Source organism: Zootermopsis nevadensis, unplaced genomic scaffold, assembly GCF_977971745.1.
Source record: "Zootermopsis nevadensis isolate Lab colony 2312 unplaced genomic scaffold, Znev_1.0 Znev_ptg000018l, whole genome shotgun sequence".
NCBI classification, from domain to species: domain Eukaryota; kingdom Metazoa; phylum Arthropoda; class Insecta; order Blattodea; family Termopsidae; genus Zootermopsis; species Zootermopsis nevadensis.
In genome coordinates, this window is record NW_028259150.1 from 3,255,383 (window position 1) to 4,297,811 (window position 1,042,429).

At 38.6% G+C, this 1,042,429-nt stretch overlaps 3 protein-coding genes, 6 long non-coding RNA genes and 2 other non-coding genes across 32 annotated transcripts; 3 read left to right on the forward strand and 8 right to left on the reverse strand.

Annotated features, from left to right (window-relative positions):
• Window positions 1-63,811: 63,811 nt before the first annotated feature.
• On the reverse strand, window positions 63,812-261,280 carry LOC110839945 (uncharacterized). 5 transcript variants are annotated; one of them, XM_087351132.1, is made up of 5 exons: window positions 261,097-261,280; window positions 114,047-114,268; window positions 89,945-90,025; window positions 72,705-72,835; window positions 63,812-64,948 (listed from the first exon to the last, which is right to left on the reverse strand). In XM_087351132.1, the coding sequence occupies exons 2-5, from the start codon at window positions 114,255-114,257 to the stop codon at window positions 64,712-64,714; spliced, it is 660 nt and encodes a 219-aa protein (XP_087207258.1). In that variant the 5' UTR covers window positions 114,258-114,268; window positions 261,097-261,280; the 3' UTR covers window positions 63,812-64,711. The 5 variants fall into 5 exon arrangements, with proteins under 5 accessions (XP_087207258.1, XP_087207255.1, XP_087207259.1 ...); XM_087351129.1 differs by having other exon boundaries at window positions 89,945-90,028; XM_087351133.1 differs by having other exon boundaries at window positions 72,697-72,835; window positions 89,945-90,028.
• Window positions 121,628-545,889, forward strand: LOC110826498 (uncharacterized). 8 transcript variants are annotated; one of them, XR_015535742.1, is made up of 6 exons: window positions 121,628-122,458; window positions 252,988-253,046; window positions 301,292-301,462; window positions 358,966-359,017; window positions 436,581-436,679; window positions 448,439-449,547. It is a non-coding gene; the product is annotated as an uncharacterized LOC110826498 (long non-coding RNA). The 8 variants fall into 8 exon arrangements; XR_015535741.1 differs by lacking the exons at window positions 121,628-122,458; window positions 252,988-253,046; window positions 448,439-449,547 and adding exons at window positions 296,470-296,860; window positions 482,867-483,124; XR_015535743.1 differs by lacking the exons at window positions 121,628-122,458; window positions 252,988-253,046 and adding an exon at window positions 297,321-297,575.
• Window positions 146,359-147,868, reverse strand: LOC147873414 (uncharacterized). The gene is made up of 2 exons (XR_015535738.1): window positions 146,618-147,868; window positions 146,359-146,459 (listed from the first exon to the last, which is right to left on the reverse strand). It is a non-coding gene; the product is annotated as an uncharacterized LOC147873414 (long non-coding RNA).
• LOC110826499 (uncharacterized) lies at window positions 399,411-454,843 on the reverse strand. The gene is made up of 3 exons (XR_002542074.2): window positions 454,606-454,843; window positions 439,269-439,511; window positions 399,411-400,314 (listed from the first exon to the last, which is right to left on the reverse strand). It is a non-coding gene; the product is annotated as an uncharacterized LOC110826499 (long non-coding RNA).
• On the reverse strand, window positions 545,796-545,887 carry TRNAH-GUG (transfer RNA histidin (anticodon GUG)). Its single transcript is given in 2 exon segments — window positions 545,796-545,831; window positions 545,851-545,887. It is a non-coding gene; the product is annotated as a tRNA-His (tRNA).
• A 939-nt stretch (window positions 545,890-546,828) lies between the features above and the next one.
• On the reverse strand, window positions 546,829-546,920 carry TRNAY-GUA (transfer RNA tyrosine (anticodon GUA)). Its single transcript is given in 2 exon segments — window positions 546,829-546,864; window positions 546,884-546,920. It is a non-coding gene; the product is annotated as a tRNA-Tyr (tRNA).
• A 1,439-nt stretch (window positions 546,921-548,359) lies between these two features.
• Window positions 548,360-696,106, forward strand: LOC110826493 (uncharacterized). Of its 6 annotated transcripts, none has more exons than XM_087351139.1 (4): window positions 548,360-548,930; window positions 578,783-578,854; window positions 684,045-684,135; window positions 695,639-696,106. In XM_087351139.1, the coding sequence occupies exons 1-3, from the start codon at window positions 548,881-548,883 to the stop codon at window positions 684,112-684,114; spliced, it is 192 nt and encodes a 63-aa protein (XP_087207265.1). In that variant the 5' UTR covers window positions 548,360-548,880; the 3' UTR covers window positions 684,115-684,135; window positions 695,639-696,106. The 6 variants fall into 6 exon arrangements, 4 of the variants coding, with proteins under 4 accessions (XP_087207265.1, XP_021912892.1, XP_087207267.1 ...); XM_022057200.2 differs by having other exon boundaries at window positions 548,360-548,925; XR_015535746.1 differs by lacking the exons at window positions 684,045-684,135; window positions 695,639-696,106 and adding an exon at window positions 671,736-671,817.
• LOC110826494 (uncharacterized) lies at window positions 667,910-674,015 on the reverse strand. The gene is made up of 3 exons (XR_002542070.2): window positions 673,885-674,015; window positions 668,955-669,085; window positions 667,910-668,392 (listed from the first exon to the last, which is right to left on the reverse strand). It is a non-coding gene; the product is annotated as an uncharacterized LOC110826494 (long non-coding RNA).
• Window positions 696,107-717,014: 20,908 nt separating the features above from the next.
• LOC110826492 (castor zinc finger transcription factor) lies at window positions 717,015-987,058 on the forward strand. 6 transcript variants are annotated; one of them, XM_022057194.2, is made up of 27 exons: window positions 717,015-717,841; window positions 762,132-762,243; window positions 783,968-784,059; window positions 850,798-851,030; window positions 858,351-859,586; window positions 902,533-902,885; window positions 916,342-916,492; window positions 957,360-957,519; window positions 957,735-957,933; window positions 959,263-959,479; window positions 960,782-961,110; window positions 961,632-961,851; window positions 962,725-963,010; window positions 963,492-963,654; window positions 965,089-965,277; window positions 965,801-965,815; window positions 966,798-967,001; window positions 968,097-968,344; window positions 970,025-970,245; window positions 970,819-970,959; window positions 972,272-972,526; window positions 973,625-973,836; window positions 976,601-976,736; window positions 977,123-977,386; window positions 979,151-979,451; window positions 981,089-981,312; window positions 981,969-987,058. In XM_022057194.2, exons 4-27 carry the CDS (start codon window positions 850,868-850,870, stop codon window positions 982,238-982,240), a joined length of 6,159 nt encoding a protein of 2,052 aa, XP_021912886.1. In that variant the 5' UTR covers window positions 717,015-717,841; window positions 762,132-762,243; window positions 783,968-784,059; window positions 850,798-850,867; the 3' UTR covers window positions 982,241-987,058. The 6 variants fall into 6 exon arrangements, with proteins under 6 accessions (XP_021912886.1, XP_021912889.1, XP_087207263.1 ...); XM_022057197.2 differs by having other exon boundaries at window positions 970,822-970,959; XM_087351137.1 differs by lacking the exon at window positions 965,801-965,815.
• Window positions 854,191-854,487, reverse strand: LOC110826496 (uncharacterized). The gene is made up of 2 exons (XR_002542072.2): window positions 854,402-854,487; window positions 854,191-854,310 (listed from the first exon to the last, which is right to left on the reverse strand). It is a non-coding gene; the product is annotated as an uncharacterized LOC110826496 (long non-coding RNA).
• On the reverse strand, window positions 913,428-927,672 carry LOC110826495 (uncharacterized). The gene is made up of 3 exons (XR_002542071.2): window positions 927,500-927,672; window positions 913,933-914,000; window positions 913,428-913,849 (listed from the first exon to the last, which is right to left on the reverse strand). It is a non-coding gene; the product is annotated as an uncharacterized LOC110826495 (long non-coding RNA).
• Window positions 987,059-1,042,429: the final 55,371 nt, after the last annotated feature.

The following is a 1,042,429-nucleotide window of genomic DNA, read 5'->3' on the forward strand; positions in this document are numbered from 1 at the left end:
AATGCAAACTTTTGCATATGCGACTTTGATCTTATGCGATTTCATTCCTGGTGCTTTAAAACCTTCAAAGGACTAATTTAATCTCTGCGGAGGTACCGGGGTTATTTTTACTACTGCGCAGTTCATTCAATTACAAGGTCGAGTAGATGAAATGAGTAAAACTGCTGTCATTTTCTCAGTAAAATTCGCAGTATTAGCTATGACTGAAGAATGCGCAGTTTATTATTATTATAAGTGTGGGGAACAGAGTATCATTGTTCGTTTCAGTTGATTTATGCTTTTATTTGGAACAATTTGACTGGCCTAGAAGCACTACTAGTAGGTCTAACCTGTTTCCTTGCGTGCAACAGGTTCCGTAGCAGCGTGTCAGTCAGCAGACCAACGAACATCGCTTGATTCATTGGAAAGTTGAGGGGGGAGGGTAGTATAGACAGTTGTTAAGTAGTGCTCAAGATGCGTGCATTTCGCAAGGGGCAAACCATTGTTCAGAGTGTCTTTTAATGGTAAATATTTATGTAACGTTTCGATATTGTCTTAAATAACACAATGGTTCGGTGTGATATTAATGAAGTGTTTGATTACAGCGACTTTCATACGAATAAGAGTTACGTGTTCACATCGAAAGTTATATATACATGTTCAGTATAATTTGCTGCAGCGTTGTAGTCAACTGTGATTTAGTGACTTATGCCAGACGTTGTGGCTAGCTAACTTTGGAGTTATACTGCAGACAGCGATGTTACTTAAACGTCGGTAAGTACAGCACATGAACGACAATAGAATTATGAAATGGAGCAGTTTGGATCCATTCTGAGACTGCTGCGCGATACTCCAGATTTCGAGAGGTATGCTCACATCTCAAAGACACGGTTTATACAAAAATTGAAAATTCGGAGAGTTCTGATTTAGAAACGTGGAAAATAATTTTTAATGTTTTCGCATTGTGGCTCACTGCTTTATCAAAAGCGGCGTGTGTGAGAGAGAGGTTCTCACGTGCGGTATCTACCTGAAGGTCTGTATATTGAGAAGACCTGGGAGTGAAGATGAGCTAACCCAAGGTGGTGGTGTTGTTTCAATGATGACCTTAGCTTATTGGGTCATTCTTGCATTAATGTTGTAACTACGATTGTGGAAGTACAGGGGTGCCCAGGTCTGGTGGGCAAGAGAAAGGTGGCCCTTGGAGCAAAAATTGCTGGCGGCCGGGCCGTAACAAAGTAAGCATCTTGACGAAGGGCTTGGATAACAAACCCCCAGGAGCTAAACAATCTTGTTTTGGAGTAAGCATTGGGGGCAATAACTGAAGGTGTCCTCAGGAGCTGCAGTGCCCGGAAGTGGCCTAGCTTCGTGGGTGGCGAAACCCTCGCGGAAAGTCCCGTTCCTCCCGAGACCTGAACGATGTAACATGAGGTGGTAAGGCAAAGGGATGTCCAACGAGCCGTTGGCAATCCCAGGGAATACTATTGAAATCTCAATGGAAATATGAATAACAGTGATATATAACAATATATCCCCATTTTTGCTCAACATTAACGTCAGTTATGCAGATTGCCTATCTCCTAGGAGAGACGTGACAAACCGAAAGACGTACAGGGCAGGCCAATAAGACGTTTTTCGCTTATGCTAAGGCGTGAAGAACGCCTAAATCGATAACAAAGGGTGAATGTGGCCCCAGGTTGAGAACCCCTGGTGTAATGACGAGTCTGAACAATACATAACTACGTCCTTGGAGCACGGCCCTTCATGAGAAGCTGAGCTAGTTAAGAAATCCTTTGCTTTTTGTCACTAAGATCCATTTTAATGTCATTCCATCTATGCCTAGATCTTCCGAGTGGACTCTTTCCTTAAGGTTGTTCTACCAAATTTTGTACCCATTTCTCATAGACACCGTGCGTGTCACGTGCCCCGCCCATCTGTTACTGTCTACTGTCGAAATTTTGTGAGAACGATGGCGAACTTTCGGCTTCCATAACAGGGAGTTTCCTGGACAGGTAAACTACGTGTATCAAGTACTCAGGGGAAATCCTGTGTCTTGGAGTTAATTAGTGAATTCAAATAAATGTTAAAGAACATCGCGAGGGTGAATTACAGTGAGGCACGTCTGTTGGAAAGCAGACTATTGGTATGAAGGGTTTATTAAATCCCTTGCTCTTCCACCAGGAAAATCAAAGACGTCATGATTTCACCAAAATGTTACAACCCTCTTTCTTGCGATGAAAGCTACTGTTTGGTTTCTACCTTGATTGTTCATCTTCGTCGATGATATTACGTCAGGGAAGCCACAGCTGAGTGGAGCTGTGTCTGGAAGCCAAAGATTTGTCCTCTCGTTACAGGCCTTGCTTTCTAGTCCATTAACATCTTTCGAAGAGGTGAAACGGTGAAGCTCTAGATTTTGAAAAACTTGGAAGTATCCGGTTCTAATCCCGACAATTTTACCGGATTTAACATGTTTTGGCATCTTTTCAGTCTCTCCAGGCGAATTCCGAGAGATTATTTTGCATTGGCCAATAATGACTCCTATGACCATGTTTTCTTTTAAGTCGACGTGATATAATCTCTGCAGTCGAAACAGTATCATTAAATAACAAAATAACCAGAGAGTCCTGTTATATTTTTAACGTAAATACGTCTATAAGGAAGGGTCATTCGGCAAAAAAGTGTAACGAAAAAGGGAAACGAAAAATTGTAACAAGTGTACCTAGGGAACGTCGTGTTTACTCGGCATTATTGTTACCTAGGAAACGTTACATTACATTACATTTCATTACATTACATTAAAATACATTACTTTACATTATATTCATCTACCACAGACCCATCTTAAGCGTAACTAATTCAAGTGAAGCATTCAAGCATTTTTGTTACCTAGGAAACGTCATCTGTTTACTCGGTATTGTTGTTACCTATAAAACATTACATTACATTACATTACCTTACCTTACATTTCATTACATTACATTACTTTACATTACATTACTTTACATTACATTACATTACTTTACATTACATTACTTTACATTACATTCAGCTACCACTGACCCATCTTAAGCGTAACTAATTCAAGTTGATTAAGCAAAGTCTTAATCAAACTTATCTCAATTGTAAAGCATGTATAAAGGAAATATTTAGAATAAAGCCAATACATAAACTTCCTTTCCGTATAGACGTATTTACGTCAAATTCTCCGGAACCATGGTTCCACTGACAAATGTTTTGTAGTTTCTAGATCGAAACAGTCCAAGGAGACATATTGCGGATGGCTGAAGAAAATACGTCTGAGGGAAATATATTTTTAGAATTACACTGTCAGTTTAAAGTTTAACTTTATATTAGTTCGCTTGTAGCACCACAGAATATAGGTAGCTGAATAATCTTGGAAGATATATTTGTATTCAGAACTGCTAAAATAACACTGAAGACCAGTCTTTCTAGTGCTTTCACAGTGTGATAGTAAAAGCGCAGAATGCAATTTTCAGCTACAGTTTCGCAATGCATTTACCCTTCTTTATGCTCTTCGCCCATTTTCTTAGATGCAGTCTGAGGTCATAAACCGGCGACCACGTTCTTGCAACTCTACTGTTTGCGTATTCAGTTTGTGGGTGCTATTGCTTTAAAGCTTTAGGAAGAAGACCCTCTAAGCCGCAGGTCAATATTTAAATTTCGTGTTTATTGCCTATGAAAAATAGATAGCTTAGTAAGAAATTCTTTCTTGCCATCTCAAGGCGAGGTGTGGGTCGTACTCCGAAAGGATAACATCACCGTTATGGAGGCTTTGCTGACACAAGAGGCATTGTTTGAGGGGGGGGGGGGGCTCGAATGAAAAGTGGATGCAAGATGGGGCCTTGTTCTATGGGAAATGTAACAGATGACACTTGTCAAGAATTTTGGCCCATGGAAGATTCAGAAGACTGGTCGTTGCATGAGGTTTTGTTTCTATTATATTTTCATTGAGCACTCTCTCTTTCTATGAATATGGAAGTACTTGATTGGAACCTCATTTGGGCAACAGGAGATCCTGGATTAGTTTCAGGGCAGTCCAAATACAATTTTGATTGACAGAGTTACAGGGGGGTAGCCTGCTTCGGTTTTACCCTACTAAACATTATTTTACCAGTCACCTCATTAATGTATGACTAGAAATGAGTTATGCAATAGGTCCTACCAGCCAGCGCATCATTACAGCATCAGTCCTTCGGGCTAATCTTCTTTTCTTCTTCCGCCATTCTCTCCAGAAGATAGTTCTGCAGACTTATTGGTCTTGGACTTCGTTGTCGATTTTTGCCGCGTGGAGTCCAACTCTGCTATTAGATGACGTCACATATAAGGGAGAACAAAAGAAAATAGATGTTTCGCTGTCGCCGCAATTCGATGAACCCTGGTATCACCGTTCAGCGCTGTTCTCCTGGAAATATCATTGGCCGTTTGTCACACATTTGCTAGGCGCATTGCCAATTACTCTGTTTTACCAGTGAAACGACGACTTTCCCACTGCGTACTGATAAGATTCGAACCACGTGGGCGTAACTAAATCGGTAAATTATAAAATAACTGTATTAGATTTAAGACTAAGTATTGACATTTACACTTTTATTTTGAAAGAATTTATCACCGACAACTTGACAACAATAATCACGATTTTTTCGGAGTAGTTTCAACATATAACCGTGAATGATAAACCACAACTCTAATGTAGTGTTTCCAAGATTAATTACACAAGACAACCCTTTCCGCTCCTCCAAACCAATGGAATCCTTACACGTATTTTTTTGGCGTTGTAAATTCGGAAACAGAACATGTCATTTTCTGTAGTGTATTTATACCTACATAGGCAAATTGGACTAAATTATGAAAATAAGGTTTGATTTGTTATATATTTCTTATAAATGTGTTTCAAGACAAGATTCGAAGTTCAACTTTCGTCCCACGATCACATTCTTTTCCCCTCAGATTCATCTCATTGTTATCCTCGTATATTCTTCTCGTCTTAAAAGCTAGTTCTTTTCAAGAGGTTTCCCAGCTACAATTCTATGATCATTTCTTGTCTTCTTAAATCTAAGTACAAATTCCAGTCTTCTCAGCAACCCTAATTACACGTGTGAACGACCAATAAGGGCATAGATGTAGTGTAACGAGAGGAAGTATTGTTTAATTTTGAGAAATTTAGCTTGAAATATCTCAATTTTATATAGGTTAATTATTTTGAGCACTTATGTCGATCGGTTTGTTAACTACGCCTTATGACGCGTATACGAGCATTAGCCTCCTTTTAATTTAATCTTGAACCTCGGTTGTATTTGTTATTGTTGTTAAACTCATGTTTAAACAGCGATAAATTATTTATTACTTGTATTATGATTTTCTTATTTATATTTTGTATTGCATACTTTTCTTACAAGTTTGTTTGCTGGCATTCGGAACAAATTATGTGTTATTTTTGTGACATTTATTCGTGTCCGTACACCGATACATACACGTCATGTGTGTAAGCAAATAGCCGACTTACACCAATCAGTTACATTGTAGCATCTAAACGGAACGTTACAAGCGCATAGAACTGCTTACTATTTTACACCGAATCGGAGTCGAGCACCCTCGTTTAACAAACGTTGGTTTACGGGGAGGAGACAGGCGTCTGCAAACCGTCGTCTTTGCATGAACTTGCGTCTGCCCCCCCCCCCCCCCCCCCCCACTTGTTTGCTCCCAGCGAGAAGCATTCAGAGAAGCTGGGATTAACTGCTCGCTGTTCCTTGGGTTATGTCTGAGGATCCTTACAAGTGGCTGAGCAGACGAAAAGAAACCGCGTTACTTTACATGCAACGCTTTTCAAGGCTTGTGGTGGGTGATATGTTTTTGTTAGGAAACCAGCGAAAATGCTTATTCCACCCTTGGGCTTTACTTAAAATAAGCTGCGCTGAAATAATGAAATGCCTTATGAATACACATTCCCGGTGACGGTGACCAGAGAAATGTTACTGAAATCTTGTGGACACACGCGCGGTAATATCCGTGTTTCGCCTTGGATTTTATTAAAATAAACTGATATTAAAAATGAACTGTCTTATTTATTACGGGTCTCCTCCACCTTTTACGGGTTAGTCTCTATGGCCTGTTCTTATTCAGAAATTTTGAACCGATTTGACGTCTAGGAGTTCGTGATTGGGTGATCACTTTGATACAAGGCCCTTTCCTGCACAGGACACAACTAACAACATAATGAAGCGGACACACTCCAAGCCTCAAGTGGGATTCGAACCCACAATCCCAGTGTTTGAGCGGTAAAAATACACCACAGACCGCCCATTTACTGTCATTGGTCTTAATGTGTTGAATAAATATTCCTGTTGATTAATTTCCTATTGCTTACCGCCGTGACACCACATAATGCATTAGTTCTTAAATGGCTACTAAACACTGGAACAGCTGTACGTGTAAATGCTTTTGCACCACAGAATCGACTCTGAACGCCTTTCAACCACACTAGAGACGGAGAACACCGGTTGAAAGGATTTTGTATGTGGCATTAACGTCCCCAGTCGAGGCATTGAAAAACGTCGATTGCCATTTTCAGGTAGTTAGAGATGCTAAATACAGTCAAACCTCGGTTCACGAACTTAATTCGTTCCTGTAGGTCGTTCGCAAACCGAAACTATTTTTCCGATAGGAATTAATGTAAAATGGATTAATCCGTTCCTGGACCCCAGATGATCGCTTATTTAAAATTTTACAACAGTACTTTGTGCACAAGTTCTTAACACAAAATTAATGGAAACCATTAAATCTATCACAAAAAAGATAAACGCAACACTAAGCAGATCAAATATAGACGAAAACTTAATTTAGTTTTACCGTTCCTGTATGGAGGAGAGTTGACGGCGTAAGTGGAAGGTAGCGAGGAAGTGAAATGTTATTGTTTGGAAGGGGATCCTTTTTCTTTTTTCTGTCTCTTGGCACCACTCGACTCTGCATGAGACTCACTGGGCCTCTGTCTCACTAAAAAGTTGTCCAGTGTGATTTGTTTTTGTCTACGTTTTAAAATGTTTCTAAAGTGACACATGGCATTATCATTGAAAATGTTTATGCTGCGGCTTGCTACTGCTTTATCGGGGTGATATCGTTCCACGAAACTTTGCACCTCACCCCATTTTGCACAAATTTCACGGATCAAAGAAGTAGCAAGATCAGAGACACGAACACCATTTTCATGTTTGGCTGTGATTTCTTTCTTAACATCTATCATGATCACTTTGCTGCTATCATTGTCTTTCTTTGGCCCCATGCTGGATCATTCTTCTACGAATACTGCGACGTTGATACTCCCAGCTTATCGCTCCACGATGTTGACGGCTTGCGTATTCGTAACTCGAGACACAGTACGTCATCCGAGACGCTTTGTGTTCGGAAAATTTGTTCGTAAACTGAATTGTTCGTGATCCGAGGTTTGACTGTATATAACACAGGCCCTTAAAACACAAAACATTAATTTGTTTTTAATGGTTTCCTTAACGACGTTATGCCATCTGCATACTTCATAGAGCGTTGAAAGAATGGGTTAAATATTAATATTGATGTTCGATTCATGGATTATGTAACTATTCTGTATTGGCTGCATATGACAGCTGGTCATTGCGTGACATGGGGGTTGTTGTGGCAACAAAATTGACATCTCGAATAGAAAAAGCAATACAAACGTGGCCAGAAGCAGCTCTTTTCATTACTGCGAACAGACTCGTCGGAACATGCACTGTACGTCTCACCTACACGTTTTACACTTCTGATTCCTGTGAGCCCAGTCCGTAAGTGGTTATATACTGGACGACTGGGGTTCCATTCCCAAGAAGGGCAGAATTGTTCTCTTCGCCTCTCATCTACCCGACGTCTCATACAACGTTTAATGGATTATTCTTCTCCGGGGGTATTTTATTTATTTAGTGTTCTGTCTGACGACAGGTCCATATGAACAGGATCCTTCCATCCTTTTCTCGGACTGGGACTGTTCATATACGTTCTTGGCAGATGATCCAGAAGTGGTTTGCCATTGCCTTCTTCTGTGTGTGAATGGAATAATTGTTGGGATGCCACGGAGAAATAGGGGAAACCCCCGGAGGAAACCTCCGTGTTGCCTAGACCACGGCCTTGCCCAACACAAGTTATAAATTCGGGCACCGCCGGGAATCGAACCCGAGACCCCAGGATTACAAGGCCAGCGTTCTAACCGCTAGAGGGTAAGGAGACTTAAATTTTTTGTCGAGGTTAACAGTACGCCGAGTTTTACATTTAAGCCCCTAAACCGCGACGTGACGTGATGAAGCTTAAAATTACACATTCTTTAATTTTAGCTGTGGAAATTACGATGAAGTGACTTCGATCTGTCCTTGTTAGTAAGTTCATTAAAGACATTGTATCAGCAGCTAATTTAGTTTGGCGATGATTATGTACGGTAGACAGGAAAGTATTAGTGAGAAAACGATCGTGGCTTATTTTAAAGCCACTTATCTTTACATTTGCAAGGAAGGACTGCAGAAATTCACGATAGACTCAATCAGCATACGCATTGGTTCATCCGGCTGGGAGTTTAGAGACGTTTTAATGTCTAGATGTTGGTGTAACTGATTCTCCAACTGATTAACATTCTGATAACAGTAATGTCAGAACCCAGACGAACTTCGCCAAAACCAAAACTCACTATTGAACACAATCACGAATCTGTTACATCCACTACCAGTTCTCAAAACCTAATTTCTTAAGATCTATCGGAGTATTATTAATATTATTCTCAAATCTTCAGGCTACCCTATGTGACTATTTCACAAGAAATTTCCTTATGACAATGTTGTATACATTCCTTGTCTCTCACGTTTGCTGCATGCTCAGCTCATTGTAGCTTTGTGGATTTCATGCTTTTAGCAATAACAGAAATCTAACGTGGCAGTCGAGTGGTTAGTGCTCCTAATTTACATTCTCGAGGTCCATTCTTCAAATCTCCGCCAGCATACCACCTATCCTGACAGGTCTTTCCTTAGTCTTTTCAGGCAGATGCGTAAATATTACCTTAAATTAGGCCACAACCGCTTTCTTTTACATGCTTTCTAATTTATTATCCATTAATCATCCTATCATTCAATGCTATATACTCTGGACTACTTAGTAACAGCGTCGTTCTTGAGCAAAGCGATCGAAGAACAATAGTGTTCAGGTTACTTTTGTAATGTTCTGTGAATTTAATTATTGGTCGTGTATTTAGTTACGTCTAAATTTTTGCATTTCCATCGACATCTAAACGTCTATGTATTTTTTATTTATACTGCCCAGCATGAATAAGAAGATCAAAATTAGACCTAATAGTGGAAAAATTTGAATATCACAATGGATTGAATTGAACCGCTTTCGAAAAATATTTTTTACACCCCTACACTAGAGTTCAGTGCTTTGTCTATAGCTTGGCAGTGCTATAGTCTGGATCTATTGCTACTAGAAGTTATTGAAGGTTATGAAATAGTCATTTAGCCTGTCCACATTCGGAAAACGTGATTTAAATTAACATATGTAGTAACGTCGTAGCGAGTATGAACTTCAAATTTAAATGAATTTCAGAAACCATTACAATGTGGTGACAGACAGGCAGGTGGACAGATGATTAGATTGGTGACAATGATCATAAATGTTCAGTTATGTGCCTGAAATGTGTATGCGTCTATCTTTATAGTTGATTCTTTTTAAATTCTGTGATAGTGTAGCTTATGTCTCGTGTGTACACAGTATTTTCATTTCACGTTTGTAACATTTCTGAACGTTTGCATTGGCGAAACGTAAAAAAACTTTTTTAAAATTTGAAAGTAAATGACAGATTGATAAAACTGAAACTGGTTAGCGTTAGGGGTTGATAACGCAGAGGTAAAACACAGAGAGGACCAAATGTTTATTTCAAGAGTCTATCAAATCATGACAAACAATGGCTTTTAATCTGTCGTGTGTGAAATGTAAATGCCAATTGTTTTTTTAAACATTCGCCGGTTCCAGCCACTTGCACCATCTTTCCGCCATTTCATAGTCAAGGGTTAAATTTTTATACAGAATATTTTAATTCATTTCTATGTGGAATGGATGGGTGCAGGGTAACAGTGATACAACACTTTTTATGTTTTACGTTCTCAACCACGCAGGTTGGTGTAGCGGTAATAATCTCGTGTCATCAGCTGTCTGGACTGAGGTTTTTCGCGTATTTCTCCCATTTATTCAGTGAATACTGTTTTTTAACTATAGCTGTGTTTGGGAACATCGATACAAAGTTCGGTTTCATCTTTAAGCGAAATCAATGCCGTTATATTAGTCTGCCGTTATATTAGTTTGATGTATAACCTCAATACCAGAGTGTCAACAAATTTCTTTCACTAGTTTCGGAGATGAATCATGCAAACAGGCAGGCAGTCGGCCTTACGCGAACTACCATCCAAGACAGGCTATTTGCATTACAATATGTCACACATCAAAGACATTCAGTAAGGAAGAAGTAAGTTTCAAGTCGATAAATCTCGTTCGTAGCATGGGAAGTGTTAATGATGCTAAATCGTAGAGGGTATTTACCGTTGAACACGATGTAGGGCTTATGATACGTAGGCCTTCTGTGATGTGGATGGAACTGGCAAATACTTCAAGTCCTGAGAACAAGACAGGGCTATATAGACGCGAGACTGGCTTCATTCGCCCTAAACGTCTTTGATATCTAACTTATCACTGCCGGCCATCTATACCAGCTTTTACCACAGCGACTGAGGGAATTCACAGAAACCACAAGTCAGATTAACCTCGACCGAAATTACAACCCGGTTCTTCCCAAATAGAAGTTTTACCGCTTAACCTTTTCTGCGAGGTCTGCATATTTTTGTCTCCGTTGTCTTTCTGTAGTGTTTCTGTTTAATGTAAGCTAATTCAAATAATTTTAATTTTACGGACTCCTCACGAAAAACGTAGCTACTTATTCATTTTGCACTGTCCAACAAGGGCGGGTTTCTGAAGAAGTGGTATCATTTCTACCGCTTGTCGCTGGTCAAAGTTATTAAAGTCTGCGAAAGTTTCGCTGGAACACTGTAGCCTACTCCTGAGGTCGACAACTTGCAGCTCGCGGGCCGCATTTGTTGTCCCTCTCAACCTTTTATGCTGCAAGAATAACTTAACTTTTACAAAATTAACAATGAATTCTATCAAATCTGTTTGAAATCTAACAATCATAGAACAATACAGAAATTACACTTCACAGCTGAAACTTATTTATTTACACAAATGCACACCACATAGAAGAAGAAAAATATAAAAGGAAGCCATGGGTTTTTATTTTAATAAAGTATTATTTTGGACGTTCAAATTTATTTCGGCTACAACTATTGGTTTTAGAAACATTTGATAAAACCTGATTGGAATTCCATGCAGAGAAGAGATCACACAGAAATGAAACTCGACAACTTCCACTGCAGTCATGCAGTACCAAATATTTTACCGGGACGAAATATTCTGACAGACAGGCTTTTAATAATGTTTTAAATTTTGCATTCGTACAAAACGCATAAAACGCAATAAACATCCATGTCCCGACTCAAATGCGACAAATGCTGTTGCATTACAAAAGACTGTTGAGGAGAAAAGTTCTGCCTCTAGCGGGGCAAATTTCGCCCTGAACATATCGATTAATAACTCACCTTCGTTTCCCACACTGCATTAGGCCTACCATAATTCAGATCAGCCCACTGCTTAGATTCGGTTACACGCTTCTTGCGAACCTGACGGTAAATCGATTCCGTTCATCATTTACTTCTCATAAGGAAATGCGTTAAAGGCAATATTCTTGTGGCGCCATGTCAGACTTGTATAGTATTTTCCCCTTCTCCAAAAATGCATTATTCACATATTCTGTCGTAGGTTCAAAGTGGCATATATAATTGACGTTCATATCAATCAATCATTCGAGCACCGTGCCCTCTGGCTTTTGGGTAGATTACCTGATTTGAATTCTGTACGTACAGAATATCTTTCGCAAGACCGTTTGGAGATGTCGCACAATCGGTCAAGCCCTCTTTGAGTTCGTAGTTTTCTTCAGTATCTCAAGCAACACAGTTATGTGAAGCCACTTACAATAACAGATCTAATACTTGTGAACTATACTGTCATTGTCAACCCTGAAGATGGAGGCTGTACGACCTCCGAAACATTTGCATCTGCCTGCAAGTCTGTACGGTGTAAATCCACTTGGAAATGAATTGAGAAGAGATGAAGGAACGGAACAACCAGGCCCCTCTGTGTGCAATGCCAGAGTACTAACCATGTGACATGATGACCAAAGAACGTAACGAAAACACACGAGGAAGAATCATAAAGTCTGTGTCACGCCATCTGCTGTAAAGAGAAAGATAGGGACAGGCCTAACGTATTCTTCCCGTGTACAAGATAAAACAGTGTTGCGATGCATATAGAGTAGGGAGTGTGAACTGAAAGCAGACCTAGGACGGATTATGGAGTAGGTAGTCGTCGACAACACTAGAATAAAAATAGTCTAAACGAAGTGTAGAAAAATCAGTATACATGACTGTAGACCTATTTTTGTTTCCAATGTGCTGTAGTGGTGAAGACCGGAACATTCATGTATCCGTTTTAGCCCGACTAACATTGCTCTGTCCCGATGTATGGCGTAGGAATGAACCACGAAAGTAAGTCAGAAGATTAATTAGCTTTTCTTTACGCTCAGATAATGTAGGCTATATATGTTCATCAGTAACAGAAAATATTTGCCGACTTTCATCGGCTAATTCGCCGTATAAAATATTTTTATGGCTGCGTGCGCGTTAATTTTGGTTCCCTGCAATAACAGACGAATATCAGGTTCGATTATGTGTTAAAAATTGCAAATAACGCTTTTGGATAATATTTGTGTTTTAAATTGGGCTATACCTTTCCGCGTTTCAGACACACAGTCCCCTCTGAACCCACGAACACTCACGTTACGCGACGTTTGGCTAATCGATGTTGTGTATTACCGTACAGTAAAATCTTGCACCTGGCGGCACAAAATTGGCAGCCCTATTAGGTGTGATGTGTGAACACAGCCCGCTAGTCCACTCTTCATCTAAACGTCTGATATCCCAGTCTCCCAGAGGTAAAGTTCTCCATGAAATATGAGGCAATAACGTTATGTAGTCTAGTCACCCTAAGTCCATACAAGTAGGCCTACCTGCAGCTTCTAGTAATAGTGTCCGTTTATTTAGTGATGTATCTGCTATTTATGTAAAATTTCTTACTAAGGGCGGAAACTTTGTGATGTGTTATCGTGTTGATGTAAAAGGAGTGAGAGGGTTTGCCTTCGTTTTCCGCCTGTGTGGTTTAACACTGCAGTGGACATATTTGCTTCTGTGACTCTGTAGAGGGGCGCCTCGAGCTGGCCCGCTGTATTGTATTGAGTAAATAACTGAGCACGCATCTGCTGATGGGCTAGTACACTCATCGATTACTAGAAGCGAAAGCAAGAACGTATTATTTTGATTATCGATCAATGCTTTGATTGTATGCTAGGATGTCAGTGGAAATGGTTAAAGATAAATTGTAGTAAACCGCTTTGCCACGAGTTATGCTAAATTTAACCAGTGAATGACTGCAAGTTGGACAGTTGAGTGGTTCCTAATCCTGCAGTAAAATATGGGAAAATTTGCGAACGTCAAGTTGGCCCTAAGATCCGTCATTTGGGCAAAGGGATGGAACGCGTCGTGGTATTGCTGCTGACGACTTTATCTTCTGATGATAAAAGGGAATTCGAGGAGCTTTTTCTCTACGGCCCCACTGTAGTCCATTGAAACTGAGTAAAATAATTTTGTTTCAGCTGTTTTAAATTATGTTTATCTCTAGTTGTTTGGGTTGAAGTTTCGGCGCAGCTCTGTAGTAAGTGACCTGTTTCGGATGTGACGGCATGGGGACAGGAGTGTTCTCTTCATCACCATTTCCAGAGCCGTTGTGCGGCTCATCTAGCCTTCTGTTCACTTTACTATTGGATAAAGTCGACCACCTCCAGCCAGTGCTAAGGTTAAGAATGTATACAGATTACTTCCATAACAAGCACATAATCGCGTGGTGCTTAGATCGATAGGTGATAACACGTTTTATAATAGAAGAGTGACAATCATCTTTTCATGAAAAATGAGACATAACATATGCACTTTCCACCTTCTCCTTTTAAAGTTTGTTTCCGTGTTTTGTCGTAGCTTAAATCATTGAGACGTGAACATTGGCAATTTTTCCAACTTGTGACACGAGGAGGGCTTTGCGCTCACATTCCACTCTTTTTGGTTAACTGAAAAATAAAATTAATGTGGTAAGTTGATCATTCATGATGGATTTTATGTTGTTATAAGATAGATCCTTATCAGTTTTTAATGGAACAAACCGGTATCGACATTTCTATTAATAAAATTAATAACCGAGGTGTTTTAAGGCAGGCTTTAGAATTAGCCGATTGGCAGTCGATGGCTTTCAATAGAATACTGATGTTCCGTATTCGGGGGAGCCCTACCCCAGTGCTGCTTTTTCTGTCGTGAATCGAGTGTGGATCGCTTTGGATCTGAACCTTGGTCTTTGTAATCAGATACTGGTTTCTTCAGCCAGTGTTAGGGTACGACCACACTTGCTTAATTCAGAAGCAAAATACATGTTCGATAGGAGAAGTAAATTTAATTATGTCTTTCTCATTCAAGAAGAAGCGATGTGGAAATGAAACTTTGTTTGTAGAAGGTTCTCGACGCACTCCGGAACTTGGCAAATTCAATTTCATATAAGACCGAGTATCTTGTTGAAGAAGCCATGGAAGTTAACTTTCCCTGTGGCCTACGTTAACTTTGAGGCCAGTCCGATAGGAAAGATCATCATACAATACCGACTAAAGATGTCGTGTGGGAACTGCGGTAGCCAGGGACGGGCGTGAGGCTAGATCGCGCTTCTGGGGTTTGCGGCTGACGAATTTTACGATATGAAAGTTAAAGTAAGCTTAGGGAGAAGGCTGTGGTATTGTTGGGTCTGTTCGAGAAATATTGATTACATGTAGACCCTACCCAACCGTCCATCCTAACTACCTCCCTCGGCTTTCAAGCCCTATTCCGATTTTGTGGTTGTACCTACATACAAAATAAAGAAAAATAATAATCGGCTAAATACAGATGAGATTATAAAACAGAAATAATGCTTTATTCAGCCGATATTTCAGTTGAGACTAGTACGGCCTGTGGGGAGTCTGGGGCACGTTGCAATAAATTTAAGATTTTATTTATTTCTCAGTAGTAAATAGTGATTATACTAAAATTCGTGATGCATGTTCATCACATATTCTATGTGAACTTATACAGAAAAAAGGAAACACTACATTACAGTGGGATTCAAGTAATAACATTACAAAAACACGATGTAACTGTTGAAAACAGCTCCGATAGAGGGTAATATTGTAATGCTTAGTATGTAACTTCAGGATGAGCATATTTACAGTGATGTGTTGTTGAGTGAAGTATGTAAGACTAAACATGAACATGTGTCTTAAATCTTTTCATAAAAAACGATGTATTTCCTCCGTGTTGTGTTATATTTAGACTTTATAAATAATGTCCTTTTATTGCATAATACAAATAGCGTACCTTGTTTCATCATAGTATTTAAATCATTATTATTATTATTTAGTGTTCTGTCTGACGACAGGTCCATATGAACAGAATCCTTCCATCCTTTTCTCGGACTGGGACCTGTTCATATACGTTCGTGGCAGATGATCCAGAAGTGGTTTGCCATTGCCTTCTTCTGTGTGTGAATGGAGTAATTGTTGGGATGCCACGGAGAAACCGAAACCGGGGAAGCCTCCGGAGGAAACCTCCGTGTTGCCTAGACCACGGCCTTGCCCAACACAAGTTATAAATTCGGGCACCGCCGGGAATCGAACCCGAGACCCCAGGATTACAAGGCCAGCGTTCTAACCGCTAGACCACCGTGGCGGTTATTTAAATCATTACAGAATTTAAATATACACTTTAAAAACAACTTAAAATAACGAAGTGAGCTACGTTATGTTTTGTGCGGGGTCAGTTGTAATGCATGTTGCAACCTACCCCAACGTTACTCTTGTGGACTAACCGATCGCCTTACGCAAATGATAGGTGAGATGTAGGAGAAAAAGCGGGTATTACAACAACAATGAACCCAATTCTTAGTAAGTAAAAACAGTGTTGAGAAGCTATTCAGCGGTGAAAATAATATCTAAAATTTACCAACCGTTCTTTTAACCCGGAAAACTGTCAGAAAGAAAACTGACGCGGCGAAGAAAAAAAGTCTGATCCCCTGATATCGGAAGCGTCGTGACACTTGTATTACTTCTCGCTGCGGCACGCGCTCGTTCAACAATAGAAACAAAAACAAATGACGCCGCTGCAGTTTTCCCCATTGCAAAGTGCCCACCCTTCCCCCACGAACTTAGCTCGCAAGGTTTCTGCGCAGTTTTTCCAATGATTGACTACTGAGTGCGTGAGTGATCCATGTCACTTATTGCTCATATCCATCGCTACCATCGTCTTTCTTGCAGTCTCCGGCTGTGTCTGCATACATGGGCGACGAAACTAGCGTAAAATTTATATTGTTCCTTATTTTTTGCTCCAGTTTATGAGGTGTCATCGAAGTCGGCGAAAGAAAGTGCGGTTTGATGCAACGGCAATGCGGAATGTACCGGTAAGCGATTCAAAATTCGAATATCGACCGAGTTCCTGACTTTTCCTGACTGAAGTGTTTCATAGTTCTGTTCATTGCCTCCAGACTAATATCAGGGCGGCATGTTGTAATAGACCACGACTGTTTCCTTCCAAAACCGCTCTTTCTCGACCCTATTCTACGGTTAATAACCTGTGAAGTTAAACAGCGTTTTCAAATACAGTGAGACTCATTAGATGAATCCAGTAAGCAGGCGAGTGTGATGGGCTGGCATTTACTGCGAAAATGCTTTGGAATGTTAGCCATGGCAATTTCAGCTGGTACATCTGTGTTACTTTTATTCCATTGTCTCTGCCGCGTACTGTTCGTGAAGCAGAACTGAACAAGATGGCTCATACCATTATTAAAGTGGAAGTGCCATCGAAGTTCAGAGCACAACTAAGTTCTTGTGCAGAGAAGTTCTGAGTACAACTAAGTTTTGGTGCAGAGAAGTTCTGAAGAAACATGTGACAAAGAAGTTTGAAGAGTCTGGTGAAGACGAAGCCAGTGATAACAAAATAGCAAAACATTCTGAAATATTCTTATTCGATATCTAAAAGTCATAAAATCCATCCCAGTGTTAACTCCCTTCATAATCAGCAATTCTGCATGTTACCCACACAATGCATTTATGGGTTACGTCTGGTTCTCAGACTAGTCTAAACAGCAATCATTTTCTTGAACACGATTGACGGACTTCTTTGTAATGGAGAAGCTGTGATTTTTCTTTGCTAAAATTTAGATAAGCTTTGGTTTCAAAGGTTTAAAGATATCGCATTTTCCGCAATTAGTCACTCAAATGTTGTCTTCAGCGTTTAATATGGCTTCATTCATCAAACTGTCAGAAGCGTAATCTAGCTTTGCTGAAAGCAAACTCAGTGCCAGAATTTAATGAGCCTACGAATCTAATTTGTAACGTAGTCAGGTAAGCAACGCGCATTCTTGCATTCTACGTGTATGCTGTCATGTCATACTGTCTTTTATTTCTTTCAGCACTTATATTTCCAGTAGGATCTGCCAGGCTTGTACGTGCTTAAAATCGGCAGTTAACCATCTTTCATAAGATGACACTGCTGTTGCTACGCTACAACTTCAGTGTGATTGTAGGCTTTCATTCACCTTTAATGCTCATATATTTGTTTCGCGCATATAATTTAGTCATGAAATACCCTATAGCCATATGTTAGCTAAACCATACAAATGGGAAATTGCCATGAAACAAATGTAAATTAATATTTAGCTACGTTTGCATAAGTACGTTCCAGTCCGCCACCTTTCATTCTCCGCAGTGCCGAGTGCGCAACCAGAATCCTACAACTGCCAATATATCGCAGCGATATCACCCAGCGTTTTACGTTTTTTCTAAGCGGCGTTCCAACGTTTTTGAGCTATTCCTCTTCGGTAATACAATTTTTATTCTATCCACATCCATTCGAGATTCGAATAAATCTGTGTCGTACATGGAAGCCAAAGAGAGAAAAAGAAGGAATAAACGAACGACGAGACCCTCTTTCTATACACACAGTCTTCTGAAAAGAAAAGAAAAGAAAAAGCATCAGTATTGGAGGTGTCGTCGATATTAACTTACCCTGGTGTGGAATGACACGATTGCTTTATTCCGGTAAGAGAAAACGTTTATGTTGCAAGGTAAACGTCCACTGCAGCATGAAACCCGTTATACTCCGGATATGTTAAACTTAGACTTTCGGAGATGATCCCAGTCGAATGTTAAAAACTATCCAACGCTTCGGAAGATGTTGTTGTTACTATTTTCAGGGTGAATATGTATTGATTTCTAGAATGATTTCTGTGAAATGACTGTTTTGTTCAGTCCACGTCACCTCTTCATATGAACTGTACATGTTACATATTTATAGTAATCAGCGAGTCCAGTTTGTTGTACTAATTTAGCAGTCTGTTGAATCCAGGTCTCCCTTACTTGTGATATTTGAACGCAATTAATGTTGAACGATGAGAATTATTGTAAATTCTTATAAACGAAATGAACAAATATGTTAATATTTTATTATACGTCCTTGTTACTCTAAAATCTTCTACCATTTGCGTAGCCAATAATGCACAAACCACTTGTGTTCTATTTAATGGCCGTCTAAGGACCCATTAACACAACCACAGCTCCGTTCTTATCCTGTAATACCCTCGCATCCTTGCACCAAATCCACCCACTTACTCCCACCAATAACAACCCTTTAACACCGGGGTTGTTGCCAGCAACCGCCTGTTTCTCTCATGGGCCTTCTGGTGAAGGGCAGAAAATTTCTTAGACATTCGCAAGTGTAATTCTGGTAGCTGCTGTGCCCCTGGACAACTGACGTCCTCCTTAGCCTATGCTAACCACGGAGCTCATCTTGTGCTCGACCTCAATTCGTTTCTAAGCTGCACAACGGAGAGGATTCGGGAGATAAGTAGTCTTGAAACCTTTAATTGACGTATTTAAAAACTAAATGATTTACAGTAGGAGCATTTTAATTACAAGTACTAATTTCTTGTCGGGTTTTATTCAAATTTGTTAAAGAAACAAATGAGAGATTGGTAATATTACATCATGCGCTCAGAAGCGAAAATGTTAGATGTTCGTTCTGATATTCTCTGTTTCTTTATCGTGTTTCCTTGTGTTTCTTCCAACTGTTGTGGTAGATTATACACTATTTAGAAAGGAATATGTAGTATCTAGTCTAATATCAGTACGCATGTAAAGTCCAAAATCCTTGACATTATCTGTGATGTTTAGAAACAAGTGAAAATGTATTAATTTTGTCTAGTGACAGTGAAGTTATTTATAAGGCCCAGTTTGAGGCAGGAAAATAGGTTATGGAGATGGTTTGCCACATCATTTAACCATTACCCAATACACCCATTACTTGTAAGATTTCAGGTTCGCACGGCGGTGAATGTGAAGATAGCTGTTGTCTGAGTTCAATCTGGTGGAAGCTTTCTGACATCTAAGATATTTCTTGCTACCTCCATCATAAGGGCAATGATGATGGAGACGGCAAGGACCTCTGAAACGTTGGTAAACTTCTACCAGAATACACAGCGCAACAACCCAGAAGACAGAAGTCTTCATACTAAGAATCTCTCTGATGACGGAGGCAGTATGACCTCAGAAACGTTGGTAAACATCAACCAGACTACACAGCGCAACAACCCAGAAGACAGAAATCTTCATACTCATCGCCCTGATGACGGAGGCAGTATGACCTCTGAAACGTTGGTAAACTTCTACCAGATTATACGTCGCAACAACCCAGAAGACAGAATTCTTCATACTCATCGCCCTGATGACGGAGGCAGTATGACCTCTGAAACGTTGGTAAACTTCTACCAGACTATACGTCGCAACAACCCAGAAGACAGAATTCTTCACGTTACTACTCTCTGATGGAAATCGTGTAGGGTACAAGTACGCAACAGTGTACAGATGATTACAGAATGGTTTAGTTGCTGATTTAATTTAGACAATTGGTTGTAAGGAACACGGTGTAGGGAAGGGCGGAGTTTTCACATTTGGATGGACTTCACAGTGAGAACCGCAAATAGCATCGAGAGGAATGATTGGCTCATGATATCATCTTTTCAGTGTTTCCCGTCCGAACGTCTGTCTACCATCCATGTGTCCATCGTCTGTATATGTCTTCTCACCGAAAATAACTTTTGGACAAGTTCTGTCCAATATAACTTTTTTGGTCTCTTAATCTTCCGCAATATTAAATATATTGTTGGTGAAGCTGTACAGACTTGACCAAATACATCTATACATCACATAGTACTGTGCAAATTTATGCTCACAGTATCACCACAAACATGGCGACGTGAATTCCACAGACTGGCCTGGGGCTGGAGTACAGATAAGTTAAACACAGGTTCCATGCGAATGCATGGAACCTGCTTCTGTCTCAATCCTGGAGTTGTGCATATAGCCCGAAGCGTCTGTCGGTCTTGTCTGTGACGCCGTGGCGGTGCACTTACAAGCTTGTCAAATAGCAGCTTCTGATTGATTTCTCTGATATGAGACTCGAGCTTCTGTACAATCCACCTAAAGAATTTCACCGGGAGTTTCAATGTAGTTGTTACAAATCTAGTCTCATATTACGGAGATACCTGGTTTGCATCTGGTCGAGATTTTGCCATCGATACTGAAACCACTGAATACAAGAGGACGAATGTGGTTTATGCACGACGGAGCCCCAGCACACTTCACCCGTCATGTCGGAGATCATCTCAATGAACAGTACCATCAGCGATGGATTGGACGTGGTGACCCAGTAGCATGGCCACTGAGGTCACCGGACCTGAAACCATTGGACTTTTATCTGTGGAGTCTCTTGAAGTCCGTCGTTCATGCAACACCCATAAACAATGAAGACGACCTAAGGGAACGTGTGCAGAAAGCATGCCAGATGATTCGGGGAAACCCTGGTGTGTACGAACGAATTCGGCAGTCTTGTGTACGTCGTGCTCGTGCATGTGTGGAGAATGAAGGAACAACCTTTGAGCATCTGTTATAAAGAAACACCCCTGTCCTTATACTTGGCAATAAAGGCATTAATTTAAACTTATTTTTGGCTGTTATTTTTAAAAATAAGTATTTGCGACCCCATGTTCATAGAAACAATTTTTCTTATTTTTTATCCTGGAACACGCACACAAAGTTTGTAAACATACATTTGACTCACTCTGTATTTACTTATGTGTTTTATATATAAACGCTGATGATCGATAATAAACTGCAGATATTTAAGGCCCTAAATGAGTTGCTACATAGGTTTTAATTTTCTAGGCATTGAAAATTAATTTCGTTCTTATGGTCATACAGATTATGAAATATTTAAACTAGGTGTAGGTCGCTGTAAAATGTTGACGTTTAGGAAACCGTAATATGATCCGTAATTCTTTCCATGCTACTGAAATAGGGAAATAATATTCTTTGTATTCAAACCACTGTACTTCATAGAAACTTACTTACCTCGTGTAAAGGCGGTAAAAGCTGACATGACCTCTGTGCAGTGCGAAAATAAAATGTTTGCAGCTTTACGTCCATTCGCCACACTTTTGAAAACCAAACGCTGAATGATTTGACTTAGCTTTTACGAAAATACAAACAAAGGCCGAAGTTGTCATGACAACTGATAATGTTGGTGTAATGACGCAGTGGAGGTGTGAATTATGGTCTGGTTCAGTCAACAGAAATTCGGCACATTTCTCTGCTTGTTTGTCAACAGACATGCATTTAGAACAAGAATTTGATTCTAAAGCAGAACTCTATTCAATAAAACAGTTAAGTCTGTGTGTGGCTTGTGACCCTCTTGACGGGTTTGACAAATATCAGTCAGTCTGACTGAGGCGAGGTTACGAATGAATTCACATTTGAGACGAGAGCTAGATTTGGCCTGATTTACATTTTGCGTCGATATTAGGACAACGGCAGAGCGGACCAGCGTGCGTTGTGTTTTGACGTACAAAGGCGTCGGAATGAGAGAGAGTTCAGCAGGAACGCCTGGGCTCTGCCGATCCCGAGCTAGAAGGACCTTCCTTCTATATGGAACCTGAAATGTGTCTGTGATGAACCGGTTGTCGCCGCCTTGGAATACCGGCTGATTGAAGCTGTACGAAACTTTTAACAGGTCACCCACACGAGTGTTGAAAGATACGTAAAGCTTCAAAATTTATTTGCACGGGTGGAAAGTTTGTAATAAGTATGCATACTTAATTGCTTTTAAAACCACTTTTTATTCCATTAGAATTTATCTGAAAACTAAAAGGCGTCAACAGAAAAAATAAGTTTATTTTTCATTAGAAAATACTAGATGGGTATATGAATATTAATTGGATAAAAATAAAATGCGATATAATCCATACCTCATTGGCCTCGGTGTTTATTTATCAGTGACACCAATTTTATAGCGAAACATTAGCAGTTGAAATCAAAGTTTTGTGCATTAATTATATATTTATTTTATATTACATTGACTACAAATATTTTGAAGGAGTTACATTTTAAAAAATCGACATACGTTATTATGATCCGTTTCTAAAGTAATCAGAGCTTATATTTGGTCTGCTTGTTTGTTAATTCATAGTTTAATTAACGATGCTTTTTCAGCAGCTCAGACTATATAGGGTGGAATGAGAGGATGATAGTGAATAATGAATTGGAAAGGATGTGGAAGAAAGCGGTCGTGACCTAATTTCAGGTACTATCCCGAAATTTGTCTGGAGGGACTGAGGAAAATAAGAAAATCCCCAGTCAGGACAGCTGGTCTCCGAACAGACATTTAAACCCGCGACCTCCCAGATACGAAGGACGAGTGTTAACCACTCTACCGCAATATTCGGTATATTTGGCCAAGGCAAACAAAAATTAAATTTAATGTAAGTCACGAATTTAATCGAAATGTAATTAGTAATTTCGGAAAAAGACCATCATGCACACTGACGGGCGAATAGAGATTCATTCATTGTTTCCACTTTTTTTAAAGAACACAAAAAAATGACAACTTTGTGCAAAATTTATTTTCTGCTTGCAGGCAGGAGGTTTGCAAACTATTTTAATTCTAATAGAATGTTCAGTTGTTCTGCGTGTTACTGCATCACACGAAATTTACATAAACCGTTCGGTAAGTTTATTCAGTAAAATATTTATAATTCGTGATCTTTAAGGGTTATGAATGCTGAATCGCGTGATTCCATAACCACAGGAATTTAGACACCGGTGAATTGAAAGTGCACACATTAAAACGAAACCACGGTTTTTGCTAGGTATGCATATTTTTATGAATACTTTATCTTTGCTTGTAACGTTTTCCAGAGTTTCCTTCTTTTTTCCTCTTTTCATCTCCTGCAGCCATTTAACGACATTCTTGGAGGAAAAAGATGGAAAACTAAGTGCAATCAAGATAGGATAAAATGGTGGCGCACTCTCGGGGTCACCTGTAAGCTGTACCAAGTGTTAAACTCTGACTGAACTTTGGAGTTCTTAAGTCACGTCCACTTAAGTATCGTGCATCGTACGTAACGCCCTCTTAATACTCTTAACTGTAACGCACATATGTTTCGAAAGCTTTTAAATTATGAGTGGTATATAATTCAGGCTCAGTATATATTTGTTGGATTCGTTTTTTTTATTTTCTAGCACTAAAACGCAGGAAAAATAAATGTGGTGAGAAGAAGAGAAGATGATAAAAACATGGATAAGAATCTGTAGCAATCTTTCTTGCCAATTACTGAAATTCATGGAGCAGAGTCCTTTTTGAGAAATTGACAGTCGCTCAGAATAATAAAGAAATTACCCTCCTTTTATGGAACCCCAAAGTTCATTATCGTGTTCACAACAGCCTACCGCCGGTGTCTGTCCTGATTCAGATGAATCCAGCCCAACGCCATTTTCCTAAGATTCAATTTTACTGAGATATTATCCCCCTATCTACGCCTAGGTCTTCCCAGTAGTCTCTTCCCTTGTGGATTTTAAATTAAAATTTTGTTCGCAATTCTCATCTTCTCCACGCGTGCTACATAATCTCGCCCTTTTCAAGTTCTTTGAATTGATCATCCTAAAAATATTCGGAAAAAGAGCACAAATTGTGGAGCAATTCTCAGTGCATCCTCTGTTTACTTATAATTATAATTACAGATGACAAAAAAATCAGAAAACTGAGAATTGATTCTCAAGTATGTGCAATGTTACGACAGTTATCCTCACCCCATTGTACATGAGAGCTTATCCTAAAATAATTGTTTAATGTTTAAAAAGGCACCCTTCAACAAAATATCAGGCTATACAAAGCGTGTGGTAATTGTCATGTTAATTTTGTTGTTGATAAAGGTAAAGTTGTTCTTGTACCATAGCACCACGTCATTAATTCTGCGTGTATGGGTGTAATATTATTAGAACTACCATTTTTACGCTTCGTAATTCTTACCGTCGCTGTGGAAAGAAACCCTCGTATTAAGGGCTGTTTGGGTAGCTTTGCCTGTTCGAATTTGTTAGTGAAGAGAGAAATCGAAGCGAATCTCAGCTGACCAGACTGCAACGTACGAGTTTACTGACTGAGATATCGCCGTTCATATGATTTATGTTAGGATATTAATATTTAGGGATTCGTGTTTTCCCTCCAGGGTCATCAGTTCATTAAAATCGACCAACAGGCCCGAAAATTAGTCTATATAAGCGAGGCGGTTTCACGAACACAAGTTATAGCACTAACCTCAGTACTTTGTGCGACGGTGTAAATAAAAACAATTTGGTGCCCTATCCGTAGGTGCGTCTTAGTGGTTTTTTGGTGAGTTTCGTCACGGAAAAGGCCTCTAATTTTGATCTATGTTATGTTAAATGAAAATATGCATGACTCTTTTAAAAATCTTGCCTAATAACTTATTATTTATTTCAGTATAGTTAGTAATTTATAAATTAGTTAATGTGTTTCATTGGCTCTATTTTTGTAGCTCGGTTGCCCTTCCTTTTTATATTCGAGGCCCATTTCATTTATTGTGTTCAGTGACTCAATCATACGCGCTAATGGAGGCTTTTGTCTTGGATTTTCTTTTAGATTCGAAAATTGGTGTGATGAGCCATGCTTCTCCTCGTTTATCTAAGCATCAATCTTAACCAGGAAAATTGTAAGGAATCTCATCCTAAAATATGAAAGCATTGCTGTAGAAAATTTTAAAATCTCCGTATGTTTTAATCAGTATCCCATAGTTTGAGATGAAATAAGGTTACAATTTTTCTGTCACAGTCCTACCATTATAACGTTGTATAATGTAAGATTTAAGGTTTACACAGCGGTGAGTATGAAGATTTCTGTCTTCTGGGTTGTTGCAATGAATCGTCCTGATGACGGAGGCAGTATGACCTCTGAAACGTTGGTAAACATCGACCAGACTACACAGCAGAACAACCTAGAAGACAGAAATCTTCAACCTTGTATAACTTTGCAAGAATTGTTTTTATTACACGTTACAAAGGAAGACACATTTAATAAGATTGCCTGTTAATTGGTAAATGCGTCTCCTTCAGAAGCTAGTGGTTCAAGCCGTGGCATAGTTGGCTTAGGCTATTAGTGGTAGTAGAAAGAAAAATACATTAAAACAAGCCATCACAGCTCCGTTTATAAACATTTTTAAGTCCACAGCAGTGAGAAAGATGAATGGACCAAATAGCGTGCGGTTCCATCCTGTCTTTCACATGTCTTCATCAGCGTACACATATTTTCTGAGATCTTACCACATTGTCACTTGTGTAAATACAAATGTGTATCTTCAGATACTGGTACAGAACCTTTAAAAGTAGTCTGGTTGATTATACGGTTTGCTCATTTTGGAACGGTTAATGTGTCTTATTGATTACTCCAGAACTAAAGCCGTGTGCATTGCTGTCACTGATTCAAACATTTTTCATGTCGAGGCTTGTATCCTGTTACATTTTAAGACCGGTAGGTAATGGAATAGCAAGTGTTTCAACACTATTCTTACAGCCGAGGCTTGGGCCTAACTCCCAAGGTTTTGCGTCTGAAGCTCTCGGAGTTTGAACTTCATCTTGGTGTATGTTGGTTGATCTTATATTCGGGACCCAACTGGTCGTTAAATCGTAGGTTATTTGAAGACACTTTATCGGATTTAGAGTTGAGATTGTCCTGAAAAAAACAAGATTACTTATGGTCAGGTGGAAAGGCTTGGGGAGGAATTGCTGTGTTATATTTTAAATTACTGCCCCAAAGTTTACTTTGAGGGACTAATGATAGCCATAAATAAGACTAGAAGATCCGTGTTTTGGCCAAATTCTTTAATTATCTTTCGTTATATAAGACACTTAAACCGCGAAAGTAATATAGCGTAGAGTCGAGGAATTATTGTGAATGACATAGAAAGAAGCAGTTGTGACTTGCTGTTTTTAGTCAGGATAGTCAAACTGTCGGCCGAGAATCAAACCTGTGAACTCCTAAAAATGAAGCAGGTGTGATAACCGTGTAATCGCAATATTCTGCCAAGTCTTGAGACCGATCATCTTACTGCACCTAATTAGCGTCGAGTGTGACATGGATTACTCGGTCGATAAGTCTGCTCAACGGCCCTTCCGCTTAACTGCTGTTCTGTCTCGCGTATTGGCCTATCCTTCATAATCACCATTCCATCACCGCTCTGTATTCATCTATCACCGTCCCATGGGATGTGCGGTGGCCCTGACCAACAGTTGTTCGTAGTCTCGGTCTGAAGCCGTGGCCTTCAGCCGTCACCCGTCACCCGGCACTTCGCTGGTCTGGGAGTAAAGGCAGTTCATGTACTTGTTCTTAGAACTTATGACCCCATGTAGACTCGTTGGTAGATACCATCGTTTCGGGGAAACATACTGTGGCGTCTTAACCCAGGAAAACAACATCGCGAGAACTTTAAATCTCACAAAGTTAGTTCAGTTTTATCGCACAGTGCACTGTGCGATAAAACTCCACTTGCAGGGGAGAGACGATAGGTGTCCGTTGATCAGCATGTTAAATCACCGAAACTACTCGGTAGAGGCTTCTAATGTAGGTATTACTAGTCGAATTTTATTTTGATCTGTGTCGGTCGAACACGATATGCTTACGAGTCATGGATTTTGCCAAAACTGGTGCATCATAATAACACACCGGTACATGGCAATAAACAGGAATGTCGTTACGACCTCCGCTTTTGCACTATCATTCTCGTGTGTGCTTAATACACAAGAAAATGTAATGAAAACAGTTATAGGCCTACTCAGTGTAATACCTATAAATATAAATATTTGCTACAATCGATTTCTCTCTACAGCATATTTCTTGGTTGGCTAGACATGTTTCTCGAAAAGAAAAATCAGGCAAAATTAATTAATATTTGAGGATAGTATTTCAGTAGATTTCAAGAACATGTATTTTAGTAATATGGATTCGATTAACTGGCTAAGAATTAAATACTTTACTTTTTTGACCAATTAGAATTTCGGAACCTTCGCTTTCTGTAACGATTACCCTGTGCTTCCAGGTTGTGTATGTTAAAGATACATTATTTTGAATCTACAGCAAGAAAAATAATTACACAAATGTAAATATATTTTTATGGATTTGGCTTTCACGTATACAATGATGATAATCAACTTTTATTGTTCTCGATATAATATCCACATGCATTCTTGGCTTCATTTGGAGATATTTCAATTATATATTTATTAAGGTTCCAGGCCTTCCGCAAAATGAAACAAGGTAATAAATTAACAAATTATCGTATTCTTGTAGATTTAGAGATAACAAGTAATCTGGTCACTTCTCTTTTGAAACTTACTGTTGTTACAACAAAATATTATTAACTAAATTCAGATATTTTTTTCTAGGGACACTCTTTCATCATACCGTTGTAACATAGAATATATAATGATTGATGATAGAATTTTATTTCTGGAAATACATGACCTTTTATGGTCACCAGTCTCTTTTGTAAGTTTTGGAGAGAAGGAAGGAAAATAAAGAAATAAATGTATGGGGACAACAAAAGGGGAACTTCTTTTCCATTCTTTCGTGTATAAAAAAATAAAAGTATGAGCGAGATCGGAAAACATCCCACGGGAACTTAAAGTTACAAGTAACAACGGCATATGGGCATTTTTCGACTCACTTATTAATAATATTCTGATGATATGTTAACACTGAATTGAATTAAACAGAGGATGCTTATTTAATTGATGTGTTTACGGAGCTGTTTGTAATTTGTGTTAATTACGTGTTATTGTTTGGGTTGGCAAATGTGACATACGGTGAACAATACTGCAAAATAACTGTGGAAAGTCATTTAAAATTTACATAACATTTTTGTAAACCGTGACAGTTTCTTCTAACGTTTATTGACTAAACCACAAACTGGTTACCAGTTTTGGAAAAAACAACCCCAACCAAGTTATGTTCTCTGGTGTTCCCTAGCTATGACTTCATCGCTTCCTGGTTCAACAGACGCACGTTCACGGTCACAACACTTAAAGGATACAACGATGTCACTACGCATCTGTGTAATCTGTGAAATAATAACTAATAGATTTATCGAACATTAACATCTAACATTTCACCCGGAAACGTTGGTTCTGTACAAATAACACTAAAGCACTCAGAATACTGACTAGGAAACCCGTATTATAAAACTAATGAAAGGATAACGAGGTAAGATAACCTAGCATCACTGCCGAGTGCTTAGCATTTGGTATTCGAAACGTCTCGAGTTCAAATCTCTGCTCGGAAATCGGCTGTTATGTGATTTTCTCTATTCTTGAAGGCAAATGCTGGGATAGCACGTTATATTTAGGAGACGACCGCTTCCTTAAGTATTTTTTATTTCGTTATTCGTTAATAATCGCATAATTTCATGAATGATAACTACTCAATTACTATATTCTATAACATGAAAACTATTGTTCGCATTGGTTTTTCAAAGTTAAACTATTAAATTTAAAAAGTACACCAGGTCCATACCTCTTATGTATATCAAATCTAAAAGTTCGTAACGATGGTGAGTCATTGGAATAAAAATTTCCTTGGATATTTTCCATCGTCTAATAAATAATAAGATAGAAAAAGACGTTTCGGAGATGGGGCTCTATCTTCGTCTTCAAGTACCTACTCCGTTGGGCCCAATAGAGCCTCATCTCCGAAACGTCTTTTTATATTTTATTATTTCTTAGACGATGGAAAATATCCAAGGAAATTTTTATTCAAATTCAACTATTAAAGCTCCATCTTACAGTTTGAGGTTCTCGTGTCAGTTTATATTGAAACAAAAGATAAATTGATAGTCTACATATGTTGATTTTATTTTGTGATTCATCTTGCGATGGCATTAATAGCTCAGACTGACTGTATAGCGTCGAATGATAGGATTATGATTGAGCATTGTTTAATACTTAATGTTCATTTATCATATTTTCTACCAGGGACGGGCAGGTAGGATTATACTTTTCGTAAATTATGTTAATAATGGCCAGTTTCAGAAGAGATATCTTGTTGCAGATAAAAACAGAGACAACGGTGGGTGGAGTTGCCGTAAGATTTAGTGGCCTTTAGTGTAAATTAAACGCTTCAATGCCAGATCCTGTGTCTGCTGGATGATAAAATCTGTGCAATAAAACTGTTTCGCTCTGGAATGATGGGTAATATATACGAGTATGCATGTATACATTTACAAACACAGGAAGATAATATACATACATGCATGCGTATTAGTCCACCTAATGGTGTCTAGAAACAAAAAGGTTGTAGTAAAACTTTCTCCTCAGCTGGCAGGCCTGCCTTTATCTGCATGTTATTCTAACAGTGGTAATCCATTACACACACACATACGTATTTAGAACAGACGGATGATAATGACAATTATGATTAAACGAAAAGGAGAACAAACTGATTAAACACATGGAGATGGCTGTCTTCTGGATTGTAGGGTAATGCAGTGTAGTCTGGTAGAAGTTTACCGTCGTTTCTGAGGTCCTCGCTGCCTCCATCATCAGGGCAGTCACCTCCATGAAAATCACAAATCCTACCAATTAAACACATGTTTCTGTTCAGTTGAAATTGTTGCTTTACAAACCATCAAAGACTGAGATACTTGAAAATAATACTGTTACTTATTTTTATAACTGATAAGTACATCTTACCGTGTGCAAGAAACATAAGATAAAGTGGGATTATTTCTCATCAGATTGTCAAGGAAAATGTGTTAACAAGAGCTAATAGCTGATATGTCTGTCACGTGGCTAATGATTATATATCCATTTTGTAGGGGACAGGGTATTCATTTCGGGTGACAAAAGATGCGGGCAATACGCCTTCTTTCCCCAAGGAAATATCTTGTGCGGCTGTCAATTGAAGAGAGGAGGGGGGAGATATCGTTTAAATGGATATTAAAGAACTGAGTTGCCGGTGTGTGAACTCGAATGAATTATTTCAAGATATAGTCCGGCGGCGGGTTTTGGTGTTACCGGAGGTATTTTAAAGATTAGTTCAGCATTTACGTAAATATTTTTATGGAGAAAATCCATAGTGTTAATTTGATTTAAGTGTGGCTGCAAGCAAGAAAGATGCCTCTGCAAGTAGTATTGACTGTCAATAAAATCTTCTCGGGCAATCAGCCGCGTTAACTGGTTACTGTAGTAAACCGACGTTTTGGGAACAAACTCTGTCCCCATCTTCAGGATTCTGATATGACTGGATCTTCGGCGACTTCCGAGGATCCAGTCACATCAGAACCCTGAAGATGGGGACAGAGTTTGTTCCCAAAACGTCGGTTTACTACGGTAACCAGTTAACGCGGCTGATTGCCCGAGAAGATTTTATTGATTGTACTCGCAGCGAAAGTCTGAAATTCTATATAATATTGACTGACAAATAATTCCGAAGATCTGAAATTGTTTGTAATTAACTACACATGGACCCAGATTTATGTTTTAATATTATTGTGTCAGTATATGCAACACTGTATTTCTAAGCACTTTAAAAATATGGGATGAAAAATCAAGGGAACGTGAACATCTGCACTGATATAATGCGACGCGGGTATTCTGCGGCTGGACGAATTTAGCACAACAGGTTAGTTCCCTCGAAGAAAAATGTCGAGATTAGAGAAGTCCTACATGCGTTTTTTGTGAGAGACAAAATAAATTCACACTACGCAGTACAAGAGGGACGATGATGGAAATTCGTTTCGAAATAGCATACACGTGCAAGAAGAAAGAGATTGATTGATCTCGTAAATCTTTAGCCGCGGCTACAACAAGCTTATGTGCCCATTTTTAAAAGGCAGGAATAGGTACATGGTTTATTTCCTATTTATTCTAAACATGACTACATTTGACATCACAGAAAGCCTAATGGACTCGTATTTCCGCCTTCTTCAGGTGACATTGCAGTTCGGTTGTCAGGAATTGAATATACAAGGGCGTATAGGGTCGAGAATTAAATTTATTGTGTCTGGTGAAGGAAGAGTAAGTCATTTTTTGAATTTCATAGTTACATTTCCGATGGCTTAGATATCAGTTTGCAAGGTTAGTGTTTAAATAGTTCCGGGTTTGATCCCACCGCAAGCAACTAATTTATAAAATCAAATATAACAAAGTTGTCCCTGTGCTTAAGTACCACGCCACAAAGACATGTAGGGAACTGGAGGTGCTAAATGGAGGTGACTAGTCAACTTCAAGCTGCGGTCGCTTTAAACTAGGAGAAAGAGCTTTTTTATCCTATGCATAAGATGCTGAGTGAGCTCGAGTGACCGGCTTGACGGATGACAAGGAGAGAAATTCTTTCCCATGTCAAAACAATAAAAATGTCAGTACAATAACAACCAATCACCTGAAGATGGTGGTAAGATTTTCTCTTGAAACATTATGTAGATCCTGTACAAATAGCTGTGGATAGTCTGTAATTCGCCAGTAAACAACGTTAATACGTGTATAAACACAGTGTAATGAATGAACCATTTTCACATAAGTTTCGAAAATCATTTCATATTTTTCAATTCTCTTAAATTTGTGTATTAATTCCACAATAAGTATTTATCAATTCGAAACCCAAAATGTGAACAGGGCCTAACAATTGCTTCGCCGTATGAAGCCGAAGCGTATCTAAATAAATATTTAAGAATTAAGTCCGTACCGAAAATTAAACACCACAGTTCATTATTAAACAGGAAAGATGTTTCACGCTGTTTAAGGAAATAATCGATATTTACAGTGGGAATTACACGAAATCCAAAAATACAAACAATGAAAATCATCGATTGTTGAAGCAGGTGGGAGATATAATTACCAGTGGTCTTCAGAGGTTTAAATCGACGATTCAGGAACACAGTTCCACCACTACTACCCGAGCAACAGTAACTCCTTCAACAGTCAGTGGTGTTAGTACGAGATTCACAATGCAGGAGAAAGTTAATATCGATATTTCGTCATGCTTATGACCAAGTTTCTCATCGGCGCGGAACTTCACTGCTCTTGCCTACACCCCACTGTACGGTTGGAACGAGAGTTCTCAAATTGTATTCTGTGTCATAACTGTAGTTTTAATGGAAAAGATTTTTCAGTATGCGTCATCAGGTTTCGTAAGCCTTAAATTGGAAAAGCTCATGTTAATTAGTGCACCTCTTTATTTTATAAACATAACAGGGTTTTGGTGTCTGTTATTCCGCATGCCTGCCCCTGTATCAACTTCAAAAGAATAGACGGATGTTTATGAATCTTTGAAACTTCTACCAGTAGAGGCAAAACCACTTAAGTACTTTATAATTTCCTACCTTGTACAAACATGATGGGCGAGCTAAGATCTGAGAATGGGGCTACACTAGCGCCAATACATGCAGGGTTTACAATTTTGTATAATTTGTAGTAGCCTTTTTTTTTTAAAAAAAAAGTAGGCCTATGAAACTTTTAAAGAAATGTAGTATGTTATCATGAAGGCTGCAGGATATTTAGTTTGAAGCTGGTGTATCTAAGCGACGCGATGTTACGAGGCCTTGGCACCGTATCTGGTACATTGAACTCATTTTAAATCTGTACAAGTGAAAACCAGGCACAAGAATTGACCACTAGACAGCAGGTTACAATGATAATATTTTGCTTTTATACATTCACGGTCTGCATCAAAGGTAACGGAGAAAAGCGGGCTTTTGAAGTTCTTGCCACACTTTTTTTGGTTAACCTTAATTTAGGATTGAAATTCATGCGATTGAACGAAATATCCTTTATGATGAAGGACCTTGAAACTTCAGAAAACTTATACCAGATTGTACGACGTTACAACACAGAAGACAACTATATTCAAACTCGCTGCCGCGAGAACCTCATTTAATGAAAAACGTTTGCAGAACATCTGATTTATTCCCGATATTAGTATGAATATTTGCATGGGGGATAGAAATTTATTCAGTGTTGCTGTTTGATAACGTTGGTTATAAAGCGAACACATTTTGTGTCGAGGTATCTAAATTGCTGTGGTTTGGAATCTGAACGTGATCTGCTAACACACTATCACTGACTCGTCTTTCTAAATGCTGTCAAGTCGATTTGCTCATGTGTTAGCTGACGACAGTCAACCCAAAATAACTTGAATCGCTGTTGTATGGAAATAGACACGTATCCTGTGAGAGCTGTTCTTCGTATAGGTTTTGTGATTTATAATATAACTTTCTTGCAGTTCTTTGTCCCTTTTCAAAACCGAAACACAACCATCTGTCTAACACTTGGAGACATTCCTGGTGTTATTCATTATTTATGTCTTTTAAGAAATGTTCTCCGATTTAACTATAGATGTTCCTTTTTATCATACCTACTCTTATTATGATGGAGCTTCTTAAGTGAGTATTGTTTAAAGTAGGGTTTACTTTGCTTTGTTTTAGAAATGCACAACTAATTTACATAACTTCATTGTAATTAGTTACATGATTAAACGTCTAACTCAAGGGAGTAATAATTTGTCGTAAATTTAGAGGAATTTATTGTGTGGGAAGGAAAAATGATTTAATGCTTAGTCGTTTGTTTAACTTGGGGTCATTAGCGTTGTCACTAATGACATGATATTTCCTGTTAAAGTTATAGAATTTATTCACAAGAAATAACATTAAAAGTCTCACTTTACCTTCTGAATGCCAGTGATACTGGATTAGCAAGAGGTTACAGATGATTAATGTGGAACAGTAAGTCAGGACTATTGAAATATGGACCATTTTTAGTACGACGTAGTGAGACTCTACTGCCAGTGTTTCTGCAGTCTTATTGCACATAATAAAATGAAAGGGAATTTCTCAAGAGAATACAAAAGTCAGGATGAGTGAAACTTAATATTCATATTATTATGAATACTTTAAGTAAACACAAAAGCGATACAAACTCTCTAAAGGCTTATTATCCTCAAAGAATAAGAATCAACACCTTAAATTTAAGGATATCTTAGTAATATCACTGCTAATGTGATAACATTAATAGTTGTACCTGTAATGTTGGGTCCGTACGATTGGTTAACTTGTATTGATAATGAGTGTATAACTTCAAAAGTCTTAATTTAGTAGGCATTTTCTTCGTAGCATATTCATTGAAATATTCTGAAGTAATGGTTAATTATTTTGATGTTGTTTGAACGACATTCATAAAATAAAAGATTTGTTTTCGCTCGGTCGTCTACTCTCATGTTCTAACTCCAAAGCAGTTGAACAGGTTATGAAGAAATTTGGTACAGTGGCCTACACACCTATTGTCGGGCGATTTAATTATGGTTTATACTGGTTAAATATGGCTTCTACTTTTATATAAAATCAAATAAAACTTAATTATTTTAAGGGCGATTCTTTATAAAATATATATTTAATTAATGTTTAAAATAACAATTATAAACATTCAAATACTTTAACAAAACAAAAGGAAGCATAATAAATTACCTGTGCAGTCTAACCCTTTTACAGCAATGCTCGTCGGTGTTAAACTTCGATAGATTTCAATCAGTAATTTTATGTACAGAGTTTCTTTTATTGCACAAACCATTTAGAAGGTAGTACGTTTGACTACCCAATATTTCCGTCTGAGTAGGAAAATGGATATACATAATAAATGAATATTTAGGTCAACGAGGTAAGCAAAATCGCAATTTCGAATACATGTTTCCACTCATATAGTTTTTAATATCGATAATCAATGAATATTTGCACTTGCATACAATTTATTCTTTTTACGTTTATAGTATTCCAGACAAGTTTTTGTACCTTAAAATATAACTTGAAATTGTTAATTTGTATGAATCTGAACGGATAATTTTATAATATTTAAAATACCGGTCTAATCCTGAATAGTTGTGCTGGAGCTATCGGATTGTCGACTGGCGTAACCTCGTGAGATCTGGAAATTCGGAGAAACGTACTGATTTATTCTTCAGCAAAATATTTCCATTCTGAAATCAGAATGAACATTTTCCTCCTTATATATGCAATTAAATATAGGATTTACAGACCTGTAACAAGCAAACACAACATCGTTTGTACGGATGTTTGAATATGGTAGCCGATTAATATCTATGAGATTTGTTTAGGAGCAGTAAAGCCGTTGAAAGTAACAGGATGCTAAAATCACACAGTGAGGATTTTTATAATGTAATCTACACCAACTGTTGCTGGGGTGATCAACGTAAGGAGGTTAAGGTGGTCGGGGCATGTAGCACACGTAGGGTAGATGATAAACGCATACACAGTTTTACTCAGAAGACCAAAGGAGAAGAGACCAGTTTAGAGACATAATCGCAGATGGGACGATAATATTGAAATTAATATTAAAGACGGTTTGAAGTTGTAGACTGGATTCATTTGGTTCAGAATACATTTCAGTGTTGGCTGTTGTGAAGACAGTAGCGAATTTTGGTTCTTTAAAAGGCAGGGAATTTAATGGTTGTCTCAACGGTTGCTAGCTTCTTAAAAGGATTCTGCTTTGTGGAGTTCGACTGAATTTATCCAAATGGGCGTGGGTACAAGATGTCTTCTTTAGTTTAGGCCCTTTCACTTTTGTTCTCTTGATCCCTACTTTCTGAACTTATTGGCAACCGCAAATCCTTTTATGTCTTTCTTGGTGCACAATCTTCCACAGTTAAAATGATAAGATCGAATATAAAGACTCTGAGCCATTTAGGGAAGTCAATTTATTATCCTCGGTTCCAGTACTTCTCCCAGTTTGTTCTTTTTAACTCAGTTCCTTTCTCTACATTCAGCCCTTTTCTGTGATCTTAACATTTCACAACTGTTCTTTGCATAGCACCTTCACTCCTCTCACAACTGAAAAAAATATTCATACATTTACCTACTTATTTTGTTTCTTTCAGTTGCAAACTTAGCTTCATTTGTAAGATTTGAGGTTTTCACGGCGGTGAATATGAAGATTTCTGTCTTCTGGGTTGTTGCGCTGTGTAGTCTGGTCGATGTTTACCAACGTTTCAGAGGTCATACTGCCTCCTTCATCAGGGCGATTCATCGCCCTAGTCGCCCTGATGACGGAGGCAGTATGACCTCTGAAACGTTGGTAATCATCTACCAGACTACACAGCGCAACAACCCAGAAGACAGAAATCTTCTTAGCTTTATTTATTTGTTTCACATTTCTAAGCCAAGATTTATTTCGTACCGAAGCGACGTTTCAGAGCAACCTAACTATATAACAAGACAAAAGTTAGTTTCCGAAAATTGTAGAGCATTTGTTTTATAAACCTATCTCTAATCTAGAGGAAAATCATAGGGCCGTATGCCAGGGCTATATGGTATTGTTTTAAATCCCGTAATCCTTATCAGCAGCGGATAAATTGAGAAGTGGTCGGTTACGAATTCCTTAGTTTCGATGGGGCGACTGACTGAATAATCCCATAATAGAAATTGCCATTTATTTTGAGAACTGATGTTTATTTTGTGCCGGTGAAGATGTCGATGTTGGTTGGTTTTCTGGATACTAACTCCATATGGCCATGTAGGTAGATACCAACGTTTCGAAGAACTTACTGTCTCCATCTTCAGTGAGCTGAACAGACGTTTGTATCTTCTCACAAGTCCCCAGAGCGCTACTACACAGAAGACCAATACCAGCATCGGCAGACATCCGTTCGTACGTGCCAGTTCTTTCCAAAACGAGCACACGGACGCTGAAAATCGTTATTAATTAAATTCATCTCCAATTCTTAAAATAGCACATGCATTTATCCGTACTGCATTTTTAGACTAATGTATCGCGATTTTAATGCTCTTTATCCAGCGTCATGGTGGATCAGGCTTTGTCTTAACACGTTTGTATAAGCATTCTCACTGCCCATTGACGGCGTGTGCGCAGAGGACACTTCTTTCATGCATCTGTTGCTTTGTTCCTTGAACGCAGACAAGTCCGCACAAATTTACCTCTAGTTTCTGTAGACGTGATTTCTTCCGTGTGGCTATTTTGACGTGTTGAAAGATTGGCTTGCAGTTGTCGGCAAGGCCCGCGAGTTGGTTACTTTGTGTGTCGGATGGATGGAGAGGGACCTGAACAGAACAGTTGTGACTTCGGGCTTCGTTGTTTCTTGCTGCTTGAGTTGAACTCTGCTGTCCATGAGAGTTTGACAGTAGTCACTTGTGTGTGTGTGTGTGTGTGTGTGTGTGTGTGTGTGTGTGTGTGAGTGACGAAGATTTATCTTAAGAAAGAGAAGGGGAGAAAATGGTATGAAAAGGTGGAAGAAAGGAAGGAAGGATGGGTGGAAAAGGTAAACCGATAGAATTCAGTCGATAGGATGAGGAAAGATATAAAAGTTTTATAGAAGATATTGGTAATGTTGAATCGGTGATCTGTACTTTAGAGAGCTGAAAAACAGAATTCTTACACCACATGAGGAAAAGTAATTTTCTTATACAGAAATATGTATATACTCGTACGAATTTTGTTTCTTTTAGATATGAACGAGGTTAGTAGTAGACCTTAGGATGTTATTTAAGGTTATCAAGGCGGTGAAAATTTCGATTATGATAGTACAGGTTATGGTGTCTTATGATCCATAGCGATTAGCAAGTATTTAATTCTCAAGATATAGGTGATGCATTCCTCTGAAACTTCGTTAACAATCTACATCACTACACCACCCAGAAGAACACAATAGACGCTTTAATGCTGTGTCTCAGACGTCAGTAAATATTCTCCTGTTGGTGTCATTTTAGAGGCCGAGAATCATAGTTTCAACTACTGGGAGGCGATATGAAACGTGGCTTTATTCAGTAGTGCTTGTCTTCATATAACTTAATCGTTAATATTCGATAAATGTCGCTGTCGTAGTTATGTAGTTGTAATTATCGGCAGAGATCTACAATTTATCGTGACAGATTGTAGTAGGCCAGTTATACATTCTGGCGTAGCCCACAGTTTGCCTTCCCGTCTTCCTTTAGTATTTTTCGGTTCGTACGTCTTTACCTTTGTGATAGCACATAAGTATGCATTTTCGAAATGTAATATGCATACCACGCTTACAAAACACACACAATGCACATGTCACTCGAATATTGTTTAGACTTTTCTTTGTCAGAACTTCTATAGGCTGCATAATAACTTCAACGAGGAATCAACGGAAGAATTCGTGTTTGTTTCCTTGTTCGAGTCCGTGTAAGTTCTTTGAAACCTGATATAACCTCTTTTATTTTCTTTAGGATTTTCACTATTTGCCGTCGGAATAATTTTGGTGCGGGTGCTTGAGAGGGGGGGGGGGAGCGGGCCCTGAGCAGAGGGTGGGAGACGTGTGCTTTAAATCCCAGTGGAATTCGATATGCCTGATGTTCTGTGGTCTCGGGGTCGTGATGATATTGTAGAGCCGGATCAGATGTAGGAGAAGGGATTCGAAGGGCGTTGCCGTGGAGATAAAGTCCGCCTGCTTCACCAGGCTTAAAAAAGGTCCGAGACCTACCTGAGACGGTATTACTCCATGCTTCAGTTTCATCAGCAGTGTCCGTGTGGGTTAGTTTCTCGTTTGAACAGTTGCGAATGTCTGTTGTCTTTAGCTATGAGAAACTTTAATTAAAGTTTGTTAATTTTGTTTTTCTAAAGCACAAGCTGCTAGGTCCGTATCAGTGAAACAGTTTCCATCTGTTTAAGAGGCGAAGCAAGGAATTATTTCATCGATGTTCAGTTTTTATCCAGGTACAAAAGTTTGTTTTTAAAGTCGAACGGAAAGTTGAGCTCCAATCCCAAAAAGCCCGTAATTAGATAAGATCCTGTACCAATTAAATGCGTTCCATATTACAGAAAGTCTGCTTTACCAATATTTGGTTTAGTATTATGTTCTTGTTTTCACCTTTAACTCAGGTGCTTGTCTTCCAGAATGTTTTTCCACACAGAAACTATTAATAGTTACGCTCTTCGTGGGTTTTTAAACTTATTCTTAAACTTCAACATGTTGTAACCGAAATGAACCTTGGACAATTGCGTTTGTCCTAGTCTGTCTGTATGTGGCACAGATGTTCTCAGCTTGCAACGTTTGAAGTAAATAGCGTTACATAAATAGTGCTAAGTACTTCAAACACAAAGTGTGTGCAGTCCGGTGTAGTAGCTGCTGTTTGGCGTCGGAGGAACATGGGAAATTCTTTTAGGTGTGGGTATAGCTTGCTCGTGTTCCATTGGGAATGGCGTGAGGACGACAACTTGTAAATTGAAGAGGGCGAAAGGAATGCTTTGGTGTTTCCTATATATATGGAGATCGAACGCGAAGTCGCGTAGCACCGCTGAAAATAATATCGTTGGTCTCCAAATAAAACCAATCGAACTTGTCTCATAGCTATTCAAATAAATATCCTTCAGCAGTGTGCATTCCATTTCTTCTTTTACATGGCTTGAAGTTAATGTATTTTGCTTATATAATACAACAGTTGGTACGAGTAAAATACCTTCCGGAATATGTGTGTTTTTATCTCATTTACGTCCCACAATCAAAACTAACAACTAATTTAAGTGACATGCTAATGCAGGGGGTCAGGAAAGGAAAAATGCTATTTTCTGATAAGGTCTAGGTCTGAAGCTAACTAAACAAGGGGGCCACAAGACAGATTTTAGTTCTTCTCACCCTGTTCTACCTGATAACGACAGCAAATACAACTGTCGAAACGTGGTGATTTTGTAATCTAGACGATGTATGAACTCCAATAGAACATTTTTACGCATTATAACCGGGTCATTATCCGAATAGCGTGAATTGCTTGATTGGAGGTCTGTGTCAATTTCCTACCAGTTACGATCATCTAACCATATGTACCCATTGGTATAAATAAAATGCTACGTAAAGTATACGTTTCATTTTGTATTGGAAATATACACATTCTGCGATTACGTGCTGGTGAGTATAGAAGATGGTGCGAAGAAAGTTTCGAGTGGCTGTCAAAATCGCGATAATATGGGAATTCTAATAGTATAAAATCAGAACTGCCCGTGAGAAGTTCACAGTGATCGAGAAGAAAGCGTACTTGATCAGTTTTATTGAACGTATATGTAATTGTTGCGACCAAGCGACACACCGTTTTAAACGTACTTGATCACATATTGGTTGTGTGTGACGGTATCCGTTTTTCATGTGGCTGTCTGAGACGTGTCAGAGTATGAATACTATTGGTCTGTGACAGAAGCACCAGAAAATAGTACATATCCGGTGGCTGAGTTACTCGGATGTCGGAAAGAGTTGGAAAACCATAAAGCGGGCTCCACGGTTACTTTATTTAGGGCCGGGGCACCTCTTTGCTATTTCTATTGCACAGTGATGTCAAACACAGGCCACGTAGCCTAAAGGAAGAAGTTGCGAGCCCCACACTTAAAATACGAGGTATAGAATATGGTCCTTCAAAAAACATAGAGAATTCGGAGAATATACAAAATAGTTTGCTCTGGTATTCTGGTATATAATTTGTTTAATTGTTTCCTTGTGTGTGAATTATCTCTTAATTCATGTTTTAAAAGCTCAACAGCGAAGACGGCTTCATATAGTTATGACCCATGCGTATTTGTTTCAACCGGGAACTGAGTGCCAGGCCGTCCTCACTAAATTGTCCTGGAAAAGACGACTTGTAAGATATATAAACAGGTTGGAGAATAATATTGAAATGTATTCAAAAGAAATGGAGTGTTAAAGTGTGGTATGAACACTGTAATGGACTTTCGGGTTCATTGAAAGGCGGATAATTTCTTGACTAGGAAGCTTAGCGACTGTAAGATTCTCAAGGAGAATTCTTACATGAAACTATTTATGACACAGGTACCACTGTTAATGCCACCACAAAGGGCGCATTTTGGGTTTTCCTTAATTTCGCAAGACGATTGTTTTCTCGGTTGTTGCGCCGTTCCTGCCAGACTAAACTGCACAACAACCCAGAAGACAGCCATCTTCAGACTCACCACCGTGAAACCTCAAATCCCACTTCTTGTTTCTTAATAAAATCTTTTCGGGCGATCAGCCGCGTCAAATAGTAAAAAAACGAAACCAACGTTACTTACCGAAACATCGACAGTATCTCACTCATGAGACAAAGAAGGATCAAGATTCTTTAGTTCTGATAGCATTTTGTATGGCCTGATCATACATTTAAATAAAGGCACAGTTTCCGGGATTAAACTGTGCGTTTTGCTTACGTCTCTAGATTGCGTGTAGATAGAATAGAAATGCGTACACTGGGTAATCCGAAGATTGCGAGCTACGAAATATACTGAGAAATAATGTTTTTAGTATCGACAGTATATGCTTTATCTGCTGCCCCTCCTAGCCCTGTGATTCCCTCACCTTTTACTTCTAATGCATGTCGAACGCACAGACTCGCCCCGATTACTCTACCTAATACGAATGTAGATAACTTATATAACAGAAGAGGGCAAGGACTGAGCCGAGCTTTAGTGCTAAGAATATTCCCTATAGACAAACGTCGGTTATCTGAGACATTCGTGAAATGGTCTTGGTAAATGTATTGGAATCGAAGGATATAAATCACTTTAAACTAACATTTCTTTGCTCGCATGTCCGTCGCTTCCATCCAGTTAGTTCAAAATCATTTGAAGGAGACGAAAGAAGGCTCCCATAGCTTCTGTTATGGAGAAAACCATGTTGATTTCACGTTCCCAAGGAAATAACACAAATCAGGGGTGTTTGAAGACGATGCTGAATATTCGGGCCTAAACGGGACCAGAAACAAAAAAAGGCAGAGAAAACAGCAAAATTAGGAGTTTCGTTTTTGGTTCTGTTCTCCAGATATTATTTCAGTAATAAAATCAAGGATTCAGTGATTAAACGTATTTTACGTATCATGCTTAGATGTTTTCGGTCGTATTAAACACTGGCGTGTTATTCTTATTTTTAATATTTTCCTCCTTTGGTCCGTGATTATCAACAAAGCAACTCTGCTGACGTCACCATCCATGTTATATCCAGAGAAACACGTTTACAGTTGCTGTGTTCTCGAATGAGTACACCTTTCCAATATTGTATTTTTCTCTCTATTTCCAATCTTCCCAATTGGTGTGTACTCTTCGGATTTTCCAACTGTGCATAGTAGGAAGCATGTACTACCTATAAAAATATATTATTTCCCAGAAGCTGTTCTGTGTAGCTCGCTGTCCGAGTTCCTGTGTTGGTAATTGTCCTTAGTGTACGTGTGTATTGCAAGTTTTCCTTATACCCCCAAGCAGATGACGTAAGTGAAGCGCACAGTTTGGTCCCGCGTACAGTAATTTCGTGTACATTCCTCATTAAATTCATGCGTGCTTCATTCCATTGCCTGTATCGTATTCAATGTAATCGGCCTCAAAGTTAACATGACAACAACAAAATATTATGTTACAGAGCGTGTTATCGGAAAATTAATAACAACGATGAAGGTAAACCATGTAGGCGCTCAGAGGGAGAGATAGTATAGCTCCCACTCGTTCTCAACCTCGGCACTAGATGGGAATGATTGGTCAGCATCACGCCCCTGCTGCACTTTACCCCCGGGGAAAGGACCCCTAGGGTGGGCCCCAAAGCAGGTCTGGACGCAGATGCTAGAAGAAAATCCACTGCCCCTGTCGGGGATCGAACCCCTATCGTCTAACTATACTGACAGCTACGCAACTCTTTTTGATGACCATGCAAAATAGCTTATTTTCTGGTGACAGAAATTACTCATGAATCATTGTAACATGACTTCTACCCTGGCCGACAAAAGGAGCCACGAAATGTACTGGCCTAGTAGGCTAGTTCTTACATCACTTTTATTGAGACAGTGACAACAAAGGAAATCATGGAGATTTCAGTAAAATTGTATGCAAACACTCGGTGTTCCGCAGACAGAATGGGTGGCTGAAACATTGTATGTTCTTTGATGTCACTCTGCAGTGTTTGGTTGCAGGGACAGCCTCAGGAATCATTCGAAGTTTCAATGTGAATTGAATTGAAGGTAGAGAGAACATTGTAAATGTGCAGACGCACCTGAGTTTGACGTGTTTGTGTTCATCATACCACGTTTCCTTTCGCGAGAGTTTAGACTCAGAATCACTTTTTCCCAAAACAATATATCAACAAGCCCTTTGGGCGGTAACAAGAAAGTTTTACGTTCGGAAAATTCAACTCTGAATAATTCTATTGAGGATGTTTCACAGGTATTTTTATCCTGTGGTGTACGGACTTTTTACGAGGGAACTGAAACAGTTACTAGTTTTCCATTACATTTTGCTGACCCTTTCTCATCCACGGTTTAAAAATGCTTTTGCGTTTCTCATGTATCTCTGTGTGTGTATCATAACGTAGGTAGCAGCTGTTGAAACATGGGAATTTTCTATTGATTCTTTAAGATCATTTGTATATAGTCAAATTTCTGGCGCAGTTGAAGGTAATGAAGCATAATCAGCCGCAAATTCGCAAAAGTAATTTATCCCAATTATTGCGACAGATGTCCTCAGTAATATCGCACTTCTTTTATCATTTCGTCGTCTGCTTACTTTTTTAAATCAGTTTTCGCATTTTTTTAGTCCGTGAACCGGTAAATACCATTGATTTTTTTTGAGCGCCTTGTCAGTGTTATTTTTGCAGTAAAAATGAAGTACAACTACCTCACTTAAACACTTTTCTACAGCACAAAAATAAGCTATTAATTTATATTAATCCTTTGAACCCTAAAACTACGGTTAGATACAAGTGATTCGGAGGAAAACGATACCTCCATCTTTAGCCCATGATGGAGTTAGTGCGTTCCTCCTATACGTTGCCACCAACCACAGGTTGACACGACTTTACTACCCAGCAGATCGACATCGACTGCCGTGACAACCTCCACCCTAAAATGAATCGTAATCGACTAAAACGTCGTTAAATATAAAACTGTCTTCTCTGAATACAGGGGTATATATTGAGGTCTCTAACCCCAAAATAGGCCGACAGTCTTAATGGATGACAATATTCTCGAAACAGTGATTGATAGTAAACTCAAAATGGCTCTTGTGTACTGAAATTTGAAAACACGTCCCCAAATAAGAAAAAACCGTGCTCAGATTTAGTGCTCTGTCTCACGATTTCACTTTAATGAACATTACCCTCGGTTCAGAGATGAAGGAAGGAAACTCGCTACAAATATAAATTCTAACTAAATAAATTAAATACCATTATACAGAATAAAAGAAATAATATTATAATCGGGTGCAGTCATAGTATCCAGCAGTTTCATGGTTCTTTGTCTTTTGTTTGTCTGTTTGTTGTTGTTTTCCATCTTTGAATTGAATTGAGCCGTGAGGCCTTAATAATAATGTAAACACAAAACTACTGTCTCTTTAGTTACATGTCTTCTAAACTGAAAGCCCAAGGCGCTCCTAGCGCCTGCGACAAAAATTTTGATTGAATGCCAACGTTTCCTTAATGTGAAAAACATCTAAATAAGTCCCTGTCCATGGCTGACTACTTATTCTAGTTGCCAGCTATTTCCATAAACAAAATATTTGCATTACCTGAGTTCAGAAGTGGTTCTGTATGCGTCAGTTTTGATTTGACTTGCAGATACAACGGGAGTGTACAAGTGAACATGCTAGCAAGCGGATGAAGTGTCATGTTGTCTGTTTAGCTCATGTACAACATGTTGACAGACACACCGTACTTATTGTATTGTTCCCACAACACGATGGCTTCAGTCCGTACGCTCAGATCAGACACCTTCATAATCAGCACTCGTTCAGTGCTCTCGTGGGTTTAATTTTGAACAAGGTGCCGTGTTTCCTACAAGATATGGCACCCATAGTCTATAATTACCAGTACGTGATACTGTCGTCGGGGGTGGATGGTTGTAATAACGGCTAAGGGTATTCGGATTGAGGATTTTCGTAATTATTTTATTTTTTTCAGTTTTGTTCCGAAAATGGCATAAACACATGGATAAAAAAGTTTAAGAAGGTCTGGGATTAGACAGAAGTACCAGTTGAACCTGTCATGGTCTGAATGAGTGTCAAAGAAAGAACTTTGTTGGTCCTTGCGGAGGCTAAGCTTATGTGGGATATATAATTTCAGAAGGTTATAATACATCGTTAATTAATGAGTTAATCAATAAATGCGACAATAAACTACTCATATACTATAAGTTCTTAATATTTAGTACGTGGAATGCGTTGCAATCAGGAACAGAGGTTAGATTTTAACTTCCTTAAACAATTAGAGCTTCCTGAAGAAGCCACATATATCTTTGAAAGAGCAGTACAGACTCTAAACGCCCTTGTAAAATGATTTCTAACCAATTCTTCTTTTTCCCTTCTCTATTCTCCTCCCCCTCCCCTAATTATTTTATCTGTAGTTCGTTCTTTTCATTTTCCACGCAGACCTATCATTTTTCACAGTTTTTTTAAAAGAATTATTTCACTTTTTCCGTTTTCTAATTTCTGTGGTAGTCTTTTTCGTGCTATTTCCGTTTCTCTTCACCTCCCATTTCTTCGCAGTTTCCTTTTTCCGCGTTTCCATCAGGACTTGTCCCTTGTCTCCTCTGTGTAGACGAGAAGACTCCCACACCAAATCCGCGGCTGCTCGAACGCACAGCTGCGACAGCTTGTTGTTGGATTCTCAAGGCGGAGGCCCGGGTTCAACCCCACGTTAATCCGTGTGGGATTTACGATGGACAAAGTCTTTCTCCGAGTCCTGCGGTTCTCGGCTGTTATCATCTGGAGGCTGCACAATAGGCCATTAATGCCTGCAGTTTTATAGACATAGTCTCGCCCTTTTGCAACAATTACAATCACTCCTAAGTACAGAACACATAAGTAGTAGCTAGTCGAAACCTCTGAAAAGTTCTGATAATTATTTTAATAGCAGCGGCATTTACCATAAGGAAATACGTTATCCTTTAAACATACGTTTTTCTTAACCCAAGACTCTTAATTGTTATAACATGCTGTGTAATTCTCAATACTAGTATCAAATTGCCATTCAAAAATTACGGAAAAACTTAAAGTAGTTGACACACATAGTCATAGTCCCTCAGTAATATTACGATGACAAACGGTTATAATAACACACACATTTAAGAATATTATTTCATAATGCTCCAAATTCCTTGACGCTAAATTATCCTGAACAAAAACTCGCCGGTTTTTCCGTAGATGATGGCGACAGTGGAGAAACGAACACAGTAGATTCCGGTTAATTGGGCCATCTGTCAATCGTGGCAACCGTTTATTTGTGACAAATCTTGAAGAACAAATCTTTTTAACTCTTTAAGTGGAACTTCGCATAATCGGGGCAGCCGCTTAATTGGACCAACGTGTTCTATTCTCGATGTGTCCCAATTAACCGGAATTCACTATACTTCGTAAATTTGTGTGAATATTAGATTAATGAATTTGTTCTCTACGGAGAGCTGTTCCCGGTTAAAAGGTTCACATTACTCCCGAATGTTATGTAACCCAAAATTCAATACCGGTATAGTAGAATTCAATGGCTAGGCTCAGCCGAGTTTACATTTCACACAGTGGTTTCTTTTCTAAGGTCTCCAAGAACTCATTAATTGGGGGGGGGGGATTTCTAGACTGGCTGAGGATCATGATTTGGTAGCTGTGTTGAGAATGCACGTGTTGTATTTTTTATGATGAAAATCAAAACACAGCCTCTTCACAAATTTTATTTCTTGTTTGTTCTGTTGGTGGTAGTATCGAAACGTCTTTTTCAGAATCAACTTCTGTGTCAACTATTAGGGCAGCTGTCCTCTTATTTAAAACATCTGTAGCTGTTAATTTTAAACATTTTTCGTAGCTGTACTGAATCTTCGGATTTTCGTACCAAAAAAGTTATGTCGTAACTTATTTACGATTCTCATCGACTCCTGTGATGATTTGACATCGAATGAACAGAGAACACTCAAAAATAGGAATAATAAGAGGGAAGTAGAATAAACGGTCGTGGAATTTTACTGGGAGAGGGAGACAATTTACAAAAATCCAATAGCATCTGAAGTGGTAGAATTTGAACCGGGTACCTTCCGAATACAAATCTAGTGTGTCAGTACTTCACCAGCCTATTGGGTGTTCTGAATGTTGTCCGGCCTCCCACTTCAGAATGCAGAGAGCACTTAACACAGTCCGGTACCGCTTATTGCATGCATAGTCGTTGGTTTACTGTCAAATTTACGGGTATCATCAGAGCTAGCTAATGTGGCGTGCGTTGTACGCCTGTGGTAGAAAAAATAAAACAAAGTCGACAGAAATAAATCCACCGTGTTATTGCAAACGTTGGGATTTTATTGTACATATCACTTATGTCTTTGAAAGTGATTTGTAGTACGTTTATCAGGAGCTGTTTTTTATATTAGTTCAGTTATTCGAAATAGTAAGTTTGCCTGCATATTTCCTACCTTGTGTTCATTTGTAGGTATATTTATTTGTTATTGCAGAATTTGAAATTTATGTTAAAGCACACAGACGTAGCCCATAGACACTTCTGTTTACACAGGCGAATAAGGGAAGAGCTATCCGAAGCCAAATGGTTTTTGTCAGTCCCGCAGTTCAAGTATCTGCGGTTTTACATTGTGCCGTATTTCGCTAATTGTCTTACGTATTCTTAATTTTCAATTTGTGTACACAAGAAACAATAGGTGGCTTCCTCACCAAACGATCCACATTTGCTAGGGGCAGTGCTGTGATGACACCCAAAATTAATTTCCCATAAGACATTGATCGTGTCAAACACGGTTTTTTTAAGAACGTAACGCCCGCGGTTGGTGAGGAATTGTTGTATTTTTGTTAGAAAGGAAAATAGTTTGTCAAAGACAAATATCCTTAAATGGAAGCAAACAATATATTTAAAATATGTAATCCCAAATTCATCTGGCCCGAGACAGTGAAAGTTCTTTCAATCAGCAGAATAATCATAGGCCTCGTAATATTTTTTACGAGTAGTAGACCCGTTTCATCGGTGTAAGAATATTCTCAATATTTCAGTCAGAACGGACAAAAAATGGTTTTACATGTTGTATCATAAATAACCAAGTCAAAATTTCAGCAAATTTGAATTGCAACAGTTTTAAGTTACTGATTTTTAAATGATAACCATAGAATTTGTTATAAATTTTCGTAATGAATGATTATGGTTATCAGTTGGCTTTTTAGATTCAGAACTGGTATAAATGTGGTGACAAAGAGACAAATTCCTGTTCTACTAGGGAATCAAACTTCGGTCTTTCAACTCGTAGTTCTTCGTCACTGCACCGACTGACCTATTTAGGGCGTTATGTACTAATAAAAAGCTTGAAAACAAGAAAGGTGGTTCTCTAAATGGAAGCGGAATTAATTTATTAGCTGTATTGAGCGTTGAATGTTATCTGTTGCCTATCAAATGTTCAATCTGTGCGACGTTTCGGTAGTTTCCTATTGTCTGAGTTATATTTAATAAACGCTCCGAGATTTACCATTCTTTAGTGTATCTTATATTTAAAAGAAGGCTTGTCGGTAGTATTCTTCAATAATTAATACAAATTACACGCCATTCGGGAGTTTTCCGTGTTTCTGTACTTAACATACATATTATTTTGGTGTTCGTCCGTAATCTGAAGCATATTTAATATATATTAGAAATTGACACTTGTCCAAGATATAATTTAATATACAATTTGTGATTTGCTAATTTATATACACATTATACACGTGCTAATTGCTTTAGAAGCTGTAAACACAAACTGCTGAATTGACACTACTGCCGATTGAATTCGGACACCATTTGAAATACTGCTGCGACAATATTCCGTTCTTCAAAGTTTCGCAGAGTTGATTGAGTTTACAGCGACCCGTCTCATCACCACAGTAACCACTCGGAGTGAAAGATAAAGCTGTTCAGGTAGTATCTGATACTGGTAGCAGACTTTTTATTTTACCTCCGAGCGTGAGTGAATTGGTTACCGCCTCTGGGGACAAGATGGTGAGCGAGAGAAAGTCTTTCGCTAAAGTTTTCTCTTCATGCCACACAAAAGGAATAAGATCATGTTTCTTTGGTGCCTCAAATTACTATACAGGTAGTAAATTTTGCTTTATAATTTATTAAATCTATCATAACTTAAGTATACTCTAAGACAAGGCGAAATAAAAAGGAATTTTTTATCCGTGTTTTAGAACAACAACATTTATGACTTATGATCACATGGAGGTGTTGCTCTATACATTTTTGACATTGACACAGATGGAGTTAAGTGCTCACCTTTACCTTTCGACCTCCTTAATCCTCATCATGAGGGACATATTATGTAAAGGTGATATAAAGTGATAATAATTTGGCTAGAAGCCCAATTTGTTCTGAAAAGCTAAAAGGAAGAGTCCACCCGGAAAATCTAAGCGTAAATGGGCCTTAACGTGTGGATGAATCTTCGACAAATAGGTCGTGAATATGTGAACTGGTTTCTTGTGGTCAGACGAGGGTAAGGTGCCTTGCTTTTGTAAACAGGGCAATAATCTTTCGGGTTCCGTAAAGCGGGAATACTGTTTTACTGGCTGGGAAATGTAAGAAAGACCTTGAAACGTGTAGTTAATTTCTTATTATTTACATACCAGCAAACAGTTAATCAGCGGATGATTTCAAATAGACTATCATTACGGCTTTGTTATAATTATGGGAGCTTGAAAAACTGAATGTCTATAGACCAGCTGATTTTAGATTGAAGATTTCTGCCTACTGGGTTGTTGCGCTGTGTAGTCTGTTAGATGTTTACTAACGTTTCAGAGGTCATACTGCCTCCATCATCAGGACGATGATTTTAGATTATAAGTTAGGTAATTTTAGCTAATAAGTGAGTTTTTTTTTATTACAAGTATAAATTATATTTTTAACCTGCTGATGGACTAATTCGGTGAGGTAAATGTCAAATGATTACTCGATTAAATGTTAATTTGTTCGAAGTTGTATTGTTATTATATTTGGAACTTGATTAAATGAGATTAGAAACAAATTTAATTATCTTTTATATATTACAAAGCAATACTATTAAAGTTATGAATAATATTGTACAACCAATAGAAAACAACACACTGACGTAGTTTAATTTTTAGTTCCGAGCCCGACCGTTTTTTCACACAGTCTAGCATCATTTTTTTGTACTAATATGGAGAATGACATACGAAACGATAATTTACAGGAGAGGGGTTTTAGAATTGAAACTAATATTGGTCGGACATCAAAATATCGTGATAAGCCTCGAACATGTGTAAACACAGGCCTGTAGAAGACAGTATCAATATTAGCACACAGGTAATAACTATGTTTGTCCTCGACTATAACTATGATGGTTCACTTTGCAGTGCTGTATGAACGATCTTCATCACTTCAGACAAATACATCACTGAAAATATGTGGCTTGCAAAATATAGCGATTAAACCGCCAAATATTTACAGTGAATAAACCATTATACTTCTTAATGCGGCATAGAAATAAAACATCAAATATATTTTGTTATTCCTAAATTAAAACACGAATACAGGGATAAAGATGGAAAATCAGTAGAGCTATATTTTACTCAGCAGACCCAGGTCATAAGTTATTTAAGCTTACTTCTACATGTAAAGTACGTGTTAAATCGAACACTTGTTATTACAGGGATACTATGGTGGGCATTGTTTATTGTATGAGGAAAACGTGATGTACAAGACGTTTCGGAATTTGTAATTACACTGACATTTTTATGAGACTGTAACCTTTCAAATGCTAGGCTAGGACGTTAAACAATAGACTGTCTGGTGCCACTGGAGTTTAGTAATAGTAACACAAATATCTAAATGGATGAAGATAGCTTTTTCTGGGTTTTGCGCCATGTAGTCTGGTAGAAGTTCACAGACGTTTTAGAGGTTACTGTTGGCTCCTTCATCAGGTCGATGAGTAAGTAAATTTCTACAGCCGTCTTCAGACTCACCATCGTGAACACCTTAAATCGTACATAACTAAATGTTTCCACTAATGAAATGAAGTGTAAGAGGAGTGCATTAAAGAAAATTAGAAATAATTTAATTATTATCATTATCATTAGTTTTTGCAATAAAATGTGGTCACAGACGAATGCAAATATAATATTTGGATGTACTTCGCTGAAATACACCCTCCCATTCTTGTACTGTAATAGATTTTTCTTTCTTATTTATTCTGAATTAAGGCAATGGAATTCTAATTTGTCTTGTTCTGAAGTCCATTTGTAGGCAATGTCGCAACGGTGTAATTTCCATACCGGTCTTTTTCTCCTTATTCTGTTCGCAACCTTTCGCTTCTCATCTCCACCCTCTTTCTTCTGTTCTTGTATTTTTCATTTTGTTCCTTGAAATGCATGCTGTGTTTCATGTTTTGTTGCGGAAACAAAGGACTAGAGTAGAATGTTTGCTGGCTAATGAAGGTGGCACGTAGTTGGAAGCGATGAACTTTAATTTCGGCGTAACGCAAGTTCCACTCTCCCGTTAGCTTTATTTCTTGTGTCCTCCCTCAGCTATTAGTTGGATTTCATGCTATTGTTGTTATGAACAAATTATTTCCTTGCAGCAATGATGTTAGTAAACTCTAATGAGACTCAGAGGCGTACATGATGTTCAATTTTGATTATTATGCTATCTAATCTACTTCCTATCTTTAGCTTTATTTTGTGCATTTTGTGAGCCCTTTACCTTCATTTCTTTTGCCCAACTTCGTTTTCCTGCCAATAACCCAAAGGTAATTAGTTTAGGGTGGATATTTTTCGACTGATTATTTTATTACTTATTTAAGGACGCCTTGTCAACTGCACTGATATTTTCACTGTTACTTTACTTTAACGACATTTACTCTGCTACGTATCTTAGACCTAAATAGAGAAGAATGGGTGGAACATTTTGAATGAATTTGTAACGAAGTGGCTGAGTGAAAGTGGTTGTGGCCTATTGTAATGTAGGCAACTGTCTTAGCATTTACCAGAAGGGGTTGGCGAAAATAAATAGGAGATACTGGTCTCCGTGTGAGGAGTTGAACTCGAGACCTTCCGAATACGAGGCAGGAACGTTACAGCTGCAGTATGGCTTTCGGTTGCTTGGCTGCATGATGTGACCGAGGGATAACGTAAAGATCATAAAAACTGGATATGAAAATATACCCAAATAAATGATCTTGACCTGTTTTAAGATAATAGGATTCCATGAAATGGAAATACTGCGGTAGGCAACGAAATGCCAATTAGGACAGTCCGCTTCCCGACAGAACCAACCAGATACGACGCTAACACTACGCAGTGGCGCTTAGGTCTGCGGAGATCGATTTGTTATGATGCGGCAGTTTCGTATAACTCATCAGTACAGGGGGCATATGGAGGATTTTTATTATTTGGTAATTTAAATTTGCAACCACCTGTTCGCAATTCTCATTTACGGTTCTAATATAAAAATTTCTTATGATATGGGATTGAACTCGGAGATGTGAATGCGTTTCACTGTAATGGGATTTGCCCTTTGTTCTGCCATTTAATCACAATAACTCTGTCACATGAACTAATTTTTTTGCTATCATCCTCCCACCTCAGCCAAAATTCTACACCACTTTTCGTCGCTTTGAAACCCCACATTCTCAAAAGTAGAAAGTAGAAACACGAATCTGCAATAGCTAGCCGTTTGTTCCTTTCAAAGCTGTATGCTATTCAGACAATGGCTACCCAGCTGGGCCGATTCTGAAGGATTCTGACGATGGTGTGTTTTATAACATCAGACAATGGACAAGGACCAAAAACCCAACAGTCCAGATTACCCAGCTAGAGGTCGGTTACGAATCAATGTTGGATTCATTACATTCAAAGTTTGGTGAACAAGCGAAACATTATTTATTATTCTAAGTAAAATCTGTGGTTCTCTTCCACTAAACTTTTATACTTGGACGTTAACTTGAAGACGCTGAGCTAGTGTTTGTAAGTTTGAACCTAGTATGTGAACTTCTTGGATATTTCTGTTCACGTTAGGTGTTGTAAATTGAATTTATGTCCTCCAACCGAGAAATTCTAGTGCACGTGAGAATAAAGATTTAGAAGCCTTTTATAGTGGAGGAGACATACCCTCGAATGGAGCTGCAACACAAGTCATTGTTAGTAGCTTACAGCCCCTTTCTTCTTAATTCTTGACCAAAACCTTAACTGATCAACGTTAACCAACAGATACTTGACACAAGTCCTTATGCATACCTTGTAACGTGCCCGTTCAGAAACTGAAAACTACAACAAAATACTAACAAGAGAAGTTGTATTGTAAATGGAATCAATTCGACACTTTTCATGTAGGCTAATGTTGTTATACTACATAAAAGTAAAACAGACGCTTCCTAATTTTGTGCCCACAAATAAAAACAGTTTTAATGGGAAACTACTTTTACCCCGACTATCAGTAATAATAACAACAAAAACAAAACCAATGTTTTTTTCGTTTTGATGGAAGTCCGCTATATGGTGAAAGGTTTTGTTTATAATACTGGTCAATTCAGCTTTAAAATTCACTGATTTCGTCTGACTGAGAGCTTGAACATTGGAATGTCTAATAGTTTGACAAAATTGCATTTAAATGATTAAAAAAAATTATGTTAAGAGGTCTGCTGAGCTACAGAAGAAGCTACTAAATCTTGTTCTGCTATCTTATGAAGAAATTCTAATGCCTCAGGTTGCAGTCAGATACACGACATACTAAGCAGTAAAGAAAAAATATTCTCACTTACTAGCGCCATATGCGTCCTTCGTCCTTCGTCTAATCATACATACAAATTACAAAAAGAATAGCTTCTGTTTAATCTTCTCTAAATCTGTGCATCATCATTCTTTAATCCTTCACATGTCTCTTCAGTTTACTTTATGTACATTATTTAATAAGTCTTCCTTTCTACGCATTTTCCATCTCAGTTAGGACCGGATGGCAGCTTGATTAACTTCTGTCCTCCACCCCCCACCCCCCGCCGTTTCCATTGCTGACAAGAGGAATGGAAATTTAAACCACTTTTGCATTAGCTAATATCTGAGCGGCTCTGGTTTCAGGCAACCCATTGGCCTCATGTGCATTGCGGGTTTGCCTACGTTGCAGTAGAGCGCTTTAGTCAATTAATAATGAAGCCCAGACGTATGCATTGAAAGCGACACGCCATGCTGACTCTGCTGTCCTACAGAGTATCTTGTATCACCACGTTTCCCTCTGGGGTTACATAAACGGCCATGTGTGCAGTTATTTCTGCCATAAGGACAAAGATGTGATTCCTTTTATGTCTGATATGCTGATCTTAGTTTGTTATATAAAACAAGGCAAGTGCAGCAAACGCAAATACGGAACCAAGATGCAAGTAACAAGCAATAAGTGCATTTCGAAGAGTAGTGTCTGTAAACATTGATGTTGCATCACCAGAATACAGAACGCTCATTCTAGAGCCCTTTGTTCTGGTGACTCGTGGTCTTGAGGGTTGTGACGTCGTTTAGTTATGTATGTGGATATCAGCGTTTCGGAGGAACGCATCGCGCCATCCAACCAGGAGGAAAGGTGTAGGCGATATTTTTGTTCCAGAAAACGTTGGTAACCGCCTAAATTACAACACATCGCCATGCCTAGAAGAGACCGTTCTTCTTTCATCCCTGTGAAAACCTCAAACCAAACATGTTAATAAATCGATTAATGAGAGGGAACTAATTAACGACGCATCAGATTCAACAAGTGTACAATGAAGAAGAGTTGTCGGTGACACGTAGACCGATATGCCCTTTATGCAGGGGAACCTCAGGCGCTGAATATTGGCAGTGCGTGGGAACAAATGCATTTCGAAATGAACAGTGAACAAGGGAAAGAGCATGGAATGCAAACTCTTGTAGAGGCCGTATCTTTTCGGCTACTGTCTCTGCGAGTATCTGAAAGCAGGCGTTCATGGGATGCTGCAGTGCAATCTGTGATTGGATCCTCCAGCTGTTGAAGAAATGAAAAAACGTTGTTTCTTAACTGCGAACTACGATGTATTTGAAAGGGATGTGGTATTTGATTTCTTACAATTCGTACATATTTAACCTGCCAATAAATAATGAGGAGTGATTTAAATGCGGGTTCATTTCAAAAGCAGTAATCCTTAAAGGATTAAGAAGGACAACGAAATCATTATGTGAGATTTCAGGTTCGCACGGCGGCAGGTATGAAGATGATTATCTTTTCGGATGTTGCAGAAATTTACCGACGTTTCAGAGGTAACAATCACCTCTGACGATTTACGCGGGATTATTGGTTATTTACGTTACCAGTATATGAAAAGGAGTTACTTAGGGGTAGTTTTGCAGCAGTACCACTGTATGTAAGAAGAGATAAAGTAGGAGGAGGCTGACCTTGAACGACAAAGCATGCTGTGTGTCTGAATGCTGGATAGCTTTGTTTCACTGCAATACACTCACACGATTCTCTTAGGGTTTGTGACTAGTTCATTCATGACACCACACTTTGTTCGACATTTCCCGTTTCTTCTGTGACATTTCTTATCTCCTTACCTCCGATACAAACTCAATCTTTAAAAAGGATTTTACATCATAAAGAAACATGTGGGCTTGAAGCAACACTAGCGTATATGTAAAAAGGTAAATTTATCCCCGCACGAAAGTAAGCATTGCGCCTTGAAGACGTATGGGGGAATCAATTTATAGCTCCACGGATACCCTGTTAACAACAGCACTAGCAGTTGAGTGTTAAACATCACATTCCTGCCGCTATACCCAGTTAATTTGTTAGATGGGGAGCTGTATAGTTCCCGGAGCCCATAAGGAGCTCATACCGAAGTGAAAAATGATGACACATCAAGGAACATTTCGGTTCGTTAATCATTGGCTGAAGTTTTTTTTATATTTACGTTGCTTAAGGCAACATTCATTTATAAAAAGGAGTGTCTTGAACAAAGAGTGTCTGGAATCGAGTAAAAGCTGTTTATCATATGACACTGACAATGTAAATTTAAAGTAAATAAAAAAAATGTTAGAAGGTATACGTAACCAGAAATTTGCATAGTATTAAATGGATTTTCAGAAGCTGTTCTCATGGACACAGACCTAATAATAATGAGTGGAAGTCACTGAATTATCATGTATCTATGTTGTATATATCAAGTATCGAACTAATTACAACTTAAAGGAAATGCATGGCCTAGGAGGAATCACACACAGGCCTTTAAACATATTCCACGCTGATACATTCTTGAATTTCAGTGCGACCAACTCCATCATTACTGTATTCTTCGGAATTCAGTAGTGACAACAGTGTGAGCTTAATTCTCAGTAATCAGATAAAGGAAGCGGGTAGAACACCAGTAAATTGTAGCTGTTTGTGGATTTTGTAGGAAACAATTTATTTGAATACAATGGCAGTTTGTAAGCCCTTATCACATATACAGCATAATAATGGCTTTGTACAGGAGGTTACTATTTTAAATAAAATCATGTACAAATTATATACAATGACATGTGATAAAAATAATAAACAATATTATGCTTAATTGAGTCAGCCTCATAAACTGTCGTATCAGAAGCAAAGTATTAATAATAACAATAATAACAATGATAGTAACTGGAATCTTTACAGTAACTCAATAATTGAAGCTGTTGTTTGTTTCAAATACACATTACCAACAAACACTTCCACAAATTCATATTTTATGTTTACTTTTTACAATAATCTTTGTTTAGATTTGGATTAAATCTCTTATAAGGAGAATGTTTTGTGATCATAACAAGAGATTTTCCATAGATCACTATGTAATGGTCTTCTGTCAGATTATGTGCTTATACTTACATTTAGCTTTAAAATTTACTACAGGATTGTCCAACAATTACAGACACTCAAAGTCAGCTGTATCGCCATAGTCGAACGTTGTCTTTTACGTAGAATCTGTTGAGGTTTCGAGGACTGGTACAGGATTTCGCTATAGACAGTGGCTTTATTATCCTTAGAAACTGAAAACACAGGAAACGTCTCCCACAGAGTCACACTATTTTGAAATTAAGTAAGAAGTAATGTAGTAACGTGTAACAGTAAGAATTCAGATTTTAAGCTTACCTTATTTGAAGCCAACTTGTGTGTTTCAGGTCTGATATATTGCTATTGGAAGGAAACAGGAAAATTGCACAGAAGTTTGGTCAAAGTTCTTTGAGGGAAAGCTTTTGGAAAAAACCCGGAAAATAATGACACAAACGTTAGGAAAAATGTGCGGCGATATAAATCAAATTTAAGTGGCCTAGAATGTTGTACAATGACGCCATTTTATGGCGATCAACTTTTATTATACTCAATAACAGGTGAAAAATTCGCAGTTGAAATGCTGAATAGGGCCAATGTACACCGGCTGGCCAAGACAGGACGTGGTTAGGCAATATGGCGTCAGGAAGATCCAGATAAAGACTTGCTTAATCAAGTCACCAACGCAAATAGTTAGTCGCTAACAGGACGTAGGAGGATGAGGTTGTTATTACAGACGTACTTACGATTCGGGCTGGTTGTTTGAGCAATACAGTAACAGGTGGACGTGCTGGTTTTAGTATGGATGACAAAAGCGTCTCGCAAAATTTGATTGTTCTGCTGAGCTGTGGCCGAAAGAATTTTTAGTTTTAGTGAGTGACGACCGAAACTGCACAAGATTTACTGAAAAAGTGCGAGATCGAATAATGAGAAATACAACGAATACAGAAAAAGAAGACTGTTGCAGCGCGGTTACAAAGAATCATAATTCGTAAAAGCGTAAGTCAGACGGAGTCTGTATTTACTCACTTCCTTCTTAAAGAGCACCAAGGAGTTACTTACGTAATAGTAATACCGCATTATATTTTTTCACAAAAAATAAAAAAAATCACAGATTTATTTTTTCCTTCGAATTCTGTCTGACAGGAGAGGAACAAATGTTGTTAACTAAGGAGTACTATTTTCGAAATAAGGTGACCTGTAATATGTAATTTTTCAGACTTTGGACCTGGTCTAGGTCTATGACTGGCTTATCAAGGGGGCTCAAAGGGATTTTTCGCTCTTTCACCCTTTTACCTCAAGACGGAAGCAGAATCTAGCTTTCGAAACACCGTAGTTTTATAATTTAGCCGACGGACAGTCTAAAAAAAGCGTCATTAAATTTAGCTGTTAATTCTCATAATATCTTACATTTTACAAGTTACGAAACTAATACATTTCGATTTAGAGCAGTGAGTTCTTCCCTTTGGAGCAGGTTTACTGTATATTGCATGACGAAAATTTACATAATATATTAATAAATTTAATAAGAATAAGGCCATCATTACAAAAGAGGAGACTAAGAACATTAACAGCGCTGTTCACGTAGGGATTCGGAGATCAGTTTCCTTTAGGAGGGTTGCTTTTAAGGAAGTTCTTCGGTAATTGTACCTGCGATGTAACTCCCCTGAGGTTGCGACAGGCTCGTTAACCCGTTTTGTTATCTCGAAATAGGTCGTTATTCAGTACTGTCCCTGAACTTTGCTGGACTCAGAGTAAAGAAATTTGGTTCTTAAAACGGAGATTTTGTTGAACTATGCACTATGTCCCGTCTTATGATGTCAGCTACAGAAAATGAGAGAATTAAGGCTTTGGAAGACGAGCACTGAAACGTTTATCATGGAATTTAATTCATGATCTGATTACTGTTTGTAGAGAAAGATACAATTTACAAAAGCAATGCTTTTGAGGAACGTGGGATGTACCATTTCGTGTTGCATTTATCATTTACAATCATTTACAATCGTCTTCCATTCTATTGTATATAATCTGCGAATTTTAAAAAAAACATCGTTTAATAAGCAACGGCACATGACAGAACATTGTAGTAGTTTAGTTACCTAAGGCCGGGCACAAACGGAGCCACTAGTGGCTAAACACGACCACTAGTGGCCGCCACCGGTGACCGCCACTTGTGGCTAAACACGACCACTAGTGGTCGCCACTTTATGCAGACATTTTCCCCAACCGTGCGTCAGTAGCACAATGGACTCCGATATGGAAGCATTGGTCGCAATATTAATAATACGACAACGCTGACGTAAACGACGACAAAGACAGCGCCGTTTTTGGATACATCCAATATTGCGAATTCGCAGCGAATACGACAATTTTGCTACGCTCTTTGAGGAGCTAACGAGGCACGAAGATAATTTTTTTAAGTATTTTCGAATGAGTTTGACAACATTCAAAGAATTATTGTCCTTGTTACAAGATCGTTTAAAACGCCAAGATACCATCATGAGAGAAAGCATACCTCCTGCAGAAAGACTTACAGAACAGCAACTGACCTGACTGCCCTGCCAGCTGTGTTGAGGGTAGTGGGTGGGGAGCTAGGGTTTTTATGGCGGACGCTAGTGGCTACGTTTGCGCGGGATAAACAGTGGTCGGAGGCAGCCACAAGTAGCGGCAACTACCGCCACTCGCTGCGGTAGTGGCCGTGTCACGCTACTTGTGGCTGCCTCCGACCACTGTTTATTCGGCTAGTGGTCGTGTTTAGCCACAAGTGGCGGCCACCGGTGGCGGCCACTAGTGGCTCCGTTTGCGCCCGGCCTTTCTTCCCAAAGTAACACGAAATATCGTGTCTTGTTATCAAATAACTTAATCAGATTCACGTTAAACTCGTTTTCTGCTATGCAGGGTACAGAATGTTCTAACCCCGTGGGTTGGGCAGCCAAAGAAAAATGGTAACGAGTGTGTTCAGCAATTTAATTTTGAGGAATAAGCATGATTCGTGGGGCAAATATTTTAATGACACACGGTGATATGTAAAGTAGAACCCTTCGCCCACCTTTCAAACGCTGACGGTATGTCGCGGCTTTGTAACAGAGGATGTCGTGATGAGAAAGTATTAATAACTCTGTTAAAAGATTTAACTTTACACTGCTTCGTAATGGTTTTCAAAATGCGTGTCTGTAGTCAAAACCTCATTTAGACTAATATAATTGCTTTTGGGCTTTTGTCATTTTATATATAAGGAATAGCAATATTATTTTGAAGCAGAACGTAGAAATTAATTACTTACTACTTTTTTGGTGTCGTAGCATTGATTTGCTTGTGAAGAAATGCGTGGCTTTTCGGAATAAATTATCGTTTCGGTCTTTAGAGTAGACATAGAGGAAAAAGGTAATTTTATCGAAAATTTATGAAGTTGATTTCAAACAACCAGGAAAGAGAAGCCTTAGTTATGAGTAATATCTTCAACATTCATTCCGTTTCCCATCAGTGGTAAAATATGTTGGTATTCTAGGGCCTATAAAGTATTTTATAATTCTAGTTAAATGTCCGGTTCGTAACTAATTTACATGAACTAGCAGCGCTTGAACGTAATTACAAGGGACAGAGCCCCGCGGTCTCGTTAATTTAATTTAGTTTTACTCCAGTCATACACTCGTCAATAACTACGTATGCGTGAAGGATCCAAACGAGGAAAAGGGCACGCTATAGTTGAGCAAAATGCTTCTTTCTGTGCGATTTGCGCATGTCATTGAACAGAGACTTTAAGTAATCCTAGCGTTTCCTTCCTGTTTTTTAAAATATCTGTTGCTCTTGTGATTTAGTTGGACGACCTTTATGAAAGGTCACATCCAGTCACTGCAGAAGATTGTCCACAATAGGTCTCACCTTGTGCATTCAATTCTCTCACAAGAGAAAGGAAATAGAACTGTCTAGTCAGTCCTGCCACGAATATAAATCGCTCTCCCAGCCTCACATTCCCGAAATACAGATCTAACATTCAAAAGACTCCAGTGCGGCCTGCTATTACTGCGTCATAGAGCAGGGCTCTCCAAAGTACGACCCGCGGGCCGGTAGCTAATTGGAAAAAAATCTTAATTGACCAAATTCATTTCTGACCTTTTAATACGAAAAGAGCACATTTATGTCTATTTGTGCTCCTATACTTTAAAGAAGTGTGGATTTGATAGAATGGAATTTGTCGAAAATGTTTCCCACTTGTAAATAAGTTTCGAGACCGCTGTTGAAGAGCATTGCACATCACTGATTCAGTAGCAATTAACCTTTAAACTCAACTGACGTACAGAAAATTATTGATATTTTGTAGCAGTAATGTTGCTCCGTCAAACGGAATAATGCAGGCAGGATTAGGCACGGCCTAGGACGTGCGTGTTTCGAAAGTGGTCTCTGAGGTGGCTGATCTGCTCTTTCGCGAAGTACCTGAAGTAAACATCTTACTTCCACAACTTGTTGCTGAGACATTGTCTCTTATGTATTAATACATACCGAGGCTCCCACAACTGCTGCAGTTCCACTTGCAACTTTTATTTTTAGCACAGTTAAACACATTCATAGCAGTTAGTCGTTCTTTGATTCTACGCTGTATACGACTAGCATCAGCTATTTATATAGAAACACACACTCCGTCATCAACATTGTTAGTAGTGTTGTGGAGTTTACCATGTTGACTTTACAGACCCTTACGAAAAAAGTTGTTTTGAAGGACCACTTCTACATTAGCGAGTAGGGCAATGAACATCTAAACCAACGTAATGTGAAGATTTCTGTCTTCTGGGTTGTTGCGCTGTGTAGTCTGATAGATGTTTACCAACGTTTCAGAGGTCATACTGCCTCCGTCATCAGGGCGATGAAAACGTTGGTTAACATCGACCAGTCTACACAGCGCAACAACCCAGAATACATAAATCTTCATACTCACCGCTGTGAAAACCTCAAATCTTACATAACTTAATGTGGCGCCGTCTCTCCTGAGAAGCTAATACTTGCTTGGCTAGGCAACAATTCGCTCGTATCTCGTGGATCACGAAGGTTTATTACCGTGTTCACAAAAGTCAGCCTCTGGTTATAATTATGAGCCAGATAAATCCAATCAAAACTGTCCTACACAATTCATGTAAGATCCGTTTGGATATTACCCTGTCATTTACATCTAGATCTTCCGAGCGGTCTCCTGCTTTCAGATTTTCGGGTCATATCTCTCTGAGCTTATCGTCTATCCCATGGACTTCACATACTCCAGGACCTCTCATGCTCTTTATTTGATTAGTATGAAACCTCCTCCAGTCAGCTGACACTTTTTCTTCCCTAGATTTAAATTTCTTCAGCATTCCGACACCTGCCAGACTCAGTCTTTAACGCGACGGCCCTCGAAAAATACTCATAACGCAACAGAAGTAGTAAGTCTCGATTACATACATACCGTTTGCCAGTTAGGTAATCTATAAAACTTTATCATCATAAATAATTTTGACTATATGTAAGAGTATACCTTAATCTTCTCTCGCCTTACTTACCGTTTCGAATTAAAATTAATTCTGAGGCAACGAATGTTTTCTGCACGCAGGAGGAGTTGACAACAGAAGTCAGCAAAGAAACAGCCGAAAAATTAGAAGAAGAAAAATCGAGCCACTGAGGAAGAATATGAGAAATCAGCCAGTATTAAACCAAAATTGAAATTAATGCCGCTTCAGGTTTTATATGGCGAAGTGTATTGTGTTGAATAAATTTCAGTACGCTGTTGGAAATGCAAAGAAAATCTCGCAAACGATGGTCGATATTACGACTAGCTTCTGGAATTTCAGTAATTAATTTTCATCACATGGTCACTAATTAATTAGTATATCATAGCAGTGTTAGTGCCACTAATTGTACTCGATTTTAATCACAACTCGTGTTTTTCCTGGCCCAAAGCAGAATATTCCTGTTTCCTAGAAATTCTGAACAAACTATTTCATTCTCTGAAAGTTCCGTTTGTGAATATGCGACACCAAATGACGGGAGAAAATCCTTGATGTGCGGTGAGAAGGGCTTACGTCAGTACAAATTTCGTATGACTTAACTCGTTTTCAAAGAACAAAACATTATAATACTATAGGGAATTATAGACTCGTGTAGTATATATTTCATGCCTTGTATAGTCCAGTTGTACTATCATTTTCATCAACACCTTATTTTGAATTTTAAATAAACAACGTCCGTCTTGACTAACGTCCCTTTTCTAACCTTCTGCTGCTTTCTGGGGTCGAGGCCATTACAACAAGATGATGCTAACCACTTCTCCTTTACACTTTCGAATTCTGTTAAGGAAACAAGCTGTTACTCTAATCAAGTTTCATCACACTAGATTCGTCACAGCAACATATATAATCTTTAACCCACTGCCGTAGGACCTACTGATTGTACATTGAATTGGATACTCAACATTGTATATAAAAAATAAAAATCCATAAATAAGTCAATAAAAATTGCAATAAAACTTCTTAAAGGTACACTATATATGTTTCTTAAAAAGTAAATTATTCTGACTTTCACCCGGCGACCTTCACAGACGTCGAAAATACTGTCTCTCGTGGTCTTCTGCGTTGTGACGCCGTGTGGTCTTGTAGGTTATTACGTACGTTTCGGAGGAACGTATTATCTCCATTTTCAGGCTGAAAGTGTAAGCGACACGTTTATTCGAAATGCCGGTAACCACCTACAAGACCACACGGCGTCACAATCCAGAAGACCACCATCGACATTGTCACCACGGCGAGAATCTCAGCTCTCATGTACATCAAAGCAGCTGCTCTGGAACAGGGAACAGACGACACACGACCATGAAAACGTGTCAGTTGGCTGAGTTTGCACTGATCGACCGGCCGCTAAAGAATGGAATAAAATACGGCATAATGGTAAATGATTTAATTAAATTTCCAGTTTTCCGTTACTAAAATATGACCAGAAAAAAGACAGACAGTTTAATTCCTTCTTTATTTTGCGATGTGAGAGTGTGATGGCGGACGATCGACTGCTGAACGATGTAAAACCGAGCAGGGTTTCTTCTGCAGTTCTAAATACTGTGACTGTACAGGACTGCTTTCGACCTTTTCCTTCTTAACTCTCACTCATTCATCCCATTTATAAATTTCGTTATGTGGTCGCGTGAACAAACACTGATCACTCGAGCTTGTAGTCTTTTCACACAGATAGCAGCAGCAGTAATGATACTTTGAGTGGGGGGGGGGGGGGGTTGTGAAGGCGGGTTATATGCCCACAAGAATCGCAGTCATCATCAAAATGACAATGAGCAAATGAATAGGCGGCTGGGATGAAGATGGCGGAAGTCGGTCACAGCTAGCAGTGTTGGTGCTGTTGCTGCTATTGTGATGCTGTTGCGCCCGACGTCTGGCTTTTGTTCTCGTATCGGTATATACTGCCGTGCTTTGGTTGCTGGGCACAGACATGTTACAGTACATCTCGTCACAACATGACACACAAACCTGAAAACAGACAATGTCGTATTAATTGTCGAGATAACCTACTTCGTCGGTTGTTAATGGTTCCTTAGGTGCAAAACGCAACAACAGGGGTCATTTTTGTACTCAAGTGTTTTAATTTACAGCACTGTAAGAAAAAATAGCTCACGTATCATCAGCAAAGCGAAAGAAAAGTTCTATCATTTGTTTGCTGGAAAATCCAGTTTGACGAATTACTTTCTTTCTTTATTTTTTGTTTCTGCACAAGATTTGAATATAAAAAACATTCAAAATATCATTAGCCTCGTGGTATGCGAGGATTTTAATTTAAATAGCGTACATAACAGCTTTAATAAATTTCATGAGACGATAGCAGATTAGATTATTTTAGCCTGTAAACGAAATAAGAAACAAACAATGTTTTTACAGATTTCTTCCATATTTTACACAGCGCTTAAGATGAAATTGAAATGAAATCGTTATGGAAGTAGAAGTAAGGCCTGTGAAAGAACATGGAAAATTTTTATTGTTTAGGCTAGAACTAGGCCCAATAGGCCGACTAGGAAGAATACTAAAACTAATTCATAAACAATTATTTATTTTAATCCGTCTGATCCGTCTGATATTTTATTATCTTAATTATAAGAAATTTTAAATATTATGATCAGACGGATTAAAATAAATAATTGTTATAATATTCACAATATGACGCAATTACACTACCTAATTCATAAAATTAATAAAATTAAAATTTTTGAATGTGGAAACCATAAAGAACCACCGGTTCTAAAATATACGGGAAATTTTTTGACCAGCTGAATAACTGCTAGATTACATATGAGTGTGTAACGTCCACCGCAAGTTTTCCTTCTAAAATTCTTGAATATAAATATGTGAATAAGTGTGTGCATGTCAATACAGTTATTCGCTTTGAACGGGTGTTAGTAGTGTAAGCTGAGAGATGGCGTTCTTTCTGTCGGAAGTTAAAAGTTTTATGGCAGTTTAAGAATGCCAGAAGTTATATAAACAGATAGGTAAAAAAGGAAAAGTCATTTTATATCATCCAATCAATGTCTGCGTTACTGTAACACAAATAATGTCATGAGTTGCGTACCCAAAAATTGGATAAACTGCATCACAGTTCAGATAACCACCGAAAAAGGCCATTGATTGGTTAGAAATCCTGTTTTGTATTCGAATATCGAATCGATTAGGAGACCAACTGTAGTAACGTAAGAGTTTCATGGTTTTCCTCAGTAACCTACATCCAAACGAATGTTAGAATTAGTAGTAGGCCACGACCGTTACCTTCCACATTCATTAAATTGCATGATTCACAGTACATCTACAGAACGACTCTGTGTGACGTGTGTAGTTGAAAAATGTGTTAAAACCAGCAAACAATCAATTCAGGTATCCCAGACAAAAAAGGAAACATTAATAGTAAGAGATGACGTTTAATGCATGCTGTTGCTAGGCTAGGCAAGGGTCGTCATGAAATACTGGCAGCGTTCACTAGTTTTTTTCACTTATCGGTATTGGATAAAGGTCATTTTGGTGTAGCGAATGAAGTAAATTAATGTATCAACGGTCAAGAGGTGAAGAGGGAAAAATTAGTTTTTCGGTACTTGTATTTGAATCTGTGGGTGACTTCCAGTAATATAAATAAATCAAGCTGATAGATGGTTTTTATCGTGAGACATTTACAGTCGTGAATGAAGATACTGATTATGGTGCGATCTATCTCATTCCCTGGTAGCAGAATTCGAGGCTTTAACACCGCTGATACCAACGCCCTTCTCCGCTGGACACGATCCTGAGCCAATTCCATTCAGCTCCCACATTCAAAACTCAAATTACTGTCATCCTCCCATATCCTCCTCCGTGTTCCAAGCAATCAACTCCGCAGAAATTTCTGGACTTCGATCACAAGCGCTGCTAGCCACAACATGTATTTCGCAGATATTCCTCTGACATTTAGTTTAACGTTGCTTTATACAAAAAATAACATGTCATTAAGGCCAAAATTGTTTAAAATAATCGCCAAAAGGGCAGTTATTTCCAGAAATTTTAACCATTTATTACAAATTTGTCGACGATAATAATAGAATCTCTTGAAATAAGACTCTAAAACAAAAGCACCATAAATATTTTCACCCTGTCCCTTTGTTCATTAAAATACAGATGGGTGTTTCGCCTTCTCCTTTGTCCTGGTGCAAATTATTTGGAGATCTTGTGAATTATTGCAGGGAAACCCAGATCCTTCTAAATTACACAAAGCCATATTATGACTCTGCTACACCAAACTGTGGGCTTTCGTTTGTCACGAAGAAGTCAGATTTCGTTAACGCATAACCAAGCCAGTGTGGAAAGAAGAAATTATCTAAATGTCAGTGTTTGTGTTTATATTTCTTTCCTACGATATTGGCCTCTAAATTACCTGTTATAAACAATATATTCCAAGAGACTGGAATGTTTTTAGGCTTGTTAATTGATGTGGGCTGGAAGGATATGTCATAGGTTTGGTGCTTAGAAGAACCCAGAAGGAACACACAAGATCGAATCGAAACCTGAATTAAAGTTAGTTACAGTCAGGTACAATGGTCTCCCGAGTATTGATTTTACTTTCACATGTATGAAAACTGTAAGGTGCAATGCAAAATATTTCTTATCATTTTTATTAACTCTTTTGTATTATGAGAATATTGTTAAAGACCTACAAGAATACGCCGCGTTACAGAACTGGAGACTGTAGTAATTTTTTTCACCGGCGTGATGAGATCAAAACACAGCTTAACATCTTAAAAAATAAATATATTTTAACACATGCAAAACCACCAGGTTCAGTTTCGTTTGTTTGAATTAAGCAAAATTATCTGTGTTCTAGAAAATATCGGATCGTGTTGTTTGTGTGATATTTGTACGAAGTGCTTAAATGAACGCGTAACTTGAATGTCTGTCCGTTCACGCCCATGTTTTAATCTATAAAAGAGCTTGAAGAATTTTAATAAAATCTATTCTGCAAATGTCTTGTACCCATTTGTTGTCCCCACCCTGCGTGCTACATGCCCCATGCATCTTATAATTCTCGATTGAATCACCTTAACAATACTTGACAAAGCGTACAATTTATGACGCTTTTAACTGTCTACATCATTCTCTTTCTTAGATCCATGCACTCCCGTAAGCACTAGGTCATATAAACAAAATATATTTGGAAATCCCATAGTCTCTTTGGTAGACGAAGAGGATTGGCGCTAATATACTTTGCTTCTGACTTTTGGATTAAACATCCCTTAAAATAGCGACTACAAATCTACCGTGAAATTGAGTTACTGGCTAAACTTCCCTGTATCACGCAGTTTAAACACAGTGTTGTAAAACTGATTTTGATGCGATATGGCGAATGGGGTTTCTACTTCTGCAACCGGCGGGTCTCTGCTTCGCGCACCCAGAACGTCATTAATTCTGTCGACACTCGGTATACACTTAAGTAGGAAGGAGCACATATAATTTTAACTGTCTGCCGTTCTGTAGACTACCAATCAGACAGACTGCTCGAAAATTATTTTGCACAGTAGTTCATAACATGTTACAGGTCACTGGAAAGCCAGTTACCCGTCAGCCGGATTAAGTCTTCTGAGAGTCTTGACCTATTCGTGGCTTAGGGTACATATTTTATGTTTCCAGCAAACTTCTCTTACCCCAGCTAATGCCTAAGATAAGTAACGATGGTACTACACATTCAGCCAGGTTACGGTACAATCATACAGATTCCCATACACCAGTGGTCCATGTTCTTATTTGACCAAGAGAAGGCGTATGAATTGAAGTAAATTTGGAAAGAAAATGTGAACTGACTTTTAAATTTAAAGAATAAGCTATCACACGGATGACAGTTTGACAGCTAAACATTCTAGAACACATTTTGTATACGTGCCTGGATGTACGAGGCGCGTCCCAAAAGTAAGTTTCCCACTCGTCCCACAGCTAGCAAACCTTATATTGAGCGAAGCGACTGTGCGTACGTGATAGAGCAATGACGTAGCATGGCGCATGCACTAACGGTACTTCCCGCGTTCTCACAGTAGCATCGTTGCAGCTGTTGAAGATAGAGGTTCTTATTCCAGCTCCCGCCGACTGTGAAGTGCGGTCAGTGATAAAGTTTTTGAATGCACAGAGCATAGCGCCGATCGAAATTCATCGTCAGCTGTGCCGGGTCTATGGGCCTAACGTCATGAGCAAGCAGATGGTGCGTCGCTGGTGCAGACAATTTTCAGCAGGTCGACAAAGTGTGCATGATGAGAAGCGCAGTGGGAGGCCATCCATCATTACAGACGACCTTGTGGAGCTTGTGCGGGAACGCATTATGGATAATCGTCGCTTCACAATTACGGAACTCAGCAGTCATTTCCCGCAGATTTCCCGCTCCTTGTTGCACAAAATTGTCACGGAGCACCTGTTGTTCAAGAAATTGTGCGCCAGGTGGGTGCCGAAGCAACTGACACCAGAACACAAAACAAAGCGCATGGAGTCAGCATTGACATTTCTGCAGCGGTACCATGATGGCGGCGACGAGTTTCTGGACCGGATCATCACAGGTGATGAAACGTGGATTGCACACATTACCCCAAAAACCAAACAGCAGTCAATGCATTGGCGTCACAGTGGATCTCCCTGTAAGACGAAATTCAAGCAGACGTTGTCGGTGCGGAAAGTGATGTGCACGGTGTTCTGGGACAGACGGGGCGTTCTCCACGTCGACTTCCTGACCAGAGGTGAGACGGTGAATGCTGAGCGTTACTGCGAAACACTGCAGAAATTGCGACGGGCCATTCAGAACAAGCGGCGCGGGATGCTTAGTGCCGGTATTGTCTTACTGCACGATAACGCTAGGCCGCACACGGCTCGACGGACAGCAAGTCTCCTGCAGGAGTTCAGCTGGGAGGTGTTTAATCATCCACCCTACAGCCCGGACCTCGCTCCCAGTGATTTCCATCTTTTCCTACACCTCAAGAAATTCCTGTCCGGTCAGCGTCAGCGTTTTGAGAATGACAGAGAGGCGGAGATGGTTGTCACACAGTGGTTCCAATCCCAGGCGGCAGACTTCTACGACACAGGTATTCAAAAGTTGGTCCCACGGTATGACAAATGTCTCAATTCCGGTGGCGAATATGTTGAAAAATAGCTGGACACTTGCTGTATCTGTTGCAATAAATATTTTCATGAAATTGTGTTTTGTTTCTGTAAACGACCCCAGGGAAACTTACTTTAAGGACGAGCCTCGTATATACGTAAGGTTGTGTGTGTATATATATATATAGATATATATATATAATATATACACACACATCCATACATATAACATTTAACCGATGAACAAATTTATATTGTATTTACATAGTTTTGTCTAATTTTCTGGTTGTTTTGATATTACAAATATGAAAGGATGTTACAAATTCGCATGCGTGAGTCTGCATAAAAACTGGAGTCGTGGCGGATGAAATATCTCCTTTTATTATACACCGCTGTACAACAAACACATTGTTAAGCCTTAACTTTGCACTAGCAAAATGAAACGTCATGTTTCAATACACTCAAAGCAAGGTTCTCTGTTCGTTCTAAACTTTTCGCTTCTTGTCGTTCTAAAAGTTTCGCCTGTTTATTATTCTGGATGATGTACAGATTAAGAATAATCAGGGATATAATTTAAATACGAACTGAAAAAGCCGTTGAAACAACAACAAATAACTTTCGTCAGGTTTAGCAAAGTTTGGTTGTAAGCATTCGAGAAATGAAATAGTGTAGATTTTGAAGTGTTGAAATAAAATAAACTTCTGTACCTGAATTTTAATAAAAGTTCTTATCCCGCAGGCTCCTGAAGACTTGCTGAGGGCCATACGAAAGCGAACGTCTTCAGTGGTCATACTCAAGGTCTGTATTCTGTATTTACCGTGTAGTTCTTATCCCCTCCAAGTCGACTAAAATGTTCGAGATAACGTCATCATTTTCTACTAGATTTGATTATAGTGGCAGTGCTTGATGAACATTTGTGCGAATAGAAATATTTGCGAATCTAACTCTTGTTTCTTAATTTATTTAATAACACTTCTTCAAGTGTTTTTATATATCGTTGAATGGAAGGTTAATACTGAATGCTGGTTTAAGAAGAGTGTATAATGAAATGTCACAACCTATTTTAGATTTACCTGAATATTTACTCCCCCAAGAAGGGCTGTGGGAAGGCATAGAAAAGGTCAGTTAAGGACCGAGAATGGAGTTCGGCATTTCTCGAATAAGAAATAGGTGTGTTAACTACGTGGCGTTCCTTCTGCGTAATTCAGAAGAAGCTCTGTTAATTTATACTTGGATATCACTTCCTCTCGACATAACATCCTAGTCACACATTTGACCGACTGTCTTATTTATGTTTGTGGATTATTTGACGTGATGTATTACTGACATGTAATTTCTTATTTTACTTACTTATATAAGTAAAACTTTGAAAGAACATAAATTGACGGTGATTAAGAAGTGACAGGAAACAGGCATCTGGAATCGACCAATAAGTGAGTGTACAAAATTACATGATGAAATTAGTTTGTAATTTCTTTTCACATTATGTGTTGTTCTATATTACTAGCAATTTTGAAGCTGAAATACTCTGCGTTAGCTTTATGCACGTTGAAACAAGAACGCATGAAACAGAAATACGTATATACTCCGACAGGAATTCAGATAAACCATCCTAGTTTTCGGACGGACGGACGGACTCTGTGAGTGACTCGAACGTTAACTCCAACATTTTCCACATTCGCCAACATTTTTGATGCTGTTGATTTTCTTTCCTTGTCTTCCCGAAGCCATTAATTACAGTGTGGTAAGTTTCCAAACACCAGTCCATTGCTGTGTGCCTTTGCTGCTGCTACAGCGCGCGATGTCCCTGTATGTGTGAGCGCTCGCTAACAATTCATTTGAGTCTACATCCTGACATAATAACACAAAACGGCACCCTGAAGCCAGGGATGCTCTAATGCAACTTCTGTGTTACTACTTGCTGTTTGTGTATATATATGTCGGTTATATTTGTGGAGGTCAGTGGTTACTTTCTGACTCGTGCTTCTGTGTCTATGACACTTGGCGCACTTGTGCGAAGTTAGAAATTGCTTGTGTCTGGGGGTTTCGGTAGGGAGGGTGGCTACAATTGTTACGAAACTTAGCTGGTGTTTGTGAGGTCAAGGGAACAGAACATAACTTGAGTATCATAAATTAAGCAAATGTGCTGTAAGTTAACAAATGACGAGCTACATTCCCAGGACAGGGGGTAAAGCTGAATTCTCAGTTGAATTCGTAAGTTAGGAATAATAAAGCATTTTTAAACTATCAGAGAGAATAAAAGTCACTTCGTATGACAGAGTCATATTTTATCCTGGGGACAAATTTAAATCTATTTTAGAGTGTTGTTCGAAAAGTTAATTGCTTATTTAGTAGATCAAGAAATTCCTTTTATGTACTGAACACGGAGGTTCATCTCAAAGGCCATTAGTCTCCTAGGCTACCTTAATAATACTACGTAAAAAATTGAAATCAAGTGACTGCAGAATACATATGTAATCTCATATCACATTATCAGAATAGTTGCAGGTGAGCATTTTTGACTCTCAATAATAATATTATTATTTAGAACCGTGACAGCGACAATCTGTTCTATAAATACACGTGTATGCAATATCTGAATAAGTACCAATGTTTCAAGGAAGAAGGTAGCGTACCAACTGACCGTCTGTGTGTCGATGCTGAGGCAACCGACGCGCTGTGGCGAGCATTCGGATCGGTCTGCACACTTCTTGTTCACCACGACGCTCTCCCCCCGGGAGTCCATGATATGCAATGTGTGGCAGAAATCCTCACCTGCAGAAAAAGAAACGCAAGACACATGTAACCTGTGAGAGATGAACCGCAGAAAAGAAGTTAACTGTGCAACGGGACACTTCGTGATTGCATGAATATACACAATGTCCCCGAAAAGGCGAATACACATACGGCGGCCACTTGTCAGTCAGTTGGTAACGGCTGTCAGGTGTGCCACTAAGCCAAGGGTAATCATTTTGAGCACCTATACTACGAGGCTGGTCTACAAAGTAAGTTTCCCTGGGGCCGTTTACAGAAACAAAACACAATTTCATGGAAATATTTATTGCAACAGATACAGCAAGTGTCCAGCTATTTTTCAACATATTCGCCACCGGAATTGAGACATTTGTCATACCGTGGGACCAACTTTTGAATACCTGTGTCGTAGAAGTCTGCCGCCTGGGATTGGAACCACTGTGTGACAACCATCTCCGCCTCTCTGTCATTCTCAAAACGCTGACGCTGACCGGACAGGAATTTCTTGAGGTGTAGGAAAAGATGGAAATCACTGGGAGCGAGGTCCGGGCTGTAGGGTGGATGATTAAACACCTCCCAGTTGAACTCCTGCAGGAGACTTGCTGTCCGTCGAGCCGTGTGCGGCCTAGCGTTATCGTGCAGGAAGACAATACCGGCACTAAGCATCCCGCGCCGCTTGTTCTGAATGGCCCGTCGCAATTTCTGCAGTGTTTCGCAGTAACGCTCAGCATTCACCGTCTCACCTCTGGTCAGGAAGTCGACGTGGAGAACGCCCCGTCTGTCCCAGAACACCGTGCACATCACTTTCCGCGCCGACAACGTCTGCTTGAATTTCGTCTTACAGGGAGATCCACTGTGACGCCAATGCATTGACTGCTGCTTGGTTTCTGGGGTAATGTGTGCAATCCACGTTTCATCACCTGTGATGATCCGGTCCAGAAACTCGTCGCCGCCATCATGGTACCGCTGCAGAAATGTCAATGCTGACTCCATGTGCTTTGTTTTGTGTTCTGGTGTCAGTTGCTTCGGCACCCACCTGGCGCACAATTTCTTGAACAACAGGTGCTCCGTGACAATTTTGTGCAACAAGGAGCGGGAAATCTGCGGGAAATGACTGCTGAGTTCCGTAATTGTGAAGCGACGATTATCCATAATGCGTTCCCGCACAAGCTCCACAAGGTCGTCTGTAATGATGGATGGCCTCCCACTGCGCTTCTCATCATGCACACTTTGTCGACCTGCTGAAAATTGTCTGCACCAGCGACGCACCATCTGCTTGCTCATGACGTTAGGCCCATAGACCCGGCACAGCTGACGATGAATTTCGATCGGCGCTATGCTCTGTGCATTCAAAAACTTTATCACTGACCGCACTTCACAGTCGGCGGGAGCTGGAATAAGAACCTCCATCTTCAACAGCTGCAACGATGCTACTGTGAGAACGCGGGAAGTACCGTTAGTGCATGCGCCATGCTACGTCATTGCTCTATCACGTACGCACAGTCGCTTCGCGCAATATAAGGTTTGCTAGCTGTGGGACGAGTGGGAAACTTACTTTTGGGACGCGCCTCGTACATCAGCTAATTAACTAATTGCCGATTGCATTCTATGTTTGCCTAGAGGTTTAAGAAAAACTACGGTAAGCTTCGGTCAGAATATTCTCAGCCGAGAGTTTAATCCAATACCTCCCCGAATAACACTCGTTTCCGATGAAGGTCTGCACTGAGTTTTACAGACTCAGAAATAAATTCAAGCTACTGAATTTTGTGATCTGTTGGCGGTGCCAGTATTTTAAATATTGTAGAAGGGAATAAGATAATGGGTAACCAAATCAAGTGTACGTTGAAAGTCTAACAAATGTATACAGATTTTCTTCCGTTAATTTGTACTGAAATATTTTTTTAAAAACAAATCATCGGCACAGATGATTACGTAACACCCAATAAAGTCAAAGAAATGTGGAGGTGGCCAGTGCAGTCATTTGACAACGCTTGAGTTTATTATCACGCCTGCAGTACGTATTTCTTATAACGTTTTAAGGCTCGAATGAATAATTTTAATAAATTGCATGGTAAAGTTTGCTCAAGGAGATTCGTCTACAAATAGCACGATTAATTGGATATGTTTGCCTCTCGCACTGAAATGGACCAATATGAAGCGGAAAAAGATAATGATCATAAGAACATGAGAAGCAGCAAAGTATATTTGCCTCGAATGGTATAACAGCTGTAGGGAGTTTCACGAAAGCCAGCCAGTTTAGTGACTCTAAATTCAGCCGTTCACAGTGGATGACCGCCCCATGTAATTTTTTGTTGACTGGGATCACGATTGTGGGTTCTAATTTAGCTCGGAGAATATTAAATATAAACGCAATCTGCTGTTCTCGTTCTAAGTGTCAGATGATTATTACAAAATATCTAAAGGATTTAATATGCTGTAAGAATTAACTTTCCAGAGGGTCTTTATGAAAGCTTTAATGATAAATATAGAAGTTCATAATTAAAGTTGGTATGGACAGACCCATTCAGACTGTTAACGTGACTCCTTGACTTCATAAGAATCGTCGCATCTGAACGATATGTAGCGCTTCTTATACGGCACGAGAAATACATTTTTGAATTGCACAGAAGTTGAAATGAGAACCTCTGGCACAGCAGGAAAAGCAGCTGAGAAACTCCTCCAGTATCATTCATCGATTCTGTTAACCTTCCTGCCAGCTTCGCTGGTCGCAATAAATCTAGGAAGCTTCCGATATTACTGTCCGTGGTGGTAAAGATATTTTAATACATGAACGAGATTTCGTCCTGAATTCAATGTTCTTAAGAAACGACGTACTTTTGTACCCAAGGAAATTTACGACTGTCATGCTATCTCCTTTTAAAGATATCTGGCATAAAAGTAACGTATTCAGAGATTTCATGTTTTCATTGTCACTACATTTTATTAAAGTCTAGATTGTAAGGAAGCTGTTTAAGTCAGATATACAGCATATGCGAACACAGTACAAAGTTGTTGTAACTTACTGCAAGTTTGCAATTATTTGATTAAATATTCCGCTCAATAATTGTTTGGGCGGTCATTTTATAGGTAGGAGGATGGTTTGGGCACAGTCATCACCATCTAGCAGTCGAGGACTTAGGCCTCTTGTAACTCATTTCTGCTTGCGAAAAAGGGATTTCATTAAGTCGACATAAAAAGTAGTTGTTTAAATTCCATTTGAGTGCATTTTAAAAAAATACCAGTAAAGAATTCTGGATGTCTGTGAGAGCAGTAAGGGACCATTTGTGAATGTTGACACCATATAATATTTATATCATTCCTGTGTCATTGCATCAGAAGCTCCGTGAAGCAATTTTGTGCGTGTGTAGTCAGTCGGGCAGCTGACTCGACCGAACAAGGCTCAATGAACCAGAAAGATGTCCACTGGCATAGAGTTCTGACGTTACAGAGCCACAGGCCATGGGGAAAGAATTATAGAGCAAAGATGATCTTATTTACGAACTGAAAGATTACATGCCCTCTCTTTTTTCATTTTTACCGATTGATTGATGTTAAGATTAATTAACTTCTATAATTTAACTGCAGAGTTAAAATCGCGTTGAGATTTGAAGATAGCCATGAATGATGAGATAAGAATTTTTCTGTCATTCGCTTGGTAAGACTGAGGAAAACAAATACGAATCTGTTAGAATAGCTGGCCATAAATTTGAATCCTGTGCAGCCGAAGTGTAAAGCGATACTACTGTGTTAATTAACTTGACATAACAGAATTATTTGGGCGCATATAATATACAAATCATTATGTTATTCTGTTTAATCTTTCGATTTATGTTTCTTGCGATATTAAATTGCAATGCCCAAGACTCGGTATTTTGAAACTTTATTTGTTAGAAAGATACGATAGAAAAACAAGCACACAATTTTCAATTGAATAAAAATTTACTTGGATATTATCCATCGTCTAATAAATATAAAACGTAAAACGACGTTTCGGAGATGGGACTCTATCTCCGTCTTCAGGTTCCTACACAGTTGGGCCCACTAGATAGAGCTAATCCCTAGACGATGGATAATATCCAAGTAAATTTTTATTCAATTGACTCTTCACCATCGTCAAGAAGTTTTAGATTTGATATACACAATTTTCATGTGAACTAATAATTTACTTGTCAAAAACTGTCACTGTTAGCGCGGTTTGTTGACCATAATCCCTGAGGCACTAGTTTTCGTCGATCTGCTATCAAATATCTCATTACTGGGTTTCACTGTGTTGTTATTGAAAAGTAATTCACACTGTGTCATATAGTTGAAGAGTTCCCTCCCTGTAATTGCATCATTAATACGAAGTCCGTTGAACCATTCCGTCGACATCGACGTATTGTACGATGTTCGATGAGGCCAAACCAAATGATAGGCTCATCACATGGAGTGTCGAACTTGAAGCGTAATTAATATACCACATCTCTATAATGTATACAGTTATCGACTTCACATAGTCAATAATTGCCGTGGTAACTACCATATCTGCGCGGACGTTTGGCAACATTGCGCCGTCTGTGAAATGCCGCTGGGTCCCGTTGCGTTTACAGCTGATCTAAGGTATGATTGATTATATTGTCATGCAGGTTTTAGTGGAATTCATCCGGTAGAAATGCTATGGCAACGACCAGTGGGAAATGTCAAATTACACATAAATTTGTTACATCACTTCGAATTTAATATCGTTACTCTGGAAAGTGATCTGTTAAAAACTGATTGTGACAAATTGAATTGCGTTAATAGAGTACTCTGTGTTTTGTAATTAGCTTCATTATTTGTCACATTCAGAAGAGCATAGATCCAGTTTCATGGCCTAGCTGATGTTCAGGAAACCGTACTTCAAAGCCTTCTCTTTCTGTCCTCTCACACGGGACTTTAGTGTGGAAGACCGCACTGGAAACGTACAGAACTGGGGAGCGTTTATTCATGATTGTTAGAGATACACTAGTCAGCCACCGTTCACTCAGATTTATTCAAAGAAATGTGAATTGAAAGACAAGTAAGATTTGAGGTTACCACGTTGGTGAGTCCGAAGCTATCTCTCTTTTGGGTTATAGCGCCGTGTAGTCTGATAAAAGTTTACCAACGTTGCAGAGGCCCTTCCATCACCAGGGCGATCGCTCCAAAAGACAGCCATCTTCGGACTCACCTCCGTTAAAAACAGAAATTCTTCTATAAGACTTCCCATTATGCCAATAACATAACCAGAGATGTGGCGTTAATTTCTTCAGAAATTCTGCTTTCGAGATTATTTAAGACTGCCAGACGTGTCGGAAACATATTTCTTTTCAAGTGGCCCTATAAGAAATAAATTACAGGCCGACAGATCGCGCGAACGAGCTGGCCGATAAATGCCGCCGCAGTGGGAAATTATACGATGTTCAGACACAGTCCTTGAAGAGTTCATCGACTGCCGAACTATAGTTTATGAGACGATGGAGAAAATAAAATGTAAACGTAGCAGTGAACTTTCGGGGCCCATAAAATTAATGAAACACTTGACTGATTGATTTAACAATTATATTTTCAAGGAATATCCTGCGGATTGAATCAATTATTTTTAGTATCACCATGTTGATTGAAGTCTGAATGAAAGTAACGCGTTATAAATTCCGCACAGTATTTTTGTTTAATCTTTAATGTGAAAATTTGAATGAGCCACTGGTAGTTTGATATTTGGGATTAGACTCCAGTCTTCTAAGAATAATGTTTTACTTATATTACAACATGTAAACAAAAGCATATGGCATTACATTCTTTTGTGAAGATTGTCATGAATTATTTGAGACTTAATTATATGATTTGAGGTTTTCACAGCGGTGAGTATGAAGATTTCTGTCTTCTGGGTTGTTGCGCCGTGTAGTCTGGTCGATGTTAACCAACGTTTCGGAGATCATACTGTCACCGTCATCAGGACGATTCTTAGTATGAAGATTTCTGTCTTCTGGGTTGTTGCGCTGTGTAGTCTGGTCGATGTTTACCAACGTTTCAGAGGTCATACTGCCTCCGTCATCAGGACGATCAGCGCAACAACCCAGAAGAGAGAAATCTTTTTAATTATCCGATTATTGTGATGTCACAGTGTCAGTGTTACTGACATTAACGAATAAATTTAGCTGTAGTACAGTAATTCTGAGTTGTTTTCATGTACGAAACATCGTGGTTGTTACGAGGCTACTTTTCGCTGCACAAAACACGTAACACGAGGTGATAACGGAGGATAATACGATTAGTTTTGATGAAGTTTTTGATGAGACTAAAACCGAGGAAAAGTGACAGCAAAGTTAATAATTGTTGATTGATTGGTTTAATTCAACGATTTTATATTTTGCATCAAATTTAATGGGCATGTGACGAAAGACGAGACATGCCTGGTTTATGGACAGGAGTACATTAAGAGGCAATGCAATACAAGTGTGAGATGACAGTTAATAAAATTGTGATGTCCGGCCCCAAGAAATAAAACGTTGCTGTTATATGTGACATTTGAGATCATACGACAGTACAAAGCAGTTATGTTACTCTGCGCATTGTGTGACAGGTATTTCTGAAACACGATATTTTTGGAGTTGACAGTACTAATATCTTCAGACGGTTGGTTGGCATTATACTGATGATTGTTATTTTTATGATATTTTATGGACCTGTAAGTATCGGCGGGCGGGTTATAATCCGGAATTCTTAAAACACCAAATTTTTAGGTTACTGGACTATGGGATACAACTGATAGGTCTCCACTTCTAATAATGGCTGGGTACCGACTGTCTTAGCTGATGCTTAGAGGCCTAGAGGTTATTAGATTCTCTTCGGATTAATGTCGAGTCAATGCCTTAAACATATCACGATCACATTTTTAGAAATCCCTGTTTACTCACCATTCATAATTACCTTCACAGCTTATAAAAGGTAGTATAACTTTTGAAGTTTGAACAGTGTCATTAAATAACCTAAGAACCAATTACGCCGTGTGTTACATAGACAGACAAAACTGTAATTGTGATATGACTTTAAAAAACACGGTTTTCGGTAAGCCAGTCATTTCTTTTCAACCAGACACTCTGCAGTTGATAAGCGTCATAAAATAACATGTGGAAGAAAAAGTTACTTAGACGAATCAGTGGCATCATTTGATTGATATGCACTTGCTGATGGTACACAAGTTTGTGACATCCATACGATATCATATCCTTGTTTTGTATATCCTGAATGAATACTTTGTAAACTGCAGGAAACGTCTTCTACATAGTCCCTAACATAGTTTAAAGCGTGGGCGGGATTCGAAATTACTTTTTGTATCTGTGTGTGTAGTTCTTTGTTTTCTTCATCAGTAAGCTGGCCCTTCATCCAAGTCTAACACAATACAGAAGCTACTGCACCCAAAACATTCAGACTCTGTTATAGAAACTGTAATAAATAGCCGTGAATAGAGCACTAACCAAGCAGCCAAATACTTCATGATACGTGGTCTTCGTTGAAAACTTAATCTTTACTCAGCCAGTCAATAAAATCCCGGCTTTTATTCAGCGCGATGTTTACAAAAGCCGCATTAGACTTTATCCTCACCAGTTGAATCCAGTGCAGAATCTAATACGCTATTTCTCTAACACCCTTTTTAATACAACCGTCCACAGCAAATTCTGTATTTAGTGTTACCAACTGAAATGGCGTATGCACTTAAATCCCCAATTCGTGCTATGCGCCCGGACAGTCTGCTTGATTAATCGCACTAATAATGTTGGATAGAAAGTGAACAATGAAACTTATCATTGCGTATTTTTCTCAATTTCCTCTTACTTCCGATGTTTGACCCAAATTCTTATTTTTGCTGTCCGTGCTTAAACACCTTCAGTCTGTGTTCTTCCCTTATTCTCTTTCATATTACAAAATACGGATGTCAGCAGGCTTTAATGGTAAAATGTATCAGGTACACGCTTTAGCCTACTATGTTCATTTTCACCGCCGTGAGAACATCAAATTTTAAAATAAATAGTTTTTTTGCACATTACTTTGTAATTATTATTTGTTCTGTTTACAATACAAATTTACCGTTTGTGTATAGTATCAGAATTGGAGAGGTATTACAATAATCAGGCATTAAACATACGCAATTAGCTAAGAGTTATACACAAGGGCGTATGAAATAATTAAAATTGCATTCCAAGAATCGGGTATTTTTAACGCAGTTTCGTCTCCACGTTAATAGGAACTCAACAACAGGTTCCTAAACCCTTGCCGGCATAAATTATGGATCGGATAGTCAGCGGCCTCGCAGACCACAGTTTAAACAACGCCGATAAAAGCGGTCTCAGTGGGATTTTACTTCGCTACCCTAGCGATTGACGGTGTGTAGGATGTTAGAGCATGTCAAGAATCGACAGCCATGCCCTGATCAGAATTCTAAAAGCGAAATCGTAATTCAGGAACGAAAATACCTGATGCAACGATCCGTAACGGCCTGGTCTTTACTGAATCTCAATTTGACAGAATACCACACCGTGGTGCCAGCAGCTCTGACCCCTGACGAAAACCTTACCGCCAAACGCTTAAATGCAGCCATTTTCCTCTTCGCTCGCCGTTTCTGCAACGCGGGCCATCGTCGGAATTATCCTCCAAGTACCGAAACTGACACGCGCGAGCTCAGGGACACACGCTTATCCATACGAAAGTGCATTAATTAGTGGATGCTTCTTCATATTGGAAGCCAGGATAGTTAAGTAACTAGATACAACCTGACTGACCCTGTTTCGATTCCTGGCAAGGACCGCAGTTGTCACCACCACGTCCAGACCGCCTGAGTCACACAAAACGGTTTATTGAATGGCTATTAGGCGGTCGCAGCGTTAAGTTAAACACACATATCCAACAACTATCAATGAAGTTTAAGAATTCATCTATCATTTATCTAATAACTCGCTATAACATTTTCTTAATACTGTGCAGTTTCGGCAGAAGGGCGGCCTTTTGTATTTTACCTTCTGTCTTTATATAAGTCGGACGAGAATGTGTATATAGTTGTACCTGGTTACAAACTAGAATTAATTTATACCTGTTCACTTAACCCTTTTAAGTAAACGTATTTTAATTATTACAACCAAGGCCAAATTTAAATTGTACAGTTCTAAAATCGATTAAATTCTGCATTGTACTAGAAACATTGTTACAGGCATTGAACTAATTTCCACACAGAACCACTCCGGAGGCCCGAGGACTCTTTACATAGCCAAAGTTAAATATATTTTGAGTAGACCTATCAGACGTGGAGTGGGTCTGTTATTCGACGGTTCCGGAACACCGGCTTTATTCAATAGGAACCGGAAGTCTTACGTAGCATATTCTACTGATTTCTTGTATTGTCAAAGCAAGTGACCAGTCTTTCTTTCGAGTCGGAATTGTTAATTGACAGCAATATCTGATTCTATAGACAAACAGATTTTTGCATTTCTATGCATCAGTGTTATTAGAACACACTAAAAGTCATAAAGTATGACAGATATGAAATTAACATACAAGTATGCAGAAAATCGATTGTTACTTGCTCCTGAAAATGTTGTCGTATCTTTTGTATCAGATACTGAGATACTCTATAAAGCAGAACGGAGGAGATAAGCTAGCGTTAACACTCGACGTCTGTAACTGGAAGATTCCGGGCTGAACCTCTATCGGTTATCTAAGGATTTCGTGCCTTGACTCATTCTCTCCCGGCAAATGCTAAATAATATCGCGATAAGTCACCGCTGCCTCCTTCCTAGTCCTTGCCTTGAATGCTAAACTCTCTTTAACTAGAATGGGAACTTTTTAGAATACACAAAGGAACAGCATTAAATTTATTTTAATCAGATTATCGCATCTATATATTAAAGTGTCAAGTTGTGTTAATTTATTATACGCCATAACAAACATTTTGATCCGAAATATATTCATAATTCGATTTTGTTCTATTATAAGTTAATTTATATAACAGATAAGTGGTTTATACATAATTTTGTCATTATCTCCAACAAAAGTCCTTATATTCATAAAATTGTTGTCTACATAAGTAGATCTGGTTAACCCAAGGAACTCTTTTTCTGATGGCATTATTGGAAAAATATCATGAGGAATAATATAATACATTACACCTCAAATTTCAGTAATTGAGAAACGAATCCAGAGATAATAGATCTGTGTTCTTACAGCAGTAGCCCTATTTACGCTTGTTCGGTTTCCAGGTTTTTGTACGGGTGTACGCTGTTCCAGATCTTAGAATTTCCTTTGCTTAATTTTCTCCTGGCACATAAGTTACTGAATCATGCCCCTCCCAAAGTCTCGAAGGTCTCACTTTTCTCTGTTGACGAGATTTCTCCTTCCACTTCCTAAACGTATTTAAAAGAAATTAATCAATCGATAATATCAGGCTCATGGCAATGGAAATATTTTCGTAACAGTTTTACCTAGAAATAGTTTGAGAGAAACCAAAGAAAGTTACTGAGTTCGTACGTAATGTTATCAACAAAGTGTTTGAGCCAACATTAAAAAAACATGTACTATCTTCTGAATCGCAAGAGGCAACATCTTTGAAGGTATTGCTGAAATGCATCACTGAGATTTCCATCTGAATACAAAGGACATTTCGCTCGTTGCAAAGAACTACGTATCTCCACCATTAACTGACAATGACGTAACGCTCTTGATGTTTTAGCCACGTTACGCTAGCTTCCCCTTTGCGTTTCCATTCCACAACGGAATAAGTTTAACAACAACCATTTGAGGTCCTCTTTTAATTAACCGAACCCCAGTTGTAAATGGCGTTGCGGGTTAAGCGGTGGGCACTTAAGAGGTCAGAGACGAGCATCGTCACATTGAATGAACCAGATGGTTTGCAAGCTTTACCATTAAACTCAGGCCTAACTTAAACGAGGAGACACGCTGGCTTTGTAATTCCACGTATTCTCTCGGTTTGCACAGTGGATTACTCTTATACATGCGCCTGTAATATGTTGCTGGCCGTATCTCACTTTTATATGTTATGTCGGTGCAATTTAAAATTGCACGCAAGTTATATATGATGAAGCATTAAGTTAAGTTATATGTGGGGGTTAAATGTATGTACATAACAAAATTTCTAGCGTTTTAAAATTGAATATATGATCACTTGAAATTTTAATGTGGTTTCTGCAGTTTCAAAGCTATTGAAAATTGAAGTTATATATATATATATATATATATATATATATATATAAAATAAATGTGCGGTAGAGCAATGGACCTGTCGTAAGACAGAACACTAAATAATAATAATAATAAACTCAGCAGCTATGTTAAATAAATTTGACTATCATTGTTTAATTAATGGCGAAACATCGTATATCAGGCAATTACAATACACTAATTTATTGGACGCCACGGAAAGAAATGTCGTAAACACTTCTTTTCAGTTCAAAAATTGCTGTACTCTGATTCCTGCTCTTTAGTGGGCAAAATTGTGATGAAGAGTACGAGGCAGCCATTCGGACCTTTGTATTTTCTTTCCTCCCTCCTCTTTGCGCTTTCCTTTTTCTCGCTGCTTGAAACGAACAAGTGCCAAGATTCTTGTATAACAAAGTACAGCATCAACTATTTATTCCCGTATGTACCAGATATTATACAGCGCATTGCAATGGTTAAACAGCAGCCTCAAAAATTGTTAAGTAGTTCGGTAAGAATCACACAAATTTTCAGGAGGTCCGAAGTGAAAGTTAGGAAATTACTGTCTTACAGGATCTGATCTCAGTTAATTTATTACAGTCCTCGATGGTGGTCTTGTGGGTTGTGACGCCGTGTGGTCTTGTAGGTGGTTACCAACGTTTCGGAGGATCGTGTCGCTATCTGAATATGGAGGCAATGCATTTCTTCTGAACGTTGCCGATCTAACCTAACCGCTTACAAGACGCAGAACACCATCATCGACATATTTACCGTCGTGAGAACCTCACATCTTTCTTCGGCCTTCTCCATTTGTAATTTCCACAGTTTTTATATTTTCAAAAACTACAGCTGTAGGCCTTATCGCTGCTTTTTTATTGTAACTTTATTTTGTTTAATAATTTTTTGTAGCTATGGTTCCGCGAACCACGTGAATAAAGCTCACGGACCACTGGTAACCTGTGGACCGCCCTTTCGGAGTCTCTGCTGTGACAGATCCAGTATTCAAACAATGACAGAAATGGAGAACGGAGATGTTTATTTAAACGTTTGAAATATTTGATGGATTTTTTTAAATTAAACATTACAAATGTTGCAGAGAGAGACGGTCGCTTGTTGTTCGTAGATCGAAGATACAAAATCAGCTGATAAATGGAGATTGACCATGTCCAGGATCTAAACGTTGAGTCTGGTGTTGATGATAACGGGTTGCGCGAGAGAGGCATTTGTCATTGGGGCTTGTTAAACTTGCTTAGCTTCAGTGCCCTGCATTGGTCCGCCCCCTTTGTCAGTGTGTGGTCAGCCGCCTTGTGCTGCCACATTGTTAGTATTTACTGAATTTATCGTTCCATATAAATGACCCCTCCTGCGTAATTCGTGGTCATTGTGTCCTATTGGCTTGTCGTCGGCAAATATTTATGCATTTAATTAGACTGTGCGTAGAAGGCAGGAAAATGGGTAAAACGTAAAGACATTTTGTCAAAATTATCATGTAGTTTACACTCACGTTGTTTTTCTGCATAATCGTCGTGATTGTCTACGCATTTCTTGAAATAGGACGAAAGATTTCATAATTGAATACCCCTTTCTCAATAGAGCCTCACTTTTAAAGTCCATAATTACTTAGCTGTGTTCACAAAAGCTCGCAATTAAATTATAACTCGAGCCAGTTGAATCCAATCCGCATCGTCACACCCTATTTTTGTAGTATCCTATGTAACACTATTCTCCAATTTACGTAATGATCTCCCAGGTTGTCTCTTCCTTAGTGATTTTCCAACAATAACAGTTTTGAATTTTTGATCTCCAAGTTGAAGGGAATTCTACTGTAAATTGAATAAAACTCGAACAAAGTTTACAGAAGAATGGAAGTGGCGGACAACTTCGAATAAGCTTTCCCATGAGAGTGGTGATATAGAAGCCGGCAGACACTACCTTGCAGTAAGGTGTCCTTTGTTTTGTGATTGTGGGCATAAAAAGCGTTGAAAAATAGAAGTTGTCTTATTACGTGTTCTAACATGAGACCTCTTAGGCAGAGTTCCGTTGCCCTGGGGAGAAATGTGTAGTTCCAAGCGATGACTTCATCCGGCGCATCGGTTCTAGACACAGAGCTTTCTCTCTCGCTCTGAGGACTCTTTTCTTAGAGTGGTGCAAACAAATTGTGTTGGGTGTGGAACCTAAGAGGAGCAATCTAATCTGGTGCTGCATCCTGTTCAGTTGAACACATTTCTGCGCTGTAAGTCATTACTTACTTTTTCTGTCAGTCCTGATGCTTCACATTTGGCGTCTGCTTCTTCTGCTTCGATCATGATGTTTATATCCGCCACTTTTCATCATCATTCAGCGGGAAAGGATCAATCACATCGATCCACAATTCTCGGAGCGTTATCCAGAATTAGCCAAGGGAAGGAAGAGAATTAATAACAACGTGAACATTTGTAACTATCGTTAAAATAACTTATAAACAAGTAGGAACTATATTCATTACCTAATGATGTCATTACTTTTAATTCGAAGAGTTCATAATTCTTCATATACTTATTCTCGTCAGTAATTCGTAAATAATTTAGTAGTTAAATAAACGACCTCTGATACTTCGGTAAATTTTTACCAGACTACACGGTATTACAACCCAGAAGACAGCCATCTTTGTGCCATTTTCCTGCTCGCTTAACATAATGCACTTTCTGGTTGTTTTTAGTTTTCCTGATGGTCAGTCCAGTAAGCTCCAAAAGACTGTATGAAATGTTTTACTGTTATTGTGGTAATACGAGGTGTATATTGCTGAATGCCTAACGTAGGTTTTGTAAAGTTTACACGCTGTGCTTGGAAGTAAAGAAAGTCAAATTGTTTAGAACTTGTAGAACTAAATTCAGAGTATAAATTCCGAAAAGAAGATGGCTTGTTGGTGAGGCTGCAGTATTTCAGGAGCTTCAGACTGCGTGCGAGTGTTGTAAATTGCACACATGCGTTCATATATTCCCATACCTCAACTAGAAGCAAATCTGCCTTCTGAGGTTGACAAAATTAGAAAGATCTGTATCGAAACGTCTCCCTTCCCTAGTCCGGCATCTTAATTGTGACGTATAATGTATTAGGGTGTCCTGTGTCATTCCGCTGTTGGTACAAGGACAGTAAGAGCCTACATTCTTAATGTCGCGCAGGACATTGTTTATACTCACAAAAAAACGCATAGTATTTTCTCTGAGTAATCCCCAAATGCTGCAAAAAAAATTGACATTTGAATTAATTTTTTTTTTAGTTTAGTCTAGCGATAGATGTGATATCACATACAAAGAACGTATCTGGAAAATATGAGGATTTCAGTTTGGAATACACTGCTGTTTATGTACTCTGGATATAGCACCATTTCTTGTGTCCAACATTAGAAACTGGTTTCTGGCTAAAAGGTATCAAAGGCGAAAAAGTTAGGAAACCACTGGTTTATGCAGTGATGAAAAAGTCACTATGTAAAATCACATCCTATTTGGCGAGCTTTACTGTATGACGTGACTTTATAACCTTAAGCACTACCTTCCTTGAACCAATTGTGCCGTGTTATAACAGCAATTAAGTTAGTCTTGAGAAATATTTGTGTGTTCTTACAGTTGCACGAGGAATTTTTAATAATTCTGTATAGTTGTGCCTTTATTTTGAATGCCACATGAAATGAATAACTTATCAGACAAATTATCACTGCTTGTAAACGCTGCTCTATAAATACGACAGCCCATTTGCAATGGCGACGTAACTCAAGAGAATGACAAGTATAAAACCTTTTTAATGTAACATATAGACAGTCTGTGGGCAATTGACGGCTTAGGAAAGTGACTACTGGAGTTAAGTTGCTGGAAGAATGCTTGAATTCTAAACGAAATTATGAAAGAGTTTTCCGTTAATTATTTTGGGCACTGTTTCTCAGAATTTTAATTTAATGTCGCACTAAAATATAGTTTGATGCGCACCAGCTGTGTGTTATAAAGTTGTGTATACAATATATGTTTTCATAAACTGTACTTATTTTATTTTACTTTATATAATATGCTTTTATAATATCCTTAATGTGTATTTAAGTTCGCAGAAAAGTATGAATGGCTAACAGTTTAGGAACGAGAAGTTTATAACAGGGACGATTTAAATGGTTATTCTGAGAAAGCAAGATTCCTAGAAATTTGAACAAAATGTGGAGATTATCGAGGCGGAAAAGAGAACCTGACGACAAAATAACGCGGTAACCCAGCATTATGACGAAACAATGGTAAACAAATTAACACCGCTATTGTCAGACTTTGTGTTACATTATTAAACTTGCAGAAATTAACGTAAATTCAACATGTTACTGCACACCAGTTCCGCAATACTGGTTCAGAGAGACGCGCTCTTTAATCCGTGTAAACAAGAAGTGGTTTCGGAGGTAAAGTGGTTTTTAGATTTAAAATTATTCATTGTCAGGACTTTTCCATCGTCCGTTCTTTAAAACCACGATGATTTGATGTCAATTTTTTTGCGGTTTCAGAATTGGTCGCTAACAGAGCTGTATGAGCGGTCTTATAATTTTTATTTTGTCATTTAAGTATTATAATCTACTGACAGAACCCGTACTTGGGTGGATAAGTTGAAATAATTGCACGATTTATATTATCCAGTGACAGAGACTAGACCTAAGGGACCCAACAGAGTAGGTACCTCTCACCTGAAGACGGAGACAGAACCGGCCTCCGAAATGTCGTGGTGTAAACTACCGTCGTCAAAACCCTTTAGAATGGTTTTTAGATGTTGGTGCTGTAATAGCCATTGAAATGGAGTCGATATTGTGTTATTTTTTGTTTTCAATTGCCTCGTTGTTTTTATGGAATTCGAAGGTATTTATTGTAATTTCATCCTGTGAACGTTTCAGCTTTGTCACAGCAAAACTGAAAAAAACTCTTTTTAAACAACTTATTGGACTTAAATTAAACTTTAAATAATCTACATGAAAGTTCCATGCTTTACTGTACACACATGTTAAATTCTCAGACTAACAGCATTCCATTGAACGTGCAGGATTGGAAAGTTTTTTTTATTTGTGTTAAAATTGAAAAGTGGAGTTGAAATCCACTGCACGGATGCACGTCACATGGGTTACACATATGAGGGGAATCGATTTCCCTTTTTGTAAAAATTAGAATAATATCGAATATTTAAATAATTGTTGTGATGAACGTCATTCTGTATCACGGTGATGTATATATTTACTATTCTGATGGTGATATCAGAGGTTGAAGGAAACAAACAGCTCATTGTTGGTCTGTTCGCTTCTTTGTGCCTTCGGATTAACTATTTCTGTTATATAGCGCCAAGTAAGATACGCCACTAAGATTACGAATTGTAAATTTAGAGGAGTGCCTGAAGAGGATGTCGCGGCCTACTTAAGCTACCATTGCTTGTCAGTAGGTTCACGACGTAATTTATACCATTGGAAAAATTCCAGTTAGCTCTGTACATACAAACACCCCCTAGGAAAATCCTGATATTAACCCTGAGTTTCTTTTAAAACTTATTTAAATAATTATAGTGCTTATTATGACAGTCTTATAAAAATATTATATTTCTGTTGACCAGAGTTGTATTACTGCCGTCGAGGGACGAACATAGGTCTCATTTTTATTTGTAAAACTCGGTTATGGACGCACTGAAGTCACGCGGAAAGAAAGACACAATAACCACGAAAGGAAAAGATTTTGGTATGAAAAATAATATTGGCTTATGGTCGCCTAGGAACCAGACCAGATACGTGGGAAATGTGAAAACTGGGAGGTGATAAAACGTTATAGTACAGAAGACAGGATACACATTTTTTATCACTACTGGAAATATTAACTTATCATCGACTTAACAGCGTGGTTTGCACACCCGCAAAGAGCTACTGGATGTGTTGTGCCGGATACCTACCTTGTGGGCAGGGCCGGTCGATTGCAAATCGATTGCACACCAAATTGTCCGATACGTTCACACACGTGTAGCACGTCACGCCTGCTGTGGACCAATCAGAATACAACACAGTTTAGATTTATTTTATCAACATACGAAATATATTAATAACAATTTATTGTTTATTTTTACTATGTATAGTTTAAACTAGATCAATTTATAACTACTTTTACTTTTAGGACGAACAAAGGGCAACGAATCGTATTTTTAGCCAACTTTATACCCTAATTTCATGTTCTGCCTGTCTTAGAGTTTTCTTTTCAACTGTTTTTCTGTTACTTCTACGCCTTGAATGTTTAAATTTAAACTGGATTAGACGTATTTTTATTCCTGACAATTTTAGACTGTTGCGTCTGATATGACGTGTCTTAACGGAAAAGTATAGTACTTTTAAGAACAGAAAATATCCAAGAAACCCGTCCATTTATCCGACCTCCGTTGACTGTAATTACGAACTTTCCAAGAATGCTATACAAAGGACCTTCTCGGAACATACAATTCTTCAGACTAATCTAATTAACTTCAATTTACACCCAAATCCTAAAACAACGACTAAAATAAAATTTGAACTGTAGTTCACAATTTAAAACCGGTTCATCAGATAAAGGAAACAAGCTAGGAAATTATCATAAAATTGATGAATGAGAAGTTAACAGTACGCTCAGGAATGAAAAAGTTACACGATTTTATGGAACAGACATCTTCATTACCAAATTTACAAGAGTCTGTTGCCAATCGCTATCCTCAGCCAGATGAATCTAGTTCACACTCTCAAAATTGTTCTAAATTCTATGCACAAGATTATGCAATAATTTCTATTCTAGAACTTTAATCCGTGTGATACATTGAATGACCAGTCGCATTACATTTTACCCCTTCAAGAGTAATCTGTTTATGAACCTAGTTTTATATCTGGCCATATTTAGAAAAAAAGACTCTTTTTAAATAAGTACATTTTATATGTTATTTAAATCAATCCCTGTTTCAGAATCATCTTTGAGATGCTGAATTTTAACTCATCAAGAAATCCCCTGCTTTATGAAATCCAAATATTAATACTAAGTTTATAAGCCCCTCAAAACAGATTATTCTTTTCATGGCAATCATTAAAAATGCAAATGGATTATAACTGTCCTAGACGAAGTAGGAAAAGTCTACAGTAAGTTCAGGATTGTCAGTTTCCTAACTGATTCAGGCTATTTTCAAATGCAGGATCAGTACTTATGTTTCAACAAACTTAGTGGATTATATTATAAAATAAGTTGTCGGGTGAGAAAATTTGTACCGCTTCTGGCTGACATCTTGGAGAAACTCGATTAAAGCTTGGAAAGCAAAGGCCTAGTTTACCTTAGTCATTCTTTTCACCATTTAATCCAGTGCCTCCAGGCATCTATGAGACAGAACCGCAGAATGTAACCACAATGTCTTCTTACAGCTTCCTGAATTCGTATTTCTTAATCAGCCTACCATATCACACTCAACGCTTCACAGCCCATGAATTTGATACAGCGACTTAATGACACGGTGGTTGTTACAGAGTTTAATACGTACGATAAAACGAAAAAATACCATTGGCAGAAGCAGTTGTGGTCTATTTCATTTATTACGAAAGAAATTTTCTTCACCAGATGTTATTATTAATAGAATATTACAATTAAATAGGAGGGCATGGGTTGGGCATGTAACAAACATGGGGGTGATATGAAGTGCATACAATATTTTAGTCGGAAAATCTAAAGGGAAGAGACTATTTTGAAGACTATGAGTGGATGAGAGGTTAGTATTTGATCTTAAATGATTTGTAGGTGCATACGGCATGACAATACAGACTAGATTCATCATCTGTCAGGGTACGGTCTAATTGTGGTTTTGTGGAGTTGTGAGTTCAACAAAAGACGAGGAGAGTAACTCATGGACCAGCTGTTTCTCAATATGGACTCTTCTCCGTGAAGTTAACACATCTCTTTCTTTAGTTGTTTCGGTCATGTCCCTGTAAAACAGCGGACCCTTTGTATATCCCTCATATGATACATGAGTAAATATGGAGCGGCGGATTGATACTGACAGCAGAAAACCGGACTTGGAGAAAAATCTGTCCCAGTGCCACTTCGTCCACCACAAATCCCACATGAACTGATCTTGGAGCGAACTCGGAGGCCCGCGGTGACAAACCTGAAACTAAATCTTATAAATTAACGGCCTTAGATATGGTTCGGTCTCGTAAATCTGGCAGGAGTTTATTAGGTTAGCCGTTTCGTAACCTGGTATCTTGCTATTACATAGCTGAGCCAGCCTGCTAGGCGAAGTGTGACAAAAGTAACCGATAACACGTCTTTTAGAAGTCAGTCGAATATTTGGTTCATGTAAAGGGACTTATCGGTAGCAATAAAAGAGTTTAATAATAGTACGAAGAATAGTAGTTTTATGATCATCGCCCTGATGATTAATGCAGCAAGGATCCCCGAAACGTCACTAAACTTCTACCAGACTACACAGCGCAACAACCCAGAAGACAGCAAACTTCATGCTGGTTTTTTATCAAAGACGCGAAGGGAAATAATTTTAAATGTTTACATTATGAGAACATGAAGAGAAACAGATGAAAGGTTACAGGTGGTCTAGAACAAAAGGACGACGCTTGCTTTAGCTTTGGGAAAATTTAGACGGGGATTAAGGGAAGGTGAGAGAACGGAGCGTTAAAATGAAGGAATGGAAACGTTATGTCAGAAATGTTATCTCATCACGTAGAAAGGTTTGACTCTCCTTCATCCGTGTAATTCCTTGTGTATAAGCTTTGGAATTACCAGCTAACATTTGTGCATAAGGGATTATAAAACGACACTTTTTAGGAGTTTCAAAGGGGTGGTTAACCCGTCCATGTTGAAACTCATGTGCCCTAAAGTCATGCATAAACGGAGTGCAAGTTGGAATGAATTTGAAGTGTAGTTCACATAAAAAGCGGTGGTGAAAGGTAGGTCCATTATGCTGAGAGTCTGTTTCTAAAGTGGTAATGCTGTTTATCTAAAGACAAATACCGGGTAAGTTCCAAAATTGAAACAGAATAATCAGTAGCGAAGAAATAAATGACCGGACACATACTAGGTCATTGTTCGAATACTACAGAATTTCCGAAGAAGATGTATATACGTTATATACGGAATATTGACCTTGTTATCTATCTCCGTGTGTTGTGTTTACTGAGGACGTTGACAGTGGTCGTTTTGAACACATTTACTAAGCGCCAATTCTGACGTATGTAATGCTTTAGTTTATTAAAATGTCTTCATTTCATTCACTGAGTGTGTGCCATCTTTTTGGGACAGCCTGTATCTTAGACATATAATATTTCTTTTTCTGTTTGTCCTGTGTTTTCGTTCAGTGGTAGAGGTCCTGCTAGGAAATACCCCCCCCCCCCGCATAGAATCGAAGATCCTGCCCAAATAATTCGTTGTCTCACATTAGTCTAATTCTAAGCTGAAGCAAACCAGAATGCCAAATCCCTTTTAAAGAAATCGATCAGTTGTAATAGAAGTTGGAATGAATGTCAAATAAACGTCAACCGAACTTTGTACATTTTAATTTACTTCCGTTAATAATAGTAACGTTCCGGCCTTGCAAACTTCTGGGATCTGGGCTGCACTAGCCCAACGCTGTTTCACATGGCAACATAACGTAGAAAAATACGCAAAATTCTGAGTTGTTTTCTTTGTGCTAGTATCCTGTGTAAATAACAATATGACGACCGTGTGAAACATACACTTACCTTCCGTTTTGGCGACTTTAAGAAATGAACCATTGGAGCATAAGAATATTTGATGGAGATGAAGTAACACACTACAATTTCTAAACTAAACATTATTTTTATGTTAATTACAAGTATAACGGAGACTCTGCGAAGCGTGTAGAAATTAGACATATGTGATAAATTTAACGTATTAGGAATCTGTAATCATATAGATCATACACAGAAGTAATTAACTAAATTACACACCATTTTTAATTTATGAGGTTTCCGCGGGTTATGAGGCCCGGCAGGAAATAGAGCCCACTGACGATTTTTGTAATTATTTACAGGTTACATTTTACCATGAATGCACCACCTCTCGGCCACCTGAATATTCCAGTTTTGCATGCAGAAGCTGTCTGTTTCATTTTTCGTTTCTCTTCTATAAGAATCTATCAAATGCATGTGCTTTTTATAATTTTTATTTTGTTTTCTGAAAGCCCCGATTACAGTGTAAAATAATACAATTCTTAAGTGATCAAAGAAAGTCGTGAAGGAAACACGCAAAACTGTTATTTAAACTGAGCTGCTGCATTTTGGGTCTTATTAATGCAACTCTAGGTATTAAGGCCCAATTGCGTATCTTTATTTTAGAAATTATAGATCGATAATGTTTAATTCTTTGCTTGTATTTGGGATTACTGCCGAAATAATGACTATGGACGTAAATTATTTATTAAGTCATCTTTTTTCAAAGTATATTTTTTCCGTAGGTTTGTAGCCTGTACTTTTTCTTTAGGTGGCCCTTATTTCCCGTTGGTGTCTTCGACTTTGTTAGCCTCTCCATATAGATTGAATCATTGAAAGGCTTATTGTTAGCTCTGTGATATAAAATAACTCACTGCTAAAGCTTTGCACTGCTGATCACAAGCGGTAGGATTGTTGCCGAGTTTTTGACACAGCGATACGCTTATTGCTTATGTATTTTGTCTCACACGATAAGTTTTGTGAAATGTCTTCAGTTAACAAACCCTTTGTTTTTATGGACACGCGTTCCACAGTTAATAAACCTTTGTTACATATCACAACACAACTTTGTGTTTGTTTATAAACTAAAATAGAACATTTTGGCTTGTGCTACAAGCTTTGCAGTTTCTAAAGGAAATCAATACGAAGACTTTGCGAAAGAAGTTTCACTATTGGGGGAGGGTCCCGAATAAAATTTTGAGAGCAGTTTTTTCGTGAAGTTTCTTACGAACTGAGTCATGCCAGAAAGATGCAGCGAGATATGCTTTTGAACACTCCAGTCTTGAACAAAAAATAATGAATTAGAATATTGTTATGGGAAGACATATAACTAATGTGGTTGCTTACTATAGACATAAAACTTACTCCATATAGCAGATCTCTTATTGAGAAGCTAATAATAGCGTAGCTTGTCAAGAAATCCTACATCTTTTATGAAACCAGAAAGTTCGTTACGGTTCACATTGAAATTCTCCGAAGGTATCAAGTTCGACAGAACCGTAGCTTATGGAATGAATAACAGTTTTAGACGTTAAGACGTGGTGTCTTCAGTACCCAATGGAGGCTGGGTGGCCCCACGACATACAAGAAGTGACAACGAATGGACAATTTATGTCGCTGTCGAAAACCAGACACGGGCTATCCACTAGCATGCATACATCTCTACAAGCTTCGCAAACAAATGCTGTATATTTAGTGCTACTTGCAAAGTTGGTGGTGCAACAAACATGATTGTTCCCATCACATTTGACGGGTAATTTGCTAAATGTGTCTTTAATACTTCGTTCAGCGGTCTCCATTCCCATCTGTGTTCCTGCCTGTTCATAACAACGACGTCTGCGTTCTTTTAATATCTCGCTGTATAATTAATGTTTTCCAAGTAATTTAATTTCGAGTATAGACGATGCAAACTGTCAGTGTCAATGTGGTTTACTTGAGCTGTAATTCCATTCTGACCTCTTATACATTTTCGTTCCATAAAGGAAACGCAAAACGTGAAGTAGATTAAATTTAATAGTAGGTCAAGCTTCTTATACTAAATATCGCTTCACAACTAGCAGTTGACGGGCTGTCCTCATCTCCTGCGAAAGGAATTTTACCAGCGCAATGAAATTACCTCATTAAAACATCGACGGTTTGCAACCGAAAGTACCAGTTCTTACATCTTCAGATAGAACCCTGCAAGGCATCGCACAGGATTGCGTCACAGTGTGGTCTGTAGTGTTCAAGATTCGATTCTAGCGGCAAAACATTCGATTACACTGATTTTTTGTTTTAGAATTTGAGTGCAGTAGTCTACAATTTTTCTGAGTTTGATTCCTGGCATTGCATCAATTAAGCGATTATTACAGCCAGATTTGTTGAGTCGTATTGAATACCACGACGTTAATCCACCACTGTGCGGTCTGTAATTTTCTACACTACTATAAAAAGCAATGTCTGCATCTTGCAGTTCGAATCCCGCCTGCTACGTACAATGAAGCAACCATTAACCCTGGCAGCATGAATCCTGTATCAATCTGTCCTGAAATAAGTGCACCGCGGACCTAAATGTTAGCCAATTTAAACTTCCAAGGAGACATAGGCAACACAATGAGCCCGTACGAGACACTTTCAAATTCCAGACACAGACTGCAATTTATCACCGCTCGCACTTCTTCTTCGCTTGAAACAGTCCATTTAACCTGTTACGCGCTATTTTTCTTCATTCTAGTGTGAGTCTGTGTATATAAATGTATGTGATTGTGTGCCTGTAGTCAGTTTGTGTTTGTTCCGCTTTCCCACTAGCGTAAGACCTAAGCAGTAGCTAAACTTATAAAAAACACAAAAAGCAGAAGGGGAAAGACAGCTCAATAATCACACAAGGGAAAGAAGAAAATTAAGATTTTTGAAACTATGGAATTTAATTCATTCCAGGAAATAGAGAGAAATAAACAACAAAAAGTAGCACAACAGAAAAAGTTGATAGTGGAACCACGGTTCCGGAGAATTTGACGTAAATACGTCTATACGGAAAGGAAGTTTATATATTGGCTTTATTCTAAATATTTCCTTTATACATGCTTTACAATTGAGATAAGTTTGATTACGACATTGCTTATTTAACTTGAATTAGTTACGCTTAAGATGGGTCTGTGGTAGATGAATGTAATGTAAAGTAATGTAATGTAATGAAATGTAAGGTAAGGTAAGGTAATGTAATGTAATGTAATGTAATGTAATGTAATGTTATGTTTTATAGGTAACAACAATACCGAGTAAACAGATGACGTTTCCTAGGTAACAAAAATGCTTGAATGTTTCACTTGAATTAGTTACGCTTAAGATGGGTCTGTGATAGCTGAATGTAATGTAATGTAATGTAATGTAATGTAATGTAATGTAATGTAATGTAATGTAATGTAAGGTAAGGTAAGGTAAAGTAATGTAATGTAATGTAAGGTAAGGTAAGGTAAGGTAAGGTAAAGTAATGTAATGTAATGAAATGTTTTATAGCTAACAACAATGTCGAGTAAACAGATGACGTTTCCTATGTAACAAAATTGCCGAGAAATGTAACGTTTCCTAGGTAACCATTATTGTCGATTTGTTTATAAACAGATGAAGTTTCCTAGGTAACAATAATGCCTAGTAAACAATTGACGTTTCCAAGGTAACATAATGCAGTTACACTTTTTCGTTTCACTTTTTTCCGAATGACACTGACCCTAAAATATAGACGTATTTACGTCAAAAAAGATACCAACTGTAAGTAGGTAAAAATTAACAAAATAGCAGTAAGAAACAGCAGCCTCAAAGAAGCTGCATATCCATTTCAATGATCGGGTCTCGTAAAATGCCCAGTATGCCTTATACTAGGATGTAGGTATTGTAACTTGCTTCTGAGAAGTGGAGTGGATCGATTAATTTTCTTTTACAAAAAGAATACCGGCAAGTCAGACTTGAGCCACATTTTGATCTACCTTGGTCACAGACCGTTGTTTTAAAGACACCCAAGTTTTTTTTTGATAATTACTGACAGTTTCTACACCTTCATAAAATGTGCGCAGATACTGAAATTAAGACTCCAGGCACAATACACACAAATTTTCAGTCTCATTACTAGCAAAAGTTTGACTGAGTGACCAACTGGGGACTGAGTTCCAGATTTGTATTACATTTACTCTGGAGTAAAACGCCGGAGCTTGAAACTAGGCACTTCGTCTGCTTTTGAGGTTAAATGAGTGGAGCTTTAGCTTTTATCGCACCCTGTGGATTATATACGTTGTCATAGTTGAATTCTGTAGCTAATAATTGGGAAATTATTCAGTCACTTCGTGAGCGGACATTTGTTTTTGGTATGAATTCGTATGGAAAATAATTTCGTATGAATGACTTTCATAATGTATCTATATATAACGTTCCACTGAATGGCTATCGACATTTCTTTTACCCAAATATAAGTTCCGATTCAGAACACATTGAGTAACACTTGTTCTTCATGGAAAATCTACTTTGTTCCGGATTTCTTAGAACGTCGGTGATCTGTCCTAGCATACTGAATCCATTTGGGAGGGTGAATGGTAGTGACATTTCAGAGCCCGTGAATCAAGGAAAGGATACTAAAATGGAGTACGAATGTTTTGTAAATGCGTTATTTTTAATTTTGGTGTGGTGTTAATTTGTTTAGGGTATAAATGTACTGTTGCATAGCCGATCGCTGTAGACAGTGAAAAGTTATTTATCTTTGTATTTTGTTAATATTCACGAACAAATAATTTGATTGAAGTAGATCATATTAGAATCTGTATTTTGTGCTCGATGAGGCAACCAGTAGTAGGTATTGCAGTCAGGTTCAACCAAACACTGCACGGATCGTGATGCACGCCTTGTGCTTGTCCATAGTCCAGAGATCGGTTAGTGAAAGGTGACTTGACGACTTATATCCAATTAGTCTATGCGAAATGTCGTGTTTTGTTATGAAGGAGGATTTTTGATTCAACATACACTAGAAATAACGTCAGTTGCCAATTTTTGTTGCTAAAGAACGGTGATGGTGGTAAATCTGCATCGGAGGAAAGTAGTAGTTGTGTCGAAACAGACTGATCGTTGGATATAACGTAGGAGAGAAAACAGACCATACCAGGTCAATAACAGTGTAAACTCTGAGCAATCATATGTCACAGTACATTCAGCAAATTTCTCGTTATTTTTTGTGCTTTCGTGAAGGTCTGTAATTCAATTCCGAGAATCCAATCCAGCTACGTGGACATGTTTCGAAAGGAGGTTTTGTTGGTAGCAGCTACCAAGTTCTCACGCATGGCACTAAACCCATGAATACGAGTATAGTGGACCGTTTCCACTTATGGTTTTTTATCCCTGGGGCGTAATTGTTTTTTTTCAAGATTGAAACCGAAGTATGTATGATGGGCACCAGGTCAGTAATAAACATCCGAATCCGGAGAAGTCATCGAGAGGTTATGCGGAAGGTCTTTAGTGATTTAGAAGTTCTGGAGAACTCCTGCAGACGTGCTGGAGAAGGCTTGGCAAGGTTCTCTGGAAGTAATTAAGTGGTGGTGGGTTTGATCTATGCTGGTCGGTTAGGATGGATTCGTTTGTGATGGATGGGGATAACTTACATTGGATTAGGTCGTGTGGTTTTGGGCTAGGTTGGGTTAGGTTACGTTAGGTTTAGTTAGGCAGGCTTAGGTTAGGTTAGATAAGGATGTGTTGTTTAACGACGGGTTGCGTTGTGTCCTGGACAGTTTCTACCGTGTTCATCGGGTGATCGTGAGGATGTCCTGAGAAGTGCTGGAGAATTCCAGGAAATGTCATGGCTAAATCCCTGATACGTCCTAAAGTGTTGCCAAAGACGTCCTAGAGAGGTTATGCGGAAGTTATTTATTCCTGGAGAAGTACTGGAAAATTCCTGAAGAATTCCAGGAAAGGTCATGGAGAAATTCTGGATAAGACCTGGAGTGTTGCAGGATAGATGCTGGAGAGGTTATGCATAAGGTATTTAGTCATGGAGAGGTGCTGAAGAAGTACTGGAGAAGTCCTGGAGGGTTCTGTGAAAGTCCTAATAAGGTGATGGTTTTCATCCTATGCTTGCCGGGTAGGTTTGATTCGTTTAAGTTGGATTCTGATACGTTACATTGAATTACAATGCGTTGTTTTGGGTTAGGTTAGGATAGGTTTAGTTAGGTTGGGTTAGGTTTTGTTAGGTTAGGTTAGGTTAGGTCTTATAGTTTTTGTTAGGGTGGTTGTATATTAATGATGGGTTTGGTTGTGTCCTGGAGAATTTCTAAGGTGTTCATCGGGTAGTTGTGGGAATGTCCTGGAGAAGTGCTGGAGAAGATCTGGAGAATTACAGGGAAGGTTCTGGAGAAATTCCGAATTCGTCCTACAGTGTTACCAGAGAGGTCCTGGAGAGGTTATGCGGAAGTTATTCAGTCATGGAAAAGTGCAGGAGAAATACTGGATAAGTCCTGGAAAGTTCTGTGAAGGTCCTAATGAGGTGGTGGTTTTGATCCCATGCTTGCTGGTTAGATTTGATTCGTATAAGTTTGTTCGGATACTTTATATTGACTTAGGTTGCTTTCTTTTTTGTTTGGTTAGGTTAGGTTACGTTTAGTTAGATTATGTTGGGTTTTGTTAAGTTTGGTTAGTTTAGGTTAGGTCTTTTAAGTTATGTTAGGGTTATTGTATATTTATGATGGGTTGGGTTGTGTGCTGGAGAATCTCTACCGTGTTCATTGTGTGGTCATGGGGATGTCCTGGATAAGTGGTATAGAGATCCTGGAAAATTCCTATAAAAGTCCTGGAGAAAATTTTAATAATTTCTAGTGCAGTGCCGGAGAATTCCTGGAGAGGTTATGCGGAAATAATGTAGTCAATGAGAAGTGCTGGAGACGTTCTGGAAAGGTTCTATGGAAGTCCTTAAGCGATAGTGTGTTTTATCCTATGCTTGTCGTTTAGGTTGTAATCGTTGATGTTGAATTTGGATACATTACATTGGGTTATATTGCTTTGTTTTGTGATAGGTTGTGTTAGGGTAGGTTAGGTTTAGTTAAGTTAGGCTAGTTTTTTTATTTTGGGCTAGATAAGTTTGTTTTGTTTTACGCTGTGTTGTGTTGTGTCGTGTCCTAGAGAATTTCTAGCGTGTTCATCGGATGGTCGTGAGGCTATCATGGAGATGTGCTGGAGATTTCCTGGAGATAGGAGAAGGGAAGCAACGAACGGGAAGTAGTCATTGGCCACTAGCCAAAAGGAGAGACACCAATTTTCCTGTGTCCTTTATGTAGTCAGCATTCCATGACGCTGGGTTTTGTCACTAGTGAATAGAAATGAGAAACTGCTGAGAGTCGCATTTTTCTCTTTGGCGTGTTAGAGTCATATATATTCCAATCAAAATTGGCTCATTAATTGAGCCACAGAGGCGCTTAGACGTATTCAGGTGTAAGAGGAGTGTGATTATCTGTAGCGTTTGGAAACGTTCTATTCTTTCCAATAAATTCGTCTCACTGTGACATATTACAGTTAGTTACGTTCGTGTAAATCTGTCACGCTACAAAATGTACTTGAATCTGTCCAACGGTCTTAAGTCTATAGTAACACAGTTTCAGTTCCGGGGACTCTCCAGGCACTCATGTTTCCTTCCAGGTCTCAAAAAAAAATCCGAGCGGTCAGTTCTCACAGTTGATGTTTGTGGTTGATAACCCGTTTTGTGTTGTTTCATTCGATTTACCCGTGCTCTCTGACAACTAAATGTAGTGCATTAAAGCGGAGAAGGAATTATTTAATGGCATCTGTGTGACGTCATGAAAAATCCTACATTTAAAATTCTTGACTTTTCATGACCTGGGGTGTAGCGCAGTGTAATTTGGTAGAAGTTCACTGTTGTTTCAGAGGCCCTGGCTGCATGCATCATTAGGACGTTGAGTAAAACGGACCCTATTGATTCTGAATTATAATACATACAGAAAGCAGGTCTGGTGTTTAAGAAAGCGTAGATCTCTTCACAGTTTTGTTGGTCTGAAATTAAACTTCGTAAGAAGTCTGCAGCTGTGGAATAGGTGATGTTTTTGTTCTGTTGATTCGTAGGTTATTTAAATGTGCTGTAACGATGACACAGGTCATTCACAGTCAAATTAAACAAGAGAGTGGCCAATAAATCGTGAAGGATGGGGGAGAATGTGCTGAAGTATTTACAGGTACCATCCTGCGAAGAACTGAGGAAAACTGCGAGAAACATGAATAAGGACGGCAGGATCAAAAGCTGATAGTGGTACAGATCTCCCTTCTTTTCCTTAGCGAGTTAAATTAAATTAAATCCGTGGCGTAACAGCTCCAGAGAGCCAAAGCCGACTAGCTTGACTGCTGGCCTCACGTTCACATGCCTAAGCAGAGGTGAACGATCATCCAACCAGATATAGGGTGACGTATGGTCAGCACGACGAACCCCCAGCCATCGCTAGCTTTCCTGACCGGATTACGCTACTCATTGTAGCTCCCCAATTTCCTCACGATGCTGGGTTGGCATCGGTCCCATACACTGGTCGAAAGCTAATGATAAAATTTTTTCACCCCCGAGACTCGAACCAGCGCGCATTCCGCATCGCCGATCCGAAGCATGATGCCTCAGACCGCGCGACTACGGCGCGGGACCCTTAGCTAGTTATAAATGTAATTTTAAGGGGTATCTTAGTGTTGAAGCGTGACGAGGAACCATATTATTTTAAATGAAATGTTACGAAGTTTTTGAATTTTGATTTGTTTTCTGTGGTGTACACCACCGTAAGCGACTATTCTTCAGCCAACATATAAACAAGCAAAAGGCTGTAGTTTGCAGTTTTATTTATCACGAGTGAGGATGAAGAGACGCTATACTTACGACAGACTTTATCATAACAACCGATCATAGCATGCTTTAATATTATATATTTGCTCTGAATTTTCGGCGACAATTACAGTTTCTGTAGATGGAAAAGAAAGTTACAAAAGAACTCATTGAATGTTACACCGTTTTTATTTTTTGAGATCGTTGAACAGCGCAGCAGCGGTATGATACAAGTATGGTCATTGTCTTTTGAACTTCACATATAGGCTTAAACCTATTTCGGCTTCATTTCCATCTTACTGTAGTTATAAATATAATTTTGAGAGTCTATTATTACTTTTTCTGTTAAGATAATCAGCAGTTCTTTTCTTTATTCGTCTCTCTTTCCATTTACTAAATAATTGTTAGTTCTTGTGTTCTGTAATACACCCACTGACATTCCTTGCAGTGTAACGTCTGCCGCTTGTGTTCTGCCGAAATTAACCAAAGCGTCACTTCCATATAAGATTGCAGAACTGTCATTAATTCACAAAACTTATTGTTCTGTTTATCCAGTAACGTAGTAGACCTATAAGTTAATTTCATTAGAATTCTTGTCCGATTATGTTTAGTTAAGTAGGAATTCATACGTCACACGTGAGGTCCTGACTTAGATTTCTCTACCTCCTCGTTTGTGTCCATTCTATTGGAATCTCTTCCGACTGATGGTTTTATTTCTTTCGAAACCATCATTCTGTAAGACTTAACTTTAATACAGATATGGCGTACAGCTTCCACTTGGAATCGTAAAAGAACTTACTGTTGGACGTCGATGGAAGTGGACCTTGAAGCAACCGAAATCTCCTTTTAGGATTATGTTTGGCTGTGGGGGAAAGAACTGGTTAGATTTCGATGCCCCCTCCGTGCCCCAACACGCTTCAGTTCCTATGCTCCGTACCCCTCTCATACCTTTCTCTTGGTGCGAAGTTTCAGCCTCAAGGTAGTTTGTTACTGGGGTCTTTAGGGGTTACAGGAGGACGAGGGAGGTCTTGCTGTAGGATGGGAAGTGGGTTGGGGGTGTTAAAATATCAGATCACGTAGTATGGATCCCGTGTGGGTTTACAGGTTGGGTTAGAGGTAGAGGGTGGCAGTGGGCAAAGAGAGAGGTGGGGATATTACAGCTACTAGTCTTCCTGAAACGAACGGCAGAGGTTGCTAATATGATTCTCTGTTCTTCTGTCTCTCTTGTTCGAAACCTTTTTTCACAAAGTTTTCTCTGATAGTTTGAAGGATTTGGTTCCAGTGACGTTATCTCACGAGGCGTGGACTAATGCTGGTGAAACCGTAGGCATAAAACAGCGTATTGAAAGGACTCTTTTTTGTCTTTACTCTGGCCAAAAAAAAAAAAAGTTTTTTTTCCATCTTTGTAAAAGATATTCGACGATTACAGATACTGTCCTTTGCTGAGGTCCCGACAACGCAAATATCCAGTTTGGTGTTGTAATAAGAGAACATGTGCAAATATCGTTACAGGATTTCAACATCCATCATGAGAAGTGATATCTTCTTGCCATGCAAAGTTATACTAGATATCCCCCTGTTCTATTTTGTTTCTCCTCGGTATTTCTCGAAACTTGCGGGGTGATGCATTTAAATAGGTCACAACAGCTGGTTTTCAAATCTTTCGAATTCGTATTCCTACGTCATCGGACCCTTCATAAACTCTGCACTTTGAACGATGTCGATATTTATATCATCATCATACTCCGCTTTCCGCCTGATGCTAGTTTTTCTTGCTTTGTGTTTCGATTATACGGGTCCATTGCTTATCTGAAGTGGGTTATAATAATTCCCTCAGTCTGGTTTATCCAAGGTTGTCTCATACTTCCGCAATTCGCCGTCGTTCGGCTGTTCAGTCGTTCTGTTATTCTGGCAGAAATGCGACCTGCCGCTTACAGGCTGGTCGACCTTTACTTGCGGCTAGGAGCACGTTCAGACACTCTCTTGCTTCCATTCGACGTTTGATCAAGTCGATACAGTGATCTCATTTCCCCCTGGTAAACCAGCCGGAACGTGAAACTTAATACTTATCTGAAACTAGTGTCGATTCGGAAAGTAGCATCTTAGCTCCAATTCTAAGCGCGGTGCTTAGACACAAGCAAAGCTGTGCCTTCTGTTAATGAGATTTAAAGTTCCCTCAACGACGAGTAATAAGATGGCTGTTTTCTGGAATGTTCTCTCTGAAACGACAGTCAGTTTGTACCAGTTTGCAGGGCGTAGCATCCCAGAAGACGGCCATATTTGCCTCCTATTAATTACACGAATTTGTCCCTATATGCATACGAGAGAACAAACCATCGAAAGCATTCATATCGATCTTATATTGCTTTCGTTCTCGTTTCCGCAGTTTGAATTATCAGACCGCTTCTCTTCGAGTACGCTCATTTATATCCAGCGCGAGTTTCACCCGAGCATTTTTTTCGCGGAAGCCATGAAGCCGTCTTCCTGACAATCCATTACCCCCTCTGCACCCGAGGCCAGTGTAATGGCTACCCCAGCAGCTCGTAACCCCATTTCGCTGTTATTTCCGCATTGGGCATCATACCATTACTCTCTCACTCACAAACCGACCACTCTCTTCCCTGCCTGATATCTTGGTCGCCCTGACACCATACGGAAAATTAATGTCTGCTGACAGAACCATTGATTAGGCATTCACTCACGTTCCAACCGTTCAGTTGTGACGCTTGGTCGCTGTGAAGAACCTGCCTTCTTGCTTCGTGATGTCTGTGATTTGAATTATGGCTACAAAACTGTTTGTACTGAATGAGATGTTATAAAGTTTCTTAGATTCTTCTGGGATAGTGCTTTTAAATTGCGTTCCTCTACGTCTTTCCGGTAGTACACAATTGTTTTGTAATTTTACACTATGCATATAAACTGTTATCAGTTAGAAAGCGCCATTAAATAAATAAACAACAGTTTTTAGCGTTTCAGACCAAAATAGAATAATAGGCTCTTAGAAAGGGCAATATGACCTATACATGTGTGTGCACACGCACACAATGTATTATCCTTTTTTTTCTCGTACTGGAATCTCGAGTCTTATCGCATGATCAGAAAAGCTGAAAACGTTTCTTGTGTCTCAGGCTTCCTGTATCAAGTTTCTAATTTGTCAGTTTTATCAGGCGCATGTTCTGGTTGTTAGACCAACTTTTTTCCCAACTTCAACGACTTCCACAGCCAGCCACGAGTTCAATGGAGTAAGGAAACAAAAGACACATCTTCTAATTCTTCTCTGTAAGCCAAGGTTTTATTTTCTTTTGGAACTTACGCATAGTTTGATTTTTAAGTCTTAAACACCTTAAAACATTAAAAGTGAATACTCCTCGAAGGATGGAGATTGCCTAGTCTTCAGGTAAAGACTCTTTCTATCCTATAGAGTGAGCTATTCCCGAACAGCTGTTTCTCCGAATTTCCTAAATGGTATCTCCTCCGGTAATTTTTAAACAAAATGCCCAAAGTACGTTATCCATTTTTATTCAACCACTCTAAGAACAGTACTAATGCTACTGTAATTTTATTTGAAAGGATCGAGTAGAGTGATTCTGTAACGCCTTCGTACTCAGTAATAATATGAATTTTAATTAATCTAAGATCCTGCATTAAATAGGAATTCGGTGTACGTCGACTGATCGTGTTTCTGACAGGACACACATTTTATCTGTATTCGTGTCATCTCATATTCCTGTTATTTTAAGTTCCTTTTCAATGCCTGCATATAAAGAATGTCCGAAAACAATGTACACATTATAGTATGGAATATTAAATTCTCTATCCTTCTCCGTGTGTTTTGTTTAAAGAAGACATGTTGTTCATTTTGAAAACCTACACTTGATTTGATAATTCACAAAGTGTCGATGTTGACGTACGTGATGATTTGGTTTGTTAAATGTATTTACTTCATTAATTGAATGTGTATATATATTTTTGGGACATTCTGTACACAAGGACAAAAGATGTACTACTAGCATACTCGGCTCTGGATCGCATTTGCTGTTAGAATATAATATTCAGTAGTGAATACAGTCTTTATTATCCTTGAGAGTTTTCATTTATTGCTGGCAGGAACTTGTTGTTGCAACTTTAATTTAACTCCAAAAAGCAAGATGCATATGGTAGGAATTGTTTCTCTTATATTCCTATTAGATCGTCTTTGAAGATAAAAGTTTTAAATTAAAAATATATCTTAATTAGATGTGTATTGTATGCCGTGCGAGGAATTCATCTGTGATGATCTATTACAGAGAAAACCGAGTTCTGTACTGTGTGGTCTTTATATAAATTAAGGCTATGTTCTTCCGGTACCAATCTAAACACAGTTTGTGCAGCACTCCATATGACACATTTAATCCATTCAGTACTTTCGGAGATGAAACATGCCGACAGAAGCGTTTTCCTCTGTGTCCTTTCATTTCGGGCAAAGAGTACATAATAGGCTATCTACAAACTTTAATTTTCTACGTGAAAACAGGTGTGGCAGTCGACCAGAATGTAAAATTTTAAACAAATCCGGTTTTATAAGGTCTGTTTTGTAGTCAAACTTTATTCATTTATTTGCTGTTGGTATTGCTACAAAAATAACTTTAAGCTGAGTGAAGCTGCCATGTCAGGTAGAAGTAAAGTAAAGTTTGTCCCACTATACGCCATGTAGGCGTTTGGGATGAGTGGAGGTATAGCTCCTCTCTTCCTTGACCTCGGCACTAGATGGGGGTGAGTGGTCAGCATCACGCCCCGGCCGGCTTTACCCCCGGGAAAGGACCCCGGTACCCATTGTAGAGGAGGCTGGGTGGGCCCCAGAGCCGGTCTGGACGCAGAGGCTAGAGGAAAAATCCTCTGCCCCCGTCGGGGATCGAACCCCTGCCATGTCAGGTGTGACTTAATATTCGAATGTAACATTTCAGTATGAAATCTGTTTTGACAAAAGTCAGTGAATTATAATTTTACCAGATAATTCACCGGAAGAAATTAACAAACTAAAGGTTTGATGAAACTACGCTATTTATATACTTTTACACAAGGAATATTCAAAATGTAGCCCGCAGGCCGAAGGCGGTCCACGTACGAATTCAGTTAGTTCCGCGATTTGTTTGTTTATTAATGATAAAAAGGAATTTAATTAATTGTTATTTTCATAGAAAGCATGTATTGCGATCGAAAGTTAATCGACATATTTATGAAAGTGAAGTTTCAGGTCCTAATATATGTGTATACTACTGAACGTATAGCTGGATATTTCGAAAATCGAGCGGGTCCACTGCAGATCAGTTTTAATTCCTTGGAAAAACAATCAGGGTTGACGATATTATGTTTGAATCCGGACTTTCCCAAATATGAAATAGGAGTGGCGGACACAAATTACGATCTTTGAAGCCGCCCCTTTGTTGCCTTTTCTCTACCAAATAAAATCCAGGATTCATTTAACCGTTCATCTTAGAGGCAAAACAGGTGGCACACTAAGGGAACACAAAGATTTTTTTCCGATTTAAATTTTCGCGAGAGAACGGGCATTGACGGAGAGTACAAAGCAAATAGCCCGAGACAGAAACTTGAAACGCTATACTGTAGAAAATTGGCTGATTCATAATTTCGTTTCAAGATCAGCTTTTCAGAAGGAAACTGCATTGAACTTCCTCCTTGAAATAGCTGTAAGAGAAACTCGGATCATGCGGTTAAATAGAAGAGGCGAAATATTCTTTAAGTGTCCCCTATGGTCCATATACATTATTAGAATGAATAATAAATGTAGTTTTCTTTTTACCAGACTCTGCTCTGTAGTATTAAATAAATGGAATTTGTAAGTCAACTTTTAGACTATTCAGTTATCTATTTGAATTAACTTCGCGAACTTTCTGCGTGCACTCAGTCTGTTAACGGTCGACTTTCACCTTTGTAATAGGCATTCCTTAGTGATTTAGAGACGTCCAGGCACGTGTTAATGGTCGCACGTACGAAAATTTTTAGACAGGACACGTTTTACTTTCCTTTATGGCCGTTTCGGACTTTTTCGCATGTTCTTTATTACATCATTTGGTCTGTGTAGTTCAGAGCTGATTTTTCGGCGCGTTCTCCACACAATCAAAGTTTTAAAATATTTGAATTTCTGTGCCCCATTTTCCTCGTTTAATACGCAAGTTTTAGTTCATTTCCTTTCAGCTTAACCGAATAGCCTATAGTGTTCTATAAAATAAATAATGCAGATAACGGTCAGTCATATTCGCTTCAAGGCATTTGCATTATTTAAATGCAAAATATTTAGATTCTTTCTTTTGACTACGCTCTTTTTTATTGTTCTCTCATATGTCACACTCTGAATGTTTTGGTCTCTTTTTTGCCTTTTTCCGCTTAGGTTCTTTATCCAACTGCGCGTAGTAACATAATCCTGCTAGCCTCATAGAACGATGTGCGAAGCCATGTGAATACAGACGACTACACACAGTGGTTTGATCGTCAAATTTCACACTTCACAGAGATCATCTCCACAATATACTAAATAAAAAAGTACCACTATGAGAACAGGAAGTAACAAAATTAAATGTCATCACATATACGAGGTGCGATCGGAAAGTTTCAAGACTGTGTCAATAGAGGGCGAACCGGATGTAGTACGAGCTTCTGCCGCTAGGGGGTGCGGCCTACATTCATAGTGAATCAGTGTGCCAGCCGGCATCATCGAATTAGCATTTGTTTCTTAGTTACGGGCGTTTTGGTAGTGCATTACACCGACCCTCCTGCGATTTCGGAATGGAGGATTTTCATGAACAAATCAAATTTTGCCAAAGACTAGCCAAAACGGCTACGGAAACCTATGAAATGCTAAAGCAAGCATTTGGGGAGTCGCAATGGGTCGTGCACAAACTTTTGTGTGGCATTCACGTTTTAAAAATGGCCGAACCTTTGTCGATGATGACGAGCGTTCTGGACGACCATCTTCGAGCACAACGCCCGAAAATGTTACGAAGATTCGGCAGGCCATTCACGAAGATCGACGTCGTACCATCAACGACTTGTGCGATATTGTTGGGATAGGCTATGGGACCTGTCAGCTGATTCTAAAGAAAGAACTCCACATGCGACGCATCATGACAACGCGCCAGCGCACACCGCCCTCAAAGTTCGGCGGTTTTTGGCCTCAAACACCATGGCCGTCATCCCGCACCCTCCTTATTCGCCGTGTGACTTCTTCCTCTTCCCAAAGATGAAAATTCAGCTAAAGGGAAGGAGATTTGAGACGATAGAAGAGATTCAGGCAGAATCGCAGATGGTGCTTGACAGGCTGACAAAGAAAGATTTCCAGGGATGCTTCCAGGCTTGGCAGCGGCGCTGGGATCGTTGTGTTCACTCCCAGGGGAACTACTTCGAGGGTGATGGATGAATTTAATACCTGAGATAAGTGTACGGTTTTTTTAAAAAAATAATAATTAAAGGCGCAGTCTGGAAAATTTCCGATCGCACCTCGTATACTCTGGTAAATTAGGGATTTAGTCAGACTCATTTCCTGCGAAAGGTCATCATCATTTCTCAGGAGATATTCTGTCTTATTGCAACTTACTGTCATACTTTATAATGAAAGTTGTTTTATAGCATCACCACTTCCGTGTGTTCATGTGTCCATTCTTTGGTCTGCTGAACTATTGAAACTTCTGAAACAAATAGTGGATTTATACAAAATTTAGACGTCGTGTTACTAGAGACAATTTACCTCTGTGTATCTTAATTTGTATTATAACAATAAAACTTCTATTATACTTATATTATTTTCATGTGTAGGCTGATATTTCAGTGATTTTAATTTATTTTTAGGGTCACTTTATTTAAGGTCTTAATGCAACCTTTACGTAAATGTTTTTAGTCCGCTGACATGTATATAAAATTTTAAATATCGCATAGTAGATCTTACCTGAAATTCACATTAATGTTAATTTCTACCTTACATTCGGACCTAAATTCGCTCTGGAGAATATCTCTTTGCACTGAATAAAACATAGTATGTATTCATACAACCTCATGTTACGTCTTGTGCAATATTTAAATGGAACTCCGCGACGCGAAAAAATAACGGTATCACTGTAATCTATGTAAATGGTGACCTAGCCTGTTCTGATCATTTCGCCAGTTTTCGGATGTCCTTTCGATATACACGGCATTAGATATGCCATCATAGCTGGATGCCATGCTGGCATTTCCTTGGGATGATACCCGTTTGTTTACGCCTTCACAATCCTACGGATCGCCTATTAAAATCGCTCCCTCCATGTCTCTCTGCATTCAGCAACTCGGGAACGGCTGAAATTTATAATATTTTGGAATCATATTCTTTTCGCGATTCTGTGATTTCCTTGCACGATGTACGACAAATGGACACCTGACGGTGAAACATCGTCAATCCATCCGTCTGCCTGTGATAACCAAACTGAAATTATATGCAGACCAATATATTTAATCCGACATTACAGTTGCGTGGCACTCAAACCAGACATCTAGCCATCTCTTTGTGCTCATTTGATCTCCCTTTTCATTCGCCTCGACCCATTTCCTGAGACCGGGAAGTCTTAACATCCTGATGGTCCAGTATCCTTGCTATTACCATTTTTTAGAGAGAAGAATCATGTTGTAAGTATGCGTATGTAGCTACAGAGTGACAGGGAAAGGCTTTTTGGTTATACGAGCTCGTGATGAAACGCAAGTACTCGTTTACTGCTTTTTTCTGGTATTTTTTCTCAATTTCTAGTTTTAGTACATGTTATAGGCCTACTTACTAATTCACACTGCATGATTGCATTAGTGTGAATGTCAAGGAGATATATTACTTATTTTTATGACTTAGAATGCTCTCTTTTTATGTTCTGTCCACAGCTTATAACCTTGCGTGATTGTACGTACCCACTTTGGAGGAAGACATTATATTAGAATTCTTTCTCAAAGGGAATTCGTGTGTTGAATGAAAATAGGATATCAGATTATGCAATATCAAAAGGAGAAAACTCACTGGATTGTCATATTGCTACATGCAAACGCACAAAGCTGCTGAAGTGATAGGTAAAGGACATGTAAGAATTCAGTAACACTTCCAACCATGTGATACCAGTAAGGGTGAATTTTCAATGCAGTGTTTATGAATAATGCGCCCTTCTTAACATCATGTGTCCCTAGGCATATAGATAGAGATACAAGTACCCCTGAAAAAATTTGTTTTTCACTGATAGTCTGAATTACGAACTTTATGGCTGTAATGTATGTTTATTAATAAATAGCTAAATAAATTTGTAATTTGCAATACAAAATGCATTTAAACATAAGTACGGTAGAAAGTAATTATTTTACATTACAAAATATTGCAAGCACACACGTGAAAATCCGTGATAATAAGATATACTATAATGTTCGCAAAAAGGTTTTCTGATAATCCCTCACACAGCTTAAATAAAGATTGAGGGCCATGAATGTCAATGGTGTAAAGTCATCAGCAGAGGATTCCTCTGATTCTTGGCCAACAACTGCAAATTAAAACACCTAAAGAGTAATTTATCATTTAACAACGCAATATTCCTTTTCAAGAAATGAACTAATTCTTTGTAATTTGACATGACCTTGTGCCCTCTAAGAAGCGACGCTGTGTGAAGTTACAGTGTTGTATTTTGTTTGAATGACGCATAATTGGGCAACACATTTTTCATTTTCGAAACTAAGCAGATTTAAATAAAATTTGGTCCAGAGGTGATTATATAGAAGTCTGTGGGAAATTTTTAATTTTGTGTAGAGTACGTGTAGTATAACAAACGAAGATTAAATCGGACTTTGTAAATTAACTTAAAAAGGATCACAGCACAAGCATTATTCCACAAAATAAAACATAGATCGAATTTAGGCTCAAAATTTATATTTTAAACATTCTTAGATATGATGGATATGCAGAAATTTGAAGGAAACAATTCATGGTCGATAATATCGAGGGTGTCCCAAAAAGATGTATACAGATTCGAAAATCCATTGTTCTAGCCGTTCGTCATCTGTATGGATATGAGGACATGTGGTATCAACAATACCATCGTGATGTCAGAGCATGTCTTGACAACACTATATCCGAACGATGGAGAGGACGCAGAGGATCTGTTGAGAACCCCCACGATTTCCAAATTTAACCCCGCCTGACGTTTTCTTGTTACGTTACTTGAAGGGCTCGATGTGCAGCACAAAACCAGGAACACGTCAAGAGCTCCAGCAAAAAATTGAATGTTCGTCCGCAACCGTCTCAGCAGCAACTTTGCTTATAGCCGTCAAAAGTGCTACGAAGGCAACGGCGATTATTTTGAACACCTGAACTAGATATGCTAATTCACCAAGTTCCAACTCTGACTTATGTCATGTTCAGAGTATTAAAATGTCTTTATTGTATTCATGGAATTTGTGCATACAACTTTTTTGGACACCCTGCATTAGTTTAGTTACTATATACAATAAAAGATGGGAAGAACATGTAAATAGAAATGCTGAAGAAATTTGGCTGAGAATAATAGTCCTATGTATTTGTTCCTATATTGTCCTTTTCTTCTTTTTGAAAAGAAATATGTAAAGAAGGCTTTCTGCTGGGTTGTTGTACCGTGTAGTGTGGTAGAATTTTAACAACATTTTAGAGGCGATCACCCTGACGATGGGGGCAGCAAGGACTTCTGAAATGTTGGTAAACTTCTACAAAACTGCACGGGACATCAACCCAGAAGACAGCCACCTTCTTACTCACCGCCGTGAAAACCTCAAATGCTGCTAAGAAATGTGTAATGTTCTGCCATTATAGACGTGACCGAGTTTATATTAGTTTTTCACACAACTGTCTAGTCGAAAGTTGCTTAAGAAATTTCATGTTAGTTTGGAACTTGAAGTTTATCAGTACCGTCAGAAATTAGAACCATCTGATTGTCCTGAGGGGCTTTCGACGCAGATAATATTTCCAGCAGCCATTTTGTGTGATTGAGATCCCTGTCGACTAGATCTTCCCTTTTTGTCTCCATAGGCTAATTTCAAGTCTGTAGAGATATCTTCGTCGCGTGTCGCGGCATAGTGTGTCGTGTAACTTACTCATATGCTTTTAGTTCGTGATAAGTTACATGTGTACGTCCTGCATATTCAATGAAATCTTCTCGGGCAATCAGCCCCATCATCAGGGTTCTGATGTCAGAACCCTGATGATGGGGACAGAATTGGTTCCCGAAACTTCGGTTTAGTACGATATCCAGTTGACGCGGCTGATTGCCCGAGAAGATTTTATTGATTGTACTCGCCGCGAAAGTCTCGAATCATATGTCATGCATATTGTCTTCCTGAACGCAGGGATTCTGAGCGCCTGCTATTTTCTTCACTGGTCGTGAAGGTGAGCGTAGCTCAATATCAGGTTTTAACCACAACGCTTTTCGAGAGCAACTTAGCAGCTAGCCGAATGTTTAATGAACGCACTCACTTTCTCTATCGCTTTCTGTTTCCATCGTGTGGTTATCCGTCGTCTGTGGCTGCTTCTGTGGGTGGTTCTGTTGATGTGTTTGGCGATGTTCATGTGTCGTTGAAGACGTCGGTGTAGTAGTGGAGGAAGTTGTTGCTGTGGCCTGCGCCCTCTGCTGGAGCAGTGTGATGACTAGACAACTGAGCAGCCATCCGCACTGGGCACTCAACATGGCACAACAACCTGCAACACACACACTGACTCGTTGACGTCTATCTCACAAAATTGAGTGAGGATTATCCATTTTTTTACCACTCACCCATTTATCCATCCATAAATTAGAACATCCGCCTATCCACCCAACACTTAGCCGCTCGTTCATCCGCCAACTCACCTACTCACCCGTTTATGTCAGTGTTAGATCTCCACCCAGTCGTTTACTTCACCCTCACGTTCGTCTGTTTATACGCGTAGCGAAAATGACCTCCATCCAGTGTCCATTCATTCATCCATTTATCCCTTATTACACGCTCCTACGCATCTATTAATCCACTCACCCGTTCAAACTTTCATGGTGTCCCATGGCGTAAAGTCGATACGTGTGCAGTGGTATTTACGAGAAAAAGCGAACTTCCGAAACCAGTGAATGAGCGTCCGATACTGTGAAACGTTAACGAGGGAAAGGTCATAAGTAGAAAAGACAGGCAACATTCCAACCACCACGAGTGTCCGTAGAATATCTCATCGAACGATCGTGTCATAAATGATATATAGAACAGTCAGACTTCGCGACTGTTATAATATCTCATTCCTTGTATTTCGTCTACCGACTAGGTGATATTTATGAGGGCAGAATAGAAATTACACTCATTGGAGAATCCAAATGAAACGAAGAGATTCATTTTAAAAAACAACAAATTTTCTTTACCTAGTGTTGGATAACTGATGACAAACTTTGCGGATCATTTGTGTTTGAACACCGCTTAACTGCTGAAATATACCGAAACCTCCTTGAAAAACTGCTGAAAGATGTATCACAAGCTGTGTGGTTTCAGTACGACGCTGCTCCAGAAATTTGTCAATACATTTGCGACAGATTTTAAGCCATCGGTTTTAAGGTTAATGGATCGCAAGTCTGTCCGCCGAGGCTGCCATATATGATTCCTTTGGATTATTAATTATTGAGGAATATGAGAAGCCTAGCTAATGAACCGAAATCGCGGAAGTCGGCCGGCATCTGTGATGCCGCAGAGCGCATCAGAAATGACGGTGCATGCTTTGCAGAGCCACCAGCTCTCCTTCAAAGAGAGACAGAACTCGACTGAGAGAAGGCGGTGGCCGCTTTGACCAGTGACTGCAATAAGTTACTGCTTCAGTAAAAGTTACTTTCTCTGTTTATTTTCACCAGCAACTTCAACATCTTATATCCCATTTTTCATGTACCTCATACATGCTACATGCCTACTTTGTTACTACGCACTTTATTTGCACGTAAATTTGTGTGTAATGCTCAAACCTATGCATTTTACTGGCGTTACATACACAATGAATACTTAATGCAAAACTGTAACTCGACTCTAAGGGATTTGAAGAAAGCAGGTCTAGCTTTTTCTGAGATTACTTTGTTTTGCATTAGTTAACATTACACAAAAACTGTTTGTTTTTTCTAAAGATAATAGGTAATATATAATTTACATTTACATGTAAAAGGCATAGATTCTTTCTTATTATGCGTTCCTTTAAGGAAGTGTGTGAAATTAACATATTAGTAACGTTAAATGACAGAGTATTTGAGATAAGACATTACCACTTTGGTTAATTGGCGATAGTGGTAGTGGATACTTTATCCTAAAAAAAGATGGAAGTGACACATTTCTCCAACATTTTATTAATTACCCACAAGTCCACAAGGCATCACGATACATAACATCACACTACACAAAAATATTGATCTACAAACTTGTAAGAAGTTTTCTATTTCGTTGAGTATTTAGACCTAAAGAAATACTTACAAAGAAAATAATTTATTATTCTGTGATGTGCGATATTTGTAGTGAGAATAAATACGCGACAATAGACATGTATCTGCAACAAATCGTTTTGAAGCTAATGATGTGTGGGGATTAGCAAACAACTGAACTGAAAAACATCGTACGCCAATGAAGTACATCTTTTCACTCTTACTAACTGAGTGCGTTGCTTTCGTCCATGTGGAAACTTTGTAAAAATGAACCAGCGTAAATTACCATTATCGTCGGCCGGAACTGCAGGCCTAGAGCGCAGGAGTTTTAGCGGTTTTTCATCGCGATGCCATCCTGTTACGTCTCTCTCTACCACGAGCAGAAAACACTAATTCTTTAATCATTGTCTGAAACAGGACACAAAATTTTGTCTAGAGGTTCTCATGGCGGTGAGTCTGAAGGTGGCTGTCTTGTGGGTCGTAGCGCCGTGTAGTCTGTTACAAATTCACCATTATTTCAGAGGTCCTTTCTGCCTCCGTGATCAGGGCGAATCGCCCTGATGATGGATGCTATCTTAGGTCACAACATATTTAAAAATAAATGGGTAATGATTAAAAGTTGACGGTGAGTGAAGTCGCCATGCAATTGTTTGCAACAGCGCATGTTGTCTCCATACGTTGTTTATATGAGATTAAACTAATTATTCTTCTGAATTTGGTGCATTTCTACAAAGGAGAACTGGAAGAAAGGGGTATTTAGTTTCATGTAAATAAAAAACTGCAGTTCATTTGTATCGATTTATAAATTATACCTGCTTTAATTTCAGTTCCATAGAGAAATAAGGTAGCTATAATATTAGATAATTACTGAAAAAATAGAGAAGAAGCGAGACATTCAAATGTCTGGAAGGGATAAAGTGAACACAAATTTGATGTTGAAGATAAGTGGTAATGAATGTTTAAGTTAGATTCTAGGGTATAAAATACTAAAATTCCTTGATCAGCACAGATTTTTTCCCACCAGGCATAGTTTAGAATGTTCAGCCGTAGTTAAATTCTGAAATCAAGATGTCAGTTGCTGAGCGTAAAATTCCTAATATTGCCTAATCATGTAGTTGTTATAATAACGAAGTTATTGTAATAATTTAATATCTAGTGTCAAGTAATAAATACTCGTGTGTGACAAAAATGAAATAACGAAAACATTAATCCATTTTCATAACGTTGACTTAGTTGTAACAGGTGGCTTAGACGAATAAATTTAATTTGGCGCTGCCTAACCCATGAGACCACATTCATAACAGTTAATTGCTCAGCATTCCGTTAGCTTCCCCACTCTTGAAAGTGCGAAGTTTAATTTTCGTGGAATGACTGAATCCTGCCTCGTACTAAACTGTAAGAATGTCTGTGTTCTTATCCTTACGGCTTGTGCGCATTTAATGCGGTTAAAAGTTGGCGCCGTGACCCTATTCTGTCGTTTCCCTCCATCTTTGTTAAACAGCTTTCTCATATTATGGAACTTATTTAGAACAACTTTCGTTACGGACGTAACTTTCTCTCAGAAAGCGGCCGTAAATTTTGAGGAGGGACACCAACATCTGAAGTGGAGTGAAGTGGTTAACATTTGTGCTTCAGATTCTAGAGTTTCCAAGGTCATATCTCGGCTCGGAGACCGGCTATCCTGACTAAGATTTTTCTTAGTTTTGCCCAATCCCTCCAAGTAAATATAATAATATATTAAATAAGTCACGACCATGTAAGATTTGAGGTTTTCACAGCGGTGAGTATGAAGGTTTCTGTCTTCTGGGTTGTTGCGCTGTGCAGTCTGGTCGATGATAACCAACGTTTCAGAGGTCATACTACCTCCATCATCAGGGCGATGAGTATGAAGAATTCTGTCTTCTGGGTTGTTGCGCTGTGTAGTCTGGTAGATGTTTACCAACGTTTCAGAGGTCATACTGCCTCCGTCATCAGGGCGATGGGTATGAAGATTTCCGTCTTCTGGGTTGTTGCGCTGTGTAGTCTGGTCGATGTTTACCAACGTTTCAGAGGTCATACTGCCTCCGTCATCAGGGCGATGAGTATGAAGATGTCTGTCTTCTGGGTTGTTGCGCTGTGTAGTCTGGTAGATGTTTACCAACGTTTCAGAGGTCATACTGCCTCCGTCATCAGGGCGATGGGTATGAAGATTTCCGTCTTCTGGGTTGTTGCGCCGTGTAGTATGGTAGATGTTTACCAACGTTTCAGAGGTCATACTGCCTCCGTCATCAGGGCGATGAGTATGAAGATGTCTGTCTTCTGGGTTGTTGCGCTGTGTAGTCTGGTAGATGTTTACCAACGTTTCAGAGGTCATACTGCCTCCGTCATCAGGGCGATGGGTATGAAGATTTCCGTCTTCTGGGTTGTTGCGCCGTGTAGTCTGGTCGATGTTTACCAACGTTTCAGAGGTCATACTGCCTCCGTCATCAGGGCGATGAATAACATGGTTAACATCGACCAGACTACACCGCGCAACAACCCAGAAGACAGAAATCTGCAAGTCACGACCACTTTCTTCTGTGACATTTCACTATCATAATTTGCCCTACCATTCGTCGCTATGTGCTCTGAGCTACTGACAGTCACAAATAAATTAATGAATAACATTTGAAAGTATCTGTTAATTATTTACCTAGGAAATTAGATTTATGTGTTAACAGAACAATACGTTTTAACATCCCCAATATCAAAAACCGCCACTGGATACAGTTACGACCCAGTTCCTACTACTTCACATACTTACAATATGTTTATGAATGATCTGTCTTAATATCCGCCTCGCACATTATTCTTGATCTTGAAAGAAAACATTTTAAAAGTTTCCACATCAAAATTCTGTGTTTATTTCTTTCTCATTATGCAAACCCTCTATGACAACGTTAGACGACGCACTTTTTGCTGCGTAATCTCACAAATTTAAAAGTTGTTTGAGCCGTTTTAGGTCTGAACTAAATGAACTGAATCGGGTTTCTCTTCGATGTTCAGGTTGATTTAACTTTTGGGGGTGAACACAAACACGAAGAGGAGTAACGAAGAAAATCTCGTACAATGCAGAAAGTACTTGGTTTAGATATAAAAAAAACATAAAATTAATTTCGGGGTCTGTACTTGAACATGGCGTTAAACCATAATCATCAACAAAGTCATAACTTAACCACATGCAATTAAAATTCTGCAAATTGTTTTCAATTTAAATGTCTGTGAACGTATAAAGTTACTGCATACTAAGGGTCTCTGTGAAGTCTAATAGAAAATATAAACAAATAATTATTCAACACGGTTATAACCAGAAAATCAAATAGGGATATCATTTGGTTTCCATGTTGGTTTTGTTAAAGAATGAAAGTGGTGTGACTCAAATAATACGACATTGATCTGACACCAAGTTTCACGGAAACTCCCTACTTATAACTGATCCGAAGTTGGTTCGGATTACAAAATGATGGCATAGAGACTTGTAAATTCAGGTGACTGTTTAAAAACTCTTTACCCGTCTGTGTAATTTATTTAAGTCTGTACACATTCTGCGTTTTTGGTAAATTATAATTTATAAATTATGAGACACTAAAAAATCCGATCTCTTTCTTCACTGCGTTTCATAATCAATGAAGTAGTCTCCAGCGCAACCTGGTGGTGACGTCAGGCGGGCATCTAATTTCCTTCCTAATTTATTTTCCCTTCCCGTCTGCGTCGTCTTACAACGTAAGACTCCAGTCGCCCTTAAGATTTAATATTTCCTTCATAAAATCCGCCCATTTCACGTTGTAAAAGCAAGGCACGATTATTCTATTCGACTCCATAGCGAAAATTAGTGAATCGTCCCTTTCCCGTTCCCCGCTCTCTCCATGTATGTGTTCAACTTTACAATGAAGATTTATTGTTGCATACATATATATGACACGTTTGGGAGCAATAATGCGATTGTAACGAGTATTAATCGACAATCAATACTTGTTTCCGAGTATTGAGAAAATGGTTCACTTCGCCCTCTGTTCAACATTGTCTTAAAACAGAGCATTCGTATTCTAGATAATTTATTATTCACAGAGAGAGGCTGAACGGTTATGATAATGATCTTAGTTAATTCAGAACTAATTACTAAAAAGAGATAGGTAACGATACGAGAGAGACAAGCAGATTAGAGATAAAAGTAAAGGCTAAGGCGATGAGAATCTACGTAAAAGGAATTGAAAACATGAAGTGGAGAAAGTCGTTTGTGTCAGATGCTGCGACCGGGAATCTGAGTTCTTTAAAGCAGACGGTTCTCGTAATTTTCCTGTCGAAACGATCTAAGCTACATTAGCCATTTGAATATAATCTTGAAAATGCTACACTCCGGCACCAAGACTCACAGCCTCATTAACGTTTTGAGTGATACTTTCACATCATACCTCTAGCTGGCGCTTACTGCTTACTTCATAACATTCGCGCTCAATCCTTGCTTGTAATAAATTACATTCACAATGAGAATATTCACAGGCTGCTTTTTATACTCAGTATTGTTCAGATGATTAAATTAAGAAAAGTCATTTGTCTGAGACACGTGTTTGGAGAAAAGCTTAATGTATGAATCAGTCCTAAAGGTTTTCATCGATGGTGTATTACAATCTCTATTAACGAGCTTCTGAAATCTGGATTCTTGGGTGTTTGGACCTTGTACATAGTTTGATGTTACAAAACACACAACGGTTCGAGGACAGGATCTGTCCTCGACTTCAGGTGCAGTGAATGGGGCATCTACTCTGTGGGGTCCGTTAAAATGGTCACTGGTCCAGTGATAATTAGTCTCGGAACGTTGTTTTTAAAATACCAGACGATGGAAAAAGTCCAAAAACTCAGTATTCCAAATTGCTTAGTGCATTGCCAATAAATTTTTGTCAAGGGAATAAACAGTTGACAGTATTAAAACGCATCTTGTAGGGTATTTTGGTATTGACAAGAAAAGAGTGGCTCAGGTTAGAGCACAGTAGCTTACTCTATTGAACACGGTGACGGAGGTTTACGTTCAGTAAAAGCAGTGACGTTTTTTGAAAATCTATGTTACTGTCAGTTTTTCAGTAAAGACCCCCCCAGCCATGGAATTATATACTTACGTCTTGCATATCTGTAAGATACAAACTACTGTCATATCCATACGTAGGCTAGCTACTAGTAACTGCTCTGCGGTACACGATTATGGCTGCGAAATAAGAAGTACGTGCAAAATTTTGCTTTTAAAAATATTTAGTTCTTCCTTTTGTATCTTTGTACCTTTTATCAGGTGCCTTTTACAAAGTTCATTCGAAGATGTCAGGCAGTTTATTGTTTCTGTCGATCTTGTTTTTGTATTATCAACGTTTGTAATTCTTACTCGCCATTGTCGAAAAGAAGCTACCCACTAAGTCAACATTCCGTTCCTAAATACTACTACGAAGATTACTGAAAGTTTTAGCAGTAAGGATTATCTACACGTCAGTAAAACACTTATGTTTACAAAATATACCTTTTAAAACGCAACCCAACAACACCACTCCGGTACGTGTTGAAACAAAATCAGGTCCACCCCATGTAATAGACTCTCCCAACTTCCCTCGTGTCACTCTAGTCAAGGTCACCCTGGTTGCTAGCCCGATGCTAACGCCAGTTGCGCAAAAGCTGTGCAGGTGTGCGAAGTAAGTGGATTCTCGGGCAGAACGTGTGTTCATTCTGGAACATTACTTGGAATCGAAAACCGATTGCAGATGTTCGTGAATCATTTAACAACGTGTATTTTGCAAAGGAAGAAAGGAGTAAGAGAAATCACCGATTGGTATCAAAATTTCGGAACATGGAAATTGTCTGTGATAACAATTCAATGTTTCCATTCGTTTTGTAGTTCTGTGCTTGAAAGTGTTTGTGTGTGGTAGATAGGCTTGTGTTTTAAATGGAGTGCTCTGTACAAAACGCTTCTACTATGAAATAGGATCCAAAGAACAACCTGTTAATGATGATTAGGAACACAATTGATATTTATTGTGAGAGCAAAACAAAAGTATAAGTAAATACAGTCTGGCGGTGGAATAGTCAGTTAATTTATGTTAAAGCAAGTGACAGACATAGTTATTACTAGATATAGCTGTCTTTTTCGTTGTAGTGTAGTGTATCCTGGTAGAAGTTTAACGTTTCGGAAGTCCTTGCTGCCTCCATCATCAGAGAGATCCCCAAGAGTGTAATTCTTATGTAATTATTATGGTATAGTTTAGCTAGGAGTTTAGTAAATCGGTTCTCTAGATGACGAAAAGAAACCAAAATCTTTGTGAAGAAGTGAATCTGGCAGTTCGGTGTGTAACCAGTCTCTCTACTTCCAACATTTATAATAAACGTGAATCATCAGGCAGTATCACACCAACTTCAATCGCGACGTGAGTTTTTCAAGGTCCATAGCAGAGACAAAGTAAACACGGCATCTGATTAAGGTAAGGAAATTTGTCAATATAGACAAGGAAATTGTTTTATAAAGAGTAAGTTTCGAGACGACGAACAAGCGAGAGTTGTTTACTGCTTTACTGTATTCTTCCCTGTTGATGGTTGGTGGAACAGGAAGAAGAAGAAGATCAAGGATCCAAGTATTTTCCTGGACCATTACATCCCACAGCGCGTCTAAATTTTCCACATCACCTGGGACAGAGTAGTTTCGGAACTGTAGGGCAGTCGAGAGTTCCTGAAGCTCATTTTACCATCAAACACTATCCCATGAGATGCCCCCAGGGCTGTCCAATTTACCGCGCTGTTCAAACTGACGTGTAGTAAGTAAACACAGAAAATAGACTATGCTGTGGGTTCGATAAAAGATGTTTCAAGCAGGATAAATTCTGTCTCGGAAATGCTGTGTTTCTATGGCCTTGGAAAGTAACCATTGTTCTAAGCCCTAGCAGTAAAATTCTCCGTGGTAAATTCTGATTTTACTTCAGTTTTTCTAGCATACAGCATTAAATTCTGTGGAAGTCGGCCCAATTAATTTAAGAAAATCGCTAAAATAGGATGTTTGAACGTTCAAGGAAAAGAGGTCAGATGTAACGAAGCAGAATTTTCATGAATGTTTTGGTTGTCTCTTGCAAGTGATCAGTTCTACACCGTCATCTTTTTTACTGTAATAAGGCAACGTTTTGGCCTTATCTGGTGTTGCAGCAGCTATAAGAACCAGGACTTTGAAACTTATAGAATTGTAATAGGTGTTGTATGAGAGTTCGTCTTTGAAGGATACACTGTAAAGTATTTAACTTCTGGTGCCAGTATTATATTTTTACAGGATAATATATTTTATTACCTTTGTAAATTTGACCTGCAGTAAATGCTTAATATGACGACGCTGACGAAAGGAGTTCGTATTCAGTTTGCGTTTCTACCTTGAACTGAACACAGAGCAGAGAAAATCCTTGTGTCTGTTCAAATGTTTCTTCTCCAAAAACGCTTAATTGATTCTGATTACGTTTTATGTAGGAGATTTACAAAGAAATTGGTTAGTTTCTGTCTAATAATAATGAAATGGTTCCCTATGATCAGATTTATCATTTCAGGTCCACCAAATGACGCAGAGAGATCGTTTCCTAAACGTTGTGTTTTATTGTAGGTAAATCCACGAAGAAAATAAATCCAAAATAAACTTGCAGTAAAATGATGTGTTTTGACAGACACAGCGTATCATAATAATATGTGCTGCTGCTTTTTATTTATTGTAATATGAACACAAACTTCCTTTCTTTATTGCTCCATTACGTAATCAAGTCCGTGGTTTCGACGATGTTTAGTTTTATTTTTTATATCTTTAAGAAACTGCCCTGAAACAACGTATTACATTGACTGATTTCGAAAATGTAGGTGTTTTAAATTTCTTTTATTCTTCAAAGCTGTAACGAAAGGCTTTGTATATAAAATCATCTAAGACATTTTTCTTCATTTACATAACATTAAATGTATCATTCATTTTTATCATTCTACGGATGTTTTCTTCCGTTTTACAATACTAGTTTCCTCCACAGTACGTCTCTGACGTCATTGCTCCATCAACTGTGTTTTGTTTCACTGAGTTTGCGTCCTCCACAAAACGTGTCCAATTTTAATATGCCAGCTCCTGTCGTATGTTCCCTTTACCAGAGTTTTTTTAGAAAATGTGTCTGATTTTATCTAGTAATTCAGTTACTATTTTTTTACGAATTTGCAACTCAAAATACGAACGGTTATCGAGTTTACACGTTTTGATCAGTGATTTTCATGTCGGTTCCTCATCAAGGAATTAATTGTTATTTATCCAGCAGTTTGGGATTCAGCTTACAATGAAGCCATTATTGCATTCCCTTGTAGCTTGCGTCTTCTTATTTGTAGTAATAGAATTTAAAATTACTGGACAGTTTTTATGAAGTTTGGTTGAGTTATGTCATTGGTGACGACGTAGCCTTTGTACATTTTAATTATTTATAAGGAATGATGAGATTAGGTATAAAATTATAACTATAATTTTACGTGTTGTTTTATATGGGAATGAAACTTCATCCTGTTTAAGCTTAGAGGGATGAATTTACAGAAAATGTATCATGTAGGCGTACTTATTGTGATTTTCAAATTAAAGACGATGAGATGGGAGGGGAATGTAGTGCGCATGGCGGTTGTGATAAATGCGCACATAATTTTGCCATGAAAGCCTGAGTGGAAGACACCGCTCTGAATATTTTGGCATAAAAGTGTGGTTGATTATGAAATTGTTTTTGGATAAATAGGTTTAGAGCTAAAAGGTACGTGTTTAACGCAAATATCAATGCAAATTACGTTCCAAGCGGACAATTTTCTGCAAGATATTCTGGTGCCTTGTTTGAGATGAATAACGTAATTAGTGAACAGATTTTTTACAGTGCGTGGTGAGTCACAAACGTAACACAATTTAGCGAGGAACTCGCGTTTAGATACTAACAAAATCGTATGTGTGACGTGACGGAATAATGCAGTTATAGAGCAACCAGACGTGTTTTTATGTCATATTTTGTATATTGTACTCGTATTTAAAGCGATCCGTGACGCATTTTGACAAAAAGACGGGTATTCAGGTTGGATGCTAAGAAAGATTAAGTTCAAAGTAGTGACGTGAATTCTGAAATGAATGTCAACTTCGCTGAAGAGAAAAGACACGAGAAGAGACGTCAACTTTGTAATAAAGTCGTCTTTATCTTTAAATGACGTTCTGAGAAAGACGCTGTTTATTAGGTTACATCCGTCCATAAAACTTACACAAGGAAATAATTCATATTATCTTTAACCAGGGCAACCAAAGCTAACCTAACCTAGGGCAGAATGTTCTTACTGACGCACAACGCAACTACTACATTGCTCTAGACGCCATGTTTGGGTATTTTTTTTAGTTTCAGGAGATAATGTACAAGACCCTTCGAGTTCCTTGTGCAGAAGAATAAACTTTGAACCAATAAGGGTCACAATCATATTAGATAAACATCTTTCAGCGTATATCCGAACAGTAAATTCCATCTAAACCTATTTCATAGGTTCACGACATAATTGACAGAACAGAAAAGTAACTGGACCGCCACGAACATCTCTTTGCAAGTTTAGAAATGACGAAGCTTTTAATAAAGTTTGTAAGTGATCATTCTAAATGTGGAGTGTAGCCAGGAGTGAAGTTTTGTTTAAGAACTGAATATAAATATCGTTTTAAAATGATTATTTCGCAGTCGGGTGACTGAAAACTAATTGAAATGTAAATTGTCTCATCCAGAGAAACTATAGCATCTCGCGGCATTTTTCTTGTGACATATTAATTTAGTTGCCTTAACAGAAATGACAGACAGCGGCAAATTCACAATATGAATATGCACGAAGGAATTATTCGCCATTCGTCTTGAAAACAACTCGATGCCAAATTGTCTTTTACTTCATGTAAGATTTTAGATGATTCTTTTGAAATTGCTGTAGCTACACGTTATTGTTCAACTGTTTTTCTCCGCTGTCGAAGTCTTAGGACTCTTTTGTTTTAGAATTAAATTTTTTTCATGGTTCCCTTCATCAGAGACGACTGTTGTAAATCGTATGCCTTTATGATTCTGAGAGATATTTGTCGTAACGAATAAAGAAAGAGTAAAATAACTTGGTATAAGCCCCTTATTTCGGCAAATTTTCTGCCAGTTCGTCAGCATGATAATATTCCGATTTAATTTTGTTGCTTACATATACGTACTTTTAAAATATGACAGGCTGATAATCATTCAGTTGAAAAATATCGTTAAATAACCCAAACATCAGCGAAAACACAGAAATTCGCCTCGTGGTAGCCCTGCTGTGATAAAGAAAGAAGCCTATCCAAGGCCGACATTTGAACTGTGCCTTCCGGATGTAATTCAGAAGCGTTAAAGTTGTAAAGTTGTACCAACCGCGTTTGTCTTTGAAATTAGTAACGCACGCACACGATAATGAACTGCTTTATCTCCGATGTAGTAATTTGTTATTGCGAAACAGCCACGACTTTTCGGGTTGCCGCCGTAAATACGGTGACGAGTGAGCGCTAACAGCGCTCGATCGATCGCCTGGGCGAAGCTCAGCGCCAAGTCTACATGTGGCCCGATTTGTTCAGAAGCGAACAGCGAACTTTCATCTCAGGATATCATTTTAATACAGTCTAGGCAACACGGAGTTTTCCTCCGGGGGCTTCCCCGGTTTCTCCGTGGCATCCCAACAATTACTCCATTCACACACGGAAGAAGGCAATGGCAAACCACTTCTGGATCATCTGCCAAAAACGTATATGAACAGGTCCCAGTCCGAGAAAAGGATGGAAGGATCCTGTTCATATGGACCTGTCGTCAGACAGAAGACTAAATAGATAAAATAAATAAAATGTTGATTGTGGTATCTGTTTCTTCGCAGAGAAATTTTGTAAGTTGATAGCTGTCTTCCGGGTTGTAGCACCATGTGGTCTGGTAGAAGTTTACCGACGTTTCAGAGGTCCTTGCTGCTTCCATCATCAGGGCAAAGAGTCGCCCTGATGACACGGCGCTGCAACCTAGAAGACAGCCAGCTTCAGACTCACCGCCGTGAAACTCTCAAATCCTTCAATTCCGTACGTTGTTCAATGTCGACGTATTAACTACATATGTTATTCTGCAACAGTTTAGATGAGAGAATGATCATAGATGGATTAGGTTGTTAATACGAGTTTAGAGTACAATAGCAGCATTGGTTCACAGGGAGAATCCTTAGTTTTAACAGACAGTTTTCCATAGGAATTCGAACCGGGAACCTCTAGAATACAAGTTTCACTGCTTGAATAAGTCTGTTCAATTTTTATCCGCCATTCGGTTCGTTCACAGGAAAATATCTTGATTTGTTTGAGATTGTGGAGAAAATGTCTTAAATGAAAAGCCCATGAAATTATTTGAGCCAAATGGGCATGATTTAGACAAGCACTGCAGGATATAGACAAGGAGGTTGCAGAACCTTGACAGGTAAAACCTTTCCGAAAATATCGAAACGAAGTAGTGACAAGTCAGCTATGGAAGGAATTGCATAATAAACAGCAGGGAGCGCATTGGGATTCGATTCTCGGCAGGGGCAGATATTTGTGTCTTCGCCGTCAATTTCCCCCAACCTCGCATCCAAGGAACTGCGTGGGATAAAGCGGCCGGAGAGTGGAGCTGACCACCCGCCTGAAAATAGTGCAGAGATTAAGAGTGCGTGAAGAAATTGATCCGTTCTTTAAGGGACGGCCCTCAATCCTCAAGTTGCGTTTAAAATTATGCAGATTTTATTAAGATTCTGCTGTTATGAAAATTGATAAAAACCTGGAAAGCATATGGTACAGCCTTAATTGAAGGAAATCTGCTGTGTAATGATTTAATAAACGACACAAAAATCCGTCCGTGCAACTGTCATTATTTGGTTTTACCAATTCATTCATTTGTTGAATTGCGTGTTTTGTTCTTTGTGGTCTTGTGCTGAGGTTTTGTTGACTGACGAAACAATATCGGTATTGAAAAAGTTGTCAATCATTTTTTAACAAATGCATTTTGTTTAAGTATTTTAATTTTTAATTAATAGTAATCAGTGGTTAATTAATGTGTAATCAATCTTTACTTTGCAATGTAATTTTTATATTAATATTGTTTCGTCAGTCAACATAAGACCACCTGTAGGTGGTCCATTTCGAACCGAAACATGTAGTGAATTGGTAAAATTAAATACATTTATGTGACGGACTGTTGTCTCATTATATGCTATACTGAAGCAAACTGACGAATGATTCAGCTTTCGTTTAGTGGGTATTATAAAATCTGTATTATGGCGAGTTTGCGTAATTGAATTATTTGCTTAACTACTTTACGTTTATTTCTTCGTGTGGTGAATTTTTGCTTCAATGCGTTTATTTTTGTGCATTTTAAGGCACAGTTTTATTTTTATTTAAATGTTTTTTATATGACCCTTTAAATTTGCACGTTCAGTAGTACCCGTGATATAAAAAGTTCCCTTCGGAACCATAATTTTTACCATTGCCAGTAGAAAGTGTTTTAATGCGTTTGTAATATCAAGCTTTGTTTAACCTAGCATAATGACGACACGTTCATGCGTTACGTTATTTTATTTCAATATATTGTTGATCCCTTAGAAGACTATTCGTGCAACTTTTATTGGTAGCTACAATAAGTGTCCTATAAATTGTTTAGTGTTTACACTTAATGGCCAACATATAGAATTACATGAAGAGCTTGCCTTAGTACGAGCCTTGTTGTCTCGCTGGCATTTTTTCGATTCTGCTGGCGCTAAGCGAAGGCACTTTCATTTTGTTTTATACATGTAGCTTATAAACTTTCTTCATCTACGGCCCTATTCATAGCCTTTCATCCATTTATTACACCCTCTTGAACATGTAAAAGTTTAGTCTGATGCAGCTCTGAAAAAAAAATATCTTTAAAAGAGTTCTTTAGATTAAAACGTTGTCGTCCGAATTTAAAACCCAGAAAAAATCCTGTAAGTCAAGCAAGTTTCATCCTAATTTCTGGTTAAAAATATATGAATGCGAATTAATACACACGTTTAAATATTACGATGACAGTGGTAATCACGGCATGCTAAAAATTCTTCCTTTAACTTTAGTTCATTCCTATGGGACGGAACACGCTGGATTTATTTATCTGTGGCTTTTTTAACGACGCTGTCAGTAGCTCAGGTAATATAGCGTCGAATGTTAGATAATTAATGAATAAGGAATTTAGAAGGGCACGGTAGGAAGCGGCCATTGAATAACTGCAGGTAATGTCCGTAAATTTTCTTGGAGGGACTTAGGAAAACTACGAAAAATCTCGTTCATGGTAGTCGGTGTTTCTCATCTGTCTCGGTGTTAAAGCAAATACAAGTTTCATACTCCGTATAGTCACATAATTTGTGAAGAAATTTATGCATAATATCATTAATGCATATGTAATTAATTTGGTTTTAAAATATTATTTCCGATAGTTCAACAGCTAATTAGTTTATAATTCAACGGATTGTAGTTCAGTAGACTGGAAAATACAAATTTATTTATAAATGCCATTGTTATAGTAACCGTCATTGTCATAAATATAAAGCACATTTATTTTAGAATTTTTGTAATTACTGCTTACAATTTAAAATACTTTACTACCTGAAAGCTCATTTAATTTATCCAACTAATATTTGTAGTTCCAAAATACTCGTGTACCACCAACATTATCAACGTTAAGAATTAGGCCATCAAGCTTATCGGCTTCCAGAGTTCATTATCCCATTATTTTCTCAGTGATTGTAAGAGAATCCCTGCCTAGGTATTTTGGTGTCATACATTTGTTATAGATGGTATTTATATTCATGTAGATCTTCATTTTTTCGTGTTTTCTGCTCTTGTATTTGTAGTTTCTCTTGCAAGTCGGCATCATAAATTTTACGTCCCTTTTCCGTCAAACATGCTGGATTCCTTACACGTTTAAATCACGCCACCTGTATTTTATTTTCATCTTTCTTTTCATTCTAAAGATAATTAATCTTCAGCCGTTTACAATTTGTTATACGTTACGAAAAGTTTTTTCTAAATGTATAAATGGTCACCAGCCTGGTATAAGTTACGCGATAGCTGCCTTTGTGTTTAAAAGGTTAGCAACTAGTAGCGTTTATGAGGCAGTAAATACTATTTAATAACTGACAATTTTGATAATAGCAATAAAAGTGTTAGATGACTCAGTCATATCCCACGACAGTCCTTAATTCATCCTTATGTTTTCTCCTTACTTGGAATAAATCGTGCAGTTGATCAAAAAACGTTATTCTTTCGATGTATACATATTATAAACATAGAAAACACATTGCTAATTATCTTTAGATGCAATCTTTAAGAAATGCCGCAGATCTGTCTATTCTCATTCCCATCATTGCATTGTAATTAGTGAATGTATTGTTCGTTTACAGTTTTACTTGGTATTTATTTGTTTAAATCATTATACACATGATTACACATTTTAGTCTTCCGTGCAGGCTGTTTCCACCCACAAGACTACATGGCATCACAATTCGGAAGACCACAATGTAAACTTTCACCGCCGTGAAAACTTAAAATTTCATTTTATACAATTTCCGAATAAGTTTATAATCCATTACTCAAGTTTTGTCAGTATTAGTTTCCATTACTCTTCAGTGATTCGAAAATACCAATGAACAAACGAGATCTCCTCTTTCCTGCAACTCCTTTCCTTAAGATGAGTTTTTGGTTTATTTAATTTCCAAATCCTTTCCAACTCTCCAAAAGGTGATCAAAGTCTTAACAACTTCGGTATTATATTCAAACAATGGAATTACTTCTTTCCGGAATCGAAGTTTTAACTGAAAAGAGAGAATAGGAAAATGCAGTGCGCCAGGCAACGTAACACGCTTTTCACACCCAGATAACTTCAAACTCACAAAGATCACAGTGATCAAACACGGTCGCTTGAGAGACGCCATCTTTGTACTCACCGTCACGAGAACATCAAATCCTACTTAAATATGACTGTTTACAAGCAATGTATTTGAATTTGTGCTCGCCAATTTGAAGTAGGTCCATGTTTCTCCATTATTGTACAAATAATAGTGCTTTTTTATAATTTAAAAACAGAAATGCGTTCAGTAAATCTCTTACAACGAAGTGTGAAGAGAGGGGCTTGTATTGTCATTAGCCTGCGAGCCCCGTTTGTCCTTCAGTCTTTATGTTTTTTTAGTGTTCTTACTTCCTTGTATTAAAGCAACGTGAGCTGGATGCTACAAGTTCAAAGCAAATGTACACTTCAACAACATTTATTTTCTGGTGGTGTATTCCAATTTCTTTCCTTTCTTCTCTTAGAGTCATTTTTCTTTTCAATCGGTTTCTGCCAACATCCATTCTTCTTTTCTTCATTTTCTACAATTCACCGAAGTAGACGAAGGCAGTCATTCTACCCACGAAATAGCAACAGAGCTTCACGTATCCAGTGTATTGGAAGTTGGCTGTTCCCTTACTGTCTGCCAAGTTTTCCGTCAGCTATTGGAATTCAAGATACAAATGGGAAAGCTGGAGACCATAATGGTTCGCCTCAAGGTCTTAATCATGATCGAAATAAATTAACCCATCTACCTTTCTATATTGTCGGAATATGTCACATCTCCTTCTGATATTAATTGGGTTAGTCAACAGGTCCTCATGAACCGTGTAGAATATTTGGACAGCCATGTCAGATATCTTGCCGGTCTCTTGGCTTAGATTTAAAACCTGGTACCTCTCAAATAAAAAGTAAAATAAGTAACAGTAAAACAGTATGTTTCCTTCCTCAGTGTATGAAGTACCACAATGTTCAACTACTGCTTAAGTAGTTGCTATAAATCCTCTAAAATACGTATATCACAAAGATACATTACTATTTTTCTCCTGTATATACCTACGTGGGGGGATATGTAAATACACACTACAGACAAAGCATTTTAGTTGTCAAAATTATCCGTCCGTAGGTTTAAACTGGGATTAATCATTACAACAAACGTTTTAGAATGATATTTGCGTGTATGATATCTGTGCGCTTACTTCCGGCGATTAAATTTTAATACATTGCGAGTGAAATTCTGTTCCAGAGTAAAATTAAGAACTGATTCATAAAAGCTGTCATAATAAAATAAGTCTGTGAACAACTAAATTATCTGAACTACTACTAAGTTATAATACTTCTTTATAGAATATTTATAAATTTTAAAGAATGGTAACTCGATTGTATAGCCACGGTGGTCTAGGGGTTAGAACGTGGCCTTGTAATCCTGGGGTCTCGTGTTCGATTCCCGGCGGTGCCCGAATTTATAACTTGTGTTGGGCACACCGTGGTCTAGGCAACACGGAGTTTTCCTCCGGGGGCTTCCCCGGTTTCTCCGTGGCATCCCAACAATTACTCCATTCACACACAGAAGAAGGCAATGGCAAACCACTTCTGGATCATCTGCCAAGAACGTATATGAACAGGTCCCAGTCCGAGAAAAGGATGGAAGGATCCTTTTCATATGGACCTGTCGTCAGACAGAACACTAAATAAATAAAATAACTCGATTATAAAAGGGTAACTTCTGATTCGGAATGTCTATACTAAACCCCTTATACTGAACCAAGAACAAAAATATACTTTAATCGTTTGAAAGGTAAAGCCTGTTTGTATAATAGTTAATAGTTAAGCCCGTACCGCAAAGAGAACAGAACGCGTTTCAGTAATAATGATTAACTGATTAATGCTGAAGTAATCCCTGTCCATTATGAGAACCTCTTTGCGTAAAAAGCAGAGCTATTAATTGTTAAAAACAGTTGGTAATACTGAGATTTAAAGGGCTAATTTTCACACGCACTTTCAGGTTTTAGCTTATGGACTCGAAACGAATTTTCGTTCTTTCTAAGTACGCATTATTTTGATAGAATGAGAATTATATAATTTACGATGGATCTTTGTGTGTCTTTTGTGTTCACATCTTATATCCTTATTCTCATTGCATTGTTATTAAATCTGTAACTTAGAACAATTTACAAGCTTCTTAAAGCTTACAGTGTATATAAATCAGGAGAAGTGTGTTTTATTACTCGTAATCATGTTACTGAACAAAATAAGTATACCCCTGAAACAAAGATTAGCGGAAGAATGGTCTTATCACACAAACGGCGTCAGTACGAGAGCACCCACTCTGACAGAGATGTAACACGTCTGACTCCCGTTTGGGAGGTACCGGGATCGATCCCATATCTACCCGGCTGTTCTGGCGTTTTCGATGGGTTTCTTGACTTACGCGGGGAATGCACGAATATTACTTTGCGATAAACCACTTCAATTCGCATTTCTCCTAACACATCATCTAGAACAGTGGTATTCAACCTTTTTTGTTCGCGTACCCCCAGATATAATTTATCTTAAACTTTGTACTCCCAAATTTTCTGGTGTATAATTCAAGTTATACATAGTATATAATCTACACCTAAAATAAATTAAATAAATAACATTACTGATTATTCAGTGTTTATCATAAAATAATGTATATATTTTTTTAAATTTCACGTACCCCCTAAGATGTCTTCGCGTACCCCCGGGGGTACGCGTACCCCAGGTTGAATACCACTGATCTAGAACCATGGAACGCTTTCTACTGTAAACTATTTTATCAGTTGATTCGTCTTCGTCAAATAACTGAATTACAGATCAAGTTGGTCGAAACGCAATGTAACAAATACATGAAATCTGCGGGATACGGTGGTTAAATCCCATCCAAGGCTAATGATTAGGTTTATTAGTCAGACACAGACAAAGCGCCCTCCATTGGCTTTTGTCAGCATATAATTAATATGAAAGACGTTAATAATCAGTGGTCCCGCAGTTCCCAGGCAATCTGTCACTTAATTATTGGCTAATTATTGTTATTGTTGAGGTGGGATGAGACCATTTCTCTGTAATGCAGGGCCTCTACCCCCCCCCCCCCCCACATGATATATGAGTGAATAAGCCTATGGAGCAGGGGTGAAACTGTAATTACAATGGAAAAACAATGGACTCCAGGAAGAATCTGTCTCAGTGCCGCTTCGTCCGTCACAAATCCTACATGGGCTGACTTGGGTGCGAACCCGGGCCTCCACTGTGAAAATTATCACTGGTTTACGTGGCTGGACCAAGCAGAGGGCAACTGAAGAGCAGGGAAACGTGTGCGGTTGAAATTAAAGGCACTAAGTTTGTTGGGGCTTAGGCGCTGCTGGTTGCAAGAAAACAGGCGTTGCATGCTGTTGTCCACAAAGTTCAGATAACAACACACGAGTGTGCAGCGTGCTGGCCTACAGAAGGAAGTTGTTCATTATTTCGTAAGAATTCATCAAGCGTGATGTATGTGTACTCTCATTAAAGTAAGTGCTTCGGTAGGAAGAGGGCGGAGCTTAGCGAAAGACTTGTAATGTTAATGAAAATTTATAATATTTTTGCAAAATAAGTTTGGTAGCGTTTACACCAATTTTTGTTGTCTTTTTAATTTCTGGCGCGTTTGGAACTGGAAGTTTGAAAAATAGGCCATGGCTTTGTGAAGACGGATGATACATTACGCTAGTGGGTGGCTATGATTACAGAACTGATAATGTTAAGCCTTCTTTTGCATTATCGATCCAAATTATCATCATAACTAATTATAGATACTTATCTATTGAATCAGTCAACTTTACTTTGTAGTTCGTATTCATAGTTCACTTTGTTTCTTCTGTGCTAGAACTTTCTTGGTAATGGGTATCACGTGTGGACTACAGCTTCAAACTTTACTTCAGTGACAGCATTTGTGTGAATGTAATAAAAAAAAATCCCTCTCTGTAATTTTCGTACTGTGTGTTTTAATAGTAACTACGTTGAAATGGTAAACAGTTTTTTGTACGTCACAGAACGACCTAAAAATTAAAACTTGCTGAAAACCACAGTTTTACAAGCCTGAAAAATTTCTCACTATCACACACCTACACACACGTACTACGTGAAATAGTTTTGACGTCTCTTTCTGGCACCTGGCACCGTGCAGTCTGGCAGATACTAAGCCCTTATGATGGAGGTAGTAAACTTCTTTGAAGCGTTGGTTTATATCTACTATGCTATACATTGCAACATCGATTCTTGTCGCCGTGAGAACCTCAAACTTTACCAAACTTTCCGGTGTACTGAATTGTTTAACTATGCCTATTTATTTACCATTCTTCGGTCCCGGTTATCGTTAGCTGAGGGCTCGGCCGTCAGCCGAGAAGACGCTGTGGTCGCGGGTTAAAATCCCGCCTTGGAAATGTTTGCTTGTAGACGTGTTTAATTTTGCACAGCTTGTGGTCCTACATTCTGATATCACGAGTCCAATTTTCGAGTATTGGTATGAGCTATACCGAGCTATATGACAGTTACGATCAATATATTACAGGCAGTACAGATTGAAATCAGGTTAAATTTATCAGATACAGCAAAACATTTCATACGGAATTTGTAGCTGCTATGATCTGTCTCCATGCAACATTTCACATGATTACTCCCAGTAGTTAGTAAGTTATTAGCCTACGATAAAAACGAAACTTAAATACCCACAGAGGTCATAACGCTTTATAAAAAGTGCATGTTTTTCGAAGATATAATTTCAATCAAACTTTCAATATCCTATGATGATTGTGGCATCAGAATCCTCCTACGGTAATTGTGGTTTCGGGATTTTATGTAGTAGTGCTGTCAGCGCCCTATGGTAATATTTGCTCCAAGGTCACTACAACTTCAGAAGTCACGACTGGTCCAAGTACGTACGTACATATTAGTAATAGTAGGAAACTGACAAGTGTTGTGATGGTGTGGTTTCCGGTGACATTGATCTTTATACTAATTTTCATAACAATCCGTCAGATTATAAAGTTAGCCGAGGGATAAAACATGTATACGTAATAATATCACAAGACTAGCTTTTTTATGAATAAGAAATTGTATTTGTCTTACAAAGTTTCAGTTATTTGCCTATTCTTGTATTGTATTTAAAAAACTCTTTCTTTGTTATTTCAGTAATTACTGTAATTAAGAACAGATTTGAGTTAGTCGTGGGTTTGCTTAAAGTAAAGAGCTCGCTAATGAGTTTATTTCGCTTTCAGGTACGTTTGGTAATCTTCGAAATGAAAATGTTTCGTCTCTCACCCGAATTGAAGCCTCAAACTTCATCAGGTGTCTGAACAGCACATGGATCAGTGTCATGTAAGTCTGAAGCAGTTCTTTAACCTATTTCAGTTTTGTGGGGAAAACTGAATTCGTTGTATTGAAAGTTATAAATGTATCGCCCAAACTGAAAGCGGTCTATCGAAGCGACTATAGGCCTGTCTCTTCACATACAGTCAATACCTCTCCATAAACATTCGTTCTGCTCAGTGTGCATGCAAATAATACGGACTAAGTACGTTCATTTTGTCGCGAACGTTGTTGTAATTTTGATGTACTTCATAGGTTTGTGGTAAATCAGCGTGTAGGCTTCCTCCACAGGTGACATTAATGGAGCACATTATTGACGATTGTGAATTTGTTGCAAAGGTGATTTTGCCTTTGATTTTGGTAACAACACTTCACATTGCTTTCCCATCTATGGAAGTTAGGGCCTACCATAAATGAACGATGGTACTGGAATGCTACCACCGGAGTGTCGAATCTGTGGAGACGTGATACAGATGAGGAACCTTTATTGTCAAAATAAACCACGAACGTTTGAGAATAATAGCTACGTCTCATGACCACATGATTTTTTTGTAATCAATATTATTTTCGGAATGCATGTTTCTTCACTATTCTAAAGATTACCAGTAATAAATATAAAAGTGACTTCAGCTTTTCGCGTAAAGCTTCTGTCGCCACATAAATCACAGTGAATTTTAAATTTGTTTTAATAATAGTTAACTACATGCAAATTTACATTAAATTTGGAGTAAAAAAATTCTAATTTTTAACAACAGACGTAAAACCCGTATTTAGTGAATATGCTCGAAACTACTGTTTTTTTCATTAAAATGGCGATGTTACGACAGTAATGAATACTACGAGGGTCGCTCATTAAGTAATGCCCCACATTTTTTTCCTCAGAACATATTTATTCAAGATGGCTCAAATTTAGTGACAATATAAATCAATGTTTCCTTTACACATACTATTTTTCCACATAGTCCCCATCAACTTGTACGGTTTTACGCCAGCGTGGAACAAGTGCATGCATGCCTTGCCGGTACCAGCTCTTGTCCTGTGCACGTAGCCATGTCCTCACTGCTTGAATCACGCTCTCGTCATCTTCAAATCTTGTTCCGCGGATAGCATCTTTAAGTGGCCCAAAGAGATGGAAGTCGGAGGGTGCCAGATCTGGACTGTAGGGTGGATGGGGTAGCACCGTCCAACCCAATTTGGTGATTTCTTCCCGGGTTCTCAGACTTGTGTGAGGGCGTGCATTGTCGTGCAGGAGCAAAATTTCTGCTGGATGCTTGTGAGGCCGAACTCGTCGAAAACGCTTCTTGAGGGTTTTCAGGGTCCTGATGTACGCGTCTGAATTGATGGTCGCACCTCTTGGCATCACATCCACAAGAATGACCCCATCACTGTCCCAAAAGACAGTCATCATGACTTTTCCGGCGGAGGGAGTTGTCTTGAATTTCTTCTTTCTCGGTGATTGAGGATGATGCCACTCCATTGACTGCCTTTTTGTCTCTGGCTCAAAGTGGTGCATCCAGGTTTCGTCACCTGTAATGATCCGGGACAGAAAGACCTCTCCCTCAGCATCAAAACGCTCCAACAATTCAGAAGAAATCGTTTTCCTTTGAATCCTGTGGTCTGCTGTGAGACTTCGTGGAACCCATCTTGCGCACACCTTCGAATATGCGAGAGCCTGGATAATTGCAATCACACTTCCATTGCTGACTGAAAGCTGTTGGGCCAATTGTCGAGTTGTGATGCGCCGATCCTCACGAATAATGGCATCCGCGCGGTTCAACATGTCTGGAGTGGTGGCTGTGGCAGGACGCCCAGAGCGCGGCAGATCACGGAGCTCGGTTTCTTCACTTCCTGAAGCTTTAACTCTCTTAGCCCAGCGACCAACGGTGCTCCTATCGACTGCACAGCTTCCATACACAGCACACCAACGTTTATGAATGTTCACCACCGTTTCTTTTTCAGCAACAAGGAATTCAATTACAGCTCGTTGCTTGTAACGAGAGTCGTTCACAGACGCCATTTTAACAGTTCACTACAGCTCCGCTATCGGTTGGAATCATTTGAAACTCCGTACACAAACGCGAGAAACATCAAATATCAAGCATGTAAAAGTACACTTTTCTATCTTCATTATTGGCTGAGAAAAAAAATGTGGGGCATTACTTAATGAGCGACCCTCGTAATTTGTGTGAAAAAGTACTGTTAACACATGGATCGGTTTTGTGCATAGAGAACTCCATTAGATACAATTCTGTTTCGTTTCAAAATTTAGGTAATATTTCCTTCTTTTTCAGAACTTATTACTCGATTTCCAATAGGGACACTGTTTTAAATGGTGGTTAGATCCCCAATCTAAGAAAGCAATACTTTTGCATTTCCATCAATGAAACAAAGCAGAAAAGTCATAATAAAACCATGCCGACAGTATATTGTTTCTTATTATTTACGTGAATCCAGGTACTGCTTTCCACACTGGAAGTGGTACTGCTTGAAAAGTAGGTTTAGTCAGGATATGATGAGGATGTGGTCAGAAACACATAAAATGGTAATATGAAGACCTGGAGGAAGGAGTCTACTTTTAGAATCTAGGCGTAAGTCGCAGGTATTTCTGTAATAATTTCGTTCCTACGCAACGATGTTCGCAAGAAGAATGTTTTGTAATTCTGGGACGTCTATGTGTGTGTACACTTCACGATACGTTGTTCTGTCTGCAGGATTACGTTGCCGAAAACCAGACAAATGTTTATTATCTTGATTCAGTTACGATAACCTGTTGAAAATGACACCAAGCATTAAATTAATTGAAGAATTCTGAATGATAGGTGAAGGAAGATGGCAAACAGACAGACGTCTTTATCTTTACAGACTAGATATTTCTTTATACGAAAAGTTCCTCCCTTGGTTTGGGGTTCTCTTCTCGATACTACAAATTATGACATTAACTAGCTTTGTGAGAAAGCTGTTTGATGTGCCGAGAGATTGACACCCACAACTGACTTTAGGGCAATGCCTCAACTATGTTCATTCATCGTGAAGAGATTAAAATGCCATGACTCTGACGTGTTCTCGTCTGATGTTGAAACAAAGGATAATCAATTATGTATAGCTTCAGTTAACACTGATATGACATAATCAGAACATTCAACATGAAATTCCGCTTTGTAGAATGGAAATCCTCACATGTCCTGTTACGGCCTTTCGCTTTCTCTCTCTCTCCGTGTTCATATGAGTTTCCTGTCTTCAACGTACGCATCAGAACAGACATAGAAGAACGAATGAACGACTATAGAGCCCCCCAACCCCCTTGTAGAAGTGGACGGGGTGAGAGAATAGTATTGTCCTTGACAATAGAGATGCTTCGTACTAAAGTTTGGAGGAAATGGTTAAATTCTATGGTGCTACCAACACCTCAACAGTCGAACGACGCCCTCCGCTTTGAATACATTAGGCCTGTTGTCAGCCTGTGGAAATTAATCCAGAGAAAGGAAATCGGTGGTTTCTACAGAAAGAGGATTTACTATTGTCATTAACTATAAGCAGTGATATAAGGTCAGTACATGTGCTGATTACTGATTTAACAGAGCTTCTTAATCCGAGGGTACAGACGATCGGTGGTGCTGAATGTTTAGAGACTTTAACTAATAGATTGTTTAAGAATTGTAAGTTCGCAACTGTCATTTTAAGTTCCAGTGGCTGGTCATCTAGGGCGAATTGCTTGACATTTTATGTCAATGTAAGTTCATTGTCCACTGCTTTAGTATATGATATATTATTGGTTTGAGTATTAATGAACAGCTGTCATACAGTGCACTTATTTGCTGGATTTTACCGCATCGCGAGAAATACAGAAAAATCTGAAGACATTCGAACAAAGTGAGAGTCTGTTAAACAATATTAGGAATTTACGGCCTTCCAGTATTGAGTAGGGAAGCCAATATGGATGACATTACCAGCTGTTTGTAAGCTCCTTTAATAGAATGAATTTCCATGCACACGCTGCTAAATAATGGGGGCGAAGCGTCATGATATTGACCCTTGTGTGAAAATTAGCCCGTGCTTTGTTGCCATGGCTTGTTACATCACTTTCGTATGTAAGGGGGGCGGATTTTATGAAAAATACCCGTCTCTGCTTAATGACATTAACTTTGAAAGAGTAAATGTTGATGACCCAATTTAATCTTTGGCTACAGTTTTCGGATCAATTACGATGTCATTTATGTGAAGTGAAGCACCAAGGATTTGTAATTTATAATTTATGTCCTCAGTGCCTTGTTACTGTTATCATATTACCAGGTGGTTCATAACTTAGGAGCTGGAATTTTTTTTTAAAATATATTTATGCAATTTGCTACAGAATTAATGTATTAAAGATATATAAATAAAAACTGATTACATTAAAAAGCCGTTCATAGGTAATGTTATGAAGTATTGTTGGGTGCTGTTACTAAAATTCTATATATTCTATAACTCAAAAGAAGACATGGCTTAATAAATTAACGCACATAATATAATGGACACCTTTATTAATAATAACTATGCTCATTAAGCTCGCTACACTTCAGCTAGTATTTTAGAGATGTTGAATTGGTAATGGTGGCACGAGCGGGACTTAAAGCCTATATATCTTACACAGGGGAAAGAAGAAATGTATACACAATTTTAATTATGGAAACTTAAAGGAAGATATCACTTTGGAAAGCTAAGAGGGTGGAGGTTAATATTAAAAAATAATATTGGAGGAAGAACATATGAGAGTGTGGACTAGAGTCAGCCACAGCAGCGACAATGTTCTCATCTCGGAGACCGATATTCGACGCTAGGCCGGAGGTTATGTGGAAGGGCCGTGTTATGTTTCACAAGTGAATAAATAAATAAAAAATAGAAACGCTCAAGCTTCATAGAAGTAGGGCTTTTTTCTATTGGCTGAGTAGTTATGAATATTCCTAGGTTGATCCTTTAGCACAGATTTAGGAATTACAGTTTTATGATGCAGAATAAATCTATATTTACGTATTTACACGAAGTCGGGGAATTTCTATAATCTGTACTCTTCACCAAAATATTAGGACCAGATCAAAGGAGGTTCAATTAGAGATGAATGTAGCACGCGTACTAGAGATGAGAAATGTGGCTAGAAAGCCTGAGGAAAGGAGATCACTTAAAAGACTAAGAATTTAAGAGGATAATAATATTAAATGGAGAAGAATAATACTGCATGGAGGAGGATAATATTAGCTTACTAGAGACCCACATGTCAGGGTCTTGCTAGACATTTAAATTCCATTGAGGTCAGTCGCCGTGGAAGCTGCAAGTCTTTTATTTAAATCTCATTAAATGGAAGGCAATCAGAGTAAAAAAATCTGTAGGCCGAAGGTAAATGTCACGGCTGAGAAGGAACGAACAAGCGGTGTCTTGGAAGGACCAGATTCTAAATTTGGTTAGGGATTTTCGTGACTGTAGTTGGTCCTTCTGTGCGTATTTCCGGATGATATTTTAAAAGCAGTCCAGGTCTTCTCCAGTCCATTAAATCTCACCGTTCACAAAGACAAACGATCTCTGCAGTTGTTACATCGTCGGTAAACTGCCTATAAATAACATTAAATCCACACACATTTTCGATGTATTTATTATACTGCAGTTCCCAGCAGAGATAAAGGCTTCTGCTTCTCACCAATCCCGACTGGCGGCGTTGTAGCCCCACAGACACTTGGCCGATTGGTATCGGCGAATGATGAAGCGTTGAACTACTGATATCCAGGCAAAGAATACGTTTAGCGTTACCTCCACGCCCTCTATATGACGCCATTATATGAATTTAATCTTCTAGCTGATGGGTGCAGTGGGTTCTTTCGTCGGGGTAGAGCTGCCAAGCTGTGAAACTGACAGCTTGCCTTTGTCTGGTGCCGATGGAACGTTTCATCTGCTCTGTCATCTGTTATCATTGTTGTTACCTTTGTTTTAACCATTTAAACATTCTGTAACTGTGAATTTTGCCACAAACGGAAGGAATGGATTTCTCTTGAATCTCAAAATAAATAGCTGTTATTTCCTTACACAGAATTAATTCCATTGTTCTTTGAATTGGACATGTGTTGTTTTTTGAGGTAGGAACTAAAAATGCAGGAATGTAGTGTTTAAATATTAGACTAATTTAGATTAATTTTGTGCTTCAAAGGGCTAATATATTATCCTTTCAGTGACTTTTTGGAGATAGGGTTTCAATGTTTCTTTCGATTCCCGCGCTTAGAGTAGTCTGTGTGGTACAGATGACCTGATATTATTTAATCCAAGCATATTTAACAATTCCTTTTGCACCGGAAGTGTAGTCTGCTAGACAGAAACAGAAAACGCTTGCACTTAAATCCGACACTTTACTACGAAGTTAATTTCCTTCCGCTCATAATTCATGAGCGTTTGGTGTTAGTTTCCTTCCAGACCAGACTTAACCTTTGTGTGACAGAATTCCTTTCCGTTCATCTAGCTGCCTAAAGGTGGTCATGAGTGGAGTGCGCATGTTAGAATATTGAAAGTGTCTGTCGTGGCATGTTTGAAATACTGTCCCTAATTTTTCCTCGACGGACTGAGGAAACCCGCGAGCACAATCATTCCGGCAATCCGGTTGAATTTGAAACCCGGTGCTTTCCGGATACAATTCGATTGCGTTATCTCTGTGTCAACCTGCTCGGTGGTTTCCGCTGGTAGGACTAATGTGAGGAAAATTATGATGGCCGGCAGAAGGACCTGCTGTTTGACGTGGGGTCCGGAAGTCGGTAGGAGCCTGGAATTAAAGACATAAATGGCCATAACCAAGCTAATATTCTGGACAGGGCATAGTGTTCATAATGAATGACAACCTCCATTTATTTACTTGAGAATTTGTGATGTGTTGGAAGTTACTGTAATGTTAGAAACATGGACTCATACGACTTGCGAACTGGTTCATGGCGGTATCTTGTTTCCGTAGCATGCTGTAACTACAATTTGTCGCTGTCAGTGAAGCTAGCTGGCTGTGGGATAGATGGAGTGGTGGCAAAGAGGAGCAACCATTTGTATTTCCCTGTAGAACCGTCAGCTAGGCTTCCGGCTGCTCTAGTCTAGGATAGCGAACTAGGTGTACTCTCGAAGGATAAAAGTTGAACGTCAAATAATTGGAAATGTGTTCTTCATTTAGCTCAACGTCCTTTCTTGCTTCTTGTAAGTTGAACTTAATTATCCGAGAACTTCCCTGTTTCACATCTTCTGACGCCAAATATATATCTTTCTCTTTCCCGAATAATCTCTTAGGAAATTTGTCATTTTAGGCGTTTCGTATATTTTTCTTTTCCTCTTCCATTCTACAACTCTTAATTCGTTTAAATTTTCCTCATAAACAGCCAAGATTCACCTCCTGGATTTTGTTAATCAAATCCGGCATACCATATCTCCTTAAAATGAACGTTAATGCATAGAAGAGGGTAGTCGCTAATTCAAAGGATCCAAGGTTCACAAACGAGCGCGTGTACTACTGTGATCATTGATAACAAAAGTTGCAATATGGAAATGCGTATCATATGGTGTGTTAATTTATTGTGGCAAGAAATTATTAAGTTGAGAATAAAATAAATAAAAGGACAGAAAGGGAAGAAGAAATTAAAATGATATAGTGCTAAGTAAAGAGAGTTATCGCCAGTAATATGAATGATTTGTATTTGAAATGCACCGGGTAATAAATAATATTATGATTTTCCTGAATAAACCCGCCATCTTTAAGGATGGAGACAGCAAGGACCTCTGTAACGTCGGTAAACTTCGCCAGACTACACGATGCTGCAGCCCTGAATACAGAAATCTTTGCACTCGTCGCCGTGAGAACCAAAATCTAAATTTGTATAACCTAAAGGTGTTATTTCCTTGCAATTTTATAAAACTTCATGTGGTTTTCTTGAACAACCACAGGCTCCTTATGAATGCACATGTACAGACTTATATATTTGGTTTTGATAAGGAATGTATATGGGTATAATAATCCAAACATATCAGTCGACTGTGCACTCAATAGTAAATAATCTGTCCGTTTACTATGGAATATCATGAAATCAGGGTTAGGAGGTACCCTTTTTCGGCGGGACGTGACTTATTTCGGTTTTAAGTCAGAAAGCAGAGTATTGAAGGAACATCATGCCAGTAGAAATTGTCCCATTTTTATACTTTAAAAATGTCTATCGTCGTAAGCGCGAACTTTAGAATTGGGACTGATTGTCTCAATACTTGAGATAAACTTCAAGTATTTTGTTGTAATAATAAACTTTATCAAGTAATTTATTTTTTACATCGAAACAATACGGTTTCTACGTGAAACCTACATCGATTGTCTTATTTAATAACGTTAGTTGTCGGATACCTATGAAGAAAGCGTGGAATATATTTTATTTTGTTTTAGTTACAGACATTGCGTTAATGCGAAATTTTGGTGTTGGGGCAAATTTAATTTACTCAGCATCCGTTGTTCTGTTGTAAATTAAGCACAGAAACTGATTTGTAGTTTTTGCTACCTTAGTTTCGTAAATAGAAGTAATTTGAAGAAAGCGGACATCGTAAGTACTCGACAGTTTTATCAAAATTTCTGGTTAAATCACTAGGCCTCTGTTTTATAGTTGAATTGGAATAGAAGAAATGGATTTGGCACCTTTGTGTTCCGAGTTTGGAACTATATAGGCCCGCTTGTGTGGCTGCTCGCCAGGGCGAGAAAGAGGTGTGTGTGGAGAGAGGACTCGGTGTGTATAAAACGGAACTCAAGTCACACACTGTTCCATTACTCGCCTGGTTAAACAAAGTGAACTTATATGTGTGGGCTCGTTTGCACTTTACTCAGCTTCCAATTCCACTTCTTGCTTCCATTTTGTGAACTAATCCACTATATTTTTCCAAGTGCTTTCCATGCATAGATCCCGTTTCATGACGAAGACATACGGAACTCCTCGTTCTCACTACTTTATGTATCGATTTCATGCCACTATCTAAATCCCCATGAACTCCACTGCAACGCACCTTCGGCTCAATTTCTCTATAAATATAAAACATTCAAAATCCATTACATTATCATCTTCTGTCCTGTGTTCCATTCGTCTATTACAATTTTTGTCTCCTATTCGCCTGTGTTTCGTTCATTTTGTATTACACGCCTTGTTGTGTGTTCCATTTTATGGGGACATTATTCTTTATTTTTTAAAAAACGTTTTGTTTGCGATTTCTAAAAAAAATAAGGCTGAAGGTCGTGTTTGCCCACCAACATGTTTCATCCCCCTTATCATTCGAAATAGTTTGATGAAATTCAGTGTACGAAGTCAAAGTTAAAAGTTGAAGAGAACAATTTTCGTATTCTTTCATATTGGTTTATTTAATAAAACGCAAGGATGGCCATACCGAATGAGAATGAGATGGGCGATTCATGTAGTACGTATAAGAGAGGTAAGAAGTGTGTATAGAAAAAAATCACTTGGAGGATCTTAAGTTAAATTGGGTCTCAAGGAAACGGACTAAGATGATTCATCTGACTAACGGTGTATTCTAGTGGCGGACTCTTGAAAAGGCGGTGATGAACTTGCAGGATCCATGAAAGACATGAAAATTCTTGATTACCTGAGTCACCGTCTGCTTCTCAGAATGAAGTCAGGTAGTTATTTGTATATTATACCGTCTACTTTATATAAGAAATACGTTTTCGTTTATATTAATATATGTCAACTAAAGAGCCAGTAATAGGGTGACGTCTATAGAGAATTGCTTCATGAGTCAGTTTCATTGCACTTTCAATTTTTCATTGAATAACGTTTTATACATTTGAACAGAACTCTCAAGTAGTCGTTTAGTGTAATAATTATTTCACTTTACATTTGTTTTTGTAACGTTTGTAATGGAAATTTTGATACTGAGCAGAGATAACGAGCCTTTTGTTATTTCTGCATGCATTAAACCTTGTTATCTCTACAATACTTTTATTTTCCGTCGTTTACACAAGCTTATTGTTAAAATCATATAAAATTTCACATAAAATTGTTACATTTTAAAAATTGACGACATGTTTCGATATACAATCTTATCATCGTCAGGTCTATCAAAATTAAAATTAAAATCTGGTGTATCTGTTGCTCTGCTTATATTGCTTTTGTTTTTACTCGTTTTTATTACATCTCCAGGCTTCTTCGATTTTATTTTTGGAGACGCGCCTGGGTGCCTATATCTGCAAAATCAATTTTAATTTTCATATCGTGATAAGGCTACCGAAATAGGAAATGGAATAATATTACTCTAATTTATAATATTTTAAGGAATTATTCAAATATATCGTATTACAAACAAAATAAATGCAATCACAAAATATAAAGTATTATAACATACCGGGTTGTGTATGAGGTGCGTGTCCGTTGTTATTGAATGGCAGACAGTAACTGAGTTGTGAGTATCGTGTATGGCTATATATATTGGGTGAAAGTTGTTTAGGGGGTTGGGTCAATGGACTGTAGAATGTTAAATATCGGATTGTTCGTGTAAATGTTACTGTCGTTTAATGCAAGGTTTTGTTTATGTGTTCTTTGTATATGATATTTCTCTATGGTGTCTCTATGTCGTTTGTTTTGTATTATTTTTATAATGTCCAATGTATGTTCTATTTTGTTGTATGAATGTCCTGTGTTTAATATATGCTTTGCATATGCTGAATGGTCTTTATTATGTTTTATTGCTGTAATATGTTCTTTATATCTTTGATTAAAGGTGCGTCCAGTTTGGCCTATATAGGTTAACGGGCAATCATTGCATTTTAACCTATATATGCCTGGTTTTTCGTATTGATTTGTTGTATCTATTTGTGGTTTTTGTTTCAAGATGTTTTTTATAGTGTTTTTTGTTCTAAATGCTATTTTTATGTTATTTGTTTTAAATGTTTTTGTTATATATTTGGTTTCTTTTCCTATATATGTGAATGTGGCCCATTTGTTTTGTTTATTTTCGTTTCCGTCTTCATTTATGTTGTTTATATTGTTTATTTTATTTTTGGGTTTTACTTCATGATTATTATATCCGTTTTCTATTAGAATTTGTTTTATTGTGTTACGTTCAATTTGTTTGTTTACTGTGGTTATGGGATATGTATTTTTCCTGTTTATTAAGTAGTTAATAGCCATCTGTTTATGTTCATTCGGATGGCATGAAGAGGCATGTATTATGGTGCTTGTATTTGTGGGCTTTCTGTATATTTTGAATTCGAAGTTATTTTCGTTTCGTATTATAGTTAGATCTAAATAATTTAATTTGTTATTTTGTTCTTTTTCTAAAGTGAATTGTATATTTTGATTTATGTTGTTAAATTCATTTAAAACATTTTTTATGTCTGTATTTTTTCCATCAAAAATCATGAGTATATCGTCAACATATCTACTATAGTATTTAATTTGATATTTATTTAATATATTTACTATGTAATCATGTTCGAGATATTGTAAGAATATTTCAGATAATATGCTCGAGGTGGGAGCTCCCATAGGTAATCCTGTTTCTTGTTTCCAATATTCATTGTTGAATTGGAAATAATTTTGGTTAATAATAATGTTAGTTATATTTGTAATTTCATTTATTAGATCTGTATTTATATTCTGTTTATTTAGAATATCTCTTACAACATCTCGTAGCATGCTTGTTGGAATATTTGTATACATATTATTGATATTGAAACACAAGCATGATGCAATTAAGATATAAGCTTGTTATCTCTGTTCATTCATATGTAATGCTCTGTCTTACTTGTAAGTACAGAAATAAATGTGGCATATTCGTACTGTTAATCAAAAGTAGTTATTTTGCATTACACTTAAAAAGCAGAACACCGAATTCGGACTACTCTATTTTAGGCAGGGGTCTTCGGCCTGTTCAGGAAGAAATGTATCTGAAAAAGGAGGTAATAAGATTTAACAACGGATGTTTAGTGTTTACACAAAAAAGTACATATTTTTTTGGAGGGGGGTATGTAGTCGGGGTGATTTAACGCGTTCGAGGTCAGTTCGAAATAAAAGTCATTGGGGTTTGAGGGGCGTGAAGGTAGAAGATAAACAAGCATTTCCTGTCGATGCTTTAAACATTACCATCCAGCTACACTACGTTATAGTTTTCAGTCTCATCTGTTGTGCCATTAATGCTTTTGGATTACACAATATATGCGTTTTGTTTCTTCTACCCACAAGCTAGTAACGTAATTGAGACGTGCATTTCGGTCCCGGTACTGAATTTTTTATGCGGAACATTTAGCTACCGCTGGCCAGTACTAATTTAAGGCACTGCTCACGCATTCTCTGGTAGTGAAACCCGAAATTTACTTCCCACTGGTCGAGTCCGGGGCCACTTAACACCACCCTTTATCCTCACGTTCTCATCTCCTATAATCCAGCGTAATATTTCCTCATATCTACTTGTCAGACATTCAAATGTTCATATTTCAGGAGGTTTTGCTATCAAAATTCCGTATGCATTCCTTGCCGTCTGGAAAATTTAAATCGGCGTGCTGCTTAGCTCCTTAAAGCCCAGTGGTGAATATATGTCCCACACGCTTCAACAAGCAATAACTCTTAATGTTTTGCATACGGGTTTCTTATGAGTCGCATTGTAAACAGGGACTGGTGATGGCTGGCTTCTGGGTTGTAGCTCTGCAACTCACAAGACAGCCGTCTTCGTATTCACCGCCGTGAAAACCTCGAATCATACTAAACAGAAACTGTTTCCTTAAACTCCATTAACCACTTGATCTTTTTAATCGTTAGGAGGTGTTAAACATTATTCAGACGAGCTTCGGGTAAGAAAGATGAGTCCCACGACCAAATCCATGTCTGTCCGCAAGTGCTTCACATTCGTAGTCCTCCTCCACGTCTGAAGGCAACTGCGAGGCCCTGTAATCCCATTCTTGGTCATTTAAAACTTTTTAGTCGTGTCATTTTGATGTCAGCGAAATTAATAAACGTACTGTCAGCTATTAGGCAAATTGCCTGCGGAAGGGAGTTACAGTTAATTGAATTAAATGTGTACCGATGTGACGTTTGTTACAGGAATTGTGTCGGTATTTTAATTCTATCTGTTGTCACAGTAGACCGCCTTCAGAGGATTCACGGGATACAAGAGTTTAAAGAGACTTTTTTATTGGTATAATAAAACTTTTCGAGTGTGGTTGTATGGATGTAGATTCAATTGCCTGTAAGTCTTTTATCTATCTTTGTGTTGCACTGCTTAATATAGTTTACGCGTCGAAGTCATAATTATGTCACAGCTATGGCTGGTATGAACCATAGAGTATCAGCACAGTGTGTAGGTATATAGATGTATTATCAGTACCTACTGAATTGATATGTATAAATATAAGCACATATATAAAGTTCTGTCAGCTTTACTGCTGGGAAATTTGGTCCATTCTTCCTCCTCAGGTTATTTCACGCATAAATAGTTGAATTATAAATTGTATTATCCAGCCGGGAGATGAGAGTAGGAAGAAGGCCAAAGTAAATGTTTATACTTAACTTCATTTAGGAAATATGTGACCTATAAAGACAGTAAATTACGTTTGAATAATAATTTGTATTTGTAATCTTTTAATGATAAAGTTTAGTAAAACATGAACATGAACATTAATCGCTGTGTCTTTGCCGAAACAAATAATTCAGTCCCCTTACGCTTTACGCAACGCTGTTCCCTTGGGTTAGCTTTTCAATTGGTTGGTTTGGCTTCAAATGGATCATGGGATATCTGGCTCAGATAATGTAGTGAACATATCGGCTCGTATGGTAAGCCAGATAATTCCAGTCCACACCCGTCCAACCTATTTCCCTTTGATCCCTTTTAACAGTCTAATATCCTTCCGTCTAAGCCTAGATCTGCCAAGTTGTTTGTTTCCTTCGGGAGTCGAGGCCAGAGCTTTGCACACTTTCTCATGTCCCCCATAAGCACTACATGTACCGTCCATCTCATAATCTTTAATTTTATCGTCCTAATAATAATCGGTGAAAAATATGGAGTTGTTCATGTCACTGCTGCCCCCCAACGTCGGAGTATACTTTGTTCTCGAACACTGTCAATCAGTACCCTGGGGACGAGGACGAAGATGGTTCTCGAAACGTTGGTTTTTACGCCTTTCAGTCTCCTGACACGGCTGGTAGTCCGAGAAGAATTTATTATACTATCAGTTTGTTCTCTTATTAAAGTTAGACAAACAAAATCACGCATACAATAAAAATGATAAAATGATGGTTTTATGCATTTGGTAGACGTATTTAAAATATGCCAACGTAGTATTTTGCATGTCACGTTGCAGTGATTTATAAAGTCTTTTGATTAAACCACTATGTTTCGCGTGTCGCCATATTTCTACTTCCCATTTTCATAAATAAATTAACGCCATAAAAGTTAGATAATTTTCAAAGATCTGTCTTCATACAAGACCTGAAGTCTCTTCAGTAAACAGCGATAGTGTTATTTCCACCTCATATATTCCCATTTCCGCTGTGCTGGTATCCTGGATGACAGGCTGTTGAAAAGTTGCAGTTTGGACTAACCTCCAGTGACTTACTGTACACGACAAGTTTCAACAAAGCCGGTAAACCAGTTTCGATAATATTTCTATACGCAATAGAATACTGACGGACAGACAGATTTAAGGCTCATTGATTTATTTACGAAGAATGACTACTTTTGTTGTTGCATATTAGTGAAAAGTGAATTACATCAAGAAAATTAGTCATTGAGAAAAGTGCAGAGTGTCTATTGCTGGAAACATACAAATGTCTAAATGAATCAATTGAAGGAAATAGTAGTTTCAGTCAGAACATGTGTTACAGGTGAAGTGTGGAAGGAGACGACATTTATAACAGGAATTTCTCATTTATTTTTTCTAAGATTATTCTTCCGTTTCTTTGATAATGCATGTATTTAGTTTTCGTTTTATTTGTATATAACTAAAGGGGACATTAATTTCGAAGATCTGATGTCTTACAGAAAAATCTATAACGGAACTTATTGGAGAATTTATTTGCATAGCTTAGGGGAACTTAAATTACAGCACCTTAAAAGTACACGGAGAGAAAACTGAACTTGGATAGGCTATATGTGTTTTAAGAGTTATTCTGTATACTTATCTCTTTTCCCATTTAATTAAAATTTATGATAGTTTTCGTAAGAAGTGTGGCACACTTTCTAGTAGGAATTTGGTGCTAGAATTTATATTCCGGCTCTACAATATATCTGTTCATTTCATGGAGGTCTCTATGAGATAAAAGTTGTTTTTCACTGATGTTGGCACATTTTCCAAACGAAAATATAAAAAATGACCATGATAAGACATTTTCGAATTGAAAATCAAAGAAAGGCATTGCAGTACAGAGTGTTTCTGTCGTTAGGCTTCCAAAACTTTGAGCAGTAAAACAATTTACGTACCACAGCGGATCTAATGTAAGCACGTAAGTCAGTCGTTGTGAAAGTGCGTACTTAAACCTAAGGAGCTGAATGCAGTCGTCCCAGCATCTGGTTTCATGATCCAGTGCTTCACCTTCATAATGCATCGTTTTGACTTAATTGAACTTGGAATGGTTTTGATTGTTTATTCATTTCTAATTTCATATTATTTCTTACGGTAAAGCCTGTTACGAAGGTTGGGCTCTAAGTCATACTTCACTATGCAAATTTAATATTTTTAATTCATGAACAGAGTGTCTCTTTAAAAGAATTGCTTCTCGAGAGAATTCTTGACAAACAAATCTGAACGTTTTACCGGCTAATTTCAACTGTCACAACTTTACATTCTGTCGTGATTTCGAGTTAAAATTTACGGACGCAACAGCACTTTCAACCCTTCCATAAACAATGTAGTAAGCAACACGAGGAGGGTTCATGAAGCCTACCGCTTCTTCGATTGTGGTCTTTTCGAATTCTACTTTATTCATCATCATTTCTACTTCAGTAGCGATTGGTATGCGGTATCATGTCACATTCAGATCAAATTATACGATTTTTTCTTCCTTTTTTATTTTGAATATCTTGTATAAACTGGTTACAAAAATCTTCTTACAAATCTTGTGATGAAAGAAAGCTCCTTAACTATTATGCAACATGGACATGAAAGTAGCAGTTGCAACCGAAAGAGACAACAGCAAATTTTCCTTAAGGCCCTCTGAACAAGCTTCTTATACTATCGTCTCCACAGTCGTTAGCCTATTATCAGTGAAACTACACGCACGGAAGAAAGTTGTGCTTTGTATTAAACGCTTGGCTACACAAACTACAGCTTGCAATACCCGACATTCAGTGTCTTCAATACGACTCCTGTTAGTGAGTGCGTTCACTGAAGGCAAGACGAAAAAGAACCGAACTTCTCTGTGCCCGGAACCACAACACCTTCTCTCGCATAGTGAACACTAAATTACAGTAATGCTATTCTGTTGTACAATATTAAACCAGCATTAAGAATAAAAGATGGCTGTCTTTTGACTTGTATTGCCGTGTAGTCTGGCAGGAGTTCACAAACATTTTACAGGTCCTTACTGCCTCCATCGTCATTGCGTTGAGTAAGTCCTGCACTCATCGCCCTGATGAAGGAGGCAGCAGTGACATCTGGAACGTCGGTAAACTTCTACCAGAATACACAGCGCTACAAATCAGAAGAGCGCCATCTTCGCATTTACCGCCGTGAGAACCTAAAATTTTGCTTAACATTAAGAATTTCCCTCAACTTAATGTTAACAATACAGTGTAAACCAGAGGAACGTAATTTATGCGCAGTCAGGAGCAGAAGATGCACTGACATCATTTGACTGAGAAGGGAATGTGACACTGAAGAACTGACTGACGTGAGTTTGTAGAAAGAGGACACACAGGTACGTCACTGACTCTGACAAAGGTTTTGTATTTTGTTTGGATTACCGCTGTTGCAACAGCAAAATGTTCACACATGTAGGCTTATAAATTCAAACGAACCGCTCCGATTAACATGAACATATCGGTATATGTTATATATTTTATTATTAAACATGACGTCATTATCAACAATGTAGGATCAGTTGCTTTTGACATCTGTAAGCACGACCCTAGATGGAGTGACATGAGAATTTTATTGGGTTTCATAATCTATGTATCAATATTGGTATTGATGTATGAGGGGGGGGGAGTGCACCCCTGATCTAGTTAGTGATTTTCAAAGCGCCCTTACCGCACTGCTAGATCTAAAACCGACCCGATTTGAAGCCCTTGTAATATTTATCGGCTCTAGCCATGATCGCTAGTCGATTTCCAGCCAATGTTCGGTTCTGACAGCGTGTGGTACAACGATTTGTTCTCCTGGCCACATTTCCTGCACTTGGCTTTTCCCGAGAGGTCGGTCCGTGATATGAAGGTGCCGCCTCAGTGTACAATGACCAGCTAATAATCCTGTACCAGCATGCATTGTTCCTTACCCAGTTCCATTAGGTCCCTAACAGAAGGTTCTTCAGATGAGGGTCTTTGATTGCCTCAAGCCTGTGCTGCAGTCCAATGTTCGGGGTTTTTTCGTGCTAGTTACGTGCCCCTTTCTCCCTTCGCCTCTCCCCGCTACATCAAATTACCTCCTCAACCAGGGGACTTTTTCGGTGACGGGATGGCATAACGAGACCGCAACTAAGTGTACCTTTTATTTCGCATTTTGGGGCGCTGGAAACATTGAGTAGAAACATTTTCTATGAATGCTTCTTATGTTACATTCACGCATGTACTATAAGAGTGTATATACTGTCAACATACCTAAATTGAAATATTTGAATTAGTATTCTGAGTGAGTCAATACCCCAAGTGGTTTAACAGCCGCTGATTAAGAGTCCAGCTTTCTGTTCCATACAGTAGTGTAAGTACAGGCTTTATTTTGAAAACTTTAAAATATAATGTTTTCTGCACGTTGCTGTCTTCTGGGTTGTTGCGCTGTGTAGTCTGGTAGATGTCCACCAACGTTTCAGAGGTCATGCTGCCTCCGTCATCAGGGCGATGTTTTTTTGTCCATTTCGTACAGCTTTTCCGGTCTGTAGCGGAAGAGTGAAATGCGGAAGACTTAGTATAATCTTATCTTCAGGAATACCGGTGTGTGTATATTAGTAAGAATGCCTTTTGTCACATTTTTGTAATGCAAACTCGCCTATTCTTTTAGCGTCATACCCTGTCTGTCCTTCCATACAAACGGTATCTTTTGTTGAAATGAAAGAGGCCAACGTCGGCCTGTTCTTACGGAAGTGTGCGAATGCACGATTTAGGTCCAAGGTTTGAGGCCATTGTTATTCCAGAACCTGTATGATAATGAGATTCAGATGTTGGAGGTTTAGAAGAATTGTTGTAAGAGATTTTGTTCTTCTGTTTTGTTGAAGGCGTGTAGTTAGCCGACACTCTTAAAGTAAAATAGATCTCAGTCGTTCGATTGCATTTGTGAGCGGCTGACCGCGGTGCTGCAGTATGCATTCCATCATGACATTGATGTCATTTTGAAGCTGGTTCTAGCCATGGAGCCCCTCGCTGATGTTCTCTTGTTCCATCGGCAGAGACATTACGTCCTCATAATCACGCGCCGGAGCTGAGCTTGTGAAGACGGCAAAGGCATTATAGTGGACGAATGTTAACACTTGTATTGCTGTGTTCACACAGGGCGACCCGTACATCTCGATCTGGAGGTTGTGCCTGAAACATCTCGGCTGAGATATTTTAATTTTATACTATTGAAGAAAATTCTTAAATAGTAATTTAAAATAGACCGTAATAGTTTCTTATATGCACTTTCCATTCATAATTATCGATAAGAGTTCTATACACGGCTGATGAAGCGCCATTTAATAACATTAAGACGTAATGTTAAGGACAACTTCCTGATAGCAGGGATTGTTTAAGGAATTTCTTAGAGGTGAACATGGCTGTCTTCTGGATTGCAGCATTGTGTAGTGTGACCGCCATGAGAACCAAAAATCATGCTTCCTAATTTTTATTTGTTGAAGTTGGATAGATGCTTATGAAACGTCACGTCAGGATACGGAAATTTAGATCGGAGAATATTAGCAGGGATATAATAGTACGCACAACAGTATTTATCAGTTTATTGGAGAACGTCATTTCTTAATCGACGTAATTACGCAGGTATTAAGAGTGGATTCAGGTTGTGTTCCTGAATCTACTTGAGGCGAAGGTATGTACTTTATTATGATTGAAATAGGAAATGTGTTTACACAAGCTACGCATGTGAAGAGATAATTCTTTTATCTCTCATTACAGCAAGGCTGGAAGTAAAATTACAGTCTTCTGTGCTGAGTCAATAGTTGTTGATGCGACCTCAGTCTGTGGATTGTGGCTACAGCCTTTAGACAAACGCTGCTTTCGGCATAGAGTGCATTTCCTGAAAATATTCTGCCTCACTTGTGTAATTTATGCAAGGCTAAACTCTCACTGTCTGTTTTAGGTATTTCGTTCACGGTATTTGTAGCTATATGTTACTTCAGATATGTACGTCATCCGCTAACATTTTAAAGGTTGTTGGCACTGATAATGACCTGTTAGGCCGAAACGCATCTGGCTGTTAATTTACATTTTTAGGTTACGTTTTAATAACGACTGATGTGATAATCGCTGTGGACACAATTTAGAGTTGTTGATTGTTGAAGCAGGTGGTCCATATGTTTACCACTTTGCTTCGAAGGAATAATAAACATAAACGTAGTAGTACTGCCTACTATAATCCCTTTATCGAACCAGTCAGCTGGCCAGCCTACGAATCAAAAACGATATGAAGACAGGCGATCTTGAACTAATGGCGCTGTCGCTGGAAGCATTTGCTATTTCTGGTTAAAATAAAGGAAAGTCCGGTCATCATGAGCGAGATTAGGTTCACCGGCATCCTGACTGAGGCACCAATTCCATTTTAATAGCCCAATGGTGGAACACACTTAGCCCAGTTCCGCCACTGTTCGCAGCCACTTAAGCCGTCATGTCGGTATTGTCTGAAAGTGTTAGGGTCAGTGGGCTGTGTCCCATATGGGGGGAGAGAGACTATGTGTGGAAATCCAATAAAAGTCAAGTAGTGACAGGCAACACTCAAACAGTGTCCGTGGGAACAGAACACTGTCACTGAGAACGACAAGGACCATCAAGATTACAGCCATCCAGTCTGTCTCTTCAGACGCGTTACGGCCTTTGTGTGGAAAACAACACATATATTCAGGGCCTCCAGACGTTTTTCAGAACTATGCTTAACCGGAAATTTTCATTTATTTGAACTGTTCTTGTCACAAAAAAATATTATCGTTCTTAACTCACTAATGCACGCACATCTGAAGAAATTCCGAATTTTCTATCTGTCTGCGCGTGTTTATATATAGCAATTAATGTTTTAAAATATCAGATTTCGTTCCCAGTCATTTTGTTTCAACAGGAAATTCTGATGTAGTGCATGCGTAAGTTGAAAACAAAAATGTTCTCACATTTTTTACCCATTTCAAAGGACACGGTACTTCCAAACGACAAGTATTCACCGCACTGTAGAGTTTTAATTTCAGTTTCATCTTCCTGAATTAAATATACTGATAATGATGTTAATAATAATAATAATAACATATAATGCCTTACATGAAATCTATGTAATATTTGTATCATATATTAAAGAACAAAATGTATTTTAGAAATATCTGCTGCACTATCTACCTCAGGAGCCAGGTTTAGCTCAGGTACACAGAAGTAAACAGCCTGTAAAATTGTGAAAAAATTGAATAATAATAATAATAATAATAATGTACTACAAATCTGATACCACGCTTCGATATAGAAGACTACATGTTTACATGTAAGATTTGAGGATCTCAGAGCGGTGAGTTCGAAGATGGCCGTCTTCTGGGTTGTAGCATCGCATAATTCTGGTAGACGTTAATCGACGTTTCAGAGGTCTTTACTGTTCCATTATCAGAGCGGAGGCAGCAAGGGTCTCTGAAAAGTCAGTAAACATCTACCAGACTATCCTGGCGGATGTTTTGCATGGTTTTACGCAGTCCCTCCAGTCAAATGTCGGCACATTACGTTAAATTAGGCCACGCCCGTTTCCTCCCACATCCTTTCTATTTCATTATTCACTATCATCCTCTCATTCGACGCCATATAATCTGAGCTACTGCAAAAGCGTGGTTAAATAAACTACAAATATATACCTTTTGCCCTCAGAGTGTCTTCATGGGGTTCGTACGATTTTCGGAATAAACAGCGAAAATCTCCTTAATCAATTGCCCTTTATAATGGAGAACACCTGTGTTATCCCTGAGGTAAAGACAATTTTCGAATGTTGCTTTGATAACCCAAGCATTCTTGTTGGGTGTATTGCGTACAGTGGCTGAATATACTTCTCTTGAAGTTTTCTCAAAGATGGCGCTCTTCCGGGTTTTTGCGCCGTGTTGTCTGAAACTTCTACCAGACAACATGGCGCAACAATCCAAATCTTCAGACTCACCTCCGTGAAAACCACAAATCTTACGAAGTTTTATTTCATTATTTTATTATCTTATGGTTTTGTTTATTTTGTAAACACAATTTAATTTTATTATTATTTTTAAATATATTTTATTTTTAGGGGGATATTCGGGTGTTTGCTTTTTATGGCTGGCTGTAAAACTCCCGCATCTTGTGTCAGGCTCAAAATTTTCTAGTTCTCCAGATAGTTTATTGCGTGTTCGGTTATTATTGCCACACATGGAAGTTTATTACTTTCTTTATAGAAGATAAGAAATGGAGAGCTACAAGCATTCGAATGGACATCAGTTCACAATTATCTCACTAACTCATCTATAAATAATTGTTGTTTCACGCTGTGGCTGATTGTAACAGTAAATTTCAGAATAATTTTAATAAACACAGCACACAGCAAACATTTTTTGTATTGTGTCAAGCGTAATGTAACTTCATAAACATTTTGACTCTGGTTTTGAAATAATTCTGTCTTTAGTTTATACTGAAACGTTCCACGTTTAATTTTATTTTAAATAAAAGGACAGGTGCTTACAGACTCCATTAGTTACATCTGAATGATTTGGTTTAATTTTATTTCATATGTGTTGCTGAGTTGCTACAATTTCCCCCTAAAAGCGACTACATATCGTAATATTATCGGAATTAATTGGTGGATCATGAATTTATCACAGCAATTGAAATGTGTTTGAATGGAATAAGAAGTTACCTAGATATAGGCCAGTGGTAATAACAGTAATTTGTTTTAGACATTGTGTTTAGAGGAATCGTACTTTATGAAGTAACTGTTAATGTACTCCAGGGTTTTGTTGAAAACAACAGTTTTAATAGAACTGTCACTTTTTTCCGCGATTGGATTTTCTGAAAGTGACTGTTTCTGTTTTTTTCTTTGTATTAAAATTGCATATTGAAGAAAAATTCACAGAGACGCCTTGTGCTTGAACTATAATAAGTATATATTTCAGTATTCTAATGCATTATGGAAGTGTTCCAGAACCTTTAACAGAGATTCCAATATGGCTCCTAATATTTCGCTCCGTACGACGTTCTCGCTGGGATTACGTGTAAATTTATCTCTCAGGAAGCCATTGCATTACTCAATAATGGAAAGATACTGCCGTCATAACAATAAAATCTGACAGCGGATGTACGTATTTCGAAGCGTATATTCGTTACGTTAGCGCAAGAATAAAAATTTACTGTTGCTGTGTCATAAAATCGTGTAAAATAAAGTACACATATTTGAGTGTTTTACGATGCCCACAGAATTTGCGTTTGGTATTTATAGGAAGCAGAAGATGACGACAAGGATAATAACACGTTTAAAGAATACGTTGTTCAGGATTGTTTTGTTTGTTTCTTGTATACATACTGAGATCATGTCTACATGACAATTCTCTCGCCAATATGCGTCATCTCTAAGTCTTTTCAGCAGATTTCGACAGAAATTGATGTTGATGGTCTGAAATAAGAGTTTAAGATAGAGTTCAGTTCGGTTCTTCTCTGTCCGTTATTACTTCGAATTTGAATTAAGCTAAAATATATCTAGAACGTCTCATCGTGAAAATATAGGTACACGCCATTACCATCAAAAATGTTATTTAAGATATATTTTTATCAGTTTGGTATATATTTTAACAGCTGTACTGTTTCTAAGATTTGTTAGCATTAACATTTAAATTAAAGATTAAGAGGACACATTAAGATGATGCTGAGTGTTGTTGCGGTATTAAGTTGTCCAGTCCGTAAAGACAAGAAGACAGACGTAGGTCAAGACCGAGTCACGTAAACCATGAGAAAAATACACATTCGACTTCACTTTTGTTTAGGATAATTTGTGAACTTTAAACGTCTGGATTTGAATGAAACTTGATGGCGACGTAACTTCGGAACAGAACGGTACGGAGCGGTCTGCAGTTTCAGAAGATCCACAATCCCGCCAAATTAAGGGGAAGCAAGTTACGCGCTTTGCAAACTTCAGAGCGGTATGTAGTCTCTTCCAAGAAGCTTCAACACGGCTGAATCTCTTTGGGTTAGCTCATCAGTTCTCAAGCGTAACGACCCAATGCAGTAGTCACAATATGCGGCCGAGATGACTGGCTTCTTAACTGCGGTACTGGTAATTAGCTTTCTAAGAGCCGTGGTCCTCAAACTTCCTAGAGTTTCCCAGTGATTCTGCTATTTTCATTACGACCACCGCGCTAACAGATTAACTGTGAGGCTCAGTGGGTATGGTAGGCCAGTGTCTCTTGGTAAACACTAGTCGGCCGCGGTTTCGCTTCAACGGAGCAAGTTCAAACATGTTCAAACAGAACAGTCTCTTGAAGATGGCTGTCTTCTAGGTTGTTGGGCTGTGTAGTCTGGCAGAAGTTCATTGATGTTTCAGAGGTGCTTGCTGCCTCCATCATCAGTGCGTTCGCCCTGGCGACCTTACATAGTGTATATGTCTATTTAGATTCCGATGTGATGATCTACTGGAACTATGAACAATATATGTTAAATTCTCTACTCAGATAATACATTGTGAATGAGACAATTTCACACATGGCGCAAGTGAGAAACTCTGGGATTACACAGGAAGGAACGAGCCCTCTGAAACGTCGGTAAACGTGGCGCAACAACCCATCAGGCAGCCATCTTAAATACGGAAATACGTTTCATTTAACGTCGTTTTAGTCCGATGTAACGTCTTTTTTCACCAGTACCGCTGATTGATTCCGTACCACCTGAAAATAAAAGTTTGACTACAAATGTAATTTATTTCTGTGTAGTATATGCACCCCTTACAGAAGTATTTCTGAACTTCTGTATTTAAATGGAAGCATAAAATGATCCGTTTAAATCATCTTAATAATGTAGATGTACATATAGCTGCAAAAACAATTGTATTTTTTTAAAAAAGTTTCATCTAAAAAAAGATAATCACACGTAAGGTGAAGTATCTCAGAAATCTTCAAATTTGTTCTTGAAATTGTCTTCAATATATCGCATATTTAAGAAAATACAATGAAAATAATTGATTCTATGCAATGTACGAGGGTCGCTCATTAAGTAATGCCCCACATTTTTTTTCTCAGCCAATAATGAAGATAGAAAAGTGTACTTTTACATGCTTGAGATTTGATGTTTCCCGCGTTCGTGTACGGAGTTTCAAATGATTCCAACCGATAGCGGAGCTGTAGTGAACTGTTAAAATGGCGTCTGTGAACGACTCTCGTTACAAGCAACGAGCTGTAATTGAATTCCTTGTTGCTGAAAAAGAAACGGTGGTGAACATTCATAAACGTTGGTGTGCTGTGTATGGAAGCTGTGCAGTCGATAGGAGCACCGTTGGTCGCTGGGCTAAGACAGTTGAAGCTTCAGGAAGTGAAGAAACCGAGCTCCGTGATCTGCCGCGCTCTGGGCGTCCTGCCACAGCCACCACTCCAGACATGTTGAACCGCGCGGATGCCATTATTCGTGAGGATCGGCGCATCACAACTCGACAATTGGCCCAACAGCTTTCAGTCAGCAATGGAAGTGTGATTGCAATTATCCAGGCTCTCGCATATTCGAAGGTGTGCGCAAGATGGGTTCCACGAAGTCTCACAGCAGACCACAGGATTCAAAGGAAAACGATTTCTTCTGAATTGTTGGAGCGTTTTGATGCTGAGGGAGAGGTCTTTCTGTCCCGGATCATTACAGGTGACGAAACCTGGATACACCACTTTGAGCCAGAGACAAAAAGGCAGTCAATGGAGTGGCATCATCCTCAATCACCGAGAAAGAAGAAATTCAAGACAACTCCCTCCGCCGGAAAAGTCATGATGACTGTCTTTTGGGACAGTGATGGGGTCATTCTTGTGGATGTGATGCCAAGAGGTGCGACCATCAATTCAGACGCGTACATGAGGACCCTGGAAACCCTCAAGAAGCGTTTTCGACGAGTTCGGCCTCACAAGCATCCAGCAGAAATTTTGCTCCTGCACGACAATGCACGCCCTCACACAAGTCTGAGAACCCGGGAAGAAATCACCAAATTGGGTTGGACGGTGCTACCCCATCCACCCTACAGTCCAGATCTGGCACCCTCCGACTTCCATCTCTTTGGGCCACTTAAAGATGCTATCCGCGGAACAAGATTTGAAGATGACGAGAGCGTGATTCAAGCAGTGAGGACATGGCTACGTGCACAGGACAAGAGCTGGTACCGGCAAGGCATGCATGCACTTGTTCCACGCTGGCGTAAAACCGTACAAGTTGATGGGGACTATGTGGAAAAATAGTATGTGTAAAGGAAACATTGATTTATATTGTCACTAAATTTGAGCCATCTTGAATAAATATGTTCTGAGGAAAAAAATGTGGGGCATTACTTAATGAGCGACCCTCGTATATTTCGTATTTGCAGACCGTTATAGATATTTACCTGCAATAATAATAATAAAAACTAGGATACTGAAGTATACGTTACAAAGTTTACGTTTTTAATCTTGAGCCTGGAAAGTTTTCTTTCTGTGATGGACACCTTCTTTGGAGTTAACTAACTGTAGTGTTATTTGCATTTGAATTAGGAACCTGTGAGATACAGAACCCACTTCCTCGCTATCTCGATCCACGTATTATAAAACAACTTGTGTTGGAGACACTCGCCTTTACAGCCCAAGAGAGAACATTTCCTGTTCTGTTCGCTGCCAACAAATATTTGTTAGAAAATTCAAATGAACGCCCACGCAATGTTCGTGAACAAGAAGAACCAAAAGTTAAATTAAACAAGAAGGAAACTGAATTAAATGTGAAGCAACTCAGCCCCGTGAAAGATAAAGTTCAGACGCTCTATAAGTTCTTACTTTCGTAAAACGGCTTTGTTCTGCCTTTGTACTTTCGACTGAGTAATTTCTTTAAAAAATAGTTTCTTTATAACTTTCTATTACATTCAATAAGTTTGTAGTGTAATTTAATAAATTGTTTCGTGCCAAAAGATTTTTTTTATTAAAATATGCGTTACTGAGAGAAATATAGGTAAGCCTACTACTATATAAAATACCACGCTAAAAGTACTTTATATTACTCTTGTTTTTCTTTCTAGGGTTGAATTGCTTGTTCCGTTTCAGACGCCGAACAAGTGACTGTGATAAAACTCTATGTGAATGCGTATTAGAAATGCTCGAAGCTTTTCACAAAGACATTCTCAGGATACGCTATCCTCGCTTGGCATTAGAACCGAGGACTTAGCAAGTAAAAAGTAGGTGTTGTAAATAATACACGGAAGATTTTAATCGGATAATCTCCGTAATGACGATAGCAGTAATAATATTAATATTGACGATTTCTGTCTTCTGGGTTGTTGAGCTATGTTGGTAAACATCTACCATACTCCACAGCGCAACAACCCAGAAGACATAAATCTTCACACTCACCGCTGTGAAAACCTCAAATCATACATAATATTAATATTTTTAAAAATAACAAATTTCAAATCATTACAATGCGATAAATTATTAACGGTATTCAGTTTCGAACCGCACTGCATATTTTTAAAACACTCCAAAAAAGCGCGTTAATATAATAAACGGGAAATAGAGCAGAACTATTATTTTTCGAAGTAAATGAAACCGAAACGTTGGTCCAGAACTTCCCAGGATTTCTGTTACGTGACACGTTTTACCCCTGATTTATAGCGGGCCTACGCCCCATCAGAGTCTAACGACCAGCTTCGAAGAAATCTAACGTATAAATCATCAGTGGAAACTAAGGAAAGAAACAGGAGAAAATAATTTGTTACGTCTGCACAACAAGAAGGATGTTCTATTTTCTTCATGGGAAATTATTTTCTGCAATCATACCAGAAGAATCCTCTTTAAATTTCTCTTAATCTGAACCTTATAATTTGAGACTTAAATTTTCATTTTGAATCATAAATTCCATTTCTAGAAGAAAGCGGGTTATCTTAGCAGTCACTCTTTAGGCGTCTGTTCAGGAGGCATCCTGTAAGAATGTCTGTCGAGTTATTGAACATCCTGACTGGGGTTTTTCTGATTGTACTTTCCAGTTTAATCTTTCAGAATCTAAGACGTGGTACCATATTAAGTATTAATCGGACAAAGCATTGTTAGATAACGAAAGAATCAATAAAATCAATGTTTCAATTTACAGTCTGCATAAAGCTTTAAAGAACAATGAACATGATAGGCTTGCTTGTTTTAAGGAGAGGTATGCTCTATGAATGGAAGACAGTTGAGGAAGGTCAAAGAAACGGTGTATTAAGAACACGCTCTCTTACTTCTGCTTCTGTTTTGAGTTATATGTCAGTTAATTTAAGGGCTTTACGTAATGATCACAATGTAGGCTATCCACGATTTCTGTTCGACATTTCAGAGGAAATGCTGTCGCCATGCTAACTCGCACGTCGATCGTGAGACCAGAAAGTTCGCCGTTGGCTCGGAAACTTCTGGTTCATTAACCATCTTGATGTGCTATCAGACTGTACTTTACTACGATGTATAATTTAACTATTAAAGCCTAGTTCCAACTGTGTGTTACACGATTTTTTAAAATTCAATAAGTGTAATTTTTTTTGTTTGTTTTGTATGATTCTTAGTATAAACAGGTATTATTTCCTTAAAGAGCGTTAGCAAATTGATCTCTGTAGTGGTGAAATGTGGTGTTTGAGTTTTTAAATTGTATTCAGGCGATCGTCAGTTTGAAAAGGTTGATGAATATAATAATTCAGAATACATAAGGCCGAGTAATTATTTAATTAATGGATACTTCAATAGAAATAATAAAATCTGAGCTCGGTTTCCAAAGTGGGAGCGGAGACCTATGAAATACGTTCAGTGATATAACTAATTGTTGCAGGGATATGAAGTAGTAGAGATAGCTCACTGCACAGTCAGTGAGTTCAATATTTGTAGGGGTAATTAGCAGCAACTAGAGCAATCGTATAGGAAGAAATAGTGTTTCTTTGGTAAATGTGCTGTTATCGTCCTCACGGTGTGGTGACACTATGTCTCTGTGGAACTACGACGAGTGACAGTTAAATGCTTCCCACGCAGAAAGTTCCTCAACTAAAATCTACAAATTTTAATGAGATATGTATTGTTTGTTGTGTGCACGTTTCGTGTACAGTTAAAAACGTGTTAAAACGAATACTCAAAAATTGGCCTCCGCTTTATGCACTTCGAATAAATAAAGCATGACACGTCGAACTCTTGCGGGCAGTGCGATTATTCTGTATTAGCTTCCATTTAATCTGGAACAGGACTTTGTGAACTTCGATGAAATGGGATCGAACACACGTGCGATGATATTTTTTCACCATAGCCAATCAGCCATCAATCTGTTCTCTCAATAATGTTTGAAATTACAATATAACAGCAACGTAAAGTAACGTCTAAAATCTCGACTTTTTTATTCGTGAACCATATTGGAAAACGTTCCGGGATCAATTACTTGCATGTCGATATCTTGTTTTCCACTAGTAATAGCAACGATCGATTTAGTGATTAAGTAAATTACAATTAAGGTTTTAAAAACGGTATAGACGGGGACATCCGGAGCTGTAAGAATGGGCCTGGTGCTTAGCTGTCGGGCGTGGCTTGGTGCGTCGTTATTAAAGGTGCGTCCGCACTATTCGTATCCCCGTAAATGTGGACGGTTTCACGATCCCGAGCCCAAACAAAGCGATCAACGCGGGCGAAGGCCTCGTAGGACTCGCTCCAGTGTCGGTAGAGTAGCTGTCTGTACACACGTGGTAACAATCTCTCTCCTTCCACGTAGTACAAAGTAGCTCCGGCGAAGACGTTGTCAGCTTTAACTCCAAAGAAAAACAACTTTGGGAACCAAGAATCGAGAGGCATAAATTCCAAATCGATATCAAAGCAAAACATATAATTAACCACAAGGTTTTCTGTCTTTATTTAACACGCTGATGCACTCTGAAATTCAAATCGAGACTGTGGCCTGTCCCTAGAAACACCTTCCACTGGCTCTTAAGTAAAAAAGTAATTGAGCTCAAATTAATAGGCCGTGAGGGGTTCAAAGACATGTTACAAAACAAACCCTTGAAACGTGCCGTGGGGCTCCCTAGTACCTCTAAACATTAAACTACAGCTCAGAGCAACATAACACAACACAACACAAGAACGAGAGCTAAAATCTGTTCTGCGGGTGAATTTCGAGACCGTGTGTTGGCTTCTGAGCGTGCGTCCTGCACGGAAATGGCTGTCTTCTGGGTCGTAGCGCCGTGTATTATGATAGAAATTTGCCACCGTTTCAGATATCCTTGCTGCACCCATCATCAGGGCGATGATCGCCCTGGTGATAGAACCTTTAATGTATATCCGACAAACTAAATGCAGTTCTGATTGCAACGGAATTAGCAGTAATAATAGTAATAACAATAATTACAGAACAATTTAGTTGACACCCCTGGTAAACACTTCAGGCATGGAACTACTAAAGACGGTCACCACTGTAACAGCAGACGTCTTACGGAGACATTAATTTCGTTAAACCCTTAATGCTGAAACTTATCTAAAATATTTAAATGTTTGCACCGCAAAGAAAATACAAACTGTCTCCATTACAAAGATTAATTGGTTAATTCTTTTTACAGAAATAATTGCTGTTTATTTTGCAAATACCATATGTACTAAATGCAAAGTTGTTGATTGTTAAAGCAGGCGGTACAGTATACATCACCGAGCTTTGAAGGGCTAATTTTAAATGCGGTTTCCAGAAGCTATTATGTAATGAGCATAACGGACAAGGTTTCGATCTGGTTTATGGACAGGTACCCTATAGGTCTTGTAGAAGTACAGTAACATTATGAACAGCAACAAAGTTTTTATGTAATGCATTTAGAAGGAATAAAAGATTAGTTGCCTAACCCACTAGCTACATTGCATTTTGTTATTGGTTTATGACTTTACATTATTTAAATGAAATATAAGCAGCTTAAAATTTGTGGGACTGCAGTTACGTACAGCAGCGATGTGGGTTTTATGCGTTTTGCCTGTAACTCCTACACCGGTAAGTTGCGAGTTTAGGATGAATATTTATCACTTATGATTTTTCAGTTCTGTTTCGTGAAAACATATAGGACCTGCCTCCCGGCACTGCCATCTCTTTTATACATGTCCTGTGCTCTCTTATAATCATACTTTCAGCACGTTGTCATATAAAACTGTGTCGTTTGTTTGAATTCTCTGCAGACAGTCATTGGTTCGTATTGCAGTATAAAAATTATGAGTCGCTTTTTAATGGTCTGTACGCTATGGAAGTTTCACATTAAATAATTGTATCATTCGGGGTCTACAGTAAAAATTGATTCTGGTGCCGTGTTGGTGTAGCAATAAATAAAACTACGCCACTGATGAAGTCTTCATAAAAATGTTTAAAACAATACGTAATTATATATGCATGTAAAAATACCGAAATAAAATGAGGCTGAAAACATATCAATACAAAGTCAAATTTAATTTAATAATAATAATAATAATATATTTGGTTTAGACTATATACAGAGATCTGTGGCCGCCTAACACCAGGTTTTCACGGCCACAGTCCTTACATACGTAGCACTATTTGCACTACTGCTTACTACAACTATTCACTAATGCTACTCTACATGACTATTCCTTAATCCCTAATACTATTTACATAACTCATCCGTATTGTTCTCGTGCCTTCTACCCCAGTGGCAGTTCTAAATTCCTAATTTTGACCTGTCTTTTACATCTTACTTTGTACAGAAATTTCCCTACATCCCTGACCTCCGTGTCATTCGTAGTGCTTAAAATTTTCTTGAAGGCCAACTAATTTATTTTCATCAATAAAATTATTATGACAAATTATAAAGGGCAATAAAATGTTGCCCAAAGTAGAGGGTTCATTGAATAAAAAGTATAATCTCAAAAAAATATTAGTCTTCATTAACACTTCTTCCTTGAATACTAAATACATATATTATTTACACTCTTAGTTTGAAGCAATAAATAAACATACGAGATGAAGGTGTACCGAATTTCAAGTTATAATTCATTAGCTTTGAATTAGCAGGTGGTATTAGTTTTCATACCAGTGAATATAAGATTACCACTATTAAATAACGGCGAATTATTAGGAGACAGAGAACGTAGATTTGTTACAGTAAAGTGACTTTCTTAAGAATCAAATCACTTCGCCCATTGCTATTGCAGCTCACGAGGAGCTCAGAATCTTTGTGCTAAATTCCCACTAAGCCTATGTAAAAGAAGAGATGTAAAATCAGACCGTTTTGAAGTGTCTCATATTTACGGTGAACGCAAGAGTTTCTGACTTGAGTTTAATCCAACTTTTGCCAGTACGAATCTAATCTCGTCCATCTGCAATGTGACTAGGTCTGTCCGCCTACGTGAGACGTAGTGACCTCAGATCACGTAATACTGTTTCATCGTTAACTATTACCCGGTAGGCGATGGAAACCTTCAGAGGCGTGTATTGTATGGCGCGCCTTGGAACGATGATCCAGCAAGAAGGCGAGGGACAATGCAGTGAGATGCGTAAACAGCTTCAACACTTCGTACGCACGCACGTACAGTGGAAGCTGTTATGATTACTAATAACACCTGCATTACTGTTTCATTAATATGTACAATCTGCTTTGCTGTCTTACACCCTCTATATAATAAAAAAAATTAGTGTTAATTTGAAACGTAGGGAACTGTGAATACGGCATTATTGTTCCTTCTAAAAAAAAAACACTGGCCTATGAATTTTCCTACATTTGCTTCGCTCTTATTCATTACGAAACGCGGTGTCTTGAAAGCAGAGCAATTTAAACAAATACATGTGAAATTCGGGAGGATTAGTTTGCCAGTTTTGAAGGTGTCTAAACCTGCAAGTGCTCAAAATGTATGCAAATATTTCTTTTAAATTTAGCCTTCATTATGTTACAGGTGCATTCGAAATTGTTTGATGTTTCGGCGACGAAAACACCTTTTACACGATTTTCATATTAAGAACAGCTAAGACAGCCCAGACGTAAACTGCGACATTTGTTAATCTCGTGAACAGCGCGTTGTATCGTGGAGCCACAAAAACTGACACAATTGTTTCTCGGTTTTAAATTTTTTGTTGTTGTTCTTATTGTTATTTCGTCACACATTAAGGAAAGTGGGCTAACGACATGGATGTTCTTCCGCTCGTTCAAAGAGATCTGTCATGTTACTTTTAGATCTTCAGGGCAAAGAAATTTTAAAACAGGGAAAGAAGTTGTAATTTTGAAGCTGTGAATATACATTCTGATGAGTAATGATGATTCATGGGTCTTGGTAAGAAAATTTGTGACTGTGAACTATTTAGCTGCTATTTACATCAAGAAGTGGATTCTTATTTAACATTAATATCGTTCAGTACCATCGCCTCCTTCATTTTAAAGATTTCACAAGTCCATATTCAGACAAATTGTAGAACTCCTTGGATGGGGACCAGACCATCGAAAGGTCTTTAACATCACACAACGTTAAGAATAGCGGAGAAATATCCATGCCAACAGCGGAATGTGAATCCACGATCCAAGTGTTTCCGTTGCTAAAATTTAGCTCCCCTCTTGCCCTGTGGCCACCGGGACCACGAATTTAGAATAATTTTTATTTAATTATTTATTTTGTTGATAATTTACACGTCTAACAGACCGTGCCTTAATGTAAGAAATGAAAAATATCGGTCGCGATGTCACAACTAGTAGCTATCATACGCAGTTTCAGAAAAATCGGTGTCACAGTTTTGGATCCTAAACAGAACGTTTCTCTTACCGGCGAATTTCCTGAGGAAGAAAACAGGAGAAATAGGCCTGTCTGTAATACGCAGAGGAATAAGCACAGACGGTGCAATAAAGCTACAACATAGATTTGTAGATATGAAGGCTTCAGTTTGTACTCGTGAGATGAATTACTGACATGCGGAGTTGAAGGACGACAAAGTATGAAGTCGGGGTGTCCTCGCAAAGCTTTCTGCTACAATAGAAGTCGATTTCTTTTTGTTCCTGAAATTGCCATCTCTACAATTCTGTATCTCCCATGTCCTTTTCTGTACTACTTCCAGATCATCAACATTTATTTTTCTTCCTTTCCCCTTTTATATTCTTTAACCTTCGTCCTATACTATGTTCTTTTTAACGCCTAAGTTATAAGAGCCATGGTCATTTATTGACCCCTCCCTTATAACTGACATGAAAAAGATCCTGGTTTTTCGTGTAAGTTCTGCTGAAAATTGGTCCAATAGAAAGAAGTACGTAAGACGTAAACGACAGGAAACTGCACATTTCTCAAAGAGCCTAAAATTCTCAGAAAAGAACAAAGAAATCTTATTAATAATAATAATATTGTATGTATGATTTGAGGTTTTTACTGCAGTGGGTATGAAGATTCATCACCCTGATGACAGAAGCAGTATGACCTCTGAAACGTTGGTAAACATCTACCATACTACTTGGCTTAACAACCCAAAATACATAAATCTTCAATAATAATGTACACACGGTTAGATTTGAGATTGCACCTCGGATTTTCATTACACTATATCAACTGATTATGCCACATATTTGTGCATTCGGTACGAATGGTTGAAGTCAAACGTGATTCTTATTAACGTAAGCCCATCTACGAGTACAAAATGTATGTCTAGTATATAGTAATGTTAGATTGCGGAATGTTTACGGATGGTGGATTCAGAAGGGTGTTTAATTAAGTGGTCATTAACTGTTTCAAGTTTCTGTTACAGAATTTGCTTGAAGGGAATAATTCAAACCAAGAATAAACATAGACTGGAAATCTTCCTTCGAACCAATTTTCACACCGGGACGTCCTGATGGCGTAGCAGGAATCAAATTGCGATTTATGGTTTTCGATTTTAGTTTTCAGTTCACTGAATCTGTAACGACACATTTTGAATAGTGTATATTATACAACGTGGAATTATATGTTAAATGACGGCTGTCGTCTGGGTCGTAGCGCTGTGTAGTCTGGTAGAAGTTTACCATCGTTTCAGAGATATCGTGATTTTACGCACGCAACTTACTCATCGCCCTAGTGATGGGGACAGCAAGGACCTCTGAAATTTTGGTAAACTTCTACCAGACTCACTGTCGTGAGAACCTCAAATCCTATTTATATGTATGATGAGTAGGGAGGTATCTGAAAGGGGTCATTCGTGGTTTATAGGTAGATAATCTGCTGGGAAACCGTAGAAGCTGAAATAAGCATAATCGATTCCTACACAAATATAACTCAGACACGTTAACGCTACTTTAATCTGTTCTGTCCATTTTCTTTAGAGAACATTGGCTATGCATCTTGATGACGTCCATGCTTGAAAATCGAAAGTGCTGGTGATTCATGATCTTTTTAGGAATTCGTTTTACAACCTTGGAGACTTTTGAGTGCTTGTTTGAAAAGGGGATGCTTTAATCTCGGTAGAAGAAATTCTCCTCCCAGCCGTTCAACCTTTTTATACCTTAACTAATTAACAAGAAGTTCCAGAGTCTTCCGTAAAAAGTTAAAAGGCATTCAACCGGTCAATAAATTAATTCCTTACTTCTTAGGAACAGAAAGGTTTATCATCGTGTTTAGAATTGCCAGTAATTGGACCATGTTCCCAAAAAGTTAAGACGCCATCTTCATACCAACATCCGTTTTAATAATATTATTATTCCATTTACATCTACGAAATCCACACGACCTCTTCACTTGAGATGTAAATGCATTTGTTCTGTTCTTGTCATATACCCTGGCCGTCTCATTCTAGTGCTCGATGAAAAATGCGAACTTGTGCCTGTATGTTTTTTCTCTCCAGACTTCTAGTTACTTCCGGGTTTTGATCAAACGACGTTTTATATAGGTTTAGATTGAAAATGAGTGAAATAATATTTGTTGCATGTCGCGTGAAACTCAGAGGTTGTGTAATGTGAAAAGAAAAGGATCACTGTAAATTGAGAAATAATTATCCAGGAACTGCATTAAGGTTTGGGCCAGAATTTGCTATCGTGATTTAAAAAAGAACGTTGCCTCTTTGCCCGTCACCATATCCTGTCTCCTGCGTAGGGCCAATTAGATTACCAAAACAGGTCATGGAATGTAAGCACAGCGCAACAATTACTACGCCCATACCCTCTTATTGTCTCTGTATTTCCAGTTCTTGATGCACAATTTCCCGAGGCGTAATGAGAGGCTGTTTGGCCTGTCAAAACATGATCTCTGACCTTTGCGAATGACTTCAGTGACAGCTGTTTCTTCCAGAGATTCTTCACACGTAGTTGGGTGTCTGCCTGCGGATTCCCATACGGCAATTACCACTAGGAATTCTCCAATTCTACCTGCTCATGCCGTCATTATTGTTAAATGTTGACCAAAATTGGAATGTATTGACCGGTTTCAGTGAAATTCACCAGTTGACTGTCAGATGTTAGTATAATTCGTGCAGCGGTTCTCAAGTTCTTACATGCTGACAGCCAGACGGAACTAATGAATGGGTAGACAGACAGACAGAAATGGCGATGCCAGTTAATGAATTCTTGCATTTTATACTTGAGAAATGCGCCAGAAATAAAGAAACTAAGGAGAAAAAGGCAGGAGAGACGGAATGGACGATAAGAAAATGAAAGAAGTAATAAAAGAAAGAAAGGGGAAAATGAAAGTATTTATATTTTATGCGTTGTGTGATAATGTCATTTGAGAGTTCGCTGGTTATTGCTTTGTCTTTTTGATGTGCCACAGTATTGAGAAACAGAATTAGTACCCAATTTTTTGTCATGGTGACCATGAAGAAGGAAGTAGTAGGTTCCCGCGAAACGTTGATATTGCTTTTATTGCATGTAAATGTGTTGCATTGCATTTACAGAACTGGTACAGGAACGCTTACACGGTCCACAAACCAGAAAATCTAGTTGACTTCCCACGCTGTTAGAAGGGTAACCGAACAAATCACGCCAATTTCAAACGAAGTGGTGACGTGATTTTTTTTTTGACGTAAATACGTCTATAAGGAAGGGTCATTCGGCAAAAAAGTATAACGAAAAAGTGTAACAATGGTTACCTAGGGAACGTCGTCTGTTTACTCGGCATTATTGTTACCTAGGAAACGTCATCTGTTTACTTAGCATTGTTGTTACCTAGGAAACGTTACATTACATTTCATTACATTGAAATACATTACTTTACATTACATTCATCTACCACAGACCCATCTTAAGCGTAACTAATTCAAGCATTTTTGTTACATAGGAAACGTCATCTGTTTACTCGGCATTGTTGTTACCTATAAAACATTACATTACCTTACCTTAGCTTACCTTACATTATATTACATTTCGTTACATTTCATTACATTACATTACTTTACATTACATTCAGCTACCATAGACCCATTTTAAGCGTAACTAATTCAAGTTAAGCATTCAAGCATTTTTGTTACCTAGGAAACGTCATCTGTTTACTCGGCATTATTGTTACCTATAAAACATTACCTTACCTTACCTTACATTACATTTCATTTTATTACATTAAAATACATTACTTTACATTACATTCAGCTACCATAGACCCATCTTAAGCGTAACTAATTCAAGTTAAGCATTCAAGCATTTTTGTTACCTAGGAAACGTCATCTGTTTACTCGGCATTATTGTTACCTATAAAACATTACATTACCTTACCTTAGCTTACCTTACATTACATTACATTTCGTTACATTTCATTACATTACATTACTTTACATTACATTCAGCTACCATAGCCCCATCTTAAGCGTAACTAATTCAAGTTAAGCATTCAAGCATTTTAGTTACCTAGGAAACGTCATCTGTTTACTCGGCATTATTGTTACCTATAAAACATTACCTTACCTTACCTTACATTACATTACATTTCATTACATTAAAATACATTACTTTACATTACATTTATCTACCACAGACCCATCTTAAGCGTAACTAATTCAAGTTAAATAAACAATGTCTTAATCAAACTTATCTCAAATGTAAAGCATGTATAAAGGAAATATTTAGAATAAAGCCAATATATAAACTTCCTTTCCGTATAGACGTATTTACGTCAAATTCTCCGGAACCGTGGTTCCACTGACAACTTTTTAGTTGTGATGATAAAACAATGAAATAACAAACAAAATGGTATCAATGTCTTGTTATTTGGTGTACATAACCCTGACGGGAGTGGGAGAAAATAATTATGAGTAGTTGCATTAAACACAATAAATGATAATCCATGTGTAATGTATATGGAATAGAACGGCTGTGACGAGGCTATACAATTGATTGCCATCAACGTGTAGTCGCGTCCTTTGTGACTTGCATTACAATGTATTATGAGTGAAATATGATTTCATGGTTCGGGAGTGATATATCAAGTGAACCGAATTAGTGCAATGAGATTGAAATGCATTATATAATTGTTTAGTTAAACCTATATCGAGCATGCCTTAATGTCTAGACAAACACGTAATTTGTAAGAGTAGTATCTCATTCTTCGATTTCTTTTGACTTGACGCAGAAAAACTCAACGGAATTTCGCAAAGTACTGGATAATAAATACTTATTTTGTGATTGGAAAGAAGTGGGTCAAATTTCAGCAAAGGGGCAAGAGGTCCATACCCATTTTCATGCTACGAGCGAGATACCTCCTTAGGAAAAATCGGTCATTTGTGCTCCGAAAGAATTTTGTGTTTTGTAATGTATATAAAAACAATGTAATTTAAAACAATGAATGACTCTTGTTTAATGCAGAGTGCATGTTGCCGTAGAAACACACAAATCGCTCAATGTATTGATATTGATCTCTTGTGGACTTGTGGGCAGATACTGGTTTCATAGTCAACGTTGAATATGGAGGCAACATGTTTCACCGAAACGTCGGTTTCTACCTACAAGTTCACGTTCACGACAGACTCCGTTGAAGTCATCGTTGATTATTTTATCCTCCTAGAAATATTGTATGAACAGTAGTAGACAAATTATAAATCTCCTCATTACGCAGTCTCTTCCGTTCTCCTGTTATTTAAAGTATTTTAATTCAAAATATTCTCCTCAGTACTATTTATCAGACACCTCATGTCTCAGTTCACAAAGAAGTACACATACAAAACAACAGGTAATATTCAATTTTGTTTACTGCAATCTTTGCACGTTTAGGCACGAGACGACTCTATGAAAGGTTCTGAATTTCAGAATTTAACTTCCCTTTTAATTTCCTCGTGAACGTAATTTTTATTTGGTAAGGTATTTCTAAAATATTTCCCCTTTCTCATATTTCCAAAGGATTTATTTATTCTCTTTACGTCAAGATGTTGTTTTGCATTCTCTTGACGAGATATAATCTTGTACTTTGGATTCACTCTGGTCTCTCTATATTTTTTATCAGCGCCTGTCAGAGTCGGTGTATTCTATTTATAATGGTAATTTGTTTAATAAATAAACACAAGCAGATAATAAGCTTATATATTCAGTTAAATTCCAATTCCTCTTGATATACTTGATGCCCCTAATGGTGTATAATATAACGCAGTATAGAGTTTTTCCTTACAGGGTCTTTAATATAGGTTTTGCTAAACCATGTTCTGATTAGCTTAATTAGTCTCGTCAATGTACGACCTTCAAGGGGAATACTACAGTACAATGCTTCTGCCATGAGCCACAGGCTGTCTTCGTGTGTGTAACGAATGCAGTCTGCAACTAATAGTTTATCTGTTATATTGAAATATACTCTGACGGTCCTCTTTAATGAAATATACGCACAGAATTAACTCTGAGAGATGAATTTTGGAAGCAATTTTTTACGTAGTTGACAAGAGTGATGTTGTCCGATAGTTAACTGTGGTTTTATTGCCTGTTTTCTGGATGCGAGCAATAATGACTCTCTTTAACTATGACAAATCCTCGTTATTCCGAAGAAAATTAATGCGTCTATAAATTTAAAAATGTGATTATCTCCCGTTTGTAAAAATTATATTAGATTTTCATCAGTACGCTGTGATTTGTAAGTCACTTTTTCAATAACAATTTCAACAGCAAAAACAAACAGACAGTGTTCAAGTACTGAAGGCTCAGCTGTATGTATTTAAAGTCTGCCCAACATTATTTATCCCACGAATATTTAATGACATTATTTAGTTCTAGGTTGGTGACACGTATTAAAGTAATTTATAACTGTGGGAGTCCCTGATATTTTTTTCTTTACTTTTTTTAGGCTCCTTAATTTCTCCCTTAAAATGTTGCATTCTCTGTTTCTGATAGTTCTCTTAGTGGTTTCACATCTTAAAATCTTTAAATTTCTCCTTACTATCCTAATTTATCCTTATTTCTGTATTCTAATAATTTTTATCACTTTGTCAACTCATAATCTATTCATTTAACTCTTAATAACGCGTCCTCCAATCGACATGATCATGCACGCTTTCCAAAACTGATTCCCTGTATGATATTTAATAAGTGTACCTGTCGCTTGATTTCGACAACATTTGGCGTCTTGTGCTTAAGTATTTTGTGTATCAAAGTTGTGTTTGCTCGTTTATTTTCCGGAGGTCTTCCCAAAACATTTTCAACCACTAGTCAGCTCCTCTGAAAAATCGCATGTCAATTATTCTTGAGTGCTACGAGTTCGATAATAGACTTGATTAATCTGTGCGTTTTTCCATCAGAAGTTCATTTGCATTCATTATTGTCGCTGTGTGGAAATTACGTAGCCTGCAATTTCCATTTATATTTTTGAAGTGACAGTTTTTACTAAAGTAACCCAATTTCCATGTCTGTTTTAATACACGTACGAACTCTCACAATAACCGGATTAAAACATATTTTTGTAGGATTTGAGGTTCTCATGGTGGCGAGTCCGAAGATGGATGTCTTCTAGGATGTAGCGCCGTGTAGTCTGATCGAATTTTACCAACGTTTCAGTGGTCCTTGCTGCCTCCATCAACAGAGCAATCGCCCTCTGAAAGACTTATGAAACGTTGGTAAATTTCTACCAGACTACACGGCGTTAAACCCAGAAGACAGCCATCTTAAATCTCTTCTGTGTTTTCGTATTTAACTGCCTTAATATATGGATGTGGAACGGTAAGGAATCGCTGGAGTTCACGCTCTGATTCTTCAGAGAAGTTGAAGTCGCAGTCTACGACTAAAATGCTTAGAACTGATTTCCTCTGGATCGCCGGCGTCCTGTGCCTTACTTCTGTTTGTTCTTCCCGATTTTATAAACTTCCGTCATTCCTTAATGTTACAAACATTTCATTTTATATTATTTTGTTTTTTAGTACGAACTGTCTGCTTCTACTTTCGTTTGCAGGAGGGGCTAAGTGTCAATCCATTGTCCTAAACCTGCATGTCTTAGCTGGTTCTTCGATTTCTTTGCGGTCCTTACACAAAGCGCAGAACACGAAAGCATTACGCGGATGTCGTTTCTGCCTGTGTTCTTATGCCATTGTGTCGTTTGCAAATAAATATTGAAATTGGATTTAGATTGCTTATGATATTGTTGGTCTGCGGAAAACAAAATAGAGCGAGTTTTTTTTTGTTAATGTCTATAAAAGGAAAATCGCACTTTACTTAAATGTCAAATGTTTCTTTCTTTCCTCAAAGATGGCTCGTCGACAAAGTGACACAAAATAGAATGTAACAATTCTTCAGTACATTTTTCATAAAACTGTTAATTATAATTAAAAACACAACGTTTCGGAAGCTGGTTCTGCTTCCGTCATCAAGGGAACCATACAGCCTAATCTGTTGGGTCCACTGGAAAGAGCCATATCACGCCACTGGGTCTTAACTGATGGGCTGTATTGTTTCACCTGATGACGGAAGCATGAAGGGCTTCCGAAACGTTGCGTTTTAAAATTGGTAGACATACGTTAATGTCCAGTTTAATGGTATGCTTTCGTCAAAAAGTTCGGACAAATTATTTTACTTCTGTTTGTACTGTGCTATAATGCTGAAACCTGGTTTAGCGTCAACATTGACTTTCCCAAGAGCCGGTAACAAATATTGAGTGGTATCAGGAAATGCTAACAACATCTGAGCTTAGTAGCTCTTGTTTTCATGTTACTCTACAATGAAACAACATGCCACATTGTACAATCGTGCTAGGCGCCATTTTATTGATTTCGTGATACTAATTACACAATAATTACAATACATTTGTGGTCATACACAAATATTTTGGTTTCTGCTTTTCCACTGACTCAAAGCGAATGTAACTAAAGCACGATGACCGAGCAGACTTTCATTTGATGATTTGCAATGGACAGGTGGCTAATGGGTTGTAGAAATGATCCAAGCCCATTTGTTTAACCACATGTACACCTGTAATTTCGTGCAACTAGCAATGTCCTGAAATCAGTGCGGGTCGTTGGCTAATACGCTTTCACGCTTATTTCTGCCAAATGGTAAATAGCTGGTTAACCATACTCATATCAAAATGAGGTAAGGTAAAGGTAAAGGTCATAAGGAAGTCACGAAAAAATCGACCCACCAGTTACCCAGGTATGGGTCTTTGAAATTCTCAAGGTTATAATTTTCACGCTTATTTCTGCCAAACGGTGACTCATGTAAAAATGAGGACACGTATAGGTCAAGGTTGTATGGAAGTAACAAGATCGGCATAATTGTTTGCCTGATACAGGTCTTTAAATTTCTCAAGGTCATTTCTTTGCACGCTTATTTCCCCCAAACCGTAAGCACCCGGTTGACTATACTCATGTTAAAATGAAGTCACGGATTTGTCAAGATCATGTCAAGACCACGACACGATCACACAAACTGTTTCATAATAAGAGGTCTCAAAATTTCAAAGTAATTCGAAGTACTAATTAATCAGTCATATACATAGAGAACTGTATGGATCTGAGTGACATTGCACGCATCATTTAGAGATCATGGATATGTCAAGGTCATGTATAGGTCGCAATGTATACTCAGTGCCTAAATTGTGTTGGGATAGATTACGTTAGGTTAGGTTAGTTTGGTTTCGGTTAGGTTGGGTTAGGTTAGGTTTGGTTAAGATAGGTTAGGTTGAGTTATTTTGGGTTAGGTTAGGATAAGTTGGGTTAGGTTAGGTTTGGTTTGGTTAAGTAGGGTTACGTTACGTTATGATAGGGTGTTTTGGGTTAAGTTAGATTAATTTAGATTAGTTTAATTTAGGTTAGGTCAGATCAGTATGTGTTGGAGTAGGTTCGGTATTTTCGTGTGTAACGTCATGTCAAGTTCACGACAAGATCGGAATAGTTTGCCAGATACGGGTATTTAGAATTCTCAAGGTCAAATCGTTTCAGGCATATTTCAGCCAAACCGTAAATCCCTGGTTGTCCATACTCGTGTCAAAATGAGGTCAGGTAAAAGTAAAGGTCATATAGATGTCACGACAAGGTCGGTCCGCTAGTTTCTCAGATATAGGTTTTTAAGTTTCTCAAGGTCATATCTTATCACTCTTATGTCTGCCAAACCGTAAATACCCGGTTAAATATACTCATATATGAATGAAGCCATGTATAATTCACGGACGTATGGTAATTACAAGATCGGCCGTGAAGTTTGTGATATATAGATCTCTAAAATTCTCAAGGTCATATATTTTCACGCTTATTTACCCAAACCATTAATACTCGATTCACTATACTCATGTTAAAATGAGATCACGGATAGGTTAAGGACATGCCAAGACCACGATAAGATCACACAAACTGTTTGAGAATAAGAGGACTCAAACGTTTTCAAGGTCATTGGTAGTAATTTTTCTCACGAATAAACAGAGATCTGTACGAATCTTAGTGACATTGCAGACAACATTTAGAGGTCATGGATGTGTCAATGTCATGTATAGGTCGCAACATACACATTGAATACATGAATACATTGTGTTGGGTTAGATTATATTAGATTGGGTTAGGTTCGGTTAGGTTAGCTTGGGTCGGGTTGGATTAGGTTAGGTTAAGTTAGGTTAGATTGGGTTGGGTTAGGTTAGGTTAGGTTAGGTTATGTTGGGTTGGTTTGGGTTGGGTAAGGTTAGGTTAGGTTAGGTTAGGTTAAGTAGAGTTATGTTACTTTATATTAGGATCCTTTGGGTTAAGTTTGATTGGTTTAGATTAGTTTAGGTTAGGTCAGATCATATATTTTGTTGCTTACTTCTGCCAAACCTTAAATATTTGTGAGACCAAACTGTAAAAATGAGGTCACAAAAAGTTCAAGTTCATATGGAAGTTAGGAGGATATCGGCCCATTAGTTTGCCAGGTATAGGTCTTTAAAATTCTCAAGGTCTTATCTCTTCACGATTATTTCTGCTAAATCGTATGTTCGTGGTTGACCATACTCGTGCTAAACTTAGGTCACGAAAAGGTCAAGTTCATACGGAAGTGAAGAAAAAATCGACCCATTAGTTTCCCAGATATTGGTCGTTGAAATTCTCAAGGTCGTATATATTTTACGATTATTATTGCCAAACGGTGAATACCTTATTGACCATACTCATGTAAAAATGAGGTCAGGTAAGGAAAAAGGTCATGTGGTAGTCACAACAAGAACGGTCCACTAGTTTCCCAGGTATTGGTCGTTGAAATTCTCAAGGTCATATCTTTTCACGCATATTTCTGCCAAACCGTGAGTGCCTTGTTAACCATATTCGTGTCAAAATGAGGCTATGTATAGGTCAGGGTGATATGAAAGTCACGACAATGACGGCAAAATAGTTTCCCAGATACGGCACTTTAAAATTCTGAAGATCGAATATTATCATGCTTATATCTGTCAAACGGCAAATAGCTGGTTAACCATACTCATGTCAAAATGAGGCCATGTATAGGTCTATTTTATATGGTAGTCGCAACAAGATCGGCCGAGTAGTTTGCGAGATACAGATGTTTAAATCTCTCAAGGTCATATCTGTTCACGCTTATTTCCCCCAAACCGTAAATACCCGGTTCACTATACTCATGTTAAAATGAGATCACGGATGGGTCAAGAATATTGCAAGACCACGATAAGGTCACACTAACTCTTTGAGAATAAGAGGGCTCAATCTTGTTCAAGGTCATTCGTAGTACTTCTTTCTCAGGAATATACATAGAGAACTGGGCGAATCTGAGTGGCATTGCAGAAAACATTTAGAGGTCATGGATGTGTCAAGGTCATGTATAGGTCGCTATATACACTCAGTGAATACATTGTGTTGGATTAGATTACGTTAGGTTGGGTTAGGTTGTGTTGGGTTAGGTTAGGTTAGGTTAAGTTAAGATAGGATAGGTAGGGTTATTTTATTTTATTTTAGGGTACTTTGTATTAAGTTAGATTAGTTTAGATTAGTTTAGTTTATGTCATGTCAGCTCAGTGTGTTGGATTACATTAGGTTATGTGCCAGATAGAGGTCATTATTGTTCTCAAGGTCATATATTTTGACGCCTATTTCTTCCAAACCTTAAATAACTGAGACCAAATTCATGTAAACATGAGGTCATGAAACTTTCAAGTTAATATGGAAGTCAGGAGGATGTCGGCCCATTAGTTTGCCAGGTACAGGTCTTTAATATTCTCAAGGTCATATCTCTTTAAGCTTATTTCTGCTAAACCGTAAATCCGTGGTTGACCATACTGGTGCTAAATTAGGTCATGTAAAGGTCACGTTCATACGGAAGTGAAGACAAATTTGGCCCATTAGTTTCCCAGATATTGGTCTTTGAAATTCTCAAGGTCATATATATTTCACGGTTATATCTGCCAAACGGTGAATACCCGATTGATCATACTCATGTCAAAATGAGGTCAGGTAAAGGAAAAGGCCATATTGTAGTCACAACAAGATCGGCCCACTAGTCTCCCAGAAATTGGACGTTGAAATTCTCCAGGTCATATTTTTTCACACTTATTTCTGCCAAACCGCGAGTGCCCTGTTGACCATGCTCGTGTCAAAATGAGGGTATGTATAGATCAAGGAGATATGAAAGTCACGACAATGGCGGCCAAATAGTTTCCCAGATACGGCACTTTAAATTAGGGTCTTTAAAATTCTCAAGGTAAAATATTATGCTTATATCTGCCAAACGGCAAATAGCTGGTTAACCATACTCATGCCAAAATGAAGACATGTATAGGTCTAGGTCATATGGTAGTCACAACAAGATCGGCCGAGTAGTTTGCGAGATACAGATGTTTAAATTTCTCAAGGTCATATCTTTTCACGCTTACTTACCCCAAACCGTAAATACCCGGTTCAATATACTCACGTTAAAATAAGATCACGGATGGATCAAGGACATGGCAAGACCACGATAAGGTCACAAACTGTTTGAGAATAAGAGGGCTCAATCTTGTTCAAGGTCATTGGTAGTACTTTTTTCTCACAAATATACATAGAGAACTGTACGAATCTGAGTGACATTGCAGAAAACATTTAGAGGTCATGGATGTGTCTACGTCATGTATAGGTCGCTATATACACTCAGTGAATACATTGTGTTGGGTTAGATTACGTTAGGTCGGGTTAGGTTGGATTAGGTTAAGTTAGGTTAGGTTAGGTTCGGTTTAATTAAGAGTAATATAATGATGTTTTATGATGGGTTGTTTGTCCTAGAGAACTTGAATCGTGTTCATCGGGTGGTCATGGGAATGTCCTGGAGAAATGCTGGAGAATTCTAGGAAAATTTCTGGAGAAATCCTGGAAAAGTCCAAGAGTATTGTTGAACAAGTCCTGGAACATAATTCAAATTTTTTTTGTCATGGAATATTGCTGGAGAAATCCTGGAGAATTCCAGGAGAAATCCTGGAGGCGTCGTGGAAGGTTATTTGGATATCCTTAAGCGGTGGTTGGTTTGATGCTATGCGGGTCGGCTATTTTGAATTCATTTAAGTTTGATTGGTGTAAGTTACTTTGGATTGGTTGCGTTTTGTGTTAGGTTGAGTTAGGTTAGGTTATGTTAGGTTAGGTTAGGTTAGATAAGGTTAGGTTAGGTTAGGTTAGGTTCGGTTCGGTTTAGTTAAGGGTAGGTTATATAATGTTGATCTACGATGGGTTGTGTTGTCCTGGAGAACATGAATCGTGTTCATCTAGTGGTCGTGGGAATGTCCTGGAGATATGCTGGAGAGTTCCAGGAAAATTTCTGGTGAAATCCTGGAGAAGTCCTAGAGTAGTGTTGGACGTCCTGGAGACGTAATTCGGAAATTGTTTGTCATGGAGTATTGCTGGAGAAATCCTGGAGAATTCCAGGAGAAATCCTGGAGAAGTCCTCGAACGTTATTCGGATATCGTTAAGCGTTGTTGGTTTTGATGCTATGCGGGTCGGCTATTTTGCATTCATTTAAGTTTTATTGGTATAAGTTTCTTTGGATAGGTTGCGTTTTGTGTTAGGTTGAGTTAGGTTAGGTTAGGTTAGGTTAGGTTATGTTAGGTTAGGTTAGGTTCGGTTTAGTTAAGGGTAGGTTATATAATGTTGTTTTACGATGGGTTGTGTTGTCCTGGAGATCATTAATCGTGTTCATCGGGTGGTCGTGCGAATGTCCTGGAGAAGTGCTGGATAATTCTGGAGAATTCCAGGAAACGTTCTGGAGAAATCCTGGAAAAGTCCTAGAGTAGTGTTGGACAAGTCCTGGAGACGTAATTCGGAAATGTTTTGTCATAGATTATTGCTGGAGAAATCCTGGAGAATTCCAGGAGATATCCTGGAGAAGTCCTAGAAGGTTATTTGAATATCGTTAAGCGGTGTTGGGTTAGGTGCTATGCGGGTCGGCTATTTTTAATTCATTTAAGTTTGATTGGTATAAGTTACATTGGATAAAATGCGTTTTGTGTTAGGTTGGGTTAGGTTAGATTAGGTTGGGTTAGGTTAAGTTAGGTTCGGTTTAGTTAACGGTAAGCAAAGTATAGGTTATATAATGTTTTTTTTACGATGGGTTGTGTTGTCCTGGAGTATATGAATTGTGTTCATCATGTTATCGTGGGAATATCCTGGAGAAGTAAAAGAGAATCCAGGAGAATTCCAGGAAAAGTTGTGGAGAAATCCTGTAAAAGTCCTAGAGTAGTGTTGGAGAAGACCTGGAGACATAATTCGGAATTTTTATGTCATGGAGTGTTGCTGGAGAAATCTTGGAGAATTCCAGGATAAATCCTGGAAGGTTATTTGGATATCCTTAAGCGGTGTTGGATTTGAAGCTATGCGGGTCGGCTGTTTTGAATTCATTTAAGTTTGATTGGTATAAATTACTTTGGATAGGTTGCGTTTTGTGTTAGGTTGAGTTAGGTTAGGTTAGGTTAGGTTCGGTTTAGTTAAGGGTAAGCTAAGGATAGGTTATATAATGTTGTTTTACGATGGGTTGTGTTGTCCTGGGGAATTTGAATCATGATCATCGGGTGGGTGTGGGAATGCCCTGGAGAAGTGCTGGAGAATCCTGGAGAATTCCAGGAACATTTCTGCAGAAATCCTGGAAAAGTCCTAGAGTAGTGTTTTGGAAGTCCTGGAGACGTAATTCGGAAATTTGTTGTCATGGAGTATTGCTGGAGAAATCCTGGGAAATTCCAGGAGAAGTCCTGGAAGGTTATTCGGATATCCTTAAGCGGTGTTGGGTTTGATGCTATGCGGGTAAGCTATTTTGAATTTATTTAAGTTTGATTGGTATAATTTACTTTGGATAGGTTGCGTTTTGTGTTAGGTTGAGTTAGGTTAGGTTAGGTTAGGTTAGGTTAGGTTAGGTTAGGTTGGGTTAGGTTAGGTTCGGGTTAGTTAAGGGTAAGCTAAGTGTAAGTTATATGATGTCGTTTTACGATGGGTTGTGTTGTCCTGGAAAATGTGAATCGTGTTCATCGGGTGGGCGTTGGAATGTCCTGGAGAAGTGCTGGAGAATGCTGGAGAATTCCAGGAAAATGTCTGGAGAAATCCTGGAAAAGTCCTAGAGTAGTGTTGGGGAAGTTCTGGAGACGTAATTCGGAAATTTTTTGTCATGGAGTATTGCTGGAGAAATCCTGGAGGAGTCCTGGAAGGATATTTGGATATCCTTAAGTGGTGGTGGGTTTGATGCTATGCGGGTCGGCTATTTTGAATTCATTTAAGTTTGTTTGGTATAAGTTAATTTGGATAGGTTGCGTTTTGTGTTAGGTTGGCTTAGGTTAGGTTAGGTTAGGTTATGTTAGGTTAAGTTCGGTTTAGTTAAGGGTAGGTTATATATTATTTTACGATGGGTTATGTTGTCCTAGAGAACATGAATTGTGTTTATCGGGTGGTCGTGTGAATTTCCTGGAGAAGTGCTGGAGAATGCTGGAGAATTCCAGGAACATTTCTGGAGAAATCCTGGAAAAGTTTTAGAGTAGTGTTGGAGATGTCCTGGAGACATAATTCGGAAATTTTTTATCATGGTGTATTGCTAGTGAAGTCCTGGAAAATTCCTCGAGAAATCCTGGAGAAGTCCTGGAAGCATATTTGGATATTCTTAAGCGGTGGTGGGTTTGATGCTATGCGGGTCGGATATTTTGAATTTATTTAAGTTTGTTTGGTATAAGTTATTTTGGATGCGTTGCGTTTTGTGTTAGGTTGGTTTAGGTTAGGTTAGGTTAGGTTATGTTAGGTTAGGTTAGGTTCGGTTTAGTTAAGGGTAGGTTATATAATGTTGTTTTACGATGGGTTGTGTTGTCCTAGAGAACATGAATTGTGTTTATCGGGTGGTCGTGGGAATGTCCTGGAGAAGTGATGGAGAATTCCAGGAAACGTTCTGGAGAATTCCTGGAAAAGTCCTAGAGTAGTGTTGGAGAAGTCCTGGAGACGTAATTCGGAAATTTGTGTCATGGAGTATTGCTGGAGAAATCCTGGAGAATTCCAGGAGAAATCCTGGAGAAGTCCTGGAAGGTTATTTGCATATCCTTAAGCGGTCTTGGGTTTGATGCTATGCGGGTCTGCTATTTTGAATTCATTTAAGTTTAGATTAGGTTAGGTTATGTTAGGTTAGGTTCGAATTAGGTAAGGCTAGGTTATATAATGTTGTGTTACGATGGGTTGTGTTTTACTGGAGAATTTGAATGGTGTTCATCGGGTGGTCGTGGGATTGTCCTGGAGAAGTGCTGGAGAATCCTGGAGAAATCCTGGAAAATGTCGGGAGAAATCCTGAAAAAGTCCTAGAGTAGTGTTGGAGAAGTCCTGGAGACGTAATTCTGAATTTTTTGTCATAGAGTATTGCTGGAGAAATCCTGGAGAAGTCCTGGAAAGTTATTTGTAAATCCTTAAGCTGTGGTGAGTTTGTTCCTATGCGGGTCGGCTATTTTGAATTCATTTAAGTTTGATTGGTATAAGTTACTTTGGATAGGTTGCGTTTTGTGTTAGGTTGAGTTAGGTTAGGTTAGGTTAGGTTAGGTTGGGTTAAGTTAGGTTAGGTTAGGTTCGGTTTAATTAAGTAGGGTTATGTTACTTTATGTTAGTGTGGTTTGTGTTAAGTTGGATTAGGTAGATTAGTTTAGTTTAGGTTATGTGAGATCACTGTGTTGAATTAGATTAGGTTATGTGCCAGATAGAGTTCTTTAAAATTCTCAAGGTCATATATTTTGACTCTTTTTTCTGCCAAACTTTAAATTCCTGGTTGACCATACTCATGTCAAAATGAGGTCATGAATATTTCATGTTCATGTGGAAGTCAGGAGGATATCGGACCATTAGTTTGCCAGGTACAGGTTTTTAAATTTCTCAAGTTCATATCTCTTCACGATTATTTCTGCTAAATCGTAAATCCGTGGTTGACCATACTCATACCAGAATGAGGTCACGTAAAGTTCAAGTTCATACGAAAGTGACGACAAAATCGACCTACTATTTTCCCAGATATTGGTCTTTGAAATTCTCAAGGTCATATCTTTTCACACTTACGATTACGCTTATGTTTACACTCCCACACAAATATAGATTCCTCCTCATGTAGCGTCCAGCAGGACCTAAAGTACGTAATCTTCATGCCCACCATCCTGGTTGCAACATTATCACAAGAATGGCCTGAGACTGTTGTTCGATCATATTGCTACACAACATTGTCATTTAATCATATTAGTGCAACATTTACTTTCTTGATGTAAGGTGAAGAACATGTTTAGAATGCCAGTGCACTCCAAAGAGTACACTTTTCCAATTTTGTTATTAGTGGTAGCATTTGTAAGGTTGGTATTGACTATGTGTTTGGGTAGAATTTGTTGCTTAAGTAGACAGGTCTGTAATTTTTTTCTACGTTAAGTCTGTGGAAAATCCTCGGATTTGCCGTGAATTTAATTGCTGACTTATAAGCACCGTTTCGTACAGCATATGTATGTACGAACGGGTCTGTCTTCATGCCGAATTTGGCATTTATCACTCCAACGGTTTATTAATCATTCATTTCGGTCCCATTTATATTACGCTGCGCTGTTGCCACCCCAACAGCACAAATTATTGCGTCTGCTATATTGAATTAGCGATTTGGAAAATTAAAGTCGATTAAAATAGATTAATTGACTTTAAAATTGATAGAGGGTAAATACAGGCTGCATGGTAATCTCATAAGCCTAATAATTTTCTTAAGAAACAAAAGTTTGCTTGAGACGGTGTGGGTAGCTGCTGGTCTGTACACGCTTATTCATTTCAATAAATGGCATGTCCTGTAGCAACCAGCACCAATTTGAAGGTGTCAGTCTTTTTGTAATATTCCGCAGCTAAATTGATGTGTCTTGTTCTGTTCACTACTCTTACTTTCTTTTTATCTCCGAGGGTCTATTAGACACCATACATTCCCTTAGTTCGCTACCCTACATTCAAACATTGATTTCACCAGTTCGTTTTCTCCTACGTCCCGTAATACTCACACAGACTTCCTCTTTATCTGCGTGTCTCTCTGTGTTCGTCCTCTTCTTCGTTTCATTTCTTCTGCAAAAAGTGCCCTCCGAAATTCTACTACATCCTTCGACCGCCAGGAACATCTGAATTCCGTAGTGACAAGGGGCGTGCCGTACCGTGATCTTGTCACCAACCCCGTCCCCCGCGAGCCGCCAAACTCATTAATCTTTAATTAAAGCCGAGGTCAAATAGTTTCCAAACATACCATGTCAACTTGTAATGCATAATGGGAGAAGAGGTCTAGACGAAAGTTTTGTTTGAAGTTAAAGCACGGAGGCAATTCGATTTTCTCTTAGAGTAAGATATTAGGAAATGTTTTGTTTTGTGAGGGATCTGATAGGTTAGGTATGGAATAGTACATTTGCCCGGCAAAAAATTCTAGCGAATTGTGAAGTAATTAAAATTTTTCACTGCCAGAAAATAATAACGTGGAAAGCATAGAACATGTAACCTGAATTCGTTATTACAGAGTGTTTAAACACATGTACAGTTACAAACAGCTGAGATGGAAAGGAAGTTGATACAGCAAATTGTGTTATCATTTTTTTAAAAAAAATTGGCAGCATCGAAATGTTTCCTTAGATATTCATCTATGTAATAAAATATTACGTATCATATTTTGAGAAATAGTTTTGTTTTATCCCCTATATCTATCGAGGCCAATATATTCTACTGTTATCGTTACTCTAATTAATATCAAATTAACACATTCGGTATGGCTCCTATATGCTAGTGGTGAGAAACTCAAACCCTACACATGCAACGTTTGCACGAAATGGAGTCAGACCTGAAAAAATAGACGAAAAAATGTTTTCTGACTCTGTGCACTACGAACAGAATTCAATCCAAAATAAATAAATAAAATATCAAATTTTACTTATTTCTTGAAGATGGACGTGATACGTTCCTCCTAAATATTGGCCAGAACACACGTGACTAGACGCAGTTTTAACTCAGCTGACCATAATCGATATAATGTTTAAACAATTAAAATGTTATAGGTTATTATTGGTAGCAATAAATTGAAAGTAGCTACAGAAAAAGAGTTTATTGAATACAATGAAGAGAAGTTGTTAACAATCTTAAATTCTTCTTATATCGGGTACATACGTGTTACATGAATAATTTATGTTGCGACAAGAAATATTTATCGATATTGAACCCGTAAAGCATCTCGTCACTGTTAAACGTTTCAACCTGGGTAAGCATATCATGTTTTACCGAGTTCTACAAACACTATTTTGAATTAGCCACAGGGAGAAAAGCACCCACTCTCATCGTAATGCGATTGTAAACTACGAAATTCCAGGACAGACTTTTTATGAGGTAAACGTAGGATCCCCGTTGTGTAACACATGTTTTAGAGTAATCACGAAATACGAGAGCAGTATTACAAAAGTTGGCGGTTTAAGGGGCAATCAGTATTTCCATCTCTTTCTGTTTTTGTCGTAATCAGTAGACGGCGTTTCAGTCTGAAAGTCTCGCTGGACCGTTCATTTGCAGGTTTTAATCCCTGGTGAGGAAACTGGATATTGTAAAAGAACACATATTTAGTTCAGTTGCATGGAGGGCAAAGAGTGGGCCCCAAAACAGGATACGAATTGAAAACACGAATAGCAAATCTGATGTGACAACAATTATTATTAATAAATTACAAGTGGAAAAGGCCCGCTGAGATTCAGCAGGGAATGATTTCTTCTGTATCTTCGTCTCTCACTCTTTTTCTTAGGTATTTTTGTGCCTGTCACATGTTTATCCCAGTTTCTACTTTATACCATCCACATTCCTCATTATCTTCAACTCAGAAAAACAACGAAGGATATTATCCATCCTACATATACGCCATGTCATAGTTTTCGTCACTCGTATTAAACGTGGTTCTGAAATCTGCCTAATGGTAGCAGCACTTGTAAACCAGAACGTTCTTCGGAGAGCATTCAGTACTTTGTGAGCACAACTAAGCATATTTCAAAGCTGGAAAAACGTGTTGGAAAAGTCAGGCAATCCATTCCTGACACATGTTCCATTTCTCAAAAAATAAATTACATTGAAATCGGAAAATGAAAAAAGAATTATATCAAGTGCTGCAAATGTCCACCGCGTAGGTCATGCATGCGTTCACTCCTTTCCTCATGTTCGATGCAATTCAGTGAAGAATTTTTGCAGTGAAGTTTGTAATGGACACAGCAGTATTTTGTTTCCGTTCTTCTAATATTTGGAGGCTGTTTTGTACACCCCCAAAGATATGAATTTGGTGGCTACAGATCCAGGGATGGAAGGGGCAGCAGGTTTCGAGAAATAAACCAACCACCAAAGAACACGAGTGCGTTGTTGAATTTTCTGCTAGCGCCCTAGCCCCATCTTGATTAAATTGAATTGGTTTGTTAAACATAATTTTTACATAGTCATGTTCAAGTGCTGATTCTCAGACTTTTAGAAATCGAATTTTAAAAGAATGCGTTTCGCTTCAAACGGTAAAACATGTATACTTCGTAACAGCATCTAGGGTTAAGTATCTTATATATGAACGGCCATATGTAAACAATGTCTTTTGTTTTAAGAGTTGATGCTTTTAACACTGACGGCCGCTTCTTTTTAAGCCAAGCAGCTGGATGTTACTGAGGCCACAAAGTAGTTGAATTCAAGCTGCATGTATTTCAGTGTTGTCTCGCTGTTAGGCGGCAGTAACACTGGAGAGAGAGAGAACAAATTCAGCAAAACCACTACGGTAAGAATTCATGACTATCAAGTTGAGAAGAGGTGAAGGGGAAAGATCTGCTCCAGCCTGTCTTACTCCCATCAACATCACAAGCTGAGCGAGTGATTAATGTGGCTTCGTTCATCTCTTTGATAACATAGGCTGCTTGCACTTCGAGTGGCAAAGAAAACGCTCATCATTAACCTCTCTTGTGCTTTAAAATCTACCCAGCACTGCATTAATTTGTACTGGGTGGACACGAAACTAGGCACGTTCTTAGAGATATCCAATCCCTGCGTTATACGAGGTGCGATCGGAAAGTTTCAAGATTGTGTCAATAGAGGGCGAACCGGATGTAGTACGAGCTTCTGCCGTTGGTGGGTGCGGCCTACATTCATAGTGAATCAGTGGGCCAGCCGGCATCATCGAATTAGCATTTGTTTCTTAGTTACGGGCGTTTTGGTAGTGCATTACACCGACCCTCCTGCGATTTCGGAATGGCGGATTTTCATGAACAAAGAGTGTGCATCAAATTTTGCCAAAGACTCGCCAAAACGGCTATGGAAACCTATGAAATGCTAAAGCAAGCATTTGGGGAGTCCGGAAACGAAGCAGCAATCTTCACAATGGAAGAGCCCATCGTCACCACGACCGAAGAAGGCAAGACAGGTCAAGAGCAATGTGAAGTCAATGCTGATCTGTTTTTTCGACCAGGAGGGGATCGTCCATAGGGAGTTTCTTCCTGCAGGTCAGACGGTCAATGCTGAATTTTACTGTGGGGTCCTGAGGCGGTTGCGTGAAGATGTGAGACGGCAAAGTGGCGCAACCACAACTGGCTGCTGCATCATGACAACGCGCCATCGCACACCGCCCTCAAAGTTCGGCAGTTTTTGGCCTCAAACACCATGGCCGTCATCCCACACCCTCCTTAGTTCCGTGTGACTTCTTCCTCTTCCCAAAGATGAAAATTCAGCTAAAGGGAAGGAGATTTGAGACGATAGAAGAGATTCAGGCAGAATCGCAGATGGTGCTTGATAGGCTGACAAAGAAAGATTTCCAGGGATGCTTCCAGGCTTGGCAGCGGCGCTGGGATCGTTGTGTTCACTCCCAGGGGAACTACTTCGAGGGTGATGGATGAATTTAATACCTGAGATAAGTGTACGGGTTTTTATACGCGCAGTCTTGAAACTTTCCGATCGCACCTCGTATGGGCCAGTCAACGTGATAAAGCAGCTCCTTGTTTTAGACCTTTTTGAATAGGATATGTGCCCTACAAATGTTTACTTATACGGACCTTGCTGTAGGTCTCATTTAAACACATTTTAATAAGCCTAATTTGTTTCGTGGGTATTCCAAACTCTATGAGAATATTGTGCAATACTTCTGCTTTAACTGAATCATACGCTTTATTTGAAGTCTATGAATAGCTGATGTACTGACTCATCGTATTCCTATTTCTTCTCTAGTATCTGACGAATACAAAAAAATGTGATAAATAGTTATCCTATCACGTTGAAACCCGTCTTGATGATCCGCAATAATTTCGTCTAAGTATGGACTTAACCTTGAGAGAAGGATGTTGGTTAAAAGCTGTTCTGCTGCTGTGTAATGGTAGTTATCTAGGAATGTTTTTTTTTTGTTTCGTTTAATACGTAGCAGCATACTAGAGCAATATTATACCGATCCCCTGTAGCCATTTTGAGATTCACACTATCTTGAACGGCTCGAAAGTTTGGATCGCGAATACCAATCCTCTCGGGACGAAAATGTTTGCGTTTATCTTGTTCCGTGCTATTAGCGTCCATGCGATGCTTTTATCTCCCATACGAAGTGTACTATAGCTGCCTGAATAATAATTTAAAGGAAATTTACACATGAAAAGTCAATGTACGAATTGGACTGTGGCGCCAGTAGACGATGAAGAAACTCGCAGTGCGATAAGGCGTTAAAGTTATAGTTTTAAAGATTTAAAGAACAGCAGAATAATACCACACATTCTAATTGTGTTCAGTATAATCGATCTGGTTTATATCTGTTAATTTAATGACAAATAATAACTAAGGCAGTAATAGAGGCAATTATGAAATCGCCGTGTTTATTAAATAAACATCATGCAGTGGACAACATCGTAAGACAACAAAAATGTTGTAATAAATCATATATTATGACACATCTTTGGGTAATTATTCGCGGTATCTGTTATGATTGATACTTTTATTTGGGTTAAATAAGTATGTGGATTATATATCTTCAAATAAGATACACCAAATGTATGAATGCTGAATTGAGACATATACGCGCATCTAACCACACGTGTCGGCTGTAGGAAATGTTTTTGGCTGATTTAACTTTCAGTGAAATGTCTTGTTTTCAGCCATACCTCATGGCTCGAAGTGGCCTATCTCCCCTCTCGACGTTCTTTGGAGTAGCTGGCTTCGAGGCCCTGATGAGACAGCAGGGCAGACAGTTTGTGTGTGTGTGTGTGTGTGTGTGTGTGTGTGTGTGTGTGTGTGTGTGTGTGTGTGTGTGTGTGTGTGTGTGTGTGTGTGTGTGTGTGTGTGTGTGTGTGTGTGTGTGTGTGTGTGTGTGTGTGTGTGTGTGTGTGTGTGTGTGTGTGTGTGTGTGTGTGTGTGTGTGTGTGTGTGTGTGTGTGTGTGTGTGTGTGTGTGTGTGTGTGTGTGTGTGTGTGTGTGTGTGTGTGTGTGTGTGTGTGTGTGTGTGTGTGTGTGTGTGTGTGTGTGTGTGTGTGTGTGTGTGTGTGTGTGTGTGTGTGTGTGTGTGTGTGTGTGTGTGTGTGTGTGTGTGTGTGTGTGTGTGTGTGTGTGTGTGTGTGTGTGTGTGTGTGTGTGTGTGTGTGTGTGTGTGTGTGTGTGTGTGTGTGTGTGTGTGTGTGTGTGTGTGTGTGTGTGTGTGTGTGTGTGTGTGTGTGTGTGTGTGTGTGTGTGTGTGTGTGTGTGTGTGTGTGTGTGTGTGTGTGTGTGTGTGTGTGTGTGTGTGTGTGTGTGTGTGTGTGTGTGTGTGTGTGTGTGTGTGTGTGTGTGTGTGTGTGTGTGTGTGTGTGTGTGTGTGTGTGTGTGTGTGTGTGTGTGTGTGTGTGTGTGTGTGTGTGTGTGTGTGTGTGTGTGTGTGTGTGTGTGTGTGTGTGTGTGTGTGTGTGTGTGTGTGTGTGTGTGTGTGTGTGTGTGTGTGTGTGTGTGTGTGTGTGTGTGTGTGTGTGTGTGTGTGTGTGTGTGTGTGTGTGTGTGTGTGTGTGTGTGTGTGTGTGTGTGTGTGTGTGTGTGTGTGTGTGTGTGTGTGTGGGGGGGGGGGGGGGGCCGTGTGTCCGTCGGGAGTGAACGACTCAAGGAGAAAGGTTGAAGGCAAGTCTGTTTTTGGGGTCTGGTTTGACGTGTCTAGTCATATACCCAACCGGAGACTGAGCCCTGGGAGGCTTGACCGAATTGTGTCTCTTTGTTCTCTTTATTTCAATGTTTATATAATTTTCATTAAATATACTTTTTGGTAAATCGGGGATTCTTTTATTTTGTTTTTTTGGCTTAACCGCTATTCTTATCCTCCGACCATACCACCTCCCGGCTTCTGGGATTGTTTTAATCTTTTCGGCGGCTAGTAGGGAGCAGTTTATGAAAGAAATAATACATTTCTTGTCGACTCGGTGTTATACCACATTATATAAACAAAATAAATGATATAAATAAATATTTGGACTTAACAATCGTAGAGTTTACCAAGATAAAAGCAGGAATATTTTGGAGGAAGAGATGTTTGACATTAGGTAAGAACTGTCTTGTACTTGAAATACCGAGATCGGTTGAGACGGAATTTCCTTGTAATACAAAGTCGGGTAGCGTTCATTCGCCATTTTTAAAGAAACAGTAGTCTACCGCAGCCTATTAAAAACAATGAGAATTGAAAGCCAACTTTCAGGAACATTATAACAAATTTACTTCTTAAAAGTAACACCCGTCGGATATCCATCAAGATTGCTACACTCGATTTATAACATTTTACATTCCATTACTTACAGTAACATAGCCAGTGATATTTGTATCTCGAATATCCCATTTTACGATTTTTCGATATAAGCGGCGAGACGTAGAACACAATCCCCGCGTATAAAGAGTTTCTTGTACTGTGAACATGTATATTTGGTAAAGAAATTATTTTTATGGAAGCAAATTTACAAGGTTCACGAAAGTCAATAATTGGAATCTATTCTGAGCGAGTTCTTACTCTTACGCGCTTTTTCTTCAAGATCAATTTCAATGTTGGTCTTCACGTTTTTCTATTAAGAAACGACTCTGTTATCACGAACCGTGTAATTTATCTGTGTTTGTCGGGTCTTCTTGAAAATTATTGTAGCTGGAAGCTTCAGTTCTCTTCCTGGATTGTCCATTGCGATTTACAGGGATATAATCGTTACAAATTTGCTGAACAGTCAAATGAAATGCAAGCCACATAAACTGTGTAAATATGCAGTAAGAGATCAATATAAAACCTCGTTACTTGCACAAATCACATTTAGGCACTTCAGATATATAGAAACGTGTGTCTTTTCTATTTACCTTTTATGTATACGCACTTGAGAATTATTGGAGGTGGCTTGGAATAACTTCTTCTGTAAAGAGTAAACACGTCGTGAAATATTAATCGAAGTCTAGTTGTTAGAAATTGCATACCACCGTGTTTGTGTTTTATGCCAAGATGTTACGACAGAATTGTGACTGGTTTGGTAGGAGGGCGAGTGGTCTCATGAGGCCGCCGGCCTTAGAGATTTTCGTTCCCCGACAGAATTCAGCATAAGCAACGTAGCATAATACAAGAAGCTTCCTTTGAACAACGAGGAGGAATTTGATACCATGTTACCTCTGATCTCATTTGCTATTAGTAGCAGCAGCCAGTCCGTATGCACACCCTGAAGAGTGAGTGACCTGGCGTCGCTATACACAAAATGTTTCTTAGTAATTACGTTTATGGTACACGACATTAGCGCCTGCTTCATCCTGCGTCTGAAAGGTGGTCTTATCAGCTTCCTACTGCAAAGCTGTCACACGTTGGTTGACAGCGTTATTGTCATAATATTGTCTATAGCCTACATTTTACGAAAAGGTAGTTTTAAGATACCAAAATGGCCGTGTATTTCTGTATTATCAGCTTTGTGTTTACTTTTCATAGTGACGTCCTGTAAACTTGGTGTGAACACCATGGCATTAGACTCCATGACACACATGCTCATTCTGATTCTATAAATGAATCAATATGGCGGCCGTGAGACCATGTGAAGTGTGAATGACACGCTACTACTAGTGCAGGATTATAGGACACTGTCGTTTGTTGCGAAATCAGTTTGAATTTCACGGTATTATTTACATTTACCTTGCTGCCCTGCCCCCATCATCAGGGTAATCGCCTTAGTGACTTAGACAGCAAGTACCTCCGAAACGTCGGTAAAATTCTATAAGACTATTCGGCGCAACATTAAAGGGGACTTTTTTTATACTAGCCGTCGTGAAAACCTGAAATCTCGCACTAATTGGTAGGGCTTTTGAAACTCAGAGTTGTAAAAGTGCACCTGTTGGCTCAGCCATGTCTGTCCGTCTGTAAGCATGTAACTACTCGAGAACCTTTGAAGTTTACACACGAAATTTGATGTTACTACAATGTGTTGATATATTGAAATTTTTGTTGAAATCGGATAACATTGAAGCGACTTGGTGGAGAATACCTTCTGGGGAATTTTGGCATGGGAAATTACCCGGACATTCACAAAGGCCAACGTCAGAAGCCAAGCTTTGACGAACGTGCCAGTTTTGTTAACGCTCTGCGTATAATTACAATGCTCTGTTAACCTCCTTTCTATGGTCTCTCAAGGTATATCCTTACTTGAGATATTCCAATGGAGATTTTGTTTTCATTCCCTATTTCACTATAATAATATGAACAAAACAGTATTGAACTCAGTTACATAAATTTTCACTGTCACCTTTTCTCACGTAGGCCTCTGTTATATTAAGTTTGTAGAGTATTAAATAGTAATATGAATAAGCGACGCCATAGGGAAGGCTTAATAGGGGCTTATCTAAGGCATTACCAAAATTCCAGTGCTGTAAATACAGAGAACAACCCTGTATTCTAAATATTAATCAGTCAACTGTGTGAATAAATCTAGGGCATGTACCAACAAGCTTTCTGCTTTGTTTTCAGCAGTAGATTATTCTATTTGGCCCGAATTTGTGTAGGAATCTACACCTTTACGTATGTTACCTGGACTTCATACAGTATAGTAAAAACATTAGTTCCACGAATTTAATTTCGCCTTTGCTTTATTTATATTCCTCGTGTTAATTTAAAGAACATAACTGTGTTATGTGTGTGCCAGAACTGGTTCTGGTGGCACTGAAGGTCCTGGTCTTATTCTGTTCCCTAACAAATTTTAATTTAATGTAAAGCACTAATGAACTCAATGTTCGAACCTAATTAGTTGTGCTACTCTATAAAGTAGCTTACTTGTATCGATAGTTAATCAAACATTTTAACCAAGAAGTGAGACGGGAAAGATGTACGCTGATGAAGTTAACTTGTTCTCCAAATGTTTTTTTTGCAATGTTTGTATCAACGGGCTTGCGTTACTTTACGAGTATTTAAGACAAAAATTAATTTATGAAAATCTAATACACAGAACCGATATGGCATTATATCAAAATTCAGCTTGAATGGCTTTTAAATTTTAAAGTTCCAAAAATATAAATCACAAATCTCAGGCCGCCGAGTACTCTACTAAGTGCTCTGGTATTTACGAAGTTTATGAAGTTCTTTTAAGAAGTTTGGTGGGAGCTTTAAGTCACAATACTGAAATTTAATTGTGGTCAGAACAATTAAGAACTATCCACGGAATGGTTTAGAGAAGGCGAATGTGACATTACTGGCTTCTCACGACGGAGAACAGTTCTCAATCCCGATGAGTTCATATGGACAAAGTGTCTCTCGATCAAATGTTTTTCTCCGAGTTCTTTGGATTTCCCCTGCTAAAACCATTCCATTGTTGCCTCATAGTTATCTGTCACCGCCCTACGATGTGCGCGATAGCCTTAACCAAGCAGCACGTTAACGTACCCCCCGGTCCTACGTTAAGGGCTTCACCTCTGACCCGGTACTTAGCTCGTCTCAGAGTGAAGACAGTTCCATTTCTTAGATTATTAAATGTGAATCGCGAAATTTATAGCTGACTTTTAAATCATCAACCACTATGTATAATACACGCAGAGTATTACTAACTTACTTTATGGAGCAGAGTCATTTTTGAGAAGCTAATAGTCGCCCATCTAGTCAAGAAATTAACTGCATGTTATGAAACCTGACATTTTTCCTACCGAATATGCAGTAGTCCTTTACTGTTCCTTTCCCTGAGCCAGATAAAATCAGTTCAAACACTTATATTCTGTTTATTTAATGTAAATTTTAATATTATTGTCTAACCTGTATCTAAGTCTCTTAAGTAGTCACTTCTCTTCAGGTTCCCCGACTAAAACGTTGCATGACTTTCTCCTGTAGAAAGTTACTTTTGAAGGGATAATGTATATCAGGCTATTGTTTGCTGCCCCAGCTGAGCTGGATGAACAAAGGTTTTTGTAGCCGCTCTGCTTGCTGCCGTAATGCATTATCTAAGAGGGATTGTGGGACCGTATTCTCTCTTTACTGAGCCTCTACGCCCCCGTTGGCTCACGGCTGTCTGGACAGTTTCAAAGCGATGTTGATCGAAGTAGTGTTTGCCGCAGACTCGAAGGGTGACCGAAAAATACAGGCCTACTGCCTGAGCCTCTAATTTAATCATATCTTTGATTCTTAACGAAGAGAAACCTCTGATCTATTCTATCACGTTCAGCTATTCAGTTGGTAACACTGATAGAAAACTCCATTGGACCTTAAACCTATCATGCGACTGATCCCGAGATTCACAATTATTGAGACACGTGATAATTTATGTTTCTCAGCTTAATTTTTCCGTGGACTATTATCATATTTAGTGTTAAAGGGCATTTCATTGTAAACAAGAAAGAAAGATAAGTGAATATACACGTTTAGATATTTAACGCTTTCACGGCAACAAAGCTTTGGATTGTTATATGGGTTATGACACGACGTAGTCTTACAGGCAATTAGTAACGTTTCAGACGGAAGTGTCTCCATCTTCTTCTGATCTGAAGGTTTAACAAACATCTTCAGGTAGCTCGTTCTTCATATAACAGCATATTCCAAATTTAACTCTGCAAAGGAAGGCTTGTAACTGAAATAAACGTTAGGAACCAAAGTAGCAAGAAATATATTAAATAATAAAACCAGAAATCTGTTAAGTAGAAAACATGCGGAAAACTCGAACTGGAGATTAGTTTCTTGGAAGGAAAATATGGCCGGTGCATATTACTTGAATTGATTGTAACTGATGTGGGATACAAGGTTCTCAAGGCGCTGCAACTTAGAAGACAGCTATCTACAGAAACTCATGTTAGCCGGCAAGAAAAAACCAGTTGCTTTAGGCTGTCGTCTTTAAACACTGTTAAATCTCAGTAGCAACGAATCTATTGTAGATCTACTCGGATGCTAAAGGCTCGAATCCCGAGATTCCGTTACGCCGAATTAGGTTTCTGTAGTGTCTAGAGGGTAATTATGAAGATGGACAGTGTCTTGATATTTCCTTCCTGATGCAAACCTCCACAAAGCCGAATAAAGATTTCAAATAAAGATAAGGCGAACCTCGCGACGATGTACGCAGAACGTTGAACAACTCGACTCCGAGTGTTGTGATCCCAACGGTGTCCCTTATAGTCCCTACGCAGAAGAAAGTGACTCCATGGCAACCTAAGGCAAATCACGTTACGCCGAGGCTTCTGAAGTCTAACGTCTCGACGCCTATCGTCCATACGCTGTCAAAGTATTCAAGCTATAGCGACGAATCACGCGAAACAGAGCCATTCGACGGGAGCGTCGCGTATCAAGTCACAAGTAACTGCAAGCTGAGACAAGGACGGGCATGATGAAGCTGCAAAGCCACGCGGCCCGAGCAAAGCAGAGCGAAGGCAATTCGGTCCGCTTGAAACTCCAGATGAAGCGAATCAGTCGAGCCAAGGACGTCCTCTCGTACGTTGTTGTGAAAGCAGTTTTCATACCGACCTGTGTCAGCAAAAATAAAAGAGAGGGCATTTGCTGTTTTTAGAGCAACGTGTTGTAATTAGTTTTGTTGGCAGGCTGCTTTTTTCGTCTTTCCATTACGTTCAGTCCAAATGGATAAAAAAACTACGTCCGCTTCTTTCTGCTTCAAAAATTACGCACAGTGGTGACCAAACACTTTCCATCGGCACCTTTCTCCGAAACGGCGCGCCGTAGACAAAATGCCAATGAAAAATATTTTCCTCACAGAAAAAGGTGAAAGATGTACTCTTTCCTGTTTCGATCACCAGGCGTTGTATATAGTGCACAGTTATTAGATGTTAAAGAAAGCTGTATATAAAATTATCATTGTTTTGGTGTGTTAATTTTTGTAACTGGATCTGGCTGTAAACGTAATTCGTGATAATGGCGATAACTGAAAACTCATAACCCCAACCTAGCGTGGTGAAGGCAGGAGGTGCTGTCCGCTATAGAAATTAATAGACTCGATGTGAAACACAGAAGCTAGTACACAGTTAGCAATACTGTGGGCTAGAAAACGTCGGTCCCGTCCTAGTGCCTTTCTTCCGAACTTCCAACACACATCAATAACACGCTGATGACGTTTTCAGAAATACGTACCGGTAGTTATGAAGCAAACAGGTAATGCCTGATGTTTTCCCTTTAAGGTAATATTCAATCCGCATGCTCAGAACCTCATGACAAGTTCACCTCAGCACTGTCGCCGTACAAGTTCGCGTCTAAGCTACGCTTTCCTCGCGTCGACCGACAGTGTTTGGATCACAAGGTATACTAGAAATTCTGTAGCCCCTAAGTGCAGAAGCGATAACCTATTGACTGATAATGAATGCAGTTAAATTAATGCGTACTTCGCATGCATTTGGAAGTCTTAGGACAAGACGAAATTGTTCAGTTCTGGAGTGGGACACTGTCCCTTCCGTTAAGCAATGTCTCCTGTTCTCTCTGTACTCAGCAGTGGTTGCCTTCCGCCGTCGTGCCATCCATCACTTACGTTTCATCTTCATTACTCAGCCGTATGGCCGTGACAGTCGACCGTCGTCACATCGCGTCACTTCATGTCGCAACTGCTCGACTTAACACGGTTCATATCAGAAGATTTATTTGAACACTTCCCAGAGAAGGGCAGCGTACAGGCTCGCACGAAACAGAAACTGCTCCCACAACTGGAACACTCATATTTTTACATACGCTCTTTGTGATTTTGCATATGACCCAACTTTAAAGTATTATTTGTTGGAAATCTATTATTTGTTGGAAATCAATAATTTCCTAGCAGTGAAAAATTCGCGACATTTTGTGGAGTCCCGTTCCCACATGCAAAAGACCCCTTCATTGGATCTTAATCCTGAGGTAGGTGAGTCTGGTAAGTCTACAAGCCGACACATCCTATAACTTTAAAATCCATTTTAATATATTTTCCATAACTGCAGGCTTTCCATGAACTCTTGTTCCCTATGATGTGGTCATGTTAGGACCACCCCTTGTCGGTTGACATACTCAGCTACTCTATATAACTGGAGGCTGTCTCCTCCACCCGGAACTTGAGGAGGCGCTATTGTGTGCTGACAAAGAACATTTTTCGTATGGACATCGTTCTCATTCATATTTATGTCTCTTACAGGCAGCGGTAAATGGATATAAATTTATTAAAGTAGAAATGTTCATACTACTTAGATATTTCAGTACTTCATCAAGTTCTACCTTTTTTACGTCTTGCATGCTACGAGCGGCATATATCGCATGTGTATCTTTCGTGAGGGGCATTGTCAGAGGAAAAAACTAAACGAGTTCTTAACATTTTCTGCTAATCAATTTCAGAATCCGTAAAACTGATTCGGTTTTGCTTAAAATCTTATTATTGAAATAAATAACAATGGATGACTAATGATGGATAGACAGCTTGTTTGTGTTTGGTTCGGTCGTCTGTTGAGTAAATTAAAGAAACTTTTTACTTGTTAATTGTGCTATTCGTACTTCAAATTAATTTCGTAACATTTAAAATACCTCTTGCTTTTTCGCTACTCACGCTACGGGTAAGAGAGATATTTCTGATTTTCTAACGTGGCCACTCTGTAAGTATTAACTAAATTATAACAAAATAATTGGTATAAATTTAATATTTTTATCTTCACTACTGCTACTAACAGCCTGAACCGTCTGAAAATTCGTACTTATTTAAATTAATTTCTAAGCTTTGTAGTTCCGTGCTTTGTACGAAAACCCAGTCAATGAAAGTGAATTGCCTCATTCCAAATTGGCATTTCAGTTTAGTGAATACGCATAAAACCATGTACTGTATGAACAATAAGTTAATAATTTCACCAAACATTTTAGAGCTTCTCCGGAATTAAGTATCTCATGCGTGTTGAAAAATAAAATGTGTTCGTTACAGACAAGTACATACAAACTTCGTGTGTAATTCAATTGTCAGATTTAGTTACTTCGAAAATCACGCATTTAATTATTATACCGAATCTACACAATCATCAATCGTACTGAAATAATATCACGTGTTATTTTATAGGCTCCTGACGATATATTCATAGAATAAGTAATTGTGTCCGGAATTTGTTTAACGAAGTAGAACAAAGCGACACGTCCTTTGTCATATCAGTGCTGGGACCCTTTCATTCGATGTAAACATGCATTTGACACGCGTCTCGTTACAAGCAGCTACACTAGGTGGCCGATCTGTAGAGCAGTTTTTGAACGCACGGACGCCGACCTAGTTGAGCCTTTGCTCTACCCGTGTTTGCTGACAGTAGACAAAGTTGTTGACTACAGAGTTTTCTGAGTTCTTTAGGAACCTACTGCCTCCTTCTTTAGGGTCGAAGTGATAGGGCCAGTACTCCAGCCTGTTAATATAAGGATTTGTTAACTACCACGATAGGACCTCCGAAAACATGTAGTATTTCGAATTATTAGTAAGATCCTGTTTCCTGAATACGATGCAATGAACCGCGAACACCTTGAAAATCTCAGCTTTTACTACTCTTCTGGTTCTCAAAAGACGTATGACAACAGCTACTTCATGAAATAACTGATCTTCAGCACATTATCCATGTATGCGGAAGATCCTCTGCTCGATCTGGACTGTTGACAATAATATTAAAAATGAAAAAAATAAATCAGTCAATTAACCTTGAACATGCCATCAGGTCATGACGAGCGTAGAACTAACTACAGAAACAAGTGAAACAGCATCTGTCACAAATATTTAGGGAGCCGTAATTATTATAAGTTATTTATAGGCTTTATGTGCAATGAATATTTTTAAATAGATAGACTATCGGTTCTCCGAATCCCATTACTACTTTACCGTCCGAAAACGAAGAAGCCTGGGGACATCTGCCTTAAGAAGTTACAAAAAGGTCAACTCATATTTCATGTTCGTCTACTTAATCCTTACTTTTATCCCTATCACCACCAACTTCTGCACAATTTAACATGTAATTTATTACACACATACATTTGTAAAGCAATTTAGAACGTATAGTAACGTAGCGTTATTTTAGATTTTTTTTACAAGAGTGAGTTTTATAATTATAGAATGTATACAAAATATGACATTATGTAATTGTGTAATATTTACAAACAGCTGTTAAACGAGACTTTGACTCAAAAAGAAATTAGAAGTTCTCCGAACCATGAATAATGTGCGCCAGGAGCGTACACAGTCTTTCTTCGTGTGTGCAAGAAGTATAAGCAAGTACCATCTTACAATACGATTTGAGGTTTTCACGGCGGTGAGTTTCAAGATGGATGTCTTCTGGGTTGTTCCGCCATGTAGTCTGGTTATAAGTTTACCGACGTTTCAGAGTTCACTCATCGCTCAGATGATGGAGGCAACAAGGACCTCTGAAACGTCGGTAAACTTCTACCAGACTACACGGCGCAACAACCCTGAAGACAGCCATGTTCAGCTTACAACAGATTTTCTTATGTTAAGAAAAGTATAAAACATTTTTGTTATTATTTAGAATTGGGTAATGTCAAAAATCGAGGAAAAGTGTTATAAAAGTTTTACGTGATGAAATCACCAACAGGAATAATAAAAGTAACAACAACAACAAACATTGAATGTATTCTCTAACAAAACAGTCGTACAAGGAACCTCACATGTGTATAAGAAGAAAGTGTTGCAATCAAAAACATGACGCGTAAGTTGTGGGGTTTACCAATGGTTCAAGATGAAAAATTCCGGGGAAAGTCTATATAAAGGGAATAAATAATAATTTTATACCAGTAACAGTAATAAAATTTATTTTTCAGCTGATATGTTTGTATCAAAAACATTATATATCATTATATGATGAAATCAAGCTAACTGCACTTTTTATATTCTTCGACATTTAATTCCTTCGAAATGCGTAAAAATCTCTGAAACACACTCCACGTGCAGAGATTCATGAAGTCTGGTACATTTCATTATTAGGTCCAATTCGCCATTAATGTCATCAATCAATTTTCCCAAAGAATAAACACGTCCATCTTCGGCTGAGTTCCATGTAGCAGGTTTGCATTGTGAACCGCTCCAATAATGATGATCGAACGCCTGCCTGAGCCGCTTCACACGAGAGAATGGAGTTACGTTGCTCCGTTTGACATGGCAATGGATGTCAGTGAATTTGACCGAGTTATCTTCGTTACTTGAATTTATTTGCGAAGATAACTTTATATAATATCCCAAGGCGAACATATCCACATATTTGATCAATTTAAACGCATCACACGTAAAAAAGTTTGATTTCTTAGTGTTCCTTTTAGTTTTAAAATTCAGAGACGTATTGATTTTTTTTTAATTTTATCAACAGCGAGGAAATATATACCACTTTTGCTGTGATAAAGTAAGACTTTTTTGAGGGTGATGTTCGTGTAGTTAAATTATGGAAACAAAAGGAGGACATTAATGAGGAAATTAATGTCCAAACAACCCCCATACAAGCCTGTATTTTTCTTGTTAATACTCCCCACATTTGATCCTTGCGAAGTAATCTTAATTATCTGAACGTCTTCTCCTAGTCATGTTAATTGTGAGTTTTACTTTTCAAGTTGACGTTCAAACATGATAAGCACGTAAAGAGTACATCGCAGTTAATAGAGCTACTACTTCTTGAAATCCATATTAGATAACAATCATCGGGCCTCATAATTTTAAATATTATCATGAAATATGACATACGGTGAATCTAAAGTGCGAAGTCACCAGGAGTATTTTATGCCCAGTTTTCTGGTTCCTTTTAAATTTAGGACTTGCTGTCGTATTGTCTTTCAACATTTTCCAAAATTCTCTTTGGATAACTTCTACATTTAAGTGTTTCCATTTGTTTATATTCTTTCTACATGTCGAGAATGTAGGCTCATATTTCAGTAAGTCTTATAAACACGTCAATAAATGTTCCTGTTCTATAAAAATCAGATAATTTATTGAACATCTGAACGACTGGCAGTTTCCCTAGTAGGATTCTGACACCGAGTAAGTTACAGTACTAAAACTTTCAGCTGGAAGTAACGCGATAGATTAACTTTCTCACTGTAAACACGTCACATACGTAGTAAACTTCCACTGAACACGTATAAGTTTCAGCGTATGAAAGAGAGTTAAATCATTGCTTCTACATGCAAGTTCCCATGTAATGCAATTACTAGCTCTCTTTTATGAATCTGAGATCGCTTTTATTCCATTTCTCTACTTGTGTTATCGCTTTGTTTCTGTCATTACACAGAAACAATCAGTAATTCCTGTTCCATTTCCTCGTTAAGTTACATTTATTGTGTATAATTATTATAAAATATAATAATATAGGTAAACTAAGGCTAGTTTAATTATAAACATGTTTTGTGTACTGTAAGCCTTTAGGATATTTAAAATGACTCAACAGGGACAAGATACCTTAGTTTCAGGTACTGAACGCAATATTACTCAGCCAAAACTCTATATTCAATTTGGGATCGATGAATATTCCTTACCAGAGTCGTACCACTTCTTGTGTTTATACATTTTTACAGCAGAACTGCACACCACATTGAGTTAGTTCATTGTTGAACTGAACTAGATGCCGTCGGGGTCGAGTGATTGACACTCCTGCTTTACATCCGGGATGCAACGTGTTAAGATCTCGACTCAGAGACCAGATATCAGAACTACGGTTTTCGTGACTTTCCACAGTTCTCCATGCAATAAAGCTTTAATGAGGCCACGATATCTTCCTTCCATGTTGAGGGCATTATGCCAGAGGGAACTATCATCATACTTGCGTAATCGAAGATATTTGGTGTTCCAACATAAAACAGTAGGATGTGTGTCATGCCAGAAGGGCGTAATGCTGATTTTGCTCGACACAGAGCTATAGTTAAATTTGGGCATATGAACACTAATAATACACATTTGTCAAACCAAGTAGGCGCAGGAATTTGGTCTTCTGTAAATCAGCTGTCTGACATGATGCCCTCGATCGAACTTTCCAATTTGTTATTCATTAGTTCTGTCGTTCTGCATTACGTTGTCTGAGCTCTTGACAGAGTCATTAAGTTATCCACAAACTAACAAATAAGACCGTTTGACGCACGACCGTGGTTTTATTTGCTATAAAGACGTTTGAGGCGGAAATTTAATCAATACCACTGAATACATTACTCTGAATTATATTTTAAATATATTATAATCTTGTTAAGAGATGGTTATTTTGTTATTGTTTTGCTGTTTGATTTCGTTACAAGTCTGTGAACAAGATAAAATTAAATGTGGAATAAATTACAAAAATTAATGTTGTCGTTGATATTATTATTAAACAAAAATGCTCACCATACCACGTGACTGTTTATTTGAGCGTAAGCATTACAGCGACCCGTGTCACAGTTTTTCAGATCGATTGATAGGTGACAACTTCAAAAATTGTCTTATAATCTTCGTCGATAATACAGAAACACATTTCCAATAAACGGAAGAAACATTTATGAAAATTATGTTAAGCTTTTATACATGGTTAAGTGTAGACTCTTTATCAGCTGTTAAGAAATGTCACATCTTCATAGAGCCGAAATGTTCATAACAGTCTTTTCAAAAGCCCACCATTGAATTCAGTCCTGAGACAGTTCAGTCAAGTTGAGGTCAATTTATGTTCTCCGAGATTAATGTTTAATGTTATCATCCCAACGACACTTAGGTCCAAAATGTTATGCTTGTATTAGATTGTCTAACAAATAATTTGTATGCATCTGCTTTTATTTGAAACTGCGGATCTCATGCTTAGCTTTTCATTTTTATCATATTAAAAAGGTTTTAAAACAAATGTCATATATTCACCCGCTATAGAACTCATTCAGTTACATTAAAACATATTATGAGTTTTGTCTTAGAACATGAGCGTCAGATAATGTGACCAATCAGAATCTTCCTTTCAAAAAGTAAGGTAACTTCAATTATAATTTGCAAAGAATTAAGACAAATGAAGTTTTAAAACATTATTACTAAGATTTATTTTACGTTTTTAACAAAATCAGCAGAAAGAAGATTCTTATTTCTAATTTGAAATGAGGTGACATCTTTCTTACAAAACGAAGATACTTTACTTGCATCCTTTTTGTCAACAAATTAAATCCGTTCAGTCTTGTCCATGATATCTAATTTTATTAGTGATTGTTTGAGTTTATTAAAACAATGAATCTGTTTAATTTTTTTGGGTAAGGTTGGCAATGTAACCTGCACTTGACACGTTGTTTTTTATTTCTAACAAATAATGGTATAAAATCCAGTTATACTGTATAAAATTAGACATTTTTCCTTCCATTCAGCTGTAAGAAAATTAATACATTCGGTTTCATGAAAATAAAAAAATTATTTTGTTTGTAAGTTAGATGCACATTGTTTCCGCTGCTCTCCTGACACTTATGTGGCGTCTCACAACACATAACGCCGCCTAGTGACGAGTCACACTAAGCACAATTCGGCCGATGTTTGTGCCCTGACGATGCCGATTTCTTTTCTTAATCTATATTGCATACAGCTTCATCATATCGTTTTTGTCGGCTACCTTATTCGTTATATTCTATGTCTGTTGGTAAGGCTGTATGGTGCTTAAGCCCTTTTAGATCTGTATGCTTGTGGACTTTCGCAGGATTTCTGTATTGCATGTTGCTACAGAGCTACTAGATGCAGCATCTGGATGGGACTGGTTGTATAATGGATGGTTTTCTTCCTCCTCTCAGGCTTGAACATTATCCTCTTAAGTAACCTGCGTTAAAATTGAGCAAGAAAATATGAAATCACGCAAAGAAGAAGTCTAGAAAACAATGGAAGCTCCGTACAGAAGTCATTAGTATGTCTCTTCACAAAACAACGCAAATTGAATTCAAAGGCGAACGTGAGGGAATTTTCTCTTCTGGACATCTCGTTTCTTGGGTTCGAAGAAAAACCATTGTAAACTGCACTTCCATTCAATTTCAGATGTTAGTTCCATAGCTGTGACTTTGTTATTTGAACTCTCCGATATGGTTTCAGTTCCTTCCAAATTCATGTCTGATTTGTGGTGATCTGGGGTCCATCATTTCAGGATTCACCAAGTACTGTTCACAATTTTTTACCTGTTATCTGTGTACAGAAGACAATCATTATCGAAACGAGAAATATCGAGTATTTTATTATTATTATTTTTGTTGTTATAGAGTACGACTATTCTCTGTGGAGCTGGGCCTCTAAATAACGGGCCCTGTGTCCATCCTCCAGATAAATTAAAAAAGACATGACGAAACCTCGTAATGTAATTAAGGTTTATGAAAACCTGTCAGTAGATTATCAAATAAGAAGGTCATTAAATCCGTTCCCATCTTCACAATTTTTTTCTTTACTATCTGTTTTAATATCATCCTTCACCTGGATCCCCCTAGTTGTTCAACAAGAAAATTGTGTATGCATCTCTTGTTTTTGCCATGCGTGCTACTGAATATCACGATCGAATAGATTTTACACCTAATTCGTATTTTGGAGGACCTAGATTTCAATTTTCGTCCATAGTGGACGGGATGTCAAGGTACAGGTTTTCGTGATTATTCGCACTTTCACCAGTAAATCATCGTGCATTACTTTAAACTAGCCTACGATCGCTTCATTCCACATGCACCCTTATAAATTTCTATGGATTCATAATTTGTGTTTAAATAGCCAACGTAACCGCCAGCAGTTACCAACATTCTAACATTGATTCTGACTCTGCTCCTCATAGCCCGCGGTCTCCACTGCGTTGGCCAACGACCTAACTGTACCACAAACGGATTCCCGATTTTCCCATTCCTCCTTCACTGTGCTTGTTTCGTTCAAATTGTTTTCATGACTATGTAGCTACTTTTCATAATATGTGCGCTTGCTGGTTTAGCTGGCATTTCAGATATTCTGCTCAGCAAACAATGGTAAAGCTAGATGCGATCCCACACTCCTAACTGCCCGCAACAGAGCACATTTTACCTGTGGTATGCGTATACAACGCAACGTGAAATGTAGTTTTTCGTCCGTTATTTGTGCAGTACGTCGAAAATCGATGGATATGTGTATTGAAAACTTTGTCAGTGTTTCTTTGCTTAGCTGTAGGAATATAACACAGTAACTGAGTAACCGACTTAAAATAACTCCATAGAGCAGTGTCCTTAATGAGGAGGAGTCAAGAACTTATTACATTCTATATGATCCCAGTCCCTGCTATCAGTCCCTATCATGAGTCAAATGAATCCAATCCACAAACTCAAGCATGGGGAAGAAATATCCTGTTATTACTAACCTCTGTCCTGAACTAGTTAAATCCGTATCTTTAAACTCCGTTCTCCTAACTCCAGTCTACTTCTTTGTCTTCAGTTCTTTCCTTCTAAATCTTGTCATATCAAAATGTTGCATCGGTAACTTGCTTTCCTCACTTTCTCATCATGTTCCGTCCGTCTCTAGATATTTTTGACGTAAATACATCTATAAGGAAGGGTCATTCGGCAAAAATGTGTTACGAAAAAGTGTTACGAGAAAGTGTTACGAAAAAGGGAAACGAAAAAATGTAACTTCATTGTTATGTTACCTAGGAAACGTAATCTGTTTACTCGGCATTATTGTTACCTAAGAAATGTCATCTATTTACTTAGCATTGTTATTACCTAACATTACATTACATTACCTTACCTTACCTTACCTTACATTACATTACTTTACATTACATTCAGCTACCACAGAGCCATTTTAAGCGTAACTAATTGAAGTTGAATAATCAATGTCTTAATCAAACTTATCTCAATTGTAAAGCATGTATAAAGGAAATATTTAGAATAAAGCCAATATATAAACTTCCTTTCCGTATAGACGTATTTACGTCAAATTCTCTGGAACCGTGGTTCCACTGACAACTTTTTTGTTTGGTCGCAGTAACATCTCCTGGTGTGTAGATGGGACGACATTTCAGTGAGGATATTTGGCTGGAGGCACGGCACGACCGTTCAAATCTGCGCGATCACAACGTCGAAAGCTTTAGTGGCACAGCCGCCAAATAAACGTCTTCGCTGTATTAGAACAAGAGTGAGTTAAATTGTTAACTGAATTGAACTAAGAGAGCGTAAGATCAAATATGACGTGTTTTATTGAACACAGACTAAGGAACTTGGGATTTAAGTTAGGAAGGGGATTTCTTGAACAACTGAACAACTATGAACGTCGGGAAAGGCTTTGTTCCACAGAGGCACTTTGTGTCGTTAGGCGACGAAAATAAGCTACGCATCTTACTGTTATGAACTTTTGTTTCTTTTATTTTTATGCCAAAATATATATATATTAAATGTTTCGTATTGGCGCCTAATCAACTGGCGAAGCTGCCCGCATGAAAAGTAACAGACGACAAAATAATGGATTGATTATAAAAGAGAATTACATTAATTGTAATTTTTTTTTTGTTCTTACGTGTGAATTTCAAGACTGAACAAACTTTGTCGACTTTATTTGCTGCGTACTGAGTGTTATGTTTATTTTCAATATTACATACACACATTTATTATATAATAAAATATGATACTTTCAGTCATCACCATCGTCAGATAAATTAAATACATTGTTACTGTGCTTAAGCAGGATACAGCTCTGCTTCTTAGTATGTGCGTCAGATGGTAGTGAATGGTCTTCTGGTTACAGTGATTTCCCTCCGAAGAAAAGTTTATGAAACGCGTTGGATCAGAAGAGGTTGTGTGGGATCCAGCTCAGGTGTGGACGTGGTGGTAAGAAGAAGATTCCCTGCCCCTTTAAGTACCATAAACATCGGGTACTTTTTTATTCCATATAAAATAGAGGATTTCGTTTCTTAACTTTCTAAATGTATTCTTGGTTCTTGTGTAAACTGTTTTCTTTCGTAGAAGATGTTTTTAATCATAATTTGCTAGAGTTTATCATCACATTTTATTTTTTTAAACTATCGCAGTTCTTATTTTTAACCCCCTTTAAGCCTAGTGGTGACTGTAAGTCCTACCCGTTTCAGCAACCAGTAACTCTGCATTTTGTGTGAAGGGTTTCCTATGATTTTGACAATTATTTCCTTGACCACTATTATCACATTAATATATGTAAAGGTGAAGTATGGCGTTTTCTTTGCAGTACGGACTGCGTTATTAAATCTTACTAAGAACTTTGGCTTTAGCTTTAATTTAGTTGACGTCCTATAACGTTGTTTCTCTCATAATGAATATTTAAATTGCAACATTTTCGCAACTGTGCTTATAAAATTAATTATTGAGTTTTATTAAATATCGCTACACTAGCATGGACCGAACAATGCCTAGCAGAAAACTCTGATCTAGCGTTCCGGTTACATTGTCCAACTCAGTGTGGAAATTAGATTGTTTTATTTAATGGCTATATCCACGTCTGTGACGAGATTTCTTCTCACGGCCATTGTGGTTTCAGACATCAAAGGTAATCTGTGCCGGCTTTGTTAGACTTCTTGTTTGCTCCGCTCCCAGCAACCAGCTGATGACGAACGTTCAGATGGGCTTCGGCCGCCTGGAGCAGTTTGCAGTTTCTGCACAGCCGAGGTATGCCTCGTAATGTAGGCTACATGTTGCACTCCAAGTCTAGTCTCTTGGCATTAAAATTTCAGATATCGCCATTATTACGATATTTCGCGGTGTGTGAAATATTTAGTGTCGTGTCGGGACCAAGCCGCGCATTCCACGTCGATAGTAAGAGGCAAGGTGTTCAGAGCGGGGAGGCAGGTAAGGACGCATATACTGAGTGCTATTTCAGATTCTCGTGGCAGCGAATATGAACACAGCTGTCTTCTGGGTTGTTGCGTCGTGTGTTTTGGTAGAAGTTTAGCGATGTTTCAAAGGTGCTTGTTGCCTCCATCATCAGAGTAATGGCCCCTGATGATGGACATAGCAATCCAGAATATTTCACATTTAGCTTCTTAAAGATTCGTTTTAGTATTATCCTCCCAAATTCTCCTTTTTCTCCCGTTGGTTCTCTTATCTTCAGTTTTTACAGTTAAAAATTGTCAACATTGCTTATACTCATGCGTGCTTAATGCATCTCCCATCTCACCACCATGATTTGATCCCATAATAGAACAATAATATTATTAAAATTAAGTGTGTAAGTTTATTACGTTTTGTTTTACAATAAGGATTAGGCGAAATTCGATTCGTAGAGTATGACACTCGTGTGTCCATATCAGATGCATTCTAAATTTTTCAAGGGTTATTTAGGGCAAATCACGTAGACACATAGACGCATCGACCAAAGGCTTGGTGGTTGGACACATGCAGTTCATTCAGCGAGAACAAATAACGCATAACAATTTCACAGTTCCTTGGAAAGACCAGTTGACTGCGAAATTACTTTGTATAGTATATCGTTTTGAATTTCTGTTTTACCTATGTTTTTATCGTTTGTAAGCCTCGAATATGTAATTTTTTCGGGTTCAGTTCTCACAGTATCAAAGCGAACATATCTAGCATGTAACCATCCGACTGACTGGTAGTGTACAACACCGTATGTATTACAATAGAACTTAGGCATCGTGCATTGCATATGCTAATCTCTGTATTTTGGTAACAGCAGAACTAATGCGACATTTCTGTTTGCGGAAATTTGAAAACCGATAATACCGTCCGATGACCTTCGAATCAATCGTGGATGATGTGTATAGCTTAGAGGAAAGACTGCTGTTCCTTTGGTTCGCTCTTCCATTGAAAACGCCAGTGCTGCTCTCTGTGTCAGCGGTCGTGATGGTTCCCCAGTCCATAAGATCACATCCACACTGACTTAATAGTAGCATTATATACATACGGTTTAATGGAACCAATATTTGCCATGGATTGGAGTGATGTTGAGAGGATGCAAACGGGGTAATTTAACCGGCACTGTGTTTAGTGATCGGAGAAATGAGTGGTAGGCACGTATCGGAAAAGTCCCCCGTCTCACTACTTCACCTGCTATTAATTTTGACCAAGGGCATCGTATTGGGGACGACCATTTCAGAAACAGGGTCTCACTGAAGCCAGGTAATTAAAATTTTATGTAGATCTGTCTGGGACATATTATGAGAAGGAATGGATTACTGAGTGATATCATCGAAGGCCAGGTTGAAGGAAAGCGAGGACTGGGAAGAAGACCGATAAAGCTAACTGACGACCTTAAACAAGGAAAGAAGATGAAGTTTCAGGAATTAAAACGAGAAGCTGAGAATAGGGAAAACTGGCGAACCCTTTTTGGGCAGAACAATGGACCTGTCGTCAGACAGAACACTCAATAATAATAATAGTAGCTCTGTACAAACAAATTATTTCGTGAAGAACTGAATATCTTCGATTAAGAAATATGTATATAAAGCATCGCTTGAAGAATCGGGAGTGATCTGCAACTCTAGTAGTTACCTATTTACATTAATTCAAATCATATGTACAATTATTATAATAAATCTTCTCTATTGTCTAAGTGTTTCTATCGAAAGAACAAAATTGTAGAAGTTAATTCTACTGCCGCCTTCACGTGGACGGGCAAAACCTAGAACCTGCTTGGGCTTCTGGTTAAGTTACTCTCAGTTTTTGTCCTTTCTAAATGTATATTTCCAAGTTGTCAATTAAAAATGTAAAGTATCTTTAAATTATGTTAAATTATATTTTAGCGGAAACAGTTTTCCCACGTCAAAAATGTTCCATCTTTCATCTCAGTCTAGCTGGATGAGTATATCCGTCGGAATTTGATATTTTTATTCTGATTTTTGACGAATTGTAAACACGTAGGTAGATGTTAGCGTTTCGGATAAACACACTGTCTCCATCTTCAGGGCTAAATTGACAACACTTCCCCGAAATTATAGTAAGAATTTAACGATTCTGGTGTAGCAAATAAATAAATCATAATTTTTCTGCTTGCTGCGAGGGTTGCGATTTGTGTAAGACCATTCTGTTAATTTTGTAACGTCTCCGTGACTCGGAACTAGTGTCTTCACGATATATTTGCGTTAATATAATACTTGTACAACTATGAGAAACATTTTATGTTTTGTACGTTTTTATTGTACGTACTGTATACTATTTCGCAGGTTTATAAGTGCGTTTTCTCATGTTGTAATCAAGTAATATTTGTTAGTTTAGAGCGTTTCTATCCAGAGCAGAAGGATGCTGGTTTACTTTTTTCCACCGCTGTCTCGTAAATTTGTGTCCGTTTGCAATAAAAAGACTTCTTCTCAGCCTCGTCGTAAACATCTGTGCAGTTACTAAACTTCACTTTTGGAGGTATATGAAAACTTTTTAAGTTGGAATATAAAATGTTGTAGAATATGCCTACGAATCCTGAGGTTTGGAGAAGTAGATTAAACTTTAATACTTTACACGCATTTTCCCTCCGATAAAGAGGTAATTTGTATTCGGTGAATAGGGTAGCTTTGGTGGTTTATGGAAACCTTACTGGTAGCCCATGCCAATGGTATTGTGTTATCGACTCGGCTAGATGTATTGCAGATGTTTTTTTCCTTCCAACATCAACTCTCACCTTTGGAAAAGTTAAACATCTGTGAATGTGATTGTACTCCATTTCAATGTTTTCACAAAGGCTATATACAGTAAATCAAGAAACTAGTTCTTAGTCGGTTAATGCACAGCATTCATTGAGGTTGCTCTGTGTATTTATACCAATCGCTTGAGAGAAGACTGGCACAAGAGACTTTTAACAGATTGTGCAGGACGGCATAGGAAAGAACTCGAAGGAACACAGCATTCACACCCAATATGCGAAATTTACCGTGGTTCAAAGTTTCCGTTATAGGCTTAGTGTATTTTTAAGCTGTTATTTCCGATTGTATCTTTATTTTTGTTTTTGTATACCGCAGTCATCCTGCTGATAGCTCAGCATATCTGAACAATGTGAAAATGTGTGAATAGTGACGGAGCCTCGCATCTCGCCATGTTTAAACACCGCGCTGTGACCAGTTCAGACCGTTGACTAAATCTGTTGCTCTGGATCTGCTTGATGATTTATGACGACATCATTAAAATTGACTGCCTTCCTGTTTTAAATATCTTGTTTTTTTCGTGAAGTATTTTCCAGTCGGAGAAATTTAATTCTTGTTTGCTCTCTTCTTTCTTTTTCTTTCCTTCCTTTTTTATTTCCAAAATTCTTTCTTTTGTTTTGTTTTTTGTATTCCTATGCCATTTGAAATCGGAATATCTAAAGAAACTTTTCGTATCTCTCACCTGCTTGTTTAAAATTTTACGAAAAGCTTAATCATTATATAAGATAAATTACACGAAGTACAAATTTGATTATTTGGACTGATTATTGTGCAAGTATATGCATCTGCAGTGAACGACATTTTACCTTTAGGCCTATCAGAAGCTGTTTTAAGATGTAACTAACATCAATGAACAACGTTATATTATACAGCGTATATTCAGCTGGATCAAAAACGTAAGGTATTTTTTATGAAGCCCAAAATTCATGTGGGCGATAACGAAATTATACTTAGGGATATTTAACCACACGAAAAATATTACTCCAAATTGAATTTGACCAAAAGTAGCTTAAATGACAGTCACTGATCAAATTCTGTCCCGCACTAACCCCTATTAATCAATGTAGAGAGGATAGTTGAATTGTCCTAGGATTAAATTAAAAATTATTTACTCAAAGGTGTCACACACACACACACAGCTTGCATTCCCCAAACGTCACTTCTCATCTGAAACAATACAGTGCGATTCGATTCTCTTGGCGAACAAAAGCTCTGAGTCCGATTGTCAACTAGCCACAATTTACGTCCGTTCTGTGAAATCTGTTCATAGACTGTGTGATCAGATCATGTTCAGATCTGTCTACATTGATAACGCATTACTGCGCAAAACAGTAAATCACACGTGAGCTAGTCCTTATAATTGTCTCCCTTAAGGGTAGCCTACAAATCGAATATCGGCAAGGAATTATGTAGTATAATTCCTTTTACTTTAAAACATAGAAGTTTGCTTTCAGCTTTTTCCAGAAAAAATTCTTGAAATATTATGAATACGTCTTTCGAAATATTTTTCCATCCCCATTAATTACAACCTTTATCGTCTCGTTTGACACGACAGAACTTCCCTATAGGAAACAACGTCATGAAATAACCCAAGGTTATCAATCATCTGCGGGTCGTGGAGGAATGAACAATGGTCGTGCTGTAAAACGTACTTAGGAGCGCCAAGTATTTCTTTGCCATGCGGCAAGTAGGCTAGTCTTGACCAGAGGAATACAAAGTGTGGTCTACGAACGATCAGTATTTTTGAGCCCGATTTAGGAGATCCGCGGAGCAATTATGATTACAACAATTTATGGAAGCAATAAAATACACAAACAAAAAGCACAGAAGTTTCTAGATACTTGTGAAATAAATTAAGTATAGTACTAATTTATTTATTCTTATAGGCTATTAAGCGTTAAGGCCTGTTGTATAACAGGGAGTTACAATTGTTCAAAAACAGGCAGAAAAATCATTAAGTGTTCCATGAAGAACCTGAGCTTTTTACCAGCTGTCCGGGGTACAAATTTTCGGAACTACTAATATATATACTAGTTGGAGGCAGTAACTCCAAAGTGTGGGGATTTCACTGAGACGTTAGTTCTTCGAGTGGTCAAAATATTTCACACCTCAGTGAAACTTGAAGATTCAATACCGTTTTCACAAAAGACTACCGGTAGATCCTGTCTTGAACGAGTTTAATCCAGTGACTACGCACTGTCGCATCTTGTTTCAGAGTGAGGATCTTAAACGTTATATCCACATTACGTCTACGATTCATAGGTTACTTTGACGTTTTCTAACTGAAGTATTGAATTACGATTTCCCACGACATGCTCCTTGGTCATCGTCGTAGCTGCTTTAAGTAAAAAGTACAAATTTTTATGTAAGATTTGAGGTTATCACAGCGGTGAGTATGAAGATTTCCGTCTTCTGGGTTGTTGCGCTGTGTAGTCTGGTCGACGTTTACAAACGTTTCGGAGATCATACTGCCTCCGTCATCAGGGCGATGAACAAATGTTTGAAGATTTCTGTCTTCTGGGTTGTTGCGCTGTATAGTCTGGTCGATGTTTACAAACGTTTCAGAGGTCATACTGCCTCCGTCATCAGGGCGATGAACAAATGTTTGAAGATTTCTGTCTTCTGGGTTGTTGCGCCGTATAGTCTGGTCGATGTTTACCAACGTTTTAGAGGTCATACTGCCTCCATCATGACAGAAATCTTTACAAATTTTTATGCTTCTCGTTATGTAATTTTCTGCAACCCCGTATTATTCCCGCTATAAGGGCCGTACATTTTTCTCCGCACTTATACCCAGGCGCTCTTAATGCAAAATATTCCCTTAGAACGTGTAACCAAATTACTATTTTTTCTAACATTACTCTTATCTTGAGTGTGGAATTTCATTTACACCCTTTTCATAGTTATGACAAAATCCTAATTATAAAAAAGTTATTACGGAAAGTAGAGCAAAAACTTCACAGAAACTAAGAGCAGTAGCCTTAATGGTGTTCTGCAAGTGCTGCTTTTTAAAAATAGAGTAGCCTCGGTGTATAAAAATTCTGTGTAGCGATATTTTCTGCAAGTTTCACTAATTAAGTCTTCTTCAGGCGAGTCGAGACACATCGCTGTACCTGTTGATTCATAAACTGAGATCACTGTCTCGCATTACGATTCTTAGTGCACGAGAGCGAGAGAGGGAGAGAGAGAGAGAGAGAGAGAGTTTCTGCAGAGGAAGTAATTATGTGATTTAAATATGCTGCAGGAATAAGTGTGACAACGAAGAAACTCCTTATTCAAATCCGTCCAATAATGTCACGTGTCATGATAATGAAATGCGATCCTTGAAATTAATATCTTCTTGTATTTCCTTATCACGTACGGTAAACAAAATTCTAAGTAGAATTTGAGGTTTTTTGTTGGGGGCGAGTCTGAATATGGCTGTCTTCTGGGTTCTATAATCCATAGTATTTGTGTAGACTGACTGTCAACCTAACGTAAACTGTGTTGTTGAAATGCTAGAGTGTAAATAGTTACATATGCTTGGAAGCTGTGTGTGAAATTCTGTTGTTGTTCTTTATTTAATACTCTTAATGAGATTAGAATTCTCGTGAGCAACAAAACTTGAATAAGCGCGGGCACAAGAGAAGGATTTTCATTCTTCTGTCCACTTAATTGAAGTTCTTGCAATCAGCATCAAACATCCGTCTGAAATTGAAGAGGTTCGTTGCTTCCCCATAGTCTCGAATTGTGTAGCAACATAGCGATGCTATTGTTTCTAAAGTGACGAATTTCGTTATCAGTATGCCGCACTGTTATTATTAAGTTTACAGTGACATTTTGTATTCATATTTCTGGGACAGAAAATCTGTATTCTCAGCTATTTATACAGACTTTACTCTTCTCATTACAACGCGACGTATGCTTTGTCATCCCATAATTTTACTGTTCTGTTTGTTGTCACAGTACGAACTTTATATGCACACAGAAAGTATTTTCGGAATATGCATTTAGAAGAAATAATCCGTTATGTAATCAAGTGTATATTTTTCATTCAATAATAATACATCCTATAATTTTAAATATTTCTTTTGACAAGGTCAAGCATTTTGAGCTTAAAAATATCAAATATTTAGTCAGGCAAATGACCTTTATGTGTCCGTGGAATACCATGCATTGTGGAGTTGGTTACCTGGTTCGTTGCTTCATTGATTTGGCCGGTTAGACATTTAATTAGTCACCCAGTTCCAATCGCAGAGCCAATTAGTGACTTGTCGGTTGTTTAATTAACTCTTTATAATGGTATGATAATAATAACCATTTGCTTGTATAAACAACCATAAATTCTAAAAATGCCATAATTGTAAAATAGATAAAATGTCCCAGCAGTAATAAAATAAACATTTTTTTTCATAAGTGTATTATCATGAATTACAAAATCTTCGTTACAAATGAAGCTGCAAAGTTGCAATACATTTGAAAAATTAGAGGTCTGTGTCATGATGAAATTGAGCGATCATTCAAACGAATATAAAAACTTCACTCCAACGTGAATGAGTCGCTCAGAAAGATAAGGCATGTAGGCCTATGAATATGTAAAGTGAAGAATTGTGTCATCAGAAATAAAATGGGAAGGATTGAAAGAGGCGATAGCAGATAAAATGGAAGAGGAAATATATAAAAATGGCATCGTCGTTTTCAAAGAACGGTCTAAGATTAATGGGGGAGAGAACTACAGCGGAATGAAAACTGCGTGAGGAGAAAAAAGCTAGAATTGAAGTGAGTTGTTCAAGAAACTGGAAAAATAGGAAGACGAAACTTGCTTTAAAACATTACGACAAAGAGTACGATAAATGTAAAATTAATAGATGTGGAAAACGGGAACGTGATTAACATAAACTAATATTTCAACCCAGCTTAATAACGCTTATAATGCAAAATCAGTGTTCCTCTTCTTCTGCATTGTAAATTATGCCACTTGGCTACTAAAATTAGCGCTTTTAAAGACCAGTGGCATCAACATGTACCACCTTCTTTAATAGTCAGTAACTCCAAATTTTGTGTTTATGGATTTTCAATATTTCTCAGAATAAGCAACGAGTACTTACTTAAACAGCATTAACCAGTTGATCTTTAGTATTGACTGGATTCTTAAATATCATTTAGACGATTTTCGGCTTCAAAAGTTTAATTTAGGTGCAAGAGGCATCTCTTCAAGTTAGAAAAGGAAGTTTTAATGTGCTTTTTTTTGCTTTTCGTGTATTTCACAATTTGTGGCTGTGTTGGTGTAGCGCAGACCATTACGTGTATAAACTACGTCACGTAATCGTGTAAGCGGCCTCTTCTGCAGCAACTCTTGGCGTTTCATGCTCCGAGGAGAACGGTCCGACACGCGCCCTCCCTTCCAAATAAATCTTCCGCACATTTGGGAATTAAAATAAGGGCTTGGAATGCTGAGAGCTCACACGTAAAGCAATGCGTTAAGTTTACGGTACAGTTCGGAGTGCGTAATGGATTTCATATACGGTGTTAACAAGAGTCGTACAGAGTACCTCTTATGAGACTTCGCGTAACCCCAGGAACTGAAACGTAATCAGCTGCACTTGCCATGTACCCGAGTTGACCCTCCGCGCGTTCTTGCAAGAATAACAGATAATTACTGAACTCTTCAAGAAGCTATCGATAGTAATGAAAGTCAGGATTCGTTATTGTCGTTACAAAAGGCGCCCATGGACTTCGGATGTCTGAAACGCCTTATTCATTTTTGGAAATTTGAAGACCGTCTCCTACATCTACACCCATAGGTTATGTAATGCCATGATGGAAAGGATACCATTTATTATGAAGAAAAAGCATATTGTCATGAATACCGTTATCGTAGCAAATAGGTCATGAAAGGCCCAAAAAACTAAATTATCCATTAACAATCATGTAAAATAATATTTTAAATAATAATAAATCACATCGGGGATGTTATATGTTTTGAATCTATTTAATTTGTTATGAGCGGAAGGGATGAATTATATTCGTGAAATATTATACTTATAGTGAACACTGGGCATCATCACATTGTAGGCCGACGAACTAAAATACTTTGTTATATTTTAAACGAACATTCAGTGTAAACGTGACAGAAACTTCTTAAATATGGATAAATTTTCCCTCGCTGATAAGGAGTTATGGTCCGTATACAGGACTGAAGTTTTCAAAAAAGAGGCAAAGAATCGGAGTTTCAACAAAATGTTTACATGTTTAAATTACAGAATCTGCAGTTGTCTGATTATATGGGAAAATTTCGTGGATGGAAATGGTAATTTGTCGCACAAAGAGTGTTAAAATTAGAATACGCACGAAAATGCTCAGACGTTTTGATTCCACCATTGGAGAGTCTGAAAGATCCATTCACAGCAGATCACACTATACTTATTGGAAATTAAATTGGCTGTCGTGTATTTGGCAGTCATGAAACTCCGCTGAGAAATCAATAACCAAATTAAAATAAAAGTTTTTCTCTTTCCTCTTTTAGCTAATTTCACTTTCATGGAAATTGTGAAGAAGTACGAATAGTCGATTATCGTATTTTCCTCCAGAGTCGTCCCACGTACTTTCGCGAAATTTGACGTCATTCTCCTCCCATGTTATAACCTTCAGTGTTAGAAGGTCGCGATTAACTTGTTAGCATTCTCTCTGTTTTTCGGGATATCCGGTTTTTTTATCTCAGCTTGAGATCTGGATATTGAGATTGGAAATTTACGTGGTTTCTTCTGCTTTTCCACACTAATGTTGGAACAGTGTCTTAAAATAAGACATGACTGCTTGCTTCGACATCCTTCACAATTTACAGTTTTCATAACATTCTACGATATACTATATAATATACGCAGTCAGATGACAGAAGACTCAGCGTGAAATACGGTTTATTCTTCTCCAAATTGCTCAAAAAGTTATACAGTTATACAGGCTTTTATCGAAATCGGTCTTGTAGTTTGGACATTGTCAATGAGACGGCCAAACATTATTATGAGGAGCTTTATGAATATTTTTGACACTTGCATAAAAACAAGGTCTTCTGTTTGGTGGATTGTAGCCTTCTGGCTTGTGACGCCATTTTAAGGGTATAAATTGTACGCTGAAGATGCAGGCGATACTGTCGTTATGATGGTAGTAACCATTTGCAAGACTATATGACGTCACAACAGAGTACCACAATCGACACTTTCACTGCAGCGAGAATTTCTGTATCGACCCTCATTTTTGTTTGCTCCCGAATTGTTCCTACTGGACTATGTGCAGGGTATTTGGCGATAATGAATCAATATTGGATTAGTTATTCATAAAATATGGACGTTCTGTACGTTGCTTATTCATTAAAATAATAATGGCACAAATAAAATATTTATATCAGCACTGCACATGGGAATATTTAACAGAACGCATTATTAGATCCCACATTTTAGGATCAAGGGGTGTGTCTCGGAATGTAACGCGGATTCAGATATATATGAACGGTAAAACAGTGACGTATTTTACCCACATATAGGAGTCCAGACACTTTAAATGGTCCCAAGTTTGAAAAGACGAACGGAACTCGATAGTATGATTCAGTGTGTTCCAGTGAATATCCTCTGTGTTCTGAATGTTTCAAGGAGTAAATAAAAATTCTGTCTGTGTTTATTGTTTCTTATCTCATCGTATTCCCCTTAATTGAACGCCTTAACAGTACTCGGTTGAAGATAAATATGAAATAGTGTCATTATATTAGGTAAACATTTTGCTATCGTTTGAGAATTACAATCTTTAATGGGATGAAGTCATTCTTACACACAACAATCACAATAATTGCAGGTATTCAAAGGTCTATCCAAGCATATAGAGGACAACAGTAATATTGTTTTAGTCTTTAATTGTTGGCTGACGGATTCATAATATATACTTTTCACCAAACATCCGTGCTTACGTAAATTAACTGTATAAATGAATACATATTAAAGGTAAATATTAACCAAGATATTGTGGTCTACAGCTGATGAAGTTCTCATGGAAACATGCTTGAATAAGAATGTTAATTTTTATGTAACAGTAGCTACTCGTTGTTGTGTCCATTGTGTGCGTCTCATTACCTTCACACGTTTCTAGTAAGTTCCGCGATTTTTGAATGTAATGTCTTACATTGAGGGGGGAAAATACATAAATTACGAATATCTGAGAAAAAGAGGTCAGGGATGTCCTATATCCGCATCTAACATGGATGAAGTGGGTAGTTTACGGGAGAGCACGTGTCAGAGAGTTCCATGCTTTATGTAAATCGCTTAATACTCATACAATGGCTTGCACGTGCAGCTGAAATGGAAACAAGATAAAGGAACAAAGCGTCTTGGGAACTCTTCTTAGAAAGCGGCGATATGAACGGCTAAGAAATTGTTGGATAATATTGAAATGCATTTTAATAAGAACTAGCTGACGGAGGTTTTAGTATTAGTGATGTCAAATGTTGGAGCTCTGCAGCCATGTAGTGGAATCAGTAAATTAATTATTTGGTTAGGTTAGTTACGATCTGATAACTGTTCATTTTTAATTACGCAAAGAAGATTGAAGAGTCTTGTTAACCAAGTAAGGGAAAACCACATTTACTGATCCGTTAGTTCCTTTAAATTGGCCTGTGTACAAGTACGCAGGTAAAATTGAAACTTTTCTGATGGCAAAAAACAGACTTCTGTGAATCTAAACTGGCTCGATCAGAGCTGCCTCTTGACGACTCTTGCACTCCAGTTTACAGACTGTGCAGTTGGCATTACTGTCCTCGAGACTTCTTATTTGCTCTCAGTTAATTTCCAATTCAAGTGCTAAACACACAAGTCCACTTTACCTACGTCCTACAACGCAAATTATACCTCAGTAGCCTTCAACTACTATACCTTGCTGCAAAGTTCGTACGGAGTTTATGGTGAATGGAAGTAAAGCTTGCATTAATTCTCATCTCGTGCACCGTGCTAATGTTTCGATCCAACTTTTACTTCGATGTTTACATCTACTGTCGCGTCTGGGTGAATAGATTCTCGATTAAAGTAAAGGGAGGTTAGCATTGTACATATCCGCCAACTTTTTCAGTCCTGTTGAGGTTCTGAATTCTGATACTGCCCGTAATTGTTCTTCAGGTTCACCGCCATCGTTTGCTACTCTTATATTTCGTTGCGCAGTTTTCGCCATTTCAGTTATTGTGGTCCACCACCATAACACTATCGCCAATCCAATTTTAAATAACGAGGCGTATAATGTAGTTATAATTTTTTTCGAATTGTGGGACGTCTGTATATTGAGAGTCCTGTTATCTTACACCTCTTCTGGAAAGGCTCAGAGAAAATGCACGAAAAATCCGTCGGCTGAGATTTGAACCAGATAGTTCTTACAAGCACAGGTATAAATATAACCATTGAGAAAAGCAAAGATATTTAAGGAGAAGATGACGATAATTACTATTTCATTTAATTTCGCAGTTATAATCATCCAAATTACTAACCAGATAAAATGTGATTTTTTTAAGTATCGTGGTATACGTACCAAAAAAATGCTATTTTCTCTCTTTTAGAATTTTAGGAAAATTCATGGTAACTTCCGGGTACATGTGATTTATGAGCGTTTAGCCTGGCACTTATCCAGAACAGCAAAGTGGCTTAAAGTGCTCTTTATGGTTGCGCGTTTGAAGCCGGGATTTGGGTTTCGAATACCACAACAACCGACGCTGTTCTATCAAACATCGACGCAGATCAGTCTAGGCCGAAATGTGTTAAAGTACGTGGGAGTAGGGAGTTAGAGTCTGGAGAAGACGTTCTGTACAATTCGATATTTGACGCACGTGTGACACGTGTGCGAACTCGGATCCTGCATTTTCTGTATGTGCATTATGGCAACACAAAGGATTTGAATTCCTCTGCGAGCTTAATGCCATTATTGTGATTTGATTACGTTACTGTACACTGAAAGCCAAATTCGTAACTTAAAACTCTTCCACACTGCAGCGGAAATTTCAGTGCATTCCACATTCAGTTTTGTTGTATACGCTTTGCCTCGTGTGACCACTGGATATTAACATTTACTGTTGTTTTAAATATCTTTGGGTTGAAAAATATTTAATTCTTATCGTGTCAGTTACACTTATTTGTAAAGGTTCTAAATCAGCACTCCTGCCTGCTTCCTTTAAATCATAATATTTTTGTCAATGCCCATCACAAGTTCGGACTCGGCTATCATTACGCAAAGCTCAACAGAGTGAATTCCAACACCGTGGCCTGAAACGAGCTATGTATATTATCTCATGGTACGGAATCGTTCTATCAAAGCTGACATTTTCCAGACGATCAAGAAATTCCTTGTTTCTAAGGAAACCAAAGATTCAACAATACACCACTTCCTAATCAATGTGAATCCAATTCACCCTTCACTCTATTATTGTTAGATCCGTTTTGATATTACCCTTCCATAGATATCTGGGACTTCCGTGTAGGCCATTTTTAGACTTTACAGCCAAAATTCTGTATGCTTTTCATTCATGTATGGCAAATATCCCATCCGTATTATTCCATGCAACTTATATCAGTTTTACTATAATATATATTATGAAGCTGTCAATGTTTGTCTTCTGCTGTGTGGACTGTAGGTAGATAATAGCGTTTAAAAGTAAGATTTGAGGTTTTTCACAGCGGTGGGTCTGAAGCTTGCTGCCTTCTGGGTCATTCCCACCAAAGTTTCAGAGGTCATACTGCCTCCGTCATCAGGGCGATGAATTCATCGCCCTGATGCATGGCTGGTTATAGCTCTTAACATAAACTTTTATATGCACAAGAATGAATGATTCGCATAAAAATAACGCGTTCGAAGGCCCAGAATAGTATTTTAGGTCTTTAGACACAAGTTGAACTGCATTTTTTATTATATTCACAATTTCTGATCATACCCTAGTTTATTTCGTTTCAGCACCTTAAAACACATACTTTAGTCGATTGTTAATAGTATTGACAGCACTTTACTTAAAAGACTGACTTAATATTTGAAATTCTATCTTTAAAATACAAGCATTAAACTGATTTAGGCTAAATGTTTTAGATCTTAAGTAGGCAAATGTTTTATGTGATATACATGTTTCTTCTCAGGAACCTGTGTCGAGAAAATTGATAATTTTTATGTCTGAAGAAGCCGTAATGGTGGATATTTAGAGTAAGCCTGCATCTTTCCATTCTTTCTAGAACTATCGTTTCCATTTCCTTCGCAGAAATGTATAGTATGTGATGTCATAAAAAGTACAGAAAGGCCGAAATATGCAGCAAACAGAAGACTGCAGACCCGAGAATCACAAGGATAGCCATGGAGTCGCTTCTGAGAATTCTTTACAGCTCACATAACCCCCAGCAAGTCCTACTGGCGAACCTTCTGATACTATGACATGAGATATTGGTTGCCTTGAGCTTTTGTCGTATTGAAACTCCATATGAATTCAGACATAGGGACGTCCAGACACATATGTGAATAGTATTTTATTTTAACAGATGCTTTGTTTGAATACTATTTCGGTAGTCCAGTCGATTTCACAGCAATGATACGAATATGGCACTGCGCTTTCTGGATTATTATCTTTGTAACTGAAACATGCAGAAAGAAAAGTAACTCAGTTAAATATCTATCAAACAGTGATCTAGTATGTGCACTCTATCATATTGTAAATATCTATTCATATGCAAACATATCATTTAGAAATTAATTCATCTGGCTGATTTATCAAAGGTGCAGATTCAGTAGTTTTTGAGCGAGTTTATTCAATATCTTTGATCCCCGAGCCGGTTATAATCGTTCAAATATAGCGCTGTGACTCATCAACTGTCTTGACAAAAACATATATTGATTTGCTATTGAATCTTTTAGCAACGTGTTTTCACTTAGCTTCACGAAGAATCGTAGTTATGGTAGCGAAAAATGTTCTAAGAGTTTGGCTTGCTTCGGAGGAAACAATTTCGATTGGCCTCAAAACATCTTCAATTGTCTGTTGTGTTCAGAGACTGAAATATTAAATGTGTACATTTTACTATGCAGTGTTATAAGTTAATTTTGTTTTCAAATGAATGGACAAATTCTAAAGAAATCTAATTAGTTTTATTAACCAAACCTCTGTTAAGTCAATATTGGTGAGTGCCACGGTTATTGGCCTGCATCGAAATTAATAAAGAGGCTTGTTGTGTTAAAATGATGTTGAATTAAAATAAATAACTTCCATTGTCGTGTCTCAGTTGTATTTTATTACACACTTTTTGTATCTTCAAAAAAATGTTTCCCTCTGCTTGCACAAATGTGCTTACATAACTTTTGTTTAACAATTAGAGAACGCAGGTGTGTTAGGGAGGCCCAATATTTATATGCGCTGTTTGTAACTAAATTAGCGAGCTCTGCGGTGGGAAATGACTCTACTTTTCTTAGTTTTTGAGTATATTTTCAAAACAATTGTATTTGTCTCGAAGTTACGTGGATTCTACAAAAATATAGCCATCACTTTATTGTAGCTTCGCAGACGAAATGTACGCAAGGCCTAGAATAGATTTTCCTTTATATGACGCAGCCAAAAGTTACTTTCAGTGAAAGGAAGTTCTGCGAATATAAAATATAACTAGACTACGTACAAAGGAGAAAGAATCTCACTGCGAAATATACATTTCTGGGAATAACACCCAAATAATTAAATCACTTGCTGAAAATTAATTTATTTTAAATTAATAGGGTACGATTAGGTTATGAAAAAAATTGAGCTGTTTTCGTGGACTTAACCAAATTAGTGTTTGAAAGTGATTTTATAATTTCCTTTGAACATGTAGCGTTCTTGTCTCTTTAAAATTTAAAACTTCGATTTGATATTTACACTTGCTGTCTCGTACACAGCGACCAATATACACTTCTGCTGTCTCATATCGAAATTGATTTTTCAAAACTCGCTTCACTGAATTTACTCTCAGACAGTGAATTTATTTTTCAATCAACTAAGTGTAGATCGGATGATAATGTATTATTTTTATTTATTTGCGGTTTTCTTAAACACGTTGTGAGTAACTCCAGTTGTAATGTTTAGCAGTTTCCCGAAATGGGAACCGCTGTGCCCCAGGGTACCTTGAAGCTTTTGTCGGAGGGTTATTAGCTTATTTATAATATCTACAAATTACTAAGAAAATACCAGATTAAATTACAAATATACAATTAATAGAAAGGTTTTAACAGATAAATTAGGTTCATTAGTAATTATTTTATAAATTGAGATTTCAAGATCTCACGGCAGCGAGAAGAAAAATGGCTGTTTTCTGGTTTATTGCCCCGTATAGCCCGGTAGACTTTTCAGAGGTGCTTTGTGCCTCCATCATCAGGGCTGTGAGGGAGGTAACAAGCACCTCTCAAACGTCGGTAAACGTCTACCAGACAACACGGCGCAGCAACCCGTAAGAAAATCACCTAACTGCCAGGAATTTAAAGGGCGTTTGTCGGTTGAAGAGTGGTAGAGCAGCTCACTGTCGTGTCCTACATCTCCTTGCGAACATTGTCCAACTGACTGAGACCTGATCCACGAGGTCGTTCTGAAACACGAGAGATCCCTCTACTCTAAAACTGTGAAACTTTGTGAGTTATTGCAGTGTTAGAACAAGTCACACTGAAGTCACAGCGCCTATGTCTCTAAAGATTTTGATCCACTTTGATCTCCGTCCAACATTGTTACTGAGTGTAGCCATGCTGGCAATTAAGGGCGTTGTTACACCTGACTTTAGAGGGGGGGGGGGGGTAATTACTCATCCCTTACACAGATCACAGTGCAGTTCTGTGTATTCACTCAGAACTTGAGAACCGCTGGTCCGATACTGACAAAGCTTTCACTGTTGCATAGGGTGTAACCAAAGCGTGTTTTGTGGGACTTCGGTGCATATTTTATTTCATTGTGCTGTAGGAAAATTAAATAACATGATATGCTCCTATCGGACTTCCATTGATTTACTCTAAGTTGTTCTTGAACGCTGTGATTAAGTATGGACATAAAACCAATTAAACAACTCTGCAATGTAGGGTCTTGTGAAGATGGCAGTTATTCAAGTCATTAAAAAATTCTCATTTTTATGTTTCATAGTCATTTCCAATACGGAAGCCATTAAATCCTGTTCTGAGCTACTTCAATCCAGTCAGTGTTCTTCACATTATATTTATGCATGATCCGTCTCAATGCTGTCCTCTCTTTTAACCTAGTTTTTCTTTTGAGATTTTCGTACTAATCGATACTTCAGATTTCTCTCCAAAACTGTGAACTTTATTTTTAGTGACCTTTTATATGTATGATATATATGTTATTTATCTCAACACGTGCTTATTTTGTATGTGCCCATAAGACTTGGTAATCTTCATTGAATAATCTCGTGGTTGTAAGAGTTCATTGCACGAAGCACATAAAAGTTTGGAGTACTGGGGAGATGGTATCTGCCCGCCGGATGATAAATTTTCTGCTACATGATATGAGATGTTTTTCTTTTTAATAAGAACTGCTGAGTTCAACATTCGTTATACCACATCCACATTCGAATTCTTGTTTAGGATAGTAGAGAGAAATTATAAATTCACTGATAACTTCAGAATGATGCACTTTTACTCAGGAACTATAATATTAAATATCAGATCTCGCTCGCCACTGGAACGATTGAGCGCCGTATGCGTCAACCTCTGACCCTCAAAACCTATTTATTTAATATACATCTTAATGTTATCTTGCCATTGCTTTAACGGCCCCGTAGGTGGCTACTTCCAAAATCGTTACTTCATAACATATTCTGCATGCGACTGTTCCATAAAAATTATACATCTAACGCATCTTATATCCTTTAATTTTTAGTCTTAAAAGTACATACAACCAGTTTAGGTCATGATTTTCCTCATTTTGTCTATAGAAATGCTAGGATAATACATAAAATTAGGCCACGGCCGCTTACACGTGTTTTCCAAGATATTATTAATTAATTATCCCGTAATTCGGCTTATTATGCTCTGAAATGGTGAAACCTTCGTTAATGAAACTATGTATTCATAGGCTACAACTTACACATTACATAAAGTCCCGTCAAATTTTTGTTTTGTTTTACTCTTTCTGTATTTATTTTTTCGCGGCGAAACAGAAGCAGCTAGCAATTTGCAGTCTACATCTTTGGACCGCATGCTTACGTTTCATTTGTTCTGGTTTATTATTTCTAAAGCAGCCTTGAGGGAAGTATTTATGTTCTTACACGACTATATTCAGGCACTGAACGTGAGGATTATCATAAGTACAGGAACAAACCAGTTTGAATATTATCCCAGAAGTTCACTGTAAACCCGGAATGGCTAAGGAAAGTAACATGATTGAAATGAGCATAAAATTTTATCAAAATCACTTTGCGTGAGAATCTAGAGTCCCCTGGGCATTAGTCCTCGCGATTACTGCAGTGGAGAGAGGATCAGATGAGACGGAAGTGGAGAGATAGCTCTGTCCACAGTCTAGCGCACTACATGTCCTGCTTTAAAGAAATGGGTAACAGAGGAGAGAAACACTCAGAAGAATATCGCAGCTTGTGTTAAAACTCTGAAAAACTGAGAAATATGTGACAGTGTTTGGAAGAAATGCCGTGCCTTCTCTCAACCGCAGTAAAAAGTGAAGTAACGTACTGAAGATGGCTGTCTTCTGGGTCGTTGCGCCGTGTAGTCTGGTAGAAGTTTACCACCGTTTCGGAAGTCCTTGCTGCCTCCATCCTCAGGGCCTACAGATGTGGGATGTATCTTGGAATAAGTCGCCATGCTTAGGGTAAATGTCAAGACTCTAAAAATAGTTTTAGGTAAGTCTTGACAAACGGGGTTTATTGATTTTTTATGTTATACGAGTGTGATTGTGTACTTTGGGTAAGAACGTGAGGGAAAACCAAAAGGACCTAAACCAGTAACCATAATTCTGTTGTAATCTCTGCTTGCCTTTTATTCTGCTTCCTGTAATGTTTAATGAGCTGTCGGATAAGGGTGGTCCTTCAGTTTGGGTTTGTGGGGGAGGTAAAACCCTCGACGTAAACAAACTGGCATGTTGGGAAACGATATACACGGCTTCGGATTAGGGCGGTTTTTTTGAAACGACCAAAGAATGCATATGCACGTGGACATATGTGAATGATTATAACGTAAGACTCACTTTTATCGAAATAGCGTAGGTTATGGAATGTACGTGTGGGTATAAAATAGTTGTATGGATTATTTGCGAAGAAACGGAAACTTATGTCCAAATAAATTGAAATACATATAAATGAACTGGATATTAAGTTGTAGTAAGTGTTGTTCAAATTTTAGTACTCCATAGTAAAGAGTCTGATTAATATAAATTTATTTTAAATTATTTGTCTACAGTGGAGATATTTCTTTCGAGAGGAAAAATAAGCAGATGCACAGACAGATGGATAGACAGAAACTACAAAGAACGCCTACAAATCATGAAAATAAACTATTGTAGGTGTACAGTGGGGTCAAACCGAGACTCCCCGAATACACAGCGTCAAACAACACTTCGAAACAAAATAAAATGCTACGTATAGAAGAAACGTAGGGTATTAATTGGAAACACGGAATTTTTAATGATTGTAATAAGGAATACATTTTTTAAATTAAATCCGTTGCTACGAAGTTCCATAATCCTTAAGAAATTCTTTGACTAGTGTTACTTTGCGTCGTGATTAATGGGATGTGACGTGCTTCTCAGCAGGTTTTGTTCGTTCGCATGTTGACTACTTGATCCCTGACAAACGAGCACGTTAATTATCAAACGCTCTTGGTCTCAGGCGTCGAGGGGAGCAAGACAGGGACAGTGATTGGATCTGCGGATCCCCGCGAGCTTTGTGACAGCAAAGACGTCCCCAGCTTACTGGCCCACGCAGTCTGTTTTCTCTTGGTGTTGAAAACATTCAAGAGGTTTATTGTCTAGTGCTACAAAAATAAAATGCGTCCGTTGGTTCCATTATCAGGATAATTAGCGACGACGCGTTACTTACAAAGGTTTTCAATATGTTACTAAAACAGAAGACGGATTATTCTTGATTTATTTCACAGTCCTTTCTTAACTGTGCAGATAGTGTATTGCTGATTAATTGTAAGGGATGTAGAAGGAAGCGGTTGTAACTTATTTATTCAACCGATACAATTACGAAAACCACGAAAGATCTGAAACAGGGTAGGCGGTGTTCGGCCAGAATTTTAATAAGAGACGTATGCAGAAGAAAATATTTTTAAAACTAAATAACCATCACGTTCACCAGAAAGGCTAAGTTGGTCATGAGATGAAAATACGGTCATGCACTGATAATTTGGCATCCTCTTAAGGCACTGTATTAGCATTCGACTTATTTTTATGATAGGGCAGACAATATTGATTAAAGTTAACTACGAACACGAGAATTTAGAGCGAACGAACACAATTCCGTAAACAATAGAATTGAATTAGTAGCAGGTATTGCTTGTAATGACCACTATCCTGTACATTTGCATGGATATTTCCGTGTGCGATTGGGCACGTACTGGCAGGTTAACGTATGTGGTTGCTTTTAAAACTGGCATCGTAATTGGCACATGTGGCCTCCGTCCACATATGATATGTATTATTTGACTGTATATACCAGACAAAATACTTTTGTGTGCATAAAAGACTTAGGAAGCACCTTCCTAATAATATTAAAAGGGCTAAGTAACAAGATGAAGGATGGGATAGAATGAACGAAAAATGTACAGACGTCTGAAATTATGGTTCTCTGCAGTGAAATGAAAACAGAGAGGTAAATGGGATTATGAGTATCGTTCTTATTGGATGCTTTTGCGTAAGAGGAAACGAAAGATCAAATTTGATATCCTGTCTGTTTCCAGGAACAGCAAATGTGGTGGAAGAATTTGTAGGAATTAGATGGACGAAGTTCATTCAAAGAACAGAAATGTACTGTTTGAAAGAAAAATAAAACTTTTTCGCTTTCGTCTATCTTCTTCGCCTAAAGTAAAAATTGAATTCCAGAATAAATTTAAAAGGCAAATAATATTTTCTCATCAGACTAGCTTGATTTCAGAGACGTGTATTCTGCCAAACTGTACACGCATACATTGGCTCAGTCACTTAGTTTATAGAACGGTAAGTTAGCAAGAATAATGTACGCGATCAATAAGCAGACTTTAGTTTTTAGGTTCATCACGAGGGGATTGCCATCTTAATACTGCACTCTACAGTTTTATTTGCATACTTTGCTTTTTCGGAATTCCTTTGCCGTGTTGAGTGTAGACTACTTTAGTTAAGGCCAGTGTCGGCTCGCTTATTGACAAATGGGAATCAGTATCGTAGTCTCATGTTACGTGGGTCCAAGTCACCGCAGTGTGATGCGTTCTCAAATTCCCGAAGGAGAACAAGGTCCCCAGATACGGAAGGTATTTACGAATGTATCAATTAAGCAGTCATGAACAGCCGATAAGGAGTGGTCCCCTAGCTTGAGCGTTCGGCTACCATTTCCCCACTGTAAAAGCCAGCATGTTACGAAATATTCAATGGTTTTAGGACTTTGATGGATTCTTTCAGATCAGGATAGGAACCGCTGGTATTCTCTTGTGAGAACGGTAATGGAACTTCGGGTTCCATAGATGGCAGAGAATTTCTTGGCTAGCTGAGCGTGCTGGAGTTATTCAGTCTGTTAGTTAACATAGGTTCTAATTGACCTATTTCCGTGAAACTCTATAAACTACAAGCCATTGGAGAGAAATTCATAGCTTTGTTTTTATGACTCTGTCGTGTACAAGGGATGGTGAACCTTTTTGCTACATTGTACTGATCTGCGTCTATAGTTGCTTAGCCATAGGAAATTCTAGTCGTTTGCTTCGTCAGTACAGCTTATATACACATTTCCCATTATACTACACCAGTATTCAGACTGGGCTGTGATCTTGTGGGATGTTAGCATTTGCACTACTCAGTGTTGGTCAGTCATGACAACTCGTCTTTGTAAAAGAATTCGCAACTTTATTTAGGATAATTATTTAAGAACTTGGAATAGTAAAAACGTAACAGTCCCTTATAACATTTGGAAGATGATAACTGATTAATAAATTTACCTTTGGGTATGGAATTTTTGTTGTGACGCTATAATTAATTCTACAAAATTTTGGATAGAACTTTTGTAGACCTTCATTAGCCTTCTATAATATTTACTTAATTTCGAATTCGGTCTTGTCATTAAATTATATATTTTCTAATCATTCTTATTTCAAAACTAACCTTTATTTTAAAATAAATATTAATTCCGTGTTATAAACTGTAGAAAAACGTTTTAGAAATGTTTAACCTGTAAAGCCTCATACTTAAAAATTTAAAATGAACAAATAGTCACTACGGGACACGCAACTGCCGACATTTTGTCGTTGTTTAACACGCTGCAACACTCGTATGTTTCTGTGTACAATAGATGTGTTGTAATTCACTTCGTGTGGATAACCATTTGCATAAACCTAATGCTACCCGCTTTGTCTCATTCACTCAACACGTGTTTCCGTTTAAACACATCGCAGCAAATAATGGACGCCCTGGCAACCGTCATTATTAACATTCTGCCAGGAAAATGGTGATATATTGTCAGAAGTGGACTACCTAGACTTAGACTTAAACTTCATGTTACGATACTTTGATGTGTCAGTAGGCTAGGTCACTGTTCATCAAATAATATAACAACTGTACGAATTATGAATTTCAAAAGAAGTGATAAGAAGAAAATGCCGGGATCTGTTTTAATATTATCATTCTAGAGTTTGACTATAGATACTGAGGACACCGCGAATACTTCAGTCAGAATAGCTGCTTTCTGGACGGATATTTGAATTTATACCTCTCGAATACGAATCAGAATTACCAAAACCTCGTTTTAATCAAGACAGCTTGTCTTCATATCGAGGTTAGAGGCTAGAACAAAGCAGGTTTCAGTTGTCAAGCTGAAGAGTCAAACTTGAGTGGAACTTCATACAATATGGAATCACTCTTAACGTAATGCAAAACTGACCTTTCTTGCCATACAGTTTATCTTTAAAAACGAGGCTTCGAGTTAGAGCCGCAAAACCCTTACAACTGATGAAGAGGAAATTCGACTTTTAATATTTTGCTTAGTTGAAGTTTAGTTTTTGTTTTATTCGTTATATTCATTAACGAATCACAGAGGTGACCTTCTTCAAGTCGAATGACTGTTTTTCAAGCCCTCTGACCTGTTTCGGTTCAGAATTCTGAAACTGTGAACCAATATACATTTCGTAGGGTGCCTTTGGAAGGAAATGGGCCCTTCGCGGGCCTCCAGTTGCAAAGGAGAAGACACAACACAGATAAACGCTAAGGCATATTCATCCATCCCACGATCAGGATTCCATACAGTATTCTAACGCAAGAAAGTAAGACTTTTCGGAAACTCGTTTCAGTATCTATTGATGGAAACGTATATTCTTCGAAAAGATGAATTTCTATTTTCGGTTTTAAAACAAGGCACAAAACCAGGAAATTATTTTCACATTCTGAAACTTGTGTATGACAGAATGAATAAGCGTATATATAATACAGTATGTCAAATCATGCCATATCATATATTTCTGTTTTATCAGTTATCATTTTTGTGAAAGAAGAAGTGAGCCTCAAAAACGTCGAAGGACTTTTTCTGTATTTATTCGTGATCAGTGCCTACTGATTTGGACAGAGGACTGTGCGAAACGTAGAATTCTGTGCTGTATTTCCCTCATCATTGTCTGCGGATGGAGAGATACATTGATCTTCCATAATTTGTTTCTGGCTCAACTCTCTGGTCTAAAAAGCATCGGATTTTGATTCCGTATCGACGCGGATTACTGCTCAGAGAACTTCAGTATGTATATGACTGTTTGATCTATCACACTATTTACCATCCATTTTAGGATGGACACACCTGGTGTGCCTTATCCTGCCTACATCGGCGTGCTTCAGCCGTTTCCCGTCATGTAGCTCTCGGCTTATTAGCATACGCCATGTTACACCTCCCAGCTGACTCTAAAGTATCTGTTTCATCAAAATGCACTTTAGAGCTCTCGTCTGCCGACCTGTTATTCTCTGTTTTTCTTGCTAGACTTCTTAAGTAAAACTATAACGACCCCAAACTGTAGTAAAGAAACTAATCACTTGTTACGACGACCTGTGTCAAAAAGTTGAGATATAAAAGCAGCTTCTATACGCACAGAAAAGTTGCTCTTGAAATTGTAATGTCCGCGCCTTATTCCGAAGTTTAGAAGAAGAGGCGAACTTCACCAGACGCCAAGACAGCTAGAGGCATTGCAGTAGTTATATTTCCATTCAAACAATTTTTAAACTTTCCAATTTGTTTGTGGGCCCACTATGCGCTTGGTCCTCAGCCCCAGGCCGCGACTTAATCCAGTCTTGGAGTTTCGTAGCTTCGCGAACGGAGAGTACACGAAGGCTCTGAAGTTGAACCCAGGGGCTAGAAGGTCGTGATGGTGGCTAATTTAGAGCATCGAAGATAACATTCGAATAAACGAAAACAGTGTTAAAAGGGACTGAACATCTTTTCCCAGAAAGCCGCTACAGTAATATATTAAGGAAAATGCAACATAGAAACTCGTAATTGTTCTCAGACATACGTTACTTTAATAGAATAATAATATTATAATCTCAGACCTATTTGTAACTAACTCCTTGGAACAGAGATATTCCTGAGAAGTTTATAGTCTCTCAGCTTGTCATTAAATTCGCCGTTGTATCGAATCCAGAGGTTCATTATCATGTTCACAAGATCCTACCACGGGTTCCTATCCGAAGCCACGTAAGTCCAGTCTACGACTTCATGTACTATACATATAAAATCCATTTTATTATTATCCTCCCGTCTACGCCAAGGTTTCTCATGTGGGTTTATTCTCTTCAGTCTCTTCAGTATTCACTTCAAATATCTTTCCCCATGTAATACTATTTATATCTATTTTATAGCCAGTTCGCCTCATTTGATACTATATTACACAATGAAATGCCATTCGGTAGAGACTGTTTCTTACTTTACGGACGGTACTTATACACGGGAAAATTCGCCTTTTATCGCAACTCCTTCTACAAGTTAAAATAGCATCAACAGTTTAGGACTGCACTACTTATATTTATGATTAGATCAGGCTGTATTCTTGTAGCTCATCTTTAACGGGTTTAATGACTTGTGGAACTCTTGTTATGAGCATTGTAAATGAGTTGATGAACATAAACAGATATCTGCAGTTTATAAAACAAGTTTTAGGAAGTACTGTTGTAATTTAATGATGATCAAGCATCAAAACTAGATAATTAATTCGAAGCACATTTGTTATGCCCGCAATAGGTGTATATCTCCACATCGCAGGGAGTTTTAATAAACACCACAAATATTTTAATGCCAAATTTGTATTCTGGTGGAACACACTGGAAGCTCTAAAAATTTCAGACAATAGAGCGCTGTTAACGTCTGATACATGCGAATGTATTTATGAAATCCTTGATAAAGTTCGGTTAAAATGATTTATATCACCACGCCACCTTCAAAACACTAAGCGATTAAAAAATAAATATTGGTTTAACAGTAATTTTGCCCTTTGTTTTGTATTAATCGAAAACGTGTTGTCTTAGTCTGAGATTGAAATAGTAATTAAATTACAAGTGTCTTAAAACAAAGTGCTGTGTAAAGTATTTGAAGAAGTGAGTAATGAAGTAAAGTATGAATTAATATACAATAACCATTACATTTGTTGTTTATACAGTTCACATAGAATCGCCAACTAAGTGAAATGGAGGCTACGTCGAGTTAGAAAGGATGTACGAGAGAACTGAGAAATTCTACAAAATTTGGTCGGTAAAACTATTTGTTTCATAAAACTCAAATTTGCTAAGTTTTCGCGTATGGTTTTGGTACACTTACATTCAAATGAAAGGCTTTGATTCCTTAAGGATTTCTGTGAGCTCAATTCAGGCGAACCTCACCTACTGCGGTATTCAGATGACCTAAATTGATATAGTTGTGCCGGTGAGAAAGTACAATTTTTAACAAGACAATTAGTGCATATAAATCTTACAAGCATTGCTTCTAGGAACGTATTACCATTGCAGTAAGTGCAAGCATGGTTCCTGTTTCATATTTGGAAATATGGACTTAATTAAGGACGAGTTCAATGAACGAAACTTTTTTCTCAGGTTTCCCCTTCTTATATGTTAATTGGCCCTTTACAAGCTTCATGTGGAGAGGAGAAGAATGAATTGGAAATTATGTTGTATGACGCAGTTTTTTTGGTGTCTTTTACTGTTCTGCCTACCCTGGAAGAATTCCGACTTTCGAAACAAGATTCGAACTACGGATGCGATTCTTAGAGTCCCTCATCAGATTGTATAGCAAAGAACTGAACGTATTACATCATCACAAGTTACTCTAATACCAATATATACTATGCGCTACGTTTTTCAATAACAGCGCATCATCTTCAGGTGATTATTGTTAACCTTGTTCAAAGATTGATCTTCTCTCTCGTTGTGCTATTAAGGGTAATCTTATAAATTCACTATAAACTTCTTGTGAACTGTTTACATAATCTCTTATTACTCCCGCCCGTGCCATGAACTGCATAAGTTGAAACTAAGCTAATTAAACCTGGGTTCCATCTGTGTTTGTTTTCGTCGAGATAACTACTAAATAAGAACTTCGCTAATCGTCAGATGGGGATTCACATTCTAATGCATACAAATTCAATAAGTAATATTGTGTTTCATAACACTCAAAATAATACTACAATGATTAATGCTCCATGTATTTTATACCTCTTATTTTTCCAGGAGGTCTGAAATTCTAAACTAGAAGTCGGTAAATTGTAACACATTTCTATATTCGTTCGTACATTCAGTCTAATATTTGACCTGTCTGCAATTCATAAACACCAATTCATATTCTTACATTTGCATAGTGCACAGGTCTGTAATGGTTGTGGTGGCTTAATCCGAGGTTTTGGGGAAAAGCTGATTTATTTATTTTGAAAATTAAATTAAGTGACAGCTCCTTTCGATTTAGATTATCGATATATTTAAAATTTAAAAAAGTGTTATAAACCAACCCATATTAAATCTATATGTTTTCCTGTAAATCACAACATGGATACAATATAGACTCCTAGAAGTTGATTTCTGGTTGTTTTAATCTCGATGCTACACGCAGCTTCTCACCAAGTAAAGTTTAACTAACCAACGAACTTCATTGAGCAGAGTCTTTCTTGATTAGTTTAGAGCAAGCACAGTTAATTAAATTCCCCGACTTTTATGGAATCAGGACGTCCATGAAAGGGTGCAAATGAATTCCAAGTATAACCACAATATTAGACGAATGTTTTTTATTTTCCGGTCTCCTTTTCCTCGAAAAACTAGTTTTCGGTAACCATTGGATAGGAGGTTGGCTGTACCTCTCTGGCCGTCTGGACGTGGTAGTGAAGGAAAATAGGCCTCCTATCGGGAATCGATTCCAGATCGTCAGTTCCGTAGCCAGTCACTTTGTTGACTGAGTTATCCAGGGTATCTCCCGAATACAAACTAGTCAGCTGTGCTAACTCGCCCAGTTCCCTTCAGTAAGATCATCGTAGGACCCTACGGCAGTCCTGGACATGTTGGTGAAAACGAGAATCCATTTTGAGACACGATCACCGAAGTGAATTTGGGTACAAACTACATAATAAATCTACAAATTATTTTAACAAAGTACAGAAACTGTTATTTCATTTTGGCATATTTATTTAATAACATTCTGTTATTAAGCTTGTTAGTTTAAGCATTCTGTTCTAGAGGCACTTAGTTTAAATGAATAAGATTTTTTGTTTTGAGTCGTCATTTTTAAATAAGTCACAATTGATTTGCAGCTATACTCAGGGCATTGGTGAAAGTATTCGAGTGGTTAAACAAAAGAACACCAGCGCTGAGTGTTCCGGTGTTAACTGGGTAGAGGCTATAGAATTCAAAGATGCGATTGAAGATTTTTTTTAGAGATGTAAATATCGGCCAGAGCGGGTGGGTTAAGCCAAGTGGCCTGGAACTGGTTGAAGAGTAAAGGGAACCTCAAAGGGACGCTTCGTAGAGGATCTTAGGCCTATATTGACCTTGAAATGTCTGAACCATGAAGACAAGAATAAAATATGATTTTATGCTACATAAACGTGGAGGTTCATATATTTAATTAAACATGCAACAACGCAGTGTCGGAAATTGTTAACGACCACCACAAGTTCAGTTTCTGCAGGGATCTTGGCATACGAACATGCAGTTGCATGAATTTGAATCACAAGCAGGTGCATAACATCAGGTGGGAACGTACACACACTTCTTGACTGTGACGGTGTTACTGTCCATAATCCACTTTTGTTCGGTCACGACGCAGTTGAAGAACAAAAGTCTGACGAGGGAAAATATTCCGGCGAATGGAGGAAGAGAATCTCCTTTTCCTTGCTGTTTAAACATCAAGGGAAATGAAACAGTTTCAAAATTCGCAGAAGTGACAAAAAGCCTTTCAGAGCGTACTATGGAGAAGAAAATATTTCTTCGAGTGAAATTCAATTTGTTATCAAATGTTTTATATTATAAGATGAATGGACTTTTGTGTTGCATATAAATTAAGCAGATAAAACAGGCTGTTTCGAAATAAATTTATCTATTTATTCTCAATCATTGAAATTAATTAACACCATGGAGACGAGTCCTTTGTCTCACGCTAATAGTCGCATAAGAAATACCCGTTGTTTATGGAACCCAGAGTTTTATTGACGTCTTAATAATAATCCTCATTTGGAAACTATTCTAAGCCACTTGAATCCAGCCCATAATCCTATATTTTATTTTTTAAGATCTACTTTAATATTATCCTCCTATCAACGTTTTATTTACCATGTAAGTGCTATCCTTCACGTTTTTATACTAAAATTTATGTACATCTATTGTACTTCATACAGGCTTATTCTTCTAATCTCCCTTAATTTAGTCATTCTAATAATATTTGGTAAAAAGTACAAATTTCTGAAGCTCCTCATTATGCAATTTTCTCCATTCTTCTTTTGCTGCCGCCCTCTTTGGGTCAAATATCCTCACTCAGCGCCCTGTTATTAGTCAACACAACGACGTCATTTGAACTGCAGCTGTCAGATTATGTCGAATGTTACGCGAACATTATCAAGAATGTTTTGTAAGAAAGAATACGAAAGGAGAAGCCCGCGGTAATTTAAAGTTGGTACCCGGAGATCTGTGGGGAGAGACTGTATAAAGTGACAAACAGTTTCTCTTAGGACAGGCTTAGCCGGTAGACCGATCGATACTCGAACCGCCACACAACCTGAGGGGAAATCTTCCTCCGGATGCAGTGATAAGTTCGCGTGTAATTTTAAGGCCTGATACTTGCTAGTTAATGGCCAATCATGTAATAATGAAATAGAAAGAGACATTTAATGATGGATGTTTGACTTACACTGCAAGAAAACACAAGTTTAAGCACACTTAACACACGGATGTCTTTAAATACAGTATTACTTAAGAAATTCGTATCTTCGGTCGTCAATTGCGAAGCGGTAGTATGATTGATTTACTCCAGACAACTTTCCTTTGGCGTTATCGAATGTATGAAATTAAGAAACGTTATTATTTTACAATATTCATGTATAACACAATGCTTCTTTCCTATATAATTACTTCTATGCCAGATTTATTTAAAACTTTAGGAAGTATCATTCATTTATTAAATGCATACACCCAGTTATCACACCTGGAGTTAGGCTACGTTACGTTTTCATAGACTGTAGGTAGGCAGTTTTGTTTCAACAAAGTGTAAATATAAATTTCACACACAAGTTCACACAAATAATTAAATTTTAATTTATTGTACGCAATTGTTTTAGATATTACAACAACACGTTTCGGTTTTTGTGGCAGTAACTTCACAACTCCGTATATTTCAATCCATCATGGTTTCTAGCTAAAGTACGTTCGTACTAATAGTTAAAGCCCCTGTGCACAGGACATATATCAAATTGACACATGTAACTGGAGATTAGTAACACAAATCCATAAATGTGCTTGTACCGATCATATATTTTATGAACGGTTTAACTGGCTGTCGTTTAACACGCGTTATCTTAAACGCATACGGTCGTGATTTGCTCTACAAGAAAAGAAAATGTTTATGCACACTTTACACACACAGTTGTGGTGAAGGAGAGTGTTACACACGTCATCAATGGTTGTCTATATTCCTTCATTATTTCTAAATTTCATTCATGACAAATATTAATATCTGCAAAATTTGAACTCTTGGAATAAAGGAAACAATGCAGCCGACAGAGGAAAACCTACAAATCGATCAGGTGACTCGAGATGGCGTCGACTATACAACATAACAAAGATGACAGAGAACATGTCACCATATCTTACGAAATTTCGAGTCTAATTACGGTGAAAATCCTAGAGAAACGATTCTCTGAGTCTTGAACATGTAGGAGGGCTGCAGTATCGATAGTCGACCGTGTAGCAGCGCGCCATTGTCTGACCAGAATTAAAAATTGAACAGAGAACACTTCTAGTTGGGGGTGTCTAATGACGTCACTGTAGTTGGATGTATCAAATCATGGTGGGATACAGTCATGATATACAAACATTGCACTTCCAAGTCTATCGTGCAGCATCCCGATATATTATGTTGATTCTTTATTTTTCTTGTAAGTCACTTTTCACACGCACCGTTCACTGTCCATTCACCTGAAGAATGTATTTTGGTCGAGTGTGGCCGTCATCAGACTCAGTTCCCTGCTTTTATGTCATTGCACTGGGGATCGCATTATCTGCTCTTTGTGTCAGAAATGGTGATGTGTTAAACGTTTTATAACAGCGAAAAGTTAAAAGTGTCAAAAATGTTAAATTTTGAAATTTTTTTGCGCAGAGTCCAGAGTCCCGGTCTGATTCATCTCAGTTGTATGTGTTTTAGTGCGTCGTTGCATTTTACAACCAGGCTACAGCTTGTTCCTAACGCTTTGCTGATTTCCTGAGAAAATTCTGTGAATTTAAGTTCTTATTGTTCCCTCACTTTTAACTGTCCATGAATTGTTAGGACTGGTGAAGTAATTTCAGAATTTATGCATAGATTTTGCGCTCTCCAGTCTAGGCTTAGCTCACAATTCTTCTCATTTCTAGGAGAATGACGACACGTGGCTTTTCTTTTGTAGTCTAATTTTCATGTGGTGCTTAATCGGGTTACTATGAACTTCTATACAAAGCACAACTTGTACGAAATGCATATCATTCATTTAATTAGCGCTTTAAAATTATATTGTCGCTCATACAATAAGCTTTTATTTACGGTCTTCCTAACGACGCACTCAACATCTGAAACTACATAGTCGAATGCTAGCTTTATTAGCGACTAATGTCTGTCCGTCCGTATCGATTTTAACAATAACGGTACCGTGTAGTTCACTGTTGGGCAACAGTGGAATAAAAGGGCTTCTGTTTTTGAAATACTGTTATGCAAAACTGGGATCAGTAGTTCGCATTGTTGGAACACATTTTGCCCGAAAAAGTACCTAGGAATATATTATTGCCCTAGACTCAGCACTGACCTCATATCAGAATAGTGCAATAAGCTACGTACTACGGCATAAAGAACACGTTTGGAATTTTAGTGTACTCCAAATATTATATACATTTCCAATCCTGTTTGGCCTGAAGTCAGCGTTCTGACTTACGTTGATACCATAAATAAGTCCATGAAAGGGGTGAGCAGAAACTTTCTGATGAATTGTTACACACAGCGGCGGCCTCTACCGACACAGCCGGGAGTTATTTCTTCGAAGACAAAAGTTAGAGTTAATGAACCATCACATTGAATTCCATGGCTGTACATTTCTACGCTAGCGGCAGAAGGACGACTGCCGAGGAGATCAATCTCAGTGTCGTGGTTTTTTGTAGCACAGAGGACAAGAGGTCAAACATGTCCCTCCCGCGAGTCTCAGCTTGTTAGTGCGTCAGTACTACGTATATGCGTTTCACTCTCCCTAATGGGGGAGGTTTTTCGGAAACTGTGCCTCAGAATACAGTAATTTTTAAATTAATCATGCATTATTGCACTTAAGTATTTCATAGTCGAGTGTTGATAGTTCCTGATTCATCCCTACCCGTTCTTTAGGTTGAGACTTAGTAGTCCCAGACTCAAATCTGTAGTGCCCGAAAATGCCTACGGCTTGTTGAAGCACTTTGCGTTGACAGCATTCCCAATTTTTTTCCAATTCCGTTCTTGTTAACGTGAAGCTGTCTGCTACCCTCCACTCACCGGCGTGTTTTAAGAATGCCTGGAGTTATTTCTCCATACCCCGCAAATATTAATGGCGTTTCGGCTAATTAAGCACGCACACAACTTAATTAACATCTTAAATATCAGCTTTAATGGAGAATAAAAGTGATCCTTGGTCGAGCGTTAGTAACCAGCTTGTTTCACTGTTAATATCAACCCAATTCTTCTTTCGTGAGTCATGAAAATATTTGTGTTTATAGTTGTGAGTCACGGACTCTCGTCGTAAAGAATGTAAATTATAAACATTTTGAAAGAGAGCTGTCAGGGAAACATTCCAGGCACACTGCGGAATTAAAAGTGTTAAATAAAAATAAACTTTAAGAGTTAACGCATTTGAGTTATTCAGTCCCAAAAAGTTATGGTGCGCTACATATGCGGATAGAATGACAAATGTATGCAGAATTTTGATGAAGCGACCTCTTGAAAGATCGTGAAGGACTTGAAAAATTAGCATTAAATTGTATCTTAGTTAAAGTTTATTATAAATGAATCCAGAATGAATATACATGGGACCTTATCTTTGGTTTTAAGTCTTTCATCAAAATGCTATTATTCAACGGTTATACATTCTGGATCGTTTTGTTTCAAAATCAATGAACAGCGATTCTTTAGGGCACGCGATATAGCGGATCTGAGTCCATGATAGCTGCTTACTTGATAAATAAATTCCGTACTTATATGGAATCTGAAGGTTTATTGGCATATTTAAAGAAACTCTGCGCTAGACACTATCTTGAGTTGGTCCGTTCAAATCCACACCCTCGTGTTCTTTCCTTTATAACCCACTGTAAAAAAAAGTAAAGTTTGTCCCGCTATACGCCTTGTAGGTGCTTGGGGTGAGTGGAGGTATAGCTCCTCTCTTCCTTGACCCCGGTACTAGATGGGGGTGAGTGGTCAGCATCACGCCCCGGCCGGCTTTACCCCCGGGAAAGGACCCCGGTACCCATTGTAGAGGAGGCTGGGTGGGCCCCAGAGCCGGTCTGGACGCAGAGGCTACAGGAAAAATCCTCTGTCCCCGTCGGGGATTGAACCCCGGTCGTCCAGCCCGTAGCTAGTCACTATACTGACTGAGCTATCCCGGCTCATATAACCCACTGTAATGTTGCTTATTATATCACGTACCCCCTTAAATGTTTTCCAAATAACATTTTTCTTTAGAGATTTCAAATTATATGTTGCATGCATTTCTCACATCCACGAGTGCTTAGTATCAGTCGATCATATGAATGATGACGCTCGCCATTATTTGTTTTTATCTTCAATAAAATCATTCTTCTCAGCACCTCATTCTGAGATAACATCAGTTTATGTTCTATCTTGGAGAGACCAAGTTGACTAGCATATATAACACCAGATTAAAATGTACCGTAATTTTATAAGCTATTTTAATGTTGAGATACGAGATATAAACTTGAAGGTGACAATAATTTTCTAAATTTAATCTACTTTTAATTGTTCAGTTTATGCATTTACAAAATGAGACTCCGATTCCATAAATGTTTCTTAAGATTGAGGCATAATTTATGTCTCGTCATTTTGATATCTTACTGTCGTTACCAGTTACTTGAAAACTATCTCATTCATAAATGATTTAGTAGCTATCTTGACATGATCTAGGATCTGTCTGCCCTTCAATCTGGTTATAAGATTAAGATTTCTGTCTTCTGGGTTTTTGCGAAGTATAGCCTGGTAGATGGCGATTCATCGCCCTGATGACGGAAGCAGTATGTCCTCTGAAACGTTGGTAAAAATCTACCAGACTACACAGAGCAACAACCCAGAAGACAGAAATCTTCATACTCACCGCTGTGAAAACCTCAAATCATATATGGTTATAAGATGTGAACATTTACGTGCTTCTTACTAGAATACAATTTCAAAACAAAACGTAATATTATCTTTATAAAAAGACTCCCCTCGTCTTGGGGTTTAGCAACATTAGTAACAACGCCTGATGAGTAAAACTTTATATTATGATGGGAATACTATAGTTCAAATCTGCAAGCCCTTATCATACACATAAAGTGTGAAGCTGATCCTTATTATGCAATTCCACAGGTCCCTAAGTGTTGGGAGACGCTTCACTTAAGTACACCCAGTAGAATGCATAAAGGATCTATAAATGGTGTTGCCACAATTGTCGTTAAAGTTATGACTAAAATTAAGTTTTCATGCGTAAAGTGGAGAGCATATATTGTGGGTGATGTTTGTTAATACGTAGCTGGCTCGAAAGTCCCACGGCGGAGCATGTGTTTGTTACAATGGCTTGTCTTAGCTTTACATCGTAACAGCAATGGTGGAGCGTCGTTAAGTAAAAGTTATGAGAATTATGTAGTACCAACCAAACAGGAAGCTACTGTTGTCACCCCTTAAACCGGTCCTCTTATGAGAAGGAAATATGAGTATCTGTCAAATACGTTTTACAGAGGAACATCAGAAATAAAATTTAATTATTAAGACGGCTTAATATTCTATTTTTAAATCGTGATTTTTGTGGCGCGATATGGACCAGAGATGGGCCGTTATAAACGCAGTAATTAAACTTCCGGTTCCATAAACCCGATAAATTTCGTGACTCACCGAGCGCGAATTGTTTTTTTTTAAAGGGACTGCACTCAATCGAGTTAGGTGTATTTATAAAGAATTTTTGATGGAAATGATAAGAAAGAAAAGAATAAAGGAATTGAGTTAAACACTTCTCTTAAATAAAACGTCAGTAAGTCAGATATTAATTGAAATTGTAACGTTAACATAGCACAGAAAACAGAGATAAAACACACAGAAAATAGAAACAGCGTACTAATTCCCATTTTCACTCGCTTTTACAGGTCATGAGGAACGAACGTGAACCTTTAACGATTAAGATTCTGATACCGCAACTGGACACTTACGTAAAATATAAAACTCAAAGAAGTATATGTTAGGAACTTCACGCATAGCTTAAGAATTCTGGACATTGGCCAGGATTTAACCTTTGACCTCTATCAGTGGTCTAAGAATTCCCCAGCTGGACATTCCCCCACATGTAAATTTATCAGATTGGGAATCCCCACCCAACCATTTCCGTGTGTAGAAACACGTATGGTTTTCGTACGTAAAGTAGGAAAATATGTATCACATTCGATAAAATGTAATTAACTTTTCAGCGCATAAAATAAACGGTCAGTGAAGATCGAACCCATTAATGTAGAGCCTATGCAGATTCTTAAATAACAGTTCCAGTACACCTTTCCACTCTTTTGTTTTCTTAAGGGCATGCGTTCTTATTTCAATCGAAAAAGTACGAGTAATTATGCCTTCACCGGCTTCGGTAAAAGTTTCCCCGTCTCTATTCTTCCGAAAGATGTAATTGAAGTGTGCATTAATGGCCTTGTTGTACGTGCTACCTCTACGATTCGCTACAACTACATGTCCCAGCTGCACGAAATGACTCCTGCGTTAATGCGCCATACTCCAAAAGCAAGCTGTTGGCCCTCTAGCACGTTGCTTCAAGGTTCTTTATTGATTTTTAAAATATACCATCGAAGTCCGCAGCGTGCATTTCAGAAACTAAGTTACCAACACTGAAAAGCATCAGAATCGTCACATTATAATATTTTGTTTTATTTAAAAAGTGTATTTTGATTAAAATATAACTTTAGAATTTATATATTATTTTGTATGGGTTTAAAATACTAAAGTAAGACAAGGGGGAAATTTCTGGAAAGAATTCAAAAGTAGAGAAAATACGAAGTAATGAAAAGGAAATCGAATAATAGGGAATCTTTTTATTACTTTTTTATTATTATTTATTTGCCTAATATTGTTATGGTAATTAAATCAGGATGCGATGGACAGGACATGTAGCATTCATATAATATATTAGATATGTATACAATGCTGTTGTCGCAAAGCGTCATGATAGACGAGATAATTTGGGAAATAGGCGTGTAATATTAAAATTTATCTGGCAGAAGAATTGTTTGAAGGCGTGGAATATGTTAAACGCGCTCAAGAGGCGAGGTGTTGTGAACCACGACGGTTAAACGTTCCGAGACGGACTCTGCATCTCGGGGTTAGTTATCCTTACGCGTTTACTGAAAAAAGGTGAATGCTATCAGAAACTTACACCATGGAATGGAGTGTGTTGTATTGTGACACTCATGAGAAGAAGTGTTCTAACTGTTCTTGCTTTTTCTACACTCCAGTTGAAGGCAATAAGTTTCTCCGAAACGTCGGAAGTTCCTTTTAGAATGACACTACTGTACGATGTCAGTTGACTAACCAAATACTCCTTAATGCAGCGAGTTTCTTCAGAATTTCACACGAACTGAATCTAGTCAAGAGATTACTTTTACGGTACAGGAAGGTATTTACAGAACTGTACCATTGGTCCCTACTCTGAGCCAGCTGAATCCATGTTAGACTTCCACGCTGTTAAGTAATAATAACACTTACACTCACTGTGCTTATATCTCAATAACGGTCTTAGACTTTGATGTCATTTTTAACTAAAACTTTTCACCGGCCTTCCAGACGTGCTTGCTGCCTCAATCATCAGGGCGATGATTCGGCGTCATAAAAACCGGAAATCTCACAAAGTAAACCTTAACAGACAGAGTTGTGTAGAATGTTTGAGCAGAATCTTACAAGTTCTTTTGAAGTTTTCTACCAGGTTTTCTGCCTGCGCTGTCTTGCAGCGCGACGGAAGACTGGCGCATGAATGAAACTCGTTACACGGAGTGGTGAAGTTCAGATTGTAAATATTTCCGAGGTTGTAACTGCGAATATAATAAACTTTTTTCGGTGCTGAAACTGCCTGTGTTGATCACACTGTTTGTTGTTCTTTTGTAGAAAACTACAAGCAACAAAAAATATTTTAACAGAGTTTTGTGACGAAGTACTTAAAGGCTGTCGGATAACAGCGGTTACAATCACATAAATACAACTGAAATGTCTGATTATGTTTCGGAAATTCATTGACTCATTTCAAGACTATGAATGATAAATTGTAAGTTACGTTGAAAGGAGGAGTCGTGGCTTTTTAAAGTGTCGCCTTAGTATTTGCGCGGTTCTACTGTTTGAAACATTTAGTCTTGTAAATAATTATGTTCTTGCTTAGTTCCAAATGTCACATGCTTAGCATCAGTGGTTCGACATTTACGATTACCATACCCAAAGTCTGTATGCATATTTGTCGGTCTCGGTGTTGTTACGACGTGAAATTTCAAGGCTCCATTATCGCTAGTTCATAGTTTCCATGTTAGTGTAACAGTGGCAGGAAATACAAGGTTAGGTAAAACGCAGTGTTATAAGCTCCGTGATTATCGCTGTCAAATTATAGTCGCACACACACACACGCGGAGTTAACGGTACCGTAAGTACTGTGAATCTTTCCCTGTTTGTTGACGCTTTGTTAACTCGTAAAAACTCTTCACTATGAAGTGTCTTTTTATTTCATTTCTAGTTTGATACTTAATTAAGTACTCCAGTAGGCACTTCCCCTATAGTTTTATGATTCCGGTGGATTCTTAGGAGGACACCCATGATGTTAATTAAAATAAAATTATCTTGATACCACGAATTACATATATCGTGATTGGATAGTGGAATTAACAGAACTTTTAAGCTTTTATATACGGAAGCGAAACATGGTCAGTGGGAAAGCCAGAAAGAAGGATAGAATCATTTGAAATGTGGTGTTATAGAAGTATGTTGAAAATTAAGTGGACCGATAAAGTACGAAATGAGCTGATATTAGACAGGATAGGCGAAGGAAGAAGTCTATGGAAAAATCTTACGAGAAGAAGAGATAGGATGGTGGGACAAATTCTGAGGCACCCAGGATTAGTTAATTTTGTAATGGAAGGAACAGTTGAAGGGAATAATTGTAGGGGGAGACAAAGATTGGAATATGTGACGCTGATTTTTGAGGATGTGGGCTGCAAAAAGTATGTGGAAATGAAGAGATCGGCGCAAGATAGGCGAAAATGGAGGACCACATCAAACCAGTCGAAAGACTGATGACAAACAAACAAACAAACAACCAGCCATGAGTATCAAACTCAGTTTTCGTGAATCGTAGCCTTTGTTTTTGTAAGCTCCTTTTCGATACAAAAAACCTGGTTTTGACGCCGGTGTTTCATCGTGGTTACTTTCCGAAGTGGAGAAACAGCCCTCACCGGGAAACGTTCTCAGAATATTTTTAGGCGTTTTGATTTTCCTATGTTCCCTTTATGGTCTCGATGAATATGCGTGCCAAGTCTGGTGTAAATCGAATTACGCCATCCTGAGCTATAAGCGAACGTGATTCAAGCATACACACTCATAATTTCAGCTCTCCATATTAAATTACTTAGACGAGCTTTGGCTTCATATGGTTAAATAAATGTTATACCTCTTTGTGTAAATGATGTAAAAAGCAAATAAATATAGAAGAAAGCTGATATTGTCCGGAAGGTTTCGAAGGGAGACGAAAAGACCCACTTGCGAACGAAATGCCTTTGTTTGGTGATTCGGACGTTGCAAGAGACAATACAGAAAATAGAATCTCATTAACATTAAAATAATGACTCGTAAAATGCCTGTTCTCCCTCTGTGTTTTTCTTAATAATGAAATTACGACACGAAAGTTTATGATATCATACTAGTTACCACGGATTTACTATTACGTTTGTTTCTAATTTAAGCGCTTATTTTCAAAATTATGTGCCCATACTTTTGTTAGGCATCTCTTTCTTTTAAAGCGTCGTAATGGCCAGGATCTGTAACACCACTGCAAAGGAATGTTTTACGCTTTGGAAGTTCACAGGCCAGATTTACATTCATATGTTATTTTCCAAATGCACAAAAGCTGTAGCATTACGGAAGATCTCGCGATTTGAATTCCAGCGTTTCCACTATAAATTTCTCTATCGTCCATGCAGCCCCACTGTTCGGGCTACTCAACATGTTCTCCCAACACGAACGCCAAAATCTATACCAGTTTCTGTTTTTATTTCTTCCTAATTACCTACCTTTTGGTTTTGACGCAGTACAAATAGATGCGATGTTCCATATTTTAATAAACCGTACCTATTTTTATTTGCTGTATTAGATCAGGTTATGGATGTGGACGGATGTGACATGATGCTTGTTTTCTATAATTTACCACCGTGGCGTAGCGTGGTAGTAGCTTTACTCATTAAACTGTTGCCTGCCTACAAAACAGAAATTGGTCGCTTTTATCGCATGAAAATTGACATGGACACGTTTTGTTTCATTTTTTCTCCCCCTTGCTTATTCCTTATCCTTCCCTGTCCCTACGCGTACATTTTAATTTTTTTGTCTTCCTTCCTTTTATATCTTTGAAAATTGCAAGAATATTTTATTTAACAGAATGCTGTCACCACGGCCTGACCCATCGCTAGGTTACAGATGGAGGAGAAGGCCTCCAGTTAAGGAGGACAGCTGCGAAGCAGTCGCGGACTGCCGATAAAGGGTGGTCGTCTAGCTTGGGGGTTGGGCGTGGGGCTAAAAACTCCTCACCATAAAAACGTACTTTGTTACGAAATTTTTGGAAGCTCCTCGGACCTGGACATTCTTTGACACGACTTAAGCAATGGATGCCGCTAGCTCAGGAATGAGTCCGGTGGCGGGATTTAGTGAACGCGGTTATGAACCTTCTGGTTCCATTAAGAAAGTGGGCTTTTCTTTGACAAGCCGAGTAACAATCGACTTTTCAAATAATATCCTGCACCATAGAGAGAGAGAGACAGACAGACAGAGAGATAAGGAGAGAAATATATCAAATGTAATTATCAGTTGTGTTCGAAGAAGATGCTATAATGATTATAATATAATTGAAGACTTCATAGGAGGAAACCGAGTTATGTAGTTGTGTATTTCACTGGGGGGATTTGAGAGAAAAATGAAGAAACTCACCAGTTCCCCTGACTAGACTCGAACCAGACGTTTGTCTAATACAAAAGATATTTCAGTTCTCTGTTTCGTTCTTTAGTCATACTTGAGGTTTTAGGGTTCACTGATGGTTGCTCTAGAAAAAAGAGTCTCATAATGTGGTAAGTGTGGGAGACGGAATAAATGTCTAAAATAATTTAAGAACTATGTTAGTTTTTTATTGTAATATTAAGCTGCATATTTCTATTCGATGTTAAAATTTGTATAAGATAATGAGTGCAGTAACAACGTAACCTATTATCTGTAAGTTTGTCCTATTCTTTAATTACAGATTGATCATAGATCCTCAAAAACACTTTGCATCAATTTTATTATAATTAAGTCCATAACAAAGTTTTGATTTATATTTTATAAATAAATTAAGCTAGCATACCAATTTATTATGTTATTTCACCTGTGGGATAATTTAAATTATTTAAGTAGTTTTAAAACGATTTCAAAGAAAATAACTGGATCTCGTGCAGAGAGAGAGAGTTCAAGAAAAGCAAAACTTACATCTAAAACTTGCCGTATCTCTGGAAATGGAAAATGAAATATATGTATAAAGTACATACGGTTCTTTCTTGTTCGTGTGTTATATGTATTGCTGAACGAGCATCGCGAACAAGTGCCAAGTCACGTCCCGCAGCCTCAACACACGCGTACGACGTAAAACACGTATCCAAGGCACAATCGGACATATCTTATACCAACCTCCGGAATACTACTTTGACAGTCACTGCTAAATATGAAAGTTAGGTTAGATAGCGTAGTGACTGGAGATCCTAAAGCCAAAAGCATAGGAATAATAGAAATAACTTTTACTTGTGTTTTGTTACAGCATTTGCTGTCCTACTTTCGAATCTCATAATACCATCACGTCGATATGTTGACGCAGATCGATTTTAATAATTTTGTAATAATATTAAATGGCATGCATAAAATGTTTCAAAAAAAGTCTCTCAGTTTTCAAATATTTTGTTATTACAGATGAAAAACTGCAGATAAATGTTTTTGTTATTCATTTAATTTTGAAGAAATGTTAGAGTAAATTTATTATGAACGTTCTTTGTATTTGGTACTTGTATTAGGTGATTCTTCACATGAGTTGTAATGTTTCTAGTAACTGAAAATTTGTGTCTTTGTTACAGTCGTTGGTAACCGATCCTGTGCGATGAAGTAACAGGATGACGGAGAAAATTTCATGATGGTGAGTTCCATAATTTGTTTACTTGATGTTTTTAGAGTTATCGAATCAGTGAGGATTAAACTGCAAGGCAAGAAGCACGCTTGGTAATGCATATAAGATTATATTTTAAAAGAATAAAAAAGACAACTTGAGGGACAAAACCGCAAATAGGATAATATCAAAATGAAGTTCAGATCTGGAGTCAACTTGCCCAGGAAAGGGTCAATGAAAAATTAATGTAGAAACAGTAACGAACCTTCGTCTTACTTAAAAGTGAAGGAATTTTTGTGATCGGCTAAATTTAAACTTTTGAAGTAAACTGAAGGAACTCGTGGAAAAAAGTGTCAGTAGCTAGGTGACGAGTGAATGGATGGAAATTAAATTTTATGTCTTGAAAATTGTAAAGCTTTTCCGTGCCACCCTTTACAAATCTAGCTTTCAGCATGCATTAAATTAAATGTTTAAGCGTGAAAGTGAATTAAATCCCTGATTGTGATTTGTAAGTGGGGAAATACACAGTTTGGAATCATATGTTCTTTATTGCTGGTAAGATTTAATAGAAAGAGAATCACGCGGGATTACGCACACTTCTTACAAATACTTGGATATTTAACACCATTTTCCCATATTTACTATTGGCTTCCTTCAGCCGTTGTTTTTTTTTAAATAATCCTGCATTCGTAAATACGATTCTCAGAACAAGCACTCACATCGGGCGCTTCAGTCTGCTGTCAGTACACCCCTTGTTTAGCAAGCCAGTGGTACACTGACGATTTTACGCTTATTTATTTGTTGTTCAGATAAAATCAGTGGCCATGTCTGTGCAGGCAATTAAGAAAGCTAAGAATCCAAGAGTAGTCCCCACTTTGGAAAATAAATTTGAAAATAATTGCTGAGCGGTCATTATATGTTCGGAATCTGATCTTCCTGCTACAAAGAAGTCCTCGTTGAAATAAAGAAAGCTATAATCCAGGCAACTCTAATTTCTTTCAAGCAGACGAATGATGCTACTACACTTTAGGTTTCTACATACATGTATGTGTGTAGAAAATATGTATCCATTTAATAACCTGCTCTTAAAGTAGTCTGAATTTGTGTTCTTATTTATATCCCAGAAATAAGTATCGTGCTCAGTTATATAATTTTTCCAGAATGAATTGTAATTTTAACATGGGATTCTCTGTTTTTGTTTGCGCAATTTCCTTATCAGTCGCACTTTTCAGGAATAAAATTGCGATATTATACAAAGCTCATTGCACGTTTTAATTATTTGATAAATAATCGGAATAAATATAATTAACCGATGTTACATGAACTTTTGTATGTGTTACACTGTCTCTCTTGTGATCGTTTCCTCGCGTACTGGTTTTCGGGGTGCATTCTGACTTGTATCAGTAAATAATCTTAAATTTGTTTTGAAGGTAGCCGGTTCTGATGTAAATCACAATTTTTGTTTTGTTCAAAACTTTTAATAATGTTTTACTCAGTCATACAACAAGACTGTTAGGTGGCAAAATATATGATAAAAATTACTTCTGGAATGTAGCACTGTGTAGACCGACAGATGCTGACCGACGTTTCACAGGAACTTCTTGCCTCCATAATGACGAAGACAGTAACCACCTTTCAAATGTCGGTAAATTCTAGATTACGCGGTGTTACATCCCAGAAAACTGCCGTCTTCATAACGGTCACTGTCATACTTTCAAATCTCTCGCAAATGAAATATGCTTAGGTATGTGAATCATATCACAGAGAGGTCAAATTCAAAAGGCTCGCACACTTTTGTTTTAGTTAACTCCATAAAATATTCGTGCAAAAACTGTGAGATAATAATAGTAAAACATTTCATTTAAAACATTTGAAATTGTTATTAAATTAACACGATGGAAGTCCATCTATTTCACACAATCGGAACGTATTGTGGCTATTAATAAAGTCATTTGTTTTAATTTGTTATTAAAATGGCTCTGTGATAAATGAACAGAGTTGTTCCCACATATAGTCGAGGGGACACAACCAGGGAATCTAATAAAGAAAGTGAATGTGGTTTTAAAAATTTCCCGTAAACATAGATCCGGAAACCACATCCATGTCTGAGGCTAGCTCGACCAGGGGGCCCAACTCATACGCTTTATGTCCCGTGCCTCTATTTGCTTAACTGAAGCCGACGCATAATGCAGTTTTTGAAGAGTAGTTTTGTATTTTTACAAATTAGACAAAAGTCAAATTCCAAATAAAGTTTAACGTACTATAATGCACCATCCTCAGAAACATTCAAAATTCGACCCAGTGTACGACTGTGGCTAGTGGTTTCCTATTCTCATCGTAGTGAACATTCCACTCCTTCTGCCCTGGAGTGCAGTCTGTAGCCAACCGCTACACAAAATGAGCTACCCGGGTCTTCGGGAAAAGAACCAAAAGAATAGGATGGGAAGGTAAAGGAGGGAAGGGGGAGGAAGTTGTGGAAAGAGAACGGGAGTGAGAAGCGAAGTGGATTAAAAAGGTAGTAAGAAGTTACTGTTATGTCACCCCCACCCCCAATCCATGTGCCGTTCAGGGAATCCCCGTGTCTCAGACACGACTTTCTCCTGACATCGGTCTGAAAGGGACGTCCGATTAATGGGGCATAGAGGAAAATGATATACGAAATGGGAATTACTTAATTAGATACAATACAAGAAAAATTATGTTGTCACTGTGTATTAGGAATGACAAACAACTATGTCTTATAGCCAAAGTTTACAAGAATCGTATCAAACGTTGTAGGGTTATTTGTTAGCTACTTTCTAACGCAAATTAAATTCAAAATAATACTTTCAGTTTTTTTTATTTATAGTGTTCTGTCTGACGACAGGTCCATATATATTATGAACAGTATCCTTCCATCCTCTTCAGGTTGTCAGGGACCTGCTCATACATATATACGTTCTTGGCAGATGATCAGAAGTGGTTTGCCATTGCCTTCTTCTGTGTGTGTGAGTGGAGTAATTGTTGGGATGCCACGGAGAAACCGGGGAAGCCCCCGGAGGAAAACTCCGTGATGCCTAGACCACGTCCTTGCCCAACACGTTATAAATCTGAGCACCACCGGGAATTGAACCCGGGACCCCCAGGATTACAAGGCTAGTGTTCTGACCGCTAGACAACCGTGGCGGCTAATACTTTCAGTAAGGTTCAAGAAATTCAGCGTTTGTTTTAAAGCCGACAATAGAATGACATTACTGGTTACTATAGAAAGGGACGAATCTAAATTAACTGTCCTGGAGATTCAAAGTACGTACGGTCTCCTGAGGCAGTTAGGATCATTAGGACTACAGCAGCTTCTTTCGGTCTGTTGTGCCTTCAGATTGCTCTCTGTGCTTACAGAATACTACGTTATTTGCCACAGGAACGCATTTTCCTAGTGGAAGTATTGATGATTATTTCAAATTCATCTTATAGAATTGTGATGAAATGATATCGCGATGTATGATTTGAGGTTTTCACAGCGGCGAGTATGAAGATTTCTGTCTTCTGGGTTGTTACACTGTGTAGTCTGATCGATGTTTACCAACGTTTCAGAGGTCATACTGCCTCCGTCATCAGGGCGATTCATTGCCCTGATGACGGATGATATCACGAGTTTACTAAGAGCGTAAATTCATTTTGCAACAACATTTAATGCATTTTGTGTTTGGATTCATTACATCCTACAGCTATTTACAGCAAATTTGGCCGAAAATGTAAATACAACAAATTTAAAAAGCCAATTGTATGAGTTAACTTGTGTGCGTGCGTGCGCGCGCGCTTTTGTGGTTTTAGGATTAGCGTGATAACCGGATTTTTTATTAGTTGAGGAAAATAAAATACGAAATTGGATCTTAGGATTGAATAATTCATGAAGATTGCTTTCTGCTGAATTGTTGCTTCGTAAGGTCTCGTAGAAGTTTATTGGCGTTTTAGAAATGCTTGATGCTCCATCTTCAGATCACGCTGATAATGGAGGGAGGCAGCAACCACCTCAGAAACGTCGATGAACTTCTACCACACTACACGTTCATACTTGCCGACATGATAACCTGAGATCTCACCGAATAATTCATACTTGTGCGTTGTTAGGTGACACGTGTCTCGGGAAGACGAGAATCAGTACGCAAATGTGACAGGAACAGGAGGAAGGAGGTTTGCGTAAGGCCAGATATATCACAATATACATTTTATCCACAAAATTAATTTAATTTAACAATTAGAGACTCCTGAATGAAACTGAAATGCGTGAATATGTGACCGGAGACGAATTCTTCTCATGACGACATAATACTTATAATATTTAAAATAGGCCACGACGACCTACTTTTTACTATTTATAATCAGTTTTGCATTTCATTCGAATTGTATGAACTCTGCAGTTACAACAGTATTGCTAAATAACGAAGAAGTCGATCAGCCGAGGTCTTAACCGAATATGTTAAACGAAGTATTTTTACTGGTTTCCCACTATCAGAAAAGTCTGCAGACTTGAATGGCATTGAAACTTATGAGAAACCTTGAAAGGAAAGGTTGAGAGACACACGACAAAGGGCACGGGCGGATTCTTTTGGGATAGAAAGTTAGAGATTCATTATTAGTCCACGTAGACAGTATGACACAGGACCCCACTTAATAAGATCGTTTTTTATTCTTAAACGCATATGGAAACTCTATTGCTTATAATTTACGATCATTATCTACATAATTCTGATTTCAAAATGTTTTATGTGAGTATAGATCTACTAACATACATGCCTGGGATTAAAACACGAAATTTTAATGCGTTTAATAAAGATGTCCAGGCTCTGTCAGTCTTATAGTTTATAACAATATATATTCCTCAATATCAGGCTTTCGACCTTCGAAATTTTTGTTTTCCCGCTCCGCGTACATGCCCAGCTACAAACAATTTCCTAAGCTCAGTGGCAAAATAGTTGACCTAAGCAGATGGTGAGTCACTCGCTTCGATCCCCTCCTCTTATATGAACTATTAGTAATGTTTATACGAGTCACATTTCGTTACAAAGAGTATAAAGCAGAGTAAAATTTTGTTATTAGAGAAATTCAAACCATTCTTAACTTACGTTTATGTGGGAAAAAGAGTGAAATAATTAAGGCAACTTTCTGAATAGTCATTAATGTGCAATAGGACGACAGGAAGATTTCTTATCATATAATTTATAATTAGAACATGTATTCTCTGATCTAGTACCTTGTATTTTTATCACATTTTTTATTATAATCTAATTGACATACATTTTTAGAACTATTATTACGAAGATATTGATATATTAATAGTAATTTGCTTTATGTAACTAAATAACGTTATTGTTATTAGAACGCATAACAGGTTACAAAAAACGAATCTTTACTTCTTTCACTTACATAATTTCTTCATCTCGGTTCAGTTAATTTATAACGTGTTTCACAAAGCAAAGAATAAACAGCAGCTGATAGTAAATGCGTAGAACAGAAATTGACACGCACTGCAGATAATAAAACTCCAGATGTATAAAATAATGCCTAAAGAATCCGGAAGAGTGTAATAAATAATTACCCATTCGAAACTAAAGATTATCATCAAACGAAATGAGAGCCTTGTTAACCCTTTGAAGCAGAAACTCGTCTAAATATTATTTAATAAATCAGTCCGTACCGCGAAGAAAACACAACACTTCACCATTACAAAAGACAATTGGTTGACGCTGTTTAATGAAATAATCCCTGTTTACACTGAGAACAATCCGAAACCCATACATACAAAACGCAGAGTTATTAACTGTGTGAAGCAGGTGGTACATATAGTTACCACTGGTTTTTAAAGGGTTAAAGCATCCCTTGTTCCTGCTATTTGTATATGCAGCGGAAGTGAGCTTCGTCTAGCTGAAGAGGCTATCTTATAGTGATGGTGCACATTGAATACAGACTGACCTCTGATTTACCTTCGTAGGAATCTACAAAATAACATTGTTATGAATGGATAAGCAACTGATCTCGCTTTTAAAAATGCCAATGAGGAAATAGTGTCGAGATGTCGGCGTCTAAAATAGATTGGTGACAGTTTCAGTCTAATATACCTTCATAGTTACGGCCACATAAGTTTGTCCCACTATACGCCATGTAGGCGTTTGGGGTGAGTGGAGGTATAGCTCCTCTCTTCCTTGACCTCGGCACTAGATGGGGTGAGTGGTCAGCGTCACGCCCCGGCCGGCTTTACCCCCGGGAAAGGACCCCGGTACCCATTGTAGAGGAGGCTGGGTGGGCCCCAGAGCCGGTCTAGACGCAGAGGCTAGAGGAAAAATTCTCTGCCCCCGTCGGGGATCGAACCCCGGTCGTCCAGCCCGTAGCTAGTCACTATACTGACTGAGCTATCCCGGCTCATAGTTACGGCCACATACGCGACTAAAATCTATTATAATATAAGGTCACCAATTTTCTATAATTATAATGTTGACTTGTACGTCTGACAACAAGGTAATTTTTTCCTCAAAACAACACGCCGTAGGATGGATCTAGGTTACGCTGGGTACCAAGCTTCAGGGGGGCTATAAACATGGTACTACTCACTTACTTAAATAATAATAAACTTAACACAGTTGCCGTCATGTATGGAATTACTTATTATTGTTGTGTATTCGTCTTCTGAAATGCACGTCTTTCCAAGTCCTACGACATTTGAGCCTTGCATTTAAAAAATTGTGGTACATCTACTTCTCAAACATAATTTTCAATATTACTTCTTAATACGTATTCGATAATTTAGAATTACGTGTATGTATCCTGAAATGTTTGTTTGTTATAATACCTGACGCTAGTCACGTTTCAACGAATTACGATTAACAGTTGATATAATAAGTTACAGCTTCGCTTTGTTTCAAATTAAATTAATTTAGTATTTCCCCACAGTTGTGTAGTAACTTTTATTTATATTATATGCCAATTAACTGTGTTAGTGATTTATGTAGGTTCTTTTCATGGAATTTTCTTGATCTAAGTCTAGCAGTGGGAATTTGCCAAACAGCCATTATATTTATTGCCGCAATGTAATCAAGTTTCAGTTATCAGCGCTTAATAATAATTGTTGGTTTTTATGATGCGTTGTGTTTCTGGTACCAGATATTGGATGAAAGTCGTAATATTTGTGAAAGTCATTTTAATTACAAATTGGGAAGACAGTAGGTTAAGAAGGAAGTTTCTGTTCTCGTGAAATGGCGACAGTTCGTTGAATTGTCTCGAATATAAAAAGAGGAGAAAGAGAGAATAAGAATAAATTCATTAGGCACTTGATTGGAAGTGGGAAGTGCCAACGAGAGAGAGAGCACGCTAATTTTGTGTGGGTTGCTCTTTCGATACTCTTTACCCAAAGGCATCGTCTTTTTGGGTCTTAATCCCAATGCACAAGGGTGATAAGACACTCACTTCTCTCTTCCTTTCTCACGTACCGCATTTTTCATTCTGCTTTATTAGCTTCCAATTTTAAAAGGACACTCGATTCCAAGTGCACTAGAACTTTACGCCGTTTGTGCTGTCACGAAACAAATAGGGTTTGTTAAGTTTATAATTGCATAATTATTAATTTACTAAACAGAAAGTATTATGAAATTTTACTGAATTTATTTAAAAATATTTTTTTAATAATTGTGTGATACGGTTCACGTTTATTATGCGTCGAGTTTAATAAGCAGGTCCGTTTAATTATTATACATTTAGTTTGGAGATTTTAGGGACAAAGACACACATTCAGACTCAGTAAAAAACGTATTGTGTTAGTATTTATTTATAACCACGTTAATCTAGCTGACAAGTTTTATTTTAAAATTAGATTCTTTACAGCGTTTCGTGCTTTTATTATTTTAGATTTTACAGGGAAAATAGTTCGCAAACTGTAGTGATGAAATAAATGTAGTGGTAATTCTTGCACAGTATCGACACGTATAACAAATGAGATATTTAAATTTCATTGGCACATGTTACTTAAGTATATATTAATTTTAAAAAAGTGGAACAGTTGAGTCAAGATTATAATAATAAATAAATAGTTATATAATCAGTACTTTACCATCTGGTCGTTGCACTAGAGATGAGAAGAATTTTTTAAATTGTCCATATTTTTAAGTCATTTTAAAATACTTTCTTGACGCTTTCCACAGTAATATTGTTTCTGTGACAAAGTTAAACTACACTTCCTCTCGCACGGTGGCACTGTTGTGTCAGTTCTCTGTAGCCTACCATACGACGCGAATGCTGCTTCTCAACTGTCTCATCATGGTCTCGCTGTACCATTCTCTTAATGCTCGAAGCCCGCCCGGGCCAAAACGCGAACGTTTACGATCTCGCACGAAGCCTTCATACGAACACGTTATTATAACAGCTGCAGGATTCTAATCTTTCGAATCCTCGTAAAATCTAAGTAATGTTTTCCAATAACACGTGCATCTGCCACAAATGCCTTTCTTACTCCCCATTTCAAAACAGATTTCAGTATATACGAGTGTGTGTGTGTGTGTGTATGTATATATATATATATATATATATATATATATATATATATATATATAATGTCTTCGTTTATCAACTGTTTGCTTCTCAAGAAAGACTGTGCTCTATGGAGTTAGATGGTTGGACAGTTATTTAAATAGTTACCTAATTAGTTTTCTTTTCTTTTTCATCTATGACTGACATTAATCCAGGACTAAAAACGTAATCTCATGTCCGATGTAAAGGAGAAAACAAAAAGCTTACTTTTTGTACAAGAACGAAATTTTACAAGAAATATATACTTGTTTCACGTTCTTGAAGGCAGCTAGCAAATTTATCTTGCATAACTTCAGATAACCCTTTATATATTTTATTTGCTTAGTCTTCTGAAACTGCCGTCGTACTATAACTAACCAGTCTAATTGTTAGTATGGCAAAAATTATGCTGTGATTCGGTGAAAAAAATCTGGTTCCTTAAACAACAAATATCTCAAAGAAAGTCGTCAAAATAATTTATACAATTATTTACTCCCGTTGGTACTAAATAATTTTGTAAGTATCTAGTTTACATAGATTGCGATACCTAACCGCGTGTTAAATTTAACGCCTTTAATTGCATGAATGCCAAGGACCAGTAACGTACAGAACTAGAAACGCGATATATTTCGGTGGTACAAGAAGTATTTGTATTTTATGGTTTTTAAATGATAGTCCTTGTGAAAATGGAAAAAAGTGTATGTATTTCGTTGCTCAAGTTAGTAAAGTTACTTGCGTTCTGTATGATTTGAGGTTTTCACAGCGGTGAGTATGAAGATTTCTGTCTTCTGGGTTGTTGCACAGTGTAGTCTGGTAGAAGCTCACCAATGTTTCAGAGGTCCTTGCTGCCTCCAACATCAGGCCGATAACTATATGAAGATTTCTGTATTGTGGGTTGTTGCGCTGTGTAGTCTGGTAGATGTCATACTGCCTTCATAATCAGGGCGATTCATCGTCCTGATGATGGAGGCAGTATGACCTCTGAAACGTTGGTAAACATCAACCAGACTACACAGCGCAACAACCCAGAAGACAGAAATCTTCATATTCATCGCCCTGATGACGGAGGCAGTACGACCTCTGAAACGTTGGTAAACATCGACCAGACTACACAGCGCAACAACCCAGAAGACAGAAATCTTCATACTCATCGCCCTGATGACGGAGGCAGTATGACCTCTGAAACGTTGGTAAACATCGACCAGACTACACAGCGCAACAACCCAGAAGACAGAAATCTTCATACTCATCGCCCTGATGACGGAGGCAGTATGACCTCTGAAACGTTGGTAAACATCGACCAGACTACACAGCGCAACAACCCAGAAGACAGAAATCTTCATATTCATCGCCCTGATGACGGAGGCAGTATGACCTCTGAAACGTTGGTAAACATCGACCAGACTACACAGCGCAACAACCCAGAAGACAGAAATCTTCATACTCATCGCCCTGATGACGGAGGCAGTATGACCTCTGAAACGTTGGTAAACATCGACCAGACTACACAGCGCAACAACCCAGAAGACAGAAATCTTCATATTCATCGCCCTGATGACGGAGGCAGTATGACCTCTGAAACGTTGGTAAACATCGACCAGACTACACAGCGCAACAACCCAGAAGACAGAAATCTTCATACTCATCGCCCTGATGACGGAGGCAGTATGACCTCTGAAACGTTGGTAAACATCGACCAGACTACACAGCGCAACAACCCAGAAGACAGAAATCTTCATACTCATCGCCCTGATGACGGAGGCAGTATGACCTCTGAAACGTTGGTAAACATCAACCAGACTACACAGCGCAACAACCTAGAAGACAGAAATCTCCATACTAAGAATCTCTCTGATAACGGAGGCAGTATGACCTCTGAAACGTTGGTAAACATCAACCAGACTACACAGCGCAACAACCCAGAAGACAGAAATCTTCATGCTTGCGTTCTGTCAGGTTGTACGTGTCGTTGACCAACGTCGGTGTGTTTCCTTGAGGTCGCAGGCAGCGTTGCATCATTATTTACGCAGCGCACCAGTCTCGTCTTTCTGTGTCCTGTATTCTTCGTCATAACAGCCTAAATCCAAGTTGAGGCAACTCTGCATGGTTAGCAATATCGTTACTGCCGCCCGCATCGCTTCCTCTCTCAAGTTTCTGATTTCTCGCGAGACTGGGTGGTGGGTTTTATTGATTCCATTAGTGACATCAACTAGGACCGAACCCACGTCGATTCATTACTAGGCTATTTCGGTAACCAGTGTATCGTTGTCTCTATTGCTTTTAAAAATAAAGTGGTATTGACGATTCCGTCTTTTTGGTTACTTCAGGGCTGTTACCTCGAAAATTACTCTACCGTTTCCTCCTTATTTGTTTAATTATTTATATCTTTAGTTTGTATTGTAATGAGGTTTTGGCGAATCTATTGACATTCATTCATTTTTCATGTTAAAACTTCATTCGATACAAATGAATTCTATTTTTCGAGGGTTTATTTGTATGGAATTTTCTGACGTGTTTATTAAAACATTTGTCAAATTTTGTTCGACTTAAACACTGCGGGAAATTTCCATCTCAGCATCTTATATTTTATGACTATCCTAGCCGAATTACTGAACGTCTTCAGTCCACAAGCGTTAGCTAATGAAGGTTTAGTGATTCTTTCAATTCTGTTAGTTCATGTTTTCAAGGATCGAACATTCTTATCGAAAATTTCGATATGTAAATCTTCAGGCCTTCGTCTTTCCTTAGCAAAGACTAAATGCGACGTCAAATTACATAAAGCAATTGAAGCGTATTTTACTAGTCAGTTCTGTTACGCTCTACGGCAACGCCGTGATTCTGCGGCAACTTCTCCGACATATGAGTTAAGCGGGTCGTCGTACTATCTTCAACAGAAAGTAAGCATTTATATGTAATACATACCTATATTTACATATATCAGTGGCTTATTATTAATAAGGAATATAGCATTTGAATCACACCGCCTATATAAAGTATAGCTAATATACGTGCAGAAAAATTTCTTCGAGCTCTTCATATTACAATTGTGTTGCACAAGGGTGATTTTCATAATTCAGAGGCTGTCAGCAATGGGATAATACGAGGTAACACGTCGAATGGAACCCAATATTTTTAGGCCTTGAGAAAATATGTAGTCGATATGATGATGAAAATAGATTTTACAGTTCAACAGAGCTCCAAATACCTTTAACACAATCGGAACGTAAAATAAGGTTATTGTAATATTTATAATTACAGTTAATAATTCAATCCGGTTCTTTATTATTACAATTATTATATCCAACATTGAACTGATTTTAATTTAATTATTATTTTACTTATCAATAATATTTAGCTCATTTACTTATTAATTATTTTGCAATGAATTAATATTGTACATTTATATATTCAGTTCATTGTCTGTTTGCTTTTGTATTGTAATGTTTGTATTGTCGTTAGTGCTTGGCTGTTATTGGCCTTCTTGGCTGTTGTCAAGCACTTTAATAAATGAACTGAATTAAATATATCGCTGTTATGTTATACAATAAAACATTTCTGTTTGTATTTCTCCAGTGTAGCTGTTTGTCGGCTCATTTTAAGCCAGACCACATTCTTAGCCACTGATGTACAAAATAGTGAAATATGTGAAGTAAACGTTTAGTTATTATTATGGGGTTGAAGTCCGTACTTAATGACACAAATTAAAATGTGTTTAAAGTCTTTGTATTAAGATGATTTCTTTGACAGTAAACAAAATCTGTGTTGCTTGAAAGATGGAACAATATAAGTTGGTCATATAGAATTTCAGTGTAATATCCTCTACGTTTATGAGTTCTGAAATTGTAAGGAATCGTCATATTACAAGGCAAGACTAGACGACGCAACAACCCATAAGACAGCCAGACTCACCGCCGTCAAAATCTCAAATCTACACAATTACGATTTGCCCTGCTTGCAGCTGTCGCGTCGTTTGCAACAAAATTACAACTTACGTCATTGGCTGACATTCTCTGCCTCAACAACAGAACCAGATTCATTACGTCTCTCAACTCATTATCTCTGTCTCCCGTGTTAGAATAGCAATTACGAGTACTGAGTTACATTAGGAACATTGAATTAATTGGACGCACTCAGAACGGATGAATCACCTCAAGATACATTAAATTCTAAAACAAAAGAAGCATTTAGAAACACTGAAAATATTGTGATAAGTAAACGAGCCCTTGAAGGTTACAATAATGGTCGATCGTGTTGAATAAATGCTGAGACCAAGCATAATGACTAAATTGTTACGTGTTTTTCCTCGGTACGTACAGGCAAATTTCGGAGTTGTATTCCAAAATGAGGCAAGACCAGTTCCCTCTATAAACCAGTACATTATTCGTAAGGTAACTGCATCTCGTTCAACGCTAGATAATCTCACCAATTATTACGGCGTCATCACACAACCAATTACTGTGACCTCGTCGTGGTGATGGTGGCAGATTAGTCTGTGCCCTGTGTCTCAACGTTAAGAAAATGATTTTTCTGGTACGGCATGAGCGTTAAGGACTAACGGGATAATGCACGTCGTCTCGCGCAGAAAATACTAGTGAATACGCAGCAGCATTTTAATATAGTTTTCGTACATCAACTCCAGGTGGTCGATTTTCTGCAACATCGCCCATACATTTGAAAATCAAGATCTCGATGTCACTGTTTCTACTGTTGATACTTTTATCTGAATTTATATCTCATATATCAAAACTCACTGGAGGCAACATGTTTTTGTGCATTTAATCACTGATCAATTTGTAATATATAAGAGATTATAATTATTCATTCTCTAGAAAAAGACGTTTAGTATTGTCAGAATAACAAAAACTAAGGCTGTCTATGATATGTTGTAAATTAGACTAGTGTGAAATAATTTAAAATTGTCGGAGAAGGTTATTGTATTAATCATGTACAAAAATTAAATGCCCAAATGGAAATCAATAATTTACTAAATTCGTGGACCGCTTGTTACCATACAGTTCATAATCTTGTCTAAGAACACAATATTGACATATGTTATGTCGTTGTCAGCAATATTGGAACCAAGTGTGAAAATTCAGAAACGATTGTGGATTTTGACGTAAAATTCACGAACACACCCTTTCCTCAATGACGTATGGACCCAAGCAAGAATAAAAAAAAAAAAATAGGAACGTTAATTTCTGTGTAGAGGAAAATGGGCGACTTGAGAGAAACAACCATTCCGATGTTCCAGAATCTACTTCGTCTTCCTGCGCTGTTCCTGGAGTCTGTAAGGGAGCGTTCCGTGTCTTTTATATCTTTTGCTTGATCCCGGGCAATGGACTGGAACGATCCGAGTCGCTGATCCTGCAGGCATTGCGTCCTATTGGCCCTTCCTTTCACTAAATGCCGAACATAAAATCCACGTTAAAGAATCTGTGTGTGGATGCCATGCACGCGAACTTCCCTTTATCGAAACAAAACACTTCACGCTTTTCCTTCGGCACGTGTAACTCGGCTGTGTGGCAGCATGGAGACACTTTTGCTCATCATACACGTTGGTGCAATTTTTACAAAGGAAACGCATGAATCATAGGTGATAACTTTAGCTACCTGCATGACTGCCCGGTGTCAACCCAGAATATAAAATTCCAAACAGTAAATATCTTGTAAGATATGAGGTTATGACAGCGGTGAGTATGAAGATTTCTTTCAGCTGCAAAGATATGCAAGAAAAGCAAATTTACATGTAAATTAAATGTCAGTGTTCAGTATTAAGACACATCAGGCATATGCCTTTATTTACGTTTTATTGACGCTACTTTTCATGGATTAACGCAACAGCATTAAGCCCTTAAGCAGTTTGAAAGAAGCGCATTTGTGTCCCATATCACCATACTTTGCACCACTGAATGATGATGGTAAGGAGCTGAGAGAAAAAACAGTGCTAAATTTAATTTACAAATTTAATTAAAGAGGGTCTTAAATTAGTTTAAACCTTTCAAAATAGGAGTGAAATGATGTATTTCAACGAAGCTCACGTATTTTCCTAATGGAATGTTGTCTTTCTTGCATACTTAATTAGCCTTGATGTTAATTTATTGCTGATACAATTCTGTTGTTTCATATATATCATCAGTGTCATAAATCATTTTGTCAATTATTCACAACGTCAGATGTCATTTTAGATAAAAGTCGTACGTCGTAATAACATTTTTATTTCAAGTGCCAGTTTGCATTATGAACCATGATCCATTTTGGTGAATATCGATAGCGTTTGATTTTATCTCTGTATATTTACAGGTTATTTTTTATCGGTTCAAACCAAAATAAATCCGAGCGACGGTGTGTGTGCACTACAAATACGAAGTTTAATCGACATTCGTTTCAGTTTTCGGAGATTATACACACACGGACAAACACTGTGTGTTTGTACCACCTCCTATGTGATATAAAATTCATTCATTCTATGAACTTTGTACGCATTACCGCCTACTATATAACCAACTAGGAAGGAGACATACAAGTATAAAAGTGATGATCCAGATGATTATTATACATCAAAACAGACTAGTAAGGCCTAGACGAAGCAGTAAAAGAGACATGTCATAAAATCTCCAACAGTACAAAAAACCACAAAATTAATCAGTGTGTGTGACTAAATATACAAAGGCAAGTAAATAAAAACACTTTTGGTTATCTCTAATGCGCATAGTCCTTTTTGAGAAACTAATATTCTCCGCTACCCAAGGAATATTCGCGGTTTATAGAAACCCAGAGTTTATGACAGAATTCGAAAGACCCCCCACCACCACCACCACCACCAGTCCCAGTTCTAAGAGAGATGAATTCAATCTACTCTCCCAGTTCTCTCATGATATATTTTAATATTATCTTCCCTTATACGACTACTTTTTGTGTGGTCTCTTGCCCTCAGGTACTCACTACCAAAATTTGTAATGCATTTCTTATCTTCCTCTTGCGCTATATGCTCCACCCTTCTAATTTTTAATTTGATATTTATAATAATATTTGGTGAAGCGTACAAATTATGTGACTCTTCGTTGTATAGTTTTGTCTAGACTCTGTCGCTACGTCCGTCTCCTGTCCAAATATTCTCCTAGCACCCTGTTCTCAAATACCGTCTGCATGTACAGCAAAAGACCGAATTTCACTCTCATACGAAACAATAGCTAAAATTATAATGTGCGTACTTTTATATTAGCGTTTCTAGGTAGCAGACGGCACGACAAAAGATTCTGAACTGCAGTGCAAATGACCATTGATGTAAACAATATGACATGAGTCTTTCCTTATTTGCAGTCAGCTTGTTTTCATTGTTTGTTTGAACAGTGATAATAAGTCTGTGTGCCACTTTATCCATGTGTGGTCCAATTATTGTGGTCAGGGATTGCAAAAATGAGTGACATTTGTGGAAGAAAATTGATTGTTCTTTATAGCGATAGGTGTTTGAGCCACGGGCAGGAAGTTTACGAATGTGAGAAAAGAGCCATATGAGGGCAGACAAGTATTGCTGATGAACATTCTCAACTGCCATCTCCTGTATCGATTACCCGAAGAATCGGCGTAGAGGAGTTTGCATCTGACATGAGCGTCAGTCATTAAAAATGTGATGCAGTAGGTTCGACCAAAACTGACGGAATAAGGAATCTTGGAATTCGTTATATTCAATGTACTGAAAATTGGAACGATTAATTAAAAATAAGATGTTGTTGCTAGTGCATGTTAGTGAAACTGGCACTGACAATCGTACTTTCCTTCCTAAAAGAGTTTAACATTCAACACTTTTCGTAACTTCGGTTTTTGGAAGTGAACCGAGTCGAATGTTGAGAATTATCAAATGTTTCAGTAAATATTTCATTTGCCATCTTTAGGGTTATTGTGTCAGCGTTATTGGAAGTATTATATATGGTAGACTGTGGGTTTCGAGATAGATTTGGATTTTATGGTACCAACGTTTATTAATTAAATTCCAATCACGAAAACACAAGGACAAAAATAAAACACTTTTATACTGTAAAAAATGACTTCTGTTAAATGATTACCGAAAACTATGCGTAATGAATAGTCCTATAGACCGTGGGGATGGTTCTGACCCAAGATTCTACGTGGATTATTTATCCACTGTGCCGTTGGTGAAGGCAGTAGTATTGTATTTCAGTATAACCTATTATCGCTTTCGACTTTCTGCCGGACAGACTGCAGAGTACCAGGAAATGGCACAGAATAACCGGTAATATGGCACAGATTCAAAGTGGATTCGCTCCGACTATAATCCCACAGTTTTATTGCTTCCCTTGTCCTCTTGGTTGTAGCCTACTATAGGAAGACAGCAATCGCATGCACCAAGAAATACTTTTCTTTCAGAAGTAGTGGCCCATCTGTCAATCGTAAAGTGTAAACAGATTTAAAATGACAATGGAAATGAGATTTTGAAGAGGACAACCGCATTCAGTGCGAGGAAATAGTTTCTCACAACCGACATTGAATGAAACGTTAAGTCCGTATAAACTCGTCCTCTCACTTGGTTGGACTGGTCTAGACACAGTGTGGCGAATGTTACTACCGAGACAGCTACAGTCTTCCGAAAGCAAAGTCGATTTAACAGATTTAGAAAAAAAAGTATCGAAAGTATATGAGATTGTTTTGCAGCAGATGGAACTGTTGAAAATGACATATTAATTCATAATTTATGTTCTTGTAATATATGAGGTCTGCTTTAGCAAATTCCCTTGTTTGTTTCTCTCTTGAAACTCTGTCAGACAGAACGCGATGTGTTCTGCAGGCGTAGGACAGCGGGTCGTATGCTGTTTAATAAGGTAGGCTGCTACAGGTTGATCGAAAAGGCATCCAACCCAATTATGGCAATGTTCTATTTGTAAACAAATAAATTACATCAAAATCAGAAAATGATCAGTGTTATATTAAGTGTTAGGAATGTCCACAGCGTTCATTCTTTTCGTCACATTTGATGCAACCTGATGAAGAGTTCTTTCAGTGACCGGCAAGTTTGTTGTCGAGGGAGAATTGTGAAATGCATTCCTATACCCATTCTGGAAAGATAAGTAAGAAAAAGATGTCAGGTAGTGTTTTTCGATGAACACTCATTGCACTTGGGAAAAGTATATCCTTGCATTTGGCCTGTTCGAAGACAATTGACGGACTGGCGAGAGCAAGTTAGAACATGTCGTGCCGTGCATGGGTTTTGTATAGTCCGAGCGATATTGTGTGCTGTTAATCCCATCGAATTGTATTGAGTTCAGAATATCAGTAAATATTATAATATGGGTTGCGTATTTTAAAAAAAATCTGTAGAAAATATAGGCTACATTATAATCCATGTGAGTCTCAGTTAATTAATTTCATTTCATCCATAAACTTTTTCTCATTCATAAAAACGTCTTAAGTAAATTACATATATAATTATTGATTATCAGAACTGTGTTCTTCTTTGTAGCTTTTCTCATCATGATTTCAAATGATTTCTGTCACTCTATCATCATTGGATTACGAAACTAGTAAGTCGAGAATCTGTTCATTGTAGGAGGTTGTTGTTGTGAACGTAACAATAGAAAATTCTAACTCCAAAAAAAGCGAAGAACTTGTTGATTAGTTTAGTTTAGCTTATCAAAGACTTCTCCGTGAAGTTAAAAAAACTTATATAAACCGATTTCATCTTGTTCCTTAGGCAGATATTCTTCAGTTGGTAACAATGTTAGGTTGAAAGCCCGAATTTCAGATTCAGAGCTGTACACAGTACTGAATTACTTGAAAGATTTAAATAATATTTAAATGTTTAGCTCCTATTACCAGTGAAATACATAACATTTCTATTTGCATAATCACTTGGCCAGCTAAACCAGTCTCTAATGAAACGTTCACTTGTCTTCACTTCTTGTAACACTGTCACTTCATATAACTCTGTTGCCTGTAAGTTCGTGTACCTTAACCCGCTTAAATATCGTTTAGATTTTAGATTTCACGTGTCAAGTTGTTAATAGAACACAAAGTATAAGTTACACAGAGTTAATTACGAGAACATTTAGAGCTAACACGACGGCCAAACCACGGATCTACTTCTTGCACTGTGTTGAATGGAGACTGGTCGCGTCGCGCGAAGTTTTGGCTTCGTGTTTTCCTTCCACCAACACAAGTAATTGCTACGGCTGTAGGGCACGTTTAAATTGAATCTGAGATCATGACTATAAATGATGTAGTGGAGTAAAGAAACTGAAACCCCCTCTCTTTTATAATGACGGGAGGAAATCATTTTCCCTGACTGAAATCATATTACGGTGTTCTAATGTTGTGTTCTAGACTCTAGAATCTAGAGTAACACACCAGATGTATTACTGTAGAAAATTAAAGCTACACGGTGACAGAAATAAGATGGAACCCATATACGTGCATAGCAGAAATTCTGTTGTGTTTTCTTTTGTATCAATAAAATTTTAATTTGAAATGGGGTCACACTTTTTTAAAAATCTGGTGTAGTCTGACCTGTTAAAGTTGGCAGGAATGAACGTTGTTTCTGTTGCCAATGTTGTTGTATTGTCAATGTACGAGTGAGCTCTTCGTGTGATTGAGATCACCTACTGACGGTGGCGACCCTTGTAGCAGTAAGTGCAAATGAGGCTATTGAGGAGCTTGTGGTTGTGTCTAGCGGAGGCTACGTTTTACGGGAGTCTCGACTCTGAAGTCAGGTGATCGGTTTTGTGTTGGTGCTTTTCGCAGAAATCAGACTTGAGTCGCCATTTATGTTTCCGAATTTAATTTAGTTCCTAAAGAACATTTTTATGTCGTACTTTAAATGCAACTTGCAAAGACAGTGCTTCAATAAATTATGCTATTGTTGAACATAAAAAGTTTCATTCCCGTTAACCTTGACGGGTAGAGTACAAGGCAAAAAATTGATACAGTAAAAGTTCTAGTATGGAAGTTAGTTACACAAGATAACATATATTGTAAAATGTTACACCGCTGTTCAAAATTCAATTATGTCTGATGACCTTTGTTTAACGAGCAGGTCTGTATATAACATTTTGAATGTAGTAATAACATAGGGCTTCCGAAAGAAAGTAATGCCGCCTTTAGCTATTCCGTTGCTCTGCTGTTGGAACAAAAGTGATCAAAATTACAAAATGTATGTCACAACTTTCGGCTTTTATTCAAAACCTTTAGTACCGTATTCTAATTACATGGTACACGCTTCGTTTGAACGAATGATAATTATTCAGCGGGCCTAAAAATGTCCTGCCTCTATTCAACTTGATGTTTCGTGCCGTGTTCAAAAAATATCCCGCCGTAAACCCTATTTAATGAACCTGTTTGAATAAGTCTAATGTATCTGTACGCAAAGTAGTGACGTCAGAAGTACATGGTAACGAATTTCTCGTCGTATACAGTTTGGTTGTTCTAGGCCAATGAATTTACAAGCCTACAAGTCTTTTATTAGCGTGTATACGACTGTTTTAGCCGATTTAAGGTATTATAAGAATCGTATGAAATACAAGTCTATCAATACTATCTAAATATATCTAACGCTCTAGATGATAGATTAAGCCCGTGTAGTTATTCAGAAGATTATACATGAGTACAGACTAAGGGGCTTAACCTCTCTATTATGTACTCACTTTACCCATGCACTTTGTACGTACAAAGCAGGCTACACACAGCAGTATCGGTGAAATGTGCCACAGGTAACCAGATATTCACCGGCCCCTACAGGCAAATACCGGAATATTACATTCAAATAGGCCACGCTTGTTCCCCCGTTCTACTGAACTTTCATGATAATCCTCTCATTATTCGAGGTTTTGAGAGTCTTTATACGTTTTTACAGCAGAAGCAGAGCCATTAAGTTGGCTGTCTTCTAGTGTAGAGTAGTCTGGTAAAATTTTACGGTCCTGATTATGAAGGCAGCAAGCACCTCTGAAACGTCAATAAACTTCATACTCGCAGCCGTGAGAACCTCAAATCTCACAGAGGCACAAAGTAACCAAAAATCTATATTTGAGAGTACAGTTTTAAAGTGTAGTCTCTTTCTGATGTTTGTGAAAGGGATGTGCAGTTGAAATAGTCATGTAATGTTCGCAGCAGTATAAAGCTAGTCTTGTTTTGATTTCTGATTCAAATGCATAAAGGGGATGTTCCTCGTAGGACCAGTGTAGCTCTCCATTTCCTGTTCCGCTGATTTCTGCTTAAACCCCCCTCCGCACGCACACACACACGAGTTTTATTAGTGTGTGTGTGTGTGATCGAATTGATTCCACTGCTCCAGTTATCTACCTTCTTCTGGAGGACTTGTGCGATAGCATTATCATTAAATTCGTTATATTTATTTTGAATAGCGTGAAATTTAACGACGCTGCATCTGTTTCAGTTATTCTTTAGCGTCGGATGTGCAAAACAGATTATTGTGTGCCACAATAGGTGCATCAAGATTCAGCAGTGATGAGATTCAGTAAATAAACTGAGACACAAGCAGAAACGAAGTAGTTATTTAAGTAGTAATATGGTGCGTAATTAAATAATGTGGGAAAAGTATGGCTGTGTTTTTTAGGTCATCGGATTCAATCACGTAGAAGACCCACAGAAAGTTTTTAAAAAAAGGCCTGGCCGATCATAATCGTAGGCCAGCCAGTAGGTAGTTATTAACAGGTCTAAAAATGTATCTTAAATCTGGTAGTCACTTAAAAAATTCCATCCACTCGTACTTACAAACTTTCAATGTGCTAGATGGGAATGTTTATGAGGAAATGTACTCCTCCACCACCCATGAGTATGCTACACTTAGTTAATATTTTGGTCGTATTTCTTACTCCCTCCAAGAAAATCCCTTTCTTCCACGTCGTTGTCAATTCATCATTTACAAACATCCTTCCATTCAGCGTCTCGAAATTTATGCCATGAAACAGAAACATACACCCCAAACTGTGCTTTATTTTGTTCTGTTAAGCCTCTTTCTCAGAAATAATTGTGAATTCTGATAACTTTTCCTCCGCAAGGAATTCATTACAGGTTATTTGTAGAGTGACAACAGTCATATAATCCAGATGTTGAATAAATGTACCAATGTCCAAACTCTAAGCAGAAAATCGTAGGGAAGTTTATTGATTCATAACTTCCACGTTATTGAATTAGTAGGACTGTAAGGGAAAAGAGCATTGTTTCGTAAGTGGGTGTGTAACTTCGAATCAGAATAACGTGGTTCGTACACTTTTGTTTGAATTTGTCAAAATAATCGCTGTAAAGTCTGTTTCGGGTCGGGTTTGTCGGTTTTTAAAAACTGGATTTAAAAACTGGGTTTTTTGGATAAATTTGTAATATTCGAAAACCTGTTTTTAAAATTTAAAAAACCGGTTTTAGATACTAGAATTAATATGGAAAAATTAGTTAATTAATTAATTAATTAAAAACGTTCATATTTTGACTTGAAATTGCTTCGAGTACTTCATGAGTAAGGCGAATATTTGACATTCAAATCCACAAACGCTTTCTATTTTTAATTTCGTAAAAAAGAGCAGTTTAGAAGAAATTATAGCATAAGTTGCTGCAATGGATGGATTATCCATTAATAGCATTACAACAAGCTCGTTCATACGAGAGTCTTTGCAACAACGGGGATATTCTTTACCAAAAAAACAACTCTCGAGTACTTGATCTCATTCATAAGTTTTATGACGATGCTAAACGTGAAATTATAAATGAATTGGATTGTATTAAGAAGAATGGGAAAAAATTTTCTATAACTTTAGATTAGTGGACTAGCAAAAGAAATCACAAATATTTCAATATCAACGTACACCATTTTGCGGAAGATTTTAATTTGGGCTTAGTTCCAATAGCTAGTTCCTGCGATGCTAAGAAAACATTAGAATTAGTTTCTGAGAGGCTACAAATTTTTAACTTGGATCTAGCAACCGACATAGTTTATAATTCATATTTTGTACGGATTTTAGTTATTTTAGTTTTTATTTGGTTTTGTATAGAGTATATTTTATTTTGTTATATTTTTGTAGTTACATAAATATTAAATAAACTGAAAAAAATTAAAATAAGTATAAATATTTTTTAATGTTTTAACTATATTTTGTTTTGTTTTTTGTAAAATTTCGAAAACCAGTTTTTTGGAAATACTGGAATTCAAAAACCGGTTTTTTAAAAAGTCGGTTTTTGTATAAACCCTAGTTTCGGGGTCGTTACAGGCTTCATAGTGTAAATACTAAACACTTTGCAGATTACTTTGCGAATATGACGATGTACTGGTGGTTTTCATTATCTTCATATATCTAGTACTTTTATTCCACCGACTTATACCAATATTAGCTAGCAATACTGATTTATTAAAGGTTCTTATTAAAGAAAAGCATTTTCAGTTATTTTGAGAGCAGAAATTCTTGTTTCCATTTGTCTGATTGCCGCAGCCGAGTGCTTACTACATTCGTTAACGTGTTTAGCAACACCATATATTTGATAATTTGATATGAGTTGTTAGGACTCAGTGTGTTTTATACTTGAATATTGACTTGTGAGAATAATAAGTATATGAACATATAATTTATCTATCAATTAATGTGGTCGTTTAATTATGATCTAATATACTGTATATTTTTTAAAGGGGTTTATGTGTTTACGGGGATAATTAAATATGTTTGCATGCTATTAAAAAACCCAGTTTGTGTGTGTATATATGTATATATATATATATATATATATATATATATATATATATTTGTGTATCTGTAATTAAAAATTTCTAGGAAGTTGCAATTCTGCGCATCCCTTTTACCAGAACTCACTTGATACAACACGCACATTTGAGGGCAATTAGCACCGTAAATCAAAGTGCACATATTTTGTAATTTTGTGGATTATAATATTGAGATGTTTCAATAAAGGGCAGTTCGGACCAGTTAAATAACATCCCATACATATGCAGATGAAATATACCAATAATTTATTTAATATTGGTGATGCAGTTTTATGATATGGTGTTTATTACGTCAAGGTCCGTGGGGCTGTCGCTGTGGAGTAGTTATTAAGTTCTTTCTGCTTCGTCTTCTAAAGGGATCTGGTTCAAAACGGACTGGCGACCTATTTTGTGTTTTAAATATGTTGTTTTCCTTAATCGTACAGGCAAATACCCCTAAATACATCCGCTACTACTGTTTCAACAGTACTTTAAAATAAGTCTAAGCCTTCCTCCTTTCCATTCAAGGCCATCATCTCATGCATATATCACAAGTTTGACATTTACTACGTTGTGGGTTCAGTCTTAATTACGTCATCTAAATTTGTTAAATAATAACAATACAGAACGTCATTATAATAATAATAACCAATCGTCTGATTAACGCCGTATGTATTAAATATAATTCATATAATTGGCGAAGCCGAACATAATTTTGGATATAATGAATCAAACAGTCGCAGAATCACGTTGTGTACATCATTTTGTCATCTCATTCAACAGAATCTTATTTCGTAGTTGATAAAACGTATTTAAATAACCTACTGAAGAGAAATTGCACACGTCCTCTACATTCAGACGTAGTAAGAGTTTAGGTTGTATCGACGGCGAGTATGAAGATGACTGACTACTGGTTTGCTGCGTCATGAAACCTGTCAGAAATTTACCGACGTCTCAGAAGTGCTGTCTGCCTCAATGCAACAGGCACCTTTGATACACGTTAAACTTTTACCAGAATACACGGTGTACCAATCCAGAAGACAGCCATCTAAAATCTTACACAATTTCGCCAAGTACTGCATATGAACTCAAGCACTTAGGAGTTGTAGTGTGAAATCCTTCACTTTCACCTGTGTTACCCTTGCAGATATCACAACCGGTTTCATTCTTCGGGTGAACATAAATCACAAGTGAGCCCTAGGTTTTGTGTTCATTATCTGTCGCTTTGTCCGTTAAAGCATCTATCGTGCTGTTTCTTCGGTGCAACATCGAACCTGATAGAGCCTGAACACGGGACCTGCTTGCTTACATGTGGAGGAAACAAGAATTAGAAGGAAATCCAGCCGAACAGTATCCGGCTGCTTCGAAATGTTTGTAAATATCCGATTTTATTGTTTGAAAAATCGAGGTCGAGGTCTCAGGTCCGGGTAGAGGTAATAATTTATAACTAGACACGCGGGGCGTTTCAACTAAACCGAAAGAAAAGTTGACTTCCCTTCTTCTGCTCTCAAACCGACCTGGCATTTCTATTCATATAGCAGAATATAATGAAGATTATCAGGGGAAAATATTTTATTCGGAGTCCCCCAGTGATCGTCATCTGTTATAAATAACGTCGCTGTATCGATTACATTTGGAGCGAAAGTATCACTGGAGGGCTATTGCCACTGTTTCATATTCCAGAGGTTTTATTGCGTTTATTTCACATTATTCCAAGAGGAAAATGCTGGATAGTGCGATGAAACATTCTACGATCGATTCCATCTACATTTTTAATTGATAATTGTTAATCATCCTTCCATTATACTCTACATAATCTAATCAGGTGAATAAGCATCGTCCAGTAAAGTATAACAGTCTCCATGAACCGAATTCATATTTGAGAAATAAATAGTCCTGGATAAAACTAACATGGCGCCTATGTGATTTCAAAGGTTGGCGATGACCAAGCGAGATTTATTACAAGACCTTACATGCCTCATTCTAACAGATGTTCAAAAAATATGCAACAATTGTTACGGTTGTGTTCTATTCAGTATAATTAATAAGAATATGATTTCCAGAAATCGGTATTTAATTTTTCATGTAATACCGATATCATTATCGTTCAGAATAAATTTAGAAGGAAAAAATGCTCCACATTTTGTGTATGAAAACGTTTTGTTTGAAAATTATTAACGTCACGACGATAAGAATATTTTTAGTTATGTATAACAAATTCCAGATACTTGGACTTTATAATAATGGAAAAACCGCACAGAATTGTCACTAACTACTGTAATTATTAATTTCAAATAATTTATAATGAACAATTTATGCAGCACTAAGTACTCATGTGATATTAGGTTAATAAATTCTACCTAAAACTTCATTTCAAATCATTAAAAGTATTAAATAATTGTAACATAATTAGTCATAGAGTAGAGTATTTTATTTTGAAATTCCTTGAAGTAAAATATTATGGCAGTTCTGCCATAGACTGGCTATTCATCTATTAATCTAGTTAAATTATCAGTTCCGTACAAGTCAGTTTCGGTCTCAGGATGACCGTTGGAACAAAATCAGTTCTCATTGCTTCAGGCGTTCTGATCAATCCAAAATGTTGGGCAGAACAGCAATTTCATTTCTACAATTTCTGTTATATGCGTGTAATGTTATTCACTTCCATTACAGTCGTGGTGAACAGAGAACTACTTTAAAATAATCTTGATTGATTTCTATCAGTTTGCCCAAACCCAGAACATCACGCGTTTATCAGTTACGGCTGACGTTACTGGCAACTTAACAGTTTCGAAACACCTTCACAAAATAGGACCTCTCCCTCCCTGTGCAAAGCGAATAGTAAGGCGAAACACGTAATATATGAAGACTTGTTTTTCTACTTTTCTGTGAGAATGTCTTAGCCTCCGTTTTGCTTTCCTGCTGTCGTGCTTTTACAACTGTTTTTCAAATTATTCTCCAGCATCTCGTAAAAACTCAACGGTGGATCAGTCCATCGGAAACCTATATAAGAAAACCTCGCATCGAATCGATTTTAGATCAATACGAAACGAGAGGGAAGCATGAGTGTTTCAGTGCCACATTTTACACTGTTTTATTCCATTAAAAGAACAATATAATGTTTTTCGCTGTAACCTGTTCTTTCCTCCGCTCTCGCATCGTAAAGTTTTTCGTTTTCCCTTTTTCTTTTCGGTACTTACTTCACTTTCATTCTTTCGACGTTATTTGTCTTTCTTTCTCTCCTTTTTTCTTCTTCTTCAGTTTCTTCTTGTAGCCAGATCTTCTTCCGGGTTGCGTTTGTTCCTCCTTCTTTTGTTATTGTACACAGAACATGCGCCCTCGATAAGCAGTCTGCCCCGCGAATGTATCTTCTGAACATTTTTTCTAAAAGTCGAAAAGTTTAATAAAGTGTGTAATAGTTAAAGCACGTGTTAATTTCATGACGTATAAGATTTATTCTCTGGTTCTCTGCTGACACGTAATAGGGCTACTTTGTACCGAACGTCGCGGTTGAATTTTGGCATTCCTGTTTTGTGTTCGGGAGGTACCGGATTAGAATCTCACCCGGGACCGAAATTTCGTGGTTTTTATCAGTTCTTCCAGTCATATACGTGGTCAGTGTTATAAAATATGCCATGATAGCTTCCTTACCCTTTTCAATTCTATCATTTGTCGCTGTATGGTGTGAGCTATTTGCAGCGTCGATTAACAAACAACAAACACATACTCTGTAACGAGAGTGTTTGTTGTTTATATTATTCCGCACTTTTGCTTTAATTTAACTTCGTATCTTCCCAGCTATATTTATGTTTCACTCGCTTTCCATTTTAAGAGCCCTTCCAAAACATGAATTCCTTCTTATCTACCATAACATTTTTATTTTTTCAGGCCCTTTATATGGCACCGTATTTCTGTTGCATTCATTTTATTATTTTCGTACTTCTTTCAGCATTTCAGCCTTGCACATTCATGCCACACCCAATATTGAACTTGTCACTCGTAGGCTTTAGTAGTCCCATTCAGTTCACGACGGTTGTGGCACAATTCCGCATACAAAAGCAATGGACTCTGTTCGGCATCGACAACAATACCGCTTCACAGTGTTAAGGAAAGCGAGGTCTAGCCGTCGGTGCCAACAGCACTAGCTTGTGTGTAAGTGACAGATCAAGCAATGCATTCACAGTCTTGCATTAAACTCTTGTCCTGGGCCAACTAAGTGAGCATACTACCTGAAACATTTATGTTCACTACCCACAAGTTGACACTTATTATCCATTTTTCGTCGTCCTGACATTTAACGCCTTCTAGAATTGAAATTAACGACATACATTGTAAAGTTAGCGGAACGTGAATATACAAATGGAATAGTAGCTATTTTGTTTCTGCAAAATTTTGAGTTCTTTGTAATGTATAAATTGAATGCATAATGGGGGAGCTAGCATCCGTCATTATTTTGTATGCATGTTTGAACTCTAAACTGCAGAGTAGTTACTGTCATATGATTTTAATGGCACACACTGCTCTATTACAACAACGAATATGCATGAAGTTCAAATCGATATTTATTAATTTAAAGAAAAAACTGCTTGTCAACTAAAAATATTGGCACAGGTGTATGAAATATTAGGAACACGTAGTCTATGGGAATGTTTAGAGAAATGCAAAGATAAAATTACTGGCTTAGTGTTTAATTCACTTCCGAAAATAGACTTCTATCTATTAAAATATAAACATCAAGGAAAATCAGATATGAATGTGAAAAATCTCATCTTATTTGGAAATAGCGTGTTCTCTGTGTAGTAGATTTTATATTTCTGCTGTTGTAGTATTGAGATTACTTACGTTTCATCTTTTCCAGTCTGTTTTAACAATTACTTTTATTCGTAGCATACATACATACATACATCTTTATTACATTCCATGGATCCATAAGTTAGTCAGATGACAATAGGATGTAGAATAAGTCATAATAATACAATACATGTTATATAAATACAAGTCATATAAATGTCACAAAAATACAAACAAAGGGTTCACATGAAGTAGAGATAAGTTACAAATAAATCCACCCATTATATACAATAGATAAATTACGATTTACTTGTAAACATTAGAAATTCATCGACAGAGTAACCCTATTTGATTTTTTGTTGAGTGTCATTGCATTTTACCATTCTACACTGTTCAGTCGGATTTAACCATCCTGATTTTTGTCTTTAAGATAGTGTATTGGGTGGGAGAACGGTTGTTCATAGGAAGTTAAACAGAGGCTCTCAGATTTTAGTGGTGACAATGGGCCTATTCTATACGACCTGTCACACATATTTCGTCTGCAGAAGCTCTAGTGACAGTCGCCACCATAATTTGTAGGCCTATTCTGATTTAAAGTATTAGTCGTATAAATGGCTGTGCTGTAATGATTCTCTGAAGGGGATGTTCATTAATTCCTTCAGTTTGAAAAATAGGAAGCCAGCAGATGTGCAGAATTTAATTTCGGTGGCTATTTAAAATGTCAAACACTTTGCTTTGTTTGATACAATTAAGAATTATCTCCTTCGTTCACACTAATGTTAGTTCTTTTATTTATAAATCTCGCTGTATTTTTGTTATTTTAAAGATGCAGTTTCTTGTCATCTTAGATGTTTCAGAAAGATAAGCTGATTTGAACAGTTACATTTGTCCAGGATAAATAAAGCAATAGGACTTTATTATTTATCTAAATGTAATAGGAAAATGAGCTCATGAATTGAACTGTATGCACTGAATAAGTATGTCTCGAAGTTCAGCATTCTCATCTGAGACGACGCTTAGCGCCGCGCTGTTCCCCTGTCTCGAAACTTGCTGCAACGCTGCGTCACACCTGCCACATTCGCGCCACCCCAATGAAGTAGGCGAATCCTCTGTGAGACGTAACAACACTTTCTCATGATGGATGCTAGTATAATCGCCTGCCATCCAGATGTCGCAAGTTTCTGTTCTGTATGTAGGCATGTGGCTCTTCCCTTTTCATTAAATAAACATGTTTTCCCTAAAAAGGTACTTAAACTATAAACGAAGTTAGGATTTGAGGTTTTCACAGCGTTTAGTCCGAAGATGGCTGTCTTCTGGGTTGTCCTGCCCTGATGTTTGAAGTAGCAAGGGCCTCTGAAACGTTAGTAAACTTTCACCAGGCTGCACGGCGCTACAACCCAACAACAAAATTCATATTCTGTTTAAAACCATTTTTGAGATTATTTGAATTAATTTCTCCCTTTTGCCACCTATGATTGCCTCTTGAGGTCGAAACGCTTTTGCCACTAATGTCATTTATGGTGTTAACAGTTTGTTTGTTTGCTTTCTTATATTCTAATACACTACAAGGTATGCAAAGTTTTAAAACGTAATGTTGATAAAATTAGAATATGTTTCATTTTGTAGATTCTCCTTTATGGATTATGGCACTGAGTACATTGGGCTGTCCTGCCGACGTTTCGGAGATTCTTACAGTTTCTGAAATTTTATTTGCTAAATAATTTGACGATGCTGTGTCATCTGCATCCGTTATTGTTCCGAATAAGCCATCGTAATTTATTATGAATGATGAGTTGGAAGAAATTCCGAAGAACAATAATTAGGTCTGCACCCTTCAGGATGGACTGAGGAAAATTACAAACAATTCTGACGGCGTTATCCAGTGTCAAGGCAGAGATTCGAACTGGTGTCCTCTTGAACACAAAACAGTATAATTATCTTTACACTGTAAAATTGTGTAATACGTTGGTAGTGTATATCTATCAATGCAATTCAAAGTGAATTGTTGTTTATTTTAAATAATAATGCGTACGTTAAAAAGACTGTAACGGTATGGACACCAACAACTTCGGTCTTCAGAAATGAACTAATTAGGGTAAATAACCCTGTGGTGTTAGAACACATGGAACTAACTAGCAAACTAACCAACTCTGGTAGTAGATCCCAAACTTTCATTGTCGTTAGTTCGGAAATCGGACACGTACTTCCCTGAGATCCATCCCCACAGCCTTCGAAGTGGCCGCTTTCCAAGAGATTCCCCACAGATATTCTGTAATCAGGAGCAGATACCACGAAAGTAACAAATCTAGAAACGGCTGAAACAGCGCATTAAAGCAGACGGTGGGGAAAACGCCGAATGAGCACGTGAGCAGCTCGAACGTGAGATCCAGGAAATGGGAAAACGGTTCAATAAAAGTACAATGTATCACGAATTGCACCCAGCAGGACTGTACAAACAGCGTGAGACGACATCCATAAAGGATGAGGAATTCTTGGAAGACCACGTTAAAGATGGTAGAGTTCGGACTCTCGAACAAACAGGCCAGTGCTCTAGGGAAGAAGAGTATGTTCTGTTATTGTTTATCTTCTCCAACCAAACTACATTTTTGCGCAGTTGTGACTTCTTTCATTATCCCAGCTACACTATACTACCTTCATAAATCTCGACGTTTCTCGTTGTATAATACGTGCGTAAGTGGCACAAGTGTTCTGTGTGATGAATTTTTAACGGAATGATGCATTTGTTATTAAGTAGCGTGAAAAGTGCAAGCAGCAATTCTTGGTTCGTCTGCTTTAGGGGCCTTGCAATGCCGAAAATGAGATCGCAGATATTCACGACGGTGAGCCTGATTTTGAGGTTCTTCTGAGTTTTGAAACGTAGACTCGTATGTACAGGCTAGCGTTTCGGAGAAATATACTGCTTTCATCTTCAGGGCTTCAGCCAAAACCCAGAACAGCATCATCATAATCCGAAATTGTCCTTTGAATAATTTGATAAAATCTTGCGAGAAATCAGGTTTATCACCAATGAACGACTTATGAATACAAGTCATTTTCCTCAGAGGTAACCTGAAAATTTTAACTCATTCTGTACCATACTAACACAGGACGTTACACATATCACCATTGTTAAAAAATACATGTTTGAATTTAGGCCCACAAATGTTTAGAAATTTTAAAACCGCGAAACTGCACTGGATTTGCTGCTCTGAACGGTTGTGATAAGAGAATAAAATTAGAAAATAAATAAAATCAAAGTAGAGAATAAATAAGTGAACAAGGCGGGATAACTGAAAGCGAAAAGGGGAAATAATTAAAACGAGTAAAGAATATGGTGCTAGGAAGTAAGGACTAAACACACAAAACAAGTAACAAAGAAATTGAATATAGTAGGTGACTAAAGAATTCTGTTTATACTCACATACTTTAGGTTCTATTTATTTCACGTCTTATAGCAGGATTAGTCCTCGACTGGTCTCACCAGTTTTCAAGAAAGAAGATTGTCTATAATTTTCTCCTTTACCCTGCATTCTAATCAGGAATTTGATAGCGATTATGGATGGTTCACCTCTTCACTGCCGTGTGTTGCTTAATAGTAAGTTGTACTATGTAGTTTGAACATGTCTTCTGGAATCTTACACCGAGTAGTCTGGTAGATATTGACCGACAAATAATAAAAGCTTCAATCATCGGGGCGATCGATCTCATAGGTTTATATGTTTTAACTAAATTAAACTTTCTCTACTATTACACACTTTCTTATGTTTTAAAAAGCAAAACTTTCATTGTTAAACATGAATTGTCATCACGGGTATCGTTATCAGAGCCATCTTCCGGAATTTGAAACAGAATGGGATGAAATTCTTCGCTTTAATCAGAAAATATTCGACAAAATGCAAAGAAGTGAATGAGAAATATTGGAAATATATTGAGGAGATTAAATTCCTTTCCTTCAACTTAGCAGGCGTCGTGATTCCAAGACTGAATTCACCCACCGAGAATTCTGAAGTAGAGGCAGATTTATTTTAATATCGACGATGCTTTTAGAACTGCAACTCAAAACTTCTGAATTTATAATGAAATTCTTTTCACACGGGAAGAGCGACTATTACGCCTGAGGGTTGCTTTTACTTATTTGGGCTAATGTAAGTGTTTGTATGTGCGATGTTCTCCGTAGTCTGAACAGTGGCCGTCACATATCAGAGGCCCGGCTTCACACTCAGTTCAGTGCGGTGGGATTTGCGGTGGTCAAAGTAGCTCTTGGACGCTGATTTCTCCGATTTCTTCGGTTTTATCCTGCCAATATCTTTTCCCCGCTGATCCACATTCATTCTTGTATCAGCTGGCTAATGGACAATGGACCCGTTAGAAGATTTCTGTCTTCTGGTTTGTTGCGCCGTGTAGTCTGGTAGATTTCCACCAACGTTTCAGAGGTCATACTGCCTCCCTCATCAGGACGATGAATGCTCATCGCCCTGATGACGGAGGCAGCTAATCACATTTTATCCGTATTTATTAATTTATTTGGCTGAGTATAATACACTGTTTTCTTTGGTTAGGCTTCATGTTCGATAGCAATAGGCCTACAACATTGCATTGGTACGGTTTAATATGTACAATGCATTTAGTAGGATGGTTCTCCTTATTTTATTAAGTATTCAATAAGCCATAAATTCTTCCATTTAGTCTACATTTCATATTAAAATCTATATTTTACGTTACACATAGACATGTTTACACTTTGGGGGGGGGGGACTTATAACGTTCCTATAAATCGCAGGTTACATTGGCCCGATACAAACAAATAGTAAATTTATCTTCTAATTTTTTTGTAGATCTTTCGCTAAAAACTGGTCTAGTAATTTTGGAGACATAGTATATCGCTGGGAAGGTACAAAGTACCATTCGTCCCTTTATGCCCTCATTTTATAAATCTCGTACAAAGAAAGCCTGAAACGAATTCTCAGGTCACGTTGGGCTCGGCGCGCATGCCGTAAGCGCCTTTTAATGCTAATCTTCTGTTTAAGGGGATCAGTTTCAGGCGACCTCTCTGGCAGACAGATTTCAACTGAGTATATCCCTTAAGTTAAGAGGAAAGAACAAGAACATTCCATTTTTATGGCCACTTGTTTTGTCTCATTCTTGAAGTTACGTAACTAACCGGAACGCCCTTCAACCTGCAATTCTCCGCCCTGGCTTTTAGGGACAACTTGTGTCTCAAGACCTGATTCTTTAAGAAACGTGACGTTAAGTAGAAGAATGTAACCGTTTCAAATGTTACAGAGAGCTTAATGTAATATCCTTTCTCTTAAATTGTAACGTAAAAAATTGATAAGAACAAGAAACAGAAAACGAACGAAAAACCGAATGAAGCAAAAGTCAAGTGAGAAAGAAACAAAACCCAGTTGTTTACGCCCGGCAAAACGTTTACAGTATTTCTTCTTCAGTGTACGCAAGAACTTGATTAAACTGGCCTAGAAGTGTGTGATTGTGGTGTCTGCCTTCGGGTTCTATTGTCGTTCATTTCTTACTTATTTTAATCCCACTTTAACAGTTACGTTCATTTACAGATTCTAATTCAAGTGTAGCTCTTCGGGGAAAACTGATTTTATACGATGTAGAAAGAAGCGGTTATGTTTCTTTAAAGTTCTGTGACATTTTCCTGAAGGGAACTAATGAAATCAGGAACGCGTAATGGTGGACGTCATTTGGGCGAGAATGTCACCCGAGACCTCACGAATATTAAGCATCCGTGTTAACCAATTAAAAGTCATGTTCTGTCTGTAGTTACAGCTACTAAGATAGGTCCTACTGTAATTAGTTCATAGTTCTTTAGTAAGGTAGATTGCTCTTGAAAGGCAAATGTTTAAATTTTGTACGATACTAAAACGTTACTATTTTGCAAATGCTTGTTGGATTTTAATAATATTTTTATGAAAGGCTGTTATTTGCTATTTTCATTGATAAACTATTTTCTGTAAACTCTTCAATTTATTGATCGATACCTAAGTAAGTGGTTTATAGAATATATCGGACGATAAGCTTAGCACAGCTCTGAAAAACAAGAAGCGAATACCGAATTATTGTTCGAGAATCTTATTAGAAGAGACAACTTGCAGGCGTAGAAGTGAGCAAAGTTATAACGAATTTCGAGGAAGTCGGTTGTGAAGGTATGAATTGCGTTCAACTGGCTCAAGATAGGGCACAATTGCACGAACTTACGATTATGGTGACAGACATTTGGGACAGCGACAGCAGATGAGCTGAATAACTTAACAACTGCTGAAGGAACGTCATAAACAATGAAATTTGTGGTTAGGATGTTTAGTAATGTGAGTTACTTGCTCGGATCAGTAGGAAAATAATATGAGTTGATTTACCTTACAGGTTTGCGTTAAATTCGTCAACGGTCTAATGGCATGAAATAGGGCTTATCGACCCATACACACGGAGCAGATATGTAAATTCATTGCGATCTTGACTTATATTGAAAAGGTCTGCTATTCGAATCTTGGCTGGGTTATCGGTTTTTCTCAGGTTGTTTGTAATTTTTCTCAGTCTCTCAAAAAGAAGTCCACCAAGCGAGTTTGCTCAAGAGTTGATGCTTTTGCATTGCATTAGGGAGAATCTCGGTTTGATTCTAGCCGAAACAGTGGTTCTTCTAACTCAGAATACTCTTTCAGTGTCTCTGTATAGACCGCTTCATCGCGAATCCTTACCCGGACGTGTGGATTCTCTTGAATCATTCCATAATCAATAGTTTCTGCTGTTGATACAGCGTCGTAAAATAACATATACATCAATGCAAATGCAGGGGTATATTGAAATGGGACACGGTCGTAACTTTCTGTGTTATCGCCAACTTTCCATTCATGTCCGTTTTCCATTTATATTCAACGATGTTTGGATGGATAATGTGGTTAAATAACGTAAAAGCGAATCAATCAACAACACTCCTTATGCAAAGACACCTTCTACTTGTGTTAGACGTTCTTAAGCCACTCTTTCGTTGAAACTGCCCCTTTTACTGAAGGAAATGAATCCAAAGTGAGAGCGAAACCAGTCAATACGAAATAGAAATGCGATCTCGGATGTCCTCTACAACTCCTCTCTCTCTCTCTCGAATGAAAGGTACTGGGAGGTATTTTCCGAAAAAGACTGAGCTTTACTGTAGAAGGCGTGTGTTAGGCAGGAGGCCGTCAGCATTGGAATTCTATAAGGAAGACCATTAGGGTCCTCCTGGTGCCCGATGCTCTGAAACCAAGACACGGCAGCAGGGCGAAATGTTTTCACGAAAGGAGCTTTATGTAAATTAGAAACTTTCTTTAAATTACCGGCAGTAGCATCGTTTTCTGACCTTTCTTTGAGCTTCGTACAAGATACACATAATTTCAGTTGTTGTATAGCTTAAAAAAAATCCACTGTTTGCATTAATAGTACAGTGACACTGTGCAAGAAATCGTAAGTGTTGAAATTTACGATTGTTAAATTTCAGTCGGAACATTTAGTTTAAAATAAGAACTCCAGTCGTCAGCTTCGAAATAAAATGTGACATAACGGCGTAATAAGTGAGATGTTTTGCGAAGTGACAGCAGTTGGATCAGAAGTAAAATATAATAATTCTGGAACCTGATGTTTTGCAGTACAGGAAGAACTTCGTAAGTTGTGCTTTCAACCTAATCTTGAGGTAATTACGTCAGCGAGAAAGAGACAAATTGTTGTTGGCCTCTAGTGACATACCAAGTTTGATGGTTAATGCTGTTGCAGGAAAATATTCGCGGTTAATTGTAAGAATTATCCGAAGCCCAGAAATGCGTTTTATGTAGAATTCATGTGTAAATAACTATGGAAGCATTCACGTTTATCCAAGCGAGCTGCTTGATCCGCTCATAATATCTTATTTCGAATTTATCCTCCAAATTTTGATTTGGCGCAGGGCACATATCCCTTCGAAATAATTATTCACATCCAGCTTATGGCTTGAGTTGTGAAGTGCTTCATAACCACCAGTGTTTCCTTCCTCCTCTGTCATGTCGCTCTTCGCCAATCTGAACTTGGTATCGTTGTGGCTGTTACCGTGAACCATGTGGTTTTGAACATTTAATACGGTTTGATCCCCTCGAAAACTGAGTTAATTCTGCAAATATATACAGTGGTCACTTAAGCTATTATCTCCTTCGCTGCTTAAAGTTTGATTGGGTTATCTGTTGAACGAAGGTTTAAATTACTGGGTTACTGGTTATTGGGAACGACCCGTTCTTCAAGTGTCTCAGCACTGCGGGTCCCAACTTTTCGTTGGCTTGATCTATAGACATTCGGTAGGACTCCTTGGACGAGGGATCTGCCCGTCCCAAGGCCTCTACCTGTACACAGGACAGCACAACACAGAGAAACGCGGACAAACATCCATGGCTTGAGTGGGATTCGAACCCACGGTCCAGCGACCAAGCGGCACAATGCCCACGCCTCAGACCGAGCGGCCACTGTGGACCGCTTAAATCACCTAACATAATTTTTAACAGACTTATTTAATTCGTTTTCTGACGAACCAGTATCAAATACTGTGAAAAATGTTGTATATCAATGCCCCACATTTAATCGAAATACAGTGTGCAGTTTCGTTTTAAAATATGTCGATAGTCAGAGGGATGAATATGATCTTTCCAATATGCGTGTCGTTTATATACTTACTGCAAAGAACGCATAAAACCAAATTTCTAAGTTATATTTAAATTGAAGATTTACCAACAACTACCATACGAGGTGCGATCGGAAAGTTTCAAGACTGTGTCAATAGAGGGCGAACCGAATGTAGTACGAGCTTCTGCCGCTAGGGGGTGCGGCCTACATTCATAGTGAATCAGTGTGCCAGCCGGCATCATCGAATTAGCATTTGTTTCTTAGTTACGGGCGTTTTGGTAGTGCATTACACCGACCCTCCTGCGATTTCGGAATGGCGTGTGCATCAAATTTTGCCAAAGACTCGCCAAAACGGCTACGGAAACCTATGAAATGCTAAAGCAAGCATTTGGGGAGTCTGCAATGGGTCGTGCACAAACTTTTGTGTGGCATTCACGTTTTAAAAATGGCCGAACCTCTGTCGATGATGACGAGCGTTCTGGACGACCATTTTCGAGCACAACGCTCGAAAATGTTACGAAGATTCGGCAGGCCATTCACGAAGATCGACGTCGTACCATCAACGACTTGTGCGACATTGTTGGGATAGGCTATGGGACCTGTCAGCTGATTCTAAAGGAAGAACTCCACATGCGACGCATCATGACAACGCGCCAGCGCACACCGCCCTCAAAGTTCGGCAGTTTTTGGCCTCAAACACCATGGCCGTCATCCCGCACCCTCCTTATTCGCCGGATTTAGCTCCGTGTGACTTCTTCCTCTTCCCAAAGATGAAAATTCAGCTAAAGGGAAGGAGATTTGAGACGATAGAAGAGATTCAGGCAGAATCGCTGATGGTGCTTGACAGGCTGACAAAGAAAGATTTCCAGGGATGCTTGCAGGCTTGGCAGCGGCGCTGGGATCGTTGTGTTCACTCCCAGGGGAACTACTTCGAGGGTGATGGATGAATTTAATACCTGAGATAAGTGTACGGGTTTTTTTTTTAAAAAATAGGCGCAGTCTTGAAACTTTCCGATCGCACCTCGTACTACACAGAGCAACAACCCAGAAGACTGAAATCTTTATACTCACCGCTGTGAAAACCTCAAATCATAGTTTCTTCAGTCTTAAACTAATTTCATATTGCTGGTATGAGCTTATGTTAAAATATGGGCAGGTGTTATCATAACCCGACAAGTCTAGTCTATCGCTGCATTACGTGTCTGTTCTCTTATATCCCTGTTTTGTTCTGCAATAGGCCAACCGTTATTTGTCTGAGACGAGGGGAGCGCCCAGATAACCGGCCCCAGAATTAAGTGCAGTGGTTCTTCAGCTCCGTCCTAGGCGCTCCACCCATTAAGCACGTTAGCAATTATCTCACACTGGCAGGGTAAATAAATAAATAAATATGTGAATGAATATTATGTATATCTATGTGAAGTGAGTCACTTAGCTCGGCTAAATAATTGCACGTTCCAGATTACAGATGCAGTAGTCGGCTTATAGGCATGGAAAATATAACATGCCGCACTTTTGACTTTCTGAGTGACTTTAAACTTTTCAGAAATTTGCTGTACCGTGGAACTAGGTTTTTCTTTGCATAGGCAAAGTTTACTTTATACAATCACATAAATGTGTAAGAACTGAAGAATATATCTAGATGTGGGCGCGTAACAGTTGATGAGAAGGTGCTGAGTAGCTTAACCAATGCTTTAGAATGTCGAGCCGTGACACTTTCAACACTTGTTTTGGTATTATAGCTTATAACCACTTAACTCCTGTAATAAATATTAAATATTCTTAGCCTGTGTTTATAGACCGAATAACTTACTTTTTCTGGAAACACAATTATGAATTTTGTTTCACGATCAGCAAAAATGTTTCGATCTTTTTTAATCATTATGCCTACTATTTTCTAAGTTTTGGTTATGAGATTTTACCCTTGTATTTTAACACTTGAAAGTACAATGGTAACTTATAAAAAGACTGTTCAAAAAGTGTATTTATGGGTTTTGTATAATATGCATTTAAATTTGTATTTAAATGGTATTCAGATTAACTTAATGCTTCAAAGGATGATACATTCGTCTAAAATAATGCATTGAAGCTGTCTCATTACCCTACAGTTTAGAACTTAGCTTTCATTGTCATTATTTGTAAGAAATACTTCCTGTCATTTTGCTTCCGAAACAACCCAACATTTTCTGTGACTCGATGATCCCAACATCGCTACATATAAACTCGTGTAAACATAAATAAATTTGATTCCCTTAGGAACATGTCGTTTCCACGGTATACGATCTAATCTAATGGTAATTAAATATCATCCAGGTGTTCCCATTTTCTGGCGTCTTATATCTAACGCGGTATACTCTCCTTTAATGAATATGAAGGCCTGACATCCCTTGGCATCGGTTATTGGTTGGTTATGTCTGACCGACCATATTAAGAGTGTCAGCCCTTGCTCGTATTCCCCTCCGCTTTCGCCGTCTCTGTTACCAAACTCCTGAAACTTCATTTCTTTCTTCCTCGAAGTTTGTCCTTTTTTTGTATTTTACCCTCATTTTTTGCCATGTCTCTCTCTTTCTACAATCCCGTTCCCAGCGAGAGAATTTCAACTCGAGCATTCTGTTCAACGAAAGGAAAGTTCCCGAACTCTTGTACAATCCGCGTCCTACGAAGTTACGCAGAAGAGGCATGTAATGTCCGTATGCACTGCAGTGGTTTTCGCTGCATAATGCTATACATTGTAGCCGATATTCGAATTAAAAATACACTGAGAAAGTCCGTGCCTTTATAATGAACTGTTTCGTCGATATCGGACACAACTATCAGCAATATTGCTTCAGCTCATCATTCGTATTAATTGCTTTTAAGAGAATAAGTTTAAGAATGAGATAAAACGAAATTTGTAACCTGCAATTTAATATGGTTAATGAAAATAAAAATAATGAAGATTATTATTATTATTATGTTATAAAGTTTATCAACTAATTTTCAGACAGGATTTCTGTAGTCCTACGTGCATACTTCAGAAGAGGATCGACGTATAGGAAAAGCTTAAAGTCTTACATTTGTGGTGTTTCAGTGGCTACAAAAGTTGCGCTTTGATATTAGAAAGTTATAGGCCACCCCAGTTATGGTTTATGAAACTAGTTATTCAAAGTGCACCCCCGCATGCCTGTGAGTAGAAAACGGCTTGTCACTACCTCTTTCCTAAATAAATTCCAACTAAAAATCTAGTAATTTTAATTTTGCTGCCACGAAATATGACCACATTTCGCAACATTCAGTAAACAAAAAGTTCATCTGCTTTTCAAAAAGGAAATGAAGCCTGAAAAGTCATTCGTATGACACAGTATCTCACAGAACAGCATCACTGAAGACGGTCATTTTCTTTTCCCTGTTTCGATCGGCCTGTTCCGTTTATATTTATGAGCATAGTCCCCGATTTTGAATAATCGTAGAACACAATCTACCACCATCTGAGAAAACTAAAATTATTTCCAGTCTTCTTAAAATGCGTGTATAATTATCCTAATAATCGCCTTTTGACAGAAATAATTTCAAGATCTGGTTAGAGAAAAACTTACTTATAAGAACTACCTTTGTTAATATTTTTCATTTACGGAATATATAAATCTGATAATAAAACTGTATATCAGTCAGTTTCAATCCCATAAGACACCTGTAACAACCCTTAAATATGTCCGTCGCCGTCTTCTAGGACGTTTTGCCGGCGGCATAACCCAGAAGACACAGTCGACATCTTCACTCCCGTGGGAGCGTCAAGTCTCAGACACATAACAACTGCACTCATTTGATCCACACTGTACAAGTAAATTACAGGCTGTACACAGTTTATTGGGTCTGCAGGTTACAGACTGACTGGGTCATCTTTACTCATTGCTGTGTCTCACACTCAAGTATGAATAATGACTAATCGGCTTGCTTAGGTCATTGTAAGCTACTTACTTGACGTGTGTTTAAATGCATTTTAACGAAATGAAACACGCATTGCTGATAATGAATCTCTTGACAGGAAGCGTGAATTGTTCAATGAAGTGTAACAAACGAACAACAGCTACGATTAAGCATAGGCATACAGAGAGACACTTCTGATACTTCATCTGCCCTATGACGTCACATGTGCGGGAAATATTAAGATTATACGAGAAAATTAGAGGAAATGGTTATGTTCATATCCCGTGATTCGTTTAAAGACGCGGTAATTTTATGTCAATGGGCGCAAGTTATGGACAATGCGAGACAGTAGAATGAGACAGTGAGATAAAATAATTCAGTTTTGGGTTTCAAAAACACTTTTCGGCGCAAAAACGCAAAAGATTACGATATATAAAAAACTGCAGTCATTCGACAGACTTTGGTGTGGACTCTAGTACCAAATTTTATCTAAATCTGTTCAGTAGTTTCGGAAATTAGTCACAGATGGACGGACGTGATTTCCTCGCCATGCTGTTATTTTAGGTTGTTTATGCAAAGAAGTGGTCGCTGTTACAGAGACATGTGTTCTGCCCTTTATTCACGTTCGCAAGGATAAGATTGCACAGCAAGCTATTTTGAGACACCCAGTTCCTCTGCAAATTGCAGACCATCGTACAACGTTTCCAGTGCAGGCGCCTGTAGCACTGCACTAAGATGGCCCCACGCTGTACTCCATTATCCAGGAACACCAAATAAATTACGCTTCCATCTCCTCATTCCACCTCTAAAACTCTGCCCTCTTTCCATCTTTTTCTTACACCCATTTTGGAGCCTTTCTTCATTTAAGCCTGATTTTCTTTGGGAAAGACATCTTGTTAGAACAAGTAGAATTCCCCATTACGTCTATTCGTAATGCGTCCACAATAGAATATTTAATAGGAATATGAAAATTCCAGTTAATGATGGTAGATGGCAGACCGTCCTTTCTTATTAATGCTGATACTATTAAGCAGAATTTTCAGTATATCAAATATTTCTTATGAAGACAAAAATACGGAAGGGATAAACGAATGGATAACTATGGTGCAAGGGATGAAGGCATGAAAGGAATCACTTCCTGTTAAATTTCAAAGGGCCTTTCCAATAGTATTAGAATAATCTAGAATATTATTGAAATGTCAACAGATAATGTTTACTAGTTTTTATCCCTATTTCAACACAGCGTCACAGGGAATATTTTGTTAAGTTGGCATTGAAAGCGAACACGACGTAGTACAGTAGGATTTGAGGTTCCTATGGCGGTACACAGCGCTGCAACCCAGAAGACAGAAATCTTCTTAAGAGTTAGTACATTTTCCTGAAATGGAACTTGTTTTAAGAAAGAAATCATAATACTCTGCTGATGCTTTAGCCTTAGTTGTCGAAAAACATTAAGCATCACTATCCTGATTGTTAAGTTACTTTTCAAAGATAGTTTTTGTTCCCACATACTGAGTTACTTATGTACGTTATTTAGGGTTGTTTCATGATTGTTTTGTAACTGAAAATACATGTAAGACTAAGGTTTTGAAAAAATTGCCGTTTAAGTGATTGCAGTGTTCATGTGTGCATTGAGAAATGCTGTTCAATTTGCTATTGTCTGGTGCACAGATAATATTAGGTTCATCTCACCCGCTGTTTAGTCTAGACATCAAATTGACCATGGAATATCTGCAGATCATGAAAGCAAATGTGTGAAATTACACACGTCATAAACGATATTAAAGCAGCAGCTGTATGGTCAGTGCTCCATCTTGTTGGAACCACATTAGACCACAAAATTTCATGTTCTGTAACTATGGGGCGAGACAGAATTACTTTTCCCTTTTTAATGTAGCTCAGATGTTACAGTTGCACCATTCATTCGCAGAGGAAAATAGTTCTCCGTTGTATCTCTGACCGAAGAAGTGTCACGTCATATTTTGACGACACATTCATTGGTATCACAGCTTAGGAGTTGTAATTCTGCTTGTTGACACAAATTGTAACTACAAGATGATATTTGTTATGATTAGTCTCTAATCCTCTTTGAACACTTGATGAAATTTTACAAAATTCTATTCTTCGTTCAGCTTCATGAAGTTATTGAACCACTAGAATTTTTTAAGGGAATCATTTTCCTACAAGGCTAGAAGAACATTTATACTCCATCATTTCTCAGCAAGGTTCGAATGCTGTTCGCTTTAAGTTAAATGTGTTTTCACAGTTTTTTGTTGAAGGGCGTATGAACGCTTCTAGATATTTGTCTACTAACCCATGTTCGTATATCTCACGAGTGATCGACCGACGTTAGTAGCGTGACGCAACGAGAATTAATATTTTAAAACGTCGCACATTTTTCTGCGGCGCTGTACTGCATACTCACGGAGCCTACATATAAATGGATATTCGTATACATATATCGAAGACCTCGTATAATGCTGATCTTCCTCTACACAGAGATACTGTTAGTTTTATTTGGGCGTGTGAACTTTGATATCACACATTTTTAAACCAGATAAGCGTAAGAATTTAGTATTCTGTAAATCAGTCACATAGTTGATATACCCTTCTGGCATGATGCCCTCGTTGCTTTTATTATAAGGTTGCGTGTTTACAAATATCTTTATTTGAAACCAAGTTTACCGCCTGAGAAGCTGTGGAAAAGTAAAACAGACAAATTAAATAACACGCTGTTAAACAACTGTAACGTTGTGTTTGCTATTACTTTGAAATAATCGTTGCTTCCACAAGGTAACTCACGAAACAGTCGCTGCTACAAGAGCGCTGAACGTGGCGAATGTTGAAACTCCTTTTGGACCGTTACAACTTCAGCCTTGTCTTCCAGAATACGTACGATTTCCAAATAAGTTTCTGTTCTTCTTGCGCATTTATTCAGTAATCAAATGAAATCAGAATATCACTTTAAACTCGGTGCGACACACGAAAACCCAAACGAGATATGACGTAGGCAGTGTCATTTCCTGTGACGATAGGAGCAAGATTGTGGAGCTGTGTTCGAGTTCGATACTAGTCGCTGCATGTTGAAGGTCAAATGAAACGTGAAACAATGATAATACGTGCAGCGCAGCGTTCCACGATCTGGTCTGCTGTGTGTGTCTGTTATGTTTGTGCATCAGAATAAGTGTTTATAATTTCTTTTGGCTCCGTGCTAAAGGTATTTTGGTGAAGTGGATGTACGAAATGTTTGGTTAATCGGGAACAAGTAAGTTTGCTGTTAAGATTGTAAACGATTGAATATCGTTGCTGTAGTAAAAATAAATACAAGTGTTATTATGACATTGAATTAACGTAAAGTAAGTTTATATTCCATTAGAGAATTTTGGCAACTGTTGAGCTCTCTGCTATCGTTATTATGAAGTAATAAATGTAGCATGTAAGGTTATGTTCACTAACATTCCACTCCTCGTCATAGACGTCATATAATGTAGTGGGGCAGAAAAGTACCGTAATTTGATGAAGATGACTGTCTTCTAGGATTCCTTGATGGAGGCAGTATGTTCCCCCATCGCATTACTCGAATTTAATCTACTCTTAACTTCATTGCGAGGGAAACTATGGGTTTTTTTGCCGGCATTCCCAATATTTTGAACTTTGCCCCATTCTCGAAGAATTTGTTAACTGCCTTATGGTCTTGTCCCGCATTCTCGTGTCGGCCATAAATAATAATACGAAAAACTACTGTCAACTGAGAACTTCAGAACGGGATAGAATAGAGTCACTCGATACAGCTGCCCTGTTCAAGGCTGTTCTGCTAGACCGTCTGGTGCCAGCACAAACTGCGGATTGTGGGAACGGGCAATGCGTACGTGTTGTGAGGCTTGCAGATTAATCGTTTCGAGAGAGGGAGAGTTTGTATTCCTGCAGAATAATGGTCTACTCAGTTTAACAGAAGTAAATGTAACAGAATGGAACGACAGGTAATTGGAAATTCGTTTAATCCCCAATCACATTTAACTGTTGTAAAGGTAAACAAAGTTAAACAGGCAAAAATGTGCCTTAATATAAAAACCTAAAAATTTAAATGCCTACATTAGGTCCATAGGACGAAAGCATGATGATAAGAACGTCCATCCGTCAGTCCGCACGGTTCATCTCCAAAACAAGTCAAAGGATTTCGATTAAATTTGGCATTGGGAGTTTACGCTAGACGTTATCACATTTATTTCACTCTGGTCTGTATCGGTCAAATTGAACACAAATCTTAAATTTCGTGATGCACTAAAGCATTCCACATTGATTTAATGTATCCGACTCCCTATATGACGAGTATTTAAATCGTTTTATTCTAATATAAAGACTGAGACTGTATAGGGCTGATAAAGTTTTCCGCGTGTAGTATTTATGACACGGCACATCTTAAATTCTTTCGCCCCACTTGAGCAAAACATCTATGAAGGCAGTTAGGACATATTTTGGTTATATTGCAATATATCAACAGAATACTTTTATTGGAATCTTAGCTTGTCTCAGAACTTGAGCAAGAATGTAAAATTAAGATCAACATCTTCACATGGTGTAAATTGTTTACAACAAACACGCTCTAAGAATCACACCATGACGGTATAACCATTTACTGTGGTGTGTGCAAAAGTTAGATTGTACTTACGAAGTTATGATTTCATTTGTTTGATGTATCGGTTAGCCGCAAATAACCAATAGAAAGTCGACCTTCAAACTGTTAAACAATCAATCATTTATTCAATCTGTTATAAGAGCAGGGAGTTTTAAAAATGTGTTTGCGTCACGTTGTTTCAACTGAGTGATAGAAGGCTGTGGTAATCCTTGTCCTTCCGCCTTATTAGGATAAAGGCTATAGGATTTGAGACTTTCGCGGCGAGTACAATCAATGGAAACAAATCTGTCCCCATCATCAGGGGATGGGTACAGAGTTGGTTCGCGAAACGTCGGTTTACTACGATAATAGACTATAGTATAGTGTAAACATAACTTTTATATGCACTGGGAAACCAAAAAATTAGTTTGACTCGCTTTATTGCGGTGGTCTGGAACCAAACCCGCAATATCTCCGAGGTATGCCTGTATAACACATGTTGAATGAATTATCGTTTGTAAACTTGCGTGTATCTATATGCATTAAATATTATGGAAAATAGAACATTGCCTTTTATAACCGCAACGTGAAAATATACAATTCCTCACAAAAATTCGCGTCGGAATTGAAAAATTGCACCAGAAAACCGATTGCGCAACAGTGCGTTAAATCGCATCGAATGGAAAGACGATTTTTGAATAATACGTTGGAAAGGATGTGGAAGGAAACCCTGATTCTGCTTCAGTTAATTATAACACAAAGACAGAAGTAACTTTAATTATTCGTACTTCAGATTTCTCTCCTGCTTTGTTCTGCCATGTATCCTAGTAGATGTTTACCGACGATTCTGAGTTTATTCCGTCTTACTCATCGCCGTGATCATGGAGGCAGCAAACACACGCAAATATCGGTAAACGTCTACCAGACTACGCGGCTCGGCAACCCTCAAGACATCCATCATCATACACGCCGCCGTGAAAACCTCGAATCTCGCCGAATAAGAATTTTCGTATTCGTTTCGTACGCCAACGATGAAACTTTAATTGGTTTGCGAAGTGTTCCTTTAAGCCAGTTTTACACGTAATTTTTCATTCATGGCTCTAGTTATGGACGTCGCTGTAACACAAGTTGTGGCTCTTTTGCTTTGTCTGCCACAAGTAACTTTTCCTACAAACAGGCGACTTCTTGTTATTTGCACGCCTCTTAAATCGTTCACGAGTGGACAGAAGTTTTGTTTCCGACGCAAGTACGTTGTTATACACCAGAATTTATTGAATATCCCCAGGCCAACCTTGTGATTTAACGTTTTCTCCTCCTGCAACGCAAATAATTTTCTCTGCTCAGTGATATATTCAATGATTACTTCCTTGTAAGATAACGCTTTAAATCATAGTGGTAACTGTTTGACCACGTGCTTTAATATTCAACAATTATGAATTTCTCCCTCAGAGTGCAGCCTGTTCATGTATTTCGTTTCATTCTCAGATTAAACAGCGAGTATTTGCCTAAGCAGCGATAACCATTTGATCTTCATTTGGGAGATATCTCGCTTTTACTTTCAGGAAGGATATACGTTCTCAAATATTATCTAGCTGAACTAAGTGTTTAAAGGGCTTAGTAATTGTACCTACAATTAAAATGGGTTAATTTGTAGTTTAAAATTTGCCGATTCCTAATGATTTTTAATGATATTCACATCTGTTTTCATTCTGACAAGAGAATGGTTAGGTTGGTCATGCCGAAACCTTACCTGAAATTTTGCTCATCAACAGAGGCCATCTAGTAAAGATTGTACACAAAATTTCAGCTGCTGATGCGCTGTGCAAGGGTGCATTTTTGGTATGTATATTTAAAATTCGCTCCGCCGCGCATGCAGCGCGGCATTCACCGGTACATTGCAGCGGAGGGCGTGGGCCAGGCGCTGGGAGATTAGTCTCCGGGGAGCTAGAAGCGTAACTATTGTTGTTTGCGCGTAGTAGAGGAGGTGTTTTTAGGGACATTGTGATTATCAGATCTTTCAATGCAATGTAGAACGCTGTCAACGTTTTGCGACTTGCAGTGCAGGTCTATGAAGGACGCAATATTACAGCCAGGCCACACGACACGATTGAAGACCAGCAGATGTGTGACCTTCTTGTGCAGATTTTGGACAATCAAAATTTCTGTCCAGATCATTTCATCGAAACCACTGACACGCTGGACATTTTATACAATGAATACGAAGGTACTGAACAACCTGATGAGCCACCTGATAGCGATGTACCAGTCAGTCGGTAATCAAGCGATGACGAGCAGTCATCACCTTCAAGCTACCACCTGCTTGATTCCTAATATAAAATATACTGAAGAAATACCCGTCAAAAATAGCAACAACAAAAAAAAATTTGAAACCCATTCCCATTCATTGCACATTACACCACAGACTCAATGAAATTTTATAGAAGTTAATGCTGATGGTGTTCTAGGATTCTCAAAGTTCTGTCCTCGAACATTAGAAGGAACATGGAATCACAGTAACAAGTGCAAGTTATTCCAACGTGTTAAAAATTAACTGAGACCAACCATAAGGTTATCAAAAGGTGATCTCTTCTGACACAATTTCATGAGTTTCAGAAAGCAAGGCATATCAGTGGATGATAAGAAAATAAAGTGACAATATAAGCAGTAAATAACCATAATGCCAGTTCAAAATTTATATCATTATGTATGTTATTTCTTACAATGCAATGAGACTGGGAAACTTTAGTGACATTCTGATTATGTGTTATTAGATCTGACATACATGATTTATGTTAACTATTTGCAATAAAGATAGAACTACAAACTCTGAAGTTATGAAAGTGATAACAATGATGTCCAAGCAAGTGAAGATATATTGTCAGTATTTTCAGTATTTACAAACATGTGGATGGAATCTAAGCACACTCTTAACCCCCCCCCCTCCAAATCCCTAACATTTGGATCATGTTGGGACATTTGGTGTTTGTAGACAACCCTGCATGTTATAAGATTCCTTAATATCCATTGTTCACAGTTTATGAAATTTAGATTATTTCAACATGAAAGAAAAATTTGTTTTAGGTGGAGATTTTGCAGAGGATATTCAGATGTAAATTGCAAGTGGACTTGGGAGTGATGTCACAGAATAATTCTGTCTGTTAACTGGATTTGTTGCCTCAAGAGTAACAGCTAGCAGTCAATCTCTGAAAGGCTCGCTAGTCTTCGCAATGGAACAGGCTGATGCAGCACAGGGTGAGTGCGCTTTATTGGTTGATTTCAGGTTCAAATGACTGTTTTATAGGTTGTTATGCCATGTAGACTGGTAGAAATTTGTAGACACAAAATATGTTATTCCCAAAATTTTGTTATGTTGCATCATATCCTTTAGCACCAAAAATGATTTACTTACATGTAAACTGATTCATTCGTAACATGTGTATTAACACTAAAGAATTTTATGTAAGAAAATCCTTTGTTATGAAACCACATCAATTTTGGATAAACATATTCACCATATGGCACCATGCGGCACGACGTACATACAAAATTTCAACAATCTCTGACCTTCCATGGTCTATTTCGAAAATTCGTGGGCAGGTCGTCAAGCTCAGCTGACGCAGATTACCGCTATAGGGTTGAGTTAGGTTAGATTAGGTTAGGTTAATGGGGCATCTGCGCAGAAGGTGATGCGCAGTGACGTGTGCAAGTTGTCTATGATAGGCATCGTTTGAGTTCTATTTTCGATTGCGGGAAATTAAAAACCCGAATATATCAATGTTCTTAAATTATAGAGCAATCTAGTGTTTGAGTCACTACCATACCTTTATACGAGGTGCGATCGAAAGGTTACCAGACTGCGCGTATAAAAACCCGTACACTTATCTGAGGTATTAAATTCATCCATCACCCTCGAAGTAGTTCCCCTGGGAGTGAACACAACGATCCCAGCGCCGCTGCCAAGCCTGGAAGCATCCCTGGAAATCTTTCTTTGTCAGCCTGTCAAGCACCATCTGCGATTCTGCCTGAATCTCTTCTATCGTCTCAAACCTCCTTCCCTTTAGCTGAATTTTTATCTTTGGGAAGAGGAAGAAGTCACACGGCGAATAAGGAGGGTGTGGAATGACGGCCATGGTGTTTGAGACGAAAAACTGCCGAACTTTGAGGGCGGTGTGCGCTGGCGCGTTGTCATGATGCGTCGCATGTGGAGTTCTTCCTTTAGAATCAGCTGACAGGTCCCATAGCCTATCCCAACAATGTCGCACAAGTCGTTGATGGTACGACGTCGATCTTCGTGAATGGCCTGCCGAATCTTCGTAACAGTTTCGGGCGTTGTGCTCGAAGATGATCGTCCAGAACGCTCGTCATCATCGACAGAGGTTCGGCCATTTTTAAAACGTGAATGCCACACAAACGTTTGTACACGACCCATTGCGGACTTCCCAAATGCTTGCTTTAGCATTTCATAGGTTTCCGTAGCCGTTTTGGCGAGTCTTTGGCAAAATTTGATGCACACGCCATTCCGAAATTGCAGGAGGGTCGGTGTAATGCACTACCAAAACGCCCGTAACTAAGAAACAAATGCTAATTCGATGATGCCGGCTGGCACACTGATTCACTATGAATGTAGGCCGCACCCCCTAGCGGCAGAAGCTCGTACTACATCCGGTTCGCCCTCTATTGACACAGTCTTGAAACTTTCCGATCGCACCTCGTACTTCAAATATATTACATTGGTTACTTACTTGTGGACCTCGCAACACAATTGGCTCGCGTCACTTATGAATGTTTTTACGCAATTGCAGTTGCTGGATTGAATGTGTGGTCTGCTTAGGCTTAAGCATTATCAATACAGATGTTAATATTGTTGATATAGTCGGCTATTGGTGATGGTGGCCGATTAGGCGTTTGTTCCACCTCGCGAATTTGATGCCTTCGTGTGAATTTGTTACAAGTGTTGTGGCACGAAAGAGCATAAATTTTATTTCTTACCTGTGGCACGACGTCCATATAAAATTTTAGAAATCTCCGACCATCCATGGTCTGTTTCGAAAATTATTGCGCAGGTCGCCATGTTCAGCTGACTCAGAATACCCCTGTTGGGTTGCCTTAGCTTAGTTAGGTTAGGTTAATGGGTCATCTGCGCGGAAGTTGATGCGCAGTGACGTGATGCAAATTGCCTGGTTCTAATATCGATTGCGGGATATTAAACAATCAAATATTTCAATGTTCTCACATTATAGAACAATCTTGTTGTTTGAGTTACTACTATAGCTTTACACTTGAAAGATTTTACATTGGTTACCTTATTGTTGACCTCGAAAGACTATTGGCTCACGTCACTTGTGCATGTTTTTACGCAATTGTAGTTGTTGAATTGCATTTGTAGTAAGCTTTCGCTTAAGAATCATTAATACACATGTCAAAACTTTATTTTAAAATATATCGAGATATTACAAAGTTCCGGCTTGTCAGAAATATATATGTATACATATGCGCGCACATGTCACATTTAGACACGTCCAACTTTAGTAAACCAGGTACATCTGGAATTTGTTTGGCCTTCACTATAAGAAACTCTTGCCTCTTTTGTGCACACGTGTAATACCTAAAGTTAATTCACGGAGTTTAAAAACACATCTCGGAAATTCACACGTACACGTACATCAGGTCGTAAATGTAATTTTCTACTTTACTCCATCTCGCATACGACGATGGAAGGAGAACGTCCTCTCGTCTTCTCTGTACGAAGCACACAGTAGTTTAATATGTATCGCGGGAAATAAATGTTGCTAATTATCCCGATGAACATATTTGATTGAGTACCAAAGTCCGCAAGCTTGAACTTAAGAAGGTGAATATCTCTTAGCTAAATTCCAAGGTACGGAGACTGCACTGATTCTCGACGAAAATCAATTACGACTGACTTTCACTTCCGGGGCTAACATCAATCTTACGTATTTGAAAGCCTATGTACAGGTCTGTCAAATCGAATCGAACCACGTCATTTTCTCCTTAGTTTTCTCTCCTTTAGATTTCGTAAATTTGTGAAATATGCTGTCGGACATTCGCTACGTAGAAGGGTTATTGATTTACCTGACTGCAACAGCACGCCATCACCAGTCTAATTCGGAAAGTCTTTTTACACATGCTGCCATCTGTACGCTACATTCAATGCGTACGAACAATTGCATATTTTTCGAAATGGTTTTTGATCTTTGCAATTCATATTCAATATTTATTTGTTGTTTTTCTTAATTTCCGTCACTTGAATGTGTGTAGATTCAATTGTAACCCCCTTATATACGTATGGTGATTTATGTGCGCGAATCCATACGTATGAAGCTACAACTCGCTTACATAACCTTAGTCACTATCAGTTTCTTTGCCATAAAAATATTTTTACACTCATTTTGAGAATTTTTTAGTCTTATGACGTAACTGTGCACGTATAGGCACCAGTTAGAAAACATACAGAAAGGTTTTTGTGCGTAATTCCTTGTTCATAAAGTCGGATGTTGGTGATCGTGGCCGATTTCGCGTTTCTCCCACCTCGGGAATTTGATGGCTTCTTGTGAATTTGTTACAAGTGTTGTGACACGAAAGAGTATGAAATTCTATTACTTACCTCTGGCACGACGTCCATACAAAATTTCACAAATCTCCGACCATCCATGGTCTGTTTAGAAAATTCGTGGGCAGGTCGTCATGCTCAGCTGACACAGATTACCGGTATAGGGTTGAGTTAGGTTAGGTTAGGTTAGGTTTATGGGGCAACTGAGCAGAAGGTGATGCGCAGTGACGTGTGCAAGATGTTTATGTTAAGACATCGCTTGAGTTCTACGAGGCGCGTCCCAAAAGTAAGTTTCCCACTCGTCCCACAGCTAGCAAACCTTATATTGAGCGAAGCGACTGTGCGTACGTGATAGAGCAATGACGTAGCATGGCGCATGCACTAACGGTACTTCCCGCGTTCTCACAGTAGCATCGTTGCAGCTGTTGAAGATGGAGGTTCTTATTCCAGCTCCCGCCGACTGTGAAGTGCGGTCAGAGATAAAGTTTTTGAATGCACAGAGCATAGCGCCGATCGAAATTCATCGTCAGCTGTGCCGGGTCTATGGGCCTAAAGTCATGAGCAAGCAGATGGTGCGTCGCTGGTGCAGACAATTTTCAGCAGGTCGACAAAGTGTGCATGATGAGAAGCGCAGTGGGAGGCCATCCATCATTACAGACGACCTTGTGGAGCTTGTGCGGGAACGCATTATGGATAATCGTCGCTTCACAATTACGGAACTCAGCAGTCATTTCCCGCTCCTTGTTGCACAAAATTGTCACGGAGCACCTGTTGTTCAAGAAATTGTGCGCCAGGTGGGTGCCGAAGCAACTGACACCAGAACACAAAACAAAGCGCATGGAGTCAGCATTGACATTTCTGCAGCGGTACCATGATGGCGGCGACGAGTTTCTGGACCGGATCATCACAGGTGATGAAACGTGGATTGCACACATTACCCCAGAAACCAAGCAGCAGTCAATGCATTGGCGTCACAGTGGATCTCCCTGTAAGACGAAATTCAAGCAGACGTTGTCGGCGCGGAAAGTGATGTGCACGGTGTTCTGGGACAGACGGGGCGTTCTCCACGTCGACTTCCTGACCAGAGGTAAGACGGTGAATGCTGAGCGTTACTGCGAAACACTGCAGAAATTGCGACGGGCCATTCAGAACAAGCGGCGCGGGATGCTTAGTGCCGGTATTGTCTTCCTGCACGATAACGCTAGGCCGCACACGGCTCGACGGACAGCAAGTCTCCTGCAGGAGTTCAGCTGGGAGGTGTTTAATCATCCACCCTACAGCCCGGACCTTGCTCCCAGTGATTTCCATCTTTTCCTACACCTCAAGAAATTCCTGTCCGGTCAGCGTCAGCGTTTTGAGAATGACAGAGAGGCGGAGATGGTTGTCACACAGTGGTTCCAATCCCAGGCGGCAGACTTCTACGACACAGGTATTCAAAAGTTGGTCCCACGGTATGACAAATGTCTCAATTCCGGTGGCGAATATGTTAAAAAATAGCTGGACACTTGCTGTATCTGTTGCAATAAATATTTCCATGAAATTGTGTTTTGTTTCTGTAAACGGCCCCAGGGAAACTTACTTTAAGGACGAGCCTCGTATTTTCGATTGCGGGAAATTAAAAACTCGAATATATCAATGTTCTTTAATTCGGAAAGTCTTTTTACACATGCTGCCATCTGTACGCTACGTTCAATGAGTACAGTAGAGTTCCGTTATTTTCGAAAACGTTTTTGATCTTTGCAATTCATATTGAATATTAAATTGTTTTACTTAATTTCCGTCACTTGAATGTGTTTAGATTCAATTGAAACACCTTTATTTACGTATGGAGAATTGTGTGCGCGAATCATTACGTTTGAAGCTACAACGCGCTTAGATAACCGTATCACTATTTGTTTCTAAGCCATAAAAATCTTTCTGCAGTTATTTTGTGCATTTGTTAGTCTGATGACGTATCTGTGCACGTGTAGGCACCATTTGGAAATTATAAGGAAACGTCCCTGTGCTTAATTCCTTGTTGATAATGTCTGATGTTGGTGACCATGGCAAATTTAGCGTTTCTTCCACCTCGCGACTTTGATGCCATCGTGTGAATTTATTACAAGTGTTGTGACACGAAGGGGTATGCATTTCTATTACTTACCTGTGGCACGATGTCCATACAAAATTTCAGCAATTTCCGACCATCCATGATCTTTTTCGAAAATTCGTGCGCAGGTCTCCATGTTGAGGTGACGCTGATTACCCCTGTTGGGTTGAGTTGAGTTGGGTTAGGTTAGGTTAGTGGGGCATCTGCGCAGTAGGTGATGCGCAGAGATGTGATGCATGTTGTCTATCTTAAGGAATCGTATGATTTCTATTATCGATTGCTGCACATTAAACACTCAAATAAATCAGTGTTCTTAAATTATTGAACAATCTTGTTTTTGAACCTCTACCATAGCTTTATACTTCAAAGATTTTACATTGGTTACCTTCTTGTTGACCTCGATAGACTCTTGGCTCACGTCACTTAAGCTTGATTTTACACAATTATAATTGTAGACTTGTATGTGTGGTGTGCTTACGCTTAAGTACTATTAGTACACAAGCTTAAATTTTATTTTAAAATGTATCGAGTGCAATACACCTTGTTGAAATAGTCGGATATTGGTGATGGTGACCGATTACGCGTTTCTTCCACCTCGCGACTTTGATGGCTTCGTGTGAATTTATTACAAGTGTTTTGGCACGAAAGAGTATGAATATTTATTACATACCTGTGGCACGACGTCCATTCAAAATTTCAGCAATTTCCGACCATAAATGTTGTATTTCGAAAATTCGTGCGCAGGGCGCCATGTTCAGCTGAAGCAGAATACCTCTGATGGGTTGTGTTGTGTTAGTCAGGTTAGGTTAATGGGGCATCTGCGCAGAAGTTGATGCGCAGTGACGTTATGCAAATTGTCTACGTTGAGGCATCGTATGAGTTCTATTATCGATTGCTAGATATTAAAGACTCTAATATTTCAATGTTCTCACAATATAGAACAATCCTATATTTGAGGCACTACCATAACTTTACACTTCAAAGATGTTATATCTTTTACCTTCTTGTTGACATCTAAAGAATCTTGTCTCACGTCACTTATGCATGTTTTTCCGCAATTGTGGTTGTTTTATTACATTTGATGTCCTCTTACGCTTAATAATTATTAGTACACATGTCATAAGTTTATTTAAAAGTGTGTCTAAATATTACAAAGATCCGGATTGTCAGAAATATATATGTATACATATGCTCATAAATGTTACATTTAGACATGTCCAACCTCTGTACATCAGGTACATCTGAAATTTATTTGGCTCTCACCATAGGAAGCACACGCCACTTTTGTGCAGACGTGTTGTGTCGAAAGTTAATTCACGGAATTTAATGCCACATCTCTACAATTCACACTCACACGTACATCAGAACGTAAGTGTAATGTTCTACTTGTGTCCATCTTGCATACGTCACTGGAAGGGTGAACGTCCTGTCGTGTTCACCTTACGAATCACACAGTAGTTTTATATATATCGCAATAAATAAGTGTTGTTAATTATCCCGATGAACATCGTTGTTTGAGTACCGACGTACGAAAACTTGATGTTAAGATGTTGAATAACTCTTAGCTAAATTCCAAGGCTAACATTGAATCACGGAGTGTGCACTGCCTCTCAACAAAAATCAATAACGACTGACATTCACTTCCGTGGCTGACATGTATCTCACGTATGTGAAAGCTGGTGTACAGGTCCTTCCAATCAAATCGGCACACGTAACTTTCAGTTTAGAGTTTTCTCCGTTAGAGTGCGTTAATTTGTGTGCCCTGATATCCGCCAACCGCTACGTAGAAGGATTATTGATTTACCTGACTGCAACAGCACGTCACATCATTCTAATTCGGAAATTCCTTTTACACATGCTGCCATCTGTACGCTACTTTCAATGAGTACGAACAGTTGCGTAATTTTCGAAAACGTTTTCGATCTTTGCAATTCATATTGAATATTAAATAGCTTTTTAATTTCCGTCACTTGAATGTGTTTGGATTCAATTGGAACACCTTTATTTACGTATGGTGAATTGTGTGCGCGAATCATTACGTTTGAAGCTACAACGCGCTTAGATAAGCGTATCACTATTTCTTTCTTCGCCATAAAAATGTTTCGTCAGGCATTTTGTGCATTTGTTAGTCTGATGATGTGTCTGTGGACGTATAGGCACCATTTGGAAATTATAAAGAAACTTACCTGTGCATAATTCCTTGTTGATAATGTCTGATGTTGGTGACCGTGGCCGATTTAGCGTTTCTTCCACCTCGCGACTTTGATGCCTTCGTGTGAATTTATTACAAGTGTTGTGAAACGATACGTTATGAATTTCTATTTCTTACCTGTGGCACGAGGTCCATACAATATTTCAGCAATTTCCGACCTTCAATGATCTATTTCGAAAATTCGTGCGCAGGTCTCCATGTTGAGGTGACGCTGATTACCCCTGTTGGGTTGAGTTGGGTTAGATTAGGTTAGGTTAGTGGAGCATCTGCGCAGTAGATGATGCGCAGTGATGTGAAGCATTTTGTCTATGTTAAGGCATCGTATGAGTTCTATTATCGATTTCTGCATATTAAATACTCAAATAAATCAGTGTTCTTAAATTATTGAACAATCTTGTTTTTGAACCTCTATCATAGCTTTATACTTCAAAGATTTTACATTGGTTACCTTCTTGTTGACCTCGATAGACTCTTGGCTCACGTCACTTAAGCTTGATTTTACTCAATAGTAGTTGTTGACTTGTATGTGTGGTGTGCTTACGCTTAAGTACTACTAGTACACATGTTTAAATTTTATTTTAAAATATATCGAGTGCAATACACCTTGTTGAAATAGTCGGATATTGGTGATGGTGACCGATTACGCGTTTCTTCCACCTCGCGACTTTGATGGCTTCGTGTGAATTTATTACAAGTGTTTTGGCACGAAAGAGTATGAATATTTATTACATACCTGTGGCACGACGTCCATTCAAAATTTCAGCAATTTCCGACCATAAATGTTGTATTTCGAAAATTCGTGCGCAGGGCGCCATGTTCAGCTGAAGCAGAATACCTCTGATGGGTTGTGTTGTGTTAGTCAGGTTAGGTTAATGGGGCATTTGCGCAGAAGTTGATGCGCAGTGACGTTATGCAAATTGTCTACGTTGAGGCATCGTATGAGTTCTATTATCGATTGCTAGATATTAAAGACTCTAATATTTCAATGTTCTCACAATATAGAACAATCCTATATTTGAGGCACTACCATAACTTTACACTTCAAAGATGTTATATCTTTTACCTTCTTGTTGACATCTAAAGAATCTTGTCTCACGTCACTTATGCATGTTTTTCCGCAATTGTGGTTGTTTTATTACATTTGATGTCCTCTTACGCTTAATAAATATTAGTACACATATCATAAGTTTATTTAACCAGTCGACGCTTCTGATTGCCCGAGAAGATTTTGTTGAAGATAAAGGCTGCTTAACAACAAGAAATGGAGACGGATCTGGAAAGAATGCATTCACGATTTTAAATAATTTTAGTTATGCCCTTATTAAAGATTATCATGTTTCTTGCTGAAAATTTGTAAGAACATTTTGAAACTAAACATGAAGGAAGCATGGGATAAGGTAGAAAGCATGTTCTATAATTGCGTTATTTTCAGTTGTACTTGTTCAATTAATGCTCCAGGGAAGTGATGGACGGTTGTTAAGGAACCTTCCGTTATCAAAGAGACCGTGAAATTTGTTCATCATGAAACCATATTTATCATACTGTGACCTTACCACATGTTAAATTAACCGAAGACTACGCTTGGATACATGACTTTCTGCACATGTAATGATACCAGATCTCATAAAACATTTGTCTTAAGAGCACAGCCTCAGAATTGGCACTTGCGTCAACACAGACGTTATCCTGAAACCGTACAGACACTGATGAAATAGCTACCAGCCCTAGCTGATATATATCTGATAGGCTAACTTTATAAAATGTCATACATAATATGTTTTCTTACGTACCGTTCATTCATTGTATAGCCACGGTGGTCTAGCGGTTTGAACGCTGGCCTTGTAATCCTGGGGTCTCGTGTTCAATTCCCGGCGGTGCCCGAATTTATAACTTGTGTTGGGCAAGGCCGTTGTCTAGGCAACACGGAGTTTTCTCCGGGGGCTTCCCCGGTTTCTCCGAGGCATCCCAACAATTACTCCATTCACGCACAGAAGAAGGCAATGGCAAACCACTTCTGGATCATCTGCCAAGAACGTATATGAACAGGTCCCAGTCCGAGAAAAGGATGGAAGGATCCTGTTCATATGGACCTGTCGTCAGACAGAACACTAAATAAAAAAATACCGTTCATTATCCTAACATTACTATAAAACTGGAAGAGTAAATCTGGAAGTTTTCGTTTTTTGACTTGAATCTTCCGGCTAATATAGCTAGTATTTATTTGCTGTGGTCTATACAGTAAATTATACGAGGTGCGATCGGAAAGTTTCAAGACTGCGCGTATAAAAACACGTACACTTATCTCAGGTATTAAATTCATCCATCACCCTCGAAGTAGTTCCCCTGGGAGTGAACACAACGATCCCAGCGCCGCTGCCAAGCCTGGAAGCATCCCTGGAAATCTTTCTTTGTCAGCCTGTCAAGCACCATCTGCGATTCTGCCTGAATCTCTTGCCAAAGACTCGCCAAAACGGCTACGGAAACCTATGAAATGTTAAAGCAAGCATTTGGGGAGTCCGCAATGGGTCGTGCACAAACTTTTGTGTGGCATTCACATTTTAAAAATGGCCGAACCTCTGTCGATGATGACGAGCGTTCTGGACGACCATCTTCAAGCACAACGCCCGAAAATGTGACGAAGATTCGGCATGCCATTCACGAAGATCGACGTCGTACCATCAACGACTTGTGCGACATTGTTGGGATAGGCTATGGGACCTGTCAGCTGATTCTAAAGGAAGAACTCCACATGCGACGCATCATGACAACGCGCCAGCGCACACCGCCCTCAAAGTTCGGCAGTTTTTGGCCTCAAACACCATGGCCGTCATCCCGCACCCTCCTTAGCTCCGTGTGACTTCTTCCTCTTCCCAAAGATGAAATTCAGCTAAAGGGAAGGAGATTTGAGACGATAGAAGAGATTCAGGCAGAATCGCAGATGGTGCTTGACAGGCTGACAAAGAAAGATTTCCAGGGATGCTTCCAGGCTTGGCAGCGGCGCTGGGATCGTTGTGTTCACTCCCAGGGGAACTACTTCGAGGGTGATGGATGAATTTAATACCTGAGATAAGTGTACGGGTTTTTATACGCGCAGTCTTGAAACTTTCCGATCGCACCTCGTACATATCTATCAATAATCTTTACCGAGCTCTACGTATAATGCAACTAATTTTCTTAAAATTGGTCCTTTGACATTAAAACTATTAAAACGACAAAATTAAAGTGCAATTTTGATTAGAATTGTATATTATATTTAGTTGGTCTAGATTTTGGACAGTCTAACATTTAATTATGGCCATACGTTAGATATTTTGAGGGTATAAAATTGTTGTATAACTTATTATAATGTCTTAAATGTTAGAGTTGTGGTGATTTGAAATTATTATTGACTTCCGTATTCAGTTGAAGTTCCAACTTATCTGTTTCCTGTGGTGATATGACGGCAGTGTTAAATCGTGGCCAGTATCGTGATGACTAGTGTATTTATATGTGTGGCAGAGGGGTTTGAGACCGTAAACCACACTCTAAATACGACCCTGAATAAACAGTACACAGCAACAAAAGTTCATTTATTAGATTGCATCGTCACAGATGAGGATGGCTTCGTCACGGATAGGGGATTAGCCGGTTGCTGTGTTAGAACTGTAGGCCTCTACCCCACCAAGCTATTGATACAGTTCTGCGAATCTTGTGCAGCTACAGTAAACATTGTTCGTCCACCGCACCGTTTTCAAATACCTGCTCTAAATCTTTGTTATTAGTAGATGGGGTTTTATGAAATGTCTATCTATATTAGATCACACATATTTCGTGTTTCTCAACTGTATAGTTCTACTTGGTTATACTAGGTACTGTTCGGAATTGTTCACATTATTAGTCTATGCGTAGTCCTAGGTTCGTCGTACGTATTATAGCACATGTGAAACTAGAAGACAACTAACAAACGGGCAAGACCTCGCCGTTATGCGTTCATTTCAGGGAAAGTATTTCGTTAAAATGACGCATACGTTGATATTTGTAGTGCTCCGTGGGAACAGCTGAGAGTAACCAAAAGTGCTGCCGTGCTGTGATAAAAATGACAAATGACACATATGACAAGTAATCAATCAGTACGTCTCTCTTGTAATACAGCCCCTCGCAATTCCAATTCTTAAATCAGTGCTGTATGACATTGAGTGAGAAGAACTAGGGCTGGTGGTAGAGGACCTGGGTTGTACCAAACTAGAAAATTCGTTTGCTTCATTGAACGCAGATGAAAAGAAAATTCATTGAACGGTAGGGGTTGTTGTAAGTATTTTGTTTGGTCTGTTTTATTATTATTCAAGAATGTTGGGCGTATGGGTTAATGTACATTGTGTGTATGCTGACTCTTTTAAGTGTTGAACCATTGGACAGAATGCCAAGAAACGTAATACGAAAATACCATCAGATTTAAAACGTAACCAACAACAACTACGTACGACAATAAAGGAAAATGAAATCGGAAGCATGTCAGACCTCGTTTAATAGACTCTCCCAACATCCCCGTTACATTTGAGTCGAACTCACCTTGGTTGATAGGCCGCTGCTCATGCCAGTTGCGCAGAAGCTGTGCAGGTGTTCGAACATGGGGTGTTTATTCTGAAACATTACGTCGGATCGAAGTCGTTTACTGCTTTTCGTGAAGCATTTACCAAGATAATTATTTGTGGTTCATGAAAATGTCAAATGCGTAAAATGTTATGAATACGAGTTGCCTTATATTGAGAAAGAAATGTGTATTTTATCAGATCGATTTAGTGGTCTATAGTAGATTCAAATCCACTAATTATTTGCAGTTGCTGCCACACTAAATAAAATAAATCAGCACTTAATAACTAAACTTTAACTTAACCCAAAATTAAACATACCTTATAGAATTTTCTCTGTAGTAAAGTGGATGGTTAAGATAGTCCACCATTACAGAGTCGCTAAGGCCTCGTTTGTGATTGTGACAATGGTATGGACGACAGGCAAGTGAGGTTGGAATTTAGTGAGAGTTTTATACTGAGCGTCATATGACATACTGTGTGTGTGTTGTAGTGAAACTATAGGATCCAATGATATTGATCGTAGAGTTATCAGGTTCATATCTCGGTCGGATTACCAGTTGTCCTGGCTGAATTTCGTCGTAGGGTCCCTCAGTCTAACCAAAAGCACGAAGGAATAGTAAGTTAACCTTAAATATCTCATTAAAATATTTATTAAAAACTTTTTCCGTCAATCACAAATATAATATTGTTAAAAGATTAAAACATCATTTAACGTTTCCCATCGAGTACTCGATTACATTGGAACTTACACGACTAGTTTCGGCTATAATTTAGCCATCAACGGGTGTTATGTAGTCATGAGTTTTGCTACTACCACCAAGATCTGCACCGGCGGCGGCTCCAGGCGGGCTCGCGCCCTGACCCTTCCGCGCAACCGCCTGGAGCCGCCGCCGGTGCAGATCTTGGTGGTAGTAGCACATGATTTATTTTTACTATTTATTTATTTTGTTTTCTATATTTCTATTTTCAATTGTCATTGATAAAATTGTAACTTTACTTCACAGTCATACACAAAATATTGACGTCACTACAAATAAGAAATAAAAACCTAATAGTGACCTGTGATAATACAACCAACGAAGAAAAATACAAAGGACCAGAACATCATCAGAAAAATGAAGAATATAAATCATAAAAAACAATAACAATCAGTAATTCATGTAATAAGTTTAAACTACATAACACCCGTTGATGGCTAAATTATAGCCGAAACTAGTCGTGTAAGTTCCAATGTAATCGAGTACTCGATGGGAAACGTTAAATGATGTTTTAATCTTTTAACAATATTATATTTGTGATTGACGGAAAAAGTTTTTAATAAATATTTTAATAATATATAATCACAATATGACGCATTACAAATATCTTAAATATCTCGTTCTCTGATGATCATAATTGAACCGTACCATTAATTTTCTTATTTCAATTGAAGTCACTGTTATTGAAAAAGTCTTTAACTAACGTAAGCGCCTATATCATACAGGGGCTCTTATTAATCAGTGATACGGAAGCGGCGCTTAAGATCAGACTACTACTACTTCATCTCGTGTCCGTCCGTCCTTATCTTCTCTCCGTCACCCTTCTGCAAAAGGCTGTTCTTTCATTACTTTGTTAGAAAAAGGAAGAAATCTTTTTCTTGGCGAAACATAGCGGTAGAGAGAGTGGTAAAGTTCAAGCCCTGTGGCATTTCAGGTATAAGTAAAATTTTTGTCTGTGGGTGTTAATAAACGGAGTTTATTGAACTGATCCACATATTTCCATTTCTCACCTCTTTCAGCCCTCATAATGTGTAAGTGTACGAGCGTGGGATGATAACGCGTGACACCTGGAAATTTGGATAAGTGATTATTACGCGCGTCACACAGTATCAAGGAAGGAAGTGCAATGCACCGGAACACTTTATAAAGTAAGGACGTCTGATTTCAAATTATTTCGTGTTAGTAATGTGTATGGCAACGAGACTGATGACAAAAGCATTTTGATAAATAATATTTTCCAAGATTTAGGTGGATACCGGCACAAGGCCATGAACGAATCATGAGTAAATTAAAATGATGCTGTGGATAAGATTATATTGCCCCAGATAGAGCTCGAACCTAAGAAATAGAAATCGTACTGACGATAGAAGTCCTATAGTGACGAACTGCGTAATCTGTACGCTTCTTCTATTGTTTATACGTTCTTTGAACTTTGTGGATGCGTATTTTTCTATTGGTCCATCCGTATATATAAGTCTAAACTTTGAACTTGTTTTGATCAAAATTTAAAATTGAATTTGTAGCTTAAAGTTTGTTTGAAAGAATTTAATATTAATTGATAAACGTTATTTACTTTCAATTAAACTTAAATTGAGTATTATCACTTTCGTAAGAAGTGGCCTACCTTAAGAAAACAATTTCATATAACGTAACATATTAATCTAATAAGGTAGTCTATATAACATCGTTTCAAACATGTTTGTTGTCGTGAATATTTAATAAAATATAATAATAATTTATGATCCCATGCCCTGCGGTCTACAAAAGTGTTGGAAAGTGTTATATTTCAAATTTATTAAAATTGATTTCATATTTAAATTCTTTGATGTCTATTAACGTAAGCTTGTTTGTGTCTGTAATAATAGATCTGTTTCGTCAATAAACAATAATTTAGTAACATATTCAAATGGAAGAAGGCGTTTGAAAAATATTTGTCAGAGTGCGCCCTTCATCCATGCACCAGCCAGGCGGCCAAGTATGCGGGAACTAATTTCAGTAAACTTAATCTAGTAAGCAGCAGACACAAGTTTCCGAGGGATAACGTGGAGTATACAGTCCCTGCAAGTGATTAACTCCCTGCAACTGATGATCGGATATCACGGAAAACGCCACGAACATCCAGGCCCCGGAGAATTTCCAAACCTCAGCCATCAATCCCGATTAACGTTTTGCAACACTTGCCTTGCCTGCTATTCAGTATTTTTCTGGCTGGAGGTTTTAACCGCTCTTATCAGAGATGAGAGTATACCGCACGTTAAATACTGTGTACACGCAAAAAAACAAAAACACAATAGACTCTTTAACAAGCGCCCACCGTTGGTCCTTATCTAAGGAGCATAAAGCCAGTCCATGTTCTTATATCCTAAAAAGATTCACTTTAATATTATACTATGTCTCCCAAGTGGGATTACAAATTTCTGTGCTTCTGATCTTTCTAATCCTATTACATGTTCGTCGTCCTCATCGATTTTGTGACATCAGTAACATTTATTGACAAACAATTACAAAAGCCCTCCTTCCACACTATTTCCCATCTGTGTTAGTTTATCCGTCCGAAGTCAAAATATTCTCCACTGTACCCCATTCTCAAACACCGTAAACCTACATTCTCCAGATTTAATCTTCTCTTAATTTATTCATAAATTTAATTTGATCTGTTACTGTCAGTCCGATGTATTTTAATGCTGTAACATTTTCGAAGAAATAATTAGCTGTCTCTGTTCTGTGATGTCCGCCTTTGTTATGCTGCAGTAAGATAGGGTATAACCTGCTTAAAGTTTTGTTTGCTTTTAGACCTATCTCCTTACTAGACTCTGATACAGCGTCTGTACTTTTATACAAAAGTCTTTGTGTGTTCGCCGAGTATATTAACTAATGCCAGAAACTAATACGCCCCATTCAATTATAATGTCTACTGATTCTTGGATATTCGAGAACTTTTGTCTATATATCACCACAGATAACCCATCTTCCTGAAAGAGCATTGATTCACATAAGGATCCGCCAGGTAACAAAAATCTTCAATTTTAAAGGGTCATATTATTGGATAAAAATAATACAGAAACATCAGTACGAAACATCCAATGACCAGAACGCATTACAATTAATAAAATTTACAAAGAATTCTCGAAGTACTAAGTGTAGTTCAGTACTGCTTCAATAACTAGTCGTTCAGCTTGACAGTTATCTAACTCAATTCTAGAACGAGAAATTAGTGTACTTGGGCAAACAGACTAAGATTTATAATATCAAATCGGACAAAACTAGCCGCTTCAACGGCAGTAAAGTTTATCCTGCTACACTCAGTATTTATTAGCCACACAATTAATTTTCTGTTTTCCACTTTGGGCCTGTAAAGGGAATAGATTTTATAACTGTAATTTAACTGAACGTCTAAAAAGAACGAACAGAAGTAAACACACTGCAAGATAAAATATCATTCTTCTCGAATGGCAAAGAACAGTCATTTGAAATTTTAGAGAAGGCAGAAAAGATTGTAATTTTTAACCACCGAGACCTACAATTTCAGAGAATCTGATCAAACGAAATAACCCAAGCAAAGAGAGTCTGAAGAAATTAATAAGCGAAATTAATAGGAGGCGCGGGTAGTGGTTGGCTGTCTTGTTTCTTATTCGGGAGGTCCTGGGTTTAAATCTCGGCCAGGAGAGACCGATTATACTGACAGAGGAAGATTTATCATGGCATGACATGACAGCTTCCTGCACGTCAAATCGGTATTTTTGTTGTGTTCTGGTCGCCGTCGTATGCGGATACAGCAGTATCTCATGATAATATATTCTGGAAACAAATCGTTTTGTCCTTTCGTGCACGCGTCTTAGTTGAGAATAGAGCGTTACTGCCTCCAGTGATACACGCGTGTGTAATCAGCTGCAACTATGACGTGAACGAACTCCCATACCCAAAACCTCCTTGCTCTAAAAAGTGTATCATTTCATAGGTGGTGACCACAGATCTTAGGTTGTAATTTATGGGAAGTGGTCGCATTATTACTGCCGCCAGTCAACACAAATAATCTGGAGCTTATTTTTCAAGTTATCTGCCCAAACATTTCTTTTCTGTCACTTGCTGTTGGTGTCGTATTAGCTTGCCAGTGATTAGCAACTCAAGTGAATTTCGGGAGCTAGTGTTTCGTGTTTGGAAGTTTCCAGGTTTTGGAGACCGTGTTTAATGCTTTTTTCTCAGTTCCACCAGGATATTTCTAGGACAGTTCTTTAAATACAACAAGATCGATTCGATTCACACCGATCAAGATTCATTCTGCATTATTACTTATTTGATAGAATGTCGTTGAGTAAACTAACAAACAAACAAACAGACAACATCGATGTATCCGGTTTCATTCGAACGTAAGGCAGAGGAAACTGTCGGACGATTGTCTGTTGCTGCATATAACTTTATTTCGTCCTTCTTTTGTGTAAATATTTTCTTTGGTCGTGATGAGCTTGGTACTTCTTTAAGTTAACCCCTGCCCGGTATATAGCCTTTCCAGCACTAGAATCGCAGATTCGAATCCAACTCTGAGGACCTACGTAAGTCCTAGCCTTTGTCTTTTGTTTTCATGGTCATACCGAGCCCCGTTCGAAAAGTCATAACACAAGGAAAAAAAATTGTAGTTTCGAGAGTCGGAGCAGAACAGTGGGCCGTAATTCGGGAAGGCTTGAGAAGAAATCCTTTCTTTGATGGTCTTTTGGATTGTTGCGCCTATATTATTTCGGCTGTTTACCAACACTTCGGAGGAACATGCTGCTTTCATCTCCGTGGCTTGAAGATGGAGGCTCGCCAACATGTTGGTATACAGCCAGAATATTACACGGCACAAAAACCCAAACGACGACCACCCGGATTTACAAAGCCGTGAAAACCTGAAGTCCTTCAAGCATCCTTGTGATCAGGGCGAAAATCACTCAGCGAATTCCACGGTCTCTAATTCCTGTGGTAAAAACATTATGGGTGCTTACTGAAGGAACCCAGCGCGGAACCAGTAGTATCGCTCGAACGTTTCTGGAACCTGCTTGATGATTCGTTGCTTAAAATGAACTGCTGGCAGCCGTTCTGACGCCATGCATCAGTTGGCTTCGCTGCGCCTCCAGCAAAAGCCAGCGGCAAACAGAACGGTGTAACCTGCCCAAAATACAATCAATTATTTTACCATAAGTCAGCTGTTACAAAATTGATTGCATGTGGGTTCAGACACGTTCTGGTTTAAACAACAGGGGGAAGTACTGTTTGTGCTAGTTATAAATCTTCTTTTTATGGTTCGAGTCCATTCTTTCATGCGTCTAAAAAATCCATTTTTGGAGTAGAAGTTGTTCATAAATTTATATGTATTATTTCGTTAGCAATCCCAGCTATATGTGTACTTCTTCCTGTGATTTTGTTTTACTTTTTAATCTTTACTTTCGAGAGTTGACGGTGATACAGTACAGAAACACTGTACTATCCACACGGACAGGGCCTTCTATATGAATTGTATACATCATTTTTAACACGTAGACATCTGTTGCCGCATTTAGAAGCTGTTTAATAGACGTCACATATTTCGTATTGGAGCAGCACTACTTTGTGTAAAAAATCAATTGTCGTTCTTCAATTTAGTCTTTCAGAATTTGCGGCAGACACTATATTAAGCAACACTGAATTCAGACAAACATGATGCGGGAACAGGTTTAATTATGCGGAAAACAAGGGATAACAAGCTTCCCTCAGAGTAAATTCATTCTTAACACGTTTCTCAGAATGAAGACCCTTCTCATCCACTTCGTACCAAAGAGACAGTAAGTAGGTCGACATATAGTATTTGAAGAGAAAACAAAATCATTTATACGTATTCTTCTCAAGCTTTAAGTGTACACTTCAGCACCGAACTTTGATTTGTTTTTCATTGTCTCCTTGGCCTTTTGACTCGTAGTCTTGAAGTTTATAACGACATTCTCTCTTCGTTCACCTGGCTTATCCATTCAGTCTGCATGATCTGTTCTAGCTCATCATCAGTATTATCGATCACGTGTATCAATATTCAGCCAGTGTAATTTCAGATAAGTGCGGGACTCTTGGATATAGCTTTACCAAGTTCGTTCCACTTCACATTAGCGTTACTGCATAAGATAGACACAGTATTAGGAAATTGTCTATGAAATTAGATCTATTTCACGAATTTTTGTAATTTTTTCCCGAGTATACACTATAATTTGTTTGGTATGTTCAATTTGCTCCAAACTGGTCCAAAACTAATCCGTCTGTACGTAAACCTTAAACCCTGTTTCATTAATATTTCTATCGTGACTTCATTTTATAAACATTTCTAATTAGTCACGGCTGTAATTTATAAAGTACAGATATCGGTTATTCTACCGCTTGAAGCAGTTTTGTATGTAATAGGCCTTTCGGCAAATATTTAACGAAATAAGCAATTATAAAAAACAGTCTCTGTGCCTGCTGTGTTATGTTTGTACTGCTTATTATCTTTGCAAAGCCAGACTTGTATTTGCATTAAACGAACTTGGGGGAAGAACCAGTGTGATATAAAATCCAGCAAAGAATGCATCTGGAAAACGTGTGCTCAGAAATGGTGTGTACCTTGCTGTAGTTGTTAATTAGAGAAACCATTTTCATTACCACACAGCATCGTGCTTACATTTCAGTGGCCGTGCACACATTCATATGCTGTCCACGCGGCACATAACCAGATCTCCTCAGTCCGTTGCCACTTTGTTTCTGGAGTCTCAGTAAAGTAGTTACGGCTTTTTCACAGTTTGCAAGTAATTAACGTATAACTGTTAACTAAACGCTGAAGCATATAAGCTGCTATGGCCTGCAGGTATTAGGAAAAGAGCCGTGTAAAGCCATTTGTTGACAGGGAAATTGATGCGGGATTGTTTATGGGAGGGTGAACACTGGGTACGCAACATAACATAATCTAGGAGAAATTTTCGTAAAGTAAAAAAGTACATTTTACGTAAAATTTAAATTATTTGCACTCTTATTACATTTTGCAAAACATGCCCGCCAGTAAAACAGAAAGGCGAAGTGGAAAACAGTTATATTTTCGACATTGTTTACAAACGGTAGTCATTGAAAGCGCCCTTTGTGTCTTTAAATTGGCCTGAAATTGTATAATTAATTAAACTTTCTTCCTGTTTATAAAAGTCACATACAACTGAATACACGCTTAAAGTTGAAATACAGGGTTGACTTACGCCCTTCCTACCTTCATACCGGAAAAAACCAATGGCAGTGCGGGATTTTTAAGTGCGCCAGTGGGGACCAATCTTGTCTAAGTAAGCTCTCATTATTTCAGCTTGAATACAACCTGTTTCGATAATTAAATAAATGCCTTCCAAGTCATGCTTGGAATATGCGACGGATGGAAGCTTTCTGAGTTAAAAAGAGTAACCAGAAAAGGGGTTGATTGATCTCGGTCGATTTTCTACAGTCTCCAATACTGAATCACAGCTTACCTTTTGCAGTTGATTGAATTTTATTTCTTCAGAATGAAACGCATCGTAAGTAGACTTAATGTATTACATGAAAGAAAAAGGCGCGTATTTATTAAGATCGGAATTGTAAGAATGTTTTCACGTGGAATAAGTAGCAGAAGGGACGATAAAATTTCATAAGGTCCAACTTAAATTTGTGCTTTTCGCTCTGTATTGTTTAACTGATAACGGTGACTGCGTGGAATGGACATGAGACGCACATAATTTGCATGTTTTTCAAAAAAGATGTAATCACAGCAGCAACTTTGAGGCCGGTTGTCGGTCAGTTTCTCATCGCTGTCAGTTGTACCGCAAAGCTAATGGTGGTCATTTTGAACACCGACATTGGATTCTCTAATTCACTAAATGCCGATGCTGAAGTATGTAGTGGTTTGGTATAATAAAATGTCTTTATTTCATTCATTGAATCGTGCATATGCCCTTCTTTGGACAGACTGTAACAGGGTGTGGAGGTATGGACCGGATTCAACAGCCTGAGGATCAGGACAAATATAAAATGTAAAAATTTTAACAAAATCAGCGTGTTTTAAAAAGTCATGGAATTCCTTGTCTTACTGATTGATAACATTAACTTATCAAGAAAACCCATGCACTTTGGAGGTAGTTAAAAATTTGTGAGAAAATAAGTGTTGGAAAGACACAGAAACTATTTGGCAAACGTAAAAGTTTCATGAAGATGGCAGTTGTATTCTGAGTTGTAGCCCTGTGTTGTGTGGTTCATTTTCACCATTATCGTCCTAATGATGGAGGCACCAACGACATCTGAAACGTTGGTAAACTTCCACCAGACTACACGGCGCAACAACCCAGAAGACAGCCATCTTCGTACTCACTGCTGTGAGTACATTAAATCCTTCTGAAATGTTTCATGACTTTAGAAGTGGGCCTGATCTTAAACACTCTCAGAGCTGATTGTACTTGTTTCTACTGATGTTTACTGATCACACCATCTATTGCACCGAGGACGCCGACGACAAACGCCCGTTATGACGTGGGTTCGGGTAGACACCAGAGCTTTACGCTTACTGCCGGCTTTATAATGTATGTCACGATATTACATTAGCATGCACAGGCAGAAATGTCGAGCGTCACTCGATATTTACTAATGTTCCTACTTCGTATTCTGATGGTGCGCGCTTCGAATTTCGGCCGGAAGATCGGCTATACTGACCGAAGAATTTTAGGTTTTCCTTTGGCCCTCGAGGAACATGCTGATATTGTAATTTAATTTCGGACAAGACAGCTTCGTTGCACGCTCATTTCATAATTTGCCGTCATTGATGAAGAATCGTTGATAAATAGCCAAAAAAAGTCATTCACTCCAGTGAAATGTCTCAAAATATTTTACGACCGATTCCATTCGTGTTCACATTATTTTTTTATTACTATTCGGCATTGTTAAAATATCAGTGCGGGCCTTGCTTTGTTTATTTTGTAGCTCACAGTCATGTAGTCACCCGGAAGTTTCCACGGAGCTGAAGGTGACTTAATACCTTCATGCTCGACTTACCTGCACTTTTATATGCAACTGTCAATGTAGTAAATATAAAAAGTCCGTGATTTAGGAAGACAAAACTTTAATTAATTTCACGATGGCTGTTTTCTGGGCTGTAGCACCGTGTTATCTGGTAGAATCTTACCAGCGTTCAGAGGTCCTTACTGCTCCATCATCAGGGCAATGAGTCGTCTTTGTCTTACTTTGTGGTACGATGTGTTGAGAACTTTTCACGAAGTTCAAATTCTGTTTCTTACAAACTTTCGTTTCGTATAAAATTTCGTTTTAAATCGTATTGTATCGAGCATGAAAGATTTCAACTAAGTGACACTTTCATCAATCATTTACTTTAATAAATCATCACAAAGAAGATATATAAAGTAGGCTACTATCAGATCAATTTAATGTGTGTTATTGATGACTGCTGAGATAACCTTGTTTCTATTCAACAGAAACAATTAGGGTAGCCACGAAGATGCAAGGCTCTTAAATGCATAAAATAGAGAACTACAGTGTAACTGTACATCGTCCGGCCAGAGGCAGTTATTTATATGCATAGCACAAATACAAAAAAGGCATAAATAAAAACGCTGTGCTACGAACGCGGATTTTAAAACAATTTTGTGTTTCTGTGTGAAAGTGCTCATAATCTATCTTTTCGCTTTACAGTAGGCTGTTAGCCTATTGCAGTATAAATAATGCCACACCTCATAGTTATGTCAACAACTGCGTTAGAGGGTCGGTGCTTTTTACACTAATTCTGCTTGTATGTTAGTATTACTACTCGACGCTGGAGAGCTTTTAAATCCCGGATTTAACCCGCATTAATGGTGTTAATTCAACCTACGAAAGCTCTGGGAATTTTATCGGGTTTTACTTCTCCTTTCGTGCAGTAGCTCCCTCAGCTCCTCTTCGGCTTTCAACGTAAACGGATTCTCAAGAAGAACTGTCTCCAGCATCGGCAAAATATTTACCAATTCGATTTATTCTAAAGACGGACTAGTATACACACCGTGAGTCGATTACTATCTTAATTAACCGAATATTTATAAGTTTATTTATAATTAAGTCCACGGAACCCGAAGGTTCATTAACGTTAACATAAAATTATACCACTGAATCCTGTTTACTCTCTCATACCTTATTTGTCTGAGATCGGTTTTTTGATATTTTCTTCCATGTACGCTCAGATCTTAGAGGAAGCCTCATCTTTAGAGGTTTTCCAACCAAGACGTGTAAATTTATCACCTTCCCCCTTACGCATGCTACAAGTCCCATTCAGCTTTTCCTCATTGACTTTATCATATCTGAAATATTAAAATATAAATAATACAAACTACGGATGTAGTCAATATATACGAGTTGTCCCCCTCTTCCTGCTAATTCATAAATTATTCATTGAGCGGAGGTGCCATGTAGTACATGTGTATCGAAGATGCACAATATCTAACCCTAAATTAAGAGTAACTGTTAAAGGAAACTGAGTTCAGCACAGAATCCAGGATACTGTATTGCATCGTTTAAAAATAACTGTGGCGTGATTCCTGCTTTCCAGTAACTACCAGATATTTTCGGAAGCGGTAGCTTTCGTAAGAGTGAAGTATTTCTTTAAGGTTGCCTTCGTTCTCTGTTCTGCTTACTTTCTGCATTGCTAATTCGATGAGCTTTGTTCTTACAAGCCTTAGTTCTAAAATGTCGGTGTTTAATTGCCTTTATTCTGTTTCGCTTGTGTCTGCTCTACGCGTACCAAAGTACGAGTTAGAGATCTCTTAGGGGAGACCAAAATTAATTTAGCGAAATATGCAAAAGGAGGGTATCATACACGAGTAATTCCGAGGTGCTTTGTTGCTTTAATCAGGGTTCTGAGCATTCACCCGAATAGACTTGATTTATCAAGTCTGTAAACTGTGACGTTTTTATTCATATTTCGTTGAAAGTTAGTTTTATTTATGTATTATTAGGAGTTCTTATTGTTCAAAATTGTTTCTATGCTATACGACGCTAATTTGCAGTGGTTTCTTGGCCGCTGGTCCGTTATGCTCACAAAGAAGAAATATTGACCGAATTGTGTGCAGAAGTACGAATTTCGCTAAATTGCGACTTCTGCTTTCATTCTGTTGTTTCAGTTTGCCTTGTGGGGCGAGCAAGAACTGTAAATTAACAGTTATTTTTGTGATAATTTCCGGTTGCCTGAAAATTTCCAGGCGGAATAAATTAATTTCCAAATCTCGGAAGTCCGCACTTTTATAATTCTTGTGTACAGAATTTTATATTTAGTTTCTTCGTATGTACGTATTACATTTTCTACATTAATAACCCTAATTATTTACTATGTATCGACGTTAACCCTAAGTAAGGCGTAAATTTCTATACGACAGATTATCTTAACATAAGATGCATAATTTATAATATCCATTACAGTATCTATTAAAAAAATTTGTGATTTGTCGTCGTCGCCAAACTATTTGTAGCCATTTGTTTACTCGGCATTGTTATGTTGGTATACCAACATAACAATGCCGAGTAAACAAAACGGCCGCCATTTCATAGCGCTGGTGGTATTTAACATTTAAAAATATCGAGTGGCCTTTGGTGCTTTGATATTCATACGAAGTTTCGTGAAAATCGTTCAGTTGGCTTAAATCGGGGATAGACATTAGACCACGATGAAGACACAAGCTTATATATCCAGGTTATTAAAAAAATCGCGTGTGTTAAAAGCACAAAAAGAAAGAGGGAAATTTTTGTAAAGTATTGGCACTTCTGTTTTGAGGGTGGGTTTTCCTAATTCGTGCAGTATGCTCACTGTTGGAAATGAAAATTTGCTGCGCTAATGAATAGCTGGCTTTAAAAAATTAAACGATGATGTAACTTTAAATTATAATATTAAAAGTATTTGAAATTATTTTATCCGCCTCTATAATTTTAGTCTGTTATTTCGAGGAAAGATTGAATTGTGGACGTTTAAGAATGAGGAACTTAGGAGATTATTTGTTCTAAGAGGGATGAAGGAACAGAAAAGTGGAGTATGTTACGTAATGACGAGGTTCCTGAATTGTACGATACACATATTAACATCACCGCGCCTCTGCTGTTACGATATTCTCATATGAAATAAGGGGTTAATTGGACCGATTTGGACCGCAATGAATTTCGTTCCTAATATCTTAGGATAGAAGCCTTAAGGTACAATTTGGCTGCACGCGACAGAGACAAGCGACCGAGGCAGGCTACAGAGTTACGAGACCGAGACTGGTCGCTTCCTGTCTGCTCTCTGTACAATCGTATGAAGTACAATTACGAGCGCGAGACAAAGACAGGCGACAGAGACAAAGCACAGGAGACCGCTCTCGGACCAGTAGTGTCTCGCGACGAGCTCAGGCAGCACGTGTGTTGTTGAGTAAATTAATGGCAGAAATTAAATTTACTGGTGACCAAGATGAGCAATTGGTAGAATTAGTAGCAGAAAACCGACCACTGACCACCGACAGAAAGATCCTTCTTCACGTCCGGTTTTGAATATTGAACTCATAGGTTTTCTTTGTTTCTTTCGCAACAAATAACACAGCAACACATCATCTTATTCTTCTTCGAGTAACCTTTTTAGAAGCATTTTTGTACTAATTTTTTACAGAATATGTGCACGTATGTCTCAACAAAACAAAGAAAACAAACACTTTGCCGCATGTCTCGTTCGTCACCTCAAAAGTGTGTGGCGACAAGCAGCGATGTGTCCGTCTCCCGTCTCTGTCGCCTGCCTCGGTCGCTTGTCTCTGTCGCGTGCAGCCAAATTGTACCTTTAGACTAAATTTAATCAAAAGCGGAAAGTGGTTTAGAAAATAAAACTACTCACTGGCAGATAGACATCATAACGACTGTTTTACCCATTCACGTTTTTGGACTTAACAAGATAAGCACCTTAAATTAGAAAATTTCAGAACTGCACGAGATCTTGAGATTCCCGTGTTTGTCGAATTTAGGTACAAACTAAAGAAAAGTATTAGTTAAGGTAAACTGTACAGAAACGTGCGATCTTTATCAGTATTCACGAATTTGTTCAATTTTGTTTCTGTTTTAGTGTTCATCTGATAGAACTGTAGAATATTCTTTTTCCAATTTCTTTTCTGTTGCGAATCCTTTGAAATGATTTTGCGTGCTACCGGTGGTACTCATACCACACCTTGGGGTACACTGGCGTAATGCATTGTCCCCCACTTCGCTTTACAGAAAACGGCCACGTTTACCGATCGAATCACCGAATGTTCAATCATCTCTACAAAACTAGATGGCAGGAGGTTAGCGTGTGCTTGGTCTCCTCCAAGCGTTGAAATATGTAACTATACTGTTTAACATTGTGTATAGTACAAGTATCTCCGATAGAATGCGTGCAGACCTCTCTTGCTTATATGGAGGGCATCTTGCCAGACGGGCGTACCAACGAAATAGTTGATTTACAGAAGACTAAATTATTACGCCTATTTAGTTTGACAAATATGTATTATTAGTGTGTATACGCCCAATGTAACTGCAACTCTGTGCATACCAAAATCAGCATTACGCCCTTCTGGCATGACACACATCCCACTGTTTTATGTCGGAACACAAAGTATCCCCGATTATGCAAATATGTTGTTACGCCCTACTGGCATGATGCCCTCGACATGTTTATATTGTAACCCTGGGTTCATTTGTCTTTTTAATAGTCTGAACATCACGTTCTGAGGGCATTACACTTTAATACTCTCCCACAACTAAAAAGGTAAAAACAACATTTCATGTTTTGGGTTACTTTCCTCGACTTTCTGAAGCGTCACTGTGGTGGGGATTGCAAGCTGAGCTGAAAGTGCAGAAATGCATGTGCGGGAAACGTCTTCAGTGCCATTTATTTACACGTTTTCAGTCGTTTCGTTCTCCGCCATGGGAAGTGCAGACATGTCACGTACTCGCTCGTAAGCAACGTGCAGAGCAGGTTCGGATAGCTCGCGTTCCGTGGTTGAGTCGTTTAAGTGGCAGGTCGACGTAAATTATGTCAGCTTTTAAGGCGGAAACGTAACGTAAAGAACACACAAAACCGTATTAGAAGTTAGACATTGTCCTGAAATAAACACGCAAGAACAAAGCGGAATATTAATGTCTTGTCACCAACTTTCAGGACAAAATCATAGCGTAAGATCAGCTTGTAAATCCAATCGAATCGGGGCATAATTCCCATACTTGTTAACGACAGTTAACCAACTCCATGGAACAGACCCCTTGACTCAACTAGTGAAGATATTATCTGTTTTTTATGGAACTGAACATTCATTACTGTGTTCCGGTTCACACCTACCAACACTATTTCTGCATGATCCTTTTTAATATTATCTTTTAGACCGAACTTTCGTGGTTCACTCAATCTGCCGGAATCAACAACTGACCTCACTCTTTCGGCACCTGACGACGAAGGAAAACAGATTCTTCAAAACATTGTGATTTGATAATTGGGCTATTCCGAAGGATAAAATCCGAAGCAAAGAAAGTTGTAGGCCAAATAAAAGTTAGGATTTAAAACAGCGGGTAATCCTTTTGTCTAAAATTTGGAAAATATCGTTAGTTCAACATTTCTGTGTGTTCGCTTGATGAGTTTATGATCTGCGTGCATTACACAAGTCGATCACAGGAATGTTGACAGCTGCATCGCGACGTCTGATACCAAAGTAGAGAATGTGTGGAGTCTTGTATCGATGGCCACTTCACGCCATCATGCTTTGCGTCAAAAGAACCCCAGTTTATTTTGCCTTTCTTTATAACATTGTTAGAAACATTGGGTGCTTGTGTCGCTCTTGGACGCAGTAATGAGCTGGGTACTTACTGTGTCGTTAGTGCAGTGGGGTTTGCATGTTGTGTTGAGTTGTGGGCGGGAGATCCCCAGGGGCAGACGTAGTAGCGAGGAGGTGTTCGTCCGATCAACAGACACTGGTAATAGCTGGGTCTCAAGAGGATCTCACACGCTTCTTTATCATCCACACTACCTCACCCCATCTCACCCCACCCTCAATCATCACATAACATTAAACAGCGACAGCTCTGGTCCCACATTGGGTAAAAAACAACGTCCAAATTTTCAATCAGAACATCTATCTGCATCTGTGAAAATATTATGGACTTGGAGGGTTATCCAAAATTGAGGATCTAATCTGAATGCCCCTAACATTACCTAGGGGCTTTCAGCCATTCAAGACATGGGACCGCATTCCCCCTTTTTATACACTCGCTATCCGCTGGGTTATAAACAACATCAAGTTTTTTTTAAACTTCTTGGAAAATCATTAAAAATGCTAATAGCTAACAGTTGCAAAATTGGTATTATCGTCTGTGTGTGTTCCTGCCCCCCCCCCACCGGTGAGAGTTTGAGTAAATTGTCAGGTTTTCATGTCACCTGGTATAAACTTTCCACTAGAGAGACCACTCCAGATTTTTATTAATGTATTACAATCCGTAATACCAACATGTCAGTCGTGCGAACGTCTGAGTTTGGAACCACACTTAATGTAAGATCCCGAAATGATGGCAACAGGTACGAAATAAATGCAGCTGTTGTTAAGATCTTTTATAGAATACGTGCAAACAATTCACAGTCTTGTGTGAAAATTCTGTATCATAAGTGAAAAATTGTTATAGTCAACAGTTACAAACATGAGAATGGTGTGAATGTTTGTGATCGTATCTGACGGGTTATATTACATATTAGCGTAAATCGTATGCACATAAAGCTTGTAAGTAAGTTCTACATTTTAAAGAAATCATGACTCATACACTCGTTCAAGAACCTGCTCCTGAAAATGTAAGTTACCCGTGATGCAATACGGTATGTGTCAGACGGAAAACTACATACAGCCAAAGTCTTCTGGGTTCTGGGCGATCACTCAACGCCCTGATGATGGAAGCAGCAAGTACCTCTGAAACCTTGGTAAATTTCTACCAGACCACACTGCACTACAACCATCTTCGGACTCACCGCCGTGAAAACACCAAATCCTACTGCATATAGCCCACGGCCTTAAAGTAGAAACCATTGCTTACAACTGTGCGTCGTTTTATTTTTGTCTGTGGCGGAGGTCATTGCTGGTGCAATGACCATTAATCACTCTTAAACCGAAAGTCATAGAGTAATGATGAGCTCTCCTACTTCGAATTCACGAGGTCCTGTGTTCTATCCTCAGAGACCGGGCATCAACAGTTGTCTTATGATTTTCATCTTCTCCTTTATGTAAATGCTAACACAGAACCTTAAAATATGCTACGACCGCTTTCCGTCGCATATCTTATTCCTCGTAATCCGCTCATTCCACTCTGTGTAATATCTACTGATGGCAAGCGTCGTGAAATGACGGGCAAGTCTATCGTAAGTGGGCAGAAGGTATAACTTAATTGTTCATTATGGTCCATTCAGACCTCCCAGGGTAGGTATGACCATGCAGCTTTCACAACCTAGGCTTCGAACCTCGTATAGGTCATCCCATAGTCCCCCACCCGCCCGGCCTAGGTCTGCCCTCGGTTGCCTCTGTGTTAGCTTTGGAAGCGTAAGGCACGAGGGAAATACCGTAGCCATTAATACCTCCTGGCGAATGGCGATACATCAGTGCAGTCTCCTTTCGAATCCACGAGTTACATATCATTGATGCGTCTTTTAGACGTACACACATTTTTTTCAGTAACTCATTTATTCCTCTCACTCACCTGTCGGATCATTTCTTTTCGTCATCCTTTCTAGTTGCAATAAAAACAAAAGCCTAAACGAACGACGGAACTAGCAAAAACCAATTAATTCTTGGTAACTTGTACATAATTGTAAAGTCAGTTAATTAGCACTTCAATATTACTGTACTCGTGACCACAAGGCGATTTTAGGCGAGTTTGCGACCCTCAGAGCGCCTAATAACATCGCCGTCAGTCCGTCCACAAACATGAAATAACCCGAGAACAGACATTGGAGATTTTTTCGAAAAATTGTCGATCCATTCTAGTTTTCTTAACGACCACTTTACAGAAGAGCGTAAATAATGTTTGATCATTGCAGTTGACGTTACCGTGGTTAGCTTGGTTGCCTTGTGTAAGACGGTTTCCTGGTAGGGGAAATCATACGTAATGACGTTATCACCTAGAGAGACACGCAGTTTTGCCCTGGTAGAGTTCTGTAAACAAATAGCTGCATAGAAACAGCATTTGTTTTGTTTTACAAGTTGTTGTCTGGTCATTTTCGTGTATGTTGTTTGATAAGAGTGCTGTATCACTGTTTTTGCTCTTGATTTCCTTGTAAAGTAGTGATTGGTTCTGATACTTTTACATTCTGTATTCTAAATTGCTACTCTGTTTCATTTCAAATAAAAATAAGAACAGGAAAATTAGCATTACAAAAAAATCGCGATCCATAATTTGGAGGTAGTGGAATTGTTATTTTTGCATCCCATTTCTCCTTAATCAGGACCTATTGAAATCCAGTCAGCAAAATTATATCATTTTTTATGTTTTTTCGCAAGAGCCAATCTTTAATAGCAGCGGTGGCAGAGACCACTACTACCTGCTCCTAACTGCGAGATTTCGTTGACTGCAATAGTGACTTATGTTATTCTTCCTGTTATAAGACGCCTATAGCAAATTACTGGGCCGGTGATGGAAGACCAGTTTGCTTCACTCTGCTCTCGATGTATAACCGCCTTTGTGGCAGCAGGAGTTACTCATCTCCAGCCTTGTCACTTTGTGTTAAAGTTTATTTAATGAGCCCCAAACCAATTCTGCATCGACTGTCTATTGCTGACTGTAATGGTTTGTTCGCTGCAATAATACAATTATAATGTTCTGAAATATTTTTTTTTAATTCTGAAAGGAGACTTACACTACATGTTTCTCCGTGATAATAGTACTAACAATAATAATGTTACTTGCATAAACTCAAAATGAAAACTATGGAGGCCAGTTTTATGTTTGTTTTAAAATGTTCGCACCTCTGTTTTCCAGTATTAAGTTTATGAAAGTCATCGCAAAAGAGAAAACACTAAAATTTCAAAATCAAGTCGCCTCTCGTACAAAAGCGATTTAACTCCCAGTACAAGGTCTTTGTTGAATTTTGTTAGGTGTTCAGTCAGCGGTGGAAAATTCTGCTTTTGTGAAACGTGACTCTTGACAGCAGTGTTCTCCAAAGGCCACCATATGACACTGCACTGAGCTAGTGTCATCGAATTTACATTTCAGCCCCTAGTTCCGTGTGCTGTATTTTAGGGTTACCCACCTTACTCGTCTTCTTGTTTAACACAAGCATTATAAGTTCAGAAATTGGCCAGATTCACACATCTTGGCTTCCTATGACGTCTGCACACTCTGGCTGTTATTATTAAGACAATTAACTGGGCTGAACCAATTTATGTTGGGTTCTATTCAGCTGGTTGATAGATTGCAACATATTATGTCTTATTGTTTATAACGAGTGTGGAGAATTCTTATGTCGCTTTTGTATATAAACACTTTGTGCCCAAACGTTTCTGTCTAGAGGTGTCCAAGTATATATATAGCAGGTTTTTATATATCTTACTCTATTGCTAAGCAAGCAACCTTTATTCTGATTTTTAAATTTATTATATAACATTTGCACATTTTCTTGGGCGCTGGAACGTCTTTCAGACAACTTAAATACAATGGAATTTCTTTATATCATAAAATGGCTCGCAAAATCATTAATTTATGAGAGTGGACTTTGTAAGTTTTTGTACTAAGCTGACTTTTTAACAAGTATAAGCGGTGGTTCTAACAGGTTGTACAGCAAGCAGGGAAGCTGAAGTAGTGATAAATGGGATGTGAGAGGCGTTGCATCAAGTAACCACATCAATCAATCAATCAACCATATCCCTGTCTGTCCGTCAGTCACGACACTTCAAGCCAGTTTTTACTATCCTAACATATTTTATGTGATTTCTTATTATTACAGAAAACCCCCGTCTTCTATAGTGAGAAGTTTCACTTTATATTAAGACAAGTAAATTTTCTAAGAGCTTTTATAATTCATGTCGTCGTTCTCTATGGTTTTTAAACACGGTTCTTTACTTGAAACGCGGGACGAAAATTGCACGTTTAAAGGCAAAGTAGCGAACTCTTGAGAATAATGCTCCGAACTAACAGTGGTGAAGCAAGTGGGTAGTTAACATTACGTAAGGAAGGTATTCGTGATTTGTACGTAACATTTAGTATTTGTCGCTCCATTTTGATATTCAGGTAGTCGCTTTGTACTAGGATTTAACCCTTCGAAATTACTTGTTAATTTATTTTTGTCTGTGGTAGCTGTGTCTAGCTAGTTCTAGATGATCGATATTGGTTATCAAATAGCTCCTCTTTATGCAGTATTCTAAACAGCCCCCTTAAGTCTAAATATTATCGGAAGCAGTTTATTTCGAAATAAAATTTTATTTTCGTAACCTCAAAGTAACTGATCATATTTCGCAGCCTTACAAAATAACTCTCATAAGACTATTGTTTAATAAAATAGGTCTTCAGTGTTTTAACAGTTGAAGAATAGGCAACAGTTTATAAAATAACAAGTCTTTTCGTAAATTTATTATTATTATTATTATTATAATTTTGAACAAGCTCACGTTTTTATTTGTTATTGTTGTTTGTAGACACATTTTGGAGCATTTTTTAAAGTATACATATAGTTTTTTAACTTTTGAATGTAAAATTCTGAATGGAGAATATCTCTTGCGGAAATTTTATGTAAACAGAGACTAATATAAAACAGGATCTGAAGTAAACAGGTGTGTGGATTCTTCTGGCACAGAACAAAGACCAGCAGTGGACTATTGTGAACGCAGTAACAAACCACCGTGTCTTTTAAATGAAGGGAACTTTTGAATCAGTTGAACAAACACCGGGATTTGTTAAAAATTATGTTTTACGACGGCCTTGCAACAAAACAGTAGATTGAAATAGCATGAACGAATGCAGTAAGTGATGTACAGTGTGAGATCAGAAGAGACACTTCCTAACGACAAAAACAGGAAATGAAGATTTCTGTCTTCTCGGTTGTTGCGCTGTGTAGTCTGGTAGATGTTTACCAACGTTTCAGAGGTCATACTGCCTCCGTCATTAGGGCGATGAAATCTTCATATTCACCGCTGGGAAAAACCTCAAATCAGACAAAACAGGAAATATTTGCATCCATTAACTTGGTCTTTTTCACAAATAAAAGGATCGAAGCTGTTTAGTTGTTTCCTCATGTAAATGATCGGACTTAGATCATCCACCCATCGCTTAATTGTTTAGTGCGATGGCTACCGTAGCCAAGGCCTTGTAAGACAGACCAAACCTACAGGACCTAAGCCTTGAAACCCAAAACCTTCTGACGTTTTTCTCAAAAAAGATAATCTTTTATTATTGCTCTCTCGAATATAAAAAGACATACAATCAATCCTACCACATGTATCTTTTTAACACAACAAAAGTATTAACTTTTTTTTACCAGGTTCTGGGAGATGTGGATTGATGATCTTTCAGATATTTTTTGAAGGACAAAGAACCAGAAGTAAAATGTAAGGTAGATGGCACTCTTTAGAGAATGAATGGACTAAGTGCATTTCGTGTACCTGTCTGGACTAAGTTGACCGTTTTGTGTATTTGAGGTATGAATACCACGGTCAATTTTGTGGTACTGCCCCGACTGGACGGTCAGTTTAACTCAGTATAGCGTGTTTCATGGATTAAAATTATAATATCACGGCCTATAACAAATGTGTATAGAATCCACAGTACAGAGGTTAACATATAATTCCCTGCTTTCGATTTGCACTTCTGCTGCTAATATCCAGTACAAGAATTTGTTGTATATAAAGGCAGCTACGTGAGAACGGGATGACTAAACCAGTCAAGATTCTTTATTAATTGTCCCGGTATATTTTACGGTCAGTGTTCGGAAATCTGCAATTAGAGACACCATACATAACATCGATTGTTATGTGGCTATGCCTCTAAAGAAGTATCCGACATACATTTTTAGAAACCTCGTAAAGATTATAATAATCGTCATTTCTACTGCATTTGTATCGAGTTATATACGCTTAAATACGAATCACAATTAAAGTGAATTAAACAGGGAAATTTAGGTTGAAACATGCTACAATGAACTCACGAAATATGAGTGAAGGCATGACGGAACTTCTGGGTGGAAAATGAGAGAATTTTAAAACATGGCGGCTGAGCAAAACTTTGAGGTTATATCTGACAAATTTAACGTTTTTGTAATCCGAAATTTACGGTCATGCATCATTAAATAATATAATTTTAATTTATAATTTTTTAATTTTAACTTTACCATTTAACCATTTAGAATGAAACTTTTAAGTAAATCAGGCGTAGGAAGATTGTCCAATAATTTTTCATTGATCGGTGGCTTGTAGTAAAGAAATAAATAAAATGGGTAAGTTTATTGAAGGAGTTAATTTGTTAAATCTACATAATAACCCTTTAAGATATTGTGTGGTTACGGTGATACAAGGATACCTAAATAAATAAGAAGATTGTAACGCCAACGAAATTCGAATTATTTCAATTGAGATTTTATGCGAAAAATTAAAATCAGTGGGATTATGCACTCCTGACCCGTAAGTCTCCTCAAAGGTCTTTCTTAATAAATACTTTGTATGATATAGCACCTTCTTGCATCGACTTCGCTGTACAGCCTACTATGATTAATGATGTTTTATCAATACGGCCATAACTCCATAGCTGCGTATAAACGAAGCATATAAGCAAGCCTCCAGCACATTGTGTGACCTGTAGAAGGGTTACAGCCACACTCCCCTCCTACTCTCCCGTTGCCCCTCTTCTTAAAAATAGAATATTAACAAAAGGTTTTAAAAAACTCATACAGGTATAAAAATTACCATCGTATGTGAGGTGGAAAAAGAAAGATTCGTCATGCTTTTTTCCTTAATTCATAAAAATCAGCAGTGTTTAAAAATTCCAGCAGGGTCGCCGATATGGCATTCATACAAAGGACTCGCTCTTTTCTTGTTTATGAAAAGGATAGAAATATTCTTCTGCGGGGCGAAGAACTAAATAAATTCTCTTTCCTGGTCTTATCTTGCTAATGGATCTTTATGTGGCCCATCTTGCTTCATGTTCGCAGCAGACCGACTGTATGCACAGAAGTAACCCTTTTTTGTATTTTTAGACCGTCGTTTTTTATTAATCTCTCCTTGCCACCGGCATAGGCTTTTTCAGGATTTATCCCACGTTAACAATAATGTAAGGAAACGTTGTTTTAATAAGTAAAAACGGTTTCCATCGTATTTTAAGGACAGGCAACTCATTAACTAATTGTAACTTACTAATAAACTATCGGTCACTGGAACAGGAAGGTTTGACACGGCTAGTTCGTGGCCTGCCATTGGACACAATTTTGAGCCTGTTGTATTCACCTCTAATCCCAGATAAGCTATTTCCCTTCCATATCATTTCCAGTCCTTCGCAACCTCCTTGATTTCCTATTGCCTCGCAACATGAGTTAAGCTGCACAAATTACGGAATTATCGTCATATAATATCCATCCTTTCTGCTGAAGATCGCTGTCTTCTGGGTTGTTGCGCCGTGTAGTCTGGTAGAAGTTTACAGACGTTTTAGAGGTCCTTGCTGCCTCCATCATCACAGACCTGTAATTTACATTCTCCCACCCACAGCTACACAAAACAAAGTTTTTTCCGTATATTTTTTTTCACAAACGTCAATAAATTTTGGATCGGATTACCAGTCCGACAAATTTTCTTCTCGCCAGATATTTCCTGCGCAAATCAAGGCTTCATGAACTATTGTTGCCGGCAATCAACTATTTATTGGTGACCTTCACAGCGAAAAGGGTGGTCACTAGTGCCGTCAGCTCTTACGTTAGCGTGGGAACACTCGAAATGAAATAAGGGGGCGGATTATTCATTAGGTAAGAAAATATAAGGAATCGGCCTATTGCATTTCTTAATAATCTTTTCCATTCAACATCCTGACGTTTAAACACGTCATTGTCGGGATAACGAAGGTCTTCAAATCCACGCCAGTTACGAACTTACTGCTCGAAATAAGAGGAAAGTAACGGAGAATACTAACGAAGAAATCTTGCGCTCTTCACTCGTCACTGACGAACGTAAGAGTGGGTTTGTAGAACACTAGGTCTATATGTGCTCTTACATTCTGAGTTGGTCGTAGCTGGGTTTAATACGTGTACAACATTTGTCGACATATTTCAAATTTGGTCAGATTCGGACAAAACGTACGCATTGCACAAAGACCTTCTTGATTTTCTCCAGCCTATCTCTCTAAATATTTATCAAGTCAAAGAGGTTTAGAACAAATCTCTTAGAGAAACAAGAACTTCATACAAATTTTTCTGTGCATTTTTTCGTAAGTCTCAAGAGTTTCGAGTTCAAATTGTACAAAATGGATTTTAAAGTTGGATTGACTTTGATCAAATGTTGCATTTCCTAACTTATTTTGTGTATCTACTGCTTGTAAGGTAATTTCGTACAGTTACTCAACACTTTGAAGTTAAAAATGTACATGTTTAACGTAAATCCGCGCTCTGGCGCTTTCACGTGAGTTTAAGTGATCAAATGTCCATAAAAAGTAGCAGTAAAAGAATTTTACGTCGTATGCGAAGTATGTCGTGGATAACAGAGGCGTTGAAGGAGATGGATCGTTTTCAGGTGGGAAAAATTTCTCATGTTACCGTCCTTTGATCGTAAGGGTTGCCTCACTCACCCCTTCTAATGCGTTTCGATCGACCCACCCCACGGACCATGAACATGAGAACTTCTCATCCACCACCGCCAGCCTCATATTTTTTTAACGAAATTTTTAGTGAAACTAAAATTCGCAAACCTTTTCGTAAAGATGCTTTTCTAACGCACCAGAACAAGAAAGAACGAGACAAAAGTTGACGGTACGAGAGAGAACGAAGACAGATTGTATTTTTTCGTTGACAATTATAAATCGTTTCTTCAGTGTTGTAGCATATTTTTTATATTAATCATCCTTACGTCACTCGCTCCAATGAGCAGATTTGATTTGCTAGACTTCGTGTGTATGTGTAAAGCTTTAAGGCATCACCGGTAACCCTTTTTCACTCTTTCTTCTGCATTTTTTTACGTTTTTTTGTAAGTTCTTTAAAAGCTGGCAGTGTGACCTGCCGGCATATAGGAATGTATAAAAGGGAAAGATTCTTCCTTGCTTCTAGAAAGGATCTCCGTCATTCTTTTTCCCCTCCTTTATATAATCCAGAATATGTTTCGAAACGTGGTGGATCAGTGGGGTGCACGTGTACGGCCTGTTTCATTCAAGTGACAGTGTGGTGGGGGGTGGGGGGTGTATGAGTGGCTTACGTACCAACCCTTCAGTTCGGAACGTACAGCTGTATCTTTCAAGTTTCTCTAAGCTGACGTTCTGTAAGAATATTAAACGCAGTGGTTTTGTCAGCTCCGAATAATACAAGGCGTACACAAAGACAAGAAACGTATTTTCCAAGTTTATTCCTCAGAGAAGTTACGGTGGTGTAATTAATACTAGCGTGGCTCAGGCTGGTGGAAACTGTGTTTTGTTAAGGGCCGTAATTAGAATAGTAGCACCAAACGCTGTGTTCGGAAGTCCTGATTTCACTCTTTGGCCGAGGACCAATTGTCCGATTTTCCTCAATTCCCACCTCTAAGTATATTTTGGGATAACGCTCTAATTTGAGTTACTCCAACACCCTTCCACATCCTTTCTAAATTTCATTTCACAATTATCGACACTGAATATCGTATGCAGCTAGGATAATGTTGTGAAACAGACAAAAGAAATCATTCATTAGAACGATAGGGATCCCCCGTCATTATTTCGGGATTTGAATTCTGTTAGTTGCTTTGTCGACGTTCTAAATGTTCAATATGAAATTCTGAAAAGGACTTGGGGAAATCTACTACGTACTTTTGATTTTCTTTGAAATGTATTTTATATCCACGTATACCTGTTTGTTACATAGGTTTATCGACTTCGCAGTGCCATAAAACTTTGTCGTCTTAATTACAACGAGAATGCGCGAGGTAACCACTTGTCTGATGCATTTCAAGTTTACAATAATTCAATACAACGCAATGCTTTAATCCCCAATGCATTTTAATTATGCATTTAAGAACGTTGTCAGGAAAGTTCTAGACGCTCGGCCGAAATAAACTTATGTTAGACTAAACAGTGTTCTTCGCAACAATGACAGATTTTGTGTCTGATCATCAAGCAAACATGATTGGTTCAAATTGTTCTTCGAGAACAATTACACAACAATCTTGTATAATTTCCCGTAGTTTCGTCTTCTTTTGTCAAGTGGGGTTAAACATTGACATTTAACAGCTACCTTTTCCTGTTTTTAAGTCGGTTTAGTGGATTTCACATGGATATCGAAGCATTCCACGTTTATTTCTTAATGGCAAAAAGAACTCTTCAGGCAAGGCAGAGAATATTATGGCTTGCGTGTTTTCAAAGCTTGTATGCAACTTCCGTCATTGCAGGTCATATAAAGATAGTTGTTTTTCATCCATTCGTGGCCGTGAATGACTCATGAGTCCCGCAGAATAATAGTTCCCCTCCAGTCCTCTTAATTTGAGCGGGTTCCATAGTTTTCGGTATCCGATCAATGAATGTGTTGAGTCTAGTTGAACATTACTAGATCGAAACCCGATTTAAAGTAACACGAATTCATACGTGACATGATAGTACGACTATCAGATATTTTGTCCTGAAAATAATTGAATCAAAAGCTGTTCGAGTTTCTTTTTACCTACAAAAGAAAACCTAATTTTTATATGAAAATTTGTCGGTTACATTTCCGTACGAAGCTACTTTTCTTGAAATATTTTATGCTGTACAATTTCTACGGTTTAATCGTTGAATACGCTTTAGTAAACACCGACCAATAATTAAACAGTCATCGGGGTGTACTTAGTTCCTTAGTCTGTTTAACGGCGCTTAAATAAACTTGATATGTTATAGAGCACCGATTGACAATGATTACAAATTATGAATTCTGAAAGGCGTGGGCGGTTAGCTGTATATTTTAATATATTATTCCAGCATTTTCTCAACCGACTGAGAAAGATAACAGAAATCACGAGTTAGAATAAACGTCTACGGTTTAAAATTTCAGTACAGAATTTTCTTAGCCCTTTAAAGCCCAGTGATGTCATCACCTTAAATAACTATGGATTTTGTCTAAGGAATGTATTCTCAGAATAAGCGACGAATATTTTCCTAAACAGCACTGACCAGTTGGTCCTTGTAACGGAGACGTGTTGTGTTCTCAATGAAGTACGAACTAAATTGTTAAACATTACTTAGATGAGTTTCGTGCTTCGAATGGTTAGCATGAAGGGGTTGATTTGAAATAACTCTAAACGCTATTGTTGATATTCTCATTTCGGTAGCTGGTATGAAATCTTACTTCATCATTGTTTCTGAGAAAATATAAGAAATAAGGTACAAATGGCACGCAGTAACAGATCACTCTCATCTGAAGCTGCTGTACCCTTTCCATCTTTCTGTTTGTTATATTAAGGGATGAAGAACGAGTAGGTTCATAGCGTGACGGCAATTTATTCTCTACAAATTTCAAAGTTGCAGGTAAAGGATTTTTTTAAGGATATTTCTTGAAGGGTGCATAAGGGGTTAAAGTATCTTCCCATGGATTTGGATGATACCTAAGAAAAAAGTACAACAAAGATAAGCAGTTGATAGAATGGAGATAAAGAATGATGCTTTGACAGCAAAGTTCTTTCATCCGAATGAATGTTTTCAGAAGAATTACTTTTTACACAAAACCTGGATTCAGAACTTAAGAAAAATAATGTTCTTCCTGCCAGAAGCAATCCTTGTAAAACATTGTGAGGGGTGTTATGAAAGGCAGCTTCTCCAATAACACGCAGTGGGCCTACCATATCCCCGACGGTGTAGTCTCACGGTACCTTGTTAGTGAACCCGTTATTTTACAGTTCTCTATCAACTATTGCAACTTTGTAGTAGATACTGTAACTAGTTTCCAGTAACACCCGGTATTCCACCCCCAACTGAGTGGTCTTACATTCCTTTATTTCGCTATATTACGAATCTTTATAATCTGCTAGAGTTATGTATCGTTGAATGAAACCGTCGAATTATTATGAATGAGGTTTTCGCGGCAAACTGTCGTAGAACTGTATGTATACATCGTTTTAGGACACGTTGTATCGACTCTGGGGTCAACCCAGCCCTTTATTAATTGGTACCGGGGTCCTTTCCCGGGGTGAAAGCACGGCCGTGACACTGACCACTCACCCCTGTCTAGTGCCGAGGTTAAAACTGAGTAGGAGCTATACAGCCTCCCCCCCAAGCGCCTACATGGCGTATAGCGGGACAACTTTTTCCATCAGTACTGAAAGTTGTTCTGCCAACGGTTTTCCCTTCATAACGCTAGTCAGATACAGTGCCAGGACAATGCATTCAATGGTGTCACGTGACCGATCGAATTAAATCTCATTTGTTCGCATTCAGACCATCAGTTTGATATTTTCTGTCCCTCTGATAAGCATTATGAACATGTTCCTTAATTTTTTAAACTGTTACTATAACAGTAACTTTTAACTATTCATATTACTGTGTTGTTGCAACTTATATAATGACCTCAATGAAAAATGCCATCAAAATGGCTCTGACAGGATTGGGCCAGAATACGACTTTCTAAATAAGTTATTTAAAATATTGCACCATGCATTGGCTTTGGAATTAATTTACTGTAGGTACAAATCTGCCATTGATATCTAATCCTCATTACAGATTCAAGACTGCATAACCTTGTTACTTTTTTGACGTAAATACGTCTATATTTTAGGGTCAGTGTCATTCGGCAAAAAGTGAAACGAAAAAGTGAAATGAAAAAGTGTAACAATGGTTTATCAACAAATAAACAACAATGGTTACCTGGGAAACTTCATCTGTTTATCAACAAATCGACAATAATGGTTACCTAAGGAACATCTATTTACTCGGCATTTTTGTTACCTATAAAACATTTCATTACATTACCTTACCTTACCTTACTTTACCTTACCTTACATTACATTACTTTACATTACATTCATCTACCACAGACCCATTTTAAGCGTAACTAATTGAAGTTGAATAATCAATGTCTTAATCAAACTTATCTCAATTGTAAAGCATGTATAAAGGAAATATTTAGAATAAAGCCAATATATAAACTTCCTTTCCGTATAGACGTATTTACGTCAAATTCTCCGGAACCGTGGTTCCACTGACAACTTTTTTGTCAAAGGTAAGCCGTACGTCACTGCATAGAAGTACGGGTTATTATTACTTATTTAGTTAAATACCGGTTGGAGAGTTCATCACTTGACCTGTCCTCAGCGACGGCTCGGCCATGGCTCGATTGCTTTGCGGGAATTTCTGACGTCGGCTGCTCGGCTGTCAGACCTCAAATAAACTGGGCCCTTATCCTCCATGTTGGGCTTCACCGTGAGGACTTGCAGGTGGAGAGAGGCAGGCAGTCGCCCGCTTCTCACCGCGGAGTCCTGGGTTCGTGCCGTGGTCACTCCACGTGAGATTTGTGGTGGGCATAGTGGCGCTAAGATGATGGCTGTCTTCCGGGTTGTAGCGGCGTGAGGTCTGGTAGAAGTTTCAGAGGTCCTTGCTGCCTCCATTATCACCTCTGAAACGCTGTGATATGTCGTAATACGTTACATGTCATTGAAATTCTTCAAATGGTCTGAGATTTTGTGTTGACTTCATGTAATCCACGCAAATATATCGTAATTAATATTATGTTATTCCGACATTAATATTATGTTGTATTCATCAAGGCAACTGAGCACTTATAAACTTTTCATGAAAGGCCTAACATTACTTAGCCAGCACATAATTTAACAACGTAGCGAATTTTGTAGGTTTGTGCCATTATGCTTGTTTCTGTTCCTGAAAATGTCCAGATGTGACACGTATCGTGCTCAGATTTCTATTGTAGTCTGAAGTACGTTATAGTTATAGCCTTTCATTATAAATTCCATTTACAGCGGATTGCAGTGATAGTTTGAGTGGAGGCCTGAATCATTCTTCTTGACAACCCGCGCCAGACCTCCCCGAGGGTGAAGGAAGATTTTGATCGATCGGTTCAACAAGGGATGAGTTTTAGAAGGTTCAACAGGTTTTTGAAGAAAAGAGTTCTCCCAGCTTTAGAAAAAAGATAATCATGGAAAGGGTTGAAGCTTCGGCTTTAATGAAAAGGGGTAAAAAGCAGAGGAAGGGTTGTAAAACTAAGAGCGAAAGAGGGTTAGTAGTGGATGTAGGGCACAGAGGGGTTGCCTAGTGAAGTCTTCTGTACTTTTGTTGTAAAAAAACCGTACCCCTCTTGATCCAAGATTCCCCTTTATTATTCGTATTTAATAAAATAGAAGACCCCTCCCTCTCTCTCTTGCACACCTGGACTATTTGAAGAGATTAAAACACCCCTTTTACGGAAAAATCTATATTCCATACAGCTCACCCCTTTTATTCCAGATAGGTTGGATGACGTTTAGAGAAGGGTAGATCAACCGAAAATACTGCATGTGCAGAATTTTCGATGACTCAGCAATTATATGGGATTGTCGGGTGATGTTGGAAATGTCACGATTACCAAATGGCATTTTCTGGGCAAAGACGTGAAATAATATATGAACGCAGCAGTGAATGTGAGTCAAGACTAGGCCCACTATTACTGGTTAGTTGAGAATATATAATTTGATTTCAATATAAAATATACAAAAGAATTTCAAAATCCTGACTTATGATTAATAAGAATTTTGACAAATGTGTGAAAATCGTGTATTATCTGAACTCACGAAACCGCATGCACTGGACAAGAATCGGCAGTATTGATTAAAAACGAGTGTTAAAATTCATATACAGAATTTGAGATTTTGTTCTTTGCATAATACCAACAAATTATAATAATAGCTTACGAAGTTCAATTTGCATTAAAACTTTCTTTTTTCATACATGAGACTGATCTTTGTATTTCGATCATTAATATTCACGGACTTCCTGGAAAAGTTAAACGTTTAAACGATGTAAAGTATTTTATCTAAGATAACATTTCATATAGCTTCCAATTATTCGCATTGTTAACAAAAGCGAAATATGTACAAGAATTGTGGTTTGTAGTGTAGGATTTATGCAAAGGACCAGTAAAAATAAAAATCGCCTAGCAGCTTGTGCAGAACACATTCCTCGCCATACTCAGAGTTTATCCAAATTGTTAAAATGTTGTGGGATATTAAGCAAGTAGATTGTTGGACAAGCAGGAACATAATCATCTCATTAATAATCATATCAGGCCTACGTGGAAAGCTTGTATTAGAGAGTGGAATAAAGATTCAATTAGGTCCTTGAGAAGAATTTGACAAATGACGGCTATTACTACGATCTGCTCTTGAGAATATTGTTTTGGATTTAAATTCATGAAATGGCACGGAAAGGAGGATTGTTACTGTGGTAAAAGTACTATAGTTGCACTAAGGAGGGTAAGTTCAGGCGGTTGAAAGGGATAGGATATGTGACACACACTCCGCAAAATCCCGTTAAAGACACGAGTAGGATTGAAAAACTTTAGTGTACTCTTTGCAGTACGCTGAACTTCCAAAACGTGTTCTTCACGCCATATGACGCAGGTCGTTGTTGCACTAATATGATCCAGTGTCATTGTTGCGCAACAATACGTCCATATAATTACCTCGCATCATTCTTGCACTAATGCTGCAACCAGGATGGCAAAAGCACAGGGGTGTCCAGGCCTGGTGACCAAGGCAGGAGAGTAGTAGTCCGCGAGACAAATCCGCTGGAGCAACAATGACTGGAAACCAGGTCCTAACGAAGTAAGGGCCCTGGCGAAGGGCTCGGGCCTTAAAACTTCAGGTGTTTTGGAGAGGGTGCTTGGAGCATTCCCCGGGAGTGCCCCAAAACAGGGCTTTTTCCACGAAAGTTGTTTGGCCCCGTGGGTGGAAGAACCTTTGAGGGTAGTCAAGATCTTCTTGAGGCCTGGGTGATATAAGCTGGGAGCAGTTTGTGCTTATATCAGTCACTTCTGAGAAACAATGAGAGTCTGTTTAAGGAATCTGAAAATTGCCCACATTATGTAGGCCGTATTATAAAGCAGATGAGGACGGCGAACGCTTACCCTCACGCCTACTGCAGAAATCGACGGGTGTCCAAACAGCGAAGGCAAGGCCATAGTCCGATCTCCACTGTAGGCAAGTCCTCAGCGCATAGCACCAAAGTGAGGCAGCCCGGAGGAGGGAGGAGTCCTGAAGGAACTACTGGAGACGAACCCATCAAGGTCGGAGCTCTTCAAGGGCAGTACGGCCGTGGTGGGCTAGACACAGGATAGAAAGCCCGGGTGACAGCTCCAGAACAAGAAGCGCGTACGGGGGTCAGGCCCCAACGGAATAAGCATCGTGGGGAAGGGCCTGGGTGGTAAGACCTCAACCTGGAGGTGTCCCCGGTTGTTGCAGTCCCCGGAAGTGGCCTGGCCTCGTGGTTGTTGGCGAAGCGACGCGGGGGAAGCGCTCCTGAGGCCTGAATGATCTAACCTGAGATGTCACGGACAAAGGGGTGTGAACTTGGCGAAGACAAGGCCACGGAAGAACAATAACAAACGCCTAACAGGAAGTTTAACAATGATAATGATAGTAGGAACAACAGTAACAGTCGGATTAACAATAGTAGTAGGTTTTCATTGTTGCGCAGCGGTGACACCTGGTCGTGTGGGTTGCCTACCTCCTAGGGAGAGCGAGACATTGATCGGCCCTTTGCGTGTTCTACGCTTACTGAAATGTGTGGATGATTATTTTCGAGAAGGCGGTGGACATTTTCAGGGTCTGGTGTAAAGCCGCTCTGAAACTTCTTTCTAAATGTAAAACTGTGTAAGCGAGAAACAAATTACTCGTAGTTTTAAATGTAACATTCTGTATGAGGTGCACGTGTAGGAGGAAGGAGGGAAGGTTCATTGTACCGCTTCTGTTATGTATGTCGCAGCATTCGCCTTTTTCCTTCAATGTTCCCCCTCCCACCCATTTCCTTTAGTTCTACCCTCAGGTCGAGTTTCTGTGCTTTCCGCGATGCCTGTTTCGGTGTACCCTGAGGGTCTCTTTCACCCGAGGTAGTGCATTGACGCGAGGTGTAGAATTGGCAACGAGAGTTAGCAAGCCTTTGTGCAGGGGAGGGTCAGGGTGAAGTTAGTATCATTACTGTTTGGTCCCCGTCCAGCATTGGTTCGTATGTTATGTTTGATTGACTGCTCCACGTGTCTTGAGAGATAATAATTTCTATTTCATGTTTAAAATCAAAGGTTTTGTAAGTAAACGTGTGTGTAAATATGAGCTCTGGTACTTCCAATACAGGACCAGTCTTTCGAGCATTGGCTGTCTGACACCTGCAGTCTGTGTGATTTCGTTCTTTATAAGGACGAGTACCTGTAATACCGAATATTTGTTTCGCTTCAGTTGTATTGAACATTGATTTATTTTATTCATTTAACACTTCTTTTTCGTAGTTGGCGTCTGTATGCGTGTCTTCAGATGATATAAATCCTCCTGAAAGACAATTTCTCATGATATTAGTGGCGGCAGTGGAAACCGGCCCCATTTGTAGTGTTTGTAGTTTGTGCCGCCCGGCGTAACTAATGTAGAAAAAATTAAGAAAGTTAAAATTAAAAGTTGTTGCTCTGACAACCAATCACTGAGAAGAGATTAAAGCAGACTTCTGATAAGTCGTGTAAAGCAGTGGACGAGATAGTATAATGAATATACCATCTATCAAAACAGGTGAAATATAGTGGCCTAGGGTTAAGGGGTTGATCGGTTTCTAGTATCAAAGAAGGGAAAAATATAAACAAACAAATAAAGGTTTGTAAAAGTAGGGTGAGTCAATAAAAGAACAGTGATATTCATGTAGTCAATACTATTACATTTCTGGAAAGGAATGTTTGTGCGCCAATCGGATAGCAGATGATATTTTGAAATTTGCAGTCGCTTCTTGTTCTTGCGTTAAGAATGCGTCGAGTTCTGTTCTGATATTCCCACAGTCTTCATCGTGTGATATTTAATTACAGAGATAGTTTTAGGTTTTGTGCAGTTATGTACCTGGAAGAATTGAAGCTTCTTTCCACTTGCTGCTTCATTCTGGCAAGGCGATGCAGGGTCTTGGTGTAAAGTCAGCTACCCGACACTTCAACAAGCTCCAAGTACTTAAAGGAGGTATTTACTGCCTCCATCATCAGGTCGCGAGCGGCTTCCTTGTCGCCCCGATGGAGACAGGACTTCGATCAAGTTCTACCTGACCACACGGCCCAATATCTCAGAAGACAGTCATGTTTGCAATCACCGCCGTGAGGACCTGAAATATCACACACTTTTGCCGGTTTCTCTTCTTTCGTTTTGGAAATTACGAGATAGGCCATGACCAATTATTTCCGAATCCTTTCCGATTTATTCTAAGTCGTTTCATCGTTTCATTTTATATTGAGTCGAAGAAGAGACGATCACGAAATAAGTAGAAACTACGAGCCTAGAGCTACAGAAATTCTAAAGATGGTGTGATCTTGGCAAGAAGAAACTTTGACCTTTCTGAAATACGAATTTATGCCGATCATAAAAACTGCTGGTATTTTCTGGGTAATCGTGAGTTTAAACTTTGATGACAATATAGTTTTGATACTCCCCCTCCAGCAGTTTCACGCCCACCGGGGATGAAGGAACAGCCAACCAGCCATTACAAATTGAGCAGTCGATGTCCTAGCAGGCAGATGCCGGTCCGTGTGGAAGGAGAGTCAGAAACCTATAATTCAGAACGACTTGCGGACGGCGACAGTGATTTTGTTTTGTCTGCCTTTCCTCGTTCCCTCGCCCCTCCGTGCTCGTAATTCCATGGCCAGCTCTTTCGATTCTCAAGCAAAACGTGTCTTTCCAATGTGTGGATGGGATTATGGTTCAAACCTTCCTCGCTCAAGGTTTTTTATAATGAAATATTCTCTTTGTAATGTTCTTTCTTTTGCAGAAGACATTTTTCTTCTTTGCACAGGGACTTATTCGTGAATATCATCATGAACATACTGCCTGAAGGCCACACACACGCTTGAAGAAATATATAAAAATAGTATTTTTAGGTTAATTATGCATATCACTTTGCTTATCATATGCCAGTGAAATTCATCTGTCCGGAGCAATAAGTTCACGCTGGGACACGAACCACGTACAGTTTCAGGTAACAAGCAATCTTCAGACTCACCGCTATGAAAACCTCAAATCCTACCAAGTAAAATTGTTACCAAATGCAGTATTCAGTGGAGAAAGTTTATAGACTTAAGTCTCAAAACTTTCATAATAAATTTGCTTTCTCTTACACTGTACCTGTTGTGAAATCAAAGATTTGACGTAGTAGAAATTCTCTTTGCCCCTTCGTCGGTTTTTACTTCATCCATATTTTCCGTTGCTAAGTGGTGAGGATGTTTTCTTCTTAGGGGGAGAAGAGACAACCCTTGTTGGTTCAAAGATCATATTCTACCCCAAAACGCTGCTTGATTCTTTTCACAAATCGAAATATTCTGTGGTAGGAACGAGGGTTGATTTATTCGTTTGCGAAATAGCGATGAAATGTTTTGTGGTCCAGACATTCTGTCACATGTCAGTGGCGGACCCTAGAGTCACCCTTGCAAACTTCTCACTCTCCCATCTTCCTCCCCCAACTTTCTTCCTGTTACTCTTTTGAATCACAGAACACGTTTTCCTTTGTGTAAGAGTGACATATATTCCTGAATATACGAGGCTCGTCCACAAAGTAAGTTTCCCTGGGGCCGTTTACAGAAACAAAACACAATTTCATGGAAATATTTATTGCAACAGATACAGCAAGTGTCCAGCTATTTTTCAACATATTCGCCACCGGAATTGAGACATTTGTCATACCGTGGGACAAACTTTTGAATACCTGTGTCGTAGAAGTCTGCCGCCTGGGATTGGAACCACTGTGTGATAACCATCTCCGCCTCTCTGTCATTCTCAAAACGCTGACGCTGACCGGACAGGAATTTCTTGAGGTGTAGGAAAAGATGGAAATCACTGGGAGCGAGGTCCGGGCTGTAGGGTGAATGATTAAACACCTCCCAGCTGAACTCCTGCAGGAGACTTGCTGTCCGTCGAGCCGTGTGCGGCCTAGCGTTATCACTGACCGCACTTCACAGTCGGCGGGAGCTGGAATAAGAACCTCCATCTTCAACAGCTGCAACGATGCTACTGTGAGAACGCGGGAAGTACCGTTAGTGCATGCTCCATGCTACGTCATTGCTCTATCACGTACGCACAGTCGCTTCGCGCAATATAAGGTTTGCTAGCTGTGGGACGAGTGGGAAACTTACTTTGTGGACGCGCCTCGTACTTTAAATCAGTGATATTCAACCTTTTTTTGTTCGCGTAACCCCTGATATAATTTCTCTTCAACTTTGTACCTCCAAAGTTGTTGGTGTATAATTCAAGTTATATATAGTATATAATCTACATTTAAAATAAATTAAATAAATTACATTACTGATTATTCAGTGTTTATCATAAAATAATATATATTTTCTTTAAATTTCACGTACCCTATAAGATATCTTCGCGTACCCCCGGGGGTATGCGTATCCCAGGTTGAATACCACTGCTTTAAACAATGCATCGCCTCAATGAGAGAGTCTACTGTTCTCAGGTTCTTTAAGAGTGATTTCTTAAATAATTACGAATTGAGTTATAGGTTTTACAATGGAACCGAATTTGGATTGTGCTACTAGGGAGCCCTTGAAGCGTAAGTCGATTGAGATTCATAAACTTCCTTAGCACAGCTGTTTTAGTTTGGTAAAAAGTGAACACAAGCCAGTGCTCCTCCAATCTTCTCTGCATTTTAAGTTATAATAAGCCATTCATGATCTGTTTGTTTTTTGTACTAATCTGTACTAATCTAACCGCAACTTGTGGAAAAAATCAGTATGGAAACTGTAACATTCCGATATGAAGTTCCAGTGGCGTGCATACAGGCCTTATATATGTAACTGTATTCTGTATCAAGTGATGTCGATGGAAGTTATTGCAAGGACTTCATCAAATGTATTGAATAGTTACGGCGACTGTGCAGTGAAGTGAGGTTTCAGGTTCTCACGGTGACGATTATGAAGATGGTTGGTTTTGCGTTGTTGCGCCATGCAGTCTGGTAGACGTATTCCGACGTTTCAGAGGTACTTACTGTCTCCATCATTATAACGACGCGCTGATGCTGGACCATGGCGCAAGAGCCCACAAGAAAGCCATCTTCGAGTGCAATGAAGTCTTCTCCGGCAATGAGCCGAGTGGGTATGGAGTTTCAATCTAATGCTTCGAAATCTGACTCTATCTCCATCATCGGGGTAGATGTACATCGTCTAATCGCCGGAGAAGACCTCATTGCAGTTACAAATTTGATGAAAATGATTGGGTATCTTACATTCTAAATAAACCATTATTTGGACAACGTTATCAAAATTAACGCTTAATCTGTAGTGTGTGCCTGTCTGTCCGCCCGCATGTTTCGAAACTACTGAACGGATTTCAGTGGCATTCAACTCAGAGGGTCGTTTCCATTTAATGGCTTTGAAATTTCATCTTGTTCAAAGCTCACTGAGATAACGAGTGGAGTCTAAGAATGTGCTGTCTGAAGTTCTCATTTCATTCTTTAGCTTCGGATTTTATGCATACGATTTGCAGTACTTACTTCACTTTTGGGAGGTTAATCTTACCTCTGCCTATCCTTGTTTGGCGTCTTGTGTAACGCCAATGTTAAAAAAAATTAAGAAATATGAACTATGAAAAAGAGACTGCTGCAAAAGTAGACGGAAGACACACATCCCTATTAACAACCGGAAGTTATGTTCTTAAAGTGTCGGAAGAAGGTTAAAGAACGGGGTTGTGTGTGTGTGTGTGTGTGTGTGTGAGAGAGAGAGATAGAGAGAGAGAGAGAGAAATGTATGTTATTTTTTAAGAATGTTAGTTTGTCATTTTTTGTTTTCAGCTGCAAAATAATACGAAAACAGGGTGTTAGTGAAATCTTGGAATCAACTTATGTATTCGATTCCAATTTCGGTAAGATCTAATGTTATCGGATGTCTGGAAACTTCCGGGACAGTGTAGAATTTATGTGGCACATTGTAATTTACTTGTTCTTCTAGAATAGTAAATTATCCCAGATTTTTATTATGACACTTAAGTTAAAATGTGGTAGCTACCTTTCAAATTCTTTCTATACATATACTTACACTTAAATGTCTCAGGTTACAGTTTATTAATTAGAAGCCAGTTTCTTGATTTGTGCTTTGAACGCCTTCAGTTTTCCAGTATTTTCATACTTGATAGACTTCTTTTTCTCGTTGGTTGACTAGTAAACTTTGTAATGCTAGACGTTTAGTCGTGGTCAACATTTCAGTAGCGGTATCATAACACAACAAAAAACTTTGAAAAGAACTTGTCTTATAGACCATTCCATTTAACACAAAGAAGTGAACAAACTTAAGAAACTGAATAATTATAACCTAGTTTTCTGCATCTGCAGGTTAGTTTGTGCTGGAAATCAGAAACGATCTCTATTGTCAAAGGCTGACATCAATAAAATGTCTCTGACGTCATTGCATTCAGTCTCCGTGAAAGCTTCAAATCTTACGGACTGTTGCATTTATTGAAGACGTCCGTCATCTGGGATGTTACGCCGCGTAATCTGATAGATATTAACCGACGTTTCAGATGTGTGTCTCTGTCGCCCTGATGATAGAGAATATAGAAACCTCTGAAACGTCAGTCAGTATCTACCAGACTATACGGCTCATCGTCCCAGAAGACAGCCTTCTTCTTACGCGTCGTCCTGGTATCTCACCTGACCTGTTCATCGTTTTCTGTTTGTTTTTATCCTGTAGGGATTATTGAAATTTAGAATTTGAAATTGCAGAAGCCTGGTAAGCAGAATGAGTATAGTTTAAATTGAACCAGTACATTGTGGACAATCCTTCTGAAGTACCGAATCTTCCACAATGCACCAGTTTTCCATTCATTTTCAATACACAAAATAGTAGTATTTTACTGCTATATTTCATACGATTAAACATAGAATTTTGAGAAACTAAATTATGAACAATCTGTATGTGAAGTCTGCTATTTATTGATAGATTTCGGCTTTCGGTGTTTAACTGTAAAAACAGGAAAAACGAAGGAATGGTAGAGAATGAGAGGGAAACAGGCAAATGACTAGAATTCTATCCGGAAATTTAACCTCAGTGTGAAAATTCCCCTTCAACAGATTTTTGCATCACACAGAAGTCAACTTTAAAGTGAAGAAATATGACAGTAAAAAAAGGGTGTTCTTAACAGACATTTGTGACAAAAGTCTGTCTGGTATTCCGACGTCGAAACTTAAGCTGCTGCATCATCGAGGGCTGGGGAGAAGGTGATTCGGGTGTCGTGGGAAGCTTCCTCAGTCGCGGAAAGGGGCCTGCGTGCTGACGAGCGAAAAGAGTTACATGTGCCGTCAGGTGTGTGGTTACCAGGATTTCTGGGGTTACTTAACTCCACGGCGAAAATTTTCTGTTTGAGAACAAAGAGTTTCGTCACTCTCTTCACTCACATCGTGAGTCAGTTCTGTCAAGTTCACGCACTTCCGTTTCCGTTTCCATAACTCTTTTCTTCCATCTACGTCTAGGTCTCAGAGTAGTCTTTTCCCATGATGTTGTCCATTAGATGCTTTGTTGGAATTTATTGTTACATATTAGAACAGATCTGTGTAATGGAATGCTCTTGATATGTATTTGGAAAGCCCAAGGTTTGAATCTCGATAACGTTTCTGAGTTTTCATTGTTTTTCGAAGTATCTTAGGGTGATCTGCGGGAAAATTCCTTCACACGGGTCACAAGTCTACTTTCAAATTCATACCTTTTTTTGATTTTAAGTATTTTTGGACCTATTCGAACTTAGACACTACGTAATACCTTCTTTGCATAATTATATTAACAGTACAGTTAGGTTAAAACACAAAATGCTAAGGCTGTCATTATAAAATATCCTGCGCAACTACTGGCGTTCAGTTACAGGGTTTAAGTAGGGGCACCTGTGTTTTAATGTGATAATAGAAATCCGAACAAGACAAGCCTAAATGTTGTGGTTACAAGAACAGTACAGCAACGTATTATTTAGACGTTTAATTATATTCCTGCTTATTAAAATTTATAATATTAAATATTTTATTTGTTATTAATTTCTCCGTGTTAACATTTTTAAGTACATAACCGACAAGTGGAGTGACACTACAGTAATGTCAATTGTACCAACTGTTTCCGTGTATTTAGAATTTATCCTGAAGGAGTTTTGCTATGAACTACATAATACCAATCGAGTATTCATTTTTGTGCTATAATTATATAATAATAACAGTTCCTTTGTCAATGTTGTAAAATTATTATAGAGCATATTTAAACACACGTCTCTCAAGTTGAGAACATATTTGCTTAATAAAGCTTAATATGTCTGAGATAAAATTAAAGCAGCAAAATCTAATTTCTTAAAGGGGTTCAGCGTTGAATTAGATTTAAAAAAATTGAACTGAGATAGCTATATACATTGTATACAGAAGAAGGTGAACATTTCGTAAATGGAAGAGAATATCACTGGGTACAGGAAACACGTTAATCCATCTCATGAGAATAGACAATAACAGGCCCACAAAAGTAGTCGTCACTACAAATACAGGAGTTACGTAGATAGGATACTATTAGAAGGTGTTTCTGAGAGTAATCTAAAGGGGGCAGTAGATTATCATGTGATCCTGACTTTATAATTCTGTAAGAACAACATTTATTTAGTTTTCCTCAAAATAAGACAGTAAATATTATAAATGGTTATCTTTAAAATGTCTTTGTTCGTGAACTGAAATATCGCTGGGTGCCTGATTATCATATAATTCCAAGGTATACAAGTTGGGAAGGTTCAATAAAAGTTCAGGTGTTGGTTCCTGTTCGCTTAGGTTATAGTCTTTAAGATTATCCCTAGGGACGCTTTATAACTTCTCTCCCGAACTCGGTCTGCTTCTTGTACCACGTTATAAAAGCGTCATACTTAAAACACGTCTCTTAGTCTTCCTAAGTTCCCCACGTCCTGGGACCCGACAGCCATCTATACGTCTGCATATATTTTGAACACATTTTTCCATTTACTAAAATGGAATCCATGCTTCTTTTATTTGTAAAACTCGAAAGCCTTCACAGAAATATTTGAGATAGACATAAGTGAACAAAAAGTAAAAAGAGAGAAAAATATCTTTCCCTCCCTATTTTCCTTTTCAACTTCCTTTTAACCCTTTTTATTCGCTTCTTCGTTTTTTGTGTTTCGTTTGTTGATGCGCTTATGGCTAGACTCGAAGTTAATACTGTGCATTCTGGCGGTATTTCTGAATGAAACAATGACTTATGACGCTTCTATTTACATTAGTACATCACAAGGTAAATGTCTTGCCTCTGGCAAGAGCAAAATTAACTTTTCTCACGTACATGCATTTGTAGATACTTGGGAACTAACGGCTGTTAAAAAAAATAACACCTGTTACCTTTCGATTGCCTCTGTAAATATTTCTGTCTGCTGATTATAGGTTAAGACTTCAGTTCAAAGCTGGAAATAATCGTTTTCTAATTATATATTTATATCACTTTTTGCAAGTAATGTCGTTTTTACAATGTTATTTAATAATGCTAACAGAACAAAATGTCAGACATCCAAATCAGAAAACTTGGTGCTAGATTAAAATTTAGTTTTGTGTAAAATATTTGCTTAGAGGCTTTTTCAGAGGATTCATCTTGATACCAGGCAAAAATGTTAAGTGTTATGTAATACATCTAATTTTATGAACGGTATTTGCTGTAAAATTGTATTAGGCTCTGCCAGTGTTAGCATATTTCTTGACAAACTAGACTGAAAATTCGATTTACGTGTAACTATCATTACTTTCCTTCTATTGTTGTTTCCCATATTTCCTCAGTAAACAAATATATAGAACAAATGCTAGAACAACATATGCATTCATCTACCAAACTATTTTTCAGATTTAAATTAAATTTGGTATTGAGCATTATGTTAATTTGATTTTGACATTATCTGTCCAATGTAATTTTCACTTTACATTAAGGCCTAGTCTTATTTTATCATAATTCTAAAAAAAAAGATTTTCATACGAGAGATTGCGCATATTATAAAATATAAGCTCCACTTCTGTTCACAGATGCAATCTTTTTTTTTAAATTCGTTTTCCGGAAGTTAAAATGTGTTGCTATAAAATGTGATATGTGTAGGCCTACTATTATAGGTTTGTCAACAATTACTCTTTGCAATATGGTATGTATCTATGTCATTATTAGCCTTATAAGCAGCAGATTTACGTTTTAAATTAATGAGCATCGAGACAAATTGAGAATTCATATCCCATATCATATTTATGCCGAGTTCTTATGAGAATCCACATACCTTCTATAAAGGTATTACTGAGAAACAATGTAGCTTCATCGGTTGTTGTTCTTTTTCGAGACACGTTTTCCATTCTTCATCAGTGCACCTTACGTAACGTTACCGTGGACAGACGTCACAAACCACGCCGTGGTGTAAGGGTATGTCTATAACTTGTAGTCTATTGTAGTAATTTATAGTTTCTGGCTAGATATTTTCACTGGAAGACTGCTGAGAATATGTTTCCTTGAGGATTAGGTCACATATCGTATTCAGACTAACTTTTGTCAGGGCAGGAAGACAGTTTGAAGGCGTTTGGCGAGTGAGGGAGATGATGAATGGTAAAAAATATTGACTGGAGTGCCTAAAGGGAATATTCCACCCGGAAGACCTGGGAGTAGATAGGACAGTTTTAATATGGATTTCAGATTATGGTTGGAAGGTATAAACTTAATTTATATGGTTTAGGATAGTGACAGGTGGCAGGTTCTTACGAACTCTGTAATAAGCCTCCAGGTTCCATATTAGAAAGGGAATTTCTTGGCTAGCTGAGCGTATAATCGGCTACTCAACGAGGATTCTGCAGTCTTGCGTTAGTTTACTTAGCAGTTAATTCGTTTAGCATGCCCACACCAAATTATTCGAGAACCGGTTAACTTTTACGTATTTCTGTTTTGGTGAAGTTAAGAAATGTCTATTCGGCATAAGACTAATCAATTAATTGCTTCTTGTTCTTCGTTTTGTTAAGTTTTTGATGTTTTTTGTGGTATAAATGAGCCCTAAATATTTTTATGTGTACGTTTTTAGTCCTGTAGTAATTACGGAAGTGTTTTTGATAGTTTATTTCGGATCTGTTATTTCCACACATTTATGCAACTAACTTGTCTATGTTTTAATACAATGTTAAAATGTTATCCGAAAATGACTTATTCATACCTTAATATTATTAAACATAAACGTTTTGTACACTTAAAAATTATTTTACTACCGTATCTAAATTACACTTTTATTATAAAATCCTTAAAGTAACACATGCACATTATATGTATTCTACGATAATAAACTAGTTTGCCATAGCGATCAAAGGTTTGTCCGAGTAAGTGCATGTAGAAAAGTCACAGAAAAAAGTATCACGTGTTATCTAGAACTAATTACGTACAAATGCATTACTTGACTCTGGAAATGAGCAGCAGAAATTTTTGCTATTGGTCAAAAATAGGTAGAAAGTACGCATTTCCCCAAGTGCATGTCAATGTTAACTTAATACCAGAATTAAATGCGTCTTATACCATTTTTGCGCCGAATATTTCTTGTTGGCAGACATATGTTGTGCTGTTCGTGGAGATTTATCATATTTTATTTTGGAATATGTGAGAGAATGCTTCTATTCGGGAAGCGACGACGACTGGCGGGAACATATGGGAAATGTTGGAATACATGAGACTTGCGTATGAGAATACAGGGAACATGTGTGATACGAAGGAGAGGGGACTGGACTTTCGCAGTGCATGAAGGGTTCATGTCAAGAATCTCCTTAACTACACAGTTCCAGACGCTGTGCATAACAGGTGGTCTCGTCGACCAGTCTGTAACCTTTAAAACGTTATATATGAATCTGAAACTTGAAATTGTTCAGTGAGAGAGCAGATGTTCGCTTACTCCAGCTTCATGTCGTTCCAGAAATAAAATCTACAGAACGTTACTTAGACTAGTTATAATCTTAAAAGCTGAATTAAAATTATGACAGTCGTTTCCTCAACAACGCCTGGGAGGAATGGTTTTATTAGATGAAAAGAAACGAATAAAAGTTTTAAGATCATTATTTGCTGTTTTTCTTTTGTTTTTGTTTTATAAATATTCTTACTTTTGAAATTATAAGCAGTTTGTCAAAATACAGTGTTTTTATGACCTGTGTTGGTGGACATGCTGGGTTAATCGTACATTTATAACACTTACCTTTAATTTTAACCTACACATAGACCCTACGTAAAATTCGTTGTACCCATGTAAGATTAACCAGAAGGGAAACGTCGCTGGCCTGATTGTTGTAGTTCTAAAAGGTCTGCACGGGGCTCAAGCGAGTGACTGTCTGTCTATGTAATTGCGTCTACGTTTCGTCTCTGAACCTACTGAATGAATTTTAATTAAACTTTGTATTAGGATCGAGCTACTCCGTAACATTTCGGAACAATTTTATGTTAATATTTATTCCTTTACATGCAAGTCATATTAATAGATTTTGTCAAAAAAGGTTCGTCCTAGAAAAAAAAATCCGTGGCTTTATGTGTGTGTAGGGTGAATGCTTAACTGCTTAAATTGTTTATGTTATGCAGTCCCACAACCGTTACATACTCTTACATTAAAACATCAGTCTTTATTTAGTGCTTATTATTTCTTTCTTCGTTCCTTATTTCCTTTATTCGTTTATTTCCTTTTTCCTTCAATACCTTCATCGCTCAAACTTACTAAACTCCAGTAAAATGGTTTTTCGAAAGTTTTACATACTCAAACCAGAAACTGGTTCTTAGTCGGTTAATGCACAACATACATTGCTGTTGCTCTGTATTTTTATACCAAGCGCTTGAGAGAATAACGGCACAAGAGATTTTGATGGGTTGTGTGGGACTTCGAATGCATTGGAAATTTACCATCGCACGCTCACACACACACACACACACACATACATAGGTACTTTCATCCTGTTTTTATATATGTCGCCCACTCCATGGAGAATATTTCTGGAGAGTCGTTTAGCACATAAAATAGGACACTTTTTCTTTTAATATTATCTCGTAATCTCATGCAGTGTTACCAGCTTCACGTGATTGATATCTGTTTATGTACAGAAGCAAATCAACCTTTACCTCCGTCTAAACTTAAGCCTTACTGTACATTACTATTTGCCGTTTCACTGTGTGGTAAATGTCTGTTGTTATTTCTTTCAGGTAATTCAAACTGAAGAACTCCTCAGTGTTATGAACTGTGAAGCCGTCTTTTGTGAGTGTATTAAAGATATTTTTTGTTTTATAATTTATGGATATTTATGCTGTGACTGGCTTGTTCAGCTTTTGAACGCGTGAAGATTTTTTTTTTCAGTTTTATAACACGTAGCAGAAGTAATATTGTCCTTGGTTCTTGATTAAGCACAGCGTCGTAAAAATTTAATGGAGAATGGAGGCATATCTCCACACATTCTTAATCTCTTTACCACATAGAGGGGAATGGCCAGCTTCACGCGTCTGTCCCTTTACCCCAAGAGCCTCTCTGTGCGATCCGTTTTTCCGAAGGAGTAGGCGTACGAATGGTGGGTCTAATAATATGCCTACCCGACTAACCTGAGTACTATTATCAACTTTTCTTAAAATCGTGAATTTGCCTTTTACTTCGGCTTTAAATATAAGCGCTTTTCAGTCGTGTATATCTGTATTACGTACATGCCACTTCGAGTTGTCGTTTGCTTGCGTCCACAGAGGCATAAAAGTTTCCAGTTCTGATGCTACACAGCAAAATGTAGTGTTTTGAAAGCTTAGAAATATTTTTCATATACATTTTTAATTGCTGTTCTAAGTTGAAAGTGTTGGAAAAGTAATGAGGTGAAAGGTTGCAGACCATCGCAATAATTGTCTGCAACGTTGCCCCTCGTATTGTCTGTCACAGCGGAGAATTGACTCGACTTTGAAACAGTGACGTCATGCTGAATGTTGTCCTAAAATGATTGTTCTTTACTAGAAATGTTTCCACTGTTAAAGTAGCCTGCATTATATTTGATTCTATGGTTGTGTTACCAGTGACCTGATATATATATACTAAATTCTATATAAATTATGAATTACTAAAAATACTAGAATGAAACGAAGTGCTATAAAGTTAGAAAACAAAGGAAAAACTGAATTTCAGTCGACGTTCATATACCGCGTATTACAACCGGCTGTTAGTTAGCCTGAGCAGATGGGTACTTCTGTTTGATGGTCGAGTTAATTCTGCGTTCAGACAAACAGTATAGTGCGTGCTCACAAACAACAGGTTAAAGAAAATCATACTGAGGTACTTGGGGACAGAAAATTAAGATTACACAACACACAATCACCGAGTTTTCTGTAAGACTTAAGAGTAATTGATTCGTGTTTTTATCGCTAAATGAGATGTGAGCGTGATTATGAATGATACAGTGGAAAACGTGAAAGAAACACGTCTACACTTCACTGTGTTATTTCGATGTTATTCTGAAGAGTCTGAGAAAGGTCATGAATCAACTAGGATTAGAAGTTGGCCCGGCAGATACTCGGTCTTAATACCTCAGAATACAACCCAGAAACTACTGCTGAGACACTTAGTTCCAGTACGAATTTTGTTGACATTTTATTCTTCCATTACCTCATTTCATATATGCTTTATCAGTTTCATAAGGTTGTGTTTGATAAATTCGGAAGCATATTTTCAAGTTACAGTTTCTGCATTTGTCTGAATGGACGAGGTAATCACAATAGACCTCAGGATATTGGACTACCACACCAGGGATCGAACACGAGGCCCCTCGAATACGAAAGAGCAGTACTAATGACTGCAACGCGACCTATAAATCAGATTTTCTCAAGGATTCTAAGCTCAGACCAGTACCACATTTAATTAAAATCCTATTAGTAGACTATTTACGGAGATGAAATTTGAGAGCAAAAAAGACTGATAGACTTTCCGACATTCCTTTAGGCATCCGTTGTACGTGTCAAGAACACGAAGGACTACAAATTAGAGAAATACCGCTTTTTATTGTATTAAAATCAAGCCCTGTTTTTTCACAACACAGAAAATACCTCAAAGCAATTTATGGTAAAACTCTTATATTGCCACATCTTAACATATAATTAATTCCGTCCTAGTGGAAATTGTTTGTTCCTTATGTTGGTAGTTGTGTAGTTTTTACCGTCAAACATATTACACAGAAAGCCCAGAAGGAACCCCTGTAACGCATTTCCTTTTCAAATATGTCTGCCTCATCTGGAAGGGTAAGAAGGTATGCGCTAGAATCAAGGAAGAATTATTTTTATTGTCATTTCTCTTCCTTAGAAAATGAAATATGAATCGACGTAAGAAGATGGGTCGTTAATAAACCAGACAGACGTAGAAATAAGATGTTAAAATGTAGCCCATGGAATATACAAAAATAAAAATTCAAGTAAAAAAGTAACCCTTCCATATATAAGGAACAAGAATGCGTACCAGACAGCCGCAAATTACGCAGATGTGTGGGCGTGAGGAAGAGTTAAAGTCGTGGGAAAAGAAACTCTCTTATGAAAACAGGAAATTTTGAGCGAATTCGGGCCACAGACAAAGTGGCTGGCAAGTCACTTTATGGATTAATTAAATTAAAATTAAATCCGTGGCGTAACAGCTCCAGAGAGTCAAAGCCGACTAGCTTAACTGCTGGCCTCACGTTCACATGCCTAAGCAGAGGTGAACGATCATCCAACCAGATACAGGGTGACGTGTGGTCAGCACGACGAACCCCCAGCCATTGCTAGCTTTCCTGACCGGATTACGCTACTCATTGTAGCTCCCCAATTTCCTCACGATGCTGGGTTGGCACCGGTCCCATACACCGGTCGAAAGCTCATGAGAAAATTTCTTCTCCCCCGAGACTCGAACCAGCGCGCATTCCGTATCGCCGGTCCGAAGCATGATGCCTCAGACCGCGCGGCTACGGCGCGGGACACTTTATGGATTACCTATCTTAAGTATGGTAAGGAAACCGCATCTAGAAGTCCAAATAGAACTGAACTTTAAAGAACCCACAACTAGACAAGTACTTTATCTTTTAACGCCATTATTTTACTCACAACTTTTATCACTGAAGAAATATGTAATACTCGTAGATACACGTTCTCACTTGTTCTACAGCCTCGTCTTCCCTCGGTCTTCCAGAGTTTAGCCCATGAGAGACTTCGATTTGGCCCTCGTCGAGATCTTACAATTGTACTCGTCCACTCAGCCTCTTAGTTTCTCGGCAGTTAAGCGGGCGATTTCATGGATTTTTACCTCCGCGTCTCTTAAAACCTTTTCACTGCGTAATGCTTGGTACATAGGTAAATTTTTCTTTACCTTTAGAGTACACAACTGATGTGATTCAAGTAGGCTACATAGTTCTGCTTGTTTATCTACCTTGTGTCATCACTCCACAAACGTATTTAGGAGCCGAGAAGACAACGCGTCCCGCATTTTAAATGGGTCTCGGATAATGTAAAGATGCTTCATTAGCTACATTGATGAAGGCCTTTCATGTTAAGTCAAATGAGTGGGCGATCAGGAGAGATGAGTCTTGAATGGCGTGTAAAGAATCGAACCACAAATTTAATCAGTAACATTATCCGGTTGTCGGCCCTGATTTTGAATCCAGGATCGCCCGAGTATAATTCTAAAGCGTTTAAGCCTTTTTAGCATCGTAAAATTAATCTGGGAACTAGGGATTATCGGTCGGTGCTGTTTAAAAAAAACAGAAAAATACCCGCTGTTTAAGGTAATGTTTCAGTATTTAGCGAACTAAGAACACAGGAGTTTGTTGAACAAAATTGAGCACAATTACCACCCGGATTCAAGACATGTTTTCTGCCAATGAGTCACTCCTTCTTCATCCCACAACTCAAGTTATATCTGTCTTTGCTAATTCAGTTTAATCTGCGAAATCCAAAATTTATGTGCTGTTAAATCTGATTTTCGTAATGAAATATTTCGCGTTACTTTCATGGCGATATTTATAAACAGACGAGAAGTTGAGCGAGAGGCCAGATTTGGGACAACCCTCCGCCACACATGTTGCCGGAACGGCGCTAGGTTTACTGAGAGGGAGTGACTCCTAAAATATTTCAGTGATAATAAAAAGTTGAGGGGAAGCAGAAATCTCTCAAAAGATGGCTTGGTTAATATGCAGATGTAGGTGGAGGCTTTATAAAAAGTGGAAATAGTTTTATTCATAGCTGCCATATGGTCACTCACTTTGTGCAGTATATTCTGAAGACCTTCAGTCTGAAAGAATTCTATAAGCCACGCATACATCACGTGACCCCAAACCATACAAAGGAGCTTAAATATGACAAGTGTCTGACATTTAGAAACCTTTCTGTGTGTAAACATGGAATTTGAATGCGTTTTTTAAAAAAAGGAAAGAAATAAAATTAGCTACGTTCAGAAAAGAATATTCACAAGTGCTATTACAGTAAAAAGTATGTTAACTCAAAATAAAAATTACACATGGACAATACGTGGGCCTTATGTAGTGTGGCTTCTTTTCTAGCCTGAAGTCAATTATTTCCAATTTAGCATTTGTGTAAGAGAGTAACTGATTAGCTGCTTCGATGGTATAGAAATTTTCTTGAAACTTTTGAAATTTCTCTTGATTCTGTTTTCAATGGTCTTGGTCTAAGACCCCTAACTTTTCAAAATCCAGAACTCATATCAATTTTTTGTTGAGTGCTCTTCACCAAATATTATTAGGGTGACCAGAGTGAGATGGGCGGGACATGTTGCACGCATGACTGCTGTGAGAAGTGTGTACAAAATTTTTGTTGGGAAGCCCGAAGGGAAGATACAACTCGGATGAATAATATGAAAATTTATATTATGGAAGTGGAATTCGTAGATGTGGTTTGGATTCATCTGGATCAGGATGACACCCATAGCAGGCTGTTGTGAACGTGTTAATAAACCTTCTGCATAAAAGGCGTTGAATTTTTTGATTAGCTGAGCGTACTGTTGACTTCTCAAGAAGGACTTTGCGCAGTGGAGTTGGTTGTAGCCTACTATGTTGTTATCAATCAGTATCATCTTTCGTTACCTATCATACAATGTTATATGACAAAGTTGTCAGGGCAGTGGAATGTGGTTTGGTCCACATCGTACATGCATTTAACGTTGAGCTGTTTCCATGGTCTGTCCCAGGATAAGAATCAGCTGTTGCTCTCATGGCATCAACGTTATAATTTATTGCGTTTATAGTGATTCTAAGTAATTGTTTACTTGTACCTTTTAAGGAGCAGCTTTAGTCATTCATTATCAACAAAAAAAAACACTTTAAAAATCCTGTGATCACACATGTTAAGCGATAGAAACGGTGCAATAATGAGGAAAGACGTTACGTTTAGCAGACAGGTCTCTCCTATTCTTACGATGTAATAAATAATTGTTAAAGCATATTTAGAACTGTAGCTTCAACAGGTAAACTGAATTACGAAAAAAGAGAGAGACAGTAGCAACAACAATTCAATTCAATACTTTATTATTAGAGGGCTGCATCAACAGTCAGATGGCCAATTACAGATACAGAACAAGGAAAATAAAGTGAATACAATACAAATATAATAATAATAATAAAGTTCCTAGGATATGCCTAAGAGTAAGCAAATGGTTACTTAAGATGTCAAAATCATTGCAAAGAGTATTCGCAGCTGATTCGCATCTAGCAGATGGACAACTTTTGCATTCAGGGACAACAGCGAAAAGAGAGAAATCTCTAAAATTACGAAATGGAACACGCACACCAACAGTCTCGAGTAAGGAGGGACAGAATTTATATCCCCCATATACGTTAATAAGAACGAGGGCGTCTAGGTGACTCCTCCTAGTGCCAAGAGTATGAAAATGTAGGTCTTCTAAGGCATTGGCGTAGTGATAACGGACATGAGGAAAGAAACGAGTGTAACACGTGGTTAAGAACTTGCTCTGTATGCGTTCAAGCTTACAAGTGTCAGCAGAAGTTAAAGAATTCTAGTGCATTGTATGTATGTTAGATCTAAAAATGTGGGTTATGTGATCAATCTGACATAATTAAAATAACTTGACATACAGGAATTCAGATTCGACTAGAGTTATGAGGAAAACCTGTTTCCACAGACTGCAAACTCAGTCCGATGGAAGCTTCTGATTTCTAATTCTCTCCAATCCTGTACTCCTTTAATTTGTTCATTAACTTTCCTTGGCACTTGACTCTCTGTCATCCTCAGTCCATAATTTCCCCTCATGCCCACACAAAACTCTCCATTCACACACATACTTGGTATTAGACTGATAGAAAGAAGGCAGAAATATTGAAAGTTTTAATAAGTTGCGTAAGTCTAAGAAATTGAAGTTTAAAATTTAAATTTTAGAATTGCTTGAAAAAGGACTCGGAATCTGAGCAAATGCAAAGCTTCGAAATACTGTTTTACAAATAATTATTTTCTTTTTTATTACAACAAATCTTCTGAGTATGCCCGTTGATTAATCTAATTGTATACTTATCTATTACATATAGTGTGGTTTCATTATTTTTATAGTACATCCTGAAAGGCCATAGCACAGATTAATGGAATATATACGATGTTCGAAATTTCTATTAACACTGAAGCACTGTGACTTAATTACACTTCCCGCACATTCTAAAAAATGCTACGAAGCGTGGGTCTTCCTCAGAGCTTCCCGATCTGCCAGATTTCCAACTATGTCTAAACTCACGACTGTACGTACAAAATTAACAATGACAAAAAGCTATGGAAAAGTGAAAAAATTAACCTCATCGTACTGCAGCTAGCTAGGCAGCCCAAATGTTGCATCATGTAGAAAATAACTTCAAATTGTATCACGTTCGACGTTAAACATGTGTTTTCTTCGTCTTGTTTATCTTCCGTTTTTATTTCTTTACTGAGATTAAAGGAAAAAGACAAGGAAAAATTTGAGGGGGAAAGAAGGAAAGATAATAATATAATGGAAATACAAGACACAAAAAATGACAATCTAGTGACCGTCATGAAGCTGGTACTTACATGTATAAGCGATATATGCCTCACTTTGAGAAAGTTATTGAATGTCAGTTTTGTAAATCACGTCCTTCTGCATCCTTCTCAATTTATAATTCATTCCTGTGTTCGATTCCACATAACTTCTGCAGTTTGAAAATAATGACATAAAATTAAACTGGGTCTTTACTTATTTAGCGAATCTTTCCCTTAACTGCGTGTGTTGTTAATATCGTTAAGTAACAGAATGAAGGAATGAGGAATTAGGAGCGGAGAAATTGTTTACGATCTGAGTGATTCTCGTCTTCCCAAGTAGAATTCATTTGTTAGTTATTTTATGTATTAATTGTGTCCGTTCTAATAGGAAGACAGATACAGTGCAAACCAAATCACAGACGAATGGGTAAGGTTCAGGTTCCATAATTGTTGTCTACCCCCAACAACTTAAGGTCTTATTTTTCGAAGACATATGAAGGGAGTAAAGTGACACGAAATAATTTTTAGTTATTTTCTGGTCCCAGATACCGTGCTGTCTAAAATTAAAACTGAGATCATGGGTTTGAATCCCACCATGGGCATGTATGCTTGCATGCTTTAGTCTGTGTTCATGTTTGTTCTGCTGTGAAGATTGGGTTTTTAATAAGATCTGATCTCTCGTTTGAGCGCTAAGAGTAAAGATACGGGACTTAAACTAGCGGTTAATTTATCAATGTACTTCATCAGGGCTCCAAGTCACACGCGTGTGGTCAGTTTCGCTAAGTGAGGGATTTCGATTGGAGACTGAGTGGCCTCGGATCTGGACGCGACAGCGAAAAAGCTCGCTGCCTGTGTCGAGAATCGAATACCGTGGCCAGTCTCTCTTTCTTGTTATCTGTGCTGTTCCGGATCCTAATAGGGATTCAAGAAATATATTAAAAATAGAAGGGAAAATAGTAGCTCTATAATTTATACTCGTCACCAGATATTATTGAATGATTAAATTAAGGACGATGAGGCTGACGAAGCATGTAGCGCGCATGGGGTGGGGTGAGATATATTTGCAACATTCTGGTTGGAAATCCTGAAAGGAAGAAACCACTCGGAAAGCTTATACGGAGATTGCAGGATAATATTAAAATACATTTGAGGATATCAGAGACGGGGCGTATGGATTGGTTTCATCTGACCCTCGGGATCTGTAAAAGGCTAAATTTTCTTGTCTGGCTTAGCTTACTGTTAGCTTTTCAAGATTGGCTGTGTTTCATAGAATAAGATACGAAGCCTAAGTTCGAACTACGCCATTGCACTGTAGTGCATAGATAAGTGCGATATTTAATGGACAAAATACAGGCCCAGTATTTTTTATGTATTACGTTATAGAACTGGAGTTTTTAATTCTACCAATTACTATGCCGTATATCTCCTGTAAGTTTGTTATACTGATTCTAGGCCTTCGGTGTCCTTCTTGGTTATTCTGAAGTCGTGGAAATGAGAGAAATTTGTAACCCATTCTAATGCCATGCCCTATGCAACTTATGACAGTGTTGCATGAATTCTACCTGTATGAGAGAAGAAATTACTGTGTTTCGTTCGGAATTTCCAACTCGAGTAATTGGAAAGGACAGTGGGCGGTTACTGCACTTCTTTTGTTTCGTCTTGCCTTTTTTACCTCCTTATTACATTTTATTATTATTATTTCAAGTTTGATTTTCCCCATCCGCACCAACGAATGCTGCAGTATAGTTTTCTTCCAACAGTTAGCCTCTGAATAATTTTGTGTCGTCATGTAAGTGTAATAATTCTATAAACTGGAATATGGACAGTTATTTCATATTTTGTCAACAAAAAATGACGTGGAAATATTAATAACATTCTATTACTTCAGAGACAATACTATTGCTTATTTTTTGACTTTTTAGTTACTTATAAAATACAGTGCATCTGTCAAATTATTAATATGATACTGCGGATCGATTACCAAAGCGACCGTAGGACTGTCAGATTACGTAGGTTGTGGAACCTTAGGTCACAATTTCCACTCGAGAATTAATAACCTTCAAGAATATACTCTCAGATGAAATACGCCAGGCTCCTTTAAGATTATTCAATATTGACAATTCCCTTCGACACTGTACGAACTTTTAACTTGGCTCAGCATTGTAAAACAATACAGGACACATTCAACAAAAACGTTTTTCGTTTCCCCTCCACCACGCACATTTAAATGCAATAAGAACATGGCGACCATGCGAATTTGTGAGGTAACAGCAACAAAAAAATATTGTTATTGATTGGCAAGTCCAGATAAAATGAAGATATTGTCTTAAAGATTTTTGACAATGGTTTATTTATTACGCAGCAGTTATGTTAGACATTGGACATTGTCCATTGTCTGGGTTCTGTTTAATGCACAAGGGTTCTCGGTATTTGGCTCTACTGATGTTAGGGGTGTTCATCACTTGTGTTTGTAGTGTTTTGAATTCTTTAGTGACTGGTTGTTAGAATACTGATTGGTACTTTTGATTAAGATTTATTGTTTTCTTTTTGTATGTTGGTAACGGCAAGCGAAGTCGAACCCGATGCCCCCTCACTACATTTTATTATAAATGAAAAACCTTTTGTCTGTAAACTTAAAAGTAGATCAGTATACTACCATGTAAAGACACGAGCGAAACCAACTCTCAAAACGTGGTGTCATTTAAACATACCTAACAATGAAAAATGTGGAACTAACTTTTTTTTAAAGAACTGTGATAATCTATGTTCCTTTCCATGATGCCAGCTTGCTTGGACCCGTTATTTTCTGGAATGTTTCTGGCTTTCGCTGGTTGATGTGTATAACGTTTTCACGGCTTAATCTAAGTTATCTTCACCTGCTATTAATGCTAAGGTGTCCGCGCTATTCGTCAAGGTTTCATACTTAAATTACAGCCCTGGAGAGCCTTCAGGAGGTAGAAGAGCAGATGTGCATTGTTCACACATCCAGAATACGGGAAAAGACAATTTTTCAGACTCTTTTGATCATCAAAGTAATATTACTCCTTTTTCTATTGTGCAGAGATAATATCAGGTAGAAGTGATGTTTTTGAATGCCAAGGTACAGACGGAAATTGTAGGTAAGTCGGGGGTGGGGGGAAGACAAGGACAAGACGAAGTGGTCAGGAGGCAGATGTCATTGGTTATTGTTCATACATCTATGCATTATTATAGTTAAATCGTATACTCTGTCATTAACGTGGTACTACCAACAAATTTGAGGAGGAGATATAAGGTACCTTGTCTTAACTAAGGTATTATGAAGTGTAGGAATGGGATTCCAGCAAGCTTGCAAATGTTTTAAGGATGTATTTGCGTCTAACCCTTGTAAGCTCTTCAGTGATTACTTACACTATTAGTTGCCCACAATTGAAATAGGTACTGATATTTTTTGTGGACTTTCTGTACAAGTTATTGGCCATTCTTTTTTAAACAATTAGGATCTTTGTCTCCTAGCATTCTGGTACATATGGTTATACAACTCTTTACTTATTGATATATAGATATTCTGTTTCTTTATTTAAACCGATGAACATCAGATCGGTTAAACTTAACGTATCCTAAGATTGGAAAAAAAAAATTGTGGGGCTATGTATTTATGTTTAAGTATTTTCTCAGTGGACCGACATGTTTCTCATTTTGAATGTTGTAACATTTTCTCATGTTATAGATTCATCTCAGTAATATAAATCGCCCTTTCGCATCCTCGACATAAAAGCCGTGCGTGCGTGCATGTGTGTCTGTGTCTGTCCTTACCTGAACCAATTTCGGGTGTCGTTATTATACAACAATTAACCGATGCTTTTGACAACTTTTTTTTCCCAACGTGCAATTTTGTTCTCACAGATATTGGTAATTTGTCACGCTCTGTTATTGGTCTTTAACTGTGCCAATATGTCGACAGCAAGATCGTCTGTCGAAGGAAGAACACCGTTACAGTACGATTTTAAAATGTAGGAACACGCACGAAACGTGTGTAGAGGCAAATGTTACGAACACCGAATATGAGAACATAGCACCAATGTTAAACACACGCCACTTATTTTCATATGTTGCCAAACTGATAGATCTTTGTAAACTTACAAGTATGACCACGTACTGTAAACATTTCTGTTGGTATATAAGACAGAAAACACGGTCTGACACTTCATAACATAAATGCATAATATCAATTAAAATGAGTTTCACTCTCTTCATGTCATGAACGAGATATCTCGTTAAGGTAATCCAATCAGTTCTACTGTTTTTATATATTTATATCAAAAAACAAAATATTTTTGTCGTCTCTTGACAATTTATGCCAATAATTTATGAATTTCTAACATTATAAATTCTGTCATTGTGGAAGTACACAAGAAGACATATTTGCTTTATAAATTTAACTGTGTACGAGAAGTGCTTATTACATGCCTCAACATAACTTTACATCGTATGTCGCAACAGCAGTCCTGCCATAGACCGAATGCTAAAATCTTTCCTTGTCGCCTTGAAAGTATTTTCCCCGATGTGTGCATTTAGAATAAAATATGCATCTGTTCGTAATGTTAAACATATTTTCGGTAAAAAAGGAATTGCATTATTCAATTTGTATGGCATTTCTTCATTTCCGTGTTCAAGATACACAGGAAAATATTTCACCTCATAGCTATGCTGTCTGTCGTAATAAGAACTGAAACAACTTTTTATGTTTTGGGGGTCGAGTGCTTATCGTGCCGCCGATTTAAAGAGGTACTTGCATATAAAAGGAAGTTTGATGTTTATGTGAAGTGTCCTGTCTCGTGGACACACTTCTGTAATAATGTGGAAACACAAAAAAATTAAATGGAAATAACACGCAATGTTTATGAAAAAATTGCACATCCTCCTGCTTTCAGTCTTAAGAGATAATTTGTACAGAAGTATTTGTCTGACAAATAACTGGCATTCCTTGCGAATTTTAAACTCCTAAGTTTATTTATTCGACAATAAGAAGCCTTCCTCTGTCAAAGACAGTTTTTGATTACTATAGCGGATCATATGTCGAAGCTGCCTCGTTATTTTTATTTTCTTTCTCCGCTCTTCGCCTTGACGGTGAGGGCAGCAAGGACCTCTGAAACGTCGGTATACTTCTACCAGACTACACCTATAAAACTAACGTCTTCTCTAGCTAAAGGATTTGACACTTTCGCGGCGAGTACAATCAATAAAATCTTCTCGGGCAATCAGCCGCGTTAACTGGTTACCATAGTAAACCGACGTTTCGGGAACAAACTCTGTCCCAATCTCAGGGTTCTGATGTGACTGGACCTAACAGTCGACTTCCGAGGATCCAGTCACATCAGAACCCTGAAGATGGGGACAGAGTTTGTTCCCGAAACGTCGGTTTACTACGGTAACCAGTTAACGCGGCTGTTTGCCCGAGAAGATTTTATTGGTGTTCTCTAGCTGTTTGCTAGGGCTCCCTCGGTAGAGGTTCGCTCAGTCTCACGTCTTTTCTTAGAGCGGAACTTCATTCCACGGTCGCGCTGTTTGCGATGTCCAAGAATTTATTCGCCTTAGATCGATTTCGAAAAACACACATCCATGAATTGTTCGTGCCCTTCCATAACCATTAATTTAGCTCTCTCTTCATCTTTTTAATTGTAGTAATTGTTACCTAAAGTAGTTTGCTAGAAAACGTTGTTACGGGAGGATAAATTTACTCTTTTCATATGGTTAATAAAGTGGTAAGCATTAGATATATAATTGCATTATTTCACACAGATAAAATCTTGGCAGTCACTGGTGAATTAAAGTCGTGGGAGTTGTAATAGCTTGCGAAAATAAACTTTTTACTTGGTCTGTTATGCTCACAGTCAGTCAGTATCGGGGTGTGGTCAGCCCAACTGCTCTCTGGGAACTCCATACAAAAACAAAAACATTCAATGTTCTCTCGACAGGGACTACGTAGAATTTTTGTCTGACAATGGACCATGGGTAATGTAGCTTTGCAGTGTCCGGCATCTGGTACGGTTGAATTTACTCGGAAAACTTTGAAATTCCATTTTAGACATTTTTATTCTGCAGGAACTACATTAATCTCGGATTTACATAGTCTAATGAACTTGCCATAAATATTAAGTAAAACTGAAGCAAAGATAAAATTATCTTTGTAACTGTGCTCCGCTGAAGTCGAATTAGGGGGACTAAGGTAAGGCTCCAATCATTCTTGACCCCGGCACTAGTTTTGAGGTGGGTAGTAATTTTCATTCTTGGTGAAGTAGGTCCTGGTACTCGCTGGACACTGACACGGGGGCCCTGTCGATCGAAATCCTCCGATTCGATTCATATCGGGTTCTACAGTTTGACAGTGAACCCATTGTGAGATCGGCGTGGTACAGCGCATGAAAGGTTCTGAGTGGGATATTCTTGGACAGAAGACAGTTTCAGAGACCTCAGTGTGGATGACAGAATAATAGTGCACTGTTCGTAATCTTCGAGAAATACGTTGTGATTTGAAATATACTGATCTTTCTCAGAATGTTGTCCATTGGCTGACTTTTGTGACGAGTTATTCAAAAATATATCACGTTTTGACCAGGTAAATAACTGTCAGCTGCAGTAGGAGAAGACCGCTTGATTGTTTATGTGTGTTCACGAGCTGTGTGTAGCAGAATAACGCTGCAATGAACATACTGTACTGCTCCATACGTGACACGGCATTTATTTAAATAACTGTCGTTAGCTGAAACCTGTATGGACGTTGGCTTCAAAATCGCCTTAAAGCCAGATTCCTGTTGTCTCACCTCATCGGGCTGTGTAAGAGGCTCAAATGAATTGTGAATTCCATTTGTGACGTCAAATTTCATGCACAATTTGAATAAGTAAACATGGTCTGAAGATGATTCCACTTCTATAAAACACGTAACGCGCATTTCACTCAAGACTATTTGGCGTTAGTAACATGATGATGAATTTTAAGGTAAAACTAGAATTTAATAAAATCAGTTGTAAGTTTTATTTCCATTAAAATAAAGATACGCGTTCTGTTTCCAGACCTCCATCATTGGATGAAGGAATCATCCAGTCTAAAAACTGAGAGTCTGGAACGAAAAATTCAGGTAACTGTTGGACACATTCTGTGTGTGGACGTTAATAGAATTAAAAGTGGGAAATGTAACTCTTAGATGCGCTATTAGATACATTTGTAGATCTAATTTTGTATAAAACTTTATGAGGGCAGTGTGATTTTAGATTAGTGCACTTGTTTTGAGGATGTCGAAGTCATTTCCCCTCATGTGTAACAAAATGAATCGGGATTGTTAACACGCTTCACAGACGTTACGCGGCACAACACGGAGCAACTAACGTGCAAGAAATCTTATGATAACCTGCTGGGTACACGGCGTGGCCTTTTTCTTTATCAATCAGTTCTCATGACATGAAAATGTTATGACCAATGCCTGGTGTTACGTAAACCAAAAGCTGCCTTTTCGCTACTCTTCAAGCCGAATATTTTTAAGATGTTACACATTTTATTATCGTTTATGAAGAAATCATAAATTCTGTTTTGTGAAGAAAGTCCTGGGTGATGGAACATTTTCTTCATGACATTAATCTGCTCGTGAAAATACTCCGATATCAGCCAGATTTACATTACGGAAAATCAGGGTTCTGCAGAAGGTCACAAAGTGTCTGTCGTGTTACTTAATTCACTGTCGCACTCGTGGGGCAAACGAAACTAAATTATTTATCTTAGAACGCATATCTGTACCAAGGTAAAAATCGTGCATACCTAACAAGCTTTGCATAACATTTTCACGGTAGCTACATACTTAATTTCTAACGCCCACATCTAAAGGTTTAAATTTCTCTCTCTTTCCATTTTTGTGGAGGTGTTTGCAAGCAAGGTTGTGTCATTAATATACCTACTTTTTCATTTTCAATATTACGCTCTCAGCAAAGAATCCTCGCATATTAAATCGTAATCTCATTCCAAAGCGCTTATTTCAGTGTTACGTATTAAGCTTTATGCCGTGTTCCACCCTAGACGTCATATTTGTAACTGACTTTTCTCAAATTTTCAGTAGTGTTCGTAAATCTCTCATCTCTCTTTTAAGATGTGAGGCTTCGACGGCGTTAAAGATGATGATGATGATGATGATTATCTAGGTTTTTGGGCCTCGTAGATTCGTAAAAAAATGCCAGAGTTTGGAGGAACATACTTTCTCCATCTGTGGGGCTGAATATGGAGACTATGTTTCTACCTACGAGTGCACGTGGCGATAAAACACAGATCATCATTATCATTATCCTCATCTATCTTGTTTGTACATTCACATATAATTCATGTACCATTCTTTGCATGCACATAATCAGTTCACGTGGCTCTTGTATCTTCTAACATGTGTTTACGTTAAACTTGTAAGTATTTCTCAAACTGTTAACTGTTTATGGAAATAATACATCTAATAATTTATTTTGTAAACATGTTTGCCTTGATTAATGTAATGTTTTTAACAACGCAGTGGGATCTAGACGTAACCGGTGCACCACCTGTGAATCGCCATTGGTTGCCCACTGGGAGGCCAAAGTCTGCTTAATTCTCAATTCGCAGTTATATTAAAAGTTGTATTTAGTAAGCACCTAACTCTCGTTCTCTCCTTAGGCGACTGACTGAACAACTATTTAATTAATTTAAGTTGTTCTGAGTTTGAGCTCCGTTTAGACTCGGAAGAAGCCAGCGTTTCGGAGAAACATACTGTCTTCATATTCAGGGTTTCAATCACAATCAGAGTCTTTTTAAATACGGGCTGTTCGCGCTACGAGCCACACAGTCAACAGCCTTGAAAATGAGGACAGAGATGGTCCTCGAAACGTCGGCGATTAATCACCATCTAACACGGCTGATAGCCCGAGAAGACTTTATTAATGGAAGCCGCCGTGAAAGCTTCACATCATAAATGTGGAAATTGTACTTAATACATTTTTACTCTTGTTCATTTCGGCTTCTTCGCGCTTCTAGTGATCTGTGATTCAGGTATGTTCATCTCGAGTTCCTCCTTTGTGTCACGACGTGTAGAAGATGGAACCAAACGGTGTGGAAGAAGAAAAATCTTGAACTTATTTTGAAGATAGTGATTTAAAATATCGTTTATTTCATCCTCTATATAAGGTTTCTTACCTTCTTAAAACTGTAGCCTCTGCAACAAAAAGTATAGATGGTTATTAATTTTTAAAATAAAAATAAAAGAAATAACTGGATGGGGCATGTCCACTGAAGCTGATTTCATTTAATAAATGGCGGCCACTACTTTTCAGAAAGTTTTTACTTTAACTTGTTTTTAATCATTTCCATTTTAGTCATTCATTCTTTCTTCTCCCTCTCCCTCTCTCTCTCCATCATTTTTGACAGAATTGGAAATGCATACAAAAAGTCTTGAAGCTACAGTCCGTTTGAATTAAGATCTCTTTATAGACTATACGATTGACTGCAGTCTGGTATTTAACGAATTAAATATTTGTCTTAAATGCGCTCATTAGCGTTACAGCATCGCCAGTCTGCTTTAACCCGCATTCGATGTCTTACAAAAAGTATCTGTGACTAACATAAAGACTTCGATGTTTTCTAAATGGATAATGCAGTAACTAGATCTGTGTAATCTGAGCAGAAGATCGCGATGGGTTTTTGAACTATGGAAATTGTTATGCTAATTAGTTTCGTAGTAATTACTGCTCCATTAGTGACTCGGCAATTTTTCATAAGACACGCCGATGTATTATTATATATGGTCTCTCTATATATGGTTCCGTCCAAAATGTATTGATAAAAAATAATAAAAGAATTTTAGCAGTAATAGTTAAGATTCGGGGGATAAGACCAGCTTTGTTTAGCATTGGCCGGCCTGAAATTATTCTGCTTATCAAATGTCATTTCCAAAATTCATTCTGAGTCTGTAATAATGAACGCCTTGTGGTCTTCAATCTTTTTCATGTATACTACATTCTTTTACTGCATTTGTTCCTCAGATCGCACTACATACAAGAAAGCGTAAAGTAATCACGCACAACTTTGCTTCAGTCAAAAGTCTTTATAAAATAAACTTACCCCTGGTCTTGGCCTTCAATCCATAAAATCGCATAGAGGCTGGAGGAAATTCTCCACGCTTTCTTACGTCGACAGTTAACAAAGTGAGTTGTCGGCTTTACATTGTCTGTTTGTTCCTGTGAAAAGATCACTCATTGCGAATCAGACCTAAGCCCCTAGCGAGTCAGTCATTCTGAATTACTAAAGGTCAGGACCATTGCACAAACTTTCTATCCTATCAGTTATTTACAAAGTATTCTCTGAGCAGTGGATAGTCATTTACCTGTTTGCGTGTTCCGATGGGTACCTTCCTTGCTAGCTCTTCTAAACACAATTACGCTCGTTGTAACGCGACTCTATAGTTACCATACGTGTCATAGGCTAATTTGTTACACAAAGTTTTTCATATCACATGGAGCTAGCATTCCCGTGACGTATCTGGTAAACCCTTTCCGTCTATCATACACACACACACACACACACACACACACATCGACTGATAAGATTTAATTGATAAAATTTACGTTTCTAGATTTTTAAGACGTAGGTCTGAAGTTTTTAATTAAATGAGTTGGTTTTTTTATACGAAACGTAAATGCAGATTTCATAGTCAAGTTAAGAACACCGCACGGAATGATATCAGGGGATTCATCTTTTAATCCTGAGTTTATGGATTCTCGATACTTATTTTTATTTGAACTTTAATATCGTGCTTTTGTGCCACTTATATATGTCTGAAAACAGTTCGCTGAAATATTAAGATGTTGGCATCCCGTAACCACAATAAAATTCAACGACTCCTCCATCTGTAAAATGTTTCTCGACTCCTCTTTTTTGTTCTTTTTATCGTTATACTGGTCCCATTCTAGTTTAGATCCTTCTTATATTCAAAGCTTTTACAGATTTATTGGGTGCAGGGATGGAAATATCTGGGTAACATATCTATTAGAACTGAAAAGCATTTCGTGTAAGGGCGTTTCTTAAACTTTTTTCCTTTGTCGTTTTATATCCCATTTTATTTCTTAGTGGGTACAGGAGAGTTGATAGATAGTGCATCATTCTTTTTTGTTTGATAATCCCATATTCTGGAGCAACAAGTATGTGAATATAATAAGGAATGAAGACATAAAGAGACGAGGAAAAATAGGAAGAAGTTCGGAAATAAATATGCAAAGAAAGAAGGACCGAACGAAGAAGAGAATGAAGACGAAAGAAAGACAGAAAGAAAGAAAGAAAAATGATTGGGGGAAAGACATGTGAACAGACGGACAGAAACAATAATGTGTGAAGATAGAACTTCTGCAGCTATTAATAGGGATTCGTGCAGAATTTTCATATATTGAGTGTTTGGTTTCGCAACGTTTGGCAGTTCCCTGGTTTATCGCACACACAAACAGCGTTCATCTCACAGGAGAGTCGGTTACCGGTCTAGTTTTTTTCAAATGCTGAATGATTGTCTCAGTAGCAATGGTCTTCAGCTCTGTCACTGTTTAAATCCAGATGGCCCTGAGACGAAGAACTGGCTGTTACAGTTTCAGTGACAGATATTCGTAGCATCCTCTATATTTGAAGTCTTGCATTACGCAATTACCTAAGTATAAAGTTTACAGGCTGTAAGCGTTATCATATATTTACTATCGTGCATTAAAATCTATCACTTTAACATATTTCCTACCCTGACAACAATAAATTATACTTGGATTGTGGTCTTCTTGGATTTGGCGCCGTACAATCTTGAAGGTGGCTACCAGCATTACTAACATTAGTGACTATATGTCCTCTGAAACGTCGGTAATTCCGTACAAGATTACATGGCTTCACAACCCAGAAGATCAGAGTCCATATTTTCATCGCCTTGAAAACATCAGATCTCATAAATCAATAGTACTTGTAATCTATAATTTGCTAATAACATCTGCTGAACATGTAATCAGCAACATTAATCACATTGTAATTGTTGTAATGCGAGACGATAAGTTAGTAAAATATCGACGCCAGATCAGTTGCTCTGTGGACTTAACATCAAGTTAAAACTGCTCAGTGACCTACACAACTTTTTGCCAAATGGATATAGGAGCCCTTTCCTATGTGATAAAGGAGGCCGAAGCCTGAAGCTAACAACTCATCAATCTGGAGCTGAAGTCGTATGGAAATTAATTTCGACTAACCATGTACTCCTTCACGACATCTACGTTAGAACATGAATGGTAGAACTAATATAGGCTTCTGTATTTCATAGAATGGTGCTCTATTCCTGACTTGTCTGTTTGTATTTTCACATCCCGAGCACAGTCTCGGCGTATCGTCGACCCAGACGTAAAGTTGTAGCAAATCTGCAAAACTGCACTTTTGCAGGAGAGGCAGAGACACTTTTGTTATAAAATAAAAATTGTGGTTCTTTGGAAATTTCTGCTTATTCCGAGGTATGATACAGCCCACTGCTGGTTAAACAGAAACTATCATAGAAAAAATATTGTTTATTTTACAACAAGAGTGTCCTTTCTCTCACAAAGAATTGCATTCTCACACTGTACCTTTGGGTCAACAGTATACTGGCTTACCGTTTTCAAGGTGTTTGCAGTTTTCTCCATGTCTTAAAAATAAAAAGTGCAATAATTGTTGATAATTTCTCACTATAAAGTAACCTGCCATCAAATGTTGCGGACAAGTTTCTTACAAAACGTGTCACTGCGTAGAATGAAGCTGTAATTTCCATATGAACGGCTTTGGTTGTTGCATTACTTTTTTGTCAACTGTACACATGGTTTAAAGTCTTGTATTTTTATTGTGCGTAAGATACAAAATTTGTGTCTGTTTAGTTCAGACTGTTTTTTTATTGAAATGCTGTTTTTGTGTTGTGTGAGATTACTGGATTATTATTCTGCTTTATTTTATTTTGGGTTGTTGTAGTTTTAAAATTGTGTTAGAATTTACGTGTGGCTGTGAAAGCTGGGGCGATTGTTCGGTTCTGTGTTATATTGTTTTATAGTGACCGGTTCATTTTAAGTTTCTGTGGGGTTATTGTGTTGTACAGTCAGGCCAGGTAACCAACTGGAGCCCATATGATAATCGGGATCCATGCTGCATTACACAAAAACATGATTCGTCTTCTTGACGCGGTCCACCACGTAGAACAGAAAATCGTTTATGCAAATCCCGTCTTGTCTGTCGTTTTATATATGAAAACTCGTTTAAAATTGTAACGTGCTGGTTAGTAGGTGATCGTTCGCTGTTAAGAGATTTTGGATTTTATGTGATATTATTTATGAATTTTTGTTGATATTACCGTTGCGATGGTATGCTGATAATTTTTTATTAAGGTATTTTTGACTGTATTAGATAATATTATAAACGTTTCCATGGTAATGCTGTCAAGGGAAGCCTATTATGTATAAGTGCTACAACCCAGTACAGTTATTATTACGTCGATATAAGATCATATTTCATATTGCTGTACAAAAAATTGTATTAATTATTTAATTAAGCAAAGCTAGTAATGATATTAATGTTAGTTTTACATCAATTAATTTTAATTTGTATTTGTTTATTATATATGTATATGGAAACGATACATTCAAAGAAAAGACTGTTTACTCATTTATGGTCTACTTTTATAAACCACAGAAAAACATGTTTTCGTGTTAACGCTTCGCAGGTTGGTTGAGCAAAGGTAAATGATTTCAATTTTAATATGCTGGTTTGTATACTTTTCAATTAAAAGTGTTTTTTAGTACTGTTTTAAATTTTTCAATATTCTTGACGGACAGATTTCAAGTTAGTGTATATTTTAGCATATATAAATTTTCCGCGTTTCATAAATGATATAGATTTGCATTTTGAAGGTATTGGGCCACGTTATCAGTTATTCTGAGTGAGGTTTATAGCACTCCTTACGCTTAATACGTTTAAACAGGCTACGGCCCACTTATTTACAAATCGTTTCGAAATAATTCTACTATTTGGCGTTGCATTACCTGTACAGTTTGAAAGCGTATTTAAGGAAACCGGGAATCAGGAATTTTCAGTACTATAGGACTGCACGATAGTTGGAATATAAAATGGCAGATTTGAAAAAGTTATTAAATTTTCCTTAGTGGCACGCACGAAGATTCCCAACATGCCTCGTACACTATGTTATCATATCAACCTGTAAATGAATACGACAAAGTCTGTGTAATGTATAGGCACTATTTTGAACTGAATATTTAATGAATTACACCGAAAATTTCACTAACAAGGATGTAGACGGATAAGTCTCGTCGAGTTTCAGTTGTGTGTGAGCGAATTCACATTACCCAATCCCGAGATAACGTAAGGTACTACCAGTTACTGTACCTTGAAGATAGTTTTCATCGATGCGTATCACCTGACGTAGACCAACATTCTTGTCCAGGAACATAAGGACGCATTAAGAAGACTAATACCAAGCATTCAGTACGTGGAAATATACATTTATATATATTTTTTTAAACTACAAGACCTTGAGGAAAGTGGATCTAAACCAGCGATTACAAATTACAACCATGTTTACAGGGCTTCTTTCAAAATTTACATACGTTTGTTTATGGCCATGTAACATAGGATACATTGAACTTGGTGTAAGCTTCTGTAACATGAAGGTATGTTAGGATTATGTCATCTTAGGATGGATACGCCCTGGAACAGCGAATTCCAATACCGATGATAGATGACTAAAGTGGAAAAATTTGAAAATTAAGGCGGAGAGATTGGGCTAAATAACAAGGAAACGGAAAGAGAGATGAAGATAAAAAGAGATAAATACTTCTTTCTTTTAGAGACCAAAATTATCATTTTCTGTCTGGAAAGCAGAAATAAAAATTACAACGCATTTTTACACTTTGATACTATTTAGTCTAAGACCTTTGTGGGTTAGTTTTGTTCTGAGATTCTCAAGCTTGTCATTGTCGTATCCGTTTTTTATTTTCTTTTTTTAGTTCTGGGCGTTGTTTCGTAAAGAGACGGACATTCGGTCGAAGCAAAGTTGTAGTTCTGTCTTGATTGTCGTCCGCAGATAAACTTCACTTTGACTTCGCTCGATGTTCAAGTCTGTTGTCAGTGAAACACTGACATAACTCTCGAGGCTTTGTTATAGATTTTTCTACAAACGCCATTGGTTACCTGGCTGTTGAGTGTACTGAAGTGGCTGTCAAATAATCCAAATTGTTAAGACGCATAGCACCAACTCGTTCTGTTCAATAAATGGACCCGTTTCTTACCACATAACCATTATTTTTAGGAAACTCGCGTTGTTTCCTTAATATTTCTGGAGTCGTTAACTGTTAACAATTACACATCAACTATGACAACTGAATACAGGGTAGATGACTAGATGACAGAAATTCAAATACCAGCAAGGAAGAAATTATATGATTTGAGGTTTTCACAGCGGTGAGTATGAAGATTTCTTTCTTCTGGGTTGTTGCGCCGTGTAGTGTGGTCGATGCTAACCAACGTTTCAGAGGTCATACTGCCTCCGTCATCAGGAAGATTTTTAGTATGAAGATCTCTGTCTTCTGGGTTGTTACGATATGTAGTCTGGTAGATGTTTACCAACGTTTCAGAGGTCATACTGCCTCCGTTATCAGAGAGATTCTTAGTATGGAGATTTCTGTCTTCTAGGTTGTTGCGCTGTGTAGTCTGGTTGATGTTTACCAACGTTTCTGAGGTCATACTGCCTCCGTCATCAGGGCGACTACACAGCGCAACAACCCAGAAGACAGAAATCTTCAAAGAAGAAATTGTCTTCACCTTATCGACCAGTCTGGCTTTGGGGCTCACCTAGACTCGCATCTAATGGAACCTGAGGGATCGTTATTCAAGTTTAAGTCGCCGGAACTTGAAGATGAGCACCCATCTGCATCTTATTCGGCTAATAATGTGCAGAGCTGGACGTTGACTCTTCCCACTCTTGAAACATATTTTTGGATTTTCTATTTACGTACAAGCACAGGAAAATGTGAATAATTTTACTGAATTGTGAGACACTAGTGCAGAAGCAGGTATCTTACATGAACTTGAAACTTAAAACTTATTTTTGAGGTCACACATAAAATTTAATTTGAAAACCGGGTGGGGCGCATTAAATATCCAAGAGGGACGCATGTGGCGCGTGGACCACGGGTTTGAAATGCCGGATTTAGGGTAAGAGATACAAAAGGGACATACTGTTATGAACAGCCACTGAACTCCTACTGTAACGCCATTGTGACTCCTTGAAAAGTTAATAATTACTTACGTTTTTCAAAACATTTTCTGTTATAGAAACCGAATGTTCAGCATTATGTTCCCAAAGAAAAACAATTCCTTATCCTAAACCATTTAAATCCAAATAGCTTCTATAAAATTTCTTCAAAAACAATTTCAATAACATCCTCATCTCTACATCTATTTCTACTAGGTGCCTTCTTTGACTTCTTCCAAGAAATTAGTAGGATGTCTCCCATGGCTATTAAATATCTCGCTTATCTTATCCGATTTTCTGTAAGTCGAAGCTCCTGGCTACGTTTTATTCTCCGTCATCTTTTTCTTAGCTGATGTTGCTTTCTTCGCGTTACGATTCTGGTAGTGCAATGCAGTTTAAATGTAGCGTGACGCTATACATTTGAAAATATTTTAAAATTTCCACTTGAATTGGAGGATTTTATAGGCAACCTGTACTATGGAGTCACATAACAAATGGGTACCAGTATTTTGTCACGTGGTTTTTGTACCTCTATTCCCTATTATTATTAAAATTAAACTACGGTAAGTTGAGAGTTGACAAATTACAAGAAATAAAATAAAATTACTAAAGGTTCTGTCTGCCATGGAAGTGCTGCAAACATAGCATAACTATGAAAAGCTGCAGGTAGAGAAGATATTTAGACAGAGCAAGTTAAGATAAGCAGTGAACTCATGCTAAGATACTGTATCAAGATTCTGCTTTCAGATTTGGGTAACATGATGTTCAGACGGTGGGTGGCCACAACTATAGGCTAAGAGCGAACTTGGCTTCATTTTACACGAGATACATGCTCTATTGGAGCTCACGACACAACTTAATTCAATAGTTTTATTGGTGTCTGTTATGCTTTTTATTGAAACTTAAAGTTTTTGCACATCCTAGACGGCAACATCAGAGCAACGTTATAGGGTGTGCAATTTAACTCTCATTAATTTGTAATCGGGCAGCTTTTGGTTGTTGCCGCAGTAAAATTAGTCGTCATTTCGTCCTGAAAAATGCTGCCAGCTTCTGCCACCTTTCTTTCTTGAGAGAAACCACGGCACATATGACACTGTCGTACTGAAGTTCTGAATTGAAAATTCCTGTTTTTACTTTTATTGGTAGTTTTCTTGTATTTTACCCCTTTATCGACAAGAGTCTATACTGAAAACCATCTTTTATACCTTCCTCTTTTTTGTAAGATTTTCCTCTACCTTTCTTTAAATGTCTTTTGTAGGTCTTTATTTGCCCTTCGGTTGGTGAAACATGGCCCTATTCTGTCTTATTTCTGCTTATCTACTTTGCTTTGTATCTTCGAACTGCGTTCTTCAATTTAAGATGGAACGTAAAATGGAGGGTATCAGTCCCTTGGATCGTCAAAATAAAGTTTGTGTTACGAGTTCTGGGCGAAGTCATTAAATGTGTGAATGCTGGTATCATTTATTCATGACTTACTACAGTTGCCATGTGTTCAGTTCATTGCTAATTTGATAGACGACGCAGAGGAAAAATGTAAGATTTTACAGTGCTGTAGTTGTCGTCTTAAAATTATTTCTTTCATCGGTATTTAATTTCTCAACCTCCTCCATTCGTAATTCTCCAGGTGCTAGATCAAAGATTGAAAGTTAAATTTGTTTCTTTACTTGAGAAGCTGTTTATACTTCCTTCCATATATGTAAGTATAAACGATAAGTTAGCAAGATATGTAAATTAATAATTCCACTATGCAATGATCCGTTTATGGCCATAATTTCTACTACTGCATGCTCTGAGTACGCAGAATTCTCTCAATACAATTTCAGAATTTGGAGGAGGGGACTCGTACAGTGGGGTCATGTTACTTGATGCTTGGCATTCTAAAAAGGAAAAGGATAAAAGTAGGAAAACAACATAAGTTCATTTTCGCACTCAACATTCCATCATGTCCACCCAGTCAACAGCCGTTAATAATACCGTTCCCATGGAGACAAAGGCCTCCGCATCCAATAGTTATCCATTGTCATTCGGCATGTGTTGTATAGGCCAATTCCATAGTACATCTTTACCATTTTCATTCTTTTCCATTTTATGTTATCGTATTTGCTTGTCATACTCGTTTCGCTTTTAATGTCGTACTGGTTTTATTAATTCCGTTCCCCAAATTAAAAATGTTGGTATAGAAAGTTGTAGATCTGTAATCAAGCCGTCGTTAATGGCGGTGTTTTCGTATCGTCGCTACATCCATCATGTTACGCAAAAGTCGATCCAAGGTAGTAAGTAGCCTGCATCTTCGCTCCATATACGCGTCAAATGGTTCGTTATGCTTCATACTTAATAGTATTCTACTCTGGACTTGGTGGCGCCAACAACTCCTTTTTTTCTGTTAATACCGAGATTAATTAGAACACGCGTATCAGTTATTCTCAGCAAAAAAATCCAAAAGTTCGTGACGATGGTGAGTTATTTAAATAAAAAGTTCTTTGGGTATTTTCCATCGTCTAGTAAAATAATAAAATAGAAATCGACGTTTCGGAGATAGGGCTCTATCTCAGTCTTCAGGTACCTACTCTGTTGCGCCCAATAGATAGAGCTCCGTCCAGATATAGGGATTAGCTCTATCTATTGGGCCCAACAGATTGGGTACCTGAAGACGGAGATAGAGCCCCGTCTCCGAAACGTCGTTTTCTATTTTATCCGGAGATAGGGATTAGCTCTATATATTGGGCCCAACAGAGTAGGTACTTGAAGACGAAGATAGATCCCCATCTCCGAAACGTCGTTTTCTATTTTATCCGGAGATAGGGATTAGCTCTATCTATTGGGCCCAACAGAGTAGGTACCTGAAGACGAAGATAGAGCCCCATCTCCGAAACGTCATTTTATATTTTATTATTTTACTAGACGATGGAAAATATCCAAAGAACTTTTTATTTTTAAAAAATCTTATGTATCTTCGTAGATTTATCACATTTCTGTTGAATGGATTTGATGTGTACTCATCTTCATTGGTTGATAATAAATTCACTACCTGTCAAGCACATCTCAGAATAATGAAAGTTAACAACCAACATATTGAAAGGCTATATTAGAACAAACTCCGTATCAGAAATAATGATTGAACAGTCATCACACAGTTCGTAGGGAATTAGATTACGACACGTATTTCGTTCACAGCAGTTATAATGGTATTATCGGCATGCCACGATCCTCCATAGCCTTGTTTCCTTAAACGCAGTGACTTCGTGAAGAGTAGTTAAGTTATCTTAAGGCAAAGAGACTTCATACTGCGCTATTCTGTAGGACTATGTCACACCTACGGGCCTGTTTGGTATGCAGAGACCGAAAACGCTTGAATATTACGGTACAGAAGAAGATGCATTTGGTCACACATGATATTAACACAATAATGCTTTTAGTTCTAGCCTACAGGCGATTTTAGGGAATACGCTTAAAATATACAAAACAGTAATTTTACCTCTTGTCTCGTAAGGATGAGGAACGTGGCTTGTCAGCCTAAGGGAGGAGCGCAGACGAAGGTACAGTATCTGCGAGTAGAATGCTGAAGAAGGTCTTTGAATATCAAAGAGATGAAGTAACAGGAGGATGGGTATATAGTGGCGCTTCATAACTTTACTCTTCGTCAAATGTTATAAAGAGGAGTTAAATCGAGGGCGATGGGATGTACAGGATATACAGTAGACACAAGAAATAGATGAAAAATTTTAATTGGGAAACAACAATTTAGAGAGAATTTGGATTGTATTCAGCCGGCTGAGTTCAGGGTCCGGTCCACTGACGCGCACCTCTGAAATCATTAATGAACCTTAGGGTGCCATAAACTGCAGCTAAGCGACTAACAGCGTCTAAATAATGGCTCTGCTCCACTGAATTGGGTAAATAGTTGGGAGTACGTCTGACGGATAGAAGTGGCTCAAGACAGATGAAGCCATGCTGTTGAAATTCCGGATTCTGTTAAAAGATAGATGGGGGAGAGAGAGGGAGAGTGAAATATGTAAATGAAAATATGAGCAAATGGGTATTCTGTGTCATCTTGATGGCTTGATGTTAGCAGTACATCTCTGAACATTACTTTTTACTTTGTCTCATGCAGTCTTCACTGAGGTTGTTACATTCAGTTGCTGTATCTTACCCAGAAGTCAGGCCCAGGCGCACCTGTTTCATTCAAGATCTCAAATTTACGTGCTTAACAGGTCATTCAACCATATACATCCTACAATATGACCGGTAACTAATTTTAAAAAAGAAATCCCCCGCTATGTATTCAAATACACGTAATACCATTCTGATACATATTATAATTTTTCAAGGACAAATTAACGGGATTTACATTCAGATCAGTAAAAAAAAAGTAAAGCTGTCCCACTATACGCCATGTAGGCTTTTGGGGTGAGTGGAGGTATAGCTCCTACTCATTCTTGACCTGGGCTCTAGATGGGGGTGAGTGGTCAGCATCACGCCCAGGCCGGCTTTACCCCCGGGAAAGGACCCCCGGTACCCATTGGATAGGAGGCTGGGTGGGCCCCAGAGCCGGTCTGAACGCAGAGGCTAGAGGAAAAATCCTCTGCCCCCGTCGGGGATCGAACCCCGGTCGCCCAGTCCGTAGCCAGTCACTATACCGACTGAGCTAAGCCGGCTCACATCGTAAAAATACCTTAACACACAAAACACGAGTCTTTCCAAATGATTTCATTAATTATATGCATGATAGGCCTTTATTAGCTAGCCGCAAGGATTAACACATCTGGATTCGAACCTACATATTTTACTCTGTAATTAATTTAATAATTTTATCCTCCTTTATGATGCTCATTCTGTTTACTTTTATTTAATTTGTCGTGATTTATCTAAGCGTAGATATGTAATTGTTTTCAATGGCAGCCTACATATCATAAGTATGGATTCACACATTCACAGTAAAATTGGCGCATTTGGTGTTAACATTTGACTTTCTTGTATATTTTCAGAAACCACCTGATGATGGCGAAATACCGAAACGTGTAGTGTTTATTGTATATCACTCGCGATATGAAATCGAAGTTGTGTTGTATCAAAGTTACCCACACAGCAGGATGTGTGTGTTGTACATTTTTTAAGAATCCTGAATTCATTTTAATTTTTATGGTCCTTTATGTAGTTTTGTAATGCTATTAATTATCACCCTATAGTCAGTTTCAATAGAAGGCTAGCGAAGGGTAGAGTGAAGGCCTCCTAGAACCAACCTGCCACTCAACATTAGCACTGCCTTCTGACATCTTGCTACATCACGCTGTGGGGGGGGAGTGCTCATTGTGCAACCAGCGGGTTTACTTTGTAACATTCAATTCCTTTATTTTTGTACAAAAAGAAAGGAAAAGAAAAGTGGAACGTGTGGGATATGGGCGGATATTGCACTTTGAAGGTTCGGTAGCCGCGCTTTCAGAAGGCTCTTAAACTGAAACGTGGCAATCATTTGGCTTGGTCCTAGAAGTTACAGGGGATCACGCGGAATTACAGTGTTAGGTGTGTGGAGGCGAGCTCAAAGTGGCAGGTCGCAGTGGGTATTGGGTCGGTTAACACAGTGGTACTTGGTCTGATTCTCATTCCGCGGGCAGGCGACGGGTGTAGGTTGGGTGGTAATACATGTCGGAGACCGACGTAAATAGCCAACTGATGGTTGGTTTTTATGACACCAAGATTTGTATCTTCCAGATAGAAAGTATGGATTATTTAGAAATAGTATGTCGACTGGATGTGGTAAGAAGTGGCGACTTAAGCACAACCTCAGAATTCGACTGGAAGAACTGAGTAAAATCACTAAACATTTCAGTAATGGCGACAGATTCTCGGCACATGTTATATCGGCAGGGTCTCAGTCCACATTGTATCAAGGGGTCCTGAGCCACCTAGTTTCCTCAAAAAGAAACTCCAGTCTACATTGTGAGACGATCTGGAATTACAAATGAAAAATTATACAATACTGTGGCCGATTTCTGTGTATTCATTTCCGCCAGTCCTATTGATTATCAGCGCACTAAAAACGTTGATATAGCAGGCTATACAGAGTTTTTATTTACGACTTATGCAGCAAGAGGATCTCAAAGAAATCGGTGTGTTGGTTCGGCTATGCTTCACGGCAGTTCCTGGAACTGACGTCAAACGTTGTCGGCACTGAAAGAGAACTTGCTATTCGCAATGGTTTCTAGTTTCATGGTTGTCATTTTAATGTTAGTAATACGAAAAGTAGCCGAAATCATCTGATCTCAAGTCTGCATTCATATTTGCATTGTCAGCATAGCATTTTGAAAGGCGCTATCTAATAAAATTTGTTCAGGACGTGGAACTGAAAGATGCAATTCAAGCGAACATAAAAGCCCACCTGACTGAGAAGTATGGCTGATTGCAATAGTTTTGTAAATGCTAATCAGCAGTTTATTAACCAAATATTTAACTATCAATGAACCATCTACTCAGTACTGCCGTTACGAAACACCGTCAGTGGACCAGTCGTTTTAATTCACAATTAAAAACTTCATATTCTTTCATTCCAACTTCATCTCCGTCGACGGTGCTTCCGCACCAAAATTCTGTATGTATCTTATTGTTGTCATCATAACTACATTTATAACCCACCCTGAACTCTTTGACTTAACTGCTCCAACAACACTAAGAAATAAATGCGAATTATCTCGTGTGTAATTGAGACAATTTTCCACACACTTAATCTCCCTTGAAGACAAATAAATACAAAAACAAATATATACGTTAGTACATTCATATAGCCACGGTGTTCTAGCGGTTAGAACGCTGGCCTTGTAATCGTGGGGTCCCGAGTTCGATTCCCGGCGGTGCCCGAATTTATAACTTGTGTTGGGCAAGCCCGTGGTCTAGGCAACACGGAGTTTTCCTCCGGGGGCTTCCCCGGTTTCTCCGTGGCATCCCAACAATTACTCCATTCACACACAGAAGAAGACAATGGCAAACCACTTCTGGATCATCTGCCAAGAACGTATATGAACAGGTCCCAGTCCGAGAAAAGGAGGGAAGGATCCTGTTCATATGGACCTGTCGTCAGACAGAACACTACTAAAAGAACATGCATATAATATATGATGAAGTGTGTGGAAAAGTAGGATTTGGGGTTTTCGTGGCGCTGAGTCTAAAGACTTCTGGTTTATTGCGCAGTGTAGTCTGGTAGAAGTTTACCGACGTTTCAGAGGTACTTGCTGCCTCCATTATCAGGGCGATGAACTCATCTGTCTTCCGTCTTTATAACTTTCGCAGTAGAAAGCAACAGTGCAAATTTAGTCTGTCTCCCTGTACATTCTTGCTTTACTTTTACTTTGCAAAATGCTATATATTTGGTTTCAAGAGTCCTCACCATCTCCGTCATCATGAAGCTGTCAAGCAGTAGGACCATTTGTTAACCCGTTCGGCCTCAGTTGTCTAATACTCTCTTCAACGGTCGTCCTTGATTTTTGGTACCAGTTGGCCTGTACTTCATCATTAATTTGGAAGGTCTATCTCTCAGCATTCTGTCAACATGACAAATCCATTTCTTAGTGCGTTGGAAAATTTTAGCCAGTGCAGGAACTGTCTTTAGTTCATCCTGTACATCTTGGTTCGTTTTGTACTCGTAGCTCTCCGTGTACATTTTGTGACCAATCCTTTGAATCGTCAGCTGCTATTTTCTTGGATTTGTCTCGGCTCAGTTTTTTATACTTATGTTTGCTCCATAAGAATTATTTGGTATTCCTTCCTTTGCTATGAGATTGCGATATTACACGCATGACAACACTGTTTAACAGTAAACTCGTGGATGTGCAGCGTGTTACAAAGATGTCGTAAATTTAGGGCCTCGCAAAACAAGTAAGTAGTCTGAAGATGATCGTCTGTGTGGTGTTGCGTCGTGCAGTCTGGTAGAACTATCTGTAATTGAAACTTTATTGCACCCATAACAATAAAATATTGCATTTAACAAAAAAGAAACGGCTTGCATTGAAAAGTGGTTGACTGCCATTGTTGTTTAATGTTTTTAAGTAAATCTTCATTATATACTTCCTGTAAAGTAGCATAACCCACTACAATAAAAGACAAATATTTCTGTCGCCTTGCACTACTGAAAGAATTTTTTAATATTTACAATTTGTAGTTTAATGGCTGTAGCCATGGTCTATAGTCAAACGTTCTGCTTCGTTAGTTAAATCTGAGGAATATCGCCTGACGTATGACTAGAACTAGCCTCTAGTAGATGGAACTATAAAAATAGCATGCAGTTTGTGGTAGTGAAGTTCTTTGCTTCATTGTTTTCTATCGACGGAAACTTCGATTAATAGTAACACAATAACATAAGCGAACGGACAGTCTCATAGACGAATTTTTTCAGGTGGTCATTACACGGATTTTGCAAATGTTCACAAGCTCCGTGATTTCAGGCCGTCCTTAAGCATTTAATTGAGATTTAGCTGGTCAAGAAATCCCCTGCTTTATGAAACCCTCAAGATTTGCCTCCGTATTTACAGATGTCCCTATTGGATTTCTCTATGATACCTTCGCAAACTTCATGAGCAGGAGGGTAATTTTAATATGGTTCTAAAGACCCATTTTTAAATTATCCTCCTACATAAACACACATTCCCAAAGAGGTCTCTTCTCTCTACTGTTTTTCAGTGTTCCACGCGTCCGTCTGACATCATCCTTCTTGAATTACGTTACTGTAATAATTTTAGGTGAAGATTACAATTACGAAGTTCCTAACTGTATTTTTATCATCACACTCTCAGAATTTCGATATGAATTCTTCCGTTGTCATAGAACACTTGAAAACTTCAGCAGCATTCGACATGTCCCGTCAATAAACACGGTACTTTTGAACTCTGGGCTTCGTCTCTCATCACAATAGTGACGTCAGTCGACACTTGGGACAGTGTCTGTGACTGAGTCGCATTACCAGCTGAACGCCCCTTCCCGGCCTTTCCACACATTTCACAATGGCGGGAAATGAAGTGGAGGGCTTCCAGCACCAACATCTGATACTGGGCACGCCCCTCAGAGGGCCGTGTTCTTGCATGGCCATCTGACATTTTTATCTCTCTGGATAACAGATTTCGGTTGGTATTTATTATTTGTTATTATTATTAATTTCACTATTCTGTTCTCTCTCCACCATTTTAATTCGGATTGATATTGGCCATGTGTTACTGGAGCCTATTACGCAGATGTAATGGTACTAACGTTGACTCGTTGTTAAATTGAATGCCTTTCTAAATTGAATTTACTTGCCCTGAAAATGAAATAGCGTCGCCTGTCCAAATAAATGTTTTTTGCCTTCAAGTTTATTTGGAGTTACATGTACGTTTTAGTCTGTAATACTCTCAAGAGTGAGGTATATAAACTCAGTTATTAAATATTTCAAGGTTAAGGGTAACTATAGTCACGTGTAAGTTCGTGGTTGAAAACGATTACACGAAGCAACACTCAGGTGTATAGAATCCTGTTCTGTGGTAAGGAACTCGATTTTTCCGCGGAATGTGAATGGTTCTGATCTCTGTTCTGTTCCTTAATTTCATTAGCTGTAGAATATATGAAGTTTGGGGAAATGGTACTTGCAGAATATTTGGGAAATGACCTCTCGTAGGCCTGCTCACTTCACAGGAGCTTGAGTTGTCTCGGGAAATCTAACCCCGGCCGTCTAGCCGCACCCTTTCACATTATTCACACAGTTGCTACGGCCTCTGAATTTCATATGTAGACCTACGCATATACTGAAGTTCCGTAATGTCCCCGACAGCGCGTTTTATTTTATAAGATAATTATAATCGGCTTTAATATAGGTTGGACTCAGTTGGCTCAGTTGTCCGGACAGACGTAAGAAGAGCCTTGCCTGCAGTCCTCAAACAGAAGTCCTAACGTTACTAACCAGCCACAGCTTTCTTTAATTTTATTTTGACAGACTCGAATCTCCCATCATCACCAGAACACACCACTTCACAGCACAGAAGAAGCACAGTGCAAAAGCAGCTCAACCAACACATTTACATCATTTTTACGTAAAAAATTGCTCTTAATGCCGCGTGGTCATTTCTTCTGAGTCGAGTTAAAACAGAGCGCCATTCGCTGTTGTCTGGTGTTCAAACGGTTTTTCACGGTTATCTGGGGGGCACTTTGTAACTGGCAGTGATCTCATCCATCACAGCAGGAATAAGAAGGGATCTTGATTTCGGGTGTGACCAACAATTTCATACGTATTAGAGACTTTGAATTTACTTCGTGTGCTCTAAAGACTTAGGAATAGTCAGTCCTCTTTACACCAAGACACTAGACGGCATTTTCAAATGATGTTATTGTTATTTGATTTTGATTGATTTTGTGTTAACTTATCAAACGACGGGTTTTCTACTGCATTGCATAGGATGGGATGATTGTGTGAACTGTAAATTGCAAGATGAGTATCAGATTCTCAAGAAGACCTTGAAGCATAGATAGGACGGCAGTCAGTCATTCACGTCTGCTCAACTGCAATGTTTATTTGCAACTGTGAACGCGCTAAACAAACCACGTCTGTTATTCCTTAAGAGACACCTACACGGTCAATATTATTGTGCAATATTCAGTTTTGTACAATAATATTGATCGTCTATGTTACGAAGTGAAAGGTTGTGCAATATATTGTGTCAATCAAAAATGGTTTGATATTTATTGCACAATGTGGAAACGGTTGTATCATCTGTAGGCAGTATTGCGCAATATCGTTCAGTTCTGTCCCAGACGAAGTGGCGTGAACATGATGTCGTCTAAAGTGAAAGATGACGAACGAAAGTTCATTTTGGAATTTATAGAGGTTTATCACTCGTTGTCGGCTTTGTGGAATGTTAAGAGTAAGGAGTACAGCAAACGAAACAAAAAAATGAACAATACGACCTACTCGTTGAAAAATACAAAGAAAGACGTCCGGAAACTGAAAAACAAGAAGTGATTAAAAAAATCAATTCTTTGCGCACTAATTTGCGCAATAACGTCGTGTAATAGATAAACGCTGACTTGGAGAGATAGCATCTCGCAAGGTAGTATTTATTTTCTGAATTCGAGAGGTAATCATTCTTAGAAGTTCATCAAAAGATTCACCATCTAGACGCAGAAAGTTCCGAAAGTCGCCTGGTTCACTCACTCTTAGGTCATTTAATAAGTTCTCATGAGTGTACTCATCTCTTTTTTTGAACTATTCCTTCATCCATCTTTGCTTACTCCGTCTTCTTCAGACACACAGCCACAGCGATGGCCACACACGCAGCTTCTGTGTCACTTAACATGTTGACTGCACAAAAATCAAATGTACACTGAAAATCGGCAGCTAAAATATTGGACAATAATATTGTTCGGTCTGGAGCACCTCGCAATATTATTGTGCAATAATATTGATCGTCTAGGGGCCGCTTTAGTGATGTTTGCTTTGCCCCAGACAGTATTAACTATTATACCGTCTTGACGCGTTCTTTTCTGAAGCTGTCATTTGCTAATGTGTGCTGCATGTCCAGTTAATCTCTTTCATTTTCATTTTGTCACCCAAACAGCATTAGCTGATGAGAAAAGTATGAAGTTTCTAATTGTGTAAGTTTCTCCGTTCTTTTATCACGTATCGCCTATGTTTCTTGTGCTGAACTCTGATCCTACAGTTGACGTGGCTTATCACCCTGGAGTATTACATAGTCTTGCGGCTTATTCTGACTACGTCTCTTCGGCGTTTCAACATCTCATCTTCTTGATACGTAGTTTGGTAGATATTTATGCCAAATGAATGTACTTCACGCCCTTGTATTTTTAAAATAATTTTAATATTATCCTGCCATTTGCTCTTCTAGGTTTTTCAAACAAAATGGTGGATATATTTGTCTCCCATGCGTGCTACATGTCCCACTCATCTCATACTGTTAATTTTAATCACTCCAATAATATTTTCTGGAAGAGAAGGACTTACAGTTATGAATGTCTCCATTTCGCCAGTTCTTTGTGTCTTCTATTTACTTCCTTCCTCTTGGGTCAAAATTTTCTTCTCAACACCCTGTTCTCAAAACACCATCAAACTGGGTTATTCTTATTCATATTAGGTAGTTGATGTTGATTTTTTAATACGCTCAAGAAACAGGTGTTCGCAATGTTTCCATTATGCATTTCGCTTTGCTTCATAAGTCATGCACTTTTTGGATTTACAGAATATTAATTAAATGCGTTATTAAAGATTTATTTGTTGATCATTAATTCATTTGACGACGACGGCTTAACTGCAGAGGTTGTGTGACGTCGAGTAGTATAGGAATAATATCGCAAACAACACGTGGATTTGGAAAAACTTGTTGTGGCCTATTACAATGCATTTTCCCTGCACTCGCCCTTATAGGGTACGAAGAGCACCACTAAAATCTCACGTCAGGATAGCCGGCAGTTTTAGCGAGATTCGAACCTAATATCTTCATCATACTACTTTTGAAATTTTCCTTTACACTGACCTGCTCGATATTTCATTACAGTGGAGCCCATTTTGATGTACTATATTACTGACGGCACATTCAGTAAAAATTGCTATAATAATTTATTCTATAAAAAGTGTATATTTTCTGCTGACTGACCAAGTTAGCATGAATATCATTGTTGTTACATGCGCCACAGTTTGATAACCGATGACATACAACATTCCACATAACTGAACTGAATTCTTTGATTCATTAAACAGGGTTCTTTTTAATGAATGACCCTTTCTGTGCGCAATTATGTTACTGTACGTATAGTTGTCCATGAAACGAAACGAGGAAAGCATTTCGATAAAATACAAAGCAAAGGTCGTTAAATAAATTTCCATCCTCAAACGTAATTTAACACGATAAAATATCTAGATTACTTCTGCTAGCACAGAAGCTATAAGAGTTAATTACCCATGAGAGGCCGTGACGTTTGTGTATGGAAGTCTCAGCACAAATCTTGATTCTTCCGTTTGAATAAGCAGGATAATTTGTGAGACACTGAGTGGGCTACAGTTAAAAGTTATTATATTTAATTTATTGAACCTATTTGTGTACCCGGAACGTTAGAAGGATTGGTCTAAGCAAATTAAAACTGTGCTTCTAGTACGAGTAATGGATTTCGTTAAAATTAGTGGTCGAAACACAAAAGACAGCTTCATTCAGCCCCACTGGCATTCAATTGGTTTTAACATCAGGATTTACTCGGTTTACCTTAAACTCTTTGGAAAAATCGGCTAGTGTCTCCAGCATGACATTAAATGAATATAAAATATTTATTGAGTGTACGTGTAGTTAACAATGTGTTTTAAATAGCCAATATCCTCGATTCCTGATCTGACTTTCGTCTGTCTCTATATCCGCCTTTGCGTTATCTGGCATTTGCTGTAACTTAACTTACAACATAACATTATATCAAGATATGGGAATAATGTTTATTCTTGCAACGTAACAGTGATTATTCCGATTAATACTTTGATTCCACAGCACACAAAAGAAAGACTGGTTTAAGTAGGTCTAATTTGTTATTGCTGTTACGTGATCTTGCTCGTATTTATAGTTTAATTTCGTACTTTAACAGATGAGTTTCTTCCATACTGGCAGTCTTAAGGTTTTAGTGGAAGTTATTGCTAGAATAAAGCACAGGGCTAGGCCGCTTGTGGCTGTTTAGGACTACTTTCATGCGCGGATGAAAGGCGTGGTTGCAGTGAGGAGAAAAATACCCTGAGATCCTATAATTTACCATTCTCCATCAATAAATTTCCTGTCTCGATCCACCCAGAAGCTAAATTCCCTAATAAAGGAGTGCAGCAAACACAAAAGACGAGAAGGTGGAAATAAAAAAATTACTGATATGAATATTTATACAAAGAACTCCCCCCTACTCTTTCAGTATTATTAAAACATCGAAATACAAAATAAGAAGTGATATATTATGGCGTATAGTTAAAATAAAGTCTTTAAATTAACCTTACCTTGAAAAAGAATGTGGTCTATTATATTACATTTATACGTCTTAATTTTTTTACTGTATTTCCAGGTTTTAAAACTGTAAAATATTCTTAATTTATTATACAAGCTCCCAGAAGGTTTCGTAACATCAATTAATAATCAGTGGTAATTATAGGGGTGCACAGATTTTGGAAAGAAACCTTGAAGGAATCAAATCTGATATTTTTCATTGTGTGTCTAGCCGTTGTTGAGTTCAGGTAGAGAGTAATAGGAAATTACGACCGTAGAGGACGGAAAATACGAGGGCAGAGCTCAGAGCTTCTATCTGCGTCATATCTTGTACAGACTCTTGTGCAATAATTTTGTGTTGGATTTACTGCGAGGCTCCTCAGACTGAATGATATTGCTGACAAAGTTTCCGATAATAGAACCCTGGGGTTCAACATTTCTAGCACACCCATAATTAGACCATATACTGAGTTGTTGATCCGGTTTACATCAATATGAAAATATTTCGCTAACATCCTTTTCTGTATCATCCATTTATCTCCTTCTGAGCCTCGATAAGAATTTATACTGCGGAAAAGTATTTGATTTGTATTTGACAGGTAGGACATATAATTCACGTTGAAGAACAGTCTGCCGTTTGACATTTTCCATAGTTTTCCATTCCGTGTTTATTAAATGCCGGAAAAGTATTGTCCATGTTCTGGGCCCTACCCAATTCGCCATGCACAGTTATCTCATTCGGCGTTAAATTATTTTGTGGACCTATGTGAAAGTATGAAAATTCCAGAGGCCCTTCTGCTCACAGGAAACATCACTATTTTAGTATAACTACTATACTTAATGCATTTAAAGTAATCGATTCTTTGTTTATCACAACGAGCTTTAATTTCAGACATTACACACCGTCAAATTCGCTTGTAAAATCACCATTAAGGACCTATCTCGGTATTCTCGTGAAGAGACTGAGGATAATCATGAACCATTTCGGTTAAGATAATCGGCAAACCTTACGAAATTCGAATTGGTTCGTTCCCAGTTTAGTCGATTTGTCGATAATGAACGTCACGCAGTTCAGCACGAACACCGAAGACTGTCATTCTGTAGTAACTCTCTAATTCGTCCTCCAAGAGAAATGCTGACGTCTCACTTCCAACTAGAACGAAGATTAACATTGTACAGTGAAATATATCAACACCTCATGATTGTTTTTGAGGAGTGGTCTGTAGACTTTGAAACCGAAGCTCATCCATGTAACTTTCAAAATTCAGTTCTTACTGCAAAGACACAACGTGTCTCCAGAACAGATATCATTTGATAAAATCTTTTCGGGCAATCAGCCGCGTTTACTGGTTACCGTAGGAAACCGACGTTTCGGTGTTCTGATGATGGGGACAGAGTTGGTTCCCGAAACGTCGGTTTACTACGGTAACCAGTTAACGCGGCTGATTGCGCGAGAATATTTTATTGATTGTACTCGCCGCAAAAGTTTCAAAGCCTATAGATATCATTTGGTTAATTCTGTTTAAGTAAGTAACCGCTGTGTATTCAGAGGATCATACGAAACCTATAAATAAACAGTTTAAAATTAATTAATTTAATATTTAAAACAGGTGGGTAGTTAACCATTGGGTTTTAAAGATTAGGTACTGGCATATATTTTCTTTTGCCGTATTATATTTCCTCTTACAACGTTCCACTACGACAAAGCAACATCGCATATCGACAAGTAGTAATACTGTTAGCAACTGTGGCTACAGATGCGGACCTGAAATCTCGTATTGACGCTGCTTGTTACAGCACTGTAACGTTTATCTTCGGTCTGCGTCACATGCTACACACTATCACACACACGGCTTGGCGCCAGCACAAACTAACTTGATACTGCAGTGATTACCGAAATATGCTTATAATTGAAATGCAATATGTAACAGGGAATTATTGACCCAAGAGACAGGAAGTACCAGGAGGAAGGAGAAAATAGCTAAATCAACAGATTCTGCTGAAAAAGTAATTCCTCTTGCAAGTGGGTGATGTTCTGTGTTACTTCCAGCACCTGCTTCTGCTTTCGGCTAGTTTTAGCGAAGAAGAGAGTAAATGGACACGATTATCCTCAAGATATTCGTTTCATGGGTGGTTTATCGTTTCAGATGCAGTTTTTAATTTTCCACTCTGTGGCATGTCTTTCTTAGCCGAATTATATTTTGGAAATAAATTCAATGATAATATGAATGTATTTAGTGTATTTATTCGACACGATTGTCGATTAATCTTTTAGTTTATTTTATTATGTTTTATGTGGCAATGTAAATTCATTTTATTAGTCCTGTTACCTCGTAAGCGAAGAGAACTGTAATTGACAATATTATCGTAATATCAAGGAAGCTGAGGCGGGCGAAACTCGCGTGCATGGGAGAGATGAGACGTGGTTACAAAATTTAGACGGAAAATTTTAACGGAAGAAGTCGCCTGTTATAGTGGGAATGTGGACAGAATTTATTTGGCTTGGAGTATGGTCCAGTGAGACCTGTGAACACGGCAATTAACCGTCACATTCCGGGAGTGGGCTGGGAGTTTATTGACTCGCTGAGCGACTGTTAGGTGCTCGAAAAAAGCTCTGATCCGTGTAATTAGTTAACAGAGAAGTGTGGAATCTGTGGGGAAGTTGTTCACCAATAAATGCATGCAAGATGTTTGTAGTGTTCACAATCGCGTTCAGAACTCTTTGACTAATTTAAATGTAAATATCGTAAAATGACATTTCAGCTGCTGTTTGGTTTATGGGAGTTCAAGTAATAAGGTACTGGGGAAAACTGTATAATGGCAGGCTCCAAACCTGCTCTATTTACGATAATTAAATCGAGACTGTTAAGATGAACGGGACGCAGTCCATTTCGCATGGGAGACCAAAAATATATATATACAGAATTTTGATGTAAATGTCTTCTCGTTAACAGAACACTTATGAAGTACTTATTAAATTGTATGAATATATTAAAATGGATATTAAACACGGTGTTTTTGAGTATGTGAACTGGACTGGACTAGTTCGGGTTACGCGTTTGTAAAGAAACTCTGGGTTCCATGACTATACGTTAACACTTGTAGCTGCGTTCGTATGAGCGGTAAAGGACCTGTTCATGAGGAGTCAGCAGAGATGTGGGAAGACTCGGTCGAGATCTGTTCCAGGTATCAGTTCAGAAATTACGTCTTGGGATTGGTTACGTTTTATTTAACGACTTTGTCTCAACTGTAGAGGTTATATAACGTTAGAAGATATACGACATGTTTATAGATGCCGAGTACATAAGGATTTGTAAAATTGGCTGTCGTAGCCTATTTAAGAACGCTAACTGACCGACAGAAACCGACGTAAAACCTCAGTTAGCATGGTCGGTAACCCAACCGAGATTTGAACCGTATACTATCTAAATACAAGTCCAGGGCTTAATCGCTACACCATCTTATTGGGTCAGATGGACCGAAGAGAACATCGAAGGCTTGCTACCTCAGTTTATTCCCTTCTTTGTACAATGCTTCCTGGTAAAATGGAATTGTAAGTTGCGTAAACACAGCGACACAGAAATTCCTGTCACAGCCGATGCCTGAGTTGCTTTGATCATGTGGTTAGTTGTGTACTTGTGCAGAGTCTGCTTACCACTTATTTTGTTCAATGACTGTTTCGTGTTTACACAGAAAGAACTTCAGTGACTTGAGCTTCTTTAAATAAGGTGGTTACTTAACTAGATTTAATTTTTGTATGCATAGAATGTAAAATGCCTTGTGCAGTGACATGTTTTCGAAGCCTCTTTTCAGCCTACTGGGCCTACATATCTCCATGTCTTCCTTTTCAGAACAAAGTACACATTACAGACCTTTACGGTGTCTGGCAGGTGCCATTCGCTGGTAGGGATCTTACATTATTCTCGCTAAAGCAGCGCTTTCTCTCCGGTTTCTCTTAAAATAAACTGTTGAATTATTTTTCTTGTATCACAAATCTTCAGTAAAGCCGTACATAACAGAAGCAACTACCCATTCACTGAGATATGACGTTCTCACGGTGGAAAGTATTATGATAACCTCCATAACCAGGGTTCCTCTCCTTTATCATAGAGGCAACAAACACCTCTGAAACGTCGATAAACTTCTACGAGGCTACACGGTTCAACAACTCAGAAGACAGCCATCTTCATTGCTTGCATAAGACTAATCACTCATCTGTACCTTCATAAAAAATGCAAGGAATAACAAGACTTCACTCTCTCAACTGACCCACGTGCAGAGTGCATCGTTTGGTGCAGGTTCTGAAACATAAAAGATATGACGTCATCCTTCTTTACTTCATACTACCATGATGAGAACTTACCAAACACATCACTTGCTCATTGAACTGTGTACGACTGCCTTGACTAGATCGTTTTACGACGTGGTCCCCTAGCAACATTCATGCAGGCATAGTCAGGAGGGAAGCCATCGGGGATAGAAGATGTTTATGAGTTCGTAGTTTTTGAAGGTGCCCGGTTTGAATTAGTACCACATGGCCGGCCGTTCCTGCTGTTTATTTGATTTTACTCGCTTCATACATGAAAATGATTAAATGGTACCTTGAGATGTAGGCTACCACCCACAACTGATTCCTTAACCACATTGTTCTAAATTCATCATTCATAATAACCATCACATAAGACGCTATCTTTCATTTTGGACAGCGTTGTTAAACAGATTAATAATGCAGAAGAAAAGAAGGTATTTGCTGCGTGTTTATCGGAATGTAAGGCAAGAGTTTTTATCTTCGTGGGTAAAATTGTTGGCTGTAGGATATACGACCAGAATCTTATTTCCTTCACGGAATTTTCTCTGGTCATCACATCCAGACCAGATATCCAATGACTTCTGGGGAACAGACGACCGAGGTATGAAGCTTATCACTAATGTCAAGGTGAAAAATGCCTGGAGCTTTATTTCTAGGAACAGAGGTTCCTGAGAATATATTTTTTTTAAATTCTGTCACGTTGTTTGTCGACTTCTGTAATATAAACTGTACCAACACTTAATTATGGCACGACGCAGTTCAACAGCCATATGCCTTATCATCTTATGGAAGGTAAAAGTGTATTTTGTACAAGTGTTGTAAACATTCGACTCAGTAATTATTTATCTCAACATTGTATTCGGGCGAACGTGGGTTGAATCTCGGCGAAGTTCCCATGATATCCAAAAGTTTCCTCCTTATCTTAAAACAGGTGACCGTTTTGTTTCATTTGTTTCCTAAACATTGAATACTCGCTACTCGTGACCATTATTTCATTAAATTTGTTATTGCAAAATCTCTGTAATTTTAAGGCTTTCTCAGAAACATTCTATAAGTCGGAAAGATTTCTGACGTTTTCTCCAGCACTGAGGGTTGCATGTAATAGTGTCATAACAATTGATCATAGTAAATAATACCTTAACATGTTCCAGAAACTACATAGACGATGCATGTAAACTTCAAGTAGTGGACCACTTGCAAAAAAGGTAATATTCTTTGTCAATAAAACGGCTATAAGGCCTTCTTACATATAACCACATGACTGATCTTTGTGCCAGACATGTGTTTTCTTGGCCTTTGGAACAGGATTCTTATGAGCTTTCGTTACTGAAAGTTATAAAAATGAATTTATTAGCTTCACCAAATGGCTGCCCCTCTGTCCGAATTCAGTAGCTCCAGAAAGACTGGCGGATTTTCATAAAATTTTATATTATGGAAATTGTCTAAAATATATCGACACTTTACAGTTACGCTAACGAACGGACAATAAGGGGCACTGCATGACAAACTAATGTTTATGAGTGAGAGAGACTCTATTGGGCTATCTTGGTTGTGGTTTCTTAGGGAATCCCCGATGTGCGTCAGACACACGTGGGGAATCTTCCATTATGACGTTTTACCTGTCACCCCCACCCTACGCAAAGGCCATTGACCCCAGACAAATAGGATGTCAGTATTTCCTGTATTTTTAAATATTATTTGATAAATTTTGCAACACAAATAGCTGAATCGTTTATCTAGTGATCTCTTCGCCTTAGGTTATGTAACTTAACTTACTTTTTTCTTTAGAAGATAAATTCTTTATCTTAAGCGTTGCGGGCCTTCCGGTAACGTTACAGTCTAGATTTGTATTCGGAAAGTAGGCTACCGTTCGGAATCTCGGATCATAGTGTCCGCTATTATGAGCCCTTCAGTGTTTCGGATTAGGAAGGAGGTTTTCGTGGCTATATCTGGAACTCATTCCGCAGGCTGAGGCAAACCAGGAAAATTCTCAGCCTAATTAGCCTGAGATTAGAACCTGATATATTCTGAATACGTCTGTGGCAACAATAATCTTCTCTGCTTAGAAGACGATTTAAAAACGCTAAATATTTTTTCTCCGTTTCTGAATGGACTCAACGTGGGACTTTATAAATAACATTTGTTATAAAGTTTAAGTTAGTAGACGATCTTATATTTTCATTGTGTTTATTAGCCGCTCCACTTAAAATAAGAACTCTATATTTTAGGACGCAATACAATACTTGCTTACCGAGAAGAAATGCACCTCACCCATAAAATTTGTGACCATTATTACTTACCGAAACTCGAATATAAATTAATGCAACTACAAAAGGTCTTAACATATTTTCCCAATATCATTTGACAATATCACGAAGTTTTAAAGCACGATACAGAAGACAAAGGATAATAATAATAACAACAGAGAGGAGAGCGGTCTTGGGTAGGCGGGGGCCAGAGCCACGTGGAGTCCAGAAGAAATGGCGGCGGGCCTATTAAATCATTGTAATTGTAACATTGTGCTCTAACGCCTGCAATGTGGGTGTTTTCTAGCTCTTCGGCGCCTGCTTTAGTTTCATTTGTCCTCCTTGTTAGTTAATTAATTCCGTCTGATTCCAATATTACGGACAAATGGCCAGCACAAAATATGGCCCCAGATTTGCTTTGTCTGTGCAAACAGAATGCCACAACCGGACCGACGTGTGTCCTGGCGTGGACCAAGATCAGCCACGACTTCTGGTTTTCATTCAGATCAGTGGGGGGATACTGGGAACGACCCGTTCTTCAAGTGCCTCAGCACCGCGGGTCCCAACGTTTCGTTGTCTCTGATCTATTAGACATTCGGTAGGACTCCTTGGACGAGGGATCGGCCCGTCGCAAGGCCACTACCTGTACACAGGACAGCACAACACAGAAAAATATCCATGACTTGAGTGGGATTCGAACCCACCGTCCCAGCGACCAAGTGGCACAAGACCCACGCCTCAGACCGCGCGGCCACTGCGGACCCCCAGTTCAGTGGGAGAATATATAATTACATCTTCTGATATTCTATAATACGAAGCCTTGGATTGTGTGACCAGGACTAGCAAATCAGTTTTTTTTCCCTTTCTTTTATATCAGATTCATTTTATAAATCACACCCATCATGCCTTACATTTCCAGTTTTCAGATCTGCTCTTTGCTTACCTCTTCAGCTCTCCGCCTAATCTCCTCTTTTCTTTTTCAACTTTCACGTTTTGTATCTGTATCTTTTCATCAGTTTCTCCTTCTCTCTCTGTCTCTCTTGTAGCGCACATATTCATCAACCTCTCCCCTTTTTCTCGGAAAACCACAAGGGCCTTTTTTTATTCTCAAAAGAAGTCGTTTAAAGATCTTTTTCAATCCGTTTCAGCTGCTTATACACTGAGCATAAAGCGTGATTATTCTCCGTTGTGTCCATTGTCCGTCTCTGTGAGATGTAGCTTTCTATTGTGTAAGGGTGTTCGAAGAGCAGGCCCTTGTCTGCTGGGCACGGGTTGTCTCCATGGATGGATGGCGATTCCTTCAACACGACTTACAACTCCAAGCCACAGAGTCACTACACCACAGAAGTGTGAACCAGTGTGATCTTCCGCATTTCTTATGAAGGGGTTGTATCTATTAGCGGAATAATACTTTTACTCCCAAAATGTGCACGATTTGGATTTTAACCCTCTAAAACATGGTGGTAACCACAGGTACCACCCACTTTAGCATTCAGCAACTCTGCGTGTCTTCAAATTAATGTATTTATTATGGGTTTCGTGTGATTCTAAGAATACAGAGAGATTATTTTTTCATACATCATTCAGTAGTCGATCATTGTAATGGAGACGCATCGTGAAACTACTGAATGGATTTAATTGAAATTTGGTACTGGACGAATTCCTCTAGTTTTCTAAAAAAAAACGACTGGTCTTACAAAAAAATCGGTTTACGATATCGAGTATAAATATTGTCAAACTTTGCAATTTTTGCTTAAAATGTTTTCAGTTTTGTGAATGTTTAAGGAAATATAGGGAAGCAGTTCATTTATTACTCTGTTCAGTGCAATAGCTAATTGTAGTACCATAAGATTTGCAATAATAGATTAATATGCGTAAAGTTCAACATCGAGGCCAACGATACAAAACAAAAAAACAGCAAAGAACGCATCTGGTGTTCTCGTAACACATAATTCACTTTTGTTCCAAGAAGAAATTGTTCATGTTTTTCCAAGTGGCATTTCTCGAACACAGTAAGAAAAGAATTGTCATAAAACTGGAACCACAGAAACCTGTCGCCACAGTCTGCTCATTTCTATATTTTATAAATCTATCCTGATCGTATGTAAGCCTTAGTCTCATTTTGACTTTCACAGCTGCACATTCGTACAGAACCTCCCTGATTACAAGACTGACTTATATGTGTCACGTTTTACACTAATAAGTTATATTTTCCATCCCGAGCATTTTATGTTGATAGCGCTCACATGCATAGGTGTCCTACATAGCAACCGAGCCTGTAAAAACATCTGCCGTACAACAGACGACGTTATATTTTTGTTTTCTTTAATTTAACTGCCTTTTATTGTCTTCAAAAACCATCGTCGTTAAATGCATTAGTGGCCTTAGTTTATCATAACTGCTTCTTACATTAAACATAAGAATTATTGAGCAAGTCGCTTATTCTGCATGCGCTGAAACGGGGTTTAAACGTAAAAAGTGCTCTTTATCGCCTGTTGTCAATGATGTTTCGAGTCAGCAGATCAAAATTAGGCACCACATCTGCACACGGTCTGAATCCTAGTTATCATGGCTAAGGTGTTTTGTGGTTTTCCTCAGTCATTTCAGGCGAATAACTGTGTAGTCAAATGACAACTACCCGATGTGTTTCTTGGACCTGTCTCATAATCTCATCTACTCCAGACAACAGTGAAAGACTTAATATATTGATAATAATTCAGTATTTACGAAATTTATAACTTGGTAGGAAGAATATCGCTTTGTATTTTGCTCCCGTGCCACATTTCTATCATCTACAGTTCCAACATGGCAGACCCTGGAGTAAAATTCTCGACGTTCATTGTATGACGTTTATAACTACAAACGGCACCAAAATTAGATCCACAGACTAATATTAATCAACTACATGATGCAGATGACGGTAACGCAGTATGACGTAATTATTAACAGTGACTGGAATGTGGTCCGCTTCACCTTGCAACAGTTCACTTAGACCATTCTTACCTTCACGGAAGTATAATATTGCCAGGTTATACTTCTCCTGTCCTGTTTCCGTGGCCATGTTGCCAGCAGCCGGTCAAACTGTTTAGCAAATTTCGCACGTCCGAATGTACCTGACGCCGTTAGATTGTTTGTGAAATAAAACTTCACTTTATCAGTAGATACAAAAATTACAACGGAGTACACGTCTTAAAACGAACCCATATGGCACAGTATTTTTATTTGCTTTTGGGTTCCTGTGTTTATCCTAACTCCATTTCTCTTCCTGCTTCTTTTTCTTATTCCTCTGTTTCTCTTCTTTTGATTTGGTTATTTCTTCTTTATACTTTCCTCGTCGTAAAGAGACACACTTGCTCGTCCTTGAGTAACATGTAAAGATTACTATCTCGTAATATCTAGAATGATAATGGCCCATCTAGCACCAATCGATGAGTCTTAATATGATTCTAACATCTTTGGATATAATTTAACTTAATTTATAGGGGGTCGTAAACTTTCCTTTCTCTGTTCTTCGAATCCATTTGAATTAATTCATGTTGTTCGGACTTTTGGTTTAAGACTAGCGAGTTCTTGTTGATGTTCAAGATTTGTTACACACTGTATACCACGAATTTTCGAAATTGTAAGTGGAAGTCAACAGGTACAGTTTATTCTATTGAAGACTAGGTGATCAAAACGTTTTCTGCTTTTGAGAGAATTTTGGGCCCATTATTGTTTTAAAGAACTCGCCATTTGTCACCAACCTGAGTCAGTTGAAACTAGCACGCATCTTAACATGTCATTTCTCAAAGATATATATTAATAAATTCTCTTATCTAGGCCCATGCATACATTTATCAAATGATTACTTCCTTTGAAGTACTGACAAATATTTTGTATGCCTTTCCCATTTCCTCATGTGTGTTGTATATCCAACCGTCATTTTTCTTTTCGGTTTAACCTTTTGAATCCTAAGCTTATCTAAGCAAACAAACAAATAAGTACTTAAACTACAGCCTTGCCTTGTACCACTTTTTTGTTCATCAGAATCTGCCACTTCACACAAAATTTAATATCTCCTTCCCTTCCACCTCAGTTTAGAAACCAAGGTTGAGTGGTTAGTACATGCTGCTTCGTACTTACGAGTTCCCAGGTTTATATCTAGAATGAGGATTTTATTGGATTGAATCTATCCTATGCTGGTACAGTGGTTAAAAATACTCTTTCTCCTTATAAATTCTTTTCAGTCAATCATCCATCATTTAGAATCAACCTCTAACTGCTTAAGTCTTGTTACATGACAGAAGAATAATTTCGTCTCGGCCTTCTAAGTAGCCTCCTTCCAAAACGTCTCCCCACCAAAACTATGTGTGCATTTCTTGTCTTTCTATCAATTTTTATGCACAGCTTATTTGTTTCGCTATTCTAGTTACACTGCAGGGACGGAACATATTTAACTTTGACGACTGAACAGACTCTGCGATTTTCTTTAAAGAGCCGTGGTTATCAGCACAGTCGGTGCCAGATGTGAAATAGCTTAAAATATTCCTATAAAACATCTCTTCAAACAAACTTACGCCATTGATACTTCAAGGGCCCTGTATTATCGTGCACAAGAAACGTATAATCGAAAATTTTCCGCCTTAAATTGAGATTGTCACGCCGGCCTCACTCTTTAACCGCTAGTTTGATGATGAAGCAAATTTGCTTCAAACGTGTCATCTCGGTCTTGGGCAGTTTGTTGTTATTCACAATTTATTTTTAAAAATTGTTTGTCTAGTAGAGATTTCTGTATGTATATTAGATAAACGGTAAAATTAACTGATATTTAAAATACTTAAATCCACTTAGAAATATTAACAACACCAGATTTATAAAAAAATTATATTCCGTATATTTAAAAGTCTCTAATCTTAAGTTTTTTTTCCTTTACAAACTGTTATGAGTTCGATTTGACACCCCTGCCCTGAATGTATTTGTCTTGTCTGTGAGGTGTAAATGACAAATTACGATTTATAAATCAATCTGGTATATAATTTGATTATTTAGAGGTCATATTGTAATCGAATTACCTGTGATAGGATCATGCCTGCTCAGTCACAAACAAGGTACGACCAGAGGACTCTGAGTGTTATGATCACGTTTCTTGTCCCTACCTTTCTTTCCCTTTCACGTAACATGGGCACAAGCAGCAAGAATATTACTCCACTTAGGAAGCAGTCTTCTGCGCTCTTGAAACTTAAAATCTTGTTTGCTTTACAAATCGACATGATATGACAAATCGTGGTTTTTCTTAGTTACAACCATAGAATTCTCTTGAGGATTCTTCAGACACTTTGGTTTTTGATGTTCCTTCTCTCATTGAACTTGATGTTCATTCATTGCACGTAGAAATGATTTTTGGTAAATAATCATCAGTAAGACGGTACTGTCTTGCTAAATGCCATGTATAGTTTTGACTTGTATTTCGTTAAGATTAAACATGAGATACACATAAAAGTACTTTTATTACTACGACTACGTTATTTAACAACGTTTTATCACGTACGTGGTACAAAACGCTGATAACTAGGATGGTGGTGAGTGATAAATTGTGAGGAATAGGAAAGGAAGTGTTTGTTGCCAGATTTAGGCAGACGAATAATCCCAGCATTTGCCAGGAAGGCCTAAAGAAACCCACAGACAATGGGAATAGCCTATCTCTGGGCTAAAAATGTAACTCAAGATCATAGGAATACTAAGTGGGAATTCTAACCACTCAGCCATCACGTTCTGTTACAAACGTAGATCCAAATAAAATCTCAGTGAGATATATGCCTGTGTTGTGTTTAGGATCTAGTGTGTAAATCTTCATTACCAGCTGTTTTCATTTTGAGGGCATTGATTAAACTAAAAGTATGATTTGATATTTTTGTAAAGTAATAGAGGACTGACCCGAATCAGAAGCAACATAATTAGTTTGGACCACCCAATACCATATTTCAATAAGATACGTCAAGGTTCTGGGAGATGAAACACGTAGATGGACAGAACTAGCCTCCATGTGAAGCCTTCACTTTATATGCTTCGTGCAAAGAAGCGTCATTAGCGTAAATGAGTGGACCGCAGTTCTCTTCATGTTACAAACTCATTTACATTTCTTGTCAAATTAATTACTAGTGTTACAATTAGTAGCAATAAAAATTACAGCATCGTAAAGAAAATTGAAAGAAGAATAACGTCTAGCCTATAAATTGAAGGAAATGGTACCAAGCCACTCCTTAGTAAAATTGCGTCGACTGAAGATGTAGGCAGTTTGTTCCCTTGAAACGTTGGTATAAACCTGCAAGTTCAACCGTCCTGACATCATCATATGTCCTTAATTGTGTAGCAACGGAAGTGATATGTAGTGGCGATATTTATCTCTTTCATTATTACGTCCAACTAATCTCGTATGTTTGTGAAAAGACATTATCCGTTATTACAAATTACAGCAATTCTGTAAAATTATCCAGTTTTGAGGCTTCATTCTAGACTAGGATCAGAGCTCACTGAATTTACGTATACGGAAACAGGAAACATTTCATTTCCACCACTCAAGCAAACTACAGGATGGGTGGGAAGTAAGTAGGCATTAAATAATCGCTTTGCATTGGAAATATAGAGGTTATAACCATTTCTCAATGCCTACTTACTTCCCACCCACCCTGTACATAAAACAAGACACAGAAACCTATTTTGTATGTTTTACTTTTATTATTATTGAAATGAATGTAATCATTGTATTATATTTCATCCTGTAATGTTGTTCAGTGCTTGACTGTTACTGGCCTTACCTGGCTGTTGTCAAGCACTTAAATAAATTAATTGAAATGAATTGAATTGAATTTTGTTTTTATATTGAATGAAATTCAAGAACAACTTATGCAGTGAACGTTTATGTTATGGAAACGCGAATAATTCCGTTTAGAATCTGAACTGTAAATTTATATACTTATAAATATTCTTTATTTTCATTATGTTATGTTACACCTGCATCCGTCTTAGAATATTTCTCAATCTCTGCAATATAAGTAAGAATGCTGCGTGTTGCTACTGACCTACAATTCCTCCTTCTGTTTATACTGAAAGTATGTCTGTGTGCATGTTTGTGTAACGGGACAAATGTTGGCTTCTGCATTATTTCAGCTTGTGATTAATTAGATAGGTGGGCTGTGACATACATATGGAAACATAATAATGGCCTAAAGCAATTGCAATAAAAATCTTGTTCGTCAATCAGCTGTATTACTGAAGATATTCTGTCCTGATAATGGAAACTGTGACAGTATCCGAAACGTCGGATGTAAGTAATGCGGTTGCTGTCAAATAATAGGTTTTGTTTGTAATTCTAGACAAACGTAAAAGGACATGCTCTATATGCATTCTTTGCGATTCTGTATACTGTAACTGCAGAATCTAATCGTTTGTTGCAGGAACAAATTTACCTCTGCAGAACGAATCGCGCTGCAGATGTGACACTACTTTAAAATTTCATCTTCCTCCTAGCCTTTAAATAATTTAAATATTTTTAGATCGTAATGAGATGAACAGTTCATGTGAAAATCGATAAATGTTTTGTTTGAGCTTCAAGTAAATTTGGTTTTTGGTCTCAAAATGAGCCAATATCAAATTCTTCCGATAACTTTTAGTAGACTAGACTTGTTCTGGTAGTGGACAGACAGACACCACCGCCCGACCACACGGTTATTTTTCACATTTCAAGGAAAGAAGAGAGTAAACATGTCGTCTTCCGGTTTTATTTACGCGGTTTTTTCTCTTGCGACTTACGCCACTTTATCTATGAACATCGTTCCTTCTGATGGTTGGTGGAACAAGCCGGGGGGGGGGGGGGGCTTCAAGTTGTGCTGGTTTCAATACATTGTATGAATATGAAAATGGGTTTGCTTTACCAAGACACAAGGTTCTTTATGACAGTTGTTATCCTCTTTGAAGCACTGCATTTCTTTATTTTTGTAATTGTAAATCTTGTGAACAGATATTTTTATTTTTGTAACACAAAAACAATAGACTGTTGACTACATGCTTTCTCGGAAAGTTTGCAGAGAAACTAGCAATTATATATAACATCATCTTGGGCAAGTATCCAAGTATTCATATCTGAGTCAGTTTAATTTATCCTATACTGGCAATGGGCGAACGTGAAACACGCATTGGTAAATTGGCATGTGTGTTTCGTTTGAATAGAATTCAAATAAACGAACTTTATTGCAAGCACACGGCTTCAGACTTCGTGGCTGAAATTGTTAAGGAGAACCGACACATTTTCTTAAGTAAGTGTAGGAATTCATTTGAGTGTGGCCTGCAATTTCCTCTCCATTATTTGCATCAGTATTTAAAGGTCTCCATGGTTGCTTGCTTTCAAGAAAGAACGTAAATTACAAGTGTTTCAAGGTAAAGTGCCGAACAAAGTTTTAAAACTTTGAATAAATTAATCAAATATATAGTTCACCCCATTAAAAGCAAAAGAACTTTGTGGTGAAATGAACTGTGTTATCGCTTGCCGCGTGTGGTGTTTAGATGGCGGATAGCCTATAGAATTCTGGCTTGAAAAGTGCTTTGAATGTAGCTACAGTGAAGACCTAGAAGGTGATGTGAAGATAACATTAAGCATTTACTAGAGGAAAAGCTTCGGTTATATCAAGAGCATCTTTAATCAGTGTAAAGCCTCGTGGTTGTTGAACCGTGACGATATACCAAAAATACGGACGTTTATTTAGAATTTTCGTCTATTTTTTTCTTCAGGATTGTTGTGATTGAAAATTATGTTAGAGACTTCGGACAGGAATATAATAGAATTACAGGTGTTTGGAATGGTATAATGTAATTAAGGGTCATTGTGGTCTTGTCCCTTGTCATAGAATTTCCGTTACTTCGCCCTCCGAAACGTCACTTAGTATTCTGAATTCCAAGGGAATTACAAAATTAAGTGAAGAAAGCACGTTTATGTATGCTCCGCCCAAGAATCGAGTTCCATATTCTACTTTACAACAAAATGGAACAAGACTTCAGCTGTTTTACAAATTAATTTTGACAAATATTAAACAAATTTGATTACATTTACGCGCCATCAGACTCGTTCATTTATTCGTTTATTTTTTCATTTACTCGTCTTGAAAATTCGAGTCGTTTTGACTTTATTCCTCATTTTGTCATTGTTGTTCGAACGCTTCGGGTGATGTAGGTATCTGTTATTTAATTTAGATAGCCCATGCCATGTACTTACTGCATGTTAGAACATGCACATTTAATACGAAGGTGGTACAGTGTAATTAGGTAGCATATAATAAAGATACACTTCTCCTTACTCTTCAGAACGTGCCTATTTCGCCCTTCAAGTGCCCCGTGGTGTAAGTTCTCAGAATAGGTGCTGTTCGTAACGTCCTTCGTTACGAATACCTGCTGTAGATGAATATCATACAAGGATATTCTGCTCGGGAATGTTAAAATTCTAGGTTTATACAGTAGATTATCTGGTAGTTGACAAGTATTATTCATGTTCCTAACCATTTATGGCAGCCTACCACCTTGGAACATATTAGGAGTTTCCGTTTCCGCAGCACTTAAATTGTTATTATTTTCTTCTTAAATTAACAAATGTTTCGATTCGTGTCGCTGATAGGCTAATGTATACGAAGCCTGGAAATTGTTTCGTAATTGCATGCTACTTTGTCCCCATCAATAAACACAAGCCTGATCTTGGCCTGTCCTGTTCTGACTTCACGAGAGCTTTAACTGGAAGCCCAGGCCGTTTAGCACACGTACAGACAGACATACTGGCGAGTTGTGACATAATAGCGTACGTCTTTAGTCATATGTTTAGTGACTAAGAGTTTCTGTTTCTTACTAGTTATTTCCTTTCATTGTACGCAAAATAAAGGTGTCGTGTCTCGCAGAGTGTTTAATTTCTTTGTAAGTTTGATGATTTTGAACTAAATTTGTGGAATGAAAATGATTTTGTTACATAGACCTACGGATTAATTAAAATCTGTGTTTCGTTAATAGTAAGGGTAATCAATAAGCATTTCAAGTGTAGACTAAATAAAATATCTCAGCAGGTTAAGTATTTAATACAAGTTTTTGTAAATATATTAAAAAACTTCGTGGAATCACAAACCAGGAAATGTCTTGATCAGCTGAGTAGCTACACATCAGCTGCTTGGGGGAAGGCTGTATTATGACAGTTGTTAAAGCTGCTTTGTACCTCATACATATTACTGTATGTGTGATTAAATCAGAACGGGGCATGTAGCTTGCGTAGGGAGATTTGAAATGCATGCAGAATCGATGTCGGAGAATCTCAGTTGATTAAAACATTTGAAGGACCCAGTCCTAAATGGAAATGCAGCATTTAAACTAAATTTTATAGAAATCGGAAGTGAAAGTGTAGAACTAGGTCTGATATGGTCCAGTGGCGAAGTCTTGTTAAGACGTTTATGAACTTTTAGGTCCATTGAATGATTGTATTTTCTTTGACTTGCTAGTAACTATCAACTGCTTTAGTAGGACCTGTACTACGGAGCTATGTCATGGGATTTTTAAATCTATTTACTATTTTCAGGAAACGTTGTAATAACGAAATATGATTGAAATTTTGAAATGCCATGGGTGTAGATCGGTTGGAAGGAAGAATTAATTTTATGTCTAGCGAAAATAATGTTCACTTCAGATCTAATGGTGCTATTGTTCCTTCCACATACGTAGGTTCCGCGTCATACGAATTTCTTTCCCTTCTAGCTGTTTTGCTAGGCCTAATTGTTCTTGCATCGGGTTCAAATATGTATTTGTGTGACTCTTTGAGTAGTTCTGGTGCGTTATTAAAGCCTTCACAAAAGGATCTTAATTTAATCCTTCATGAAACGGGTTTTGAATGTCTGTGTTGTTGTTATATAGAAACGCACTTGAAAAATAATGGAAAAGCGAGGTCTCTTATCTACATAAAATGTCAAATGAGAGACACAAATCTGTTTTTCTCAATGTACGTACATGCGCTTGGCACGAATGCATGAATGACAAATGGCATTTTATAGAGAATAGCAGGGCCCTGTGTGTGTTAGCTATGAAACGAGAGAGAGGAGTGGTCCATATGCTAATATCCAGTCAGAATGCGATGAAATCTCGTTTGTCGTGTGGGGTGGCTTGTTCGTGCAGATGGTCGATTTGCGTGTCAGCTACAACTGCTGCTGGTCGTTGCATTCTGTGCAGCATTATATCAAGTAGTAAATCTTAAAAAATAATAACTCGGCCAAGAAACTAGTACAATTAAATTGAATGGACTACTTGAGATCTGGAAACGAAATGGACCCATCGACTAAAGCTGGCTCCACGAAGAAAGCGAGTTATTCAAAGAAGATGCAGTAATGACCCTTATATTTGTAACGTGTAACGATAAAATGATTGTATGTATAATTTAAGGAATTTACTTCTGGTCTTCCCTTTAAGCGTTGAAGAGTATTAAAGGACTTTTTATTCATAAGAATGATATATTATTTAAATCGTTTTCTATTTAAATCATTTTTCTTCTGTAACCAGCCAGAAATATTTTGTTCCTGTTATCTGACACTTTTATGATCCATAAAACGTACTCAATATAGATGGTTCTTCGTTTCGAATTCAAGTTTTCAGCAGTTGAATTTTTCTACTGCACCTCCACGAAAATAAAATGTTATTGTATAGACAGTAAGTGTTTTCTTATGAGTTCTCAATGCTTTAGGATTTAATATAACTCTGTATTTGGAAAAAAGCCTCGTTTTTGCAGATTAGTTTCCGCATCACGACGCAATACTTGAGTCGTGGGATTCTGAAGAGTGGTTACACGCACGCACATAGGGGCCGTGCCACAGTCATAACGTATTACAGTGCGTTGCAATGTTTAGCTTTGTTTTGTTTCCCAACATTGCACTTGTCTGTCTAAATGAGATAAGGTTTATGTGTTTTTTTTTGTTTGTTTGTCATCAGTCTTCCGACTGGTTTGATGTGGTTCTCCATTTTCGCCTATCTTGCGCCGATCTCTTCATTTCCACATATTTTTTGCAGCCCACATCCTCAAAAACCTGCGTCACATATTCCAATCTTTGTCTCCGCCTACAATTCTTCCCTTCAACTGTTCCTTCCATTATCAAATTAATCAATCCTGGGTGCCTCAGAATGTGTCCCACCATCCTATCTGTTCTTCTCGTAAGATTTTTCCATAGACTTCTTCCTTTGCCTATCCTGTCTAAGACCAGCTCATTTCGTACTTTATCTGTCCACTTAATTTTCAACATCCTTCTTAAAAATGTTACTCTCTGGCAAATAAATTTGGATGTGGCCTTCAATACCACAATTCTCCATCTCCCGCGAGTCTTTATAATTTACACTCTCTATTCCTCTGACACTTTGTATGAGCTAAATAACGTTCAATCAACTGCTCGCTTTTGATGCTAGCGTAAGAATTTTAATTCCTACGTGATCTGAATGCCATCTCATTAATCCTAAGAGGAAGGAGATGATAAATATTGGCGTTATCTGATTTTGAATTTCAGATGTTGTGTTGAACACACTGCCACGCTCTGAAACTCGTTTATTTTGTCATTCCAAGAAACTAAACCTAACGGTCTGATGGTTGTCTCTTGAGAGAGCTTCGCGTCATCACCAAGCACTCACATGTTCTGTTACTTAAGGTAGGAATTCATACGGTGTTTTAGTGCCTGTATTTTAATTGATTAAGAATGTAGTTTTTTTAATTGCGGTTTCATATGCGTTTATGTAATGTGCGTAAGCAACTACACGCCCCCCTCTTCCGTACAATATGATTTCGGACAGTTCGTGATTTTCACAACATTCGCAAGATTGGAAGAGACCCTCATTCCATGCCTGTACCATTACCAACATTGCAGCCGTGCTGAAATTTTAGGTTGGTAATGTAATTCCAGCAGTGTTTTTATGTCAGTAGACACGAAACTTTGAAGTATTTCTTTACCGAATTTTAAATAATAATAATTCAATTCAATTATTTTTATTAGAGTGCTGCATCAACAGCCAGTCGGCCAATTACAGATGCAGCACAACAAAACAAAGTAAATACAATAGTCATATAATAATAATAATAATAATAATAATAATAATAATAAAGTTCCTAGGAAAGAGAGAGATTAATAATTAAAACAAAGTAAAAAATAACATTATTATTTATAATAGTAATAATAATAATACGTCTTGAAAAGTGTATTTACTTTTTCAAATGATAGTAAAATTTTATGTAATGTTTTAATTAAACACGTGAAATTTGTTATGAGTGATTACAGATGAGTTTGCCTTCAATTTTTGGGACACGTTTCGTGGGTTTAAGATGACTAACACTAGAGAACGTGGGACTTACAGGTTATATGCGATTATTTACAGGGATTTAGAATCACTAGGCCTAATAATGTAAGTTATAGGCAGAGATTGTCGAGTTATATAAATACTAATCGATAATTAATGCTAATATTTCTAGGACGATTATACCAGATTTGAGATTCTCACGGCGAAGATTTCGATGTAAATCTTCTGAGTTGTAATGCCGTGTGAACTTATAGGCAGATACCAACGCGTCGGAGGAGCATACTGCCTCAATCTTCAGAAATTAATTGAAGTGAATACTTTCGAACCTTAAGATGCATTACAAAATGGAATAAACACTGAAGTATTCTGCTTAAAACGCTGATGGGCGCAATTCCTGAATGTAACGTGTTGTCGGAAAACCAGAGGGAAATTTCTCTCTAAAAGACCTGCTGTCTCAGTTCTCGTATTAATCGGCCACACAGGTGACTTCCGGAATGTACCGAAGAGTTCACGATTACTACGTAAACATTCAAAATGTTTATATCATCAGTTTCCTTCTTCGTAATCCTTTCCAGTAATATATCAGTGGACTGGACTGTAGGAAGAATTAATAACTAGCGCACATTAGAGAAGCACGCAGAAAGTCCTAGCCCTGCGTGACATATTTCTTTCTTTCTGGTGCATTGTTCTATGGCACGCTAAATTAAACAAAAAGGATCACTTCAACTGGTCAGTACCAGAAACATTACTCTCTGTTGTTAAATTGTTGTTTTGTTGTAGACAGTACTACCAAACATGAGATGATTATACTTTGTGTATGTGGTTTGTTGGTTGTTTAGTATCATATCTTTATAATTGCTACGTTTCAGAAATTGTTAGTTTGTAGCATTCATATTATTGGCAGAAGGTGTAGCCTTACCTCGGGGCAATTCGCACACTAGATGAATCTTGCTGTGACATTTGGACACTCCCAAGGGAGTAGTGTGATCCTGTTTGCGTCGTTTCCTGATTTCATTATTATATTTATATAATTTTACTGTGTACTGTAAGCATTTAAAATTCAAGTCAGATTGTTTTTTTTTATGTATAAGAGGAGTCTGTGTTGTTTAATACAAAATTTCACTTATTTAAGCGACAATATTTAATGTGCATCTAGGATACGTTAAACATCTCTAAGTAAAATAGGCAGCTCAAATTACAGGTTCTTTATTTCCATTTGATAACGTAAAATAGCTGTATGCGAGTTTCTACAAATGTAAAATAGCTGTAGGCGAGTTTTGGGTTTGTCCCAGTATTTTTCTACAAATGTGAAGTAGGCTATGTAATACATTTCTTGCCATGGCAAGATGACGGTGATTATACCACAGTTTCTCTTTCAGCCGAAATTTGTTAAAATCATCAACTTCTTTGTTGTGAGAGTGATAACAGAATTTTTATTCAACATAGCAAGAAAGAGTCTTCCTGCTCTCAAAGTAAAAGTTTCCCCAAGTCTGCAGTAAATTGGTGTATTCCGCCTCAAACAATAAGCGAACGCACATATCATGAATTTAAATTTTATATGATTTTCGTACATGAAATATATAAACGATGTGAATAACCACATGCCCACAATCTCCTGTGACTACAAGTAAATTGGACAATCCTGAGTTAATTTATCAGCGGTCCTTTAGAAAACCAAGGGACCTGCGTGTTTTTATAGTATCCATGTGAGTTTAATGGAGGGAGCAAATTCCTTTTCAGCATCATCTAATGGCGAAATGCGTTAGATAATCCCTCTTTGTTGACCTTCTGCATACTTCTAGAGCGAAGGGCAAAGTTTCTATATGGGGTCACTTGTTTTCTTCGTTTTGAGCTGTGTGATTTTAGCGAAGTCCTCTTTAGACCCCTTATTTTATTAATTTGTGTTCTTTCTTACCTTGAACTCTCTTCATATGTGTTTAACGTAGACATATAATGTATTATGCAAAGGAGAGATGTAAATCAAGGCCAATCAACTCTTCATGTGACAAGCCACGTAGTCAGAAATAGAAATATGAAGAATGGAAATTAATCTTTTTTTATTTCTACTGCCTTGTTTAACTTTTTGTTTTCTTTCTGTAGCTTGTCTGTCATTCGCTATCTTGTTTTTGGATACTTGTCGTTTGTACACCGCCATGTTTGTTTGGGGGTTCCCCCTACCATGCTGTATTCGACGTGTCTGTGATTGCCACCGGTCAATCTCACTGACCCCACACGGAGCGCCCTTCTGCTATAACATTTATTCATGGCCATTCACAGATATTTTTACAAAGCTGCTGTGTTCAGTTTAAGGCCAACGAAACAGTGTACGAAAACAGAGGGAGCGACTCTGTGAGTCACAGTGTTGCTTTTCAGAAGTGTTTTACGCAACAGTCAAAATTAAAAACACGTTTTGGGGAGGGGCGGGGGGGGGGGGGGGGGGTCAGTAGACAGTCCTCAACCTCCCACATATATTTCAGAACTACTTCGGATGTGTGATGTAAAGACCGAAGTCCATGCTATAAGCAAATATCTCGATTTCAGAGTCAGGCCAGGAATATTTTATTGGGTGTGTTATTATTGTATTCGAACTTACGTCTTTGCATGCAGTGTGTTATAGGAGGGTCAGAGCGGCTCAAGGGGGTTGAGGGGGAGGGTATTGGTTGGCAGCAGTGATAGTTAAAAAATGTTACAACAATTTCATGTACAAAGCAAGGGAATGAATGATCTCTTCTTCGTTGTGTTACAATTCTGAAGCTGTTTGCGCGGTAGCTTCCTTCTTGTTGAACGGACCTACAATTTCAGCTGTCACGTTCTCTGGACCTACAAGCTACATCCATCGTGCATTGTCTGTGTACCTGCTCAAGTATTTTAATATGATCTTCTTTAATAAAGTACGTACAAGATAGAAAGCACTTCTTTGCTAAAGGAGCAGCAGCAGCTACCAGATTAATTTTTAAGGCCGCATTTAATTTGCATAAACCATTAACTGAAGTTCTTTAGCTTCGTCATTGTCTAGTATTAGGTCTTTCACATAATAAAAAGAATTGAACAAAAAAGGTCGAAGAATACCTTTACATGGCTACCAACTTCGTGACGATAATCATCTAAGACCTCTTGCTGCTGGTACATAAATTACGACGATAGGCATATACTTTGTGTCGGTTATTTCAAAAAATGTGTATGTAACCACAGAAGAAGGTAACAATTAATTAGCTGTGTTTTCTTTCTAACCCCACCCATATAATGGTGACAGGGAATGGGTCATTTCTTTATGTTTTCACGTAGGTTAGAATGTGTTTTATGATATTTAGAACTCGTTAATACAGTATTGTTGTACTCAGGCAGTTGAATGGAAGCTACATATTTTACTTAGCTTTGGTAATAACGTAGGAACAAGTATTATTTCATTATCTTTATAAACAGGTGGAAAGGCTTCAAGTGCATTATGAACGGTTCCTTGTAATGTTTTATGTTGGTGAGTGTGGATTGGAAACATGCCTGGTACAGTTACACAAACATAACATGCAACAAAGACGCACGAAAAATTCGGTCAATATTTTAACTATTCTTAGTTATCAAAATTAAAATTAGTTCTATTGTGGATAGTAAATCTGTTTGAATTGTTTCCTCGAGTTTGCCAGGTGGGGTGGGACATTCATTTTTACTCATCTCTCTTAAGAACGTTCTAAGGAATACTTAAATAATTTTAATGATCCTAAGCAACTTTGATAGAACGTAGTAATATTTCTAAGGTAAACCACGTATTTTACTGTCTGAAACTCCAGCCCTTGTTACGTAATGAACTAAAGTTTTCGTTCACACATACACTAGCCACTTCGTTTGTGAACAATTATGGCTCATTTGCGTCATTTTATTTTACTACTGTATGCGACGTCTAAATTACCGTGGATATTATATACAGAAAAGTTACTTCTGCTAAATAAAACTTGTCATGAAAAGGGTCAACGTTACTGTAAGTTCGTATTGAAAACTTGTAACTCGGATATTTTGTTGTTTCTGATAAAAGCTCTAAATGTAGTTAGTTACAAAACATTTGAGTTTTCTTACGTTATGACTTTGACCACAGATTATCACAGCTTGAGAATCTCTATGTAAATTATATCTGAAATTTTAAATGCAAACGAATAATACCTTACACCTGATCATGTCAGCATTTATAAAACTTCATTGACTAAGAGTTACGATTATGTGGCACTCCATATTGAATTAATTTCAAAATCCAAGAGACATGGAATTGAAATTTTAGCTTGGTGAAATTATGACCTCTGACATACTTTTGTAGTTCATGTTTTCTAATAAACAATTACTTGTAGAGTGTCTAAAGATGTTAAATTTGTCAATATGAATAGTGAATTGGTAGCAGTTTCCGCCTTAAATCACGAGTGCCCTTTTATTCGTTTCTATAGCAAGGATTACAACAAATTCTTACGTCACGTATTCTGTCTCATCCAGCGTCTTGCTGCACTTTTAATTTTCTATAATTGATAATATCGACATGTTGGCTGTAACAAGCAAACCAACGCCACTAGAAGAACACTAATATAGCGCCCTGGAATTGTGTCTGGTTATAGGTTTAGAAAAAATCAGTTTTACAAATCTTGTTAAAGCAATATATAACATGTTTGCCACTCATAACCTGTATTTTAATGTTTTTACGGTGTCTATGAAGCAGTTTGGCCTGTGAAATTATGTATGCCTATGAAGATGAAACGAGCAAAGAAACATTCTGCAAGCGATTACACGAAGGAAAGCTAACTGGCTGGGACATATTATGAGAAGGAATGGGTTACTGAGTGACATCATCGAAGGCCAGGTTGAAGGAAAGCGAGGACTGGGAAGAAGACTGATACAGTTAACCGACGATCTGAAACAAGGAAAGAAGATGAAGTTTCAGGAATTAAAACGAGAAGCTGAGAATAGGGAAAACTGGCGAACTCTTTTTGGGCAGAACAATGGACCTGTCGTAAGACAGAACACTTAATAATAATAATAATAATAATGAAGATGAATTTCATGCACCTGAACAGTGTGTATGAAACATTTTGTTGGCTTAAAAGTTAAAAACATGGAGACTGTGCGAAACTGCGACTATATTGGCCAAATTTAACGCAGTAAAAAATTATGCACAGAAACGGACAATCAAATAATATTATTAGTAGTTTATAATTACTGCTAGTGTCGCCAAATAAATAAAATAATTTTAGCAATCATAGATAACGTAAGTTATTACCAGAAACTTATTTGCCTTCTAATTTAATTATCTTGTACTTTCAATCAATTATGTAAGATAGCTACATATTCATGCATAATTGTTTCTTTAAACCTGCAACACCAGTAGTTCGATTTTTTTTTTTTTTTTTAAATTGGGACCGAGTAATGTATTGAGAAATTTAATCCCCAGATGAAACATGTTTCTCTAGACGTTGTCACAACTAAAAGTACAAATTCCACGACGTGGACGCAAGGCTATTGTTTCGGAGAGCAAAAAATTAGGATGGTACGGAATGCGGATGCAGTTTACGGTATTAGTATGAGTCCATTCATTCCATATTACAATTTTCGTGAACGACTTATAACTTATATAATTTGAGGTTTTCACAGCGGTGAGTATGAATATTTCTGTCTTCCGTCATCAGGGCGATGAATTCATCGCCCTGATGACGGAAGCTGTATGACCTCCGAAACGGTAAACATCTACCATACTACATGGCGCAACAACCCAGAAGACGGAAAACTTCATACTCATCGCCCTGATGACGGAGGCAGTATGACCTCTGAAACGTTGGTTAACATCGACCAGACTACACAGCGCAACAACCCAGAAGACAGAAATCTTCATACTAAGAATCTCCCTGATGACGGAGGCAGTATGACCTCCGAAACATTGGTAAACATCTACCCTACTACATGGCGCAACAACCCAGAAGACAGAAAGCTTCATACTAAGAATCTCCCTGATGACGGAGGCAGTATGACCTCTGAAACGTTGGTAAACATCTACCATACTACATGGCGCAACAACCCAGAAGACGGAAATCTTCGACATACAACTTGTTCAGACTGAAATTTCATTGAAGGAATAAACAATTAACAAGGTTTTGGAGTACCCGTCAGTCCGACTACTGATTTCATAATTGTGTACTTTTTCTGTCTGCAAATGAAATATACAAGTCGAAATAATAAACTTACTAGACAACATCTGTACATAAGTTCTGCGAAATATTTTGACACATATATTTCAAAACTTCTAATCGATTTTATGCAAAGGGTTTTCCGAAGAAAGCGTTTTCTTCCTATCCGTCAATATTCGACCACCAAAGTCAAACGATCTTAAGTCCAAGACTAAATTTGTCTAAATGAAATTCACAGGCTACGTTCCACCTCAAAAAACACCACTGAACGCCAATTTCTGTAGTGCGTTCCTATACTTATAGCGCCTTGACATGGTTGGATCATTAGTAATTCTGGCAACAGGGCGGGACGGGGTTGCCTGGTCTCTTTCGTGTGTAGTAAGATGTCTTACTGAATTGGGAGGATAATTACTTAGTGCACTGTCATTATCGGCCTCTATCTGTTATCTGAATTCTATTAAAAATGTAATCATAGTAATTACTGTGTAAATGTGTACCCATTTTACGATGACGAAATAAGTTAATTGTTGCAGAACTTAATATCGGACTTTGCAACTTCATGATCCTCGCGCGCCGTTTAATTCAGTTTCATTTCATATGCTTTTGATCTCTCTTTGAATGGCAGATTAAGGTCGTCTATACAAGCCACCGGTTCTTTCTTTGAAACATTCAGTAATAGAACAGTTAAAGTCTTTATGCCGTGTCGTGCTTTCCTCATTCGAGTGTTGAAAGACGTAGCTAGCGAACATGGCACGAGAAACTTTCTAAAACTGACTCCAAGTTTAATGCATTTAAAAAAAGGCCTAGACTAATTAATCCTTCAGCGTTATAAGGTTTCTTCAGTTATGGCACGAAACGGAAAGATGCAGATGAAAACTCACACGACTTTAAAAGAAACATCATAACTTCATACTCCAATTTTCCAATGCCATCCAAACATACGTCTCATAATAGAAACATAAACTGGTTTAAGTTTCAGTCATAATATTATTCTCGGTGGACATAGTCACTTAGTACAGTGAGGACATTTAGCGGCTGTGCTGCACGGCGGCACGGCACGGTCTCTCCGTCGGTTACCGCTTATGCTGGTCCTTGGGGCACAGCCACCAAATGTCCTCGTCGTATTTAAAGATGTTTTTATTTGTATCATTTGGACTGCATGTTAACTGCTGAAGTCCACCAGACAATTCTGCCTGCGTTCCTTCTTTGCTTTCATAGAGTCCTGTCACCTTTCGATTTTGCAACGTAAGTAATAAAGCTCAGGTTATTTTCTGTTTTGTGTGATTTATTTCAATGTACCGTCGCAGACATTTCTTCAAGATACACGGTAAAAGTTCAATGAAGTCAATACAAGACAGATTTAGAAATTAGTTGTGGTTTATAATATTTAAGTTGAAAGAAATTAATGGAAAATCGTGTCAGTTTGGTGGAGTATTCATGACTCACTATGCGACGACAAAGCGCTGTTACTCAGATATGCAATTCAGAACTCGCCCCATTCCATATCTTGACTCTTTGACTATAGCTTTCTGAAGTCTTGGGTATTCTGACATGTGCTGCCGTCCGTTTATCGCTGACGTAACTGGGCTTGTATGAACATTGCCAGAACATTAAACTTTTCAGAAATACAGCATTGATTGTACCACGCATCGCGGTAATTATAAGTCCTGCTTAGTTTTGGCCTGCACACGTGGTATACTCCCTGACTATAGATCTCAAAGCTTTTACTCAAGCCTTGCAGGCCTGCTGCTTACTTTTATACCCTTTCCAACTCACCATTCATAGAAACCCAAACATTCGATATTATGTATGGCATGCAGTTAAAATAGCGTCGTTAAATAAGCCATGTTACAGTTAAGCATTGGTTCTATCTCAAGATGACGGAATATTACTTTTCAGTGGTTATACTTATTGGAAGTCCCGTGTTGCTCAGGATTTCCGTGCTTTTCGTCACTCCCTACCAACAAAATTATAGTATAATAGCTTTAAGTAGGTCACGACCCCTTCCATACACACGATTATTAATTTATCGCCCATAAGCATAATTATGTAGACGATCTCTGCTTTAAGGAGTGCTAGTAATTTCTGTGCAATTTAAGATTATTGACGCGGGAACAAATGGCCTTTGCGAGCATTTATTATGCGCTTTGAACAATGCCTCTCTAACTTCAAATAAAAATTACAAAGTAAAAGAGTGACACGTATCTTACATATTTTAGTGTTAAACTTTTTTTTTTCATTTGAAAATCTCATTCTTGTAGGGCGAATTATCTCCATGTGTCGCATGTGTGTGTTCACTTGGTGAATTGCACTCTATTGGAAAAGTTGTCACGTTGGAATTGTTTGAAATGAGACGCGGATGGCGTTTGAAAGATGGTTGGAATTACCATATGGTTGAGGTCACACTTTGTGTGCCTCGGTTGCTAGGTTACGATACGAAGTCTATTATGAGTAGACTTCAGTATGAAGTGTGGGGAGGGGAAACTCAACGGGTGGTTTGGAAAGGGGGAGGGGGTCGATTGTGAAGATGGAAAGGGGTGAGAATTTTCAACAGACTTGAATGTGCAACAGCCAAGTTTAAAAGCAATGAACGTCCAAAACTGTGGATAGATATTGTCTGTTTCTTTTGGTGGTATTCTTTTATCTTTCTTTTCTCTTATTATTTTTCATCTTACCTCCCTTTCTTATCTTCTCGTTTGCAGTTACCATTCTTGAATAGTATAACAAGAATAATTTGCAATGTAGCAAGCAGCATGCATTGGTGTTTTTCTTTGAAAGTAATGTCATAATGATTAATTCTTAGGCCGTTCAACAATGCTGGTTCTACTACAGGCGTTAAAATGAGATGGGAGTGTGATCATTTACGGTGTGTATAGGCAATGACATGGACGCAAATGATCCACCGCTCAAAACATGATTTGTCAATTTGTTGATATTTTTTGTTAGTATAAAACCACTGTTTCCCTGGAGGACACATTTCCTATGCGTAGTTTTATTTAGGTTATTGTATTTTGCTTATTTCAGTATTTATTTTAATGTTTGCTGTAGGATTTTGGTACTGACAAGTGTTCTGAAAAAGGAATTGAATGGAATCCTCATTATTATTAGGCCACTCATTATTTATATTGTTGTTGTCTATACAATTTATTTTATATTCGTCTCTAGAATCTAAATCATGAATCATTAATGACTAGGGTTCGGATGTCCATGACATGTCATATTTTTATTGGGGCTTCTATTTGGATTCTAAACTGAAATTAAACACTAACTGGGTTACCCTAATCACAATTATGCTGTTTTTTATTTTGCATATAAAAGCATATTTAGGTCATTTTTATGTTTGTGGTCATATTTGTAGTTAAATGCATATTTTGGTTATATTTTGAGGATAAAATTCTTACTTGTAACTACATTTCTCAGACATTTACAGCGAATCCTTCAGTTAGTTAAGATGTCAAAAGTGAAGTTCTGAAAGTGCGAAGTTAAGAGGTTTAGTTAAAGATTTTGGCGAGGAATATTTTAGTTCCGATGGAACAATTCTGTTCTGTAAACTTTGTGAAGTTAAAGTTACAGCTGGTAAGCGATTTAATGTGAAACAACATTGTGATACACGAAACAAAAATAATTTGAGCCGACAAACCAGTCATCAAAGCAAGCAATGACTTCTGTTCGATAACACTGCAACAACTTCACCATCAAACAAAAATGATGGTGTCTGCCAACATACCACTGAACAAAGTGAACAATGACGAGTTCGAATTTTTCTTGGAGAAATACAAGACACGGTTAATTCCAGACGAATCAACACTGCGAAAAGAAACTATGTACCTGCCTGTTATGAAGATGTTCTAAAAAGAATTAGATCTACTGTGGGCGACGATAAGATTTGGGTTTCGATTGATGAAACAACGGATGTCTGCGGCAGATATGTAGCAATGTCGTTATTGGCACGCTCTTTGCTGACCGACCTGGTGACTTATTCCTTCTTGATACAATAAACCACTCCTCTATCAGAGTAATTTTCGATAACGCCATGAAACGTCTGTGATGTCTCAAGTTACAAGACCATATTGTGCGACAATCTCAGAGATTTTTATTTGAGACCTTGAAAATGCACATCGTTATATATTGTAAAGATGCCAAGAAAGGAGAATGAAGAAAAGTACTTAATAGTTTGAATTTTGTTTATTTATTTATATGTAATTAATGAATTTGAAATGCATGAAAGGCTCTTTTTTAAAATTTATCTTATTTTTATAGGAGCACGTATTCTCAAGATCTGATGCTGATCCAAAACGAGGCATTTACAACTTAAGCGACTGAGGTTTTTGATTAAAATTGCTATAAAATCAAGTAATGTAATAGTTGCACATGCATATTTAAATAAATAGCATGATTGAAATACAAAACGCTTTTTCCTAAATTTTGGCGAATATTTTTCATAACTAATTAAGTCATATTTTTCCTTTTTTGGGTCATATTTCGCTATTTTTGAGGGCATATTTGCATGAATATTTCTCGGTTTTTTAGGTCATGAACATCCGAACCCTATTAATGACTATACTTAAAGCCGAATGAGCAAAATGGTGTACCAGGCGGAGTGGCTTTAGTATTGAAGTGTTACACGGGAACAGAGGTGCTAGCTGATCTAAATAGTGCCCGGAGATTGTAGAACATGTGGGTACAACGAATCTCTTGACGTGCCCAGAAATATGTACCCCTAGCGTTTTTATTTGCTTAAGCCAGTGTAGGTATTACATCTGTATAATGAACTGCTTGTAGTTAGTGCCTGGTTATTCTGCCACGTCACTCTTAAGATATTTCAGCACATGAACATGCAAATGTGTGTGTGTGAGGGGGGGAGAGAGAGGGAGAGGGAGAGAGAAAAAAAGAGGCGTCTTCTAAACGCCGAAAAAGTGATTGCATCTTTTCAATTAGTAAATTCTATTAAAAACCTTTCTGAAATATTCGATTACATTAAAGGAAATTTGAGCATTCAAATCTCCGTCTTCCTCATTTCTCTTCGTCCACGCTGTTCTGTTCTCTTGCAGCTTCAGCAGTTGTCTTTAAGGTTATTTTACGTTTGAGATTGAAATTTACCCTGTATTCAAATCAGTTCTTTATAATCTAATAACACGGAGGATGTTATTAAGTAAAAGTGTCTTGTACTTGGTCCTTCAGCCACGTTCGATCTTCCGTAACAAATGTCTTATTCAGACACGCGGTAATGCCTCTGGCACTGGATGGCGATCAGATATTCGCAGGACCTCTGCACAGAAAGGAAGGAGGAAGGAATGCCTCTTGCATCACAAGTTTCGCGTAATACAGGAATTATGAAGTGACGTAACACTTCAGCCCGATGTTCTAGAACTACTGCACCAAACTGTACTCTCTTAATGAGTAGTCGATTCATTCCATAGTGTTTGGCTTCGCCCCGTTTGGTGAAGCAGGTTTCGGGACAGGGGGCAGAGGGTAAGATGGGGGGGGGAGCAGAATTTCTTCTTTTTTAACTCTGTTATTTTTCAGTCATATTCCTTTGTTTTATAATCTAGTTCCCTCTCTCTCTACCCGGCCAGACGGCGGGATTTCGAGGTTTTAACCTTGAAAAAATACAAGAGCGGGAGGTGAGCTGGCCACAGATTCCCCTGGCTTGGTTGTAATAATTCATTATTTCTGACAAAATATAAAAATTATGGTGTAATTTGTCCAGGAATGCGTTTGTTCTTCTCATCCACGATAATTTGCTTTTCATTGTGTGGGCAAGAAATTCTTAATAATATATAGTGTTGGCTAGATCGAATAGTCGATTAATTGAACCGATGTATCAATGAAACGTAAGTATCATTTATTAAAGTTTTTCTCGCGGTCTTAACAGATAAAATAGTCCCAGGATTTCCATTTTAATTTGAGAAGTTATTCGTAGTTGTTTTTTATTCGTCGTCTGCTATTACTTTATGAGAGTTCTCGTGCATGAACACGACATCTGTTGATCGGTTCTCCTAAACCGATCACATTTATGTTTTATCTTATTGCCATGGCGACTACCAATCAGAATGAAAATATAGATTACGTCTGCTAATTTTTTAAACACAAAACTGCTTTCAACGAGATGTGAGATAACAAATATTCGTAGTTGTATGTTTTCATCAAATCAGATTCACTTGAGGGCAATGATATAATTCTTCAGCGGTTTCCTTGGTAAAAAAGAAAACTTTGCATGTGTCAAAACTTACATCGGTGTGTTGTTATGGAAATCTAAACGAGGGACGATCTATAAAATATATGGCTAGAACAAATTGTTATAAGCTTCATATACAAATATCAATATTCATTAATACGTAACAACGGATATAATTTTCGCTTTGGGATAATGATAATATACTGCATATGTAGTAGATATATACGAATAATATTTAGACAGCTTAATCGTAAATCATAATTTGTAATAAAAAGGAAAAGAAAATTAAAAACGGACTTTGAAATAACACTTATGAGGGCAGGAGTGACATAAGGTTCTTTCTTGATTCTTGTCTTGCCGTAAAAGTCTTAGGTTTGCAGGCCAAATTGTTTGCAAATTCGAGAAAATATGTACTTCATATTTTCAAACACTTTCTTTGCTAATTTGTGTTATCCTGTTTTTATGTTCATTTGTTTCATATACATATCAGCGTATTATTTTATGTCAATTGCCTTTACGTGAACTCTTGGTGGCATAAACTAACGCTGAAATGACAAGCCTGTATAACGATGAACAACAACCAGGGATACTGATTTCTGCTGTGTATTAGGCCAAAGCTATCAAGACCGTATCATTATTTTAGAAAAAAAATGCTTTTGCAATTTTGAAATTGCATAAACATATTACAGTTTCTTAACGCTTCTAGTCTTTGCTATATTTTCGTGGCAGAAATAAGCACTAAGAGTGCATTAACATAAGTATTGCAAAGGGGGTTCAAAATGTTTGCCATTTTATTTCGTTAAATATGGAAGGTGTTTAAATTAGAACATGCAAATTTTGGTGAAGTTTACCATGCACGACAAACACTTTTTGAGAAGTGAGGTTTCTGGTTCTCAGGACGACGTGTACGAAGATGGCTGTTTTCTGGACTGTTACACCGTGAAGTTCGGCCGAAATTTACAGACATTTCAGGAGTGTTTGCTGCATTTATCTTCAGAACTATCGCCCTGTTGATGAAGACAGCAAAGACCTATTCACTTTCTGAGAAACTGTAGATCGTTTATGGCTTGATTTGTTTTGGTATCACGCTGGACCAGTACAAACCAATATCACATACTATTACTTCTAACAGGTTTGAATGTAGATCAACACAAACGAATTTAATTTAAATTCGTTCAAACATATCGATGATTAAACATGTAGTCAGTCAGTCAGCCAGACGAAAGAGGCCACAGTATGCTCCTCGAAAGTAGAATCAAGTGTCGGAAACGGAGTGTTCCATGGAGAGCGCAGTTCTAATTTACGACGCGGCACTGCAGCGCCTCTCCTGACAGACAAATATCTTGCGCTTTTTCTGAACGAATACAGCGATAGGCGTTTGCTTTATTTAAGACGTTTTATCAACTGCATATGTTTATGTCGAATGGATGGATGTTTTTGAATGACGAATTGAGAAGACTGGAAAGAAGTCTTTTAAATTAAGTTTCTACTGCATACATTAATTTGTTCTGAGGGTCTGAATAAAACTCAGGCGAAGAACCTCAGTCTGGATAGTAGGAAATATATCCTATAATTTCGGGTACTGAACAGGCGTGTTAGCCTCTAAACCTCTAGTTTAGTCCTGGGAATAATATCTTGAAATAGGCCACGGGAGGTTAGCACCTGTGGTCTAATTAGACGCTAAAGAGCAGTTGATACATTAATTAAAACGGTCAGGGGATTCCTTAACATAATAAAATTTATATTAAATTTGGTTCCCTCTTAACATATGTTCCTTCTGCATCCTTTCGCGATTCTCACAATACGAAATTACTGAATTGTACCTAAGCAACAGATCTGCCTCTGAGTTTGCCTGAAGTGTCTGAGATTTTGTGTGGGTTGGCTGTAACCTCTAATGTGCACGGCTGTCAAATAAAACTTTATCCTTATAAATAAACTCTGTCGTTACTATAAGTTATGTAATGCTGAATAGCAGGATGATTCTGTAAAACAAGTTGACCCAGCGAAGGTAGCGGCCGTGACCTATCTTGAAGGCAATATCCCAGCATTTATTTTTTTTAAATTTTAATTCTAATAACGTATGTATTTGCTTAAACTGCAATGCTTTCACTACAAATGAAATTAAAGTAGATGGCCCCTCAAAGACTAACAGAGCCTGTCAAATGTCTGAAAAAGCTGAACACGTAACAGCTGAAGGGTGGACTTTCATGAAATGTGACATTGTGGAGTTTTATTAACACTTGTGGACATATTTCAGTTTTGGTTAAAATCGACAGGAATGACGGACTGATCATATGAAGACCAGCATGCCCTTATGAGAGCGTAAGTGACTGGATGGAGAATCCCCATCCAGACAAGCATTCACGCAATAAAGTGGGGAATCCCCGAGATGACGTAATCATCCAGCCAGGCAGGCTTTCGAGCAACCGCGTTGGGAATTTTGGGTTTTGTTGGCACTGACGCTATTTAAAATATTCATATATGTGTTTATAGATGATGTATATGATAAAACTCAAATAACCAAACAGCCTTTCTTGGTTACTGTTCCTTAGATTCATTTATTTTTCTAACAATATTTTGTTACGTAGGAACGCAGTTTATGTGATACAGAAGCCAAACAATTGTAAAACTGGTCTGCGGTTTCTTTGAAGATTGTGTCCACGCATTTTAAGTCTGCAATCCGAACCTGAACGACAGAGCAGTGTGTAATGAGTTTAACATGGCTTGAAAACCAATATTAATTTATTTCAAGGTATTTCTCAGTAGAATGGCAATAAACATTTATTGTTCGTAAAATGACATCCATTTTATCGATCAGGCAAGAGACTGGTTGTTTTACGGCGAGAAAAATGACTTACCATCTCACTTCTAGGTATCCCTATAAATATTGCATGAAGGATACTCAGAGACGTCCTTTTTATTGCAAATTACGAGCGAAGTAAGCTTATTGGTTACAGGCCACTTGGTGTGTTCCGAGATGACAGTATTAGGTACCGATATTTTAATACTTGACTACATAAAAGCAGCCATTTTAAATTCCACATTTTTATCGACATGGCTACATTTGAAAATGCATTAAGTGGGAAACTGAATGTTTTATTAAACGAGACAAACTTGTGCATAATAAAGCACCATTTTACAAAAAATAACTTTTGAATAGATAAGAATAAATAAGTTGATTCGACTTTAAATCTGATGGTATAAATTTGTGTGTATTGTCACTTTGGCACACATTTGTCATCATTATTTTCACCGTGAAATGTCAAATTAACCTGGTTGAGTACTGTTATCTACATAGTTGTGCCACATATGATCTTCGGTGCTTCTCTTGTCATATTTAGACAAGCGGGTCTGAAACTGAAAGGTTATTTCTGTTTCATGTGAATCTAATCATGGTTGGAACGGGATATTCCGCTGATTTTATCGTATTTTTCTCACCTTTCTTTCGTTTTATCTTCTTTCTCCCCCTTCCCGTCTTCTCTGTCTTTCTCCATTTCTCATTTTTATTTTCTCTGACAAGGAGAACAACTGTCAGTGAAGTTGGACGCAGCAGGACTTGCATGTGGTTAATTCTTTTTAAAAAATATAGATTCATTAACATCAAATATGAAGAAATTCTTTTGCTTCACGTAAACTGTGCTAGTGGAATCTCGTTCGGAGTGTAAATTTATGTAACTCTATATAAGATAACAAATGGATCAGAGTAAGCAGCTGATTGCCTATTAGACAGTCAAGAAATACCCCGCCTGTAATGAAACCCCAAGATTCATTACCTTGCTCACACGAAGAGTCAGCAGCCGGCTTCTTTCTTAAGCCAGCCGAATCTAGACCACCACTCACACCCTGCTCTTTGAAGTTTCATCTTAATATCATTTTTTTCATCTACGCCTAGTTTATTTATTCGCACATATTCACACCATCACAGAATGTCGCGGTCGAGTGGTTAGCTCATGCTTCATATTCGAGAGGTCTCTTGCCCAAACCAGGCTATCCTGACCGAGGAGTTTCGTGGTTTTCCTTAGTCACTACATACAGATGCCGGGATGGTACAAGAAGTTAGACCACGACCGCTCCCTTTTATAGCTTTTCAATATTATCATTAAACACTCTATTGTTCGACGCTGTACAATTCTCGTTACTGACAATCTGGTTAAATAAAACATTAATGCGCATGCACATATAGTGCCTTTATTACCTTGTAGAACTGTGTGTGACTGTTCCTTGTTCATAGATGTTAGTGAAATAGTTGATACAATTACCGATCGGGTGAATCAGTCTGTAATGCCACTTATGCTGAGAATTCTCTTGAGGTGACTTGATTGTAGTTCATAGGTTTTCCACCAGCGCGCTGTAATTTTAATTTTCAAAGTGAGGAATTGCCTCCTTTGGGGGCCCCGAGCATAATTACTTGTTCAACTTGTCTCCTCCCCCGTGTCGCTTTCCCTTTATTCCTCTTGCCCATGCTTACAGAAGATGCATTGGGGTTATTTGAAAAATAACATGCACACGGGCTGTACAGTCTGTGCAAACATTCTTTTCTCGGTTCAGACATTGTTTTTCTTCCCTTTCTTCTGTAACTGTGCTCTTGTACATTCACTTTATCTGAGTAACGCTATTTATTTATATTCCCTTCAGATCCAAATTAATACTCTCTGCTCATATACAAATTCTTCCCTTTTTGTTTCCCAACTAAAACTTTGTAGTTATTTGACATCTCTTTTATAACCCCTGTCACTGTTAGAGGAAACATACAATAAAAACTTATATCAGTATAATGAGAAGGAGTGACTAAAGAAAGACTAGAATCAATTCCCCGAAAACGTAGTCACACTTCAGATAGTGGACAATGTCTGACATAAGTGCAGTGTGTTGTATGTAGTTTTTTTACGACTCTGTATCACAAGTTTTGGTTGGTTCAGTAGCAGTCACTAACAACAAGAGGTTAATATTTCTACTTTCTATTATGTTACACTCGGATGTTGTAAATTATTTCTGAACGGTAAGTATTCTTTAAGACTGGTCGGGTAGAAGGACAGGGGAGAATCTCAAAGAACAATTACACATCTGACGTAAAACCAAACAGCAGGCATTAGGAAAGAACGTGACATGAAACCAGACGAGAGGCACAAAACGAAGCAACGGGCATTATGAAACAGTGTGTCATAAAACTAATCAGCAGGAATTACAGAACCGATAGACTTTAAAATAATTTGTCAGGGGTTTTTAAGCAGTGTACACAATATCAAGGATCAGACATTGCGCATCGCGGCAAAGTAATTGGCAACCCTGCTTCGTACTCAGGAGGTACAGGATTCAAATCTCTGTCCGAAGACCGGCTATCGTATGAGGGTTATGGCGGTTATAGAGAAATGCCGAGGTAGTATATAAATTCTTCTCCATCCTTCGCACTTGATTTTGTGTAATTTGAATCATGGACAGCGTCGTTAAAATGGTGACATAAAACCAAGTGACTTGAAAGAGAGCAACAGGTATCATGAACCCCCAACCTGGTTGCTAGGCATGAGAGAAAGGTAAGGATAGGAGAGAATGTTGATGGCCAATTGCCCATATGTCCCGTGGTCAGCTTCCTGACGTAGACAGGGTTAGCAGGAATCCATCTTGAAGACGCATTGCCTTTAAATCGTTCACTCTTCTATTACATCACAAAGCAAGTTAAGAACAAGGGCAAGGCAAAAAAAGACTTAACGTCACGGTTGAGCTGTTTATTACGTCATCAGAAGGTGTTCCTACTTACTTACCTACAGCAGTGTACTTGTCCCTGCTGTAATGTAACAGTGACATATAAGTTTAGAATTCTAACATAACATTCTTCTGCCAGAAAATAACATTTTTATATTCGTTGTAGGGTAACTAGAACAATTTCCGAAAATATGAGATGTGAGGTTGTGTCGCGGTGAAGATTTCATCGTTAGTCTTCTGGTTTAAACGTTGTGTGGACTTATAGGCAGATAGCAACGTTTCGGAGAAGCATACTGACTCCATCTTCAAGTAGTTTTTAGTTTCACATAGTGAAATTTTATGAGTGTTATTAAATGAGTTCTTACATCTGCCGTCGTCATGTCATAGGATTCTGTTGTCATTTCTAAACTTGCAGTAGAACTAAATTATTTTATTTCACAGAAAGTAACCAGCAGACAGAAAAATCAAGATGAAATGTTGATTCTCATCAGTCGTGCTGGTAATGAAAATTTGTTTTCCCACTGACGTAATGTACCATAATAGTTTGAAATCAACCGACGGATTTCGGTGTCTCATGCTTGCGATGTTACTTCCCCTCACCTTTTATTGCGAATAGGCCTGTTACTTGTTTAAAGTGGAATAACTTCAGCTTTGTTCAGCCTTTGAAACCCGATTAAAATACTTCCACAATGCTCTAAGAATTTTATCGTTATTGCTTTTTGTTTCCTTAGTAAAATTAGAAATAACTGTAAGAATTGATGCAGCTGTCGAAATCGTATCGTGCGCTCCGGTGTGTTTATATAGTTTATATAGTTGAAGTCAGTGCATCGTATAATTTTGTCACGGACGTAGTACCGTCACAAGTTACAAGTAAATTTATCCTAATTTTAGTGGCTGTCTAAGATCATTATCCACTGCGATAAAATAAATAGAATTAAGTAAAGTAAAGTAAAATTCTCACAACCAAACGTATGAAATGTATGTACTCTGTATCATAATGAACTGTTTCTAAAATAATTCTCTGCTTTTATTATCCCTCATTGGCTTTGATTTATTTTAATTACAAGCTCTTTGCACAGTTAGTAGCAGTAGTGATCCAGCTCTTCATTAAATTATACATTAAATTACAGATAATTCCTTGCTTTTATTTTGTTGAATATAAATTACATCACATCGAAAAATGTAATATACTCTTAAAACCGACCTGTATATCGGATTTATGTGCAGTGAATGAGTCGCTGAGAAATCGGATTCGACGTACGTTTTGAATTTCACCTGAGGTAAGTGTAGAATTACTGAACGTGGCTAGAGTCAGTAGCTGTATTTCATTTTAAATGACATTGATACATTTACATCAAATCCTTAATTAATCGTGTTTCATACTCAGGTTTTACCGAGTTCGCTATTAGGTGCTGGTGAAATTTCTTTCATGATAAAGTCATATGATGCAAGCCTCCTTGAAGGTCACTGTACTCAGTATTACATTTCTATCCCCTCCCCCCCACATTTCTTCTGTGGACATAGTTTATCCTAAAACAGACCTGTCACAAACCATAACTAATTATACATGTTACAGAGTCTTTCTTCAGAAGTTTGTAGAGATATTAGACTGTGGTTAATCGACCTTCTAAGAAGTTAATCAGGAGTCGAGGTCTACAAGGCTGTTACTACGAAAGCAATCCAGGTTGATCACCTTTTCCGTAATACAAAATAGGAAAGTGTGACATAGGCCATTGTTGTTGTGTAGATGAGGAGTGTTTCATTCACTCTAATGGCTGTCTGCTTGTTTGTTTGTTTGGAAGCGAGCTTGTTGAGCGACTGTCGTTGAGAGATGGGGCTGTTGCCATTGCAGGCACCGGGACATGAATGGAGAGCTTCGACGAGCCACAACACTTCAAGCAGCAGTGGCGTAAAGGACTCTCTTTACGATGAGCTTCCACTCATCTATATAGTTCTGTTATGTTAGTTAAATTTATAACAATGATAAGGTAAGACACGGACTATAGCACGCCTGGAACTTAGGAAATGTCTGTAGAACTATGTAAGGATACGTAGGCATGCATGGTAGAATAATATTAAGTGTATTTAGTATCTTCGTTAATATTTTGAAACGCACAAATACATATAATAATATTGTTGCACAGATTTCGAAGTACGTTACGTCTATAAAACAAACGAAACAGTAAGAAAGAAGTGATACTTTGAACATCAAATGTAGGCCTATAAATGGTGGTTGATGTTGGATATATAACTTAATATTTCAGTTATTGTATGAAATATTTTGTCTTGTTCTAAACCTGTTAGACCTAGCCCTTCTAAACGTAAATGAATAAAATAATGTTCTTTCCATCTTCGAAAATGCAACGGATGTGACACCTATAGAGTAGTCATCTTTGTAAAGATAAAGTATGTCAAATTGACAAAAAGTTCCCCGCCTTTCCAGAATCATAACATCTGTTTCCTCTCCTGACCTAGATTAACAGAATCTATAACCTCATATCTTATTATTCAAACTACGTTTTAATAGTATCCTTCCACCTAACCCCAGGATTCCCAATATTCCCTTCCTTTTAGGTTTTCCAACTAAAATGCTACCTAATTATTTCGGAATATTTAGACGGCGTTACAAGAAAAATTCAACTAATGTTCTTGTTTATAGGTGCCGTGTCGACCGTCTAAAATGAAACTAGAGCAGATGCTGGATGCCTCCACTCCATTGCACAGGGATAGAAGACAATCTACGGCAAGACATCTCAAGGTAAGATTAATATTTGACACGTCCAGATTTTTTTACAATGTTTTTCTCATCCTGTGTATAAGACTATCAATCATGTTGAGAGTCTGCGGATATAACACACTGTTATATGATTCGGTTAACTTAATTCTTGCGAATCTACGTGCCTCAACATAAACCACGTTAGTCTAGGCTAATACTAATTAATCCACATTAATCCAGTTTATTTAACTTTAATCCGTATAATGAAATTTAATCCAAGTTTCATCCGCTTTATTCAATGTTGGCCCACATTAATGGACATTAATCTATTTTAATCCGCATTCATCCGCAAATTCGCTTTAATGGACGTTAATCCATTTTATTTCACCTTTTCCTCGTTAAACTGTTTTTATTCACATTTCTCCAGGTTGGTACACTTTAATCCACTATAATCTGTGTTGGGTTGTTTTAGGTTGTGTTTGGTTGGGCTGCGTTGATTTAGGCTGGGCTAAGTTCTATTAGGTTGGTTTAGGTTAAGTTAGGTTAGGTTACTTTATATAATGTTCTGTTATGTCATGGTAGGTTACGTTAATCTATGTGAAACCACATTTAGCCACGTTAATTCTCTTAACCCAAATTAATCCACTGTAATCCGTGTTAATACCCTTAAATCGTTTTATTCTTTTTCTTCTAGAACTTACATTAAGCAAGCTCATTAAGCCTGTGGTTATTCAACTCTTTTTCTACCACTGGTCTTTCCGTATTTGCTTGGGACGACCTCTATTTCGTTTTCCTAGTGGTTGGTTTTTAAGTGTCATTTTCGTATTCTCTCATCTTGCATCCATCCAACGTGTTCTTTCCAATTATCCTGGTATATCTAAGTTTCTTTTACTAAGCTTTTTACTTACAATCTTTCTCTTATCAACGTTTCTTTGAAGGTCTAATTTTGTACATCCTCCTAACGACCATAAGAATCCCATCTGCGTTACTTCCAAACGTTGTTCATCTCATTTATTTAACACCCATGTTTGAAAGCTGTTCTCGCTGTTAATCCGCTTTAACCCACTTTATTCCAAGCTCTTTAAAACACCTTGTTGGTGCAGAAATAAGTTTCACGTCTACAAAAATCCATTTTGCGCGACTCCCGGTGTTTCGAAAGGAACTGTAATGAACTGATATTATGGGAACGATGCAGGTAGGACAGAAGAGGGCGGGTGAAGATTTTGACGTATAAAATTTTGCGCAGTCCTAAAATAATTGACCGACCGAACGAGTGGTGGAATTGGAGTGCACTGGACCCGAAACGCCAATTCCTGCTGACTGATGGCTTCATTGGATGATTGACAGCTCGGACCGCTAGCAGCGCTGCCACATGACCGGCACGCGAACTGTGGTAGCACACGCTTGCTTTGTCCATACACACACCGTGCACAGGGTGATACGAAAGTGGGGTTGCGAACACGAGAAAATAATAATAAAAAAAATGATTACAAGAAAGACGGAAAAGTCCGTATCGGTATAATCTTCGCATTTGCAATTTAGTGTTTGGCCGCGATTTGTGAGAGGTAATTAAACATTATCGTAACGACAGCTTTTAGCCGACATGTTAATTTTAATTAAGAATAAGGACATCTGTTTTTATCTGTCTTAGCTTTGCATTAGTCTCCCCGCCAGATAACACTGTCTAAATAGATCGTACATAAACTCCGTGAAACGAGTCCTCCATCAACGAAATATCAGCTGGTCGTGAAACTCCCGTGTTTACTGGACACTGGTTCTGGTTCACAACTTCATGGTCTGTTTCTGTATGGTCTAATTAGCTGACAAATTACTCCGTGCTAATAAAGCTTGTCGCTCCAAGATGTATGTACGCCTGTAATATTATTTGAACTCCCTCTTCAGTTATAAGATCAGTTAATAACTCCTGAAAGACGGAAAGTTTTTCATTTTAACGACAACCAGCAGCGGGCCTTCTTAATATGGAACAAGTTCTTTCCGTCGACGTAAATGTACGCCATTGCATAGTCCTAAGGCATTGAGCAACTTACTTGTCAAAAATTTAATTCAACGTTAGCATTTAAATCTGAATCTCCCAATGACTCCCTTCCATATTACGATCAAAAAATAGTTTTATTTATTGATTCATGGAATAAAAATGCACGCAGTTAGATATGACCTCCTCGTTACTCGTTCAGTTGTATTTTTTGTATAAATATTCATTAACAACAATTGTACTTAAAACAAGTTAACGGAATACTGATTACTTTAATCTTTAGCTGGAGAAGTTGCTCCTATGTCTGGAAATTGTAATACATTTGCTATCAAGACACTATCTTGTAGAGGATTCTAATTAAACATGGATTGACATATGGTTTAGCACTCTGAGTAGCAAAATTCATATAAATGAATTCTGTTTCTACGAGTCAACACCACACGTCTGCATCGGGAGGAATTACAACCACAGACTACTCATAAATTTCGTTTGATTTCTAGAACAGGAGTGGAATGCTGTAATCCGGCTGAGGTCAAATCTCTTTTTGCCAAATGGGTCATTTGCTATTTGGCACGTACCTAAGTGGCCTAGATGTTTATTTCTTGCAAATGCAAATCAATTTTTGCAAGGTTACTCACATAGCACCGTCAGTAAATATGTTCCTACGCTGATCTAGTCTGGATATTCCCCGCCAATTATAGAACTCGACGTTTATTGCCGTCTTCACAACAGCCAGCCACTGCAGCCACAGGATTAGATTATGTAATCTTCTCTCCGAAACCAACGAATTTTGCCTTGGCGCCATTCTTGTCTTGTGCTTAGTTTTGGAACTGCATAAAACTTCCTCGCCAGGACACGTTTTGGTAGTTTGGCGTTTGTTTCTGCAAAAATATATTATTCTATAATATGTTCTATAATGAATATATTAGAATGTGAGATTTGAGGTTTTCACAACGGTGAATATGAAGATTTCCGTCTTCTGGGTTGTTGCGCTATGTAGTCTGGTCGATGTTAACCAACGTTTCAGAGGTCATACTGCCTCCATCATCGGTGCGTTTCATCACAGGCAGTATGACCTCTGAAACGTTGGTTCAGTCATCAGGGCGATGAATATTCATCGCCCTGATGACGGAGGCAGTATGACCTCTGAAACGTTGGTTAACATCGACCAGACTACACAGCGCAACAACCCAGAAGATGGAAATCTTAATATATTAGAAGCTAACAACTTTCATCTTGACGCCGTTCTTCTTAAAAATCTTAAAACGTTGCATACCACGCACGAAGTGTCTTTTTAAAGTGTAAACAGTTTTCTTTGTATGCATGATTTCATATATTTAGCTGTTCTTATGTTCTATTCATCAGAGCTTCAGAATATATTTTCACTGGGAATCGAATCCAGGATAATTTTTCGTTGTTCTGAACTTCGAAACAAACCACTTAGATTCAGGCTCCGTTCTTTTGTCGTTCTGGTTTCCAAGCTACGGGAAGCGACTTCAGCTAGAATCGAACACAAGGCACTTCTCCGGAATTTTGACCCCGATGTGGTCTCTTTCTGTTTCCAAGAAATAAGAATGCTAATTTTGGTGAAAATCGGTTCTCGTGCTATAAGCGAACAAATACGTAAACCCATAATTTCAACTTCGTGTAAAAAGTTGTATAGGCGAGCTTCGACTTTAAAGAGTTAAGGCTAGACTAAGAACCTTTGCTTGGTAAGTTGCGAATGCATTGACCAGCGTTCTTATGAAGACTGGATGCGTTAACTGAATAATTAAAGTAGCCTCAATACAATATCTAAGCCTGTTCTCATTCGTCCGTTGTACTCACTAACGAGTAGTTCAGCACGTTGCATTACTCGATTATTCGAGTCGTTAACTTTCACGTAGACACAAATTACATGCTTTCATCTATTCAAATTCGCAAACATATTTCAAGAATCGATATGGGCCTTCGACGTTGTTGTGTCAGTGTTGAATAATAAATTGCGAATTGATTTGTGACTTTCGCTTAAGAAGTAACAGTAGTCCTTTATTGATACAATATTTTATTTTCCGTCTATACACAAACTTAAAATAATGTTGTTTAAAATTACTTAAAATTATAACATTCTCAGTAGATACTGCAGCTTGTTACATTTTTTTTTTTTTTTTTTTTTTTGTAACAAGATGCAGTATCTACTGAGAATGTTATAATTTTAAGTAATTTTAAACAACATTATTTTAAGTTTGTGTATAGACGGAAAATAAAATATTGTATCAATAAAACACAAACATGACGCAATTAAGATATAAAGTAGTCCTTTAGTTGTAAACGACCATGATGATCGTTTAGCAACCGACAGACAGACTGACCGACTCATGAGGTCAGGAGAGGGACGGACTTTCGCGATTTTCCATAATTATTAAACACAAGCGTGTGTTCTGATACCGCAGAATGTTTTGAAACTGTTATTGACCGATGAGTGAAATATGAGTACTAGTAGCTAATACATTTTTATTTTTTAAACGCGTCCTGTAGGAGTTTCAAAATCTAACTGTCTTTAAAATTTATTTTTTCGTAGCTTACAGTTCATTGTTGCAAGATTAATCACGCTAGAGTCACTACACCGCATTTATTAATAAATAATTGTTCCTTTAAGTAGGCATAACTTAAAAAATGTTTGTATTAAAATTGTAGACCTTGTTGCGATCAACATTTCATATCGTATAAACCCTTAGCTAAGAGATGGTTTTGAGAAAATTTGATTTGAACGTCTTTCTTTCACATCCCTTATTTCCGCTTAGTGTGTCCTCCTGTAATCCTGTCTTCTTCCCTGTTTTTTGTTAGTATTTTATAAAAAGATTCTGGTAAAAATTCCGATTGTTTCTAAAAGCTTCATTCTGGCTTTATCTGTCATAGCTCTCACTGTCTTGTCTCTATAATGAAATTATTTTCATCTAGTAAACATCGTGCTATTGGAATTACTCCGAAGAAATTGCACATCCTCTGATGTCCTATGAATGGAGCTATATTTTAACTTCCGCTGACAACTTTCTGAAGTACAATCTGTTGCATTTGCAGGTCCTTTTAAAGAAAGTAACTTAGCTTGCGTGATCTAAGATCCGAGTGTTTATTTATAAAAAAAACACGAAATCTAGCGTGCTGCACCATTTGATTATATAAAGCTATATTTGCTGTAAAATTACTTCATGCGAATAAAACTTGCTGCATCTATATGTAATATTGTTTGTATTGCCTTTTCAGGCTACAGATTGGCTAATAGCTAGTGAAAAACAAGGGAAATAGATTTTCGATTCATGGACAGCTGACATTTGTTCTGATAATGAGAGAACAAAAATGAAGTTTCTTCTCTTGCGTGTTCGCCTTACGCTCGTAGTTGCTGCTTTATTCTTCAATATTTTTGTTTTTGCCTTGCGCACAGCATCTGGCGATATTTTCATTCGTTCTTTGCACAATGCCTACCAGAACTCGTCTGAGAAAGTTGTGTCTATCCTCCCGACTGTTCGCATATTTTTCTTAGAACGAGTTTCGATTAAGTTTTGATACCTGGTGGTCTACTCGACACTTGTGTGTGAATTTAATTTTATCCTGTATCGGTCTAGTAACTAATGAACTCCATGGAGGACAGCGCTCCTTGAGAAGTCGAGAGCCGTTCAGGTAATAAACATACCCCGTTCTTATAGAATCGAAAGGTGCATTACAGTAAAGATGACTGTCTTCTGGGAAATTACAACTATGATGGAGGCAGCAAGGACCTCCGAAACTTTGGTAAAATCTAACAGAATACGCCTCGTTATAATCCCGAAGACAACCATCTTGGTGTTAAGCACTGTTAGATGTCGAAGACTGGTCTGGTTGTGCACTCAACCATTTCGGCTCGTTGCAAACCATTATTTGAAGGCTAACAAGATTTTTTTTATATTCTGTCCAGTGTCAACTGATTACTATTTATAACATAAGAACATTAAATTGTTTATGAAACTCTCTTGAATGTGATAAATTTCAGGCAGATGTTTCTTCCATTCCATAATTCATTTTATATTTTGAATGTTGGTCCTTTTGAATAACATTTTATTTCTCTCTCTTCACGATTGGTTTCCATTTTGGCCCTGTAGAGGGTGTTAAAGAGAACATTAGTAAGCGCCAAGTTAAACACATTTGCTGCGCATTCTGTGTCTGCAAATGAGGCGAATTATGCTTAGATGCTTGAAAACAAAGAGCAAAAGGGTGTTTACTTTGTTGGCTCAGTTTTAAGAAATTTGGCGTCAGAATGAAAATAGTTATTTTTGTATTCTATCTGAAGTTGGTTGGACTCACCCGGGGTTTCTGTTCTACTACTATTTTAATTAACGTTGGTTCAGTAAGGGAAAAATGAACAGCGCGCGCTAAATTAGAAGGAATGTGCAAGAATGACCTATTGGCACTCACCATAACACAGTGCAGTAGGGTTACTAATCTGAAGAATAATAAAGTCGAGGTAAAGTTTTCGTCAGTCGTATTTCACAGTATGACGACGCGACAACTAAACGTACGTATTTTGCGTAAAGTGAAGGAACACAGGAATATCTTCTGCTAGTGTAATGGAACTGTGTTGCTCCTTTCGTGTTTTAATAGGCCGATGAAAGAATGGAAGTTAAGTCATTGCGGAAAGAAATGTTGTTAACTCTGCTTGTCCGTGTTTGCAGATTCTCTGTTGCACAACTGTGAAGTCAAACGACGAAAAGTTTATTGAAATCACCTAAAAACATTATGTCACTCATAATATATCACGAACCATGTCAGAGGAAATTTGACAAACGTCACTCAGCTAGAAAGATTAGATGCTAGCACAGGTCTACGTTCCGATATAATTCATATTTTGTATTTTTGCCCGCTTGGAAGAGATGAGAAGTGCCTAAAACAATTTTGATGGAAAACTTGAAGAAAATAAATCTCTTAGAAAACCTAGACGAAGTTAGGAAGATAATATTAAACGCTATCTTAAATAAAGAGTGTGTGAGGATTTGGAATGGGTTTAGCAGGCTCGTGATACGAACCAGTGGTGGAACTTTGTGTATTCGGTAATGGGCCTTTGGGGGTTCATGAAACGAAGTTTGGTATTTCTTTACAAGCTGGTCGACTAGTAGCTTCTGAAGAAGACCTCCGAGCCGTAGAGTTAGTTACTTAGGGGACAGCCATTTTGGAGGCCTTGATGTGGGCGAGAGAATAATACTAATACGAATTTAGTAGAAGTCAGAGTAAAGTCTGGTTCTTGCTTAATTTGATGCGTTTATTAGCGAGCTCACGTGAAAACTGACATAAATATGAAAACTTTACTATTTGAACATCTATTAGTTCGTCGAGGAAGGTCTTCCAGTCAGTAAGTTAAGTTTGCTAGTTAGATAGTTAGTCAATTAGTTACTTGCAATATAGGGTGAAAGTTGCATGAACACCAAAGAGTTAGATTTGGAAATAAATAAGCTGTACTGATACAGAATGTATTTATTTACTTGAGGCGTTAGGGCGTTATCAGCCAGTCAACAGCCAAGCATCAGCAAAAGGGGTGGGAAACATTGTGGCGGTGGGTGTCAGTACGAGGGGGGAGATGCTTCGTGTTGATGCAGGAATCACGAACCATCGATGTGGTTTGGAGTTAACTGTTGGCACTTGGGTGGTCATCGTCTCTGCAGGCAGAGGACACTTCGAACGACACCTCTTGTAAAGCTTTTTGATTATGCTACAGTATCTTGTGTAATTGTTTAAATTCAAGAATCTGTTTCTTGTGCGTGAAAATTCTCTTGTTGTAAACGTTCATCAGAGGGAAATGAGAGAAGATGTAACAACTTGCTTTCAAAACGAACCAAACCCAAACATTTTGCTTGCTTACCATACATGCTGAATACATTTACTATCGTGAGAAAAAGAAAAACTCTTGGCTGTGAGCTTTTTTCAAAATACAAAATACACGCTCTCACAACATCCATAGGGTTAGCATTGGATGGTCGTGTACAAATGTAATGTCTTCGTGATAATGCAAAAGAGTCCAAGAAAGAAAATGTTCTGCGACAATTTACAGTTCTGTCGGTATGCCCATCTTAACTTTCAGTGAAATTCTGTGGGTAGTTATCTCTTTTTTTTTCATTTTGTTTTACTTATCAAATTTCGTATATCTGTATGGTTTGTTATTATTATTATTATTGTTGTTATTATCGTCCTGAAAGTGCATAATAACAAAAACCTGTCGTCACAAGCAATCGAACACGCACTGCATCAACAAAAAAAAGACGGTAGTTGACTCTAAGCACAGTCCATAATCTCACATGTTGTTTCTTTTGTGTCCAATTTAACATGAATTTATCTCGTTTAATAGGCCTACTTCGTACTCCCAGAAGTCTTCTTCATTAACATTTTCTATCAATTTATGTTTCTTTTATGCATGCTAAGTGCCTAATGAATCACAACTTTCGTAATATGGCGGGCATAAAGCACTCAGTGGAAATTCTCATGTGTGTAATTTTCCTCGTTCCCAATTCGCAGTTGTTTTTTCTAGCATCGGTCTTTGAATGTATGTAAACGGTTTTACAAACGTTTGGGAAATCTGGAGTGTGGTAAGACAGTCAACAGTTTGGGACGCTGGCTGAAACAACACCCCCTCATTAAACATGCAAATAGCTATTAACAAGGCAGTGCACACGATCCTTGTTTCTCGTGTCTCCGTAAACCACTGCCAGCCTGACCCAGCTTTAATTATCTCCTTCATTTTGTTTATTGAGCAGAAGACTCTTGTCACTTCACACATTGCTTAAAAAAATACAGTACAAGCGAGTGGTACCCGACCCAATAGAAGTTGTTGTTCTTTTGTGTGCTTGTTTGCCACGTTTCTTCATGTGTCTCATATTCACTGCAGACGCCGTATGCATATGACCCACATTTTATGAATCAGTCTTAGGTCAGGGATGACACTAACTGAATGTTAGGTCTCATTAACATTTGAAGCCACTGGATAATTCCACAGTTCATCAAAACTTTTTTAAAATTTAATTTTGCTGTTACAAGGTGTTTCCTCCCCGAACTGTAAGAAGAAGCCTGTGGCTGGGCTGCCCATCGGAACATAAACATTAAAAACTCTTTTCGAGGTGTTTAATTACCAATTGTTTAGTCTGTGTCGCTTTCAAAACAGCCAGATATTTCAAACCAAGGAGATTATCATGTATAGAAACAGCAGATATCTCACTAAGTGAGCCTGACGGTACTGAAGCAACGAGGGTGACCGGCATCGTTTAAGTTCAATTCGGCATTCGATATACCTGTCTTAGGTTTTTATCGATGATCTTATAGCTGAGGAAATGTAGCTTCGGGTGAGATGTGACGATGATTGGAAGTAGATAGGGATTTAGGAGTGGACTGTTGTGGAATATACGAGGCTCGTCCACAAAGTAAGTTTCCCTGGGGCCGTTTACAGAAACAAAACACAATTTCATGGAAATATTTATTGCAACAGATACAGCAAGTGTCCAGCTATTTTTCAACATATTCGCCACCGGAATTGAGACATTTGTCATTCCGTGGGACCAACTTTTGAATACCTGTGTCGTAGAAGTCTGCCGCCTGGGATTGGAACCACTGTGTGACAACCATCTCCGCCTCTCTGTCATTCTCAAAACGCTGACGCTGACCGGACAGGAATTTCTTGTGGTGTAGGAAAAGATGGAAATCACTGGGAGCGAGGTCCGGGCTGTAGGGTGAATGATTAAACACCTCCCAGCTGAACTCCTGCAGGAGACTTGCTGTCCGTCGAGCCGTGTGCGGCCTAGCGTTATCACTGACCGCACTTCACAGTCGGCGGGAGCTGGAATAAGAACCTCCATCTTCAACAGCTGCAACGATGCTACTGTGAGAACGCGGGAAGTGCCGTTAGTGCATGCGCCATGCTACGTCATTGCTCTATCACGTACGCACAGTTGCTTCGCGCAATATAAGGTTTGCTAGCTGTGGGACGAGTGGGAAACTTACTTTGTGGACGCGCCTCGTACGAGGCCAGTGCCACTGTATTTGTATGCATAGACGGAAAGTAAGACCAACTTTATAAGATTTGAGGTTTTCACAGCGGTGAGTATGAGGATTTCTGTCTTCTGGGTTGTTGCGCTGAATCGCCCTGATGACGGAGGCAGTATGACCTCTGAAACGTTGGTGAACATCGACCAGACTACACAGCGCAACAACCCAGAAGACAGAACTCTTCATACTAAGAATCGCCCTGATGACGGAGGCAGTATGACCTCTGAAACGTTGGTAAACATCTACCATACTACACAGCGCAACAACCCAGAAGACAGAAACTTATATAACGGACATGCTTTCTGTTGACCTTTTCGAAATATTGTAAGTGGCTCAAAGGTAGAAGAGGCCCATAGTTGTTCTTAAACGGTGAAACTGTTGATTATGGTATTCTGTATAGTCTTGTGGGTACCTATGCCTGTTGTTTGTCACAGTCCAGAAGACCACAGTCGGTAGCGTATCGAGTTTCCTAGAAACCAGTCTCATAATTTTGTCAAGGAGGACATTGTATTGTCTCATGAAAACTATAAAACTTTTCGCTTTGCCACACGTGTATGTATAGGACTTGTTTCTTCGAGTATTCAGCAACTTATTGGAATGTTGGTGGTCCAGTATACATCTACACTATCTTCAGAGACTCACACAGTTTTGAAAGAAAGCTGTCGAGTATTATATTTTGACTTATTTATTTTGAATAGTATTTCCTTATTTACTAAAGCAGAGTTGTGTTGGCTTCAGCTTACAAGATTGTTTGAAGAACTGGGGAGAACCTACTATGATGTACACATTTCTGTTATGCTCATCTGCGCAGTCTTTGTTAAGACGTACTCTTTATTTTGTTTGAAGATAAAAACTGAATAGTTCTGTGTCAATACTTTACATTCATACATTTTACATTGTATTGTAGGGATAATAGTTTAGAGTGATATTACTTCTATTACAGAACATTTGTGTTTAAATGTGTGAACGAGCGAGAAAGGAGACGAAGAACATAACCAGTCAACAAATTTACTAATAAAACATCAAGGGATATGTGAACAAAACATTAAAGATATAATCTCTCATTGAAAAGTTATAAATAATCAGTCCGGCAAAATTTGTCTAAGGGTGGGTAAAATATCACCTTCCGCTAACCACGTGCATAATGATTATATTTCTATAATGGAACAGTTGTCAGAGCAGTGGAAAGAATCGACTTACACAGATTTATAAGAAGGCAATTAAACTGACAGAAATAATTATCGAGGAGTGTCACGGTTGTCAACTATACGTATACCAAGAATTATCTGACATTCTTATGTCGAGATAATTTCACACGTAAATGAGGTTATTGGGGATCATAAGTGTGAAAAAAGTCCCAAGAAAACAAGGAGGGATTGGAATTGAATGACAGCTTCTGGTCTGTGGCGATAATGTTAATTTATTTATTTATTATGCAAACATAAATATATACACAACACAGAAACTCAGTTGGATGTTAGTAAGGAACTTGGTCTGTAAGTAAACGCAGAGAGAATTAAGTACTACACGTACGTGTTTTGATGCAAGACTACGGGGCAAAATCAATGTAGGTAGCAAATAAATCCTTTGAAAATGTGGCAAAGTTAAAATATTTGGAAATTACATTAACAAATTAAAATTACATTCAGAAATAAATTAAGAACAGACTGGATTCCGGGAATGACTGCGAACATGCATTTCCGAACCTTACGTGTTTCAGTTTGCTATCTAAAAACGTAGATTAAAGTATACACAATTTTTGTTTTTCCAGCTGTTTGCCAGGGGTGTGCAACTTACCCTCTTACGTTAAGGGAAGAACGCAACTTGAGGGTGTTTGAGGACAAGATGCTGGGGGAAAAGTTTGGACCGCAGACGGAAGCTGGAAGAAGTTACACAATTAGGAGCTTCGTAATTTGTAGGCTATTCTTTAAGTACGCTTAGTTTTATCATGGTCAGATCGAGGAGAATGAAAAAAGCGGGACATGTAGTCAGAATTTTGAAGGTAAGTTGTCACTCGGAAAACATAGGATCTTAAGAAAGTAGGGTGTGAGGATTGCATTCATCTGGCTGAGGGTAGGGACCCATGGCGGGCTCCCGTGTGGTTTCGTAAAAGGTGATGGATGCCCTGGTTAACTGAGCAAATATCAGGTTCACAAGACGCACTCTGCTTCCTGGAGCTGTTAATATTCTGCACTTCAACATTTATCGATATGATAAACATTAAAAAATACATCGGGAGGTTACTACCGAGTTTATGTTGTTTGACGTCTATACTCCATTTAGCTTTGTAAAAGAACATCAGTGCCATTTACTTATGTAAAATGGCAAAGAATTCGTCTGGGAAATATTTGTATTCGAGTGAAATCAGTCTATCTCTACATTTTGTTTTTATTACGCCAGAATAAGATGTCAGTGGACTTGGCAAGGTTCATATGTTGGTAATTCCGATATTTAAACATGTGATTCTAATTTCCATTAGAGGAAGTAGCAACGTGCATTTCAGAACATCTCCCCTTTTAATTAGCTCTGCGATAGCATAAATAGATGCCAATCTAACAATCAATCTTCCTATTACAACGCCCGTTGTCAGTGTCAATGTATTCGGGGTGAAGAAAACGAAAATTAAGAAACATCGTACGAAGATACCTCCTGAGCAATGCAAATGCAGAACAAACTGCCTCTCGGCTCCTTCAGGGGTCGGAATTACAGTGGGATAGCTCGTCCAGCATCTGGGCTTGCCTGAAAATAATATGTGGCATCCTGTCCCACACTGATCAATGTATTCCTGTGTCTTGTCCCTTGTGTTGAATGTGTTGATGTTTATTCTGCTTTTGCATGCAGGCACTGTGTGGAAGTTAGCTGAATTCCCGATGTTTCAGAGGTCATACTGCCTATGTTCATTAATTAAGCAAAGACAGGTAATGATTTTAACGTTTGTTGTACATCATTACTTAATTTTAATTTTTATACGTTGCTTTGTGGAAACAGTGCACTGAAACAAAAGACTATTTACTCATCCATGACCTACTACGTGCATGTAATTCTAAACAACGGAGCAAAACATGTGTTTACGTGTTAACGCTTCGCAGATTACGTAGCTAATTAAGTAAAGATAAGTAATGGTTTGTTTTGTATGTGATGCTTTGTTACACTTTTAAATAGAAATGTTTTTAAGCAGTGCTGTAGGTTTTCCGTCATTCTTGAAGGGCAGTTTTTTAGTTTTAGGTTTATTCAGAATATTTTAGAAATAACAATGATCCTACATGCACCTGTGGAAGCATGACCACTTCTGACAACTTGTGTGTTTGTTTACCAACATATTTCAGTTTCATGCGTCATACAGCGTCAAAGTAGGGGATGATTATGAATAATGTGGGCAGAAACGATGGCTGTATACAATTTTGAGGTGCCATACAAATATTTCTGTAGACAGATATTACGAAAAATCCCTACGAGTAATCTGCCTTAGGGCCGAGAATCAAGGCCATGACCTCCCGAATAAGATACAGAAGTGATAATCGCCTTACCATGACGCCAGTGTCATTAAATACACTTGTTCCTTTTCCATAATTTACATAATTTCAGAAAAAATAATGAACATTATTCCACGCTCATTTCTCGTAAGAAACTGCAATGTGATGTTCTCACATAGAAGCAGAGACGTACCGTAGTTAGTGTAATTAAAGATTCGTATTTCCTGCGCATTTTAATAGCTCGTCATGAAGTGCATTGTGTTAGCTATTTCAGAACCTGTCCGCACGAGGGCTTTAATTTACATCCTAATTACATGCCAGGAGAGGTATAGATCACGTGTCTGCTCAGGAGATAACTTCCAAGTACAATGAACGTTGACGCAGGGAAACTTGAGTATATTTATTTTATTTTTATGGTTTATTTAACGACGCTGTCAGTAACTCTTATTGATGAATAATGAAGGGATGTGGAAGAAAGAGCTCGTGGCCTGGTCTGTACCTGGAGGGACTAAGGAAACACATGCGATATTTTAGCAATGGTGAATTCCTAATAGGAAGCAGGAGTGACCACTTACCCGCGACGTTCGATAAACCTGAGTAACGTTTCTTCCATGTGAAAATTCTGAGACGATACCACACCAAAGTTTCTTTCCGCAACTTACTCTTATAGATAAGCCATCTTTGATTTGTCTTTAAGGCGTTTTTAACCTTTCGGATGCCCTCAGAATTAGTATTCATTATCGAAATCGATCAGCTGTGAAGAAATGTCGGAAACATCAATTTAAGGAATGTGAAACCAGTCCCTAAGAAGCTAATTCACTCGGTTTGTCACGAAATTCCTTGTCTTTTATGGAACCTGAAAATTCATTATCATGTTCATAACAGCCCGCTACTACGCCCTATCCATATTGAGATGAATCAAACCACGCCCTCATATAGGTCCGTTATTTCTTTAACATCCATTGTAAAAAATCCTTCCGTCTATGCGTAGATGTTTCAAACGGTCTCATAACTTCACATTTCCCGACTACAATTTTGTATGCGATTTTCTAGCTTCCGGAGATGCTACATGCTCCGCCAATTTTACTTTTCTTGTGTGGATCTGTGTAGTAATATTTGGCGAGTACAAAGTATGAAGATTCTTTGTGAAAAATTTCTCCCGCTCCCGTCAATTAGATGAATTTTTTTTCCTGGGCACCTCGTGCCCTCTGCCCTTAGCCTAAGTGACCTGAGCTTTTGTGCCGTATTGTCTTCAGGATATATACGTAGGTTTTGCAGGTACTGCTGCCTCCATTACCAGGATGAATGAGAGCGTTGGGAACTAATGAGTTATAAAAAGGTTAGGTCGAGGATCTGGCCAGATACTTTGGCCAGTCAGAGCCATGGGAGGGGGAAGGGAAGAAGATGGAGACAGTATGTTCCTCCGAAACTCTAGTTCTTAACCAGAAGACTATTTGGCGTAGTAATCAAGAAATCCGTTGTCTTCATTCACGTCGTAGTAAAAACTTCAAATCCTCTCCCAGTGTGGGGGCGAAGTTTTGCATGTATTGTAACACCCGCGAAACGGGTAACATTACTGTTTTGTACAGCTTACATTAATCTTTAGGATCTTACGTATGAGACGAAGGATTCTGAGCTGAATTCTATGAAGAATTTCACAAATTTAAGCTGCTCTTAACTGATTATGTAATCTGTCCCATTTACAGATGCGTTACAAATAACTGCCACATTATCGCCGAGCTGTTTTGCCTCTGAGGATGAGGAGACTCAGAGATGAAGCGATTATTTATTTTTCTCGCTCTCGTCACCTACTCAAATTGTTTCCCCACTGAAAGCTTCCGTAGCAGGCGGTTTCAGTCTGTTATTGCCGTACAGTGTTGATGTTTCTGATTTGTTTGACTTCTGATGCTGTTAATGATGGGAGTTTAGGTGATAAAGGCCAACGTGCTGCAAAACTGTCGATGACAGGACCATTATAAATCTTCGTCAGAAATGCGTGTGTTGCGTGGTATCTTTATTTTTTATAACAGCTCTTTCCCACTGTTCTCTACAAGAGGTTGGATGCGAGTCCTGTTGCCTCACATACTTCAACCCCACCTTAACGCTGTACCCACTGTTCGAAGGAGGCTCTGCGGACCGAGTCATGGCAATACAATCATTGCAACTGTCGAAGAGGAATGCCACCACAACATACATTAAAGTAGTTGAATGTTGTTTATCGCAAAGAAATAGTGTGATTGGATTCATGTGGCTCTGAAAAAAGGTCCAGAGGTGGAGTGTGAATACTTTATTATTATATTATTATTTAGTGTTCTGTCTGACGACAGGTCCATATGAACAGGATCCTTCCCTCCTTTCCTCGGACTGGGACCTGTTCATATACGTTCTTGGCAGATGATCCAGAAGTGGTTTGCCATTGCCTTCTTCTGTGTGTGAATGGAGTAATTGTTGGGATGCCACGGAGGAAACCTCCGTGTTGCCTAGACCACGGCCTTGCCCAACACAAGTTATAAATTCGGGCACCGCCGGGAATCGAACCCGAGACCCCCAGGATTACTGGTCCTTTGAATCACATAAACTCTGGGAATTTAATTACTGTTTGAGTAACTGTAAAATTCTGAAGAAAACCCCTGCGCTGCGTGCGTTGTGTGTGTACGGTTAAGGTATTTTAAAGTCTTTGCCAACTTTAAGGGAAGAACAAAAATTGAGGCTGTTTGAGAGCAGGTTGTTGAGAGAAATGCTTGAATCTGAGGGGAATTATACTGGGCGCAAAATATCTGAAAGCCTGAGCTACCTCACATGAGAAGGGTGTGGCGCAACACGCCTCTGTGCTTTCTATTTTCTGTGTACCTCGTCTGGCTGGCCGCTCGAAGCTCGGAAATAAATTTCGGCAAGTGTAAGTAAACTGCAGAACGACGAGCTTCATGGTTGTCACACGTCATCAAATAATATTTCTGTTTGGGATGATGAAATGAAGGAGGGGGTAAATGGAAAGGCCACTGAAAAGTTGAAAAATTCTTTTCGAATAGCCTGAAGGGAGGAGATGACTTGGATAAGAGGATAATATTAAAATGTATCTGAATTCAATAAAATGAAAGGGTGGATTCTGGATTACTCCCACTCAGGATAGGGTCTTGTGGCTGGCTGTTACGAACGCGGTAACAAACTTACACGTTCCATAGAAGCGCCCCATTTCTTGGCCACATTATCTACTCTCAGCTTCTTAAAAAGGACTCTTCTGACTGATATTAACTACCTCATGAAACATTTCCTTCAGTTACCTGTGCCCGTGGACAGTAAACCTTATAATAGGAAATTACGTTGCATTCTTTTCACCGTCAGTTTTGTTGAAGAAATATATGATTTTCAAAACGGTTCATTAATCTACTGTGAAGGTGTCACAGTTTTGTGTGTATATCTTATTGTCCAGTAATAAAACACTCTTTCATTTATCTATCACGTGCACGAGGCTTTCCAATTTGTTTTCAAGATCAGTGCTTGTTTTTATTTAATAATTTATTTTCACAATATGGGTCACTTGCATGGATATCCATTTTGAACACTTTGTCCAACTGCTTCCATTAAGAAAATAAATACAGCAAAGAAGCAATTATACATTTAAAATTGTTGAGAAGAGAGTTTGCTTTAATGATGATGAAAGCAATATACGCTTATGTAAACCAGTGCTATAATTTGCCCTCCACGGTCTTTGTTAATTATCCCGTGATGATCTGATCAACTTATTTATGCCGAGATTAATGAACACATGACTTTATACTTGAAGCCATACACCGATCCCAAAGAAATGGAAAGATGACTGGCTTTGAATGGGTTCATACAGATTAAAAAAAAAAACAGGGAAACCATAGTTTATTTACAGGCGCCATCGTGGTAGCCGCACTCAGAAACTGAGAAACATAAAGAAAACCTTCAGCCAGAACACCCGACAGCCAATTCAACCGAGTACATCCTGGATAGTATAATTCGAATTTCATCTCGAAGTTACCTATGTGCGTTCTTGAGATGAGCCATATAGGCTACAGAGATAGTCTTATCGTTACTTAATAATAATTTAATTCGTATTTTCTTCTCTTTCCTTCTGTTTAACTTTCATTTATCGCTTTCGTATCTTAATTTTATTCCCTATTTTTCTCTTATTCCTTTACCGTCAACATTTTTATCACCGATAGGCCAAGATGAAATATTTCTGAAAGTTGCCTAATGACAGCATCATTTGTAAAATAGAACATTTTACCATCTACGTCGTTAGTTAGAGGGTTAAGGGCTCTGTGGAAAATCCACTGTTACATCAATGTAAATATCAAACACGGTTTTATGCAACGCATGTATATAAAAACTATCATTAAAAACATAAGCGTCATGATTTTACAGAAGTCTAGCATAATTTATGAAGATAAAATATGGGTGTTAAATCAGCTTCTAAAACATCGTAGTTATTACAGACCTTCTAGGATGTAATCGAGTTCTGGTCTTCCTCACTCAGGACGAACACGGTCCATCCGTCCATCCATCTTTGTGCTGTGATAATAATTACTTGAGAAGCTCAACTTCTGTGTGTGATGACCTCCTCTCTTCGTTTCTTTCTTTCGTTCGTCGTTCAAAATCTTGGAACTGACAGATATTTATTTACTCAGTCGAACTCAAGAGCGCAGTAGCTCTCGTTCTGCCGCCTGTCCATTCTCTTCACTCCCCGTCTCTGTCTCTCTTTTCATACTTGCCTTCTCTGTTTTGTGTGTATTTGTTTCTTTATTTTTCTTTCTCGTTGTTTTCCTCCTTAATGACTTTGGGCATTTGATGGGACTTGGAGATTAACATAACCCTTAAGTGCATGAAGGCTCCAAGTTCAGTGTAAATTATGAAGGCCGTCTCATTAACGCAATTTGTGCTGAATCGACAGCTAAATTTTACTTCGCGTGTTTACTCTAGGTAGAACCCGTTGCTTTGATACTTGTAGGTGGAACTTTCAAGTTCAGAATTGTTTTTGCAACAGTCCAATTTAATGGGTAGCGGTATATTATGCTAATATAATGGTGTGATTTTGCCTGGCACTGAATTCCAATAATTTGTTTGGGACATTGAACTGCATTTTAACCGTTATCCAAAAAAACTGGTTATTATGGCATCAGGAATACATGAATTGTAATTGTTATTCATTCTTAAATTTACACAAGGAAATTTGAAGGGTTTTAAATAATGTTAACAAAATGATCACGCTTTTAGGACGCCTTGGTTGTCTACATACATCTCCGAAACTGTAAGCGGAATTCTATCAAATTTAGTCTGGGAGTCTGCACAGAACGTTGTGAGGCAAATGTTGTTTCCGTGCATAGGCCTATAGGCCACTTATAGTCGCTACTTTTATGAGCCCAAATTGAACTTAACAAAATTTATCAAGAACGACTTTTTGTACCAACAATTAGTTAGTAAATGGCCAAGAGGCTGTCATAGTCGAGAAGCGCTGTATTTTTTGACCAAAGAACTTAATTTTTGAATATTGTTTTGACAAACTTCGGGCTGCAAAGGGTTCACGTACAGAGATAAAAGAAAAAATACTGCTACAAGCTATTCATAAGCACTTAAAAGTCAAAATTCCCCAAGTATCTCACATGTACCTTCCAAGTACAGTTGAACCGGCAACGAAGCCAAAAATCCTCCAATTGTATTCTGAATTGGTTTTAGAACCCGTCTAGTGTTGTCATTTTAACAATGTTAACAGTTGTCTTGTCGCATGTCAGGTAAATATAAACTATCAGAATTATTCGTCGACTACCAGTAAGTCGGAGCTATGATGACGATTGATGATGAAGTTTGTGATAATTATAAAAATACTAATAAACAGAGTCTAAATAGAGTAAGAAGCCTTTAAAAGAGGTGGCCAAGACCCACACTGGGTTGTAGAGCCACAGATGATAATGATGAACACACAATGTATTGCTTAAAAGAGCATGTTTACAGTTTTGCTTCTGAAGAAACTGATAAACTTTCATATATGTCAGTAATAATAGTTCTCTATTATGAGATACGTTGGCACATTGTTTAGTATATGCCACTTGATAATCATTAAAATTGTCGGCTGTCAGTAAGAACAAGCAAAGAATTAAACGTAGGACATGAATTTATTTTATAATTGCCATTATGAAGGGCGTGTACGTAACTGTAATGTTGCTCATTTTGAGTGGGTGTAAAACGTGGTCGTTCAGTTGAGAGAACAAAGATTGAAGATATTTAAAATATTTAGTAAAATTAATATTGTTAAATTGATGTTATCTGATGGGGGAACTGGCATAAAACTGGGTTCATTGTTTTTATTTTAATCTGTTGTTGTGAGAATGACGTAGAAAGTTTAGAACGGATAGAACACACGCTATGGTTTAGAGAAACAAATTCCTACATTCTGGTTGGAGACTTGTAAGAGGAACGCGAATGGGATTGTAATATTAAGTTACATTTTATGCAAATTGGCTTTAAGGATGACTACTGAATGGAAATGACTCAGAGAGATGCAATGGCGAGATAAGGTTTTTACGGTGATGATCTTTCGGTTACATGGGATCTGGGAATTTCTTACGTGCTGAATAACTGCTATCTTGTTCTGATACACTCTGCGGTATGGACTTTGTTGGTACGTTGGTTTGTTCTTTAGTTCGTTCGTTTGTTACTTACCGTTTTCATTCAGTCAGTGAATTTGGACCTTTGTTGTTTTGTGTGCATCTATTCGTAGCGACATTCTGTGTCAATGGAAACATTCTTTCTTATGTTAGAATAACTGTGGTTATGCTGGTTAAAGGTCATCAGTTCATTAGCTGGTCAGTTGGATAATAAATCAGTTATCGATATTGGTATTCTGGGCCCAAACGATGGAGGCAGTATGTTCCTCAAAAACGTCGGCATCTACCTACAAGTCTGCACGGCATTTCAAACCAGAAGACCAACTTTGACATTTGACCACCCCGATAACTAAAGATCTCATAATCAGTTAGCTGGTAGGTTTATGATTTTTTAGCTTATTTTTCGAAGATTCTTATGTTGGTCGGTTACTTTATCAGAGAGTTGGTTAGTTAATTGGTCAACGCGACAGTGAGTTAATTCGTTTGCTAGTTATTCAGTGAGTGAGTGAGTTATAGGATTTGAGACTTCCGCGGCGAGTACAATCAATAAAATCTTCTCGGGCAATCAGCCGCGTTAAGTGGTTACCGCAGTAAACCGACGTTTCGTAACCAACTCTGTGCCCATCAACAGGGTTCTGATGTGACTGGATACCTCGGAAGTCGCACCCAGTCGCATCAGAACCCTAATGATGGGGACAGAGTTGGTTCCCGAAACGTCGGTTTGCTACGGTAACCAGTTAACGCGGCTGATTGCCCGAGAAGATTTTATTGAGTGAGTTGGTTAGAAAATCAGGACCTCATCAGCATTTCAAATTGTTCTCAGAGTAAATAATACAATTTGTTGGGCTTGTATAAATATTGAATAAATTCATTCGTGTTGAGAGAACAAGTACTAAGAAATGAGGTAAGAGGGAACTGTTGATATCCGCGTTTGAAGTCCAGTCGATGATGTCACTTGTATGATTGAGTCAGTGCTGTGGATACGCCCAGAGTAGCTTTGTTTACAGCAAATAGTGTATGGATTTACCTTGCCTCGAATGCAGCTGGTCACAAGAATATTTCTTGTCAGTGACAGCTATAAGCTTCGTTTGACGAACTGGCCGGGTGATAAAGCTGTTTCATGAAAGCAGGTTAGCTGCTGATGTAATTCTACTCTGTAAGAAAATGTCTTGAAAAAATGAACCGAAAGTTTTAAACCGCTGGACACCATCTGGAAATCTTGAAGTATACAAAATAGCGATGGACATTTAAAAAGAGATGGAATTAATATATTTGAAGGACATAGAAAACGAGAACGAACAGTTTATGATGATGGGAAAACCCCAAGAAAATAAGTGGAGATAAACAGTAAAGGTCACTAGGAGGTTAGAAGAATGAAAAAATAAATTATGAGTTGGTTGTTGGTGGTATTGAAATGTATACCTCATAAATGTGAGAGAGACAAATTAGAGAAATGAATATGTAGGCGGATGGATTGTATACCGAAATAACATAGCTCTAATGTGAGTAATAAAAGGGATGTATGGACAGACTAGGAGACTGGAAGGAATTATGGAAATCGATCTTAGATGTAACAGCAAGAGGAAACTGTGAAATAATGGCAGGGACAAAAATATTCCTGTTTCAGTTTAATTACAGGAAATAAATACATGAAACAGTATTTCGTATAAAGCAAATTGAAAACATGTTACATTTAAATAAAACGTTCTTTGGATATTTTACTAGACGATGGAAAATATCCAAAGAACGTTTTATTTAAATAACTCACCATCGTCACGAACTTTTAGATTTGATTATGTTACATTTAATAACTTAGTCATTCATAGTCGAAGCAAGTATCGGTCTGAGCTGATCGATGCATGTTCTGATAACGTGCTGTGTTATCGGACCAGTCAACAGTTCAAAGACGGTGGGAGACGATTTTAGCTGCAATAACTGCAGAAGAGCGGCCATCCATCCACACATTCCCACTCCCTACATTCATGTTTCCCTTCAGTCCCAGCTCAGTTCTCGCGACGTTATCATCTCCTGGAATTTTTCAGTTGAATTTGTAGCCTGTAAATTATTACAAATTTCTTTCTCCCAAACGTGTCATATATCCAGTCCGTCCTTAGGTAAAGAAGTGTCTAACACAGACAGGTGGTAAGTACAAATTTTGAGCTTCTCGTCATGTAATGTTTACTAGTTTTTCTTCTTCCTTAGGATCAAATATTTTTCTTTGCGCTTTTAAAACACACTTAGTGTCCTGTAAATCACATACCGAGTTTCGTATCCAGAGCCAATGCCTGAAACTTTTCCGAATACGAAGCAGATACGCGAGAAACTGGGTTAACTTTTTAATTGACAGAGCATTGTTTCCCAAAGTGTGGTACTTACGTAAGCGAAAGGATTTCAAGGGCACGTGGCAGAAAAGGAATTATTAAAAATTGTTCCAGAGTTATTTTCGCTGTCAGAAGAACTCTAGAATTTGAACAAATTCGTTGATACTGTTAATAAAGTTTGTAAATTTCTGTACATTTTCAAGCTTACCTTCTTTTTGTGATTCGACCACTCGCGAGATAGCAGATTTTGATGTAACTGAGAGGAGTGCGCTTGAAAGGCAGGGATTCCAAAAGGGCACGAAAATATTTAAAATTTGGAAAACACCGACTTTGAGAATCAGTGAAATTGCGGCCAAAGGAAAATTATCAAACAATGCTCTAAGAAAGAGAATTACTGACAAACCAATGAAACATTATTTGCTCGTATGAGAGGTTCGTCTTGATCGAGAGATGTTTGTTTACAAAATTGCAGGCATTTATTAGTCGTGGCTTGATTGACTCTTGACGTAAAAGGAAGCAATAACTATGATATGTCGTGAGAGCGACTAGGTGCAGGCAGAAAGGAAACTTCAGTTGTGTCCAATAGGTTCTGTTCAAGATCTAGCAGCAGGCAGACTGGAGCAAGGGTTGAGAATTTGTTCTTGTTTTTTTCATTATCATCGGTATACTGTTTAACATTTCTAGTCCTGAGAGCATGATCAAATACCACATAAATGAGTCACTTGCTACTAAAGGAGCAGGTTTGTATAGGCAACTAATTCTACTAATTTCGAAATATATAATACATTTTAATATGTATTATGAGTTACTTACAGGAAATTATATAAAATAAACGCACGATATATTTATTCGCATGTTTTATGTAAAAAAAACTGCTCATCTGACTGAACAGGTTTGGACTGTGGGGGAACAAGAATAAATTTGTTCATACCAATCCACTTAGCATGAGACTTAGATCGAATTCTATCAGTATTCTCAAAAGCAGTTCACATGCAAAAAACTGGCTCGTAATACAAAGTAAAGATTTTATTATGCTCAACAAATCTTATTTAAACCATTTTACGGTGTCGTGGATATTAAAGAAAAGTAGGTATTTTTTGTAGTCTGATTATATTTGCAGCAGCGGTTTTCTGCAAGAATTCTCTTTTATCTGGAATAAATTAAGACCCAAGGCCAATAACGTAGACGTATGAAAAACTACTAAGAACGTAATTGGAAAATATTATGTACTTCATCGGAGAATATCTTTTTATTCTCGTCGAGTTAAACATCATACAACACTGGGTTTTTCACTGTCTTTATCAACTTTATGTGAGAAGTCGTTACGTTAAAGAAATAAATACTCGACTGTATAAATCAACGAATACAACGTATTTCTAAACAAACTCTCAGCACGTAAAAAATATATTTATAATACGTATTCCTCTAATAAAATAAGAATGGCACTTTCAAGTTGGGCGTTGCGTGTATAACGGAGTGCTACCACTAATAGTTACAGACCGCAACAGGATGCTGTCTTGAAGTCTGTAATGAAAGATGCTTCGATTCATTTTCTGCCGGCAACATTTCGCTAATCTGTCTGTCCTTTGTGTGCTGTTAATTACATATTAATGAGATTTTACCGAGAAAGTTGTTTTAAGCGTCAACGCTTCTGACTTTTATTTGGGAGGTTACAGGTTAAACTACTGCCTAAGTACCAAATATCCCGACTCTGAAAACGAATTGGGAGATTATTACCTTCAAGTATTATGGTGCGGTTTCTTCCCAAGCTTTTAAACTTTGCCGAACGTATTTATTTGATATCATTCCAAGCTAAATATACTCTGCAGTTGATATAACGTCGTTTAATAACTTTGCATCGAAGGTATGCACGGTCTTTGACTCCTCATGGCGGAATCGTGTGTTCGAAACTCGCAAGGAGCTTGGAGATTGGTCCACGTACTTCGTGTTACTCCGCTAAGTCAGAGACCAGGCGATGGGTCGATGGATCTATGCAGCAGTATCGATTGTCCAATAAATGAAGTGGTATTAAACAACTATGTGCATTAGAAGAGGCTATACAAAAGATAATTAATTTAATAGAATTTAAATTTCGCTATTCGGTTCTGGGCCACATCTTATAAGGTAGAATGAAAACGTCATGGAACTGGACGCGTTCGTGTTAAAGTAATATAAGAAATATGAATTCTGGAACGAATCCCAAAGATATCGATGCGGAAGAACTGAATGAAAGAAAGAATAGGTGACCGAACAAATGAATGAAACAAGAAATAAATTGAAGTTCAGGTACGGAGGAATACCAAGAGAAAAATCAAAATGAGATTAAGGGGGCAATATAAACAAAGAAAGAAAGAAATAACGTATAGTCCTGTAATAAAACTACAGACCCCCGGCTTGAGAGAAGAATAGTGAAGCTAACTTAGTCCTTTTTGTAAGTAAATAATACAAAAAGTCGTAGTCCCAGTAAAGAATAGGTTAAGCGGAAGTGACGTGTCCGTCTAATTGACACGTTGATGACGCAAAAGTCTAACCTCCTACCGTGCATCAACTTTCCATCTGCCTTTTAAAATTTCAACCTTCTAAAATTGCTTTTTTCCTCCGGCTTCTCACTCGCTCTCTTTCTTCTCCTGTTTGTTTTTATTATTTTTTAAAAAAGCAATAAAACTATTCAAAAATAAAAATAAAGTCGTTCCCTGCAAAACGAACGAATGACGAACATTTTGTACGTAATGAAGCCGAACCTGTCTGTCATTCGCATTGTTGGCTGTGATCATGTGTTAGCGGAACTTGCCTGCAACAATGGAGCATATATCCGTTCATCTACTCTCGCTGTATACGTTTGTAGTATCAAATTACATGTTCAGCGCGTTTCATCCATTCTAAGCAGCTTGGAACTCAGTCTTAAAACCACGTTTGGTTAATATCCATTGAATCACTAACTGAGCTGATACTTGAAGGATCTTAAAGTAGAACATCATTGAACCAGGAAGAAAGAAGTTACATGGGAGTAGACCCCGTGACATTTTACAGACGCAATTTCTTACGCTCAAAAAATTTAAAAAAATGTCCTTATCTAGTAACGCCATGTTTTATGCATATGGCAGCCTCGCGTTTGGCTCAGTTGCAGCGAAGTTCACTTCCTTGGAAGGATAAGCTAACCTGATTATTTTCAGGAGTGGCCGTCGAATGCAACTTAAGATGAAAATGTTTGTATCAATAAGAGATCGTTAGTCCTCAAAGTGGCTAGTTTCTTTTTAAAGTTTGACGCTTACTAAACTTTTTTTTCCACGGTACCATTCTGACTTGAAAATAACACCGACGTAAGCTCAGATTAAAACTGCTATACCATAAACAGTAACGATCTGCACACACAAGCAATGAGGACGGAATCAATTAAATTTTAATGAGTACTTCTCTTTCGTACGCGGTATAATTAAGTAAAGTGAATCAAGTCTTTCTTTTCCTGACTAGAAAGTTTCCTTTGCATTAAGTAGGAGGAATGCTGGGAATGTGGTTACTCATAACAGGTGTGACACCAAGCCAGCCAATATTTTTTGTAAATGTGTTGAATAAACCAAATTTCACTTTGCCATGTTATTACAAAGAATATAAATCGGAAATCTTTTTTTACTCGCGAAATTAAGGAAAATTGATCGAATCATTGCTTCATTACAGAATTTTATCAAGGTTATCATACCAGACAGGCGTACCAACAAAATAGTTGATTTACAGAAGATTAAATTCTTACGCCTATTTGATTTGACAAATGATCACTGTTAGTGTTCATACACCCAATGTAACTGCATCCCTGTGTAGAGCAAAACCACCATTTGGTGCGACATACGACGTCACACTATTTTATGATGGAACACTAAGTATTTCAGATTATTCAGATATGTTTGACATGATACCACAATATCGATTGATTCTTGGGTTATTGAACGACACCGTTTCAGGTGGATTGCTTCTGTTGAGATGAGAAGGTGTAAACATATTAGGAACAAGGGCACGTTGCATTTGTCTGGATAGGCTGCATATGTCGTTATGCGTTTCCAAAAAATAATTTTAATACATTTTTGGTGACAGAGCCTCGCCCCATATTATTTTACGACGAATGGATTGATGATAATCGTTGATAAATTAAATATACATATTTATTGATTTATGAATTGACAGACCTAAAAACACGGTGCCTTTCTTATAGCTCGGAGACATGTTATCAACAGATATGTGTGAGGTAAGCGAACAGCAAACGGAATTTGAATTACGAAAGAACATTTGGGGGAAGCAGACGTGCTTTGTGGAATGATTTTGAAACGGATCTTGGAAAAACGAGATCAGTTCATCTTTCTCATATTGGCATCCTGTGACATGTCCTTGTGAACACAGTGCCAAAACTTCGCGTTGCATACAAGCATAGCATTTCTTAACTGTGTAATTTGGACTTTGAAAGAAGATTTTGTAGCATTGCGTTAGTTGTGCCAGTGTTGCAGACATTAGAGTCATGTGTTTGCTAGAGAACGAATATTGTATGTGAGATGCCAGGCCAAGATGATGAGGAGAAAGATTTTAAAATAACTCAAAAGTTTGTACCATATTGCAGAGCACAGTTCCAGCTGCGCAGTCACAATGTGCCATGTGAATAAATAAAAAACCTTTATCTTTCATTGTGTTCTCCAGGGGGGTTAAGAAACTTAAATAATCAATGAAGGAACAATATCTCTCTGCCTTGGAATTTTGGGAGGGTATCTCGTTACAAATTATCAACAGACATACTAGTTTATTCTTCGTCTCAGAAACGAAAACAAAGTAAATGTTGAAATTTATTCCTGCGTCTATATGACACGTCATAAAAGCTGATAAAGTCTGTGAATGCTGGATCCACGCTTTGCAGTTGCGTTCGCAACCCTGCAGAAGGTTTATTAAGAAACGCTTCTTTGTCTGTGCGCGCGTACGTATGAAACGACTCGAGGAAAGTTAAATGGACTTTGATAAAATGTTTAGCCATTTACATTTTAACTGGACGAACATCAGTCTGTCTTTAGCTGATTTCTTTGTGTCGAGAAATCTGTTCGTCGGTAAAGCTGCACGTGATTTTACCGTTCGTATCCTTTAAGCCTATTGTTGTAACGAAAAAAACTTTGAATTTTCTCACCTTTCATCTTAATTATTAGATTGTCATTTGGATTTTGAAACCTTAAATTTGCTCTGCTTTATCCAACGATCAAAATTCTACTGCTGTACGACTTTACTGAAAAGTTCAAAAATATAAATGTCTCTAAATTTCCTCAGAACTCATCTGAGGGTAAAATGGTACCTTTGAAATTGCTGTCAGGGCGTAGGTATTATGGCACAGGGGTAGAAGGTCATTAATCCCAGTTAACTATGACGTCATTGACGACGTTGTCAAAGGTCAGATTCTTGCTAACGCGCCAGAATAGTTACGCTGTACCTACATTTCCTGACTTGTTAACTCAACACTAGATGTATCTGAATGGCCATTTCGTTGCGTTGTCACGAGTATAAATAAGTAAAGATGTACTGTGTTTTTAGACCTGTCACAGTTTTGCCTGGACGGTCAGTTCCGTTCTTGACATATCGGTTGACGATTAAAATTGTAACATTTCAGGATCAGTAATATTTTTAATGTTTAATATCCGTAATAAGTAGCAGTTACTGAATCTATCCTTCTTGGAAAAAGTGTCTGCATATTGTAGGAGTGGAAGGTCATTCACAGTGTCCACTCACGCACAGTGGCCTTATCCCGAGTCAGTCCACTCCATTCCACCCACTCGTTTTCTATTTCTCTATGATCTGCTTTATTATTAGCCTTCCAGCTCCAAACTGGTATCTGCTTTTCAGGTTTTTTGCCGAAAATATTCTAAGCATTTGTCTCTTTCCCTATGCACGCTACAAATTCCGCCCTTTCCATCTTTTTTTTTGTATTTAATCATCCTCAGAATATTATGCACAGAGTGTAATTAAATAATTTATATAAATTATCCACATTTTATCTATTACGTAATTTAATGAGTGTTTCTCGCTTCATCTCCCATTGGTTCAAATTTTCAACCCAGTGCGTTGTCCTCAGACACTGTCAGTCAGTTCTCTTCTCTCAGAGCTAGAGATCTAGTTCCACACACAAACGTAAAACAACAAATTCAGACATTCCTTACTTTTTAAAATCTATGGATAGGAGACGCTAAGATAAAATATTCTGAACTTAGTAGTAGCACACTCTCATATCCTCACTATGTGTTCTGAACGAGTAATACAAGCAGTTTAGTGTGGGGTGCGCGTTGCTATCGGCTTGTGGATGATTTTTAAATAAAACAGAAGAAAGCAAGGGGCGTTTGATGTTCCTTATTTAAAAACAGTCGAACATCTCTGCGAAGGAAGAAACCAGAAGCCAGCAATAATTTACCGCAAGCCAAGAGTTTTTTCTCTTAATACAACATCTAAGCTTTGAAGTGTTGCACAGACGCGCTAAAAGCCTCATAACTGGTATAGTGAAGTCAGAAAATTCTGACGAGTGAGAGACGTATTGCAGCACGTTTCCATGTGTAAAAGAGCAGGAAACGTGTGACTTAAATTAACGTCTGTCTTTAGCTACGAATGCGAATGTAAAACAACTAAGTTGGCTGCCCTCTGAGTTGCAGCACTGTGTAGCCTGTAGAAGTTTACTAATGTGTCAGAGGTCCTCGCTGCCTCCATCTTCAGGACGACGATTAAGCCGCGCGCGCTGCATATTCATCGCCCTCATATTTTTACTTACCGCAGTGAGAACCTCAAATTCCTCGATGTGAAATACATTTACTAAATTATACTGGTTCACGCTGAAACGCAAAGGAAAAGTAAGAATTGCTCGTAAAATGGATTGATTGATTGTTTGTTTGTATTTGTACAATTTTCTTCCTGTGGATTATTTGGGAGGAAACATTTCTGTCAAATTAAGCACGATCGTCGACGAAATAGTGTTATGCCATACTATAAAGAAAACTACAGAAAAGAAAGAACGCATACCGTAATTTTCACTGCTCTGGTATCAGCGTAACATGAATTTATGACGTAATTTAGACTATAAACGTATGAGTTATGTATTTTTCAGTATTTAGCCCTCTAAAACCAAGTACGATCTACCCGTATTAACCATAAATATGTCCTAAATGTACAGAATTTATTTTTTCGCGGTTCAGCCACGTGACGCGGCTTGTAGCATTAGAGTATTTAATCAACTTCAGTCGCCGCGAAAGCTTCACTTCTTACATCTTTGTACAGAACTTTACAATTTGTTTCCCTCAGAAATAATTTGAATTTTTGAAAGTGGTACAAAATTTAAAATAGAGGACCTTCTGAGTTTTTCTAACGCGGACGAAGAAAGCGTTACCATAGCTATAAATATAAGAGTGGATTTTATTTTTGTGGATTTTTATTAAAATTATATTAAGACGAAAAACGTAAAACACTCGTGAAACCATTGAAAGGTACCCGTCCCCCAAGGGGTACTCGGGCCACAATTTTAAAGCCACTGCTTCTTTGAAGAGTGGAAGATAACATCTGCTGCGTCAGTGCATGCTTTTCTTGGAAGCTACTAATTTATTTATCAATTTATTCAAGGTTGTTCTTCCTGACAGAACATAAATGTAGGTATAACAAGACTTTATCTTGAAAGGTTTCTGATTTGTGCAATTTTAAAAATTTCACATTAAACTGTATCCTTTTTCTGACTTTGGCCAACACAAGAATTATTCTATATATATAGATTATGAAACAGTAATTTACAAGATGTGATCAGAATTCGTTTCTTGTGTTAGATTCTAAAATCTACTAGACACTTCAAAATTTTCTTTGATATATTTGTTCCATCACTGTATAGGCCACACAAAGGCCATCTTCCAAATCTTCTTTAATCACACTTCATTGTTATCTTCCCATCCCATTCGACAATATATAGGCCAGCTCCAGAACGGAAATAGCCTGGTTAATAATTCTGAGGTGTATAGCAGGGTTACTCGGAGTATAGTCTAGAATCGCTGGTGTAGAACTGGTGTTCGTCTTTCGTGTAAATGACTGTACCCGGCAACAAATTCCATCATCACTGACGTCACGAAATTCTTATTATCGGAACACATTCGTTCGTTACTTTGAATATTTTTAAAGCCCTCGAAACTAGCCTTTCATTTTTGGGTTAAACGTTTCTCATACAGATACTGTATGACGCTCAGACTGCAGACTTACATCGGACGTGGTAAAAATAGTGTAGTTATTGACAGATAACTCGGGGGTGGGAATGATGATGCTAGAAATGGAAACCTCTCAAAATATACTTATTTTCTGAACCTCAGCTCTTCCACGTTCCAGAACGGATGCAAATACTTCCATCTTTTGTGGTTTTAGATAAGCATCAAAACATGTGGTTTGTAGCATCTGGACAGCTACTTGGCCGGCATCTGTAAGTTACATACAAACTACATATTCGTCTACAAACACAAGGGCTGCTTTTCATTGAATACAGTAGACTCCCGATGATCGGGGTTGGGAAATATGTTTTCTCGGATAATCGAAACGCTGGACAATCGACAAAAATGAAATAAAAACGAGAAATTGTAACAAATGCGAAAGTGTATTTACAGACATACGCTGCTTACATTTTTAAAGATCTACTAATAACACAGGAGGACTTTAGAAAGTATATGAAGCAAATCACAGTAAAATCACTGGGAGAAAAACGTAAAAATAGACCGTAGAATAGGAGAACTGATAACCATAGGCGGATCTAGCCCAATACTGAGGAGTTTAGAAAAACTTCTGAAAGTTACTGCGAGCCGGAAGCTTTGAGTTAACAGTCAGCATCACGTGAACACACGTCATATAGATAGAATGAGAAAGAGGAGAGATAGTTCTGTTGAAATACAAATAATAAAAATGTATACATTCTACGATTTATAAATGTCTAATCTTGCAAACAACATATTGCGGTTACACTTTCATGCAAAAACTGTGAGCCCCTAGCTGTTAAAGAGACGGAACTAATTAGCGCTGATGAATATAAAAATACGTACGTATGCCTTCTTATCTTCAGGATTTCGTAAGTATTACTCGTTGCTCGTGAATTTATCATTAAGAAGCTCGCTACATCCACGTCAGTTCACTTTTCTTGGAATTAGTTTCAAAGGAGGTATGTGTTTCAGGTACTTGTGCAAGAGACAGGTCTAAGCTGCTTTGAAACCACACAAAATATCCTCAGGCTATCTTGCGTAACCAACCGCTATTCTGTTATTTTGTGATTTAATTTCCGTAAGCTCTACTTTACTTATTATTTGCGTTTCTTTGCTTTTCTTGCCGGCTGGCTATAAAATCACCTCTTAGTAGTATTAAGTTCGCTTCTGTTCTTCCTCTTACGATGTCCCCATTTCGTGATGGAACTCTTGAGTTGTTGATGGTTTCATGTGCAGCAACAGTGTATAAAGCTTTTAGTCCTGACCGCGAGGTTACCAGCTCTCCAACGCAGTAATCCGCATTTAATTTTTAATATTCGATTTCGAAGCAAAACAGTAGCATATATTTGATTAGGGTTAATATTTTCAAATCTTAAAGTGTTGTTGAGTTGCTGTAACTTGCCACATGTAATGTAGGCCTGTCCCTTCATTAACACCGTTGAAATCTTCCTATTTCCAATTCATCCGTTGTCCTTCCTGCACTCTTCTATCTTCCATTTCATTCTGAATTTACTTCATCCTTCTAAGTCTCTGGTTGTCCTCTCTTTCTTCTGTTGGTGGCAACCACTCGAGCAGTCGCTTGGTTCACTTGTCTGCCAGACGTGTTTGTACCATATTAATTTTGTCTTTATATATCATCCAAAACTGAAGTTTTTAAACTCATTTTTACGTAAGTACGTGGTTTGGGATCAGAATATTCGGCATGGCACCTTTGACTAGGTATCTATATTGTCAAGGCCTTGGAAAACGACGTGATTAGGACTGGTTCAGGATCGTGTCCAGCGGCTGTCTTTGCTGGGAGTTGAAGTAAAGGAGGGTGAAATGGGTTGATCATGTAGCACGACTGAAGTGAGGGGGATGCATATGAAGTTTTGGTTGAAAACTCTGTGGGCAGTAGACCACTTGGGAGACCTTGGCGTAGATGAGAGGAAGATATTAAAATGGCTCTTAAAATAGGGTTATAAGATGAGGAGTGAATTTATTGGGCTCAGGATAGGGACCAATCAGTGTTGGGCTGCTGTGAGTACGCTTATGAAGCTTCGGTTTTTGTAGACGCCCGGAAATGTCTTAAGTACCCGAGCGATTATAAGCTTCTCAAGGACTCTGTTCCACGGAGTTGTTAGTTGTACATTTAATGAGATTTAATTAAAGTCCGCCAATTTATGGAGGCAAATATAGACACACAGAGGTTTCCCCAACAGTTTGCAATAGTGAGTGATTTATTATAGTAATTACACAGGAATCTTGTTGGACATTTTCATTGTCTGAAGTACTGTTTTTATTTCAAACGACATTTCAGAGATTTAATAATTAAAGGTTTTCGAGTTCGATACCGACCTCTGCTTATATTATTCAAAATAAGAAACCAAACACATCTCTCAGTAGGCCATCCTGTCATCTGAAGATGGTAGTAGAGCCAACTGCCGAAACGTATTGTATTTTATATAAATATGTTTTACAGGAACGTGTGAGGCAGTGTACAGCAACGAATTAATTGCACTGTAACACATAGCACTCATTTTCCTTTCGGATGCCAGTGTGGATGGAAATCACTTCTCTGGCATGCGGTACGCGCTTGAACAGAGACCTGGAAGAACCCGACGTGTCGCCTCATGATTGATGAAGCTTCAACATACAAATCCCGGCCCTTTACAAAGTTTGAATTAGACGCGGTTCTTTAATACGAACATACGCTCTCTCTTTAACACACAAAAAATAATAATACTAGACCGAACGTAAGGTAACGACAGAACCCTTCTTTTAGAAATTAAACAGCATACAGAATCGGTTACCTCCCCGCCCCTACCTTGCCCGTTAAAGTGACGTCACAAATGCGCTACTCTTCTCTTCGTGAAACATTGACCTTTGTTGCGAGGTGCATTCAACTCTGCAGCAATTGGATGAATGATCACTTCTCAAGATGCGATTTACTTTCCTTTTGACTTACTTTTTGTGTTTTCGCGTGAAGCGCAGGCACCACCGTCATATTTTTTTAAACATGTTTCTGCTTCCGGCAGCTTTGAGCACAAAGTTTCGCGGGAGTAATTACTTGGACCCAAGAAACACAAACACGGAAAACTGCGCAACGAGGAGCTTCATACGTTTCTTGTGCTCTCCACCTGATATTGCCAAGGACTTTAAGATGGGCGGGACACTCGTCACACTTGGAGGGAATGAGAAATTCCTACAAAATTCTGATCGGAATAACAGAAGGGAAGAAAGTGTCATTGTGAGCGAGAATTAATACGAACTTAGTAATTATAATATGATTTCAGATTCCTTGACACAAAAGAAGGCCAAAGTGTTGGGAAGACACAATCTAATTCAGAACGTCTTAACAGATGAAATATGACACTCCAGTATGTGCCCGTTATTTTCTAGTCTTTGAGCTGTTGATCAAGTAATGGTGGAAAGGTAATTTTTAAAGCATAAATCGATTGTCAGCCTGGTTCTTCTCCTAGTAATTTAACTTCCTTTACGCTTCTCTCTTGTTCTTCTTCTGCTCTTTCGTCTCCTGTTTTGACGAGGTAGCAGCCACTCTGCCCTTCTGAGCCTCGGTCTTAGCCAATTTTGAGCCAGTTAACGCTGTAGGATGGCGCGGATGGGGACAACCTTAAATATTGTGTACAAATTCTCGCCTACATAACCACAGTTATGTATTATATGTATGATTTGAGGTTTTCACAGCGGTGAGTATGAAGATTTCTGTCTTCCGTCATCAGGGCGATGACGGAGGAAGTATGACCTCTGAAACGTTGGTAAACATCGACCAGACTACACACCGCAACAACCCAGAAGACAGAAATCTTCATACTCTGATGACGGAGGCAGTATGACCTCTGAAACGTTGGTAAACATCGACCAGACTACACACCGCAACAACCCAGAAGACAGAAATCTTATGTATTATAGTTTGCGACCCTCCAAAAGATTCTTCTTAATTAGAATAAATTATCTTACGAAACATTTGTGTCAGCATTCAGTATTATAATTCATGACTAGGCTCGAGAAGTTAATATTGTTGTAGAGGAAGGTCGCTGTTAATTGTCTGTCTCCGTAACGTGTTGTTGCATCTGCCATATAAAACAAAAACCATTGACGGTTTCCTCGCCCTGTTCCTTCATCCGTCATCGTCCCATTTAGGCCATCCATTGGAACAATTACGTCACAGGCCTTTACGTGTGAAATGAGCGCGAATCTGAGGGGGTTGTATGTAACAACTATCGTTATAGTAAATGATAGATGGAGATAACAAACAAAACCAAATAAGAAGGTTGAAATTATCAAATTAACGACTAAATAATCGTAAATACAGGAACATATAGGGAGAAAGAAACAAAAGAAGAAAAGAAGCTGCTTAAATGAGAACTCTGCTGCTGTGAATACGGTCTGTTATCAACTATAAATTAATTAGTAAAATATATGAAAAATTTAAGATTGATAATATAGTTTAAAGCATTATCACACAGAAAATATGGAAAGACCTCGTATATGGGTGGCCGAGTGTGGCATAAACCAGCAGACGAAGAATAGAAGGAAGAAAACTGACGTTGCAAAGAAGATTTTAAAACCGATACAGGCAAAAAATAATTTTAGTCCGTCATGAATTAAAAATACAAGTTCGGTTAAGTGGCTTTTGAAGTCGATTCACATTCTGATTTTGGACTTGGCTGGTTCGATAGAAAATATATCAACCGTTTTACGCCGAATGAATAAATGAGAAAAGAAAATGTAGAGGGAGAAGTGAGAGAGATAAATTTTTAGCTAGAAATGTTCCCAGGCAGTGCCCACTCGCCCTACTTACTGTTTGAGGTGAGTCGAGAAGAAGGGAAGGCTTTCGTAAGTGGAGAAGGAAGAACGACGAGAAGTGGACCAAGCATTCAATCGAAGTACGTGAAAATAATATTTAAGAATTCTGTTCGTACCTCAAAGAAAACGCAGAACTTCTCCTATACGAAGTTCAACAGTTCAATGCTGTTTAAGGAAATAATCCCTGTTTACACTGAGAATCATAACGATACCCAGGAACACAAAATGAAAAGTTATTGGACCGTTGAAGCAAGTGGATCTTCTTACCAACGGACTTTAGAGGGTTAATTGAACTCTGTTGTTCACACTGTGTTCGTAACAACTTTTGCAGGCGTCATGAATTCTGCATATGAGAACATATTTGAATCACAATACACGAGGCACTTCCATGTACGGGCCTTATCCTGTACTGCGAGGCTTCGTGTTGCTGTTCTCCTCGGTTCACAGTCGTGACTGTGAACCGAGTGTGGCATATTTCAGTTGGGTGTGGTCATAGAAGCTTGGTTAGCACAAATTTCAAACGGACCACAAACAGTTGCTTAAACCTATCTGAAATGCGGTTATGGATACCAAATATTAAACCGCAAGGAAATTAAAAATTCGTGGAAAATGAGATACTGAGGAGACAGACATCACGAAGACACGAGAATATTCTAGTCGCTCTGTAATTCCATACCTCGCGTCCTTGTTTCTGAAATCGCTGCTTCTTTGCAGCGTCAAAATGTTGGTTGCAGCAGAACTTGTTCAAATAATGTTAGTATAAAAAGAAAAAAGTTATATACGTGTGCATAAACGCCAATGGTAGTGGATGACTTGCCATAATATATCGTTGAGATAGTCTCAAATAACACTTCAATCCTATTCTACACTTCTTTATTCTTTTTCATCCACTTCCCCTCGGGGCCTTCTTCTTCTTCCTTCTCAGCGTCCACACATTTTTCTCCTTTTAGCCCTTCTCACTGCCTGACATGCTATTGTGTAAATCTCGAATTGATAATTTCGTTAAAAAGAAATATAAAAATAATACAAAAAATATATTCTTACGAAGAGTCTTTGATAGTCTGCGGTCTTAAGTGGGTTCCATATTTCTTAATACTCAACCGTGACTGCAAAAGTGTTTCATGGCATTCTTTTATGTATATGTTTTAGAAAAATTATAATACTTTGCTTCTTACTGGACAGTTCAGCTAACATTAAACTAGATTCTTATATTAGATTGAATACCAACGTAATTATAAGGTGATAGATAATTTTGCTTTTTGTACACTTTGATTTATGCTCTTTATTGTTTTCCGTTCCTTAATATACACACAAAGACTCTTTGCCAATCAGCACATGTAATATGCATTAGTTTATACCCCCTGTGACCAAAATACTTGCATGTGGTCTTACTGTTCCTTTATATTCTACTATTGTCTTCTACAATATTCTCTATTGTGTCTTGAAAGTGTACAGCGCAGAATGATTTTACATTATTTATCAGATTGGTTTAGAACGCGGGTTTGTATTAAATTGGCATCATCATCAACACGTAGTCTAAATATTATTTTAAAGGATCTAACATAACGTCAGAGTAAAGTGTATTCGTGATTGGTTCTGTGTTAAACTTGGCTGTAATCTGAGTCGTTGCGCTGTGAGTCTGGTAGAAGTTTAATGGCATTCAGAGGTGCGTGTTGCCTTCATCATCAAGGAGATGTGATCATCTCTGAAACGTCGGTACACTTCTGTCAGACTATACAGCGCAACAACCCAGAAGACAGTCATTTTCATATTCGCCGACATGAGAACCTGAAATCTTACTTCATTCTCATATATTGAATGTTGCTTTCTGGACTGAGTTTATTATGTCACTGGTAAAATGATTTCGAATAGATTGGAAAGGGTGCGGAAAGAGTCGATAAATGCCTAATTTGAGACAATATCCCACATATCGTACTAAATGCTTCAGTAGGATAGCCGGTCTCCGGGCTAGAATTGGAACCTAATTCATCTGAACACGACGTAACTCGACGGCGACAACCTCTAGGAACGTTTTATGGTTGCTCAGTTGGTCAATAAATTCCCTATTATTAGATAACCGTGTTCACGATCTACACCACGGAGGGGCTGTCTCCTGAGCCATTTTAATCCAGACCATTACCTTAATGCTCTACTTATCTAATATTCACTATATTGCTATCCCCCGGTCCTCCAAATGTTATTTTTGCTTTCAAGTTTTCTGACATTTTAAGTTCTACTTTTTTTTCATAACATTTATAATTTTCTTGAAAATTACCCGTTAAGAACGGGAAATCTAAATCACTACTTAAGAAGATATTGCTGTTGTAGAGCGTAACAAGGCAGGGAACAAAAATTAAAAACATTGCTTATATTTTCTTAATTATGAAAATTACGAAGCGTTAACAAGTAAACATATTTTGCCGCATTGTATGGAAGTACACGTACATAGCAGGCCATGGGTGAGTGAACAGTCTTTTGTTCCAGTGCATTGTTTTCACAGTGCAACATATAAAAATTAAAATTAAGAAATGTATAACAAAGAAATAAAATAATTACTTATCTTCCTTAATTAAGGAACAATAATACTATTCAGTGTAGCACAATCTGAAATATAATCTAATATCCAGGTAATAATACACATGTCATAAATTATCCCATACGGCCGAAACTCACTTAACAACAAATGGTCACCAACCAAGCCACCAATCAAAACTTGCTTGTTGTATAAATGGGCCTGTATAAGTCGTCTCATGTGTAATGAATTATGTATGTTGTACGCGATTTTCATGTTTGATTTAATGAACTCCCTTGAGATTGCTCGAAGAATACTGGCTTTCTCTCAGATGTAGTAATTTAATGTTGACAGTCTTGGCTATTTGCTACTGCAATATGACTAAAGTCCTTATTGCAGAGAAATAATCTGAGACACTCAGAGTCTTGTACTTTATTCTGGTGGATCGTGCGTTTGATTCTGGTTAGTGGTTCCTGCAGTAGGCCTGTTTTCCGCAAGGTGTACTCCGTGATTGTGTCCTTGCAGTCTGTACGTCGTTTCCCTGATTTATCCTTCAGTGCTTACAAAATCGACTCTAATATGTCACTGCAGTCTCAGTATTTAATTCTGTGATCAGACCCGAGATTAATATGATTTTTTATATTTGAAACTATTCAGATCGGGGATTGCTGTGTCTTAACTGATCGAGCGGAGAAGGTATCTGTCTCCCTCTGTATCTGATGAAGAAGGAAGGTCGATCCTTCAAAACACTGTGATATTTTAGACTTTAAAACTTTTTTAGCAGCCGATTAATAAAGTCAAAAACAAAGATATGGATGTTTTTCCTTTCAGATACAATTATTTTTGCTGTGTGTCCGTAAGGAAATATCTTTCCCTCTATGCCCTCTTGCTTGATAAGATGTTTTTTGCTTGTAACAATGATCCACAAGACCTTCTTCAATATGACTGACTCCATGTCATCTCTTCCATCACAACAAAATCCCACCAGAGGACCACGTCATGGGTCAATTAATTTCATTTCATATACTCGCCACATATTTATCTAAGTTCCATTTTATTATTATCTCGTGAATGCTCGATAGATCCCTTGAATATTTTATCCCATTAGGTTTCCCAGTGGAAACAGCGAATATATTTCTTATTTCCACATGCATGCTAAATGCCCCACCTAACTCATACTTACCGATTCTATCAGTCGAACAATACTCGGTGAAGAGTACGTACTGTGAAATTATTTCGATTTGTGAATTTGTCTGCCTCTTGTTAATCTTTTATGGTTTCAAGAAGTCAGCAAAGAATTTTATTCACAGTATTTCTTTCTCGCTCTGTTATTTATTTTGAGAGATGAAAACCAAGTATCACACGGACTATGAAACACAAGGACATTTTTAAATAATATGTATCTATTTTCAGAATTTTGGAAAGCAAACTAGACGGTAAATATTAATATCATTGATACAATATTTTTATTTTCCGTCTATACACAAACTTAAAATAGTGTTGTTTAAAATTATTTAAAATTATAACATTCTCAGTAGACACTGCATCTTGTTACATTTTTTGTATCGACGACATGTTTCAATGTGTATTACATCATCATCAAGTCTATCAATTTAATATATTTTAAAAACTGTTGTACATTTTGCGTTGCGTTTATTGATTTATTTTAATTTGTTTAATTTTAAGTTTTTTTGTCTCTTCCTTTTGATTTGGAGGTTGTACTTGGATGTTTTATATCGGGTTGTAATTGATGTGTTGTGTGTCCGATATTAAGAGACGGTAAACTGCAACTGTTGTCGTCGATACAAAAAATGTAACAAGATGCAGTGTCTACTGAGAATGTTATAATTTTAAATAATTTTAAACAACACTATTTTAAGTTTGTGTATAGACGGAAAATAAAAATATTGTATCAATAAAACACAAACATGACGCAATTAAGATATAAATTAATATCATTGTTTAACGGAATTTTCTATCGGTCACCTATTCAGTAGTCACTCGGCCTCAACATATTTCCTAATAGTTCTTCCTGCACTGAGACGACAGCAAACCGTTTGAGGTCATTTGTAGGGAATTCAGCAACATTTCGATTCCTTGCGCATTATACTCTACATCCGTTTGTCCTAACGGTTGGGGTTGCGGGGTTCTTCCTCAAATTTTATAAATATTAAATTAGTTTTGACATTGCTGTCGGAAATTTTATAATGCCTGTAAACACATACGAAATCCACCTTACATATAAACGTCTCCCTCTTCTCACAATTCGTGTCTTTACAAGAACGATATTAATAACGCCTGATAAAGTAGGAGAATAATCAGTTTAGATTGTGGTGTTGCATCATATAATCTTTTGGTTGTGTTGCGCAACGATTCGGGGAAATTCTGCTTCCATCTTCAAGGCTGAAGTTTAAAGGCTATGTTTTTGATGTAGTATTACATAGGGGATCGGACCAGGAAACACAGGAAGATTGTTAAATCAGTGTCATGTTAAGGGGAAGGATCCCAGTGCGACCAATAACAGCGAAGAGCAGGAAAGTGACATTTTACGGGCGCTGCACGACGCAACAACGCAGAAGATCGCGTTATGAATTCGTACCGCCTTGTAAACCTTAAACCCTACATCAGTAAATATATAGAGTTAGTATATGAAATTAATGAAACATATGGCTAAAGGAAAAAGTGCATGTCACCGTCATTACCTTGGAGCTGCAGGGGTTACACCTATCCGGTTACAGAGATTGAAGAACAACCTTTTATGAACTTCACGTTTATTAAGGTGAACAAACGATCAAGGATGCAATGGATCACGTATTTGAAAGCTGTAAATTTACGAAACATTTGTCTGTGCGTCTATAGAGAAAGCCTACATGTTATATTACTTCTCATATTGACTAATTAATTGCATTTGTAAGATTTATTTTGCAATAGGAGCAGAATGTAACACATTCCTTTGTGTGAGTATGCCTTGTAACCTCCATTATTATTATTGTTAAAAACTATTAAGCAAAAATGGCAATATATAAATAATGTTATATATACAAACATATACATAGAAATATGTTTGTACGTAGGAATTTGGTCTCGGACACTAAGGGAGGAACGTAGACAGAGGGTGGGAACAGGGTGCTTAGGAGAATATTTGGACCCAAGAGAAATGAAGCACTAGGAGGCTAAAGAACGTTGCGTTCATAAGATGTACTCCTCGCCAAATATAATTAGACTGATGGCGTCAAGGAAGTTGAGGTGGGCAGGGCATGTAGCCCTCATGAGAGAGAAGAGGATTGCGTACAGGGTTTTGGTGGGTAAACCAGAAGGAAAGAGACCACTAGGAAGACCAGATGTAGATGGGAGGATAATATTAAAAGGAATCTTAGAAACGTAGGATCGGGTGGTATAGACTGGATTCGTCTGGCTGTTGTGAACACCGTAATGTAACTTCGGATTCCATAAAATGTTGGGAATTTTTTGATTGGCTGAGAGGCTGTTGGCTACTCAGGGAGGACTCGGCTCCGTGGTGTAAGTAAGTGGAGTATACATACAAGCAACAGCAAAATAATTCCATAATTAAATCAGGAAGCATTCTTACAATGCTTTCCTCAATACAAGCTCTGTACAGTTGACGAGAGAGAAAGTAGTTGGAAAGTTACCAACAAATCAACTGCAATTAAAAAAGAATTTACAAAAAGCTGAAACAAAATCTGAATGACTATTGTGAATTTCTGCTTGCCCTCTCACAAAATTCATTTGCCTTAGGCGACCTGGTGACCGTATTAGATATAATGAGAATTCTCAGAAACACTGCATTTTCCATATTAGACATACTTTTTAAAATAAATGTTACGAATTCTACTTGACTGTGGCTGCGTATCTTGCAGCTTTCAAATTTAGGTTTTTTAAGGCTTTTTTTCCAAATGACAAAGTCATATCGGTAGATATTTCATTTCACTTATGCTTCGCTAGTAGGTCATTTAGTCTAACAATCAAACTTTAAGGATTTCAACTTGATGACTATATCGTTCGAGACTATTCAGTATAGAACATGAACATTTATAAAGCTTTGTGAATGGAAATAAAATGTAGAATTGGCCCTGTATGTAAGCACAACACGAGGCAGGCGTAAAGCCATCTCGTTTTGAATGTCTTTTATGTATACTGTATGTAAATGCATACATAATTTTTTTAATTTTTTGTTTATTAAAAAGACGCGTTATCAACTGCATGTGTTAGATACCTTAGGATAACATTATCACAAGAGATGTGTTGAGAAGGATTTGAACTGAACAGCAGTAAAATATTTTGAGGTGGTAACGTAGTTTATGAAGACAACAGAAATTATCAGTTTAGAATAGCTAGTTATCCGATGCAGATTAAAGCACGTTACCACTAATGCACACAACGTTAAACATGTTGAGATACGTGAGTATGGTCATTTCCAATTTTGCTCAGGCATGTTGTAAAAATTCCGGCTTTTAATGGAGGCAAAGACTAAAAATTTGCAGAATTCGTCTTGGTTTACAATTCCTTGAATTAATTTACCTTCATTTATAGTCTCTTAGCATTGTCTTACATTAGTAACTGCTATGTTATGACTTGTCAGGTATTTCTTTTGAAGCTTAAAATTGCGCCTGTAATTACGCAGATCCGTCACCTCGGTTAATTCTTGGTAGTTGGAAAGAAGGACTTGGGAAATTGAGATTTTAGGTTCTCACGGCTCCTAGTATGAAGATGGCTGCCTTCTGGGTTGTTTCACCTTGTAGTCTGATGGACGTTTACTGACATTTCAGGGATGTTTATTGACCCCATCATCATGATGGAGACAGAAGGCAGCCATTTTTATGACTTGGGAACATTGAAGTGATGTTTATAAGATCAGACAGTGAGTATTCAGTGATTCGTGCGTTATCTTCTTTCTCCGTAATTTTCTTCCTTATTTTCTCGCTTCCTGCCTTCTGTTCTTTCTTTCCCCCTTCTTCTATAGGTAAATTTGTCCACGTTCCTGAACATTGGGCCAACAGGTGGTTAAGAGTTAAAGGTTTGTCTCTACACCCAAGAGGTTTTTATATTCGAAAGGTAAACCTACCCTCTGTGGATTAAGACTGGACTACTGGCTATCCTGACAGAGTCTCCTCGTGATTTTCCTCAGTCATTTCATTATAGTACCGGAATAACAGCATTAAATACGCTACGATCGTCCCTCTTTCCAAACTCTTACCCACATACCATTTATGTTCATCTTCCCATTTTACTCGACGCTATATAACTTCTGAAGCTGAAACAACGTCATGTAACAACACATTCACTCATTCATCTTGGTATTATATGGAGTTGTGTGGTCACATCAGGTATGGGTTGTTATATCCCCGGGGAACGAACCCCGTACCTATTGAATAGGACGGGTACCGGATAAGACCCCCCTCCCCGTTAACAAATTAACATGCAAATCGTGTGAAATTTATGTCAGGTGTTTGTTATTAAACTCGATTTTGACAGGTGGTCTGCACGCGACAATATGTGTAGAAAAGCTAAGGACTCAGGCTTTATTTCATTTTAGAGCAACTTTTTATGTGTTCTAATTTCACAACACACGACGTTCATTTTGCTTCAGGCATTTTTTCTTAGTCTGAACCTTTATTGTGAATACTTATAATAACTTTAATTCCGCATGGACCATTAACAGTATAAAACTTACTCGGTTGTAGCATATGTTCTGTGCTCAGAATCTTGTGTAATTATATTTTCTTGTCATTTCCATGTTTGCTGGTCACTTGAGATCATTTTGCTAATTTTGCTAGTTACACAATGGCTCGTGGTGGCACTGACATACAAGCGTCGAATAACAGCAGAGAAGCGTACTATTTGCAGTACGCAAAGCAGCGATATAGTTCATTTTTGCTTTCAATGATTCATACATCTTTGTCATGCTGCAGTACTTGGACTGAATATTAATGATGCGCTATGCTTATTACAGGGCCATATTCAATCCAAATATGGGCCCAGTAATCAGGATCTACTATACAGGTTTCGAGAGCAAGGGGTTAAAAATGAGCTTAGTCATGATTTTTGAATATGAGGAAAATAATTTCTCTGTGAGATCTGTGGCGTCTTTTATTGGTCTTTGTTTTTGTCTTGTTTCTTTGTACCTCTTTGTATATGACTCTTCATGTTTCATATCTTTCATTACCACTTCTGTACCTGTCTCATTGCTTTCAGTTTATGCATTAATTTACATACATCATTAGGATAACTATTTCAGAAATAGATCAGTTTTAATTCTGATTTGAACTAAGCTGTCATCAACAAAAGAATCATTATCATCATCGTCGCAGTTATTCTCACCATCATCATAGCTACTGTTTTGTTATTAATCATGTTGTTTGCTATCAGCATCACACATCATGTTACAGGGTATTTGCCCATGAGTCAGGTTCAAATATTGGTCCTGTGACTCATTACATAGCAGGTTCCGAAAAAAACATATTTGTAATTAATTAATGCCACGTTTATATCTTCCTCACAATGTTTCTGTTCTCATAAGGGCTTTCTTATGTAGCCCCACGTGTCATTATATCTCCTAACGACTGCAATCAACTTCAAACTGACATTGTCTCTGTGCAAGGTTGGTGCACTGCTAACTTCATGAAACTCAATATTAGTAAAGCTACAGTAATTCCCTTCTCCAGGAAAACCACTACTTTGATCTTTGATTACAAACTTTTTCAGTCCTCCATAACACGTACCGACACCATTAAAGACCTGGGAATATTTATCGACTCTAAGCTCCGATTTCACAACCATGTTGACCACATATTTTCACATTGTATTAAGTTGCTGGGTCTTGTTCGCACATTAACCTTATCGATCTCTTCTCTCGATTGCCTGTATATGTTATATGTAACCTTAGTTAGATCCAAGCTCGAGTACGCCTCGGTCGTTTGGAATTCTATTACGACTACTGATGCCAACAAACTGGAGCGTATCCGGCAGAAGTTTGCAGCCCTTTGCTACTATCGTCTCCTCCCCCAAGTGCATTACAGCTACGCTGATGCTTTAGAGTATTTAAAACTCCATACCCTGCGTAAGAGAAGGCATTGCAGTGATGCACTGTTCCTTGCGCAGGTTTACCGCGGTGTTAAATGCTGTCCTTCCAGTCTGGAAGCTGTCGGTCTCCGCGTCCCTGCTCGGAATCTGAGAGATTTTTCTATGTTCAGTTTTATCCCTTTGATCAAAAACAGTCCTTCTGCTAGATGCGCATCAGCTGCTAATGTCGTCTGCAGGGATTTGGACACATTTCGAGACGAAAATTGTCACACTTTAATTTACTTAATTGATTTTAATTATTATTACAAATATGCTAATATATTTAGATGCAATTTTCTTGTGTATTAACGTCCTCCGTATTAGTGTATTTTATATTCTGCTTGTTTTACCTTTTATGTTTTTATTATGTTCGTGTGCTCATCTGTGTGCTGTATCTGGCTGTTGATACAGCGCACTAATAATAAAGAATTGAATTGAATTATTATTATTATTCAGTTGTAGTAGTAGTTTTCCTGTCCGCTCTTTGCAGGTTTAATTTTCTACATTTGAGCCCTGATTCTGTTGTGTTATTTTTACAATATTATCTTCTAATCTTTTACGAAATTAGTCTATTTCATTATATTGTTATTCTATATTGGACCGTTGTATTAATTATTGGCTCTAATTGGCCTCGTTAGACTATTGTCAAGCACATTGATCAATTAAGTGAATTTGATTACTGGCGGTAATAGTGTTCAAGTAACACTGATGCAAGTTTCTAAAATGTTTCTCACTCCCCGTCCTGCAAAGTGCGAGGTCAGAGAGGATCAAGGTTTCGATGTTATGGCTGGTCGGGCCAGTCTTGTATTTGTAGGGCTATAATAGATTAATCTGGAACATTTGTGAAAGGATGATTAGGAAGAAAATTTGAGGGTACCCGGAGATGATTAGTACGAAGTTTCTATTATGATATAAGCTTATATTATACAAATGTACAAATTTTCATTCCCAGTTAGTACTATTTTAAAACACGAAATCCTACGCCGGTAACCTTATTCCGAACCAAATTTTTACTCACGAAAGGGTTACAGAAATGTGTTGCATTGGAACAAAAATAGCCCTTCGCAATGCTGTAACAAATGAAATTTCCACTCTGTCATCCACATCGTTATAGATCATCCAGCAAACCCAAGGGATTTTTTTTTCTTTTTTGTAGAAAAGGAAAGATCTCAACACATGTGAAGAGGGCGCAATACAATATCACGGAGTGCTGAAAGAGAACTTGGATTTAGCAGAACGTGAATAAACGGAGAAAGACTGCTTCAGTCATTGTCGTCAGTTGCAACAAGAACCTGTATTCGCGAATAGGGCTTCCTGATCAACGCATCACTTGCAACTGGTTTACGCCAACGCTAAGTTTACGAAAGGGATGCTTGCTTTGAATGTGGTTACTACTTACGTACTTAAATACTTACCCCGCGATTCTACAGCTATTTAAAAACCTTGGCCGTTAGGCGAAAATTAATTCCATTAAATTTAATCACCCTGTGGAAAAGTTCTCTTCAGAAGCTGATAGTAACTTAAGTAGTCCAGAAATTCCCCGCATTTTATGAGATATGAATACTCGTTACCGTGTCCCCATCCTGTTCCTGACTGGTCCAGTCGACACTTTGTGACTGTGTCTCTTTGACCCATTTTTAATATTATCCTCCCGTATATGTTTAGGTGAGGTCTAGGAAAATTTACAGTTTCTTCAGGATGTAAGAATGATTTTTTTTATTAATTTCTTATATCCCTGCTCATTTTTCTCAAACGTAAATTAGTAAGCAGTGTAGGCCTAGTATAACCTGAGAAAAGAAATGTATTATATCTTTAATTAATGAAAATGTAAATATACAGCCTACATGGCTGTATGTTTGTATGTAGTCTACGTACCATGTCATTGTTAACAGACAATTTCTTGAAAATCGTGAATGAGATCAAGATATTTTGAACTTAGACTAATGACTTATATCATGAGTAGGCTTACACTACAGATGAAACAGTCTGTGACAGAATCGCTTAGACCGAACCGGTTGGTGTTGATACATAACAGTAACATGGCATGAGATAGATACGTAGTTACAGGTTTAGTAGTTCGGCCGGGTCTTAACTGAGATTTTCTTCTTTCAACTCTACAGATTAATGTCACAATAGTATAATCTGCCGTTTCATATTACTACGTTGGAACAAATGTCGATCAAACGTCATAGCGCTCAAATCGAATATATCGAAAGTAAAACTGTATAAAGAAGCACAGGTGTTGATCAAAATGGTTATCCATATCCGACAAGTTCTCCATTTCCTATTACCACCCGAAACTGCTCATTAGTGATGGAAGGGATGAGCTATGGTGGTTGCAGCAGGATATATAAACGTTTCGTTCCTAAATAGCTAGAATTTAATAAAGTAATTTTTACAAAATGCAGAAAACAAAAATTGTGGCAATTTTTTTTATAGTTGGATCTTTGGAAGTTGGAAGTAAAAGCTTAACGATGAATCTCTAACACTGAGTTTTCTCTCACTTGTATGAATATATTTTCTCTCAGCATCTTCCAATAAATAAGGGTCAATTAATCCCAGAAAGTCAATACTTGTAAGACTGTTTTCATGCTCTGTGCCATTCTCAAGAGTCGACCGCATGCTCTGTGATGTTCAAGCCTTCATTTTTGTCTGTTGTGAAAAAATTTATGCAACGTAAAATCCTGCACAAATTGTCCGCTGTTTTCGAGGCACCAATAACTTGCCGTATTCTTCTCAAGCGACGCGAGATGCCGTTCTGGTGTAGAGTTGAAATGAGTCTGAGCGATGTGATGAATCGATGTGCTTTTTTTATTTTATTATTTTCGATTGGTGACTGATGGATCACTTCCATTGGGTACTCTATTGATGTGTCAGTACAGCCTCTGTATTTAACCCCCGGTTTCCTAACATGAAGCTGGTAATAGAACCGTGTGAATAATATTTGGCCCTTTGAAGGAGGAAGTAGCAAGTCTGAAGACAATGGAATAACGAGGATCTTTACAATTTGTGCTGTTTACCTGATATTGTTGCAGTTTTAACGAAAAAATGTGTGTGATATGGTTATGTAGGAAGTTAGAAGGAGATTATAAATGCGTTTAAAATTTTAGTTAAAAGAATCTCACGAGAGGAGACCATTTGGAAAGCATGGACGTAGAAATGACGATAATATTAAAATTTATCTTTGAGAAACAGGGTGTGGGGTCTAGACCGAATTCAGCTGGCCCAGTGGACGGTTTTGTGTATATGACAAGAATATTCCGGTATAATAAAAGTGGGAAATGTATTGACAAACTGAGGAACTATTAGTTTTTTTAAAGACGTCTGTACACCATTTAGTACATCAGCCTTTTAGCAAACTGTCAATCGGTCAGTTACTTCGTGCACCTTAAATTCCATACTCTGCGTGTATGTGGTCTCATTGAATTATGCAGAAGAGGAACATGGAACTATGGTCAGTTGTGAGAACTGGCCTTGAATATCCAACTTAGATCATCCAAATTGAAAATCAGAATATTTAAGTTGCACATCACAACACTACACATATTTGAGTTGCCGATTCCCACAATGCAACGTCAGTACAACTGTTCTGTTTGAGTTAAATGTTTCAAGGTGTGTCATAAGGCTGATTCAGTGGATTTTAAGGTGTGCCTTGAATAAGAATAAGAATATGAGATGAGAACAGTGGGAAATGTAGAATGGGGAGGAGGGTAGTGAAGAAGAATAAGATACACTTTTAACTGATGGGAGGGGAAGAAGTACTTTTCTGAAAGAAAGGGTTAAAAGAAGTCTATGGAGGGTTTTTGATAAATGTGAGGCTGCAGTGGTATGGGGCCTGGTTGCTGTCATACGTTGAATTCCTCAGGGCTGGGGGCGATTGCACTCACGAACAGCTCCCTACCGCAACAGCGGCATACGTCCATGTTCAGCAGCAGTGAAGTTATAATTCTGTAGTCCATCAAAAATTAACAGTGTCAGTAAATCCCATGGCCCTTCGTGGGAACTTAACTGGGTGAGTTACTGCTAGCGTCTGAAGAACGGCTGTGCTCCATGAAGTTCGTTCCACGCTTGTATAATGTGATAGGCCAAATTATGATGGTAAACTTACTGGAAAAGATATTTCTCGGTTCCCCCCGTCATGCTACTTGATATTCCATTATAATCTGTATTGATTTAATTACCCTAATAAAAGAGTGCAAATTATGATGTTGCTCTTAAAGCAATTGTCTCGAGTCCTTTGTTTATTTCATTTCATTTGAAAACGAAAACTTGTCTGTGTCCATAGTTGCTTAATTATAACTTTTTTCAGGAAAACAAAAGCAAACTTATTTTTGTCATGCACGCTTAGCCCTACACATAAATGTTTGTGTTGCATGTTCGAGGAACGTGGCATAATGTTTGGTTTCAGTTGGAACTTCACACACTACAGCACGAATATAGAAGAATGTCAATCTCTCATTGGAAGTATTCAGTCCTAAAGTCCGTGCATTTACAAGAGGTTCATTTTCATTTTAATCACACAGGTTTTGAACAGAGGCTTCAGTAGTTGATCAGAACAACTGTCTTTGGTATTAGGTTTCCTGATACAACCCTTCTAAAGCTGCTGCGATGTACATTTGCACTCTTACTTGCTGTTTTTCGGCAGATACACGCTGACCTTTCTGGAATGCATTTAGTTCTGGTCGTCTAACGCCAGAGATCCAGTTTTAACCCAAACAAAAATCCAAGATTTACGTTTATATATAGGATTTGAGGTTTTCACGGCGGTGACTCCGAAGATAACTGTCTTCTGCGTTGTTGCGCTGTGTAGTCTAGTAGAAGTTTACCGTCGTTTCAGAGGTCCTTGCTGCTTCCATCATCAGGGCGATGAGTCATCTCCCTGGTGATGGAGCAACAACCCAGAAGACAGTCATCTTATGTTTATATAGTATGAATATATAATTTCTTTTCGGTTTTTTCATTAATTATTTTATGTATTATGCACAGCTTTTTACTGTAGTAATTCTTCCTGACTCAGAACCACCGCAAGACATTTCCCGAAAGAAATATATTGAATTTTTATACACACCGTTAAACGCATTCCATCCTCCCCAATTTTCTTTGTTCTAGTCGGGTTCAAGTTGAAACCTTGCGTCACTCTCATGTTAAAACGTGAAGAAGACAGAGGAGGGCGGCTGGCAGCACAAGCGACACAATTTTAACATTTGGGAGTCGTGTCCAGCCGCTCCTAATGGAGCCGCGCACCCAAACAACAGTGGCCGTAACATGTTAAAACCTCTCATGTCAGCCAGATCCTCCTGTCACATGATCTCAACGGGGGTGCTTCTTAGCCGTTTTCACACGTGACTTCACTTCTCGGTAAACAAAACTTTATCTCAATATTTAGAATAAAAAATCAAGTCCAGTATATATTCAGATATGAGATATAATTTTACGCCAAGTCACATTACTCAACGTGCCCTGGACATTGAGACGAAATGTGTATGAAAAATGAGCAGCAAGAACTTTACGTATCATGTGCTCTGACTTTAACAATAACGGGTGGAATTATTCTTATGTTTTGTTTTCAGATTCTCACTTTTATCAAGTGTTAAAAAATGCGGATTACCGGTCTTATTTTAGTTAATTTTAGTTATGTATCCTCTTGATCCACAAACACTGGCTTTAATTCCTCTCCCCTGCCATTCCTAATAATATTTGAGGCAGACAAACCTGACTGAAGTGATTTCTACTATAGTTTTCAGTTTAATGTTTCCTTTCAATACAGCCTCAGTTTCAGTGAAATTATGCAAAACGGTGGTAGGGCTGCTGGTCTTCTGTTAGCTTACATGCGTTTGAACACAGGAATTCCCGATTTCAAAGCGATCTGATTGTCACAATCTGCAAGAAAACACGTGAAATATTTCTATCCCTTCTGTACGACAGTTTGGCCGATGCTATGGGATGTGGCTGCCGGCTGTAACACTAATCAGTGTCATGATTAATCGTGGTTATTACCGTTCCTTCAAGTCAGAAACCTCGGCTGACAGCCCGCCCGCCGAGCAACTAGTTAGGTCGAAAACCTCAGGGGCATTCTGTTGTAGAGGGAGAGAGTGATTATTCTGCTCCCTCTGCTGGTGGATCCGACGCTGCTGTTTTAAAATTGCGTGTGCTGCACATGTCTTCATCTGTTTCACATTTTAAAGCGGTGATTACTGACGCTCCATCCCCTTGTATCAGGAAAGGCAAAATAACTGACACCAAATGTTGTGTCTCTGCCTACAGCGTCTTTCTAGCTCTGTTGCACAACAGAAAATCCCACACCACGACGCCTGTGGTCGGTAATTTTCTATGCGATTGAATTAAATCTGCAGGAATTGTTTTTACATTTTTGCTTCTTTCCATGTAAATGTAATAGCATTATGTTAAATAGATACGAATTTACGGAATGATGAATTCAGGATGTGGAAGAAAGCGCTTTCTGAAACCTACGTAACCCGGATTTTTATCTCGAAAGGAGACTGATTATAAAGACTCATATTTTCTTTGTTTTATTCAGCTTCTCAAGGCAAATGCTAGGATAATGCATTAAAATAGGCCATGCTAGTTTTTCTTACCAACTCTTTAAACGTATACTTCACAGTAATACCACCATTTTATGCTGTATGAACTATGTACGATCTCGACCCCTCACGGCGAACCGATTTAATAAAATCCTCTCGGGCTATCAGAAGATGGGGACAGAGATGATCCTCAGAACGTCAGCGAGTATTCATCATTTGATACGACTGACAGTCCGATAGGAATGTATTATTTAACTTTGCAGTTAAACGCGTCGTCAGGTAAACAAGGAACCAGTAAACTGTTCAGGTTGTGTGAATAGTGGAATAGGAGATGACAGATGGTGAACTGGAAAGTATGAGAAAGGTAGCGGTCGTCGTGTGTTCTTACCTGCTCAAGCAATTCCTGGAGTAAAGCACGAAAAACGCCATTTAGGTTAGCTACCGTGTGGTCCAGAAATCGACATCAGATTGTGCAGAATACGAAGCAGCAGGTATAAACACTCATTCGCCATGATGGACAGGTTTGTGGCTTATTCAGTATCTCGTTCCTGGCTGCAGAGACGTAGGGAAATAGAGCGGAGATTCAAACGCGTGGCGATCATGTACTAAAAAAGGAGTGTTAAGTATCATATGGTGACAAACTGATTTTACATAACTTATATGTGTCGGCGCATATGAATATTTATTTATATTGTATTTAGCGATGATGTTTCAGTAGCTCAGACTATATAGCTTCGGATGAGTGGATAATAGTGAGTAATCAAATCGTCGTATCGCTGACCATGATTATTCAGTTACGAGCTGAGTGGCCGGGTTAAATTTCCCTTTATTAGGCTTAATTCCTCCAGGATTTCCCCGGATTTTAGGCGCGAATCAGGAGAGGTAAAATATACAGACGTTTCACGCAGTGTAAAGACGATGGCGTGCTCAGACCAGTGTGTATCTCCTTAAAGGGCTAGCTGGATCTTTTAACACATGTGAGGCAATTAGTTGTCTTCAGCTCGATGCCAAAGCTGTCCGCCGACCTTAAAATCCAGCTACTGAATGTAAAAAGGGGCTTGCTGTTCGACAGATAAATGCATAGAAATGGAAAACATATGTTTTAGAAGAAATTCTAGCGCTTTTTCATGGCGAACAAATAGGTCTACACCCTCATCTTAAAATTTTTGTTGTTGCTTTTCAGAGGGGAAGAATCCTAGTTTACTTATCTATACACCTGCTACTTTGTGCATTAAATGTATGAACTTTTAATTTCTTCGGAGTTTGTTTAGGTACTTTTAATTAATCTATTTGTTATTGGTATTTGTTTCTTGAATGTCATTACTCACCTGGTCAGATAACAACTAGTAACAATGATACAGTAACTAGACCTTTTCTTCAAAAGCTAACGGAAGAAACTGTGTGTTAATATTATTATTGTGTTCTAAGACTGTGACCCCATATGGACACAGGTCTCGACTGAGGTTATTTAAAGACGCTGTTTTAACTCCAGAATGAACACAACTTCGCATTAGGTTGGAAGATGTTAAATGAATGTCGGATTGGTAATAAATTAGCATCAAGTGATCGTGGCCTATTTTGACGTAACGAGAAAACCACAAAATGCCGCAGCCACGAATCCCGGTAACCCAGTTGAGATTCGAGCACAGGATCAACCGAATACAAATGTAGAGGATCACCGCTTCGCTTTCCTGAGATCAGTGTATTTCAGCGCGCATTTGCTTGGCAACAGGCTGAGATCACAGGTTCAAGGAGTCGACTGTAGAAAATATGACGATCGGGCATCGTGACATTGTTTTATTGCAGTAATCGGTTTATAATTTTTATAGTTAACGTAATTGAGAATTAAATATAGTTAAATGATTTACTTAAATTATTCTGTTAGATACGAATATTTTAGAAATGGTTCCGAACCCAAGGTCGTCCTTTGTACGAACCTCAGCCCCTGTTGGAAGACAGCAGAGCAGAGTCATCCCACTTTTGATTCGACAGAGATACAACTGTGAAAAATCTTCAGTTACTGCCGCGTCAGTTTCAATTAATTCAGGCTAACCCCCCCCCCCCCCTCCCCGTCATAACTGGAGAATGGTCTTAATTTCGATGGCTGTTGACATTGGAAGAGACGGGATCCTTAAAAATATCTGGCTACGGCTTCGAGTACCGTAATTCGATTCCCGACTGCGGTGAAACCTTCTCTCTCTTTGCTAACACGTCCAGACCGACTCTAGATCCCACATAGCCTCTTATCCAATAGTCATCGAGCCACTTTTCCAGAATAAAGAGGCCGTAGCGTGAAGGTGATCACTTTACTCCATCTAGTGCCAATGATAAGAAAGAGTGGAACTCTACCTCCACTCCACATACGCTTTTTAGGCTTGGTATGTTAAAGCATAAGAACAACTTAACCGTACTGTCGTTTGGTCTTTCTTGCACACTAGGCCTCCGTCGCCACGTTCCTAAGAAAAAAACAATTGAAATATGTTGAAAGTTTGAGTGTGAGTTAAGCAAACCTCCGAATGTTGTGAACATCAAATGTGCTTGATACAATGACGAATGCCACATGGAATAGGCCTGTTGGTGGGATGAATCAACAGCTGTCACATCTTTAATTTTCTAAAGCCCATTTATGACTATATAACAGAAGCTTAAACATTCACAAACTCTCCATTTTGCCCACATAGTTTATTTGTTAGTTTCTTATTATAATCAGTATATTTTCATGAACCACATTAAGCGATTTATCCTTGAAACAGTGGTGTGTTGTGTTTTCTTCGAGGTAAAGACTGCATTTTTAAACATTATTTAGATGTACTTCAGGCTTCAATGCGTTACTAGCCTTTAGATAATTGGCGTACTTATAAAAAATTTCGGGAATTTTAAATGTTTCCATTTATCTTTGTTTTATCTAACGCCATGGAACATAGGGAAGTTGATACTGCGATCAGCTAGTCAAATTCCGCGCGGTTTTTATAACCTGAAGAGTCATTACCGTGTTCACAAGAGACCACTTCTTATTTTATCACCTGGATAAATGTGAATCAGGTAGGTCTATGATATCCATAAACTATATTGGCAATAAACAACTCATCCTTTGAATAATTAGCAGTAGGAGTATAGTCAGTAATTAAAGGTAAGTACGGTCGTGTGAATCTTCAGAATTCGGTCCACAAACCGTCTGAATGCGCCTCCTTCGTTTGGCAGGTCGTCCTCTTCCTCGTCGTCATTTGCAATGTAGAGACCTGCCTTCATCACGAGCTTGTAGGTTTCAAGGAAATGAGAGCAGCGAGGTGGGAGAAAAGTTTATTTATAATAGTTACATTTTTGTCACCTACAGTGTGGGTATCTTCAAGGTTCAGCTGTGCCACTGGCGCCATTATCACATACAACGCGCCTTTGCAACTTATTCATAGAAGAAATTCAATTACAGCAACAACTTATACACGGCACAGCTCATGTCACGTACATCAATTTGTGTCATTAATAACGTACAGTGAATGTGTGGCTGGCTTCCAAACCTGTTGCGACGAGGGAAGTCGTCCCAGCAGTAAACCAGATACAGCCTACACAGTGGTCGATACATATTGAAGCTACCTCCGACATATGTGATCGACTGTCTTTCGTTTGGCTAGGATGGAGATCGGCCACGGCCCTGACGTTTTATAAACTTGAAAAAAGGCTAAATATTTTTTTCGTGTCAGGTTCTTACTATCTTTTTAAAAGCAAGTGTTTTTATTTAAAACCGAAATGCAAGCACAATGTTTATTTAAGGCTATTTATGATTCAGGGCACAAGTCAGAAAATTCGAGGTACGCTACGCCGAATCTGAGCCGTAGTCTACATATTTTCACTTTTTATCCCTTTCTATTTGTTTTTATGTTTTCTTTTTCAGTGTTACATTGGTTAGGCTATAGTTATGCTGCACGCATTTTGTCGACTGCTCGTCTAAATTGTTTCCCATTTGTGAAAAATGGCATTAATTCCTGAAAGCGCAATATGAACAAAGTTACGACATAAGTAACTAGTCAAATGGATTTCTCGTGAAATTGTCGCTTTTACTTTCCGCTTCTGCGATGAATTATTTCACCTTTCGGGGGTAATTCACATTTATTTTTCATCTGTATGCTGAAACATTTTCTTTTTTCAAATAAGGGCAGGTTTCTGTTTTAATACGTGTGTCTTGTCTAAGAAAATAACTTACTGGGAGTTTGTATCAGTCCAAGAATTGTATTCCTTTCACAGAATCCGACATTTAATTACCTGCTGTTGGTCCGTATCCTTAGCTAATTCAGTCCAGCTCGTATCTAATCACAGTGTTCTTCTAAGATAGATTTAAACATTATTCCCCACGAAATTATCTTAGTCCCTCGAGTGTTCAATCCAAATTGGTATGTGCATTTCTGGTTTACACAGCGTGTGCTCATGTGCAAAGAAAGTTGTTTCTTATAGGAAAGATTTTTTATAGTCCAGTGAGTAAAGGTGCCGACTAATACTTTAGTTGGAAGACTCTTTGTCATGAGACAGAGACGTTACTCGCAGTGTTACAGGTGACCAGTCTTAAAGAAACAGATGAATTGGAATGACTGGGACAAGCGACAGTGTTGGACTTGTGTCACTCTGAACTTGAAACTTTCATAAAACCGGGTTGAACTCATTTTAAATTGTTAAATATCTATCGTCTGCTTAGGGATGGTCCTTCACGGTGAATTTATGCTGCTTCGTGATACCCAGAAACAGTGGCGAATATACAAAGTTAAAGTTAATAAACATCCTTCGTAACTTTTATCTTAAGTCTGAAATGTTATCTCTCATTTGATTTTATATTTGTCATATTCCAAAGTTATTTCCTTACAGAACACCATTACCTCGAGTGTAAACGTTTACGAAAGAAGAAATAAATAACAGAACAAAGCTCTTCTTAAAAGCTTTGATCTATAGCTAACCTGAAATATGCATCTAATCATGTCTTGGATCAGAAAAATAAAAAGAAACATTTTACTTGTCATTCCGAAACTATTTCTCGCATGCTTTTTAAATGTCGTTTCTCCTCTCTTTTGTATCCGTCTAATCTTTTTGATATGAAAAGGGGAGAAAAAAGATTAAAACGAAGGAAAAGACATAGAAAGATGCAAAGGAGAAAAGGAGTGGGCAGGTTAGACATTCAATAAATTGACGTGGTCGATATTTCATAAAGTCAAAATGAAACAGCCAGCAGATGTGTTTCAAGACTGTCTCACCAGGTGGCAATACATACCTGCATCCATCATTGTTGCTGCTTTTACTGCATGGAATTATGGGTCCACTTAGATTCGTACTCTTGAATATAAAAGTGGCACCAGCGTATTGTTCTACACGAATTACACTAAACGACTTCTCGTTCAGTTTGCAGTTACTAGCTATTTCAACTTGTTACGGTTTTGACATAGAAGATTCGTATTACGAACTGAAACCATTTATCTGTATAGTTGTAAATTAATAACTTTGGCGTGGTTTCATGTATGGTGTGTGTGTACTTGTATCCACCGAATGGTAACTTTTGGTTCAGTAAGGTTAACTCAACTGTTCCTAGTTAAAAGATAAATGTGGTCCTAAATATCTGCAGCCTTTTTATCAGAAGAAATTAGTGGGGATTGTTCAGCCCACAAATATATGTAAGCTATACATTTCCTCGCCCACCGTGAGTGTACGTACGGACGTGTAACATCACCAGCAGCAAAATTAAGGAGGAATTGGAGCCGCTGTTATTGGTAACACGTCAGAGCCTTACTGAATTACTTGCCGTTTCACTGAACATGAAATAGATTAGACCAACATAAAGTATAAAATGTCACGGTGGGGAGACATTGCAGTGATACGCGGAAGCAAGGAAACTTGTTTCGAATACCATTACAATCCTCCTCTCTGCTGATGCGGAAGCCAGAGATTTTTTCCCAGTGTACACAAATTCGGAATCGAGATCCATAAAATCAGACATCGAGATTGGAAAAATTGGATGCAAGTGGAAAACAGCATTTTCGGACTGATTGCTGTGTTCTTGTATGCTTATTGGAAATCATACAGTCTGATGTCTGTTGTACTTAAACATTCGTTTGGTTCAGCATTAAAACACGTGTGACGTATTGAGAAATGGAGAGAGTTCGAACAAAGCATCAGTAGTGGCGTTCTTGTGAGCATTAAGACGCCTTTTTTTAAAAAAAATAACCGGGAATGTGAAGGGTCCTTATGAAACCCTCTATCTTGAATCCAGTGTCCCTAAATATTGTCCAAGTTAAGGAGACGTAAAAGAGTTGTTTATTCAACTACACTTTCTTAACTGCTACACTGGGCTGGAAAATGTGTAATAAAAAGAGCTTTGTAATTTTTACAATGTTATTCATAATGACCATCTACGTAACAATCTATTTTAAATTTTAATTTTTTGTGTTATGTCGGAATTTTTTCGACATTAATAAACCATATTCGGGTCGTGCTTCTAGGACAAGGTGCGCACACTTTTACATATCCAATTGATCTCTGAAGCCTGAAAGGAAGAAAGAGGACACCTTGAAGACTTAGATATAAATGTAAGGATAATATTAAACTGGATTGTAAAGAAAAAGAATAGAGGATGAGGAAAGTTTTGTCTGACTCAGGATAAGGTTAAATGGTGGGTTTTGTGAAGACTTCGGGTTCCATAAAAGTCCGGAATTTTCATCACCAGCTGAGCGATTGTTAGCCTCTGAAGGAAGAGTTCTTAACAGAATTTTTGATATACCAAGATAATTTTGATTCGTGTAGAAAGAACCATTTGTGGTGGAATCAAAACTTCGATTTAAATATTATTTCTGATGATCTAATGAAACTATTATAAACCTCAGTCGGACAGATATTCGAACCTGGGCACTGAGGAATACGAAGCAGAACTGCGAAGTGCTACATCGCGACGTTTGATTTCAAGCTCTTCTCTGGTTGTTTGCTTCGTACTTCAGTCTTTCTGTGGGCAAAGATAACTGTCTTCTCGGTTGTCACGCCGCGCAGTCTGGTATAATTTTATCAACATTTCAGAGGTCCTTGCTTCCTCCATAGTCGGTAAATTTCTAGTAGACTACACGGTGCTACAAATCAGAAGACAGCTATCTTCATACTCACCGCCGTGATAACATCAAGTCCTATTAGTTCCATATGCGTAATAGGCTTACACATTATACGTTATGGTTCTGTTCATAACTGACCTAACACCACACCCAATTTCACATTCCCATGGGAGTTGGTTTTACATTGTTTAAGGAACAGATACGCGTAGGTATGACACCGTAAGCATCGCTTTACTTGTGAAGTACAATCGATAGACTAAAGATAACGGGATGTCCTGATGTGTTGTAACCGTAAAACGACCAGATTTGGTACACACGTGTTACCTGTGCCGATTTACCGTATCTAGAAACCGGTTCAAAAGAACGTAGTGTAGGGGGACCTAGGAGATATGTAGTTGACGGTCCTGTTGATGCAGACACACGTTTTTGTAACGTAGAAGAGTTTACAGTTTGCCTCATTTTGTTATTAATCTACCGTATATCTTGTTTCGCAAAAGTGGGTTTGTTATAAATCCACTTGTCTTTCCTTATAATTGGGCTTGTATAGTTAGACTGTATACAATAATCTTACCAGTATATATAAAATGTGTGTGTGATCATCTGATAGTATAATTTGGAATTATTTGTACTGTCTGATTGCTATTGTAAATGTACATACTTTTACATGTATTACAAATGATACTAAGTTTATTGACCGGTTTATGTGGTCAGAATCTGACTTATACTTCGTAACTACTGTAGGTTTGCTGATTCATAATATTGTATTAGCAAAGCATTTTGAATTTAAAATTTATGTATTGTGCAGCAATTTATATCCAGCCCATATTTATCTCCACACAAATATTTTATACTTTAAGCCCCAGGAGAAAGTGTTCTACATGTTACTACAACCGATGTTTTATAGATTTCTGGCTGCACGTTTACACACACACACAACAAGAGTTGTTTTGCTACTTCGTGTGAGTCACCCTATAATAGCCTCGTTCTAGCAACTGCGAAAGAACGGTATCATAAATTTTTCTGGGGAGTTGCGTTAGCAATTAATTTCGCCCTGTATCCATTTTAACTGTTACTTACACTATCCTTAATATTGATATTGCAGGTTATCAAAAATCGAAATTGTCCTTATAAATTTCAACGGGAGTCCGAGTTGAAATAGAAAGAGCCTCAAGTCGAAATGTAAATGAAGCACTTCGGGTCCGTGAACCGATCTGCTATGGCGGCATGACTGCATATTGTAGATGCAATTAAAAGCAGAACGATGAAAGTAGATTTCGGTTTAATTACAAGTCTAAATGCGGGAAGGTTTTAAGATAAAGATAATCAGAAGACTTTTGTGGCTGCTGCCAAACCTGACGGGGTCGTAGAGAATGCATGTTATTAACTTTAGTTCTACTGTTTTAACATTTGCCTGGAAGGAATTTTAAAGTTTTGTAGCCATGTGTCAGAATATAACGATAATGATGTTCTGAATGAATACGTTTATAAACGAGCCCAGCTGTATTATACTAGACACATTTCCTCTGCAGCAATATTTGCATCCGGGAAATGTTCTAAAAATATTCTAAAATATAATTTCGTTTAATAACAGTGTAATTAAATTGTACCGAGCTGATAAATTAGGGATAAATCTCACAGTGTAACAATTCTGGCTCTTTCGTCAGAATTTGACATTTGACATTTGTGTAAGGCCCAGAATTCCGTTAATGCTGGAATTCTCAGCAATGGCAGCTTACTCTCCGGGTCGAATCGAACCGATGACCTCTAAAATACGAAGTGTAAGTGGAACCACTGCACTCCGACATTTCGAGGAAATTATTTGTGTTGTATCTGGTGTGTATGTTTTGGAACAAAGGAATTGTTGATTTGTGTCTGCAAGAAATGAATTTGAAGGCCAGTGATATATGCAAAATAGCAAAGAACAACTTTTTGAAACAAGTGTACTCCACGTTCCCTCTCATTTCAGGCAGCCTATTAGTGCAAGCTGTGACTCTAGTTGGTGCGTAGACCTACCTTTTTTCTCAAGGGCCAACGCTAAACCCTGGCGACCCTAACAGAAACTAAGACTTTCGAAGGTGTGCTTGTGTGATTAATGGTTTGTCCGCCAGGCGCGACAGGAGTCACGTGACAGAGACTAATGGTGCTCCCAAGAACAATCATAATGAGGTTTAGTTTGTCTATAAGCAAACGAACACTCAGCCTGTCCCTACTGAACGTCTTTTAATCCAAGGAGCGGCACAAGTCAATTTTTACGCGGATTTGTCAATTTGCTATGCCCTTGAATCTCGGTTATATCTTTAATGCCGGTATTGCAGGTACCTACATCAGTTTCGTGAACTGTGAACTTGATTCTACTCATGTGTCAATAGGACAGGTAGGACTTCATCTAATATTATTTTAAAGCTAAGTTTACACATCAAATACAACATGTCTCGTCGCAGTTGACCAAAAATCAGTACGCTGAAGATCAACATTGCACATACCTGGAAGCACATAGGCTATAAATTAAAAGGCCAATTTACTTTGCAATGGATACATTTAAGATTTGAACAAGAACAAATGAGTTTGGAGCTTAAAGTGTCTAATTTTTTCTGTTTATTGCCATTTATAAATTATCATTTTATAACACGATTTCAGAACACTAAATAATAATAATAATAATAATAATAACAGTCTACTCTAACTGCCTGACAGTTGCCAGATATAACCTCAAATATTTGCACCATTGTTATGTTTCTCATTTTCACTATGCAAAAGAAATTTTTCTACATTTTGCTTATTCCAGGGTAAAAGGATATAAGTTTAAAAGTTACAACATATGTACTATTAATTCTTTGCAGTAAGTGCTTCAGATTGTCTGTAATTAGCAAAACCTTTACTTTAACCTTATTTGTTCATCTAAAATGTTTAATCACATTTATGTAAATTTTTCGAAAGGTTACTAAGCATGATTTGTGAGAAATTTCTGAAAGTTTTTATTTCCCTTTATCCTGACGCCGGCGATTTAAACATATATATTTGTGATCTACGTCTATTCACACCAAATTCTACATGCCGAACTTCAGTGATTCTGTAGACAGCAATATGAAACCGAACGCAAACAGTTACTGCACATAAACCAAGTCGTTACTTTAAATATAACAAAAGTGCGGTCTTGATGAATGTAGCAATTCTTTTGATATCTATCACCAAACAAAATTACTGGTTTCTGCATTATGGCGGTGTCACTGCCATGTCAGAAGTTCGCACGGACACCTTTGTTTTATCGGTAGCAGGAAGTGTCGTTAGCAGATCCTTAGATTGTGAAGGCTTTGAAATAGGCCGTACTTCTGTCTGGAAAGGTTCCACATTTGCAAGTCAGTTTTGGCACAACACAACTGTTATACGTCGAACACTTTGCCTTTATTTCACTCGCAATTCTGCACCTCTCAAGCACGTTTGTACACTGCATGTAGGCCTATGGACAGGCTGTTTGTGCATCTCTGCATTCTTTTTGTGTCTATAGTTTATGTAGCTTGTCGTTTATGCTGTTATGCCTTAATTATGAATTTGATAATTGGCGTTAGAATAAGTTCGAAAGAATTCTTCACAGTTTCAAATCTACAAATCTATAAACTTCCTAGTTCTTCCGTTGTAGAGGACAGAATTGTAGATATTATCCAGAATTCTTGCCTCCCACAAGAGGTATCTCACCACAGAAGCCATTGGACTTTAACCAGCCATCATCAGTGTTAATGTTGTATTTCATTAACATATTTTCAAGTGTGCTATGAAGAAAAGCAAACTTGGAACTGTGCCTTGGAGTGGAATAGGTCGGGAAGTACTACTTCACACTGAACGGAACGGAAACTACAAACGGAAACAGCAGCTATCAATAACAATTTCGTCATCATATAGGAGACACTGCATGTATATGTCATTACTACTCACAAATTAGCCACTTTGAATCGTAAGAGTCGTCGAAATGTAAGATAGCCTTACACTTTAAATACTTATACGATCAAATACCCCATTATTCTTGATGTGTGTGTTTAGAGTCACGCATGTAAAGTAGATACTTCTGTTAGCGATAATTTCCTAGAAAATCGTCGGTCACTCCTACGTTCAATAGTATGATAGCTGGCCGTCTGGATACACGGGAGTCTGAGGAAGAACGAAGCAGAAGAATTCATCTAACAGTTTCGTATTGTATTCTGTATGGTTGTGAAATTGAGTCTTTTACTTTCAGGGGAAAATGTAAGTTCTTGGTTCTGAAACCAAAGTGCAAATAAGAATATTTGAACCTATTAAGGTTTCAACCTTTAAAAGGTTCAGACATTGAATATTCGTAGTGAGATGTTGAACCCTGTGAGGTTACTATGTATGGGCTGTGCGTGTAGTCCGGATGGAGGCAACATAAGAATAATTTTGGTAAGAAGACGTCTTGAAAATCGAGGAGGTGGGAAGTAATATTAAGATAGAATTCCGAGAAATGGATTTATTCAGTGAAATATGGAACCGACTCCGACATGTGAGGCCCTTGTAGTTCATCATGGCAATTGCTGTCTGACTTTATAACCTTTCGTAAAATGTTATATGTATATACATACATACACACACACAAGAGATGAAATACGTACTATGCATATTACCAGTTGAGACTGCAAATATAAGAGTATTTTATCACGTTGCACTACGATCAGAAGACAACAATATATGCATAATTCTCAGATCCATTAAAACTGTTCTGATGTGACAGGTACTTCAGAGAATATCCAGCCACACACGTGGCAGTGATGTCGTTGAGTATCAACATGTTTTCATACATTAACAAAATATTTCGGTGCGTCCTTCAGGTCCTGTTGGAACAAAACCAGAAACTAAGTCGTCTTTCTTAATACGAGTTCTTTGCTAAGAGATTAAAGAGATTAAGATAATTGTTAAAGATGAAAGAAATGTCACGAAATATTGCTTCGTTCGCCAAAAGCCTACATTTCTAGAACCTTTTTAAACAGTTCATGTTGTTTACAATCATAAATATGAAAATTAATAATTTTAATCCACCTGCAAGAATACAACTAAACCTTTACTTTTTAGAACAAACTGTGCGTGATTTTGACGCCGTCTAGCCTTGTAGGTGCTTACGAATGTTGCGGAGAATCATGTCGCCTCAGAAGCTAGAGGCGATACGTTCAGCAAATAAACGCATTGTGTAATTACAAATTCATGTACACTTGATGTGATATCTGTGAATATATTTCCAAAAATGTCTGAAGGTTCAGTTGATGCATATTTGATCGAGAGTACTTCTACGTTGAAGTTACACAAAAGTCCCTGACCTTAGTTCGTACTCTTACAACACCCACGAACAAGGAGTGATCCTGGAATTCGTAAAAGGTCAAAAATAAGCCTAGTAGATTTGTGATAAGCCGCTCCAAGGTCACAAAACACCTTTCAGTGGTGGAGAAATCGTTACGTTTTTGTAACAAAGAAACCTGATACTTCTGACAACATTGCTTCTCAGGATGGATAGTTAGTTATTCAACATTATCCGCGCCGACAAACGCTAATGCCTATAGTAAAGTTGAAGAAAATTTGTAATTAACTACGGCAAGAGGTTTAAGATGACAGATAAGTGGGCCTGCAGTACTTATGTCGGCATATGATTTTATACATAATTCTCTTCCATAATGAAGACCTGGTTTCTAATCTTTCCAAGAATTCGGATTATTTGAACAAGTATTTCTTCTGTTAACTGTTATTGTTGACATAAACATGACCATCATTCCTGTGGTTTTGTAGACACAGTGAGACAAGAATGACGTAAGGTCGTCTTTCCTTGTAGACCCTACTGTATACTGAGAAAGAGTCCCTCAGCTTCGCTTAGGCTTCTCAATCAGTTCTTTGTAATGATTTATCAACTCTCCATGAGCTATATGAGCAGCCCATCGCAGAGTGAATGTTTAATAGGTGGTATACTGTAGCATCTAACGATTTACATAGGAAATTAAATATTTTAAGAAGGTCGCTTGTTACTTTATGTTACTTGGAAGTTCCATTGTCCTTTTCGCCTGTAATTTGATATGGGATTCGAATTTAATATGACATTTTAGGTCACGTTTTATTGAGCGAGGTGGTACGTGGATGAATACAAACATATTTGTTTCGTAACTTCGTTCACATTTCAGTTCTGTACGTACGGTGTCCCTTTTAGGACCCAATAGGCACTGTCTTTCAGTTGTAATTACCTCCATTGTTTCGTTATGGGTAGACTTCTATCGCGTATACTAGCAACTTTACTGCCACTTCGTAGTCTTTTCCTTGTAATTCCTTTTCTGTTTTCTTGTCTTCCTTATCAATGCCACTGGTGTACTCACATAATGTTGATGTGGCTGCTGGAAAAGGGAGCGGATATGTATGCCCTGGTCAGTATCTCATTTACCTTCGTGTTTATTAATTGCAGATAAAAATTGTGAAAAGATTGTTGGAAAGTATTCATTTTGTTTTCTAAAATTTTTATTACATGACTTTCGGAATATCAAATACCGTACATGTTGCAGGTCCTAATTATATGTATGTTATATGTAATATTCTAGTTTCTTGTATGATTATTCACTTAATTGTAAATTTGACACAAATCGTTGTAAGCTTCATGCGAAGTAGGCGTTATAAATTTGTTCAGTACGAAAAAAATAAAATGTAGATCTCCTGTGCTTTGAACGTATAATTTTGTTTAAATGCTTCGAGTAGTTTCGGAGACACAACACGTAAATATATGTGAGCTTATTATGCCCAGTAATTGCTAGAAAACCTACAGAAATTAACTCTTAAACACGAATAAAAATTACAGGTCTTGTGTTCTCATAGTTCATCTGTAGTTTCCAAATACTGTAGCAGACAATTTTTTAGTCCGTCGCTTCATTTTCTCTCCCTCAATCAGCAGGAAGAATCGACCCATCAAACTGAAATACCACTCTCATTGCTGCTATTATTATTAATATCCATCCATCCATCCATCCAGCGAGCCTCCTGTCTCTCTCTGCTCCAGCCTTCCAGTCTGCTTGCTGTTGCTCCAAGTCACTTCTCGTATGCAACATAAAATATGAGCTACCATTTTCTTCCAAATGATGCGCGCTTGTTCGTTTTGATGACGTGCAGAAGGGACAAGGGAACTTAGCGGGAGGGGGGTGCCATGGTTCACTACGTCCCTCTTGGCCAAAGTTGTCAGTGTGGGCCATTTGTGGCATGTCCGTGAACATACAGCTGTGTCAGTCCGGTAGTTGGTTGTTACCTTTATTTACCATTTGCGTGGGCTATGAAACGTCAAATGAGAATGAACAATGAATTGAAGAGAAACGATCGTGGTCTATTTTAAAATACTTCCACAACATTTTCTGAAGAAGCTGAGGAAATGAATAAAAATCAGTCAGGATAGCGTGACTCCAGGTCGAAAATTTAACCCAGGACCTCCCGTTTAAGCAGCAGCGAGACGTTTAGTGACATCGTTAAAGCTAATTTTCGTCATCTGCTGTGTGCTTAGCCTATTTGTGATTTAAGGTGTTGCTATTTAGGGATTAAGGGGAAACAACTGTATTTATTTTATATTATATTCTAGTTGGAGATCTTAAGAAGCTAAAAGCCCTTCACACAGTAAAAAATCTTCTTTACCTGTCAGCAATTACAATATCTCCGTCTGTGGACCTTATTCTGAACTTCATTAATCTGCTCTACGTTTTCTTATCTTATTTTTTTAAAAGTTATTTTAATATTTTCCCTCCGTCTACGCCTGTCTTCCCATCAGGTTTCCTGACCAAAATGTGTGCTTTTCTCGTCTCTTCCATCTTTGTTACATGCCTTATTTCTTTAATCTTCCTCCAATCTTCTTATCCTGATAGCATTTCTTTAAGCAATTAGCACAAACTTTGCAGCGAAATAAACAATCCTGCATACGATAAGGTTGTATCGGTATCGGGAATAGTTATTTCTGAATGTTGTAATGTCAGATAACTTGGAACTACAGTGCAATGTGGTAACTGAGACTGCTAATGTAATGAATTTTGCCATCAAAAGAGCCAGTTCTGTCAGTTAGACATGTACATATTCCTGTCTCAGGATTGTTGTTGTTAATAATATTATTTCTATTACTATTAGTGTTGTAATCATCTGCAGGGGAACAATATTAAGCTGTAGTGGGGTTTGAGGTTCTCACTGCGTTAAATAAGAATATGGTTGCCTTCTAATTTCAAGCTTTATAATATATTATGCCGTTGTCAGGAACAATTTTCGCATAGGAATATATTTACTATAGACCGTGGAGCATTATTTGTGGATAAGAGTTCTGTTGTACCCTAAATTTAGTAAGAGACGCGTCTGCTGTGTTCAACACTCAAAGTTTAACGTTACAGGAATGCGTATATAACTGACATGCAGCAATTTTATTGACAAGAACATACGATCATTTGCATGACACGAAGATTGTCAGAATCGAATAATGGAAGCAACATTACCAACTGTACTCTACAATTGTACTGTCTACTGATGTGAGCAAACGTGCAGCTGTGGTGTAATTAACGCCTCCTTAGCTTAAGATGAACTAAAGCAGACTGGAGAAATTTACATAATAAGGAGCTTCATAATCTGCACGCTTCATCTAGTATTTTGGGACAATTAAATCAATAAGGATGAGATGAGGGGCATAGAACAAGCATAGGAAAATAGAAATAATAATGAGTGTAAAATTTGGTTCTGAAGACCTAGGCGTACATGGTAGAATAATATTAAGAAGGATGTTTGAAGGATAGGGTTTAAATATGTGCTCTATAATAAACTGACGCTATAGAAGAGAGTTTTTGTGAACACGGTGTTAAGCTATATTACTTATTACTACCAGAAACTTGCGTTTCATTGGAGGTTCATCATTTTTAAATGGTGTTTATGTGTGAGTTACAATTCTCAGTTCACTTCAGATCCCTACACCGTATTCACCATAACACAGTAATAAAACTTGGTGACACAGACTACATTATTTCAAAGACTGACATCATAATTTTATTTATCTGTTCTTTAACAACTATACAAGCTAAGTAAGTTTAGTCAAGCTGGTGGTGAACGTGAATTGGCAGGGAATTGGAAAGGAACGGTCGTGGTTTATTTTAAGATACTCTCCAAGAGTTTTCTAGTAAGCACTCTGAAAAGACGAAATTGTATGTCAGGATAGCGACCTTTCGGACCGAAATTCAAAATCGTTCCGAATACCACCAGGAGCGCCAGCCACTACGTCACGACGTTCAAGTCAGAATGTTTTAGGTGTTTTATTGACTCGAATAGCTGGTACGCATTGGAAGAATGACAATTAGTTTTGATTCGAGCAATAAGTATAATCAGATCAGGAAAAGGAGTCGCGTTTTTACCTCTGACCCAAGTCAATTTACGTTCCGTAGGTTCTGCTGAAATAAATTAAGCCGGACTGTGAAACGTAACGAACTGTGAAGTGCACAGTTTGGTCACCACTGGTTCTGTATCAACATGAGTTCAAATCTCAAATCCTGTTTAGAAAAATAAACAGAAAGAAGTATATTACACAAAAAGTAAACCCAATATATGTATATTCTGCGTTGTTTAGGTTTTCGTGTTTATTTTTCAACTTGCCCAACCTATTGTTGGGGTAAAGTTACGATATATTTGTTATATGGTGTCTAAAAATGTCGTTACCCTCTAACGAACAGAAATCTGCCTTAAACGTCTGCTAAAATTTCAACTTCAGATACAGTTTATATCCTGTTCAGAAATCTAAAAAACAGAGAACTGAAGACAACTTACATCTCAAGATATAATCTTTGGAATAGGTAATACTTGTATTGTCTGTCAGTAGGACACGACGGACAAACACTGCCAGCACAAAATTCCGCCATTGGACTCTATCGTGACATAGTTCTGTTTGCCTGTAATCCTGACGACATGCCGTAGTCCACAAGATCCATCTTGTTGTTATCTCCACATCTAGTTTTCAGTTTTTTCTAAGAGATTTCACCGCCAACATTTCGTATGTATTTGTTGCTTTATATCCAAAATAAGTGTTACTGTTAACATTTTAAGAAAGGCTTTGCACCATGGAGTTATACACTTTTGATTTCAGTTTTCTCAAGGCTGACTCATACCACAGTAATCATCGTAAGATGGGCTCAGAAAAGGACAGCTATGTCCAAGCATCATTCTCAGCAGAGTTACTTTCAGTTAGTCGAAACTAAAGAATCAATACTGAAAAAACCAGAGCCTCCTGTTGTATAAAGTGTTGAGCCAGTTCTTAATGTTACCCTCGTGAACATTCTTCTCACATTTAAGACGTTTTTGTACCAGAATCCTGTGCGTATTTCTTGTCTCCCCATGTAATCTACATGTTCAGCGAACATCATAATTTTTGCACAAGAATCAAGTGAAAATATTATAAGCAGCTGCAATGGATGTGACTCCTTCTAAGCACGAAGACGAAGTACTCACTCAGACTTCCTCAGCTGTTCGGACTCTGAAGGATAAAACTAACAAATCAGTGTCTGAATGTCACCAATAAAGAATGCATTTTCTAGGTGAGCCTTGTCTTGTGAGCGTAAACCATAGAATGATGTTGAACGTAGTCTGTTTCAAACTTGAAAGCGTGGATAATATCGGTACATTCTGGTGTACTAGATTGAATTCCACGCCGGCGAGTAGAATTTTGAGGATGGGAGGACCACTGTGTACTGTACCCCCTTTCTTACGACGTAATCAATAATAGACAAAGCTGCCTTCTTAGTCCTGTAGGGAGAAATCCATTTGATTCGACTATGAACGCAGACTGTCCTCATATAATATTTCTGGCGAACAAGGCCCGTGTGTCTCTGGTATGTTACTTCCACTGCCGGCCTCTGGCCGTGCTGACTGTGCAAATAAATATTCCCTTTCCCGTAAAGTAATTGGCGGGTGCTTTGTTATTTAGTCAGCTTGATTGTTAATAGACGTCTGTAATTCTGAACGATCAAAACGGCTTGGCGAAATCCGCGTGATGTTACTATTCAACCACGTGGGTTTAGGACCAAATAAAAGGGTTTACCGTGCGTTGAGAAGGTGTCAGTGCAACGGCGTAAATTGAGGATCAAAATGTGGAGGGGGTGAACCGTCACTTTTTTCAAATAAGCTTGTGCAAGTGTTCTGAAGAAGGAAAAAGTCCACCTACCGAAAATTGTATACACAATAGACAAAGTACAAGATAAAAAATCAAAAGTGCCCGTCACCAACATATGTTCCTTTAATTAAATAATTCATCTTATAGGGGTCAAAATGGCATTTAATAACATAAAACTCTCGTACCAGCAGAAGATGAACACAAAGAGACAGAGAAAAATAACACAGCCTCTACCAATACTTTATACCACTGTGCAGCAGCTATCAATCTGAGTGAAACAGAAGCATTCGTGTATCGGCTCCATTGTTCTGGTGTTTGTATATTGTGCTGTGAGTACGGGCGATTTTTCAAATCGCAGCACATCACGTTTGTCTTGAAGGAGACAAATATGCACAGTCTCGCCGTGCATTTGTCAGTCTTGTTGTCTGTTACTATGGTGATCTGAGTGACACTCTTGACAACCAAATCACATATTCTGTGCGTGAGTGGCTTATGCCACTTGTGGAATTCGTTATGCTTCGTATGAAAAGAAATAACTCTTTTGATTTGTAAGGGTTTACAAGTCATGTCAGCTCTTTTCCAGCCCCAACAATATGCGTCCGTAAAACTCCTTCGTTTATCATTTCTTTCCACTTTTCAGACTGCAATCATATTCTGAGTTATTTTTCATCTCAGAGTCCACGTCTGGACCTATTTACTGTATTTTACTATTTGAAATTGTGTAGCCCGTCTCCTTTGCTTTCGTGGTGCATCCCTCGACCTGAATGCTGAGCGCGTGTCATTACAGTATTCAGTAACTCACTTTATATTTGACATGAGACACATGTGTCCCATTTGTAACACTCTTCCTTGTTCTGTTTAGTCTCTTTGTATCCCAGTTCTCAAATGTGCTCTTATGGGTATTTAGAATATAAATAAATGTAACCACTCCACACCAAAACTTCATTTAAGCAATGTTTTAACTGGTGTCCCTACACCAGTTAAAAATATTCTACACCTCCGTTAGTAAGGAGTAGACACATTTAGTTAATAAACGTCTTCTGTAATTAATATCTGTGTTGACTCTGGTGTGAAATTGTATCTTTAGATTCAGTCATACGAATAACTTTCCAGTAAAGTTGAATCGTAAATGCACTAGGATTGTTATCTCTTGACATAAACCTTCACTTCTGGCTGATTATATAGATGTATCGGATGTTTCTGGAAGACCAAACAAGCACTTAAACATCCAATATTTGAATACTTTTAATTTCTAACACGTCTCCCTTACATTTCTTAGATGTGTGAACCTTTTCATCATGTAATTTAAACATGCTCGCACAAATATTATAGTCTAAATATATGTGAGAACATGAAGATTCCCATCTTAACATTAGTGGTGGCTTCTACCGCTTCTATCACATATGCTTAGGGTGTGACTGGCAAGATACTGTTTCTCAGCCTGTGTGTCCCAACACATTGATGGGAGTTCAAGCTTGCCACGGAATTTTGAATTAGAATGGATTTCCACGCATTTGACAGTAGTTCACAAAGCGTGAAAATAGCGCTGTGATATCGATCATCCCCGTTTTGTCCCACCTTCTGTGCTGCTATCAGGATATTTTATATTGTTATTAGTAATCTACTGCCCTTCTTCAGAAAGTGCATTCTTCATTTTAATATTTTCTCTGTTACTCTTGACACTGAGAACTCGTTCCTAAAACCTTGTTAATCCGTTGAAATGTACAATAAATTTCAATCAGTCACAGAAAATATATAAATCAAGTCATAACGGGTATAACGACTATTAGGATTATAGTGATTATGCACAGACGTACGGACGGACGTCTTCTGACGTGGCACGAGGCGCTAAACTTACGAATGTGAGGCTCAGTGTACGACCGTTTGATAAACGTTGAGAATCACAAATTCTGAAACCCACATACGAAGACTAACGTTAGTGATATTATTAAGCTAGTACCAGTTTTTGATAAAATAAGTATTACTGTTAATTTTCAGTTTAAAAGTATGAAAAGGAGAACCTGGTGATTGTATCGAAAGCAAAGTTTTTCTAGTATTGTAGTAGATTGCAGCAGACGTAACTAACTTTTAGACGAAGAGTGCAAAAGTATTTAACCATTTGAAAATAATGTATAGACACAAACTTCAGAAATTAATAATGAAATAGGCACATCGACCTACTCGAGTAACGAACCAAGGACTGTTAGATAAATGATGCTCGAACGTTAAGAATGCGGTCTCGGTGCTTGGTTGTGTTAGTAATTCAAGCCAGTTTTGAGCTTATTACAAAGTTAATAAGGTAAATAATGTAATGATGCATTGTTGTATATTAGCCATCTTTTCCGTGCATGATCTCACATACACAGCAAACATATCACCTCATTATTTGTAATCCGTGGCGTAAAAAGTAAACTCCAAGTTGCCATGACCTTGAAATTTGGATTCAACTGTGAATACTTCAAGAATATTCCAATGGTTTCCCTCTGAATCGGTGCTCTTGTGTCGGATCAGCACCCCTAAGGCGTGGAGACAGTATTTTACATTCAAACATCTGATAGGAATTTATTCCGAGATCTCTGTACACATTAATTAGGCTGAGTGGGACCCAGATCCGCGTGGTGCCGAAAATGAAAGCTTGTTTCTGCCGGAAAACCAACCTAGGTCGTATGACCCTTATCTAGTCAAGCTATTAGTCCTATCTCCATTTTTATTCAAACCTGGTTTGAGAAAAAAATATGAATTATTTAATATTCCCTGATAAAATTGACTTTTTGAGCCGTTGAAGCAGTGGTAACTATTTGTACCACCTAGGATAAATTTCAGTAACGCTGCATTTTACTCGCAGAATATATTTATGGGTTTCAAATAAACAGCGGTTATTTTTCTAAACAGCATTAACCAACTAATGTTTGTGAAGGAGAGGCGTTGCGATTATGACGATGATATGATGTGGATGGCCGGTAGATGCCAACGTTTCGGAGAAGCGTACTGTCTCCATCTTCAGGGCAGAAGTGACAATGATAGGAATCAGTGTTATTATATGGGATGGCAGGAAGGAGATTCTGAAGGAATGAGTTAATCACGACGGAATGAGACAGAGATTGAGGCAGGAAGAAAAATATCATCATCATCATCACCGCCGTAAGAATCTCAGATCTCACAATGAGGTGTTATATTTTATTTGACGTATGAACTGAATTATTGAGCATTGTTTAGATGAGCTTGGTTTTCAGAGGGTTCAATCGGAATATATTGATTGAAACGGTCCATGAAATTCTGCCTTTGTTTGTATTATTTAACCGGATTTTGTTAATTGCTGTCTCTACGTAGTGTAAATACGTAGAATCTGTGCCGTTTTGTGTATCCGAGTCATTCGAAAGACCGAAACTGAGAAATATATCGGTCTCTCGATATATAAATCAATTTTTGTGGTGATTTTGGGGTAGGAAAGGAAGTGATAGTGGCCTATTTTAAAGTTTTTCTGAACTGATTACGCAGAACTTCAAACAGAATACTCAGTATGTCTCAGGATTGTAATTATCTCCCAAAGCAAATAGTTAGGGTAACTTTAATAACACCCATCACGATTTTGATAATTCCGTTTTATTTTGTACAGCGACGTTTATTTATATATTATTTTATTGATTAATATTCTGAAATTACAGATGAGCTAGTCTTCGTTTTCGGGACGTGGCAAATTCATCAGGAGCTCATAACTATTGGGAAGCGTCATATTGTCCGAGCAGGCCGGCATGCAGACCACGCGGGAGCAGTAAATGAAGAATAAACTGTAAAAGTACTACTGCTTCATGTCACTTTTGGCCTCACGGCAGTTGTGTGCAGTGTCCACAGAAGAACTTCAAATATTTGAAAAAAAGAAGGACGGAACCAGAAGCAGAAATAACAAACCGGAATAAAGCCTCGCCCTGTTTCGCCTATTCAAACTCAATGACATCGACCTTTTTTTAGTTTCCATATTTTAACATTTCCCTTTTACATTTTGTTGTCTTTTAAATTCATTTTCTGAACAAGGCAGTAGCTCATCCATTCTAGGAATTTTCATAACTTAAGTGTTAGTAGATGGACGTATAAAAAGATAAGTTTTCCACACAAAAGCTGCATTAAGCATGTTCTTACTACACGTGAAGAATTGGCCTTTTCGTAGGAACTCGCGTGTTGACTCACGACCAGACACGCTGATTCGGCTGCACCTCTGCTTTATTAAGCTTTTACGTGTACTTAAAATACACAGCAATCGATCTGCTGTGGACTTCCCGACCAGAGCCAACATCTCCAGATCTGTACAGTGGACCATCCGGCCTCATGCGTAATAGACACCGTGGTCATTTCTCCGGCTAATGATGAGATTACGAATGCGTGGAGCTTTTACTCCATTCTCCTATACGTATTCATTGAATGGCGTTTAGAAGTCAGATCACGCTTTTAACCTAACATTTGCCCTTAACATGGAGGCAATCCGTTCCTCCAAAACTGCTTGTGTTATGATTAATGATCCAGTAAAATTGTTCTTAGGGGCATGAGATTCAGGGTCGTAAACTAAATTGGACCGTCTCAGCCTTTTGTTGATTCGGTGATGAGCCTTCGGGTGTCATAAGATAAGGAAATAGGATACCTATCGAATGTTCCGGGAAAACGACATATAAGGTGCTTGTGGTATTGTTATTGGCATCTTTGAAGATTCTAGGTGGGGAATAATGGAATAAAACAATTCATTCTGAGTCGGTGTAGGCCGGAAGGCTTAATCCGTGGAAAGAAATGTAAAGTTAATTCAGCGGTAGTTTAAATGCAAAAGAGGTCGGTGAAATGTCTTCCCAGACGGAGGGTCAGTGTGTGGCAATACCTCGACGATCCACTGATTGATTTTGTTCACGTTGTATCTTAGTCATTCAAATTAAGAAAGATATGATAGATTGTTTGGCTTTCTTTTGTTCTACCCCATAGCTAATCGGACTTCTTCTGTGGCAAGCTAATCAAACAGGCTGTCTCTTCATATTATGTTATTCCAGTCAAATAAAACTCATCTTAGCCGAAGTCGTTTTAAAACAAATAAGAGTCGTCATCTTACGCTCTTTTTGCACGCATGGATATGATTCGTTCTGTCTTTCTGTCTGTTTCTCTGTAATTTATTCGTTTTCTTTCTCTTTTGACTTCATACCTTCCTTCATGTAGATTTCTTCTTCAGTGTTCTTTTTTCCATGGCATTATAATGGTAGTTTTTTCCTCTATTTATCTAGGCCCATCCCGGTCTTTTTTTGGCTATAATGACGTAATGCAGCCACAGGGTGTTCGGTCTTCTTAAATAACGACTTTCCCTGTTCTGCAGCGCAGTCACATACTTGCGATCTGGCAATATCACGTTGGGTTTCACACACCAAACAGTGTCCATCTTGAACCGAGAGAGAGAGAGAGAGAGAGACGGTAGCTCCAGGGGGCTTTTCCAGCGCGTGTCGATGATGAGTCTTGGCTGCGGGTAGCCTAACTGCCAAACAGGGAAACGAGACAGAAGAAATCACTTCTAAACTGAGCTTCGTGGTTGAGTGATTACACTCTTGCGAGGTCGCGGCTTTGACACCGAGCTTGTAGGTTAGCAAGATCTTCGTGTTTCACCACGATTGTACTTTTAAATAAACCGAGACTGTTTCTTTATAAATAGTTACCTATTTACCGTTTATAATATTCACATATACATCTTGTTCAACGCCATGGGATATTTTAAACCTATGGAGCAAAAACAGCATCGTTAAATAACCTGAGCATAAAACAATTGATGGATTGCAAGTCCTCCCAGTAGTCCTTTACCACTTTCAACCATAGTGTTCCTAATTTTAAACATCTATTGAGAGAAAGTAACAAAAGAGACGTAAGTGATAAAGAATTCAGAGACGGAGGCGATAACGTTAATCCGAAACGTCGGTAACCACCTACAATGTACCAGTAGCTTGAAGAAATATAACTAATATATAACCTGATCGATAATTTAGATATTTGATCTATGGAAGTAGAAATATAGCTTGTTCAATTTGTTTTAGAATATTTTTGAATTCTGAAAAATTGACGTCTTTTTCAACTATAAGGCTGTAAATCGATTACTTCAGAACTTAATTATCAGTACTCTTTCAGCGTCTGAGGATGTTTATTGTCAGTTAGATTGGACCTGATGTTGAACTGTGGAGGGAATGCGAGAACAACGGAAGATATCAAGGATCTTTGTAGAATAGTTTTTACATCAAATTTATTTCCATTTTGTCGCAGGTGGGGGAAGGGGGCGTGTCTCTCAGTGCCTGAAGGAAACTTTCTCAATGGGCATTTTACGCTTGACTTCTCTGTATAGAATTGTAGTAAAATGTCGTGGTCTGATTGAACATGACTGTGAGAAATTAAAATAGGTAATTTTGCACAGCTCAAGGTTCGTTTCGAAAAGATTCCCTTCCTTCTAGGCCGCAAGACTTTCCTTTCATTTTAGTTTGATTGCTTTATACCGAAACTATAAAAGTTTTTACATTATTCAATTTTCTTAAAATCTAGATAGCAGCGGATTGCTGTCTTACGGGTGTAGCGCCGAGTGATGTTCATTCATAAATAACAAAAGTACTACACTTTCATGCTTCTTCTTTGAGCCGACATAAAACTTATAGAAAATTTTAATTTCGCCCATCAGTTTTTATATTCATGTAGGTGATTTTAACTGTTACACAACCCTCTGTAATTTATACAATTTCGATAGTTATTATTGTTTAAAAAGATCACATGGCAAGATGAAATACGCTTTATTGAAGTTTTATCCCATACGCGTGTTTCAATAGCTAATTAAGGTGCTACAATTTCAACGCATTGCTGTAGCCAGATCGTCAAGCACTTTCTTCCGTCGATCACTATTTATATACGCTGCAGTTTAACGACGCTGTCTGTAGCTCAGACTGTGCAGCGTCAAAAGACAGTATAGCTAATAAATAAGAAATCTGAAACGATGTGGAAGGAAGTGGTCCTAGCCGACCTATCCCAGTATCTGCCCGAAGGGACTGAGAAATAACGAGAATCATCAAACATGAGAACCGGTCCCGTACCGAAATTTGATCCCAGAACCTCCAGAAGTGCGAAGTAGGAGTACAAAACACTTGGCCCCGATGTTCGGTTCGTCAGTCAAGAAACACGACTCAAACTTGTAGTTTCAGTTTTAAAAATGTTGTTTATGCCTAAAGTTTTGTCTTCATGTTTAACGGTCTCCATTTTACGCAGCAATGTGAAGTACTGGTCAAGTTATAAATTTATATTCGGAAGCACGTAGTTTGATTCTCAGTAAGGTTATCGGCCATGCTACTTAAGAGTTGTCTTGGTTTTTCTCAGCATCTCATAATACATGTCTGGACATAATAGGCTCAACTTCAAACAGGCTATGACTACATGTTTCCAAATCTTTAACTATGCACTATTTATGATCATAGTTTATTCTCTTTGAGCGTTAGCGTTTTTAAGTAACTTTAAAATTAATTAAGCTGCGGATCCTAATGGTAAACCACATAAAATCATTGTTTTCTTGCTGTTTTCCTTGAAATGTATGACATGTATTTGTCTACTGTTTCCAAAGGAAAAATTAATTAAGTGATTTGATCCAGATCTCACAAATGTTAGATTTATTAATTAGTTTGCTTTTTACTATAATTAGATTTGTAGTGGTTGAGTCAGATGTCAGTAAGTTTCAGCATTCAGTAGCTTTAGATTTTGTAAGATCAGTTTCTTTTTTCTAATATAGTAATGATTTTTCGCGAAAATATGTTTCATTAACCACCTGATTTAATGATAAAAATAAAAGTAAAGTTTGTCCCACTATACGCCATTCCTTGACCTCGGCGCTAGATTGGGGTGAGTGGTCAGCATCACGCCCCGCCCAGCTTTACCACCGGGAAAGACCCCGGTACCCATTGTAGAGGAGGCTGGGTGGGCCCCAGAGCCGGTCTAGACGCAGAGGCTAGAGGAAAAATCCTCTGCCTCCGTCAGGGATCGAACCCCGGTCGTCCATCCCGTAGCTAGTCACTATACTGACTGAGCTATCCCGGCTCATTGATTTAATGATAAATATTCATTAATTAAAATGTTCGGTCGTATTTAAAAGTGACTACAGACAAATAGCGGTCATAAAGTCCGTATGGTGTTTTCAGTTCAAAGTCCTGAGCGACGTTTTTAAATAATCTACACTTATCTCAGTTTTCGACTACATAAATTAAATTTATTAGACCGACACTGGAATTTAAAATCTATACTTGGAAATACCTGTCATCGTGTGATTAAGTGTATAGCCTAATGATACTGCATGAAGTGAACACTCAAATATTCCAGAAATGTGCTGCGTCATGCAAAATAATGTTTCTTAGCAATTAAATACCGTATTAAATAAGTAAATTGAACGTGAATTTATAGTGTATCTGTTGTCTTGCAGCTAATACTCAGCCTGAAAACGGTTTCCAGCTTCCTTGAATCGGAACCTCTCTTTAAACCTTTTTATTATAAGTAATATATAATATAATAATATAATATAATATAATATAATATAAGTAATATAATCCTTGCTTACGGTATTTTCTTAATAATACTAAATCACTAACCATGATTAAGGTGCAATCGTCGCTTGACCGAAAAAAGAGATGTTTGTGCGTCAATTAGTTTTCATAACTTATAAACAATTCTTGACGAACGATGTTTTACTTGAGTAGTAAAATCGAAATATTTGGCATAAACTTCTAAACAAATGTGAGTGTACAAATACCAAAAGAACATTTTAACTTTGCACACAACTTTCATTACGTCATAATTGTTGATATGGTAGAATTCACACGCTCCGTACGTATATTCGTTTGTGTGATAGAGTTAGAACATTTATTTCAAAAAGGAGAGACATTTAATTGACCAAAGGTTGTCGAGCAAATTGGCCGTTTAACATAAAATATTTCGCTACCGTCGGACAAATTTCGTCACTGGCGAATGAAACGTGCAGGTTATTTATTATTGTTCTTCCTTCTGTAAGAGGATTAGGTATTCTGAATCCCTTTACGAGGTTCAGAAGTTCAATTGATATATTCATCTATTCTTACGTCCTTCTATGTCTCTATTTCCTCAGGAATGGTATAAGTTCTGTTTGCGTTTTCTTTCCAGTTTAACTGGTAATATTTTATGACATCAACTATATACCTCGTTTTCAATACGTATGTAATGTATTCGTGTGATGTACATGAATGTATGTGTGTGGATACATGTTTATTAAAAGTGCATCTGTCCACCAGTTTGTCTGATTTAAAATGCGATCTAAGAGCTGTTAATGGGCCGTATCTTACCTTAAAAGTAACGTTTGTGTAGTTTCTGGAAAAACCGAATCAACAGTAAAACTGAAGGTTGCAGATCGAAACACGTCGTTTTGTTAAATAACCATAAATCAGGATGCAATGTTTTCTGTTTGTGTCAGTGTCTTCGGCTAATTTTTCAGCGCTGTGGAATGAGAAACAAGACTGAAGACTGGAGAGAAGAATTGGCAAATCGACACGCGTTGTTTATGTGAACAGCCAGGACCAGATACTAATAGTACTGACATTTTTGGCTAATAACTCTGGCGAAATGATCATCTGCTCCAAGGCCAACAGCTTCGCTTTTGCTTTCTGTCTGTCATCAACCAGTGGTTCGCGGTTATTAATTTATCGGACCTCATTCATTATATAAACACGTACTTCTGAGAGCAATGGCTCTAATATGGGTGGATGGCGGAATGGCCGTCTTTAATTGTGCTAACAACAAGGAACCTGTGAGTGGAATTAGCTTCATGTCTAAATGAAGAAGCCATGACAAAGGATGGCCAGCGGCGACATGCAAGCAGTAGTAACAAATACTTGGCTACATATTTTGATTGTCAGTGGTCATCTGGCGATCATTTGTCACGGGTCCTGCACAGATGTTGAGCTAATTAGACTTGCAGATTTTTCTGTACTTGGGAGAGCTTCAACAGTCCATTTGCCACCAATAGCAAGAGAAAGACACTGTGGTGTTATTTACCTGATCAGAAGTGTTTTTTTTCTATAAATTAACTATAATTAGTTATCTAACATGGTTCACTGACAGAGAATAACAGTTGAAAACACAGTATGTTAGAGTATATTACTCCAATGAGGATATTTTGCTGCTGTGCCGCTAGAAGTAAGAGATGCGGCAACCGACACAGTGATGGCGCATAGCGGAAATTCCGTGCTGTATCACACAAGTCAGTTTGAATGAGTGATTCGTTAATATTCTGAACGCTTACGTATGGCAACGATTGATTCATGAAAGACTAGGCAGTTGTTTGGGAGAGGAACCTACATTTGATACACTCTGATAACGTCTGTATCGTGACGTTTCAGCAGTTAGTTCTGCACCCGTCTTCAGGTGTCTGATTGTGAGAGACTTTTTTCGGATTTTAACGAGTGCTATCTGGAAGCCTTCGCATATTAATTAATCTGTTACACTGTGTTCTGTATATAGGCCTTGCCAGCCTATAGGGCTCTCTCGCTTCTCAGAAAATACATTTTCATAGAGGGAAGTTCTTTTTGAATAAACGTGTGGATATGATATTGGCCAAAATTGATGTGTTTTCACTATATAATCCGCCATATAAGTAACGACATATCTAATACAAACTGCATAAGAATAAAAGATGCCTGTCTTCTGGGTTGTTGCGCCGTGTAATATGGCAGTCATTGCTTCCTCCGTCATCAGGGCGGTCGCAGCAAGGACCTTTGAAACATCTGTAAACTTCTATCAGACTGCATGGCACTACAACTCAGATGACAGTGATTTTTGGACTCACCATCTTGGAAAACTCTAATTTTACTTGCATAAGAGTAAGTTGCTCTACTAAATCACGGTCCTAAGCATCAAACACAGATTTCTAAACGTTCCATATTTTGAAAATACGGTACATAAAATTCATTAATCTAATACAGTACATGTGGACATGAAACAGAGAGCTATTCGCCGGAAGCCATCGGGTACATCTCATTTAAATCACGAGGTACAACAGACAGGATGAAAGCTGAGGAGAGGGGACCGCCATTTTAGAATCGGCAACGACGCAATGCTATTTAGAATTCCTCATACCTGCAGTATAACCCAGCGCAAGTTATGTGTTTCTTGCGATTAAACTGATAATGTGATGATTAGGTATTCTCGGAGATGCTCGGGGCAGTTCCTTGGTGCAAGAGTAGTACATCTGTTATTCTAAACTGATCGTTTCTGAGACACGTATTGGATGCACTGGATATATAGACGTATTGGATATTGAGTCGGACATAATCATCTAAGCAAAGAGAGAAAGAGAGAAAAATAAGAGGAAGACGGAAAAAAGAAGCAAGAATGACTCATAATTCTTTAACAGCCAGTGTTTCTAAATCCAGTTAAGTATTTAATTACGTTAAATAGTTAGCATTGTTGTCTCATATTCTGAAGGTTTCCGGTTTAAATCTCGGCAGGATGATTGCATATCTTTATTCAGGTTTCTTGTAGCTTGATGCCTTCAGGTAAATGTGAGCCTTCAAGTCCCGTCGGTTGGTTAGATGGATGGATAATGTGCCACTGTGTGGGTTAATTAGAAGGTTAAAACTGAAGGTATTATGTTCTTCTCCTAACAACAATTTAGTTCAAAACACAACGCGTCTCCATTACAAAGATTAATTGGTTGGTGCTATTTAAATGAATAATCTCTGTTTATTCTGATATTATGGGAAACCCATAAACACTACATTCTGTGGGAAAACTGCAGTCTTATTGCGGTGGTGCAAACAGTTACCACTGATTTCTAAATGGTTAATGGATATATAACATTTTGCTTCTTAGTAGTTGGATATGTGAAGTGTGTGCGAGTATCCAGTTGCGGCGGAGAAATATTGGTCACGTGACTGTGCAGGATAATTTATTTTCTCTGTGCGCAAACTTGCATGAGGGTGTGGGACAGGCGAAGACTCGCTAGTGTAATGAACAATGTACCGGAAATTGATTATCTGTCTTATTCGACAACCGTGTTTGCAACATATTTTTGAAAAGAGGACTACCTGACTTAGCCCTACACAGCGTTAAATTATTTAAATGTAGAATCTACTTGCTGAAATTTCTTACACTGCAAATTCATACATTGTAATTGACGGTTGAAATAATAAAGAGATCTAACTTATAATTCAGAGGTTGTGTGCAGTGTGTCGTTATAAATTATGTATGTTTTATATTCTCTTCCTGCTTTTTGTTCGTTCGCTAAAGTGACCAGCTTCAGGCTGAATAACCGTGATTCGATTCCCGAAAATGGCACGCCCTACAAAACCTCGGATGCAGAAATCCCTTTCTCCGGGGGATAGAGCGACTATGATGTAAGTGACCGCTCATCTCTGTGCAGTGCCGATGCTAAGAATACGTGGAACTTCACGCCTATGCCTCTATATTAATTGTTGGCGTTCTTCGGGTACGTAAATTATTGTAACTTCTCTCGTGTTTTAACTGAATTAAAGCGTTTCTTGATTTGCACCTGCGATTCCATTTCAACGACGTTTGTCAGTAGCTCATGTCCAGCGTTCATCTACTCGTAAAACTTGTTTCGAGAATATATATATCTTTAAGATATGACGCTTTCCACACTTAAATAATATCGCAGTTTGTTAACACCATCAGGTTCTCAGAACAGAGCCATTCTTCACATCAGATGCTGTAAAGACGTGCTTCCAAATAAAAATGGCGAAATGGAGCATGTGAAATCTTATTTTAAACTAGAGCGGCGGCATAAAATCCACTTCTTTAGCAGGTGTGTGATAGTCTGTTGCAGGTTTTTATGATAATTACACGCTTCTATGCCCCTTATTCGTTATTATTTATTATTGTATTTATTTATTGTGTAGTAATATATAGAAATTATCTGTATCGTAATACATTGCATAAACAACACGCCATTTTATTCGTGACCCTTCGGTTCCATAGTCTCAAATTGCAAGTAGACAAAATCTCTTTACTTACTCGCCATTATCCTGCACGGGCGAAGAAAACCAAAAAGACGTTTCAGTCAAGACAGCCGGTGTCCGGCCTAGATTTGAAACAGGGACCTCGCTAACAGGAGTGACAGCTACTCGACCGCAGATTGTAAAACCATGATAAATAAATACTGCCCCTGTAGTTTTGTACAGATGAAAAGAAACAATGGAAGGTGCCTCGTAAAATAAGCGTTTCGGTCTAGTTTATGACTTTTAACCTGCAGAATACGAAACAGGCTTGGCATCTATGTATAATAATTTTATAACTCATTTATTAAAGTACGTTACAATAGAAAATAAAAAGACTTAAAAGCAAAGACTAAAGACTGAAAAGAAAACAAGTGACTGCAAAAATAATACAGCATACACAGCAAAATAAAATAAGCAAAGGCCTGCAGATAAGATGAACAGATAATGCAGAAAGCAGGACCGAAGTCCTGCATAATAAAACCAGAAGGGTGTGGACCAAAGGGAAGTTAAATGGTGATGATAGCTTCGTTCGCATTTCTGAAAGCTGTTATCAGTCAATACACAGAAAACAACGTTTTATATATCAATATCAGTTTAATTTATTTATTTTTGGGACGTTAAGAAAGCATAACAACTTATTATACATAGAAACAAACAGCTACAATTCTTTTTATGGGGATATTATTTTGTATTATGATTTTGGGTTGTGACAGAACTTCGTTTTCTTTAGGATTTATTTTATTTATTGTAGTAAATGTAATATACATTCAATTATGCAGTTAATTTTTCTGTTTTAATGAAATGTATATGAAAGGATGTAATCTGCACGGAGTTGAATATCTGCCTTCAGCTTCAGACGTAATTACATGAAGAAATTGAAGAGGTTCCAAATGGCGAGAACGAAAAATACTTCTTCAGGTGTCATCAGACCGTTCTATGCTAAAGTTAATTCCTTTGACATTCACGTCAGGTACCGATGCAATTATCCCCACAGGTAATTAGACGCCAACTGATATATGAATACAATCGATCACAAATATTCGATATGAGGTCCACGAGGTGCAGTTAGATCAGCGTCTAGCGGCTCGCGTATTTCTTAACTGCGAAACACTCGTGATCAGTTTCGGAGGCGAACCGTGAAGTCGAATGATACAAGGTAACGTAGATGTTACAATACCATTGTGTGCAAGCAGGCTTGAGTTTACAGATTATATTGATCTTACAGAAGTATTCATGCTTGCGAATGAGATTCTGTCTTGTCTGAGTGGCCTGTTGTGTTTTGAAAGAAATGTTTTATTTAAGAAGCGCTCGGAAAGGATCTTGCTGTAGGCTAGGCCAATTATTTTTCTATAACCTTCTTGATACAATACTTGATTTCTTCGAAGTCAAGTAGGGAACCAAATAAAATATTAATAATAAAACCGTCTACAAAAATTTATTAAGAAGTTACTTGCATGAAGTTAATAACTTTATGAACGAATCTGATTCGTGCATTGTGTCGTTTAGACGGTTTTGTTATGAATATTTAATTGATTAGGGAACGTGATGATGGAGGCAACAAACATCCCACCCTTGAAACGTCGATAAACTTCTACCAGTCCACACGGTACTGTAACCTAGAAGGTAGCCATCTTTAACACTGCAGAAATGTGGGCGAAATTGCTTTCAGTTCTGTATAGAAGCCGTGCTCTTCGCGTACTGTACTTGTTTTATAAAGAAAGACAGACTAATTGTAGCATTCAACCAAACTGACGAATTAAATTAAAAGTTGGTGGTAATATTCCGGCATTTTTACGGAGAGATTGACTGAACCCATCAGTTAAAATAGCCGACCTCCTTACTGAGAACTCTCGAATATAAAGCGGCATTGCCAATAACACTAGAGTGATGCTGTTTCATTTGAGATGATATGCAGACCTTTTACGGGTACTTCTACCCTGAAGATGTAGACACCACAATCCTTACCTCACGCGTAATTTGTGTATATCGTAGAACAAAGAAGGAAAGAAAGGAAGGCAGAGAGAAAGAAAGAGCGACTTAGTGGCGTTTTTGCATTTCGTCCATTAGTATTTGATAGACAGAATGGCGAAGTGCAGAGTCGATTGTACATCTCGAATGGGGTGATATCATTAAGATGGATCCAGAGCGATAGGTTTTTCCCTAAGCATGGAAAGTAAATGTGATTGGTTCAGCATCAGTTTGCAATGGTGTTTCGGTTTATGCGTGTTAAGATTTTCGATTATCCTACCAAGAGTTGTTTCGTTAGTTAATTGATTAATTACATTGTTGGTAGGTTATTTAAGAGTTTAGTATTCGAAGGTATCACAAAATCTGAAGCTCTTCCTACCATATAATATTTCTTGATGAAATTGATCAAATTAAAGATCCAACATTATTAAAATTAAATTATTTGGTTATTCCGTCAAATCACAATGTATTTAAATAAGATAATTAAAATAATTAAAATATCATTCTGTGTTCCATATCGAATAATCGATTTACAATTGTAAATTTGATTTGACGGAATAACCAAATAATTTAATTTTAATTTAATAAGTCACAATATAACGCAACTACACTATCTTATCCAACATTATATTGCACAGGATTAGACCTAATTACCTGTTCTCGACTCTGCAGATAGGCTTCAAGGATTTTCTTGCCTCCGATGTTTTAATAATTTCAGTGCTTGCTTCTCTCTTGAAGGCGTTACAAGAGCATGTCGTAAACAAAATGCAGACATTGGATGGCAATTAAATATTCCAAATAATATACACAAAATTTAAGAGTACCAAAAGTACTTCCTGCAGCACATCTACAGAACACAAGAAAATGATGGCAGAACAATACAAACGTTACGTAACTGTTTTGGGGTCACAAAGGCCACTGTTGCCCGCAGGAGCCAATAAACGTGGCAGTAGTACACTATTTGTCCATTTACGAACCGCTGCACTCTGTAAGTACCGTGTTATTGGGTTGACGCCCTTGTAGTGTGTACTGACTTCAATATACACACACTGCACTGTTACAAGAGCATCGTAGAATACGTTTGCTTCATGCGGTGCGCATCTGTTGACTGTTTTCAAATACCGACCTGGAAATATTGAGGGACAAAGTTGCGTTTGTCCTAACACAGAAAGGCTGTTTCCCCTCACTATCTGTATTTTTTTTTATCGGTTTGTTAAAATGCTGTTTATTCGGCGTTTGTGTCTTTTCGTTGTATCTGCTTCAGAAAGTTGCTGTTCAAACAATACTTCAGTTGTTTTACTAACTACTACAGAGAATAGCATCTTAAATACAGCGATTAACATTTCTGAAATTATTTCCCCCCACATGCTCATCAAAGTCCTCGTATCTAAACAGGACAACACAATACAGAAGGACACGGATATGTATCCATGCTTCGACCCCATCTATCGATCGATCGACCCAGGACCGTAATCACGTTGTACCAGTTTGAGTCTAACCTAACCAGGAAGTGCAACAGTTAGGCTTTCTGTCCTCTTCATCTGTTTTACCTGAAGACAGAAGCAGAATCCAGCTCCCGAAACGTTGTAGTTGTATAATTAGGGCGATGCACAAAGTCCAAATTGAAATTTTTCGTATTACAGATAGTTTCAACTATATGGAAGTGCTGAAATATTTTGTTTTAAAAGAACAGGGCTTCTAAGTGAAATATCTTGTGCATAGTGTGGTATTAATTAGTCAGTTAATAATGGTAATTTTAATTCGTGGGCGTGTAATTCTTCAAGAAACTAGCTCTAGAACTTCATCATGCAAACATTACGTCAGCTGCACCAAGCAGTGTGCCGCCCAGCGCTGCATATTTCTTTAGTAGGGGCTTAACAATCTCCTTCATCCAGAAATTTTATTACGTACGGGCTTTGCCAACCATGAGGGCTTCATGAAAGCTTCTAGCACTGAGCCAGAATGTACATGTGGGGAAGAGTAGAGTGCAATGCATGAAGGGACGTCTCGGTGGTTACGGAAGTGACGTAATGACACCACACCCCACATGTTCGCATTTTCAATAGCTGACGTCTAGTAGTAAGCTCTTTAGAAATAAAAATGTCTCTTGGACCTGTAAAACCTGCCTTCGCCGTCTTCAGTTATTTCCACTCAAGTAAGTCTGTTGAGAGATTCGAAAGTCGTGTAAGAAACATGGTATTACCACAGCACTAATGTGCACGGATTAGTATTTTCCCATTAATCTTGACGGGCAAATTTCTTGTAATTATCATGTTTCTGTTTCAAGCAATGTTTCATTTAACACAGTTAATTATTTCTATCCAACGTCTTCATGTCCCAATCACAATTACTTGGTTAAGACGTAGACTCGCGCGTTTTCTCTTTTGTTTCTTATATTCTCTCTTTCTTTCTTATGTTATTTTATTACTTTATTTATTTTTTCCATGTTTGTTTCACTCTCTTTGTCCTTCCTTCGACCCCTCTTTCTATGTATTATTATTCCTTCCGTTCATCACTCCCTTCTTACTACCATTTTCTTTTAATAAATGTGCCTGTTAAATTACTCCGCTAGAATTCCTGTCCACCATTTCTGAGTGACATAGTTTCGAAAAACTGAAGCAATTTTGCAATGTATTTTTCTTCATATTCATGAATCCCAGCAAATATTTGTTTGAAGCTAAGGCGCCCGTCTAATCCATATTTCGTTTTACACGCGTTTTTGTGTGACATTCAGTCAGATTACCTTTTTAACTTCTTGAACAAAGTCGTGTAGTCATTGAAACGGCGGACAAAACAGAACAGGACAGGGCACACACTCTTCGTTCTTCCGAAGTGGGTTGCCCAGAGTGTATCTCAGACGGTAAAGTAATTGGCTACATGTTGGGCAGTCGAAGTTCTATCCGGTTTGGGGGTGGGATTGACGTTTACACTGGCTCTGGGCCCACAGAATCTATTATTCCGTTCATCTTTACCTAGTGTATTGTCTAAATTACGGGGAGCTTTACCTCCGCGTCTCAAACACCTTCATAGTATTTAGACATGGGAGAAAATAATTTTTTTTAAATCAGCTTTTATTTGATTTGGAATCGTGCGATTTTGTATAATGTGGTACAGAATTAATTCTTATTCGGTGAGCGCTCATTCGGACGAAGATGAATAATGATTTTTATCCGTATTTTTCTAGCACGTCTACTGGGCTTGCCCAATCTTATGAGTAATGGGTATTGGGCCTTTTTCTGAGAGTTTAAATCAGGGACTTTGAACCTTCTCCAGGCCTCGCGAGCCTCAAACATAAAATTATCAAGACAGTTTATTGAAAATTCATGGCCTGTTATTAACAGTGTTACGAACTTACTAGAAATAAACAGGTTCATACAGCGCTGAATAGTTTTCTTTACAAAATCAATCATTAGTGGAACGAGATATTTTTCAATATCCACTTTAATTTCTATAGCTGCGATTTAATTAATAAAACGCTTCCTACTTCCGACAACGTTACCAAGACGCATTCTTTGATATCTGGGAACTATTTTCCACCATACACGTTAACATTGTATGTCTTAAAAATGTTCGTTTCGATTACCGGCCGCGAATCGATATTCCTGGTATAAAGCAACCAGAGCGTGAATCTGACCGCTCACAGTCATCTAGTTTCGAGGTTAAAAATGCGTGGAGCTGCACCTCCACTCTCCCATACGATTCAATAAACAGAGAGATAAATTAACTTCCCACTTTTACACGGTTATTACAAATTAAAATATTTATAACTGATTATTTATCTTTGCAAAGGATAAATAACTTATTAGTAAAGCCAGATTTTATTTTTTGTGTGTAATAGTAATAATTCACATTGAATAAGTGGGAGACAAATGAAATACGACGATCGGGCCGTTTGACGAAAACACTAATTGAAGGTCGTCCCATTCGCAGTTTGTTTTATATTAACGACATGAGAATTACGTCCACACTTCCCGAGTAAGATTAGTGGCGTGTCCAATGACAGGCCGTTCCTAATTAATGGCTGTGTTCTAAACGTGAAGATAATAAATCATGTGAGAGAGGTGTGTTAATTTTAAGAATTTATTATGCCTTATATTCCACAAACCTTTCTGCCACTTTGAATTTGGATCATTAAAGTGACTGGCTAGGATCTGGACGGCCGGCGTCGATTCCTAATAATGGAATATGTTTTTTCTCTGTTCAAACGTCGAAGTATCTTCATATCGCCTCCAGAGACTTCCTACTCCCCTGTTCGGCTGTTATCGAGGATTAATGTTTCGGGGGTTAAAGTGACAGAAATGTAAACCCGACTGTTCACTGCCACGCCCTCATGCGCAGTCATAGTTTGATTCTAAGGCGTGATACGTAGCCCATGTAAGATTAATACCTTCTCCTGTTTAATGTGTTTTAGATTTAGAATGATGTGTCTGACGTAACCATCATTTTAAATAATTCTCCTTTCATAGCATAAGCTACTGTCTTCTTGAGTGTAATTTTTTTTCAAATAGTAGTTCTTTTAAGTGCGTAATGAAGTGAATTATTCGTTTTAACGGAACTGTCTGTGTGTTATGAAAAGGAAGTAACTATTTATAATATTTTTCCTGAATATTAACTTTCATTTTAGAACTGAAGAGAAGGAATGAGGTTGAAGTGGGGGAGAGAGGGGGGAGCTTCAGCTTCTTACAAATGCAACACCGGAAGTCGGTAATTACGGAGCATAAGCGATGCATAAAAATACGGACTACACCAACTGTGGGTTTTAGTATATTCCTATAGCATTTTTCCGTTTGCTGTTGTCAGTTTGTAACATCGTGTGTGCGTGCGTGACAAAGCACAAATAAAATGCTATAACTTTCTGCCAGTATAATTATGCAAAAAAACCATGTATTTTCCTCCGTTACCCTACGAATTTTTAATACCTTTTTCTCGAACTTCGAATTCTTGAGAATATTATATTGATAATAGCTAAATCATGTGACTGGTTACAGACTGGAAATTCTGAGGTCCAATTCCCATTAGTAGGCTGAGTTTTTCCTTAGGGGCAACGTGACCGGAATTTGATCATGAGCACTCGCCTTTAGTCAGTGCCGTCTGCTAAAAGTTAGTGGATGCAAGAGCTGTACGTAAAAGCATAAATGATTCACAATTAATTATCGATATATTGGCAGCATATGTCATAATCGAAGGCACGTATCCAGTGAGATCTCCTCAATTCACTGCAACTAGACGGTATTTGAAAATTTTTATTCGAAACTGTGTCAACATTTTTATGTCTCATTTGTGTCTGCTCTAAATTTCAACGCATATCGGATCCAACCCAGCAGATATTGTATTACCATAACACGCTGTAGAGTAGTTATATTAAAAAGCCCCTATAGCTCGGTCTGTAAAGTGACTGGTTGGTGGCTGTCAGCGGCAGGAATTACCTTTTTCACTCTTTGCCGTCACTCCCAGATGGCTGTGGAACTCCTGAGGTTATTATCCAATGGGAACATGGATCTTTTCTGCTGGTTAAAGCTACCGAAGCGCGAAGATGGCCTCTCCTTTTCGTCTAATGCCGAGGTTTTGAATACATGGAACGTTAACTCTGTCCTATACCGCTTCACGACGTGGTTCTTAAACTTAGCGACAGTTTTACTTACATTTACTGATAGCTGTACTTATCGCAGCTTATCTTTAGATGTATATTTCGAATTAATGTACGATGCAATACGTTCTTTTTGTCTGTTCTGAGCCTGTGCATATGTCACTGTCCTTTATCGTGCAAGTGAAATTCACGAAGTTGTCCATGACTAAACAAAGGTTCAGTCAATAGTAACCTACAGTGATTTTATCGAAAGATGTCCGTCCGCTCAGCTGAAAGTCATGGCAAAGGCCAGTTCTATAGACAGTTGACGTCTTCTAAGTACACTCAGCAAACCATTGCCCGATGGTGCAATAGAAATTCTGGGAACAGTCAACAAATCTTTGACCACCATGGTTACGCAGATTATTATTAGAAACTTACGATGCATTTGGTGAGCACATGTGAGCCCTGTGTTTTAACCCTTCTCCTTTCACTCCGTACCAGTGACTGGACACACTGGAAACATCTATCTGCAGTGTATAACACGTGTGGTGTTTTACAACTTCTCTTAATTCAATAAAATCTGATGAGAACCCTGATGATAAACAGGTAGTCCCTGAAACGTCGGTTTATTCTTTTAACCAATCGACGCGGCTGATCGCCCTAGAAGATTTTGTTGAGTTACGTCGCCGTGAAGGCTTCAAATCATATATATCTGCTAATTGGTTATTCTATGCAGCCTTAATGTTTGCTATTTTCGATACAAACACGTCAGATTCCATTTTATTTATTTATTTATTTATTTCGCCTTAGATATTTTATGCTGAACAATTGAGGCAGGAATGAGCTCTAACATTCAGACATTTAATCGAGAGCGGATGAATGGATACCTCATTCTTTCATTGTTTCTCAGTAAATACTTCAGACCCGCTGCATCAGGAGTAGGTAATTGTTTATTCAGCTTTTTTCCCCCCAATTTGGGAATTGACCAGAAAAATTTAAATCTGTTATTTTTTCGTCATCTTCTCGTGTTGGACATTTTCCATCATCTGAGGTCTATATTTAATGTACGCGGTGCTTCATAAGTTGGCTGCTCTCACACTTTCATTTTCATTATTCTAACAGACATGTGAGGGAAGGAAACGCTTGAAGGTAATTTGAGTTCCGAGATGTTTGCAGCACTGAAAAGTGAAACAATATTAACCTTCTACACGTAGGCCCAACACCTAGTTGGTTTTCATTGTCTTTTGATTATTGATAATGACAGAAAGTACCAGTTAAGATTTACGATTTGTGATCCTGGTTTTGTAGTCAGAGGGTGTGAACAGAAATGATAATTACGATATGACAGTTTAATGTGGCGGTAACTGTATGAGCATTTGCTAACGGCTGATTTTCGCGTGAATATTACTTTAAGCTATTTTTGTTTTCAAGGTCTACAGTAATAAAATGTAATTAATGGGAACTGGATTAAACGCAATGAAAGTCGTTGGGTGTGTGCACGATGCATCCCAATTATTTGCGCATGCGCAGTGGCCGTGACGGTTTTCTCAGCTGTAGATATGTGGTATATATATACACAGTAAGTACAATAAGAACAGTCGAACTAATTGTTGGAAGGAAACAATAGAGGGAAACGCAAAATTATAAACTTAGTATAAATGTGTTTGTATATACTCGAGTAGTGGTTGAACTGATAGCTTCGCGTATCTGAATACTGGATTACAATGTTTCATTTAACACTAAAATCATAAAATATTCCATGAATGACGAGCCACGTATCTACGCTATTCTTGTAACAGCTGGAGAAGTTGAATACATTTTATCAGCTGCTGAAGATTTACGTGAAATTTTAATTTTGAATTTGGAAGCCTTAGATGCCTTCAGCTTCCTTCGAACATGTAGTAGCCATGTATAGAAACAAGTATAGAGTTTTTAACATACGGGCTAAAAGGCATTTTATGTTATGTCTCAGACCAAACATATTTTTTGACTGCTGCGCGCCAATCAGCCTATTAATAGCAGTCTTCGTATGCGCTCTTTAAATACAATAAACACAAAAACTTAACAAAAGTACGATTTGAGGTTCTCTGTGAGAATGAATATGGCTGTCTTCTGTGTAACTGAGCCGTGTAGTCTTGTTTATCGACGTTTCCGAATTGCTGTCTGCCTTGCTCGTCGGGGCTATGAGTACTCACCATACGAAAGTGTTCCGAATAAAAAAAGTGTTAGATTCTAATAAAGTCATTATTTAATATCACGCATCAATCATACGTACGGAGAACTGTTATGTAATTTGTCCAAAAAACAGACACGAGATTGCATAGATTATACTTAGAGGTGCATATTTAATATAAAGTGTGCCCAAATAAAACTTAAGTATGCAAGAGGAGTTGTGGTTTTGGCTTCTGTATAAAACGTGCCCAAAGGAAATTTAAAATATTGAGAAGTAACTGTGGGTTATGAACATAAGCAATATTTAATTTGTAGAAATTATACCTGTGGTTGACTGTATTTTATATTTTATGGTCGACTTTATCTGATATTTTAAATTAACTACGATTGCAGTGTATTAATAATCTTTTATAAATTGGTCCGTATGAGAAGCTGAGTATTAATGCAGGCATATATGCATTATGTTCGAGACAAGTCCGTCTCATTGCCACCCCTCCTAACAGCTTTCTATAATTATTTCCGTCTTTGTGTGTTATACGCTCATTGCCTAATTAAGAATCCTATATCCTTCTCCTGTAGGAGGCAGGGTCTTAATCCTGTACATGCTTACAGGCCAACTGACGTTATATTAATGTGAATATTTCCTTTTCACTGTTTCAGGGAAAGGGAATGGGTCCCGGGTGCTATTAAAAATAAAAGACAATAATGTTTTCTTGATTTCCGTGAAGAAGGTTGAAGCTTTAAATGACTAGAGGGTTAGCTACAACCAAAGTTACGGAAGGGTTCATTTTCTATAATAGTATGTTGCAGGCAATGTGTTGTTACTTTAATGGAAATAAAATATGGGGAATAATATATTCTATGCGAACAGGAAGTGTATGCCTGTCATTCTCATTTACAGAGCATTCCCTCCCGTCTCGCTTCAGCTGCAACCCGTAGCCGCCCTGATGCTACTGGATCACAAAGACACAGAAGGAAGTCCTAAACATTTAACTACCGAAATATGATATTAAATCAGGAAGTGCTAGAAGTCATTAGTGAATCTTAATCAGAACTGGGTGTGGAGCCCATTAACTCTGAGAGAAAACAGTGCTTGAATTCTATTCTGAACGTACTTGTTTCAAATAACAACTATGAAGCAGATTTCTTTGATTTTTAAGTTTAATGTCTAGATAGTATTTTGTAGTTAATACAGCGCCATTAGTGTAGAGACTCCTGTCCTTGATTACCAGTTGCACTACAAGCATGACAAGAATCTTGGTTGTTATTCAAGCGATGAGTTGGTGTTTGGTTGTTGTCGGTATTGGTCAGAGAAATTCACGGGCATTTCATGAAAGCAGCTGTTGAACAAGAATTCATGTTTGTTCTTCAAAGAAATGTAGACTTCCTTGATGGTGGACCTCTGAAACGTTGGTAAATTTTTGCCAGACTACACGGCGCTACAACCCAAAAGACAGCCATATTCTGAATATAGAATTTTTGTAACACATCTGAGTTTATAAATGCTTTCCGTTAAGTTTGTTGTCAGCGTACGACTTCCATTGCGTAGTGTCAGATTCCGGATCATTATACTACTGCCTGTGGCATCTGAATTAATTGTATTGTTACAGAATCCTAGAGCCTCGTATCAGGTAGAATTATCTGCCTCCTTCGGAGTTTCTGTGATCGCAGAAGAATCCAAATTGATGGACTGTGAGTGACAGAATCAGCACTGTGTTAGAATACAGTTAAATTTCCAAATTTTAATAAACTGTAAGCAGCATTGTCCTAATTAGCTTTATATCCTCGTGAAGCTCTCTTTTCCTGGGGTGAAAAAGTCATAATATGAATATATCACTCATCACCGCCTAATACCGAGGTCTAGAACGTATCTATCTTCAGGGATTAAAACATTCCGACACGGCGTTAGTACCCAGAACACCATCATCAAAGTTCTTTCCAAGTTTAGTTCAGCAATCAGATCAGCCCCCTACATTTACAATGGCGTGACATCCATGTACGACTTGACTGCGTTGTTACCCGAACACATTTGATCATAAAATGCACTTCTGTTACATTACAACTTTAAGAAGTATAGGGATCATGGGTGTAAAGTTCCAAGCAGTACGTTCCTCCGAAACGTTGTTATCTGCCTACAAATCTACACTGCGTTACAACCCAGAAGACAACGCTAACATCTTTACCTCCTTGACATCCTCAAACCGCATATCGGGAAGCCCGGTTTTAAGAAGACTTCTTGTAACTATGTACGGCCTACTCGAATAAATTTATGCAGACATGTTGTTTCTGCAACATCACGCTATTCGATAAGCAGTAATGTAGTCCTGTCTTCCTTGAGCTTTTCTTACTGGAAAGTCATTACCATGAGAAAGCCGGCCATATTGATCGAAGGAGTATCAATCGGTGACAATGACAGTGTTAGCTTCTCACTCTGCGAATTAATCTCTTTCGAGACGTGATTGTTTTTATGATACTATATTATTATGTGTCCCTGTGTATCTCTGTCTGCCTCATCATTTAATAACATTTGTTTAACTACTCTAAGGATCATCCCATAGGAGGCTGTCCCCGTTTATACTCACTGAGAGCGTGTGACAAGGGTCAGGTACAGGAAGTCTGTATCGGGGGGGGGGGGGGGGTGTCTAGGCACATAAATAGGTATGTCATTGAACTGTATAGACATTAATGTATTTGTTACCCAATGTTTGTAGAAAAGTAAAATATCGTCCACTATAAAGACCTCACAACAGAACAATAAAAGTTTAGAGTTGCCTTATTCCATGAAAAACAATACTTCTTCAGAAGCTGAGAGTCGCTCAGCTGATCCAGAAAGTCTCCTCGTTAGAATGAACTGGAAGGTTTGTTACAGTGTTCACAAGTGCCCGCCACTGAACACAATCTTGAATTTCGTAGGATTTGAGGTTTCCATGGCGGTGAGGACGGTGAGGTGTCTGGGTTGTTGCGCCATGTAGTTTCGTATAGAAGGTTAGCGACGTTTCAGAGGTCCTTGCTGCCTCATGATCAGGGCGATGGACCTCTGAAACGTCGGTCTTCTTCTTCCAGACTACATTGCGCAACAACCCAGAAAACAGCCATCTTTATCTTGAACCAGTTGAATCCAATCCATACTATCACACCCTTCTTATTTAAGATCCGTTTTAATATTCTCCGATCTATGCTTAGGTTTCTCAAGTTCAATTTTCTCGATAGATTTACAAACTAAAGCTTTGTACTAGACCTGTATTTGGCAAGCTTAGCCGGATGCCTAGTTCCTGTGCTAAAAGAACGTCGATTCTGGGCAATGAACATTTGGAAGCCGCGACCCAATAATGAGACTGTCGGGCGAAGTCTCATCCGGATTAGATAATTTTAAAACCAAACAGAAAAACGCATTTGTTGCTGGGTGTTCCTTTTAAAAATATTTCCAGTTGCTCTTCTTCTTTTTCTTCTTTTCTCTTTGCCTTCTCTTCCAGAAAAATGTCCTCGATAGAAGGACTATTTATTAAAAGTAGTTCAGCTGCTTGGGGCAAGAAAGTGAACAGCTGAGTTATTGAATCACTGCAAGCCCCATGTAGTAACAGTTGGAAGAGCGTAATGGAAGTTTTGCGTGAATGAACGGTGACGATATTTAAATTATAGGAAGTTGTCCTCCCTACTCCAGTCTAAGTGTGGGGTAAACTTTGTCTACTCACGTGAATGCATGAGCGTTGCAAAGGTATTTTTCAGTGGAAAATGGAACAACTTTATTTGCTTAATTATTTTATCAATTTCTTCAGTTCGAGAGTTGTAGAGCTACAGTGTCACATGTCTTCACTTTTATGTAGCGTACGTCCTACATTACACTGTACTAGCGAGTAGAAGACTCAAGAATTTTTAGCTTCGGCAGTAAATTATGTGAGTGCTGATCTGAGACTGGGTGGGCGAAAAAGAGTCCGTTTGCTCGTGGTGCTTCTGCCGAGAATCAAACTCCTGTTCTCAGGGTACTTGTCAGTCATTTTGCAGAATGAACTATCACTAACCACGGGCAAGTATTATTACCACTTTTTCACCTGCATCGCCCCTTCCGCTATATATACAGCACATTTTTATTTTATTGGGAGCTATAGATATTTTTAATTGTGAAATGTCCTCATTTCTGTTCCTTCAAACAATTTTATTATATTAGAATATGGCTGTTTCATGGGTTCTTGCACCCGGTAGTCTGGTAGAAGTTTGCCGACGTTTTAGAAATGCTTGCTGCCTTCATCATGAGGGCGATGATGCAGTAAGCACCTCTGAAACGTCGATAAACTTTTAACAGACTGGATGGCGCAACAACGCAGAAGACCTCCGTACTTATCGCCGTGAGAACCTCAAATCTCTCTTGTGTCATATCAGTTTTAAAAACTCCTACCTACGACCTGTGGCCGACATCAACACAATGGAACAGCGAAAAATAATTTACTGTTAAAAGTTTAGTGCAGTTAAGTTTTCCTTACAAACAAACTGATTTTTTGCAGTCTGAAATACTATCTGCCTTCAGTACGTAATGATTATGGCCCATTTCAGTAGACATAAAAAGGTAAAAAGTGTTTTATGAAACAATGGACTTTTAATAACACATGGCACTGCACTAAAACAAAAGAACTATAAAAAAGTACTCCAGTTTTAAATGTACATTTTTTCCAGATAAGTTATTTACACAGCTCGCTTACCTTAACGTTAATGTGTTCCAGAAACCGATTATTTCAAAGCAATTCATTGAATTAAAATTTCCATTTGTTTCTTAAAACAGTCTGTGCATCAAAAGAAGGCTTCAAATAAAAGCAGTGTCTTATTTCTGAATCATCAAGTGACCTTATTTTTAATGCGCCCATAAAACTTCCTTTTGTAGTGGCAACTGCGTTTTCAACAATACATTTCTTTTCGTTTGATCAAGAACTATTGTAACGCGGAAATTCCGAAATTCTTTCATCAGTTGCAAAGGAGCATTGTTTGTTATCCTACTAACTATTCAGCTACATTGGGAATCGGTTAGTGCATAAGATAATCTACGTATGTATTTATGAACAGTGGCTTGCGCCGTTGTTGCACAACTAGGTGCGAGGTGCTAGGTGCTAGGAATAGCTCGTGTCACTTGTGGCAGCTTCAGGTGACGCCGTACGACGCGTGACGCTGGCGTCTCTTCTTCAAAGAGAAAATCTCTCTGGAGGAAGTAAACAGAAATAAAGTTTGAAAGCGAAAAGATCTTCACTGCTGTATCGCGTTTTTTTATGAAAGACTGCTTTGTAGTAAGATGTTCTAGAATACTCCAGGTCTGAAGCCTTTAATTGGGACTAAGGAGATTTATTTTTGTTGTGAGTGTTCTGAAATCACATTGAACTCGGATCTGATTCGAACAGTCGATGTTTTGCGTTTTCATTGTAAGTGCACTTCTCGTTAATGTACTAAATTCTCCGTTTCAAAACTTTGTAAAAGGGACTGACTTCTTAATATACACTTCATATTTCAGCATCTTGAATCACGATCTGTGGTTCGCAGGTTGTTTAATGACGTTGCATTAAAATCAGGTTTTATTTAGCGTCGAATGATATGCAAGGGTGGTCACGATCAGCGAACTTGAAAGTATTGAGAAGGAAACGGTCGTGACCAATTTCAAGACACCCAAATGGAGAGCCTGAGGAAAATTACTAATTTATGGTCAGAACATTTGGTCCATAATCGAGCTGGACACTTTCGGAGCAGGAGTCAACAGCATAGCTTATTGCATACGTGTAATTGATTTATTTACACTTATAGATGTCATTTACTTTGAATAAATTTAACCTGTGTAACCGGCTTTCTAATTCTCTCCTACATATTCATGCCTGATTACGCCGGTGGTCTTCAGTTCTCTCTGTTGCAACACCGTGCTCCAAAGGTTACCTCGAATTTGGGGTTCGCCTGATTTCTGGGAAGAACGCGATTGATGGGCAGGCAGGTATGGACCCCCAATAATGCGTTTAGAGCTCACGGTAGATCGTGAGGAACAGAAAATTATTAATGTAACAAGCGCAGTGTACTGCTTTAATATTTCAGCGTCACTGGTTCGTTGTGCTCACATTACCTCGGTTCCATCAATGCGATCATCGCCTAATCACAACAGCGTTCTTTGACGTCATCTTTGTAATGGTTCCGTAAACATGGCAAACAAAGTTGGAGAGTGTGTCGACCTCATATCTACGGACTTAGAAGTGACACAAGAAGAGCGCCTTCTCCAAAGTTTATCTTAATTCCTGTTGCGTGTGGCAGAGGACGGATTTATTTACTTACGCTGTGTCAGAGTTTGCATTATCGTTCATAAATGTCAGCTATTGCTCCAGCGATGTAAAATATAGGTCTGCGTCAGGAGTTATTGTAAATGTTTTATCCTCCGTTATCTTTTGCCTTAGAAATACCGATAAAGTCGTAACCTAAAACTGCACGAAAAAATGGACGCTGTGTAACGCGGCAGCCTACAGTACTCTAAAGAACCCTAAATGATTATATATTAATGGGCTAGCAATGTCTATCGAATAGAATTCTTCTTGAGAAGGTAATAGACGTTTATGAGGTCAAAAAATAACCCGTCATTTATGGAACCCAAAGATTCATCGCCGTGTTCGCAAGAGAAAGCAATTGCATCTTGTCCTATGCCAGATGAATCCGGTTCTTATCCTCACACACACTATTTCTTTTGGCCTCAGATCCATGTTAATATCAGTATCCCATCTACGCCTACGCTTCGTACCAATTAAAATTTTATATGCATTTCTTCCATGAACCGCTATCTTTTCACCCTTTGTGTAGACTTTACTTTCCTTGTCGTTTTGGATGTTGTGAAAATTTTTGTAAGAATAATTAATTCTAAAATAGATTGAACAGTTTAGAAATGGGGACCGCAGTGGCCGCGCGGTCTGAGGCGTGGGCCTTGTGCCGCTTGGTCGCTGGGACCGTGGGTTCGAATCCCACTCAAGCCATGGATGTTTTTCTGTTGTGCTGTCCTGTGTACAGGTAGGGGCCTTGCGACGGGCCGATCCCTCGTCCAATGAGTCCTACCGAATGTCTATAGATAAAGCTAACGAAAAGTTGGGACCCGCAGTGCTCAGGCACTTGAAGAACGGGTCGTTCCCAGTATCCAGTTTAGAAATGAAATAAATTGTAGAGTGAAGCACTTCGTTATTTCTGCTCATTGCCTATCATTATAATGATTTAGTAAGGATGAGTTTTGATTGGAAATCACATTATAAGACCTAGGAATAGATGGGGTATAATATTAAAACATCTTACAAAATATATTGTGAAGCTGCTCACTGAACTTTCAGCTGGCTCTAGATACGGCTATCAAGAGCTTATTGCTTAACTTCCGGCTCCATTAAAGCAGGTAATTAACTTGTCATGTTGGGTCTCTGTGAAGTGTTTATAAGGTCACGTACTGTGGATTCGTTGGTTCCATTGTTTACTGGTGAACATACGTTTTCAAAATGTGTTTTCAATGTTAATAACCTCATTGGCCGTGAAATTCATTTATACGTACACTGTTATAATTAAACGTACTTCTTACATTGGACACAGTCACGAATGGTCTTGTCTTTTATTTTTTACAATTTGCAACATCAAAAAATGTATGAAATTAAATTTTTATGTACATGTATAAATGAGGTATGTGTTTTATCTGTCAATCAAGTTAAGATTCCATCACTAGCTGTGTTTGTCAAGGCCCCAGTACATTTTAGACAGACCTATGTTTCATTAATATTAGCTATACTGGCACGTGTTTCTGGCAAGAATTACAGCATTGTTTTAGTGTTCTTGTGCACATTTTGTTCATTGTTTTTGAGACAGTGTTCTCATGTATTAACACAGCGTTCAATGATTTCGCCACTCGGGTCTTCCTGTCTCTTGAATCAATTTACATTACATTTTCTTTGGCCCTTGTGCGTATATAAAAACTACCTGTTTGCCAGTCTCGATGTGCAGTCACCTTTGTGACATTTTAGTCATGCATACCCAATGTATTTACATCTTAGCATTACTTTTATGATAAAATATAATTTAATTTTGCGTTTCAATTGTGTTGATGGGGAAATACGTTTTAAAAATATATAAATCACATAATCAACTAATTAACTTGCAACTGGGTGCGCCTGGAGTCAACTTAGCTGCAAGAAAACTCGGCTTAGTAACTAAGTGGGTTGGATTCGTAGCTCAAAGTCGTTGGTACAAAAAGCATTTGTTACGCGAATGATTGAACAGCATTCGTGGCCTTCTTTAATATTTGCTTCTCATGCTCACAAGTAGTAAATATTTATATTAAGCCTCGAAGAGGCAGTACCAAATAATTTGGCTTTGTCACAAATTGCTCCGATGGATCACTAAGCAACTCTTCACAACATACCATTGATTGAAAAGGTAATTGTTCCTGATTTTGTAATTTCCCCTTTTGATGTCAGTACTGAACTTCGCATTGCTTTGAACAAGACTATCTCTTTCTTAAACTCACGTTTCTTCTGACAGTCTGAGTAGGTTGCTTGCACTCAAGTGTCTTCTATTTCCTGACTTCACCAGGCGACAAAAGACGACAGTTTCCGTGGTAAATGGATGATTTCTGTAGACAGTTGACAGTCACGGACCAGAACGAACCGCCTTTAGGTTTAATTTATTTTTACTTTTTCTTCGTCCTTTCTCTTTTCTTCATCTTCCTTTCGCTTTGCCCAAAGACTCTTTGGAATAAAATTATTATGCTTCACGTATGCCAGTCAGTGTCAATGAAGTGCGTGGAAGAGCGGTACAGTAATAAGTCGATAACAAAGGCGTATGCGATATATGTGTACTTTTTTATAGTCTAGTTCATGTTGGTAATGACAATTTATACTTTCGCCGTAAATGTTTAGGTAATAAGACTTACAACTGGCTACAATTTCTGCGCTGGTGCCTAGCTGTAATTCGAGGGAAGTCTGTTATTAAAATTCTGAAGGTTAAATTAAACTCATAAAAATTAAGATATATCTGAATTTTTCAATGTTTACGAAAACTAAAATTTCTTCATCTTAAATAGTAGGAAATAATTAAACATTGCATACTAAAAAAGTGCTGTCAGAAGTATTGAACATTTACTTTGCACTGTTTGAAAATTATTTTCAAAGATTCTATAGTTTCAGTCCATGGATGCACTTGTAAATTATTATTCAGTATCGCCTCTATAGTCAACCTCGTTTGAGCAGTTTTTATATAAATCGATAGTTTTGTTTTATTCTTTGTACAAATGCCCATCGTAAGTTTCAGATAGGCAAAAACGTCAGTAGGTAAGATTAATGGAAATCAAATGAAGTCCATCAAGCACCACTTATTCTCGCCAGGAATACTTTGCTTTAAGTTTGCAACCAGCTTTCTTCCCAGTTCTCGACTCTGCGGGGTACCTCTTAAAATTGCTCTGTCCGTTCGTCTGTCTGTCTGTCTACATGAATAAAATGGAGACCGGATAGAACGACTGTTATGAAATCTGATACTGGAGCATCTCATAGTGAGCAAATTTTAGCGTCGTGTAATCTGGTAGAAATTTACCAAAGTTTCAGAGGTCCATGTTGTCTCCGTCGTCAGCCATCTTCGTACTCACCGCCGTGAGAACTTCAAGTCTTACTTGTGTAAGTCTTGCATAAGTTTAGTTTTCTTTATGTAAGCGATTGTAAATCATTCTGCCGAACCGGCCAGTTACGTGTACGCTTCCACTAGAATATTCTGAAATCGTACTTTTGCAGTTGTAAGTTTGCAAAGAAGCGCCTATTAGTTCGCTATATCTGTCCGTCTGTCCGCATGTAAGAACTATATAATGCTTGAACAAATCTTCACGAAATTTCTTACAGTGAAGTTTCACTAAAATTTGTCTACTCATTCAATGGTTACTGGATACTGGGATACTGGGAACGACCCGTTCTTCAAGTGCCTGAGCATTGCTAGTCCCAACTTTTTCGTTGGCTTGATCTATAGACATTCGGTAGGAATCCTTGGGCGAGGGATCGGCCCGTCGCAAGGCCTCTACCTGTACACAGGACAGCACAACACAGAAAAACGCGGACAAACATTCATGGCTTGAATGGGATTCGAACCCACGGTCCCAGCGACCAAGTGGCCGAAGGCCCACGCCTCAGAAGGCCCCCCCTTCCATGGTTAAGATCTGACAAATATGACGAACCATTTGCATGAAGACGCACGTGCGTCCTTGTCGGGATTCCCCACCCCGGGGAATTACCCGGCCATTCACAAAGGTGAAAAGCCAAATTCTAATGAATGCATCAGACGTATTGCGCTATGCGTAAATTTCCTAACATATTTCTTTATATCCAGCTTATGCTGAAACATCTGAAGCAATTGTTTTCATAACATAATGCGATAAGGTTACGCTCTTATGCAAAGTGGTGTTAGAATTACTCGAGTTAGATAAAAAATTTAAATAAATCGAAATTTTTTCTTAAAATTTTCTGTTATTAAAGTTAATCTAATTGGGTTCAACCGTCCACGAAAGGAGCGCAAAAGGTAAAACTGGAAGAGGCTAATTATTTTAATTCTTCTTTTGTTTTGTAGCCTATATGTAGGCAATGTTTACTTTCAAAGATATTAATGCATTTATATGGCCAGCCACCTGAGTTCTAGCCATTATACCAAGCCAAACCATATTTTTATGCTTTGAACCTGTAGTTCTTCCCTCGTCCCGTCACGCGTTGTGTGGTTAAGAAGTAACACAGAAGGCCAGCAGAGTGTTACGACAACAGCAAAAAATTCGAGACAGACAATCGCGACGCGAGAAGGCTCTCGTCAACTGTCATCGTTTCGCCACATATGCTGGTGACACATCTCAAGTATGAAAGAAAAAGCAAGACCACTGATTATTTTTAGTAGAACCCAGCAAAGCGACATTTGCCGCTTCTGTTCTTCTGTATTTTCTGTATGTAGGTAGCTGGGTCGTCGTTTGTATCCGGAATCTTGACCTATCGCGACTTTACACATTCTGCGTTCAGTGACACCAGCTTTGTAATCTGCAATAACACACAATTGTGCCTACAATGGAAAGACACTTATTACAGAATTATGTTTTGCAACCAGCTAAATGAAAGTAATTTTGCGGGAGATAAATAGGCCTTTCTGAACTGATAACTGCAGGGGAGGAAGTCATTTTTGCCCCTATGGAGTCCCTGTCACCTACCCGCAGTACTTAATATTATCCTGGCGCGCTGCACATTGTCTTTGGTGTTATTGAGATACAGAGTGCTTCGAGAGTTAGCTCTAATCTCGGCCTCAGGCGACTGGTTTCCAGTATAATAACATGTTTTTATTACTGTGTTATTTCAAGTTAAGTGGCGTCATCTTTAGTCATTTGGAGCAGGAAAGATCATGCCAACCTCCGGGCTATTAGCTTCTCAAGCATGGTTGCTCCGTGGATAAAACAGAATTTCTTTCAGCCTCCCTTCTTTTGCTAGTATTAGTATTGTCGTAAAGTGTTCTCTGTTAAGTGAAATGTTGTTACAGTGAGCTGGGCGCGTAGTTCGGAAACTCATAACCTACAGAATTTTGTTGTATGAAGTAGGGGTGAGCTGGAAATAAGAGGATTAAAAAATTAATCTCTAATAAATTGCGTTCTTTTCGATTCTGCATACATCATTGATCCTGACGTTGATTTATCTTGGTTACAAATCTGTTATTGTAGACATGGAACCTGTTTTATAGCTAGTCACGCCACGGACGTTGCACTGCATACGGGAAGGAATTTTTTTTAATTTTATTTGGCTAAATATTCACCATATCGAAAAAGGTTTAAAATAAAAGTTACTTATCTTAATCAGATATATAAGATACGAGTGCGTCCAAAAGTAACACAACACTTGTCGCATTTACAATTACACATTTCGTATAAGAGTTTGTTTCGGTGACCTTCATAACATAGCAAACCCACCTGTAAATATCAACATAAACATACTATAAAAGGAGTGTAGCCCCATTGTATTTTTTTGGAAACTCTGTACGTTCTTTGTGTTATGATCGCCACATATTCTATATCTATAACCCAGGCCCTCACGCTCCTCCGCCTTAACACCGGAGGAAAAGCCCACGGTACGCATTTGGAAGGAGCGTGGATAGGAACCAAAGCCAGTGATAAAATACTCTGGGACCGCAGCTTGTAGCTAAGCAGAGGTCGCGAGCGACTAGCTGTACGATTTCAAAAATTGTTACGCGGCAATGGACCAACCCATGTGATAAATGGAGCCACTGAGAAACTGCATCGTTCGTGTATTTATTGAAGCAACGCATTCCAACTTCAACGTTTCTCTCTTAGTCATCTATATTTATTTACAGGAGCTTGAGTTACATCAGTGTTATGATACCAAGTTGTTTCGAGAACTCATGCCTAATCAAGTTACCGTTCGAAGACATCTGCAAGGGAGGCATTTTGCTCCAGATTGCAGTATAAAGTCCCACAAGCATACACATCATATCTTTGCCCGCTAGTCCTTCCCGAACACAATCTCTGGAAGTCTGTCCATCTGTTTGTTTATGATAAATCATCGAACGTCGCAGTCGACTGGTTAGCAGTTCTGCTTGGGACGTCCCGGTTTCAAAATGTCTACCCCCAGATCGGCTAACCTGAGTTTTCATGGTTTTCCTCAGTCCTTCCAAGCAAATGATGGGATAGTTCCTTCACGTCCTTTGCAGTTCATTGTTCAGTGATGTCTGTAAAGTCTCAGCTACTTAAGAGGTCCTTACATAAACTACAAATGAATCACTAAGTAGCATTAGTCTGTATACACGTAAAAACCCAGAAGACAAACATCGAAGAGCATTATGAAGTTTAAGGAAGAGGTAGAGTTGTCTTGTGCTATACTAAACACCACGCCTCGCAGACGTAATCTTAACCTCGTTACTTGATGGGGGTGGGTAGTTAAACCCAGGATCTTCGGCTTCATCCATATATGTGTCATTTACATTTATTCACTTAAATTCTCATATGTGGGGTACCATACCCCTATATTTAACGCACTGGGAATTGGAAACTATCAAAATATCTTTCCATTTTATGGTTTTCTGATTAATATTCGACAAAAATAATTTTCATGTAATATATGGAACGAGCTTTAAGAAAAGTTACCCCCGTTTCTTTCGGAATATTATGAAAATATTAAGGTAGCTTAAATTAAATTTTGATAATAATTATACTTCACTTCGTAACCTGCACTATCGAAAATTATATTCGTTATCAAGTGGCTAAAACTGAAGACGGGCAAGACTGGAAAACATGCTTTATGAAATTTTTTCTTCGTGAATTTATGTAACTGATGTTCAATTATTGAGATGCAAATCTACTTCTGAGAAGATAAACATTGCATATATTATATTTCATTATGATGTACCTTATTTGTTCTTTGTATTGCGCTAAATATTAAGTGTGATGAAAAGTGTTTCAAATAAAAGTTGCAAGTCATAAGCAAATGCTAATTTTATCATCTGTCAGTGCTGTGTTCAAATACTGGTGCATTGTATTGTATCTTCAAGGAAAGTCAGAGTTTCGTAGTGTCGACATGGACCGATATTAAATTCGTCGAATGTCAAACCTCAAAAATCAGCTGACTTCTTACACAGACGAAACGTGATGACGGACAGATGGAACGGCTGTCGGCCGAACATGACGTCAGTTTTTACATTTCGTTATGAATGTTAATTATATTTATTTCTGCCGTTTACAAGTATTTAATCTTTCCCATAATTTAAAAAATCGCAATTTTTAAACTAACTCCATTAACCAGAGTTCTCCCCGATAAGCTAGCACACGCTTAGCTGGTCAAGATATTTCTTGCCTTCTATGGTAACCGAAATTTCATTACAGTATCCACACGAAAGATCTATCTTCATTTTATTCTCCCATCTCCAGTTATTGTAATTGTGCTAATCTATGCCTGTACTGTATTATGGCCACAAATCGTGAACGCGCCACTGCGAAAGTAGTTTTAAAATAATTATCGCGCGTAACTGTAGTATCATATTTGATGCTAATGCATGCAGGTGTGGGATATTCTGGGTTCTTCCCTGGAGACGAAAGGTACTGAGAAGCCTGACAGGCAGCAATTCGCACAAGGTTGGCTTTCAACAGCGTCTACTTGGTATCACTCATCTTCTCCTGTTAAACATCGCAGTGTACGTTTGCACAATATCTATAATACAGTCGCTGTGGTTCGTACATTATCATGACGAAAGAATGACTTCTCTTGTATTCGCTGTAGCAGAAATTGTTAAAATGTCACGTCATCAGTTCATGAGTTTCACTATTCTGCACTCTTGATAGCACGTTCTCTTGTAATTTTTTTATTGTTCTCGTGTGTCTTACACATGCTTGTCATCGGAGAAGAAATCCTTTGTTTTGCATGTCCAATGCCATCCCCAGTCGGTATTATTGCGAAGGAGCGTTGACCAATAGACTCAAAAATTAAATATCACATGGAACCTTTCTTTATTTATATCTTTTCTTTGTTTCTCTCTTTCTGTCTTTGTCTTCTTGTTTCATCCAAATTTTCTACCTTTTTCCTGTCTTCATGTTGCCTTTCTTTATATTTCCCTGTCTTGTTTCCTTCTCCTCTCCTTGTTTCTCTCTTTCTCTTTAATTCTTCCCACACCATTGGTTGTTTATTGCAGCGCACAGGTGGTGCTATGCCGCGACCAGTACAACTTTGTCAGTCTCTTCCGTATCTGCGATCAACAGTAGATCGTCATTGTTCATTGCATCTTGAATAGCTGGTACCGTGTTCATAGACAGCTGAAGCCATGAAGGGGATATATCACACCTGACACGTGAAATGCGTGGTTAAATAGATGACATCCTGCGACCCATCGAACCCTTGTTACAGCACTTTTTTGTATTGGATTCCATTTCTAATCCGTAACCTATTGGGTTCAGAACCACATCTTGGGGATTTTCGTATGGTTCTTCGATATATCTAGACGAATTTCATACTGCAGCCTAAATCAGGCCTTCACGCCTAAATAAATGTATAAGATACAAGTGATTATAAGAGGAATTAGATAAATTCAATGTAATACAATCGAGAATCTTCTGGTAGTTTCTTAGTTTGAAAACGCTCACAAAACTTCACAGATTAACTAACTAACTAACTAACTAGATGGCTTACCGAACCCGAAGGTTCATCACCGGATTAACCAAAGCCCTTCACTGGTCCCTGTACTGGGCCAACAAAATCTATTCTCCTTCAACTCCTATCTCCCATAGATCCCGCCTGAGATTACCCTCCCATCTATGTCTAGGTCTTCCCAGCGGTCTCTTCCCCTCAGGCTTCCCAACCAATACCCGGTACACACCTCTTGTCCCATCCATGCGCGCTACATGCCCCACCCATCTCATTCTTACTTCACAGATTAAGTACCGTTATTTTATTCTGTTCAGAACCTATTCACTGCAGTTTACTCCTTGTATTTGAAAGATCAGTTTTGCTATAGTCGTTTCATCACCATCTGTGTTTCCCAAATTCCCACCGAAAATATTTCCCTACAAAAATATTGCACGCATTTTTTATTCCCCGATTCGAGCTAGGCCTATATTTCCAGTCCATACTAATGACTCAGTCGTGTCTTCGAAGGTTTGTGACACTTTGTCTGTAAAGTTACGGGACGATTCTCCTTGGACATGATCCACTTTCCAAATTGAACTTGTTCGGCACCTACAAAAAATAACGTATTCCTAAATTACACTATTGTCCTTTGCCTTTTATCCTGATCTGCGATAGTACGAGGTTTATCTGGCGAGTCCTACAGACTGCGTGTAGGTTGGGTTGACTTGATAAAGTCACTGTCCACGTGTTGGACGATCGAGGAACGTGCTCAGGGATGGGCAGAGATCTTTCTGTTGCTTAGAACCGACGTTCAGAGCGAGTCTGACCAACTTCTGTCTCCCATCTACGAGTTAGTTTATGGTGGATGCAAGTCGCGACGAGAAACTTTCCAGCAAAGTTTACAGCGAATTCGTTCCGGCATAAGTAGGAACGGACAACTGACCTCCCCATGGAGCCCCAGATGCCGACAGTGACAGTGAATTTCAAAACTCCAAACCCTCCGCGGCACCGAGACATTTAATAACATTGCATTGTTCTCCAGCTCATCTGGCACGTCATCTTGCTTTCGTATTAAAGAAATGTAATGCCAAATTCGTACTTTTGGCGCTAAGTACGTCAACAGATGCACGCAGCGTGTGACGTGCATTCGGGTTTTATCATTTAGGCGTTAAAGTACAAAAGAAACCCGCCCTGCAATTTATTGTGCGGTCCTGATAGTCTGCATCCAATACAACTGGTTTAATTGTCATAACAATAGTCTTAACTTTTCTTAAAATATTCCCCCATTAAATTTGTTAATAGGTACATATAATTAATTTCTTAGTCCCAAATATATCTGTATTATGCAAATTATCTCATGCCTAGCTCATCCTCCTCACTGGCACACATACTGATTAATGATATTATTATATTCGTTTGTGTATGTACAAGAAAGAAAAAATTATCCTGTCAAAATACATTAAAAAATTGTTTTGTTATTTCAGAATGTAAAAAAATATATATATATTCCTCTTGGCCGGATTTGAACCAGCGACCAATGGATTACCACGTAGACGAAACCAACACAGTCCACCGCTCTACCAACTGAGCTACCAGAGGGCGTTGGTTCTTACTGCTTTATCAGATGTCAATTCAAGAACATCAAGGTTAGATTCTAGTTATGTAATCGACACATCAGCTGCAATACGTGACTTGGTGAGAATATATCCCGATATTTGCTAGGAGGGACTAGGGAACACCACTAAAACCTCACAACATAGCCGAGATCTGAGCCCAGGACTTCAGAAATCTCTCCCGACTGTATGTAAAGTATGCAGCAAGACAAAAATTTTGTTGATCTGACAGCTGCTATGTTAACCATACACTTGTCGTAGCTTTATAAATTCCTTTGAATTTTTAAATTAGTCTTATGACGGAAATGATTCTGGATGATCAATTATAGGCGATCAGATCTTAAGCTGTTTAAAAAAAGTTACAGTGGAACCACGGTTCCGGAGAATTTGACGTAAATACGTCTCTGTATTTAAATTATATTTACGTCTCTCTAATGCAATGTAATGTAATGTAAAGTAAAGTAATGTTATCTTCAATGTCATCCATCTTGTTACGAAAGCGGATTGTTGACGGCAGTAATGTAACACAAAAATGCCGAGTAAACAGATGACGTTTCCTAGGTAACATAACAATGCACGCAAGCTGACCATTGTTGTCGGTCCATATTTACACATTATTGTGGAATTGTTGATACGGATCTTACACATTTTTCTGTCACTTTTTCGTTACACTTTTTTGCGGAATGACCCTTCCATTTAGACGTATTTACGTCAAAAAATAAATAAAGAAGCCCAAGACGAAGTTTTTGCAAAAATTAACAAAGACGGGTAGTGTTCAGTGCAAAGAGATGTAACATCATTTTAACAATGGGTTACAGGTGAAGAAACTTGAGGAATTCGTTTACTTCACGTTTAGAATTGTGATATATGCACTATATTATTACCCTTCATTTTGTTACGTAAAAAAGTAAAAAAAAAAAACATTACTCCTCCGGGCCGGATTTGAACCAGCGACCTATGGATGGCTCATAATTACAACCTACTACAGTCCACCGCTCTACCAACTGAGCTACCGGAGGATAACGCTTTCTGATTCCTCAGCTGTATTCATTCTCACCATAACGAGGCTAAATTACTTGTGTCATAGACATTTATGTTCACAACAACATGTGATGTCGAAGAGGGGATGCGGATTAATGGCTTGGCAGTTACCGAATTTCCTCCTAGATGCTGAGTATTAAAGTTACAATAAATAACTAATGTTGCATTTGAAAATGGCTGTCCTCTGGGTTGTTGCGCTGTTTAGTCTGGTAGAAGCTTAGACCTACAATGTACGTATTTTTTATCAGTAAACTTACTTACTCAGAAAATCATCCTAGACATCCCAAGAGACATTTATCGACGTTTCAGATGTGCTTGCTGCCTCCACAATCTGGGCAATGAGCACGAAATTAAATTCTGGTACCTCTACTTCTTCCACACTGATGCACGCCCGTAGCCTTGATTATTAAAATGGAGGTCTACGACATGAAAGGAAGCTGGCACTTCTGTACTCACCCATGGAATGCCGAAAGGAACTTTGACGTATGAACTTGACGGAAAGCGGAATAGTGATAGAACAAGAAAATGTACAAATCTGGGCAGACCGGGATAAAAGTCAAATGAGTAAAGGAAGAATGGAAGAATGAATAATGATAATACCAAGTAAATAAATGCAATGAAATAAATCTCTTGCTCTGGGATACGAAACCGCGATACCTATCATTGGAAACTGCCCTGAAGTATTTCCGTTCACCCTGTGTTCTCACAAACCATTTGCTTGAGCTCTTAATATTACCCTCCTGCCTAATTTAAGACCTTTTCTTCCCCATACGAGCTTCTTGGTTTCTCTATCCAAATACCCAACTTTGTGAATTCACCCTGAAGATGGTAATTGCAATGCTTGCCGAAACGTTGAATAATTCTAAACGTTCTGCGCGGCACATCCCAGAAGGCCGAAGGAAGACATTGCTCTGCAGCCGTGAAGACGTATAGACGGATGGTTATACTTAATCACAGTTATCAGAACCATTTATTGAATCGTAATTTTTGTCTTTTAGTTTGAGAACTTCGAGTCTCTTGATAAGAATGTTATAAGTTTCCACGTTTGTGGTTCCGTCACTCTGTCCGCGCAAATACCATGACCACGCTCTGTCATATCCTAACAAAGCGTTCATAACCATCAATTGATGCTGCATAAACAACCCAAGTTAAAGGCGACGTTGAATGAAGTAACTTAAAGTAAGGTTTATGAAAGATTGGACTGACTTTCCTTGAGATGTTAGAATGTTAGGAAAACTGGTGTACTGAAATGTGGTTGTGTACGTAAAGCCTGGGGAAAGGTTTGCAGTGCGCATCACGTTACGCTGTATCCCCCTTCTCCTCACTGCTTACGTTGGTTGTTTTTTGCAGTCATGACCAGTTTGATCGGTCCGGCGATCTAGGGTGTTTCCAGAAAACGCACTTGCACTGCGTAAGTCAAAACATTTCCTTTACAGTTGACAAAGAAAGCATTTAAGTAATATTGCCTTCCTTGTAAAAATGCAGTCTCATCACATTCTTTGGACAACATTATACTAGGAAGAATTATTTCGATCTGTAATAATTAAAACGTTTTTTGACTGAACATATTTCAACAGTTCGTAACTGATCACTGTACGGGCAGGTAGTGACAGGTGGTGTAGTGTGTGCTGTAATGAATATACCGAAGCAGAAGTTTCCAGGATTAGCCGTTATATTCCGAATAAATTGAGTTGTTATTTGTTTCACTTTACATAGATTTGTGAGCGCGTGTTATTTATTATTTAATATTCTTGAAAGTTTTTATAATCGTTCACGGGTGGCGTATACAATGAAAGCAGTTTGGTACTAATGGACATTTTATAGAAGTAGTGCAAATGATATTCTGACGTGAAACTGGAGTAAATGCACGGTTTATTTTATTCACGGTGTGTTGATTATTAAAAGTGCTGCATCTGTTTTAATTAGACGTTGCTCATTATGTCGACAGTGGACGCCGAAGACAAATTCAACTACACAATTCGTGTAAGGTAAATGTTCTCTAAATTACATAGTGTAAGGGTATTGTGGTAATATATTATGTATGTGACTAAATGTGTAGTCTTTTACATTTGATTATAAGGTTAGGTTTGTAAGACTTGAGGTTTACACAGCGGTGAGTATGAAGATTTCCGTCTTCTGGGTTGTTGCGCTGTGTAGTCTGGTCGATGTTTACCAACGTTTCAGAGGTCACACTGCCTCCGTCATCGCCCTGATGACGGAGGCAGTATGAACTCTGAAACGTTGGTTAACATCGACCAGACTACACAGCGCAACAACTCAGAAGACGGAAATCTTCAAGGTTAGGTTTGTTTTATCTTTAAAGCCAAAGATTGGAAATGGAAAAAGTTGGCGGTTATGGCTTTCCCTATCAATGTGATGACCGCCTATTTTTAATCGACGCTTAGTAGACACTGACTCCGAAAGTACGTGAAGTTACTCAGAAGATTGTGAGAAAAAATATCGTAATTGTTTGTGAAGCGTAACGACTGACTTTTTTGTCAATACTTCAGAATCATATTCCTGGCAGTGTCCAGTCAGAAATACGATATGAACACAGGTTCGATTCTCAACGTCTACGGAGTTGCGGATATTTGAAATTCAGGATGAGTTTAAGCTTACGTGCATCAGGGTCATTCATGCGTCTTAAACGAAACAAAACACGATTACTGATGCACTTCTGGCGTGACGGAGCACCCCACATTTCAGTCCACGCTTGATGGTGTACCTGAATGAGCAGTTCGCTAACCGATGGTTTGGTCGTGGTGATCCGTGAAATTGGTCACTGCCTTCACCAGGCCCCATTTATCCAGATTTCCTTGGAAAATGTGGCATATGACCGCAAAGTAAACAATACATGGACTATACCAACAAGTTTTCGATGTCAAGTACCGGTAGCTCCGTAACCACTGAGAATTGGACCTGTGTTCAAATGCGTTTCTGATTGCGAATGGCCTCGGAAATTCTTTCCTGAACGTTTACAAAAGTCTTTGGATGAATTGGACAGAGATTTTACAGCGTGAGAAACCAGTCCAAGTGTGGGAAATGTTTTATACCACGAAGGAAGGAACCGAAATCTTAACGCGCATGCGCAACAGAGTTTAGACTCGGAAAGGTTTGAAGAAACGACGGAACGTGCGTTCTCGTGTCGTTAAGTTCTCAAGGGACTAACTAGGCCTAATATTGTATCCCGGGGAAGTTATTTTTGGTTTTGATTCCATGCGGACTTGTAGGTAGAATGCTATCGTTTCAGGGAAACGTTCTGTCTGCATATCTGGAATGAAGAGACGGACATATCTGCAGGTGTTCGATATTCTCTGTAATCTTTAGGACATTAGATAGAATGTAACGTACGAGGTTCCAAACTCTCAGATTAATCTTAATTGTCGTTCCACGAAGCAGAACATTTTTTCCCCAAAAATTACTTCTGCGCTGTTCTTGCGAGTTAATAATGTCTCCTGCCCAACTCCATTCTTATTTACAGAACTGTCTAAATGACGCTTTAAGAACTACATGTTTTATAGGCCTATGACATAGACTGGCAGGAAGATTGATCCAATGGGAAGGGCTAGAAGTAAACAGTTGTGGCCTTTTTGGAAAGGGACTTGGAAAACCTGTCAAATCTAGTGGCAAGAAATGTTGCAACGTTGCGAGTGTACTTCATGATTCATGATATTTATCACCTGTGACAGGATTCTGAGCGTGTTTGTATGGGCTCAATGCAACTGCAGTATTGCAGGTCAGGATCGGCGTTGCAGTCTACTAAATAACCAATACGAGGTCGCTGGACACACTGCATAGAGCTTTGTCCGTGACATGTGGCAATGAAAATAAAATGTCATCGACCAGCTGAACTGCTGTTGCCAACACACTCATAGCCATTCAACAAAAACACTTCTTGACGAAGCAGGATGGAGTAGAAGAGACAGCTGTTGGCAGAAATTTCGGGAGGGGGGGGGCGAAGTACCTGTGGCCTCTTTCTTGTGACCCTGCGCTGTGACCAGACAATATTTAAAGTTTTCAAGGTGGGCGGACTTAGGAGAATGTAGCCAATGGTATTGCGTGAAGGCGTGGCAAGAGGCGGTTCCAAGTCGCAGTGGTAATATAATAGTACCTTATAACCTCTTCATGTGTGGTTGACGTTGCCATTCTTAACGTATTGTATACGTGATAAATCCTATTACGTATTCCATTTTTATTACTCTAACTCTTTGTTGGTCTTTCAGAAACAGCTTGCATATGTGACGAGAATGATGACAGAATCATAGAATTTTAATCTGAGAAGGTAAATTAATACAGAAAAAAATCTGGGTAACGTAAATTCGTGTTATTTCAAGAATAATTATACCCACTATTTATCAGAAACACGTGGAATCGAAAGAATATTTTTTTTTTATTTCAGTGTTCAGTAAGGGGTGTAGCCAAGTCAGCAACCATTCGTACAATGACTTCATAAATGTCAGTGAGCTAAGGTGCTCTTTCCATTGTTAGATTCACTGGCGTTCAGAATAAAAGATATTAAGTAAAGACGAGAAACAAATCACCAGAAAGGATTACATTTGGCCCAGTGCATCTGATGCATGTAAGCAACAGGTGCAATTCTTGGTAAACGAAAATTCTCTATAGAACCCAAGATAATCACCATAAGTCGACCACTGGCCTCTGTTCTGAGCCAGTTCATTCCACTTCACAGTTACAAATTACGTTAATCTTCTATACCAATTTTCATATGACGCTGCCATACACTCCTAGGTCTCTGAAAGTTTTCGGGTCGAAACATGTTTATCGTAAACAATGTCGTGTGTCATATTTCTGTAAGAAATTTCCACAACAGGATACTGATATTTAACAAACAACTTCCCGTTTTCCTGAGGTAGTTTGTAATTTTGACGTAAGAAAACTTCTGATGTGTGAAATGTCAAAGGAGGCAACGGAATTTCTTTCCGTTGGTATTATTAGACATCAAAGGGAAAGAGTGAAAATTAGTATACAGGGTGAGTCAGAAGTATGTTTACAAACTTTGTGTGCGTGTTCCTGGATCAAAAATAAGAAAAAATTGTTGCTATGGACATGGGGTCGCAAATGCTTATTTTTAAAAATAACAGCCAAAAATAAGTTTAAATTAATGCCTTTATTGCCAAGTATAAGGACAGGGATGTTTCTTTATAACAGATGCTCAAAGGTTGTTCCTTCATTCTCCACATATGCACGAGCACGACGTACACAAGACTGCCGAATTCGTTCGTACACACCACGGTTTCCCCGAATCATCTGGCATGCTTTCTGCACACGTTCCCTTAGGTCGTCTTCATTGTTTATGGGTGTTGCATGAACGACGGACTTCATGTGACCCCACAGATAAAAGTCCAATGGTTTCAGGTCCGGTGACCTCGGTGGCCATGCTACTGGGTCACCACGACCAATCCATCGCTGAGGGTACTGTTCATTGAGATGATCTCCGACGTGACGGGTGAAGTGTGCTGGGGCTCCGTCGTGCATAAACCACATTCGTCCTCTTGTATTCAGTGGTACATCTTCAAGGAGACGTGGCAAGTGTCTTCTTAAGAATCGCCGATGTGAAGGTCCTCTTAGACGAGATGGAAGCATGTGTGGCCAATAAGCATGCGCCAACAATTCCAGCACAAATTTTAATTAAAAATCTTTGCTGGAAGCTGGATTCATTTTGATATAAAGTAAATTCATTGAAACTTATTTTTGGCTATTATTTCGAAAATGAAACATTTGCGACCCCATGTTCATAGGAACATTTTTTCTTATTTTTGATCCTAGAACACGCACAAGAAGTTTGTAAACATACTTCTGACTCACCCTGTATATTTCTAAGAAAGTAATATTATTTATAACCCGGGAAAGGTTAAGTTACAATTTTATGGCTAATAATTTGAATATTACGTATGTGTCTGTAAATTTGTTAAATTAAATTACTTGCTTAAAATTAGTAGAATACTCCTGCTTCGTTTTCGATAAGACGTCAGGTTTTCAGCCAAATATCGAGCCAGCTTCATAAGCCTCCATGTCTCCCGACTTCCCTTTGGACTCCGTCGTTCAAAATTTTTTCACAAGGCATTTTGATCGTTGGTGTTTACAAAGCCTTATAAAGCCACAAGAGACTAATTTCGTGGTTTGAAGCAGTGGGCAGGCTGACAAGCAAATTTGTATGTTCAACTTTCTACAAAAATTTAAAATGTTTTATTTTATTGAAGGTATGTTCTACAGCCTGTCGTTTAGTAGGCCTGTAAAATTTGTAGACATAATATAAAAATGTTGCTTGTTTTTATACCATTGAATCAGACAGTCTGGAAAGGATAAAAATTATCATCCTTATTTATTTACACGTGTCAATTACAAACCTTCGAATAACAAATGTAACCAGGATAATAGTAAATTCCTTCTCTCCATGTAATTGTAAAATAACTCTTCGGGTCAAAAGAGAGCAAAAATATCGGATCCTATTTTCCATCTGTTTCTCCTTAATTTGATTCATTACCTTAATTTTCTATTTCGTTTCGTCCCGAGGGAACAGAACCCTTTTCTTAATTAGTCTTATGAACCCCTGTCGGGCGTAACATTAATAAACTTCATTTTTCTGTTTCAAATGAAAAAGAAAGAAAGAAAAAAGGAAGGGAAGGGTTTGGTTCTGGTTTTGGTCGGACAAGGCTGGGAGCGTGGGAGGAGAGGATAACTGCAACAGGGTGTTTGTGAGGCGCTGCTCCAATTTCAGCTCACCTCCATTCATGTCTGTCTATTCAGAAGTAATTGCATACAATCTGTCAGATCAAAGGAAAATCTCACAAGTAAATAATTAAATGTACGATATGAGGTTTACACGGTGATGTAAGTATAAATGGTGGTCTTCTCTACCCTGATAATAGATGCAGCAATTACACGACGCAACTGCTCAGAAGATAGCCTACTTTTGTCATTAAATTGTTTCATGCAAAGAAGAGAATTGTCTTGTTTGGGATGATGGAAGGTTAAGTTTATTGAGCTAAATGCCAACAGTGGAAATGTGTAGGCCTGCTCGTGCGTGAGTTTACATCCTACTTCCGATGCAATGTATCAATTTACTCATAGATTCTACATATTGACTTTATATTGACGTTAATACTACATTACTAATATCAGGCCTGTTGCAAACATAACCACACTTGGAATAAGAATGCATAAGGTCATGAATTGTTTTCCGTTTTTCTTTTTTTGCAAAATACTCTACACCGAAAAAATGTTCCAAACAGAATTTCTAGAATTTAAAAGGTGTCTATATTTTCCGTTAATTTGTAGGTCTATGTTGATTGAGGAGTAATAGCGTCTCCGGTGGAAAATAAACGTATCACTAAATTATACGTGTGAATACATAATATTTCAGTTGAACCATATTATAGTGAAATGTAGAAGTAAATAAATAAATAAATACGGAATTTTTTTTCTCCATCCGAAAATAAGTACCTTAAAATTATAGCCGCCACTGTAGTCTGAAATACAATTTTAACTTTTAAAATAATGAATTCGGAAACTCTGCTATAAGTCCGTTATCAGTTATGCTTAGATCCTGATTTAACAGAATAGTTGCCTCTTTTTTAAGCCTGAAGCTCATATTACGTAACTTTCAAAATGCGACGCTTAAGCAGTTAATACAAACATTCGAGGGCTACACTGCGTAGTAGGACCCCTGGAAGGAAAGATGTTACAAGGTGCACGCTGTTATGTTGCTGTATTTCAGATTGTTACAGGTTTCATCCGTAAATTCTTGTGCATAAAAAGTGCTGTAATGATTCTCCACTACGTCTGAGTTTTGCCTCGATCCGATATAATGAAATTTAATTTGCATGCAAACAGTTGTTGCTTGAATGTTTGCAACATATTGTAACCACGTGGTGCCGAGCGTTGTTTGCTGCTGATAAAGGCGCGTCCTTAGGTCCAGTAATTAGAAATCTGAATTGTAATTATTTTGGGACATTTTGTTCGATCTGATTTCTCATGGTTTTAATCAGTCCGCCCTTCCAAATTCAGAAATACCTGTAGTTCAGGCAGAAATCAAAATTACTTTTTTTCTTCGTGTAAGAATTAGACATACCTTTCTTACATAGTCCGTCACGAACAGTAAAATTTTAAAGAAAGACTTTTTGAAAAATGTTTTAACGTTACTTTCATTTTAATATATTGTACGGAAAGAGAACTACGCCAATTTTAAAGATAAAAGGTAAGAAATAGGCCCTTTCATAAAACCTTCCCAACTTCAAATTTGTTTTAATATTATCGTCCTATGTACGCCTAGGTTTTCTTATTTGTCTCTTTTTCTCCGGTTTAGCAACAAAAATTTCGTGCACATGTCTCAATTCCACCATGTCGCTAAATGCCCCGCCCATCTCATGCTTCTTCAGGTTGTTATCCCAATAATATTTGGCGACTAGTGCGAAGTATGGAGGTCTCTTATTATGCAGTTTCTGCAGCTTGCTGTCACCACCTTCTTCACGTCATTCCATTTAAGATCTTTAGATGATAAGGCATCGTTTAATCAAGGGACAGACAATAATACCAGTGGATGTTTTAATGAAACTCTTTATTTTCTTTTAATTTTTAGTAAATAGCGAAGGCTCAGACGGCGACATCCTTCATAACTGACGACTGATGTTTAATTTTTGGCAGGGTCCTTAGGAATTATTTTCATTACCACCCAGAACAGAACGCTTTAGAGATTTGGGGCCCACCCATCCTGCTTGGGATAGTTTCTCCGTGGAGGGTGGAAGGTGGACCAAAGTGTGAAGATGACCATCCGTTTCCACAGAGCTAAGAATGAACGGAGCTTTATACCCACACCCATGACTGCTGTAAGAGGCCTGTGTTATTGTATTTAATGGCTTTAATTTTTCATTACCCTAATGGACCGAACGTAGGGGTGTGTTGCTTAGCCCTCCTCATTTGCATTTTGTCTGGATCCCAATTCGAATCTTGCCAGAGGCACCGGCTATCATGACTGTTTTCGCGGTGTTCTTCAGTTCCTCTAGAAAATTTTATCTCACAATAGGCCGTGGCCATTTTTACCATCCGTATTCTTCCTTACCATGGACCCAATAAATCTTTAAATATAACTTATGCAATTAGCTTAGCGTCATTAAATATGCTAACAGAATTTAAAACTTTCTTGGTAATAATTTCCAGGTTAGTTCATCGCTGTCAATGAGTCTTTCCTTTATGAAAAGTATTAATGCTTCTGTTTTCAGATTTGGCTCATTATACGTGATCACTCCTGTTAAGTAGCCCTATCCTGTTACCGAGTTTGGGACCCTTGGTTTGCGTGTATCGTATCATATTACAGAGTTTTAGTTAGCCTCAACGTCCCTGGCGGAAGGTGATACTTACCTGTGACGCAGGTAGTGAGCCCCATGTAACATCGGACTCTTTTTCTAAGTCCTGAGATGAATAATTACGTTATCGTATGACGATTTTCGTGTAGATGCAAAAACACTCGGTTCAAGTGCCTCAGGAACTGGACTCGGTACGATACCAATGTTTCAAAGGAACATAGCTACTTCTTCCATCTTCATGGCCAAACGCAAAGACAAACTTTAGCATCTTCATTGTCTTCAGAACCTCAAATCGTATGTAATTTTGGGTTCTCTATGGGCATAAAACGTTATAACTAACATCAACAGAATAATTCCAGTTGAGGGTTTTGAGAAAAAAACACTGAGCATAAAATGTGAATCTGAGGTCAATGTAGTGTCAGGAGATTGGAGAAGACTACGTAAACAGGACCCTCATAATGTGTATTCTTTATCATCTTTATCCCACAAGGACGGTGTATGTAGTATGCATGAGGAATACGGAAATGCGAACAATATTTTGTTACAGTGTCTGAGGGGACGAGAATATTTCTGTTGTAATGACAGACTGTCGACAAAAAATGCAAGTGGAGAAAGAGGAAAGCAATAACAGAGAGATAAAGGAGGAAAACTAAATTGTTCTTATTCAGTATCAGAAGTAAGTTGCAAAGCACTTATCTGCCAAGTGATCTGGATTATAAATGCGTAGGCATATTGTGAAACCTGTCTGAAACGGAATTGTCGCTAGGAATTCCGTTATAAACAAATTGCACTGTGTCTGTCTCTGTGTGTCTTTTTACAGCTGACGCCGTCTTAGTCCTATCTGTATGTTATCAGTTTTCCTAGTTCACACGCTTGCTTCTGTTGTCGTACTTCAGCCTAGCCTGCACATTCCTGGAATATCCCAGATAAACATTTTACTAGGCATTCACCATCATCAACTTCCTGAAGGTATCCATCTCATATGATCTATGGAATGTCTCGTGGAGATTGAGACACCATGATCCCTTTAGATACTGTTAATGTGGGGAAATATGATTTTTTTTAAAAAAACAATATTTTTGGTCATCCACTGAAATGGTGTTGAAACTTCGTTATTTTCAGCGTTTCCTTCACTAAAGCGTCTAAAATTGCGACTAGCTTATGAATGATTATGAATTTGCATAATTTTTTATGAATATGAAAAGTAACCACGTATAAGTATTGTTCTTCTTCTTAAAGTGCCTTTCCGTTCCGGATATTGGCGATCAGCATAGCCATTTGAGCTTTACTGGCTGCTACTTGAAACAGCCCTCCAGTGGACATCGAGAACCAAGTTTTTAGGTTCTGAAGCCAGGAGATTCTTGGCCTGCCAGGTCCCCTCTTTCCGAATACCTTTCCCTGGATTATCAGCTGAAGCAGCCCGTATTTATCACTATTTCTCATGATATGACCGAAATATTCCAACTTTCTCTTTTTTATGGTGTTAACAACCTCGACGTCTTAGCGGAGTTTCTCGAGAACTTTTTTGTTGGTTACACAGACAATCCAGGAAATTCTGAGAATACGTCGGTACAACCACATTTCGAAGGCCTCCAACTTTTTTGAAGAAGCTTCGGTCAACGTCCACGATTCAGCGCCGTATAAAAGCACAGAGAGAATATAACATCTGAGTAGTCTTAACTTGGTGTTTAAGTTTAAGTCTCTACTCCTGAACACTGATTCCATTTTGATGAAAGTGGCTCTGGCTTTTTCGATGCGGCACTTTATTTCCAAGGTGTGAACCCACCGGTCATTAATTGCGCTGCCCAAGTATGTGTATTTCGATACTCTTTCTATTTTCTTATTATTAACTACTAGCTGACCGGGTAATACAGCACTTTACAGATGACCATGAGCTATTCAAAATTGTTGTTTAGATCTAGTGATCTATGTATTTGGAATATTTCTTACAACATAAATCTGATGCTTCGTTCACCTTTTTCTACTCTTATTTATTTTATTTTTAATTAGATTTTTCTTAGTCCTGGTGAAATGACATTTTCGTTCTTATTTATGAATTCGGTTCTGTTGTTTATTTATTTTTGAATACAGCTGTGGTAAATGTTTTCGCCAGGGGCACTGGCTTAACCTGTATGTCTCAACCAACAAGTACAAAGCCTATCTAACGCGCCGACAGTGGGACCGAAGCAAGCGGATGAGAGTGTTTCGGGTATCGAATTGTTAGGACAAATAATAACTAATTTAGACGTTGATCTTGAAGGTCCGTCGTTCTAGCCATCTAATTGTTACATCACAGCCTTTTAAGAGTAAAATTTTGAATCAAAACGCCTTTAAGGACTGTGTTTCGGCTAGTTTCGATAATTAAAGTAGTCTTAATATTAGCTGAAGATTATCTCATCAGAGAGAACTTTAGTGTAGTCTAAATGCCAAACAGATTAATGGTTGACTGTCAACTATTTCCTTCTGTCACTTCAGTTGAATTATAGGCCTACGTGGAAGAGTAAATTAGAAATTGTTTGTGGATAGGAAAATTTTACCTTGGGGTGTTTTATAATAAAACTGAACTGAATTATAACGACATCTGTATAAGCAAAAGAGTTTTAATAGATCTTTGACGGAAACAAATTAGTATTCACAGCATGGAAGGTATTCGTTTCATTTGTAATTATCTCATTTTATGCTTTTTTCCTAATATTTTTCCCCTGTTCAAAGATATTACTTTGAATTACTATTACTCTTATTGTTATTTTACAATATATGCCTCTCTCACAATGACACCGCTCTTTTTTTATGTTTCGCGTTGTTTTGTTTTTCGTGTTATTTGTTTCATGCAGAGAGCGATGCGAGCGTTCAGTTCGGATCTTGATCGTCTTTTGTTAGAACCAAAAGCAGCCAGCAGGTGATGCTATGGCGCCGACCGTCTCAAACTTGACAGATTATTAATAAGACAAAGAAAATAAAAAAAGAGTAACAAAAAGCGAAACAAAGAAGACAGGCAGAGGAAAAAAGAGCATTGGCCGAAGAATATGTATTGTAAATACGACGTTGCCACTTTTTCTTAGAAATACAATCACTTTCTATCTTACAAAACTTGTATGTAGAACAGAATATACTCATTACATATCATGATGTAACATTTTAAGCAAAATAGGCCCTTGTCTTAACAGTATTAGGATACATTTTTTTAAGATGAAGGAATTAACAATTCAGACTCTTCAACGAAAGTTTTCCAGATAAAACATTTCACAGATATCTCAGATATTCTGTGTGGAAAGCAGATGGGCTGCGTGTGACCAACTAATAAGTACCAACTCAATAGCTGTGCGAAGTTTTGAGGTGGGAACAACACCAGCGCCATTGAGTGTGAGGTCTTGGTGTATATAGTGGAAGATTCTTGTCCATATATTAGTTTTTCCTGCCTTGAATTTCTTACGCTTTTGAAATCCCATATAAATAAGTGCCTTATTTATGACGTCCCAAATTTCAAGGCTTTTGACCATGGCAGTTCAGAATATAAACAGTGTATGACATACACGATTATCAAGAAGGTTGGGAAAAAATGCAGAAAGATTGAAGAGGCCAGATCACCAAAGTTAGTTTATATTGTTGTTTTTATTTCAGAAAGCTGGGAAGACCAGTTCTTTGATAAGAATTGATAACACATACTTTACAAGATTAAAATCCGACTCGTTGAAGACGATGAATATTGACAGTTTCCATAGGAAAATAAATAAGAATTTTAGTACGTCCTTAATAATTCCTCATAAAGAAGGCTGAAAATATTTAAGCCCCGAAATTAACCGGATTTATAAAGGGAAGTTATTATAAATTAGTGACCCATTGCCTTGCATTTACTTCCCTATAAACCACAAATATCTGACACTTAAGAAACGCAGCTTCAGATGGTTTTGTGCCTTCAGAATATTTGTATGTTAGACAATTATTTTGAAACATGTTTGTAATTACTCAGTACACCAAGTTTAATGTTATCAAGAAGTTGTGTAATTGTATGAAACATCTTTGGACAATGGCAGTCATAACACTTGAAAGTCATCGTCCGATGATACAGAAGTCTTTATTTAAGGGCGCCGGGGAATTTTGCTACATTTTAAAAAGGGCGTTTCACGCACATGTTCGATGTTACGAAGACAAGCACAATTATATAGACTTATGGTACTTTAGACGCCTTGAAAATTATCCAATTGATATGAGTAAAACTTGTTTCTGACAATTGGTAAATTGTGTGTTGTGGTATAGGCCTCTTTGCCTGTCATAATAACTTTCAGCCTTTCAGTAAAACGAGATGACACGGATTCTCCCTCGTGTACGACTACAAACGAACGTTTAAGCAGAAATTATGCCCTTTAAATCACATTTATTATCTAAATATTTAGCCTTATGTTTCCTCTATATCAGAACCAAGTAGTTATATAAGAAGTAAACACCTTTAAAATTCTAGAAAATTGCCAAATATAAACAAATTTGTGCCATCACATGGAGAGAATGTATGAAATAAAATTTGATGAAATATTTTACCACTTTTACCAAAAGGTTGAAGGACCATACAAATGATGCCAGGTCTAATTTTGAGTTGGATCTTGAAGCCAGAGCAGTGTGTTAAGACTGGTGATATGTTTGTTTTACTTAGTATTTCAAGGTCAACGTGAAGGAGGCCATAACACTTTCTGCCACCAACATTTTATTTGCAGTTTTTGCTGTGAAATTGCTCTTGATGAAATATTCCTTTGCTTATAACCCTGTTTGTATGAGCAAATGTTTATTAGAAATTCGAGTTTTGTTGTTACAAGTGTCCACTTAAATCAACGGCCAGTTATCAATTTTCAAGTCTTGATTTTCAAAATTAGTTTGTATGAGCCTGTTTTGCAGCTTAGTCATCTTAACTTACTGTCTGCACATGGCTTATTTTACACTCTCAGTTTGAAGCTTCTGAAACGTTCAGATTTTTCCAAAAAAGGAAATTATGTTTTGTATTAAAACACTTCAAAATTAATGAAAAATGAAATCGTTTTAAAAGACCTGGACGTTATCCTTCATTGCATTGCATCGCATCTGAAGAAATTTTGTGCACTATTCTGCTGATCCAAATTCTGGTACTTTAAAACAAATGGACACTAACTGTTCTGTGTTCTGCTTAAGATGTTCCCAACACTATAAAGAATCGGACATTCTTGTACGCAACAGCGAGGACGCTGTTTAGTTTCAGAGTAATCAGTGTCTGGGTGTTTTCTTGGAGACCGAACATTACGGTCGAGTGGCTTATCAATCTTGCGTTCATGTTCGGTAGGTCCCGGGTTTAAATCTCGGCCCGAAGGCCGACTGTCATGACTGAGCTTTTCTTTTTTCAGCATTCCCTCCGGTCAAATACCGGTGCAGTATCTCGTAGGCCACGACCACTTCCTTCCACATTCTTTCCAGTTCAGTATTCACTAATTATCCTCTCCTTGACTCTATGTAGGCCTTTTCTGGACTGCCGACAGTGTCATTAATTACAAATTACTTTCCTAATACTTACTATAGAAGTTTGGTGGCGCAGATCGCGGTTGCTGCTGTGTTAACTTTTGCCTGATGCAAGAATGGAAGGCTGCACCCCACTTGTTTTGAAAATGTTTTCTTTTCGATTTTGCGGCCTCGTTAAGCGTGATGATGAAATATAACGCATTAAACTATAATTTCAGATAGCCTAAAAATCTTTAATTTCAAAGATTATCACTGTACTTAGTGCAGCCATAACATTTTTTTGTTTTGTTAAAATATCTGAACAAAATATATATCTTAGCTAGTCCTCCATTATGCGTTACAACTTCTGCCCGCTGTGAGAAATGGTAATTTGATTTGTTGTCAATGTAAACTAACCTCGTTTTCAGTGAGATTCGTGCAGTTGCTTTCAATAGTTCCGTAGGCGAAAAACATGAAGACATACTAGGTCTCTTTATTGGGTTCGTTTATGTTTATGCAAAAACGCATTAAAACGCGAGGTTACGTACTGAGTATGAGAGGTGTTTCGTTCGTCTTGAGTAATTTCCCTACGTTCTTTACGAGCTATGAATTTAAGTCGGTACTGATTGAACGGATTGCTGGCTAGACCTTCAAGCAGATGTCCCCACTGCGCAGGCGTACAGTCGTTCTAATATGCGGTACAGAAACATTAGCTGAATCTCAGTTCTCCATCAGTTTTCTATCTGTCTAGTGTTTCATTTTATTCTTCTATCTACAGTAGTCAGGTCACTGATAACACACTCATAGTAACAAATATCATGCAAATTTTTTCAACAGTGATAACTTTTTTGATAGGGGGTGATGTTTTTAGGATAGCATTCAGCATCACGTCACGGCCGTAAGGTCGACTCAATTCTCTACTCAGATAGACAGTGGACAGTGCTGGAAGAGAGACTGAGTGACTTTTGGGTCTAATCGGTCGACATCGAAACTTGGCAGCACCGTTGTGTGTTCATCTCACGCCTAATAGCATTTTGTGCTCCACCTATGTGACACGTTTCCGTTTCAACCGCTGTGTACAACAGAAGCACAGATGCATTGGCGAGCAATTGGTATTCGTTTGCATAATGGCCATGACTATGGATTTTTTGTGCATACAATTTTAGGGCTTACTTAGTATGATTTAATCTAGCAAAAAAAGGATCCGTTATGTACACCCCCTCCCACTTAAATCCGACCTTTAACTATACATTTCTCTGTCCCAAAAAATTACTAATCTTGTTCATTTTAGCGCTCTACTCCCTGCGTTTAAACCCGTCTTTCCATACATTTAAAACATCGACGTGATAACAAAAAGATTTTTTCATATGTGAATAAAAAGGGGTGAAAAGAATCATATATATAACATGCAGATGCATGTAATATAAAGCTTTATATGATCAAGTCGACGGAGTAAAAATTTGCATGAAAGGGACTTTGGCATTGTCGTAAAAATTATTAATATCTGTCCCGACGACACATTTCTGTCACTTTTTGTGTGTTCAAGTTGCTTTGCCCTGCTGCTTTTATTCGACAGTACAATACTTTGCATACGAAAAACTGGATTTGTGGTTTTAGTAGCCTATATGAGAAGGGATATGTAGATGACGTAGATCCGTTTACTACAGGATGCATAATCGAGAAACACACTATCCATTAAAAACGAACATCCATGGAGCTACGCTTTTGCGGCATCATTAGTCGAAATTGCTAATGCGTATTTAACAGAAATGCAGACATTTCAGTCCAGTTCAGACCCAAAACTGTTTCTGTTCTACTTACCATCAATTAATAGTAAAGTCGGTCACGTACAGTGAATGTAAAGTTGCCCCAGCGACTAAACAACGCGCTGCGAAGGCGTATGGGGGTAAGTGAAGGTGAATCTTCACGAGCTCTTAACCTCGGTGCTAAGTGAAAGTGAGTGGCCAGCTTCACACGTCGGCTGCTTTAATTCCAGATAATGTGTCATGTTAAAATAAGTGATATTTGATTTTGGTAGTCATTTTTGTAGGCTTACGATAAGGTTTATATCAGAAATGTTTAATTTAATATAAAAGTTAGGTTAGGCCTATAAAGGATGATGCTAACGGATGACGTTTACCTGATATCTACTTCATGTCAAAAAAAAAAGAAGGAAAAACCCAATGTGTTTTCTGATATAGAATTTAAAGATTAAAGTGAACAGCTGCTTTTAATTACGTATTTCCACAAGTCACATATTAGGATTTAAGTCACCGATTGTCATCCCGTCTAAGTCCTGGAATTTCATTTCATCTTTCTTGAAGGTTTTGAAGTTTTCACGGCGGTCCTTGCTGCCCCCATCATCAGGGCGACCTCTGAAACTTGGTAAATTTCTACCAGACTCACACCGCCTTCTTAACTCTTTCTTACCGACTCGCGCGAGACGCCGGGTTACAAATGAAGTCAGTTTATTGAAACCACATGGCAGTTCAGTAAACATGCTCCTGGCTTACTGTTACCGACGACCTTGGTACTTAGTTCAACAAGCTTCTGGGGTCCATGCAGCAGATCAGACGGTTGGTCGGTGAATAAAGTGGCAGTGGGACAGGATTCTTCTACAAGTTTTTGGATTTTTCCTGTCAGCACCATTCCATCGCGCGATCAATATTTACTCGTGTGTTTTCTGGGGGATGGACAAAGGGCCAAATGGTGGCTCAGTTCACCAGATCGCAACAGTATAAAAATGCTGACAGACAGGGCAGTAGTTACGTGGGGAAATCGCAAGGTTTCGACCTTCCTCCGCAAAAACGACCCTAAAAGAACCTAACGTCACGGTATTAAAAAGATTCAAAGATCACGGGCTTAACTCATGGGCCAAGCCTGCTGTCCTAACTGATCACGCGTCCTGCAGCAAACGGAACGGACAATACAATAAATCACTGCTGGTTATATAGCCCAACTAATCCAAAAAAAGGGGTCGTTAAATAAACAGAGAAGAAGAAAGACGTGAAAATAAGTGTCCTTTTATACTAAATTTGTGTAAAAGAATATTTTATGATTAAAGAACCAGTTTAAATGTAAGTAACGTGTTCCTAAGCTGTTAACTACGCTTTCCAACTACTGTAGTCAAAATAACGCCGAACAATGGAATTTAGATTTCGTAAAAGGAGTTGGGAAAGAAGGGTGCTTATTCCTCTTGGTGCCGGCCTGATACAATCCCAGTATTCTTTTGGAATGATTGAGGTAAATAAAGATAAATCACAGGTAGGATAGCCAGTGATGCTGTGTCATAAGTTATTTTTGTTTTTTATTTCCGATGAAACTGGGCGTGATTGAACCCCCGTCCCCTTGAATACCAAATGTTATAGTTGCGCTAGCCACGCGGAATACTTGTACAGTACGCGACTCTAATCTTGAGACTTGCCAGGAATGCAGGAAGTCCGAAGCGTTAAAGGCAGACGCTATCTTTCCTCCTTCACCCCACTTCCTCACCCCCGCAAGTCTCAAGATTACAGTCGCGAACTATACATTAAATAGATCGATAAATGTGAGGAAAGTGAAGCGCTCGTCCCTTCCAAAATACAGCACGCAATTTGTGGCTCACATGTCTTTCCCCACAATATGTTTGACGTGTATTATATCAATAATTATTTCGAATTTAAATTATATATTTGCATCAGATCGTAAATAAAACACAAGTATTTGCTTGTAATAATGCAACCCATACAAATTTTGAGATAAGCCAACATGTATAATTTGAGGTTTTCACAGCGGTGAGTAGGAAAATTTTTGTCTTCTGGGTTGTTGTTTGAAATGTTTAAAACGTTTCAGAGGCGCAACAACCCAGAAGACAAAAATCTTCATAACAGATCTAAAACTTCTTGACGATGGTGAAGAGTCAATTGAATAAAAATTTTCTTGGATATTATCCATCGTCTAGTAAATATAAAACGTAAAAAAACGACGTTTCGGAGATGGGACTCTATCTCCGTCTTCAGGTTCCTACAGGTTCCGGAGATAGGGATTAGCTCTATCTAGTGGGCCCAACTGTGTAGGAACCTGAAGACGGAGATAGAGTCCCATCTCCGAAACGTCGTTTTTTTACGTTTTATATTTACTAGACGATGGATAACATCCAAGAAAATTTTTATTCAATTAAATCTTCATAAGCCAACGTCTTTTGTTGTGGTCGATATTGTTCAAAGTGTTCTTATCCTTGGCAAATACTTCATTATTTTACTAGATTGGCAGAGGAATAACAATAAATTTACGACTATTCGGTGTTGAGAACGTCACAACGAGATCCTGTCGATTTCTGGGAGTGGATAAAAGGATATTAACAAAATATGTTTAATGTGTATATATATATATATAGGGGAGCACAAAAACAATAATGATTTTCTTATTTCATATTTCACCTTGAAGTGTAGTAGTTGTGGTTAAATCTTATAAATTGATGGCGGATCCTTTTCCAGGAATAAATCCATCCATAAGATCCTCATGCTGATTACCTGCTCGTACCGCCACGTCTGATGTCAGATGGATCATGTACTTCTGTTGAATAACTTTTTCTCACTTATGCAACACTGCACACGAAAGGCAAATTATTAAAGTAGAGAATAATAAGAATTATTTCCATATATGAAAAGGTTGCTTAGAATTATACACACACATAAAAGAACTCCCTAGTCGAGGAATCACCAACTGCTTTTTAAAGGCCAAATAAATTATCTGCAACCAGTATAATATTCAACAATGTAGCATAACTTGTACATATATCATTGAAACCAAGGTTTCTTATTATTGCATAATAACTTACATAGGCCTGCCTATAGAAGGGTTTCGAGATACAGCACTTCGCATAGATATGGAAGGGTTAGACATTAATCCCATAGCTAAAGGAAGGAAACATGAACTTCAGAAATTAGAGACACCGAGAGTTACCAGGGTGCTGGGCGGAAGACGACAGAAAGTTTAAATTCTTCCGTCCTGCTCTTCGTCCTTTTGTATAGACAAAACTTGGCATGACCCCTTCACTTTTTCAATCCTCCTTTCTTTTCATACCTCATCTGAATATGGTTTCAGTTCTTTTGTAGTAAATGTATAACCCCTCATCGTTGTTTGGCGCGGGTAGGAGGCGGGTAGACAGGGTAGGCATGAGAAGCGCAAAATATACACTGACTAATGCCGGAAAGAGTGGCGTATGTTAGCAGTTTAGGATATTACTTGCATTCACGTTATAAACTTATCGCCATAAAGTTTGTCACATTGATTCCATCATCTGTAATCACAGGAAGATATAGATAAATAGGATACAGGTTAGTCAGACAGACGCCCGGGGTTCAATTCCCAGGATCTTCCTGTCTGCCGCAGAATACAGACCGGCTCTGAGGCCACCCAGCCTCCTGTCCACCTCAGTTCCTTCCATGGGATTATAGTGACAGGGATTGGAGCTCACTACTCACCTCTTTCTAGTACAGAGGTTAGGAATGCGTGGAGTTATACGTTCAGTCGACCATACATCGGCAAAGCAAGTAAAACGACGTTTTCTAAACACGTAGCGTTGGTTGTCATGACTCAAGATGGCACAAAGTGATGAGCTTTCGAGTGACAGCAGTCACATAACAGCTGAATATTTATCGATCATTCAGTGGGCAGGAATTTCAGTAAATTAATCAATTTTTATTCGAAGTTCTTTTACCATTTATTATATTGCCGAAATAAATTCCACACGGACAACAGAGCAGCCAAGATCTCTGTGGAAGCTGAACATTCATTTCGAGGTCACAGAAGATTGTCATTTAATCATTATGTGATCACATTTTTGTTACATAACTTACATTTCATATTTCTGCTTAATCATCTTTGCCTTTCTGAACAATCGAAAATAAAGGGAGTGGTCGATAACTGCTGCCGATAGAAAATCCGGCCTTAATTACCTTTATCTGCATTGAGGATAGGTGTATTACAGAGCACTAAAAGTTACATTGTAAATAAATTAAGTTAAGGAAATACATTGTGCAGTGTGTAATAAATTAATAAAATATATTTGTCACTGGCGTTTATAGCGTTGTGGATTTAAATCATGTTAATTAAATTTCCAGTTAATGTGTGAGAAGTCTCTCTTTAATGAAAGAACAAATTCCGAAACAGAATCACTCAACCAACACAATACCACTGGTTAGAAATAAACTTCTGGTATCAGGGTGTTAGAATATCAGTCTGCATTCGGAGTCCCTTAGCCCGCTCTTGATCTACGAGCATGCATGCTGAGTAACAAACCGTGCCCGAGAACAGTAATAATGTACCAAAGTCTGATATGCAAAATAGGCGTTTCGGATTTTTGTGTTTGATGTCAAAGATAAAATTTATAGCCTAGCCTTTTCATAATCCATTCTTTTTTATTTAAATTCTAGAATAAAAACTCGCGTCTAAGCAGTTTTTATGCATATGTAATTTTCTTTTTGTCACAGTAATTTATACACACGGTATGGAAGAACGTGATTCCCCAAGTGAACAGTGAAATGGATGAATAGAATTCTTAATAGGCTCATTTCATGTGAGATGCGTCCGACACCCAGACCTCATTCTCCCTATCTCTTCTCTCCCTCCCTCCCCCCACTCAATTCTCTGTCAATTCCCCACCCCACGCATCTCGTTCTATACCAATATGAGATGTTGTACAGGGATCACGAGTTTTTACGGATTTGTCGGTCCAGCTTTACCCTTCTGCTGCTAGAATAAATTATGGCTTCTGATATTTTTGTTTCCAAACGTACAGATACGCCATTGCATTTTAATTATTATGCCACGTAGTGTTTTCAGTTGTGCATAATTTATGCTAGTGAAGCTTTTCTTACTAAAAATTCCTGACTGAACATATTCTTGAACTGGCATGAGTTTATTCTCGTGTGATCACGCGAGACCTTTATTTCCAGATTGGTTGAGTCATGCATTGAGCTTTACTATTTCGAATTAATATTATGTACGAAACTTAACGTATGTTTCTACCTATCCGACTGCCCGCTGTGTTGCAGCTGCGAAATTCGACAGATGCCTACATTTAACACCAATCTTCAATCCGAAATCTTATCATAGGCCTGAACATTTCATATGTATCATTGAATATAATAGGAAAGACTTATTATCCCTAAACCCATCTTAACCGACATTCGGACGAAGACATGTTCTTCGCCCTGTCGTCTCCTCGTTGAAACAAACAACGTTGTTCTTGGCGCCATTCTTCTGCTATTTCTTGTTTCCTAGCTACAAAAACCACCCATAACGAGACTCGAACTCAGAACACTTTTATATTTATCTTTCTGAAATGTCTTCCTGCTCTCAAAGCATAACCATGCTAACCAATAAAATCTTCTCGGGCAATCAGCCGCGTCAACTGGTTACCGTAGTAAACCGACGTTTCTGGAACGAGCTCTGTCCCCATCATCAGGGTTCTGATGTGACTGGATCCTCGGAAGTCGCATGATGATGGGGCAGAGTTGGTTCCCGAAACGTCGGTTTACTACGGTAACCAGTTGACGCGGTTGTTTGCCCGAGAAGATTTTATTGATTGTACTCGCCGCGAAAGTCTCAAATCCTATAACCATGTTAAGTTTGGTGCATATTGATTTATCGATTTTCGAGTTACAAGAAAACACCTATCCACCCCAATGATGACCTTCGCTTGAATCTTCTTTTCTTTTTTACTTTGTCCATTGAAAATTACAACGTTTCAAACCTGGATTCTGCAATTCTCATCAGCTGGCCTAAAAATTGGTCTGATGCTATGTCAACCAGGGGTTCCAACATAAGAGTTCCACTGCCGTCTTTTCCCCTTTCTTACGTGATGACGAAACTTTAAATCAGTTTTCGAAACGTGGTTTTATGATTTTATAATTTGGACGATGGGCAGAATCCAAAAGAAGAATTTTACACCGTCGTCAGAACCCTCAGAGATTGAGGATGTTTGGAAAGAAAATGCTGAGATAATATTTTGGCTTAAAGAGACACGAGGTGACAGGAGAGTAGAAACATTTGAATAACGAATGGCTTTGAATCCGTGCACTTCATCCATTGCTGTTAGGATGGTCATATATATATATATATATATATTGATGAGTACAAATTATGGAGCTCTTGCATTGTGCAACTTTTTTCGCCTTCCTGTCACCGTTTGTTGGGATTATCGAGTTAAGCAATGCATCGAAAGCATAAGACAGAAATGAGACACACGCGGTTGCAAAGTTACGATAAAATTCAGTCGTTTAGGTTCGAAACTTCTGACAGTGGACATGAACTGGACACGTTTCCGTGTAGAATTTCAGACGTGTGACACATAACTGGATTAGGTCACGAATGTACAAAGTTGTTTGCACACCCACCATGGGGTCTGTCACAATCCTTACATTCCTGGCTCTGAGTTTAGTTGTTTCTTCGGCATGCTGTTCACGAATATCGAAGCCGAAACAGACTTCAGTCACGCCTCTTTCGTCCTCCTCCGCTTCGTAACAGAGTTATTATTTTAGAGTTATTAACAAGATTAATGCATCAGTTGATGGCTGTCTTCAGTCTCACCGCCGTGAAAATCTCAAATTTCAATTTTGTTGTTGTTGTTGTTTTTGTTGTTGTGAAAGGAAGAACTGGAAGCGGAAGGTGATAATTGACAGTTGACAGTCGTTCGTCCGTCGTCTGTTCTAGCCTTCCACAAATTTCCGTCACTCTCCGCTGTTTGACAGCTGGCTTGTGGTGCTGTGAGACACATGTGACAGACTGTACCTTCACTCGATAGTGATAATGTTACTGCCATTACAATCTCAACTGCGTCGCATTCCTTTTTTAAAATTTATTTTTCTCTCTACCATTCCACTGTACACACACACACACATGCACCCAAGTCACACTTTTTGCACGTGCAATAATACGTGACAGTTTTTAGTAACAACTCCGCTCGCGTATACGCCATCTTTACGCGCAGCAAAGACTTGAGGCGCATTGAACCTTGTGCTCATGTCGCTATTTCCTGTTTATTCCAATGCTTTGATGACGAAAATGAGCAATAAATGAAGAAAAAATAGTGGTCGTGTTATGAAATCGAGATATAATTCTGCATTCGAAATGTTTCGAGAGAATGAGACAGAGCAATTCCTTGTGTGCGTGACGGAATGGAGTGGGCGTTCATTATGAGCTGCAAGTAAGACGATGTGACGTTATATTGTTCCTTCTTCGGCGCTGTTAGTTAGTTGCATGGGGTCTTCCACTTTAACAATTACAGTAAATCCTGTCTTTATTGGAAACATTCCTCGCTTTCCCGACTATAGACTGGTAACCAATGTAAAATTATCTGTCGTTTTTATGAACGAAAGTTGTTCAACGAGGAATCGGAAAGTTATAGCAAGATTTTAAGGAACAACAATCCGCTAGAATGAGATATGAGGTTAGGATTTTAGGTTTTCACGGCGGCTAGTCAGAAGGTGGCTGTCTCCTGGGATATCGCCCTGATGATGGAGGCAGCAAGGGCGTCTGAAATGTTGGCAAACTTCTACCAGACTGCACGACGCTACACTAAGAAGACAGCCATATTCAGGTATGAGGTTCTTTCTCACGGCGAGGATATAGATGTTGATTTTCTTTGTTGTAACACCGTTTGGACTTGCAGGTTCAGTAAACACCAACGTTTTTGAGAAACATACTGCTCTATCTTTAGTGAAGACCATCGTCTAGATTAGCTTGAATATTTGTTTCGTGTTCATGTATTTTTTCGCAGAGTGCTTGCTGTAATTACTAGGCAGGAACGGTTCCTTTCACAAATGAGAATGCATTTTCATCTACTGGCACAGTTTCACGTGAAGTGACTGGCGAGGTCTGGGCGATCGTAGTTCTTTTCCCGTAAGGGCAAATCTGTTCTCCGTCATGAGGTACTGATCGATTCCAGGGCACACTCAGCCTTCAGTGAGTCTGGAGGGCTATGCCCCAGCGGCTAAAGCGACCATTTACTCCTATTTAATATCTGAACTAGCACTTGGATGGTTTTTGGTGCAGAGCTTAAGAATGCTTGGAGCTTTATTTCCACTCCCCGCACGCGCCTTCGTGGCGTGGTGCTTTCATTTTATGTTCACCGTGCAAGACGCTTTTGTTGCTCTGTTCTGACAGACCAAGATGTCTCCTTTCACTATCCAAGTGTGCGAACTTTGGACGAGCAGTAGTCAGCATATCATGATCATGCCCGTCTTCATTTACGGGATAGTATGATGTTGCAATAGCGATCAAGATCGGGGGTGTACAGCCTTGTCAGCGGATGCCGCATTAGAAAATATGAAACTCATTGCAGACACGTTTAAGGTTTTTGTGCCAACCTGGTTTTGTTTGTGCATACCTTGATCTAACCACTGTATCCTTTCAAATCCTTAACTACTCGCCATTCCATTCTCTCTGCATTTGACTCTACATAACTTGTATAACTGCACTTTGTCGTTAATTGGAGTTTAATTTAGGTAAGTGCTGAATGTTTTAAGAATCTACAACAGAAAGAAAAAGTAAGGATATAAGGAAAATACAGACACATTCAGCCACATACCAATGTACTTTGTGAACTGTTTGTATCCAGTGGATGACAAAATCAGGATTTTGTTCCTTCCCCCCCCCCCCCCCGTCACATATTGGACCCAATCGTTAGTAATCGTGTATGTGATGGCACAGTGATAATACCAAAGGCTGTTTTTTGCACAAAGTTTCCTCCCTTTGTTTCATCTTCGAAACTTCCTATTGAATAAACATGAAGAACATATCACAGCTTTGTATTAAAAATGACTCATTGGATAAAATATTGCGGCTTACCACGAAATAGATTTTTATGTTGTTACGATGAAAAACTTTTAGTATGAATAAACGGTCTTATTTTATAGCATAATCACCTTCTCAACATTAGATGTGTAAACTTGAATTATCCCGTGTGCAAAGGCACCAAGTCAAGGAGACGTATGGGACGTGCAGATCTAACTCTGTCTTTGCATAGGACGACGGATAGCGGTCAGATTCATGCTCTGGCCGTCTTATCCCTGGGAACAGAACTGCCGTATTCTTTGGAATTTATTTGTTTGTGCAGAAAATTATCAGGTTCAGTGCGCAATTTGAAAATTGGAAAAAGCCACGTTAAAAAATATATGGGTTTTTATTTTCATCGGCTGCATCTTTTCAGTCTTGCTTCTAGGAGAAATGTCTGCGCGTTGCCCGCTTCATACTTTGTGGCTTGTGACAGATAGAAATGGCATTGTCTTCCTTGCTTTGAGGATGCCAAAAACTTCAAACAGTTTCGTATCTTTGATCTTACCGAATGCTGAATCCCTGCAGAACTCGCAGAGTCATGTTTGTTGTGGCCGCTTTTCGCATTCCTCTTACGAAATGGGTGTGTTCATAAACGCCTTCCCTGTTCATTAACTTATCAAAACAAATTAAACATTCGTAACTTTCACGAGAGAATATACTAAAATAATTTATATTCTGCAGGCGGCAATTTAGCTTCCTGTTGTGTTCGTAAGGAAGAAAAAGAACAAGCTTTCTGCACGTGGCCAGTGCCCCTCCCAAAGGTCTGCAACGTAAAGCCTCTCCTACTTTATTTCTATCACGTGGTGAACACTGTGCCATTACGCAACTTCTCGAAGAACTGCTTCATGGCACATGCATACCCATTCGAAAGAAAATGGCACAAGAACGAATTTGGGGTTCGGTTCGTAAGTTTTTGTTTCAGTTGGCTCGAATGAACCTTCGTTTTCCATAAAATTCTAGGAATTTCTTGATGAGATGAGTGGCCGTTTCTTTCTCAAACTGTAATCTGCTCCATGGATGTAATTAATTAAAGGTTACGAGATTCTATGTTGATCTGTTTCAGCTTTCTGCTCCATGAAGTTTGTTTTGCGTAATCTATTTGACAGTTGCGAATTATCACTGCTGATGGACATAATTGGCGCAACTCTTGTGAGTCATTTGACCTTCTCGCCGATAGATGGCATAGTACCGTCTGCAGAGACAGCGGACACAGGAAGAAAGTTACATATCGTAAGACAATGCAAATGAGTCATTTAACTCTTTAACCCTTTGATGTTGAAGCTCAGCACAATAATATTTGTAAGATTCAGTCCTTTTCGCAACACAAGTAAATCTTAAGAAACACAACACACGCCTCCTTTAAGAGGATCAGTTCATTAATGGTATTCAAGGAAATAAACGCTGGTTACCCTGAGAATCATACGAAACCCACAAATAAACTTTGTGGGCAAAATGTAATTTTTTCTGTTAAAGGTAATATATATAACTGTCGCGTCGTTTTAAAGTGTTAAACGTTAGTGTTAATTTCTGAATATCTGTTTGTGATGCATTCTGCGGTTTGGTATTCCACGTTCAAGTTCTAGAAGTTTCAGACTGTATGAGTGAACGCTTACCGATATTTCTTTTGTTAATGGAATACCGGCGACAAGATCAGATGCTACCGAAAATGTCAAGATCGTGACTGGGTCTACTGGGTGTGGCCACTTGGTGAAGCACTGGAGGCTTCAAATTTGTATATCTAGCTTTCATAAGCCATTCTGTCACACGTTCTAAATCCGCTAAGCTTCTCTGTGTAGCAGTAATCAATCCAGACGATTGAGTACAATCCAATACAAAAGTACCTCTTTACAACGGTCAAACCGAGCGAGATGGGACAGAAATGGCGCATTTACCTTGCATTCGAGAGGCGTCTGGTTCGAAACCGAACCGCCTACCGGTCGATTTATACTTATGCGGCCTTCCCTTATGTCGCGTCGAATGAGCTGTGTTAAGATGATTATGAATCATTACTTGCTAATGATTCAGAACAAATTGTCTCTGGCTTCCCTCAGTCTGTCCGGCAATTGCCGGTATAATACGATGAAATCAGCTGTAGCCGAATCCTTCTCAGACCCTTCCCTCTCAACCGATCATTCGACTCCAAATAACATCTAAAACTGAGCCAGCATCGTTGAAAAATCTACCAGCCCTCCGAAACGAAGGGACGTTTAAACACTGATCGATAAGAGAACTTTGACGCTCCAGTTCAGAAGCCCGGAAAATTGGAAGAAGGGAGAGAAGAAACTAAGAAAGAATTAGCGAGAAGAAAATGGGGTTGAATAAGAGGAAATGAGCGTAGAATAGAGAAGGAAGGAACTGAAAACCAATTTTGTTGTGTTTTCTTTTCTGTTAGCTTTGTTTTTTTATGAATGAGCATTAACTCGGTTGGAAATCTAGCACGACTTTTGGTTGTTCCTGGAGTCTTGGCTGAGCTAGAACGTCACGGGGTGTGGGTGATCTGAGGCTGAAAATCCACATCATATGCACGTGTGAGAGAATTGTGTTATTTCTCCTTTCTTATGCTGGTAAGGTTTATCGTGTTGTTTAGGCTACGCTAGCTGTCATACGTCAGTTCTGAAAACATTGACTTGTGAGGAAAATGGTTCTTTTTATGGTTTTGAAGGAATTCCTGTTAGCTGGCTACATATGGCCTTTTTGTCTGCCTACAACCCCATCTCTGATTCAAAGAAATAACGTCACTATTAGACACACTAACTGGTCAGTTTTCTTAAAGCACGTGATGTCATTCTGTTGTGGGAACTACCAACATAACGGACTTCAGAAAATGTAAAATTGTTGGAACACTCACTGATAACGATAGGGTCAGAAATGTTGTGTGGTAGAAAGGTCTGTGAATTTTATGGTGTACTTCCGTCTTGAAAGAAATGTTTGTTTTTGAAAAGCAAAATAACATGGTGAAAACGCGAGCTATTTTGGTGTGGAAACAGTTGAATCGTTGTTACTTACATCGTGAAATTCAAATTTTGTCATGTTGTCATCACAGTAATACGAGTGGTGTTAGATCCTACTAGATCTAAGCATTTGGAATTCTAAAGCGCACCTCTTTGATGCACAGAGGTTTGAATTATAATTTACGAATGGAAATTTTGCGTCGAGGTTAACGGCTGATAAGTAATAAACTATTTATTTACGGAAGTAAATTATCATAAAATCTGTTGACGTCATGTAAGCTTGTACTCGAGCCATCTTTGCCCACTGGACAATACGAAACGAGTTCTGACAAACCTATCACTGTAGCATGTCGTCACGGATCGACTCCTGAAGAGTTTTTGTTTATGTTTTACGTAGTCCGAACTGTTCTGCCCTCCTACCTCACCTACAGACAGGCGAATTTAACTCAATTGCAGAGGGCGTTCATAAATTAAATTGTGAACACAGTAGATTCCGGTTTATTGGGCCATCTGTCAATCGTGGCAACCGTTTATTTGGGACAAATCTTAAAGAACAAACCTTTTTATCTCTTTACGTAGAACTTCGTATAATTAGGGCAGCCGCTTAATTGTGCCAAAGTGTTCTAGTCTCGATGTGTCCCAATTAACCGGAATCCACTGTATATATATATATATATAAAATTATTTCATATTTATAAAGAATACAACCCCCCCCCCCCCCCCCCCCAAACTTCCTTCTTTCGTGTCGACATTGACTGTCATGCGGCTTACGGTTCGCGCCGTGTTGTAGGAATGCAGCGGGTTCGAATCCCTGTCGAGGGATGGATTTTGCTGTTACTTTTCATTTCTTGTCCTGTTTCCATGGAGTTTTCTTGCGATCTGATCCGCTGTCGAAGACTTGGGCGTAGATGGGATGATAACATTAAAACGGGTGGCAGGGAAATAGGATTTGGGGTTATATATTGAATTCATGTAGCAAATGAAAGGTTCTTATGAACACAGTAGTGAAACTTCTGGTTCCACAAAAGTTGAATTTCATAACTAGCTGAGTGTACTACTATTGCCTTCTCAAGAAATACTCTTCTTCGTGGAGTTGTTTGTTTGGTTACTGGTCGATTTGCTTCTCCGCCATCCGAGGGATCGTGGCTGTCATAAAAATAAACATCGCATACGTGATAAGAGGACGTCTGAGCCAAAACAAGGTCATGGAAGAAAATTAGTTTTGTTTTGCAAAAACGTGTTTTCTTCAATCTGATTGAATGTCACAGACAATGAGGCCTATTATTTGATGACAGAGCTACACGAAAAACGTGTGGAACCTAGTGATTATTTTTTGTTTTGTGCAATTTAGGATGTTACGCATTTTAATGTAGGTCTATGTCCAGACCTGGGTACGTCGTTTCGGAACGTCAGCCTCGTTGCATCATTGGTAATTTGCCCCACAGCAGTTTCAGAACAAAGTATTTACATGCCTTTCAGACGAATGAACAGTAGGATTTGAGGTTTTCACGGCGGTGAGTTTGAAGATGGCTGTCTCCTGTATTATAGCTCCCTGTAGTTTGGTAGAAGTTTACCGACGTATCAGAGGTCCTTGTTACCTACATCGTCAGAGCGAATTACATTTTATGATAAAGGAAATGCAAGTATGGCGTGTAGCCTCTAGCTTCCAGGCGTCAAATCCGTTCAGTTTATTTAGTTTAAGTATGTTTTGTTTGTGTCACTATTTTGTAGTCAATTTTTGCGCCAGTGAAAGTAGTTCTCCTTTGCTAAGCAACTGAAGTACAGCTTCTCTAATATTTAACAGTAGATCCAGTTTATGTTCAAGAGAAAGCTAAATAATTGCCATCCAACTACAGCGAAATTTTCAAATCAGCAAGTGAGCTATTTTGAAATCCGTATAGACGGACAATGGAGCATCAAAATGCGATGTTTCCGAGCCAGAAGGACATCGTAAACAAACAAGAGTCTCTTAGGCCTGTTTCCAATGCAAAGACACGGAGACATTACGTTGTCAGACACTACGTGATAGACCAGGTCTTGTAAAACACTTTGTGTTCAGTCACAATGCAAATACAAGACCAATTGCCCATTGTGACAGGCTAGGCACTTTCATTCAATACTACACGACAAGTGATCAGAGAGAAAATTTGATTTCGAATGCATAAGGTGTTACATTACCTGCTCTCTCGCCCCCGCAATCTGATCTTGCAGCTCCGACTTCTATCCTTAGCGACACTTCTTCCAATCCTGTTACCTTAGACCATAGTTTGACACATATTAAAGAAGATTTTCGGAAATAAGTTCCATAATATATCTTTCTTGAACCGATAAATATTTTCATATGTATAAATTGTTTGTTATTGAATTTGTGCCGGAATAGAAATTTATCTGCAAGTCGTAAAATGGGCCATAAATATCGAAACTCTAGCCTGTCGAGTAGATTATCATTTTAACGCGAAAGAAATGTACATAATATGAGCGTGCGATTGCATATCTAGATTGGAAATGTCTGAATAAGTAAGGTTCTTAAGTGATGCCAATGAAACTAACTCAGTCTTTCTTGAAACGCTGATGTTCACTAAGCTGGCAAATAAAATCCCCACCTTCTATGGAACCGGGATGTTCATTGCCGTGTTCACAACGAGACCGCCGAAAGGCCCGATGCTGAGGGCGATGACCCGAGCTTCACGCCCTGTTCTTTAAGACTCTCTTAAATATTGTTTACTTTCACCCATTTCGGCTATCCTGTTAACGGCGTGTCTGCATTTCACAACATTCTCATGCGTGCTACATGCCCTTGACTTCTCGTCCTTGATTTAATAAATCTTGCATTGTTTAGTAAAAGGTAAATTTTCTTTTTGTGGTTTATACGGCTCTGCCATTAAATCAGACACTTTGCTTCTAGTGAGCGGGTGATTCATGAGTAATGGATTGGAACGGATCCATAAGGAATCGGAATAGGCCAAATTTAAGGTACTGTCCCGAAATTTGCCTGAAGAAAACCCGGAAAAACATCAGTTATGATAGAGCCGAGGTTTAAACCCCGGACCTCTTGAAAGGAGGTGGGATTGCGAACCACTAGGCCACGACGCTAGATACGAAACTTCGAAATTGTTATGATCCTTATTATGAAATTCTCTCCGTCTTTGTGTTTTGATAGTTCCTCTGTTTTAGATTCTAGTGTTCCCCTCGATGTTATGTCTCTGTTAAATGGAAAATCAAACATCATTCATGCACTTGCTATTTGATCCGACACGAAAATAAAGTTCACATTTTTTTTATTTTCAGGTTCCTAAAATGGCGCCTGTGTTCTCTCAGTGTTCAGTTCAGACCTGCGGATATTATGTCGGGGAATTCAAGGTAAGATGACGTGCCACGAATTTATAATTATGCTTTTAGTAGGTTATTTAATGACACAATATAAGCTTATATCCATCGTCTGAGTTTCTGACAATTTTCCACTGATTTTTAATCTTGTCCTCAAAATAAATATAAAAGCCATTCATGAACAGAAGGAAAAGATGGATAATTAAAGAAAGGAAAGAAGAAGTGTAGAGAAGGCAGTACTACTACCTCAACGACGACTTTATCTTGAGTAGATCGAAATTGTCACTCGTTCTTGTACCCAGCAGCCGAGGACCTTTCGGTTCAGAATAACCATGTGCAGCGATTTCCAGAAATAAAAAATCAAAAGTAATGTATTTAAAGTTGAAAAATACCCCTGATATTTTTGTATGATGAAAACTGTTACGGCAAATGTCTGAAGATTAATCCTTATGGACAAGCTACATTTTTTATATTTCAAATGCAGCTACTGAAGTTCTTTTCAGATTACGAGTAGGACCGTGGAAACCATTTTGCTCACTAGGAGACAGCCATCTGCATTTTGCTTATGTCTACGACATAACAAATTTTTAATTTACAAATTGGAAACTTTTTTTAGTTAACGATAACTTGCAATTTATTGTGGCCATGGAATATTTATTTTACAGAAACATCGCTATTGTGAATTTTGATTCCTATGATCATCTGATGTTGACATAGCATTGTTTAGAAGGTGAAGAGTCAACAGTGAACCTCCTAAGTGATTCATGTGACCTTAGTATTCATCTGTCACTATCATGTGGTAATGGTGGGCGGGGATCAGTGTCTCTCAGAGAATGCAATACGTATGGTAATATTAATGCAGGAAATTTTTATTGTTTGTTTTTGTGGTCGTTGAGTTGGTTAGAAAAAACAGTTTTTTTTGGTTAATAGCTTGATGTTTGAATTATCGGCCCGTTTTCGTCTGCATCTTGATAAAAAAATTATGTTTTAGTTTTGCCATGTCCTCTCCCCAAATAAACATCAACCAAACTATCGATCTGATTTGGATGAAACATTAAGTTTTGTCGACCATTTTATTATGTTTAATATGGCTTGCTTTAATTAAGGGCCTAAATGAATTCTTGCCCTCGTCTCGTCTAACCGCGTGTTGATTATAGTCTTGTGTGTTATGAACCCATCTTTCGGTGGTTAACAGCGCTTCTAATTTCGAGGTATTTAAGTCTATAAATTCGTTTCTTATCTCAAAGGAGGTAACTCGCATCAGACACAAATACCGTTTCTGTTTCTTAAGAAAAGCAAATATCCAGTGATTAATGACATTGCAAATGGCGCATTTAGCCCTTGTTGTCAGCTATACATATATACATATCACATTTCATGCTGCGTAGAACTCAGTCTTTCACACACTCAGAATGCGTAGTCAGCTGCACTAATAGCAACAGCAGCAATTCTGAGCTGATAAATGAAATCACTTTTGGGGTCTATTGACATCATCTACGGAATCCACGGCTAAATGTGTGTAAATTATTGCTACTGGGAATAGATATGTGTCAGCAGGAAAAAGAAATTAAAGCATGTTTTCATCCTACGCTGATGTTGGCCTCTGAACTTAACAAGCATGGATTTCTTGGAATCACTGGTGATAGATGGTCGAATTTTTAAAACGCAGTTATTAAAAGATAGAGACGAGTATAAGGTGTACGCCCACGGAAACGAACATTATAACGCTGTACGCAGTTCATGGTGAGAACATTTTTTTGTATTCTAGCATCAGGTTGTCGGTTGCAGCCAATTCCAATGACATTCGAACTACTGTGTGTCCTGATTGAGACTTTACTTTTCCTAAGTATCGACCATGTGATTGCTGCGATAGTATACAGGCGTAACTCGTTTTATTTCGCTTCGCAGATATTGCGTTTTTTTAGAAATTGAAGTTTTGTGGTAACTCTGCGTCGAGCAAGTCTATCGGCGCCATTTTTCCAACAGCATGTGCTCACTTCGTGTCTCTGTGTCACATTTTGGTAATTCTCGCAATGTTCTCGCTTTCTCTTTTTAGACATAATGCTATTGCACACTTAATAGACTAGAGTACAGTGTAAACATAACTTTTATATGCACTGGGAAACCAAAAAATATTCGTGTGACTCGCTTTATTGCGGTGGTCTGGAACCGAACCAGCAATATCTCCGAGGTATGCCTGTATTCAATTTGGTCAACCGTCTCCATAACCTACTCATCATTCATCATAAATTTACAGTCGCATTAGACAGTATAGCTTGTGTTTGACATTTGCAGTTTTGAGATTCGTAAATCAATTGAATAATTAATCATATCCGATTTTTATCTTGTTCGATTCTCTACTGGGACATGGAGAACCCTAGGTTTTGTCGGTTTTATTCACCATTTTCTGGAAAATTAACATAATTCACGATTATTTCGATAGTCTTCTCAAATTTTCGTTTGTAATTATCCTGTCGTTTCTCCTACAATTATTGTTGGGGTTCTCAAGAATTAAAGTCAGTTTTTGCACTTGTTCAATTAATTTGTTAATCTTCGTTTAAAATAGCTTCCCAGTGAGAAAAGACATGCGTTTTCGATGTTTTCTTTCTCGTTTTGTGTTAACGTTTGATGTAAGACAGCAATATAGTTCGTGCGTTCATAATCTGGGGTTAAATATTTAACTGAAAACTGTAATTACTACCCTCAATATAAAATACTAATGACTTTTGACTTGACGTTGTTGCCAGTATAACTCAACGCGTGCATATAAAGTGGAATATACAACAGAAAACTATAGTTGTGCAAGTATCTGAGTAAGTATCTGAGGTTGTAAGGGAACAAAATTAACCAACATTTTGAAATATAAGCATTACTAATGCCGGTAACTCATTTATAATCTTGAGACACCTCCGGAGAGTGGAACAAACGCCATGATCTTTTTCTAGGAACGCTCCCTGCAGATTTAACTCCCGATAACTGCTAATGCAGTTTTGTGTTAAAAATAGACAGCTCCGACAGTACCTAATGGTTAAACCACATGGCCCGATCCAGCTGTCGCCGTTCACATTAGCTACGTTAGTTAAACGCTGGTGTCCTTTCGCGGGGTTGAAAGGCGCCAAGAACACTGGAAGTTAACGAGTCGTTCTCGGATTAAAATTAAATTAAATCCGTGGCGTAACAGCTCCAGAGAGCCAAAGCCGACTAGCTTGACTGCTGGCCTCGCGTTCACATGCCTCAGCACGACGAACCCCCAGCCATTGCTAGTTTCTATGACCGGATTACGCTACCCAATTTCCTCACGATGCTGGGTTGGCATCGGTACCATACACCGGTCGAAAATCTCGTGAGAAATTTCTTTCCCCGAGACTCGAACCAGCGCGCATTCCGTATCGCCGGTCCGAAGCATGATGCCTCAGACCGCGCGGCTACGGCGCGGGACGTCGTTCTCGGATTACCTGACTAATTCCTACTTATTTATGGATTCAAAATGGGGCACTACTTGAAATTGCTAATGCGTAATAAGTCTCGATTTTGATGACCGTACACATTGCACATTTATACTCGTTAAAACATAACACAAATGTTTGTTCTGTACACAGACGAATCTCCTCGCCTGATTAGCCGTAAGGTATCACAGACATGTTAAACTTAGACAATGAATTATCTGCAAACATGAAACTGACATGCCGTGTAGCTTAACTAGGATTAAGGTATGGCATTACATGAAACTGTGCTGAAATGCTCCTGAGGTCATACTCCTACGGTGTTTACGTAAGATTGTCTAGGTGAAAAGAGAAACGACTTTGGAATTCTGCATGTTTCCCAATCAAAACTAGACACATTAATGTAGAAATTAATCTTGATTTGATTTCCGACTGATTTAAAGTGGTTGCATGCAAGGACTCTAAGAATCGTGGTTTATGTTCTTTTATTTTATTTTCTTGTTGGCAAGTTAAAATTGATATATACGGAGCTTGTTGGGTGCGCCTTCCGTATTTCAGCGATTACGTCAGTGGACAGCTTTCTATGTTATTCTGTTCCGTTATATGGCACACACTGGTTTATTGTAATTTACATCATTATACATTAGGAGTGATGTTACGGCAAAAAAGGAGGAAACGTTCAAGGGAAGCAATTATTTTCTGAAGCTAGTCTATAAAATAAGTAAAAAGCGACTTCCTTTCTTATTAACTGGTCCTTACATCGTGGATGTATGCAGAAGTACAGTTGTCCTGGTTTCTTCACCTTCGTTCTTGTTTCCAAAATTTATTGTTCCACTTGTCCTTCATATTTTACTTATCTAAGCTCACTTAGATGCTCAGTTTTCGTACCAACTGTTGTTACGATATTTGAGAGCGATTAATTGGGAATGATGTGGAAGGGGGCAAGGTGTGATAGTACCACAGCATACTCGTGGGAGAACTGAGAGCGGCATGTCATAAGCAAATTCCAAGTCGAAAACCGAATACAGGACTTCCCGAATGCAAACCAGGTGTGATAACCACTCCGTGACGATGCTGAATGACAGAATTTTTGGCTAATACAAAATTTGGACGGTTCAGATATCCATATTTAATAAAGAGAATGAATTCGTCATTGTACTTAAAAATCTAATTCTGGTAAGGTAATCATATCACAGACATCTGCCCCCCCCCCCCAATGTATGCTTGCGTAAACTGTCTACATTATTTTTCTATAAGTAGGTTATCCGATGCCATTCGGAAAGTGTTTTAGATAAAAGTTGCTGATCGAAATGGGGTCTGTGAGTTGTTTGATGCCGCCAACTATTACTTTATGCCTGGAAACACTTGTTAGGTTGCCTCGATTTTAGGCTTGTTTATTTTTTTTGCAGGTACTATGAGGCTCCACGGAACATTTTGAATGAAATGTTCTGGCTTTCTGAATAATGATTGACGTTTCCAAGTTCTGTACCCATCTTCCACCGAAATGCATCAGGAGTTTAGGCTGGAGAGAAAATGGGGCTCAGAGCACATGCATCGCGCGTTCTAAGAAACTTTCCAATGCTGGGCTACTCGAACTTTGGGATTCCAGGTTCGAATCTCTTTCGAAGTGTAGAACTGTGCCCGCTTTTATCGAAGTTGTTACTCGTAGGTGGATGCCTTATGACAGATTGATATCTGGAGCAAGAGTCCTGTAGAACAGTCAATTGATTAATATAAAATAAATTAAGAAAACTGATTGTAAGAGGGAAGACTACCAGGGCCTGTTTTTGATTAGATAACATATTAATTATAATGTTTTAGGCTAATATGAAACATATCACATTCATGTCACGGAATAAGTATCAATTTTGAAACGGGTTTTACGTTGAAATGGTTTTAAACCCAATTTCACGCTGGATAGGAAGCCATATACCCAAATACCCCTCTCCGAACTATTCTCTGGAAATCATAGGGTAGGTCACTTACCTTCATCACCCGAATGAGTTTGTAACTTTTCTACATTGAAGAAACTTCCTCTTTCAATTGCAATTTGTGCCACAATATTTTTATAATGTTTCTAGAAGATTCTGGAATTAAACTTTATCCTGCTTGGGTTGTTTTCTTTAAATGTTCCGAGAACATTTGATGTTCCCGTCACATGGTCTTGTGTCGTGACGTAGGCGTAATTAAGCTGGAGAACTGTCGCAAATAAATGTGTGATTTATCAAAACAGCAAACATACCTCTGCTTAAAAATAAGTAAATGTATTTCGATGAAATATTTAATGTATCACGAGTTTAAGACAGTCTGTATAAAGCAGATTCCAACTACGTTGTTTTAATCGTGTCCTTTGCTTCCTGCAGTTGAATCTGGTCCCCAACACAAGCTTCAAATCAAACCAGTTTTTGCCACTGTTTTTATTTACAAAAATTATGTAAATATTGCAGTTACCTAAGGTCCGTTATTCAGATAAATTGAATATTTACATACCTGTGTTTATTACATGTGTCAGGACCTCAAGTCGCGTGATGTAACAAAGAACTCGGAAGAGACACGGCCTGGAAAATGTTTGTTTCTGGTTCTTTTGAAATTGTTTACACTTCATGTAAGAACTCGACTTGTTTTTGCAGTTGAGTCGATATTAATGCTGTTAACAATTATTAATGATACTTTTTGCAAATGCACAGACGAGGAAGCACAGCGTTAAGGAGTCTGGGATTTCTGGAAGGACCATTGGCTTATAACAGCTGTTATAAATTCACTAAAATTATTCTATATCGGGGAAATCATTCACAAGACTACAGCTAATTGACGAATAACATCAAGTTTTTGATTTGCCATATTTATGTTGTTTATTCGAAATTTCGTATAAAATTAATTTCAGCAAAGTAAATGCCTCAGAATAATGAAACGTTTGTGAATTCACATTCCGTCTGTTGCCTCGTAAGTAAATTATTTCTATCATCATATTTGACAGTCATCAAGATGGCAGACAGTCCTACAATCCCTAAGTAAAATGTATGCTTGTAGCCGCTCGGTCGTGGAAGACCGAAATTGGCTCGGCTCGGGGCATGAATGCGTTTTTAAACATCATAGTGCCCTTGCATTGGGCTGGTTCCCCATTCCTATGACATGTTACTGGTTCATGCTTAAATCTAAACTAGGTCTTACCAGAGGGTGTGATTCTAGATGGACTGAAAGGAGGAGATTAAAATGTGCAAGAGACAACAGATTTTGGAATGTGAATTTCATTGTTTCAGATACTCAGTGACTGGATTTAGTGTCAGGTGATGGACTTCGGTGTTTCATAACAGTACGTGACCTTGTGGACTACTCATGGAGTAGGCTGATTTTCCTTCGCCTTGAAGATGGTTTGGAATCTTCTAATCGACTGTTTGATCCAGTTAGGGAATCCGGTCGTATTTAATATCACGGTGACCACTACCACATTATCTCTTCAAGGGCATGCAGGTCATCCGTGATCTTCGTTTACTTGTCAGAATTTGGTGCAGGTTATGTGGGGAGACCAGTGTGGCAGAACGACTTCGTCTCAGTCAGTACGCAAGCAAAAGCACTAGCAATATTATTGTAACTTTTCCTATTTTGCGAGGCTGTTGACTTGGCTTGCTATATTGCAGTCTCCTGTCCCACTCATGCCAGGAGACATTTCTCCATGTTGTTCTCATTCATTGGCATCTATCACCTTCTCCTACTTTTCCCCTCTCCTAGCAGTGTTACCCCACTCCTTTCTCTTTATTCGTAGATCAGTGTACGATTCTGTACTTTCTAACAGACAACAGCGTTGCAGCACAGAAGGAAGAAGATTAAATCTAACTAAATACAGCCCAATTATATAGGATTTGAGACTTTCGCGGCGAGTACAATCTATGAAATCTTCTCGGGCAATCAGCCGCGTCAACTGGTTACCGTAGTAAACCAATGTTTCGGAAACCAACTCTGCCCCATCATCAGGGTTCTGATGTGACTCAGATGGTAACCAGTTGACGCGGCTGATTGCCCGAGAAGATTTTATTTACAGCCCAATTGTTTTGCAAATATTTGTTAATAAGCTATTTTACAGACTAATTCTGTCAAATTCGTTCATTTCTAACTGTATTTTCACAGCAAAACAACTTTTTAATGCCTCTGAAGAGCTCCACATATGCATTTCCCAACATCCGTTGTTTCTTGTTACTTTAGAAGTTAATTCAGACAAATTCCTGTCTACCTCAGGAATTCTTTACAAAAAAAAAGTTTGTCTTCATTTTGAATAACCGAAATCTTTGGGACTGCATAAAATATTGCTATGTGTATGACCCTTTCGACCTAATTCCCTTTATTCCTCATTCATAAAATTTTCCTTCGGGGAATGTGTTCGGTTATAATTTATTACGCTTAACGGCATAGTAATGACGTCACTGAGGTATTACGACGTTAATGAATTACTGTCAAAAATCTCCGTGGTGCATTTTTATAGAGCCGATTCACTAAAATGTTATTCAGGCTGTCAGAGTGGAGCAGATGGCACACAGTTCACGATTCTGTCTCGCATTTGTCAGGAACTGCACTTGAATCAGAGACGGAGACTGATGTTCTTCATACTTTACTTCAGTCAAATCAGGCACAAGTGTCTTAAAACAGGTCGTAGCGGTTTCCCCCTCACCCCCTAGTCATTTTCACGACCGCCGTACCACATCCCGTTTAAACCACGTAAGCTTAGCCAATGCAATGCAATGACATTAAAAGAAGTATTTCTCTCATAAAATTTCATTGTAACATAAAGATAGTTTTTCAAAGGATGAGAAATCATGTGGACAAGATACTTATTTGAGAATTTATTTTATAAATTGAAGTTTGTATCAATTGCTTTTTAAAAGAAACGCGTTCCGAACTGAAATTATATAAACGCTATTCAACTTTGTGTTTAATATATTGTCATAAAATAACCGATCAATCAACTAACATGCCAGTCATTCAGTCTTTAAGCACTTCTCGCTGGCGATAATGGCTGGTACAACTGAAGTTTGAATCCACTTTTATGATTAGATTTCATCTCGTAGCACCGTTAGACCGGCAGCCAATTATGTACAAGATACAATGGATTTGCAAGCTGTAACAAAGCTTGTATTTCATGCCACAAATTACTATACAACCGCAAGGGCTTGAGGTTTTACTCGGGGCCATTTTGAGTTCTCAGTAACACTTCCTGACACAACCTACTTGCTATCGCATGCTTGATTTGAGAATGATGTTTGCGAATACAGCGTCGTGACTCTGGACCTACGATCCTCCAATTCTACAGGACGTTCGCTAATGAACCAGAATACAGCATTCACACGGCATGAATGACAGCCAAGCGCTGCAAGGTTTTCCCAACACGAATGAATTATCTCTCCACAAAACTATAAAGTCAACTTATCTTCTAAAAGGAGTTTTTACCAGGAGGCGGGAAGTGAGAGTTGCGTTTCGGTTTATTAGTGTGTGCTCGGGTCATTAAATGAAGAAGTATGAACTAGCGAGACGTGTAGCAAATGTGGAAAAGCCAGAAATGAGTATGTGACATTGGTTCAAACTTCAAACTAGAACACCCGACAGACAACTCGATGCTGCTCGAAGGGGGGTGGGGGTATTAAAACACAGTGTCAAGTTTGGGGTATAGATTGAATTAATCTGGCGGGCTTTTGTGAACACAGTAATGAATGTTCGAGTTCCATAAAAGGAAGGGAATTTCTTGTCTAGCTGAGCGTGCTGTTAGCTTCTCAAGGATTGTGCTCAGTGGAGTTAGTTAAGCCTTTAAAGCCTTGTGGTGCACATCTGCCCCATCTGCTCGACACTATAAAAGTCTACACTTTTTATGTTTAGTACAATTATCAGTGCAAGCAGCTATTATTTTCTTAAACAGTGTTAATAAACTGATCTTCACAACGGTGAAGTGTTGCGTCTTCTTTGCGGTGGGACTAACTTATTAAATAGCATCAGAATGGCCGCAGTATTATCGCGGGGGGGGGGGGGCACCGTGGTGACGAGGGCAACCCATGGCGAACTTGGAGACCGAAGCGATATGTCGGCTTGTGCCCGTGGCGGCGACCTGAGCGACTTCTGAGATTCGGGCGACTTGATAAGCGAGCTAGATTAGATTAGATTAGATTATGTTACGTTAGTTTAGCTTTGTTTTGTTTTGGGTTAGGCCTGGTGAGGTGTGTTTGCCATTATCCGCTTTTCAGCTCACGGCAAACTGACAGTATTCGTCGGTACGCTCGCCGTCAGTTTACTAGTGCCGTAAGTTTCCCGAGGCTCATCTATGCTATATGCGTAGTGACGGTAGACGTCGGTACAAAGTTAGGGGCTTTATCTCTTCCTCGGCACTGAGCAGGTTTACTTTATGTTTCGTTATATAATCACAGCAAGTAGCCAGTATTCATCCGAAATTTCCTACGACCGACCATCTCGACACAGGCTGACTTGATTTAATTTTTTTAAGCGAATACTGAGATGGTTCCAACGTTCCAAATTGATACTGTATGCTGTGGGGGCCATTAAATTACTCAACTTTCCAAATTATCATTTCAACATTCTAAATAAAATTAAAATCCCCCTGTCTCTATCCCAAACGTTTACTGTATATTACACTAACATATTCACTTCCATTCTATTATCAGAAGGACGAGTGGGTATTGCCTGGGAATCCTCCAGCAGTAAGATGCACTTTCTTCCCCCTCCGGCGTACAGGCTTGTCGATATTGATTCGCGATGTTAAGGGATCAAATTTATCCGCCGGTCGTGTGTTGTTGTGATTGGCTATTATCTTCGTATAAACACCATTCAAGTAGACAATCTATCATATCCTCTGGAATGTTACGCTATGTAGTCTGGTATAAATTGGCCGACGTTTCAGATGTTCCGACTATCTTCATCATCACTGTCATCATCTTCACCATTCAGTGTTGCGGAATTCAGATGGTGGGGTAAAGACGAGGTTCAGTTGAAGTAAGAGACCGTGACCAGTATACTTTCTCACTTAATGGTCATTTTGCAGTTCACAGCCTTTCTTTTTATTCTGCAAGCAGATTCACTTAAAATCCGCAACGTAATACTAGCTTTACGTATTTCACTTGTCACCTGAGGGAAGCGATCTTCATAATCAGGCTTGGTCCAGCACTAACCAAACCTTCAATCTACGAGACCCTAACAATTGTTTGTAATGAACAGGTGGCTTACATAAATGATGCAACATCTGTGACTCCATGGGCTTATTTTAATACGTAAATTGCCCAATTACTGTTACGCTTTAAACCTGACAATATTCCATCCTCACAGCTTAATATTTCTATCAACTGAGAGTGTATTTTCTGTTCTTGGAATAAGTTAGCGGAGTGTGAGGTTTGAGACTCCTTCGGCGGAAAAGATGTCGTTGGTGTTCTTCTGGTTTGTGACGCCGTGTGGACGTTGTTCTCCTTCTATAAATGCAGCACAAAAGATCGACATAGAAGAGTTGGATAAAGATTCATAGAATAGAATATACAGAAATTCCAAATATACTGTCTTTGTTTGGATGGTTAAAAGAGTAAAGTGATGACCAATTTCCATGTTTAACCGGTTGGCTGTTATCAGAATGTTTTGTCCGTGTTTAACTGTCTAGTAAAAAAGTCACCAAACTTTATTCGTCAGTCGACATACATGATAATACAGATTTACGTGATTTGTTTTATATCCTTGTTGATGCATTTTCTTTAATGGAAGACCATTCTTTCAGACACACATTTAGACATTGTAGGGCATGTATATAACTACGTACATAGAGCAGAGTCCGTCTTGAGAAATTACTCGTAGAAGTCACTCGGACGTTTAAGAAATTCCTTTATTTTATGGAACTCGACATTCATCGCCGTTTTCGAAAAACTCCGCCGCCGGTCCCTATCTTGCTGTCTTGAGCATGATGAATCCAGCCCACATCATTGCAGCTACTGGGTTTCTGTAAGACTTTTTAATGATAACCACCCTTCTGTTTCTAGGTCTCCAAAGTGGTGTTTTTCTTTACGTTTTCTGGTCACACGTTACGCATATATCGCTCACATACGTCCTGTTACGTCGCCCTCGGGCCAAAGTGCTTTCCTCAGTATCCTGTTCTCATAATTCTCAATCTATGTTCATCCTTTGATATGATGTATCAAGTGCAGGCCCATATAGTTTGCATCCAGCGATTTTAGATAAGTTCGTATCCATACAATGTAAGACAGAAAAGTCTGAATATTTCAAAGGTTACAGAAGACTTTTATACTCCTGTGCAATAAATAATTAAAAATGCATAGGCTTACATATGTGTAAGCAAGCACTGCCGACGATAACATCGTTTATAATTAAATATGCAATGTTTATTAATCAAGGAGCTATAGATTCAAGTCTTCGCTAACAAAAAATTCTAGTTTTGGGAATAAGAGATATCCGTCTCACGTTACTATGTTATGTGCCGCGAGTTGAACACATGCATTCCCCTCAGGTTCCATTTTTCAACAAGAGTAACTATGTTTAATTCTGAACATTATATTCGTTATATTGATAAACACATCAATTTAAATTGTTAACTTTGTGTACAGGCCTATACGTCTTGGTCCCATTTGAATAACAGAAATCTCTTCAATGTCCTTTTACACCAAGCAACAAAATATTGGTTACAACATACCGAATCAGATTGCAATTAAGCCTGTTTTAAATGGCAGTAATTAGTATTAAAGATGTCCAGAGATCAAACTTAAGGAAGGTGTAAGAACTGAAGAGTTGAAATGTACGTTGTGGGTTATTATCGCCCGTAATATTCAGCATAAGCACCTTTACCAGCGTATGCGAATTCGACTTATTTCTAATTATAGTATACTTTGTCACTAATCGCCTTATTTTTATACTAAGTACTTATTCTGGTAGTAAAACGGAAAAGTAACACTGCTAGTACCAGGACAAAATCCTGACCACTGCCCCCTCACCCATCCATGTAAAGAGTGTGACAGTGTCCATAATATTGTCTCTCGTATCCTTTCTGGCCTTTCATATGATCACTTACGAAAATATTTCCCCATCAGAATTCTGTAGTAAGCCTCTTTATCCGACATACAAGTTACAGCTGGCTTTGAGTATTTATTTTGAGAATTTTCGTATGTTTTAATTCACAAGGCACCAGGTGTTATTTTAAAAATGCGATGAGCGGAAACCACTTCTTGATGAAGAAATAATTGCATTCGCGTTAAACTGTCGTTATGTAAATTACAGACGTGAACTGACGCTTTTCTGTACAGCGGTGCCCTTGGGTGTTGATGTTTTCCATTCTCAATTAAAGTGCTAGTCAAAATATCCACCCACTCTGTTTCGATATTGTCTGTGCATGTGCACAAAGTCTCAAAGGATCAGCGCTTTGCCTCACAACAACTGAGTTCTGTATTCGAATCCCAGCCGAGACCCATGGGCTACATGATGTAACGTAGTGAAATCTTCCTAAAGAAAAGATAGTTACCCTTCGATGTGGTTACGGCTGAACAAATGGCTTTGTACCTGCATTTTGTAATGTTCCATTTGTTTTTGGTACGCGACTATCTTGTTTATTACTGTTATTTTTAACAATGTCTTTTTTTTACTATCATTTCCATGTATTCGTTTTAAAATACGATCTTCCCCCATGTACGTGCATTTATAGACGAAATAACCCCTCAGGGAGTATATGAATACAACCACATGTTAACTTTGGAACATTTCCTGTAACATTAATGTCGTCCATGAATGGTATAAAGCATTTCCAAGCGCATACAGAACGACGGTACTGCTTAAAAACAAGTTAGGAAATGTATGCTTGACATATCAATTGTGGCGCACTTGACAAATTTGGCCTTTGATCAAGATAACCTGGAGATAATTTGAATTATTCAAAACCTGTTATTACGGTGAGCGTATTAAGGAGTTCGGGAGTGGCAAAGCATTCAGCATGCGTGGTGGATATGAGAAGTGCACACGGAATTTTAATTGGGAAGCCTGGATGACACTGACCAGTTTGGAGATCTGGTCTGGATGAAAGTGTAACATAAATCTGTGTCTTAAAGAAACAGAATATGAGGTTATGGACTGCAGAATAGAAGCCAATGGCGGGCTTTTGTGGACACGGCCATTAATGTTCGGGTCCCATAAGCGTCGAGAAAAGTCCTTAAGTCCTTGACCGTGCATGCGACTGTTAAATTCTCTACGTCTCTCAACCACGGAATTTCTTTCTTTACGTCCATTCCATAAGTAATTTTTATTTCAATGTCACCTACGCCTGAATTTACAAGCATGCAGAACCAATATATCAATCCTTTTTTATTATTATTAAAATTAATAAAGACCTGTATTTTCGAGGAATTAAAGTCCATAGCTGAATATGAATTTTATACCAAACTTATTTGCAAGTAATTGCTTTTAATATACTGAAATTGTGCCAATTTTCTTCATTGAAAACTTATGTAATTCCCATTCCGTGTAAGGTACTGAATTACTAACATGCCGGCCACATTTCTTTTTTATTCGTCTTACGGTCTTTTCTTGTTTGGAAACCAACTTGTCACAAATAAGTCAGCATCAGTATCTAAACCAGTGATCAATCCCCCCCCCCTTCTCCACCCAGCTCAGTATTTTTTCTGTTAAATGTCAGTTGTCGGTTGTACATGTTGCTAAAGGGTCAGGGTTGTCTACGCTGCCTGTGTCCCTTTGTGTAACATGTGGGCTAATATAATCAGATTCCGGTCGTTTATACGCGCACAAGTTAAGTTATTTTAATTGATACTGTTTCATAATAAGAATGATCCATGTCGCTAGAATTTGTCTTGAATTCAGTCGGGCAGGGACGAATAACCGGCCCACAAACTGTCATATTCTTCCACAAACATATAAAATTAGTTTTAAATAGGAATGTGGTCCAATGCTCCCATTGGATGAGACTCTTGGAGATTTATTTTGTATAACATTAAAATATATACGATGGCAATTAGCAAACGCTTTTAGGACGCAGACAATAACTCAAGTTTCATATTAAAATGGATCGAAAGAAAACCGTTTTTGATTGATGTAGGTTAGGATTGGCCTCTTGCGTTGTGTTGTGTTGATTAATGAAGGTTACATTTTGCATTATATGTTAAGCGCCAGTTTGTTTACTTACATGCTTCCAGTCTATAATTTCGCTTAAAAGGCAAGGAAATAGGATAAAAAAACTAAAATCTGATGTGCAAATAAATTAAATTGATTTTTATAAAATCTACTCCTGTTAAATATGAGCCGGGATAGCTCAGTCAGTATAGTGACTAGCTACGGGCTGGACGACCGGGGTTCGATCCCCGACGGGGGCAGAGGATTTTTTCCTCTGCGTCCAGACCGGCTCTGGGGCCCACCCAGCCTCCTCTACAATGGGTACCGGGGGTCCTTTCCCGGGGGTAAAGCCGGCCGGGGCGTGATGCTGACCACTCACCCCAATCTAGTGCCGAGGTCAAGGAAGAGAGGAGCTATACCTCCACTCCCCCAATGCGCCTACATGGCGCTAGTGGGACAAACTTTACTTTACTTAACTTTACTCCTGTTAAATGCATTGGGCAATGCAATTATTTTTAGTGAGCTTAGGAAATTTGGATGCGATTATTTAAACTCATGGTCCTGTGAATACTCGTTTTGTTTAGTCCAACTGATGCAAACAAACTTCATCCTCTTCCTCAAACTTCACACTACAATTTTATTTACAACTGAATTTGTTTTATCGCGAGCCGGGATAGCTCAGTCAGTATAGTGACTAGCTACGGGCTGGACGACCGGGGTTCGATCCCCGACGGGGGCAAAGGATTTTTCCTCTAGCCTCTGCGTCCAGACCGGCTCTGGGGCCCACCCAGCCTCCTCTACAATGGGTACCGGGGGTCCTTTCCCGGGGGTAAAGCCGGCCGGGGCGTGATGCTGACCACTCACCCCCATCTAGTGCCGAGGTCAAGGAAGAGAGGAGCTATACCTCCACTCACCCCAAGCGCCTACATGGCGTATAGTGGGACAAACTTTACTTTACTTTACTTTGTTTTATCGCAGAGTCATTCACAATACAAACACACCAAGCTTAATTCTGATGATAATCTTTATCACACCCATCACGAAATAGGCATATGGCCCTTTTGAAATTTTAAAGGTGTTTCTCATTTCAATAATAAAATGGATGATGATAACAACAATAATAGCAGTTTTTTACCTTCCATTAACAATGTTTGTTGTCACGCTTTTGGCAACACTGACGTGTCACTTAACTCCGAATGTGGGAGTAATTTAGTGAAGTATGAATGAATAAATTAATTAATGCCTAGCTTGAGGGAGGTTTCAGTGCTACATTTTGCATATAAACAATTTTTATTATGCACAGAGACTTGCTATAATCACATCTGTACTCGTAGTTTAAGAAATTGGATGGAACCAGGACGAAAATACTGAATTAAGTTATATTAGTGGCAGTCAGCAGTTATAAAATATGAATTTATTCATAAAAATTTTATACTTAGATTTCCTGACTCAGGAAGATGTAATTAATAGAACATTTTTCAACACAGTACAGAATGACAGTCCGGAAAATGCGAAATTCCCAAAATAAAAATAAAAATCTTGTAGATATTTTCATCACGTAAATGTGCTTTTGGTCTTGTTGTTTGTCAAGGGGTCACCTTGATAAAGTGACAGATTCTGACACCACTTGACAGTAGTGTAATAGAAATCGTAGGAGCAAAGAAAAGCTTTGCCGATTGAGATAGTCGGGAAGACCATTCATACGAAAAGACAGACTGTTGCCAAATCCAAAACGAATCATTGTCATATTTATACTCGGGGCAGTGAGAACCTCATATCCTGCGAGTCATCACTTGCCTCAAACAAACCATGATTTTGTTTTAAAATAAATCCGAGGATAAGAAACAATAAAGAGAGTAGACACTGCAGCGATCAACGTATAGCATGGACCCTGGTGTGTTAGCCTGGCCATTCATTCCTTCTACAAGATACGGATTGTTTAGACTGGTTAGTGATGATCCACGTCTTGTTTACCTCTTCAAAGCAGAACATGTGTGAAACATTAGTCAGAGGTCGTTAACTTGTCTGGTTAATCACCTTCTGTAACTTAATCACGAGTTGCAGTGTACTGTTAGGCAGTTCAGTGGTTATGTATGCATACCCAGGTGTTACTTTTCTGAGTTCATACGTTTCATTTCTGCCTTGTTTGTTTAAACACGTTCGCTCCACAGCAAATTATGCAAAGATTTGGTTACGCCTGCCCCTGCTCTCCGTTCCTCTAAAACTAGAATAAGGTAGGGGCAGAGTTCCTCGAATCCTTTTGGTAACGTGTCCTTCAGAGTAAGACTTGAGGTTCTCACAGCGGTGAGTATGAAGATTTCCGTCTTCTGGGTTGTTGCGCTGTGTAGTCTGGTCGATATTAACCAACGTTTCAGAGGTCATACTGCCTCCGTCCGATAGTCTTCATACCACCAGAATCATCCTAAGAATCATAAACACAAATATTGTTGATGCAGACTAAATTTATAATTAATTAAACAAAGGAATTTACTATAACTCGAATTGTTTCTAGGGCGGGACTTTGCACGTACCTGAAGGGACCACTGGGGGAGACCAAGGCGTTTTGAGAAGGAAAAATTAAAATAAGTCAATTACAGTTCCAGCGTAATCTGGTGGCGAGGGTCTTGGCCGCTTAGGTTTCCTGTTGTGTTGTCCTGTGCCCGTCTCCCGCCAAAGAGTCAGCCACATGTATAAAAACGAGGCGACTTAGGCACTCAAAGAATTCCAGAGACTCTGATAGATTTTCAAGATGTATTCTACTTCATGAAGTTAGTTAAAATATATTATAATACTGAAATAACTGCGGGCTGAAATACGTACTATGTACTAGTAATCAATTTGCCTGCTTTATGCCAACAAATATGTATCAGTTTTAATACTGAAAATAAATAAACTTCGGTAACTGTATGACACACATGTAGTTTGTGGAAATTAATTTGTCTCGTATGTTTTGAACCTGTGTTTATCATATTTTGTGATTTATGTCTAATTCCGTATTTAATTTCAATATATGTAATCGCTTCCTGGGGTTTCGCTCCTCTCTTTACTTGTGAACCTGGTCTTAATGTAATACGAACATTAATTCCTTCGGGCACAGTTACAATGTATCACTTATATTATATGTAAAGTACAAATCATGCCTCATCTGATAACTGAGTGTACACATAAAATCTATTACAAGATTGAAAGTTGCACGTATAGTTGAACAGATGCAAAATTCGAGGAATCTTATTGAAAGAATGGAAAGAAAGTGTCTTCACAATTAGCACTTCGTTATTGATTAAAAAGACGACGTGAGTTGGGACGACCAACACAACGAGAGATAGAGAGAAAAAAATTACAAATAACGTTAATAATGATATGAATTGATTTCATCTACTTTAAATTTTAGAACACTTTGTTCCAGACGACGACAGCTCGATGCGTTATTTCTTGTTAATGTCTTTAAGAGCAAAATAAATTGCCATTCCATTGTGGACGCTGTTGGTTTACGTGTGCCGGCGAGGCAAATGAGAGAATTTTCTACTTTTAGTGTGAGCAGTGCGCTAAGACATAGTACTTCAGCCAGGTGCGTCATCGTTGCAAATGACGTATGCAAATCTTTGGACGTATTTAGCATAAACATTGTCTCCCTTGAGGGCACGTTCTCAATAAGGGAAATGATCTAGATAGGTTGTCTTGATAGATGATCTAGTTTCGTTATCTGTTTTTTTGTATTTCTTTAACGTTTTACATTTATATTAGTGCTCCCTAGGGGGATTTTTTGCTTTTAGTTATATTCCTTCATTTATTATTTTTGTGTATAATATTGTTTCTATTTTGGGCTTGCCTGTATTTGGCTGTTATATTTAATACTGTACATATAGGGTATACACAAAAGAATGGTGCGGTTTCAAAAGTTAACAAAAAATGTATTTCTCACCTTACACGGGTATGTTGTGCCCGTGTAAGGAGAGAAATAATTTTTTTATTAACTTTTGAAACCGCGCCATTCTTTTGTCTATACTATGTTTAGTTAATCTGTTTCTGAAATATTTTTCTGTATTATTTCATTATTATTGCCTTTTTGGCTGTTGTCAAGCCCTTTAATAAATGAATTGAATTGAATTATTATTATTAATTTCATTATTGTATACTTAGGCATATTATTCAGCTCATTTGCTTGTTGATTAGTTTGTAAGAAATTAATGAATTGATATATTATCATTATTACATTGTACATTTATATATTTAGTTTATTGTTTGTTTGTTTTTGTATTGTTATTTTTAGTGCTTGGCTGTTATTGGCCTCTTTTGGCTGTTGCCAAGCACTCTAATAAATGAATTGAATTGAATTGAATTGAATTATCTGTATTTGCCTGTTATTGGCTTCTTGCTGTTAGCAAACACTTAAATAAATGAATTGAATTGAATTGATATGTATTGTGATTTGTGGTTCTCATGGTGGTGAGGATGTCGATGTTCTTTTTGGTTGTAAGACTTGAGGTTCTCACAGCGGTGAGGATATCTTCTTTTTGGTTGTAGCTCCGTGTACGCTAGACTCTTAGCGTTTCGGAGAAACATATTGACAAGTCTACACAACCCAGAGCAACAACATCCTTAATAATATTTGCTGTTTCAAAGCTACTGCGCCTGTGGATATGTTACTGGAGAGTCTGAAGTTATTTTGTCTTAAATTTTAATGTGTCGAGAAATACATAAAAGTAGCCGATTTAAATCATCTATAAATTATTGTACGACGAGACATTTTCGGAAAAATTAATAAAGTTAAACTTCAGTCGAATATATTGGTCCGATGTGAGCTAACCTTAAATTCGCCCCACAGCTTTCAGTGTAGATTCTTCATACCAAATTCAATCTAAACCCGTTTAGCAGTTGTGGAGATGCGGATACACACGTATGACTTCTCAGTTATGTGTTCTCATATCTCTTTCCCAAAAGCAACGCACAGTCAGAGTTGAATGTCCAGTTTAGTTACAGTCATTATATAAACGCTTCAATTTCTCCTTTGTCGACAGCTTTCTTTCGACATCCTTGTTCGGATCGTAGTGAGATGACAAAGTGCGAAAGCAATCAAATATTGCTCTGATTTTTTGATTTTGCTACTCAGATCCGTCTGATACTATAGAAAGTTGCAAATCGAATAGTTTTACTAGAGACTTGTTTACGAGGCTGGAACGTAGGCGTTTTCCAATATCTGGGTCATTCATCTTCATCTGTCCTTTGAGTCATTTCACTATAGCACGAAACGACGTACCTCAACTTTCAGCATCCAGAGTAAATGTAAAAAGTACGGCCTACGCCTTTTAACCGCCAGCAACCACATTTTATTTAACTCTTTTATGTAGCTTCCCCGCACAGGTGGCAAAAGCGTCTTTCTTAAACCAGAAAATCTGCCCAGTAAGAACAGGCACTGAAGCAGGTCGTAACAGATGCACTGAATATCACCAGTAATTCTTTGTTTATTATGGCTATAGCAGAAACTAAATCTCTGGTTACAGAACCCAAAGGTCAGTATCAAAATCCACCATAGGACACAATTGGGTTGATTTGAAAATTCTCGACAATATCAACGCAAAAGTTTGCCGTATTGAGGCCTTAAAATTTTTCAAGGTCATTTTAATAACATTTTCCCACTCCTATTTCCGGCGAACTGTATATATGAGGGTGACCATACTTCTTTGGATTACAGTTTATGCATGTGACAAGGTCATGTGAAGTCACGGCAATAACCACACAACGGGTCGGCGAACGGAGGCATTTAAAGTTTTCAAGGTCATTTGAAGGTAATTTTTCCTAACGCTTATTTCTTCCGTACTGTAGTTATATGGATTACCATATTTATACCATTTTGAGTTCAAGAATATGCCTTGGTAGTTTCAAAGTCACAACGAAATCAGCGTAAGGGTTTTCTGATTAGAGGATTTTAAATTTGTCAAGGTCATTTAAAAGTCATTTTTTCTAACGCCTTATACTGGCGAATTATATGTATCTGACTCACCATATTTATGTCAATCTGAGATGTGTGAAAGGTCTAGGTCTTTTCATAGTTACGTCAATATCAACTCAAAGGTTTACAATATAAACGCATTTGAAATTTTCGGGTTCATTTTAAGTTCTTTTTCTTTCAGGCCTACTGACTCCGAAATGTAGGGATATGAGCGGTGAGTTTGGTGTCAGGGAAATGTAAAAGCAAGTTTAGCTTCACGACGATATCAGCCCAGGGGTTTCCGGAACAGAGGCATTTGAAATTTCGAATGATATTTCAAGGTCATTTTTTCTCACGCTTATATCTGCCGTATTGTAGGTGACTCACTGACCGTAATTATGTGCATGTGATTTTACGGGCAGGTCAGGTCCACGTGAAATTCAGAGCAATGTCAGCCTTATTTTTTGTCGAATAATGACCTTATGTCAAGTACAGGTGACGCATGTGATAAGGTCACGTGTAGGTCACGACAGTATCTGCTGAGGTTTCCGGGAACAGAAGCCTCTTGAATTTTCAAGGTCAGTTCATGGTCAATTTTACGATATCGGCCCTGGTTTGGTGGGAATGTTTTTCAAGGTCATCTCAAAGTCAGCTTTTCTGTCGTTTCATTAAGACGAACTGTATGTATCTGATTTGCCATAATTATGTCAATTTGAGTTCTTTGACAGGTTAAGGTCATGTCATTCTCTTCATAAATCATTGTCATTAACACACCGGGTTTGGCGATGTCCCACGTTTTACTCATATGTTGCAGAATTAAAAAAAGTAGCAAGTCTTCGAAAGTATACGTTTCTCTGGTTGAGACTCACTGGTGAAAATGTAGGATCATCTTAAGAACCGAAGTACGTTTCTTCGATATCTTGGTTTACGCGCGTTACAGCCTAGAACTACAACGCTGACGTCTTCGTCGCTGTGAGAACCTTCATTCTCACAAGGCTTCTGAAGTAACTGTACAAGATTTGAAAGGTCTAGCACAACAGACCTCAAGAATAAGTTTCCTCCTACATCATAGGTGAACAATACACTTCGTCGTAGTCGCTTTCAATGCGAAAAGGAATACAGTGTTTGGTGATTTTGATGACGTGTACGAAGACGAGGATGATGATCCTCCGCATTATGTGGCCGCAGAAGTCAGATATTTCCCAGACTTTATGTGTATTTGTGAATGAGATACTCACACACAGCCTCTGCCCCTTGTTGGACAATCAAATTTGCTTCCAGAAACAAATCAGAAATTGAATTTGTGAAACATTAAAATAGCTCAAAACAGTGCAATTACTGAACAATGAAGGAACAAAGATTTGCCGTCAACCTGAGAAATGCAAACGCAAATAAATGGAACAGGCTTTGTACACGGATTAGCTCGGAACGTCACGGAAGTGCAAGGCCATGTGTTTTGTCCTAAGGGTAAACAAGAATGAAAGTGGGATATGACAACTTCTGCATGACTTCAGAGTCCCTTGTCCAATTCGACCGTCAGCGGATTAATTGATGAAGTATATTTCTTAGTTCATGCCAAGTTATTAAGTTATTACATACGTAATAAATATCGACCTGTTTGGAAAACAGGCTGCATTTTTAGGCGGAAGTAATAGAGCGAAATGACCTGGTTTATATAATGATTTTTTTCGAATGTTTTGATGAAGACAGTTTAAACTAATGCTGACTTATATTAATTGTATTATAAAAGTGGCACAAACGTTTGACTGTTTTCCTATAAAGATTCGCTGATAACAGTAAAATGAATGCTGTTATTAATGGTCTTGGCTTCGAGCTTTGACTAAAAGAAACAGTTTGTTCTTTTATTTTCTGAGTAAACTACGTGACATTTGTCACAATGTTTTTGTATGATGACAGCTTTAAAGCCACGTCAGATTGCTAGGACGCTACGGAGTGATCCAGTGAATTCTGGGTTTTATCCTACTTTTGTTAATGGGATATTTTCGAAATCTTTTGCAACATAATTCGAGGAGAATCGCCCGTTCGAGTCCCGATCGTGATGTGAGTTATTCATGTTGTTTCTTTTCTGGGTTATAATCATTAATTCTAGGTGCATTGTACCCCGCGTCTTCGTCGAAAAATCCAGCAACGGCACTGAAGAATCTGGTGCTGAGTGACAATGCCAGCCGTAAGACAACACAGGCACTGGCATCCCTCGGGATTATTTCCCCACCACATCCGCCATATTCAACGGATTTGGCCCAGTCATATGACACCCTGTTTGATGATACTAAGGATACATTGGTGGTCGCGCAATGTAAGACGTGTGAGCCACTGCGTGGCCGCTGACGACTTGTAAGCGTGTCGCGGAAGACTGTTTTGCTGCATCCAACAGGAAGTTACCAGAAAGACGGCAATGGTGCATTGACCTCAGTAAATAGTGTGTAGAATATGCAGAATGTGATTGTGCAGCTGTCATTTCTCAGCCTGTATTCCAGGCCACCCTCGACGTTATTGAACTCATCGTTTAATCGCGATTGCTAATTAAATCTGAGCAGGGCTTATAGTGTTGAAGGTATAACCATAAGCAGTTTTTCTCCCGTGCTTCCCCGAATCTCTGACTGGTCATACAGGATGGCGAAAAACACTTCTAAAGGCCAATTTGTAAAGCTCAGAATCAACATTAATGAGTATGAAAATTATATTAATGGAAAACTTGTCATAGATTATTTTCAACCAGTAGGCTCAAGTTTTAATAATTTGTTCTTCGTGAAGAAATCTTACTGGCCGTATTTGGACGTGCAACACTCTGCATTTAGGATTACCAAATTCTTGGAATATACCCATCGTCTACTATTCAAAAGAACACAGCGTTTCGGAAACTTGATCTGTTTCCATCCTCAGGTGCAAACGGAAAGGACACCTACTCAATTGAGTCTGTCATAAAGATCTAACCTTCACTTTATATTCTAACAAAAATAACAGTTTCTGAAGAGTTTTTTTCCATAATACTGATTTCTAACCCGATCTCTCATAAGGATGCTGAATATCATGTCAACATGCGTATGTTGTTCATTTAAGACTGCAAGCCGCCAAGAAAAACAGGAAACGAAAGCCATGAACTAAATACGCAAAGGCACCGTATAATAAATTCCTAACAAATACATAGCCGAGAGGCAACATTGTACCTCGTAGTTTTGAGCACGAAAGTAGGGCTTCGAATTATGGTGAAGATATGTTACCTTCACACGCAAACTACACTGTAAGCGGCACGTTACTAAATTTCACTTTGTGGGATTATACCATATTTTCTCGATCTTAAGACGACATCGATTGTAATACACACCCTTGATTTAGTAATGTTTTCAGGAAAAAAGACGCTATATCGATTTTTAGACGCCATCAAATGTAAGACGCGCCCCGATTTCATAATTTAAAAATATGAAAAAGTGCGTTTTAAAATCGAGGACAATATGTGAACTGTGTCTTTCCCATATTGAATAATGTTTTATAAAATACGGAGTCCCTGAATGCGTCGTAATTAGAAGGTTTGTAATTTTTGTCCATTCTGGTGGCATTTTTCATTCTAGAAATATTCCCATTAAGAGGTGCAAATTATTTGCCAAATTTGCTCACAATTTATCAATCACAAGCTTAAAAAAGTGCTATTCGTTGTCCACACAGTTCACGAATTTAACACTAATACGAGAGACAGTTTCTTCCCGTCTACTTTTCACGGTTCATCTCGGAAACTAGACAGATTTTTTTTAAAACTTGGCATTTCCTGTTTAGACCAGAAGTTGCGGACGAAAATTTCATACACGTCTTAGTAAAATAACTCACTATATACTTTAAACTTAAATTGAAAGTGGCAAACGTCCGATTTATCAAAAAGAAGCTGAACGCACAGAGCATGACATATATAGATGTCATTAAAATCTACAACCGTTATTTGACACCTTCTTCGACGTGGTGAATTTTTAACTCGAAACAGGGCACGTGTTTTAAGCCTGCAGTGTAATTATCTCTGCAACAGTAGATTTGTTATTGCTGTAAATTAATATTAAGGCCAGTGAGAAAAATAACGTCGTTAAGAGCACATTTCGAGAATACTTGCCTTTTATTGCAGAAAAGCTGCTTGTCCGCTGTTGGTTATGTTACGATTAATTAGACTATTAATAACTCTGCTTCACTACGGAAGCTTAATTTAAAATAGTCAGTATCGCATAGAAATTTATATTTGTTGAGAATGTGGGCCTGTATCAAAATGTTTTGTACCAGTACCACTTCTGATTGTCTAGATTGCTCGAATAAAAAACTTCTGTCCAACCGTTTAAATTGGCATTCTAACAAAATGAAGTATATATAAGATATTTCCCACAGGAAAATCTCTTGTTGCTCCGTAGCTGTTCTATTTTCCGACAAGCAAAGTAAGAATGTTGTTTTCCATTACGCGAAGTCTTCTTACTGTGTAAGTCATTATGGTGAACTGCGCAAAACTCTTCTTCTCTACTGCACATATATTACGCATCTCAGTTCGCTTTTTCGTAAACCTACTGCGTACAGTCTCAACTTAACTGGATCCCCACTGTGTGATACAATACGCAACCACCACGTTTTCTTCAGGTTTCCTGCTGCTGAAGAGATATGTTGTTTAACGGTGCAATATTCAGCAATAAGATGAACATCATAGGTTCTGCGTCCACTCTCTGTTTCTGGGATTCGCATTTCGTGACTGGAAGTTTTGAAGTGTCTTTCTCATTACAGCGTGAACGAAGAACACCTTATGAGCTCGTCCATATCTGTCTGTCGTTCGGTCGCAGTTTTCGTAGGAGGTAGGCATTTAGCATGACCAGGTCATAGTTGCGAAACAGTGGGAACTGTGTTTATTGTGTAACGCGTTATTGCTAATCAATAATATTATTGTTGGAAAACATTGTTGCGTTGGGACCTATCTCATTGTTGGAAAAAAAAATTGTTGTCCAATGATTAAAATGGTTAAAATTAGTGAAACAATGACTTCGTGATATCGTTGAAAGACTCTTTCCTTGGATGATAATGCAACAATTTACCTGCGTGCTGTGGCATGAAGAACAACTTTGGAATGTCAGTGTACTCCAAAGAGTACATTTTTCCAATTTTGTTACATTAGACACGTTGATTTTAATTGGTTCTTGTCACCATGAAGTTAATGATGCCAGTTTCTTCTTAAGAGCACTTAAGTGTAATGTCAGGGTCCGTAAAAGGTTAGAAATTTGTTGACCAACTGATCGACTACCAGCTTCTCAAAAATAAACCACTTAATCGAGTTGTTTAGCTCTTAAAGTTTTATTTTTTTAGCAATATTAAAGTTCTAACTTGTCACATGTTTTAGCCTTGTTGTAAGGCATTTTTTACTTTATTCAAGGATGTCTGTCTGATTGGGATACGTTATTGTGTTTTCATTTGTTACCTGTGTTGCATGAACTCCACGTGTTCCTCAAATATATATTGCAATGAAAACTGTAATGGGAAATTCTCAACTGTCTACGTTTAGGAACAAATATATTTTCCCTTTTCGATTTGGAGCAGCATTGCATCTATGTGTATAAAATTTATCGGCCTGTATACTATCGTTATAAATACATGATTTGCAGCACTTTGATGCCACAGTTGCAGATATTAACTCTAAATATGTTAATATACTGGTCATTAAACAGTCACGTACACCATTAAATTTACAACGTAACACTTAATTAGGAAAAATAGCGTCTAAACAGTGGCGTGGAATGCTTAAGAGGTGAACAAGAACTGCTGCAAGTGTGTACCTGGAGCAACTGCGCTCGCGGGCTGCTAGAAAATACGAGATTTGCTTTACTGTGGGCTGTTCCGTCCTTACTACCATTACAACACCGGGTAGTTAAACCATTCTTATATTCGGAATGTCTGTAGAGAATTAATGTCAGTGCCTTGCATTTCGTGGGTCGTCCTCCGTGTATTGTTTCCAGTTATCTCTCCCCTAATTTGCGCAAGCATTTATATTTATTCCTCAATTTCTTGTATACTTGTGCTACAGAAGCAGGCACGTAGTGCGCTTTTTGTTTTTATTTGTAGTGTTCTGTCTGACGACAGGTCCATATATTATGAACAGGATCCTTCCAACCCCTTCAGGTTGTCAGGGACCTGCTCATACATATATACGTTCTTGGCAGATGATCAGAAGTGGTTTGCCATTGCCTTCTTCTGTGTGTGTGAGTGGAGTAATTGTTGGGATGCCACGGAGAAACCGGGGAAGCCCCCGGAGGAAAACTCCGTGATGCCTAGACCACGGCCTTGCCCAACACAAGTTATAAATTTGAGCACCACCGGGAATTGAACCCGGGACCCCAGGCTTACAAGGCTAGTGTTCTTACCAAAAACTAATTCCCTGTCGTCTTTGCCGAAACAAGAATTACATAATTTTATTATCATCCAGAACACTTACAGTGTGCTATTAATGTTCCGATTAACCAGCTAAACCAAGAATCATATTTTTATATTTCATTAGGTATATTATAGTATATTGTATTTTACTTTATTATCATATATTATTTCTTCGTAATTAGTAGTAATTCGAGTTTTTCTCAATCTTTGAAGTTGGGCGAGGTGATAATATTCCATTATTATATATACCGCTGTTTATTTTTAAGGAACTTGCATCTAGAGGGTTATTATAACAGGAAATTAATTGAACTAATTCAGAATAGTGTCAAATTCAGTTTCATTTCAAATTTTGTTTCCTTCAGCTTCAAATACGGCTTCTAATACCAGCCAAAACAAAGTTACAGCTGGGGAATTTAGACTATGTAACGTCAAATGCGTATTATTTTTATTATTACATTTAAGTTTAAGTTCTGCTTGATTTAGTACAATTAAAATTCCAGGAAACCGGAATTTCTACTGATACAAATAGATTTTTTTGTAAACTAATACATAATATACTTAATTATTGGTATGCAAGATACCTTAAGTGACACATATGAATCCAGATGTTGTAATAGCAGCGACACAAGGCTACAAACAAACCACTTTTTCTGGGTTAACAGGAACAGGAGGGCTGTCGTAAACACTAGCGAAACACAGCAATCTATAAATGGTGGGAATTTTATGATCAAGTGAGCGACTATCAGCTTTAAGATAATGGTCCTGCCGCATGTAGTTAAGTTATATGTGATTACAGCATATCATTTTAAATCTATGGGCGGTGGTGGTATTTAATATAAGGCCACGGATATAGTCCATGTCATTTATAGGTGGAATTTAATGTAGGATTGAGAATAAAATGCATGATATAATTTAATTAAAGACAGTAAATATATTGCATGCCTTCGTAAACTGACTTTAAAATACTAGCAGGCTTTTCCTGTGTTCAGTAGACTGAAGGTTGTGGGGTGGTTGGATCGTTAGAAGTTTTCTTATTCTGTATGCGGGACTGTGAATAAAAGCAGAAAGACCTGTGCATGGAGCATTGCTTTATTTATTTCCGCAAGGAATAAGTACTGCAATTCGACACAGATTTCAGATTTCCAGTACTTGGTGTTGCTTCCCGAGGCGAACGCAACACTTCGAGTGGAAGAGCAGTATATGTGCGCGATTATTTATATATGAATGTACTCGTATATATACATATATATGCTGAAACTGAGCCGGGCTTCTGCGGATTTAGTGACACTTCTCAGAATCACATTGTATCAAAATCTAAATGAAAAGCATCCCTGAAACTAGATTCTAGAATTCGTTTTGTTTTGGAGCTGCTTACTAATGGAAGTCGATGTTGTTGTCCGTGTGGGCTTGGAGGAAGATACAAACGTTTCAGAGAAACTACTGCACTGTCTCCATTTTCAGGGCCGTGAGAATCTCAAATTTTGCATAATGAAAAGTATGTTTTAAAAGGTTGTGCTTTAAAATATTGAAACTTGTTTGTTCCAAAGATGTTTTTTGGTTGTCTATTCGGATATTACCTTCTGAAGAAGGATTATGTTCGGGAATCATACCCTGTTCGTCGAGCCCATAGCCAGTCCTGAGCAATCCGGACTCAGAATTACAAAGATTGTGTAGTCCGAAGAAATAAATAAAAATAAAATACAAAATGTAAAAAAGTTTGATGCAAACGTCAGCTCCTTTTAACACTCTACATAGCTACTAATCATATATAGCGTTTCAAATAAATGTATACACAACAGCAACTTTGGTAACCGTTGACAACTGCTAAACGAAGTTAACGGTTGTCATTTTGAACACCTACACAAGATTAGATAATTCACTAAGTGCCATTTCTGATGTATGTAATTGTTTAGTTTGTTAAAATGTTCTTATTTCATTCATTGAATGTGTGTATACATGTCTTTTTTTGGAAACTCTGTATTTGTTTCTACCCCTAGTAAATTTAAATTCCTTGTTCACTTACGTCCTGGCTGGGTGCGAGTAAAAGTATTACGTAAATTGTCATTGTTCTCACTTCTTGTAATGATTAATGCATGTGCAAAGTATGATAGAAGCTTCATGTTTCTTGACATGTGGGCGTCTTGAGGTCCCTTATTCAATTCCATTTCTTGAAAACTTTGAATTAATCTCGCCTTCAATTACAGAGATATAAACCCAAGTCTGGATTCATATTTATGTATGTATGTGCTTTCGCTCCCGTGCGGTGTACGTTATTTTTTTAACATGAGGGGATTATTTTATGATGACTAACACAGGCACGTCTATTACTTCCTAGTAAGGTACTAGGTACGCTATGATACAAGAATGGACTCATGTAAGCACTCTTAGTCCCTACCTGCAATAATAGTTGCCTTCTATGTTACTTAAGTTACCTCGAAAACGCCCTGGATACTATTTTTGAGAAGTCGGTCGATGCAAGATCAGGAAGAGCGCATTAATACTGGCCACGACCACACCATTCTCCTCTCTCATCCGGCATCTGCAGTTTATGTAGATGCGTCATGTAATGTATAACCCACGTCATATGCTCTTATCATTATAGGTCTGACTTTTGATGTTTTTTTAGTATGTCTCCATTTTACATGCCTAGATTTAAAGATTTATTAGTTATCGCCTTCAGGCTGATGCTAAGTGTTGATTTCGTGAGGCCTTTATATTGTTGTACATTCCACAAAAAAAGACTTGCATATACCAACTACTTTCACTGCCTCAGTATTAATGTTAAATGCCAGTCAATTGATAATTATGCAATGTTTCACGAGGTAATGATTATTATGTATTATTTTATCTGATAAGTTTGTCCACATACATTTATACACGGTCACTAATTTTTGGCTGTATGGACCCTAATCGCGTTAAGCAGTTATAGTGGTAAAAGTATTTGGTCTATGTAACTTGTGTTTTCTGCTACACGGTATAAACTATGTTAAAGTTGTTTAGGTCTATTTCGCCAATATTTCATAACTCTCTTGCCTCAAACTTCGTGTGGGCGTCACGTTGTTTTGTTTTCTACGGAAAGAGGTTTCACCTGAAATTGTATGCGCTCATCACCCTGATGATGGAGGCAGCAAGGACCTCTGAAACGTTGGCAAACGTCTGACAGACCACACGGCATTCAGTCCATCTTTGTATTTGTGCCGTGAGAGGCTGAAATCTTACTTGCATGGACATATTTTGCGAATATTAATAATTCTCTTGCTTCAGAATTTTGTATGGCATTTACGCTATTTTTTTTTTGGCGGGGAATTAAATTTACAAATCAAGAGACAGACTTCTACTTGATGCAAAGCTTCCACAAAGATTGATTAAAATGCCTCATTTGCGAAAATTGTTGGTAGAGGCAAAGATGGGCATAAAACACGTTACTGATAGAGGACCAGTGGCCAAGTGGCTCTGACCTTACGCGGCAGTGCATTTTAACAGACAGAGACTTTGTCGCTATGTTGGAATTTTGAAAACATTGGCTAGAATGGACAGACCTGCAGTAGAAAGTTATGTACCTGAATTTTATTCGTACTTGCTGGCCACGTCTACCAAGGCGAACCACCTGATGTTCAAACATATTTATTGATACCAGTATCTTCTTGTCGGATTGCAACAAGAAAACAGATTTTATGTTCTTGCAAAATGTTTCAGTCCAGTAATTCCATTAATCGACATAAATCTGCATTTGCAGTGGCCTACACCATACTCATTTGGGTATCAGATCGCTTTATGAAAATAACTGAATACAATTAGGAATACGTAATGTAAAATAAGACAAACTATTTTTATTATCGTCATTGTTAACTTAACAGAGCCCAGTCATTTAACACGCATTGTTTCATTCCTTCTTAAGAAGCTGATAGTTACTCAGCCGGGCAAGAAGGTCTGCGCTATTTGTTGGACCTGAAGCTGTATCACCATGTTCACAAGAGCCCCCCATTTGCTTGTCCCGAGAAAATTATTCAAATTCAAACCCTACTTTTAAGTCCCATTTTAATATTATTTTATCATCTATATCAAGGTTTTTAAACAGAAATGTCAAGTAATTATTGGACAATAATGTGCTCAGGATCTGGAAGCAATAGTGAAATTAAAATAAAAGACTACGATAGATAGACTTCAAACGTGGACCTATATCGTATGTGGAAATAAGTTGTAGAAACATAATTTTAGTATGTAATCCTTTTCATCGTCATCATATTGCATCTTTATATGATACATGCACTTTAAATATGTCATTAAATAAACCAAGTCTGTAAGAAAACATTCATAAAATTTAAAACACGCAGAGGAAATATTTTGTGTTCCGATGCCTAAGTACAGAGTGCTACTAAGTAAGGTGCATGTACATTGAATAGTACAGCTCTGTTTTCTAAATGAACTGTATAAGTTGAATTCTCTTGGGCGTAATTGTGGCTGCCTGTTCAGTTTTGAATGTCAGATTCATCAGTACAAGTAGCTTCATATTTGTGTTGCAATATAATAATTGTTTCATAGACTTGGCCAGTATAAATCAGGCGTAATTTAAAGAAATATAAAGCTCACAAAACTATAATAAATTGTTTCAGACGTGATTTATCTGAAACGTTCTCTTTCTACATGAACTCGGAAAATACTGAACGAATATACGTATCGCCTCTTTACGAAACTTCGTAGTTACTGCATGGGATTTATATATTGTTCCAAGTCATGGAGCACAATGCTGTACTGAAAATCAGAAAGAAATAGCTGGACTGAAATCTGCATAAATGTTTTCCTTTTATTCTGAGAAGACGTTTCCGACAGAAAAAAGTGGCCATCAGTGTGAAATGACGTACAGAAACAACGGACCAAGAAGAAAACTGCGCGCTAAGACAGAGTAAGATGTCTAGCTGGTATGGAAAGTATGTGGAAGGAAGCGGTCGTGGCCTAATCGAAGGCACTATCCCGGAATTTGCCTGGTGGGTCTGAGGAAAACCACCGATAACATCAAGCAGTATAGCCTGCCTTTAGGCCTAGAGTTGAACCCGAGACCTCACCAATACGAATCAGTGTGCAACATCAAAGAAACGCTAATAAAACTATATTAGGTTTTCCTTGTTCTCAAACACGCCCAAAAAATGGTCCCTTAGAAATTGTCCTATGTGTTGTGCTGTTGGTGGTCTTCTGGGTTGTAGCGCCGTGTGAGCTTGTACGTAGATAGATGCCATACTTCCATCTTCAGAGCTGAATTATAATTCCTTCGAGTTGTCTGTGCCAGAACGTTTCTCGAAATTTGCCTTTACTGCATTATATTTCCATTGCAGCCTGCTTCTTTCTTTCGAAATAAAATTTCTAATAAGTTTAGTATCCTTGATAATTTTACCGTCTCAAGTAATAAGGTTTACAGCCCACACACATAGAAATTCGCATTAACAAATGAGAACAGAAGCTGGTATAAACATACAAAAAATAGTCCCATTAAATAGGCCACGAAAAAACAAACATATAAAACTTCCTTGTTGCAGAATTGCGCAATCTATTAAGTAGTACTAAAAGTGCTACAATGTTGCAAAATATTGTCGGAATAGGTAATAATATAATTTATTACTATGCATGAGACGTAAACATGTTTAAATAAACCTTTCTAAGTCTAGTTTACATTTTTATACTATTACTGGAGCATAAATTATAACCTTCTCGTAAACATAATGTTTGCTAAAAGCAATCAATTTTTCGCGAAGAAAGAATTGTGTGAATTACGGCTGAAAATTCGTGATTAATTCCAGCTGACAATTACGGCGTGTGTGGAGTGAGTCCAGATGAGATTACACTCCTACTGTTCGTGCTTTGAATTATAATGTGCCTACAGGCGTGGTCACATGAAAAGGAAGATGACAATAATGTTTTATGGATTATTGCTAAACAGTTGGGGGAAGGACTTCCCCGTCCTTTATTAATTTTTAAACTGCGCGATACGAATTTCGTAGATCCGTGCTAATTTCGGACATTATAGTTGAACTTTATAAGTATTTGGGTAGACATTTAAACACATTTACAATTTTCTCTGTTATTGTTTCCTTAGATTCTTTACCAAATCTCGCGGGTTCACCTGCCTTACATCTTGACGTACTGTGATATGATTTACCCGTTCTGTTCTGTTTCAAGTACAAACGAACACAGTTCGTCTCTTCCTCTTATGGATATTTCTGTACCTTAAATCCCATCAGCATTATTAACAATTTTCTTGCCCTCAGTCCAGCTTCCATGTTATATCTTCCTTTGAATATTTCTTTGTACACGATTTCGCGTCTCATCCGCCTGATCCCCCTGAATACACATTAAGTTAAAAATGTAATTCGTGATCATCATTATTAAGCTGTAGGCTACAATTTTCTATACACCTTTTTTCCGTCAACTAACTGCCCTCAGTCTAAATAATGCATTTAGCCAAACACTTCTCAGTCAGCTTCACTAAATGGCTGAGTTCCTGTCTTAGGATGGGAGACCAAGATTAAAACCCACATAAAGCAAGAATTAGGCTATGGTAATAGCAATAACAGTGATGATGGTGACTGTAATAATATTAATTTAAATTATTTGTGTTTTACAACAACCAAATAAAGCTAGAAAAAGTCTAACTTTTTGTGTTGATTTCCTGCATCGGCTTATTATTATTATTATTATTATTATTACATTTACTCGCCATTTTATAGGGTATTTACTTCTGTGTGCCTGAGACAAACCTTGCCCCTGAGGTACACAGTGCAGCAGCTATTTCTGAAATACATTTTGTTTTTAATACGTGTTACATGTATTAAACAGATTTCGCGTGAGGCATTATATATTTTACATGAGCGTTTTTCGAATGATGTATGATGTTCCTAGAATGGCTGTTTTCTTAAGTTTCCTAATTTCGGGTTCGCCCGGGATGTTTATGAGTGCACTGAAGACAGTTCCAGTTGCTCATATAATAGGGAATTATTTTTACTTTTACGTTACACATTCGCTGTATATTTCAATGAGAAGGTCCTTGTATTTCTAGATATTCTCCGCTTCCTTTTTAATTACATTTCTATCGGTTGGTATTGCTATATCAATTAAGAGACAAGTTCCATTTTTTTTTCGAATTACATATGATTTGTTTTTTGAAACATTTCTATCTCTTTTGACTTGTTGATTCCACAAAGTAGTTACTGAACCGCCTTTGGGATGTGTTCATACCAACGTGTCTTCTCAAACTTTACCTGTATCTTCCTGCATATGTTAACATGTAACTGAGTACAGAGACATGGTTGTTTCTTTATAAATTGAGCAACTATTAGCTTCTTAAGAACTTCGGAATGACCCCCATAAACCACTTTATCACTCACGAAGACCTTTCATACGTCACATCCATTAATTTCTAAACCAACCACAGACTAATTTAAAAGGAAAAACTGATTAAATTTTATATAGCTGAAGCAAGGTCTGCTATTTCTGGGGTTATTATATACCCCTGTTAATTATAGTATTTTATAACAGACCAGTATTTTCGCTTCATGTAATGAAAAGGAATCTTAAAATTAACGGAACCTAGTAGGCTACTAATGTTTTAATATTGTAGACGGATACGAAACTGCGTATCGTTAATTCATTTTCGAATGTATTGATAGCGGCGACTGGCTGGCGGGGTGAGCAAGACATCGATACTTACCGCTTAGTAATCGATTGATCATGGAAAGAGTGTTATTACTATGCATTGGTTCGAAGTGAAGACGTGTTGTGATTACATACATACACACAATATGTGTGTGTCCCCTTAAGGGTACAAAAAACTTATAGTGTGTGACATGAATGGACACGTATGAAAAAGAAATCTCAGGGACAGCCTAGTAACGCTGGATAATATTAAAAGTGATGAAAACTTGATTGGGCAGTGTTTGATAAGCAATAGACGAATAGTACTCGGTGTACGAATATAAATCCCAACTTACTTACGTGAAGGTTCTGAGGTTATTTCAAATATTGGACATAAATAGTCGTACTATTGGATATAATTCTAAATTTTCCAGATCTATGACGAGTAATACTTTTGTCCGTGCTGTTTATTACATTTGCAGCAGTTTATTTTTGTGACACTAAATGAACTTAAATCCCAAATCTTGAAGAGTGCATTTGAGTGAGCAGGAACCAGCTAGTGAAGAATGGAGATATGCAAATATAAATGGTACGGATGTACGGCTTTAAAGTTTTGTATCCTTCTGCGGAGAGTTGAAATATGAACGCATATCATTGTTATAAAATATATCGAGACTTAACGTAAAGGTAAAATAAAGTCCGCGGTCGTAAGCACTGCGCCATAAAGACGTACACATTCTGTATAAATCCGTTGACAGAAGATGACGGTTGTGAGTCACCTTACGAAAGACTTTTCGCTACCAACAAAACACCTTACTTGGTGGACTCGGGGTCTGGTCTGGATGCTGTTGCGCTGACAAGGAGGTGTTTGTAATTACTGGCCACATAGAACTAAATTAAAATGTAAGGAATTACTATAAATTAATTAACAAATAATTTATAATGTTACGCCACGTATGTTGTTATTTGTAGTGATGGATTATTTTTTAAGACATGAGAAAACAGTACTTGTTTAAAATGAGAGGAAAATGTGTTCATAAGATCTGAGATTGTTTGAAGGAGAATTATACTAGATTCGTGATTTGATTATGCTATTAATCAGCGCTTATCTCTGTTTGCCTCAAAGCAGCATTTGCCGTCATTCAGAGGTTTGCCAGTAAATCGTCTGACTGACTGCTGCGAGTTTGCGTCTCTACGCGTCCATGTTTGGAGTTCAAATGACGGGCTGAGAACAGGGCTACATTGTTCAGCCCTATCATGCTACGTCACAGACAGGGGGGGGGGGGGGTCAGGTGCCATTAAATCGCGACCCTGCAATAGTACAGTAACTGAGGTGCCCTAGTAGGAAGATGAATGTTTTACATTTCTAAAGAATTGCGTTTTTATAACAGCTGTCTCTATCCTTGTAGTAAACAGTGGTTTTTAAAATTCTGTACACAGAAAATAATTCTCGCTCGTAAAGGGAACTCATGGTGTTGCCTCTTCGACACCACAAGGATGGTCTATAGCTCATATTCAAACTACGTGGTATGCAGCATTGCCATATTGGCAATACTAATGCCTTCTTTAATATGTGACCACATTTAATTTGCATTTATGATCGTTGACCTTATCAGTAAGTTTTATTGTTATGTGCGCTAATGAAAATCTGCCGCCATAACACTTTCAGATTCTGTACTTGGTGATGTGTGAGGGAAACACCAGGGAGGTGAAGAATAACGGAAGGAGAAAAGTAGGGTACAGGAAGAAGACGAAAGATGAGAACAATAACTTACTTAAAACCAGCTCAATCGTCTCTTTATGCCGCGCCCACGTCTGAGTAAGCCGCGATGTTTCAGTCAGTTTTGTGACTAGGCTACGGGCTAGAAGACTGGGATTCGATTCCCGACAGGGCAGAATTTTTTACTCTTCGCCATGAAGTCGAGACCGGCTGTGGAGCGCACTTAACCTTTCAGTTTGCTGTAGCGGACGGGGGCGAAGCTAAAGTGTTCGTAGATGTATACCAACGTCTTAGTTGAGGGCAGACACAACTAAACCTTTCCCTCGACGCCTGTAACGCTCAGAAAGCCATGACGTCATAAAAGTGGACTTCTTACCGAAGACTTGGGTCTCAGGAGACAATGTTTCGGTTGCAGTAGCGAACATTTGTTTTACGGGTAACTGCAGTACGCAGTACGTTGGTTCGACATTTGGCGTTTTGTTTATTGCTATGAAAGGCCGACGCTTTTGGACCAACTGTGGTCCTATTTGTATTTATACCTCACTGAAGTTCATGTTCATTTCTTGCAAACATAAATCTATTACAGATAACTAATCAGACTGCAGATACGAGTCACTTGTCAGAACTATATTCTCTTGTTTTTCGTTAAAGTCTATCCGCGTATTGAAAGGTACAAATAAATATTCGGTTATTAATGAGACACAAAATACTTTATAACAAACATTTTATTATTTGCAGTCTTTAAGAGAATGCGTAAAGTTCGTTAGACAGATATGAACCATAACGAGATAATTCCAATACCAAATTTACAGAAACACGTTTAGTAGTTTCCGAAATGGATATGAAGATAAATAAATGAATGGTCGCATTGTGCAAAATGGTCATTAGAACAAGTGTTTCTCAGACTTCTGATGTAGGAACACCCTGAATGCCGGAGTTGGTCTGTTTGCCCGAGATAAACCAGAAACTACAGGCACAAAACGAGAAAGAATAGAAAGTTGTAAAACATATATCCTTCAGTCCACAAAATGACAGAGAAATTTAATATGTCTTTGCTGCACGTGTGCGTGTTGTAACTGTAACTTGGCTAGGAAAAGCAATCTGCGTTATCGGTTTCAGTCTGAAGTAACGGCTAATTCAATTACCAGCTGATAGGCCGTTTCATTTCGCTTCGTTCAGGAAATAAACAGGTGTTTAATAATTAACGTTAAAAGTAAATCATCAATATGCAGGTTCGTAGTGACAACTTTAAAATTATTTCCGGTTTGCGGTACGAATTAAAACTGTGTTAATGGCCAATGTTTTCTGTATTTCTGTGGGTAGAACATGTTCTAATGCCAAAGAAATGTTATATTCTAACTAGTTAACTGTCTTCTAGTGAAACGCAGCGATTTAATTTGTTAATATTAAAGCCTTCCGTTGGCCATGATCCTCTCAAAGTTGCGTCATTTGCCATCCTTACAAGCAACATTGATTTTTACAAGATGTATCTTCTTATTTTTCTATTTCTTCTCTCTCACTCTCTCACTCTCACACTGTCTCCATAGTGCAGGATATACTTTGAAAAGTCGATTGTAAACTCGGCTTGCCAAAGGATATCCCACTTTCACCAGAAAGTTCCTCCCCGTGCTCACAAAAGCCAGCCACCGGACTATCCTGAGCTAGCTTAATCCAGTTCGCTTCGTCAATTCCAGTCTCCCTTTAGTCCATCTTAATGTTATCCTTTCACAAACGCCTAGGTCTTCCCAGCGGTATCCTCCCTTTCGGCGTCCCAACCAGTACCTGTAAACATCCCTCCCCTTCCCACCCCCTTGCGTGCTGCATGTCCCACCCATCTCATTCTCCTCGATTTAATCACCCTAACAATACCAGGTGAGGAGTACAGGCCTTGAAGGTTATCATTATGAAATTTTCTCCACGATCCTTTTAGATCCAAATATCATCCTCAACACTCTGTTCTCAAAAAAGTTCCTTAAAGTGAGGGACCAAGTTTCACACCCGTACAGCACAACTGGCAAAATTACACTTTTGTATATTTTAACCTTTAGTTTTGTATATGAGATGGGAGGACAAAAGATTTTGGATTGAACAACAGCAAGCATTCTCTAAATTTAATCTACTCTTCATTTCGTCATAAATGTCATTCTCACTTGTTAGGGTCATCCCCAAGTACTTGAATTTTGTCACATTTTCGAACGGGTCTCGTTCTGTCTTGAATTCTGACGCCTACACATGATCATATACTTGGTCTCTTCTGCATTTATTTCTATACCAACATCCCTACTAGCCCTTAAGAGTGTTTCCGTGTTCGCTTTTGTAGTATTTATATTATCGCCCAACAGATTAATATCATCAGCCCAGATCAACAGCTGATATGTTCAATTTAATTCCAATTCGCCCTGATTCTCTTGGACTTTCCTGATGGCATATTTTAAGGAAAAATTGAAAAGCAGTGACGATAAATCATATTCCTTTTTCAGGCTATTCGGAATAGGAAATGTGTTGGACTGATGTTTACCTGCACGAATTTTGCTAGAGGTTTCACTTAAACACGTTTTATGTATTTTCTATTTCTTCACAGTCTTTAAATTATCTCTTTGGCAGACGACTTCCTACTTAAATTCTCTTTGCATTTGTTATTTTCCCACCCCTATCTGTAGGCTCATCCCCACATCGTCTTCTAAATGTTATTGTATTACTATCCGACTTCGTATCTTGTTTAAACCACGAAGTGTCTTGTTATATAATTTTCGAATTTCCCAGCGTCCTCTCATACCTTTTTTTCACAAGTGACCGCCTCCACAAAAAATGTAAAACGTTACGAAATTTATTACTGTAAAATTAATTCCACTCATGTGTAAAATGAAAAGAAGTACTGAGAAGGTTATTTGATCGTAAGAGAAATGAAGCGATAAGGGACTGAAGAAAGTTATATATCGAGACAGTTTATAGTTTATGTAATATTTTGCCAACATTATCCGGCTGCGGACCGGTTGTCGCGATTAAATAGTAGCATTTTTTCTGTCTCCACTCCTGGTGTTTCCATTTTATGACTGCCCATATGAATGTATAGGTTCACACAATGTACGTAGCCTGGCAACGTTTTGAGTACACCAAAGTGTCCGAATTAGTAATTAATATGTTTCTTATGTTTTGTGCAAAGAATTTATGGCTATTTAATCAAATTACGAGTTATATAATATTTCTCACGAAACTCTGTAACTCGCGGTGACTTTTAAATAAAAATAAAAATTCGGCTCTACTTTAAATGGTAAGTTTTGTTTTCTACTATTTTATATTGTTTTTACCAAAGGTGCTAGCCACAGAAATTTGTGAAACATTGTATTAGCTGTTTCATTGTCGATACAGCAGTAATTTTGATTTATGAGCATTATTGTGCGCTATCAGTAACTCTTATTGTCGTTATTTTTAAGGTTGCTGTAACTGTTATTACAGTTCCCAATGCAATCCAACCAACCAATAGCACGACAATACACTATAGGACCTCATATTATTACGTGGATATACAGGGTCAGTAGGCCGTTTGAAACTTAACAACGTCCTACACTACGACTAGCCCGCCTGGTGGGGGGAATTAGCAACTAACATAGAGGAGGTGAAGGACCGAACTAGCAACAAGCATAATTTGTGATTATGCTGCACCTCGGGATCGGACCAACCCAACACCAACGGGCAAAACTGGCTTGGCATAAACCCAGCTCAAGTATTAATAAACGTGTTTTGTAATTCGTATAAGAATTCTTCACCTACTTTACACCTGTGCTGGTTCACGAACTCTTTTGCATTATTTTCAAATTCATTCTGCAACTGAATGTATCATCTGTGTCGTGGGTTATGTCATTAACTGAATTTTATCAAAATCTAGTTACGTAGCGTATCAACATGAATTCGTTTGGTAGCGTGTGTAGGAGAATTCAGTAACTGATATTCTTGAAGTCTGAAGATATGAACAGAGTTTGGCATTTCATTAAATGCTGTTTAGATGTACCTGCGAGAAGAATTTTAAAACTTACTTTTCTCGAAACATCCTAAAGTATTGTATGATTTGAGGTTTTCACAGCAGTGAGTATGAAGATTTCTGTCTTCTGGGTTGTTGCGCTGTGTAGTCTGGTCGATGTTTACCAACGTTTCAGAGGTCATACTGCCTCCGTCTTCAGGACGGAGGCAGTATGACCTCTGAAACAGAAATCTTCATCCTAAAATGTTGTTGGTGACGGTGCATGGCTCAGACGAGATTTAAATTCGCGCAGAAAAGCATTTTTCAATGAAATTCTGGCGACACCGTTAGTTACACTTTCAAAAGCAGTGGCTATGCTGGGAGGGGGGGGGGGTAGGAGAAGGGCGGGGTGATGAATGGGCTGGCAAGTGTAGGTTAGGGCAACGTAGGCCTATATGAAGAGGTCATATCGCAGTGGGAGAGCAGTTATCTGGCAAATCCAGTGAATGATGCTTAATAAAGTTCATATTCCGGAAACATAATCCAAACTTCAGACTTCTCGAGGTGAAATTTTGTGCTGTGTTAAGGTTATGACCGCGTTTCGGTATCTGTTGTAGGCCCTACATAGCCGTCAGGGTATCACAGTAAGCAGATTCTATTTCGCCACATTTCTCCAAATCAACATGCCTGCCTTTCTTATCCCATTTGTCTCTCTAAATGTCTATGATTTCCAACTTGATTTTATTTCTTCTAAACTTATATAGAGTGTTCCTGAAATGCAGACACCACGATGCGTATGTGGCCTTTCCTTTTCCCCTCTCTGCCCTCATTCTTTATTCATATCAGACATAGCGTACGCTCATGTATCAACTCTGTTTTATATTGTGGAGGTACTACGTACAATTTTTGGCCTGGGGATCCTAAAATGTGACTGAATTTTCATGATTTATGCCTATTAAATGCTGGGATGTTTACATTAAAATATACCGGATAATTAAATTGGTTATACATTTTTTGTTGAATTTAAATTAGCCTAGTAACTTTATTTTTTCTGCCACATCCTTCTTTTACTCCATACTGTTCATGAAGCCGATAGGTTCATCGTTAATTAACAAAGTAACAATCAATCTGAAGCCCATTAAACCACCTCACACGGCTGGTAGCCCGAGAAAAATTCGTTATTATCTGAACTCCAACCACAAAAGTCTAAAGACAAGTATTCTTATGTGCTGTCCTTAAGAAACAAGAAAAATGTGGAGAATAGTAATTATCCTTGATGAAGAAACTTAGTTGATGAAGTCACGTGTCAGTTTCGAACTTAGCTCTCAGTGATGCTTGGATTTGGCGCAAGTATCTGCGAGTTAAGACTGGCAGAACTCTGATTTCTTAACAGCTGCGATTGTAGACATATGAGAGATGTGAATTCATGCTCCATGTGAACAGAGATGCAAGATTTATAGACACCAAGGAAAGTACTGCTTGTTCAGAAAAGGCTGTTGCTGCTGCAAAAGTGTTCGCAGCTTTGCGGTTCTGTCAGATTCGTATCGCAGGATCTTGAATAACGGGACCCGCAGGTTTGTGGCAGACAGGTCTAAGGGACGATATTCAGGTTTTTGATTCAGGCCTGTTTTATCAGTTCTTGGGAAAATATGCTTACACGAGTGTGGTTCACTATGTGCGCGGAACGTCGTTCTTGGCGAATTTTCAGTCAACGATGTTTTCATTTCTTCACAGTGTCTTAATCTGTTTTGCAGATTTATTTTCTTCGAGTTGTTTGGGCCGTCGTTGTGATGGATGAAATAGAACTATAGAGTAGTAAAGCGAAAGTATGGTTACAGCTAAATGTCGCTTTATACACTAAGATATGTAGGTCTATTTCTAAAAATGATTTAAGTTGCGTGTTTTGACAGGCGTTTGGTGTTGCTACTAGCAGCCTGTCATCGAATGTCTTCAACGTATGCTAGGGAAATATATTCCACTGTTGAAGTTCGATTTAAAGTTGTGGATTTTGAGCGTGAGCTTGTTTCCCTGTGTTCTGACGACGATACTAAAACACAGTTTTCTCTTGATACATAGAATGTATTTGCTCTTCATAGTTTATTTGCGTTTTCTTCTAAGAATTAACAACATAGACTAATAGATTATGCAGATGGGTGTCTTGTACCGTGTAGTCTGGTGGAAGTTCACCGACGTTTCAGAGGCGCTTTTGCCGAGACTACACGGTACAATATCCCACAAGACAGCAATCTTCATGCCTGTCGCCACAAGAACCTGAAATATCACCACGGATAACCTTCAACATTGATTTGATTTTTTGATGTTTGAAGGTGTAGTTATATGTAGCTGTCTCTTCTCTATATCACATCTGAATACACCATAAATTCCACCGCCTTTCGTTTTACGAGTGTGAAACATGGTCTGTATTTCTGTGGGACCAACATAGGTTGAGAATTAAAACCCCAAATTCCACACTGATGGAGGGGTTTTGTCTTTTTCCTCAGTTTCGCTTAATTAGCAGTAGCAAACAAACAGCTCGGAACTTATAATTTATGTTCTAACATCCGTAAAACTGGACGTGGAAGTCATCACAATATTCATTATGATAACTTATCCTTACTTCGGAATGATACTGGTATTTTTCGTTGCTTTAAAACATAACATAAAATATTAATGCCGCGAAATATCACATACTTTCGAAATATTAATTTAAACGTTCTCTACTATATCATATTCGACACTAATGCACTTCAGATATTGATACACCGTAGTAAAATAATCGAATAATAAATTAACGTAGGTTCTTTATAATTGTACAAATATACAGCTACAGCTTGAAGCTGTGGGCGTATGTAGTGTTAGTTTCAGGCGACTTCCAATTACGTAAGCGTTACTTATTACCTTTTCACATGCTTTGTAAGAGAGTGATGTATAATACCAGGTCTCCCGTCCTACCCTTCCCGTTATCCGTAACAGAGATCTTCTGTCCAAATCCTGTTTCTTATAAACATTATACATTTGACCTTATGATATTCCTTTATTTGTGAACATTTTCTTCGCTGGATATCGCTGAAAACTCGAAGTCAGTTCTTGCATATGGGTTACAGTAATTTATAACTTTGTCGTATCCGCTTTCTGTTACGTCGCAGCTTTGGAGTAAAGGACAAATGTACGGTTCTTTTAGAGACGTATAAAAAATGTATCCTTAGAACGTGCTCTATAAATGCCGATTTTTCTTGGTTTAGTTACATCTAAAAAGAATTTTGGCTCCGCGGGATTCTTTGTAATAAAAAGAGAGAACGGAACAAATAGAAGTGTAAACGTAAGCAAAGATGAAAAGGCGGTAAAAAACGCCGTCTACCACAATAGTGAGAAAGCTTAAAGAAGTAAGACTTTGCCGAATCTTTTTCCACATAAAGAATGTAGGTTCCAGCTAAACCACTGCGTGTGGTGATTCCAATTTTATACAATAGCTAAAGTTTTCACAGTGGTTTAGTTCCATTGAATGCATTTCGTAAGAAACGGGAATATCCGGAAGTCTGTGGGGGGGAAAGAATAACATGTGTGTAAAACCTGTATGCTGTGTGCATGGCGAGAAATTTATTACAGTTATTAAAAACATATATTTTATTAGGTATTTGACTGCTGCTTTGGGGATGTTTCATAGTCTTATTTGAACCGATACTTTGAAATAGGCTACGACCGAATCAAATCATTACTTACTCACAATGCGTGGTAATTTACCCGCCCATTTTAGATCATAAATAATCTTTTCAGTTGAAGCAGCGTTGTTAAATAACGTAATAATCAACATATGAATTTGATTGTGGCATGAGAGTATTACTTTCTAATTAAATTCAGTCTTTTAGAAATAGCGGGAGGAATTATGCCGTTATTTTGATATTAATGGTACAGCTGTCGTCGTGTTTTGAAGTAAATTTGGTGACAACATATTTGGTGGAGGTTTCTTGTGAACGGTAATGAATCTTCAGGTTCCATAAAAATCGAGGAATTTTTCTGTCCCAGCATTTCACGAAAGTCTTTGCTCCACGGAATTCGTTTTCACTCTCGTGAAAGCAAAAAAGGACGTATGAAAAAAGAGGAAACGGCTACGAAAAAATGTAATAATAGAATAGGAAGAAGAAGAAGAAGAAAAAGAAAAAGAAGAAGAAAGGGGGAGAAATATAAATAGGACGAGGAATGAGAAGAATATGCTGATTATTATGAGCATACCTGTCGTTGACAATGAATTGAATGTTTACTTTAGGCAGACTGTTGATTTGCTGTAACTATCCCACATTTGTTTGATGCAACGTTTAAGTGACAGGCAGGACTCTCGCTCCAGGGAGTCCCATGGAGGAAACACGGCCCATGCAATTGAGAATCTTGCACTATTCAATTCATCCCCAACTGAGAAATGACCTGGGAAAGACGTATATATAGTTGAATACTGCGTAACACTCGATCGATAGAAGGAGGTTACGCGAGGGTACTGTTTCTTGTCATCCCGGTTTATGTAATTATTAGCCTGCTTAGTTCACTCACACGAAATAACTCTCGACTGTACTATACAAATACTCTGTACAGATACTAGTTAATTTTCTGGATAATTTTGATTCAGAAGAGGAGTCCAGATTTAATCACTCAGTTGAAGTCCTTGGTTGTGGAAAGGATGCAACCAACAACTTTTTCATGCATTCTGGGGGGGGTAAATTGGATACAAATTTGTGTTAAAATTCTGTATACAAATTCAGTGAGTCCTCTCAGCAGAATAATTATGCCTGTCTGCAATGCTTAGTTGGCGTTATATGTAATTACCATAACTGGAAAACTTGGTTATTTAAAGTACCGACATGCTTTACGCTTTCGCGTCCCTTCACAGAGAGCATAATTTGTGAATAACATTATTAAACTACATTTGAAAAGTCGCAATAAGTATGTAATTTAAAATCACCTTTATTTTCTTTGTATAGTCTACTTGCAGAAAATTTGTGACTTTGTGTATTCTTTCATACGCCCTCGTTCATAGCTTTCAGTTGCGAAAGTTTAGAATCTGCGATTATGAAGTCTCTTTGATTTTAGCATCATAAAAATGCGCTTATTTTTATATCGCAAATAAACGCAGTTATGCGGGATAGTAATCAAATTTGTTGGCTGTTATTTTACTGCTCAACTTGAAACACAATGCTCCTTGAAAAACCACTGCTGTTTTACCAAACGATGAACTGCAAAGTTTGAGAACTCTCGTAAATTACAGGATGCACATTATTTTCATAACAAAACGCCTCGCGTGTTTTATACGCTTTTGAAACTGAAAGTTGCAGCAATGCGCGTTGTTAGCTTCGCCGTATTTGTCCATCTCTCCACATGTCGCAACTTGTGAACGGACTTTTATGAACTTACTGATATTGGTAAGATCGCACAGTGTTCTTTAATATCTGACAACAATAACGGGCCCATTTATATGTAGACGTGCATGCGTCTCTGCACAGAAGTAACTAGATGGGGAATCCCCAAGGCACTATTGTTACTATGGTTGTCTTCGTTACTGTAATCACCTTACCATGATTACTGTTGTAACCTTGGTTAACTGGTTATCTGGGGAATCCCCTGCCACCCAGTAAACTGTGAGCTCACTGACCTCATACTCGATGGTCAATGGTCAAACTGTGGCAAACGCGGTAGAATTTGCGATGTGAGTTATTAATACAATTGTTTTCACATTCCTTAAAGCTACATCATCTTATGTCCTAACTCATTCATCAGTATAACCTGACATGTTTGTGTTAGAGTAGAGTTCTAGATTCATATTCTCGAGATATTCGATTCGAAACTCGGTCGGATTACACGCTGTTATCACTGAGGTTGTTCGTGGTTATCTGCAATCTGTCGATAGGAATACAGAAGCAATTTCTTGAAATAGGCCACAACAGCATCTTCGAATTCCTTACTACTCACCAGCGTGTGTGAAAGGATTTTTATTACATTTGTTGCTGTACAACCTTGACATTACTTAACATGCGGATCGGTTAATAATAATATATTCATGTACTGACTGCTATAGCCATATGTTTTCGATCTGAGTTGGTCGCGGGTTCGGAATCTGCTCACTGTCATCCTGCCCTTGTGCAGTTTTCATTACTGCCAATTACGTCACTCATTGGTAAGTTCATAAGTCATTTTAACGACGTTGTTTCAAGAATTGTGGCTTTTAAGGGACAAGTGAAATGAGATTATGACGTACGATGAAAAATAAATGACTGGGTGAAAAGTTATCATTTCATATTGTTTTGAGGTATACTGCCCCGGCTTTCGCCTGAAAATATTGAGAATCTTTAGCAAAATCTCAGTCAGGACAGCAGGTGGTCCGTCAGAGCTTTGAATACCTCTTACCCAGCTTTTCATGTTATAAATTTCAGTTGTTCCTTTTAAGTCTTAATGCCTAGTTCACCGAGAGATCTGATTTCGAACACGTTATTCCATCAAACAGGGAAACATATTAACGTTTACTTCGCTGAAATAACATTGTAATTTTTATCAAGTTTTAATTTTAGAGGGAAATTTTAGGGGCATGTCGACAAGGCATTAATCCCCCTGCCCCTCTTAGTAAGCTCTAACATTGAGGGAAATATTACGCAGTAGGCCAACAATTGAAAAGAGGGAAGACCCGAGGGTCGTTCGACCATTTTTACGCAGCTCCAGGACGAGTACGGGTCCCCACATATTGTGGTGTCTCTTTACCTCCTTGACCCCATAAAATCCCCACTTGACCCCTTAGCAATTTAGTTTAATGCTTATTCGATAAGCTGTACCCACTGAAGACGGTCAAGTCGGAGTGTATTGTTGAAATCTACATAACAAAGCAGAAAGGAAGTGTAAGGAGTGAGATGGTTCGGAATGTTATTTGTGTCGTGCTGTATCAACTGGAGAGGTTATTTAACGCGAGAAGACGATATGCACACTGAACTAGGAAGAATTGGAAGACAAATGAATCACGTATGTCTTCTGATTGATGATAATGTATTGACATTCGATAGCAGTGAGACAGGACCGAGTTCAGAATCATCTGAATACTAATCGTTGTACGATAAAGGATTGCAGGTTCTATCTCGAAGTTGCTATGACAAAAAAATGCCAGACATAAAATTTGAAGACTGGAGTAGGGTCAATTCCCGAAACGTCGTTTATTTTAAAAATAGCCTTATTAAACAACTCTGCAACTCAATTCTATAATTCAGCTTAAGAACTCATATACGAAAATAAACAAACGCGAAGCAATGTTAATATTCTCGTTGTATGGGACGTACATAACGGAGGTAAAATGAACAATACAACCCATACATTAGGATTCATCAACGATGACAATTTTAGATCACGTGATAAATGGCTTTTTTGGAAGGATGGTGAGAGGAGTTGCAATGTTGCAAGGAGAAAAGCTCAAACAAGAAACTGATAAATACAAAGTAATTAATATAATTATAATTGAATTCTTTATAATAATAATAACGATTGTTTGATTTTTGACGACAATAATATGCATTTATTTTTGTCTGGTATGCAGACTACAAACGTTTTTGCACCGACTGTGTGTGCATCCGACTTCCGACATCTGACAATGTTTACTGTACGTAGAGGAATCTGTGTGACCCATCTAATGCCAGCTCTCATGACAGAAGGTAGGCAGAAACAGGTTTTTGGGTGTGAACTTAAGAAATTCTTCTCGATATTTTTCCGTGGCCTGTTTCTTTCTTTTAGAGTGTGTGTAGATCATGTATTTCGATGGCAATGTGTCCTCCATGCAGGAGTAAGTCACGTTCTTGTAGCAGTGCCTCTCTGATCCACAGACTTCTCAAATTGGTTCTTCCCTCAGTGAAGTTTAGCAAAAAGTTTGCACTTATATACGACACTTTTATTATTTTACTCTTACAACATTTAACTACTATCACAGTCACTGTGATTGTTAGTGGGCTTCCACTTCGTTACGGTCAGCTACAATTCAGGCGTGTATTCGTTAATCGGTTTCATGTATCTGTCTGTATCATAGTGTGCCTGTGCATACATACATACACTGTGGTGCAAAAACACAATAATAGTTGATGTCAAGTGGGCCTACTGTTGCATCCATTATTGTACCTGTCTTATGTATAATTAGTTCCCATTCGGTTAATTATGGTATTATTTTAACGGCCATTATAGGGCTAAATCATTTTCATCATCACATCACGGCCGTGATTACTGACGCAACAAGTACCTCTGAAACGTCTATAATTTTAATTGGAGTAAGTTTGCTGACACGCCTGTATGTATGTACTCATGTACGGATGTGTTTGTGTGTATGTAAACAGTAAATTATTGTTTACAAAGCACAGGAAGTTTTAGATATGCAGTGCATATTGAACATAAGATTTTCGATTTTTAAAAGGGCGAAAAGTGCGGACCGGTGCGTTGTACGGCTTCGTAAGGAACTGGAGCCTACATGCGAGGGTCGAATTGGGGCTGGTGACGTTTCCTACTTATGACGTGAGTTGAAGGTGGCGGGAGTCGTGATGTGATTTGAGATGGCAGAGATATTTAACCTACGAAAAGAGTAAATGGGGCTATGAGAAATTACTTCTTATAAAAACGAAGTTGGCTTTCCTCAAGCTAAGAAATCTTTATGAAGCTAAATTACTCAGAAATGTGCTCTTACGAAATTACCTTTAAGAAAAAGGAAACCAAGTTTTAGTATCGTAAATTCTGTTGGGTATCGTGTTTCGGTGCATTCTATAGCTGGTTGTTCGTCACAAGTGGAATATTTAATTTCAAAAGTTGCACTTAAAAAGTCTGGTTGCTGTTTTAATGCATCGTATATAACAGGTAACAAACACCCCGCTCGTGTGCTGCCTGTGATATGCGTTACTTACGCCGCCAGAGCAACAAGAGTCTAAATCCAGTGCCAGTTTCGCTCTGCTGCTGTTAGAATCCCAATAGAAGTGCGTGTCTGCAGTTAACGACAGAACGGCGTCTCTTGATGGTCCAGTCAAGGGCCACTCACACTCTCCTCTCAACTTCACCACTTACATTTTATTTTATTTATTACTTATATAATTTATATAAGATATATTTTTATCCTTGGAACGAAGTACATTTTCCTGCAAGTGCTTAATTTAAAACACTCTTATCAAGACCGTGTAAGAGCCATAAGTGTAGAAGGTTTGCATTTATTACACTTCACATGACCACCAACTCGCTTATAGTGGTGAAATTCAATTATGTGTTAGGCATTTCTTTCTCTGGCTTCTTCATTAACTTTTACATTAGAGCTTCAATATATATAGGCAGAACTTTATTACTGAACTCTGAATATGAATTAAATTTATGCTAAACGCTACCACAAATTGAAATGGAATATTTATCTGTGCATTCGTCATTCTTCATCATTGGATAAGTTAAACTAATAAACCTTAATTTTATTTTCAGATAACTATTTACATACATTTTATTCAAATATGGAGTTTTTTTACTTTACGTATGTTAATATTTGCCCTAAGCTAGGGGTGTATTAGTAAACTAATTAAAATGATATATGTGAATATAAATAAAGTAATTCTATCTGACAGAAAAATTTAGAGGTAAAGTTAGGAATGTGAGCAACAGACACTTAGATGATTGTTAGACCTTTGCAGTAATTCCCAAGTAAAAGAATGACGTCTTGGTATTATAACACCGCTAATGCTAAATACGTGATATTGGACACGATCATGAGTTATCTGTGTCCACCACCCAACTTCACAACTTATTTTCTTAACATCCATTTAAGGTACAATGCAGCCCCAATCTCTCATATTCTCTTTCTTTCGAGGGTCTGCTTTTAAAATTGTTTCTCTGCCAATATTCTGCATGAATTTTTTGTCTTCCCCGTCCGAACTATGTAGCCAGTTGTAACATCCTTGGTCTGATACGTCAACAATGTTTGGTAGTATGATAACTATACAGCAGGTAACAAGGATATTATCGGAATTTATTAAAACTATGTTGTTTTGTACCTGACATGTTTCGACTTGCTATGAAGTCATTCTCAGTAGTATGTTCCCCGTTACGTGATATAGGCTACTCCATTCCTGCTAGATACAAAACATTTTCCTAATCACTTTGTTTTCAGATATTTGCAATTTATCTTTTCTCAACGCCAGAGTTCTCATCTTACAACCATGCAAAAGAAAGATTAGTTACACATTTATTTTTCCTGAAATTAAATGGGTGCAATATGTAGGCTATAAATAAGTACACTAACATAGCTCAGTCACAAGCATGTGACGTTCCGTTACACCGAAGAGGCATATTCAGATACCGAATGCAGTACATACGGCACTTTTGAGAACAAAAGAGGTCAGATAGAGCGCGAGTTCAGCAGCTACAGCTTGTAACATTGAGTCAGTCGGCAGAAACTAATAAAAATGGCGTGCAAAGGAGAGACCTGCTGGTGACTGGGAACAGTGGTAGGCCTGTAATGAAGCAAGATTTACGATTTTGACAAAAGAATATTTGCGAGACGGATTTTACGAGTAAAGTCTGGTATGTCTGCATTGTGTCTGTGCGTCTTGCAGAGGGAGACTTTGCTGTATCGTACACATCTTGAAGAGAATTTAAATCGGAAGTTTTTGGTAGTGGTCTCTTTAGACTACTACTGGAAATAATCTAACAAAAATAATAAAACATGTCAAAATCTAAAAATAGCTGTCTTCCGGATTAGACAGCGATACGACCCGGCAGAAAACCATCTCCAAGAAACTCAGTTAGATCGAAATTAAGGTAAATCAGCAAGTATTCAGTCACATAAGTTGGGCGTTTGCAGAGGATTAAACATTTCATTCCAGCTAGCTGTATGCCATTCTTGTCATTTCTTGAGGACCGAGATTTCTTTGCCGCGTGTCAGTGCAGGTAGAACAAATTTCTTGTGCGGACTCGGGAAGTCTGTGAGGTGGCAATCCTAATTGAAGTTCATGCATAAAGTAGGCTTTAAATGCTGGAACTGTAGACGTTAAAGCGAAGAGATAACTCCATTCGTGATGCTCCATACCAAGGGAAGCCATTCGCTGTCAGAAACACTAGTTCCCAAATTGCGAATGAATTGTCACCGTCTTTATAATGACGGTATTCGGAACTTTGCGCCGGAAATAAATTGTATGACATTTCAGTATTGTTGTCTGGGTTTGGTTGATCCGCATGGCACATTATTTTAACTGATCAGTTAAAAGGATTGAAAAGAAAATTAACATTACTTTATTCAGTGAACATGTGGTGTGGAACTTATGTTTAGACACTCCAGGGAAGTATGTGTTCTTAAACCGCACAACGTTTTATCTGCAGTTTACATGTAACTGCCTTTTAGCTCGTTTTCTGTTTTAAAGCTTTCGTGCTTTTTTTATTTGGAAATGAAACCCAAGCAGCCGAAGTTGCGCGACTCACTGAAGGTCAGTACTCACATTTAACAATGGGCGGTTTTAAATTCCATAACGTCTGGTAGACAGAGAAAGAAGTCGAAAATACGTTTTCATTTTTCATTTATTTCTACTCTCTTTATTTCTCCCTTTACTTCAAAAATGACTTCTCTTCTGTGTGGAGTATAGGTATTTTTTTTTATTCGCGCTCTTTAGTCTGGAGTTGGACCTGTTTTGGAGAATTTTTCCGCCCATACAAATCAGTTTTAGAGTGGCATTATATCCCCCAGTCTTGTACCAGTGCACGCCTCTTCTCCTAGCTTCACTTGATTGCCTTTGTTCCATATAAGGTCGCCTACTGAAATATTGGGTCTGCAACAGGTATACCAAAAACCAAGGCTCCGTTAAAGACGATTAGACACGCGAAATGCCCTCTGCAAGTATAAACCACATTGTGAAGTAAATAATACGGTAGGAGTCAAGGTACACCCTCCCCAAATTTGTTTGCCGGATGGACAGTTTGGCTGGAAGCTACAGGAGGTTCTATGTACAGTGGACCATGCATTTTGAGTTGTGTCATTTATAATGGGGCAAGATTTGATCCATCGTTACACTTTTATCATTCTCAGATGTACACCTTGGCAGGTTTCCGAAGACAACGGAATACATAAGGCCTTTGTCAGCTATATTGCGTACTTCGATGGCCTTGGTGTTCGTTTGCTGCAGATACGAGTAGTTGTAGACTGTCACTGAGTAAGGGTTGATATGTCTGTTTGTTGTATTTCGTTCATTGTTCACAACAGCTACAAATTTAAATTGAAACTTTTGGAACATAAAGAGGTTTATATTTCATATGATATATAATTTGTGTTTTGTATGATACACCGATTTTGTAAAAGTCGGCAAATTTTTATTTGGGCTTCACTTAAAGTAGGGCTTACATCAGGCGGATACAGACGATCTCTATAGTTGCTACACTACTTTTAGTGCAGACTTCCCTAAGGCCGAATTTAATCGAAATCCATTCCATAATTTCGGAGCTGGAAAGTACAGAGAGACGGGCGCAACTTCCGTGTAAATATGAACATTATGTGAAGAAAATAGTGCTTATTGCAAGATATGGATACTTAATTTTTACATTATATCGAACAAGAATGACGTAAAATATTGCTCTGTCGATTTTGCTGTCTTCCAGGGGTATAATACACAGAGAAATGCCGTGTGAAGTAAAATCTATGGTGGACAGGAACAAGACAGTTTTTAAATGAAGTAATTTTTAATAACACACCTCTCTATATATTTATTCTGTTACATATCGAGTTATAATTTGTTTATCATGGTACTCGGGTACTTTTTTGTCTTATTATACGGGAGGAGTAATGATACAGCCGTGTCTGGTGTCACCTACGTTTTTTAATAATAAAAAAACATACACATAGAAAGGAGGATGTTTTTAATGCGAGAAAAATATGGTTTTGTCAGAACCAGTTCCCATTAATTTGAAATGCAAATCAGGATGGAATAAAAAAGGGAAAGAGTTTTCGTCAACATTCACCCATAACAGAAGGGAAATATAATTAGGCCTAGACTTTAGATTTTTGCATATTCGTATTAGGAAGATATAATACACACAGAAGGCGTGTACTGTTCGTATATTCAACGTGTATGTTTCTATTTTAATGTCACATCCACTGATTTATTGCTGAAATTTAATGGCGTTACAATACTTTTTCTTCCAGCCTTCCTCTGTCTCTCTCTGGACGGTACTTAGGCAGATTTGTTTGCTACAATGTGCAGACACCAAACAATGTATCACAGTCGCTGCCATTTGATTGTTGTCATAATTTGATTTTATTTTAATGTAGAGGAACCAGAGCCTTACGATCCAAGGCTCTGTTTCTTGCTACTATTAATCATTTACATGTAGAAAAAACTTCAATTTATTTAGTCCATTCTCCGTGTATTCAGTAAAATTTTTTTGCTTCTACCAGAAGACAGCCATCTTCAGATTTAGTATGCTTTTTTGTGGAGATCACATGTTTTTTTTCCTGTTACTGACATATTGATACAAGATGGCTACGGTTTCATTATTGTTAGTATGTGTTCATTAGCAAATGTTTTAGGTACAGTTTTGAAAACAATCTACTCAAGTGGCGGTAACTTACAGACTTGTGTTCTGCACGTTCCCAGCTCTGTTCTCCAAATAAATGGTGACGAGCTGAACACGTATTGAGCGGTACATTGTCGCTTCACAATGTGTTTTTCGGAGTTCTGTCGTTCTGCGTCTCTTGTACTTCATTATTTACAATATCACCTGCACAAAATATCTTCATTTACGGTATGTCGAATCTAAATAAGTCGATCAGTGAGCGACCGAACAGGTTAATCGTATCTAGAAAACCGTTTTCACCTTCTGTCACTTTGATACATCTCTTGGGACTGACGATGTGGTTGTGCAAGTGGGAGCTTTTAGGTCCTGGTAGGGTCATCCAGGTTTATAAAATTATTTGTTGTACGCCTGTTAATGATCTTTACTGTTTGTAAGAATTTCTCAGCACTGAATATTGTAGTAATGCACATGATACTTTGACTTTGTGTCTGTATTCTGATAGAAAAATTAGCATATAATTTAGTTTTCGGTTATTTTTGTCAGTTACTTCACACAAGACATGCGAAAGGTTTTTGAATTATTCTGAACCAAGGTCTGAAATGTTCCAACAGACCTTTACCTCATCTCCATTTTCTCGTACACCACAGGAAAAAATAGTCGTTAAAGCAGGAAACTTTGACTAACGCATTTGTCAGTTCAATAATATGAACTCCCAGCGTCTTATATTTGAGCAGATGCCTAGCTTCATCGAACTGAATGTAGCTGACTGAAAGAGACAACTTTGGATGCTAGATACTATAAGTTCCAGATTATTGTGATGGTTGGTTTTGTAAAATTAGAATTGGAATTAGCATAATAATCTTCCGACGCCGGTTTTGCTGGTTTCAAAGTTTACACAGTTTAGAGGGATTTGGAAAAATTGGGGTGAGAGGAATGGCGGGCGGGCGGGCGGCTGCTTTTTCGCGTTGTGATATTTTGTCACTGTCACAAGCAGCAGATCGCCTTATGCAAGCGCCCACTAGACCTCCCTTTTCATGTCATCCTGCTGCAGTACCGGTGTCGTAATTAGCTGCCACTAACCTCCACGCCACCCCATCATTCTAACTTTATCCTCCCACAAACGCTAATATCATCCTCCGCAGACATCATAATTACCAGAAATTGTTCGTGTCCGCTACAGAATATGTCATTCCAGATTTGCCGATTCGATCCCTGCCAGAGTGGGAACTGTGGACTTGCGTCTGTTATGTATAAAATTATGACCTGCTATAATGTCAGTGAGTGAAATATCTGATTACAAAAAATGTTGATAGTTGTCTTCACTTTATTACGCCTTACACATGATTATCGTTGCAATAATTATATTCCTGATAACCGTTATAAAAGGATTCGTATTATTCACATTTAGGTGCACTACATCTGTTTGTTGGTTTGTATGTTCATTTTGGTTGTGCTTCGTGTTAGAATAGATGGTTTGTATCTTTATGAATGTATGTGATTCTTGTGCCAATATTTTAAAAATGTGTCCATATTATTTGAGACCATTGACGTGTAAATGTATTTAAAATGTGTAGATTTGAATAGATAAAGAATAAATTCATACCTGAAGTTATTTACCAGTGGGTGGTACCAACCGTTCACGTACCACCAGGTGGACTTCGTTAGAAACCTTGTGATGCTCACTCGTGCACATTTCTTCAATTCTGTGTCTGAGAAAAATTATTAAATCTGGGGTTCTGTGTCCGTAGAATGTAAATGATTGGTGACACTTTGATCGAAAAATATTGCAACCTTTTATTTTCTTCTGATTACCTTAATCGAAATAAGCATACTTTTTGTATTCGGGGTAGAAATATCAGCAAATACTAAACATAGGTATGCCTTATAAAAAACATGATGGTGTATTGGGGTATTGAATTAATACAGAAAGTGCTTATAAATGTGCCAGTTGTCTGCCATCTATCAGTTAACTACAGATACGCTTTCCTTTGTTACGAAGAATTGCATATATTCTTACATTACTTATCTGTAAACTTAAAAATCGTATGTTTTACCGAAAGAAGTGAAAAACTAATAGCAAATTATTATTACCTTTATACCACAGGTAAAAATTTTGAAATGAAACACTAATGAAGTTGCAATTCGGTATTTGCCAGGAGAAACTGACGAATATTGCTTAAACTTTCCGAGTAAAGTTAGGTTGTTACCGCTGCTGCACCCTCCATGGAATGTTAGCATATAAAACATATAAACATATAAAATGTCTAATGGGCCTAAATGACCCACAGGGCATAAATTGTCCGGGGAGCCTAAATGGGCCAGAGAACCTAAAATGTCCAAAGGGCCTAAAAGGTCCAGAGGTCCTTAAACGTCCAAAGCTCCTTTCTGGCCAACAGGGCCTAAATGTCCCGTAATAAGGAAGGGCGATACGAGGTTTTTCGTTCTTGATCACTAATAAGAGGGTTTATTTATTCAGCAGATCATTCTGTAAAGAGAAGTCTTTTGATTGCCATCTATCCCAAATAAGTACCATTACTTAATTTTCCAGACACTCACACACAACTGTACTTGAATCAAGATTTCCTGTAGACAATTTTTATTTCTTATTTTCAAAAATATTTCTCTAGAGTTGCCCCGCGTTATTTACAACATAGTACTTTTTCTGTCTTAGGATTTCAAAGGCATGGAACGAAGTACAAATATTCTGAGATTGCGGAGTCTCACAGAAACATTCTTTTGTCTTTTCTTTCAGTTTTTGTCTTGAATCGGGCTTTTAGCGTTGTCGAACATTTCTTGAAAAATAACAGAGTGATAAAAAGAGCGAATCACACGGCTTCCACAAATTGTTCAGCGTGCGTCTTACTGAGCTGGAATATTAAACTAACCCCCAAAATAGTAAAAACTTGAAACCATCGAAAAATATAGCAACTGAAAGACGACTTTCGAAAACATGATCCAAATAACTTACCATCATTTATGTGGAATGTGAATAGCATGGGCAGGCCCGATACCATAGGCCTACAGACTGACCGTTACGGTAACAAGCACAAATCAAATATACATAAAATAGAATGAAAAGGATGTTTTGGGTGGAAGAATGTATACAACGTATAATGTAGAACAATAGCAATTATCTCTATAATTGCTTCTACCGTGCGGAGTTTGTATAACTGAGAAACTGCTTTGTACCAGGGCGTGTGGTTTTCTTTTGTTATTATTGTTATTTTCCCCTCGATCTCTTTCATCTGCTGATATTTTCGTTAATGACCCATTGTTTCGTGAAAAACAGGCAGATTTCCGTGAGAAACAAGGAGATACATGGAAGGCATGTTGAATCGTTCATTTTGATGGCAGCGGTTAAGACTCTTTTTAGTTTTAAAACTAGCATCGGCCGAGCTGGCTCGTCTGACCTCAGGATGTTGATGAGACACTCGCTACACGTTTGTACATGATATGAATTACTTCCCCCCACCAAACCCCTCACACCTCTCTGCTTCATAGTTCGGATTCAACTAATGATGTACGGATCAAAGGTTATTTTTACCTCGTTTACATTCATACAAACTTTTTATCTTCGAACGGGCGGCAACATTAGTTGTATTCAAAAGTTTTTTTTTAAAAAAAAAGAGGCAGTAATTTACAGTCCCGTGTATGCGCGAAACTTCCGTAAATATTCGACATTTAATTAAATTTTATTTATGTTAATTTTGTTCGCGGTGAATGTACAATACACCTTGAAAGAAAGTCCGGTTCTCGACTAATTACGATTGATTCATAAGTGACTTAATGCTTGATTTAACGTGTTGATAATATAAAGCCTTTCTCGTTATGACTTACATTAAGTTGATGAAATGAGAGAATTATATTAGTAATAGAAATAACGCTTCTTTCAGATTGTTTTAATTTTTACGTTCGTCCCTTTGAGTAAAATATTGTTTCAGCCACACAAAACTGTGGGCACTATTTGTTTTGCATACACGCACGCTAAAATGCCTGAAGGGGGACACGCATGTGGAAATATCTTGTGTAGATGCAATAGTTGTTATGAAACTCCAACAATCGCAAAGCAATGCGAAGATATTTTAATAATATTATTATTAAGTTATTATTGTGGTGGTGTTTTGTTGTGCAGTAAGACATTTATTTTATATTTCTCCGTTTTGATTCGTTTGGCGGCCCTCTGCTAGCCAAAGCGGAGCATTCGACACTGGAAAATGTGTGCGTGTTTATGCATTCGCCTTTATTATTTTCTGATCTGACTAAAGAGTCCTGGCTAACAGTTCTTGAGCTGTGGTACTAAGGGGAAAAGTGATGTGATACCCTACAAATCGTCGCTGATTCGATTATGTTTGTACAATAAATGTCGTGATTTTATTTATTATTAATAAGAATTTACTGCAGAAACGCTGGTGAGTGTGAACCAGGTGTAAGAAACTTCATAAATCTCTTCGCTTTCACTACTTCTTGATTGACAGGAAATCAGCTTTCTTCCATTTGTCTCTATGTTCACAGTCGTGGAATTATGATGGTCACAAGATGTCTGCCCCAGTCCGCGAATCTCTTGTCTCAATAGCTGCAGCTGGTTTATGTCTTCCCAAAACTGAATGCGGTTGTCGATAACACAGTGTTTTTAAATCGTTAAAAATACCGGAACATATGTGAGTTATAAAGTATCAAGTTGGGTGTAACTGTGGTATATTTCTGCATGTGCAAGGAGATGCATCGTCCCGACTTTTGGTCGTAAAAATATTTTTTCTTTCTTTTCTTGTGTCCCTCTCCCTACTTTTCTTTAACCTGAAGTTTTTCTGATTGATTTATAAGACATTTATACATGTTTTTACGGGACTTAGGTCGTATATATTACAGTTTTTCTCTTCATGTTTTGTTATTTCGTTATATTTCTCCTCCCCCTCTCCTGTCCCTTCTGACTTTTCTGGTTGTCCTGACATGGCAACAAGCAATGTTTTCGCGCATGAATTCTCATTACTTTTATGACATTTTCGCACACATAAATGTTCCGTGGACTTTCGCAGTGCTAGGAAAGATATTGCATACACTGTTTCCATTGGTCGCCTTTGACAGGGCTCTGTACGTAAATGTTCATTTTTCTCGCCATTGTTCGTTTTCTGCGTGGGACGTGTAACATCCTGTCCCACCTTATCAACACAGCAATACAGGTAGGATCAAGAAATAAAATTAAACATTGGCTGTTGAAGTTTCTAAATACGTTACACTTTTATTGCAAATTTATTAAAGGAATCTATTAAATGAAATTAAGGAATTATTTTTTATTTATAGAACTGAGATATTGAGAGCAGGGTCACGAAATGTAACCATAGCCGACCTTTACCCGTGCAGTTTGTTTAAGGTGTAACGTGTTATGCTGTCTTCGACAACAGTAAAAGCATTGAAACAGGCTAGAGCTTGTTTAATTAAGGGTCGGATTATTGTGGATCGCATCGCTCGTTTTTCTTTCTTGAACTGTACGAAACGCAAATCTTTAGTTCATATTGCTAAGACAAAACAGAGAAATGTCTGCCCCACGCCTTGGTCATGTAGGTGCAACTTTATAATTTAGTCTCCAATGAATCAGTCTGTAGGCTTAGTACTATGAAGGTTTTGCTATCAGTGTTCACATGCACAAAATTTCGACTACTTTTTTTCAGTTGAGAAATTACTGAATTGCGTTACAGTGATGAGACAAATTATCGCAGGTGCATTGTGGAATGACGTAATTGTACGACCTTTAGGTGAATTAGAGATCGTAAGAATGAATAATAAATCAGGGTGGAGTACCGGAATATATTTGACAAGATAAGCTTTTGTACAAACTTGGAAATCAACTAAGCACATGCAAAAAAATTAACGTTATTCTGAAGTGGTGATCGCCTTCAATACCACACGGCGTCACAATCCAAAAGACCACAATCGACGTACGCCCCGCTGCCAGAACCCAGGATCTCAGAAAATGATTGGTGTCTGCAGTATTCCAACACCCTTAGTTGTCTCTATTGAAGATGGTTTTGTTCTTTGTGAGACACGACAGTGAAAACTCGTGTTGAAACACCGCTCCTGTAGTGTTACTTATGGTATACCAATGCCGGAGGGTACTGCATAAGCACTTTAAACTATCTGGCCTGTACTTTCATATGCACGGGCATCGTTTGTGACCTAACCCATGATTTCCATATTGAGTTGCAATACCGTTAATATCAAAACATGATTATATTGTTTGAATGTCACACCTAATTTAATAACAAGGTGAAAGTCTGCCGGGTTATTGTGAGGCATCTTAAGAATATTGATGTTTAAAAGTGCCTCAGGGTTATTTTATTAAGGTCGGCTATAGCATTTGGTTGATTCAACACGTGTGTATGTTTCCTGTGACTTGCTAGTGATTGCATTGCGTTGAATACGATTTGCGTTCAACTTAAGATAATTTCGACCTTAGCGTATCGGTGTTGTGATACAATTACGAGGTGCGATCAAAAAGTTTCAAGACTGTGTCAATAGAGGGCGAACCGGATGTAGTACGAGCTTCTGCCGCTAAGGGGTTGGGCCTACATTCATAGTGAATCAGTGTGCCAGCCGGCATCATCGAATTAGTATTTGTTTCTTAGTTACGGGCGTTTTGGTAGTGCATTACACCGACCCTCCTGCGATTTCGGAATGACGTGTGCATCAAATTTTGCCAAAGACTCGCCAAAACGGCTACGGAAACCTATGAAATGCTAAAGCAAGCATTTGGGGAGTCCGCAATGGGTCGTGCACAAACGTTTGTGTGGCATTCACGTTTTAAAAATGGCCGAACCTCTGTCGATGATGACGAGCGTTCTGGACGACCATCTTCGAGCACAACGCCCGAAAATGTTACGAAGATTCGGCAGGCCATTCACGAAGATCGACGTCGTACCATCAACGACTTGTGCGACATTGTTGGGATAGGCTATGGGACCTGTCAGCTGATTCTAAAGGAAGAACTCCACATGCGACGCATCATGACAACGCACCAGCGCACATCGCTTTCAAAGTTCGGCAGTTTTTGGCCTCAAACACCATAGCCGTCATCCCGCACCCTCCTTATTCGCCCTGTGACTTCTTTCTCTTCCCAAAGATGAAAATTCAGCTAAAGGGAAGGAGATTTGAGACGATAGAAGAGATTCAGGCAGAATCGCAGATGGTGCTTGACAGGCTGACAAAGAAAGATTTCCAGGGATACTTCCAGGCTTGGCAGCGGCGCTGGGATCGTTGTGTTCACTCCCAGGGGAACTACTTCGAGGGTGATGGATAAATTTAATACCTGAGATAAGTGTACGGGTTTTTATAGGCGCAGTCTGGAAACTTTCTGATCGCACCTCGTATACAACAGAGTACGGTTGAATTCATTCCGAGCATTCATTTATTGAGTGTTTGAGTCATTCAGAAATTGTTTTAAACTCAGTGTGGTGTTGCGTTTACAAATAAGAATTTCTGCTTTACTTTTCTGCAGGCCACGGTTGTATAAAGTAAGGCACAGGCGTTGGTTCAGGCTTTTGACAGGAGCTGGCAAGCTAACAGATATACAAGGATGCATGGTTTTCATACCGACGCTATAATGCGGTCATTGTCACCTGGTAATTTAATTTTGTGACACGGAGTAATGTTGACACTGTTCTGGAAGTAGGCATCAGCCTGTTAGGATGTCTGACGGTCTGTTATCCATTGACAATGCTACGTATTGTGTTCAGATCCTTTTATTAGGACCCAACAGAATAGGTATTGTAGATGGCTGTCTTCTGTAGGCTGGTAGAAGTTTACCGCTGAAGACAGGAGCAGAACCAGCTCTCGAAACATAGTGGTCTCGTTTGAGAATATTGAAAGTTAGATCAAGTTTAGAGAAACAGAAATTTTGAATGTAATGAACTGTAGTTAGAACCGTTTCGAGTTACGCTATTTTCACTGTGTCAGAATTGGGTTCTTTGTATGTACAGGCTGGAGCTTCATAGGCTGATGCATACTCTTCGCCAGTTATCACTGAGGTGACCAATTCTAGGAGAGTGGGATGGAGGGGGCGTATAGCATACATAGAGAGATGAGAACTGAGTACAAAGCTTTAGTCCGGAGACCGGACGGGAAGAGACGACGTGGAAGGCCGAGACGTTTGGCAAGATAATGTAAGAATTGGTTTTAAAGAAATAGGGCGAAAATATGCCGATTGGATATATCTGACTTATAATTGGGACCGGTGGCTGGCTCTTATAAACACGGTAATGAACACTCGGTTTTCATGAAAGCCGCAGAATGTTTTGGCTGAGGAGCGATCTTTATTATGGGCGCGCGTTTTTACGTGTGTGCAATAAACAAAACTTTCCTTCTTGAACAAACTTGTCTTATTTCTTTACGCATTTTACACCAGAGTTCCCAATCACAGTCAAGCTTCTTTTGCAGTTGTGTCAACGTAATGAACCTTGAACTTCTATTTCGCAATGCGGAGATCTGTTTCAGGGCTTACAATGCCCATTGCTGGCGCTGTCGTGTTTTGTACGTCCCTGGGAGCATTTGTAGAACGACTAGTGTGGAAAGTCCTCAAAAGAAATTATTACGTATAAGAACATTTCATTAGTATTTTGAGCAGAGATTTAACAGTGTACGTTGTATATTATGCATTAATGGAACTACCTGATAATTTTCGTACCACTGGGCCTAATAACTGTATGTGACGCACAACATTATACAAATAATCGGAATTCTTAAATATAGAAGTTGTCCAACAGGAGCTAGTTTCAGATCGAGTTGAGTTAATAACAGATTGTTTGTTAATAGGAGTCGTTATGCTTGAAATCTGGGGTTATGATAATGAACTTCCGAAGTTCCATCATGTGTTGGTCAACGGGGCTAAAAGTTTACTTGGCTGTAATTCATACTACATTTCCACTTAATGCTCCAGGCAGAGAAATGTTGTTAGCACTAAATTTCGGGTTATTTGTTACCAATACGCGATTATTTGGACTTAGCCACGTCTCAGAGCCTGAGGCTAGTTAGTGGAATCACATTTAGACATGCTCGTTCTTAGTATTAATTAAGGAAAACCGATTCATACAAATTGATAATTATATCGTGCATAATGTATGGCAAACATTCCTTCACGAAACAGGATTCTTCGGTCTGAGAAGTGATTCATTTCAGCAATCGGGTATCATTAGCAGGTAGAGGGCAAATAACGGTATCCAGACTGACTGAGCTGCGCTGGTCTTTCACAAATGCAAACACTTTAAACAAATGAAGCCATAACTCAGCATCAATGAAAATCTGTGCTCTAATTTGGAGTATAGGCATTCCTAGCATAATCAAACCAAATGAATTTTCCAAATTGGCTATGTTATTTGCGTTGTTGTATAATACTTCACTGGCCTTTAGACTAAGCGAACCTATCGCACATGGAAATGTGTTGTTACTAAGCGTATTTACTTTACATAGAGCCAGACAAATTTTATTGTATATTTAAGTATACGTAGGAGAGTCCTTCATGAGAAGCTAACTGTAGCTTAGGTAGTCACGAAATAACCCACGTTTTATGAAATGTTTATTACCGTGTTCACAAGAGACCACGACTGATCCCTATCCTGAGCCAGATGAATCCAATTTATACCCTCATATTGTTTCTTTAAACCCATTTCAATATTGTCCTATCATCTACGCCTCGGTCATCCAAGCACTGTCTTCCCATCCGCTCCTCCGATTACAATTTTGTATTAACTTCTTACTTATTTGTTATATTTAGTTAAATATTTACAAATGTCAAAAAGCGTTTCAAGCCTGTAAATCCTAGAGCGGTATATATGTTATGCCATATACCAGTTTCCTGTACATCGAACCATTATGGGGAGAGTCGGAATAGTTCAATTTGTGCTTCATGTAACGCTGGACTGACCCAGTTTACTGTAATTTCACAATACTAAATTTAATTTTAAACTGAATATTTCTGTGTTCTGGGTTGTTGCGCCGTGTAGTATGGTAGATGTTCACCAACGTTTCGAAGGTCATACTGCCCCCGTCATCAGGGCGATTCATCACCCTAATCGCTCTGATGACGGAGGCAGTATGACCTCTGTAACGTTGGTTAACATCTACCATACTACACGGCGCAACAACCCAGAAGACGGAAATCTTCATACTTATCGCTGTGGTAACCTCAAATCTTACATAATTCCAAACTCCTTGAGCACTTTCGTCGATTAAATATGCAAACGAACGGACACTTCGTGCAATGTGTGCTTGAAGAGGTCGAAAGAGTTTAAGCAATACCATTACCAGTTAGACTCGATTAGACCTAGGACCGTTTCAAATATAGTCTGTGATTGTCGAGGAGGGGCTTGGTTCAGTATGCCATTTTTGCATTCATATGTCAAGGGCTCTAATAAGTACCATTAAAGGGAGTGAGCCTGGGACTACGTTTTTGGTTGCTCGATGAATAGCTTCGTAGAATGTAATGCGTTTGATGTCGGTAGTTGTAGAAATGGTTGAGGTCTTTGCCCTGCAAATGTATGCGCCTATTAGGATGTGGGTTATCGGGAGTGGGGAGTTGATGAATGATGGAATTTATTGGGTGAATGCGTGCGCAACTGTTTCACACACAGTGATACTTGCGGAGGAATCTTTGTGTGAATGGAGTCTTAAATCAACCATTTCTCGCCAATTTTTAGACCGAAGCGTAAATACAAATTATAATTTCCAAAGTTGATAATATAGGTCCCATTCCATGATATTAAATAAACAGTGTTTTTAAAACAGATTTGCTGTATTTAGCATTTGTTGTGGTTGTACTAGTCAGTTGAGTGGCTGATTTACTAAGTCATTTTAAAACTCTTGATTTCTTCCCTTCTTGCACGTAGAGCCTGTCCGTGGTACATCGTCCACAGATTTCACACTTGTAGATAAAATGCTATTAAGAAATTACTGAATAGTCAAAGAAAAGTTAAAAAGCCAGTAACGTATTAGAGTAACGGTCATTCCATTTAATACAATTCTTTATTTTAATGTGCTGCATCAACAGCGTAATGGCTAATTACATTTACAGCGCAGTACAAATAAAAATCAACTGCTACAGTAAGCGTTACAAAAAGTGCTGCTTTATAATATGTGTAAGCATAACCATATTCTTTCTAAACATATCGACATCTTTACACAAAGTATTTGCAGCTGACGTAGGCCTACATCTAGCGGTGGGACAATTTTAAAGTGGCCCAACTGTAAACAAGGAAGATTTCTGAATCAATAAAATCTTCATGGGCAATCAGCCGCGTTAGCTGGTTACCGCAATAAACCGACGTTTCGGGGGAAAAAACTCTGAAGATGGTGACAGAGTTTGTTCCCGAAACGTCGGTTTACTACGGTAACCAGCTAATGCCGCTGATTGCCCGAGCAGATTTTATTCATTGTACTCGCCGCAAAAGTCTTAAATCATATAAAATTTCTGAAATTTCGATAAGAAGTGTAAAAGCCAACAGTTTTAAGTGAGTAAGGACAGAATAAATGGCCATTGTAGACATTAATGAGAAAGAGCGCATCCAAGTGGCACCACATGTTGTTTAAGGTATGAAAATTAAAGTAATCTAAAGCACTTTCCTAATTATGTTGAATATGAGGAAAGAAACGGCTGTAACACGGGGCTAAAACTTTCGCTGCAGGCGCTGAACCATTTTGGCGTCAGATAAAGTTGGCGTATTCCATGCAACGGAAGCATATTCAAGTTTAGATCTCACTAATGCGAAATACAACATGAAAAGGCTGTCCATGGATGAGAAAGGGGGAAAGAAATATATATAAAACACGTATAAGACCCTAGAACTTGAGAGACTGAAAATGTACAGTCCACTTGAGGGTGAAAATGAAGTTTAGCATCAAAAATAATACCCAGATCTTCAGTACTAACTTACGTTAATAAGAGTACATTATATTCAGTGAGTTTGGAATTGCTTATACGGTTTGATATGTTTTCGCTTAGCTGCATTGCAGTTTAGCATAGTCTTAATTCCACTCGGTAACCACTGATTTTCTAACTCAAGGACTTCTTCCTGATTCTGTTTGTATTCTTCTATTTTTACATTCTTACAAAAAGAAAGAGAACTGATATGCGCACTAAACTTCTGCAGAGAACTAGAATTACTATTAGTTTGAGGTACCATTTAGTTTCCTTCGTATTACAGCTAATGGGCCTGCTTGGTTGTGAGCGGACAGGCGACTCCAGAATTTGATTTCATTAGTTTAAAGATATTTCAGTCTCTGAAGATGACTGTCTTGTGGGATATTGCTGTGTAGTCTCAGGTCGATCGTCCTGATGGTGGAGGCAGTATGCACCTCTATAGCGTCGATCAATATCTATGAAACAACACGGCGCAACATTCCACAGGAGTCGTCTTCATACTCACAGCATTGGGAACTTGAAACGTCGTTAAAGAGCAAAATACAATTCTGCATCTGTGATATTTTGACCAGCTCCAGGACATGTTTAACGCAAATTTTTCGCGTCGTAAATATAGAAAATTGTGTCCATCCGCACCTCAGGAACGCCCTGTACGAAAGATATTTTTTCTATATAATATTAAAGTCCATGCTGTGTTGAAGATCACAACTAAAGCATTTGTAAAATATTTAAAGTTTTGTTGTTAATTATTTTTAATAAATTTAGTTTTGTTGTCAGTGTTTATACTCTGCGTGATCCAATGTAATCACACATTCTCAAGACTTTGCCTCCAGAGCTCCGTTCAAAATCTGAAGTCCGTAGTTTGCCTGGAGAAAATCTGTCAGAGTTCCCCTGTACCAACTGCTGCTTGCTGGATGGTAAAACCATACGACGATGCAGCTCATATTACAGTTTTAAATCGTTCGTGACTTTTCCGTAAGCTGTAGTAGACCAAAGAAGGAGACGTTAAACATCGCGCCCCATTTTCTAGGAAGGAGGCATTTTACAATGATGTATTGTCTACGTGTATGAACACGTCACGAAAAACTAATAATGTAACAATGGGCATGAAATACTATTATTTTGGAAATGTGCACTAGACACATCTGAGATTAACGAAAACTGCAAAGTTTCGGAAAGAACTCGTGAAGCCTGTTTATCTTCTAACGTTTCAACCTTAACTATGTCTTAAAAAATTTAAACTGATTTTACCTAGTGATCCATTTCTTTGTGTAATATGTACCACTACAGTTTGTCGACTTTTTAAGGTTTGTCACTTCGAAGTGTCGCAGAGTCATTCGTGGTTTCCATTATTGACAAGCAAGCAGTGTGTGGGATTTGAGGCTGTTGCGACGGTGAAGGGGTTAATGTTGGTCTTCTGAGTTGAACGCCTTGTGGATTTGCGGATAGAACGTACGGCCTCCATTTTCAGCCCTGAATATGGAGACAGTGTGCTCTTCCGAAACTTTATAGTCATTGCAGCGTTACAACTCAGAGTACCAACATCGACGTTGAAGCAGTAATTATTGTGGATTTTTTTTTGGTAGACCGTGTGTTTATGCTGCGTCTCCATAGAAAATGTCACTTGACAGTGGATCACATTATTTATCACCACCAATCCAAAGGCTAAATGTAGCACTTCGCTAAAGTTTGTCAATTGGTTGAAACTCATTAGGGCAGAACAACACATCGCCATGATACTAAAGCCTTTCATATAAAATACGAAAAGTAAGTTTCGCAAAGGAGTTGAGGAGAAGAAATGTAATTCAAAACAATGCCATTTATTCAGTACAGAAAAAATTGAAATTAATCGCAAATATCTGAAGACAAATTTCTGGTAACAATAACATATTTAGACCCAAGAAACAGAAAATAAGTGGGAAATGGATGAAACTTTAAGGTCCTAATGATTAGCGTGATTTTGACTGTACTCATTATCCTGTATGGTAGATGACGACATCATTATGGGATGTAAGTGAAACAAGAAATACATCGAAACGATTTTGGAAAGCAACCATTTCTAGAACCATGATAAGAGGTACAAAGTTTTAAATTGACATCTTAAAATTACACTTGGTACATTACATTAGTTGGTTCAGGACAAGTTTAAAGATAGTCTTTGTGTGAGTGGTACTGAATGTTGGTTAAGAAAGTTAGTTGGTTAGTATGTTAGTTTTGTTACAGTTATGGAAACACTACCCAGTATTATCTGAAACCAAAACTGTTGCCTGCTATTATTACAGTGTAAGTGTTTAATTACTTTATGCGTTCTCATTAACATGAATAAACAGCAGCTACTCTTTCTGACTTCCATCACCGCATGAGTCCTATTAGCACAACACACAATCATGCACCATTAGGTAGCGAGCTTGTTCAGGCAGAGACCGCCTATTATCGCTTACTTTACTGGTTGCCCGTGTTAACAGAATACTACTTCCTTTTCACCTCGCGAAATGCTAATCGCTCCTACGATCTTTTTTTTGTGAAGTCAGTCACCTTTTCAATCCCATTCAAAACCTCAATAACCTTCCAACTGAATATCACAAGCACGTCATTCGTTTACGCGTGTCTGCGTACGTACATGCATCATCAAGTCAGAGCCCCACTCCCCTGATACGTGTGACGGATGGACAGACAGACAGACTGACGGACGACGGTCGGATAGTGTATGTCGTGACGGAATCCGTTTCCAGTAGCTGTCAGTTCGACTTGTTAACACCAGTAGCTACATCCCCAGGACTCTCCCCCTCCCCCTTCAAAATACTAAACTACGCTTCTTTGAGTTTTCTTTTTTATACCGGCTTGGGTCTACCGGATGATAGGTCTATAATGCTTGTTAAAGGTATATTATACACGCAACATATCACACGAACTGACGTGGTTTATGTTGATGATGCTATGGTTCTGTTTCTTCTTCTTGTTCTTAAAGCCCGGCTCATCTCTACAAGCATCAAGACTGGTATTTCAAGTAAAGTTTCGTATCAAACCAGGTGCCTTCTTCGGCATGGCAGCAACCTAAACGCCCCTCAACGCCGTACGATGGCATTTTAGGGACAGCAAATTCTCTCACATGAAGAAAGTTCGAGGTACGAACCCTGGAGTTATGGTACAGACATGCTACCACGTGAAGACCCTTAACTACCGAGTCAGAAATGAATCGTAGGAGAGGGCGCTGGAGGCAAGGTGAATCCCATTCATGATTCATCCCGAAGGCGTTGGGGGGGGGGGGGACATAAGAAGCCGCCACTCTCCTTAAATGATACACGACTGTCAACAGATTGATGATGGCGCTTCTAACTGCTGTGTATAAACATAAGCTGCTGTTATTCTTTCTCCATACTTTCCTTTTTAAACGGTTGGTGATTTATGATGCGTGTACCTGACTATCGGCAACTCATCCTGGTCAATGCCGTGATGGTTCCTAAATCAGATCGCCATCTCTTCCTTCGATGTCCTTCACAGTTTGTTATTCAACAACCACCCTATCTTTCGACGCCACTTATTTGAGCTATTGACACGCGAATTTAATGGGCATAAACCATAAATAAGTTTAACGTAAAAGAATGGCAGGACACAGATGTAGAATGTTTAAGAATTTGGCAATGAGGAGAATATTTTGACCAGAGACCAGAGATGTAGCCTTGTTATGAAGTAATTTTATGACTAGTACATGATTTATATACACACCAAATATTATTACGATTATATGTCGAAAGAGAATGAGGTGGACGGGGCATGTAGAACGCGGGTTTCATTGTCGTCACCCATGGCGGGTTCACAGGTTATGGATGGAGGACAAGCCTCCTGATGTGAATGGTAGCTGTGGTATTAATGCAACTTTCGGCTTGGACAGAGACGAACATCTCATTTTATAAATAATCCAATGTGTTACAAAATATTATACGGGGCCTTCGACCAGTTCTTGGCGGCGTATTTTGAATCTTCGGTTTCCATAATACGCAATTTCTCGATGATCTTAACAACTATTAGCTACGTAATTATCGGTAATTTTATTTCATGTTGTGAAGTGTATACCAATTTATTTCCCATTACTCTGCGTCTTGAAATTACGTCTGCAGTTCTGTACGTAACTCGTGGTTTAAAGGTAATACAACCTCATCCGGACTGCAGCGTCGTGTTCATTGGATCTGACTGCTCTGTATTTTATTCTCAACTGACAATTAGTCGTTCTGGATTGTGCAAGCCATCCATAAACTTTCAGTTGGCCGTCTTACTTGTATGTTTGTTTTCTTTTTTCCTCGAGGGTCTGAAACTATGAAACAAAAATATTATTGAAGACAGACTTGTAAACTTAGTCTTAAGTATAGAAAGCCCATAACTTATAAATTTCGTTACTTTCATTTTATAATTACAGAGACCATTATTAAAAGAACTGTCTTGCTGCTGCACGGGTGGTAATCATTTTCGAATAAGTTCATTATAGCCGATAATTCTTTTCAATAATAATGTTTTTGCTAACATAACCCACCGCCTCCTAGATCACAAGGGGCCAGCTGAATTGTTCATGACATGTTCACCACGTAATCCTAGTATGCTTTTGGATATGAATTTCTTACTGAAATGTCCGTGCCTTTTGTAATCTACGTTACACAATGTGGTCCCATATTATCATAGAACTAATCGTTTGATATAATCGACTTTATAGCTTTAAGCGTTTATAATATACTCGTATGAATCAGTGATATAACAGGCAATAAAAGTTAAAAATTAATGTGTATTTCTCATGAAATTTTTGTTTATCTCATTAACAGAACGGGTCACAAAGTAAGACGTTTCGACAGAGTGCATGTGAAATGGTTTGAAATACCAATGCGAAAGGACCCTCCCCCACCCCGGTACTATATAATACTCTAATTAGATACGTTTTCTAGGTCTACAAATTGTTGGTTCGTGCTCCTTACTGTCTTTGTGAGCGAGAGTGGTCTATCGGACTTTCGACCATTTCAGTCTTATCGCTACCAAAAATATCCGTTCCCTCTACTCCGAAATTGTAAATGCAAATTCAACGCTCTATATGATTAAAATCAATAAAGAAAAATTCTGAACTATCCAAGAGAGATGATTTTTTTTTACTACAAACGTGAGCGAGTACAAATATTTTAATATTGTTATGACGTGTGTCGTTTTTACTTGTAAAGTTGTACATCGACTGCCACAGGACTAGAGCTGGTATTTCTAGTTTGACTTCCCGTACAAGACTTAAAGTATTCAGAAACCAAATATGGCCCATGCAAAAAGTAGTTAAGTCTTGCTTATTTCGTTTGTTCTATATCTTCGTTCCTGTGAGAATCGTGCCAAGGTGACGACGGGGTTCCAGTTGCTGACCCATATTCAAACGACTGTAGACACGCAATTAAAGATAGGCCACTCATGCTCATTCTTAATTTACAATTCTATTATTGTAAGATGCACATTTATGCCAGACGTATTGTAGGTTCTTATTTCACTTTATTTCTTAACCCTTCTAGCTTTGACCCAAACTTTAGTCTAGCCAGCAAAATGAGTCTCTGTCATGTGAATCTTACGTCATAATCGATCAATTATCTTACCAGAAATTTTTTATGTATCTATCCTTTTACATGTTGTTAATACCTACTGGCTTAAGTCGATCTAATATCATGGAGATGTAATACAGAGTATTAATCAAGTAAATAACGTATAGTATATATAGGAGAGTAAACCTATACGGTTTATCCAAGAGGATACGCTATTTTATTTAAGTAAATTATTTACGTAAATTAATCTTTGAATTTGTGTAGCCAAAAATAAACGTGGTCGTAGCAAGAAGATTGAACTGGTGTAAATTACAATTAAAATATTTTACCAATAACAGACGATACTCTCACCTTACTTTATAAGTTTTGTTTCATTCATTTTGATTTCCAGCAACTGAAGCTTGCAAGCAGATAGGAACTGAGGGTAAAGAAATGTGAAAAGGAGAAAGCTAAACAAACCCCAAAATACAAATACACAGGATACTCAAAATGTCGTAGTATTACCACTTGAAACATAGAAAATAGACATATTTAAGTCATATTCATTGACAGTTAATCCCAGTTGTTCACAGACTCTGTTTTGGAGTGTACTTTAAATTTTATCTTTCGGCACTTAACACAGATAACTACTTCATGCAATAATTTAGACACACGAAATCTACTTTCTTCTACGAGTAACTTAATTTGTCAAAATGCAGGGGATCAAAGATGTTCCGAATCGTGGCTTGAGTTCCCTAAATGTGGGTCTAAATATTTTTCTTGTCGCAGTAAATAATGTATAAAACCTGTAACTTTTGTGATTGCGTCAGAATAAGAGACTATTTTTACAGCTATAGAAAACAATGAGGAATTTAAATATGTATTTTCAGTGTTCTGGGAAGCAGAGGAAATTATGGCAGTTGTTACTGTATTGAAAGAATTTTCTGAAATTTGCTTAGTTTAATTACAGTGTGATCCTGAAATTAAGTTTCTCTCGGTCCCAGAATTTAAATTTCTGAAAAGGTTAAGATGCCTTATCTGCTCTTCGTGAATATTGAAGTTTCTTACAAAATCGGTAAATTTGTAAAACGGGAAATATTATTAGAATTGTTTGAACCAGTTCCAGAAAGTTATAATTCAACCTCATTTACTATGTATAGTTAAATATTCGACAGCAAGATTCGCATAGGTTTCCAAACAATATAAATTGTAGTGTGTTTCTCATACGGCTTCGCTTGGCGAAATTGGCTCAATTATATTGAAACACGAAATGTCGTGTCTGTCCATGACACTGGCTGCCATAATGTTAGTCTGCCCTAGAATCAGATTTTGAATTGGTGTGGAATAGTTTGAAACAACGTTTACTTATGTATGATTTGAGGTTTTCAGATGAGGCATGTCTTATGGCTCGGAGTGACCTATCTCCGCGGTCTTTGCAACCACAGGCTTCGATGCCCTTATGAGACAGTGCGACGGGCAGTCTGTACCTTTTTAATTTATACGTTTAATATATATTGATTATTTGGAACTGCTTTTATATTATTTTGGTTTTAACCTCTGTAATCCTACGGCACCACCTCCCGGTCTCTGGGTGTTGAGGACAGAAATCTTCAACGTTTACTTACTTTCCGCAACGTTCAATAAAATCAGCTGTTTAAGGTTTGAGATGTTTTGGCGAAAAGCCTGTGGCGTAAGTCGGAGGCTTTGCCAATCTCTAGAAGCATGGTCGTCACACTTTTTTACGTAACGATGCGCTTGAACCATAAATAACAACTCCGACTCTACTCATATTATAATCTGCGCGGCTTACTCTTTTTTCTGTGTGTTTAACAGCCCCTTAACTTCACTCATTTTATGTTTACCTGCACTTCTTCCTGCCTTTAGTAATTTAGTTAACTGTGCTATATCGTTGGCATTAGAATTTTGTCACGTGTTTCAATATATCCCACTTACCTAATCGTGTAGGCTGACATCCAGTTAGGTTTCTTGAAAATTATTATTCCTGCATCTTCTCTTTTTTATTTTGCCCTTGTCTCCGCATGCAGATCTTTCTGTATTGCAATTTACAACAGGTTCAGTCATCTGACTATCACTATTGCATTTTCTAAATACTGAATTCACAAAGTGGTTTTATTGGTTTAGTAACAAGATCCTAATTTTTAATATTTTTAACTTGGTTATTACTAAACGAAGTCATAGTGTACGTAATTTATCTTAATGTAATGACTCATATATATTTATCACTAGTCCTAAAACTACTCATTGACATGTTATGAACGCTCCATGTACGGCTATGCACTCACATATTCGCAATAATTGATTTAATAACGGTAGGTATATCAACCAAGAACTTGTATTTATTTTGTGGTAATGCGGTATAGCGCATGGGTGTGTACAAATTAGTTCTATATCGCATTGTTTGTGTTTAGTCATTAGTGTTCCTATATATACTTACTTCTTCCATTAGCCACACAACTACGCTGTTTCATTCGAATATTGCCATGCATTACCCCAAAGAATACAATGATTTACATACACATTACGAATCATTGTTATATAGTCTTTCCTGTAGTGATGGATTATCTGAATTTGGATTCATTTTCTGCACGAATTGCTTGTTGTTGATGTTCAATTATGTAATACGGAGCTGTTAAAATAGTATCACCGATGTGACATTAAAATACAAGTATTAAATATCTGCACATATTAAGTATATCCTGGTGGCTTGATTGAATTCCTGTATGAGTCATTCCCAGGTTACATAATGACGCGATGCCCTTTCAAGTACATCGGTCGGTAGCTTCCAGTGATGTTAAGACGTCATTAATGGTAAATAGGTAATTATTTCGCTTGAAACTAGAGAGTAAAACTACGAAAATTATCAGTAAGATTGATTTGTAATCCGACTGAGATTGAAACACGGCATCTCCGAAATACGATAATGTATACCAGTTCAAGATGGCTGTCTTCTGGGATGTTGCGCCGTGTGGTCTGGCAGATACTGTTCGACCAACGTTTCATCATGAAGGTGGAAATATGTTATTACTTTTAGCTATGTACGGAGAGAGAGAAAAAAGCACCACTATCCTATAGACAAGAATACTTAAAACTTCACGGAAAAGCATAAAATACAATTTTACGTTGTCGATAAATTTAAGTGGATGTACATTAATTGCCATTTTCCAGTAAGTCTTTTCGCTTGCATCTATTTTAATTTTTTTAAAGAAATGCATGACTTTGCTTAACATTTATTGGAGATTGCCTGGTGCATCAAAGGCGCATTGTGGTTTTCGTCTTTGTCATACGCCTCTTCTTTGGCGGTTGTTACAAAACGTAAAAAACGTAAAAAAAAAACGTAGCCTTGCATTGTACGTCTTGTATAACTGAATGCAACATGAAGCCGCCTGCACTCTGAGCAGGGAAATAACAGTTTTATTATATCCTGTTTAAACCTATGCTCAAGAAAGACAGACAGACACACATGAATGAATGCTGTAACGATTGAACGGATTTTGTGTTTAAATTTTAGAGCCAGTGGTTTCAAACTGCAATGGTAGCATTCGTCGAATCTCCGACTCAGAATTGTTTCGTATGTGGCACGGCTACAGCATCAGCTTTCTTGGAACTTGGGACCACTTTAGTATGCGATCACAACTGTGTACGAGGTTTCTTTGCACAGTTTAATGATGTATAATTTTCTTATTCGAAATGTTGGTTGTTTCTGTGATGTGTTTTAGGTGCAAAAGAGCAAATTCTTATTTGGTTCATATTTGTTAATGGGATCACTTCTGAAAACCAAAAATGTTCTGGTTGGTATTTTGAAGGACCACGAGGAATGTTCTATTTAAGGATTTTGAGAAAAATATTTGGGCATGAAGCAGAAAATTTCGTAATGAGAAGCTGTATAACTTGTACTCTTTATCAAATAAAATTGCAATGAATAGATCAAGGACGATTAGATTGGCGGGGCATATAGCACGCTTGGAAAGACGAGAAATGCCTGCGAAATTTTGTTTCCAAAAGATGTGTTAATAGACCGGTTGGAATACCTAGACGTAGATATAATATTAAAAACTGTCGTAAGGAAACTGGGTAGGAGGATGTGGGCTAGATTAATCTGGTTTAGGATAAATCCCATTAGTGAGTTCATTGTCTAGCTGAGCGTCTATTTGGATTCTGCTCCATAGTGTTGGTTATAAATACACGTAAGTAAAATAGAGTGACATAGTGATTAAGACTACTCAACTGGGAAGGGCCATGACTAGTAACCATTGCTTACTTTAAGATTTTATTAAAACGTTTTCATGTCTCGGCGGAAAATCGAAATGATGATCTCTTTAACATGAAGGAAAATTACTGTTTGGCCATGAACTTGAATTTTGCGTATCGCTTTTTACGCCACTTAACAAAATACGTACGATTTATAAATTTTCACGTTACTCACCGCATCTAATTATCTGTCCTATGAATCAAGTTATTTTACACTGTTACTGATTATAAAATATTAACACTTGTGACAAGTTTGTTATTGAAAGAGCACGAAAAAATTAGAGGCTCATGTATAGCAATGTAATATGAAAATATAGGCTCGCTGTCTGTAAATTTCTGTGCAGTTGCTAGAGATGCCTATATTCGATATTTTTCCAGCATAACGGCAGAAAGTGAACTTTGACCATCCCTACCATCACCATCAAGTGTCACTGGAAGTTTAAGGTTCCGCGCAACAAAGTTCCATGTCCAAAGACGCAGAAACTGGACTCCGTGGACTTATCCACGATGCCTGTCAATTCACTTCCTCCGTCTTAGGTCCAAATGCACACAATACTGCGTTCTCACACACCCTCGCTCTGTGTTGTTCCCCTGACGTCACAGGCTGTTGCATACCAAACTAAACAAGAGATAAAACTAGGCATACGATGTTGTATCTTTTAATCTTTACGTTCTTAGACATCAGACGGAAAGCTAAGAGGATTCTGAACTGCTTGATAGCAGGTGTTAACTAAATTTAATATTTATATTTTCATCACAAATGCAATTCTCATGTGTCATTGCCATTTCCGAGTATTTTAACTTTGTCACATTTTTAAGTAATTATTTAGCTTTTTATTCTACGACTTTGTCGTGTATTCTGATGAAGAAAAATTAACATTAAGTTCTGAGCTTAAAAGATTAGATGACAGCGACATTGTCGGACCACCGAGGAATGTGGCAGGCTTTGCACCATGGACTTTTATTACTTGCTTGTTTTTGCATCTACTGATCTTCACTGGCTGCACCTTTGCTGCTGACTTTTGTTCACATATTTCCTTTTTTTCTGTCTGCCTGTTCATTCCCTATTTATTGCATTATTATTTCTACATATCTTCTGAATTAACATTCTGCGGTTATACCAACATTTTCACATAAACTCGCATACATTACATGTCTAGTGGTTGAGAGGCGAATGATGGGTCGTGTTCATTGTAAGAGTGACATATAAGTACAAGAAACTCGTGCCAATAAACCCGTATAACCTTCCTCTGTTTTATAGCGGATTCGTTATTGTAGCTTCCGTCATTATGAGTTGACAGTGGGTCCACTTTTACATCTAAAGAAATTAATAAAGCTCCACGTGTAACAACAGGAACCGTCAAGAAGTACATATATTTAAGAAACTGGATCTTTTACGGTCTGCCATTCAAATTATAAGACCGTATATGTCCTTTTAACAGCTATACATTATCTTATAAGGCTGAGAGATACCTTAACTGGGTTACCATGGCAACTGCTACAATAATTTATGCATAGCACACATATTAAACATTGTCCTATTATTATAGATAAAATACTGCGGTTGAATGATTATTATTAATTTATATGATTAATTTTGATTAAACAAGAAAATATTTACAAATGATATAACCTAACTTACACTGCTCAATACCAGTGTAAAAATTCCATACAGTATCTGCGACACAAACGAACTGTTGGTTTTGATAATGAAGGCACGTGGTGCATATAGGTCTAAAGAATTAACATTACAATTTCTAGGTAGAATTCTGAGAAAGACATTGTCATTCATTGACGTTTCTGCCAGCGTTGGTCTATCGTAACAAAGCTTTCTCAATTATTCTGTCCACCTGTAGGAGCTTCCCTTGGATCTGTGTCCACTCTTTAGTTACGTTGCTCTCTTTTGTATATCTTTCTTCGCGTGTTCTCCTTCTTAATGCTCCTTCATTCGAAATATTCGCTTTTGATGCACTCAGAGGAAACGTATTGTCGCTTATACATGTCACATGTCCATACCATTATGCCGTTCCTTATATTTTCAAAGTCGTGCCCAATCTTCAGGTTTTTATGTGTTATCTTTTCTTGTACATTTCATAATACTCAGTATAAATGTAATCTCTGTGCCTTGTAAGAAGGGGGACAAGACAGTGTGGTAATTACCAAGGAATTTCTCTACTGTGAACCTCGTAAAAAATTCTGTGAAACATTCTTCTGGTGAGATTAACTCCAAATTTGAATGAAATTATCGGAGATCATCAGTGAGGGTTCAGACGTAACAGATCAACAATTGATCAGATCTTTTTCATCCGTCAGATACTAAAGAAAAAATGTGAGTACAGTGGGACCCTACATCAGTTATTTATAGATTTCAAAAAAGCCTCTGACTCTGTTAAGAGAGAAGTGCTATACAATATTCTCATTTAATTTGGTGTACCAAAGAAGCTAATGAGTCTATTAAAAATGTGCTTAAATGAAACATGTAGCAAAATTCCTATAGGTAAATATTTGTCTGACTCATTTTCCATCAAAAACGGTCTTAAACAAGGAGATGCTTTGTCTCCATTGCTCTTTAGCTTTGCGCTAGAATATGCCATCAGGAAAGTCCAAGATAGGCAGGAAGGTTTGGAACTGAATGGGACACATCAACTATTGGCATGCGCTGATGATGTTAATTTATTGGTTGACGATATAAATGCAATAAAGAGGAACACAGAAGTTATACTAGAAGGTAGTAGATAGGTGGGACTAGAAGTAAATTTAAATAAAAAAACTAAGTACATGTTAGTATCTCGTCGTCAGCAGACAGGCGGCCAGAATTATCTTAGGTTGGCTGATAAATCCTTTTAAAGTGTGAAAAATTTCAAATATTTGGGAACAACAATAACTAATCAAAATGATATTCATGAGGAAGTTAGGAGGAGACTAAATTCCGGAAATGCTTGCTACTTCTCAGTTCAAAATATTTTATCTTCCCATCTGATTTCTAAGAACCTGAAAATTAAAATATGAAAAACAATAATTTTTCCATTTGTTTTGTATGGGTGCGAAACATGGTCTCTCACTCAGAGGGAGGGACACAGATTGCAGGTGTTTGAGAATCGGGTGTTGAGGAGGATAGTTGGACCTAGGAGAGAAGTCAATGAGGTATGGAGAAAGCTGCATAATGATGAGCTTAAAAATTTGTACTCCTCCCCCAATATTGTCAGGGTGATTAAGTCGAGAAGAATGAGATGGGCGGGGAATGTGACGCGCATGGATGGGACAAGAGGTGTGCACCGGGTATTGGTTGGGAAGCCTGAAGGGAAGAGACCGCTGGGGAGACCTAGACGTAGATGGGAGGATAATGTCAGGCGGGATCTATGGGAGATAGGAGTTGAAGGAAACTGGATTTTTTTGGCCCAGGACAGGGTCTGGTGGAGGGCTTTGGTTAATTCGGTGATGAACCTTCGGGTTCCGTAAGCCATCAAGTTAGTTATAGAAGTAAATATTTAAAACTAACTACTGTGTATTATACTGTAAAGACAAATGTTTTTGGGTTTAGGTACAGTAATTTTTTTCTTGTGATATTCAAGTATACGTTGCAGATGATAGCGTCTGTGACATCAGGATTCGGGCAAGAAAGACTGGTAGAAACATAAACATTTGTTGAATTTCGTTGAGCTAAGGTCTAAGTAATTGTGTATAGTCTGTTCATTTATTTCTGTCACCATTGCAAGGCAGTTTGAATTTGGTGCTGTATAGGAGCGTGTTGAAATTGCATGACGTCGGGGAACCGGTAGCTACAAGTAGATGTGTCACTGTTGCGTGTAAGTATCCTTTCTTCGACGTCACGCGCGTCCGGTGCTGCAGGAGGCAGTCCTCTCCGAGGATATCAACCTTTAGCCCCTGACGAGGTGGAACACAGGAAATCACTTATAGGCGCTCCAAGAGGACACACCTGCATTGCCAAATTCCTTATTTGGATATGACACATACACATTTATACGTGTGTTTAATGTTTTATAAATTCTGAACACGTGGTAGAAGGGGGTAAATAACTTTACGGACATATTTCTGCTGAAGTGTTATAAAAGTATTTGTAAAGTACACACTATAACACATTTGTGTTTCCTATGAAAATTCTGAAAGGAAAATGTTTCGTTTAGTGGTACCAAGGAAACTATTACACAATGTTATCTAAATCAATATTTTTCATCTTTCTGGCACCACTGTATCGTGGACCCCCTCCCCAAAAATTCTCTTACATTTTTGTTAAATAGAATATGGATGTGCGAACTAAAATTCATATAGAGTGTTTAGTTCTTTGATGTTTTTTTAAATTCAATGTGGAAGTAAACAATGATGATAAATCTTAAAACTAAACGTAATACAGCATTATAAATAAAACATAAGAGTAGAGTCTATTCAGCTAGGGAACCCATAAGCGCAACTTCTTTACACCGAGGATCCGCAGACCACAAGCTGAGTAGCATTTTTAACTTCGAAGGAAGACTTTCAATGTAAGGCGTTTATTACTACAATTAGGTAGTTAACTCTTTCGAATCCTTTGGGAATATCTTCCTACATAGCCAATGCAATGTCGATCACCCCACACGTGAGCATTTCTTAATTAAGGTTATTTGGGGAAGCCAATGGACGTCTAAAACGTCTTTGTGTAATCGTGCAGATTTTGCTAGTTTTAATTTTCCTCGGAGGAACGGGCGTGTATGTAATTTACATTTGACGTATGCCAGCTTTTAACCGAAAGAGGAAGCAATTAATATTTTTTCCCCTTGTGTAGAGAACTCATTTTGATGACACACAAGCACTTTATTGCCTAATATTGGACGTCATCAAGAAGAGAAAAAGAAAAGGTAGGCTTTTATATGCCAAATGCTTAATTTATTCTGTAGTTCGTTGACCTATGTAACATACTTCGAAACACATATTTTATAAATTCATGTACATCGTAGTGTAAACCTGCTCTAAAGTAATAATTTATGATTAAATTTGACATAAAAGGACAACGACTGTCGGACCATGCTTGGTCATGTTGAATGAAACCTTTACGCGTAAGTATGTTAATAGAGCATAGCAAAATTATCCGTATAAAGAAACACAAATTTGTCGGCTGTTTTAAATATCGCAAATATTAATGACGAACACATTGATGACGTAAGCTTAAATAATGCAATTCTTGTTTTACTAATTATTATAGTTGTGGAAGTAGGAGGAGATTGGGAAAGATTGATATAAATATGATGATGATGCGCGAGAAATGTAAGTCAACATGCAAAACAAAATGATAAGGATACGTCAGTAAAACAAATGGGAACAAAAAGACTGGAATATGTCAACTACTGGGAAGGAAAACAAAGCGCGAAGAACTGAGGACAACTAATTGCTATCACTACTTACTCTCTTCTGCTCGATTGTCTTTTCGCGTCCATTCTTCTTACCTCAACTTCCAACAGCTTCTCTGTTCAAGCAAGGCCTACTCTGTGGGATCCGTTATGTGGTGAAAAGTAATAATGTTAAGCAACAAGGACTAGCTTTGTAGGATTCGAGTTTTCACGGCGGTGAGTCATTATATGGCCGTCTTCTGGGTTGTACCGCCGTGCAGGCTGGTAGAAGTTTACGGACGTTTCAGAGGTCCTTGTTGCCTCCAACATCACAGCGATGATAACTGAGGCATCAAGGACCTCTGAAACGTCGGTTTACTTCTACCAGCCTGCACGGCGCTACAACCCAGAAGACGACCATATAAGGACTAGCATTATTTGGAGGGGGTTCCTTAAATGAACTGTCTTTTCCTTTTTCCAGAGGAACCAACGTTCGATGTGTCATGTACTTTTCTTGTCCAGCAATCGATAATTTATAAATAAAAACGCTTTCATGACAAAAGGGGAAATAAGGCAAGACGAAGGAAATAATGTACTTAAACTTCATTAGCGTGTGTGAATGTTTGCCAAGGGAAACAATAAACACTTCCTGTATATATTTTCATGGTCTTGACCTGTAAATTACACCTGCAGCTATTAGGTTTACAACTTTTTCTCTGACGCGTACCCACTGAAGTTGCTGGTTCTTACGCACTTGTGGTATCAACGACCTGTACAGTTCCAGTGCACATTTCAGATTTAATGTTTCAGGCAAGAAGTAGTATACCTTCCATTATACGCGATACAGAGATTAAACTCGATCACATTCTGTATTATGGAACTCTAAAGTGGTAATTCAAGAGCGTTTTTATCCTTTCTCCTCGAGCCGAGCCATCCTTTTATTTCTTTTTCACTTTAAGGTACAGGTTTATTATGAAGGCGTTTTTAATGCATTGTAGCGGTTTTATGGTCGTTTCCTAAGAGCATCTTTATTTTTTTAACGTAAGTTGATTTATTTACTTTACTTTTCCACACTTTTTGGGTATTCGCTTTCATTTCAAGTCGCATGTAGCGCACAAATGCATGCCATCAACAAAAAGCCAACGCAATTTATTGCTGATGGTTTATTCGTGACGTCATCATCAATGTTTTATCCGCGGCCGCGATAGAAACTGCCGGCCTGATGATGGAAGCAGCAAGAACCTCTGAAACGTCGATCAACTTCTGCCATACTGCGCGGAGCAATATCCCAGCAGACAGCCACCTTCAAGCACCACTAACTCCTTGTCACGTAATTTTCTCTGTTGCCATTATTTAATTTTTCTTAGATGGATGTCTCTTGGATTGTAGCGCCGTGTAGTTTGGTAAGAATGTGGAGATTTCTGTCTTATGTTAAAGAATATCACGGATTGAGCGTTATTGAGGACAGCGCGCCGAGAAGAATATTTGAATCTGAGAGGACAAAAGTAATAGTAGGAAGGAGAAAACTACATATTGAGGAGCTTCATAATTTGCACTTTTAAACATCTGTTATTGGTGGAATTAGTCAAGGATAACTGAATGTGCAGGGTATGTATTACTCATGGGTGAGATTAGAAGTGCATACAACATTTTACTAGGAAAGCCTTAAGGTATAAAGAAAGAAAGACCCAGGCATAGTTACGAGGATTATATTAATAAACGTTCTGCTTCTATAAAATAAATAGTTAAAGGACTTGTTCCTTCTCAAGAACGTCCGATTCCACGAAATTGGCATGCTAGTGAACATATACTTATGTTAAATGTTGCTGTTTTCGTGTGAGAATGATTTACAATTCAGATAAGACTGTTGACATGTGTCATTAAAATTGTCTTATAAATGCGTAGTTTAACAGCGTTACGTGGGATAATGAAGTAAAGTTGCTCTCGTGCAAAAGCACGACAAACAACAGCTAGAAGTCAGCCTGGCAGATAGCCTACACTCATGTCTGCCATGCTGTCCTATTCCTAAATGCAAAGCCAGGAAGCAAATGCGCTGCATGTGAAAGAAACGTCCACGTTAGACACGCAAGTTAAACGGTAGGTGTCCCCTGTCTACCCATCACGACGTTCCGTGTCAGCGTAGTGGTCGCGAGGTGAAAGCGATGGACCCGGTGAGAATATAAAAAATTGCATTCTTTGCCTACCTGAAGTTTTTTTCTCTCTCTGCATCTTTAAAATTGTTTGAGCAGAGATGAGTTGTGTATGAGAAGAAGATGTTAATAAATTTACTTTAGCTTAGTACAGATGGAGTAGCAAGGGGCTGATGAAAATTACGTAATAATGAAATTCGTTATCTGTTTCCGGTTTATTTTGCCTGATATTTCCAGGGTGATAAATCAGGAAGTGTAGGTTGGGCAAAACGTTTAGAACTCATGGAGCAAACGATAAATGTGTACATTTTATCAGCTATCGGGTTTAAATAGATCCATTTATGACAGATGTTTTTCTCCCAAATTCTGTGGTCTGTGGTAAGAAAATGGTTACAGCGACAGGGAATATTAGTTCCGTTCAGTAACATGCTCTATGCGTTCCAAGTTCTACCAAAACTGCTGAAGCGAAACGTTGAAAATATACCAGAAATAGTCTGTCAGCGCAAAGACTTACACAGAACATGGAAAAAGGAAATTGTGTTTGGGATGTGAATTCTCTCTGGATAGGGCCCAATGGAAAATTTCTGTGTGTATGGTGATGGGCATTTGAATTTTTATAACCAAAGGGAGATTTCTTGAACAACTTAATAGCAGTAGATTCCATGCGCATTGGAATTTTAACATTTAAGTGCATTTTGCATTAATGCCTGTTGCACTTCATTGTCCCAACGCCCAACCAATTAGTTTCTTCCTAACCGCCGATCTTTTCTCACGCGATCTCTGCATTTATTCTTGTAGTCGTTTAGTTTATTATTTTTTTATATCAGAGATTTAAAATATTTCTGTAATTTCGTTTCTTCTTCACAGATATACTGTGTTCTCGAACACGTAGATATCGCGTTTTATTTTGTTAGAATTTATTTTTCTTCTCCATCATTGTCGAAATTTCACGTTCACACAATGAACTTGCTTATAAACGTTTCTTTGCCAAAGTATTTTTGATAAAATTACGTTTGTATATTTTCATTTTAAACCTGCCTTCATCTTAGGGAAGACTGTGACTCACTGATTAAAATTTGTTGGCTTAATCATGAGTGTTCTTTACTGTTATTTTCCTTTCCTTTAAGTCCAGTATTTATTGCATTTTTTGTGTACTGATTTCTGTGCGTTTCGAAAATATAGATTTGGTGTCAAGTCGCTTGTTTCAATTGTTCACATAGTTATTTGGATCCATATCTTGACTCCTTAAAACGTTTGTCATTTGTCAACCCATAGTTTGCCTGTTTAACCACTACTGCACTTTAACATGCAATGACAAACATTTGCGTACGGCTAGGTCTGATGTAAGCGAAACAGCTTAATATCTTCCATGTTTTATTACTGCATCAATTCCGGGTCTGTAAAAAAATCATAACACATTTAGTTTCTTTTGTAGCACTTTTTATTACACCTTTTAGTGGTTATCGTTTCTCTTCTCTTTCATTCAACATTCAGGTCTAAGCCAAACTAAACTCTGTGTACTAATTTCTGTTCCACCTTTCACCTCTCTCCGAAGTCCACTTGAAGTTTGCAACGTCTTTCATCAAAAATGTAACATAGCCATAATGGGCCTATTGCCTCCTATTCTGAAGACAAAAGATCTTTATGATTTATCGTATGTGAGTTACAACTCGCGCTTTTGGCCACGACTGTAGAATCACTTTTTACGTGCCTCTGGGGGTAAAACAACATAACCGTTAAATCGCCAGATAATTTAGCCTTTTCGAAGTTTGGAATTTTTACGCCCTCTTCTTGCATACATATTGAGAATAATACAGCTCATGTGGGAACATAAGTGACACATATCACACTAGTTTCTCGAGTGTATTGTCGAAAGTTCCAAGGGAGGGGCTCATGTTTGTACGTCTACGTTGCTTTTTTTGTGAAAGTTTTATAACATCTGACGTCAAAAGTGTTGACGATTTAAGGGGAAAAACAAGACAGAAAATACGTATAAGATTCCATCATATGTAAGGTGGGCCTTGGAAATACCGACGTGTAATTATCTATCGACTTCCCCTGGCGGAATCAGCAAGTTAGTATAAACAACCTTACTGTGTTTCAGAGTATACTATCTATGATTAGCTTACATAAGCATGTCTGTGTGCCTAACCATTATACAATGAAGGTATTTAAGGATCATGGAGGTAAAGCTCCACGCAATCTAGACTGCAGCATTAGATGAAGATGAATGGTGCTAAACGTTATTTCCCAGGATATCTACTTTCCTTGTCAAGGCAGGCCAAATGGCTAATAATGCAACCTTGCGATGGAAATCATCAGCCAAATTTCTTTGGTGCCTGAATTAATTCTGAAGTGATGGGTACTATCATTTGGCTACACTGACGATGGAGGTGACAGGTTTCTCCTAAAGATAAGCAGCTACAAGACTACGACCGCATTTTTGATTGCCATGAAAACCTCAGATCTGACGAATATTTATTGGCCTATACATTTCTGGTAGAAGTATCAGGAGATTCAGCAGCGCTAATGCAGAAGCGCGCCACTACATATACTGTTCTTCCATCAGCTTGGCTGTTTTCCGAGCAGTTTCTCTTCCAGATTTCTGTGCATTTCTATCTCCACCCAGAACTATTTGCAGTGTGCTTAAGTTTATTCTATTTAGCTTAAAAACGGATCTTTAGTTTCATGTGTGATAAAGAACGTTCGTGTGTTTAAATCTCAATCTTGTGCAGAATGACATGCCAATGCATACATTCCGATCATTTCCAAATAAGTTGTTCGTAAGAATGTAGCGATGAAAATTTGCTTTATTTATAAGCCCACGTCTATTTTATTTTGTTACTACTTTTAAATGAGAAATGAATATAGTGTTTTCGTGGATAATGTCTTGAATATAGATGATAACATAGATGATAATATTTTCGTAGATGTGCTTATTACGTTGAGGTGGACCAATATCGGGCATAGTGGCATTTGGTGTTAGCATTATGAAGCTCGATTCCAGCATCAGTCACAGTTGGTGGATCATTCAGGAGGGTTCGCAGTGTATTATATTACTTATGATCAATTAAGTCACTGGAAGTGTCGAGCAATGTAAGAAATTTGTGTTCAAAGAATTTAATTATTTTTATGGTTTATAAGTTTCAGCAATGTTGACTGTTACAGGTCTCAATATGATTACGTGTAACTTACTCTCAATTTACCTGATCTCTTTTAGAGTATAATTTTAAAACGTATCCCGGACGGAATTCCAGTTTAAAGTGGCCTTAGCAGTTGTTTAGAAAAATATCGAAGCTGCTATACAAATGAATCAGAAGCTGAAATTGGCATCTGTTTACCATCACATTAGCTCTTTCTCTTGTCACTATAATCTCTTACTTTGCATTCTAACAGCATGAAATATATTTAGATAAAAAATAATAGATGATACACTTGCAGTAGTTTTGTTTTATTTCTGATTAAAATTCCGATACCTTTAATGGGAATATATAGACTCTGTAGAACATTTTACATAGAACTGGGTTCGGTTTGTTTGCGTAGATTAAGCCTTTCCTTAAACATGTTGTATAGAAATGGAAACTAGGTACAGAATCTTCGCATTTCTCAGCTCTCCTGCTGCTCAGAAACTCAAAGCTGGGCAACAGAGAGGCAAACGAATATCAGACACAACGTCATTATCTATTTTGTTAGGAAAGCCAGATTGTTTGGTACCGGTACGACGTTTAAAATATGTAAGGAACAGTGCTGCTGTCAGCATTAAACAAGGATTCTAGAGCGATCAGGGATTCACGGCAAGGGCGGAAAGAGAATAAAAAGATAAATAGAAACAAAGAAAGAACACTCCGGTAAATCAGACTACTTGACAATCCATAACTGATGACAATGCTCCAGTAATGACAAAAAGGAACAATTAAATATGCATGCTTTACAATAAAGATGTAGTTGACTTTTAATCCATGCAACGCAGGTCTTATAATGATGAAGAAGATCCTTAAGTGTGTTTCATAAAACGCCGTGGTTTCCGATTTACATAAGACAAATTACAAAATCCTATCAATGAAATTACAGTCATATCTGTAGAGTAAAACGTCATATAACTTCTCAAGGATATGAATCATAGTTCTCAGCAGTGTTCCAAGAATGCATGAAATGACCGGACAACCCGATTTTTATGGAATTTAATATTGGAAGTTGTTACAAAAACGTTTCTAACAATATCAATTTTGGTTTAAATGAGACTGTTTTAACGACCACTTTACATAAGGGCATAATAAGGTGTAGCGGTCAGAACACTGGGCTTGTAATCCTGGGGTCCCGGGTTTATAACTTTTGTTGGGCAAGGCCGTGGTCCAGGTATCACGGAGTTTTCCTCCGCGGTTTCCCCGATTTCTCCGTGGCATCCCAACAATTATTCCATTTTCATCATCATTTGACATTAAGCACACAGAAGAAGGCAACGGCAAACCACTTCTGGATCACTTGCCTAGGAAACATATGAACAGGTCCCTATCAGAGGGATCTTGTTCATAATGTCACCAGGGGTCGGCTCCGACCCGATGGTACCAAAAAAATAATATTTTTTAGCTATTTTCGTCTCAGTGCAGGCGACATTTACCTTGATCATCATGGTTAACTGAGGCGAGGGAATCCTCCGTAAGAACAGTATCACCAGGCCAGACAGTCCATCCACTCAAGGATCATTGACCCAGACAACTCTGACGTCACTAGCGTATTCACAAAAGTCGAGTGCCAGATTCTGGTGAAGGCGCCTTAATTACTATGGCGTACATTTCCTCCCTTGTTTATACCATTTTACTGGACTATCCGAGTCTCATTTATAATTCATTTACATAGTTTTACCAAGAGTCCTTTTATTTTTGTTTAGTAGCTAATTAACGGCACGAAGCACACACCTATCTGAGAAGATAACAGTGACTCAGCTAATCAAAATATTCCTCGCACTTTGTGAATTGTAATGTTCATTGCCTTGTTGACAAGATCCCGTCACCGGACCCGTTCCAGAGATATATGAATTAAGACCACGTCATTACATTCTAATCATTGAAGATCCATTTTAATATTATCCTGCCATCTACGCCTAATCAAAACCGTAAAAATGTTTTTGCGGAATACGTGTATGACTACTGCCTATCGCACAGTTGAAGGGCGAAACGAAACAAGGCGAAACAGGAACAAACCTTTCTGACCTCATACGACGCATTTATGTCGTGTGGTGATCACTTTATGGCGCTGTTTTCTAACTTCTTGAGATGTTTGAAAACCGGTATTTCCAGTAATCATGGCCGAGTTCCTGTTAGATTTGTTACGTATTAATAATCGTGTGCTATGTTCGTAGTAGTTACTGTATTTCCCAGAACTGTAAGCAAATGTTTTCAGAGTTAATGTGGACGCAGTATTCATTAAGCCTGTCGCTTGTAAATTCATTGTCTTTTTATCTATTTTCTCTACGGTAACCTCACGATTGTTTTACCGATAAGGTCAGCAGTTCCGACAGCAACAGCTGGTTTCCTGATTCATAATTTATTCTGAAATTTTGATTTGTAATTCTATTTAAGAATTGAAAGTACAGGCCTGTCGTAAATATGCCTCAGTTCACACTTTCGAGAGTTCTCAAACTTCTTCGTTACGAAGCATGAATAAACATTGCAGTTTCCATCTTCAGGTTGTTTTCCCTCTACCAATCAGCACCATCAAATCCAACTCGCCACCTGTTGTCTGCCCTATACGAGGCTTCCAAAAACGCCCAACCATTGCATACTGAACCTGAAGGTGGAAACTGGAATGTTTGTTAAAACGTTAGATAATTCTAAGCATTCGACGCTGCCGAAGTTGTACGTTCTGATATAGGTGGATTGCAACTATGCATTTTTGAATGAATCCGCGTGACCTCATATTGTTACTTAGTGATTTGAACTTGATAGTGAGGTATGTTGTTTCCGAAACGAATGGACATTGCATAAAAGGGGTGCATCTTGGAAGTCCATATAGATAAGACGGGCGGAAATTACCAGGGAAGGCGAATAGCAATATGAAGACAAAGTTAAAGATGGAGTGAAGATTTTGAGGCCGATACAGGTATTAAGATGTACATTCCGTGAACATAAAGAAACAGGGCAAAAGGAAATGATGGAAGAGGAGGGAAGATTTTTAATAATAATATTTGTATGGAATTTTATAAATGTTTCGGAGTTTTCTCTTTTATTATTAGACGTACATTGACAACTATCGAGATACCCTCAGGTAAGGAAAAGTTGAAGCAGTTAGATACAGCAAGGTAACGAGCGCTCATTTCGTAGCTCCTAGAGCCCACACATTGAATGCCTCAATCCTGTAACAAGCTCTTCTGTCACAGAAGAAGTTTATAATACAAGAACGGTTTTTTGTTTCCCGTACAGTCGAAATTAATTGTAAACAGCTGTTATTATCACATGAAGTTTCTTAATTTGAAGCCTCAGGATCGAAACTGGCTGTCCTGATTGAAGTTTGTCATGATTTTCTTCAGTAACTGGAGGCACATGCTATAATGGTCCTTCGTAGTACATCATGGATATCAGCTCCAAGCATGTCATTATCTTCACATCATATCCGTCGAATTCTGGTGCATTAAATCACCGTGTGAAGTTAGTTGCCAGATGTAAATGGTGTGGAGTGATCATCAAATCTGAATGCGTACTGAAAAATAAAGTCATGTAACATACATTCTATACGCTTGAGATTCTGAATACATTACTATATCAGGGGGCTACCTTATGTAGTTATAATCAGTTGGCTTCTATTCGTCTCAACGTCCAGACCGTCTCTGGGGCCCACCGAGCTTCGTATTCAATGGGATTCCTTAATAGAGAGTAAAGCGACCGGGGCTTGAAACTGAGCACTCACCCCGGTATAGTCCTGAGATAAAACGTGTATACATGTAGCTCTCTCCACTCTCCTATACATCTGCATTGCGTGATGCTTAGGTAAGCATCAGAGAAAATGTTGTATTACCTCAAGGGTACCTGTTTCTAAGTTTTTGACTAACTGCAGAATTTATGTTGGCGTCAAAAGGGTTGAAATGATTATGTATGGTCGTCTGGGAAGAACGGATGCTACAAGTAAATTTAGTCATAAACAGGTTATGGAAACGTAAGCTGTTTTGAATGGCCCAGAATATAGTCCATTGGCTTATTACTAAGGTAATTAAGATAAATCTGTCCTGCATTTTATGCAAGAAGCGAATTAAAGTAATACTTACGGACATGAATGCAGTCGGAGCTTTTCGTACTCGGCGGGGATTGAAAGACCCTTGAGAGAAAAACGAAACTGGTCACATGCATGCCTTCTCTAGAGTGGTGTGGCATCCGTTGCTACAGCAACTGATCTCATCTGACGGCCGAAAACAGAAGGTTCGAGTGCTACAACATGCGACGAAAGACTTGACGAAGCTGTTCGGCTTCGCTCTGCCTTCGACATTCACAGACAAGTGATTTTTCGAACAGAATCTTCGAGTGTAAAAAAGTATTTTAGGTAGCTGTTTTGCTTCAGTGGTGAAGGACTGTGTTTTACTTTAACACGTACAGGATTAAGGAATGAAGCGTTGGATTTTGCGCAAAGAAGATTAGCTTGTAAGTAAGATTTAAATTTCTCACGGCTTTGAAGACGTCGATATTGGTCTTCTGGACTGTAACGCAATGTGGACTTCCAGGTAGAAAAGAAGGTTTCGGAGAAACATACTCAGCTTTGAAACCCTTGTATTTACCTACAAGTCCACACGATGTTGCAATCCAGAACAACGTAGACTGCATTTAAAGAGTTTTATTGCTATAGGATTTGAGACTTTCGCGGCGAGTACAATCAATAAAATCTTCTCGGGCAATCAGCCGCGTTAACTGGTTACCGTAGTAAACCGACGTTTCGGGAACAAACTCTGTCCCCATCTTCAGGGTTCTGATGTGATTGGATCCTCGGAAGTCGCCTGTTACTCAACTTACTTTGACCTCGCATTCTGTTAGTGCGATTTTTTAACAGGTGTTCTGGTATCCAGTCATGCATCGACTGCAATCCGATGTGGTCTCTTCCAGTATCGCAATAAGCCATTCAAAGATCAGCTATATTTTCGTTCCATTCTCTCACGGTTTCCAATCCAATTATTTCCTGATTCTGCGTCCGAAAGAATCCTTTTTCTTGAAAACCTTTTAAAGCACGGCAACATTTTTCTGAGCATTTGACTGTGGTTTTAAATACAACTCTCTGCAATCAGACATGTGGATGGCACAATCAGTCTGTATTTATATTCCATAAACTGCTTTTTATAATGACTGGAGAAAAGTACAGGTTATTAAAATTTGGCGTGCTTGTCAAAATATATTTGATGACGCACGAAAAGAAAACTGGGACCATTTTTTCCTGTAATTCTGCCTTGTTTGGTTATACGTCATTTCCACATTCTTTTTAAATTGTCAGTTTTTGTTTTAGATAACTTCATAGAAATTACATGTTCTGAAGACTGGTATGGCTGAAACAAGTTGAGTTTTTGTGTGTGTTCCATTTTCTTCTCTCTTGTTGTCTCTCTCTCTCTCATTATCGTTTCTCCTACTCTTACCTAATTACAATAATAATCTATTTCCTGACCAAAGCAAGTAAAAAAATTAGTTTGAGTTTTAAGTGATATTTTTCCTCCTGTTTTAAACGTACTCATTCGACCACGGCCAAGGTACGCGAGGACGCATGATTATGTCTAATGGTGGGCTTTGGTGTTAACGATTTTGAACTTTCTAGGTTTGCTACCACAATGTTAGTTTATTCTGACGGATCTTCCCAATCTGCCCTGGTTTCTATCACTGGGAGCAAAGGCTTATAAACTCTGTCTAATGCAAAAGTTAAGAATGCATGGATATTTACCTCCATGATACCAATACGCATATATTCTCCTTCTCCAACCCCTTTTGCTGTCCATCTGTCAGTATGTGCGTTAAGGGTTTCTGATCTCATCCAAACTCAACTCGATAAAAGTTTGAGATTAGAAGAGTATTCGGTCCCTGGAACATTTGCTTCATATTCACTACCTGTGATTATATATTGCCCACTAAATGAAACTCTTTACATTCATAATAAAGCGATAATTCTGGCTTGGCATTTTCAGAATGATGCCGAATGGAGAATAATAAGAATACGACAAAAGCTGATTGTATGTAGTCTATTTCAAAGTAGTATAACACAGCATTCATGACTGTCGACATGTTAATATTTATAACGGGAATCTGGAAGGAAAGAAAGAAGCAACGAAAACAACATGTGAACACAGTTCAGTGATTGGGTTCTGGTTCTTTTAATTAATCCCCATAAAAAGTTGAGCAGGACGTACAAAATACGCTGTGAAGCCGCACGTGGCCTGTAGGTAGTTCGTTGTTCAGCATTGGACAATAGGCAGACCTAAGGAGATCATATTCTAGTCAGTTGTGTTTGGTATGTTTCATGTTGTTGTTATTCAGTAGTTATGAGCTGTTGACGGAATCACTGGCTACGGGTTGGAGGGCCGTGGTTTGATTCACGGCAGACGCAAGTCTTTTTATCTCAGCCACTGTGTCCAGAGCGTCTCTGTAGTCTGCGTGATGCCACCTCCATCGACGGCCGAGGTCTAGGCTGACTTCAGTGTCTGCTTTACAATTTCCTGGAGAGGTGCTTAAGAACAAGGGAAACTTCACAGTTGTTTCTGGAGGTATTTTACCAAAAGGCCTGTTTCATTAACATTATTTGGCAGAGAAGCAATTAATGTTAATAAAATCCAGGCGTTGCATAAAGGAAAATAACAGTTTTTCAGCAAAGTATTATTGATTTCAATGAAAAATTAAACGAAAAGTAATGTCTTTTTGTGTTTTGTTTCCCTGAGGAATGACTTGCGAATACGAAATATAATCGCCCGTACTTATGGAAGAAATCTGAAACGTCTCCTCTATACAAGTAATAGTACTGTGCTGTTATAGTCGCTGTCTATTTTGTTCTGCTAGTTACATCGTGACTTTTCGTTTGCCTCCAGGTTATAATAATAGGGGCCACGCTTACAGATGCCTAAAAAGTAACAGATGAAGTGTTACGCGCGCACACACACAGAGGAGACTGCTTTGGTAAGAAATTCAAAATAATAACACTAAGACCAATTATAATGACAGACACAATCTCGAAACTTGATTTGAAGTGATGCAAGAACGATGTAGTCACATGTTTATAAATAATGGGAAACGATATTTTCCTCCCTGTATTATATAAAAATGTAGAGATATATTAAAATACACATGACGTTTTGGGAACTGGCTCTGTTTTCATCGTGTGTTTTGAGTTTTAATTAATGGACGAAGATGTGTTGTTTTTGATACTTACGACTCGCCTTTTTTATTATATCTTGTCACTGGAAACGTAGATAATAATTATATCTGTATTTTGTAGCACGTACCAGAATTTTATACGATGAATCCTTTAAAACAAGAGCCTTATTTGATCTTCATGTAAGTAGTGGTTATGTTTAACTGATACTGGAAAATTTTAAATTGATTTGACAACCACAGGTGGTGGAACGCATACATTTTAAACATAATTAAACTTTCAGAAGTAAAAGAAACGTTAATTACTTTCACTTAATTGTGTGCTTCAGTTCCTGGCTTCCACGTACAAATACAAGCAGATCTGAATAATGCAGAATGTCTTGTTCACATGGTGGAATTAGTTTCAGCGCCTGGGCCTGCGGTTTGCCCTGGAGAAATAGGTTCCTTCGGGCTGTAATAGTAAATCTACTTCCTGTAGGCTTATCTGACTTCCAATATGCACTTAAGTCTAGATTAGCCCAGATCAAAATAATAATTGCTGCCATATTTGTCACATAAATCTGTCTTAATTTTTATTATAGAATATCTCATGCAAGCATGCATGAAGGGAAGAGATCACTTTGGAAGACCTAGATATAGATGGTATGGAAGAACTAAAATTTATGTTAAAATAATAGAATGTGGACTGGATTCGACTAGTCCAAGGGAGGGACCATTGGTGAGTTCTCCTGAACACGTTAATTAACCTTTACGTTTCATGAGAGAAGGGAATTTTTAGAGTAAATGAACTATAAGATTAGCTTTGTGTGTCACCTGACATCTTTCAGTAAAAACTCGGAAGTAATTGCGTAGCCTTTTTATTTTTAGTTTATATTTATTTATTAGATGTAAACACGGGTAACTCCATGGTACTTCATGGTACGGGGTCTTCTTTGGAGAACTGATAGTAATAGTCTTGCTGGTTATGAAATTTCGGGACACGGCGATTTTATCGTCATTTTCGCCGTTGCACTGGTTAAGTTCATTTATATTATCAGTTTTATTCAATGCTGCTTTAGCCCGTTTATCGTCCAAGCTACACATACTTCTCTGAAGTGCTTCCTCCGTTGAGGATTTCAACCGAAATTTATATGGGACCCCCCCCCCCCCCCCAAGTATGCTGGAGTCATTTTTATTTACTCACTCTAACATCATTACATGAAGGCTGTGAATCTCCGTGTTGTTTAGTCTTGTTTGTTGTTAAGCTTTTAAGTCCTGATATTTGCCCGAGAACTTAGTTCTCGGACACCTCAGTAAGTGTGATAGTGATGGTGATAATGAGTCATACAGTTTTAAAAATATAGAAGGCGAAAAAATAAATGGAGTCTTCTTTATAGAGCCAGTATATTAATGATCTAGAAATGTGCTGACTGTATAATAAAATTAAGCGTATGAGCACATGACATAATAAAAATCCGTAACTAAATCGTAATATAACAGACAAAAAGTGACATAATTTCATTACTTTGTCACAACGGTAACATGTACTAAAGAGTTTTTATGAAAATTGAGTGATAAATTTATGAAATAATTCTATTATTCTGTTCAGATAAACAGTAGACCTGAGCGGAACTTGACTGTCTGTAGGTGCACGACTGGGATTCAATTTCCGGCAGAGTCACGGACTTTTCTCTTTGCCGGCCCATTCAGACCGTTTCTGAGACTCACAGCCCAGCCTCGTACCGGATGGATACTTAGGCATGTTTCCCCAGACTAAACCTGTCGAATCGCGAAGCTGACCCCTCACGTTCTTATAGTGCCTAAGTCTTCCTCATACATATTCATGACATGGTGGCTGATTAATCACGGGGACAACTTTAATTTTACCTTGTGGCGTTGACAACAGCTGCCCGCTTTATCACTGGCCGGAGTTGTCTGCTGGTCCCACCGACCTTGTCCGACCGCTCGCCGGGTCAAGTCCGTGCTGTTGTTACCTGCTGGTCTATCCCCTCGGGGCACCTCTGAACGACAAGTCACAGTGACTTCCTTCCCGTACATGCGGGATACTTCATTGTGGCAGGTCATGGTTGGCCTGACTCAGAATCATATGACGTGGAGAGAACATATCCATTATTTCGGATTGATTCTAATTTTGAATAATTTTGAATGTGAAGATTCCTGTCTTCTGGGTTGTTGCGCTGTGTAGTCTGGTTGATGTTAGCCAACGTTTCAGAGGTCATACTGCCTCCATCATCGGTGCGTTTCATCACAGGCAGTATGACCTCTGAAACGTTGGTAAACATCAACCAGACTACACAGCGCAACAACCCAGAAGACAGAAATCTTCATACTCACCGCTGTGAAAACCTCAAATCTTTCATCGCCCTAATGACGGAGGCAGCATGACCTCTAAAATGTTGGTTAACATCGACCAGACTACACAGCGCAACAACCCAGAAGACAGAAATCTTCATACTAACCGCTGTGAAAACCTCAAATCTTACAATTTTGAATGTGACTGTTTCTGGGTTGTTGCGCCGTGTAGCCTGGTAGAAGTTTATCGACGTTTCAGAGGTTCTTGTTGCCTCAATCATCAGGGCAATATCGACAACTCAGAAGACAATCTACATAATCGTCGCCGTGGTAGGTCTATTAAAGTCATACCAACTCTGTATTGGATACAGCCCATTGTCTGAGGTAATCTGTAAGTCATAGGCTATACTCGAGGATTTGACAGTAGGCTCCAACCCCGTCTTTAAGTGACTGGTTGTCATTATATGAGTACACTTTCGTTTGTTTACATTTTACAATTGTAATTATATTGGGATAGATCCAAGTACGTTTTGAATACTAAGCTACTGCTCTAACCTGAAAAATTGCTTCTTCGCCAGTGTAATGATGTTCTCGAAATGGGAAAACGAAAAGTAATTGAAATTACGTTTGTGATCAAATTAAAAGATAAGCAGAGTCAAACAATGTACTGACCCCTGCCATTCTGTTATTTTAACTTCTCAGTAGTGACGCGAGAAATTTTGCATGCACAATTTGTTCTATTTTTCTCACAATCCATATTTCTACCTCAAAACTAATAATCTGATTTTTCAGTATTGTGTAGTCTTCGTAATTTATTTCTTCTGGTTCTGAAATGTGTTTTTGTTGCTTTATTTTGCTACCAGACCGCCATGTTTGTACTCGTAACTCACCGTTCAAACGGACACATCTCAATATGACGCTGCACGTGGACAGGAGCAGAGATCTGAACTTTTGTGCTTAAAGTAGCATTTAAAGTTGTGGTACTTTTTATGGTTCTCCACCTCAGTTATGTATAACGTATTTTCTGTGAATATTTGCCCCCCCCCCCAAAAAAAAACACTTGATGAAAGCACCATAAAAGAACCCGAAATTTGACCTGTAGACCGTATTTTCAGTGTCATTCATTCATAGAAAAATATGTGTTGAAAATATAACATTTCACCCCAGAAAACATCCCTCTTCGTTTCCCCCATTATGTGTAAAAACCCTCCCTCTTACAAATCAGACCACACTATTTCTGGACTAACAAATTCCACTCTTTCACCCCCCCCCTTGCCCCCGGCTCCCCTTCCTTGCCACCCTGACTCTGTTACACTTTGGAGAGGAAATACTTAATTCCGCCCCATATATGAAAAGGAAATGAATAACATCCTAAACGCCATAATTTTCAGACCTTCCTAACATAATAAAGTAATTTTACAATTACAATAGATCTATTTTGTCAGTGACTCGGTTCTGCAATACACGCGACCCCAGTTAGCTGCTACTGGCTCGTAAGTCCATGGTTTGGGCTTCTTGTATCCTTGTTCGCACATTGCCTTCCTACTACATTAGCGGAATATGGTATTTCCTGTAAGATGGACTTAGCTGTAATTTAAAATGATTAAGGTGATATATTTTGTTACATTTTCCTACTGTCTCCAAGTTTCTGGCTCTCCTAGAAGTTGTAATTTATCCATTTCCTCCTGTTATTTATTTATTTATGTATTATTTAATGACGCTGTATTCTTCAGTGAATACGCCTATGTTGGGTGATTTATTAAATCGGAAGTCTCTAATGGGTGGGACATGTAGCACGTATGGAGGAAATACGAAATTATTCCATTTCTACGAAATATATTAAGGGTAGAGTACTTTGAAGAGGAATGTACAAATAAGAAGATAATATTAAAACGGAACACAAGTTATATAGCGTGTGATGGTGTCGTCGGAATTAAACTGGCTCGACATAGGATCAAATGCCGTGCTTTTGTGATGAAGTGCCCATTGGAGGTCCCGCCTCTTCATAAAAATAAAATGTTTCTAAAAATTGTGTAACTACAACCAATCATTCCTGCTAAATGAAAACGTTTTTACAGATAGATTGACCCACACCTATACGATGACAGTAGTACTTCTGGACAAATCGGAACAATCACTCCTACATCTAAGACCGATATGTACATCTGATAAAATTAAGAAAAGACAACACCTCGCCCAAAATTGAAAAACAAATGGCATGAAACATCACCAAATGGAATCATATTTGAGTTTTAAGTTCGTAAATAATTTACACCTGATGATGGTTTTATAAAAACTGAAACATGTTGTGTAAAAGATGTTCCAAAATGTAAATCGATCAATCGATATGGAACATCAATGATATTTTATTATCTTAATTATAAGAAATTTTAAATATTTTAAATATTGTGATAAGACGGATTAAAATAAATAATTGTTAGAGTATTAACAATATGACGCAATTACACTATCTTATAGATAGATTATAGAAAAAGTAGCTTTATTTTTAATTAATGCTGTCACGATATTCTTAACCTTAATTGGTGTTCTGAAGTGTAAAGACATGTTTCAAATTGAAATTATAGAGGTTCACACGAAACTTTCTTACAATGAACGAAAATAACAAAGCTGATGACCCAAAATTCGTAACATATTTAGTTAAAAACGATTTTCATTTAATTTTGCAATTCCAGCGCTTTTTCTGTGCAAGGCCCACGTGTGAGAAAGTAAAAATATATGGAAGGCTGTGTTATTAGAATGTCTATACAGATTATCGAGAGCCGAGTTAAGTTGTATCGCGGCTCGTACACACATGCCTACGCTTCAGTCCTGTGTAATTTTAAGCGTTAGTGCAAGCAAGTTCATCATGCAGACCGACACAATCTTCCTCTAACGAATCAATTTATATGTTTGCCCCACAACTTTCAAATGCCAAGTCAATATATGAGTGCATTTGTTGAATAATAAACGCGAAAGCTTTTTATTTATTCAGTGTAACAATAAATTGTGCTGTGAAGCATTCTTGTACCTTATAAGCACTTCCGGTACTTCAACTCCTTAATATTCGAAAGCTTCAAAATCCACTTGCTGGATTCATATATGGTAACGCTGTTACTCATAAAAGTTATCGATATGGCATAGGTAAGACAGTCACGTCATTGCATGCCAAACTCCTTATTCAATTGCGTTTTACAATTAACGGTAAGGCGACTTCAGAACACGCCGTGCATGCGCCGATAATTTTATTGCGTACCGGAAAATTCATCTTCCTTGTTTAACTCTTACAAACTCTATGAGGGAGGAGGAGTTTCTTGCCAGTTGATATGACAATATTTTTCTTGAGGTTTGTGAAATTTGCTTCATATTAAAACATTGCAATTAACATTATAATTTCTTAGTAGTGTTTATTTTATCATGCACTAATTTATTGTACAGTAGTATTTTCTTGCAAATGTAGTAGGTTTGGAGTTCAGAATTTGCTTTCCTTAACTTAAATAGTGTCTGTAGGCTTGTTCGGCAGATACGCGCAAAAATGAAACTCCCTTGACAACTGTGTTCGAAGTTTAAATAGAAGATTTCGTATGTCAAATCTTGTCTGACGTCATTGGGAAATTTCGGAAAATGAATAAAAAACACGATCTGTCCATTAAGCATTCATTTTATGTAATTTGCGTAAAGATCACATATAAAGTCAATAATTCAATTGTACATGAAAGTATACAGTGCATGAAAGGAACTAAGTTTTTTACTGAATAGAAGCTTGTATGTTTCTGTATTCATGGTCACTGTGATGCTGGCCCTGTTGTAGGAATTTACTTACCAGCTGAGTAACAATCAGTTGTTCGTCTAATTAATTCAGTTGCTGTCTGGTAAAAGTTCACCGTGACGGTTTTCATAAAGACTTTCTTGGCCGTGTTCTCGAAAACCTGTCGTGGTCTCGTTCCGATTTAAATAATATGTGGATGCGAACGTATAAAAACAAGCAAGGACACTTAATCATTAGACGTGTGAAATAGTTTAGGCAGGGTACTTAATCAGGGCATGCACAGAAAATAAGTCGCCTACACTAAATATTATTATTTCTGACATATTGTAGTATTTATAAAAATGTTTGGTGGCCCCAGTTGAGAATTTTGAAGTCAGTTTTTATATAGTTATATGTTATTCTTATTTGTAAGCATCAGGATCGTTAACGAAATACACTTCGCATACGACATCTTAGACTTAATGAACATTCAGACTTAAATCTGTTCTTACACCCAGCCGTTTAGCCACTCCAATTTGCTAACTAACGCTCTAACGTCTCAAGTCAAGATTGGGTTGTCATTTGGTTTATCTGATTATCTTTTGTGATTCAAGTCAGTCCCTCCAGGTCAGTACCACGACTCCTTCCTTTTAAACTCTTCCCTGCCTCCCTGAAAATAGAAGCGATATGTTTCTCCGAAGCGTCCTTAACCACCTACAAGATTACGCGGCGTCACAGCCCAGAAACATTTTCACTGCTGCTAGAGCCTTCGATGTTAAATAACGGATTACTTACTTCCTTATCGGTTCGAGCAGTATTGTGACATTGCAAAGTATTTGCATAGGAATGTCGCCCACAGGTCGATGCCGTGAAGCCAAACAGTAGCGCAGCGCTTTGGTGCTGCGAAGTAAATAGCTTCCACGTGACGAAGCTCCATACTGCCTTACGCATTATTCTCTTCACAATTACATAGTTCTATACAATCGAACCTTTTTAGTATACCTTTCCAAGCTTTCCACAAGTGACATTCTTACCCTACTTTCCATATTTCAACAGGATAGGTTTTTGGCATCAAGTCCATGTGCACGCACATTTGTGCCTCTTTTCGAATAACATTTGAATCAGTTGACAGATATTTGTATGGTTTGATATGTATGTTAAGCCATTTTAAAATTACCTTTGTATGTCATTTTAATTTACCACGAACACTAGAACCCTTATAACGATTCGTGAGTAAGGAGCGCCACTACAAGCGTATTATCTTAGAATAACTGTGCATCATGGAGTTTAAGAGAGGAATTTTATACATCACATTAAACGTCGCAGTTGCAGCATGCAAGTTGAGCTACAACAGATGTGTATTGCAACCTGCACTTCGAAGCAACAAACACAATGTAACATATCTGATCCAAGTGCACTGATCGTTTTGTGGGCATAGTTTGTCGGCAAGTTCCACTGTTACCTCCGCCTCCTGGCCGATAGGCGTTGGACTGTCAACAGATGATTACATCGAGTGATGTTTTGTTGTACAGTAAAACATTGGCATTAGATATCGATACATCTTGAGCCCTGAAACGGAGGCAGTGCGTTCCTTTGAAGTGTTGGTATCTACCTGCAGGCCCACACGGCGTCACAACCCAGAAGGCCAACATCGGTATCTTCACTGACATAAGAACATCAGATCTCATACAGTGAAGTAAGAATCCGCCTCACTTCAGTCGAAGATTCCGTCTGATTGGCCCCGGTTTGTCTCTATTTCTGGACACTGTGAAAACAGGAACATTGCATTCATAGTTACTAAACTTGTAAATTAAAATAAATACACTTATATTTAGGGGGGGAAATGTACCTGAAAACTGTTCCTGAGGGTTCCGCTAGTGAAATAGCACTGGTCGTATGCAAACGAGTCTGTACTCCAAATGGGATCAGGCCCTGCGCCCTGTTTTTTTAAAGTGGCTAGCGGTTACAATTTTTCGAGGTGCCTGAAGGCTGGATGAGAGGTCAGTCCATCCATAGCAGTCTGTGAGAAAGTTATTAAATGAAATAATTATGAAAATAATGATAAAAGGTGGGAACCGGGCGTGACTATGGGCCTCTCATTTTTCGAAAAATGCGTAATCGTACACATAAAAAAATTTCGTTAATCTCTTTAACTTTTGGTCGAAGTCTGAAGGTTTGTAACGATAGCGTTATAACATGTAAAGATTTTATTTTCGACTTGTTTGTAGTCTGAATTGTAAAACTACTACGGTTCGAGAGCAGGTCTTCGTATGGAACGGGCAGAAATCCTATATGTTGGGGACCCCTGGTTGAGCTAGCCTCAGATCTGGAAAAATATATTTGTCTTTTTTTCCCCTTTTTACCTGAAGACCGAAGCGAATCCAACTTTCGAAAAGTTATAGTTTCAGTATTCAAAAGAACAATTTCCCACATTCTATAACTTTTATTTCGATTATTTATCAGCGTGGTAAATATTTAAATAAACACTCAGAAAACATTTTATATGGAGTGTGACTTATATTATGATAAATATTGTAGACAGTAGACCACTGTATTTGCATCTTCAATAAGTGACCATCGAGGTCGCAGAGGTATGCAGAATAACAAGGAGCGCATTTACGGAATGTTTTTACTCCCAACTGGAACACACATTTTTGAAGCTACTTGAGGAAAGTCTTTACTTACATAAATTTTCCGTGCATTAGTGTGTGTACAAATTTATTGTATCCATTATAGTTTCCCCTCTGTGACGCCTGTGATATTGAAGGTAACTTTTACCGGAACCTTACGTCTTTGCGTTAAATCAGTATATTCATAGAGGGATGGGGGGTCAGGGGAAGATGTTGAGAGTCACATTCTTGGTTCACTGTAGCTGTTACGTGAGCATTATCATAAAGTAGGAAGCCTTGCTCAGTTCAGTGTCAGCCCTAGATTTGATGCATCTCCCTTGAAGCCATGTTGGTTCGCAAAGCTGGTAAGAAAACGCTTTCGCATTAGTCTTCTGACATCTGCAGCAAGCACAATGCTGTTGTAAACGCGACTAAAACGTGCAGTCAATAACATTTAATTGGAATAATCAAGTTCCTTTTGTAATGCAAAGTAAGTTTACTTGTTTCTATTCTCCGGTTAATGAAATGTATATTATGTGCGGGATGTCCGACCAGTCTCTTGCCTTCAACAGGAAAGTCTTCGAAAAGTAATTTAGTAAAACTACCTCCGCCTTAAGCATCCTTATACACACTTCAAGGGACTTAAATAATGCAACTTTTTTTCAAACGGTAATTCAGCTTTAATATTTATTTTGGCACTATGATAATTAATTTCCATTGCACAAAGACTGAGCTAAGTCCTAACACGCGTGATCAGTTTATTTTTCCTGTAGCCGCCATATTATCTCAGAATATTTTGTTTATAGCACAGATACGAGGTGCGATCGGAAGGTTTCAAGACTGCGCGTATAAAAACCCGTACACTTATCTCAGGTATTAAATTCATTTATCACCCTCGAAGTAGTTCCCCTGGGAGTGAACACAACGATCCCAGCGCCGCTGCCAAGCCTGGAAGCATCCCTGGAAATCTTTCTTTGTCAGCCTGTCAAGCACCATCTGCGATTCTGCCTGAATCTCTTGCCAAAGACTCGCCAAAACGGCTACGGAAACCTATGAAATGCTAAAGCAAGCATTTGGGGAGTCAGCAATGGGTCGTGCACAAACTTTTGTGTGGCATTCACGTTTTAAAAATGGCCGAACCTCTGTCGATGATGACGAGCGTTCTGGACGACCATCTTCGAGCACAACGCCCGAAAATGTGACGAAGATTCGGCAGGCCATTCACGAAGATCGACGTCGTACCATCAACGACTTGTGCGACATTGTTGGGATAGGCTATGGGACCTGTCAGCTGATTCTAAAGGAAGAACTCCACATGCGACGCATCATGACAACGCGCCAGCGCACACCGCCCTCAAAGTTCGGCAGTTTTTGGCCTCAAACACCATGGCCGTCATCCCGCACCCTCCTTATTCGCCGGATTTAGCTCCGTGTGACTTCTTCCTCTTCCCAAAGATGAAAATTCAGCTAAAGGGAAGGAGATTTGAGACGATAGAAGAGATTCAGGCAGAATCGCAGATGGTGCTTGACAGGCTGACAAAGAAAGATTTCCAGGGATGCTTCCAGGCTTGGCAGCGGCGCTGCGATCGTTGTGTTCACTCCCAGGGGAACTACTTCGAGGGTGATGGATGAATTTAATACCTGAGATAAGTGTATGGGTTTTTTTTTAAAAAAATAGGCGCGGTCTAGAAACTTTCCGATCGCACCTCGTATACCTCAATTTGTGCTGTATCTTATTTCTATAAAACGATAAATAAATCGAGCACTTTTTCATCAGTTCAATATTAGAAGTTAAGTTATATTCACGCATTATTAACTAAAATGCTAATGATCTGCTCACCAAAGAAGTTTATGAAAATCATATAATGAACTTAAAGTAGATTGGAGATTAAAAGGAGGAGGTTCTGGGATTTGAAACAGTAACAGAGACTCCTAATTTTTGACGAAAATTTGAAATTTCTGAGGTTTAATTCGTAAAATTTAAAAATAACAACGTTTACATTTATACGAATACGAAGGCCCAAAATATATAAATATGTCGCAGAGATTACTCCTTGTAATTGCACTGAGCTGTTACTCGAAGCTTCTGGAGCGCGCGAAGTGAGAAGGAAATTGTACGCGGCGCGTTTACACTTTTTAACTTAGGACAAAGTAACACTTTAGTACGACGGACCGAGAAATAATCTTGAAGAAATGTTTTATGATTTCCAGCGCCTTCAAAAAACTGGGTGACATAATTCTTGTCCTGTTCGTGACTGCTCATTGCGGCAGAAGAACAGGATGTTACCGGAATTAATCGGCTACTGACCTTAAAAATTCTATCGTGTTGAAAAGCGGGAGTTTGCCGTCATGGCCATCTTTAGTTAGTAAAATTCCATGGGTCTTAATTTGAAAATAACCCGTATTTTGGAAGTGCAATATAGATACAGGCATTAAAGGATGAAGCCGGGGGGGAGGGGGGGGGCTGTATACGAACTCTGTATTTCTTGAATGAATTCATACACTTTACACCCGTGGGTATTGAGAATTGTCACAGGTAAAACGATAGGCCGTAGTTCATATTGCAGGAAGCCAGTAGTGTTGTGAATAATTAAGTGCTAGATTGATACATGTTACCACAAGAATAAAATTGTGGAACGTGTCCTTTTAGCGTTTCATTCTACCTGCAGTCCTATTATACTTCGTTTATTAAATCACCTAAGTGTGTTTGTCGGAAGATTTATAGTATATTGTGGTTCATCAGGATTTCAACGAATTACAGTGACCAGTTGTAATTCGTGCATTAGGTGGTGTTGTGATTGTTTCTGTGGTTACATGAACAAATGCCCTTGTTGCTCGTATACGTGTTGTAGCCATTCAGCCGTGCCCTAAGGCAGTGCTATGAGTTAGATCCATTACGTGTCAAGAATGCTGTAGCCCCACTTGGTATAACGGGAATCCAACACCTCTTCCATAATCTATTTATAACAGTAGACCTCACACGTAAAACTCAAAATCACACGATGTTTTAAAAATATTACAGTTAATATAATTGGAGGTGTCCTAAATTCAAAGAGTCGAAGAACATTATCAGATCATCATAAAACATGGCTTATTAATGAAGTTTTCTACAATAAAAATTGTGCCGACAATTTTAATCAGTTCCTCAGACATAACAATCTCGTCTCTAATAAAAACATTTTTATTCTGAGTAACGGGTCTTCATAATTATTACCGGATTTCAGAGAAGGCATTTTATTTATTGCAAACTTCGACGCTTGTATTATATTAATTAAAATTCGCATAAATGGGCACGATTGAACATTCTCTGTTTTTTGCAAATTGGCGTAAGAACTTATTCTACAGTCTGGTACTGGTTATTCTTAACTTCTTTCTTTCAGAAACTCAAAGGGAAATCACGGCCACGATGGGACCTTAGCGCACTACGAGGAAGAAGTACATGCAGATTGAATGTGTGTGAGGACAGCTTCTGTAAGTACGCAGTTTGTGTGCATTGTCAGTAACTGTTTGAACAGTCTCGTCAACTGCAGCTAAGCATCAGCCTAACCGTAAAGTCTGACTCTACTGCCTTCTCTAAGAACCAATGCGATGGACTTTTATGTATAAAATGTTAACAAAATTCGTGCTGTAAATGTGTTTCTTCAAAAATAACTAATCTTCTGTGTAAGTTTGTAAGGACTTCTTGAAGTCAAAGTTGTAGGAATAATTGACGGTCATTTTGTTCAGTAATTTCAATGGATTAGAATGTTAATTTCCTATAAAAGACACTGGAACAACAAAGATGTGTTCACTTAGAGCAGTGGGTGGGTACACCCTCCTTGGTCATATTTACAGTGCAGGTATAAGATATGCACTTTCGATCCCCGACGGAGGCAGAGGATTTTTCCTCTAGCCTCTGCGTCCAGACGGGCTTCCTGTCCAGAAGGTAACAGGGGTCCTTTCCTCGGGGGTAAAGCGCGACCGGGTCGTGACGCTGACCACTCACCCCGTTCTAGTGCCGGGGTTAAGAATGAACAGGATGTGTATCAGCTCTTCCCCTGAGCGCCTACATGGCGCATAACGGGATATCTCTTTCTTTGTACCTTTTCATTTTATGTGAATGAATAGTTAGATTATAGCTGATTTCATTTATGAATATAACATAATGCTTGTTCATTTGTCCTGTTGCTCATTAAGATGACCAGACTGAACAATTATGCGATGGAATATCTGATCAACAATATGGCCTTCGCTTTGTTGTGTGTTGCTTATGATTGGGGTTCAGAAAATATCAAAAGACTTGATGAATTTTAATGAAAGAACCATTAATTTTATACTTACGTTTCACCCTACGCCTCTGAAAATTTCAATCATTTCACCCTATACTGGATTTTCTTTACAGCCCCTTAGAGAGTCGAATAAAATTTTTAATGTCAAAAAACTTCTGGTATAAATTTATCTCCAACCCCTTCTTTTCTAGGGATGAAAAGCATACAATCCCATGGGAGAAGTATAAAAAATAAATAAGTAGAAATACGAATTATGTTTCTTTCAAACCTTAGGAAAAAAGGGGTTAAAGGTTTCGTTAGTGAATTATGAGAAATGCCGTTAAAAAACCCACACAGCTCCAATAGCTCAAATTTCGCTGCTAGTTTTTTAGTAAATGAATACTACAATGCACCAGTGAAGGGGATAAAAAACTTAATGGATTTTTGTGACTTTTTTCTTTAGTCCATGGCGTGCACACGGTTGCACGGGACGAGTTGGGGCTGGCAAGAGTGGGGAAGGATCTCCACGGGGTGTCGAATGACATGTTAGCCCTGAGGTGTTGGATTGAGGGCTTTTCCCCCCAAGTAGGACATATATTTTTTCCTCCAAAGTTTTTACTCATAATGCCAAAAAGGCAGTAACCCCCCTGCAGTGACATTATGGGAACAGTCCCAAAACAAAAGTAGCCTACGTCTTGAACCCTGCGTGATGTTTTCGACTGTGTATCTTCAACCTGCTCATTCATGCTTGTAGGTCTGTCCCAGATGACTGATTGTGGGGAGATTAGAGTCGGTGTTTCGCGTTAACTGCGAAACAGATTGTTAGATTGGAGTATCTGAATTACAAGCGAGGAATCGATCGGTTTATAGATTAGACTATTTAATGACGCTCTTTCACTTGAAGATGTTACATGTCTGTAGCATAGAATGAGATAGGAAGGCGACCGTGACCTATTTAAAGCTGCTATCCCAGCCTTCGATTGGAGTGACTGAGTTAAGCGATGAAGAGACTTCAGTGACAGTAGGTGGTAATCGTACCCCCAATACAATTTGTGAGTCTCAGCCCTACAGCAAGCTGCTTGGCATGTCCAGAAAGTAATGGGACAGGGGCTATGATGTCAAAATCAAAGTAACATAGGCCTTTGCCTCGTGTTCGATAGATGAGTGGAGTTTCAGTGTCCAGGTGGACTAGATGCAACTTGTTCAGCCTAGAACCCAGCAGCAGTACTGAAGTCAAACTGAAGGTCTCCGACGATGGTTTATTATTAAAACAATGAACTTCTGGACATTATCCATCGTCTTAATTTTTTGTAAAGAAACACGATGTTTCGGTGGCTGGAATCTTCTGGACTAGCTCTATCGCTTGGGCCCAACGGAGTAGGTTTTTATCTGAAGACGGAGACAGTTTCTAGTCTCAGAAACGTCTTTTTTCTTTACAAAATATCGAGAAGATGGATGATGTCCAGAAAGTTCGTTGTTTTAACAGCACTGAAGCTTCATGTTCCTTAGAAGGCTGAGAATTCCTTGACCATTTCAGCGTCTGTCGACTTTTAAAGAACTCTTCTCCATGAAATTAGTTATTTATTAAGATAATATGCAGTTTTGAAAATTGGTTTTGCTTCTGCGTTTGAGTTGTGATTAATTTATTGAAGTTAGAGAGTGGAACAGGTGAGGAGTGGGGGAGACGGGGGTTACACGACCAAGTCGTAATTAGCGAGGCGGCGCGCTAGTAGCATTTCCACGTTTCCGCCTTCCACACACCTGTTAATTCTCCAAGACACGAAAATGTGTAACCAACGGCTTTCTTACCACGAGCAATCAAAGTGTTAATTCTATTTTAACCGTGTTCCTAATAGCTTGTGGCACTGCTAATGGAATTACTTATAAAGCGTCTGTTGCTTCTAAGCTGGCCTTGCGAAATGAAGTAAGTCTTTCGCAGACAAGCGTATCTTATTGTAAATCGTTCTAGAATAATTAAATAATTATTTTATGAATCAGGCTATATCATAACGCACATGTGAACTTTCTTACATCGCTTCTCGGTGTAACCTCAAGGTACAATGAAGTATTCAAATCTCACCTTTAGATGAAGTAGGCTGGAAACTACGTCATTGTTGACATAAAATTCCTCGTTTCGATTGCATGCAATATGTAGAGGGATGCAAGTTGGCAGGTTACCCAAAATGACACACAGAAGCTTGCAGCAGAAAGAGAGACAAAGTTAAGCGTGGGTGTAGGCCGATAGTAGAGACCAATTTAAATTTTTAACGTCGAAACTCGCTTCAGTGCACCGAATCCTTGTTGGAGAGGAAGGCAGAATGTTTCAGGAGGTAAATGTTTCGAAACACCAAGAAGTTGCGCCTACGTCTTGCATTATTCAAGGACTCACCGACTAACGCAGTGGCTATAGTATCGAATACGTTAGCAACGAGAGAATAAATATAAATGAATTTTTGAGGATGAAAAGTGAATTCCGACTGTAGTAGAACATTTTTTTTAATATTCATTTACCAGATACCGAACAGAGAAAAAATAAGACTACACTATGGCAGTACGATACAGCTAACCGACGATCTGAAACAAGGAAAGAAGATGAAGTTCCAGGAATTAAAACGAGAAGCTGAGAATAGGGAAAACTGGAGAGCTCTTTTTGGGCAGAGCAATGGACCTGTCGTAAGACAGAACACTGAATAATAATAATAATAATAATAATAATAATAATAATAGGGCAGTACATAAGCTACTTTTAGACTTCAAGAAAGTTTAGTACTCGGTTACAAGAGAAATTCTGTGCGTCATTCTCATTGAAACTTGTTAGGTTAATTAAAATTTGTTTAGACGAAACTTACAATGAAGCCCTATGGTCTGTAGGTAAACATTTTGTTTGATGCAGTTTGTGTTCAGCGTTGATAAGGGAATAGCGTGCTAGGATGTGGACTGGTTTCAGCTGTCTTAGAACGAGTTCCACTGGAAGGTTATTGTGAACACGGTAATGAGCTTCTGATTCCGTGAAAGGTGGCGCATTTATTGACTAGCTGAATGACTATCAGCTTCCCAAGAAAAACTTTGCTGCGGGAGTTAACAATAAGAATTATGGTTCTGAAGGATATGCTAGGATGCGCCCATGAATCCCTGAACTTACCTGAATACGAAAAACGAATGCTACTTGATTGCGATCTAGTTTAAGTGTAAAAATCTTGGTGTAGAACTTTCGTAACTTAATTCAGCAAAATCTGTCCTTAATTGATATATGGATCCATTGAACTTCGCGACCGTAAGCTTCGAATTGCTGCCTTACAATACAGAATGACACAAAAAGATGTCTACACTTTGTAGTACGGAATATTAAACTTGATATCGATCCCCGTGTGTTGTATTTACCGAAGACTTGGACGGTGGCCATTTTGAACACCTGTTCTAGACACGCTAATTTAGAATTTGCCGATGTTGACGTATGTACTACTTTACTTTATTAAAAAGTCTTTGTTTCATTTGTTAAGTGTGTGCGCCATCTTTGTGGGACATTTTGTATATGCAGTTGAACAGTTCAACAGTACGCACTCACAAATACATGAAGTGCAAAGATGCCTTTCGTTATGCAGTCTTTCTCTCTTCGGTTCTGCGTCTTATTTGTACGGCTCTGCATAGAGCACACGGGCTTTTGCTAAAAGCAGCTTAGCTACATTGGTCTGCGCCCAGCCTAACTTGCACATCGCAACGATACAGATCTCTGGGACCCTCCGTTGTAGAATTGGAGGTCTATTTAGTGTTCTTTACCGCACCAACCAAGATAATATCTGGGCTGACATGACAGCCATTACAATCCCCATGGACATCAATCACATCCGCGTTTCCAACGACATTCTCGTGAACAAACGTCTTAACGACTGCATTGTGTTGTTTGATGCACTACTCCACTTACCACACCGCTTGACACTGACACAGTGATGTCTGGAATAAAGTCGCTCGGTTGTTTACAGAATTTGATTATCAGATTTGATTTGAAGTTATCACGGCGATGAGTTTCAAGATTGCTGTCTTCTGGATTGTTGCGCCGTGCAGTCTAGTAGAAGTTTACCGACGTTTCAGAAGTCCTTGCTGCCTCCATCATCAGGGCGATCGACCTGATGATGGAGACAGCCATCTTAAGAGTGTTTTTACTACACGTCTCCTAACAAGTGTCCTTGTTAGAACTCTGCGTTTATTCAAGTTAGAATCCATTTCTAGTCCCGCAGGAGATTGTGATGTAGCTCAGATGTGGAAATAATTATGCGTAGAAATTTTGTGGAAAACATATTGTAATTTCGATAATTTTTAATCCCGAGAAAGTGATGGCAAGTTATTATTAATATGCATCTCAAGGAAATAGGTTTTGAAGGTGGGATATATGACACAATATTGCGTCCACAGAGCGCCTTGAACATTGGAGTTACCACGACCACTGATAGAGTTTATACCGTCACGTCTCAAATACATTTCCAGAAAACACTTTTTAACTTAGTGTCAACTGTGTTACACTGTTTTGTATGTTTGTGATGTGTCGTTTATCCTGACGAAAAAATGTGAAAGTAGTAAAAACAGATTGTTATGCAATACATTTTACGTAGGAAGACGAAGCAAGTGTAGGACATAACACGGAACTTCGTTATTTATAAGTGTGATCAAATTATTTGTTACCGAACGTAGCGGTCGAGTGGTTATGACTTCAGCTGCGTCTCTGTAAGTCCCCGAGTTCGATTCTCGGCCTGAAACCATTATGTTGATAAAGGGTTTTCGTAATTTTCTCAGTTCCTTCAAGCAATTATGGGATAATTCCTTAAAATAGGCATCCATAGTTTCCTTCCATGTAATTTGCAATGCATCATTTATAATTATTTTTTGGCGCTATGTAACGTATGTAGGCGAGAGTATTTCGTTAAATAGACTAAAAACAACATTTGTTCTTAGGGTATGAAGCCAAGAAAATTAATATGGATTGTTCATGTAGCCCGTTTAGAAGACTGAGAAGCAGATGGAAAGATAATATTGAAAATAATTTTAGGTAAGAAGGTTGTAAGGTGTATGGAGGATGGAGCTGACTTTTCTTAATTTAACAGTGGTTTATTTAACGACGCTGTTACTATCTCAGGATATGTACCGTCGAATGATAAGATGACTTAGTAAATAAAGAATTATAAAATATATGAAAAGAAAGGGTCATGGTCTAACAAAAGATACTTGCCTGGCATTATCCTGGACCTACTGAGGAAAACCACGAAACCCTTAGCGAGGATAGCCAGTGCCCGGGCCGAGAGTTTGATCCGAGAGCTTCCGAATACGGAGGAATGCTAACCACTTGGCCACGACTTACGTTGAAAGTGACTTAGATTGTCCGGTATAGTATTTAATATCCTGAACATTCTGATTCTTTTATCAGAGTTTCAGTTAATACTAAATTAACCCCAAAACACGCTGTCTCGTTTAGTATTTTCAGAATATCCGAAAGCCTACATATAAAATGAATTCATTGTTTACAAAATCTGAAAATAAATTTCTCTGCATATATAGGATCATTACACCTGCTCCCCAACAAACTATTTCACATTCATCCAGTAATCTTACCTGGTAGTATCTTACGTCGCTGTAAGGGCAGATATGACGTCAAAATTATGTAGCCGGCGAAATCCTTGTGATGCCATCTCGGAGCTGTACTCAGCGGACAATTCACTGGTGTGAATCAATATTTTCGTATATGTGACATTCAGTGAATTATGAATTTCGAGATATATAATCTGCTACCTATTATCTATTCCAAATATGTGCATATTTAAACAATATTCCAGTCAACAGAATCCCAAGAGACACAAATATTCAAAAACCCGGATTTTTAAAAAAATATGTCCGTATCACTGACAGATGTAAATTCTTCTTCGTTGGTGTCCATGTCAGATTTTAAGTCTCGGAATAGAGAAGTTAGGTAGTTACGTATACGCGTGTGGCGTGTACCAATTCTCTTTGTTCATAGTCAATCCTGCCTTTCCAGATAACGGTCAAAATGAAGGGGGACCGGTTCATTTTTGTGTTGTAAAAGAACCAAAACCGCGTGTAAAACCGGTGTTTCCGGCTGGATTTACATAAATGGGCACTACGAGTTGTCGGTCAAATTTCTTAGATTGCAGATTGTCCGCTGCTGGAGCGTTTTATTCCGGACACTTGTGAGGGCGGAGACCAAATCCCAGTGATAAATAACAATTAATTCAAAGATGTCTGTCTTCTGAGTTGTAGTGCCTTACAGTCTGGTAGTTCACACACACATTACAGAGGTACTTGCTGCCTCCATCATCAGGGCGATGAATTTTCCGCAAGAGACTTACTCGTGGCCACCATAAAACATCAAATCTCTAAATCATGAGGAGTTGTTTAGGTTATTAAAGCATGCTCTGTTCCTCTTCGACGACATGGTGGTGCATTTTCGACGATAAGATTCGATTTTTAATTACGATTGTCAGCTGCTACAACGAAATGTGTACTTATAACTCCAACGATCATGATGATAGTGACAGTGACGGTTACGATGACGATTTTTAAAATGTTCAACGGTTCTTTATTAGCTGAAGAAGTTACGTAGAGTCTCATAAGAACTTTTGAGGATTCGTCGAGCGGCCAGAGCATGAAGCTAACCACTCATATTTAATTAATACCGGTGTTAAGAACGCATGGAGATATACCTCCACCCCTACATACGTCTGCATAGCTTTGTGTTTAATTAAACACCACAGATAAATTTACCTTCTTATTATAAATTACGCTCCTTAAAATGTAGATGTTAACATGAATATGTATTCGATTGTGTCCAAGAGCCTTTATCATTTTGTGTTGTTGGACACACTCAGATATGTGTATTTTTGGATTCAAAACCACAGGATAGAAATTGTAGAGGTGATATAAACTTGGTGTTGAATGGTATAAGGTGATTATCATTAAACTTGAGGCCATAGGCGTATGATTTCGATTAGCTGAGGCACCGATGGGAAGATCTGCCTTGGGGACAGACAAAGAAACTATGATTGATGCAATATAAACCATTTCAGTCAATCAGACATCAAAATCGATGTCTTAGAGTGTTTAACAACGTTGTATCATTTACATATTTTATGTGACATCGAATAAGTTGCTGAAGTTTATAACATCGGCAGTGAGTTTGTGTGGAGACGATGCTGACCGCCCCTGCAGTCTCTCGATGTTTCCGAGAAAACTAGTGGAAAAATATTTCATCTCGTCGTTGAACAGTCGTCATAATAAATGTCCAAATGGTTTGGAATTTCAATATTAACTGAGCACTTGAGACCGAGCTAGGTGGCTGCAAGGCTCGAAAGTTCAAACACCTCTTCTGTTTGTATTACATGTCCTTCGTCGACTTTTGTTTGTTCCCAATATTGTACATTTTTGAAGACATATATTTTTTAGTGCCAAAGACATATTGACTGTTACGTATTGCTGGTTCAATGAACAGAGCAGGGATCAGGTAACATAAATCCAAGAAATGGACAACCGACTACGTAAAAAGTTGCCAATAATTCATGTTGTAGAACATAAATTGTTGTAGTCAGTTCAGACTGAAGTACTTGGGTTGTGAATGCTTCCCGAATAATAAAAACCGATATATTTTTCCAGCCTTTGATGCGTTATTATTACTGAAATGAGCATTAATAAATTACAAACGTAGACTAGGTTTGTCACATGTATATATAATACGTTTTATAGTTTGTCGCACGCAGATTTTATGATTAGAGATTTCAGGCGATTGCAAGGCCAGTGTGAAGATGGCGGTCGCATGGCCCACGATGAATGATCTGATTATGAGTTCTGTGTGGTAGTTGTGTAGAATAAGGTAGTTGTGAGCTACACTAACGGCCTTACCCGAAGCTTGCTTGGTGTTACTTACCGAAATCCTTACTCAAGTCTAAATAAGTGGCCTCTTAACTGAATTTGAACCAGGTACTCTCGCAGTACGATGCATTTGCTGTACCACTGACCCGGTTTTATTCGATGATAATTATGACGCTGCCTAGGGTTTCTGTATTAAAAAATCTCAACATGCCAGGCACCCGAATTTACTGTTTGTTAGAAGTTGCTGATTCAATATTTATCATAGTTACTTATTACTTACCGTTTGTTGCATAATTCGCTTTTTCAGAATGATTGTTTCAGATCTTTATTGTTTTGTCTCTTATTCTTGTTTTCGTTCCTAAAATCTTGTAAACTGAATAAATGTTATGTTCAGGCCATGGAGCAGAATCCTTGGGAAGCTAACAGTACACTCATCTAGCCAAGAAATACCTTGTATTTTATGGAACCTGAAGGTTCATTTCCACGGCCACAAGGGTCCCCCACCGTTCCTTACCCTGAGCCAGATGAGTCTAATCCACGCCCTAAATCCTAATTCCTTGATATCCATTTTAATATTATTATCCCACATAAGCCTAGGTCTTCCAGGTGGTCTCTTCATTTCAAGCCTCTCAACGAAAATTTTGTACACGATTTTTTATCTTCCTCGTGCGCGCTACATGCCCAGCCCATATCATTCTCCTTGATGAAGAATACACATTGTTTTGCAATTTCTCCATTATTCTCTTCCTTTCTTTCTGTTTAAGTCCAAATGTTCTCCACTGCGCCCTGTTCTTAAATAATCTTAAAAATGTATTCTTACGTCAGGGTGATATCCCAAATTTCACACCAATACAAACAAAGTTCAGGTAAACAATTTTATTTTACACGCCATGTTTTTAGATAGGAAACGGTGAACAGAAATTCTGAACTCTTTGTTAGGAAGCAATTCCCCGAATTTACTCTGCTATTGCGCATGGTCGTCTTCTGGGTTGCTACGACCCAGGAGACCAGCGCAAACTGCGTCGCTGCGAAAATGCCAAAGCTCGTGTAATCTGCGCTTTAGTTCTTTTAGTTAGTTTTTACTGGCACGTGAATTTGTCACATTTTTGACGGAGAATACTTAGCAGAAAAAAAATAATAATATAGTAGCTGGGGACAGTTATTAATGATTAATATGTGGGGACGTGCAAAATGGCAGCTGAGCTGATATTGAGAGAGCTTTCTTTCTGGGCCACAACAGGTCAAAAAATGTGTGATTTTATTTTTTTTATTTTTTCTACGGACTACGCACTCGCTGGAGAAGTTCGATGACTTTGGAATAGTAATAAAGGTTGCGGCTTGTGTTCCCGTTAGGTTTAGCGAGCATTATGCACGGAGTGACGAAGGCAGTTTGAGTGTGTATGTGTGTGTTTCTTGCCAGGCGCCTTTCCGTTCGTTGTATGTATGAGGAATCACGACCCTCCCTTCCCCTCACACTGTTCTCTGTAATGGGTTCCGAGTAATATTTGTTTATGAATGTTTCCTTTCTTCCAAATTGGAAAGAACAATGTTTGTTCTTAGGAAACCGCAGATACAGTAGCCATCGAGAATAAGATAATAATTTGTTAAGACAACAAGTGCTTCAGAACTACGACCGTGTACATTACATTATTGACTACAAAAATTCTCGCTCTTCTGTATACTACACAATCCTTTTCATCAAATACAATAAAATATTAGAATTGTCTTTGAACCAGTGTTTCCACATGCAAAATTTGGTTTCAAATTTATTTTCCTGTGTTACTGTTTTTACTGACATGAAGTCTGTTTCTTCTTCAACATTTTTTTCCTTATCTGGAAAGATTGAAGTATTTTTAAAACTGTGAGCTACCGATGTCAGTTTTTAGTATGTTACTGGTTACATGCTGAATTCGGCAAGGTTTATTATACAGCTGATTCGTGGGACTTTTACATGTAGCAGGTTAACATAGCTATAACAATGGGAGAAACATGTTACACACAAACCGTGTAACGAGGTAGGCTCGTAATTTAATTTCACTGTCATTGTTACTGCTGTATTTCTAATTCCGTACACAATATCAATGTAGTGTTTCGACATTCGCTTGGGGAGACTGGACACTCAGCGTCCTTTCCGGGATTCGACCCGGCCACCTGCTGAATACGAGTTATTACAGTTTGAATCAATTTGTTCGGTTAATAATGGTTCAGAGTCAGTGAAATAGGAGTTTCACTAAGTCTGTCCCTGGTTTGTACCACTTTATTTATACAAGAAACAAATGAACTGTGTTGCAAATAACTCTTTTAGTAGTGTCGAAAAAACCCCACTGAAAATGCGAAACTGTTCACAGCAGACAAATTGATGAAGTACGTGTTATGAATTTTTATGCTGGGGTCTTTATTACGAAGTACAGGGAAATTATAGAGTAGCCGTTATCATACAGACAACATCAGCATTTATTAAGTAGGGCTAGAATATGCTTGCGTGGAACATCTGCTAAGAGTCAGGCTTGGAGAGCAGAATGTAGAACTAGAATACGAAGGAAATGTGACTAATTATAATTGTGTGTAAATAAAAAGGCTTCTATGAAATCTGTGTGGAGTTACTTACGTTGCAAATATTTCTATGTGAATATTAATATTGTATTTAATATTGTATTTTATGGTATTTATTTTATCAGTTAGATACCTTTTATAATTTTTTGGTGGTCCTTAAGACTTCCGAACGTCTACGAAAATGGTGTTCAAAGCAACTTCCCTCATATATTATGTATGATACCTTATTTTCCAAATGTAAACCTGTCCTTGTATTCATTCGATTGTTGTGTTATATGTTTATAATTCATATTTTTAATTTTTAGGCGTGTTTCAGCATGTAATATATAGGCCGGTACCCAAGCGCCTCACCGTCCGTAAATACGTGTTACAACGCGGCTCAGAACTAACACATTTCGAGTGTCTTCTGGGATGTATACTGGTAATTGACCGACGTTTCAGAGGACGATGAAGGAAGTAAGCACCTCTGAAAAGCTGGTCAGTTTCTGCGACAGTAGACGGTTCAACATGGCAGAAGACATCTTTCCTATGGTTCATACAGTTATTGTCGTACTGAATTTTGTGTTTCTGTAAATGTCACTAGCTTATGGTGCAACAGGTGTATGCTGGATATGTAAACACTAATTCAGCTACATTCTTAAAACTTGCATTCATATTTGCGTACATACATATGTAATTACGGGGCGTGATGCTGACCACTCACCCCCATCTAGTGCCGAGGTCAAGAATGAGTAGGAGCTATACCTCCACTCACCCCAAGCGCCTACATGGCGTATAGTGGGACAGCTTTACTTACTTTTTACATATGTAATTAATGTACTGTAGCCGAATTCATGTTTTAGTCATTGGCACTCCTGCTTCGAGTCCCGGCTCTGATTCTGGGTCCATAGTCCGGCTATCCTAAAATATTTCTATTGGTTTTCTTCAGTTCCTTTAAACAAATACCTTAATATGACCTGACTGCTGATTCTCACGTCCTTTACAAAATATCTGACACATTCATCTTTCATTCAGCGCTATTAAACTTGTGCAGTCGATAAAACATAGTTAAGAAAATAAGAAACACACATTTCGTTGGCTAATTAATAAGCGGTGTGGCTTATGAATTAAGGCATTACATAACTGTAGCATATGCATGCTTTTGTGTTGTTTGTTAAACATTAATTAGCATCATGAACAGTATGCGTGGTCATTTATCGTTTGCTGTCGTGTTACAAAGTGGTACTCAGGTGATACTCAGAAAACCTAATATTTGATCTACTTTGAAGACATTTATTGATGACTAGGGACCAGTTCCTGTAGGTTCTTCATAAATTGTATTTGACTAACTCAGCAGACTGCATACTTAAATATACTTCGGGCTCAGAAGCTGCTGGTTGAGGCCATTAAGGTAAAATTAAGTGGCAGAGTTAATTATGGTTTGCCCTCTTCTGGGATATCTGTTTTATCAGGCAAAAAATAACTCTGTGGTAATATGGGTTTATCAACTGCCTCAGCTGCGTTGAATCTAAGATCATCTCAACAGGGGTTGTGAAGAATAGACAAGAGTTTCATGTCGTGACGTCACTGCACTGCATTTATGTTGGACACTGTACATCGTTCAATTTCGGAAGTATACTGTCAGGACTACTTTACACTCAGAGTTAAATGAAGCAAAAACGTTTACAGTAACATCTGTAAGATTTTAATGAGTGTGTATTTTACGTTCTAACATTTTTGTACGATTACTTGGTTTTATGGAAAACTATAACGCTCTATTTCATCTTCATGTGGAGTTACATTGAACTGATATGGACAGGAATTAAATTTGCTCAACAGCTTCCAACACAAAATTTAAGTTCAATCCGTTCAGTAATTTAAGAGACGAACCATTTTGCCTAACAGACACGATTTCCTGCTATGCACGTGTGCTAATCTTGCTTTAAAGATTTTGTTTTACGAACTGATTGGTTGTAGTGCATACGGCCAAATATGTTGACGTATTTTGCGATCGTCCTGTTCACTTACACTTTGTATATATTAGTTACTTTAACAAATCTTTAACTTTCCGTTGCAACGGTAATGATCACTATCAAATATTTTTATTCATTGTGTAAACTATTTATGCTTCAGTGTTCTGTTAACAGTTATACTTTGGTATACAATATTTGATATACTTAAGGCCAGGCCATAATTTTAACTAGATATACAAGCAATTTAGTGCTTTATAGTGGTATTTAAGATTCTTGACATTCAGTGTGTTCAAGACAAATTTATCTAATGCCGATCGTAAAGTGGAAATCGGTTTGCAACAAACTTCTAAGCGGCTGATTCTCCTTTTGGAGTATGTAAATCAGGCTTAAATTGATTGAGGCTTATTGTGAGTTTCCTTCAGTTTTGGGCCACTAATGATTCTGCTTTAGTCTATAACAACTGACTGCATTCGCAGTTTCACATCCATTGCATTCAGTGCACGAAAAGAGGTTATAAAATTATAGAATCAATACAGACCACGTGTTCTTTAACTGGCGTGCCTTATGACATAACGGAGCAAAAATTATTCTTCAGTATTTATACCATTACAAATTTGTACTTGTAGATAGAAATGGAAGAATTATGTAGACCTACACAAAATTTGTATATACAGATACCCGAAGACAATCCCGAAGCTGGCCATCCCTTGTCGGCTGTCCTTTTTCCTCAATCACCCCATGTATCTGCAAGGTGCCTCCTCACCAGCTTCTGGTTCTTCAGGTTGTTATACCGCAATTAATTAATGTCAGTTTCATGCTGCGTAGTGTACCGTCAGCGCGGAATCTTTTACCACCTTCACTACGGCAAGACAGGCCATAGAAATATGTTATCTGCACGTACTGAGGGCACAGGAAAGTTGCTTTATTACAAAAATGATAACAGTTTCACATTTCAGAAACATTGTTATGCAGATAATTTGTTTTGTGTGTTACCACAAAAATGATTTGTTTTCCAAACACGTAACTAGTCTACGGAACAATAGTGTCACCGTTGATGTTTTCCGTATGCATATTCTTGGTTCACAAAATAGTGCTTGTATTTTATGTAAACTAGGCCAGAAGGTATTGTAACTTTATATGCGTGGAAGAATTGCAAACTGTTTTGGGCATTCTTACCTGCTGCCATTTGATATCTCCGAGACTACGCGTTAAACATTCAGTATTGAATGTCGAGGAACACGTACGGCTAGAGCAGTAGTCCATAAACTGTGTGACTTATTCTTGCAGGTTGGTTTGCTGGCTACTGTACTTACTGGGTTTTAGCTGTTGTTTCTGCGGAAAGGTCGCCTGTGTTTGATCAGATATCTGTGGCCTGTCGCTGAAGAAATTCTTGTTACACTTCATGCTAAGAACTCTAATGAAAATTCTGATTCTCTAAGAGCACAATTTAGAGTTTTAGCATCGCTAAGAAAATTATTTTTTATTCGAGTCTGTAACTGTTTCAAAGGCACTAGAGTAATTGTTAGAAATTCATGACTGAACCTACTTCCAAGCTATAGGTCCTCGAAAACAAAAACTTTCATTTTGATAATAATTTTTTTTATTTACAACCAAGCATTAAAACAACAGTACATATTAAAGTAATTAATGCGATATACAAATGACGTAAGAGACCAAGCAATGGCCTTAAATAACAAAATAACACGGTTGAAGTGTACAACATAAAATCAAAAGAGTATCGACAAAGAAAGGTTGAGAGGAAGTCTAATTGTAAGTCGCGAGATATAGTCTTCGTTAAAAATGTATGTGCCCTTGAAAATAGCGTTGGCATCAGAAACACTCCCAGGTGAGGGATTGACCTTGATTAGTGTTTTGCCCAAAATTTAGGGTAGTCTGTAATTATCCTATGCAGAATAAAATAGGGAAGAATAACTCATTTTGTTCTGTAATTGCATTGTTAAGGAATATGACGTCAACAGCGGATGCTGCCTGTGGGAATAAAGTGTTCAGATTTAGTGTAGCTAAATAAAATGCATTTATAATTTTTGCAATATACGCCCACAAATTGATGCTGTAACGTTCGGCAGTAAATTTTCTTTGAACTTTTTCAAGTTTGGTCAACTCCGTCGATGTAATGGAGTTCCAGGAAACAGACGCATGTTCAAACTTGGGTCGTGCAAGAATGGTATATAACACACACAGGCTACCAACTGTGGAGAAAAGAAGTAACATTTTAATGCCTTGAGAAAATATGTAGTCAGTTTGGTGATGAAAATTGAGCTTGCAGTCCAGCAAGATTCCAATATCTTTAACAATGTGAACTTAATGGTGGCGGCAAGCACCACTGAAACGTCGGTAAACTTCTACCACGCTACACGGCACGACAACCCATAAGACATATTAATTAACACACATTTTAATTAAAATTAATGCTAATAGCTCTGACCATGTGGGACATAATAGCAGTTTTACCAACATTAAGATCACACCATTATTACGAGACCAATTTTGAACAAAATCAATGTCAGACTGCAAAATAATAAGAATATAATACCAATATGAAACGATTTTCTACGTAGGGCTGTGAGGTATGTTCAGAAATTAAAAAGAATTAAAAAAGAACTCTAAAAATATCACGTTTTGTAGATGTGGATTATTTAACTTCTAGAACTGCGTCGTAACCATCACCCCTGCACTTTTTATGGTCTTGACTTTATAGAACTAAGATCTCTGTAGTAACATTTTCGGCCGACCTACGAACGTACCAAGTGAATAAGAATAACAGGACCGCCTTAATGCAAAAGCAGGGCGATAAACACGTGTACGGTTTCAGTACTCGCGTACTTATTTGGAATATCAAGTGGACATAAAAATACCGAGAATTCTTGAACTGATTTTCAATAGCATTTGCCTAATAAACATTATATGCCTTAACCAGGCTTCGTGAGCCAAATATTAGCACCTTATACGAAATAAAATATCAGAAATGTGTGTGGTTATCAAAGTACACGATACAATATCCCAAACGACAGCTGTCTTCAGAATGTCAGTTTTTGCGGATCAATTCAATCTTGTATTACTTAAGGCCACTGTTTCAATTAAATAAGTATACAGGTGGAAGGCATGGGAAGATGACACTGAAGGGTCAATAGGTAAGTGTTTGGAAGGGTTCATCGTGGCTAAATTGATGACATTCCCGATGTTTGGCTGGAAGGCCGGAGAAAATCGTGAAAAATCTCAGGGTTTTACACAAGCAGGCTACCTGAGGAGGAGCGTGGTCGTTGCAGAAGCCTGCTCAGTTTCAAACTTTTATTGTGCATTGTGGGCTGCATACAGCCTTCGGCTGCCCGCACATTCCGAACGCAGTTTCGAAACTCGTTCGAGACATAGACGTTTGTCGACATTTTCCGCTGTTGTTTTGTGATGATGGAGACCTAATAATATTTTGGTCCTCGATTTAAGAGAATTTCTAACATTTATTTTGATACATCCACATACTTTGACGGTTGTGAGGCGTCTGGCCGCTTTGATGAGTGTGAGCGAAACTACGCCGCTTGGGAGTCCGATACGATTTAAAAGTCAAAAGATGTAATTAATGTTTTAAAAACAAAATTAGTTTTTCTTTCAGATCTAATTGTGTCATTATTCGGATACCTAGTGGGACAATCGGAGACTACTGTGTATTTATGGTAAATAATAATTTCAAGGTCAGTACTTCAGATAGATGTGTTTCTGTTGCCATTGCTGTTTGCAAGGACATTGGTATTTCTAAAGAAGGTTATCTTTCGCTTACGGAGACTTTACAACATTACTTATAACTATTTGTGTTTAACTTTCCTTTGTTCATTATATGTAGGTTTCGTGGATTTGGATTCTGTGTTTGAACGTTGTATTTTTATATCTTACGTCATTTGTAGAGTTTATAATACTAATTATTCTCTTCCAGAATACCTTGTTTTATTGTTTTCTGTGTTTGGCTGCTGGCCTTATGTGGCTGTCATAAAGGTCGCTCACAAATTAATTTTAATGGATGGTTGTTTGAATTGAATTATATTTACATCTTTATAGTTTAAATGCGTCATGTTTGTGTTTTATAATTAAAATATATAATATAATTCAGGTCATATACACAAACTTTACTTACAGATGTTAAAATTTAAAATTTAAAATTTGCGCTATTCATCGTTACTACGATGTTACAATACTGCGCCTTCATTACTACATGTTTCGATGCGTAGCATCATCTTCAGGTTTTTCCTTTAAAACTACTTTATATTTCAATGCAAGTTTTTCATTTATTCATCACATACTATAATAATTTAAAAACAGATGAATAAATGAAAAACTTGCATTGAAATATAAAGTAGTTTTAAAGGAAAAACCTGAAGATGATGCTACGCATCGAAACATGTAGTAATGAAGGCGCAGTATTGTAACATCGTAGTAACGATGAATAGCGCAAATTTTAAATTTTAACATCTGTAAGTAAAGTTTGTGTATATGACCTGAATTATATTATATATTTTAATTATATTTACATCGTATTCTCGAGTGTGTTACAGAAATTTAAATTTAAGTTGAACACTCTAAGTAGAAAGGAATGCGTAGAAATCCCATATGTGGTAGGTGTGGAAAACGTTTCTAAACTTAATGAGTGTCACTCACCACTAGCGACATAATTTGTTGTCAGTAACTGTTCGAGAGTCTAGTGACGTCAAGTAATGTACGACCTTATTTTGAAATGCGTCTTTGAGTTGAATTCTAGTACGGAGTAACATGTATCCCTTCGTAAATACGATGGGGGACACTCATTCTTTCTTGAGTACGGAGGACTTCATGCTTTTACAGTTAGGAATCGGGTATGGTCCCATTTCGCCTGCAGACTGTGGTCTTGCTGTGGAATGAGTCAACTGTTTCGTTTGTGAATTCCATGTAGGATCAATATCAGCGCTACATTGATGTATTGATGCCACTGATACAAACCATTTGGCACAGGTTTTCGTAAAATTTAGTTTAATTAAAATTAAAATATTTATGTCCGGCAGTTTCTGTTTGTCATCGTGGGGGATTCCACGTTGGTCATTACCCTGTTAAGTTTATATATTCCGTCACTATCATATGATACAATGTGATATACATATGTGTACGTTTCTAACTGATTAATATGTAGGGTGTTGCAATTTTAATTTTTATTTGATTGAATTTTACGAAATATTGTATCAGACGGTTTATAATCACGTGATATCAGGATTTATTTTACATATGTTGTTAAATGTATTGTTCCATTGTTATGAGTAATTGTAGTAATGGCTGCCTTTAATTTTATTGCACACATGCATTTTCTAGCATTCTCGAAATTTTTATGCTTTTCTTGGTCCCTCTTTGATGTACTGGGTTGTTATCTTGCAGTAGACTGTGGTTATTTAATCTCCCGGTAGATGCTGTGTAGTCCAGAAAGTGTAAATAAAGAAACTACTAAAAATAGTCTACAGCTGGAGAAAACCGATGAGTGCCTTGTTAAAATCACTGACTGATTCGATCTTCCTGATAATCAGTTTTGTTTTTCAAAACATTCCATTTTAAAGTAGTTTGTTGCGAATTCTAAAACATATAATTATGCTTACAAACAAAACTGTTTACACTTTAAAAACCACTTTGTGTCCAAAACATTTCGACATCATGAGGTCATTATCAGCGGCAAAACATATTAATTCAGTCCATTAATCTGTCTGTTTGGCACAAAGAGTCTTTTAAAGTGTAAACAGTTTTGTTTGTATGCATAATTTTATATTTTAGATATTCAACGCTGCAGGTTATGCAACGTTTCAAGATTGTTACGAATTGTTTTATAAAACATTTTTAGATACGTTTCGGTTTTAAAATATTTGTTTATAGTAAATCACACTTGAAGGCGCAATTATGATATTCAATGCCTTTGTTTAAGTGCGTGGGATAAGCAAGTAGCACTTCCTGCCGCGTACTTAGCAGAACGCGTGTTTATTTTTCAGCAGACATGTTCGTACTTTAAACAGTATTTTACTGCCATCACAGAAGGAGTTAAAACTTTCCATTTTCGTGTATTTTTGTTTAAACACTTAGACTACTGTTTAATATCATTGTAGTCATTTGTTGTTTGTTTGTTTATGACGTGGTTAAGTTCTGTCTAAGCAGTTTCCTTTATCAGTATCAACTATTCGATTGAATGGTAGGTCATTCAGTGACGTTGCCTAAACCGTTGTATGATAAGTCGAAAAGTATTTGGAAGTACATTTGTCGTGGCTAATGTGACGATGAAATAAATATGAATATTATGTTGGAAATAATTGCCATTTAGTTGTAATTCATTAATAACAAACATTTTGAGTTCCAGCCCAGAACAGATTGTTTTCTATATATTTTGAGAATATAACCTTCATGACTTTGGACATCGCCATGTTTTTATGTGCAAAAAAAATCATTCAGTGTTTACAGATGCTAAGCGTATGAACTTCAGTTATTTTAAACATGCCTCACGTGATTCCTGCATTATCGTCATGATGACAGAATGCAAATCTTTGTGTCCCCCTGCGAACATTTGATGCAAAAGTGGCATTAAGAGACGTGGAAAATTTTATAGGCGTCTGTTACGACGAAAAATATAAGAGCTCCCACATTCTCTCCGTTAACACATCGCATGTAAGACTGTTTCCGACAGAAAACTAGTAGCGTTTTTATCACACGAAGTTTCAGTAAATTGTCGCCATATGTAACCTGACGTCACAGTTGAAGATAAAGAAGGAAGTTGTTGTGGCCAAATTTAAGATACTACACCGACATTTGCTTTGAGAAATTTAATAGAATCACGAAAATCTTGTCAGGCTAGTTCCGGGCTGTTATTTGACCCGGGGACATCCCGAATACGAAGCAGACTCTAGGCATGTTTTCGGGAAGTATCGTGTTCGAATGTGAGGTTCGTCGTGGTTTTATTCAGTACCTCCACCCCAATAACGGGATTAGTAAAGCATACAGGCTTGGATTTCCTCTTACCAAATCGCTAATACGCGTTCATGGTCATCCTGAAACGTTGGCATCAACCGATCGATCAACACGACGCCGAAGCCCAGAAATACATCATCGTTATCAACACCAACATGAAAATCTCAAATCTCAGAAGATTCAGTAATTTTTATTCGATCCCGTTAAAGTTATTAAATGTCTGAAACGGTGGGTCCCACAGACGGCTTCGTGACGCAACACGGATCAGCTGAATGGCGGTGAATTCTGACGTCCTGTCCGGACAGTCTCGTGCCAAGGCCGTAGAATCATCTGCCTCCGAGCCCTTCAGCCTACCAGCAATGGCTACAGTAGTGAGGACCGATGACATTTTTTTATTTGCATTGCAACTTGTCCTCATCGGATTCCTCGCACAAGAGAGCTTTCAGTGTTTTTTTATGATCTCTTGAAGTACAGCGTTGCAGCATTTGACATTTGTTATATCTGTTTAATTAGTATGGTCCTCCATGATTACTTTTAAGTTGCCTTTTTTTGACGTTCTGCGTAATGTAAGGAGACAGACTACACTCATTATACAAAGTTACTGTAACATTATTATTAGAAGTTAGATGTTAGCCAAATGACTCGTAGTTCGTCCCATATCGGCCCTGTGCAGGATATTATGGAACCGTATTTAATACAACAAGGACGTACGAAGCTTGTACAAGGCTGCTGCAGATGGCACATCAACGTTGTGTTTGCAAACACTGTTGCAAAAGAAGGATGAAACTTTTCAAGTTCTGCATTTAGTGGCAACATTTAATATACTGAAATGACGTAGTTGGACGATTCTTTTCAGTCATCAGAGATACTGGAAATGCTGAGTACAGTCTGTGTTTGTTTGTAAGTAGGTCGCTCTTGCGCTGAAAGAGTGTTATGTGAAGCTGGTCTCTGGAATGCGGTCTGGGCAGTTTTCGTGTGTAAGAGTGAGGTATGGGTTGGAGGGAGGGGAGGAACAGACTCCAGTGTTTGAGGTGAGGTTATGAGATCGAATGCTGCGGGAATGGGGAGCATATGGCACTGAATGGGTGTCACTTGTTCTTCAGACAGCTGACGTCGACAAAGGTATTTTTAGTGTATACCTTTACATATTAGAACATGTGAATGTACAATTGGTAATCAGAGAATATTTGGTAAAAAAGCCTTATAATAGAAGAGAAGCAGAAAGGGGACAGACTGATATAATCTCCTCATTATGAGTTTGTTTGTTATGCGTTAATTTTATACGCAGAACTTACAATAGAACAAAAACTAAATTTTGTTTTGCAGACATAAATTAAAACGCTGTTGGCTTATATGTCGTCTCTTCGTCGTCAGATTTTTAAATCAAAACTTTAATTGGAAATAAAAAACACGTCATGGGGGCTTTCGAAATTAGAATTAGCAAAAATATAGACCAACCCATTAGTTTCGTCTGTTTGTCAGTCTTCATGAGAACTGCAGAACGGATAAACTGATTGTCATAAAATTTTGTATTAAGGAGTTCCACTAACGTTTGTCAACATCTACCAATTGTGGTCAACACTGGTCAACAATAATTGGAACTTCACACACCAATATTTTGTGGATTTTATATACCACAATTAAGCCCATGGTTCTATCATCCTCTTTGGGTTATAGACTAGTGTTACAAAACGTGATTTCCATAAACTTTAAACTAAATAATACGACAAGAAAGATCGAATTCTCTTTACTTCTCTGAATGTAATTAGGCCTATCTGTCTGGTAGGTTTATTAGAATCCGAAAATTCAACGAAGCTAACACATAATGATTAAGCCTACAATGAATTTCTGTAACAGGTCTGTATCGTAACGAACTAACTCCACAGAGTTCTTTGAGAAACAGGCAGGAAATTCCCCTCCTTTAATGAGCCCGATGATTTATTACAGTATTAGAGTAACCCGCCACTGGTCCCTGTCCTAATACATATAAATTTATTCCACTCTCTCCCACCCCATTTTCCTTAAGTTTCGTTTCATTAATTTTACTCTCAAATCTACGTATAGGTTTTCCGAATGAGTTGTTCCTCTTTTTTTAACTTTCCAACCAAAATTTTGTACGCATTTTTCATGTTCTCCATGCTTGCTATATACCCAACCTGTCATAATTGATTTGATCATTGTAATAATATTTCTTGAACACTACTCATTGTGTAACTTCTGTAAATGTACACGCTACGCGGTACTTGCTAAGGACGCAACTACTTCGTACATAGACGTACTGTGCTTTGAAATGTATTGAAAGGTCAAATTTTACCGACTGTGCTGGGTTCAGATATTACGAAATGGATCTCTTACTAGAACGTTCTTTTCGGGTTGAGGTTTTCTGCGCCGGCCACAGTTCGCTGCCACTAACTTACCTTGAAGATCATATCGTTGTATACAAGCTCCGACAGTGAAAATGTGTTTGATAAATATGTTGAAATGAAATATACGAAGAAAATGGGGCTATTTCTTTGCTAACTGTTCTCCTGAACAAGCCACGAATCATGAGTTGTAATCAATATGTAAACCCAGACTTTAAGACTTATCCGTATGACGGGAGTTTAATTAATGAGTTCTAGTCAGGAAACATTATTTGGGCGGTGGTCCGTATTGTGTAGCCAGATTTTATTTACAGCTACAGTTTTCTTATCATCTGATCATATTTGTGCTCCTTTTTTTTTAATGTAGCCACAAGATTTTCTTAATCCGCAGAAATTAAAAATCGAATATTTTATTGCAGAGTTGTAGAATCTCATAATTTCCAAGCTTTTATGCGGAAACAGTATTTATGATTTAACAACACCAGATTCTAATGCTCCAATCACTCTTCGGGAAATTTTAATTAGTTCTAACCCGTGGGGTGTATTTAGAGCAATTAAGTTTTATCCCTGACATTTCTTGAGATACATGGAACAAAGTAACATTAGCTGCATGAATAAAGTTTCGTAACAAGAAAGAAGTTTTCCTATAGCGGCTTAGTTGAATCATAAATCATAATTGAATAGAGTTCGAAGGTGTTCTTTTCCTTGATAGCTTACTAACAATACCATCTATAACATCGAACTGGTGCTACCATATAGGGACTGAAAATGAAAACTAATATTAATAATAGGTGTATGCATTAAACAAGAAATATTTAGAAGTTGGTTCACGTGTATCATCTCCGCATCACTAAACAGAAACGCGGCTATTTAAAATTCGGCTCTAGAACAGTGATCGATTGACATTAGAAATTTTTAACTGGTTATGGGGGAGGGGGGATTTAGCAGCAACTGCATAGAGGCGAAAGCGGTTTACAGGATTACATCTAGAGAATAACGCACCAAGTATTGACTAATTCATACCAACTTGTAACTTTTATCACCATTATCAAACAATGCACCATGACTGGTGTTGCAATATACGTTATTAATTGAATTCAGTGTATTGTAAGTAGACTATTACGGCCAAGGCTTGTTGATTTATTAGCGAGAACTTTTACAACCTTGCTGCTTTACGAAAATACAGATTAGCAGGGGCTAACCCGGCTGACACTCTGAAGAACGAAAAATAAATTATCTGCTGGCTTACTTTCGTGGCTGTGTGGTATTATATACACGCTCGCGGCGAGCGTAGCCTCAACTAGATGGCTAACGATGCATTTTATTTGATCGGCTCTTTTGTGTTTCACTGAAGTTGGAACAGAGCCTAAAATAAAGCAAGAAGCTATCAGTTACGTTCCACTGTAATATTTGCTGTCTTCTGGTAACTGTAGAGGTAGAAGATTTTTCTTCTGCCCTCTACGTCCAGAGCGGCTTTGGGTCCCACCCGGTCTCTTGTAAAGCGCAGCTCGGGCGTGACGCTGACCACTTACCCCTATCTAGTGCCGAGGTTAAGAATGAGTAGGAACTATACCGCTCTCCCCCAAACACCTACATGGTGTGTAGTGATCCTGTTTCCTTCTTTAGATTCATTTCTGTCTGATTCTATCGCATTCTGTGGTGCAAAAGTTTTCCCCCTGTTTTAGACTGAACATTTCCTTTATTGGAGCGCCATAACGCATGTTTCTGTTTAAATTTTTACTTCAACTGACAGTAATTAGCATTCACTTCGGTTTCTTTATCTGTACAATATATGACGCTGAGAACGGTCCCGGTCAGAGTTGCCCGACGAAGGTGGGGTTTGACGACAGTAGACACGTGAAATTATAGACCTGATACTCGGACATGCTGCGTGGACGATTGCCTTGATTTTCTTAAGCACATGTAAGTTTATCTTCACGGTTACGTTAGGAAGAAATTTAATTCAATGAAAGGCGTTTTATTATTTAATTACGAATATTTTATCTTCCACTGGCCCAGCTAAAAGTACCTAAAATGCGCAAACCTATGATTTTACCTGTTCTCTAATACATATATGAAAATATGTTTGTTTCCTTTGAATAAGAGGCCAATATATAAGTGAAACTTTGTCTCTTATTTAATGAGGGTTATGGTCCTATCATAATAAGGAATTTGACAGCTGCTTAACAGTCAACTGTCCAAAGATACGTAGTTTGGAGGTAGTTATACGTAATTTTATTTGATTATAGATTTTACAAGAAGAAAAAATTCATGATGAATTAAAAATTGAAAATTTTTGCGTGCGTGAGAACGTTGGTACAACAGCTTGCAGCTCACTTTTCTTTATTTGCTTTTCAAAAATATACGCAAATTTTTTGTGCACGTGTCCTGTACACATCTCCTCCGATTATCCTCTGCACCAAAGTTAGCATTTAGAGGTTGCCGTCCTCTCCGAAGCCGTCTGGAGTTACGTGGGATGCCTCGATTTCTTCTTTTAGTTGAATTCACTTACTGTTGAATACCTACACGCAAACACGTTTGTAATTGAAGTGAATATAATCGTTTAAGTTGCGTAAAATAATCCATTTTCTGAGACAGGCCACTGCAACTGAAGCCTCTCATCTTTTTCTTCTGTTTCCTCAATAGAGTCTTTCTTCTTTTCTGTGCCTCGCTTGCCTTCTGCTGTTCCTGCAACGTCACGGTGAGCAGAATCGATTTCTATTTATCGATGTTTTAATCATTTGACAGCTTACTCGCTTTGTTATTTTAACTTCTTTGTCAGTTAAATATAACTGTATACCTAAGCTATTTGCGCAAGTACACTTGAATAATTCCTAGAAAAATCCTGAGAAGATGAAACCAGTAAGTGTTTTTTTCCTTCTACAAATAGTCATATATGAAGATAAGTTATTGATATTTCGTTGTGATTTCTTAAATCCCAAAATCAGAATGCATTATCACAATCATTAATCTTGATTATTTTAATTTTGTTTTATAAGTCAGGTTTAAGGTTAATAGTTCATAGTTTGGTCATTGGTCACATACTGAGAAGACCTCCACTAATTGTTACACGGGTATAGTTGCTAAATTAAATTTTTAAAACACTCCTCTCAAAAGAAACCAAGTTCTATCCACTATCAATCTCTTAATGGAATTATAATGTTTTAGTTGTTTCGAAAACTATATCTTTCTTCAACGACTGATAATTGTTCATCTGATCAAGAAATGTCCTCCACGTTTAAAGGTTTCTGACAGTGTTGTTAATTTTTATTTCTGACTTTTCCCTCATCGAGATATTTTAAAAATCACAGCACTTCTGGAGTTGGCTCTACGTCCATCATCAGGTAACAGAAGACAAAAGCCTAATCTGGTGAGTTCCCTGGTAAAACTAATCTCTTATTTTAATTACTTCTATAGGATTTTGAACTTAAGACAGGCCACAAGAATCTTTCTTCATGGCAAAGTTGTCTTTGTAGGATTTCAATTTTTCACGGCGGTGAGTCTGTCTTTATTCATTAAAACGTTAATTTGCGAGACAAGTTTCTTTTAATGCCAGACTCATGTATTTTATTTTACACGTACAGAATACAACTGTCGTGTGTTTTAAGAGGACGAAGTTAAACGCGTCTAAGCCAATCGCTTACAAGGAACAGCAGTAAAACGTCACCTTACCTCGAAAAACAAGTGTTCATATGGATAATATTATATTATATACATATAGATGTTTATCTGTATGCAGTGTTCCTTCATACATATGCACGCTGGTGACGTAGCGCATACGAGCAAGCAACACACGTTGTTAGCTATTGTTCTTAAAGGTGTGTATTGCATATCTGTCACATGAGTAGCAACCTTAAGCAGTCTTTGCGCAAAGAGTTGAACGATCCAAACATTTTCTTTTTCTTCTCCTTTATTTTTCCTCTCTTATTAAGAGTTTCAAAGTCCAATCACTAGACAACCATTTCCGGTCAGCTATCAAGTCACCGAGGTACATTGGAATGCACGGCCACGTTTTAGAAGTGACATCAAGTAAGACACAAACAGAGAAAAATATTTATACGGTGAAGAATTCGGGAATCTGATTTGCAGTACACGTGTCAAATATGGCATTGTTCGCTTGTGATAAACTGCACAGAGGTATTCTGAGTTCCTAGCATTGTTTTGTGTTAGAAAATTAACGATGATTAACTCTTCAAACCTCGAAGCTGGTTTAAAAATAGTCGAAGTTTAGTTCTTACCTAAAAAATGCAACACACATCCACTGGTTAATTTTGTTCACTCTGTATACAAACGTCAGTGTTACTGAATGCTAACGCATATGTTGCATGTACTTACCACTGGGTTTTAATGGGTTGAGCGAAATCTATGTTCAGCAGAGTTCTAAAACAGATCGTTGAAATCCGGAAGTTTAAATGTTCTGATTCTATTCTGTCTCTGAAAAACATTCAGGAATTATTGTTGTAGTCCGTTTCTCGACCCTTTATCAACTACATATGCTATTAAATTCCTATTATAGAAATGTAAAAGAGGAAAGTGCTCGATTTGCTTTTATTTAGTCACCGAGCATCTCTGTCGAGTGGTTAGGATTCTTTCTCCCTCGTATTCAGGCACGATTGCAGGTTTTCCTGATTGAGGATTTCCTCAATCTTTCCAGGTAAATGCCCGTATAATACCAAAGATTATGTTTTCTTCTATATAATTTTCAACTCATTATTCATCCTAAAATTAACATCTTGTACCCCGAGCTACTGACGTTATTGTTAAATAAACAAGTATTTAAATAAACAAATGGATTTATTTAACGACAATAGATATACTGAAGAGGTTATTTGTCGTCTGTGAAAGAGGTGTGTATATCTGTCTACTGAGGGAGGTGTTCTATTCGTATTTTTCAGCAACGCTGGATCTACTGCACAGCTCATTTATGCCCTGTCAAAGAAGTATGCCAATAGCTATAAGAAATTTTAGATTCTCACGGCAGTGAAGTTGTAACGCCGTTGAACTAGTATTTAGATACCATTGTTCCAGAGGAATGTGCTGTAGGTTCTTAGTTCCTAGCAACGCCAGATAAACTGAAGACGATATTTGATATCTGTCAACGTCGTGAAAACAACTAAAAACACAAAATCAATCTGAAACCTTCCTCATGTCCAGAAAGTGTTCTCATAGAGACAATGGTTTTGCCAAAAATGTCCAAAAATCTGCATATTTCATTTGTAACAGTGACACGCCTAGATGAAGGACTATGTGTTAATGCACTGCTCACGCTCAAGGTAGAAAAGTATCTTATTTGCCTACAAGACACGAATACCAGTAGTTCCTATCATGGACTGTAAATTGATTTTGCCCTAGAAAATATTAATTATAAATAAATCGTGGATATGCCGTCGTCTGAAATGTTCTACTAATTTGAAAGAGTTTAAAATAAAAAAACAAAAGATTCTCGGAAGCATTGGCAAGTCTTTTTTGTTTCTACTATTTTACTGGAGGTTATATTGTTCCATGCGACAGAGGAATAATTTAGTTCACTTCTTTATTATTAGTGTACTGCATTAGCAGCCAAAACACCCATTACAGAATCAGGGCAAGGGAAGAACACAATAATAAGTACAGCGAAATACCAGCAAACAGATTACCAAGAAATTACATGAGTGTGGAAAATGATAATATACAAAGGTAACTGGCTGCTGAATGCGTCAGTATCTTTGTAATAATATTTAAACTAAAATCAGTCAATAACAATAGTAATCATAACAAGAAGAACAACCGAAGGGTTCGACCGTTGAGCTAAGATTTCTGTTTCGCCATTTTGGCTCAAATGTGTTCATTTGTTTACGGAGCTGTTTGCATAATCCGTGCCCCGCGTCTCACCTGAGGTGACCGCCCGGAACGTGACGGGAAGCTAGCAGCAGTACTGCCTGTCGCCCTATGGTCAGGCTGTCTGAAGCGCGATGCCCCTCTCTGCAGACACCTTGCCTCTCACAAGAGCACAGTAGCTCGAACGAAGCTGGAACTGACGTCATTTCATTGACACGCGTCCCGTAGCCTGTCAGTCTATCTTCGTAAACCGATTTACCCTGACCTTGGTTGTTGGATCTAACCCTGAGGAAAGTGATAATAAAACGTTGCCAGGTCCAGAGATAGTGTTCTAGCGCTTGAGTTTGGGTTTTGACGCTGTGGTCCCTCATATTTTGTTAAGCTGTGTGTTATATCTCTTATCATGTTTTTAAGCAATAAATTTCGTTTTATCAGAATAAAGTTATGCAACATTGGCATGGTATTAATTTAAAAAGTGATTAAAATGGATCTGTATACGTGTGATTCTTCGTCACAAACTTGAAATTATACTCGCATTTTTGTTAATAATTAATCATTATCATAATCATTTCTAATTTCACAATCGTCCGGAATTTTCCACCCTATTTTGTGCTCAGGAGTAGAAATGTTGTTACCTAACGCATTAGTAACTTTCCCGACTCGTTTCGTTGACGGAATTTTACGATACTTTACTGCCAGAAGCAGCAGTAGGTCTGTGTATTTCAGGCGACTTATCCGTATCAGAAATCACAAACATTCAACCCATTCCAATTCGCTGAGATGGGCTGGTGTTGTTTGCGAACAGGGTGCTTGGGACATCATCTGGCCCCAAGTGGAGTGAAATGAAAGGAGGCTGGGGAAAACTGCACGGTGAGGCTCTTCATAATTTATGCTCTTCGCTAAATATTAATATATGATCAGGCCAGTGGCAGTTATGAAGGAGGGGGCATGTAGCACGCATGGATGAGATGAGAAATGCCCACATAATTTTGGCCAGAAAGCTTGAAGGGAGAAGATCACTCAGAATTACTTATTTCGATAAAGATGATTACTAAATAATGTGAGAACCTGTTTGCAGTTGCAAGTCAGTATCATTTACAGTCAATTGTTATGAAGTTCGATAAACTATTGTTTTTCAAAAAAGAAAATTGTTAATTTGGCCCAAAGTCTGAAAAGGTTTGCAAACATGCTAGAATGAAATATCTCCAGACAGATATTTTCCAGCATTCTAGCAGCACAGAAATATTTGAAATGAATCATGTTTTAGCCATATCTGTAGGAGGAACAGTTTTTTAAAAAAAACATATGGTTCGCATCAGTGCTGAAAGATGAAGATGTGGATACCGAACACAGAGCTGCACGAACATCCTGACATTCTGACATTCTGACGTTTGGTGGTTCACCTAACGTGAAGTCATGAATTAAGGAATTTCTGGGGGGGGGGATGTAGCTCATGCGGTTATTCGCCGTTTTGTCACTGCGGAGGCCCCGAGTTCCCGCCCTAGTGTGTCCATGTGGGATTTTTGATGGGCAGAATGGCACTGGGGCAGGTTTTTTCCGAGTCCTTCTCTTTTCCTCTGTCAGTATTAATCCACCGCTTCTAGGTACATATTCACTAATGTATACCATCTGGAGAATAGACAGTGGGCCCGTTAGCGACCCAGCTCCACACAGACAGTCTCACCCCTTGCATATTATAAAAGGGAATTCTGGAGAAAAACAGGCCAACTAATATTTTGTAGATGAAAGATGCATATCTGATGTTCTCACAGCATCAGGGCACAAATCTGGAGAGTGGCTTGTCGACGTTACGGTCACCTGAATATATTAAATTAAATTATTCAGTGTGAATACAACCTGATACATGAGTTAAGCGCTTTGCACGCATAGTGACTGCTGTTTTTATAATAGGCCTGCTTTAAAAAAATCTTCTACTTACAAGCACAAAGGTGAGTTCTAACGCAGTCACATTCATAGCAAGCTACTTGAAAAATTTAACTTACTCTGCGCCCCGATGATAGAGGCGGCAAGTACCTTTGAAATGTCGGCAGACGTCTACCAGGCTACGCGACGCAACATTCCAGAAGACAGTTGTCTGTCTTCTAGTCTGTAGTTATTGAATGTTAAGAAAAATATCCTGTACCTATGTGTAGTGTATGTCTAGAGCTATGAATATGGTTGTTCAGCTATGTGAATGTGCAATAAAGGAACATATAGACCAAAGTAGTAAACAGAACAAATTTTGGATCTCTGTGCACCCTAAGGAACCTGGAGACCTGTTTTTCCCCCGCCAGTAATATGTCAAATAGGGAAACCGAACGTGAGCCTCGTTAATGAAGACTCTGTTGTTTTCATGCATTATAACTAGGGTACATTACCTTAGTACTTTCGTGTTCAATACATTACACAGGTTGAGCTGTGTATTGTTTCGTGAATGAGATTTCGAATAGGAATCATGGTACTATTTTCTTGGCAGTGGATACTTTGCGTGGGTTAACTCAGGGACACATTTAAGAGTTCGTCAGATTCAAGTGGATTATATTGTGGTATTGTATGGGGGAAACATGACCTGTGTCTGTTAAGTATGATCATCTTCCTGTATCAAACTTGTAGGAAACGTAGCCCATTTTTTTAAAGTAAATCGTGACATCTTACTGGAGCCTTTTCGGATTAAAGTAACGCGACATAAACCTTTTAACGTACGAGTAGCTCTGGAGAGAGGATTCATAAAGTTATCTCAACACAGGAGTTTTTTTCATCGAGTTTTGTCTTTAGTGTGGTTGATAACATATACGACGTTTCGGAGGATGATTTTGCTCTTGTCTACAGATATAAAGGAATGAATGGTGAATAATCTGTGGGATCCGTTGTGTGAAACAAATTCTTGTCATTAGGAGACAGAGTCGTCCTCCTAAACGTCCAGAAAATTGACAATACTCAACAGAACACACCCTCTGGACCATACTCGACCATTGTCACAACTGTAAGTTGGTAATATATTGTAAGATTTGAGGTTTTCACAGCGGTGAGTATGAAGATTTCTGTCTTCTGGGTTGTTGCGCCGTGGTAGACGTTTACCAACGTTTCAGAGGTCATACTGCCTCCTTCATCAGGACGATGAATATATTTATTGGCCACTACAGAGAGATGCTATCAGGAATCAGTGTTGAGTAATATGCGGTGGTCTAATCGACACAGTACGACCTCCGACATGACGTTACATAAAACGTTATTTGAAGTCAAAATTATTTTTTGTGTTCCTTCTGTAAAAACGCTGTATTAAAATCAGGATAACGAGCTGAGTTTGCACGGCTGATATCTAATTATTAGATGGAGTACACGCCTTGTTGAGAACCTGATGGTTGTTCAGTTGGTCACTAATTTCCGCGCATATTATCGAAATCTGAAGTACATTACCGTGCTAACTACAGCTCTTGTGTAACGTTTCGTTGCTTGCTGATATTGTTGTTTTGGGATCTCATTAGTTTCCCGCCAAACCCCAAAGCTGGAGGACAGCCCCTTGTAGGGGGGGAAATAAATAGGCTTTTGTTTGTCTCATTAAAACAATCCGGAAACAGATCTTGGTTGATTAAGAAGAGGTGCGACAGACTCTTCTCTTTCCCAAGATGTGACTTTAGTAACAGTTGATATTTTTAGGCACTGATGTCGCTGTCTCAAACAGCCCATCTAAAAATTAGCTGTGAGAAGCTTAAAAGTTTAGTTTTGCACATTTTCAACGCACTGTTTGCATGCCAAAATGATCTGTAACAAAATAAAAAATGTTACTTTAATAATGTTTCTTTTAGTCACGTAACACAATCTTCACACAGAAAACATTCGATGTCTGTCATTAAGAGAATGATTTCTGTAATATGGATTTGCTGTACACAGGCAACCAAAACTGCTTGTTTTTGTTTCCTTTCTCTGAACATTAAATATGCTTTTAGACACGACAGTCATTTGTCATATTATGGCCGTAAAAGCAACAAGAAAATGTAACATTAATTGTATATTTTTGTAAACTGTATCGCTTCTACATCGTACATTCAGTCGCGTGCATCCTAATATTTTCAGATGGCCATGTAATCATCAACACCAAAGACATGTGAAGGACAAATATATATTTTTATTCAACTAAAGAAAATCACAGTTGATTTGGCAGAGATTTGCGTTTTTGCACCAGTGTTATTCACGTTTCAGCTTTTTGACACATGGTGCATAAACGAAACGGATCAAATTGGCGACGTGAAAAACATTTACATGTCCGTTTATCAGACGCCCATTGAATTCCGTTCTTTGATTAATTACGGAAACCTCAAAACAACAGAGGCAGTCGGTAGTAGTTCTTGTCTTTTTTCGTTCATGCATATCTCAACCAACGTAATTTTTCCTCATTTCAATACACATTAAAAAATTAATGATGTAACCGCTTCAAACGCCATCTGTGAAGCACGGCCGAAAACAATATCATTAAAAAAATGGAGGGGCAAAACAGATTTTCGGTAAAGGGAAAGGGGAAAGCCGATGAGTATTGGAGGGAGACGAGGAGAGAGTGCGTCTGCGCAGTAGCGCTGAGTGAGGTAGTCTAGCGGCGGTCCCTGCCAGTTTGAAATTGGAATGGGTTGAGTAAGCGGGCGAGTGAGTGAGAAAGAAAAAGAGTTTTTAAGTCTTCTTTATGGATTGAACGGATGGTCTGGGCCAAAGAGTAATATAGGCAGAAAAAATATAGCATAAAGGAGGGAAAAAGGGGGAAAGGAGGAGAGGTAAATGCAAGAAGATGGAAGGAGAAATCGTGAAGGGGAAGAGAGACGAGCCCCCGTTTTTCACTAGATTTTCATCTGTTTCCTTCAGTTCAAGTTTGGCGGGGGACAGGAATGGAGCGATCTGAATGAAACGAAAGGATTGATGAAATAAGGAAAGGGTTTTGTTGGGGGCTGGAAGTTCGCAGGACACTGATTTGTGCATTACGAGTTTTGTTACAAATTCCATAGTATTAGTATGGTGAAGTGAACCTGTAAATAAGTATTCAATGACAGTTAGTGGAATGTGGTGTAGATTAGACAGTGGTATATTGATTTTTAATTAGCGGTGTCAGCATTTTGGAACGTTTTATTAAAGCAGTGCCTATACCTGAATTAGGCCTTAATGCGATACATGACGTGTGAATGTGAGATTGTACAGTGATATCACGTCATTTCATTCCAGTTGTTGGATATTTGCAAAGTGTTTGTGTGACATGTGTTGCTAGCTGTGGAACAAACCCGGCATGTCCTAACTTCTCTAAGTGTGTGTATGACACGATCTACGCTGTCTCCTCAGATCATCGTGTGCCCGGAGTAACTGACCTTTCAGCTATACAGCTGTCTACCTTCTCTACTGTTGTAAACAATCAACAATACAGGTTAGTACATCCATGACTAGTGAGTGCGTTTCACCTAGTTAATAGCGAACGAGTTTTTAATGCCATTAAACATTTGCTCTGCCTTATTCGTTACACCAACTTGAAGTTGCGGATGTTACTAGCCTACAGTAAATAATTAGGCCTCGGTCAATGTTTTAACGAGGTTCGTAACCGAAAGGGTCAAGTGATTTATAATCAGGTTTTTGTCAGTGTAAATAAAGATCTTCGTACGTAACGTGCAAAAGGCGATGAAGCTTTTGTGAGTATAATGTATGGTTATTGTTTTCCTTCTACGCAATTATACTTGGATATTTCCTTGTTTTGAATCATTTTAAACTGCTTTTGTTTCTGGAAATGTTGAGGTTTGTTCAGATGTTCTCATTGGATAATTCCACCAAGTACTCTTGTTTAACGTAGTTTCGAAATAAAAACCTGTTTAAATAGTATTTTATATTTAATTTCTATAGATGCATGTCTACTGTTGCTACAACATGTAGCGTCATGATTAGTTCGAAACATTTGCATTTTACTGGTGTTCTGAAACGAAAATAATAATTCAGATATAAATGGACTTCTCTTTAAAATACATACCTTAGTTAAAATATGTTCATTGCTTCTCGCTGTGTTGCGTGACGTAAATTCAAGATCAGAGAGGTACACGTATGTCCAGAACTTTGAAACGCTTTGTCCTTCGCTACTGGAACTTTGTGTACACCCGGAAAGCTTGTTTCAACGTAAAAGTTTTCTGTGCAGCCAATTTTTATATCAACAGTACATTATTACTGGCAACACCGTAAATTCTAATTCGCACCTGACTGAATGTTCCATCATGTAGTCGTATTGAAGTCAAGTCACTTGGTTTCTCCCATTTTACATTAATTTAATGGCCGGTGGCGTTTATGCAAATCACTTGTTTGTGTGGGTGGAAAAAGGGAGTGACGTAGAAAGGGCATGGTGTCTATAGTAGCAGTTAACACACGTTATTCCTTTTAGAGGCTTTTACGTTGTTTTTTTCCTCGAAATTTCTCGACTTCGAAAGCGGAGTGATCGATTCTGGGAAATGAGATGTGGTAACGCCTGCGTTAAGTAACCGGTGTTGTTTAAGCATCCTAGGTTCATCATATTCCTGTATAATCAAAGGTATTCAAGCCTTTGGGATAATTTTTACACATTTGAAAATAAACAAAGCTTCAGCCCGTAACACCTAAATAAACATCAGAGCTAATTCAGGAAAAATTAATATGAATTTGGATTTCATTTATGTGGGTTATGCAAAGTTGTGCAAAGATTGTTTCTCGTATTCAGTGCGTTTGCAGGGCGTTTGTTCTAGTAACGAAGAGAGCTATAGTTTTAGTATCGGCCTTGCTGCTTCATCTCCGTAAAAAACAAGTTTGGCTATTGAACATGTTTTCCTAATTAAAATATATTTTTTTCCAGCGGCGTATAATACTAATGGTCCTCATTTTTCCGATATTGACGGTAAATAACATTTTTGCGACTTCGGAATTGTTCTAAAGAACACATGCCGATTTATTTAGCAATGCTAGCCAATGAGAAAAGGTGTTTAAGAATTATTCCGGTATTAAGAGTGCCTGTGGATTTAGCAGACTTGTTTTTGTCGAAAATGGTAATTTCTTAACACTTTTAAGCTCAGTCTGTGTGTTCACTTACTTGATTCATTTATTTCTTATGATTCTTAGAATAAACAGCGATTAACTCATTTACCTGAGCAACATTAACGAATTGATATTTGAGACGCTTTGTGCCTTCTTTGGGGAAGGAACTAAATTTTTAAATAGCATTTGCGTGAGCATAGGTCACCAAAGGATTAAAAAAGTAGTGCGAAGTTTAGAATTTAAGGATTTTTACAATACGTCGTCAGTACTGGTGCTGATTGTTTATTGGCATGTATACCACACCACAGTTGCCATAATCATGATCACTACCGCTGTTGATGGCCTCAGCCTTCACTGTCAAATGCCTCCAAATTAGGCTTTTCATTTGTAGGACATGAACTTCGATGTTTCTCTGGTCTTTGGTTCTGTATCGTGGCCTGAATACAGGAAGTCCATAAAATTCAGTGGAATGACGTCTTCAGTTTTGGAGCGTGCGTCAATCAGCTCCCGCCGCGGACAATTCGTCAAGAGGACCAGACTTGTCGGTCGGATTGGGTGTCGTCTCTGGCCCTCGCTAGATCGCCGCTCATGTTTTTAGAAGAACCTTTCATTTCTTCCCTTCTTTCAGAAAAATTGGCGTTAAAATAGAAAGTGCTGGTTTTATCGTCTCTTTGGTGTGAGTTAAGAACTTACGACAGTAGGGAGGAACGTGTATGCAATTCTTGATTGTTAGATCTTACTTGGGACAGATTGAGGAGATCCAATCCGTATAGCTTTTGTAGTTTTCTCTTTACCGAAATTTACTTAACAATTTTTTTAAATTCACTTTCGGCCACTTCCATGGTTACAATGTAGTATCTTGTGTAAGAAATAAAAACAGTTTGTTTACCACTCGTTGTGGAAAACTATTCTGATCTTTTGGCAATAATCTGTGTGTTTTCTGTAACATAAATGTTTTACTGATAAATCTGTGGACTCTGAAACTTCTGTATTTGTGGTGGTGTAGATACCGCATGAAAAGCGGACTGAGTGAAGATGTGATTTTTAGCATGCAGTCGATTTATCTTTCTCTGCCATCGAACTCTGTGCGAATTATGATTTTACATGAACCTAATCTTACTGTAACTTAACCCTTTTCTCGTTAATGTCATTTGTGGGTACTGTTTTAAACTGGCTCTGCTAATGTCTTATAGATCACTTTAAATGTATTTTTACATAAAATAACTTATCACGGTTCTTCGTTGTGTGTAGCCGCTCGTAGGTTCGAGTTTCGTTCAAGGCATGGATGCAAGTTCGCTTTCTTATGTGTTGTGTTGCCCTGTGTAAGTAGAGACCTTGGCGACAGGCCGAAGGAGTTCTACCGAATGTCAAAAAATGTTCCAGAATCCGATGGAGAAAACTTCTTGAAAGACCAAGGCTCAAGTTATAGTTTTAACGTGCATTTTGAAAATTCGGATTATTTTCTGTCTTTGGGGTAGGTATGTTGTTTACACATCCGGTGGCTTGCAAAATCAGAGGACTGGAAACAAATTGGAAGAACTGAAATATTGTAAACAATTAATTTTCAATCTTGAATTGTTGAGGCAGACGAAGTGTAAATAATAGATGTTGATAAACATATTTGATTAGTGATTTACAACCAGCAAAAGATAATGAAGCGTCATTAACATTGGTATCTTACTTTAGCGTAACTCGTGAAATTTGTGAACTCAAAAAACGCCGTTCCGAAAATGGTTTTGTTGTTACTGTACTGGATGGCAGTTTTGCCTATGAAACGTGTCTGATTTCCCCCAGTTTATTCGTATAGCGAATTTAATGGATGTAGGCCTAACATTTCCAGATTTAAAATTTGTATGAACAAATTCTCATTAACTGTAAACTTCAGTAAGAATCGTATGCAATTACTTCAGTCGATACTCAAATTATTTGCTTAGTCGCTTGCATCTAGAATTTAAGTGGTTGGTCTACATAGTCTTTAAATCGGAATTTCACGTGAAATGAAAATGATTGTTTCCAGCCGCTTGTTTTAATATGCTAGTCTCTTGGGTTAACTTGTGAGCCCGCACGTTAAATTACCCCGTTCTCGAACGCGTCAAAGATGGCGTCGCGATCGAAAGACGTGATAAAGCGTCGTGTGTAGAAGGAACAGCGTCACATACAATTTTTAGTACAATGATACTTATATAAATGGTGTAAAATTCAAACGTCTTCTGTCAATACATCACGCACTGGAATTACTTGCCCTTTCAGTCACAAGTACCTAATCTTCCAAAATTATGGAAACGAGAGTCTCCTTTATTTCAATTTTAATCATGGCAGATTGTAATATATTATATTGTCAACGTATGTAACGCTTTTAGATCACTGGTGCTGAGGTTAATATTATTAATATTATGAATATTCATCGCCCTGATGACGGAGGCAGTATGACCTCTGAAACGTTGGTTAACATCGACCAGACTACACAGCGCAACAACCCAGAAGACGGAAATCTTCATACTCACCGCTGTGAGAACCTCAAGTCTTACGTTAATATTATTATTCATGTCTACATTTGTGTGTTAAATTACTGATGCATGCATTTTGTGGATGCTGGGACTATGCACCATTTAAATACGTAAGTTTATTTTTACAGTTGCAAAAAATATCGGTTTACAAACTTTGTGAAAGATAAATAGCCCAGGGTTTGCAACATTTGTGATACAAACGCTAAATTAATTAATTTTGCTAGTAGGTACACTTTACTGGACCAAGAATAATGTGCACTGAGTTTTTTTATACATTTTTACGAATTTTACTTAGTGTGTTTGGATTTGTAAGATTTGAGGTTTTCATCGCCCTGATGACGGAGGCAGTATGACCTCTGAAACGTTGGTTACCATCGACCAGACTACACAGCGCAACAACCCAGAAGACAGAAATCTTCTTGTATTTGAATTTTTCTGAAATGGTTTCGAGTACAGAAAGGATTCTTCCGCCATTCACGAGCGTGCAGGATGGGAAACTTCGAGAATCCTATGTGGGCCTACTGTTTTCAAAGTCACTCATACATTAAGGACAAAATCCAGGTGCAATCACGGGATTTGAAGGAACGTACAGAAAACTGACGTTATTTCGTATGCTTCGCACATTTAAAGTCTGTTTGGAAATTCGCTTAGGATTCCCGAAAACAGGTAGTTTCTTTTACAATAACTGGGCAAGGCTGCAGAGTTTAATAAATAGAACAGTCTGCCTTCGTCATTTATTTCGGTAGCCGTTGATAAATGCGAAGTTCTCTAATGTTTGACAGGCCAACAAGTCCTTAACGGCTCGTTTATATATTAGGGTGTCCTTTGAAGTAATTTACGGTGAGCCAGTGACTATATTATCTGTCCAGCATCCTTCAGACATCTGTAACCAAGAGGACAGGCGGGGTGAAATCACTGTTTTACTTTGAGTCTGTTTATTACGTAACCTCATATTAATTTAAAGTTTTCTCTTGAATGTTTTATTACGCAACTTCTGATCAAACGTTTTCTGTTGAATAAGTACTGATGATCAAAAATGCCTACAAAGTTTCTGATGTTTCGTTTAATGTTATATTACTCTTTAATTTATGCCTTCGAAAGCTATTAAATTAAATTTTAAACAATGAACAACTTCTATAATACGAGTATTTTCCATTTTAGCCCAACAAAATTTTAATAAAAAATAAAAACTTAGAGAACAGCATTTGTTTTGAGCGCTGTAGTTATATCGTAGGCCTGTGCATTCAAAGCGATGTGTGAAACTGACTTATTATTCCGCTGATAATGGCCCCTGTTTCGGCTAGAGTTTTGCTGGGTTTCCACGCTGTCTGTTTCCACATTGTTGAATTATATCTGCGGTTAAAATTTTCAGAGTCGTTTCTCAAGTCCGACCGGTTCCAGATGGTAAACTGAGATACCATAAATTCTATTTTACACTTTTTCTCGAATGGAATGTTTTATGTTGCCTGTTTTATAATTTTTGTTCAAACATGTTGGAATGCGTTGCATAATTAGTCTTAATTTCCACAGAATTGAAATTTCGCGTGGAAATGGGTCTCCGGCCGTCTTATTCTCAGCAAGTGAGGATGTTATGAATTCAGCAGCTGTTCTTTCCCAAAATAATTCACCCGATTCCTTCAGATGACTTGTCATAAAACCGAACTGGAAAGTATGATTGGATGTTCCAGATGCAGACCTGTTTTTCATAAAACAGTCATGGATGAAGGAAACAAATTTAAAAAATCATAAAACTGCCGTATTCTGCGTTGTAGCGTCGTGTAGTCTGGTGGAAGTTCTCCAAAGTTTCAGAGGTCCTCTCTGTCTTCATCATCAGGGCGACTACTACTACTACACCACTTCCAGACAATTTGTCGCTACAACCCAGAAGACAGCCATTTTTATACTCACCACCGTGAGAACCTCAAATCCTATGAAAACTCTCATATTTTACAGCCATGTTTTTATTATATTTCCATTACATTTTCAAACTGTCATATTGTCTGTCATCTTTATATTTGTTGCTTCTTGTTGAGATATAAAGATATCTATAGGCAACTGACAAAGGTTCACATTCAACAGGACAGAACTTAAATTTAGCAACTCTAATTAACTTCATCTAATTTCACTCAAAATAATATCACTGGTTTTCATTTCAGTGGACACAAAATATTTTGTCTCTAAATTAAGAATACCAAAAGTCATATCCGTTTCCAAGTGTTCAATTTAAGCATATTACATACAGCGACCTTAAAAAAATATGTGCCGAAAATTTTAGACAAGAGCATTTTAATTCGATTTACTGTGGAATTTTTAATGACAAGTTAAGCGTTTTAGTTGCGTCGCTGATGTAACACATCGAAAGCCACGTTTCCGAGAGTGGGGACGCGTATTTTGATGGAGACCTCTTGTGGATTTCCCGTTCTCTGAGCACTGCTGTATACTTTGCACTGTTGCGGGCATGAACGGACCAAAGTACTCCCGTGAGTGAGTCAATTCTGAAATTCTGCATCAGCGGCTACTGCCTTAATAACACTGTATTAACTGTAGAGGTTATTTGCGTGTTATGAAATGAAATAGTATGTTTTTATTTTCTTTGGCGACACTTGTACTCCGTGTAGCTTAGGAAAACCTCAAACAGCCTCTTAGAATATGTGGCTCTCGAACAGAGAATTGATTCTGTGCTCTCCGAAATACGAAGGTGGATGGTTGATTGGAGGATGTCAACAGGACAGCTGATGCACCGTCCGGGACTTGAATCAGTTACATCCGATACAAATGCAAAGTGCGTTAGCGCGGAACCAGTATTTGCGGAGGGTGAAGGTAGTAGTAACGATGCTATTAAAGCGCGGGGGGGGCCTCAACATTTTACAAATCTAGGGCAGGATTCACCAATGGTTATCGACTCCCCGGGTCGCAAGGTTTATGACATTTATGACAGATGGTACTAACATAGGCTAATATTACAAACAAGTTCACACATATCACTCTGTAATTTTCTTTAACAGAATCGATAATTTTTGTAATATTTTATTTGCTGCTTTTGTTTGAGTAATTTTCGAATATGAGATTCAGTTTCATGTTGCAATTCGCATACAGTGCGTCTTTCAAAGTGTTTATCAGTAAGACTTGACATAGTTTGTGATTTGATGTCCATCTTTAAACTGAGGTGTTGCTCACAGCGACAGGCATTGTCAAATACAGACAGATTGTTTTTTCTGATATCAGGTAAACTACTTTATACCGTGCAGGGATGATGCAGAAGTTACAGAAAAAAGACGCGGACCGCGAGTTGGGAACCATTTTTAACTTGAGCAGTTATAACAAATTTCCAAGAATGGTTATTCTGGTGATTTGAGTACGTCCGGAAGAATGCTAAAATAGTTAAGTTTGCTTCACCTCGCGCAAGTTACAACGTGTAGGACGTTTTCCTTGAATAACGGACTCCATAAAACCCCTTTTCGCCTTCACGCTTTGCATAAGAACTGACAATGTTACTCCGCGGGCCTAATGTCTTTCTTACTGTTGCTTAGAAAACACGGATTTAAATGCCAGGTCATATCCTGTTTTGTGATTACTGCGCCATTGAAATTGCACGTCATAAAATTAAGCAAAGTATTGGCCATGTTTTGTTCTAGGTTGTGGTGGACTCGCAGGTAGACCAAGTATTATTTGTTTTAATCATATTAAAAATTAGTACTACTGCCAGATATGAATGTAGAAGACCATAAATTAATAAAATAAAATAATTCATTGAACTACCGAATTCAAAACGAATTAATAAATACACATCTATAGTGACGAAGGTATATGAGTGCACCGAAACAGAATGGAATTGCGTTCTGAGTCCAGATGATGCAGATGGTGTTTTTTTTCCCGAAACGTTGGTACCTGCCTGTGAATCCACACGGCTTAACAACTCAGAAGATCATCATCATCACCGCCGTTAGAACCTCAAGTCTCACTAGCAAGGTATTTTTTTATTTTATTTCAGAAGTAGGAAAACCCAGCGTAATGGCGTGTACGAATTGAGGTGAACTTAAATGGGTATCTGTTGAGGGTATGGACTGGATTCCATCGGCCTAGCATAGCATCCAGTGTCGGGTTCTTTTGGACAGGTTTATGAACCTTCGGGTTCCTTAAAAGCAGGGATTTCAATGACCAGCTTAGTAACTGTAAGCTTTCTAAGGTGTAGCCTGTTTAGCTTTAATGGGGGATTTGTATAATATTAATATGAATGTTGGAGATAGGCTGTAACTTGTGTACCGGATTCTCGTGACTGAAGATAGTACCCAATGGTGTGCTTTTGTGATAACGGTAATGAACCTTGGATTCCATGAAAGAACTGAATTTCTAGACCAACGAAGCAACTACCGATTTTTCAAGATGAGTGCCCTCCAGTTGACTGCGTGGTATCATGAGTGACCCATTTTAATCCCAACGCTTCTAACTGCTCAAGCTTTGGATGTATCGAGACAAAAAATCGATTTTGATATTAGATACCAACCCTTTGAAACCGAATGAACGAGTGGGAAGACAAAGTGGGGGAAAGGGGGTAGTGAGAGGCACCACACTTAGAGGGTGAAACATCAATTTTCGGTTGTGGAGGTTCCCAATCAGTGCACGCATGTCGTTCTGGTAGAGGTACGTTTAAGAGTAGGTAAGGTATTCAGAAGTGAAGAAGGTAGTGCGATGCTCGTGTTAAGTCCCTACCTCAAATAAAACACAGCATTTCTCCATTACAAGGATTAATTGCTTAATGCTGAGGAAAATAGTCACTGTTTACTTTGGGGATTATAAGAAATTCATAAATACCCTGTGTGGGAAAATGTAGAGATATGGTTTTTAAAGAAAATGTAGTTGCCGCAGGACTTGAACCCTTTGAAGTAACTGTCATCAAATCAGCTACGATTTGATTTTACATGTTGAGTAGTGTGGTGTGTTCGATTTTTTACATCTGTCTACAGTGTAATGTAGGCTAAGCCTGCATTAGGCCTACACTGTCGGTCACATTGCTTCTAGAAGAAGAGTTTGTAAGTGAATGTACTTACCACAAATTTTCATTTCAAGGCGAAAGGTGTGTTGGAGACTCGCTACAAAATTGCTGTTTTAATTAACTGATATATTAGCCAACGACGTTGTTTCAACTGATTAAGTTTTCGTGCCTACCTAATAGCTAATAGTGAGACTGGAGAAAGATTCAGAAGCATGCTGGTGTGGCCTGATTTGAAGTTATAAATCGTGTGATTCGCCCCGATAAACAAATCACACCAAACACCAGAATAGTCTGTAGCATTTTCGTCTTTGAAACTTAGGCAACCTTTCGGACACACGCCTACAGCCTTCTTGGTACGTGCATTTCGTGTGAGGCGTTTTTCGTGCAACATGACGATTTGGATCATTCTTGCATTCAGTATACTACTAATGTGCAGAAAACCGGTCGCAGGAATGATCTAGCCTACTTTTCCTTATTCTGAATAAAAGCTAGGCGGTGTCTGAAGAGATCTGTTTGGTGTGGAGATGCTGCTGCTGTATCCTAGAAGAGGCGATATACATGACCTCAAAAAATACAACGAAATGCGAATGCGTAAAAGCCTTACGCAAGTTTAATGCTCGGACGCTGACGGTGATTTAGTTCTTATCCTAGCACAGCTTTTGAACCTGTCCTCTTGCGCTGTGCAGTCAGTCGCCGGTATTATGGACAATGTCAAGGCCGGAAACGCCAAGCATTTCTCGTTGATGAGGTTACAGATGTGCTGTTGAAATAGGCCTACTTATTTATAGGCTTTCTCGTAAGAGGTCGTGGTATCAGTTGGAACTTTTATAATTTTCCGATTGGACTTTGACGGTTACCATGAAACTATATACGAACTGTTGTACTTACGTACTTCTGTCATTCGGTTCTGGTGCTTGTAATTGAATGCCTATAATCTGGTTAAGCTATGTGAAGTCCTGGTTTGTTTGGTTTCGATTTGCATTCCGCCCTCCGCCAGCGATGCAGATGAACTTGTTACCTTCAACATACGTTATCAGAACTTCAGTGTTTTAGAATACCGCCAATTTTAAATAAATAATATCGGTTCTCCGTGGCAAATTACGCGAGTCACACTGGGATTGTGCAGTGTTGTTTCGTTTTGGTATACGTCTGGAAGAATTCTACTCGCATTTCGTAGAACCGTTTGGTGGTCGGGATACAAATAGTCTTCCTTCCGAATGCAATTTGACGCGTCACTGCTGTTGTAACCATTTCAGTGGCTCGCCTCCCCTCTCCTACCCTGGAAAGCTGTTCGTAAAATAGGGTCCAATCATGAGGTCTCAACCCTTTTCAAGGCGCTGGGACATATTCACCTTTTCTCGCGGGCCGCAACGTTGTAATTGATAAAAGAATACATAAATATCATGGCAGTCATCAACATTCCACAAACTTGTTGCTACAAGCAGGTTCACATATTTCTCAGTTTTCTTTAATAAAATCACGTCTTGAGTGAGGTATTTGAAACCGCTTTTGGAATTCTTTAATAGCAGTTTCATTTCCGTTGTTTGCATTCCAACAAGTGTTTATGAATTAAGATGCGTCCTAATTTTTGGTTTGACGTTCTGCATTGAGTTGTATGATTTAAGGTGGCTAGCTGTGTTCTCGGGTGTTGCGCCGTGAGGTTTGGTAGATAATAACCAACGTTTCAGAGGTGATTACTGCCATCATTATTAGGACGCTTTTGCCAAATACTGACATCAACAAATCGTGTTTTCTGAAATGACGCAACTATTTTTAACGCAGTGATAATAAAAGAAATGTACGCGTGCCTCACAAAACTAAATTGTGGGCCAGTGGTTGAGAACACCTAGTTTAAGAAATTTGAAAATGTCCTTTTGGAAAATAGAACGCTGTTAGTTTGGTCACTGTATGTGTAATGTGTGTGAAAATTTCAATGAAATGATCGTGGTAGCAGTTTTTATTTGGGCATTTATGGATGAAAGAAATGATAGCGTCCTAGACGTCCCCGTGTTCAGAAGCGAGGGATCCGAGCAGATAGTGTCCTCATCAATAGGAACGGAATATATCTTCGAAATGTGGACCTTGTCCAAATACAATATTCCTCGTACACCACGTTTTAAACTTTTAACTAAAACTATGAAATGGATATTACTTGTTGATTGAATAACAATTTTCTTTAGTTACCGGTTTATAGTTAAGTGAAGGGTCAAGGTTGCAACGTGTTCTATGATTCCTCAGAGGCAGACACAGTTGACTACAGAAATTGAAGGGTAAAGCCTAAGCCCAGAAATTGCAAAACTCGTTCCCTAGATAAGACGCTGTTCATTTTCTTCTTGGCCGATGGAAGGTGAAGGTTCTCCGGTGGGTGACGGTACTGAATGTACCCCCTGCAATATTCGCTTGCGAAACACATTGGTTCTCACTGTGTGAACAGCGTGACACTTCGGTGGCTCTCACAGACCTATGCATCTTTCCTGTCCCAGGTGTGTTTATTTGTTTGTGGTTTATTTAACGACGCTTTTTCAGTAGCTCAGTCTATATAGCGTCGAATGAGAGGATGACAGTGAGTGTGGTGTTGGAAAAATACTCCATGGAGACTGACCCTCCAATAAACGACATGGTCCTGTGACTCACCGGTGCCTTTCGCGGTGCTGAAATTTATTCTCAGGTAAACCACGGTGACCCTCGTGGCGACCAACGTGTTCATTCGCTTCTTCAGCTCTCCAAGGCGTAGTAGGCGAACCGCTGGTGTACGAATTCAGTGGTTACGTTGATGAAGTGGGGGATCCTCTGTTGTGACTAAGTAACCAGCACTGTGAGTATTTATAACCATTGGCCACACACTGATCAGAGATGCAGTTATGCAATTCAAAGTGAGCAAAGCAGAGGTTATCAACACGCGGCCCGTGGACCGTGTAGGCCGCCGAATGTTTTGTCCGGCAAGCGTACATTTTTTGTTGTATTGTATCATCCTGAATTATGAAATTTTCTTAGATTTTCGCCATATCAGGAAACACTTTTTTTAATATCGTCAGAATTTGGCATTGCGCCTTCCTATCTCTGTGAGCAGCTGTTGAATCTAATGAAGTATGAGAAGAGCTAGGAAGCGTCTTACTGATTAAGACTTGGAGGGATGCATGCGAATTGAATGTCGGAAAATTTACCTGATACTGATTAAGAAGCCAAAAGTCTTAAGTACCTAATTATGACTAATAAAATTAGTAATATGTCGACCTGTGTGCGATAGGTGTCATGGTGTTTCGGTGGATTTTCATCATTTTTAAATCTGCGGCCCGCGAGTCGATACGAAATGGTTAATGTAGCCCCAGGTGCGGGAAAGGTTGAGAAGGGAAGAAAGAATAAGAAGAGATTTTATAGGCAGAGAAGAAGAGAATGAAGACGTGAAAGAGGATCTATCTATTATTGTAAGAACGCGGAAATGCCTCCTGTTTCGTGTTTGCTGGGATAGTTTATTTGCAACAAGTAGCTGCTGTAATGTGCATGGCCAATCTGCCGCCGGTCGCTAGCCATCCGCCTAGGTTGGTGGATACCGTGGCTTGGTACGACGATGTTGCTGCTACAGCTGGTGATGCTGAACTATTAACCCTGAGGCACCAAAACAGTTCGCGATGCCAGGGCATAGCGCAGCATCATGTCAGTAACTTACGTTATTTCTAACGGTAGAACTTACATAACCTTACAGTCTTTTTAGCTTGTTTCTAAAAGCGGTCTGTTTCATTTCATTACTTAACCTGTCGTGTTCAAAATGTCTAACAAAGTTCCCTTATGCATATTTTAACCTTGGGCGTTTCCTGCTGTACTGTGATATCGTAGGATATCGGGCTAATTCCATACCTTTAATTTCTTTTTGTTCGTCTCGACTTTTTAATGATCGTAGCCCAATATACAATTTGTTTTCTTTGGTGTGTAGTGTCATGGAATATATAGTTTTTGTGATGCTATTAGTAGTTCAACTAGTCAAGAAATATACACCTTTTACGGAGTCAAAAGGTTCATTGCCATGTTTACAACAGTCTGTAACTAGATCCTGTTCTGAATCAGATGAGACCAGTCCAACATCCTCATAGACAATTTCTTCAACATCTTTTTCAATATTGTCGTCCCATTTACGCCTAGGTTTCCAAAGTCTTTTTTTCCGTCACGTTTTCATACCAAAATTTGGTATGCATTTCCCTCATGCGTGCTTCATCTCATCATCCTCCTGTTACTCCCACTCCTTTAATTCCAGATGCTATCTTCATCTCGCACCCTGTAATCACACAGCCTTTGTTTTCCCTAGGTCAAGATACTAAGTTTCACAACAATACAAAACAACAAATAATATAATTGTTTTTGTATATATTCATCTTTACTTTTATAGATTATAAATTTAAGATGGCTGTCTTTTGGGTTGTAGCGCCCTGTAGTCTGGTAGAAGTTTGCCAACGTTTTAGAAGTCCTTTTTGCGATCTTAATTAGAGCCATGAAGATGGAGGCAGCAAGGACTCCTGAAACGTTGGTAAACTTCTACCAGACTACAGGGCGCTACAACCTAGAAGACGGCCATCTTCGTACTCACCGCTGTGAGAACCTGAAATCCTACTAAGATTCAAAAATAAATAGTAGGAGGCCCCGTCTTCGGTGTATTTAAAGTTATAAATGAATAATCCGGTTATTAATCATAATAACAGGTGATTATATAAAATCACCAGCGATATCGGTAAGGGACGTTACACATAATCACCGGTTATTATTCGTAATTGCCAGTTACTATAACCAAAACGGAATTGTTGGAATTCGAACTCGTTTGGAATTGTAGGAGTTGAGGTCACGGCGGCGAATATGCAGATGGGTGGGGGTGGGGGTCTTTTGGGCTGTAACGCCATGTAGTCGGCACATCACTGACGTTGGCACACTTCTCCCGGACTCCACGGCGTTACAGCCCAAAAAGCACCAATCTTCGTTTTGAAATAGATATTTTTCTGTATGTGTAGTGTATGAAATTCGAAATATCCATAAAATACGTGCATGCTTTTCCTTCGATATATAATCCGCGCAAAACTGTGTTCCTGGAAACCCCCCCCCTCCCCTCCCCACATATTACGAAAATCCGTCTTGACACTTTTCTTTAGTGTATAGCCTACTCCACGGTAATTAGAACATTTTTGATCCATTATTTTAATTCAGCTACTCCCGTAATGTTGCATTCGAAATAGTTCTTTTATGTGTTGTTTTGATACTGATACAACCCAGAGGAGAGCCGTCTTCATACTCGCCGCCATGAGAACTCAAATCTCACATATTCCTTACTTTGGTTCGGATGACTCTTAGAAGCTACCAGCAACAGCACAACCACAGAAGGACGTTTGCGAATGTGGTCTGAATTGAACTGACCCAGGGTAAGATCAGAAGGCGTGTGTAAATATTGACAGTTTTGCCTGGTCCTCTTTGGGGGTTGGTCTACACCAATCGATCAGAGCGCGGAAGTTCGCTGAGGGCTAGGGTGAAAAATGTTTTAAATTATTATTATTATTATTGGCCGACTGGCTGTTGATGCAGCACTCTAATAAAAAGAATTGAATTGAATTATTATGTTTTCTATATATGTATGCATGGAATTCTTTAACTTGTAAGCTTGAACGCATACAGAGCAAGTTCTTAACCTCGTGTTACACTCGTTTCTTTCCTCATGTCCGTTATCACTACGCCAATGCCTTAGAAGACCTACATTTTCATACTCTTGGTACTAGGAGGAGTCACCTAGACGCCCTCGTTCTTATTAACGTATATGGGGGATATAAATTCTGTCCCTCCTTACTCGAGACTCTTGGTGTGCGTGTCCCATTTCGTAATTTTAGAGATTTCTCTCTTTTCGCTGTTGTCCCTGAATGCAAAAGTTGTCCATCTGCTAGATGCGAATCAGCTGTGAATACTCTTTGCAATGATTTTGACATCTTAAGTAACCATTTGCTTACTCTTAGGCATATCCTAAAGTAGATGGTATTGCTTCATTTATAAATAATCATGTTATTATTTGCTTTGTTTTAATTATTAACCTGTTTGCTAGGAACTTCATTATTATTATTAATGTTTATTTTATTTTTTGTGCTGTATCTGTGATTGGCCGTCTGGCTGTAGGTGCAGCACTCTAATAAAAAAGAATTGAATTATCAGTGTTTGCCTGTCATTGGCTCCTCGCTGTTGGCAAACATTTTAATAAAGTATTGAACTGAATTAAATAGTAATAATAATAATAATAATTATTATTATTAATGCCATCGAATCATAAGCTGTGTTTAGACCTACAGTTTCATAAATACCCTGCGATAACAATGGAATAAATAGCAGCTGTTTTTGAGTAAATTATGGCATATATGTTTATAACCAAACGTTTGGCGTCGAAGTCTTCGCGAGCCAGACGCTTAGCCTCAGTGGATTATATGAATGTTAAATTGAGCGTTGCATTCAACAGCGTGTAGTTCCAGAGCCGAGTCTTGTGTTACGAATAGGACGGCCGCCGGGGGCCCCGACAATCGTCTTCACGAAATACGGAAAAAGTTCTTGTATCCCGTTCAAGCTTTATGGATACCAAAATTATATATGATCTTGCCGTCGTTTGAATTTTAGTTCCTGTTAAACTGAAACCTGTTTTAGTCGAACTATCTTTGTTTCTGCTGCTGTTTGTTATTGATGCGTCTTCATTACCACAAGCTTTGAGCAGATATCATAATGTGATGAATAACACTTACCAACGGAGTAACCGGATGTAACAGAAATGTCACGACTGGTAGAAAAGCGGGAACGTTTATCAGACAACGAAATAAAAACCTACAAAAATGTTCTGTTGGTAATGTGGTATAACTGACTCTGCATTTGAAGTAAGAAAGTAATTACATTTAAATTATAAATTAAAATTGTTGTAGTTTTCGACTGTTTCTTCCTGTCTTATTCGGTCTATGAGTTTTATTCTTTACTGTATAAATATGTTATCCAGTTGATATTGATCTTGAAACGGACCCTTGATTATAAGTGGGAGAAAACCAAATGTAGGCCTAATTATGTAATTTATTAGAGACATTAGGGACAATGTACGACAGTTGCGTGCTTTTTCTCCGTGGTAGTTCATGAGAGAACAGTGAATTACTTACCAGTTAAGCCTTTAGATTATACTATGACACTGTGCAGAAGAGTTGTGGGTCGGACCCATTTTGATAAATGCATGTGCACTCCACAACCATGACCACCAGGGACAGAGATACCTCCAAAGTACAGCCGTTGCAGCTGAGAAAAGACAGGAAGATAAACGAATAGGAATGTTATTGATAAAACGTTGTAGGGTTATATAACATTTTTAAAATCCAGTTTGGACGTAGAACACATGATGTTCCCATTTCAATATATCCTGTCGTTTGAAAATTAATAGGAAACATTAGTGTAATCTACGGCTGTCAGATTAGTCGTATCATGGGACCCTGAAACACGGTACTAATGAATGAATGAATGAATGAATGACGAATACTTGTGGTTATCATTGAAAAGTATTTTTATGCAACCCGCCGTTGTGAGAGAGATACATGTCAAAAGGGAAACTGGTAAAACCAGGGTTACAATTTGTGGAATAAAAGGAAGTCTTGTCATTTGAATACCGTAGAGTCCCGATTATCCGACCTAAACGGGAGCGAAGGTCTGTCGGGTAATGCGGATGATTCATGGAAACAACGAGGGTAAATAACAATTCAGTCTACGTTAGTATTAAATTACAAAGAATGCACATAAAAGAGCATAAAACGAAAGAAATCGAATAAACACACTGACACACACACGCAAAGTAAATTTGTAAATGAAAGTTAATTTTTTAAAAAATTGGCAATTTTCTTCTGAGGCACATTCCTCTTCTTTGCGGCAAGGTCACGCCAGCGCGTGAACAGCAGTACGTCTGCAGCATCGAAGTACATAGAATGTAGCTGGTGCGTAGTGGGGGAATGTGATTCATTCTGCTACATGCTGAGTTCACTGGTGATAAAATGGAGCGTTCCGACACGGCACGTCGGATAATTCAGACTCTACCGTAGTGATCTACGTAATTCTCACATGGAATCCTCTTCGTTCAGCGTGTAAGTTTCCTATTTTTTTGTGTTGGGGTCTTCATTAGTTATATACGACGAATGAAAATGTGATTTGCATATTGAAGCGGACAGACATTGTTAGAAGATGGACACAAGATATTTTGTTTATGGTAAGCTTTTTCGGTGACGGATTATTTGTTATACTTCCTGAGAGGCAGCAAATTTATTATATTTTCTTGGTATCAGGAAGTTAATTGAATATTGTGACAGAATATCTATTAAATTTGATCTATGACTGACGAGACAGCCATTGAACTTCTCGCATGACAGAAAACTCGTTTCTTATGTCACGAATTTAATTTAATTTCTTTGGTGACTGACAGGCCAAATATTTAAATTAGCATGTGACGAATAATTTAATTGAAATGTTCTGACAGCATATGCCTTGAACCCCTTCTGTAGCAGAAAGCTATTCGACCTTTGCCTGTGACAGAACATCCATTGAACTAGATCAGTGACTGGAAAACCTCAGAGTTTCCTTGTGACAGATTCGTTGGACGTCTCGTGATAGCTAGCTTGTAATGGCAGTGTTAATCGCAGAAACGTCTTAGCAATAATATTTCTTTCTTAAATTGTTCGAAAATAGATAGGTTCCATAATTGAAACGCCTTAATATCTGTCCTGATGGATCGGTCTACATTGGAGCAAATGGTAAGTGTTAAGTAGGATCACACCACTGAAATACTACTCAATTTCCAAATGTTGACTTTTCCCTTTTCAGGTCGGACACAGTAACCCTTTGCGGCCCCTTTTAAATACCACTACGGCTCTACACTGGTCTATTTAAATGCCACTAATCTGTATATGGCAGTTCGTTTTGTTTTAATACTGACCGTGTTGAATATTTTTCACGGACTGTACCACTGTCGCTAGTGAGATGCGTAATAAGTGTTGCCTTTCTGCTTCCTGTCGTTCGGAGAAAGCAAGTCCAAGTCGCTTGGATCTCTTATTGCATGCAAGTATACGATGTATAAGTTATTGGATTTCATATTCTCAGAGCTAATCTTGCTTCCTTTCGCGCTAATTGTGTTCGAAAGATCAAGTTCAACACCATTAAAGTGAAACACAACAAAGTGTCACTACACATAAAGAATTCTAGATAAGAAGACGAAAGAATATGCACATGTCAGTGGTAGATTGCTCTATGCGACAAAAATAATCTGAAAAAATAGAATTTTGTATTCGGAAGATGGGATATTTGTTTTATAACTTTATCAGATATAAAATACTTCTATTCTAAGTAAATATGACAGCTACACACACACACACACACATACGATATTATTACATCACTATATGATGTATGGTAAAACACTTGGTGTGGAATCCTGGCTTCCTTCGACACGAGTCAGAATAAAACGAATTTTCTCTCCTGCCTCATTTCACTATTATGAGGTACACAAAGTCTTACCAGGAAAACTAGAATTGATCTAGTACAAAGAAGAAGGCTTGATTGATATGCTGACACTGTTTGCCAGCCTCAGTTTGACTCCAGTTTACGTACAAAAATCGTAAAATACGTGGCGGACTCAGTCCGACATCGGACCGGAACCCGGATATTTAAATGTCGGACTCAGTCCGACAGAGATAACAAAGGGTCCGACATAATAAAGCTCTTTAAAAACTCCTTATCAGCTGAAGTTTAAAGCTTTATAAAATGAAACGAATTCTCACGAAATAAATCAGTACGTGAGTAAACGATGACATGTTATCGTCACATCTTTAGAACCATTCCTTGTTTTTATATTTGCTTACCAGAGTGTGAGCAACTTGCTGTGAATACGTAGCGATGTGTAGGCTTGCTGACTTCATATTGGTAGTCGATCAGTTCATATTGTTACTTCGGTCCAAACAAGTGGTTCAGTGAGGAAGACCAACTATAACTAAATGTCATTTAAAAGGCACCGAAGTTAAGTTTCAGAATTTTCGTAAGTTAATGGACTAATTATAGACTATACATCCTTGCTTGAACGTCTGATAGTTATTTTTATAATCAGATTTTTTTTTACACTATTTTGGAGCCCAAATCTTCGTCAAATTGTTCACAAAATTTCACGATGATTTCATATTCATTGATTTAATCACCTTAATATCTTGCGAAGAGTACAAGGTTTGAAGCTTCTACAGTGCATTTCTCTTAGTCGTCCTATCAGATGTTCTTTCTTAGATCCAATTGTTTTTCTCAAATCCACTTGATTTAAGTTTGATACGGAGACCAAGCTTCAGATCCATATACACCATAGTTCTTACACACCTAATTAAATCTTTAGTTTTTCCGGATAGAACGTCCTCTGTAAATTAATTGTTACGCGAGTTAAATTTGCGTCATGTCTCAAGTATTTTTATTTTAGAAGTGACGCGAGAAATGTGTTGTGCGTAATCATTGTCGTTCTTCACGTGAGCCTTTGGCAGTATGCACTGTTGATAGGTTTTCCCTACCTGATGTTGAAGCGTCTGGAGAGAGAGCCCATTTCAGTATTTCATTTGGCTCTTGCCAAAATTCCGTTTCTTTCTTTACTACGCGGCTTTGTTGATTTCATTCGTTAAGAAACACAATTTAAATGGGTTTTGGCACACGAAACCTATTTGACTTCACAAGGACATCCCACATCACAGATATTTTTCCACCATTGTTCTTATGTCACGTTTATGTTTACCATAGGGTGTGAATAAGTTTAAATTGAAAATACTTATTAATACTGCTTTCGTCCATTTTTTTCAAAAAAAGTATATCAGCAGGTAGTGATTGGCAGAGCTGCCGATTTTATAACACCGAGTGAGCGGAACGACCTTTTGAAATACACATCTTTTTATAGTTTTTTCTGAAATAATAAACACAGATTGGTGACAATACAATTATAATTTTACTTGCGCTTTTAATATATGCGGGACTTTCTGAAGGAAATTTGGAGATAATGCATTACATTTGGAAGTTAAATGCGGAGGAGAATATTTGAAAGAAAGAAATATGAATTTAGACTTAGAAAATAAAGGTAGGCCTACGTAACCCGGAGCTTCGTATCCTGTAAGCAGTTTTGTACGATTTAATTTTGGTAAGATGTCTTAAGCTGAAGAAACAGGATTAGGAAGGAGTGAATTCCATATTTAGCATCCTGCCAGAACTAGTTTAGAGAGAGAGAGAGAGAGGTGACGAAAGCATTTGAACAGAAACGAATTTGCAGCTGCCCTTATAAAGCGGCAGCCCGCCATCTAGGTGGACTATTAACAGGATTTTGTGCACATATGAAACCACGTGTTTTGAAAGGGATTAGTCCTGATGTGTAGTATCAACGAAATAAACGCTTTATTTACACAGGGACTAATAATGTTTAGTAGGACAGAGTATACTGCTTAGCCATTCACATTAGTGTGTAAAATATGTCCTTTATTCTTATTGGTTGGATTTTGAAATCAGTTCATTATTCGTTCTTTCTATTTGAAAGTTGTTTACTTGCTTCTTGTTACAGGTGTACTTTGCTAAAATCTTCCATCAACGTTTCTGAAGCTCACAGCCACAATGCGTAGGCATGGTAGTTAAATCTGAATTGCAAATATTTTTTTATTTAAACAACTTGTATATAGAAGGAGGTTATGTGCATACGGCCGACATTAAGGGGGCTCATTATAAGTTACTGGAGACGCGAGTTTATGGCTGAGCATGCAGAGTGGGTAAACGACAATGTATTCAGAATATGAAAGTACAGTCCTCAAGACTAGCTGTCAGACCGACAAAATTTCGACTAGTGGAGTCGTTTTCCAAATTACCGTATCCCATTTCGATTGTTACTGTTCTCCGTACGTCTGATTTTAGTCCACTGTGGCTGGATGCGAACATGATCTACCCCATCCGCGATGTTCTAGACATCATTAACAGCTGTCAAACTGAGGAACACATCTCTTTGTCATCATCGCCTGCCGATCGAGAGTGTTGGTGTAGTGGTTAGGACTCCGTATTCTGGTAACACCTAGCTCTTATGTTAGGTGGTAGGAGTTCGGATGTTACGACTGAGGATTTTCGTAAATTTTCTTGGGTCTTCCAGACATTCTGAGAAAATACGTTTAAGAGGTCTCAGCGCTTTTTTTCCACATTCTTCTCAACTTAAAATAGGCTAGTCATTTCTCGTTTGGCATAACAGTGAATTTCACAACGCAGATTATGTAAACCAAGAAACGACATTGAAACATCATACCAATCTGTTGTCACATTATTACTATGTTGCATTTCAGTTTTGATGCTTGTGTTGTGTTTATACTTCAACATTTGTTGTAACTGTAATATCATCTTGTTTAATCGTAAAATGTATTCATGTCACTCATCTTAAATATAAATTTTCCATTTTTCTGGCCCTAGTGAAATGCCACAGCTGACAAGGAATTAATGTACACATCCTATATCTTTGGGATGGCAGGAGAAAAACCCCGAACTCTTGAGCTCTGTCGTCAGGAAATGTTCTCATTTCCATGCGTATGCTCTTTTTAGAACTGTCGATATAGATTCCATGTCGCTTGAAGAGTCCACGGAGCATTCGTTGTACCTTATAGTGACATTTCAAAAGTTGTCTATTCATGTTTTTCAGGATAATTATGCCACGTATTATACTGATGAAGCATCTAGCACGCAGGAGCAACGATAATTTGGACGGTTTGGCGAATTTTGGCTACAGCTTGGTAATCACCCTTGTGCACTGCAACCGATTAATTGTAATTTTTATGCTGGTCTTTAACTTTTGCAGAATGGAGGCTGAACAGATGTGGCTTTGTTGGTTTCTGGGGATTGTTCGTTTATTTAATATATTGTATTTTGCCTGTAATTAGCTACAACTTCGTGGAGCAGAGCCTTGAATATGATCCTCCCATCTACACCTGTCTTTCAGCTGGTCCTGTTCTCTACAGGTTCACCGACTAAAATGTTTATGTGTACATCTCTGCCACTCGGGCCACATTCCCTACCCATCATTAAGTTGTGTTCTTCCTGTTATTTCGTCTCTGTTAGGTGCAAGTATAGTCCACTACTGTAATCTTGAGACTTGCGGGGTGAGGAAGTGGGGTGAAGGAGGATGGAGGAAAGAGTCTTTAACGCTTCGGACTTCCTGCATTCCTTGCAAGTCTCAAGATTACAGTCGCGTACTGTAGGTGTTTTACTCAGTTTCTTGTTCTCATTCATTCTCAATCTGTGTGATCCCCCATACGATTAACTCTCTTCTGTGTGGGTTATTTATTCTGGCATTTCTGCGCATCTTCTTAAGCAGAAATATTGTTCACGCGGGAGGAAAGATTGTTCGTGCAAATTTACTTTATTATTAAATGTTCTGGTCATCCTTCAAATGGGATATTTGCTTTGACCATGAAGAGAACGAGAGTAGGCGGTCCAGCCTGCTGTATGAGTGTTCGTAGAGTGACTGTCGAAATGTAATACTTCTTGGACGCTTATCATCATCTTTGTAGGTATGTGCGTCCAGCCTCTAGCTCTAACAACTTTTACGTACCGTGTATAAAATACATACATCCATAGTTAACGAGATTTTTGCTTTACAACTTTGTTTCCCACAAAATTTTATTGTGTTCTAATATCAATATCGCTCATTGGTTTGGCTTCGTATTCAAAATCAGCATTTGTTTCAACCTTTCTGCTGCCGAATCTGGGGCCTATATTTCCTTGTTTGAGGAACCCTAGACCAGTGGTGGTATTCAACCTTTTTTGTTCGCGTACCCCCACATATAATTTCTCTTCAACTTTGTACCCCCAAAGTTGTTGGTGTAAAATTCAAGTTATACATAGTATATAATCTACATCTAAAATAAATTAAATAAATTACATTACTGATTATTTAGTGTTTATCATAAAATAATATATATTTTTTTAAATTTCAAGAACCCCCTTAAGATGTCTTTGCGTACCCCGAGGGGTACGCCTACCCCAGGCTGAGTACCACTGCCCTAGACTACACAATGCCCCAGCCATTTTATTTCCAAATTTCAACGGGAAAATATGAAGGGTTCTAGGCCAATAAAAATGCTACAGTGGTTACGCAGGTGTGGATCAGACTGGACTGATTTTATTAAAGGTAGGATCCAGTAGTGAAATTTGATTTATGACCGCAGAAAGAGATAAATTCTGATCGGCCACGTAACTATTTGCTGGTCAAGAAAGACCCTGTACCATAGACTGTGCTGTGTTCAAGATGTGAATTAAACGGAAGTAAACATAACGAGGAACAATGACAGGCATGTGACAAGGTAGTTCACAAGAACATGACCGCGCTTTCATGTGAGCTTGAAGCGGTAAGAAAGGAGGCGAAGTACATGGCGTGAACCGCGCTCAGTGGTACTTCGCCGGCAAAGGAAGCCAATGTGAGTCGCTGTCTGGTGGTGATGTCTGCTGCATGCACATTCAGAATAGAACATCGTTTGAAAAAGATCATTCAATTTTTATGGTCACAGCGAACTAAGGCAAAAATAAATTTTAATGTAGACTTCATATGTTTCATTTAGGCGGTACATCATACCTTGAGCGGGCAACCTTCCCGAAGAATGTACCGTGTTCTCAAACTCAGACATTTCATGTTCTTCCTTTGTGGCAAGAGACAGTTAACATGATGCGGTTTAGTTTCTGTGTTGCATCGAATGCACGCAGGACCTCCTTATCTTGTAATTCCTGGCGAAGGTATGTTTTCCCTTTTGAGATGCATGCAGAACAGTAACACTGGTGGAGTTATTAAGAAAACTGAACAAGCTCTTGGCAGCGGTTACACTGTCCCCACTCTTGTCGTCTGAGCTGCTGTTGCAGCCACCACCGGAGGACACGAGCTGATGACAACTGTTCGCAATACTGACATGTAAACATTGAGATTGGTTGTTGTGCCGTTGTGTAGGCTGGCACAAGTTCTCCTAAGGTACCTGTTGCCTCCATCGTCAGGGCGATGATCTTCGTACTTGCCGCTGTGAGAATCTGAAATCCCGCGTGGTACCTTGATTTCGGTAGAAAAGAAAGAGGGAGAGAATAAGTATTAAGCAACGAATACCAAACTTTTAATACACGAAATGTTCGAAGATAAAATACCAGATCAACCTGAGGTCCAAAATTTTATTTTTCGCTATCCGAGTAGATTTTTGTAAAATTATATGATTCTCCCTGATGTAAAAATAGTTGCCGCCGAAAAGAAATATGCTATTTAAATCTACGAACAGTAAGTAATACGTGTCTACGCCACGACTGGCATTTGTCTACTAGGAAGGCTCAGTGGCAATAGCAATTGGAATCGCAGTTACATAAATGAGGCCAGCTCTGAAAATAAAATGATATAAAACCATAAGTGTCAGAGTCTCGCAAACGACTGATTTTGTTAAAGAAATAAAAGAGTGATACGTGAGTCCTGTATGCAGTAGAAAATAGCGTTTTTAATTTCCATCAAGTTTCAATTAATTTTCTAGCTTGTGAAACGGTAAGTAAGGATAAATGTGATCCCGGGTCTGAAAAGTTTGCGAACCCCTACCTGAGCCAGAACTGATGAGGACAGTTGGAATCGCTAACGAAACACGTGTTTGGGTACACCAGAATCTCGGCGAGCCAACTGTACCGAATTAATGATGAATTATTGATTGAGACTTGACTGCACTAGTTAATCGCAACTGTCAATACTTGTCCTTCGAATTCGTATGACTGAATGCTTACAGCTGTAGCTTGGTCAGTACAATTATGTAATGACGTATTCTTAAGCACCGGACTTGATTGTCATATGTTCGTTTGTAGCATTAATGTTTGCATTAATCTAGAGGTGTTATAAACTGTCATAAACTGCCTGTCGTTCATTTAAACCAGGGGTTATAAACTTTTTACAGGCCTGGGGGCCACATTCACTCCATGTTACCAGTGCAAACTGATGGGTATTACGAAGTACTAACGACGTTAACGAACATGTTTGCTGATACTAAGCAATTATTTTTAATCATATTATAAACATCGTACTCCAGTCTCACGAAACACATCGGCTGGCCACCGGTTGTGAACCCCGTCGTTAAACCGGCGGAAATGAGTCCATCACGTAGGCCAGAACCTAATAGTTGCTGCCTTGATGACAGATAATCTCACAGTCTACCATTTGCCGTCGGCCTCAAAGCAAATACCTTAGCTTCATGAAGCGAGCTCTCAATCCGAAACGTATTTAAGGTCTTTACTTCCGGAACTCGGATACCTACACAACGAGATAACATAAGAGCGGTCGCACCGGAAATGTCGATTGTGTCTTTGTGTTCCGCATGAGTAAAATGAGGCAACCTCTAAAGGAATTGCGACTTGTTATGTCTTGATCAGCTGTTCTCAGCTGAAGGTCTGACGTTTGTTGTTCAGTAAGCCATTTGAAGGTAGTGCCGGCGAAATAGGATAATCTTTCTTAGTTTATCTGAATCGCTATTGACGGTGTTTGTAAAGAAAGTGTTCGGCTGATGTTTCATTGTTGCGTCGAATGAGTGTTAGTGATAAAGTTTCCGATACCTGTTTGAGATATTTTAAACTATGTCTTGAAAAACATGAAATTTTCGCAAATATACCCGGCTTCTGAGCTGAGAATCAAACCCAGACCTTTCCGAATATGAAGAAAGAAATCTATCCACTTAATCAATTCGTTCTATAACAAATACTACATTGAATAAACTGTTCAGGAAATTGGGGGGGGGGGGGGCAAATTCATAAACTGGTTGCTTCCCAATTTGTACTTTCGGTCTTTACCTTTTGAAGCCTTCGCCAAATTCCATGCTTCAACAGAGTCCAGGCGAGTGAAGACAGCTCGCGACTAGCACCGTAGCGACGCTGTACTGCTGACTTAGTCTCACTCCATGGAGAAGGCCCTCCTTGATGTGCCAGTCGCTCACCTTGTCCAAAAATCATGGAACCAAAGGTTTATTACGTCACTGATCCCTGTTCTAATTCCGATGAATCCAGTCCACGCCTCGCCTCCCTGTTTTCTTAGATTCATTATAATAGGTTACTGTCTTCCCTTCTTTTCAGAAAAGCGGGTGTAGTTAACCATATCTGTCCATCAATCAATCCATCCATTTTGCGTATCTGTGTTCTGCAAACAGTTAAAATAAGCATTACACCCAATGCCAAGGTATCTGCCGGACAAACACGTGTTACAGAAGTCTGGTTTGTGTGCCATTCCTAACACACAACACACTGATTGCATCATGGATAATATTTATCAGTGCGTCGACTGGAATTCGAACCTCCACTCCAGTGCTCCAGGGGTTCAAGACCCCAGATCATTCACTTATTACGATAATACTTTGGTTACATTTCAGATTCTCGCGATGGTGAGCACGAAGATGGGCAACTTCTGGGTTTTAGAGCCGTGTAGTCCGGTAGGCGTTTACCGACGTTTCAGGCATTCTTGCTGCAAGTTTCTACCAGATCACACGGCGCAACGTCCGAGAAGTGATTCATCTTCGAATAGCCAAATATTTTGTTTCAAAAACTTAACAAGTATTTCGGTACAGCCCTTGCTGTATCCTCGCTTGCAGGATTGCAATAAACGTTTCTATAAACTATAAATACAAGGAGAAGCAGGTAATGTGCGAGTTTGACGTAAGATACTTGAACATGGTTTTGAACAATTGTTCTCGTCATTCGACAGGGTTTTAAACTCGTGAACAGAACAAAGAAAGAGTAGTATAAAGTTAAGTTCCGTTCTCGAACTGCTGTAAAAGTGATAAACTTCGGCTATTGAAATACGTATTTTCAAACTGTTGCGTACTCTGTTATCTGTACAGTGCGTGTACAAATACTTTCCCGCGTAATTGTACGGAGTGTATATCAGGTGTAGGATATAACGACAGAATTTCCGAGATACGAAGTTAACTGCACATGGACTATTGCATGACAGGCTCTGTATAATTCTCACAAATATTACCGGATATATTTCACGGTCTGGGAACACAAAAGGTTGTTTTGTAGGCGAAATGGGGTGTAATAAGTCTTTGTCGTAAATTGGTGGACGGAGGGGGGAAGAAAGTTATGGACTCACGGCTTTTTAAAGTCTTTTTTTTTTACAGTTTGTGTAAAAATAAGGTAACGTGTAGGCTTTTAACGTAGGACGGAGATGGAACGATGAATTATACAAGCATATGCTACTGTTTCAGATGGCCAAATCCACCATAGCTGAAGTGAGATAATTTTGTTATTACAACTGTTGTCCGACATTCTATCAGTTACGTTCAAGTGTTAAGTTTAATTGGCTGCACAGGAAGCTTACAAACCCTCTGCTGTGAACATGTCACAGCCAATTTTGAGGATATTATTAAAACTGATATTATGTAAATGGAGTATGTTGATTGGGGTAAGAGTGGTTTGGATCAACTTAGATCCTTTGCTGAGGCCGATGTAAACCTTCGAGTTCCATACTGCAAGATATAATTAATTACTAGTCGTGTAAATAGTAGCTGTGCACCTATTTTAAGAGAGTTGACACATTGAACTCTCAAGAAAAGATGCTAGACTGTAGACTGAACGTCCCTGACTCCAAACAACGTATTATGTGCCGCGTAATAAAAGTACTCTTTCGGTAACTGCTTTGTGCAAGACAGCAAACATTACACATTTCCCACTGTTGCATTTAAGAAATTTGCTATTATATAAATCGTTCTACTCGAGTGACATCAAGGTTTAACGCTCAGTTGCGCAATGCTAAATCTTTTAATGCTGTGAACGTCATAAACTCTTTATACATAAATAAACACAAATAGAAATGCCGTTACCGCTGTTCAAAGTCTTGAGCACACATTTACTAAAAGCTGGGGTTGAAACATCGTTGCGAACTGCGTGCATTCTTTTTGGGGCGAAATTGGTTGCGGATGTGGGCGCATTGTAAAGTGGCTACTCCGTGGCAAAGCATTTAAGGTCTCTTTTTTTAATGACTGAAGGTGGGACGTTGGGGTTACAGGTACCAGTTAAAATCAGGTGTATGTGAGTTAACTTCGCGTTGAATTAGTTATAGTCACTTGATTAGTTCTAATAATTATTAGAGGGTTACTCGACGTTCTGTTTTAAAAAAACGATGGGCCAAGATTTCTTAGTTGTCATGCGAACTTTAAAGTGGCACCAACTCTGATATTTCATCTACTTTTGTTTCCAGTTCTTGTACTGGTGGTAACGTTTTGATCATTTGGGGGGGGTTATATTTTTTATTTTAAGTGTGTTTCGGTTTAATAAAATATTGGTACTAGAAGAAGTATTCAGACGAAATGTTTTGTATACTTATATGTAGATGTGTGATATTCATGACTGCATATATATATATATATATATATATATATATATATATATGATGCTTGTGCAGTCCGAATTTTGTCATACTAAACATTCCACAGCCGTCGTTATCAATGAGTTACTGCAAATAGTCACGTCTCGAGGACTTTGTGATAGTACGTAAATGAACGCGCACCCATCTGGTTACGTGCGTTTGTAATGAGTAGCTGTAGGTACAAAATGTCGTGTCACAACTTCCAAGTGACGAGGGGGTGGAGCTAAAAACCGCAAGCGAAACATAATAATACACGCATTGTTAGTCGACACTAAACTCGCGTGTATGCGGGTCTCTTGTTTAACAGCTTTCATACTAAATATTTTTCTTTGGCTGTGGCACCCTAAATAATACGGATATTGCAATAAGTTGTTTGTTGCAATTCACAGACAAAAGGATCGATGTGTTCTGTTCATTTAATAGCATTCAAGGTGTGGCTGTACGTCTTTCTCTCTTCTCCACAATCTTGCATTAATCGAACTGAGCAGACAATTGTATGGAAGGGGTGTCAGAGTAAGAGCTAGTAGTATCTACAAGTTTGGACTGTACTTCGAGGTCGAAAACACATTTTAAACTTTAATTGAATATTAACTAATTCGAAAGTCACTTCAACGAAATTACGCTTTTAAGTTACACAAATACATCAAACGGTGCGATAAGCGAGGACATGTAACATGCACAGGGAGACAGGAACTTCGAAACACCTTGTCAGTTTTTTCTACACAGTGTTTTGCAGACGTGATTTTTCCATTCCCAGTTTCGAAGATAGATCTCTCACCAATGGAAGTTACTAATAAACGAGGCTGCAGTTCATAGACTGTCTTCAGAGAATGTATGTCGATTGTCAGACTGCTGTGTCGCGTATCGTTTTGAAATGGAAGATGCATTTTTTATTGTTACTGAGAAATGATCCAATCTGTCATCTGCAGTTCCTGCTGAACCGTTCCACAAAATACCAGTTTTCAGTCTTCCGTGGATGACTCATCGAGCTTCATAAAGCATATTTACATATGGGCTATTGTTCCGTTCTGCCAATCGGTTACAATTCCGGGATCACAAACTTATTCAGGCTTTTCGGAATTGTCATTTCTGAAATGAGTAATGCAAATGTGGCAAGGGGATTTGAATATTAAAACTGCAGTTGAACTCGCTGTCAGAGGATTATTAAATTGTCACGTTCTATACCTAGAGCACGATGTATTTCATATAAACTGCCAATTCAGAAAGGAAATGACGTGATCGTGGCGTCGTATTCAACAAACAAGATGGTAACATTAGAATGTCATAACATGTTAAGGTGAATGTAGATTGAGGGTCTCTAAGAACAGAACGACATCGTGAATATTACGATTAAGGAAGTGAATGGAGGATGGAGACAATTGTGTTGTGAAGAGTGTAATAATGTGCTCTTCTGTTAATACTGTTAGGGCAGTGAAAGAGTAGACTGTGAAATGGAAGTAACATGTAGCAGTCTAGCAGTGTGATAAATGCATACAAAACGTTTTCTCAGGTAACCTCAAATGTAAAGCTGCGTTGGAGATAAAATCTTACGTGTAGACGTAGTTGATCATAGAAAAACAGGGTGTAAAGACGGGGAAGAGAAGACCGGGGGTTACACCATCTCAGGACAGAGTCCAGTGACGGAGAAATGTGAACACGGCAATGAATCTTAAGAGTTATTTAAAAGCAGCGAATTTGACCAACTGTGTATTACATTTTTCTCCATGAAGTTAACGCAGCAAGATGACCGTCTTCTGGGTTGTAGCTACCTTCAACTGGGAGATGAGCCCCTCATCGCCCAGATGATGGAGGCAGCAAGGACCTCTGAAACGTCGGTGGACTTCCATCAGACTACACGGCACCACAACTCGGAAGACAAATCCTCCTTCGTACTTACCGCTGTGAAAACCTCAAATCCTGCTTGATGCGATAAGTTTGTACAAACGATCCTGTCAGCGTAGATTCGGAGGAAGCATCAGACACGGCCTGCCTTGAAGCGGAATTCCAGGAAGCAATAAATGGCAATGAATCGAATTATTATTTATGGAAATCAGTTTTTGGTTGGTAGGTTCGTCTTTTGTCTTGGTGGTGATCGGTTGCTCTTCGGTTATTATGGGCCATATTGATAATATTTTTTATGTCTGCGTGTTATCAACCGTTGCCGTAGTAATGCTGGTAAGGGATTTCGGCCGTTATGGGATAATATTTGTGAACATATTTTTAATGGTTTGTCTACTGTTCTTTCCCGTCGTTCCTCGTCGACAATTTTTTAGTATAATATGAAGGCTGTGAGAATGTCATGCATAAAACGAAAAATGGGAATTTCTAGTTGCATTCTTATTTATCAAGTGCCGTCCTACCTCGCTGGCCTTGATAATACTTAGGAGCTAATCACATTACAGATACGACTCTGCATATGGTCTTTTGTTCTTGTTATATAAATGATCTTAATGCAGGAATACGTTTCAGAGAGAGGTCGTAGATATTCATTTATTTCTTGATCCATATCTTATGCGAAAAGCAGTTTCTCTGTACAAAATATAATTGTTTAAAGATTTCTGTCTTCTGGGTTGTTGCGCTGTGTAGTCTGGTCACCCTGATGACGGAGGCAGCATGACCTCTGAAACGTTGGTAAACATCGACCAGACTGCACGGCGCAACAACCCAGAAGACAGAAATCTTCATACACACCGCCCTGATGATGGAGGCAGTATGACCTCTGAAACGTTGGTTAACATCGACCAGACTACACAGCGCAACAACCCAGAAGACCGAAATCTTCATACTCACCGTTGTGAAAACCTCAAATCTTATATAGTTGTTTAATTTAGCGTTTATAACTTTGGCGTTGTATTGGATCGATATGGGCCAAACATAAAGTTGGGCTGCTTTAACTTTAGTGTAGATCCGAAATTATTTGAAATATGTTAGCATTTTCAGGTATTAAAAATGTGACCAAAGGAACAGATAGGAATGACCTCTTCATTATGCTTTTTTTTTTACACATTTCGTGCGAATAACACACACACATAAAAAAGGAAATATCGACATAGATGCGAGGAGAGATCTAGTTGAAACGGGATGGCGACTTAGGATAATCTCCATTGATCTCGAAATCTTGCCAGATTTATCTTGAAATGAAAGTAATTCTTTTATAATTAGACATTTTTAATGTCTAATAATTTCATACTGTTCATAGCTCACGATTTATAATAACTGTGGTATGTAATTGGTAATGTGTACCTGAGTCATCACAACCCATACCCTAACACATGTAAATTAATTGACAAGCATAAAACATAAAAATTGTTATCTCTATGATTAAACTTGAAATTTATGTCTGTAGGTAAAATACAACATTTTCTTTTCGCTTTTGAATGTTCTGGAATTTCTTTGTGGGATAGCCGTAAAATATATCTTCATTTCCTTGGAATTTAATTTGTTTCGTGTCAAGAAATCAAATTTATCCGAACGTACAGAAGTGTGAATGGCCCAGTCTTTAATTTGCAGATTCTGTTGTATTTCACTAAACTCGAGCTAGGTAATGAACCAGTTAGACCGTCTTTCGTCTTCTGCGTTTGTGACGACACATTGAGAAGATATAAGAGTTGTTCAAGACCTGTGAAACATTTCCTGCCTGGCTATTTCGAAATGTAGCATCTTTAGCTGCTTGTCTCATCTCTCCCCTCCTACTTCGCTGCCCCGTGCATGCCTTCTACTGGCGCAGCTTTCAAGCTTGTGACCGGAATAACGTGATAGCAATTTGCTACACTTCGCACCTTCCTTTTATGAGGAGCTAGCAACTTATAATTTTTTTAGATCTATTGCGGTGACATGGAAACACGCTTAGGTTGGCATACTTGAACATCCATTCCATCGTCTCTCTTATAAGTCGACTAATTTGATTTTTTTCTGTAGTTCGTGGGATTGTAAATGCATCCTTATTTTATTTTTTTACTTATCATCTGTTTCCTCGGTGTAGAAACGTTTTAAATAATTTCATTACGTGTTTTATAATAATTCAGAAATCACTAGTCTTTGCTCAGTACGTCCTCTACTCCATTGGTATTCAACCTTTTTTGTTCGCGTACCCCCAGATATAATTTCTCTTCAACTTTGTACCCCCAAAGTTGTTGGTGTATAATTCAAGTTATACATAGAATATAATCTACATCTAAAATAAATTAAATAAATTACATTACTGATTATTCAGTGTTTATCATAAAATAATATTTTTTTTTTAAATTTCAAGAACCCCCTAAGATGTCTTCGCGAACCCCCGGGTGTACGCGTACCCCAGGTTGAAACCACTGCTCTACTCGATTACACATGCAAGCATTTATTACGTATTTCTAGCCGAAATCCACGCTTATTTTCTTTTCATAAATATGGCGCCAGATACTGAAGTCCGAACTGCGAATTGCTTATTCATATGACAGTTGAACCTGATAATCTTTAAGGATTCGACTAAAGTTAGTGACAATCCGTAACCTGCCCAATTACGTCAGGAATTTCTGAGATGGATAAATTCTTGAATAAATAGCTCCATCCAGAATAATCGTCTTCATTAGGTATATAGTATTTTACAAAACTTTTCATAAGAATCGATTTGGCGTTCAGTACACAATTTACACGCTGATCTTAAGAACAAACATTCATTTAACCAGTTCCTTATAATGACATTTCTTTTGGCAATTACCGTGTCACAGAAGTATCTGTTTTGGTAAAGCGATGAAGCAAGCGGAATTATAAAAGCCTCGGATTCGTAGGTAAAAAATGGCCCGTACCTCCGCAAACATTGATAAAAGATTGATAAAACGTGTTTTGGCATTAGCCTATTTGGAAAGTTTTATGTGAGGCTAGAAATGACACCCGTACTTTCGGTCGAAAAGGTTGCACAGCCCTGCTGAAGAAGGGTGGCTGAAGAACAGCGGTGTCAGGGCAGGTGCATTAGTACAGAATTTGTGAATTGTTTAGTTAGTATGTTGGTCATAATAAATTGCGATTCAGTGGGGTCTGAAGCAGGGGACGGTCGTAAAAATTGCGATACACACACTGTGAACACGTGGCATGGTGGAGCTACACTCGCGTTCACACTTTTGTTACTGCATTGGGTGTATATATGCGTTTATGTAGTTGTCATATTTTTATAAAGTATCCCGTTTTTTTGAATTTTTGTATGTAAAGGTAACCACTGTAGTTTTCATACATAAAAGTTACGGCGTTGTTTTCATATATAAAAGTGAAATTACGTTCTCGGTGTCGGCTTTGTATGAAAAATATCTGATATTAATATTAAGTTGACGGTTCTCAAGCGAAAAAACTGCGCGACCGCGTTCATTGTGATTGCATTGAATTTTAGAAACAATTCTTACATGAAAATTCTACGATATGTAAAAACTCATTTAAGAGGCATGTGACAATACTGAGTAGGCATTTTATTTATTTAAATTACTAATTATTTGGCGAATACAGATTATTGAATACTTTGTTTTCTTCAGGTATGCGAAAGAATTCAAATATTGGAACGAAAACTAGTCACTCGCCGTGGGTATTTAGTTTGGTTTGAACCAAGGTAGCCAGTATTGTGTTTTAAGGAGAATTAAATTTTTTCAGTTGACATGGTACCTTACAAAACACTAGACAGCTTCCTTCCACGTCAGCATTTTCTTTATATTCCATGAAATATAAGCCTAGTGATGGCGTTGATAAATATTTCAAGAAACATTAAGTTGGTCGTAAGTAACTTCTAGAAATAAGTTACTAATTCATAGGTCCGTGAAGATACCAGGCACTTCATTTGGTTTTATTGGTTTTATCGAATTGCGATCACTTCGTAACGCTGCATGATTCATGTTCCTTGCTCTAAAAATCGAATCTGTTGGTAATCCATCATAATGAGAGATCACAGATTGATGGTGTTTTTAAATATGGCACTGAGTGGAATATTCGTTTGGATTTAAGACAGCGGAAGTAACTGGAGGAAATTCGAATGAATAAATTGTACTTTTCACCAATAAAATATCGATATGAGCACTCATGGGTAGATGATACATGCGTACACATGTAGGATTTGAGGTTTTCACTGCGGTGAGTCTGAAGATATCCGTCTTATGGGTTGTTGCGCCGTGTAGTCTGGTAGAAGTTCACCGACGTTTCAGAGGTCTTTGTTGCGTCCATCATCAGGATGCCTACACAATTCGTGTCAATAAATCTGAAGTGAAGAGACCGATGAGATAAAGTGGACTTAGATTGCAGGATAATGTTAAAATGGATACTAAAGTAAAAGTTTGTGGGAGAATGGACTGAATTTGAATGCCTCGGGACGGGGACCAATCGACGACTTGTTAGCACCACAAATAAATTTTTGGTTCCATGAAAGCAAAATATTCTTGACCATTTGAGAGGTAGGATCATAATCCAGGTATTTAGTAGGTAAGTAATCGGTCCGTTTATGAAATCGCTGCAGAGTATTTTAGGTACGTGTAATTTTGTTCCTTGGTTTTATTTAGTAGCTGGCCGTTTTACGAGTCTCTCGGGTTCGCATGCCGCTCGCGCAGTGTCCTGCTGTTCGAGGAGGAGAAGGAGAAGAAACATTACTTTACAAGAATGAATGATCTAAATTTAGTTTATCGCATTGTTTCCCCATCTTCTCCTTGCTACTGCGTGTTCTAATTTAACCTCAAAGGTTTCTGCACGAACTTATGCAGAATCTACTAATCTTTTGTTTGTCTGTGAACTGCAGTTGAAGGACTATTTTGTTACGTTCTTTTTCTCTTGTATTTAAGATGTATTTAAACAGATCCCAGTTATTATGTTTCAGTTCAACGTGCCTCCTTTCTAACACACTGTTTCTTGATTTTCGTTATTTAATTAAAAATTAGAAGTAGGAATAAAATCGGCTTCCACATTACTACTGTGACATAGTGGTATGTATTGCACTGTTTCATTTTAACATCGCCTCGAAATCATTGTGATTGCCGTTTATATTAGACTGTTGAAAACTAATTATAGGCCTATCGTGGAACATTACTGTCTCAGAACAATTTGTCCTTCCTTACGCTGTTTATAAATTCTATATAGAGTATTCAGTTTCTTTGAAATTATTATCTTTTTTACAAACTACTCATATAAATGGAGATATCCATGTCTGTCCTAATGTGCCCCTCCCCCAAGAAATTACTATACTGGTATGGACAAAATTGAGGACCACACTAAGTTTGCTGTTTCTTGGTGGTTTACTATATAACTCGTACATTTTATTAATTTCAAATCAGTTTGAACGTTTTCCCCCAAAAATGGCTCATCGTCAAAAGCATTGGTACACGATATTGAATACGGTCTCATATGTCTTGTTAAGACCTAACGTCTTTTTGAAATATTTCTGGGTATGGTGAATATTTAACGAAATGCCAAGCAAAAAGTTTCGATCCTGTGTAGTGCGGCATATATAGATAGTGCGCGACTGACTTTGTAGGAATGATATATCTGCAGTAGATGCACATCATGACCGACGTGATGTCCAATTTATAGCAGAAAACATATTTGGATGGTATTTTCACTCAGTTCCACTAACCGCCCCTCTGTTCTTAAAAGTAGTTTTGCAATGGGGTGCATGAACTTTCTTCGTTTAACTTTTTGATATCCACTGACACCTTCTTCAACATTTAACAGTTATGTTTTTCCCCCACAGAGTGTGTTTCACAGAATGAACAGCGATAATTTACCTACAACATTAACATTAACTTCATGTTTGTTACGGAGATGTGTTGTGTTTTCTTTGCTATAGGACGTGACTTTATGAACGCTACTTGACAGAGGTTCGGGCGTCAAACTGTAGAATTGAACACGTTTAGAATGTATTCACGACGAGAACAACAATAGAATGTTTAGAGTGAATAATATTATGTGATTTTCATTTTTGCCTTAAAAATTAATAAATATGCATAAATAAGCATTGTTGGGAAGGCCTCATTTTTCGTTTACAAATTAATAGTAGGCTACGATCCACGTGGTGCGAATTTTAATGCAATGATTCATGAAGCCAGTTCCACGGATCCTCGCCGTTCTAACTGCAGATTTGTATAATGGACAATTCTGCGGCCATCGATTGTAAGTTTTTAGAGGTTAAGGATCAGATCGGTCAGAATATCCGGAACAACAGAGAAGCCGCACTGATTAAATTGTATGTGAAATGAGCTTCAGTCTAGAAAAGAACTGGTGCAAGAATTATTTGAGCCCCAATCGAAAACATGTATTGTGATGAAATACGTAAAGTTGTGCATCTTTGGGCCAAATGCATTGCAAAGCAGGGAAATTGCGTCATAAGATAGGCTAACTGCTTTATAATTGTTTAATACTTTACATGCATAATATAATCTACGAATACAAATTACCTAGATACCTTCCCAGAATGTTCCAGGCGAATGTTAATCGACCTTCATGTCATCATGGTTGTCATTAATTTCTCAGCATCCTTTGCTTTACACAAACAAGAAGATCAATCATGAGTGGGGCATAACGCAGTTTGTTTGGAAAAATAAAATATCGAATTATGTATGGAATTTCTGTCTACACATAAAGCTCACTAATATAGAGTTAATGTTTATTTCGTTTGTTCGTTAGAATAGTACGTAATAGTATGTAACTAATCTTTTCTTAACGTTTTTGGGACGCGTAACATTCTAGACCTTGAAAAACAGTAATGGAACCACAAACCAAGACCAAAAGTTGCAGATAAATTACAGTGACATAACAAAGCAATTTTGTATGGTACACTGTGGCAAAAGATATGAGAGATTCAAGTTAAGTGTTTTCTGTAGCTTATTTGAAATTACTGTGAGGAAAGTGTTGTATATTTATTGAATGCTGGGTGAAATCTAAGAGGCAGGTTTATCATTTTACGTACGGTATCTAATATTCAGCTGTTCATTTATTCGAGTATTATTGTTATTTATATTTGTTTGCTTTTGTAGTTTACATGATATCCCAAGAAATGCAGGCACGTTCGCAACGAAAAATTCCCCTGGTAGCTTCGTCATGTCTGTATGTCTGGTTTTCATGAAACTTACTTTCGGTTATGTGTAATTTGAGGTTTTCATGGCGGTGAGTTTGAAGATGGCTGTGTTATTCCCCTTTGCTTTTGGCTAATTTTACTAGGCTGTATTGACCCATTGCAGTTTTTGTCAGAATCGGACAACAGGGCTTCTAGTCCGCTGAGGAGCTGAGTTCTCTTTTTGATCAGTGGAAATTTGGGTAAACAGGAAACTAGCGTGATATCGTAACATGAACTTCGGTCAGTCCGATATAAAGTTCAAAATACGTTTTAGCTGAATCATTGACAGTGTCTTATGTAAGGTAAGGCAGCCTGTTACTGTGCAACCAACGTCTCATGTTTTTGGCTCGGAATTTACGCTCATTCTGCAACCAGCAAGCCAGAGCGAAACTCCTTTGTAAGTATCAATAAAGATCAGTGTGCTTGAAGACATACTGATTATGAGTATTCCGCATGAAGTTGATTGGACCTCTATACTCTTTCACAAAACATGTGTCCACAACAGTGCAGTGCACTGCTGTATCTGGTGTGGTATAATGTGTTTGGAATAGGGAATATGAATAAGTGGAGTGCGAATGTGTAGTAAGACCACATCTTTTCATCCTCCCCAACTTCCCAAGGGACTTCTCTTGGCGAGCGTACTGTACACCATTTTATTTTCTGCGCACATCTGGAGCGTAACTGACTGAAAATGAAACACATTCCATACACATTGTCGACTTCCGGTGTTCGAGACAATTAAAAGGCATTTTTGTGCTGTATTGTCATAACTCTAGAGCCGTTGTACTGATTGAGGTTCTGCCAGTCTGCCTCGTGCTTTATCCTATTTGTATGAGAACATTGTAAGTAGGATTCTGGAATTGAAAATACGGAGTCAGTAACACAACCAACGGGCCGGAATTGTTACGCTAAGCGAACATTTTATTAATATTATTTATAAATACATTTTATTATGTAACTACTCTTTTAATACCTTAATTATTTTAAATAATATTAAATTTATATCTTGTACAGATTTTATTTATATTGATTAAAGTACTGTTTATTTATAAAACCTTTTAAATATGTGATTTGCAATAAAACACTGGATTTGTTACATACATGTGAAGTTAGAAAGTAGCAAACTGATTGTTCCATTTGGATGTATGACAGTTTCTGAAAGTCTTCTGTTTTAATTGAAACTTAGTGACATCGCATTTCTTTACGACGTGCGTAATATGTCAGTTGAGATTAATAAATATTACAAATTAAGCATTAGCAATGCGAATTTCCGGACGTGATTATTTTTGTTACGCAGTTGACTTTGAGTATGCAAAAAAAATCATATTTCTTGTCCATCTGTTCCCTATACGCAAAGTAGAGACATCCATCGGAAAGAAGTGCGTCAGATTTTCGCTTTATCGCTTTTTGCATATTTTCATTGTGATATCAGTAAGAACTCTTTTGCTCCGTCTTCTGCCAGTCTTTCTGTCTTTGTGTCACTTTATCGCCAGGCATATTTAAAAGTGTTTTGCAGTTACATATAACTGAAAAGAGAAACTCGTGCAAAGTTGTTTTTTTCTGCGTATTTAGAGGAGCTGATCTCATAGTTTACATTTCTATAGAAACGTTCCATGTAATACAGCAGTGTTTCAAATAGGCGTGAATTGTATGAGGTTGTCGGAAATCTAGTTGCTGTAACATCTTCCCCGTCGCCCCCACTCTCATGGTTATGTCCCGCTCGAGGACGTAAGAGTAGGTCGGTCGTGTGCCATCTTCCGTGCAGAAGTGGCATACGATATGACCATGCTCTTGTGGAATCTTTTTTGGGGTTGAAGATGGCTGTCTTCCGGATTGTTGCGACCTGTAGTCTCGTAAACATTTTCCAGTATTTTAGGGGTGCTCTGTGCCCCCTTCATCAGGGCCATCGCCATGACGGTGAAATAAGCTAGCACCCTGAAACTTCGGTAAACTTCTACCAGACAGCATCGTGACACACAGAGACAGACGTCTTCATTCTCACCGCTGTAATAAAGTACTTCAGAAAACAGCCGTTCTAATAACATCATACATTATTCGAAAGACGCTCATGTAAAATATATAATGCCTCACGCGAAATCTGTTTAATACATGTAACACGTATTAAAAAACAAAATGTATTTCATAAATAGCTGCTGCACTATGTACCTCTTGGGCAATGTTTGTCTCAGGTACATAGAAGTAAATACCCTGTAAAATGGCGAATAAATTGAATAATAATAATAATTATTGTTTTTATTATAAACTAGCGTGAAATATATAACAAGATGCCATTTTAAAAATAACTTTGGGTTTTCTTAGAAACTAACATTAAGTGTGTAAAATATTTCTCAGTATTCTTTGGACAACCGTGTAACATTCGCAATGTCATCATGCACATATTTCAACCTACGATCGCATAGTGAATTACCTGCGTGTGCCTTATGCTTTAATGTATCATGATAATGGTCATAATGCTCTATTGAAGTGCCAGATTATGGACCACTGTAGTTGCTGTTGTGAGCGGTATTCTATTTGTGTGCTGTATACTAAAGTGAGATATTTAGTTTCATTGTAAGACCTCACCTAACTCTTAGAGAACCTCTCAGCTTAATTTCTTCTTCGTATTCGGGAGGTGGCGTGTTCAAATCAAGACTCGGAGAAGGGCTGTACTGACAGATTTTGGAGGTTTTTCTCAGTTTCTCTATGGAAATTCTGAGATAGTGCCGTTTTTACGTTTTTCAATTATTATTCACTGATCATTTTATCATTCTGTGATACAGGGATTTTTCTGATGAATTGAAATCGCCACTAAACAAACCGGCAAAGATATCGATTCTCTTTTTTTTTTCTAAAGTTGTTTTAAACCTGTGTGTAAGTATGTTGTTGGAATTGAAATAGGAGCCCTGTTCTAAAGTGTGCGACTCGAACGATGGCGGCTGAGTTTTGGACGCTTATGCGCGTATACTGTCACGTGCCCTTGTGAGCCAATCAGCACTAACTCGCTCGGTTACTAGTATTGTTCATGTCACATGTGAATATTATTTTACCGTGTGAAGCATTCAGTATTGGAAGATGAACGTCGCAGGCGCCAGGTTCTGCAAAGGCAGATCAGAGAGTTGGTATGTTACAGTACTCGGTTAAGTTTAAGGACGAGGTAGATGCAGTCTGAGGTCCGGATTTGATTCCTAGGGCCGGATGTGGTTTTTGGGGGTCTCGTTTTTTTTTAGTTCCCCCAAATAAAAATCTGAGCAGGCTTAACCCAGAGGTGAAAAGCCTGATTTTGATGGATCCGATTTTGAATTTTAGTCGGGGCCAAGATTTTTAAGTATCCTCAATTCTTCCAGTAGAATGTCATATTAGTGCCTTAAATTAGTCCAAGACCCCATTCCGTATTCCTCGTTACACCCAATTCCTGATCATATTCGTATTTTATTAGTCTGATTTATTGATGCCATTGAATTTTATATTGAATTCAAGGAAACGTCTGCGGTGTTGCGAAGTAGAGGGTTAAGTAAAGAATTGGCCAAAATGAGATAAGTGCGTCGCGAAATTCCCTTTATTAAAAAGATCAAGTGAAAACCGAGTTACGTCACTAAAGCACAGTACTTGCTAGTCAGTGACGTAGGCCTAATAAAATACTGAGTTAAGTTCATTATTGCATAAATGTCTTAAGTTGTTTCTTCTTTGGAAAAGTGATTTAACCCTCTTCCATGTATCACCACAGACATCTTCCCAATTGAAATGTATCGGACTGATTTCAAGCCTTTGTTAACTTTGGCAATCACCATAGATTAATTAATTAATTTGCTTATTTATTAATTGTTAGGTTATTTAACGAACCTGTTCCAACAGTAAGGTACTACTGTATTGATCGGGGTTGATAATATATAGTCAGGTACAAATTTGGAAGGAAAAGCTCTTAGCCTGTTTCAGAGTAATACTTCGACATTCGTCTGAAAATTCCGAGGGAAACTATTAAAATCCTCCGGCAGGATGGCTGTAACTCAGTCGAAATTCGAACCAGGTACATCCCGCATGTAAGTGTAGAGTCTTTAATCTGCCTGTAGCTGCAGAGCTTTACCAGCAGTATTGTGTAACATTTGTCTATGTGAACATAGATGTAGTGTTGTAGAATGGCGTTGTGGATGGTTGAAAATTTTCCTGTGTAGTATCATTTAGGCATCCAGGTATTCTGGGTGTCTTATTTGACTGTTGGACTTTTTAAGCTTTGAATAGGCCTTCACAAAGCTATACTTTCCCCTGCTGTCTTGTATGGGCATTTATCCTCAAGAAACAACATACTAAGGATGCTTCAGAACAGGGCGCCGATCTTAATATTTGTACGTAAGAGGAATGATGTGACGGCAAGCTGGTTATAGTTTCATAATGAGGAGCTTCATAATCTGTGGTCCTACTCTTCTTCATATATTTATAGGCCGATTGAATCGACTTGAATTAGATGGGCGGGTTATGTCAAGAGATGAGAAGTGTTTGGAAATTCCCTCGTCTTTCTGCAAGAGGACTGTGTGCTCTAAATCCCGTTCGGTGTTTCAGAAGTTTCTGCATTTCAATTGCTGTCTGCTGCTAGTTCTTGTAGTACGTAACTGAAGTTCAGGGATGCGTCTCTTTCCTTCCTCCTTAAATTCTGTCTGATTTTAACTGATTCTCTTTATTCAGTGTGATCCGTAGTGTGCGGTCGACGTATTGTTTAATTTCGTACTGAATTTTATTAAGTTAACCTTCATTTGTGTTCGAAGAAATCACATGTGTAAATTATATTATTGTGTCTTTCTTTTACGTGAAACCATGTTTGACTCCAAAATATAGACTGTGCACACAACATACCGCATTTGAAGGTGCATGGCTGTTATGGACTGTATTTTGATATTTGAGGCGATAAGCAAAAGAAAGGCCTCCTGCTACGTGTCAGCTGTGGAAATGTACCGGAGCCTGATTCGTGACTTATCGGTATAACTGTTACCTTGCTGTGCAAATACACTGACAGAAGACGATCAGTATAAAAAGCAAGTGTTGGTTGGTGATCATTTGCTGTTAATAGATAATATTATTTGTCATTATGTATGTTTAATATTTTTGACTTACTCGTCATTTTTAACGGGAAATCCACTAGATTTTATATAAAAGCATTCATGTGATATTCGCATTTACGAACGTCCAGTCCTTAATCTCGTAGAATCAAGTCAGATAATGAATAATGCAAAGCCTACCGAGGTCTACATACAAATTGATGCTTCTACGGCAATTGAATGCAACCGTGGTATCTGGTGATCATTCTCACACTGCAGATAGTTTGTCACACTTCATCCTACTTAAGTCTGTCATATTTCTTACAGCCCTGGAAACATTCCTTCGGCTTCTTCAAGTTTTCATTTCTTCGCAGTATCACGACCGTACTCTTTCCCTCGTCCTCTTTGATTCGTATGTATGCTCAACGCAACTTAACCTACTTTCGTCCTTCTCTCTCAACATGGGAGCCTATTAGAAGCAATATTACTCATGTCGTGGACTGCAGCTTTATTGAACACCGGAAATCCGTGTGTGGTATTCTGATGGCTGAATCGTGCTGAAAACGATCGAGCTCAGGAGTTTCTAAATGTTGTAATCAAACTTCGCTGATGTTACATTCTTGAGAGGAATTATGCTTTATTGTTTCCTTATTACTTCGATTATGTTACGCTGCTGCATTTGATCGCTGTGGGAGTAATGTGTGGCTTTGTTTTTCCTAATACGTAGCTAAAGGATAACTATTTCTCGCGTTTTCGTAAAGAATTTACAGAAATACGTCTGACTGACCGACTATCGGTCCGCATTCAACAACACGAGAACTGCATTTCGAATTGTCATAACATTTTAAACTGGGAAGTTTTATTACAATTTGTCGACACACTCCAGTTTTGGTTGAAATCGGGCAACAATAACAGGCATTTTACGCGCGTTTCTGCGTGCGGAAAAGGCCTTCTAATCGCGTGAGGGGGGGGGGGGGAAGCCAGCCAAACGCCAGGAACCCTGACCATGCAACACGTGGACGACGTGACATCTCCCAGCTAGACAGGTGCCAGACTTTTCGTCATGCAAAGGTTATTGACCCCAAACAACTCTGACGTCACCGGTGCCATTTATAAAGGTCAAAGTTCTTGTTTTCTCCTGTCCAGATACACACACGTAGGCTATTTAATGGAGCATACATGAATTACAAATTCAAAGACAGTAAGTAACAGACCTAACGCACCAGAATTGTTTTACATCATGCTTACATTTTCTGACATATATAAGATTACAAGAAAGTCAACATAGTGGAAACTAATTTTTAAAATATTAAAACATTTTTAAAAAGCAAGAGAGACAAAAAAGTAACACAGATGTCGATCGTAGTGAAGTCATTGGATAATCTTGCAAAACAACGCTCGATTTCGTCACGAAATGGGTTTCCAAGAATATTCTCTTGGTGTGCTTGTGTTTTGGCCAACATTGTGGAATTTACAGATGAAACAGGATATTGAAAGTTCTACTTCTTTGGCATTACGAATCAGTGCATAAAAGAGCATAAACGCCAGCGAGCAGGCTAATTCATGTGGTGGCGCGTCCACCTTGTATTCGAGAGGAGATCTTATGTAATTTTATTTGGGTTTCCGATTATTCCAACCGATATTCCACGTGGATTTCCTGGATTTTTTTCAGGAAGTTTCCGGTACTTTGACACAAGCAACGATTTCTGGAAACTGCTGTGCGGTCACTGATGAAGTTGAACACAGCTGTCACTTACCGGTTCCCGGTTGGACCTGCTGTTTTGGTGAGTTTATTTTATAGTGTTCTTGTGGTGATACTTTTCTCCTATCGGGAAACCTTGTAGCGCTTTGCGGTGAGTCAAGCGGTTCCTCCCGGTGGCCGGGAAGTGACAGCTACGTTGAGCTGCGTCAGTGAACGAACCGTATATTCAGAGTGATAAAGAGATTTGTAGGAATCGGGACGGGAAATGGCCAATGCTACTTAAGTGGTTTTGTACTGGGCAGGAACAATGATGTGGAATGTGCGGATCGAGGCCTCATACTTTCTATTGACGGAACTAAAGTCGCGACAACCATTGCAATGTTTGGGGCGATGGAATTAGGATACGAGCATCTGTCATTCACAGTCAGGATCAAGGACATTTCATTCAGTCCGGAACATGCCGCGCGATTTAACTCATTATTATTAGGTTACACCGATTTAATGATACTGTACAACTTAAGGATGTTATTACTTTTGATTGGATGTAGAAACGATAACTCTTGGCATGTAAGGATTTGGAATAAGCTGGGTGAAGTTGGTCGTGGATGTCGTCCAGGTAGCTGCTATAAGAGTCCCTCCGTTATTTGGGCTGTAGCTGCTGTGAGACTGTAATCTGGCGTGGTTGATATGGTGATTGCGTTGAAGGCAAGTGAGATCACCTTGGTAAGTTCTGTTTACTCCTCTCTGTATGTTAGCAGTTAAGTAGTTACACATTCGCTTGTCCCTACGATTGGTTAGCAGGAAGAGACAATAATCGAATTCCACGTTCCGTAATTTTTATGGAGAGTTTTCATATATGTTGACGTGTGTAACCGATCCATGTCCGAATTGCAAAGCCGGCAAAGAAGTCATCAACCGCCCCTCCCCCTACTCAAGAGATGATTTTATGAGTTATATTATTTCTACGCCTAATTCAGCGCACCTTCCTTACTCATGGCAATCCAGTCCGTAATTTTATTGGTCGTTGGCTAGTTCTAGATATTTAACTTTCCTTCTGCCTTATTGTACATAGGATGAGCCAAAATACCCTTCGAAACTGCACTTTGTTGTCTCTCTCGGCCGATGAATTGTCACGAGACAGTCATTTGAAGCTTCACTAATGAATTCTGTACTGGCGTGGTTGACCGGGCTTAGTAATATCCCGCCCTTCGCCTGAAGAGACTTAATAATACCATTACTACGTTTTAATTTGCTAAGTTGCACCACATTGTTTCTATAGGCTATAAGCATTTACGTTTGTAGACTGGTTTCTGAAGAGATGAACTTTTAAATTAACGAGAAATGTTTAAACTTTCGATCGTATTTGATATTCCTTGAACGACACTGTAATATTTTATATCACGTTAACCCAGTATTTTCATAGTTTATTAGATATGCCCATGCATTTCCCATGAAACACTTGTTTCAATAAAAAAAGAAACACGTGAAATTCCGTTAGTTTGATCCATAAGAATAGCCACCTGTAATAACATATTTACTGCAATTAATCGCTTTGCTAATAGTCGACGTCATTATTCTACTTGTTCTGCAATTGGTTTTCAATTGCAGTTGCTTTAATGGCCAAAGTAGGCTGATTTTGCCTAAACTTTTATCTCGTCTTCCTACTCATCGTCACGTGACTGATTCTGCGCAACTTTTCAAGTTTTAGTGGCGGATATAACGAATATTTTCGTTTCCGGGACGCTTTGTTGAGAGGCCTGTTCCTTTACATAAGTTTATTCAGTCTCGCAACTGGGCCGTTCAGGAAATGGCGCCCAACGTAGTTAGAAAAGGCACACATTTCTTTGTTATGATCTGTTCACAAGACAGTGTATCACCTCTTAACTCAGTGCAGACATAAGATGAACTTGAAACGTTTTGGATTTGCATCTGAGGTGAAAGACGAGGGCAACCATTTCTAGAAAAGCCAATCGCATGTCGTGATTAGACCACAAACTTAAGTAGGATTAAACAAACTGGAAAATTTTTACTTTCCGAGTAACAAAAATTATGCAGCTGTCATGTTTAACCAAAAAATTCCTTAGTCTCATACCACTAAGCCTGCATCCTATTGTGTTAAACAGATGTTGTCTCGTATGTTCTGGATGTGACGAATGTGGTGTGAAATATTCTTCGAAATTAAATGTATGCCTTCACGCCAAAAAACGGGAACGTTCAGAATGAACGAAGTGGTAGAATATTTGCCAGGGAAATCAGGATAATCCTTATAAAAGTTACTGTAGCTGACATTTGCCAGTCGTAGTTTCCTCGTAAAAGAACTGGAACTGCCCGGTCTTAGTAAGGCCAACCGCACAACCTTGACTGTCCAAAATCAAGTGTTTATAAATATAAGCATTTTACGTTGGTATTTGAAGGATTTAAATAAACTAGCTCGAAGACTAACGGTATCGAGAATACATAAGGAGAAATGTGGCAGGGGCAAGAATTGTTTGATCTTATTTTGTGCAGCACTAATTTAAATACTGTTCTAGACGAAATGCATTGACGGAAAGAGTGGTTGTTTATTTATATATTCATCTGCCACATAAGTTAACAGTGGTGATCGATGTTTATAATGGAGCTGTCACTAAGACTCGTCCCACTCTTCAGGTCAGCGTCAAATACTTTCGATGCTTGGCCTAATTCGCGTACGTGAATTAGAGAAACCTGCAAAGAACTTTGTACCGGTAGTGTATTGTAACCTTAACAAGTGTTTGCCTTACCATGTTGATGCTTCTCAGTAAATTGAGGAGTAGTAGCATGATGCATTTGCAGGCATGTTCATAATCTCACAAATGTTCAAGTACACGACTAATATTATTGGAGTTGTCATAAAGCAAAGAAGTAAAATGTTCTTTCTCACATTTATGATGTATTTGTTTACTTGAAGTACCGTCCTAAAAGTGTGCGCTTAAATAAGTAAAATCTTTATTGGCAGTCTTTGGTAAACTTACATAATTGAGCTTGTGCACATAATATAACGCTCAGTCTATGTTCTGAGGGATCGGTGTGTTTGGACTGTAACAATTCTAATTTTTGTGATGCATGTATCGTTTAGTCTTCATCCTACACATTTTCAGCAACGAAATCGTCCAAGAGGTATATATTTTCGTAGGTATGTCATCGTACTTTTTATAAGCGTCCATGTAATGAGTAGGACTAATCGTTTATTTTATTTTGCATGTATGTATTGCTGATGGTAAGAAATTTAACAAATATAGGTCCATTGGTTCAGTGGCTTCTCATGGTGTTTGTTTCGTATCGAGATTTGTGAGCATTTGTTAATTATTTCAGAAGTAAGAAGTGGATGGCCGAACATACATAAACTTATTAACGTAATGATAGTGTAAACCTAATTCAAATCCGAGAAAACATATTTTTACTGACGAACGTAATATTATCAGCATGAAAGTCGTGCTGTAAAGTAGAAGTTTATTTGAACTTTATCACGTAATGTGACGTTAGATTCTTAAGACTGCCTTTGGAAAAGATATGTCACATTAAAGGAAATGCTACCAATACTTTTTCAGTACCTCACACTGTGTAACATCGAATGAGAGGGTGATAGTGAATAATGAATTGGAAAGAAGCTGTCTCTAGTATTCTAGTGGATACAAGGAAGGAATGGAATCGCAAAGCGTGTGGCAAAGCGCTGTCGTGATACGCACGTGAAGTGAATGAATAAATCCGTGGACTGGACGAAGTTGCAAGATTTTTTCTCCCGAAGTATCAGTTGACGAGTGAAACTGGTTCATATGTGTGTTACCGTCCACCAGGGTGTCGGCCACCTGCATGTTCCTGATGTTTAACTTCGCACTTCATGTCATACAGCGATCAGGAAATGTTACATACGTTGGGAAGTGTAGGTATCCGCTTTCATTCTCTAGCGGATTACCGTAAGTCACTTCTGATCTTTGCCAGCCATAATTCATATTCCTGTGTCACTCGACGCTGTACATTCTCTTAAGTTGATACAGTGTCTGTAAATAACACAGGAATCTATCTCAATGACGACCCGATCTTCGCTCTATGCTACTGGTGGCCACCAGTATCGACTGTCTTTACTCGTGTCTGCCACGGCTCTTCTCGCCCGAACCATGTTTCCTACATTGGAAACAGAAGGTCGCAGCGATTGGCTTAACACTGCCGGTGCTCATCCAGGGCGGCTCGGTTTCGATTATCTGCCCGGAGCCTGGCTGTTCTGATGTTTCGTAACTGTTTCAGTCCCTCTAGAGGAAAAATTTGGTTAATTACAGTCCACGACTGTAATCTAGAGACTTGCGAGGAGAGGAAGTGGGGTGAAGGAGGAAATCTCAGGATTACAGTCGTGGACTGTACTTATCATTTACTAAAATCTTCTCGGGCAATCAGCCGCGTTAGCTGGTTACCGTAGTAAACCGACGTTTCGGGAACAAACTCTGTCCTCACTTGCAGGGTTCTGATGTGACTGGATCCTTGAAGTCGTTAAGTTTCTCACGGTATCCAATGTATGGATAGTTAATCTAAGACCTACAGCTGTCTATCTCGAAGTGACTACATGTCCTGCTCCTTCAAGCTGCATAGGTACAACAAATGGATCTTAACTTAGATTGCAGCTGCGTAGGCCAATGAAACAGTTGAATCTGCAAGGGTTGTGGGATTAATTATTTTCCCTTATCTTTAATTCTTGCGTGCAGTTCACTCGTACTGCTTACCATTTTGCTTGGTGCGATGATGTTTTTGATACGTACTAAAGTCTACATAAATCAATCCAGCTTTTCATAACACGTGTTTGTTATTTCCTGTTCTACATCTTTTTTATACAAGTGTACTCTTATGTTGCACGTCAGACTCCAATAAAACGACATTAAAAGTAACTTACGTTTAATTATATCAAAATCAGACCCAATGCTTGAGGTTATATGCAGTTTAATTGCTTACTTAGTACTCCGTGCAAAAGTGACTCAAATTGATTGCCTGCCTGTGGCTGTTGGTCCAAAGTGTTACTGGGAGTAGTGGCATCACACATAAGGCTCTTGTAAAAACAGAATGCGCACGTGAGTATTTGTGTCAAAGCGACACAAATTGGCATAGGTCTACTTCCCTGAGGCCCTCGCTGTCAAGTGTTACTGGCAGTAATGACGTCACAACCTTAGGCTGTTGTAAAAATGACAATCTTTTTTATGATACAAGTATTATTAGTAGAGAATACAAATGTAGGTGGTTTACACATTTTTGAGCTACATTAGCCGTACGAATTCATGATGACGTATGAAATATGCTACGGTGGAGGGTTTTTTGTTTTAATAAATATTTCTCGAAGACAAACGAATTCTGTATAAGATTTGAGGTTTCCACAGCGGTGAGTATGAAGATTTCTGTCTTCTGGGTTGTTGCGCGTTGGTAGATGTTTACCAACGTTTCAGAGGTCATACTGCCTCCGTCATCAGGGCGATCGCCCTGATGACGACCTCTGAAACGTTGATTAACATCGACCAGTCTACACAGTGCAATAACCCAGAAGACAGAAATCTTCAAACGAATTCTGAATTGTGTTGATCAGTTGCTTCTTTGTACGACTGTCGAGAGTTGTGAAATAATATACAGCGTGTTCTGTTTGGAAGTACTTTTGTCTCCATTCTATAAATGTAATTACAATGTAAGAAATTATAATTTTACCTGATGTTTGTTTGTTTGAAACAGTCTCACGCTCTAAGGGAAGAATGTGGATGAAGGGTGGTTGAAAACAGGATAATGATGAGAATACTTTAACCTAACAGGAAGTAACAGAAGGCTGAAGGAGCTCTATAATTCGTGTTTTTCGCCACATATTATTTAAGTGACTTAAGTAAGGAGGATAAAATGTGCAGGGCATTTAGCACTTACGGGAGAGACGAGAAATGTATACAAACGTGAAGGGAAGAACCATTTCGGGTTTATCTGAGGATAACGTTTAGTGTCGGACTGTTGAATTGTCGGGCTGTAATGAAACTTCTGGTTCGGTATGAGGTGGGGAGTTTCGTGACTGAGTCCATAATATTTCTGACACATTTTTGGCAACTAGAATATATATATTCACAAGAATGTCATGATGAAAAGTTGTTTAAGTTTGGTCTGTTATAGCAATGGAATGGGCGTTATCGTTTTAAGCAGTGTAAAATTGGCTCTAGAGCAACACACGTGACTTGTATATTGTAGACCCTGGGTTCCTAATCTTGGTCCTGTCATCCTGAAGTTATTTGCTTACATGGATTTTTCCAGGCAGACATTATGATAATCCCTGTAGTGCATTTTGATTGCATTCTGTATGCAGGACATATGTTAATAAAATGTCTTGTGTCAAAAGTGTTGGAATTGACGCAGTGACCTCGATATCTGTAAGCAAGGCAGAGGGAAGGAATCGACGACTGCAGTTCATCTGTCTCACGTAACGGATATTGCTTTCGCCAACCGGTTTGAACAACTCATTTCGAGCACGGTTTGGCGCTCATCCGTTCATATGCCTGCCTGCATCTGCCCTCGAAATTTCGATGGGTGGTCTACAGTTAAAGTAATGCGTAGAATCCCACCGTTTTCTGAGTAACACTTTAAAGCAACGTGGTAACTAAGTATGCAACTTGCTTGTAACATTCTGTGCTTCTACGTTTCCCCCACAGGTTGTATTTATGGGTTTTGTATGATTCTCGGAATAAACAGCATTATTTTCCCGCATTAACCAATTAATCTTTGTAATGGAAACTGGGCGTGTTTTCTATGACGCAAGAAATGAATTTGTGAATATTTTTAAATAGATGAATTTTTTGCTTCAAAGAATTAAATCTGTTGATCTATTTCTACGAACCAATTAAGGTTGTTGGAACGTCAACATTTTAATATAATATGTTTCCTTCTTCAGGTGCGTGGATTAAGCCTTCAAAACATGTTCTACTATCAGGGAAAATCATTTCTAACGGATTAGCACATTTTCTTTTGTGCCTACTAGGTCCCCCTTTTCCTCTTGATTTGTAGTGTAATGAGTACTCAGTTTTCACAGCCATGTGTCAAAATGTTATTAAATTTGATATGAGATTTTTCTAATCTGAGAAAGTTAATGTAGTTGTGAAGTGTGTTTATTATTCTTCGTTTATTTATTGAACAACGGTTGTTCATCTGTATATTTTACAGGCATATCGCGTCTTATGGAAAGATGGATGATGAGAGAAGTGAATTAAAAAGCTATGAAAGGAAAGCCATGGATTATGTCGGTGGGTTTTCCTAGAAATTTCTTTTAGTGACCGAATGAAGTCACCAGATGCAAACGCTGGAAAATGTGCAGGCTGAGATTTGCAAGATGAATATGGGTTTAAAGCAGTATTATGTTGGCATTTAATTAGTTGTACGACTTCATTTATTAAAACAAAGAGAACTGTCGGAAATTTTCAAATGATACTGTATTACTTTGATTGTTAAGGATATTCTTAATCTCGCTCTATCAATTTCAGAGTGTATGCAGCGTCGGAAATAGTAGCATTAGACGTGGTGATGAGAGGGAATTGTAGGAAGAAGCAGTGTTCTCAGATTAAATTCTCGAGGGAAATTAGTAAGGACCTCGGTGAAGAGAGCATGTCGCCTGCTGCAGTTAGAGCCACCGGCCTCACGATTATGAAACAGAAATTATATGCACTTTGGCAATAAAAGCATGGTGTACAAATAGCGCATAAAAACTTTCAAGCAGATATGTTTTTGAAGTCTTTCTGCAGTGTAGAATGTGCACATGGAGTCGCAAGTGTGAAACTCTGCGAATTACTTCCTTCACTCCCTTTCTGTTTTTATATGTTCTGGAATTCAGAGTATCTGAATAGGCGCATCTGCTGCTGAATATTATGAGAACTGTTTACCCGTTTGAAATTGCTACAATGTTAAATGCCATTCTTGCATTTAACTGCTAAATCTGGTTAGGCGTAACGTATAGTGTGTCATTTCCTTCTTTATTGGCATTTTTGCTGCAAGCAAATCCCCCCCCCCCCCACTTAAACTTAGCTAATAAATTATAAATTATCTCAAGGTATGACTGTATATTTAGCGCAAATAAAGTAATATAAACATTAAATTCGCAACGCAAATGATCTCTCATATAGTAACAAAAAGTAACTTAACACCACGGCATCTGACTATACGCTAAAGCTTCCCAAGATAAGTGATGGGATGGGATTGGATTGGATGCGTCGCAAACTTAGATCCCTTGTTGCTTAATAAGTCACAGCGCTTGGAATCATTTGTCACGTTTTCAGTTACAGTATACAAACCAAACAGGAGAACTGAACGTGCATGTGGATGTGTGGACATTAGCAGGGCTTGCCTGGCTACTTGCTAACTCTAACTTAGCAACTGCTGGTACGGTGTTTGTTAGATCATCAGAGTCGTTTGAATGTTAACTCATATGTTTGCATGGAAAATCCTTTGTGGTATTTTTCAACTCTTTCAGTTGTTGTAAAGCTGCAATATTAGTTCACAGTATTAATTGTGATAGGTTTTGTCATTTACATTGCATTCTCCTTAATTTTTGTCCTAAAAGAGATGCTGCATCTGACTTTAGCACTGTAAACATATCGTCTTGGGTGGCATATTATATAAACTGTTCTGATTCAAAGGATTGTGTTTAAAATTATTCTTTTTTCTTTGTTGTAATCTTTCGCTTTATCGCCATAAAATGAGTAAACGTACGGGACAATTGAGAGTCGTAGTTTAGTGGTTAGCTCTCCTGTTTCTTTTTCGGGGGGGGGGGGGGTACCGGGTTAAAATATCGGCCCGAAGATTGGCTACCTTTGAAGGTTTTCGCTGTTTTCCTCAGTCACCCCAGTAAAATTGTGGCGAAATTTCTTAAATTAGGCCACGACCGTTTCCTTCCACGCCATTGCAATTCATTATTTACAATCATCGTCTCTTTCTGCGCTATGCTGAAAAATCATCGTTTAATGAAGTGTAAATAAATGTGGGACGGGCAGGAATGTGTGATCTGATAGCTCGTCAAGCTCCAGCGCCTGTAGAAGACACAGCAACAGGAAACACATGACAACTGACAACACATTTTAAATGTTTAGCATCCATTTACTTATTTGTTATCACAATGGTTAAGGAAACAACAATTAAAATAAAATTTGAAGTCGTATCTTTTGCTTCAAATTTCCTGTCGAGTGGGCGATGCTATTATCAGTGTTTGGTTTCGAAGGGATACGAAATAATGTTAAGTACATAATAAAAGGAAAAGGAAAAGACACATTTTGATATTTTTAAGTGGCATATCACAATTGTAACACCAGTTCCTGTGGACTGCATTTCCTGCATTAAGCTTAGAATACTGTTGAGGCTGCAGTGATAACCAAGTTATTTCCAAGTTAGCAACGAATGTTTCTGCAGATCACAAGGAGTAATACATTACAAGGCTCTGCCCGCTGTAAATATTACTTAGTGAGGAGTAAAGTTATCTTTATGTGTTGAACCTGTAAAGGACTGGAGCGAGTTACAAGGTAGGCATATTTTACGGAAATAAAACTCTTTGGATGGTTAGTCCCTTACTCAATATTCATTCAAGTCGATCCTTGTGTTGCTATCGGGTGAGACCATGTCTTTGTGGAAATGGGCCTCTAACAGGTTTCTACACGCCCTTTATACGCGTCTGTGTTTATCTCTTATCCGTGCCGTTAAAGAATCTTATTGTCGAAAATTGTGGTGGGGAACTTAATGGCATACCCACGCGATAGGAAGATAATATTGATACTTTTTTAATGAAAAATGTACATGTGAAAGTGGGTGGAGTAAGTCAGATTTGTGTCCAAGAATGACAGGATTCGGAATTCGCGATGTTGAACCTCCAGATGTCCCTGATATTAACAAGTTATGACAAACTTGAGACACCAGGCACATGACGAACGAGTTCTTGCGTTGTTGATTTCAAGTCTCAGTCAATTTACCGTATTCTGTAAGCAGCGTGTTCTTAATTAAAGTTCTGTATGTCACACTGTCCTCTTTGAAAGCTTCTGAATTAATTGGCTGCCACTAAACTCGTCATAAACATTATGGTTTCCGAGGATTGCACATTTGTATGTAATTGCCCATATTCTAAGATCCAGCATGGATGTGGAAAACGTTTGTATATATCTGTAACCCAGCAGACCAACACTGACATGAATGGATTGTCCTTAACGCATGGTACAACCATGTTGTGGTACACGTAGTGCGAGATGTACCACAGTCAGTATGAAAATGTGATTCTTTTGCATGTGCCACAGACATAGAAATGGTACAGATTATATTTTTGCAAGTTTATTACCAGACTCAGTAATGTATCTGATCTTACCAACTATCTAAACGTTATTCATACCTTATTAATAAGTAAGGTTAGGTACATTTTCAAAGTTATTACCTTGTAACAAGAAATAATTATTTAAAAACTAAAGCGCGTTGGAATTCAAGTAGGCTGGTTTTCCGGGCTTTGCGTTGCACGAAATTGTCAGTAGAACATATTTCAGCGTGTCTGATACTTTCTTTAGTTGACAGTGGCCCTGTATTATACGCGTGTTTGGTTTATTCAAAATATCAAGTGGGTTTAGCCAGTTTTAATTTACATCAATCTCTTTAAAGATTCTCAAGGTCATAACCCTAACTCTTCTGGGATAAATATAAACGAAGACGAAATAGACATTTATATTAAGGTAGACGTAATAATTAAAACACACTTAAAATCCTATTCGATCTAAATAAAATAGCAGGCACCTGAAGGTAGTATGGAATTGTGAACCAGCAGGATGCAACGTAAGGAGGGAAGGAGACACTGGGAATAGGATTTTCAGGCTGGAGCAGACATGCGGGCCAAGGGTGCCTAGTCTGTGCTGGAAGTCCGATAGACCTGTAGAAGTAGAAGCAAGCTTACTCACACGAACAAGAGCTTCGTTTTGGGATACGTAAAGGAATACTATATTCTGGTGTTTTGCAGACTGCTGTCTTCTGGATTGTTGCGCCATGTAGTCTGATAGAAGTTTAGTCGTTTCGCAGATGTTTCTGCCTTTATCACCAGGGATAACCTAACGTCACTGATGATGAGTGCATCAAACGCCTTCGAAACGACGGTACACTACCAGACCACACGGCGCAACAATCAGAAGACAGCCATAGTCATACTCCCCGCCATTAGAACTTCACACCTCACCTGCTGATATTTTGGCTTATTTGTTTAATTTCAATAGCCCAGATTATAGGCAAATCGAGCTTTGAAGGATATTAGTTTGTTTAACTTAAAGCCTTTAGTTGAAGTCAATGATTATTGATGATACTATTAACCGTATTAATGAGATCGATGTTAATAAAATAGTTTTTTTAGGTGTTTAGTGAACACTGAATTAGAAAGGATGTGGAAGGAAGCGGTCGTGGCATAATTTAAGATACTATCTCGGAATTTACCTGAGGGGACTGAAGACAACCACGAAAATCCGGTCAGACCGTCTCCGGAATGAGATTTTAGCCCGGGACCTTTTGTTTGTTAGGCAGGAGTGCTAAGCACTCAAACCTGATGTTTGGTGGAATGTGGAATTGTTGTCACGAGAAGTTCCGTGGATGAAAGTTGAAATATGAAGAAGCTTTTAAAAAACTGCATCAGACAATTAGCTCTCCCACGAGTCTGCAAAAATGTCAGCTGTGAACCAGAAGAAGGAAGAACCTTTGATTGCCCTCATGAAAAATGGTCGCAAGAGCTGAGCCGGAACGGAAACAGACCTAATCAATGAAGCAGGTGAATTTTTCGATGATACTGCAAGGGTCGATGGAGAACCTGCTGTCTCCAGTTTCTTGCACAATCGCTTGTTCCTCCGTTTGAATGACACAGACTTGCTATACACTGGTATAAGGGCCCATACAATGGATCAACTATCACTGAATGTTACGAAATCGGATGTTCATTACGAAACATCCAACCTGCAAGATATGAATTAAGTTTACAGCATGTATTGAATTTCTTACTAACATATTATTTGGAATTTGTTTCACGTAAAAACAGATACAAAGTTGAAACCACCTCATAATGATAGAACATTTGTGTAGCTAGATGGAGAGAATATATGGAAGGCTTCAAAGAAGGAATAATATTCTAGTTAATTCGTACTTTCCAAAATACATAAGCCACATACTGCATGCCTTCTTGAAATTTTACGACTTCCGTGCGTGATACGGTTATTACTATCAATATGTCCGATTAATTAGTTTATTACGTACTCTCCGAATATTTTTGTCTAATTGAGAAATTACGCCTTTAACACTTCAACAACAGAATACACGCCTGTATTTGAGATAATGCGTGCATTTTCTCTGTTTATAGTAGATTTTGTAGACTTGCTATTGTTTGCTCTAATAATCGTAATTTATAACTTTACTACTGGTTTTAATGTCGGTAAATCTTTTGTTTCGTAACTGTGATGTACCCTCAGTCAACATCTCCTAGTTTCACTTTTCAAATTGCTTATTGTCCATTTCATTTTTAACTAAATTACGAATTTATACTTTCATGAATTCATACGAATTATTTGGTGAACGTTAAACTTACATACGTGAAAGTGTTAACCCAATGACTTTGTCATTGTAGCTTTTCCAAGGTGGATGACCCCACCTTCTAACAGGTGCCTGTGTGTTTTGCCTTCCTCTTTTTACAAATATTTTAATGTTATTTAATACAGCAACTTTTAAGATATTATGATTCTGTTAGACCTAAATCAACATGCATAAGGCCTCAAAGTTAATTAATGTAATTTGCACTATCATCGTTATAATCAGATACACTATCTTACAAGACTAGTGTGGAAGTTCCATTTTGAAGTTCAGGAAGCTGATAAAGAGTGTCGCATTTGTGTGTCCGCATATTTAATCTTCTAAACATGTCAATAGATAAATATTAAATTCTGTATTGTAAAACTTGTCGGATGAACTTCATTCTGTTTTTTTTTCCGGTCTAGTGAAGCTCACATCAAATTCGAAACGGTTTGTCGTTCAAAACACATGAAGTGACGTGAAACAAGCTTTTTTATTTGATACGTATTAAATAAAATTTATAGGAAAAATTTTGTGGCCTTGCAGCTTCGCAGTATATATTTATCTAAATTAAATTAGCATAAAGATAAGTGAGGTGTAAATCTGGAAAGAGCTTCTTCGAAAAATATTTGCTCTCCATTCAAATGCATCTTTGAAGATTTATGATAATTGTTGACTTCTTACTCAGCGTTAAAGTTTCAGGTCTCACGGCGGTGAGCTCGAAGATGGTTGTCTTTGGGTTGTAGAGCCGTGTAGTCTGGTAGTTTATCAGCCTTTCAGAGGTATTTGCTGCCTCCATCATCAGACCGCCCTGGTTAAGGCAAAAGGACCTCTGAAACGTCGGTGAACTTCTTACACGGCGCTACAACCCAGAACAACGAACATCAGCTGAGGTATTTTAATATACACCACTTCAGGAGTTTGCTTTATTGCCTTTTTTGTCATCATATTGAGAGATACTGTGAATGTTTTTATTAATAGAGTCACTACTCATGATTGAACCCATGCCCTTGTATATAAAGCCAATCAGTCGCTGAAGAGCGGAGTACAGCCAACTTTACCTGTATCAAGTAGGCATACGTCATCTCAGACAATGGCTAATGTCCAACACAATTGCGGTGTGGTAATTTAGGTGTTACAAATTTACTCCTTGTAGAAAGGCTCCCAAGAAGAGCCTCTCTGGCCTGACATATATTACTGTTTATTTTTTCCCCCATGTGGAACAAACAGCAACAAAATATAAACGTTTGTTTATTGACTGCACATCAAATTGAAATAACGTCAACTGATTAAACCTTGAGGCGGCAAGAATAGCTGGAATCGCTTAGCTTGTAATAAAATCAAATAATTAGAATTGGTTCGTTAAACAAGACCATGGCATTTCAAGGAGATTGAACTGACTTGTTCACTTATATCAAAACATTGTAGAATGTTATAGCTTTCATTTGCATATCAGATGTGCTGTCAGAAACTTGAGATTATGAAAAAGTATAACTGTAGGGATTGTAGCATGGGATATGTTTCTACGAAAGAAAAGAAAGATAAATTTGGCATCATTCCACACGGAAATGGTTTGTGTTATATCGTGCTGCAGGGTACAGATGTATAATGCAGTCAAGACTAAACGCGAGATAGGACAAACGGACGTAGTTTCATTAAATCCAATTTCGTTTCATCTGCTTGATCGTCTTAAGCTGCGTTGTCGTTGGATGTCGTTTGGCTTGGCGTCCACTGGTTCCATTTCTTCTCTTGACTTACGGCAGAGTTCGCGTTGATTCTAAATCGTGCGGTTTCTTTTCAATTCTTTATATACGTTTAATGATAACAAAGCCATTATTGACTCTGTACAGATATTGATCCAATCCAGGAAACCCTGGCGCCGTCTTCTCTCGAAAATGCAGACTTTGGCTATAGGATAATTCCTTTTTGTTTTTTTACGTTTCAGCTAACTGCACACAAGTGTTGCAAAACTGTACACATAATTTAACCTGCTTTGTTTGAGTGTGAAACCTAGTTTCTGGTTCTGAAAGGAAGTGTTTCGATTCATGTTAGAGATCAAAACAGCTGTGTAAGTAATTTGAAACCAGGAGAAGTGAGGTAAGAAAGAGCTGAAGGAAGTTACTTATTATGGAACTGCGTAATTTGTACTCAACCCAGTATCACGAGTTAAAATGAAGAAAGATGAGAGAAATAAGAGACGATTACAGAATTTTGTTCTGAAAATCTCGAGGGAAGAGACCCATTCGGAAACGCAGGTTATGTTGGGGGACGGTAGAAATTGAAATGGATCTCTGACAAATAATATGCAAAATCTTTGAGAATAATTTTACACCTGAGTAGACAAAACGAAGTATTCGGTATGCTAAAGAGTTAAAACCGCCGGTTTATCATATCCACTGAACAGCAGCAGAGTCTTGACATTCATCTGCTATTTGCCTCGTGCGTCACACGCCGCCGCCCTCCTCATCGAGACGCTTCGCACTTCGTTTTACAGATAAATAAATATTCGGAAGTAGCAGCGGGGAACCAACGTCTCCTTCTTTCAGGATGTTTTGACGTTCGTTTCTCTAAGCAGGCTTCATGCGTTGGCTCATAAAAATATTAAAAGTTAGTCAAGCAAATATAGAAATAAGAAAAGAAAAGAGACCGGCTTGTTTCTTGTGGAAAGTTTGTTTGCTGGTGTTTCTGTTTGATGGGCATTGTAAAACAATGTGGAAGAAGAGAGTTTATCTTGAGTATAAGGTAGGATGCTACTTACTGCTATCTTATTTGTACTCCTACCCGCGGAACGACTTCCAACAGAATCTGGAAGAACTCTAAATACCGTTATTACAGCACGATTAAACGAGATTCTATTTTGGTGTCGCCCGAGTGGTGTGTTTGTTCATGAAGAAGATATATATGAGGTACTACGTTGATAGTTTTCTTCCTATACTGTTTATTCTTTAGTCAGAGTGCCGCGCGCGCTGTTTTAGCAAATGCAAGTGTTTTTTTTATCGGTGGAACCGACTGAGTGACGCAGTTTTCCACTAAATTCGATTCCATATAAATATAACGCTGCACTGCACAGCCGTCTGATGTTTTTGGTAATTATGAACCTGTTTGTTGTTTGATAGTGTATTTTCCAAAGGTTTACTCTCTCTGCATTGTCATTCGCTTTCTTACGCAGAAATAATTTTGCTTTAAGGAATGGATCGTTAGGGTACTTCTGTGCTAACATTTTCCTACGCTTTCTGCGCCAGATTGCGACAGTGTTGGCGCGAGCTTCAATTTTTTTCAGTGGACGAACCGAACCTAACCTAACCTAACCTAACCTAACCTAACCTAACCTAACCTAACCTAACCTAACCTAACCTAACCTAACTTAACTTTTACCCTTGGGACAGAACACGAAATTTCAGTGCCGTTAGCATCAAAGTCGACCTTTGGTACCGGCCCGTAGGTAGGCCAGCGGCTCCCCATTTAGCACACTCGCAGTTGATTTTGCCAAGATACTTTTTATTTGCATTTTCATCAAGATTTACCAAGTAGCAGCTTTGGAAATTTCGGTATTGATAACGAGGGCTCAGATCACGGCAGAATTGGGGATTTGTTTTCATCGCCATCATCAATCCACCCTGACCGGCTTAAGAGCCCGTAGTCTCATATCTGATTGGAAACACTTAGTAAAGTTCCTGGACAGTGAATCTGGCGACTTACATGCATATAGTGCTGGGGTCCATAAAACAAAGACTTAGATCATAGACCTGTACACAGCCATAGCATGCTTTTCAAGTGCAGAGAGCACACAGTATTGGTGTCGGACAATTCACAATACAAATAGGATTCAATGACCCTGACATAATATGGATATTTGTAGGTGTTCATCGCAAAGTCGAGACGCACAAATAATTGCTAGTGTTTCTGCAACACTGCACGAAGTAACTTCGGTTCGTCTGCCACTTCACCCGTTTTTGCAGGGAAAGAAAGCTTGAAAGGAAGAAAGGTTTGACGTTCTTGCGACATTATCCCGTCAATACACTCTTCAACAGTACTCTTACATTCATCCGATAGGGATATATCTTCCTTCAGTTTTGTTTACATCATATTGAGTCAAATAATTGATTTATGTGTTGCATGATCCAGTTACCAGCCAGCTTATTAGGGGCCTCTTGTGTTTTGCAACACGTACAGGAAGCTCAATTCTGTATCTGCAACAAGAACATATCAAGCAGTCACATATGCAGAAATGCAAGGAACGCGTCGGATAATTTCGGTAGACTTTGCCCTGCATTTCATTTTGTCAGGAAACAAAGACTGAGATGTGACGCCTTCGGTTTAGCATTCCCAGCCAGCAGTTGTCCGATAGGGTGTATTGTCCGCTAACTTTTGGCATCGGTCTGACTCAAACCAGTTATTTCAGACTTGCAAGAATCAGGTAACTGCGAGCCAATTTTACTGAACCCGGTAGTAATATCAAATGTCTGTGGCACGTTATTGAGAATCCGGTCTTCAATCAGCTGGTTTAGTGTTACGGAAAGTTTCACAGAAACAATTCTTTCTGACGTGTAGTGTGTCGATTGCGATTTCAATAAATAACTTAACGTTATCTGCCACAGTTATAAACATTGCACTTAAGATATGTCATTTACTATGCTGAATTTCGGTAGAATGTGTCATTCAAATTGCGTGAGTCTTCGCTTTCAAAAAGCAACTTGGACTGCTGGCTGTGTTAATGTCGGTGTGTGAGTGAGGCAGACTGAGTAGAGATGTTATCGTTACAAAGATACGAAGATTTATGGACGAGTTTTCTATTTTATCTTCTGCACCCCTCATTTTCCCTTACCGCTGTTTCTGTTACTTCGTTTATTATCTGTCCTTCTTGTCTCGGCTTGTCTCTCCAACTGCACGCCCTCTTACCACCACCTCTGTGGCGCTCTCCCCGCCAGTTGCAGTCAATATTAGCTCTCCCATTTCCGCATTGGTGTTCTGAGTGTATTTTTATGATGCCAAAATGTAGCGAAATGTTAGCAGTGAAGTTGCTTTCTACTCTTTTAACAGCGGTCAACCGGAATGTTCGCATAGTTTCTTGTAGTAGCACAGAGCATTACCAACCGTTTTCAGAAAATTCTGAAATCCCGTGAGATATGAGGTTCTCACGGCGGAGAATTTAAAAATCCGTCGTTATTATCCCTTCCTCTGGAACTGTGGTTTCCAAAATGTTCTCGTTCATAAAAACCCCTTGTCCTAATAATCGGCACACGTTTTGTATGTCTTCCCTGCATCTGCTGGCCCTGTGCAGTTAAGTCTCAGCACGTGCTTCCTAAGTCATCCACTTCCGGAATGTAAAATAACCTGTTGTAAAGTTGTCCCTGGGCCCAAGTATCACGCCGTGAAGTTTCGCAGACACGTTCTGCTCACTAATCCGATTCCAAATTAGGAAAAGTCTTCCTCGGAACCATTTTGAACATTTTACACTGTACCTAAACACCACCCCAGGAAGTCGTTGTAGGAGACTCAGCGACATAGACTTCGTGCACTAATAGAGTGAATATAGTTCTGGGAAACAATTTCATGTCCAATGTATTTCGATCCCGGACGTTTTAGGAACGAGCTGGACGACCGACGTTCATTTTTCGGAAGGGGTAGAGGCTTTTCTTTTCGCCACCACGTCGCGTCCAGACGAACCCTGCAACTCACGAAACTTCCCATCCGATGGGTACCGGGGGTTAAGCCTTTGGGGTGTGAAAATTATCATTCATTTGTACCTGGTGACCAAGTTATGAATGCTGCCCATATGTCTTGACGTTTTGCTATTTTTGCACCAGATACAGCATTGCATGTACCAACTTCGCGGCACTAAATTGTTTCAAGTGTTATTGTTTTTGCATATATTCATTTGTAACGTCTTCTTCCGTACTGTAATGTGTGCTCCACCTCATTCAAATTAGTTGCAAACAGTGGATTCTGTCGTTGATGCTGGCTTTGGTTGTAAAACCGCGTGGAGGATCATTTAGTTTTCATCTTTAGGGCCGTCGATGGAGATAATATGTTCATCCGGAACGTTGATTGACATCTGCCTAAAATTCTTGATTTTTCTTTCTGCACGTCACTTTTCACTGACACAGGGATACTAAACTACAGACTACCTACAAGTCTACATGGCATAACAACCCAGAAGTCTAACATGACATCTTCACCGCCTTGTATTAGACTAGTCTCTTGTCTCACTTGTGATCTCTTGAACAGTTCACGTTGGAAGTCGAGCATTCTGTGTAGACAAGTGAATATTTTAGCAGAGGTATGCCGGAAATATATAAATATACAAACCGGTAAACTAACTAATGATTTTGGCAAGCCATTGTTCCTCCGTTCCATGCGTTCGTAAGTGACATAAACATCTTTCACAAAACCTTGAACTAAGTTTGTTTACGATACCAAATAATGCTCACAGCACACTCGCTCGGTGACCACAACAGGAGGGACAGTGACAAGAATAAATGTGGGAACTTAGTTGTGTACAAGAGTGGTGTAAGTCCACGGAATGAAACATCTTGGCTCAGATGACAGGTTTGAGGAGTTGAAGCATGGAGACTTGTGCAGCTGATGGACTCTTTTATGAAGGTCTGTTGTTACCGTGAAATGAAAGTAGATTGTAATCTTTCGTCTGTGGCGTGTGGGGGCAAAGAGAGAAGGAGCGAAAGAAGAGGGGGAGACAGGAATGGTTTAGGGGCGGGTGGGCTCAGAAAATTTGCCTATACTGCCTACTGTTTGTAGTTTCTATTGGGTACAACATGACAAGGGCAGACCATTCTATTCATGTTGCATGCAGTGTTTCCACCAATGAAAAGAGGGCAGATGGTCTGCTATTGGTTGAGTTCATGTATTATAAAAGAGAGACGAGACTGTTTCATACACTTACAGTTTATGAAGCTTCATGTCATGTCTGGATTTTTAATAAGCTGCTTTAACATCATGCGCATAAAACAGTGTGGTAGCCATTTCTCATATTCTGAAGTCTTTTATGGAAGCTGTGGACCTTGTTCTCTCCCCCCGTTTTCAGACGGATTGCAACGCTTTGTTTTATACCTGGTGAACATTTTTCCGTTTTCTTAATCCCTTTCGCATTGCCTAGGACATCAGTTAGGCATAGGCTGTGATATATTAGTGGTTGCCGGTTGCAACCAGTTATATGAACTGTACATAATTGCATATTTAAACACGTACTGTGTTACTGTGTATGGGTTTGACTTATTAACAGGGTTAAATATTTGGATCCAGATTCTTGTAAACTGAGGACAGAACGTTGTGGTCACTTGGGGAGGATTCCTGCTTCGTTTTCAGGCTGTCCGCCGTTCGAATCGCAACCCGGAGGCCGGCTATCAGACCGAAGTGTCTTTGTGGTTTTCCTCAGGCCCATCATACACATGCCGGGATCGGTCACAACAGCTTCTTTCCATACCCGTTCTAATTGTAAGCACTAACTAACTTGAGCTATTAACAGCACTATTAAATAACCAATTAATAGACGGGGTATTTTTAACTTTTGCAGGCTTCAAAGTCATTATTATTTTATTGTTGTTATTATTAATATTAATAGTATTGGTATTATTATGTAGAATAATGAATGCGATTTAGTGATTAAAATGTTTTCATCGTCACATTTGTAAGCGAAACACAAAAGTGCTGAATTCTAGTCTTCAAATGTGTGAGGGGAAATGTTTTGAACTGCTGATTAGTTCCATTACTCCTTAAGTCCAACATACCAGTAAGGGGGATAATAATTGTTTACCGAATTTAGCTGTAGTTTAGTTTGTTACAATATGCAAATATTGATGTAGGATTTTAATCGGTAATCACACCATGTCTCAAGGTTCAAACCCTGTCTTGGCAATATTGTTTACATTGTAATTGCGTATAGACACACAGAGTAACTACGGGAAAAAAACCCGGAAAGCAGCAAGGTAGGCTATCTCTAAACGTCGCCCTTATGCTATTTGGTTGTTGTTTCTTTATCATCTGTCAGAATACAGTGTAATTTTATTAGGCTTGTAATAGTAATACTTTGCAAAACTGAATAATTGATTTAAATAATTTTTTTTCCGTTTTCGTTGGAAAATTGCCATTCTTGGGAGCACAAGACCATATCACGCGAATATTGCTCATCTTCATTCAGCCTTTACGAATCGGGCCTTATGACCTTTCGCTGTCCAATAATATGCCTGCTACTGGAAGTACGAATTCGACATTTCGTTGGACCTCTTGAGCGGGTGATCAGACCGTTGCAAGGTTTGTTCACCTCCACAGCCGTCAACGGATACACATCCATGCCTCGAGGGGAGTTCCAACTCAGGTCCTGGTGTTCGAGCAGTCGATATCAGCGTCATACACCGCGTGACCATTGATCGCCAGCTGACGTCTTACTAGTTGATAATCTTCCAGTCATCGTGTCAGCAGAATGTTAATATTTAAACTTAGAATAATTTTCTGGTAGTTATTAGTAGTCTGAGAAGGGGTTTTTTTGGTGGGGGGGGGGGGGAGAGGAATGGGCACTGGTGTTCAAGGAACTGTGTCAGGAGCATGTGACTGGTTCAGAGTAAAAAATAATAAATGTTTTAGGGAGAAATGATGGGGGTATGTGTTCAAGGTCGTGCTCGGTGACTGGATTTTATGATATATAGTATTTTAACCCCCGCTTTCCGTTATGAGACTGTTATTCAGAGAGAGGGAGGGATACATACATACATGAGCATGTAGATAAATTCTGTAGAAATTTATATCGAATGTATAAATTGGGTTGAAATGCCCTGTGATAAGATCCAAGGACTGTGTCGAACCTTTGGGTTTCATGACATGGAATTCCTTGATTGGCAGATAAACTTATCGGTCGCGAAGGAAAGCCGTGTTTCACGGAGCTTTGTGATTGGTTGGTCGGTTAATCATTTGCTGAGGCAGATTGTGTGAGAATCTGTTGGGTCTAAAAATCATTTCTAATTGTGTTTATTTTTCTTTCTTTCTTTTTTTTACTTTGTACATCTTCTAGGTGTTATTAAAGTCACTGCGTTGAAGAAGTTGCTTTTGCTTCCGTTTCCAGGTGAAAGGAGAATCATTTGAAATGTTTATCTGTTCTTGTCTTTAGCGTCCTGCAGGCTTCTTAAATGTGTAAGATTGCGTCTTTTTAGCCTGTCATTATTAAACACTTGAGAGTCCTTGATAGTTTTTGTTAGTACTTCATAGTTTAATGTTTCTCTTTCCAGGTGTATTGGACCCTGAGGTAGTTCTCAATTTGCCCAAGGACCAATGCGTATAATCGAAATGATGTTCAGTGATGGTCAATATTAATCATGTGGTGAGTACTCATCATTATTTTCATCTCAAAAGGATTCTATGTTCTAGTAATACAGGCACAAGCCAAAGTTACGACAGTTGTATGAAACTTTTTGAAGGGTGCTTGAGGAATTTCAAGAGTATATGATTATAAAGTGCTTACGAAGGTGGTTAATATTGTCTTTTATTAATTGGATTTTAAGTGGAATTTATTGAATAAATCACATGACAAGACACTGGGAGGCCGGAGCCTAGACAAACCTCAATGGCTGCGATGTGGCTGTAAACATATACACAAGGAAGTCGGTTATTTAGTAGGCCTCTCAATGTTTGCTTCTCTGGAGTTCGAAAATTTCCCAGACATTCCATTTGAATTCCATAATTCAGTGAAGGAAATTACTTTAACTGCTGTAAATGTTTACGCCTCATTCCAAAATTTGAAATTTTCTGATGCGTGATGCGTATTTTGAAATGACAGGAAACGACAGTATGCCCACTTGGTTCCAGCAAGTGAAGCCGAAATTTCAAAACTGATGGGACTTGTAATTCAAGACAACCCAACATACAGTAATTATCAAACTAGCGTCATTCTTAATGAACCCATCAGTAATTGCCGATATCAAGTGCTTCACGTATCATTGTAACAATAACAAATTATGATCATTAAAGCTAGTAATAATGACTTGTGTTTTACCAGTAGTTTGGCAAAAGTGGAGAAGCCTGTTTTTTCAATTAGTTTTCGAAATTTGTATGAATGATCTCCAGGAAACAGGAAGAATTTGCGAGCAGAGACGCTGTAGACAGGATTTTAATGCTGATGCAGGTATTAAAATTCCTAACAAGTGGGCCTATGATACTACGCGAAACGTTGAGGTCATATTTCGTTTCACTTCAGAAGCTGCATTAGCGTTTTGTAAAGAGTTTAACGAAACTAGTTCCGTGGTGTACGTCGTTAGTTTTATCCAGAAGGCACGTGAGAAGCGAAAACTCAAAGGCCCTGCTTGTTGTAATAGATTTTTAGTTGTTTTCTAACTGGACATGTATCCCACTCCAGCTGCTTTCATGCTTTGTTACAATCCATTCTTGTAGTCTATCTGACAGTCACCACAGATCTCATTAAATAATATCCTATTATCTAATGTTTCAATTCATGAAATTTACGAATTACGTGTTGGGTGTTCTTTTAGTATCAAACAATTATTTCATTTACAGCATATCAGTTCCTGTAACGCTATTAGGTTGTATCAAGGGTTGTTATGTATCACAACATAAACAGTCTGTTGATGGAGATACAGTTGTCGTGTGATAATATTAAAGTTCCGCGTATGTCAACTTTCCATCCTTTTCATTGTGTCATGGCTTACATGGCACCGATGGTCTGATTTCACTCTTATCTTGTCAACGTAAATAGGCCTGTGTCATTACTTCGTTACGCCAGTGGCATTTTCACTGATTCAGAATAATATAAATTATCTCTTTCCATCAAAAGGTTAGCAACTTAACGCATTGCCTGAAGAAGTTGATAACACGTGGTGTTTTCAAACGGTAATACATCGTTGTATACTCACCATCCTCAGTGTTGCTGAAGGTAGAAGGTAGAAATTCTAGAAAGGTTTCATTTAAATTTGTCTTCAGCATTTGTAGTTTTAAAGATTGTTATTTTATTATAAATTATGGAGTATCTCATATGTTTATGATCAAAAGGTATTGGGCCATAAGAAGACTTCAAAGCTCCATTAGCAATGTCAGTATAAAAGAATGTATGCTTGCAATTAATAAGAACAAGTTTTTAAAATCCAATCGAGGGATTCTCTTATACTTGCTACGTCTTATGTAATAAAGGCACAATTTTTAAAACGCGGCAATATACTACTTTATGATTTACAATAAAATTGATGAGGGCATTTAGAGTTTTATAATTTTAATTTGGTACGTGTCTATGTTGAAATGTGTTAAACATTCTCTCGCCATCTAAAATGCAAATCTCTTAGTGGATTCCGTAATCTCAGAGAGCTTCTTTGTATTTCTTCTTTTCTAACAACCTGTAATCGTTTCTTCGTTTCCAGGCAAGTCTTCTTTTTCAGAACAGGTTCATTATCAATGCATTACTTGATTTCCTTTTTAATGCTTAAATGTAGTTTCGACAATTTTATAAATTGAAGCTAAAAGAATTCGATGGTTTTAAAACTAAGGAGCGAGACAGAGATAGCTCTCGACTCTTATATCTGCTATAGAGGGGAAAAAAGAACAAAAATAAACAAAAATAAATTGAAAACAATAGACATCCATTAATGCGCCATTGTCCGCATGAAAACAATGAACATGGGGCAAGTCTATTCGAGTGGTGGAATAGAGGATAAAATGTGCATATGTACGCAACACACATCTCGGTTTGATATTTATTGCTTTTCTTATAAAAATATTGCCTAGGTTGACTTGTATGTTTATGTATACCAAAAACATGTTAACATTTTATTATATTTTGTATACGTCGAGAGAGAATATTTTCTGCCAGTGTTATGATTTATACGTGCATATTACTGACTTATCTTAGAATGAATGTGATGATAGCACATGGGTTTGTGGAGATCTACTTAACCTGCGTGAATAAGCAGGCAATGACAAGACACTTAAGAAATCGGACCATGAAGTTGGAAACCAAAATTAATTTACCTCGGCGAACATATGAGTCATAGATACTCTTTGCAGCACAACGCCACCGATATGTACGAAATTACCTCCATGCAGCACAGGCGTTCTTAAGAAGGTAACAGTCGCTCCACTAGTCAAGAAATTCTACGACTTTTATGGAACTTGAAGACTCATTACCGTATCCATAAAATACCACCACATATGGAGCCAGATTAATTAAGTTTACATCATTACGTAGTATTTGTCAAAGATATATTTTAATATTATCCCGCCTACGACCAAGTCTACCAGGTCTTTTAAATATTTATGATTAAAATCTAAGCATTTACTACATGCTCAGCCTGTTTCACACTTCTTGATTGTATCGTCCTAGCCCTGATAATATTCGGCGGAGACTATACTCTGTGAAGTTCCTTTATGTGCAATTTGCTTTGGCGTTCAATGACTGCTTATCGTGCAAAGAGTGTTAAGTGCTGCTTTGCTATTTGTGTATTTCGTCTGGTTCTCAGAACAATTATTAACCTAAGCCTAATTAAATGAGTGATACTTGTACCGAAGGTAGGGTGTTTCTTGCAGATTTTTTAAATGTTTCATAGACGAGCTTCGCCCGTAAAATTATTTCTTCTCTTGTTCATAGTGAAAGTCTAAATAATTAGTTGAGTTCTTGAGGTTTAATACTTTCCTAGCGTTAAGTCAGACGCCTAACACAGTAGGTCATTGGTTTGTGTTCGGTTACATTTCCTGACTCCTAACTTTGTCGTTTTTGTAATGTATACTTTGGCGCCCTCAAGCCATGATGAACCTTTCTACTTGTCCGGTCTAAATAATCTTCTCAGATGTCGTTATCGTTGAATAACGTACGTATTATTCAATGCGAAACTTGTGTACAAGGGCATCACTTTTTGTGAATATATTATTTTTATTGGTTTTTTATATTTTCCCTGTATTTTGTCGGAACGCCCAGTTTTGGCACAAGAAAATAATTTCAATAACTTTTAGGTACTGTTCTGCTAATTGTACTAATTCTAGACCGTGTTGATCCAGGATCGTGACGCCTTGGGTCTACCCGCCATTATAACAGCCCTGATGTAATGCAGATACAGAGATAAGCGACGGTGTTTTATTTGCCAATAAATCTTTAAGAGAAAGCTGTTACATTACGTTACTGATGTGATTTTTTTCTTTATTTTCAAATTTAATGACAGAATTTTCGAGTGTGGACCTGCTTACCTAACAAACCACTCATAAAGTGTTTACAGAATTGATCTTCGTTGTGTATGAAAACCAGGAAGCAGTGACGTGTGTGTTTTGTTTCTCGCTCCTTAAACACACGTCATGGCTTTCTCGTATAACGCAAATTTAAGTCGAGTTGGAATTATAGCTTATAAAACTTACTGTATATGGCGTTATCCCGTTAGATTTCTGCAGTCCTCGTGCTTGCTTGTTAGTGCCTGCTTTTAATTCATATTTAACCCCTTTTTCTGCCTTTGATTCTTCTTTATTTTATTCGTTCTCTCTTATCCTTGTGTTCTTTTCTTTCGTTCGTTCATTGTTTTGTTCGTGAGTTTTAAAATTCATGTTCCTGTGTTCCTTGTAATAAGGAAGAATTACACGTTTCTTTTCGTGCTTTTGGCCAGTACTCTGTGAATAACTAAAGTACATTATGTGCATTCCGAAGCAAAACAAGAAGATATAATGGCAGCTGCAGAGAAGTTAAAATCTCCCTCCCACCCGCAACAGCGTATACATAGGCATTCAAGTTTGATGCATGGACATTCTATCTTGCATTCGGAATTAAGCGCGCATGCTGTATTCTTGTTGTCTGGTTGTTGGACACGATGTTACCAAAAACAAGAATTTATGGTCTTATTGTGTTGGGTACAGATAGAGGAAAGCGTACTGTAATTTTTCGTACAAAACGCTTTAATTAACTTGTAATATCCGGCCACTCATTTAGACGAGGATTCAGATCACACCAGGATGTACATATTTTTATGGGTTTCCAGCACTGTTAACAGTGTTTTTTGTACGCGTCACCACAACGTCCTCGGCTTGCGGGCTTTGTCGACGGCTAGCAGCTGAACTTATTTTACACCAAGTCAGTTGTCGGGTCGTGATTGTTATGGCTCATCGATTCCGTGGACGAGTATTATTGAATGTTCGGATTCCATATGCAGATCAAACATTATTTTGGACTATGGTTTGTTTTCTGCAGTTCTTGTGGCTGGCGTGGTACTTCTGTAATGTCGTTGAACTGGCTTCCAAAAACGTTTTTTATAATACCTGTGTTTTCGCAACTGCAATTGGACTTCTTAAATTGATTAGCAGTTTCGCGGTTTAATTTTCTTGTATATTTTTGGCTTGAACGTAAAAATTCTGGGTAACGTTTACAATCAAATAAAATTGCTTTTTAATGTTTGCGATGAACTTTATAATACTAAAACAGTTTCGATTCAGTGACCGAGTGAATATATGGCGGTGAATAAAAAATTTGATCTACCCTGTTGGTATATAAAAAATTACAAAACTACTTTTAAGTATGCGGATAGCAATGATTGTTCAGCAAAATAAAATGAAGTGAAACATTTTCTTAGGCTAAATTTAACAATGTGACTAATGCAGGAAACTATTGAAACAAAGTGGCCTACGTATTAAGAGGCACGTAAGAATTTGTGTGCGCTCAGCGTAGATGATGATGATTATCACCATAGTTGTCATAGCAGCCGCCATCACCAGCTGCATTCAAACAACGCTGTTTCTGTTTAAGCTGTAATCTTTCTAGCTTGCATTTCTCATTTTCTTTTATGGAATTTCCCAGTTATCAGAGAAGACGATAAAAATTATTAGTTTGATTGGTTGGTAAACTTAGATTATCCACGTGCCTTGTCATAAATTTAGAAAGTGTTAAAGCTGCTGATTTTCGTACAATAATGAATATTTATTGTGTCGAAATGTGCGTCAAGTATTTCGTCATGAGTTTAACCAGGGATGCTGTGAGTCTGTCTACAGAAATGTAAATTATATACTGTTACAAGCCAGTAACATAGTTCATAATTGCGTACAGTTTGTGCAGACTCTGACAATAGGCCTGAAGATATCATGTCACCTGCTTAATTTAGTTTTATTCCAAACCTAAATTCTCTCAGTCATACAACAGCGCATTGGCATTGCTTCATAAAGCTTCTCTTGTGCATTTTTACTTACATCCGGTAGGTCAGAATATGTTTGGAAACTCGTCAATCATTTTCTGATATCAGAGTGAAAAGAACGTCATAACCGCAACAGTGGAAATGTACGAATTGTTATAAAATTATTTTTAAGTATCATTTGATATCATGTTATTTTCCAGGTGATAGGTACTCGGATAAATTTAATTTCTCGGTCACATGGCTTGCTGATGTCTTGTTTTGATGAGTTTCCTTCTATTGCCCGGGAAAAGGGAAGACAGCGAGATATTCACTGTGAGAATTTCGATATTTACTGAGAAATACGGCTCCAGAACTACAGTTGGATTATTTTCGAGCGTCCCGCTAGTCGCTGAGTCGACGATTCCCCCATCACGACGGCCTGCGGAGAATTCAGACAAAAAACAAAGCCGACAAACCTCTAGCCTGATCGCATTAAGAGTAGCAATTACCCTGGTTACACCAATGCTGGAAACTGTCTCCGTTATTCCGCACGCCTTCCTGTCATTTCAGCAAAAAGTTTGCGTTCACACGTTGAAGTTCCACTAGGGAAATCGAGAAAGTTTCTGTTTGTATATTTTCCTTCTTTTCTTCAATTATGTGATGGTTTGATTCATAAACGGTTTGTTTTATGGTTCTCCGTAAATAAAATACATGCCGGACGGGATCGGGTGAGGGCTAATAATTAGTCCAAAACAGTTTTTTCCTCGCTGTATGACCAGTAGCAGAGGTTTGTTCGAAGAATGCATACCGGCGTTCATCTGTTAGCAGCTCGAGAAAATGGTGTCACTGCCCAAGTACTTTTCAAAGTTAATTGTGTCATCGAAAGAAAAACGTATAGCCTATGCAGACCAATTGTGTCTTTATTCATACCACATGCCCCTTCTGGAGTCGTGTAGTGGAACCTCATGTATTAATTTAGAATGATCGGATATTGTACGGTTGCAATTCAAGCTTTGGTGTTGTCTTGAATGGTTACAGAAATGTTGTGACATCTCGAGCTAACGATTTTGAAATCCGGGTCTATTGCGCATATCAGTTTCATCAAGTTTCTCTTAAATATTTGTCCAACAATGATCTGACTTGCATAAAAGTCTATGGATGGTTCTGTGCTGAACTTTGAAAATTCTTAAATTTATCTTCATGCTTGTCTTTACGTAGCCATCATGAATTTTTCAGTGTGTCCAAGAGTGGGATTTCGACAGTGGAGAGTGGACCGTGTCAAGTGACTAGTGGATGTGAGATGTATTTCTGGAGTCTTTTTTGCCGAATTAAATAAGAACTTGACGCCACGAGGCTAGAGACAGATTTCGGAAATAAAAGGCAAACATTTATAAGTTTAGGCTATTTGGAATTATTTACAGACTCTTATTTGAGTTCGTACGTCACAGAACACAAAATGCCTCGAAGCAGCCTCAGGAATACAACAAATACAGATGAAGAACCTGCAATAATAAAATTCTCGGGGTTGAATGTCGGACCAACTTAAAATTTCTAAGGTTTAATTAATTATTCTTGTCCGTCTATTCACAATTTAAAATTTAAAATTAAGATAATTAAAATATCATGTGATGTTCCTTATCGAAACATTCGATTTACAGTTAGAACATTCTAAGGTTTGTTAAATACTACTAGACTCCACATTCAGAGGCGAACTTTCATAAAGCTGCTTTAATTGGGAATGGCAAATTCCGTCATCCGGAAGTGATTATTGGGACATGTGGTCTGTGTTAACGATCAAATCCTGAAACTCTGTGGATGTCTGTGTTACTTTATAAGACTGGTAAAGAAATTACGGCTTTGTCCATGCATGACTGTACCATCAGGCTCTTGGAATTGTCTTAATGTATTATGAATATATCTCAACTTACTCGTGACTTCGTAGAAGCTACTGCTTTGCAAATATAAGCATACATGGAGCGCTGTTGCTAACGCATAAAGTCTTGGGTTCGAATACCGCTCGGAGCATGGTTATCGCCGAACATTTTTTCTGAGTTCTTATCGCCTTGTGTTGATTGAGGCATTTCGATGGGCTGATCCGTTCTGTTGAAGGAGCACTGCCAGATGTATTAAGGGATTAATTGTATCGGAAGTTAATCATTAAATTTTAAGAGGTAAGAGCTGAGTAGTAATAAAATTAAATGGTTCTGATTTGACACCTGCTAGAGTGTAATGTCCTATAAGCATGGCAAGAAAGCCCCTCTACTTCAAGTCAAATATCACATGAGCTACTTATGTCATTGTAGTCTGTACTTATGCTTGATGACGTGGTAGGATGGTGGAAAGAGGGCAGCTGTCTGCTGGTATAGTACCAGACACCACGACCGCCACAAGTAATCTTTGAATAATCCGGCAGTTTATAAGTGGGAGGAGTCCTTGTTAGAACAGTCTGAGTGACCACGCCTGTTTCTTCTTCCACTGCTCAACTCTTTTTTCTCATCGATCGCTGTTCATGCTTCTTTCTCGTCTCATCCTTTTCTTTATACGCGACCCCCCCCCCCCCCCCCCCCCACTGGACTCACCCATATTTCCTCGTGATATGATTCCAGGCACTCCAATGTTACTCTTAGTTCTTGCTGCAAGTGCAGGCTGACTCCAAGATCCTGAGCCTCCTAGGGCAAAAGCGGTCGGTGCGTGAAGCTAACCTCTTATCTCCATCTAGTGCCGAAGTTAGGAATGCGTGGAGTTTTGCCTCCATGCACCCCACATTGTCTTCATGGTAATGTTCTTGCGTATTTGAACAGATTTCGCCTTGAAGGTAAAATCATTCTGATGAGCGAATCTTAAGTGGTAGAGAAATGTTATAAATTGTACTTTTTCTTTTAAAAAACTTCGATAGAGTTTTCGGTTGTGCTGAGTGAAAAGTGAAGGGCTAGATTTGGCTTTAACACATGTAACAATTTATCTGAAAGTTGAAGAAAGTATGTTGACCTTCAAATATAAGTGAAAATATGTGGTTATTCTTTGTTGTGTGGCACTCTCCAGATTAACCACATTGCACTTACGTGTATATTTTTATTGCGATTCTTCGTAGCTTTTTGCATTACATTTCTTACATTACGTAAGCTGACCTCTCTCCAGGTCCGTTTTTCTCCACATATTTTATTCCAAGGGACAGTGTCCTCTGAATAATCTAAGCAAGCACTTTCGGTGATATGTAGCATTTATTGCAGAAGTAGAGGTTTATTCTGACTTTTATAAGTACGGTATTTGCAGTGCATAGCGTTTTTAATTTTACAAAAAGGCAATCTTGGAAGAGGGGAAGCTAGGCCTATGCGTTGTGCAGATACGTTCTTAGCTGTTTTGCATAGCTCGTTGGCCTTATGGCCTTCAGTGGCACATACGGCTACAATTTATTGCAGCAAAACCAATCACTTTAGATACCACACTGCACAGAACCTGAAATTACAGACATGTTTTCATGTATTTCGTTGAATGTTCGCAAATAAATGTGATAAAGGTATAAATATTAGGACTAGCATCTTGTTTTATGTATTGTATAGTTTTCGGTACGACATTCTTCTTTTTCGTTCAGCTTCAAGTAAGAAGTTGGGCTGATAGTCTACGAATCATTATTTAATCCTCCCGTCAACTCTTATTGAATGTAACGAAATTTAATCGATACCGTTTCAGTAATTTCGTAGGTGTAAATACGAACTGACAGATAAGGCCCAAACAGTTGTATATTTAATTTAAATAATTTGAATGGGAATTATAATGCACGAACAATTAGAAAATTTGCTCGTGAAACTGAAAGAAAAAGTCAGTATTGGAATCCATTGCACATAGATTTTCGAGGTTGCAATGAGAAATCGGTGTGGATGTATGTTTTGTGTAAGACAGCCACTTGTTAGTCAGCACTGCATCATCTTGCTTTCTCTGCAGATTAGAAATTCTCTTACAGAACGTTCCTTCTAAGTGATTGAGTTTTGAGTCAGGCTGTGTAGTGATGGGGCAGATACATGTGATTAAATTACTCCTTCAGTCGGTAGTTTCTCTTCATATCTTCCTGTTCTCTCTCTCTCTCTCTCTCTCTCTCTCTCTCTCTCTCTCTCTCTCTCTAATCTGTCCCTCTGTCGACCATAATCCTCTTTCTCTCTGCCCCTTCTCCATCTCGTCAGTCGGCCCCACTTCTTTTCTGCTGGTACCACAGATCACATCATTCTCAGGACCAGAGAGTCAGAGAGAGAGAGAGAGAGAGAGAGAGAGAGAGAGAGAGAGAGAGAGCTCGTATAAATCTGTGTGCCCCACACCCCTCTTCCCATTCAGCTACTTAACATAATGGTGACGTTTGGACCGGTATGTCACGATAAGGTCACGCCTCTCCGAGGAATGCCGCTCACCTTGGCATCAACATGTGACCCATGACCTCTGCCAAGCAACCCAACAATAGCAGCGCAGTCTAGACAGAAAGAAGACTTCGAAAATAATTTTTATTTGGAAGTTGCGGATTTTAGAAACGAAAAATATGTTCTGTAGGGGAAAAAAAAATTCGTTTTTGTTGAACAATTACACTGAGGCCAATGTCTCTTCGATATTTCATTTTGTTGAAGCAGTTAACAGGTAATTTATTGCCTGTGGGCTCAATAGGCAGTGTGATGCGTTGGTGGTTTGCATTTTAGCGTAAACGTAGGCTTGCTTTTATGTTACTGTTGTTGCCGTAAGCTTCAAGGATCGTGCATAAGTCGAAGGGCCCTTTTTGATCCTTATTATCATAATGCCAGTCCATCCTTGCCCTTCCAAATTTTAGGGTTTCTCGTTAATTTTAATTCATAACCTTAGGGACCAAGTCCCCCCAGCTTGTTTCTGTAGTCTACCTATGGTTCTAACAGGGAATAGGATTGTGTAATGTTACTGCCTCATATAACTGCATTTGAGTAACTTCAAAAATGTAATTTGTGAATTTTTTTATGAATTGTCAGTTCCTTTTCATAGAACAATTGTAGCGACGAAACAAATGATCTGATAATTTCGCGGAGGGATAAGAATGCAAGGGCGATACTTAGGAAGAGTCATTTTCCATGAAATTCTTTTGTGTACTATCTTGAAAAATAATCTCCCCTACCTTGGAAGTAGCTGTGTGTGTCATCTTTTGGTGGGAAAGTGTAAAATGTTGTTACTAATTACTCCCTGTATGTATTAAGTCTGGTTTTCCTGATCCACACGGCATAACTATTGTATGATGTACTACCTGAACATTCTGTAAAAGGTAAGACGTTAAGTTTTATTAACGTTATAATATTGTCTGACATGAAGAAAATAAAGGAAATATTTATTTAATGCCTGTGTTCGGATGAACGTGAAATTTTTGCACAACATTGCTAACTTGTGCTACCTTCACCCGTAGTTCATATGATGCAGAGAGGTCAATAACATTTTCTCACACCCAGTGTTGGAAGAAAGAATTGTCATCGTCCGTGTCTTGTTCCGTAAGTCTGCTCAAAACATGCACATCCAGGTTATTTTTGTTTTATTCTGTTGATTCTGCACGTGTTGCGAGCCACAACAAACACGGTTCTGAGGTCAATACTACCGTGAAGTGCAGTCTCCTCGTCTGTAATTACTCGTATACGTGTTTCCTGCCTTAAAAATTAACTCTAAATTCGTGTTTTAAAGGAACAGCTGTGTATTGGCCCTTTGGCTGTTTTCCGTGGTTTTCCTCGCACTCCAAGAAAACTTTGGTTTAACTTCCGTTAGAACCATAGCCCGTTATTTGAGGTATCCTGAGCTAGTTCTGTAAATTGCTTACCCTAACGACGTATTTTCTTAATTTCTCTCCTCTTCCTAGGCCTTCCAGGTGTTTTTTCCTACTCTGAGACTCTTTACTCCTTAGTGCCTTTAAATGATCAGTTAGGACTTCCTTGCATTTCCCGATTCATCCATTACCAACAACGCTTCATCGGGCTGGAGTTAAAAACACTTTTTTTTAAATCCAGTAACTGATAAAGTGCCAGGTAATGGTAAGCATTCAGCAGTCCTTAAATTCGTGTAGAAGGCATTTAGGAAAAGTGGGCATTCAGTACCTCCTATGCACTTGGCGGATGTGGATCAATTTCACACTCGGCCGCTTCGTTCTTGGATAATAACTCGGCTACTCCATTTTCGGAGATTGGATTCGCTGCAGGGTTATTAGAATGTGGTGCCGAGCATAGATCTCGTGTCCTTAAACATGTGGCGTGGGATGTCAACACTCCATGAGTTTTAATAAAGGAAAGCGTGTGTATGTGGCTTTTTATGCTAGAATTCCTGGTTGATGAAGTTCTTAACAGCGCTCAATATTTTTACATATTTTGAACAAGCCACAATTTTAGTAGAAGTTTTGAACAATCCAGAAGTGTTCAGGATTTTGGTTTTTGCCAGTTACCCTATATAGAGATTAGGAACATTTTTTTAGTTTAACAGATTTTGAAAACATACCATCATTTCCAGAGATGTTGACCATCGCACCAAATTTCAAATTTATCATGCCACTAAGTCATAAATACAGATGAACATTTCTAGATTTTTTGAGGATTTAAACATCCCACAGTTCCAGATTTGTATCATTTCCACCAATATTAGAGGCGTCCTGGGCTGAAATCGCTGAGCAATGTCCATCCGCCTGCTCTTACTCTGTTACGTTACTTTTGTTGAAATGTCTGGGTTCCGTATGATCCCAGAATAAACAGCAATTGTTTCCCTAAAGGGAATTAACCAGTTGAACTTTGTTGTCGAAATTGGGCGTGTTCTTTGAAGCAGGGACTGTATATTTAAATATCATTTAGATGAACTTCATGCTTCAGTGGGTTGAGTCTATATATATTCAAAATGGTTGTCTTAAATTCCGATCTTTCTAATCTTCAACGTAGCGAAGAGGTGCTGCAAAGTTTATTATTTTTATATTATACATAGATTATAGACGATATCGCGGAATGGGATGATGATTGTGCGGGCGGAAATGTTCGTAATCGGGTATACAATTTTTGATGTTTATGGTGAATTGCATGCACATAACTGCGAAGTTTCCATTTTGAAAGTTCACCAGAAATTTTACGTAGGGGCCTTCACACATTCTTTATTACTTTGGACGAAATCACCTATTTAAATTGTAGTTACGTTTTTCTTACATACGGAATCATGTACTAATGTGACAACTTGTTTGCACTAGATACTGGTTTGATTTCCCTGCGTGTTCTGTGGAATGAAGATCTTGTTCTTATTGTCTTTTATTATTATTTTATTTCAAGCGGTGTTTGAGATCAATTAAGCATACCGCACTGCCCATCCTTGTAGTCGATAAACGCAGCTGATAAAAGAACAACCTGCTAGTTGTAAAATTGTAGTTCTTAAATCTTTTATATAGGCTATTCCCTGTTTTACGTTGATTATAATTTGCGCACCGGCACAAATTAAGCCGCAGAGTGTCTGCTATCCGTGTTGAAAAATACGTGTCGCATGACGGTATGGCTACTGCGCGAAGAATAGTTACAGTTTTAAGTGAAAGTTGTAATGCAAGTAATTTGTGTGTTATAATACGGAAGAAGAATTTGGGATTTAAATTGTACATACCAATTTGCCAGTGTCGGATGTATGTGCAGCAAACTTCGAACCGTTCCGCGATTCTGAAAGTTTATGATCGATTCGAAATAACTATTATAATCGCTTTATAAAATATTAGTCAATCGAGGTGTAGTGAAAGAAGACAGTAAAACGTTCTCTTTGTGTCGCAGAGAGTTAGAAATCATTTAACTGGATTGTGTTCTCAAAAGCTTTCGCTCCTTCTAATTGCTCCCTTGGTAAGAAATAAGCACAAACTGTTGCCACAGGCAGATGCAGATATGTAGAAGGCAGATGCTGGCTGTGCCCGGATTTTATTCGGCTCGCTTAAGACGAATCAAGCGTCTGACGCTGTTTAGAACATTCTGTATTCTGAAACAGCAGCATCCCTCAAAAGCATTACATTCAGATTGATAATTTTCTACGGTCGCCGTTCTGTCCTTATGGATGACTGGGTAAATATTTTGTAATGACAGTTGTATGATTAATGACTGTGCTAGTGGCGCCAGGAAGCACTCCGGTGGTACTTACACAAAACGCGAGAATGTAAAACTAGCTTTGCCTTGAAAATTAACGAAAGTTGACAGCACAGAAACGCAGTTGTAGATAGAATATGCTGGGAGAAGAAAGAAAACGTACTTATTAAACGCGGGGGGGGGGGGGGGGGAAGATAATTGACGGAACATCTTTCCGTGAAGAAATTGTTAATTTTCATTTTAGCTTATTTTTAGATGGCTCATGTTGACGAAACTGGTCGGTTGTTTGCAAGGTTTTTTTTCTTTACTGTAATTAGCGTCGATTAAAACCAATATGGGATAATCGTGAACATTTAGTTATCGTACAGAATTTAACCATCTTACGGACCCGGTGACGGACATAACATCCATTCATGGGAAACTTGCGAAATGAACCCCGATGTAATGTTTAGAGTCTGTTTTGTAGGGGAAAAAATCCTGACCTTTTCATATTCAGCGTTCCTCTTAAAAACCCAAAGCAGAACGAAATTTTAAATTACAAACAGTTAATTCAGCTGGCATACCGCTCTGCATGTTAGCTGATTTCGAATATGACATGACTGTACTTTGGGACCCGCGGTTCAATACTACGTACCGAATTCTAACTGTCCAGCGTGTTCCTTAGTGGATCTTAGAGACACTCTTCACAATCTCTAAATGCCCCCTAGAATTCCCGAAGAAAGTTCACTCCTGATGCACGTAACAGTGACAAATTACAAAGATAAAAACTTCCTCTAAGGTACATATTATGAATTTGGATGACGTAGAAAAGTTTTTCGTTGCATTCCTATGAACACTGTCGTGTGAGTGAAACAAAGTTTAGATTAACGCATTACAGTTTACAGTCCTGTAAACATGTGCAAAGAAACGTGTTTTATCTCCAGTTGGAAAGATGTCCATACTTTTCCGGTCCGCCACGTCACTGCCATGTTTGAAGAGAAATAACGCACATGTTTCCATTATTATTCATACGTCTTTACCCGTGAGGATCATGTGGGCAGTTTGTGGTTACCTGTGGATTATTGTGTTTTTCCTCCATTTAGCACAGAGATGTCTGTAATATAATATGTAACATTATAAACAGATACTAATGGCATAAGGTACTTTTATTTTTAACTCACGTGTATGAAGTTCTAAGTGGTTACCGAGGCGACATCTCTCTAAATCACATGATTGTCTTAGCGAATATTTAGAACAAATATATTTATTGATGGGTCAACAGATTGTGACAAGTAACGTGGAAATTAACAGCTCATATGGAAAGAACGTATGTTGCAGAACATTTTGTTTTAGTGAGGGGTCTCTATTGCATAACAACATTGCACGAAAACTTTAAAATTACTTCGGTACACAACATTTGAGAAGAAGGGATATGCTTATACGATTTTTATGAACTCTTATTTGCAGTTTTGTAATGAATTCCGTTGTCTTTCGTAGTGAAATTAAGTTGATTAAGGTGACCTTTAGAAATGCGATACAAATTTCTTTCCCACAGGAAAGAAAACAGAAAGCCGTTTTATTTATTATTTAATGTGACTCCCACGGTCTTAGTTATTTTCGTACCTTTTTTGTGCGTGTTTCCGTTGTAACTGCATCTTCACATTTAAGATGATTGTCTCCAGGGAAACCAAGAATGATGTGATGTGTATATCTGAAGTATGATACAATGTTAGCTCCTGCAACCATTAGCCTACATGCGATCTTAAACATATGTTTAGTTTAAATCCGGTTTTGAATGCCATTTTGGTTCTTAATGCTGACTCTGGACATTTATTTTCTCATGAGCGAGAAGTTTGTGATAGTGCTCTTCTCTAAGTGTGATGAGAGGCTCTTTTTTCACCAAAATGTGATATTGACGTTTGGAATTGAAACTTTTTTTTCTGTGATCAGTTGCCAGTGTGTGTGTGAAGTGTGAGGCGTCTGTCTGGCCGAATTATTAAAATATGGATGGGGAATCCTCCCAGTCACCCGCGCGCAAAATCTTCTGTAATTCTCCAAGTGAATTATCCATTATTTTTGTCCGACTCTAAAATAAAATTGTAGAGTATATACAAATGTGAGTTAAATTGACCAATATGAAATATCATTAACATTTTACATGCAGTAGACGGACAGACTTAAATGGCAGCACTGATAGTGGCACTTTTGGGACTTGGTTCGGAACGCGCTTAAAATTGTATTTAAATACCTCAACCTAGTTTTGATAGTGGTATTTCCTCACCAGACGAAAAGTGGTATCTATATGTCATGGTTCTTCTTATAATTAGATGCATTTCCCTTACACGAGGTTTATGGGTTATATTGCCGAAACTCGGTTGTCGGAGTCTAATCTGTGATAATGGAGTGCATCATGAGATGGTGATTTTGGGTTTTATAAGTAGGGGCTTTAAGATGCGAATGTTCCCCTAACGTTCCAGTTAATTAAGAGTCAGGTTGGCTAACCTGCGCTGCGCGTTCCATTCTTTACCTTATAGCCAGACGTTGTGCATTTAGTGTTTCTACACTATATACCGACAGGCAGAACATAATTTAACATTTTACATTTTCTGCAAATACTTTTATGTGATTACCATTTTTCTTTTCAGAATGATATGATTATCCAGTGTAACTGTACGGTAGTAATATAATTATAAAGGACAATTAGAACGAGGGCAACACTTATTAAACACGTGTGTTTTCCCGATTATTGAAATTTCATGTCACGTGCCAGTATATTTTGGATACCGCAGTAAATTAAAAATGGCTAATGGTTCACGCTTAAGGACTTGACGTTCATTGCCCCCCTTTTTTCCTAATTATCTAAGTTTCCGAGAATGCTAAAACTTCTGATTACTAAAGCTTTTTTTTATTAAACAAAACTTGCACCGTCATCATTTCATAAATTACTCTAAAGGGCAGAAGTGCTGCCAGGCTTCATAATTACCGCACTCGGACAACATAAAACACGTTTATGCATCTTTCTCTTCTAGCATGTCATCCTGAACTGTCATAGTTTTGCTTGATCAGCTGGTAACTTTTGATCTCTCCTTGCTATCGCTCCATAATTTTCTCGCTGTGCTTACGTTTGCTAACTTGTTCCACTTACATACTCCATTAATAAATAATTCACTGTTCTGCACGTATGATGGTTATTAATCATACACTTTCAAATACGCCCCGGTGGGTCGTCCTGCGTCTTACTGACTCGCACTGCCGTACATTCACTTCGTCACACCCCATTTTGTACTTGACAGTGTCCTTAAATACCGATAGAAACGAAAATAAATTCATGCACACTTTAAAATTGGTTAACCTGTACGAAACCCACAGTTTTTAAGATATACACAGAACCAGAACCTGCAATGTCTGTAAGGACGGAGATAGAAATTAACTCGCGTGTGGACAGAAAACTAAATCTGGGGCGAGCAGAATATGGAGGAGTTCGTGGGTTTTGTGATGTCACAGTATTTGCTGGATCAAAACTCGTTCTTCTTGGTAATTCTGACAAATTTTTGTGGCTCTTTTACGGATAGTGTGTGGGATGTAGGCGTGTTTCTTTTTATACAGGAATAGAGTGCCCAAGTTATTTTCTACTTGTACGGAACATCATGTCGTAACTGCGTCTCCTTTTCGTAAAGGAAATAAAATAATAAAAGTTTCTTAATTACGTTCTGTTAAGACGGAACAGAGAGGAAGGTTAAACATTTTGTTCTAATTTAACTTGGTTTTTGTGCGTCAAGACGTTTTTCCCTACCGTCGTCCCAGGCGAATAACCTTTTCCAATAAAATGTACCTTTTCATTAACGCTGTTCACAAATACAGAGCCTTGAACCGAGATAGTGTAACTTGTCTGTAATTGTTATTGTTTGTTGGCTTTGCGTAATTTTATTTTATGCATTACGCCTTGTTTCTCTAGATGCAATTTTAAACTAAGTTATTATTGCAACGTCTCAGCTTGCCTATTTCATGAAGTTTATTTGTTACTGGGAGTCATGGCTGAGTTGTAAAGACAGACGAATGACGTAACTTAATATCATATTCCTTTACATTATGCGGGATGTCGTTTGGTACAAATTATGGGATGACAGAGATCTGTAACCTCTGTGGCATCTAGTGCATGTGTGCGCGTGTGTACGAACATTGCCTATATACACGTCTGGTTTTTATTACCTTGATATTCCGAACCTTATTTTGAGAGATGTGTGAAAAGCGTGGGCGGGCGATTGTGATAGTCGGAGGCCTCATTGCCAGAAAGCTGTTGAAAAATCTCTGCTGTAAATGGCAGGAGATACATTTGGAAGGAGAACAATATTTGACACGGATTGCGACTTTGTAAGGATTCGCAGCGGTGGTGCAATATTCTACTTGTATTGGATTGCGTGAATAAATATTTTCATATTCCCAGGTGTTACAGACTGATATTATAATGCGTTTATATTGTATTCATACTTAAGTTACAAATAGAGTAAGGTCACACAAGCAAGGCAAGGCTTCCGGCCATCACACTTGAATTAAATAATTCCTCTCCTATGAAATGTTTATTTAATCGGTGTTTTAATTACGGAAGAAATGAATATATTGCCAGCATTTGTTTTTAGCAAACGTATCCTGTTATTCGAGACACGAAATTAGAATTTCACTGAATGTCTTTATCTTTTTTGTCTCGGTGACATTCAGAGTCTGATTTTCGGCCATCCTGACTGAGGTTTTCCCCAGACAAGTTCTAGAACTGTGCCTTAAAATAAGGAACAACCGTTTCCTTTCACACTGCTCTACGTTATCATCGACTGTCGTATTCCATTAACATATTGCCACATGTGATCGTGAATGTGCTACTGCGTAACAAAACGGGAGCAGATATATTAATAACACTTTCGAAAGAATTCCTGAAACAATAACATACTAAGAAATATAAAAGTATTGAGCATATTCCAATGATTATTCTATCACTCAGAGCATATAATATTAAGCCTATATTGCGCACTGAGTTTTTAATTTATTTATTCATGCAATTATCGCCTGTACATGCCATATGTTTCAGTTTAGAAAGGCGTGATTCACGAACCAGACATGACTAATGGAACCAAATTAATAATGTAAGCTTTGATACCTTTATTTCTCATCTTGGCTTTCGTTTCCTTTGTCTTTTCCAAAATAACTTACACATCAACATTTTTCTGTCTGTCTCACTCTTATGTGGCTTAAAAGAAATCTTTGTTGGTGTTAAATACGACAGTTTTTTACAGAATATTAATGCATTGACCATTGTTATGTAATTACCGCCTTTATAAAAATGGTAATAATGTTCTTGTACCCACATTTTATATTTCCATAATTTCGCTCCCGTGAATTCTGGAATAGCAACAGTGCATTTCCTGTTTACGTGGACGTTTGTCTCATGCGCGGTCTTGGGAGGGCATGGGTACGTGCCCTACAGTTTGTTAGATCTCATATCTACCCTTTTTGTTATCTGTTATAGTAAATATTATTTTAGATTTAATAAAATTTGTCATTGCAACTTGCAAAAATGTTTGCATACAGTGAGTGCGAGTAGAATATATTTTATATAGGCGTATAAGCTGTGACGTTATTTAAATTCCATTGAATTTGTGTTTATTTTAAGTAAAGTAAAGTAAAGTAAAGTAAAGTAAAGTAAAGTAAAGTAAAGTTTGTCCCACTATACGCCATGTAGGCGTTTGGGGTGAGTGGAGGTATAGCTCCTCTCTTCCTTGACCCCGGCACTAGATGGGGGTGAGTGGTCAGCATCACGCCCCGGCCGGCTTTACCCCCGGGAAAGGACCCCGGTACCCATTGGATAGGAGGCTGGGTGGGCCCCAGAGCCGGTCTGGACGCAGAGGCTAGAGGATAAATCCTCTGCCACCGTCGGGGATCGAACCCCGGTCGTCCAGCCCGTAGCTAGTCACTATACTGACTGAGCTATCCCGGCTCATGTTTATTTTAAGTCATTATTATTACGCACACCTAGTAATATGTAATTTCCATTCTTGAGCTTTTTGAGACATTTATTTTCCACCTTTTCCCTGACATACATAGTAAAAGGAAATGTGCATCCCTCTTTGAAATTCCTATAACAATTTGTTGGGTGGTCATATTTCAGTTTACTTTGACAGCAGCAGGTACACTTAACTGGAAGAATCTGTGGTTACTAGTTTCTTATTAAAGGCCGATATCTCCCACGTACTGAAGTAATTCGAATTTTAGTGTTTAACAAATCAGAAGTATTTCGATGTTTCAGACATTTCCTTGTAATTGATTGTGCCAAGTAACCATACAGAAGTTAATCTCATTCTTGTGAAAGTTTTTTTTTCCGGGTCGGTCATAGGTTTAGTAGAAGTACAGTACAAGAATAATAAATTAGGCTTACTAGACTTTCGATAAGTAAAAAGTGGACAGGCAAGTGCGTACTAATTATACGAGGTCTCTAATGCTATAAGAGAAGAATTGCAAAAAACAAACAGCCTGACGAATGAGATACCTTGATGGTTCAACTTAACCAAGATTTGATATGTCTTAATAGCAACAACGGTCCATTTTACATTTTTATAAAAGTAGCAAACATAATCCACAGCAGAATAGTACGAGCCATTGAAATACTATGTGTTGGGTACTGTAGCGTTTAGCTGTGATAGAAGTACATATAATTTCGTATGCAAATGTTATCTTATTTCGTTCTACGAATAGCAGCTCTTTACTGCCAATGCGCGAGCCCTGTAATATTATTCAGTATGTGAAAAACAGTAAGCTCCAGATGGCGGCCCTTTTCCCTTGTTTGAGCGGAAATTGAAAATGACAGTAATTCTCTTTCATCAATTACTGTGTTACTTTAAAAACTTGCAGCAACGCTGCCGTCGCCACCACATTTACAAAGACCGCAGAGCTATGTTGCGTGATGTTGCACAGTCATTAGATGAACTGGCAGGCAAGACATCTTTACACCTTTCCTCCAGCTAAGAATGTGATGACATGCCGTACAGACTGCCGAAAATCTTGTTGGGGAGGGGGTGTGTGGGGTGTGAACGGTTGTTTCCGCATGATATAATAAATTTAAGAGTAGGAAGGTGTACTCCTGTGGAGTAAATATGTTGTACAAATGTTTATTTGCTGTTTCGCATGTCTCGTTGTCCTTGACGTTCATTTGTTGCTGATAACTTTTTTGCACGGCATAGTCCGGTTGTCCCTCCATATTTGCGAATTCCGTGTTAGCGGACTCGTTCCATGCAGTCTTCCGGATCATAAATCAACTCATGCGCATTGCATCACGGTCTGCCTCATTCCACTTCTTGTTGTAGAGGCAACATTTCGTAAAATGAAATATTTTTTATACGGACCACGCACTCAGCATCCCACAAGAAATATACTTGACTGAGATTGTGGGTTCATACGGTGGAAGATGTCTGTCTTCTGCTGCCTCCATAATCTGGGCGAACGCTCTGATTATGGAGGCAGCAGGTACCTCTGAAATTTCACTAACCTCCTTCCATTCTACACGGCTCAACAACCCAGACGACAGTCATCTGCAAGACAAGTGACGTTAATAGTAACAGTAGCTGAAAGTTGTGAAATGAAACAAGAATAATATGTAGCTTTATTAAAAGGCTGCGTTAATATAGGCTAGTAATCAGAATCCATGACCTTATTCGCGATTATCTGGAACGTATCTCCACCGAATACGGAGACATCTGAATTTCGTTACATATTTAATCTACCGAAAGTATTTTCCCACACACAGCTTGGAGTTCTCATAGACAACTACAATTCGTATCGTGTAGCGCCTTTGTACAGTACGACGTTTTTTTTATAAAATGAGAAGTTTTATTTTTAATTAGATGATACGGCGGACTACTGCGGATCAAAATTAAATTTTTTGAGTGGACACTTAATGTTATCATTAGTAATTTTGGTAATGAAACATCCACACGGATATATAAACGTTACCTCCCCGTTATGCATTCATTTTGTGCTCAGTGAAAAACACAGGACACGTAATGTACTGTAAATATGTAAACACCACTGCTCAATAGTGAATCGGCATATATATATATATATATATATATATATATATATAGTTGAACTCCTGACATGTTTGTTTCTGTCCTTGAATATTCATCCGCTAGCCCTGTTATTTAGCTTAAAGGGTAAGGAATCTATTATGGCCGCGTTTCTGTTTTGTCTCCATTATTTTTGTACATTGGTCTCAACTGTGGACCCTCCAGATGGTATAAATTACATATAAACGAAAGACGTAGGTAGCCTGCTAATAAGATTATCTAGAGCTAGGAAATTGGCAATTTTATCTCTCAGAGAACGTTCTGCTCGATTTTTCGGTAAATAAACTGAAAGAAAATGATAAGCCCATTGATTACATGTCATAAAGAGAAGCAACTAAATGTATTCAGAATATCACGTATGGACCTTTCAACCATATTTCATATCAGAGGTTTAATACAGGTAGAACACAGGTTCCTTAGGGCACACAGATGAATTTGAATAAAGAGTTATTTAATTAAGAGTTGAAAAGTGCGAGAAATATTACACGTACAAGAAATTTAAATGCGTGGACAAAGCGATGGAACATCCAAATAATATACTGATTACCTAAGCAGCTTATAATTATGTACAGTAACTTTAAAAATCACTATAGCTGCAGTGCTATTTCAGATTACGTGAACGACATTAATAATTTTTTGCGTACAAATACAGAATTAGGTATCAGTTTTTCAAAACGAGAAGAATAATGCAGTAATTTTAAATGTATTGTAATATTTTAAAATGACTCAGTTTTGTACGTACTATTGTTGATCGTATGTACGTAACTTTATAAAAACTACCTGCTCATGTCGTAATATTTTATTTATCACGATATGTTTCTGACCCGCCGGACCGTCTACAACCTTAGTATTCATATGGAGGAACATTTTACAGTATACCACATAATGTTATTTAAACCATCTGACGGATTTTTACTAAACTTGGTATGAATAGGATACCACTACATGTCATACTTTTGTACGTTTTAATTTACTGCCGTCGTAACTGTGTGCATGGCGATCGTGAGAACCCGAGAGGTCAAGAGTGACACAGTTGAAGGCGATTCAACCTTCGAAAAATATGTAAATTATATGAGGGTTATTATTCTTTTACTATGTGTGAAACAGTAACATGGAAACCGCGTGAAATCTACATTAGCCTTTAATTTCATGGTGATAAGCGACTACGTACGAATCTGTATCAGTACAGATGTGCTCACTAATTTTTATGATAATTTTAAGGTATTAACAATTACAAACACAACAGCGATTTAGATTTGGCAAATTTTTCATCTGAGTCTGTACTGGCATAAATTGTGTTGCATAGAAGTGTTCACCAATTTGTATTATAATTACTCATATAAGGTGAAAATACATCATTTCACACATTATTTAATCATACCGACCTAAGTGGCTGAAACCGTTCAGGTTGATTAAGCGATGTATAAGAAGAAGTTCCTTTATAAAGGCTACTTATACGTTAGATAATAATTATAACGGCATGAATTCTATTATAGATATATGTTCATTAATTAGTAGTTCTTGCTGCTCATCGTATCTTATTTTAAGGGCTTCTTGTTGTCTGTGCAGTTGTGCATGTCCATCCGATCACCATTATCAAACTTTCCCAGAATTGAATAAGCTCAAAGTTTCTCAAGTTCCGGTTTTGACATTGTTCCACATAATGTCGTCTGAGCGGTGTCTGCATTGATTTTGTTATTAAATCAAAATAAATAGATCAAGCAAGATATCTTCACAGCGTTGGTAGTCGGAAATTGCCTATGTTGGTCACAAAGTTCATCAGTAATATCTGTAATTAACACATTCGACCATTCATCACTTAAACGCCATTGACAGTACTGTGTGTAGAGTGTAATGTGTAAAGCTTATTTATTTAAAATTTCTTGCACACGTAATTTGGGTCCAAATGTTATCAGCACTTTATTCTCAAATGCCGTCATTCTCTGTACCAGAAAATACAGATTAAATCAAAATCACATTCACAGAATTCCCCCCCCCCTCTTTTTTGATGAAAACTGTTGTCAATTATTAAAATATTCACCATCATCGTGAGAAGTAATTTTTTATTGGTAAACGAAGCATTCATTTTTGTAACATGTGCCAAGACATATACAAAACAGCAGTGAGCTACTTTGCTGACTTGTGTTCACACTGCAACATGGTAAATGTCGCATCGTGAACAAAGCCGAGATATTAATTGGGATGTACAGTAACACCTGTGCTTGCCAATCTGCACGCTTCAGACTGCGCCAACCGAAATAAAATAAAGTAAAATAAAATCTTAACGACACAGACAAGTAATCTGTCGAGTACTGAGCCAGCCAAAACTTCCATGAAGTGTGGGAATTCTTTGCGCTTCCATTTCAATATAAAGAAGATGATAAATTTTTCGGGAAATGTAGGATGCGACGGTATTTCCAGAAACAATATTTCTGGAAACGAAATTAGCGAAGTAGCTAGATGGCTTCATGTGGCATTTCGTGTACGTGATGGCTTCATTGGTTAGCGATGCAGCGAGTATGAAGCTGATATGCAGTGAGGTCGTTGACAGGTAATAACAGCGCATAATGGCATAGCTGCAAGATATCACTGGTATTAGCGACGTACGCTGAACGTATATTACTGGATTAGCCTATATGGTGGCAAAGGTTTTCCGTTTTTTTCTTCAGTCTTTTTATGAGAATTACGGGGTAGTAATATTCCTGTGTCTTCGCCATTTTTGGACCTCGGTCAGTTCTTAATAAGCCTAACATCTGTGACTGAAACCATGTACTTAAATAATATGTGAATAAATCCACCGAAATCAACACATGACTTTAGATTATACCCTTTGGTTAAACTGCCACTTCTCGGTGTAAATTTTGTAAAAGTTTTTAAAATGTGGTTTACGGTCCCCTCTGATTTTATTGCTGTGGATGGTGTTGGAGACAGATTTATATATTTTTGTTTCTAACTTGTTCTTGAATGTATGAAATTCAATTTTATCACATCCAGGTAAGCAACAGTGATCTGGGTTTATCCACTTCTCTCTTTCTCTTATTAGGCTTTTTTCTGGCCTCCAGCGAACAAAGACATCATTGTCCTTACTTGTGAGATCTTTCGATTTTAGATGGATGTATTATTTGCTGTAAATGCATTTCGAATCAAGTATAATGTATAAGAGGATATCAATTTGAGATCATAATTCTATATGTAAGTCTTTTAACTCACTCATATATGCTGTACGCTTAGTACTGACTTGAGGAATTGGTGTATTTTCATAAGTAAAAGTATTGTTTGTTTCTGTCTGCTCGTTTGTCGTCAGACATGACCCCTGGTTGGGTATGTTCTAGTATGGATATGCGAATGGCAGAGTGTAGGCCTACAATGTAAATATTTCGTTGTTATTTGGTTGGGCGAACTGCAACTTTTCCATATCTCTCTTGATTAAAACAACGAATTTCTGTGATGCTATCGAAGTCACCAAATACTTCTCTGCATCAGAAGTCCAGAGGCGTGGTAGGTAGGTTAAAGCGGAGCAACGTGGGAAGAGAAATAAAACTTTAAGACGTAAAATAAGATAAATTGAACTGTGCTATGCAACAAGTGTAGTGGATAAGTGAAAAGGGCGTGCGCCAAGTGGCTTGTCATTTGTTTCCAGTGTTTTCAGGAATGCTGTTATGTCCCGCTTGTAATAATGACTCTTCATTTTTCGTTTATCTTCGGCTTTCTTTATCCTTCTCTTATGATGTTTCGTAGTACCTTCTTTCTGTTGTCTTCTTGGTTTAGTGTGGTGGAATCTTGGAGGCAGTGGTATGCGTACATAAGTTGCTGAATCTCTTCCGCCGCTGGATATGTTTATCCGTATAAAACACCACACCAATCAGGTATTTTGACATCAAAAGATCACAGGATATTCCTGTATCTGTTTGACCCTCTTAGAATGCCAAGAAGGCATCTCCGTCTGACTTCGCACACGGAGGTGAAGGTAGGTGTTTTCTGGCATCACCTCTCTTATAAGAGCGTTCGTTAGCATTAGTGCAGTGCCTTGTTTTTCTGCCCTCCATTAGAAAGTCATAAACTTCTTTGTGCTTACGTTTTGACCATTGCCGCTCTAATAGCAAACTAAGATGATTATAATTTCTCTCCCTCTCGCTCTGTGTGCGTGCGTGTACCTAAACGAAGGAGATGGAATTTAATAGCATGCAATTGTTGCAGATTCTTCTGTTGAAGAAAATCTGTTCCTCTCTTCGTATTGGTTCAGCTCGGTGTATATTTATAATTTGATCATATGTTGACGTCAGTTGTGAAGGAAAGATATTGTATATCCGTGAAGTAAAGTGTTTACTTCACGGAAGAATTTCACGCCTAGTAATTTCTGTTGCTCTGTGTAATTCTTTGTTTAAACCAGGAAAATTCGTAAAACTTTTTGGACGTGTACGTACTTCCTGTTCACGGTAATGAATTTATTATCCTTGAGGCTGTGTAATTAATGTAGCCCTAATAGCATTGTTTAATGACACTTATAAGACAAAATATTTCATCATTCAGAAGATACCTGATCTTTAGAACTTAATATAAGAATATCGGCTGATATGCATAATTATACGTGCGTAGTGCGTATTACTATGTTAATTAATTTTCTCTAGGATGGATTGCATTTTCGATTGTCTGTGTATTTCCGCGATGCATTTTCCAACCCCTCGTGTGCCTGGCTGTCAAAAGAAGAGTAACAATACTTGATGAAACCTGCTTGTAGTAGCTTTTCAAGGGACATCGGCATTTTTATTTTGTCTGAGACAGGTTTTCTGATAAAACAAGTTGTCTACTTCTGTGTCCAAAAGCGTTTCTTATTACAGACTACGTGTATTTATGACCCGAATCGTAACCTAGAAGGTAATTACATGTTCTTCCCCGCTGTTAGTAACCTGTTTCAAGTTTCTTTCCTTGTAATGTCTAACTTATGTTGTTTTATTAATTTCGTTAATTTACAAAAAAAAAAAAAAAAAAAAAAAAATGCATTGTAGTCTGTAAAACTCTCCGTGTTCCGTGGTATATATTTGACTTGCTACAGGTAATTTTACCTTATTTTGCATTCCGTTTTGTAGAAACCACAGACATTTTCCTCTGGATGAACATATCTGTTTGCCAGCGCTCAGCTTTAGACAGATTTTGATGTATTACGGTGTAACTATGAACCTCCGGAACTTTTTACGGAACTTTAGGTACGAATTTTTTTTACAAACATGTAACTTTGTCCAAAAAATTACTTCCGGCAGAAAAAACTCTCAAAAATTAAATTTAAATTGTTTTATGATGCTATTTCTACCACCGTGGACGAATGTTCGGAGTGAAAACATGTAGCAAGTATAAACGTATCAGTTGTATGTTCCTCATAACCAAACCTCACGTACTAGAGATTCTGAGTAACTGTTTTCTTCATGTGATCTCTCGCTGTTTCCAGAATTAAAAATTCCTGCTGGTTTGTTGAAGCTACTACACCCCTGGTGCTAGAACGCTTTGGCGGTGGCAGGTGTCACAAGTAGTACGCATCCTCCGGTATGTTGTATGACATATCTAAAAATGTGAATCTAATAAAATTCATTTCTGCCCTTTTACCTTATTTTCCTTGTTAGAAAGGTGACGTGAATTCTATTATATCTAGAAGTTTCTTTGTTGTTTTAACGATTGCAGAGGCTTTAAGGTGACCCCTGAAGTTCAACAATATTTCCTGCTGTTTCGTATGGTCGTCACTGCTAAAACACACAATATATTCAACTAGCTGGCTTCATGGCACAGTTTTCCTTGATGAGTCGTTTCGTTATTGATAGTATCTTAAGCAAGGTCTGTCCGGTTGACTTTGTCACAACCTGTTTAACTAAAGAACTTAGTTTAGAATGTCGTCCCTGAACAATAGCTACTTTAACGGAATCAAAATTGTTCATTGCCTTGTTTATAAAACCCATTTGCTCATATTCTGACAGTTAACACCTACATAGTTTGTTCATCACAGAGTAAAACTCCGGCGTTCGGGGATGAGTGGCGTCGAATGTTGAAAATTATCCAGCGCTTCGGCAAATATTGAAATTTCCATCTTCAGGGTAAATATTTGCGCGTTTTTGGGAGCCACATATATTCCAAGTAGTAGTAGGTGTAGAGTTGGATTTGGTGGTGCTGATTTCTGGAGCAGAGAAGCTGGCTGCTTTCCAATTGGAGATGTGCACGCGATTGAGGAAAGGAGGGAATTAAATTCCTGTTAAGGGACACGTGACGAAAGAATTTTTGGTGTCCATGTTAATCGGGATAGGGTTTTTGGCGCCTATGTGGGTAGGGGAGACGGTGGTTTTTTGATCGCTTGATTTGTATAAGATGTGATGGAGAACGAACGACTTTTTCATGCCAGGTAATGGAAGAGGTGACGAAATAAGACTTGAGGTCATGTTTTGGGTGGGAGGTTAATCGAAGTTTAAGTACAGATGGGAGTTTGGTGAGTGGCTTGGGGGATACAAATTGAAGCTGTGACACTCTTTATGTTTAAGTTATGGAGGTGTTTATGGGTTTCAATTGCTTTCCTGATAATGTAGCGATGGGATTTGGCGCTGATCCATGCTGTCTTCCATGTATTCCAACTAGTATCATCTCTTCAGATTTTACAACACTCTGTATTCAAGGCCTCAAAAACAGTTTTGTTTTCACTGCATTTTTAGAAACATTGTAACTGTTTTCAATTGCCTTTACGCTTGCATGCGGTGTGATTACTTTGATGACTGAAAAATGTCACCAGGTGCAAATCGGATCAAGATGTGCCAGCTTTTTGTGATTTGTAGGTAGCCTAATTCGTTTTGTAAAGTTTTAGATTTGTAAGTAACCTGTGGGTAAAATCGAACCCTATGCATTTGCTTTATATTAGTCCCTGCAAAAGGACTGATGAAACGTAAATCCTTTATTCTCTCTTGTACAGAAGGATCGTTATGATGAATTAATGGTAAGTAAATTTCTGTCATCACACAGATTTCTCCTCTTTCAGCGGCGACAGGTCTACATTTGATACAGTAGAATTTGACAGCTTATTTCCATGAAGGGACCTGTCTTCAACTTTCTCCAAGATATGATTTACCTTGCAAAATCATGCCTAAGAGAAACTGTGAGTTATTTATGTGTACTTCTCTTCTTGTTGGTTTTTACTGTTGTAGGTATAGGATATTGTTTATCAATTTCTTCTCATCACTTGTATAGATTTTTGTTTTGCCGATGTCAGCTCAGCTTGCAGACCGTTGTTACGGATTTCATTGTTTTGTGTGTGTGTGTGTGTGTGTGTGTTTGTTTGTTTGTTTGTTTGTTTGTTTGTTTGTTTGTTTGTTTGTTTGTTCGTTCGTTCGTTCGTATTTAAATGCAGGTTTGCAAGTAAGAATTACAAGAAGGACATATGGAACCCCGTGAGAGAGAATTTTTGCAGCTAATATAATTTGATATATTTCTGCGTGATTCCGGAGTTTGTGGTACACGTTGTACATATTGTCCCGCATTGTCAGATTTTATTGGTATTGCCCGTCTATGCGAAACTCATCTCACAAAAAATAAATATGGTATGAATAGGACAGTAAAAGAGAAATCTGTGATTTGTGAATGACATATTGCTTACACAAACTGCAATTTCTTCTATTCTTACTGAACTACTTTGTACTTTCAAGAAAAATTTTGAAAGACCGGAAGATTTAAGGATTATATGACATATATAGTAGCCTATTTATTTGTTCATCAGTAAGGTGTAACTGGTAACAGAAAAAAATACAAATTAATTACAAACCACAAGCTGTATTTTCCAATCGTCAAATCTGATGACTAAACTCCTACAAGTAGGCCTAGTCTTAAATCAGCATTTATAAGCCTGAAGACTAAATTACTATAAGCATTATACAGTCAATTTAAATTATTTAGAATTTGATATTTTCACGGCGTTGAGTTTGAAGATGGTTGTCTTCTGGCGATGCCTTGATGATGGAGGCAGGAAGGACCTCTGAAACTTCTGCAACCTTCTACCAGACTACATGACGCAACAACCATCTTCACCTTAAGTTTATTTTTGGTGGAAGTGTTTTGCTGTTGCTTAGGTTTAATCTGATTCGTAATCAAATGGAGGCGCAGTGGACGAAAATTATCATGCAGAAGATACGAATTAAAATGTTGTAGTGTGATTATGCCTTCAGCACACACATCGGCAAAACTGAACTTCACGTATAAGATGTGAAAGGAAATATTAACGCAAGAACGATAGAAGGGATCCGTGAGGCGACGCAAGGAAAGAATTTTAAGGAAGCCGTAATGATTGACAGTTACGAGATTTGATGATGGGGTAATTGCAAATAGTATCATTAAGAAGAACGAATGTTGCAAAGAAGCCTGTTAAATAGAGATTTCAACCTTGCTTGTGAGTAAGGAGGAGAAAATTATTTTACAGGTAGCAGCTATAGAAAATCAGGATATGCTGTGAAAAATATTTGAAACCTTAGCGCAAGATAACAACCCAAAGTGATAAAATCTTGAACAACGTAAGTCGTTTATGCTGTTGAAATGTTTGTACGACTGCATATCTCTTCCTCCGAGGCATGAATTTGTTTAATAGTGTACTGATTCATGGGTACATTATAGAAAGTAGAAACTTTGCCTAACTCATACAACAGATTTCCCCCACCCATAGTCTCCCATGCCTACTTTTCCTTCATGGTTAAAGCTCATTTATTTTGCCTTTTCATTTTTCGTCATTTGAATATGCAACCCATTTTTCATTTCCCCTGTTACAGAATATGTATTAATTTTAAACATTACACTCATATTTCTCTCCCTAACTCGTTTAACCCTTTTTGGCTACCCCCTTTTCTTTTTCTCTATTTCAAATATTAATGGCTGTACCAGCAGTTTTATTCTTCAGCAAAACAAAAAGATTTGTTAGAGTTCCTCTCCCCTTACGCCGCGTAGTGAAATGCAAATAATATGTGATAGGGGTCTACATTTTGCATATAGGCTATACGGGTCGATTCTTTGTCTTGCTGAATGTTGGAGCAGAGAATGAACGAACTAGTTTATTTCTGTTGTACTTACTCCAGGGAGATGAGCGGATCATATTTCCCTCCCGAGCCTCCAGACTACATTGAGGTCAGGTTTTAATGTATTCGCTTGAAATGTCGTGCCCATCTCTTTTTTACACTTAGCGTTCATTATATTCTCTCCAATAGTGTGTTTACCGAACAAATACAAACCTTTTTTAGCACTGTGTACGATTATAGTTGAAAAGTCAGACAGATATTTTGCACACTAACCAAGAACGGAAGTGATATGAAACAGTTATTGAAGTCCTTGACACAAACGTTCAAGGTGTCGTGAAATTAATTACTTTTATTTCACTTTTTGCGATTTGTCACAAGGAAGTTGTGTCGAACAAAAACTATTTTACGAAGGTGTTATTAGGGGAGAATAAGGAATCTACGAGTTATTATAACGCAATGGACCGTACAAAGTATCCTTTACTTATTAGGTGAGAACATTGATACGGCAAAGAAAAATTACGGCATTTCCCATTAAAGCACTTGGCGACGTTTAAATATTTATGTACAGAGTTAAAGTATACCGTGATGTATTGTGGCTGTGGGGAAAAAGTGGTTTGGAATTTCGATGACCGCATGCTGTAGGCGCCTGCTGTTGAGGTTAGGGGCAACAAATAAAAAATATTGTTTAATAGTTTCTGCTAAAACAATAGTCCTTATGTGTATGTGTCATTGGAAAATGCATCTGCCTTTGAACTAATAGGTAGAGGAAATTTCAATGCAAGGTGTTGAAACTGTGCACATGTCTTGCATTTACCAACAAAATTAAATAAACATGGTAACGTCCGTTATTTCTCGGACATACAGATTCGGGACAGTGATATATATCTGCTCAGTTGTTGTACCTTGTTTTCAAAACGAACTGTGGATTATTTTGCATGGGAGAGAATTCCGTCAACACATATAGCTTGCTGTGTACCATCTTTCTACAGTCATGTCTTAAATGAAATTTTAACTCCTAGCCCAGTGTTTCATCTTCGGCTTTGATATTTTAGGGGGTTTGGCAATTTTTTTATAATGATATAATTGCATTTGATTCGAGTTTGTCACTCATTAAAATATCTCTTGACCCCTGCGGAGGACCTTCCTCGAGAAACTTCGCTGTTAACGAGACAGTTGTGCAGAATGCAAGAAGTGTGCAGACAAGCCATTACGTTATAGGGGAACTGCTGGTGAGAGGGTGGTGCAATATCGGGAAAGAGAGGAGACAGTTATTGTTCCTTGTGCTGCTGTGGGTGACTTGCTCATGGAGAAGAGCGAACTCGTTCTTAGCCAGCTTCAACCTTGTGGCACACAAACTGATCACAATACGGATTTCTACTGTATGCAAATGTTTCCTTTGGATATAAAAATCAGGTCTCATTTGTTAACATTGATTCGACCAAAGGCGTCATAAGAGAGGACCGTAATGTGTGTCTATTTTACGGAATGATGGATTGTAGTCCAACATTTTGTATGCATACATATAAGTATCCCTCGCTATTCTCTCTTCCTTCGTTAAAGGGTGCGTGTAATAAATCATACTATACCAGTATTGAAATGCATTAAAGAAATCAGTTTTATTCATCATGAACAATGAAATATACAATGTACGCCTATACGTATTCAAAAAGTTAACGTCGTTTTTACTTAGTCTTTTTTTAATGCTTTGGATTAACGCTTCACTGGCTTCTTGTATGACACATGCATTTTGTTAACTAGAATGAATCTCCTTGCTTGTGTAATATCTTATGTACTTTGCGTTTTGAATGGGGATTTTTTTTTTATTTTTAAAATACTATCGTCGATTACTAATTGATTTTGGCCGAACATATATCAACTGTGCCGTGGTGTTTGTTGGCTTTCAAGAAACTGCCTTTGTCAATTTCAGCTGTGATGGTTCTCGTTTGCAGCAGTGCAGTGCAAGACAATTAATTCATCGCTTTCTAAGATATTAAAGGCTTTGTATTTCATTTGGTGAATGTTCTATACGCCGTTTATCGAGTTTTAATGCTCCTAGTTGCGTTTGACTTGGCCACTACAAATTCTATAATCCTACGGAAAGTACAATTTATATTTCATGTTCTTCTAAATCATCACCCATCATTTCAAATACTGAATACCGTGATGGTGAACTGCTATTGTTTCTTTTTGTTCTGCAGGCGTTTCTTTCCATTTCATACGTGGATGCATTTAGGGACTAAATGATTTAGATGCTGTCCTCATTCGACACGGAAATTGCAGGATGACACTTAAATTCGACCTATGTTACCTTTTCGCAGTTCTTTCAAAACCCACCATTGCCCTCACGTTGCTGTTATGTTACGGAGCTGACAGTCTTAAAGCATAGAGCATGTTTTATGTGTTTGAAATATTTGGCTTCAATCGAGGAACTGAGACTGGCTGTCGACGTCTCTCGCTAACTCTTACTTACTCCGTAATCTGTATCGTCTTCTTACTTCCATTGATGCAGTTCCACAAACATTTGCTGTTTTTGTCATGGTGAGGAAAATTGTTAAGCTTGGCAATAACTTTTGGCCAAAAGCATGCAGAAAATTCTGCATTAAATTCTCACAATTTTTAGCAGTTTGCCGGAATAACGTTTAAACCGTTTCAAACTTTGTAAACAAACGAAAGCAATATATAAGTAAAGGTAACTGGCATGGGATTTGTTTCGTACATTCAAAATGAAGGGCAGAAAATTGAGTACACTAATATCGTGTTTTAAGTGTTCTTGAAAGTACGACTAACTTCTGACTGAAGTTAATATATTTTACCTAACTTTTATCAATGTCCCGGAATTTCTGTTCGCAGCACATCCCATCAAAACATTTGTTCCACTTCAGTATTCAGAGCGTTACACTCTTATTACAGTTCATTTTTGTAACTGAAAATTACATGTCCTGACAGTTTTTTTTTTAATTTAGTTAAAATATTCAGAAATTCACTGCTATTTAGATCATTTAACTCGTTGTATATCCAAGGTATCAGATACTCTATAAATAAACAGACTTTTGTTATAGACTGCGGCTTCATAATTATACGTGTGCACGTTTTACGGTGTGTGAGTTTAATCTATTCTCCTGATGCAAGGGAGCATTCTTTTGTCTCTTGTCCTTGAAGCAAACACACTAGACGATTATCAGTTAAACTTTAGTTACCTCACGCGTATTTACAAAAGCGTGATAACCTTCCTCTCCGTTCCTAATATATGTTGCGTTTTCTCCGGAAAGATTGTGTTGAACCATCCGATGTGAAGCCATGACAACGGTAAAAAGTGTGAACCAAGGGCCAATATTAATGATGTTTTGATATATGCATTTGAAGGTCGTGTTCTCTTTAAACCCGCTTGCACCCATTCATGCAGTAAAAAATACATTAGGGCCTATGTTATGTATGTTTCACAGATGACTGATTGCATCTGTAATGCTACTTGTAGAAATTATTAAACTATTCTGGGAAGGAATTTATTTGTATCCTGCAAAGGAATCCTTCACGATGTAACCCATTTTGTTCGCAGTTCAGCGCGATCATTTATTTAGAAAGTAAAATGGCTAGAGGTTGAAGGTAAAACGATGAAGACATGGTAAAGGGTAGGGATTAGAATGAAAGAAAAAGTGATTAATTAAAGGAATGTAGCACAATTGAATATTACTGAAGTACATAGTCTACTACTCCATATGTCGTGTTCCATTCATACGGAATTGGCTGCATAGATTTACAGATGTTGATTGTGTTGGTTGGTTTGCAGTCTTTCGGATTTTTGTTCATCTAATATCAACCGCTGTTACAAATAAATAATAATCCATGACGTAACAGCCCTCCGAGAGCCTAAGCCGACTAGCTGGCTGCTGGCCTCACGTTCACATGCCTAAGCAGAGGTGAACGATCATCCAACCAGATGTAGGGTGACGTGTGGTCAGCACGACGAACCCCCAGCCATCGCTAGTTTTCATGACCGGATTACGCTACTCATCGTAGCTCCCCAATTTCCTCACGATGCTGGGTTACGTGAACCACAGGGCGCTCTCATTATTTCTTTCCTGCTTTTAGTTTCTTCAGTTCAGTCTCATCTTCCTTGAAGATGGCTGTCTTCTGGGTTGTTGCGCCGTGTAGTTTGGTAAACTTCTACCAGACCACACGGCGCAACAACCCAGAAGACAGCCATCTTTAGACTCACTGCCGTGAAAACCTCAAATCCTACTAATCCATCCGTCATTTCGGGAATTGTTCTCAGACTGAATTGGTATCTCTAAGACGTACTTTTTCTATTTCATGTACCTTGTAAGACGAAATAAATGTTTGCCATTTTTCTTATTACAGCACGTGTTTTCTTCCAGGAAGTGCATTTACTGATTCCGGTAAAGCTGTTCATACTGAATTCAATAACATCTATTTACATACAAACCTTATACGTACTGTGCCAGTCCGGGTCCGTGGTTCAATTCCCGAACGGGCTGAAACTTGAGATGAGGGGTAAACCAGGCTTTGGCGTATTAATCTGATTTATATGAACGAAGGAGGTGTGATTAGATGATACTTGGTACACCTCACTTCATCAAAATTTGAGTGATTTTATTAAATTTTGGCTTTGTCCAATGTATCACATTGGAAAAGAGAGTGGCGCCATCCTGGCGTGTGAAAGTCTCTTCCCCCGACATTCGGTTTAGTGACCATTGGTTTGGGGCGCTCTAGTAGGTGTGAAGTGACGATTGCCAGATGACCGCTGCTTCACTACGACTCGGACCAATGGAATTTGAATGTGGCTGTTCGGCACGTTTCCGACGTCATAAGTGACTTTTTGGGGGACGAATCGGATTGTCATATTCAATTCAAAATTCAAGAACAGTTACGTTGCGGGAATATAAAAAGCGAGATTGCGTTGGTACTCGCTCTCTGAAAGTTCGGTTCTTCAAGGCAAGCAGACAGTTTCTGCTTGATTCTTACAATTATAAATACAACAGCCGAATCATCGCGCTGCCCTACAATCAAAATAACGTATTGTACAACAGTGTCTCGAAAGGAAATAAAAGGTGAAACCGTCTCCAAGGTGACTTCGGTGTGGTCTGCAGTTGATCATCCCCACAGATTTCATGTCCTTGGCGCACGGCCGCTCCAACTATCACAGTCCCCGTATAATCCCTGAGAGTCGGAGAATCTTGATCGCCGACAAACCCTACACCAATTATTATTCCTTATATCCTTCCGCATTTTCCGAAGTTATATCAAGCTGTAACCGTAAGCAAACCGGGCACGCTACTGGGCTTGATCCCGTGGAAACCAGAGTGAGAAGAAAACAGTCTGCGGAAGGGCGGTTGCAATACTAAAGTAAGGAACAAATCGTGGGAATGAAATGGCACAAATTTTAAATACATATTCCATTTTCACACATTAATTGTAGGATTATATTATTTCTAATGAACAGTTCCTATCGCTTGAAAGCCGGAAGCAACTCTGACCTCTGCGCAATCTAGATATTGCCGGGAAAAAGATGGTAAATGTCAACCTAACATTCCAGTCAGTAGTTCGGAAGAAATGTGGCCTGCTTGGCTTGTTTAAAATTCGGTTGTTACTTGCGATCTCCCTAATAGTTTTGTATGTTTTCGGATTTTGACACAATAGACATGTAGACTCTACTATCATTTTGCCTGAATTAATTGAGGAAATGTCTTGAAATTCCCAGTTACGACACCATAGTATTGTTAATGTTCGCATATTTATTAACTTATTATAATAGCAGAAGGCGGAATATTACTGCGCGGAAAATCAACAAATACTTCGTTTCGTTTTATTCCCAGGTTTATCTATGGTTGTTTCCTCACGTATGACTGAGTAAACTCTCTTGTGCAATAGGCACTATCTTCCTAGTGCAGTACAAGTAAATGCGAGCCAGTTGTATAGTAATATTGTGATCAGTATCCAGTATTCTGCGAATTTTTAAGATACTATTTTTAGCTTGCTCATCACTAGCTGAAATTTCCAATCGTTTGCAACAGCCCAATTCCAGTGTGAATATCTTTTCGTAATTAAGAATATGTGAATGTAGTATATTTTAATGTGTTTTAAGCCAGTGGTTTTGGTGAACTGACGTGGACCACGCTGGCGTGGTGAAGTGAGATAGGATATGGTTTTGGCAGGTAGGCACGATTTCTTTTGTTAAAAGTTGTGTCTCGTCTGTCTTCTGATTTAATATACGAACTTCTGTTTTTGTGTGCTTGAATGTGCGTTGAAGTGTGGCGGTGTAGCTCCTTTGTAGGCCTGGTATATCATATGAGTTATATATCCTTGAAATTATTGAAAATGTTTTAATGAACAACCACATTTCAGGCAGAAGTTAAACACAAACATTTTCCAACCATGTGACACCTTAGCGGATATAAGTCAATGTATGAGACTAACAATTGTGTGCAAATTATACAACAACGAATATTCAGCAGTTATGTTCCTTTACATTAAGCAAAGCACGTCAGCCCAATTTGTCTTTTGCTTTAAAATTATAATGTCATAGTCACATCTGACCAGTGTACGAAGAAATTTTATACTGTGGCAAAAGTTAGGGTACTCCTGTACCTGTAATGTGCCTCCACATATTCAGATCTCTTCACATGGTGGAGGTAAACGGACACTTTGACGCTTTGGCCATGTGTCCCTGAGAAAAGAGCCTACCTTATACACCCACGTTTTTATTATGAGGCGGACATCGGGGTGGCAGCTTGGCGGAAAATTTACACTTTTCTAAATATCTCAGATTGCCTTGAAATAGATGTAATGACAATAAAAGTGCCGCGGAATAATAAAATAACAATTTTCGAGACGAGTGTAATTGCTTATACTTAGGTGCAAGGTGACTCTAGTGCAAACAGCATGTATAATCGCAATTCGAGATAAGGAAGTACCTACTCTTATATGTGTGTCGTTATAAAATTTATACCTGGCTACCTTATTATTCTTTCTTCATTATCAATAAGACATTTATTTTACTCGGCTCTGATACAGTATAGAAAGTAAATTAAGTTTTATTTTCTTTGTGTACTTATTTTTTGCTATTTTCAGATGTTAGATATTTATTTTTGTGTGCTATGCCTTCAGCTCTTAACCGTGTGAAATGTTTACATTACTGCATGCAGTAAACAACACAAACAATGATACAGGATAATGTAATGACAGTTTAAGCTATATTTAGAGCTAACCTAACACGCATTGTAACAGTTGTGAGTTTGGTTAAGTTTGGTATCGTAGGTATTACTAGAAAGTCCAAATTGAGTTTTACAGTATTCTACTCCTGGGCCATTAAGGGGTTTCAACCTGCGCCGGATTGAAACTGATTAGTTTACGTATTGGCTAATAGATGTGGTGCAGGAATAGGAAATATTTCGGGCGCTATAGACATTTGAAGTCATTCAGTTCGCTTTAGATGGGGATTTAGAGCAGACATCGACTATGAGGTTTGCTAAGAGGCTAAGGAAGCTTTCAGTAAAGGGATGCAGGATTGAAACCACGAAGTTAATGACGACGAGGAGCTGTAGAACGTTGGGCAGCATTCTTGTGTGATGCTTATCTTACTTTATGAGGGAAGCCTGTAGTTTTTTGTATCACATTAGAGACTGTGAAGTGTGAGAAGCCGGACGGATAGGTGTGGGGGGGGGGGGGGACTGTGTTGCTTTATTAAAGGAATCTATAGCAGTACCGCGAAAAAATTGAAATATAATGAAGAGGAATTATAACTGCAGGCTACATGTGGCATAGATTTGAGTGTTATTACCTCAGTAAAGGTAATTGAAATTCATTGTTATAATTTGTGCTATTACAACCACAGATTTTTCCCCTTTGCTATTTCTTACGTTTAACTTATATTCTTCTTGGCAGCATATGGTACGCGAGCCGTGTTGGGTTCGCAGACTTCTGGGAATGATTGGTTTAGTAAACATTCTTCTACTATAAAAATTTGTGATTAGTCGTTGTCTTCAAGAAATGACGTCATCAACAATGCCAACAGATAATTGTTCACTCGGCATTGTTGTGGAACACAACAATGTCGAGTAAACAAATATAACGCTTCACAACAAAGAAATCAAAAAATATCAAGCCAGTCGCATTATCACTGCTCGAGAATCAGCATGTCGCATTCTTGAATATTGACTGACAGTTGGCCTAAAACATCAGAAAAGTGAAAGAAGACGTTATCAACTATTTGAAGTACCAACTCCAACAACTTCAACAAGGTAAAGTGACACTCATTCGATATATTACGATTACGAAAACTATTATGATCGATTTTAAGACGAAGATTTGCAAGGGTGGGGCTGGACGTAGAAAGTTTACTGACCAAGAACAGTTGGCCTCTGAACAGCGACGTAAAGAAGTAAAATATCAGATAGAGACAGCGGGGTTAGTTTAGTGTTACTTAAGATTTTAAAACAGAATTAACCCCCCCCCGGGGGGGGGGGGTTGGTAAAATGTTTTAATCCCCATTCGGGGGGAGTTTAGTTTCTTACTCAAGGTTGGTTGCGTTCAAAAAATTGACGCCCCCCCCCGAGGAGCTCCGAGAGGAGCGCTCTGCTCTAGTCTTTCTTTTTTTACTATAAAAATTTGTGATTCCTCGTTGTCATCAAAAAATGACGTCATCAACAATGTCAACTTATATTTGTTTATACTCGTCATTGTTGTGTTCCACAACAATGCCGATTACAACACAACAATGCCGAGTAAACAAATAACGCTTCACTACCAAGCCAGTCGCATTATCACTGCTCCAGAAGCAGCACGTTGCATTATTAAAAATTGACTGACAGTTGGCCTAAAACATCAGAAAAGTGAAAAAAGAAGTTATCAACTACTTGAAGTACCAAATCCAACAACTGCAATAAGGTAAAGTGATACTAATAATACTACTCATATACTCTATATATTACGATTACGAAAACTATTATGATCGATTTTAAGACGAAGATTTGCAAGGGTGGGGCTGGACGTAGAAAGTTTACTGACCAAGAACAGTTGGCCTCTAAACAGCGACGTAAAGAACTACTACATCAGACCTATTTAAGAAAGAATACTTACAATGATAGACGAGACCATATTAACGACACACGTAGAAAAACTTATTCGGTAAGAACAGAGGAGAGAAAAAACAAGACGCTGAAAAAGAAGGGGGGGTTGGTCAAGTGTTTTAACCCCCATTGGGGGGGTAGCTTAGTTTCTTACTCAAGGGTTAAAACACTTGAATGAGACACTAAACTAATCCCCCCAAAGGTGGGGTTGGTTTAGTGTGTTACTTAAGATTTTAAAACGCAGCGAACTTTTAGAACACTTGAAACTAACCCCCCCGAAGGGAGGTTGCTTGCGTTTTAAACACTTGACCAACCCAACGGAAGGGAGGGTTGGTCAAGTGTTTTAACCCCCATTCGGGGGGTTAGTTTAGTTTCTTACTCAAGGGTTAAAACACTTGAATGAGGAGGGATAGTTTAGTGTCTTCCTTAAGATTTTGAAACGCAACCAACCCCTCCGAAGGGGGGTTGATTGCGTTTTAAACAATTTACCACCACCCCGGAGGGTGGTTGGTCAAGTGTCTTAACCCCCATCCGGGGGGTAGTTTAATTTCTTACTCAAGGGTTAAAACACTTGAATGAGACACTAAACTAACCCCCCCTCGAAGACTTACATTGATAAAAAAAGAAAAACGTATTCAACAAAAACAGAAGAGAAAGAAATCAGACGAAAATTTTCAAGGGTGGGGTTGGACGTAGAAAGCTGACTGACCAAGAACAGTTGTCCTCTGAACAGCGACATAATGAAGTAAAAATTCAGATTAGAGAAACTGCTCCGAATAAGACACTAAATTAACACCCCTAAGGGGGATAGTTTAGTGTCTTACTCAAGATTTTAAAACGCATCCAACCCCCCGAAGTGGGAGTTAGTCAAGTGTTTTAACCCGCCTATTGGGGGTGAGAGTTAGTTTAGTTTCTTACTCAAGGGTTAAAACACTTGAATGAGACATAAACTAACACTTCCGAAGGGGGGTTAATTTAGTGGCTTACTCAAGAATTTTAAACGCAACCAACCCCCCCGGAGGGAGGTTCGTCAAGTATTTTAACCACCATTGGGGCGGTAGTTTTGTTTCTTACTCAAGGGTTAAAACACTTTAATGAGACACTAAACTAACCCTTCTGAAGTGGGTTAGTTTAGTGTATTACTCAAGAATTTAAAGTGTTTAAACCCCCCCATTTGGGGGTTAGTTTAGTTTCTTACTCAGGGTTTAAAACACTTGAATGAGTCACTAAACTAACCTCCCGAAGGGGAGTTAGTTTAGCGGGTTACTTAAGATTTCAAAACACAACTAACCCCCACGAAGGGGGTTTGTCAAGTGTTTTAACCACCAATTCGGGTGGGTTAGTTTAGTTTCTTACTCAAGGGCTAATACACTTATATTTGACACTAAACTAACCCCCCCAAAGGGGAGGTTAGTTTAGTGTCTTACTAAAGATTTTAAAACGCAACTAACCCCCCGAAGGGGGGTTGTCAAGTGTATTAACCCCCCATTCTGGTGGGTTAGTTTAGTTTCTTACTCAAGGGCTAAAACAATTGAATGAGACATTAAACTCCCCCCCGAAGGGGAGGGTAGTTTAGTGTCTTACTAAAGATTTTAAAACGCAACTAACCCCTCCGATGGGGGGGTTGTCAAGTGTTTTAACCCCCCATTCGGGTGGGTTAGTTTAGTTTCTTACTCAAGAATTTAAAACACAACCAACCCCTCCGATGGGGGGTTGTCAAGTATTTTAACCACCATTATTTTAGTGTCTTACTCAAGATTTTAAAACGCAACGCAATGTTTAACCCCCCCCCCCCATTCGGGGGTTTAGTTTAGTTTCTTACTCAGGAGTTAAAACACTTGAATGAGTCACTAAACTAACCTCCCGAAGGGAAGTTAGTTTAGCGTATTACCTAAGATTTCAAAACTCAACCAACCCCCCAGTAGGGGGGTTGGTAAATTGTTTTAACCCTCCATTCGGGGCGGTTAGTTTAGTTTCTTACACAAGGTTGATGGCGTTTTACAAACTTGACCAACTAGGAGCTCCGAAAGGAGCGCCCTGCTCTAGTACTATAAAAATTTGTGATTAGTCGTTGTCGTCAAAAAATGACGTCATCAACAAAGTCAACTATAAACAAACTCGGCATTGTTGTGGAACACAACAATGCCGATTAAACAAATAATGCTTCACAACAAAAACTATCAAGCCAGTCGCATTATCACTGCTCCAGAAGGAGCACTTCGCATTCTTGAATATTGACCGACAGTTGGCCTAAAACATCAGAAAAGTGAAAGAAGACGTTATCAACTATTTGAAGTATCAACTCTAACAACTTCAACAAGGTAAACTGATACTTATTCGATATATTACGATTACGAAAACTATTATGAAAACTGACTTTATGATCGATTTTAAGACGAAGATTTGCAAGGGTGGGGCTGGACGTAAACAGTTGACTGAACAAGAACTGTTGGCTTCTGAACATCGACGTAAAGAATTAAACATCAGACCTATTTAACAAATAAGGAAAAGCGAAAGGAGACTTACATTGATAAACGAGATCATATTAACGAAACAAGTAGAAAAACTTAAGATACTAAACTAACCCCCCAAAAGGGGGGTTGGTCATGTGTTTTAACCCCCATTCCGGGGGGGGGGGGGTGTTTTTCTTACTCAAGGGTTAAAATACTTGAATGAGACACTAAACTAACCCCCTTCGATTTATTCGAGCATGATGTAAATTATACATCATATTCCTTCAAAATTATGTATTAAAAATAAATATAATTAGTCTTTAGTTGCACTGATCTCAGAATGTAAAAAGCAAAATATATTATCCCCGGCTACATTACAGACCGATCTTAATGTATCAGAATGTGTGGTTCATAAACTTAATGGGAAATGTTTAAAGTTATTATAAACATGTACATTAGGGTCAGATATTGAATTGTTTAAAGTAGCACTATTGTCCGATTAATATTCTAAAAGTTACAAGATGATTTATTGTGTTGTCAAATTTCGCGTTATCAGCTCGTGAAACTCACAATTCTGATACAACGTTCTTTAGCGTGCAACGACCACGTACTTATTGGGGTGTATAGCGACATAAAACTATTTAAGAAATGAAGAAAAGTGAAAGAAGACGTTACCAACACCAAAAAGGTAATCTGATACTAATAATAATATTTATTCAAGTCATACTGCTCATTCAAGGGTTAAAACACTTGACTACACTAACCCCCAGAAGGAGGGGTTGGTCAAGTGTTATAACCCCCATTCGGGGGGGAGTTTAGTTTCTTACTCAAGGGTTAAAACTTGACCAACCCCCCTCCAGGGGGGTTGGTCAAGTTTTTTAACCCCCATTCGGAGGAGTTAGTTTAGTTTCTTACTCAAGGGTTAAAACACTTCGTGGGGGAGTTTAGTTTCTTACTAAAGGGTTAAAACACTTGGATGAGACACTAAACAAATCCCCCCTTCGGGGGGGTTAGTTTAACCAACCCCCCTTTGGGGTTGGTTGGTTAAGTGTTTTAACCCCCATTCGGAGGGGGAGTTTAGTTTCTTACTCAAGGGTTAAAACACTTCGTGGGGGAGTTTAGTTTCTTACTAAAGGGTTAAAACACTTGGATGAGACACTAAACAAATCCCCCCTTCGGGGGGGTTAGTTTAACCAACCCCCCTTTGGGGTTGGTTGGTTAAGTGTTTTAACCCCCATTCGGAGGGGGAGTTTAGTTTCTTACTCAAGGGTTAAACACTTGAATGAGACACTAACTTAACCCCCCCGAAGGGGTGTTAGTTTAGTGTCTTACTCAAGATTTTAAAACGCAACCAACCCCCGGAAGGGGGGATTGGTCAAGTGTTTTAACCCCCTTCCTTTCAGTGTATGCCGAGTAAACAGATGACGTTTCCTAGGTAACAACAATGCCGAGTAAACAGATGAGGAGCTCCGAAAGGAGCGTTCTGCTCTAGTCTAGAATAAATTGTACGTGACATTTATGTTACACGTTTGTTAGAAATTATGACTACTTTAAAGTATTAGATAATATTAAAACAGAGTTTAAAGAATTGAGATGTGATAATGTGGACTAGATGCGTCTGGCTCGATAGTGTCTAGTGGCGAGCTACTGTGAACACGATAATGAACGTTCTCTTTCCATAAAGGCTGGGGAATATTCTGAACGGTTATTCGCTTCTCTAAAACTGTTCCATGGAGTTGGTTTCGAATTGTGAAGTTACAAGTACAGTGCACATGTTTTCCTAACGAGTTCTTTGCTGTTTTACACTCGTTGCCCATGTTCATTTATTGTAGGCTAGCAGAGTGCTCGCAATGTTACTACGACAAATGTTTATATTCCATACTAATCTTGGTTGTTTACAAACTTATAAAAGGCCGGATCATTTGATACGTCTCGTTAAATATAGGAAAGATTATTATTCCTAAACAAAACATTTTTACTCGTACTCGAAACCAGGACTTTTTTGGGGGTCTATGACCCTGGGTCCTGTCATCTCGCCGAAACAATTTTCCTTTTGATTCCTTTCTTTTATTCCGCCTAGATACGGAGCTTAGAAACCATTTTTTGTCGGATCCCAAACCTAGGAAATGTTTTCGAGTATATGGCCTACTCGTTTGAAAGAAATCTCTTCCTGGTCTCGGAGAATAAGTGTGCCAAGTTTGGTGTAAACCGGTGTAGTTGTGTGATGCAGAGACCTCAGGCGAATTTTTAATGTTGTAGTAGACACGTCGAACGATCAAATCTAAACAAAGCGTAAGAGAGAGACTATTGCTAAATTTTGCTACTTAGCATTTCGCCCTCATCAGGCGGAACAGTCTCAGTCATGACGCCTCAACTTGACTTAGGTAGTGACGTTTCCTTCTCAGTACGGTGACTCGTTTGCGAGATTTCAAAACTTCCTGCATCATGGGAAGATGTGGACGACTATAAGATAGAATTTAACCACATAATAAAGGTTCAACTTAACAGTAAATGGGGTACATATGTGTTACTAATCTGTAAAGTTTTCGTTTCTGACATTTTTAAATATCGTTAACATTTTACGAAATATAAATGCACTGCAATACCTCCGTAATTAATTAGTATTACCAATAACATAATTTACTAGTTGAAGCGTTTCGCTGAAATTCAACGTTGATTTTTTTGTCTTAATTCCCTACCTCTTTTGTTTGCCCTTTCTTTTTTCTTATTTTTGTAACTTCATCTGCTAAAAAAAGGACTTCTAAAAGCTGCCTAATGATTGCAAGACTTGTAAAATGAAACATTCTGCCATCTAGCTTTATTGTTGAGAACTTTGTCAGTGATGCATGACACACACTCAGTCATAAATCTTATCCCACTATATAGATTACTATGTAGTGGCGAATTATGTAGCCTGCTATTTGCTATCGATTAACAATGTTAACAATCGATATGAATTAAAATAAAAAAAGGCTATGTCAGATTGAGCGTCACGGTCGAGTAGTTAGCTTTAATTTGTATTCTGGAGGTCCTCGGTTCAAATCTCGATCTAGATACCGGTTATTCTGAGACTTTTTTGTGGTTGTCCTCAGTTCCTCCGGGAACATGTCGGGATTTTAACACAAATGGCTTTCCTCAACTTGATCATTTCCAAAGCATTCTATCATTTTATGCTACGTACAGCGTCATTGAATAAAGTATAAATAAATTAAAGAAGGCCGGAAAGGACTAGCAGAGAACACGTTTTGGAACCATGTATTCCATTCCTTTGTCTGTCTTTCCGTTCTTGTTATAGAAGAGTGTAGAGTGAAAGGCCTGGATTCGAAACTGGACTTTCAGAAGGAGGTTGTTGCTACTGAACTGTGCACATCTTTACGTAGTTCTTCCTTGACAGTGAAGTGCCAAGTTAGCGAAAGTCGTGATGGTATGACTAACCATTTTGCTTATCCTTGCTTTCTTATTGATTTATTTTTGATTCTGACTGTACTTATATGGTTGATTGCGTGGTGTGGGTTTTAATATTAATGAAATTTTTGACGCTTGCTGGCAAATGCTTCTGTGGAATGAATATATAGGATAAAGACGTGATTCGAATTTTATTACACGTGTATACACTGTGAGCTCTTAACGTGCGGCTACATGCCGTATAGAGAGAGAGAGAGAAAGAGAGAGACAGACGCGTTTGCAAGGAGCTGAATCGTTTTACTACTAGTCTGGGCTATTAACGAGGGATGGTCGATATTCGGTTATGAAACTGACGCCGAATTTAAAAGGAGCATTTCAGCTCCGACAAAAACAACTCCAGACAAGCATGCTGTGGTTCTTTTCCATCTCTTTACTGATAATTATTTCGTCTGTGTGTTTTAAATATATAGAACTGTGTTGTCGAGTGATACTGAGCTTCTTACGGCAGGGAAGATGTTGATCTTTTAGGTTGTGACGCCGTATGTAGTCCGCCCAGAAGATGAAGACAGTATGTTTCTCTGAAACGCTGGTCTCTTACCTACCTGTTCATACGGCGTAACACCCCAGAAAAGATTGTCATCGTACGAAACAGTGTCTTACTTTGAGAGGAAACTAGTAATTGAGAATGTCTAAAGACAGTTCTTGGCCTGAATAGAATATTTGGACCGAAGAGAGACGAAGTAAGAGAGGAAATCTTCACAGTTCAAACTCTTGACCCGCGACTAAGATTGGCAAGTACGCACGTGTGGAAGAAGCTAGGCACATAGCCGCGCAGTTTGGTGAGATCTAATTAGAAAAGTCCACTTGGGTGGCGAATCCGCGATTGGATAATGAAATTGCAATGATTATTGTATTTCGTTAAAGGTGAATGGCTATCTAGCATTAAAGGGTCTGTAGTCTCGGGTTAATAAACGGAATTATAACGTCGCGTAACAACACACGAATGAATAGTTCGTTTCTCGCCACATTAATATTTTTCTTGGTTGGGAATGTACAAAAATAGTATATGAATCGACAAAGGTTGTGTTAACCGTTTGTAAGCGACTGGATTCTGGAAAGAACTCGCGTCGCGACGCAGCTGGGCACAATCGTTTGTTGGATTTTGTAACTATCAGTATCGTAAATCATATTTAACATTTCTTAGGTTGCTATTGTGGTAGACGTGTGCAGAAGGACTGCAATTTTTTTGTCGACTTTATATGGCTTTGGAGAGGTATATTTTGTGCTCGGTAAGGTGATAAGTTATACGGAATTTGTATTGAATTAAGCCCTTCTTACTGAACAGCAATGATATAAAACGGCATCTGTAACTTCATTGCAATTACATTAGGGTCACAACTGCAATTAATAAAACATTATAGATGTCGTAAGTTGTTCCCTGGAGAGCAAGGTCGACTATTTAAGAATTACAACAAAACATGCATTAAAAGGAAGAATTGTGTTGTATTATTTACTTTAAGCATGAGCGTCATTCCTGTGTACGTGAGTCAGTTTTTATTACTCGGTAAATCACAGCAAACGTAAGCAGCCAGGTTATATTAATAGTAAGTTATGACGGGATTGAATTGTGCCTGTTCATGGGGGTGGATGCGGGGGGAGAGACGGAATCAGTTTTCCGTAACCTTTTACTCAATAGCTGACACGTCTGTGGAATTTTGGTGAAGCTCGTGCGAATTGCACGAGACTCGTGATCTCTGTACAATGTCATTGTCTGTGTCTCCTTGCGCCATCGCCGCTGCTGTTAACATCATCACTCACCTTTTTCCAATCCACAGTTACCACTTCTAGTAAACTGAAAAGCAGACGATTAATGAGAATAGGATGGAAAAATTACTCTGTGGATCTCTGCGAATTCTGTACCAAGTAATTGTAATAAAATACGTAAATAAGTTAAACAAGGACCATTGTTCTGTGATAAAGTTATCGTGGTACATAAACTTATAATATGGAAATAAATTCCTAATGTCAGGTTAACTAATAATAGAAGTAACTGGATATTTATTTTAGTTGTCATTAATACTCTTATCAACCTAACCCTGGTAGACATATTTCTTATGGCCTTTTATTTATTTATTGTTAAACTCTGTAACAGAAGACTGGCCATCGAACAGAAAGTTCTTCCGGACCACAGCCTGGTATATAACTATCTCCAGTGACGCTGTTCTACTCGTGCTTATAACTAGAAACCTTCCTTATGACCATAAATGGCTTAATTAATTGAGTTCTCTGATAACAATTGGTCTCAACTGTGACTTCCGGGGTCCCGGCAGAAAGTGCTGTAGTATTGGTAAGCTGATTGCATGTATTCCTTTTTTGGAGCTGTATTTGTCGCGTATCGGGAAAGCCTTGTAGCGCTTGACGGTGGTACATGTAATTTCAACCGGGGAGTGATAACTGAGCTGATAGATGATAAGTTTATCAATGAACGTCCTGTATAATCATAAGACTGTAGAATGCCATGAAACATCCATTTCTTGTTCACAGAACATCTGTGCTTCTTATTAGCAATAGCATTGCAATGGAGATTGTTACACGCGAGCATGCTGCTTTTTATACTTTATATTTTTGTCAGTTGGACAACTTAAAAGTTGTGTGTATTTGTTGTGGAGACTTTGTTGAATGAAGTCATTGATTTTTTTAGAATGTTGTTTATACACAGCGCGAGAAGTGTTTTCTTCCTCGAGATGAAATGATTCATGTTTTTGAAAGAAAAAACACGCTCCTCTTAGGTTCGACATAATTGAAGAAAAACGTTTTCGTCGTATTTTAAGAAAAGTTGATGATTCATTGTTATTGCCAACGATTCGTTTTGTTTTTGTTTCGTGAAAGTTGCATCATGGAATATTCCCCACTTTCCTCTTTTTTTAGTTTTCTTTGTTAAGCGCCCATACCAATGCGAAAGTTGAAGATTAACCTAAATACAAAAGTAAAAATTCCTTTGTTTTTCATCACGCACAAATTCATATGAAATCCTGTTTAATGCACCACTACGCTGAGGGTAATCCATTGATTGCCTTTTCATTTCTGGAGTCATAAGAAGTGTGGCGAGCTAAAGATTTCTGTCATTCATTTATTTTACATAATTTTCTGCCTTTATTATTAATAAATGTGGTACAAAGGGGTTTCTTTCAACTGATTGAGTCAGTAAAGGCTGGTGTTTAAGAGTGTTATGTGTTCGCCCTTATTGTTATGCTGAGATGTGTAAATCCTTCGGCCACATTTTCCCATTACTAAGATTTGTTTATAATGTATTCTCCTTATTGTAATAGACAAACACAGAGTCACTTTATCTTTCGAAACTTAAATTCTCAAATTTCAGAATGTCCTTCGTAGGATTTGAGATTTTCACGGCGGTGAGTCTGAAGATGGCTGTCTTCTGGGTTGTAGCGCCGTGTAGTCTGGCAGAAGTTTGCCAACATCCCAGAGGACCTTTTTGCCTCCATATCCAGGGCGTTTATTGACTCAGCAAAGACCTCTGTATCGTTGTTAACCTTCTACCAGACTATTCTGCCCAACAACCCAGAAGACGCGATCTCAGAATATCTGTCCGTCGTCGAGTTTCGAACAGAATTTTCGACCAAAATACAGCTCGGTTATTCGCTAGGTAGCGATGAGTGAAAAGCGGTTTTAAATAGGGTATTGATTACTCTGTGTGTCTGAGGAATAGCTGCACGTCGGTGCAGACAACTTGCTGTTTGCTAAGGAATCAGCGAAGCCATGCTTGCTGTTTTATATAATGTTATAATCTGATGCAAATAGGGATTAACTTGTGTTTGGAAATATAGCTAAAAGTGTGTCTTCTGCTTGCATATCCGCATAAAATGTTACGTTTTACGTGAATTAATTTTCGCAACTCTTGTAAGACATGACTATTTGTTTGAAAATGTGACCTTCTTTTGCCTACATTGACGTTAAATTGACGTAAATGAATAAGAAAGAAAAGAATTTCCCCACCGAAGTGGTCTCTATTGCGTGCAGTTTGCTAACAATTTCCGTGTTGTTTCTTGATAGACATTTTAGGTAACTGTGCTGGTTGATGTCTCTTGGTACAGTTTATTCCGCCGTCTTACGTGCTGTTGCAGTAGGCATCAGCTGTTGACGAAGTGGTATTTTCTTTCTGCAGTCTTACATTACGATTAACTCTGCTGATATTTGGCTTTGAACCGATTGAAATTCCAATGATTGATTTACGAACGCGCATACTGTAACCATAATCATTCATAAAACACCGCTTTGATTGCGCAATATCTTCAGCCAGTACTCCACTAGTTTTGCTATGCGATGCCTTTCGATAACAGCAGTGTGTGTTCTAAGAGTTTCTAGTGACACCTTCTGGCATATGAACAGTCGCCCAAAATGATTGTTTAAATGGAAAATATGAAACCGTGCGCGCTAAGTAATTAGGCGATGAAGATCCTCGACTTTTCGTAGCTCGTGACTATCATTTGATCCCGTGTAATCTGTATTTCATGATTGTATTTGTGGTACAGACATCGTAATAAACTGTTAAAAAATCAAGAAACTTTGTCAGAGCCCTTGGTACTGGACTGTAAAGTCGAAAAGATTATTTTGTGTTCATTAATTACTGAATTTATATTATAAAATAATTGTAATTTGAGAATTTGAAATGGATTAGATCTGTTGTCTTTTCTTGTTAAGAAGAAACAAATGGAGGTGGATTAAGAAAGTAAAGAAATCAATGAAGGAAATAAAATATGTTAAGAAAAATACAGAAAGAAACAAAATGGGAGAGAGAAAAAAAATGGATGCGATGAGAATACAAGTTTTGCCGTTACTGACAAGGCGAGTTCATCAGTGTTAAGAACTTTTGTTGTTACGGGACGTGCCGGTCGCACTGTTCTTCAACAATCTTGAACCGTCATTTGCTGCGATGTACTTGCCGAACACTTTCTTGGTAATGTTGAATCGTTGGTTATGTGTGTCCTGCGAGCTTCCACTTGAGAAACAACACTCATTTTAATTTTCAGGTCTGAAAAAAAGAGAGGAAAAGAATAAGAATAGTCTTACACAATAACAGCTCAAATGATAAAAATCAAACAATGACATACATTAAATATTAAATGAATTATGCATATACCTTTAGTGACATTAAAGTTTTGTGTCTTCTTATTTCAATATGTACACCCCCCCCCCACCCCACCCCCCCACCCCCAGTTCAAGAAAAGCTCATACATAGTACACAGACTTCACAGATTTTATCGACTAAAACGTTGTACACCACTGAAGCAAAATTGCCCTTGTTGATGCAAGGTTAGGTTAGTTGATGGTTGGTTAAAAGATGCGGTTGAAAATTAGGCATGTTGTTTGTATGTTAATGTTCACCGAAAATCGAAAAGAACAATGAACTGAAATGAGTTGGTTTCAAAATTGTTGTAGTAGTTACGAATGAAGACGGAATATATTAATCATTAGGGCTGAATCAGGAGGTAAAACTGCAGAAGAGTTAGGTCTGCCGAAACAAAGGATCCCCCCCCCCTCCACCGGTACCTCCGCCGGTTGGTTTACGACGTGTGTATTTCTAACGGAGAACGAAGCTAAGAGTTATCAGTATTTTGTGGTTTTCGCCATGTAGTGACAGCGTAATTCTTCCTGCGTTTCCGAGACCTGTAGTAGCACCCACCAAGATATAGATATAATATTCTTTTCTGAGGGAATATTTTGCTTTACGCTGTGAGGCGGAGGTCAAACGAGTCACGAATGTGGAGGGTAGAGCTTTTTAAGCAATTAGGCCAATTCCGCGTTGTCACGACTAGTCACGACCTTTTTTTTTACATTTTTCGTTGCTCAAGTTATTTTCTGTCTCTGTTTCGCTTGTACACACACACACACACACACACACACACACACACACACACACGCGTGAACAAAACATTTGTTTTAAGTATATTCTGCAGTACTGTACTTACCCTAGCTTAAAGCATGACCGGTATAAATAGCTCTTAAAAGTTGTGTGATTCAGTGGTTCTCAAACGTGTTAGTCTAAAGCTGTCTTCATGTGAACAAAAAGTCCGAAAATCCACCAACGTACACACACACACACACAAAAGACTTAAAAATGTGGTGTATCAATTTTTAAAAAATGGTTATTAATGTCTATAAATTCCATCTGTTTAATGTTATTTGGCATTTTCTTACCAGTTTGTGTGTTATGGGCAGGCTATTTGCTCGGCAAACGCTTCACGATTTGAGGTTATCACGGTGGTGACTACGAAAATGGCTGTCTTCTGGGTTGTAGCGCCAGGATGTAGAAGTTTACCATCGTTACAGAGGTACTTGCTGCCTCCATCATCATCTTTACTTATCGCCATGATGATGGCGGCAGCAAGGACCTCTGAAAAGGTGGCGCTAGAGCCCAGAAGACAGGCGTCTTCAAAAGTATTACAAAGTAAGGTAAGCCGAAGTGATCCATGTACTGCAGTTAGTGACAAGTGGAAATATGTTGCTACGTGTATGACATGCGATACGATAATTATCAATTCAGAAACAGTCTGCAAGAGACTGTCTGGATGCCGCAGATGACGATACGAGTGCATGATGCTATCGATTATCGATAACTCTTTTCGTATTCCGATGTGAGGAATATATCCCTATTCGCTTCTAATAGCTTTCCAGCAATGAGTGAAAGAATGAAAGCACTTTTTCTGTAGTTAATCTTCAAGTGACTTAAATACGGAATAAATAATTGGATTAACAAAAGAGCGATTTTTTCGAAAACGTGTAAAATATGCTTGAATATACTTTTAAGTAGGTCACAACCCTTTCCTTCCACGACTTTGCCCAGTCATCGTTCTCAGTTACGCCTTCCATTAGATACTGTTCAGTCTATGTAGCTGGAAAGGCGTCTTTAAATATACTGTGAAATAATAAATGAGATCGTGTGATTAGATACAGTCGCGTGAAAAACTCAAAGAGCAAATGAAGTAATTAAGAAGTTCAGTGTTCAGATTAAAGAAAGTAAATTTAATGTAAAGTGGATGAATAGGTTTAAGGGCGAGGCGTATGTGGTGACACTAATGTAGCTTAAGATCTCGATAGTAACAAGTGATATGTTCGATTAATTAATATTTTAGTCTGTTGGCTGGATAGACGGATGGCTGGGCGAATGGATGGAGTCGTGGTGGAGCATGGACGTAGGAGTAGGCAGTTAAAGCCAGTGGCAGGTGATTAGCTTCAAGAATAAATACATCGCTGAGAGAAAAGTAGGCATAACCTCGACCTCACGGGATGTATTCGCGACATGAATGTTTCTTTGCACCTGTTTGATCTGCGAGAGAAGTTGCCCTACATTTCTGCGCTATAACGCCTGTCAGAGCAGACTAAACCGATTGTAAACTGGAATAATGGCAAATGAGCGGAGTCTTCTAACGAGAATAATGCAAGAAGTGAACTGGCTATAGGAATAAGTAGGTGAGTGAGTAGGTGCTGCTGCTACTGGAAATGGAATCATGAGAATTATTCCGTACCATTAGTAATAACGCATTACGGTCTTGATACAACACAGAATCCCTGTAACATAGACATATATATAATTCTATTAAACGATTATAATCAGAATAAATTCAGGACATACCAGTTACTATCCATTTAAAAGCTGTTATCATATCATCTACTTTCCAGCATACAAAAACCATTTTCATCATTAGTTTGGATGTAAAACGTGGGGGGGAGAAAGTTCAAAAAATATTTGGTTCTAAGTAGAATGTAGGCTGGAGAAAGTTGCATTATGAAGAGCTCCATAGTGAAACGGATAGTTCATAATTTGTGCAATTAACCAGACAGCACTACGGTGATTAAACGAAAGAGGGTGAAATGGGCGGGACATATAGCATGCATAGGAGAGATGAGAAATGCAGACGAATTTGTGGTCGGAAAATCTGAAAGGAATAGACCACTTGGAATTCATAGGCATAGGTGGTAGGGTAATATTAAAATTTATTTTGAGTAGGGTGGGAGGGTGTGGACTGGATTCAGGTTTCATAAATGGCGGGGAATTTCGTAACCAACTGAGAGATTACGAGCTTCTCAAGAAGAGCTCTGTTCCATGGAATTAGTTAAGAATGATGAAACAGGCAATTTGAAATATTCAGTATTTTTCATGTCTTGTTATTTGTGCTCATACAATTTATTAGGTAATAAATACTTGCAAGTTTGTTTTGATGGCAAGAACTACCGTGAATGAGGGTGTCAGTTGAAGTGGGTTTCTGTTGGTTGCAAAATTTTAACATTTAAAAAATGTAATTCTTAGACTAATTTTCTTGTGAAAGTTATGAAAGGGTGTACTGTGTTAAATTTTGTGTATATGTTTTATTGTGGGTTTTATCTTTGTCGGTAGAGATAGTTACGTGGATGGTCACCTCTCAGTATGTGAAACCGAGTTTGTAACCCATATGAAACAGTTAGTTGCAGATGGAGCACAGAAATACCCTTTGTTCTGATTTTAGCTTTAGCAAGCTTTTCTCTAATTTAATCCGGTCATAAATAAATACTTAATATTATTATTATTTTGATTTCTTTCTGTCGCTATCAAGTTACCAGTTGCCACATTTTCAAGGAAACTTATAAGCTGACCTTGTACCATTATTATTATGTCGTGTATTCCGTTGAACTTACATAACGTATTCGTAGTTTCTTCTGCATTTATTGTTGCTGTTACTTGGACCGTTTATATTCTGAAATAAGTCCACTCCACCTTGACAGCAATAAGGATTTTAACAAGTCTCATGCCGCGTTGAATTTAGTTATGAACATACTCGTGTGTGTCGAAACTATATTGTTTTTGTTTATTGTTGTTTCGATTATGACTTTTATTGGCATTACCACACAAAATAAGTCAAGGCCATTTTGAAAGTTTTTAAAAGGTGGAGTGATATGATTCAACTGTAGTGGGTGGAGTGGACGGTTTTGGTTAGAGAAAGCATGGCTACCGGTTTTGGAAATCGAGTAGATTGTCAAATTTTAACTTTTTTAGTACTCGGTTGTACAGTGCTGACTAGTATTATAATCAGCAGCATCATTATCATTAATGTTTTGTACATTTGTAATTTAAGTCGATGTTCTTGACTGGCCCATATGAACAAAAGCGTATTTCGAAACACAGACCTTCGAGGATATGATTTCAAGTATAACATATCTTGTAACAGCTGTAATGACCCTGAGCTCTATTATTTATCGTAAAAAGAAATGAATTACCGCTTATTGTTAGTAACAACCAGCGATGAGGTGATAAAAAGGTAATGATGCAAGTGTTCCACTTTGCAAAAGTACATGAAACAGAAATTAAAAACTAAGATTTAGTATGTTAATGGCTGGTTAGTGTATTTATTTATGATTTTGTCCAGGATACGTTAGCTGCGGAAATTAATATCAGTCTTTACATTAAAAATGTTATTCGGCTGCCGCGTGGGTGGAGTAATAAAGGTTTTGAAACATTATTATTTTCTTCATTTGTTAGTTCGTATGCCGTTATTGCACAGTATACATTATCTTATCATGTTTTATAGCGCTGATATGTGCAGCGAAATAGCGATCGATCCTACAAGCTCTTCCGCTCTACCAATCAGCACCATCAAATCCAACTCACCATCTAGTGCCTGCCTAATATAAGGCTTCCAAAAACGCCCAACCTTTACATGTTCACCCTGAAGATGGCAGCTGCAGTGTTTTCCTAAACCTTGGAACATTCGGCGCGGCTTATCACCGAAAGCCGAAGTTGTACGTTCGATTTACATTTTGAACACCTCGAAATTCCTGTTGCCTGCATATGCGGTGACTGTAAGACTTCTGCTTAAACACATGTTTACCGATGTAGCTGAAAAATTCCTACGCATTAGGGCATAAGTATGTGACAGTTCCTTTGAAATACGAGTTCATGTTGTTTAATGAACGTGATGAAACGTATCCAGTTTCGTACCGTAATTACCTTTAATTAATGTTACTATAAGGCTGTAATTAATTTAATTAGTAGTCTATATGTATATTGCAAATTAATATCTACACTATGAACTGCGTTGTTAGCCCGTAATGAAAGAAAATAGCATAAACAACAACAAAAGACACAAAGATAGGCATCCATTAAATTATATTATTAAAATGTGAGGATCCATATTCGTGCTCTTACACAGCTTTTAAAAGTAGTTTGATTAGCCTACACGTGTCGCTTTACATACACATTACCGAACTGTGACTTGCATTTTAACAGAAGAATTCAACAGTATGGTAATTCCTTCAAGTAATCGTTTAGCAGTGGATACTTTCAGATATTCGTAGAAGGCTTGAGAGTTTCTGTTTGAGCAGAAATGGAGTACATGTATGAATGAAGAGCGGATACCAGAAGAATTACAGACACGTGTAGAAGAATACTTGTTTTTTTTTTAAGTTCTCTGATTATGCAGCCAAGTGTTTTACGTCTGAGAAGAATGTTGCATAATAACATTAATGGTGAATGCAGAAATCAGAAAGTATGGGCCTGCAGTTTTAATACCCGAGAGTTCAGAACTGTGAATGTAATGTTGATGGTTAGTTTAACGGCGGACTACTAGCAACAGTCTAGCCCAGAAAGGCATTTAATATTCCAAATTCTGAAGTACAAAAACTTTAGTGTACATGCGAAAAATGTGATACTAGAAATTTTCTAAAGAAGCATCTGAAATCATGTTTTCTTTAAACTATGATATTGTACCCCAAAAGTGTCGTGTTTTTAAAATTATCTGAATAGATTTGTGAAATATACGTTTTCTTTAAACAAGAATATTTTTCAAAAGAAGCGATGACGCAGTGGCCGCGCGGTCTGAGGCGTGGGTCTTGTGCCACTTGGTCGCTGGGACCGTGGGTTCGAATCCCACTCAAGTCATGGATGTTTTTCTGTGTTGTGCTGTCCTGTGTACAGGTAGAGGCTTTGCGACGGACCGATCCCTCATCCAAGGAGTCCTACCGAATATCTATAGATAAAGCTAATGAAAAGTTGGGACCCGCAGTGCTCAATCACTTGAAGAACGGGTCGTTCCCAGTATCCCAGCTATTAAAGTAATCTGATTGAGCCTTTGAAATCAGTATTTTCTTTGGATAATATTGTAGTTTGGTACAAAACACAACGGGCAAACATAGTAATGCTAGTAGGAAAGCTGCTCTGTAGTGACGATTATGATGATTACAATGTTGATGGCAATACTAATGTAACATAATTTAAAAGGATTTTATATATGCCTACGCAATAGTCGCTAAATTTACATAATACTATTTTCATCATCTTTGTCATATTTGTGAAACACTGTGTCTTTCGTAACTGTTGGATGATTATTTAGCTACTTTGTTAAATTAAATTACGTAGTTTAGTTAAATCGCCCCGTCAGCTAAATATGACCATTTCCTTGTTTTCGAGTGTTGCTGCATAATACAACTATCTCATTAATCCGCACTGTTCTAATATTTTAGCCAAATATGTACCCTAGTTTTCCTGGAAGTGTGACTGGGCAAGACGATAAACGTGCTAAAATGTTCAGTCGTGATTTCGTATTTGTAGAGGTCTGTGACAGCTGTAATGGCAGTGAAGTACTTTGTAATTCGGAAGTGCTATTATGATAACTTACATTAAGATGTATCAGTTTTTGCAATAAATATGGCCGCAGTCCGTTCTGTGATGGTGGTGTTGGAGTGTCGTCTGTGTGTGTCTGATCTTTTCCTTTCTAGGATGAAAGTCGAACTTACTTGGTTTTGTGATAAAATAATTTTAAAAATTCTTTTTAAATGAAACACATTGAACACCATTGTTCTTACAGAACATTGATGGTGCCAACTTTACAGGTTTGTTGGTAATAAAACGAAACTTAGAAGAAGCGTTTTAGACCAGTGTAAATGTCTACACCGAATCTGTATTATGAAGTAGCCTATGTGTAGGCCTGCCTGCGTTTCCTTAACAGATTAACAAGTTTGTTTCGTCCCAGGAGAAAGGTGGCAAATGAGTCATAGCGTATGCAGAAATTGATAAGAAGCAAAACTTTTCATACTGTGTCTAGTTTCGAAGTTCAGTACTTTAAATTAAATTACAACTGTTCTCCTTGAGCCTAAGTGACTAGTAGTTAACGACCAACAGCAGATAACAACAGAACTGGCATAAAAGTGTTTATTTATTTCTTTATTTAACGACGCTTCCTTAACCCTGTATGTTGTAGCGTAAAATGTGAGCGATCGTGCACTGTCCCAGTCGGTGCCTGCAGGGACAACAATCTCGAGAACCCCTCGGTCTCTAGCCCGAAAAACGAGTCCAGGACCCCACAAACACAAATCAGGAATCCTAACCATTTTATAATGGCCTTCAATCGTTGCGGTTTCTTTATAAACCTCCCGAAACAGACTTATGTTTGGGTAGATTCCTTCTGTTAAATATTCATAATCAATAACAAAATTTTGTGCACTGTTTTTTTATCAGTCGTTCATAAGACTTTAACGTACGACATGGGACATATGGAAACAGTTTTACGTTTCATTATTATTTAATGAATATTTTAGGTACGTTTTCTGCTGCAGTGACATTTTAAACTTTATGGCGAAAAGATATTATGATTTTATTACTTACCTAACTGGAGCGATTAATACATTAATAATACATTACACAACGAAGAAGTTAATTACTTATCTAACCATCTATTGTTAGGTTAAGTTAAGGAATTGACACTCAACTTGTAGCTCGAGTGAGGAGAAAAGCAAATTTATGCTGAATTTTGGGGAGAACACGTCTTGAAAAGTGGTAATTTTGATCAATGAGATGAGTTTAAGGGATAGTATTAATATGGTCCCGTGGAAGGTTGATAAGTCAGCTGACTTCGATTGCCAATTTTCTGTTCATCTGTCTTCGATGTCTGCGGTAGCTTGTCATTTAACACGCGTTACAAAGGTGTTGCGTAATGCAGGGCCATTAATTTAACATAGCGTCGTTGTATTAAATATTTTATTTAGGATTTGAGGTTTTCATGGCGGTGAGAACGAAGATGGTTTTCTTCTGGGTTGTAGTGCCGTGCAGTCTGGTAAAAGATTACAGACGTTTCAGAGATCCTTGCTGCCTCCGAACCCTTTAGAATTTAATGTCTCCGATACTTAACGGCACGTTCCTTCTGGAATGGAGGTTCCCCACGTACGGTTCGTGACCTACCGAAAGCGGCGTATGATTTTCACTCATGCAGATTTGGTGTTAATGAGCTCCATGTTTGAATTGTAACTTCGCCTTAATATTCTGCACAAGTTGTGAAGTTGACCTGCCGAGACTTTAATTTCACTCGTGTCAAATTTGGAACGGTGTGTACATGCAGTAATTAATTAGCCTGAACGTACGCTTCTGACATGGTGAAGGTAGAGTGTACGTAAATATAGGCCGAGATTTTAGAGATAAAATGGTGATCTACTGTTGGCCGCCAACTTTGCTAATAACGGAACAGGCGATCAGAAAGTAAGTTTGAAAGTAATTCAAAAACGCGCACAATAATGTAGTTCTGTGTAGTACTCAGATGTTTGGGGAGGACTTTCCGACGGTTGGACGGCCCCAGAGATACGTACTCTTGTATTATTGCTGGTGTCGTAGCAGTCACAGTTTTAAAAATATTGTTGCTACAAATTTTTGGTTCGCTGTGTACATGAATTTCCACTCTCTGCACCAGACACCTTTTATTTGTTTATATCCGCAAAAGAGGCATAGTGGAAAAGTGCAGAATTTTTGTGCATTGTGCTTGTTGGTGGGACATATGTCGCTTATCTTTTAAAGTTTAAGGTTATTTCGAATGCGCAACGCAAAAGGCTTATGCTGTTTAAGTTCGTACAAAGTTTACAGATGCAACAGGTACAGAGTGCTGGCATGGCTGTAGGAATTAACATAATATGCTATTATTATTACTTCTGATTGGAGCTGTATGTAATGGCGGTGGGCTGAAGGAGGGGAAAAGGCTGCTACAGACAATGGTGAAAGTGTATGGGCACGAATTATTGTTTTTCGAAAAGGAACAATTGCTCACTGTTTCATTTATTCATTTCGTACAAGGAATAAGATGTCGTTTGAAAGCTTAAACATGTTCTGTCAACTTGAAATGATGATTATTGTTGAATCGATTATTATAACTATCATTGCTACTGAGAGAGAGAGATCAACGGACAGACGGGCGGAGAGAACAAAACATTCCATCATGCATGTGTATTATCGAGGAAAAGGCTTATGTGAAACGTGTTTGGATATTTAATGAAAAACTTTTACCACTCGTCGCCTGCAATTTTAAGACTAACATGGTATTGAGTTATTCAGTTAGTGGCCCGTGACCCCAATCTGGTCACCAAAAGAAGAGTCTGCTTTTGGGCGCTGGTCGTTGTGTACTTTTTTGGTAGGACATTTAATTCTATATGCAACTATATGAGCTATCCGTTAGTTAACCTTCTTCGACGCAGTTATAATTAATGCCTTCATCTTAATATGTTCACGGTAGCCCACCGAGAACTACACACAACCGCTCAGTCACTACAGTCGTGCTTTGCGTTACAGGTACGATAATATGTTTTAACTCTTCAGTACATGGAAAGGCTATAATATAATGATTAGTCCTCTCTTTTTCGATAACTTTCTTCAATTTTCCATGTGTTCTTTTTCTTCTTTTCATGTGAGATTTAGGGTTGTGGGTGTGTTTTAACGCCGAATGGACTCGTAGGTAGATATCAGCGTTTCGGAGAAACATACCGCCTCCATTTTTAGGCTATAACACCTTGTGGACTTGGTAGGTATTCTGAAGGTGAAGGCAACATGTTCCTTATGAACGTTGATGTCTAAGTAGATACATACAAGTCTACACGATGTTACATACTAAAAGATGTATTATTTTCTTACTTCCTGCCCAGCTTTGTTTCTAGATTACGTGATTTTCTTCTTAGTTTTCCCATTTCCTATATTTCTTTGTGTTCATCTTTTACGCGTACACGTACTAATTTGTAACTCATAATATTACACCCTGGGCCGGAAGACCAGGCTTTCTTTTCGGCAGAATTGTTCCTCTTCGACACAACGTCCATACCGGCTCTGGGGCTTACTCGGTCTCCTGTCCACTCAGACCTGGGACTATATTTCCTGCAGGGTAAAGTGACCTTAGTGTGGCGCTGTATCTCCAGTCCCCCATACGTCTGCGTTGCGTCGTGTTTAGAGCACCAAGAACAACTTCACCTGTAGAACAACAAACCCCCTCCTTTCTACTGCTGCTAGTATCTGATAAAGTTAGGCCAAGTTTTAGTGTTAACTGCGTTTTATGACTGTACAATTGAGTTGTACGTGATACAGGTGAGGTAAGAATTTTTTTCATAAATGCGTGTGAGTTTAATTACATGACTGGCATTCACCACACACACTCTTAGGCCATCGCAGTTCCTTACGCGATTTTCGAAATATGTGACAGTTTATTCCGGGGACACCGCGTCGAATTTGGATGTTTGGAAGTCTGGCTTCGTATTTGTGTTTGATTCTCAGACTGGAGGTCTCTTCCAGTTTATTCTTCGACAGTACTCTAAAATAAGACTTTGCCGCTTCCTTCCACATCCTTTTCTATTCGTCATTGGGATCACCTGCTTCCTGTTGGAAATATATAACATGGCATATGGCTTGTCTCCGAGTAAGGGCAGTTTGAGTCGAAAAATCCTGTTAAAATTAACCAAGAACGAAGCAACAATGAGTAATTTAAACACAACAAATGCTCAGTCTTTCTACTAAGTGCTCACAGCAGGAAATTTGAATGCGCGCTGCTTCCGTCGCTCGGTCTTGGTGTTCTCTGAGCTACGATTCCGCGCTGTCTTGTTGGTTGCTGTAAAAGTGTCCATTGAGCCGAAGATTTCCTCATGTTTTCAGGTATAATAATTTAAGAGATCGGAATTTTGCGCTTTGTTTTGGCCCGTTTATTTCTTTCGATCAGATCCATATTGAAGATTTCTGTCTTCTCGGTTGTTGCGCTGTGTAGTCTGGTCGATGTTAACCAACGTTTCAGAGGTCATACTGCCTCCGTCATCAGGGCGATTCTTAGTATGAAGATTTCTGTCTTCTGGGTTGTTGCGCTGTGTAGTCTGGTCGATGTTGACCAACGTTTCAGAGGTCATACTGCCTCCGTCATCAGGGCGATGAACAAATGTTTGAAGATTTCCGTCTTCTGGGTTGTTGCGCTGTGTAGTCTGGTCGATGTTAACCAACGTTTCAGAGGTCATACTGCCTCCGTCATCAGGGCGATTCTTAGTATGAAGATTTCTGTCTTCTGGGTTGTTGCGCTGTGTAGTCTGGTCGATGTTCACCAACGTTTCAGAGGTCATACTGCCTCCGTCATCAGGGCGATTCAGAAGACAGAAATCTTCATACTCACCGCTGTGAAAACCTGAAATCTTACAGATCCATATTGGTTTCGGAGCGCACACAATGTGGAATACTTAAGTGAACATAACAAAGTTCTGTCCGTGCATTTTGCGAGGTAGTAATGCTTAACCCAACACTCGTGTTACTAAATATCATTGTGTATTCTAGGTAACTTTTTTTCATAGCCAGCCTTCAAAATAACAATTGAAGTCTCGCTCTCCTCTTACTCCGCCTCCCCCATCGAATATACACGAATTTGAATAACAAAACTTACATCTACCTACACATTCAAATTCATATCCATCTAATGCATTCCATGTATCCTGTTACCCTGCCAGCCTCATATCTGAATTTCGAAACAGTGTTATAATGAGACTCGAAGAAAGGAAACGAAATATGCTACAGAGTAAATATAATATATACAATGAAAGGCTTTGTGCAGCCATAATATCTCTGTCATTAAAGATAATGTATACTGAATTTTCAATAAACGCGCACTCAATATAACTACACCATTTTGATTCTGTAAATTGTTTTGAAATTGTGTTTTGGATCTCACGTGAACGGGGTATGTGGCTCGTAAAATCACCACACACACACAGGAAATAACGATGTAGCTATTGTTTTCCAAGAGGTGTGTAGACGTGTTTATTCAGGCATTCGAATGCAGTTACAAAGTTAGTTCCTAGTGGAATATGAATTAGAAGGCCGTATTTTAAATGCTGTAACGAGTTCGTTGTACAAAGGGTTTCTTATTACACTAATAGTGTTGTTGATCGGCGCCTAAGAAAGATTATATCCCACCTGTGTACCTAATTATTTGTTTTGTTATTTCAGAACCACAGATTTACATTGGTTGTGTGATAATAGCTAATAATGCCAGTGTGTGGGTTGTCATGACTTGGAGATCTGTAAACTTACGTTCAGCGATGACGATTAACTATATATCCTATATAGCTTTATCAATCCTATGATTTAGTTACCGGCGTGAAGGCTTATAATTAAGTTGATTAGGTATTCTGTTGGAATCCTTAGATGTGGGATCGACCCATTGCACGAATCAGTCTTCACAGAACAAAAGATAAACAAAGATACATTCACCATTTAATCCTCGGCAGGGATTCGAACCGACGAACTCAGTAGTGTAGCTCGAGGCGAGTGAGGATAATATAATTATGCTATTATAAAATGAAGGTTGAACACAGCTGTGTCTGGACTTGCACGGGATTATACTGAAATGACTTAGGAAAGACAAGACGTTCAGTGTTATGGCTCTAAGAAACGGCCGCGGATATAATGGCTAGAATATTACTGGAATAGATTGATGGGAAAGTCTATGTAGCAGGACTTAAAAACCACATTTTCACTTGAAGTATAAACAGTATCGTATAAAAATTACGCTATTTGCCTAATTACGGAAGAGCCTAAGCATTAACACGTACGTAGTAGAGCATGGACGAGCGAACAGTTCGTTGTTTTCCTTTCAGTACGTAGTTACCACAAAGCAGCGTACCGAAATTAAAATTAAATAGTGATGTTGATGTGATATGTGTTGTCACAAAAGTGACATCGACAGTTATGATTTCTTTTTATTTTCAGTAACTTTAAATTTTTCCAAATAACATTTGATAAAAGGTCAAAATAAAAAAATTCTTCGATACATGTTGTTAAACAGCCTTTCTAATAACGAACCCTGAACATGTATCAATCAATATGAGCACAAAAACGTTTCAAATTTGAGCAGCACCGATCATCTCCCTCCACTGCTTAAAATCCTGAGTGGCGTCGTAACTCGGCTCCTCCCGTCAGGGCACAGTTGTGATGAGCGTGGTGAGCGCATTGTTCTCTGACTGAATGACTAATTTAGTCTTGCAGGTAACCCTTCACCTTTCTCTGTTACTTACATCAGCCTTCACACAATCCGTGCATTGCCTGTAGCCAGCTGCAAGGAACCAGCGTAAAATTGAATTCAAGAAATCCATTTATCTTAACGGCACTGCACATTAATACTTAAATTTTTTAAGAGACGTAATCATCCAATTAAATTTTTGTTTTATTTATTTTTCTAGGCTTGAAACACACTTGGTGGCCACATCCAGCGAGAAACAAAAAGAAAGCAATGTATTGCGATTCCGAATTGAAGATTCATGGTCATTTTTTAATTTCTCTTTTTAGTTTCTATTTATCTGTCGCTATTCTTGCTGTCTTAGCAGTTTCTCACCTCCATATTTGGCGAGCCGGCCTCTTCATATATATTCTAAAGATCGTTAGGAGTAGATTATTATTATTCAAGCGCAATCAGGCTTTCTATTGTTTTCTCGATTGTACACACCAAATCCGTTTTAAAAGCCGTGGCGTAGCGATCGTCGGATTAGAAATCAGCTAAACAGTTGGGGGTCCGAAATGGAATCATGTGTCTAACATGCTTGAAGCCAAGAGCAAAAGTGGAACAAATCTGGGAACTTGATTTATTTCGCCACAGCCATATTATTAACACCTACGTAATTTCTGCACCGCAGCAAATAAGATTGATGGTTTGGTTCGTGTTCCAATCTGTGCTTAAGGAAGTAGTTTAGTAATTTAAATAACAGAACTGCTAATTGATTCATGTTTATTTATATATTCGCCAATCTACTTTCTGCATTTTCGTAAGCTTTCAGTATGTTACGATGGATTGACTTTAACTGGCGTACATTCCACACTTCCTTCGTTTTGAACATATTATAAACTGCGCATGAGTCGTAATATTAGAATGTGGCTGAAACTGAAGCGTGTGTATGGATTCTGTTGTAAAGTAAAATTTTACTGTTTATTCCATTTTTCGTAGTTTGCATTTCGGAATTCTAAGTCGTCGATGGAAAGGTTAATATTAAAGCAGAACTTAGTGTTTTGTAAAGGTGTGGACTGAGTTAAACTGGCCCAGGACAGGGTGCGGTATGTAAACAAGGTAATTAACCTTTGGGTTAAATGAAAGCTTGGAATTTTTGACCAGCTGAGAAACTAACAACTTTCTGGTGGAAGTACTACTACTTAACATTCAGCGAGAGAAAATTATTTGAAAACCCACATATGTTAATGTCTGTATTTCATTGAAATATATAATTGAGTTATTACGTGTGATTTAAATTAATTATTATATTAAAAATACCATGAAGGATGGTGGGAAATTCTAAAGTAGTTCTTCAAACACATTTTTGTTCAGAAGTATATCAAATCGGTATATCAATATTGGGGCAAATTTCTCTTTCTTAGGTTCGAAAATGAATGAATCGATTAAAAGAGAGTGCGCGATTGAACAAATTATTTGGTTAATAGTAACAGATTTAATTTGTGCTGGTGGTGGGAGTATATTTGAATATCGAAGTCATATATGCCGCTTATGTTCTGCAAAATGTGTTCATTTCTAACTTACATACTCTAAGAACCCTCCTCGTACAGAATATTAAATTAGATTGTAAATATGCGGGCGACACCTACAGAAGATATACGAAATGAAACAGCGTAAAATGAAAATGGTTCAATGTGGCTTAACTTATAAGCCGAGCGATGAACTACTTTACTTTTCGGTACAGTGTAGCGTTTAACAGACGGACGAAAAACTATTCTCAAACTGACTGATTGCATGCATTGCTCCAGGGGCTCTTAACCCGCGACCCCATTGCGTTTTTTGAAACGTTATAACAGCTTGTGCAATGAGAGAATAGTTCGGTATTTATTTGTAAATGAATAATCCATTAAAACAACACATTAAATTTGTTAAAGAAGATACTGAGAAACAGTGAGGAGCATTCTTAACTAATTGTTACGAAGTTCTAACCAATTGACATTGTTTTATAATCCACGGCCCGCGAGTCGATAAGAAATGGTCAGTGTGGTTCCAAGCCTACGTGAGGTTGAGGACCACTGTTTCATGTGGTAGGTATGCTGTTTGGAGACAACCATTAAGCATTTTGCGTGTCTGTTCATGGGCTTGTTTTTTTATCTTCGTAGAGATGATGATGTCGAACGGTTGATGTTTGACCTTTCAAATACGAAGCAATAGTGCTAACCACTAATCCCGGCGTTTGGTGAAGCTACCTACTCTTTTTTGGACTAACGACCACCTTTATTTTAATTTATTTTGATTCAGCTTTATAATACCGAAAAACACTATACTGAATGAAAAGTATCGAAGACTATCATGTAACTTATCTCTTTTACGTGTATCCCATGAACGAGGCTTTGAAAACTGAGTCTTGGCGATATAACCGTTACATTTTGAGGAAATGCCATTACCAAAACACAGCTTCAGCTCGGTCTCTTCTGTGCTCGATTCGACTTTAAACTTGTTAGTCGATTATACAATATTCGTCTTTCAATAACCAAACATTTCAAGCAGCCCACAGTACTCCACCGTGTCTAAAGAAAATCTACATTTTGTTTCAGTTGTTTGACACGTTACACTGCCACAAGAATGCCTTGAAGCGGTTGCCATAACGCTGCACCAGCTGCAGTGATGTCAACTTTAACCTCTCCGCCACCCCCTTCCGCTGGTGGGCCGTCGGGACCGGCTTATAGCTTACAAGATGCCATCTGCCGGCAAGTGCAGGAACCATCACAAACATCGCACTGCCACGGCTCTGGGGACGATGAGGACGATGCCTGTCCGAGCCCAAAAGGTGGGAGAATGAAATGGTCTATCTCACCCCCAGCATTCCATAAAGGGAGATTGACCTTGTGACAAATTAGAAATACGTCATACATTTCTGAAGCCCGGTCTCTGTACTTCGAAAGTATCTATTAGAATTGTCTTATGGCAAAACGCGTGGCTAATAATGAGACTTAAAAGCCTCTTTATGTGTTTATAGGTTCTGCAAAACGCAACACTTTTATGCACGACTGATTCATTTCTTGTAAAAAATGACTGGTATAAATCAGTGCATTTTAAAAATTTCTGTGTTACTCAGTCGTTGCGTTGATGTTGATCTTGTGTCTTAAAGCAGGGTGGGAAAGGCACCAGGTTTTAACCACTCGTAGAATGAAGATTTTATGAAATAAAAATGGAGAACGATAATAAGAAACTTTAAAGTAATTTCAATTGGAGAAGTAAATTTAGAAGGGTCTCATTCTAAACGGGCCAGTTCTTAAAGTCGTTGTCACCCAAACTGATACAGAACGAGAGGATAGGACATACTTGTTATTGGAACACTGACCACTAACGCAGAATTCACACATTCATGGCTTCAGGACGAAGTCCGTTATCCGTTTATAAGCAAACTTGACCTACACACATCCCCACGCTGTATGAATGTGTGCCAATGATGGCTCTCACTTTATATGAAATCCTGTATCAACGACAGGCGCTGCGACGCTCGACATCGGGATTCCAGCGTCGTATGGCGTGAGTTACGTAAGCTTGGGATAGACTGTTTCGGGTTCGGTCAGTTTGCTCCAATTTCTTTCTGTTTAGTTCCGTTCAGTTGAATTTAGTTTCTTTTAATTCAGTTCCCCTTGGTTCAGTTTAGTTTCGAGTAATTTGGTTTACCTCCGTTCTCCGTTTAGTTGTTTGGTTTAGGTGACAGCGGGTGAGTTTACGTTAAGTTAAGTTAAGTTCAGTTCGGTTGGGTTGTTTTTGGTCAGATAAGATAAGGTTAGGCTAAGTCAAATAAGTTTGGGTTAGGTTAGGTTAGGTTAGACTAGACTTGGCAAGGTTATCTTACGTTATGTTTGGTAAAATATGGTCAGGTGAGGTGAGGTCTGGTTGAGTATGAGTTTTTTTACTTCTGTTAGACTGCTTTCATTTTCTGAACTACAGGAACAGCCTTTGTCGGGACTCGAACTCGGGACTTATTTCCAGAGTTTTGACATTCCTGTGCTTTATCCCTCAAGGAATAAACATATCATTTTCTTTAATCATCATCGTACATTTTCTCGATCTTGGCGTGTGCATTCATACATGCAAACCCACATTTTTTCAATTTTATAAAAAGGATTTGTCTTGCAGTTTGCTGGTGACGGGACATAGACTGTTTTCTCTGCGTCTATAGACGAAGCCGAGAGCGTATTAATAAGCAGACTTTCTCGCGTGTTCTTTGTCATATGTAATGAATGCATTTAGTACATACTTTAAGTAGTTGTAGTACTTGAATAAGTGTGTGTCATATCCACTTTTGTGAAGCACGATTGCCAATAACAAGGAGCTAACTTAAAATTATGCTTTCTGTTGTACGCCTTGAGAAAATATGTAGGCGATGTTTCAGTTGTTGCAAATTATGTATGCCCACAAGTTGCTTGATTTGAATAGGCTGTAGATGTTTCACGTAGCTTATAATATTTTTACGGAACTAAGATATGTTTAAATGTCATTTTAAAGTTGTATTTACACTACAGTGACAGTAAATGGCGCCGCTGTCGGTCTTTCTAATTCTTACGGAACCAGATATTATCTTGTGGAGTTCTTTCTGGCATTTGCTGTATAATGTTACTGAGGCACATATCAGGAATTAATGCGACACGGTTGCATAAATTGACAGCTTTATATACACTGTACTTTCGATCAATCAACATACATTTCCTGTCGTAGCGGTTCAGAAATAGGAGAGTAATTTCTGTGTGACTGTTTAAACCAGCGTCCCTGATATGCGGTCTACCAGCCACACGCTGCGAATTATTTTACACGTAAACTAAATATGTAAATGTATAGTTACAAAAGCATGGCGTATTTGATTATAAAATTAAATGGAAAAGGAAATAACAAATACTCTGGCGCTATTATTTTGTAACTTACTATCAATATTCTCGAAATTTTGTTCGATTTTTAAGATTTATTTTCTATCAGCCGTTTTACATTAAACGTTATTGAAGATAATTTAGATTTTCCTAGTAAACGTGTTTGTTTCACAAATAGAACACACAGTATTACCTGTATGATACTACAGTATTTATTCGGTTTTAAGACGTCATCAACTGTAAGTCGCACCCTTGATTTCGTAATAGGTTTTTGGCAAAGAAAGACGTTATTTGTCTCTTAGACAGCTTCAAAAGAAAGACGTACACCAATTTCAAAGATTTTAAAATTTTAAAGAAAAAAATGCGTTCTAAAATCATTGAAATCGACCCAGCAGCACCAGTTATTATCTATTGTTCTCTTACATACAAGTAAAGCAGCGTAGACTAAATATGGTGGTAAAGTTTCCTCCACACCGGTTACAAGTATGTTTACAGCAATTTCTCGGTCAAAAGCGTCTTACACGGTAAAATGGGACGCAACATGTCTAGGTTAGGTTTTTATCAGAGGTAGGAAGGAAAGGCTTGAAGAAACTGCGACCTTCAGTTGAAATCAGTCGCCGTTGAACAACAAATACGTAGACCCGTATTAAAGTGTGATGGATGATGATTACATTCAACTCAATTCTTTTAAGAACTGAATAGTAATAATTTAATTTCTTATTTTAATATGTTAACTCAACAGATACACGAGCCAATTGCAGAGTCAAAACAAATACAAAGATAAGAAACATGATAATACGAAACAGATAAAGTAAAACATTGTCGTGCATTTGTAGATTTTAGTATATTACTTTTATCCTGTACTATTGCTTTTGTGCTGCGATGCAGTTGGTCTTATCTGTTGCCAATGACATAAATTAATTTTTGTGTTATTACTTAAAAAATCAAACGCACAATATGAAACTTACAGAGCTTAATTAAATTAAATTCAATAATCCAATCCATTTAAGTGCTTGACAAAAGCTGAAGAGCTAATTACAGGGAAGCACTAAAACGCAAAACACAGTTAAAGGCAGTAAAATACGATTTAAAATTAAAAGAATGTGCAAGAAAACAGAACAGGTAATTTTATTTAAATATCTGACTGATATCAGTAAGTAAAATACAATTTTTGTCAAAGATGTTGATGCCCTTAGGGTGCATTGGCAGCAGAAACACATCTGAGGGACCCTGAAACACAACAATAACAATAATAATAATTATCTCTCCTGCACCAAACACCATGCTCGTACAGTAACTGTGCGGTGTTGATGCCGTTTACCAGCTGCGTAGTCCGTTGCCATGGCAGGATGATAAACATGTAGGGTATAGGCCCTACTGTGACATTTTTCTGAGCACTGCTTTAACAAGATCACACGACGGCGTCTAAGGTGGCACAGACTGCCCTTGATGCGAGCCTAAACATTCAGGAACAAGTGGCCATGTGCGCTGTCTGCCGGCCGCTTACTAAAATAAAATTAGTGCCTGTGACATTTAACAAGTTAAAATAAATTTGCCCTTTTGAGCTATGCCTTGTGAATAAGATTAGGGCAGTTGTATATATTAAATACGTGGAATTTGTTTCCCCAAATGTCTGTACTCTCTCTAGGTCCAGTTTGACAGGTTTGTCGCTGGTAAGTTTCCATAGAGTAGCCTTAATAAAAGTTTTTATTCGCGGAAGAGTGGTTATAGTCTACTGGCACGGCTACCCGAATGAAAGTAGGTCAGGTTCCCAAATTATCTTGACAGGTGAAGGTCAGACGTACTCTTAGAGACATGCAGGAAGTGAACTCGATACCTGACAGTGAGGACTGGTCAGGCGAGAGTCAGCGCACAGAACTGGGAAATAAAAGACAAATTGACGTTTCTCTTTTTGGACGACCTTACATCAAGACACATAATTAGTATGAATTAAAATAGCAAGCATTACAAAATGAAGGCGTATAGGGGACGTGTTGGAACACCCATTGCATTCTGCAGAACGTCGCGATGCGTCGTGGCGTCTCTTATTCGGAAGGCTTGGAGACATCTGTCGGCCTGTATAATAACTGTAAGAGTAGCAACAATATTTACTTTGGTAGGACACCATAGCAAAAATGAAAGCAGCACAAATTGACTAAAGCGATGAACGAATAGAGGGTCTCTTATCACACAGAAAATATTACCTTCAGATTTTATTGCAAGGGACAAATACAAATCGAATAAACTCTACTGGGACGATGGCGTATTTACCAGAAAGAATTATTTCTGATAATATACCGGACATATACAAAGTGTCCCAAAAATTTGTATACACACAAGGTTTATATTCCGTATTATAATGTGTATACATCTTTTTGGGACACGCTATATACTAAAAGACTAGAATTTTACTTCGTCTAGTGACATTTCTCCACGCCAAATGTAATAGTTGGCCGCTAAAAACTTTCTCTGTGAAAACGAATATTAGACCTTGCTGGCAAGTTTTAATTCAAATCGACTCCCTCACACTACTCGTAAAATGCTGGAATAACTATCTAACCAGCCAGTTCTGTTGTTCACTTCTCAACGTCTTACAAATAATTGCCTATTGGGACTTACCAGCAAAAGATCGGAGCTCAGACTTTTAGAAACAACTACAAAGAATTGAAATTCTGCAGTGTTTTTGTAAAAGGTGAAGTAAGCGAATCTTAAGAGGTCGGTAGCTTTGAAGACTAGTGCACAGGTATTCTTAATTGTGCAAGTTTTTTTCTGTTTCTGTAGTTGTGTGGTAGCCGACTGGTGTCGCGAATTCAGTTATAAAATTGTAACACTTTCTTTTAAGTTTCTTCCAAAACCATTTTGCAGCAATGATAAGACCTAAGCACTAGTACACCTTTCTTCAAACAGCCATGATTCTATTTAAACTGAACATTGTTTAGTGGTCAGTGAGACTTTACTTTAAGACTCATAAATAGGCTTGAACATGCAGTGAAATTTTCAGCAGGCTGAGAGTCTGATGGCTCCAGACGAAGAGTATCCATGAAATAACAAAGAGGCGAAATAAGACCAGTTGGAGAAACAAACAAGAGAGTAAAGAAAGTTAAGCAAATGAATCCTTAAAAAAGAGATACATTACTATTTCTTTTGGTGGAATTGAATTTTGTAAAACGAATTTTCTCTGTGTATGGCTTGCGATTCTAACAGAAAGCAGTATGATTTTGCTTTCTTTTCTTTTTCTGTCTGTATCCCTGTCAGCGACTTTGAATCCAACTTTCATACAGAGAGTAGCTTCACTTGTTTTGTTTGTTCTGCGCGTTGCCTGTAATTTGAATCCATTATGAGTGGAGTTCAAGTTTTCTGTGTTATTTTGAAAGTTTTCTGTCCGTAAATGGAGAGAGCTTTTAAATCTAACCTATGCGAAACACCGCACAGCATTTCTGTACGTTATTCAGTAATTATCTTGAATTAATTGATTAGATTATGTAAGACTGGGAAGATCTTTAATATTTTGTTAAATCTATCAAAAATAGTTCGTGTTTCTCAAAATCCACATAATAATGAACATTTTTATTTACTTTTGTAATGTTTTTCTGATACACATATCGATTCTGTGGGTATTTAACTACACAAATGAGATGCCCTTTATAAGCCTTCGTGAAATAGTTATTAGCTCATTCGCAAGATTTAACGTTACTCATAACTTAGCATTAAAATGATTAGTTTTATAATGGAGGCCATTAGTGATAATTGATATATTTTTCAGAAGCGTGGACACAGTGTCGTTTGCTTTAATATTCGTTCTCATATTTTTAATTTTAATCTGATACTGTTTTCAGTTTGAATTATGTGTATTTTTAAAGCTTGACTTTGAGAAGAAATGAAAAGAGGTGCTCACCCAATGAACAAAGGCAGTCACTGTCATCGATACAGCACATTGGTAGTGCTGCTCGTGTGTTAAGAAGTATCACTGTACACTGAATCTTTTCTGTTAGTTAACTGTAACATAAATGAGACCAAACCTTGCCTGGACTCCGCATAGAAAAACCTTTGAGTGGACTGGAGCTCAACCGATAGACAAGAAAAGAAAAAGAAGACTTTAAGCATTTCGCTGCTTGTTCTTTGAAGCATAACTGAGAGCAGTGTGTGAGTGGTGCTACTGTGAAAACAGGAAGTTTGTCTTCCCGACATGTTGCTTGGCCACACACCAAGCGTGATTTCAAATGTCACCTTTCCTAATGAACTCCACAGCTTTACGCTAGACTTAACATTCCCATCTGCCCAGAGAATTGGATTTCTTCCTCAGCCTCAATTTTTACTCTGCGTTTTACTTCATTGTCTTGATATAAACATGCAACGAGTATTCTGATAAAGAGAGCTTGAATGGTTTAAGACTGTTTAATATTCGGGCTGCCCGGATACTGTGGTGTCATTAGCCGTTACAAATAAGCCCGAACGAATACATCCAGAGGTATAGTGTCAACATTGCATCTTGCCCCATGCTTTCGTAAATTTTCAGTGTTCACGTTTTGGATTTTGTATATTTACACCAAGTCAGGTGCCCTTAACTGTAATTTATTTTTATACAGCATATAGTAGAATACGATATCACTTTTCAGCATCAGTCTTGGACCCTAAATTATAATCACATTCTTTATTCACAGTGACTACTATCGACTATATTAAAATTTTACACGTTCATCAAAAGAGAGAAACACGTGATAATATAACATAATAGAGTACTACAAAAATTAAATTAAATCCGTGGCGTAACAGCCCTCTGAGAGCCAAAGCCGACTAGCTTGACTGCTGGCCTCACGTTCACATGCCTAAGCAGAGGTGAACGATCATCCAACCAGATGTAGGGTGACGTGTGGTCAGCACGACGAACCCCCAGCCATCGCTAGCTTTCCTGACCGGATTACGCTACTCATTGTAGCTCCCCAATTTCCTCACGATGCTGAGTTGGCACCGGCCCCAAACACTGGTCGAAAGCTCATGAGAAAATTTCTTCTCCCCCGAGACTCGAACCGCCGGTCCGAAGCATGATGCAAATAGAGTACTACATGTAATTCGAAATCCATTGTGAAACAAAATGTTATAAATATGTCTCTGTTTGGAAGGCTGTATCAGTAACATATAACACACTTTCTTGTCCGGCTCACATTTGTAACTATGTACACTTTGTGGAGTGTACGTACACAACAGACGCTGTCCATGCTTCCCGAAAGCCAAGTAATAATTAGTAATTTTAAACGTTTTTCTTGTTCTAGGTCGAGCAGTGGACGTCATGTTGTCAACATCAGCACACCATCAACAAAATGGCGACGATGATGGTGGCTCGGTTACTTCTGGTGATAAACAAGACGGGTTTTCTACGACTGAAGAGCGAAATAATTATGAGAATATGATGGAACAAGATTACGACGAGGAAATTACGGATTCTGAAACGGAGGAAGATGAGAACGAGAATGATTCGGAGGTTATAAATTGTATAAGTGAGGATAATGCCAGCTCGGATATTACCATGGCCACAACAACTGTTACATCATCCACGGCTAACATTTTAAATCAGCCGCCTAAAAGGAACAAACGTAAAAACTTTGAACCTCGTAATATTTCCTTGTATGCAGGCGAAGACAACGATGCTGGTGATAAGACGTGTCAGGTAGAAGGTGGCGTTGAATGTGATAGTGATGTAGACATGGCTGTAGATGAAAATGACAGGCTATTACATAAACCTTTAGATCTTAGTGAAAATTCTATTCCACCATCATCACCCAGGCTCCAAGGAAGTTCAAACACAAACGGCAAAAGGAGACGAAAGCCAGTGATAGCGCCTCAGAGGCGTGTGAACCAATCTAACGTGTCTTCCGGTCTTGTGATGGGCGCGCCGATTGATCTGAGCTTCACTCGTAACGCTCATAGTGAAAACAACGACGAATCGTGTGGGGAAGAGGGTGATGAGCAAAATAACAGTGATTCTGGTTCCGGTGGTGGTGACGATCGAGCTATCGAAACTAGGGGTGACAATCTTCACCACCACCGCAACCTCTTACATATCTCAAATAACGCAAATCCAACTGAAGGCCATGCTTTAGCAAATGAAAGACTTTATCATCAAAGACATTATATTGATAGTAATGGTACCAGTTATCATCTTTTAAATAATCATCACAATCAGCAGACACTGTGTGGAGATCGGGTACGCTATTCTCCAAATTCACAGCATCGAGGCAATGAATCTCGACAGCAGTGTTCACCTCTAAGCAGTCTTCAACAAGCTGCTCAATCGTTGGGCTTTCATCATCATTTTCCTCCCGGCCTGACTGCAGAGCAACTTAATCATTATCACCACCATCACCATCCTCAACAAGGCACCGATGCCTCGGCCATGAAGGAATATGCAGAGAACACGATGAAAGAATTGCTTAGCATATACGGTCTGAACAGCCCGGACATGGCCGAAACCATCACCAAGAACGTCCCCATCGCAAACTTCTCTTCTGGTGAGTATTTACACAGCATTAGCCTTTAGACCCACCTCGCGGAGCGCCCAAGGAGCAAAAGCGTATGAAATACAGAACGCTGCTGCACTGTTCAGGGGCTGTAATCTCATTGGCTGGGGCAGGTTTTTTTGTTTCTGAAGAAGTTAGTTAAGTTTTGTTTTGGCAGGTAAAGTGCACTTTAATATTACAGACACGTTTCTCTTACTTTGCTGAAAACATATTTCTCATAAATAGTCATTCTGCATTCGGAAACTAATATACAAAATGTCGTATATTATGACATGTTATTATGTCGGAATTCTTATTCATTTTCGTGTAAAACTAAACACGTTTCTCGGTAAGATTATAGACTTATTAGTCTTATTTGCAAATGTAGTATATATGTAGGTTTATGTAATAAATATTGGTATGTGTAGTAGTGTATTAACGGGAATTCCAACAGAAAAATTTAGAAACGCTGAAACTTTAAATTAGTGCTTGAAGTAGTTATAAGCAGATAAAGTTAATTTGGTTTCACCATACAGCAGGAAACACTGCACACCTTTGAGAATGTATCTCATTCATCTTTCTACGGTAATTCCATGGTGTGATTCAGATGTCAGGATCCATATAAGTTGCAGTTGATCGTGAAACAAACGTAATGTATTGTTTCCTTGCCATGTGTTCCTGTCTGGCTCACACTTGTCTTATTGCATTCTGAAAGATTACATAAGAGGGAAAACTAACGACAACGGCTGTATTGATTTCCTTCCGCAGTGACCTTAAAATGAGCGTGAATTTATAAAGACAGTCTCCTTTATTGAGGCCGTTGTAGGCCTGTGTTTGTGCTGAAATTATATTTTGCAGCTTTGAGATTTTTAAACCTGGGCCATCTTCAGGTATGGTGTTAATTAAATATACAATCCTGCAAACCCCATTATTAAATCTCGTCATCCCTAAATCAAAGTAACAACTGTTTCTCTTGATATGGCCGTTTCAACGTTTGCTATTTTATTTTAACTAATATGCCCTCTCCAAGTTTCTTACCTCATTTACTCTATCGTAATTTCTCTTGCATTGGCCTTTTCTCGTCTTATTTCTTTTCTATACACTTTTGAAAATGAAATATAAACCCGTAGGCGATCAACAAAGAGTTATTAGAATAAAAGAGTCTTGATTAGAGCCGCCATTGTTCTGCACTGCTCATGATGATCTGCGCATCTCCTGGCGCGGCGGGGTGTCGGCGCCACGAACTAAAAACAGGACCCCTCGCTGCGGCTGCCAGCCATATTGAAATTGACCCCTTCCAGGCATTTCTGGGGAAGGAAGATTAACATAGGAAATAAATACGTTCTCATTTCTCAAAACCTAGTTTCTTTTTCGTTTTGAATTCTTTTGAGATTCTTTTTATTTGCGTTTCCTTCTTCCTACACAAAAGGCTCGAAATGTATCCATAACTGCGTGAATGATGCGCGTTTTTTATACAGACGTTTTAGCTTGTTCGAGAGTAATACATTTTTTCGAGTTCTTTCAAGATTCATTTCTTCAGTAGGTCATTTGCTTTGACAGGTTATGAAAATGGCCTTTACATTTTATGGATTACCGTAGGCTGCTACTTGCCTGGAGTAGCCATACTTGGAAGAAAAAAATACGTAAATTCTATCCAACTATATCAGTTAAATATATTAAAGTCAAATAGAACCTAAATTTAAAATTGCGGTGTTGAATATTTCAACTGCTGTGACTCTGTGCCTGGGACCTCGTTTGTGAAAACCAAACAACTCTGGCGCAAGTTTTATTATAGAGAAGACTATGAAAGATACGTGCAGATAGGAATTTGGTTGGCTTCAGATGGCTTAGGAGAAGGTCCGGAGTGCGTAACACTATAATTATCCCTGACATGTTTGCTACGAGGCCTTTAAATACTAGACTTTGGAATATTCATGATTTCATACGTTATAAGAATGGCCGTGGTATTTATTTATGCATTGCACTAATGAAAACTGGGCAGAAGTAGAAACTGTAAATACATAAATAACTTTAAATGTACACATTAGTCTAATGTCATTGCAATTATTGCTAGTAAGAATTTTGCTCCATAACATGTCATAAAAGACGAAATAAGTCCTACGCAAATTGCCTTCTGTTGGTTTAGTAATTAGAGAATAAGTGAAAATGACTCGTTAGAGTCATATATCCCGTTCATAGGCCTGTGCTTCAAGTATTTCTCTTTTGCGGTGCATCAAAGCGAGGCTTGTTTGATTATTCTGTATAAGTAATGGATGTGTTAACATGAAAATGTGTGGTAAATAATTACGGTATTGCAGAAGTTGCAATCGCAGAACAAAAAGTAAGTTTTGAGCAAACACTGTCTGAGATCTTTCGTTATGAAGTACGAATCATTTTAAATAAGTTACACAGCACTACTTACTTCAGGAAACTGCGTATCTGCACTACAAAACTTATCGTCTTACAGCATTGATCAAATTTCAATACCATTCCCAAAGTTTAACGTACGTATGAGTCAGTGACACGTGTTTCACGTGTAATTTTGCACATCGACAGTTATTTTACGTTCAGAAATTCACGAACGTCGTGTTTTGAAGCAGGGGAATCTGTTCAGAGTGTCAAATGCGGCGTGGTATAACTGGCATCCCGCCACCACATCCGCCCCTAGACCACTTGTACCAGGCCTGCGAAATTATTTTTGTTAATTTTGTTATCAGTATTATAAGGCCATTCATTTTTCTTTAAAGTATTTTAAATAAAATCGTGCGTTTTATCTTGTCTGCTGCTTTACGTACAAGTCCCACACATGCTGTTGAGTTCAAAACCCTGCCGTAAATTGCACATTTCCCCAACGGATCCCAGATTGTAGTAGTAATGTTCAGTACTGTCGGAACAAAAATTTGTCGCTTGGCCCCTGTGGTTGCGGTGTGACTCGGTGATATTTCAGTGATGACTTGTCTTCTGCGATGTTTGCACTGTGAAGTGTAGAGGTTTGCCGACGTTTCAGAGGTGCTTATTGCATCCATCGCATCGTTCTGATAATGGTGGTGGTAAGCAATTCTGAAACGTCTAAGATAATCGCCTTCGCGATATGACTCTTTCTCGAGGTTGTGGCTGGAGATGGTTGTACTCAGATGTGGGGATGAGAACAGATCCCGATATGATGAATGTGATTTCGGAGTCAGTGATAATACACAAAAGTAACAAAGGTAAATACTTGTGTATTTGTGTGATTGTTAATGAATTGTGTATATTGAATTAGCGTTGGAAGTCGTGATAGAAAGTCAAAATATTTTGCGATAAATATCACAAAAATGCCAATGCACCGGATAAAGAACAATGCCTGTAGCACAGTAAAGGCAACTTTGTGTTCTATAATTGTGGTGGTGGAGGGGGGGCTGGAATCGTATTCGCGGTTCGGCGTGTTTTCGGCGTAGCCAAATTTCGTTACGTATACGACAGCGAAGATGACATATCAATTCTTCGAGTTCGTTAACACTAGATTTTGTGAACTGAACGTTCGATAAAAGAGGAGTGCAGTGTCATGTGCGATGGAGTTAAAATACGCAGGCTTTGCATCGGATGCTGACGCATGATTCTGCCCCATTTCCTTGTATGGAGAACGTCTTGGATATGGGGTCGTATTTCAAAGTGCTCAGCACTTTGGGTAAGCAAAATATCCACATTGTTCACGTCTTGAATGCGCGTCATACGATTTTATGTCAATACCAAGAAATAATTTGATCATTAATCATCAGCTCTACGGTATTTAAACTTCGGTATTTCTTAAGCCGGAACATTTTTTCACATTCCATTATCCATATATAACATGTTAATATCACAATTGGGTACCGTGTTACCTAAATAAAAAAACCGCATTATGAGTTCACTTCGATTATTTGGATGAAACACGTATGGTCTGAGAATCAATAATTAAGTATAATAACTGTCATTTTTAGACTGTCCCATTCGCAGCTGAATTAGTCTAAAATTTATTCCGTACCTTATTGTTATGTTCCCATTAGCATTGACAGTATACTCCCGGCATAAAACAGAAAAGAGATAAATATCCACTAAACAGAAAGAAAAATGTTGTAGGTCTAATGAAATCAAAATGCACACACGTGTTGATACTGCATTGACAGAGAGTTGATTTGAATGTGTTCAGATTGATTGGCGATGATAAAGACGCAACGAAATATATCACCACTATTTCATAAGAGATGGAAGATATGCACTGTATAAACAGTAGCAATTTGTTCATTTCGTTTGTTTCCATATGACTGGATGCGTTTATGACCACCTGTGTTTGTGTGGCGCCACTGTCAACGTTTGATGTTATTTCCTTTAGGCGAGATGATTTGTACTTGATCGTGTTTCAAAGCAGTTTTGTTGTGTAACTTGTGGTTATTTTGTTATTTGTTAGTTTTTGCTTTCTCTGAAACGTCCGTCAGTCTCTACCAGACTACACGGCGCAACCAGAAGACAATCATCATCGCTGCCGTGAGAACCTGAAATCTTACCACAAACAAAAGTAGTTCAGAAACTCACGTAATGGGTAATATGCATAATTTCTAGGTGCATGGGCTGTCTTTCGTCACAGTGGAGAACAGGTTTTAATCGCTCTGAATCGATTTGTTGTTGGATCGCCTTGTTGAACTACTTGGCGATTTAAGTTCACAGAAACCGTTCGTCGCCGTGGTGACATGCGCGCGTGTAACCTTCATGAGGTAAACCCACAAAACACAAGTTAGAAATCATTACCAGTGGAATATTTTAACGTGTATTGTTGTGTATTATCGATCCATTTCTCCCCTTCTCTGTGCCTCCCACTACCTTAAAGCTTCTCATTTGTCTCTGAACACGATAATGTAGTAACCTGAATTATCGATCGGTCCTAAATGTGCAACTTTTTAACCCGTTGTTCAAAACGTTTCATCTCTGTCATGCTTCCATTGCTGATACGTATTATCGTACCATCTCTCATTACCCACGCTCTGTCTTATTCTTACCTTCTCTGTCTCTCTCATCTCCATATCGCCACATCGCCAAGCCCAGCCAGCTTATAAGCACTTGGGTTGCTATTCCACCTTCATTTGTTAGTCTGCCATGATTAATGATGTTACAAACGTGTATGGTAAAGCTGCATTAAAAAGCTACATCCACTCTCACTCTAAAAATCTCCACTGCAGCTAGAATGGTAGAGAATATGTGTGTGGACTTGGAAATACGTGGGTCATGAACGGGTTATGGCAGATGTTCCCAACAACAGCAAGTTTTTCACGTTTTCATAGCACATGAATGAAAATTACACAGGCTTTCTGATCTGTATACTTAGCAAAATAATTTAATTACCTGCGTTTGGAGGGCTTGGCATTAATGATCGATTCTTACAAAGCTTGTTTAACGACCCTATTTTAAGTGCACAAGTTGTATGGCGTCGAATGAGATGGAAAAAGTCTTCATGATTGATTAAAATGATTTGTTTTTGAAAGAGGCTTCTGTGTCATATTTAAATGTACCGGTACGTACAATCCTAGTTGTCGCCTACAGAGAGTTAGGATAATCACGAAGAACAATTTACGCCTCAAGTTGGCTGATAACCCGACCGATACTAGAACCGGGCGCCTCTCGAGTATGAGCGTAACAACCTGATCAACAACAACAAAGTTGTTTATGTACCTAAACACCACGGTGAACATCTCAACATATTCTGAAATGGTGATGGAGACAGTTAGTACCACGCTGCGTCCTTCTTCACGTTAATAAAAAAGTCCCTCACATTTGGGAAGTTGTGGTGCACGGTTCGATTTTGTAATCTACAGTCAAGGAAATCAAATCTTTACTTCTCTGTAACAATAACCGACTATCGTTACTGTTTAAAATTCTGTTTCTTTCTGTCCAGGTTTTCTTAATTTGACATCAGAAAATAATGTTACAGGTTTAGATAAAATCTCAGAAAATTTTATTGAAGAACAAACTGAATATGCAGAGACAGTCAGAAAGTCGAATAAAAATTTTCTTTATTTAATATGTTGTATTTGGAAGGTTTTCGTGCTCTGAAACTGTTGGTAGTTTGTAACTGCAGTAAAACAGTTCTAATAGCCCCAGCTGCTTAGTTTTACTACTTTCAAAATGCAGTGTCAAAACGGAGTGTGAATGTTCCTTGCTAATTTCCCTGGCAAGAAACTTACTTCTACGACATGTAGGATATCTATGACGTTTTAATATGAGATTTTATGAACAAAACTAACACATGGTAAAGCAAGAGTGTTTTAATGCGACCTTCATGAAGGCTTCATGTACACTATGCTGTTTACTACATTTTTGTAGCAAAAGGAATTGTAGGTCATTTCAGTGTTCTGCGCCTCTTGATTTACCTGACTCTCTCTCTCTCTCATCTCCGTCCTTCTATTCTATTCCCATCCTTTTACACCTAAGAGCGTCCAATAATAACTCACATTGTCAAATATGCAAATGTGTATAATCCCGTTTTCTCCCTTGATCTTAATTTAAAAATAAAAATCTTTGTCGAGATACAGAACACACACGCAACAAAATGATGACGCTTACAGGAGATGCGCGCGCACAGCGCATCGGAAGGGGAGTAGGTACTGTAACTACGACGAGATTTAATTACAAATTACCACCACCTCCACCATCATCATAAAACCGCAGTAATTGATGGGAGGTTTTCAGGCCAGGGCATGGAATGAGTTCAGAAGGGATGAACGGAAGGGGTTTGAAAAGGGGGTTAAAGTCCCTCGAGAACAATGCGATGGAAGATTCAAAATGAGGGCACGAAGAAATATAAGGCGCATATCTTGCTTGTGTAATAATGACTCTCTCGTTTAGATTTTGAAGAGAAGAATTATTGTAAATGTACAGAACTGTTGATTTCATGTAAAATGTGACCGGACGTCACGGCAGTGGTTAGCAATCACGAATCGTATTCGGGAGGTTCACAGTTTGAATATCATCCCAGTGGTTTTTATTAGTCCTTTCAGGCAAATGCGTTGAAAAGGGTACAACTGCTTTCTTCCACTTCCTTTCCAATTCATTATTCACTGTCATACTATAATTTAACCCTATATACTGACTCGTTAAATAAATTACAAGTAAATAAATAAATAAATACATAAATAAGTATTTCACTTATTTTTATCGTTGTCCTTATATCTCACATCCGTGTGTGTCTGTGCGTTCTAGATATTTATTTATGTGTGTCTTACCTATAAGTTCATGTATCAGTCTCTGTTTCTATGTTACTTTTTCTTCCCTCTTCCCCTTTCTTCAGGCATCCCTCAATTCTTTATTTTACTCTTTCTTTCCATATTGTGGAAACGATGCTGTGTAATCCATGTGTATTTTTGCATTCATCTTTTCCAAGTCGTTATTCTTCAGTACAAGTATGAGTGATATATCTGTCTCTCTTCTTTATTCCCAGTTCCCTGTTAATAATTCCACCCACACAATTCAACTCTTTCCTCATACTAAAATATATAAAAAATCTCTACCCTTTTATTTCTCTCTCTGTCCAACACACGAACCCTTTTATTTAGAAGAGAGATTTTTAGAGCACTCACTTCCTGATTAAATCCCCTAGGCAAGAGTGTAGAGGTGATGAGGGCATGTGGTGTACTCTTTCGTTTACAGCATAAGTGTTTTAAGTGAGAGGATTTTTCTGAATTTTTGTGAAGTGCTGTAACAGACGAAATGCTGTCTGCAGTTATAATCTTCTGTTGTCGGTTAACACAAGCTAAAATTGTATCACGGTGTAATGATGGTGAAGTAATTTTATGATGACAGTGATGTTTTTTCTGATATCCGAACAGTTCATTACTTTAAATAACACTGAATCCTTCCCACCAACGTTGCAGAACTTTTGCATCCGTTTGCAGTTTGTATTATTTTGTGGCTGTATCATACAGTTTTCTGTTTAATGCATCCTACTACCGCTAGGACTGAAGGTTTTTTAATAAAAATAAAACTCAAGTTATTTAGATTATATGCAAACACATAGGTCTGTCTTGCGCTGTCTTTGTTGTGCTGTGACAGGCAGCTGTTTCAAAGTGTGGGTGAAAAGGGTTACTTACTGCAGGAAACCTCCCTAAAAATAATAGTAATAAAAATAAAAGGAAGGGGACAATAGAAAAATTTTCGTGGGGATATTCTATGACTACGTTTTCGAAGAAGTCCTTTTTATACGCTCTTCGTATGGGAGAAATGTTACGTAGAAACTGTGGCGGGTAGCTTCCCAATCTATGATGGCGGCACTCAGTCGGTACAGCACTTCAGCAGGAAATGCAACAACGTGCCTCGATCAGAGGTACAGGCTGCTGGAATAAAAACTACATCTGCGCTCTTTCATAATGAAGTAAAGCACTTCTTTTGTTTTTATTAGCACATGCCCAAAGAAATTCATCGTAATTCACATCATGTACACTGCATGGGGCCCTGAAAGTGATTTCCTTGTGGCAGTTGCGTTCTGCTTTATCGTTGAATGCTCTTTTAATCCGCTCGAAAAATAGAACTGTTTCGCTCGTCCTCCCGTAAGGTGACTTAAACTAGGGCTCAGCTATTCCAGGTGTAGTCTGCACAGAGGCCGTTTAAAGAAGTGGAGTTCAAAGTAGACCACGCTCCGCGAAGTACTAACTGATGTCCCCGAGGAAAATTTTGTATAACCCCCTCCACCCTTCAATTATTAATACTTTTGTTGCTTGCTACATCCACAGAGAAAAGTAGATGCTCCAAACAGGTGTTAAGTTCCACAATATTAGACATGTATAAGTGAGATATTTATGGGTCGTTGCGCCGTGTAGTCTGGTATAAGTTTACCGACGTTTTAGAGGTGTTACATGCCTCCATCATCAGGACGATCGCAATGCGTTCACTCTCCTAACGTGGTATATATTACATTGAAACGTCATCTCTAAATATCCCCCACTTTTATTTAAGGTACGCTTTTAACCCATCAGATACACAGTAAAATTATATATTTCGTTGAGACGCGCTATAATTTTCCGTAATATTAATATACGATTTTTTTATGTTTTTGTAAGTTGAACAATGTCTTCTGCAGTCTTCAGAAATTGTAAATTTCCTTTCAACAACGAAAATTGTAAATTTATGATAGTAGGCTGACAAGCATTTATTTTTGTTTTGAAACTGTTTTGATCAAATGTATATCTTAACTGATAAACATCAGCGCCGTATTGTGAAGGAATCGAATCAGGGAAGGTCACTAGGCCAATAGATCTTATATGCCGACGTTGGTTGGTTTGATTCACACGCGTTATTGTGGGACTGACTGTACAGTAGTAATATGTCCATATGTGCCTTGCTTTGGCATCTGTTTACATTACCAATTCACACACACACTCTCTCTCTCTCTCAAAAACGTCTTTCATGTATAAAGTTTAAAAAACACGGCAGCTGACCGACCATGCAGTGTTGTCTCTTTCTGCGTTTTTATTGAGACATGTCGACTTCCTTTATTATTTTTACTAAGGAGAAGGCTAAATGGACTCTTAAATTTATTCAGTGCTTTTAGGGACGCGTTTGCTTTTCCGTTACCGTTTATTTCAAATAGTGTGTCGCAATCTTGGTACAAAAGGTTTGAGAAATGGGTCCTGGCTTTTAAGAGTAACTATAATAAATGCATGTATGATGACGTACTGGTATTTTGTGCTATCTGGGGACGTTTCAGCGTTGTTTATTGAGTTTCGACAGTATTACTAATACAGATCTGTCATTATTTGTTTGTTTTAATAGTTCAGTATCGCCCTGGGCTTCTCCAGTCGAGTAGAATCCAGACATTATTCTCCGTTCGTCGGATATAAGAGTTCATTTCTAAAATCATGTACGGTATGAACCCCAGTGGGTCTATATTCATTAAAAATATGTGTTATGCTCGTATCACAAACTCTCGCCAGGTCAAGGCCTAGTGTTTATATTTTTTTTCTAAATTTTATAAAACGAAACGCAACAGAATTTTGTTGTTCCTAAAGGATTTTGAAGGGACGTTCGTTTTTGAGAAAATTTAAGGCGGGTCACAAACAGAGGAAACCAGTTGCTTAAAACAGGTTTTGCGTAAAAAAGCTCGTCAAAAAGATTTCTTGCTGATGAACCCACAGGAGAAATTAGAGATTTTCGCGGTGGTGCAGATGACGAATTCCTGTTCTGGGTTGTGACGCCATGTAGACTCTGTCGGATACCAGCGTTTCGGGAAAACACAGTATTTCAATCTTCATAGTTGAAGATCAGCATTCCCATCGAAACAGAATTTATAGGAAATCGCTCGGTTCAGTTTCATGTTACACCATTTCAGCAACAACCGTTTCAGGTGACTTTAATAACTGACATCTTATATTAAACCATAGTTTCCAGTTTCTTGAAACTGATTTCATGCAACTAGTTTCCTTTGTGTGTGAATCGCCCTTAGGTTTGGTTTTATCCTTGGTCGGAGCAAGTAGTATTCTGTATCGATGCCGGTCAAATTGAAATTCGATCCAGGCTTTCGTTGTAGACCGCACAGTACCAATTTGAATAGCTTCGGCAATAGAAAATGCAAACGGTTTCCGTATTACACGTTTATTTTTTGTGCTGTGTGCAAATTACTCTTTAGAAGGATAGAAAGACATGGGTGCAGAAATGAGAAACAAATTGGCGCTTTTTGCACAGGTTTCAAAACTATCGGTGACGTTGGTTATTTTTTTTATTATTATTTCGTGGAGGCTGCCATTTCTGTTTCTTTATTTCTTGATGTCTTCTCTTTCAATGGGCTATGTAAATACTGAAGGCCTCTGTGTGAAACGGGGGTTATTGAACTTGTTCTATCTCATTTGCCTTTTATCTCTGTCTCTGTTATTCTTCCCACTTGAAATTTGCGTCACTTTTCAGTTGATTGCGTTTGCTGTAAGTCCACACATACAGTTCGGTAGTGTGATTAGTATGAACGCTATAAAAAGTAGCTTGCGTATGTGTGTATGGAATACTGCATTACAAACATGACATAGCAGGCCGTGGCTTTTCTGCTTTGATTTCGTTAGCTGCCCCAATCGATAGTCGTTACAACTGACGTTGAACAGTGGTTTGTTTTGCACAGGTGTGACGCATGGTCGCTTGCTTACGAGGAACACAGATTACGGGTGTTTGAAAAAGAAATGATGGGGACGGACGGACGGACGGATGAAGTAAGCAGGCAATTTAGAATATTATGTAATGAGTGTCTTGATTTATGCAGCTCACGAAGTGTTACGTAAACACGGACATTTTGAAGTTAACGATGGGCTGGACCAAGGAATGCATTCAGGATTGTGGTTGCTAAACGTCTTCAGTGGTTGTGAACGAATGCTTTTAGGATGGGTCGTCACTCACCGCGAAATCTTGCGCATGCGCGTGTATCGAATTCCTAGCAGGGCTTTTCTCCTGGTCTGTGGACTGTAGATAAGGGCGATTGGTCTGCGTCATGCCTCGGCCGCACCTAACCCCCGAGAAGGAACCCCGGTACTACTAGATAGGAGGCTGGGTGAGCCCCAGAGCCAGTCTGGATGAAGAGGCTAGAGGGGAAAATCCTCTGCCCCCGTCTGGGATCGAACCTCGGTCGTCCAGTCCGTGGTCAAAAACCTTAAGTCCTGCTTTTGTTTTTGTACTTCAGTGAGGATCGGAAGCTGATGAAAATGATTCCAGGATTCGTGTAGTGATTTATGTTGTTGAAAACCGCATATATTCTGCATGAAATTCCGACAGATGATAGGATACGTGTTTGACAATTATGTTCAAAGCTGAAGATAATTGTGAGGTTCTAAATGATATATCTCGCCTTTAGCGTTTAAAAGGTCAAAGGCCCGATATGCACTGGGGAAAATCCACAGATGAAAGCAGACTTACCTACATGGAATTTTTTATGGTTCTTGTTATTGGTACCTGCAGGTAGTGGTACAAGGTCTTATTGTCAATACGGCAGGTCGTACAGCAAATTCTTGGGCCAGCCTGTAGCCTGCAAGTCAAAAACATTTCTTTTCCAAGTAGGTTAGAGTAGCTTGTCGAATCCTAATTGTACATACCAAAGGTTAGAATCTCGGATGAGTATTCGCTTCCCTGATATTTTTTCCACTGTTTTCCGTAGATTATCCAAATTTCGCCACAGTATCTTCGAAAACGCAATTACCACATCTTTACAGTTCATAAACATTTCAAAATCTCCATCTCCGCATTTCATTCGACTCTGTGGAAGATACGTATTTGAAATTACGTTTTAAAGCAATACACAGACAAGCCTTTGTGTATATATAGTGTTTTATACTTCTCATTTCTTAGTTTGACCAATAAAATGGGAATCCACTGTAGGCCTGTGTTTGCGGCTGTGTTGGAGTTAAAGTAGACCCTTAGGTTAATGGAGTCTCCCTAACCGTTCCATTGTTTTATGCAAATCGCTGATTGTGAGTTCTGGCTGTGCAGGAAACGTGGTCATGTCCACTCCCACAAATTTACTTACTACCTCTCAGCGGGTCTGTAGGTCAGTTCGCTGACAGCTACATACAAGAGAGGTCGAGTGTGAGTTGTACTGGCGAAGATAAAAACATCGGTTGTAGCAGGCTACAAACAAGAGAGCCGGTGATCCGTCACAAACCCAGTGTTCTGACAAACAAAATCCTCCATGATTCTACATCAGTAAATGTCATGGTTGTCACCTCTCCCAACGCTACCTACTTCGGATCACTGTCCCCCCCACCCCCCGCGTTTTCATTCCTTTCGTACCGGCCAGAGGTGACCATACAGCAATAATACTCTTAACAATTACATTATTGTTGTTGCTATCTTTGTTATTGTGGGACCAATTTAAGGAACTACGGGTCACACAAATATTTGATCCGGTGTAATTCCCATGTTGTTTGTTGGTATTTATTTGTTTTACAGACATACACATCTGTTTAACACTCGTAACATGTATGAGGTTAATCTTCATGAACATGTACATGATTTAACGTGCGATGGAAGTTGTCTGTCACAACTGATCCTTGCATGGCAGTGTGGAACTGTGGTCCATTTGTAGTATTTTTCAGCTGTTGCTTTACTTTTGGGGCGTCGGTGTGATTTGGGATCACTTGCTGCAGTTCTAATAATGAGTCTCTAGACTCGTCAACCAGTTAAGTTTCTTCTCGTTCCCTCATTATTCACCAATTTTTACTCACCTAAGTAGATGCACCGCTTTTCTGTTACTTCCAGGTCGATGTCTGGCTAAATGAGTAATAAGTCAATGGATCGGTTCCAAGAACAGGCGTAGTTGCGTAACATTGATACTAATTATAAATCATGTTCGGGATTTTAGAGTAAGGTTGTGTGTTAAACTGATTACATGAGAAAGCTATCGTAAAATTTTCCCGGGCAATCATCCGTCTTATTGTTGAATCAAATGTAGCAGTTGCTCCATCTTCAGGGTATAACAGAGCTAGTCTTCGAAATCTTTGTATTTGATTCAACATTAACACGACAATTTTATAACATTCGCGCACCTTGAGAGTATTGCGGCTTACAAATCTTTTTCTTTCTTTCATGAATCAGATCACGGCTTCAGTCCACTTTTGGGCGAAGACATGTATGAAGATTCTGCCTCCATTTATGTAGATGAATTTAATTTCGTATCGGGGCTTCATGTATTAGTTCCACTCTAGTGGAGTCCTGTAATTTCCATTTGTTACATGGTTCTTGAGCAGGCAATAGTTTCGCTCTGTTTTACCGGGAAACTTAATTTTAGTTGCCTCATTTTTTATTCCATTAAAAATAAAAAAAATCATTGGAAATTTACGGGGAAGGGGGTCTCAGTTTTGAAGATAATCGCATTGTCATAGTGGTAAACATTTATACTCCAATAAAGGATTGCTAGAGGCATTTGCATTGTAATTATGACGAGTTTTCTTTGATATCTTCCGTGTTTGGTAGTCATTTTTAACATGAGCTGTACTTCTATTGTTACATTCTTTTGAATATGTTTCTTTTGACTTATATTCTTTCCATATATTACCTCCGGCCTTTTATGAGCCCAAAGGTTCATTGCCGTGTTCACAAAAGTCCTACCTACAGCACTACACTCTCTCAGAACCCGGAACACCAAAACCCGAGAGTAAAATAATGAAATGTATGCCTCGTATTTCTAGCGACGACATTTTTTCTGAAGGGAAAATTTCTATTTGTATTGGAAGTTGCTGACCGAAGAGGTCATTGCCGAATAACATTTTAATTTGTTATTAAAAATATTGTCGCTGTTTTGATATTGCTTTCAATACCTAATTCGAATTACTGATGATTGTTATCTAATGTCATTATTAATTTTATTGCTAAAGGACAATATGCTTTGTTCCTACCAATGTGTTTATGGTTAAAATTATTAACATACGCGGACTATGGCTACAATTTGTGAATGCATGTTATTAATAGATTGTCCGATGTGTCTTATGACGCCCTGAGCTATCATAAAAACATCGTTGAGATAAAATAATCATTTTTTACGCGAACATCCTCTTTGCACTGAACTCGTAGCTTTGTCCTGAGGAAGCAGAACAGAGGTGCGAGTGGAAATAGCCAACCTCCTCCGCCTGTTGGAGAATGAGAGGAATCCTGACCCGTAATTCGTTTTTCTCATAGTTCAAAAGGCTAGCATTCTTCTTTAGCTCGTCTGTCGATTATTGTGTTGGCCAAGAACAAGGATTCAAAAGAGAGGAAAGCTAGAAAGAAAGGAATTGGTGAAAAATAGTTCCAAAAAGTGCAACGGTGCTGTTACGGGGGGGGGGGGGGGAGGGAGGAGGTTTAGGTACTTGAAACAATAGGATAATCATGATATTTGAAAATTGTATACTTTATCTTCTGTATTAATATGAGACTCTTGGAAATCATATTTATGACTTTCTAGGAGGCAAGTTTGGTTTTAAAGGGCGTGAAATTGTTACCGTAAGATGTTTCATTTAAACGTAATGCACTTCACATTAACTGTCATATACTTCTATACTGAGCTGTAAAATACATGGTGTGTACTGTAAGACGGTGTTGTACTTGATACTGCAGATAGGCTTGCAATTATTTCTGTGGGTGACAGATTTATTTACCTGTTTTGTTTTACTGTTTGCATGGCATGTGGTAGCCGACACTCCGGGGATGTGTTAACCCACCCACGGTGGCCTGCACTGTGGAAATCCTAGAACGCTGAATTCATTTCTCGAAGACAATTTTTCTCTGGTTAAAAATAAAAATAAATAATGGGTTGTTGCGCCGCGTAGCCTGCCATCTTCAGACACACCGTCTTGAAAACCTCAGACCCTACAATGACGGACGTGTTTTTGTGTTCACGTTATCCTGTAACAGAGGAACAGAGAACAGGAACGCCAAACTCTTTGGCTGTTTTTGTTTCCATAGTACTGTGGGTATTATTTCAGGTGTTCTTCGCGCTCTAGCGTCGGCGAAGAGCACCCTCTGGGCTCCACCGTATCTCTCTCTGTCTGTTGGCTGTTGCATTTTTTTGCAGTAGTTGGATCAGAGGTGCTATGGTTGGAACTTATTGTTGCATGAAAGACCTAAGGCTATTGATTGAAGCATTGTTGCACAATAATGGCCTAAGATGCAACAAATACCTCTGTCCGCACTAGTGCAACAACGAGCTATGTGGTGTGTAATGCCATTGTACTCAAAAGTGTACCTTCCCAGTCGTGTTACTTGAAAAGTTAAATCGGTCTAGCTTGCTTGTCTCGTTAAATATTTGCCAGATCAGAAACGAAGTTTTAAATGCCCATATTTTTTAAATAAGTATTTTTAAGTAAGACTTGAGGTTCTCACAGCGGTGAATATGAAGATTTCTGTCTTCTGGGTTATTGCGCTGTGTAGTCTGGTCGATGTTCATCGCCCTGATGACGGAGGCAGTATGACCTCTGAAACGTTGGTTAACATCGACCAGACTACACAGCGCAATAACCCAGAAGACAGAAATCTTCAAGTATTTTTAAATTTTGCAGGTCCAGCTTTCCTTGATGTTCATTGATTGCCCATCTGTCAGCACCTTGACTGTGGCACTATTTGCAAATGCTAAGGGCCAAATTCTGGTGAACGCGCCAGAATTGTTACGTTGTGCTTTAATTTATTAACTTGTTAGTTTGCAATAAAACAACCTTCCAACTCCACGTCACAGTGAGTGGTTAATACTGCCGCTTCGTATACGGGAGGCCCCGGGATCGAATATGTGCTTTAAGACTTCTAGCTTGACAAGTTACTCTGATTTTCGTAAGTTTATTTAGTAAAATTTCGTGCTGCACATTAAATCAGGCCACGACCCCTTTCTACTTTATCTGTCCCAGTGCCTCGTTCACATTCGTCCGACCATTCAACGTTATTTTACCCGTTTTGTAACGGGAGAGGCTTTAAAAGACACAGGAGCGAATAAATGAAAGAATGAACGATGTAACAGGATTTTTCTGCTGAAACTGGATACCTGGTCCCTCTGTTTTAGCGTGTCGGTGTTACAGTGCGTGACAAGACTATCTGAAGTGTTTTGCTTTGTTTAACTTCTCACTGTGTCTGTCATTTTATTCGTTGCCTGGCTAAGATTTATGTTTTAATATGCACGTAGTCCGTTGTCGCGTGAAATTTGATTTCCATGTATATGTTGAACATATTTTGAATACCGGTAATTTTAGACCGTCTCTTGTATCTACTTGAACCTCTGTCTATCAACGCGTTTTAGTAATTCCAGTAGTACGTGGTCCTACTTCTTGGATTTCAGTTCATTCTGTATAAATATCCCATCAGATCTTGAGGATGACTTGTATTTATCTTTCTGGTACACGTACTTTATCTCTTGCTGGCTTCACCAATGTCACATTCTGAACCCCTCGTTCAAAATCATGCATTAAATTTTTTTTCTGGATGTAAACGGACATGTCAATGTGTTTCCTTTTCGAAGCTACAACAAATAAGAAACTTGGCGGACTGCACACCGAAACTTTATTTCTAAATATGGCGTCAATATTTCACTCATCTGTTTTCTGTGTTTGGTGTCTTGAGGCTTTTGTGAGTTGTTTATTTTTCTCATTCTTTAACCATCGTGTAAGCCTGTGTGTGTGTATAGGATATGTGCCTCGTGTTCTTTATGACAGATCCTGGTATGGTTTGCCCTGAAATATAATTAAAACTTTTCAGAAAGGGGGCGGGCGAAAAGTATTCAATAATTTATTATAAGGACGATATATGTCTCACATGCGCGTCTCATGACTTCCCCCCCCCCCACTCACACTGTTTCTCTCTGATTCTTCATGCATAATAATAAACCACAGAGCCTGGTGCAGTTTTTCATATTCTTTCTTAGAGAATAATATTGTGCTGTCAAAAGACTCGAAACGAGAAAAACATCTTTGGAAATGATATGCTCAGAATAAGAGTGATTTATGTCCACTCTTTGTATGTTGAACTAATTAACACAGTAGAAAGAAGATATGGATGTCACATACACCAATTTGTCGAATAAACTAGAATAAAGGATGATTATTGCGAAGTCTTGAGGTGTATACTTTGAGGGGACTCAGTCTTATACTGGAATAAGCCTATTTCAATGAAGAAAATTATTGTCTGAAACGCGTTTCGGTACTTATAGAAAGGAAAGAAAATGTGTGGGTGTTTAATAACTGAAGTTGTTCCATGGTGTCAGACGTAAGCCAGCCATATTTTACTGCACTGATCTTGTAATGAAAGTAGGACTCTTTTGTTGCTCGCAGACGGTGGACTAATATTTCTCATCTTGCTTCCTTATGCCTCTAAATAATAGGCCTAATCAGATACGTGCATTTTGGCGTTTGGTATAATTCGTATCAGTGCTGGTGTTTACGTGTTACTTTAATTTACATTTTGGTTTTCCCTTTAAAACTTTTTTTAAATACTTGAAATCTGTATTAGTCTTTTAAGGCATGGCACTGCGAGTTGCAGCAACAGCCATGGTTCGAATAATATTCGTGCACGCGGACTGCTAAGGGTTGAAAATATGTTGAGAAACATAGGAATAAATGGAATGAGCAGTTCTGAATCGAACCTCGAAACGGACTTCTTAGCACCTGATTAGTGTGCAGGAGATTTTGGCACAAGAGAGACGTAGAAAAAAATACCTGGGTCTTCTGCAACTTTTAAAAGTGGGATAATGCTGCCAGATAAGGTGAAAGGACTTATCTGCACTTGGTAGATAATACTGCAGTTGGCACGGAATTACGTATGTACGTTATGAACATGGGGGTGATAGGCACGTAGATGATCACCAGAGAAACTGAAGACAAGGGCGAATAATTTCCGGGTTAAGAATTGTATTCCTGACCGTGCCAAGTGAAATGAATATTTGCTGGGAAAATGTGATGCGAATTCGTCGTGAAATGTATTTCGAAAGCAAGACTCACTCATACTATACCATACAGAAGGCGTTTCCTATGAGTCTTGGCTCTGTTCCACGTCGCTCAAGAAAGATTAATTACGTTGTTGAATAACACAACTTGAGTTGGATTTCAGGAAAGTTCTATATGCCGTACTTGCGTTTAGAAACTTACAACTGTTAACGCTAAAAGCAGATATACGTATAAAACAAAAACGCCTTTTTCCCTTCAGCTATTCTTATTTAATATTTTTGTCTGGAGTGCTATGCATTTTTCAAGACGAAAATATGCAAATAAGTAACAGAAAAGGAAACAGATAAAAAATAAGAAAGGAGGTATTTCATAAGGTAGGCAGCCATCTAGTCAGCATCGAGCTTCGGTTCAAGAGATTTTTATTACAATGGAGGTCACTACGAACGTGTTCCCATGGGGCACGCCAGATGTGAGGAATTAATGTGATTTAATATAGGGCTGGCGAGAGTGTGGCGGAGAAGCGGGGGGGGGGGGGGACGAAACGAAGATGGTGGTTACAGTTCATACATTGGTAGAGAGGGTTCCAAGTGAAATGGAAATATACTGAGTTTGGGAAATAACCACATGTCTCAGGGAATTAAGTACTGCTTTCGAAATGATTCAACTGTACAACCAATGTCGCTCTTCTTTCTTCGTGAATTAGCAATTATTTATTATTCTAAAAACTAATGGGAGTATTTCTAAATGATTGAGGAATTCATAACCTCGCAACAATATTCTATTATTCAGAGATAATTAAAGAGCGAAAAATTATACCACTAAGTGTAGTTAGTGTATAGATACTATGCAAACAGACATAAAATAATATCGATACTTATTTCTCAGTTTGCGCATGTCTGTCCTAAACTCTAATTGCCGTTCTCGAGGTGTAATCTTGTGTGCGCCCCCGTTCGACACGCTGCAGGGTAGTAAATTGGCTTGTGTAGAGATCTCAACACTCGCATTTTTGTCTAGTTATTTTTTCAAATGCGACTACAACAGTGTCTCCATCCTGTGCGATGAAGCTGTATTAGTATCGCCGTGGGATAGACATTTTTGGAGAATCTCATTTTTTCACTACTGCTTTACATGTTCAGATTTAATAGTACACAGTTGCATATGAAATGTGTCTTGACGTTCCAGCGTCTTATTTGATTTAAGAGTAAAATAAATTGACAACCTTAAACACGGGAAGATGTGTTACAGGAGGAGTAACATTAGTTGGAGAAGCGTCATTATTTACTTCTCTCATAAAATTGTTTTGAACTGCAAGTGCTGAAAGTTGTTTATATATCGCAAGCGAGTTTGTCTATCAGAATGAAATGTGTCTGTGGAAATCGACGAATACGTACTTTGTAAAGTCACGATAGTTTCTGTGCGTAATGTTTTCGTAGTGACAACTTTACGGAGACAAAATCCCCTTAGTGGCACCCTTTTCTGAGCCAGTTCAGTCGTATCCAGTTTACCAACATTTCTGTATCTAAACCCCATTAATATTCTCCGTTCTCCATGTTTTAATTGACCGTTCTTCAATCAGTGTTTTCTGTCAAAATATTGCACGAGTCTATCTCCTCTCTTCTCTAGGACGTGTTTTTCTGATCCTCGTTTTTTTACACCACATTTCTGAACTTGAATACTTTTTACATTCTTTAATGCCTTCTCATGTTTCGAATTGTGGTAGGTATACAGATTTGTATATTAGCATGTAAATCATGGGCGAATTGCCTGACTAGTTCTCGAATTAGTTATTGACGCTGTTTCAGCCGAAGATTCTATTTATCTCGGAACTAAATTAAATGGTCGTTAATTTCGAGTAAAAAATTTGGAGGATGTTATTGTGGCCTGTTCAAATTATGCCGACATTTTCCTCGAGGAATACCACGAAAGCTGGTAACTGCTGTGATTCGAACCACTGTAAATGATTATCTGAGTTGTGTTTCTGTCTGAGAGGCGTCAAAAGAGAGATGCCAGTTTCCTGACATTGAACTGAGGCAGGAGGAGGCTGGTGAGGCCACACTGAAACTGATGGTTTAATTAGACCCTTGATAAAACTCAGGTATAGGTGTTTCGGTCATCAGGAACTCCTCTGCGTGGTGGATGATTATGAATGATTGGAGCATGAAATTAACTTCTGTATGTTGAGGGATTCAGCAGTAAGGCGGTAGGTTTTGTGTTGGTACGTTTTGCAGGTATGAAGATGTTTTTACATTTAATTTACTGTCAAATTGGGTAGATTTTATACTTTCGATGTGGTTTGCAAAGATAATGCTGCAATTAACTGTGTCGCTGTTCAACACAAAAAGGCTCATTTCTGTCAACTTTTACTGGTCATACCACTGCCAATAATTAGTCATTAAGAGTCTTCTGGTAACCGTATTTGCCTACGAAGATGATAATTGTAATACAGCAATATAAATATTGATATTGTAACTTGAACCACCACGGTGGTCTAGCGGTCAGAACGCTGGGCTTGTAATCCTGGGGTCCCGGATTTATAACTTTTGTTGGGCAAAGCCGTGGTCCAGGTATCACGGAGTTTTCCTCCGGGGCTTCCCCGGTTTCTCCGTGGCATCCCAACAATTACTCCATTATCATCATCATTTGACATTAAGCTCACAGAAGAAGGCAACGGCAAACTACTTCTGGATCACTTGCCTAGTAAACATGTGAACAGGTCCCTATCAGAGGGATCTTGTTCATAATGTCACCAGGGGTCGGCTCCGACCCGATGGTACCAAAAAAATTGTAGCTTGATAGAGCTCGCGTAATTAAAACAAGAACAAGATATGTAATTAATGGAAGTGTTAACGCAAATGTAGATGCTGTGATAACATTTCCTTCTAGTAACCACATGTAATATTTTGTCAGGTTTCCGTTTGAAGGGAGGGAGATTCAGTTTGAACGAACATCTAATTGGGAAATTATAAATAAGAGTTCAGTTCGAAAACAGGAAACTTATTCCCGAATAACCTCGCTGCCCCTCGACCGGACGGCCCCCCAACACCAATGAGGAGACTGGTGCTGAATGTGTGTTATTACTTGGTACTTGTGCTGTGTTACTGTGTATGATTGAAGCCAGCTGCAGTGCACGATAGAAGGACGAGGATGATGAACTGGCGGGAGGGTAGGCGGGGAGGCTTTCTGCCTAAATCCTAGCAGCAACGCTCTCTCTGCTGGTACGGAGGATTCAAAGGACTGGTCCTGTCTCTTTATTTCCTTCCCTTTCGAACAATTTTGCTTCCCTTCTTGCTTCACCGAAAGTCCTAAGTCATTCAATTTCATGTGGCGTTCATCAACTTTGGCGTTCTACGTCCGTGGTATCCAGTTAGAATGTAGACTCGCTCTCGAGGTCATAGTTTGGACTTTTTTGTCGTAAAGGTTCAGTAGTCTAATCACAGTGAACCCTCCCCCCCTCTAATGGTGAATCCTTGTTGGACGAGTTAATGGGGATGCCGCAACGCGGCCGTAGGAGGACATTTGTGGTTTTCACGGTGGTGAGGATGCTGATTTCTTTGGGGGTGGTGGCGGCGATTTCCATGTGAGGCCAAGTAGTACTGCGTTACATGTAAACGCTTTTCCGTAAAGGAAACTTATAATGCACCATTCTACCTACAGCACTACGTTCTAGTAACCACTCTACAAGTAAGTTTTGCAGATTTTTGTTAATCGTGTTACAAATGGGCTTCAGCTTTCGATTTTGCTAGTATCGGCAAACAACTTGGCAGAAGTAACACGATGTTTCTCATAATTGTCCCCTTTCATACCTAATTTATTTAGAAGATACTAGTCTTTTTGTAAAGTGAGTTTAGGAACATACAGATATCGGAGTGACGTATTTTATTTTGTTCTCTCATCTTCTCCGTCATCTTCCTCTCCCTTGTTCTTCTGTTTATCATTGTTTTTCTCCTTCGTCCTTTTCAATGTCCTGACTCTCACAATAGTTTATTTATGCGCTGGCTAACAGTAACAACGTTTAATGTACTTGCTTGTGAAAAGATCATGACGACAAACTCATTTTTCGCGTAGGGTTTGTGCTAGTCGTGCTGAAGCAGAATTCCTCCTACTGCTCCAGTCATCCTGGCGTTCTTGGTGGCCATTAGCGTCTTAATTATGAAAGTAAAAACTCCCATTTGTCTGAATTACGAAGCGGTTTCTATTGGACTACTGTGTATTTATGTGGAATTCCTACGTACCTACAGTTCCTGGATTTTTTATAAGTTAAACTGGAGTTTTAGTAGTGCTGTTATTGCAGGAATAAACTTTACTTCAAATTTTCGTCCATACTGAATCACTTTTATAACGAATAATAAATCTTCCTAACTGATGAGCTTATTTCCTGTAAGAATTGGTCTGTTAATATGTATGACCGGAGCATCCGTTATTGTGAATATTTTCATTTTATAGGCCTGATTGGAAAGCGTTTCAATTCTGAAGTGAAATCTAAAATGAAAGATCTTAGCTGTTTGGTCAGAATCCATTGAACCCTACGATTAAGGCCTTCGGTATTTTGTTATAAGTGTTTATGAATCACTTTTAAGTGTATAAATGCATATTTTTCCCTCATTTATCCTCTAGTAGATACTTAATTGTGCAAATCGGCATTCCACGAACGGAGTCATATTTCACCTACGTTGGTGTAAACCGAGACAGCGACTGAAGATAGAATTCCTCTTGGTCGCGTTCTTGCTTTATTAGAAATATGGTTGTTGTCGTCAAGTGACAGGGTGGTTATGAACAACGAATTAGGCAGAATGTGGACGGACTCGATCTCGGTCGATGGAGCTACGGTTCCAGCATTTGAATGGGCTGAGTGAGGAATACCACGAAGAATGTGATTCTTTTCTTACTTTTACAATGAATTGTTCCTTATTCACGAAAAAATAAGTTTGTGGAAACGTAGGGAGAGGGTTTTGGAAAGTGATCCTTCAAACCTTCTTACGGTGTTCCTCGAATTTTGCTAGTTTTTAAGAATGAAGCCGTCACGGTTCCTTCGTTAGTTTCTCCCCACCCCCCGGCGCGATTTCTTGGAGTATTGGATATTTTTGAAGATCCAGTGACTGACTTTTGCCCGAATTGCACGCCATGCGGTTGGTACGAAGTATCGGGTTTATTTAAAGTTACTTTTAATTTCTCCGTTCAACCCTTCGGTGGGGAATTTCGTCCCGAGGCTGGAACGTTTTTCTGTCAGTATGACGTGTCTGGAGAATGGCTTTTCGCTTGTCACAAAAGATGTTTTGTCACATGAAGTCAAATTAGGCTGATGCTAAGACTGAAGGTGCAATTACATCTGTTATTAATTCTTGTTCTTCTGGGTTGTGCCCCGTATAGTTATAATAGGTTGGTAACGAGAGTTGCTGAGGAACGTGTCGCCTTGATCGTCGAGATCTGTAGCCTCCATTTTAAGGATCCCGTAGAACTTCTGAAATATAAGGAACACAACCCAGCAGGCAGCGATCAACATACAATTTCTCGCCGTGAGGTCAAATCTCGATACTTTTATTATTAAGCTTAAAACTTTGCATTCCGTGTAGTGTATTAGAATATAAAATAGGCAAACAAACAAACAAACAAACAAACTATTAACACTATAAAAAGGACATTTTTGTTTATTTTATTTATTTTACTCCACTTCATTATTAGTTTTCTAAACCATTTTGGTTACATGAATTAATTTCCCTGTTGCCACTGATGATGACCTCTTATTTTATATTTTATTATTAAGGTTATTGTTATTTTGGTCATCAATCTCAGTGTTCGACACATTAGGCCCATAACTATTTCAGGCACTTATTATTTGTTTCTCGGTTTATTTAAAGGACAATGTGCCAACCGCGTAGTTAATTGTGTAAAGTTGGCACCACGTGTGCGTACCACTAGTGCGCATTTGAGTCTTCTTCGTGTAGAATACCGAACATGAAAGCTGTTATACCAGAAAGGTGAAGGTGGATGTGTGTGTGTGTGTGTGGGGGGGGGGGGGGTGAAGCACATTTGGTGTAGGGAGAGACGTGGCAGCGGGAAACTTGCATGTGAAATATATTCAGTAGACATGGCGGGGCAGGTGAATTCGAATATGTACTTGGGGAAATAAAAGACGTCTTGCAGCCATTTTTGTACCCTATTAATCAAGGAGTCTGTATGTATCCCGCTTTGCTGTCTGGTTTGTCTGGCGTAAAGAATCCGTCTCCGTCTGCTGTTGCTTTATTAACAGTCCTTGTGTTAACCGTATTCCTCCTATTCTTGTGCCCAGCGGAAATACCCCCCCCCCCCCGTTATGTGTGGTTCTGCAGTCTCCATGTAATCCCCCAGCCCTCTGTTATTAAACAAGTGCGCATCATCTGGATTATGGGTGTGGTGATTAATCTCATTCGCCATGTTGTTCAGGAAGTTATTTGTTTTGTCTTAAAATTTGTTTCAGACGTTGGTTCTGAATTTGATAAATGAATGACAATCTTCTCGTTTTTTAAAATAATCTGTGTGATCAAGGAATGTAGTTCCTTTTGGGCAGTAATTAATTTGCCACTAATTTAAATAGCTCACATTTATTAGAAATGTAGTGACCTAGGATAATGTACAGCCTCCTTCATAAATAATGGTAAGGGAATACGAATGCAGTATGAGAGAGGTAGAAACAGCAAAGGGAACAAGAGTGTGAACTGAGAAATGCGCACGGAATGTTGGTCGGAATACCTTACGGTAAGTGGACATTAGGGAGGCATAGGCGTAGGTGGAACGATGTGAGGTCGTGGACTGGACTCTTGTAATTCAGGGTATCATCCAGTAGCGTGCTTTCGTGAACACGGTAATGAGTCTTCAGGTTGCATAAAAGGCAGGGAATTCATTTATTAGTCAAAGACAAGAGGCGATTTGTTCCTCCGAAATAACGTGACAATCTATAAGATTACACGACGCCATAAACTAGCGGACCGCGGTGCAAATGTTTGCCGCTGTCAAACCTTAGGCCTCATTCTTGTGTAGTTCAGTGGATGTTAGATTCACAACGTCCCTCAACGTGAACTTGTGTAATATGTAGTGTGTCCCAAACATATATATATATATACACATTATAATACGGAATAAAAACCTTGAGCGTATATATATTTATATTTATATTATTGGTAAACTTAACTCACAAAAATGTCTATTTGCCCGAAGACGGCATGAAGGAAACAACACCGTACAATGACGGGATCAGGTGTTGTAAGGATTTTGATATATGTATCTGCAGCAAACTTTGATGTTCATTTTTCAAGTGCGTTTACGTGAAAATTCATTAAATGAACATGCATTAAACTTGCACTATGTAGGCTCCAGGTCTACCAAACATTGAAGTAAGAAGAATAAAAAAATTGCAGATAACTGGGTTTTGTGAGCCTCAGGTTTGGTAAGTGAAAGGATGCAGGGAGGAGATTGTGAAGTCTGTACGTCTCTGTCTGGACAGCTGTGAGATGTTAAACATGATGCAAGACATTTAAAAGGAACGAGTCTTAAGTTGTTTAATAACGTTGTATCATTTAAGGAGGTTATTTGTCTAATTATATGTGATGAGGATGATCGTGTATGATGAATTGTGAGAAATAGGAAAATATGCAGCCATGTCTCTTCTTAAGTCCCTCTGCCGGAATTTGCCGTAATGAGCTGATGAAAATCGTCAAAAATCGTGATAGATCCAATCCCACTTCTGTTTACTCTGTCTGTAGTGTTAGATGCATAAGGTTCAGGACCGCTAACACACTTATCCGCCACTGGACCCGATCACGAACCAGTTTAATTCAATTCACAATTACCAAAACCTGTTTCTTAAGACCGTAGTCGGCATTCGAATCGGAAACTTTCAGATTCAAGTCAGGCATACAATCACTGTTTTTAAGACGTGTAGCCTAGATAGGCTAATTAAAAAAAATAAATTTAAGGACACTGAGTGAATGATTAGAAAATTAATTTGGCATGAAACGTTAATTACATTTAAAGAACCGGTAGCCGTGCATTGAAAAGTTATGTCTTTACACCATCTAATTGCCTCGCGTGTTTGAAACAACGAACAGTCCAAAAGCGCGGTTCGCCCTAACAAATGCAAAGGTCTGTACTAAAACTAATTTGCTTTTTTGTACAAATCTTAAATTTTTCTTGGAGCTCATGAAGATGAGACGCAAGAAAATAAATAAGGCCGGAAAAGAGCAATAAGGAGAGGGAATCCAACATCATGGAAGACAGAAAACAGATCTTTCTAGACAGACGAAAGATCATAAATTACTACTAAGACGTTTTCTTTTCTGTAGCGTATGTGCTGCATAAGAGAAGCACTTAGACTGTTCTGTCTACACCACATAGCCAGCAGTTCGAGACCATTACAAATAAGCACAAAAACAATCCACTCTTTATGAGGTCACGTACGTGGATAAGTGTTCCAAGTTTCTGCATTTATTCTTTCTCCTTCCTATGCTGTGGTCTGCGATCAGAGAACTTTAGATCCAGATCTAACTGCAGTTGGAGGTACAAATCCTCCCCCTTTGGTGTAGACGTTAAAGGAATGGCTCCAGGACTATTTGCAGGACAGCAATCGTTCATTACCTTAACTTTATTCCGTCTTATATAATTGTCGTCTTAGCACATTTAACCTGCATTTTGTGTAATTTAAAATAACTGCGCAAGAGATCAGAGTTCAGGTTTTCACTGCGGCGAGTATGAAGATGCCTGTCTCCTAGGTTATTGCGGTGTGTCTGGTAGACGTTTGCCGACGTTTCAGGAGGTACTTGCTGTCCCCATCATCAGGGCGATAGAACATACTCGGCTTTCTAAAAACTTATTGATGGCACAAAAATTTTATAAAGACATAAAATAATAGCTCATTATGATTTAGAAGTTCTGTCTCAAAAAAAATTGTTTGGTGTGGTTTATGTTTAATACACAGAAAAATGTCACTTCTGACTAAGTAGTTCGATATCTGTAGTGTTTGTATATTCTGTAGGCACATTATCGGTATGTGTAGGTGAAATTAATAGTATGTACATCAATATCAGAAGCGTAATTCAAAATCACAGAAAGCGCATCTGGAAAATAAGTAATTCCTTGGAGGGCAGTGTTCAACCTGATTCGCATTACTATTGAAATAGAAGAAGGTAGAGGTCGACTGCACCCACGTCATATTATTTTTTCCCAAATTTTGCGGTTATGTGCACCGACATATTGTGTCCCAGTTTTCCTCAGTCTTCAGTCGAGCCTGTGTGAGACACGATAGAAGTGGACCTGACAGTCAGAATTATTCCACGTTCTCCTGGGAACTAATAAAGAAAATGTGTACACAACACGGATAAAGAATTGCTTACTGTACTGCCCCACAAGGCACAGTTGTATTGGTAAGATTAACATAGTTGCTAAGTATGCAGTTTATTGACCTTTTTCACAGAGGAAAATTTCAGCAACGACTGATTCCACAGATCGAATATTCCATATCAACAGAATCGCAGATCGTCTGTTGTGAAGTTTCTTTATGATTTCCCGTGGTTTTTTTTTTTTTTTTTTTAGCAAACAGCGAGTCGTTACCTACGCGAGAATTTTGGAATATTTCGATTCATGAAGTACCCAGTTCGTATCTAGGCAGGTTTTCCGGCTGTTCTCCAGGTGAATTATGGGGTAGAACTTCGAAATACCCTTTAAATTTTGATTCCTTAAACTCATAATTTTTGTTTTAACAAAACTGGAGGCCATGATTGCCGGTATTTGAAGAAGTGGAAAAAAGTCGTAAATATTAGGAATCGTGATAAAGCAAAAGAAGTGATATTGTCACAACTGAGTTCAGTATGTGAGTTGAAAGAGATCAGCCCCTGATCCAGAATTCTGGAAAGCATTAGCGTTTCCTGTTATCTGGATTGGACGTCGAAGTGATGTCACGTTTATTGCCTCACGAACATGAGACTAGGAATTATTCTTTGCTTGAAGATGGAAATATTCTTTGAAGGGAAGTTCTGCTTTGATAATAACTATGTTTCGGCCTCAAATGTGAGGCCGGAACCTTTCTGCAAGTCTTGGAGAAGGATGCTGTTTATATTAGTTATGTTTGTCTCATAAAATTAGCTGACAAGCCTTTTGCAGTTTAAGGTGTAACTTAAAATTCATTGCTTTCAATTGAAATAACGGTATTTAGTATCTGTAATAATATCTATCATCAGAGCAATCCGCTGTCATATCGGAGGCAGCAAGTAATCTCTGAATCGTCGGTGAACTTCTATCATACTACACGCGCAACAATCCAGAGGACGGCCATCTTTGTGTAGGATTTGAAGTTTTCACGGCGGTGAATTTTAAGATGGCTGTCTTCTGGGTTGTTGCGCCGTGTAGTCTGGTAGAAGTTTACCGACGTTTCAGAGGTCCTTGTTGCCTGCATATCGAGGGCGACTCATCGCCCTGATGATGGGGGCAACAATCCAGAAGACCCATCTTTGTACTGGACGTAAACTCTATCCCCACGTGTAAGGAAGTGTTTGATTCTTTGTAAGTTTGATATAGTGAGAATATATTTTACATAAATCCGAGATTAATCAGCTCTTGTGCTAAAGTTTAATTGCGATTTTGAAGTTACTAGTACTTCATTCGCGCCTATCAGTAGACTTGACGGGATCATTCTGTGAGGCAAAGGAGAATTACGTGGGTGAGATGTTTCCTTTTTGTTTTCAAATTAGGATATGTACCCTTGTAATACGTCTTTATAATCATACAAATACTACAACACGAATAGAAATTACGTTTTCCACATTCCCTAGCCAACATCCCCAAATTTTCATTCTTGTGAATGTGAGAATTTCAATCACAATTTCATGCCAACTTTATTCTTGTGGTATATAAAACAATATTGCTTAATGTATCACTAAAAGTGGTTTTTGATTCCTTCTTGATTATTATTATATCAAGCTGGGTATTACGATATATGTAAGAAGCGACTACACCGATCATGTTATTGGACAAACTGGGAGAAACCACGAAACGTCTCTATCCGGCCAAGGTTTCTCCAAAATATGAAGCATTGCTAACGACCATTTCACCACGAAGGGCTCTTTTCACGTGCGTTCGCAGAAGTGTCTGACGGTCGTTGTCCCTAGGACGTGTCATGAAGACAAAATGTTTCTTAACAAGGCCTGCAAGTAGTGGACGGAACTTGGTTTTTATTTGATGAAAATTGAATTAGGCTGTCAGTATACGGAGTCCGTCGTGTGGAATACTGATTCATACTGTAAAATTTTGGAATAACATTTTATTCGATACATGAACTTTAATAAGCCACAATAACAAATGTAATCTATATACGTTATCACTCGCAATGACTACATTAACCTAAGGATAGAGAAACACGCTGGATCCTAAGGACATTGTGGTTGATCATGTTCAAGTAATTCTTCTGACTTTATTCTGGATATCGAAATCCGTTAAGGATTATTCAGATACTAATGTTCAGCGCAGAGCAAACTTCTTGTATGAAGTGTTATATTCTTATTGGAAAGTATACTTGCCACTTAATTTTTTTTTCATAGTTGATTCAAAGCGGTTGTTTCCAACTCTCTTAATTTTCTTGAACTTTCATAGTCGGCGGTCACCATATTCCCACATTAAATTTCCTTCAGTACGCTCGAAGTGAGCATACATATAAAAGTTATTGCCGATCTAGAATCTACTTCAGAAGAAAATAACTTGACCGCAAATGGACTGTCATCCTTGCAATAGCATGAGAAATGTTCATCAGCCAGAGTAGAAGCCATATATTTTAACAGAAAACTAGTCATATTTCACTGTTCCATTTAAATGTTGCATGGTATGGCTAGAAGAGGCGAGATTTGAAAATTTGTTTGCAGCAAGCATTCAATGATATCACACATCTTAATGCCCAGGAAACAAATAAATTAGTCCCGAAAGAAACTAAAAACAAGAGAGATACAGTCAGACATGTAATATGGTCCACAAATGAAATTCCTGTAACGTAATAAAAAAGGGGAAGGAAGAAGTCGGTAGACGGGTGAATAGTGGGTAATAGAATGATAACATTTTCGGGCTACAACAGACTCTTCCTCTGTTCGCTCAGAATTAATAAAGCAACACCAGAAGATAAATAATATGGAGAATTAAAAAAAGCTCTTAGTTGTGTAGTGTTTACTTGTGACGACACATCTCCCCATATCTCGTATAAATCTCTTGCGTCCTGTGATCACATTAAGTATTTGCTCTACATTATACAGAAGTGCGTTTATTGGTTTCATATGAAATGTGAAACTTTGTAAATGGACACTAGCATATCACTCGAGTATCGATATTTCTCTCCCGGAATCACGAATTACTTGTGTCATGGTAGTCATCGCCCTGATGATGAATGCAGCAAGGTCATCTGAAACGTCGGTAAATTTCTATCAGACTACACTGCGCAACAAGAGCGATTTTCTGATTTTAGTCTGATTTGGGTTTCTTTTAAAATAGGGGCTATATTATTCTAAAAATACCAGCCAAAATTAAATTAGCATCACAGCTCTTTATATCGACCCCAGTATCAAATTTAATCGACTTTCGTTCAGTAGTTATCGAGATGATGCATGAGGATAGACGAACGAACACATCTCACATGCGTTTAATTATTCCACTTGTGAAGGTGACGTATAAATTTTGGAGATGTGCGTTCTGCACATTGTCACGCTCTTCGGTCCACGACTTCTGGAAGTTTCTTTTCAGGTCTGTAGAATTTGTTACCCTGTGCGTACCTCAAGCACACGCAGCGCTTCCTTGGGAGAACGTCATATTTTCGTCCATCCTTTGTCTCATTTACCGAATTTCTTTGCATTGCTTCGAACTTGGCCGTTAAAATTGTTTCTGTTTGGTGGATGGCATGGGTATTACAGTTTAACCCCTTTCACATCAAAGATGTTCCCTGGTTGAGTTCCTCATCTTTTTCTCTCAGAAAGAAGGGTTTGTAGACCGCAGATTGAGTTGCTCCATATCACGTTACGGTGATAAATCGAGCGTACGTGAAACTGAAAAGAGAGCTTTATTGTATCCTTTATTTCCCCCAAAACAACCGTGGAAGATATTTTCCCAAGCATAAAAATTCGGAACGTTAGAGGACTAGGTGTGTTTTTGTAGGTAAAAGAACCCGACAGGGTGCTTGGATGAGTAAGTTGTAGATTGTATTATTTCCCTATGTAATAGTGGGTTCGGTTTCATTATAGGGGTGGCTGAGAAGGCTGTAAAAGAGTTAATATGTGGCAACCCCTTATTTACCTATTCTTTAGCCACCCTTCTAACAGGGTGATCCACTGACTCATTTAGCATTGTGAACCAAACTACCGTGAAAAGAGAAGGTTGCAGTCGTTTCAACTTTTTTTTTCCAATTTTTTTTGGCAAAACCTGTTCTATCAAATTTTTTCCTAGTTTTGGGAATTCATCGGTAGTTATGAGGTGTAGCTGGTGTTCTTTTGTGCCAATACTTTTGTTTGTGGGGTGTAATATGAATTGTGTCTGCGAAGGGGGATATTTCACGAGCGTTTTGTTAGATTAAATGTAAAAAAGGAACCCCTCTTTTGCCTTGAAAAGTATGATTCTGCGGAAATTGGAGATACCTATCATGGAAATACGATATCAGTTGTGTGTGAAAGGACGAAGCAGGTATCATGCCCAGAATTACCAGATAAAAGGAGAAAAGGGCAAAGGTGACCTTTGGTCTTATTGTTCGTGAACGGTGGGCTACGCGGAAGGTTCCGAATGTCATCGGCTTCAAAGGAGTGGCATATAGGGTGACACTGAAGTTAAACTACTATATCGCGATTGAAATATCGTATGTTGTGACGCAATTGGAAAACTGGTAAGTCCAGTCAAATACGGAGTAAAATTTCCTTTGCAACAGTCCGCATGTATCGTTTCACACGCTTTAGAAATTTGATATTTTATTTTCACATGTGATACTCTCTGTGTTTGTTGACCAATTGTAAGTCTTTCACTCATTTCTTCAGTCAAATTCTGTTACTACAGTTTTTTTAAATTGTCACCGTGCCCATTGACAAAACGAAATAACCATCTATGTCACTAACTACAAAACATTTCTTGAGCAGTTACCAGTTCTTCAGCTGGTCAAGAAATTCCCTTTATTTACTGAACACGGGGGGATCACCACCATGTTTACAAAACCCGCCATTATATCCTATCCTGAGCTAGAACAGTCCACTTTATATCTTCATGAAAATAAAGTACGAAGTTAAATAATCAAAGTGTCACAAAGGAAATACGGAAATTCGTGAACAGTGAGACTGTCATGATGCGAATATTTAAGAAATATTTTCGTTGTAAACGAAAGCAGTCATTTTAACAGATTCTGATTGTAAATGTAACAGAATGCGAAGTAGTTGAACGTTAATTAAGATACAGGTCATGTAAATTGTCATTGTCTCGGTTAGAGCACCATTGTGACAGTAGAACCCGAAACTTCAGCACGGCTGTTCCGTAAGCTGTCGCCCTGAGACACATCTTAATGTATCCTCATCTCGATCATCCAAGTCGCCTTCTTCCATAAGATTTCACTGTCAGAATCCATAACTTTTCTTACCTCGTCCATACATCTGTTTGAAACAATATTTTTTTCAATTAATTTAATACTGAATAAAAAGAACACAGACCTGTGACCTCGTGTTGCATGATGACTTCAGTTTGATATCTTTGCAGTGGTGGATTTTATATATGTAATAGGCTAATATATGAACTTCAAGGTTTTGTGACACTTGCAGAACAAAGTCCGTAGTGTGTTAATGCAGCCGTGTCTAATTTTAACCCATTTGCCAACCAACTGTCCGATAGTTTAAGTCATTTACTGAATTTAATTCTCTGTGCAAAAGACTGTGTCCAACTTCTTCTTCTTCTTCTTCTTCTTCTTCTTCTGTAGCACTGTGTCCAACACCGGGTTTCTAAAGGTAACTATTTCTAATGGCGCTACATAGTTACACAAACATTATTCTTAAAACTAGAAACCTACCATTCCGTTCTCTGGCCCCACTTATAGTTTTGTTCTTCCATTTATTTAACAATTTAGTAAAAAATGCAAACATTTAAAGTCTAATTATTTGGCCGGTTTAGGCTACATCAGAAGTTTCCACAAATCAGTAATATTCCTTTTCAAATAATTTGAATATTTTCAATACCGGGACTGTGCCAGAAAAATCTGATCCTGATTTCTCAAAACCTGCTGCTGTAATCTTACAGGAATGCTATTGCAGACATAATCCCTGTAGTGCCATATTACATAATGTTACGCGTTTCAGAACGTATGTTATATTCAAATCAAAGAAGCAGCGTACAAGTTAAATTTCAGGTTCTCACGGCAGTGAGTCGGAAGATGGCTGCCTTCTGGGTTATTGCGCCGTGTAGTCTGGTAAAGAAGATGGATTTGTCACCCTGATGACGGAGGCAGTAAGCACCTCTGAAATGTCCGTCAATGTTTATAAGACTACACGGTGCAGACTCCAGAAGGCAGTCGTCTTCAAAGAATGTTCTAATATGTCGCTGCACTTAAAGGAAAAAGATAAATTTCAGATGTCAAGAATTTACAAAAATACGGTGTAATGAAACGATTTCATGCGTTTTAGGATTTTGCCAACTTCTGACCTACGAGATTTAAGAAAAGGTTAAGTAGGGTCTCGTATTTCAACATTGTGAAATTATGTCACTTATGCGTGTTCTGTCTCTCTCTGTCACTTCACAAAGAATAGAAATAAAATTGCTTTTTATACGCACCGGAGAAGGACAGGGAAGACGTAACCCTCCCTTAGTTCTTTGCTGAGCCTCCGTTTAAGAACGCTCCATAGAGTTGCCATAAAAAGTAGAATGTGTGACCCTATCGAAGTCCCCTGCTTTATTCGCCCTGTGACCTCTGTTCACTTCTTTCTCCATATCCCCCTAGAAAAGCAAAGCGTATAGACCGAGGGCACGATGTTAATCGTGTGGCTGCTTTTGTATCGTCATGCGCCACAGACTTCTTCCCCCGTCTGGGGGTTAAGTTCGCCAGATGCACGACTTTCATCCAGTCCTTGCAGACAGACGGTCTTCGACTCACAAGAACAGAACTCCTAACCTAATTTCTGCTCGCAGCCATTGCCTTCTGCCATTAGGTTTGATTCTTATGTTGTTATCGACTTTACATTTTCCGTGCTATCAACGAGGTAACTAGTTTAGAAATACCAGCTACTTCTGTTTTTATGTTAACGTATTTTGTGTGCCATAGTACCAATGAAAATAATTTCTCCAGTCTTATGGCACTTATAACAAATGTTTTTCGATTTTCAGCAAAGGAAATATGTTGAAAATTTTCGGATCGGTCCGAATTAACTAGATGATATTTAGACTTTTAATTCCCTCTCTCAAATAGAAGGAAAAGCTTTAAAAAAATAGATTTCTGACAACCTGGCGACATTTTGGTAATGTTTGTGGATTCTCCCATCTCAGACCGTTGTCTTTGGTATTTGGTTTCGTCAAAAATGTGGTAATTGCGTAGATGTTAATTAATTTAGCCGTGGCGTGTGGTTAGATGCTTAGTACTCTGTGTACTTGAACAGCATCTGTAAAGTAAAATAAGTAAGACATTATTCTGTAACCCGCTGGAACATTTAGTCTTGAAGGGGGAACATACTGGTCGCAGTCACTCCAAAAAATATTATCGTCTAAATATGTAATCAGAATAGCTACTTTATAACTAAGCGACCTCGAGACAAAGCTAGCAGTTCTGAAACTTTCCACTAAGTGTAATTTAATACAAATTGATTTTTTTTTTTTGCGTCCTTATGTAAGAGTATCGCTGTTGGAGTGTTTTGTTTCAAGCCCCCAGGTCGTTTGAAGCTTGGTGTATTATTACTAACTTATTATACGTTTTGATACAGATACAATTCTCTCATGTCAAATCCGATTTCTTACTTCAATTGATAGTTGCTATGCATATTAATTTCTTTGGATTAGAAATTCTCCGTTTCTTTTATGTGAGACAGTTGTAGATAGCGCATGAAGAAAATACATTTGTACTATAACCGGGGGTGGGGGGTGGGGTGGAGGATAAGCTTCGAATTGGCATATTGAGGCTATATAAGGGAAATATAAAATCCTTTTACTCTGCTGTTTTAATACGTGTGGTACTAACTGGGTATTGCTTAAAACGTTGACAGTCACTCAACAGATCTCAAAATTATCCGCCTTTTATGGAGGCTGGAAGTTCATTAGATGGACCTGACTCAAAAACATTTGATCCATTTCACGCCTTATTTATCGAAGGTCCATTTCAACCAGCCATTATCATCCCAACTGCACCCAGGCTTCACATATGGTCTCTTGCTTTCAGGATTTCTGATTAAAACTTTGTATCATACTTCTTGTTTTAATCCCTCTAATTTATGTCATATATGAAGATGCTATCGGTATAAAATTTTCTCCACCCTGCTGTCAACTTCCTGTCTCGTGTAATGAAATATTCTAGACACCGCAATTTAAGTGTCCTCTTGAGTAAGATTCAAGGCGATTGGATTTTGCTGGCCGAGGACAGGAACCGGTGGAGGACTTCGGTTAATTCGGTTATGAACCTTCGCGTTCCCTAAGTCATCTGTTGAGTTAGTCAGTCAGTCAGTCAGTCAGTATGTCTCTTGTGTAAGAAAACAGTTTTCCATGGAGTTTTTATCCTAGTTGAAATACGAAGACAGGCCTTCATACGGGAAGGGAGTGATAATCTGAACTTTTAACAATACTTTGGCTTTCTCTACCCTTTTTGTGGAAATAACATCGAAACAAGGCTAAAAATAAATCCACAATTACAGATAATAAGATAAAATTCGTCAAACGTAGGCATGTAAGCAGAAAAATAAGAAACCATCGCAGTTTGGATGAAATGAAGACAGAATTTGCATTGGCATTGACGGTCTGTGGGAGAAAAACTGATTTGCAGCGTTGACAAAATGCCGATAGACTCCCGAATTAGACCTATTGGCGAAATATAGGCCGAGTGGAATAACGGCCCTCTTCTTGACCGTTTGATGAAGATTCCGATTCGTTTCCATAAAAAGGTTAAGTTTCAAATATAGGCATACTCTTCGGTAAGATAAATCTAAATAACAACAGTGGTCTCAGTTCGAAGAAAAGACGCTGTAGACTTGACTTGAATGAGGTGAAGATTATGATGAATGGATAGGGATTTAAAAATAGCCCGTCGTAGTTCATTTCAAGTTCTGCCTCGGCATTCGCGGGCAGAACGAATAAGAAACCAAACGAGTGAAGATTAACAATAGATAAGGATTTGGAAGGATCCTGTTGTGGCCAATTTCAGTGTTAGTTGAGTGTCCCGGCACTCACAGTGGGAGGTGAAGAGAGCCACGTAATTACGTTAGTTGGGTTGGTGTGGCGGTAGGGCTTCGGGAGGTACACGGTTCGAATCTAATCGACTATCCTCGCGGTGTTTCGTGTTTTCCTGTCTCTCTAGCTAAATGCAGATTTAGTACCTTGAAGTGCGCTGCGGTCACCTACTTCCTAACCCCTCCATATTCATCTTTCGTGACCATCTCATCCAACGCAATGAGACTTGTGCATTTAGAGTAGCGTCTCTGAAATAACCAAAGAATCGAAGGTAAGTGGTATGCTATAACTAGTAATTTTTCGCTTTGCACGCTGCCTTGCGAAGTAAATAATGAACCTGTTAATCTATCAAGGAATTTTCTGTGTTTACGGAAGCCGAAAGTTCATCACCGTTTCACAAAAGCCCTGTTAAAATGTAGCCGTAATTACACAGAAGAGCGGAGACTTCAGGGCTCCATTAATTGTAGAATTACACTTCATCGATGAAGCAGTCATTATGGGTGCAAATTCCTCTACCTGTATGCACTGAATCTAACGTCGTGTGGGCATAATAATGCCCCCACCCCACCCCACCCCATTAACTATGACTTGATTATAGTTGGGTAAAATGACGTCGTAATGGTTCTGTATGGCAATATGTGGTATGTACCGATGTAAAATGGCTGCGGAAAGGTGGGGAGAGATTGTGTCGATTGAACTTGGAAGTTCAGGTCAGTGTCCTTTCTCTCTCTCTCTCTCTCTCTCTCTCTCTCTCTCTCTCTCTCTCTCTCTCGTCTCACTCTTTCTTTTTCTCTGTCCATTCATTCATCTCCCAGGTTCTACTACAAGCCATAACACCTTAACCAGAACTGTTATGCAAAAATGACGTATGTCTGTTATCAGCAGAAATGTTAAAAGAATCGAATGTGGTGCCGTTAGAAGAACCGGGAAATATTGTGAACAGGAGTTGGTGTTCCTGGCACGTTTCAGACTGCCCAAGCTCTGGGTTCGCGTCTGGAAACTCGCACTTTGCCTGAATTCATGCCCCATTCTCCTGTCTAGATAAGGACTGCGATGGGCCAGTTCCCCACCCGAACAGTTCAAAAAAGGGAAGGACCAGAGGATGTAAGGGGCAAGGGTAAAAATCAATTCGACCGTCGGCGGGTTTATTTATTGTTATTTCTGTTATGATATAAAGTCAAAAGAATTGCTATTACGAACAGTTATGCATTTATTATTTATTTACATTACATTATGGTATTTGGGATTGCACGCACTTTCTGATTACTCTATACAAACTATAGATATTACGAAATGTACCGATTGAGTAGTTAGCACACCTGATTCACATTCAAGAGTTCCCAGCTTCGAGACCCTATAGCGTCATCATGGACTACAAATTGAAACTTTTTTAATGACGTAGGTTTCAACGACTACGTTCTTGCAAGAACTTCGTGTGTAGCTTAGGTTACAGGGTTTATCCCAGTCCCTACAACCCGCCTGTCGCTTATCAGAGCTAACAGCTGCCTGTGAATTAGAACCACCAGCATAATTTTTGTAGATTGCTAGAGTGGGGTGGAGTGAAGTGTCAGTATTAACAAAATTAGCTTTTTAGTTGTTGTTTACGCGTGCGTTACATTAACACACACTCATCGACCCTGTTGAGTGTTGTCATCATTGACTGAATTTAATTTTTCCTCATGTGGGTCCTTCATTGAAACTTGGCGATAAAATTAGAATACTGGTGACATCGGTCAATTAAAATGCAAATTATAAAGTTTCAGTGTCGACTATATCACCTTAGTGATATGTCTATGTAATTACAATTATGCAACGAATAAAATAAATTTTAAGAATTACATACATTCCCCATTACTTCGTGTGTCTTCAGCTTGCGCAGTTGTTATGGGCATGGTTTTTATTTTTAGGAACACACTCTGTTTTAGCGTCACTTCGCCGAATAAACGCGTTTGTTTTCTTGAAATAGGCCAGGAAATTTCATCTTTCTTAGTCCCGGGAATTCCGGTTGCTGGCCAAAAAACAGAGGAAGCTTCTACTGATGTTTGTACTCTCTCAGACTCCACTGGCATACAGACGGTTCAGAACGCAACTTTCTCCAGAGAGACAGAAGGTATTTTGAATTCAGCCGTATGGGAAAGCAATGTTTTATGGAGCTATTGCTTAACACCTTAACGATTATTAGCGAAAAACCTTAAATTAATATAAAACCCCATAATAATCCACAAACAAAAGATCAACATTTCTGACTCAACATTGGTTGGCTTCTGAACCGTCCATACGTTAAACCTCCTAACTCCTTAACATTAAACTTGTTGTATGATCTTCGGAATAATTTTTGGTGAGAGGGAATGTATCCGTAGGTCTAATATTTAATTCATACTTTCATGTTCTCTCTACGTGGTAGGTCTTTTGTTGTGTTTTTGTTTTATTACAATGTACGTGCGTTTTATAAGACAGATTGAGCGAAGGAAAAATTATTTGCATTGAGCCTCACGGCATTCTTAACATTGAAGACACGGAAAAGAAGTATCTTACCATGTAAAATTTCAGGTTTTCACAGCGGTAAGTATGAAGATTTCTGTCTTCTGGGTTGTTACGCTGTGTAGTCATCGCCCTGATGGCGGAGACAATATGACCTTTGAAACGTTGGTAAACTTCGACCATACTACACAGCGCAACAACCCAGAAGACAGAAACCTTCAAGTATCTTACCATGTACGTATTTTCACGGCTTTGTCCAGGAGCAAAACTAGCTTGTAAATTTGGTTTACGTGTATGTCCACACCGGTCTGGCCAAGCTCCCGTGATTATAACTTTAAAATACAGAGGGATACTAATACCTGCACATGCTGATTTTTTATTCCAGTAAATTAGGTGTTTCTGTCAGTTTCCGTAATTCGTGATAATTTTAGCGTCTTTCAATTTTATAAATAACTTTTTAAAGTCCAGAAGTGTGTTGCTGGCATATCCAAATGATACACTCGTTTAGAATTGTGCATTCATATTTTACCTTTTATTCGAAACATTTTACTAGCCGGGGTGTAATACTTATAGCGGTCCTATAAAACTTTGAATATAAAAAGGGCATAAAGATGTAATAAATATGTAGAAGTAATAAAACTTTATTTAAAAACGTGTGCCGTATTTCAAGGTCTGAAGTGGATATGTCTCTTTTACAGCCTGATTAGGTGTACGTGCAACATGTTTTTAAGGATCCTTGGATTTTGTTGAAACGTGCACGAATATTACAGTCGCGCCGTAATGAGGTCCTGCAAAGTTACCTAATGCTTTCTGTAAGATGGCTGCGTTGTTACCTGGGACGACTTCTTGCTATTAAGGATGGGATTCTATTTCACATGCGTGGAATTTCTGATCTACAAAGTGGCACTGGGGCTAACCACGATTTCTCTTGACACTTCTTATTCCAGCGACGACTGATATCATAATTTCTACGCAAAAACATATATCGCGGACAGGTCAAAATTCTAGTCCATTATTGTTGTAGGGGAGGATGACTCGCGCTCACCAGAACCCACCACAGTTAGGCCCGTTTGCCTAATTGTAAACGTATAGGCATATCTGTAGACATTTAACTTCTGTTTTAAAAGTGTATATCCAGCTTGGAACTTTCAGACATAATCCCAAATTTTCACATCGTTGCCCTGTCCTAAATCCAAATTAAAATTGATGGTTCATAAAATATTGAATGAATGCCGATATTATATATTTTAATATATCTGTTAATATCCACAAACAAATTTCATACACCTATTTGAACTCCTACAGAAAGCGCGTTGTGAATTAAAGAAAACTGAAATTTACTTCATAAAAGCAATAGAAAGTAGCATAACTCATGTGTCGTTATAGACATTTTGAGCTGTTATTAGTTACCAGTATATTTAGATTTTTGAGCGGTGTTTTTGTTCAAATTTGTTACAAAAATGTTTTGTTACCCGCGTTGCATCGAATTAGTTTATGGTGTCTCACAGTTTTATTTTATTATGGTATTTGTAGCTGTTACATGTGTCACTCTTGCGAAGAGGCAGTTAAAACTGCGCACTGAACAGGTTGTGTGCCCCCCCCCCCCCCCCCCAGCAGAAATCACAAACTCTTGGGATTCCCTTTGCGCTGTTCTGTGTCTGATGTTTCTTTTACGAAACATTAAAACAGTTTCGTGTCTAGAAAATACAAGCTTACTTCTTGGGAATGCGTGTCCCTAACAAAGTGCATTCCAACAAATTATTGACTTTGACTTGGTACCACCTTTAAAACAGACATTTTAGAGGAGCTGATAATCGCTCAGCTGGCCAAGAAAGTTTTCGACTTTTACGCATTCCGTATTTCGTTGCTGTGTTCACAAGATTCCGCCATTGGTCTCCGTCTTGAGATGAATCCAGTCCCACCCTCTCTCCTAGTTTCTTTAACCCCTTAAAGCCTAGTGGTAAATATTTGTCTCATCTGCTGGACAAATTGTAAGTGTTCATTGTTATGTTCCGTATGGTTTTTGGTGTAAACTATAATTATTTCAGAAAACAGCGTTAACGAACCGATCTTCGAAATGAGAACTGTTCGTTTTCCTTGCGGTACGGACTGAATCATTAAATAATAGCAGAGTGCCCGCAGTGCTATTGTGCCCATCTAGGCGACTGTGGCGACAAGGGTGGAAATGGCGACCTGGATTATCATGGATGTGTATATATATATATATATATATATACATATATATACATATATATATATATATATATATACATATATATATATATACATATATATATATATACATATATATATATGCCTAAATAATTTTTGTGGTTCATGCCTTTAAAACACGTGTTAGATTAACTGTTCCGTATGGCGTGTCAGTCGTGCCTCGATATTTTCACTTCAACGCCTTCGTACGATATTTGAAATTTGTATGTTTTTTTCAGTGAGTTGTTCAATTCTGTTTTGTTTTGTTATCGGGCTGTCCTGCTGTTTGGTTTTTGCTTTCACGATATTTTCCATTGTATTTCTTACATCAGACTGCCTCGATGTTAAGCTGACAAATACATTTGTAAATTCATCAAAACTCAAAGGAAATATCTTAAAGAATAAGTTGTGAGGGTGTGGAATGAATGAATTTCTTTGGTTATCATAGGGATCAACGGTATTCTCTTGTGAAAATGGTAGTGAACTCTTTGGTTTTATAATACACTGGGAATTTCGTAACTTGCTGAGCGACTGTTAGGTTATCAAGAAGAGGTTAGTTAAATATATGCAGATGGTCCGATTAAACTTCTACCCAGACATCGAATTTGAAAATGTCGGAGCTTTGGAAGGTGTTGGCTGTTAATCCTGTGCTGAATTCTTTACTGCCAGAATGCTTTGTGCTTATGAGTGGGAGGAAGTCCTATAACTGTCAGAGATTATCTTTCTCGCAACTCACTCGCCACCTGGTTACCTACTGCGCACGCGCAGTTGTCGTAAACGGATGTTGTTATTATTGAGTGATTGTCGTATTTTGTGTATTTGCATTTTATCCCCACAGGCCTTTGTCAGTATCTACCAACGTAACCTTCAACTTCCAACCAACATATTATTAAACAACTTTGGTTTTTCATTCCCATAATTTTACGAGGGGCTGTACGTGTTTATACAATTGCAAACTCCCCGTTAGTTTCTTTCATCGAATTTGTCACATGTCGTATTGCCAGGCGTTTCGTTTTTTCGGAATGTTCTCTTATTCGCTCGGCGTCTGTTGGGTGCGTAATTATTCCACTTGTGAGTGGCAATAAATCATTTAGGATTGCTACTATAACGCTCCTTGTTTGAAATCTGTTTTGGTCGGTAGACTGTATCAGCTCCTAATAACAGGAAAGAAAGGAACAAAGGAAGAGATAAAGGGAGAAAGGGGGAAGTCATAGGTCGGAATACAATTTCAAAAACTTATTATATTTGTGATATTCTGTTCAGATGATATTACTAATTCTCAAAATAAAAGACAAGTATTTATCTTACCCACACCCATAATTCCAGAGTTCACATTTTTTTATTTCCAGCAGGTCTTATTATATCAGTGTGATTGTAATCAGAGACAGCAAAGATTTCAATAGTGACAGCTTCTTTTCTCATATTCGAGGAAGTAAAGAAATTTTATGAAGAAACGTATGTGATAACTAAACCAAGTTCAACTTGAATTTGTATGTCTTTACTATTTTCTTTTTCAGGTAAAATTCTGGAGACGTTATCACCGAAACATCATCCATCTTCACACCATCGTCTGAATCCTCTCAGTCTAACTGTTCGACCACCTCCAAGTCCACCCTCACAACCTCCTACACCGCCAAGAACTCCGCTATCACCCCCACATCATAAGTCCAGCAACAGCCCTCTACCCCCACATCACTCCCAGCAGCAGCAGATGTCTGCTTCTGCGCAGTCGTCAAGGTCACCACAGATGGCACAACAGTCGCATAACCAACATGGCGAACACCAAGCAGCTGCTGTGTACGAAAGTCTTCGTCACAAAATGGCAAAGCTTGCTGGATTAAATACGGATTCAATTATCGGAAATACCAGGGTAAGAAATAATAATTGATTTTATACGTTGACAGCTAGAAGTTGTGAAAACGCTTCTGTCAGCTTTGTACTATCTGTCTGCTTGCCCGCATGTATCAACTTGGTAATGGCTAAATACATTTTCATGAAGCGTGATATTGGTGAATTGTACTTGATATTTATTATTAAAAAGACTGAATCGAAAACCCAGCTCGTGAATTTCTTAAATGAAAGGCATGGATCTACTGCACGTTTCTGCTAGTAGCCTGATTGAATTCCGGACACTAATTGACCTACTGACGTGAAAGTGTCTGAACAGCATGACATTGGAAATCATTCAAATCTGTTTGTTAACGAAGTACCATGAACCATGCCAACATAACAGCACGAATATTATGTCTGGAACAATATTAATGCTATTCAGTGCAGGGTTCTGAATTTTGAATGATGGTTGTTGCTCGGATATTACTACAATAGTTTTCAGGAAATTGTAAAATGACGGCGTGACAACTGCACGAAAGTTTGGCGTTGTAAGTAGATTACTTATTTTTAATTAATTTAATTATATGTCGGCGTGTAGGCCCAACATTAGCACCGTGCTTTGTTGTATAGCCTAAGCATTTGCGGTTAGTATGGCAGAATCAAACTCTTCCTACCCACAAGTCAAAGCCATTTTACGTTAGAAACAAAACAAACGGAATTTGTAGATGGTGAATGTAATCGGGTACGATTCATTGCCAGCGTCCAAACATGAACACAGATTTTGTTCATGTATTTACATCCAAATATTACTTAATATTTGCGTACATAATTTAAACTTTGTTCATGTTGTCCTGTTACTGAGGTTTTCCAAAGCCTTCTAAGTACGTGTAGACCCCTACTACCTTATTAGGGAAGGTTATCGAAGTAAATGAAAGCTACAGTGACTGATCAGCGTTCTACGAGTCCTTATACATTTAGAACTCTTTAGAATTTATAAATGGCAGAGTATATTCGTTAGAATTGATATTAAAATTTAGTTGCGATGTTTGGTACATTGTGGTATAATTCGAAATGGGGACTCTCAGAAACTAGTGAATATCGCCTTATTAGGTGATTTTATATTCCAGCGTAGTTAGTTTACGATTTCTGTTCTAAATTATTGTTTCCCTCTCTCATACTCGCGTTTATAATAGACACTGTAACGTAATACCATGTGAATAATAGTAAATTATTCAAATTTACCATGTAATATAAATCACGCTGAGCAAAGTTATATTTTAAGATGTAATATGAACACACACAGTAGTGTTTCTTCCTCTCGTTTCTTGCTTTTTGTTCTTTTTATTGTGTGTGCTTTTCACTAGGAAAAAGTGTGGTCCTGTTTTACAGATGTTGCGTACATTGTTCAGAAGAATGGGTTTGAAGTGGAGTGGAGTGAAGCAAAATTTGCTTGTTTCGAAAAACATGCTTTAATTTAATTATTAATTTATTTCATGATAGTTTCGGTTTCACTGTGTGTATCACAATATATACTGAAAGTCTCGATCTTTATCGCAAGGGTTATTAGTATTCTTATAATTCCTCGAAATATCTATGTAGGTAAATGGAGTTTATCAGTTTCCCATGTGAAAGTCCGTTTTTCTTTAACTCTCGTAATGTGCGTTTGTTCCCAATAAAAATGTACTGTGGGTTACATATATCTTGCCTTCGAACTCCTACATTTATTTTCGTAAATTCAAAGTAAAACAAACATGCGTGGGGTGTTTATATTGAATGACTTAAAGCTTTAAAAATGCTGATAATTGTCACTGGGTAGGCTTACGGTATAGAAAATTACGTAGGTAGATTAATCACTTTACATTGTCTTGAGTTACTATTCTTTCCTGGTTGATTATTTTAGACCTACTTTTGCTAGCGAAACGATGGCCATAAATAAAAATTTTGCAATCAGTCTACTTCCTCAGAGTAAGGAATCAAGCCTCTTGCCTTGGAGGCGCCCGGGTGGAGATTTATGGATGTCAAAGTGGCAATGGGACAAGTTTTCGGTTCTGCCCTGTCAACATCTTTCAGCCGCTGCTCTATATTCACCCATGTATTGCCGGAGGGATGCTCAGTTACCCCGTTAGACACATAATTCCCCTGAGACGTGGTCTCATCCTATTACAACAACAACAAATAAAATATCCTGAATGTTTTCATTTCTAACTGTAGACGCAGGCAGCGACGACAAAGTAGCACAAAGGTCAGTCAGTGGTTCTGCACTTCTGACGAATAGCAGGAACACTTGCAGTTAACTCGCGGCAGTGTATAATGGCTATAGTAGTATAAATGTTTCCATGTTTGTGTATCCCCATATTTATATACCAGTATTGTAGGTTGAATTTCATTCTGTTTCCTGGTCAGTTAGTTACTTTGCCGCGGACAGAAACCTACCTCACTGCCTTATTAAATTGCACCTGTGTAGTAAATGAGACAATGAGCAGATGTATGAGTTCGTGTTCTGGCAGGGAATGCAATTTTTGCTCAGGGAACTGAATGGCGGAAAACCATAGAATGTTGAAAGTTAAATTAACATGAAGTTTCCCCTTTGTTACAGGGTTGTATATTTAATTATGTTAATAATGCTAATAGTAATGGAAATCTAACGATTAATTTAATTCGACTTGTGCGTTATGATAGACCAAGGAGTCCCGTAATAAAATGTCTGTGACTCAAGTTTGTTTACGACCTGGTAGGTTTCCATTCGCTAGATACATGAAGATGACCAACCATAACGGTGGAAGAAAGCCACTTTATACAGAAAGTTGTTACCTTCTGTGTACCCCATCAGGTCATCATCATCATCATCGTCACCACCACCATCATTATCATCATCTGGATTGATACGATGCACCGACTTGTGGCCGAAGCGCCTAGGGACTCACCCAACTCTCTTCAAAAATAAAAACGATACCCCGCGGTTCATCAGTGTGACTATGGGTACTAATACAGGATTAATTTTTGTAGTATATGAGAAGTAACTCGGCTGGACCCTAACGCAGGGCTTGTATTGTGCTTGTTTAAGATAATTTGGGTGACTTCGCGTTTGGTCCCTTTTTCTAAATGAATTCTGAATCCAGTTTTCCCGGTCTTCCAGAAGTACAAGGACCACGCAGTGTCCTTTGCGTGTCAGTTAGTTATATCACAGTTCATATAATTTTGCGTTTTTACCACCAAAGTTAAGGCCAATCGAACTGCCTGATGTTGCATGTCGTCGTTCAGTATCGGATTCCGAAATATGACGAATTCCGCATGTCGACTGAAGTTCTGCCGTCCTCCACTTCAAAAATTTGTTACTGAGCTTTTTAACGAAGAGTGTCGAATATATTTAGTATTTTTGATGTTCAATACGATTCCGACTGTCCCAGTGTAGAGCTTAGCACTTCTGCTCAGTATTCTGCAGGTCAGGGGTTCGAGTCTCTGTGCGTTACCCGCTGTCTCCTGCTGCAAAGTGATTTCGCCACAAAATAAGACACTGCTTTCTCCATCCCCACTCGATTCATCATTTTGGCCCAAACTGTTCGGCGCGTTAGACCTATAACCAATGCAATTGATAAAATGTCCACAAACATATCAAGAAGCAATGTGGTACAATAAGTCGATCGTGTAAGAGAAAATATCCCTTAATAAACATCATTTCTGTTGTTTCAGTGCGGGAGACGTCTTTTGCCCTATATAACTGTAAACATTCAGCTAGTATTATCCGTACGCTTAAAGATATCGACTGATAAGCTCTAAGTTATGTGCACTAAGATTTTTTTCCTTCTAAAGACTTTTCGGAATATATAATATTTACATCCATTCCTGGACACATTAACAGTTTTAACTCTTTCCATGCTACAAACGAAATAACGTAATGAAGCAACAGGCCCGTCTGGTTTCAGTTCTCGTCTGTTAAACGTAAGTATCTGTGGCATTTGTGTGTATTTTCTTTAAACTAGGACATAGCACGTAAAAGATAAAGTGAAAAGAGTGTGTCGGCCCCAGTATGAATAGTGAAGGATCCCAATTTGCTTAACAAATCGAAACGGTTGTTTTCATGGTTTGTGCATTTCACTGCACCAAATTTAGTTAATCAGAGATGGTTAGCTCAGCATTTAATTCTCAATTTTATTCTGGAGCTACTTGCTTCAGTCTCACTCGGGACACATTAATTTTGCATGGTTTTCGCCATTCCTTACAGGCGAATGTCTTGGTGTGACCTTGAAATAGATAACTGCCTTCCTCTTCAGGTACGTCATTATCTCATGGGGTCCTTCATGAAACATGCAGTTGGTACAGCGTAGCTGAAAAGCCTACGATCGTGTAGTGCTTTGAGAACTATTTCTTTCAGCATCGTTGAACATTTCCTCTAGTCCATAGCACCTTCCAAATGCGTTATTTGAAATCCTTGTACTAATTAGTATCAGCCTTCATGTTAACTTGTTTCTACAAATGCTGCCACAGAATTAGTCACTTCCCACGTGCCACTTTATTCTGAGTCACAAAATATTTAGCTTTGTTTCCTTAAATACTCGGCATATTAACAGATGTTTGGAATGCAAGTTGTAGGTCTTAATGAGTTCTATATTTTATGTCATGTAAAATTTTTATAACCATTTTATCAGCTTATTGCGAATAACGTACTCAGGGTACTGTCTAAAAGGAAGGACAGATGGTGATAGTCACTGTTCTTACTTATTGTAAATCTCCGTGGTACACAGAAACCTTTCGAGACATATTATACATAACACAATTGTTTATTCATTCCCATGAGAATATCATTTTACGAGGACACGCCGTATAACGGAATTGATCGATTTACATAATATTTTTTACACATTGTATGTAAATTAGGGGCGGGCTGTTCTTGGGCTCCCAACATTTTCCTATCGTTTTGTTCTCAACTTTACAAAACTAAAGTTATGCCATGTTTTAGTAATGAATGTTGTTTTTGTCATCTTGGATAAGACTGAAAAACAAGTTGTGTGAATTTAAACACAGGAAATATTCAAAGCAGAGGCAGTGGGTTGAGGTCGTGAGAGTAGAAATTGGAGGACTAGAAGTGTTATTTATGGTGGTCTCTGTATCAAACCCTTGCAATGAAGCAAAATAATGGCCACATTGTTGATGAATTGCATTCAGGAAGTTTAGACTTTGATCGGTAAAGTAAACCACGGAAGTTTTGTCAGAGAAAAATGGCTTCTTGCTTAGCAGTAGTCTTCATTTACTTTCTTAAAGCTCTTTTGTCAAACAAGATAAGTAGCACTGCTTTTGAACATACGGTACAGATTTTTACTGTAAAACACGAAATTCCCTGGTTTTGCAGAACCCTAAAGTTTATCGCTGTTTAAGGAGCGCCATTCGAACACATCCTGAATCAGTCCACACGTTCCCACACTATTTCTTGTAACATCCATCTACTGCTAGGTTTCGGAAGTGGTCTCTTTCCCTGAGGCCTTCTGATCACAATTGTATTGCGATCGGAACACCTGGCCTCCAAGTAGCTGGATTACAGGAGTACGCCACAACTCCCAGCCCCGTCTGTCTTATCGTTCTAGATTTAATTATCGTAATAATGCTAGGGGAAGAATACAAAATGCCGAGGTCTGCGGGTTTTTTTTACTTTCACGTTTTGTCCAGATATTGTCCTCGGCTCTGAAGCACTGTCTGTTATTTCGTACAGAGAGGAAAAAGAATGACCAAGTTTCACACCCATATAAAACAACATAAATTTTAGCAGCATACACACGTAGTGTCATTAATATATTATCTATCGCGATAACGTATTATTACAAGCGTGACCAGAATACTATACAACTGAATCTTAAGAAAGGCGTTTTAGGTATCAGTTAATGTTAGAGATGTTGCACCTTCTATCTAGTCTGGTGTACACTGGCCAGCTTTTTAGAATAAATTCGACTCCGAGGTGGGACATATATTGTTTAAGAAAGTACATATTTTGGACACCCCTGTTAGAAACTTAGATATGTTCACATTCGATTTTGTTTGATATTTGAGGAGTGGACAGTCAAAATAGAACTTGTTCACGCTCACTAGATTTACTGGAGGAGATGGAGTACAAGAGAAAGATCACCGGCTCGTTTAGCCGTACTTTATTTGTTGCTGCTATAAAGGACAGACAGCAAGCAGGTGTGGATGGCCGAGTGGTCCCGTCCCAGCAGCTGTATTTACCACATCCTCTTCTACCTAATTTTTTAAACGTTTTACTTACAAAAACGTTTCCCAAATAATATACGAAAAATTTAGTACGGCAGCTTACATAATTATGTAATTTTATGGTGCATTTTAGGAGTGGGTAAGATATTTCTTACTCATGTGTACACGGTGTTTAACTATGTAATGGTAAAGAAGTATGTCTTCTGATACAAACAGTTGCTATTTTAAAATTTGTTGAGTAGTGCTAATTCGGATGATAAGAAACGTCAGAAGGAGAGATGCAACTTGTAATGCTGCTGTATCGGTAACATTCTATATTAGCATACTGGAGTTCGTACCTCGGCCGGCTTACCAGTCGTACTGACAAGTGCCTGTAATTTTCCTTATTATTTCGGGCGAATGTAGGAATATTGTTTGTAATTAGATTACATCCGCCTCATGCCTTGTCATTTCATTCAATTCTTTGAAGCTGAAGCTCGTCCAAACAATATTTATAATACTTAAGCCTTTTGCACCAAGGAAACACATCACATGTCCATTACGAAGATCAAGTGATTAATGTTATTTTGGGAATTAATCGCTGTTTACTCTGAGAACCATACTAAACTTATAAATACACTATGGACAAAATGCAGAATTATTGATTGCTGAAGTAGGTGATACTTATATTTATTTTTACCTCTGAGCTTTAAAGGGTTCATCTTCATTATAACCAGTTTCCTGGACAAAATTCGAACTGATTTCTTGTCAGATGCAAGGAAAATGAAAAACCATGGAAGAAAGAAATAACGGATGAAAGGAAGGAAACAGACCAATGAAGCAAGAACGGAAAAAAGAGACGAGGGAGGAAAGTATAGGCATTGTTTGGGAACCATTGCCCAGGGTTAATTTTTATCTTTCTGAAATTGGTGTATTTGTTCTTGTGTGTAGTGTACAGGTAGTCTAACTTCGGCTTGTTAGCGATACTGGCAGTCAATGAATTGTAATGATACAAGTCCCAGTATCAAGGTTCACCTGCTCTCTGGTTTAAATAAGCACCACGACGATCGAGAGCTTACTTCCTGTACTAAAACAGGGTGTGACAAATAAGCTTAAATATATATTTTCTCTATTATCTAAAAGTCAGGAGGAGTTGAATGTTTTTTGGTCTATTTCCAGGAGCGTCTAACGTAAAACAGCCCAATAAATTTATTGCACTTGACATTTCAGCTATTGTATTTTCCGTCTTGAGATAAAAAGAAAGGTTTGGTTTCTGTACCACAGTCAAGTTACTTATCATGCTTGAATCTTGAACAGTGCACTCAATTAAACGGTCGCCAGTTGTGAATTTATGGTTATTAATTTATTAGAACCAAACGACAAGGATCAAGTATTCCTCACGTGGCCATGTAATTCTCTAATTGAAAACAGGAAAAATAAAACTACGTTTGAATGTGTAATCTTCCAACAGAAAAGTCCGATCTATAAAGATATCAATAAAACTATATATGCGTTTATTTCATCGTAATACTTTGAACAGTAAAAATTTTCGACTCTGAATTCTTCTTTGCTGCTAACGTACAAGGCAGGAAAAACTAATATACCTTAGACCACATTTATAAAAATATCTTCTTAATCAATTCGTAACTTGCACTTGTATTCTCTTAGCAATAAATAAATAAAAAAAAATTCATCAGACGAATAGTGAATAATAAATTAAATTCTAGGCTTTAAAATAATTTCTGTGCATTCGGTTTTTTAGTCAAATCTTACAAGATGCCATGTGTTGGAAGTCGCGGTGCCACTAAAATTTCCGAAGTTAAATTTGTTCGTATGTAATTTGCATCCATATGTCTTCTAAATTTCATATTCTGGCGACGTGTACCATACAAAGTGAATTCATAGTTTTACGTAAAAATATAAAACAGAAGGATCAGATTGTGAAGGGAGTACATATTTTATCGGCCCATGATCTGAATTGCCCCATTTTGCTTCGTAACGGCAATTTCTGTCCTGTTCAGGTGGCTAGCGTTTTGAGGCTGAACTGAAAGAGATGCTGCTAACAGCCACGCATTATGAAGATTTGAAGTCTTGATTCGCACGAGGACATTTTTAAGTCAAGGACCAAGACAGAATTCAATCTGCCCGTAATTAAAAGCAGACATGAATCACTCTTGTTCTCACATGTTTACTCGCGGATTACAGTTCTTTTTTGTTCCCGAAATGAGAGCATGCATGTACTATTTAAATTTAAGTATAATAGCAAGTATTCCCATTTTTGGAAGATTGTTTTGTGTTGTAAGAAGAGAACAAATTAGAAGGAATAGCGTAAAAAGAGAAATAACAACGAAAAGGAATAAAAAGAACAATATGTAATTTCTGTTGGTTCGGAGTAAAACTTGTACCACACATGCAAGGCGGTCATTAGGAAGGCTAACTGTGCTGGGACGTGTTTTTATTCACACAAGTATGAGCTTAATTTTAATTTTAAAACTGCCATAGGGACTTTCCGGATGGTACACTCCGTTGATGTTAGCAGTAGGCATCTGGCTTCGAATTCAAGAAACTATTTTGCTGTAGTGTGGCTTCAACTGAAGAGGCAGTCAGCAGTTTCTTAAACACAAGAGTGGTGAGGTTTAGCTAAGTTTTGATTGTGGCCTATGCACGTGTTCCAAACGCGTCCTTTCATGCGAAGTTGCTGTTATGCCTGGCCTATCTGACGATAAGAACAAGACGACCAGTCTTATTGCATCGGAGTTGCAACGTGTATCGGGATAATGCAAGCGCACGGTCACTCACACCTTGAATCAGGCCTCTCCGGTGTTATTTATTGTCTGCCGCATTTGATAGATTTGCCCTTACAAGAAGAGATTTCAGGACACAACTTTAACAATAGATACGTTATTCCTTTCACGCAAACTGACACTGTCGTATTTCTTAAAGATAGAAGTTTAATTTCTAACTTTCTGGATTTATTGTCCGAACACGTCCAGAAACAATTATTCGTTTTTACTTGTAAGTATTTTTTTTCACACTTTTAACAAAACAACATTGGACATTTGTAGCAAAACAAACGTGTGACAGGAATAAAACAAATACCTCGTATGAGTTTTTATGGGAAATGTGTGTCTATATAAAAATAGTTAACAAGTATATTACTGTGAAAACGTCAGTTGATGCAGAAACCCCATAGCTACAAGCGTACCAAATTTCATGACTATAGGTATGTAGTTTAGAAAAAATGTATTATACCATGACACAATTAACATTGTGAAGACAGGATTTACTTCTCCATTTAATCTAGACGTTTTCACGCATGTTTAGTGCTGTTTCTGATCGCCCTTTTATAACTTTATCTCACCTTTTTATGACCGTGAAATAAAATTTAATGGATTATCTGGAGAATTTTTCGCCGAAAAAGAAATAATCGTGAGATAAAATATTGATACTGTCGGCAAGGTCTGTAACTTTCATCTGGAACATACTTCATGCAGTTTTCTGACTATACCTTGACAAGAGCTGCCTTTCCAGAAGGGAAGTGTTTGTGGGACAGTATATAAAGGCTGGGGTACGCCAGGTCAAGTTGATGTCTGGTAAGAGTAAGGTACCCCTAAGGGAGAGGGTCGGTCGACAAATAATTTTAGAAGGTGGTACACGAATTTTGTTTTCATGGAAGAGATTCTTCAGTAGCAGCGAGCAGAACCAAGCTAGTTCCTGAGTGTCTGTACAAATGCTAGTCAGGCTGTAGTACATTTAGAAATGACATAAATAGACTTGCTTATCGCTCACCATACATAATCATGTTCCAAACTCATTGGATAGTTCATAATGTTTGAAATTGTGTAGCGTCATTAAATAACCTGTAAATTAATCATCAGCACCCTCACAAAAAGCTTTCCATTGCAGCATTTCCGTAAGACCTGAGAAAATACCCGCAGATTGAATTTTTTTTTTACGATCTCACGAAGTTCACGTCTGACAGTTGGGAATGTTGTTAAATGAAAGTATCGTGCAGTAATATGTTTGGTAACTTGTTTGTATTCTTTAAGCTTCTTCGCTAGTCTGAATCTGATGAACAAAAAGTAAATGTGTGTAATATATATATATATATATATATAAACATATATAAACACATATACATGTTTTAAACGACTGCATGGAAATTTAGAAATCGCAAAGGCTATGTGAGGTGGTAACCGACTATTAATTTCGATGTTAGTGTGAAAAAGCGAGGTCACTAAGATTGTTCTTGTAGTCATTAAATAAGTTTTCTTTCTCTCTCTGATACTCTTAAGGCACTGTGGCTTTTCACCTTGGGCATCTATAAACTTTCCTGTTGTTAAGACTTTTCTGAAGTAATCGGAAGATGCCAGTGTTTCGTAATAAAAAAAGTAACACAGCAAAACAGAATGAAATGAGATGTATATTCAACGGAAAAATGGCATACTAAAAGTTATTTCTGCCTTCCATTTCTTCAAAAAAATACAACAGTTTTTTGATGTACACTGTAAAGGCTGAAAGTGACATAACTTGAGCGCTTGTCCTGGTGTAACAAGTCGATTATTAATAGGCTGTATGGGTTAGTTTCATGGTCGTGTGACACTTATCCGGTACACACGTCAAGTTATTCACATGAAAAATAGGCGACCTGACCGGTCGAGGCAGAAACTCCGAAAATGGGGAATTATGACAATGACACTGTGTGGCGGTTATGGAAAACAAACATCTTTGTCCTCTCGAATTTGAACCCGCCGTCTCTGTGTTCGTTCGGCCTAAGGTAGACATAGACACACACAGACGTGTACCTTCACTCGCTTGCAGCATCATCTGAGGAACAGAACAAGACAAGCCATGAAATGTCTATGAGTAATTGTTTCTTGGAATGGATTATTACATATTTCAGCACGTACCTAACATATTTAGTAGAGGTTTCGTTGTGACATGTACGACTTTATCTTCAAGCATTTCATTGCATGCCCTTGAAAGAAAAAGAAAAAGAAATAGCGAATCTGTTAATTAGCAATTACTGGTCGGTCAGTTACAAGTTACATTAGAAACGTTTGAATGAACGCTTTAGTTTGACTCGTTTATGCACATAAATACAAAATGTTTCGAATGAAAGTTAGATTATTTTTAAAAAGTAGATTTATTACTATTAATACATATTTCCGTCGACACTTTATGTAATATTTAAATATTTTACCTCTGAAACTTTCATAAAGTGTTATTTAAGCCTAATATAACACCTATATTTACACTGTAGGCCCACATTTATTTGCAATTTATTATCTTAAAATACCTGATCAGTATTCATTTTACTTAAGGTATTGTTTTTGTGTTGAAGACTCATTAGTAACGGCTGAACATGATGGAGGAGGTCTTGATTTTGGCGCGTGAAATCCAGGTAGCCTCTCGCATTGGTTGCACTAGCTGTAACCCTGCTATAAATTCCAAGACGAAGATACGTCTTTGATTTCGACCAAGAATAATGCCAGAAATAAAACCAGACAAGAGGTCAGGACTAACACAAGCTTAGGTAGTTGGCGGAATGATTACTAACTGCTTAAAATAAAATAAAAATGTCGATAGAAACTCTTCCTGCTTAACAACGGAAATGAATGCTGCCCACCAAATAGTGACATTCTGTGTCAAATTTGTTGACCATTCGGTAGAGCATCTATCTACACGTAATGACGCGTGTGGGATTCGAACCCGTGATTTAAGTGTTCGAAGTTACATGGAATATTTATATTCTCGTTATGTTTTTTGTCTCCTAAAAGTCACATTACGGTAAACTCTTGAGGTCAGCTTATTTTGTATTCCATAATGCGAATATTCCTTTGCTTGAGATGCATTATTCACAATGAAACTAGCAGGCCTATAATTCTTTTATTCTCAAGAAACGAACGATTGTAAGGCAGGAAGGGGTCGACGGCTAACAGCTAGGGGAAAGTGCAGGGGAATGATACGCGATGTGAAGTGTTTTAATGCGCTCAGTATAAATATTCAACTTCATGACGATATTTGAGGCTCTATTCCGTGGCTGGATTTTGGAGCGAGTTGTTGGTCTTAGATAAGTTCTCTCGCACGTCCTTTCAAATTTTCCGTCCCGATTTTATGAAAATTTTATTTATTCGTCCGTCCGTCCATCCATCTACTTATGTTGTCGGTCTGTCTAATATATATTTTCTGGTATTTTAATAAATTAATCAGTCGCTTGAAATAATGCACTACACTTTCAGATTTTCTTCTGTACGTAACTTTAATTGAGTTTAGTTTTTCCTTTCTATGTTGGTGTTCCAGTTACACACATGTAAACTGATCCCGTTAGTAAAGGGGAATTGTAATTTTTTAATTTGCGAACTGCTAAGAAGTCACTGGAGCGTTTAAGAGCGTGTTAGGTTGCTGAAAGTTGTGCGGTTTTTACGTGGAGAGTTTGATATGGCTCTCAAAACGTTTGCAATTTGTAAGCTTATATGAAGTGCGGGCCCGTTATACAGCGAGCGAGTTAAAATTAATATTGCACAACTATTTAACGGTCAGATCTAAAAGTCAACAAGTCTGTCTGTCCTTCAGTCTGTCTGTCTGTCTGACTGTCTGACTGACTGACTGTCTGTCTGTCCTTCAGTCTGTCTGTCTGTCTGACTGTCTGACTGACTGACTGACTGACTGACTACCTACCAACATATATACAAAGCTTCTTGCCTACTTCCAGTATTTTAAGTCTGTAAAAAGTATTCCATTTGTGACCTAATTTTTAATGTCTGCATGTTGTGCTGCCATAATATTTTGTAGTTTGTTGACTACTCGATTGTGAGTAGGCTGGTTACATTGTGTTCGCCATTAATTCTGATTGCTTTATACACTGAGCTAAACAGAGATTATAACAACCTCATTTTATGAGTTCTTTGTACGAAGTTCGTAAAATAAAAGCACAAGGAGGCAATTCTGTTCGTCACAGTTTTGCATCCAAAACATCTTTTGGGGCGAATTTAATTTTGGTTCCTATCGTTTCAACGTAACCACTACTTTAAATGTGTTTATATCCTCAGTAAATGAACACTAAGTCCAGTGAGTTAGGAGAATGGCAAAGAACGCTCCTGGAAATTGGCTGCCGGCCTTACACCTTACGCGTTTGTTTATAGAGCTACAGCTTTGCCATATAACCTTCTTACAGCCTTTCTAGGACTCGACACTATTTGCACCTCAGGAGCAATCGAAATACCAGTAAATACGACAGTTAACAACTTGAAATTTATGAATAAAAATCCAAGTAAGAATGCAAGCCTCTGACTCTGTGGTAATATGTGTATCCGCAGGTGATACTACCTCAAAACATGGCCACCATACTGACATTGGCCGCACTGCAAGACCAAGAAACGAAGGCTGGGGGTTCTGCCCCTCCACATCATGGAGCTCCATCCACGCCCCCTGCATCGGGGTTAGTCATTATGGATCCCACGAAAGGCGGTGAGTTGAAGTAATCTTTTTTGACATTTTTCTGCATTGAAATGACATTATTTTAATTTGAACATTTTAGTTGTTTTGATGGTTTGTGGTACTCTGGCGCTCCTTCAATGTTGCAGATAAGATGACCGTAAGTGTACTACTGTTCATAATTTAGCGTCTGGCGCCAGTATGTGGATTCATTTGTGTACAGGATCAGAATGAATGGTTTGAGAAATGAGGCCAACATGTCTATGTCGGTATCTTTCATTTAGGACTATGTGTGATGCTTCAGTAGACTTTCTATAGTCTAAACGTGAAACTTTGCCATGATACATGCATTTTTTTCCGCGCTAGGAAAAAGGGAGTTTTTCCTTTTTCTTTTTGCTTACAATAAAAATTTAGATTAGATACAAATTTTGTTTTCATACACGTAACGAAAATTCTCCAACGGACGATGTGAAATCTGAAGTTTATTTCAGTTAAATTTCATATTAATCTAATTAATGTGTATTGCAAATGCTCATACCAAATTAAAATCGTGCACGACATTATATGAAAGCAATACATCGCAGACACTTTAGCGGAGACGGATCAAATCAGGATTTATAACATTTGGAGTTCTCGCAGCGTCTAGTATGGAGACTGAATTCTGGGTTGTAGCGCCTTATAGTCTGACGTTTACCGACGTTTCAGAGGCGCAGCCATCTTCAAATCGGGATTCGTTCGGGTGCCTCCCAATACGTGCCAGACGCTTTAACGTTTGTCTAAAATATTCTCGTTATGCTCAATATCTTTTAAAGTCACTCGTCGATAGAACATAAGCTTGAACAAGTTTTAATGCAACGTATTCAAAGTAGTATCGGAAATGCTATTTCGTAGAACAAAAGCTAATACAGTTTTTCGACTGAATATCATTTATCATGACAGTAATGACGATTTCTCATGATGGTCATAAGTAGTTTGCTAATTCTGTGCGTCTCACATGCTAGGACACATTTCAAGAGGGGAGACACTGTGATTATTACCATGATAAGTAAACTGGAAGGTTAATCTTGTAAAATTTTAAATTGCCCCTCCCCGCTGTCTCCTTATTTTCCAATCTGTACAAGGGATTGATACTGTGTGTATGTTAATGTACGCTAAATGACCCCCTCCCCCTCCCCCGTCGCTCCTCTCCTGATATTCAACTCACTGATGGCTTCCCCGTCTTGAAAAACATGGTGGGGTTCTCTCAAGTCCGTGTCTTGGCTGCCATTTGTATCAATCAGCTCTGTTTTATTCAACATTAGAAGGCATTGAAACGAGAGGAACATACGTTGAGGGTCGCCGGGCAAGATGGACACAATGCATTGCGGTCTCTATGAGCGCGCGCACACGTTCAGGTCATTTTGAATTAATGTTATTACAGTCATCACTCCGTGTCGATTAATCGACTTGTGATGTCGATATCTTGCACAAAGCCTGTGTTAAAGTTTGTTGGCGCTATTTAGAGTCGTTAAAGCTCTACTTTCTTTGTTTTTTAACCAAACTGCTGAAATGTAGAATTTTATGACCTGTTGAATATATTGTAAGAAGTCCATCACTTGCGCATCGAGTCTAGCATTTAAAAGGCAATTTTGTTTCGTAATGTTTTATTGTAGGTGTAAACATTAAAATGGATTTGTAGAATAATGCCTGTGAAAACAGGCGCATGTATTGCGTAAAAGGTTAATCCGGTGTTGTATGGACTACAATGAAGTGACCTCTGCACTTCCATAAATTTTTTCATTGAATGCAAGTGATAAACTTAGTGTCACTTGAATTAATGCCGGTGCTATTTACAAAAACAAACGTTCCTGCGAAGAAATTGTTTCTCATTTTTATGTAAAAGCTGTCATGCCCCCGGAAGAATGAACAAAAGTAGCCAGCGCGTAATTCCTTTCCCACACTTACATTAAAACGTCTCCTAAGACTGCTTTGTAATCGCACTTGTACTAGCCTTTGTAAGCGTTTCATAAACACGAGTTTTAATTACGAAACGTTCAGTTTACATATGTCTCCTCCAGACGGATCTGCAGTTAAAATAGATGAGCGCTGGCATCATCTGTCTTTCTCTAAATATGGCATAAATGTTGCAAAGGCACCACAGCCCCCCCCCCCCCAATTTTGGCAGTGTATATACAGTCTGACACTACACATAAGAATTTGTCTGTAGCCTTACAGTTTCTTAAGACTTACTGCGTCTCTCATGCAAGATTTATTTTGTTCGTATTCGCACGTTCTTTATGTTGGTCTCCACCTTGTGGTCAGTTCTGCTAGCTCGGTGTAACCATGCACAGATCGTGAATACGGAATACGTCTTTTGAAGAATTCTCTTGAAGCGACACGAGAATTGTCTTGTGGTCACCACAGTTTTCTGCAGTATGGTCGTAAAAATGTGGAAGGATTTCATATGGGGCATTAGACGGTAGATCTTATTGAGAACGATAAAACACGATGAAGTGTTTTTGGTGGATCATAAACACCGTTCTAGTACTCTTATACCGGAGGAAAAATAACACAACAGTCATTTTAAGGACTGGATAATAACGCCTTACCTCGTGTAACAGTGTAGTGGATGATGTATGTCACTTATCCGCTTAAGGAATTGACGCGGAGAAAGACACGCTGAGAGACGAATAAAACTGAAGGGGGCCATAAATTGCCAATTTTCCACTTTAAGTGGAGAAAGGAGATTTTTTATTACCAGCTGTATCATCTTTCCCCCTTCCCCTCTCCTCTTTTTATCTTCTCAAGTTGGTATCTCTTCCCCTCATTTCCAAAGCCATCTAGATCTCTTCTTCTAAATTTAAAGTAATGGGATCTCCCCTTCCTCCTTGTCCTATCTGCTACAAAGTCTTTCAAGAGCAATTGTTCCCAATAAAGTTGTCGGGAAGTTTTTATTGTCTGTTTTTGTAATTTTATTACTATTATTTTTATTATTTGAGAAATGTTCTTGACGAGGAAATAGGGACATCATTTAGACACTTGTGTTCTGGGAGGGGATCGGCCAGGAGACGTGGTGGGAAGAAGCGCAGTTGGTTAATTTCGTGGGAAAGTGGACGCACAGAATTAGAAGTGGAGTGCTGTTAGCTTCATAAAGATCTGTGTGATATGGTATGCTAATCACGAACGGTATATTGGTTGGACCATTGTCACGTGACTGACGTTAAGTTGTTGCACTCTTCGTCACATAAATGCGCCTTAACTCTTTATCACACAGCGGAGTGGCTGTTGGATGCTACCGAAAAGCGACTCAGAAACATTCTTCGGGCCACAGAATTTTTCAGATTTTCTCTTGGAGGCAGTTTACTATAAAAGCTGCTCGAAAGGACGCAGAAATAGGTCATGTGACTGCCAACCGACGACTGTCTTAGTTCAGTACGAAATTTTGCTGTATTCCTGCAAAGGGTCTCCGACTAATTAACAGGAATTGTGTTACCCTGTGTTCCATTAAATATTTGCCAGGTAAAAAGCATTTGAAAATAATTGTTCCAGATCTCATTAACGTACACGTGTTTTGTGGTACAACATTTTTGCATGAGGTATTCATGAAACGTTTGTATTACATTTGACCGATATGAGCTTAAATTAAGTTCGCTGTACAACATTAAGTGTGGGCCACTGTAACACAGAATGTTGTGCTTGTCTGTTTAGTAGTTTTGGAAATTAAATAAGCTGGCGGACTCACTTTTTCCATTATGAACGAATTCATTTGATACAGTGTGTGCGGTATGCACACATTAATTAATTATTACATTCTTAAGAAGATCTCTGGTGAGTTAGTTTGTTAGTCGGTCATATAAATTTTTAGTATGGTTCTGTTATGGACGTACAAATTATAACCGAATGCATTTGAAGCCAAGGTTTCCATTCGTAATTTATGCCTAAAGTAAGCCCATGTCTTAACCGATTAATAGGATAACGAAAATAATTGGCGGCGATTAAACAAGCTATTAAATTAACCGGGCCTGTTTTATTGACTAGTCGTGACAGCCTAAACACCATCCCATGTATAGGGGAAGTGAAGGTAAACTCCACGCATTCGTAACCCCAGAACTACATAAAGGTGAGGAGCCAGCTTCACTCCGATAACTTTTCATCTGTGGAAAGAGCACAGATTTACATATGGCCGTTTTACGTTTGCGGAATTAGGCTCCCGTACTCGGCGGATGGAAGGCTTAGTGGGCTCCAGAGCTGAAATGTACGTGGCGGTGACGAAGATAAAGATCGATCTTGTACGCAAAATCTGAAGAAAACTTTGGTCATACAGCGACGAAGATTCTGTGACGAATTTATCTCCGGAGTTGGAATAAACTGAAATGGACCAAATCTGTGTTGAGGTGATGTGCATGTGAATTATCAGTGACAGCAACTAACAATAAACACGATATGGTTTGAAATTGTTCAGATAGTAGTTGGTGATGACGCAGATTTAGGACTACATTTGATAAGAAGGGAGCCTCAGTCAACTGCGTGTCTGAAAATGCTTATTAGGTTTTCAAAGCACTTCCTTCTTGGTGTCTATTTTTTTATACTATTCTGTCGCTTGGAATTCTGAATTTGCTAATACCGTAACCCTCTGTTGCATATGTAATACCACTATTTTAATTTTCGCATGTTCGGCATCACTGCATAACAATTGCAACATCTGTGTGTCATACATTATGGAGATTTGCTTCCCACTGATTTTTTCACTCACATAGTCCTCTTGACCGTCGATGACACTGAAAAGATGTCACACTCATTCCTTATTGTCGAAAGTTAAGAAGGAGACAGATAGGCCACAGGTTTATATCAGGTTCTCACGGCGGCTATTATGAAGATGGATGTCTTCTGGGTTCTTGCGCCCTGAGTGTAACTTTTTATTAATGCCTAGCACCTTCCTGAAACTTAGGTTCGGTGTAAATGAGGGTCAGAGTAAAATACAGTACCGGTAACAGAAATTACGTGGTTTGGACTACTCAGGTTGCAAACACTGCCTGCTGCTATCCATGGTGCAATACTTGAGTCCATGTTCTTCCTCAGTTACATATATTGCATCGGACAATTTTACGGAGAATAAAACAGGATATTTAAGCACTAGCTTGTCAAGTGATTAGGTGATTTGAAGCCAAGTTGGCGCCGGTAATACGAGAGCTTTCAGACATTACCATTGTTTTTGCAGGAACATTGAAAAATCTACTTATTTTTCACATGCCATATAAAAGGGAAGCATTGGTGCCAAAACCGTTATGCCGGTGCTTCAAAATAACAACCTGCCTGCGGCTACTGAGAATTGTCCTAACCTATACACTACTGTAGCATGGTGTATCTTCCGTTTTAAAGAAACACCATTTTGTCGGCTGAGCAAAGCCAATGACCCGTAGTGACCTGCGCAGTAGACGAACGGACGATTTCAAGTACTTTAGTAAAGGACACACATTTATTTAATGTTCTTTTTAGTGCATTCCAATCTTGAATGGAGAAGATATGTTTATGATTTCTTACACTCGCCTTCCTTATATGATGGATGAATAGGCCTAAATAAACTTCTCCTCCATTTTGTTAAAACTGTTAGTAAAAATGGGCATTATGTGTGACAATGGTATCCTGATTGCGATCTACAAGGAAGATGTTCAGCTTTATTATATTCTTAATAATGTAATTTCCGTGAGTTTGGACCTCTTGATGCCACTAACTCAAGGAGTTTGATACCTCAGTAGCATAGCTAAGAACAGAAAGGTTGTGAGTGGACTTACTGGATAGAATGTTACTCGCACTTTATATATTTTTCTGTATCAAGGAAATAGAGCCTCATTTTAATGGCTTCATTTGACGCTTTCTTGGCTTCAAATCTTATTGCATAACTGCGATGTCCGTTAGGGTCAAAACAATGTTACACAAAAAGTAGGAGTAACTCCTGACTTTTATGTGATTTAAATCGTATTTGATTACGCATTAATCATCAGTCTATCTTCGGTCGGGTATTAAAATACAGTAGAAATTGTGACGTGGGGTACGTGATTAAGGGTCTCCATGGAACTGTTAGGTATTACCAACATATCTAGAGGTACTGAGAATGGATGACAGAAGACATGAAAACTTTTACTGTAGGGTAAAGCCAGGGAAATCCAAAGAGAGGCACACCGACCAATACTGAGTCTCTAAACTAATCGTAGTGGCACAGCAGGTCTGCACATAACAAGAGAATAATTAGAATTTTTCTTTCTTCGTTGTGATCAGCGTTTTCCTCCAGTGGTGTTGCTAGAATTACTGGTTTGATCCCTGTTCACATTTTTACCCTCTCGAGGCGAGATTTCAGACGATGACCGAACAGAAACAAGACCCAGTCGGTTCTATAAATGTTTTCCGTCCACGCAAGACTGCTGTTGAAGTTTTGTGCCGTGTCCCACAATGCACTCTCGGAGCACATTACTCACTGCTGTGTTCAAAGCAAGTAGGAACGCATCTGCGCCTATAATACTTGGCTCACTGTTACACTATACATGTACCCTTTGGTACCTCTTTGGATTAATTCGGTCGGGCTGGCTACGACAGACAAATTGGAGCGAAATTAAACTCGTCTGACAGAATTAAATTCTTTTAAGATGTTGCATTCTGAAGGACGAACAGACCGAACGACAGATGATCAAGACCTTTCCATTATACGCGCATTTTACTTTATTGCATTACAGAACGCTTAACTTTTACACTGGCTTTTAAGATACCACAACTGTCCGCATGTCAGACAACTATGTTGTACACCAAAACTTATTACTGCTGATAAATGGAACGTATTCCAAATCCCAGACACGCAGTGGCGTAACCAGATATTTTCAAAGGTCATAATCAACTGTTAGCTAATCCTTGGCACTGCATTAAATAGAAACATTCCGTTATCTCTTTCTTTTATTCGACAATTGCAACTTTGGAACGAGTTTGCGCAGAATCGCTCGAGATGCAATGAAACTGCGCGCGAGGAACACGACAGAGCGATTTTCAGTGCAGTGGCGGCCAGTAACAATTGAGTTACGATCAAGCGCCTCAAATTACAGGACTCTCCGCCGTCTTCAACTTATGCAAAAACAATGACTATCCATTTGACTGACGGATTTATTCTTAAAGTAAAAGTAAAGCTGTCCCACTACGCCATGTAGGCGCTTGGGAGGAGAGGAGCTAGCTTCTGCTCATTCTTTACCTCGGCACTGGGTGGGGGTGAGTGGTTACCGCCACGACCCGGCCGCACTTTACCCCCGGGAAAGGACCCATTGGATAGGAAGCTGGGTGGGCCCCAAAGCCGGTCTGGACACAGAGACGAGAGGAAAAATCCTCTGCCCCCGTCGGGATCGAACCCCGGTCGTCCAGTCTAAGAGTGAATCAGAGTGTGCAGTTGTCGTCTTTCTTCTTAAGTTATGCATTTCGATACACGTTAATTTGGTTTTTAATGTCTTGTAAATGTTGTGTTGCGTGCACAGCGTTTTTGTGATCGTTCATAGCTAATATTATGAAGGACTTTTGGGATTGTGCATCGCAGTGATGAAGTAGCATTTCAACACATCTCTTCTTAGCTCGTCCTTCAAAGAAAGGTACAGACGTGTTTAGTAAAAGTACATTACAGTTTATTCAATTTAGATGGTTTCAGAAACTCCCGTAATAAGTTTTGTCTCACAATGACAGCTGCATGTGTTTTCAAAAGGTTAAAAGAAGTGGCCGATTTTTACGTTTTGCCTTATTTATGTCCGTGTCACTGTCCTCGTGCTCGTGTTTCGTACAATTCATGATTCTTTTCGTCGTCTATATAGTTCCCAGTGTCCGTACCATTCAGTCACAATTTAGTTCTTATGACTGACTTTTCAGATTCGTATTCAGCCAGCCAGTAATTACTTTAACACGGTCGGATGTGCGGTTGGAAAGTAGTTCTGGTGCCCATCCACGGTATTATGTAGCAAGTTCAAAAAGTCTGTGTATAGTAGATACATAGTTTCAAGCGTACAACATGCAGAAATTTGGAACATGGTTATTTTCTGTCTAGGTTGGTAGAACATTTATCACAGTTGTTTTCTAACAAGACGTTAAACGAAAAATGGTGTTTTTCATGAAGGAAAGAACGTTTGTAGTGAAACACGTAAATGTTCTGTTTTCTACTGAATAGAGGCATTTTGAACAACCTGTATGACATGCGAATAGTGCCGTAACCTACTCTTAGTTACTGGGGCATTTATTTCCCCTCTCAGCTTCCCCTAGATGTAATCCCTACTGACTGGGCCTTACGTTCAAACGTTCTTTTCACCTGTCGGAATAAATGGAAACTGTACTCTGCTCTTTGAATTTTTCATAACAAGTTCACGGACGAAACATCGCGTGGACATCTAATCACTGCAGCATAAATGGAGGCCCCAAAACGTTCTGGAAAGGTTTAATTACTGAGACGAATGGGAATTTTGTATGTTACGTGACTGTCTGGGAGGGAAGCTTGCTTTCCTTTGTCAAGAGTAATTTGGCTCTGTATACGCGGCACTGAAACTTCGAAGTACATAAAATGTCAAGAATTTGTTGAACAGCTGAACAACTATTGACTTCTCTTACCCATGAAGTTGTTGCAGTGAGATTGATATTATTATTTAGTCTCTCGAGGTGCTTAATGTTTCGAAGCCATTGTATTCGGATGCTGCAGATGGGTATGGAACGCCGATTTTGATAGAATCCTTGTATTAATTGGTCTCAGAATTCAATCGTGACTCCATACGTAAAAGAATTATCCCTTTTTCTGTTTTGCAATCTCTTTGAAATGACCTTTTCCATGGCATTGTTGATAATTCAGTGCCAAAACATTGCTGCCATTTTGAAAGTGGATCGACATAGCATTCATTCTTGCAAAGGCACGGAGTCATCCTGTTTCTCTATGGGTTCAAATTCTGCATCGTTCATACACTTCTGTTATTTTAACATACTAGAGCAAGTGTTATTAATCTAGGCCGAGATTAAGCCGCTTTACCAGTTTGATAAATTTTAAATGATGAGCCCACGACTATTCTTGACTGCTTATGTAAATATACTTGAGGAAGGAGTTTAATTGAGTAGTGATTGGTGCTGTTTCGTATTTCGAAGGTTACAGGTTCTAAACCTGGAGCCAGATATCCTGACTGGGGTCTGTCGTAGTTTTCTTTACTTCCACCTGGTGAATTTTGGGGTAATACCTAGAAATTGCATGCCCACTTCTTTCTAGATTATTTCCAATCCATCATTCACAATCACCCAATGTTCGATTCTATATTACGTGTTTAGCTGAAAAGCGTCGTTGAATAAATCACGAACTAATTAACTGTCATGAAGATTACTTTCTTCTGGGACGTTACGCCGTGTAGTCTAGTAGGAGCTTGCCGACGTTTCGAAGGTGTTTGTAGCCGTCATCATCAGGGTTATGTCATCGCGCTGAAACGTCGTATAACTTATACCAAACTACACGGCATTACATTCTCGCCGCGATGACAACCTTAAATCTCAACAACACTATTAGGTTAACCGACGCAGAAACTTCTCTTTAGTTCTTGGAGAAAGTCAGCATTAGAAGCATTTACTTATATAGCCCTCTTGTGTATACGTGAGGCCGAAGTTTTCTAACTTCGATTTATACCCACGTTCTTTCGACTTGCCATGCTATATATATGAATACAGCAGAAATTCTAATACACTGGCATTTGTTTACAGACGGAAGAGACGAGGGGCTTTCATTGCTATACAGAAAACTGAAACGACCATCAAATATTGACTAGTAATTGATATCAGAAACGTTCATTACACTTTTATTCCTTGAAATTTAAATTCTATTAAATTAATAAAATAATTATATTAAAGCATCGTTGCGTTATTATCATTATTTATTTATTTCCTTATTAATTATTTATTGAACTGGTTTTTAAAGGTCGACTGCATTTTATATTCGAAATTCCGTGAGTTTAAGAATGTGACGTTTCTTAATCGTAAATGTAGTAGTGCCATATCTTCATCAGTTCACCGCTAAAAAAATGTCTGTGCGCTTATGAATAAAACTTGAAAACGTGTTCAAATGTTGATTACTTTGAACTTCTCGAATGAGACATTTCCTCTTCTGGATGCTAAATAGAAGCTGCACCTTTAAATATCTTATTTTTAGGGAAACGCCGAAGCCTGTAGCCTTTAGCTGTCGCATTTTACGATTTTATCGTTTGCTGTTGCTCCTGTCCTCTCATTCTTCTTTTGCTCCTCTGTCGCGCCAGTAACTTAGCTTCAAGGCTCTTGCAACTCGGAAATGTCACGTTTTATGAGGTACTTTAAAAATAGGCTTTTGGCTTTAGAGAGCAGTAGCTACAGCAGTAGACTGAGGAGCTGTATTGATGCCGGTCTGTGAGACGTGCTAGGTCTTGCGCACGTCCCAACCACGCCCCTTACAGTATTGGTATGAACACATAATGGGGATATCATAGCTTTACGTTTATCTGAATATTTCATATTCGAAGCTGTTGAGCGAATTTCTGTTAAATCTGGTATTAGCGGTGTATATAAGTTGCCTCTCGAGTTTCATTTGTCTGCAGTGGTCCGATATAACCCATGAATTTACTTAAAGACGGCCTATCAAACAAAATATTGGTACAAGATATCACACAGAGCTATTGAAAGTGAGATCTGCAACTTTTATTTGAAAAATTTCGGCAAGCATTAAGTGTATTTAACGAAATCAAAAGGAAATTTGTTTGTGTAATGATTTATCTGCATTGTTTGGTATCTTTGCTCGTAGAACTTATGACTGCATTGTTCTTATATCCGTACTGTTAATTGTCTCTGCAACTATAGTTTTGTGCCTGCGTTCGATGAATATTAAGGATGTTATTTTAATTATAAACAAATTTGCTGAAGAATCATTGAAGTGACTCCATAGTATTTATAGAGGTATAATTATTATGTTGATAAGACATGGATGTTATCTCCTTTCACTTCGCTTTTAAAACGACTTAAAATATCTAAAATCCGTTGGTCATTGCTAGTACTCACACATATTGCACTTCACTGTTGCTTTATTCTTGGTGTTGCTGTCCCACCATTCAGGATCCTTTCTGGCGCGCGAAGGATCCTGGACCAATAAAATAAGACGAAGCAAGAATCGCACGGTGCATTTCTGAAAGTACGTCGAAACAGTGCCAGCTTACACAACTAATTCAGTAAATACCAGTTCTAAAAGTCGCCTAGGTTAAAGTCTTTAAGTATATTTTCGTTTTGTTTTAGAATGCAAATTAAGATGCAAACGTAAAAGATCAACAATGCTTAGCCTTCCAATTACTTGCAGTATGCTGATGCAGTTTCTGAAAGGGTAAATGAAGTAAGTGCATGGACGAATTCAGTCACGCAGGTTACGATGCGTTGGTGACATTACAGCTTGGTTTATATAGAAGGAGAGAAGAAAGAATTTGTTCTTCAAACGTTTCACGTATGTTAAAAATGGGGTCAATTGCTTTTGATAATGTAGAGCAAATGTGACTTAACTTCGGTGTTTCAAATGTTACGAAACGATACAATGCGACCCCGACGTTCAAAATAGGAAAGCTTCTTCGCTAATTTCGTGATGACCAAAAATTTGGCCGAGATCCTCGGTGCTTTATTGTCTCTTGAAACTGTTCCAACGATCAATCTTTCCTACTTTTTTCCTTGCTGAGTGAAATTCACAAAACGAAAAGGTCTTGGAAGATATTACTAACGTCCGCTTTTGCTCGTATGTTTCAGTAAACATGGCGAGGATCTATATAATTGACTAACCACGCACTGTACTCATCCATTTCTACGCGTTATTACAGCCAACAGTACACATTTCCACTACGTTAAATTTATGGGATATAAACTAAAATTTTGTGTCGTCGTGAAGTTTCTTTAACATAAACATATGTTTCCCACTACGTTTTGAGCACATTTATGGTCTTACCAGTGCACAAAACGGCCTATGTATAGCTGCAATGGTTCGGTATCACTTAGATGTCGCGCTGCTGAAATATTTACATTACGCTAAAAGAATGTCTTCAACAAAGTTGCAAATTTTTCGAAGATCCTTGTCCATATAAAATTCTGGTCTCTCTTATGAGTGGCACTAGTGCAACCCTTACCTCAAAATTTTTCTCAGCTGACAGTCGATATCTTGACATTAAGAAGAGCTTCTGCTGTGTTGTTTTAGTGGTATTTTTTATTCCACGTTTCACGAAGAATGCTTAAAAGTGTGATATTTTATCAAATCGCATAAGAACTCTACGGGTAGTGATTAGGAAGATTGGACATGCATTTTAATTGGGTTAACTCGTATAATTTTACATTTGTGGAAGAAAGTATTGTAAAATAATTTAAATGTGACATTTGACTTCACTGCGTTCATCCTTTGAAGTGTATTTGATTTGCCATCCTGTTTGTCACACTTTTCAGAATCGTTTCCACATAACCACTTTGTTTGACATTTCTGGAACTTTGTAGGCGAAGCTTTCTCAAGCCTCGTTTTAAATCCGATGTAGAAGTCACAAGAGTTTAATCTTGTAATAAACTCTGGTGAGAGCAGAGAACTGAAATAATTCTACCCTATTTTAGCCGCAGTGTTGTGCTAAGCATGAAAAATCAAACTCTAGTCCTTTCCCTCTTTCACCAGTAAGTGGCAATGCTTTAAGCCGGGATAGATCAGAGTAGTGACTAGGCTGTCGGAGTTCGATTCTCGTCACGGCAGGATTCGTTGGCTTCGTCACAACGGCCGTACCGTCTCGGGCCCACTCAGCGTCCTATCCAGTGGTAACCGGAGTTCTGTTGTCATTGTAAAGCGGCCTGAGCGTGAAGCTGACCACCCACCTCCTTATAACGCCGGGGTTTAAAGTGCCTCCATTCTCCAACATGTCGATATGGCATGTTGCTTGTATACGTACCAGTAGCGACTAGGAAACTGCTCGTTCACATTCTAGGGGAGACTGTGGGGCGTGGATGTGATACGCCACTTACCGCTCACACAAAATAAAACTTTGTCAATACATTTCAGGCACCGCGTGTCCAATGATTTTAATGTATTTTATTCTTTATTTTTGATCTACGAGTAGTCTTAATACAAAAAATATTTTGTGATCTTGCTGCAGAACGCTTGAGGTAACAAACAATTATGCTACTGTGGTGCTATAGATTGAATTCATTATACCTTGTAACGTGTAAATCATATGTCACTATCTCCCGGATGTTTGAGAATGAAGAGTTTTACTAAATGAATAAACAGATAAGGGCAATGAAAGAATATAGGACGTACTAGATGGCAAATATGGAGTTCCTCTTGAAAGCTGCTTGCTGTAAATCGGAGTTCATCTTTAACTACAAAGTATACCGAAATGTATGACTTTCCAATAATTAGTAGACGTGACGGTTGCTGCGAGATCAATCACTTGCGCACACTTGACATTTTGTAGGCCGTCGAACAAACGAGTCCTAACAAATGCTTCTACAGCCCAACCTACTTGCATGTTCTTAATTTCTGTAATAAAAATGTAAACAAATTTGATGAAAGGCTTCGGTACAGGACAGTGTGAATCCTTTGACCGACCACGTGTAGAAACAACCGTTAGTTATACACGGATTTCTCCGTGTAATACAAAAGTAAAAAGGAGAAAATTCTCCTGCTTCTGCTCCTTTCATTCTGATTTCCGACACAGTTATTTTAGTGCAGTTTTAAATTATATCTCATTTTGCTTTTGAAGAACAAATATGTCAGGAATTCGGAGCTGCGCGTGCGTTTTTATGTGGAATTCAGGTGAGTTTTTTTTACGACGGCGCGCAAACAAATTCTTGGCTTGCTCGTTCTTAATAGAAAACGAATTCCAATTCCTTCAATATGAGTTGAGTTCGGCGTAAAAGTGGCTTATGTCGCTATATGCTGATCCGCGGGAGGTAGGAAAGAATGATGACCTCTACTTCATTACCGTTATAAGTAACGCAACAGCTCTAATGAATGAGAACTGTCGGATCCTGTTCTACTGGTTTAAAGTATGCAGAATTCATAACGATCAGACAACTCGCCGCTAGTAGACTGCTTTGTTATCGGTCGAACCGCGGATCTTGAGTGATGCAGATATCACGATATGGGAAAGGAGGTGAAATCAGTTCTGAATACACGGATTTTGATGAAGTGTTATATTAAGAGGTTTAACACTAAACGTGATCCGTCAGTCAACTATAGTGACTCACCGCTGTGAAAACCTCAAATCTTAACTTTTTTGTTTATATTCTTCAATATAATGCAGACGACAGGGACTGGTGAAGGGCTTTGGTTGATTCGGTCATGAAACTTAGAGTTCCGTAAGCCACATAGTTAGTTGTTCTTCAATATAATTCGCGGTGACCTTGAAGCTAAAATAGAATTAGTCGATTCTCTCCATTACTTTTTGCCGCACGAAAGTTATGAAAAACGCAGATCCCATTAAGATCAACAACTTCAGTAGAAACTTCTTCGATTTTTTAAATATTCAACGAAATACAACGATGAAGATTTTTACTGTGTTCATTTTTGCCCCCGTAATGTGGTAGCTTTAACAGCACATTTGCATCTGCAGTACATGCACACGAAGGCCAACTAAATGTGAAAAACTATGAACTCATTTGGATAATACTGGAGTACACCTCTCCACTCCTAATTCTATTACCAAAATGTCACTGCGAAATCAGAGCAGTGATCTTACCGGCGATGACATCAGATTAATTGCATTGAGCTGTCTATTGTGAATTCCTTAATGACCTTCCTGTAGGAATTAAGAATAAAAAAGAGCAACATCACAGGTAATATATAATTGTGCAATGTTTGAAGGAAAGTTAGTTAGCAATTACTTCAAATGGCAATAATTGCCCTGAATTATAGTTATATTTACAAATTGTCCTCTGTTTGAGACAGATTTAATATTTCGTCTTCAGATCATTCATCCTGAGTATAAGGTACGATACTGGCTGCGTGACTTAGATATTATTATTTGAGGTCCCTACCGTGCTTGAACTTCTTAATATCAAACTTGTACAGCTTGTTCTAGTGGTTAAATATAAGCGACAAAAATGTCAATACAATGGCAACCAGTCACATCAAGATGGCAACAGAGCCTGCACTCGAAACGTTTACAGTGGCTGACATAATTGTAATGGATTAGCCGTTGTTAGTGAACTACGTACGCTAGAAACGAATATTCTAGGCTTTATAGCTCCCGAAGTAAGAATGTAATTACACGCTGATAAAGTTAATAGTTGATATAATTCTTACATGTCCGGTTTTTGTACTCGTCGCAGTAAGAACTAAGAGGTTTTACTGTTGTTCTGTGGTCATGATAATGACTGTGTGGAAATGTATTGATTTGTTTAATGCCTAAACATGGCAACCTGCGTGACCTACATACGTGAATTGCGGTAATCTAATAATAATTTGCACTGCGAGCCTCAATAAGGGTCGTAAAGTAATGAGAGACAGAACTAGAATCGATTGCGTCAGACCGCCCAATTTGAATTTTCTGAAGACTCTAAGTTGTCTCTGCTGCAACTTCAGAATACAAGTTTTGTTTCTTGATTTCAGAATATTATTTCGCAAACAGTTTGTATGTAGTTTATGATTAATGATCTTGGCCCACCTTTCCCTCGTGTTGAATGAAATAAATTTTTTTCTTGGTTGTGTGGGATATTTGTAGACGCTTTAAAACAACAAGGCTTACGAGAAAAACCCCCACTCCATTTTGGGGAAGAGATATATTGCCAGCAATCAAGTGTGATAAAAGAAAATTAACCCAAATATAATAACTGACCAAGAATCTTTTATGTGATGGCTAACATATTTACTCATTAGGTCAAGGATAATGGATTCTAATTGCTCTGATAGAACGTGATAATGATATTTGTCAGAAAGTGAGAGAAAGAACAAATGAGACCTAGTGTAATTGTTAGTGGAACGAGTGTCTGTTCTGAAAAACAGTCAAATTATGGCTTGTCGTTGAAGCAAACTCTGCAGTAACCATCTCCATATCTCATTTTCAAGTGCCGAAAGATGTATTGCACAAAGAAAGCATATTTTCAAAATTGGTTATTTGGTGTTACGCTAACCTGGTTCATCTTGATATTTATCAATTGCGAATACAAAATGTTGTTTAATACACATCACAATTTAGAGAGTAAGAATTGTTTTTACTTATATTTTGTTAAATTTTCACAATATCTTAAACTGTTCTGAATACAATTTATGGACCTTCGTGTCATCTTGCCAATTTTATGTCGTTTAGCAATCTTTTTTACGAATCCAAATTAAATATATGCGACTTGTTTAGTGTAGGACACGCCATTGTCAACCAGCAACCCGGATACTTTTTTGTAATGTTACACGACCCTGCAACATTTTTATGAACTGTTATTAAGTTCAATAAATTGTCATTTATAAATAACTATAAACTTTTTCTAGGAGTAAATAAGATTCCATTATTAATTTAATAATGGAACCTTACTGATACTTATTATTGTAAACTTTCTGTACATAGTTTGATTCAATAAGTTAAATGGAACCACAGTGTTCCAGATTATCGAATACACGAACCAATATTTGCATACGACTTCCTTTGACATTTTGTATGCTACGAACGAGATAAATCTCCTTACAGCCACCATCCCCTGATCTCTCTTTTAACTTGTGACATTATCAAGTGATAAATCTGTAATTGCCTATGACTACAGAGTGCAAATTCCAACGGTCTTCGTCGATGAGGCGCGTAACAAGCATACCCTCACAGACACTGTGTAAGTTCTCATATCTTAGTGATGTTTCATACACGCCTTACGGGAAGAGAAGCAGGTTCTTTGATTGAGCATCATTTAGCTGCATTCTTTACATGTGAATAAGGAACTGTATGATTCAGCAAGCCGTGGTTTTATGAGTGGCGGCTATCGACTTGTGTCTTTGTCGCATGTCAAGGAGCTTTCCGTGTGTGACAGGTTGCTTCTAGAACGTCATAAGAACAGTGGCATAAAGGCCACTTCCTTGAAGCAGCAATTTAGAAAATAAAAGTAGTACCATTGTAGTTGTGATCTGTATTCTTATCTGTCGTGGTGTCCCACAGGTTGTGTTTGGGACTTCGATCATTTCTTTGCCGTTTCTGTTATACTTTTTTGATTAGTTATGTGGGGAAATTTCAGATCTTTTACGTGCACAGAAAGATCTGCCCTCCCCGTTTCGACACCACTCGCTAGATGGAGAGATGCTATATTTGCTTCAGTAAAGAACCCGACAGCTCCAGGGTGTAGGATTTTCCTGAAAATTGTCGTTCGTACAGTATTAAACTGTCCTTAGCAGTAACGCTCCCAGGTTCAAAGCAACAAATCAAGGCCCGCCATTGGACTCGATTGTTAGGCAGTTCCTTCTACTTTTGTTTTACGACCTAGTTCTGTAAGATCCATCATAATGTTATCCTGTCACCTTGTCGGTCTCGGAGTGGTCGTTTTAAAGAAGTTTCTTTACAAAACACTGTACACATTCCTTTTATTCCTCATCCTAGCCACACTTCCAGCCAGTCGTAGCCTCCTAGTTTTATTTATCCTAAAATACTAATCGAAGTCCATAAATCTAGAAGTTACTTGTTATTTTAGTGTCCTAAATTTCAGTTAAGAATAAGCCTACAATCAACTCTTGGAAAGAAGATTTTTCTATCAAAGAGATTCTGGTTGTATGCCAGTGTTTAAGATCGGAATGTCTTGTATTCACATTAATAACTTAAAAATTTCCTTTAAGTTGTTTTATCATTACAGTCCATGCTCCTTTCTTTTAATGGCGACAGATAGTGGTCCACAATAAAGCCTTTCAGTCAAGACGTTAGTCTGTGGGATAATTTCTAAGGCTTAAAATGTCGCCATTATCGCCTTCATTAATCACCACAAATATCATCATTGCATTAATTATCGAAGGCCTCTAGTCAATATTATCGTCATAATATTTCCGTACCATCCATCTTTATTTATGGTCGACGTTGTTAACTACAGGAGATACTTGCCAACTTTACAGTCGTTCTTGATTGCTTGTTTTTCTCCATATGCATGATTTTAATCATACTCAATCATTATTCGCAGAGCTTTCCGAGAAACATTCCGTGGCACAATGTTCATGAAACTAGATTCGTATTCAAATCTCGGATTCGACTCGAGCCGCTAGGTGAAGAATTTAAATAAATCAAAATTGTCACCAGTGATATCAATTCAGCAGTTTGTCGAAATGTGTATAACGTGTACATAGCCTTTCATTAACTATGTTAACTATTGCTTGGATGGTACCAGTTACAACAGTTGTGCCCTCATTTACGTGTTTTAGTTTTGTGTGTTTTCATATTACACAGGTTTTATTCTTACGACTTCTTCAGGTCCGCATATACGCCGTCTCTTCGGATCCTCGCGTTTCAATTTGTTTTGGAGGTCGATATCTGCCACGGTATCAGTATCGACGTGTAACTTATGTAATGTCACATTTACATGTTTTAATGACTTTTATATACGATTACAGTGTTCTGTAATGTTCAGTTAGTCAAAAAAGATTGCAGTCATGCAGTTTATCACGAAATAATATCCATTCGGCAACAAAATTTGGGCACTGAGTTTGTGGATGAGAAGACAGTCTTCGATTTACGCGTTTTCGAGGAACGCGGCTACGGCTCTAAGTCGGAAAAAGGCCTACGTCTGTACTTTGCCCCCATGAGAATGCCCAGAACATTATCATTCTGTACGAATCAGACGTTACACAAGACAAGAAGGTGGGTCTTTAAAGCATTCTTGTTCTCATGACTTGCGTCTTTTTAGAAATGACCATTTAATATCCAACTGTTTTGAAAATAACGCACCTGTTTCCATATTCATTATCTATAAGACTTTGCTGGCAGGATAAAGGCAGATGTGGCGAAACTGTGGACCGACATTGTACTCTGAAATACGTCATTGCATCGTGCATGCAGGGACACGTCGCAGTAGAATCCGTAACCCGATTTGACCATGTGCTCCCAGAAAAAGCCAACTACATCAATTGAAGACTGGTTCGCCTCTTCGCATCCGAGTTAAATGAGAGTCAATGCAACTGCAAATGTTCTGTATAGATGTCGAAATCAAGCGGAACATGTTCGATTACTGTCACCATAGGAAAATGTATAGTGCCTGGATGTCGATCAGCTGTCGCGTTCAAACCGCTTTCATTAATTTTATTATTTCAACGTCTGTTATATTTTTTAGGTCACGTATCTTCTACGTGTTTTTCCTCTTTCTTACAGTTCTGTGTTGTTTGTATCCGTCCATTTTTCTCAGCAAAGATCTTATTTTAGAAGCCCACTCATTCCCCGTTGGCTCTGATTTTAACAGTATTTCGTTCGCCAAAAACAAAGGAAAAGCAAAACTCGTGTCAATTTTTTTAATTTATTTTTACCTGATGTAGGACTGTCATAAGTATAGGCACTTGGCAGGGATTATCCAGTGGTGTGAACTCATTTACCTGAAAGACGGCAGCAGATAGAATATCGAGAATGAGCGTGGAGTAGGAGGAACAGAGAATTTGTGGCAGGTACGATGCCAGTTGTTCTTCGAGTTTTGCGGTCGTCTTGGTGAGATCAGCAAATTGGAACTGGGGCTTCTTTCCACTGATTTCATCCATCACGATGTCAGCACACTGGGTGTGATGCTTTTCTATTCGCATTTCTCCTGCTCCGCGTCATCCATCTCGCCATCATGAATACTTTTGTTACTTATTCCGTACGTTCACTACCAAAGTAACAGCTACTTGGCAGTATGCACTCATGCTTTGTTCTGTGGAGTTTCTTGGTTCGAATTTCGATCGGATAATTATTATCCTTCGTTTTTCATGTTACTCCTCAGATGCTTCAGTAAAATTCTGCGATAGTGCATCAAAATTGGTCACGGCCGCTGCTTTCTAGGTCATTTCCGATTCATTATTTACAATCGTCCCGCTGTCCGATGCTTTGTAACCTATACAGTTGGAGGTTTCGTTAAATGAACCAAGAATCAATAATTACGAAGTTATTCCACGAAGATGCAACGGGTTGAGAGATTTATGGAATAAGTGGCAAGGGAAGTGAGAGCTCCAGGAAGTAGCCCACGTCACAACCTCTGAGGGCGCTACCTAGCCACCCTAGCTCTGCTTCGTAAGTAACGACTGTCGCTCGCGGAAAAATCCGCTGCCTGAATTTATTTCGTGTCTCAGAAGATGGACAAGGGGAATGTGGATCCCACATCTCTAAGCAGATCGTGGTTCTTCAGTGATAGGAGCTATACGTTTGCGTTATAATCGAAGTACACTAATAGGATTTTTTTTTAAAAAAATAAGTATGTTAGGAAATGTACTTCTGTCGTAAACGCTCTGTTATTGCCTCTAGATGTTTAGTTCGTGAATTCTTGAATATGCATTTTTGATCAAAAAATTTCAACGGTTCTTGAGTCATGAGATGACACAGCATAAAGCTCTCCGTTGTGTAATTGTCCTGAAAAGCGCTAAGACACCCGTAAGATCAAGAAATTATGGGAAAGGCCGGCGGGTATGGCCAAACCCTGACCGCAAAACCAGATGCTTCACTTGTCATTTCATATAGCTGCTGCACTCTTGTTTATGAATTAATGGAGGAAACCAACGGTGGTTGCTGAAACGTCGCGCTTTTTGCCACGGTTCGCAGAGTCTAGCTTCCGAACGCCTGCTGGAATCTGTTTCTTCGCCACAGCTAATAGTCCTACAGGACTGAATAACATTAACCCTTTAAAGTATAGTGGTAACTGCATGACAAATTTGTTTTAAGAATCGGTAAATATTCATTCTTTATTTGCGTATTTCGTGTGATCATCACTTAGAACAGAGATAATTTCCTTAAACAGCGATAACCAATTTATCGTTGCGATGGTGAAGTGATTTCTTTCCTGTAAGGTCTGAGTTCTTAAATATTAGTTGGACTTCCGGGGGTTAAGCAAAGATTGAATAATCACTTACGGAACGGCGAACAGGTACATTATTTCACTCGCCCTTATTTTCGCACCGGACATCCCCAGATGCCGCTGTTCGTCACACGCGAAGCGACGGCAACTGTCTGATGTTATGAAAATTATGGGTACCGAAGCTGCGTGATTTGGTGCGACGGAATATATTCTTAAATAAATGTTAATTAGTTCACTTATCAATTAACCTTAGAGAGGTCAGTTCCATATCATTCTCTGTCTCAACAGCTTCATTTACGCTCTGGCATCAACTTTCAGTTCATTAGTCGAGGTAGAAGCGATTATCGGGACGTCTGGGTGAGTGGCCAATTTGTGCATCGTTTGTCAGATGAGTGTTGACTGTATCTGACTGGAGAGGTCAAGGAAAGAAAAAGAAAACTAGTCTGCGCCGGACAATATTGGAACTGCGTGCCCACTGCTTCATCATAGCTCTGTCTTACACCTCCTGATACTTATAATTTCGTAATTTATAATCCGATTTTTAATCTTAGAGTCATAAATTAAACAAGTCGAGGTGACTCAAAGGAGATTGCCGAACGCTGAGGTGTAGGTCTGGTTGTTAGGACTAAGGACTACCTGTTCGTATTCGGTGTAATTCTGACCGAGTTGCCGTTTAGGCCCTTATACCTCTTGCACTGACTGATGTTTTTCGTAGTTTCCCTGCATTCCCTCCAGACACATTCTAGAATGACAACTTATAATAGGTCAAGAACGATTCCTTCTGTATCTTTTCCAATTTATCATTCACAATTAAAAATCATCTTGTCTTCCGACTCCAGTGCCTTGTCACAAAATGAATCAATTTAAAAGATTCGGCTATGCTTTTAGACAAGTACTCACTTCATTGCCAATTTTGGAATGCTTGGTTTTGTGTTAATCCTTTTCTGTAGGTGTGGTAAATGAAAGATAAATTGATGCCAAACATTAGGTATGCGTGGCAAAAATTCGGGACGGACAAATATGAATACATTAGTCGTGCCAGTGACTTGTTCCAGATGTTTTCGTCGTGCGTTGCTAATGAGTACCTCAAATAGGAGTAGAATGAGGGAAACCTTGAATAGACAAACCCAGATATTCGGTAGCTAGCTGCCATCCTGAATGTGGTCTGCTTTTTAAACAAAAATGTCGACGTCAGCGGTATTAGTCGGTACCAACAAAGTACTGCGTATCTTTTGTACGGTATAACAGCTTATAATTTTGTTTAAAATATTCCAATGTTTGTCACATTTTCTGAACTTATTTAGATTGATTTTTGATAACCCGAGTGAAGAGACGTAGCGTCAGACACTTTGTCCCAATACCAACATTATGCTAAAAGCCAAGCACTAGTTTGCTTCTTCTTAGTACAAGGAAGACTGTTCCAAAATCAGAGGATGAAAGGAGAGCATGCCTTGCCAGTAAAGCGTCCGCTTCCGAAACGCGTACCGCAGAGTACAACGCATTTGAATTTTGTACTTTCTTTCAGATTGTAACTCTGCATTACGTTGGAGAACTTACTGAGACACGAATGTTTTTTTCATCAAACTTTCTGTATACCCAAGGTTGACGAAGGTGAAACATAGAGCATTTGTTTATTTTGCCTGCGTCTCTTGTTTCCCCCTTGCTTTTCAAAGATGTAGAAGCCAGTTTGGCCCCTTTGGGACCAGTAACTATGAAATAAATGTGTTTTGATTTGAATGCAATCAGAATTAAAACTGAAGCTTAGAAGAGTTGGTCAGTTGTTGCTCTGCTTTTAGTACTGCTTCAATTTATTTTATGAATAAAATCTCACGTGTGTGCCACCCGTCCTGTAGGTAATTGGATACCATTACAGTGGTGTGAGAGACGTTTGCCACATTGTAGGATTTGAGGTTTTCACGGCGGTGAGTTGTTGCGCCGTGTAGTCTGGTAGAAGTTTAACGACGTTTCAGAGGTCCTTGCTGCCTCCATCATCACGTCGCAACAACCCAGAAGACAGACATCTTCGTTTGCCATATTTATTATTTTCGCCTCAGTTTTGAAAAATCTATTGATATCCGGTCTGCGGACCGAGATTTGAACCTTGGGCCATCCAAATATAAATCAGGAGTGTTGTCCATTCTGCTGCGATGTTAGGTAAATGGAAAAGTGTTTATCGAATTTTAATAAGTTTTAATTTCCAGTTTAATGGTGAGCTCTTGTGAACACTAATGAATTTTTAGGTCCCAGGGGGATTTCATGAGTGCGTGAGATATTATAAACCAGGGTTTGAAGAAGAATTGTGCACCATGGTGTTAGCATGAGCCACACAGTCAACAACAGTCTTGAAAATGAGGACAGATAGTCCTCGAAACGTCGGCGATTGATCACCAACTAACACGGCTGATAGCCCGAGAAGACTTTATTAACAGTAGGAAGTGGTTAATGCACGTAGCTTCAGTTTGCCTACTTAAGATAAATTCTGCAGTCAGAGGTTTAAAAATTAAGAAGGTTTTATTCGATTTTTGAACAAAACATTGTCGCCAGTTTCAGCAGTGCATTTTGATCGCGACATTTCCAATATATGTATATTTATTTGCTTACTTCATTTTTTCTTAAATTTCAGCAGCTGTGAAATGCTGTATTGAATAATGAAATATGTATGGGAAATATATTTGAGAATCAGCAAACTATTGATTGCCTAATGAAAATTGCCTGCAAACCTAAACGTGACACTGCACAGATTCACGTTGCCTAGACAGTAGACTGTTGCATTTTTATTTATTTATTTATTTATTATTAACTGCAAATGGGTTTATACCCGGTGGCAGTGGTGCTACAATACGACACAACAAAACAATGAGACACAATAAAACAACACACATCACACAAAACAACACACCACACTCAAAATAAAACAACTCATAAGATTACAAAACCATAAGGCACAAGTATTTAAACACAACAGATAACCTGAAGCAGATAACTTAAAAATTAATACCAACTAGACATAAGACAGTAACAGTAATGAATTACATACGTCATGAACTGATGGACTCACATTTTATCAGGACCTTCTCTTCACTTCACTACACTTATGAAGCCTTCCCATCCTCACCCCAGTTTACCTCACATCACTTACTTCACTGCACTCACCCATATATTCCCTTCACTTCACCTCATTTATCACTTTTCTAACCTTCTTCCTAAAAGTACTTGGTTTACAGGAGAGAGTCCCTAAAACCTCACCAGGTAGCTGGTTCCGGAGTTGGATGGTCCTATTTACAAAGGAATATTTTCCGATATCTGTACTTTCCTTTCCGCTCCTATGTTCTTGCACAACGTAAATGTTATCGATATACGGCAGTTCATGTTCTACAGCAAATTTCAGACATCCACGTCAGTTTTGATGCGTTTTCAGTGGATCGATAACTGATTTGTAATTTGTTTACATGATTTATCGGCCCTTATAATTTTAGGTTTAAAAATGTCGTCTCTTTAATTCGTTCTTTTCTTTATAATTGGAAGAAGGGATCTTATGTCATGTATGTTCATTGCCTATAAAATGATGAATATGTGAGCAGTAAATTAAAGTAGACCCCTTGCATTCGAGAACTGGACAGAAACCACGTGAGTTAGATTAAAGAAGCCTGAATGAAGTAGATTTATTTTCAGGATTTACCCCCATCGCGTCGTCCGTTTGTGGTCATAATTCAAGATTTTTCTCGAGTGGGGATGGTGGTTTTAAGGATGTGCGAAGGGTAGATGACCATTCCTTTACGCCCTTTGCAACTGGATATATACACAAAACAGAACCAGATTAGTGTTGGCCTGCGCATTTCTGGTCCATTATGATGTCGCATTGAAATCTTGTGTGCGGGCTGGCTTGTTTGGTTGGAGGGGAAGGGATTATTATGGTAAGGGACACTTGCTTGCTAATAAAGGAAACGGTCGTCACACAGTATAATAGAGTGGTGAGGAGAGGAGAGGAGAGGAGAAGAGCTCACTACAGGCAATCAAAGCTCTTCCTCAACTAATCTCGTTAACTTGCTTGCCTAGTTTAGAAGCACAGTGAGAGCACAAGGGTGGGAAGGAGTGGAAATTTAGTTTTATTTAAAGTAGCAGTCCAGTCATTGCTTCCAGCTATGTAATAGTGACTGGAGACCGAAGAAAACTTTTCATGCGGTGGGCAGTGTTGAAACTTCGTGATGATCATCCCTTTGAAAACTGAAGTTGGTCTAAATAACATTTAAAAATCAGATCTTACCTCTTACGTCTTTATTACAAATATCAATTGATTAATTATTTTTAGGGAAATAGTAGCTGTTTATTCTGGGAATTGCTCGAAACACATTAATACTCTCTGGTCAAAATGCAGATTTATTTAATGTTTAAGTATACTGGTAACTAGATGCCCCACTGGCATCTTGTTACCACTATTCTTGAATGGGTTAAAATTATCGCTCATTGTCTATGTTGGTTCATTTAACTGCATAATCTATATAGGTCGAACAGTAGAATGACGGCGAAAAATTGATTGGAAAAGATACTAAAAGGAACTGTTAGCTTGTCGTAAAGGAGGACTGCAATTCAAATGTTTGTCTTTACGAACTGAGGAAAATTTTCGGAAAGTCTCGAGCAGAATAGTCTGTCTCTGGTCAGAGATTCGAACCCATAACCTTAGGAAAGAACGACGTTCTGGCGTTTGTCTACCCTGAGTGGCGATCACACTACGAAATTCCAAACTGTCTTTTATGACCTCCCACTCCTGTCTTTGTAAGTTCCTGAGTCATCTGTCAAACAGATGTCCATTACATGCTTCAGCATATAAATGGGTATGTCGTTATGAAATTCTGTTTTGTATTGAATGTGTGAAGAGCTTAAGGACATCTAAGGAAAATATTGCAGATCCGATGTTAACAAACCATTGACTATACGGTAGTTTTGACAGGATATTGGAGCAGTTGAAGAATTAAGAATGCTTGTGACTGCGAACAGTAATTGTTGACGTCACTTTCGTTGGTAACAAACGCACATCTGTTTCGTTTATTATTATTCAATAGGTACTAGAGACTAAAGGAAATGCTATATTTGTGTGCGTGCGTGCTTGCTTGGGTACAGAATATGAGAGGCAGTGGTTTCTTGACTCTCCCCGGACACTAAAAATTTCTGAGGGTCTCGCCGGAGGACTCTTATTGTAACTTCATGTACTGAGACAAATGCTAAAGATAAAAACAAAGATTTTGTAGAGTCTTAATTTATTCCATGAATATCTTGGCAAATATTTATGTATTATTATTAATTTCATAATTGTTGCGTGCAATTCTTGTTGTTCTGTGGACCACTTGTATCAGGGAGCAGACCACAGTTTCGGAAAATGTGGTGTAGGGCATGAAATGTATGTATAAATTTGTTTGTGTGTGTGTGTGGTAACTGAGAATAGTACGCACCTACGAATCGAAGGCACAGTACAGCCTTGTACGAAAGCACGCCGACCTGGATGCAATCCAGAGCGAGCTTCACCCAACTCTAAAAGGTTCATCTTAATATTATCCTTCCGCATTCTCTTCGGTCTTATTTTATTCAATCTGTGGAACTGTAATTGTAATAGACGTGTTACCAAGATTCGCCTCAGTTGATGAACTAACACCGTTCTTCAGGTGTGACTGCAGGATGTGGCGCAATTCCAATTAGACACAGAGGTTTTGAAGAATACACCGAAATATTTGAGATTAAAACCCAGCATAATAAAATTGTGGCACTCACCAGCTGTACATGGTATTTGTTTGCGTTTTCTATTTTGCGCTGTTAGAATGAACGTTCGGAAATAAAAGCTACTTTAATGAGAAATCACGGCAGGTTTCTGCATGAAATCGTTTCTTGAACTCTTTATTAATTTATTCAGATAATTCGAGCAGTTATTTTTAACGCGTTCAGATTACTCTTGACCCTCTCCCTACTGAATTCTTATATTTTGAGGTTAACTAATCAGTTAAGTTTGCAGGAAGCTGGAAACGGTTAGAAGGACGACTTATTTAAAAGCATTGTATCTCGTGCCTGTCAGAGAAAGTGTTGCATGCATTCGGAAGTTTGAGCCGCGGAAGATGTCCTCGTACTTGGTGTCCAACTCGTAACTATTACCTCGCGCCCTGCAGCTGCTTTAGTCATGGACATCACGTGATCTCAGATATACATAAATTGAAAGCTGAGACCAGAATTAATGCCCTCAACTGTCCCTTGATTCTCGGATGTGATGTATGGCCTCTCATCTTGGTTGGTTGCTTCCCTTGGTAAGGAACTGCAGCCTCTCCTCCTCATCATCAAATTCGAGTGTCATTGTCATCAAATACAATAAAACATTATTCGTATGAATTGCTATTATTCTTGACTACGTAACTTGTGAGCCACAGCAAATTGCTCTTGATGAATGCATGCCACATTTAATAGCTGTGTTTTTTTTAAGTTCTTGTGCAATACACAGAGAGTTTTTAAAACGTGTGCCGCAAATCAAGGATTGCTTGGCCCCTGAATTGTACCTATTGTGATTTACGAAAGCAGAGGAAAGACGTTGCAATTCCAGGTAATTGATCTCTTGGACATGAAGATCGTCAAAACCACCTTATTACTAGAATATAAAGACATTTAATCACATCACTCATTTTATCTTTGAATTTCATCCCCCTGCTTGCGGAATAAGCTGAATAATTTATTACCACTGAGTAATCCTTGTCAACCATTTTAGTTATAACAGCAAAAATGCAGTTGAAGGAAAGTCGTTATTTCAATTATCTGCTTCCAAATTGTTTTCCATACGTCATAAAGTAATTTCGCTGCGTGTTGAGATTGTTGGTATAATACCTCCAAAAGGCTGGCAACACTGGGCAGAAAATTACTCCATGGGAATGAGAATTAAAATGTTCTTTCATGTCATTTGTTTTATTACTAACACTCCTGCTGGTAAACGGGCTGTAAGTCGCAGTTGCGTATTGCATAATTTAAATTCATTGTCTTACAGTAAAGACAGAAGAAAGAAACGTGGGCTGAACTACGCCGTCTTGAAGAAGTAATGATATTCCTGTTTCTTGAGACAATTGCTTTATCATTCGGACATCGGTACAAGCTGAAGTCTTCATAGGTTCTTCTCAGCGTTCCCGTTGCTACCAGGTTATTAGTTTTCTACTATAATTATCAGCTGAAAGTTGCAGCTCGACACTGGAAGAATAAACACTTCGGTTCGAAAGACGAGGAGACTTGAAGCTCAGCGGCGGAAGTTGGTGGAGTACGAGCTGTGTGCGTTTTGGAAGGGAATTATATTCTATGTTATTCCCAATATTTCTTTGTGTTCGTTAGACGGCTGAACTGTGAACTATGTAGCAAGAACAAGATTGCAAATATGTATTTATGAAGTGCAGGCATTTTCCAATTACGTTCCTTGCGATTTTGCATACGTCATTGGTCTTGATGTTTATTTGCTGCAGATTCAAATCTATCGTTGCAATCCTAATTGAAATGCCACGCGCTAGTTTCCCTTGGTTTTCCTTACATACTAATATCGAAAAATGCTTTCGAGTGAAAGTAGCAGCTTACATAGCATATTCATGTTCATAAGCATCTAAAGCCGTAGCTGAACAAAGCATTTGATTAGTTCGATGATATGACCTAAAATGAAATTTCCCTGCAACGTATATCGTGGGCCCTGAACATTTTTTAGAAATCCATTCAGTAATTCCGGAGTTGAAACGCGGACACGACCTTCCTTTGCCTATATCCGTTTACTGATACACTTAATGGCGTATAGATACAGCATATTCACATATCGAATGTATTTCAAAACGTTTCGGGCTCACTAACCTTCAATATAAGGATCTTAGAATATTTGTCCTTTCTGTGGGTAGAATGAAATTTGGCTATCTCCACGTGTGAATAATAGAATAATTATGGCTGTCGTTTAAGTATTATGTAACGTATAGTGGAACTGGTATTCGTGGAAGTCTTTTATCTTTATTTCTATTAAATCTAAAGTGGCAAAAACATATGACGAGAAGGACTGAAAGAGAACAAATAAAAAAGAAAGCCATAAGCTTAATAATTGTATTTTTCAACATCTCTTGGAGAAGTGTTTCCATTATTCAGAAAGATAAGATTATGCATAAAGAGGTCTCCGGGGTTGCGAAAACTTTCGATTAAAGTCAATCTTTTTATCATACATGTAATATGTAGCTTATTTTATTCGTCAAAATAAACAAATTCTTTCAAATGCAAGAGGTTGATGTACTCTGAACCTTGAAACCACATGCAAATTGAGATTAAGACTATGTGGAGGTCGTTTCATGCAAAAAATTTAGCTTTAGGATGACTTGATCTCCTTTAGTAAATGTGTGTGTTTATAGCATACTTATTGGTAAAGTTTTGCACTTGGCATTTACTTATTAGAAATTTAGAAATGTCTTGTTATGGAACCTGGAGGCCCATCACCGCCGTGTGGCTTCTTTCCATTCGTGTCCTAAGGAGTTTGTTTTGACACACAGATTTTTTCTACCAGCTGCGCTGTAGCCCGCGAAGAAGGTTTCATTTTCACAAGTTTTATTTCCGGAACAAAGATACGGACTCACCTCTAACTGGTGAGGAGCTGTACCTACATTCCCCCACACGTCTTCATGGTGTGGTGCTTAACTGAATAACAAGGACAACTTTACCTACCTCACTAGCTGTAAGATACGAATATTAACCTGTGTTATTTGTAGATTAACTACTTTGTTTCAAACATACGTGACTGGAGCAGATCAGAAGTCGCATTGGCTCATTGAAGCGTTTCTGTGTGCTGCATTATAGAAAATTCTTACCGGCTTTAATTAGGTCTCTGTTCCCTATCAGTGGAGTTGGCCACATTTTGTGACATCTTAAAAGAAGTAAGATCTGAACTGCCATTATCATGGAACTCATCTGCTTATAATCTCTCGTTCTTAACGCTCCTTACTTGTCATCTGTTCATCAGTAGTGAAGAATTAATTTACTGGGATTAGAATATGACTTTGCAGTGTCTAATCACTGGTAAAATTTCCACGAAATACCACTAGTAGTGCTATGTGTCGTCGCATAATTTTGGTTTATTACTTACAGCATATAGGCCGAGAACAAGGACATTAATTAAGAAATTATTTTTTTGGGTGGGAGTGTCTGAGAACCGGCATGTTTATATATTCCATGGAATTCTGCATATACTGTTGATGGCAGGATTATAGGCGGATTATAGAGGTTGTATCTGCAAAAGACCGGCAAGTGTCATGTGTCGGGGACATTGACCTAGTAAATTAATAGATATTTGACCTAAACCGAAATGTAGTTCTTGATAATGAGTAAACAAATAAACATCATTTGTATGGTGCGCATAATGCATATTGGCATGACTGCGAGATTAAACTAAGTTAGAGATGTAAAATACAATGCTGTGAAGATTTAACTTGACAACTGTGCTAATTGAACATGTTTCCATAGCAAATGGTCTTGAATTCTACTTAACCCATCTTTCACAAGTTGCGGGCTAACTGATAAGTCACGATATTGTCTTTTGTATGTGTGCGCGGAAGTCATGATTTGTTGACCAATCGATATTAATACTTCCTGCTGCATATTCATGCAAGCTATTGAATATGTCAGTCACATTCAATTATATTTCCTCATTGTCCTTGTAACAGAATTTCGAAACGAAGCTTAGTCAGAATCTTTGAAATGTGTTTAAATAACTGCCCTGATACAACTACTGTATGTATGAACTTCGGGGTTAAACTGCTCGGATTTTGGAAAGCGAAGTGATGACGAGAGTTTGAACCTTATGCTTGGTTTAAAGTCGTTTCCATCTTTCATTTCAACCGTTATTTTGTATGTAAGATGACGGAGTCGGTATGACCTCCGAAACGTTGGTAAACATCGTGTACGGCGCAACAACCCAGAAGACTGAAATCTTCGTTATTTTGTACATTTCGACCAGTAAATCTGCCATTGCCACTTCTGCTTCAGCCGTGCGTCAGTCTCTTAAAAGTGAAGAATACAGTTCCCACTACATCAGCATTTTTATTTTTTGTGCAGTTTCCACATTTTATGATCTGAGAGATCTTCTTTCTATTATTTCCATCTGTAATTCCTACATTTCCCTCCAGCGCTTATATGTTAACGGTTTTCCCTTGTTCCAAGGTATGAAAGGCGATCTTCATCGTTTTACCAATCCTTTACCTAAAATACTTATCCCTCCAGAGTACTAGAAGGGTAAACACAACCCTTTGTATATTAAGAAAGGAAGCGAATATAAAAAAGCGAAAAAGGAGATTGGGAAGGAAAGAATACAAAAATCTGCTCCCAGAAAGAAAGCTATATCTAAGGAAAAACTTGAGTTGGATTCTGAAATGTGAATCAGGTCCTTCAAAATGTCCCTCTGACAAAACCTCGCCGTGGTAAAGACCTTTCCACAACGTAGACTGTGTTAAAAAATAAAAAGCAGTAGAATTCCTTTCTGGTTGGAAAGGGGAAGAAATTGTTTCCCCTTCCACCACTTTAAATCCTTCCACCCCTTGCCCTTTCTGACCTGTGTGCGCGACCCTTATTCATCTTTAGAAAAGGTACCCTCACCCTCTTTCCAGTTCCCCATTTTTTCTCCTCATTGTAAGAATCTTTTAGTAAAGTTTTTAAAAAGACCCATAGTATTCTTTTTGATAGCTATTATGTACCTTAGCGACGCAAGACAGAAGTGAAGGAAACGTAGAGTGGGGATTTTTGATATTAAATGTGGGTAGCCTTAACACTGAAAGAGAACCACCACCCCTTTTTAGATATCTTGTGCTACTATAATTGCAACCCTTTTGGTTGAAGCCCGTATATGCCCTTCTAAGTATTTCTATGCTTATACCACCTCTTTCATAACCAGCAGAAAGAACGCGTTCTCATACATATCTATTAAATTTGAAACCCATTTTTCGGGATTATATTCTTTTTATTCCTTCTCGAAGGTATCACCACCTTGTCGAAGGCAATCTGCCGGGTGAGGAGGCTTGCGTGCTCAAATGACCCTTAGGGCTATGCCGGCCTGAGCTTCGGCTCATGGTAGGGTCACCCAAGCCGGACAGGTCTAAGGAGATGCGCTAGACTAAGAGTGATACCCTGGTCCTCCAGGTTGGGGGTTGGGTGTAGGGCTAACAACCTTTCACCTTTAAAAAAAAAATATGTGTTACGAAAAAATCAACCAAGCCTCGGATCAGGACGGACTCTTTGGCACGACCACGGCAATTGAAAAAGGACATGAGATTTGGTACCTGGAACATTAGGAGCCTCTATAGGGCTGGGGCACTGAAATCAGTGTGTAGGGAATTAGGGAATTATAAGTTAGACTTAGTGGCAGTGCAGGAAGTGCGATGGGAGGGGGAGGGCACGATCCCAGTGGACAATTTTACATTTTTCTATGGAAAGGGGAATGACAATCATCAGCTAGGGACGGGTTTTTTTGTTCATAGCAGAATTAGGGCAGCAGTTAAGAGAGTAGAATTTGTTAGTGACAGGTTGTCTTACGTAATTTTGGAAGGACGTTGGTGCGACATCATTGTCCTTAATGTTCATGCCCCAACTGAAGACAAAAGCGATGATATCAAGGATAGCTTTTATGAAGAATTGGAATCAGTATTTGATACATTTGGCAAGTATCACATGAAAATTCTGCTAGGAGATTTCAATGCAAAAATTGGGAGGGAGGATGTCTTCAAACCCACAATAGGCAGCGAGAGTCTCCATGCACATAGTAATGATAATGGCGTCAGAGCAGTGACCTTCGCTACGTCAAAAGATTTAATTGTAAAAAGTACAAAATTTCCACACCGTGATGTTCATAAATACACTTGGACTTCCCCAGATGGCAGAACACACAATCAAATAGATCATGTTTTAGTAGATAAGAGAAGGCAGACAAATGTAATTGATGTGAGATCATTCAGAGGAGCAGATTGCGACACTGATCATTATCTGGTGGTAGCAAAAGTGAGGGAGCGGCTTTCAGTAAGTAGACGAACTAAACAAAATTTTGACACAGAAAGATTTGATTTGAAAAAATTAAGTGAGGGAGAGGCAAAGGAACAATATCAAGTTGAAATTTCGAATAGGTTTCAAATTTTAGAGACAAATGAGGATAATGAAAGTGTGGACATCAACAGGGAGTGGGAAAATGTCAGAAACTGCATCAAAATTTCAGCAAAAGAGAAACTAGGATACTACAGGAGAAAGCAAAATAAACCGTGGTTTGATGAAGAATGTTCAAAATTAATAGATCGAAGGAAGCAAACAAAATTTCAATGGTTGCAGAACCCAAACAAAACAAATGCGGATAATCTATGTAACGTGAGACGTGAGGCTAGTAGAACCTTTAGGACTAAGAAAAGGGAATACCTGAAGGGCAAAATTGCTGAACTTGAGACAAATAATAAGGAAAAAAACATCAGAGACCTGTACAGAGGCATTAATAACTTTAAGAAAGGATATCAACCCCAGACTAATTTGGTAAAGGATGATAGTGGCAATTTGCTTGCAGATCCAATAAAAATTGTGAATAGGTGGAAAAATTTCTTTAGCGAGCTCTTAAATGTTCATAATACTGGTGATATTAGACAGATTAAAATGCATACAGCTGAACTGTTGGTGCCAGAACCTAGCTTAGATGAAGTGGAACTAGCCATTGGGAAGTTGAAAAGTTATAAATCCCCAGGAATTGATCAGATTCCGGCCGAATTAATTAAAGCAGGTGGCAAAGGGTTGCATATGAGGATCCATAAGCTTATTCAGTTAATTTGGGATAAGGAAGAGATGCCACATCAATGGAAGGAATCCATAATTATTCCTATTTATAAGAAGGGGGACAAGACTGAGTGTGGTAATTACCGAGGAATATCGCTGCTATCAACCTCATACAAAATTCTATCCAACATTCTTTTGGCAAGATTAACCCCATATGCGAATGAAACTATTGGGGATCATCAGTGTGGGTTCAGACGAAACAGATCAACGATTGATCAGATCTTTTGCATTCGTCAGATACTAGAGAAAAAATGGGAGTTCGGTGGGACTGTACATCAGTTATTTATAGATTTCAAAAAAGCCTATGACTCTGTGAAGAGAGAAGTGCTATATAATATTCTTATTGAATTTGGTATACCAAAGAAGCTAGTGGGTCTAATAAAAATGTGCTTAAATGAAACCTGCAGCAAAATTCGAGTAGGTAAATATGTATCTGAGACATTCCTCATCAAGAACGGTCTAAAACAAGGAGATGCTTTGTCTCCCTTGCTCTTTAACTTTGCGCTAGAATACGCCATCAGGAAGGTCCAAGGTAGGCAGGAGGGTTTGCAATTGAACGGGACACATCAGCTATTGGCATATGCTGATGATGTTAATTTATTGGGGGACGATATGAATACAATAAAGAGGAACGCAGAAGTTTTACTAGAGGCTGGTAGACAAGTGGGGCTGGAAGTAAATTCAGAAAAAACTAAGTACATGTTAGTATCTCGTCATCAGAAGACAGGCGGGCAAAATTATCTTAGGGTAGCTAATAAATCCTTTGAAAGGGTTACAAAGTTCAAATATTTGGGAACAACAATAACAAATCAAAATGATACTTGTGAGGAAGTTAGGAGGAGACTAAATTCCGGAAATGCTTGCTACTTCTCAGTCCAAAATATTTTGTCTTCCCGTCTGATTTCTAAGAACCTGAAAATTAAAGTATACAAAACAATAATATTGCCTGTTGTTTTGTATGGGTGCGAAACATGGTCTCTCACTCAGAGGGAGGAACACAGATTGCAGGTGTTTGAGAATCGGGTGTTGAGGAGGATATTTGGGCCTAAGAGGGAAGACGATGGGGCGTGGAGAAAACTGCACAATGACGAGCTTAAAAATCTGTACTGCTCCCCCAGTATTGTGAGGGTGATTAAGTCGAGAAGAGTGAGATGGGCGGGACATGTAGCGCGCATGGATGGGACAAGAGGTGTGCACCGGGTACTGGTTGGGAAACCTGAAGGGAAGAGACCGCTGGGGAGACCTAGACGTAGATGGGAGGATAATCTCAGGCGGGATCTATGGGAGATAGGAGTTGAAGGAAACTGGATTTTGTTGGCCCAGGACAGGGTCCGGTGGAGGGCTTTGGTTAATTCGGTGATGAACCTTCGGGTTCGGCAAGCCATCTAGTTAGTTAGTTATATTCTTTTTATTTATAAGACATGTATGGCCTACCCCTTTTTCCTTCATAGGAAATGAAATTCAACTCTAGTATTTACAGAAAACGGGAACCGTGGGGTGGAAGTGGCAACGACGTTGAGATTTCATTTAAAAAAGGAAAGCACAACAAATGAAATCTAAGCTTTATTTTTATTCTTTTATTTCCGGCTTAAATTTCACCCTTTCTTGTCTTTTTTATTTTATTTTTTTGAAGACGCGCAGACAAGTACGGTAAAGGGTTTCATTCCCCTTTATTTTTCGTTCCACAAAGCGGAGTGATGGCCGTCAGGAAACGGATCTCGGGAAAAAGATGAAGAGCGTAATGCATGATCGACACATCTGTTGTCCTGTTACTCGTTCCTTGGATTTGAAACCTCGCGGGAGACGCGATAATGCTGCAGGGGTATGGGTGTGAAACCACACTCGTTCTGCATTCGATAATATGTCCTCATGGCTCCGCCTCTTATAACTTAATTAATAACATCAATATTGTGTAAGATTTGAGGTTTTCACAGCGGTAAGTATGAAGATTTCTGTCTTCTGGGTTGTTGCGATGAATCGCCCTGATGACGGAGGCAGTATGACCTCTGAAACGTTGGTAAACATCTACCAACTACACAGCGCAACAACCCAGAAGACAGAAATCTTCATACTAAGAATCGTCCTGATGACGGAGGCGGTATGACCTCTGAAACGTTGGTAAACATCGACCAGACTACACAGCGCAACAACCCAGAAGACAGAAATCTTCATACTAAGAATTACCCTGATGACGGAGGCAGTATGACCTCTGAAACGTTGGTAAACATCGACCAGACTACACAGCGCAACAACCCAGAAGACAGAAATATTCAACTTCAGTAATGCATATTGATCGAAAATTCATGCAACCCATTCCTGAAACATGTTCAATTTCTTAAAAAATAAATTATAATGAAATCCGAAAACAAAAGACAGTTGGATATTAAGCAATGAAAATGTCCACAGAAATTTCCTCGTTTATTCAACCTTTGTCACGGAATCGGTTCACTGGACGACATATTGTCGATTTGTTTGGTACAGAGGATTCGAGAAACGTGTCCCTCAGAACGAGATGCCAGGAGACAATGAAAATTTTTTGCACTCTTGAAAAAGACGTCCCTTAACTTCGACTGAAGACAACTGACTGGCTGGCTGGCGATAGCAAGTTACAGCATGGCATGATCTGCGTGGGCTGCTTAATAGTCACAGCGACGGTGTGTGTTTCAACCCATAAATATTTGAATGTGGATTGCGTGACTTTTTGATCACTCTGTATAAATGAAACTCAAAACTTTAACTTTTCCCCCAGAGCTATGAAAAGAACAACTGTTGATATGATCATTCTGTTGATACATCTCCAGTGAAGAATATTTTTCAAACCAATTGATAGATTTTTTACCTCCAAAGAACATTTCGGCCAGCTGTTTACGTTAAATCGCGGGCATGCTTCAAGCGTGTCAGATACACTGACGGTGGATGTCGTCTGGGTTATTTAGACCATGTAGTCTGGAAGAAGTTTACAGACGTTTCAGAGGTGCTTGTTGCTTCCATCATCAGGGCCTCGAGGTTTACTTGCCTGGCCTATTCCATACTGAGGTTCAGACCAATTATTTCCGCTCTTGGACTTTCCTAAGCCACGGTCGACGCTCCTGATTTTTTTATTCAAAGAGATTCCGAGTTTAATCTCAGCCCGCAGTCTGACTATTCTCAGATTCTTCGTGGTTTTCCCCAGTCCATCCAAGCAAGTGCTAGAATAGTGCCTTAAATTAAGCCAGTATCACTTCCTTGCCTACCCTTTCCAGTTCATTATTCACTATCATCCTATGATTCAACGCTATATGGGCCTAATATAAGCTGTTGATAGTGTCGTTAAATAAACCATGAAAAAATGCAAATAAGTAAGACAAATCGTAAACAAAAGACAGTATGTCGTACTGTCGCCAGTTAGAATAAGTATAAAACAATTCGTTTCGAAGAAATTTGTCTTCATTAAAGCCGTATAATGTGAATTAGTCACACAATGGCAGTGTTTAGTAGAGTTAAGATTGATAGATGACGTAGTTACTCTAGTCCGAACTTTCTGTTTGCGAGCAAAGGCACCCGGTTTAAACGTTGTCGGATACAGGAATGGGTGAGGACATATGATTTAGCGAAACATTCCAGTCATCATATCATACATAATTATATAGTGTCACATCCGTTCATGTCGAGGACTGTTGGTTTGGGGCGAAATGCTTTTCCTTTCCCACACGTTAACTCGTTTTTTGGTGCTTACAAGTGTTCAGTTGTAGTATTTCGAACGTGACAGTGATGTGTTCCAATTAGCGGATTGGCGAACTTCTGCAGACATGGTTATGTTTATCTTGTGGAACGATTCTTATTAAGATCTATCTTCGCATTTTTACGTTACATTGTAAACCAGCCGTTGTGAGAGGGTTATAAAATAAAAAGCCCAGTAAATGCAATATTTGTAAGAAAGTAAAGAATGTTCATTATTTTGCGCAGTTTCGGCTGTTCCGTATGAGTGTGTAGTTCGGTATTTCACGTAAACGGAAAAATGTAGATTAATGATATTTGAGAATAGGGCGATGAATAAAATATTTGAACCAAAGAGGAAGTAAGTAACAAGAAGGTGGGAAAAATTGTGCTCTTCAGAGAATACTGTTATGAAGTCATACAGGTGGGATTGGCGGGGCATGTAGCATACATAGGACTGATGATTAACTCAAACTGCAGGAAGGCGTAGCACTCATCAGTTTTGGAAAAATTGTGGGGTCCACAGAATGTTCGTAAAACATAGTCATAGAAAATAAACCGTGCGTATGTGTTTGGTTTTTGTACACAGTAGTGTGCAGGTTTGTTAACTAAAATGTTGGTAAGAATACTGCATGCACGATTATGCTGCATTATCAAGTAACTGAATAGATGCCACGACGCTTGACAAATCGGAAATGATGGGTTGATGATGATTTGTAGTCAGCGGTGCACCACGCTACTGAAGATGATTCAAACTGGATCTTTCATATGGTGATTAACGCCAACATTTATTATCCGTTTCTGTATGTTCAGAGCCTTTTGTTTCAGTTACAGTGACAAGGGCTTGTATATTTTATTCAAGCAAACGGATACCAATGTGCATTTAAAATACAAAAATTGCGAACCTCTTAATCTTTGTTTACTTCCCCCCCCCCCCCCCAAGTTTTTCTTGCATTAATTTGTTACATATGTGAAACCCTTTAGCCATAATTTTCTTTGTTTGGCCGTCCGTCATATTTATACTGAAATGGGTCTACGGATGTTCGAAAATGGAACTAGTCTGTTCGAAAATGGAACTAGTCTTTACAAAATGCGAGCTTCACAACTGACACATTAAGAATCTAGATTGTTCCATACAATGTATCAGGTTTGGCTATGGAAGGCTTATTGTCATATATTCCAAATACTTTTCTCTGTGTTACAACCTTAAAAGGATAGATTTCAGTAGACTCGAAATAATATTATATTCTCATGAATTTTTCTTTTATGAAACCTTAGCTGGTAATATGAAGGAGAATGAGTGGGTAGAAATACAGGATAGGGTGTACATTTATTCTTCTTTTTGGTAAAGTGAAACCAGCGCGTTCCTTTAGGATATTATCTCTTTAAAAAGAGAGAAAAAAGCCTGATCATTGAATCCAGTGTGTAGTGTGAAAAAAAGTTAAGACGCCTAAATTTGAAAGGAATAGCCCGAAGGAGTCTGTATCTCTTCTTCATTTCTTTTTGAAAAGTAATAATAATTCTTTTGAAAACTGGTTTCTTTCAAGGGCATTTGCCTCTTCAAGTTCAACTTGGAAGACTTGTCACTGTCTTCGTATTTTTGTTTCGATGGTCCTATAAAAACTGTTCGTTTCGGGACATATGCGCTTTCTGGCGAGTGTTTAATGAATTGTGTATTTAATTTCCATATTTTCTACTGTCTTTTCTTTGAACAGTTTTTAAAAGTAAATTATTATTGAACGTTATACGATTAGCGAACTTGAACATACGGTTCTTTATTTCCTGTCTGGTTATAATTAGTACCAACAGACACCATCAATTACAAGCTTTATATTATTCTTGGTTTTGACTTCTCCGCATCCATTAATATCTAACGTTAATTAATTTTGCAAATTCAAAACAAACATGAAAATACAAATGTTGTGGTAGTGCATCTTAATGGTGTACAATCAACGGGAAGTTAGGAGTAAATATTTGTGGTACGTTGTAAAAGCGTAGTCTATGAGCAGAAGGTTAAATTTCTATATGGCAACTTCACTTAAATTTTGAATGCTCGACTTTGATTATAATGTAATCAGTAATTATAACACCACCACTGGTCATCAGTTAAAATTTGGAGTCGACTTGTTTGATGGTAGATTATAGATTTATTGTTTGGGTTTTCAAATCCGCAATGCATAGAAGAACATTGAGAACAAAGTGACCGATGAGCCCGTTGTTGTATCTGTATTTTAATTCGGTGGTTCTCCAGTCTCGAACAGGCAACACTTTTTCTTGATTTTCGTCATGTTCTTCAGTCTCTCTAGGTAAATGCCTCGATGCTACCATGGAATAGTTCATAACCACCCACAGTACATGATTATTTTTTTCATCTTATTCAGTGCTTCGTTATCTCTGCAGTTGAAAGAATGCCATTAAATAACCTACAATCACCAATAAAAAGTTTAGTGTGAAGAGGTTACGTAGCCGTCAGGACAGACTGTCATTTTACTACCAGAGTCTGGGACAATAAGTGCTGAGACAAGATATTTACAACATGGGAGATTATGTTAAGAAATGACACTTTTAATTGTATGCAGCGAGTAATTTATCTATGTCTTTTTATATTTATTTTCATTGAATGGAAAAATTAACACCAGCATGTTTATTCTGAGTCCCTGTTACATTCGTGATATATATGTAGAAAACATTGTTAAACCGGTAAAAGAATAAGAAAGTATTATTAAATAATAATTTCAAAAGAGTTGTCAATCATTCATTTATTTCAAATGATTGAATGTAAAAACAATAGTTTTGAGGTTAATGGTGCATGATGGACGTGGAAGTAATACATGCATTATCGTACCTCAGCGTATCACACAAAATAACATGTATGAGGGGCAAGTAGGTGTTACATAAAAGACCTGGGAGTTATTCTTGTATGATGATAGAAAGATTTCTGTCGCCCTCTTGAGGACTGAAATGTTGTCGTCTGTAAAGTTGATTACCTCATTAAGTTTCCTCCATATGGCACATACATCAGACATTGCTTTTGTAAGTATATTTTGTCTTCTTCTTCTTCCTCCGTTTTTTCACCGTTACTTCGGTCTTCCGGTGCTTAATATTTTCTTCCATTCTTCTCTATTTTCCCATCATTCCGGAGGTAGTTTCCACTCTATCATGGTTCTTATAATTCTGTCATTCCATCCTGGTCTCCCTCTCTTCCTTCTTTCGGTTGCCATTTCATAGTCTTCTTTGGTAACCTTTCCTCCTCCATCCTTTGCACGTATTTTGTAAGAAACATAAATTAAATTAACAATAAACAAGAAGGAAACACTTTTTATGTTATCACTTTCATTTTAGTATGGGGTGTTTGAATTCTACCAGTCCTTTGAATAATTTAAGAATATATTGTTTAATGTTGTTGTAGGCGGCGTGTTGCCAGGCCACCGTGTTTCTCCCATGAGCCCTGCAAGGGATGGCAGCAACAATGCGAAGGCAGCTGTACCAATAGACTATTCCAGATATGTCAAGAGGTTTGGAAGTGCTCTGGAGTGTGGGAGCACGTACTGCAAGGATCTCAGTTACAGGTAAATTGGAGAGAAATTTTGTTTGTGATGGTCTTCAACGTTGTGATGCTGTGTAGACCTGTAGGTGGGCACCAACTTTTTAAGAGGAACATAATTTAGGGAAAAAGAGTGGACAGTTCAGGTTTATATTATCCCAACTTTCATTGTCACCTGTCTTGGTTTTTGATGTCCAGTAGAACTTTATCCTTGTACTGATATCATTTGTTTTGTTACAGGGAACACTTCCACTGCCTCGACTGTAATTCGCGGGTCTTCGTCAAGAAGGAAGAAATGATCCGGCACTTTAAGTGGCATAAGAAGCGAGATGAGTCTCTACAGCATGGCTTCATGAGGTATTCACCAATGGACGACTGTTCCGATAGATACAGGGGCTGCAGTCATAATCGCAAGCAGACTCACTACCACTGCATCAAGGTAGAGATATTTTAGTGTTAAAGTATGTGCTAATATTTCTTCACTCTGTTGTATGTATGCTGTGCACATGAAGCAAGCAATATTTGTTGTGACATGTTTATATTTCACTTCAGCGTCTAGGTATTTTTAATAATTTTCTGCTGCTTTGTAACAAAGTACAAATTTTACTACCTTTATGTTAATACTCGTAAGTTGCATTGAGCAGATTTTGCATTATTTGTACTTGTTGGTCTTTAATGAAGCAAGTTACCTGCAGTGTAATGTGTTGGGGCTGTACTCATTAGGGCGGTGCCCGCGGGCGCCATGGTGCCCACCAAGGCTTTGTTTGGGTGCCCGCGTTGTTACGGAAAGAGGTTATACTGAATAATGAAAGCCGTTCAACCATGAACATTATAAAATAAAAGCGCAGATCTCCCATCTTGACGATTGTTTGCGAGCAGCAACGTCATCCTACACTCCCAAATTTGAAAAACTGGCCGATGAAATGCAGTGTCAAACATCACACTAACTCCACACTTGAGTAATAATAATTGTACTTATAAAACTACGTATTTTTGATTGCATTGTTTCTTGTATCATTAAACGTCGTGTTGTTTTGTGTATTATTTGGTGTCCGTATCTTATTTGTCCAGAGAAAAGAAAATTTGGCTTTGTTAATTGGTTGGTGCCCGCCACGATCTCATAAACTCTCAAATGTGCCCGTAGGCACAAAAAGGTTGGGGACCACTGCATTAGGGGTTTGTCTGAATCACAGGCAATTACAAACATTTATTTTTCCGGATTCAGTTTCGGAAAATGACATTTAAGCTCCAAGGTTAGGCATTTCTGATTTGACTTTATGTATGTATATTCCAAAACAGACTTCGTATCTTACATAGTCAATTATCGATATCTACTCGCGTTATAATATCTGTTGAGCATGGGTTCTCAACCTTTTTAGCTGGCGTACCACTAATTTTAATTTAACACATTAAATGTACCGCTAACCAAATGCGTTCAGGGAAAACTGTTATTTATGTCAATACTAACTTTTGTTTTTGTTTATTTGCATACCACTCGGCATTGGCTCGCATACCACCAATGGTACGCATACCATAGGTTGAGAAACACTGCTATAGAGCATTCATGTTAATTTCCTGCAGATTTCACTATGTGCATGTTTTCCATATAACACGAATATTGCTACTCCCTTCATGAGAGATAGAAGACATTAATTATATGGCTAAATAAATTTTGTTTCTGTGAAGTGTAATTTATATGTAATTATATTTTTCATAAAGAGTTAAAATGGGACTTCATTATGATGTATCCATTGTTTTATCTTTATAGGAGGGTTGTGACAAGGTGTACATAAGCACTTCGGATGTTCAGATGCACGCGAACTACCATCGTAAGGACTCCGCCATCATCCAGGAAGGGTTCCAGCGATTCCGAGCAACTGAGGAATGTGGGGCAGCTTATTGTTCGTTCTTTGGTCAACGAACCACGCACTTCCATTGTAGGCGAGACAACTGCAAGTACACCTTCAAGAACAAGGCTGATATGGGTATGTGTATGCTACATTCTTGGTACCACTTCACTACTTGGGTCACTGACTCGTTCCTTAACTTCCTTCATTGTGGAGGAACTATTAATAGTTTTTAGACCAAGACTAGGACTCCGGAATTGGGGATGAATCCAAAGGCCTCTAGCACAACTCGACAGTGCAGAGGGAAGTAGTCCATATTAATGCCTGAAGATCCAGACAAGTAATTCCAGTGTTTTAGTGGCCCAAAACCATACATAATAATACAGCATGTTTCAAAAGTAGCTTTACAACTTGAGGGTGAGATATTGGTGAACTGATAGGAGAAACATATAATTTTGGAACATAGAAATGTATTCAGACACTTCAAGTTTTATGTCCATCGGATTTTTAAGGTTCAATGAGACTTCCATTTGTTATGAGGCAGATGTCCCATCTGTAGTCAATATCTTGCCACACGTGGTGTAGCATCTCCTGTGTCACTTCAGCAACTGCGGAGGTAATTCGAGTTCGGCTACATTTACAGGTAAGGGTGGCACGTACACTCGATCTTTAACTAATCCCCACAAGAAAAAATCTAAAGGTGTTTGATCCGGGGAACGAGGCGGCTGTGCTATTGGTGCAGCCGGACCAATCCACCGACCTGGGAAACAGTTGTCGAGGTACTCGCGCACTTCTCCGAGGTAATGAGGGGGTGCACCATCTTGCTGGAAGTGATTGCGTCCTTCCTGGTCATCTTCGTCAAGTTGAGGAATGAGGAACTGTTGGAGCATGTCCAGATACACAGTGCCGTCCTTTAAATCAATTTATATTCTCCTGCGAAGTTGTAAAGCTACTTTTGAAACACAGTGTATTGAATTACATTTATCCTTCCCTTTCTTTCAAATTTAGACTTTTTACAGAACTCGGGCCATTTTTCTCACATTTTCATACACATATCATTACACTTATGTATTAAAGTCTGTGTACCCATCTTGAAATAATCTATGCTGTGACATACAGTTTGCAGCTTATTCTATAACTGTTATTAGGTTCAGTAGCAGATTCAGTTTGTAATTCTCAAAATAACTTATTCTTCTAATGATTCAAATGTTAGTAATATGCCGTCCTTCATGTAAATCTTGTCCTGGATATGCTTTATTTACTTATGTATCTTTCTCTAAATACCAAATCATATGCAAAAACTATTATACACCATAGGGCTTAAAATATCTGAATCTACCATACATTTTGTATTATTTTGGTGAAAGTAAGGAGCCTTTTCAGTACTACAGTCCTTGCTTGTAGTTTTATACGTTTTTTAAATGTTGTTTTTGTTTTTAGAAAAGCACAAGACGTACCACATCAAAGATGAGCAACTGAGTCGAGATGGATTTAAGAAGTTCATGAAGCATGAAATGTGCTCCTTTGAGAGCTGTAGATTTTCCCGTGTTTGCAACCATATCCATTGCATCCGCACAGGTTGCAACTACGTGCTGCATTCCAGTGGACAGCTCTTCAGCCACAAGCGCAAACACGAGCGTCAAGACTCGGAAATGGCCTATCGCAAATTCAAACTTGCTCAAAGTATGATGAAAACTTTTGCTGGAGGTAGTGACAGTTCTCAACCCCCACAACTTAGTCCAAACATGCTTCAAGCATTCAATGACCAGGTGAGAAGATAAATTATATAAGTTCATTTGATACAACTGTAGTATAATAAAATCTTCTCAGGCTATCGGCCACGTCAAGTGGTTAAAACATGAATAGACCAAGGTTTCGAGGTCCAGGACAAGAACAGAGGTGGACCTCGAAACGTTGGTCTTTTCATGTTTTAACCACTTGATGCGGCCGATAGCCCGAGAAGATTTTATTTTACATAGTCGCCGTGTGGCGCTATAAATCATCTATGTATGTCACCGAATCTGTTTTACTAGATGCTGCTTGTTCTTATCAGTTATCAGAATCAGATGAATCCAGTTGCTTGTTTTAAATTCTACGAATTTCAGGCAGAACTTGTGATGCTAACCACTGAACCCTGTAATTTTATTATAATTACTTAACTCATGTATATTATACTACAATCTTGCACAGCAGTGCACATTTTCAGTTCTCTTACTCTCTTGTGTTTACACATTTTCTGTTTCTTTTTTCCTGTGTGGTGGACTGTTTAAAATTGTGGGGCATGTTTCAGTTGAGTCAGCAGCCTGATGGTTCACTTAGCTCGTCAATGCCAACATCAGTAATCCAGCAGGGGCCAAGCTCAATTAATACTGGTGCATCAGGTTCAACACAGGAAAGCAGTCAACCTCACAGCAATGGCGAGACATCAAGTGATGGCGGTGGCGGGCAGTCCCCCACCATCAACATTCCTCCATCACCTTTTCCAACAAAATTTGGACATCCTTTTGCGGGTACTGGCAGTCATGATTTTAAAAATGGTGTAGCTAATGTTGTGGGGGGAGGAGAAAACATTTATGGAATTGTGATTTATATTTTGTTGGAATGTTGAGGAAACCTAATTATTTTTGTATATAAATTTCAAATTCTTATAAAAAATATTTAACGAAGACCTTTATTTTGCCTTTACATTTCCTTATAACCATATGTCACATGGAACTTAATAAGTTAATGATGTCTGAACTGAAAATATAGGGCTCTGGAAGGGGGAAAGAGAGAGAGACTGGAAGGAAATACACGTACTTTCAAATACTGATGCTAGAAATTACAATTTACAGAGTAGCATTTTCTAGCATGTATAATGCCGGTTTAAATCTGTAGGCTAAGCACAGATGAACAAAAGTTTTTGACTATTCTGCTGAATATATGTACAAAATCTGTATCTGTTTAATTCTTCAGATATTATACTATGACATTTTAAGGTTTTTTGGCAATTGTGGTCATTTTTGGAAAGATTATTTTGAAATCTGTGTTTAAGTATGAGATGTATGTGGCTCCTGGAGAGAACATTCAGTTAACTTAACTGCTGCCAATTACTGTTTTGAGTATCATACACCGTTATCTAGTACAGAGCTTAGAAAAGTTGTTTAGCTATTTAAAAATTTTAAAAATATAAATCATCAATATATGATTATCTGTTAAGATATTTTATGGTACAAATGAAGAACTGGTACATGTCATAGAAAGAAAGAATATTTCACATAGTGAAGAACTATCTTAGAAAACAGCATGGTTCTGAATAGGACAAGTGTACAATACTTGTTATAAAATAAATAATATACAAATGTTGAGGCATTTCCTGATGTGGTTCTATGTATGTTTGGCAGGTATTGAGGGTCCTGCTGGTGGTAATGGTGGCCCACACCCTTCTCCACAATATGCAGTGCATCCACTTTCACATGAGCAGTCTATGTCAGCCATGGACCTTAGTAGCGAGTTGTCATCAGTTTCGGCAACGGCAAACTCGGTCCCTCCCTGGGCCAGTGAAGATTTCTGGCAAAAGTACTTGGCAAGGTCTGATGCAACTGACAAGTGTGCTGGGGGTGGACAGTGTGAGATGCTGTTTAAAGAACATTACCACTGCTTGGCTGAAGGCTGTGAAATGATTTTCAGGTATGTGTATTTTAGCGCATTTTACTGTTGTAGATGCGTGCAATTGTTATACTTAAAGAACAGCTTACTAATGATTGAACTTATCAACTAAACAAGGAACATATTATGTACAGTGGTGATTATAAAACTTGGAGCCAAGAAATTCAACAGCTAAAAGCTGTACTTAAGAGTTGTACGGTGTTCCGCATACCTCTTTGGGCTTGATTTTAATTTATTGTGTATGCAAATGTAATCCTTCATAGCCTATTGCATTACAGACACAAAGTTACAAATTATTTTTGTAATTTTTATTTAAATATTTGTCACAGTGAACAATCTCAATATTTTATGTCATGTGCTAATTTTCTAAGTGATTAACAATTTTTTTTAAACTTGAGCTTTTTTGAGTTATATGAACACGAGAAATGAGTTGAAAAGTTGATGGATATTGGTACAGGTATCGTATTTGTGTTACAGTGATATTCATTCTTATTTGTTTCAGGTCCATGGATGGAGTTAGAGAACATGCCCGCAATCATGAGCAACAGGAACAAGTGAGTGAAATCTTCTACATCACAGCAGAGGCAATACAAGAAGGACCTAACTGCCAGTGTGAGGAGGATTGTCCATATCAGGGCAAAGAAAAGCACTATCATTGCACATGGGTGAGCTTCTTAACTAACTGTATGGAGGTGGATTCCTTCCTGAAACTTTATTTCAATGTTTGCAAGAGCCTGCCACCGAAAACTGTTCTGAACCAGATTATTTCAGTGAATGCCCTCACACCCTATTTCTTTAAAATCCATTACCTTACCTTCTACATATAGATCTTCCAATGGTTTCTTTCCTTTAGTCTTTCCACTATGCACTTCTCATCTCTCTTATGCATGCCACATGCTTGTCCAATCTCATTCTCCTTGATTTGATCATCTGAATAATGTTTGGTGAACAGTATAAATTATGAAGATCCTCATTATGCATGTTTCCCAACTTCCTGCCATTTCTTTCCCTTGTAGTTAGAAATATTCTCATCGTCGTTTTGTTCTCAAACACCTTCAAAGTTTCACATCCATACAAAATGATGGGTAAAATTTCCTGCTAATTTTATTCCTGCCATCCCCTCAGCAACCGATGTTCTCTTCAACTGGAATGATATTTCATATTTTCATATGCAGTTATAGTATTTCTGTACATTTTAATCTATACATTTTATGTTAAACAGGAAGACAGAAAATTTCCAACTGAATGGTAGCAAGCATTCACTGAATTATGTCAGCTCTTAGACTTCTTCTTGTATGCAGTTTGGTCTGTTCCTATCATTTGCAGTTGTTTGAAATCTGCCATATCATCAGTGGCTGTATTAGCTGTAGTTTTATTGATTTTTACTCTGTCTTACTTTTAAACTGACTTTCATACAGTTATCTAATAGAGCTTCTGTGTTTCTGAGGTTCTTGATTATACACTAAACTGAATATGGACTACAGGTTATGTAGACAGGTCCCGACATTTCACCAATGAGGTACAGGTTCAGGTCCAAGGACTCTGTGTGAGTTGTGTGGAAGACAAAATGGATTTGTCAAGTTCTAATCATAATTTCACCAATTTCATACCGTAGTCATCTTTTATCATCACTCAAGTGTCCATACATTTTACTAGACAGCTTTCAAAACTGCAGAAGTTTTTAAGTTCAGCCATCAAAATAATAACTTATACAGCTTTTTGATGAAATGTGTATTCCATATTTAGCCTAAAATTGGTTAATGGTAGATAAGTTTCTATGTGCAGATAGAATACAAAGGGTTCAACACAGAAAATCAACTTCCCAATGTCTTTCTTCACTCAAACCTCTTAAACCTAAAGTTTACCTCAAAGCAGGCTAATGATGATGCTAACCTTTTTCTGATCATAATCATTCTTATCTTTATCCAAAAATTGTGATATGTCACAAGCTTGTAATGTTACAGCTGTAAATTTCATAACATAACTATGGTCAGGATATAATTTATGGGAAATGGAGATTACTTTTATATAATTGGGCACCCCTTGCAGGCCATGGACTGTAGAGCTCCTTGTAATCTCTTTCACTTTATTATTTCTAGGACAACTGTCGAGAAGTGATTCTTCCCTCTGACAAACCATTCAGGCGATTGGATCACTACAAAATGCATGAGTATTCACGTAAATTAAGCCTAACCAAGGACCCACTTACTATGACTCACCTTGCTACCTCAATTGATGGCATGTTCCGGAGAAAGAGAGGTCGTCCACCCAAGAACAGAGTCATTGAGGTGAGTAATATTAATTTACAGTGACATTTGTTATATTTTAAATTGGCTGTGTAGTCGGTACAAAAATCTCTGACTCCGACCTCGACTCCTTCATAAAAGCTCAATATGTGTTAATGAGGGTAATCCTACTCAAATGGTAAATGACACCATAAGAGATTTCATCACCACCACGTGAATCATCAGCCTACTATTTAGAGTTATAACGTATATTTAAATATATGTCTAATGGTTATTGCAGGAATCGGTTGATTTGTGGACGGTTTGTATTCTTAAGGTACCAGAGCCAAAGTTACAAAGCATTTTTTCCCCACACCATGTGGCTCAACGTTACTCACACGGTATAGAAATTGTTCTTAAGATTTTATATCGAGGTCAGAGTTGGTACATTTTTACCAACTCCGACTCCACCAAAAATTGCTTCCGACTCCACAGCCCTGAAAGGTGGTTTGACAATTTTGTATGTTTAGTACTAATTACTTGAATGTTATTGGAAGTAAAATTTTTTTTCCCCATTCTCTTTCAGGTGTGGAATGATTATGTAAGTTACTTGGATGTCAGATTATTTTAAATCTAACCTCAGTGGTGGAGGATTGGTTATTAATGTTATTATTAATTGTTGCATGAACTGCTTTTATTAATACTCTTCATTAACATCCATACCACATACATTTTCTTGCAAAATACAAATTTGATTTTCTTAACAGCTCAGGTAAAAAGGAAATTACATTGATTCTCTATGTAACTCCCTACACCCATATGTGTCTGTTAAATTTTATTGTATGGAATACAAATTAAATTTAATTTCACCAAACAAATTGTGAGTGCCCTCTGCACTTTCTTTCAGTGGTGTAACAGCTGAACCTGTTTTATGTTTTATTTAAATTCGTATTTTGGAAATTTGATTTGTCATGAGCACTTTTAGCATTGTCTTTCAGAAGCATGACGGTAAGAAAGCACTTACACGCATTGTGTAATGGCTAACAGTCTCTGCAAATAATCAGCAATTGTGACAAACATTTACATATTGAAAGCTTATCATACAGTGAAATTAATATTGTAATTTCTTCATAATTGGAGTGTTGTATTCCACTCCATAAATTTCTGTGAAAAATAACACAAAACCATAGCAGGAGCAAAAGAAAGAATTGGCAAAATTGTTCACTACACACAATTGTCTGATTCCACCAGTTTCTTTACATTCTTCATACTTCATGTTTTGAAATTCATGTGCAGTACTTGAAGAATCTTATTAAAATGCAATATTATAACACATCTATGATAGAAATTAAATGATAACTGTTGAACATTACTTGCTTTAATTATATTTTATAAACTCTAATTGTACAGTAGATATATTTAATGCATGCTGTTTAAGTGGATTATGAAAGGCTTTACAGAAGCCTCATATATTACTCGTTTTCACTTGTGCTTCTTAATAATTACAGTACAAAGCTCTAGATATTACAGTTATGGTTTTTGGGAGCAGGTACTTGATTCTCTTTCCATCATGTCTTGTCCAGTTTCCCATGGCTCCTGGTTCGGCATTGGATTCTCCTCAAGCCATCTTTACAAGCTTCAAGCTTCCCAAGCCCTCTGTCATGTCATCTGGTGGAGGATTTACAGGTCCTGGGCTGATACAAACTCAGCATACAGAACAGGGTCAAGGGAGCAATCCAGGAACTTCACCTCCAAGTCCAGAAGACAGCTCCAAAAGCTCCACCCCTGTAAGCATGGGTTGATAGATAACTACCATGTTTACCTGAATATATCTCATTATAACTGTGTACTGACAAATTGCATTCATTTAAATTAAATTTCATTGTAATGACTGGTGTAAAAGTAAATTAATAACTGAAAATTTATTATTGTTTTTACAAAGATCGTTGCTTTTCTGTTAAATAAGTGAGAGGTTGTGGGATTACAGTGGCATCAGCAAGTGTAAGAACAGTCTTGCCCACCCTTCATGTGTCCCAGACCTTGCACCAAGCAACTTTCACTTTATCAGAACACTGAAGAAACACTTGAAAGGAAAACACTTTATTCTGGCTAGGTGAATGCAACTTCATTTCTTCTCTGCAAAAATAGATGGGTTGTGTATTGGTCGGCACGTGTCTCAGTCACTCTGGCAGTTCCATGGATAAATAGAGGGTTTGTTCTTTGTTACTTGTTCTGTTGGTTGAGTATGTACAAGTAATAAACATTAGTGTAACATGCACTCTGAATTTATTTATTGTACAACCCTCATATTAGAAGTGCTGTGAACATTTATTTTCATGAGGTATTTTGCTTTTTCATTTTGAATGTAAGATGATCCCTCTTTTACTAGATGCTACATTACAAAAACTTCTCTTATTATATTCAGGTAAATATGGTAGAGGTAGTTACTAGTAAGGTTTATAATATGCTGTTATGATCACATAAGTTTGTTGTTGTTGGTTTTGTATCTTTGCTATATCATGGGTCAATGGAACATTATAGCTAAGCAGGTTAGCTTTATATTAACACGTTGACTTCATACCTTGGCAATACATCATTTATCCTGAAATTTGTTTTGGTTTTTCTCAATGCTTTCATGCAAATGTACATTTCCTATAGTCTTCATAGTAATCATCCCAGTGCATAAGCAAATTTCAAACAGTAGCTTTAAATGAGCTACAACCACTTCCTCTACATGTAGAAGTCTGTATGCTTGTAACATATGTTTATATATTTGTAATGATTCATTTTGGAATAGACTTTGTGACTGCTGTGTATTTCAGAATAAAGGAAATTGTTGATGTAAAGGGACATCTTATAATTTTGTCTCGTTCGCTGTACAGCATCGGCTTGATCTCCTACAAGAAGGGTTCTACTCATTTCCTGAAGGGACACCATGTCCAGATGCACTGTGCCCATACAACACCAGGTGTCAGCACTTCCACTGTAGTCAGCCACGCTGTTTCTATGTCACTGACCGTGAGGATATACTCATCATGCACTCCAAAGATTTCCATGACAACATTGACATAATGGACGGGTTCCTTTTCTTTGACCGGACTGTTGATTGTCGTCTCCCATCCTGCCATAGGTGAGTAATATCACATCTTTCAATGTGACTTCTCTTTCTTAGAGTATGTGATGATAACTTATCAAGATGTAGTGTAATGTAAGAGGAAGTGTTCTGTTTTACAATACCCACTTGGGTTATAAATTATTTTCACCCATTAATTAGACATGTTTCTTAATATCAGTAGGGTCTTGAGGCTGAAACAGGTTATTATTGGCCTGATTTCATGACCAGAAGAAGTTGAATTTTTGTGTAATTAACAAAGTCAAATCTCTGGTAGGAGAGCCTGAATATTCAATAACACTAATGCCTTGAGCTAGTCTGAGCCACTTCTCATCTCTTCCTTAATGATTTACAGAAACAAAAGGTTGGTGAGAGAAATCACACAGCAAGTTTGCAGATAGAAGATTAAATACACAATGTAGTTGAACGTTACTGATAGTGTCTTCTTTGCATCTAATTCAGTACATTGTAATAACTGGTTGCTGCCATGCTTATCATTGCAAAATGCAGTGATGTATTAAGCATTTCAGTTAAATGAACTATAACAGAGGTTCCCAAACTTTTATACCTTGCGGCCCCCTTAGTACATTCCATAAATTTCATTGACATAAAATTTAGCTATGAGTATACAGCACTGTAAGACAACTAAACTGCCTCAACCAAGCAAAGGATGTTAAAAATGTTTCTCCATATTTCTTTAAGAAAACGTTTTTTATACAAACAACATGCCCACGCTTTGGGAACCTTTGGTCTATAACATGATGATTCAGGGGGTTAAACCAAGTGGCGGCCCGTCCATAAGAGCTGCAGCAGCCCCTATAATTTTCCAAAAATTGAAAAAAATAATTTTTTGTATTTATATAATTTGTAACACTTTATTTCCTTTATATCATTATTTTAATATTTCCCCTTACATTGTCATTATTTACTAATTGTCTGAACTGAGGCGGGCGAGGAGTGCGAAGCAGAATGGGGCTATCATCTGGCTGCAAGGATTTCAGCGTGGCTAGCTGGTCAAAAGTAGAGAGCGCGGCAGGCGGTGGAGTGAGGGGCAGTTCAGTGTTATAGCCTGTGTGTCTATGCTGCAAGGTTCACAGATCCATCTGCTTGTCACAAGTAGATAGCGTGGTGCAAGGTGGGGTGAGGGGCAGTTCACTGGTACAGCGCGTATCAGCTGCAGTCCCTGCAGCCGGCTTATAGTAAACGCGCTTGCTCAGTACCACATGTTTTAGACTGGTTTCTGTATCACAAACTGTTTTGTGGTTATTGTTAACGAGTGTTCAGCAATTCTGTGTGCTGACTTTTTGTTCTGATAATGATCATGGGCAAAGGAAGTGTATTATAGTTACAGCAAATTACTTTTTCTAAATTGTCTTTGACTGAAAAAAGTGATGTAAAAAATCATGGCTGCCCTCTTCCGGTCTTACAAATAGTTTAAACATTGTCGAACACGTATGGGTTTTCTCTTGATGTAAATTTACTTTTCATTTATTTATATTGTTATGTGTTGAAAAACTATTCTGAGTTTTCCCCCTTGTGCAGCACTGTCACTGCTCAGACTCACGACCCGCCACTGGTTAAACCATTGGGTAACAATGTCAAAATTCAGTTCTGGGAATATGCATGTTTGTTTTCTTTATAAACTGATCCTTGAAATGTATGTTTTTTTAATGTCTAATGATGATGTAATGTATGCAGTAACAGAGTAAATCGGCACTTCCACTGTGTACGACCAGGCTGTGGATATTCATTTGTGCGTTATTCTACCATGGCCATCCATGAGCAGAAACATCGTAATGGTGGAAATGGTGGTGGTATGGAGGAGGCTAATGAAGCTGCTCCAGAAACATCCAGTTCTCATCATCGAGGTTGTGAGTCACCAATACTAACAGGCAGCCAGAGTATGAAGAAAGAACCAGGTAAGAAAATCTGTAACTGATTTACTTTATATGGATATTAGTGATGTCAAACATTCAAATTTTTGATCTTGAATAAATCCAAACTTTCAAATTTTTTTATGCATTTGTACCTATGAGAGTATCCCAAATTATCATTTGAGTTTATTTCTGACTTTCTAATAAAGATCTTACGTCTATCTTAGAGGCAAAGTGTACATACTGTGAAGTATCCCACTGAGCCATATGGTTGTTGTCTGAAACATATTAACATTCTGCGGATATTAAGTGAAATATTAAAAATTAATTTTCATCCTGATTGGCCGATATAATCCAGAAGCAATGTTTTTGGATTTTATGAAGTCTTCTTATGATTATTATTATTCAGTGTTCTGTCTGACGACAGGTCCATTGCTCTGCCCAAAAAGAGCTCTCCAGTTTTCCCTATTCTCAGTTTCCTTCTTATGATATCTGATCGAAATGTATAAACACACATTACTGTTAGTACTAAACTTCAACATTCCTATTGACATATGGCTAGGTGTCAGATATTATAAGATGTATGCATTTAAATCCTGTGGTGCCACTTTTTTCTAGCAGTCTCTCCAGTCCACATCAAGTCAGAGGGATCTGGTGCTGAAGGTTCATCTTTGTCACCCACTGCTGGCTCCCCAGTTCTTATAAGGACACCCCAGATGTCTGCTCCATCACCAGAATCATCAACAAACAAAACCACAGGTAAGGTGATTAACATGGCAGAGGGATCATTGATTAATAAGATAAACAGCTTGTGCTTTAAATACTGCATATGTAAACAGTGTCAAGACTCTAACATTATGATAATATTTTGTAATATGTGCGAAATGTACAGCATTCGGGTGCCTAATAAGACACACTGTACATTCATAAGCTTGCAGGATACATGTAAAGTTCTTCATGAATATGAAAACAACTGACTGAAGCAACTTCGCAGACTCTATAACATACCACAGAACCTGCAACAAATAATAAGTGTTGCATGTTACACAGGTTCTTTGTGCAGAACTCATGGTACTTATTGTTGTCAGAATGAGCAGGTTATCACTTAAAATGTTCTAGTAATAAAATTTAAAGGAAGCCTTCTGATTTCACAATTAAATATGTTCTTATACAATGCAATCCAGTGCATAAGAAGATGAACTATATTTTTAGAAGTACTAGTTATATTTGTGTTGTCACACAAATTCAAATGATATTAAAGTTATCTGTCGTTGAAGGTCTGTAAAGTAGTAAATTAAGATGTCTTATAATTACTCACTACTTGTTACAGTGTACTGGGGTTTTATGTATTGATTCTGTAGCTGTAATCTTAGGGCTTGTTTCTGTCTGTCTGATCTTCATTCAGTGTGGAATTTCCTTGTACAAAGTTGTACTGAAGTTTGTAGTTTGAGTCTCGTTAAATCTACCATTACTGTACTGGTCAGTACTATTTCCATGCCTATTTTGATGCTCACTTTCGCAGGCAAGTCATGACTGTCGCTGCACATGCCATGTATGGCTGTCTACTGAAATGTAATCATCAACAATTTTCCGCTGAAAGATCCATAGTTTGTGTGCTCTATGAAATATACAGTATGAAATTTGATTCCAAATCTAATACATTTTCTCTATTTTATAGATGTATTTTATGAATTTAGAGGTTTAGTGCTAAATTTGTTTTTCTACCCTGCAATTTTAACAGTAATGCAGCCTGCATATAATTTTGACTTTTTGGAGTATGTACATAGCTGATCCTGGCAGCTGGACATGAGATAATGCAAATACTGAAGTTGCAGACCAATTAATTGCATACTTCTAATAGTAGTCTAAATGAAGTTCCTGTTTAATTAATTATGGAGTTGTAAAATAAGTGCCTTTGTAGTGAAAACCTCTTCCTTTGTGTTTCATTGTCGTCATCTATAGATTTCCTTTGTACCCATTGGTTGCAGGAACTCATACTTTAAAACACAGCATCATGACATAGCACATTGTGTGTGTCTGTGTGACCATGGTTTTGGTTTTCTGTCTTTAGTGGTGAAGGCTTCGGGAACTTTTTACCCGCTGTCTGCGTTTTCGTGTGGTGGTGCTGGTACGGGTTTGAATCCTGGTTCCTCCTCTTGCTCATCCTCTTCCACATTGCTGGGGAAGGTGGGTGGTATATCCAGATCATCCAGGGGGACTTCCCCTTCCCCTCCATCCCCTCCTCAACCTCGTTGTGGTGCCATCATCACCGTGCCAAACAACGAAACGTCATCAGAACGCAGGAACAGACAGCATTCTGGAACAGGTGCGTGAGGATCATGTTCCATTTTATCCTACTCTAATGGCATCCTGTCCAGCTTGTCTCCAGTGTTGTTTGTCTCATTCCTGACCCATACCCCCAGCCAGTACTACTACATTAACATTGTGTCACATTAACTGCTGCATGATTTCTGTTGCCATTGTTTTGATAGCTGTTGCACCTGTCATGGTTGTATATTAAGCTATGTTCTCTCCTGATGGAGAAACATTGTCGGCCGTTCTCTGTATTTATGAGCTGATATTTTATTTTAGTTAGAGGGAAACATCAGACAGTTGTGTGTTGTGGATACATAGGGGATACTTGAGTAATCAACATTTTGGACTGAAGGCATACAAACTCTACTCTATGAGAATCAATCATGTTTCTGGTTTAAAGTCATTGCCTTCTGAACCTTCTATTTGGGTGTAATTTGTTTTTATTATAACATTTGTGCAATGAATGTGAATTCAATGTATAAAATTCAATCAGGGATGTTTTGATTCTCCACTAGTTTTATGTAGATTTACATGTAAACGCCTAATTTCTTAATCTCGATACCTATACACCTGGTTGTGTTCCTTTTATAAAACTCTGAATGGACTGAGTGAATTTTGGAACTACTCTTTTCAATATTATATGAGGAAAAGTACATAATTCTGAAGCATGTTGCCTACCCTTCAGCTTTTTATGTATTGTCATAAATATATCGGTACTTTATTTCATTCCCGTGCTTTCGTCTGATATGAGAATTTGTATCATTTGTAATGGATTTGTGGTTGAAGGAAGTGATGAAACATAATGGCATTTCCTTTTTTATGCTGTAAAACCCTGTGTTCTGTTTTTTGTTCTTTTCACAGTTGTGGTTTATTTGTATGGGTTTCTGCCAGTAATAAAATGGATTCTGCTGACAAAAATATTTTGGAAATTCTGAACTAGACTATGTTCCCTTCTGTCTTGACTATTAACCCAGCATCTTTCATTATCTCTGTAACATTCACAGTAAAAGTAAGAGATGTGAGACTACACAACCTGTGTTAGTGAGTACAGGTTTCTTAGGTCTGGGATAGGAGATTGGTTTAGCAATAAAATTCTTATCACTATCAGATGTGAAGAGTGAACCTACTGGGTCTGAAGGAGGGTCTCAGCAGTCATTGTCTCGTCTCCTGCGACAGCAGTCTCAGCAACATGACATGGTTTCAAGGCCAGACTGGATGCCACTTGAACGCCATATCCGTTACGGCCCTGATCAGGCCTGCAGCCGCCCATTCTGCAAGCTAAAGAGGAAGGAACATTATCATTGCAGTACTTGTTACCAGGTATGTTACAGATCTGTAACACACATTACTTGAGGGAAGAGGTCATCATGCTTAGTCTCTCATAAGTCTGGGTACCCAGTAGTGTGTATATGACTTGCATTGGGATTTATTTTTGCCTATAATGTATGCCTAAAATGTGTGATAATATGACTTGCTTGATTATACCTGAACTATACATTAAGTTTGTGGTTACAACACTTGTTAAATGGACTCATAGTCTCCAGCTTTTAGTAAGGTAAGTTAGAAGAACTGTGTGTATTTACATACACAATTTGTCAACAGGAAAAAAAAATATATATAAATTGCACACAGATGAGGACTGTGAGGACTGACTTTTAAATTAGCACCTGCCACCTGAATGTCAGGATGTGGTGATAAGGACTGTTTCCTGCTTATATCACTGTTCTTCCTTTCCCTTTAATTGATATTATTATTATTTATTTGACTGCAAATGGGTTTTTACCCGGTGGCAGTGGTCCTACAATAAGACACAACAAAACATAAGACAACAAAAACAATAAGAAACAACAGAACAATGAGACAGAACAAAACAATAAGACACAATAAAACATAAGACAACAAAAACAATAAGAAACAACAGAACAATGAGACAGAACAAAACAATAAGACACAAAAAAACATAAGACAACAAAAACAATAAGAAACAACAGAACAATGAGACAGAACAAAACAATAAGACACAAAAAACATAAGACAACAAAAACAATAAGAAACAACAGAACAATGAGACAGAACAAAACAATAAGACAAAAAACATAAGACAACAAAAACAATAAGAAACAACAGAACAATGAGACACAACAAAACAGTAAGACAAAAAGACATAAGACACAACAAAAACAATAAGACACAACAAAACAATGAGACACAAAAACATAAGGCACAACAAGAACAATAAGACACAACAAAGCAATGAGACACAACAAAACAGTAAGACAAAAAGACATGACACAACAAAAACAATGAGACACAAAAAACATAAGGCACAACAAGAACAATAAGACACAACAAAACAACACACCACACTCAAAATAAAACAACTCATAATATTACAAAACCATATAACCTAAAGTACATAACTTAAAAATTAATACCAAGTAGACATAAGACAGTAACAGTAATGAATCACACGTTTCATCAGGACCTTCTCTTCACTTCACTACACTTATGAAGCCTTCCCATCCTCACCCCAATTTACCCCCCTTCACTGCACCCACCCATGTATTCCCTTTACTTCACCTCATTTATCGCTTTCCTAACCTTCTTCCTAAATGTACTTGGTTTACAGGAGAGAGTCCCTAAAACCTCAGCAGGTAGCTGGTTCCAGAGTTGGATGGTCCTATTTACAAAGGAATATTTTCCGATATCTGTTCTTTGTTTTCTGCTCCTAACTTTCCGAATATGATCGACCCTGCTCAGGTAGTATGGCCTTTGCAATCTGTCACCTATAGCTTTCCATGCTCGATCTCCCGTGTACGCCTTGAAGAGAGCACATATTCGTGCTATTTTTCTACGCTGTGCCAGGGTTTCCCAGTTCGAATCACTCCTGTGATATGCAAATTTACATGCTTTATTTTGCACCCGTTCTAACGCATTTATCTGCCCCTCCCTGTAAGGATCCCAGCACGCCGCCCCATATTCCAGAATCGGACGCACTAGTGATGTGTACGCTAGACTTTTAGTGTTACTATTCCCCTTTTTGAGAACACGCATTGTAAAATGAAGTGCCTTCCAGGCTTTCTTCACCGTATAATTTACTTGATCAGCCCAGCTTAAATCGCTGCTTAAGAGTATTCCCAAGTATTTACAACTGCTCACTTCCGTAATTATATGGTCCCGTAACGAATAGTTTAGTGGTTCCTTCACCCGACTTCTCGTGAAACTAACTGCCTTACTTTTACTTGGGTTAATTTTCATAACATTTTCAGCCGCCCATTCCCCCAGACTGTTTAGATCCATCTGCATCTTTTCTATATCTTTACTATTTATAATTTTCCTATATATTATACAGTCATCTGCAAAAAGTCTAATAGTCGATTCAATGTTCCTCCAAATATCATTTACGTACGCGAGGAATAGAAGTGGACCCAATACACTCCCTTGCGGTACACCTGACGTTACTCTGACTTCCTCTGATAATTGCCCTCCTACTCTAACTCTCTGCGTTCGGCCTAAAAGGAATTCTCTTATCCATACGACTATCCTCGAGTCCACGCCCGATGCCGCGATTTTCATAAGCAGCCGATCGTGAGGAACTAAATCGAAGGCCTTCGAAAAATCGATTATAATCGCGTCTAACCTTCCTCCGTTATCCAGTGTGTCTGCAATGTCCTGACAAACCGTGATTACTTGACTTTCACATGAATATCCCGGCCTGAACCCATGTTGACCCTCGAATAACCAATTCTTTTCCTCCCAGTTTTTCCTCAGGTACGATGCTATAACATGTTCCATTTGTTTGCAGACCACCGATGTTAAACTGACCGGTCTGTAATTTGTGACCAATGATCGATCACCTTTGTAAATAGGAACCACTATGGCTTTTTTCCAGTCCCTTGGTATAGTGGTATTATTAATTGTTACGTCCAATAATCGCGCCAGGTATGGAATCATGGCTTCCCCACCCAATTTTAGAATTTCCCCAGAAATGCTGTCAGGCCCTACTGATTTGCTTTTTCCCATCCCTGCTAGCCTTTTTCTAATGATTTTAGTATATGTCCTGTATGTTCTATTTTTGGTGCAGGCTTTCTCAGAGTTGGACCGTCTGCGGCCCCACATTGCTAAACATAGCAGTGGTGCCCTTAGTCCCTCAGTTGTTAAGAAGGAACCAGAAGACAATAACAATGACGAAAGTAATGATTCCACAAATAATGGTCCAGGTTAGTAAAATATTTTATTTTATTTAATTTTAGTGCTCAAATTTCAAGACTAATACCTTAATGATTTATAACTGTAACATCATAGTACAAATAGTGCAAGGTAAGCATCCTTACAAGACTGTGTTGCAAGTTGAACTGTTCAACCATTTATACAAAGTCCTGTAATATTGTTTATTTTTAATAAAGTTATTCTGTGTTTTCAGCATAAGAAATTCATGCAGTAGACATATGAGTTTTAAATCGAATACAGATTTATTATATACTTTTCCAGATGCTTTCACTCAGAATAAATGGAGTACTGCATAGCTGACTGATGTATTGCAGTAACAATGAAAGTGTTGAGAGGAAAGTATTAATGTTTCATTATGCTTTTAAATTTGTTTCAGGAGGTATACATCCCTATGAACAACAAAATCTAAGCTCTGAGATGCCACAAGGCCCTGGAAGTGGGTTGCCTCCACCTGGAGTAGGACTGCACCCTTCAGTTTTCCCACCACACTCCTCTCCATCTTCATCTGCAGCTGCAGCTGCCAGTTTCAATGCTGCAATGGCAGCTGCAGCAGCTGCTGGACAGCAGTTTGCTCTCATAACGTCACAAGGCATCCCATTCATCCAGCCAGGCATCCCTGCAATTTACTCTTCACCAGCTGGTAAATATATATATTCTTTGCACATTATTTTAGAAAAAGACTTGTGAAACACAGAACAAGCTCAAAAACTCTACTCATGGGAAAAGGATTTCTGTGAGATATTGTTTTTAATACTGAAATTTTATAAAAGCCCATATTTGACTCTTTGGATCACCACTTCATTTGAAGCCTCAATATCATGTTGTGTGTTCATGTGGATGTATATATGTTTTCTTAAGATCTGTTATAATGTCTACCCAAATTTGAACAGTGGAGTTTTTATATATGTACAAAGTTGATGGGAATTAACCTTCTTTGTGTTGAACAGTAATACAATTTATTACAGCATTATCTTTGCAAATCACAATGAAAGTGCAATATTTATGTTTCTTTATTAAGTAAATTAAGTGTGAAAATATGTTTGTTGTGACTGAAGCCAGATTCCTGCCAAGCATACCAACACAAAATCAACTGCCTGATTCCAGACTGCTTGCGAAATGCAGACACTGCCAGACTCCATCATAGGTGCCACTATAGTTTGCAATTTTTTCTACCAGAGTTGCCACTACCAGAATTCAATTTAATTCCCCCCCCCCCACACACACACACACACACAACATACAAATGGTGCATTCATACAGTCAAGTGTGATGGACATTGTTATTTTAGGAGCAGGCAGATGTATATCTGTCAAAATAATTAGAGTCAGTTAAAGTAAATGGAAATGATACAATGTAATACTTATACAGTGTGTCCCAGGAGGAAAGGTCAGTATTCTGGGAGGTCATAGTCTCGGCCATTCTAAGCAAAAAAGTGTATATGTACATGTGTCCTATTCCGAACGGTTTCCAAGATAGAGCTATTTCACTGTACAGTTGCAAAATTGTAGATAAGAAAGAGATATTACTGTATCTAATACCGGTATTTATTGTTCAAGTGACAAAGTTGGTACAGTTTACCTAGTGTAATACATTTTTGAAAATTCCACCATCAACATCAATGCACTTTGCAACTCATGTGAGGACATGGCACTTTGCTCATCTGAGTGCATCCTGACGTTCTTAACGCAGGCGATAACATCCAATAGGGAAGGACAATATTGGGCGCCAAATCCAAACTACTGTACAGTGAAATTGCTCTATCTCGGAAACCGTTCAGAATAGGACACGTTTACATATACACATTTTTGCTTAGAATGACTGATACTATGACCTCCCAGAATATTGACCTCTCCTCCTGGGACACCCTGTGTAATATATGTATCATATATAAAATGTTATTAAAATTAATGAAAATATTCATAAGATGAAAGTTTTTTTAGGCACTAAAGAAAAGTGGACCCTCAAATGATCGAGCATAAACCAAAATCAAATAGTTCTACAGAATTTAATGTAGGTTCACCATATCAAGTTTAATCAGAATTAGCCAGGTACTTGAACCCTGCAACATATGAATTGACATCCGGGGGGCAAAGCTAATAGGTGATTTTTTTAAAATTATTTCCTGAAAACAACAAATAAATAGAGATCTTGGAATGTATTTTAGCTTTCATGATTGAATGCCAAAATTGGTTTATTAACAAACTCTTCCCTGAAGTTAATCAAATATTAACGTTAGAAGAATATTATTAAGAGTTATGTTTATGCAAATCATCCACTGACAAGAGGATTATGTCTACAAATCCAGAGTATATGTTTGAATTTCAGACGATATTCTTTCTCATTGCAAGAAGGAACTGAAGTTTATGATGATTATGTGGGTGTAACTGACATTTATTGCACACAGGGTTGATGTTTGCTGCTGCTCCTGGGCTTCATCCAGCTCATGCTCACCCAGTAGCCCTCCAGAGCAATGGTTTACTTGACCATCATGCTCTACTGAATGCTGCAGCAGCCAGCACAGAACAAGCTGGTCAGACACCAAGCCCTGAACAGCATCTTGCTGGTCTGAACAAGCGAGTCATGTCACCTCATCCATCCCATCATCCTCACTTGGACATGAGCCCTGAAGCCAAAAAGGCTCGAGTGCAGAACAGTATGAGGATACTCAAAGATGAGCCAGTGCCAGAAGGTTACATTCGCTTCAGGTAAAGTTAATTTTATTGTAAGATTTGAAGTTCTCGCCATGGTGAGTATGAAGATGGCTGTCTTCTGGGTTGTAGTGCTATGTAGTCTGGTAGAACTTTAGTGATATTTCAGAGGTATTTACTGTTTCCATTCCTCTGTTGATGGAGGCAGCAAGTATGTCTGAAATGTCAGTAAACTCCTATGAAATTACATAGCACTACAACCCAGAAGACAGTCATCTAATTTTATTGTGATCTATTGCCCTGGTAAAGCAGACACTGAAGAGAAAAGCCTATTTCAGTTTTCTCATACCTGATACTGTCTTTCCTTATTAAGTTCTTTAGATTTAACTTCCATAGCTTGTAGTGTGCTTTTATTTTCATTACTTCATAACTCATCTGCATTGGTTATATGTGAGATTTGAATTGAAATTAAGAATATATTAAATGAAATGGAAACCAATAGACTTATGGTTTGAATATAATCACAGAATTAAATCCTACAAATAGTCCAAGATAGCTAAGAATTTGATATATAAAGAGAATAAGGAACTGATGAATCAGGATAAAAAGGCTGACAAAAAGATGGATGGATATTTGTTGAAGAAAAGAAACATTTCTGGAAGTTATGATAATGAAATCAATGAGAAAGAAGTTATAACTGCTATACAGTAGGGCACCGCATATACGGCAGGTTAAGGACCAGACCCCCGCCGAAAAGCGGATCTTTGCCTTTTTTCAATTGCAAATGCATATCAAAGCCTAATAAGATGTTTACACTATCATATAGTAAGTGCACAATAGCGCTAGGCCTAAAAAAACAATATGAAAGTAAAATGAATATCAGTAGTAGCTGTAAACAGACTGAATCAGCGACGAGAAAATGGCGCCGGACGCACTTCTCTGACTCAGCTGTTGAACGCATGGGGCATATGCACGCAATTGAAAAGCGCCGTATTAGCGGATCGCTGAAAAGCGGGGCCCTACTGTATAACAAACATTCAAAAAGGGACTCGCATAACAAAGAAAATCCTAGACTCTGGTGGATTACAGTTAATTGATATAAGTTTCTATTTATTTGTACTTTATAGGATTTGAGAATTTCGCGGCGAGTACAATCAATAAAATCTTCTCGAGCAATCAGCCGCATTAGCTGGTTACCGTAGTAAACCGACGTTTCGGGAACAAACTCTGTCCCCATCTTCAGGGTTCTGATGTGACATCATTTAATAACATTATTAACAGTGCAGACTGTGTAGCACAGAATAATTAATTGGAAAGGATATGGAAGGAAGTTGTTGTGAGTTAATTTCAAGTAGTACACTATCAGTTGCCTGAAGGGACTGAGGAAAATTATGAAAAATAGAGTAGCTGGTTTCCAAACCAAAATTTGAACATGGAACCTTCTCAACATGAAGCAGCAATGCAAAGTGCCCAATCATGACATTCAGTGCATCTGTGAAGGCCACAGCTTTGAAAATTGAGAGGAGGAAATGGTGGATAGAATACTCTAAGAGTGAAAACATCAGGTGTCATTCACTGTGTATAGCTATACAAAATGTGGTGAAACAAAATATCTTCCCATGAAGTCCTAAGAGCTCCAGTTGTGAATGTTATGTTTACTTTTTAATAATTCTCCAACTGTATTGGTTGTGTAGGTTTAATGAAGACTGCAAATACCCTCACTGTGGTTACCGGGAACACCAGACACACTTCCACTGCATGCGGTCTGACTGTGGCTATAGCTTCTGTGACAAGACACGCTTTGTCCAGCATACTGCACGCCATGAGAGGCTTGATACACTCATGGGTGGAGATTTTCAACAGTTTCGGTCCAATGTGTCATGTGGTCGGCCAGAGTGTGTATATACTTCCACACTAGGTAAACATCAACTTGTGATTATGGTCCTTACAATAGAATTTCAGTTCCTAAAACCTATACCAGTTAGAAATAAATGAGGCAATGTAAGGATAATTTTCCAGTGACCTCACCATATTACAGAAGTTTGTTTACAATGATGGGTATCATAAGTGACATAAGGAATTGTTATTGTGCTTAATTACACTCAAAAATAAATAATTTAGGAAATGTGTGCACAGTATAACAGTTCTGGCACGTTCACCAGAATTAAACTTTTGTAAATGAGCAGGGAATTCTGTGGCTGAGGAATCCATACTTGGAATTCCCCAGGTGGGGATCCCCACACAGTTACTTCCACACGCAGAAACACTTTGTATGTCTTAGTGTTACTTGAATATTATTTGCTGTTGTGATGTCCAAAAATGGATTGAGAAATATAATTGTTTCTGCATTTTTTATTTATATAAATTCCTGAATGGCCAAATCCCTGTGTATAGTTGAGTGCTTATTGGTGTAGGTGTTTATCCACAATGTATTCAGAGGTCGGTGTTGTTTGATGGAATTTCCTGCAGATCACATCTCTGGCAGGCTTTGCTGGTCAGATATCCTACTAATGGCAAGTACGTATTAATATGGTTGAAAAATAAGTATTTTTTCTCTTCTTTTTTACTCTGTAGGAGCCATGCAGAATAAAGCATCACATTTCCACTGTTTAAAGTGTGAATTTGTGTGCACCGACACTAACAAAGTGGTTGCTCATCGACGCCAACATCAGAAACTAGATTCCATCATGGCTGCTGGATTTGAGAAGTTTGCATCAACTCAGCCATGCAACATGGAGTCGTGTGCTCATTCTGGTAAGCAGACACATTATCACTGTTTGAGCTGTCAGTACGCAGTACTTGGACTCTCCCAGATGTCTGCACATAAGTACCGTCATATGGAGTGAAGTGTACCAAGTCATGCATTATCTCAGGTAAAACAGAAATTGTGTCTAGTATCAGTATACTGGAAATAATGAAGTCAGGTCTTCTTAAATTGCTCTTGGTATTGTATACTACTTTGCCTGTGTACAAATATTTGCAGTGGTCTTGAATGGAACTGAAACAACTCCTTTTTAATCTTTATTAATACACAATTATGAAAAGTAACATTACGTTAGTAATGTTTGTTTTAAGTTTCCAGTTTCCTATAAATTTCATTGTCGTGTTGATGCATCAAGCATGTTCTTCTGTTCAGAGTGAATGTGTGTTCACTGAAATACTTGAGCACCAAAGAATATAAATTTTTTTTAAGGGTCATCAAAAGTAAGAGAACTGTATATGTCACCCACTTCCAGGATCCGGATATGAACAAAAATTTGTGATAGTAAAAGTTTTTTTTCGTTGTGTATGAGGACACAGACACAACAGTGTGTTGGGTAATGAATGACAAACAAAATCTTTGGTAAAGTTTTAATATAAAGAACTGTGATGTAATCACATAAAAACAGATGATATTATTTCATTGTACATTGTACAGTCTGTGACATTCAGATTTCGATAACACACTATACACAGATGTGTATGTTTATATGCATTACCACAGACTTGAGATAAAACTGGAAATATATCTTACATAATCAGTGTAAATAGAAGCAGTAAAAACTCAGTGGTGATCTTAGTGCATTTAAATTCAGATTATCTAATACCTGACAAAGAGACTGGCATTATGTACAGATGATTGAAGAGGACCCGAATAATATTAATAATAATAATAATAATTCAAGTGGAAGGTAGAATTCGACGTTGATTGTATTGAAGTAAGTAAAGATTACTATGTATTGCTCTGTTGATGCATATTTCTCATGTATGCTTCTGTGTACAAGCTTCTGTCAAACCTCATCAGGGAACTGCTGATATTGTGTAAAGCTGCCACTTAGTATGTCACAAACTGAATTCACTGCACATGTGTGATCTGGATCCGCTTACATATCATTGTACAAAATTCCATACACAAAATGGTGTTTCTTTATCATTACAATTTCTGTATTTCAGTTATTAAGAAAAATGATAATCACCTCTAGGTCAAAACTGTCGGCAGCCAGTTCTGAAAGACTCGAAAGAAAAATTATTTAACAGAATATTTGACCTTTCTATTGAAAGTTAGGTGTGTTTGTCAATTGAGATTTGTAATGTGCAGTGTTAGAGCTCAATAAATTTTGATGCTATATAAATTTTCCAAATGAAGGCACATTTGTGTAAAGTGTTATTTGAGACATGGAAAATCAAAGGATTTTGTCGCTGTTTGAAAAAATAATTTTTGGAGTGCAAACATGTTTTTAAAGAACATTAATTTGAAATGTATAATGTGCAGTGTTTTAGGATAAAAAGATTTTCATGTTGTTTACTATATAGACCTGTATATAGGTCTGATGTTTTAAGTCTTTTAATGTGAACAATTCGTGAAACCTGTACACACTATGGTTCAGTTTCATTTGAAATGCTATAGACTGTATGGCACATGCCACTTTTCAGTGAACTTATATAATGGATATTGTTGATTCCATTAACATAATTTAAAACATACTACAGATGTTTTCAGAAAATGAAAAATACCAAGTTTTGTTCTGTATTATAGGGGTATGACCTACAGTATATGCAAAGCAGAAAAGTTATATATTTTTAATCTTAAAAATGCAGGAAAAGATTGAAAATTATTAATTATAAAATAAATATAACATCATCTTATTTGGCTAGATGAAATAACTGAGCTCTGTTCAGAAGTAATCACATGAAGAAGAGTAAATTGTAACATGAGCAGCTAAAGTAGAAGTTGTTCACTTCTATGCACTCAGAAAGAAGAACTTGAGCAACACCTCTGCTTTTTATCCAGAAAGACTGGACAGAGGATGAATGAACCAGATGCGAAGTTTATAGAATTACACAGTCAGTAAGTAATCCAAAAGGTTGAAACAATCTGGGTTACAATATTAAATAGTGTGATATTATATTTACAAAACCTTAAATGAGGAGAACGATCTGAACGAGCTACATTGCTCGATAAATATTTAATATAGTTGATAAAACAATGAGTAGGGATCAAAAACAGAAGTAATCTGTTTTCAAAGACATAAGAGCAAGTTCTCTTTAATTCTTGTAGTATTACTAGTAAATATTACAGAAAATAATGATATATGCCTTATAATTAGGATTAGTTGAAGTATTTTGTGTTTACATATACACATAATAAGAATAATAATATTAATTGTGCCTTTAGGAAGAACAATTCAGTATGTTTGTGACACCAGGAGACCATATCTAGTTGGATAGACTTTTTGAGTAGATAGCTGTTGTGCCTTAAAGTATGGAATATTGCTCTTTCTTTCCTTCTTCTTCTTCTGCTTCTTCCAGTGTAGTGCTTCTGTTGATGAATGGAACGTTCAGAGCTCACACAGGTGATGTAGATTTAAATGAAATGGCATTGAGATGTATGCAATACTGTACTTCTCCACTTTGAATGTTAGTCATATTTTAATTTTTCTCTCATAAATGATGAAGCATGATTTTTTAACTGGATGCCACAGTGAAAGTGTTAGTTAACAGTGGATATGAGAACAAGCAAACTGCACGAGTTCAAAATTTTGTTGTTGAATAAATTTACAGTGTGACTGAAAGTTTTCAAAAATGCTGGCCAACCTTCGAAAAAATAAATAGAGCAGTATGAATTTTGTAGCATTTACAATTCCTAAGAGTAAATTTTATAGTACAAAATGTTTTATAGCATATTTAATTCTAAATTTTCATAGTAGTTGTCTCTTCCAACACAAAATGTTGTTATTCAAAAGAGAAAAAATTGTTGATTCACAAATTTTAGTGCCTTAAAATTTTTTATCACAAGATGAATACCAGTATAATTTTCTAGTTATATTTCTAGGAAAAGGAAACTTAAGACTTTTTTAACATTTATTTATTTATACTTTGGCCACCTTTGTATGATATTTCAAGAGATAGCATTCATTTCTAATATTTTGGCAGCCAGCATTATTAACAGTTCTAGCCAGTGCTTTTTTAACTCATGATTTAACGCATTAGATCTATCCCTAATCATATTAATTTCATATTGTAAGAATGTGTATTCTGTATGTTCATGATCAGAATACACTTTCTTATGGAATGTGAAAGAGAAAATATGGTATCCATGTGTTGGTGGTCCTAAACTTTTCAAATGTAGATGCATTCCAAGTCGTATATTTTGTGTAATTGATTTTAAATATACAGAAATAAGGTTGCCTAGTATTCATAAATGATTTTGAAAATGAAGTGTGCAAGCATTTTCGAAATGTGCCATATTATAAAATGCAACACAAATGTGCAGAATAAACCAATATATACTGTATACAAAAACAAGAATAAACCTAGTCTGCACTTAATAATCATATTATACATATACAAGTATGTAATCACCACTGATGGAAGATGAGGAGACAAAATGACGTTACTATTATTGTAAAGAAAACTGAAAAATCATGTCACTTTGTACAAAAATATCATTGTTTCCTTTTTTGAACCCTAAAAGGGATGGGAGAATAGTTTTGTCCCTATTATTACACTTTTATTTTCCCATACTATTTTATTATAATTTGAAAAACATATGTTTGCTTACAAAGCAAAGGAATATTTTTTAAATTGTAAAAACCACTTTATTTTTAATTATTTTTATTTAATCACACATGTGGTGCAAGCTGAATGGAAAGTAACTGGAAACTAGTGTTTAAGACACTTTTTAAACCGAGACTGATGGGTCTGTATGGAATCAGGTTGGTCAAAAATATGTTACCTCCTATTCAGAAACACTCTCACTCTGCATTTTTGGTGTTATGATGCTGATAAGCCTTGTGAGATTTTAATTTTCAACTTCCAGACAACATTGCTATGTCTGCCTCTTAAAATTACAGCTGAATTAAAATACAAACTCATCTTGTATTATATATCACAAAGCTTAACATATAGAAAAGCTTGAATAATAGTTTCACATAGCTGTGATTTCTTTAAAGTAAAATTACAAAAGTTTTATTTATACCTACCAACATAGAATGGGTGGACACTTTTTGTGTAATTCATCTTAAGTTATGAAAAATTACCAAATACAGTAGAAGATTTACAACATTTAAGTTGTCTTACTTGAAAGACAAAAATGTAAATCTATAAATATTACTTTCTCAAAGATAGTGGTTAAGTTAATAGAATGTGAATTCTTGGTGGGAAGTAACATTGTGCTTATTCTGCCAATTAGAGAAAGTGAAGTTGCTTTGAAATACAGAATGAAGAGAGACTTGAATGTGCACCTGCGACATGAAACTTTTCCTTCTCAGTTGGATAACAAACTTTGCACTCTGTTGTTCTTACCTGCTACAGGTGTGACACACTGGAAGGAAAGTACTTGTTGTGGACTGTGTATAAATTACCCAGGTTACTGGACATATAATTTAATGAGAAATATATATATATATATATATAAAAGTTCCAATAAGGCACGTTATATTTTTTTTTTATTTAATAACTCAAGATTGCTCTTATAGAAACAACATTTAAAGAGTACTTGACTGACATATGTCATCATACAACCGGCTCTGTGGAAGAACCCAGAATCTTATTGCACTGAATTGTTACTGTCATTTATGTACCAGTTACTTCAAGAAACAAAAAAGGAGAAATTGATACATGATTATGAATTTAAAAATTGTGGCTACACATAGGTGGAACTTGAATAAATCTTTTGCAATGTACACCAGACATTTTATTCTTAAGAATATAATTACAAAATATACCATACCTCATGTGAACTAATTTTCTGACCTGAAGCTTTTTAATCATGAGGAAGTGCTATGATAGCTATTGTGAAATTAGCCACATTTGTGTAAGAAAAGCAACTCTGTGCTGTGGTCTTTTAAGTGATGTTACATTTAGAATAAAGTTGATTTATGATATATTAATTCCAGCAGAAAATATAACAGTAACATTATAACCATTCAGTACCTATTGCACATAATAGTCTCATTGTCAGTTCACTCTCCAGATTTTTCGATTTTGTAGTATATAGACAAAGACTTCCTGTGATTATGATGATTATGAATCTCCTAGGAAGTTATGCCTTCTTTCATGAGAAGTTTAATGAGTGATCAGTGTCCATGCTTTTCTAAACTGACACACATCATCAATAGGGCACACACTGAACCACTAAGCCTGTGCTGAATAGATGTACTTACAAAATATTTTGTTGCATGACGCAGCACACATACACTTTATATTAGTTTCTTTCATATTCAGGTAGGCATCTGTGAAGACAGGTGGTCATGAAGGTACATAAGCAGCTGTCTAGACAAACATGATTTTGTACACTCGGATATGTGCCAGACAAGGAGACTGTTGTGTAGGCAGTTAAGGAAGAGTTCAGGCAGGTTGCTAGGCAACTAATATTGGAATAGGTATACAATATTATATTCAGCATGGCAGATGTCTGTTCAGCCAGGTAGGTATATAAGCAGCCAAGCTGGAGTCTAGAATGTCAAATCCTACTAACGAGGGTCCTACACGAGGTCAGTGAACGCGGGCTGCTGCGCGACGAGCAGTTTGGGTTTCGACCCAGACACAGCACATCGTTACAGCTGGCTCGCCTCGTCGAAAGGGTCAACAGAAACCTTGATGAGAAGCGGCTAACCGGCGCGGTTTTCCTGGACGTGGCCAAAGCCTTCGACACAGTCTGGGTCCAAGGCCTCCTATACAAACTGACCGTCCTCAACTTCCCGTCGTACTTGGTAAAAACCATCTCTTCCTACCTCGCTGACCGGACATTCCAGACATCCTTCCAGTCGGCCACGTCCACACGTCGTACCATGCGGGCTGGAGTTGTGCAGGGCGGAATTCTCTCCCCTGTGCTCTTCAGTCTGTATGTCAACGACATACCCACACCGTCCCGCCACGTCGAGTTAGCACAATACGCGGACGACACGGCTCTAGTAGTCACGTCCCGTAACCCAACGCTTCTCGTCAGGTATCTGGAGACCTACCTCAGTAGACTTGAGCTCTGGCTCAGGGCCTGGAGGATTGCTATCAACGTCTCGAAGAGCACCGCGGTTCTCTTCATTTCCGCGAGAAGACACATCCAACAGCCCCGAGCAGTGCAGTTCCTCGGACAGCCGATCCAATGGGTCAAAACAGCGCAGTATCTGGGGGTCACCCTTGACGCCGGGCTTACTTGGTCGGCGCACGTCAACCAAGTGGGAAAGAAGGCAGCGCAACGATTAGGTGTGCTAGGCCCGCTTATCAATAGGAGAAGTGGCCTGTCAATCAGGAACGGTGTACTACTCTATAAGCAGCTCAACCGTCCCATAATGGATTACGCATGCCCGATCTGGAGGTCAGCTGCCCACAGCCACGTCCAGAAGCTGCAAGTTCTGCAATCCAAGTGTCTTCGAATTGTTACTAACGCGCCCTGGTACGTTAGTAACAGGCAAATACATGAGGATCTGGGGGTCCCTTTCTTTGCCGACCACATCAGAGCACTAACTGAGAGGTTTGACTCGAGGTTAGCTGGTGTGGGGAACCCCTTAGTTCGGCAACTCGGAAGACACTCGTGCCGAATGAGGGCTGCCAGAGTTCACCCAAGGGCAACCGAGGGCGACTGATGTTCAGCAGGCCAGCCGAAGCCATCCCCAAAAGACGGCCAAGTCAGCACAACGAGTGGTTAGACTACTCGGCTACCCTGACTGAGGTTTTCCGTGCTTTCCTCAGTTGTAAGGCGAATGCCAGGGTATAACTTAATAGGGGCACGGCCCGCCACCCTTTCCCCCGATCATGGAGGCCATCAGCTGAAGTGATCTTCCCCCCATGCCGCAGAGGCCTTCAGCCGAAACGGCCCCTCCCTCTCTGGGTTCATACCCTAGAGACCCAACCAACCAAATTCCTTCGACAACTTGCCTGACAGGATAACCTCCCATCAGCAGCAACAAATCCCAGTTTGAAAGGTCGAGGCTCCCGCCACGACGAAACCCCGTTAGCGTTAGCAAAATTTCCGTTCTTATATTACGACCGTTTACCATTTCCAGCAATGCGTCTTGTGCGCAGGAATGGTTTCACCTAGGTAGGGACGATGCTTGCGCTTGCGCAGGCCTCTGCCCTCAGTTAGCTTCTTTGGTTGGTTGGTTGGTTCTAGAATGTCAGAAAGGCATCGAGATGGACATGGAGGCAGCTAACCAGACAGGCAAGATTTTATGGAGCCATGCAGGCAGCTACTTAGGCCAGTATCTAGTCAGCCAGAAGTTACCTAGCCTGCACAGGAGATCTCTAGGTAATCATTTGGGTAAAGCAGATATCTTGCCAAACATGCAAGCCCTAAGCAGTCAGACAGATGTCTTAGTCGTACATCTGGAGTGACGGGCAGGGAGCTACCCAGGCAATCATACATACATCTCAGCAGCAAGGCAGAGAACTGTCTTGACAAACAAGACTGGCATCAAGGCAGTCTAAAAATTCAGGTATGTGTCTAAGGATGTGGATTGGTGTCAAAGATGTTGGGCAAGTATGTGGACAGACCAGCAGGCACAGAGCCATCAAAGTAGTCATTTACTTATCTATGTTCCTGTTCCAGCAATTAGGCAGCTAAGCACATGTATTTGTAGTGTAGATATGTGGGAAACAGGCTGGCATCTAGTCAGGTATCAGGTTGCAAAAGGTGTCTGAGGCAGTTGGGGAAGTTGACTTGGCTCGTAGCAATGAAGTCTTATTGGGTGATCAGCTATGTAAGACTGGAGTTACAATGCAGTGTTTCAGAGACACTCTGTCTCCATCCTCAGGACAAAAAACATCAGTCATGTATTAAGAATGTGCGTAGAGTGCATATGCATGACGTGTTTACACGCTATGTACAGTGCACAGTACATGTGTTGAAAGGCAGTAACTGCAACACGGTGTTCAAAGAGTCCAGCCTGTGTTAGTTACCATGCAACAGCATGTCATGGAATACTGGCTTGTGCTTGTGAAATGTGCACATCAGTTGTCATCACAGTAGCATGCAGATATTTTTGACTGTGTATTCTGTGTTAGAGGGCCACACACCGAGTACTGCAGAAGCCGGTTGATGCAGACACCAAGGCAGTCAGCAACTGGGTGAGATAGAGGCCAAGTCCGGCAGAGACAAAATGTGGCATTCACTGAGGCTGGCATGCATCTCTTCCAGAGAGTTTTGAAGAAGAAAAAATCAAAATATTCGAAAAATCATAAAGTGCTGGAAATTGCCTGAAAAGCGCACAAAACCAAAAAATTTTGAAAAATTTTGAAAGTGGATTTTTTCAAAACTTTTTGTTTCGTGCACTTCTTGGACATTTTGCAGCATTTTATGATATTTCGAAAATTTTCAAATTTCTAAACATTTCTTTCAAAATTCTCCCCACCTGATGCCTTGCAAATCGGTCTCTGTCGTACTGTTTCTGATGTACTGTGCCTCTGACGATGGCGGTCTGTGCCTGACTCGGTCTCTGACGTGCCGCCTGAAAAGCCCAGGTGCGGCACACATCACGTAAGTCAAGAGACCGAGACGGGAAGAGACACGGTTGGTCACACTCCAAGCCCTGCAGGGGCCTGCTGATGCAGACACCGAGGCAGTCAGCAACCGCGTGAGACAGGCAGATTCCGGCAGAGACAGGCGGTGGCATTCAACGAGGCTGACATGCAACTCATGGGGAAAGTTTTGAAAAAAATTCGAAGAAAAAATAGAATGTGATATTTTTCAAAAATTTTGTTTTGTTCGCTTTTTGGATAATTTCCAGCATTTTTTATTTTTCGAAAATTTTCAAATTTTTCAAAATTTTCCCCACCTGATACCTTCCAGAATCGGTCTCTGTCGGACTGTACTGTGTCTCTGACGAACGCGGTCGTTGCCTCACACGGCCTCTGACGTGCAGTCGCTCAAAAGCCCAGGTGCGGCAGACATCACGTAAGGCAGGGAGATCACAGGGGATCGAGTTCTCTGCTCGGTGGCATCGAGGGAGAGAGAAGGAGAGAGACATTCGGAGAGCACAGATCAGCGATTCGATTCGGAGGATCAGAGCAGAGAATGGAGGAAAATGAATTGGCCTTTCCTAAGGCCCGAACTGCCCCAGTCTTTCCTGAAGCAGCTCAAGGCCGCCATCATCGAGGAGAGGAAGCGCCGAGACGCCGCGGCCAAAGGGGGGAATCGAGCCACCGCCACTCGGGCGGTTTTTTGGAACTCGCCTCTAGGCGCCCGGCGCCCGTTCCACTGTACGGAGCCGGGTCCTCTCCTCTGCCGGTACCGGCGAAGGTTTACCGATCCGATGGCCCGGTGGTTGCACCCACCAGTTCCACGGGCGCACAAGCCACCTCAGGAGGCCGACAACTCAGCTAGGCTGAGGTCAGCGCGGCGTGCACCAGAGTAGTGGCCGGGCGACCGGGTAAAGGGGCGACTGCTGGGGTGTATTCCTCGGCACCGCACCCCACTAAAGATGGGGCCTTGATCACATGTCCCAAGTCTTGAGAAATCGCATGTCCCAAGTTTTGAGAAGTCACTTGTACCAAGGCTTGAGAAGACACTTGTCCCAAGTCGTGAGAAGACACTTGTCCCATGTCTTGAGAAGTTACATGTCCCAAGACTTGAGAAGTCACATGTCCCAAGTCTTGAGAAGTCACATGTCCGAGTCTTGAAAAGTCAAATGTCCCAAATCTTGAGAGGTCGCATATCCCAAGTCGTGAGAAGTCCCATGTCCCAAGCCTTGAGAAGTCACATGTCCCAAGTTTTGAGAAGTCACTTGTCCCAAGTTTTGAGAAGTCACTTGTACCAAGTCTTGAGAAGTCACTTGTCCCAAGTCGTGAGAAGTCAATTGTCCCATGTCTTGAGAACTTACATGTCCCAAGTCTTGAGAAGTCACATGTCCCAAGTCTTGAGAAGTCACATGCCTCAAGTCTTGAGAAGTCACATGTCCAAGTCTTGTAAGTCACATGTCCCAAATCGTGAGAGGTCGCATATCCCAAGTCGTAAGAAGTCACATGTCCCAAGACTTGAGAAGTCACTTGTCCCAAGTCTTGAGAAGTTCTTGTCCCAAGTCTTGAGAAGTCACTTGTCCCAAGTCTTGAGAAGTTCTTGTCCCAAGTATTGAGAAGTACTTGTCCCAAGACTTGAGAAGTCACTCGTCCCAAGTCTTGAGAAGTCACTCGTCCCAAGTCTTGAGAAGTCACTTGTCCCAAGTCTTGAGAAGTTCTTGTCCCAAGTCTTGAGAAGTTCTTGTCCCAAGTCTTGAGAAGTCAGTAGTCCCAAGTCTTGAGAAGTCACACGTCCCAAGTCTTGAGAAGTCACTTGTCCCAAGTCTTGAGAAGTTCTTGTCCCAAGTCTTGAGAAGTTCTTGACCCAAGCCTTGAGAAGTTCGTGCTTGAAGTCTTCACAAGTTCGTGTCCCAAGTCTTGAGAAGTCACTTGCCCCAAGTCTTGAGAAGTTCTTGTCCCAAGTCTTGAGAAGTTCTTGTCCCAAGTCTTGAGAAGTCCCTTGTCCCAAGTCTTGAGAAGTTCTTGTCCCAAGTCTTGAGAAGTCACTTGTCCCAAGTCTTGAGAAGTTCTTGTCCCCAGTCTTGAGAAGTTCTTGTCCCAAGACTTGAGAAGTCACTCGTCCCGAGACTTGAGAAGTCACTTGTCCCAAGTCTTGAGAAGTTCTTGTCCCAAGTCTTGAGAAGTCACTTGTCCTAAGTTTTGAGAAGTCACTCGTCCCAAGTCTCGAGAAGTCACTTGTCCCAAGTCTTGAGAAGTCACTTGTCCCAAGTCTTGAGAAGTCACTTGTCCCAAGTCTTGAGAAGTTCGTGTCCCAAGTCTTGAGAAGTCACTTGTCCTAAGTCTTGAGAAGTTTGTGTCCCAAGTCTTGAGAAGTTCTTGTCCCAAGTCTTGAGAAGTTCTTGTCCCAAGTCTTGAGAAGTCAGTCGTCCCAAGTCTTGAGAAGTCACTCGTCCCAAGTCTTGAGAAGTCACTTGTCCCAAGACTTGAGAAGTTCTTGTCCCAAGTCTTGAGAAGTCACTCGTCCCAAGTCTTGAGAAGTCACTTGTCCCAAGTCTTGAGAAGTTCTTGTCCCAAGTCTTGAGGAGTTCTTGACCCAAGTCTTGAGAAGTCACTCGTCCCAAGTCTTCAGAAGTCACTCGTCCCAAGTCTTGAGAAGTCACTCGTCCCAAGTCTTGAGTAGTCACATGTCCCAAGTCTTGAGAAGTCACTTGTCCCAAGTCTTGAGAAGTTCTTGTTCCAAGTCTTGAGAAATCCCTTGTCCCAAGTCTTGAAAAGTCACTTGTCCCAAGTCTTGAGAAGTCGTTTTACCAAGTCTTGAGAATTTCTTGTCCCAAGTCTTGAGAAGTTCTTGTCCCAAGTCTTGAGAAGTCACTTGTCCCAAGTCTTGAGAAGTCACTCGTCCCAAGTCTTGAGAAGTCACTCGTCCCAAGCCTTGAGAAGTTCTTGTCCCAAGTCTTGAGAAGTCACTTGTCCCAAGTCTTGAGAAGTTCTTTTCCCAAGTCTTGAGAAGTTCTTGTCCCAAGTCTTTAGAAGTTCTTGTCCCAAGTCTTGAGAAGTCACTTGTCCCAAGTCTTGAGAAGTCACTCGTCCCAAGTCTTGAGAAGTCACTCGTCCCAAGTCTTGAGAAGTTCTTGTCCCAAGTCTTGAGAAGTTCTTGTCACAAGTCTTGAGAAGTCACTTGTCCCAAGTCTTGAGAAGTTCTTGTCCCAAGTCTTGAGAAGTTCTTGTCCCAAGTCTTGAGAAGTTCTTGTCCCAATTCTTGAGAAGTCAGTCGTCCCAAGTCTTGAGAAGTCACACGTAACAAGTCTTGAGAAGTCACAAGTCCCAAGTCTTGAGAAGTTCTTGTTCCAAGTCTTGAAAAGTCACTTGTCCCAAGTCTTGAGAAGTTTTTGTCCCAAGTCTTGAGAAGTTCTTGACCCAAGTCTTGAGAAGTTCGTGCTTGAAGTCTTGAGAAGTTCGTGTCCCAAGTCTTGAGAAGTCACTTGCCCCAAGTCTTGAGAAGATCTTGTCCCAAGTCTTGAGAAGTTCTTGTCCCAAGTCTTGAGAAGTCACTCGTCCCAAGTCTTGAGAAGTCCCTTGTCCCAAGTCTTGAGAAGTTCTTGTCCCAAGTCTTGAGAAGTTCTTGTCCCAAGCCTTGAGAAGTCACTTGTCCCAAGTCTTGAGAAGTTCTTGTCCCCAGTCTTGAGAAGTTCTTGTCACAAGTCTTGAGAAGTCACTCGTCCCAAGTCTTGAGAAGTCACTTGTCCCAAGTCTTGAGAAGTTCTTGTCCCAAGTCTTGAGAAGTCACTTGTCCTAAGTTTTGAGAAGTCACTCGGCCCAAGTCTTGAGAAGTCACTTGTCCCAAGTCTTGAGAAGTCACTTGTCCCATGTCTTGAGAAGTTCGTGTCCCAAGTCTTGAGAAGTCACTTGTCCTAAGTCTTGAGAAGTTTGTGTCCCAAGTCTTGAGAAGTTCTTGTCCCAAGTCTTGAGAAGTTCTTGTCCCAAGTCTTGAGAAGTCAGTCGTCCCAAGTCTTGAGAAGTCACTCGTCCCAAGTCTTGAGAAGTCACTTGTCCCAAGTCTTGAGAAGTCACTCGTCCCAAGTCTTGAGAAGTCGCTTGTCCCAAGTCTTGAGAAGTTCTTGTCCCAAGTCTTGAGGAGTTCTTGTCCCAAGTCTTGAGAAGTCACTCGTCCCAAGTCTTGAGAAGTCACTCGTCCCAAGTCTTGAGAAGTCACTCGTCCCAAGTCTTGAGAAGTCACATGTCCCAAGTCTTGAGAGGTCACTTGTCCCTAGTCTTGAGAAGTTCTTGTTCCAAGTCTTGAGAAGTCCCTTGTCCCAAGTCTTGAAAAGTAACTTGTCCCAAGTCTTGAGAAGTCGCTTCACCCAAGTCTTGAGAATTTCTTGTCCCAAGTCTTGAGAAGTTCTTGTCCCAAGTCTTGAGAAGTCACTTGTCCCAAGTCTTGAGAAGTCACTCGTCCCAAGTCTTGAGAAGTCACTCGTCCCAAGCCTTGAGAAGTTCTTGTCCCAAGTATTGAGAAGTCACTTGTCCCAAGACTTGAGAAGTTCTTTTCCCAAGTCTTGAGAAGTTCTTGTCCCAAGTCTAGAAGTTCTTGTCCCAAGTCTTGAGAAGTTCTTGTCCCAAGTCTTGAGAAGTTCTTGTCCCAAGTCTTGAGAAGTTCTTGTCCCAAGTCTTGAGAAGTCACTTGTCCCAAGTCTTGAGAAGTCACTTGTCCCAAGTCTTGAGAAATCACTCGTCCCAAGTCTTGAGAAGTTCTTGTCCCAAGTCTTGAGAAGTTCTTGTCACAAGTCTTGAGAAGTCACTTGTCCCAAGTCTTGAGAAGTTCTTGTCCCAAGTCTTGAGAAGTTCTTGTCCCAAGTCTTGAGAAGTTCTTGTCCCAATTCTTGAGAAGTCAGTCGTCCCAAGTCTTGAGAAGTCACACGTCCCAAGTCTTGAGAAGTCACTCGTCCCAAGTCTTGAGAAGTTCTTGTCCCAAGTTTTGAGAAGTCACTTGTCCCAAGTCTTGAGAAGTTCTTGTCAAAAGTCTTGAGAAGTACTTGTCCCAAGACTTGAGAAGTCATTCGTCCCAAGTCTTTAGAAGTCACTCGTCCCAGTCTTGAGAAGTCACTCGTCCCAGTCTTGAGAAGTCACTTGTCCCAAGTCTTGAGAAGTTCTTGTCCCAAGTCTTGAAAAGTCAGTCGTCCCAAGTCTTGAGAAGTCACTCGTCCCAAGACTTGAGAAGTCACTTGTCTCAAGACTTGAGAAGTTCTTGTCCCAAGTCTTGAGAAGTCACTCGTCCCAAGTCTTGAGAAGTCACTTGTCCCAAGTCTTGAGAAGTTCTTGTCCCAAGTCTTGAGGAGTTCTTGTCCCAAGTCTTGAGAAGTCACTCGTCCCAAGTCTTGAGAAGTCACTCGTCCCAAGTCTTGAGAAGTCACTCGTCCCAAGTCTTGAGAAGTCACATGTCCCAAGTCTTGAGAAGTCACTTGTCCCAAGTCTTGAGAAGTTCTTGTTCCAAGTCTTGAGAAGTCCTATGTCCCAAGTCTTGAAAAGTCACTTGTCCCAAGTCTTGAGAAGTCGCTTCTCCCAAGTCTTGAGAATTTCTTGTCCCAAGTCTTGAGAAGTTCTTGTCCCAAGTCTTGAGAAGTCACTTGTACCAAGTCTTGAAAAGTCACTCGTCCCAAGCCTTGAGAAGTTTCTCGTCCCAAGCCTTGAGAAGTTCTTGTCCCAAGTCTTGAGAAGTCACTTGTCCCAAGTCTTGAGAAGTTCTCTTCCCAAGTCTTGAGAAGTTCTTGTCCCAAGTCTTTAAAAGTTCTTGTCCCAAGTCTTGAGAAGTTCTTGTCCCAAGTCTTGAGAAGTTCTTGTCCCAAGTCTTGAGAAGTTCTTATCCCAAGTCTTGAGAAGTCACTTGTCCCAAGTCTTGAGAAGTCACTCGTCCCAAGTCTTGAGAAGTCACTCGTCCCAAGTCTTGGGAAGTTCTTGTCCCAAGTCTTGAGAAGTTCTTGTTACAAGTCTTGAGAAGTCACTTGTCCCAAGGCTTGAGAAGTTCTTGTCCCAAGTCTTGAGAAGTTCTTGTCCCAAGTCTTGAGAAGTTCTTGTCCCAATTCTTGAGAACGCAGTCGTCCCAAGTCTTGAGAAGTCACACGTCCCAAATCTTGAGAAGTCACTCGTCCCAAGTCTTGAGAAGTTCTTGTCCCAAGTCTTGAGAAGTCACTTGTCCCAAATCTTGAGTAGTACTCGTCCCAAGTCTTGAGAAGTTCTTGTCCCAAGTGTTGAGAAGTCACTCGTCCCAAGTCTTGAGAAGTCACTCGTCCCAAGCCTTGAGAAGTTCTTGTCCCAAGTCTTGAGAAGTCACTTGTCCCAAGTCTTGAGAAGTTCTTTTCCCAAGTCTTGAGAAGTTCTTGTCCCAAGTCTTTAGAAGTTCTTGTCCCAAGTCTTGAGAAGTTCTTGTCCCAAGTCTTGAGAAGTATTTGTCCCAAGTCTTGAGAAGTTCTTGTCAAAAGTCTTGAGAAGTCACTCGTCCCAAGTCTTGAGAAGTCACTCGTCCCAAGTCTTGAGAAGTCACTTGTCCCAAGTCTTGAGAAGTTCTTGTCCCAAGTCTTGAGAAGTTCTTGTCCCAAGTCTTGAGAAGTCAGTAGTCCCAAGTCTTGAGAAGTCACACGTCCCAAGTCTTGAGAAGTCACTTGTCCCAAGTCTTGAGAAGTTCTTGTCCCAAGTCTTGAGAAGTTCTTGACCCAAGCCTTGAGAAGTTCGTGCTTGAAGTCTTCACAAGTTCGTGTCCCAAGTCTTGAGAAGTCACTTGCCCCAAGTCTTGAGAAGTTCTTGTCCCAAGTCTTGAGAAGTTCTTGTCCCAAGTCTTGAGAAGTCCCTTGTCCCAAGTCTTGAGAAGTTCTTGTCCCAAGTCTTGAGAAGTCACTTGTCCCAAGTCTTGAGAAGTTCTTGTCCCCAGTCTTGAGAAGTTCTTGTCCCAAGACTTGAGAAGTCACTCGTCCCGAGACTTGAGAAGTCACTTGTCCCAAGTCTTGAGAAGTTCTTGTCCCAAGTCTTGAGAAGTCACTTGTCCTAAGTTTTGAGAAGTCACTCGTCCCAAGTCTCGAGAAGTCACTTGTCCCAAGTCTTGAGAAGTCACTTGTCCCAAGTCTTGAGAAGTCACTTGTCCCAAGTCTTGAGAAGTTCGTGTCCCAAGTCTTGAGAAGTCACTTGTCCTAAGTCTTGAGAAGTTTGTGTCCCAAGTCTTGAGAAGTTCTTGTCCCAAGTCTTGAGAAGTTCTTGTCCCAAGTCTTGAGAAGTCAGTCGTCCCAAGTCTTGAGAAGTCACTCGTCCCAAGTCTTGAGAAGTCACTTGTCCCAAGACTTGAGAAGTTCTTGTCCCAAGTCTTGAGAAGTCACTCGTCCCAAGTCTTGAGAAGTCACTTGTCCCAAGTCTTGAGAAGTTCTTGTCCCAAGTCTTGAGGAGTTCTTGACCCAAGTCTTGAGAAGTCACTCGTCCCAAGTCTTCAGAAGTCACTCGTCCCAAGTCTTGAGAAGTCACTCGTCCCAAGTCTTGAGTAGTCACATGTCCCAAGTCTTGAGAAGTCACTTGTCCCAAGTCTTGAGAAGTTCTTGTTCCAAGTCTTGAGAAATCCCTTGTCCCAAGTCTTGAAAAGTCACTTGTCCCAAGTCTTGAGAAGTCGTTTTACCAAGTCTTGAGAATTTCTTGTCCCAAGTCTTGAGAAGTTCTTGTCCCAAGTCTTGAGAAGTCACTTGTCCCAAGTCTTGAGAAGTCACTCGTCCCAAGTCTTGAGAAGTCACTCGTCCCAAGCCTTGAGAAGTTCTTGTCCCAAGTCTTGAGAAGTCACTTGTCCCAAGTCTTGAGAAGTTCTTTTCCCAAGTCTTGAGAAGTTCTTGTCCCAAGTCTTTAGAAGTTCTTGTCCCAAGTCTTGAGAAGTCACTTGTCCCAAGTCTTGAGAAGTCACTCGTCCCAAGTCTTGAGAAGTCACTCGTCCCAAGTCTTGAGAAGTTCTTGTCCCAAGTCTTGAGAAGTTCTTGTCACAAGTCTTGAGAAGTCACTTGTCCCAAGTCTTGAGAAGTTCTTGTCCCAAGTCTTGAGAAGTTCTTGTCCCAAGTCTTGAGAAGTTCTTGTCCCAATTCTTGAGAAGTCAGTCGTCCCAAGTCTTGAGAAGTCACACGTAACAAGTCTTGAGAAGTCACAAGTCCCAAGTCTTGAGAAGTTCTTGTTCCAAGTCTTGAAAAGTCACTTGTCCCAAGTCTTGAGAAGTTTTTGTCCCAAGTCTTGAGAAGTTCTTGACCCAAGTCTTGAGAAGTTCGTGCTTGAAGTCTTGAGAAGTTCGTGTCCCAAGTCTTGAGAAGTCACTTGCCCCAAGTCTTGAGAAGATCTTGTCCCAAGTCTTGAGAAGTTCTTGTCCCAAGTCTTGAGAAGTCACTCGTCCCAAGTCTTGAGAAGTCCCTTGTCCCAAGTCTTGAGAAGTTCTTGTCCCAAGTCTTGAGAAGTTCTTGTCCCAAGCCTTGAGAAGTCACTTGTCCCAAGTCTTGAGAAGTTCTTGTCCCCAGTCTTGAGAAGTTCTTGTCACAAGTCTTGAGAAGTCACTCGTCCCAAGTCTTGAGAAGTCACTTGTCCCAAGTCTTGAGAAGTTCTTGTCCCAAGTCTTGAGAAGTCACTTGTCCTAAGTTTTGAGAAGTCACTCGGCCCAAGTCTTGAGAAGTCACTTGTCCCAAGTCTTGAGAAGTCACTTGTCCCATGTCTTGAGAAGTTCGTGTCCCAAGTCTTGAGAAGTCACTTGTCCTAAGTCTTGAGAAGTTTGTGTCCCAAGTCTTGAGAAGTTCTTGTCCCAAGTCTTGAGAAGTTCTTGTCCCAAGTCTTGAGAAGTCAGTCGTCCCAAGTCTTGAGAAGTCACTCGTCCCAAGTCTTGAGAAGTCACTTGTCCCAAGTCTTGAGAAGTCACTCGTCCCAAGTCTTGAGAAGTCGCTTGTCCCAAGTCTTGAGAAGTTCTTGTCCCAAGTCTTGAGGAGTTCTTGTCCCAAGTCTTGAGAAGTCACTCGTCCCAAGTCTTGAGAAGTCACTCGTCCCAAGTCTTGAGAAGTCACTCGTCCCAAGTCTTGAGAAGTCACATGTCCCAAGTCTTGAGAGGTCACTTGTCCCTAGTCTTGAGAAGTTCTTGTTCCAAGTCTTGAGAAGTCCCTTGTCCCAAGTCTTGAAAAGTAACTTGTCCCAAGTCTTGAGAAGTCGCTTCACCCAAGTCTTGAGAATTTCTTGTCCCAAGTCTTGAGAAGTTCTTGTCCCAAGTCTTGAGAAGTCACTTGTCCCAAGTCTTGAGAAGTCACTCGTCCCAAGTCTTGAGAAGTCACTCGTCCCAAGCCTTGAGAAGTTCTTGTCCCAAGTATTGAGAAGTCACTTGTCCCAAGACTTGAGAAGTTCTTTTCCCAAGTCTTGAGAAGTTCTTGTCCCAAGTCTAGAAGTTCTTGTCCCAAGTCTTGAGAAGTTCTTGTCCCAAGTCTTGAGAAGTTCTTGTCCCAAGTCTTGAGAAGTTCTTGTCCCAAGTCTTGAGAAGTCACTTGTCCCAAGTCTTGAGAAGTCACTTGTCCCAAGTCTTGAGAAATCACTCGTCCCAAGTCTTGAGAAGTTCTTGTCCCAAGTCTTGAGAAGTTCTTGTCACAAGTCTTGAGAAGTCACTTGTCCCAAGTCTTGAGAAGTTCTTGTCCCAAGTCTTGAGAAGTTCTTGTCCCAAGTCTTGAGAAGTTCTTGTCCCAATTCTTGAGAAGTCAGTCGTCCCAAGTCTTGAGAAGTCACACGTCCCAAGTCTTGAGAAGTCACTCGTCCCAAGTCTTGAGAAGTTCTTGTCCCAAGTTTTGAGAAGTCACTTGTCCCAAGTCTTGAGAAGTTCTTGTCAAAAGTCTTGAGAAGTACTTGTCCCAAGACTTGAGAAGTCATTCGTCCCAAGTCTTTAGAAGTCACTCGTCCCAGTCTTGAGAAGTCACTCGTCCCAGTCTTGAGAAGTCACTTGTCCCAAGTCTTGATAAGTTCTTGTCCCAAGTCTTGAAAAGTCAGTCGTCCCAAGTCTTGAGAAGTCACTCGTCCCAAGACTTGAGAAGTCACTTGTCTCAAGACTTGAGAAGTTCTTGTCCCAAGTCTTGAGAAGTCACTCGTCCCAAGTCTTGAGAAGTCACTTGTCCCAAGTCTTGAGAAGTTCTTGTCCCAAGTCTTGAGGAGTTCTTGTCCCAAGTCTTGAGAAGTCACTCGTCCCAAGTCTTGAGAAGTCACTCGTCCCAAGTCTTGAGAAGTCACTCGTCCCAAGTCTTGAGAAGTCACATGTCCCAAGTCTTGAGAAGTCACTTGTCCCAAGTCTTGAGAAGTTCTTGTTCCAAGTCTTGAGAAGTCCTATGTCCCAAGTCTTGAAAAGTCACTTGTCCCAAGTCTTGAGAAGTCGCTTCTCCCAAGTCTTGAGAATTTCTTGTCCCAAGTCTTGAGAAGTTCTTGTCCCAAGTCTTGAGAAGTCACTTGTACCAAGTCTTGAAAAGTCACTCGTCCCAAGCCTTGAGAAGTTTCTCGTCCCAAGCCTTGAGAAGTTCTTGTCCCAAGTCTTGAGAAGTCACTTGTCCCAAGTCTTGAGAAGTTCTCTTCCCAAGTCTTGAGAAGTTCTTGTCCCAAGTCTTTAAAAGTTCTTGTCCCAAGTCTTGAGAAGTTCTTGTCCCAAGTCTTGAGAAGTTCTTGTCCCAAGTCTTGAGAAGTTCTTATCCCAAGTCTTGAGAAGTCACTTGTCCCAAGTCTTGAGAAGTCACTCGTCCCAAGTCTTGAGAAGTCACTCGTCCCAAGTCTTGGGAAGTTCTTGTCCCAAGTCTTGAGAAGTTCTTGTCACAAGTCTTGAGAAGTCACTTGTCCCAAGGCTTGAGAAGTTCTTGTCCCAAGTCTTGAGAAGTTCTTGTCCCAAGTCTTGAGAAGTTCTTGTCCCAATTCTTGAGAACGCAGTCGTCCCAAGTCTTGAGAAGTCACACGTCCCAAATCTTGAGAAGTCACTCGTCCCAAGTCTTGAGAAGTTCTTGTCCCAAGTCTTGAGAAGTCACTTGTCCCAAATCTTGAGTAGTACTCGTCCCAAGTCTTGAGAAGTTCTTGTCCCAAGTGTTGAGAAGTCACTCGTCCCAAGTCTTGAGAAGTCACTCGTCCCAAGCCTTGAGAAGTTCTTGTCCCAAGTCTTGAGAAGTCACTTGTCCCAAGTCTTGAGAAGTTCTTTTCCCAAGTCTTGAGAAGTTCTTGTCCCAAGTCTTTAGAAGTTCTTGTCCCAAGTCTTGAGAAGTTCTTGTCCCAAGTCTTGAGAAGTATTTGTCCCAAGTCTTGAGAAGTTCTTGTCAAAAGTCTTGAGAAGTCACTCGTCCCAAGTCTTGAGAAGTCACTCGTCCCAAGTCTTGAGAAGTTCTTGTCCCAAGTCTTGAGAAGTTCTTGTCACAAGTCTTGAGAAGTCACTTGTCCCAAGTCTTGAGAAGTTCTTGTCCCAAGTCTTGAGAAGTTCTTGTCCCAAGTCTTGAGAAGTTCTTGTCCCAATTCTTGAGAAGTCAGTCGTCCCAAGTCTTGAGAAGTCACACGTCCCAAGTCTTGAGAAGTCACTCGTCCCAAGTCTTGAGAAGTTCTTGTTCCAAGTCTTGAGAAGTCACTTGTCCTAAGTCTTGAGAAGTTTGTGTCCCAAGTCTTGAGAAGTTCTTGTCCCAAGTCTTGAGAAGTTCTTGTCCCAAGTCTTGAGAAGTCAGTCGTCCCAAGTCTTGAGAAGTCACTCGTCCCAAGTCTTGAGAAGTCACTTGTCCCAAGACTTGAGAAGTTCTTGTCCCAAGTCTTGAGAAGTCACTCGTCCCAAGTCTTGAGAAGTCACTTGTCCCAAGTCTTGAGAAGTTCTTGTCCCAAGTCTTGAGGAGTTCTTGACCCAAGTCTTGAGAAGTCACTCGTCCCAAGTCTTCAGAAGTCACTCGTCCCAAGTCTTGAGAAGTCACTCGTCCCAAGTCTTGAGTAGTCACATGTCCCAAGTCTTGAGAAGTCACTTGTCCCAAGTCTTGAGAAGTTCTTGTTCCAAGTCTTGAGAAATCCCTTGTCCCAAGTCTTGAAAAGTCACTTGTCCCAAGTCTTGAGAAGTCGTTTTACCAAGTCTTGAGAATTTCTTGTCCCAAGTCTTGAGAAGTTCTTGTCCCAAGTCTTGAGAAGTCACTTGTCCCAAGTCTAGAGAAGTCACTCGTCCCAAGTCTTGAGAAGTCACTCGTCCCAAGCCTTGAGAAGTTCTTGTCCCAAGTCTTGAGAAGTCACTTGTCCCAAGTCTTGAGAAGTTCTTTTCCCAAGTCTTTAGAAGTTCTTGTCCCAAGTCTTTAGAAGTTCTTGTCCCAAGTCTTGAGAAGTCACTTGTCCCAAGTCTTGAGAAGTCACTCGTCCCAAGTCTTGAGAAGTCACTCGTCCCAAGTCTTGAGAAGTTCTTGTCCCAAGTCTTGAGAAGTTCTTGTCACAAGTCTTGAGAAGTCACTTGTCCCAAGTCTTGAGAAGTTCTTGTCCCAAGTCTTGAGAAGTTCTTGTCCCAAGTCTTGAGAAGTTCTTGTCCCAATTCTTGAGAAGTCAGTCGTCCCAAGTCTTGAGAAGTCACACGTAACAAGTCTTGAGAAGTCACAAGTCCCAAGTCTTGAGAAGTTCTTGTTCCAAGTCTTGAAAAGTCACTTGTCCCAAGTCTTGAGAAGTTTTTGTCCCAAGTCTTGAGAAGTTCTTGACCCAAGTCTTGAGAAGTTCGTGCTTGAAGTCTTGAGAAGTTCGTGTCCCAAGTCTTGAGAAGTCACTTGCCCCAAGTCTTGAGAAGATCTTGTCCCAAGTCTTGAGAAGTTCTTGTCCCAAGTCTTGAGAAGTCACTCGTCCCAAGTCTTGAGAAGTCCCTTGTCCCAAGTCTTGAGAAGTTCTTGTCCCAAGTCTTGAGAAGTTCTTGTCCCAAGCCTTGAGAAGTCACTTGTCCCAAGTCTTGAGAAGTTCTTGTCCCCAGTCTTGAGAAGTTCTTGTCACAAGTCTTGAGAAGTCACTCGTCCCAAGTCTTGAGAAGTCACTTGTCCCAAGTCTTGAGAAGTTCTTGTCCCAAGTCTTGAGAAGTCACTTGTCCTAAGTTTTGAGAAGTCACTCGGCCCAAGTCTTGAGAAGTCACTTGTCCCAAGTCTTGAGAAGTCACTTGTCCCATGTCTTGAGAAGTTCGTGTCCCAAGTCTTGAGAAGTCACTTGTCCTAAGTCTTGAGAAGTTTGTGTCCCAAGTCTTGAGAAGTTCTTGTCCCAAGTCTTGAGAAGTTCTTGTCCCAAGTCTTGAGAAGTCAGTCGTCCCAAGTCTTGAGAAGTCACTCGTCCCAAGTCTTGAGAAGTCACTTGTCCCAAGTCTTGAGAAGTCACTCGTCCCAAGTCTTGAGAAGTCGCTTGTCCCAAGTCTTGAGAAGTTCTTGTCCCAAGTCTTGAGGAGTTCTTGTCCCAAGTCTTGAGAAGTCACTCGTCCCAAGTCTTGAGAAGTCACTCGTCCCAAGTCTTGAGAAGTCACTCGTCCCAAGTCTTGAGAAGTCACATGTCCCAAGTCTTGAGAGGTCACTTGTCCCTAGTCTTGAGAAGTTCTTGTTCCAAGTCTTGAGAAGTCCCTTGTCCCAAGTCTTGAAAAGTAACTTGTCCCAAGTCTTGAGAAGTCGCTTCACCCAAGTCTTGAGAATTTCTTGTCCCAAGTCTTGAGAAGTTCTTGTCCCAAGTCTTGAGAAGTCACTTGTCCCAAGTCTTGAGAAGTCACTCGTCCCAAGTCTTGAGAAGTCACTCGTCCCAAGCCTTGAGAAGTTCTTGTCCCAAGTCTTGAGAAGTCACTTGTCCCAAGACTTGAGAAGTTCTTTTCCCAAGTCTTGAGAAGTTCTTGTCCCAAGTCTAGAAGTTCTTGTCCCAAGTCTTGAGAAGTTCTTGTCCCAAGTCTTGAGAAGTTCTTGTCCCAAGTCTTGAGAAGTTCTTGTCCCAAGTCTTGAGAAGTCACTTGTCCCAAGTCTTGAGAAGTCACTTGTCCCAAGTCTTGAGAAATCACTCGTCCCAAGTCTTGAGAAGTTCTTGTCCCAAGTCTTGAGAAGTTCTTGTCACAAGTCTTGAGAAGTCACTTGTCCCAAGTCTTGAGAAGTTCTTGTCCCAAGTCTTGAGAAGTTCTTGTCCCAAGTCTTGAGAAGTTCTTGTCCCAATTCTTGAGAAGTCAGTCGTCCCAAGTCTTGAGAAGTCACACGTCCCAAGTCTTGAGAAGTCACTCGTCCCAAGTCTTGAGAAGTTCTTGTCCCAAGTTTTGAGAAGTCACTTGTCCCAAGTCTTGAGAAGTTCTTGTCAAAAGTCTTGAGAAGTACTTGTCCCAAGACTTGAGAAGTCATTCGTCCCAAGTCTTTCGAAGTCACTCGTCCCAGTCTTGAGAAGTCACTCGTCCCAGTCTTGAGAAGTCACTTGTCCCAAGTCTTGAGAAGTTCTTGTCCCAAGTCTTGAAAAGTCAGTCGTCCCAAGTCTTGAGAAGTCACTCGTCCCAAGACTTGAGAAGTCACTTGTCTCAAGACTTGAGAAGTTCTTGTCCCAAGTCTTGAGAAGTCACTCGTCCCAAGTCTTGAGAAGTCACTTGTCCCAAGTCTTGAGAAGTTCTTGTCCCAAGTCTTGAGGAGTTCTTGTCCCAAGTCTTGAGAAGTCACTCGTCCCAAGTCTTGAGAAGACACTCGTCCCAAGTCTTGAGAAGTCACTCGTCCCAAGTCTTGAGAAGTCACATGTCCCAAGTCTTGAGAAGTCACTTGTCCCAAGTCTTGAGAAGTTCTTGTTCCAAGTCTTGAGAAGTCCCTTGTCCCAAGTCTTGAAAAGTCACTTGTCCCAAGTCTTGAGAAGTCGCTTCTCCCAAGTCTTGAGAATTTCTTGTCCCAAGTCTTGAGAAGTTCTTGTCCCAAGTCTTGAGAAGTCACTTGTACCAAGTCTTGAAAAGTCACTCGTCCCAAGCCTTGAGAAGTTTCTCGTCCCAAGCCTTGAAAAGTTCTTGTCCCAAGTCTTGAGAAGTCACTTGTCCCAAGTCTTGAGAAGTTCTCTTCCCAAGTCTTGAGAAGTTCTTGTCCCAAGTCTTTAAAAGTTCTTGTCCCAAGTCTTGAGAAGTTCTTGTCCCAAGTCTTGAGAAGTTCTTGTCCCAAGTCTTGAGAAGTTCTTGTCCCAAGTCTTGAGAAGTCACTTGTCCCAAGTCTTGAGAAGTCACTCGTCCCAAGTCTTGAGAAGTCACTCGTCCCAAGTCTTGGGAAGTTCTTGTCCCAAGTCTTGAGAAGTTCTTGTCACAAGTCTTGAGAAGTCACTTGTCCCAAGGCTTGAGAAGTTCTTGTCCCAAGTCTTGAGAAGTTCTTGTCCCAAGTCTTGAGAAGTTCTTGTCCCAATTCTTGAGAACGCAGTCGTCCCAAGTCTTGAGAAGTCACACGTCCCAAATCTTGAGAAGTCACTCGTCCCAAGTCTTGAGAAGTTCTTGTCCCAAGTCTTGAGAAGTCACTTGTCCCAAATCTTGAGTAGTACTCGTCCCAAGTCTTGAGAAGTTCTTGTCCCAAGTGTTGAGAAGTCACTCGTCCCAAGTCTTGAGAAGTCACTCGTCCCAAGCCTTGAGAAGTTCTTGTCCCAAGTCTTGAGAAGTCACTTGTCCCAAGTCTTGAGAAGTTCTTTTCCCAAGTCTTGAGAAGTTCTTGTCCCAAGTCTTTAGAAGTTCTTGTCCCAAGTCTTGAGAAGTTCTTGTCCCAAGTCTTGAGAAGTATTTGTCCCAAGTCTTGAGAAGTTCTTGTCAAAAGTCTTGAGAAGTCACTTGTCCCAAGTCTTGAGAAGTCACTCGTCCCAAGTCTTGAGAAGTTCTTGTCCCAAGTCTTGAGAAGTTCTTGTCACAAGTCTTGAGAAGTCACTTGTCCCAAGTCTTGAGAAGTTCTTGTCCCAAGTCTTGAGAAGTTCTTGTCCCAAGTCTTGAGAAGTTCTTGTCCCAATTCTTGAGAAGTCAGTCGTCCCAAGTCTTGAGAAGTCACACGTCCCAAGTCTTGAGAAGTCACTCGTCCCAAGTCTTGAGAAGTTCTTGTTCCAAGTCTTGAGAAGTCACTTGTACCAAGTCTTAAGAAGTTTTTGTACCAAGTCTTGAGAAGTTCTTGACCCAAGTCTTGAGAAGTTCGCGCTTGAAGTCTTGAGAAGTTCGTGTCCCAAGTCTTGAGAAGTCACTTGCCCCAAGTCTTGAGAAGATCTTGTCCCAAGTCTTGAGAAGTTCTTGTCCCAAGTCTTGAGAAGTCACTCGTCCCAAGACTTGAGAAGTCCCTTGTCCAAAGTCTTGAGAAGTTCTTGTCCCAAGTCTTGAGAAGTTCTTGTCCCAAGTCTTGAGAAGTCACTTGCCCCAAGTCTTGAGAAGATCTTGTCCCAAATCTTGAGAAGTTCTTGTCCCAAGTCTTGAGAAGTCACTCGTCCCAAGACTTGAGAAGTCCCTTGTCCCAAGTCTTGAGAAGTTCTTGTCCCAAGTCTTGAGAAGTTCTTGTCCCCAGTCTTGAGAAGTTCTTGTTACAAGTCTTGAGAAGTCACTCGTAGCAAGTCTTGAGAAGTCACTTGTCCCAAGTCTTGAGAAGTTCTTGTCCCAAGTCTTGAGAAGTTCTTGTCCCAAGTCTTGAGAAGTCACTTGTCCCAAGTCTTGAGAAGTTCTTGTCCCCAGTCTTGAGAAGTTCTTGTCCCAAGCCTTGAGAAGTCACTTGTCCTAAGTTTTGAGAAGTCACTCGTCCCAAGTCTTGAGAAGTCACTTGTCCCAAGTCTTGAGAAGTCACTTGTCCCAAGTCTTGAGAAGTTCGTGTCCCAAGTCTTGAGAAGTTCTTGTCACAAGTCTTGAGAAGTCAGTCGTCCCAAGTCTTGAGAAGTCACTCGTCCCAAGTCTTGAGAAGTCACTTGTCCCAAGTCTTGAGAAATCACTCGTCCCAAGTCTTGAGAAGTCACTTGTCCCAAGTCTTGAGAAGTTCTTGTCCCAAGTCTTGAGGAGTTCTTGTCCCAAGTCTTGAGAAGTCACTCGTCCCAAGTCTTGAGAAGTCACTCGTCCCAAGTCTTGAGAAGTCACTCGTCCCAAGTCTTGAGAAGTCCCTTGTCCCAAGTCTTGAGAAGTTCTTGTCCCAAGTCTTGAGAAGTTCTTGTCCCAAGTCTTGAGAAGTCACTCGTCCCAAGTCTTGAGAAGTCACTCGTCCCAAGTCTTGAGAAGTCACTCGTCCCAAGTCTTGAGAAGTCACTTGTCCCAAGTCTTGAGAAGTTCTTGTCCCCAGTCTTGAGAAGTTCTTGTCACAAGTCTTGAGAAGTCACTCGTCCCAAGTCTTGAGAAGTCAGTTGTCCCAAGTCTTGAGAAGTTCTTGTCCCAAGTCTTGAGAGTCACTTGTCCTAAGTTTTGAGAAGTCACTCGTCCCAAGTCTTGAGAAGTCACTTGTCCCAAGTCTTGAGAAGTCACTTGTCCCAAGTCTTAAGAAGTTCGTGTCCCAAGTCTTGAGAAGTCACTTGTCCTAAGTCTTGAGAAGTTTGTGTCCCAAGTCTTGAGAAGTTCTTGTCCCAAGTCTTGAGAAGTTCTTGTCCAAAGTCTTGAGAAATCAGTCGTCCCAAGTCTTGAGAAGTCACTCGTCCCAAGTCTTGAGAAGTCACTTGTCCCAAGTCTTGAGAAGTCACTCGTCCCAAGTCTTGAGAAGTCACTTGTCCCAAGTCTTGAGAAGTTCTTGTCCCAAGTCTTGAGGAGTTCTTGTCCCAAGTCTTGAGATGTCACTCGTCCCAAGTCTTGAGAAGTCACTCGTCCCAAGTCTTGAGAAGTCACTCGTCCCAAGTCTTGAGAAGTCACATGTCCCAAGTCTTGAGAAGTCACTTGTCCCAAGTCTTGAGAAGTTCTTGTTCCAAGTCTTGAGAAGTCCCTTGTCCCAAGTCTTGAAAAGTCACTTGTCCCAAGTCTTGAGAAGTCGCTTCACCCAAGTCTTGAGAATTTCTTGTCCCAAGTCTTGAGAAGTTCTTGTCCCAAGTCTTGAGAAGTCACTCGTCCCAAGTCTTGAGAAGTCACTCGTCCCAAGCCTTGAGAAGTTCTTGTCCCAAGTCATGAGAAGTCACTTGTCCCAAGTCTTGAGAAGTTCTTTTCCCAAGTCTTGAGAAGTTCTTGTCCCAAGTCTTTAGAAGTTCTTGTCTCAAGTCTTGAGAAGTTCTTGTCCCAAGTCTTGAGAAGTTCTTGTCCCAAGTCTTGAGAAGTTCTTATCCCAAGTCTTGAGAAGTCACTTGTCCCAAGTCTTGAGAAGTCACTTGTCCCAAGTCTTGAGAAATCACTCGTCCCAAGTCTTGAGAAGTTCTTGTCCCAAGTCTTGAGAAGTTCTTGTCACAAGTCTTGAGAAGTCACTTGTCCCAAGTCTTGAGAAGTTCTTGTCCCAAGTCTTGAGAAGTTCTTGTCCCAAGTCTTGAGAAGTTCTTGTCCCAATTCTTGAGAAGGCAGTCATCCCAAGTCTTGAAAAGTCACACGTCCCAAGTCTTGAGAAGTCACTCGTCCCAAGTCTTGAGAAGTTCTTGTCCCAAGTTTTGAGAAGTAACTTGTCCCAAGTCTTGAGAAGTTCTTGTCAAAAGTCTTGAGAAGTACTTGTCCCAAGTCTTGAGAAGTCATTCGTCCCAAGTCTTTAGAAGTCACTCGTCCCAGTCTTGAGAAGTCACTCGTCCCAGTCTTGAGAAGTCACTTGTCCCAAGTCTTGAGAAGTTCTTGTCCCAAGTCTTGAGAAGGAACTCGTCCCAAGTCTTGAGAAGTCACTTGTCCCAAGTCTTGAGAAGTTCTTGTCCCAAGTTTTGAGAAGTCACTTGTCCCAAGTCTTGAGAAGTTCTTGTCAAAAGTCTTGAGAAGTACTTGTCCCAAGTCTTGAGAAGTCATTCGTCCCAAGTCTTTAGAAGTCACTCGTCCCAGTCTTGAGAAGTCACTCGTCCCAGTCTTGAGAAGTCACTTGTCCCAAGTCTTGAGAAGTTCTTGTCCCAAGTCTTGAGAAGTCAGTCGTCCCAAGTCTTGAGAAGTCACTCGTCCCAAGTCTTGAGAAGTCACTTGTCTCAAGACTTGAGAAGTTCTTGTCCCAAGTCTTGAGAAGTCACTCGTCCCAAGTCTTGAGAAGTTCTTGTCCCAAGTCTTGAGGAGTTCTTGTCCCAAGTCTTGAGAAGTCACTCGTCCCAAGTCTTGAGAAGTCACTCGTCCCAAGTCTTGAGAAGTCACTCTTCCCAAGTCTTGAGAAGTCACTCGTCCCAAGTCTTGAGAAGTCACATGTCCCAAGTCTTGAGAAGTCACTTATCCCAAGTCTTGAGAAGTTCTTGTTCCAAGTCTTGAGAAGTCCCTTGTCCCAAGTCTTGAAAAGTCACTTGTCCCAAGTCTTGAGAAGTCACTCGTCCCAAGTCTTGAGAATTTCTTGTCCCAAGTCTTGAGAAGTTCTTGTCCCAAGTCTTGAGAAGTTCTTTTCCCAAGTCTTGAGAAGTCACTCGTCCCAAGTCTTGAGACGTTTCTAGTCCCAAGCCTTGAGAAGTTCTTGTCCCAAGTCTTGAGAAGTCACTTGTCCCAAGTCTTGAGAAGTTCTCTTCCCAAGTCTTGAGAAGTTCTTGTCCCAAGTCTTTAGAAGTTCTTGTCCCAAGTCTTGAGAAGTTCTTGTCCCAAGTCTTGAGAAGTTCTTGTCCCAAGTCTTGAGAAGTTCTTGTCCCAAGTCTTGATAAGTCACTTGTCCCAAGTCTTGAGAAGTCACTCGTCCCAAGTCTTGAGTAGTCACTCGTCCCAAGTCTTGGGAAGTTCTTATCCCAAGTCTTGAGAAGTTCTTGTCACAAGTCTTGAGAAGTCACTTGTCCCAAGTCTTGAGAAGTTCTTGTCCCAAGTCTTGAGAAGTTCTTGTCCCAAGTCTTGAGAAGTTCTTGTCCCAATTCTTGAGAAGGCAGTCGTCCCAAGTCTTGAGAAGTCACACGTCCCAAGTCTTGAGAAGTCACTCGTCCCAAGTCTTGAGAAGTTCTTGTCCCAAGTCTTGAGAAGTCACTTGTCCCAAATCTTGAGTAGTTCTCGTCCCAAGTCTTGAGAAGTTCTTGTCCCAAGTCTTGAGAAGTCACTCGTCCCAAGTCTTGAGAAGTCACTCGTCCCAAGCCTTGAGAAGTTCTTGTCCCAAGTCTTGAGAAGTCACTTGTCCCAAGTCTTGAGAAGTTCTTTTCCCAAGTCTTGAGAAGTTCTTGTCCCAAGTCTTTAGAAGTTCTTGTCCGAAGTCTTGAGAAGTTCTTGTCCCAAGTCTTGAGAAGTATTTGTCCCAAGTCTTGAGAAGTTCTTGTCCCAAGTCTTGAGAAGTCACTTGTCCCAAGTCTTGAGAAGTCACTCGTCCCAAGTCTTGAGAAGTCACTCGTCCCAAGTCTTGAGAAGTTCTTGTCCCAAGTCTTGAGAAGTTCTTGTCACAAGTCTTGAGAAGTCACTTGTCCCAAGTCTTGAGAAGTTCTTGTCCCAAGTCTTGAGAAGTTCTTGTCCCAATTCTTGAGAAGTCAGTCGTCCCAAGTCTTGATAAGTCACACGTCCCAAGTCTTGAGAAGTCACTCGTCCCAAGTCTTGAGAAGTTCTTGTTCCAAGTCTTGAGAAGTCACTTGTCCCAAGTCTTGAGAAGTTTATGTACCAAGTCTTGAGAAGTTCTTGACCCAAGTCTTGAGAAGTTCGTGTCCAAAGTCTTGAGAAGTCACTTGCCCCAAGTCTTGAGAAGATCTTGCCCCAAGTCTTGAGAAGTCCCTTGTCCCAAGTCTTGAGAAGTTCTTGTCCCAAGTCTTGAGAAGTTCTTGTCCCAAGTCTTGAGAAGTCACTTGTCCCAAGTCTTGAGAAGTTCTTGTCCCCAGTCTTGAGAAGTTCTTGTCACAAGTCTTGAGAAGTCACTCGTAGCAAGTCTTGAGAAGTCACTTGTCCCAAGTCTTGAGAAGTTCTTGTCCCAAGTCTTGAGAAGTCACTTGTCCTAAGTTTTGAGAAGTCACTCGTCCCAAGTCTTGAGAAGTCACTTGTCCCAAGTCTTGAGAAGTCACTTGTCCCAAGTCTTGAGAAGTTCGTGTCCCAAGTCTTGAGAAGTTCTTGTCCCAAGTCTTGAGAAGTCAGTCGTCCCAAGTCTTGAGAAGTCACTCGTCCCAAGTCTTGAGAAGTCACTTGTCCCAAGTCTTGAGAAGTCACTCGTCCCAAGTCTTGAGAAGTCACTTGTCCCAAGTCTTGAGAAGTTCTTGTCCCAAGTCTTGAGGAGTTCTTGTCCCAAGTCTTGAGAAGTCACTCGTCCCAAGTCTTGAGAAGCTACTCGTCCCAAGTCTTGAGAAGTCACATGTCCCAAGTCTTGAGAAGTCACTTGTCCCAAGTCTTGAGAAGTTCGTGTCCCAAGTCTTGAGAAGTTCTGGTCCCAAGTCTTGAGAAGTCACTTGTCCCAAGTCTTGAGAAGTCACTTGTCCCAAGTCTTGAGAAGTCACTCGTCCCAAGTCTTGAGAAGTCACTCGTCCCATGCCTTGAGAAGTTGGTGCTTAAAGTCTTGAGAAGTTCGTGTCCCAAGTCTTGAGAAGTCACTTGTCCCAAGTCTTGAGAAGTTCTTGTCCCAAGTCTTGAGAAGTCACTCGTCCCAAGTCTTGAGAAGTCCCTTGTCCCAAGTCTTGAGAAGTCACTTGTCCCAAGTCTTGAGAAGTCACTCGTCCCAAGCCTTGAGAAGTTGGTGCTTAAAGTCTTGAGAAGTTCGTGTCCCAAGTCTTGAGAAGATCTTGTCCCAAGTCTTGAGAAGTTCTTGTCCCAAGTCTTGAGAAGTCACTCGTCCCAAGTCTTGAGAAGTCCCTTGTCCCAAGTCTTGAGAAGTTCTTGTCCCAAGTCTTGAGAAGTTCTTGTCCCAAGTCTTGAGAAGTCACTTGTCCCAAGTCTTGAGAAGTTCTTGTCCCCAGTCTTGAGAAGTTCTTGTCACAAGTCTTGAGAAGTCACTCGTAGCAAGTCTTGAGAAGTCACTTGTCCCAAGTCTTGAGAAGTCACTTGTCCCAAGTCTTGAGAAGTCACTTGTCCCAAGTCTTGAGAAGTTCGTGTCCCAAGTCTTGAGAAGTTCTGGTCCCAAGTCTTGAGAAGTCAGTCGTCCCAAGTCTTGAGAAGTCACTCGTCCCAAGTCTTGAGAAGTCACTTGTCCCAAGTCTTGAGAAGTCACTCGTCCCAAGTCTTGAGAAGTCACTTGTCCCAAGTCTTGAGAAGTTCTTGTCCCAAGTCTTGAGGAGTTCTTGTCCCAAGTCTTGAGAAGTCACTCGTCCCAAGTCTTGAGAAGTCACTCGTCCCAAGTCTTGAGAAGTCACTCGTCTCAAGTCTTGAGAAATCACATGTCCCAAGTCTTGAGAAGTCACTTGTCCCAAGTCTTGAGAAGTTCTTGTTCCAATTCTTGAGAAGTCCCTTGTCCCAAGTCTTGAAAAGTCACTTGTCCCAAGTCTTGAGAGTCGCTTCTCCCAAGTCTTGAGAATTTCTTGTCCCAAGTCTTGAGAAGTTCTTGTCCCAAGTCTTGAGAAGTCACTTGTCCCAAGTCTTGAGAAGTCACTCGTCCCAAGTCTTGAGAAGTCACTCGTCCCAAGCCTTGAGAAGTTCTTGTCCCAAGTCTTGAGAAGTCACTTGTCCCAAGTCTTGAGAAGTTCTTTTCCCAAGTCTTGAGAAGTTCTTGTCCCAAGTCTTGAGAATTTCTTGTCCCAAGTCTTGAGAAGTCACTCGTCCCAAGTCTTGAGAAGTCACTCGTCCCAAGTCTTGAGAAGTTCTTGTCCCAAGTCTTGAGAAGTCACTTGTCCCAAGTCTCGAGAATTCACTTGTCCCAAGTCTTGAGAAGTTCTTGTCCCAAGTCTTGAGAAGTTCTTGACCCAAGTCTTGAGAAGTTCGTGTCCCAAGTCTTGAGAAGTTCTTGTTCCAAGTCTTGAGAAGTCCCTTGTCCCAAGTCTTGAGAAGTTCTTGTCCCAAGTTTTGAGAAGGTCTTTTCCCAAGTCTTGAGATGTTCTTTTCCCAAGTCTTTAGAAGTTCTTGTCCCAAGTCTTGGGAAATTCTTGTCCCAAGTCTTGAGAAGTTCTTGTCCCAAGTCATGAGAAGTTCTTGTCCCAAGTCTTGAGAAGTCACTCGTCCCATGTCTTGAGAAGTCACTTGTCCCAAGTCTTGAGAAGTCACTCGTCCCAGTCTTGAGAAGTCACTTGTCCCAAGTCTTGAGAAGTTCTTGTCCCAAGTCTTGAGAAGTCAGTCGTCCCAAGTCTTGAGAAGTCACTCGTCTCAAGTCTTGAGAAGTCACATGTCCCAAGTCTTGAGAAGTTCTTGTCCCAAGTCTTGAGGAGTACTTGTCCCAAGTCTTGAGAAGTCACTCGTCCCAAGTCTTGAGAAGTCACTCGTCCCAAGTCTTGAGAAGTCACTCGTCCCAAGTCTTGAGAAGTCACATGTCCCAAGTCTTGAGAAGTCACTTGTCCCAAGTCTTGAGAAGTTCTTGTTCCAAGTCTTGAGAAGTCCCTTGTCCCAAGTTTTGAAAAGTCACTTGTCCCAAGTCTTGAGAAGTCGCTTGTCCCAAGTCTTGAGAATTTCTTGTCCCAAGTCTTGAGAAGTTCTTGTCCCAAGTCTTGAGAAGTCACTTGTCCCAAGTCTTGAGAAGTCACTCGTCCCAAGTCTTGAGAAGTCACTCGTCCCAAGTCTTGGGAAGTTCTTGTCCCAAGTCTTGAGAAGTTCTTGTCACAAGTCTTGAGAAGTCACATGTCCCAAGTCTTGAGAAGTTCTTGTCCCAAGTCTTGAGAAGTTCTTGTCCCAATTCTTGAGAAGGCAGTCGTCCCAAGTCTTGAGAAGTCACACGTCCCAAGTCTTGAGAAGTCACTCGTCCCAAGTCTTGAGAAGTTCTTGTCACAAGTCTTGAGAAGTCACTTGTCCCAAATCTTGAGAAGTTCTCGTCCCAAGTCTTGAGAAGTTCTTGTCCCAAGTCTTGAGAAGTCACTCGTCCCAAGTCTTGAGAAGTCACTCGTCCCAAGTCTTGAGAAGTCACTCGTCCCAAGTCTTGAGAATTCACTCGTCCCAAGTCTTGAAAAGTCACTCGTCCCAAGTCTTGAGAAGTCACTCGTCCCAAGTCTTGAGAAGTCACTCGTCCCAAGTCTTGAGAAGTCACTTGTCCCAACTCTTGAGAAGTTACATGTCCCAAGTCTTGAGAAGTTCTTGTCCCAAGTCTTGAGAAGTTCTTGACCCAAGTCTTGAGAAGTCGCTTGTCCCAAGTCTTGAGAATTCACTTGTTCCAAGTCTTGAGAAGTCACTTGTCCCAAGTCTTGAGAAGTTCTTGTACCAAGTCTTGAGAAGTTCTTGACCCAAGTCTTGTGAAGTTCTTGCTTGAAGTCTTGAGACGTTCGTGTCCCAAGTCTTGAGAAGTCACTTGTCCCAAGTCTTGAGAAGTTCTTGTCCCAAGTCTTGAGAAGTTCTTGTCCCAAATCTTGAGAAGTTCTTGTCCCAAGTCTTGAGATGTTCTTGTCCCAAGTCTTAAGAAGTTCTTGTCCCCAGTCTTGAGAATTTCTTGTCCCAAGACTTGAGAAGTTCTTGTTCCAAGTCTTGAGAAGTTCTTGTCCCAAGTCTTGAGAAGTTCTTGTCCCAAGTCTCGAGAAGTCACTTGTCCTAAGTTTTGAGAAGTCACTTGTCCCAACTCTTGAGAAGTTCTTGTCCCAAGTCTTGAGAAGTCACTTGTCCTAAGTTTTGAGAAGTCACTCGTCCCAAGTCTTGAGAAGTCACTTGTCCCAAGTCTTGAGAAGTCACTTGTCCCAAGTCTTGAGTAGTTCGTGTCCCAAGTTTTGAGAAGTCACTTGTCCTAAGTCTTGAGAAATTTGTGTCCCAAGTCTTGAGAAGTTCTTGTCCCAAGTCTTGAGAAGTTCTTGTCCCAAGTCTTGAGAAGTTCTTGTCCCAAGTCTCGAGAAGTCAGTCGTCCCAAGTCTTGAGAAGTCACTTGTCCCAAGTCTTGAGAAGTTCTTGTCCCAAGTCTTGAGAATTTCTTGTCCCAAGACTTGAGAAATTCTTGTCCCAAATCTTTAGAAGTCACTCGTCCCAAGTCTTGAGAAGTCACTCGTCCCAAGCCTTGAGAAGTTCTTGTCCCAAGTCTTGAGAAGTCACTTATCCCAAGTCTTGAGAAGTTCTTTTCCCAAGTCTTGAGAAGTTCTTGTCCCAAGTCTTTAGAAGTTCTTGTCCCAAGTCTTGAGAAGTTCTTGTCCCAAGTCTTGAGAAGTTCTTGTCCCAAGTCTTGAGAAGTTCTTGTCCCAAGTCTTGAGAAGTCACTTGTCCCAAGTCTTGAGAAGTCACTCGTCCCAAGTCTTGAGAAGACACTTGTCCCAAGTCTTAAGAAGTTCTTGTCCCAAGTCTTGAGACGTTCTTGTTCCAAGTCTTGAGAAGTCACTTGTCCCAAGTCTTGAGAAGTTCTTGTCCCAAGTCTTGAGAAGTCACTTGTCCCAAGTCTTGAGAAGTCGCTTGTCCCAAGTCTTGAGAAGACCTGGTAGTCTAGTCCTGATAGGGATGGAAAAGGTCAAATTTAGAAGAAAAAAAATTTCAAATTTTTCGAAAAATCAAACAACGCTGTAAACCTTCTGAAATGAGCACAATTTTCAAAAATTCTTAGTTTTGTGCGCTCTTTGGACGATTTGCCACGTTTTTCGATTTTTCGAAATTTTTCGAAAAAATTGAAATTTCTCAATTTCTTTGAGAATTTTCAAAATTTTCGAAATTTTAAAAAATTAAAAACGCCTGGAAATGGCGTGAAACGCGAGGAAAACTAAGAATTTTCGAAATTTTCGAAAAAAATTGAATTCAGCAAAGACGGGTGAGGCACAGACCTAAACAAGCAGAGAAGACTTGGGACAAGAACTTCTCAAGACTTGAGACAAGTGACTTCTCATGACTTGGGACAAGAACTTCTTAAGACTTGGGACAAGAACTTCTCAAGACTTGGGAAGAGAACTTCTCAAGACTTGGGACAAGTGACTTCTCAAGACTTGGGACAAGAACTTCTCAAGGCTTGGGACGAGAAACTTCTTAAGACTTGGGACGAGTGACTTCTCAAGACTTGGGACAAGTGACTTCTCAAGACTTGGGAGTAGCGACTCTCAAGACTTGGGACGAGTGACTTCTCAAGACTTGGGACGAGTGACTTCTCAAGACTTAGGACGAGTGACTTCTCAAGACTTGGGACGAGTGACTTCTCAAGACTTGGGACGAGTGACTTCTCAAGACTTGGGACGAGTGACTTCTTAAGACTTGGGACAAGAACTTCTCAAGACTTGGGTTCAAGAACTTCTCAAGACTTGGGACACGAACTTCTCAAGACTTGGGACAAGTGACTTCACAAGACTTGGGACACGAACTTCTCAAGACTTGGGACAAGTGACTTCTCAAAACTTGGGAAAAGTGACTTCTCAAGACTTAGGACAAGTGACTTCTCAAGACTTGGGACAAGTGACTTCTCAAGACTTAGGGCAAGTGACTTCTCAAGACTTGAGACAAGAACTTCTCAAGACTTGGGACAAGAACTTCTCAAGACTTGGGACAAGTGAATTCTCAAGACTTGGGACAAGCGACTTCTCAAGACTTGGGACACGAACTTCTCAAGACTTCAAGCAAGAACTTCTCAAGACTTGGGTCAAGAACTTCTCAAGACTTGGGACACGAACTTCTCAAGACTTGGGTCAAGAACTTCTCAAGACTTGGGACAAGAACTTCTCAAGTCTTGGGACAAGTGACTTCTCAAGACTTGGGACAAGTGACTTCTCAAGACTTGGGACAAGTGACTTCTCAAGACTTGGGACGAGTGACTTCTCAAGACTTGGGACGAGTGACTTCTCAAGACTTGGGACGAGTGACTTCTCAAGACTTGGGACGAGTGACTTCTCAAGACTTGGGACGAGTGACTTCTCAATACTTGGGACGAGTGACTTCTCAAGACTTGGGACAAGAACTTCTCAAGACTTGGGACGAGAACTTCTCAAGACTTGGGACAAGTGACTTCTCAAGACTTGGGACAAGAACTTCTCAAGACTTCGGGCAAGAAATTCTCAAGACTTGGGACAAGCGACTTTTCAAGACTTGGGACAAGAACTTCTCAAGACTTGGGACAAGGGACTTCTCAAGACTTGGAACAACAACTTCTTAAGACTTGGGACACGAACTTCTCAAGACTTGGGTCAAGAACTTCTCAAGACTTGGGACAAGCACTTCTCAAGACTTGGGACAAGTGACTTCTCAAGACTTGGGACAAGTGACTTCTCAAGACTTGGGACAAGAACTTCTCAAGACTTGGGACAAGAACTTCTCAAGACTTGGGACAAGAACTTCTCAAGACTTGGGACAAGAACTTCTAAAGACTTGGGAAAAGAACTTCTCAAGACTTGGGAAAAGACCTTCTCAAAACTTGGGACAAGAACTTCTCAAGACTTGGGACAAGGGACTTCTCAAGACTTGGAACAATAACTTCTCAAGACTTGGGACACGAACTTCTGAAGACTTGGGTCAAGAACTTCTCAAGACTTGGGACAAGAACTTCTCAAGACTTGGGACAAGAACTTCTTAAGACTTGGGACAAGAACTTCTCAAGACTTGGGACAAGAACTTCTAAAGACTTGGGACAAGAACTTCTCAAGACTTGGGAAAAGACCTTCTCAAAACTTGGGACATGAACTTCTCAAGACTTGGGACACGAACTTCTCAAGACTTGGGACAAGCACTTCTCAAGACTTGGGACAAGTGACTTCTCAAGACTTGGGACAAGTGACTTCTCGAGACTTGGGACAAGTGACTTCTCAAGACTTGGGACAAGAACTTCTCAAGACTTGGGACGAGTGACTTCTCAAGACTTGGGACGAGTGACTTCTCAAGACTTGGGACAAGAAATACTCAAGACTTGGGACAAGAACTTCTCAAGACTTGGGACAAGTGACTTCTCAAGACTTGGGACAAGAACTTCTCAAGACTTGGGACGAGTGACTTCTCAAGACTTGGGACGACTGACTTCTCAAGACTTGGGACAAGAACTTCTCAAGACTTAGGACAAGAACTTCTCAAGACTTGGGACAAGAACTTCTCAAGACTTGGGACAAGTGACTTCTCAAGACTTAGGACAAGTGACTTCTCAAGACTTGCGGCAAGAACTTCTCAGGACTTGGGACAAGAACTTCTCAAGACTTGGGACAAGTGACTTCTCAAGACTTGGGACAAGTGACTTCTCAAGACTTGGGACAAGAACTTCTCAAGACTTGGGACAAGTGACATCTCAAGACTTGGGACAAGAACTTCTCAAGACTTGGGACACGAACTTCTCAAGACTTGGGTCAAGAACTTCTCAAGACTTGGGACAAGTGACTTCTCAAGACTTGGGACAAGAACTTCTCAAGTCTTGGGACAAGAACTCCTGAAGACTTGGGACAAGGGACTTCTCAAGAATTGGGACGAGTGACTTCTCAAGACTTCGGACGAATGACTTTTCAAGACTTGGGACGAGTGACTTCTCAAGACTTAGAACGAGTGACTTCTCAAGACTTGGGACAAGAACTCCTCAAGACTTGGGACAAGAACTTCTCAAGACTTGGGACAAGTGACTTCTCAAGACTTGGGACAAGAACTTCTCAAGACTTCAAGCACGAACTTCTCAAGACTTGGGACAAGTGACTTCTCAAGACTTGGGACGAGTGACTTCTCAAGACTTGGGAAAAGAACTTCTCAAGACTTGGGACAAGTGACATGTCAAGACTTGATACAAGTGACTTCTCAAGACTTGGGACGAGTGACTTCTCAAGACTTGGGACGAGTGACTTCTCAAGAATTGGGACAAGAACTTCTCAAGACTTGAGACAAGAACTTCTTAAGACTTGGGACAAGTTACTTCTCAAGACTTGGGACAAGAACTTCTCAAGACTTGGGACGAGTGACTTCTCAAGACTTGGGACGAGTGACTTCTCAAGACTTGGGACGACTGATTTCTCAAGACTTGGGACAAGAACTTCTCAAGACTTGGGACAAGTGACTTCTCAAGACTTGGGAAAGGAACTTCTCAAGAATTGGGACAAGAACTTCTCAAGACTTCAAGCACGAACTTCTCAAGACTTGGGTCAAGAACATCTCAATACTTGGGACAAGAACTTCTCAAGACTTGGGACAAGTGACTTCTCAAGACTTGGAACAAGAACTTCTCAAGACTTGGGACGAGTGACTTCTCAAGACTTGGGACGACTGACTTCCCAAGAATTGGGACAAGAACTTCTCAAGACTTGGGACAAGAACTTCTCAAGACTTGGGACAAGTGACTTCTCAAGACTTGGGACAAGAACGTCTCAAGACTTGGGACAAGAACTTCTTAAGACTTGGGAGAGTGACTTCTCAAGACTTGGGACGAGTGACTTCTCAAGACTTGGGAGAGTGACTTCTCAAGACTTGGGACGAGTGACTTCTCAAGACTAGGGACAAGAACTTCTCAAGACTTGGGACAAGAACTTCTCAAGACTTGGGACAAGTGACTTCTCAAGACTTGGAACAGGAACTTCTCAAGGCTTGGGACGAGTGACTTCTCAAGACTTGGGACGAGTGACTTCTCAAGACTTGGGACGAGTGACTTCTCAAGACTTGGGACAAGAACTTCTAAAGACTTGGGACGAGTGACTTCTCAAGACTTAGGACGAGTGACTTCAAAAGTCTTGGGACAAGAACTTCTCAAGACTTGGGACAAGAACTTCTCAAGACTTAGGACAAGAAGTTCTCAAGACTTGGGACACGAACTTCTCAAGACTTGAGACAAGTGACTTCTCAAGACTTGGGACAAGTGACTTCTCAAGACTTGGGACGAGTGACTTCTCAAGACTTAGGACAAGTGACTTCTCAAGACTTGGGACAAGAACTTCTCAAGACTTGACACAAGAAATTATCAAGACTTGGGACAAGCGACTTCTCAAGACTTGGGACAAGTGACTTCTCAAGACTTGGGACAAGAACTTCTCAAGACTTGGGACAAGTGACTTGTCAAGACTTGGGACAAGAACTTCTAAAGACTTGGGAAAAGAACTTCTCAAGACTTGGGAAAAGAACTTCTCAAGACTTGGAACAAGAACTTCTCAAGACTTGGGACACGAACTTCTCAAGACTTGGGTCAAGAACTTCTCAAGACTTGGGATAAGAACTTCTCAAGACTTGGGACAAGTGACTTCTCAAGACTTGGGACAAGTGACTTCTCAAGACTTGGGACAAGAACTTCTCAAGACTTGGGACGAGTGACTCCTCAAGACTTGGGACGAGTGACTTCTCAAAACTTGGGACAAGAACTTCTCAAGACTTGGGACAAGAACTTCTCAAGACTTGGGACGAGTGACTTCTCAAGACTTTTGACAAGTGACTTCTCAAGACTTGGGAAAAGAACTTCTCAAGACTTGGGACCAGTGACTTCTCAAGACTTGGGAAAATAACTTCTCAAGACTTGGGACAAGAACTTCTCAAGACTTGGGAAAAGAACTTATCAAGACTTGGGACAAGTGACTTCTCAAGACTTGGGACAAGAACTTTTCAAGACTTGGGACAAGGGACTTCTCAAGACTTGGAACAATAACTTCTCAAGACTTGGGACACGAACTTCTCAAGACTTGGGTCAAGAACTTCTCAAGACTTGGGACAAGTGACTTCTCAAGACTTGGGACAAGTGACTGCTCAAGACTTGGGACAAGAACTTCTCAAGACTTGGGACGAGTGACTTCTCAAGACTTAGGACAAGAACTTCTCAAGACTTGGGACAACAACTTCTAAAGACTTCTCAAGACTTGGGACAAGAACGTCTCAAGACTTGGGACAAGAACTTCTTAAGACTTGGGACGAGTGACTTCTCAAGACTTGGGACGAGTGACTTCTCAAGACTTGGGACAAGAACTTCTCAAGACTTGGGACAAGAACTTCTCAAGACTTGGACAAGAACTTCTCAAGACTTGGGGAAAAAACTTCTCAAGACTTGGGACAAGTGACTTCTCAAGACTTGGAACAGGAACTTCTCAAGGCTTGGGACGAGTGACTTCTCAAGACTTGGGACGAGTGACTTCTCAAGACTTGGGACGAGTGACTTCTCAAGACTTGGGACAAGAACTTCTAAAGACTTGGGACGAGTGACTTCTCAAGACTTGGGACGAGTGACTTCTCAAGTCTTGGGACAAGAACTTCTCAAGACTTGAAACAAGAACTTCTCAAGACTTAGAAGAAGATCTTCTCAAGACTTGGGACACGAACTTCTCAAGACTTGGGACAAGTGACTTCTCAAGACTTGGGACACGAACTTCTCAAGACTTGGGTCAAGAACTTCTCAAGACTTGGGACAAGAACTTCTCAAGACTTGGGACAAGTGACTTCTCAAGACTTGGGACACGAACTTCTCAAGACTTGGGTCAAGAACTTCTCAAGACTTGGGACAAGAACTTCTCAAGACTTGGGACAAGTGACTTCTCAAGACTTGGGACAAGTGACTTCTCAAGACTTGGGACATGTGACTTCTCAAGACTTGGGACGAGTGACTTCTCAAGACTTGGACGAGTGACTTCTCAAGGCTTGGGACGAGTGACTTCTCAAGACTTGGGACAAGAACTTCTCAAAACTTGGGACAAGAACTTCTCAAGACTTGGGACAAGAACTGCTCAAGCCTTGGGTCAAGTGACTTCTCAAGACTTGAAACAAGTGACTTCTCAAGACTTGGGACAAGAAATACTCAAGACTTGGGACAAGAACTTCTCAAGTCTTGGGACAAGTGACTTCTCAAGACTTGGGATAAGTCACTTCTCAAGACTTGGGACAAGAACTTCTCAAGACTTGGGACAAGAACTTCTCAAGTCTTCTGACAAGTGACTTCTCAAGACTTGGGACGAGTGACTTCTCAAGACTTGGGACGACTGACTTCTCAAGACTTGGGACAAGAACTTATCAAGACTTCGGACAAGAACTTCTCAAGACTTGGGACAAGAACTTCTCAAGACTTGGGACACGAACTTCTCAAGACTTGGGACAAGTGACTTCTCAAGACTTGATACAAGTGACTTCTCAAGACTTGGGACGAGTGACTTCTCAAGACTTGGGACGAGTGACTTCTCAAGAATTGGGACAAGAACTTCTCAAGACTTGGGACAAGAACTTTTCAAGACTTGGGACAAGAACTTCTAAAGACTTGGGAAAAGAACTTCTCAAGACTTGGGAAAAGACCTTCTCAAAACTTGGGACAAGAACTTCTCAAGACTTGGGACACGAGCTTCTCAAGACTTGGGACAAGAACTTCTCAAGACTTGGGACAAGTGACTTCTCGAGACTTGGGACAAGTGACTTCTCAAGACTTGGGACAAGAACTTCTCAAGACTTGGGACGAGTGACTTCTCAAGACTTGGGACAAGAAATTCTCAAGACTTGGGACAAGAACTTCTCAAGACTTGGGACAAGTGACTTCTCAAGACTTGGGACAAGAACTTCTCAAGACGTGGGACGAGTGACTTCTCAAGACTTGGGACGACTGACTTCTCAAGACTTGGGACAAGAACTTCTCAAGACTTAGGACAAGAACTTCTCAAGACTTGGGACAAGAACTTCTCAAGACTTGGGACAAGTGACTTCTCAAGACTTAGGACAAGTGACTTCTCAAGACTTGCGGCAAGAACTTCTCAGGACTTGGGACAAGAACTTCTCAAGACTTGGGACAAGTGACTTCTCAAGACTTGGGACAAGTGACTTCTCAAGACTTGGGACAAGAACTTCTCAAGACTTGGGACAAGTGACTTCTCAAGACTTGGGACACGAACTTCTCAAGACTTGGGACACGAACTTCTCAAGACTTGGGTCAAGAACTTCTCAAGACTTGGGACAAGTGACTTCTCAAGACTTGGGACAAGAACTTCTCAAGTCTTGGGACAAGAACTCCTCAAGACTTGGGACAAGGGACTTCTCAAGAATTGGGACGAGTGACTTCTCAAAACTTCGGACGAATGACTTTTCAAGACTTGGGACGAGTGACTTCTCAAGACTTAGAACGAGTGACTTCTCAAGACTTGGGACAAGAACTCATCAAGACTTGGGACAAGAACTTCTCAAGACTTGGGACAAGAACTTCTCAAGACTTGGGACAAGAACTTCACAAGTCTTGGGACAAGAACTTCTCAAGACTTGGGACGAGTGACTTCTCAAGACTTGGGACAAGAACTTCTCAAGACTTGGGACAAGAACTTCTCAAGACTTGGGACAAGTGACTTCTCAAGACTTGGAACAGGAACTTCTCAAGGCTTGGGACGAGTGACTTCTCAAGACTTGGGACGAGTGACTTCTCAAGACTTGGGACGAGTGACTTCTCAAGACTTGGGACAAGAACTTCTAAAGACTTGGGACGAGTGACTTCTCAAGACTTAGGACGAGTGACTTCAAAAGTCTTGGGACAAGAACTTCTCAAGACTTGGGACAAGAACTTCTCAAGACTTAGGACAAGAACTTCTCAAGACTTGGGACACGAACTTCTCAAGACTTGAGACAAGTGACTTCTCAAGACTTGGGACGAGTGACTTCTCAAGACTTAGGACAAGTGACTTCTCAAGACTTGGGACAAGAACTTCTCAAGACTTGACACAAGAAATTATCAAGACTTGGGACAAGCGACTTCTCAAGACTTGGGACAAGTGACTTCTCAAGACTTGGGACAAGAACTTCTCAAGACTTGGGACAAGTGACTTGTCAAGACTTGGGACAAGAACTTCTAAAGACTTGGGAAAAGAACTTCTCAAGACTTGGGAAAAGAACTTCTCAAGACTTGGAACAAGAACTTCTCAAGACTTGGGACACGAACTTCTCAAGACTTGGGTCAAGAACTTCTCAAGACTTGGGATAAGAACTTCTCAAGACTTGGGACAAGTGACTTCTCAAGACTTGGGACAAGTGACTTCTCAAGACTTGGGACAAGAACTTCTCAAGACTTGGGACGAGTGACTCCTCAAGACTTGGGACGAGTGACTTCTCAAAACTTGGGACAAGAACTTCTCAAGACTTGGGACAAGAACTTCTCAAGACTTGGGACGAGTGACTTCTCAAGACTTGGGACAAGTGACTTCTCAAGACTTGGGAAAAGAACTTCTCAAGACTTGGGACCAGTGACTTCTCAAGACTTGGGAAAAGAACTTCTCAAGACTTGGGACAAGAACTTCTCAAGACTTGGGAAAAGAACTTATCAAGACTTGGGACAAGTGACTTCTCAAAACTTGGGAAAAGAACTTTTCAAGACTTGGGACAAGGGACTTCTCAAGACTTGGAACAATAACTTCTCAAGACTTGGGACACGAACTTCTCAAGACTTGGGTCAAGAACTTCTCAAGACTTGGGACAAGAACTTCTCAAGACTTGGGACAAGTGACTTCTCAAGACTTGGGACAAGTGACTGCTCAAGACTTGGGACAAGAACTTCTCAAGACTTGGGACGAGTGACTTCTCAAGACTTGGGACAAGAACTTCTCAAGACTTGGGACAACAACTTCTAAAGACTTGGGACAAGTGACTTCTCAAGACTTGGGACAAGAACGTCTCAAGACTTGGGACAAGAACTTCTTAAGACTTGGGACGAGTGACTTCTCAAGACTTGGGACGAGTGACTTCTCAAGACTTGGGACAAGAACTTCTCAAGACTTGGGACAAGAACTTCTCAAGACTTGGACAAGAACTTCTCAAGACTTGGGACAAGTGACTTCTCAAGACTTGGAACAGGAACTTCTCAAGGCTTGGGACGAGTGACTTCTCAAGACTTGGGACGAGTGACTTCTCAAGACTTGGGACGAGTGACTTCTCAAGACTTGGGACAAGAACTTCTAAAGACTTAGGACGAGTGACTTCTCAAGACTTGGGACGAGTGACTTCTCAAGTCTTGGGACAAGAACTTCTCAAGACTTGGGACAAGAACTTCTCAAGACTTAGAACAAGAACTTCTCAAGACTTGGGACACGAACTTCTCAAGACTTGGGACAAGTGACTTCTCAAGACTTGGGACACGAACTTCTCAAGACTTGGGTCAAGAACTTCTCAAGACTTGGGACAAGAACTTCTCAAGACTTGGGACAAGTGACTTCTCAAGACTTGGGACAAGTGACTTCTCAAGACTTGGGACATGTGACTTCTCAAGACTTGGGACGAGTGACTTCTCAAGACTTGGACGAGTGACTTCTCAAGGCTTGGGACGAGTGACTTCTCAAGACTTGGGACAAGAACTTCTCAAGACTTGGGACAAGAACTTCTCAAGACTTGGGACAAGAACTGCTCAAGCCTTGGGTCAAGTGACTTCTCAAGACTTGAAACAAGTGACTTCTCAAGACTTGGGACAAGAAATACTCAAGACTTGGGACAAGAACTTCTCAAGTCTTGGGACAAGTGACTTCTCAAGACTTGGGATAAGTCACTTCTCAAGACTTGGGACAAGAACTTCTCAAGACTTGGGACAAGAACTTCTCAAGACTTGGGACAAGAACTTCTCAAGACTTGGGACAATAACTTCTCAAGACTTGGGACACGAACTTCTCAAGACTTGGGACAAGTGACTTCTCAAGACTTGATACAAGTGACTTCTCAAGACTTGGGACGAGTGACTTCTCAAGACTTGGGACGACTGACTTCTCAAGACTTGGGACAAGAACTTATCAAGACTTCGGACAAGAACTTCTCAAGACTTGGGACAATAACTTCTCAAGACTTGGGACACGAACTTCTCAAGACTTGGGACAAGTGACTTCTCAAGACTTGATACAAGTGACTTCTCAAGACTTGGGACGAGTGACTTCTCAAGACTTGGGAAGAGTGACTTCTCAAGAATTGGGACAAGAACTTCTCAAGACTTGGGACAAGTGACATGTCAAGACTTGATACAAGTGACTTCTCAAGACTTGGGACGAGTGACTTCTCAAGACTTGGGACGAGTGACTTCTCAAGAATTGGGACAAGAACTTCTCAAGACTTGAGACAAGAACTTCTTAAGACTTGGGACAAGTTACTTCTCAAGACTTGGGACAAGAACTTCTCAAGACTTGGGACGAGTGACTTCTCAAGACTTGGGACGAGTGACTTCTCAAGACTTGGGACGACTGATTTCTCAAGACTTGGGACAAGAACTTCTCAAGACTTGGGACAAGTGACTTCTCAAGACTTGGGAAAGGAACTTCTCAAGAATTGGGACAAGAACTTCTCAAGACTTGGGACAAGTGACTCCTCAAGACTTGGGAAGAGTGACTTCTCAAGACTTGGGACGAGTGACTTCTCAAGACTTGGGACAAGAACTTCTCAAGACTTGGGACAAGAACTTCTCAAGACTTGGGACAAGAACTTCTCAAGACTTGGGACAAGTGACTCCTCAAGACTTGGGACACGAACTTCTCAAGACTTCAGACAAGTGACTTCTCAAGACTTGGGACAAGAACTTCTCAAGACTTGGGACGAGTGACTCCTCAAGACTTGGGACGAGTGACTTCTCAAAACTTGGGACAAGAACTTCTCAAGACTTGGGGCAAGAACTTCTCAAGACTTGGGACGAGTGACTTCTCAAGACTTGGGCAAGTGACTTCTCAAGACTTGGGAAAAGAACTTCTCAAGACTTGGGACAAGTGACTTCTCAAGACTTGGGACAAGAACTTCTCAAGACTTGGGACAAGAACTTCTCAAGACTTGGGACACGAACTTATCAAGACTTGGGTCAAGAACTTCTCAAGACTTGGGACAAGAACTTCTCAAGACTTGGGACAAGTGACTTCTCAAGACTTGGGACAAGAGACTTCTCAAGACTTGGGACATGTGACTTCTCAAGACTTGGGACGAGTGACTTCTCAAGACATGGACGAGTGTCTTCTCAAGGCTTGGGACGAGTGACTTCTCAAGACTTGGGACAAGAACTTCTCAAGACTTGGGACAAGAACTTCTCAAGACTTGGGACAAGAACTGCTCAAGCCTTGGGACAAGGGACTTCTCAAGACTTGGAACAAGAACTTCTAAAGACTTGGGACACGAACTTCTCAAGACTTGGGTCAAGAACTTCTCAAGACGTGGGACAAGAACTTCTCAAGACTTGGGACAAGTGACTTCTCAAGACTTGGGACAAGTGACTTCTCAAGACTTGGGACAAGAACTTCTCAAGACTTGGGACGAGTGACTTCTCAAGACTTGGGACGAGTGATTTCTCAAGACTTGGGACGAGAAATTCTCAAGACTTGCGACAAGAACTTCTCAAGACTTGGGACAAGTGACTTCTCAAGACTTGGGACAAGAAATTCTCAAGACTTTGGACGAGTGACTTCTCAAGATTTGGGACGACTGACTTCTCAAGACTTGGGACAAGAACTTCTCAAGACTTAGGACAAGAACTTCTCAAGACTTGGGACAAGAACTTCTCAAGACTTGGGACAAGAACTTCTCAAGACTTGGGACAAGTGACTTCTCAGGACTTAGGACAAGTGACTTCTCAAGACTTGGGACAAGAACTTCTCAGGACTTGGGACAAGAACTTCTCAAGACTTGGGACAAGTGACTTCTCAAGACTTGGGACAAGTGACTTCTCAAGACTTGGGACAAGAACTTCTCAAGACTTGGGACAAGTGACTTCTCAAGACTTGAAACGAGTGACTTCTCAAGACTTGGGACACGAACTTCTCAAGACTTAGGTCAAGAACTTATCAAGACTTGGGACAAGAACTCCTCAATACTTGGGACAAGTGACTTCTCAAGACTTGGGACAAGTGACTTCTCAAGACTTGGGACATGTGACTTCTCAAGACTTGGGACGAGTGACTTCTCAAGACTTGGGACGAGTGACTTCTCAAGACTTGGGACGAGTGACTTCTCAAGACTTGGGACGAGTGACTTCTCAAGACTTGGGACAAGAACTCCTCAAGACTTGGGACAAGAACTTCTCAAGACTTGGGACAAGTGACTTCTCAAGACTTGGGACAAGAACTTCTCAAGACTTGGGACAAGAACTTCTCAAGTCTTGGGACAAGTGACTTCTCAAGACTTGGGACGAGTGATTTTCTCAAGACTTGGGACAAGAACTTCTCAAGACTTGGGACAAGAATTCTCAAGACTTGGGACGAGTGACTTCTCAAGACTTGGGACGAGTGACTTCTCAAGACTTGGGACGACTGACTTCTCAAGAATTGGGACAAGAACTTCTCAAGACTTGGGACAAGAACTTCTCAAGACTTGGGACAAGAACTTCTCAAGACTTGGGACAAGTGACTTCTCAAGACTTGGGACAAGAACGTCTCAAGACTTGGGACAAGAACTTCCCAAGACTTGGGTCGAGTGACTTCTCAAGACTTGGGACGAGTGACTTCTCAAGACTTGGGACGAGTGACTTCTCAAGACTTGGGACAACAACTTCTCAAGACTTGGGACAAGAACATCTCAAGACTTGGGACAAGAACTTCTGAAGACTTGGGACAAGAACTTCTCAAGACTTGGGACAAGAACTTCTAAAGACTTGGGACAAGAACTTCTCAAGACTTGGGAAAAGAACTTCTCAAGACTTCAGACAAGTGACTTCTCAAGACTTGGGACAAGAACTTCTCAAGGCTTGGGACGAGTGACTTCTCAAGACTTGGGACGAGTGACTTCTCAAGACTTGGGAAGAGTGACTTCTCAAGACTTGGGACAACAACTTCTCAAGACTTGGGAAGAGTGACTTCTCAAGACTTGGGACAAGAACTTCTCAAGACATGGGACAAGAAATTCTCAAGACTTGGGACAAGCGACTTCTCAAGACTTGGGGCAAGTGACTTTTCAAGACTTGGGAAAAGAACTTCTCAAGATTTGGGACAAGGGACTTCTCAAGACATGGAACAAGGACTTCTCAAGACTTGGGACACGAACTTATCAAGACTTGGGTCAAGAACTTCTCAAGACTTGGGACAAGAACTTCTCAAGACTTGGGACAAGTGACTTCTCAAGACTTGGGACAAGTGACTTCTCAAGACTTAGGACAAGAACTTCTCAAGACTTGGGACGAGTGACTTCTCAAGACTTGGGACGAGTGACTTTTCAAGACTTGGGACAAGAAATTCTCATGTCTTGGGACAAGAACTTCTCAAGACTTGGGACAAGTGACTTCTCAAGACTTGGGACGAGAACTTCTCAAGACTTAGGACGAGTGACTTCTCAAGACTTGGGACGACTGACTTCTCAAGACTTGGGACAAAAAACTTCTCAAGACTTAGGACAAGAACTTTTCAAGACTTGGGACAAGAACTTCTCAAGACTTGGGACAAGAACTTCTCAAGACTTGGGTCAAGTGACTTCTCAAGACTTAGGACAAGTGACTTCTCAAGACTTGGGACAATAACTTCTCAAGACTTGGGACAAGAACTTCTCAACACTTGGGACAAGTGACTTCTCAAGACTTGGGACAAGTAACTTCTCAAGACTTGGGACAAGAACTTCTCAAGACTTGGGACAAGTGACTTCTCAAGACTTGGGACACGAACTTCTCAAGACTTGGGACACGAACTTCTCAAGACTTGGGTCAAAAACTTCTCAAGACTTGGGACAAGAACTCCTCAAGACTTGGAACAAGTGACTTCTCAAGACTTGGGACATGTGACTTCTCAAGACTTGAGACGAGTGACATCTCAAGACTTGGGACGAGTGACTTCTCAAGACTTGGGACGAGTGACTTCTCAAGACTTGGGACAAGAACTCCTCAAGACTTGGGACAAGAACTTCTCAAGACTTGGGACAAGTGACTTCTCAAGACTTGGGACAAGAACTTCTCAAGACTTGGGACAAGAACTTCTCAAGTCTTGGGACAAGTGACTTCTCAAGACTTGGGACGAGTGACTTCTCAAGACTTGGGACGACTGACTTCTCAAGACTTGGGACAAGAACTTCTCAAGACTTGGGACACGAACTTCTCAAGACTTAGGACAAGTGACTTCTCAAGACTTGGGACACGAACTTCTCAAGACTTGGGACAAGTGACTTCTCAAGACTTGAGACAAGTGACTTCTCAAGACTTGGGACGAGTGACTTCTCAAAACTTAGGACAAGAGACTTCTCAAGACTTGGGACAAGAACTTCTCAAAACTTGGGACAAGTGACTTCTCAAGACTTGAGACAAGAACTTCTCAAGACTTGGGACACGGGACTTCTCAAGACTTGGGACAAGGGACTTCTCAAGACTTGGGACAAGAACTTCTCAAGACTTGGGACAAGAACTTCTCAAGACTTGGGACAAGAACTTCTCAAGACTTGGGACAAGTGACTTCTCAAGACTTGGGACGAGTGACTTCTCAAGAGTTGGGACGAGTGACTTCTCAAGACTTGGGACAAGAACTTCTCAATACTTGGGACACGAACTTCTCAAGACTTGGGACAAGTGACTTCTCAAGACTTGGGACAAGAACTTCTCAAGACTTGGGACAAGTGACTTCTCAAGACTGGGACGAGTGACTTCTCAAGACTTGGGACGAGTGACTTCTCAAGACTTGGGACAAGAACTTCTCAAGATTTGGGACAAGAACTTCTCAAGACTGGGACGAGTGACTTCTCAAGACTTGGGACAAGAACGTCTCAAGACTTGGGACGAGTGACTCCTCAAGACTTGGGACCAGTGACTTCTCAAGACTTGGGACGACTTACTTCTCAACAATTGGGACAAGAACTTCTCAAGACTTGGGACAAGAACTTCTCAAGACTTGGGACAAGTGACTTCTCAAGACTTGGGACACGAACGTCTCAAGACTTGGGACAAGAACTTCTCAATACTTGGGACGAGTGACTTCTCAAGACTTGGGGCGAGTGACTTCTCAAGACTTGGGACAAGAACTTCTCAAGACTTGGGACAAGAACTTCTCAAGACTTGGGACAAGAACCTCTCAAGACTTGGGACAAGAACTTCTCAAGACTTGGGACAAGAACTTCTCAAGACTTGGGACAAGTGACTTCTCAAGACTTGGGACAAGAACTTCTCAAGGCTTGGGACGAGTGACTTATCAACACTTGGGACGAGTGACTTCTCAAGACTTGGGACGAGTGACTTCTCAAGACTTGGGACGAGTGACTTCTCAAGACCTGGGAGTCTATTCCTTATAGGGATGGGACAGGTCAAATTTAGAAGAAAAAAATTTCAGATTTTTCGAAAAATCACACAACGCTGCAAACCTTCTGAAATGCGCACAAAACCGAAAATTTTCGGAAAATTCGAAAAAAATTAAAAGTTGAAAATTTTGAAAAATTCTTAGTTTTGTGCGCTTTTTCGACGATTTGCCACGTTTTTCGATTTTACGAAATTTTTCGAAAAAATTGAAATTTCTCAAAGAATTGAGAAATTTCAAAATTTTCGAAATTTTAAAAAAATTAAAAACGCCTGGAAATGGCATGAAACACGAAAAAAACTAAGAATTTTTGAAATTTTCGAAAAAAATTGAATTCGGCAAAGACGGGTGAGGCACAGACCTAAACAAGCAGAGAAGACTTGGGACAAGAACTCCTCAAGACTTGGGACAAGTGACTTCTCAAGACTTGGGAAAAGAACTTCTCAAGACTTGGGACGAGTGACTTCTCAAGACTTGGGACGAGTGACTTCTCAAGACTTGGGACAAGAACTTCTCAAGACTTGGGACAAGAACTTCTCAAGACTTGGGACAAGAACTTCTCAAGACTTGGAACAAGTGACTTCTCAAGACTTGGGACAAGAACTTCTCAAGACTTGGGACAAGAACTTCTCAAGACTTGGGACGAGTGACTTCTCAAGACTTGGGACGAGTGACTTCTCAAGACTCGGGACGAGTGACATCTCAAGACTTGGGACAAGAACTTCTCAAGACTTGGGACAAGAACTTCTCAAGACTTGGGACAAGTGACTTCTCAAAACTTGGGACAAGAACTTCTCAAGACTTGGGACAAGAACTTCTAAAGACTTGGGACAAGAACTTCTCAAGACTTGGGACAAGTGACTTCTCAAGACTTGGGACGAGTAACTTCTCAAGACTTGAAACGAGTGACTTCTCAAGACTTGGGACAAGAACTTCTCAAGACTTGGGACAAGTGACTTCTCAAGACTTGGGACGAGAACTTCTCAAGACTTAGGACGAGTGACTTCTCAAGACTTGGGACGACTGACTTCTCAAGACTTGGGACAAGAACTTCTCAAGACTTAGGACAAGAACTTTTCAAGACTTGGGACAAGAACTTCTCAAGACTTGGGACAAGAACTTCTCAAGACTTGGGTCAAGTGACTTCTCAAGACTTAGGACAAGTGACTTCTCAAGACTTGGGACAATAACTTCTCAGGACTTGGGACAAGAACTTCTCAACACTTGGGACAAGTGACTTCTCAAGACTTGGGACAAGTAACTTCTCAAGACTTGGGACAAGAACTTCTCAAGACTTGGGACAAGTGACTTCTCAAGACTTGGGACACGAACTTCTCAAGACTTGGGACACGAACTTCTCAAGACTTGGGTCAAGAACTTCTCAAGACTTGGGACAAGAACTCCTCAAGACTTGGGACAAGTGACTTCTCAACACTTGGGACATGTGACTTCTCAAGACTTGAGACGAGTGACTTCTCAATACTTGGGACGAGTGACTTCTCAAGACTTGGGACGAGTGACTTCTCAAGACTTGGGACAAGAACTTCTCAAGACTTGGGACAAGTGACTTCTCAAGACTTGGGACAAGAACTTCTCAAGACTTGGGACAAGAACTTCTCAAGTCTTGGGACAAGTGACTTCTCAAGACTTGGGACGAGTGACTTCTCAAGACTTGGGACGACTGACTTCTTAAGACTTGGGACAAGAACTTCTCAAGACTTGGGACACGAACTTCTCAAGACTTAGGACAAGTGACTTCTCAAGATTTGGGACACGAACTTCTCAAGACTTGGGACAAGTGACTTCTCAAGACTTGAGACAAGTGACTTCTCAAGACTTGGGACGAGTGACTTCTCAAAACTTAGGACAAGTGACTTCTCAAGACTTGGGACAAGAACTTCTCAAGACTTGGGAAAAGTGACTTCTCAAGACTTGGGACGAGTGACTTCTCAAGACTTGGGACAAGAACTTCTCAAAACTTGGGACAAGTGACTTCTCAAGACTTGAGACAAGAACTTCTCAAGACTTGGGACACGGGACTTCTCAAGACTTGGGACAAGGGACTTCTCAAGAATTGGGACGAGTGACTTCTCAAGACTTGGGACAAGAACTTCTCAAGACTTGGGACAAGAACTTCTCAAGACTTGGGACAAGTGACTTCTCAAGACTTGGGACGAGTGACTTCTCAAGACTTGGGACGAGTGACTTCTCAAGACTTGGGACAAGAACTTCTCAATACTTGGGACAAGAACTTCTCAAGACTTGGGACAAGTGACTTCTCAAGACTTGGGACAAGAACTTCTCAAGACTTGGGACAAGTGACTTCTCAAGACTGGGACGAGTGACTTCTCAAGACTTGGGACGAGTGACTTCTCAAGACTTGGGACAAGAACTTCTCAAGATTTGGGACAAGAACTTCTCAAGACTGGAACGAGTGACTTCTCAAGACTTGGGACAAGAACTTCTCAAGACTTGGGACGAGTGACTCCTCAAGACTTGGGACGAGTGACTTCTCAAGACTTGGGACGACTTACTTCTCAAGAATTGGGACAAGAACTTCTCAAGACTTGGGACAAGAACTGCTCAAGACTTGGGACAAGAACGTCTCAAGACTTGGGACAAGAACTTCTCAATACTTGGGACGAGTGACTTCTCAAGACTTGGGACGAGTGACTTCTCAAGACTTGGGACAAGAACTTCTCAAGACTTGGGACAAGAACTTCTCAAGACTTGGGACAAGAACTTCTCAAGACTTGGGACAAGAACTTCTCAAGACTTGGGACAAGAACCTCTCAAGACTTGGGACAAGAACTTCTCAAGACTTGTGACAAGAACTTCTCAAGACTTGGGACAAGTGACTTCTCAAGACTTGGGACAAGAACTTCTCAAGGCTTGGGACGAGTGACTTATCAACACTTGGGACGAGTGACTTCTCAAGACTTGGGACGAGTGACTTCTCAAGACTTGGGACGAGTGACTTCTCAAGACTTGGGACAAGAACTTCTAAAGACTTGGGACGAGTGACTTCTCAAGACTTGGGACGAGTGACTTCTCAAGTCTTGGGACAAGAACTTCTCAAGACTTAGGACAAGAACTTCTCAAGACTTGGGACACGAACTTCTCAAGACTTGGGACAAGTGACTTCTCAAGACTTGGGACACGAACTTCTCAAGACTTGAGACAAGTGACTTCTCAAGACTTGGGACAAGTGACTTCTCAAGACTTGGGACGAGTGACTTCTCAAGACTTAGGACAAGTGACTTCTCAAGACTTGTGACAAGAACTTATCAAGACTTGGGACAAGAAATTATCAAGACTTGGGACAAGCGACTTCTCAAGACTTGGGACAAGTGACTTCTCAAGACTTCGGACAAGAACTTCTCAAGACTTGGGACAAGTGACTTCTCAAGACTTGGAACACGAACTTCTCAAGACTTGGGACACGAACTTCTCAAGACTTGGGTCAAGAACTTCTCAAACTTGCGACAAGAACTTCTCAAGACTTGGGACAAGTGACTTCTCAAGACTTGGGACAAGTGACTTCTCAATACTTGGGACATGTGACTTCTCAAGACTTGGGACAAGTGATTTCTCAACACTTGGGACGACTGACTTCTCAAGACTTGGGACAAGTGTCTTCTCAAGACTTGGGACAAGTGTCTTCTCAAGACTTGGGACAAGTGACTTCTCAAGACTTGGGACAAGTGACTTCTCAAGACTTGGGACAAGTGACTTCTCAAGACTTGGGACATGTGACTTCTCACGACTTGGGACAAGTGACTTCTCAAGACTTGGGGCAAGTGACTTCTCAAGTCTTGGGACAAGTGACTTCTCAAGACTTGGGAAAAGTGTCTTCTCAAGACTTTTTACAAGTGAATTCGCAAGACTTGGGACATGTGACTTCTCAAGTCTTGGGACAAGTGACTTCTCAAGACTTTGGACAAGCGACTTCTCAAGACTTGGACCCCACACTAAGGCCTTGCAGTAGCAGGTTGGTGAAGTCACCGAGGCAATCAGCAACTGCGTGAGATAGATGCCGAGTCCGGCAGAGACAGGCGGTGGCATTCAACGCGGCTAGCATGCAATTCATTTGGAGAGTTTTGAAAGAATTTGAAAACTTTCAAAATTTTCAAAAAATGCTGGAAATTGTCTGAAAAGCGCACAAAACCAACATATTTTAAAAAATTCGAAAAAAAAATCGGTTTTAAATTTTTTCAAAAATTTTATTTTGTGCGCTTCTTCGATAGTTTCCAGCATTGTTTGAAATTTTTTGAATTTTTGAAAATTCTCCCCATCTGGTACCTAGCAGAACCGGCCTCTGTCGGACTCTCTATAGGTTCTTCGTTTCAGACGTAAGCGTTAGTTGCATCACACGGCCTCTGACGTGCAGTCTCTGAAAAACCCAGGTGCGGCAGACACCACGTAAGGTGGAGACCGAGACGGGCAGACACACGGTTGGCTACACACAGAGGTCTGCGCAGACCGGTTGATAAAGACACCGAGGCAGTCAACAACCGCGTGAGATAGAGGCCGAGTTCGGCAGAGACAGGCGGTGGATTGCAGCTCATGGGGAGATTTTTGAAAAAAGTTCAAAATTTTCAAAATTTTCGAAAAATCAAAAAATCCTGGAGATTGTCTGAAAGGCGCACAAAACCAAAATGTTTTGGAAAATTCGAAAAAAATTTGAATGTGATTTTTTCAAAAATTTTGTTTTGTGCGTTTATTGGATAATTTCCAGCATTTTTTGAATTACCGAAAATTTTCGTATTTTTGAAAATTCTCCCCACCTGATACCTTGCAGAAGTGGTCTCTGTCGGACTGTCTCTTTGTACTGTGTCTCTGTGTGAGGCAACGACCGCCGTTGCCTCACACGGCCTTTGATATGCAATCTCTTCAAAGCCCAGATGCGGCAGACACCACGTAAGGCAGAGACCGAGACGGGCAGACACACGGTCGGCTACACACCGAGGTCTGCACAGACCAGTTCATGAAGACACCGAGGCAGTCAGCAACCGCTTCAGATAGAGGCCGAGTCCGGCAGACAGGCGGTGGCATTGAACGAAGCTGGCTTGGAACTCATGGGGAGAGTTTTGAAAAAAGTTGAAAATTTTCGAAGTCAAAAACTGCTGCAAATTGTCTGAAAAGCGCACAAAATCTAAATGTTTTTGAAAAATTCGAAAAAATTTATATGTTAATGTTTTCAAAAATTTTGTTTTGTGTTGTTTTTGGATAATTTCCAGCATTTTTTAATTTTTCGAAAATTTTCGATTTTTTTAAAATTCTCCCCACCTGATACCTTGCAGAAGTGGTCTCTGTCGGACTCTCTCTAGGTACTATGTCTCTGACGAACGCGGTCGTTGCCTCACACGGCCTTTGACATGCAATCTCTTCAATGCCCAGATCCGGCAGACACCACGTAAGGCAGAGACAGAGACGGACAGACACACGGTCGGCTACACACCGAGGTCTGCACAGACCCGTTGATGCAGACACCGAGGCAGTCAGCAACCGCGTGAGATAGAGGCCGAGTCCGGCAGAGACAGACGGTGGCATTGAACGAGGCTGGCATGCAACTCATGGGGAGTGTTTTGAAAAAAGTTGAAAATTTTCGAAAAGTCAAAAACTGCTGGAAATTGTCTGAAAAGCGCACAAAACTTTTTTTTAAAAAATCGAGAAAAAAAATTGTAAGTTTATTTTTCCAAAAATTTTGTTTTGTGCGCTTTTTGGATAATTTCCAGCATTTTTTGATTCTTCGAAAATTTTCGAATTTTTGAAAATTCTCCCCACCTCATACCTTGCAGAAGTGGTCTCTGTCAGACTCTCTCTAGGTACTATGTCTCTGACGAAAGCGGCCGTTGCCTCACACGGCCTTTGACATGCAATCTCTTCAAAGCCCAGATGCGGCAGACACCACGTAAGGCAGAGACCGAGACGGTCAGACACACGGTCGGCCACACACTGAGGCCTTGCAGAAGCCGGTTGATGAAGCCACCGACGCAGTCAGCAACTGCGTGAGATAGAGGCCGAGTCCGGCAGACAGGCGGTGGCATTCAACGCGGCTGGCATGCAACTCATGGGGAGTTTTGAAAAAAGTTGAAAACTTTCGAAATTTTCGAAAAATCAAAAAATGCTTGAAATTTTCTGAATAGCGCACAAAACCAAAACATTTTGAAAAATTCGAGAAAAAAAATTGGTTTCGAATTTTTTCAAAAATTTTGTTTTGTGCGCTTCAATCGACAATTTCCAGTATCTTTTGATTTTTTTAAAATTTTAGAATTTTTGAAAATTCTCCCCACCTGATACCTTGCAGAACTGGTCTCTGTCGGACTGTCTCTTTGTACCGTGTCTCTGACGAACGCGGTCGTTGCCTCACACGGCCTTTGACATGCAGTCTCTGAAAAACCTAGGTGCGGCAGACACCACGTAAGGCAGAGACCGAGACGGGCAGACACACGGTCGGCCAAACACCGAGGCCTGCAGAAACCGGTTGATGAAGCCACGGAGGCAGTCAGCAACCGCGTGAGATAGAGGCCGTGTCCGGCAACGACAGGCGGTGGCATTCAACGAGGCTGACATGCAACTCTTAGGGAGAGTTTTGAAAAAGTTGAAAATTTTCAAAATTTTCGAAAAATCAAAAAATGCTGGAAATTGTCTGAAAAGAGTACAAAACCAAATTTTTTTAAAAATCCGGAAAAACTTTGAATGTGAATTTTTTCAAAAATTTTGTTTTGTGCGCTTATTGTATAATTTCCAGCATTTTTTTGATTTTTCGAAAATTTTCGAATTTTTGAAAATTCTCCCCACCTGATACCTAGCAGAACCGGTCTCTGTCTGACTCTCTCTAGGTACTTTGTCTCAGACGAAAGCGGTAGTTCCATCACACGGCCTCTGACGTGCAGTCTCTGAAAAACCCAGGTGCGGCAGACACCACGTAAGGCAGAGACCGAGACCGGCAGATACACGGTCGGCTACACACCGAGGTCTGCGCAGACCGGTTGATGAAGACACCGAGGCAGTCAGCAACCGCGTGAGATAGAGGCCGAGGCCGAGTCCGGCAGAGACAGGCAGTGGCATTCAACGCGGCTAGCATGCAACTCATGGGGAGAGTTTTGAAAAAAGTTGAAAATTTTCGAAAAATCAAAAAATGCTGGAAATTGCTTGAAAATCGCACAAATCCAAAAAATTTCAAATATTGGGGAAAAAAATTGAATGTGAATTTTTTCAAAATTTTTATGTTTTGTGCGCTTTTTGGATAATTTCCAGCATTTTTTTGATTTTTAGAAAATTATCGAGTTTTTGAAAATTCTCCGCACATGATACCTTGCAGAACCGGTCTCTGTCGGACTGTCTCTTTGTACTGTGTCTCTGAGGAACGCGGTCGTTGCCACACACGGCCTTTGACATGCAGTCTCTACAAAGCCCAGATGCGGCAGACACCACGTAAGGTAGAGACCGAGACGGGCAGACACACGGTCGGCCACACCGAGGCCTGCAGAAGCCGGTTGATGAAGCCACAGAGGCAGTCAGCAACCGCGTGAGATAGAGGCCGAGTCCGGCAGCGACAGGCGGTGGCATTCAACGAGGCTGACATGCAACTCATGGGGAGAGTTTTGAAAAAACTTGAAAATTTTCAAAATTTTCTACAAATCAAAAAATGCTTGAAATTTTCTGAAAAGCGCACAAAAACAATAATTTTGCAAAATTCGAAAGAAAGATTGAATGTGACTCTTTTCAAAGAATTTGTTTTCTTCGCTTTTTGGATAATTTTTGGCATTTTTTTATTTTTCAAAATTTTTCGAATTTTTGAAAATTCTCCCCACCTGATACCTTGCAGAATCGGTCTCTGTCGGACTGTCTCTAGGTACTGTGTCTCTGACGTACGCGGTCGTTGCCTCATACGGCCTCTGACGTGCAGTCTCTGAAAAGCCCAGGTGCGGCAGACACCACGTAAGGCAGAGACCGAGACGGGCAGAATCACGGTCGGCAACACACCGAGGCCTGCAGAGGCAGTCAGCAATCGCGTGAGATAGAGGCTCAGTCCGGCAGAGACAGGCTGTGGAATTCAACGAGGATGGCATGCAACTCATGGGGAGAGTTTTGAAAAAAGTTATAAATTTTCAAAATTTTCGCCAAATCAAAAAATGCTTGAAATTTTCTGAAAAGCGCACAAAAACAATTTTTTTGCAAAATTCGAAAGAAAAATTGAATGTGACTCTTTTCAAATAATTTGTTTTCTTCGCTTTTTGGATAATTTCTGGCATTTTTTTATTTTTCAAAATTTTTCGAATTTTTGAAAATTCTCCCCACCTGATACCTTGCAGAATCGGTCTCTGTTGGACTGTCTCTAGGTACTGTGTCTCTGACGAACGCGGTCGTTGCCTCACACGGCCTCTGACGTGCAGTCTCTGAAAAGCCCAGGTGCGGCAGACACCACGTAAGGCAGAGACCGAGGCGGGCAGAATCACGGTCGGCCACACACCGAGGCCTGCAGAGGCAGTCAGCAATCGCGTGAGATAGAGGCTCAGTCCGGCAGAGACAGGAGGTGGCATTCAACAAGGCTGGCATGCAACTCATGGGAAGAGTTTTGAAAAAAGTTGAAAATCTTCAAAATTTTCGAAAAATCAAAAAATGCTGGAAATTCTCTGAAAAGCGCACAAAACCAATTTTTTTTAAAAATTCTAAGAAAATTTTGAATGTGAAATTTTTCAAAAATTTTGTTTTGTGCTCCTTTTGGACAATTTCCAGCATCATTGATTTTTCGAAAATGTTCGAATTTTTAAAAATTCTTCCCACCTGATACCTTGCAGAACCGGTCTCCGTCGGACTGTCTCTTTGTACTGTGTCACTGACGAAAGCGGTCGTTGCCTCACACGGCCTCTGACGTGCAGTCTCTGAAAAGCCCAGGTGCGGCAGACACCACGTAAGGCAGTGACGGAGACGGGCAGACTCACGGTCGGCCACACACCGAGGCCTGCAGAGGCCGGTTGTTGAAGACACCGAGGCAGTCAGCAACCGAGATAGAGGCCCAGTCCGGCAGAGACAGGCGGTGGCATTCACCGAGGCTGGCATGCATCTCTTCTGTGGTTGAGCGGGTCTCTGCCAGACTCGGTCTTTGACGGAGCAGGTCTGTCATTGACATGGTGTCTGTCAGACCTGGTCTTTGCCGTACCTTGTCTCTGACGGACCCGGTCTCTGCCGGAATCGATGCCTTTTGAAAATTTTGAAATTTTTCAAAAATTTCAAAAAGTTCGGATGTCAATGAAACGAAAATAACTAAAAAGAATCGAAATTTTTGAATTTTTTTTTTTGAAGTTTATATTTTTCAGGGCCATCATCAGTGGTACATTATTCACATATTTGGTTGAAAATACAAAAACACATAAGGATTGTTATCAAAACAGGCTGCGAGGTTAAGAATGAGTATGATCAGTATGATCTATATGATCACTCCCCACAAGCGCCTATATGGCGTATAGTGGGTCAGCATTACTTACTCTATACATGACAACTATTTATGCATGTTACATCATATTTCATTTGTCCTGTTTGTGGTTTAGTGCATGTACTGCGACACCATTATCATTCTGTACCTCTCTAGCCCACTTCAGTATTATATGGATGATGCAACATTTACTTATTCCTGTTGTAAATTACCACTATTCATGATACGCTTATTTATCAGTTTTCAATCACCAATTCTTGAATCACCTTGTTCCCCATTGTATACATCTGCTTGTAAACTGTTCTATTTTGTGAGTATTATGTAGCATAAACATTATCTCCCTTGAGGGCACCTTCTCAATAAGGGAAATGATCTAGATAGGTTGCCTTGATAGATGATCTAGCCTGGTTAGTTCCTTGTACTTCTTTAGTGTCTAACATTTATATTAGTATTTCCCTAGGTGGATTATTTGCTTTTATTTGTATTTCTTCATTTATTTTCTTTGTGTATGATATTGTTTCTAATTTGGGTTTGCCTATACAGTCAAACCTCGGTTCACAAACGCCTCGGATCACGAACAATTCAGTTTACGAACAAATTTTCTGAACACAAAGCGTCTCGGATTACGTACTGTGTCTCGAGTTACGAACACGCAAGCCGTCAACATCGTGGAGCGATAAGCTGGGAGTATCAACGTCGGCAGTATTCGTAGAAGAATGATCCAGCATGGGGCCAAAGAAAGACAATGATAGCAGCAAAGTGAAAAGAAAAAATATCATGATAGATGTTAAGAAAGAAATCATAGCCAAACATGAAAATGGTGTTCGTGTCTCTGATCTTGCTACTTCTTTGATCCGTGAAATTTGTGCAAAATGGGGTGAGGTGCAAAGTTTCGTGGAACGATATCACCCCGATAAAGCAGTAGCAAGCCGCAGCATAAACATTTTCAATGATAATGCCATGTGTCACTTTAGAAACATTTTAAAACGTAGACAAAAACAAATCACACTGGACAACTTTTTAGTGAGACAGAGGCCCAGTGAGTCTCATGCAGAGTCGAGTGGTGCCAAGAGACAGAAAAAAGAAAAAGGATCCCCTTCCAAACAATAACATTTCACTTCCTCGCTAC

Bases quoted from the DNA above. Each gene is read 5' to 3' on its own strand.
- LOC110839945 (XM_087351129.1), bottom strand. From the start codon at position 114,257: ATGTTGAGTGCCCAGTGCGGATGGCTGCTCAGTTGTCTAGTCATCACA. The intron at 90,029-114,046 runs GTGAGTGCGTTC...ATTGGTCCACAG, and splicing joins AACAGAAAGCGATAGAGAAA to CAGGCGTGACGTGCTACACG. The intron at 72,836-89,944 runs GTAGGTATCCGG...CTTTTTCTGCAG, and splicing joins CGACCGGCCCTGCCCACAAG to GTGAGGATTTCTGCCACACA.
- LOC110826493 (XM_022057200.2), top strand. From the start codon at position 548,881: ATGTCGACAGTGGACGCCGAAGACAAATTCAACTACACAATTCGT. The intron at 578,855-684,044 runs GTAAGATGACGT...TCTTTCTTTCAG, and splicing joins ATTATGTCGGGGAATTCAAG to AAACTCAAAGGGAAATCACG. The intron at 684,136-695,638 runs GTAAGTACGCAG...TTTAATTTTTAG, and splicing joins TGTGTGTGAGGACAGCTTCT to GCGTGTTTCAGCATGTAATA.
- LOC110826492 (XM_022057194.2), top strand. From the start codon at position 850,868: ATGTCAACTTTAACCTCTCCGCCACCCCCTTCCGCTGGTGGGCCGTCG. The intron at 970,960-972,271 runs GTAAGGTGATTA...TTCTGTCTTTAG, and splicing joins ATCAACAAACAAAACCACAG to TGGTGAAGGCTTCGGGAACT. The intron at 977,387-979,150 runs GTAAATATATAT...TATTGCACACAG, and splicing joins AATTTACTCTTCACCAGCTG to GGTTGATGTTTGCTGCTGCT.